This window comes from Lissotriton helveticus, chromosome 5_1 (genome assembly GCF_964261635.1).
Source record: "Lissotriton helveticus chromosome 5_1, aLisHel1.1, whole genome shotgun sequence".
In the NCBI taxonomy this organism is placed as follows: domain Eukaryota; kingdom Metazoa; phylum Chordata; class Amphibia; order Caudata; family Salamandridae; genus Lissotriton; species Lissotriton helveticus.
In genome coordinates this window covers 916,871,698-918,025,130 of record NC_136065.1, presented here as the reverse complement: position 1 = coordinate 918,025,130, position 1,153,433 = coordinate 916,871,698, and the positions used below count along the sequence as shown (strand labels likewise).

The 1,153,433-nt window shown below is 44.2% G+C and overlaps 1 protein-coding gene and 1 pseudogene across 1 annotated transcript; both read left to right on the top strand.

Moving 5' to 3' along the window:
* The first annotated feature begins 677,832 nt into the window (after nucleotides 1–677,832).
* LOC144752570 (SURP and G-patch domain-containing protein 2-like) lies at nucleotides 677,833–680,818 on the top strand (annotated as a pseudogene).
* A 351,822-nt stretch (nucleotides 680,819–1,032,640) lies between these two features.
* Nucleotides 1,032,641–1,035,819, top strand: FGFBP3 (fibroblast growth factor binding protein 3). Its single transcript, XM_078641130.1, has 2 exons — nucleotides 1,032,641–1,032,725; nucleotides 1,034,572–1,035,819. The coding sequence occupies exon 2, from the start codon at nucleotides 1,034,622–1,034,624 to the stop codon at nucleotides 1,035,405–1,035,407; it is 786 nt and encodes a 261-aa protein (XP_078497256.1). The 5' UTR covers nucleotides 1,032,641–1,032,725; nucleotides 1,034,572–1,034,621; the 3' UTR covers nucleotides 1,035,408–1,035,819.
* Nucleotides 1,035,820–1,153,433: the final 117,614 nt, after the last annotated feature.

Below are 1,153,433 nucleotides of genomic sequence, written 5' to 3'. Positions count from 1 at the left end.
ACTTCTTTTACAATTTCGCACGTGGCGTTGTAAGCCAGCTCTCCCCAAACTGAGGGTTGAGCATGACCGTCTGTATATATTACACAGGCGTACTGTCGTAAAGGCAGAATGTCGATTGGCAGAGGGTATTCTCTCTCATATTCTAGATATCTTAATTCTTTCATTTCCGGGTCAAAATAGTATTTTACTTTGTCTGTAGCAACAGAATTTACCCATTGTACCCATTCGGGATTTAGTGCAGTTGTCGGTAAATTACATGGTGTTGTTAATGCCTCAAAAGCTGATTCTGCTGTTCTGACTGTAACCTGTCTACCGTCTGCTTGGCATTTTTCCTTTGCTACAGCTGTTTGAACCGCATGAACAATGCTTTCCTTAATGCTGAACCTTTTTTCAGCTTCTGTGTACAAATGTGATTTGTATGCTATTGGTACCTTCTCTCCTTCATTAGAGGTCAGGTATGTGAATCCGCATCTTCCTGGGATGACTCGAATCACAAGGTTGCGTGTGTTGTCACGTGTTTGTAATTTTGTTTTAACTAACATATCTGTTTGTAAAGATCTCAAAATTTCTGTGTGTTTTTGAGTCCAATTGATTCTTTTAAAATCTGGTTTTATTAGATCATAGAGAGGTTTAATTCTCTCTGCATAATTTATAATGTAAGTTCTTCCGAAATTTAGGAAGCCTAGAATTGATTGTAAGTTTTTCAGTGTTCTAGGTGCTTGGATTACAGCACATTTCTCTAGGAAATTGTCAGCCAGGCTTTTGCCTTCACTTGATAGTTCATATCCTAAAAACAGGACTGTTAGATGGGCAATTCTTGACTTTTTAAAGTTGAATTTGTAACCCTCTGCTGCGAACCCAAGTATTATGGTGTTCACTCTCTTCAAGTGAGTATCCAAGTCATCATCTGTTAGATAGATGTCGTTGACATAAGATAATGCCTCGTCATCATATGTTTGTAGTAATTCAGTTACTCTCGCTGAGAATAATCCTGGGCTGTTCTTGAACCCCTGGGGCAAATGACAGAATTTTTTTTGCGTGCCATTTATTGAGAACGCCGTCAAATATCTGCTCTCTGGTGCTATATTTTGACAAAAGAATCCATTAGAAATGTCTAATGTGGTTTTGTATTTTTTGCGCACTATGTTATTCATTAGTGCAGCACTATGCGAGTTTTGTACCGCAAATGTTTTGCAACATGAGTTAAGGTGTCTGTAGTCCAAAACAAGACGATATGAATTGTCTGGCTTGGAGACAGGAAACAAAGGGTTGTTCATTTGTGAGGTGCAAGTTTCAATCACCACCTGGTATTCAAGTTGATCTAGGATCTCTTTTACCTGTTTTTTAGCTTCTTGCTTAATCGGGTACTGCCTCTGTACAGTAGGTTGTGATTTTAACTGGATTTTGTGAGGAGGAGAGTCCTCATCCCATCCCACATGATTTTTATATAAGGCAGGGGCTTGAGCTACTGCCCACTTTCTTGCAAGTGTATATTTTTTATGAATTGGAATATGGTTTGAGAAGGCAGGCATAATTATTTCTTCGCCATGTGGGCACTCCCTGACAAACTCTGGAGGCCAGTCTCGTTCAGCTAGAAGGATGTCATAGCCCTTGGAGAGATTATCCCAAAATAGACCCCTTATTTTTCTAGTCTTATCCCCCTCTATACGCAATGTTATTTCATATATTTTATGAGGTTTGCTAACTCTGGGATCTGCAGTTTCCACCTGAATGTATTCATTCGTGTCCACTGTCTCCAGATGATTCATAAGGACTTTGCGAGCTATGCTCACTTCTGCTGCGCTGTCTAGCATTGTCTGAGCCCATTCTCCGTTTTTCAGCTGTGTCCTCAGTATTCTCGGCATTGTTAATTACTTTAATACTGGCTACCTTCTTTTTTGGAAATTGTAATTTTTTATTCTGATGAGCAGGTTCTTTGTCTTTGGACTTGACGTGCTCTTCCCTGTGTTCTGATCGTCCTCTTCTTTCCGATTTCTGCGAGGAAGTCTGAAAAGATTGAGAGGGACGTGTATCAATATCTTGATATCTATCAGGTTTTTTTTATATCATCCCTATTTCTAAGGTTGTATTTTTTCACAGAGGGCTCCCTTTGGGGAGACTTGCATCCTTGATCAGGAGATCTTTCTCTCCGCCGAGGAGACCTTCCTCTGGACTGGAATCTTTTTTCTTTAGGATTGGATTGTTTATTTCCATCCCAGCTCTTTTTTTAAGTGTTTAAATTATTTTTTATAAATACCTTTTCAGGACTTTCAACTAGTTGAGGTTTCACTGGTATTCCACCCAAACTATCTCTTCCTAGTTCTTCATAGGATTTTTCTATGATTCTGGCAATTTCAGATGGTTGGTCTGCTATATTTGTCTCTTTTAACCTCTGGCGAATCGCCACATTTGCTGCTTCTCCCTTTATGTTGGCTAATAATATTGCCGAGACCTGCTTGAAATCTTTCAGTAGTTTCATACCGAGAGTTAAAGCGGGTTCTGGACCGTATTCATCTTGAATCTGTTTTAACACATCTGGTATTACTGACATGGATGGTACACCATGTGTTTTTGTGTAAATGGAAGCCAAGACTGTTCCCCAAGTGTCACAGTCCTCCACATGTGGTGCGATTCCCATTGGAAGACAGATAGTCAGAATCCTATGTTTCTCAACAGGGGTGGTATCTGGAAACACCTCCTCTATTTGAGTGATTTTTTGTGCTAGCCAGAAAGGAATTTGTTCCCGTTTTGCGGGTACTTTACCTAGACAGGACTGTATGTTTTGAGGTGTAATTTTATTTGTGTTCCCCTGATGAGTGGTCAGCTGTGGAATTTTAATTGCTGGTTGGATTGTTGAAGTCCGCATTACATATTGGACTAATTGTCTATGTATTTTTATTAATTGTTTTAGCTGTGCTAAAAGCTCTGGTGCAGGCATTTCTTCAATGTCTGGATGTGGTGTATATCCGGCTAGGACCGGCCACGTTGCTCCTGGTCTACCTAGTGGACCGAGCCTGGTGATGTGATTATTATGTTTTAGGGCGCCATGAAACAAGAGCAGGTGCTCTTGGAATTTGAGTGGTATTTCCACTTCCTCGAAAGGAGTGTACTCACTAGGAGGTTCCTCTATTTTGTAATAGTGGAAGTCCTTTGTTACAGCGTTTGCTGCTGGAAAGTTTATCCATGAATAGAATACCTCTGTCTGCCGATATTCATGTGCCTCAATTATGAATATGACTGTACCACCTCTTGGTGTCAGTCCATTTTTTATAAGTTTTAGGGTTATAGATTTCCTTATGTTGACCGGGATGAGTATTGCATCTGGGTCATTTTCCAGCAGAGTATTGTCTGCTACTAGGAGTTCAGCTGCTAGTCTAACTGTCTCCCTTTCTTCTTCACTTTCTGTCATTTTACTGACAGGAAGGTTATTCTGTTTGTTTGCAGATCAGGTTTCTATGGAAACAAAGATTAGATGCACAATATTTTGGAACAGTGTATCCTTCAACGTTGAATTAACCAAGAACCATACATAGGAGTCTCCTCCTGCGAGGTTTGGCGGATATGACCTTTCACCCACTCCAGACGTCTTTGGAGTATTATGGGAAAAAAGGGGTTCTGTGTGAAAAAGCACGACTGAGTTACTCTAATGTCTTGCGTTCGTTTTATCGCCTATCCAAACGTTGGGCGCCATGTAGTGTAGTTCCTATCATCCCAATAGGCTCTGCGCATTGGAATAATATCTTCAATAGTATAGACCTAGGGAAGAGGTTAACTAGGTCTTCTACCGACGATATTAGACTTAAAGTTTTGTGTTTGCCAGCTAGCTCAGAGTTCACTAGAACTTTCTCGAATAGGCAAGGAGGATTTTAACCTCCCTGGATAGACAAGAAGGGATTTAGTTTCTGACAACCATAGAACATGACAACTTTGCTCTCCCCTAATCAATTGTGTATCTCTAGAGTCGTGTGAAAACAAAAGACAACTTATTTTACTCAGTCAGTTCAGTGCATTCTTAGTTTCACCAGATTGTAGAGAAAAGGAAAAGACGGGCGTGTTCAATAAAAGATGTTATTTATTGATCAGTCTCCTTTCTCATACAAGAGAAATGAATCGCTATTATTGTAATACTTATAGTTAAGCAAAGTGCATACAGTAAAGACAGAATTATAAAATAATACTGTAAAAGCAATGATATGGTTTCTAAGCCATATGATACCTTAAAATGGATAAAATAGATACATACATATATACATTTGACTAATCATACTCAACTGGTGCTTCTAACCACGCCTACCCCAGTGTACCTGACCTAAGCCTAATACGTGGGCGGGAGTAGATAAGTAGCAGTTTAAGTTAAGTTTGTTTGCCAAGGGACTGATTCGAGAATTCTCTGCAAGGGGTTATTCAGTTCTGTACCTGAGATCTAGAATGATGGAGGGCTGGTATCTCTTATCCCAGGTCTTGATATTCCAGCTGCCTGCGAGGGCTGCTTGGACGCGCCGGAGCTGGATTTCTCAGCAGGAGAAAGGCAGCGTCTCGTTCTCAGCGCGTCAGGAAGGTGGGGCAGCGCCTGTGGGCTTCGCTCTCTGCTGGGCTCCTCGGCACGTCTCGCTGCTCCGATCTCGTCACCACCGCATGTGTTTGCTTAAGGCAATGTCGGTAATATTTATACCTGAAAGGTGCCGAGATTGACGTAAGGATGGACATATATACGTCAATAAGGATGTCATATGAACGGGCTCGTTCGCACATTCTTTTGCTGAAGTTCTCTGTGAAATCAAAACAATGGCTATGGGAATTTCCCAGGTCGCTGTAGGTTTGATTTGTTTTGAGAACTACGTATGCCTTATCAGGGGCTGGAGGAATATCGCTTGTCTAATTAGATGGCATGCGTTATGACCTAATCAGATAACGCGCTTCTGTGCCGTGGTGTGGCTTAATCAGATAACGTTTTCTGCACCGTTAGATGGCTGCTAGTTAATTATTAACCAGACCAGGGTCAGGAATAGGGGAATCGATACAGTACCTATAGGAATACATCACACAGCTATCCAACACTTTTTACACTCACTGGAGTGGAAATGGTAATTTTTACTTCTCTGCTATACAACACTTTCCCTATTGTTGTTCCGACTGGAGTGGGAATAGTAATTGTTATCCCTCCGCTATCCAATACTTTCCCTACTGTTGCACTCACTGGAGTGGGAATAGTAATTTTTACCCCTCTGCTATCCAACTCTTTCCCTATTGTTGCATTGATTAGAGTGGGAAATTTAAGTTAAAATATTTATAAATAGTTTAATGCTTTAATTAATAAAATAATATTTTTTAACATACATTTGATGTTAATGGTATGCAAATTACAAACACGAGCTAATGTGGAAGTACGTCAACCACCAGAAAGGTCCGATACTCCGAGACTGGTAGCAGGAGATTATGACCTATTATCAGATCTTCAATCAATGGTCAACTTAAGCTCACCATCCCAGATCTCCAACTCTCAAGAGGAATGGGGGAGCAATATGGAAGGATGTGCATGAGATGACAGCAATGGGCAACAGAAAACCAGAGACCCCATTCAAAAACAAATCGAAATTCACGCTGCTAACAGCCAAAGACTCAATAGATGTCTTCAATGAATTGGTAGTCGCACAAGTAAAGAAACTCAACATGACAACCAACACGACCAAAAGAAAATTAACAATCACGAAAGAAGGTACGGACAATTAATGGATAGATTGAAAAAGGAAAACAACATTGTGATTAGAAATTCCGATAAGGGGGGGAACATAGTACTTTGGCCTCTTTCAGACTATAGGGTAGAAGCATACAGCCAATTGAATGATAATGAATGCTACCATAAGTGTTCCCCAATCAAATACAAAACTATGCAGGACCAATTACACAATAAAGTGCTGGCTTGGAGGAGTTTGGGTCTCTTGAGTCTAGATGAATGTAATTTTTTTTAAAAGAACACCCTAAAACACCTGTCATATACTTTATACCAAAGATTCACAAAAACAAGGAAAGACCTCCTGGCAGGTCAATTATAGCAGCCTGCGGCGGCCTATTAGAAAATTTGTCTAAATATATAGACTTTTTCTTACAAGAGCATGTCCAAGGATTGGAATCTTTCATTAAAGACACAGGTGATTTCATATGTAAAATCGGTAAAGTAAAATGGCAGGAAGGTTATCAACTTATCACCCTAGATGTATCTTCACTGTACACCTGTATAAAGAATTGTGACGGTTTGTAAGCAGCTGAACATTTTTTTATCAAGAAGACCCATTGAATTTGCTCAGCACAATAGAATGCTAATGGATATATGTTGACTTTATGCTTGGAAAATAACGTTCTTTTTAACAAACAAATGTTCCGACAGGTTCAGGGTGTTGCGATGGGGGCCAGCTTCTCCCCCAGCTACGCTTGTATGTTTATGGGCTGATGGGAGGAGCTGGTCCTCAGGAAGCAATATCATGCGACACTTACAAAGAAAAGGTGGTGTCTTGGTTAAGAAATAAAGATGACCTGATTATTATCTGGAACGGGACAGTGAAGGAAGCTGAAGAGTTTATTGAATGTATTAATGTAAACGATGTGAATTTAAAATTTACGTCCTGTATAAGCAATTACAGTGTCCCCTTTTTAGACGTCAAGGTTACCATAAACAACAGTAACATTTTTACATCCCTGTTTTGTAAAGAACTGCTGGCAATACATTGCTTCATGCACCAAGCGCACACCCTCCACATTTAATTCACCCCATCCCCTATGGGGAGATGCTTAGATTGCGGAGGATATGTAGTAGCAATGAGGATTTAGAAAAACATCAGCAGGAAAGCAAAGTATGCTTCATTGAACAAGGATACAGTGCCAAAATCATAGATTTGGCTATCAGGAATTCCAGGATAATGGCAAGGGAGGATTTGTTGCAGGACAGGGATCTGTCGTGCAACATGCTAGAGAAAAACCTGCCCATTTCTGGAGATACTGCTAGACTAATTTTGACTTTTAGCAGACAGCAAAAGGAATTGCACCCGATTATTCAGTGCAATTGGCACATAGTCAAAGATGATCCTGTTATAGGCAGTTCGCTCCCAGAATTCCCTTTGATAACATTTAGGAAATCAATATCCATGGCCGATGTACTGGTCAAAAGTAGTCCAGAATACAAGGAAGAAGCCGGGTGGCTTACGGCCAGAAAGGGATTTTTCAAATGTTCGAGTTGTAAGGCCTGTAACAATGGGTGTAACAAAACTTCATTCCTGACAGCCTTTAGTGGAAAACCTCAAATGATCAAGTTCCACCTAACCTGTAGAAGTGAATTTGTAGTATACATGCTAGAATGTAGCTGCAACTTAATGTATATTGGTAGCACTATGTTGGCAGCACATAAAAGGGTGTTACAACACATTAGGACTATAACCAACAAACCCCCGAATTACCCTGTAGCACGGCACTTCAAGGTGGGAATTTAAAGGAATTGAAGTACTATGTTATTGACACTGTTCCTATCCAAAGAAGAGGAGGTGATAGGGAAGGGAAACGAAGACGTCTGGAGACCCACTACATATTGCAGTTCGACACAAAACAGCCGAATGGGCTGAATATGAGCGAGGACTTATATAAATACTTAGAGTAAAAAATACCTGTTCCCTATTCTGATATCAACTCCAAAATGTAATGCACTGAGAAGATTTTAATTGCTTACAAACAGGAAATTAGAAATAACAAAGTATTACAACCACTTTTGCACTCCGAATATCATGAAACACTGAATGAATCATTTTTAACAATTATTAATTATGAATACTTTTAATATTGTTGGTTTTTACGGGAATTTTTATGATGAATGAATTGTATTTATGTGATTTTTATTATTATATTTAATATATGTATTTAATTATTAAGTACCTATGTTGGATTTTACAAAGATCATATCTATAATTGTGGGAATCATTTATCAATACCAATTTCTATTTGAAACCTCCAATACAAGAAATCGATAGGTAATTATTATATGCTGTTTTTTTGCACATAAACCTTGCTGGAGTGGCAATATTTAGAGTCAAAGGCCACTACATTGCAGCAGGAGTGGAATAAGTTCAAGTACATTACCAATAGGCACAGTAGCACTTTTTTTTTTTAACTCTTTTTATTTTATAAAGAAAACAAACAATCAAGGCAAAAAGGACATTACAATACAGGCGCTATTTCGGAGCAGGAAGGAAAAGGCAATAGCATTACAATGCAAGGCAATGAACAAAGATCAAAGGGGGGCAGAATCGGGGACAGTAGCACTTTTAATTTTTATATCTGCACAGTAAGTAGTATAGCAGGGAATCTATACTTCAAACACATGCTGCATTTTAATATTTTTCCGATGGGGTATTATATAGGGTCCATATTATCACTTTCAATTGTTCACATCAGCATGGATAACAAAACAACTAAGGGGCATCAAAGAGTTATTATGCATTTGAGCTAGAAATTGTTCAAATTAATTGATACACATACAGTAGTTATATATATTGTGCGGAGATCAACAATGGCACGAAGTATAATTTTAGGATTTTTTCTTTTCTCCAAAAAATGTATTCATACATAATATTTGAACTTTGTGGTGTTGAAATGAAAGAAGAAAGCATTTAAGCCCTTACTACACTACTAGTATGTTTTCCATGTCTATGAATGAACTGTCACTTTAAAAATGGAGGTGGTACACATCAATGTTGTCATGTGATCAAGGCAGGGATCTGCCGAAATGCGTTGTGATGGCGGCTGGTGGTGTTTCCGAAATAAATTAAAATTAGCACCAAACCGGGGTCTACGCTCGTCCTTTCGTGGTTCAAGCAACTGTATATATATATATATATATATATATATATATATATATATATATATATATATATATATTCACTGAAAAAACCATAGGTTATAGACCATATATAGTTAGGAATTAGCATTTACAAAACCTTGAAAATTCACTGAAAAAACCATAGGTTATACACCATATATAGTTAGGAATTAGCATTTAAAAAACCTTATTTTACTCACACAAAACCATTGAAATTCCTTATATAGTTAGTTGCACTAACTATATATCGCGCACCCGCAATCCACTGCTGATCATGTCACATATTACATCATTCATGACATGGTCAGTGACATCACTGATGACATCACTGATGACATCTCAAATGACATCACTGATGAGATCACTGATGACATCATCCAGTGACTGTGTGTTTCTGTAAAGTTTAAATATGTTTTACATATTGAAGAATGAGTAGATGTATAAGTGTCTGGACGAAGGATTTAGTAGGTGCATGACTGAATGTATGAGTGAGTGATTAAATGTGTCTCACTGAGTGCATGGGTTAGTGACTAAACTGTCTTAATTTCTGCATCATTATGTCTGTTGTTCTGTAAACTGCTGCATGTGTTGATCAGTAGCTATATGATTAACTATATGGGTTATTGATTGATTGTCCAAGTATTTGTATAGGAGACTGAGTGTGTGTGTGGCTGGCTGGGAGGTGTGTGACTCTGTGCAGATCAATGTGTACTTGTATCAATGATTGTATAAGAAAGTAAGTATGTGTTAGTATATGTTTGAAAATGTAAGGTGCTCTATGTTTAACTGTATAGACAAGAAAATGGAAGTGTGATTGATTCTTTACAGGACTGACTAGGTGTGTGAGTAACTCCATGGATGAGTGGCAGAGTGTAAGTGTCTGTATAGGTGTATGAGTGCATATGATAGTGTTGTAAAGATGAGTGATTGTATGTATGAATGATTGTATGGGTGAATGAGTGAATGTGTGTGTAGACGTAGGAATCAGTGAGTACGTATGTAGTAACTAGTATTGGTGTGTCAATGGTTTCAAAAATTATACTCTGTATTTAACACTGGGTGAAACAGAGGTTATATTAAAACGTGAGGAGATGCATTGTATTGTCACATGAATGATATCATCAGTGATGTGGTCATTGATGTCAAATGAGATGTCATCAGTGATCTCATCAGTGATGTCATTTGAGATGTCATCAGTGATGTCATCAGTGATGTCACTGACCATGTCATGAATGATGTAATATGTGACATGATCAGCAGTGGATTGCGGGTGCGCGATATATAGTTAGTGCAACTAACTATATATGGAATTTCAATGGTTTTGTGTGAGTAAAATAAGGTTTTTTAAATGCTAATTCCTAACTATATATGGTGTATAACCTATGGTTTTTTCAGTGAATTTTCAAGGTTTTGTAAATGCTAATTCCTAACTATATATGGTCTATAACCTATGGTTTTTTCAGTGAATTTCAATGGTTTTTTAATAGCAAATATCATAAGCTGTCGAATGTCAAGTACGTGGTAAGTAAAAACATTTTCGTGTTTATGCACACTGATCTGCTTTGAATGCTGCCCCCCACCCCTCATTTCTATTAGGAGTACTCTCTCTTTGCAGATAGTGAAGGGTAGTTAACGCAGCCCTTTGCCCCCTTTGTAATCCGTCGTGCCTGCTTCTCTCTCCATTTGATTGATTGTTCTCTTTGGTTCATTCTCTATTTACAAACAAGCACGGAGTCGCAATACTCTGTTTAGTCTTTGCAGATAGCGAAAAATCGTGTAAAAAAACAAAAGGAATCGAGCAAAATCAGTAGGCCACTAATGGGATCTCTTTTTGACCTCGCTAAAATAGAAACATTAGGAACAACCTGTTGAAAATAGCAATGCGTATGTACATAAGCGGCGTTCATTTGTGTTCACAGTACCCCTTGTTGATTGTTTGAATCGAGCATTGAATTGTTCGAAGTTAATTCTCTTAAGGATCTTCTCTGCCTGCAAACGAGGAAGAATAGGAATATTCTCTCTCCCTTTGCAGATAGTGAAGGGTAGGTAACGCAAGCCTTTAACACGTCGTACCTATTTCATTCCTCATTGATTGATTGATTGTCCGAACATTGACTGTTTGGGAATTACCGCTATATGTATCAAGCTATTTAGCATTCGCAAAGGCCGAAATTCTGAGAATTTCGGCCTTTGCGAATGCTAAATAGACAAATGGAATGTATCAAACAAGTTTGATGAAAAATAAGGATTAGCAAAATTTGCTAATCCTTATTTTGCGATTGCACTTAAGGAATTGCAAATTTTGCGATTCCTTAAATGCAATGTATCAACCAAATATTATGGAAAAAATGCCATTAAGGATTGGCAAATTACCACCAACTTCTAGTTGGTGGTAATTTGCGAATTCTTATCAAAAAGCTTTTTTGAAAAAAACCAAAGGTGCCATATGACGCCCATACATGCCCTTAGGGCATGTATGTGCGCCATATGCCCCCAAATGTCTTTTTCAGGGGTGCAGCAGGGTGTTCTTGAGACACCCCTGCACCCTTGGAAAAATCCCTAATTTGCGATCAGCAAATTGCTAATTGCAAATTGCACTTTCATTCCTATGGGCCTCCTGGCCCATGGAAATGAAGGGGTAATTTGCGAATGACAATTTGCTAATCTCAAATTAGGAATGCTAAGGAATCGCTATTGGAAAGCGATTTTGTACATACATACCGTTTTGCATGTCCTAAATAGCGATTCCTTAAAATTCGCTATTTAGGAAATGCAAAATGGTTTGTTGATACATATAGCGGTTAGTTCTTTTTGGAGGTATTCCCTGTTTGCAAATAAACGTAGGAAAATCTTTGCAAGTAGTGAAAGGGTACGTAATGCGGACCTTTCTCCCCCGTTGTAATCTGTCATGCCTATCTACTCCCCACTGATTGATGCACCTGTTTCACCCGGACCATTTACTAGAGATACGTCATCTGGCCCGACCAGAGAGCACCCCTAGTGAAAAGGACATATGCAATAATAACGAAGTGATCACTGTATCCTGTTAACAGAAACTTTAGCATGAAACAACCTGGAAAGAAAAGAATAGGAAAACGAAAATCAGTAGGCCACTGATGAACATGAACTTTTATTAAACAACGAACAAAGAAACGATAACATAACGTAATGATAAAACCTATTAATGTCCTAGAAACAAGAAAACGTTAAAATATGCCAGTGGTGAGAGACCAGAAAAACAGTAAGAGAAACCAAATCACCCCTCGCTGTCCCACCGCCTGCCACGCCAAAAAAATCGATAGACTAGAGAAAATGCAAGTCAGTAGAACATCCGCCCCCACTCTGGAAACTTCCAAGGTGGGGCAGGGTTCCGGCTACGCCCAGCCGGGAGCAGCCCATATAAGGCAGGTCCTGCTGCCACGCCTCGGCCAGGAGATCCTAACGTAGGGTGTAGCCGGAGGAGAGGCCGAGGCCAGCGGGACCCGGCCAGGGGATTGCCTTTACAACGCTGAACAGTTGCAGGGGGGGGGAATGTCTCCTCGACCCTCCCCTCTCTCTCCCAGTCCGGCCACGGTGGCCCTTGAGAGTTGCAGGTAGTCCCGCTGATAGAGCGCGCGAGGCCACCCGACCAATAGTTTTCGCCGTTTCCGGCTTCAGGGCCCATATACTTTTCAAATCACCATATACATCGATCAGGTGACTTCACGAGCTCTACCAAGTTGGTGTGTGTGTGTTCCCTGCTACCAATTTCGGTGCACCCGACTTACCATCCACCGATGCGGGTGCCTAATGACCACAATGAATCAGGGAGCTAGCTGTAAAAGAAAAGGCAGCAAATACAAACCCAACCAATAACATTCAAGTACTGTTTAAATGACCACGGACAACTGGAAGTTTTTAAAATGTTTATCTAAAGTTCATTATTTTCTTGCATGAGGTACAATAAAACAAGGCAATCAATAACCAAGATAACGTAAATTATATATGCATAGAGAAATAATGACAGAGTAATCATCAAAGTACTAATAAAATGTAACGAGAAAAGATACTATGCAAGTCAGTATTATCTAAACAGGGATAGCCTAAGTGTGAGTGACTATAGGAGAGCTTATAATGAATAACACGCTTCACTTAAGGTGAAGGGGCCTTTGAACAATCTAGGCAACGAAGTTCTAGACCATATCAGGAAATGACACACTGCTATGCAAAATATAATTTCTAACAAATGAGAAGACATAGGAATAAACTTATGGAAAATATAAATGACTTTCAATAGTTGCAGAAAGGCATGGAAAATATCACATATGCAATGTTGAACTTTATTAAAGCAAAAGTTAGAAATTCAGAAGGTGCAAGAATTTCAAGAGGTTCAGAGCAATATTTACCTAGAAAGGTGTGGTAACCAAACCCTGGCCACGGGTCAGTTAAGGACAGGAAACCCTCAAGGAAGGATACCCCTCAAAGGACAGCAGGTGCAGAATGGACACCCAGGATAGGACAGGATACCCTCGGAATAGGAATCAGGACAGGACCCTCAGGACAGGACAGCAAACCCTCAGGACAGGACCCTCTTCAGGACAGGACCGGAACCCACAGTTCGGAAGCAACGCCTGCGCTCCACCCGTTCTGCAGCTATCGATCAAGACCCCGATTGGGTCAGCGAACTCCCAGCTAAGTGCTTTGCCAGCACTTTAAGGTTCAGTAGAACCTTAGCCTATGGTCAAATTCGGACAGAGTGCTCCGCAGCGCTCTGTATCTTCAGTCACCTATTGAGTGCGTTGGGTCAGTGACAGGTCAGCTAAACCAGACAAGTCGGACGGTTCACTAGGTGAACCCAGGGTAGATATACAGTTTGGGGACAGTGTACCACCCCCCAATGTTGCAAAGTGTCAGAATCCCTCAATTTCGATTGGTCCTAAGGTAGGATTTGGGTAACACACCAATCACAATACACGATTTGAAGCCTTCATTAACATATTTGGGTACCGCCTAGCAGGTTTGGGGTTCTCATGAGAACTGTGCAGGAAATTAACATTGTAACACATGAGGAGCAACATTCGCCGTTCTCGTAGCGCAGAGGTGGCTTTCCCAGGCGCATCTTGACTGTGGCTGCCAGCTGGCTGAGTTCCACTGTCCAAAGTGGCCACTTTTCAATGCTCCCTGGTCATGCGCAGAAGAGACCGTCAATATGGCTCCCAATCAGTTTGGACCCCCATTCCCCGCGGTACATGAAAAGTAAGCGAAAACAAATTAATACATAATAATGTCATTATGAAAACACATCACAGGGTTTGTACCTTTAACTCATCATCAAGAAATAAACTTATTGCATCTAAATGTTAGCTACATTGATACGGGCACAAGAGCAGTGGCACGAGCAGTACCACATGATAAGCACAGCTATGAATTACGCATGCGCATAACTTTCCCTCCACTTCTGCAGACGCGTCAGGACACGTGAGTGTGGCTGACGCATGCGCAGTAACTAAAATACAAGCGGCGGCCATATTAGAGGACACGGATTAAATTCATTAGAAATACACATAGGCAAGCTTCGGGAACTTTGCCTAAACAGAATAAATGTTAGTAAAACATACATTTTGTTACCTTATTACACATAAACGAGGTTCTTGACTTCGGCAAGCCGCAAAATATGCGAAGCTTTGCTTCATCAATCCCCTCTTTGATGATATTTACTATCATCACAAATTATAATGGAACCAGATGCCAACTTTCTTTCATACTTTATAAAGTTCTATTTCTTCCAGCAGCCGTTCTAACTTTTCTCTCTCAGTTTTAGCAGGGTGAGAAGTCTTCACCTTTTTGTATATCTGATCATTCACCTCCTCTAATTCAATCTCATCCACACTTCGTTTCACTCCTCTTGCATTTACCTCGTGCTTTTTGGTACGCTTGCGGTATTTACAGCATAAGAAAATGGAAAGTATAATAAGACCTATAATACCAATTGGCATCAGAATTTTGAATAATAAGCTTTTACCTATGCTAGCAAGCCAATGACCTACATTTGAGAGACCATCTACCAGTCTCTTCCAGGCACTATCAACCTCGAGTGGTTTGAGTTCCTTTGCCAAATTAGTAATGTTTTTCACATATCTTTTGATCTGTACACTTTTATCCGGAATATAAGTGCAACAATGTTGCGCCTTCAACATCCGGCAGACTCCGCCCTCTTTCGCTAATAAGGTGTCAAGAGCAAGTCGATTTTGTAAAACCATTGATCTGATCGCAACCATTTCGGTATTGACCAGCAGAAATCCATGAGCTGTTTCAGTAGACAGCACATCTACTATAGTAGACAATTTGCAAATTCTGTGAGTGTTCAGAACCACTCCCACTCCAGGTATCAGTGCACTGAAAATACTACCCATAATTTCACCTATACTTTCTCTTTTACTACGCACTAAGCCATTAGTATCTTCATTGCTTCCAGCTTTCCCATTCACATGGTATATTTTCGGGAAGACAATGCCAAAGTAGCAGCTTCCATACCAGTGATCCGGCAATTTGAAATAAGCCTTGTCCCCACAAATATAATAAATTCCAGGAAACACAGGCTCTGACCCATTTTTGAAACCCCAACCTCCAATTACCTTGTAATTATGTTCGCATTCACTGGAACCAATGAAAACATTATTATAATAGCTAGTCTTCTCGCGGTGAAGACATAGCTTGCCTTTCTTTTCAAAATCCAGCAACAGAGCAGGACCCGCTCCACCAGATGAGGTGCCTTCCATGTTCTCTGCCCACTTTGGCTTTTTCTGACTTTCGTCATTAGCCTTCTTTTGAATTTTAATTCTCCTTTTCTCTGCCATGTTCAGGAACATCTTTTCCTGCTCACGCAAAGAACAAGTCAAGTTATCTCTGTGTGCGTCTGCTATGTCAATGTTACCTATAGTCAGAAAGTAGTCTCCCATATATCTTATGGTGTCAGTTTTGGTATGTACAGGATTCAAGTTCCCACGTATAGGAAGTTCAGAAAAGATCACGTCATTGTTAGAATAATAATACTGTAACGGTCCCCTTTTGTAAAATAAACTGGCTAAAATGCTACAGGAGATTCCATATGTCAATGGCAGGTGATGGTATGTCACGCCTTCAGCCACAGAAGTAGGCAGCTTCATGCAGACATAGCAATCTTCAATTTCCATAGTCTCTACATAGTGTATTAATAAGTTTGCGAAAACATTTAAGTGTGTCTTGTTCTTAACTCCATGATAATGTAGTCCTCCCTCATCTGATGCTTCTAAGTTCTGCTTTGTTTGCCTCAAAGCTCTCTCATGTCGTGCTACACTCTGTGTTGTTAGCTCCTCATTATCGGTATTTACAACTTCAGTAGGGACAATGTTAGTATCTTTACTTACAGCAAAGGGAATGAAAATTGTTAATCCTATCCAGATAACTATCAGTACTACTACACTACATATACACACCTTGCAACACGTCTTAAAACGGCTGCAACTAGGTCTACCATTCACTGTTGAATCAGACATTTTGGCTCAGAAGGAGTCTCTCGAACCCCTCTTTTTGGCTTCACACAATTAGCTTACTTTGTGCAAATTCACGGTGGTTCGTCTTCCTCTTCAGCTGAGTACTCTGGGACGGGTTCTCCGTCGCTCACGTCAGTTATATCAAGATCTTCAAGTTCCTCCAAAACCAGTGTCCATTCAGGAGATTTGTACTTTTTGTTTTGTCTTTTTATTCGCTCACTCCTTCTTTTGGAAGAGTCTTCTTCTTGCTCTGCTATTCGAGCACTTCTTCTTGCTTCTGCACGTTTTTCTTCCACTGTCTTTATCCTTAGTCTCAATCTTTTTACAAACCTAGGCTCAAGGTTGTTTCTTTTCTTTAGTCTCTTAGTTGGTACTTGGACTTCACTTTCTTTTCTTATTCTCTTGTTCTCTTTATCTTGTGGTAATTCTTCTCCACTTTCTTCTCCTACTTCCCTTATCTGACTCGTTCCAGGGCTAGCATCAAATTCTTCTGCCTGGTTGCTAATCTGGCCTTGTTCAGGAATATTTTGTTTTTGGCTTTCGATTGTCTCTGTTTCTGTTTCTGTTTCCTGAACCCGTTCTTTTAACCCTCTCTGATCCTGTTCAAGCACTTCGATCTCTTGATTTTCTTCTGCTCGAACTATCACTCTATTTCTAGTCTCTCCCTTATCTGCATCAGGTGTTAGCGGTGGTGTATCGAACACCTGCTCTGTCCCTGTCTGACCTTCTCCTTCCTCAGTTTTGATGTGAATCTCAAGCGGCTGAGGTTCTTCGCCTGTGCCTTGCTTTTCCTGACTAGTCCACTCTCTACCTTCACTAAGTCGTTCTCTTGTTCTGATAGGATCTTCGGTCAGATCAATCATCGGTATCCATTCTTCTGGCCATATGCTTGGCAGCTCGTCTTCAGCTACTCCTGGCTCAGTTTCCTGGACCTCTTCAGCAGGCTGGATTCTTGGCAGTTCGTAGTCAACTACTCCTGGGCCAACGTCTGCTGTTCCTGCAACCTGACTGGTGCTGGGCTGCTCGTTGTCAGCTGCTTCTGGTCTGGCTCCTTCAGGGTCCTCTGCTGGTTGCCCTTCTTCTTCAAATCCTTTGTCTGGCAATACCTTCTGGGTGTGTCCAGCGTGGATCCACTGGGGAACACCTGCGACCTTCACTGCAGTGGTTGTTACCAGGATTACTTGGCGTTTCTTTCCCCACCTGGGTGCCAGACAGCTTGATCGAGTGTGCTTCTTTATTTTGACCCAGTCTCCTGGAACCAAGCTGTGGAGAGGAGTCGTTGGATTGAGGATGCCGTCGTCTCCAATCTGGCGAGAGATAGAACGCACTTGGTCACCCAATCTTCTGCAGTATTCAAGCACCAAATCATCAGTAATACTCAACAGTTTGCTTCCTGGCACCAATGCTTGCCTCATCACTCTTCCCATAATGATTTCATGGGGACTTAGGCCTGTCTTGCGGTCAGGAACACTTCTCAGTCCCATCAGGACCAGGGGCAGGGCCTTCACCCAGGTCATGCCAGTAGCATCTGTCAGCTTTGCTAGTCTGTTTTTGATAGTTCCATTTACTTGTTCCACTATTCCAGAAGCCTCTGGGTGGTATGCACAATGGAGTTTCTGCCTTATTCCAAAGGCCTTACAGAGTTCAGCCAGTATTTCATTCTGGAAATGTCCACCCTTATCTGATTCAATAATGTATGGTATTCCGAATCTAGGTATCAGTTCTTTTAGTAAACACTTCGCTACTGTCAGTGCGTCACTTTGAGGAGTAGGGTAAGCTTCTACCCATTTTGAAAATACGCAAACAATGACAAGGACATATCGTTTTCCTTCACAACGGGGCATGGTGATGAAATCAATCTGTATCCTTATAAAGGGACCCCCTGATCTCCCAATCCTGCTCAGTTCAACCATTGTCCTCTTGCCTGGGTTCATCTGTTGACATGACAGGCACCTCTGGCAGAGGGACTCTGCTACCTTCCTGAACTTTTTACTGTACCAAGTCTGTTGAAATACCAGAATCATGGCATCCCTACCAATGTGTGATCCTTCATGTATTAATCTTGCCATTGTGCCAAGCAAGTGTCGGGGTAACACAGGCATACCAGTTGGGCCCAAAATCACACCATCCACACGTCTCGGTCTACACCCATCCTCCTTCCATTTCTCTCTTTCTTGCCAAGGAGCCGATTCCTGCCACTCTCTCACTTCATCCCACGTAGGCACTTCTTCAAACACCTGAAGCTGGCAGCTGGTTCCTGGCCCCCCTCGTTTTGGATTTACAATATACCGATCTTTGGCACACCATTGGGCCACTCGATCAGCATAATCGTTTCCCAGTGATACTCTGTCCATGCTCCTTTGATGAGCAGCACATTTTACCACTGCCAGTTCTTTGGGCAACTGGATGGCCTCTAAAAGGTCATGAACAACCTTTGCATTCCGAATGGGAGTACCTGAGGAAGTCATGAATTCCCTTTGTAGCCATAATTGGCCAAAGTCATGCACAACTCCATAACAGTACTGACTGTCAGTATACACTGTTATGCGTAAGTCCTTCCCAATTTTGCAAGCCTTTATCATGGCTATCAATTCGGCTACTTGTGCAGACTTGATGTTATATAGGTAACCTGCTTCTTCAATTTTGGTGAAAGACACTACTGCATAAGCAGCACTCAAGCCTCCTAGTTCATGTCTTAGACAGGAACCATCCACAAATAGTTCTTTATCATGCTCAGGCAATGGTACTTCTTTTATGTCTGGGCGTGGCTTAGTACTGAACTCTGTCAGGTCAATACAATCATGTTCATCATCATCCCCACCTTCTATTTCCAAGGGGTCGGGGAGTAAGGTGGCAGGGTTCAGAATACCGCACCTAACAATGCTTACATTTGCTGCACCCACAAGAATCCTCTCGTATTTAGTCAGCCGACTAGGGGTGAGATACTGTGTTTTAGTTCTGGTCAATAGAATTACCACTCCATGTGAAACATACACGGTCACAGGATGTCCCATGACAATGGACTCACTCTGTTCCAAACTTGCACAGGTAGCAGCTACTGCTTTCAGACAGCCTGGTAACCCAGCAGCTACTGGGTCCAATGTGGCAGAGAAATAAGCCACAGGCCTTCTGGTCGTGCCATGTTCTTGAGTCAGGACTGACAATGCGCAATTATCGCGAGTGTCACAGAAAAGGGCAAACTCTTTGGAATAATCTGGCATTCCCAACGCAGGGGCTGTACACAGACAGTTTTTCAGTCTTGTGAAAGCCATTAGACTTTCATCGTCCCACTCTACAACATCTGGCATTCCTCTCGTGGTCATTTTTATCAAGGGCCTGGCTAAAGCTGCAAATCCCAGAATCCACTGTCTGCAGTACCCTAATACCCCCAGGAACATTCTGACATCTTTTTGAGTACGGGGCAACTGCATCTTTTGAATTATTCTCACTCTTTCTGATGTGACTTTTCTGACACCCTTTTCTATCTGGTGTCCTAGATATTTTACTGATTTCGCACAGAACTGTAGTTTGTCAGGGGCCACTTTATGCCCTTTCTCACACAGATGATTTAGGAGGGCAATGGTGTCAACTACACAGTCCCTGTGACTTTTAGACGCCAGTAGAAGGTCGTCTATGTACTGTACTAACACAGAGTTCCCAGGTAAGATCAAAGTCTCTAGACATTTTTTCAAGATCTGATTAAAGATAGAGGGGCTCTCTGTATACCCTTGAGGGACCCGGTTCCAACAATACACGTGACCCTCGAAGGCAAATGAGAAAAGAAATTTGCTGTCGGGGTGCAGGGGTATCGAAAAGAATGCATGACATAAATCAATCACAGTGAACCATTCAGCATCCCAAGGGATCTGGTACAATATCACTGCAGGGTTTGGGACAATAGGGCAGCAAGGAACTACAATTTTGTTAACCTTTCTCAGGTCCTGCACTACCCTATACTTGCCACTAGGCTTTTTGATGCCCATAATCGGTGAGTTGCATGGGCTGCTCATCACTTCCTGTATGATGTCTCCTTCTAATAATTTTTGTATTTCCAGAGTGACACCTGCTTTCACTTCAGCATTCATTCGGTAGGGCCTGGTGTTAGGATATACTGCATTGTCCTTGATGGCTATCTGTATGGGGTCCACATCTTTCATCAACCCCACATCCTTTCCAGTGAAATCCCACACCTCTGGCTTTACGGCTTCCTGTAGTTCTTGGGGCAAGTCCTGCAGGGTCAATCTTTTAATTTCTGAGTCAGGTCTAAGTAACAATAATTTATAAATGCCATCTTCATCTGGGGTCTGTATTTCCACACCTTTTGGTGTGCAAAAGATGGTACAGTTCATTTTGCACAGCAAATCACGACCCAGTAGATTCACTGGACTGGTGTCACAGATGACAAATCTATGCATCTGTTTAAAATTTCCAATTGAAATCTCCATTGGTTCGGTAACAGGAGTACTAATCAATTGATTAGATACACCCACTACTTGGATATTTTCTCCCGAGAGGGGTAGGTTTGGAACGTCCACTGTTCTTACAGTAGAACGGGTAGCGCCAGTGTCCAACAGAAAGGTGACATCATTTCCGTCAACCTTTCCTTCAATATATGGTCCAGACTGGTCTACCGGCAAGGAAGCGCCAAGTACGCACTCCTCGTCCTCCCCTCTCAGGCCCCGTCAGTCCTGATCATTACAAAGGAAGGTATCATTCAGCAGATACTGCGAAGTTGCTGTATTTCTGTTCTCCCCGCTTTCCCAAACCTCTATCTCTTCATCTTCTGCCTGTCTTCCCCTGTATACCTGCTTGGGTGCTCGAGGCACCTGAACTGTTTTTACCTGGGGTTGAGTCTTTCTTGGTCTTTCTTTCTGCGTCTGTGGAGTTAAATCAGGAGTTTTTTCATTAACATCGACTAATTGGGGACACTCGTTTCGCCAGTGTCCAATTTCGCCGCACTGATGGCAGGGAAATTTTTTCATAGCCTCTTCCCTGCTAAATTTGGGCCGGGGCTTTCCTCCACCCCCTCCCCCAGGACCTTTGTTCTCAGCATTTTTAACCATGTTACTCAATTGTTTTTCCTGCTGTTCTGCGAGCTTCACCTGAGCCCACATCACCTTTTCCTTGAGGGCCTTTTTCTTCTCTGCCATCTCGTCCTCGCAGTACTTAGCGTACCGCAGGACCTCATCCATTTTTTTTGTATGCCAACAGATTTTATTATCTTTTATCCACTGACAAATTTCAGGTCTTAAACCATTTACAAACCTGTAAATAAAGTGCGTCATATCCTTCAGGTCGATGTTATCAATACCACTGTATGTTTTAAATACCTGCAATAACCTCTCATAGAAGGAGTGCACTGTCTCGTCCCTTTCCTGTGTTGTTCTATCTATTTTTGTCCAATCAGTTTCCTTTGCGGGCACCTTTTCTTTCAAATGCTGAATTACCTGCTCATATTTTCGCATGACATCCTTTGATGGCTCTCCAGTTTCCTTGTTTCTGGGGTACTCCTCACTCGGCCAGTCTATGTTTATTTTACACTGGGTCCATAAATCTACTGGAACCACAATGTCGAAAAACCCATCCAGGTCTTTCCACAGACATTTCTGTACCTTCACGAACCTTTCCACCTGCCTGTACCAGTCAACTGGTTTCTCTCGTAATTTTGGAAAATCGTTCGTGAAGGACACAATATCCTGCCTAGACCAGGGGACATGCACATATTTCCCTCCTGGAACTTCGCGCATGGGGCATAACTGCTCAGGTTTTTCTACCTCTCTTAAAGCAAACTCGGGAGTCACTTGTCGGGAGCGAACCTCTTCTCTCTTTTTCGCCCACCTGCTTCTCCATCTTTCCACATCTCCCCATTTCTGCAGTACCCCCATTAATTCTTTAATCTGCAACTTCTTCCCTGCCACATTCAGGTGTTCTATATCCTTGTCTGAGAAGTCTGCTCTGTACGGTTTCTGTAAGGGCTTGGATTTTGAGATATCTACCCCCATACTAACTGCTGTTTCGGTCAGTTTTTCGTGGAGCACTCTGGTGTTCCTTGTAAAGCTTTTACATATGAACGACAATTCTTCTTCAGAGTAGGTATTCAATCGATCCAACCCCACATTTCCTGCCATTAATTCTTCTATTTCGACCCTCAGCTTGTAGAGGTCTAAAGGTTTTGTTTGCGGAGTCTGCTTCTCTAATTCACGACTCCAACTCTCAATTTCATCCGGAGTTACCAGAGAGACATTCCTAGTACCTGTTGCTGTCTCTAATTTAATTTCTTTTGTATTAAAAGGGTTATGCCTCTGCTGTATTCCCTTTCCAGTCTGTTTGTTTGGTAATTCCAAGAACGCAACTTCAGACTCGCACTCACTGGACTGATCATCTATGATGATCGGTTCCTGTCTCGGGGTTGCCATGACTGGGGTCATAACTGGAGTAATCGGATTTCCCTGACCATTTCCGTATAACGGGACCACCGGTCCAATAGTTACTGGAATAGTCAATGCCTCAGGACTGGTATTTAACTGGGAGATTTTCTGAATTATTTCTGTCCTTTGTCTAGCTAGAGCCTCTTGCTCCTTTTCCACTAATACCCTTCTTAAAGTTGTGTCATGTAATATCTGTGGGGTCAATGGAGGAGTAAAACTCGGGGCAGTAGGATGCGTTTCACTTGGTCCTCCCCCATAATTTGGTTTCGGGAATAAAGTTCCAGTATTAAAGGACCTGCGCTCTTCCCCATATGGAGGTTGAACAAAAGGCAGTCCTGAATTCGATGGTTTCTCTTCGCTTTCATACAAGGGTCTGGGAAAAAAGATTTTCGTACGTGAATATTTTTCTTCCTGGCTTGCGGGCACTTTGGGATATATATCCCTTGTTTCCGTCGGTTCGGGTTTTTCAGGATAGGGCAATACTTGACCACCCCCTCCCAGTCCCAGGGACCTGTCTTCTTCCTTTAGGAAGTGGCGTCGGGGAACATCTCCTACACTGGAAGGTCGGGTTCCCTCATTGTAAGGTGGCGGACTTCTGGTACAGATGTCATCTATTAGTTCATCATCTGAATCCCCCAGGGCCCCCCAATGCTTACATTTTTCAGTACTTTTCTCACCCGCTCCAATGTTATGACATGCCGGCATCATGGGAAACAGACCCTCAACAATCATGCTCTGCCTCCACTGTTTCATCCTTTTATCCCTGGATTCCTGTTTCTGCCTAGGGTACCACTTGGTCAAACCCTTGTCCATTCGGGGTCTTTCTCTTTCAAAAGCCTCAATCTCCCATTCCTCTAATGCCTCATACTGCGTTAGTCTCGGTCTGGGATGCAGTTCATTCATTCGGGTTCTTAAATTAAATAAGATCCTACCATTGAAAGTACCATCTAACGGAAAAGCCAATACTCCGTCATCTTTTGTGTACTTCACCCAATTCTCCAACCACACACAGGTATTGTACCCTCGGTCAAACATCATGAATGAGGCGGGAGTATTGGGTGCTGGGACAAGAACACCTTCCCTAGATTTAATCGGTTTGTCCGTTTTAAAATAATTTTTCACCTTACTTACAAGGGACATTTTTCTCTTGGTTCCGTACATAATATCGTATCTATTAGTTTTCCACTGATCCCTTTCAAACCCTAGGTGCCTTGGATCAGGTCGAGTTCCTGTAGTCTGCGAGTGCCACATACGACTTCTACGCTAAACTTTGTTTACAAACTACCTCCAATCAGAACGCGCTTCAGAAATTCGTGCAACCAATGGGTGCGCGACACTAAATAAGCTCCGCCAATGGGTGCGCGGCCCCTTCGTGAGACAGTTCCCACGCTCCGGCGCTCACCCCTCCTTTACAATTCCAGCTCCGCTACCCGCCCGCTGCTTCTACCAATCCCAGCGCGGCACAGAGTGACGTCAGAGGCGCTTCGCGACTGACTCCCTCCCTTCACAAGGTAACGGAAACTTTCTTTCTTTTAAAGTGCTCAGTGCTTGGTTATTTTACAACAAATACACATTCGCCACAGTGCTCAAGTGTCTAGACAGAGAAAGAATTGTTTTACTGCAAGTAAACTACTTCCATTTACTTTTCACTCGCTGCGGGCAGATCTCTTCCGCCTACCCTTCACTCTAGCATCGGTGAACCTGTTATTCCCCTAAACTCATCCACTTCTTTCCGGGATATATTCCGAGTTTAAGGTTTCTCAGCGGACCCCTCTGCTTTCACGCTAGCTCCGAGGAACCTGCTACTCTTCCGATGTGACCCTTACTAGGTTACGCCACTATGGGAATTTTGCCAATGAACCCCGTTACTGTCATTTATTCACACATGTATTCAGAAAACCCTAGTTAGTGCTTCCCGGTTATCCTAACCTGCACCTAACTTTCCTCGAACCTGTGACCTCAGGACAATGGATTCTATTCACCACTTGCCCTTTCAATTCCCCGGGGAGTTCGGACAACATACAACTAGACGATTGACAATTGCATGGATTAGTACATATAACAATATAAGAACAAGAATAATGGCAATACAGTAATTCATGAATTATTTTTACAAGATATTATTCGTGCGTATTCACAAGAGATTGATCAGGTCTCTTAGAACAGCCGCTCTTCTAGCAGCATCAATATAATAGCAGCTTCCGACTTAACTAGTCCAACTAATCCCTGCCTTACTCTCAACTAGTCCCTAACCATCCTCTAGCTACCAGAAAACTGATAGAGCGCGCGAGGCCACCCGACCAATAGTTTTCGCCGTTTCCGGCTTCAGGGCCCATATACTTTTCAAATCACCATATACATCGATCAGGTGACTTCACGAGCTCTACCAAGTTGGTGTGTGTGTGTTCCCTGCTACCAATTTCGGTGCACCCGACTTACCATCCACCGATGCGGGTGCCTAATGACCACAATGAATCAGGGAGCTAGCTGTAAAAGAAAAGGCAGCAAATACAAACCCAACCAATAACATTCAAGTACTGTTTAAATGACCACGGACAACTGGAAGTTTTTAAAATGTTTATCTAAAGTATATTATTTTCTTGCATGAGGTACAATAAAACAAGGCAATCAATAACCAAGATAACGTAAATTATATATGCATAGAGAAATAATGACAGAGTAATCATCAAAGTACTAATAAAATGTAACGAGAAAAGATACTATGCAAGTCAGTATTATCTAAACAGGGATAGCCTAAGTGTGAGTGACTATAGGAGAGCTTATAATGAATAACACGCTTCACTTAAGGTGAAGGGGCCTTTGAACAATCTAGGCAACGAAGTTCTAGACCATATCAGGAAATGACACACTGCTATGCAAAATATAATTTCTAACAAATGAGAAGACATAGGAATAAACTTATGGAAAATATAAATGACTTTCAATAGTTGCAGAAAGGCATGGAAAATATCACATATGCAATGTTGAACTTTATTAAAGCAAAAGTTAGAAATTCAGAAGGTGCAAGAATTTCAAGAGGTTCAGAGCAATATTTACCTAGAAAGGTGTGGTAACCAAACCCTGGCCACGGGTCAGTTAAGGACAGGAAACCCTCAAGGAAGGATACCCCTCAAAGGACAGCAGGTGCAGAATGGACACCCAGGATAGGACAGGATACCCTCGGAATAGGAATCAGGACAGGACCCTCAGGACAGGACAGCAAACCCTCAGGACAGGACCCTCTTCAGGACAGGACCGGAACCCACAGTTCGGAAGCAACGCCTGCGCTCCACCCGTTCTGCAGCTATCGATCAAGACCCCGATTGGGTCAGCGAACTCCCAGCTAAGTGCTTTGCCAGCACTTTAAGGTTCAGTAGAACCTTAGCCTATGGTCAAATTCGGACAGAGTGCTCCGCAGCGCTCTGTATCTTCAGTCACCTATTGAGTGCGTTGGGTCAGTGACAGGTCAGCTAAACCAGACAAGTCGGACGGTTCACTAGGTGAACCCAGGGTAGATATACAGTTTGGGGACAGTGTACCACCCCCCAATGTTGCAAAGTGTCAGAATCCCTCAATTTCGATTGGTCCTAAGGTAGGATTTGGGTAACACACCAATCACAATACACGATTTGAAGCCTTCATTAACATATTTGGGTACCGCCTAGCAGGTTTGGGGTTCTCATGAGAACTGTGCAGGAAATTAACATTGTAACACATGAGGAGCAACATTCGCCGTTCTCGTAGCGCAGAGGTGGCTTTCCCAGGCGCATCTTGACTGTGGCTGCCAGCTGGCTGAGTTCCACTGTCCAAAGTGGCCACTTTTCAATGCTCCCTGGTCATGCGCAGAAGAGACCGTCAATATGGCTCCCAATCAGTTTGGACCCCCATTCCCCGCGGTACATGAAAAGTAAGCGAAAACAAATTAATACATAATAATGTCATTATGAAAACACATCACAGGGTTTGTACCTTTAACTCATCATCAAGAAATAAACTTATTGCATCTAAATGTTAGCTACATTGATACGGGCACAAGAGCAGTGGCACGAGCAGTACCACATGATAAGCACAGCTATGAATTACGCATGCGCATAACTTTCCCTCACTTCTGCAGACGCGTCAGGACACGTGAGTGTGGCTGACGCATGCGCAGTAACTAAAATACAAGCGGCGGCCATATTAGAGGACACGGATTAAATTCATTAGAAATACACATAGGCAAGCTTCGGGAACTTTGCCTAAACAGAATAAATGTTAGTAAAACATACATTTTGTTACCTTATTACACATAAACGAGGTTCTTGACTTCGGCAAGCCGCAAAATATGCGAAGCTTTGCTTCATCACCGCCACATGCTCTTCCGGTCCGGCCACCAACGGTCGGGGGGCCGAGGCCGACGGGATCCGGCTGCAGCCGATAAACCAAGAAACCCGTTCATGGGGCCAGAGCCAGGGGCGTCCGGCCGACATCTACCGGAAGCCCGGCCCGAAGACGGACGGGACACTTCTTCTTTCTTGAATAATGGCTGCGACAACACTGGGGGGGGATGTCTTGCACATGCCTCCGACCCCCCCCCCCTCGTCCTCATCGCCTGGTCCGGCCATAACAAATCTCAAGCGAGACGCCGTGGGGTGCACTGGGAGGGAGAGACGGTGCGAACAGGCCTCTCCCGCCTCCCCAGGTGGAGGCTTCCCAGCTGCACCCTCAGCGCTCCAGGCGCCCGGAAAAGGGTTCTTCCACTGTGGCCATGCTGCAACGTCTCGCCCGGCAGGGTGGAGCCCGTCCGCTCATGTGACCCCGCGATCGCCGGTAGCTGCCGAACTCTCAAAATGGCGGTCGACCTGGCAAGAGCGGGCCCAGCATAAAGAAATGGCCCGGTCACTGGTTGACTCCACCACCGTAGTCCTCCACGACCTTGAAGATTCTAGAGGAGCCGCGGGAGTCTCCGACCCCCGATGGGGAATGACTGCCATGATCGCCCGTGGAGTGACGAAACTGTATCCGCGGGACGTCGGCGCTCCCATGCTGGTGCCAGCCTCACTTTGAATTACTAGAATCCTGCAGACCTCACTTCCGGTGAAAGCACAGTGTGACCCGGTAGGAAAAATTATTGCACCCCCTCCCCTTTTTGACTGATAGTTCAAACCACCGATCCTTTCCTTTGCCCTTTTAACGGAACTTTGGACTGCCTCCCCCTCTTTTACATTTTCTAGAGAAAACAAAACATTAACCACTACATTAGCATAGCAGTTGACACCAGAACTGTTTTCAAATTGAAAACCAACAACATCTTCAACAGAATCCTTTTTGTTTCTGCTGTGACCCTGCTACAGCACAGGCATTGTCCCCAGCAGTAATTCTGCAATGCCGGTAAGAATAGCTGTGGTGCCTACTGGACTCACTCACCCCCGCGGTGCCCCACGCCGTTATTTGCTGGGCGGCAACTTACTAGACATCACCTTCGTGCCATCTAGATTTCAGCGCGTTCTGCTGCCTTGGAACTATTCGCACAACAGACCGCTACTGACAAGAATATTTCAATATTGGTGCTGTCAATTTCAATAAATCTATTGGATAATTCAAAAGAAATTGCCACGGTCTCTTCGTTGTTTAAATGTTTTTACTGTTTTTGTTTTGTTGTATATATTTATATGTTATTAAAGTTTTATATTCCTACTACTTTGTTGGAGTGCTATATATTTTTAATGTGACACATAATTGTAAAAACTTTGATGTACAAAGAGTCATTCCTGGAATCTTCCGCTTCAGGCTCGGTCCCCTCCCCAATCACAATACAGGATGGTTTTCAGATAGTAGGAACACGTGTGGTGTGACGGATCTCATCGGGTGTGGGCCTTGATCTACTATAACTCCTTTGAAGAGGGGTGATTCTTTACAGCTGGGGCCATAAACTACATCTGCAGGGCTAGCTGATAGCCTGGACAATCGGACACAGAGGAAGAGGAGTGTCAGAGGGTGCGGTAGTGAATAGGGCGAAAGGGAGGTGTCGGGCGGGCACAGAGTGTGATTCTCAGGGAAGAGCAGCGCAGATGGGGGGAGGTTTATTGCCCATGCATAAGACAGAGAGCGGTGGTGACCAGTGCCTGGGGAAGATGCTTGCGTGGGTGAGGAGCCATGCTACGAATCGACAGCGTGCAGAGAGTGGGTCTGGTCAAGACATCTAAAATGGCTGCCGTGCACGACAAAAGTGTGGCATTTCAAAAAAGGCAAGATGGCGCAGACAATGTTTTTCAACACTTCCTCATTTCCTTCGAATCGAACGTTAACAGACGTTGGGGCATATTACCAAAGTTAAGCGATATTTATCGCTAACGATGCTTACCAACGAATTTTTTACCACTAAGCATCGTCAGAAATGATCGAAGATAAACCTTGCTATTATCAAGGTTTATCGCAAATGCGATAATAAACGGCCGCAATGCATGAATATCGCTAAAAACTCAGCGATATTCATGCATTACCGAGCTAATGCTCTTAGCCATGTTATCCACCTCCCATTGGATAACATGGCTAAGAACTGCTCAGGGCAGGTGTTACTTTTTGGAGATATTCGCGCTTAGCGCGAATATCTCCAAAAGTTGGTAATAGGAGATAGATATCTTGCATGTTGTAATGCAAGTTATTGTGGTATATGGAACTCATACCATAATCTCTCAGGAAAGCAGAAACTGATCCTTTTGGGACCGCCTAAAAAGGCCTAGGGGGTGAGGAGTACTCTACTTTGCCCCCTTTTCACGTTCCGAACTATTTTATTTTACTCTCTTCTGTAATTACACAAAATAGCAGCGATAAGATGCATCGGAGACACACAGTGAGAGAAAGGAGGCCGGAGATGAAGAAGAGATGTCAAATACACATTGGAGATAATATAGTGGCAGAAGGGAAGTAAATATGAGTAAACTTACCATGTAACATAAAAATGTTGCACTCTATACTATAAGTCTCATTTTATACTACAATCACTTCGCTACAACCTCATAAATTAAAAATAAAAATGAATAATGTCTCAAACAATTTTTGATTTCTAAATATAAATTTATTCTTCAGAATTTTCTAAATTTGAAAGAACTAGTAACATGTCCTCATCAGCAATGTCCTCATGAAAAGTCTCCAATGATGATTCTTGTAACTCTATGGTCTCCAAACACTCGATAAATTCGCCATCAAGAGATTGATCAAAAAAATCATTCAAGTCATCTCCTCCTTGTGACAATATTTCATTATTGGTGCTGTCCATTTCAATCAATCTAATGGAATCATACAAGCCATCTCCTCCTTGTGACAATATTTCATTATTGGTGCTCTCAATTTCAATCAATGTAGTGGAATCATTCAAGTCATCTCCTTGTGACAATATTTCATTCTTGGTGCTGTCCATTTCAATCAATCTAATGGAATCATACAAGTCATGTCCTCCTTGTGACAATATTTCATTATTGGTGCTCTCAATTTCAATCAATGTAGTGGACAATTCAAAAGAAATTGCCACGGTCTCTTCATTGTGAGCCATTTTATTTTGAAATTGCTTGCTGTAAATTGCAGAAAAAAATAATCACTTTCATTTATCGTTTTTAGTAATACATAATATAAAACTAACTTTATCAAGTATTTAGTATAACAGAAGGACTGCAAATAAATAACAGAAAACATTTTTCAAATTATCTTCAAGTGTACAACATAGTTCCCCTTACAAATTAACAACTCACCTTTTTAAAAGTAGGAGAAGTGTTAGTACTGTGTAAATCAAACACCAGAAATTCACCACCAAAAATTCCTCACAAATGTACCTCAGACAGTAGTATCACAAAATGGCTGTGGTTTCCTCTCATTTGAAATATATACATAACCAATTAACTTTCATCACACACAAATACAAAACCAAAGTAACATTTTAATTGGTTCTAAATTTCAACACTTTCAAATGTGTTTTCCCCATGCAATTTTCCATAGGACATTTACATACGTCTACAGCCTGAATGGCTGAACGGAATTACACCAAACTTGGCAAAATGGTACATCAAACCTAAGAGGTCAGGAAGGATCTACTATGCCCCCTTATGGTCATTTCCCCCTTCGCTTTGGCCTCCTCTTGTCTCTCAATCCTACCGAGAGACAAGATGGCGGCCGCTACGGACTGTTTGGAATGTTGACAGACGCCGGAGAACCAATCAGCTTCGCAAAGCTCTGTAACGCGAAAAGTACGCGAAGCGGAGCGCTGTTACAGATATATATCTTTTTTTGAACGTTAATTTCTCAAAATCCACTGGAGCACATATATTGAGACCTAGCAAAGGCACATCGGGCTACCAGTCCCTAATATTTTGCCAAGTTTCGTGCAAATCCATTCAGCCGTTCGATTATTATTATTTATTTATTTTTTGCCCCGCGGGGCCCTTTTAAAACCTCCACATCAAACGTAGGGGGTCAGCGAGGATCTACTATTCCCCCTTATGGTCATTTGCCCCTTCGCTTTGGCCTCCTCTTGTCTCTCGATCCTACCGAGAGACAAGATGGCGGCCGCTACGGACTGTTTGGAATGTTGACAGACGCCGGAGAACCAATCAGCTTCGCTTCACAAAGCTCCGTTGCGCGAAAAGTACGCGTCCTGGAGCGCTGCCCGGTCCGCTGTTACAGATATATATCTTTTTTTAAACGTTAATTTCTCAAAATCCACTGTAGCACATATATTGAGACCTACAAAAGGCACATCGGGCTACCAGTCCCTACAATTTTGCCAAGTTTCGTGCAAATCCATTCACCCGTTCGGGCTAAAAGTGAGGCCAACCGCCCTATGGAAAACTCAATGTTAAAAACACGTTTTGGGACCCCCCTTTTTTCTCAGCCCCCCCTTGACGAACCCCCCCCAAATTTTCAAGGGCTGCTCAGAAACAAAATGTGCCATTTTCCTGAAAATTTCAGCCAATTCCGTCCACAAACGCCAAAGTTATTAGACATAGAATTTTCAAAAAACCCATAGAGAAAAAATCCTAACTATATATACCTACTGGCGACCGCCAGTAGGTAATATATATATATATATATATATATACATATATATTTATTTATTTGTTACATTTTTATATATTTTTAAATTATAAAATAAATCTAAATTAATAGTTTATTCATTGTTTTACAGTAAACATGCATAATAAATATTATATAATTGTGTATGCATTTTTAGGTTAAGTTCATTTGTTATTTTTGTTAAAATGCTTATTAAAAGTTTCTTATTTAATATATTTAATATTTATTATTTTATTTTATATATATATAAAAATCCCAATATTTTTTACATCTATATTTATGTCATCGATATTTTTGTTTCAATATTTTTGTACTTACATTTATAAATATAGGATGTTAATATTTTTGACATCTATATATGACTCTATATTGTGGCATGGGGATGTTATGGGTGTCAATGTTTTGTCAGTGAACCCTTTACAACCACACTGGTAAAACTGATAAATTGCTCAAGAACAGATGGCAGGTTAGCATGTCCCCCATGCAAAACTGCCTTTAAAAGTCCTGTTGTTTTAGTGGTGGTAATAAATGGCATGGTTTAGAGCGCATGGATGTCTATGCATCCTAAAAAGGGAGTATGGGACATCCGCCAATTTTTAAAGGATGTCCTGCAACTGCCAAACTCTAAACTCAGTAGCGGCTCGTGGAGGGAGTGGTGCGAGGAAGTGGGGCGGGCGGGGAGGGGCAGGGTGGGCGGTAGTAAACTACGGCACATGGCAGCACGAAGATAAGTAACTAATTAAATAAATAAAAACAATTACATTGCAATGTAATTCGTTTTATTTATTTAATTAGTTACTTATCTTCGTGTTGCTGTATGCCGTAGTTTAGTTTCCCCCACCCTGCCATTCCCCCGCCCCGCAACACTCCCTCCACGAGCCGCTACTGTCTAAACTAGGCCCCACTCTTGTACTACTCCTGGGTTAATCCTAAATTCCAGGAGTAAGCTAGATATACCACAAAACCTTGGTGAAGTGGGCCCAATAGGTTGTATTTGCAATATTTCTTATTGTAGCAAGATGATTTGTCTAAAGTAAAGTTATACTATACGCCATCTAGAGTGATAATAATTTCTGTGGCTTGTGAACTCTTCTGTTACACCTTTTAATAACGGAAAAACGAATACAAACATGAACACGTGAAAGCTCTGTAAAGATAAGATTGTCATTCGTATTATGATTACATAGTTGCTCGAATAAAAAGGTGATGACAAGTCTGGTGGCATCACAGACACTGTGGACTGCCAGCCCTCTTTGATTTTTATAAACACTCATTAACCCTAAGAATCAGACTGCAGCAAGAGATATGTGCTTCAGCACTGATCAGGATACTGAGGGTGGGTTTTCAAAAGGACTCCTGGCCTCATGAAGCTCCTTTGTGTCACTACAATTAGCATAATGTTATGAAAAGATGAAGACGAGATGTGATTTGCATACCAGCCTAATATTTCCTCCTCGCCATACCTTCTTTTAGTCATTCTGTGCACTGTGTGTATAACAAGTTAATTTGCATTACTGCTTATGTTTGGATTGGTCTCATTGGGGTAGCGAGAGCAGAGGCAGAGGAACATGATTTGCATGTTGCAGGAGTCAAAACACTGAAGAACAGTATCGTCGCTGCCTGCTAAAGAACAGTGAGATGCGCAGCTCCACATAGAAGTAGGCACACAACTTTATTTGCTACATAAAGTAAAATATAAAGTAACAAAAAGTACAGCTCCGGTGCTTACTTTTTCGCAGTCACAGGCGAAATGACGATGCATTTGTATTCTCTGCCTTACTTTGCAACAAGTTCATGTGTGAGTTCGTTTGTTGAAATTTGACACCCTCTAGTGGCTTTTTGTGTTGCAATTGCAAGGTAGCTGCCTAGTGTGGCCATAAAGATTACATATTTTGAAAATAACTGTTATAGCGATCCTAGTAACAAGACAAAATGGGTGACTTTTTTGTTTTAAAAAAGGAGATGTAGTTTAGCTGTTCCCTTTTAAAAATGGGGGCTGGCTTGAACCCCTTTCTATTTCTCTGTGAGTGTTGGTGTTCTGTGCAAATCCCACATCTTCCCTCTAATTAAAAAGGTGGGGGTGGGGGGTACAGGAGCCTTAGAGGAGCAGCCCGGACCTCCGCCCGATCCGCCGCCGAATCGCCTACACTGTACTGTTGCTGTCTGCTGCTGTCTGCGAGGTGAGAGACCAGAGACAGGCGGCGAGCCTGGATCCATCAGCAGTGGCGGTTCCTCCATGGGGGCGTTTGGGCGCTGCCCCCCCTGCTTTTCGGCCATGCGAGAAGGCAGAAACAAATGGTAGTTAATTATTGCCGTAATAATATAACTACATTTGTTTCTGCCTTCTCGCACGGCAAGAAAGCAGAACTTCCTGGTTTTGGTTTACAGTGGGCGGTGTTACTCGAGGGCAGGGGGGAGTGGCTTGGGGGAGTGGCTTGCCCACTGTTGTTAATACTAACTGTTTGGGCAGCCTGAGGCCGCTCAAACAGACAGTATTAACAACAGTGGGAAAGCCACTCCCCCAAGCCACTCCCCCCTGCCCTTGAGTAACTCCACCCACTCACTCTCCCTGTTCTCTCTGTATGCTGCAGCAGCAGCATACAGAGAGAAAATGACGTAGCCTGGGGCAGCCGACCGCACCAAATAAAAACGCGGCGGTGGAGGGGAGGGAGGCTGCCTGCCGCGCCGCCTTCCTGATGACGTGCTGCAGGACTTCAAACCAGGACGGCGGGAGTCGGGACGGAGTCTCCGGACGGTAAGTTTATTTATGTTTTTTTAGGGGGGGGTATATTTGTAAGGAAGTTAACTGACGGGTATGGCACTTCCATTGTCTATGTATGTCCTTCAATAAGGCAAAGAGGAAGTCTTAAGACACTCCCGTTCCTCGTAAATGTGCGCGCTTCACAGCGAGGGTGCGCTTCCTGCTCTCACGTTTAGAGGCCGGGGGAGATTACAAGAGTGGGCTCCTGCCTTCTGCGCCTGTGAGTGAAGTATGAGGCGATATGTTGACGAATGTAGTAATCCTGCATACTTTGAAGATCTGTGCGTGCCAAAGATCAATTACGTTATTGACTCGGTACAGCTGCCGGTTACTGAGACCTCTTTAAAGGTCTCTTTCCAGGTACACAAGTTCACATAATCGCCCCTCCACTTTCAAATGTCACCAGCCGCGACTGGCCATAAGAATTGCTGAAACAATGTTGGAGAGAGGAGGAGCGGCACGTTGCAACAGCCAGCAGTATGGCAGGGACTGCCGGAGGACCCCCACCCTTCCGTTAACCAACATAACATTATTAAGAGGACGTGAGAGGGCTTTCTTTGGAAGGCGGGGTATCTTTCGACCCCCGGCCGTATTTATTAAAATATACAAAATAAATAAAAAATTGAAATAAACAATATTTACACAATTACGCAAAAAATGTTACAATTGATATATACAGGTATTCAGATGGCTAACCTTAACATATTTCTAGTACAAGGTATTTCCTATTCGAAACTAACATATCAATTCACATTATACAATAGTTAATTTTTTGCGTACCTATTTGGGCCTACGGCAAGGTCAATAACTGGTGTCAGATCCTTATCACTAAACCACGCCCTCCTGAAGGAGAGCGCGTGCGCAGGAGGGCCCGTTTACCGTGGGGGCACATCCCCTCCCCGGTTACCCCGTACGCCCTATTAAAGCACGCCCTTCTGTTGAAGTGCGCATGCGCAGAGGGCCCGCTTACCGTGAGGGTACTTTGGTCCCCCGGGTACCCCGTATGCTCCATTAACTCCATTAAAGGGGGGCCCTTGCATCTCTGCGCCGTTTACTGGTGTCATTGTGCGCGTGCGGGGTGGCCAAAGAACCTAGAGAAAGCGTGACTGTCTCCCCCGCACCCATGTACCCAACAGGCTGTACCTGCCCCTGGAGTTCTATGAGAGACCACTTGTCTCTCCCTTAGGGCGACCCCATTTGAGAATGGCACCGCCCCCCTAAGGACCTTAAATTAACTGCTCACCAATCATGACCAAGGCATAGTAATAAATACGATGATTGATGACCTGAAAACGGGAGAAAGTACTAAGGAACAGACACGTATTAATCAGACACTTTGTCATACATAAACACTTGTAACCAAATTATGAAAACCTTCATAACACACAATAACAATCATCTGCTTTAGGGGATGGTGGGTGGGCACAATAATTACAGCCTCCTAGAGGCTGGAAGGGGCAGGCCGTGGCACGCAGGAGTCAAAGAGGCCAACTCCCGCGCTGCACGGCCTTTTAACCCCTCGCAGGCCAGGCCGGATCTAGCCAGCCTGTCCTTTGTTCCCTTTGTGGCCCGGAAGTGACTCAATCACTTCCGGGTCACCAGGGAACGCGGGGCGAGTGGGGGCCGGTGCTCCCCACCATACGTGCGGCAGGGCCTATGTCGGCCCGCCTTTCCATTTGTCGCTCACTGCCCGTTCTCTGCCTGGCTTCAGTCCCCCATAGCTCCTAAACCACATTTGCCTGGCATTTGGAAGAGGGCTCTGGCCCCCACGCCCCCAGACCAGAAAACATCCTTGGGACCGTGAGCGCGGCCGCCGAGAACCATCAGCTGCAAAGAGAGGTCATTGGAGGCCCCCTCCCCGACTAGTTATTATTTTTTAGATCGCTAGTGTGGCCTCTCTGCTGCTGCTGACTGTCAGAAACCACACTCGCGATCTCAAAAATAATAACTAGTCGGGGAGGGGGCCTCCAATGGCTTCTCTTTGCAGCTGATGGTTCTCTGCGGCCGAGCTCATTGTCCCAAGGATGTTTTTTTGGTCTGGGGGCCAGAGACCAACGGAGGCGGGTGCGGCTTGTGGGCAACAAGGGGGGCCCACTTGCTAAACATGTCTACACAAACCAGTGCTGGTTGGGAGAATGTCTTTCTGTCATAGCTACAGATACTGGAGTTATCATTTGCTGCAGTTGCCTGCTACACCGACGGAGCTGGATTCCAAGGCAGGTGGAGGAGCTGGCAAATCAGACACCACGTCTGAGTGCACCGTTAACTGCGAAAGAGATGTAAGAGCTGCCAGGTGGTTAAAAGTGAGGTAGGGAGATGGACCAGCGAGTAGCAATAGTGAGGGGTGCCCTCTTTGTTCCTCAACCTTTCTGGACCTTCCTCCGCCACCGGGTCTAGAGTCTTACCACTCCCACTGCTCTACAATGGCATACAAGAAACTTAGGACCACAACTATCCACATGAAAAGATTGGGCACTGAACAGTCCTTAAGTAAGAATAAATGTAAAGCTCTTCATATTGGAGCCATCCCTTGAACTATTGGAATAACAACATTTCTCTCAAGCATACCAAAATCAAGCGGCTCAATGATAGGAGCCAACCATGGAAATATTCAGAGAGAACATACGTATCTGGAGAATGAATCTTTATCTCTCATAAATCATCTGGCTCCTGAACAAGAAAGGAACCCTCCTAAGATTATATAAAAGGAGAGCACCCTCAAGCCCCCCAGAAACCAAAAGTACAAAAGGCAGAGGAGATACCACCCTCAATATCAGAAAATGACTGTACCCTACCAGACATAAATCTTAATTCAACTCCTCCTTCAGTGCTCTTAAAACCAACAAAGGAGACTTTGCTAATACTCAACAGTACTCATAGCCCTACCTCTGACCAAATAGAAAACCTTTCTCAGTCACCAGATTTTCCGGTATTTAACTCATTGCACTTGCTTAATAGAAAAAATACAATATTCAGTGCACTTTTTACTCTCCAAGAAATTCTAGAATGTATATTGGCTTTAAAGGAAAGCTGGCCAAAATGTTAGCACTTGTACTTCTCCCGTTTTTCTAGTTGGAGGGCAGGGATTTCTTGAAGTTGTGAAGACCCTCTTCCCAAAATGGAAGGTTGCAACCTGGACTGCAGTTGATTTAAAGTGCTGCAATTGCTTGATAACGCAATGATTAAGAGTGCTGTTTAGTCCATCCACCTCACAATGGATTTGTGGATCAGTTGCCAAGCAACAGATTACGCGGGCATCAATGCACACTGAATCTCCTTCAAGGGAAAGAAGCAACTGCTAGCTGCTGGTCTCACCACTGATGATGCTTTTTGGGGCATTCAACCGCAAGCAACAGTATCACTGTTCGCCATAGAGAAATCGCATACTGCTGTCAACATCTTAGGCAAAATGAATCTGAAAATCTATGAATGGTTTCAGCATTGGATTTGTTGCTTTCAAAGCTATGGCTGACAGAGGATACATTAGAGTCCTGTATTTAGGGGCCCGCATAAACCTAATTGTACAGGACTTCCTCAAAAAAGAATAACTTAGTCAACAATACACTGGTCACCTTTCGAATCTACACTCATTTTATTCAGAGAAGTGAGCAAGACCAATTCATCCTTCTGCTAAACCTAAGACTTTAACATGAGCAACAGTATTCTCCATTTCATAAAAATACTAAGAATAGGTCCTCCATCTGTATCCTTTGTTTTATTTCCATGCTGGACGGCCAGTGAAATTTTAAAAGACTTTACTGTACTGTGTATCTCTTCCATGGGAAAGAAAGACATTAAGACATATAGATATATGGACACGACACTTGGAACTGAAAATTTACACCAATAAATACCAAATGATGATTCATGTGATGGCTAGGAGGGTCTTACAGGTAAACTAAACTTGATATGTAATGTTTGGGTGATCAATACATACCTTCCACCTATCACTTGAATAGCTACTTTACATGATTGCCATTTTTTTAACTTAAAGCTATCTTCTTTAGGGTCTTTTGAGACCTAGACTAAACTAATACTGAATTTCTTTTCATTTTCTTGTTCAATTTGAATATCTCTTTTTGATGAAATTTTAAAGTACCATTGACAACCGCCAGAAAAAAGGACCAATGTGAATCTAGTAATTTGGGTAATATGAGGATTAAAAGAGGACTACCCCTGTGGACTAGAGAGAGGTGCATTAATTTAGAAAGTGCAGACTACTGGCTCACGTGACAAACTTTAATTAAGTGGCTAGGGTTATACCACACGATGGGCACAACTAAATATTTTTTTTTAATGAGCTTGGTACATGCAGCTAATTTCCTGGTTGCCTTGGCTATGGGATAGGAATGAGATTGGCTTTTAGGTAACAGTACACCACTATGCCAGTTTATGCTATGCCCTCTGACAGTGGCCCCTCATGAACCATGCTTATCTTGACTCCAATATTGTCATTTTATTTTGAATTCCGCATGCCTTTCTTATGCAAGAAAGCTCCATCGCACTCCTCCTGCTTCCAAAACGGACAATGCCAGGAGAATGCTGATGCCCATATTCTTTTTCTCTTATAAATATTTTTTTAACTGTGCAGGTCCACCCTGTTTTGCATTTTTACAACCTAGGTAACAAATAGCTAACTTGGGAGGCTGTAGGCTGCTAAAGGGAAAGACTGAATTTGTACTTTGGAGCCTGCTGCTGCTTCCTACAGGACATACGTGGTGTCATTTGCTGCTCCTCAACTTGATGGATGTTTTGTTTTGTTTACCTCTCACCTTTCCGTAATGCCCCCTGCCTAGCCATTCAAAAAACGCCTAATGATCACCCCACAGGTTGTGCAATCTGTTGCGCCATTAGTTTCTACCATCAACAGATATCATACTTGGTGGAGAGGATGTGGTTAAAGCTACTTAAATTGTTACATAAAGGAGGTTACCAAACATGAAAATTTGCACACATCACCACTCTTATACATGCAAGAAAGGGACATCATAGCGCGGAGAATAAATTACAACAATGGTTGAATAAGGATAGGTAGTGTGCAATCAGTGTTTTACAATAGATTATGCCCCCTGCATTCTACCATTGTAACCTTCTCATGAGTCCTAAGACTTGAGAGCTTCATTATGCTTACTTTAGCACATTAACTTACCATATTTTGGTAGTTGTTTGTTTATCATGATGGCCTCTGTCTTGGATTTTCAACTTACTCTTAATTTTTGTTTTAGTCTAGTTGCGTGTGATGCAGAATGTGAATACTGTGGCTTTTTCACACACATAATTTAGAATAAGAATAACTACCTTTCTGTGACGCCTTTCCTGTGTTTGGGGGCCACCCACCACCAGCATTAAGAAGGCCCTTAGTAAGACCCTGCATAATGGGCTGAATGAGGGAAGTAGCAGGCACTGCCTTTTCTACTCTGGTAAGAAAATAAGTTCTAAGGAAGGGAAGGAGGGGTTGTTGTTTTGGCTCTGTGTTGGTAGACACCTTAGTGTTTGATATTTACAGATGGTAGCACAAGGGCAGTAAGTTTGCAATTATAACTGATTGGAGGATAAGTGCTGCTCAGTCTGATCAAGCCATTGAAGGGGGTTTGGTTATGGTCCCAATAGATATTGCAATAGGGTCGACTAGAGGCGATACAGAAACCAAGCTACCTAATGTCGCAAGAGAGCTCAGGTAGCAAGAGAATAAAGATGGGACAAAAAAGAGTGGGCACAATTGGACACCTGCTTTTTGAAAGAGGTCGTGCATGGCTCTGCCTTTGTCATCACTACATTGGTCAAGCTTCCTGTTTAATTAACGGTGATGATATACTAACCAGTAATGCCTAGTAGTAAAATATACCAAAGCAACACATATAAAAGAAGAAAAAAACACCACTTTATTAACAAATAATTTTAAAGTCTCACCTCACCTACCATAACAGGCCCAGCCCCTCTCTCTGATCCCAAAACAAACCTGTCCCAAACTGTCCTGCCCACCTTCACCTCTTACAACAGACCCACCCCTCACAAAATAATATCCCTTGAATAGCCTCCTCATAATCTACTGCTGGATGTTCTCCAGTATTCCAGGCCCTCCTTGACTTCATCCAGGTATTTGAGCAGTTACTGGAGGAGGGCATCCGCAGTCGGGGGAGTTTTGAAATCTCGGCTGCCTCTGGTGGCACAACTGAGTGGCTATCTCACACAGGGACCCAAGGGCATATCTTCCAGGAGGTGGATGATACAAGGATAGAAGAAAATAATGTGAATTGTAGTACTCAACTCAAACATTTGAAATGTAAACCACTGATATTTACGATTTATAGTTATCTCAAGTAATTATAACTTGTGCCCTAGCATAAATATAATTTGTGCCTCTGCCATGCACAGTGTTGTTATCAATGATATCATTTCTGATGCTGCAGTGATGCTATCAATTATGTCATAGAAGATGCCATTAGTAATATAATATGTGAGGGAATTAGCAGGGCATGGTGAGTTCATGAGTAATAGGTTTTTTACAGATTTTGGTGGTTTAAAACAGTATGTTTTAACTGACATTTTCACCTAAATATAACATTCCTATAACCTTTTTTTCAGTGAATTTCCTAGGTTTTTTTATTGTAAAGTAAGATATTATAATAATTTCTAACTATAGCATCACTTTAACCTTTGTTTTTTATAGTGAATGCCTATGTTTTTATATAAATTAAGATGTTCATCCGCATGCACATCTGTGGCCAGTATCTGCGCTTAACCCCTCATGGGTACCCTCGCCCCTGCCGTGCACACCATTTGGTTGTTCACAGTGAGGGCTAACCTGACCACCTGCAGGCGTACAAATCCACTACTGCATGCAACCAGGAGGTTGTGCATAGGGCCTGGCCTGTCGCCCCAGCTGACACTGTGCTGCAACAATATAAAGAGTGTAATTTTAAGTAAGGCAGATTTACTGCCTTTGTCAATGGGTTAAAATACAAAAATGTGATTGGCCTAACATGGCTCAAAGGTTCAGCACATCAACATTTATTAAGCAGTCCCTTTGGCTTTTTCAAGAAGTAACCATTAAGTATAATCAAATGTATATTTTACAAATTCACACATTCAATCTTTAAGAATGATTGTAAAAAAATATTTTCAATAAATTACATTAAAGTACTCTACAAAAAACATTAAATATGTCTGTGGGTCTTTTTTTAACATTTATTCAGGGCCCAAAGTACAACCATAGACCAAACCATAAGAGGTCACTGCATTCCAGCTGAAGAGCAAACAGTTCCGGTTCAGAGTTCTTTAAAAATATATAGTAAGCTCTCCTGGGGTCATGGATTCAATGATCCAGGAGAGTTACAGTTTTTTAATGTTGCTGGGGGGCTGCTGCACTCCCAGCAGCCCTCCACAACATGAAAACAAATGGTTGGTGGTGCACCTGTACCTATGTCTATATTTTTACCTGCCTCCAAAGGCGCTGAAAGAGAGAAACTTTTATGCTCCTACCCAGTGGGGGCTTTTGTGCTCCCACTGGATGGGAATACAGTGTCCCAGGAGATGGGGTCAAGGTAAACCAACCCTGGGGGATAGGGTCCCCAGGGTCAACCAAATAGGGAAGTGTTGCAAAGTCATCCTGTGCCCTGGGCACCCCCAACGTTTTGCTGAATGGTACTGGTGGTAACTGACTCTGACTGACCCTGAGCTTTGCCTAACCAGGCCAAAGGCCAGTGCTATGCTGAAAACACTTAGAATACAGTGAAAACACCTACATACACTAGGGTACGCTATGGGTGGGATTGGCATGACCTACCCTATAAGCCCCTAGTACATAATAGGGCAGGGGGATTGAAACTACCTATAAGTCCCTAGTATGTAGTAGAGCATGGCAGTTTAGAGGCCAGCAGCATTTTCTGCACTTGCATGTGTGCACTGCTTAAGCCTGAGGTCAGTTTCAAAGCAGCCCTGGGTTCCATGACTGCTTTTAAAAAGTAAATTGTGCCCAAACTCGACTTTGGTGTTTGGGGCACTTACAAATGGATAACCTACAATGTTGTGGCATATTAGGAACCCCCAGGGTCTCTCCTAGGTGTCCCAGAGGTGGGGGGTCAGGTATTTATAAGATGGACCCTTATAAAAAGGAATTTTATATGCCCTGGGTTAAGTGAAATTTCACATTTCACTCAACACATTGAGATAAAGTGCTGCCCAAATTCGACTTTGATGCTAGGAGCGCTGTGGAGGGAGGATCTGCAATATTTCTACAGATTCAGAACCCCTAAAGTCTCCCCTAGATGTCCCATGGGGTTAGGGCCCAGTAGATATAAGCGAAGTACTTATAACATATGTTTTTATAAATCCTGGTGCTGGAAGAATGGCCCAAGTCCTTTTCCCATTGCAAATCCCATGCCACATAGGTTAACATGGCAAGAAGTTATTAACTAATAACTCCTGACTGGAGAATGATAGAGCTTCCATTCAAGGACTTCCCAGAATGGTAGGGATGAATCCAACAATATCATATTGTTGAATTCCTCATAAAATAAACAGACTAGAAGTTATAAGACTTTCTTGTTTGTAGGTCCAGATTCAGCCTTCCAGTGGTCTGTCCTTATTGGTCAGAGTGAAGTGGATTAGACAGGCTGCTTTGAAGAGGTGATAAAGAGCCCTGGGGTTAACCAACTCTTCTGGGAGGGCAGTGTGCAGTTCCATGGGAATGCCAGGGTAGGGGGAGGAGTCGTAAACCATGGTCTTCAAAGAAGAGGGAAGAAACCAGTGTTATTTACAACTTTAAACTTTTAACTTTTCACCTCAGCCAGAGCTCGGCTTATGTAAGGAATGCACAGATGCAAGGTGGAGAGTCTATGGGGGAAAGTAGCCATCCTGGGGGTGTGTTTAGCCATCTCTTACCTCCCTCCTGGAAAATCAGCCATTATGAATTTGGAGGATTTGGTGTACTCTGGGACAAAATAATGCCACACTCTACAGGATGTGATCATAAACTTAGGGAGTTGCCCTGCTCCCATTGGTCAGCAGTGACCTCCTGCTTGGCCCAGAGAACTTGGAATAAGTATCTGAGAGGGGCAGAGTCTCTCAGATCTGCTGCTTGAAACTTAAGAAACCAAGACATTGCCATGCTGAGAAGTTGGGGTGCAACTTCTAAGGGCTGCCCTCTGAAGACTGCACCAGCTGAAACTACAGCCCTGTGGATTACCTTGCTGTAAAAGAACAAAAGAGTGGACTCCCTGCACGCTACAGGTTAACAGAGCTCACCTGGAACATCACCACCAAGTATCCTCAACCTGGAGAACTACTAGTGGATGTGTAAGGATTTTGTCCAAGTAGATTGTGGGAACTGAAGTCCTCAACTTTCAAGGACCATCTTGGAGCATCCAGACCCTTGGAGTGAGTTTGATACACTTTGGGACCCCTTGGAGAACTTTGGAGCAACTTTGGAGAAAAGCTCCATAGGGGGACCAACTCAACCTTGTCAGCCAAGCCACCTGCCTTCAACCGCGAGCCGGCCAAGCCTTCCAGGTTCGTCCTGCTGAAAGCTCCGTAGGTCCGACTTCCAGAGTTTGACTTGGAGTAGAAGAAATTCGAGGCCGGCAAACTCTCACCGAATCCAGCCTGGTGAAGAGCATTGAGGGACCTGGAGAGAAAAAGCTCCAGAAAACTTTCTAAGTCCGAAGGTACAAACTGTGACCAGGACCTACCGAGAGGGGTAGCTGCTCAGGGGTCCATCGTGGTTGGCCTGAAACTTTGACTTTGAGTGGGTCTATCGCAACCAGATATCCCAATATGGTGCTATATGTTTTTAAGTGCTATAAAGTGATAAATCTTTAAAAATTCATATCGCCGGTTCCCTACATTGGATTTTTGTCATTTTGGTGCCATTTTAAAGATACAAATATTTACTATTTTATTAAATTGATGTTGGATTTTTATTATGTGTTGTGTTTTAATTGTTTACTGAATTGGTGTTTTTAAATGCTTTACATACCTCTCTTTGAAGTTAAGCCTGCCTGCTCGCAGCCAAGCTACCAAGGGTTGTTTAGTGTAGTTCCTATCAGCCTGATTCATCAAGCCGAAATCGGCTCGCAAAGGGCCAGATTCTGAGAATCTGGCCCTTTGCGAGCGCTATTTTTGCATTTGGGATTCATCATCCCAAATGCAAAAATCGGTAATAGCGATTTCGCTATTTTGCGAGGAATTACATTTAAGGAATCTCTATTTGAGATTCCTTAAATGCAATTCATCATCCATTTAAAAATTGCGAATTCGCAATTTCGGCCCGCTATTTACCGCGAGGTCAAACCTCGTGGTAAATAGCGAAAACTTAGAAAAATGCTTTTAAAAGCATTTTTCTAAGTTGCATGTTGCACACACACATGTCCTTTGGACATGTGTGTGCGCAACACCTGTTTCAATTTGCATTTAAGGGGTGCTACAGGGTGTCCTTTGGACACCCCTGGCACCCTTTAAATCGCTATCTTATTTGCGATTAGCTAATTGCTAATCGCAAATAAGGAATACTCCCCATTCATTCCTATGGGCCTTTTGGCCCATAGGAATGAATGGGGATTTATTCCTTATTTGCGATTAGCAATTTGCTAATCGCAAATAAGGAATGTGTAGGAATCGCAATTCTTTTTGCGAATCCTACATGAATCCCGTTTTGCGAGTCTGTAATAGCGATTCCTTATGAATTTCTCGGCTGGAGAAAAGACAGCATCTCTCAGTGCGTCAGCTGGAGGGTCGGCTTCCTTCTGCACTTGCTGCTGGAGGGCGTCGGGCAAGTAGTAAGTCGATCTGCTCCAAACCGCCGTATGTTTGTCTGGGCAAATCTGGGCATATTTATACTATGAAGGTGCCGAGATTGACGTGTAATTGGACTTAATAACGTCATATAGGGACTCAACCCTAGAAAACTCCTTGATTTCCTGGATAAATTAGCATACAGGCAAGGGGAAGTCCCGAGCTGCTGAAGGCGGGTTTCTCTAAGAAATCGTTGTAGATTCTTGGAACTTTGGGGAAGTAGCCATGCCGTATTTGGGCTGCATAGGCTCAGACTAAATATGGAGATGATTTCTATGCCTATATAAGGATCGAATAAACTATACCTATATAAGGGCATGAATCAGGAAAATTACACTAGGATCCTAGATTGATTTGCAACAGTTGAGCATGGGTATAATTTTCTAAGACCTATTCTTAGCCCTATACTGTGTTAGTGGCCGTATTGCCAGTAGAAGACCTACATTTGCCCCTACCAATAATCCACTTTCCAACAGGAAGATACTGTTCCTGTCAGAAAAATAGAGGTTAAGAAAAGGTGGTGGACGAAATAAGGAGGGGGAATCCTAAGGATTCTTTCTTGGTGCCACCACACATCCCTAGGGATGTCATGCTTCGTGCTTCTCATAGGGCCGGTGCTGCAATGCCCTGGGGTTGCGTTGGTGGAGATCTTTTATTGTATTTGCCATATTATGGGGGTTGTAAGTATGAAGGCATCCTGAATGTGTGGGGTAGAGTGATTGTGCATTTTGGAGTCACCGAAAATAAGATAAAACTGTCTAGGAGATACCAGAAATCCTTTTAATATGATGGTTCATCTGGCAGGATTAAAAAACAAATCAAGAGATTGGGGCTACTGTAAGGGCATGATGTACCAGAGTAGCTTCAAATCTATAATCACGTTGATATCTTTTGCGCCCTACAGTCCACAAATGATCCACAGCACTTCTTGGCAGTTCGGGCTGGACTTTTCCCATGAGGCACAGGGTCAGACTGATTTGCATATAGCCATGTCTGAGCTGGGGTGGCAGAGTGGGCTAAAGAACGAGGGAAAGCATGGCTTGGCAGTTCGGGCTGGACTGTTCCCATGAGGCACAGGGTCAGACTGATTTGCATATAGCCATGTCTGAACTGGGGTGGCAGAGTGGGCTAAAGAACGGTGATGGATTAAACCCAGATCTTTTGACTGGGTGTGAGTGTTTGATTGATACAGATGCTCCGTCCATCACCACCCCCTTTTGTACCGCCACAGCACTTCTTCAGCACCTAAAAAAGGAAGGTTGTAATCCTACCCCACACCTATACCGTAATATGTACTGTAGGTATTCCTCTAAAAAATAAACTTATGAATGTATGGTTAGTGTTGCTATATCACAACCAGACCGAGCGCACAGCAAAACAATATTTCGACTACTGTTCTTGTTTTAGTGTTCAATTACTCCACCTCTAAAATATAGTTCAACATAAGACTCTTGTTTATTTGAGTATTCCTTTGGAATTATTTTCTTTCCTTTTTTTGGTTGTTGTGAATTTACACTTTAGATCATTACAATCAATCATTTCTACATATGTTTGCGATTAATCATACATTGTATTACAATTCATACATGTATCCTTTGAATTTTACGGCGATTGATGCAGTGGTTGGCCCGATGCATTTCGGGACCGTTGTCCCTTCTTCAGGGGCCTCTTGGAAAAAATGATGAAGAACGTTTTATTACACTACACGGCAATCTTATATTTGTACTTGTACAATTGTGTGTTTACACCTCTTCAAGGTTTTGAGTACACCACCTTGATTGCTTAGTGATCGAGTGCAGAATCAAATAAATTCAATGTTATCAATATTATCGACTGCATTCAATATTGTCAACATTATCAACATCATCATCAACGCTACAGATACTCAATTTTATGTTTTGATTTATGACATGCTGTATCGATTTACAATGAGCTTGTGCTCAATATGGAACCTCACCAATTTAAGCCAAACCGGGTTAATCGGAAAACTCAGGGGATGCGTCCTTACGCATGGTATTGCAGCGTGTAAAGGGGGAGTGTGTTGCGAGAACCTAACATATAACGTGATTGTTACTACAAAACGGTGTAAACACGATAAAGTGTTCAAAAACTCACTAGGTGTTCCTTGACAATTACACTCGTTTTTCGTAACGTCTAGGTAATTACCACTTTCGTATCTATAAAATGAAAGTTTAAAGGCTCTTTAAGAAACTGTCAGAAAGACGCCATAATACACTATGCAGTGCCGTACAAAATGCAGCTATAAATGCCAATTGAAATACCTTAAATGGAGGAGTTCGTTCGTGATCTGAAAACGAAATGGAATAAAAAAGAGAGTTACTCGGAAAGAAACCTAAAATGGACTGGGTCTCTTATCGCTGGTACTTTTAGATAAAAACGCTCACCTTTTGGCCGAGAAAATGAGCATTACATGCACCGCGTTTCACTGCTATTCAAATTCCGGGTTTCCGCTTGCGAAAAACCTGAGTCCTCGCGAATTTTTAAAGCTTAGAGTGAAGCGAAACGCCAAAGGGTGGTGACTGGAGATGACAAGAATAATCCGTCGGTCATTTTGGAATGTCTAGTTTACTTGTCTACATTAAGGGGTTATGAAGCTACATCCTGAGTTTATGACGTGTTCACAATGAAAAAGATTCGTGAAATAAGATAAACTGGAGAAACTAATAATAAACACCTTCATATTTAGAACACTCGCAAAAAAATCACATATGGAGAAGAACCGATATTATTGGACGGATGAATATGTGTGACTGGGTAAAGGTTAACCATAATTAAGACATACAATTAAGATGTGTCTATACCCAAGGAGGACCGCGATGAGTCACTTTGAAATGAAAATACAATAGGGAAATTCAAAGAGTGTTGCGTTCCAATGTTTCAACTTTCCTGCGATTCATGGTGCATGTGTAATATGCTGCTTTGATCATGCTTTATTAATGAGTACCAACATAAACATCACAATTATAGCTGAATTAAAATGTCATAGGTTAACATCTGGTGAAATTCATCCCCTCATTATTAAATATACAGAAAACAACCTAAATCTAGTTTGTCATTTAAACCTAAGGGTTCCATTGTTTGAAATTTTTTGATTGACATGACTTCCCTTTGGGATAAGAGCTTGCGACTGTCTGTCCCTTCTCTCGTTTCAACCTTTTCAATTGCAATGAACCGAACTTGGGATATGTTGTGTTTGTGCGTGATCCAATGGGCCGCCAGGTTGGATTCGATGTTTTGGTTACGAATCATGCTTTTATGTTCTCCTATTCTTACTTTTAGTTCTCTTTCTGTTTTCCCTATATCATTGAGTCCACATGGACATTTTATGCAATATATCACGAATCTTGAATTGCAATCAGCTGTGAATTTCAACGGAAATTTGTCTCCAGTTCTAGGGTGGGTCACAAAGTTCTGTTGCATTACATTGTTGGAGTGAATGCAGTTGTTGCTTTTCCTCATTCCTTTGTGTTGAGTGTTGTCACTCAGTGTCTTTTGTTTAAGTAGTTCTTGTAAATTTCGGCTCCGTGTATAGGCAAAAATGGGTTTGGTTTGAAAAATGTTATTAAAATCTTCATCATTTTGGAGTAGTTCCCATCTTTTTAAAATGATCTTCTTGATGCTGATGGCTTTAGTGGAAAACTTTGATACAAAAACGTTACGCGCTGTGGTAGTGGATTTAATTTTACTTCTCAGAAGTGTTTCACGATTGATGGTTTTAACTCGTGCTGCTGCTTTTTCAATGCATGTCGCTGGATAACCTCTGTCTTTGAATCTTTTCCTTAACCGACCTAGATCTTCCTCATGGGCCTCCGTGGTGGAGCAAATCCTTTTGCTTCTCAACATTTTGCGAAAACGGTAAGTTTTCTATTAATTGAGGTGAATGAAAACTTTGATATAGCAGCGTGTTGTTGCGATCCGTGGTTTTGACAAACGTTTGAGTTTGGATTTTGGTTTCCTTCTTTGTGATCTTCACGTCCAGAAATGATATTTAGTGAAAGGCAAACTAGCACACAGAATGCAGCAAGTAAAGAGACAGATGTGGTTCAGATACAGAGCCTGCATTACGAGGAGTAGTGCCCGATGATTAAGCATGACATCCTTACTACGTCCACTACCTTGTCTGTCTCTTTATCTTTCTGATAGGAATAGTACCTTCCATATTGGTTTGATTGTTGCCCTCAGAGCCTAGGTATCGTACCTTCATTTGCTCCTGGTCCCACCTCCCTTTTTTTCAGTCCACAAGGTAAAACCGTGGCACTGGGTGGGGGGACTACAGGCTCCCTCCACTTAATTCATATCTTCCGTGCCCATATTTTACTTAAGGTGCTGGAGCCTGAGCTATTTTTCCGAATTTTTTCACAGTTCCTCTGTGAATTGCTGTCAATTGTTTTTGCAAATCATTTTTTCCCCTAGTGAGTGTTCCTCTGGGACACATCCACCAAGCCAGGAGTGTAAGGTATCCTTACCCTGCCTCCTTGTATGTTTTTAGACTCATCTACAGGACGGGGAACTCAGTTTGTTGCATCATTATGTTGATGTGAAGTACTGGGGATGTTTCAGTTGTATTTATTAAAGTGCACAGTTAATTAAAACCATTGTACTGAGTGCATACATAAAACCATTCAAATAAAATGTTGTCAGGACTAAAGCATAACAGGTACCCGAGATATTAAAAAAAGCAATTTAAATGGATAAAATGTAAGGCAGTATGTCACAGAGATAAAGTGCTTTTTGTAATGCGTTGTCCGTAGGATAGAAAGTGCAGAAGTTGAGCTTAAGCTGCCAGTAAGTGTTAAAGTGGCAGTGCAACACAAGTATAAAAGCAAGATGTGTGCAAAGCTTGATTAGGGGGCTTGAGTAGTCATAGAGGTCATGGCTTTGGTTAGCTGGTTGATTTATTTTTTATCAATTCTGTTCAAATATTTTATGAGCCTGTAGCAGAGCTGGGAATCAGTTGAATTAAAGCAAGCTATAATGGCAGGCCTGCGGTGCTGTATGCCCCTCTTGATCCAAACTGGTCTTAAAATGGTTCTTCTGACCTTTATGTTTGCCTCACATATGGTGATTTGGTGAACCAGTCTCTAGAGCTTTTACGCAGAGTAGGCAAAGCTCTGTTGCACCAATTTGCTTCAATGGTGGCAAGTGCAGGAGGGATGGAAGGCAGCCCAGGCAGTATATTAGAAATTAGGTTTTAATCGGAGCCTTGATGCCGGTGCCCAATTTAGGTTAGGGATCTAGCTTCGTATATGGCACCATTATGAGCCAGGCGTGGTGCCTCAAAGCAAATGCATCTTTGTTTGACAGTAGCGAGTTTGTTTCGACTGTCTTATTTGCCAAGGCTTTGATTTGGGAAAAGGTGGTGGTTGTCTCCCATGGATCTGCCAGGCCAAGGGCTGCTAAAGAGCTGTTAAGATAGTCTCTAGCCGGAGAGAGGGCTCTGCTGGAGATTTCTGTCAAGAGATGATGATTTAGTGTCCCACTGTTAGCCTGTTTTATCTTGAAGCAGAGTTTGATGAGATCACCTTGCCTTGCTATTGACGCAGCTGGACTGGGACGAGTGTCCCGGCAGGGAGAATATTGACTTGAAGAGCTTGGTGATGGCATTATCCAAGTGAACTGGGTCTCAACTCTTCTGTTTAAAGGAGCCATGTCTATTGAGAAGCATGCTTGGTACTTGAACTCTCTTACCTCCTCTACACTGTCCGAGTCCAAGGGCTACTGATGAGGGCTATGCACCAAATTTCCCAGAGTCATTATTGGACTTCTATAGTTTAATTTCCATTGCGTTGGCTGTGCAATATAAGGCTGCGGTGCACAAAAGCCTTTTAAGTCCGATTCTTGTTCTGCTCAGTAGCACTAGATCAGAGTACATCAGGCATGGTAACATAGTCTTGCCCAGTTTTGGCGGGTGCAAGTTAACCTGAGCAAAGCCAATCAGTTAGATCTTTCTCGACAGGTGAGAGTCGTCACCTAGCTTGATTCTCACCCAGGAGAATAAGGGCTTCCAGCAATGGAATGGGTTTATTCCACTTGGCCAGTTTGTTCTATAGCTTTCCTCTGTCTACTCAGTCAAAAGCGGTATTGTAGTCCATAAAGGAGAGATACGGGGGCTGCTTAGTTGTCTTAAATTGGTCAAACAGCAAGGATATGACCAATAAGTTTGTTATGGTTCCTACTCCTTCAGCAAACCCTGTTTGATTGATCAGTATAAGGTGCTTCTCTGTGGCCCACGACACTGGCTCCTCAAAGTATTTAGATTCCACGTCCAGGAGTGCTATAAGACGATAGTTCACAGGGTCAGAATTGTTCCCCCTTTGTAGATTGGAGTAAGAGTGGAGCCTTTCCATGATGGTGAAATAGATTGTGAAAAGATTATACTCTTGTATACATACTTCAAGAGCGTTGACCAGAATGATTTATCACCTTTGGGAGGCCCGTCTGGCACGTCCTCTCTAGTTTGATCATGGGTCATGATCCTTGTAAAACTACAGAACTCGCACTAAAATAAAGCAAAGCAAGGCGCCTCACTGCATCTCGATCCAGCCACTGCAGTATGTTTTAAGCAGCACTGACCATCGTGATAAAATGACATCTCCAGTTGCAGCCGACAAAACAGGCGTGTGGGTTTGGGCGGGGAGGGGGGTAAGTGGGATGGATGGATAAAAATAAAATAATAAAAAACTTTACCATGAATCATATCGGGGGTCCCCGCTGGAGCCCGCCTGGTCACAGCTGCAGGTTCTTCAGCCGGTTCCCCCGTCACCCGTGGTAGCAGTGAACACGAGGTGTGTACTCTGTAATGTTCTAGTGGTTAGCCTCGAGGGGCAGAGCCACCGGAAGCACCCCCACACAATGTATCACTCTCTGGCCAGGTGTGGCCAGAGAGCTATAAATAAACGGGCCGGGGTCGCTCGTGGCTTCCGGTCCCATCTAGCATTCTGTGTGGACGTGTCTCTTATTACCATTATTGTAATGCTATTCATGTTGGCCCTGTCCAGTATTTGCACTGTCTGGTAGCTTCGGAGGATAATCGGCAGTCCCGCTCCCCAACCGCGACACTGGTGACGAGGATGGGATCTAATTAATGATCCTAAGAAGAGCCGACGATTCACATACCCGCGACCACCAAGTTGGCCAAAGAGCGTACCTGACTTTCGCTTGGCAGGGAAGCGGCGCTGGCCTGAAGAAGCGGAATACCGACGCCAGCGTTAAGTGCCGGTAAGCCGAAGGAAGCATCTCACGCCTCACCCGAAGCGCCCCAGGCCCAGGCAGACAAGTCCGCAATCTTATCTAATGGCACGCACATGCGCCGTGAAGAGAGAGAAGACCGCGACCACACCCAGAGCCACGCGTCCCGGTGCACAAACGACCGAGAGGCGCTGCAGGTCTAACAGGCTGCATAGAAGCACGCAGAGCATGCGGAATAGCTAGCAGTCCACCGACTAGACCACCCCACAGGAGAAAGTGGCCCACACGCACATAAACAAGCCCAACCCAAAGCAAGTGATCAGAGAAGGATTTCAACCACACAACTGAGCACACAGGGCTGAACAAGAGGGCCAAAGCATACCACGGGCAAAAGGGAACACCCCAACGTCAATGACAAAATACTCACCAAGCCAAATACAATAAACAAGCATTGGCGAACCCAAGGACCACATAGACGGTGCGTCGAGGGAGTAGAGGCCCAAAGAAACAAACCGAGCACGGACACCACGGGGCATAGATAAGGTTACTGAGGGAGGGCCATGTCAAATCCAGGAGGCGCAGCACAGCAGCCAGCCGCTAAACTAGCAGCAGCACACCCAGGGCACCCCCAGATCACAGCACTACCTCCATTTAGCGAACTTATCGACCCAGCAACAGCATCACCATGGTGGAAAGTATGGGTCAGCCGCCTGAACAACAACTTCATAGCCACCCGAGAGATGGATGAGGCAGTTAAAAGATCGCTACTATTACACTTTGCAGGTGTCGAAATTTACAAGCTGTTTCAACACCTCCCGAATACCGGTGTTGCCAACGACTATGACACCGCCGTCACCGCGCTCAACGCGCATTTCGATCCCCAGCTCAATCCACAATATGAACGGTTTAAGCTCCGGCAAGCAAGGTAACGCGAAGGAGAGTCAATGGACATATATCACGCACGCCTCAGGGAACTAGCCAGCACATGTACCGAGGACGACCAAGCCAAAGAGGTGACGGCGCAGCTAATACAGGGATGTCGCAACAAGATACTGCGGACGCTGATACTCCGCCAACCTCGGATTACCCTAGAAGAGATACTGATTCTCGCCAGATCACACGAGCTTTCAGATGCGAGATCGACGGCCATGGAAGCAGCGCTCACCTCCCACTCTGATCAAGCAGTCAGCGTCAAAACAGAGCGGGTCGATGCTCTTCGAACACCGACGCGAGGAGGCAGAGGAAGATGGCAGACGAGAACCGCTCGGCGAACCTCGTGCGGATGGTGTGGTCGAGAAGAACACCCCCCAGAAAGCTGCCCGGCCAGAGGAAAATCATGTTCAAAATGTGGAATCCCTAATCATTTTGCAAGTGTGTGCCGAGGAAGCGCAAGAGGAAGAGGCGCTACAGGAAGGCGGCCGCCGACAGGTGCAGTGAGAAACATGACGCTTGAGGAAACCACAACACCAAGGCCGCCAAGAGGATCAAGGCGGTGTCCTCAACGCCTGGATGACTCGTCCACCGAAGATGACGAGGAATGTTACTTCGTGTCATTCGCAAGTGACCTCAAGAAAAGGCGAAGACCGCAGCCAAAATGTAACATCGAGATTGACGGGTCCAAGGTAACGGGCCTAATAGACACCGGGGCGACCGTCAACGTCATGGGATCACAGCACTACAAGAAACTAAACCCAAGGCCAACACTCACACCGTCGAAAATCAAGATACTGACGTATGGCAGCAAAACGCCGCTCCCTCTCAAAGGGAAGATGACAGTTCAAGTGAAAACAGAAGACCATGAGGTGACAACAGTGTTCCACGTCATCGATCGGGAGGCAGATATACTAGTAGGGAGCCACACTGCGGAAGATTTAAGCCTGATTGCTTTTGCTAATGCAGTCAAACTGCTACAAGTTGACGACATCCTAGAAATGTTCCCTCAGCTGTTCAAAGGACTAGGGAAAATACGATGACCACCCGTGAAGCTACACATAGACAAAGCCATACAACCAGTGGCGTTGAGACACCGTCGGATCCCGTTTCATCTGAGGCCGCTGGTTGAGCGAGAACTTCAAGAACTGGAACGACAAGGGGTCATTGAAAAAGTGACAGGCCCCACCCCCTGGGTGTCACCCATGGTGATCGCGGAAAAACCGAAACAACCAAGCAAAATCAGAATCTGCATCGACATGGGGATGCCAAACCAAGGAATCAAACGGGAGAGACATCTAACCCCAACAGTGGATGACATCTTAGCCGACCGACCTTAATGGGCCTTAATGGTTTTCGAAACTAGATCTCAATGCCGGATACCACCAACTCACTCTGGCGGAAGAAAGCAGGTATATAACTACTTTCTCAACACACCTGGGACTCAGGCGATACAAAAGACTCAATTTCGGAATATGGTCTGTGGCAGAGATCTTTCAGAATACATTGCGAGACATTCTATCCGAACTGAGTGGGGTCCTTAATGTCAGTGACGACATACTAATACCCTCCAAGACCATTGAGGAACATCACAGACGACTAAGAGCCACTCTCCAGCGGCTAGTAGAGCACAGGGTGATGCTCCACAAGGACAAATGTCAATTCTTCAAAAAATCAATTGACTTCTTTAGATATGTGTTCAATGCCGACGGAGTACAAGTAGATCCCCGGAAGTCTCAGGCCATACACCTTGCCCCAGCACCAAAGAATGTATCTGAAGTGAGAAGCTTCTTGGGGATGGCGACGTACTGCGGTTGTTTTATTCCAAACTTAGCAACCATCGCAGAGCCACTGCACAACTTAACAAAAAAGGAGAACCCCTGTAAGTGGACTGCAACTGAAGAGAAAGCATTCAACCAGTTAAGACAGCTCTGCTGGACAGCACGAAAATGGCATACTTCGACACGGTTCGCCCCACGGAGTTGATCGTAGATGCCAGCCCAGTTGTGCTAGGGGCACTGCTGACCCAGGAGACGGAACCTGGAACGTGGGTCCCTTTAGCATTCGCAAGCAAATCCCTCACCACGACTAAAACCCGCTACTCCCAGATCGAGCGAGAGGCACTCGCAATTAAATGGGCCTGCAATCACTTCCACCTGTACGTGAGCGGAAACCCGTTTCGAGTGGTCATGGACCACCAACCACTCCTGCCAATTTTCAAAGGCATAGCACCACACCCTCCCCCAAGAATTGAGAGATGGGCGATCCAGCTGTAAAAGTATCAGATGAAGTTGGTTTACCGGCCCGGCGTCAAAAACCCAGCGGACTTCCTGTCTCGCCACCCAGCGGAAGAGCAGCCACCCAGTGAAGAACAAGAAGGGCTAACGGAGGATTTCGTTAACATGGTGTCACAGTGGTCATGCCCTCAGGCACTATCACTGGAGGAAGTGAAAGAACATCTCGGAAGAGACGTCTGCCTCCAGCGTGTATCAAGTGCACTAAACGGTGGATCTTGGACCCAGTTCCTCAGAGACCTCCAAGGATGGAGTGAGGCGGATCGCAGTCGTCTTGGAAAACTCTGGAAAGTAAGAAACTAGCTCAGCTCGACAGACGAAGGAACCATCCTAAGAGGCTCGCGCATCGTGATACCACTCAGTTTGCAACAACGAGCAACACTCCTAGCCCATGAAGGGCACCAAGGCGTCGGGCGGATGAAATCCCGAATGAGAGAGAAGGTATGGTTTCCGGACCTGGAGGACCACGTCGAATCCGTAGTACATAACTGCCAAGGGTGTCAACTGACCGGGAACTCAGAGGCTCCAGCACCTGTCATAACTGAAGAGCCGGCGCCATCACCATGGGCCTGGCTGAGTCTTGACTTTGGGAGCTTCCCAGATGGAAGCGTCACTGCCGTCATAGTGGACAGCTACACCAAGTACCCCCTGGTGGAAGTACTCCCATCCACGTCCTTCAACAACCTCCAACCAGTCCTAGAGAAGGCTTTCGCTCTATTCGGAATTCCCCAGGTTATCAGAACTGACAATGGGCCCCCATTCCAGGGCAGCGAGTTTCGAGAGTTTTTGACGCACCTTGGAATCAAGCACCATCGCAAAACACCCCAGTGGCCGCAAGCAAACGGCGAAGTAGAACGGTTCATGCGAACCATCAACAAAGTGCTGCGCATTGCGACAGCAGAAGGCAAGGAACCTGAGAGCACGCTGCAGCATTCCTAAGGGACTATCGCAGCACACCTCACTGCACGACACAAGTGTCCCCACGGTCACTCATGCTAGCTGGGCCACGAAGAGACATGCTTCCAATAACAGAGAACTGGACCCACCAGTCCTATGACTCGGCAAAGACACAGGCAAGGAGACATCGTACAAACAACAAAGCGAGCAGAAAGTGCAGGGCGAAAGTCCGGGTGTTGCACCCTGGGTGCTCGGTGTTGATCAGGAACCGTTGGAACCCCGGAAAGTTACGAACACCTTATGAGCCCGGTGTGTGGGTGGTAAAATCAGCGAGCGGGACAGCTGTTAAAGCAGAACCAAATGGTGTGCCCGTGACGAGAAATGTATCGTGGTTCAAACGAGTCCCGGACACGACCCGAGACCAGACCCCACCAGACTCGGCATAAGAATCGGAATCAACGCCAGATGATGCTGACCACGAAGTCGATGGCGAGGCGCCCTGCACTTCAGGAAGACCGCAAGTACCTGAAGCTCTCAGTCCGGACCAACGACGAGGAGACAGCATGCGGCCGAGTCCACATGTCCCGTGTGATATGCCCCGTCACACGTATGGTCTCCGACCTAACCCAAGGCCTAGCCGAAGAGTAGCGGACTTCATGTGCTAGATTATATTGACTTTGTTTTCTTTTAAAATCCAACCTGATAAGGGATGTAAGGTTCTAGTGGTTAGCTTTGAGGGGCAGAGCCACCGGAAGCACCCCCATACAATGTATCACTCTCTGGCCAGGCGTGGCCAGAGAGCTATAAATAAACGGGCCAGGGTCGCTCGTGGCTTCTGGTCCCATCGAGCAATCTGTGTGGATGTGTCCCTTATTACCATTTTCGTAATGCTAGTCATGTTGGCCCTGTCCAGTATTTGCACTGTCTGGTAGCTTCGGAGGTTAATCGGCAGACCCGCTCCCCAGCCGCGACATACTTGACGAGGAGGCTCTGAAGTCACGCTTGATCCTGGCTGGCAAGTACCGCCTACGTCACGGTCTCAGCCAATCCAGACGCTGCTCCAGCAGCAGCGCCAGGATTGGCTTCAACAGTAGTGCGCATGTTCTGTTTAGGGCTTAACAAATTTTGTGACCAGCCCAAACATGCTCAATAGGCTGCTCATTAGAAGAACATCCCTCGCTTTTCTAATGAGCAGCCTAGTGTGCGCATGTTCAGGGCTGGTCGCAAAATGTTTAAGCCCTAAACAGAAGATGCGCACTCTTGCTGTGCGTGCTCCCCCGACCACTGGCCTGATACATATTATCGATTTGTGGATGCAATTGCACTGAACTCCTGCAGTGCTGCCCCGCCCCCTTCTGAGCCGACTGCCTCCGGCGGCCTGGGAGTGATTGTAATTTGCAAAAATGTGAGTGAGAACTGTGAGACTGAGAGTAACAGCACGCACACGCTTGTTACTCAACTCGACTCATGCCTCAAATTAATTAGTGGGGCAACGCCCAAGCGCCCTAATGTACTCACCGCCCCTGTGGAAATTCTCCCAAGTAATGTAGGTTGTACTTGTAATATCCAAAAGGGCTGTTAGTGAGCTATTTGCGGCCTCTGAGAGGGTGAGGTTTGTCCTGGGTAACCATTTCAGTTTCTTATGGTTTATCGTGCAAGTGCTTGTTTGCATTGCATCATCTATTTTTTGACGGACAGTGCGAGACGTAGCTCTTGTTGTGAGTGATTACTTTCTCCCCTCTGCGTTATGGAGAACCTGGAAAGAAAGTGTGTAAGTGGAATAGAGAGCACTGTGAAGTCTATTAAGGAGCACATCCTGTGAATGTGGTAGGTAAAACTCTGTAGACACTTCTCATGGAAGCGGCCATTGGTTGTGTGTAGGTTCAAAATCTCGAGTTCTCGAATGAGCTTGCTGCCCTTTTTGTTATTCTTGAAGATGGGATTTTGGACTTCTGGGTCCTGCCAGAGAGCCCTGTGGGACAAAAGTAGGTCCTCATCTGGAGTTGAGCCCAGTAGATTCATGTTAATATCCCTGGAGATGATTATTTCGGGGGAATGTAGTGCATCTTGCAGGCCTGTCATTGCGCTTATCCGATGTCCTTTAGCTAGCTGTTTTAATGTTGTTGTTGGATGTATATAGATACACAATTGTTTGCAGGTCTCTCTACACTATCAAATTTGTGATTGCCTTTTAGAGCTGTTTTGATGAAGATTGAGAGACCTCCACATGGGCGCCCATATGTGGCTACTTTTGTGGCTGCTGCTGTATAGCTAAGATGTATTTTGTGTAATTCAGTGTCATTTTGTTTCATTTTACATAATTGCTTGGAAATTGTCCAGAATTATGTGAAAGAAAATTGTGTGAATTTCACATGCCCCTAGTTTTCTTATATAATTTCTCTGGCATTGGAGATGAGCTCATGAGATTGACCGTGTAGAAAATATTTGTGCTTTGCTTAAGGTGATTTGGGGCTGTCCTATGCGGGCAGTGTACTAAGTTTGCGTTTTAGGTGATTCTCTTGTAGAAGAATGTGGAAAATGCTTCCCTCCCACTTTCGAAGGACTCTGCAGCATTAGAAAGTGATTCAGTGAGAGTTTTGTGTGGCAGGATATTGCGGATTAATGCTAAAACAGATGGGCCCAATGTGGTCTGGATGGCCTCACTTTAGTGTGGAAGCTGACGACCGAATTGAAGCTTTTGTAATGGCACTACTGCCTACTAATATTGTTAATTTATTAGCGTGGTTATTTGCTTAATCGTCTTTGTTCCCAAACGTGAGAATATAGGTGTACACTGTACAGTGGTGATGTTTAGTGGGGTGGAGTCCTATTTTGAATAGCTGGCATTATTTGTGAAATGTTGGGAATTTTGCATTCCTTGAAATTTTGGAAATTACGTATTCATGGCACTTTGCATAATTAAGTGCAATGTGCGATAATTTTTTTTACCCTTGACCATGCAATATGTGATAACAAGTTGCCACAGACCCACAGCAACAACTGAATGCGAATGAGTGTTGGCAGCTTTTTCGTTTTTGGCACTTTTTTAGCGTGGAGTGCATTCTCACGCCGAAATTGATACAAAGGCACCCGATGACAGATTTTCATTTCCTATAGTCAAGCATAATTGTGCTGGAATTTCACGTAATTAGGCAAAATTAACCAGATCTACCTGCACCCCAGGTTCTCAGGAGGCAGATTAGGGGAAGCTGGGCAGGATGTTTGGTAATTCTAGGCTGTATGGTGTGGTGTGGTGTGGTGGGGTGGGGTGGGGTGTGGTATGGTATGGTAAGGTTTGCTGGAGGTATGCAGAGAGAGCTTAAATATGGTCTTCGATGTCAGAAGGGCTAAGGGATGCTCGTCCTGACTTAAGGAGGATTCAAGGAGTCTGAAAACAGAAGATTACATTCAATAAATCTTTTGAATTTTATTTTTTGTCTAGTAATGATGAACTGTAAACTACAGTTACCTCAAACGTATTGAATTTACAGATACATAGTGAAAGCACCTTCTAAGCGGAGGATAGTGGATTGCGTAAAGAAAAACACAGAAAGCTCTGAATGGCCTTATGTACCTACCCAGTACTTTGATGGACGCCACGATTGCATCAGTCCATTGCAGTCTGAGTTGTTATATGTGTACAGTGCCTGGTCTTTTTGAATAGGCCCATCATGTGGTCAACTGTGAGTGTGCAGGTCTCAGTCAAGTGCAGCCAATCATTATGTGTTAAAGAAAAGACAAACTGCAGACAAACAAAACTGCTGTGTTAAACTATGATTATAGATGATTCAAAAACTGAGAGAGCTCTCTCATGATATCCTGCACAAAGGTATATTGCCTCTCCAATGGCACTCAAGCCGATTAATGAACGGAGGGCAGATTGGTGTTCTGACCTCAACATGTTGACAATGGACCTGCTTGAATGTCCATTGACATATAAAGAGAAAAAAAGGAATGCTGAAGCAAAAAGTGTGATAACACAGACAAGAAAAAGCAGCAAATCGGAACTCGAGATTCTGAAGAGTGAGACGATCAAACCTTTGGGCAATAATTAAAGGACAGCAGCCAGCTGGCAGAATTAAAAGGCTGTGTAGAATCTGGAGCCTCGTCAGGCCCCCCCCAGGTTGCACAGTTGGAAAAAGTAAATTGACAGTCAACACATTTCAGATGAAGTCTTCCTTGTTTAATCTTGTTTAATCCATTTTATTTCATACATTGTTCATGCTTTACGCTTCGCAACAATAAGTTCAAAGATGCCGGTTTGACTTTACCTCAAAACACATGGAGATTCGCTGTTCTTCATAACTCAGAGTTTAAAATGTAAAACCCAATGCATTTCGGGAAAACGGCCCTTCCTCAGGGGTCACTGTGATACAAAAAAATCACATGAGGACCAACAACACCCAGCACAGTATCAAACATGCTACTAGTGTAAAGCATACAACTACAATTCTGTCATCTAACCTCCACCACGTGCATTCAGTGAATGAATGGCCACTAATCAAACACATGCGTGAATGGAAAATAAAATAAGAATAAAAATACACCTCCATAATTTGCACATCATCAACTACACGAACGTGAAACACATCATCATATTAAATGGCGTGCCTTCATATTTATACCAAAAACTAAGTAAACACGCTCTGTGCCAAAAACCTTCACCTAAGTTAGACGTGCAACATGCAATACAAAATATACCGCTGTTTCACTTCACAGTTCATAACATAGAACATTATACACTGCTAACTAATCAAACCCTAATTAAATTTACACAAACGATTTTAAACCCTATACTCCAATGTAAATGAAACATTAAATGGTGGAAATTGGCATATACCTAACCTGCAGTAGCAAGAAGCAAGGACGCCATTTGTAAGGCTAGGCTATTGTTCTGTCACTTAAATTGAACATAACAAGCACTGGCAAAATCAGCAGGTCTGGCTTCAATGTACCCACAAATGTAAGCATACACATTCCTAAATGCAGTTTGCATGCACTGTATAGAGAAATACCTCTCTCGGTGAAGCCAAGCCAAATACCATTCTATGCATATTTTGAAGAATTGCTAAAATATGTCATCTAGACAGCTGCGCTCTCAAGTCGGCTAAAACGGCAAGTTTGGCGTACCTGGATAGGCTATTATTATGAAAATTAGAGCAGCCAGGCACAAATATGTGCTGTATTTTGTCATTCACTGACATATGGGTTATTTATATTAGATTTATATTAAGAGAAAACGATGCATTCCATGCCTATTAGTATCAAAGCGCAAGCAAAAAAACTGATGCTGATTTTACACAAATACTGTGAGAGAAACAATGCTTGTACTTTTATCTCTACACTTTCAGTACGTTTTTGACAATTTATTGTGGCAACTATTTTGTAACAACATTTCTGATATCACCTGGTAATTCCTCCCCAAAGTTTCTGATACAAGCGGCATTGACAACTGCAGTGAGGGAGGTGGCTATAGAAATAACATGGATCATAAAAGGGACATTGCCTTATAAATGAGTGCGCCAGGAAGCCGTTTGGTCGCAGTGCGCTTTATCAAGAAACTTCTTCATTTCATTTCAAATGGTGAATTACTGGAGGCAGCAGTAACTTGATTACAATTCTTCCCAGCAGCCCCCTTCTTCCCTGTGTTCAGCAGGCAAAGTCACTGAGCGAGCTTTAAGGGGTAGTAAGGAGCTTTCAATGCTATCCATTAATGCTTAGTGATGGGAGCATTAATGGGTAGCAGGCGTTTTTAGGGTTCAGAGATGGGTACTGCTAAGAAGTAGTAATAGGTATTTAGAGTTCAGGGGTGGACAGCGTTTAGGTGCAGTAAAGGACTTTGAAAGTTCAGTGCATGGTAGTGCTAAGGGGTAGCAAGGAGATTGTAGGGTTCAGGCAAGGGTAGCTTTAAGGGGTAATAAGGGTCTTTTAGGATTTAGGGAAGGGTAACTGTTAGATTTGGGGGTCTCTTGTTGGCATAGGTAGGTACTTGTGACAAATAGGGACCCTCTCTAGTCAGGATAAGGGGATTAAACTCCTACAATAACCCCTGCTCACCCCCTGGGTAGCTTGGCACAAGCAGAAGGTCTTTACTTCAGAGGAGTTGTAAGTTAAGCAGTTGTGACCACATACAGTAACCTAGTGACAACACTACGAATGGACACCACACAGGTTTTATATAAAAAATAAGTAGACTTTATATAGAGTTACCACAAGACCATAAATGACAAAATACACACTATTATTACCTTAAGATGGTAGATTTAAGCTTAGCTCAGTTCAGGTCTTAGATGCGACACTCTGCGTCAATGTACCTTCGGTTGCGTTGCGCTTCCACGACAAGCAACGTCGCAGCGATGGAAAATGCAGCAAAGTTCAGGTGCAAAGAAATAAAGGCGTGAAGATCCTCCAGATGCGGCACGCTTCTCGGGGATGCGAGAAGTTCTCGGTTCGATGCGTGGACTACAGCGGTGACATTTACGATGCGACGGCAGCAGCTCCAACGGCGACGCAATTCTCCCACGATCCATGAAGCTTCCGCTCGATGCGACAAGTACAACGGCGACATCCAAGATGCGACGGCAGCAGCTCCGACGGCAGCGCGCTTCTCGTGGATGCGAGGTGCTCTTGGTCGATGCGGTGCAGTGTGACAGTTGCAGCGGCGACACCCTCCTTCAGAGTTGCGACGGCAGGCACAGTGACCGCGACACGCTGCGACCTCGTTGCGAGATTCTTCTCCTGATGCGGTGCAGTGCGACAACTACATCAGCGACACCCTCCTTCAGAGTTGCGACGGCAGCAGCAGCGATGGCGACACGCTTCCTCTCACTGCGGCACGCATCTCTTCATCTCTTCAATGCGGTGCAGTGCAACAGTTTCTGCGCCAACACCCTCCTTCGGAGTTGCAACGGCAGGCACAGTGACACGTTTCTTCTCATTGAGTCGCGCTTCCAGCTCCTTGCGACACGCAGTTCCTCAGAAGGCCCAAACCAGCAGCAGGCACTTCCAAAAGAACTCGGAGGAGCTGGGGGTTGAAGTCTGTTGTCCCTGAGACTTCAGCAGGAGGCAAGCTATTTTCCAAGCCCTTGGAGATCCTTCACAAGTTGAAAGCAAAGTACACACAGTTCCTTTCTCCTTCCTTTGGCAGTAAGGCAACCACTGCAGGCCAATCCCCCAAGCAGCACTTCAGCTTGGGAAGAGTCTCTCCTCAGTTTCTTCAGGTTCCTTTCCTCAGTAAAGGTTTCTTCTTGTAGTCCAAAAGTGATCTAATTTCATGGGATCAGGGTCCCAATATTTATACCCCAAAATCCTTTGTTCTCTGAGGGGAGAGGGGCCTTTGCCCAGTCCAAACCAGTTCTGAAGCACTCTGTTTACCAGACTTCTCCTTTCCTTTCACAGTGCAGGGCAGGCACATCAGAGGAGGTGGAGACAGCCTTGTGGAAGGCAAGTACAGTCCTGGAGTACTTTGTTTACAGGACTCCTTCTCTTCTTTCAGTGTGCAGGGCAGAGACATCAGCCGCTCCCCAGGCAGGCACAGCCCTATTCAAGGTTCAGGTGCAACTCCTCCCTCCCATCTATATGCAGATCTCTCTATTCACCACTGGGTGACTCAGCCTGTCTCTTGGAATTCCCCAGCCCTGTCACTCACAAAACCAAACAAAGGAATACACAACCTAGCAGAGGCAGGTTTGAATGGTTAGACAAGCAAATACCTACTTTCAAAAAGTGGTATTTGCAAACACAGAATATTAAAATAAACTTTACTAAAATATTTATTTTATCATTCTGAGTACAGGCATACTAAACTCGAGTTTCTACCATGTTCTCAGAGTCTGTTAGGATTATAAACATGTAACAATCTAACAGCCCATTCTGGCCTATGGAGAAAAGGTAGCCTTGCAATAGTGAAAAAACGAGAAATGGCTGTAATTCACTAATAGGACATGCCACACACACCGGGGCTTGTCCTACCTTGTTCTTACAATGCGACCTGCCCTTGGGCCTACCATAGGGGTGACTGATATGAAAAAAAGGGAAGGTTTAGGGACTGGGAAGTGGGTGCACTTGCCCAGTAAGCATAACAGTACCAGACTGCATGGAGGCTCTGCAATGGCAGACCTTTAGACACATATTACAAGGCTGCTTCTGTGGGTGGTACAACCAGTGCTGCAGTCCCACCAGCAGCATTTGGATTTAAAAGCCCTGGGCACACTCAGTGCACTAGACTAGGGTCTGACTAGTAAACAAATATCCAATCATGGAATCACTAATACATACATCAATTTACAATACGGAGCACTGCACTGTGGCATTGGATAGGAGTGGCACAGTGCCCAAAGCATCTAACACAAGCAAAAATACATGAGGCAACAGCAAAAATGGAAGGGAGGCCCACGCCAATGGTGCCAGGTCTAACATGTGTTCCCTCCAGCTGAAAAGGGGGGATAACTACCCTAACTCCTGGGAGTTCTCTTCACTAAGGCAGAAAAATCTGAACAGACCATCAGCGTTGGCATGTTCTGTACCAGGGTGGTGTTCCACCATAAAATCCATACCCTGTAGGGAAATGGGCCACCTCAACAACTTTGGATTCTCACCCCTCATCTGTATCAGCCATCTGAGGGGCCTGTGGTCTGTCTGAACCCGGAAGTGAGTCCCAAACAGGTATGGTCTCAGCTTCCTCAGTGCCCAGACCACAGCAAATGTTTCACACTCAATAGCACTCCACCTCTGTTCCTGTGGAAGTAACCTTCTACTGATAAAGGCTACAGGTTGATCTAGGCCCTCCTCATTCATCTGTGACAGAACATCCTCCACACCATGCTCTGAAGCGTCTGTCTGAACGATAAACTCTCTTGAGAAGTTGGGTGCCAGGATCACGGGTGCCGTGCACATAGCAGCTTTCAGGGCCTCAAAAGCTTTCTGACAGGTGTCAGGCCAGATCACCTTCTTGGGCTGCTTCCTGGAAGTCAGCTCCGTCAAGGGTGCAACAATGTTGCCATACCCCTTGACAAACCTCCTGGAATACCCAGTGAGACCTAAGAAGGCTCTCACCTCTGTCTGGATTTTGGGTGGCTCCCAAGCCAGGATGGTTTCAATCTTGGGTTGTAGGGGCACCACCTGGTCGCTCCCAACTTGGTGTCCCAAGTACACCACAGAACCCTGCCCGATCTGGCACTTACTCGCCTTGATCATGAGGCCTGCTTTCCGCAGCGCCATCAACACTTCGCAAAGGCGGAGCAGATGTTCCTCCCAACTGGCACTGAACACTGCAATGTCATCCAGGTAGGCGGCACTGAACTCATCCAGTCCAACCAACACCTGATTGACCAACCTCTGAAAGGTGGCAGGAGCATTCTTCATCCCAAAGGGCATAACACTGAACTGGAAATGCCCATCTGGTGTTGAGAATTCTGACCTCTCCTTTGCCCCATCAGTCAAGGCGATCTGCCAGTACCCAGACGTTAAGTCAAACGTGCTGAGGCAGCCCATAGCCGATCAATGAGCTCATCAGCTCTGGGGATGAGGTGCACGTCAGTCTTCGTGACTGAATTGAGCCCTCTGTAGTCCACACAGAACCGGAGTTCAGGTGTGGCACCCGGCGCTGCAGCCTTCGGGACCAAGACCACTGGGCTGGCCCAAGGACTGCTGGAGGACTCAATCACCCCTAGCGCAAGCATCTTTGAGACCTCCTCTTTGATGCAAGCCCTTACCCTGTCAGTTACCCTGTAAGACTTGTGCTTCACAGGTAAGCTGTCTCCTGAGTCCACATCATGGACGCACCAATCTGTGACACCAGGAACCAGGGAGAACAGATCAGAAAACTGTCCCAGCAACTGGCGGCAGTCAATCTGTTGCTCATGTGTCAGGGTGGAAGACAGGTTAACACCATCCTTTTGACTCATCTTGCTCTGAGGCTGACAGGAGGTCAGGAAGAGGCTCAGTCTCCTCCTCCATCCCAGCATCGGTTGCCAAGAGCATGCCCACTTCATACCTCTGTAAGTGGGGCTTAAGGCGGTTGACATGTAGGACCCTCAAGGGGTTCCTAGGAGACCGCAAGTCCACCAAATAGGTAACTGGACTCTTGCGCACCACAACCTCAAAAGGTCTGGTCCACTTATCTTGGAGCGCACAGGGCTCCCCTGGGGCCATGACCCACACCTTCTGTCCAGGTTGAAGCTCTACCAGAGTGGCATTCTGGTCATACCAGCGCTTCATCTCCTCCTGGCGGGCTTCTGGATTCGCCTCAGCGAGTTGCCTGAAACGCCTAGTCTGGTTCCTAAAGGCCAGCAAGTAGCTATATACATCCTGAGGAGGTTTCCTGGGAGATTGCTCCCAGCAGTCTTTAACCAAACTCAGAGGTCTTCTGACTGGGTATCCATAAAGAAGCTCAAAGGGACTGAACCCTAGAGATTTCTGTGGCACCTCCCGGTATGCAAACAGTAGGCACAGTAAGAGGACGTCCCACTTACGCCTCATGGGTTCCTCAAGACCCATTATCATGCCCTTCAGGGTCCGGTTGAACCTTTCAACCAACCCATTAACTTGGGGGTGGTAAGGAGTGGTGAATTTGTAAGTTACACCGCACTCCTGCCACAGGGACTTTATATACCTAGAAATGAAGTTCGTTCTCCGGTCAGACACCTACCTCGCGAGGGAATCCCACTCGGGAGAAGATTCCATCAGTGCTCGTCCCACCACGGGGGCCGTCACTGTCCTCAGAGGTATGGCTTCCGGGTACCGGGTGGCATGGTCCACCAAGACCAGGATGAACCTGTTGCCGATGGCTGTCTTGGGGACCAGTGGCCCCACAATGTCAATCCCCACCCGCTCAAAGGGGGCACTGACCACAGGGAATGGCTGGAGAGGAGCCTTGTTCTTCCTACCTCTTTTTCCACTTGCCTGGCAAGTCTGACAAGTTCTGCAATGAGTATCTGAACTCTTGCGCATTTGGGACCAATGAAAGTGGGTGAAAAGCCTTTCAAAGTTCTTGTCCTGCCCCAAATGTCTTGCTAATGGCACATCATGAGCCAGCCCCAATAGGAAGGCTCTGAACTTCTGGGGTACCAGCAGCACATGGGCTGACCCCGGTTCAGCAACCTTAGGCTCACTATACAGGAGACCATTCTCCCAGTAGATCAAGTGTGACCCTGACTGATCACCTGCTGCCTGGCTTGCAGCCTGCTGACGCAAACCCACAAGAGAAGGGCACTCTCTCTGTTCCTTGCAAAATTCTTCCCTGGAGGGGCCTCCTTCTTGCTGCCAATGGGTCAGCTCAGGCACGTCCCCCAGTTCAGCTACTTGCTCCCCGGTAGGCTCCAGGGTATCCCCCTCAGGGTCAACCTCCTCCTGGGCCGTGGGAACTTTGGGGCCGTTTTCCCGCGCCCCCGCCACTTCTCTCTTCGGCAGGTTCCTGGGTCTCCCTCTCAAGCTCCAGGTCCTCTTGAGAACCCCTACTGACTGACATTGACCGGGTGGTCATGCACGCCCAGTCAGGCAGTCCAACCATATTCAAGTGAGTTGTTTTCTCCACCTTTTCCCAAGGGGAGCTCTCCAAATCATTTCCTATCAAAGAGTCAACAGGCATGGCGGGCTTCACAGCTACTTGAAGTATACCAGACACCCCCCCACTGAAAGGGAACCTGAGCCATTGGACAATGACTCTCTGTATTGTCGGCGTTAACAACTCGGCAAAATGCATGAGGGACAATTTGCTCTTGAGACACCAGGTGACACCTGACGGCTGTCACACTGGCTCCTGTGTCTCTAAGAGCCTCTACCTTTTGGCCATTGGCGGTCAGTCACTGCCCATATTTCTTAGTGTTCCTGGGCAGCTGAGCTTCTGAGACCATCTCACTGTCTCTTAAAGAGACAAGGATCATCTGTGCGGGACCCCACCCACCTTGGACATCAATCTCCTCCCCCAAGGTTACACTAGCCATCTGCCGGGGCAGAGCACCAGTGGGTGCTTGTTTACCAAACAGGCAGCACCTGGTATCATTCGCCTTATGACCCAGGTCACCACACTTGTAACATTTCAGGGGCCCCTAGGGAACAGGACTACCTGTCGTGGCCCCTTGCTTTCTCTCAGTGGGAGGCTGGGAACCTATCATGGGGTTCCCTTGGGGACTACTTTGGGGCCCTTTGTGGAACTCCTCCTGTTTACCCTTGTCCCCACCACTCTTCTGCTGGGGACCCTGCCCACCTCTGGCTGAGTCTCCCATGTGACCCTTGTGGACCCTGGTACTGACCCAGCGGTCCACCTTCTCAGCAAGCTTCCTAGGGTTAGTCAGCTTGCTATCTATCAGATGCTGGTGCAGCTCTGGAAAACAATTATCAGACAAGTGCTCCCATGCAATCAAATCAAAGAGACCTTGAAAATCATTAACCTTGCTGCCCTTTACCCAACCATCCAATGCTCTGCAAAAGAAATTGACATATTCAACCCAAGTACTGTTTTCTAACTTTTTGCATTTCCTGAACCTCTGCCTATAGAGCTCAGGTGTCAAACCATATCTAGACATCAATGCATCTTTCATGTGGCTGTATGAATTGTGGACATCAGAAGGCAAGTCTAACAATGTATCCCGCCCCTCACTAAGGAACCTTCCCCACAACCCTGCTCCCCAATCGCTGTCAGCGACGCGTTGGGAAGACATGGCTACCTCATAGGCTCTGAACCACTGACCAATATCATCATTTTTGAAAAACTCTTTCACCACATCCTTGGGAATATACACTCTACTTTCTGAATGTACTGACGGTATGCTGCCACCAGAGGGAGTACTTCCCAAACTTTTAGCTTTTAAATCCAACTCCCTCAAAACCTTCTCATGGTCAAACTGCATTTTCTTCTCTTCCAGGACTAACCTCCTGGTTTGTAATTCAAATTCTAACTGCCCACTTAACTTCAGTTTTGTCAGCTCCATCTCATGCCTTCTATTTCTCTCTCTGTCCTCCAACGCCTCTGGAGACAGACCTTTGTTAGAAGCATTGCTACCTGCAGGGGAAGGTGGTCTCCTTCCTCCTAAGCACAATGGCCCTTCCTGTTGTACTTCTGCATTATCATCCTCCTCAATCTCAGGAGTTTTCCTTTCTTCTACCCAGGCCCTCAGCGCCTTGTAGAATACTTCTTTCTTGGTGCACCCAACAGTGGAAACCTTGAATTTCTTGCAAAAGTACTTCAGCTGCTTTACTGTGTAGCATTCCAGCCTCTCTTCTTCCCATTCACAATTAATAGAGGCTACAGATTCTGCTCTCTCTACTTCAACTGAATCAGGAATCTTTCAAAAATAGAAATAGAACCAAAAATGAATCTACCAAAAAGTATGTGGTATCGTTATGGTCTGCACTCACTAAGTAGTGTTCACCAGTCACTTTACATGAGTCACAAATGCAAATCCAGAATCCTCACCGCTGACTACCAATGTTAGATATGGTGGTCTCTAGTTGGTACAGGTAGGTACTTGTGACAAATAGGGACCCTCTCCTGTAGTCAGGATAAGGGGATTACACTCCTAAAATAACCCCTGCTCACCCCCTGGGTAGCTTGGCACGAGCAGAAGGGCTTTACTTCAGAGGCGTTGTAAGTTAAGCAGTTGTGACCACATACAGTAACCCAGTGACAACACTACAAATGGACACCACACAGGTTTTATATAAAAAATAAGTAGACTTTATATAGAGTTACCACAAAACCATAAACGACTAAAATACACACTATGTTTACTTTAAGATGGTACATTTAAGCTTAGTTCAGTTCAGTTCTTAGATGCGACACTCTGCGTTAATGAACCTTAGGTTGCGTTGTGCTTCCACGACAAGCAATGTTGCAATGATGGGAAATGTGTCAAAGTTCAGGTGCAAAGAAATAAAGACTTGAAGATCTTCCAGATGCAGCACGCTTCTAGGGGATGCGAGAAGTGCTCGGTTCGATGCGTGGACTACAGCGGCGACATCTACGATGCGACGACAGCAGCTCAAGCGGCGACGCTCTTCTCCCACGATGTGTGAAGCTTCCGCTTGATGCGACAACTACAGCCGTGACATCCAAGATACGACGGCAGCAGCTCCAACGACGGCACGCTTCTTGGGGATGCGAGGTGCTCTTGGTCGATCTGGTGCAGTGCGACAGTTCCAGCAGCAACACCCTTCTTTGGAGTTGCGACGCAGGCCCAGCGACGGCGACACGCTCCGACCTCGTTGCGAGATTCTTCTCCTGATGTGGTGCAGTGCGACAACTACAGCGGTGACACCCTCCTTCGGAGTTGAAACGGCAGCAGCAGCGATGGCGACACGCTTCCTCTTCGTTACGGCACCCTTCTCTCCTATGCGGTGCAGTGCGATAGTTCCAGCGGCGACACCCTCCTTCGGAGTTGCGACGGCAGGCACAGCGATGGCAACATGCTTCTTCTCGTTGAGTCGCGCTTCCAGCTCCTTGCGACACGCAGTTCTTCAGAAGGCCCAAAACAGCAGCAGGCACTTCCAAAAGAACTCTGGGGAGCTGGGGGTTGACGTCTGTTGTCCCTGAGACTTCAGCAGGAGGCAAGCTCTTTTCCAAGCCCTTGGAGATCCTTCACAAGTTGAAAGCAAAGTATACAACGATCCTTTCTCCTTCCTTTGGCAGTAAGGCAACCACTGCAGGCCAATCCCCCAAGCAGCACTTCAGCTTGGGAATAGTCTCTCCTCAGTTTCTTCAGGTTCCTCTCCTCAGTAAAGGTTTCTTCTTGTAGTCCAAAAGTGATCTAATTTCATGGGATCAGGGTCCTAAAATTTATACCCCAAAATCCTTTGTTCTCTGAGGGGAGAGGGGCCTTTGGCCAGTCCAAACCAGTTCTGAAGCACTCTGTTTACCAGACTTCTCCTTTCCTTTCACAGTGCAGGGCAGGCACATCAGACGCCCCACAGGAGTTGGAGCCAGCATTGTGGAAGGCAAGTACAGTCCTGGAGCACTTTGTTTTTCAGGACTCCTTCTCTTCTTTCAGTGTGCAGGGCAGAGACATCAGCCGCTCCCCAGGGGGTGGAGCCAGCATTGTGGAAGACAGGCACAGCCATATTCAAGGTTCAGGTGTAACGTCTCCCTCCCATCTAGATGCAGATCTCTCTATTAACCACTGGGTGACTCAGCCTGTGTCTTGTAATCCCCCAGCCCTGTCACTCACAAACCCAGACAGAGGAATATACAACCTAGCAGAGGCAGGTTTCAATGGTTAGACAAGCAAATACCTAATTTCTAAAAGTGGTATTTGCAAACACAGAATATTAAAATAAACTTTACTAAAATATGTATTTTGTCAGTCTGAGTCCAGGCATACTGAACTCGAATTTCTACCATATTCTCTGAGTCTGTTAGGATTATAAACATGTAACAATCTACAGCCCATTCTGGCCTATGGAGAACAGGTAGCCTGCAATAGTGAAAAACGAAAGTGGATGTAATGCACTATTAGGACATGCCACACACACCAGGGCTTGTCCTACCTTATACTTACAATGCACCCTGCCCTTGGGCCTACCATAGGGGTGACTGATATGAAGAAAAGGGAAGGTTTAGGGACTGGGAAGTGGGTGCACTTGCCCAGTCAGCATGATAGTACCAGACTGCACGCAGGCTCTGCAATGGCAGACCTTTAGACACATTTTACAAGGCTGCTTCTGTGGGTGGCACAACCAGTGCTGCAGGCCCACCAGCAGCATTTGAATTTACACGCCCTGGGCACACTCAGTGCACTAGGATAGGGTCTGACTAGTAAACAAATATCCAATCAGGGAATCACTAATCCATACATCAATTTACAATTGGAAGCACCTGCACCGTAGCACTGGATAGCAGTGGCACAGTGCCCAAAGCATCTAACACCAGCAAAAATACATGAGGCAACAGCACAAATGGAAGGGAGACCCACGCCAATGGTGCCAGGTCTAACAGTAACTTAAATTGACAGTATACTAAATATAAACTTATTTTTATAAAATTTTACATTTAAAGGAAATTAAATATAAAACTAGTAATGTAATGTAATTTTAATAACATAAATAAGGAATTAAAGATAACATTAGTTACCCTTTTGGGAGGCCAGGAGCCTAAAAACGTCTCTTCAGCCCATCAATCTAAAAAATTGGAGCTAGAACGAAAAACACTATTCTCTTAAGGGGCGTCATTTTAAAGTATCTCTACAGTTGACAATGGAAAGGGCGGGGAAAGGTGGCGGGGACTGCAATACAGCAACACATTCCATCTGTCCTGCAACCAGAGAAGAACAAACATAATAATGATCTATTTATATTGCAAACAGATAGCATTACAGTGATATGTATTTGACCTAAAGGTCAAGTTCTGTTGTAACACACTAGCTAAACTAAATAGAGAGGTCTGGCTCATGCACCTTGATACACAAATTATTATAGCCGTACGAGGGTAAGCATTTTTTCTGTGGAATTACACAGCTTCTGTCCAATCAAAACATATACTACAGTAAACCAACATGTGGATGGAGCCAAAGCCTCCCTCTGCAGTACCCATAAAAGCTCTTTTCAAGGCTGATCACATAAGGTCAGGCAACAAGCCAAACCTAAAAATGAGGTGTCAAAATAAATGTAAATTACTTTTCCAGCCAAGGTTTGGGGGAATTAGGACATAATGCCTTCTCATTTTATTTTTGGGCATTATGAAGCTTTTGAAGACAAACACACTTAAACCAATCTTGTTACAGAATAAACTGGAGCAGACATGAGGCTTCGATTTCTTCCGCAGAGGTTTATTTTGGGAGTCGTTAAAGAGAGAGGCGCAAAAATCGAGTTTCGTACTGATGCACATTTTATAAGTAGTAGCACATTTCCATCTAAAGTCTATATTCAACATATCACTGTTGACTATAAGGCTCAGTTAGAATTGGCAATAGAAGCCATAAAAAGCAGACAGAGGTGCGAATTACTGTGACACGCATTTTCTTCTAATTTGGACTTTTTGTGGTAGAGTCTTAGAGGGCTATTCAAAAAGGTAACCTTACATCTGTATAGATCTATACATGTAAGTTTCTTCTGACACTTTAGTAAATTTACTTTAGGCTATATACAAGTGTAAATTTACCACAAAGTGCAGATTTCATGTCTCCACACCACAGTTTAGGAGGTCTGAAAAAAACATAATTTTGGACCGTAAAGTTACTACTAGTAACTTTATGTTCTGCACGCTTTGTGGAATCACCAAACTTGAAGCAGAGACCTCCGCATACATTGTGGAACTTCCACAAACAGAACAAAAACCTCTGATTGCAAGGAAGTAGGAACATTATATATACCTGAAAACTATCCTAGACACCTTCCAACAGCATAAACACTGCACACCCAACAGATGATTTGCTACTTTATTTTTTGGCTTGCTGACAATTAGGCAGAAGAATAAAGATTGCACTGCTAGGGAGGTAAATAAATGTCACTAAGGAGGAGACAACGCTTGTAGTTAATCTTCTTGTAAAACACAACAAACAACTACATGGGCTGCCTCCATTTTCCCTTGGTGCAACGCAGAAGCCAGCCTTAAAGCAGGAGGTGACAGTCACAGAATCTGTCAATGCATTCAGAAAGGAGGCGTACACCATGGAGCTATTAAAAGCAAATGGCGAGATGAGTAGAGAGTGTTGAAGGAGAAGTTCTCTGGGATTCGGCTATCTGGTGTTCTCCCTGGAGGGCATCTCCATCTCACCTCCCTCAAGAAGACTATCCTCTCTACTATTTGCCCCAACTGCTGTGTGGACTGCCTCTTTCTGAGAACACTAATGTGGTATCAGGCATCAAGACTTTCCAGTCTTCACTCTCTCCAAGTGTCTCTCACTAAAAGCAAACCTACAATCACTCACCCATATCTATCCTTTACCCATAACTGCATTGTTTGGCATACACCACATTTGTACTACTCCAAAACACCTTCTTTTTTCAATTTATTTTTTATAATATTTTTATTGAACCAGACAACAAGCTTAAGATACAGGTGAATCCCAGTATAAATAGACAAGTTAATTTGAGTACACAGTCATCATCATGCATTGCAATATAGTGCGCTTGTACATGTAACACAGTTCTGGACACTGACCGCTTGTGTTTGTCACTCACACTTCAAAGGATAGCCCACTCGACGTCCCCACTGAACCCCATCAAAGGCCTCTATATATTTTCCAGAACCCCCATATTTTCTCCCATTTGCAAGGGCACCCACGACTTTGATAGACCATCTGCTCTGCATTATGACAGTCCATATCACACAGCCATGCTGCTACTGTCGGAGGCTCCACCTTCCCCATGCACGTGCAATATTTCTTTTTGCGACCCCCACAGCTAAAGCCAACCATAGCCGGGCCCACTGCTGCCAAGTGATCTATCCTGTCACCCAGAGAATATGCCACCTAGACTCCTTTGGGAACTGCTCGCCCACTACAGCCTCCATTATGCGAATTACACCCCTCCAATACTTCTGAATTCTGGGGCACGGCCATTGTATATGGAAGAATTACCCCTTCTCACCACAGCCCATGACACATAGCTCGGAACCACTCCCATTAATCCAGACCTGCACCATCCTCGAAGCATAAGACGTGTGGAGGACGTGGAGTTGTACAAGCGGAAAGCGCGCCCTAATAGCTATTTCTCTGGGGCTCTGGAGGGCTTCCGCCCAGTCATCATCCTCCAACAGTCCCACGTCTGACTCCCAAGCCTCCTGCAGGGAACCTAGACAGTCCGGAGAAATGCTTACCAGCTTTTTTGTATGTAAGTGATACCGCTTTCTCGATCATGGTGTATAAGAGGAGTCTATCTTCTAGCGGGGAGTATTCTGGAATCGTAGTCCCTTCTTTCAAGTGGCAATGTAATGCAGAGTGCAACTGTCGATATCTAAGGAATTCACCGGCCCCCATTTGAAAGCCCTCCCGTAGGGTCTCGAACGTCACCATTTTGCCGCCCTTTCAGACATCCCCATGCACTTCGATACCGATCAAACTCCATTTACGGAAACCCTGTAACGGCCGCACCTCTGTCAAAAAATCTCCCTCCCACAGTGGTGAATGTTCCGTGAGGGTCAGTTCCCAGCCCGTCAATTTAGTTGCTCTGTGCCAAATGTCAATAACCGTCCTTGTGTGTGATGGCAGATGTACAGAGCCTCTACCCCGTGGTACAGTTCACCCAGATGGCCATGGGTACCCAATGCCAGTCTGTCCACCCTGTATGCTGATTCCTCGAGTAGGGAAAAAACCCAACCATTAACATTTATGAGCTGAGCGGTACAGTAGTATTTTCGAATATCTGGGACTGCTAGCCCCCCTTCACACACCCCATTCTGTAGCTTCTGAAAAGCAATTCTGGGACTGCCCCTTGCCCCCCCCCCACCGAACAACTTGCGGAGCTCGGACTTGATTGCTTGAAAGAACATATCCTGGATGCAGTAGGAAGTGCTCTGGACAGCATAGAGCAGAAGCAGGAGGGCCATCATCTTAAAGAGGACAGCCCTACCCATAAGGGAGATTGGTAGCCCCTTCCAATGCTATGCGTCCTCTAGTTGCCCATGTAAATTCAGTTGCATGAACTTCTCCACGACTTGGTCGCCCAGATACACAGATACTTGAACTTATCCTGCAATACCATCTCCGAGCAAGCTGAGGTCAAAACGGGAGGGTCCACTGCTAGAGAAAATACCATGGACTTATTTATTTATAGAGTTTAATATAGCGCAAAAGTGACCCACGAGGGTATCAGAGTGCTTTACAGTAGAAGAATAACAATGGATGAAGTAGTCAACACAAACAGAATTGTCAATTTGTCATAATAGAAATATAAATGAAAAGTATATACATAGTAAAAGTAGAGGACCAGTAATAGAATCTGCAGAACATTGTGCATTAGACAGTTACTGAACGTTAGGACATTGTGCTATCAGACAAACATACTTATTCCTAGATCGATTAAAAGTAGATATATAAAAGTAAATATGATCAAATAGATCTACGTCCAGCGAAACATTAATCTGCAAACAATTGTAGAGCAACAAGGGTTGTGATGAAAAGTCTTACACTCAAATACAAACCATACTTAAACTTAGGACATGAATTTGTTCATTAGTAGACTTTTTACTTCCTTTTTGAATACAGTAAAGGAGGTGATTCCACGCACTAGTGGTGGTAGAGAGTTCCATATCTTTGGAGCAATCCCTGAGAAAGCTCTGCAGCCTGTCCTCTTCTTCCGGAAGGATTGTGGTTTCAGATGTAAAGTGCTTGCACTTCGTAGTTGTCTACAGCCTCCAGATTTTTCCAACTTTAGCGCCAAGTAAATGTGTGTGTTGTTGTGAATTGCTTTGCGCGTCATGCACACCACTTTAGGGTGTATTCTTGCGTCATAAGGCAACCAGTTTATGCGATACCCAGAGTAGGAACCAAAAGATCTTATAATATGAATGAGTCTATGAAATGTCTGATGGGCCTGTGTGCATAGAGGAGAATATCGTCCGCATACAAAGATATGCGCTCTCCTCCCCCTATATCGATGTCCCTACCACCGGGTCGTTCCTGATCCATGACGCTAAGTGTTCCAGCACCAGCGCCAATAACATAGGGGATAGCGGACACCCCTGCGGCGTTCCCCTGTGTAGCGCAAATGCCCTGGATAAGACCCGGTTGACCCTAACGCGCTCCATTGGAGCTGTGTATAACAACTGGATCCACTTTTGTAACTGCGGGCCCACAACCACCTTTTCAAGCATCGTAAAAAGGTAGGGCCATTCGATGCTGTTGAACGCCATTCTCACGTCGAGCAAAAGATGAGCGGCCGGGACGTCTGGCTGCATTTGAGTCATATGCATGACTCCATATAATCATCTCAGATTGAGCCTAGTGCTTCTATGTGGCATAAAACCAGATTGATCTGGGTGGATCAGGGACTGTATAACGGGGCCCAAGCGATTTGCGATAATCTTGGCCAGGACCTTGGCGTCAAAGTTCAGAAGGGAGATAGGTCTCTAGGAGCTGCAGAGGTCATGCGGTTTGCCCTTTTTAAGGAGTACGATTATAGTCGCCAACCTTGTGTCCTCAGGGAGACCACTCAAGTCCAGTGCCTCCCGAAACATGTCGAGCATGTAGTGGGCTAGCTTGGCAGCCACACATTTAAACAGTTCTGTGGGGAGCCCATTCGGGCCCGCCGCCTTCCCTGATTGCAAGTCTTGCATGGCATTTTCTACCTCCTCCACATGGAAGTCGATGTCCAGGGCAGTCCTGTCGTCCGACCCTAGGGACAGAAGAAAGATGTCAAGCAGGAAGGTGGCACAATCTGATTTCCCCCACATGGATTGGGACTGGTAAATCCGCTCATAGTATTTGGCAAAAATTTCCGTCAAGGCCGCTCCTGTTCCCCCTTGCGTCCCCTCTGTGGACCGAATCTCGGAAACCCAGTTGCGGCTCCTAACCCTCCTTTCTAGCCATGCAATCAGTTTGTTGGCTTTCTCACCCACATCGTTCATCGGTCTTTGAGTGGCAATCGCGTGAGCCCGAGCCATGTTTTTGGCAAATTCCCAAAGGGATTTTTCTTTTAGTTTAAGCGAGTGCTTAAGAACGCCAGCCTCCCCCGTGTCCACGCATAATGTATGCTCCAGCGCAAGTATCTCCTGCTCAAGTTCCTCGCATTTGGGCTAGTTTTTCTTTGCATTGCGCACCGCTTGCCGCCTGTACAAAGCCCCCAACAAAGAATACCTGCTGATCTCACAGAGCCAACATTCTCTGCAAAGTATTGTTCCGTGCGTTCCTCAAAGCATTCTCGAAAGTCCTGATCCCGAAACAAAAAAGGATTCAATCTCGGAGGCAGGGACCATTTGCGTTCTCGCCCTTGTAGCTGCACTGTAACCAGTGAGTTATCCGAAATCCCTCACTCCATGTGACGCCCTCCCTGAAAGAGCCCGCTGCAGTAGTGTGGGTGAAAATGTAGTCCAACCTTGCGCCACTGCCATGAAAGGCAGAGATATGAGTGTAGTGTCTAGACCTGGGGTTATTGGAGAGCCAGAGATCTACCAAACCCAACGCGCCCTCAAAAGTCTGCAGTGGCCAGGGCCCCTGTGCCCTGGGGGAAGAACTTCCCTATCCAGGTCCGGTGTCACAGTATCGTTTATGTCGCCCCCTAAAATCAAGATCCCCGGGGGAAATGCCAGTATGAGCTTACTGAGGTCCAGGAAGGTAATCTCCTGGAGTCTCTGGGGAATATAAACCGAGCGCACGTTAACCCCCTGACCGTCCCAAGTTCCCGTCAGGGGCACATAACGTCCCAGATGATCGCGCCATGTGCACTGTATTACCAAAGGCCTCGTCTTTTTGAGATGAATGGCCCTACCCCTAGAACCGGATGTAAAACCAGCATGCACCTGTAGTGTGTACCCATACCTGTTAAGGGCTAGGTAGTTGTTACCCCTGAGGTGCGTCTCTTGAAGCAAGACAATGTCTGGTGTGTGCCTATCCAAATATTGCAAAACCATGGTGCGCTTAATTTTGTCCCCTAAGCCATTCACATTCCAAGAGAGGATGGACAATGTTCTAACGGGTTGTGTGGCCATGTTGCTAGCCTATGCCCACCCCACCCTCCCACCAGCAAAATGTGACCCACCCTTTACGCGCAGCAGTATGAGACCCGTGTACAGAGACCTCCCACCGTACGCGCTGCAGGGCCTACCCCATAGGGAAATGTCATCAGGCACTGAAATTGCAGCATCGTATCCGAAGCAGAAAACAAAAGGAAACCATTAACAAAAAAGAAGAAACACCCCTAACATTATCCCCTCGCCCTGCCCAGTAGGTCTGAAACTAACCACATCCCGATAGCAGAGCACCTGTCACCCCAATAACCAGAAATTAAAATAGAGCTGTCTGGCACCGCCACCACACAATGCTCCCACCCGAGCCAGCCGCCCCTACACCCCAATACACCCGAACATAGATGGCAATATCCTATCCAGACATGTCCCAGTCCACTGCTCTCCCGGAGCATAGAGTCCAAAAACGGACATGGAGGACTAACGCCCAGAGTCATTAACAATGTACGTCGACCGTCAACAATGAATCCACACTCTTACTTCTCTGAAGTTCGATCATTGTTTGTAGGACTGCCAGACCGGGAGCTCCTGGATTGAGAAACAGACCTGTCTCTGACCCCGCGCTTGGGTGAGCATTCAAGAGCGCGGAAGCAACTCCCACGCCAGTCTTCTGCAGTACGACAAGTGGAGGGTCGATGAGACTCTCCATCCAGCCAATGTTGGACCTCCCCAGATGATGTGATAAACAGCGATTTGTCATTGTCAAGGATTTTCAACTTGGACGAAAAGAGCATCATGTACTGTATCTCTTTCTTTTGAAGGGCTCATTTCACCTCATCGAACATACGCCACTCCTGCCGCACTTTCAGTGTGAAGTTCGGGAAGAACCTCACAGTCGAGTTCTCGAAAGGTAGCTCTCCCCTTGCTCTGGGAGCCTGCAGAATGGCATCTCTGAAATTTAGGACACACACAGTAATAGTCAGAGGAGGAGCTCCAGGTTTTGGCTTCAAGATCAGGGCCCTGTGCGCCCTCTCCACAGTGAAGAAGGCAGATAGTCTCTTGGGCTTGAGGTGGTTCAATATCAGATCCTCAATAAAAATATCTATGGACGGGCCTTCCGCATCCTCCGGCACTCCTACCACCCTGAGGTTATTGCGTCGTGCCCTACCTTCTTGGTCATCCAGCCTCAATGCCATCAGCTTATGTTGATGCACCAGTTTCTGCACCCGTTCCTCCAGTGTGCGCATTGCCGATTGGAGCTCTCCCACATTTTCTTCAGTCGCCGTGACTCTCTCTGAGGTTTTACGCATGACCGCCCTCATTAAGTTCATTTTGATGGTGACTTTGTCTATTTTGGTCTCCAAGTTTGCACCCAAGGACTGAATTGCTGACATAATGGAGCTAAATGAGGGTTCCTCCCCGGTCATTGGGTCCCCTGGCATGCCTTCCTCATGCGCTAGCTGGCGGGGAACAACATACTTGTCCAGCTTGTTCAACTGTATAACAGCGGAGGACCCCTTCGGCTTGGTCATGGTCAACAACTCACTAGTGGGAAACCAGGACCCTGAGCATGAGTCACAGAAGGAACAGTCAGGTGGAGTCGCCGCCCTAAATGGCTGACAGAGCAACTCTCCTCCGACCCTTCCCATTCACAAACACTGTGGCCCAATAGCAGGTCCTACGGCCCCCAGGCGCTGGGCCTCCAGTGGTACCTGCGATGCACTGTGCTGGTCAGGACTATGAAATAAACAAAGGCAGTCCCTCCGTGTCTCCCCCAAGGTGGGCCCCCCTCCTTAATTTTTCGAGGAGCAGGTCTCTGGGCACTCAACAACAGTCCATAGCGGTATGACGTGGGGCCCCCAACACCGCCAATGTCTTCCCTGAGGTATTGCGGCCCAATCGTAGCGATCCTTAACTGTCCCAAATGTCTGGCCAACAGTTGGAAGGGTCAGGGCTGTGCCCACCATGTGCCGATCTCATCGTGCCGGTCTCAGCAGGGGATGCGACAGGGGGAGGAAAAAAGGAGGGGCCCCCGTAGACACTGCCGCCGATCCGGTGAATCACCCAGGGCGGCCCCCCTTGTCAGCCCCAATCTTCCCCTCTCAGCCGCGGGGGGCACAGCATGGTAGTGGAGACCCCAGCGGCTCACCCAGGCAGATGAAGAAACCCGGAGAGCTCAGTGCCAGCAGCCCCGGGCAGCATAGACGCCAGGATGATCAGCTGCGCCACACCGCTCGTTGCACCGTCCGGGCCGGACACACCTCAATTTCCGCAGAATTAGGTGCAGAATACAATGCCGCTCTTCTCTTCCGTCCAGCAGTCGGATCAAGGATGGATATTGCGAGTGGGCGAGGGCTGGGACAGAGCAGAGAGATTACGCTGCCATCTTGGCTGAAGCCAGACCACGCCCCCTGTCAAAACACCTTCTTACACTACTCCTATTAATTGTTTAATTTTTTTTTGATAATCCTTTCATTTTGGAACTCTTTCAAGTCCATTGTACCTTCAGATGGAACTGGTGTCATTACAACAACAGCAGGCCAACAAACAGGCCTTCTTTTGCAATGCCCCCAATTTATACACATGGGTATGTTTGCATGCCAGCAACCTCACTATCAAATTATAGCCTATTTCTATCACTTGTTTAGATAATCCTAACAATATATTTGTCATTGCTGTTTTACTGTCTAACAATTGTAATCTAATGTAACCTGGTCTTGAATACTCTTACCCTATAATGGCCCTGTGCTTTTGTTACATCCACCCACCGGCCAAAACTATGACTTCTGTTACTGAGAGTGCACAAACACCTAGCTTGGCACCACAGAGTATATGGATAGTTGAGATGGTAATTTTCTAGAAAGCTCTTTTGCATTTGGATAATTTTTTTAATGATTAACAGGGTCCCTGTGTGTCTTTTATTGTACATCCCTCTTGCCCCTAAGATCCGTATCTTATGATGTTGTGCTTAATATTACATATTGTCTTATCAAATGACACCTTGACTTACAAATGTAGTGGTAGGGCTTTAGAACACATTAGGCCTTATCTAAACTTGCAGGATAGGAATCATTGTGTCTCTCAAAAAACGTATTTATTCCCTTTATATAGTACCTTTTTGTATTGTTTTGGATGGTTTACTCCCCTATGTTCATCTCTCTCTCCTGTCAGCTTCTGTGATACAGTAGTCCCTGATGTCCACCTTAAGAGCATCCACACCAATGACATCAGGGGGTATCCTAGTTGCAACTATTTGACCCTCTCCCACCTGTCTTCTAGTTAAGTATGGGAACTTATGTTCTTTACCTTGGTATCTCTTTATTAGTACTTTCAATAAGTCACTTAAGACTATTTTGAAAGTATATCACATGCTCAAAGTATGCTGATGGCTGTTGTTTGTTTTCCATTCTTGTATGTATCCCTAATGTGTCAACTAACCTGTCTGCTCCTGGTTACATTTTACAGAGGGATAACATTTATTGTACACAATGTGTGGCTCCCTAGATGATTATTCTGGAGATACTTTAGCAATATCAACTACAAAGACACAGGTTTAGCAGCTGACCTGATGGGTGTCCCCAACACTCGAAGATCTGTGGCTAGAGCTGTTGAGTTCACATCGTTGAGATATAGTAATACCATCCCTTGATCATCCCATAATTTTATACACCTTTTGGCTCACAATAATAACTTAATTTTTCTATTTGCAAAGCAATGTTCATTAAAGTACTGTGTTGAAATGTAGGCATAAATGGATTTCATGTACTTCAAATGTTGAAATCTTATTCTTCCATGTATTGGGAACATTGCACCAGATGATGAGACAGAAACATCTGCAAGAAGAAAATGTCAGTCAGTTTCCGAAGAGAATTCAATCCTTCTCCAAGCAACAATGTCAGTGGCCAGCACTGATTGACAAGAAAAGGAGGAAAAGAAGCAAGAGCTAGTCGAGGTGGAGGAGCAGGACATAAAAGGGGTATATTGTTTCCCTAACACAGAACATCATTGATAGAAAGTGGATTATTATTTGGGCAATCACACACTTCAAGGAATAAAACGAACTTGTCAGGGTAAACCCTAAAAGTCCCTAAGTTAACTTGCTCTCACCTCCCTGGTAACTATGGCACAAAGCAACAGGCTTAACCTACAGCATGTGTAAAGTATTTATGCAGTACAAAAACAGTACTAAAGTCAAAATATTAAACAATATTAATCCCAAACCGAAATAGATAAATAGAGTAACCTTTAATGAAAAATGAATGAAACCAAATGACAAAAATAGGTAACAAGAGCTACAATTTTTTTAAAGATTTTAGTAAACATTGTACCAAATAGCACTAAATGCCAATGATAGTTTATAGAAACAGCAGACCAGGACCTAGGTGTGATTTCAGGCTTACTGCCATGGAGCGCTGATCAAATAACCAAAGCAGATTTATCGCAATCAAAGATTTCACCTTCTGATTTAGTCTTTTTTATGGAGCTTAAAATAATCCAGGTGGGGAAGCCTGAAGCTATAACCAAGGAAGTTTCATCGAAATTGGACAACACAAGGTCCCTCTGACACTCTGGAGGTCTTATAAGCCTAAAACTCTTCCATGTGCTAACTTTTCAGAGATTTTAGTAGACATCCTGCTGGAAACAGCCATGGGTCTCATACAGCACTGAGGAGTCAAGGCTCACTCTTAAAGCGACCACCAGCAAGGTTCAGTCATGGCCCAGTTGCATATGGTCAACTAGTCACTTCAGAGAAAGGGTCTCTTCCAGTTTGTTGAATCCCTGTTGCCACACAGGAGGTCTGCCAACTGACCCTTGGAGTCCACTTCTTTGTCCTTGGTATAAAAGGGAGCAGGTCTGGTCCTTCAAGGTTCCTCTCAGGTTATAGCAATTAGACTTCAGTGCACTTCTGATAGGCTGCAGGTCCAGTAAGTGTTCTGTGGAGGGTTCCTTGGGGTGCCATATTTATGATCTGCACTACCCAGTGAAAATTATAAATAGGGCTCTCGGTTTTATGGTATTTATTTTTTTCACATTTCGCTCTGTGCTTATCCCTATTTATTTTTCGATAATATTATCTGTATTTATCCACAGTTATTTTGGGGATTGTGAAAAACAAAGCTGAAACTTGAATATTTCCACATTTATTCAACCAATAGATATACACTCTTACTTGAATGCTTGACAAGATTCAATGATTGCACACCATGGTTGATAAATCAATACACTTATATGATAAGATACACAATTTAGTACCAACCTTGGGCTTATAGACTGTTGTTCAGACCTCATTACTAAAATGTCTTTCTGGTTTTTAAACTCTCTAACATGTCAATCCACACAGATATTGGCCTGGCAGTGATTGATAGCATTTAGAATCACTCTAAAAGTAACCAAATTTCAGTTGTTATCCACATAAAAAAAAAATGTTTTTCTGTTTGTATTTATCTGTATAAATCAGTAAAAATGGAAAAAAGGACCCGTAGTTATAATTATTCCCAGGGGTAACCCTACCCATGCTTTTAGCCCTTCCAATTTGTCCTAAGGCGTACAAGCACACAGTGCACTCTATTGCTAATTTCAAGATGGTGGAGCCCCTCTTTGATTTGCTGAGCCCTTGTGTCCACCCAAAGGGGTGGCTAGGAAAATGAGAAGTCCCCATCCCCAGTGTCCACTGGAAACTGTTTCTAGGGGTACCTTCCATCCCACTGGGTTCAGAGCCAGCCTGGCTAGCGGGGGCCTGGGGAACAAATGCGTTCCCATCCTCAGACGCCTGCTTACCCAAACTATGATTGAGAAGGCTTGACGTCTGTCACTTTCAAGTTAATAATTGCCAGGGCCCACCCCAACTGTCCTTCCTGAGCTGATAAGGATCATAAGATACACACCCAGCACATCCTGCCAGAGAGCCTAAGCCATTATCCAACTCTGGAAAAAGTTTTGACACCTCATTGGGGTCATGCACTGCCTGGCAGCTAGTTGTACTTCCTCCTCACTGGTGTTATAAAGTATTTATGCTGATCAGTGATCTTCATTCTTGTCTTGCGTCCTGCTGTTGTGAAGCTTGACCACTACTACAATAGGAGCTTCAGGGGGAATAACAGGACAACCAGACCCCCACTCAACATGTATCAAATCAATAGGTGGCTGTCAGTCAAATACTCTTTATTCGATTTATAAAATCATAAAAGACATAAAAACATTATATATACACATTTAAGATAAGTGGCTGTCCTTACTCGGACACACAAAGTACTCTTCAATTTATAATGTAAGGAGGGTAGATTTCTTTTTAAACCTTACCTACAAGTACTACCATTACTATATGGTTATTTCGCTAAAGTGTATCTCAATTCAACCTAAAAACTACCATCGACCATCCACCCAGAAACTGAAAAAGTGTGGAAAGGAAAAAAGGCACCTCACGGTAGCAACACCAAGGGGGGACAACTGACTGGTACTTGCCAGTGAACCCCACTTCTCATCATAGGTTACCTTTTTTCCAAAAAGAAAGGAAAAATGTGTGTGCAATATAAAGAAGACCTCAACCCAATGAAACAAAAAATGAAAGAGAACCAAGATGTGATTCTACTTTCTACAAATATGCCAAAATAGTGCCAATGTATCAGGACCCCGTGAGTATATAAAGAGATAATTCTCACCAATTAAAAATTGTTAAAGCTTACTTGCTTCTAATAACTTTTATTCCTTGCTGTAAGCTTTCCCACTTTGAAAATGGCTCATATGGAACCATAATAGTCGTTATTAACCAACATGTTTCAATGCTGTAGCAATTTTAAGCAACTTCTTCAGGGCTAGGGATCCAAAATGGGTTTTCATGGGAGGTTCACATCAAACCTGCGATGGTAGTAAGAAACAAACAAGAGAGACAGGAAGCACCACACGTAAATCACAATACATTTGAAAGTGCCGACATGTTCCACAAAGGTAATTGAAAGTTAAAAATAATTAAAACTTAACAATGCTCATACCTACAGGGTGCGTCAAGATTGCGTACCTGCAACCTTAACATGGGGGAACCGCGTCAGCTGATCGCGAACCCACAGGGTGACTGCCACCTGATCTTGTCACCTAAAGATTTTTTTTTAAAAAGGCCACACTGTGACTGACACGATAAGCCCAAATGACCCCCATGGGAGCCTAGTACTTGTTCACCCACATCATGCAAAAGTTTAAAATATGTACATCGTGGAGTCTATATTCAGGGTTCAAAATAACCTGAAATCTCGATGTAAGGCATGCAGTGGTACAAAAGCCTAATGCTGATTATACTCCGTTAGTGAATCGAGTCATGTGTCTGTTTTCAAAACAGCAAGATCCAAATACCGCCACGGCAAACGCAAAACAATAGTATCTAATCCCGGGTGGTCAACATGCCCGCTACATTATCAGAACGTAATCGACTCGCCCGGGGCTATCATTAGAAAATGCCCGTGATCACCTCTGCAGGCCACTCAGTCAATCATACACTTACCGCGGTCTGGAACCAGAAATTATTTCACTCGTCCTGCCATTGTGCCTGTGACGCCACCGTAATATAAAGAGCAGGCATGCCGGTGTTGGCGCCATTCACGTGACGCGACGCACAACGCGTCTGAAAACCAGCGCCATTTTGGTTTGGGGAGACTTGAGTGAATGCGGCAATGCTAACAGATAGTTCTTGTCAAATGGAACGCATTGCAGCGATTAAAACAAAATTCCACGTCAATCCTTGTTATTCAAGTGTTTATGAAATATTTTAAAAATATTTCGAGAATATATAAAAAATCATGCTCTGACCTTCATAGGTGTCTGCATAAATGCACATCACTCCACTTATTCCTTCATAAACTGGCAGATTGGAGGGGGCGTGGCTTGGACCCTGATCGGGATGGCGGCGTGAGCCTGTAGCTCCGTGCCCGATCCCATTAATTATCCTGGAAATCCCCGCATACACGCTGCTCACAGCGCCGGGGTGGCGGACGAGTGTCGTTACGGGCCAGCGGGAGGCCGAGTGAGGTGCTCCGACTCTATCTCGGATCTTGGAGGAGCTACGCCTTGAGGATAAGATGGCGGCAGCCCCGAACTGTGTAGGCTGAACCCGAGGCGTAATGCACCACAGCTGAGCACGGAAGTGACTGCCGCTTGGAGGAGTGGGCGGAACGAGGTCCCTGCCGCGTGTGGCTCGACGGCTGTGGCAGCGGCGTACAGCGGTCTCCGCCACATCAGAGACTTGAGATCGAGGCGCCCCTCTCCCATCACCTAACATGGCGGCCCTGCGATGAAGATCTCGCTCTCTGGATGCGGCCCCTGACGCCCGCTGCTGTTGAGTGCCTGGCTGCTGTTGAGTGCCTGGTGACGCTGAACAACGGAGACCCGGTGCAGACGTGCACACCGGGGACGGCGCAGGAAGGAAGGTTGGTGGACTCTGCGCCCGACCTCGGGACTGATTGCTTCCCCCGTGCAGGGGCTCCAGCGAGGCGTCGCTCTTGATACAGGGCGACCGCCTCTGGTATGGACCACTGGGCTGCTTGTGGAGTGGACCCGGACAAGCTCCGTGGATCGGCCGAGGCGCCGAGTGATCGACGACTGGCAGCGGCACACTGACGCCGCACGGTCATAGTGGGGACGGTTGGGCGGAGATCGGGTGCCACTGAAGATCGGCGGGCTGGATTGATACAGGATGGCGCCCCCGCACTGATCGCATATCTGGCTCCGCACGGCGATTGCCTGCTTGACCTGGTGCACGTTCTTGGCTTCTCCACCCTCCTGAATTGAATTCTCCTCGACCCTGTTGTGGGGACGCAGGGCACCCGCGCTGGGGGCAATTATAGACTGTGTGCAGCGGGGCCCCTGGACCGCGAGGTGGTTGCTGCAATGCTGTCGGGGGTGGACGCTGCCCACCCGGAGTGAGGTGTACTGGACAGTGGGTGGCCATTTTTGATCACGGGTGTGGGGCCCGAGAGCTGCGGACGAATTGACACTGGGAGGTGGCGATCACTGCTTGAGAGGGACACGGTGCTACTGTGCAGTTAGGGGGTTCGGGAGACCACTCCCACTTGGCAGATGGAAGTTGGGACCGGAACATCCCCCGGAGGCGAACTCGAGACAGCGCTCACGGCGCACAAGATGACCGCTAGTGGTAGTGATCTGAGGCTGCAACAGGGACAGGATCGGGCGAAAGTGCCGGACACAGATGATGGGACCCATATTGACCCGGAAAGCTCGGCGCAGGAACAGCGGTTGAATATTCGACTAGATGGTATACTGGAGGCGATAACCGCGACCAAGGAGTCCCTCCACCAAGATATAGCGCAGGTTGCCACGGGGCTGGGCCTCTTGAGGGCGGATCATGCCAAACTCACGGACAGGGTGAAAGAAAATGAACTGCTGCTTCAGGAGCTCAAGCCGGCGGTGGTGACGGCAGAACATAACCTATCTGATATCCTTAGTCGCTTGGCGACGCTTGAGAAGCGAGCAGAGGACTCCGAAAGCCGCAATAGGAGGAACAACATGAGGGTGGTGGGCCTGCCGGAAAAAGTGGAGGGGGACGACGCAGTAGCCTACATGGAGAACAGGTTTAAAACGGTCGTGGCCCCGGAGGGTCTCTCCCCTTTCTTCTCCCTGGAACGAGCGCACAGGATCCCGGCCCGCCCGCCCATGCAGGGCCGCCCACCCAGACCAATGGTGGTCAGACTATTGCACTTCAGGGACCGAGACCTATTGATACAAAGGGCACGCTCAGTGGGCCCCTTTCAGGTGGACAACAGCTCGGTCACGGTTTTCCCCGATTACACGCAGGAGGTCCAAAAGAGCAGAGCCTCTTATCTGGCTGTGAAAAAAGAACTGAGGGACGAGGGCATACAATATTCCTTGCTCTTTCCGGCAAAGCTGCGAGTGATCCTAGATGGAACAACCCATTTCTTTCAGACCCCTGATGAAGTGTGGTCATGGCTCGAGTTGTATCGTGCTGGTACGGACCGTAAGGGTAAAGGGGGAAAGGAGAGGCAAAAGCCGGTCAAGGTGCGAAAGTCACAGCGCATCTGCAAGAAGAACAAACTCAAGAGAGCGATGCAAGACGACCAGATGGCGGCGGACAGGAAAGGAGCGCTAGCCGCGACAGCGATCATTACGGGCTCACAACAGGAGAGAATATCGATAGACTCGGACTCTGGAGAGAACGACGGAAAGTCTAAAGGAGATATTTCGGACGCTGATAGCTCGGGGGGGCGGCGGTCACCCCACAGACGGCAGATGGACTATTTAACGAATTACACTAACAGTGGGGCCCGTACCCGCTACTCCTGTTGGAACAGATTGCCCTGGTGCTCTGCGGATTAGCAGGTACTGTGTTGAAACGCTGTATGGGGTCGTGGGCCCGGGGCGAGGGCCTTGCCTGCTCCGGGTCGGCTCTCAATCACCCTCTCGTTGCCCTTAAGGCCTTCTGTGGTGACGACTACAGAGTAGTAGAATGTGTGTTGTGTTACAGGTTTGGATGGGGGCTGATGTAGCATTATTAGGTCCTGTTCTGGGGAATGGGGTTGGGGAAGTTTTTTGGGGTGTTTTGTGTGGGGGGTTAAACTGCAACGATGTGGGAGGCCGATTGATACTGTTAAGATGGTTGGGAGAAGGCGGCAATGGGGACGTTACCTAATTTGAAATGCCTTACATGGAATGTCCGGGGACTTCGAACTATGTCTAGACGATACAAGGTGCACGCCCATCTGGTGAGGCGAGGCGTCCAGATTGCACTGCTGCAGGAGACTCACCTTACCCAGCAGGAATGCACTGCATTGCAGAAGAGGTGGCATGGCCAGGTGCTTGGTACCACGTATTCGGCGTTTGCCAGAGGGGTGCTGATATGGGTGAGGGCGGGGGTCCCATTCCAGGTCACGAACCAGCTGGTGGACCCTGAGGGTCGGTTTGTAGCGGTGGAGGGGAGGCTGTATGGCCGTGACGTGGTTTTGTGTAGTGTGTATGCCCCCAATACTGACCAGGCCCGTTTTTTTGATAGCCTAACAGGCTCGCTGGCGCACTTTCTGGCGGGCCCCATCATACTGGGAGGTGACTTCAATTCGATCACTGATGTTACACTAGATAGGTCGCATCCACCACTAGCTGACTCTCCAGTACGCAGGTTAGCCACGCACAGGAAAGACTGTCAGGAGAGGTGGGGCCTTATAGATGTGTGGAGGGAGCAACATCCTGATTTTAGGGACTATTCCTTCTTCTCCTCCACTTCCAAGTCCGTTCCCCTCACTCGCTGTAGTTCACTGGAACGCTAGTATTTTGGAGTGTTGAACGAACGCGTACACGGATGACATGTCTAGTTCCCATTTGAAAATGTGTTTTCTTTTTTCTCCATCTCTTCTCCTGTTTATTCTTGCAGGCTCGAAACAGCTCAGGCAATAGCAATCTTATTAGTCCTGAAGATGATCCCAATACACAATTGGAGCTAGGGATCGAAACGTTACGTCGACTGTAATAACAGAACTGCATGTCTCTAATCCGTATATTAAGTGCAGTCACTGTTTGTGCATGCTTATACAAGATTGCATTGTATTATAAGCTGCCTGTTGCTCCACCTTTTGCCTGTCAAAAACCTTCATTCTTTCTATTTTCCTCCTGACTCGGTACAGGCTTGTGCCCAGTCTTCTTGATTCATGTTTTACCACTCTATTTCTCAAAAAATGTTCGCAAATAAATCCCTGTCCGGCTGGACATGTGAAATTACGCCATAGTTCTTATTTAAGTCTATGTTTGACATTGTTTGAAAGTATTTGATAAGCCCAGGACCTTTGTTCTTGTTGAAATACGAATTACCCGAGGTCCTTGGCCATTAATGCGGGTCCCCTTGTTCAATATACTGCTATTCCTTCTTCTCAGCATTGCATGCACTACATGTTAGGATAGACTCCATCCTGTGTAGCAGCCCCTTGGCTACCATGATAGCCCACACGGAATACCTGACTAGGACCATTTCGGATCATAACCCTTTACTGATGACAGTGCAGTGGCAGCGAACGAGATCAGCGGTCCCATCATGGAGGCTACGGCCTGATACATTGGAGGACCCGGTGTTCAGTGATACGGTCCTCCAGGGTATTGAGCGCTACTTTGGTGAGAATGAAGGTTCCGCTGCCACGAGGTCGATCGAATGGGATGCAATGAAGGTGGTGGTGAGGGGCATATGTATGGGCAGGTTTCCGAGTGAAAGGGCGACGGTTTTGGCCGATCTGACGAAGGCGGAATGTGTGTTGAGGGATCTAGAGCAGCGTAGGCCGGAGCGACCGGATTTACAGGACCGACTGCTAGAGGCGAAAGAATTGGTTGCAACAGAAACAGAGCGACTGCGGTGTTATGACTACAAGCTGTACGCCACCAAGATACATGTGGAGGGGGATGAGGTGGGAACGGTACTTGCTAGACTTGCTACTCCGGAACCTAGAGGTTCCCCGGTCATGCACATTAAAACGGAGACGGGGAGGTAGTCTACTCGCAGACTGTGGTTTTGCTGCGCTTCCAGTCGTATTATACGAGTCTATATGAGAGTCGGCTGGAGGTGGATGCCTCTGCGATAGGGGACTACCTGGAGACTGTTCGCCTCCCGGTACTGAATGACGAGATCGCGAAGGAATTGGGTGGCCCCATAACGCTGTAGGAGGTCCAGGTGGCCATCAAGCAGATGGCTAGGAATAAGACGCCGGGGGTTGATGGCCTACCGATTGAATTTTATGCGAAATATATCGATGTCCTGGCGCCCAGGCTGTTAGCGGTGTACTCCGAAGCCATGACGCTTGGACGTCTGCCCCAATCGATGAGGGTAGCTCTAGTGGTGCCGATACTGAAACCTGGTAAGGAGGCCTCCGATGTGACGTCGTATAGACCCCTGTCTATGCTGACGGTGGATTATAAAATTCTGAGTTGTATTCTGGCCTCTAGGTTACTGCCGCCATGACCACGCTGATCCACAGGGACCAAGCCGGGTTTATTCCTACTAGAAACACCTCTATAAATATTCGCCGCCTGGTCCGCATACTGGACAGCGCCTCGGACTCGGATCAAACACCAGCAGTCTTATCGGTGGATATCGAAAAAGCTTTCGATAGCCTTGAATGGAGGTACCTCGATGGGGTGCTAGAGAAGTTCGGCCTAGGGGACGGCTTTGGGCGGTGGACGAGGGTTCTCTACTCGTCTGCTACTGCCAGGGTACGATTGGGGTCTGTCATATCCTCAGACTACCCGGTGAGAGGGGGACGAGGCAGGGTTGCTCGCTATCTCCCCTGCTGTTCGCTTTGGCAGTGGAACCGCTGGCAGCGCGGGCTAGGACAGGAAAATTATATAATGGGATTGACTGTGGAGTGGAGACTCATCATATATCACTGTACACAGATGATCTGCTGCTGTACCTGGAGGATACAGAAAGGGCTCTGGAGGGGGCTGTGGAGATGTTGTCGAGCTTTGGTAGGCAGTCGGGCCTCAGGGTCAACACACTGTGTTTTTCCGTTACGGGCGAACACGCCGTATCCCCCTCTAACAGTAGATGTGGTTTGGGAGGATACATGTTTCACTTATTTAGGTGTCCGCATCTACCACGAGGCTGCGAACTTGCTGGAAGGCAATATAGGGCGCTGCGTAAGGGCTCTGAGGGGGTGCATGGCCTTTTGGGCCTCCCTCCCATTGTCGGTGCAGGGCCGGGTGGCACTGTTGAAGATGGTGGCTCTGCCGCGGTTGCTCTATTACTTCCTTACCCTACCGGTATGGATCCCTCAGCGGATCTTCAAAGACTTGCGGACCATGATTATTGACTTCCTCTGGGGGCACGGAAGGCGTAGGGTGGCATTGAACACTCTGATGAGACCGAAACTTGAGGGAGGGTTAGCGGTTCCCGATTTTGAATTGTATTACCTGGCTGCTCAACTACAGGTATTAACGCAGAGCGTAGCTAAAGAATTTAGAGACCCGGAACAAGAGCGGGGGACCGGTATCCAGAGACACGTCTTGTCATACATAGTTAGGCAACAGAAATTAGAATTGAAAGGTTTGTCCATGGGAGAGAGAACTCTCCGGTTGTGCTGGCACAGGAGCTTGAAAAGGGCAAAAGCAGCTCGACCGTACCCGCCAGAGATCCCTCTAGGGATGCTGACGGCGCTGCCGCATGGGGGCGATTGGTCCCCGTTGCTGGAATGGGAAGAGCTGGGTTTGCAGATGGTGGGGGACTTATTTATTGACGGGATGCTGGTCCCCTTCAGGGTACTGCAAGACCAGTTTGGTTTCCCGGATGGGAGCTACCTCTTGCACGCAGCAGTGGTTGCGGCGATGCAAAAGCACTGGAGAGGGGGACTAGCGGAACCGGACACAACCATGGCCTGCCACTATGTAGTGATGGCGGCGGGAACGATCAAGGCGGTGACCTGCCTCCACTCTAGAATGCTACATGAGGGACTAGAGCCGCTAACTGCACTGAAGGAGAAATGGGAAGAAAGCATAGGCAAACCCATACCAGACACGGTCTGGAGCCATATTTTGGAAAGGACGTGGAAGGGTAGCAGAAGTGCCCGCTTCCAGCAGGTGCATTTCTTTGTCCTACACAGGGCCTATCTGACCCCGGGGAAGATTAGAAGATACTTTCGGGTACAGGATGCAGCGTGCCCGAGGTGCTTAGCGCCTGAGGTTGAGCTGGATCATTTACTATGGGACTGCCCGAAGTTAGGGACGTATTGGCCCGAGGTGGGAGAGCTTCTGAACACAGTTACTGACCGGGAGGTGGAGTTCGACATGGCGACATGCCTGCTGCTTTGGTTCCCTCACACCACAAGGACGAAAATTACGAGCAATTTATAAAAACACTTTTATTTAGGGAAGTTCTGGACTCACACTAATTTGTACACGGTACTGTTTCTTTGATCTTTTTAAGTGTTGTTTTGTTCTCTGGTCATGAGCGCCTTGAGACCTGCCGGTGAGTGGGCGCTATAGAAAACAAAATAACAATAACAACAATAACAATAGACCTGGGACTCATATTGGCCCAGAGAGAGATTACCTGGCACTGGAAGTCCAAGGAGGGCCCATCGGTTAGGAGGTGGATGAATGAGTTGCTGAAATGGTCCAGGTGTGAAAGTGTGGTTAGATTGCGACAAGCCACCAGGGCAGGCAACGATAAGAGCTTGGAGGCAGCGAGAGCTTGGGAGACGATAGTGCAGGCGTTGCGAGACTACCTGACAGAGAGTGAAGAGCAGGGACATTCGGAGAGTGGGGTTGTATGAGGCCTGGAAGAACAAATGCATTAACTCGATTGGTGGCGAGCTCTAGAGTCGGATTCCACGATTACAACCCACATCAACAGCAGTTGGGGGGAGGGGGGTAGAGGGTAGTTCGTAGGGTGCCGCCGTAGTGATAGGAGGGGTGCCTGCGGGGGTGAACCATGGCTGACACCAGACGGAAAGGGGCTCCCGGGCGGCATACTTTGGGTACACGTAGTGTGGCTACCGGTAGGCCTCAAAGACAGCCACCATTGGAGGGTACTAGCGTGGACCTGCTAAGGCGGGCACTGGTGACACTGACGCCACCCACACAGGGTGGCTGGCTATACTTAGCGGTGACCTGGGGGGGGAGTTTGGTGGTGTGTAAACGCAGATACTATATTATGTTGTTGACCAGGCATCTCTATGAGATGGTCACTGTGACATTTTGCTGGGACATACTGATACGCCGCCCAGCCTCCGGGATGTGGGCTGAATGGCTGTGTACAATTTTACTGATGTTGATGTGCGTTGAGATGTCATGGGTGTACTGGTTGACTTGTTTCAATGCTTTGTTTCTAACTCTGCAATAAAAACATATTTAAAAAAAAATAAACTGGCAGATTGGACAGCTACGAAGTAAAAAACAGTTAGAGGCTGTTCCATAGATTTATTGTTTCTCCGCCCTGCCTGATTCTATAAAAACCGGCCCATGTCCAATCACTTGCAGTGATAGCCTGGACAGACAGCAAGGGGGAAAAAAATGCCCAACCCACATCGCTAGGCACCCTCTCATAGATAGGAAGAATGGGTGCCCAACAGATAAAGCTAGGCACCCTCTTGTAGGTATTAACCTATAACTCGATAAGGCGTGCTACGTCATACTCAACACCAGTGAAGCTTGACCAGCCAAGTTAGTGGTAAAGGAAAGAGAAACAAGCATTGGTGTAGCCAATACATCTCGCATTTGGGGCCTTGAAGTATTTAGCCATGCAGCACATTATCCTGGGTACTGTAACATCTACTGTTAGTTTACAAGCCACTGGTGAACAGCCACACACACCTGAGGATGTGCTTCCGTGCAATCTACTGAAAATATGATAAAGCCTTTTCAAATTCAAAAAGGTGTATTTCTTTATCAAATAAGCTTATATATCTGAGTGAATAGATGCATGACGTAAGGTTGAAATGATAAATGGTTGAAAGGACACTGAAACAAACAAATGAAAAGTAGAGTCACATACGCACAGGCACGTACATACACACAGCAGCAAACGCAGACAATTGGCAAATCAGTTTTTTTAAATGCATGCCTTCTACTGTGTTTCAATTTCTGTGGTGGCTGCCACACAGCCCCTATCCAGCCTTGCATGACATGCTTTGCTCTGACACCTTCATCATCAGAATCCCCTGTGAAATGTTGCCCTACTTCAAGCACTCTCATTCCACTTGGAGAGTTTTCAGTATCAAAACGAGTTCCAGTAAGTTGCAGTCCATTTAAAGCACTATACTCATCTACTACCCTAATTCCCACAATCCTATTCACAACTAAAGAGTGAGTCAAAGGTGTACTAACCACGGACAACCAAATCCCATCACACATTTTTAACAATGGTTACTTCGGATGTATGGCGTTACGACTCATACTTTTACAACGCATACCTTTACAACACATTTTTTACAACGCAACATCCATTACAACGCATTCCATTTCAACGCATGTCATTACAACGAATTTTTTAAAACTACCTTTACAACGCATTCCATTACAACGCATACTACCTTTACAACGCATACCATTCCAACGCATAACATTACATTGGATGTATGGTAAGTACCTCTCTCCGCGCCAGGATACTTGTTAGTAACAAAGCGCGTTATAAAAGCTTTTATAACATTATAACATAGTGTAGGGGTAAAAATTACTATTCTAACTCCAGGGGGTGCAACAGTAGGGTAAGTGTTGGATAGTGTAAGGGTACTATTTGTTGTAATGTTATGCGTTGTAATGGTATGTGTTGTAATGACATGCATTGTAGTGGTATGCGTTGTAGTGTCATGCGTTGTAATGGTTGCGTTGTAATGGCATGCGATGTAATGGATGTTGCATTGTAAAAGTTTTGTTGTAATGGTAGTGTGTTGTAAAAGTTGCGTTGTAAAGGTTGTTTCCCGTTCCTTCAGTTCAACACAGAGGATGATAGTGCTTTGTAGTCACGATAATGAGGGTGACTGCAGAATGTATGGGTTAGACAGGTTTACATTTACCACTACAGGTTCCTTCTGCCAGTTTCTTCTTGGCCATGGTGCCAGCCCCAACCCCATGCCGGTGCATTTTCACTGCACTCGCATTCTGCAGCAACCCAAGCAGGAAGTAAACTGAAATGTAAACCAAGGTAAATGTAAGCAGACCGTGACAGGCACGGATTGTCAGGAGAGAGACACAGCCAATCAGAGAGAGCTGCTCCAGACTGTGCCATGAAACTAGAAAGAGGGCAAACTGTATGAATATTTTAGAAATATTAGACGCTCCCACGCAGCACTACAAGGAACCAGAGATCAGAATGATGGAACACCTGTTGCATTATATTGCCGATGTAGTTGGTACCTTGTGGAGAAGACACGTTTTTGTAATCATGCACTGTCGACCAGTTTACTAAAGTATTATTATCTATCGATTATTTTAGAGAGGAAGTGTGCATTTAATAGTCGCTAGTGATTTTGACACCTTACAGAATACACATGAGCCGTTCTTGCAGTAGTTTGCACACAGGGAAAATATTTGCCTCCTTGGATTCACGCCATGCGCTTTAAAATTGTCATTCCGTGCAGGTTTGTGGCAAAGGAGTGGAGACACTAGGCTTTTGGGAAGATCCCAGACAAAACTAAGGCAGCGAACTTGGATGGTCCTAAGAGCCAAAGCTGATTAAAAAAAAGAGGTGCGGCCTCCTGAAGCAGCCGCCATGATATGCAGACCTAAAGAAAGAGTGGTATATAAGGAAGGGGTCCCAGACAGAGAACTGATATTAACAATTTTAAACAATTATTTCCAAAAAAGACAGATAAATGAATGCAAAAAGATTTATTTCAAATTTGCATTGTAACCATTCATTGGTTGGATTTCATCAACATCACAATACAAAATTCTTATATATGTGCCCACATACACAACAGGGAGGGGGGTGAAGTGAGGGAAAGTGCCAAGGTTTAAGAAGGAATAGGGAAATGGTCAGATTCGTTCGTGTTACGTATTCATCAAAACTCAAAAAACAAATGTTCATGTGATTCCTTGATCCAAGGTCCACGATACTGTGCTCATATAGAGTCCACGATAAAATTGGTGTAGACCACCTAGCTCGCCTTCAGCTGCTTTAGTCTAGCTTGGGGGTAGGAGTTGGTGAAGATATTGGCGTCTACGTTTCGACCCACAAAACGCATAGGATGTTAGTCCTTACAACGGGGTCTTCTTCAGGACGGGATGGTTGTGGGTGGGCAACCTCCTAAAAAACAGTTGAAAGATCATTTAGTACACAGCTACCTTGTTAGTACATACAAGGCAGGTGGATATTTTAAAAAAGGGGGGGGGAAGGAGGGAAAAGGACATGTTGTCTTCTATCCACTTGACATATCGAGTGTAGAACACTGCGATTGGAGGAGACCTCCATAATCATTTAAAGTGTAGTGAGAACTCACCTAACATACACATGAAGATGAACCACAATAGATTCTTGATCCTGATGGTTCCAGAACTTAGGGTTGTATTCCTAAGTGGAGATCATAAAAGAAATCATGAACGTTAATGGGTCATGCACAAGCAGCCCAAGGCTATCGCAATCACCTCTCTGGGGTTGCTTAAACGTAAATGCTACCACTGTGGTTGTGCCAGATGGAATTGCCAACCTACCCAAAAGTAAACTGATGCCGGTGACAAGGGAAAACTCCTGCCAGGTGCGTATCTTAAAACGGAGTATAATTCAGCCGCAGGGGCTTCGGCGTGTAATTCAACAATCTATTGTGAGGTATGATTCAAAAAGATTTTAAACAAATCATACTATATCCAAATACACCGTGCATTCACCAATATGCCTGTATTACCCGAGAAAATCGTACCTCGAGTATCCAATTTAAATTGTAAGCTGACTTGGCTTTACTGGACAGGTGGACTATATTTCTCACGATGAGTGTAGGGTCGTAATAGGCGGCTCACTGAAGTGCCTGCTAGTCCAAAGAGAAAACCCACTAGCATTATTTTCTTAGTTAATTTAAATGAACATCTTATAAGCATATTGCTTCAAGGGCCAAAACAATGTGTATACCGCACCTTGAGTTCAAAAACTTGTGATGGTATTATATCTTCCTATATATTCTTATCAGAGCCCTGCTAAAAAACGAAGACATAGTCAAATACAGGCTACCTATACTTAATTACATTGGGATCATTAGTGAACCGGCGAAACCCAAAAGTCTCACCTGGAAAACACGTCAGAAAATAACTTGTCGTTTAGTGCATGGGCTGTATTATCAATGGATCCCCAAATGATATAAGTCTGAAAATTAAAGGGCTCGAGATACCAGAAAAAAGGTTAAACTATTGATGCAAAAACATAGTATGCTAGCCATAGCGTGTTAAATAGTGCATCAAGATTACCGCTCACCTTCAATCAATCCTCACCAGAAAGGAGGGTATCGGCGGTGACCATCTGTAAAAAAATCCAAATGAACCCCGTGTTATAATCGCGCCTCCTAATCCTCGCTATCCGAATCATTGGCACACTGTGTTGCCGCCTCTCACCTGACACCGCCGCCGTGGGGCTCTAATCGGTTCTACTCCCAAACGTAGCCGCGCTGTCACTAGCCTCCGCTCTGGTTAGAGTGAAACTTCCTGGTTGGAACGGGGTGGGCGGGGCCTTCTCCCGGGTATTTGAAGGAAATGGAAAAAAGATTGCTCTTGCATCACAGGGCAAATGAATAAGCACTGGCTTGGTATTGGAGCCCAAATACAAAGGCATTGTTCCATCGGGCAAGAATAATTGCGGGGACATTAAAAATGGGTTTATCGAAAGGTTGCCCAAATTGTCACGCGCGAAACTGCATTAACCTAGATTACTATAGAAATTTATAGATTTAGACAGTTGTAATCTTGGCAATGTATGCACTCAAAACTCGTTGGTTGCGCCATTGGTAGGTGAAAATCTCCGATGCAAATTATATGTTAGTTAGAATATTTAAACAACATCCACAAGCAATACAATGCATCATTTTACCAGCAGTAGATGCAATCGCATAGTACTCAAAATACAAGAACAGCATCCCAACGCAGTACAATGCAACATTTACACAGCAATTGATGCACAGGGTTAGCCATTGAGTATTTTTGTAATATTAATAGTGTCCATCGGGTATTTGTAAATATTCCTAAGGGCTGGGTTTTGGAATAAATAGCCCCAAGTGTTAAGAATTCACATACACAGAAACACCTGTATACATAATGTGGAGACATCACTGTTTCAGTGTCACAACAGTTTTGACAACGAGGCAACCATAGGGTAATGCGCACAATGCTCGCAGGTTAGTGAAAGGCACTACCCTACATGGTTGCGGAAAACCCATGTTTCAAACAGGAATCAAAAAAGAACTTTTCAATTCATAGGTTCGCCAACTGTGCGAAACTGCTTTCAGATTCATTTAGTCCCTCAGATACAGAATTAAAGATATGAATCCACTTCAGTTCTCTGACATTCAATAAAGTAGATATATCACCACCCCTGGGGCCTAATGTCACATGCTCAAGGACCGCCCATTTCAGACTTTCGGGGAGATGATTTTCTCTTTGACAGTGTTCAACTAATGGTGCTCCCTGTGTTTTGCATCTAATGCGGCTGCAATGTGTAAGAAATCTAACTTTCACCCGTTGTTGGGTTTGGCCAACGTATATTAAATTGCACGGGCAGATTATCCCATAAATAACATTAGTAGTGTTACAGTTAGTGTGGGTCTTGTAAGTGTGATGGTGGTTCTTGAATGTGAAGTCCTTTGATTGGATGGTTGAGGGACAAGCTTTACAGCTACCACATCTAAAGTGTCCGACTATAGGAGATTGTTTCCAACAGGAGGCCAGGGTAGGAGCTTGGGGACATTCCAAAAAAGATGAAACTACATAGTCCTTCAGGCATCTAGCTTTTTTAAAAGCATGCATGGGTACCTCGGGGATTTCCAACTCCTTGCTGACTATGCCCCAATGTTTGTTGATTGTTTTTTTTATTTCTTGACTTTTTGTAGAGAATGTGGTGACACATATCATGCGTTTGCTTTTTTGGTCCATGCGTGAAGAGGGTTCAAGAAGTATCTCACGATGGCTGAACCATGCCCTTTTCCGTGATCGTTTGATTAACCGCTTGGGATAGCCTCTTTCGATTAGGCGTGTCATCAATACATCTGATTGAGCCATGTAGTCTTCCTTCCTGCTACAATTCCTCCTGACCCGAAGGAACTGCCCATGTGGTAAATTGTCGCGTAAACTACGTGGATGGTGGCTTGAATACAGTAACAGCGAGTTGCGTTCAGCAGGCTTCCTATAAAGTGTGGTGTACAGTTTTCCCTCTTCCGCTATTATACTAATATCCAAAAAATCAATCTTGGTGTTGCTGGCATGCATTGTGAATTGGATATCCGGGGATTGCAGGTTGAGCCATGAGTGAAATCGGTTCAAATCTTCCTTGTTTCCGTTCCAAATGAACACAACGTCGTCAATATATCGCATCCACATGCGTATCTGCTGTTGAAAGGGATTGCTGACGTTCATGACAAAGATATTTTCATAGGACATGAACAGAATTGCCAGGTCCGGGGCAAAGGCTGCCCCCATTGCCACGCCCTTTGTCTGCAGGTAGAATACATTCTGAAAGGTGAAAAAATGTCTCATCATTGCTATTTTTAATAGAAGGATGATGAAGCTGGTTGGTACTTGTACAGGGGCCGACCGGCTGTCAAGGGCAGCAGTCGCCACAATCAGTGCCTCCTCTTGGGGAATGCTTGTATATAGCGACACAATGTCGCAAGTTACCAATAGTTCCTCTTCAGGGTTGAAAGATTTGGCATCTACCAAGTTGATGACATGTGTAGTGTCTCTCAGGTAAGTCGCAGTTCCTTCAGCTAGAGGTTTTAAGAAAAAGTCCACATACCGACAGAGTGGCTCCAGGATGGAACCACAACCGGAGACGATGGGCCGCCCTGGGGGATTCTGGATGTCTTTATGCACCTTGGGTAAGGTGTAGATGGTCGGAGTGCGTGGATGTTGCAGATTGAGATATTGATATTCCTGATCCGTAAGGAAACCTTGTTGCAGACCCTCTTGTGTTACCCGTAGGATTTCGGCCGCCAAATCCTTAGTGGGATCGGAGGTCAGCTTACGGTAACTGGTACCATCATTTAATTGGCGCCAAATTTCTTCTTTGTATTTGGTAGTGTCTTGGATGATGATGGCACCCCCCTTGTCCGCTGGCTTCACAACAATATTACAGTTGGATTTCAGAGTCTCTAGGGCTGCTCTTTCTGTCTTCCTTATGTTATATTTCACGTATGTCTTCTCACTCAAGATTCTCTTGACCTCATCAGTCACAATGTTCTCATAGGCCAATATTTGATGGCTCATTGTATTCGCCGGGGGTACAAAGGTAGACGGTAAACGAAGACCCGTTGCAGATTTCATCTGGAATGGTGGTCTGTTCTTAAAGAAAAAATGCAATCTTATTTTTCAAAAGAATTTTGATAGTTCCATCAGTGTATTGAAGCAGTTGGGTGGGGTCGTCGGAACGAATGACAGGCCTCGTCCTAGGACCCTCAGCTCTTCCTCCGTGAATTGTTGAGATGATATATTAATCACAGGTGTCTCGATGTTGTTTACCACCTGTAATTCTTGCGTCTGGTTGAGCGTTCGCCGTGTTCCTCCGGAGGGAAGCGAACTTGTTTCATCCCACGGCCTCTGGCGCTCTCGTTGTCCCATGTCTGTTGACCCTGCTGGCCTCGTCCAGAGCCGCGATTCCAGTTGTTGCCTCGGCCGCGAGGTGGTCTCCATGTACCTTGGTCTAAAAAATAATTCGGTTGATACTGCGGTTGGTAGTTCTCCTGGTACCCGTATGATCCACTGGTGCCTGCCTGATCTGAGTCCTCCCCAGAACTGTAGGATGAATCGGAGAAATTGGTGAAACGCCCTCTGTATCTGCCACCTCTGTAGCCACGGTTCATAAACTGACCCTGTTGGTCCTGTCGGTAATAGTCGTCAGATAGGTATGGATACGTTTTCTTTTTATCATAAAACTTCAAATCTTTTGCTAGTTTTTCAAGCTTTTTCTTGATGGTAGTGGTCTCAAAGTCCTGTAACGTAGCTACCAGCTTCGATAGGGCCTCTTTTGAATTAGTGAGAGTACTATCCCCCGCAATAGTAGCCTTCAATTCTGCAATCTGTTTGGTAAGGGACGTGACCTGTTCAGCAGCAGTTTCTATGCCGAGCACCATCCAATGTCGCGAACAATTGTTCGCGACAAAACTAAAACCCTCCCGAAACTTAGGGATGTCAACAAAGATGGCAGGCTCTACTCGTACTTGCAAACCTGCAGGGATGATATTGGATTGGAGGCACTGTGCAAGGAAGTGACCATGTAACTTAGTACGTATTAATTTCTTTTCTAACCTCTCAAGCTGGGAGATTTTGTCATTGAGGGTAATGTCAACAATGGGTGTGCTAGCTGACAGAAAATTATTGGCTGGATCATGAAGTAGTTGATCTATATATGCTTCCGTGTATGTGAGTATTTCCTTGTCTACCATAGTTGTGAATCATGGGAGGAAATTATAAAGGATTCGTTAAACTGATTGACAACAGACCAAATGGCCTCCAAGGGGAGGTGGGGTAACCTCACCGGCCAGCGCCGGTACAAACCGTGGTATACACAAAGGGTTAAACCCAGTAAAGTCAAGGGACCTGGGTGATTCAGTGGTATATAAGGAAGGGGTCCCAGACAGAGAACTGATATTAACAATTTTAAACAATTATTTCCAAAAAAGACAGATAAATGAATGCAAAAAGATTTATTTCAAATTTGCATTGTAACCATTCATTGGTTGGATTTCATCAACATCACAATACAAAATTCTTATATATGTGCCCACATACACAACAGGGAGGGGGTGAAGTGAGGGAAAGTGCCAAGGTTTAAGAAGGAATAGGGAAATGGTCAGATTCGTTCGTGTTACGTATTCATCAAAACTCAAAAAACAAATGTTCATGTGATTCCTTGATCCAAGGTCCACGATACTGTGCTCATATAGAGTCCACGATAAAATTGGTGTAGACCACCTAGCTCGCCTTCAGCTGCTTTAGTCTCGCTTGGGGGTAGGAGTTGATGAAGATATTGGCGTCTACGTTTCGACCCACAAAACGCGTAGGATGTTAGTCCTTACAACGGGGTCTTCTTCAGGACGGGATGGTTGTGGGTGGGCAACCTCCTAAAAAACAGTTGAAAGATCATTTAGTACACAGCTACCTTGTTAGTACATACAAGGCAGGTGGATATTTTAAAAAAGGGGGGGGGGGAGGAGGGAAAAGGACATGTTGTCTTCTATCCACTTGACATATCGAGTGTAGAACACTGCGATTGGAGGAGACCTCCATAATCATTTAAAGTGTAGTGAGAACTCACCTAACATACACATGAAGATGAACCACAATAGATTCTTGATCCTGATGGTTCTAGAACTTAGGGTTGTATTCCTAAGTGGAGATCATAAAAGAAATCATGAACGTTAATGGGTCATGCACAAGCAGCCCAAGGCTATCGCAATCACCTCTCTGGGGTTGCTTAAACGTAAATGCTACCACTGTGGTTGTGCCAGATGGAATTGCCAACCTACCCAAAAGTAAACTGATGCCGGTGACAAGGGAAAACTCCTGCCAGGTTCGTATCTTAAAACGGAGTATAATTCAGCCGCAGGGGCTTCGGCGTGTAATTCAACAACCTATTGTGAGGTATGATTCAAAAAGATTTTAAACAAATCATACTATATCCAAATACACCGTGCATTCACCAATATGCCTGTATTACCCGAGAAAATCGTACCTCGAGTATCCAATTTAAATTGTAAGCTGACTTGGCTTTACTGGACAGGTGGACTATATTTCTCACGATGAGTGTAGGGTCGTAATAGGCGGCTCACTGAAGTGCCTGCTAGTCCAAAGAGAAAACCCACTAGCATTATTTTCTTAGTTAATTTAAATGAACATCTTATAAGCATATTGCTTCAAGGGCCAAAACAATGTGTATACCGCACCTTGAGTTCAAAAACTTGTGATGGTATTATATCTTCCTATATATTCTTATCAGAGCCCTGCTAAAAAACGAAGACATAGTCAAATACAGGCTACCTATACTTAATTACATTGGGATCATTAGTGAACCGGCGAAACCAAAAAGTCTCACCTGGAAAACACGTCAGAAAATAACTTGTCGTTTAGTGCATGGGCTGTATTATCAATGGATCCCCAAATGATATAAGTCTGAAAATTAAAGGAAAGAGGCATAGCCTCCTGATGCAGCGCCATGCCTAAAAATTAAGCACGGTGGTTGAGTACAGGGCGACATGCTGTTCACCAGCAAAATGTAACATGCACACAGAAAATTAAAGTGAGGAACATAGAGGTACGATGCAGAACCAAATAATCTGGCAATATTGGAAACATGCCAATTAAAAGAAAGAGGCATGGCCTCCCAAAGCAGCCGCATGCTGAAAGATGAACACAGAAACACTTTGAAGAGTGACATGGGAGGACTTGGGAGGGACGAATGCTGCAATAAAATGCAAGCAACTATGGGCACCGAAGCTGAACACAGGCAAACAGTAACACAAGCAGGAAACATATATAAAAAATTGCCCCCAAAAGAACAGATAAACAACTAAATTGTAAAGATGCTGTACTTGGTCCCTGCCCCGTGGGAGGAAATGAATGACCAAAAGGAGGGACAAAGATGGAGGATTGACAACTAGCAAGCAAGGATATTTTAACACCTTGCCTGCGGCGCGAATTCTGCCACGGTGCTGAACATTCCAATCGCGGGCGTGGCTCGGACGACCCCCAGCTGTCATGCGCACACGCCCTCCGTGACTTATGACGGCCAGGGGCCGTCATGAGCATGGTAGGGGTAAAAGGACACCGAAACAAACACATTAAAAGCAGTGGGCTGCCTGTCTCTGGAGTGATAAGGGCTGGGGATGTGTATTCACTGTAGACAGCCACTGGGGGGGTTAAGGTGTGTCCTGCCTTTCCTGGGTGAGTCAGGGCTGGGCTGAATAGACCTGGGCTGCATTTAGAGTAGGGGAGGAGATTTCCTTGAACCTGAATGGACCTGGTCTGCCTTACACAATGCTGTCTCCACCTCCTACCAGGAAGCAAGACCAGGGAGGACAGAACTGGTTTTGGCTAAGCACAGAGCCTTTCTGCCACAAGAAAACACAGGGAAATGCAGTCGAAATATTGGGTACCAGACCCCAGTACTTTAGATTACTTCTGAACTCAAGAGGAACCTCTGCCAAGGAGAAGAGCTGGGAAAGTTGAAGGAGAAGTACTGCCCCTTTGCTGTGTGCTGTCTGGGATTGGCCGGCAGTGGCTGTTTCTGCCAAGGAGAGAACAAAGACTTTGCTGTGTGCTGTGTATTCTGCTTGAAGAGGATCTACAAGGGCTTGAAGAACAGCTTGCCTCCTGTTCGGAAGTCTCAGGGATACAAAGACTTCACCACCAGCTCCCCTGAACTTCCTTGCTGGGACTTCTGACCTGCCAAGAGGTGCTGGTTCCTCTGTTGGGACTCTGGAGGTTGTTCCTGCTGCTGCATGGAGCTGGGAAGTGAGAAGCAACGAAGGAAGCGGGATGCATCTGCACCCATTTCCGACGCAACACCGACATGCAGCTGAAGAAATCAATGCAGTGCCTGTGCCGGCTGGAAAAATCGATGCACACTGAGTCTCGTCTACCACTCTCCGACGTCCTAGATCACTGCACTGACACCGATGCAGGCCCTGCTGTGCGACTGCAAGAACCGACGCATTGTTGGATCATGGCTGGAGAGATCAACCAAGCACCATTGCCACCACATCGAGAACTGACGCATCCCCGAATCCCCACACATCGCACTGGGGGGCCAAGTCTACAGCAGTAGAAAACTGGTGCATCACCTCCCCGCACAGTAAGTAACCGACACATCACCTACTCTTCAGTAAGGAACCAACACATCACCTACCCTGGAGCAAGGAGCCGAAGCATCACCTGCCCTGTGCGTAAGGAACCAACGCATTATCTTACCTGCAGCTGTTTTTGTTTATGATTTTGATGCATCCAAGGTACTTTGTACTTCTATTCTATAGTTGATTATGAACAGAACTATTTTTACCTTTTAAAAGTCATATCTTGATAACTGTATGTTGGATATTTGTTGTTATGGTCTTGTTTGTTTAGATAACGATTGCTTATTTTTCTAAACTAGTGTGGTACCATTTGTAGTGCTTCATTCGTCCTCTGAGCCCCCGGATTCATGCCGGTTCCTTTGATCCCCAATCATCCGGTCTGAATCTTCGCCGGAGTATACGCTGCATAAGTCAAATCTGAGAGCGCTGCCCTGGTATCCCCACACCACTTCCATTGACGTGGACGTTAAGCCTTCAAATTGATCTTACTTAAGCCATTCAATGCTGCCTTCATCTAGTGAACGCTCCACTGCGGCTCCTAGACAAGTGGAATCCATCCCTTGGACTCTCGCCTTCACCCCCCCACCTCAGTGCCTCCAGAGCACACTTCTAATTGTGTAACCATCGTCCTGATGATGACCTCAAGTTAAAGAGGTCGAAACGCCATTCGCGGCAACCTAAGGGTCATTCGCAAATAATGAAATCATGTTTTAAGATTGTAATTACTTTCGTTTGAGCTACTGCTTTGTTTTCGCCGCCTCAACGTTGTTTTCCTAATCACTTGTGTCACTGCGCCGTTTATTCACTGTAACACTCCTAGTGCACATTTGGTTGTTATGGTTACTGCAATGTAGTTGTAATTTGTGCTTCTATATGCAAATAACAACCCTTCCACTCTTACCTGGTCTCCCTTGTGCCCTTTCTGTGCTAGGTGATTGATACACATCTTACACAGTCCACTTGTATGATATACCAGTTGAGACTTTGTCCTATTGTTATAACTTTCTATTAGTGGCATTTTCAAAATTGTAATTTGAAATCCGACTTTACCATAGAAAGGAATTTTCAGTCCAGTTCTAAAGACACCAAACATGAACTGGTTACCTATTTGCAGATTATTAAATGTAATAAAGTAACTTCAATGTTATCCTATGGGAGAGGTAGGCCTTGTAATAGTGAAAAATAAATGTAAGAGTTTTCACTACCAGGACATGTAAAGCTTAACATTTCATGACCAACTTTTTAAATACCTTGCACACTGCCATCTGGGTTGTTCAAGGCCTACCCAAGGGTTGACTTATAAAAGGAAGGTTTGGGTCTGCCAAAAGGCTTATTTGCCACATTGAAATGGCAGTTTAAAACAGCACACACAGACTGCAATGGTGAGCCTGAGACATGTTCAAAATGGCTACTTAAGTGAGTGGCACAATGAGTGCTGAAGGCCCATTAGTAGCATTTGATTTAAAAGCCCTAGGTACATGTAGTATCACTTAACTAGGGGCTTACAAGTAAATCAAATATGCCAAATGGGTATTAGCTAATTCAATGTCAATATATTTGGGGGAGAGAGCACAAGCACTTTAAGTCCTACGGCCAACAAAAACAAGAAAAGCAAAAAGTCTGGGAATGACCCTGCAGAAAGGGCCAAGTCCAACACGAGCATTGGCAAAGCCAAAAGCAGAGGGTGGCCATTTTCTTTTGTATGCTTCCAAGATGGCTGCCATGTTGCATCTAGCTGCAACACTGTGGCCATGCACACCCCATTAGTACTTCCAACTCTTAGGCTGCTCCTCCTAGACACTACCATGTTTTCTTATAGAAGTAGCTCATAGACAATGCTGGCTTTGGTGGAAGCTTTCTAATCTACTTCATTGTCCCATAAGGTCTGGTGCACACCAACAGAGAGAAGAGGAGTAGGAGTTTTTGCTCCAAGGTGCTGCATGGCTGAGCATGGGGAGGATTCACAAGGTGAAGTGCAGCAGGGCAACTGATTGCACACTTCACCTACACCCACCTCGGCTTTTGCACCACCCATCTGACAAACTCTGCTAAAACTTTGAAATCTTCCTCATGTTCAGGACCAACTCCATCACCCAAATGTACAGAAAGTCCTTCAACACCCCCGATTGAACCTTCAGAGAGATCCCACAAAGGGCTGAGTGAGAGTTCCTATAGGGAGACTAAAGATATGTCCGGGACCTGTGCACTAGAATTCCTGGCCCTGACAGTGAAAAGTGGTCTTACAGAAAAATATCAGAAACTGCTCAGCGCAGTTAATACATTTTCAACATGACCCATTTCAAAAGCTTGGTATTTGTAAAACTGCATGCACAGTCAAGTTATTTAAAAATCACAATTCTTTAACATCGATAATTCTGAACAGCGTGATCAAAGTAACATTTGCCAGGGACACCTCAGGCAACCATGTGCTTACACAAACTTGGTCTTTAAATCAAATTATCTTTGTAACTGCTATGCAGATTTTGATTAGGTTTGTGGAGAACTGTTCCTTTTAGCATCACCTAACCAACCACACTAAACCCTACCAGTTAGGAGAACAGTACTCACTCCAAATCCTGTTGGGGGCTACAAAAGCACACACTGGTGGTCACGGACAGCAACTCTCCAGGAGTATCCTGTCTGGCTGGTTCTCCACCTATTAGATGTAGTTTTTTGAGCCGCCTACCAAAAGGCAGTTTCACTGGCAGCTGGAAGACAAACACAACGTCCTCTGCTCTGAACCTCTTTGTCCAGGAACTGGAAGCTGCAACTCCCTTGACCAATCCTGGCGCTGCTTTCATGCAGCATGAAAGTAGTGGCCTGATTGGAGGGAGCGGTCTCATTCAGTGCTCAACCGCCCTCTGGATGCCTGCAGTTGCTTTAACCAAGCTGTCTTAAGACAGCTGAGTTAGAGATGTTAAAAGTGTGCATCTGTGGCCGGACATCTCAAGACAGCCAGCCAAAAAGTTATGCGCTCTTTAAACAGTGCACAGACAGCCCATCCTCCTCCCCGCTGATGTCCCATCCTGATGCTCTGTTCGGGATGGGGATGAAAAATAAAATGGTAATGAATTACCATTTTATTTTTCATCTCTGAGGCTTTGGGGGTAATTTAAGTGTGAGAACACTCCTCCGCTCCAACGGAGGAGCTGTCCCAGGGTAGTTTCTTCTTTGAGATGACAATCTCCTGCCAGGGTGTGCTTCTGGCACTCCTCTTCAGAGTGAGTTGGAATCTTTTCGAGAGAGGCAGTTCCTCTGACAAGTCTGCAACACGAACCCTAGCGCCAACCGTAAACATGATATAACACTTTCCTCTGCACCATCACTTACTGTAATCTAAACTGTAAAACTACCTAGCCCGTACCTCACCCAAGAATAATATTAAATAATGTAAACATTTAGGCTTAACTAAGGTGTAAACAATAATTGATAGGATGGAGAGAGTGGTGGGGAGAGTCGGGTAAGAGAAATATTGAACCGGTCAGTATATGTGTCTTCACTAACATGAGCTTAGTGCAGAGAGTAATTCATTGGCATTTTCCCTTCCGAAAGGGCGAGGAGCAAACTGTGATATGACGAAGGCTGTGCCTGTGAATTGACTGCCCAGATGGAAACCTTTGGCGTTTGCTGCCTGTTGCTGCCTTCAACAGACACTGTTTGTGGCCCCTGTACTTTATTCAACGACTTGCGGAACCCGCTTCGCGGGTCCCGCTGCGCCCCTGAGGACAAGGGAATCTTGTGAGTCATCTGCGTGGGAGGACCAGGGCTGCGAGCAGCGGGGCAGGACTTCCATTCCCAGAAGTCCCTGCGCACCGTGCCTCTGACCAGCTGGCCGCTCTCCCTGGCCATCACCGCGCCCCGCCTTTAATCCTTTAAAGGGCGGAATTAGACCTTTCGACGTGGGAAACCTTTGGCGTTTGCTGCCTGTTGCTGCCTTCAACAGACACTGTTTGTGGCCCCTGTACTTTATTCAACGACTTGCGGAACCCGCTTCGCGGGTCCCGCTGCGCCCCTGAGGACAAGGGAATCTTGTGAGTCATCTGCGTGGGAGGACCAGGGCTGCGAGCAGCGGGGCAGGACTTCCATTCCCAGAAGTCCCTGCGCACCGTGCCTCTGACCAGCTGGCCGCTCTCCCTGGCCATCACCGCGCCCCGCCTTTAATCCTTTAAAGGGCGGAATTAGACCTTTCGACGTGGGAAACCTTTGGCGTTTGCTGCCTGTTGCTGCCTTCAACAGACACTGTTTGTGGCCCCTGTACTTTATTCAATGACTTGCGGAACCCGCTTCGCGGGTCCCGCTGCGCCCCTGAGGACAAGGGAATCTTGTGAGTCATCTGCGTGGGAGGACCAGGGCTGCGAGCAGCGGGGCAGGACTTCCATTCCCAGAAGTCCCTGCGCACCGTGCCTCTGACCAGCTGGCCGCTCTCCCTGGCCATTACCGCGCCCCGCCTTTAATCTTATGGACCTCCTACTTAAGTGAAGGTAACTACCCGCTACGCGGGAGCGTGCGGGAGCGTCCCGGGAGAAGCCCGGGACAAGGGCGGGACCGTCTGTGGCCGTCCGTGGTCGGACAAGGTTGGGTTGGGCCAGAGATCCTGGCTTGTTACATATCCTGTATATATCCTCCCCACCCAGCCTTACCTAGAGGTCCTCTCCCTAGTAATAATTTCATCCCTACCTTTGAAATATGTCTTTAAGATCGGGGAAACAGCGCCTTGTGCACATTCAAACCTCTAAGGGTGTAGTTTCAGGTCCCCTAGATGCATTTATTTCTAGAGCGACGGGAATTTTAGAAAAGGAAATTGAACAGGCAGAACACAGACTGTCCCTGGACTTAGTTACAGGGAAACGCTCCTCTATAGGCGCCCTGGCCCATGTAAAAAGCCCCATAACGAATGCAGCTTTTAACTGTATTACAACTCTAGATACAGAAGCTATTGTGCATGCAGATGGGGATGGGGTCAGAACTCACACGGCTAATGTAACAGTGGACTCAACCTCTGATTCTATCCTATCTAGCCTTGAAGATGATAGTTATGACCCCGAGGAAGACGTGAGTAGCACGGGTGGTCCTGCCACACCCAAGGTCCCTATTTCGACCATTGCACCAGCCCCGCAAACAACCACTGTTATAAAGACCTCACGGAAAAGAAAACACGCCTCAAGCCCACAGAGCGTCAAGGAACAAAAACACCTTAAAATAGATCCTGCGAATAGCGTTAGTCACTTACCCTCACAGATCACCCCCGAACAACCTGTAACATACTGCCCCTCACTGGTTCACCCCGGGTCATCCAATACATGTCCTACTTGCCTTAGCAGTGACGAGGTCCTACTAGCTAAACTGGAAACTATGTTTCAATCTTTATTGCTTCCGGTCCTAGATTTAACAAAGATATTGTCCGCCAAAATTGATGTCCTGGAAGCGGCAGCTAATATTAATATGGACCTTCTGAATAAACTTACAACTTCGAGTGTTAGGATGGGGGGTCCCAATATCGGAGGGAGGGCAAACCATAAAGGTGGGACAGACACTATACCAACTGTAGGGTTACCAAACAATCAAATTAACAAGAAGCCAAACCCGGGGGCTAAGCTTGCAGCTCCGACATCGCTTGCTATAAGTAGAGCTAGCGGCCCAGCGATGTCAAAAGCCAACCCCCCTCTGGTACCCAACAACGCGCCGGCTAAACAACAAACCAATAACATCATAGTGCCATCCCCTTCATTAATAAATAAAAAGAAAACCCCCGACACCCATAGGTTCCATAGGCAAGTTAATAAGAAAATACCACACCCTCCGAGAGCTAATTTGCCCCCAGAAGCGGCCCAATACACCATCGTCCTAACTGGGGTAACACCGTTAAGAGAGGGCACAAAAGAGTCACATGAGGATCTACGGAACAAGGTCACCTTTTGGCTCAACAAACATCGCCCACTCCCACCATCCTCTCCTACCGAAATCCTCTACGTAAGGAGAGTTGATTGGGTAGGGAAGGGGGATAAAGATCTAGAAGGGGATTGTGTTCTGATCTCCTTTAGAGACCCATGGGTGGTGGAAAAAATCCAGAGGAAAGTTAGATTTGCCCGTGTAGGTGACATTCAGACCTTAAATTTAGATTATTTCTACCCTCAGTCACGTCATAACTATCCAATGGACCATAATCACTGGAACCTTCGTGGGGGGAGGCCACGAGAGTACTTAATTCCTCATCGCCAGTACTATCCCCCACTCTCTAACCATTTCGAGGTATTTTCAGACTTGGAATGGGTTGACTGACTACACACACTATTTTTGTCACCAACTGCAGCTAGAGGGAACGGGGAAGTAACGTCCATTACACCTAGCCCCACTCTGGATATCTTAAGAGAGGGGGAGTCCTTGCCTCATAATAGATTTAGATCACAGGGGGAACAACTGGGGGAGAAGACCTCCGCTCCTATTGTAGCAGAAACTAGGCTGGAAAGGGATATTCCAGCGAATCCTCCTCCCACTCCGACAGTTAGTGATGTCCCAGAGGTCAGGGACATGTTAACTTCTCGGATGGTGTCCTGGAATGTAGCTGGAGTCAAGTCACGTCTAGTATCTGAGGACTGGCTGGACTTCATAGACAACTATCAGGTCGTCCTCCTGCAAGAAACATGGGCTACCGCCCCGTTTTTTAGGGCTGGCTTCCTAAACTTCTTTAAGCCCGCCATCAAAGGTCCTAAAGGACGGGCGTCAGGGGGGTTATCAATATGGGTTAAACAGGCTTGGTCATATTCCGTCTCTGAAATTTCAGTGGACAACCCAGACATACTGGCCATACGGTTGAGTAAAGAAGGGGGGCAGGATATGCTGATCATCAATATATATTCTAGAGGTCTACCAGGTGGCCGTGGCCCCAAGCTGATAGGGGCTTTAGACACTTTGCTTTCGGGTTGGAACAAAGGGTCCTTTATAATGTTAGCAGGAGACATCAATTGTACCTTCGAGCCACTGTATCAGCCTGAGGATAATTGGGGGTCCGCAGAAGATGTGTCCTGGAATATTCCGGATCTCTCAAATAAAAATCTAGCAAAAGCAACGGAGGCCGCTCTAAATTGGTCCGCTTTTTGCCTCTCTTGGGGTTTAAGGGCGGTAAATGGTCGTACCAAATCAGACCAAGGAGCCAATTTTACCTTTGATAATGGCGTTAGAAAGAGTCGTATCGACTATATTTTCCTCAATTTGGAACATTGGTGTCTAATCCTTGACTTGGAGGTTGTCACGCGTCCTGAAAGTGACCACAACCCACTGTCGCTAACAATTAAAATGCAGGACTTTTCAAGCCCAGCGGAACCCGTTCCAAGGGGCCAGGGGGTCGTCACCATATCCAATGACCGGAGGAGACTGAAATGGACATCTATATCCAATGATGTATCATTACAGGCTAAATTAGAAAAGGTGGTGTTGATCGCACTTAATAACCTGAGGTCCCTAGATGGTGGTATGGGCAACACTCACTTAGATATGACTATGGACATACATGATAAATGCTTCGTAGAGCTCAATACTCTCCTCTCTAAACCCTGCAAGCCAAATGCTGTGATCCAACCTGCTGCTAGAGCCAAGTGGTATAATAGAGAGTGTAGAGAGGCCCATGGCCATTTAATCAAGTCAGTCAAATCCAGAGATATGAGTGCAGTAAAGGCGGCCAGGCTAAGGTACAAAAGAGTCCAATGGGAAGCGAAGAGAGGATGGGAGGATGATTTCTGGGCGGACCTCTTGGCCGCCAGTAAATCAAACAACCAGACTAAATTCTGGGACATCATTAGATGTGGAAAGGATGGTGACTTCCGTATACCATCTAATCATGTATCCCCTGAAGTTTGGATAAATCACTACTCCACCCAATTTTGTCAAGATGTGGCTGATCCAACGGATTCATTCAACCCGCAACAAACCATTCTCCCTAGCAATCTGACCATGACATTTTCTGAAAGGGAAACCGAGATTGCTTTAGGGTTAACGAAGCGGGGGAAGGCCCCAGGACTGGATGCAATTCCAGTAGATCTTTTTAAAGCAAACACAGGCCTCTGGGTACCTTACCTAACCCGCATTGCAAATGCTATAGCCAGAGGTGCACGCATTCCACAGACCTGGAAGGGGGCGGAGATTCTCCCAATACACAAAAAGGGTGATAAAGCTATCCCAGGGAACTACCGCCCGATCAGCTTAATTGACTGTTTCCAGAAGGTATTTGCTCGCATTCTTCTGGCAAGGGTACATGGATGGATGGAATCGGAGGGAATACTGTCTCCTCTTCAGGCGGGATTCAGATATGGCATAAGCACTATTGACCAGGTTTTACGGCTTTGCATGATTTTCTGGAAAGTCGTTTTACTTGGCGGGGGTACCATCTATGCCGCTTTCATAGATTTGAAATCGGCTTTTGACCTGGTGCCGAGGGGGAAACTCTGGCAGGTATTGAGGGACCTTGGTATGCCGGGGGACTTGGTCGAAATGATCATCAGATTACACCAAGACAATTTTGCGAGGGTGAGATGGGGGGCCAAGGGGCAAACCACAGACGCATTTCCGGTATCACGAGGAGTGCGCCAGGGGTGCGTTCTTGCCCCTACCCTCTTCCTACTCTATATAGACCAGGTTGTCAAATTTTTTAAATTGATCAATACCGATGCACCATCCCTGGCGGGAACGAAATTCCCAATGTTGATTTTCGCCGACGACACCCTCCTCTTGTCTAAGACCAGGGGAGGGTTACAGCAGGCTTTAAATCATTTTGAGGAATTTTGTAATAAAAACGGTCTCCAAATCAATGTGGGGAAAACCAAGTTCATGGTTTTTTCTAGGAAAAAACCCATACGTAGTAACGTTCAATTGAACGGGGTTAACCTGGAACAAGTCGACAAAATGACATACCTGGGGGTCACCTTGGATTCTCGCCTGTCTTGGGATCCACAAATAGAGACCCAACAACTGAAACTCGCCCAAATGACTGGCTGCCTTTTGCGTGAGCAAAAGAAAACTATCACAAAAAGGGTAGCCCCTGCCCTCCAAATTTATGATGTCAAAATCAACACAGCTACACTTTATGGGGCAGAGCTCTGGGGCCATAAGGACCTCACTAGACTATATAGAATTCAATGTAGGTTCCTACGTAATTTGGTGGGGTTGCCCCAATCATCCCCACTGATCCCACTCTGTCACGACATGGGCTGCCCTCCAATAACCGATACGGCCAGATTTAGAGTGGTGTCACTGTGGAGGCGAATATGGACATCTGAGGACTTGGAGCTCTTCGCAAAGGAGCTAGCCGAGGTTAAAGCTATGGGGGGCTCGGAACGCATCCCGTGGCTTCGCTCAGTGAAAACTAGCCTGTGTGAAATGGGGCTTAGTCATTTATGGGTTTCCCCGGGTATTAACAACTTTCCATCAAAAAAGGAATTTAAGTGTTTATTTTGGGCCTCTACCCGTATGTCCCTGGTCCAAGCCTCCAGTTTGGTGAACTTGACGGGTCGTTTTCTAAGCTTTAAACAGGACTCTGCACGTGAAACATACTGGGACCTAATCACCAGACCAATGGACAAAAAGCTTTACCATCAATTTCGGGTGGGGTCCCTACCCCTGAATTCCTTTACCACATCCTGGGATAAGTCATTCTCTAACATATGTATATTTTGTTCAGGATGCAGGGAAACTGAGGGTCATTTTTTGTTTGCTTGTCCCCAATATCGTGTACCCCGTTCAAAATGGTTAAAACCCATTTTTAAACTTTTGTCCTGCAGGAAAGCCTCGGAAGCTATATGGGCCCTAAAAACAAACACTTCTAACTTGATTGTGATATGTCTTGCCAAGTTTTTAGGGTGGGCTTGGGCAATAAGAGCTAGAAGGATGGCAACTGTCTCCCGTCTATAATGTATCACGTGCAAATTGTGTTTCCAATGCATGGGTTGTTTTTTATCTTGCTGATGAAATCTTTATAATGTCTGGTTTTTCGAAAACATAGTTTAATAATGTCTTAACTGAGGGATACTTCGCTATATCTTTTATACCCTATTTAATATATAGATACACTCCGTTCTTAATGATTTTGTAAAACTGTGGAGTTTTTTTATGAATTGTATTTGTCATGGTGTTTAATTTGTCTTTTATGATTTTATTATCGAAATAAAGACATTAAAATCTGAAAATCTGACTGCCCAGATGTTATTGCTATGACCTATCACCAGTTGTTGAAAGAGGAAAAGCAATAGGAACTGCCCCACTAATCTGAAAGTGGAGGCAATCACCACAGCTACAGCCATTGGCCCAAGCTCTCCATGTTGCTATTGCTCCAGATCATCCTCTGTTATTATGGGAGGATAGCATATGGTCTGATGACCATCGAGAATACAGTGAACAACACCGAAAAGTATTTTTTGGAACAGGCAAACTTGTTTCATTTTTCTTTTATTTTTATTATTGTTTTATTGTTAGGGAATATAGTGGGGTTGTTTTATGGGTCGTTTGGCATTTGGGTGGGGTATTTTCGATTTTTCAAGTAGGGAGTGGGTGCATTATTGTTAGGGGTGGGAAGGATGAATTAAGTATAGGAAATTGGTGTGTTCTTTCTGATTTTGATGCGGGTGCTTTTGAGTTTAGGGAGGCGTGTTGTGTGTGGGTTTTACTTTTGTTACAGAATTTATTTTAAATATATTTTAGTGTTCACAGTGTTCTCATCTTTTACAATATATATTGCAGTGATGCTTTGCTATACGTTACGATTAAGTAACAGCATGTTGAGTACACCAAGAAGGTCTGCCTATGAGTGACAGAGGCCAATCACAGATGTTTCATCCTCCAGTCAAACTCTCTGCTCCCATCCCATGACACCTGAGTGTACAATTGCAGGTAACCAGTCTGGGAGATCTGACCATGCCCATGTTTCATATTCTTAGCACCCTCCTACATTCCTGACAGCTGTGGTCTGATGCAACAATCAGTATAAGTGTTTTCATGGTTGCAACTGCTTTCCCTTCTGAAGTCCCCACTAAAGTCCCAATTGCGAGTAGCATGGTACTGGGATAAATCTATCGCATGTTGAATTTGCATGCAAATGTAGTGTTACGTGAGGTAAATCCAATGCAATTGGGAGGTACACCCCATGTAATGGCAAGTTGCACTGTGGAGCTGTGTTTTTTCTGGCTGTAAAACCATACGGAATTTTTCATTCCATGGTTTTTTTTGCATACATTTACCACCTGCTCTGAGTTTAGTGTAGTCCTGAAATAGTGTACGAGCATCAAGCACAATAGAATGCAGCATAAAACAAGGGCCAAGACTCATACGTTCCAGTTATCTATGGCTAGCCTAGGCACCTCAGTCAGCAACCTAATGAGATTTGCTACACTTAGGGCCTGATTCTGATGCGGTTAGGAAAGCATTACCACCTAGGCCCTGATTAGGATGCGGTTAGGAAGGCCTCCTAACAGCATTTGCTCCTTCCGAATCGGATCGGAAACGTGTCTTCCCGACCGAGGGTCCAATTACAATGAGGTTAGGAACATATGCTTCCATTGAAGTCAATGGGAGTCCAACCAAATCATATCTGGAAGCATCCGGATGCATCGTAATCGGTCAGTCGGACTCTCCCGATCCGAGTGGGTCAGAAACCATTTCCAAACTGATTTGGTCGGGAAGCTTTCCAAACTGCATCAGGATCTGGCCTTAAGAGTAGCAAAATTCTGTCCAAAAGCAATTGACAACCTACCGGAAGCACTGAGGAGACTTTCAAGCAGGAGTTGCAAGCAAGAAGACCTTCTCTTTTCTGACCATTCTATGCCATTATCAAACAGAAGCTGTTATGAAAATTTTGTAAGCTACTGCTATGCAGCATCTAGTTCTTCTGAGCCCATTGTGGAGTAGTGTGGCTCACTGGTTAGAGGCGGCAGGCCTGAGAGCAGAAGTCAGCCTGGGACCAGGGTTCAATTCCCGACACGGCAGGGTCGTGGACCTTGGTCAGCGGACTCGATAATTCTCGCTTCGGTGCTTACTCTAATCAGGGGTTCCACTCGGGAACTCTGGGCATTAGCTTGCCTAATCTCCACAACGGCCCCACCAATTCCGGGGATTCCTGGCTCCACCTTGGGGACTCCCAGCAAGGGACCATCCCACAGGAAAAGCCAGGACGGGTTCCCCAGAGTTATACAGCGCCGGGACGCCCCGTTGCTGGGGCAGCTGTGCGCTTTACAAGTATATTACATTTACATTTACATTCCTTGTCAGTTAGGGAACTATATTGAGAAACCTTGCTTCCAGGCCCTTCCACTATGGGAGAACTGTATAATTAATTCCGGAGTGGACAACAACAACAAAAAGGGCTTTACAGATCTCAAAGTTCCCATAAAAAAAAAGAAACATTAGGGCAGTATGCATGCTTATGTGTGGCAGTGGGAAATGGATCCCACTGCTGCGAGCCACAGTGGGGGCTGGTAGCCCCTTGCTGAAGTCCATGTGGAAAAGTAAATTTTGCCATGTTATATGTGCCTACGTGTTCCCCATGTTATGTCATATGTGCATGATCGATATGCATGTATCCCCTTCTGATCGATTAAAGACGCAATTACAGTTGTGTCCATCTCTAGTATGCCAGTTTCCAGTCTTCGTGAAAGCAACGAATATCAGGCCTATGTAAACCTACGTTGCCACATTTTACAGTGTGCACGTTAATTCATTGAATTGTCCCCGTTTCTAGGCCTAAAAAGGGCCCGGACTCAGATTCAGCTCCTGTCTCCTGAACCCTCTCCGAGGAGCGATACAGCCCCCACCTGTATCCCTGACCCTTAGCTTACTTCTTGCCACGCAGTGCCCGGCTAGGCCTGGCTCTGCCTCCCAGTCTGCCAAGAATATGTTATGTTTCTAGTTATCAGTCCAACCCTCCTTCTCTGCATTCCTAAGCTACTGAATCGCATCAATAGTTTCCGTCATAGTCTAGCCTTTATGTCTCCATGTAAGAGAAATACTGTATTAATATTCATAGAATATTCCTTGCACACGCACTACATATAGAATTATGCATGCACCAGTCTTAGAGTCTATTAGCCTTTGCCCTGATAACTTTTGGATTCTATCAACATGTACTCTAAACACCAGATACTAGATATGCCTGGGTACATGTCGCTCTGACACTCCAGACTTAAGTCTCCTCTTCTAGCACAGAAGTCATAGCCCCCAGTTCTCCCTGGTAACACGTCATTGCCAGTTTGCGCGCACCACTAGGTTAGAGGTCCCAGCTGCTCAGGTAGCCCCCTCCATGTTTCCGCCCCATTTATGACATATTCTGTTACGTTTACATCACATGTCTATGTATACGCCCTGTACACGCCTTCTTGTTACTTCATTTTGTCCTTATCTTTCGCGACTGCTACGAAACCACGCCTACTGCTATGCCTACTGTATTGAATGTCATGTATTTTGTTTAACTATAAATATTGTGCACTGTTATTAAAGTTTGCTAGCCAATTCCCAGATCCTGCCCCCGGCAGCTGCCAGGCCCTGCCATCCTATTCCCGTACAGGCTGTCCTGTTCCTGTCCTTTATGCTTGATTAAAGCCTGTCAACTCCAGCTACCTCGAATCTTGACTCTTATTTATTGAGCTACCTGTTTATTGATTATAGTCAAAAATAGATCCGGTAATTAATTATTTATTTACCACATAATGGCGCCCGATTAGGGACTTGCCCTTTCCCCACGCGCCGGAGAAGCCACGCAGGCCCCCTGATCCTCTGCAGCCGTGACGGAACCATACCGTGCACGTGCAGATATTTCTGCTTCAAGTATCCCTCAGGCCCACGGAGGAGACGGAGGTTGCGGTCCAGCGTCCAGACGAGGCGGTGGAGGAACGCGGCGAGTCCCGACCAGAGCCCAAGCCGAGAGTCCTAGGTCCGAGGTATCCGGAGGCCCACCTGTAACTGAAGTCCGAAGTTCGTCCGTCCGTCGTCGTAGCAGTCCAGTCCGAGGCCTTCCATTCTTGCTGCCCGGTGAGTACCGTTGCTGGGGTAGTATCTAGACAGGGTCAATTAATTTGTCTCTGGTCTGTGGGTTTGGGTACGCAAATCCAACACGAAGTGTTCACTTAGGTGGGCGCGGGTCCTGACGTGTCTCTTTATGGGACCGGTAAGTTTCGTACTGTTTTAGCAGTGCATCTAGTCATTCTAGTAAGTTTCTGTTCTAGTAAGTTCTGTTCTCGAGAAATTCATGTGTTCTGTTTTCAGTATTTCAGGTAGTATTCTGTCCGAACCGTTATTATAAATGTTATTTCATGTGTTTTCAATGTCGTGGTATGAGTGATTTGTTTTCAGTTATTATTGTGTTTATCGTGTATTGTATTGTGTCCAGATTCCAGTCTAAGTTATGCCTCTGTTCACGAAGTTACGTCAGTTAAAAACCAGAAAAGGTCTGCTCGAGGAAGCAGTTCCTGTCCCGCCGAGGGACAGTCCAGGTCATTTTATGTATCAAAAGCATGGCATAAGTGCCATATTATATCTAGACTTATGGGTGGAGTACACCAAAGAATTAGAAGAAAAGTATAGATGGCCCGTATCAGGTACGTGGGATGCCGAGTGCATCATGCGAGTAGAAGAAGCATTATGGAAAAGGAAAGCCAGACAGTCCCAGAAAGATTATTGGTATTTGGTTTTCTTTTCTTTTGACTTTTTTCACAGGGAAGACCAATCGCATCCACTGAGCAATTCTAGAAGATGCGGTAGGATGGTCGTGTTCGACCACTCTTAGTTCACCTATAATTTGGTTGTTTTGATTTAATTTCTTACTCTTTCATTCCTACACAGTTGGTAGTGTATCCTGCAGTAGCATTTTTGAAAGCTTGGCCCTGATGAATGCCAGTGAATTTACACAGTACGGCAGAAACATGTTGGCCTGAATATCTTTGTTTTCTACCAAGCAAACTGGACAGTGATTATTTTACACTGTCATTACACTATTTTTAATCTGACGTCCAGGCAAGCACTAATAAAGGTTTTCGTTTGCCTTGACAGCCATTTTAGCCACTGCACTATTTGTATATATTTTTTTGCACTGCACCTATCAGTACCACCTTGTATTAACATTTGCGGTATCCAGACCATGACTCAGTCATGCATTGCCAATATACACCTGGGCTTTTGCAGACGTACCATGGCCTGAGTGTCCTACATGATGAGGCTCCGCCATCTGGGTGGTCTGACAGGACTAAAACCAGCAATTGTTGATAATCAATGTGTTTGATCTATCTGGTTGTTGGGTGTTTGTGCTTATTCTAGCGAGCTTTCTGAGCACCTCGGCGTTATCCGACTGACAGGTAACTTTGTTTTTCAGGTTCACCTTCCAGTCCCAGAAAGATGCCATCGAGTTATGGCGCAAAGAATCTCATAAAAGAACCGAAAAAGAAATCAGAAAAACAGAATTAAGTAGAGAATCCTCAGAAAGAGCCCAAGAAAGGGAATTAATCGAAATAGGTGAACGAGTTAAAGCCGAACAGTCAGACAGACAGAGGAATGCCCTTATTAAGGGTATGTATCCTCTTCTTGCCGAGGGCTTGCCAAAAGCAACCCCGGAAGCACCGAGTAATTTTCCGCCGCCATTAGTTCCGATTAAGCTACGTCACAAACCGACCGCAGCTGATATTTTTCTCTCGTCCTATTTGGACGACACAGTCCCAGAATATGCGAATCCTGTTCCGCCTGCTCCGGTAAATAATGTAATTCCTGTTCCTCCAGCCACCGGGGCACCTGTTACAGCACCTGTTACGGTACCCCCGGTCCAGCCCGTAGTACAAGTACCCGTTACATCAGTCACTCTGCCAGCACGAAGAGTATCAGTCGACGATTCCAGTTTAGGGGCCGCGGGGGGAGGTCCTCCTGGTACCCCGCCGCCACACAAACGTGTAACGTTAGTCGAGTTACATGAACGTGCGTTACAGCGTAGGCCCAAATACCAGTCCGTTGCAGATATCAGACGAGCTCTTACCGAATGCCGTTATGATCCAGTCCCAGGCGATGATAATATGGTTATATATTCATTGCGTGTAAGGCGGGTGACCGAGTATTTGGACACCCTACCGAATATGAAAGAAGATCTAGACAGAATATATCGTTTCATCCGTACAGGAGAAGACCCAGAAAGTATTGGCGAAATCATGTCTCAAAGGAAAGCTGAGACTCAGCTCATGCTATTAAAGTTTCTAGTTAATTGTTTAATAAGGGAACAAGATTATCCAGATAAGGATCCGATCGAAATGAGAATTCTGACAAAGTGGAGTGATCATATAGCCGAGGGTAGACACAAGACACTCAGTAGTATAGAGAGTATGTACAAGAAAATTCGTAAGGAAATAATAAGGTTACACGAGAAACGCAAAGCAGCACAAGTAAGCGAGAAAGAAGACGACTCTCCTACCGAAGAGGTAGACGACGAGAATCCCACCAGAATAGCGTATGTAGGTAGAACTAGACTTCCCGACCGACCTTCACGCCTAGAACACAAGAAAGTTTTTCCTCCTCCAGTAACAGAACAAGGTTCTCTTGAACAAGTATTTCAAGCCACCGATCACATTCTGAAATCACGAATCGGTTATAGTGAACTTAGTACTATGCATGAACAAGAACTAGCCCGATCAGCAGTTCGATGGGCTACTGATTCTACCACTTTTCCAGACGAAATAGTGGCACAAATGTTTCTGAAACTGCCCCCAGCCGAGCAGCGACTGGTGGGTATGTATATGATCCAGCACCTCATTACACTGAATGAGGGTCAGCATTCTGATCCAGGTCCGTTACATGATGTTTTGAACGAGTTACTCCAGTATAGATGGAAAGGTTTAGGTACCGATTTAATTAGCGTCATTCTAGAACAGCGCCACAAATATAGAACGTTTCTGAATCCGCATTTTGTTCATGTCTCACCTCCAGAAAGTAAATCATTTTACATAGATAGACAGCATCCGTTACGAGAAGTACATCCAGTTAGGACAGCGGGTGGTGAAATGGAACGAGTATTTGTTTACACCCCTATTACAAAGATGGAACTCTTAGAGATGAAGAAATTAATTCCCTGTCACGACAAAGATCCGGCAGGGTTCCATCGAGAATTAAAAGACATGCTCCGTATGGGAGAATACACGTATCCAGATATAATTAAAATGTTAAAGGTCCTGTTGCCCGCAGGGGTATATGAAAAACTCAAGGAAAAAGAATGGGAGGTGGGAGAGAAAAAGATAGATTGGACAGCCCTAGAAGCTGAAGATAAAATACGAGTACCAGGTACCGGTCTTGGGGACAAATGTAAAGAATTGCCCGAGTTATTGATACAAGTTTTGCCAAGGTTACTAGCCACGAAAAAGGAAGATTGGGATGCAATCTCAGCATGTAAACAGAAACAGGATGAAGACACTAGTGATTTCTATTCTAGATTTGAAAAATGTTTTATTATTAACAGTGGTTTGAAGACAAGTAGCGAGTCGTACCCTCATCTTTTTGTTACTAAACTAGTCGAGAATTCAAGTCCACAAGTTAAAAATCGAGTATTGAAAGTCGAAAGTAGTTGGCAAGCTAATACTCCGTCACAAATGCTCCAGATGCTCCAGTATCACCAGAATAGAATCAGGGAAGAGCAAGAACACGAAAGGAGACGTATGAAAGACACGAAAATGAAAGTTTTAGTTGCACAATCTGTTCCACAAGACAGTCAGAAGAGGGGTCCGAATCAAGCCAGTCATTCTGCAGCTCCCGTTAAAGGGACTTGCAATTACTGTAAACAGCCAGGTCATTTTATAAACGAGTGTGCAGTTCTGAAACACAACATAGCAACTGGTAAGACTAAAGAAAGACCACGTCCGCCTAGGCAAGAACAAGTTTCACAGACTTCTCAGTCACCACAGAATGCACAACAGACAGTTCCAGCACCGCAGCCTATTGCTGCAACACAGCATGTTACACAGCAGATGTACCAGTATGCCCAGACAGAGTATCCAGAGTATCAACAGTATTCATGAAACAGCCTAGAGAGGGAGGTAGGCTTGCCTCTCATCGAGATACCTGTAGATCAAGAGGGTCCCTATGTACACAGTCAAGTATTAGGGAAAGACAGAAAGTTTCTGATTGATACAGGGGCAAGTAGGACTACTATCAGTCATGACGAGGTTCCAGGGGCTCCGCTCTCAGGCTCTAGAAATGTTTCCCTTGGATTTTCAGGAAAGCCTATTGTTAACGAGATTTCAAAACCAGTTTCCCTAGAAGTTGGTCCATTGTCCCGAACTACTGATTTGTTACTTACGAAATCATGTCCAGAAAATTTGTTAGCCATTAAAACACTGAAAGAATTAGGTGCAGTTATTTGCTGCTCCCCAGAAGGAATCCGATTGTTTTTAAGAGACTTCAAAGGTCACTATGTATTACGTGATTTTGATCCAAGACTACTGAATGTACCGCAGCATTTATGGGCGCAAGGTCCAACTGATGTAGGTTTTATGCAAATCACACCCCATCGTGTGACTCTCAAACAAGGTATAGTTTTGCCACGAATCAGACAGTACAGATTGCCACCTGAGGCTGTAGCAGCCTTATCCAAAATTATTGACGAGCTTATTGCTCAAGGAGTGGTTGTAGAAACTGACTCCAATGTATGTAATTCTCCTATCATTCCAGTCATGAAACGTACTGATCCAAATGCACCTCCAGTATATCGATTAGTGATTGACTTTCGAGAGCTTAATAAATGTATCATACCCCAGTATCCAGTAGTCCCAGATATTTCTTCCCTATTGACAGCCATTGATTCTGAAGCTACATTTCTTACTGTTATCGACCTCAAGAATGCATTTTTCAGTGTCCCGATTCATCCAGACAGCCAGTACCTTTTTGGTTTTTGTTTAAATGGAAGGAGCTATAAATTCACACGAGCTCCTCAAGGTTTCACAGAAAGTCCTAGTATTTACAGTCAAGCACTTAAAAGACAACTAGACAATATTCACATGCCCACTGACACTGCCCTGCTCCAGTATGTCGATGATCTACTGATCACAGCCCGTTCTGAACGTGACTGCGAGCGTGCGTCACTTACAGTTCTGTATTTCCTAGCCGAGATGGGGCACAAGGTGTCCCCTTCGAAGCTCCAGTTCTGTGTCCAGCAAGTGATCTACTTAGGCCACTTACTGTCCAAGTGGGGTAGGCAGTTGACACCAGACCGTATCCAGTTAATAGCGAGTCTTCCACAGCCCAAGACACAGAAGGAGGTACGTGCTTTTATTGGCCTCACTTCTTATTGCAGACAATGGATTCCTCAGTATGCATTTCTAGCCAAACCACTGATACAGTTAACGACACAGGAGGCAGCCGTATCGACTGTCCTCCCTTGGACCCAGGAACATACACTTGTTTTTAATGAATTAAAGAAAGCCTTATGTCAAGCACCTGTTCTAGCAACACCGAACTACAGTAAGCCTTTTACACTTTTTGTCACAGAACGTGATGGTACTGCATTATCTGTTCTCACACAAGATCAAGCAGGACAGTACAAGCCCTGTGCTTATTTTTCGAGCACATTAGATCCAGTAGCCCAGGCTCTGCCTGCGTGCCTCAAGTCAGTTGCAGCCACAGCTCTAGCAATCAGACAAAGTGATTCCATAGTATTAGGACACTCCCTGACAGTACAAGTTCCACATTCCGTGGAAGTTCTTTTAAACCGAACACAGACTCAGCACTTGACAATTGCACGTTTAACAGGTTATGAACTGACACTGTTCCAGCCACACATAGAAATCAGACGCTGCAACGTTCTAAATCCTGCTACACTGTTACCGTCAGTTACTTCAAATCCTGCCACACATGACTGTGTGGAAGTTGTTAACACTATGACTAAGCCAAGACAAGACCTGACAGACATTGCATTACCTAATCCCGACCTGACACTTTATGTGGACGGTTCATGTATGAGAATTAGTACAGGAGAACTAGTAGCCGCGTATGCAGTGACTACTGAAACTGAAGTTATTGAAACGCACCGTATTGACACCCTGTCTGCTCAAGCAGCAGAGCTAGTTGCTCTGACCCAAGCCTGCATACGTGCCAAGAACCTGAAAGTAAACATATATATATACAGATTCACGTTACGCATTCGGAGTTGTACAGGACTTCGGAGTACTCTGGCAGGAGAGAGGTTTCATGACTTCTCATGGAACCAAGATTCAGCATGGTCTCCTCATTCAAGCTCTGTTAGATGCAATACATTTACCGACAGCTATCGCTATCATGAAGTGCAAGGCACATACGAAAGTCACTGATATCATTTCCCAAGGTAACGATCTAGCAGATCGAACAGCCAAGCTTACAGCTCAGACACCAGACATTCCAGTTAACAAGACACAGACATCCACTCCAGAACAGACTACTTGTATGACAGTTAAGGACCCTACACAAGATGTCATAGACATACAGTTACATGCTACTCCCGAAGAAATCAAGAAATGGTCCGAACAAGGAGGGGTCCAGACAGATCAGGGATGGTTGACGAAGGGAAAAGCCACATGGTTTCTCCCCGACTCTATGGTTCAAGTCATTATTAATACCGCACATAGTCCAGCACATCTAGGAGAAAAAGCTATGTTAGACAGTATTCAGAACCTTTGGTTCAACAAGCATTTACGAGCTGCAGCCAAGCAGAAAGTCCGTACCTGTATGATATGTTGCCAGTTCAATCCAGGTAAAAGTGTCCCGGTGGAACAAGGTGGATTCCAACCTCCTGACCACCCTTTTGAAGTCCTCCAGATGGATTACATTCAGATGGAGCGATGTCGAGGTTTCAAGTATGTCCTTGTAGTTGTATGCGCTTTGTCCAGGTGGACAGAAGCATATCCAGTTCCAGATTATACAGCCGCGACCACTGCTAAGCAGTTGGTTCGTGAATTCTTTCCCCGCTATGGACTCCCTAGGGTCGTGTATTCTGATAACGGCCAGCCATTCTCATCCGAGTTAATGAAACATGTTTCCCTTCTGTTAGGATACCAGTGGAAGTTCCATTGTGTGCGCCATCCTGAAGCAGCCGGTCTCGTAGAGAGACATAATCAGACCCTGAAAATTCGCATTGCCAAGATATGCAAAGAGAAAGGTGTAGACTGGCTAGTTGCCCTGCCAGTAGCCCTATTTTATATGCGGATGGTTGCACATTCCAGATCAGGTCTGTCCCCTTACGAGGTCGTATTCGGCCGCCCCCCAAACATGTGGGGTACACCTAGACCCCGCAGTATTACAGATGTTTCCAGTAATATGTTGACAGATTACCTAGCTTCCTTGATGTCTGCCCTACACTCTTGTCGTTCACAGGTTGCCGCTACATTTCCAGACAATACCGAAGTGAAACCGCATGAGGTCATTCCAGGCGACCTTGTCCTTGTAAGGAACTTTGATCGTTCAAGTCCGCTGGAGCCTCGTTGGAAAGAGCCGCGACTTGTTCTCCTGACCACCCGCACGGCCGTGAAGTTGGAAGGCCGCAAGGGGTGGGTCCATCTGTCCCATGTGAAGAAGTTTCATGGAGTTCGAGAACAAACATTTTCTAAGGACTGTTCCATTTCTAAAGACTGCCTGAAACCAGACTTTGATCTGAATCCTGAACTGAAAGTTCCTCTGTTAGAGAAAACTCCGCAACAGGAGTATAAGTTAAAGCTCCGGTCTAGTAAAATAAGTCAGCCAGTTTAATTGTCTAAGTCCCTCTCGGGTGAAACGGTTAGACAGGTTTCTGACATGTATGAGATAGACCCCCATAGTGAGAGAGTTAGTCAAAACTCTATGAGATGTATCGTTTTTCTAAGTTTCTTATTGTTTCTAAGTCTTATGGTTACCTGCACAAGTTATGCATTACATTTATGTTTTCCAAGTTCACATGTAAATAGGTTTTCTAATGCTACAGTAGAGCACACATTTAGTGATCTGCCTCCTCACGAGCTATCCTATCGTCTTGCTATGCGAAACAACACATTTATAAGAATGTTACACTATTCACACCAGACCAGCAATGCCACTAATTGTTGGGTGTGTGGTCGACTCCCCCCTTTCCTGACACCGAAGGGAGTTCTGCCACTCTTTCCTTATCCGTTTTCACATAATGGTTCGTGTGGAGCATGGTCCACGTTAACGTCATCCTCCACTGATATGTCCCTTCTGAATAGGACATGTTTTCCAGACATGCAAGGTCTCTCCCATAGAACAGGGTTAGATCTAGAAAATGAAGTATATGATTTGGGTAATTATTCTTCGAATTTTATGGTCCTGAATGTTCAGTCTGATACTACTCCAGATTTACCTGCTATTTCAGTACTACCAGTCAAAGGCGAATTATGTGTCCGAAAGAATGGTTCCGCACATGTAGGACATAGTGATTGTACTACTATTGTCGAGTATAGTGACAGTGGGAAATCTATTTTCAAAGCCTCACGTCATTCTTATTTTGTTTGTGGTCAGACCGCATATGTTCGTCTGCCCCTCGATTGGGATGGAACATGTTACATTGCTTTCCTACTGCCACCAGTTTTTCTAGCCCCATTTGATTATCACAGAAATACACATCTAGTACACGTCAGACATAGAAGGGAGATCGAGTCCCCAATTGTCGATCAAACTGAAACTACTCTAGAACAATATCAAGACTTTAATAAAGGTTTCTTCTTCTTTATAGGACCTGTCCAGAATAGTAAGTTAATACGTAGGTTAACCAGAACCCTTGAAGCAGTAGTGAATGAGACTACTTCTGCTCTAGGTAACTTAACCAAAGAGCAATCTGCTATGAGATTTGTCGTGCTCCAAAATCGTCTCGTTCTTGACGTCATACTGGCCGATAGAGGAGGAGCATGTAGAGTCATCGGATCTAGTTGTTGCATTTTCATTCCTAATAACGCGCCGTCTGTTTATTCAGCTATAACCAGACTTCATAAAATTGCCCATCAGTTACACCAGAATCCAGGCACCTGGACATGGTCCGGTTGGCTCTGGAGTATTATATCTGCCTGGGGATGGAAAGTATTGTCATTCCTAGGTATTGCAGTAATGATCATATTCAGTTGCTGCCTCTGTATACAATGTGGCCCTGCGATTTGCGGCATGTGCGCTACCTCTTGTATTCCTAGTCCTAAGTCCCGTTCCAAGACAATTCGAGACGAGCAAATGATGCTATATGAAATGATAGATGGTATCATGAATATTGATGTTTCCTGATGGAAACGTAGGGCACAAGGAGGGAATGTGGAAAAGTAAATTTTGCCATGTTATATGTGCCTACGTGTTCCCCATGTTATGTCATATGTGCATGATCGATATGCATGTATCCCCTTCTGATCGATTAAAGACGCAATTACAGTTGTGTCCATCTCTAGTATGCCAGTTTCCAGTCTTCGTGAAAGCAACGAATATCAGGCCTATGTAAACCTACGTTGCCACATTTTACAGTGTGCACGTTAATTCATTGAATTGTCCCCGTTTCTAGGCCTAAAAAGGGCCCGGACTCAGATTCAGCTCGTGTCTCCTGAACCCTCTCCGAGGAGCGATACAGCCCCCACCTGTATCCCTGACCCTTAGCTTACTTCTTGCCACGCAGTGCCCGGCTCGGCCTGGCTCTGCCTCCCAGTCTGCCAAGAATATGTTATGTTTCTAGTTATCAGTCCAACCCTACTTCTCTGCATTCCTAAGCTACTGAATCGCATCAATAGTTTCCGTCATAGTCTAGCCTTTATGTCTCCATGTAAGAGAAATACTGTATTAATATTCATAGAATATTCCTCGCACACGCACTACATATAGAATTATGCATGCACCAGTCTTAGAGTCTATTAGCCTTTGCCCTGATAACTTTTGGATTCTATCAACATGTACTCTAAACACCAGATACTAGATATGCCTGGGTACATGTCGCTCTGACACTCCAGACTTTAGTCTCCTCTTCTAGCACAGAAGTCATAGCCCCCAGTTCTCCCTGGTAACACGTCATTGCCAGTTTGCGCGCACCACTAGGTTAGAGGTCCCAGCTGCTCAGGTAGCCCCCTCCATGTTTCCGCCCCATTTATGACATATTCTGTTACGTTTACATCACATGTCTATGTATACGCCCTGTACACGCCTTCTTGTTACTTCATTTTGTCCTTATCTTTCGCGACTGCTACGAAACCACGCCTACTGCTACGCCTACTGTATTGAATGTCATGTATTTTGTTTAACTATAAATATTGTGCACTGTTATTAAAGTTTGCTAGCCAATTCCCAGATCCTGCCCCCGGCAGCATCCGGGCCCTGCCATCCTATTCCCGTACAGGCTGTCCTGTTCCTGTCCTTTATGCTTGATTAAAGCCTGTCAACTCCAGCTACCTCGAATCTTGACTCTTATTTATTGAGCTACCTGTTTATTGATTATAGTCAAAAATAGATCCGGTAATTAATTATTTATTTACCACATAAACCTTACTCCAATCTCTCAATCCAACTCCCCAGAGGGTTTTTTCTTAGTCTAGCTAGCCCAGCCCTCCTGTAACCCAACAAATGCTCAAGTTTTCCCAAATGTTCAGGCTTTTCTGCACAGCTACTGGTACTTCTTTCCCCGCCAATCATGCTATAGCTCACATTGGCCGGCACCCTTTCACTACCATTTCTGCACCGCTTATGATGGGATGGAAGCTGTACTTGTTGAGTGCAGATTCCATCCCATATTTGCACATGCCTTATGGTATTTTGAGGTGGGCAATAACCTTGGAGGGGTTCTTCAAACAGTGTATGGCCTGGTCAGGGTATTTAGACAAAATATTGAGTTAGAAATGTCGACTTACACAAATATCGAGTTGTAAATATTGTGACAGAAATATTGATAGGAAGAATTTCATGGTCAAGAATATCGATTTTAAGGTAAGAAATATTGTTTTTAAAAATATAGAAGTCATTAATATCATTTGCAAAAATATAATTGTTTAAAATATCCATTTTTGTAATTAGTGTTATGAATTTTAGTATATATTTTAAATGTATGTGATGTATTTTTTTGTATAAGTATTGTTCATGTTTTTTAATACATGTGTTACATTGTTAGTAGTTATCAATTGTATGTAATTACATTTTGTGTTTTTTAGTTCTGCAGCGGGTTGTGGGTTTATAGGGGAGTAGGCTGGGAAGTAATTTATATAGAATAAATGAATGATTATGTTTTATGTATTAATATTTATTTAATTGTGATTTTATAGTGTTAATGGTGGGAAGTAAATTATTATTAATACATTATTAATTTGTTGTTAATTAATAGCAATTAATTAATTAGTAATTAATTATGGTAATTGTGTAATACTTTTTAGGTGTGGGTTGTGGGATTTATAGGGGTAAGTAATTTATGTTTAATTAATAATTAGTTGCTCATTAATATTAATTATTTATTTGATAATTAATTAGGGTAATTGTTTATTTTTTTGTGGGGGGTTTGGTTTTATAGCAGCAAAGGGTGGGAAGTAAATTAATTTTACTTACTTCATAATAAGTTGTTAAATAATATTCGTTTTTTTAATTGAAAATACATTTTAATTGAGTAATTAATTTCTTTACAGTTTAATTTTAGCTGTGGGTTGTGAGGATTATAGAGGTAAAGGGTAGTAAATTAATTAATTTGTATGTGTTTTAATTTGTTTTTTAATTAATAATATGTCTTTAATTGATACTTATGGGAGTACATTCTTTTACAATTTAAATGTGGGTTGTGAATTGTGTGGTGTTATAGGGTAGGAAATAAAAAACTACATTTATGTAATTAATGTTTTTGTTTCTAAATAATATCTAATTAAAAATATGTATTTGTTTGAAAATTATTTTTATTTTATATAATATAATATTTGTAGGTATTTATCATACCTATTTAACATTATAATATGTTTTTATTTTTTAATTCTTAATAGTAAATATATTTGTATTTTAACTTTTGAAATATTTTTATGTTTTAATTTATTTCGTTTTTTTAAAATATATTTGTTTTGTTGATGATAATTAGTTTGTTTTTAATTTTGAACTAACTGGAGTGGGAATACTAGTGTTTACCCATCTGTAATCCAACTCTTTCCCCACTGTTGCACTGACTAAAGTGGGAATAGTAATTTTTACCCCTCCGCTATCCAACACTTTCCCTACTGTTGCACCCAATGGGGTGGGTATTGTAATTTTTACCCCTCCGCTATCCAACACTTTCCCCATTGTTGCACTCACTGGAGTGGCAAAAGTAATTTTAAACCTCCGCTATCCAACACTTTCCCTACTGTTTCACTGAATGGAGTAGGAATAGAAAATGTTATCCCTCTGCTACCCAACCCTTTCCCTACTGTTGCACTCATTGGAGTGGAAATAGTAATTTTTACCCCGTTCCGAGCCGCAACCGGGAAAGCGAGTATGGTCAGCTTCCTGCCTGCCAGCTTTCCGGTTCACCACCTTCAGTGACATTCGGCTGCTTGGAGCCGCGGGAGCCTGTGTCGGTGGCGTGTTCACCTGTACATCGCTGCAACCGAAAAGCACCTAAGGTGCGCCCCCTGCCTGGCGTTGTTCAGGTTCACCACGTTCCTTCGCGCTCAGCTGCTGGGAGCCGTAGGCGGAGCGTGGAGCCTGCATCTGCGGTTGTCTTCCAAACTGGTGAAGTCTCCTTCTCCTGCAGTGAAACAGATGTTGGCGCCTGAGCAGAATCAGGAGTAGCAGTCCGTTTAGTCTACTGAGGGCCAGGAGCCTCTGCAGGTACGCTTAGTCTATTACTTGCAGTACTCTTCAATGGTGTTGAAATCCTGGGCTTTACTTTGCAAACACCTGACTCTGGATTGGAACTGAGCTTTCATTTAGACCTGGCGTGGTCTTTTCCTTTCTTTTGTACTTTTCCTTTATATAAGACTATCCTAGTGCTACTTCGAACTTCAATTGGCAGGGGATGTTTACAACGTATTCCCTGCTGGATATCCTTTCTCTTCCAGAGCACAGGAAGGGGAACGAGGTATGAAGGACAATTGTTTTCTGTCTGTTAGGTTCTTGGTATCAGAGGGGGTCCGATATTTAACTTTGTTCTGTCTTTCTTCGCTTGCAAGCGTCAGCTCCAGTTGTGAGTCTAGAAGCTGGGAGTACAGCTAGTCCTAGAGAAGACCAGAGCCATTGTGGTAGCAACAACTACCGTCTCCTTTATTATTTTATCCCTTTTCCTTTAGCTGCTTCCATGCAGAGCTGTGATTATACAAACTCGCTCTTCGGGTAGCATAAGGGGAACTGAGAAACCTAGCATCGCCCCCGCTGGATCTGGCTAACACGAGGTGGGTGATACCCTTTATACATTGTACCATCTGCGCATCGGACAGATTGTCAAGCCCAAGTGTGTTATACAGCCTGGGCAATGAATACCTCAGCGGTGCTATACACTCTTCTAGAGACCCTGTCTGGTATGCAGGGGGAGGTGGATGCCTTCCGTAGTGAAAACCAGGAATTAAGGCAGGAGATGGGATCCTTAAGACGAAGGGTAGCTAGCATTTCCAGACAATCCAAGACAGAGACAGGGGGGAGGAACTATATTAGGAACTAGACATTACCACCCCCTGCACAAGCACATACCCTGGTCATAACTATGGAACAACTTGTACTAGGCACATGTGTGGCAGGCTCATGGTTGTACACAGCCACACAAACAGCAACTGAAAAGACTGCTTTTCAGGTGATACAATCTCCCCAGATACCTATAGCTGCCCCTGAACGCTACTATGGGGACCCACAGAAGTTCGGGATCTTCCTGAGCCAGTGTCGGCTGCATTTTCTGTGTAAGCCTACAGTGTTTCGAGACGATCAAGCAAAGACAGATTTTGTCATGTCATACTTGGGGGGAAATGCGGCCAGCTGGTCTATCCCTTTAATCGAACGGGATGACCCACTATTATATAACTTTAGTGATTTCTCCATGGAGATGCACAAGCTGTTTGACAGAAAGACGCACCTTTTGACTTCAGATGGAGAATTGATCACATTGAAACAAGGGTCACAGGACCTCTTGTCTTATATCACGACGTTCAACTGTCTTGTGGAGGAAACCGAATGGTCCCAAGAAAAACAGACTTCTCTCTTCTACCAAGCCTGCGATGAGAAGTGAAGGACGTCGTGGCTTAAGTCATCCATTTACCACAGATGTGCGAAGAATTAATCAATATTACAGTTCAGTTGGATCACCGTATGCTAGAGCGAAAGAATGAAAAGACCCGTAGTGAACTGAAGTACTTTGTTGCTCGTGTGAAGTAGACAACTGGCGACGCCCCAAAACCTTGATGGTGTAAAGCCTATGCAGATTAATGGGATAAGAGGCCCCCTGACCACAGAGGAGGGAGAAAAAAGGTGCCAACAATGCCTCTGCATGTATTGCGGAAAAGGGGGACACTTTGTGAAAGACTGCAAAGCAGAAACCGGCAGACTCAATCCAAGGCACAAGCAGCGCTACGCAGACAGGGGCCAACTAACGGGGACACAGAAAACTAGAGAACCCGAGTCAGCATGAGATCCCTAACTTAGGGGAAAGTAATGACGTGGTCTCCTCATTGATAGCCAATACGCTGCAGCAGTCAGTTCCTCACCTAAACCTGCATGTGCCTATATGGATGGAGAACGGGGAGCAAAGACAAGCATCTGCTTTGTTAGATTCTGGGGCTACTCGTAACTTTATAGACAGGGCTTACGCCAGAGACATAGGGGTGCCCTGTCAGCGGAAACCCATACCCAAACCAGTCAAGACTGTGGACGGCACTTCCCTTACCTCAGGACCAGTTAGGTTTCATACTCTCCCACTACGGATACAATAGGGGAAGAACATTACAAAACTATCCAGTTTGATTTAATTGACGCACCACAATTCTGTTTAATACTGGGAATGCCTTGGTAAACGCTACATGATCCTACCATAGAATGGTCAAGCAGGTCAGTGACCATGGCTTCTACCTTCTGTTGTGAGCATTGCACCAAAAGCAACATGACCAGAAAAGATGGATCCGACTCCCCAGCCCGTCTTCTCTCCAAGGGGTGGGAGGAACAGTGTCTAAGTTGCACTTCATCTTTGCCTTCTGAGTATGACCGCTTTCGATCTGTCTTTAGCCAACAGAAAGCCCGACGCCTTCCACTCCACCGGGAATATGATTGCTGTATAGATCTTTAAGCGGGAGCCGCAATTCCTTGTAGTTGGATATACGCCCTTACGAACCTGAAAATCTACATCTGAGACAGTACCTGGATGAGAACCTTGCTACGGGGTTCATACGCCCTTCATCTTCCCCAGCCTCTTCCCCCCTCTTTTTCATACCCAAGAAGGAAGAGGGCTTGAGAACGTGCATTGACTACAGGGCGCTCAATCGTGTCACTATCGAACCGCTATCCACTACCCCCTATCCCGGTATTGTTGGAACAGATGAAAGGAGCTACCATCTTCACGAAATTGGACCTCCGTAGGGCTTATCATCTGGTAAGGGTGAAGAGAGGTGACGAATGGAAGACGGCCTTTCGGACAAAATTCGGGCTGTTTGAATATCGGGTAATGCCCTTTGGTCTGTGCAACGCCCGTGCAGCATTTCAGTTCTTCATGGACGAGGTTCTCCGGGGATCCCAGGATTTATTTTGTGTGGTCTACATAGACGACATCTTAATTTACTCCTCAGACTTTCACCAGCATGTGCAGCATGTTCAGGGCATATTGGAAAGACTACAGTCGTACGCCTTATATGCAAAGTTAGAGAAGTGCCTGTTTCACGCCTCAGAAGTGGAGTTTTTGGGCTATGCAATCAACGCTAAAGAAATAAAGATGAATAACCAGAAGGTGGCCGCTATCATCCAGTGGAAACCCCCTGCTACCGTTACAGCACTGCAGAGTTTTTCTTGGCTTTGAAAATTTCCATAGGCGTTTTATCAAGGGGTTCTCGAAAACCATACAACCCTTTACCCATCTGCTGAAAAAAGGAGTGTCTTTTGTTTGGACTAGAGAAACCAGACACACCTTCCAAACTCTCAAGTCATGTTTCACTCAAGCACCCGTACTGAGACACCCGGATGTACAACTTCCGTTTCGCTTATAACGGATGCCTCACATTATGCCTTAGGGGGTATATTGTCACAAAGACACCCTGACATCGGACAGCTGCATCCCGTCGCCTTCTTCTTAAAAAGCTCACACCTAGTGAAGTCAACTGCAGCATCACTGACAAAGAGCTGTTAGCCATAAAGAGAGCATGCGAAGAATGGAGGCATTACCTGTTAGGAGAAAAATCCACCATTGAGATTTTCACCGATCATAGGAATTTGTTGTCCTAAAAACTGCGAAGGCACTCACACCTCGCCAGTTGAGTTTGTTGTTATTTTTCTCAGACTACGACTTTGTTATTAAGTATTGCCCATGCCCCTAAAGCGGCAAGGCAAATGCTTTATCCCGTCCAGAAACCGAAGAACCTAAAAAAGAAGAACCAAGGCCTGAACCCCGTGTATACTGCATGAAGCTTTTTTTAGGGCAAAAGAAGCAGCTGTTGTCACCACTGACGACTTCTTGGAGGACCTTAGGGTGAGTCTGTCCACCTTCGATAAACCAGCATAGATAGACCACGATCCGAACACTAGAACGGAAAAAGAGGACCTGCTCTACCAACACGAGGTTCTGTACATACCAGACCAGGCCCTTCAGAAACGTGTCTTTACCTGGGCCCATGATACTACACTGGGAGGACACCCCGGTGTGTATAAAACCATCGCTATCATGGAAAGATGGTTTTTGTGGCCCGGCTTGCTTCCGGATGCGAAACAGAACATAAAAGGGCGTGCTGTCTGCACCCAAGGAAAACCAAGCCATTTTAAACCCGCTGGGTTGCTGATGCCTATACCTATCCCTCCGTATCCTTGGCACACTGTAGCCATTAATTTTATTATTTTCATTCAGGAGCATCGTGCGCATCTCTGTGCAGTTCTCTTAGACGCAAAGACACAACTGGCTTAAACACAAGAGTCATGTAAACGGTATGCAGACAAGAAGCGTACAGTCGAACCCCCGTATCAGGTGGGGGACAGGGTATGGTTAGCCACAAAACATCTGCACCTAAAAGGAGCTAATAAGTTGAGACCCAAGTACATAGGGCCTTACCCCATAGTGAAAATAGTAAACCCTGTGTATATGAAACTAGCGCTCCATTCTTCGTGGCGCATACATTCTGTCTTCCATGTGTCCTTCTCCTGCAGTGAAACGGATGTTGGTGCCTGAGCAGAATCAGGAGTAGCAGTCCTTCTAGTATACTGAGGGGCAGGAGCCTCTGCAGGTACACTTAGGGCCCGATGTAGGTAGCCAAATACCGGTCGGTAAATTCGTCCATTACCGACCGGTATCAGTGCAACGAGATGTATGTCACCAAAAACGTACCGAATCGGTAAATACCAGTCGGTAAAACACCGATTCGGTATTACACGAATCGGAATTTACCGAATACATAATCTCTGAATCGGTAAATAAGAAATGGTAAGTTACCGAATCGGTAAATACCGAATTCATATTTACCGAGTCGGTAAATAAGAAGTGGTAAAAAAGGCCATTTGAGATGTAGCAAAGTCAGGAAATACCGAATTTCGTGAAATTCGGTATTTTAAGAGTCGGTATTTAACATGGATTGGGAGCAGGTGGAAACCAGGAACAGGATATATAAGAAGCTCCCAAAATGCAACCGTACACCCACAATGGCGGCCTTCTACGTAATTGCACGGCGGCTACGGATACAGGCAGCAGGAGAGAGGGTCTGGCTAAGGGAGGAGCAGGTATATAGGCAGAGGATCACCCTCTTTCAACTCACTGAAGCTGAGATCCTGCAAAGGTACCGACTCCACCCCAGAACAATCCTGGACTTGATCAGGGACCTCCACCCATATCTGGAACACCCAACCCCAAGAGCACACGCCATCCCACCCCATGTGCAGGTGCTGTGCTGCCTACACCTTCTTGCCTCTGGGAGCTACCAGCATGTGATAGCCACTGTAGGTGGAGTGTCCCAGAGCTGCCTGTCACGCTTCTTCAGAAAATTCCTAAACGCCATGATGCAGAGGATGGAGCACTACATTGAGTTCCCTGAGACACCTGCAGAACTAGCAAGGACAAAAACCGAATTCTATCAACTTGCACAGTTCCCGCACATAATAGGCTGCATCGATGGTACGCACATCCCACTATGCCCACCTGCAGCAACTGAGCACATTTACAGAAACCGGAAGTCCACACATTCAATCAATGTGCAGGTGATCTGCAACGCTAGCAACATGATAACGGACATTGTAGCCAAATATCCTGGGAGTACCCACGACTCCTACATATTCACCAACAGTGGGATATACAGACGCCTTGTTGCTGGTGATTTTGGTGATGGATACCTGCTGGGTAAGTATGTGTGAGACACCCTGACAGTTCATGCAGAAGGAGCACTCCTGAGTATGTGAGTAATCGTATTATCCTTTCCCACCCAGGTGACAGTGCATATGCCCTGCGTTCATTTGTGCTCACCCCCCTACCTGAACCCATCCACCAGGAGTGAAAGGCGTTATAACCTGGCACCCAGAACAACACGTTGCGTGGTGGAACGTACATTTGGGCTGCTGAAAAGTAGATTTAGGTGCCTCCATAAGAGTGGAGGTGCACGGCAATACACGCCAATTATCTGTTGCAAGATTATTGCGACCTGCGCCATGCTGCACAATCTTGCCACCAAGGAGGGCACAGAGATAGAACTCACATATCATGAGGACATTGATGATGGGACAGTACAAGCAGATCACAATGCAGCAGGAGCAGCACCAGCAACAGATGGTCGACTGCGACGTGCTGAAATTACCAACAGATACTTCTAATTGAGCGATGACACACAGCCATGTCCAGTGATTGGAACACTCACTTTAATGTACACAACTGCACCTTCCAAAAAAACATTAATCAAATTAAATGCACCTTGCACAATGTTTTGCCAAAGTTTCCTCACTTTGACCTGTCCTGTGATCAATACGTCTTTCAATGCTTGCGCTTACGCATGCTGTTTTGCGAGGCACGGGCCTGGGGGTCTACATGTGAAGTGGTGCCGGTGTCTTCGGCATGGAGTCTGCTGCTCCTACGTATGTCCTGAACAGGCGTGCTGGACCCACTCCTGCTCGTTGTCTCCTCAGTGTCCCCAACAACCATGTTGCCACCTGTGGCTGTCAGCTGGGTCAGCATTGCCTCCATTGCTGAGGTCACCCTCCCCATCCCCCGGGACAAGTCACTGCAGCAGTGAACAATGTCAGTCTGCAGATTAACAGAGCGGCGACACTGCAGGGTGGTGGAAGTTGCCAAGCGGTTAATCGACTGATTGAGCAGTCTGACCTCGCGCCTATACCTGCGCCTCTCTTCTTGGTCACTTTGCAGCCTGTCACAGAGGGTGCCCATGCGTTCCTCCATGCCCCTCACCCCCTCTGCCATGGACTCCATCCCTTTGCCCATTGCCTCCATCCCTTTGCCCATGGCCTCCATTCCCCTTGCCATGGCACCTATCCCCGATCGATGTCCGACATCCTGGTATTCAGGATGCGCACCTGCCGGTGCACAGCCATGATGCCTCTGGCCTGCATACGCTGGACTTTCACCAATGTGGCTTCAAGCCTAGCGAAGACACCCTGCACATTCTGCCCCTCATCCTGCTCTCGTGCCCTACGGACACGGTCACCTGCATGGCCAGATCCCTGTGAGCCAAGTTGTCCAGCGTGGCCAGACATTGTTGGTGTAGTAGGTCTGGGAGCCACTACCACTTCCTCATCGGAGCTCTCCAGGATCCGTAAAGGTGGGACATCCTGCCTCCTTGGCCTCACGCGCACAGGGGACCCTGAGCTGGGTATTGTAGCTCCTGCTGGTGCTGGCTGAGTCTGTGTGTCGAACAGCAGGGGCGAGAGTGGCTGAGCAGTGGTGTCGTCCTCCATTGCTGTGGGTGCCTGGGGTGTGGATGTTTCCTCAGGGACAGTGCTAGGTCCAGCAGTGTCTTTTGCCTTCTCCCGCGCAGACGATGTTGTGGCACTACACTCCCCTCCCAGCGCTGCTCTGCGCGATGACTCTCCTGTGAACAGACATGGACAATGATCAGCTGCCTGTTTTCCCAACACAGATTCCTAAGACACATTTTCATTTGCCTAGACTGTTTGTGCATGGGGAGTGTGGCATGGCATGCAGGGTTCGGTGTTGGCAGCTTTGATGTATGTACCTATGACTACAACTACCATGATGCATTACTGGGGACTACAGTCATGTGTGCTGGATTGTGAGTGATTCACCCACATTGGGTAAGGGGCCTGGGTCCATGCATCTTACCTTTCTTACTTGCAGCTCTGGCTGAGCTATCAGCATCCCCGATCCCATGTATGCTTTCAGCCTCCATGGTTGATTCCACAAGCTGCTCCAGGTCGGTGAGGCTTGGGGCACGGCTCTTCCCCCCACCGGTTGCTGCTGATTCCTTCCTCTGGGTGGCTAGTTTTTTCTTGGTGGTGATCCTCAGATCATACCACCTCTTCTTCATGTCGTCAATTTCTCTGTGGGTCACTCCTAGAGCATTGACCTTGCTCTGTATTGCCAGCCAGGTGGTCCTCTTTACAGACTCTGCAACATGCAGAGACTGTTTCCCAAACAGCTGGCTGTAGTGCTGCACAACCTCCTCCACCAGCACCTGGAGCTCTGTGGGGCTGAATTTCATCTTTCTCTTCCTGTCCCCTCCATCCTTTGGTGCCTCGTGGGACTCCATGCTGTTTCTCTTGGTCTCACTGCTGCCTGCTCCTCTGTCTCCCTTCCAGCTCTCTCTGCAGTTCTGTTGCTCTGCACCTGCATGGGTGTTGCCACCTCCAGGTACTGGGGTGTGGTACTTGCACCTGATTGGCTGATCTCTCAGATGCTAGGTTGTGGGGTGTGGTGGGTGTCCCTGATTGGTGCACAGGCTCACATGTCATGTATTCGAAATTTCGAGATTTTACTGATTCGGTATTTACCGATTCGGTAAAATCCGATTCGGTGTCTCCCATTCATTCCTATGGGACTGGAAGGCCATAGGGTTGTATGGGTGTTACCGAGTCGGATTTTACCGAATCGGTAGATACCGATTCGGTATTTACCGACTTTGAATACCGATTGATACCGAATTGGTATTTTTTACCGGATTGTTACCTACATTTGGGTTTCCGGTTCATAAATACCGATTCGGTATGAGTCGGTATTTATGAACTGGTAAAAAATAATTACCTACATCGGGCCCCTAGTCTATTACTTGCAGTACTCTTCAATGGTGTTAAAATTCTGGGCTTCACTTTGCAAACAACTGACTCTGGATTGGAACTGAGCTTTCATTTAGACCCGGCGTGGTATTTTCCTTTCTTTTTTACTTTTCCTTTACATAAGACTATCCTAGTGCTTCTTCGAACTTCAATTGGCAGGGGATGTGTACAATGTATCCCCTACTGGATATCCTTTCTCTTCCAGAGCACAGGAAGGGGAACGAGGTATGAAGGACAATTGTTTTCTGTCTGTTTGGTTCTTGGTATCAGAGGGGGGTCCGATATTCAACTCTGTTCTGTTTTTTTTTCGATTGCAAGCGTCAGCTCCTGTTGTGAGTCTAGAAGTGTGCAGGTCAGGTAGTCATAGAGAAGACCAGAGCAATTGTGGTAGCGACGACTACCGTCTCCTTTATTATTTTATCCCTTTCCCTTTTCCCCTAGCTGCTTCCACTCAGAGCTGTGATTATACAAACTCGCTCTTCGGGTAGCATAAAGGGAACTGAAAAACCTAGCATCACCCCCGCTGGATCTGGTTTACACGAGGTGGGTGATACCTTTTATACATTGTACCTTCTGTGTGTCTGACACTGTTGCACTGACTGGAGTGGGGCATTTCGATTTAAAGATTTTTACATAGTTTAATGTTTTAATTTATAATATAATGTCTTTTAAATAGATAGATAGATAAATATATATAGGATATTTTTTACAACTATATTTGTGACATCAATATTTTTTTCCGATATTTTTGTACGTACCATTATAATTATATAGGTTTGGGATATTTTTGACATTGATATTTAAAACTAGATATTGTGGTATGGGGATATTTTAGGTGTCGATATTCTGTCAGTGAACCCTGGTCAGTTCTGGCAATGAGGCTGAATAGAAAGGATGGCGTGACTGGTTTTAATGAGAGATAGTTGTGAAAATACTATTTAAGCTTAAGAAGTCACAGGAAAGTATTTCCCACCTGCTGAGCACGGTATCTGGTTACCGCACAAGAACGTCAACCACAAGATAGAATTGGTGTGAAAAGTTTTTTGTCAAAGGAGATTTTTTTACCAGATATTGGTGAAAATGTAAGTTTCCTCTCTGTGCTATAGTTGGAGGGTAAATTAGATTTTAAACAAATGAGGCAATGGTCAGACTAAATAACAGAAAATAGAGAAAATTAGGTCGATTTATGTTGGTGCTGCTGAGAAGCGTTGGTCCAGATGGTTTCAATAAATGTAAAGCGTAGCATCTCTTACGCGAAGTGCCAGCAGTTTTCCATTAAAATTATCACATATTCTCTGTTGTGAATTGGCAGTAGATTCATTTAGAGGTACATCCCCCACAGGTTGTATGTTACTCCAATGAGGTCAGCCAACCTAAAAAAAATATTGCATCCACTACTTTACCTATAACTACTCTGCAGGGTCAGTATATATTTACTATTGTTCCCTCCACATATATTTATATAGACTTAGCATGCTATGTAATGGTCACAATAATGTAATAATTTAGATGTTTTTGTCATGCGATATATCGAACGCAATATAGCGGCTATGCCCTCAGTTAGATGATAGTACTAATATAAATAAAGCAATCCTGCTGAGAACTGTTAGTATCTTCTTTTTTTAAGTATTTCATACAGCTTAGAAATGACTGTAATTTCCTATGAAATATATAGCACCCTTGCAGATAAGGGTTACCTCGATCACACCACAGTACAACAGTCCTGTAAAAAAGAGCTGGTAGCGTCCCATTGAAAGTATAGAAGCTTTGCTGATAAATAAAGTGCTGTTTTATTAAAATGAGGGCAATGCCCGTGCCATCTCCTTACAAGTCTGGCGGGCTTGTTGGATGTGTCTGACTGTAGGGTTAGAAGTATACTTTTGAGACGTTTCGGTATCATCCATTCAGATTTTCTCTAGGCCCCCTATGCTCCCCCGTGAAAGTATAGGAGCCCTGCTGAGAGCTACATTTATATGTCTTCAGGCATATGTACCTTCCTGGGTAGCCTACAAACTACTTATAAACCTGTCCCACACATATAATATCGATGTTTACAGAATAGTAACAAAGCCAGTGCAATTTAAAAACAACAAATTGATCATCAACCTCTAACACTGGATCATTTAAAGTAGACCTAAGTGCAGAAATGATGTGAAATTCTAGAAAAATTATGTGAAATTACACCAAATGCCATCTGTGATTGTGTGCTATTTGTTTTAGCATAAAATGAGTCATGCAAGGATTTATTTCACATATTTCATATTAAAAAATAGAAGTACAATTGCATATGATGAGAACAACAGCCACTTCTGTTCTGTTTGTAGCTGTGCTCCCATGGTAGGATTTCTACCCAAACGCAATATAAATTACACAAAATGGTGTAATGTCTTTCATTTTGTGTAACAAGTATAAAGTGAAATGCCGGAAACTACGCACGATTATGCCGGCGCAATCAAAATTTTACCTGGTCCTAATTTCAATAGAGTAACAATTTTAGGCACAAATATGTAGGACTTCATTCTCACAGCTGAAGAAAAGTTTGCTGTCTTTGTCATCTATAGCCATAATCCAAGGTGTGTACAGCATCAACCAACTCTGTATTCTTTTGTTTTCCTGCTATGCACAACACAACGATAAAGTAGCTCTCAATAAGTTTAAGTTTGTAGATAAGCACTGCTTTTCACCCCTGAGGGTATCCAGGTGCTGTCCTTGGACACAAGGAGTTTAAAGGATTTGTCCAGAATCACAGGATGTTGCGCCAACGCAGAGACCCGGATCCCCAGCTTCTGAGTTGGAAGCTCTGGCCTCTGCGCAACATCCTCTCCCCTCAACACAAACAAGCATTGGCAATGCCAATAGGTCTAGCTTTAAAGAAATGTTGCATGATAATGGGAAGTATTACAAATAGCATGGGAATGGATATGTGTTTTGTGGAAACAAAGAACTGTAGTTTAGTATTGGTGTAGGTTAAAAGGTCAGGTGTCAAGCCAGACCTAAAAGTCCACATAGGTTAATGACTACCCATCTCCTACCTGTACTGCTGCAGGAGAAAAGCACCAAACATTCTCTAGTTATCTAAAACATTTTATTAGCTTTACAATGCCATGTGTGTCCCTGAAAGGTTAAGTTCAGGCAACTAGATAAATAAACAAAATGATAACAGTTGTGTGGAGGACAAGCACTTTTTTGGTGGAAGCACTCAACTTCTGCCCAATCAAAACAAGTACTCCTGGCTCTCAACATGTGGACGAAGCCAAAGCCCCTTTCCTGGTGGTTTTCACATCATTTTCTGGTGACAGCTGCGCTGTCAAACCAGACCATACAATTTGATTAGTGCCTGATTTACACTTTGATGCAGAGGGTACAGAGTACCTCATTTGGTCAGGCGGAACTTCAGTATGTAGACGGTGAAGACAACTCTATCTCTGCCACCTACATACACCACTGATGGCCCAACAAAGTAATTTTGGTGATGGAGAGACAATTTTGAATGTTTCACACGTGGGAGCACTGAAACAATTGTATGTATATTAGTGGATTAGATAGCAGGTTTACTATTACCCTTGTTTTTTATATATGGTGTTGATGTTGGTTGAATCATGGGTTTCCACACATGGTGTCTTTTTACTATTAACACATGAAATTTTGTAATGTAAGATGTTGCTATGCTGGAACAGACAATGCTAGCTTGTTTTATGAGGGAGTAATTACTTAAAATCAGCTGTGCTTTGTTTACTCTTAGCCCCGATGAAGTCGCAGGCAATACCTCAGTACGACAAAACATGTGCTGCCTAGAGGCTAGAAGTTTGAAGATTTAATTAATGGAGGAAAGATTGGAATCATCTCAGTGGCCTCTTAATTTTGTGTGCTCAAATGCATTGGTCAATAATAGAGCTTGTATGGTACTTAAAGGTTGTTTATTGGCAACATTTCCTTTTTTAGCTCTTTTGGAATAACATGGTTTTTAGATAAAAATAACCTTTTAATTGTTTGTGTGCGCTAACATTTAAACCCAGCCACCTTGAGACTTGTAACTAATAGCTGATGAAGGTTTGGCCATGTGCTTGTACCCTCTATTTAGAGTCGGCGAACACATGGCCAGTTTTCACTCTGTCAAGGAGCAGTTAAAACGCCACGGGATGAAATGATGTGGGTGGGGATGGGAGGGGGGCATTACTGTTTTTTTTTTTTTTTTTTTTTTTTTTTAAAGACCTTTATTGATAGAAAAAAGGCAAGTACAATGCAACAAAGAGCCCGAGGGCTCACACATACGATACATTGCAACATAGTGAAGGCACAGAGGATAAGGTACAGAAGGACCGAGGTCTAATTTTAAAGGTTTTCCTGTAGGAGAGACACAAGCAGGATATCGTAGCACAACAATTCGATACTGGAGTAGAACAAGCAGGATAAACAAACAAATAGCGGGTGAAAACACCAGAGTCGCTGCGCGGCACCCGGAAGAAGACGTCTAATCCCCAAGGAAGAAAAAGAGAAGAAAAAAGGGAAAAAGAAAAAGGAAAAAGGATAGAAGGCCCATAGAACCAAAAAGAAAAACAAAAAGAAAGCAGCCCCGCCCCCCATTTACCCCCCACCCTGCACCCCTGCAGCTGGCTACGGCCTGTCCCCCCCTAGCAGTGTGCCTGTCGCCCAATAAAAGGAGTCCCGAAATATAGAGAGGAAGAAAAAGATAAAAACCTAAAGCTCTTATAAAATAGAGAAATGCGGGGAGGAGCCCGCTATCCGTCTCCCGGCTCTGCTATCTCGTGGAAATAGTAGCAACACAAAGCCTGAAGCCCAATAGTAATAACATGCCCAATATGCAGAGGACACTGGGAGCACAGCAGCAGCGCACAGTGTAAACAAGGCAGCAACCTCCAACCAAGCCAACCAGGACAACCACAAGGAATCCCCAAATCATGAATAACAAACGGAGGCCCCCGTGACAGTCCTCTAGCACCATCAATACATGTCCCAGTCACTCAAAGAAAACCAACCCTCCAGCTGCCCCACCCGCAAGAGCGGCGCCAGAACAGGAGTCAGTAGTTTGAAGGCAAAAAACAGTTCCAAAGCACGGAATGGGGCACAATGATAACACCAGCAAAACAGAGTCACAGCAATGTTTCCCCCATCCGCCACAATCAGTAACAAGAAATCCGCCAGGTCGATAGGAGAAGTGTCTATCCTTGTCCCGTTTTCTCCTTACCACCACAGACCATCGCAGGCGATGTCGGTGCAGAAGACAGTCCAGGGACATATCCGCGGTGCGGATAACTCGATGTATCCGGAGCAGGTAAAACCAGGAGTCTCAAAAAAGGTACAGGGTATGCCGACTCAAACTCGTAGGGCACAGCCAGGACGGGGAGGGAGACACTTGCGTCCATCACCTCTCGGGGCAAATCTCGGGGATCCGTGAGCATGGCGAGGAGGGAAGGCGCATGCCGTAGCGGAAGCTCCAGAGGGGTATATGAATTCGGGAGCCGACCTCCCGCAGGCGATGGCAGTGGCTGTCTGAAGGTCACGAAGGCGCCATTGTCCCCAGTGGTCGCCATCTTATCACCGGCGAAGGTGGAACAAAGAGCGGTGCCGGAACCCCGTGAGTCGGCCATCTTAGGACGGGCCGATACACAAAGCAAGCCCTCCATCTTATCCAGCAGGGCGCAGCCAGAACGTAGAGCCGCAGCGCAAAAGGAAAGAACCGCTTCCAGGATATCACCATAGCCATGAGTGGTAGCACACTTTATGTCAGACATGTCTTCCCGCACAGTGTGTCCAGAGACACAAGTCACAGTCAAATATTCAGGATACAGCAAAATATGTCCACCATAGCGTCAGGCAAAGAAGCCCCGGATCGGAGCAGGCTGCGCACCATAGAATAAAACCAGGTCGTGCTGCGAGGGGCAGAGGATTTAGTCTGGGTGCGGACAAAGGCACAGTACGTTCAATATGTCGTCTCGCTTAGTTTCGGGTACCTGGCCAGGCCAGAAGCCCACCACCATTCGCGGGACGAGGTGCAGGCAAAAGACACACAAATAGCAGTACACTTGCCCGTAACGTCACAATTGCAGCCAGGTTCGCTTGTCTCAGCGCCAGCAATGCAGCGGGACGTAAGTGCCGGGTCCGCTGCCCTACGGTAACCACCGATCGAGACCTCACAGTCCCCAAGCCCGGGAACGCGTGTCCGACGGCCGGCCTCAACAGTCACGCGAGGCCCCGGTCTTCATGCCGATGCAGGCCGCCAACTGTGTCCGAGCGTTTCCTCCACTTGCAGGAGAGCAAATGCTCCAGGATTTCAAGGCGGGTCGCCGGTGCGCGTCTGCGTTCGAAATCAGCCACTTCAGGACAGGATATCTGGCAGGAGAGGCTCGACAGCGGAGACGATCCCCGGAGCCGAGGGACTACACGTCTGATCCGCGCGCCATCTTGGCTCCTCTGGCATTACTGTTTTTATTATCAAAAACAAAATCCTACTAAAAAAATTGGGAAAATTTGAGGTACGGTTCCATCATGGTGACGGAGCAGTCTGTCAAACTTTCCGTGCATTTACAGGAACCACTGTGACAGCAGTTCCTGTAAAGGCAAGAGATGTCCACTAGACCGGTGGACATATCTGAACTTGGTGGGCAGAGTACCCTTGTCCTGGCGGGAGTAACGTTCTCTGCAACTGGGGCAGAACTTAATACGTCTGCCATAGTCAAAATCAGGCACTAACATCCTTAAATAATGTCAAGACTTCAGATATGCAGTCACTAATTTTTTATTTAATGTTGTACACATTTATTGTAGTACTTTCAATAGCACTCACATGGTAGGTTTTTGATGAACATTATATCTAAAAATGCATTGAGTTGAAATCTTCAAGCTGAACCTCCAGGTACGCTTCAATATAGTCAGTAGCATAGGTAGCGCGTAGTGCGCCATGGGTCCTAGCACAAGAAAGGAACAAGCATTTGCAATGCAATAGGTCTCGCATTTACAAGAGTTAAGCTTTTGTCATTTACAATGGCAATAGCTCATACTGTTGTAAATGGAAGACATATTTCACTTCAAAGAAGCAGCCTCATTGTCCGGGGCTGCTTGAAAGTGAAAGCGCGCATGGCAAGGAAAGCATGTCCTGCCTGAAGTCGGAGAAACCCATTAAAGAAAGTAGTGCTTACAGAATAAATAAGACATACCTTGTCGCAACAGAAGTAACAGGGACAGTCGCCATGGGAGGTTACAAATGCTGACAAAGCAGTACTAAGGAGGGACTAACAAGCCTAATAACAACTCGCAAGCAAGCATTTACGAGGGACAATGACACAAGCCAATGACAAATATGGGTGGAGAGTGGGCGGGGCTTCATAGTCATACTCCACTGCATGCCTCGCAGCAGCGTATGTACTGCCCAGGCTCGACCTAAAAATTGACATACTCCCAGAATATTCCAGAAGAGCAGAAAAAAGGTACAAGAAAGTCAATGCAAACAGCAAACCCCAGTCCAGGGCAACGAAGGAAAGATCAGCACAGCAACGGCCGAAGGAAGAACAGGAAACAATCTTCAAAGAAGAAGGCAGGAACATCCACTCCGCACCGAAGGGGCGTTACTTGGGATCAGATCCTGAAAAGAGACACAAAGCCGTAATACACGTCCAGTACACACAGGAACATGTCAAAGAAGGGTGGGTAGAAAAAAGAAGTCAATGGTAACATTTGAACATGAAGCCATTCATGAACATGCATCAGTAAGAATAATGTACAAACAATGGGTGGGATAATCCTCGCCTCCTAGTCCTTAATAGAATTGATAATTCTTGTCACGAATGTTTGCAAATTTTTAATTCTATTTCAGGACAGGAGGCTCCGATTATGCTTGTTTAAAGCTGCTCCACCACAACAGAAGCAACATTAGCAATAAGTTTAAAATAAAAGGTTTTGAAAACAGAATCCGATGACCAGTCAGCAGCCTTCATAATGTCAAACAAGGTGACTCCTAAAGAGAAGGCCTTAGAAGCCATGGCCCCTCGTGCAGAATGAGCCCCAAACACAGACACATCAATGCCAGCTTCCGCCATAAGCCACCGTGCCCAACGAGCCAACGTAGCCGGGGTAACGGGGCGAAAGGGCTTCTGCAACGCAATCAATAATTGACCTTGCATATCAGAGCGAAGAAGAGAAGTACTCACCTCATAATCCTTAAGGCATTGGACCACACAAAGGTTAGGACGAGTAGGAAAAGACGGGTAAGAAATGACCTCAGTATTGGTTTTGGTGCGTCTGGAGAGACGAAATGTAACACCTTCTGGAGTGAAACTACGGCCAGCTAAATCTAAAGCTCGGACATCCGAGATCCGTTTGCAGGAAAGCAAACACAACAACATAGTCAGTTTGGCCGAAAGTTGTTTTCGAGACAACAAAGAATTGATCGGCCAGGCCTCCAAAAAACGTAAGACAACCGAGACGTCCCACAAAGAAACATATTTGGGACGTGGAGGAGTAGCCAGACGAATACCCTTGAGAACCGTGGCCACTAGGGGATGTTCACCGACGGGTTTCCCATCCACAGGAAGATGACCCGCAGAAATAGCGGAACGGAAGTTGTTTACCGTGCGGTACGCCAAACCAGAAGAGGACAGAGATGCCAAAAAATTGACCATCAAAGAGACATCAGCTGATGTTGGATCAACTTGCCGTTGAGCACACCAATCACTCCAACGTTTCCATGAACCTCTGTAACGTTTGTGAGTACCCGGGGCCCAGGCGTTGCTGAGTAATCTGGTAGCGTCCGCAGAAAGGCCTGGGACAGCCCAACGTTCCCCGAAATCCGCCACGCCAGAAGAAGGAGAGAGCCTGACTGCATCAGGGGATGCGGATTCTGAAGCGGATCTAACAGGAGATTCCACTTCTGAGGAAGAAGGAACGGCACTGCACAGGCCATTTCCAGGAGAACTGGGAACCACGGCTGAGCCCTCCACAGAGGAGCAATCAGAATCAACTCCGCCTGAAATCGTGTCGCATAAGCCAGAACCCTGGGGATCATCATGAATGGGGGAAACGCATAACACAGGGACTTCGGCCATGGTTGAAGGAAAGCGTCCGTGGCAAGAGCCTCCGGATCCGGCCTCCAACTGAAGAACTGGGGAAGTTGGGTGTTGAGACGGGACGCAAAGAGATCGATCAGACAAGGGCCCCAAGCCCGAATGAGCTGGCGGAACACACGAGGATGGAGTCTCCAGTCGCTGAAGTCCTTCAGATACCTGGAGTTCCAATCCGCCACAAGATTGCGACAACCCGGAAGGTACTCCGCAATAACTGTGATCTTGTGTTGAAGACAATAATGCCAAAACTCCTTGGCAATCTCCGCCAACAACCTCGACCGAGTCCCTCCCAGTTTGTTGATGTACCGCATTGCCGATACATTGTCCATCCGGAGAAGTATGCAGCAGTGGGACTGAAGAGGCGACAGGCACTTGATCCGAATGACCCCGCCAGCAACTCCAAACAGTTTATGTGGAGAGAAAGTTCCTGGGGAGACCATCGCCCCCCCGTCGAGATCGGACCGCATCGGGCCCCCCAGCCCCAACGACTGGCATCTGATTCGATCACAATCTCTGGAGAGGATCCGAAAAGAGCCCGGCCGTTCCAGGCCTCCATATGATCCAGCCACCATTGCATTTCCGACTTCGCTTCCTCCGAAAGAGGAATTTGATCTGAATATCGGAGGCCCCGTTGAAGATGCTGAATCTTCAGATGTTGCAACGCACGGTAGTGCAGCGGAGCTGGGAAGATCGCTTGCAGGGAAGACGCTAAGAGACCGACAACTCGTGCTAACGATCTCAATGACACAGTCTGACTCGAGATAACGGAAGTCAATTCCCGTTTGATGTAACGAATCTTCTGATGGGGCAAAAGAAGCTGACAAGTGAGGGAGTTGACCCTGAACCCCAAGAAATCTATCACCTGAGTAGGAAGGAGCACAGACTTGGGAGCATTCACCAGAAACCCGAGGGACTGAAGAAGGTCGACAGTCCAATCCAGATGGGACATCAGCTTGACAGGACAATGCGCCAGAAGGAGGATGTCGTCCAAATAAATGATCAAGCGAACCCCGTGACTGCGGAGTGACTCCACCACCGGACGTAACAGCGTCGTGAAGCACCAGGTTGCTGACGATAGGCCGAAGGGCAGAACCTGATACTGATACCAAGTCCCCAGCCACTGAAACTGCAGAAAGCGGCGATTGGGACGGAAGATCGGAACAGAGAGGTAAGCGTCCTTGAGGTCCAGACGAACCATCCAATCCCGTTCCCGCAGGAGATCCCGCAACAGATGGATGCCCTCCATCTTGAAGTGACGGTAAACCACTCCCGCATTGAATTCCTTCAGATTGAGAACTAGTCTCGATCCCCCTCCCTTCTTCTCCACCAGGAAGACTGAGCTGGCAAAACCCTGAGGGTGCCGCACGGTCGGCACAATAGCCCCCTTCAACACCAGCGACTTGAGTTCCTCTGTGATGAACTCTTGATTTTGAGCTGAGAAACGAAGGGGAAAAGGAGGATGGGACTGACGCAAGGGATGATAGAACTCGATTTTGTACCCCTGAACTGTCTCCAGCACCCAGGCATCGCTGGAGATTGAGCGCCAATTGTCTAGGAAAAAACGAATCCTGCCCCCCAGAACAACACTGCATGCAGGAAGAAGTCTCACCTGAAGTGGCGGAATCCTGATACCCGCCGGAAGCACCACCGGAACGTCCTTTCTTATATTGGCCACGTCCCTTTCTAGAAGGGTAGAAATTTGAACGTTGGGTGTCGCCCGAATCTTGCTGGCCTCCTCTATGGGACTGGTACCCTCTTTGGGAGGGCTGCTGTTGACCGCGGCCGGACGAATGTCCCCTATTTCGACCAGCCTTGGTGAAAACCGGACGAAAGGTCCGGCGAAGAGAGGCCTGGGCCTTATCCAAACCACTAAAGGTGTTGACAAAGTTGGTCAACTCCTTCAAAAAGGGCAGTCCAAAAAGCAAACCCTGAGCTGCAGGGCCTGACTCAGAAGTTGAAAGTTCTGCCAGCTTAGGGTCGAGCTTGAGAAGAATTGATCGACGCCTCTCGCTGGAGAGCCCGCAATTGGCATTGCCTAACTGACAAACGGCGCGCTGAGCCCATTCTATCAGTTCATCCGGATCAACCATCCTAGAAGTACTCTTGGCAAGGAAACCGAGATCCAAAATCTTGGTGAGGGGTCCTAGGAGATCCAGAACTTTGTCCTGGCACGAACGCCAGGACCTGTCGAGACCCTTTTTAGGATCCTTCGCAAACTTGCGCAAATATGTGATCATGGTGGGATCCACCTCTGGAGTGTCCGCCAGGTGATCCGCCAGATCGGGCCTTGGACATTCTGAGCGGAGACGGGCACGTACCTCTTTTTCAAAGGGTCGACGGATGTGCTGTTGCACGTATTCCGTCACCGCAGGGGATGGCAGCCATGCAGTGGAATGGGGATGGACAATGTCTGCAGGCTCAAATGTGAGAACCGGAGGATGAGATGATGCATCTACAAAATGTTCCTTACATTTTCTCTTCTTCGGCTGAGGAGGAGCGGGGTCAGAAGACGAAGAAGATTGTTGATCATCACTGTCGTCATCCTCAACAATAGTAGAAGGCTTTGCGGAAGACAGAGACTGCGCCAACTTTTTGAAATCAGAAGCATGGGGATTACGTGGAGAAGAAGAGGACTTTTTAGCCACAGGCATCCAACCCTGTTGTTGGGCATATTTGGTCAAATGATGCTTCAAGGGCGTAATTGCGCGGACTAGCGCCTTATTCATGGAGTGTTGCACTCCTCTGTCAAGAGCTTCCACCAAATCCTGTTCCAGGGATTCAGGAGCCTCCTCCTCCAACTCACCTTCCTCATCATAATAGTAATCACTCATAGTGCACGAAATTCGTGAAATATGCCCACAATAAGAGGAAGGATAATAACTGCCAAAAGCAAAATTCACAGGGGAGTGAAAAAACCCTTACAGCAAGCCAAAACAGTATAAATGTACTGACAAATTCAATAAAGAGTGGAGGGAGGGCTTGCTGCCACACAAAAAACGTCACTCTAGGCAGAGCCTATGCAGATTATTACAGCCGGGGACCTAGTCTGAGTCTCCGGCGTCAAAGGGGGTGATTCCCGAGGCTGTGGGCGTTTACGCCGCAAGGACGTCCTTCTGAAGAGCTCCCGTGACAGAAAAACACACGGAGCGCCGGAAATAAGCTATCGCGCATGCGCGAACACCGACTGCCTGCCAGGAAACCGGACAGCTCGCGCAATGCGCGCGAGGCCGCCAAAACCCCCAAACGTCCACTCCACAAGCTAGAAGGGCACTGGCACAAAGCGCCCGGCCCCCGGGAGGAGACACTCGCTCCCAACCGCGTCACGCCGCCAGAGGAAAAGCGGAACCGAGGAAAGGCAAACGCGGTGAAACGCAAGCAGAGCGTGCAATACAAATCAATAAACAATGCGCCAGCAAAGCAGACATCAAGCAATATCATAAACAATAGTAAGGTAAGAGAAGTAGCACTTAACTGGCTGCGGAGCAGCAAAGAAAGAGGAAGTGGGATTGTCTGCATGGCTATTTATAGTACAGACTCTATGGTTATGACCCAAGTGTTTCTGGGTAATGTGGTTTTTTACATGGCTGCTGGGCATTTCTAAATAAAGAAATGAGACTAGCATAATCGGAGCCTCCTGTCCTGAAATAGAAATATAACACATAACATATATTTGGGCTGTACCATGCACCTGCTGCATTAACGTAGATACAGCACTGAATGTACTTCTGTATTCAGCACAAGAGACATGCGGTGTCATCACTTGTCTTCTGTCTGTCTGACGCTCTGATAGAGAATAACACTTTCTTCATACGCCACGAGCCCCAGGGTGTTTTTTGCGCAGTTCTTTTCCTTTTGCCGTGAATTATGTCTGTGCTTCTTTACAGAAGAGCTGCAACCTACTCTCTCCATGATACATAACAGCTTTGTTCTTCATTACTAAACTTAAATAGACTGGAAAAAGCAAGTTTCTTCTGTGTTGCCCTTCCTACGTGTCAAAAATGCCCCAAAATGGAGTCGATCACCGAATTTATTCGACCGGCCTTGGTTTGCTAACGCGGGATTACTGGTTACTAGTTACCTTACCAAATCCCAAACTAAGTCGACTGAATCGTTGGTACCTGTCATTGAGTAAAAGGTAATCTAACAATAAGTCAATCAATTTAAGAACTTACACCACTCTAAATGACCACTGACCAAATTTAAGTTCCAAAGATTTAATATAAAGTCAAAGATAACTGAAGATACAAACTTCTCAAAATAAGATTCAGGAGATAAATTGGTATCACTATGAACATGAACTTTTTGAATAGTCTGAGTCTGAAAAACAGAATAATGAGTACAACTTCTAATAACATGAGCGTTGCCAAAATGGATACAAGTTGCAACCTCAAAGTCATTACAGAAAAGAAAATTAAGGTTAGTCTGTCCCTACACTATACTAAGTGACATCCCTACTTAACAAGATCTTTACCCCTCTAGGTGTCAGCCGTGGTGACTTCCTAAGAAGATCACGCACTTCCCTTTGTCTCTTCTCTGATAATGGGTCTCTCCTGATCAGCCTATCTGCCTACCCATCCGCTTCCTTAGGCTCCCAAAATCATCTGCTCTGCTCTCCTCCCGGGTCTCTTTCCCTAATACCAAATCACATTTCTGATAGGAACGCCCCTTGGGACGCCCCTCACGTGGTACATCTTTGCGCGGTAAACTCCATGATGGTACTCTTCAAGACCCTCGTTAAAGTTGACCTTGGTTCCCAGGCTTCTTCTCCAGTGCGCCGATACCCCCTGAAATTCCTGGAGACTCCTACAGGCCTGCGCCAAGCGCCACTGAACAAAGCCCCTTTCATTCGAGCTGATTAGGACCCTCGCACCTGCATATAGTCCGTCCTGCAGTGGGCCTCAAATTCCAGACTCCACCATATCTTTAGGTCGTAAAACACCCCCAAAGCTCTGTGCTGGACACCTCTCGACTTCTTCCCTAACGAGCACATGGCAGTTCAAACGATATGACATTATCAGTTCAGGCCTACTTGATTTACATGAAGCGGGTTCCTGCACTCTTAAAACATTAACTTGATTTAAACAGCAAACATTCTTAACTAGCATACGTTTCTAAAATAACACATCTATAAAGCATATATTTTAACCCTAAATTCAATAATACATTTGGAAGAACCACGTCAACCTCATCTCACATTATTTTAGCAGCACGTTTAGATTTGCTGTGAATTGCCCTGAGGCCTATACATTTAACTGGATTTCAGAGTTACCTTTAATTCTGACATGATTCTTTTAACATGAGAACGTGAGGTTTTCCTATTCCTTCCAACATTTCTACATTAATCTCACACAGTTATAATTATTGTTACACTGCTTAAACATTCGAAACATTTCACTACTGAATATAGAACACTCTGTATATTTCACTCCTAGATATAAAACACTCGTGTTCAGTGCATACATAAACTAACTACGTGCTTGTAAATATGGTGCACTTATACATTTTTTTCAAACCTGTGCTCTCTCAATCCCCCCTTTGATGACCTTCAGGGGTCATCACCATCAAGACACCATCACAAAATGTAGAACCCTTCAAAGTGAAGTCGTGGCAGTGCCACCTCTTTTCATTGTCTCTAATGCCTTTAGACTCCGGTATTGAGTGTCCTGCATCGCTGTCAATTTTTTCCTCCTGTTTCCTCATAGTTCTCTGTAACCTATTTGCTCTATACCACTGATACAAACGCACCAATCCCCACAAAGTGATTACGCAAATCACAATTATGATGATGGGTTTCAGTATGTACCAAACGATACCCTTCCCTAGGTTGACAAACCAACCTCCAACTTTACCCATTCCATGACCTACCTTTTCCCACACGTTTATCTTTGTCAGATCCTCAATTTCGTAGTGTATGGCAGTGATGTTTCGTATGTACTTCTCTAGAGGTTTTGAATTGTCTGGAATGTAAGTGCAGCACTCCTGGACCTTCAAAGCCTTACAGACTCCTCCCTCTTTAGCTAACAGAACGTCTAAAGCAAGTCGGTTCTGAAGAACCATTGCCCTAATCGATTGCATCTCACCTTCCACCAGCATCAATGATCTAGCAGTACTGGCAGATAGCCTATCTACGACTGTAGCTAACCTCCTGATCTTAATGTCATTCAATATTACTCCTAGGATAGGGAATGCAGCACCGAATACATCTCCAATTACTTCTGCTGCACCCAGCCCTCTCTTCCACCTAGTTGGTATCTCTTTCTTCGTCGTTTCTAAATTCTCAACATGATATATTTTAGGGAAGACAACAGCCAGATAGCATGATCCGTACCAATTATCTGGTAACTTCACATAGGCATTTCTTCCACATACAAAATATACATTTGGAATTGCTTGCATCCCTTTCAAAAAATCCTTAGAGTAATACTCCAGTTGAAAGGCATGTTCACAATTGACCTGACCTACATACAAATTCTCATAATAGGAGTAACTCCTGTGAATGCACAGTTTCCCCCGTTTCTCCTTATCTAAAGCAATTGGACCAAAACTACCCTTTCTTTGATGTAACCTTTCCTCCTTGGTCCAATCTGTTTCCCATTGTCCTGAGGCCTTCAGAATCTTCTGCCTCCTGTATCTAGTATCTACCTGTCCTATAAACTTTTTCTCAATTTCTGACACTTGACAAGTCAGATTGTTTCTTCGAGCATGTGAAGTATCTAACGTTTTCCATGGAATAAACCATTTGTGTAATCTGTCTTCGCTTTTGTAATAGTCCCACTTGTTCAAATGCTTGAAATTCGGGACCTCTGGCAATGTCGAGTCGAAATTCGAGAAATAATACTCAAATCCTTCTCGTCCATAAAATATGCTCAACAACAAACTGCACGTGATTCCATATGTCAATGGAAGATGATGGTATCTGATACCCTCCTCTACCGAGGCTGGTAATTGCATACAAACGTAGCAATTCTTCACTTCCATGACATCAATGTATTCATAAAGCAATTTAGCATAAGCATTTTACCTGAAATTTCCCTGTGACTCATCTGTGTGTAACCTTTTTATTTCTGCATCTAACAACGCTTTGTCTTTATCATTGATGTTTCCCTTATCATTTATAATGGTAGTTCTCGGTGTTGACACTCCCTTGGCCTCCTTTACTGCAGTTGCATCTCTCTCGTGTCCCACTATGTATGAGACAGTAACCACTAAAACTATCAAGGAAATCACTACTCCCAACAATGTGCCAACTATACATTTTGCCCTGCGGTTCGGGTTGCCAGCCTCCATGTTCTCAAACAGTGTGGTTCTGGACGCTCTTCCTGCATCAACTTCTTCCTCTTTTCGAACAAAGTCTTTCTCTCTTGCAATGTCTCTCTTTTGAACACTTGGAAGCTTGACAATCTATTTCCGCAAAACAGTTCAAAGTCCAGTAGAAAATAGACAACCCTAGCCCTTCTCCATCCGCTAAAAGGAAACCCCTACCATTTTCTTCTTCCACTCGGCGCTAGGTTATCTTGCAGCAATTTTACAATTTCTTTTCAAGAGTCTTATATCCGTCTGAAGTTATGTATGGCTCAAGGAGTGACACTACGTCTTCATAAATGTCCATCCGAAGAAACATTCCCTCAAGTTCTGGGCAGTTCGTACAACAACATGGAAAGTCAACTGTTTCTAGGATTATTCTCCTTATTTCGCTCTGAACAAGTGGACGGACGAAATTGAGAGTTAACGTTTTTTCAATTTCTCCTCCTGGTACTATCAGTTCTACATCCACAATTACAAAGGGGTCCGTTCTAATCAGGATCACTTTCTTCACCTTTCCAGTTCTGCGCCCCTTTGAAGACATTCGCAATATGGTATTAATCCACAACAATGAGCATTCCAAGAACTTCTACTACTCGCTCAAGCATTTCCAAACGAAGAAGAGTTCCCTCCAATATTGGATATCGTGAACAGCAAACTGGAAATTCAACTGTCTCTAAAATCAATTTTCTTATTCCGCTCAGGAGAGGAGGATGAACGATGTTGAGTGTCAGCAACCTTTCGGTCTCCGCTCCTGGCAGTAGAAACCTTATTTGCACTGTGATGATCGGGTTAGTTCTGACGAGGTCCACTTCCCTGATCCTCCCGGTTCTGTGCCCCCCCGACATCTGCAACGAGGTAGGTCCAATCAGGAGTAGAGTATCTTCTACTAGGCACTCGCACCCTCCTTGATCTTCTAAGGCCCTCCTCTCTTCCCTCCTGGGTATCTTCTTCCTGATCCGAGTCTTCAGATATAGGAGCAAGGGTTTCTTCCTGAGCCGACCTCAAACTTAGCCTCCTGTCTCTTCCCGGCCAAGTGGCAGCCTCACACCTTGTTCTCCGATATCTCGTCCTCACACTCGGTTCTTGATCACTCTGGTACTGATCCGTGTCTGTTTCGTATTCACTGCTGCTCTCTCCTTCAGTTGCGTCTTCAGTCTCACTGCCGTCCTGCCTTCGCTCTTCTTCTGAATCCGATGCGTTCCCAACTTCTTCCGACACCCCCTCAGCTGCCTCAATCCCTTCTTGCGACTCTTCTTCCACTTCCGGGCTTTCGTCTGGGATAGGAGCTGTTTCTTCTAGAGGTGCTGGAACTCTTCGAGTATGGGATGCATGGATCCAATTTGGCAGCCCCCCGCACTTCACCGCGGTGTTCGTTATCAGGATTACCTGAAAGGGCCCACGCCAGCGAACATCTAGGCAGTTCTTCCGGACGTGCTTTTTAACCAACACCCAGTCCCCTGGGTTCAGGTCATGACACAGGTTCCTCGATGCTGGAACTTCAACCGCATGCACCTGAAGGGACACAGAATGGATGGCGTCAGACAATCCTTTACAATAATCCAAGATCAGATCATCTGTAATATTCAATAGGGCAGCAGTTGGAACTGTGGGAAGTCTCATGGCCCTCCCCATTAGAATCTCGTGTGGAGAGAGACCTGTCCTCCTGTCAGGGGTGCTGCGCATGCTCATGAGCACTAAAGGAAGAGCATCTGGCCAACTCAAAGATGTGGATGCCACTACTTTAGCCAATCTATTCTTCAAAGTGCCGTTCACTTGTTCCACAATTCCTGAAGCTTCTGGTCGATAACTACAATGCAGCTTTTGATCGATATTCAGTGTGGAGCACAACATCTTCACTATTTCGCTGTTAAAATGTTTTCCTCTGTCCGATTCCAAAGAGGCAGGCACCCCGAAGCGCGGTATCAACTCCCTGAGCAACAATTTAGCCACTGTGAGTGTATCGCACCTACGTGTAGGGTACGCTTCAACCCATCTGGAAAATACGCATACAATCACCAACACATACCGAAGGCGATTAACTCTTGGCATTTCGATGAAATCTAGTTGCATTCTATTGAAAGGCCCCCCCGACCTCCCAATGTGACTCAGTGTGACTGGTGTTCGTTTGCCTACGTTCAGTTGTTGGCAGGTAACACATCGCTTACATACTGATTCTGCTGCTATTCTAAATTTAGGGCAATACCAAGTTTGCCTAAACACTCTCATCATAGCATCCCTACCTAGATGTACTGGACCATGTATTTCTCTCGCCATGGGATTTGCTAATTCTTCAGGTAACACAGCCCTCCCATCTGCTGAAACCCAAAAATCCATTTCACTTCGCACACAACCTGCTGTTTCCCATGCCTTTTTCTCGGTTTCTGGTGCATTCTCCTGCATTACCCTCAAATCTTCCCAGGTATCCACGGTCTCTAACATCATGCTTAATTCTGTCCTTTCTTCCGCACCTTCTATTTCCACCTTTGAGAAAGAATAATTTTGCTCCGCACAATAACGTGCGACTTCATCAGCGTATCTGTTGCCTTGTGACACAAAATCTGTATTCTTAGTATGAGCTACACATTTTACTATTGCGATGTCAACTGGACCTTGTAATGCTTCTAACAACAGCCGCACAAATTCTCCATTTCGAATGGGCGAACCAGAGGAGGTCATGTAACCTCTCTGAGACCACAACTGCCCGAAATCATGAACCACACCGAAACCATATTGGTTGTCCGTGTAGATGGTGACTCTCTTTCCGTTTCCTGCTATGCAGGCACGAGTTAGGGCAATAATTTCTGCTACCTGTGCGGAATGTACTCCTTCCAGGCTAGCGGCTTCCACAACTCCAGTAATGGTACAAACAGCATAAGCTGCTCTCAACCGACCAGTATCGTCTCTTAAACATGAGCCATCAACAAAATAAATCTCATCAGGGTCAGACAATGGCTCATCCACAATATCTGGTCTGGGTTTCGTGCATAGTTCAGTCACATCAAGGCAATCGTGGTCTTCACATCCTTCGCCTTCTATTACAGTAGGTAATGGCATCAAAGTAGCAGGATTCAAGACAGAGCATCTCCTGAGGGTCACGTTCTCCGCGGCAAGAATAACTTGCTCGTAGCGCGTGAGCCTACTATTGGTCAGATGCTGCGTCTTCGTCCTGGTCATTAACAATTCAACTGAATGCGGTACATACACCACCACTGGATGTCCCATCACAATACTCTCGCTCCTTTCAATGCTGACACCCGTTGCAGCAACGGATTTGAGACATCCGGGCAACGCTGCGGCTACTGGATCTAATGTAGCCGAAAAATATGCAACTGGTCTACGGGCATTTCCGTGGGTCTGTGCCAAGACTGACAAAGCACATCCCTCTCTTTCACAGCAATAGAGTGAAAATGATTTCTCGTAATCGGGCATTCCCAGAGCCGGAGCACGACACAAATCGTCTCTCAGCTGCAAGAACGCCACCAGGCATTCTTCATCCCATGGTACCGGATCACTCACCTCCTTGTGCGTCAGTTTCTGTAAGGGCTTTGCTTTCAGTGAAAAGTTAACTATCCACTGTCGGCAGTAACCCACCATTCCTAGGAACATTCTAACTTCTCTCTGTGTTGTAGGCGCATTCATCTTCATTATCGCCTCAATCCTCTCTGGGGACACCTTACGTTTCCCTTTTTCTAACCGGTGCCCTAAATACTGTACTTCTGTCAGACAATACTGCAACTTGCTCGGGGATACCTTATGTCCATTCTCAGCTAAATGGTTCAGTAAGGCAATTGAGTCTGCTTTACAGGCTTCCTCTGTCTCTGACGCAACAAGTAGGTCATCTATGTATTGGACCAGAACCGAGTTCTGGGGCAGTACTAGATTTTCGAGATTCTTTTTCAACAACTGATTGAAGATGGATGGGCTGTCTGTGAATCCTTGTGGGATTCGACACCATGTTAAAACGCGATCTTCCATTTTAAAAGCAAAAAGATACCTGCTCTCTTCATCCAATGGGATGGAAAAGAAAGCCTGGCAAAGATCTATCACTGTGAACCATTCTGCCTGACATGGTATTTGAAATAGTATTACTGAAGGATTCGGTACCACGGGACAACATGAAACGACTATGTGGTTAATTTTTCGTAAATCCTGCACTATCCTGAATTTCCCACTAGGTTTCTGCAAACCCATAATCGGGGAGTTACAAGGACTGCCCACGATTTCTTTCAGTATTCCCTGTTGAATCATTGACTCGCTCACAGGCTTTATTCCTGCAATCGTTTCCTGTGACAATTTGTATTGAGGCGTTCTTGGAAACTCAACATTTGGTTTTACCAATATTTTTACCGGTTCTACCCCTTTAATCAATCCTATTTCCTCTCCGGTGAAATCCCATACCTCTGACGCCACTGCATCTCGTAAGTCTTGGGGAAGATCTTCTACTGTCAGAGTAGGATATAGTTCTACACAGGATTTTGAATTGGCCACCTTAAAGGTAGCATCATCGTCGGTAGTCTGTACCTCTACTCCTTGCGGGGTGCAGTATATGGTGCAGTTCAATTTGCACAACAAATCCCTTCCTAACAGACATACCGGACTCGAGTCACAAACCACAAACTGATGTTCATGGTTTCCTATCTTCACAGACACTGGTTCTGTCAAGGGACTAGTCATTCTTTTATTTGCGACTCCTACCACCTGAATTGTTTCCCCTGACATCGGCAAGTCTGGAACCACCGCCGATCTCAGTGTTGATCGGGTAGCCCCAGTATCCACCAAGAACGTAGTGGGACACCCTGCCACTTCTGCCTCAACAAAGGGTCCTCTCTGATCCACTTCTAGGACTGCCCCGAGGGTACAGTCCTCTTCACTGCTCACACGTTGTCCTGTCAATGGATCAATGTAATAACACTTTTCTTCCTCGATAAACAGAGGCATTTGTTTAAACACCTTTCCCCCTGTCGCTATCTTCGGTGGCTGTGGGAACTGGGCCCGTGGAGCCGAAGTCCCCCCTTTGGCCACCTTGCTACCTGGAACTGTCACCTTTTGAGTTGGGACTTCTTGGACCTGCTCTTCTACTTCTAGCTCTCCTTTTTCAGGGTTAAAGGGACACTCGCGTCGCCAATGCCCCACCTGGTGACACTGATGGCACTTTGTCATTTTCTTTAAAGTGGCAAAGTCTATCCTAGGTCTCTGCCCTTCCTCATTGTCCTTATTCTGACCGTTTGGCTTTCGTCCCATCCCCTGCTTCTGCTGGCCACCCTTCCCGGCGGACTGCATTTGCACCACCATCAATTTCTCCTTTAGATTCTTGGCTTTAGAATCTATTTCATCACTACAGTATCTTGCATAACGTAGGATTTCATCGAGTGGTTTGTTTTGCCAACAAATTAAATGTTGCTGAATCATCAAGCAAATATCAGGTCTCAACCCCAAGACAAACTTTGACACAAATTGTCCTATATCTTTGGGATCCATTACATCGAGTCCACTGTATTGCTTGAATGTTTTCAACAACCTCTCATAAAACTCATGCACGGTCTCCTTCGGTTCTTGCCTCGTTCGATCTATCTTTACCCAATCTATATCTTGTGGTGGTATCTTCTCTTTCAACCAAGCTATTACCCTTTCATACTTTCGCATGACAATCTCGGATGGTCCATTAGTTCGAACATCCCTCACTGGTTCAGCATTTGGCCATTCAACACTAGTCTTACACGGGGTCCACAAATCAGATGGGACCACGATGTCAAACAACGTGTTCAAATCAATCCACAATACTTTCGAGATTTTGACAAACCTTTCTACCTGCTTATACCACTCTACTGGATTGTCCCTTAACTTCGGAAATGAGTTGGTAAATGCAGCTAAGTCTCCTCTACTCCAGGGCACATGTACATAATTTCCATTTGATATTTCTCGCAAAGGGAATGCCTCCATCTGCATTACCCTTCCCTCAGGGGTCATCACATTTGTACTTCGCCTAACTGTGCCCTTTTTCGACCACCTTTCTTCCCATTTGTCCAGTTCTCTCCACACTCTTATTCCAGATATCAACTCCCTTATGTGAGTTTTCAATCCGGTAGTCCTCTTCTCATCTAGGTCTTGGTCTGAGTATTGTAGTCTATGGTTACTCTGTAGTGCCCTTGTCCTAGATAAATCTACAGCATACCTGTCGGCCAAATTAGTCAGTTTCTCATGGAATGCTCTAGCTCTCCTAGTAGTATCCTTTGCTATGAACAACAACTCATCTTGTTCGTACAAATCGATCCTTTCTAAAGGCACCGTTCCTTCTATAATCTCGTCTAGATCGGAATTCAGACTGGAGACATCAAGTCTTTTAACCTTTATCGCGGCTTTCAGCACCTCTGGTCCAGATGTACCTTCCACATCCTTCCCGTCCCAGCTCCTAGCCCTGCGCCTAGGCACTGGTGAGTTAAAGGGAGTCCTCCCCTCTTCCCATCTCTCTAGGTCCCATGCCTTTCCATCCTCTCGGGGTGGATGATGAAATACTTCCTTGTTTCTCAATTTTCCGCCTTCCCCGATCTGCCTGTTTTCTCTGGGTGCATAGCAAGACATCCCATTGCTCCCCCTTTCCTCACTATTTCCCTGTGATTCTTGATTACTCGAAGCATGGCGGGACCTGTCACTGTTCTCCTTCCTCCAATGTTGAACGTCTTCCCCGAGTGTATGATGAAGGCACCTAAACCTATTCTGAAAAGCCCGTACCATTTCATCTCCCCCTTTCCCCCAGAGACGAGACATTTCCTCACACTCTACAATCCTAGTATTTTGTTCCGGCTGTTCTCCCTGATTTGTAGGACGTGCATCCCCTCTATTCTCTGGACTTTGGCTTTCCCGGCCCTGACTGCTTTCGCTGGCCCCACAATGAGATACAGTCCCATTGCCCCTGGTTTCCCATTCTGGTTCTGTTCTTGTCCTGTTACTCGGGGATACTGTGAACCCGTCCCATTCCCTCAAATCAGATCTTAATTCTGAATAGGGTCTTGGCCGCGGTCCCCTTAGATCCATTGGTCCTCTCGGACCTCCCTGTTCTGAATTGGGACCGACAGTTGTGTCTATTGGGGTATTCCACGTTACCGATCCTGGCAATTGTTTCCATGCATTTGTCACATTATTCCTTCTTTCTATCTCAATCCTTTCCCTATCCAATTGCCTCTGTTCCTCCTCTCTATCTCTTTCTGGGTTATAGATCGATACTATGGGTCCTATGGTAACAGGCACCTGAAGAGCATCTGGCAATCCAACAGACTCAACCCTTTCGGTGGTTGGCGTTTTCTGCACCACAAACCTTCCCACTACACTCTGTACAGTGTTGTTTTGAGGTATCTCTCCGCCTTTGATAGGTGTCCATTCCGATATAGGGAGTGGTGTATACCCCTCTATGGCATTCCCATCTTCCCTTGCGAGCCCTCTATCTTCTATCACCCCCACTCTCGGAGGTGGTCTATCCATTAACAATCTGTTTATCAGATTGTCCTCCGACTCGCTTTCCTCGTCTTCTTCCATGAGGTTTCCTCCTCCTCCTGCCACCTCCCTCATCGGATACATTTTTTCCACCTCAATAGCCTGCACCCTCCAACGCTTTGCCTCCTCATCCCATTTGGAATCTCGCACTGCTCTTACCGATCGCGTCAGCCTTTGTTGACGCCTGTTCAAATTCCTGTCGTGTGCAGCCCTAATCCATGCATTAAGGGCCTCAAACTGTGTTGGTCTGGGCGAGGGTTTCAATGAGGACATGGTTGCTTTTAGCCGATGTAACACCTCTAACTTAAACGTCCCGTACTTCGGGAACTGCATTTCCTCATTCCCTTCCGTAAGCTTATTCCAAGCCCCAATCCATAATATGGTATGCAGCCCAACATTCGTTGCCATATAATGAGCTGGCGTACCCTCCGGCGGAGCCTCTTCCCCATAATAATGTTCACTTCGTTTACGTTTAAAAATCCCTTTCAAACACTTAAAACACTTCATGATTTCGCTCTTTCTCCGCGTTTGTTTACTTCCTGATGATATTCCACCAATCTCAGCCCCGTTCTCACTAACTGGCCTATCCGTACGCGACTTTCCTCCGACGTCACTCTAACCGCCCAACCAGAGCGCGGCTCTAGCTAACGTCACACCAACCGCTCAATCACAGCGCGGCTCTAGCCGACGTCACCCGTCCCCCTTCGCAGCAGTTCCCCTCCTTTCTCAGCTCGTCTCCTCGGTCATGCACGCGTCCCATTCATACTCTGAAAAATGATTACTTCCGTCCAACCGATCACCTTCCTTGACTGTACGCCCACAGTCTTTCTGTAGTTGTCACCTTAACTTGACGAAATGTCTTTCCGTTTACTTCCAGACAATCGCCTTCTCCGATAGGTTACTCACACACACAGTAACTTTCGACCAGCGTCCGTTACTCATACACTCACTCTTACACTCCCCCTATCTTGGATCCACGGCGGTCAATGGTACCTCGTGACCTCCGTACTATGGTCGACAACTACCCTGGATGTTCGATACACCCAAAACCACTTAAGCTCTGGCCTGAACTTAAGATTTCACCAGTTCACCCGTTTTCCAGGTTACCAGTTTACCAGGTTGCGCGCGCTCACAACCTTCTCTCATTCACACTACAGGCATTCAACTCCGCAAGACATTACAATACAAATACAACACAAAACACCGCAATCTGTTCACGCATGACCCTTTTTATACTCACTCTCCTCCGATACTGCTGCTTTTCTCGCACCGTCTGCACCTTTCGGCACACGATTCTTCCGTTGCTCGTCTCTCGGCGTCTAGGGGCCTTGGGGTAAACTAACCTCTCTAGATTACCTTCCTCAAGAAGATAACCATCCTCACTCTGCTACCAACTGCTAACGCGGGATTACTGGTTACTAGTTACCTTACCAAATCCCAAACTAAGTCGACTGAATCGTTGGTACCTGTCATTGAGTAAAAGGTAATCTAACAATAAGTCAATCAATTTAAGAACTTACACCACTCTAAATGACCACTGACCAAATTTAAGTTCCAAAGATTTAATATAAAGTCAAAGATAACTGAAGATACAAACTTCTCAAAATAAGATTCAGGAGATAAATTGGTATCACTATGAACATGAACCTTTTGAATAGTCTGAGTCTGAAAAACAGAATAATGAGTACAACTTCTAATAACATGAGCGTTGCCAAAATGGATACAAGTTGCAACCTCAAAGTCATTACAGAAAAGAAAATTAAGGTTAGTCTGTCCCTACACTATACTAAGTGACATCCCTACTTAACAAGATCTTTACCCCTCTAGGTGTCAGCCGTGGTGACTTCCTAAGAAGATCACGCACTTCCCTTTGTCTCTTCTCTGATAATGGGTCTCTCCTGATCAGCCTATCTGCCTACCCATCCGCTTCCTTAGGCTCCCAAAATCATCTGCTCTGCTCTCCTCCCGGGTCTCTTTCCCTAATACCAAATCACATTTCTGATAGGAACGCCCCTTGGGACGCCCCTCACGTGGTACATCTTTGCGCGGTAAACTCCATGATGGTACTCTTCAAGACCCTCGTTAAAGTTGACCTTGGTTCCCAGGCTTCTTCTCCAGTGCGCCGATACCCCCTGAAATTCCTGGAGACTCCTACAGGCCTGCGCCAAGCGCCACTGAACAAAGCCCCTTTCATTCGAGCTGATTAGGACCCTCGCACCTGCATATAGTCCGTCCTGCAGTGGGCCTCAAATTCCAGACTCCACCATATCTTTAGGTCGTAAAACACCCCCAAAGCTCTGTGCTGGACACCTCTCGACTTCTTCCCTAACGAGCACATGGCAGTTCAAACGATATGACATTATCAGTTCAGGCCTACTTGATTTACATGAAGCGGGTCCCTGCACTCTTAAAACATTAACTTGATTTAAACAGCAAACATTCTTAACTAGCATACGTTTCTAAAATACCACATCTATAAAGCATATATTTTAACCCTAAATTCAATAATACATTTGGAAGAACCACGTCAACCTCATCTCACATTATTTTAGCAGCACGTTTAGATTTGCTGTGAATTGCCCTGAGGCCTACACATTTAACTGGATTTCAGAGTTACCTTTAATTCTGACATGATTCTTTTAACATGAGAACGTGAGGTTTTCCTATTCCTTCCAACATTTCTACATTAATCTCACACAGTTATAATTATTGTTACACTGCTTAAACATTCGAAACATTTCACTACTGAATATAGAACACTCTGTATATTTCACTCCTAGATATAAAACACTCGTGTTCAGTGCATACATAAACTAACTACGTGCTTGTAAATATGGTGCACTTATACATTTTTTTCAAACCTGTGCTCTCTCAGGTTCAGCACTAAATTTAAAACGACCCATTGCTAAAAAGGAATGGGTTAATTGTGTGGTTAATTATTCCCGCAAGCACGAGTGTGGCTGCAGAAACGCTGCCTGGTCCTTGCAGTTCGGTCCTGGCTTCTCTTACCAAGGCTGGGGCGTCGCTCTCAATGCTGCGGCAGGTTCGATTGCACCGGGGCCTAGAGGCTTTAGTTTAGAGGTTCACTGTACCTTGACTATTAAATAATCTAACTTCCCAAGCAGTGGTGAGGCGGGGCCATTGTCCTTACTCACACGATTGGCCCATGGCACCCTTGCTGCGCCAATGACTGAAAGCCTCTTGTGAGTCGTTACCGCTGTCGCCAAATTGTATTCAACAAGAGAAATGACAAAGAGTAACTCGCGTTTGTAACCTTTTACTGTATGCTGGATGTGAAAAAAAACTAGGTCAGGCGGACCCTGCTGTGCATGAAGCCTTTTCCTTGTCTTGTTCGGTTCATTAAGGGTTGATGTGTTGCAGGACAGCGCAGTGTCTCTGATGTACACAACTAATGTATTTTGGCACGTCACAGAACAACGAGGGCAGGGGGTATCGTTTCTCTCTGTGAAACTATCGCCGCTCTGGGCTTTGCAAGGGGTACATCTTGTACTGCACCAGTACAAATCAATTTTACCCTTCCTGTGTGACCCTCCTGTGCTCTACTTACTTCCTCCGAGGTGATTTAAAACAGCAAACCATCAGATAGGTTGTGTAGCAACACGTTGCTGATATAGGGAGTTTTTTTCTCCTTCAAGGCACGGAGATTTTCTTTAACTATCACTTCAAGAAAAAACATAAAATACATTTACAGTATCTACTTCTTGCTTTTCAAAACGTTTTGGGAGCTATTGTGGTTTAAGGGCTAAAATGATGAGGGAATATCAAGGTCACACAATATCATGACCAGAACATCGAGGACCGAAAGACGGAGAAGGTGCACAGAGGGAGGAACAGACTTACTAATCATAACTCCACATCTGCTTACCTTGGAGATCTGTATATATCTCCAAGGTATGTATATGTGAAGTTAGGTAGAGCAAACAGATACTGTTGCAATTGGGCTCCGCCTATTCAGTACGCCCATAATTTTTGCTTTTTGAATCACCTGTTTTTAAAGTTTTTTACGGGGGGTGAGTCTCAGGCCATATGTCTCACTCACGGTAATAACATGGCTAATGGAACATGCATGTTTATCACCTTCTGCCTTTAAGATAAGACTGCTGCAAATCAGCAAAGGAAAGGGGCACTTGGCTGGTTACACATGGACCCATGTACACACATGTGCGGGCTGTGCATGTGAGACTGAGGTTGTGCACAGCCCGGTAACGGCGCAGAGGTAGTCTGGTACGGAGGGGACTCTGGATTACTTATTATCTGGGCTATAATATTAGTGTACACTAATAGGGAAAGTCAGTGTAATGTACTGTTTCATCAGTAGTGACACTTTATTGTAAGCACAGGGGAAAAACTGACTTAGAGTACAGTTTCGCTTCACATATGGGTTATCCAGAATTGCCATATTCTCTGGCTCAGGATCAGAGCCCAGGCCTTTTGCCACTCTGCTGTGCCAAGTTAATTACATTTCTCACCAACAGCCGGAAAAATTCCATTCTCACACAAAGGGAGCAAATATCAGTGCTTCACTCAGCTCTTGAGGAGGAAAGGGCTGGTACTGAAGGATCTGCATCAATCAATCAACTGTCGCACTGTACCAGGGATGGGATAACCCAAGCCCACAGAACAAAGGAGGGAGCCCAGACCTCTGGAGCCAACACAGGAGGATGAAAACCTTTGAAGATTTGCTGAGAAAAGTACCTGTTAGTGATGTCAGTGAGGGCTGGAGTCGGGGCCCCAGAGGAGATGTGACTAGTGACTCTTGGATGGGACCATCTTGAACTGTCTCAGCATGCTGTGCAAGAGGCGATACACAAGGGTGGAGAGGTCTCCTGGCACCCTAGGATTGGCCAAGGGTGTCTGGGTTCCCGAACCTTCTGCTCCGCTTTAAAGGCTCTTTCACAAGGGGAGATGCTCTCTTGGTTGGTGTTTTTATGTGGTTTGCTGCTTGACCCTGGGGTTGCCATGGACAAATGGAAGGCAGTACCATCTAATGCCCAGGAAGGCCCAAGGACCCTGCCCATCTGACCGCAGGACCAGTGAGGCTCCCCAATTGCCAGGGAGGCTGGCCCCCTTTTACCCCTGAGGGTCAGTTGAGGGAATGCCGCTGCCCGCGTCCCCCACAGGGGAACATCAGCAGGGCAGCCCCCATTAGTCGTAGCACCCCCCCCTCCTCCAGTCCTCGGAGGGGGAGGCTCGGGCAGTTCACCGCCCCTCCTCTGGCCGGGTGCACCAGTGACGTGCATCCGGGGGAGGGCGCGTTGGGGGCGGGCTGGGTATTTAGGCCCCAGCTGCCAGTATGCGACCTCTTTGCTGGTCGTCCTGGCCCCCCGGCTGCTTCCTGTCCGGACGCTGTCTGGTCGTCCTGCGCCTGCCTCGCTGCAGCAGGGTTGCTCGGACGCGGTGAGTCCTACATCAAAGCCCCCCTCGTGCCCGCTCCCCCCTTCTGGGGGTTGCAGCTGGGCCGGGCGGCCCGCTTAGCTGCGGGCCGCTGAGGCTGGTGGCAGGCAGACCGGATGAGGTGCCGGATATCCCCCCTAGTGCCCGCTCCTCCCTTCCTGGGGGTCGCAGCTGGGCCGCTGAAGATGGGGATATGCAGGCTCGATGCGCCCGGAAGCCCCCAGCCAGATGGCCCTTGTCCCCCCCCGCTTCGTGGATGCATCATGGGCATGGCGGCCCGGCTAGGGCTACAGACCGCCGGGGGTTGGGGGAGAGCAGCACCTTCCGTGCGCGACCGGGCTCTTCCGAGCTGCCCCAGGTCCTGCACGCTAGTCTCCGATGGTGGCAGAAGGGACACGCAGCACGGGGTCTGTCCTCAGGGACCGTGTGCACTGGGCCAGGATATTTACAGCCATTATGTCTGGGCCTTTTGCGGGGGAGATAATTCTGCGGGTGCTGAGGCCTTCGTTCGCTGCTATCTCAGCGCCTTCGGTGCCCCGTTGGGGGTAACTACGTCTTTCGGGACGGTCGCTTTGTGCCCTGTGTAGCGAGGCAGTCGTTCACCAAGCTTGACGGCATGTGGGCCAGTAAATGAATTCCCGTGAAATAGAACGTCCTCCGCAACTTTGATGTGTAATCTTTCAGTTACCTGTTGCTGTTTTTGGCCGTAAAACATGTACTAACGAAGAGAAACATTTGACCAGCCAATGTGAAAATGTGTAAAAAGATAAAACTAAGGAAGTGATACTGCCACAAAGTGTGCCGCAATACGCCGCATAATTTGGCCAACCTTGCCACAGGTTTTGATCATTCTCTGTCGCATAATCCCCAGCTTTCCTGACTAGACTGTGGTTCGGCAGTCTCACCCCCACACGAAAGGTGACCTCTGTGGGCTCAGGGGACTCTGTCTGCCCCTTTCCTCCCCTCCTTGGCCCTGTCTAGAAGTATCTGTGGAAAAGCCACGATAGGGGCAGACGAGGCGAACAAACGGGTGTTTTTAAGATCTCCAACCGAGCCCGCTCCACCATTGGAGGGGTTTCGGCTGGGCGAACATGTGGTGGCTGTTGGGGAAGCGTTAACCACCCCGCACTCGTCGCTCCACTTGGGGCTGTGTGTCTGAGCCTCGGCACGAGTGTGCATCACGGGGCACCCCGAGCGCTCGGAGCGGCACTGGGGAGAAACATGGCATAATGGGTATGAGTACAGTTGCCCCCGTCCACATCCTGACCATGGTACGGTTCCTGCAGGGTTGGTTGCGGGGGCTGCTCGCAGATCGAGACGTACTCGGGCGAGTCTCCCACGCAGGAAGTCGCTGTGGTCCAGGAGCGAGCAGAAAGCTCGTGTGCCCGCTCTCCCACCTGTGGTGGTAGGGCTGGGACAGGGCGGCCCACGTGGCCGTACCGTAACCGTGCCGGCGTGATCACGGTAAGTGGTGGCTGGCACGGGTGAAGTACGTGAACGGGAAATGATTACCCGCAACGTTGTTCAAGGGCGGCGTGATTGCGAGACCATGAGGTAGTCGCCCCGTGCGTAGAATAGACTTTGCCGGTTCGTTTAAGTAGTGATTTCGACATGTGAAGTACGTCGCCGTAAGGTACGCTTAACAACAGCTGTTGAAAGAGGAGTTGGGCTAGCGGCTAGGGCGCTCGACCTCCGACCTGGAGGAACCGGGTTCGAGGCTTGGTAGGGCGCCAAACATCCTGAATTCTGGGCAAATCACTTCACCCCTAGTGCCTAATAAAAATGAAGGGGTGTCTGCAGGTAACGGTGATATTCAAAGCGCTATGATACTCGATTCGGTTTAGGTCTAGTTCGCGCCATATAAAACTCTGCAAAACAAACCCCATTAAAACAAACCCCTTTCAGCGCACACGGTTGAATTAGTCAAATGGTAGAGCGCTCGCTTAGCATGCGAGAGGTAGCGGGATCGATGCCCGCACTCTCCATTCCAAAGAATTTTCTCCCCGTGCCTAATAAAAATAAATGGGTGTCGGCATGTAACGTAACCGGTGATATTCAAAGCGCTATCATACTCGATTTGGTTTAGGTCTAGTTCGCGCCATATAAAACTGCAAAACAAACTTCTTTCAAAGCACAGGTTGAATTAGTCAAATGGTAGAGCGCTCGCTTAGCATGCGAGAGGTAGCGGGATCGATGCCCGCACTCTTCATTCTAAAGAATTTTCTCCCCGTGCCTAATAAAAATTAATGGGTGTCTGCATGTAACGTAACTGGTGATATTCAAAGCGCTATGAGACTCCATTGCAGCGCTGATTACTGCAGCGCCCTGATCCTTTACAAGCAGCGGCAACTGGGGAGTAAGAAGTTTAGGGCAACGTGTCTCCCCCCCGCCAAGTCTCGGAGCGGCTGTGGGGGGTGTGGTGTGTCGTGTGGTGTTCTGCAGGCCCCCGCATAGTTAGCGGGTACTAGCGGGGCATGTTGGGCGTTTAGTATCTCTGGCCCACCCTCCGCTCGGAGCCCTCGGGGACAGCGTGCAATCAGTTAGGCCATCTGTCAACCTGTTCACCACCGCATGCTCCTATGCGCTGGGCGCTCGCTGGAGGGTCAGGTCGTTCACAGCAACTGGAGGCCCGCTTTGTAGCGCTTGTCTTCTGCGGGGCAGAACGTGAAGTCTGCAGGCTTGGGGGGGTGTTGCGAGCCCATTAGTCGGTCTTACTGCGCATCTTTCCTTAAAGCTGTGTATCTCTCTTCTTCCTCTCCTCTTAACTCTCACTGTCTTCCAGCCTCATTGTCTGTCTATGATCAAGAGAGTTTATGTGACTACAGACACAGCAGGTCTCATTTTGTATCAGGCGTTCTCTGAGGGCACAGAAATAGAACCTTCCAGGGATCTCGATACGTCGGACAGTGGAATGTTAACAAAATCATACAGAGAATAGAGCGTCCCTTTGAAACTAGAGGGATCCCCTGTGCTTTCCTGGCCCATTCATCCCTTAGGGGCTACCCCAACAGAGAGATTGCCATTTTGTAGAAATTACATACAACAACAAAACAACAGCAGTGCTTTTGCATGTAAATCATACTGTCAGTTAATCAGGGTTGTTAGCATAGAGGATACAGTACAGGTTCTTCAGCACAACACTGAAAGCAGAATGTTATCTCTTATCTCGTTCCCAATACCAGTGTGTCCAGTGCGAGGGAAGTGCTGGGTCGCACATTTGCGTCAATGTTAGAAAAGTGTCCCCCGGAAATAGGTATTTTCCCAGTCGTAAGCCATGTGAGTGTGCTCTCTCCTGTGTCTTATTATCCCTGAGCGAGGGAATCTATGGGTCGTTAGCCAGCGGCATGGAAGGGGCGGATAGTACACCAGTGTTTGCGCGTTTGCTCAGTCTCCTTACGTATGGGCCGAGTCCACACTGCAGACTTGGGTGCTAGAACCAGGGTTCGAGCCTAAGGGTCGCGTTCAATCAGGTGATTCTGTACAAAACTCGTAGCTCGCACCTGCCGGAACATGCAAATGTATAAACTGCGCTCGAAAGTGCTTTTTTCTTTCGGGTTGAGTTAGGGCTGATGACTTTGGTGCATTATCAGGGTCACGCCATGGTCGCGTTCACTTCCAATGATTTTGGGCAAGTCACGCTCTCGTGCTCGAAAGCGTATAAAGTCAAGTAGAGGTAAAATACTGCCAACAGTGTGATACAAGAGAAAGGTGACGTGTGCATGTTGCAAAAGAGTACCAAACACAGGACAAAGGGTAATACAGTATTAAAGGGCAGACTCTCAACCCACAAGAAAACACTGGGAAGACACTTCCATGGACAAGGCTTCTAAAAAGGTCTTCCTTCAGATAATAGAGAGGGCATGTATTATAGTTAGAAGTGTCTTTATAGGAGGAGAACTTTACAAGAGTGCAAGCTACAAAAGAGTACACAGTACAAGTAGAGGTATAAGATAGCAATACAGGGCAGACAGTCATACACAAGAACAAACGTTACGAAGTAAGGGTGGCACCTGTGCAAGTAACAGAAGCAGACACGATGTAGGAGGTAGCAAACATTGCGTTTCAAGATGAAAGGGACATGTACAGGTTACAAAGGAGTACCAAAACAGTTAGAAGGATAATACTGCAGTAAATGGCGGACTCTAACCACAGGAACACTATGGGAAGACACTTCCATTGTCATGGAGAATAGAACTTGCTACAATAAAAAGGGTTTCTGCAGATTATGGAAAGGGTATTCATTCTAGTTAGAAGTGCCATTAAAGGAGGAGAACTTGGAGGTCAGTTTGGAGGCCTGGGATGAGAAAGGTTTCTGGGCAGAAGGGTAAGGGGTCAAGCTAAGATTTGATTCTAAATCACATACACCAAAGTGCAATGGTCATTATCAGGCTCACCATCCGAATAAATGACTTATTTTTAAGACACAACACCACACTACTACCTCGGTCAGTACACAAGCGAGTGTCACACCCAACTCCTCCGAGAATGCATTTGGGCAAGCTGGTTCTCTTAACTGACAAACAGGCTTGGCCTTAGTAACAGGGGGGGGCATTGAGGGCCCCTGCCTCATTGCAGAGAATATATAGTGGTATGTTAGGGGGGGTAGGGCTTCTAATAGATATTTTATGTCCCACATGCAGGAACCGCGCCGGAGAACCGCCCGACTCACATGGGGGGCCATCAGAAATAACAGGTATAAGGGTAATGCACACTGGGGGGGCAGTGGGCTAAGGTCTAGTGCACCCGGGTTCCCCCCAGGGTCACTACTGTCCCTGTTTGAGAGCGCGCAGGTTACGCCCCAGGTAAGTAAAACATTGGTAGTCGACTGGTGATTCTGAGCAGAGAAGGTAGTTCCCGTGCAATAATGGGTGTTTTCTCTCTTACAACAACTGATTAGTCTGGGCTATTTGTTGATTTACTAAGAAAGAAATTGGGAGGGTGGGGGGCAAATATTGCATCCCCTGTGACAGATAGTAATACGTTGTCTTTTAAACAAATGGTGTGTCTGGGCACATCATGCATCCTTGTGCAATATTGGAATGAGTCTTTTCTACATCAACTGGAGCGCAAGTAATGGGTCGGATCCTGGCGATCGAGTTAGCAATAGGCTTACCAGTCAGTGCTGGTTAGGGGATTTTTTCATGGTTGTGTTTTTTCTTTCAGAAACGCTTGGGTTTCACTTGATAATGGTCAAACCACGCCTTGGAACAGGACAATCAGAGGGGAGAGGAGTTGGCCTAATGGCTAGGGCGCTCGACCTTGGACCTGGGGATCTGGGTTCGAGTCTCGGTAACGACGCCAAAAACCTCCTGTGATTCTGGGCAAATCACTTAATCTCCCCGTGCCTAAAATGAATGCGTGTCCTCAGGTAACGTAACTGGTGCTATGTAAAGCGCTCTGATACCTGATTCAGTTCGGGTCTAGTTCACGCTATATAAAACTCTGCAAAAAAAAAAAAAAGTACACAGGCACCACTCTGACAAGGACAGGTGGGAACAGAAGCATGAATTGCCAGGGCGTGCTCTGGGCTAGGATGGCAAGCCTTAAGGGGGTGCCCACAGTCTTTTCGGACAGACTGTGGATATTTGTTATACCCTGCTCCCTCTGAGCTACGTCAGTCTCATACCTCACCAGGCAGTGTGTCTCCCAAGGTATCGTACATATGTCTGTCTCACACATGCACACTTCGAGAGCGGGTTATCTCACAAGGGCGGCCCAATCCATGGTCTTCTTAGGTTCTTGTGGGCAAATGTTAGTAATTACTGTAAGGGGTCTCCCGCATCCTCTTTGTTTTATTGCCAGCAATAAAGGTCATTCTGAGCCTTAAGGTCACTCATCATGCATCGAAGAGATGGAAATGTCACACAGGGCAATTGAGACCTGGGCGGACATGGATGGGGGCGGCTAGCTCTCAGCTGGCTAGGCAAGGAAGCTATTGACTCTTCGAGGGTAGCTTAACGGCTAGGGCGGCCGACTCTGAAGCTGGAGACCCAGGTTAAAGTCCGGCGTAAGGCTCAGAATTAAAAAATGTGCGCCTCTGTAATACGACTGGTGCAATTGTAAAGCACTCTGATCCCCGGGGGAGTTTGCGCTATTTGGTAGCTTATTTAAGTTAGGCAACTAAGAAGCATGCAGTAAGCAAACAGTTGGCCTGGTTGAAGATGTGTGCTCCATGTCTAGACGGGGGCAGGTAATAACAACAGTCTTAATGCGACTGCAGGGTTCACACGCAGTGGAGGGCCCTGGGCTAGGTGCACCAGTAAGCGTACGGCCTGAGTCTATTTAATAAGTGGTTATTCAGGTTAGGGTGGGGAGTTCTTAGGCGGTATTTACATGCCCGAAAGTGCATAGTAGAAAGTAACAGTGTTCCAAGTTGCCCAACTGGATTTACATCAGAACAGGGCGCGTGTCAAATGGCCGCCTGGGATCCAACGAATGCCCAATAGGGTGACTGGTCACGAGTCTGACGGGATAGTTACTCTGCATGGTACTGGAAGGGAGATTGTCTAAGTAGATCTCAACAGAGCCATCAATGCATGATGGGGACAATTAGTGACATGCCAAGAGAGGTAAGCCTTGTAGCTAGGGACAGGACGCCTAGGAGATAGCTTGGCCAGCGTGCACAGGCAGGTGATTTCAACAAGGGCCAACTAAGCTTGCTGCCAGGCAGGGGCTTACACAACTAAGGTAATTACATTAAGGTTGCAGGCATGCACCAAGAAATGGATGCTCAAGCCCACCGCCCATAAGTTAACCCAACTCAGATAATAACACCGGCGCTAGAGCCGGAAGGGCAGGATAGTCCCCAAGGTGGGAGATGTCCATTGTTGCGCCTCGCAGGTCAGGGACAGCCGCTCACACTAGCTGGAGCCTGCAAAGGGGATAAAGGATGCTGGGCCCAAAATCCCCATCACGAGGCAGTGGGGGAGAGCAGGCAGTGAGGTGTCTTTAAGGGATGGGCTTTAGGGCCGAAGTGGGTGAAACAGCTTCGGCAGGGACACTGATGGGTCCCCAGTGAATCCACCATGAAGGGGCTATAGCTAGACATGTGACCCACCATCTGGTAGTGCGACACCATTACTGGTATAAGTATCCAGGGTCACAGGTGGATAACAGAGTCCGGCCATCTGTAGGTTGGCACTTCACGAAAGGTGCAATGTCTTAGGAGGGACACCTTGCACTATTCCTTCAGACCTGTTGTGACTCCATAGTTAGGGGCGCCAGGGATAATTTGAACATAACCAGGAAGTTGTCCGGCCAATGTGGCAAAGTTGGGATGGGTATGATCCTCCTGGATGTGCAGGATGCCCGTGAAGCTGTGGGATGCAAGTAGGGAACACAGAGGTGGGGGGCTCTGTCATCGACGGTAGCCTCCTTCAGAGCTGTGGTGGAGTTACTGTAGTGTAGTTCCTATTATCCCAATAGGCTCTGCGCACTGGAATAATACCTCCAATAGTATAGACCTAGACCAGACGTTAACTAGGTCTTCTACTGTCGATATTAGACTTAAAGTTTTGGGTTTGCCAGCTAGCTCAGAGTTCACTAGAAACTTTCTCGAATAGGCAAGGAGGATTTTAACCTCCCTGGATAGACAAGAAGGGATTTAGTTTCTGACAACTATAGAACATGACAACTTTGCTCTCCCCTAATCAAGAGTGTATCTCTAGAGTCGTGTGAAAACAAAAGACAACTTATTTTACTCAGTCAGTACGTGCATTCTTAGTTTCACCAGATTGTAGAGAAAAGGAAGAGACGGGCGTGTTCAATAAAAGATGGTATTTATTGATCAGTCTCTTTTCTCGTACAAGAGAAATGAATCGATATTATTGCAATACTTATGGTTAAGTAAAGTGCATACAATAAAAGCAGAACTATGAAATAATACTGTAAAAACATTTATATGGTTTCTAAGCCATATGATGGTTTAAAATGGATAAAATATGTACATACACATATACATTCGACTAATCGTACTCAACTGGTGCTTCTAACCACGCCTACCCCGGTGTACCTGACCTAAACCTAATACGTGGGCTGGAGTAGAAAGTAGCAGTTTAAGTTAAGTTTGTTTTGCCAAGTGACTGACTCAAGAATTCTCTGCAGGGGGTTATTCAGTTCCGTACCTTGAATCTAGGATGATTGAGGGATGGTATCTCTCATCTCTGGTCTCGATATTCCAGGCTGCCTGCAAGGGCTGCTCGGAAGCGCCGGAGCTGGATTTCTCGGCAGGAGAAAGGCAGCGTCTCGTTCTCAGCGCGTCAGGAAGGCGGGGCAGCGTCAGTGGGCTTCGCTCTCTGCTGCGCTTCGGCAAGTCTCGCTGCTCCGATCTCGTCACCACCGCGTGTGTTTGCTTAAGGCAATATCGGTAATATTTATACCTGTAAGGTGCCGAGATTGACGTAAGGATGGACATAGATACGTCAATAAGGATGTCATACGAGCTGGTCGTTAGCACATTCTTTTACTGAAGTTCTCGGTGAAATCAAAACAATGGCCGCAGGGTTTTTCCCAGGTTGTCATAGGTTTGATTTGTTTTGAGAACTCCGTATGCCTTATCAGGGGCTGGAGGAATATTGCTTTGCCTAATTAGATGGCAAGCGTTATGACCTAATCAGATAACGCGCTCCTGTGCCGTGGTCTGGCGTAATCAGATAACGGTTTCTGCATCATGGGATGGCTGCTAGTTAACTTGTTAACCAGAATAGGGTCAGGAATAGGGGGATCGATACAGAACCTATAGGAATACATCACATTACAGGGCGATCTGGAGGCAGATGGGTACAGTAAGGGTACCTCTGCGGCAGACCGGTACAGTAAGGGTACCTCTGCCTGGCACAGTAAGGGTGCCTGAGCCAAAGACCTGGAGCCGCAGGGAGGTTCCAGGAAAACCGCGACGGCGCCCCGTTAGTCCTTCGGGTGGTTGGGGGGCCTGACCAACCGGGGTTGTGCCATACCACGCTCCGCCCTGAAAGGGGCAGGAGTATAAGACATGATCACGTGATCCGGAAGGGGATCAGCAAAGACTGCACTGTCCGGACGTCGACCCACCGTGTCGGCTGGCTCATAATGCGGGCGGGGCAGCGAGGGGCTGCCTGCCCTGGATCGCTCGTATGATAACCCGGTAAAACGTCATACTTTTGTTGTATGAAAATAAACCTGCAGCAGTTCTTACCCATAACAATGTGTCCTGTGTAGTCATTCTATGGGCAAGTGTATACAATGCAATGGGGAGCGGATGACGGTGTGGGCACTATGCCGCTGCCCGCGTCCCCCACAGGGGGACATCAGCAGAGCAGCCCCCTTAGTGCCCATTAGTCGTAGCACCCCCCCCTCCTCCAGTCCTCGGAAGGGCAGGCTCGGGCAGTTCACCGCCCCTCCTCTGGCCGGGTGCACCAGTGACGTGCATCTGGGGGAGGGCGCGTTGGGGGCGGGTTGGGTATTTAGGCCCCAGCCGCCAGTATGCGACCTCTTTGCTGGTCGTCCTGGCCCCCCAGCTGCTTCCTGTCCAGACGCTGTCCGGTCGTCCTGCGCCTGCCTTGCCCCGTTGCACCCTCCCTATCCTCGTACCCAGCAGCTGGGCAGGTGGCATGCTGTTTCGGACGTTCTAATGTTTTCTTTTGTGTTGCAGGCGGAGTTACAGGGCGATCTGGAGGCAGACGGGTACAGTAAGGGTACCTCTGCGGCAGACCGGTACAGTAAGGGTACCTCTGGCTGGCACAGTAAGGGTGCCTGAGCCAAAGACCTGGAGCCGCAGGGAGGTTCCGGGAAAACCGCAACGGCGCCCCGTTAGTCCTTCGGGCGGTTGGGGGGCCTGACCGACCGGGGGTGTGCCATACCATGCTCCGCCCTGAAAGGGACGGGAGTATAAGACATGATCACATGATCCGGAAGGGGATCAGCAAAGGCTGCACTGTCCGGGCGTCGACTCACCGTGCCGGCTGGCTCATAAGGCGGGCGGGGCAGCGAAGGGCTGCCTGCCCTGGATCGCCCGTAAGATAACCCACTAAAACGTCATACTTTTGTTGTATGAAAATAAACCTGCAGCAGTTCTTACCCATAACGATGTGTCCTGTGTAGTCATTATATGGGCAAGTGTATACAATGCAATGTGGAGCGGATGACGGTGTGGGCACTAAGCTCTGGACTTCTGCAACCCAGAGGCAAAGACCTGGAGGAAGTCTGGCGCAGGGAGCCAGAAGAACAAGATCCCAGTGGACTACACTGCTTTTATCTAATGAAACTGCCCCTGGTGGCTAGAGCTCGCCACCAGGAGTAAAATGAACCCAGGATCATCCAGATCTGCCCAAAGAGCCCAATTTATAGCATTCAGATGACTGTTGACCTTTGCATTTGTTCTGGAAGGGAGCAAGTGGGGCTCCGTAACTTTTCTGAAGTGTGGTAAATAAATAAATAATACCTCTATTTTTGAATGAATAAATGAATAACAGATAGCTCAATAAATAAGAGTCAAGATTCGAGGTAGTAGGAGTTTTGCAGGTTTAATACAGCATAAGGACAGGAACAGGACGACCTGCACGGGAACAGGATGGCAGCGCTGCCGGGGGCAGAATCGGGATCGGCGTAACATTAAATAACAAGACATGATCATATATACTAAAACAGTTGCATTACAATACATACGATAGGCGGAACAGTGGGTGTGGTCAATAGCAGTCGCGAAAGATAAGGGTGAAAGTAGGTGTAACAGAGGCGTATACATAGACATGTGATGCAAACGTAACAGAATATGTCATGAATGGGGCGGAAACATGGAGGGGGCTACCTAAGGAGCCGGGACCTCTGACCTAATGGTGCGCGCAAACTGACAATGACGTATTACTAGGAGAAGCTGGGGGCTACGAACTCTGTGCTAGGAGCAGAGACTGAAGTCTGGAGAGTCAGGGCGACATGTACCTAAGCAGTATCTAGTATCTGATGTTTAGAGAACATGTTGATATAATCCAAAAGTTATCGGGGTAAAGGCTAACAGACTCTAAGAATGGCGCATGCATTATTCTACATGTAGTGCGTGATGAAGAATATTAAATGACCGTTAAATGCAGTATTTCTCTTACATGGAGACGTAAAGGCTAGATAATGACGGAAACTATTGATGCGATTCAGTAGCTTTAGGAATGCAGAGAAGGAGGACTGAACTGATAACTGGAATCATAACATACTCTTGGCAGACTCAGAGGCAGAGCCAGGCTGAGCCGGGCACTGCGAGGCAGGAAGTAAGTGAAGGGTCAGGGATACAGGTGGGGGCTGTATCGCTCCTCAGCGAGGCTCAGAAGACAGGAGCTGAATCTGGTGTCCGGGCCCTTTTGAGGCCTAGAAACGGGGACTTTACAATGGAATAACGTGCGCACTGAGAAACGTGGCAACGTAACTTTACATAGGCCTGATATTCGTAGTATTCACGAGAACTGGAAACTGACATACTGGAGGTGGACACAACTGTAATTGCGTCTTTAATCGAACATAGGGAATACATATACATATTAATCATGCACAGATAACATATGATGGATGACTCGTAGGGACACAGAACATGGCAAAATTTACTTTTCCACATTCCCTCCTTGTCACTACGTTTCCATCAGGAAACATCAATATTCATGATACCATCTATCATTTCATACAGTATCATTTGCTCATCTCGAATTTTCTGGGAACGGGTTTTAGAACGGGACTTGGGACTAGGAATACAAGAGGTAGCACAAATGCCGCAAATCGCAGGGCCACATTGTATACAGAGGCAGCAGCTGAATATGATCGCTACTGCAATACCTAGAAAGGACAAGACTTTCCATCCCCAAGCGGAAATTATATTCCAGAACCAACCGGACCATGTCCAGGTGCCTGGATCTTGGTGTAACAGATGGGCAATTTTATGGAGTCTGGTTATAGCTGAATAAACAGACGGTGCGTTATTTGGAATGAAAATGCAGCAACTAGATCCGATGACTCTACAGGCCCCGCCCCTATCGGCCAGTATGACGTCAAGGACGAGACGATTCTGTAAAACGACAAATCTCATAGCAGATTGCTCTTCGGTTAAGTTACCTAGAGCAGAGGCAGTCTCATTGACTACTGCTTCAAGGGTTCTGGTTAATCTACGAATTAGCTTACTATTCTGGATAGGTCCTATAAAGAAGAAGAAACCTCTATTGAAATCTGTATACTGTTCTAGAGCAGTTTCAGTATAATCGACAATTGGGGACTCAATCTCCCTTCTATGTCTAAGGTGTACTAGATGTGTGTTTCTATGATAACAGATGGGGCTAGGAAAACAGGTGGCAGTAGGAAGGCAATGTAACAGGTTCCCTCCCAATCGAGGGGCAGACGAACATATGCGGTCTGACCACAAATAAAATAAGAATGACGTGAAGCTTTGAAAATAGATTTCCCACTGTCACTATATTTGACAATAGTAGTACAATCGCTATGTCCTACATGTACGGAACCATTATTTCTAACACATAATTCGCCTTTTACTGGTAGTACTGAAATAGCAGGTAAGTCTGGAGTGGAATCAGACTGAACATTCAGGACCATGAAATTCGAAGAATAATTACCTAAGTTGTAAACTTCGTTTTCTAGATCTAACCCTGTTCTGTGGGGAAGACCTTGCTTGTCTGGGAAACATGTACTGTTAAGAAAAGACATATCTGTTGAAGATGACGTTAACGTGGACCATGCTCCACACGAACCATTATGTGAAAATGGATAAGGAAAGAGTGGCAGAACTCCCTTCGGTGTCTGGAAAGGGGGGAGTCGACCACACACCCAACAATTAGTGGCATTGCTGGTCTGGTGTGAATAATGTAACATGCGGATAAAGGAATTGTTACGCATAGCGAGGCGGTAAGAGAGTTCATGAGGAGGCAGATCACTAAACGTGTGCTCTACTGTAATATTAGAGGACTTATTTACATGAGAAACTGGAAAATACAGATAAAACGCATAACTGGTGCAGGAAATCATAATACTGAGAAATAATATGAAACATAGAAAAACGATACATCGGATTGAGTTTTGACTAACTCTCTCACTATTGGGGTCTATTTTATACATGTCAGAAACCGGTCTAACCGTTTCACCTAGGGGAGGACTTAGACAATCAAACTGGCTGACTTATTTTACTAGACCTTAACTTAAGCTTATACTCCTGTTGCGGAGTTGTCTCTAACAGGGAGGGTGCAGTATCATTGTCTTTTGCGGGACAGTCCTTAAGAATAGTACTTTGGCAGTCCTTTGAATCCTGGGAAATGTTCTTTGAGACTGGCTTTAATCCATAAAATTTCTTGATGTGCGAAAGATGCACCCAGCCTTTGCGTCCCTCCAACTTCACGGCTGTACGGGTGGCCAGGAGGACCTGTCGGGGCTCCTTCCAGCGAGGCTCCAGCGGACTTGAGCGATCGAAAATTTCGCACTAGGACCATGGATCCGGGCACGATTTCATGCGGTGCCACCTCGGTATTGTCTGGAAATGCGGCGGCAACCTGTGAACGACAAGAGTTGAGGGCAGACATCAAGGAAGCTAGGTAATCTGTCAGCATATTACTTGAAACATCGGTAATACTTCGGGGTCTAGGAGTACCCCACATGTTAGGGGGGCGGCCGAAAACGACCTCATACGGGGACAGACCTGATCTGGAATGTGCGACCATGCGCATATAGAACAGGGCGACTGGCAGAGCTATGAGCCAGTCCACACCTTTCTCTTGACAAACTTTTGCAATTCGAATTTTCAGGGTCTGATTATGTCTCTCTACGAGACCGGCTGCTTCAGGATGGCGTACACAATGGAACTTCCACTGGTACCCTAACAAAAGGGACACATGCTTCATGAGTTCAGATGAGAATGGCTGGCCGTTGTCAGAATATACGACTCTAGGGAGTCCATAACGGGGGAAGAACTCACGAACCAACTGCTTGGCAGTGGTCGCGGCTGTGTAGTCTGGGACTGGATATGCCTCCGTCCACCTGGACAAAGCGCATACAACTACAAGGACATACTTGAAACCTCGACATCGCTCCATCTGAATGTAATCCATCTGGAGGACTTCAAAAGGGTGGTCAGGAGGTTGGAATCCCCCTTGTTCCACCGGGACACTTTTACCTGGATTAAACTGACAACATATCATACAGGTACGGACTTTCTGCTTGGCTGCAGCTCGTAAATGCTTGTTGAACCAAATATTCTGGATACTATCTAACATAGCTTTTTCTCCTAAATGTGCTGGACTATGTGCGGTATTGATAATGACTTGAACCATAGAGTCGGGGAGAAACCATGTGGCTTTACCCTTTGTTAACCATCCTTGATCTGTCTGGACCCCTCCTTGTTCGGACCATTTCTTGATTTCTTCAGGAGTAGCATGTAACTGGATATCTATGACATCTTGAGTAGGGTCTTTAACTGTCATACATGTAGTCGGATCTGGAGTGTGTGTGTGTGTCGGATTAACTGTAGTGTCTGGGGTCTGAGCTGTAAGCTTGGCTGTGCGATCTGCTAGATCATTACCTTGGGAAATAGTGTCAGTAACTTTCGTATGTGCTTTGCACTTCATGATAGCAATGGATGTCGGTAAATGTATTGCATCTAACAGAGCTTGAATAAGGAGACCATGCTGAATCTTGGTTCCATGAGAAGTCATGAAACCTCTCTCCTGCCAGAGCACTCCGAAGTCGTGTACAACTCCAAATGCGTAACGTGAATCCGTGTAAACATTAACTTTCAGGTTCTTGGCATGTATGCAGGCTTGAGTCAGAGCAACCAGCTCTGCTGCTTGAGCAGACAGGGTGTCAATGCGGTGTGTCTCTATAACTTCAGTGTCAGTAGTCACTGCATACGCGGCTACTAGTTCTCCTGTACTAGTTCTCATGCATGAACCATCCACATAAAGTGTCAGGTCGGGGTCTGGTAATGGAATATCTGTCAGATCTTGTCTTGGCTTGGTCATAATGTTAACTACTTCCACACAGTCGTGTGTGGCAGGATTTAAAGTAACTGATGGTAACAATGTAGCAGGATTTAAAACGTTGCAGCGTCTGATTTCTATGTGTGGCTGGAACAGTGTCAATTCATAACCTGTTAAACGTGCAATTGTCAAGTGCTGAGTCTGTGTTCGGTTTAAAAGAACTTCCACGGAGTGTGGAACTTGTACTGTCAGGGAGTGTCCTAATACTATGGAATCGCTTTGTCTGATAGCAAGTGCTGTGGCTGCAACTGACTTAAGGCACGCAGGCAGAGCCTGGGCTACAGGATCTAATGTGCTCGAAAAATAAGCACAGGGCTTGTATTGTCCTGCTTGATCTTGTGTGAGGACAGATAATGCTGTACCTTCGCGTTCTGTGACGAAAAGTGTAAAAGACTTACTGTAGTTCGGTGTTGCTAGAACTGGAGCTTGACATAGGGCTTTCTTTAACTCATTGAAACTAAGTGCATGTTCAGATGTCCAAGGGAGGACAGTCGATACGGCTGCCTCCTGTGTCGTTAACTGTATCAGTGGCTTGGCCAGAAATGCATACTGAGGAATCCATTGTCTGCAATACGAAGTAAGGCCAATAAAAGCACGTACCTCCTTCTGGGTCTTGGGCTGAGGAAGACTCGCTATTAACTGGATACGGTCTGGTGTCAACTGCCTACCCCTCTTGGACAGTAAGTGTCCTACGTAGACCACTTGCTGGACACAGAATTGAAGCTTCGAAGGGGACACCTTGTGTCCCATCTCTGCTAGGAAATACAAGACTGTAAGGGATGCTCGCTCGCAAGCACGTTCAGAACGGGCTGTGATCAGGAGATCATCGACATACTGGAGCAGGGCAGTGTCAGTTGGCATGTGAATGTTGTCTAGTTGTCTCTTGAGTGCTTGACTGTAAATACTAGGACTTTCTGTGAAACCTTGAGGAGCGCGTGTGAACATATAGCTCCTTCCATTTAAACAAAATCCGAAAAGAAACTGGCTGTCTGGATGAATGGGGACACTGAAAAACGCGTTCTTGAGGTCTATGACAGTGAAAAATGAAGCTTCGGAATCAATGACTGTCAATAGGGAAGAGATATCTGGGACAACTGGATACTGGGGAATAATACATTTATTAAGCTCTCGGAGATCAATCACTAATCGATATACTGGAGGTGCATTTGGATCAGTACGTTTCATAACAGGAATGATCGGAGAATTGCATACATTGGAGTCAGTTTCTACAACTACTCCTTGAGCCATGAGCTCGTCAATAATTTTGGATAAGGCTGCTACAGCCTCAGGTGGCAATCTGTACTGTCTGATTCGTGGTAACACTACACCTGGCTTGAGGGTCACACGATGGGGTGTGATTTGCATAAAGCCAACATCAGTTGGACCTTGCGCCCATAGATGCTGTGGAACATTAGACAATCTCGGATCAAAATCTCGTAATACATAGTGACCCTTGAAGTCACGTAGGAACAATCGTATTCCCTCTGGGTAACAGCATATAACTGCACCTAATTCTATCAGTGTTTTAATGCCTAATAGATTCTCTGGACATGACTTAGTAAGTAACAGATCAGTAGTGCGGGACAATGGACCTACTTCTAGAGTAACTGGCTTTGATATTTCATTTACAATAGGTTTTCCTGAAAATCCAAGGGAAACATTTCTAGAGCCTGAGAGCGGAGCCCCTGGAACTTCGGCGTGGCTGATGGTGGTCCTACTTGCCCCTGTATCAATCAGAAACTTCCTATCTTTCCCTAATACTTGACTATGAACATAGGGACCTTCTTGATCTACAGGTATCTCGATGAGAGGCAAGCCTACCTCCCTCTCTAGGCTATTTCATGAATATGGCTGATACTCTGGATACTCAGACTGTGCATACTGGTACATCTGCTGTGTAACATGCTGTGTTGCAGCGATAGGCTGCGGTGCTGTAACTGTCTGTGGTGCATTCTGTGACTGAGGAGTCTGTGTAACTTGTTCTTGTCTCGGCGGACGTGGTCTTTCTTTAGTCTTACCGGTAGCTATGTTGTGTTTCAGAACTGCACACTCGTTTATAAAATGACCTGGCTGTTTACAATAATTGCAGTTTCCTTTAACGGGAGCTGCAGGATGACTGGCTTGATTTGGACCCCTCTTCTGACTGTCTTGAGGAACAGATTGTGCAACTAGTACTTTCATTTTCGTGTCTTTCATACGTTTTCTCTCGTGATCTTGTTCTTCTCTGATTCTATTCTGGTGATATTGAAGCATCTGTAACATCTGGGACGGGGTATTAGCTTGCCAGGTACTTTCGACTTTCAAAACTCGGTTTTTAATTTGTGGACTTGAATTCTCGACTAATTTAGTAACAAAAAGATGAGGGTATGATTCGCTACTTGTCTTGAGGCCACTGTTTATGGTAAAACATTTCTCAAATCTGGAATAATAATCACTAATATCTTCATCTTGTTTCTGTTTACAGGCTGAGATTGCATCCCAGTCTTCCTTTTTAGTTGCTAATAGTCTGGGCAAAACTTGTATTAACAGTTCAGGTAATTCTTTACATTTATCTCCAAGACCGGTACCTGGTACTCGTGCCTTGTCTTCAGCTTCTAGAACTGCCCAATCGATCTTTTTCTCTCCCACCTCCCATTCTTTTCATTTGAGTTTCTCATATACCCCTGCGGGCAACAAGACTTTTAACATTTTAATGATATCTGGATACGTGTGTTCTCCCATACGGAGCATGTCTTTTAATTCTCGGTGGAACCCTGCTGGATCTTTATCATGACAGGGAATTAACTTTTTCATCTCTAGGAGTTCCATCTTTGTGATAGGGGTGTAAACAAACACTCGTTGCATTTCACCACCCTCTGTCTTAACTGGATGCACTTCTCGTAACGGATTCTGTCTGTCTATGTAAAAGGGTTTACTTTCTGGGGGTGAGACATGAACAAAATGTGGGTTCAGAAACGTTTGTATTTGTGGCGCTGTTCTAGAATGACACTAATTAAATCGGTACCTAAACCTTTCCATCTATACTGGAGTAACTCGTTCAGGACATCGTGTAACGGACCTGGATCAGAATGTTGACCCTCATACAATGTAATGAGGTGCTGGATCATATACATACCCGCCAGTCGTTGCTCGGCTGGGGGCAATTTCAGAAACATTTGTGCCACTATTTCGTCTGGAAAAGTGGTAGAATCAGTAATCCATTGGACTGCTGATCGGACTAGTTCTTGTTCATGCATAGTACTTAACTCGCTATAACCGATTCGTGATTTCAGAATGTGATCGGTAGCTTGAAATACTTGTTCCAGAGAACCTTGTTCTGGTGCTGGATGATGAAAAATTGACTTGTGTTCTAGGCGCAAATGGCGATCTGGAAATCTAGATTTTCCTACATACGCTATTCTGGCGGGATTCTCGTCCTCTACCTCTTCTGTAGAAGAGTCATTTTCTTTCTCGCTTACTTGTGCTTCTTTACGTTGTTCGTGTACCCTTATTATTTCTTTACGAATCTTCTTGTACATACTCTCTATACTACTGATGGTCTTATGCTTACCCTCGGCTATATTATCACTCCACCTTGTCAGGATTTTCATTTCGGCTCGATCTTTGGTCGGATAATCTTGTTCTCTTATTAGACAATTGATCAGAAACTTTAATATCATGAGCTGGACTTCAACTTTTCTTTGGCACATGACGTCACTAATACTTTCTGGATCATTCCCTGTACGGATGAAACGATATATTCTGTCTAGATCTTCTTTCATATCTGGTAGGGTGACTAGATACTCGGTCACCTTTCTCACGCGTAATGAATATAAAACCATACTATCCTCGCCTGGGACTGGATCATAGCCACATTCGGTAAGGGCTTTTCTTATTTCTGCAACAGACTGATATCTGGGCGTACGCTGTGACGCTTGTGCATGTAATTCGGCTAACGTTAAACGCTTGTGTGGTGGCGGGGTCTGAGGAGGACCTCCCCCTGCGGCCCCTAAACTAGAGTCGTCTACTGATGCTCTTCGTCCTGGCAGAGTGGGAAATGGAAATGCAGGCTGGACTTGTATGGCGGGCTGGACCGGGGGTACCGTAACAGGTACTCCGGTGTCAGGAGGAGGGCGAAGTGCCTGATTTACAGGGACTGGCGGAGCGGGATTTGCATATTCTGGGACTGTGTCGTCCAAATAGGACGAAATAAAAATATCAGCTGCGGTCGGTTTGTGACGTAGCTTGAGCGGAACTAATGGTGGCGGAAAATTACTGGATGCCTCCGGGGTCGCTTTTGGCAAGCCCTCGGCAAAAAGAGGATACATACCCTTAATAAGAGCATGCCTCTGTCTGTCTGACTGTTCGGTTTTGACTCGTTCACCAATCTCGATTAGTTCCCTTTCCTGGGCTCGTTCCAAGGATTCTCTACTTAATTCTGACTTTCTGATTTCTTTTTCAGTTCTTTTATGAGATTCTTTGCGCCATAACTCAATGGCATCTTTCTGTGACTGTCTGGCTTTCTTTTTCCATAATGCTTCTTCTACTCTCATGATGCACTCGGCATCCCACGTACCTGATACGGGCCATCTATACTTTTCTTCTAACTCCTTGGTATACTCTACCCATAAATCTAGATATAATATGGCGCTTATGCCATGCTTCTGATACATAAAATGACCTGGACTGTCCCTGGGCGGAACAGGAACTGCTGCTTCTAGCAGACCTTTTCTGGTTTTTAACTGACGCAGTTTTGAAAATAGCGGCATGACTGAACCATAATCTGGACACAACACAATACACAATAAACACGATAATTACTTCACACTCATACCACGACATTAAAATACATGAATAACATTCAGAATAACAGTTCGAACAGAATACTACCTGGAATACGGGAGACAGAATACATGAATTTTCTCGAGAACAGAACTGACTAGAACAGAAACTAGATGCACTGCTGAAACAGTACGAAACTTACCGGTCTCATACAGAGACACGTCAGGACCCGCATCCACCGAAGTGGACACTTCGTTTTGTGGGTCTGTGTACCACCAACCCACGGACCAGAGTCAATTAGATTGACCCTGTCTAGATACTACCCCAGCAACGGTACTCACCGGGCAGCAAGAACGGAAGGCCTCGGACTGGACTGGACTGCTTCGACGCCGGACGGACGAACTTCGGACTTCTGTTACGGGTGGGCCTCCGGATACCTCGGACCTTGGACTCTCGGCTTGGGCTCTGGTCGGGACTCGCCGCGTTCCTCCACCGCCTCGTCTGGATGCTGGACCGCCTCCTCCGTCTCCTCCGTGGGCCTGAGGGATACTTGAAGCAGAAATATCTGCACGTGCACGGTATGGTTCCGTCACGGCTGCAGAGGGTCAGGGGGCCAGCGTGGCTTCACCGGCGCGTGGGGAAAGGGCAAGTCCCTATTCGGGCGCCATTATGTGGTAAATAAATAAATAATACCTCTATTTTTGAATGAATAAATGAATAACAGATAGCTCAATAAATAAGAGTCAAGATTCGAGGTAGTAGGAGTTTTGCAGGTTTAATACAGCATAAGGACAGGAACAGGACGACCTGCACGGGAACAGGATGGCAGCGCTGCCGGGGGCAGAATCGGGATCGGCGTAACATTAAATAACAAGACATGATCATATATACTAAAACAGTTGCATTACAATACATACGATAGGCGGAACAGTGGGTGTGGTCAATAGCAGTCGCGAAAGATAAGGGTGAAAGTAGGTGTAACAGAGGCGTATACATAGACATGTGATGCAAATGTAACAGAATATGTCATGAATGGGGCGGAAACATGGAGGGGGCTACCTAAGGAGCCGGGACCTCTGACCTAATGGTGCGCGCAAACTGACAATGACGTATTACTAGGAGAAGCTGGGGGCTACGAACTCTGTGCTAGGAGCAGAGACTGAAGTCTGGAGAGTCAGGGCGACATGTACCTAAGCAGTATCTAGTATCTGATGTTTAGAGAACATGTTGATATAATCCAAAAGTTATCGGGGTAAAGGCTAACAGACTCTAAGAATGGCGCATGCATTATTCTACATGTAGTGCGTGATGAAGAATATTAAATGACCGTTAAATGCAGTATTTCTCTTACATGGAGACGTAAAGGCTAGATAATGACGGAAACTATTGATGCGATTCAGTAGCTTTAGGAATGCAGAGAAGGAGGACTGAACTGATAACTGGAATCATAACATACTCTTGGCAGACTCAGAGGCAGAGCCAGGCTGAGCCGGGCACTGCGAGGCAGGAAGTAAGTGAAGGGTCAGGGATACAGGTGGGGGCTGTATCGCTCCTCAGCGAGGCTCAGAAGACAGGAGCTGAATCTGGTGTCCGGGCCCTTTTGAGGCCTAGAAACGGGGACTTTACAATGGAATAACGTGCGCACTGAGAAACGTGGCAACGTAACTTTACATAGGCCTGATATTCGTAGTATTCACGAGAACTGGAAACTGACATACTGGAGGTGGACACAACTGTAATTGCGTCTTTAATCGAACATAGGGAATACATATGCATATTAATCATGCACAGATAACATATGATGGATGACTCGTAGGGACACAGAACATGGCAAAATTTACTTTTCCACAGAAGATTGGCTAGGGGTCAGTGCAAGATGCTTTATTTACATTTTTCCAGGGAGGGGGCATGCATAGGACCACCTCCCTAGACTCTTCCTTGGCTTGGGGATCCCATCTCCTGGGCCATATCCGCCAAGGCGGGGGCCGGGACCCCATCACCTGACCCCAATGAGCAGGAGGAAGGGTGAGCAACACTGCACCCTGAGTGCTTGTGGGTTTGGCCCAGTCCCGAGTCCATGTAAAGAGGGAGAAGTCAACCACCACGGTTACAGAGGTCCCTGCTCACAGGAGATGCAAGGAAGGAGAAGCTGTGGGTGACCGCAGCTGCACACGGAAGTGTAGGCCACACAGAAGCCAAAGGGGCAGCGAGAGGTGGGCTCCCTCAGCTGCCCCCAACAAATGGAGGAATAGGGGTGCCCAGGTAGGAACAGACACCCCAAATTAAAAAGATTAAAGGAGAAAAAGCTGCTCAGCGTAAGGCATGCGGCAATGAAAAAGCAACAGCTGCTCTCCCTAGTGCAGTGGGAGAGCCGTTCATCTAATATGCACTGCTCCAGGCTGGACTGCTCCATATTGACCTCTGGGGCTCTTGACTCCTTATACTTTTCTTCACTTGTTGTGACCCCGGGATGGGAGGAGCACCACCAACATTGGCACGAAAGCATATGGGGGGGCTACAGAAGTGCAGCAACTCCCTCTCAAAGAGTTTTGAAGGAATTAACTTATTTTTGCGGTGTGATAGAAACCAGGATCCTTATAGGACTTTCTACGGTTTTCAGAGCACTCCCAAGGCAGGAGCTTCTTCTTTATAGCTTGGATTGTTGTGCCCTCTAGGGGCTTGTCCTATGGTTGCATTTAATGTGGATTAAAGATTTTGAAGATGGTACATGTTTGAAAAGCCTCCAGAAGCTAAGTCTATGGATGCTTGCTATGTGATCAAAATGTGACGCCCTCTAGGATCCGTTTTTATGGTTGAATTTTCATGGTTGGAATGTATATAAAAAGCCCACTGACACATGCTTTGCTCACTTTAAAGTGCGTTAATTCTATAATTATGTTGACTGTGATTAGGATTGAATATCTTTATTCGGTAAAATTTGTTCACCATAAAAGAGTACATATACACAATAAAAATACAATTCCCCCGCTAAAAACAATAATAATATAACAGTATGATTAATATAGACCTAGGACAAGCATCCTCAACAGTCACTAGGTTAAGTAGAAGAACCATCAATTACATACAATCAATCAATTGGTAGCCTAGAATGCAGCTTCAGTAACCTTGAGCGCGTCAGTCATGCACTACTCAAAAATTTTGCCACCCCACATATCATGGCAGTGGATGTTGAGTCAGTAGAAAGTACACGTAAAGCCAAACTATGACACCTCAACCCCAACTCCCTGCATACGGGTTTCAGCCAGATCTTCCGAGCCACTTTGTAGGCGGGACAGGCAAAAAGTAGGTGGGCCACAGACTCCTTAGGTGCTGCGCAGCCAGGGCACGAACTCGAGGGGGCACCAGAGTTGGACCACCTCGCGGTAAATTCATGCACCGGGAGGGTCCCATACCTTAGTTTTAAATATAGCGCTCTGTCTAAGGGTTTGGTTATCAAATCAAAAAAGGGTTCCAGCTTTCTCACCCATTTGAATTCTAAAAACCGATCGGTGAGTGAACCCCCAACCGTACCGCGTAATGCCTCGCCCTGTACCCAGTCCCAGTATAGCTTCTTGATTACTGGTTTGGGCGGCGGCATTTGTGACTCCCATGCATCTCTCAGACCCAATTGGAAAACCAGGTCTCTCAGATTGTTCACCCATCCAATCTTATTGCCAGTGTCAAGCAATAGTAGATCATCCAACCCTTCAGCATATTTGACAAGCTCCTTAGTCCTTCTTAAGCGGACCCAGAAGAGCAATGGGCGCAGCCTCACTAGGTCCTTAAGGGCTCGTCTACCCAAGTCTAGTCGCAAGGGGATCAGCGGGGTAGAGGCGGGGAGAGCCACCACCTCCCTCAAAAACGTATTTTCCGCTAAGGAAAGTTCCGAAACATTCTCGAACCCCCAAAGCTCAGAGCCATATAATGCAGCCGGGAGTATCTGACCCTCATAAATGGCCATGGCCGGGGAGACAGGTTTGCTGGTTGACTCTCGAAACTCCCTCAGAATCACCCCAGATACTCTTTTGTGACCAAGTAACATTTTGGCCAGATGGTCCTTCCAGTTCATTCGACCATTTATCCGCACCCCTAAATAGTCAAATGAATCGACCATCTCCAGGGGGGCCCCATTGAGCGAAAAGTTATTTTTAAATCTTTTGGAGGGTGAGAAGGCCATCAACTTGGTTTTCGAGGTATTGATGGTTAAGCCTCTATTTATACAGAAGGAGCTGAATCGATTCAAGAGTTTTTGCAGACCCACAGGGGATTTGGAGATCAGTATAGTGTCATCGGCGAAGAGTAGGGTGGAGATTCTTTCCCCCGCCAGGGATGGGGCATCCGACTCATCCCCTCTCAGATGATCCACCACTCCATTCACAAACAAGGAGAAGAGAGTCGGAGCCATAACACAGCCCTGGCGTACTCCACTCCTCACAGGGACCCTATCAGTTAACTGTCCCTGGGTACCCCATCTGATCCTCGCGTAGTTCCCCTCGTGGAGCTTTACAATTAAACTCAAGAGTCTACCGGGGAAGCCCATCCCTCCTAGGATCTCCCACAATTTAGCCCGAGGGACCAGGTCAAAAGCTGTTTTAAGATCTATGAAGGCCATATATAAACTGCCCTTTTTGATGGTAACTGTTTTCCAATAGATAACAAAAAAGCGAAAGACCTGGTCCATCGTGCCTACCTTTCGGCGGAATCCAGCTTGGAAGTGGGAGAGGATGCTAGCCTCCTCCATCCAAACGCCAACCCTTGAGATAATAACCCTGCCAACCACTTTCTGAATTACATCTATCAAACTGATAGGTCTGTAATTGGCAGGGTCATCTCTTGCCCCCTTCTTAAACACTGTTACCACCTCAGCCCCCTTCCAGGAGTCAGGCACAGGGTGGCCCCTTGCAATCAGATTCATTATTGTTGCGATTAAGTTGGCCCAGGCCAAAGGTTCCGCAATCAAGAGGTCCCCAGGGATCCCGTCCTGACCGGCCGCCTTCTTGGGAGTTAAATGTCTAATAGCCACTGCTACTTCTGAGGTCGTAAATGGGAGCTCGTCCTCCCCTATGGGATCCACACCCCCACAGATGGCTACTACGAGGCTATTTGTGTCCTCATTTCCGCCATATAGAGCTGAAAAGTGATTAAACCATTGCTGGCTAGTTATATGAGCAGCTAGTGGTTGTGATCTTCCTTGCCTAGCTCCATTGATTAAGTCCCAAAAAAGATTCGGGTTCCTCCTGTAGTGTAGTTCCTATTATCCCAATAGGCTCTGCGCATTGGAATAATATCTTCAATAGTATAGACCTAGGGCAGAGGTTAACTAGGTCTTCTACCGACGATATTAGACTTAAAGTTTTGTGTTTGCCAGCTAGCTCAGAGTTCACTAGAAACTTTCTCGAATAGGCAAGGAGGATTTTAACCTCCCTGGATAGACAAGAAGGGATTTAGTTTCTGACAACCATAGAACATGACAACTTTGCTCTCCCCTAATCAAGAGTGTATCTCTAGAGTCGTGTGAAAACAATAGACAACTTATTTTACTCAGTCAGTACGTGCATTCTTAGTTTCACCAGTTTGTAGAGAAATAAGAGATGGGCGTGGTTCAATAAAAGATGTTATTTATTGATCAGTCTCTTTTCTCATACAAGAGAAATGAATCGCTATTATTGCAATACTTGCAGTTAAGTAAAGTGCATACAGTAGAGACAGAATTATAAAATAATACTGTAAAAACATTGATATGGTTTCTGAGCCATATGATACTTTAAAATGGATAAAATAGATACATACATATATACATTTGACTAATCATACTCAACTGGTGCTTCTAACCACGCCTACCCCAGTGTACCTGACCTAAGCCTAGTACGTGGGCGGGAGTAGATAAGTAGCAGTTTAAGTTAAGTTTGTTTTGCCAAGGGACTGATTCGAGAATTCTCTGCAAGGGGTTATTCAGCTCTGTACCTGAGATCTAGAATGATGGAGGGCTGGTATCTCTTATCCCAGGTCTTGATATTCCAGCTGCCTGCGAGGGCTGCTTGGAAGCGCCGGAGCTGGATTTCTCGGCAGGAGAAAGGCAGCGTCTCGTTCTCAGCGCGTCAGGAAGGCGGGGCAGCGTCTGTGGGTTTCGCTCTCTGCTGGGCTCCTCAGCACGTCTCGCTGCTCCGATCTCGTCACCACCGCATGTGTTTGCTTAAGGCAATGTCGGTAATATTTATACCTGAAAGGTGCCGAGATTGACGTAAGGATGGACATATATACGTCAATAAGGATGTCATATGAACGGGCTCGTTCGCACATTCTTTTGCTGAAGTTCTCGGTGAAATCAAAACAATGGCTATGGGAATTTCCCAGGTCGCTGTAGGTTTGATTTGTTTTGAGAACTCCGTATGCCTTATCAGGGGCTGGAGGAATATCGCTTGTCTAATTAGATGGCATGCGTTATGACCTAATCAGATAACGCGCTTCTGTGCCGTGTTGTGGCTTAATCAGATAACGGTTTTTGCACCGTTGGATGGCTGCTTGTTAATTATTAACTAAACCAGGGTCAGGAATAGGGGAATCGATACAGTACCTATAGGAATACATCACACCCACTCCACGTAGACTATGTCCATATTTACAAATCTAGGCATAGTGAATATCAGTAGCGTTTGTGTATACCGTACCACCCCAAAATAAATGTATATGCATTACGAAAATTGGATTATATAAAATATACGAAACACAATCACATGTACTGTCATGTATACTATATGCACAAGCAGTCTAATAATGCTACTCATATGTTAAAAATTCAGCATAATCTAAATGCGAAAACCACACATGAAATGGCTCTTAATACAGAAAAAAGGTGCGAGACCATTTCATTACAATCATAAATTTATGTATAACACTGCTAGCATAGCGAATGTCTTGTGACTACCTAAAAATAGAAATTTAGTTCTCTAAGAATAACGTCTACTTTAAGCAGAAGATAAGTGTCCCAAAAATCGTAAATATTGTGGAATTGGGGAAAAAGTTCTTGCAGTCTGAAAAAAAATTATGAGAACATTTTTTTTCATATCGCTTTTCTTCAAAAGTTGAAGGCCAAATTCAGCATGTAGGGAACTCCAAGTGCTAGTTTGCTCAAAGTTATTCCTGCTGCTCTGGTGAAAACATCATATTATTTAGACTGTTGAAAAAACTGTCAACAGCTTCTTGCGTAAGTTCCACTAATTCGGAAAAGGTTGTTACCATGCATTCATGAGCCTGAGCATGTTTGCCTCCATTGATGTTTGGATCAGCATAGCTGACTGAAGGTCGTACCTGATCGATGCTGCTTTCATCTTGTACTTCACTACCCCTCAATCGTAGTGGTGAAGACTCCACGAATGCCGTCATCAGGATTGGTAGCCGCTGGGGACAGCACAATGCATGAGCCGTTACCGGACCCAACAAGGTATCTGCGTCCATTGGCACATCCGATTGTAGTGCCAGACAGGTGTCCAACATGCATTCTTCGCCGCACAGCAAGCACCTTAATACAGGCATAACACAACTTTGCCACATTGGTCTAAATGAAAGAAACCAAGTCATGTTCAGGTCTCTGAGCCGGGATAGTCCAAGGATTTTAGTTACCCGGTCCCGGTAGCCAATGGCTAGGATCATTTCTTCCCTTGTCGCAGGTGTTTTGTCTGTGACATGGTTTGCCATAGCGAAATAACAGGATCAAAAATAGAATACCCGCTACTAGTCCCAAAAGGAGTGGAAGTCCGCCAAAAATGGAATGGACAAAGTCTGGAAAAATACCCAGGAGGGCTTTGAATGGAGTTAAAGCACTCAAAAACACTGCTTTAAATACACTGGAGATACCAGTGGTATCAGAAATATTTAAGATTTCGTTCAGTATTTCTGCGAAATGTATGGGGGAATTAGTTGATAATAATGAATGAATCTCTTCTGTTGTCCTTGCAACTTGGAGATCATACGTTTCTTTTGATGACGTGAGCCTTGTCGGCGTCTGTAGGAGCACAGTCTTCATTCTGCTTAAAGTATCTATTCGAATAGAAGCAATTTTCAAATCGGGCCATAACCTTGCCTCCCTGTCTGCAGAATCGCTGGGGAACAATACATGTTCACAGCACATGACCTTCCTAGTCACAGTTATGAGATAAGGTTTTCCGGGCAGCAAACTACAACATCTGCGATCTACTATTAGAATGTAACTCCCGTTCGAGAGTCTCCTAAAGAATGGTTCTATTCGTGTTGCAGGTGTGCCTAGCTGGTAACATGAAAGGTTATTTGAAGTCCCTTCACAGGCTCCGTGCAAACTAATACCCTGACACAGAAGTGTACCGCTCAGTGATCTTGCACAATTATCGCCACTGAGAAACACTTTCTGGCCTTTATTGCTGACACATTCGTGTGTATAGGGCAAGTTCCATATTGACTTAATGTATCCTTTACCCAACCTTTCATACTGGCCTGCCTTTATATATTTTTGGCAGAATTGAAACTGGAAAGTAGTTATCGGAATATTTATTATCCCATGTATTATCCATTCAAGGACAGGTCGTTCTGACATTGTCAATGGTAATCTCTCAAGTTTTTCAATGCTCAGAATTGTATAGTCAGCACCCTTCTGTGCCAAACTGATTTGTTTATCAGTGAGATTAAAGATATTAAATAATGACGTTGTGTTGATTAAACGCCAGGGCACATAGCCAGAACGCAAATTTTGTAACGTCCAGCCAAGCTGTACAATAGAACGCAATTGGGACTGACCGTGTTGTAACATCAGTCAGTCTTGCGATATTATATCGATTGCTGAAGACACAATGCTGTCCAGAGAATATATTCTGGAGGACAGAGTCATTAACCCATTGTCCACCACAGAAAGTGATTTTTCCAAATTAATACGGTCAATTTCCCGTATTTTTTCTGCTGTCTCAATTTGAGTTACTTTCCAGACTTCGTTATAAGCTGCATATATAGAGGCCGCTATGAAACGTTTTTGACGCTGTTTGCGTGGTCCCAATATGAAATCACGCAAGTCAGCACCTTCTGTAAGTAAAGTTAGGTGTTGCTTAATTTCAGCCAGTGTGGACGTTTGTAACCATTGAAGGCAGAGCTTGCCCACGCTGTAGGTTGTTACTATCCCTGGATGTTGTCTTTGGGAATATCTAGGGTCTGGCCTAGTCAATGTGAACCCCTGTTCTTTGTTAAGGAATCTGTCTTGACAGTTATTTGTATCTGTGGGCCAGATTAACCATTTTTTCCATTCAGGATGTGTTCTGTTTTGGTTTAATATATGGTTTACGTCTATCTCAACATCTATAGAGCTATTACTGTTCACTGTTGGCTTTGGAATAGACGGTTTGTTCAAATCTTTGATTTTGGCTAAGCCAAGACAGGTAGTTTGTTGAATAGTGTCGTTCAAAAATATAATTTGTTCTGGGATCATGCAGGCTCTAAACAATGATTCTATACCTTGTACTTGCCAATCTCTTGTACCCCAAACAATTTTTGTTTCAATATTATTGTTCCAGAAATCAAACCCAAATGTATTCATTTGTTCAAAAAATGAATCGGAATATATCAATTTTGTGTTTGTAAGCATGGTCTTCATACCTGTCTTATTTGACAATTTGAAATAAAATGTTTCTGCATTGCTGTGTTAAACCCTGAAAAGTATGAATATTTATCATAAAATGTTTTTGAGCTATCTTTTGGAGGAGTAGCACAATGTTCCCATTGGTTATAATTTAAAACATTTCTAGGTTGAGCAGATTTATGTAGATAATGGTTACCATAGTGGTTATAGCAGAACATCTGATCATAATTAGACGAACCCTGTAAATAATCATGTTCTGTGAATTTAGCAGACATCACAAGATCAGACATCATGTCATTAATACTTTCAAAGTCCCAATCATCCGCAAATGAGCTTGGTTTTACAAAGTCACTCAATGAGATCTTGAATTGGTGTGGATACTTCAGGATTTCAACCGGACCATATATTTCATAATCAGTTTTGTCCCATGCTACACCGCCTGGTATAGGATTGGCTGTGAAGTTTACTGAAGAAAGTTCTCTTTTCTCGATGTGTGAAGATGTGTGTGGTTTAAGGACCAAGTTGATTTTCTGGCTTGCTGTGTCCATTTTAGCATATTTCCCTTCAATGAAATGTCCCAAACATAGTACTAAGATGAGCCAAAGAATGAGGATAAATGCACCGAAGGCCACCCAAAATTCAATCCATGGAGAGATCAGATAGGTTTCTTTCAGCTGTTGAAAAAGTTCCTTAGCTTTGTCTTTAAAAGTTTTTGTTGATGGCTGTTTCTTTGCTTCACTCAGGTCTTCAGATGAATCATCGAAGTTGATGAAGTAGCCGGATGCTGTTCTGTCAATTGTTCCAATTGTTTTTGGATTTTGCTTTGTTTCATTAGCAGAGTCTGCAGTTACATCATCATAGGTTGTTGTTTCTTGATGAAAAGTTTTAATTTGGGTTTTAAGAGGTTCAAGTTCCATTGCTTTGTTGCATAGTCCTTGTTGATTCACTGTAGATTTCCCAAATGTGATCAGTCTTCCAGTTTGAGCCTCTGTATTCGTAGCAAACATTGGTGTTCTGCTACTTCTTGGGAGTCCACTTGGCCTACTGTTTGTTATCGGCCACATGATTGTGGTTTAACCAGGTCGATGGATACAACTCGGTTCTCCTTTTTATCAGCAAGGGGCGGTAGTACTACTGATCTTGTCCCGTTGACAGACAAGACAGGAACTGCTTTTCTGTAAGAAGGCCCAAATTCCTTCTTTACCGCGATCTTCTCTCTGACTAGATCCCCGACTTTTGGAATCCAGACAGGCCTTGCTGGGACAGGTGGTTTCTCTTCAGTCGTTGTTGGCTGTTGTTTCAACTTTATGTTGCTCAGGTCTTTTCTTGTTTCATTTAAATCCTGTAAAATAGCCAAACGATCTTTGATATCAAAGCTTTTGTCTTTAACCACTGAAGTCTGACTATCAAGATCTTGGATCATCATTCTAGTCCCGAACAGTAGTTCGTACGGACTGAACCCTTTCAGAGAATTCCTTGGCAGGTTATTTAGACTACGTTGGACACTTATTAGATGTTTGACCCACCCAGCTCCCGAACCTAATACCTTTGCTGTTATAGATTGCTTTATGTCACAGTTTTTTCTTTCTACGATTCCGTTTCCCTCGGGATGAAATGGACAAGAGTACCGCAATGCAATGCCCATGCTGGTCATGGCCTCCTTATAAGCCCGGGAGCTAAAAGCAGGACCCTGGTCAGAATGTAGCATGCCAATTGCGTATGTGCCGATAAAGACTCGCAAATCTTTTATAACAGTTCTGGCGTCAGCCGATCGCTGGGGCCACATCCATATGAATCTCGTGCATGAATCCACTGCGACCAAGATATATTTATAGTTACCATCCCTTTGTAAGGGACCACAGTGGTCCAGGTAAACACATGCTAATGGTTTATCTGAGATTAGAAGGGGCGTCTGTGCTGGTCGTTTCACTGTTGATACTTTCATTCGTTGACATGTTTCACATTCTAGAACATAGTTCCTTGTTTGTCTTCTCATTTGTGGCCACCAATATCTCTGTTTTAATAATGATACTGTGGCTGAAACGCCAGCATGTACAGAAGCGAGTCCTTCGTGTGCCGCTATAATGAGCCCTAACCTATGTTCCATGTTTGGAATTGCCCTATCCCCCACTCCAGGGATTCGAGCAAACGGAACATTATTTGCATCAGTTATGTATGAGTACTTTACTGGAAAGCCTTTCGGGAGTGTTTCTATCGCATCTTTTTCTGTAGCGCTGACAGCCTGTAATATTTCGCTGTCTATTTTTGTTTTTGACCGAGTGATAGCAGCTACGGAAGCCGTTTGCACTGCTGCCTTCGCTGCTTCGTCAGCCAATGAATTCCCTGCAACGTGAACGCCATCACGTTGATGACTCAGTGTATGTATCACGTGAGTCTTTTGTAGTTCTTTTTGAAAAAGAACTATTTGTTCCCAAAGCATTTTATGTTTGATTGTGCCACCTTTTGCATCTTTAAAACCATTCTGAACCCAGATCTGCAAGTATTCATTGTAAGATTGGACGCAGTAATACGAATCGCACACAATAAGTGTGGGGAATTCTCGATCGGTATTTTCAAGCGCCATCTTGAATGCCAGTAGTTCTGCTCTTTGAGCTGTACAGTCTCCTAGAGATTGCGTTTTAGTGACCACAGGTTCAAATTTTCCTTCGTGCCAGCGACCTTTAACAATCGCGCACGCAGCACTGTAGGCTTGCTTACCCCCCACTGCGGGTTGTGCTGATCCGTCTGTATATATTATACAGCCGTAGTCTTCTAGAGGCAGAATTTCGGTCGGCGGAGGACATTCGAATTCATATTGGAGAAATTCTTGTGTTTTTAAATTGGGATCAAATTCGTATACCACGTCTGTTGCAGCAAGAGAGTTAGTCCACTGTATCCATCTTGGATGGAGTGCTTTAGCATTCGGAATGCTTGCCTTGGTTACCGCCTCTAGAGCTGGTATCGGTGTCACGATGATTATTCGTTTACCCTGTGCTAGGGCCCGCTCCTTTGCTACAGCAGTCTGTACCGCGGTCAGAATTTTTTCCGTTGGGCTAAATTTCATTTCAGCTTTTGTGTACAAATGTGATTTGTATGCTATTTTTACCTTCTCTCCCTCATTAGAGGTTAGGTATGTGAATCCGCATCTTCCTGGGATGACTCGAATCACAAGGTTGCATGTGTTGTCACGTGTTTGTAATTTTGTTTTAATTAACATGTCTGCTTGTAAAGATCTCAAAATTTCTGTGTGTTTTTGAGTCCAATTGATTCTTTTAAAATCTGGTTTTATTAGATCATAAAGGGGTTTGACCCTTTCTGCATAATTTATAATATAAGTTCTTCCGAAATTCAGGAAGCCTAGAATTGATTGTAGGTTTTTTAGTGTTCTTGGTGCTTGGATTACAGCACATTTCTCTAGGAAATTGTCAGCCAGGCTTTTGCCTTCACTTGATAGTTCATATCCTAAAAACAGGACTGTTAGATGGGCAATTCTTGACTTTTTAAAGTTGAATTTGTAACCCTCTGCAGCGAACCCAAGTATTATGGTGTTCACTCTCTTCAAGTGAGTATCCAAGTCATCGTCTGTTAGATAGATGTCGGCGACATAAGATAATGCCTCGTCATCATAGGTTTGTAGTAACTTTGTTACCCTCGCTGAGAATAACCCTGGGCTGTTCTTGAACCCCTGGGGCAAACGACAGAAATTCTTTTGCGTGCCATTTATTGAGAACACCGTCAAATATCTGCTCTCTGGTGCTATATTTTGACAAAAGAATCCATTAGAAATGTCTAAGGTTGTTTTGTATTTTTTGCGCACTATGTTATTCATTAGTGCAGCACTATGCGAGTTTTGTACCGCAAATGTTTTGCAACATGAGTTAAGGTGTCTGTAGTCCAAAACAAGACGATATGAATTGTCTGGCTTGGAGACAGGAAACAAAGGGTTGTTCATTTGTGAGGTGCAAGTTTCAATCACCCCCTGGTAGTCAAGTTGATCTAGGATCTCTTTTACCTGTTTTTTAGCTTCTTGCTTAATCGGGTACTGTCTCTGTGCAGTAGGTTGTGATTTTAACTGGATTTTGTGAGGAGGAGAGTCCTCATCCCATCCCACATGATTTTTATATAAGGCAGGGGCTTGAGCTACTGCCCACTTTTTTGCAAGTATATATTTTTTATGAATTGGAATATGGGTTGAGAAGGCAGGCATAATTATTTCTTCGCCATGTGGGCACTCCCTGACAAACTCTGGAGGCCAGTCTTGTTCAGCTAGAAGGATGTCATAGCCCTTGGACAGATTATCCCAAAATAGTCCCCTTATTTTTCTAGTCTTATCCCCCTCTATACCCAATGTTATTTCATATATTTTATGAGGTTTGCTAACTCTGGTATCTGCAGTTTCCACCTGAATGTATTCATTCGTGTCCACTGTCTCCAGATGATTCATAAGGACTTTGCGAGCTATGCTCACTTCTGCTGCGCTGTCTAGCATTGTCTGAGCCCATTCTCCGTTTTTCAGCTGTGTCCTCAGTATTCTCGGCATTGTTGATTACTTTAATACTGGCTACCTTCTTTTTTGGAAATTGTAATTTTTTATTCAGATGAGCAGGTTCTTTGTCTTTGGACTTGACGTGCTCTTCCCTTTGTTCTGATCGTCCTCTTCTTTCCGATTTCTGCGAGGAAGTCTGAAAAGATTTAGAGGGACGTGTATCAATATCTTGATATCTATCAGGTTTCTTTATATTATCCCTATTTCTAAGGTTGTATTTTTTCACAGAGGGCTCCCGTTGGGGAGACTTGCGTCCTTGGTCGGGAGATCTTTCTCTCTGCCAAGGAGACCTTCCTCTGGACTGGAATCTTTTTTCTTTAGGATTGGATTGTTTATTTCCATCCCAGCTCTTTTTTTGATTGTTTAAATTATTTTTTATAAATACCTTTTCAGGACTTTCAACTAGTTGGGGTTTCACTGGTATTCCACCCAAACTATCTCTTCCTAGTTCTTCATAGGATTTTTCTATGATTCTGGCAATTTCAGATGGTTGGTCTGCTATATTTGTCTCTTTTAACCTCTGGCGAATCGCCACATTTGCTGCTTCTCCCTTTATGTTGGCTAATAATATTGCTGAGACCTGCTTGAAATCTTTCAGTAGTTTCATACCGAGAGTTAAAGCGGGTTCTGGACCGTATTCATCTTGAATCTGTTTTAGTACATCTGGTATTACTGACATGGATGGTACACCATGTGTTTTTGTGTAAATGGAAGCAAAGACTGTTCCCCAAGTGTCACAGTCCTCCACATGTGGTGCGATTCCCATTGGGAGACAGATAGTCAGAATCCTATGTTTCTCAACAGGGGTGTTATCTGGAAACACCGCCTCTATTTGAGTGATTTTTTGTGCTAGCCAGAAAGGAAGTTGTTCCCGTTTTGCGGGTACTTTACCTAGACAGGACTGTATGTTCTGAGGTGTAATTTTATTTGTGTTCCCCTGATGATTGGTCAGCTGTGGAATTTTAATTGCTGGTTGGATTGTTGAAGTCCGCATTACATATTGGACTAATTTTCTATGTATTTTTATTAATTGTTTTAGCTGTGTTAAAAGCTCTGGTGCAGGCATTTCTTCAATGTCTGGATGTGGTGTATATCCGGCTAGGACCGGCCACGTTGCTCCTGGTCTACCTAGTGGACCGAGCCTGGTGATGTGATTATTATGTTTTAGGGCGCCATGAAACAAGAGCAGGTGCTCTTGGAATTTGAGTGGTATTTCCACTTCCTCGAAAGGAGTGTACTCACTAGGAGGTTCCTCTATTTTGTAATAGTGGAAGTCCTTTGTTACAGCGTTTGCTGCTGGAAAGTTTATCCATGAATAGAATACCTCTGTCTGACGATATTCGTGTGCCTCAATTACGAATATGACTGTACCACCTCTTGGTGTCAGTCCATTTTCTATAAGTTTTAAGGTTATAGATTTCCTTATGTTGACCGGGATGAGTATTGCATTTGGGTCATTTTCCAGCAGAGTATTGTCTGCTTCTAGGAGTTCAGCTGCTAGTCTAGCTGCCTCCCTTTCTTCTTCAGTTTCTGACATACTATTGTCAAGAAGATTATTTTATTTATTTGCAGATCAGGTTTCTATGGAAACAAAGATTAGATGCACAATATTTTGGAACAGTGTATCCTTCAACGTTGAATAAACCAAGAACCATACATAGGATTCTCCTCCTGCGAGGTTTGGCGGATATGACCTTTCACCCACTCCAGACGTCTTTGGAGTATTATGGGAAAAAAGGGGTTCTGTGTGAAAAAGCACGACTGAGTTACTCTAATGTCTTGCGTTAGTTTTATCGCCTATCCAAACGTTTGGGCGCCATGTAGTGTAGTTCCTATTATCCCAATAGGCTCTGCGCATTTGAATAATATCTTCAATAGTATAGACCTAGGGCAGAGGTTAACTAGGTCTTCTACCGACGATATTAGACTTAAAGTTTTGTGTTTGCCAGCTAGCTCAGAGTTCACTAGAAACTTTCTCGAACAGGCAAGGAGGATTTTAACCTCCCTGGATAGACAAGGGATTTAGTTTCTGACAACCATAGAACATGACAACTTTGCTCTCCCCTAATCAAGAGTGTATCTCTAGAGTCGTGTGAAAACAATAGACAACTTATTTTACTCAGTCAGTACGTGCATTCTTAGTTTCACCAGTTTGTAGAGAAATAAGAGATGGGCGTGGTTCAATAAAAGATGTTATTTATTGATCAGTCTCTTTTCTCATACAAGAGAAATGAATCGCTATTATTGCAATACTTGCAGTTAAGTAAAGTGCATACAGTAGAGACAGAATTATAAAATAATACTGTAAAAACATTGATATGGTTTCTGAGCCATATGATACTTTAAAATGGATAAAATAGATACATACATATATACATTTGACTAATCATACTCAACTGGTGCTTCTAACCACGCCTACCCCAGTGTACCTGACCTAAGCCTAATACGTGGGCGGGAGTAGATAAGTAGCAGTTTAAGTTAAGTTTGTTTTGCCAAGGGATTGATTCGAGAATTCTCTGCAAGGGGTTATTCAGTTCTGTACCTGAGATCTAGAATGATGGAGGGCTGGTATCTCTTATCCCAGGTCTTGATATTCCAGCTGCCTGCGAGGGCTGCTTGGAAGCGCCGGAGCTGGATTTCTCGGCAGGAGAAAGGCAGCGTCTCGTTCTCAGCGCGTCAGGAAGGCGGGGCAGCGTCTGTGGGTTTCGCTCTCTGCTGGGCTCCTCAGCACGTCTCGCTGCTCCGATCTCGTCACCACCGCATGTGTTTGCTTAAGGCAATGTCGGTAATATTTATACCTGAAAGGTGCTGAGATTGATGTAAGGATGGACATATATACGTCAATAAGGATGTCATATGAACGGGCTCGTTCGCACATTCTTTTGCTGAAGTTCTCGGTGAAATCAAAACAATGGCTATGGGAATTTCCCACTTCGCTGTAGGTTTGATTTGTTTTGAGAACTCCGTATGCCTTATCAGGGGCTGGAGGAATATTGCTTGTCTAATTAGATGGCATGCGTTATGACCTAATCAGATAACACGCTTCTGTGCCGTGGTGTGGCTTAATCAGATAACGGTTTTTGCACCGTTGGATGGCTGCTAGTTAATTATTAACCAAACCAGGGTCAGGAATAGGGGAATCGATACAGTACCTATAGGAATACATCACACTCCTACTCACGGCATCTGTTAGGTCTTGCCAATGCTGTTCCTCCCATTCTCGTTTAGCCAGCGCTAATACTTTCAAATAATCCTTCCTAGCCGCTCTAACTAGTAAAGGATCCCTTGAAAGTAGGGCTTCTGTCAGGTTTTTCCTTTTGCCCTTGCACAGGTCCGAATACCAAGGGTTGCTTGAGATGGGGGTATGATGTTCTTCCTACGGCTTTTCCCTTTGGAAGTAAAAAAGTGACTTACTTGCTCAATTGTGGCTTTATAGCTGTATCAAGGGCAGTGGGAGGGTTCAGGCTACTCCCGTTTTCCCGATCCCAACCCTCCAGATCCAAGTACAGGCCCACCACAAGGGATTTAATGGTCCCTAGTTCGTCCTCCTTCAAGTTAGCCTTATCCCATTTCAGTCTGCGATTGTTGTTATATGGGATAATCTCTTTAGTTATCTTCGTGGGGGCACTCACCCTCCTATTTTTAAAGTTACCCCACTTAAACTTGCTACACAAGGGATTATGGTCGCTATCCTGGGTTGGTACCACCTCCATATCAATTAGGTCAGTCCACAAGCTAACATCCATTAGGATGTAATCAATTCTGGACGGTCCTATGAGCCTATTAAAAGTCAATGCACCTGCCTGGTCGGACGTAGTCCTACCGTTAAGAGCTCTTAGCTTGTGATCCCTGGTGAGTGCATTAATTTGAATTGCCCTAGCAGACCATTTTCTAATGGGGGGTAAAGGCAGAGTTGGGATGGACCATTTCGAGTCTTCTTCTTCAATACCTAGGGGATCATCTCCGAGGAGGGGTTCAAACGTACAATTTAAATCCCCCCCCACAATGATTTTAGCTGCAGGAGGACAGTTCGCTAAAGCTGAATCTAGATTTGATATAGTTGATGAGATGGTATCCCCTGGGGCCCCTCGGGCATACACATTGAATAGTTCAAGCCTACATCCCTCAGTGTGACCCCTAGAGGAGAGATGCAGTATATCCCTACACTCCGAGTCGTGGTGGATCACATCCCAGTCTAAATCGATTTTTATCCAGACCGTGAGGCCACCCGCCGGCCTGCCCTTCCCTCTGCTTACTGCTGGGGCAAAAAAGGTGGTATAACCCGGTTTGTTTATGGGTAGCAGGCTCCAGGTTTCCTGAAACATACAAACATCGAACTTCTCGATGAATGTATGCCATTCCGGTATATCCAACTTCCTTTTTAACCCCGCTACATTCCAAGATAACAGGTTTATTACCCGTCGACCCTTGGATACTTTGGTATGGACCCCCTTACTCCCCCCATCATTACCCACCTTGGTCGTGCAGCTACCCACTGCCCGGATCGGAGATTTGGGGTGTACAGTGCAGCCAACCGTACTAACCGTACTCGTGGCTACCAATGGAGCCCCAATGGTACTGATGGAAGCGGCATTTTGAACTACAAGGGATCCCTCCAGCCATGTACCTTTACGGCCACCTGACCGCGGAGCCTCCCCACCTGACTGACCACCTCTCTCCCCCTTAGACTGTGAACATCAATCGCAGTCTTCCAACCCGGAGAGCTGCGAACATCTATTACAAATGTCCAGAGGGGTAAAAGGTCTTAGATGTTCCATCCTAGTATCATGGTTCATTGTGTGTCTCTGGGGTACTGTAATCCAGGCAAAATGGTCAACCGCCTGGGCAGGGTACTGCCCATGCTGAGAATTAGTGTTACTATATGGTAAAGGGGGGATTGGTCTATAACGGTGGAACTTGTTTTGGTAATTGGGGGGAAAGGCCCCTGACCTAGGATAGAAATAAGTTAGTGCCCGAGGGATGATACGAGTGTCCCCACTTCCAGTGGGCCAGTTTAGAATGTAATCTACTGCCCGAGGGGCTCTGAAGTTGACCACCACTATATCCCCTTCAATATCTTTGCGTCTGCTACCCAGCCAATTGATCCGCCTGACATGCACTATATCCCCATCTATATTATGTGCTATGGGCCTATATGTCCTCAACCAGTGTATGATTTTATTTTTTAATTCAGCGTATCCCTCCTTCTTATTTCCTGCTAAGGGTGGAACCCCGGTCAAAACTACCACAAAGGGCACTGCTTCTGGGGGAATTTCCACTTGCGGCCCCTTGTTTACTAGGCCTCTAATATATCTACCTTCCCCGTGTTCATCCCGTTTGTTAGTTGTGGGGGCCTTCGACACTAACCTTATAGGGTCACCACCCGTTGCAGTTACTGGGGTATTTGTATGATTAGGAAGGGGTGGGTTTTGAGGGCCGGGCTCAGCCCTACCCTGGGGCTGTGACTTCTGTTTAGTCGGCTGGGGTGGGGCGATTGGGGTCTTAGCAACATTGTTAGTAGGTAACCTAACTGGAGGTATGGGATGCACCACCCCGCTCCCCTGGGCTTTGGTTAAAGTAACCATGCTGTTTATAGCAGTCTCCAGGATTGTCAATCTGATTTCAACTTTTTTTATGGTCTCATTAATAGGTAAGAGGAGAGATCTCAGTAAAAATTCCAAGTTCGCTATTAATGTAGGGGGAGATAGAGTATCTGATGCTACGACCCCAACATTACTATCAGAACCCACAACCTGAGTGACTATTTCAGGTGAGTTGGTTTTTGGCGGTGGTGCCTCAGCTGATGGAAAATCCGGCACCTCTAATAGTACACTCTCATTTGTAGTGAGAGTTTTTACCCCTTAAACCAAAGTCAGAATGCGGGATTTTAGCTTTACCTAGGGGCGCCCTTGATTTCCTCCTTTTTTTACTAGGTGGTGGGCGGTGAATCTGGGCAACAACTAGTTGCTTAGGTTGTGGTTTCCTCGGCTTCGCTGTAACAGTGGTACTGCCGGTACTTGGAGTGGGGGAAACAATTACAATGTGGTCTGAAGACAAGTAGGGTGTGGGGGTACAATCACGCAACAAAAGAGGGACACCTTCTTGGCTGGCATTTTCCCCACTAATATCGAGTAAACCTCCCTCCCGGGCCAAAGCTAGAGGAACAATGTCAGTAAGGGATCTATTTTTCAGACTCTCGACTGAACGTCGCCGTTCAGCTCTTCGCTCAGCCAAATTAGAGTCCTTGTCACCCTCACACAGAACCATAGGAAAGTAATTGTCCAGGGACCCATTGCGTAGTCTTCCTCTTTTCCCAGGGGTTCCCTCTTCAGACAGCATAGCCATTCACCTGCCTGTAGCACGGACAACTGAGCTACAGACGTAAATGGGTGGGCCCAGCCCAGTCTCCTCTGGCCTACGAGGGCCTCAGAAGGCCCGCCCTTTCCCCGGGCTTCGCCCCGAGCTCCGTCCCGCGCGCGTCCCGCTGCGCGAGACGGGTGGGCTGTTTATATCCTCCTAGCGGTGGGGGCGGTACCGCTGCGGGAAGAGGCTTCAGGTGTTGGGAGTGCCTCGCAGTCCCGCAGCGGTGTGGGCGGTAAGGGCGGGTCCTTGTGCAGACGGTGGCAGCTCGGTGTCCAGAGCCGCGTCCCAGAAGAAGGGAATCAGTGGCGCGCTGTGTCCTTTTCCCGCAACGGAGGCAGGAGAGATTGCACCCAACAGGTCAGCCCACGTTTCACTGAGTAGCACCCGCGCAGCGGGTGCTGCGAAAGTTTATGCAGGCACCGGGCGGGGGGCGGGGCCGCTGCGGGAAGAGGCTTCAGGTGTTGGGAGTGCCTCGCAGTCCCGCAGCGGTGTGGGAGGTAAGGGCGGGTCCTTGTGCAGACGGTGGCAGCTCGGTGTCCAGAGCCGCGTCCCAGAGGAAGGGAATCAGTGGCGCGCTGTGTCCTTTTCCCGCAACGGAGGCAGGAGAGATTGCACCCAACAGGTCAGCCCACGTTTCACTGAGTAAATATATATATACATATATCACTGCTTAACTCTCCTCCCTTCAAGACCTCCATCTGGAAGCAAATAGCACTCGCAGGGGCTGCTCACTGATGTTTATTCTCAGCAAACTTGCACAAACAAAAACATACGCGTTTCGGTAAAGACCTTTTTCTATCAATTATGGATGACAGTGAGTATGCTTATTAACAGTAATAAGTGCACTTATATTTGGTTATTATTATTGATGATTTATATACAAAATGGTGTCTTTAACGTGTAGTTTGCTGCTCCTGAACCTTTGACCAAGCCCGCAGACTTATCTTATATGTTTGTATGACACCTCAGGCTGTCAAAGGTGATCATGTAACGTCATATATGGTATTTTCCATCTGCCAATGTATATATTACTTCGTAGTGTTACGTAGAGTGTGTGTAATAAACCTACTTTTCCTTTTTCTAAAACAAAAAAAAAAAAGCACAGACTGGACAATCATTTTTTTGTGTTATTATTGTGGGCCAGAGAATTGTGATTACTAGACCACATCTCCTCAGCTCAGTAGGCATTGGACTGCTCTTCTTCACTAACCAGAGAGAGTCAAACCGTACATGGGGATGCATGGTTAAAAGTAAGGGGAAATTGTGGGTCTATTACTTGTGCAGGCCACACAACTAATCCCCCAATTTCCTTCAGATACAACTTACCTGTCGATATTGTGCTACTCTATATTCTGTCACAACATTGTGTGAGCTCAATATTCCCTCCTCAGTATTATGAAACCACACTTAAAATGCTGACTTTGGAATCTGTGGGCCTGGTTTCTAAGTCTGGGGTTGACACTTGAATGGAAGGCATCTAAGATTGGGCAAAACAGCAATCTTCTTGTGCCTAAAAAGTGTATGTATGTGAAATATAATTTTAAGTATGTGACATGCAATTGTGTAAATCTCAATACATTGGTGTGATAGTATATTATATACATCCCACCCCTTGTGTAAACCTCTATTTGATTGATGCAGTTGTATATCTTCACCCCAACCCTACCCCATTATCATACCGCTCTCTGTTGTTCCCTAGCTAAGTTGTCGCTATAAGGGTTATCCCTTGTGTTGCAGGTTTGCCTCTGTTGATAGTGCAAGAAGAAGATAACTTGGGTTCTCAGTCCAATCCTGACTCCCTGTGTACACCACTGCCAGCTAAGAAAACAAAGGGTACTAAAACAATTTTGTGGGATAGAGGGAAGACGACATTGAGTACGCAGCATTCTGAAGCTTTATGTAGTTGCAGTGGCGGCTCCTCCACTAAGGCGGAGGAGCGTCGCCCCACTGAACAAAAATAAAAATAAAATGATAATAAAATATCGTTATCATCATTTTAGTTTTCCAATTACAGTAAGTGGCGCTCGGGCGGAACAGGGATGGCCAGAGCAGGGAAAGGAGTGGTTTGCACTGCTTAAGTGCGCATGACTGCTTGGCCGGCGCTCTTGGGCCAGCCAAACAGTCATGGGCACTTTGCATCTTTCCCACCAGGCTTGCTTTGTTTAGCCTGGTGAGGAACATGCAAAGCCTCCCAGTCCCCGTCTGAGCGCCAAACCACAGCACTCAGAACAATCACAATGCTGTATTGCAGTGTTGGGATTGGCTCAGGGGAGCCTGGGAGCCCGAGTACTTCCTTCTGCTGGCCGGGACTGCAGGAAGATGACGAGGACAGAGGAGAGGTGGCTGCCGGGCATTAAAGGTAAGTGGGTTTTCTTTATTCGTCGGACCCCCCCGCCCGCTCCACCACCCAGGTATGGTAACAGCTGCAACTGAGTAATTGTCTGACCACTGCTGTATAAGGAATGACCAACAAGGCTTCATCCTTGGTCTGCTTCATGCTGGAGAAGCTGGAGAACAGGTTACAGACCTTTAGGAATATAGGGATATTGTGACAATAAGATTAGGGGTGATTGATGTTCTGATTAAGGGACAATGTTAAAGAGAAGTCTGTACGGCCAGTTCACTTTGCAAGGAAGCATCAACACCAACACAAGAGGATTGCTTGCCTCACAAGCCAAATTCTGTCATTGTGGCCCCTAAGGCTACTGATGCTTCTGTAATGTCCTTCCCCCTTTTTAATGTTTTTTTCACCCATATATCCTCTGCTCATGATGGAGTTGCTGAGGACCGTCCGCGCCCATCATGCACTGGAAATAATTTTGTGCTACAACTACCGCCTGAAGCTACCCCATCTACTATAGTTTTGAAGGGCATTCCACCACTAAGCGTTTTAGAGTGGATCAAGTGGACAGATGTGACAAACTAGTCAATAAGGTTACTTACAAGTTCAAGAAACAACTGAGGGACATTTCTACACTACAAAATGATATTAAAATGGTTTGCAGAGTAGCCTGGATAGGAAATAGACTTTGGCCAGATACTAACAATTGCATTGTGGTTAATTTTAGTAAAGAATCTTTCATAAGAAATATCTTCTGTGGTCAATTCTTTTACTCCTATGAAGAATGGCATGATTGAGGCCATCCTATTGGGTTGTTGGTATAGGCCCAGCGTTGGTCCTGTCCCACCCGTTCTGCCCAGGGCAATATGTCAAGATCACCCCTCTCTATCAGCTTACCTAATACCATCCGACAATAAATTTGCTGCTCTGGCTCAACTTCAAAATACAGATCAACAAATAACTCACCACTAACTAGGGAGGAAGTTGTTTATGCTCTGACAGTTGCAGAGGGCATATCTTGCCACCATAGTACCATTGACTCAAGAGATGCTATTACCATCATGGCCACTGACAATATTATTGATGACCCATCCTGCCTACAAGGCTTTATTGGACGAATACCTGACCCCAAAAGTGCTAACTTGGCTTGTGTGGCTAAGCATGATGTTACAATTCTGTCCCTATGCAAGTATTACTTTTCCATCTCATCCAACACAGGGGGAAATTGCTGGTTAGAACCTGCCAGGTTTGGGTGTCGAGATTAATAATTCACTGTGGTTGAAATGTATTGGTGGCTACAATATTGTAGCATGGCAAGAGACATGGCCCACAGCTCCCACTATGTTAAGGGTTTCATGACTTACTTCACATCTGCCATCCCCGCCTGCTCAGGAATACCAAAGGGTGGGATTACAATTCTAGTTTCTATTGCATTCCCACACAGAGGTTTCTGGTCAAAACTAGCCTCCCCCTCTCATTTTCAACTTCTGTGGCTAGAGTTAAAATCTAAGAAGCCGTTAACAATTAATTTTTATAATAATTGTTTCAACACCAATAACATCAGTATTGTTTGTGGTTTGAGTAGGAAAACTGAGGGGGCTATTTCAAAATCGTTCCCACTTCACTGCTGTGGATGGGTGATTTCAATACATGATACGGAGAGAGGGCAGGTGCCTTTGCTTGCAGTTTGACAGACCCGCAGGGAGAACCACTAACACATTTTACCCAGGACCCATATGGTGAAGTGCCTAATTTGCATATTGTCAAATGTGGGTTACAGCTTGCCTTTGATTCTTTTGCTAAATCTCCTATCTTAAAGCCAACTCTCACAGGTAGGGATCATTATTGTATCATAGACTTCATCCTTTTTGACAATTATCTTTTTATTTTTTGTGTGATTTCTCTGTATTAGACAATGTTTTGAGTGACCACAATTTACTATAAATTTCTTTGCCATTTTGCCAAACTTCTGACCGAAATACAAATTGACCCTGATCCCTTTATGCTGCAAAAAATCAGTGGTGGCACCTCCGCTAAGGTTGAGGAGGGTCACCCTACTGAACAAAAAGGAAAAATAAAATGATAATAACGTATTGTTTTATTTTTATTGTATCTTTCAAGTCACTTTCTATTTCTAGCTGCTGATTAAATGGCTTTCTCTCCTATCCCAAGTTTGTCCTGCCAGAGTGTATCTTTCCATTGCTGACATCAGCGACCTATTTTTCTTTTTGAAATTTTCTCTGGCTTTTCATCTTTAGTGCTCAATGTAATGCATGTCCTGCTCCTGCTCCTTTGTATCAACATCTCTCCTTCCATCACTTGTTCACTGACACAGAGCATTGCTGCCACTAAGTATCTCTCTCCTACCTTCTTCCGGACCTCACTCTTTCTCTGTTTCCAAAATCCAACATACACAGTTGAAAATATTACTTTAAAAAGGTTTCAAGAACTTGTACCACAGAAAACTATAGATGCATGTCTTTTCACCAAAGTACCTGTAGATGCGTCAAAGTTCCAAAGCCAAATAGCCGCAGTCGGAAAGCAAAGAGATGCAACACTCCTGAGACCATGGGGAGGCGATGCGACAGTTCGCAGAGGGCGAGTTGCGTTGAATGCGGTCTGTATGGGGAGTGATGCGTTGATTCTTCATGATGGTTCCGGGTAGCACGTGATGCATCTGGAAAACCTGTCGCACAGGTACGATGTGTGGAAATCCGGATGCATCTGCGATCGATGCGGCGGCATCGAGCGGTGCTGCGTGGGTCCTCTTCAGCCACGATCCCTCGATGTGTCGATCTTAGCAGTTCTTCATGTTTCTTCTTTCTTCTAGCTCCCAAACAGCAGCAACAACCTTCAGAGGCCCAAAACTGGCACAAGCACCTCTTGGCAGCCTAGAACTCACAGAAGCAGAGTTCAGGGAGCTGGTGTGAAGTCTTTGTGTCCCTGAGACTTCAGAACAGGAGGCCAGCTCACTTCAGGCCCTTGGACATTTCTTTCAAGCAGGGAACGCAGCACACAGCAAAGTCCTTCTCCTTTCCTTGGCGGAAACAGCAACTGCAGGCCAACCCAAGACACACAGCAAGGGCAGTACTTCTCCTCAGTTTCTCCAGCTCTTCTCCTTGGCAAAGGATCCTCTTGAATTCTAGGAATGATCCAAAATTCTCGGGTTTTAGGTCAAATACTCATACCCCAAAATGTCTTTGTTCTCTTTGTGCAAGGGGCTCTGAGCCCAGTTCGAACCAGTTCTGGGGGCACTCTGCCAGTGCACAACAACATCCTTTGTCAGTGTGAGCCTTGGTCCCAGACACACCACAGGGGGGTGGAGCCAGCATTGTGGAAGGCAGGCACAGCCCTATTCAGGTACAGGTGCTACTCCTCCCACCACTCTAAATGCAGATCAGGCCTATTCAACCTAGTGCTAACTCATCCAGACTCCTGGAGCTACTGCACCTCCCCAGCCCCTGTCACTCAAAAGTTAGACAGTCAATCCACAAACAGGCAGAGGCACACAGGAAGGTTGAACAAGAAAATAGCCACTTTCTAAAAGTGCTATTTTAAAACATATAATTTAAAAAACATCTTTACTAAAAGATGTGTTAATAAATTCTGAGTTCAGGGATACTAAACTTCATTTTTCTATCTTACCCTATGGGATGATATGCTTGTAAAATGTTACAAAATATTCCCATTCTGTCCTAGGGGCAAGATAGCCTTTTACTAGTGAAAAAAAATAAATCAACAGTATTTCACTATCAGGACATGTTACACACACCAGTACATGTCCTACCTTTCACATACACTGCACCCTGCTCAGGGGGGTACCTAGGGCCTGCCATAGGAGTGTAATATGTGTAAGAAAAGTGAAGGGTAAGGCCTGGCAAGTGGGTGCACTTGCCAAGTCAACATGGCAGTTAACAAACTGCGCACAGCCTCTTTTCAGGTCTACTCATGTGGATGGCACAATCAGTGCTGCAAGCCCACTAGTAGCATTTGATTTACCCGCCCTGGCTCACTAAGTGCACTTTACTAGGAGCCTACTGGTAAAAAAAATCAGGGAGAACCAATCACAATAACAATTTAAACAGGGAGCACTTGCACGTTTTGGCACTAATCAGCAGTGGCAAAGTGCCCAAAGCATCTAAGCCAGCAAAAACAAAATGAGGCACACCATCAAAAAACACAGGAGGTAGAGGAAAAAAGTCAGGAAAAACCATGCTAAGGATGCCAGGACTAACAGTTAAGGGCAAGACTATTTACACATTTAGAAATTACTAGAACACACAATAGAAAATATTCTCACATCAGACATTATTGAAAAAATAATAATACAAACATATCAATTTACGAACAACAAAAAGCTAACAAACACTGAATGAGAGAAACTAGGGGTTTGGAAGATAAATGATTAAATATCTTGTATATTTTAGTGCTGGACCAGCCGGTCCTAGCTTTAGTGCAACAGTAATACTTTATGTCTCCCAACCAATACTGCCGACGCGTTTCTAGACCAGACTGGAGTCACTGGTCTGTCATCATGGCTGTATGTATCTTGTATCTGTGGGATACAAAAGCAATGTTTTGCTTAATCTAGTGTGTGGGCTCCTTTTTATCATACAGTAGCTGTAATGTCGGTGTGCGCTACATACCAAGGCTGCTCAGTGTTGAATTTCAGATCGGGTCTTTTGGGGGTCCGTTTAAATGAAATAACGTGGCCAGGCAGAGAAGCCTAAAAGAATTTAAGGGATGTTTTTCATTTTTATCATTACGAGATTGGTACAATATATTCACTAGCTAAAACAAGTTGGGGAGTAGAAGCATACCTTTTACTTTCAGTAGTGCCGAGTGCTGGCAAGGTCCATTAAAAGCGGCGTGACCATCAGTTTGGGTTCTGAGATATGGGAAAGATTAATATTCAGACGCTTAGTGGTGTGCACATTATGTTAAACACTCGCTTGGAGAATTTGAGAAGGGATTGCCTACCTTGATTTAATCTCTCATTTGCGCATAAATGGAATTGTTGATTTCAGCATTCTACAAAGAAAAACAAAGTGCACCCTTAGTAGAATATTTTAACTGATTCAGCGCTCAGCAAGCGCGTATTAGTGCAAGTGGGACAAATACCTGTGGCTGGAGCTGCTGCTCTGTGCTGTGGGATTCGAATTTCTCTCAGTAAAGATGGCCGCCACTATTTCCTGTTTGTTATATGCAAAAGCTATACTGATGCATTATGGGGCATGTAGTCCCATGAGTCACATTTGCTTGAACATAAAGGCTAGAAGTGCTGTCTACAGCACCTTATCTTAGTCTAAAGGTAATGGGTACGTCCTTCCAATTGTTTATTGTATCATGTATTTTAAAATAAAAGATGAGTACGCTAGATTGTACTAGAATTTTGGGTGGCTTCTCTGGGTCAGTGACCTGTTCTCATGCAATAGAGGACCAAGACCAGCGGGCAAGCCAGGGATGTCTAACCGATGCAAATCAGGACCGATGTGGTCAAATATGCGCTATCTCAGACAGGTTATTTAAACCAGTCTGTGCACTATTGAATTTTAAAATTAGATACGCTTCTTTTTGTAACAGAACGCGTTCGACGTCATGGCATTTTGACCTGGAGTTTACAGTGTATAGGACAGACCATTTGAATTCTTGCTCATTGTGAGACTTCTCGCAGAAATGCCCATTGGAGCAGACATGACCTTTTTCTTAATCCTCGATCGGTGCTGACTTATTCTGTGGTTGACTTGCTGGCTGGTTTTTCCAATATAAATTAGTTGGCACGGACATAGAATCAAGTACACAACGTTCTTTGTTCTACAATTAGAAAATTCTTTGTGCTTCCACTTGGTCCCATGGTGTACAAACTCGTCGCCTTCTATTGTGCTAGAGCAGGCGATGCAGTTACCACACTTGTGGTGACCCTCGATAGGCTTGAGATTCCATTGCGCCAATAAGTCGCTTTTGGGCTTGGGAAGAACCACGTCATCTCGGATGAGTTCCTGGCCAATGCTGCGGTTTTTTCTGTATGCAAAAATTGGTTTGGGGAACGGGCAGCTCAGCCCCTCCAACAAATGCCAATTCTTTAATACAGCCTGTCTCAATTTGTGGGTGTCCGGACAGAAGGTAGTGACGCACACAAGTTTCTCTAGAGGTGCTCGCTGTTTGGTTTGCAGTAGACATTCTCTAGGCGTATATTTTGCACGCTTAAGAGAGTGTTTGGGGAGCTTACGTGGATAACCACGCTCTTGCATATCACAGCAAAATGCTTGGGCATGCAGCTCATAGTCTTGTATTTCTGAGCAATTCCGTCTTATTCTTAATAATTGCCCATAGGGTAAATTAGCTTTTAGACTGCGGGGATGTGCGCTTCTGTGGTGTTAAATCGTGTTTCTGTCAGTGGCCTTCCTGAACAAAGACGAAACCAACCTCCCGTCCACACACCTCATTTCAATATCCAAAAAAGTCATATGACTAGGGCTATTTTCTATCGAGAATTTTATATCTCTGTGCCTAGTATTGAGCCATCCATGAAAGGCCAATAACTCGGTCTGACTCCCCTGCCACAGGAGCCAGACGTCGTCTATGTACCTGTACCACTGTAGTATTTGATGTTTAAAAGGGTTCTTCATGTCCACGGACCTTTCCTCATACTGCGCCATGAAGAGCACCGCCATTTCTGGGGCATAAGGACATCCCATGGCGGTGCCCTTCACTTGCATGTAGAACTGGCCGTTGAAAGTGAAGTCATTTCTCTTCAGTGCTATTGCTGCCAATTCTAAAATGAAGGCAGTCGGAACTCGATGTGGTCTTTCTCTCATTTCCAGATATATCTGCATGACTTCTAAGGCTTCTTCCTGGGGGATTTGGGTATACAAGGACGTAGCGTCCATTGTAACCATGATTTGCGATTGCGGATCAAAGATGGTACCTTCGACTTTGTTAAAAAAATTGGTTGTATCGCGCAAATAAGATTTAACCTGGCACACAAATGGCTTTAAAAAGAAATCCAAGTATTGCGCTATTGGCTCTAAACAAGAGTCACAGCACGACACGATGGGATGTCCGGGGGGCTCTGTCAAGCTCTTGTGTATCTTTGGAAGAAGATAGAGGACAGGAGTCCTGGGGTACTTCTTTAGGAGGTAATCATACTCCTTATTACCCAGGAAACCACTTTCTTTGCCGGAGTCCAAGACTCTCGCAATTTGTCCCTGAATATCCTTTGTAGGGTCCTCTGTTAGTGCGCGATACCAGATGGTGTTGTTGACCTGCTTGCCACCCTCTGACAGGTACATCTGGCGGGGCCAGATGACTATCGCCCCACCCTTGTCCGCCGTTTTAATAACTATTGAAGGGTCATTTTTTAGCGAACCTATTATGTCTCTCTGTTTTTTACTCATATTTTGTTTGGTAGAGATCTTGGCTTTCTCCATCTTAGTGATGGAAGACAATAATGTCTGTTCGAAAGCTTGAACCTGTTTTGGGATGTTAGTGTAAGGAACAAAAGTAGATTTGTTCCTCAAACCGGTTGTTTCTACACTAGAAGTTAATGGAGCATTGGCGAAAAACGCCTTCAATCTGATTTTGCGGCAAAATTCTATTGCTTCCATTTTCAATTTAGTGAAGTCGGTGTTCCTACTAGGTACGAATTTTAGACCAAGATTGAATACTGTTTCCTCCTCCGTAGACAGAACTCTAGATGACAAATTAACTACAGTCGAGGAGTTACCTATGACTTGTAATTGCTGCTCCGGGTTCGCATTTCCCATGGTACCTTGTACCTGGGTTTTGTTTGTTTGCCTTTGTCTAAAAAAGACACTCCCGTCTTTTGATTGCTGTTGTTAGACCCCGATGAATCTGAGGAAGATGTGCTTGAGAAAGTACTAAATCGGTTTCTAGATCTGCCCTGATATGTTGATAAGGCCTGACGCGAATCTGATTGTGAATAGTAATCCTCGCGTAGAAATGGATACACTTGTTCTATTTTAAACGCCTTGACGTCGCGCTCGTATCTGTTGTTTTTGTCAATTATAGTGTTGTCCTTAAAGATTTGAATATCTTTGTCTATTTTGTCCAGAAGGGACTTTGCATCGGTGACCACCTGGCTGGTCTCAATGGACTTGGTCAATTCCTCTATTTCTTGTGCTTCCTTGTTGCATAAACGTTGTGCCGTTTCAATGGTATGGACCATAAGGTCCCGGCTGCATTTGGTATTAATGTAGCTAAAACCTTTTTTATATTCAGGGTCCTTTGTAAAGATGGCAGGCACGTTTTTCACCTGGAGGCCCCAAGGGATCGTTCCACCCTTGAGGTGCTTCAAGAGAAAGTAACCGTGTAGCTCTGTTCTTGCGTGTTTTTTGCGTAGTCGAATCAACTTGTCTGATTCGTTCTGCTCTTTTGCGCTAGTGCTCAAAGCTACTGAGGAAAAAGGAGATGAAGCTATCACATTTTGAATATGTGTCTCAGTGAAAGACAGAGTATCTTTTTCTGCCATATTGTGGAGAGACTGAAAGTCCCTCCAGTCAAATGACTGTATTTTAATCAAAGGACTATATTCAGTCCAAAGACCCTCGCGGGTATGCACCCGCTCTATCAATTGGGAACAAAAGGGGTTAGGTCCTTTATGTGGTGAGGGCTAGACCTAATAACATTAGTAAACAACACAAAATGCCCAAACCACGGTTACTCAATACAATTTTTTGAGATAGGGTAAGAAACACTTTATTATCGCTTCCCTGGACACCATTATTTTGTGTCAATCATTTTGTATTTTCTATCATTTGAAAAAATTGCTGACAGAAAAAAGACATTGATTGCAAATATTTACAAATATTTACAAGGCTGGACTAATGTTAGCAAACATTAAGGGCAAAGACTATTTACTAAGCATGGGCGGATTTTGCGGATTGGCAATCCGCGAACTTGCGTATTTACGGATTCGCAATCCGCGAAGATCCGCGAACTCTAGCGGATTTTTCCGTTTTTTGTGTTGGCGCGTGTTCGCGCCGATTTTGGGACAAGTTCGCAATTGCGAACTTACTTTTCGGCTTGCAACGGCCGCGACTATGTTGTTTCTACGTCTGGTTTATCATCACAGGTTCACAGCACCCTCTGTTTCACCACTGCCACCCTCTGGGACACCCATGCCACCCTCTAGTACATCCTCACAGGCACCTATTAGGTTTATTTATTACTGTAGATTATGGTGGTTGAAAAAAGCTAGCACACCTGCCCTTCTTCAACTGCCATCAATTAATTTGTGTTTCATTAATGTGTCAGTAATTTTGAAAGTTCCAGTCTGGCTGGCACCTGCTTCCTTCCTTATCTGTAATTTGCTTTTTGTTGCAGTGAAATTTTTTTTTTACAGGACCTTTATGGTGCTATTCTATGAGCCTGCTGTTTGGGTCATAGCAGGGTCATAGAATTGTTGCAAACTCTGGAGGGGCCCATCAGGAAGCACTACCTTGAATGTTACTAATGTTAAGTTTGAACTTTTGCACCTGCTCATTGCTTTCATTTTAGCTAAAATCGTTTTTTTTGCAATTTCGCGCGTTATTTGGGGCGCGAATCCGTGCGAGATCGATTTCGGAAGCCGCGAATACGTGCGAATACAAAATTGTTTTTGTTGTGACGTGTATGTTCGCGTGATCTTGCGCGTGTTCGCGAGGCGCTTCTAGCTATTCGTTTGCCAAGTTACCCTATCGGTCGTACACGGGCGCGGCCATCTTGTTGGCGTGACGTAATTCCGTTTCCGCCCGCTATGTGTAATCTCGCAAAGTGTGCTGCTCGCGAGTACAATTTCGCGCGTACTCGCAAGGAAAATCTCGCGCGAACTTACCCACGCGGTCGTGAACGGGCGCGGCCATCTTGTTTCTCATTCATTGCTATGGTTCTGGGCATGCTTTCTGTATCCTCTCTCAATCTCTGCCATCCTTTGCTTGTTTGAAGTTTTTTTGATCTAATTTTACTTATTATCTAACCCTCTATTTTTCTAGCTCTATATTTTTGTGTTTTCTGCAGCTTTTATTTACTTTTAAACTACTTTTTTAAACTCTTTTCTTTTCTTCTTCACTATTCTATTTCTTCTTTATCATTTAAGTTTATTTCTGCCCAGACCATGGTAAAGGGAGCCGGGAAGCACCCTGAGAAGGGGAAGGGTCCCGCACCCCGTGCCCGGCTCCCGTGCGGGCGTTTAAGGGGGGAGCAAGTGGTCCCGAGGGAGATCTTCAGCGCGGAGGAAGTGGCGGCACTGATCTTCCATGTCCAGCGCCGCCTCCCCAAGACGATCCTGGGAGGCGGCAAGATCGCGACCGGCTATGGCATCCGGGAGCGCCGCCAGCGGTGGGAGAAGGTGTGCCGGGCCATGTACAAGATCTCTGGGGTCCGGCGCACATATAACCAGGCCACCCACCGCTGGACCGATGTCATGGACCGGGAGCGGGACTTGCTGGACGCGCTCGGCGTAGAGGTCCCCGGGCTTGGTGAGTAGTAGTAGTAGTACATTTACTACTCTGTTTTATCCTGCTCTGTTATTTGCAAATCTTTGTTCTTTACCAAGAGCAATAATGCTGCCGATTACATTGAGGTAAATTATATTTCAAAATCTTCTATGCATTTCATTTTCAGGTGCACTGCTCTCCTTCTCAGTAGCCTTGCTTGCTACTATGCTTCTTTGTTTTGTATGTTGTGTTCAGAAGCATTTCATTGGCCTGAGAAATTATGTATGAGTGTACTGTAAAGAAAAGAACTGCGTAATGCTAGACAGTAAGGGTCATATTTTCAATTACCGGCGCATCCCTGCAAAGTAGCAGGGATGCGGCAGTAATTGTGTGCCATGCCACCACCACCCATTGGCCCAAAACGTCACAGAAGCCTTACGCATCTGTGCCGTAAAGGCAGCGCATTGCTGGAGTTGCGTGCCAACGATGGCGCAGCTCCAGCAATGCTCTGGGGTACCCTATCTCCCCAATGCTGCATCAAGCCGTACGTCGGCTTCAAGCGCGCAGGGTTTGAGTCATGCATCATTGTCCTAAAAATGACTGATTGACATCTTGTAGATTTCCCTCAGCCACTTTTAGGATTCGTTCCTGCGCAGGTACGCCCTCCCTTGCGCCGGAACGCCCCCTGATGGCGCAGGGCTTTACAACGTGATGCATCGCCCATATGCCCATATGTGTTTTTTTTTTTAATATATACGCCGCACCAACACCATGGCGAGTCTTTTGTTCTGCCGCTGCGTCAGAAAAGGCACGCAACAATGGAGGAAAATCAGCCGCAACTTCCGCAAGGGACTTATAAATCAGCCCCAACAGACTGAAGTCCAGTGTCCTTCCTTTAGACAGTCACATGGCTATCAGAAGAAATAGTGGCGGTGGTGGCGGGTGGATTGATAGTTTGAGTATTCACTGATCTGCAAGCAGGATGGACTTTGTCTGTCACGTGTTGCGCACTACTGCCTGCAGTGCCAGGCCTAGGCAAACCTCTTTAGTAGTCTGTTTATTGAGTTACATAGGAACTTTCTAAGTCAACGTTCCGCAAATCAGGCAATACGAATAACGTAGTATACCACATGAGATAGATCCCGTGGAATAGTTGTCTATCTATTTGCTATTTTTCCAAAATATGTTGTTATTGTTCTTTTGAAATGTTTGATTTGGTTGAAAAATCTCATCCATGTTTTATGGTTTTTCTTTCTTTCATGTTGTACATCAGCTCCCCCCAAGGGCAAGAGGACACAGGAGGAGGGTGCTGAGGATGCAGGCCAGGATCGGGCAGGCGAGGGCTCCTTTGCTGGCCCCAGTAAGTTTACATTTTACTAAACAGTACCTATTTTTTCCTAGCGTTCCTCATTCGATTTTTTCTAAATCGTCTTTGATCTTCTTGTAGACTGGATATAAATTCTTATCCTGCCTCGAATATGACTCCCTGTGGTATTACTAGACTATTCTTATTAGTCTGTCTGTGTAGCTAACTAAGATTGGACATTTGGCAATTCCATTGGACTCCCATTATATTCAGCAATACCTCTATGCACTGTCTCCTTACTGACTAGATAGTGTGGCAGAGTCATTCAGCTCCCGAAGTCACCGATTATAGATCCCCAATGATCTCTAGATTATCGTACGCAGGACAAGAGAGTAGTACGGAGTCACAGCACAGTCAAGAAGTGTCAGAGGCACTCATGCTTGCAAAAATTCCAAAACCTTTAGCTCATCCACTCTAGTCTAGAGGAACAAAAACCACAGAGTCTATTTAAGTGTAAAAGCTTTATTAAAAGTAAACACATTTATTAAAATCTACTTTGTCATAAAACTATTTAACTGTAAACGGAAAAGTGGTTAGTGCTGACGATTAATTGGACACATTTCTTGTGGTCGAGCCGAACTCTCACCTACTTTGAACTTGATCCTGGTCGTGTTCTTAGGACTCAGGAGTCAAGCTTCTGTCTGTTAGGAGAAAAAGTGGTGCGTGTTAAAAATCAAAAGCAAGCATTCATCAGTTGTGCATAAAAGTGCAGCAAGACAACAGCCTTCCCTGGAAAATGGGACATTTTTACTATGGAGTAGACAGTCACAAATTATTACATTGTATTCTGTTTTTTTAACATTTCTCCTAGACCAAATATTATATAGTAGTGAGTGGTGTATTCTAACTTTCTTAAATGTACTTTGTAGGTGTAACATCTGGTGACGGGGCCAGCGCGGAGGTGGCTGTGTTGGACTTGGACTCGGAGGCCTCTGGGGAGGATGCGGCGTTAGAAGAGCTGGTGGCCGTTCCTGTGGGGGATCAAACGGTAGTGGCGGAAACAGGTAAGCTATATATTCCTTACTTATTGAGATTGAAGACTGCATAGTGTGCTTTCTGCACGGGTGTATTACAATTACAAATCAACCAGGTAGTAGCCTCCTCGAAATGTACTTCGACTTAGCTGTGAAGTTTTTGGTGAGAAGAATCCCAATAAGTTCTTAGACGAACGTGATGGATGGGATGAACGAAAAGCGAAAGAAGGGTGTAAGTAAGTGGGACGCGAACTTGTATGATGGCTGGCAAAGAAGAACGATATGTGTTTGCTTGGACCCAGAGGTGGCTGGGAAGGAAAGAATATGGTATGGTGCATGGCTGGGTCAATGATGAAGCAAGGATGGGTGGAAGGACAGCAGCCTGGGTGGGTGAAACAGAAACTGTATGTGTGCGTATACTTTGAATGAATGGATGCCTGGAGCATGGTATTCTCTGACTCTTACATAGCAAATGTGTATCTAGAGAGAGTAGATGGTCGCCAGGTGAAGTAAGTGTTACCTTGAAGAGCATGTACCACCGCACCCGCACGTCCGTCCCAGTGCAGGGAAGGCAAGGAAAAGAAATTGTAAATGTGTCCAATACTACCATGAATAGTAGCAGTACTTTGTATTGCGTTTGCATTCACAGCATATATCTGGTTATTACGGTGGACACTCCGTACCTCTCTTAATAACTTTAGTTTACTTGTAGTACGTCATTCATGTGTGGGTGTATCACTGTGTTCACTCAATATTAAGCAAAGCACCTAAAGTCATCTCATCTGTCATTAAATACGTCCCATGTGAAGTGATAGATAATCAAATTAGTTAGCTTCTTCAGTTTCCTTTTCTAGTACTCATTTGCACTGTAGGGTGAAAGGTAAATTAATTAAGCAGTAGCCCTTGTAACAGAGTATTCTCAGTGCCACCCGTAATAGAAAAGTAATAGCTTCACCACCTGCATGTACTGGACCGGTACAGTAACGCAAGTCTGTCTCCATCATCATGGTGTGCAACTTTTTTTCTCGGGTGCAACTTCACTGTGCTGTGTCCATGTCATTCTGCCGGCTTGCATAAGATAACGTACCCATTTCCCTAAACAAGAGAGAAGAAGAAGAATAAGACTGGTGTACTGTCATAGTCGACTGTAATGGAAGTCCATAGTGGTCGTAGAATTAGTTCATTAAACTACCACTACTGTTAGAGCAAGGATGCAGAAGTGGGAGGTTACATAGATACTGTCCTCAATAGTTATGTACTGTGCTTTCAATTTGCTACTTGTACTCTGTGACCCAACTTTCGGCTCAATCACTTTGTGTTATTAATAAGGAGCATTGGTTACAGACTATGTCTTTCTTTCTTCATATAGTTGCTCCTTCCAAATCAACAACAAGGAGGGAGCAGGCTAGATTGGCCCGGCAACGGAGGCTGGAGGCCACAGTCGCCGAGTATCGGCGGCTGGTGGCCCTGGAGGAGGAGGAGGCCACGCAGTCGAGCGGGGCAACATCTTCGACTGTGACCACTGCATCCTCCTCCGTGACTAAACCAGCGGGACCGAGCCGGGCTAAGAAAGCCGACCGCCACCGCCAAGCACCCGAAATACCAGCTGCCCCCCACAGGAGCTGCAAGGAACGCCAACGCCGCCTACGAGTCCGCATGTCCAACCTGGAGCAGGAGGTCCTGAGGTATAAGACCTTGGTTAAGGGCCTCCGCTCCGAGCTTGCCACCCTCCGCAAGGAGTATGATGCCCATGCCGCATCATGCACCAGCACCAGCACCCTCCAGTAGTGGAGTGTCCCTTGCCCTTTTTTTATAGACTTTTGGGGGGTGGGATTTGGGAGTTGGGATCGTTTTGGGACGTTTCAGAGACAATCGTTGGGGTTAGGGTGGGTGAGGGAGATTATTTTGTTAGGGATAAATAAATATATTTTTCAACTTTATCTGACCATACCTGTTTTTTACTGCTTTTCAGTCTGGTGGGTGGGGGGCGGGGGTGTAACAGTAACTTTGTTTTCCTGAACAGTCGTAGGACTTTAGTAGTACAACCGTCAATCTCTTGTCTACTCCGAAATAATACTCCATTATACTACCTCCCACCAAACGCTTATCTTACCTGTAATTTGTGTTAGAAATTAGGGCTAGGCCCAGGGCTGGCTCCAGGTGAAATGGGGATTAACGTTGTCATTCCTGGGCGGGTGACATTTCCTCATTGCGGTGTTACTAGTGGTGTGACACAGTGGCAGTTGCATGCCTATGGAAAAAAAGAAAACGAAACCTTGTTTGTACTCCTTACTGTAGCATTACAACGGTTACGGTACGATCGAGAAAATCGCAGGTGACAGTACACTAGAACAGTGCCATAATGTAGCCTAACAAATGGTAAAGTATTGCAAGTATAACTAGTACTTGCGTTGAATTTATTTGACATTGGCTACTACTACTAGAAGATATAGTACTGAAGCTGAGTAAGTCTAGAAGATATCCTCGTATTCCTTCACCAGCCTGTTGCTGCTATCACCTTATCCTCCCCAGCAAGTGTGTGGAATTATTGATGTCATTTTAGTCAGACATCAAGCAAAACAACACAGCCCGGGGGAAGAGGGTTAGGGTTTGTAAAATGGATGGGAATGGGGGTTTCTTTTTGGGTAGGTTTTGTTGAGAGAAGAAAAAAAAAGCAGAGCATGGACAAACAATAATTGAAGATACAGAGTTTACAGACAATCTTTGGTTACAAACTAAAGGTAAGCACATGCAGTCACACTCATAGAATAAAAGACAACAATGGATACTGTATCTGTATTGCGTATGTTGTTGGAGTTGTCCTGTTGAAATTGGTAAGTAAGTTGCATGCAGCAAACAATTCCTCTTATTGGCGGCACTCCTCCATTCCAGCTGACGCTTCGTCCATCAATGTGGTGGTGACCACTGACAGAAGAGACACCCTGTCCACTGCCTGCCTGGCGGATGTTGACTGAAACCCGGCCTGTAATTATTGAACGGAAAACAGGAAGTGCTATTACAATACCACTGATAAATAAATAAAAGGTATGTACGCTGTGTGGTTCAAAAAGTGACACTTTGATTTCCCTAATAGACAGTACAATATTTTTGAAATTGCGTGCTCTGTCTGAGTCACCTTTTTAAGGATCAATAAGTATGGCCAAAATATTATAGCGGATCTTTCCCCTCAAGGTGGGTGTACTACTGTGTTTTAGAACAAAATTTGACCTTCCCAGCAATGCTCCCACCAAGACCCTTACTAAAGCCAGTCGCAAAAATGTAGAAGAACCCAATCATATCTCCAAAAACGATGCCTAGCAGAAAAATGGTTACAAAACGTACTTTGAAAGTAACAGTAGACCCAAATACAGACCGTGGATTGTATTCAAACCACTTGCCTGCAAGCAAAAGTATCCATAGCCAGCATCGCTCCAACAGTGCTCTACAACAACAGAACCGCGTTGCAATCGAACCCCTCTAAACACATGCAATCCTGCTGCTAGGGCTAACCCTAACGAACCCTAACTTACAAAAAGTGCCAAAACTGGTGTTTCCTTATGGATTTTGTCCAACTAACTTCTAGCCGGTATTAGACCTTCCCAGGAATGCCCCAGGCAAGACCCGCCAACCCACCCGCAAAAAAACACCCGACACAACACCACCAAACAGCGAAAAAGCTAAATCTCATACTTACAATGTCTCTCGGCCTTCGGTCCAAACGCGGCGCTGTGCAGCTAGGTCGTCATCATCATCAATCATCATAACTCCTGTTTTCCACCACGGATTTCCTGAAAAGCAAATGCAATCAAGATTAGACTGTCGCAGCAGTGCTTCGACAGAGACCCCGGCCGCAACCCACCCACGAACAGCAGGAAGCCCCCCAAAACGCTACATTGAGCAAGATGTCTGAAGAAATGGCAAAAAAAAGGCTGTTCCTTATGGATTTTGTCCAAAACACTTGTATCCGGTATTAGACCTTCCCAGGAATGCCCCAGGCAAGACCCGCCGGCGCCAACCCACCCGCAAAAAAACACCCGACACAACACCACCAAACAGCGAAAAAGCTAAATCTCATACTTACAATGTCTCTCGGCCTTCGGTCCAAACGCGGCGCTGTGCAGCTAGGTCGTCATCATCATCAATCATCATAACTCCTGTTTTCCACCACGGATTTCCTGAAAAGCAAATGCAATCAAGATTAGACTGTCGCAGCAGTGCTTCGACAGAGACCCCGGCCGCAACCCACCCACGAACAGCAGGAAGCCCCCCAAAACGCTACATTGAGCAAGATGTCTGAAGAAATGGCAAAAAAAAGGCTGTTCCTTATGGATTTTGTCCAAAACACTTGTATCCGGTATTAGACCTTCCCAGGAATGCCCCAGGCAAGACCCGCCGGCGCCAACCCACCCGCAAAAAAACACCCGACAACACCCCCAAACAGCGAAAAAGCTAAATCTCATACTTACAAGTTACAATATCTCTCGGCCTTCGTTCCAAATGCCGCGCTGTTCAGCTAGGTCATCATCATCAATCATCATAACTCCTGTTTTCCACCACAGATTTCCTGAAAAGCAAATGCAATCAAGATTAGACTGTCGCAGCAGTGCTTCGACAGACACCAAAAATTACACACAAACCCCCGGAACCCCGCCAAAGAGCACCTCAAAGGCAAGCAAGTCAGCAAAAACGGCAAGAAATTTCCACCTCATATTTGGTCCAAAACACTTTTGTCCATTATTAGAGCTTCACAGCAATGGGCCCAAAACCGTCAACTCACCCGCAAAGAAGTACAACACCCCCACAAGTGCTGAGTCTTTCTTCATTGTACGTAATCCAGCACTCTGCTTGGAGGTAAATCGCAGTCTGGAGGAGGAGGATAGAGGAGCATGTTCTTCAGAACTTGTGAACCTGAGGAATGTAGACTGCGGCACCTTCAAATCAATAAGCAAACAAGTGAAGACAGTTCTGATGATGGTCTTGTTTTTGGGATTAGGTGATTAAAGTTTGAATTAAATTAACTGTGCAAAACAAAGAAAGAGAGACACAAAGCACACAGGAATAAAAGTGAATAAGGACGAAAAAGAAAGTTCTTGATTGATTGTCTCATTTTCAGGGCTCGGTGTCAGGGAATAAGAACAAGATTTCGTCATCATACTCTGCGAATTCAGGCTGGATGAGGTCAGTGGCACCGAACAGAGAAAAAATCCCCTCATCTACGTTGCTGTCCTCCTCGTCTTCATGTGGCGTGCTTTCTCGCACTTTGTAATCTGGTGGTATGAGGTGCTGATTCATCTTGATCATTGTCAGCCGCTCCACATTTTTGGGCGATAGGCGGCTCCGTTTGGGAGTTACAATGCCACCAGCAGCACTGAAAACACGTTCAGAAGACACACTTGCGAGTGGGCAAGACAAATAGTTTATAGCCAGGTTGTAGAGCTGTGGCCACAATTGTTTTTTGCCATGCCAATACTGCAATGGCTCCTCATTAAGAAAGACCACTGTTGAGTCATTCAGATAGTCCTGCACCATCGACTCAAGGTCATCAACTGTTCCTCCACTTTGCTTACTTTTTGCTGTGCCTGTGACATTTTTTCGAGAACCATACCCCATCAAACTTAGCCAATCCTCCTCCCCAGCCACTGTTAGTGTTGTCATTGTGTGTGGTGCAGATGATCCAGTTGCCGGTGTCTTTAACGGCTGAGAGGTCACTTGTGCCCCAGCCACAGGTGCAGAAGTGGATTCTTGTGACTGTGGATGGCCTGCTGATGCTGATGTACTGGCTTCTCCTTCAATAACCTGCCGTTCTTTTTCAAACCTCTTGGCTGACCAGGCTAACCAATGTTTGTACTTTTGAACATCTGCATCAGCGAAAGGAAAGAATGCGTTGTCTGCCAGCGCCTTTTTGTAGCGTGGATCCAGAATAGTAGCACAAATGTAATGCTGATCTGAGTTGATGTTTTTAAGACGTTCATCACCACGTAGGCGATGTAATAATTTCTCAGACAAAATGAAATGGTTTTTTTTTTTTCATCTTTTTCAAACTCAGAAGAAACCGCCATCAGTTGGTGCTCCAGTATGCACAACAATGGGATAGCTTTTCCCAAATTACAGTCCTCCTGGCTGACTGCACGCGTGAAGAACTCAAAAGGACGAAGCATGTCTGTCAGGCTTTTAACTATGGCCCATTGCGCCTTACTCATCCGCAGGTCCTCCTTCTGAGATGTAGCCTCTGTCAAGAAATAGTGATCGAGTACCGTATACTGCTCATGCAGACGCTCAAGCATGTAGAAGGTTGAGTTCCAACGTGTTGCCACCTCCTGGATGAGTGCTTTCACTGGCATTCCACGTTGAAGTAGCAGTCTCCGCAGATGCTTCCGGGCCTTAAAAGAATGGCTGAAATGGTTGCACATTTTGCGGCAGGTGGCCATTACCTCGAACGCTGGACTCTCTTTATCACTCAAGAATTTTTGAACTACCAGGTTGATACAGTGCGCCAAACACGGCACTCTAACATAGCCACCCTCCGACATGGCCTTAACTACATTGGCGCCATTATCCGTGGAAACATAACCAATCTTGCGTTTTAGGGGGGATAGCATTGTCAAGACCTTTTTGTTAAACTCTTGCAAAAGGTTTTCTGCTGTGTGACTTTTCTCCAAGCCAAACATGGCTAGTGTTGCATGTTTCCGAGCAGCTTTGAAAACTTGGTCCGGGTCAACACCTGCGTTTAGCTTTGCTATAACACCTGAAAAAGAGACCCAGTGTGCAGTGATGCACATGTAATCATCGCCTGGGCCACTGGTCCACATGTCTGTTGTCAGATGTATTGTGTGAACAGCACTCTTCTGCAAAGCTGCCCCAATCGCCTGCAGCACATCTTCATGTAGTGCTGGAACCGCAACTCTGGCAAAATAGAACCGGCTCGGAACCTTCCATTTAGGGCAGAGCGTTGCAACTAATTCAAGAAAACCTACCGCTTCTACAAAAGAAAAAGGTAGAAGGTCCACAGCTAGCATTTTAGCCAGCTTAGTGTTATACAGACGCGTCAGTGGGTGGTTGCGTTCATATGGCACCTCTGAAGTAAGCATTGTTCTAATGTTGCCCTGGACCAAGCATTTACGGGCTGATAATGACTTCGTTGACCCAATTTTGCTCGCTGGTGAACTTTTGTGCGTTGGTGTCTCACTCGCTCCAACACTCTTAGTGTGCCTCACATTGGGTGTGCTGCTGAGAGGGGTACTGGGTGTAAGGGAAGTGTTTGACACGTCTTCTTCCTGCTCGTCAACATCAGATGAAACATCAACGTTTCCTTGATTTTGGCCTTTCTTGATCGCAGCTAGGTGCGCAAACCATTGGACAGCGTGCTTTCTCTCAAGATGACCACTCTGGCCGCCGGTACCATAGTTGCTACCTGGCTTACCACGACTAACTGCAAGCTTACAAAGGGTACAAATGGCAAACTTTGGATTTTTGGGACAAACAGTAAAGAAGTCCCAAACTGGGGACTTGAAGTGTCTGTGGGACCTGGAGGAGGCGGCGATACTGGTGGTGGTGGTCATGAAGCTAATGCCAGATGAAGTGGAGGATCTGGATTGGCCAACTTTTGTACGTTTTCCACTTTCACCGCCACTAATTAAGGTCGAGGTTGACGCAGGTCTCTTCTTGCCAGAAAGAAATATGGAAGCGGGACGAGTTGGTGTACTACTTAACTCCAATGATTGTGGTGTTTCCACTGCCTCCTCATCGACAACATCATCATCATCATCATCACGCGCAGCAGCTCTTCGGGCTAGGGTCAAAATGTCTGTTTGCTGCATGCCCGCTGGGGCTGCAGTGACCTTTATGATGACTGGGTCGTCGTTGGCAGAGTCTTCATCAGCAGCAGTATCCGCCACTTCTTGTTGAGCCTCATCACACTCCATAAGTCTGAGACTTTGGACGAGCTTCCTTTTACGCTTAAGTACCTTTGTTGGATCATGGTGTGCCTCACTCTCAGACGGCTGTGGTGCTGGTTCCCAAGTTTGATCCGTATCATCAGAAGGAGGTGTGCTTGAAGAAGATGTAGACACCACCCTTGATCTCTTCCTTGCTAGGGGTGTGGAAGACAATGAAGGATCATCAGGAGGAGTGGCTTCCTCAAATGATACCTCGCCTTGATTGTCGATTTCCTGATGTGCCCCTACTTCGGGAGGAACAACTATTGTGGGCACTTGTGACCCTCCATGCACCTCTGCTTGCGCATCTCCTTGCGCTGCCTCTCCTTCCACATGTACTTGGGCTTGTACTTGCACATGTGATTGTTGTTGCGGCTGTGGTTGTTCAACACTCGTCAGATGAGCTACAACAACCTGTGTTGATTGAGGGACATTGCTGCTGCTTTCTTGCGATGAGCCAACATCACTGGTCGATGGTGATTGAAGAACTATACTGGCTGCCTCTGCAGCACTCAAGGGCTTGGACTTAAGTTGGCGTGGTGGTGGTGGTGGCACTGAGCCCAATGGAGCGGGGGTGCTGCTGCCAGCTTGGTCCCCAGCAGATCCCGCTGCTGCTGCAGGCATACTTTTTTTTTTACTCCCAAAAAAAGGGGCGGGCGGCACACCAGTGTCCTTGGTAACTTGCTTCTTCTGCTCCTTACTGGCACCTTTCTTGCTAGAGGAGCTACGGGTTACTTTTTTTGGGGCCATCTTCTTCAGAGCAGGTCAGCGGGCAGCAGTTGCACGAGTTGCAGAGGGTTCTGTGTCCAGACGTGACGTCGCGTGACGTTATGCTGCACACACACACCGCTGCAGGACTTCTTCCTGGCACTGGTGGTTCTCTTGAGTCTTCTTGTGCACCTAAAAGCAATGGAAGACAGAGGAACATCAGTTCAGTTATACACCCCAAAAAATCGACAAAACACAGAAAAATGAGCACAATCCCATGCCATCCATGATGTTTACATTGAAGACACCCCACAGAAAGACTACGGACATGCAAGTATGCAACACTCACTACCCCTGGGCATAATGGATGAAAAGTAGGCAAAATAAGTGCAGGCACACTGCCTCTCCTCAAAATGGCCCCTTACACCCCAGGCACATGTTGCCTGTACCAGCCAGCACTCAAGATGGCCACCACCACCACCCACATGACCAGTCCACATCAACAGTACACCCCCAAAAAACAGAATAACAGCCAGAAATCACCACAATCCAACGCCATCCATGATGTTTACATTAAAGAGAGTGAGACCACACCACAGGCACACTCAGTCCATGCACCACCACCCCTGGGCAAAAGGCCACACCAGCAGCCCCCCAAAAACGACAAAAAACAATAAAATAAGCACAATCCCAGCCCATCCATGGCCTCTATTATGTTTAAATTCAAGAAGACACCCCACAGAAAGACTAGGCCCACGCAACACTCACCACCCCTGGGCAAAGGGCCCCACCAGCAGGCCCAAAAAAACGACAAAAAACAATAAAATCAGCACAATCCCAGCCCATCCATGGCCTCAATGGTGTTTAAATTCAAGAAGACACCCCTCAGAAACACTAGGCCCATGCAACACTCACTACCCCTGGGCATAATGGATGAAAAGTAGGCAAAATAAGTGCAGGCCTCAGACACTGCCTCTCCTCAAAATGGCCCCTTACACCGCAGGCACATGTTGCCTGTACCAGCCAGCACTCAAGATGGCCACCACCACCACCCACATGACCAGTCCACATCAACAGTACACCCCCAAAAAACAGAAAAACAGCCAGAAATCACCACAATCCAATGCCATCCATGATGTTTACATTAAAGAGAGTGAGACCACACCACAGGCACACTCAGTCCATGCACCACCCACCACCCCTGGGCAAAAGGCCACACCAGCAGCCCCCCAAAAACGACAAAAAACAATAAAATAAGCACAATCCCAGCCCATCCATGGCCTCTATTATGTTTAAATTCAAGAAGACACCCCACAGAAAGACTAGGCCCATGCAACACTCACCACCCCTGGGCAAAGGGCCCCACCAGCAGGCCCAAAAAAACGACAAAAAACAATAAAATCAGCACAATCCCAGCCCATCCATGCCTCAATGGTGTTTAAATTCAAGAAGACACCCCTCAGAAACACTAGGCCCATGCAACACTCACTACCCCTGGGCATAATGGATGAAAAGTAGGCAAAATAAGTGCAGGCCTCAGACACTGCCTCTCCTCAAAATGGCCCCTTACACCCCAGGCACATGTTGCCTGTACCAGCCAGCACTCAAGATGGCCACCACCACCACCCACATGACCAGTCCACATCAACAGTACACCCCCAAAAAACAGAAAAACAGCCAGAAATCACCACAATCCAATGCCATCCATGATGTTTACATTAAAGAGAGTGAGACCACACCACAGGCACACTCAGTCCATGCACCACCACCCCTGGGCAAAAGGCCACACCAGCAGCCCCCCAAAAACGACAAAAAACAATAAAATCAGCACAATCCCAGCCCATCCATGGCCTCAATGGTGTTTAAATTCAAGAAGACACCCCTCAGAAACACTAGGCCCATGCAACACTCACTACCCCTGGGCATAATGGATGAAAAGTAGGCAAAATAAGTGCAGGCCTCAGACACTGCCTCTCCTCAAAATGGCCCCTTACACCCCAAGCACATATTGCCTGTAGCAGCCAGCACTCAAGATGGCCACCACCACCACCCACATGACCAGTCCACATCAACAGTACACCCCCAAAAAACAGAAAAACAGCCAGAAATCACCACAATCCAACGCCATCCATGATGTTTACATTAAAGAGAGTGAGACCACACCACAGGCACACTCAGTCCATGCACCACCCACCACCCCTGGGCAAAAGGCCACACCACACCAGCAGCCCCCCAAAAACGACAAAAAACAATAAAATAAGCACAATCCCAGCCCATCCATGGCCTCTATTATGTTTAAATTCAAGAAGACACCCCACAGAAAGACTAGGCCCATGCAACACTCAGTCACCACCCCTGGGCAAAGGGCCCCACCAGCAGGCCCAAAAAAACGACAAAAAACAATAAAATCAGCACAATCCCAGCCCATCCATGGCCTCAATGGTGTTTAAATTCAAGAAGACACCCCTCAGAAACACTAGGCCCATGCAACACTCACTACCCCTGGGCATAATGGATGAAAAGTAGGCAAAATAAGTGCAGGCCTCAGACACTGCCTCTCCTCAAAATGGCCCCTTACACCCCAGGCACATGTTGCCTGTACCAGCCAGCACTCAAGATGGCCACCACCACCACCCACATGACCAGTCCACATCAACAGTACACCCCCAAAAAACAGAAAAACAGCCAGAAATCACCACAATCCAATGCCATCCATGATGTTTACATTAAAGAGAGTGAGACCACACCACAGGCACACTCAGTCCATGCACCACCCACCACCCCTGGGCAAAAGGCCACACCAGCAGCCCCCCAAAAACGACAAAAAACAATAAAATAAGCACAATCCCAGCCCATCCATGGCCTCAATTATGTTTAAATTTAAGAAGACACCCCACAGAAAGACTAGGCCCATGCAACACTCACCACCCCTGGGCAAAGGGCCCCACCAGCAGTCCCAAAAAAAAGACAAAAATCAGCACAATCCCAGCCCATCCATGGCCTCAATGGTGTTTAAATTCAACAAAACAGTTGTATCATGCACCCCTAACCAACCCTGGTCCTACTGGATGCTGTGGCTACCCACAATATAATTTATTTAATGTTCTGAAAAAGTTCCAAAATTTTACTTGCAGCAACTGTAATGCCCCAAACAAACTTACTTGTGAAAGTTGATTTCTAATCCAAAAGTGATCCAAAGACAGTCAAAAAGGCCTCAAATCCAAATATCCAGCAGCACCCACAAAAAGTAATCCTTCCAGCTCCAGATCCAAATGAAAGTGACCAGGAGATGGACAAAGCACTGGGAGGAGCCTGCTGGACAGGAACAGGAAGTTGGAGACTGTGGGGCACTTCCTTCCTCCCCCCCCCCCAAAATGGACTCCTTGCAACAAAAAAAAGCCATGCAAATGTCAACCTGAGGAGTGATTCTGATAAAAATCATAATTTTCAGAAGGTTTATCCTGTTTGCTGGTGAATTTCTTGTGCGAAATGGCAAAATCTCTATTTCGCAAGTGCGAGATTGTTCCTTTCCGCCGCAACTACGTGTTCGCAATTGCGAACTCTCGCGAGGTGTGCTGTGCAAGGTGGCAAGCCGCGAGTACGTATTCGCGGGCGACAAACTCCCGCGGGAACACGCAGCAAGATCTAAAATGGCGCGTCACTCGCAAAGAAAAACAACTCGGCAAACGCTAAAATGACGGAAAGTGAACGCCGTGCACCACGCCGCGCGCCGCAACCAAGCAAAAAATCCGCCGCGAGCGGATTCACGGATTTTCGACAAATTCGCGAGCGTTCGCGGATTGCGGATTTGCCGAAAATCCGAAAAATCCGCGAGCGGAGCGGATTTTACGCCCATGCTTACTATTTACACATTTAGAAATTATTAGAACACACAATAGAAAATATTCTCACATCAGACATTATTGAAAAAATAATAATACAAACATATCAATTTACGAACAACAAAAAGCTAACAAACACTGAATGAGAGAAACTAGGGGTTTGGAAGATAAATTATTAAATATCTTGTATATTTTAGTGCTGGACCAGCCGGTCCTAGCTTTAGTGCAACAGTAATACTTTATGTCTCCCAACCAATACTGCCGACGCGTTTCTAGACCAGACTGGAGTCACTGGTCTGTCATCAGGGCTGTATGTATCTTGTATCTGTGGGATACAAAAGCAATGTTTTGCTTAATCTAGTGTTTGGGCTCCTTTTTATCATACAGTAGCTGTAATGTCGGTGTGCGCTACATACCAAGGCTGCTCAGTGTTGAATTTCTGATCGAGTCTTTTGGGGGTCCGTTTAAATGAAATAACGTGGCCAGGCAGAGAAGCCTAAAAGAATTTAAGGGATGATTTTAATTTTTATCATTACGAGATTGGTACAATATATTCACTAGCTAAAACAAGTTGGGGAGTGGAAGCATACCTTTTACTTTCAGTAGTGCCGAGTGCTGGCAAGGTCCATTAAAAGCGGCAATCCCTTCTCAAATTCTCCAAGCGAGTGTTTAACATAATGTGCACACCGCTAAGCGTCTGAATATTAATCTTTCCCATATCTCAGAACCCAAACTGATGGTCATGCCGCTTTAAATAGAGGAACAATGTCACATGCCCTATCACTCCTTACTTCGAGAGGGCTCCCATCCAACCTGTAGAAAAGAGGGAAAGATCTTGCTTGCTCCTCGACTTCTTCTTCTTCCTTGTCCCAATTCCCTTTAATTCTCCCCTTGACTGTAAGAAAGAGAGTAGCGCCAGGTAAGTAACCATCTTGCTTGCTCCTCAGCTTTCCCCTAACATAGGGAGCTTTGCCCTGCTTATCAGACACACCCTTCTGTGACTTTTTTCTCTTTCCACTACTTCCATTATTATTAGCAATAGAAGCCCAAGTGACAGCCCTGTCTCCAGGGGCGGCTCCTCCACAATCGCAGAAGAGTGTTGCCTCACTGTCAGCAGATGATAAATAAAACGATAATAACACATTGTTATTATTGTGTTATTTATCTTTTTCTGGGCTGCTTACATAAGGGAGGAGTAGTGTGCACTTATAATTGTGCATGTCAGTTTGGCCAGGCTGTCTAAGGTGGGCCAATCAGACATGCACACTTATGTTTCTCCAACCCAGCTGTGTTCCACAGCCGGGTTGGAGAAACCCCACAGGCTACCCGGTACCATCTGGGCGGAAAACGAGGCTGCTCAGAACAATTCAGATGCTGCTCTCATGGTATGAGAGCAGCATCTGGATTGGGTGGAGAGCCTGCGCCTCCAGGCCCATTCGCTTCCGGAGGAGGAGCAGGAGCTGGAGCAACGAGGCAGCCTTCAGCGGGAGTGAGGCGGAGTGGCAGGTAAATGATTTTAATTATTTTTATTTCCCACCCCCTCCTCTTTGCCCCCCCCAGTGCCCTACTTATTTTGATTGGCGGCAACCTCCACTACCCGTCTCCCCTTTGATTTGCTTCTTTCCGCACAGTGGAGCTCGGAGCAGAGAAGCTCCACACCTCCTAGAGGAAATCACCCCACCCTTTTTCCTGCCAATGTGAAGCAATTACATGATGGCTGGATTGGAGTGTTGTGAGATATTGCACTGGGGTTCCAGTTTCCCATCCCTGGAAAGGTCCATTGGATTTAGTACAATGGTGCTAAATCGCAGGCTGGCTCCCAGATAGGCTACTAAATACTGTCAAACTGCCCATCAAGGGCAGATTTCAGTTCCCTAAACGCAGGTGGGGTCCCGATGATACCTTATTTGAAGACGTTTTGCAGAGAACCTTGGTTAGAAGAGCAGCACAGTTTGAAAAAAAGAGGGACGAAACCTCCTGTACAAGTATTTAAAGCCTAGGAAATGCCATACTTTCTTTGTAGTCCTGGGTCAAGAGGGGGGAAGTCAACAGACGACGGAATAGGTAAAAAAAAAAAAAAACTATTCTGCCGTCTGTCAACACCCCCGCCCCACCTCACCCTGCTCCATCGCCCCACCACGCTCCACCGCCCCACCCCGCTCCACCGCCCCCAAAGTGCTTACCTGCACCGGCCGCAACAGTGTAACATGTATATTTATGTTTTAAATGTCCTAACAGTGAAAAATTCCTAAAGGTTTTTTCACTGTTGTAAGGCCTATCTCCACCATTTACTAATGCTGAGATGCCTCATTAGATTTAATAACTGCTAACTCTTAGGTTTGGGAACACATAGAGATATGTGGTTTACAGTCAAGAGAATTGAAATGTAAAACTCTCTTTAATGGTGAAATCAGATTTTAAGTTGCAATTCTGAAAATGGCACTTTTACAAAACTGGCATGTTCTTGTCCCAACCATTTGTGCCCTCTGCCAGTGTCCTGGGTGACATGATTTTGACTGGTTCTGCTGTTAGAGTTTGTGTATTCCTTCCAGACAGTAACACAAAGGGAACTTATGTTTGGACAGGAGGGGCCATCCTGGCAGGATAACTGGGAGGGACTGTACCTAGCCTCACTTACACATCAAAGACCTTTGTCTCCTGCATACACAAAAAATCTGACACCAAGCTTGCCCCTTATTTATCACCCTAGACAGTTTGGAGCTGTGACACACGAAAGGGAAGAACTTTCCAGAACAAGATATGGCAGTAGGACGGAATCTCCTCACGCAAAGACTAGACCTCCAGAGCCACTCTTTAGAACACTCGTGGACCAGTGGAAGTTACAGAAGAAGGACTTCCCTGCTGCCAGAGGACTGCCCTGCTACTTGAAGGACTACCTTGCTCTCTGAGAAGGAAGACAAGACCTGCTTACATTCATCCCAGGTAACAAAAGTGACTCCAGGGTTCAATTGGCTAACCTCCTGTCTGAGCTACAGGGACACAACAAGCTTCAGAGGCCTCACTGCAACTGCCCAGCTGACCTGCTGCAGCTGGACTTGCCTCAACCTGCACTAAATATGCCTGAGCACTGTTGGCCTCATTGGAGTGCATCCTCTGTCCTCAAGAGATGCCTGTTGTATACACAAGAGGGGTGTAGAGTACACAAAATCAAAACCACGAGACAAATACAGAAAAATCCATAAATTGGAAAAAACTGCCCTCACTCACATACCAAAGTATGTGACATGCTTCATCATCGGGTCTGCTTACAATACGCCCTGGTGTAGCCACACTCAGGGCGGAGCATAAGGGAGGGGAAAAATAATAAATTCCACACAACGTTACAAGAAACCAACAGTCACATACAACACGTAACATATAATGTGATGAAACCAGTGCCAATCACCATGTAATTGAAATAAGTAGTGCGACAATAGTGCAGTAAATGGGAAATATTAAAACTGATTAGGGGTGCCAATTGAAAGAATTGCTTTATTAGACGTTGCTTGGTACCCTTACCAGGATTAAAAGAACAAAAATAGGATGGGAGATGTCTTGCTAGAGACTGAAAGATCCCTCAAGACTTCCCTCCAAACACTGCTGTGGTCAACATGTTTCGACCGATTTAGTCGTGCCAAAATTGGTCACCCCAGTCTTCGCCAGGACTGTCGCCTATTATTTCACTAGTAGCCCTACCGTAATCCGGTTTCGTGGGCCCCCCAGATATGAGCCGGTCAGTCTAGATCCATGCCCTTCTTGTTGCGTGTTAAGGCTTGTCCCAAAGTACGGGAACACATTTACTAAGGGAAAGGCTATGAACTCTTGACAGGCTTCAGACAGAGTGAACTCCCCCTGGATAAAAATGTGAAAATCTTGAAGTTTGGGCTCTTCGCAACTCTGCCACTTGCTATGGCTGCCAATGCGAAGCTACTGTGAGACTAGCCCTTCGTATCAACAGCGACTGCCAGCGAAAACCGGCAACAGAAGACCTGCACTTTGTGCTACAGCAAAGACAGCACATGGCCACCACAAAAACACAAAGCTACAGCAAAGAACAGCCGCAATGCTTGACTGGCTCTATGCTCCCCAACGACAACTGTTTGCGATCCTTTACCTGCTCGTCGCAATACAGCAAATGGAGCTCTTCACACCGGACTTTGGAAGGTAACTTTTCAGTGGGACTAGCCTGGTTCCTGTATCCGACCTATCCTCAGATGCGGCCAGTTTGAATGACCAGATGACCGCAGGTGGGCGTTGTGCTTTTAGCTGCTATTTTCACAGACAACAATAACATTTAATATCTCATATACGACTGATTGGATTTTTGTCGTTCTGGTATAAATTTATTTATTAAAATGTAGACTATTTTTCTTATTTGGTTTTGGATTTCTTTTGTGTTTTCACTTTATTACCGATTGTGTGCTGCATAAATACTTTACACATTGCCTCTAAGTTAAACCTGACTGTTTTTGTGCCAGGCTGCTAAATGTTTAAGGACAGATTTGTTTAGTGACTGTGGTGGTTCCACCTGATGAGGACTGGGATTGTTGCCTGAGTGGGGCTTCCACCCCCTCAGCCAGTAACCCGATTTCGTACAGTAAGCTGCTCTCACACTGAGAGGGTTCAATTTTTTTTGGGTCAGCATGGCATCTTTTTCTTTATCCACTGCCTGTCTTTTTTCTCCAGGGTTGTAATACAGATTAACCCACACAATAGTATCTAGTTTGCTCTCAATTCAGTTTTCTATTGGAGGAATTTTGCCTGGAAATGTGGAAAAGATTGCCCCTATATTTACTATTTGGAATCTCAGGTCATTTTTTTCCAGTTTGGCAGTTTTGTCTATTCTATAAGGTGCGGCCATGATCCATGACTAAAGACTGGATATGTTTTCATTGCTGTGACAAGGCTTAGTAATTATGCCATTTAGGCATTTTTGGTTGTTTTTCTCATTTCTTCAGGAGATTAACATTCTAGGTCTGAGACTTTGGTTTTTCTTCATGTTGTTCCATATGGTAGGTCACTGGTCACATATCTTCTAGGTCTTTATAGACAGTGACAGCTCGCACAGGTAACGCTGTGGATCGGTGAGGTGGGGCGGGGCTGGGTGGGGGTAGTGGAGTGGGACAGATGACAGGAAAGTTGAGAATGAAAAAAATAAAGAAATAAAAGCACTTACTTTGCTCTTGCAACATCGCCGACTCGGTGATGCTGTGAGCGCAAAGTAAGTGCTTTTATTTCTTTACTGTAAGCAGTAAGGTGAAACAAGTCAGGCTAGCAGGACTTGGGTTGAAAGGTACAGAGAGGGGTAAGAGCGTAAGACAGAGTCAGCTTCAGAATTTAAGTGGCGAGAAATATTAATTCATTATGGACAAAAATTACAGCCTACTGGAGAGCGACAGAAATGTTTAAAATTGGTGGCATCTGCAATACACACTAAAGGGACATTAAAACTCGAACCACTAGTACCAGAATGCAATTGAAAACTAACTCGCCTGTGAGGCCCACTTATGGGTAATAAATATGCAATTTAAAAGTCGGACTGGTGGTTCCTGGCAGTTGTAGATGTCACATGCAGAACTTGTGAGAGTCCATAATGAGTAAGGCAATAAAGGCATGGATTCCAAAAGAAAAGTTTTGTCTTTGCTGGATTTTATCCCTTACCAAGAGTGCAGCTTCATTCTGTGGACACATTTGGTAACTATATATATATCTATATCTCCACACAATTTCTCCCCAGCAGGAAAAAAGGTGAGCCGCACACGTGACTTGCTGTTTGCAGATTTTATTTCTTGATGTAACAGCATGTGGCATAATCCTAATGCATTTCGTTCTAACCTAGAACTTCTTCAGAGGTGAGCCTGCACCAAAACACGCCGCTTGCATCCACAGCTCGATGTCCTTAATTCATTATTTTTTTCTTTCCTCAGGTGGAATGTTTTTATACTTGCATTGTGGGGCTTGTGGTGCAAGTGGATATGTCTGCTTTCTTCCCTCCAGTGGGCGGTGCTAAAACCATGCTGCTACGAGTTTGATACTCCCGTTTGTTATTTCAACAATAATTAGCAAAAAGTCACCCCGTATGTAGCCCATTTTCAAGACTTTTTGCAAATTATTGTTGAAATAACAAACAGGAGTATCAAACTCATAGCAGCATGGTTTTAGCATTATTTATATATTCACTGAAAAAAACAAAGGTTACAGGGGCGTTATAATTAGGTTCAGATTTTACACACACCAAACCATAGAAATTCAGCAGTTATAGTTATCTCAAATGACTATAACTCGTGCCCTAAGGTAACTATAACTCACACCCCATACACAGTCTTCTCATCAATAATTTCTCTGCAAATGCTGCAGTGATATTATCAATGATGTCATAGAAGATGTAATATGTGTGGTAATTAGCAGGGCATGGCGAGGATGTGTGTTACAGTTGCCTTAGGACATGAGTTATAGTCACTTGAGATAACAATAACTGCTTAATGTCTATAGTTTTGTGTGTGTAAAATCTGACCTAACTATAACGTAACTTGTAGCCTTTGGCTTTTCAGTGAATTTCTAAGGTTTTTATGCTTTTGTTTCCTAACTATAAAGTCCATGTAACCTTTGTTTCTTTCAGTGAATTTCTATGATTTTTAATGCTATTTCCTAACTATAACATCCCTCTAACCTGTGTGTGTGAGGGAGTGTGTGAGTGGGTGTTTGCGTGGTTATGTTGGTGTGTGCATTGGTATGTGAGTGTGTGGTGGGTAAGTGAGTGTGTGTGTGAGACTGCTATGTGAGTCTATGAGTGGGTGTGGCTGTGTGAGTATATGGATTAGTGGCTGCGTGAATCACTGTATGGGTAAGGGAGTGGATGTTTGGGTATGTAAGTGGGTTTGTGAAAGCTTTGTGGGTCTGTGAGTGGTTGTGTGAATCCTTTTGAGGGTCGTGAGTGGGTGTGTGAGCAGATGTATGGCTGTGTGTGTGGCTGTGTGACTGGTTGTGTGGGTGTGAATGTAGGTGTGTGGAAGCTGTGTTGGTCTATGAGTGGGTGTGTGAGTAGTTTTGAGGGTCTGTTAGTGGGTGTGTGAGTGACTGTATGGGTGTGTGAGTGGTTGTGTGGGTGTGTAGGTGGGTATGTGTTTAGTTGGATGAAAGCTGTGTGGGTCTGTGAGTGGGTATGTTAGTAGTTTTGAGGGCCTTTGAGTGGGTGTTTGAGTGGCTGTATGGGTGTGTGAATAGGTGTGTGAATAGGTGTGTGGTCTGTGAGCGAGTGTTTTTTCATTTTAATTGGGGTCTGCATCTGCAGATCCAAACCCATCTGAATCTGAATCCGGGAGAATCAGCAGATACTCACATGGTAATAAAACATGTTTTTGGGACAATTTCTTGCCCTTGCCTTGAGGGTCCCTCATGAACCCCTCCATTAGCCCATGGAGTCAGAGTACCTCTACCCTAGCCCCTTCTATCATTTTTTAATTCCTGATTAACAAAATGCTGGCTGCAACTTTCCTCTCAGGTTGTGGTGAGCCAATCACAGCATTGCTGTTGGTGCGTGGTTTCACGAATCATCAGATGATCCGCGGAGGATCCGTGTCCCTAGATATACAAATTTCAATTTTGGTTACTATGCTTGCTCTTGCACTTGCTCATCCCCTTATGGACCAAGATTATCAATGCTTCACTATCGCAAGGCTCCTTATCAGACTGCCTAAAAATGGGACAAGTCATTCCAATCTTAAAAAACCTACAGAGAACCCCTCAGACCCTAAAAACGTTCAACCGGTAACAAACATTCCCATGCTAGCCAAAGTACTGGCAAAAAGGTGTTCAACAACAACTAAGCCAACGAATTTCAGAATTTAAACTTCTGAACGACTGCCAATCGGGGTTCAGACCAAATCACAGTACGGAAACAGCAATTCTTCACAAAGTCGATGATGCTCTACTTGCCCTAGACCGTAATAAAACTTGTCTCCTAGTACTGCTCGACCTCTCGTCCGCATTTGACACAGTAAACCATGTCAAAATTCTAGACCGGCTGGAAGAAAGGATGGGATTATCTGGCATAGTCCTATAGTGGTTTAGATCCTTTATAAAAGAACAGATCACAAAGATTCAAGGTGAACCAAATACTTTCAGCATCAACTCCTAATCTTAATGGCGTACCACAGGGATCAACATTATACCCACCTCTATTCAATCTTCATGTAGAACCACTAATAGAAATTTTACAGCAGGCAAACATCTTTCATTTGTACGCAGATGACACACAGCTATATATCTAAGATTACATCGTTGGAAGAGATCAACATTATAAACCTGGCATTGAAAAGGACCGTTCATTGGCTAACTAATAATCATCTCAAGCTTAACCCGCCTAAAACAGGATTCTTTCTGATTTCACAGCAGAAAAGCTCAGCGAGGATAATGGAACGGACCAAGTTGATCACTGCACTAAACTGTACCCCGAAGCTAGTGGACTCAACCAAGTCCCTTGGAATCACACTAGATAAGAACCTGAACATGTAAACCCACATTTGCACGATGACTAAAACTGCCCGCTTCCATCTGATATATCTTAGAAAACTGAAAACAGTCATATCTACATCCGATCTCAAAACGGCAGTCCAGGCTTTGGCCATCTCGAGGATTGAGTGTGGATGCACAACTTTATCAGGAATACCCAAGATTTCAACAGCTCCACTAAAAGCCTGTCTCAACATGGCCAAAAGACTCCAGAAACTCTCCAGAAAGTTTGACCACATCACCCCACACCTGAAAGCGCTTAACTGGTTACCTTATGAAGCAAGAATCCAACTAAAGATAGCATGTATCACACACAAAGCGATACACTACAAAATGCCTCTTTACCTAGCTCAGAAAATCACATTGTCAGGAGGCAGCAGATTCTCTTGGAGTAATGGAGACCTCTTACTGAAACCTGCCCTCCACTGTAAGAAGAGAACTTATGACAGAGCATTCTCCGGCGGTGCATCAAGAATCTGGAACTCACTCCCCGCGAGCATCAGAAAGATCTCGTCCCCGTCAGTCTTCAAAAAAGAAGCTAAGACTTTTCTTATGAGAAATTCCTCCCATAAATAATTAAAGAACAAACACTGTTATGATACTTTCTAATTCACTGACTATGTTAACACTGATGAATCTCTTGTAATCATTAAGACATGTATGTATTTTGTAATAAGCACAAACATCTTAATCTCCCAAACTGATTATTTACACTGGTTACTGTTGCTTAAAGGTGTGTGTCAAACCTTCCATCGAAAGTTCTAGGCTATGGAATTGTGAAGCACTCTGATACCCTAATTGGGTCATGCCTGCGCTATATAAAACGCAGAATAAAGAAATAAAAGAAATGGATTAACACCAAATCACAAAAAGACTTCTTTCTGGACCAAGAGCTAGCTTTCAGTCAAATTTGGTGTAATTCCATCCAGTGGTTTGGGCTGTGTTCGCTTTCAAAATCCCTTAGGGAATTAACATGGTGAAAACGTGTTTTGGGCCCCTGCCTTATTCTCAGTCCCTGATTGATGGATCACTCCGAAACTTTCCAGACAGCAGCTGAAGTGAGCATCACATTTTTTGGAGAAACTTTTGTGAAGATTCATCGAACCGGCACCAAAGATATAAGCAAGTCAAATAACACACACACACAAATATATATACATATATACATATACATACATATATATATATATATATGGCGGGGAGGCGGGCTTCACTGCATTATAAATACAAAATGAAATCATTGGGTCATTGCATGTGAACAAGGGCTTTGTAAGCCCGAAACGCGTCTTGCCCTCTTGCCTACACCTTTCCTGCAATAAAAGACCTGTGAATTTAGACTTGCGGTCCGTCTCCTGCTTGCCTCGCTGTTCCTGTTCCTGGGTTGTAGTGGCGTTCTCAGGAGTTTGCGCATATATATATATATATATATATATATATATATATATATATATATATATATATATATATATATAACTATTTACTGAAAAAAGACAGGGACGTTATAGTTGTCCCAGATTTCACTTGTACAAAACCATTGAAGTTAAGCAGTGATAGTTACCTGAGCTAATTATATTGTGTGACCCAGCAATGACATCACTGATGTCATTGCAAATGAAATCACTGATGGCACCATCTAGTGATTCTTAGTGTTTTCTAAACATTTATGTGTGTTAAAGCTATATATTAAGGTACCATACAAGTTAAATTGGTATAGTTTGTGAACTACTGAGTGGTTCCATTTTTAGACATAGATTATGTGAGTGTCTGTGTAACTATGTGTATCCATGTGTGAGTGTGTGTGCTTGTGTGTCTGGTTGTCTGGGTGAGTAAGTGGGCCTGTGGGAAGCTATTTAAGGGAGTGAGTGGGTGTGTCATTGGCTGTATGAGTAAGAGTGTGGCTGTAGGAGTGAGTGACTGCCTGTGTGAGTGACTGTGTGGGTGAGTGAGGGCTGCGTAAGTGCTTTATGGATGAGTAAATGGGAATGGGAGAGACTGCATAATTGAGTTAGTGTGATGATTGTGAGAGTCTTCATTGCTGAGTGAATGAGTATATGAGTGGTGGAAGGGTGAGTGAGTGGGTGTGTGAGCGGCTGTATGGATGAGTATGTGAGTGTTTAGGTGAGTGAGTAAATGTGTTAGTATCTGTTTGAGTAGGTGAGTGGGTGTGTGAGTGGCTGTATGGGGGTGTGAGTAGGTGTGTAAGTAGCTGCATGGGTGAGTGGATAGCTGTGTGGGTGGTTGTTTGGGTAAATGAGGGGGTGTGTGAGTGTCTGTATGGATGGTTTTGTGAGTGGCTGTTTTGGTGAGTGAGTGGGTGAGTGGGTGTATGAGTAGCTCTGTCAGTGGCTGTATAGGAGAATAAGTGAGGATATGAGTAGCTGTATGTGTGAGTGGCTCCATGGGTGTATAAGCGGGTGTGTAAGGAGTTGCATGTTTCAGTTATTTTTGTTTTTTTGTGAATTTCTAATGTTTTTCTTAAATTCTATTTCCTAACTATAACATCCCACAATTGACCTCTATTAACTCCTGCAAATCCATCCTGATTTTTATACCCAGGTATATAGCCTCCACAACTACCCGAGAATCTCCAGAACACACCTACCTTGTACACACAATCTGAGTTTTTGTGGGATTTAATTTATATCCTGACACCTCCCCAAATACTTGGGCAAGACTTTCTATCACTTGCCACATCAATATCATCTGCATAAGCTAAAACTCGAACTTGGTGTTGCCCACAGGTCATGGAGCTGATCCTGTTACTGTTGTCAAGCATAACCAAGAACGGATTAATATATAATGCAAATAACAACAGGAAGCAAGCGCAACCCTGCCTTGTACCCCTAGTTATAAACACTAGCTCCGATTCTTTACCCATTACACATATCCTGGCTTTGGGTGATGCGTACATAGTTTCAATAGCTCGGATATAGCCCGGACCAAAGCCCATCTTTGGAAAAACAGACCATAAGAAAGGCCAGGAAGCATGGTCAAATGCCTTCTCTGCGTCAAGGAATATCAATCCAAACCTAGCTTGATGTACATTAGCATAATCTATCACGGTAACTACTCTATTTATATGATTGACTGTGCTCATGCCAGGTATAAACCTATGCTGATGTATAGAATCCAAGGGCGTAATCACCGTCTCCAGCCTAGTTGCTAAGATTTTGGCATATATTTTACCATCTGCATTCAACAAAGAAATTGGCCTATAGGACCCTGGTAGATCTGATGGTTTATCTTTCTTTTTGAATACCACTATATTGGCATCATCCCATAATGGTGGTGAATTCCCAACCTGTGCCTCTTGCATGACAGCCAACGTCCTCCTTGAGCACCTGAAACAGCATTTGATATACCTCAAGTGGTAATTTATCTAGCCCTGCTGCTTTTCCTCGAGCCAGCAACCCCATTGCCTCCTCTAACTCTTCCATGGTTATCAAGTCATCGAGCACTTTCTGCTCCTCTTGTCCTAATTCTAATAAGTCTACTGTTTGCAGAAAAGCCATAATAGCTTGTTCACTCCCTTCATCCTGAGAATATAATTCTTTATAAAATGTGTGGATGACTCCCAATATACCCTCCATAGTTTCTACCATATTCCCAGCCAGATCCACCAATGCATTTATTTTTTGTAGAGATTGTTTAGCTCGCAACCGTTGTGCCACACAACGCTTTGTAGCTTCACCAAATTCATATCTTTCCTCTTTATATGTCTTATATTGACTAGCAATATCCTTACTCCAGACCCTATTGATTTTAGCTTTGCAACAGGCTTTCTTAGTTTGTATTACCTACACTTCCTTATTTCCCTCAATAAGTTCCTGTTCCACCCTTCTAAGATCATCCAAGAGTCCTCGCATCATATCCTGATACTGCTTCCTCATACCCCATCTATAGCCAATTGTCTCACCACGCAATCCAGCCTTCATGGCATCCCAGATCATAGCCTTAGAGGTGGATCCCCTGTTACCTTCTAAAAATTGTAGACTCCAAGCATTCATATGTTGTACAAAAAACCTAACCAATAAAAGCTTCCTATTGAACGTAAAGGCCCTACCCACCATCTTTTGAATAAACAAATTAACATCTAACAACAATGGGCCATAATCCACCTTGATATTAGGCCATACCTGCATTTTTGCTCCCACCATATATTGTCTTGATATAAAGACATAGTCAAGTCTTACTAATTTATGGTGTGGGTGTGAATAAAACGTAGATCCCGGATTTAAGGTTGACCACACATCTACCAATCCATGATTCAGGATTAGTTGCCGGTATGCTTTAAAAACCTTAGGTTTCAGACCTTCATACTTTTTATTATTAGGATCCCACTCCTGCCCTTCCACATGCATATTAAAATCTCCACATAAAATCAGCGGAGTGTCCCACATAGCTAACTCAACATTCAAACCTGCTAATATTTCTTCATCATAAAAATGTGAGCCATACACGGTGCATATGACCACCTTCATCCCATCTATTACACATTCTGCAATGGCCCACCTCCCAAAATTAGCTTCCATTGTCTTCCCAATCACACCTAATCCCTGTTGAACCATTATAGCCACACCTCTATTCATAATAGTTTGTTGAGATGCCACAACTAAGCTAAATCCAAGTTCTTTCAACACAATACGTCTGCCCCAGGGTATATGTGTTTCCTGTAAACATAAAATATCAGGTTCATTAACCGCAAATTAGCTGCAACCTGTTGTCTTTTTCTATTGTTATTCAAGCCACAAACATTAAATGAGCAAATACGTCGCCCACGATCCATCGATTTATCCACCATATCTTTGAAGATATCCTGCCAGCATATACATCATACTTTTGTTATAAATAATACTACTTGTGAAAGTTTTTTCTTGTTATGGATTGAATTTTTAACCCCGCGCGAACCCTCCCCCCTCTCCCCGTGCCCCATCTCACATCCCCCACTCGCTCCAACCCCGTGCCCCAGACTCCCCCCTCGCCCACCCTCTACCCTTTTCCCAATACACAGGCAATAGGGCCTATGGCCCTTGTGATGGGAAGTGACTTTGCGACCTGATGGTCCCCCACCCCTCCAACACATTCCTGGCTGAATTATAATCAAGGTCAAACATTTGCAACATCATAAGGAGACATGAAGTATACTACCTTAACTTTTGATACCACAACCTAATACATCTTCTTATGTCTCCCTGCGCCATTGACTCAAAGCCAAAATAAAGGCTTACTTACATAACAAACGGTCTGCTCAACTAGACATCAAATACTCCTTAGGTTGCACCTCTGAGATAAAAAAAACTGTTTGCCCCTCACAGATTACTTTAAGTGTGGCAGGGTTTAACAAAAAAGCCTGTGCCCCCTTTCCCTGAAGGTAGTGATTAATTGGCGCAGCTGCCACCTTTTCTAAACCTTATGATGGCAGAAATCGGGTATAACAAAAAATTTGCGTGCCCTTCCCCCCTCTTCCCATCTGGCCGTGCAAGATCCCAAACTGCCTGACGCGCCATAAAGTTATTCAGACAGATCAAAATCGCCCTTGGCCTTAATTCAGATTGCCCCATTTTCACAACCCATTGCTTGAATGAGAACCTGTGCGCCCTTTGCACTTCACTGGCCCAGGTCCACATCGTCAGTTCAGGAAAAGCCTCTATAAACAACTCCACCACGAACTTACGAACATCTTGGCCCTCCAACCCCTCGGGTATTCCTAGTATTCTGAGATTATTCCTCCAAAGCCTATTCTCTAAATCCACAAGTTTAAGTTGTGTATCGTCTTTGTGAGCACTTATAGCTTCTGTAGCCGCTTTCTGAGCCACCATTTCATCCTCCAATGTAGATATTCATGCCTCAGCTTCATTCATTCTCTCAATAATTTCATTGCACACTTTGGCAAAACTCCTCACTGTGTTCTGAAGTTTACGACAAGCAGTATGAGTTTTTAAGTTCTCTGTAAGTGTCTCCACTCTATGATCTAAAATACATTGGTAAATTGACTCCAGGGAGATCACTTCATCTGTTTTTTTACCAACCCACCGCGACCTGATCGGAGGATTTTATACCTTCCGGGATCAATTTGACTGAAGAGAAATAGTCCCACAGCAAACTCTCTGCTACTTCTGACTGCACCCCTTCTCCTTAATTGGGGCTTGCTTAGGCACAGTGGATACCTCAAAGTTTTCATCCTCCAGATTTGTACTATTCAGATCACAACGATGCTCAATATTTATCCCTCCGAAGAGCCCGATTTATGACCTAGATCACAATCATCATCCGATGTATATGAGGGGTTCTGAGAGGGAAAAAAACTTCTCCCCTGAATCACTCTCCCCGCGAACAGCATTGCCAGTTGCTCCAGGCTCAACTTCTACCATACCACTATCTCCAAACCTGTCCTCAGCAGGAGTATCCTGAGCGGTTTTTATTTTCATATCTCTCTCATGAAGCCTTATTGTCATCATATTTTGTTCAATCATTGCCCCTGACTCTCCCGGAGCAGCACCAGTACCCATAACACTCTATTTAGGCTCTGTTTGACTATGTGCAACCTCGTTTTCCAGCACAGATCTTACTATGGTCCTGTATTGCTAGCCCCGACGATATCCAAATTGCCGGTTACCCCATCTAACGTTTTCTTAGCAGCAGTCTTAGAACAATGCAGGGTTAAAAAAAATGTGTTCACTATCAAAAATAACTTGGGTACTTTTTTACTCTCCGCCCTTTGCTCACCTCCTTGCACCGGGTTGTCCATGAAACCTACAGCTCCCTCCAGCGCAGCCCTAACATTGCGCCTGCGACAGCCGCTCTGTTCCCTGCCACAACTTCAACAGTAGCTCTGGTTTTCCCGCTGCGGTCTGTCTTGGGAGGCATGTCAGCATTCACACCTGTGTCCAAAACTGATGAGGCAGACCTCCAACCACCAACTGCTTCACCACTACCACAGCATACCTCCCTTACAGCTCTACCGATGCCGTTAACGTTGCCTGCTCTTCCATCACAGGTATGCACGTCAAATAGGCTTCACTCAGCGTTCCTACTCAGTTGTTTTCACCATTTTCGCCGTGCTCACAGTTTCCCCGACACTTTGCTGCTACTTCATCATACCTGCCTTGCAGCTCTGCCCATGCCGTTACCATTGTCTGTTCTTCTACCACCACAGGTGTATGCAGCAGGTGAGCGTGCCTTGCCAAGAAAGCCATCACTCAGAGATCCTGCTAAGTTATTTTCGCTGTTTAAACCTGTTTTCCCTGCACTTTTAATTGAATTTAAATCCGTGACTTTTCCCTCCGCTGGTTCTCCGCAAGCCGTGCCATGCTTCTCGACCCTTTAACCGCAGCAAGAGAGGGAGGGGGAATACAGCAGGGAGCTACTCACGCACACATCCACCAGTGGAAGTCATCTTGCCTTCATCTTAAATTTTATTTCCTAACTGTTTTTTTTATTTTAAAGTTTTATTGACAACCAGAAAGGACATTAACATAACATTTGGGAGAAAAAAGACAAAAATTAATAAAAACTGCAAACTTACACCATAATCAATATACATTCTGATACAAGAGGACATGGGGGAGGGGGAAGGGGGAAGAGGGAGGGGGGAGTTCCACTGGTTTGACGCTTCCATTGGCCACCTTAAACATTTGCGGTAGGAAGGCATGTGTGTACGTTATCTGGGATAAGAAGTATGACATTAGATCTTACGGGGGTTGACTACAGTCGGCCATCATACAATGTGGTGTGGTAAGCATGGCTGACATATTTCCAGGCGGTACAAAAGGGGGTGGTGATGGACGGAGCATCTGAGCCAATCAAACACTCACACCCAGTCAAAAGATCTGGGTTTAATCCATCACCGTTCTTTAGCCCACTCTGCCACCCCAGTTCAGACATGGCCATATGCAAATCAGTCTGTCCCTGTGCGTCATGGGAACAGTCCAGCCCGAACTGCCAAGCCATGCCTTCCCTGGGCCGGAAACAAGCTTCCTAGGACCGGTTTCTGGCATTTCAGCCGTCTTCAGACAGGTTTGCTTGAATCCAGTGGCAAAGTGAGCAAGGGTCTCACGTCTGAGCATACCCTGCCAAGTATGGCGAACAAAGCGGTACAAAAGGGGGTGGTGATGAACCGAGCATCTGAACCAATCAAACATTCAAGCAAGCCTGGCTGAAGATGGCTGAAATGCCAGAAACCGGCCCTAGGAAAATATTTTTTTAATTTATATATATATTTTATATAGCAGGCAATGATATTCTATGGAAGGAAATTCAAGTTACTGTAACTACGATTAGACTTACTTTTCAGGATCAATAGTGGGCTGAAAGATGCAGCACTGAGGTCACTCCTGATAACAGGTGAGTAAATCGGAATTCGTAGTTCGGCTGATTTTAGAGGAATTTTTTAAAGTTCCAAAGCTCCACACTTTGAGAAATTTCCAAGTGAAACCAGTCAATGTTAGCCTATGGAAGGAAATTCAAGTGACTGTAAGTATGGTTAGAATTACTTTTCAGGATCAGTAGTGGGCTGAAAGATGCAGCACTGAGGTCTCTCCTGATAACAGGTGAGTAAATCGGAATCCGTAGTTCGGCTGATTTTAGAGGAATATTTTGCTCAATCGTGAAGGAAGGGGGAGGGGCCTGAGGTGATATGTGTGCAAACATGCCCTGTGGTGCGTTTTAGTTTGGGGAATTAATTCCTCTTCAATCTTGAGGTCCCCTGTGAGCCAACTAGCCCACCACGTACCTCCAGTATGCGCCAGGGACCTGTGTTGCAGAGAGCTGTTCAGAGGGCACGCCCCCTTTTTACAACACTCTGCAACGCAGCTCTGTGGCGTGTACTGGAGGTACCTGTTGGACTAGTTGGACCCTAGGGGACCTCTGGATTGAAGAGGAATTAATTCCCCAACTTAAAACGCGCCACAGGGCATGTTTGCACTCATATCACCTCAAGCCCCGCCCCCTACCTTCACCACTGTGCAAACGCGCCCGTAGCGTGTTCTAAGTTGGGGGATTAAGTCCCCTTGCCCACTGGGGGTCCCTGGGGGCCAACTAGCCCACCAGGAACCTCCAGTATGCGCCAGGGGGCTGCGTTGTACATAGGTGTAAAAAGGAGCGTGGCCTCATTACACCTCTTTGCAATGCAGTCCCCTGGCGCGTTTGCAGAGGGGGAACCAATTCCCCTTGTATACTGGGGGTCCCTGGGGGCCAACTAGCCCACCAGGAACCACCAATATGCACCAGGTGGCTGCTTTGAAGAGAGGTGTAATGAGGCCATGCCCCTTTTTACACCTCTCTGCAACGCAGCCCCCTGGCTCTTTAGCAGAGGAGGAACTAATTCCCCTTGCATACTGAGGGTCCCTGGGGGCCAACTAGCCCACCAGGAACCTCCAGTATGCGCCAGGGGGCTGCGTTGCAGAGAGGTGGCCCGAGGCCACGCCCCTTTTTACACCTCTCTGCAACGCAGCCCCCAGGCGCATTTGCAGAGGGGGATCTAATTCCCCTGGCATACTGGGGGGCCCTGGGGGGCAACTAGTCCACCAGGAACCTCAAGTATTGGCCAGGGGGCTGCGTTGCAGAGAGGTGTTCTTAGGCCACGCCCCTTTTTACACCTCTCTGCAACGCAACCCCCTGGCGCATACTGGAGGTCCCTGGTGGGCAAGTTGGCCCCCAGGGACCACCAGTATGCAAGGAGAATTAGTTTCCACTCTGCAAATGTGCCAGGGGGCACAATTGCAGAGAGGTGCAGGGAGGGGGCATGGCCTCCTCCAAATCCCATTTTTTACAATTTGCTTTTAAGAAGGGGGGCTGTGCAGCCCCCCTTATTTTCCTTTTTTTTTGGCCCTGGGACCCCATCCCCCAGGGCCTGCCCCAATTTTTAATTAAAAAAAAAATAGGGAAGGGGTCTGCGTGGCCCCCCTCCCAAAGGCATACTCTGCCCCAGGGACTCCATCCCCTGGGGCATGGGCCTTTTTAAAAACATTTTTAATTAGGATGGGGGCTGCTCTGCCCCCGTCCCCTCCTATGGCATTTAAAAAAAAAAATCTTTTTTTGGGGGAGGGGGCCGCGTGGCCCCCTTCCTGGACCAATTGTGTCCCCTGGGACCCCATCCTCCGGGGCCTGGCCCTCCTCGTTGGGGGCTGTGGGGGGGTCCCCAAGCCCCCCAAGATCCCTGCCGGCTCCCCGCATCCTGCTGGAGCCGGCATTGCTTTTCTGCATGGGGAGCAGCTAACAAGCTGCTCTCCTTGCAGAAAAGCAATCTGCTTTGATTTTTGAAAGAGAGAGCAGGTTTCCTGATCTCTCTTTCAAAAACCAAAGCAGTTTGCTATGGTAGGGCGGGAGCCGCGAGGCTCCCGCCCTACCATAGCAAACAGCAGTGTCCCAGGGGTGGGCTTCACCGGACACTACAGGAGCCGGCCCCTGGGGGGTGGCGGTCCCCAGGGCCATCGAGGGCTCTAGTCGGCCCCCCTCCCAACAATTGTAAAGCCCTGGGGGTGGTGGTCCCCGGGGCCTATTTTAAATATTAGTGCGCCGGGGAGGTGGTGGTCCCCGGGGCGTGTGGGGGGGCAGGGGCCGAGAACATTGGGGGGTCCCAAAACTTGTTTTCCCCGTGCAATTTTCCATTGGGACCTTTAGCCGCAGCTACAGCCCGAACTGCTGAACAGAATTACACCGAATTTGGCGAAGAGGTAGTCTTTGGTTCAGACTCGTGCCTTTTGCTTAAATGGTGTAAATCCGTTCAGTAGTTTTTTAGATATTAAAGGAAAATAATACATATATATCTGGGCGGATCCTAATGACACATCTCATCGTGAGATCTGATTGGCTGTCAGCACTTCATCCAAGAAGTGTTGGCAGCCATCTTGGGACCAATATATATGATAGCACCTCATTAAAAAGCATTGCTTTTAAAAGGAGGTTTTAACAGTTTAGTTACATTATACATCATTTGTTGATGGTACCATACTCATTTTAGGAATTGTGGTGTGTTCTAAGGTGATTTTACTATGTGAAAAAGCCTTCTCCTGGGATATCATGAATCATGTTTGAGAGAAAACTATTTTCTCATGCTTTTCCCACAGAGGCTTGGAAGGTGATCTATAAGCTAAACTGAGAGCATATTTTCTGTAAATTCACATTATCTTTCTCAGTCATGTGAGAATGAAGTCTCACATTCTCAGTAAAACATGTACATCCAACAAGGGCAGAGACTGTCAGTTGATTTCTTTGTGTTCTACTGCAGCTTCCCAGAGTGTTCTAAATAACAACTAGAGTGCTAACAGCCTTACTTAAGACAAAACTATGGCACACCTGAAGCCATTTTGATTGGAATAAACTGGTAACACTTGATGGAGCATATTTCATCTGCAGTCAGGCATTGTTTTATTTTTTGTGCTTCAGACATTCTGCATTTAAATTGCCACACACATTTTGGTGCAAGTTAAAAACATGGCACATGAAAAACATGAAAGTGAGGCCTATTCAGTCTGAAATGCTGTTGCTGAATTAACATGTGTTTGTTTGCAGTGTAGAGAAAAGTGGCCTTTTTAGCTTTGAAGATTAATAGAATGTGTTTCTCTCTTCCCAGCTCATCCCTTGCAATCTACATTCACTATTTCTGTCTTAAAAGACTTTGACTTGTTGCATATTTTGATAAACATTGTAAGTTAATAACACCTCTTTTTATAATGTGTGTGAATTAATAATGCATCAAACACTACACGTGGGGCTAAATGCTTTTTTGCATAAAAAGCTATCTAAAACACTAAAGTATGTTGCTGTGTGCGCTGTATTAACTGTGTAGCCTTTTAAAATTTACACTAAAGCATGAAAATGCTATGTTGCACATTGCACATTTATTTTGCATGTTGTCATAAATAATAAAAAAAGCTGCTTTACACTAATAGCTTGGCTAGGTAAACATTTATAAAGGGTATTAGTATGAGGGAGGGAAACATAATGGGCTGATTTACATGAAATTAATATTCTCTTTTGTGTTTGTTTTATTTTTGGGCCTACCATTAAATGGCTGCCTGTGAATCCAGCAAGGCTATGGCTTGCATTAAAAGAGAAGAGAGCATGCGCAGATACCAGCTTGACTCAAACTGCGGAAGACTTCAAGGCCTCCTTGTACTTTAAACATTCTTGTGATTGTGCCGCTCGAAGCTGCGTGACTGACTCTCGTGGAAGGACTCTGCTGTTTTGTGCCTGGTGTCCCTGGGAGCCCTACTGATTGGACTGGACGGCGAGGGAGTGTGGGACTGCGAGTCCCAGGAAGCCTGCGGCTCTGCCATCGGCCGCACCTGTGTTGACTCTTCCCCCCGACCCCACCTCCTCCCAGGAGCTTAAACTCATGCCTCGCGGCCCCCGCTTCGCGGGAGCCGCTCGAAGCTGCGTGACTGACTCTCGTGGAAGGACTCTGCTGTTTCGTGCCTGGTGTCCCTGGGAGCCCTACTGATTGGACTGGACGGCGAGGGAGTGTGGGACTGCGAGTCCCAGGAAGCCTGCGGCTCTGCCATCGGACGCACCTGTGTTGACTCTTCCCCCCCTTCGCGGGTGCCGCTCGAAGCTGCGTGACTGACTCTCGTGGAAGGACTCTGCTGTTTTGTGCCTGGTGTACCTGGGAGCCCTACTGATTGGACTGGACGGCGAGGGAGTGTGGGACTGCGAGTCCCAGGAAGCCTGCGGCTCTGCCATCGGCCTCACCTGTGTTGACTCTTCCCCCCGACCCCGCCTCCTCCCAGGAGCTTAAACTCACGCCTCGCGGCCCCCGCTTCGCGGGAGCCGCTCGAAGCTGCGTGACTGACTCTCGTGGAAGGACTCTGCTGTTTTGTGCCTCGTGTCCCTGGGAGCCCTACTGATTGGACTGGACGACGAGGGAGTGTGGAACTGCGAGTCCCAGGAAGCCTGCGGCTCTGCCATCGGCCACACCTGTGTTGACTCTTCCCCCCGACCCCGCCTCCTCCCAGGAACTTAAACTTAAACTCACACCTCGCGGCCCCCGCTTCGCGGGAGCCGCTCGAAGCTGCATGACTGACTCTCGTGGAAGGACTCTGCTGTTTTGTGCCTGGTGTCCCTGGGAGCCCTACTGATTGGACTGGACGGCGAGGGAGTGTGGGACTGCGAGTCCCAGGAAGCCTGCGGCTCTGCCATCGGCCGCACCTGTGTTGACTCTTCCCCCCGACCCCGCCTCCTCCCAGGAGCTTAAACTCACGCCTCGCGGCCCCCGCTTCGCGGATGCGGCTCGAAGCTGCGTGACTGACTCTCGTGGAAGGACTCTGCTGTTTTGTGCCTGGTGTCCCTGGGAGCCCTACTGATTGGACTGGACGGCGAGGGAGTGTGGGACTGCGAGTCCCAGGAAGCCTGCGGCTCTGCCATCGGCCGCACCTGTGTTGACTCTTCCCCCCGACCCCGCCTCCTACTCCCAGGAAACCAATAGAATCACTGGGAATAAAAACATAGAAGCTAACTCGTCACGCGGGACGCGCGCGGGCGGGCGCCGGGCCAAGCCCGGGCAAAGGGCGGGCCGTTTGAGGCTGTTAGAGGATGGAAGAGACCGGACCAGGCCACCCCCCTAACTACGATCCCCCTGTTCCCTTCGCGGACTATGGCCAGCAGGGAAACATGAAGCAAGGCTGTGACTATGGTTTTAGGTACTATGGACAAATTCCTTTCCAAAACCAATATGCTGGGCACCAATGGCCCCTTGCTTCCTGTAACATCTATAGAGGGCGGTGTAGAAAATAATGCTGTGTGCTCTTCTCCTACTCTAGTAGTAAACACTAGTACCCCAGTAATGCTTGATGTTACTCACCTGTCCTTATTGGACAGTATTGACCAAACCATTGAGTCCGTACTTCAACAGCTCAGGACTCCACTATCCACGCAGAGAGATAGGAACACATCTCGGGTTAACAGTGATGTGGAGCTCTCTCCTGCTGTGGAGTTGGAACAGTCCGGGGTACAGGGCGGGGATTTTAACCCTAATTCTTTGGTGCATGTGGGGTGTAAAATGGATTCGGTAGCGAAACTAAAAAGGAAAAGATTAAGAAAATCTAAAAATGTTAAAAGGGCTAAAACTGATTCTATACTGCCCGTGAGGGAAGAAAGTACAAGTACTTCTGTGTTACTAGCTTCTGGTAATGATGATGATCCGGAAGTTCTGGTAACATCTTCCATCCCCTCGGTACCCCTACCTCCTGAACCATTCATCTTTGGGGGAGTTCCCACTAACAACATAGATATTCTCATTACCTCGCTTACTAACATCTTTAAGGATCTCCTAAATCCTATCGCCCTTAAACTAGACTCAATTGAATCAAGACTTATAGCCCTTCAAAATCTAGGTATGGGTACTGAGGCTCAGACTGGGAGGGGAGATGGTACAATAGCATCACAGGGGCCTGTCGCTGGACCATCTCATTTTTTAACGACCTCATTGACCGCAGCCGAAACTACTGCGACAGTCATTCCTGGGGAAAATACTAACAATGGCCCTATACCGGAGCGCCAAATAGTACCCGTACCAACAGCTAGGATAGTGCCACCGATACCTGCTCCTAGGAGGTCGAAGCAACTAACTTCCGAAACTTTACCTAGACAGGAGAGACCCTCGAATGGGATGGATAATGGCTCTAAAAGACCAGACGGAATTAAATCCAGGCATAAGGCTGTTCATCTACCCCCAGAGGCGGTGGGTTACACTGTAATTCTGGTGGGGGCACCTGAATTGGCAAGTGGCGTAACGGAACCCTATGAATCCTTACGCAATAAAGTACTTAGTTGGCTAAACATTCATAGACCCCTACCACCGCACTTAAAGGGAGAGGTCCTTATGGTTAGAAGGGTCCCGTGGGTCGGGTATACCGCTAAAAAAAGAGCAGGGAACTGTATCATTGTTAGCTTTAGGAACCCCCAGGTAGTCACACATATCTGTCATTGGCTCGGTAACCAAGGTAATACTACTATTGAGCTGGTTCCCCTCTCCTATTTCTACCCTAATGTTCCAATCCATACCGCGAGGAGGGATGAAGGTTGGACACGGGTGGGCTTTGCTGTGGATGGGACAAAATACAGGCCGAGGCATAACATCTTCCCTGCCCATGTTAACTATGTACACCCAAACAGATATACCTGCCTTGACGAGGTAGATTGACTCTGCAGGGGTGTTCCCTCGCAATCCAATGGAAAAAGTGAGAATGAACCCTCGGGACAGGAGGAGGTAACAACTGTACGGGAGAGCCAAAATAATAGAGTCCTAGAACCCTTCCAAGGGAGTATTCCAAAGCCATTAACTGATGGAGGGGTCGTAGCCATTTTACCCCAGAGTCAACCCAATAGCTCGCCTACATCTCCAACCCCGTGTTTTCCTAACATCACTCCTATTTTGCAGCCCACTGTGGAAATCCCTGCTCATCGTCACGCATTTTGTTCAGCGGACAATGTAGCAGAAACTCCATTGGGACCATCCGGAGGACAGGAATCGAAAACTCATATTGAGGTTCTGAAGTTCTTGTCCTGGAATGTAGCGGGCATTGCAAATAAAATCCACACAGAGGATTGGGATCTCCTAGTGGAAGAGAGTGACATTTGTCTCTTTCAGGAGACTTGGGCAAGGGATTCCCTGAGTAGAACGGGCTATGCAGTCCTCGAAATCCCGGCCATTTGGAGTGGAAGGGGGAGGCCTTCGGGGGGTTTGGCGGTTTGGGTGGCTACGCATATTGGGTGTTCCATGGAGAGTATTCCCACGTCCTCCCGGGACATCCAGTGCGTGCTTCTTAGATGGCCTAATGCTGTAAATCTGGCAATTGTCAATGTATATTCCCGCCCTGTCAGTGTGGCCTCGGAATCACCTACCCTTGATGACCTTTCGTCCTTCCTGGGCCAACTTCCTAGTGATTATAAAATAGTAATGGGAGGTGATTTTAATTGTCATTTTGAACCTCTGGATGGTCTAAAAGATGGCGCTATCACTTCTGAAGATGACTATTGGGGTGTTTCACCTTGCCAATCCCCCATCCAAAGACCTGGTCCCCCCTTGCGGTACAAATCATGTCCCTCACACTGAACTGCGCGGTGAGGGCTTGCAACGGACGAACACCGTCCGACAGTCCCTCTCTGTGTACTTTTAATAGGAGGGACCATAAATCAAGATTGGATTATATTTTTGTCGATATTTCCTTATGGCCCAAGGTCCAAGACTTTAGGATAGTGCCTAGAACAGACAGTGACCACAACGCACTGTTACTAGTAATTAAACACCCCGCTCCCCCAGGCGAGCCACTTCTTTCCAACCAAGGTGGCGACCCTGGGAACTTGGTTCTTACCTCCAACAGACGTAGGGTTAAATGGGGGAATATAATTAGTGCAGAAGATAACATAAGAAGGATTTATGAAGTAGCTCTCCCCAAATTTGAAGAAATGGAGGATCTAATCAACTTGCCCAGGCAAGCGGATTTCAACGAGAAACTGGGCCAAATCCATGATAATTTGGTGGGAGCTCTAGGCGAGGTTTTCTATCCCGTGGCACCCTCGCGACGTAAAAAGACCAGAACTCCTACCTGGTATAATTCTTCATGCAAAAAGGCCAAAACAGAGCTCATTGCCTCAATAAAAGTAGGCAAAGACAGGGGTAGGGTAGCTGAACTTAGGCGGGAGTATAAGGCGGCCCTGGCACTAGCAAGGTCAGAGTGGGACTGGAACCACTGGCAGGAGCTTTCTCTAGCACTCGAATCCAGGGACATGAAAAAATTCTGGTCCTTGGTTAATTTTGGCGCAGGAGAGCCCAAAGTTGCAGTAGAGCCAAATATTGCATCTTCTGTGTGGGAAGAGCATTTCGGCAAACTTTACCAAGAGATTGAACAACCCACAATTGACGATATTGCCCCCGGAGATTTATCAACTTCTGTAACTGCTATGGAATTTACCCTAGGGGAGGTGGTGGGTGCAATGGAGAGATTGGCAAGGGGTAAGGCCCCTGGACAGGATAGATTGCCCGGCGATCTATTCAGATACCATTCGGAGATCTGGGGACCATATTTTACAATCCTTTTCAATGCCATCTTGGGAGGGATGAAGATCCCCTGTACTTGGCTGGGGGCGGAGATAGTGCCCATTTTTAAAAAGGGTTCCCCTCTGCTCCCAGCCAACTACAGGCCGATCAGTCTAATAGATGTCCCCCAAAAACTCTACTCCCGTCTTCTCCTGGATCATCTCATGGACTGGATGGAGGCTTATGAAATCTTAAGCCCACTGCAGGCTGGCATCAGGAAAAACACGTCCACCATGGACCAGATCTTCCGCCTCGTCCTCCTGTATTGGAAAACGCTGAGGATAGAGGGGGGAGACTGTACATGGTGTTCGTGGACCTGAGGTCAGCCTTTGATATGGTCCCACGCACAAAACTATGGGAGGTCTTGAAAAAGCTTGGTGTTCCCACACAAATATTATATGCCATAACTAGGCTCCATGATAATAACTACGCACAGGTTAGGTGTGGGCGGGATGGAGCGTTGTCCTCTAGGTTTCCTGTATGCAGAGGGGTGAGGCAGGGTTGCGTCCTGGCGCCAACCCTGTTCTGCCTCTTTGTCAACAATATCATATCCCACCTGGACAACGTTAAGGATAATGATGCCCCCTTTTTGGCAGGCAGGAGGATGCCAGCTGTTATGTTTGCTGACGACACCCTCCTGCTTTCCAAATCTCCGATGAGGATACAAAGGATCCTGGATGGATTTGGTCTTTTCTGTATACAGCATGGTCTAGAGATCAATACAGAGAAGACCAAGTTTATGATCTTCAACCCATCCCCAAGGAATAGACCAAATCCCACCCTGGGCGAAGCCAGTCTGGAAAGGGTTACAACTTTTCAATACCTGGGGGTCACATTGCAAGAGAATCTCTCTTGGGACCCCCAAATATTAAAATCCCGGTTGAAGTTGTCCCAACTCTCAGGTGCCATTTTAAAGGTTGTGAGCACCTCCACCTTTAAACCCATAAGCCCGGCATTAGAACTCTATTAAACTCAAGCCAAAGCAGCTGCATCTTATGGCAGCGAACTTTGGGGGTACAAAGCGGGGCGTGAACTGGCTAAGGTGGAAAATAATTTTTTAAGACGCCTTTTGGCACTTCCTCGTAGCACACCTTCAGTCCCCCTAAGATTAGATGTGGGATTACCTTCCATTGCCATAGAACTGGAGTCAAAGCCACTAAGATTCTGGCATAGGCTTTGGACCACTAGCGAGCTCGTTCACTACAGGCGTGATCTCACCCATGTAATGTGCTTGAACAAGCGCGATAGAATCCCATGGCTGGCCTTTGTCAAAAAGGAATTATATTGGTTGAAACTCAAGGAATTATGGGAGGACCCAGAGCAGGGGTGTCAATCCATTTCTCGCAAAAACCTGGTGCAAGTCCATAAGGAATCTAGTTTGGCTCTCCTTCTGTCGGCCACCACCAACGGCACCCTGACCGACCGATTTTTTGAATTCAAGAATTCCTATGATTTTATGGACATAATATCCCCCACCCTAGCAAGGAAATTGTTTATACAGTGGAGGTTAGGCACTCTGCCCTTAAAAACCTTCACCTGTAACTGGCTTAAGGGGGGGGGGGGATAAATGCTGTCCTGGATGTCAAATGTATGATGAGGAGGAAATTCATCTCTTTTTCTTCTGCCCTGCCTACAGCAGACCCAGAAAATACTGGCTGGTGCCTTTATGCAGGAATTTGGGATCTAGGTCTTACCTGTCTGTATATAGTATCCTAAAAACAAGCACCTTGCCCCATATTGTATTCGCTGTGGCTAAGTTTATTATGGCTTTGTGGCTGACAAGAAAAAAATTGCTACCCACCTAAATGTATAAAGGCTGATGTTTCTCCCACTCATTCATAACCAACCATTTTAATACTGAATTATTTTCTTTTTTTTAAAAATGTTATGCAACTGAGTTTCCAATGCCATTTTTATCTTTGGTATACTTTTAAAGCTCATTTATCATTGCATCTTAAATTGGAAAGTACCTTTTAAACGTGGTTGTATAAATGTATTTTGTGTGAATCTTTTATGGTCTTAACGACCGAAATAAAGAAATTTTGGATTGGATTGTGCCAATGTACAAGTTAGATAAAGTATCCTTCTAGACTGCGCTGTGGAAGGAAGGAAGAGAATTAGAATGAAACATGTTTCTTAGTTAATGTTGCAAAAACAATATAAATGTATTTACTCATGTATGCTTCTTTTGTTAAACCTGGTATAATCAGGATTTTAGAATGAGTCAGGGTAGTGAGAACTCTTGCCATCATGACTAACCAATCACGTACAAGTTTTTCTGAAGATGCAACATTTGTGTGTAGTTTGCCAAGAATTAGAGTATAAATAATGACCTCTATGGAGGCGTGGTTGGCTTATTTGCTCACTGGCTGGCTTTCAGCTCACTTCTGCTTTTTGCTTCATTCACATGGGTTAGGTACGAGATCGTCACGGGTGCAGCCTTGGGCGTCCGAGGAGAGTCAGGTGGGGGGTTCCCTTGTGATTTTTGTTTTCCAAAGTTCTTGCATGTCATATTTTGGCGCTGCAGGCCACATTCCTTTGAGGCCTGTAAAGGGCGGGCTGTCTCACTCCTTGTTTGCTTTTTAGACACAGAGATGCATAGAGCAGCAACAGATAGAAAGGCTTTTTAGATTTAGCTGCTAAACTTTAAGTTTATGCTTTGACTAATTAATTAGGTCTGAAAAGATTTATTTGACTTATGCATTTATTTCTCTTAATGGGAGATTTTTGCCAAGTATTTAATTCTTGATTAGCCTTGCAAGACTATTTTTCTTAGAAACTCTTTACGAATTTTGACTCATATTTTGCGCCACATTTTCTTTCCTACATGTAATGCTTATATGCAGACTGTAATGTGTTATGTATTAATGCTATTTTTCCTGTTTTCCAAATTCTGTAACCTGATTGATATTTTACTAATGAATAAAGTGTCAGAGAAAAACTTAACTTTTGAATAGAAAATAAAACCCTTTAAAATACTCAACAACTCTCTTTATTAGCTTGAATAATAATTGCATTTTTGACTGTTCATGATTATTTAAAATCTCCTGAAGGCATGGTGTGAAGGGCCCAACACCTTTTTCAGCGGTAAATTAGAGGTAGCATGAGGGTTTGCATTGAGAAATTACCAGAAGAAATAACAGCTCCATCAGTTTTTGGTAATCAGAGGATGGTCTTTATTGATTAGTTTGGTGATTAATGATTATTGATTTCACCATCAACTATTCAACTATTGGATCATTGACCTTAGAAGGGAAATAAAATAATTGCCCAAGTTAGATAAAATGTCCAAGTCCTGATTCCTGACTCCAATGCTCAGAACCTGAAGACTGGCAAAGCAGTACTGGAAGGTGATGCAAGAGGTGGTGTGAGTATAAATAGGGCTGTGAAATGTTGTTAATATGCTAGCATGTATTTTTGAAGTGTTGAAAATATTAAGTTTTTTTTTACTGCTGGTGAAATTTTGCTCATTTTGAATTGATGGTGTTATTGAGATTATATTGGTAATTTCATAGGACATATTTTTTTGGTTATTGATTACAGGTTTTAACTCTTCATGTTAAGTTAGTGTCTTGTTCTATGTTGTCTGGAAACACAGGTATGCACACCTGTGGGAGAATCCCGGGAAGGAATAGCGGGTGGTACATGGAAGCCACACTGCACGGAGGTTACTCGTCTGTTGGAATAACACTGAGAAGCTAGGTAGGGCTGGCAGTGTTAAATTAGAGACTATTTTCTGTGTGAGTGATTGATAGCAAAGTGTTCGCTGCTAGAATTTGGTGTGAAATCATCTAGAAAGGGTCACACTGAAGGCGTAGCAGGTTCTTCTGAGCTTGAGTGACAGCAAAGAGTTCGCTGGTGAAACTTTGGTCTCATATCAACTAGAAAGGGTCACACCGAAGGAGTAGCAGGTTCTTCTGAGCTTGATTGACAGCAAAAGGGTTTGCTGGTGAAAGTTTGGCCTAAGATATATCCTAAAGGATAAGTCCAAAGGAGTAGCAGGTTCTTCTGAGCTTGAGTGAAAGGTAAGCGGAAGGGATTTACCTGTAGTGTTTGAAGAGTAAACGGAAGGTCTTACTTTGTGAAGGGTAAGCGTAATGTATTACTCGCAGTGAATATAAATCTATCCTTTATTTAGTGGAACAGACAGAGGAGCGAATGTATTTATGTTGTTACTAACAGAGTTATTGATTAAGAGAAATATTGCAGTAAGATTTTGTGGAGGGTCAGTGGTAGGAGTAAAACTGACTGAAATTGAGACTGACAGCTTTGGAAAAAAGAAATTACATTGAACTTTTGCAAAAATGAAAATGTTTGAAGGTTTAAAGAAGCTGTTAGGAGGTAAAGTGAAAAATTTGTTTTTTATTGGTGATGCTCCTGGAGGAACACCTGTGCATTTTATGTCTACCAATTTGGGACAAAATACATGTGTGTGGGTTTACCAATGGTGCAAGATTACTGAACAAGAGGGTGCTTTGAGGTTTCCAAAAGATGGTACTTTTGAATTGCAAATCATTGACAAATTAAGGGAAGTCTTATGTGAAATAAAGACACCATCTAAAGCTGCACAATTTGAGGCCTTAAGCATGTGGGAAAAGACAGCAAGAGAGAAAGCAAGTGAGGATAAAAAGGCAAAGCACCAGATGCAGGAGAAGGGAATTAATGATGATAAAGAGCTTCAAATAAATAATAATTAAGGGGATTAAATAATGGATGAATTGTTAACTGAATGTCCACCACTTTATGTGGTTCCCATGAAAAATACTGAAAACAGTACACCAGTAAATACTACAGTGGCTAATGCTTCTGTTGAACAGAGAAAAACACAGATTGAGAAAACTGTGCAAACATTTTATATTGACCCATTACCTGTTGAATCAGCACTGACAGTGATACCCCCAGGAGTTACTGCTTCAAATATGCCTTATTCAGTTCAAGAATTGCTAACTGCAGATGCACAGATAATGCCTAGAAAAATTATGACTGTCCCAATTAATATGGTCCCTACTCAAAAGGTTCAAAGAGCTGCAGAAAGAGTGATTATGGCTGGGTTTATTTCAGAAACTCAGAATATACAGATTATTGAACATAAATTACCCCAAGCACTGAAAGGTGAGGGAAAAATGGTATTTACAACATCTGCAGCCCAGGATAAAATAAATATTTTTGAAAATGGGATTTTTCAAACCTGCTTAGAGGAAGCAGCAGTGATTAAAAATATAGAGAACATGGGAGAGCATATTAACCCAGACCATGAAAAAGCAGAGAAACAGCTTAGTGTTTTAAATGGAGTATTTGAACATGAAGACATTAACAATCCTTACTGTTTAAATAATGAAAATGTGAACCAGTGTCAGGTAAAATAATTAATTTCCCTGAGTAAGGAAACAGCTGCATGTGCATTAACTACACATAATGGACTGACAGATTTGGCTAAAAAATATGAAACTGTTGTTTCAGGAAGTTTTCCATTTCAGAAAAGTTTCAGGGTACACATGGATGATGAAACAAATTAGAACATGTGTTCTTCAGGAATGCATTTGCACATTGCAGAAATAAAATATATTTTCAAATGCAATGGGTTTGAGAAATTAGGATACGATTGGGCAACAAAACATGAGAAGAAAAAGAAACCACCAAACCTTGCAAGGAAACTGGATAAGGAAAAGAAGCCACCAGATCTAGTTGAGAAAAATAATAAGCAGAGTGCTGGAGAGGCTTTTGCTTACTCATTGAGAGAAAAGGTGGGAGAAATGTATGTGCATATGCCACAGAATAAAAGTGAACTTGCAGAATTTCTGAACACATTCCCACAATTGAGAGACACATTTATGCTGTGGTACCCACAAGTAGATGGATTTGATGAAATATTAAAAGAGTTGTGCATACATTTGGAAATGTTCTTTTACATTACCTTGCAAACTAAATTGTGGTTTGAATCTAATGTTGTTAAAAAGCCAGGTGAAGAGACAATAGAAAGGGTTTGCATGAATGCACCATCATTTTCTGTTGTTATGGAGAAAAACATAGCAGTGATTACTTCCCTGAAGGACAGAGTACCAGCAAAGGATGTTGATTGGGTACAGATTAAAAGAACACAGGATGGAAGTAAAGGTGTTTTGGTTTGTGCAAATTCAGGTATGGATGTTGGACTGCTGGAAGATGTGTCCTTTTGCCATCGTTATAACAAATTTGAGCATTGGAAGAAGAAATATGAATGTAAACATGATGCACAAAAACATGGAGAAATGCAGGTGCAAATTATGCCAGCTAAGCAAATGCAAATGTCAGTTCAGAAACAGGTACCATTGACAGGAATTGTTCAAGCACAGATGGTCCCACAAAATATGGAAAATGCTAAAATTAATTTAAATAGGTTGTCCAGAGCAAATGTGAATTATTTCAAGAGACACAATCAGAACCCAGTTCAACAGGTTGCTGTGTTTGAAAATGAGAGTTTTAACCCTCACAATTCTGAATTTACCAATTCCATTGTGAAGGCAGTGGAAAGTCCAGATTTAGTTGCAGGAGTTTTAAACAAAGAAATTACAAACCCAGTTTTAGAAGAATTTGCACCAAAATTAGGCCCATTTGAGGAAAATTGCAAAACTGTTGTCTATGACTTTGGCCTAGCAGAAAAGCAATTATTTTGCAAATTAAGCAGCACATATTACTGTACACCAGATAATGTTATTTTTCAGATTCCTGAAGAGGATGTACATTTTAAAATGGCCCAACAAGAGACAGCTGTAGCATTATTTTCAGAAAAGACAGTTGAAAAATTACCTTCTGCTTTTGAAAAAATAATAAACACAGAAATAGGAGAGTTCACAGAGAAGGATGCCAGGTTAATACAATGTGCAGAGCATGTCTTATTAAAATTAGAACCAAATGACATATATTCAGGAACACCATCAGTTGCAGGAATTTTACAAATAAAAGGATTTTTGATGAAATTGATTGGAAGTTTGTGTAACTTTCTGATGACAGGTTCACAGAAAACAAATGAAAAGAACAGAATAGTGCAGGAGATTAAAAGCATATTTTTTCCATGTTGTCCTGTGGTACCGAATCCAGACAATATATTTTTCACATTCCATGTGCTGAAGAATGGCTTACTTTTATTGATTTTTCCCAAGTTCATGTCACAGTGCCATTGCATGAGAATAGTCAGGAGTACTGTCAAAAAGAAGATGAATGTCTGGGACAAAAAATTGGAAAGGGAGATAGAAAGGTGTCACCAGAGAGGGTGGAAATGATTTCCAAGAAAAATCCACCTCATATTCAGAAAGAAGTCAGGACATTTATTTGGAATGGTTAGCTGCTGTAGAGAGTGGTTACTAAACCTTTCCCTAGTGGCTAAGCCTTTACTGAGGCTGACACACTGTGTGTCTGATCCGCTTCCATTGGACAACAATTGCACAAAAGCATTCCTAGAGTTGAAAGAGAAAAAATGTCGCGCCCCAGCACTAGGAATGAAAGTTTATTTGAAAGAAAATACACCAATGTGCAGTGAGAGGGAGGGCTGCGCTCTCTCATTGCCTATTGAAAAAGATGAATGTGTTCAAAGGTCTGTAATGTATTGCCCAATGACCTTTGACCCTAACTTCACAGAAATGTCAGCAAATGAATTGGTTTGTTATGAAACTGAATATGAGTGTCTAAATATCATGAAAATATGCATAAAGCCAAAATCAGACATTAAGGATGAACGTCTGAGTCAGCCCAACAATGTCCATTTTGTAGATGGCCCATGTTTGAAAGGTGACACATTAAAAGCAGCACATGCTGTGCTCCTTATACATTATGTTGTCAAAGCTTCATGGCTTTCAGTAGTTACCCCATCCCAAAATTCGAAATTGGTTGCCCTTACCATAACATGCAGTATATCTGCTCAATTGGGAGTCACTGTTGTCATGGGAGAGAGAAATGCTAATTTAATTGCACAAATTTGTGTTCTGTTAGCATATACATTCAATGGAATCTTCACAGCTGAATTAAAAGAGGCTCAAGAAAATGTTTCAGAAGCAGAACAACAAGGTTATATCAGAACTGTTTTTGAGAAAAATGACAACTGCAAAGTGGTAAATATGTTATTGCAAAAACTGATGCCCAGGTATAAATTGCCAGTTTCTCTGAAATCAGATCATAATGCGGTCTCAAAGATAATGAGTGCAGAACAACAGATTGGACAAGGAATGGATTGTAGCTATCTGCCTGAAGTGACACGCATAATAAAGTAACACAATGGCAGCACTGAGTTACCTTTTGCAAAAGACTGTTTTTCAGCATCACCAAAGTGGCTTGAAAACGCATATGCAAATACACTAGTGGAAAACACTGATGAGAACACTAGCCATTGGAGTGTAGGGCTGGTTGATGTACAGTGTGCAATTTCTCACCAGATTGCAGCTGCTACACAAGATCTGCATGATTGATGGTGCAACAGCTTTGATCTGAGAGATGCTGTGGTGAAACATCTGAATCTGATCAAAGTGAAAATAAGAGTGAAAGGCCTAGGTTGAAAAAGTGCAAAAGATTGATGGTGCTCTGTCAGAGTTTCTCAGCACCTAAGTAGTCCAATTTGCATGGAAAGTATGAGCCATACTGATGGCAAGCTGATGACAAAGAGCAAAGAAATGCTAAAACTGTCCTGCTGAATTTTCCTTTTTTATTATTTTAGTTACTTATTTTAAAGAAGACTAACAATTCCAAGAAGTTACTTACAGAACTCTGCACTAAAACATTTGAGCTTGGCTGTATATGATCTGATTACAGTCCAAACGTAGTTTTGCCTTAGAAATAGAAGTACATTTGTTATATGCTCAGCTTTTGCAATAAAAAAAAAGAAAAAAAAAAGTCACTTTTGAAAATAAATATGTGTGATGAATTATAAATCATTTGATTATGATTTGATATCATCAGAAGAGTGGATTGATGGAGCAGATTTAATCTGCAGTCAGGCATTGTTTTATTTTTTGTGCTTCAGACAGACTGCATTTAAATTACCACGCACATTTTGGTGCAAGTTAAAAACATGGCACATAAAAAACATGAAAGTGCGGCCTATTCAGTCTGAAATGCTTTTGCTGAATTAACATGTGTTTGTTTGCAGTGTAGAGAAAAGTGGCCTTTTTAGCTTTGAAGATTAATAGAATGTGTTTCTCTCTTCCCAGCTCATCCCTTGCAATCTAAATTCACTATTTCTGTCTTAAAAGACTTTGACTTGTTGCATACTTTGATAAACACTTTCAGTTAATAACACCTCTTTTTATAATGTGTGTGAATTAATAATGCATCAAACACTACACATGGGGCTAAATGCTTTTTTGCATAAAAAGCTATCTAAAACACTAAAGCATGTTGCTGTGTGCGCTGTATTAACTGTGTGTGCTTTTAAAATTTACACTAAAGCATGAAAATGCTATGTTGCACATTGCACATTTATTTTGCATGTTGTCATAAGTAATAAAAAAGCTGCTTTACACTAATAGCTTGGCTAGGTAAACATGTATAAGGGGTATTAGTATGAGGGAGGGAAACATAATGGGCTGATTTACATGAAATTAATATTCTCTTTTGTGTTTGTTTTATTTTTGGGCCTACCATTAATTGGCTGCCTGTGAATCCAGCATGGCTATGGCTTGCATTAAAAGAGAAGAGAGCATGCGCAGATACCAGCTTGACTCAAACCGCGGAAGACTTCAAGGCCTCCTTGTACTTTGAACATTCTTGTGATTGTGCCAATGTACAAGTTAGATAAAGTATCCTTCTAGACTGCGCTGTGGAAGGAAGGAAGAGAATTAGAATGAAACATTTTTCTTAGTTAATGTTGCAAAAACAATATAAATGTATTTACTCATGTATGCTTCTTTTGTTAAACCTGGTATAATCAGGATTTTAGAATGAGTCAGGGTAGTGAGAACTCTTGCCATCATGACTAACCAATCACGTACAAGTTTTTCTGAAGATGCAACATTTGTGTGTAGTTTGCCAAGAATTAGAGTATAAATAATGACCTCTATGGAGGCGTGGTTGGCTTTTTTGCTCACTGGCTGGCTTTCAGCTCACTTCTGCTTTTTGCTTCATTCACATGGGTTAGGTACGAGATCGTCACGGGTGTAGCCTTGGGCGTCCGAGGAGAGTCAGGTGGGGGGTTCCCTGGTGATTTTTTTTCCAAAGTCCTTGCATGTCATATTTTGCCACTGCAGGCCACATTCCTTTGAGGCCTGTAAAGGGCGGGCTGTCTCACTCCTTGTTTGCTTTTTAGACACAGAGATGCATAGAACAGCAACAGATAGAAAGGCTTTTTAGATTTAGATGCTAAACTTTAAGTTTATGCTTTGACTAATTAATTAGGTCTGAAAAGATTTATTTGACTTATGCATTTATTTCTCTTAATGGGAGATTTTTGCCAGGTATTTAATTATTGATAAGCCTTGCAAGACTATTTTTCTTAGAAACTCTTTAAGAATTTTTACTGATATTTTGCGCCACATTTTCTGTCCTACATGTAATGCTTATATGCAGACTGTAATGTGTTCTGTATTAATGCTATTTTTCCTGTTTTCCAAATTCTGTAACCTGATTGATATTTTACTAATGAATAAAGGGTCAGAGAAAAACTTAACTTTTTACTAGAAAATAAAACCCTTTAAAATACTCAACAACTCTCTTTATTGGCTTGAATAATAATTGCATTTTTGACTGTTCATGATTATTTAAAATCTCCTGAAGGTAATACATGGTGTGAAGGGCCCAACACCTTTTTCAGCGGTAAATTAGTGGTAGCATGAGGGTTTGCATTGAGAAATTACCTGAAGAAATGACCGCTCCATCACACTTAAAACATTTAATTTAAAAAGAAACAAAATAAGGGGGTTTATTTTGTCATAGAAATTATGGTTAGTGCTGTAGCAAGAAAAACTAGGACATGTTTTAAGTGAGATCTCAAATATCTTCCTGTTATATTTCAACGGGAGCAGCCTGGCAGTTGATTCCTTTGTGTTCTACTGCAGTTTCCCAGAGTGTTCTAAAGAACAACTAGAGCGCTAACAGTCTTACTAATGACAAAAGTATGGCACACCTGAAGCCATCTTGATTGGAATATATTGGTAACACTTAAAACATTTAATTTAAAAAGGAATAACATGAGGGGGTTCATTTTGTCCTAGAAATGATGGTTAGCGCTGTAGAAAGAAAAATTAGGACATGTTTTAAGTGAGATCTCAAATATCTTCCTGTTATATTTCAACAGGAGCAGCCTGGCAGTTGATTCCTTTGTGTTCTACTGCAGCTACCCAGAGTGTTCTAAAGAACAACTAGAGCGCTAACAGTCTTACTTATGACAATATTATGGCACACCGGCATCCATCTTGATTGGAATAAACTGGTTACACTTAAAACATTTAATTTAAAAAGGAACAAAATGAGGTGGTTCATTTTGTCAAAGAAATTATGGTTAGAGTTGTAGAAAGAAAAATTAACTGCTGATGACGTCACATATTACATCACTGATGATATGGTCAGTGACATCACTGATGACATCACTGATGACATCTCAAATGACATCACTGATGACATCACTGATTACATCATCCATGTGATAAATTGATGCATCTTCTCACACCCTAATATAACCTTTGATACACCCACTCTAAATTACAGCCTACCATTCTCAAAACCATAGACACTCCAAAAGCAATAACTACATACACACTCACTGATTCTTAGGTTTACACACACATCCACTCACCTGTACAGTCACTCGTACTTATGGTCACTCAGTACAGGTCTATCATATGCACACATACACCTATATAAACACTCACACACCACCCCTCATCCATAGAGGTACTCACACACCTAGTCAGTCATGCAAATAATTAATCACACTGCCATCTACTCACCTATACAGTTATACACACACCAGCTCAAATACTCATACAAATACTAGCACATTCTTACGCTCTTATACAATCACTGATACAAGCACACACCCATCCAAACAGCCACTCTCAGAATCACACACTCTCACATATAGCCATTTATATACTCCAACACACATATATACTGCCTTTCACATATGTAGTTACTCACACATGAACCACTGAGATATACATTCACTCACTAACACGGCCATACACACAGTCACCCACCCATACAGTCCATCACAGATGCACTCTTGAAACCATGCACCCAGTGAATCACCCACTCACACATCTATGCACAGAGTCACACAACCCCCACCAACATAAACACTCAGGCACCCATACAGATACTCAGACAACCAATCAATAACCCATATAGACACTCATGTAGCTAGTCACAAACCCATGTAGCCGGTTACATACCAACAGACAGACGGATACGGACATTCACACAGTTTAGTCACTAACCCATGCATTCAGTAAGATCAGTTTAATCACTCATTTATAGAGTCAGTCAGGCACCTACTAAATCATCCATTCAGATACTTATACACCCACTCATTATTCAATATGCCTTTCCCTATATATATTAAACATATTTAAACTTTACAGAAACACACAGTCACTGGATGATGTCATCAGTGATGTCATTTGAGATGTCATCAGTGATGTCATCAGTGATGTCACTGACCATGTCATGAGTGATGTAATATGTGACGTCATCAGCAGTGCATTGCAGGGGCGCGAGTTATAGTTAGCAGAACTAACTATAACGGAGGAATTTCTATGGTTTTGTAGGAGTGAAATGTCCAGCTAACTAAAACACCCCTGAAACCTATGCTTTTTTCAGTGAATTTCTAAAGTTTTTTTATTTGCTAATTTCAAACTGTAATATGTCTGAAACCTATGTTTTTTTCAGTGAATATATATATATATAGGAGATTCACAAGAAATCACTTCAAGGTTTATCATTGATACATGGACAAGCTGGGAATGTTAGGAAAGCAATTGGCAAATATTGGGATGTCCTTAAACTTGACAAAGATCTGATCAAGGGAATCAGTGAACATCCCCAAATTACATACCGCAGAGCCAAGTCCCTTAAGGATATGATATGCACCACAATGATCCTTGGCAACAGCAAGATGAATCCTATTAGAGGGTTTTTTGTATGCGGAAAATGCAAAGCTTGCAGATTTAGCAAAAACACAAAAGAAGTTAAACTGTCCAAAAATATCGAACCTTTCAAAATCCTTACCGATGTCTCATGTCTAACTGACCATGCAGTTTATGCACTCAAATGTCCGTGTCAACTGTACTACATTGGCAGTACCATGCCTCCTGCCAAAAAGAGAGTGCTCGAACACATGGGAGTGCTTACGAAAGGGGATAAACAATACCCTAACGCTAGACAATTTGCATTGCACCACAAAAGCAATGCCTGCCTACCGTCCTTTTGCGTTCTTGTTTCTGTGCCCACTAGAGAGAGGGGGGGAGACAGAATACAGGAACTATGAAGACTTGAATCTAGACTCATCATAAAGTACCACACCATGCAGCCGGAAGGCCATAATCTTGATGAGGAACTGTCCGTTCATCTTGGTTAAGAACAGTTAGATTATTAGAATTTTGCGCTTCAAACCTTAACTTTTAAATGGTATGTGAGATGTATGTTGTTTTTTAAGAGATACATTGAATCATTCACAGAGTCACAGTTTATTCTGTTTTATTTCACAGATCTTTGGGAAGCTGAATCAGGAAAATTCATTTTCTCATGGTTATGGCACGAGAACAAATGAAGCACGTATGGCAGTAGAGACTGTATGAACTTTCCCGTTTATTTTGGCTAGACGACCTTGGTATGATGCATATCAGAGAACCTAGGAATGACTGACATGCCTGTTTAATTTAGTTAAATTTATTCTAGGTTAATTTGCCCACTGGGGCTAGACTAAGTATACTCTGATAGTGGTATCAGTAATTAATTGAGAGCACTGGTGGAGCCCACTGGACCGGAGAGGCTCTGAGCTAGGTGTTTTGAATTTGGAATGCTTTATTGGCAGCAGCTTGTCTGCTTGACACGATGGAAAGGCATCATGAGTTTTCGTGGTTTGACACATGCCTGAAATGCTCACTGGGGCGAGATTCCTAATAGTTTATGACACAAACAAGCTGCTGGTTCCAAGCGTCAGCAATTCAGATATGTTACATTTTTGTTCTCTACAATGTCACAAAATGCGTGCACAACATGTATGCATATGTTATGCCTGTATCTTTTCGCATTATTTTTACAAATTTATTGTATGCCGTGAGCAGTTACAATGTAGCTCCGTTATTTCATGTCATTCAGCTCTGTGAGTCTGTTTTCTATTTTCTATATTTTTTGTAACACGTGACTTCTATATTATTGACACAAACACAAACACTCGCTCTCGTGAGAAAGAAGGATTGCCTTCGAAACGCGTCGAGTGGAGCTTCTGAAATAAAGCACACTTTTCTGCATTTTGTGGCCCGGACAATCCTTTTCTGACCTTTGAGGATACGTTTTGGAATCTTCTGAGACTCGCTATCCCGTCGGGGCCCGCCGCAGGCAGCAGCAGGGGTCTATAGCGAACAGCAGTTTTGGATATATATATATATATATATCCATCCACACACAAGTAGCCCCTGTAGGAGAGACCGCAGGTAGACAATTCTTCGGTAATTTATTGAAGAACAGCAGCATCCAAAGAAAAACAAAAAACTGCATCACATCATAATCTCATGCCAGACGTGTTTTGGGTTGTCCCTTTCTCAATGGCATTTGATAGCAGCAAACCAAGGATAGTCTTGCGCACCATTTTCAACTTTTCAGAACCGCCCCAGTGGGCGGTACCATCAGCATGGCCCTATGGTCTTTGTAGTGCTGCAATTAATATCTCTCCAGTGAGTCCGTCTTGGTAAGTGCAAAATTAGTTCAATAGTAAAAAAAAAACAGTGGGTTGATGCTAGGGTTCATTTTTAAAGGGAGCTTGAATCATGCCGCTCTTCCTGCAAACAATACCTCCCGTGAAAGCATGATGCCAACTGACGGCACACCGGGCCCGTACTCACGGTGGGTCTCTCCTGCGGCTGGGCTCCAGCCGCTTCTAATCCATCCAAACACAAGTAGCCCCTGTAGGAGAGACCGCAGGTAGACAATTCTTCGGTAATTTATTGAAGAACAGCAGCATCCAAATAAAAACAAACAAACAGCATCACAACATAATCTCATGCCAGACGCGTTTCGGGCTGTCCCTTTCTCAATGGCATTTGATAGCAGCAAACCAAGGACAGTCTTGCGCGCCATTTTCAACTTTTCAGAACCGCCCCAGTGGGCGGGACCATCAGCATGGCCCTATGGTCTTTGTAGTGCTGCAATTAGTATCTCTCCAGTGAGATATATATATATCGACTCCACGCTTCCCAAGTGCCTCGTTGCACAAAACAGGAACACGGACTCAAAATACGCCGGTCAGATTTTATTTATTTTATAATCTATTAATGGAACGGTGCATGCCTCAGACGCATTTTGGACACGGGGCTGTGTCCTTACTCACTCAACAAACGGGGAGGCTAAAACAGTGAGTTTAAACACCCATTTGGCGCCAACACAGGATAAGGTATAGATATAGAAAACAGATGTATCTTGTTAACTGTTTTGCGAGTGGAAACAGCCATCTTACAGAACATGCCATTCTCATTGTATAAATATAGCAAATATAACTACATGTAATACAGCACTAAACAAATATTGGTAAAAGTTCTATTATCGCCCCTATGGAAAATCAAACAGCATTATACACAATATATATTAAACAGTACTTGTTTTTTTTTTAAATAACCAAAGTGCAAAGTGCCTATGTAAAAAAACGATTCAATAAATTACAAAATGCAGTTTTAAAACCATGTATAAATATATAAATATATTTCATGTATATTACATAAATGATGTTAAAAGGCAACTGCTAACTGCTTGAAATGGGGTAATATTAAAAACCATTCAATAAAGACAATGGGCGAACCTAAGTTGATCCCAAGTTTGTAGTGCAAAATATTACAAGAATGTGTAAAAATAGCAAGAATGGACACGTGTACTAATGCAGCTATAACCGTACAAATACGAAAGTAAACCTCAATGATAAATATCCCCTGATATCTTAACATCAGAACAATTCTTATTTCCAGTGCAACAATAAATATGTGCAAATATACTAAGCTAAAAACTTTCTTCTGGGCAGACTCTTTGAGCTCACAGGGCCGGGCTGTGCTCTGCTCTTACCAACGTGCCGGGCATCGCTCCGCCTATCCTCTCGGCCGGGCTTGGCTCCGCCGAGCCCCCTCACCGGACTTTGTTTCCCAGCTGCCCCATCTGCGGCAAGGAAGCCGCCTCCATCTTTGCGTGGCGCCTGGAGGCGCTTAAAGGACTGACCGGGGCCGAGAACCCTTTGTAAAAACTTTCTTCTGGGCAGACTTTTTGAGCTCACAGGGCCGGGGTGTGCTCCGCTCTTACCAACGGGCCGGGCATCGCTCCGCCTATCCTCTCGGCCGGGCTTGGCTCCGCCGAGCCCCCTCACCGGACTTCGTTTCCCAGCTGCCCCATCTGCGGCAAGGACGCCGCCCCCATCTTTGCGTGGTGCCAGGAGGCGCTTAAAGGACTGACCGGAACCTCGTCCCGCGGGACGCGCGCGGGAGTGCGCCGGGAGAAGCCCGGGACAAGGGCGGGGCCGTCTGTGGCCGTCAGGGGCTGCAGGAGGCTGGGCTGGACCTACTCTCTAACGTTTTCCATTGGACTCTTCCTTCTAGCTGAAAGTACTTTGTAGTAAGCTGGGCCTTCGTGACCCTCTATTTATTGTATACACTATTCTTGCTGCCATTGTGTTTATCTCACTTCTGTATTGGTCTGTTATACATGAGATTACCCATTATACTGTCATCTTTTTGAGTAGTTAGGATGTCTACAGGTGTACAGAACTCCTTACCTTCCACTGTTGGGGTTTCAATACTTGGGCCCCTAGATAAATATTTTGCTAGGGCTACCAGAGAAATAGATAAAGAGATTTTGTTGGCGGAGAAACGTGCGGAGCGCCGTTTCTCTATAGATCTCCTTAACAATAAACCATTAATCTCCCCCCAGAAGGTAGTTCCCCCTACACAATTACATAGTAATAAGTCGGCAGAAGTGGATGCTGAGTTATTCAGCATTGATAACATCCCACTCATTTTTCAAGATCAGACCTCATCTCTACCTGCCATTGATATTACTAATGACCTCACTCCAAATGGGTCACATATTATCTCCAATTCTTTAATAGATTTAAATTCCCCTATTGTTTTAGACATTGTCTCTCACCAGAATATAAACGCTTCTTCACCATCTTTTATTCCACCAGTTGAGACTGTTGCTCCTATAGAGACATTACTGCTGATTGCAGTTAGTGTGATTGAAGATAAAACTAAGAAGACTTCGCGAGCACATCGTTCTCCAACAAAAAAAGAAGGAGAAAGGGAGGGGTTAAAAAAGGGGAAAAAATCTTAGGCACCCCCTCCCCTAATGGATATACTTAATAAACCCTCTGAACAATCGGAGAAAGGTGTATTAACGGGGCCCCCAATAACATCAACCCCAGGCGCAGAAGCTTTGTTGACCAAAGTGACAATGGAGACAATTGAAAGTCTTCTAAAATCTCTCTTACTCCCACTCATAGAGAGAGTCAAAAGGCTGGGGGAAAAAATAGACTGTATTTTGGCAGCTTCTAATCTCATTGAAAATCCCAATCCACCTAAACCTAAGGAAATTTGTCCAACAATTAAAGAGCAAACACGGAAACCAATGAGGATAGAGAAAGTAAACAATATACCTAAAAACATGCCCGTTCACACTAACTCAACCAAATTGATGGTTGTTCAAGACACACACACAAAAGAAGGTTAAATTAGGTCCCCAAAAACCTCCTTTCTCTATAAACGCCCCCCAATTAAGGCAACTATAACTAATAGAGTAAAATCAAACCTAAGTAACACCGTGGATTTACCCCCAGAGTCATCTAATTATGTTATTATTTTACCTGGAGTTCCAACTGTGCCAGCAGGAAATATTGAATATAATACAAGTCTCAAAAACAAGGTTATTTATTGGTTGCGAAATAATAGACCCCTTCCTCCACATCTAAACGGAGATATAATCTCCGTAAAACGGTGCAAGTGGGTAGGTCTTAGACCCAAAGACATTGAGGGGGATGTGGTGATAGTAAATTTTAGGGACCATAGAGTGGTTACGTATATTAGCGATTGGTTCCCAGGGAGAAGCGAGGGGGGTGTATCATCTCGCAACTTGAGCTATTTCTATCCTGAAGCTCTGTTGATGCCCCCCAAGCATCCTCAAATCGGTCGTAACGTTAATCGCCCACATTTTGACCATCTTATCCCACACTTTATTGCTCCAATACAATACATCAACAACTTCCCCCCCACTTTTCCACCTCAACGTTCCCATAGATATTTCTCTCCAGTTAATAATAATTACCAGCCCATAAATCCAAATCAGTATTGGAACATTTCGCTACACAACCTATTCGAACCCCTCTCAGGCCTAGACGCAAATGAATGACTTCATTTTCTAAATTTTGACGTTGGGATCACCTGTGATTGTATTAGTGACTTTCATATATCAGATGAATTTTTTTCTGTCACTCCTACATTGACGAGCAGATTCCCGGTGCCAGTTCATGACACAGGGGGGGGGGGAGTTTTGTGTAGCTAACACTGATTTGAATGTGACCGACAATGCTACTCTTTGTCCTTTGAAACCGCTAGATATGGTGTCTTCTTTACCCCCTATGGAGGCTAGAAATAGGAGTTCCGCGGGGGGGATATCGTCACAAAATAGTATGCTTGTTTTGTCCACTCCGATTACCTTAGGCATTGGAAATTCCGTAAGTTTGCCTATAAAACATCTGGAAATTAACCCGGGGGGAAATTTGGGGACCGATGATAGTGCTGACTCTGTATCTTTGCCTGTAACAAGTGACCTAAGCATCAGGGGGTAAAAGGGGTTATGCCCAATATTCTTATACCAACACCCGTTTACTCTCCAATTCCTTTACTTACCTGGAACGTAGCCGGTCTTGCATCAAAAATTGTTTTACAACCATGGCTGGAGATAGTGAACAGTTACTCTATCCTATGCTTCCAAGAAACCTGGGCATTAAGCCCAACACACCTATTAGGGTACCAGACTTTCCACGCTCCGGCCCTGGCGAGTAACCAGGGAAGAAATAAGGGTGGATTGGGCATATATATAGCATTTTGACAGCGGACTAACTGTGTTGACACATATACCTAAAGAATTCTATCAGATAGTGGTGATTGGGTGGGGAAGCTCCCTTAACCTTATCTTAGTAAATTTTTATAATAATCTAGCCCCAGAAGTTTTGAAACAAACTTTAAACGATTTAAGTCATACAATTGTTACAATAAAAGAGTCTACACCCAGGGAGTGTATGTTCGCCTGGCTGGGTGATTTTAATTGTAACATTTGCCAGTATGGACCAAAAGAAATATGTGGTTTAAATTTTTCCATGGATGATACTTTGAACCACTTTATCCATTCTAAAACAGGGGACATTTTAAATAGTTTTCTGTTTTATTTTAATTTGGATTATGTAAATGACTTGTGCTCACCGTCCGTGCCTTTCCACACAACCTTCCATGGTAGAGGTTCAAATACTGTGATTGATTTTACTTTGTTTTCCAAATCACATGCTCATTTTCTCTCATCATGGAGGACTTTGGATCATCTCTTTGGTGATCATTACGCCATTGTTTTTAATTTAAATAAGCGAATTGAGAGGCTACAAATCAGGGAAAATATTACTAGCTACCAACAAGCCATCTCCATAGGACGTACCAACGGTTATACCCTCAAATGGGATAAGATGGTCCCTGAAATATTTCTTGAAACCTTACTTTTCAAAAGAAAATTAGAAATTGACATCTGTCTGTCTCCATCAGAAGATCCTTTAAAAATCTTGGACTCCTTTACAAAAGTACAAGAGACATTAAAACTCTTACTGTCCCATCAATTCAAACCAGGACCCAAAAAAATCAGAGGCTGGTTTGATAAAAATTGCACCTCTGCATTAAAATCCTTAAAAAAGGCTTTACATGCTAACCCTAGATCTTTAGAGGCGATCAGACAGGCTAAACACCAATATCGTGGTGCAATTAAGAATAGGGAAAAAGCTCTGAAACAAGAGGCTTGGGAAGCTTTAATTTCCTCCTCAAAAAAGAAAGACGCGACTGCCTTTTGGAAGGCGGTAAATGCACCCTTTGTACGAGGAAAACAACCTGAGATGCTAGACATTGCTATAAATGGGGACACTTGGGTCGCCCACTTTCAAAACCTGCATGGTAGCTTAGATCCAGATTGTATTTCTTCTGAGGACTATATTACACCTTCTGACAATATCGGATCGTCCCTGAAAAACCTCCCGCTGGACATTGTTTTTTCTTGAGAGGAGGTGAGTATGGCCATTAGAGAAAGTCCGTCTGGTAAGGCACCGGGCCCGGATGCCATACCAATAGATGTTTTTAAAGCCAAAATAGACTTCTGGGCCCCCCTATTAACTTTAGTGATGAACAGTGCCAATACCCACGGATTAATACAAACATGTTCAGAAGCGATAGTGGTCCCCATTTTTAAAAAAAGGGGACAGGCACGATCCATCTTGCTACCGTCCAATTTCTCTTATTGACGCCTTAATGAAGGTAGCGGGTCGCATTATTTTAAAACGTGTTCAAAAATGGATCGAGAAAGCAGACATCCTTTCGATCTTTCAATATGGTTTCCGACAAGGCATGGGGACGGTTGAGCAGAGTCTAAATCTACATCTTTTAATTTCAAAATACATCGTAGCCAAAAAAGGGAACCTTTTTATCACTTTTATCGACTTGAGCTCAGCCTTCGATTGTGTTGAACACAACCAATTGTGGGCCACGTTAAAGAATCTTGGCCTGGATCCTTCAATCCTCAATTTTATTATGGAAATATATAGGGATGCTGGAGCGAGGGTGCGCTTTGGCCGAAGAGGAGAGTGCTCGCCAAGATTTTCTATTAAGAGGGGAGTCAGACAGGGGTGCATTTTGGCCCCCCTGCTCTTCTCCCTCTACATAGATGCGATTGGCGACCATCTCAATAGCTTTTGTTACGATTAACCTTTGGTCCAGGGCCGCCCAGTCCCCATCCTCTTATATGCGGACGATGCCGCGATTTTGTCCCAGACCAGTTTGGGCCTACAACGGGCTGTCTCTAAGTTTACGCTTTTTATGAGGGAAAAGGGACTTAAGGTTAACATCTCAAAAACTTTTTCTATGTCTTGCCGTCAGGGAGTAAAGAAAATTCCTTGTCCTATCTTTATAGAAGGGAGAAAGATAGAGACAATAGATCAATTCCCTTATCTTGGGATTTGTTTTCACTGGAAATGTGCCTGGAAAAATGCTATTATAGCCAGAAGATTAGCTTTTTCCAAAGCGATTGGAGCACTGCAGAATTTTGCAATTAAAATTGGGGGTAGACCCGTTAAGGAATTGATTGCCGTCTATAAGGCTAAATGTGTTACCACGGCCATTTATGGCTCTGGTGTATGGGGGACTGATTCTCCATTTTCTATACAGCAAACCGAGAACCGTTTCCTCCGGTACCTCCTAGGGGTCCCAAAATCAACTCCTAATTATTTTATACATATAGAACTTGGTCTCCCCTATATCTCCGATATCATAACGACTGAACCCATTCTGTTATGGCATAAGCTCTGGCTAACACCAGAAACAGCATTTAATCGCAACACCATATCTGACTGTTTACAACTTGATGGTGTAAAGCGAATTAAATGGCTATGTGTAGTGGAAAAAATGACGAATGAAATTGGTCACCCGGAGTTTTTTTAACCCCATCAAGCATGGAAATAATTTCAAGGAAAGGGCTACGTAAAATGGTTATGGACCATCTAAAGAATAAAGATGGAATACTGAAAAAACAAAAAAAAATCAGTCCTAGCCTACCAACAAATTACTACTGAACGTGGCCTGCCTGCCTTTGCCACCTCCTGCCTGCAGATTCCTTCGCTCGCTGCCCACTGCTCCTGGGAATTTCCCGCTGCTCCTGGGAATTTCACGCTGCCCGCTGCTTCTTGGAATTTCCCGCCGCTGCCTCCCTGCGGCCCCGCCCCCCTGTGATTCCATTCGCCGCCCCGCTCCCGCCACCCAGCTGCTCCTCCCTCCCGGCTCCTTACTTAAGGGGACCGTAGGGGACCACAGAGTGTGACCGCTCAGCCCTCCACAGGGCTTGGTCGCCCCACTCACTGCTGCCGCTCCTGCCTGCTTTTGCCGCCTCCTGCCTGCAGATTCCTTCGCTCGCTGCCCACTGCTCCTGGGAATTTCCCGCTGCTCCTGGGAATTTCCCGCTGCCCGCTGCTTCTTGGAATTTCCCGCCGCTGCCTCCCTGCGGCCCCGCCCCCCTGTGATTCCATTCGCCGCCCCGCTCCCGCCACCCAGCTGCTCCTCCCTCCAGGCTCCTTACTTAAGGGGACCGTAGGGGACCACAGAGTGTGACCGCTCAGCCCTCCACAGGGCTTGGTCGCCCACTCACTGCTGCCGCTCCTGCCTGCCTTTGCCGCCTCCTGCCTGCAGATTCCTTCGCTCGCTGCCCACTGCTCCTGGGAATTTCCCGCTGCTCCAGGGAATTTCCCGCTGCCCGCTGCTTCTTGGAATTTCCCGCCGCTGCCTCCCTGCGGCCCCGCCCCCCTGTGATTCCATTCGCCGCCCCGCTCCCGCCACCCAGCTGCTCCTCCCTCCCGGCTCCTTACTTATGACGCCCCCAGAGCGACCGCACAGCGGACGCGCGCAGCGGGAGCGCCGATTGAGCGCCAAAGGTAAGCCCGTCTGCGCCTGTCCGCGCCTGGCCGGCGCCCAGCACCAGGACCCCTGGCCCTCCCCGTGAGGAAAATGATATTTTGCCTGACCAAAAATGTCCACTACATATACCCTATGTTACATGTCATGTGCATGTCACCCATGCACTTCCTCGTAGTGGCCTGAATCACTAGGCCTCTGCATTCATGTCCTGCATTAGAAATGCCAGTCATCAAAGTCTCCCAAACGTTAAGGTAGCATAAGGCCCATGTATTTGCATTTCATGACTCCTGACACACTAAAAGCCGCAAGAAGCCCAGCAAGAGGCCTGCCAAGACAGTATTATGAATAACAGTTATCTGTTGCTTTACAGAATCACATTACAGTCTGGTGAAGAAGGTACACAGAACCCATCTGCATAGATAGGGCCCAGCCATTCTGTCTCTGTTTAAGTGGATTACAGTGCTTGCATCCATCGAAGAGCTCACAGCCCTCATGCAATGAACGAATAATCAGATAATACATCCCCTGACTCTAGATATCAGTTGTACTAGATGTGCTGGTCGCCTTGACACAAGAGATCTCTCTACTAGGTTGAAAGTCAGCTTCCTCCCAGTTACACGTCAATTGCACGTCATGCTCAAAGTTGCACAATTAGGGCATAGTTCCAGCTAGCTATCCAAACTCCTCCTCTAAGTACCCACCCACCTATGACACCTACCTATCACCTACCTATGACTCATCAAAGTACACACCCTCATGTACACCCACATGTTCTTATCTCATTTTCTTTCTTGCTCTGCTTAGCCTATGTACAAGAAATGTATATATACTATGTTCAGTAAATAATTGTTAGATGACCCTTCCTGAGCCTCTGTGGTGATGGAACTGATTCTCCCTTTGACTCGAGTTATTGGAATAAAGCCCATTTAACTTGGACACCACGGATCCTGTCTCTCATTTGATGCATGATACTTGGTAATGCCTAGAAATTCTGCCAGGGTAATATTTTATTTACCACATAATTTGGCGCCCTTACAGGGACATATCCCTTTCCCCACTCGCCGGAGTTGTCGGTCTAGTCTTTGCCCCCTTCTACAGCCGTGACGGACTTCAAAGCGCTTCAGCAGGACTTCCTGCCACTCCCTCAGGCCCACGGAGGAGACGGACTGTGACCAGGCATCCATGTGAGGCGGTGAGGAACGCGGATCGTCTCAACCAGAGCCCAGCCCGGGAGAGAGCAAGGTCCGAGGTCTCCAGAGGTCCACCTGTTCAAAGGCGCAAGCGTAGTCAAGTCAAGTTTCCGAGGCCTTCAAGTTTCAAGTTCTGCTTTCCCGGTGAGTACCACTATGGGGAATGCATCAAGTTTAAAGACGGGCCCACTGTAAAAGGTGGGAACGGTCAAGACGTGTCTCAATTTCTGGGACCGGTATGGTTGTACTGTATTTTCAGTGCACAAAACTGTTTTTCAAGTACATGTTTAACTCTCTGTAATGGTATCTGTTTTAGTGTTTCAATGTTATGATGTTCTAGTGTGAATGATTGTTACTTGTTTCAGTCTATTCTTGTGTATTGTGTTTTCATTTTATTGATTTCAAACATGCCACTGTTTTCAAAATTACGTCAGATAGGGATCAGGAAAGGTATACTAGAAGAGTCAGTTAACATCCCGCCAAGAGATACACCTGGTCATGATATGTATAAAAGAAGTCAAGACCCTCTCAGAAAGACGCTATTGAGTTTATGGTGCAAAGAGTCACATAGGAGAACAGAGAAAGAATTCAACAAAGTAGAGAGAAATAAACTAGCAGAGGAAAAAGCCAAAGAAAAAGAATAACGTCCTCTCAGAAGAACTAGCTAGAGTTAGAGTTAGAGCTATAAGTTTACTGTAGAGTTCCTTGTAAATAGCGCCTTGTAAATTTGCCTTGTGAATAGCGTGTCATTTTTGTGACATGTTGAGTTTCTTGTAAATATGGCTTGTGAATAGCGCCATGTGGTTATGTTTTGTGTAGAGCTTGTTATCATTACGTTAGTCAGGAGAGAGCTGGATCTCTTTCAAGTGCTTAGAGAAAATGTTTTGAAGATGTGCGTACGTGTTATGTGATAACGTGGAGAGATGAGTTCATGACTTTCCCATGTACTGCAGTCATTGGGGAATGATTGTGCTTCAGCTGCCAAAGAGTTGATATCTTGTACTGAGTAGGCAGTATTTGTTTTAACATGCTGTTTAACAAAATGTTGAGGGATTTTGGCGTTTTTTTGGTGTTTGCGGGGGGAGTGTATTTGAGCGGAAATTCGTACCCGTTCCAGTGGAGGGATTTGGTTGCTTTTTGGTGAGGATTTAGGGAATAGCTTGGACTACTGTGATGCCAAATTTGAAAAGGATCTGAGCTGTGGAAGTGGTGGAAAAAGCATGTTTTGTGCGGAGGTGCGATTTGCCATGTTATCCAATGGGCGTATTTCATTCTGGGTCTGCCTATGTGCTTTGTCAGCTTGCAGATTGAATGGTAAAAACTTGCATGGAGAGTAAAGAAGTGTATTTGTAAAGGGTTTGCCTTAGAACAATTGATTTAATGTGTTTGACTCAGAGGTCGGTAGTTGTAAATAAACCAGTCTTATTGAGATAAGGGTTTTTACACGGAGAGTGCTTTAATGTTTTCACGGATGAGAAGAAATTATAGAATAGACCCATTAGAGAATGTGCTTTTAATTAGTGTACTGCAACCGTGTGTTTTTTTTTTAAATAGGAATGTTTCTACAGAATATTTTTCCCAATGCAAGCTGCCCTTTAGAATAGCGTGTGACAGTTATCCCACTTACTTAGGAAAGTGGCTATTTGTAAATTAATGAACGTGGCCCTTTTTGATAGCTATAATACACCACCATCTTAATGCATTGCTATGTGTCCCCTACATTAGTTTAATTTGCATTCATTTAGTTTCAAGGCTCACCTATGTACTTTGACAGGCTGCTGATAGAAAGGTTATTTCTTGCACGGTAAAAGCAGTGTTCATTAAACAAGACTTGGAAAATAGGATTTATTATGTCTGATTCAGAGGTCAGTTAGGCTGCAATGCTTACACAGATGGTTACAGATAAACATTTAGTGGAGACACTTCAATTGATGTATGCAGAGTACAGTCCCAACCCAACAGTCCATGATAATTCGTTTTTTTCTCTCAACTGCAAAATGCATAGCCTTGTGTGCAGAAGCACATTGTCCCATATTTGTGTGTTAATTTGCCTGCTAAACAACTGCCCATGTTTCAAATGTCTTGCCTTCTAGCTGAATTAGTTAGACAAAAGTGTTTTTTTAGAAAGTGGGGCTTTTAAGTAGCAGTACATTGTAACAGAATTATTTTAAAATGCTAGCATGTCACTAAGTTACAGAAAAATACATGTCTTTATTAATTTACTTTTTAACATGTTTTAAATTTGCTTCAGTTAGTTAGAGAATAATGGTTCTGGCCTGGGAAGAGATATGTTATGACGTACAAGGAATGTGTTTTTCGACCTTAAGACAGTCCGTCCGAGACCGAGATGGCCTGGCTCCCAGTAAATGTTTATGTAAAGGGGGGGCTTTTCCCTCTTGGAGCGAGCAGTGCCTGTCTTGTTGGTATTGGCCATACTCCAATTCTTTCCGCGATCCCTTTGTTTATGTAAAGGGAGGGCCACTCCTCCGACTTACACTAGCTTCCTTCTAATGTGGAGGGAGGAGGCTTGCAGCTCACTCCTTACGAAACTTGGCAGACGCTTGGCTCTTTCAATGAGCTCAGCGTTGGCAGCGACCCAATTTTAGAGAAGCAGAGACGAGTGAGAGGCTTGTCTCCTCTTAGTGATGTTTGACACTGAGCCAGCTCCTGGCTCTGAGGGGAGGGGTAGGTGAGCAAGGAGTGAGTTCGTAGCGAAGTTACCTCCCCAGCCCCTCTGACTTGTGTACAGGAAAATTGTTCTTCCTTACAGTCAACACTAAAAGCTTCATTGACTTCAGATAAATTCACGCTTGCAAATGAATAAGTTTTTCCTTCAGTAGTGTAAACAGAATAATTGGCAGGAGTCTTGCTCTTGCAATGAGTTCAGCATTTGGCAGTCATCCAATTTTAGATCACAGTGTAGCCCGGCTTGGAGTTGATTCAAAACTCCGAGCGCGAACATAATTCTAGAGGGAGGGACTGTTTCTCACAGAGGTGAGGAGTGGCGCGGCTCTAGGCCTTCTGTCTATGACAAGAATAATTTGGATTTATTCAAATACATTTAGAGAACATATTGTAGGTAGTATGGTCATACTGTTCCCAAGATTTAGAGTAGGATTTTTTTATACTGCAGAGATTTTGGAAAGAGGTTTCCCCAAAATAAGAATTGTGCTTTTGAATTGAGAATTCATTTTTATTTATTTATTTATTTTTATATAAATCATTTTTGCTAGATTGTTGACAGTGAGCCCTAGCATCTACAGTCAGACACTAAAGGAAAGGCTAGACAGTATTCACATGCCTGCCAACACAGGACTGATACAGTACGTAGACGACATCCTGGTTACTGTGTAGTGTAGCTCCTATTTTCCCAATAGGCTCTGCGCATTGGAATAGTACCTACAGCAGTAAAGGCCTAGGCCAGACGTTAACTAGGTCTACTACTGTCGATACTAGACTTAATTTTTGGGTTTGCCAGCTAAGCTCAGAGTTCGCTAGAAACTTTCTCGAATGTTCAAGGAAGGATTAACTCCCCTGATTAGACAAGAAGGGATTTAGTTTCTGACAACCATAGAACATGACAACTTTGCTCTCCCCTAATCAAGAGTCAATCTCAAGAGTCGTGTGAGCACAAGGCAATTATTTTACTCAGTCAGTACGTGCATTCTTAGTCTCATCAGAATGTAGAGAAAAGGAAGAGACGGGCGTGTTCAATAAAAGATGTTATTTATTGATCAGTCTCTTTTCTCGTACAAGAGAAATGGATCGATATTATTGCGATACTTATAGTTAAGTAAAGTGCATACATTAGAAGCAATAGTATAAAATAATACTGTAAAAACATTGATATGGTTTCTGAGCCATACGATGTTTAAAATGATTAAAATATATTTACATACACATATACATTTGACTAAACGTACTCAACTGGTGTTTCTAAATACGCCTACCCCGTGTACCTGACCTAAGTCTAATGTGTGAGCGGGAATAGAAAGTTACAGTTTAAGTTAAGTTTGTTTTTGCCAAGTGAATAACTAAAGAATTCTCTGTGAGGGGTTATTCAGTTCTGTACCTGGAAGTTAGGATGAATGAGGAATGGTATCTCTTTCTCTGCTCTCGATATTCCAGGCTGCCTGCGAGGGCTGCCCAGAAGCGCCGGTGCTGGGTCTCTCGGCTTGAGATAGCAGCGCGTCTCTCAGCGCGTCAGGAAGGCGGGGCTGCTGCCTGCGGGGTCTGCTTCTGCTCTCGGCTTCGGCAAGTATGGCTGCTCCGTCTTGTCACCACGCGTGTGTTTGCATAGGGCAAGGTCGGCAATATTTATACCTTAAAGGTGCCGAGATTGACGTAAGGATGGACATAGGTACGTCAATAAAGATGTCATACGACTTGCTCGTTAGCACATTCTTTTGCAAAAGTTCTCTGTGAAATCAAAACAATGGCCGCACGGATTTTCCAGGTTGTCATAGGTTTGATTTGTTATGAGAACGTCGTATGCCTTATCAGGGGCTGGAGGAATGTCGCTTGTCTAATTAGATCTCAAGCGTTATGACCTAATCAGATAACACGTTCCTGTGCCGTAGTGTGACTGCGTCAGATAACGGTATCTGCATCATGGGGGATTTCTTGCCTCATGGGCTGACTGTTAGTTAACTTGATAGTTAGTTTAACCAGAATAGGGTCAGGAATAGGGGGATTGATTCAGGACCTATAGAAATACACGACACCCACTCCACGCTAACTATGGTCATATCTACTAATCTATGCATAGTATAACATAGTACAACATACTATAGAGTATAGTGTATACCTTACCACCCCAAAATACATAAATGCATTTCGAAATTTTCAAATATACTGAAAAATTGCAGTCATATATATTGTATGCACTTAAGCTATGAATTAAATGCAAAAGTAAACACGCATTGTAATGCATTATTGCTTTTTGGTATATGAGAAATACACATGAAATGGCTCTTAATATAGCTATACAGAAAGGAAGGTCGAGACCATTTCATCACATAATAAAATATTTGTGAACATACCAGCGGGCAGCTAAAGTCTATATAAAGTATCTAAAATAGAAATCTTAGTTCTCTAGGAATAGTTTCTTACTTTAAGCAGAAGATCAGTGTCCCGGGGAAAAAATATATAGAAAAATATTTTAAGGGCTTGCTGAAAAAAGTTGCTGTCCGTGAACTGGATTGTAATTGTTCATGTGACTTTATTTTTAAAGTTGAAGGCCGAATTCAGGGAACGCCGTGTGCGAGTTTACTCAAAAGTCTCTATTTCTGTTCCGGAGAGAACATCATATCATTCAGGCTTTCGAAAAAACTGTCAACAGCTTCATGGGAAAGTTCCACTAAGTCGGAAATAGGGGTAACCATGCATTCATGCGCATGATTGTCTCCATTGACATTCTGATTTGCATTGCTGACAGAAGGTCGTACCTGTTCGATGCTGCTTTCATCATGAACTTCACTACTCTTCAATCGTAGTGGTGAAGATTCCAGGAATGCCGTCATCAGAATTGGCAGCCTTTGAGGGCAGCACAGTGCGTGAACCTTGGTAGGAACCAACAGTGTATCTGCATCCACCGGCGCATCCGATTGTAGCGTCAGACAGGTGTCTAACACGCATTCTTCTCCGCATAGCAGACACCTTAGTACAGGTAAAACACACCTTTGCCACATTGGTCGAAATGATAGAAACCAAGTCATGTTTAGGTCTCTAAGCCGGGAGAGTCCCAGGATTTTTGATATCCGGTCCCGGTATCCAATGGCTAGGATCGTATCTTCCATTGTCGCGAGAGTTTGATCTGTGACATGGGTTGCCATAACGAAAAATAAGGACTAGGAATAGGATTCCTGCAATTAGTCCCAGGGTCAGGGGAAGTCCGCCAAAAATCGAATGGACGAAATCTGGAAAAATACCCAGTATGGCTTTGAATGGTGTTAATGCCATCGAAAATACTGTCTTAAATACCTTTGAGACCCCAGTGGTATCAGAAATATTTAAGATTTCGCTCAGGATTTCCGCGAAATGTACGGGGGAATTAGTTGATAATAATGTATGTATCTCTGCAGTCGTCCTTGCGACTTGTAGATCATACGTTTCTTTAGATGACGTGAGCCTTGTAGGCGTCTGAAGAAGCACTGTTTTCATTCTGCTTAAAGTGTCTATTCGAATAGAAGTAATTTTCAAACCGGGCCATGCCCTTGCCTCCCTGTCTGGTAAGGAGCTGGGGAACAAAGAACGTCCACAGCACTTGACCTTCGCCGTCGTGGTGACGAGATAAGGAGTCCCGGGCATAAGACTACAACATCTGCGGTCTACAATAAGAATGTAACTCCCATTATAGAGTCTTTGAAAGAATGGTTCTATTTCAGTTGCAGGTGCGCCTTGCTGGTGACATGAAAGGTTGTATGAATTCCCTTCACAGGCTCCGTGCAAACTAATACCGTTACATAGAAGCGTGCCGCTTAGTGACATAGCACAATTGTTGCCACTAAGAAACACTTTCTGTCCTTTGTTACTGACACATGCATGTGAATAGGGCAGGTTCCAAGTTGTTTTAAGGTACCCCTTTCCCAATTTCTCGTACATGCCAGCCTGTATATATTTTTGGCAGTATTGAAACCTGAAGGTTGAGATTGGAATATTTATGATTCCGTGGATTATCCATTCACTGACAGGTCGTTCTGACATTGTCATTGGTAATCTTTCTAGTTTTTCAATGCTCAAGATTGTATAATCAGCACCCTTCTGCGCCATACCGATTTGTCTATCAGTAAGGTTAAAGATTTGGAATAGTGACGTTGTGTTGATTAAACGCCAAGGCACATAGCCTGAACGCAGATTTTGTAACGTCCAGCCAAGCTGTACAATAGAGCGCAATTGTGACTGACCATGTTGTAATAACAGTAAGTCTTGCGATAATATATCGATTGCTGAAGACACAATGCTGTCCAATGAAAAAATTCTGGAGGACAGAGTCATTAACCCATTGTCCACTACAGAAAGTGATTTTTCCAAATTAATACGATCAATTTCACGTATTCTCTCTGCTGTTTCAATTTGAGTAACCTTCCAGGCCTCATTGTATGCTGCATATACAGAGGCTGCTATGAAACGCTTTTGACGCTGTTTGCGTGGTCCCAGTATGAAATCACGCAAGTCAGCACCATCAGTAAGTAAAGTTAGGTGTTGCTTAATTTCAGGCAGTGTGGAAGTTTGTAGCCATTGAAGGCATAATTTGCCCACACTGTAGGTTGTTATTATCCCTGGGTGATGTCTTTGGGGATATCTAGGGTCTGGCCTGGTCATTTTGAAACCCTGTGTTTTATTCAGGAATCTATCTTGACAGTTATTTGTATCTGTGGGCCAGATCAACCATTGTTTCCAATCAGGATGTGTTCTGTTTTGGTTAAGTATATGGTTTATGTCTATTTCTTCATCTGTATCAGAGTTATTGCTAAACATTGTTGGTTTTGGAATAGACAGGTTATTTAAATCTTTGATTTTGGCTAAGCCAAGACAGGTGGTTTGTTGAACAGTGTCATTTAAAAATATCATTTGTTCTGGGATCATGCAGGCTCTAAACAAAGCTTCTATACCCTGTACTTGCCATTCTTTTGTACCCCAAACACTTTTCAAATCAACATTTTTGTCCCAATAATCAAATCCAAATGTATTCATTTTTTCAAAGAATGAATCTGAATATATCAATTTTGTGTTGGTTATCATGGTTTTCATCCCTGTCTTGTTTGACAATTTGTAATAAAATGTTTCAGCATTAGTTATGTTAAAACCTGAAAAATATGAATATTTGTCATAAACGGTTCTAGAGCTCCCTTTTGGCGGTGTAGCACAATGTTCCCATTGATTATAATTTAAAACATTTCTAGGTTGTGCAGATTTATGCAAGAAATGGTTACCATAATGGTTATAGCAATACATACTATCATAATTTGTAGAACCTTGCAAATAATCATGTTTTGTAAATTTAGCAGACATTACTAAGTCAGACATCATATTGTTTATACTTTCAAAGTCCCAATCATCAGCAAATGAGTTTGGTTTTGCAAAGTCACTCAAGGAGATCTTGATTTGGTGTGGATATTTCAGGATCTCGACCGGACCATAAATTTCATAGTCAGTGTTGTCCCAGGCTACCCCACCAGGTATTGGAATTGCTGTGAAGTTGGCTGAAGAAAGTTCTGAAGAAAGTTCTCGTTTCTCGACGTGTGAAGATGTGTGTGGTTTGAGGACCAAGTTGATGTTCTGACTTGCTGTGTCCATTTTAGCATATTTTCCCTCAATGAAGCGTCCCAAGGTAAATACCATGATGAGCCAAAGTATGAGGATAAATGCACCAAAACCCACCCAAAATTCAATCCATGGAGTAACCAGATATGTTTCTTTCAGTTGTTTCAAAAGTTCCTTAGCTTTGTATTTAAAGGATTTTGATGATGGCTGTGTCTTTTGTTCGCTGAAACCTTCAGAGGAATCATCGAAGTTGATGAAGTAACCAGATGCAGTTCTGTCAATTGTTCCAATTGGTTCAGGATTTTTGTTTCTTGCATTTTCACTTGGAACTTCATTGTAGATTGGTGTTTCTCTGCTAAATGTCTTTATTTGGGTTTTCAGAGGTCTGAGTTCTATTGCATTGTTGCATAGTCCTTGTTGTTCTTCTTTAGGCGTTTCGAATGTGATGAGCCTCTTTGTTAGGACCTCTGTACTGGTAGCAAACCTTGGTGTTCTGCTACTTATTGGGAGTCCACTTGGCCTACTGTTTGTTATCGGCCACATGTTGTGGTTTTACCAGGTCGATGGATACAACTCGGTTCTCCTTTTTTCCAGCAAGTGGCGGTAGTACAACTGATCTTGTCCCGTTGACAGACAAGACAGGAACTGCTTTTCTGTAAGAAGGCCCAAATTCCTTCTTTACCGCGATCTTCTCCCTGACTAGATCCCCGACTTTTGGAATCCAGACAGGTCTTGCTGAGACAGGTGGTGATTCTTCAGTGGTTGTTGGCTGTTGTTTCAACTGTATGTTGCTCAGGTCTTTTCTTGTTTTGTTTAAGTCCTGCAAAATAGCCAAACGGTCTTTGACATCAAAGGTTTTTTCTATTACCACTGAAGTCTGACTATCAAGGTCAGAGATCAACATCCAAGTTCCGAATAATAATTCGTACGGACTGAATCCCTTCAGAGAATTTCTTGGCAAGTTATTTAGACTACGTTGGACACTTATTAGATGTTTGACCCACCCAGCTCCCGAACCTAATGTCCTTTCCATTATAGATTGCTTTCTGCCTTGGTTTTTTCTTTACACCATCCCATACCCTCAGGAAGGAAGTGAGAAGATTCCCGCTGGGCTGTGCTCATTTGGCCATTCTTTCCCCCCCCAGGCTGGATTGCCTGAGTGAAGAAAAAAAAAATGGTCGAACGTAGCATGCTCTTAGCGTATATGCCATTTAGACTCGCAAATCTTGTATAACAGTCCGGACGTCAGCCGAGTGCTGTGGATCTACATTATAAGTGGAACTAGCCTGTGTATGTTAATCGCAAGCCATTCTTTTTGTTGGTAATATTATCTGCCTTGATACGACGAGGTATTAAACTGCTTCTCTCCCCACTGCGATCTCTGTTGCAGTTTGGGCAGTTTTTTACAAACATGGTGTAGTGCAGGCTCATGCCTGGCCACCAGTACCGTGATTGTAATTCTTCCAGAGAATCTTTTAATTTAAGGTGTCTGAGACCCTCGCCCATGTGTACGTCTGCGATTAACAAGTGTCTCCTGTCCATGTTTGGAATCACTCTATCCCCCACTCCAGGGATTCGAGCAAAAGGGACGGAGTTTGCATCGATTATGTATGTATAATTGAGTGGATAGTTGATCGGTAACGCTGAGCAGTCGCCTTTTGATGACGTTTTCACCGCCAGCATTGTTTCACCGTCAATGTATTTTAATGTACGCTTTTTTCGATCTACGGGAGCCGATTTAGTGGCTGCCGCTGCGGCTGTTTCAGCCAATGAATTCCCTACAACGTGAACGCCATCACGTTGATGACTCAGTGAGTGAGTCACGTGAGTCTTTGGTAGTTCTTTTTTCAAAAGAGCTACTTGTTCCCAGAGAAGCCTCTGCTTTATTGGTGCATCTGTGTCATCTTTGTAACCGTTCTGAATCCATGTCTGCAAATCCTTGTTATATGCTTTGACGCAGAAATATGAATCTGACACTATAAGCGTCGGGAATTCGCGATCCGCATTATCTAGCGCCATTTTCAAAGCTATTATTTCAGTTTGTAGTTCTGAATTAGTTTCTACTGAGTGTGATTTTGTTAATAGAGGTTTTAATATACCTCCGCGCCACACTTCTTTTGTGATCTCACATGTGGGATTGTATGCATGTTCTCCCCAAACGGAGGGTTGAGCATGTCCGTCTGTATAGATTACACAGGCGTAATGTCGTAGAGGCAGAATGTCGATTGGCAGAGGATACGTCTTTTCATATTTTAGATTTTTTAATTCTTCTAGTTCTGGATCAAAGTAGTAGTATACTTTGTCCGTTGTAATTGAATTCACCCATTGTATCCATTCTGGATCCAATGTTGTTGATGGTAAATTACACGGTGTTGTTAATGCCTCAAAGGCTGATTCAGCTGTTCTGACTGTGATATGTCTACCGTCAGCTATGTCTTTTTCTCTAGCTATTGCGGTTTGAACTGCTTGAACAATTTTTCCTTTGTTGCTGAATCTCTGTTCAGCTTTTGTGTACAAATGTGATTTGAATGCAATTGGTACCTTTTCTCCCTCATTAGAGGTCAGGTATGTGAATCCGCATTTCCCTGGGATGACTCGGATCACAAGGTTGCGTGTATTATCACGGGTTTCTAATTTTGTCTTAATTAGCATGTCTGTTTGTAAGGATCTCAAAATTTCTGTGTGTGTTTGAGTCCAACTGGATCTTTTAAAGTCTGGTTTAATTAGATCATAAAGGGGCTTGACCCTTTCTGCGTAATTTGCAATGTATGTTCTTCCGAAATTTAGGAAGCCTAGAATTGACTGTAGGTTTTTTAGTGTTTTGGGAGCTTGGATTACGGCACATTTCTCTAGGAAATTGTCTGCCAGGCTTTTGCCTTCACTTGATAACTCATATCCTAAGAATAGGACTGTCAGATGGGCAATTCTGGACTTTTTGAAGTTGAATTTGTAACCCTCTGCAGCGAAACCAAGTATTATGGTGTTCACTCTTTTCAAGTGAGTCTCCAAGTCATCATCTGTTAAGTAAATGTCATCGACATAAGATAATGCTTCATCATCATATAGTTGTAGTAATTCTGTTACTCTCGCTGAGAATACCCCTGGGCTGTTCTTGTACCCCTGGGCTAACCGACAGAATTGTTTTTGAGTGCCATTTACTGAGAATGCAGTTAAATATCTGCTCTCTGGTGCTATGTTTTGACAAAAGAATCCATTGGAGATGTCCAAGGTTGTTTTGTATTTTTTGCGCACTATGTTATTCATTAGTGCAGCACTGTGTGAGTTTTGCACTGCAAAAGTTTTGCAACATGTGTTAAGGTGTCGGTAATCCAAAACTAGACGGTATGAATTGTCTGGTTTGGAGACCGGAAACAAAGGATTGTTCATTTGTGAGGTGCAAGTTTCAATCACCCCCTGGTATTCTAGCTGGTCTAGTATTTCATTTACTTGTTTTTTAGCTTCTTGCTTAATTGGGTACTGCCTTTGTGCAGTTGGTTGTGATTTTAGCTGGATTTTGTGAGGAGGAGAGTCCTCATCCCATCCTACATGATTTTTGTATAAAGCAGGTGCTAAGGCCACTGCCCACTTTCTAGCAAGTGTGTATTTTTTATGAATCGGTATTTGATTCGAGAAGGCAGGCATAATTACTTCTTCGCCATGAGGGCACTCCCTGACAAACTCTGGTGGCCAGTCTTTTTCAGCTAGAAGGATGTCATAGCCCTTGGATAGGTTATCCCAAAATAGTCCCCTTATTTTCCTAGTCTTATCTCCCTCTATACGTAATGTTATCTCGTATATTTTGTGGGGCTTGCTAACTCTGGTATCTGCAGTTTCCACTTGAAGGTATTCATTCGTGTCCACTGTCTCCAGATGATTCATAAGGACTTTGCGAGCTATGCTCACCTCTGCTGCGCTGTCTAGCATTGTCTGAGCCCACTCTCCGTTTTTCATTTGTGTCCTCAGTATTCTCGGCATTGTTAACTACCTTGATACTGGCTACCTTCTTTTTTGGAAATTGTGATTTCTTTTTCAGTTGAGCAGGTTCCTTGTCTTTGGACTTGGCGTGCTCTTCTGATCGTCCTCTTCTTTCCGATTTCTGCGAGGAATTCTGAAAAGATTGAGAGGGACGTGTATCAATGTCTTGATATCTATCAGGTTTTTTAATATTATCCCTATTTCTAAGGTTATATCTATTCCCAGAGGGTTCACTCTGGGGTGACCTTTGTCTCGGGTTTGGAGATTTCTCTCTTCGCCTAGGAGACCTTCCTCTGGACTGGAATTTCTTTTCTTTAGGATTGGATTGTTTGTTCCCATCCCAGTTCTTTTTTGGTGAATTATTATTATTATTAAAAAACATTTTTTCTGGACTTGTAGTCAGTTGCGGTTTTACTGGTATTCCACCTAGACTATCTCTGCCTAGTTCTTCATAGGATTTTTCTATGATTCTGGCAATTTCAGCTGGTTGGTCTGCTATATCTGTCTCTTTTAACCTCTGGCGGATCGCCACGTTTGCTGCTTCACCCTTTATGTTGGCGAGTAATATAGCCGAGACCTGCTTGAAGTCTTTCAGTAATTTCATACCAAGAGTTAAAGCAGGTTCTGGACCGTATTCATCTTGAATTTGTTTAAGCACATCTGGTATTACCGAAATGGATGGAACACCGTGCGTTTTTGTATAGATGGAAGCAAAGACTGTACCCCAAGTGTCACAGTCCTCAATGTGTGGTGCGATTCCCATTGGGAGACATATAGTCAGAATCCTGTGTTTTTCCAGCGGGGTGGTGTCGGGAAACACCGCCTCTATTTGGGTAATTTTCTGTGCCAACCAGAATGGTATCTGTTCCCGTTTAGCTGGAACTTTACCTAGGCAGGATTGGATGTTCTGTGGTGTAATTTTATTTGTGTTCCCCTGGTGAGGGGTCAGCTGTGGAAGTTTAATCGCTGGCTGAATTGTTGAAGTCCGCATTACATACTGAACTAATTGTCTATGAATTTTTAGTAGTTGTTTTAGCTGTATTAACAGCTCTGCTGCAGGCATTCTTTCGATGTCTGGATGTGGTGTGTATCCGGCTAAGACCGGCCACGTTGCTCCTGGTCTACCTAAAGGACCGAGCCTGGTAATGTGATTGTTATGTTTTAGGGCGCCATCAAATAAGAGCAAATGCTCTTGGAATTTGAGTGGTACTTCCACCTCCTCAAAAGGAGTGTACTCATTAGGAGGTTCCTCTATTTTGTAATAGTGGAAGTACTTTGTTACAGCATTAGCTGCTGGAAAATGTATCCATGAATAATATACCTCTGTCTGCCGATATTCGTGTGCCTCAATTACGAATATGACTGTGCCACCTCTAGGTGTCAGTCCATTTTCTATAAGTTTTAAGGTTATAGATCTCCTTTTAATGACCGGAATGAGTGTTATATTCGGGTCTGCTGCTTGCATGGTAGCATCAGCATCTGCGAGTTCAGTTGCTAATCTAACTGCCTCTCTTTCATCATCACTCTCTGCCATTTTACAGACAGGATGGTATTATGTTTGTTTGCAGATCAGGTTTCTTTATGGAACAAAGATTAGATGCACAATATTTTGGAACTGTTTATCCTTCAAAGTCGACTTGACCAAGAACCATACATAGGAGTTCCCTCCTGTGAGGTTATTGGAGGATATAACCTTTCACCCACTCCAGACGTCTTTGGAGTATTTGGGAAAAGGGGTCTGAGTGAGAAAGCACGACTGAGTTACTCTAAATGTCTTACGTTAGTTTTATCGCCCTTTCCAAACGCGTTGGGCGCCATGTAGTGTAGCTCCTATTTTCCCAATAGGCTCTGCGCATTGGAATAGTACCTACAGCAGTAAAGGCCTAGGCCAGACGTTAACTAGGTCTACTACTGTCGATACTAGACTTAATTTTTGGGTTTGCCAGCTAAGCTCAGAGTTCGCTAGAAACTTTCTCGAATGTTCAAGGAAGGATTAACTCCCCTGATTAGACAAGAAGGGATTTAGTTTCTGACAACCATAGAACATGACAACTTTGCTCTCCCCTAATCAAGAGTCAATCTCAAGAGTCGTGTGAGCACAAGGCAATTATTTTACTCAGTCAGTACGTGCATTCTTAGTCTCATCAGAATGTAGAGAAAAGGAAGAGACGGGCGTGTTCAATAAAAGATGTTATTTATTGATCAGTCTCTTTTCTCGTACAAGAGAAATGGATCGATATTATTGCGATACTTATAGTTAAGTAAAGTGCATACATTAGAAGCAATAGTATAAAATAATACTGTAAAAACATTGATATGGTTTCTGAGCCATACGATGTTTAAAATGATTAAAATATATTTACATACACATATACATTTGACTAAACGTACTCAACTGGTGTTTCTAAATACGCCTACCCCGTGTACCTGACCTAAGTCTAATGCATGGGCGGGAATAGAAAGTTACAGTTTAAGTTAAGTTTGTTTTTGCCAAGTGAATAACTAAAGAATTCTCTGTGAGGGGTTATTCAGTTCTGTACCTGGAAGTTAGGATGAATGAGGAATGGTATCTCTTTCTCTGCTCTCGATATTCCAGGCTGCCTGCGAGGGCTGCCCAGAAGCGCCGGTGCTGGGTCTCTCGGCTTGAGATAGCAGCGCGCCTCTCAGCGCGTCAGGAAGGCGGGGCTGCTGCCTGCGGGGTCTGCTTCTGCTCTCGGCTTCGGCAAGTATGGCTGCTCCGTCTTGTCACCACGCGTGTGTTTGCATAGGGCAAGGTCGGCAATATTTATACCTTAAAGGTGCCGAGATTGACGTAAGGATGGACATAGGTACGTCAATAAAGATGTCATACGACTTGCTCGTTAGCACATTCTTTTGCAAAAGTTCTCTGTGAAATCAAAACAATGGCCGCACGGATTTTCCAGGTTGTCATAGGTTTGATTTGTTATGAGAACGTCGTATGCCTTATCAGGGGCTGGAGGAATGTCGCTTGTCTAATTAGATCTCAAGCGTTATGACCTAATCAGATAACACGTTCCTGTGCCGTAGTGTGACTGCGTCAGATAACGGTATCTGCATCATGGGGGATTTCTTGCCTCATGGGCTGACTGTTAGTTAACTTGATAGTTAGTTTAACCAGAATAGGGTCAGGAATAGGGGGATCGATTCAGGACCTATAGAAATACACGACAACTGCACGATCAGACACAGAATGCGAGAATGCATCACTGACAGTTACAATTCTGTGAAAAGCAAGTGGTGTGCAAGGACACTTGCTTTCTAAGGAGGGTAGACAGCTAACACAAGATCACATACAGGTCATTACTAACCTTTCACAGCCCAAGACACAAAAGGAAGTACGTGCATTTATTGGCCTCACTTCTTACTGTAGGCAATGGATTCCCCAGTATGCATATCTAGCCAACCACTCATACAGTTAACTACACAGGAGGCAGCCACTCTGACTGTACTCCCTAGGACACAAGAACACACCTTGGCATTTGAGGAATTAAAAAGAGCATTAGATCACGCGCCATATTTTTATTTATTTTTACATTTGACTGTAGCGAGACTGACAGGATATGAACTGACATTATTTCAACCACACATAGAGATCAGATGTTGTAACATTCTGAATCCTGCAACACTTTTGTCCTCAAGTACAGTAAATACACCACCACATGACTGTGTGGAAGTTATGAATATAGTGACCAAGACAAGACCTGACAGATATTGTACTCCCAGACCCTGACCTGACGCTCTATGTAGATGGATCATGCATGAGAACGAGTGCAGGAGAGTTAGTAGCAGCGTATGCCGTGACCACAGAAGTCATAGAGACACAGAAAATAGACACACTGTCTATTTATACATTTATACTGACTCACAATACGCTTTTGGCGTTGTTTATGATTTTGGGGTCCTGTGGCAAGAGAGAGGTATTTTGACCTCCCATGGGACCATGATTCAGCACGGCCAACTTATTCAGGCCCTGTTAGAAGCCATACATTTACCTACAGCCATTTCTATCCTGAAGTGCAAAGCTCACACCAAAGTTACAGACACCATTTCCCAGAGTAATGACCTGGCAGACCGAACAGCTAAACTTACAGCACAGACACCAACAGACACGACAAGGACAGAGGTACCATTACTGACAACATGTATGACAGTCAGGGATCCCACTCAAGATGTACTCGACATACAGACACATGCCACTGCAGATGAGATAAAGAAATGGACTGAACAAGGAGGGGTCCAGACTGACCAAGGTTGGATGACTAAGGGAAAAAGCACATGGTTTCTTTCAGATTCTATGGTACAAGTAATCATCAACACAGCCCATAGTCCAGCACACTTAAGAGAAAAAGCAATGTTAGACAGCTTACAGAATATGCGAACATGTATGATCTGTTGTCAGTTCAATCCAGGTAAAGGCATTCCGGTGGATCAAGGCGGATTTCATCCTCCTGACCACCCTTTTGAGGTTCTCCAGATGGATTATATCCAAATGGACAGATGTAGAGGTTACAAATATGTCTTAGTAGTTATGTGTGCACTATCTAGATGGACAGAAGCATAACCAGTTCCAGATTATACTGCTGTGACAACAGCCAGACAATTAGTGCGCAGAACTTCCCCAGATATGAATAACCTCATGTCATCTATTCAGATAACAGTCAGCCATTCTCCTCTGAATTAATGAAACAAGTGTCACTTCTGTTAGGATATACTTGGATATTCCATTGTGTAAGACACCCAGAAGCAAAGGCCTTGTAGAAAGACATAATCAGACAATTAAGACAAAAGTTGCTGAGATCTGTACAGAAAAGGGCGTGGATTGGATGGTGGCCTTGCCGGTTGCCCTCTTTTACATGCGAATGGTAGCTCATTCCAGAACAGGCCTATCTCCTTCTGAAGTAGTTTTTGGTAGACCGCCAAATATGTGGGGTACGCCTATGCCAAAAGAAATTACTGATGTTGACAGTAACATGCTGACAGATTACCTGGCTTCCTTGATGTCTACACTACTCTCTTGTTGTTCACAGGTTGCTGCCGCCTTCCCTGACAACACCCAGGTCAAGGAACATGCCATAGCACCAGAAGATTCTATACTTGTGTCCGGAATCTTGACCGATCAAGCCCCCTTGAGTCACGTTGGAAGACGCCGAAACCACGAGGACCGAAGTTGGTGGAAGGATGTAAAGGCCGAACTCACCTTCATCACTACAAAAGATACTTTGGACTATTTGGAACTTTGGAACTTTTATAAAGAACACTGACCTTTGCTAGAAAAGACTCCACAGCAGGAGTATAGGTTTAAGTAGCGATCCAGTAAGTCAGACGTAGTTTAATTGTCTAAGTCCACTCGGTGGTGAATCGGTTAGGCTAGATTTCTGACATGTATAAGATCACATATGAGAATAGCAAGAAGAGAGATAAGAAGGAAAAATACTGCAAGAGTTTACGCAGTAGATGTATAGTTACCTTGATAATTTTTTTTATTCTGTGCATTGTTATAATTGGTATCAGTTTATTGCTACATGTTTTCTTTCCCATTTCCTCACATATACATTCTTCCAGTAACAGCCCTGCAGAGCACACATTCAGTGACCTGCCTCCTCATGAATTGTCATATTGACTTGCACTACGTAACAATACTTTTATTCGTATGTTACACCATTCTCACCAGACCAGCAATGCAACTGATTGCTGGGTATGTGGCCAAATGCCACCTTATCAAGAGACAAAGGGAGTCTTGCCCTTCTACCCTTTACCGTTCTCACACAATGGTTCATGTGGAGCATGGTTTGCTCTAATGACCTCAATAGATAGAAAGTACATAGCTTATCCAGGTGGCTGGATATATGGAAACCTGAATAAAGTAATGAATGAAGCATGCTTTCCAGACAAAGACGGATTCCCCCAAAGGAAGGGAACTGATTTAGAGAATGAAGAGTACGAACAGGGAAATGCATCCGTTAATTTTATAATGTTAAATGTTCAGCCCGAGCAAAATACAGGTCCACCGTTTATATCAGCCCTGCCAGCTAAAGGTGATTTATGTGTTAGTAAGAAAGGCTCAGTACTTATGGGACACAGCGAGTGTAACACTGTAGTGGAGTTTAACGATAAAGGACTTTCTTCTTTCAAAACATCACGCCATACCTATTTCATTTGTGGTCAGACAGCCTATGTACATCTGCCCTTAGACTGGGGTGGGACTTGTTATATAGCATTCCTATTGCCACCCGTTTTTCTAGCCCCATCCAATTATCACAGAGATTCACCACTAGAACATGTTAGACAAAGGAGAGAGACAGATTCCGCAGGGATCGATCAGACTGAAACAACTTGGGAGCAATATACAGATTTCAACAAAGGATTCTTTTTCTTCGTTGGCCCCGTCCAAAACAGTAAACTGATACGCAGGTTAACAAGGACTCTTGAAACAGTTGTAAATATAACTGCATCTGCCCTGGCGAACTTAACCCAGGAACAGTCTGCTATTAGACTTGTCGTTCTTCAAAACCGCCTCGTTCTAGACGTCATCTTGGCGGATAGGGGCGGAGCTTGTAGAGTCATCCGATCTAGTTGTTGCATTTTCATCCCAGATAGTGCACCATCTGTGTACGAAGCAATAACAAGGCTCCACAAGATTGCTCATGCCATACATCAAGATCCAGGCACATGGACTTGGTCCAGTTGGCTCTGGGGTATAATATCTGCTTGGGGATGGAAAGTGCTGACCTTCCTAGGAATGGCCCTACTTATGGTATTTGGTTGCTGTCTCTGTCTGCAGTGTGGCCCGGCCATTTGCGGCCTGTGTGCTACTGCCTGTATTCCACATCCACGTAAACAAAGGATAAAAGATGAACAAATGATTCTGTATGATGAACTATACGGTCTCATGAATATAGATGTATCCTAAAGGGTTACGTAGGGGACAAGGAGGGAATGAGGAAAATGATATTTTGCCTGACCAAAAATGTCCACTACATATACCCTATGTTACATGTCATGTGCATGTCACCCATGCACTTCCTCGTAGTGGCCTGAATCACTAGGCCTCTGCATTCATGTCCTGCATTAGAAATGCCAGTCATCAAAGTCTCCCAAACGTTAAGGTAGCATAAGGCCCATGTATTTGCATTTCATAACTCCTGACACACTAAAAGCCGCAAGAAGCCCAGCAAGAGGCCTGCCAAGACAGTATTATGAATAACAGTTATCTGTTGCTTTACAGAATCACATTACAGTCTGGTGAAGAAGGTACACAGAACCCATCTGCATAGATAGGGCCCAGCCATTCTGTCTCTGTTTAAGTGGATTACAGTGCTTGCATCCATAGAAGAGCTCACAGCCCTCATGCAATGAACGCATAATCAGATAATACATCCCCTGACTCTAGATATCAGTTGTACTAGATGTGCTGGTCGCCTTGACACAAGAGATCTCTCAACTAGGTTGAAAGTCAGCTTCCTCCCAGTTACACGTCAATTGCACGTCATGCTCAAAGTTGCACAATTAGGGCATAGTTCCAGCTAGCTATCCAAACTCCTCCTCTAAGTACCCACCCACCTATGACACCTACCTACCACCTACCTATGACTCATCAAAGTACACACCCTCATGTACACCCACATGTTCTTATCTCATTTTCTTTCTTGCTCTGCTTAGCCTATGTACAAGAAATGTATATATACTATGTTCAGTAAATAATTGTTAGATGACCCTTCCTGAGCCTCTGTGGTGATGGAACTGATTCTCCCTTTGACTCGAGTTATTGGAATAAAGCCCATTTAACTTGGACACCACGGATCCTGTCTCTCATTTGATGCATGATACTTTGTTAATGCCTAGAAATTCTGCCAGGGTAATATTTTATTTACCACACCCGCCGAGGCAAGACGACCTGACTGACCTACGACACCGCCACTCTCAACGCACTCAATGCTGGGCGGACCCACGCCTGCTGCCGAGCCACCCCGAGACGCACCCACGGACCCTTCACCTGCTGCACCTGCAAGTTCACCTGCCTCCGAACATGCCCCGCACCCGCCAAGACAAACACCAGCAGCAACCACCTCAAGTGCATCCTGATCAACACCCGCTCCGTCCACAGACACGCCGTGGAACTCTGGAACCTCCTCGACGCTACATCACCGGACGTCGCCTTCCTCATGGAAACCTGGATGAACGCCTCCTCTGCACCCGACATCGCCATCGCCATCCTGGACGGGTACAAGATCATCAGGAGGGACCGCATCAACCAGACCGGAGGTGGCAGCGCCATCGTCCACAGGAACACCATCCGCATCACGACTGACGCCAACGACTCCTTCGCCGCAGCCGAACATCTCCACTTCCAGATTCACACCGACCCTAAGACGACCCTCAGAGGCACCCTCGTCTCAGACCCCGGGACCACGCACACAATTCAGCGAAGACATCACAGACTTCATCAGCCCGCACGACCTCCCCTCCACTGACTACATCCTCCTCGGGGACCTCAACTTCCACCTGGAGAACAACAAGGACCGCAACACCACCGCCCTGCTGGAAAACCTCGCCAACCTCGGACTCAAGCAACTGGTCAACACCCCCACCCATTACGCCGGCCACATGCTTGATCCCGTCTTCTCTTCCAGCAAGTACATCACCTTCAGCCACGCCACCGGACTCCACTGGATCGACCACAGCTGCGTCCACTTCAGCTTCAAAAGATCCACGACCAACCACTACCCGCAACAGGTACCTCACAGGAATTGGAGCAAGATCACCGCAGACCAGCTCACCACCTCCCTCAGCCAGAGCCCACCCGCCAACACAACGGACCCCAACGAAGCAGCCCGCAACTTCACACAGTGGCTGACCGCCTGCGCCGACGACCTCGCGCCACTAAAGAACCCTCTCAGCAGACCCAGAAGCAAGAAGGCATCCTGGTTCACCGACGACCTCAAGGACTCCAAGAAGATCTGCCGCACCCTCGAGAAAGCCTGGCTCCTCGACCGGACCGCCGACAACATGGCCGCCCTCAAACACGCTACCCGCAAGCACCACCAGCTCATCCGCACCACCAAGAAGAAATCCCTGAAGGAACGACTGGACAACAACGCCCACGACAGCAAAGAGCTCTTCACTATCGTCAAGGAGTTCTCCAACCCCAGCACCGGCACCAATGACATCACTCCGTCACAAGACCTCTACGACTCCCTCGCCTCGTTCTTCCACCGCAAGATCGCTGACATCCACAACAGCTTCGGCGCCCCACCCACGCACCCAACCGTCGAACCAACGCCCCCCCACCGCCACCCTTCGCACCTGGACCACGGTGACCACCGAAGACACAGCCCGCACGATGAACACCATCCACTCCTAATCACCGACCGAACCCTGCCCACACCACGTCTACAACAAGGCCGACTCCACCATCGCACCCCAACTCCGGAACATCATCAACGCCTCCTTCAACACCGCCACCTTCCCGGAGAGCTGGAAGCACGCCGAGATCAGCGCCCTCCTGAAGAAACCTACAGCGGACCCCACCGATCTCAAAAACTTCCGCCCCATCTCGCTCCTCCCTTTTCCTGCTAAAGTCATCGAGAAGATCGTCAACAGACAGCTGACCGCCTTCCTCAAGACGAACGGATCCCTCGACCCCTCGCAGTCCGGCTTCAGAGCCAACCACAGCACCGAGACCGCCCTCATCGCAGCCACCGACGACATCCGGACCCTGCTCGACAAGGGGGAAACAGTGGCCCTCATCCTCCTGGACCTCTCCGCTGCGTTCGACACGGTCTGCCACTGCACCCTAGTCCAGCGCCTCAGCAACATCGGTATCCAAGAGAAGGCACTGGAGTGGATCATCTCGTTCCTCGACGGAAGAACACAAAGAGTCCGCCTCTCCCCGTTTCGCTCCGAGGCCACCGAAGTCATCTGCGGCGTCCCGCAAGGATCTTCACTCAGCCCCACCCTCTTCAACATCTACATGAAACCTCTCGCAGCCATCGCACGCCAGCACAACCTCAACATTATCTCTTACGCCGACGACACCCAGCTGATCCTCTCCCTCACCAGAGACCCCGACACCGCCAGAACCTGCCTACACGAAGGGATGAAAGACGTCCCCGAGTGGATGAAGGACAGCCGCCTGAAACTGAACTCGGACAAGACGGAAGTCCTCATCCTGCGATCTTCGCCCTCCGCCTGGGACAACTCCTGGTGGCCCCCAGCCCTGGGCACCGCACCCAAGCCAACCGACCACGCACGCAACCTGGGTTTCATCCTGGACCCCTCCCTCTCGATGACCAGACAAGTCAACGCCGTCTCCTCATCGTGATTCAACACCCTGCGTATGCTTCGCAAGATCTTCCGCTGGATCCCGACCGAGACCAGGAAGACTGTCACCCAGGCACTCGTCACCAGCCGGCTGGACTACGGAAACGCCCTCTACGCCGGAACCACAGCCAAGCTACAGAAAAGACTCCAGCGCATCCAGAACGCCTCCGCCCGACTCATCCTGGATGTCCCCCGACGCAGCCACATCTCCAGCCACCTGAGGAACCTGCACTGGCTCCCTGTCGACAAGAGGATCACGTTCCGGCTCCTCACCCACGCACACAAGTCTCTCCACGACCTGGGCCCCAAGTACCTCAACGACCGCCTGACCTTCTACACGCCCACCCGCCAGCTACGGTCCACCAGCCTCGCCCTCGCAGCCGTACCACGCATCCGAAGAGCCACCGCCGGAAAAAGATCCTTCTCTTAACTGGCTGCCAAGACTTGGAACTCCCTCCCCATCCACCTTCGGCTGACCCAGGACCATCTCGCCTTCAGGAAACAACTCAAGACCTGGCTGTTCGAGCAGTAGCATACCCCTCCCCCCAAGCGCCTTGAGACCCTCCCGGGTGAGTAGTGCGCTATACAAATGGCATGATTGATTGATTGATTGATTGCAATTGTACCTTAATAGTGACATTAATTGCTATGCTAGAATGCTTCTTTCAAGGCTCAGAATGGGTTCCTTTTTTCGTAAATCACATTCCCAACTTGCAACGATTGGTCAAGACAAATGTTGCCCTGTCCCTATGATGATGTTGCCCCTCAATCTAATTTGCATTGCATTTTATTTTGCAAATTCTATCTCGTTCCCAGAAAGATCCTTCTAAAACCAATTCTTAAAGAGTGGGGTCTCCGATCTTGTAGAGATGCGTTTTATCGACTACAAAGGATGGAAACCCCGGAAGTGATTCATACTTTAGCTAAATACCTGAAACTATTGGTCAAATTTAGGAACTCGATGTAACATATAAATTGATTGTAAATATTTTATAAATTTTTACACTGTATAGGGCACTGAAAGATAAATACGTTTTTAATTTTAATTGTATTTATATGTATAAATGAGTTCTATATTTCCCCTATCTTACTGAAACTGACATGATACTGGCTTGATTTGACTTATATCTGTGTTTGTGCTGTGTTTTGTATCTATCCTTTTTTAACATGTATGCTTTTATGATATCAAAGTTTATATCGAAATAAAGCTTATTTTGAATTTGAATTTGAATTTGAATTTAAATTTGCTAAGCTAGGTCATCTTATATACCCAACGATAGCTGTACCAATACACATAAAAAAAATAGGATAAGATGGATCTAAATTAAACACAGAGGTATGTATCATATAATGGTCAACTATTTTGTAGATGGCTGAATACATTGTCTCCTGTACTCAATGGTCCTATACCCCTATGGCGCCACTATGTGAATCAACTTATATTGTGTCCTATGTAGTGATGTGCATAACACTATCAAACTAGTATTAACACTAAAAGTAAAAAAAGGGGTGATTAAAATATGTTATTAAATACATAGTGTTGCATAGGAAGGAGACAGCGGAACCACTGGTTAGTAGAACTGTGTGTATGTGATTATTCTAATCACTAAGATTCAGTGGTCAAATCTATACGTATACATGTAAAAACCTATAACTGGGTTGCAACAAACAGCCTGAGACCACAGTAAAGGCCCCATTTACAAAAAATTGTAAAGATCTTCCCCTAAATTCAACCCTAGTGGGGCCTTACAGTCTAAATTGACTATAAATCTTGACTCTAGTTGCCGTAGGCATTTTTCCCTGTTGCCCCCTCTCTTTCTGGGTGCCATAGCATCGATAATGAAGTATTGTAAACAATTGAAATCATTTTCGTGGGTGGCCTTGAAATGCCGGGCAACTGGGTAGGCCGGGTCAGAGTTTACAATAGCTCTCAAGTGTTGCAATATCCGTGCATGAACTTGTAACTTAGTACTGCCTACGTAGTACATGTTGTAACTACATTTTAAAACGTACACAGCAAATTCACTACGGCAGGTGTAATGTGCTTTGAGAGCCACTGGGGTATTGGAAAAAGGGGTCAAATATGATGTTGTATTTATGCTGAATTTACAAGCTTGGCATGAGCTACATTTAAAAAAGCCCTTATAAATTCACCATGCACTCTCCTTGCAGGACTCTAATCATCCACTCAGTACCCATGTACTCATGCAACCACCCAGGCCCTAACTCATGGCAAACACAGAGGAGGTCATGCTAATCACAGGGGTACCCCAACACATAGTGTTCCCTAGTGTATGTAAGTTTTTTCACTGTATTCTAAGTGTCTTTTAGCATAGCACTGGCTCCAGTCCTGGTTAGTCAGCGTCTGTTACCACCAGTACCCGTCAGTAAAAAGTTGGGGGCACAGGAGGACTTTCTGCTCCTCTGTTGGTTCTTTCTGCACATCTCTTGCTTCTTCCTGCTCTTTTGTTCGTCTTTCTGGACTTCTTTTGACTCTTTCAGCATTTGTCTTGCTTCTTTCTGCGCTTTTCTTCCTCTTTCTTCACATGTCCTACCTTTGTAGGTATAGTTAGAAATTAGCATTTAAAAAACCATTGAAATTCACGGAAAAAAACCATAGGTTTCAGGTAGGTTATAGTTAGAAATTAACATTTAAAAAACCATTGAAATTCACTGAAAAAACTATAGGTTTCAGGCCCGTTATAGTTAGAAATTAGCATTTAAAAAACCTTAGGAATTCACTGAAAAAACCATAGGTTTCAGGGACGTTATAGTTAGTTGGACATTTCACTCGTACAAAACCATAGAAATTCCCCCGTTATAGTTAGTTTAGCTACCTATAACTCGCGCCCCCGCAATGCACTGCTGATGATGTCACATATTACATAATTCATGACATGGTCAGTGACATCACTGATGACATCACGGATGACATCTCAAATGACATCAATGATGACATCATCCACGTCAAAATCTGATGCACCTCCTCACACTCTAATATAACCTTTGATAGGCTCACTGTAAAATACATACTACCATTTTCGAAACCATCGACACACCAATACCAGTTACTACATATGCACTCACTGATTCCTAGGTCTACACACACATCCACTCATTCACCCATAAAATCACTCATACATACAATCACTCATCAATACAACACTATCATATGCACTCATACACCTATACAGACACTCACCGACCCCCACTCCACCATCGAGTTACTCACACACCTAGTCAGTCATGCAAAGAATCAATCACACTCCCATTTCCTTCTCTATATAATTATACACACACCACCTCACTTATTCAAACATATACTAACATACTTACTCTCTTATACAATTACTGATAGCAGCACACACTCATCCATACAGACACTGTCACAATCACTGACACTCATGTTTAGTCATTTAGATACTCCAAATCTCACATGCACTGCCTTTTACTTATGTAGTTACTTGGACATGTACCACTGAGACATTCAATCTCTCACCGACACACCCACACACACACTCACCCACCCATACAGCTGTTTTCACATGCACTCTTGAACCCATACACCCAGTGAATCAACCACTCACACATCTATGCACGGAGTCATACATCTCCCACCCACCCACAGACACACTCAGTCTCCCACACAAATACTCAGGCAACCAAACAAAAATCCATATAGACACTCATGTAGCTACTGACCAACACATGCAGCAGCTACACAACAACAGACATACTGATACACACATTCAGACAGTTTAGTCACTAACCCATGCATTCAGTAAGACACGCTTAATCGCTCACTTTTACAGTCAGTCACGCACCTACTAAATCCTTCATCCACACACTTATACACCCACTCATTCTTCAATACACCTTGGCATATATATAAAACATATTTAAACTTTACAGAAACACACAGTCACTGGATGATGTCATCAGTGATGTCATTTGAGATGTCATCAGTGATGTCACTGACCATGTCATGAATGATGTAATATGTGATGTCATCAGTAGTGCATTGCGGGGGCGCGAGTTATAGTTAGCTGAACTAACTATAACGGGGGAATTTCTATGGTTTTGTACGAGTGAAATGTCCAACTAACTATAACGTCCCTGAAACCTATGTTTTTTTCAGTGAATATATATATATATATATATATATATATATTCACTGAAAAAACCATAGGTTATAGACCATATATAGTTAGGAATTAGCATTTAGAAAACCTTATTTTACTCACACAAAACCATTGAAATTCCATATATAGTTAGTTGCACTAACTATATATCGCGCACCCGCAATCCACTGCTGATGATGTCACATATTACATCATTCATGACATGGTCAGTGACATCACTGATGACATCACTGATGACATCACTGATGACATCTCAAATGACATCACTGATGACAACATCCAGTGATTATGTGTTTCTGTAAAGTTTAAATATGTTTTACATATTGAAGAATGAGTGGATGTATAAGTGTCTGAATGAAGGTTTTAGTAGGTGCGTGATTGACTGTATGAGTGAGTGATTAAATGCGTCTTACTAAATGCACGGGTTAGTGACTAAACTGTCTGAAAGTGTGCATCAGCATGTCTGTTGTTGTGCAAGCTGCTGCATGTGTTGATCAGTAGCTATATAAGTAGCTATATGGGTTATTGATTGGTTGCACAAGTATTTGTATGGGAGACTGAGTGTGTGTATGGCTGGCTGGGAGGTGTGTGACTCTGTGCAGATCAATGTGTACTTGTATCAGTGATTCTATAAGAGAGTAAGTATGTGTTAGTATATGTTTGAAAATGTAAGGTACTCTATGTTTAACTGTGTAGATTAGAAAATGGAACTGTGATTGATTCTTTACAGGACTGACTAGGTGTGTGAGTAACTCCATGGATGAGTGGCAGAGTGTGAGTGTCTGTATAGGTGTATGAGTGCATATGATAGTGTTGTAAAGATGAGTGATTGTATGTATGAATGATTGTATGGGTGAATGAGTGAATGTGTGTGTAGACGTAGGAATCAGTGAGTGCGTATGTAGTAACTAGTATTGGTGTGTCAATGGTTTCAAAAATTATACTCTGTATTTAACACTGGGTGTAACAGAGGTTATATTAAAGTGTGAGGAGATGCATTGTATTGTCACATTAATGATATCATCATTGATGTGACCATTGATGTCAAATGAGATATCATCAGTGATGTCATTTGAGATGTCATCAGTGATGTCTTCAGTGATGTCACTGACCATGTCATGAATGATGTAATATGTGACATCATCAGCAGTGGATTGCGGGTGCGCGATATATAGTTAGTGCAACTAACTATATATGGAATTTCAATGGTTTTGTGTGAGTAAAATAAGGTTTTCTAAATGCTAATTCCTAACTATATATGGTCTATAACCTATGGTTTTTCAGTGAATTTTCAAGGTTTTGTAAATGCTAATTCCTAACTATATATGGTCTATAACCTATGGTTTTTTCTGTGAATTTCATTGGTTTTTTAACAGCTAATATCTGTAGCTGTAAAATGTATTCTTCTTTAAATCCAAAAATATATTTTATATGTTTATGAATAATTTTTTTTTTTAATATTTTTTTTTCTACGTTCCCGCTTCGCGAATCGGGAAGCTTCCCGTTAGCTGACATTGATGCCGCGAAATAGACCGCGAGCCGGTAAACGTTTCTTTACCGCAAGTGCCGCGTTAGAAAACAACATCGTGACGCCTCCCGTCCGCATGACGTTCCACGTTGTCGCGTGATACGTCATATGACGTGCTACGTTAGCGAACTGGTACGCGAAGCGAGTCGCAAAGCGCAGGTTTCTGGAAGCAAACCGTGAGGCCCTGCAAAGCGCTTAACGTAAACACAGCAAGTCATGTGACTTGGTAATAACACTTTTCATTGGTTAATTTCACTTTTGGTTTCCTAATGATGTAAGACTAGGTCATATAATCTAAAATGAACACTTTTGATTGGTTGAGAACTCTTGTTTTTCCCAAATGATGAAAATCCCTCCTTCTTTCCTCACTCTGACTTTCATCATTGTGAGAGAAAGACCCTTTGTGATCACTGAGCAATGGCTTCTTTAGTAGCTTCAGCTGGTGCTTCCCCACCACCTCCACCACATCCAAGGAAGAGTGGACCACCTGCTCAAGTTATAATTCAACAAGAAGAGGAAGAAGAGGAACAGGACGACGAGCACGAAGAGAGGCAGTTTTTGCCTGAGCAGCCCAAGACGTCTCACCGGAAAGAAAACTTCATTTGGCAATTTTTTTAAATTCCCAAAGGTCAGAAAAAAGTAAATGCAAGATACGTAACTTGCCTTATATGTCAAGATAGACTGTCCAGAGGAACCGAGAAAAAATACAGTTTCGGAAACTACACAATGCATCGCCATATGACTAGGTGGCATCCTAACAACTACAGTGCTGCACAGTTTCGGAACGACCTAGATAATCTCCCTATTATGGCCAGAAGATCTGTTGTACCGGAAGTAACGGGACCAGAGGGCAGGGAGATGGTGCCAAATATACAAATGAAATTTGGTGAAGTAAAACACATCTGCGTATTTTGCGATGGATTCATTTCCTACGGAGAAAGAAGCATCACTCTGATCAACAGAGCTATTGACTATCATATGCAAGTTTGTACGAAACGCCCAAAATAATAAATACTTCTTTTTTTGTTTTGTTGCTCCTGTTGAGCCCTTTACAATGAATCGTTTTCATTGCCCCCTCCAAGAAAACCCCAAAAAAATATAAAACTGTTCAGAAAAATTCAAAAAAAGTAAAAAAATGTTCCGAAAAATAATAAAAAAAATATAAAACAACAAAAACAATAAAAAAAAAAAGTTCTTTTCAGAACTACCTCCCCGTTATTAAAAAATTGGTACAATATTTGGAACTGTGCCAACCTCTATTTCTCTTAGTTCGCTTCCCAGTTCGCTCGCCAGTACGCGAACCGGAAGCGAACCAAAAACAGTAAGTATAAGGGAAGGAAACAGACACTTATGTTAAAAGAAAGACAGCTATAGGGGAGTAAACTAGAGATACTATTACCCGTAATCCACTGCTGATGATGTCACATATTACATCATTCATGACATGCTCAGTGACATCATCAGCAGAGGATTGCGGGTTTTTTGGCAACGTGCCTTATCCACGGTTTAATAACGCTGCCTTTTGCTTTATATAAGTTTTCAAATTGTATGAAATATATACCAATAGGTCGTTATGAACCTTTAGGTAGTGCTTTTCTTCATGAGGTCTGGTCGCTTCCATACACATACAGATGTTTCAAAGATGATCAAGAAGTTTATCTGAATGGAGAGGAATGCACTGAGACGCCAGATCATTCACTAATGTGTAGGCACATACAGTTACACGGTTCATGCAACAAACACCGACCAAATATGGCTTGCGTGTTGCAAGGCACGCCAGTTCCTGCTATCATCCCCACGTTCAAGTTGTTGGAAAATGGTAGTTATTTGATGCTCAATAATGAAGATTGTTCTGAGTTAATTAAAAGTATTCCTTTTATCGTAACAGTAAGTGAACGGGTTATTTGCTGCAGAAATGTTCTATTTCCTCCCACACATGAACATAGGGAGTTTTCAATCTGGCCACAAATACCAACCTTGGGACAGATTTCAACGGCATGGCAAGAATAAGAGCTCTTTTGTCTCAGAGAGAGGTGGCCTTGAGTTCGGCCCGTGAAACTTTCGTGCTTCACATAGCGAACACCCGTACAGAGGTGCAGACCCTTTTCAATTAAGATTTGCCTTTCAATTTCAGCAAGATGGTTCCGACTATCTTTAACGCATCCTCCACAAAGGCCCTGGCGCACTTTTTTAAAGTTGTTACCAGTGGTCTCGTGACTTCATTTGAGAAAATCTTTGGAGTCATCCCTGCTTCCTTTCATTATATTTTCTCCACTCTGCTTCGTGGATTGGCATTTTTACTTGCATTACCAGCGGACGCTCTTGTGCTTTTTTACATTTTTAAATATGGATGTCCCTCCTATGCAACCTCCCACCCTGCAGATGCTGACACTGTTCCGCAATCGCATGCTAGAATATTATGGCACAATGCCGTTGGCGATATTAAGCACGGCATATGGATTATCTTTTCGATTCTCCTACTTCACCTGTGTCCAACCTGTATTTCACTGCCTGACCTGTGATTTCGATTGGGCCATTGATTTGTGTCTCTGCGGACCGGTTTCTCCTGACGTCGACTTTAATCAGCTGATGACTCCTATCATTACTCACGAGTTGGTTTGTCCTGGCGAAAGGATTATGGCTGTGGCATTGATGCATGGACTACTTGGTCCCTGGAATTTACTGGCGGCAGCACAGTCTTTCTTGGAACAGAGCTTTCTTGAAAACCCACCGAGCTGTCCTCTGATGGTGATAGAGGATCCGGTGCTGGGAGAGCACGTATGTTCTTTTCCGCTTTTAAATTGGATGGCTGAACTGTTTTCGGATGAAGACGGTGACTTCCTATTGGAGGCTGTTGCAGCTTATTTTGCATACACAGTTAAGTCATAGACCTTTTTCATGTTTGATATGCTGAATACTAGCATTTCATTGACAATTCATTGACTTATTTGTCAAGTTTTTATTATTTACCTTGCCTATTGGCTTAAGACTCGATAAAGTACTTGGCTGTTTTATTTTTCTTTAGCATTAAATTTTCCTAGTTTTTAATGCTTTACCTTGCGGACCGTCCACATATAAACTTGCAATCTACTCTCATGAGATGGCACTTCTATTATCTTATTCAGTTCGTTTCCGGATCATGGGGAGGTGTCATCTAGGTCCTGGATATCTTTACACCGTGTTAAGTTAGCATGGGCTCATTACCGGTTTAAACGCCATTTTTCCTTTTTTGCAACTTCTGCACACGACACTTAGTTGTTGCTTTAGCTTTCCACCTAGTAGTTCATCGTGGTTTACATGAGAATAATATGTTATTGCTCTACTATCTGCTTTGCTTGTTAAACTATATCTGTACAGCGAGTGCTAAAGTTTCAAGAACAACACGATACAGAATTGTTATGAGGTCTGATCTCCACGACTTCATACTCATAACATAAGTGCAACTTCTGCCAATTCTGGGCATGAGGCGGGTTTTATATTGCTTTGCCGAACACACATACACAACAGTTGATGCGGTTCACATGAAGAGAGAGCTGGTGTATGCTGATGTGATTCCTTCAAATCTAAGACACTAAAGTATGGGCACGCCCTAAACCAACACAAAGAGACCTTCTTAGCAAATAATATAATATGTGTATTAGGGAGGGTGAGATATAAGCAGCCGCGGGCCGTGGAGGGAGTTACGGTGAGGCAGGGAGGCGGGGAGGGGGAGAAGCAGGGTGGAGCCCTCTCTACCTTGCCCCTCCCCCTCCCCGCCTCCCTGCCCCACCGTAACTCCCTCCACGGCCCGCGGCTGCTTATAAGTGTTGCTAACTCTTATTCATTTACAGCATGTTAACATACTGTCACCATTCGCTTTTTATGTACTAGTAACTATGCTGGTAATTTTGCTACTGATAATATGTGTACTTGTATTCTCCACCCTGCTTCTCCCCCTCCCCGCCTCCCTGCCTCACCGTAACTCCCTCCACGGCCCGCGGCTGCTTATAAGTGTTGCTAACTCTTATTGATTTACAGCATGTTAACATACTGTCACCATTCGCTTTTTATGTACTACTGACTATGCTGGTAATTTTGCTACTGATAATATGTGTACTTGTATAATCTAAGATACTACGCCTCAGAAGACGGCATTAGTAAATAAACATTTCAAATACACATGTGTTCTTCTTAACTCCTTGTTCTGGTTTCTAAGAAATATATAACGACCGACTGTTCATGAGTTCCACGTATCCTGAGGTACTATAAGTTCATATTCTGGATTGTCTAAACATTGAGAGTTTGTTATATCCAATGTGACACTGTACCTAGCTTGCTAAGGAGTTTTTGATTACTAACGTGAGTTTTGGGACACCCTAATTCGCCGAGGTTCCAATCGTCTGTCCACAGTTCTGTGTGAGAACAGAAACCCTGCGACAGGGGCACCCCCGACCCTTGCTGGAGCTTCATCACACTTGCGATACAACTCCAGCAATGCGCCACCTTTACGGCACAGATACATCACGCATCTGTGCTGTTTTTGCCCCATGATGCGCCGCATTGTAAATGCAGCACACCATAGGTGACGGAACAGCGGCACAGAATGACTAACACATCCCTGGTGATGCGCCAGTCATCATAAATGTATCCCTATGCTTCTTATCTTGTTAGAGATGAACCGCCATATGTATCATCAAAGTTTTTTGCATTTCCTAAATAGCGAACTTTAAGGAATAAATAGCGATTCTTTACCATTCCTAGTTTGCGATTAGCTATTTGCTAATTACAAATTACCCATTCATTTCCTTCATTTCCATAGGGCGGTTGGACTCACTTTTAGCTCGAACGGCTGAATGGATTTGCACGAAACTTGGCAAAATTGTAGGGACTGGTAGCCCGATGTGCCTTTGCTATGTCTCAAGATATATGCTCCAGTGGTTTTTACGAAAATTAACTTTGAAAAATATATATTGGGCTACATTGGCCTATATATATGTTGGAGCCCAAATGTAGCCCAATGTAGCCCAATGAAGCCCAATGTAGCCCAATGTAGCCCAAAGATGGCCGTCAGACACACAAAAAAACAAATGTAGCCCAAATATCAGCCAGATGTAGCCCAACTATAGCCCAGTGACAGAATGACCAATCCGCTTCGCAAACCTCCGTTACGCGAGGCGGAGCGCTGTTACAGATATATATCTTTTTTTGAACGTTAATTTCTCAAAATCCACTGGAGCACATATATTGAGACCTAGCAAAGGCACATCGGGCTACCAGTCCCTACAATTTTGCCAAGTTTCGTGCAAATCCATTCAGCCGTTCGATTATTATTATTATTTTTTTTTTTTGCCCCGCGGGGCCCTTTTAAAACCTCCACATCAAACCTAGGGGGTCAGCGAGGATCTACTATTCCCCCTTATGGTCATTTGCCCCTTCGCTTTGGCCTCCTCTTGTCTCTCGATCCTACCGAGAGACAAGATGGCGGCCGCTACGGACTGTTTGGAATGTTGACAGACGCCAGAGAACCAATCAGCTTCGCTTCACAAAGCTCCGTTGCGCGAAAAGTACGCGTCCTGGGCCGCTGCCCGGTCCGCTGTTACAGATATATATCTTTTTTTAAACGTTAATTTCTCAAAATCCACTGGAGCACATATATTGAGACCTACAAAAGGCACATCGGGCTACCAGTCCCTACAACTTTGCCAAGTTTCGTGCAAATCCATTCAGCCGTTCGGGCTAAAAGTGAGGCCAACCGCCCTATGGAAAACTCAATGTTAAAAACACGTTTTGGGACCCCCCTTTTTTCTCGGCCCCCACGAAAATTTCAGCCAATTCCGTCCACAAACGCCAAAGTTATTAGACATAGAATTTTCAAAAAACCCATAGAGAAAAAATCCTAACTATATATACCTACTGGCGACCGCCAGTAGGTAATATATATATATATATATATATATATATATATATATATATATATATATATATATTCACTGAAAAAACCATAGGTTTCAGGCCTTATATAGTTAGGAATTAGCATTTAAAAAAACCTTTGAAATTCACTGAAAAAACCATAGGTTTCAGGAGTTATATAGTTAGGAATTCGTTTTTAAAAAACCTTTGAAATTCACTCAAAAAACTATGAGTTTTAGAGGTGTTATAGTTAGCTGGACATTTTACTCATACAAAACCAATGAAATTGCTCCTATATAGTTAGTTGTACTAACTATATTTCACGCACCCGCAATCCACTGCTGATGATGTCACATATTAGATCATTCATGACATGGTCAGTGACATCACTGATGACATCTCAAATGACATCACTGATGACATCACTGATGACATCATCCAGTGAATGTGGTTTGCTTCGTTATTTAAATATGCATTATATATATGGCAATTTACATTGAAGAATGAGTGGATATATATAAATAAATATTTGGATGGAGGATTTAGTAGCAGTGTAATTGACTGTTTACTTGACCAATTTATAATGCCTCACTAAATATAGTGGATAGTGACTAAACTGTGTGAATATCTGTATCACTTTGTCAGTTGTTGTGTAAACTGATTCTACAGTTGGTTACTAGCTATGTGAAAGTCTATATTAGTTATTGATTAGTTAACTGAGTATTTGTATGGGAGTGTGAAAGTGTGTGTGGTTCGGTGGGGGGTGTGTGACTGTCCAAAGATGTGTGAATAGTTGATTCAGTAGATATATGAAGTTAAAACTACATGTTCTAACAGTTTGGGTGAGGGAATCTCTTTATGGGGGTGGTGATGAGCAAATATATTTCTCAAAGGTACAGGTCCAACAAACTAGAAAAATAAAAGGCAGTGTATATGTCAGTTGTTGTATATAAATAAGTATACATAAGACACAATGATTGTGTGAGTGACTGTATGGATAACTGTATACTTGTAATAATGATTTTATAATTCACTAAGTATAACTTACTATCTAAATGAATAGAAGAAGTGGTGTTTGTATAAGTGTTTTGCTAAGTAAATATGTAAGTATGATCCATTGTTTGCATAAGTGAGTAGGATGACTTCATATGTGAATAGGATGCGTGCTGTTGTTTAATGTCGATATAAGTATTTTTGATAGTGTTCTATTGTTCATTGACAGCATGTATGAGTGAATCCATAGGTAAGTGATTAGATGTGTGTATACATCTATGAATCACTGAGTGGATTTTTAGATACTTGTATTGCTGTGACAATGGATTTAAATATGATACTCTGTATTTTACAAACAGTGATGAAAAATTGTAATAGTGCATGAAAAGGTGTATGTGATTGTCACGTGGATGATGTCATCAGTGATGTCATTCGAGATGTCATCAGTGATGTCACTGACCATGTCATGAATGATCTAATATGTGACATCAGCAGCAGTGGATTGCGGGTGCGCGAAATATAGTTAGTACAACTAACCATATAGGAGCAATTTCATTGGTTTTGTATGAGTAAAATGTCCAGCTAACTATAACACCACTAAAACTTATAGTTTTTTGAGTGAATTTCAAAGGTTCTTTAAAAACGAATTCCTAACTATATAACTCCTGAAACCTATGGTTTTTTCAGTGAATTTCAAAAGTTTTTTTAAATGCTAATTCCTAACTATATAAGGCCTGAAACCTATGGATTTTTCAGTGAATTTCAAAGGTTTTTTAAATGCTGATTCCTAACTATATAAGGCCTGAAACCTATGGTTTTTTCAGTGAATTTCAAAGGTTTTTTAAATGCTAATTCCTAACTATATAAGGCCTGAAACCTATGGTTTTTTCAGTGAATTTCAAAGGTTTTTTAAATGCTAATTCCTAACTATATAAGGCCTGAAACCTATGTTTTTTTCAGAGTTTTAAAAAAAAAAATTGATTGGTTAACTGGCTTATTAAGTGTATCTTAGTGAATACATATATTAGCGAGTAATGTTTAAATATTTAAATATATGCATAAGTGATGTAATATGTGACGTCATCAGCAGTGCATTGAAGACGTGCAAGTTATAGTGAGTCCAACTAACTATAACGTGGGAATTTCAATGGTTTTATGCGAGTAAAATTTCCAGCTAACTATAACTGGTGTGAAACCTATGGTTTTTTCAGTGAATTTCAAAGGTTTTTTAAATGCTAATTCCTAACTATAACTAGTGTGTAACCTATGGTTTTTTCAGTGAATATATATATATATAAAATTTCTATGGCAAAATGAAACCCCTCATTTTGTTCCTTTTCAAATTAAATGTATGAAGTGTTATCACTTTATTCCAATCAAGATGACTTCAGGTGTGCCATACTTTTGTCATAAGTAAGACTGTTAGCGTTCTAGTTGTTCTTTAGAACACTCTGGGACATTCTGTCATTGGGCTATAGTTGGGCTACATCTAGCTGATATTTGGGCTACATTTGGGCTCTTTTGTCTCTGGTGGCCATCTTGGGAGACTGCATATCAGAATTTTTTTAATGAAATATAAGAGGAGTTGAGAAGTCACTCAAAATGTGCCCTAATTTTTCTTTCTTCAGCACTAATCATAATTTCTATGGCAAAATAAACCACCTCATTTTGTTCCTTTGCAAATTAAATGTTTTAAGTGTTAACACTTTATTCCAATCAAGATGACTTCAGGTGTGCCATACTTTTGTCATAAGTAAGACTGTTAGCGCTCTAGTTGTTCTTTAGAACACTCTGGGACATTCTGTCATTGGGCTATAGTTGGGCTACATCTGGCTGATATTTGGGCTACATTTGTTTTTTTTTGTCTCTGGTGGCCATCTTTGGGCTACATTGGGCTACATTGGGCTACATTTGGGCTCTAACATATATATAGCCCAATGTAGCCCAATATATATTTTTTCAAAGTTAATTTTCGTAAAAACCACTGGAGCACATATCTTAAGACATAGCAAAGGCACTTCGGGCTACCAGTCCCTACAATTTTGCCAAGTTTGGTGGAAAACCATTCAGCCGTTCGGGCTAAAAGTGAGTCCAACCGCCCTATGGAAATTAACATGGGGAAAACACGTTTTGGGACCCCCCTTTTATCTCGGCCCCCCCTTGACGAATCCCCCCAAACTTTCAGGGAAGGAGCGGAGCGCCGCGAGGCAAAGTTAAGGAAAATTTCAGGAAGATTCCTCAACCGGCGCCAAAGTTATTCCCAATAGAATGTTGCGATTTCCCTATGGAAAACAATCCTAACTATACTATATATACCTACTGGCTGTCGCCAGTAGGTAATATATATATATATATATATGTATATATATATATATATAAATATAAATATATATATATATATATATATATATATATATATATATATATATATATATATATATATATATATATATATATATATATATAAATAAAACCTACTGGCATATATATATATATGAAAAAACCCAAGAAATTGTCAATCAGTTTCAAGGAAAATCTTGCGATTCACAGTTAAATCCAAAAAAGATTTATTTGTGGCGACACATTTCACCCGAACTCATGCTTCATCATAGCCAAACCTTATTACAATGTGCCCCATAACCTTATAAAAGAAAACCAGGGATTGCTGTGTCATAGAAATAGAAGACGGAGATAACTAAAATAACAATACTTTCTGTCTCAGCAGGGTTTTGAAAAAACGATGCAGTAAATGAAAAGGTTTTCCAAAAATCTCCATACAAGTAACCTAATTTATTTCCAAATGAAAAATGACACATTTCATTTTCACACATATTAGGAACAAATAGGAAGGCATGAATTCAGCATATTATCAATGCAAAACAATCACATATAATTGCAAATATCTCACTATTGTTACTGGCAAGTTCCTTGGCCTGGCAAGTGCCCTAGTAATTAGAAAATTATTCAAGTAAAAAATAAATACATTGGATTATTATACTTGATGAAATCAGCACTGAATTCAGCATTTTACCTATGGTGAACGACAAAACAAGGAAAAGAAAACAAACATGATAAACATTGGCTTATCGTGATTATTGGCAAGTGCCCTGGTAGCCAATTAAGTAATAGATCTCATAGATGCAAAAATTGAGGTGATTTACTATGCTGGTCAGATAAGGTCAAAAGTGCAAAATACGTTTGCAACCTTATAGAGTATTCACACCTATCACAAGTTCCATGATGCAAGGTCTTATCTTTATCACACAAAAACAACAGAAAAAAATAATATCACTCTATCCCAGTGATAATCCAGTCCTGGTATAGGTGATGGCCGCATCCTCATGCAAACAAAGCCTGCTTTTTTTTATTTTTATTTTTTTATTATTAGCAACACAGGAAACAACAGTATACAAAATGAATCAAACAAAAAGAAGTGATCTAAACGTCTACAGGATTGACATTAGGTTGGCATTAGATCATTTGGCAAATTCTTATTGGATCCAGACAAAGTATATACACATATATCTTAACAAATATACAACAGAAGTCAGAAATGATCTAGATAATACATAGTTTTTCACCTAGAATATGAGAGATCCCCAAATCTTATCGAATTTAGCTAGAGACTTAGTACCCCTAAGCCTAGCCAGCGCCAATTCCATACTATGAATATCATTAAGAAGAGACCACCATTCCATTATGTGTGGAGGATTAGGGGTAATCCAGGCACAAGCAATTATAATTTTAGCGCAAGTTACCATAATAGTGAATAAGGGTTTTTGTGGGATATTCCTGACATTAGTATCTAACATAACTAACGCAGAATCTAAGGGAGATATACTCCCTAATTTCCGTGTCATTATGTTCTGGAGAGATGTCCAAAATTCTAGTAGTTTAGGGCAAGTATAAAATATGTGCACCAGATCTGCTGCAGCCAATGCGAACTTAGGGCATTTAGTTCGTTCACTGTATATACTATTCGAAGCCCATTTGGTTATTCTTTCTGGGGTATGGTAAAGCATACAGGTTATTTTAAATTGCAGCAGTCTTAAATTTGACGAAGAGACCAAGTTATTTATGTTACGTTAAGATAGACTAATTACAGCCGGAGTAATGTTGGTCCCTAACATCCTGCTCCACTTCTCTGATATTATACAGCAGTCCATGTTTCTATAGGTATTGAAAGATTTATAACAGCCACTAATTAGTGATTTAGTTTCCTGTGAATAGAGATTATCCCATATGTTAGAATCAGAGATATTCCTTAGTTTGATTTTTCGAGTAAAAAAATTAAATATCTGCATGTACTTAAACTTCATGGAGTCAGGAATATTATATAATATTTTAAGTGTTTCAAAACTCAGGAACCCTTGTGCTCCATACAAATCCCCTAGCCTTTTTATTCCATGCGCTCCCAATATGTTAGTTAATCCATAATTCCATTAAATTAGGATGAAAAAAATTCACGTTACAGAAGGCCTGGATATTACGCCAAATTTTGACTAAATCCCTAGCTATCTTAAAACGCACTCTTTTGTAGTAGTTGGGGTCATTAACTCTCCATAAAAACATTTTCGCATCTAGATCAAACATAAATGTAAGAAAATAAGGTCGTTTGTCTGTGCCTTCAGAGTTAATTAAATATCGTAAGCGTCGAACAAATGCTGCCCAAAAGTACAACTTAAAGTCCGGGAAATTCAGCCCTCCCATATCGAGAGCCCCTTTTAAAAGTGTCATTGATCTGCGGGCTTTACGGTATCCCCATATGAAACTACTGAACACCCCATCTAGTTTTTCAAAAAAAGAATTACATAATGCCAAAGGAATAGAGCGAAAAAAGTAAAAAAAATTAGGTAAGATTATCATACGGATCAAATTCATTCTACCAATAATATTTAAAGGAAGTTTATGCCATTTTTTTAACAGAATTATAGTATTTTTAACTAGGTCATCGTAATTTAATTTAATTAAATCCTTAATATTTGCAGATAGTATGACCCCTAAGTAAGTGGCCGCCGAGCACAGTCCAATAGTTAGTCCATCTGGCTATTAATTAGCGCTTATTTGGGTTTTATTTAAGTTTAATTTATAACCAGAGACGTCCCCAAATCTGTTGGCTTCTAATATGATGCCCTGCATCGCCTTTCCAATATCAGTTGAATATATGGCAACGTCATCAGCATAAGCTGTAAGCTTCAATGAATGAGGGTCAAACTTAAAAGGAATATTAAGTGATTGTACTCGTAGGGCATAAAGAAATGGCTCTACTGATAAGGCAAATAAAAGAGGTGATAGGGGACACCCCTGGCGGGTTCCCCGGGCGATAGTAAACGAAGCTGATGATAGACCAGCATAGCTAATTTTGGCCATGGGGTTGTCATATAATGACTGTATCCAATTAAAAAATGTACCCCTGAAACCAAGGCCAATCATAACTAGCCACAAGTAGTCCCAAACCACTCTGTCAAAAGCCTTTTCTGCATCAAGCATAATCATACCGAGTGGGGTGGATTCCTTTTCAGCTATATCAAAAGCTGTCACAGCCAAATTAATATGTGCGGTAGTGTCCCTGCCGATTACAAACCCATGCTGGTTTGGGCTTACTATTTTCGGTATTATGGGGGCGAGTCGAGTGGCTAACACTTTAGCAAATATTTTAGCATCCGCGTTAATTAGCGATATAGGGCGGTACGAACCGCACTCATCAGGTGATTTTCCCTTTTTTTTTTTTAAAAAACAGTTTTACCTTATTCCAAGATTTCGGGGCTTCCTTGTTTTCCCCAATATAATTAATAACTTGGGAGAGGAGAGGTATAAGTTCTTCAACGCACCCCTTATAAATTTCTAGTGGGATCGTATCTTCTCCAGATGCCTTTCCAGCTGATAAGGAAGAAATGGCCTTTCTGATTTCACATGAGCTAATGGGATTAGATAGTTGTTCCAGCTGAAGAGAGTCGGATTTCTCTAGAAAATCATCCAGATAATTCTGAATAGCCACCCCTGTCGGTTGATTTTCTGGAGTATATAGTTTTTATAAAATGCAGCAAATTTGGTTAGGTTGATCAATGATATTATTATTAGAGTCCTTAAAAAATTCTTAATCAAAGTATTAGCTCGTTCATCAGCTATTTTATAAGCTAATAACTTTCCGACTTTATCACCGCTCTCATACTGTGTCACTTGAAATTTATGTAATTTAATGCTGCTCTTATCCCAGAAAATAGTTTTTAGGGCAGACTTCAACCGTCCTAATTGTAATTCCAATTCGGTTATATTCGTGGCATGTCGGCGGAGAGCCTCCGCTAGTAACAATTCAGCGGAGAGTATGTCATTAATCAAAGCTCTGTCCTTTTTAAACCGCTCGGAGTTTTGATGAAAAAGAAATTGCTGGGTAAAGCCCCGAATACTCGCTTTGCAAGAGCCCCATACCATTAGACATGTCGTGGAGTTGAGATTAATCCTAATAAAGTCTACAATGTGCAGCTTGAGTTGTGAGATAAATAAGGTGTTAGTAAGTAGGTGCCTAGGAAATGAAAATATTCGAGGTGTTGTATAGCTCCTTTCCATATCAAAAGTAAATAATATAGGATTAGGATCTGAGTTGATTCTGGAGCAAAGTTCGATGGTACTAGTACTCATTACTCTATCTGATGCCCAAACCATGTCAATGCGTGAACAGAGCTTGTGAGGGGCGGAGTAATATGTATACCCAGGCGTAGTAGGGAAAGCATTTCGCCAGACATCTTTTATGTTATGAATGCTCCCTAACTCAAGGATAGCTGCTCGTGTTTTCCGCATTCGATGAGTTACATTGCCCCTCGTAGTATCAACCTTGTAGTCCATTATGCAGTTAAAATCACCCATGATAATTAATTCGCCTACCCACTGCAATAATTCCATATTCAGCTGATCAAAAATGTAAGCATCATCATCAAAGTTTGACCCATAAACTATACAAAAAACATATTTAATTTTTTCCACCATTAATTGAACTATAGCCCACCTCCCCTTTTTATCACAAACACTCTTCCCAACTTCTAGCTTAACACAATTGTCTTTCAAGATAGCAAACCCCCTTATAGATGCATTGAATGTCGAACAAGTTATCACCTCGAGCCCCAGATATCCCAGAATGTTCCTATCAGCATAAGCAACATGTGTCTCAGATAAAAAAAACAAATTGGGCTTATACAAAGCTATTTCTTCCCGAACCAAACGTCTTTTCCTTTTACTATTTAGGCCGGGAACGTTCCAGGCCAAGCATTTTATTCGGAGCATTTAGAAGAAAAAAGATTTTTTACGTATACTTTGCCAGTCCTAGCATTCCATAACATTTCTATGCTTAGTGCACAGCTCTTTAATTGCTCTAAAATTTCAGTTTCGTTTTCCTGTGTTGCTTTTTTTCCCCCATAACCCTCCTCCCCTCCACAAACCCCCCTCACCAACCCAACCCATCCCTTCCCTCCTGCCCCCTCCCTCCTCCAACGAGAGGGCACCCCCCCCAAATACAGCTTTCTGCCGCTGTAGTGGCAGCTACCCTCGAGTGGCAGCCGGTGGCTTCAACCCACTCCCTGCCCAACCGGAAAAAAAAAACCCACATGTTTTTACTTTCAAATAGTAGCTAACTTAGTTATGGAATGAGGCCAATACGTCCTCAGCTTCCCTAACATCTGTAAAAAAATACGTGTGCCCTCCCTTGAGTACTTTTAGCCTTGCCGGTTCCTGCAAATATGCTTGACCCCCTAGAGCCTTAAATGGATCAATTAATTTGCGTAGTTGCCATCGTCTGTCCATTGTAGCCTTACTAAGATCTGATTTAACGAAAAAGGAAATCTCGCCTACCGTTATTGGTAGGTTGGGTCTTGCTTTTAAGGATACAGCCTGCCTTAGCAGATAATTCCCAAAATGAATTAGAAATGGACGAGGGAATTAATTTTGTTTGTTTCTCTGGTTTATTGGTAGTCTATGGACTCTCTGTAGCTGACAATCCCAGTCCCAGAGATCTATAAAAGCTTGCTGGAATAGCCTTACCATAAATGCTCTCGGGCCCCCCCCCCCCCCTCGGCCCCCTCTGGGATACCAAAAAGCCTAAGATTAGACCGCCTTTGTCGGTTTTCAAGATCCTCAACTTTTAATTGTAATGCTAGCAATTTATCATCATGTTGGCTAACAGCCACACTCATTCCTGCTGCCCCTTCCTCTATCTTGACCACTCGTTGTTGTAAATCCCCAATTTCCTGCGACATCCCGCCCATCTTTTTGTCTATGTCCTGTAACGAATTCTGCAGTTTGGAATTGTCCTCTCTCAATTGTAAGAAGTGTTCTTGCGCCTCCTTCTTATTATCAGTTAAAGTCTGTAATATCGTATCAAATGGTGAAGTCATTTTTTCCATCCTATCTACCAATACTCTAGCAGTGCTGATATTGTCCGCTCCTTTGGATAGATCATCAGTTGACCGGGCAGGTGGAACCCGCGGCCCCATTGATTCCCCCGGACCAACAAAAGAGACACCATCATCGACTTCATCCAGCACCACCGAGACACTAGGGGATAGTTTCTTAACGGGTAAATCTTTCTGAGTACCATCATTTTCTTGCGTTTCTGGCACTTTCGGGGTATTAACCGATTGGTCTGATCCCACATGGTTTTGTAGTTCTATGGTGTTTATATCAAGTGCATCAGGAACATCAGGTACAGACACCTGGAGGATATCCTTACAGACAGAGCATCTTCTATAGGCATGACAGATGATTGGGTAATATCCTGTTCTGGCGAGCTTACACCAGAAAGCCGAAGCGTCATAGTCTTTACCAGGCCCTTGGCTTGCATCCACTTCCTGAGAGGGCTTTTCTCAGCAAGGTGTAATTTCTTTACTGCTGGCACTAAGGTTGGTGCAGATGTACTTAATAAGCCCAATACTTTCCCTTTTTTTTCATTTTCATTCTGTTCTTAGATTTCGATTTAGTCTTAGCCTTTTCTCTCTTGCCGGAAAAATGTTCAGCATTATCTGAGAGAGAGGCAGTTTCAATTTCGGTAATTTCCTCGTACTCTTCATTTGAGACTTCACCCTCTATTTCTCCAATTTCTACTACTTGTATGTTCTCCTTAGAGGGGTTAGTTCCATATATAACAGAGGATAAAGGGTCTGCGGAAATCTCTGAGGCAGGAAAGGGAGCTTCCGTTATACCGACAGAAAGAGTCTCAGAACCGTTGCTCCCTCCTCTCATTCTTTCCCTATCCCCATTTCCCGATGTAGCCGTCCCCGCCAGGACAATCAAGGATATATCTGCAGCCTCTTCCCCTTTATTAACATTGATATTGTTTATAGGGTACTAGTTAGTAAGGACTTCTCCTACTGCGTCAGTACGACCATCCGCAGGTCCGAGGACCGGTAGAACCAAAACGGGAGGTCGGAGTACTTTTTGGGTCAGTGTTGGTGGGACTGTTACATTGTTACCCCCTTCTGCTCCAGCCCCCGTTACAGAGGTAACAGAGGTAGTTTTAGCAGCTTTAGACATCGATGTTGCCGTATTAAACCTCGGTGTATTCAGTGTCTCTGCTGTCCCTGCTGTCCCCAGTGCCTCAGCTCCCTCCGTAGCATTAGTTTTGTTGGCTCTAGTTTCCCTACGATACACCTTAGGGGCCATTTTCGAGCACTTAATTGATGTTAATTCCGAGTTCATTTGGACGTTGTAAATATGGTCCTCCGTCCAGTGTCCCAAACCAGACCAAACAAGTGTAGATCCTCTAGCAAGCCGCGGTATGAGACGGCGTGTGAGGAGGAGATATGCTTGGAGCAGCCGCTGCATGTATTCAAAAGCAGCCGTCCTCCAACCGACCGAAAATCGCGGAGTGGAATCAGCTGTAAGCGTGGAGTGAAGCAACGCCATATCAGCATCCGCACCCGGCACACGCGTAAAGCTCTAGCTCCGGTGCGGATTTTCGTTACATAGCGAGTTCGCCGTTCTCCTCGTTGCTCTCCTCGGTTATTAAAGCCATATTGTACTTTTCGTATTTCATTTCTTTCTTGGACTCGTTTAGCGTTCACCGTAGCCTCCACAAGCATTCTGTGGTTCAATTAGCATCTTTGTTAGCCTCTTCCAAACAGTTTTCGTTAGTCAACACAAGTCGGTTGAGCATGGGGTCAGGAGCTCCTCACAGCTGCGTCCGCACAACGGCGTCCTCAGTCCGCCATCTTACGTACAAACAAAGCCTGCTAAAGGAAATAAAATTACCAATGCACAACGACGTACGATGACACAAAATTTACAGGCACAAATCCCTATATTTCTTTGTGAAAAACACCACGTGCACACATGTAGATTGGTCCAAGACTAATGGGATTTTACAGTTATCGATACGGAATGAATGAAATTCGCAGAGAAATTAGACTCCAAGTAGTCAAAGGTAGCTGTTAGAACCAGGGAGGTGACATGTCCGTATACATATCTATAAGATCAAAAAAGAGAGACAGCAGGGAACTAGACTCACATAACCAAAATAACTCATGGTGATTGCAGAGATGGACTATGCCTCTTTTATAAATATATATAAGAATACACAAATTGGGCTTATCCTATGCGACATCAGCTGATATGAACATGTAGCTCCTCGTCCTCATTGAAGCCTCCTGGGGGTTTACTCCCAAGCAGGATAGTGTATTCATATTCTAGTGGTCTAAGCTTCTTCTCCCTATTTTCACCATGGATGTTCAGCAGGATCCTGTCAATACAAAAATTGACAGCATTTTGGTTATGAACTCTTGCCCAGTGACTAGCCACCGGATAATACACATTCATATTTTTTATAGCTCGGTAATGTTCCAACACTCTCATTTTAACTGGACAGATAATGCTTCCCACATAGCATAAACCACACAGACAAGTCACAAAATCATTCCCACATGTGATAAACTTATAGATGCAATGTGTTTTTCCTGAGGGGAGTGTATACTCTTTTTTATTTGTGCTGCTTTTACAGGCATTGCATCTCCCACATCTCTAGAAACGCATTTGTTCTTTCAACCAACCTTGTTTCTCTGCAGGGGTTTTAGTATAACTATGAACTAGATAATCCCGTAGAGATTTGGACTTGTGGAATGTCACTTATGGGTATGGTGGTACAAAAGTTGGTGGTGATGGACAGAGCATCTGAACCAATCAAACACTCACACCCAGTCAACAGATGTGGGTTTAATCCATCACCGTTCTTTAGCCCACTCTGCCACCCCAGTTCAGACATGGCCATATGCAAATCAGTCTGACCCTGTGCCTCATGGGAACAGTCCAGCCCGAACTGCCAAGCCATACCTTCCCTGGACCGGAAACAAGCTTCCTAGGACCGGTTTCTGGCCTTTCAGCCGTCTTCAGCCCGGCTTGCTTGAATCCAGTGGCAAAGTGAGCAAGGACTCACGTCTGAGCATACCCTGCCAACTTATGGCGAACAAAGCGGTACAAAAGGGGGTGGTGATGGACGGAGCATCTGAACCAATCAAACACTAACACCCAGTCAACAGATGTGGGTTTAATCCATCGCCGTTCTTTAGCCCACTCTGCCACCCCAGTTCAGACATGGCCATATGCAAATCAGTCTGACCCTGTGCCTCATGGGAACAGTCCAGCCCGAACTGCCAAGCCATGCCTTCCCTGGACCGGAAACAAGTTTCCTAGGACCGGTTTCTGGCCTTTCAGCCGTCTTCAGCCAGGCTTGCTTGAATCCAGTGGCAAAGTGAGCAAGGGACTCACGTCTGAGCATACCCTGCCAACTTATGGCAAACAAAGCGGTACAAAAGGGGGTGGTGATGGACGGAGCATCTGAACCAATCAAACACTCACACCCAGTCAACAGATCTGGGTTTAATCCATCACCGTTCTTTAGCCCACTCTGCCACCCCAGGTCAGACATGGCCATATGCAAATCAGTCTGACCCTGTGCCTCATGGGAACAGTCCAGCCCGAACTGCCAAGCCATGCCTTCCCTGGACCGGAAACAAGCTTCCTACGACCGGTTTCTGGTATTTCAGCCGTCTTCAGCCAGGCTTGCTTGAATCCAGTGGCAAAGTAAGCAAGGGACTCATGTCTGAGCAAACCCTATCAAAACTTATGGGTATGGTGGCATAACCTTGCTGATCTATTTTGACCAGGTGCCACTGTTTATTGACAATTCTTCTTAATACTTTTTATGATACTATTATGCCAGGACAGCAATAAGAATAGGCATACTTATGCCCGAGTGCTTAGGTTATGCCAAGCAATACCTTAATTAAATCAGGGTGTTTCTTGGTCTGTTTATATTGAGGTCTTGCTACTGAATTTTCAATCCCTCTTGAGAAACAAGATATAATCTAGGATGTTGATTTTGTAGTTTGGGTTTAGCAACATGAGCAGCTGCCATGGAGTTTTGGGTTAATAATTACTGACCCCACTGATAGATCTGAAAAGGTTTGTATCAAAAACCCTGAAAATATTAAACAAAATTGAAAATATGGTTTCCTGGTTGCCCTAAGTCTAGGCAGACCCTCCCAGGGACTATTCTCCCTGGACTCAGGTTGATGGGGTTCTTGCCTGGCTCTGTGCGCAGTGCCACGGAACTGACTATGCTGTATCTATCCGCTCTAGGAAAGTGGCCATGTGGCCTCCAGCACACAGTGTTTACTAGGAGTCTCTCATTTTTGGAACCAAAGGCAGCATAGTGCCACTTCTCTCCTGTCTTCTTGTTCATGTGGCCGCTGCTATCTTTCCTGCACGTGCGGTGCAGACCAGGGCACATAGGTAGGTAGACTTGCAGCATTTACTAGTAAAAGAGATCATGATGCAGCAGGGTTGGGAATCTAGGATGGCAAACGTGCAGCACCTCCCTCTCCACGGAGCTGCTCATTGTAATTGCACTTCATTCATGTTAAACTGGGAAGTGCTGGTTGGGGTTAAATGGCGGTGCTCATTTTCTGTTTAAGTCATAGGGCAGGCTGAACATCACAAAGGGCTCTTGGATATTCACCCCCAGCTCTTTTGGGCCGGTCAGTTCCAAAGTAGTTTGCTAGATTCTCTGACTGCAAAGGCAGATTATGGTAAGTTAAAGGCAAACTTTTTAAAATGTACTACCCTCCAGCTGGACCCTTTGCTCCATAATCCATACTCCTATATTGCCCTGTGCACACGGCTATTCTCCAGTACACGCTACTCTTTCCGCTGTATCTACAGCACATACCTCCCCACAAGGCCTGTCCCTAATGCTGGGTGTACCAATACGTTGCACCTGCTATGCAAGCCTATCACACACAGCTGATGGGACTTGGGTTTGCTAGCCTTGGGCCAAGGCTAGCAAACACCTCCAATGCATTGACCTCCTCACACATGAACCTTGCACTGCTGTTGTGCTCAGCATATCCCACCTGATCCGCACATTGCGTCAGATCAGACACTTAAACTCTTCCCAGCATCTACAGCAGATCTAGATATTATCTATTCTAAGCTGAGGCTGTGTTGTCATAGCATTAAAAATGTGGCTGAAGGCTGTTGAAATTTGGCTGAAGGCTGTTGGAATGTGGCTGAAGGCTGCTGGAATGTGGCTGAAGGCTGTTGGAATGTGGCTGAAATCTGCTGGAATGTGCCTGAAAGCTATTGGAATGTGGCGGAAGACGGTTGGAATGTGGCTGAACTGGCTGCTGGAGTGTGCCTGAAGTCTATTGGAATGTGGCTGAAGGCTGTTGGAATGTGGCTGAAGGCTGTTGGAATGTGGCTGAACTGGCTGCTGGAATGTGGCTAAAGACTGTTGGAATGTGGCTGATGGCTGTTGGAATGTGGCTGAAGGTTGTTGGAATGTGGCTGAAGGCTGTTGGAATGTGGCTGAAGGTTGTTGGAATGTGGCTGAAGGCTGTTGGAATGTGGCTGAAGGCTGTTGGAATGTGGCTGAAGACTGTTGGAATGTGGCTGAAGGCTGTTGGAATGTGACTGAAGGCTGCTGGAATATGGTTGAAGGCTGTGGGAATGTGGCTGAAAGCTGTTGGAATGTGGCTGAAGGCTGTTGGAATGTGGCTGAAGTTTGTTGTTTGAAGTTTGTTGGAATGCGGCTGAAGGCTACTGGAATGTGGCTAAAGGCTGTCGGAATGTGGCTGAAGGCTGTTGGAATGTGGCAGACGTCACATTCCTATGAGCAAGACAAAGGTCCCGATTCACAAAGGTAAAGTTCGACTTTCGGTATTCACAAAGGGCTTTTACGGGTAGTAAATGCCCTTTGGGAATATCGAAAGTCGTACAGTTAGACTTTCTTCCAGCCACGGTCCATGCAGAAAACAGCGGTAGGGAAGGGTAAGGGGGGATATCGAGGGACAATGCAAAGGGAAAATTAAATAAATAATAAATTTTCCCTCTGCATCGTCCCTCGAAATTCCCTCTTACCTAGCCCAACTGCCCCACCACTGTTACCTGCACGGACCACTGCTGCTTTCTTCTCACTTTACCTTGGTGAATCAGGCCTGATATTTTCAATGGAAAGACATTACATTAGGACTGGGAGCCGCTGTGCAGCCCCTGGAGTGGTGATGTGTTGGGAAATACCTAATCCCAGAGATTGAAGCAACAACCTGCAAAAATTTAGGCAGAGCAAATTTGACTTGGTTCTGTTATTATATTACTGAGCTGCTTAGAGATGACACATTTTGAAGCTGGATAATTTGAGCAAGGTGCCCGCTGTAGTCCGATTCCTTTTACTGACAGAGGTCACAACTGTAGCTCTGTATTAGAACATTGGAATGAGGAGAACTCCATTGAATACAATGGAGTGCTCCTTGCTTCTACTGACCACTAAAGGCCCGCAGAGCAACATTCCAATGTTGCTTTTGTTCACAGCTATTGCTGTGAACAAAGGCCTCGCAGAGCTCGAGGGGATTTAAACCCCCTTAGGCTCTGAGATGCCTTTGTTTTATTTGTTAGAATATTCTGCCCTCTAGTGGCAGAATGTTCTAATAGCCTTATAGCCCTTCGTAGCTGGGCTATACCGGCTATTAAAGTCCTGCTCCCTTGTTAAAGGCCCTCACCAAACACTGGAGCGAGCATTTAATAGCCGGTATAGCCCGCTACAATGGGGGCCTTCGGCTCGGGCCTTTAACGCTGGAGTGAGACGTTAATAGCCATGTGTATGTGGAATACAGTGTGAAACGTTATATATCATTTGCTAATGCTTATGTTTTAAAATACTTTGATGTATGTATGCATTCTTTGCATTACATTACATTTACCAACATATGCAAAAAGCTGATCTTGAGGCGTGTTCTCCTGCTTTTCCACACAAATACTGTCCCCTTCCGGCCCGCACGCTTCCTCTTTCAGGATCTCACGTCACGTTATTTTACTTTTTTTTTTTTATTGCAAACAAGTCAGATTTAACAAAAATCTTTTCTTAGCTGTCCAGTACATATCTTTCCTTTATAAAACAGAGCATAGCATATTATACAGCATAAACACGATAAACCTGATCAGCAAAAAGAAAAGAGATCCAACAAAAGATATAAAGAATGGGACTTAACACCATAACATAGTATATACTAAACGCTCGTTTCCCCTTGAATCCAATGTTGAAGCGGCGCCCATATTTTCCTCCCCAGTTGTTTTTTTTAGATCCTTTTGTTGCATAAATAGCCAATTCCAGATTAAACATAGCTAATAGCCGAGCTCTCCACATAGAAAAGGAAGGCGGGTCAGGGCTAATCCATTCTTGGGTGATACATGCACGTAACACAGACATCATAATAAATATCAGAGACCGCAGTTCGTCTCTAAGAGAAGTGGGCGACAACCCTATTAACACCAACTCCGCAGTTAACGTTACTGTAATTCCTAATATAACAGAGAGAAAGTTCTGAATTTCAGAAAGTAATACAGTCAGCTTGAAACAACAAAAAAACATGTGTATTGCATCTGCTCCTATCAAAGTACATCTATTACAGCGTATACCTGCAGTTGCTCCCTATTTCATGACTTTAGCTGGTGTATAGTAAAGATCAAACAGAACCATGTAGTGCTGTGTGCGTGATCGCCCAGAAAATAAGATGGAATTAGCTAGCTCAATGGATTCTTCAATCAGAACATTATCCACCCCCAGTTTCTCAGAAAATTTTCTGTTGAGTCACAGATAGGTCATCTGGGAGCGTAGAAATTAATAAATTATAAAAGTAACCAATCTTTCTATTATAGTAAAGACTATCTATCAATAGAAGATTTTGAAGCCCCAATCGCTCATGAGACGATATTGAACCTAAGAAGCTATGTAGCTGAAGGTATTTAAAGTAGTCCCGCCTCGTGAGATTGAACTTAGATTGAAGTTCTGAAAATGTAATTATACAATTATCCTGCCATAAGTCACCGAGACAAGTAATGCCATTGTTATGCCATCTTTTCATAGTGTAGTCTCTGAATACAGGGGGAAAAAATATGGTGAAGTTAATGGGGTGTACCTCAACAGTTTTGGAATCCCAGCAAACCTCCTAATGATCTTCCATGTCCTATATGCTGCTGTTACAGTCTTAAATTTTGTTTTTTTGTAGTAACTTGGCTCTATAATTTTTAGCAAATAACCACGAACTTCAGTACCTAGAGCAAATTCATAAATAGATGGAGTATGTGCTGGAGATATTGGAGCTTTAGCGCCTATTATTAGGGGGGACATAAATTGTAGTATGGATGCCAAGTAGTAAAACAGAAAGTGTGGGATACCCCACCCTCCTCTAGACTTTGTTAGAATAATTTTTTTATAAGCTCTACGGTTGCCTCTGTAACTCCATAAAAATCTCCCTGCCATCTTCTCCATTTGTTTAAAAAAATCTAAGGGAAAATCAAGCGGCACTGTTCTAAATAAGTATAGAAATTTGGGCAAAATTAGCATTTTTAACACGTTGTTCCTCCCATATAAAGATAAATGTAAATGATCAATCCGTTCAAGAGTAGAATTCGCCTTCTTCAAAATTGGGATAAAATTAAGTTTAGGGATATTGGAGATTGGAGTCGTTAACTTGATTCCCAGATACGTTGCTTCGGAAACTATATTGAGTCGGGCGGGGGATTTTGGCCAACAAAAAGTGTTTGAGTTTTGGGTAAATTCAGTTTATATCCTGAGAAGGCCCCAAAGGTGTTTGCCAGCTCCTCGATCTTAGGGAGGGCTTTATCAATATCTGTCGTTACCACCACAACATCATCTGCATACGCCAGTGCTCTGTAGGTAACTCCCGCAACCTCTACTGGAGTTATACCTTCATCTTGATTTAATTTGTTGAGAAAAATATCTATATAGATAGCGAAGAGGAGTGGAGAGGACGGGCACCCTTGTCGGGTACCTCGTTGGATAGAAAACTGAGTTGATTTATTAACCCCCAGTTTGACACAAGATGTTGGATTTTGATAGAGGGCCTTCAAAGCTGTTATTATACCTGGGCCGAACCCCTTCAGATTAAGTAGATCCCAAAGATAGGACCAAGCCACCCTATCGAATGCCTTCTCGGCATCCAATAGGGTGACCCCAATAGGTGTCTTAGTGCCTTCCGCCCAAGCCATCAGAGCAATAACTCTCCGAATATGATCTGACGTATCCCTATTCGGAATAAATCCATGTTGCCATCAGGATACAATTGTAGATATAATCCGTGACAGTCGGGAGGCTAATATTTTTTAATATACCTTACTATCGGCATTAATTAATGAAATCGGCCTATATGATGCTGGATTTAAAAGGTTTTTGTCTTTCTTAAGGAATGCCATAATTATAGATTGACTCCAGGAGGATGGTGGTACCCCTCTCTGTGCTTCCAGCAAAGTATTCAGGATATCTTGTTTTAATACATTCCTAAACAACCTATAGAATTCCAGCGGAATACCGTCAGTTCCCATAGCTTTACCTGTGGCTAGTGACAGTTAAGCTGTCTCAATTTCCTCCCATGTAATATCTGCCTCCATGGCCTGCGCTTGAGCATTAGAAAGACGAGAAGAGTAGTTTATCGCCCCAAAGTTCAAAAAGAGGTCTGAGAAGTAAGGTATAGTATCGTGCTGATAAAGTTTGAGATAAAATTGCCGGAAAACTTCTAAGATTAACTCGGGTTTGTTATGTATCTGACCGGCTTCGTCCTGTAATGAATCTATAGTGTTAAAAACCTCTTTCTGTCTGATTTTTTGGGCCAATATCCTTCGAGAGTTGTCACCCATTTCATATATCTGTGATCGGAAAGTTGCCAACTGTTCCGCTAATTTAGATGCAAATATTTCATAAAGCCGTGCTTTATAAATAGCTAGGTTAGTTTCAATGTACCCTGTCTCCTGTGAGAGGGCAATCGCTGTTGCTAACTTCTTCTCCCAATCCAATACCTTCCTATAATTTGCATCCATTTTCTGCCGGATAATTTTTTGTTTCTTAATGACGTAAGTTAACGACTCCCCACGTATCCCGGCTTTAAAAGCATCCCACACATTCTGAATAGACTCCGTTCCCCTATTAATCTCAAAGCAGGAAAGAGAGAAGCAGGGCAAGATGGCGGACGCAGCAGCGTCCGAGTGAGCAGCATTGAGAACGGGGCTCTCGTTTGGCTCACTTCTTCTATGTGAACGGCGCTTTATCTGAAACGCGTTATTTATTGAATATAAGGTGCGGAGAAACTCTTTCTTTACTCACTGGAATGAGGCTTGATCTGTGGTGGAGCTATCGTGGGACGCTTCGGCTGGTGTGGCGGTGTTCGCACTCACCTTCGGCTCACACACCTGGTGCGATTCAACAGGCTTGGTGGGCGGATCGGCGGGATCGACGAGAGCAGTGTGAGCAGTGTGTAGTGACACCGGGACCCGATTCTATGACTCTGGATCGGACGATTTCAGACACGCGGCTTTTTTCTCGACTACGCCGGAGGAGACGAAGGGGAAATTGCGGCGCAGCGATGGCTCCAAAAAACCCGACTTCTGGAGTGGTTTCTAAACCGCAGAAGCCGAAGACGAGAGCAGCTACTGCGGCGGCACAAGATTCAGGTCAGATTAGGAGTGGTGCACTTAATGTTTTGAACTCTCATAATACCGATGTGGAGATCACCCCTTCAGAAGCCCCTCTAGTCTCTGTACCTGCTAGCTCTTCATCCTCTGAACAGGCAGAACTGATGGAATCTGGGACATGTAGGCTTGGTGCTATTCCCAAGATTCCTGGGATGTTTACCAAAAAGACTCCTGTTCCCAACAAAGCACTGTTAACAGCCTCTAAGAATTCGAATAAGGAGGGGGACCTGCAGGCCAAACACTCACAAACAGCTACTCAGCCTTCTCTCCTTCATTATCCAATGCAAGCTGCCGCCCCTGTAACTATTAGTAATACTAATAGCGGATTAACCACCATTTCAGTAAAAGCCACCACAGAGCCATCTGTAGGGATACCTCCGGGAATACAGGCCTCAATAATGCAAACTAACTCAGATCCTGCTGCTAATAATTTGCATGCGGCGCTACAATCAGCTGAGTCACAGATTCCTGTGGAGGATGTGGATTCAATTGATTCTGCCAGCAACTTTTATTCAATGACAGATCTATCTCAAGCCTTAGACTCAGATAGTATAGATGGAGAGAGGGACCTGAGCGATACTGTAAAAGACCCCATCCGGTTCTGCGCAAGATTTAAGGAGCTCAGCTGCTGATGAGGAGAATGAGGAGTCTGGGGTCGGAGACTCACCAAGCAGATCAGAATGGGGGGGTGAGGAGAACTCAGTGCTCACTACGCAAGGTGGTAATGACCGTCCTTCTTCATCTAAATTTGTATTGCCTGGAGTATCTGAACCCATCTTAGAGGGACCTGAAACACCTGAAATCACATTAGATGTTTTATATCAGGTTATGCTCCATCACAGAGAAGAAACAAGAGCGGAGAATCTTCGCACACAGGGGGCGGTGCGTAAGCTACAGAATAATTTAAGGAGAGTGGCTAAGGCATCTAGTGAAACCACTGCTAGAGTAACAGAGACAGAAAGCAGGATCTCGGTAATTGAAGATTCTATGGCTCAACAAAAGACTCAAATACTGGCCATGGACGGATTAAAAGAAGAAATCAATTGGAAGCTCGTGGACTTGGAGAATAGGTCGCGCCGGAACAACCTGAGAATTTTAGGCATTCCAGAGGGAATGGAGGGGGGAAATGTTCGGCAATTTGTGATTGAGTTATTTTCAGACGCTTTTCCTGAATTAATTCAGTGGAGATGGGAAATTGAACTTCAGAGGGCCCATAGATTTCCTTTTCAAAAAAACTCTCGACAAGGCTCAAATTCTAAACCGCGTGTGATCTTGATTTCCCTAAATAATTTCTTGGCTAGTGAAGCCCTCTATGATTTAGCTAGGCCTGACAGGAAGCGTAAGGGGAAAGGCGTGGACTTCTTTGTGCGTCTTGATTATTGCCATGCAACTGTTCAACAGCGCTGGCAGTTCCGTCAGCTTATATCTCCATTCCAAGCCAAGGACGCTCAAGCCTTTCTCCTTAATCCCACTAAACTCTAAATAATCTATAAAGCGCGCTCCTATTTTCTAACTTCTGAAGGGGCAGCAAAGGAGTTACTAGCTTCTTTTGTTTACTGATTACTTATTACTTGATTACTGCAGCGGTTTAAAGAGTGATAATATTATATTCTTTGCTCTTTTTCTGGGGGTGGGTAACAGGATATTGGCGCCACTATATTACTAATGCTTGACTTCTCTATCACTAGCTTTGTTTTCTTGTTATTAGATTAACCAGTGCTTCTATTTGGTTTCTTTTACTATTTGTTTTCTCTTACTATTGTTCTGGTTGTATATATATGGATACTAGCTGAAGAAGTGAGCTGCGAGTCGCGCTTCACTCAACGCTTCTCATGTCATCAATACTAGGGACTAGAAAGTCCCTTTGTCCCGTTTGGGTTGGGGAAAAGGGAGGGGTGGGACGGCTCTGTTAGAGGTGTTTCCATCGCAACTGGTCTCCCAACGTAGTCCTGTGGTACATTGGCTTTGTTTAGGATTCCAGTAGGTCTCTAAGATCAATTAATTGTTTATTTGCTGAATCTAAATCGTTACTGGAATGAATGTTAAACAAAAGCCAATTTAATTTGCAGTAATTCTTATTTGCTTTTGTCAATGCTTGTTGGATAAATTGCCTGAAGGCAATCTGGTAACAGCGATCTTGTTTCAGCGCGTGAGCATGCAATGAGTGTTTCACGCGCAGCTTCACGTGAGGGGAATCTATTTAAGGAACCTTCGCCAACGGTCTTGCGCTTCGTCTCTAGTAGAGGTCATGACGAGCGCTTCAGTCTTTCAGTGCCGATCGAGTTAAATTCCGTTATTTGAAATTCCTCCCTTCCCGCGTAAAGAGCGAGACTTTGACCCTTTTAGTCTCTCACCTTGTCCCAGTCATTTGGTCTGTCAAAACTTCCTAGCGGTTGACGATCCGTCTCTCGTTCGCCGGAAGAAGACTCGAGGACATCTCTTCGGAGCTACGAGAGAGGACAACATCATTTTCTCTTCAGTGAAAGTCAGTTCGAGTCCCGTCTCCTCCGTGGAACTTAAACTGAAATGCGAAAAGGACAGTAAGACTCTTAAAATACGAGAACTGGTGAACTTTTGTAAATAGTTAACAAATGAGCTTGTACTGTTAATTAGATCGAGTAAATCAACTCGCAGAGTCTTTTCAGAAGTCAGTTGGCTCAAGATAGCCTAGAACTAAGAAACAAGTCTTGGTAAAGACAACTGAATAACTCTTGTTAAATTCAGTGTAATTAATTAGAAGAGTTAAATTGACACAAAAGTCAAATGTTAGGATCAAATGTGATTTAACTCAGAAATTAAGCTTGATGTTCTTAAGCTAGTAACCTAAGGAGTAGGTAGTTGTTGTTTTTCTCTTTTCTGTTCTAAATTACAGACCCTCCTTAGAACTGAGGAATAACTGGGATGTTTCAGGTGTGAGCATGTGCATGAAATCTCAAGTTAAATTAATCTAATCTAATTAACATACTAATTCTCAAGTTTATTTTAAGAGTGAATTGAATAACCAAACTTTATTTTTAAGGTGCCAAATTAGTAAATGGCAGCGCTAGACTCCAGTCCCAGAAAGGTGTGAACAAAGGCTGTTAACTCTAATGGTCAGTTATATTGAAATGTTTAAAGTTATTCAGGAAGCTAAAATGTTTTAAGAAGCTGAGTAATTGTTTGAATACTCTGTACAACAGGATTACGTGAGTCCAGAGTTGTGCAATTGGAAAACTAAGGCCTGGAACACTTCTCAGAAAGACAACAACTGGAACTTGTGTTTGTTTTGATGTTGTTAGTTTCTCTATCCACTTCCCCTTTCCCTTAGGGAGAAGTTGACATAGTCAGAGTTTCTATCCTGATTGTGTTGGTTGATCCTTGAGGGAGTTGGGAGTTTGCGGCTTCAAAGGGAAACGTCTGAAGTGACTCTCGTGACTACTCAACAGGCTCGGGTCGAGCCTGGGGTGGTTTGGGGGTGGGAGTGGGGGTGCAAACATAGTCAGAGAAAGCAATATTTTGCTTAACCTTTTTTCTAGAGTTATCATTAAACAGAGTATTTTGATGCATAGTAACCAGCTGTCTAAATTTAGATATTTCTATTTCTTTTGCAAAATGGGTGTTTGTATTAAGATAAATGGATTGGGGGGGGGGGGGCATCGATCATGGAGAATAATTGATTAAGATGGGAAAATTAGGAATTTGTTCTTGGAATATTTGCGGACTAAATATTAAGAAAAAAAGGGGGATTTCTGCGCAAATTATACAGACCATGAATATTGATATCCTTTGCCTTCAAGAATCACATATAACGTGGAATGATAGACATGTGTATAAGGATCTGGGGATGGATCTATTGGCATGTACACGGCAAGGGACAACCACAAAAGCGGTGGCAATTCCAATGAGGAGAGGGCTAGGATGTCCTAAGCGCAGTAAGGCGGATCAATATGGTAGATGGGTAATTACTGAGATTGGAATCAACAACAAATTATGGACAATATGTTCATTATATGCTCCGAACTCGGATGACCCGGGCATCCTTAACTTCTTAAAAATGACTAATTCAAAACAATGATTTTAAGGATGCAAAATCAACATTCATAGGGAGTTTTTCTATGCACATTGGTAGGCTTTTTCTGCAAATTAATTTTATTGGGTTTTCATCGGCTGACAATACTATTTTTTTTTAACATATATAGCAGTGCTACAGCTTAGTATCTCTCCCTAAAACTAAACTAAAAATATAAATAAAATACCAATTAAGCACAACAAACCCCCCTCCCTCCTCCCTGTACTCAACATCACCGTAGACCGCATCGACTCCACTACATTTGTACTAGAAAGCACATTTCAGAGCAAGCCATCAGACGCAGATATCTTCCCTGTTCTTTACAGGTATGATAACAACAATAAAGTTTAATCAAACAGACGTACTGCTTGTAGTTTATGACAACATGTCAACTCTCTCCGCATTCCTTCCGTGTTAGGTAATACTGGTTGCCAAGTTAGTAGAAAATGACCCTTGTCCTTGGTAACACCTGTCTGTCGCCATTGTTTCCCATGTATGCCAGTACACATATTAACAGTTAAGCTAGGCATTTGTTCCAGTGCCTATCAAGTGTAATTCGGGCAATCAGTAAAAGTTGATATGATAACTTCCAGTTTCCCCAGCAGAGCCCCCTCCCTACCCGGAGGTCGCATACCCAGAATTGTGATGTCTGGAGTAGCAGGTATTGGGACACCTAAAGTTTCCCTAATGAGCGCTAGAACCTCATTTCAAAACAAGCCTATTGTAGTATAATCCCACCAAATGTGTAAGACCGTTGCCTCTTCGCCACAGTCTCTCCAGAATGTATTTGTGATGTGGAGGAACATCTTGTGGAGCTTCTCAGGTGTTAGGTAGCAACCAGTGATCACTGTGAGGGATGACTCTATGTGGCGAGCCAAGAGATTGTGTTTATATTTGCCCCTCCAGAAACCTGCCATCTCTTTTGGATATGTCTTTATGTAGTGCCATGGACCATCTTTTCATATCAGCCCATATAAGCCTGTCTAAGGTGTGGTTAAACATTTGTGTAGGGCTGAGACCCCTTAGTTCCCTGATATATAGTCAAGAGTTTTTTGCTTTTTGTAAGTGGGCGCATTGCCGTTTCTTTAATTGTGGATTGAAGTATTCAATGGCATACCTTTTGGTACCTGAAGCCATTCTGTTCTGGGAGACTGTGTTTTCTGTGTCTAAAATATATCTAAAATCACTCTGCAATCTCCTGTTGTCCAGTGAGAGTGTGACATCGGACCCAGTGACCTCCGGAATATCAGATACTGACTACAACGGTGAGAGGAAAGGGGTAATTTTGTACTACAAAGCTAAGGCATTTTAGATGTCAATCAATGTACTTGTAATGCAATTATAGTATATGTTTCATAATCTGTAGTCTGAACAGCAACCATATTTCTCCCCATTGGAATTGGCCAACTTCTGCTCTGTCCATGTGAGTCCTGTGTTTGTCATATTTAGTTTTTAACCAATCCCCTACAATGCGTGTGAGGAAAGTGGTTTATTATATTGCGTGGTTGTGAGACCTCACCATGTAATGAACTCACTACCTGTACTGGGCCCGTATTTGTTTGAAAAACCTTAAACACAAGCTCCACCCTGGACAACTGCAGCTCTGAGCAGTCAGGTTTCATCAAAGGAAAAAGTGTACAACATTAAGAATTACCAAAACAATTGTTTAAGAAAGAAACAAGACTCAATAAAAACCAACATCAGTTTATAAAAATAGGTTGTATTTTTTCCTAAATAGACACCCCAAGGACAAAATTCCACTATAGGGTTGTGATTTTTAAAAAGGACTAATAAATCATGTTTTTTTCACTAAGCGCACTAAATTATTGTGATGGACCATGTTCGCAGTCAACTTTGCAAACTTTGGAAAACTTTTATAAAATTATGAACTAAAAACTCCAATCTGCTTTAGGAGACCAACTCCACAGGGGTCAAAAAAGGCTTAGTTGAACCATTATTTCGGAGTTAAAGCAGCCCCCCATCCAGTCCCAAGCTCCATGGGTGAACCGCCATAGACATTAATGCAGCTGTCCTGATGCAAGGAATTTAGCATGCTGAAAATTTTAAAGGATGCTGAGGATGCTGATCTGCTGACAGGTTCTTCCTGGGTCTACTACTTGGTCCACAAACATGGTGATGCGACTTTGGCTACAGGGGTCGATGTTCCTGGACGTTTGGTTGAAGTCCAGTCAAACACCAGTTTCCACTGGTCTCTGGTTACCGCCAAATCAGCAGTTTTATTTAACTAGCAATAACTTTATTGTTTGGTGACCAAACTGCACTGTGACTACTGTTCCATGTTCAGCAGATTTGGGAGCCGTTTTTTAGGGGCAGAACTCGGCTTCCTCGGCAACATGTTGTAGGTCAGCAGCAGTCAGTCATTCTTGCCTACCGACTCACCAAAGCAGCTTTTTCAACTTTTGTATCCCTGTAGCTGTAACAGGAGTCATTTCTTTTGTCTCATGCACAGGCATGACTTTTCCCTGAGCAGGGCACCAGAGGCACAGTCCTCTCAGCAAGGCCAAAGAGCAGCAGGCGGAGTCAATTCTTCGAGCTGTCTCTATTTACTGGGTCTAGCAACAGCAGGGAAGTCCTTCTTCGGTCCACTCTTAAGAACACATGTGATCTGAGGTTTGTGTACCGGGGATACCACTTTTATGCCCAGTTTGTACCCTCAAGGGAGGTGTCAACAACTAACCAATGGGCTACCAGGTTCCCTCCCACTAGTTCTTGTTGAGTGTGGCATCTAGCTAGCCCAGAATGCACAACTGTGCTCACTCCCAACAGAACCCTTTTCTTGGCATGTGGAGCTCCCTAGCCCATTCTGAGGTGTTGCTAGCTAGGAGCTACACAACCACGGAAAAAACATTTTGCCAATGACTTCCCCCTCTCTGTCCTTGGCAGCAGCTTGTTTCCATGAACAAAAAAGCAGCCCCTCTCGTGTGTGTCCACCATTTGCCCTTCAAAGGCTGCTTCTGCTTTAAAGTTTGCCTTTTGGGCTCACACTCTGTTTGGCCTTCTTGCCAGGGAGAGGCCACATCTCTTCCAACTGCAGGTCCTTTGTGTATCTTCCTGAGAGTCATTCACACATCCCCCTCGCCCCCCCACACACCTCCCCAGGAGGGCAGAATGCTGTCTTGTGGCCAGCAACCATAAACTGTCACTGGAAAACTTTGGGCAACAAAGTGGCTAGTTACTGAGGTTGCCACTTGTGCAAAAGTTACATTAAATTCAACTTGAACATAAATCAAGGTTTAAATCCAATGATTCTTCTGATACTTTTAAGTATCATATTTCATAGTTTATTCAGAAGATGACACTGCTGAGTTGTCAGCATGTCACTCTATAATCGCCAATGGGACAACTAGCCTTTGTGCAATAAAAACTACAGTTTAGGTTGTTTTACTGTCAGGACATGTAAAAACACATTCCCTACTTGTCAATATACAACACACTACCGTAGGGTTCTTTAGGCCTGCCTTAGTAGTGACATATATATGTTAAAAATGAATATTTGAACTTTGCCATTACCTTAAATGACAAATTTGAATTAGCAGTTTAAAACTGCTCTGCCAGTCAGCACTGGTGGCTGGGAGTCACACTTTGTTTTGTCACATTCATTGTGGCACAATAAGTGCTAGAGTCCATGAGAAGCACTTTAACTTGCAGGCCCTAGGTAGCCTTGGTACGATATACAAGGGACTTATAAGTAAGTTAACCCATGCCACCTGTGGACGAGCTAATCATACATACCTTTTAAGGGACAGAGCAATGACTGAGGTCTTTTTTAGCAGGCCTCAGTGCACCATCAGAGTTAAAAAACCAGCAACATTGGTCCAAAAACTTAATGGTGATCAAAAAGAGCTATTTGCTTACATGGCACAATTGTGCTTCTCTGTAATAATTACCAATATGGGGAAACCTGAGGTCTCCTTTCTCAGTTGGCGCTAACAAGATTTCCTGAGAATCTACATGCCCTGTTCCACCACAGAAATCTGTATAAGGCGGTTTCCAGATCAACTAGTGTAGATTCGTAAAACTGAATTGTCATCGCTTGAAAGATATAAAGCAGCCTGAGGACTAGGGGATTTTCATGATTGCAATACAATGCCACCCAACAAGGATATGTACAACTTTCCCCATTTGTGTAGGTCATATTTGATCTCTCCCCACAAGGGTAGTATATTGGATTGGTATAAGTCAAATTTACTCCCAAATATCATATCTCCCATGTTTTTTTAAAGGGGAATTTGTCCCCAAGTGATTTGATGCCTGTCACAGGCAAACCCAAGGGCAAAAGTTCAGATTTGGATCTGTTAATTTTATATCCAGACGCTTTGGAGCGGTTGTATTGGTTTCTTTCTCTGGTCCTAGAACTGTGAGGAGTGCATTATCGGCAAACAGCAATATGCTGTAAATCACACCCCAAAGAGAATGCCTTTAATATCATTTGAGAGATTAGCATGGCTAGGTGTTCTATCATCAAAACATAGTTTGTTTGTAAGTTGAATACTTGAGAGTATGCCCCGATTCATCACAATGGGTTTGGGGTCTTGGTATCCCACCATTATTATGTTTATAAATGCACTCCCTAGTCCAAAGTGGCTCAAAACCGCAATCATAAAGCCACAGTCAACCTTGTAAAAGGCCTTTTTAATGTCAAGTGCTACAACAGCCAACTTCAATTTTTTATGAATGAATGAACATATTTCTAAAGTGAACTGCTAATACTATGTGAGTGTCCCAGCACTAAGGTACAGGGCCAAAAGATAAAATCATCTACCCTACAATTTGAACAGATGAGTTTTTAGTTGCTCCGGAAAATGGATTTATCTGGAATACATCTGATTTGGAGGGGAAGCTTCTTCCAATGCTTAGCTGCCAAAACAGAGCAGGCCAAACCATCCAACGTCTTACGATTAGTGTGTGCAATATTTAGCAGCCGGGCAGACTGTGAGTGTAAAGTTCTTCTTGGGAGGGGTTGGACTTGGCCCTTTTTGCAGGGTCATCCTTGAACTTTTTGCCTTCCTCCTGTATTTTTTCTGACCTGTTGTTGGCCGTTTTATGATTATGGGCACTTTACCACTGCTGATCAGTGCTAAAGTGCATATGCTTTCTATGTTAAATTGATGTCCTGAATTAGTGACTCCATGATTGGCTTATTTGATTTACTTGTCAGACCCTAGTACAATGCACCATGTGTGCCCAGGGCCAGTAAATCAAATACTGCTGTTGGGTTTGCAGCACTGGTTGTGCCACCCACAGAAGAAAGCAGCCTGTAAAGTGTGTCTCAGGCCTGACATTGCAGAGCCTGTGTGCAGTCTAGTATTGCCATGTTGACTTGACAAGTGCACACACTTACCAGTACCTAAACCTTTCCTTTTCTACATGTTAGTCACCCCTAAGGTAGGCCCAAGGTACCCCCATGGGCAGGGTGCATTGTATGTAAAAGGTAGGACATGCCCTGATGTGTGTGGTATGTCCTGATATTGAATTACAGCCAACTTTGTTTTTCACTATTGCAAGGCTACCTGTCCCCATAGGCCAGAATTGGCAGGTTGATTATAACTAGGGCTCCCGGTTTTATGGTATTTATTTCTTTGCCATTTCAGTCTGTATTTATCCATATTTATTTATTGGGCATTTTTTCTGTATTTATCTGCATTTATTTTTGCCACAAGCAAAAGATGAAGCTACAGCTAGTATTTTCCACATTTATTTCAGTCCCCAAAAACACGGACACAAGAACCGAGGGAACAAAAAACTAAATGGCAATAAACTCAACACACAACGATCACAATGCAAAAGGGACACCACAAGCCACCAGGCTGCAGACAGACATGGGGTTAAGTGTGCGTCCAGCTACAAGAGTTGGATCTAGAACTAGTCGTTGCAGACCCGGAACATGAGATAACATAGGCTAATGTTTTCCCAACATCCTGGGCCTGACTACATTATTTCGGACAGCCCTCAGCACATACCATCATCACTCACCATTGACCACTGTACAGGCACATGCAGCAGAGGAAGGGTCTATTGAGAAACTGCTGAACTCCAGGTATTTGGAATAGAAGGTGTTCTCGGGGTAATGAGAGATAAAGCTTTATGCTGGGGAATGTTGTCATCAAATATAGGAGTGGAAACAGTGACTGCGGCAATTCAAAACCTCACACCTCTCACAGGCTGCACCTGTCTACTTAACTATCGAGTACCCTCAATTTGAGAATTTCTGTTTTCCTCTGTGTAACTGCGTTTGCGCACTAACGTTTATTAATTTCTTTTTAAACAAAATGTGTATATGTAGAATACCAGCCTTTAAGGTAAAACAAATCCTGCGTGGCCAAAAACTATTCATCCTGCAGTGTATTATTGGCATTATAAAAACACAGTGTGTTCAGTGTCATCACAACATGGTTGCCGAATTGAAAGTGTGGATACAGAATGTGTAACAGATCCTGACATGAAATGACTGATGCCATTTCAGTTGAGTAAACTGTTAAGATTTCTGGCCTGCTTCCACAACAAATACAGACCTAGTCCGAACCGCAACAATGAGGTAAAACAGGCTTCTATGTCGGTGTTAGTGTTTGATTTTCGAGTGGCCTATTCCCCTTTTAATGGAGATTGATGACACAGGTTGCCTTCCTTTGGCGCTGCATGTAACACCTCTTTGATTGCTCTCTAACGTGCCCTGCCAAGAATCCTTTGTTTTGCTAATGCCCTGCTCCCTTCTACCTGGGCTGGGATGTAGAGCCAAATTTCGGGGTGTGTGCTACGAAGAATTTTGGGGGGGGGGGGCTGATTCTCCCAGCAATATGCAGAGCGGAGATGCAGTGACGCTATGAAGGGGTGAGAAAACATAACAAAGCCTCGTAACTAAATAAATGGTCTTTTAAAGACCTCTGAAGTACTTGTGCGGCTGTGTGTGATCCCGGGAAGCCAGGCTGACACACACGGGGGGTCGGGGGTCACAGGTCTGAAGCTCTTTGAGCCCCATGGCGCTGCGCGCCATTAATCTGTTCCCTGAGGCTCAGAAAGAGACTTGTCGAACAGATGCGGAGTTCAAAAGAAGGGTTGGTGCAGCAACAAAAGGAACAGGGCCATGGCAACTCTGGGCTGAAGCACGGCAATTTACTAGTATTTTGCCGTTTTTACATATAAATACAGACAAAGGAAAAAAAAATTCCGTCTGTATTTATATGTAAAAATCCGTTTAAACGGAAAACCAGGAGCGCTAGTTTTAACATCTTATAATCCTAACTAGTACAGGGAACATGGTAGAAAAACGAATTTAGTATGCCTGAACTCAGAATGATAAAATACATCTTTTAGTGAAGTTGGTTTTAACATTCTGTGTTTGAAAATACCACTTTTAGAAAGTGGGCATTTACTTACCTAACCATCCAGCCTGCCTCTGCTAGCTTGTGTATTGCATGTCTGGTTTGTGAGAGACAGGGGCTGGGGAGGCTCCAGGAGTCAGTGTGAGTCAGCACACGGCTGAATAAACCTATCTGCAAGTAGAGTGGTGGGAGGAGTAGCGCCTTGGCCTGAATAGGCATGTATAATATAAGTAAAACAGGGAGTGACCCCACTGAACAAGAGACAGGGTACCACTGGTAAATGTAAAATACAAAATTATCTTGGACATATGCACCTATGCCTGCCTTCCACAATGCTGGCTCCACCTCCTGTGGTGTGTCTGAGGACCCTGACCCTGGCCCACCCTGACAAAGGAAGAAGGTGTTCACTGGCAGAACTAGGTACAGGACCCTCTGCCCTCAGAGGAAAAAAGGATTTACTAGTCTAAATATTGGGGACCAGACCCTAGGACTTTAGATCACTTCTGGGAAAACAATACAAACCTTTGCCAAGGAGAAGAACCAAAGAAGCTGCAGGAGTTTGTGCTGACCCCCTGCCAGTTTGCTGTTTGCTGGGTTGGCCAGCAGTGGTTTCTTCATTGCCAAGGAAAGAAGAAGGAACTTTTAAGGAACTTTCATCATCTTGCAGAATATTCTCCATGGGCTTGAACTTGTGCTTGCCTCCTGCTGAAGTCTCGGGGCTTCAAGACTTCACCACCAGCTCCCCCTGAATTTCCTTGCTGGGAATTCTGTCTGCAGAAGCCTGCGTGCCGCTGGGAGCACGACTCAATGAGAAGAAGCGTGTTGCGGTCGCAGCTGTCGCCGTCGCATCACCGGAGAAGCGTGTCACCGCCGCAGAGGCCACCGCTGCATCAACAGAGAAGCATGTCTTCGTCACAGCTGTTTGCCGTTGCATCACCGGAGAAGCGTGTCCCCGCCACAAGGATCGCAGTTGCATCACCAGAGAAGCGTGTTGCAGGGCTTGTCGCGGCTTCAAAGTTACAGAGTTCGCCGCACGGCCGTAGGGCGTGCACGCATCGTCTTCACGTCATTGCATCCCATCAAGGTGATGTATGTCATTACCACGCATGCTTTTACAACGCATGCCTTTACCACGCAACTTTCACAACGCAAGTCGGTACAACGACTTGCGTTGGGGGGTGCTGGATAGTGAACAGTTTAATTTACTATTCCAATTCCAGTCCCCGTGGATAGTAGGGAAGGTTTTGGATAGTAAATTAACTATTCCCTTTCCTAGTGCGCCCCCCAGCGCAAGTCGTTGTAACGACTTGCGTTGTAAAAGTTGCGTGGTAAAGGTACTGCGTTGTAAAAGTTGCGGTGTAAACGCTGTTCCCCCATCAAAGTCGCTGTCTTATCATATCGCACCGGATTGTGGAATTGCATCGAGGCACCATCTTGCCCCATCGAAACCTGAACGCAGTATGAGAATCAACGCATCACCTCCTCTCCGGTAAGGAACCGACGCATCACCCTCCCTGCGGACCTTTTGTTTGTTTTGCGTTACGCATCCAAGGTACTTTTGAGAGAATTGTGTCGCATTTATCATCAACTTGAACAAAGATACTTCTACCACCTTTAAGTCTATTTTGAGTACAGTATTGTGGATTCTTGTCGTTTGTGGTCTTGTGTTAAGTCTATATAAAAAATACTTATTTTTATAAAACCTATGTGGTGACCATCTGTAGTGTTTTCACTGTATAACTGTATGTGTTCACAAATGCTTAACACACTGCCTCTGAGATAAGCCTGCTCGTGCCACGCTACCAAGGGGGTGAGCAGGGGTTATCCAGGAGTGTAATCCCCTTTCCCTGACTAGCAGCAAGGGTCCCTATTTGGTCAAAAGTACCTACCTCTGCCAATTAGAGACCCCCAGTTCTAATAGGTGGTATTCATCTAGCCTGTTGGTATTAGGTACAAGCCTTATAAAAAGCTTGGTGTGTGAAAGTCAAGGATTTTAAAATGAGCCTTGTCCTCAATGGTAGCCAAATGCAGTTGGTTACGGTAGAGTGATCCTGAGGCACTTTTGGGGAGTTTAAACAAAAGGTGAATTTCCATATTCTGCAGTTTGCAGTCACTGTATTAGGTAGTCAAGGATCCCCAGATAGAGAACATTGGTGTAATCCAATATGGAGAGGGTCAAAGACTGGACTCCTGTTTTCCGGGCGTCCCATGGCAAAAAACTGAGAAATTTCCTTATCATCCTATTTAATATGTTTTGCCATTTCAACAAGGTGGGATATACGGTGGAAGTTATCAAAGGTTTGCCTATCAATCACAAAGCTGGACTGATTTTCATGGATCAGTAACAAGAGAATAGTGATCAGTCTCATTGGCAATATTTTCATGTATATCTTCACGTCCAAATTCAATAGCCTAACAGATCTATGGGCATAGAAGTCAGAGTGGTCTTTCCCTGTTTTTGGAATTACCACTATTGGGGACAACCGGGTCCCAAGACGGACTGAAATGTTTCTTTGAGCATCAGCACAAGTGTTGTCTCATACAGTTTGTAAAATTCCCTACTAAAGCCATCCCAACCTGGGGCCTTCTTTGATATGATGTGGGTTCTGATTTTGCCTTATTCCATGGGTGCCTCTAGCTCTTGGCATTGCTCTGGCGAGATAGTTAGTGTCTTATATGTCTACTGCAAGGGAGGAGATTTGATAAAACAAATGCAAATACCGATTATGGCATGTTAGCCATATATTGCCCTTCAATAGTGAGATACCACACTACACTGATCTTGGAGAGTTGCGTTTGAAAGATGCTTAGTTCCTCTTGTCTTCTCCTCATAGCTGATATACCACATATCTTCATTGCAGGGAGGCGACTTCCCTTTAGCACTCTATTCTCAGTATTGGTTTCTAGACAACTGTGGGTTTTCATAGTCTTGAGTTTTGGACCAAAGATTTTAGGCCCTTCCTCTGCTGTAAGTGCATGGTGTGACTTCCCATCTGCTAAAGAGACTATTCCCCACAAAAATGTCCACCAGAATCTGATCCTTTCCTTGCTCAGTGCATCAATGAGAGATTTCAATGTTTGTCACTTCTCAAGGATTATCTGCGGAAGGTCCTGCAGGAGTATGAGTATCTCTTCCATAATGAAGTGGAATGGGTTTGCATGCTTCCCTGAGAAAAGTCTCATTTTGCTGGAACAAGGAGAAATTCACTGCTATGTCCCTAGGTCTAATGCTGGTAGAAAGAGGCTTAGTGCCTACTCTGTGTGCTCTTTCAATTCCTTCATTTGCAGGATTTAGGCAAACAGGGAATGAATATAGGCAATGACATACGTACCTTTTGTTTTTTTAGTTATATTCCAGATTTAGAAATGTTTTCTACGTGCTCTATTTTCCAAATGCTCACATTTCAAGTGTAGGATGTCCACCGGTGTCTCTACAGACTCCACTGTGTTCTGTTCTCCTTTGCAATAGATCCTGCAGATAATTCTCTATTTCTCCAGTTATACTGGCTAGATGCTCAATATCTTCACTGATGTAAGAAATGCATCTGTGGAGACTTATGGTTAAGTTTTGTAGTTCATATTTGTGTTACATTGGATTTTTACTGCATTCAGATTAGAGGGTGTCACTCCGATATTGTGTGTTTCAACGGAGGGCCTAATTGCTGTGTGTCACAAGTTACTATTGTCATTGACCTGCTCCTCGTATAGTCATGAAAGGGTCATTTGAAGGGCTCCCCGTAGAGGCCTTGTGCTTAAAGTCAATTTGACATAGCTTGTTTGTTTCTCTGTAAATTATTTGTATTTGTAGGCCCTATGACAGGTACCCACTGACCTATGAAATGCCCCCCTTTCATATGTCCAGTGGAGACCACAATGGAGATCCCAGTCATAGCTTCCCTTCTCTATTAGAACACTGGAATGTTGGGAGCTCCATTGAAAATAATGGAGTGCTCAGGGCTTCTAATGCACATTAGAAGCTTGGAGCTCCAACATTTCAATGTTTTCGTTCACAGCTGTTGCTGTGAACAAAAGCCTCACGGATATCAATCCCCTCGGACTCCCCGATGCCTTAGTTTTATCTGTTACAACATTGTGTCCTCTAGTGGTGGAACGTTCTATAGCTTTATAGCCCGCTTTGGCATTTGGCTTGGGCCTTTAACACCAGAGCAGGCCTTTAATGGCTGGTATAGCCCACTATGGCGAGCTATAAAGCTAAATTGACATTTACCACCTGCTTCCAGGATGAGGAGCATTTTAGGAGTTATTTCGGTGGTTTTACATTAACAGATTTTATTCAGAGCAATATTTATCACATGCGGTCCTGTTCACGTATGGTTATTTTCGTTTGAGAAAAATCTCTCCTGCGATTTTGAGGTCTTATTCGGACGAACTGGGTGGAAAATGTGTTTTTAAAGAGACATGCAGTATTGGAGATACTGCATGACATGTAATTGGAGTCACTGTGTCCAAATCAAGAAAAGCACAATACGTGTTTTGTTTGAAATGTCAGCAGATGCTTTCTGAAAATGAGTCTTTACAGACGATTTGATTATAGTCTGAGCTGTCCCTGCAGTGTTAGAGTGATTTTTTTAAAACTTATGAATGCCTTCACTGTGGCTGAAATGTTGTTCTCAGTTGTATGTCTTTATCCATGTGGCTCGATGAAGAAATCACGAATCCCTTTTATTTTTATAATTGCACTATTACAACAATTTAAAAACAACAAAAAAGAATTAAAATAATCTATGGGAGGTGCTGGTGCACGTCGTCTCAAAGAGAATCTAAAAAAAGCTGAAATGAGGGAAACATACATTTGGAAACCTCTGATCGCTTTGTCCATGTAAAGTCAAAAATCTTTCTCAAAAGTTTCATGTGGAACACTGTTCAAATGTTAGGTGTACTAATGAGATTCAATATACATGCACATTGCATACAAAGCCTTTTTTTAAACAGCAAATTAAGCAGATAAAGTAGAATCTAAGGATTTTAGGCTAGGTATATTATGAAGAGGTCGTAAAAAGAAGTCGCAAATTGACTACCAACTTGTTGCAGGTAATATTTATTTTAAAATGAAACCTATGTACTAAAAAGTAATTTGACAAAGCACGGAATGTTGGGTGGGGTTCACAGAACAATCTGCCTAATTAATATTCTTTAGGCGGTTTACAATTCCCAACCCGGTATGATTGGCTAGCGAGGGACATTAAACCACATCCCAGTTGATTGCACGTCAAAAATAGAAAAAAAATATTATTTTCCAAAGTAGCTCATGTTCCGTAAAGAAATTGGGGCTGCTTTTAAAAATAAATAAAAAAGCTTTGGAAACTTCAGTGAGAGTAGGCAGTAGTTCCCTCGACTGCTGCCTGGTCCCCCTGAAGCTCCTACTCCGATTTTCAAAAGGGGAATGGTTTAAAGGGAACTCTGCCCTTTTGTGATTGAGTTTCCACCCCAACTTGGGAGTCAATAACTGATCAATGGTTTTGCGACCAGAATGATGGTCCCAAATCCTTAGCCTGATTCATCATTCTCCCGTTTTGCGAGCCCCTAATAGCGATTCATAAGGAATCGCTATTAAGGACTTGCAAAACGGGATTCATGTAGGAATTGCAATAAATATTGCGATTCCTACATGTTCCTTATTTGCGATTAGCTAATTGCTAATCGCTAATAAGGAATAACTTCCCATGCATTCCTATGGGCCTACAGGCCCATAGGAATGAATGGGGAGTTATTCCTTATTTGCGATTAGCAATTTGCTAATCGCAAATAAGGATGCGATTTCAAGGGTGCAGGGGTGTCCAAAGGACACCCTGTAGCACCCCTGAAATGTAATCTACATTGGTGTTGCGCACACACATGTCCAAAGGACATGTGTGTGTGTAACATGCAACTTAGAAAAATGCATTTAAATGCATTTTTCTACGTTTTTGCTATTTACCGAGAGTTCTGACCTCTCGGTAAATAGCGGCCCAAAATTTCAATTTCGCAATTTTAAAATGCTTCATGAATTGCATTTAAGGAATCTCAAATAGAGATTCCTTAAATTCAATTCTTCGCAAATGTGCGAATTCTTAAATAGCGAATTTTGCATTTGGGATGATCAATCCCAAATGCAAAAATTGCACTCGCAAAAGGCAAGATTCTGAGAATCTTGCCCTTTGCGAGTGCAATTTAGCTTGATGAATCAGGCAGATAATCCATAGCTCATCGAATCAGAATTTGAAAGGAACGTCTCTAACACGAATTAGGATTCTGTAAGTATTTCTAAACTCATTTTATAAATTCGTAAATCTCTTCTGAATCGCATATATGAAATGGTTATTGAGGTCACAAACCATGTATTTTACTGAATCAGAGGGTTTGTGGTTGCAAAAGCCATTTGTACACCTGGCCCTTACAGATTGGTTACTGATAAACTAAATAATATTAACTTTAGCTTTTTTATATAATGCTTCATACCAAACATTTTGCAGTATTAGTGCTGCAAGACGTGTGTTACTATAATTTAATTTAATGGTACTCAATTTCCTAACATCAGAATAATGAAAGACTGGGTTGACTGTCCGTGGATTCATACTCACATTGTTTAGGTTGTAGCAGATGTTAGGGGCAAGCATTTAACGTACTACTGGCTATACCCATCTGTTAGAGTGGGCTTCTTTTGGCGTGGTCTCCCTTGACCTTTTTGGATACTGACCTCTTGTTTGGACCTTGTTTTGCTGGCGTATGACTTTGAGTACGTTTTTTCCCTGCCATTCAGTGCCAAAGCGATGTGTTTGTCATCTGCATACTGATGATTGGTGTATACATGAATGGTTGATTTGAGTCAGCTCAGTCGCGTAGCTAGGGGGGTGCGGGGGGCGGTCCGCCCCAGGAGGCACCATTTTTTAGGCCGCCGCGGCGGCCTTTATAATTTATTTGGAATTCGAACACAGTGTGTCCCAAATAAATTATTAAGGCGGCCGCGGCCGCTGCCCAGACAGTAAAAGTGTGCAATGCTCCAGCCTGCACTCCTTATGACGTGACCTGCTTCGGTGGGTAACTGCAGACTGCATGCACAGTGCACACAAACGCGGCACTTACTTTTGGCAATTTAATTGAAAGTCCTGCGTTTGCACTGTGCCTGCCTGCTGCAGTTAACACTTAAAAGCAGGTCAGGAGTGTGTGCAGGCTGCAGCGCGGCCTCAGTGGTCCCGCCGCCGCGTTAGTGACATCCTCGCCGTCCGGGAAGTGAGGTCGGAGATTATTCCGGAAGCGGGGACTGGAGGATTGCCGGGGTGCACAGGAGCCTGCCTAAAGCTGTGCCACGTTCTGCAGTGCTCATCTCGCTGTATGCATTATGATTTTCACTGAAGGAGACAGAATACTACATTAAGTAGTGGATGTCAGTCTGGTGCAGAGGGGGACGTCACTAACTCACATCGGGCGGCCGGAAAGCTTAGCTTGAAGTTTTGAGGAAGGACCCGGCGCGGCTCCGCGCTCACTTGTAGTCTTCTGCGTCATATAATAAAAAAAACTGTTTGCAAGAGTTTCCCTCGGCTCGGCTCACATGGAGGGAAACGCCATAACTCTTCTAACTCAAAGGGTTGATAACTGGTAAGAGAGCACTTATGGAGGTGGAGTCCTGACAGCGTGGGCGGGAAGATGTACTCGTCAGCAGGAAGAGAGGCTCCGCTGAAGGGTGAACTGGCAAAGCTACATATATACAGTAAGTGTATGTTTTTAAAAGTGCATATATGGTTTCCGTTTGCTACAGAGTATTTGCTGTTCTTTTAGTTTATTAACTGTCTGCAAGTAATTGTTAACTGAACTCGCAGTAGCAGGCGGCGCTCCGGACACCGGGTTGCTCACTTAATTATACTGGTGTGACATTTATGAAAACATTTGTGACCGTCACTCGAGTCAGACCACTTTTGCACTTAGCTGGATGTGTCTGGATCTGAAGGGGGAGGTGGGGTGACATCATTTTTAACAAACTAGGGCGACATATGAAAATGGACAAACACAAAACAGATGAAATACTAACATCTAGACTGGTCCTAGATTGAACTCGGGATGATTACGTCCATAAAAAAATGCATTAGGCTCATGCTCAATTGCATTGGCGTATATATACATATTAGACGTACTCATCATTTCCTTTTCAAGCAAGGGTTCTGTTTTTAAATGTTTGAATTTGCTCACGTCCCAGACCTCGTTCTCACTGAACAGAGGCCCCCAATTTGATAAAAGTTCCCATTCGCTTTTCCAGGGTGGTTAAATAATTAGCAGCCTGATGGCATTTATTATATTAAAACATATTCCAACCTTTAAGATAATCGTTTTTGTGACTCAGGAAACGTTTAAAACGTATAGGAAAACATACATTACATCGACAGATCAGCAGCCGGCAATCTGCAAAGTTTGGGAACATCAACATCAAAGATACCTGGTAGTAAGACGACAGACTCATTACCCCAAGAATTTTACCCACACAGCAAAGGGCTATGGGATTCCAGGCGTCCGTGTTTTTTTTTTTATTGAAACACTGCTGTGAAGTATCATGTATATTTGGTTACTCTCATCTGCGACCGCGGCCCGCAGGGTCCCCCACTCTCCTCTTCCTTAGAACTGGCCGGGCCCCGGAGCAGCGCCCAGCTGCCTTCCCATTGGTCGCCTCTGATGTGCCTGCCTGGTGCTGTCGAGGCGCTGCTGGCGTGGGGGGGTCGGGGCCCTGCCACTGAACCCCACACACACGGAAGGACTTACCCAGTCTCATTCTCCTCTATGTGTGGCCTCTTATGTTCCCTTCTCTGCAGTCCCTCACTCCTGTCTTTACACCGAGTGCAGAACTGATGTCTCCTCTCTCTTCTGTTTTGGCACCTTTGGCTTTACTGCTGTCGTCGCTGTCTTTGCACCCTGGTGTAACTGAGCTGTACCCCTTTTCTCTGCAGGGACACCCCTCTCTTCCTCACCCTGCTCTCCAAGCCTCCTTGTTCTCTGATGTTTCAGTTCTCCGCTCCTACTTTGAAATTTGTTTATGCCCAGGCCCATGTGATGGAGAGTTCATCCGTGTTTCCTCTGCACCTTGATATGACAGATCTCCCTCCACTCCTTTCTTGGCACCTGTCCCTGCTCTGCACCTTGATATTGCAATCTCCCTCCACTCCTTTCTTGGCACCTGTCCCTGCTCTGCACCCTGATATCACAGCACAGCTCCTCTCTTGCCTTACGTATGTCACCCCTTTAAATACCATTCTGCTTCTCTGACACCCACAGACGTGTGAAGAAAGAGTTCATAGAATTTCATAACAAAGAAAATCTCTGCTCCTGCACCTGCCACAAGGAACTAACCACCCAGGCACTGCCCCTGGGGTGCATTCTATCAGTGCCGGTAACACCAAGAAATACACATAGACTTATAGCTCTCTGATGGATGTCACGTGGTTTTTCTGAGTCCCCAGATAGATCATGCAGTCTGTGTGCTCTCTTTTGTACAGCCAGTCACCGGTGTAATCAACTGTGTAGCCTTTGACCGTGTCATGTATGTGCATGTAACTTGCATGATCAAGGTAACTATTAGCAGCAATACTACGTGTCTCTCGGACATCTTTCAAGTGCTCATCCCCCTCCCCAAGGGGTGGCAATCTGAGGGATAGCCCCGGGCGCCACAAGCTCTAGCTACGCCCCTGAGTCAGCTGTAAGTCCCTTGTCTTGGGGTAAGACATTACCTAGGGCATATAACTTGAATGCTCCTCCCTGGGCCTGCAGCACTGGTTGTGCCATCCACAGAGGTAGCTCATCGATCGTGCAACAGATTTGCCTTGGTGGTTCCTGTGTGTAAAGGTTACAGTTACTCTGCTTGGCATTAAAAAAACTACATGCCAAGATTCTGCATGTGTCTTGTTATGTCAGAGATCTTCCTGGTGATAAGGTGCAGTGTCGGGAAGAGGTAGAGCATGATTGCTTTACATGCAAGGGTCGTGAATAGCCCGGGGTGAGCTGTTCAGTACAATGGGGGCTGCTTCTTGCATTGGATTAGCATGGGTGGATGTAGGGAAAGGCTATTGAGCAGTATTTCCTATGTGCGGAATAGTGGCAGTATAGTGTTTGATATCAATGAGTTTGTAATGGCGAATCCTCTCCTGAAGTGCTAGTGTATTTGACATCATGTATGTGGATATATCACTTTGGGAAAGTGGGCATTTCGATACTCGTGGCTTTGTGTGCTTGTCGGCCTGTCCCCAATTCGCATCAGGGTGATGGGGACACCTACATCTGTGCACTCCTGATAGAAGGCCATAAACTAAGGGTTCAAGGTAAACTGCAGACCACTTACTCTGAGGGGCCTTCCTGAGCCAGTTACACAAGGGTAGAATTAGCACCTGCATTCCAAGAGGACAGGGTCTTGGCCCAATTAAAGACAGTGATCGAACCTTCCAGGGTAGGATGGCAGACAAGACAACATTTAGTGAGGGCCTGTGCATTTCAAAGGTTACATTTTAAGTTGATTGTATCTTCAAAGGCCATTGTGGGTATAACTACTGGAGCTCTGGCCTCAGGAGTTAGAGATACTTTTGGATTTGGAACCATACTACACTGGTTCAACGCTGGAACATTGACAAGAGGATCCATTAGGGCAGGAGGGACTGCAACTGGATTACCTGCAGACTTGTAGTGGCCTGGGGCTTGTAGTGCTCCAGGAAGGGGACTATCACTTTGTGGATTTTGCCTGGATGTTGACGGCCTGGAGCTAGTGTCAAATATCTTGGCCTGAGTGCCTAAGTACTCTCCAAGGGCTGGTTGGCTGGCCTCCTGTCTACGAGATCCCTGAGACACAAAGGATCTCCCCATTTCCACGAGATAGTAAGGACCATGCAAGGTGTGGCAGAAACTGGTGGAAGTGATCATCAGTTGGGTCAAGGACTGTCCTGAGGTCCACCATCATCACACTGTGCAGAGGAGTGTTCTCATAAAGATCAGCAGCCCACCTAAGGTGCCAGGATGTGAGGAGTTCAAAGAGTGTGGGGGAAGCTTGCAGAGTCCAAGGGACCCGTGTTTACAACCAGAATTCTGAGCTAGCTTGCACTACGGAGCGTGTGGTGTCTGAGAGGTGTTGGCGACCTGAACTCAGAGCTGAGACTGTCCTCGGCATCCAGTTCGGGAGGACAATAGTACCTGACATTGCAGCCTCTGTCCTAGGTCACTGCCCCTCCCTCCCAGGACCCACGCCACAAAGTACTATGTTGTGGAGAACATTGTGACAGGTAACAAGATTTTCATTGTGCCTTGTAGGCACCTACAACTCGCTGCCGGGAGGTACAGCAGCTCACACCTCCGTTTGAGGGCAAAGATTTCTCCAGACTAGGAAGTGTGAAAGCTTCCTGGGTCTCTCCCTTTTGTCTATTTAGGGGGATAGCGATCCCGTACTCGTGCACGAGCCACTGGGTGCCTGGAGGTCTAATCCGGATGGATGAAACTAAGTAACTGTTTCTCTCCGCTCTAGGAAATTACGACAATCTATTCAAGGGCAACATGCATCACTGGCTGGTGTAGTTGAATGTCTGAGAGTCTGGGTTATGAGGAATACTCAAAGACTTGTGATTTCTTGATCACTGCAACTGTTGGGGTATGCGAAATTGGGGCATGTCGTGGTTGATGAATACTTCTGAATAGGGCATACATGTTTATGCCATTCTGCTGCTAATTGGAAAGTCTGACAAGTGCGTATAACTGTAAAGTACATATTACACATAGATAGCATTTTGCTTTCAATGTGTATATCGTTTTGATTTCAATGTGTGTGTGTGTAATACAAAGACCAGTGTTTTATACATATGGTGTGGAGTCTTTTTTTGTAGCATGTGTTGCAAGGGTGGTGTTGTGCCAACACTTTACACTTGGGTATTGAGGATAAGCCTGAATGCTCTGTGCCAAGCTACCCGAGGGTGAGCACAGGTTATTGGCCACGTGTATCGTACTCATCCTATCTAGGATGGTGGATACTGAGTGGCTTCGATGCATTCCAGCTCGCCGGAAACAGCTGGGTCTGACACCAACCTACCAGTGAACTGAGCATAATCGCAAACACAGGTAAAGTGAACTTCCACTAGCAAGTTTACATTTTAATTGTGAAAGAAGTGATATGGGTTGCAAGACTCAGCCTAACATAATTCCCACCAACTCGAGAGATAAATAATGTTATATATTCATAATGAAAATTATGCAGCTAATATTTCATTACAAGTCACTATTGATGATATCCTTATATCTTATAATGTAACCGTACAGTAGATTACAAAAATATTTTAAGTCACTGAGAATTCTGTGCCAAACAAAGGCATCAGTAAATAGATATTTTGAACTTGGGAGAGTGTTTCAGTATTTATTTATGGTGTGCAAATTTTGGGAACTTCATAACTTTTTTTAAACTTCAACAACTTTGCCATCTTCACGAAGGTGGCAAATAAAAAAAAAAGCAGATAAAAGAATACAAAAACTTTACTGGGTGGGAATTATCCTTTCCAAAATTTTGTGTGGCAACTGTTCCACAAAAGCTTTTGTTGTGGGACATTTCAGCCACTGGCCTACGTCTGTAAAGGTGACCATACTTCTAACTTCATGAAGTTATGAAGTTTGAAATTTGTTATACTCAAAAAACTTCACTGGTGAAATCATAATTCAGAGTTGCACCCATAGCCCCATATCCACTCCAAATCTCGAATTTACCTCATAATAAGTTTGCCCTTGCACCATCCACAAATGTTAAAAAAGGGGCATCATTATTCCCCTTTTAAAAGCTTTGTCTAGATGCAGCCAGACTTTCTATCAGCTGACCTCCCTACTCACCTTATCAACTCAACTGGTGGAAAAAGCCATCAACTGACTACTTTCTGTGTATTCAGAAAACAGTGCACTCCTTCTTCTCTCTCAATGAAATCCGCATTTGGAAAGAACGAACTACTCACCCTTACAGGTCTCGAAGCACTGGGGGCCATTGTGGAAATTAAGTGAGCTATTGCCCAGAGTCATGTAGTGCTGAGTTGAGCTACTGCCGGAGCCGGGGATCAAACCGTGAACACTGTGCTCCAAAGTCAGCTGCCCTGGCCGCTGCACCACACCTCTCCACTCAATCTGAATTCCACCTGGATACTGTACAGAATCCACATTGTTAACAGTAGTGGACAATGTAAGACAGATCCTGGACCAAGGCAGTTCAGCCACCCAGGTCCTCTTAGACTTAGACTTATTATCTGTGGCATTCAATACTGTGTCCTGCAAAGAGCTCCTATACAAATCGACTGAGTTTGGTATCTGTGGATTAGTACTTAACTGGTAGAAATTCTTCTTCTACATTAGGCTGCAAATTGTTTCTCTTAATCCATACCATTTCCTTCCCTTGTCACTCATCACTCAATTGCGGGTTCCCACAGGGATCATCCCTCAGTTCTATTATATTGGAGAGCAATATTTTACCCATAGCAACTCTGGTACAAGCATCTGAACTTGTAATATTATAATACAGTACGTGCACAAATACCCTCTCTTTATTTTGGTGACAGGTAGCTGGCCTTAGAACGACTATTCTGTGTTTGAGAGAACAGAGGATGAGTGAGGCACTGCATGTGCTAACAAACTGGCATTTCATACTCCTCGTGACAATTCTAGTAACTCTGGGTGGACCTTTTGTGACAAGAGAGGCGTTTCTGGTAGCTCCTTGACATTCAGGTGCCATTGTTGACTATAAAGTTATTTTTCATATTTCTTAATTTTATTAATGTAATTGTTATTAGGTGACGCCAGACTTCTAATCCAGATATTCACTGTTATTCTGTTGCTACAGTGAAAACCAATGGTTGTGCTTCCCTTTGGGAAGAACATGTTTACTGAGACTTCCTCTACCCCTTCAATGTCTCTGAAGAACTGAATTAAGAGCTGGCATGTCTGAAGGTAATACAACGAACGTCTTGTGCACACATTCTATCAAATACATTTTGGTAATCACCAATTAAACAAAACAAAGTGCAATGAAATAAGGTAGACCCATATGTAAGGTTTCTTTTCAAAAAGCAGTGTATTGACGTGTTTCGTTAAGCGGGCACTTGGCCCGTGACTCTTCAGGGCTGAGTAATTCCAATGATATGAGGGGTACCATGTCAGATAATCCTGGCACACGGTGAGGAACGGTGGGTACGACCGTTTCCACAGCGATCTGTGTGGGCGCCTATTAACGAGACGAGTGGTGTCTCCGGAATGTGTCAGCCCTGAAGAGTCACGGGCCAAGTGCCCACTTGACGAAACACGTGTCGGCTGGCTGTTTGTTTTTTGTTGAAGTCACTCTTCCAGAAAGGAGGAGTCAATACACTGCTTTTTGAAAAGAAACCATACATATGGGTCTACCTTGTTTCATTTCATTTCACTTTGTTTTGTTTAATTGGTGGCTACCAAAACGTATTTGATAGAACGTGTGCACAAGACTTTCGTTGCATTGCATTTACGGAGTGGGCCCTGGCTACTCTCTGCAGAGGTTTCTTGGGGTCTCCTCTGACTTGTAGCACAGTCCAACAACTCTTTTCTACAATTTACACTAACCGCTACCAGCACAGGCGCCAATCTTCCTGTACACTCAGAAACCCCACACAGAATGTCTGAAGGTAGTTCAGCTCTCGGACCTCCACTACTCTCCGCAGGCTGGAGTGAGACGATATTAGAAAGGTGGCTCTCTTGTGCCATCCACGCCATTTCTTCTGTCAGACGCAGAGTATGAGCAGATGAAAGACTGGGAGGAGAGCATCAGTCAATGCAGATGCATCGCACTAATAAAAATACATTCAGCAGTAGTGGGTATTTGCCACCGCCTCGTAGCGGTGTGCAAAGCAGATGGGTGGAGAGTGAAGGAATGGGCTCGAAAGTGGTGAGGAAGTGTGCCTTGTCATGCCAGGTATTGCGATGAAAAAAACATTTATAAGGTGGAAGAGGTGGTTATTAATGGTAGCAGTATTCCAGGCTTCCTTGTTTCAGCACATGGGGGTTGGGTGACACTGACAGAGACAGTGTGTGGCAGCAGTATCCAAGGTATTCTTTTATTTGATATTTTATTATGTTTTGATGGGAAATGGTTGATAGTGGTAGCATAAGAGTGATCTGTAAGGAGGTGTCTGAGGTTGGTAGGTGGTCAGGCCACTAGTTAGCCTGTTATGGCTTGCCCATGACCCTCTACCAGGGCACATATGCTACATTTCTTGACTGTAGCTTTGCTGATAACTCTATTATGACAGTGAAAATGTATGAAGGTGGGGGACAAGGAATAATATTTGTAAGGCAAGTGTAAGAAATTGGGTTATTGGCTGGGGGTGGGGTACAAGCCACACTCAGGGTACAACCACAATCCTTGTCAAAGTGAACCACTAAAGTCACAAAATTAACCTGTACTTAACCCTCTGGCAACTTGCTACAAATCAGTCAGTCTCAATTTATAGGCAGCACACAACCAGTAACAAAGTGAAAACAACAGAAGAAAAATCCCAAACCAATTTAGAAGACTAGAGTGTATTTTAATACATAAAATTGTACCAGAATGAAAAAAATTCAATAAGTAGTACCGGAGATATTAAGTTTGAAATTTTGCATTGAAAATAGCGCCTAAGAGCACAAAGCGCCACTCATGATCATCTGGTTGTGCTAGACTGGGAGAAAGTCACAAGCTCATGCCGACAATGATGGAGTGTGGGTCGAATACAGATACCGGGTTAGTCCTGCTGCAGTTACCTATAAAGTGCGGTAGGAAGAGTTTCATTTGCGATGGAGGAGACCATGAGGAGGAGACTGAGCCTTGTAGATGGTTGTCGCTACAGCGCAAACAGCAGGTCAGATGTCACGGTCATCATTGTAGCGCGAAGAGCTGGTCCAGCGTCACAGATACCTGTTGCTGTCATTTTGTACCAGAGGTGGTAGAAGGCTGTTGTTGCTATAGCGCATGGGTACTCACAAACTTTCTCTCGGTGGCCAAATTTACAGTGTGGTTTGTGGCCGAGTGCGGCACCGGTGGGGGCGGGGTCAGAGGGGGAGAAGGCAAGGCTAAAGAAAAAAAAATTGTGACAATGAGGTTGAACCCAGGTCCCTGCATCAGGCACGTTCGTCCATTGAGCCACCAGACCCGGCATACACTAATCTCTCTCTCTCTCTCTCTCTCTCTCTCTCTCTCTATCTCTCTCTCTCTTTCTCTCTCCCTCTCTCTCCCCCTCTCTCTCCCTCCCTCTCTCTGTCTCCCTCCGTCTGTCTCCCTCTGTCTGTCTCCCTCTGTCTGTCTCCCTCTGTTTGTTTTCCTCTGTCTGTCTTCCTCTGTCTGTCTCTCTCTGTCTGTCTCCCTCTGTCTGTCTCCCTCTGTCTGTCTCCTTCTGTCTATCTCTCTCTGTCTGTCTCCCTCCGTCGCCCTCCCTCTGTCGCCCTCCCTGTCACCCTCCTCCCTCTGTCTCCCTCTCACTCTCTGTCTCCCTCTCTGTCTCTCTGTCTCTCTCTCTGTCTCCCTCTCTCTGTTTCCGTACCTCTGTCTCCGTACCTCTGTCTCCGTCCCTCTGTCTCCGTCCCTCTGTCTCCGTCCCTCTGTCTCCCTCCCTCCTCTGCTGCCCTGTTCCCTCTGTCTGTCCCCCAAGTGATCCAGACTATGTCCCCTCTGCTTTCAGGTTCTTCAGATCTCTGATCCATCCTTGGATCCATCCTGACACTCTTCAACTGGATGCCTGCAGCACTTCTTTGTAGCTCTCCATTGGAATCGACGACGAAACCCAACACAAAAAGACACCTAGGCACCCAGTTTCCCTGGGTGAGTTAACACGAGTACTTCGGTGCTCCCGTGGGTCTTGACTCTCAAAGTGTCCAGTACTAAAAGGGTTTTACCGTAGTCCACTCCTAAGTGTCCTTAAACTTTAAAACTGTAACTCTAACTTTCTCCATAGAAGTCAATGGTGATTCCCGACTGTGTTTAGACACTGCACGCGTCCCCCGTGGGTCTCCTGCATCCCTACCTTGGGTGGTTCCCTGTTGCCCCAGCGGTTCTACAGGCTCTAGGCCTGTTCTCTGTGTTGAGAGCGGTACTTATACCACTTTCTTAGTATATGGTTTGTGAGGCCCCTAGGGCAAAACGCATACTGTGCTAATTTACTGTGTGCTATTTAAGTTCTTTTATTGTACTTTTGCCTCTAGCCTCATAAAGAGACTAGTGGGGTTGTGTTTGAAATAAATGCATATATTTTACATATATACCAGGTGTGAAGCTCTTTCATTTAATCATTCAAGAGATTATAGACTGATAAAACAAGCGGGTTTACATTCCTTCAAGACTTAGCCTGAAGACTGCTCTCCACAGCTACCACTAGGATAGCTTTCTATAAAGGTTGTCTAAACCTACCATCAAAAGGGTCATTTGGACTGGTGCAAGGTGCCCACTAGAATAGTGGACATCATATGCCAGGCCAACTTCTCACAGTTAGCACTTCGATGGGAAACGGCCTTCAATAGACACGCTGCCTGTAAAGCAGTGGACATCAAGGAGCAGAGGCCGGCGGGTTGTTAGATGAGCGTAGGGCAAGAGGGTTTGCGGGCGCCTAACCCCCTGCCCGGTCCCCTCGATGCCCACATCGAATTAAATTAAAAATGTTACCCATGTGGGAGGCCTCGCGTGGGATGCGCACTGGGTGGGTCGCTCAGGACTGGAGGATTTGTGCTGCAGTATTTGAGGTAGTTAATTCCCACCCCCGAGTGTCGCTTCCCTGCAAGGGGGGCACTTAAGCACTTCATATTCTGGTCCTGGGACGCGCGTTTATGGGGCAAGCTGGGGGCACATTTTATCATTGGCCCCATGGCGGTAGACACTCGGGGCGCGGAGTATGTGGAGAGTGGGCATTTAGAATGGCCGGGTCATGTCACGCTGTCTTTTGGTGGGTGCTATGTGCCTCGCAGTGGGGGCGGAGTGTGTCATCCCTGTGTGCACTCCGGTGGTACTGTGGCCATGCTGGCTGGTGTGGGGTACCACCCCCCTTGCTTGCCATCTGGGTCATGGGTTGGAGCCCAGTGGGGCCACTCATGCTGCAATTCAAAATTCCACACTTGAGCACACCGTTCGGTGCACACTGGCGTCGGGATCATGCCTTTATGCGTGGGCTCAAATCATGCTTGCACATATTGAAGGTTGACTTGCCTGCCTAGGGTATGGTGGATAAGACCGTGCGGAGGCGGCATGCCGGGCGTGTGTCGCGGCTGGCCTGCTGCTGTCACCAGCCACGCCGCGCTCGTTTCGGATCCCGCTGTGGGCATTCACAGGCACACCTGCGCGGGCCCGATGGGTCATGTCACAAGGGGCTCCACCGCCGAGTGTTGAATCCATCAATGGGAGTGGGATCACAGGGAGCTGGGTTGTGGGCGCATCATTGCTGGGTTGGCAGTACCTTGGGAGGGGTTTCTTGTGCACGATCTTCCCTGAGGCCGCGCGTGCATGTTGAGGGGGTTTCGACTTGTACCCCAGGTGTATCCTGCAGCAAGCTTTACCTTGCACCTCCGGCTGGCCCAATATATAGCAACGCAGGGCGTCCATGAAAGAGTTACATCCTCACCAAGCAGAACACATCACTATGCAGCACTAAATAATATCTGCCACTTCACTCCATAAGTTTAATGCCCAGCAGGAAATTACCATGTTAGAGAGGTTGCCTGAAGCTGACCTCGGGCTTAGGGCAAAGGGCACAGTCGGGCTGGGCCCCCTTGGTCGAGGCAATCTTTTCACAAGGGGGTGAATATTGCCGACTTGTAACCAAATTTGTATTGCGGTGGTACCAAAGGGTCTTGGTGCAACTTGGTGGCACTGTTGTTTACGTGACTGAACATTGATTGGGGCTGTTTTGTTCACTTTATCGATCAAGTGGGTTGCTGTCCCATCCTTTGAAGCAACTAGGGCTGGGATGACTAGTCTGCCACATAACTATTCACTGGTTGCGGAGTGGTTGTTGGAGATCAATGCGCAAGCATGGGCAGTGACCTGTATGGCCTGGCCACCATGGGGGCACAGGACTTGAGTAGGGGGACCGGCATATGGCATTGAGCAGATTTGTCCCCATCTCTCACCTTTCATCAGTGTTCCCATGGACCTGGGAGGCTTCAGTTTGCATCTGAGTGGTGCTTTTGTGGAACGTAGGTGCCTTGGGAAATATTTGATGGATTCATTCATGACCCTCATTCATGACCCTTACGTAGGTACCGCATTCACTGTGAACTGTTGGTCATTTTGCCCTGCTGCACAGGCATATCCAGACACCTCCGCACTAAACAAAGCAGTGGGCAGGAGGATTGAGAAGTAGCTACTTGGCTTCCTGGTTGTACTGCATTCAGACGTTAGTGTGTACTAGCAGGAGGAACATGGGAATGGTGTGTGTTAACCATTCTTTTGTCTATGCTGTCTCAGTGAAGCGGGGACGATGGCTAATAGTTGATACACTTTGCGTGAGTCTCTTGGCTTTAGTGTTTGTTAATGACTCATCTTTCAGATGGAAGGGATGAGTTGCCTAATAGCTGATATGCCCCTCGTAGTACACTTTGAGTGTTATATTCGGTCATGCCCAGCTTGTGGCAGTTAAGCTGGACGAGTTTCTGTATTCCTGGCAAGTGAGTTGGGATCGTCAATGCTTTTCTTTCAAAGAACTATTTTCGCCAAAGTATCCCAAAGTATCATTTGTATGTTAATGTCACACACATGCACACATGCCCACCCCTAGCTTGGAAATGTCTCACAAAAGCAGCCTTAAACCTTGAACTTCTTAGTGTTCCTCGATGGTCAAAGGGGTGAAATTACTGATATCGGTATGTCTCCCTCATCTTCATTGATGTTGCTCTTCCGAGGTATTATATGCCTCCTGTTTGGGATTAGGAGACAGATTGCAATAACAAGCCAGAGGCGGTCTCTATTAGAGTAGAAGGATGTCTTTTGAGTGTATTCAAGGCACTCTGTGAGAGTCCAGGCTGCTGGTAGAGAGTCAGTGGCTGTCTTAGCAAGTCACAAGGCAAGTGGGTATAATTAAATCCGGCCTGGCTGGACTGTAAACAAGCATGGGTGGGCCATGAATATGAGTGGGACTGGCAAAATGAACAAAGTATTTGATGGGGCTGATATTTTAGATATTGGCATCTGTCTGCGTTTGACAAAATACTCAAAGAATTACATACTTCCCTTTCATTGAAGGGCTTCTGGCTTTGGAAAAGGGGAGGGACGCTGCTATTAAAATAGGGTAAGATGCTGAACTTTAACGCGGAAGCATGCTCCTGGGCATGGGCACCAGAGGAACTGTGCCTGCTGCCATAAAACAGCCACTGACCAGCGTGCTGCTTGCGTGTTCGAGGGTGCCTGGCTCAAATAGGTTCCGTTTTCCTTTTCCCTACAGCCTGACAAGGTCAAGGGCCCTGCCTTGCTGTAAGGGCAAGGTTATGTGTTGATCATATAAGGACGCAGAAAGAGAGGATGCTTAACTATGGGCATGCTATGCTGAGCTAAATTTCAGCCTACATGTTTCAATCCAATGACAAACACAGAGCAAGTGTTTGGGTCAGAAGCAGTTGTGCATTATCGACCGTGAAGCCCAGTATACATCGCAGGGCTCTGCTCAAACTAAAGTGAGACAAGATTGCACAAAGCATAGGTTGAGAGTGCAGGGCCAGTCATATATGGCAATTTAAGAGAATATGCCAGAGGTAGCGAATATGACATCACAGACTTGATCAGTGAGGATATCATGGTTCATCTTTTGTCCCCATATAGGCAATAGTTACGGACAGGCTTTACCATTAAGGGCACATTACTACTAAAAGTGCCCCAAAGGTTTGGGGTCAAACTGGGTGGGAGCAGTGAGTCAAAGAAAGCACAAATAGGCTACAATGTTTTAAAGACCATTTGCCATTCCCAGCATTCAAGAAAGGGCAGGCATTAACACATATTGTTCCCTTCTTGCTCCCACTGTCATGTCTGCTCCCGGGTATAATGGAAGAAGTTTGTGAGGGCCAGATTTCACCTAGGGCGGACTTTCTCAATTCGATGGACAAATCCTGACTTAAGTTTGAGGGACAAGTACTATGTGTCACATTTACTAAACGTCCAAAAATGTTCGAGTATCTCGCAAGCTGTGGTGCCGCGAGTTGGGGCAGGTTAGCATCCCCATCTTGCATACTGCACTCCAACAGCCCAACAGTTGGTAGAACATGGGATACGCCTGCCCAAATACGGCACCAGAACACAAGGTTAGTCAGGGCCATCTTGTCTGTTGGGCGACTCATGCAGGTGAAGGCTCACTACACTTCTTGCACAATTACACCAGTTCGGAATTGAAGCATTGCCTTAGGTATCCCTGGGCATATAGGAAGGCCAGACAAGCAGCCTGGGGGTTACGGAGCACGTGCACTCTGCTCTTAGTATAGTAGGTCAGTCGGCATCCCACCTAGGAAGCGAGCACTTCTTTGAGTGATGGGTGGACCAAGACAGGACAGCAAGTAATAATTGAGCTATGTTAACTGCCGGTGAAGATCATTTCATTGGGGAGCAATTAAGCGCTGCAGGTGGCCATTCCTTGCTTGAGATAGATGATAGCTTAGGTCCCCGATAGTACTCACATACTGGTCCAGTGGCTACCAGGCCATCGCATCCCAGTTTGGGGGTTAACCCTTTTAAATCCTAGGGTGGACTAAGGGGGTACGGGACTGGTGCTTAGGAAACCATGACGTAGCAGCGGAGATGCTGGCTGTAGGCCCAGCACTTCCCCTGTTCCCTCCAACCAGTGATATTAAAAGTATCCCCAATTTTCACCATGTGACCTACATATAAGAAGGCTTGGGATACATTTTCACTGGTCCGCTGAGCACAGCGGGTCATTCCGTTTAAGGGAAAACTACAGCAGAGACTGGTGGGGAAGGTCCCCCAACCCATCCTGGCCATCCACTTTGCTGTGCGCAACAACTGCGCATATGGGAGTCCAATTACCTGTGCATAGTTCATTCAGACACGCAGTATCATTTCAATTATACAATCGCTGTAGTTACAAGTTGCAAGCGTGAGATTCCCCCAAGGTCAACTGGTCACATTATCAGCAATAAAGGTGCCTGTGGAGTCTGGGTGCAGCCACCACAGATCAAACTGAACAGGTCATAGTCCAACAGGAAAGGAAGAATGTTGAATTGATTGCCCACTTAGAATTAGTACTATTGCACAGGGGGATGGAGGGTGATTCCAGGAACACTGGTGTGTGGCGTCAATGCTAGATGGTCAGCTTATGTTGGGTAGGAGGTTCCGCATCACCAACCGGAAGGGTGACAAGTGAAAAAATCCAGTATATAGGTTTAATATATTTGTGTCTCTGGCCTTACAGCTGTGTGGAGCGTGTCTCATTTCAGGTACGCCCAGGTGAAAATTGTGTACCTAAGGTTCGCATGACGGATGTGGTTTGTCGCATCTCCTAGCGGATCCACTGAAGGTGTATTGCAGCTAAACAGGGAACTGGGAATCTTGGTTTACGACACTTTGGCAGGTTTAAAGCACCCAGGGTCGGAGATGGACAGTAGGTACTGGGCATCGGTGATCCAATGGCAGTTAAGCAAGTCGGGTGCGCTGTGTAAGTTGTAATTGCAGGAAAGGGTGAGGTGTCTCTAATAGTGGGCACAAGTCATATATTGTTTCAAACCAGATTTGACACCATTAAGGTGTTCACCAGGGTTTAGCAAACAAAGGGGTTTGTGCATCCGTCTGGTCAAAGAGGCGAAATAGGTGCACCCTAGAACCAAGGGTAGGTGACAAGATCTTGCAGTTAGGCGCAAATGCCCGCCCGGTTAGTAAAAGTTGCCTCGCTGGGTGGTGACGATGTCAGCCAACATAGTGTGCTGCCGTCCTAAGAAATGGGGAAACAAGGTGTTAAGCACAAAAAGCTACTATGTAAAAGAACATTTAGCATGTCCAGTGATCAACAAAAAGTAAAATGTAATGGAGCAGGTAATTTTCTACTGCTGGGGTTGCCCAGGGGTGGGCAATGTGATCACCCCTGCCCCCCATTCGGCAAAATTCGAGGATGAGGGTAAAGTAGGACTTAGTCAATCCTTTAATGTTGGACACCATATCGCAAACAGTAGGCACTGTATTAAATCTGACATATTCTCTTAGCTGGTATGCCTTGGGGGTTTCACCAGAGGGTGTTGGGCCGGCGAAATTCCCATAAGGAATAAGGGATACATGGCAAGGGCAAGTGGGCACCCTTGCTCATTGGCACATACTTCTAGTTATGAACATTCCTGTGCGTCATGATTTAGAAAGCAAAGGGACTGTACAAATGTTAAGCATAAATCTCCTCACCCAATTAGCCAAAGTGGGCGGGGTTGGAAGCGGTTACCTAACGAGGGGGCTGCTGTCCCATGGATGGGGACAGAGGTGTTCAGCACACACGGTGCTAGAAGGACGGCAACTAGGTGAGATCAGCAAATAAATGGGATAACGAGAGCCTTGGTGTCTGAAATCGTCCCGCCCAGAGTTGGCACGGGCTAGGTCATGTGAGGCAGTGGAACTTTCACGCAGGAGGGTGAATAGTTCTTGGCACAGGTTCACAGGCCAGAAGGGTCTTTGGTTCCACCAGACACTAGCTGATCCAGGGTAACGTCAAGGGCTATTGTGATATAGATGGGGTTCATCCATCACCAGTAGGGAGGGATTCCTTCCCTTACATTTGCAGGAGGCCTAGAAATGAGCAGTTACAGGTGAGAAATCCGCTGTTTTGGTTAAATCATCAACTACATGGTCAATGTGAACTCTGGTGGTCTGAAATGATCCTCCGCAGAGGTCGGAGCTAAAGCAGAGGAGGCCGTTAAACATCCTTGTAAGAAGGAAATGCTCTTGGCCAAAGTTTCGCAGGCCAGATGGGACTGAGTTTTCATCAGACACGAGCTGATTCAGGCTAATGTTAAAGAATACTTTGCTAAAGATGGGTTCCATTGTCAACATTGCCATACAGGCGTACGCCTAGGTCAGGTTGACACACATGAGGTGCATTTGTCACAGGTTGACATGGATACTTTCCACGGCACATGCACAAGGCCCTAGAAAGCAGGTTACAGGTCAGAAATGAGCTGTGGCGGAGGTACAGGGCGATCTGGAAGCCGACGGGTACAGTAAGGGTACCTTTGCGGCAGACGAGTACAGTAAGAGTACCTCTGCGCGGCACAGTAGGGGTGCCAGCGCCAAAGACCAGGAGCCTCAGGGCAGGTTCCTGGAAAACTGTGACGGCGCCCCGTTAGTCCTTCGGGCGGTTGGGGGCCTGACCAACCGGGGGTTTGCCCTGCTACGCTCCGCCCTGAAAAGGGCGTGAGTAATAAGACACCAACATGTCACGTGATCCGGAGGAGGATCACAAAATGGTGTAGCACTGATTGGGTGTCCCACAGTGCTGGCTCATCAGGTGGGCGGGGCAGCATAGGTTGATACAGATGCCTGCCCTTGGATTGCCCGTAAGATATCCCACCATATTGAATACTTTGGTATGGAATAAACCTGCAGCAGTATTTCCCATAACAAAATTGGTCTTGTGTATTTATTTATTCATGAATGCTCAGACTGTGGGTGGGGGAAGTCGCCAATAATGGCACTATATGGAACCATGCTGTGCCTTTTAACATATTTAGTTACGATTAGCAGGTGCATAACACAGGCCTCTGCAACCCCTGTGGTGCTGGGGACCCCAACCCCTCAGGGCCCCCTAACCGTTCACAGTGGCTGCATTCCGTCCACGGCCAATATTCATCTGTGATATATATGGGAGGGTCCCCCATCACATTCTGCACGAGACCCCGCCATTTTATGCTACGTCACTGGCCATTAGGCTTGTATTTGGCCTTCCAGAGGCAGCCCGGTTGCTTTAGTTTACTGTATGTAATGAATATGTCTAGAGATATACATAGAACCTTCGAGCAAGCTAATCAATGTTATCGATTCTTTTAGTCCCAATTAAAAGTGTTGCTCCAGGCGAGATCGTGGGTTCTCGTGGGTTAACGATCAATGTCTTGCAAGGAGAGTCTTTACGTATATAAAAAATTCTGGACACCCAGGTCTTAGTTACCTTAAGGCTCCACAAGTCAGTGAATCGATCATCTAAACAGGAAAGTTGTTCTCAGAAAGTCATGATCTGCACATATTTGAATTTAGCAATCGATGAAAAGAACAGACCCGACATCATTTCTGTTAACCCAAAGCCCTACTTCCTCTTACCAGTCCTTACAACGAGATGCTTCCAACTCGAATCAGAAAACGTTCAGTTACAGAAACTAAGCTATCAATGAATAAAGGAATGAATGAAGCAATCCATTTTTAGAAGTAAGCTAAAAAAACATGCAATACGAGCCTTTTAAAAGAAGATAATCATCACCGTCATTTAAAATGTCACTGCTCTTTTCCAGCTCGTCATCTCCTTTCATCGGTAGCCAACCTTGTGATTCAGTCGAAATTCCTCTTTGCTTGGGCTGGCGGCGGAGCCTTCTGTGTACAGGCTGCTCGTCGCATCCTTGGTCTTTCCTTATGTTCCAATTCAGAAAATCTAGCTGTACAGCCTCTAATTCACCCACTTCAGGAATATCTCCACCGTCTCTTTCTGGCAGTGCCGTATGACTAAATAGGCTAAGTAGCACTGGCCTACGGGGCCCACTTCTTTTATGGGCCCCGCAACAAAGGATCAAAATGCAACTTGAAGTACATAAACCAGAGAAATCAGATTCACAGAGCAGTTTGTCTCTTAAAATCTCATATTGTGACAGCTGTTAGTTTGTAAAAAAAAAAAAGAACACTGCATAGGATTTTAGGAGTTAATTTGCGAGGGGGCCCCGAAATTTCGACTGCCTAGGGGCCCCCAAAAGGTTTAATCCGGATGCGCCAGGTGTCATCGCTCTGGGCGCTAAGGTCGAGGGGGAGCCATTTGAATGACAGGCTGAGGAGAGATAAGAACAGCCTGCAAATCTGTTTTTATTCACTTCGTTTTTCAGGGGATAATAACAGCAGGCGTACTCTGGTGATTGATGCCCTTTGATGGAGAGAGCTGTGATCAGTCTGACTGGCGTCAAAGTGCTGCATATAAATAAACTGAAAGGCATTGTTTCAGAACATCTTTGTTTTTTTTTCTCAATCTTTAGTTATTCTAAGTTTGCTACAAATGATTCCTTTGGGTTGTAATACATTTTTATTTAAATAGGAAATCCCAAAAACTCTGTATTGTTTCATATCTTGAGTTTGTGGATAAGATTTACTAACTCTTTGCACCAAATTTGCATCACAAAAGGGACACAAGCCTGACTCAAAATGTTGCTTGGGGATTTACTTTCAGAGCAATTCCTGTATTGTGTCCGAATGTAGTCCTCAAGTAATGTGAAGTAGAAATATGCTGTACTTTGTGTCAAGTGGATATACCATGAGTAGTACATGGACATTCCCATGTAACCACCCTTGGACTTGGATCCTATGCCTATGTACTGTCATTGGTAGAAAAGGATTTACAAAAAATACACCTCTTCGAAGCAGGTGTGACTGCTCAGCACATATACAAATTGGTAAAGAGCTGATAGGCCTCCCCCCCCCCCCCCCGTGCTAAGACTTTTTTGGCTATTTGGGGGAGTTTGTGCTTAGGCCCCTGTAACTTTTTGACCACATAAGGTATCCATGCCAAAATTGCATCCTTTTTTTCCAACATCATGGGGATTCTAAAGGTACCCAGGTTTTGTGGATTCCCCTGGAGGGGACCCAGAAATTAGCCAAAATACAGCAACATTTTGGTTGTTTTGGGAAAAATGCGAAAGAAGGGCTACAGATGAAAGCATCTGGTTTATTCCCTGCATATGGTATCAAAAAAGGGGTTGTGGTTTGGCATTTTTCAGGGACATTGCCTATTTTTTCGATTTGTTGTGCTTTCAAACTCCTTCCAGTAAATGGTAGAAATGGGTATGAAAACAATAATGGATCCAAGACAGCTATATATTTTGGAAAAGTAGACAGAATTCTGAATTCAGCAAGGGGTCAATTTTGTAGATCCTTCAAGGTTTCTTGATAGAAACTAAACCGTTAAATATAGGAAAAAATTAAAAAAACAGCCTTTTGTGTCAACATTTTCACATGTAACTTCTTCTAATTATGACAACTCTTTGACAGCAATATACGGTTACATCCGCTGGACCATCCAGGTTGTGGGGATATATAGGACTTGTAGGTTCACCGAGAACCCGACGAACCCAGAGCCAAAAACTGAGCAGCAACTTGCAATGGTTTTTTATTATGTACCAGGTACATAGCAATTATTCTGGGAAAATGTATAAATGGAAAAATCGGTATGAAAGACACTTATGTATTTCTGAAATGGGAATAAGATATAGAGTTTAGAAACAGTAGATATTTGCACATTTCCGAAATTGGGAATACTCATACTAGCCTGAGAATTATCGATCATTTTTCAAAGTTACTTCTTTTTTAAACATTGTCTATCATTTGGAAGGCAGAAATGCATCAAAAGTCAATAGGTAATAACAGTTGCTTTACAAATCTGAATTACCCTAAATCTCCCGATAAAAATGGTACCTCACTTGTAAGGGTAGGCTTAGTGCCCACGACAGGAAACGTTTCAACGCAACGTGAACACACCACATTTTCACAATGAAAAATTACCCTTTTATTGCAAAGTGCCTAGCTGTAGTTTTTGAACCCTAGGTCTGCAAGCACCTTGGGAAACCTAGCAAACCAATACATCTTTGGAAACTAGGCTCCCAGGGGAATCCAGGATGGGGTGACATGACTGCCTCTCACCAGGTTCTGTTACCCAGAATCCCTTGCAAACCTAAACAATTGTAAAAAAAAAACACATGTCCTCACATTTCTGAGGTGGAAAGTTCTGGAATCTGTGTGGATCCTCAGATACCCACCCACCGCATTCCTCAAAGTCTTCAGAGAAAACTGGTACCTCACTTGTGAGGGTAGGCCTAGTGCCCGCAACAGAAAACGGCGCAAAACGCAATGTGGACAAAGCACAATTTCACAGCAAAAAATTTTTTTTTTTTTTTTGCAAAGTACCTAGCTGTGGTGTTTTTTAACCCTAGCTCTTCCGGCACCTAGGGAAACCTAGCAAACCTATACATCCTTGAAAACAACCAGGGGAATCCAGGATGGGTTGACTTGACTGCCTCTCACTAGGTTCTGTTACCCAGAATCCCTTGCAAACCTACAAAATTGTAAAAAAATAAAAACACATTTTACTCACATTTCTGTGGTGGAAAGTGTTGGAATATGCATGGATCCACAAATTTCGACCCAACCCACATTGCCCAAAGTCTTCCAAGAAAAATGGTAACTCACCTGTGTGGGTAGGCCCAGTTCCCTGTGACAGGAAATGGCACAAAAAGCAGCGTGGACACACCGCAATTTCACAGCGAAAAATTACCCTTTCTTGGTAAAGTACCTAGCTGTAGTTTTTGAACCCTAGCTCTGCCGGCACCTAAGGAAACATAGAAAACCTATACATTTTTGAAAATTAGACACCCAGGGGAATCCAATATGGGGTGACTTGACTGGCTCACACCAGGTTCTGTTACTTCATCACCTGTTATACCATTCACTAGGATGACAAGAAAAACATGGCTTCAGGCCTAAATGTGTAACTTGACTCCTGCAGGGAGACCTAACAAAATAAAACTTTTTAACAGGCGGGAAACCTTGCTTTTAAATATTAAGTAAGTTGCCCCGAAGCAGGCCTTGCAGCCCACAAGGTAGGATGTCTGATATGTAAAAGTGGAACTTGGAAGAGTTTAATATTTTCATCTCCCTACAGTGGTAAGCCGTCAAAAATTATTTTTGCTGTAGGTGGTTCTGTGAAGAAACATCAAAGAACAGTTAATATGTTAATTCTATATAATTGGTTTAAAATAAGTTACAGAGACAGTTTAACCATTGTTTTTTAATATTTTACATAGCCTTATAGCCTGCCGTATCGGGCTATACGGCTATTAAACGCCCACTCCAGCGTTAAAGGCCCGAGCCGAAGGAGATGGACTTTAAGAAGGGAGCAGGACTTTAATAGCCGGTATAGCCCAGCTACGAAGGGCTATAAGGCTATTAGAACATTCTGCCACTATAGGGCAAAATGTTCTAACAAATAAAACAAAGGCCATTCAGAGTTTGAGGGGTTTAAATTCCCTCGGGCTCCAAGAGGACTTTGATAACAACTTTGGAATGTTGCTTTGCTGCCCTTTACCGGCCCATAAAAGAATGGAGCATTCCATTGTCTTAAATGGAGCTCCCAACATTCCAATGTTCTAATAAAAGTTATACTTTCTCTGCCCAAAGCCCCCGCTGGCTACAGCTGCTGCACTGAGTAAGAGTAAGAGTAACTTTATTGTACAGTTAATTAAAACTCACAATTTTTTTTAAAATACACAGCTTAAAAGAAGGTATATATCAAAGATAAAAGTAATTATCAAAGATTAAAATTCCCAATCGCCATGTTTTGCGATGGTATACAAGTTCATGTTTCTAATTTACTTTTTAATGTAATTGTATGAGTTGCAGTCCCAGAATTAACTCTGGTGCTCTGTCTGCCTATTGGTCTGCTTCCTCATTCTGCTTTTTCTTGAGTCTTTCCGTCGCTGCATCAAAGAATTTTGAGCGACGGCAGCTGCTGCACTGCTACTTCGATGTAGTGTGAAATACTGCTGAGAGCACAGACAATGGCTTCTGCTTCCTTGGATGGCTCAGGAGGGGAATGTGACTCAGCTTAGCCCAAGCAGAGAAGTATCGGAGTGTCAAGGAAACAAGGGGAGACCTGTACTTTCATAGGTTTGGGATATTGGAATCCTGGAGAAGAGGACTCTTTTGATCCCAAAACACAATTTAGCCTCCTGGCTTTAGTATCAGTGGTAGTGGGAGCTGCCTCCAGAACCAGTTGTGAGTAGTTGAGTTGGGTTGGGGCTGCTCATGACCCTAAATGTACTCCTAGGTGTGATACAAGCTCCACACAGGGGCAGCAAGAGTGTCAGCTTTGCTTTAGTGAGAAAGGCTTCAGCTTGACCTTGTCTTACTGCTATCCAGATTCAAAGTGACTTAATTGAATACAGCCTTGCCTTACTTTTTCTGCTTGCTTTTTGCCTTAAAACGTTCGAAGATGCATCTCTTCATTCCCCTTTATTTGATATTAGAAATTTTGGTGTGGTTTTTGGTTGGTTGTGCAATTTTTCATGTGTTGTTTAGGTGGTGCTAAATACCTAACACATTTTCCTGACCTAAGTCTTCTACTATGTGCTGAGCCCAGGTTTAAATTATGAAATCTGTTTGATTGACCCAACAAAAATGTTCAACTATATGAAACTGGGTTATTGTTTGAGTGGGATGAACGCTCCACTCAGGCAACAAACAAGCCTTGTCAGGGTAAACCCCAAAGTCACTAAATTAACCTGTGCTTAATCCTCTGGCATCTTGGCAGAAAGATGTCAGGCTTTACTTGGGGGCAATGTGTAGAGTATCTATGCAGCGTACAAACAGTAATAAGGTCAAAACACAACACAAGAAAAATCCCTAACCAATTTTGAAAAATAAAGTACATTTGTATAAATGAAATGAAACCAGGCCAACAGAAATCCAATCAGGAGAACAGGAGAAATTACATTTTAGAGTTTTCAGTGATGATAGTGGCTAAAAGCAAAAAATGCCACTCGCAGTCATCTGGTCATGTTAGACTGGGGAAAAGTCACAAGGTCAGGCCAAGATGGAGTGCGGGTCGGATACAGTGACCAGGTTAATCCTGCTAAAAAGTTATCTTCAAAGTCTGGCGTGAAGAATTCCATTTGCAATGGAGGGGGCTGCGAGTAGGAGACTGAGCGCCACGACCGGTCGTCGCTGTAGTACATAGAGGCGGTCAAGGTTCACAGATGGTTAATTATGTAGCTTTGCATAGGCAGTCATCACAGGCTGTTGTTGCTGGTTGCCATGAACATAAGAGTCTTGGTGTGAACAGGCATGTTCACTGCCATAACAATCCCAAACTTACTAAATATAATAATGTAACCCAATGTTTGTCAATGGGAGAGACCAGCCTTACAGCAGTGAAAACGACAATAAGTGCACCATCCTGCAAAGTCTGTAGGGTGTCATCCACCCCATTATTGAAGAGTGAAGTCAAGAATGGAACCCATACCCACCCCTGTCTGATACACCTCTTGATCTCAAAAAGAGAACATTCCCTATTGGGGCCATACCACACCATAGACAGTAGGTTTTCATAGAAACTATTTTAATACTATTTAAAATGTAATCATAATTATTTGAAATGTTATTAATTTTGTTAAGTTCTTTAATTATATTTGTTAATAATTTTGACTGTGTGCTTACATTATGTGGTATACTGAATCTGACCTCTCCAATGAATGCTCCTTCCACAATGTTTGTGATATTAGAGTTAGAATTTTAAATCGGACCTACATGGTCTCCCCAAGCATGCACATTCCACAATGTTTGCTAGACAGGATTTGGAATAACAAATCTAACTCTCCCTGTATGCACTTTCCCCAATGTTAGTTAGTAATCTGATACCCAATATATGCAATTTCCACAATGTTTGTTAGCCTGAATTTAGAAGTGTAACTCTGCCCTCCTCCACACGCAATCCCAATGTTGAAACCCCAAACCTATGCTTCTTATGACAATGTATCTCCGGCCAGTAGCTTCTGCCTCAAGCAGATGTGATGATCTAGGCAAGTACAAAAAGTACAGTGGATGGGGAGGTGCGCAGGGATAAAAACAGTGGTTGCAGGAATGTTATGTTATGGTTCCTGCTTTTCAGTTGTATCAGGCAATCCCCGTCTCCCCCCAAAAAGGTTCAAGAAGCAGGAAATTCTGAGACACACACCACCCCTGCCACTATGTCTCTCGTCATAAGTGCCTGCCTTCAAAACTGCCCCAGTATATTAGTCAACCGTTCAAGCTAGGTTGTGGGAAGGGAGAAATGAAGGAGACACCTTAAATATTAGGATGTTTGGGGCTTTATGAAGTCAGAGATTGTGTGTCCACCTCAAGTTTTTCTGCTCTTGTTCCTGCTTGAAACTGTGCCTTTACCAATATCTTTACTCACTCATTACAGCATATATATGTCATTTAAGATACAGATGTATGTTTTCAGTAGACTTACCATGAACATACCATAGATAAATTATGAAGAAAACGTCTGCCATACCCAGTTCTAATATGAGTACACTGGTGAATTTTGTCAAATATGGAAATTGACAGAAGACCTGATAAAATAGCTCACTTATAGGGCTAATGTGAAGAAAGCACTTCCAAAGTTTATTTTTAACCAGTGCAACTTGACTAAGCATGTTATTGAGTACCTCACAATTTGAAATAATGATAAATAATAATATTAGTAGGACTTTTTACTATGTAACAACAAAAGAGTACCAGAGGGTCTTAAAAAGAAGAAAGTGGGTTAGCAGTGTGTGCAGCCATTCAACAGAATCCTTTCACCTGACCTATAGGGGATGGTAATCAATGACACCCTGGTAGATGATCAGAGATACCCATCAGTCACCACTCGGAACCGCCCTTCGTCATTTGGGATTCCTCCAAAACCATCTACTCAGATGTGTTGTTTTCAGAAAGACGGAGACCAGAATATTACTAGATCCCCTCGACTGAAACAACAGGTAGTATGGCGTACCACTTCTCTATACTAATGAGTGGTGAAGTGTAAGATGACTGATGGACTTTTTACTATGCCATCGAACAGTGCTTTATGAATGACAGCCTGCAAAAAGTGAGTATGATGATTCCTACTGGACAAAATGTTTGTAGACACCTTTCGTACATGAACACCCCATTCTTATTGGTTATGTAACCAAATACAGAGACCCTATTCATATTCAGCAAACTCCAGTTTTGTGCTGTATAGACACCAACTACATGTATTTTGCTTACATGTTTTGTAGAACACCATTGTTGTTTTTTGTTTATCTTCATACGATCCTTATTAGGCTCATCAATAAATATCAACCCACATGGCTGTGGGTCTGAGATATCAATTAAATCTGCACAATAATGTGATTGAATTGAATATCCACCTAATCTTGATGAAAATAAACAATTTCATTTTCGGGCCCAAGGCAAGTCACCCATACGACCTAGATTGGAGCTCTGTTTAGCTTATTGTGACTTCTAAGTGCAGTCACCAGTTTCCTCTTCTCCTCTATAATCACCTTTATGCAGGTCTCTGTGTGATTGTTTCCACAATGTGAGATGATCTGGCAAGGGAAAGACCATTCGTATGTTAATTTGCACTTCAAATAGAAACTTAATACTCAACCGCACATTCTTCTCTACTTTTTTAAAATCACTCAGTTGTCCAGAGTAGATTGGTTAGAAATCAATCCAATTTTCTCCAGTGGAATAAAAAATATAGCTTCATTGTAGTCCTGTATTGATTCAAATATATAACTTAAAAACACTTTTCCAGGCGATTGTATAATAGCTCCAAGTGACTGTGCTCAGACTATTTTGATAAATATGTTTGCTAATACTGCCCCATTCAGGAATTAGGGCCCGATTTAGATCTTGGCAGACGGGTAACCCCATCACAATGGGGAGAGATATCCTGTCTGCTGAAATATAAATCCTAAAGGATATAATAGGATTTATATTTTTGCAGAAGAGATATCCTTCACCGTTGTAACGGAGTAACTCGTCCGCTGAGATCTAACTCAGGCCCTTCATGTTAGTCTTGCCTAGTATCCATGCTGCACAGTAGTACCCTGTCCTTGACATATCGTGGGTATTCTTGACAATTTTCTTTCTGTCCCTTGCACAACATTAATACTCAAACAATGATTGCTTCCTGGCATACTGTGGAGACCCTCTCCTATTGGAGAAGATCCTTGACATATGGGGGACATACGGGACATTAAAATGGGTGTTCCTGGCATATTGGCATCCATGACCAAAGAGTGCTCCCAATGACATATTAGCAACAAACAACACATGTGTGTCTGTCTCTTTCTTTTCAGTAGCACATAATATTTTTTATTGAAATATAAATTATAGCTTGCATACGCTGACACAGTAAATCTTGCGCCTGCTTTGGCATTCAGAATAGGTGTTATACCATTATCCACTGACAGCCCTGGCCCTTGTTTGTTCATTTTTTCCCCAGTATATATTATTGGCATTTTCAACCGTAAACATAGCACAGTCTGAACAATATGTATATTGCATGTTACAAGGCACAGTTTCGGAGTCAGCATTATATAAAAAAGCGTGTGCTGGACCATAAGTATCAGTCCTCTAGCATCCCATATCAACGAGTATACCCAGCAGTTGTGTCTGTAACAATATATAACGGCTAATAAGACTGTAGCAGAAATTAAACAGTAACTAATAACCTCCCCCCTCCCTTCCTTTCCTTCAGAGCAATACCAATCCATTCTTTTTTGTGACTACCACTGTTCCACCATGAGATATTCTTTATTCGGGTGTGTCTGTCCGGGTTTCCACCGGAATTATCCCTTTGGGTGCCAGCCCTGTCCTGAGTATGCTGTGTAGGGCTTCTTGGATTATCCTGCAAATCTGATATCATGGACACCCAGGCTAATCTATCGTCCTCTGCTTTTTTGTCTGTCCTTACGAATCGCATCCGGACACACTCGGCCGTCGCACACTCATTTATATCTCGTAGCCAGTCTGAATGTTTTGGGGGCCTCGGGTGCATCCAGGCAATTACTATTCATCTTTTGGCCAGCACCAGCCTCAGACTTACAAAGCGCCTGCTCAATTTTTTTTATTTTTAAGAGTTGGCAGGACGCCCAGGACCCAGTAGCACCGCCCTAATATCCCGTGGAATAGTCCAGATCGTGGCCCTCCCCAGCCTTCTTTGGACTCCCTTCCAGTAAAACTGCAGTGTGGGGCAAGTCCAAATCATATGCATGAATTCCACCCCTTGTGTGCGACATCTAGGGAAGCAGTCCTCCCGAGTGGGGTATATTACATGTAACGAATGTGGGGTTAAATATACCTGATGTATGACATTTTAATGGAGTAAGTTAAAGCGAACATTTGTGCTAACTTTACGTACCCCCTATGTATATTCCGCCGCACTGCCTTCGTTAGGGGTTCTTCCAGGGCATCGTCCCATTTCTGCTGAAGACGCAGTGGCTCTCTCGGGAGATCATCTCTTATGGCTCTATATAAGTGAGAAACCAATCGCCCCCACGTACCATTTCTAGCATAGTTTTGAGAATACTAGTAACAGGTGGCTCATCCGGAAAAGTCTGCCATAGCTCTTGTGCAATCTTCGATATTTTGGCATATTGTAAAAATTGGCCCAGACCTAGGTCAAATTCAATTTGTGCCTCTTCACGGGTCAGGAAGCGGCCATTATTATACAGGGCCCCCATCAGGAGACAGGCCCCCTCCCTCCAGTGACTAACCGACATAAAGTCCGCTATCGCTGCAAATGGACAGATCACCCATAAAGGCATGTCTGGTGCATAAGGGTATGTCGGACTATCCTACGTAATGCCTGCTCCCCTACAGTTGCCACACAACATATTATATAGGAGTAACTATCAGGGATCGAAGATCCCATCATTAATAATGCGGTCAGCGACGCTCTTCCATACGTTCCGGCCAAACGATTTTTCTCCCAGTTATTTTAGTCGTCCAACTAGTGAAATGTATATTTTAATTGAGACTCCATATAGTACATGTCCAACCGCGGGACTTCTAAACCACCTCCCTCCCATGTCCTTTTTAGTGTTGCTAGTCGTACTCTTCTTCTTTTTTTCCCCCACAGAAGAGTGCCAATTAGGGTTTCCAGTGTAATAAAATACGATCTCGGTATCTCATAAAAAGAGTGTTGTAAGATATATAGACACTGTGGGAGAACAATCATGTTAACAATGACAATACGTCCCATAAGCGATAGTGGCAGGTCATACCAAAGGGCCCCTACAGGACATGCCCCATTTTGGCTGCATAAAAGGTGTCGGCGGAGTAAGCCAGGCGTATTCCCAGATATCTTTCCCTTTCCGCGGCCCAAGGGAGGTCTATATTTGGTCGTAATTCCGGTTTGCATGCGGCCGTCCTACCCATTGGTATCAGCCTTGACTTGCCAGGATTAATACGCATCCCTGTGATGTCCCCAAATTGCCTCAGTTCATGTAAAAGTACCGCGATGGATGTTCCTGGTTGTCACAGATATATCAGCGTATCGTTTGCATATAGCGAAATCACATGGTTTGCGTTAACTAGTTGTATCCCCCAATTGTCCATGACCATTCGTATGCAAACTGCCAATGGTTCCAGGGTGATCACAAAAAATAGGGGTGATAATGAGCATCCCTGCCTTGTCCCCCTGCATAGATCTATCTGCCTCGACACGGTCCTACCCATCTGCACTCTAGCCGTTGGGGCTGCATAAAGCAGTTGTGCCCATTTAAGGTACCGCCCTCCAATCCCCATGCCCCTCAGGACCAGCCACATGTAAGTCAAAAGCCTGCTCAATATCAAGGGATACTACCACACTATGGGAGTCCGCTAGGCAGGGAGCATGCCAGTCATGTGCCAGTCGTTGTAAATTCTATGTAGTATTCCGTCCATGGATAAACCCCGCCTGGTCTGTGTGAATGAGCTGTCTCATATAAGGGAGGAGGGGGTTAGCCATTATGCCACTCAATATCTTGGCATCTATATTCAACAAAGATATAGGTCTTTAAGAGCTCGGCAAGTCAGGATCTTTATCCTTTTTGGGGATCATAGCTACTAGTGCTTCGCTCATAGTGGGCGGGCAAAAGCCTGTCTGCAACGCCTCATTGTAAATTGCGAGCAGTCTATCCACTAAGAGCGGCGCAAAACTTTTATAAAACTCTGCGGGGAGTCTGTCCAATCCCGACTCTTCGCCGGCTTGAGGCGCCCGATGGCCCCAAGAATTTCTTCCTTACTGATTGGAGAGCCCAGCGCCTCCTGCTTGTTAACAGAAGGCAATTGCACCGCATCTAAAAGTTTTGTCAAGTGGCACAGCCCCAGATCTACACGTTTAGTGTATATGTTTTCTATATGCACTGCTAGGGTGTCTGCTATGATCATCTGAGTGTAGTGTAGTGTTCCGTCTGCAGTGCGTATCTGCAGTATAGGAGTGTTCGGGGTCTCCTGTCTTACGAGGCGTTCTAACAAAGCCCCAGTTTTATCCCCCTCCCTGTAGATTTGCTGTCTATATGTTGTGTAGACATATTTCTCCAGTTTGCGGAGGTCCGCATGAGTGCTTCCTTAACATCAGTCCACTCTTTCAGTTTCTGGGGGTCTACTCTTAATTCCGTCAGTGAAGTCTTTGTCTAATTGGATCCACACTCCATAGGTGGTTTTTATACAAACGCCCCTGAAAACATCCTTTATAGCTTCCCATTCAGTAGCTCAGCTGGAGGCTGTCTCTCAGTTTTCTTAGAAATAATTATTCAATTCTGCTGATACGGTGGTCAAAAAGAGGGATCAGTTAACACCTCACTTTTCAATCGCCACAGTGGTATATGAGATCTGACCCTGTTAGATCCCATCTCCAGCAAGACCGGGTAATGGTCTGACAAATATCTTGTTTGGTATGTTATACCCCCAACCAAGTCACTCAGATCAGAGGATAAGAACCAGTAGTCTAGTCTGCTGGAAGTGCCCATAGCTGGAGTATAGCAGGATAACTGTCTGGTGAGGGGGAAGTGCTCTTGCCATACATTCCGAAGTTGTAATCCCTGCAATATTCGTTGGAGCGCCAGTTTCACCTTTGGTTTTATGTACATTTTAGGGGCCTCCTTATCCACTGCACCATCCAGCACACAGTTAAAGCCTCCAGTCAACAGTATTGGAGCCCCAAGATATGGAGAGGCCGCCTCTTAAGAGATCGCAAGAAAAGGAAGAGCAGTCATCGTTCGCGGCATACATATTTATTATACAAATTTCGGAGCCATCAAGCCTCCCATGCAGCATAACATACCGGCCATCCATATCAATCACATGACGTAAGTGTCGGAACAGGACTCCCGGTGCTACCCGTATGAGGGCACCCCTTGCAAACCCGGAATAGGGTTGGTATAAAGCTGCCCTCTCTATCTTTTCTTCAGACATTTTATGGAATCACCCCAAATATGGGTTTCTTGAAGACATGCCAACGACACCTTGTATCTCTTCAGGTAAGCAAATATTTGTCTACGTTTATCAAATGTAGTGATACCGTGTACATTCCAGGTAAGTAATTTAGTCATGGTGGATGCCAGAGATTCCCCCCTTCAACACTCCTCCCAGAAGAATCCCGCCCATCTCTCAAGACAATAAGCGGTGTCCCCTGGTCATGCAACATCTGGCAGTCCACACATAGTACCACATGAAGGAAGGCCCAATCCTAACAAAGAACTACCCCAACAACCCCCCTCCCCCTGGGCACTATCACATTTCCCTACCGGCAAACCTGTAATGACCTACTTCTCTGTATGTTTTGGTGCTTCTGTCAGTCACCACGTCATTACTTACCACATCCTTTCTCAGGTTCCAGAAAGACACCACATTTCACAATACTTACCCAAGAAAGGAATAAACACTGACAACATATAAGACCATTGCCGAGGAGCCCGCAAATAACAACAAGTCACAACACCTCACCATCCTAGAGGGTACGCAGCGCATGTTCCTCCTAGCAATGTAATTTACACATCCCTGATGGGAGGCACTTTCCCTTCCGTAGCAACAATTACCCATTAGAGGGGAATCGCCCATCCCTCTGTAAGTACTTGGTAAAAAAGGGTCCCAACCTTCCCTCACAAGGAATACAAACAAATGATATGCTCTAGGGTTTCTTTATTACATGATAATAGGATGACAAAAGAAAGAAAGAACTAAATATCACAGTGAACATTTATAGCAATCACCAGCACATACATATACATAGAGCCTGAAAATAAAAGCATAGTTAGATAAAGTTAGATATACATGGAACACCTCACCATAATCTTAGGCGTCTTGTCATCTGAAGAAGAAGGGTCTGTCTCTCTTTCCCTCTCTCTGGTTGGGTCAGGACTCTCTGTTGCACAAACACGTCTGCACGTCTGCACCGTGATGTATCATCAGACCGCCAAAACACCAGACCAGCATCTCAGCATCTCACCATCTCAACCTCTCAGAATCTCTCTGCCTCTCATGGACCCCCTTTCTCTAATATAGAATGCAGCTCTCCATCGAAGTTTCTAGCTAACTCCGCCCACAGTTCTCACTGGATTCCTGTACCACCTCGTACCAAGAGCACAACAAGCAGCTGGCCAAGCGTTTTGCTCTGACTCGGCACGAAGAGAGCACATTCCACCCGATAAGAACCGGTCCTGTCTGGTTCACTACTGGTGGACAACACATGTAATCTAAAATATAACCTCTCACCTACAGAGGCTCGGAAGACGGCTTCAGTTTAGAATATGGAGTTGCTCAAGCCCAGGCCTCTACTACTTGGAAAGCAGAATGATATTAGACCACGTCAAAGCCAATAGGTTAAAGTCATAATTCACCTAACTCAAATAACACTATGCACTTAATCCCTCAGTATCCACTATGGAGCACATGTGTGCACCATCACCAACAACACTGCACCTCGACATCCCATACCTTCTATTCTTTGGCAAGATTATTCTAATGCAAGACCATCCTACATTAAGGCTAAAGTAACATAGCACACTAAACTCAGTACACAATGGTGGTGATCAAGGGTCATCACAGACCATCAGACCACTAAAGTGGCTCATTCACTACAAACCCAGGCTCAGTGACGGAACGAGACACGGCCCTATTGCCCTATAGAATATCACTACAAATTCAAACTAAGACAACTGTAATTAACAGCAACAAATTCATTCGTAATCCCGCCCACCTCAACCCATTCCACAGAAGTGAGTAGCCAGCTGCCGAGGTGTGAGGTCAAACCTCCAACTCCATCGGCAGGTACCATTCACCAGGGGGGCATGCCCCTGTCATAGAAAGCAGCGCGTATGGAAAGAAAAGTTCATGCAGCAATGAATATCCCCGTCAGTACATCCTGACCCCCCACATTAGGACAATCTTACCGATCAGTAGTGTCCATTTACAAACCGTAGCAATTGTCCCAATTACTAAACTGTTTCAGGCATCAGTGTCCTCGCTTGCCTCATTGTTCATGAGGCATCCTGGCAATGAAGCCCTCGAGTCCAGAACAACCTCCAAAGCCTGCAGTGTGCCGTCTGGGCAGACCCTCATCCCGCTAGGACTGCGAAGTCTGGCGGCCTCCTAAGAGTGTTTCTGCAATTGTCAGCTCCTAGACCGACACGTGTGCCGGGCTTGCTAGGCGTGATCGTGGAGGGAACCAAACATGGACCCAGAGAAGTGCTTGCATTCGGCCAGTCGGTCACTTCTCCTGCTGTAAAGAAAAACAGTTTATTTCCGTTGTGCTCCACTCTTAGTTTGGCTGGATAGAAAAGGCTATATTTCAGGTTTAAGTCACATAAGTGTCGCTTCACAGCCAAAAAAGAGTGATGTTGTAATTGTACCCATTGTGTGTAGTCAGGGTATATCGCAATTTTATGTCAATCAAAATGAAGCTTTCGCTTCGTACGAGCTAGTTGCAGTAGGAGATTCCGGTCCCGGAAATTAAGAAAATGGGCTATGATGGCTCTGGGAGGTGCTACTGGCTGTGGAGGAGGCACAAGTGCCCGATGTACTCCTTCTATTGTAGAGAACTTTGAAAGCCCCCGGGGGGCTGGGATCTCCATCAGCCATTCCTCGAGAAACAGTTCCGCCGACGGTCCCCCCCGCCTTTTCTGGGAATCCATTGAAACGAAGATTGTTTCTCCAGGACCGTCCTTCTGCGTCTTCGGCCCGGTCATTCAGGTGTACTCGTTTTTTCTGGAGGGTAATCACGGTGTCCCGAAGACTGTGTAGCTCCATCTGCATTGTGTCTACTGTTCGCTCTGTGGTTGTAACCCTTTCCGAAATTTTTTGCAAGTCACAGCGGAGAAAATTTAAGTTGATGGCGACCGCTTCAATTTTGTTTTTCAATTCACCGCTTGTAGCGTGGATATCTGTGAATAATTCCGCAATATATTGAGGTCTATCTGCAGTCTAGGTTGCCCGTTTCCATTGGCTGCGGCATTGCCGAGGCTCTCTGTTCCATATTAAGTGAGCGTAGTTTGATATTTTGTTTCCTTTATCCTTTGCCATCATATGAGAGGGTGTACAGGTCGGGGAGACAGAGATTACAGTTTTAGTGCCCTCTTCCGTGTCGTGGCTTGGCGGTACACTGCAGGGCCACAATCACCACCAGTTGGATGCCCTCGTTCCTCAGACCCCCCCCCAGGTGCTACACCATACCCTGTTGTGCAGCCCAACCGGTACAGATCAGTTGTAGTAGTACCCCTGGTACAGTTGGAAGAGCAGCAGCCAGGGTTCCAATATTATTTTGTATCCTCTGTGTTAAGCTCAGTCCCGGACACTTCCAGCCCTCGGTATTAGACAGTAGAATTATATTATACTCCGAGCATCTCACCCATTTGGGGTGAATTCTCATGTATGTCGATCAGGCCCCTAAACTTAAGTTGTCAGCCTTAAGCTTCATGGGCAGCACACACCAACCTGGAGAAGCGGCCCGGGCCTGGCTCGTGAAAAAGACATCTCTTGTGCAGTGCAGGGATCAAGTTGCCAGGTCGCAGACACCCAGCGGCAGTGCAGGCCCAATCTGCGTAGCTCCACTACACGCCTCGTCGTAACGCCATGCGCACCAAGAACTTCACCCCTTTAAAGTGGCAGGCACCGCCTGGGTGCCCGACGCAGATCCAGCCTCAGAGGGTGCCAACTGCAACGAGCTGAATCCACCCCCACACTCCGGACGTCAGATCCAGTCAGCACAGGCCCCGCAAGCGCTCAATGCCCTGGGTTCTGCATCCACATACCGGCTCTGCAACTGCTTCTCTCGAGCGGCCGGACGATCTGCACTGGAAGGCAGCAGTACTACTCTGGCCCTCCAGAGCAGCAGCCTCAGCTAGATGTCCAGCCCCACAGTGTCCAGATGCCGGAACCCCACCGCACACGCTGTTCCTAGAAGGCTGGGAAAATGTCCGGCAGCTCCAGAAGTCAACTGAAATAGCGTGTAGTTCACCATCACCCGGGGTCCTTGGGTATAAAGACAGGTAGTATCCCTTATGCAGAGAGGGGGGGGTCTCATAATCTGGCCGCGCTCAAATAAGTAAAGTTCCAACGCCAGGATGCTGATCGGATATACGAACGACTGGAGCTCTTCTCAGGCACATCTACTCCGCCTTCTTACTTAGCCATGCCCCCTTGTGGCTGTCTCTTATATATAAGTAGCCATGGTCCAATGGTGACACATTGCAGCATTCTGGACTTAATTCTAGATATCTATGGATTATAGTGGTGGAAGTTCCTGCCACATGATGGGCATCTGTGCTATTTGATGATAAATGGACATGAAAATCAGAATCGGTGCAGGTGTAGAAGTAGTATATAAGAGAACATGATTAAAATAACCAACTGATGTTTTGGATTTCGAAACATTGATTTATTAAAAAATAAAACCTCATATTTTGAGAGAAGAAATTGGTTTGGCTGATGAAAATTGTAAGTATTTATTTCTGGAAATACCCATGTTTATCCAAAATGAAGCCATGTATTTGAGAGTAAAATGTGTACTTTTACGGAAACTTGCAAGCTGCTGTTTAGGTCAAATTGGTTGGTAGTAGTTTTGATATTATTTAAAATTGATATTTGAGTAATAATTCATGCCGAATCCAGAAAATGTATTGCAGTTCTCATTTCCTTGGTATCAAGGAGCTCTTAATGCGACAGCTGGTATTTTTTGATTTTGGAATGGGATTTCATCATCGATATTGATTAAGTTATTTGTATATTATGATGCCTACTGCAGTTTGAAGCTCGTGCATGGATGACTTATGAAGTGTGCCTGCTTCCTGATTCTGTATGATCCCTGTAAAATGATTGTTAACACTCCTGTATGAGCTTCTAAGGTTTGTCTAGCTCTGTTGTCTGTGGTGGATAAAGCTTTTATTTTATGAGGTCTACTTCAGTTTGTAGCCTGTTCGTGGATGATGTATGCAGTGTGCCTGCTTCCTGATCATGTATGGGCTTGGAATATTTGACCTGCTCTGTTGTCTATAGTTGTGCAGTTTGTATTACTTTTGATTCTCCACAATGCACCCAAATTCTTAGATTAAAACTTTTAAATTGATTATTGATTTTGTGCACATCACTGAAGAAGATCCAGTTACTCTCGAGGTTTTAATCTCTTCCAAAAATTGAAATTGAAACAATTGATCTGGTTTGCTCTGTGTTCCCAATTTGGCAAAATAGACTTCAGATACAGTCGAGATATCAGCTTTGTTCACCTACCCCAGTGGATGACGCCCTGATCTTCTTTTTAGGCTTATGGGTCTCTATAATTTCCTGACAAGAGGCTCACCAAGTACAAATGTCTGTGAACACTGTGGGTACTTGTTACTTGCCTGGTGCACTGCTTTCATAATTGTAAGGGACAAAGTCAAGCAGCACTTTTAATTGTGGCAAATCATATGCAAATTTGTCATCATATTCAAGTAAAGACTGCTTCTCACATGGGAAGAGGAGTAGACCTACACTTATGGTATACAGCAGTGGTTCCCAACCTGTGGTCCAGGGGTCTGGGTCAGGGGGTCCGCAACTACTTCGAAAAGTAAATATTATTAACAGGTTAATAACGTATATATAAATCAAGAAGCTAAATGTAAATTGAAATTTTAAAAACGTACTGTAAACGTGAATGACATTGCAATTGGAGTCTAACAATTTAATTTGTATCCACAGATTGATTTGTGTGGGAGTGGTGCAGGTGCTTCAAACAGAATATCGTAAAGACGATGAGTGGCCTCGACTAAATTTCGAAAAGCTCCAACCTTTGTATTATGTATTAATTTTTTATTTATTTATTTATATGTGTTTGAGAATTAAATACAATGTGCCATCATTTGTATATCTGTTTGATTCATGCTTTTGTAAATTGTGTATTTTGTTTGCCGTCCAAATCATCGATAATGCATAGGCTGGGGTCCGGTAATGATTCAGTGGGCTGTCCCTGGATTCCAATAATGATTCAGGGCCAGATGTAGGTAATCCCAGATTACCAATTCTTAAATACTGAATCATACTGATTCGGTATTTAAGAACTGGCAATCGGGATGTTGGTATTTTTACCGAGTCAATTACCGAATCGGTAAGATTCTGTAATTACCAAATCGGTATTTACCAATTCGGTAATTGCCATTGATTCCTATGGGCCTTGAGGCCCATAGGAATCAATGTCAATTACCGAATCTGTAAATACCGATTCGGTAAAATTACCGAATTTACAAGGGGGACATGGTGTCACTTTGATACCCTGTTGCACCCCTGATTCTGGCTTGTGTGCAATGTGACACACATACATGCCCTTAGGGCATGTATGTGTGCCACATGGCACCGGTGTACATGCACAGATGTGCATTTACACAGAAATTCATCATTTACCACCAAGTATTATTTGGTGGTAAATAACGAATTCCTAAGGGCCTGTGGCACTGTTTTCAGTGTCACCTACATCTGGATTTACAGAATCGGTAAATTTACCGATTCGGTATTTTACCAAATCGGTAAATATACCGAATCTGTAACTTTACCGATTCAGTAAATTTAGGCCCCCTACATCTCAAACTCCAAATACCGGTCGGTAACGGCCGAAATCGGCCGTTACCGACCGGTATTTGGCGACCTACATCTGGCCCTCAGTGAGGTCCCCGGTTTCCAGTAATGATTAAGTGATGGTCCCCAGAAGTTAAAAGGTTAAGAACCACGGGTGTACAATGCCTTGTAAGCAGAACGTGTTCCCCTTAAACACAATTGAAAGCCTGAGGCATGAACAAATCTTTCTGAACTGATTTTTTACATCCGCAATTTTCACCTTTCCGTATTATGCTCGGTAATATGAGTGGAACAATGAGGGTGAAACTATTTTAACCGGTCTGCAGGTTTCAAAGAATGTGAAGAGTAATAGCAGCGATATAAAAATCTCCTAATTAGAGGCTAGCTTTCAGCCCTATAATTTCGAGGCACTAGTACATTTTGATTGCAAGTATGCTGAAGTGAGAGACGCGGCGCTGCCTCAGCTGCAATCTGTGTTACTTTCTTGCTAAAATCCCTTCTAATTACAATAACTATCCTTTTCCAATAGTATGTCTGACTCTGCACCTAAACTGAGGAAATATGGATCATAACAGAGAAAAGAGAGAGCTGAAATAAGTTTCGATCTTAGTTACAGGTTTAGTGTATGTTCATAAACTAAATATTTTGACTTTTAAGAGCTGTGTTAAGCAGCAAAGGAAGAATTAGGAATCATCTGTAAAAAAACTCTCTGTTTACCAGGCACTGTGATAAATGATATGTGTAGAGCCGATTGATAAGCATGGGATTGAAGCAAATAGCTTTTATTTATAAACCATGTACGCTTTACAAAGGCAGACTAAAATGTATAAGAACTGAATTATTTTATTAATCGTTATTAATGTAGTTTGCATCCTGATTTACGACTATATTAGGGTGATTGTGAGAATAGAGGAAAGCACTGCATTCGGAGGACAATATCCGGAGTCCAAGATTGGGTATTAGGTTAATTGGGAGAGGAAGATACTCCTATGGTTGGAATAAACTCTGCTTACATTGGTCAGGACAGAGTGAGGTGGGCAGAGAGGAAGGCCAGGCAGCACCATCTGGTGAACATCAGCAGCTGCATCCAATGATTCAGGTTTACACTCAATGTCATTCTTGAATGTTTTGTTTGGGAAGACTCTTCTGAAAGGGTGTTTACCTTGGACACGTTAGCCCAATGAACCGAAAAATGGTGGTATAAATACTAAGCAGCCCCAGAAATCCCTGCCCCACACAAGATACTGAAATAGAAGCTAAGACCTAATGATCATACCCTAAAGGGAAGATCCTTCCTCCTGACATTGACAACAGAAGAACAAATGGAAACACAGCACTGGAGAAAATGAAGAAACATCAACAGTGGTATAACAGCAAGGATGGTCCTTGCAAGGCTCTACCAAGGAAGAAGTAAGCTAGATCAAGAGGTGTGTAACAACCCTCAGGGGGCTTTTCCAACAGAAAGAAAAGTGGAAAGGTTTCACTGTATCCAACAAGAGCAGAGAGGCCACCCGAGGGACAAAAGGGGATGGCAACAAGGAGGTGTGAAACCCAGAACTATTGAAAGGCCACGGAAGAGGACGTTAGAAAATATATGACTGGGGGGCGTGGCTTAGCGCCCGACGAGGATGGCGGCACCGGCTTAGGGTCTCCATTCCGCCGAAGGGAAACAAGCGGTTCGTGATCTTCTTCGAACCAGCTGATGGAAGATTTTGGCGTCGGAAGTCTTTGGGCATGATGTGAACCCCTTTCGAGGCTTCTTGCAGTTGTTTTTTGCCACTTATTTGTCACGGGATCTCCCGATTGCGGCTCCATGACGGCCGCGGCCGCCATCTTGTGCTCTGGTGCCGTTTTTTTTTTTTTACCGCGCAGCATGTGTTGTTGACCTCCTGTGATGCCTGCAGCTACTCTCCTCACAAATGGTGGGCCATGTTTTGCTCTTTAACGATTCTCAATGCCTGCTGACTTTCTTTCTTTTCTCTCAAGAATGTTAATTCTACCCTTCTCAGCTTTTTAGCATTGGCGGCCATTTTGTGACTCTCAGTGTCTCTCCTCCAGAATTATCAATGTGACTGCTGCTTTCACTAACTTCCATTATACAAGGGGCTTCCTTGATATTTTTTCGACCCCTTACTGTTGCTTAGTTACTTTGGAGTCTGTGGAGGTCCGTGTGACTTGTTTTGGTGTTCTCCCTCATGGCGGTTGAAAGTCCATGGGCAAGCTCACGCCGGACCGCGTCACTAAAGCTTCAAAACACGTCTTTATCAAAAACTCCAAGGTTTTTTCGGCATTGGCTCGGCTAGAAGCTTCTCAATCCTCTTCTACCCATACAGCTCAGCCCGCAATGGACCATCCTGCGCATTCCTCGGGGAAAGTCACTAATAAAAGGTTGAAGAAGGACCCCCCTCACCATCTAACTCTGCCCCGACTATATCCATGGCGTGTTGCTAGAAGAAATAAGGGCACTTCGCCCCTTCATGGAGGAAACCAATGCCAAACTACAGATTTTAACTGATAATTGGTCCCAAATGGAGGCGAGAGTCACATCAGTGGAGAGTAGCGTTTCCGCCCTCTAAAAAAAAAAGAAAAAAAAAAAAGGAGTCGTCTACCAAGGTCTCCCATATGCACTCACAGATCTCATCTCTTCAAAAGCAGGTCGAGGACCTTGAAAATCGGAATAGACGCAACAATTTACGTATTTACGGCCTGGTGGAGGGTTGTGAGGGGAATGACCCCATTGCTTTTTTCAAGTCCCTCTTACCTAAACTCTTGCGCATGCCGGAAGGCACTGCACTCAATATTCAGCGGGCCCACAGACTCGGCCGAGCTCCTTCTCCCACCTCAACTTCTTCGAAGCCGAGAGGAGTCATCATGTATTTTCTAGAATACACTGACAGTCTAAAAGTTCTCTCAGCTGCCAGAACCTCTCATCGCCCGACTTGGTCGGGCTCCTCCCTGTTTTTTGCGCAAGACTATGCTAGAACTTCGGCTGCTCGACGAAAGGCTTTCCTGGATATGAGACCTGATCTCCGCTCCATTGGTGCCAGATACGGACTTTTCCACCCATGTCTCTTCAGGGTTACCTACAATAATAAGACGACAACCTACGAGGATCCTGTTCGACTTCGGAGCTTCCTGAATTCGTGCCAAGCTGCTGATATGGACCTTTCCGGTCCTTCCTCCTCTTTTTCTCCATGACTTTTCTAAAGTTGCTGATATTTCCCATTGTTTTGCTTCTTATTATTTGTTCTTTAAGTTTCAAGATCATTTTTGTAATTGTTTTTCTTCCTTTTAGATCGTACATTATGTTCCGTGTTGTCCCTCCGGTTGGGCGGTTCGCTGACCCTGGACGCCCTGCCTCCTCCAGTTGGCTCTAACCTTCCCCTCCCTCACGTTTGATCCTCTTCCTGGTTGTGCTCCCTTCCTCTCCTTCCTCGTAAGTATTTTTCCCCTTTTGCATAACATGTGTGCTCTCCTTCCTGTTTTCTCTTCCCTAACATCCTCTCCATTTCCCCCTGTTTGAAAGTGTTGTTTCCTCTTTCGTGGTTCCTCCTTCTACACTTCTCCTGCTCTTGTGTTTTGCCATTCAGTCTTGAGGATTATTTACCTCGTTCTCTTGTTCTTGCTTATATCTTTTTCACGCTTTTGATCTCATTTGCCTATCCTTTTGCTTGCTTCCCTTTTTCTTACTTTTCTTGTCTTTTCCCACTCTTCCCTTCCACTGCTCTCAATTCTTTCTCTCTTTTCCTACTTTTCTTCGCTTGTTTTTTCTCATGGGCTCTTTCTTTGAATTTGCTTTCTCCATTTTTCTCCTTAAGTTTTTTATATTATGTCATTGAAAATAGTTACCTGGAATGTAAAGGGTATTAATTCCCCGTCAAACGACAAAGAATCCTAACCCGTTTAGCTAAATTGAATGTTGATGTTACATTTTTGCAAGAAACTCACCTATCTGATGTAGAATCCGCAAAACTTAAGAGGGATTGGGTGGGTGAAGTTTACTATTCCCAAGGTGATGGTCGACGTAATGGAGTGGCCATTTTGTGTCGTAAATCCTTGTCTCACTCTTTGATCACTCAAGAATCGGATGCTGAGGGTCGATGGATACATGTTGCAATATCTCTTAAAGGTGTTCCACTTTCTATGCTCAACGTTTATGCTCCCACTGGCGGTGACCCTTCATTTTGGCATGTGTTCTCACAACACATCACCCGATTTGTTGATGACAACTTCATTGTGGCAGGGGACTGCAATTTACCTCTTGATCCCTTCCTTGACAGGAACTCTAGCGTTCCTTTTGTACCAAACAAAACTCATAAACTTTTTGTTCAGGCCCTCTCTCAACACAAACTCACTGACGCCTGGCGTCTTTGCAACCCTACGACAAGAGAATTTACTTTTTATTCTCCCTGTCATCACTCCCAGTCACGGATTGATTATGTTTTTGTTACCCACAATATCACTCACACCCTCACTAATGCCAAAATTGGTCCCATTTTACTCTCCGATCATGCCCCTGTCTTAGTTAATCTTGCTATCTTGCCTAAGCCTGCTGGACCCAAGAGGTGGCGCTTTAACAATACCCTTTTGCTAGACCCCAAATTCACTGCCTCTTTCACTGATTTTTTTGATGAATTTTTTGTGTTTAATGATATCCCCTCCATCCCTAAGCACACCATTTGGGATACTTTCAAAGCTGCAGCAAGAGATTTTATAATTGGCTACGTGGCAAAAAAACGAACAATTGCCCGCAAACAGACTGGAGCATGCATACTTTACTTCACACTCCAAAGACAGCTTAACAGCCCTTGTCAATGCCAAAATGAAGTTCAACAAACAATCTACTGAGGATGCTTCCTTGTATCTCTTAAAATCCAGTGCTAAGTTCTATGGAGGAAGGAACAAAGCAGGGAAAATCCTCGCCAACTACTTGAAAGTCAAACACAATAAATTGAATATTGAATCTATTTTTGATACCCATTCCGTCCTTAAACACAAAGATGATGACATTCTCACCGAGTTCTCCCTTTTTTAAGAAACCCTTTATTCTTCTGAAACCCAACCCTCCCCACAATCTTTAGAACATTTCTTTTCCACCATACGCAAGCCTGATCACTTCCCCCTCAATCTCACTCACTTAGAACTGCCCATTACCCAACCAGAATTACTTACTGCACTCCGACACCTCAAAAAAGATAAAGCTCCACGACCTGATGGTTTCACTGTTGAATTTTTCCTTCATTTCTCAAAACTTCTTATCCCAAAGCTACATTCTCTCATGGACACATTTGTTGCCTTAGGTGCCTCTTCAGGTTCTTTCTCTGATGCCCACATCTGCCTTATACCCAAGGAAGGTAAAGACGCTCAGTATTGTAAAAATTATAGACCCATTTCTTTGGTCAACATCGACTATAAAATATTCGCTAAGTCACTTGCAGCACGTCTAGACCTTTTACTGCCTGAACTTTTAGGTGAGGAACAGTCTGGCTTCGTCAAGGGTCAATTTATCACTGACAACACTAGACTTCTGTTCAATATCCTTTCGAAATCCTCTAGCCTTCCTCATTCCCTCACAGCGATCACCTTAGACGCTGAGAAGGCGTTTGACAGGGTTGAATGACCCTAACTTTTCCACACCCTCAAGTGGTTCGGTTTTGGCCCTAAATTCATCACTCTGGTTTCCTTATTGTATTCTAACCCACGCGCGGCAGTCTGCGCTAACGGCCTGATCTCCCCTTTTTTTAACCTAGGTAGAGGTGTCCGTCAGGTATGCCCCTTATCTCCCTTTCTTTTCAACCTGGCTCTGGAGCCTTTTCTATCCAAGCTCCGCCAAAACCCTCACATTCATGGATCCAAACCCTACATTCCCAAGTTAAGCTTGCTGCATATGCAGACGACATTTTACTTTTTATATCTACAGGGGTGTGGAAATTTTCAAATAATCTACTTGTCCATGGGACAAAATGCTAAATAAATCTACATGTCCTTTAAGACAGTCCACTTGTCCCACCTATTCACAAATCAATATTGTGGGATGACAAAGCCATTGATGACATTTTTTAAAATAAAACTGAACAGTGAAAACTTGACTTTATTGCTGAGAAAAGTGAAATTCTCCTTAAGTACTGAAACACGACAATAATTTATCTTCAATAAATCAATCAAATGACACTTTTTAAAGCGCACAGCTGCTTCGAAGGTAGCGTCCCATCACTCTAGCAGACAGTAAAGGCAGGCCAAATTAACAAGAAACTAAACTGAGTCAAATAGCCAAGTTTTAAGTTGTCTTATGAAGGCTGACAGTGTGAATTAACCGTAACAGAAAAGGAAGACTGTCCATAATTTTGCAGAGTGCACAGTAAAGGGGTTGCCGCCACGACGTGACTTCAGAAATGTTGGAATCCGTAAAAGATGATTATTGTTGGATCTAAGTGCCCTCTTTGGATTATACCGAGACAGTCTATTCAGCAGATAACATGGGGCCTCACCATGATAAGCTCTGAAAGACCACATTAGAGATTTGAAGTTGATATGCTATTCTATAGGAAGCAAGTGCCGATGTCTCAAATGTGAAGGGATATGATGGCGCCTCGGAACGCTCCTGATTAGTTGTGCCACTGCATTTTGAATTAGCTAAAGTCTGTATCATATATGCAGGAAGACCAAGGTAGAGACTGTTAAAGTAGTCCAGATGGGACATAATTAAAGAATGAGCTGTTTTCCTAGTCTCTTCAGGAACCAGATCAAGAAATTTCTTTATCATTTTCATCTTCAAAAGACAGACAGACGAAATCTGTTTAATTTGCGATGTAAAAGAGAGGGTAGAGTAAAAGATAATGCACACATTTCTAGCATCCCTGGTATGATTAGGATAGGCTCAGCATGGCACCACATAGACGGTGGTGGGGGCCGATTTGGTAAAAACCAAAATTCTGTTTTGTCAGAATTTAGTTCTAATCAATTTTTACCCATCCAAGTTGTGACTGCTCTAAAACATTCTTTAAAATTGTGAAAAGCTGCACGGACTTAAGGTATGGCAGTTTGGATATATTGGTGCAAAACGCAAGCTGAACCATATTTGCACATCCATCCATGTTGGTTGTATGTGGAAATATCTACTGCAGAAACATCATGCTGCCAAAATATTGGGGACCAAAATCTAGTGTCTGGAGTTAAGAATAGTAAATCTTTACTTACCAATTATCTTCTCAAAATTTTGACCCTCAATATTTGGTATATAATAATCTGGTAGCACGATATTCTGAAGTCAAAATTAAGGTGGAATACCTCAGTGTTGCAGTAAAAAAGAAATTGATGAGAAATTCTGTGCAGTTGGGGAGGTGTTGTTGTCTGTCACGAGACGTCTGGCCTGTTTCCAGTCTGATTGGTTAGTCCTCTTTCATCTTGCCTCACTGATATTCTCACTGCACATACACACAACCCAACTGCTGGGACACACACTTCTGGACAGACAAACACACCCACTGCACAGAAACATAGCTACACTACAGATGCATAGGCTCATACGTCATTTAAAGTATAGACTTACAATCCCATGCAGGACCACACCCGAAGACCTACCCCTGCGAAGACAAAGACACCCACTATAGAAAGACCCAAGCACTTCCTATTGACAAGCAGTTCCCAACATGAAAGGTTTGCATAACAAGCGTCTAACTTGATCCTGACTGTAGCAGAGATACTACCTGCAAAGATATCCACGAATTTCCAAAAAGGTTGGAAGAAGCCACTCCTTTTCGATTCTAAGGAACGACATTCTACAAATGTACATGAAATACAAATGTATGTTCCAGAAGGAGAAGGATTCTAAGGAAGTTTTGGATTAGGGGGCAATGATGTCCAGCATAGGTCAGTGAGGGGAGGCCAGAATCCATGGCCAGACTTTCAACATTTCCACTAACTATTCAAATTAGTTCACAGGAAATTAAATTAATATTTGTTTATTATATGATAATTCTGAAAATCTAGCATGGGTTTGGCCCTCCTTGGTACACGGTGGACACCCCTAGTCTCTGGCTGTTTAGGGTCTCTAGTTTGCCAATGCTTATTTCAACTTCGGTTCACAAATAGCACAGCTTTTCAGTTTGTTAGGCTCAAAGTGTAGATGTGCACTTGTAAAAAGATTCACTTACACCTACCTTTTCTTGTGAATGAATATTTTCTGAGAAGTGGGCGTTTCAGGGTCGGGATGCCCTAGGAAGTTTGTGGATACCCACAAAATAATTCATTTAAGAGTTCTCACAAATTTTTCCAGAGCCCATTCTCATCATGGACATAGCCAAAATTTTGCTCATATCAAAGATCGGACAAAAACTGTGTCCAGGGTGAAAGTGGGAAGAAAACACCACCTAATTTTAGGTGGGATTGTAGGAAAAGGTCTTACTGCTTCCTTTGTAGCTCATTTCCCAGAGAGCATGGAAAAAAATAGAGACCGTATTACTGTTGGGCAAACTACATGTGTTGACTCGGAAGTATTTTAATTTTACTCTAATGCGTAATGTATCGTTAAATGATACAGTCTGGAGCAATGATTCTCCTGTAGAAAGCAGCTATGTGTTTTGTCAGTGCTTAGAAAAGTGCGAGATGAAGCACTATATGAAACATTGTTGCTTCTTTTTTTGGGGAAAAAAGTATTCTTTCACACCTTTGAAGAATTATACTAATCCGATCTAAAAAGAATATCCTGCCCTGACCCATATCATGGCAAAGTACTATTTTTGAGAATTTAATTGAATATATTCATACATTGATTATGGTAGATTATATACAATTCTAATATTCTGCATTGGTTTCTCAGTCAGACAGCCTCACTTTCTTTACTTGTTTTCTTTTCAACACATGCCCAGTAGGCTAGACTGTCAACTTCAGTGTTTTGAAGCAGTAAATTGCTCCAAAAGGGGTAATTTCGGATATGCATTTCATTACTTGGTCTTCGTTATTCGCTTTACTCACAATAAAATGTCACTCGAGGTGTCCAACATTTGTCAGTAGACTGTCATCGGCAGCTATGAGCACCACATCACGCAAAAGGCCTTCAAAATGCTGGGCGCTTAAAGAGCCAAAAGAATAACTCTTAAATTTGACAAACAAACGAAGACACTGTCAAATAGAAATACCCTGAAAATATGAAACCGTAATACCTAAGCACACTGAAAACGTGGCAGCGCCTCTCACAAACACAAGCTCACCTTTCAGCAACTGAATTAGGTCTATGCCCTCCTGGCAGCAAATCTGGGTATCTTGGAACATGGAGCCACTTTCTAACTCCACTGCCCCCTTAAGCACAGCCACAGGAGTCTGCTTCAACCCTGGCAGGGCCCCTATGGCCGGAAAAGGAGAGAATCTGAGCCAAATGGAACCCCGCACGCCAGATGAGACAGCCCTCTCCAGTGCCACCGGCGCCGGACTGCTTTCAGGCACAATAGTAGATAAGGCTTGTAAATACCTACTTACTATCCTGCATGAGCAATCTTCACCAAACTTTCTATTTCTTTAGACAGCAGCACCACAGGAGAAAGAGAAAATGAACAACAAAATGGAAAGAGGAAATGAGTTACCGTGCCTCAGCCCCCTATTTTATATTGCCTCTTGTATTATTGTGGCGATTAGTACAGAGGCACAACTAAAGCTATATTTCTAGGGGGGGAGGGGGGGGCAGGCCCGGACTGGCCATTGCGGGCAGGGGATCATTCTTCCAGCAATAGGCAGGTGCACATGAAGGGGTGAAAAAACAACAAAGCCTCGTTAACGCGTAAATGGTCTTTTTAAAGACCTGTGAAGTACTCGGGTGCGGCGGAGATTAGCTCAAAGACTGTGTGCCCGGGAAGCTGTCTCAGCCCGGGCTGACACACACGACGGGGTAGGGGAGGGGGCGATTTGTGCCTGAATTAGTTAAAAAAAAAATACATACATACTGGCAGATAGTAGATGGCTCCTTGATCATTCCGGTTTCGTTCTCTTTCTACCGCCTCTTTCCTCTACTTCATAAACTTGCAGAGCAAAAGGGCACTAGCTACACAGACATTAGCTGCTAGGAGAACACAAAAGCGTGTTTTTAAAATACTTGCCCAGAAGGAAAATAAATTGGGCATTTTGTATTCGGCATCCCATGCTATCACACATATTAACAATGGCATTAGTAAATCAAGTGAAAGACTTGTGAGCAGTCATAGGCAAACCGTTGCTCTTGTGTGCACTCGTAATATGCAAAAGCTATGCCTGCGTGCAGAAGCTAAAAAAGCAATTACAGAAAGAGGTTGCATCTGATGGAACACTACCGGCCACACACCAAGCAGATAGCTGAGGGGCGGGACCGAGTATGGGGCCATCCCGGTTTACTTTGATTTAATGTCTAGTTGTCCGTGGGACAAAATAGACATTAAATCTTCTTGCCCCTGACAGAAATCAACATGTCTCGGGCGTCGGGCGATATGAATTCCCCACCCCTGAGATTATCTAATCCCGTTGACTCAATTCCCGCTTTCCTTGCTGAGGTGAAAGATTATTCCTTGATATCTGGCTACAAGTTAAATACCGATAAGTGTGAGATTCTACCCTTGACAAAGTACACTTTCAAACCTGATTTCAGTGCTTCTAACTTCACATGGAGCTCCACGCACATTAAATACCTAGGCTTACATGTTACTCCCTCCATAACAGACACAGTTTCTCTTTGTTTAAACAAATGTATCCAGAAAATATCGGACTTAACATCTAGGTGGTAACCCCTTTACTTGTCTTGGTGGGGCCGCCATGACACCATCAAAATGATGCTGTCCCCTATAGTTCTTTATACCATTTCTAACATCCCAGTTTCCATCCCCTCCAAGCTTTTCAAGAAGATCAACTCAGTTCTGATATCTTTTCTCTGGAGCAACAAAAAGCCTAGGATGTCCCTCGCTAGACTCATACGACCCAAATCAGAAGGTGGAGTCAATTTCCCGGATTTTCCAGTCTATCACAAGGCGTTTATGCTACGGCAGGCTTCCTTCTGGCTCCAAGACCCGGTCTCTCCTTGTCCTCTATGGGCTACAGTTGAAGGCCTTTTTCTCTACGCTTTTTCTTTTGCTGAGTACATTTCCTTTTCACGCAAACCCTCTTTTATTCTCACTCCCATTCATAAATTCACGGTTAAACTACTTTTGTCATCTTCGCCCACCCCCCCTACGACTGTAGGTGACTTTCTTACTTCCACTATTTGGCACAATACATCCCTTCTAATTCGCAATAAACCCTTTTACTGGAAATCCTGGAGACAAAAGGGATTACTTTGGGTTTCCCAGCTATTCTCCCATTCTGACTTCCTACCCTTCACAGCTCTTTGCTCCACTTATGACCTGCCTCCCTCTTTTGCCCACAAATATCTCCTACTCAAAGAGGCATTGATGTCGACATATGCCCGATTTTCACGACTTCATATTTCTCCCGTGCCCTCTACTCCCACCTCGCAACTTCACTCTTTTTTAATTACCACTCCAAAAGCCTCTTCTATTTACAAGCATCTTCACACTATAACTTCCATCAGACCCAGATCTAAAGTCGAGGAACAATGGGAACTTGACCTTGATACATCTTGGTCGATTCCTCTCTGGGACAAAATATGGACTAAAATCCGTAAATCCTCCAGAGCGGCGACTTTGACACAATCCTTGTTCTTCATTTACAATAGACTCCTTCTTACACCTTTTGACCTTAACAAAAGCTTTCCAGATACCCCAAACGTATGTTGGTCTTGTTCCTCTCCACAAGCAACTTTATTTCACATGTTGTTCCTTTGTAAATCCGTACATGCTTTTTGGTTACAGGTTTGGGCTCAAATCAATGTTGTTTTTCACACTCGCATTCCTTTCTCCCACACTAACATTTTTTTAGGAAGTCTCTCTCCTTGTTGGGATAATGTTGACCTCAATGTTACGATCATCGACTTACTATTAGCCGCTGCATTTCAACAGATTACAATCAATTGGAAGGATGTTTCTAACATCTCATTTAAAGCATGGTGGTACAATGTTTGTCACAATCATAGGTTAGATACTGCTTTTGTTTTTCCTGCTCATATGGTGGCAAAACGCATGGACTTATGGCTACCTGTTACGCTTTATCTTGATGCATGTGCTCACCGTTCATTTCATTTGCTACCTGCCCAACAAGAGGTTTCCAAACCCCCTTGATTACCCTTTGCATTTATTCTCTTTTTCATTTATCATTTTTGTGCACTTACTTATTGCATTGTTGTATTTCCACATTTAATGTTTATTTAGATCTGTTACCCATGATTACCCTTTATTAATGCTGCTATTTTATTGCTTTTATTGATTACTACTGTTCTTATCCTTCAGGCTAATCCCACACTCTGTATTGACACCCTATTTTACTGAATAAACTTGGTTTTTTTAAACTAAAAAATATATGACTGAGGCACTACTGGCAATTGCATTGACCAGCAGGAGGTCTCCTGCCTGCATCCAATGGCGGCTTGTCTGTAAGGCCGTGTAGCGTCTTTGAGCGCTGGAAAAAGGGGGAAAAAAAGGAAAAATGAAATGATAATAACACTACATTATTATATTTTGATTTTTCCATACTCAGGCGGTTTTACAGAGTTGGGCTGGACGGTCATCGAAGACAGCAGGGGGAGGAGTGGTTGGGCACTTAAGTGCACATGATGGTTTGGCCGGCCGTCTTTGGCCAGCCAAATAGTAATGCACACTTAGCATGCTCTCTACCTGGCTGTATTGCACAGCCTGGTAGGAGCACATGCACAGACTACCATTTCCTACCGAACCAGGGTGCCCAGACCAATCATGACACTGCTGTCATGCTGGTGACAGCACTGTCATGATTGGCTTAGGGGAGCCTATGTGCTTCCTGCTTCCTGGAGGAACAGAAGAGGATGGAGGAGAGGCGGTAGCCGGGAGTCAGGCAAGTGACATTTTATTTATTTTCTACCTCCCTGCCCCACCCATACTATTCCATGTCAGCAGCCACTGCTGAATTCTTCTAAGATCATACACATGCTTTAAAGAAGGGGACACCATCCGAGAGGCAGGAATATGACTCATTACATCGCGTAGCAATACCACACATGCCATTACAACAATGGTCTTACTATGCGATGTCCTACAATGACTACCTTTACAACGCAAAAGTTTACCACGACAATGCCTTTACCACGCATGCCATTTCAACGCTAATTGCAAAAAACAACGCTAAGGCATGCATGGTAAAGGTATACTCATGGTAAACATTTGCAAGGTAAGTGACTCCACCCTACCCTACCATGAACCCTAATGTAGAACCACTGCACGACCCTCCCCGACCCCCAGTCCTCTCCCTAAAATAACACTACACTACCCTAAATTCTAAACCACTACCCTACACTACACAAAGACCACAACACTACCTTAAACCCTAAAACACTACCCCCAGCACGACCCTCCCCTACCCCCAGTCCGGTCTCTACACTCAAACACTACTCTGCACGACCCCCCAACACTACCCTAAAACCTAAAACACTACCCCACACTACACAAACATCACAACTCTAGCCAAAACCTAAAGCACTACCCCCAGCACGACCTCCCCTACCCCCAGTCTGGTCCCTACACTTAAATACTACCCTGCACAACCACCCAACACTACCCTAAATCCTAAAACACAATTCTACACTACACAAACATTACAACACTACTTCAGCACTACTCTAAACCCTAAAAAAGTAACCCCCTCCCCAAGCACAATCCCCCATACCTCTCTCTCCTCGTGGTTCCTCTCTCCTGGTTCCAGCGTCATCTAAGGGGCGGTGCACGCCATTGTGAGGAAACGTAACAGCCTCAGTTTCCTCACAATGATGTGGATAGCCGTTACATCGCATGCGTTGTAAAAGCGCATGCGATGTAATGGTATGAGTAGTTATGGCTAGGTGTTGTTACATCGCATGTGTTGTAAAGCACGCGATGTAATGACTTGCAGGGTAACAGCCTCGTTGTAATGGCTGTTTACCGAGAGGCAGGTATCCCAGTGCTGCTACAGAGGAAAGAGGTAAAGCCCAGAAAAGAGTCAAGGGCAACCAAGCATTTCACAATGCAAAATTTGGAATGCAATAAAAATCCTGAGGGAGCATGTTGATGAAAATACAGCTATAAGATGTCTGTTCAATAAACAGTGTGTTTACAATACAATGTAATGCAAATGAGAATAGCACTAAGAATAAGTGCCAGCAAAGCCAATTGGTCTGACCGTGCCAATGCGCAATGTTTTTCATTTAGTTTCGTTTGTAAACGTAGGCAGTATGTGTTAGAAAATGGGTTACTTGCTGGGGAGGATGAGAGTCCAAACCAAATAATTAATCCATATTGAACCTGGCTTTTTTAGCAGGGATATCCCCAGTTTTGGCATTAGGACTCTGTGCACTTTTTCCCAGCTATCCACTGATAAAGTGACTGTGCTCTTGCTAAAATATGGTATAATTGGTATGTACCTGATTGATACATTTAATTTACATATATGTCCCTAGTAAATTTGACTACAAATACCCAGAGCACATAAATTAAATGCTAATAGTGGGCAGCAGCACTCATGGTGCCACCCACTAAAGTAGCCTTTCAGAAAATTGTCTCAGCTTGCCACTGCTGCCTGTGGTGCACTTGTAAAATGTCATTCCGACCTAGCAAAATAAATCTTTTGCCAGGTGTAAACCTTCCTTTCTAATACTTATGTGTCAGCCCTAAGATATGCCCTGAAGACTCATAGGACAGGGTGCATTGTATTTGTAGGGTAAGACATGTGTACCTATGTTTCACATGTCCTGGTAGCGAAAAACTCCTGAAGTCGTTTTGCAGGCCAACCGGCATCCTGGATAACAGGACGGCATTATTGGCATACAATAATATTGGCACAGAATGGCCATCGACAATAAACTTGCAAGGAAGCTAATAGTATTCCTCGAGGCACCCATGGAAATCTGGGTGGACCAGAGTATTGAGTGGTCCATCAGATCAAAGGTGCTGCTTAGGTCGGCAAAGCATAAACAGAAGACTCAGTTTTAGCTTTAGTGTACTTTCCTATAAGTAATTCAAGTTTAACACATTGCTCTACAGTCCCCGCCCTCTCCTACACCCGTATTGTATTTCAGATATGATGAATGTTAAATATATAATAAAAAGTTGAAAGTTACTAAATGTAACTTTAAACTTGTACATTCAGTTGTAGGACTCTTCATCCCCTTATTCGAGAGGGTGGAGACTTTTAGGTCTATACCCAAGTGTTAAATCTCCACTTGGAAATAGTGAAAAGCAAAGAAGTGGGAAGTTACACCCTGGTGCAGGAACAGATCGACACATCAATATATCTCTTTGCACAAGCGTGACCAGCACACACAGTTTTTCTTCCATGCACTTGTAGTATACAACTTTTTACGACATGGATTGCACAAAATTGATCCACAAATTCCTTGTTTAGTTAAAAAACTTCTCTATTCAAATCTTCATAGAATTAAAATTATTTTCAGTAGCCAGCGCATTTCGTCACTTCACAAGAGACTTCTTCAGGGCTTGATTAGTTGTTCAATCATCTAAGTCTGGCCAAGTAGATACATTCTAACTGCTCCCACTAGACACACAAACCTGTTAAAATTCAATTTTCTTATCCATATGTTAGTGTTTCTCCTATTATGGCAGATTTGGGTTTCACGCAGTACATATCTCAGGCCTATGTTGACATCCTAATCTTACTCACAGTGAACAGCGACTTATGTGTGCTACCAATACTGGATACTGAGACATGGTTTACATACACTGTTATAAAAAATAAAAAATCTGCCACTTGGATCTTTGACTTATCATTTAAAAGGTAAAAAAATAAAAACAAATTTTTGTTTAATAAAAAATGTAGGGGCCCCTTAAGATGGCGGGCGGATTGCCCCCGCCGGGCCAGCGGTAGCCATCGCCTGCCCGGCGGAGGTGATCCGTCCACCATCCTGCCATGAATGACCACCCCCCAACACCTTAGGATGGCTGGGGGGTCTACGGCGGAGGGAAAGACTGTCTGCTGCTTTTCCGCCGATCGACTCGTCGATAGAGGGGGTGGCAAATTTCGTTCCGCTCGCAGAACGCAAAAATTTCAAAACTTCCGCAATCCGCAGCAGAACGGAAGCATCTTCGTTCATATTTGGCAAGGCAGGATTCTTTCTGGCACAGTGCTCCTGTCACACAAATTAAAGCTCAACAGGAAGCACTTACAGATATAAATAAGCAGGTGCCTAAGTTTAAGCTCAAATTCAGTACCTCATTAATCAGCCCAAAAAAATCGTGAGCTTTGTCGAGGCTGGGCAGGTGTGCTTTCTCCCCATATCTAACCTCGAAAATTAGCTGTGATGCTTAATGGAGGCATTTTCATCCTTGACTTTCATGAGCACAATCCCCGTGCAGTTTCTGTGACCAGGAGCTTCTTTCTCCTCATCTGATGCTCTGATCGGTCTCTGACCTTTATAAACACAAGAGAGACCGTTGTGGTCCCCCAGTGTGTTCGGGGGTACCCCCCTGCATTTGCATGCACAAGGTGGTAGGCACCGCGCGGTGCCTGTCACGTTGTGCATGAAAATGCACAACATGCATTTCTAACATTGCAGCAGGTGCTGCTTACAGCACCGCCCGCCACAATGTTAAAATTGCAGTATGCGCCCGCCAGTGTGGCAGGCTCATCCTAATGTGTATGGTGGGACAGCCGCAACATGGGTAGTCGGTCCCGTGACCCGATGCGGTGGCGGGCAGACAAAGTCCGACTGCCATTGTAATAGGCCCCAAAATACTTACAAACTAACAACAACCAACTAAAAAAAAAAATTTTTTTTCTTCAAACAGGTACCTAATCAAAATTGTACTTTTCAATTGCTACATAAAATAAAAACCTTTCAAAGAACCAATGTACAAAATAAAATGTTTTCTTTTAACAGAATTAGAAAACTATACTCCAACAGTAAACACTTTAAACCAATTGAAGATATCTGAAAGACAACTAGCAAGGTAAGAAGTACATCAAAGCTCAGTAACAGTCTACATACAAAATAATAAATAACATTGAAAGTATTTTATTACTAATACATATTTTTGATATTTTTCAGAATAAAATGGAGAACATGCCAGAGGAAACTATTGTCTTATCTAAAAGGAGATCCAATTATTCAAACATGAATTATAACTTTGCTGTAAAGACACGCATATTGAATCCAGAGCTCATTGGAGGTGCACAAACTATGGTTCTGCTCTTTGAATGAGGCAGAGCTGTCACTCTGGAGCTATATATACTGTAATAATATCAGGGCATAAACACTCTGTCTCTGCAACTGAGATGGAGGTTAAACAAAATGTACAGTAGATACATCTCAAGCTACCACATCCAATGTGCCCTGTGGTTCAGTACCAAGGAAGTTGTCACAAAACATCCCTATTCACGTTGCCAGAGATATGCCTAACATACCAAATGTAAAAGATTAATAAATAGAAAAAAACCTGGCTAGTTAAGCACATGCTCCCCAATCTAAACAAATATTGTCATTGCATCCCTCTACCACTAACTTAAACATATAACCATGAACTCATCCTTAAGGATGATAATTACAACCAACTTAAAATATTTGTAAACTTTTTGGTATTCTCCCTTAGTTTATTACTCACAAGAATAGTGTAATTTGGATTATGGATGGAACTTTTAAATAAACCCACATCCTTTCACCTAAATGTAAACTATCACTGTAAAATAAACAATAACAGCATGGCACAATCGTATGCTTTACTACAGATGAACAGCCTGTAACCTATATTATTTTAGCAATTGTTAAAGAAAAAATGCAAAATAAAAGTTCTGAAAAAATAATAATTGATTTTCAAATGGCAGTGGTAACTGTTATTAGAAAAATATACCCAGAAAAATATATACAATGATGTTTTTCTACTTTTCTCAGGAAATTTGGAAACAAATACAAAATAATCCTTAGCAGCCGACTACATGTTTGATAGTAAATTACAGTTTGTAATACAAAGAACTAACGGCCTGATTATGACTTTGAAGCAGTGCTCCAGCTCTCCGCCGACACAGCTGCGCCAAAGCCACACAAGGACCAACCGCCATATTGCGAGTTGAACTAGTGTACGACGGCTGGTCCTTTTCCTTTCCCATGGCAGTGCCTGGAAAACAGGCAATGCAATGGGAACGGCAAAAAAGTTCCTGCACAGAATGGACAGTTTATTTAATATTTATTTATTAATTTTGGTGTTTTATAGAGCGCGAACTTGACCCGTTAGGGTATCAGAGCGCTTTACATAGTCAAAGAGTCATCAAAGAGTCTTACAATAGACATGATATTACAAGAATATACTGTACATTAGGGAGGGGGGTACTGCATACAAAGCGATGAGAGCATACACGCATAGTCAATTTTACAGTCTCTGAGGACCCCCCGGTGTCTTGATAGGGCGAGGTCGAAGGAGGAAGGCAATAGTCTCTGAGGTGGTTGAGGGACGGGGCTTAGCTAAGGAATTTACCCATGAGGAAGGATGTAGCCTCCTTTTTGAAGCGTGCCAGAGAGGGGATTCTTCTAATGGCGAGTGGGAAGGAGTTCTATATTCTTGGTGCAGCCCCAATGAACGCCCAATTATTGTTTTTTTGTTTCCGAAAGCATGTAGGCTGGAGTAGAAGGGCACTGGCCGATCGTGAGTTTCTGCTTCCTCCGGATATCACCAGTTTCTGTGCAAGATACGCAGGGGAGTTTGAGTGTAGGGCCTTGTGCGTGATGCATGCCAGCTTGAGGTGAATTCTGGCCTCGAGAGTAAGCCAGTTCAACGCTTTCCGATGAGGAGTGATGTGATCAAATTTTCTTGTGCCAGTAAGTAGTCTGGCTGCTGCACTGAGGCAGGATTTAAGGTTGCTAAGGAGATCTTGGGTAAACCGGAGAGGGTGAAACAGCCATATTCCAGCCTAGAAATAACTAGTGCTTGGACTGCCAGTTTTAGGTCGGGTGACTCAAGAAAGGGTTTCAGTTTCCATAGGTAGCTCAGGTGGAATCTGGCAGATTTAGCCATTGAGTTGATGTGATCTCGCATGTTAAGGTTGTAATCAAGGTAATTCTCAGAGATTTGGCCGAGTCCACAATGGTCGGGGGACAGTTTAAGGCTGTGATGGCTTTAATCCATGACTGGATCTCCGAGTTGCTTTTAGGCGGGGAAATTAGGAGGAACTCAGTTTTCTTTGCATTGAGTTTGAGTTGGTTGGAGGAGAGCCATTGGATGGTCAGCTTCAGGGCCTCATTCAGGGAGAGAATCTCCTCGAGAGATGAGATGTTTATGTAAATCTGAGTGTCGTCGGCGTACATATGGTAGGAGATATTTGCGATGCGAAGGACTTCGGCAAGGGGTTCTAGATAGAGGTTGAAAAGGGTGGGAGACAATGTTGATCCTTGAGGGACTCCCACCGTGACCAAGGAGGGAACAGACAGGTTACCGTTGATTAGGAATCTCTGAGATCGGTTTTGGAGGAAGAAACAAAACCAGTCAAGGACAGGGCCATCTACTCCCATCCTAAATTTGAGGTGTTAAAGTAGCATCCCGTGGTTGACTGTGTCGAAGGCCGAGGGTAGATCTAGGAGGATTAGGAGACAGGTTTTGTCCTGGTCAAGGACTGGAAGGGCATCATCGACAATGTGAAGCATGGTGGTTTCAGTGCTGTGTCCAGGTCGGAAACCAGATTGGCAGTTATCGAGTAGGTGGAAGTTGTTGATGTGGTAACTTAGCTGCAGTTGCACACACTTCTCCAGCACTTTAGCCAAGAGAGGAATGTTGGAAATCGGTCTGAAATTATGTGGGGAGGCTGGATCCAGCGACGGCTTTTTCAGAATGGGAAGGACTTGGCCCGCTTTCAGGGAGTCAGGGATTGATACCTGCCGGAGGGAGGCGTTGATTATCGCAGTCCAGCTAGAATAATGGATTGGGCGGCGGTCGCAAGACAGTTTGAGGGGAGCGGGTTGTTAAAATGGTTGTTATTGTTTAAGGTTGAAAGGATTTTGGCGACAGAGTCTTAGTCGTAGAATGAGAAAAAGTTCCAGTGTGCTTGATTCTTAGGTGAGGACTGGAAAAGGCAGGGGCGGAGGAGGTGGAAAGTCAGGGGATAGTAGAGAGAGTGAGGCAGAGCTAAGTTCGTTACCTAAGGTTTTGGTTTTGTTTGCAAAAAAAGAGGAAAATTCCTCGGTTGAGATGAGGGACTTGGGGTTTTCTTTAGATGTTTTGGCCAATTTGTTCGATTGGTATTTGACCAGCTCAAAGAGTTTGCATGGTCTGTTCTGGGCATTTCCTAGTTCCGCTCTGAAGAACTCTTTTTTTGAATTGAAGATATTCTTGTTGTATATATTTCTGGCATGGCAGAGAAGTTTTAGGTGAGTGGCCGAGGGGTGCTGTCTCCAGATTCTTTCAGTTTGTCGGAGGGATCTCCTCTCATTGTTGAGGGAACCAGTGAACCATGGGTTTCTATCTTTGACTTGAGTTCTTTTTAGTTTAAGGGGGGCTAGGTCATCCAGAATGTTCGACATAGTTGCAGAGTAGTGATCATTGAGGTCACTGACCGATGTGATATGTGGGGGGGGGGGGCAGATTTGCAGTGGACCTCAAGTTCCTTGCGGTCCAGGTTCTTGGTGTCTCTGACCCAGCGTTTAGGAAGCACCGGTTGTGGTGTCCTTATCTTGTGGGTGCCAGGTAGAAGGAAGGCGATGGCGTGGTGGTCAGACCAGTCACAGGGGTCTACAGAGATAAGCTGGACGGTTGCCTCCTTAGAGATGATCCAGTCAAGTGTGCCCCCTTTTGAATGAGTTGGGAGTGAACAAGCTTGGGTCAGGGCTTGGTCGGTCAGGAGGTCTTTAATGGCGTTGACATGAGCATCTTTGAGATCGTTCCAGTGCAGGTTGAAATCTTCGAGGAAAATGTCTTTGGTGTCGGAGGAACTCTTTGCTGTGAGAATTTCCATGAGGTGGTCAGTGAAGGGGTCGTTCATGCCTGGGGGGTGTTAAAAGATGTGCAGGTTGCACAGTTGGTTGGTTTTACAGCAGATTGAGAGGGCTAGATATTCGCAGGAATCAGTAGTATCCGCCAGAATCTCTGAGACAAGGAGGTTAGAGCGATAGATGCAGGCGATGCCGCCACCTTTCTTGTTATGTTGTCTGTCTAGCCTAGCAATGTTGTAGTTGGAGGGGACTAACATGTCAAGGCATGGGGATGAGGAATCATTAAGCCATGATTCTGTTAGAATAGCTAAGTCAGAGTTATTGTTCAGAATGAGAGCAGCGACATCGGCGGCATGGTTTACTGCTGATCGGCAGTTAATTAAGAGACCAGTCAGGGAGGGGAGGGAGGTGGTGTCGGGAGTCGGGGCAAACAGGTGTAGAGGCGCTAGATTGCCTCTGATCACCCTTCTGTTACGGAGGGGAGCTGATCTGTCAGGGTTGATATCGACCGTGTGGATGGGATGTTCAGCACTCACGTCTGATAGACAGAGAGTGATTGGGGCTGCTTTATGGTCATGGAGAATGTCAAGGATTTCCTTATCAGTGAGGTCTAGTGGATTTGTTATGATGGGGGAAGGGTTGTAGGAGAGGGTGAGGGCAAGGGTTTCCTCCTCTGATAGGTAGCTAAGGTGCTTACTAGGGTGCAAACGCCTCAAGGATATCGGTAGTGGGTGTTTGGGGCACTCTGGGATAGGAGGGGAAGTGGATTTCAGCTGAGGCTTGAGGATAACGAAGGAGAGTTTGGGGAGGTGAAGGAGGTTCGTTAGATCCAGGATGGAGAAGTGGATGCTCTGAATTATTTTGGTGGCACTGGAGTGTAGAGTATCGATATCTGTGTAAGGGAGGGGTGCGGTAGAGGTGCTGGGATTGACTGTGTTAGGGGTCATAGAGGGGGTGGATTGAGTGTTAGCGGGGCTAGTTTGATCCGCATCAACAAAAGCCGTAGGAGGCGTACTGTTCTTAGGGTCTGAGTGGGGAGCATGAAGGGAGGAGACCAAGGGCCTCGGGTCGATTGCGTTGGGGGGGCTGGTAGGAGGGCTGAGGGGGTTAGGCTGTGCTGTGTTGAAAACCGTGGAGTCCGAATGGGGAGTATGAAGGGAGGAGATCAAGGGTCTCTGGTCAATTGCATTGAGGAGGCTGGTAGGAGGACTGAGGGGATTAGGGTGTGTTGTGTTGGAAACCGTGGAGACCGTGTGGGAAGATAGAGGGGAGGAGACCCGAGGTCTAGTGTAAGCAAGGCCGGTAGATGGTCTGGGGGGGTTAGGAGGAACTGTGTTGGGGGCTCTTAGCGAAGTGGGTTGTGGGCAGTTAGTCATGATGGGCAGGAGGGTCAGAGGATCGTCAGGGCGGGTGTTGGAGACCTTCCCCTTGTCAAGGCCGGTAGATGAGCTGTGGGAGTTAGGAGGAACTGTGTTGGAGCCTCTTAGTTCCATCAATATTGTGCTGGAACTTTGGGGGAATACAGACAGGCGGGCACCTGTCATCCCCCCCCCCCCCCAGAATGTGACCCCATGGCTTATGGGCCTTTGTTCCTGAAACACCAGCCTTTTCATGGTGGGGCTCCCGCCATAAATTGGCTGGCGGTAGCAGATGTTACATTGATTTCAACAAGCACAATACCTCTGACACCATAAATCACAATAGATTTTCTGGCACAGATGTCCCTTTTATTGACTCTGTGATTGCATACTAATTGCTTCTTTTTTCATCAAAAGCTTTTTAACATTTAGGTATCCCTTCACCTGGTACATAAAAATCTCTTCAATATTTCAAAATAAACATCACATTTATACAAGACACATATATATAACACATAACTTTACTGAACAACAAAAATCATTGTTTGAGCATCAATACACATACTTTTTTTTCCCATACATCATGTGGTATTTAATTTACTACAGACATTGCTGTGCATTGCTGCACTCGTGTCAGAGGAAATACCAATACTATATGTTTTACCAAATCACTTAGTGTCCTACTTTTTGTCTAAGGTGCCGGAACTAAGTCCCACTTTGTTCTCAGCACTCTCTATTGCTAAGGTCTTATTAGGGGTCAGAGACTACTTGACAGCTTATCAGTGTGAGTCAGAACATTCCGACTCTACTGGCTGAATAAAACAGCGTCCCTTGATGTCTTCATTAGCTCTGAGTCACTCAATGATGCTGACGCGTTTCGACCTTATGGATAAGGGACCGTCACTTTATTTGTACAAAGGTCTTCATCAGGGCTGGATAGAATTAGGGTAGGACATCTTTGAATCTGTGTGGGATAATATTATAGCTATTTTTAGTGTGTATTCATTCATGGTTGAAATTATGTGTAACCAAATATTTAAACACCTTACGTACAAGCTTCTGTTGCTGAGTGCGATTGCTGTAGATTTTCTACCTGTTTTAATGGAATTAAAAAGACAATTAATTTGTCTGGCTACTAACTGTCTTAGGTCCGAACTTTAACGATTCTCATTCTCAATCACCTACCGGTGCTGCTTATGAGTATAATGACAGGTCGTCTTTGTGTATCTTCAATACAATGCCTTAGCTTGTTGGGCACTCTAGGGGCTGGTGAAAAGAAATATGGCACTGTGTTATCCTTTTTTCTGAGTGGAAGTAATCGAGTCTAAAAGGTTATCCGGTACATGCGAAGAAGCAATGTGTGTTCTCGTACTCTGCGGAAAACACATGCAATTTTCACCATACTTTTAACGTCATCTGAAAAAGTATAGAGTGGAGCCTTGTACTCTTTGGTTTTTGTTCTACCACCAGACACGAGCTTATGTGCACAGGTCTCAAATGCAGGATAGAGCATGCAAGCGTTCAAAAGTGCAGTGCCCATCTGTCTACTGTACTTACTGTAACGTAATCTGTGCCGGGTCCCCACATTTCCACGTGCTGCCAGGCAAGTGGAATAAAAAATAAAGTGTGGCTAGTTGCTGCAAAAAATATCCACGGCATACAAATGCTGAATACCTTTTTAGTCAGCCGTGTTCTGCTGATCGAGGTAACGTTCTCGTTCCCAGTTCTTACAGCCGTCCGTCAGTTTCTCGATGCTGTGGCCGATGTGGCGATCGAGGGAGTTAATGTCTACCTGGCGTGTGACATCATTTCGGGGCGCAGCATCTCCAGGCCAACACTTCCTGTTTATCTTACGTGGTTCTTCTTCTCGCGCATGCGTGTAGCGCTTTGGTTCGCTGTAGTTCATGCTTGTCATTGCCAGTTCACGATGGTATTGTCTGGCTATTATCATTAACTTAATACAGTATTCTGCGTTTCCTACTGTAGCGCTAAATGCACATCGTTCTTGTTCCCTCACGCTGCATTTTTTCTTGTCTCACTCGAAGTCCCAGGTGGTTTAAGTGGATTGTGTATGTGTGCCTCTTAGAGTCTATAGGGTTCCTGTTGTAGTTTATTAATGCTTGTCAATGTGAGAGAATGAAAGTAAATGTCGCTTTCCTGGATCAGTTGTCATACCGAAGATAGGAGCTGCTATTCATCCGACTATTCTGGTGTTCAATTCAATGTTCTGCATGCTTATAGCATACGGAGCTTGGGGTAAAGGGGGGATGAGGCAGTTATCCACAGTTTGTGAGTTCCGACATTTAATTCAGGCCGTTTTCAGTAGTGCCCAAAAACAAAATTGTTTTGGCTTCTATTTTGGATAAAAGGCTCTCGATGTTACTGCCTGTTATGCGTCTCAGTACTGTCCATTTCATTTCATTCAGGCCATGACCCTTTTCAATGCAGTAGGAGACCATGGGAGCATTTGGCGTCTTGCATTTAATTTGTGACCGGTGTTGTGCGATCCGTTTTCTTATTCGTTGACTGGTTTTCCCAATGTACGCTTTGGCTAAGGGGCATATAACACAATAGATCACATTATGGGTATTGCAGTTTGTGAATTCATCATGTTTTAAAAACTTATTTCCTTCTATTGTACTGGTGCAGCCGGTGGTCTTCCGCCACAATGACTTTTGAAGTAGTAATGCGACGGAGGGACCACCAGCATCGCGAGTCTGACGGTCTTACTACCGCCAGACTCGTAATCAGGCTCTAAGTGTTTAGCTTTTGTCCCTCCTGCATGCACAGATGGTTTATACACAGCTGTGAAGCAATAAGACTATTTCTTACAAAATGAATAACAAGTGGCACCATTGCTGAATTACAAGAAAGATGGATTGCCCTTTTAAACAGGTCAGGTCACAGTTGTATTGCAAAATTCCAAATTAAATAGCGGAACTGTTACCTGACATGCTTAGAGGGAGGTACAACATTTAATAATGCTGTAGATGTTTGGCATAACTCATTTTCAAGGTCAATTGTCAAATCACACTTGAATTTTTAAATTTTTCTGGAAATGTTAAAGAAGGACCAAAGTATCTAAGAAATGAGAGAGGGACAACAATCTCTAGCAAGCAGTTTACAACCAAACATAAGTGAGAAACATAAAATAAATGAATTAACGCCTCCCTTCAACGTTTCAGCAATTTGGTATGCTTGGTAGTATAGACTACTTGGGAAATATTTCTTACCTTTTACACTACTAACAGTGCTAACATGCAATTATCAGTAAATAAAAAACTCAATAATACAACTCTACTTTCCTGTTCTAAAAATCATAATATTAGAATTGGACACTTTAAAATATTTTTTATGTTTTTCCAACCTGTAATAGCTTTTTTTCTGAAGAAACAGTAGTATTTTAACATCCCACTATTGTCACTCTACAGTAATATATATACATATACAATCTATATGAGAATCCATAAAAAAATGAGAATCCATAAAAAAAACAAAAGTAAAAGAAACTATTAAAATACTCCTAGATAAAAGCAATCCACAATCAAATAGCATAAGTTTCAAAATCGCAAAAAGTTCAATAATTCAAAACACCACAAAACCTCGTACACTAAAAAAAAATTGACAGTGCCCAGAAAAAAAATTAATTGAAGAAACATTAAAATAAAAATACAAGAGTGTAGTAGGCTAATACTAAAAGCACAATGTGCTATATTTTAAGATAAAACAAAAAATAAGAATATGTCAAGCAACCTGAACAAAGGAAGGTACAACATAGCCCAAAGCAGGAGGTTTACATTGCCTACATTTAACAGACTATTATACTGCATTGTGGGACCTGCAGTCTTTAAGGGATAACAAGCATGTGCCCGTATTTACTTTGAGGCAGCATTTCTTTAATGATGTAAAGATGTTATCTCATGCGTGAAGAATGTTTACCGGTCCCGGGGCTCCACACAGCAGCAACTGCTGATATTGATGTGGCAGAGATTAAGCGTGTGCCCGAATTAACTTTGAGGCGACATATCATTAACGATGCAAAAAGGTTACCTCATGCGCGAAGAATGTTTATCGATCCCGGGGCTCCACGCAGCAGTAGCTGCTGACAAAGATAAGGCAGAGATTACTTCTCCAGATGTTGTGTTGTAGCGGGATAGATAAGAGCTCAAATGAGCTATCGGGACAATGGACAGTCATTAAGGACGTCTACGAGTATGTGCGACAGCAGTTTTAAAACTATTTTGTGATCATTTTTTAGAATATACAGGCAACACTGGATGTGAGTTTGGCTGAACTGTTAAAGTGCCCGTATGCATCCCACTGAGCAGTGTTTTAAGTGTTATACATGCTTCATCATATATTTTGTCTGCTTTACTGGTAACATTGCAACTTTCGTTATTGCACTGTGCACTATATATTAGTATGTTGCGTCTTACCTGCATTTATGTTTATGAAGAGCTTTAGGCAGCGCGAGCATGTTGTCTTTAAGCTGCAATGGGAATACACACGCTATAGTATGTCTTCTATGTCTACCAATTGGGTTAGTGGATGGGCTATTTAACTTATGAGCTATGCATTGCCAAACTAGATTTACAAAGGCCTCCTGAAGGCTGAAACGCGTCTCTGCTTGTGCTCGTGATTGAGGGCGTCCTGCACTCATAAAAAATGCTGAATCCAATGCCACTTCCTGTCCGTGCCTGCTTTCCATGGATTCTCTGTGGGAGTTGGGTGTTTTGGTTCATATAAATATATATATGTATATATATATGCACACACATATATATACACACACACACACACACTACTCTCATCATAGACAATACAGCTACCACCATACATACAAACAACATCATATGAAAGTACCTGCACCATTATATATACCGCAACCCTCTTCATTTGCAAACTCATCCACCATCATACCCCAAGACATCCACTGTCATATTTCAACAAACCTGATAGCATACATTAACTCAACTACCATACTACGGCAACACATCCACCATCATATGTCCACATACCCAACATCATACATCCATTGACCCACCTCATATATCCATATAACTACCATTGTATGCAATACAATCACTGCTATACATCCAGCCAACCAACATCATATGTCAAAACACTAGCCAAACTACATTTACAGAGCCCAAATGTTATGCACACACCAACATACTCCACACAACCACTGTAATGCACCAACAAAACACATTGACATATATATCAATAAAGTCATACATCCACAATCACATGCCCACAGAACCAACATCATACATGATTATCAGATGTCAACACTTGCAAAAGTATAGGTCTGCACAATATCATCATAGGTCTACAGAACCACCATCATATGCCAACATAAGCACCACAATGTATTCCCACAACTAAAATCATACCACAAAACACCCATCATTACGGCCTTTGCAAAAGTTCACCATGCCCATTGTTTAATTAGTAACATATTTATGAAAGCTGAATCCCAACCAACGTATTCAAATCAGGGCCAATTTTTTGTAAATTTTTCATTAAGCTCCAGAGAAATGTGAACTGTTGCTCATTGTTTATTCAACAGCCTATTTGTGAAAGTCAAGCAAAACCTGAACTCTTTAATTGACTTTAGGGCCAACTGTAAACTTTTTCTCGGCTGCAGTTACTTCAACAATCTCTGATTTCTATTGCCAGTATGTCTTCTTTATTTGAAACACAGTATTTTTAACAGACAAATTAAATATGTTTTCCTGTTTTTAGTACAAACACACGGTATACAGTAGCAATGAATGTACAGTTTTCAATAAACCTTTCATGGTCTGGAAAAGCAATATATTGATTTGAGCCCAAATAAACATGTAATAACATATATTTTGTGTAATGTGATCCTACATTGGCTTCTCATTGTTCTGGTGACAATTATAAATATGATGTCACCAGAACAGCCTTTACTGTCTGTGTGTTAAAAGGATATTGTAAGTCACCATAAGATTATAATGGAACTCAATCTTCGGTCTCATACCAATATGTTGTCACAGGATTCTTCGGTGTCTTGCATTATCCTTATAATCCTTATACATATATATGGAGATGTGCAGAGCATAATATGCTATTTATCACTATTGTTAGGTGTTGTGAGTGTATGAGCCATGATGTCCCTTTGCTTATACGAAGCACTTACTGTATAAATGCATTACCCATGGTGTTTTTTTTATGTGTACTTGTTCTAGCAAAATGAATTTAACCAAACCAGGATGTAAAGGGATGAATTTGTGCAGTTGGTAAAATCACATTGAAAAGACCTTGTGTCTATTACAAGAGGTTTTCCCTGTGTAAAGTATTTGTTACATGCGCTCTGTAAGGATATATATATATATTCACTGAAAAAACCATAGGTTTCAGCCACGTTATAGTTAGGAATTAGCATTTAAAAAACCTTAGAAATTCACTGAAAAAAACATAGGTTTCACACATGTTATAGTTAGCTGGACATTTCACTCATACAAAACCATTGAAATTCCCCCGTTATAGTTAGTTCAGCTAACTATAACTCGCGCGCCCGCAATGCACTGCTGATGACGTCACATATTACATCACTCATGACATGGTCAGTGACATCACTGATGACATCTCAAATGACATCACTGATGACATCATCCAGTGAATGTGTATCTGTCTGAAAAATAAATATTTTTTATATATGTATATCTAAAGGTCGATGGAAGAATAAATGGATGAATAAGTATCTAAATGGATGGGTTTTTAAAAACAAATTGATTGTATAACTGACTTATTAGGTGTATCTTAGTGAATACATGTATTAGCGAGTAATGTTTAAATATTTAAATATCTGTATCAGTGTCTCACTTTGTGTATAAGTGGCTGCATGGGTTGGTGAGTAGCTACATGAGTGTGTATATGGGTTATTAATTGATTTTTGAGTATCAGTATGAGTGTCTGTATGGTTCGGTGGGGAGTATTACTTAGCGCATAGATGCATGAATGAGTAACTCACTGTTTGCATGTGTTTTGAAGACAGCATGTGTGCAGGACCGTATGGGTGGATGAGTGTGTGTATGGGTGTGTTAGTGAGTGAATGACTGTCTCAATAGTATCTTTATGAGTAACTACATATGTTTTAATCTACTATATGTGAGTATTGTTGTATATAAGTGATTATATGTGAGAGTGTGAGAGATTGGAAGAGTTTGTGTATAAATAAGTATGTGTTTCTATAAGTGATTGTTTAAGAGAGTAAGTATGTGTACGTTTCTGTAAAAGTAAGTGTAGTGGTGGGTGTATAGCTGTATATGCAAGTAAATGGATGTTTGATAGTTTATTTGCATGTGTGAGTATGTGTGTGAGTAAGTACATATGATGAGTGAGTACATGTATGAGTGACTATATAGAACTGTTGGTGAATGAGTGGATGTGTATGTAGATTTTGGAATTACTGAATAGGTTGTTCTAAATGGAATTGGTATCTCCATTTTTTTGTAAATTTTAGTTTCTATTTTTGAAGGTGTGTATCAAAGGTTATATTACGCTGAGAGGAGGCCTGCCACTCTTTCACAAGGATGATGTCATCAGTGATGTCATCAGTGATGTCATTTGAGATGTCATGAGTGATGTCATGAGAGATGTCACTGACCATGTCATGAGTGATGTAATATGTGACGTCATCAGCAGTGCATTGCAGGCGCGCAATTTATAGTTAGCTGAAATAACTATAACGGGGGAAATTCAAATGTTTTGTATGAGTGAAATGTCCAGCTAACTATAACATGTGTGAAACTTATGGTTTTTTCAGTGAATTTCTAAAGTTTTTTAAATGCTAATTCCTAAATATAACGTGGCTGAAACCTACGGTTTTTTCAGTGAATTTCAAAGTTTTTTTAAATGCTAATTCCTAACTTTAACGTGGCTGAAACCTATGGTTTTTTCAGTGAATTTCAAAGATTTTGTACATGATAATTTTTAAATGTATTAATTGTTATTTTTTTATACTAATTTACTACATTGTTTTAAAGTATTTATATTTAGATATTTTATTTTTTAAATTACATTACATATTTTTAATATACATTGAAAATAAAATGTTTTAAAAAATATTGAAATTGTAAGATATATATATTTTTTAATTTATATATATTTTATATAGCAGGCAATGATATCCTATGGAAGGAAATTCAAGTTACTGTAAGTATGGTTACAATTACTTTTCAGGATCAGTAGTGGGATGAAAGATGCAGCACTGAGGTCTCTCCTGATAACAGGTGAGTAAATCGGAATTCGTAGTTCAGCTGATTTTAGAGGAATTTTTTAAAGTTCCAAAACTCCACACTTAGAAAAATTTTGAAAGCTGTCAATGTTAGCCTATGGAAGGAAATTCAAGTTACTGTAAGTATGCTTACAATTACTTTTCTATTTTACAAAACAAGGGAAACCCAGAAGGTATGCCATAGGGACCTTGGGCAGTAATGTATTTTAAAGAACAATGGTCCCTATTTTGGTAGGAAAAATAGAGAAACACAATAATCATACGCTTAAATGTATCGTATGTCTTTTGTCCAGTCGGACAAGAATTTATTTTCATATAGGTTCAATTAATTGTGATTCAAAACATTAAATACCAAGTGGGCACAGCCGTGACCCACAGAACACAAGACAAACCAACGAAAAACATAATGGCCAAAGGCAGGGTATAAAATGTGTCTGTATGTTTGTAATCACTTATGACAGACTTAGATAACCAATTACACACCATTGATCATTACAATATTATAAAATCATATTGCATATGGTGTTTTAGTGTCGACGACGTTTCGATGCTATTCACAACAGTATAAAGCATCATCTTCAGGACAAAAGATAAATCATTGTTTTCTTAAACTTAATCACATGTATAGCCTATATCGCATTAGTTTGAAGGAGCAGGTAGATGTACCAGTAATGGAACGCACATTAGGATCCATAAATAGCGACGGCAGTCATTAGATCTGAGGTGACAGAAGGTAATTATTAGGCCGTCGGCCTTCCTCGAAAAGTTTAATTTCTGATATCGATATGAGTAAGTGCCGGATCGCACTGGGGGCTTTTGGTTAAATGAATATGTCCACTGGGTGCCAAGTTGCACCTCTTGAATAACAGAGGATGGTCAGGGCCTGGAAGCTCCTGCTCGCGCTGAATAGCTATCATATCGATAATAGAAATTAAACTTTTCGAGGAAGGCCGACGGCCTAATAATGACCTTCTGTCACCACAGATCTAATGACTGCCGTCGCTATTTATGGATCCTAATGTGCGTTCCATTACCGGTACATCTACCTGCTCCTTCAAACTAATGCGAAATAGGCTATACATGTGATTAAGTTTAAGACAACAATGATTTATCTTTTGTCCTGAAGATGATGCTTTATACTGTTGTGAATAGCATCGAAACGTCGTCGACACTAAAAACACCATACGCAATATGATTTTATAATATTGTAATGATCAATGGTGTGTAATTGGTTATCTAAGTCTGTCATAAGTGATTACAAACATACAGACACATTTTATACCCTGCCTTTGGCCATTCTGTTTTTCGTTGGTTTGTCTTGTGTTCTGTGGGTCACGGCTGTGCCCACTTGGTATTTAATGTTTTGAATCACAATTAATTGAACCTATATGAAAATAAATTCTTGTCCGGCTGGACAAAAGACATACGATACATTTAAGCGTATGATTATTGTGTTTCTCTATTTTTCCTTCCAAAATAGGGACCATTGTTCTTTAAAATACAATTACTTTTCAGCATCAGTAGTGGGCTGAAAGATGCAGCACTGAGGTCTCTCCTGATAACAGGTGAGTAAATCGGAATTGGTAGTTCGGCTGATTTTAGAGGAATTTTTTTAAGTTTCAAAACTCCACACTTAAAAAAATTTCCAAGTGAAACCAGTCAATGTTAGCCTATGGAAGGAAATTCAACTTACTGTAAGTATGGTTAGAATTACTTTTCAGGATCAGTAGTGCGCTCAAAGATGCAGCACTGACGTCTCTTGTGATAACAGGTGAGTAAATCGGAATTCGTAGTTCGGCTGATTTTACAGGAATATTTTGCACAATCGTGAAGGAAGGAGGCGGGGCCTGAGGTAACATGTGTGCAAACACGCCCTGTGGCGCGTTTTAGGATGGGGAATTAATTCCCCAACTTAAAACGCGCCACAGGGCATGTTTGCACTCACATCACCTCAAACCCCGCCCCCTACCTTCACCACTGTGCAAACGCGCCCTGTAGTGTGTTCTAAGTTGGGCGATTAAGTCCCCTTGCATACTTGGGGTCCCTGGGGGCCAACTACCCCACCAGGAACCTCCAGTATGCGCCAGGGGGCTGCGTTGCAGAGAGGTGTAAAAAGGGGCATGGCCTAAATACACCTCTCTGCAACGCAGCCCACTGGCGCGTTTGCAGAGGGGGAACTAATACCCCTTGCATACTGGGGTCCCTGGGGGCCAACTAGCCCACCAGGAACCTCCAGTATGCGCCGGGGGGCTGCGTTGCAGAGGTGTAATGAGGCCACGCCCCTTTTTTACACCACTCTGCAACGCAGCCCCCTGGCGCGTTTACAGAGGGGGAACTAATTCCCCTTGCATACTGGGGTTCCCTAGGGGCCAACTAGCCCACCAAGAACCTCCAGTATGCGCCAGGGGGCTGCGTTGCAGAGAGGTGTAATGAGGCCACGCCCCTTTTTACACCTCTCTGCAACACAGCCCCCTGGTGCTTTTTCAGAGGGGGAACTAATTCCCCTTGCATACTGGGGGTACCTGGGGGCCAACTAGCCCACCAGGAACCTCCAGTATGTGCCAGGGGGCTGCGTTGCAGAGAGGTGTAATGAGGCCACGCCCCTTTTTACACCTCTCTGCAACGCCGCCCCCTGGTGCTTTTTCAGAGGGGGAACTAATTCCCCTTGCATACTGGGGGTCCCTGGGGGCCAACTAGCCCACCAGCAACCTCCAGAATGTGCCAGGGGGCTGTGTTGCAGAGAGGTGTAAAAAGGGGCGTGACCTCATTACACCTCTCTGCAAGGAAGCCCCCTGGCCCATACTGGAGGCTCCTGGTGGGCTAGTTGGCCCCCAGGGACCCCCAGTATGCAAGTGGAAGTAGTTCCACCTCTGCAAACGCGCCAGGGGGCGCATTTGCAGAGAGGTGCAGGGAGGGGGCGTGGCCTCCTCCCGATCCTGTGTGAAAAAAAAAATGCTTTCAAGAAGGGGAGCTGTGTAGCCCCCCTTATTTTTCCTTTTTTGGCCCTGGGGACCCCATCCCCCAGGACCTGCCCTCAATTTTTATTTAAAAAATAATAATCGGGAAGGGGGCCGCGTGGCCCCCCTCCCAGGGCCATACTCCGCCCGGGGTCCCCATCCCCCGAGGAATGGGCCTTTTTTATTTTATTTTTTTAAATTAGGAGGGGGGCTGCTTTGCCCCCTCCTGTGGCCACCTTTGGCGCCGGGGACCCCATCCCCCGGGGCCTGCCTTTTTTAAAATGTATTTATTTATTTATTTGGGAGGGGGGCCACGTGGCCCCCCTCCCGGGCCACTTCTGGCCCCGGGGACCCCATCCCCCGGGGCCTAGCCTTCCTCGTTGGGGGCCGTGGGGGGGTCCCCAAAACCCCCACGGTCCCTGCCGGCTCCCCACATCCTGCGGGAGCCGGCATTGCTTTTCTGCATGGGGAGCAGCTAACATGCTGCTCCCCATGCAGAAAAGCAATAGTCTTTGGTTTTTGGAAGAGGAGGGCGGGAGCTGCGAGGCTCCCGCCCTACCATAGCAAACAGCAGTGTCCCGGGGGTGGGCACCCCGGGACACTGCAGGAGCCGGCCCTGGAGGGTGGCGGTCCCCAGGGCCATCAAGGGCTCCAGGAGGGGGGCCGCGCGGCCCCCTCCCAACAATTGTAAAGCCCCGGGGGGTGGGGGTCCCCGGGAATGGGGGGTCCATCACGGACCCCCTATTTTAAATATTAGTGCCCTGGGGAGGTGGTGGTCCCCGGGGCGTGTGGGGGGGGCTTGAGCCCCCCCACACAGGTTTTTTTATTTTTAATTTTATGCAAAGCCCTGGGGGTGGCGGTCCCCGGGGCGCCTTAGAGCCACCCCATCATTAATATCAAAGCCCCGGGGTTGGCGGTCCCCGGGGCTGCAGGGGGCTGTATGCCCCCCCTGCTATTACAATTACTTTACCCCGGGGGTGGCGGTCCCCAGGGGCTAATTTTCAAAAAAGCAGACCGGTTTTTTTTCCAAGGGGTACGCGTACCTACGCGTATCCCGCGATTTAAAAACAAAATTAAAATGTTTTTTTTGGCCTTGGGGGTCCTTGTGGGACCCCCTGAGCAGGCCTAGGGGGTCAGGGTGTGTCTACCCTGCCTTCTTTGCGTGATTTGCGCGTTTGTGTTCTGCTTTCTTGTGCCTCGGTTCTACCGAGGCACAAGATGGCTGCGAACACTTCCTGGTTTGGAGTGTTGACAGACAGTTGACATCCAATCAGCATGCAGCTCGTGCTCTGGAAGGTACGTGTACTGTACAGAGTACAGTACAGAGTACGGTACTTCACATATAGATATACTTATGATTTTACTTTTGAATTTCTCAGGAACTACTGAACCGATTTACACCATTCAACAAAAAGCATGATCTACGAACAAATTTGGTGTAATTCCGTTCAGCCGTTCGGGCTGTAGCCCTGGCTACAGGTCCTATGGAAAATTGCATGGGGAAAACACGTTTTGGGACCCCCCTTTTTTCTCGCCCCCCACTTGACAAATCACCCCCAAACTTTCAGGGAAGGAGCGGAGCGGAGCAGGCCATTTGTGAAGATTCGTCCACCGGCGCCAAAGTTATTCCAAATAGAATGTTGCGGATTTCCTATGGAAACTAGGTCCTAACTATAACTACCTACTGGCAACCGCCAGTAGGTAATATATATATATATATATATATATATATATATATATATATATATATATATATATATATATATATATATATATATATTACCTACTGGCGGTCGCCAGTAGGTATATATAGTTAGGATTTTTTCTCTATGGGATTTTTGAAAATTCTATGTCTAATAACTTTGGCGTTTGTGGACGGAATTGGCTGAAATTTTCAGGAAAATGGCACATTTTGTTTCTGAGCAGCCCTTGAAATTTTGGGGGGGTTCGTCAAGGGGGGGCCGAGAAAAAAGGGGGGTCCCAAAACGTGTTTTTAACATTGAGTTTTCCATAGGGCGGTTGGCCTCACTTTTAGCCCGAACGGCTGAATGGATTTGCACGAAACTTGGCAAAATTGTAGGGACTGGTAGCCCGATGTGCCTTTGCTAGGTCTCAATATATGTGCTCCAGTGGATTTTGAGAAATTAACGTTCAAAAAAAGATATATATCTGTAACAGCGGACCGGGCAGCGCTCCGGTTCGCGGACTTTTCGCGGTACGGAGCTTTGTGAAGCGAAGCTGATTGGTTCTCCGGCGTCTGTGAACATTCCAAACAGTCCGTAGCGGCCGCCATCTTGTCTCTCGGTAGGATCGAGAGACAAGAGGAGGCCAAAGCGAAGGGGCAAATGACCATAAGGGGGCATAGTAGATCCTCGCTGACCCCCTAGGTTTGATGTGGAGGTTTTAAAAGGGCCCCGCGGGGCAAAAAAAAAAAAATATTAATAATAATCGGACGGCTGAATGGATTTGCACGAAACTTGGTAAAATATTAGGGACTGGTAGCCCGATGTGCCTTTGCTAGGTCTCAATATATGTGCTCCAGTGGATTTTGAGAAATTAACGTTCAAAAAAAGATATATATCTGTAACAGCGCTCCGCTTCGCGTAACGGAGGTTTGCGAAGCTGATTGGTTCTCCGGCGTCTGTAAACATTGCAAACAGTCCGTAGCGGCCGCCATCTTGTCTCTCGGTAGGATCGAGAGACAAGAGGAGGCCAAAGCGAAGGGGCAAATGACCATAAGGGGGCATAGTAGATCCTCCTTGACCTCTTAGGTTTGATGTGGAGGTTTTAAAAGGGCCCCGCGGGGCAAAAAAAAAAATAATAATAATAATCGAACGGCTGAATGGATTTGCACGAAACTAGGCAAAATTGTAGGGACTGGTAGCTCGATGTGCCTTTGCTAGGTCTCAATATATGTGCTTCAGTGGATTTTGAGAAATTAACGTTCAAAAACAAGATATATATCTGTAACAGCGCTCCGCTTCGCGGAGATAAAATTATATCTGTATTACCTAGCTGTTGCTAACACCAGTTAGCGACGGCTAGTAGGAGATAGCGACCATCTTGGGCCCCACTTTGCATGTGAGTGATATTTATCACTAATGACATGCAAAGTGGGCATGCCAAGATGTTAGCGACTGGAAACAGTCGCTAACATCGCTATCTCCTATTATCAACTTTTGGAAATATTCGCGATAAGCGCGAATATCTCCAAAAGCTAGCACCTGCCCTGAGCAGTTCTTAGCCATGTTATCCAATGGGAGGTGGATAACATGGCTAAGAGCATTAGCTCGGTAATGCATGAATATCGCTGAGTTTTCAGCGATATTCATGCATTGCGGTCGTTTTTTATCGTATTTGCGATAAACCTTGATAATAGCAAGGTTTATCTGCGATAATTTCTGACGATGCTTAGCGGTAAAAAAATCGTTGCTAAGCATCGTTAGGGATAAATATCGCTTAACTTGGTAATATGCCCCAACGTCTGTTAACGTTCGATTCGAAGGAAATCAGGAAGTGTTGAAAAACATTGTCTGCGCCATCTTGCCTTTTTTCAAATGCCACACTTTTGTCGTGCACAGCAGTCATTTTAGATGCCTTGACCAGACCCACTCTGTGCACGCTGTCGATCCTTAGCATGGCTCCCCACCCTCGCAAGCATCTCCCCCAGGCAGTGGTCACCCCCGCTCTCTGTCTTATGCATGGGTAATAAACCACCCCCCATCTGGGCTGCTCTTCCCTGAGAATCACACCCTGTGCCCGCCCGACACCTCCTTTTCGCCCTATTCACTACCGCACCCTCTGACACTCCTTTTCCTCTGTGTCCGATTGTCCAGGCCGGTCCCAGGGTATCAGCTAGCCCTGCAGATGTAGTTTATGGCCCCAGCTGTAAAGAATCACCCCTCTTCAAAGGAGTTATAGTAGATCAAGGCCCACACTCGATGAGATCCGTCACAGCAGACGCGTTCCTATTATCTGACAACCATCCTGTATTGTGATTGGGGAGGGGACCGAGCCTGAAGCGGAAGATTCCAGGGATGACTCTTTGTACATCAAAGTTTTTACAATTATGTGTCACATTAAAAATATATAGCACTCCAACAAAGTAGTAAGATTATAAAACTTTAATAACTTATAAATATATACAAGAAAACAAAAACAGTAATAACATATAAACATTTTTAGGGAAAAACAACGAAGTAGCGGTCGGCTGTGCGAATAGTCCCAACGCAGCACAACGTCCAGATTTCTGGCGTGGGGCGTCGCGGGGGGTGGGTCATCAGTAGCAAACTGTTGTGCGAATAGTTCCAAGGCAGCAGAACGATGGCACCAAGGTGATGTCCAGTAAGTTGCCGCACTGGTTTTGGTATCCTACAATGCTGCTCCGAATAACGGCGTGGGGCGCCCCGGGGGAGGCGGCGTGAACGGGCCTCTCCAGGTGGAGTCTTGTCTGTTGTAGTGGGGCGCCCCTTTACCGTTTCAGTTGCCATTCCGTCCGCTTTTGGTCCACTGTGTCAAAAGCCGCAATTCAGCTGAGTTGCGCCCACTCTTGCGATGCAGCGATAGGCGGCTGTCACAGGACTCTCAAAATGGCGGCAGGCTGTTTCCTTTTTGGGCCTGGTCCACTGAAATGGCCCTGGGACACCTTGGAAATCGGACGCTTGTCTGCTAGGTCTTGGACCCCATTCTCGAAAGCGTCCCCTCCGCCTTGAGGATTCATCAAAAGTTTTGGGGGCCCCGACTCCTGTAGGCTTCTGGTGGGGAGCGGCTGCCATGATTGCTCGCGGAATGACCACGACGGAGCTACGAGATGGTGGTGCTCTCATGCTGACGCCAGCTTCAGTCTGAAACATCCAGAAACAAGGTGGGGCTTTCATCGTTTGGGAAAAAAAAACATTTTCATCCAATGAAAAGTGTTGTTTTTAGGTCATATGATCAAGCCTTCCATCATTAGGAAACCAAAAGTAAAATGAACCAATGAAAAGTTTTATAAACAAGTCACATGACCTGTTATGCGGCATAGGGTATAAAATGCGGAGAAAATACGTTGGCACGTGAGGCGGCGTCAGTAGCGGACCGATGTGCGAATAGGCGAAGGCAACACAACGCGCCAAGATCCGGATGGCACCGAGGTGGTGTCCAGCAAGTTGCAGCACTGGTGTGGCCATCCTACAATGCTGAAAGTCGGCGTGGGGCGCCCCGTTGGCCTGTGAGTTTGCGTCAGTAGCGGACCGATGTGCGAATAGGCCGAAGGCAGCACAACGCGCCAAGATCCGGATGGCACCGAGGTGGTGTCTAGTAAGTTGCCGCACTGGTGTGGCCATCCTACAATGTTGAAAGTCGGCGTGGGGCGCCCCGTTGGCCTGTGAGATGGCGTCAGTAGCGGACCGATGTGTGAATAGGCCGGAACCAGCACAAGGCGCCAAGATCCGGATGTCACCGTGGTGGTTTCATAGTTGAGAGGCACTTCATCTGCAGTGGGGCGCCGAGATCCGGATGGCACCGAGGTGATGTCTAGCAAGTTGCTGTACTGGTGTGGTCATCCTACAATGCTGAAACTCGGCGTGGGGCGCCCCATTAGCCTGTGAGATGGCGTCAGTAGCGGACCGATGTGTGAATGGGGCAAAGGTAGCGCAAGAATATTTTCTGAATAGAAGACACCACAAGGCGCTGAGATGCCAAGATCCGGATGGCACCGAGGTGGTGTCTAGCAAGTTGTGGCACTGGTGTGGCCATCCTACAATGGTAAAAGTCGGCGTGGGGCGCCCTGTTGGCCTGTGAGATGGTGTCAGTAGCGGACCGATGTGCGAATGGGGCCAAAGGCAGCGCAACAATATTTTCTGACTAGAAGACACCACAAGGCGCTGAGATGCCAAGATCCGGATGGCACCGAGGTGATGTCTAGCAAGTTGCTGTACTGGTGTGGCCATCCTACAATGCTGAAACTCGGCGTGGGGCGCTCCATTAGCCTGTGAGATGGCGTCAGTAGCGGACCGATGTGCGAATGGGGCCAAAGGCAGCGCAACAATATTTTCTGAATAGAAGACACCACAAGGCGCTGAGATTCCAAGATCCGGATGGCACCGAGGTGGTGTCTAGTAAGGTGCACTGGTGTGGCCATCCTACAATGCTGAAAGTCGGCGTGGGGCGCCCCGTTGGCCTGTGAGATGGCGGCAGTAGCGGACCGATGTGCGAATGGGGCCAAAGGCAGCGCAACAATATTTTTGGAATAGAAGAGACCACAAGGCGCTGAGATTCGGTTAGCACCGAGGTGGTGTCTAGCAAGCTATGCAGCTGAGTTGCGTGCGCACTTGCGGCGAATAGATCGAAGGCAGTATAACAATGTTTTCTGAATAGAAGACACCACAAGGCGCTGAGATTCGGTTACCACCGAGGTGATGTCTAGCAAGTTGCCGCACTGGTGTGGCCATCCTACAATACTGCTCCGAATAACGGCGTGGGGTGCCCGAAGGGGGGGGGAGGCGGCGTGAACGGGCCTTCCTAGGTGGAGGCTCGTCTGCTGTAGTGGGGCGCCCCTTTACCGTTTCAGTTGCCATTCAGCTGAGTTTCGGCTGCTCTTGATGCTACAGCGACAGGCGGCTGCAACAGGACTCTCAAAATGGCAGCCTGTTCTTTGGATTTGGGCCTGGTCCACTAAAATGGCCCTGGGACACCTTAGAACTCGGACGCTCGATTTTTTTTTCCTTTCCTGTACATGCAAAAAAAGGTGAATGCCCGGTACGTTACACGCTTCATCTGCCACGATGAACTCTCCAGAGGAACCGAAAAAAAATATAGTTATGGTAACTATACCATGCATCGTCATATGGAGAGGTGGCACCAATTAATTATAGTGCTGCATAAAAGAGAGATTTGGAGGAGAACCCCTGACCTGCTAGTACATTCATCAAAGAAGTGGCACTGACAGCATCAGAGGCAAGGGAAACGGTCCCAAATATTTAGAAGAACTTTGGAAAGATTAAAATGACATGTTTAGATTGTGGCAAATTAATTTCATGTGGACAGATGAGTGTTACTCTAATAAATACAGCATATGAACATCATCATAGTCGATGGTTGGTAGAGACATTTTGACTATATCCTGGACCTGCCCGTCCTCGCCCAAAATGGCGCCGGAATAAATGGGACTCGTAACTCCTTGTTGTGTACTGGTTGCAGAACCTTGAAATCACGAGATACGTATGCAGTTTTGAAGCACATGGCGGGCGGGGACGAGAATTGATTGAATATTTCGACATCCCTATTGATATTAAGTTCTGATGTGTTATTGATTACTGTACTATTGAAAGTTCGAATTAACGTCACCCATGGTACTTGCCCGCAAATGTATATCTAGATAATTTTATTGTAACTGGCCCTGTCGTATTTTAATTATAAAATGTACGTCCACCGATTCCGTAACTGTTAGACACCTTAGTTCTTGCAACCCAATGGCCCGCCCGTTACGTTCCTCTACAGTGTAAATGTCTACTCATCATATACGATTACAGTTTGCTCCGTGGCCGGCCCACGTGGTTATAGGCTCGTATTTGTATAATGAAATTTTCACAATAAAGGTTTTTAAAAGAAAACATGGTAGTAGTATATACATTGGTAAAGTTTTTAATAATAGTCACTGTTTTAGAATCATTAAAAGGCAAGTGAAATAAAGCAGACCAATTACATGAAGGGTAAAAGGTATAATACGAAGGAACGCAGTAAAGATAAATGGTCAAGGGCTGTTGTGTTTTCTACTCCTGCAACATAAAGTGATCGATAAGAATCTCATATTCAGGCGTATCGGCGACTAAGACAGCAGGTCGACCCTCTTTTGCTCAACGGCTCCGTCATGGGACGAAGAAACGCTCTTTTTCTCGAAAAAAGAATATATTTTACTTGCAGGACAGTTGTAAATTTTCCGGGAAAGTACGTTAGCCTGGAACATTATAACATATATTTAAGAAAAAATAATGTTCGGAAGTAATAAAAAGCGTAATTTTTAGGTCATATGACCAAGCCTTTCATCATTAGAATAAGAAAAGTAAAATGAACCAATGAAAAGTTTTATTAACAAGTCACATGACTTGTTATGCTTACGTTACGCGCTGCGCGCCCCGGATGACTTCCGGATGCGCTAACGCGGCGCGTCATATGACGCATTACGCGACAACGCAGGTCCAGAATATAGTCAAAATGTCTCCACCAACCAGCGGTCGGAACACAACCCCTTTCAGCAGGCTAAATAGTTCTGTTAAATGACAACAGAAGGGACAGGCAACAAGAACCATCAGTCAAAGAGGGGAGGGCTAGTTCTTCTCTACCGGGTTACATTGGGGCGCTACCGGAACTGATCGAATTGGTAGTCTACAGTGTTTCTGGATGTTTCAGACTGAAGCTGGGGTTAGCATGAGAGCAGCACCATTTCGTAGCTCCGTCGTGGCCATTCCGCAACCAATCATGGCAGCCGCTCTTTATCGTTATTTTGGGCGGGGTGGGTGGCGGAGCCGAGCTGTTTTGCAGCCATCATTGTGTGGAGTTCAGTTCATCTCACTAGTTTTGTATTTGTCATGAGGGGTTGTTCCTAATGTTTCTATTTTAGCGAGGTCAAAAAGAGATCCCATTAGTGGCCTACTGATTTTGCTCGATTCCTTTTCTTTTTTTTTTACACAATTTTTCGTTATCTGCAAAGACTAAACAGAGTATTGCGACTCTGTGTTTGTTTGTAAATAGAGAATGAACCAAAGAGAACCAATTCTAAAACAGTAAATACTTGGATAACAATCAATCAAATGGAGAGAGAAGCAGGCACGACGTATTACAACGGGGGCAAAAGCCTGCGTTAACTACCCTTCACTATGTGCAAAGAGAGAGTACTCCTAATAGAAATGAGGGGGGGGGGGAGCACCATTCAAAGCAGATCAGTGTGCATAAACACGAAAATGTTTTCACTTACCACGTACTTGACATTCGACAGCTTATGATATTTGCTATTAAAAAACCATTGAAATTCACTGAAAAAACCATAGGTTATAGACCATATATAGTTAGGAATTAGCATTTACAAAACCTTGAAAATTCACTGAAAAAACCATAGGTTATAGACCATATATAGTTAGGAATTAGCATTTAAAAAACCTTATTTTACTCACACAAAACCATTGAAATTCCATATATAGTTAGTTGCACTAACTATATATCGCGCACCCGCAATCCACTGCTGATGATGTCACATATTACATCATTCATGACATGGTCAGTGACATCACTGATGACATCACTGATGACATCTCAAATGACATCACTGATGACATCACTGATGACATCTCAAATGACATCACTGATAACATCTCAAATGACATCACTGATGACATCTCAAATGACATCACTGATGACATCACTGATGACATCTTATTTGACATCAATGACCACATCACTGATGATATCATTCATGTGACAATACAATGCATCTCCTCACACTTTAATATAACCTCTGTTACACCCAGTGTTAAATACAGAGTATAATTTTTGAAACCATTGACACACCAATACTAGTTACTACATACGCACTCAGTGATTCCTATGTTTACACACACATTCACTCATTTACTCACACTCTGTCACTCATCCATGGAGTTACTCACACACCTAGTCAGTCCTGTAAATAATCAATCACACTTCCATTTTCTAATCTATACAGTTAAACATAGAGCACCTTACATTTTGAAACATATACTAACACATACTTACTCTCTTATACAATCATTGATACAAGTACACATTGATTTGCACAGAGTCACACACCTCCCAGCCAGCCACACACACACTCAGTCTCCCATACAAATACTTGGGCAATCAATCAATAACCCATATAGTTACTCATATAGCTACTGATCAACACATGCAGCAGTTTACAGAACAACAGACATAATGATGCACAAATTAAGACAGTTTAGTCACTAACCCATGCACTCAGTGAGACACATTTAATCACTCACTCATACAGTCAGTCACGCACCTACTAAATCCTTCATCCAGACACTTCTACATCTACTCATTCTTCAATATGTAAAACATATTTAAACTTTTCAGAAACACACAGTCACTGGATGATGTCATCAGTGATGTCATTTTAGATGTCATCAGTGATGTCATCAGTGATGTCACTGACCATGTCATGAATGATGTAATATGTGACATCATCAGCAGTGGATTGCGGGTGCGCGATATATAGTTAGTGCAACTAACTATATATGGAATTTCAATGGTTTTGTGTGAGTAAAATAAGGTTTTTTAAATGCTAATTCCTAACTATATATGATCTATAACCTATGGTTTTTTCAGTGATATATATATATATATATATGTATATATATATATATATATATATATATATATATATATATATATATATAAAATTTATTAATTTATTTAAAAAATGATAATGAGTGTGTAACATGGTCCTAAATTGCATCTAAAGCTTTTGGTCACATCGTTACCCATGAGGCCAAAGCTTGAGTGCTTTGTAAATTTCATAAGAGCAACCATCTTGCAAAGTAGGACAATATTACTCATTTGCTGAATTTTATATTACCTCTTTTTACATCTTGAAACAAAAACTCTACAAAGTGCAGCTAACAATGGCCGCTAACTGGAATTGGAATGTTTAGGTTGTGTTTACGTTTCATGAATAAATTGTTGATAAAACAATAGCAATGATGAGGGCCAGTGACTTTATGCAATTCTGTAGCGCACCCTGGCCCACTCAGGGTGTGGGCAATTTAATCTGAGGTGGCACAGTGGGCACAAAAAGATGCATTTGTATGCTACCTCAAGTGATTGCCAATGTTAGAGTTTTTGCAAGCATTCCTCCCATCATCTTTTGTTTGTTTGCCTTAATTTAACGCCAGCACTGTATTTAATTAGACTAGATAGATTAACACATACCACAATGACCTTGTAGCAACTGCAGAGATACTGTCAAGAACAAATGTTAATCATGAAGCACAGTATAATAAAATATACAGAAACCAAGGGACTTAAAAGGTCAGAGTGCAAATAATAATAATGAGCTGAACGTAAGCAGACTGATTAGCCTCCCTAACTAACCTCCCCTCGCAATCAACGTGTGTATGAAGGATGAGATGCTTTATCCACTTTTCTGATTGATATAAAAACTAATCAATGCAAATTAGCTCTGAAAGTAAGGGCATTGATACAAGGTGGCTTTACTGTTGGATGTGTAGAGACATGTATTTTCTTTACACATATCATTTTTCTAGAGGTTTACACAATGGTGATATTCATGTTGTTGACTGGGAAATGTTAATGCATAATCTAACTGCCCCTTACCAATTTACAATTGGCCACTCTCCAGAATACCGCTCTATCTGTATCGTTTGTTTATTTTAGTCTTTGAACATTGCTTTGTGATTTAGTTCTGGTAATTATGTCAGATCCTATTAAATTGTCCAAACAATGACAGCATTGGCACAAACCACTTACAATGATAACGATGTAAATATTACAGCTTTGATCTGATTTGAAAATTGTTATTCTAATCAAATGTCTTACCTTTTAGATGACCACTTTGAAAAACCATCTATCAGTTTTTCAAAGTTAAGGCTGTGCTATCGAACTAGGCCAGATAGGTGAGGGCTCATTCTGTGCAGGCACAATATCTTATTTTTGTCAAGCCAACCGGTAAGAGGTTGGGCCTTATTTAGAGTTTGGCGGATGGTATACTCTGTCACAAATGTGGCCAATTCCCGCCTGTCGATTACAAGTGCATTATAGACTAAGGCAGTTGTTGTAATATCCATCATGTTTGTGATGGATTATTTCATTCTCCAAACTCTAAATAAGTCCCTTACATTTCATATTTTATATTAAAATGAAAGGTTGTTAGGAGTGGGGACATCAAACAAAAAGATTGCCCTTGGTTGTCAAAAAGCTGCTCAGGAAGATAAAATTAGCCTTTAAGAACCCATGAGCGAACCCGTTTTTGACATGGTTTCATGATGTCACCAGAATAGTCTGAAAATGTAAAGCAATATTTTATTTCCTTTGAAATTGTTAGGAAATGATCCAGAAGCAGGAAGTATATTTAGCTATTCACAATTATTTACACATTGACATTTATGTTTCATTTATATTTCAAATCCTTAATTGTCATAGCCAGACACTTGGCCTAAGTATGAAGCCCTTTTGTGGTTGCGTATCCTGTGAAATTAAATCACAGATATTGCCACCACAAAAAAACAAGTAAAAAGGTTCCAAATATACCTTTCTTTCTGACTTGCAATGTGCACTTTGTGATTCACACTTCGGAAGGGTGTTGTGTTTTGAAGGAGCCATCTCCCTCGTTTTTCCAAATCACAATTCCATGTATGAGTGGAGTCATAATCTGTTGATTTGATACAAACATTAGAAAAGAGGTGGGTTCCATCTGCAAAGTGAAAGCTGTATCTGAGGGACTGTTTCTACTCTGTAAATGTTTGTGAGTGTTGTGGGGAGGAGGTATATGAGTACAACACGCTCATAAAAATAAAAACATTGTGAATGTGCCTAGTGTTTTTTTTAATTCAGTAAAATATTTAAAATTATTTTGCTTTTAAATACTGGCTGAAGAGTATGTTAAATCTTTAGCTATTGTAGCTCTCATGTAGTCCTAAGACTGAATGCCAAATTACGAGTACAGTGGTCCTGTTGATGGCAGTCTGACCGCTGCCATTGTGTCAGGCCTCTCGCCCAATTACGATGGTGGCGGATGGACCATCACAAGACCACTGCCTCTGCCGGGATCCAGGATCCCGTGGCAGTGGTATCTATCCTGCCCCCAACATGACTGAGGGACTTGGCGACAAGGCATCCCCCTTCAGTGAGTCTGAATTGAATGTACTAACTGTTTGATAAGTACCCTCAGTTTTATGGGGTCCCAGATAGCCAGGTGAGCAATTCAGTGCATGCAAAAACCTGGTGTGATATTGCTGCATACTTCTGTGAAGTGGGTGTGTGCCAGCGGTGGGGTAAGATGTGTTGCAAGCGCTGGGAGGACCGGCAATGCTGGGCTCGCATCAAGGCCTAGGACATCATGGGCGTGTCCTCCCAGTCTCATTCACAACAGCCCCACATGAGCCCACTGTACAGGAGGGTCCTGAAGACAGCCTGGAAAACTCTCAATTCCCAGCTGGAGCAGTTTGAGCAGCAGAGAACTAGTAAGCACACAAACTGCATTATGTGTCTTGAAGTATGATGTGAGTGGTAGGAGAAATCTACCATCATGTCACCTTTCACTTTATCTGAGTAATGGCTGCAAAATATATAAGGTCCATGCATCAGTGGAACTATTGGAGTACTGTTTTCTGAAGGTATTCTGCGACTTGTAGTTTTTAGAGCAAACGCAAGGAGATGATGGACAAAACGCTGAAGCTTTTCAGACACTCACCCCAATCACAGATCGGGGTTGAATCCATCATCATCATTCTTTAGCTCGCTTTACCACCCTAGTTCACACCCAGCTGTATGCAAATCAGTCATGACCCTCTGCCTCATGGGAACAGTCCAGCCGGAACTGCCAAGCCAGGTCCAAGGACCGGTTTCAGGGTAACAGCCTACATCAGCCAGGATAGCTTGCATCCAGTAGCAAAGTGAGCAAGGTACCCACTTCTGGACATACTCTGCCAACTTAGGGAAAACAAAGCATACACAAGGAGATGATGGACAGAGCGACAAAACTTTTCACACACTCACCCCCAGTCACAGATCTGGGTTGAATCCATCATCATTACTTAGCTCACTCCGGTCCCAGAATGCTTGTTTCCGGTCCAGGAAAGACCTGGTTTAGCAGGTCGGGCTGGACTATTCCCATGGGAAATAGGGTCAAGACTGATTTGCATATGGCTGGGTCTGAACTCGGGTGCGAAGTGAGCTAAAAAACGATGATAGATTCAACCCAGATCTGTGACTAGGGGTGAGTGTCTGAAAAGTTTCAGCTTCCATCCATCATCTCCTTGTGTTTGCTTTGCTTGCTCTAAGTTGGCAGGGTATGCCCAGACGTGGGTCCTTGTTCACTTTGCCACTGGGTTCAAGCTAGCCTGGCTGATGACAGGTGTTACCCTGAAATCGGTCCCAGGATGAATATTTCTGGTCCAGGGAAGACCTGGCTTGGCAGGTCGGGCTAGACTATTCCCATGAGAAACAGGGTCAAGACTGATTTGCATATGACTGGGTCTGAACTGGAGTGCAAAGTGAGCTAAAGAACGATGATGGATTCAACCCAGATCTGTGACTAGGGGTGAGTGTCTGAAAAGTGTCAGCACTCCGTCCATCATCTCCTTGTGTTAGCTTTGCTTTCTCTAAGTTAGCAGGATATGCCCAGACTTGGGTACCTTGCTCACTTTGCCACTGGATTCAAGCTAGCCTGACTGATGAGGGGTGTTAACTCGGAACCTGTCCCAGGATGCTTGTTTCCAGTCCAGGGAAGACATGGCTTGGCAGTTAGGGCTGGACTATTCCCATACGAATAGGGTAAAGACTGAATTGCATATGGCTGGGTCTGAACTGGGATGGCGAAAAACGATGATGGAGTCAACACAGATTTGTGACTGGAGGTGAGTGTCTGAAAACTTTCAGTGCTTCATCAATTATCTCCTTATATATGCTTGGTTCGCCGTCAGCTGGCAGGGTATGCCCGGACATGGGTCAGTTGCACACTTTACCACTGGATTACAGCTAGCCTGGCTGATGAGGGGTGTTACCCCGAAACCGGTTCTAGGATACTTCTTTAAGATCCAAGGAAGACCTGGCTTGGCAGTTCAGGCCAGACTATTCCCATGAGGAATAGGGTCAAGACTGATTTGCATATTTCTGAATCTGAACTGGGGTGGCGAAGTGAGATAAAGAATGATGATGGATTCAACCCAGATGTGTGACTGGGAGTGAGTTACTGAAAAGTTTCATCGCTCCATCCATCATCTCCTTGTGGTTGCTTTGTTCGACCTAAGTTGCCAGGGTATGCCTATACGTGGGTCCTTTGCTCACTTTGCCACCAAATTCAAGCTATCTTGGCTGATGAGGGGTCTTACCCCAAAACTGGTCCCAGGATGCTTGCTTCTTTCCAGAGAAGACCTGGCTCAGCAGGTTGGGCTGGACTATTCCCATGAGAAATACGGTCAATACAGATTTGCATATGGCTGGGTCTGAAATGGGGTGGCGAAGTAAATGAAAAAACTATGATGGATTCACCCCAGATCTGTGACTAGGGGTGACTCTCTTAAACGTTTCAATGCTCCGTCCATGATCTCCTTGTGTTTGCTTTACTTGCTTTAAGTTGGGCAGGTATGCCCAGACGTGAGTGACTTTCTCACTTTGCCACTGGATTCAAGCTAACCTGGCTGATATGGGGTGTTATCCAGGAACATGTACCAGGATGCTTGTTTCCGGTCTAGCGAAGACCTGGATTGGCATTTAGGGCTGGACTAATCCTATGAGGAATAGGGTCAAGACTGATTTGCATATGCCTGGGTCTGAACTGGGTGGCGAAGTCAGCGAAAGAACCAAGATGGATTCAACCCAGATCTGTGAACTGGAGTTGAGAGTCCGAAAAGTTTCAGTGCTCCGTCCATCATCTCCTTGTGTATGCTTTGTTCGCCGTAAGTTGGCAGGGTGTGCCCAGACGTGGGTCTCTTGCTCACTTTGACACTGGATTCAAGCTAGACTGGCTGGTGATTGGTGATACCCCGAAACCGGAATCAGGATGCTTTTTTCCAGTCCAGGGAGATCCTGGCTTGACAGTACAGGCTGGACTATTCCCATGAGGAATAGGGTAAAGACTGATTTGCATATGGCTGGGTCTGAACTGGGGTGCCGAAGTGAGCTAAAGAAAGATCATGGATTCAACCCAGATTTGTGACTAGGTGTATGTGACTGAAAAGTTTCAGCGCTCCATCCATCATGTCCTTGTGTTAGCTTAGTTCACCCTAAGTTGGCAGGGTATGCCCATACGTGGGTCCTTTGCTCACTTTGCCACTGAATTCAGGCTAGCCTGACCGATGAGGGGTGTTACCTCGAAACCGGCCCAGGATGCTTGTTTCCGGTCTAGAGAAGACCTGCTTGGCAGGTCTGGCTGGACTATTCGATGAGAAATAGGGTCAATACTGATATGCATTTGGCTGGGTTTGAAATGGGGTGGCGAAGTAAGCGAAAGAACGATGTTGGATTCACCCCAGATCTGTGACTAGGGTTGAATGTCTGAAAAGTGTTAGGGCTCCGTCTATCATCTCCTTGTGTATGCTTTGTTCACCGTAATTTTGCAGGGTATGCCCTGGCTGTTGAGGGGTGTTACCCCGAATCCGGTCCCATGATGTTTGTTACTGGTTCAGGGAAGAGCTGGCTTGGCAGGTCAGGTTGGACTTTTGCCATGAGTGATTGGGCCAAGACTGAATTGCATATGGCGAGGTCGGAACTGGGGTTGTGAAGTGAGCAAAAGAATGATGATGGATTCAACCCAGATCTGTGACTGAGGTTGAGTTTCTGAAAAGTTTCAGCGTTCCATCCATCATCTATTTGTGTTTGCTTTGTTCACCCTAAGTTGGCAGGGAATGCCCAGACATGTGTTCCTTGCTCACTTTGCCACTGGATTCAAGCTAGACTGGCTGATGATGGGTGGTACGCCGAAACCGGGCCCAGGATGCTTGTTTCCATTCCAGGGAGGCCCTGGCTTGATAGTACAGGCTGGACTATTCCTATGAGGAATAGGGTAAATACTGAGTTGCATATGGCTGGGTCTGAACTGAGATGGCGAAGTGAGCTAAAGAAAGATGGTGGATTCAACCCAGATCTGTGACTGGGGATGAGTGTCTGAAAAGTTTCAGAGCTCCATCCATCATCTCCTTGTGTTTGCTTTGTTTGCCCTAAGTTGGCAGAGTATGCCTAGATGTTTGTCCCTTGCTCATTTTCCACTGGATTCAAGCTATTCTGGCTGATGAGGGGTGTTACCCCAAAACCGGTCCCAGGATGCCTGTTTCCTGTCCAGAGACAACCTGGCTTGGCAGGTTGGGCTGTAGTATTCCCATGAGAAATAGGGTCAATATTGATTTGCACATGGTTGGATTTGAAATGGGGTGGCGAAGTAAGCGAAAGAACAATGATGGATTCAACCCACATCTTCAACTAGGGGTGAGTGTCAAAAAAGGTTCAGAGCTCGTTCATTATTTCCTTGTGTTTGCTTTGTTAGCCCTAAATTGGCAAATCATGTCCAGGCGATGGTCCCTTCCTCACTTTGCCACTGGATTCAAGATAGCCTGCCTAATGAGGGGTATTACCCCAAAACCGGCACCAGGATGCTTGTATCAGGTCCAGGGAAGACCTGGCTTGGCAGGTCAGGCTGGACTATTCACATGTGAAATAGTGTCAAGACTGATTTGCATGTGGCTGGGTCTGAACTGGGGTGGAGAAGTGAGCTAAAGAACGTTGATGGATTTAACCCAGATCTGTGACTAGGGGTGAGTGTCTGAAAAGTTTCCAAGCTCCGTCCATCATCTCCTTGTGTTTGCTTTGCTTGCTCTGAGTTGGCAGGGTATGACCAGATGTGAGTGCCTTGCTAATTTTGCCACTCGATTCAAGCTAGCCTGGCTGATGAGGGGTGTCAACCCAGAACCTGTCCCAGGATGCTTGTTTCCGGTCCAGAGAAGACCTGGCTTGGCAGTTAGAGCTGAACTAATCCCATGAGGAATAGGGTCAAGACTGATTTGCATATGGCTTGGTTTAAACTGGGGTGGCGAAGTGAGCGGAAGAATGATGATGGATTCAACCCAGATTTGTGACTGGAGGTGAGTGTGTGAAAAGTTTCAGTGCTCCGTTCATCATCTCCTTGGGTATGCTTTGTTCACCGTAAGTTGGCAGGGTATGCCCAGACGTGGGTCTCTTGCTCAGTTTGCCATTCAAGCTAGAAGGGCTGATGAGGGGTGTTACCCCAACATGGATCCAGGAAGCTTGTTTCCAGTCCAGGGAGGTCCTGGCTTGGCTTTACAGGCTGGACGATTCCCATGAGGAATAAGGTAAAGACTGATTTGCACATGTCTTGGTCTGAACTGGGGTGGTGAAGTGAGCTAAAGAAAGATCATGGATTCAACCCAGATCTGTGACTAGGTGTGTGAGACTGAAAAGTTTCAGCGCTCCATCCATCATCTCTGTGTGTTTGCTTTTTACACCCTAAGTTGGCAAGGTATGCACATACATGGGTCCTTTGCTCACTTTGCCACTGAATTCAAGCTAGTCTGGCTGATGAGGGGTGTTACCCCAAAACCGGTCCCAGGATGCTTGTTTCCGGTCCAGAGAAGACCTGCTTGGCAGGTCTGGCTGGAATATTCCCATGAGAAATAGGGGCAATACTGATTTCCATATGGCTTGGCCTGAACTGGGGTGGGAAGTGAGCTAAAGAACGATGATGGATTCACCCCAGATCTGTGACTAACCATGAGTGTCTGAAAAGTGTTAGTCCTCCGTCCATTGTCTCCTTGTGTATGATTTGTTCACTGTAAGTTGGCAGGGTATGCCCAGATGTGGGTCCCTTGCTCACTTTGCCACTGCATTCAAGCTACCCTGGCTGATGAGGGGTGTTACCCTGAAACCGGTCCCATGATGCTTGTTAAAGGTTCAGGGAAGAGCTTGCTTGGCAGGTCGGGCTGGAATATTCTTATGAGTTAAAGGGTCAAGACTGAATTGCATATGGCTAGGTCTGAACTGGGGGTGTGCAGTGAGCAAAAGAATGATGATGGATTCAACCCAGATCTGTGACTGAGGGTGAGTGTCTGAAAAGTTTGAGCGCTCAATCCATCATATTCGTGTCTTTGCTTTGTTTATCCTAAGTTGGCATGGTATGCCCAGACGTGTGTTCCTTGCTTACTTTGCCACTGGATTCAAGCTAAACTGGCTGATGACGGGTGTTACCCGGAAACTGCTCCCAGGATGCTTTTTCCAGTGCTGGGAAGACCAAGACCTGGCTTGGCAGTTCTGCCTGGACTAGTCCCATGAGGAATAGGATCAAGACAGGTTTGCATATGGCTGGGTCTGAACTGAGGTGGCGAAGTGAGCGAAAGAACGATGATGGATTCAACCTAGGTCTGTGACTGGAGCTGGGTGTCTGAAAAGTTTCAGTGCTCCATACATCATCTCCTTGGGTATGCTTTGTTAACCATAATTTGGCAGGGTATGCCCAGCCACGGGTCCCTTGCTCACTTTGCAACTGGATTCAAGCCAGACTGGCTGATATGGGGTGTTACCCGAAAATGGTCCCAGTATGCTTGTTTCCAGTCCAGGGAGGTCCTGGCTTGGCAGTACAGGCTTGACTATTCCCATGAGGAATAGGGTCAAGACCAATTTGCATATGGCTGTATCTGAACTGCGGTGGTGTAGTGAGCAAAAGAAGGAAGATGGATTCAACCCAGATCTATGACTGGAGTTAAGTGTCTGAAGAGTTTCAGCGCTCCATCCATCATCTACTTGTGTTTGCTTTGTTCGCCCTAACTTGGCAGGGTATGGTCAAAAGTGGGTCCCTTGCTCACTTTCCCATTGGATTCAAGCTAGTCTGGCTGATGACGGGTGTTATCCCAAACCAGTCCCAGGGTGCTTGTTTCTGGACCACGGAAGACCAAGACCTGGCTTGGCAGTTCGGGCTGGACTATTCCCATGAGGAATGGTGTCAAGACTGATTTGCATATGGCTAGGTCTGAACTGGGGTGACGAAGTGAGCTAAAGAATGAGGATGGATTCAACCCAGATCTGTGACTTGGAGTGAGTGTCTTATTAGTTTCAGCGCTCCATCCATCTTCTCCTTGTGTATGCTTTTTTCACTGTAAGTTGGCAAGGTATGCCCAGAGGTGTGTCCCTTGCTCACTTTGCCCCTGGATTTAAGCTAGACTGGATGATGAGGGTGTTACCCCAAAACCGGTCCCTGGATGCTTGTTTCCAGTACAGGGAAGACTAGGCTTGTCAGTTCTGCCTGGACTATTCCCATGAGGAATAGGGTCAAGACTGATTTGAATATGGCTGGGTCTGAACTGGGAGGGCGAAGTGAACCAAAGAAAGATGGTGGATTCAACCCAGATATGTGACTAGGGGTGAGTGTCTAAAATGTTTCAGTGTTCCATCCATCATCTCCTTGTGTTTGCTTTGTTTGCCCTAAGTTGGCTGAGTATGCCCAGATATGGGTCCCTTGCTCACTTTGCCACTGGATTCAGGCAATCCTGGCTGATGAGGGGTGTTACCACGAAACCGATTCCAGGATGCATGTTTACGGTCCAGAGAAAACCTGGCTTGGCCGGTCGGGCTGGACTATTCTCATGAGAAATAGGGTCAATACGGATTTGCACATGCCTGTATTTGAAATGGTGAGGCAAAGTAAGCGAAAGAACAATGATGGATTCACCCCAGATCTGTGATTAGGATTGAGTGTCTGAAAAGTTTCACCACCCCATTCATCATCTCCTTGTGTTTGCTTTGTTCGCTCTAAGTTGGCAGGGTATGCCCAAACATGGGTCCCTTGCTCACTTTGCCACTGGATTCAAGCTAGTCTTGCTGATTGGGTATGTTACCCCGAAACTGGTCCCAGAATGATTTTTTCTGGTCCAGGGAAGACCTAGCTTGGCAGATTGGAATGGACTATTCCTATGATGTATTGGGTCAAGACTGATTTGCATATGGCTGGGTCTGAACTGGGGTGGCAAAGTGAGCAGAAGAATGATGATGGATTCAACCCAGCTCTGTGACTAGGGGTGAGGGTCTGAAATGTTTCAGCACTCCGTCCATTATTTCCTTGTGTTTTCTTTGTTCGCCCTAAGTTGGCAGGTTATGTCCAGACATGGGACCCTTGCTCACTTTGCAACTGGATTCAAGCTAGCCTGGCTGAAGAGGTGTGTTACCACAAAACCGTCCCAGGATGCTTGTTTCTGGTCCTGGCTTGGCTGTTTGGGATGGACTATTCAGACTGATTTGCATAGGCCTGGGTCTGAACTGGTGTGGTGAAGTGAGCAAAAGAACGACAATGGATTCAATCCAGATCTGTAACTAGGGGTGAGTGTCTGAAAAGTTTCAGAGCTTGGTCCATCATCTCATTTTGTTTGCCCTAAGTTGGCAGGTCATGTCCAGGCGTAGGTCCCTTGCTCACGTTGCCACTTGAATCAACCTAGCCTGGCTGATGAGGGGTGATACCCTGAAACCGGTTCCTGGATGCTTGTTTCCCATCCAGCGAAGACCTGGCTTGGCAGTTCTGGCTGGACTATTCCCATGAGGAATAGGGTCAAGACTGATTTGCATATGCCTGGGTCTGAACTGGAAGGGCAAAGTGAGCTAAAGAAAGATGATGGATTGAACACAGATCTGTGACTGTGGGTGAGTGTCTGAAAAGTTTCAGCACTCAGTCCATCATCTCCGTGTGTATGCTTTGTTCGCTGTAAGTTGGCAGGGTATGCCCAGACGTGGTTCTCTTGCTCACTTTGCGAATGGATTCAAGCTAGACTGGCTGATGAGGGGTGTTACCCTGAAACCGGTCCCAGGATGCATGTTTCTAGTCCAGGGAATTCCTGACTTGGCAGTTCAAGCTGGACTATTCCCATGAGGAATAGGGTCAAGACTGATTTGCATATGGCTGGGTCTAAACTGGGTGGTGAAGTGAGATAAAGAAAGTGTGTGTGACTGAAAAGTTTCAGCGCTCCATCCATCATCTCCTTTTGTTTGCTTTGTTTGCCTTAAGTTGGCAGGGTGTGCCTGTACGTGGGCCCTTGCTCACTTTGCCACTGTATTAAAGCTAGCCTGGCTGATGAGGGGTGTTACCACGAAAACGGTCCCAGAATGCTTGTTTACAGTCCAGAGAAGACCTGGCTTGGCAGGTTGCGATGGACTATGTGTAGGAAAGTGGGTTTCTGTTGCACTAACCCCCCCCCCCACTTTTTGCCAGACTTCTGATGCATTTTTACTTGATGTGCCCTGGGTGCACTATACCAGTGGTGAGGGTACAGGTCCATGAGCCCTGTACTCCTACAGTGTCAAAGTCTATTCTTAGACACTGTAAGTGCAGTGCTGCCATTAAGAGTATATTGTGCTGGGAGTTTGTCATTACGAACTCCACAGCACCATAATGGCTACACTGCAAACTGAGAAGTTTGGTATCAAACTTCTCAGCACATTAAACCCACACTGATGTCAGTTTGGAATTTAATGAACAATGCACACAGAGGGCATCTTAGAGATGCCCCCTGAAAACTAACCTACCACTAGTGTCCAGGCTGAGTGTCTGGTATCAGCTGCCACCACAAGACAGGTTTCTGGACCCCTGGGTCGAGAGCCTGCTGCTCTCTGGGGCCTGAAACAATGCACATCCTGGGACGACGTGCCAATCCTCCTCCCCCAGGATGGCAGGATTCACAAAGGGGAAGCTTCAAAGGCTTGCTGCCTTTGTGAGCTTCCCCAAGCCACTTGCTGCTCTCAGCAACTGTTCCCCAGGTTCTGACCCCCACTTTGGGTGGGAGAACCGGTGGAAAAAACAAGTGAGGAAGAGAGGTGGGCCCAACTCTGCCAACTCCACCCCTCAGGTGGGGGAGGCGAGGTGAAGCACAACTCTCAGTCCATGCCATCTTGAAGATGGTGGGACTCAGTTAACCAGGGACAGGCTCATGCCCTCTCCCACTGGAGGGTGGCATAATAGGAGGTATACATACCCCAGGGAAGAGACCCATTGGTCCCTGCCTTTTACCTAAGCGATACAAAAGGGGATGTCTGAAATGGGGTGGCTGAGTGGGCTAAAGAATGGTGATGGATTAAACCCAGATCAGTTGACTGGGGGTGAGTGTTTGATTTGCTAAAACGCTCCGTCCATCATCCCCTTTTGTATCGCTTTGTTCGCCCTAAGTGTGGCAGGGTATGCTCAGACGTGAGTCCCTTGCTCACTTGGCCATTGGATTCAAGACAGCCTGGCTGATGAGGATTATGAATCCGAAACCGGTCCCAGGATGCTTGTTTCCGGTCCATGGAAGACATGGCTTGGCAGTTCGGGCTGGACTGTTCCCATGAGGCACAGGGTCAGACTGATTTGCATATAGCCATGTCTGAAATGGGGTGGCTGAGTGGGCTAAAGAATGGTGATGGATTAAACCCAGATCAGTTGACTGGGGGTGAGTGTTTGATTTGCTAAAACGCTCCGTCCATCATCCCCTTTTGTATCGCTTTGTTCGCCCTAAGTGTGGCAGGGTATGCTCAGACGTGAGTCCCTTGCTCACTTGGCCATTGGATTCAAGACAGCCTGGCTGATGAGGATTATGAATCCGAAACCGGTCCCAGGATGCTTGTTTCCGGTCCATGGAAGACATGGCTTGGCAGTTCGAGCTGGACTGTTCCCATGAGGCACAGGGTCAGACTGATTTGCATATAGCCATGTCTGAAATGGGGTGGCTGAGTGGGCTAAAGAATGGTGATGGATTAAACCCAGATCAGTTGACTGGGGGTGAGTGTTTGATTTGCTAAAACGCTCCGTCCATCATCCCCTTTTGTATCGCTTTGTTCGCCCTAAGTGTGGCAGGGTATGCTCAGACGTGAGTCTCTTGCTCACTTGGCCATTGGATTCAAGACAGCCTGGCTGATGAGGATTATGAATCCGAAACCGGTCCCAGGATGCTTGTTTCCGGTCCATGGAAGACATGGCTTGGCAGTTCGGGCTGGACTGTTCCCATGAGGCACAGGGTCAGACTGATTTGCATATAGCCATGTCTGAAATGGGGTGGCTGAGTGGGCTAAAGAATGGTGATGGATTAAACCCAGATCAGTTGACTGGGGGTGAGTGTTTGATTTGCTAAAACGCTCCGTCCATCATCCCCTTTTGTATCGCTTTGTTCGCCCTGAATGTGGCAGGGTATGCTCAGACGTGAGTCCCTTGCTCACTTGGCCATTGGATTCAAGACAGCCTGGCTGATGAGGATTATGAATCCGAAACCGGTCCCAGGATGCTTGTTTCCGGTCCATGGAAGACATGGCTTGGCAGTTCGGGCTGGACTGTTCCCATGAGGCACAGGGTCAGACTGATTTGCATATAGCCATGTCTGAAATGGGGTGGCTGAGTGGGCTAAAGAATGGTGATGGATTAAACCCAGATCAGTTGACTGGGGGTGAGTGTTTGATTTGCTAAAACGCTCCGTCCATCATCCCCTTTTGTATCGCCCTGCCTTTTACCTACCTGTAACGTCCCTAAATCTAGTATTTAGGGGCACCCCTTAACCTTGCTTCCTCAGACAAGAAGAAATTACAAGAAGAAGAAGGGCCCAACAGCCGTGCAGCAGCTAACAAGAGGAAGTCACCCACTGACTTGGCCCCAGCCCTACCTACCTGTCTCCCATTCAAAGCTGCTCCTGTGAAATCCTGATGTGTCCTGCAGCCAGCAACCTTGAAAACACTGGAGGACCTGCCTGCCTTCATCCACAAAGACTTTGTCTTCCGTGAACACCGAATTTGTTTATCTGCAACCTATGGCCTCGGCCGGAACCCGTGAATCCGAACCACTCTGCAGCTGCCGTCCAAGGCCTGAGCTCATGTGGCCAAACACCATGAGGAGGTCACCCCAGCGATCCTGACCTGAGATTCTGCGACCCCTGACCTGCCTCAAGCCTCCATCTGATGCCTGCTGTCTAAATCCAGAATGCCCCCCCTAACCGCTACCAGGAGCTGGTAAGAAGATCCGACCCCAAAAGACACCCCTGCACCCGACGCCCCACGGCCTTGTGTGCCCAAACCAATGGTGCCTAACCAACCCCTAACTTCCCAACTTACCTCTCGAAGAGGTGGTCGCACCCAGAAGACCTTCGTCCCCCAGCCTGCAGTGCTCTGGCAAACCGGAGGTTCTCCATTGAATACAACGGGGTGCCCTATGTCGATACAGCAACCTGCACCTGGCCGCCCTAGTGCCCCTGGGTTTGCACCTTCAGTGCTAATTTGTTTCCCCATTTGCCCTGAGCTAAAGTCCAGGAGCTTTGCTCCCACCACCCAGTGGCTTGCTTGCCAACAGCCACCAACCGGAGGCACCCTATCCCCTATTGGATAACACTGGGCCTCAGCACTCTGCACCCGGCTGCCCTAGTGCCACTGAGGGTGTAAAAAGAGTGCATCCTTGACCCTGGGAGACCCCTGAGTCTACCCCCGGAACCTCAACTCCCACTACCAAATACTTACTTCAAAACGGATAACACTATTTTCCTCCATAGGATAACATTGACTGTTTTTCTATGAAAAGTTCCTAAGTGTGGAGTTTGAGAAACTAAAGAAATTCTTTAAAATTGCATCATCTAACAAAAACGATTTTTGCCACAAGGTGCATGCTTACTTGGTGCGGAGGAGGGTACATATAGCTTTCTGCAGGAAACACATATTGATCGAGCGGCGAGCAGCGCATTACAGCAAAGATGGCGGGGCAGGTCTATTGTACAACGTACTCAGCTTTTGCCAGGGCAACACTAATATGGGTTCGAGTGGGGGTGCCCTTTCAGATGACTTGCCAGTTTGCTGACCTAGGAGGGAGGTTCGTAGTGGTGGGGGGGGGGGGTGACTGAATGGTTTAGATGTAACGTTATGTAGCATATACGCCCCTAATGTTGACCAGATGGCCTTTTTTAATAACCTGTCAGGGAAACTGGCACCTTACTTGACTGGCCCTGTGATATTAGGAGGAGATTTTTACCCCATAACTGATGTTGTTATGGATAGGTCGCACCCGCCATTGCCGCAGTCCCCTGTACATAGACTATCTAAGGCCAGAAGAGACTGGCAGGACAGATGGGGGCTGGTGGATACATGGCGAATGCAGCATCTCCAAGATCGTGACTACTCTTTCTTTTCTGCTTTGCACGACCTGAATGTGCGCTTGGATGCCATGTTGTGTACACCTGACATACATGCAAAAGTACTCAACAGTGAGTATTTGGCTAGAACGATATTGGATCACAACCCTCTAATACTAAAATTTAGGTGGGCGCAGGAGAGACCTGCAATACCGATGTGGAGCTTAAGACCAGAGATGCAGGAGGACACTGTTTTCCATTGGAACATAGAAACGGGCATTAAGCAATATTTTGCTGAGAACTAAGGGACGGCATCAGAAATAGCGATAGAGTGGGACGCTTTAAAGGTGGTGGTGAGGGGAATGTGTATTGCCAAACAGGCGGGTGTAAGGAAGACATTGCTGCGGGAAGTGGAAGCAACCGAAAATCGGCTGCGAGGCGCAGAGAGAGAGGCGACCTGGGCGCCCGGAAGTGCAGGATGAACTATTGGGGGCAAGGGAGGAAGTGGTGTGTCAGATAGAGAGGTTGCACTGTTATGATCACAGAGCTTACCTAGCACAGGCGCATGCGGAATGGGACAAGGCGAGTAAGCTGCTGGCTTGGCTTGCTAACCCAGCACCCTGAGGCACGCCTATCCTGGGGCTGAACTCTTCACTCTACACCCAGAGAGGGATTAACGACCTGTTCCTAGAATATTATGGCGGGTTATATAGGTGTCGCTTGAGGGGCTCTGATGACGCACTGGAGGAATTTTTGGCGGGTATAACATTGCCCCGGCTGGAGGAGGAACAAGTGGAGCTACCAGGGCAGGACATCACGCTGGCGGAAATATGAGGTGCCATTAACACCTTAGGAGCTAGTAAACAAACCTCCCCAGTGCTGCGCTGTCCATTATCCAGTGCTGAACTGGACGTCCAGCGGTCGCACGCAGCACTGGGGAGGTAGTGCCCGTGACGACCGTTGGCCGACGGCAGCACCTAAAGGGTTAAGCATATGATGCATAACAAGACTTCGGGCTCGGATGGCCTACCTATTGAGTTTTACTTAACTTATATTTACATACTTGCTTTAAAATTGTTGATGGTTTATAAAGAGGCGCGGGCAGTGGGGAGGCTTCCAATTTCTATGAGGAAGGCTATTGTTGTCCCACTTCCGAAGCCGGAAGGGACACATTAGACAGATCGGCATACCGCCCGTTATTTATGCTGACATCTGACTATAAGATATTAAGCAGAATTTTGGTGACTCGGCTCCTACCTCACATTGTACAATTGGTCCACCGTGACCAAGCGGGTTTTATTCCGACCCGGAACACGGCCGTTAATGTACGGCGCCTCCTCCGTATATTGGATGCAGATCACGGGGAAACTCCTAGTGCTGCGGTGCTCTCAGTGGACATAGAGAAGGCATTTGACAGCCTGGAGTGGCCGTATTTATACCACGCTATGCGCACATTTGGCCTTGGGGAGGGTTCTGTGGGCTGGATGGGATTATTTTATAGAGACGCGACAGCCAGGGTGCGGACGGGGATGACGATATCCTCTTCCTGCTCAGTAGGTCAAGGAACGTGACAAGGATGCCCGCTGTCACCACTGTTATTTCATTGGCCATTGAGCCACTGGCTGTACAGGCTAGACTGGGGTGTCATTACCATGGACTGGCCCTGCGGGGTGCTGAACAATATATATCCCTATATGCAGATGATCTACTCATTTTCCTGGCCAATACAGGAGTGGTGCTGGAAGGAGCGACAAACCTGCTGCGGGTGTTCGGAGAGATTTCGGGGCTGGGGGCTAATTTGGGGAAGGCCTGTCTCTTCCCGGTGATTCCAGTAGCGGCAGGCCCTCATCAGGGAGTGGGAACCGTCGTGTTTGCCCTATCTTGGGACTACTATATATATCATTCCCCTGCGGATCTGCTGAAAGGGAATGTTGGAAGGGCCTTGCGTGGGCTATGAGGGAACCTGACTTTTTGGAGTGCTTTGCCACTCTCGGTTGCCGGGAGGGTGGCGCTCCTGAAGATGGTGGCGCTCCCCCGCCTGCTATATCATTTTAGGACATTGCCGATTTGGATACTGGGGGCAATCTTCAGGCCGATCAGATCCATGGTTAGTGGCTTCTTATGGGGAAATGGCAGAAGGCGGGTGGCCTTGCATACCATGATGAGACCCAGAGCGGATGGGGGTCTAGTGGTACCAGACTTCGAACTTTATTACTTGGCAGCTCAGCTGCAGTGGCTCCCACAGGCAGTGGCTCGAGAATTTCGGGGCCCAGAGGGTCAAGAGGGTCAGTGGATCCTGTGTCATGTACTCTCATTTACCATATTGCAACAACCCTTGCATCTTTGATCGCTCACTGCCGAGGAGCGGACATTGAGACAGTGTTGGAACCGGAGCCAACGCAGAGCCAACAATCGCCCCATATGCACCGGAGATCCCCCTAGGCATGTGCACTGCACTCCCACACAGGGAGTGGACTGGTCGGTCTTAGCAGACTGAGAGATGATGGGAGTTCAGGTCATGGGGGATTTGTACGAAGATGGGGTGCTACTGCCTTTTCAAACATTGCAGGAAAGGTACGACCTTCAGCGAGGGGATTATTTGCTGCATGCAGCCCTGGTTACACCCTGATCAGCCAGGCTAGCTTGAATCCAATGGCAAAGTGAGCAAGGAACCCACGTATGGGTATACTCTGCCAATTTATGGTGAACAAAGCAAGCACAAGGAGATGATTTATGGAGAGCTGAAACTTTTCAGACACTCAACCTCAGTCACAGATCCGGGTTGAATCCATCATCATTCTTTTGGGGTAACACCACTGGCTGATGAGTGGTGTTACCCCAAAACCGTTCCAGAATGCTTGTTTTCACACAACATGGGTTGTTGTATCGAAAAGGGATAGTATAACAGTTCAAGCAGTTGCTCATGCCTACTCCTTTGAAAGATAAGGTTTTGTTTTAAGCACATAGCCATCTGTTTGGCTTTCACTTTGTTTTGTAAAAAACAGCAAAAACAATATTAGAAAGATTCTATTGTCCCGGTATTTATATCCCTATAAAACAACATTGTAAGGAATGCTCAGTTTGTCTATTACATAATTGTTCCCTACACCAAAGAGCTCTATTATTTCCTCTGCCTATAATTGAAGAACCGTGTTTCAGGGTTGGGGTGGACATTATCAGCCGTTAGTATCTTTAAGGAGTGGGTATTAACATGTTCTTGTTATAGTAGATTACAACACACATTAACTGGAAGTCTTCCTCCTCAGAAACCGAAAGACCACCTGCATCACTAAAGCAATGATTGGGCTCTTTTCCCAAGTAGGATTTCCCGAGAGATAATCATGGATCAAGGAATCCAATTTACCTCAAAATTAATTAAGCAGATTTGTGTACTGCGTTGAGTATCTCGTCGGGATGTTTATTTTCCACGCTCGCGATCGGCAACTTGATGTTGCTGATCGCGAACGAGTAAAAAGTCTTGCCAGGATGTCATTTTGCTTGCTCGCGATCACCAACTTTACGTTGAGGACCGCGAGCAAGCAAAAAATTACTGCTGCACTACGCTAGACTACGCAACACGTGTTCGCACTGTGCTACGTGCAGTTGCGAAGTGCAAAGTTGCGCAAACTGCGCAAACTACGCGAGCCTAGCGTAGTGCTTTGCCCAGGGTTAGTGAATGGCTCATAATAAAGGTAGAAACCATTGCATATTAAAATGGTTCCTGACCCTTCAGCCTTTTCATTCAAAACTCAACACTGTAAAGGGAAAGAAAAGGGCAATGCTGATTTTGTTGTCTCGGTACTCCGTGGACATATTTCTTCAAGGTAGAAAGTGGGGGAGGAGATATGTGACAGAATCCCCACCCAACCCATTTCCTTTCCTGCTTCAGGGTAGCAACGTTCATTCTCTCACAAAGGTAGGTGGAGAAGGCAGCAACACCTAGAAAGAAAAGAAGGACCATTACAAAAAGGGAAGGTAGAATCCACTAATACACCAAAAAGACCAGCAGATTGGACTGGAGAGGGTAGAGAAAGTAAGACAGAGCAGAAAGAAGGAGGAGGAAAAAGCGCTGACAGCGCGGAGAAGGAGACAGAGGAAAAGAGAAACATCAGCACGTCCAATACAGAGGACGAGGTGGAGAAAGTTACAGGGACGCTGGCAAAGAGGAGAAACCGGCAGAGGAGTGGTTGGACGCCGCCTGGGCATACCTCCATAGACCCTGCAGCAGTCTGCCACAGCTCAGAAGAGCTGTGGCTAGTGCAGTGAGTGTGAGGAGCTAGGTGGGGAAACCAAATGCCTTAAGCAAAAAGGGGGGAAAGCATATAAAAAGACAAGATATAGGGGAAAAAACAAGCATTTGCAATGCAATTGGTCTCGCCTTTAGGACCTTATAAGTGTTTAGCCATGCAACATATTATCCTGGGTCATGTGCCGCTAATGATTGGATAGCTATAAAATTACTGCACGCTGGGTCATAAAGTGTGAGTCGGGAATACATGCTTGCCTCTGCTGTGCGCAGGGGTGGCAAATAATGAACGTAACTGAAAGTTGTAAGGGGTCTAGGTGGGCCAAAGGCATGTGTTAGAATCAAAGTCTGTGGTTAAGTATGGTAATTGAGGCCCGCAGATAGATTCACTAGAAGCTGTGGCTGTAAGGGATCATGGTCACAGCTGCAAATGGAGACATGAATGTAGGCCAAAGAAGTGGCTTACCAGCTACTGAAGGTGATGCCGCACCTCCAATCTGCCAGGATCAGAGATAAAAAAAAAGACATGGAATATTATATTACCTCACCTCACAACAGAGGAGCATAAAATGAAACATAGGATTTCCCCACACAACATAAAAGCAGATCCTGCATAGATGGTGAGTACGGTGCTATATCAGCTGGTCATAAGCCATGGCAGGTAAATAATTGGGGAGAGGTTGTGGCATTATGGCCAGAGCTGCCGGCTTTGGAGCTGGGAAACCAGATTCGAGACTCATCGTCGGCTCATCTTCCTGTGATTCTGGGTAAATCACTTAATCTCTCAGTGCCTACCAAAAATGAATGCGTGCTTGTGTAATGTAACTGGTGCTCATGTAAAGAGCTCTAATACCTTCGGGTTGAGTTTGCGCTATATAAATCTGCAACAACAAAAAAAGTATTCTTTAACTTCTTACATGCAGGAGCAACTGAACGACACTCCGTTAGACATGAGTGATAGATAATAGCTCCAGACGTCAGCCATGTATGAGCAGGCTTGTCTTCTATACATCGTACATAGGCTCCTGCATTCGCCGATCCCTCTAGATTCAGTATAGGTAGCCGGACTGCCAAGCGGAACTCAAACCACTGGTATATTCAATAACAGAGAATGCCATACATTACCATCATGGATAAGCCTGGCGTGACATGCCATGACTTAGCATGCAATAACATAAAATAACACTCTCATGGACGCACAGGAACTTAATGCAAATCTGAACACTTCACTACCTAGCTAGATGTATGAAGCGCTACATAAATAATACAAATAGACTTCCCAAGAAGGCACTTTCAGCCTCAAAAGGGGTAAAAATAGCAATACAGTAAAAAACTAAAATATACAGTAACATCCAAGAGAGTGATGTGACTTCACATTACAGATTGTCACTAAGGAGAATTAACCATTTTCGCTATGAACACTGCTAAGAAATTAACAACTTCATTTAGTACCAGAGACCCCTGTTTCATTCATGCATGCCCCGCCTGCCACCTTTTTACAGTTTACCGGTAAAATACAACACATTCCAGGGTCGCACTCTAGGCCGCAGCAACGCAGCAAATTACACACAAGACGTTAAATTAGTTCTCGTGACTGGAAGACCCCGAGCAGTTACCGGCCCTTTATTTATACCCTCGGGATGCATGCTATGTGGCAACAATGTATAAGAGTTAAAGGGCCCTGATGGCTCTCTACATCGGGCAATGCTCCGGTCACTCACTGTGCTTCTGCTCCGCTGAGGTGTTCACATGCCCGCACCATACGCAGCTATCAAATATAAGCACGTGCATGGAGCAGCTGTTTCCTTTGTGGTCAGGCTGTGCCCCTCAGCTGGTCACATGCCACTCCTCTGACAGAACCTGCAGCCACGCGAAGGGGGGCTGGGATCCAAAAATCATTACTGTGTTCCTTCTCTTAACTACAGCAAATAACTAAAACCCAGCTGGCACAGACAGCGTTTCTCTCTTTGCACCCAGTAGCCACTAACGAGAAAGCAAGTCACAAGCTGGCAGCTCACTGGGCAGGAATGCCAGGAAGCTTGCAGTGTGTTGTGCAAGTGATCGCACAGCTATAGTTGTGTGTATTCGTATCTCGAAATCCAGCGCCCGAATACGATTTTCATGTTTCATGTTCAGTATATTTATATAAAGCTTTCAATGCCCCTTGCAAACCCTCCTGTACAGTTAACCGAGTCTGCAACTGTTCTTTGCCACAGGTCAATACTGCTGATGTGCCCCACTGTGCGCATGCATATTAGCACGCCACTTCCTTACAGTCTCTACGGGTGCGGGCACCATTAATGTCCAATATTAAAGTGAAAGAGCAAGCACGGAATGGTTGCGCTTTTAAGAACAAATATGTAATGCAAATACGGTAAGCCGCTATTAATATTTGTGTGCGGCTGGCATTAAAGGAAAAGCGTGGCAAGGATGCGTTTTAAACACGCACTGCATTGCAATAGGACTATGCGAGACCTATTGCATTGCAAATGGTAGTGGGGGCAGGTGAGAAGACGCAGACTGAGGGAGGGGGAGGCACGGGAAGAAAATAGTGCTCACAGTATAAATAAAATATACTGTGCAACACTCAAAGTAAAGGGACCAGTAGCCATGGAAGGATACAAATGACGACATGCCCATCATAAGGAGGGACTAACAAGCCTAAAACCAATTGGAAGGGAGGATTTAGGAACTAAGCCAATGAAAAAGGTGGGCGGAGAGTGGGCGAGCTTCCAATGAGCTTCCACTCCATACTGAATACTGCTTGCTTCGCAGAGCGAGCAGCGCATGCCCGCTGCCGCTATAGGCTCGACCTAACTATCCAACAAATGGGAGAATCCTAAAAAAGCCCCATTTTCACCTCAGAAACACAGCTGAGAGAAGAAGAGTTACATAAATTTTCCCTTTTTCCTTTTATATATGCACACTAATTGTTCTCCTTTATTTATTCATTTGTTTTAATTTACTGACCTGAACACTAAAAGTATGAGCTGAACACCTCCTAATCTTGATGTTCCTATAAGAAAAGAGAAACATAGAGAAGGTATGACTCACATGGGCTGTGACTGCCGGCCACCCCCCGCCTTAACACGCAGACTACAGTTAAACATTTAACTGACCAACAACAGAATTCTTTGGAAGGCAGGGGGTCTCGAGCCCGAGACCCCCCGGCCGTATTTATTAAAATATGAAACAAAATTAAAAATGTAATAAGATAACAATATTTACATAATTATTAAATGCAAAATTCAGACATTAGATTTACATCCAGTTTAGACAGGTATGGTGGGCTAACCTTAACAAATGTCTAATACAGCGTGGTTCCTAACCGAATCTAACATCCTGATATCAATTTGCATTTTAATAATTTCTGGTCCTACGGCAAGGTTGCTAACCGGTGTCAGATCCTTTTACCCAGCTACGCTCTCACGTCCGAGATGCGCATGCGCGACGAGGGCCCGTTTACCCTCGTGTGCTCCGTGAACTCCATTTAACCATTACAGGAGGGCCCTTACACTCGCGCCTTAGCGTCATAGTGTATGTGTGGGGTGGCTACCAGCCTGAGGAAGGTGTTGACTCCCCTTCCCCGCACCCAAGCAAGCGGATATTCTGCCCCTGAAGTTCTGGGAGAGACCAGTGGCCCCTCCCCCTGGGCGACCCCTTTCGTGAATGGGGCCGCCCCCACCTAAGGACCTTAAATTGCTGCTCACCGATTATGACCTTACCACCAGACCCACATAATAAATACGACATTACTAACTAAGAGGGAAAAAGGCCTAAGGAAAAAGAGTTAATGCAGCCGCAATACAAAATCAGAAAACATACACATATTAACCTTGCCTGTAAACGTGGAAAAAAGGCCTAAGGAGGAAAAACATTATTCCTACGATATTGCATAGCATCACACCGTATACCTAACAGTGTCCTTACCAGGATTCTGCTACGAGGGGATGGAGGGTGGGGAAAATAAAACGGCCCCACGGCGGGGGCGAGGAGCGAGCCTGGGAAGCACGGGCACAAAGAGGCCGCTTCCCGCGCTCCCCAGGCTCTTAACCCCTCCTATGCCGCGGTCCCGCCCCTTGACCTGGATGCGCAAAACTGCTTCCGGGGCAAGGGCAGGACGCGCGAACCAATCAGGATCGGCCGATGGGAGGGGGCCGGGCCCAGCCATGTGTGCGTGGGGGCCGATTGGCCCCCCCTTTTCTCACACACCTTAGGTGATCTGGTGATGGATAAATATTCAGTACGAAAGGACATTGCTATTCTCACTGTACTCTTCATATTTTGTTTTTAGGGCTCTGGTGGTGATCCCACACCTTAGAAGGCTGTGAAAGAGAAACAGACAAAAATAAGTTAATCCTATGCCTGACAAGACAGGAAATAACATCATCCTAGCTCCACCTGGAATTGGATCATTTTGTTAAAGTTTTGACTGCCTTGCATTTCATTATCATATAAATACTCAATAACAAAGTTGCAATTCATCCTACTGCCAAGCCTCTGAAGCTATATTTCTTCCCTTCCCTCTCACACAGTTCAGTTGATTTGATGTGTCAGGACGTACATTATCACAACCCAACTCCCCCAGGACAGCAACAGGTGTCAACTCCAAATTCGAAAGCCCAGCACCTCTGGAGTGAATGGCTAGTGTGCAGCATCTCAACGTTCAGTAAGAGTAAAAGTGATAGAATCGCACCATTTACCCTGTAGCGGTGAAGAGTGTGAACCCTCCCTCACATCCAGAAACCAGGCAGCATTGGTAACTCTGGGCCACCCTTCCTCTAGTGGGTGAAGGGGTAGCAGTGAGCACCTCAGACAAACATAAACATTAAGGAGTCACAGTATCAGGATCAATGTCACTTCATTGGGAAGGAATATCAAAGGCCCCTCAATTTTGGGGATTTCCAGTTAACAGTGTCTTAGGCACTAGTGAAGTTTCAGTGTCAGCAGAATGTATGGTGCCATTGTCTCTGACCACAATGCGTATGATACTGTGCCTCTAGACCAGGGGTCTTCAAACTGTGGGGCGCGACCCCCCAGGGGGGCCATGAAGCGATGCAAAGGGGGTCGCGCCTTCCCAGTCAAACTTCTGCCCAGGCCCAAGGGCTTCAGCCCTCCCTCTTCCTCCGTCCTGTGTCTCAGCCCGACTGCTGCACCGCTTGCAACTCAAGCTGCTGGGGCCTCAGCTGGGTGGTGTCTGGAGTGTTATCTCCAGCACACCCGAGTTTTTCACAGGTCTTTAAAGGCTATTTGCATATTTACATGCCTTTGTAAACTGGTTACAGAGGCTTATTTTTTTTCCTGGTTCCAGTACCCCCTGGGTCCCCACTCTGCCTATTCCTTACAGTTGTATTTTACATTTACTGCTGTAGTGTGAGAATGCATTTCATGAAAAGAAATATAAAGTAGGGTTGCCAAAAGAAAAATGCCTGCCGTGTTTTGTTTAAAGAGCCTGCAAGACCTCCTCTTGACACTAAATAGACTTATAAATAAAAAAGTATGTATGCATTCGTTATGTGACTTTTCTATCTTTGTTCTCTTTAATTATCAGTCATGGATCACTGAGGCAGCCCTAGAACACAATTAAAAGTGCTTTCTATTTATATTTGCTGTTCGAAGTACACACAGATAGGTGCTGAAAATATGGCTATGGGTGACTGTTTGCTTTTGTACCATCTGGGCCATCAAAATAATGAGCTGGCAACCCTATCCATAGGACTGGAAGTTTGTTGCAGGATCAGCATATTATTTATTTCCTCCACCCTCAATCCCCGATTGATGCCATAATAGCAATAGTTTAACTTAGATCTTAAACCCTATGCCACCATCCATAACATGCTGAGTTACTTCAAGTGTCTGGGAATGCATTCAGACAACCCACTTCTCATTCTCGCCCTTCACTTTCAAGCTCACCCAGCACTCACAGTGATCTAATGCACTCAAACTGACCACCATGTACTCACCGTTCACCCACTCACCCTGCACTCACAGTGATCACTCTGCACTCACAATGCACTTGCGCTGTTCATCCTATACCTCACCCTATAGTCACACGAGTACACTACTCATCCTGCACTCATGTGACACTTCACTCACCTGTCCCCCTCACTGCTCAATATGCAACTCACTCAAACAAGCCCATCAGTAATCATACATTCATTCGTCCCATTCTGAACTTGCATCCGCACCCAAATTCATACGCCACCTCAATCACCCAGCAGTCACTCCTCTTACCCTACTCTCACACTGTTGCATCGCTCACGTGCACTCTTGTCCCCCACACATTGCAGAGGGTTAATGTGCCTGCTACAAAGAATATGTACCATGCAGATCACAGAAATTAGTGTGAGTAAACTATGAGTAGCGCTGTAAAAAATGAAGGGCCAGATGTAGGTCGGCAAATACCGGTCGGTAACGGCCGATTTCGGCCGTTACCGCCCGGTATTTGCCAATGGAGATGTGGGGGCCTCAAAACATACAGAATCGGTATATTTACAGATTTGGTAAATTTACAGATTCTGTAAAATACCGAATCGGTAAATTTACCGAATCGGTAAATACAGATGTATGTGGCACTGAAAACAGTGCCACAGTCCATTACCGATTCGTTATTTACCATTTAATACTATTGCATGGTAAATAACGAATTCTAGTGTACATGCACATCTGTGCATGTACACCTGTGCCATGTGGCACACATACATGCCCTAAGGGCATGAATGTGTGTCACATGGCACACAAGTCAGAAACAGGGGTGCAACAGGGTGTCAAAGTAACACCCTGTCCCCCTTGTCAAATCTGTAATTTTACCGATTTGGTAATTACCGAATCGGTATTTGCCATTGATTCCTATGGCCTTCAAGGCCCATAGGAATCAATGACAAATACCGATTCTGTAATTACAGAATCTGTAAATACCGAATCCTACCGATTCGGTATTTGATACAGAATAATTACCTACATTAGATTTACCGATTCATGAATACCGAATCGGTAAAATTCGGTATTTATGAATCGGTAAATCTAATTTACCTACATCGGGCCCGAAATGTTTGTCAGAAAGGTGCTATAGAGAGATGAGGTGCATTGGTGGGGAATGGCAGTGAAGGAATTCATGGAGAAGGAGGAAACGGGGTGGGGCACCAAAAAAGACTGTTGTACATGTGTGACCAGTGTTAGGACCAGCCCTGGCTGGGATTGTTAGCCCTCCCCCTCCGAAGTTCTGGTCTAGTGACTCCCCTGCTTCTGCCTATTATTATTTACATTTGTAGTGTGCTACTGTTACCAAAAGATGCCATGGGGCTAATAACCATCTGCTGCCTGAAGGCAAATGAGAAACACACAGAAGGAGAAGGAGAACCAGCCAAATGGGGTAACCTACAGAGCATAGAGAAAGAATTTTATATCTTCTGAAAGGATAATAGATTCTTGGTGGAGCGAAGCAAAGGAGGGTGCAAGTTCCATAACTGCACAGCCTGCACCAAAACAGTGTAACAGACAACTCATGCCTTCTTGAATTAGGGAACAATAGGCAAAGTGGCACAGGCTGAGAGGAGCTGCTTGGTGAGGAGAGATGAGAGAGGACAGCAAGGGAGTGAGAGAATTTGATTGAAGAGGTCAGGGATGAGGAGAAATGTGAACTGCCAAAGAGAAGTGTGGACACGCAAAAAGTGAGTGTGAGCCAAAGATGAGGGTTTCAGTTAGAACAAAGGGGAGATGTGAAAGATGAATGGGGGGACTGGAGAGGTGTAAGATACAAATAGACAAAAATTTGAATGGGGGGACTGGGTGAATGAGAAGGTGATTAAAGGTGAAGTGAGAGGTTGAATGGGGAGAGTTCAGAAGTTGGAAAAAGGGTGAAAGAAAATGGCCTGCCAAGTGAGAGAGGGATCCGAGGTTAGGAGAGGAGAGAGGGATGGAAGGGAGGGGGTGAGAGGAAAGCTGCATGGGTAAACTGCTTAACTCTGCACAAAACCGCCTGGGTTTTTTTTTTGTTTAAAAGTTTTTATTGAAAGTTCATATTGCATTACAACCATTATTCTGGCAAGTGTATACAGTTTTCAAGGTATGATAAAGAACAGAGAAAAATACAGTAATTCATGGCTAGTGGCTATACATTGGACAGTGGTAACATATCAAATCGATCGTTAATGTTAACAACCCAGACATAGTCCCTGTGCGTATCTGTAACTATCACTTAGGGGGGAAAGAACCCGCCTGGGTTTTAAGGGACCCCTACTTCTCCCGGCCAGGGCCAGGTGAGCTTCAAATGTGGCAGCACGTATTCCTGCGGAATGGAATGTCCTTCAAAAAGGTTAACTAGAAATCTTTTTTATGTTAATTGCTGTATTTTGGTTATAAACTGGTTCTGATAGGGTGAAATCTTTCCTCAGTGTTACTGTGTACAAAATGTCAAAATAATGAAGCAATGCTATCCTAAAAATACACGGCATCACATAACATCATTTACCTTTTCTTTCCACGCAATTTAGTCAAGCCTGTCACGTAATTTGGTCCTCACTTGCCTCATAATTCCAGAAGCCCTGCCTACAGGTTTAGAAATTTTTGTCAGGAGGGGGTCCTTACACCTCAAAATGTCGACAGGGGGGTCTCGGCATCCAAAAGTTTGAAGACCTCTACTCTAGAGGGCCTCTACCCCCAAATCTGGCGTGTCTACCCACACACTGCCCAGTGTGGGTGTGGAAGGGGCTGTATCACTCAAGGTGTGCTCAGGGATCCTGTCAGACCAGTCCTGCTCTGGCACTCAATGAAATGTGATTTCTTTGCCGCAATGACACAGAGCTTTCCAGGATAGAGGAGCATATACCTAATGTCCTTTCTAATAGCCCCTTCTTCACCTCCTGGAAGGTTTTACGCCTGCCCTTTACTTTTTGGGTGTAGTCATGAAAGTTTGCAATATTTTGATTTTCAAAATGCAGAATGGACGTTTCTCTGGCAGCTCTCAGAATCACGTCTCTATCCCTGTAATTCAGAATTTTAGCAATGAGGGATCTTGGCGGAGAACCTGCCGGAGGTGCAAAAGCCAGCGCCCTGTGCGCCCTTTGAATGACAAAGAAATCAGACAAGTCTTCAGGGCACAGAGTGTGCCTTACCCAGGGTTCCAAGAATCTCTCTGCTGACAGGCCCTCTACCATCTCCGGGAAGCAAGCAGGCTCTTGTTATTCCACTGTGATCGTCGCTCAGCATCCTCCACCCTTTTTTTTTTTTTAAACTTTATTCGGTTTTCATTTGCAGAAGAAACCATAAAAGTCAGACAAATACATGCTTAAAAAGAGACATTTAGATATTGACATAGAAAAGAAATAAAGGGACTTGCACCATGTCTGCAGGGTGGTATACACCCGTTACGACGCAACTTTTACTCCGCACTACCATTACAACGCGGGCATTACAACGCATGACATTACAACGCATTGCGCTGGGGGGCGCTCTAGGATAAGAGGTAAGTTTAATTTACTATCCAACACCTTCCCTAGGGTCCACGGGGACTGGAGTTAGAATAGTAAATTATACTTACCACTATCCAGCACCCCAAAGCGCTATGCGTTGTAACGGTATTCGTTGTAAATACCGCGTTGTAATGGTATGCGGAGTAAAAGTATGCGTTGTAACGTCATACATCCCTGCAGGGTATATCGATCAAAAACGGGTATGATTGAATATGCTAAATGTCCTTAAAGTGCCTAGATCTCACTGTTGCTTTTAAAAATCCTACAATAAAAAAAAAAGATTCAATCATCCTTCAACATTTGTAAAAACATAAGCGCTGGTCTGATTTGATTAAACTTCATTTTCTTTAAAATAGGAACTAATTAATAATTTCTGGGGGCTGCATACAGATTACATAAAAACATGAAGTGCAGAAAATCCTGTGGAGACTTTCCGTTGCAGCCACAGGGAGCTAGCACTTGAACTCTTGAGGACTCCTTGGGTCTAGCCAGTAATAAGTGAAAAAGATTCATGCGGAAGCTTGATAAAAACAATTTCTCGTGTGACGACAGGGAACCCATGAGATATGGTTCAGCCAGAGGCGTTGTGATTAAGGGGATATATGCCCGGACACTCGGTTTCTGTTCCCAAGCCAGCTCATGCTGAATGGGAAGACGAGAGACAGCTTCATAACCCTTTAACATCGGAGTTGTAAAATAGATTTGCAGTTCTATCTGGGTTGGAAAATTGCAATTGACTGCGGGCTCCTGTAGCTTAGTCAAATTTTCACAGCCTCAAATGGAACCAGCCTTGGCGTACACTGACGTGAGGCCCAACAATTTCTTATCCTGGAACATTGCTGGTTTGGCATGAATCTTTTTCACTTATTACTAGCTAGACCCAAGGAGTCCTCAAGAGGTCAAGTGCTAGCTCCCTGTGGCTATGCTTTTTTAACCATCCTCCTAGTTGACGTTCCCTGTAGCCCTGCTCTGGCATCTCCCTGCAGTGGGCTGGGTTATAAAAGTAACCAAGTTGGAGAGCCTTTATAACAGTGTCAGTTGGTGTGTAAAGCTATAGTCCCTGGATAAAATACGCCCAGCCAGGTAAGGGTTGTCAAAATTTACAATAACACAGTCCCCACTGTCCGTTTTATGTGAGTTCCCTATTCAATTGACCCTACATGCCATTAAGATATTTTTTGATACATGGTGGCCCAAAGTGGTATTATATGAGAACCAGTGAGTGAGTTTGTTGTTTAGTTGTACAAAATCTCCATTAACCCCAGTTGTAAGCGGGGGTACATTCCCCAGTACCACTACATATGGGGTGGATTTAGGTGGGAGATTTATGGTTGGGAGGTTCAGGCTATGATTATCCCGTATCTCTGGCCCCTTTTCCCTTTTGGGCCTAAATGGTCCTTCTCTGCTACAGGGCTGACAAGAACTAGCCCCCATGTCAGGGCCACTGTGCCCGTAAGTGTTACACCTAGTCTTTTTTTGTGCCTTACTGTTGTCTATGGTTTTTGTAGTGGCCCCACCCTCTGCCCCTTCCCTGGTATCTCCTTTTCTGATCCTTGCTGAATCAGCAATGTTAATAGGTGGACTCGCTGCCAGGGTAGGCTACAGGGTTACAGCTGGTAATTCCCTCTAGTTGGGCTAGCCTCCCTTCTATTGCACTAATTTTTTTAAACATAGGAACTAGTAGCGTGGATAGCATAGTTTCTAACCTTATCCAGAAGTTCCCTTCCTCGGTGGCCACGGATGATTTTCCTGCCGTGGTCTGGTTCACGAAATGTAAAATACCCTCACTGTCAGCACTTGGGGATGGGGCAGATGAAGAAGGCCTGCCATGAGTTCCCTGAGCCGGTTTTGAATTAGCACACCCACGACCCCTTTTTTTTGGATAATGGGGGAATCATTACTGCTGGCTGATTTAAGCTGGGCCAACTTCCCTCTGGTAAGTTCCCTCTGGTCCCTTAGGATTCCCGGGAGTGGGTTTGTGCTCTATTGAGGGACATGAAACCGAATCTATCGTAATAGCTGGAGGTTCTAATAAGGATGGACGTAAGCTATCTGTGGACACAACCTAGCTATTTAACAAAGGAGGGCCGGGAAGTACTGGAGTTAGGGAGAGTCTGCACATCAGGGATTGTGGATCTAAAGATAGCCTTCGTTCCGTCAAATGTATTTTGTGCATAAGGGCAGATTCCGCCCTTAGAATGAAGACGTCTAGCGTACTGACCACACTCTTCCGCGTGGTCGCTTTCCACTTGCTCATGGCTGTTGTACAATAAACGCCTAGTGAAAAATACAGCAAACCAACAAGAGTAATAGCCCTCTAAGTTATTAGCCAATTACTTGATATAGTGTACACTAGAAAAAGTAGAACATGCAGTGTGCAAGAACACGGGTCAGGGCGGCGGCGCACAATACTAAAATAACAGTAACTCGGCACAACCGTAGTTACAATCCTCTTACAAAATAGAATAAAAAATAATCAGCAGCATGTGATAAAAACAACAAGTGAGAGGGATGACGCTAAAGTTCAGGTGCGATACAAAGTCTGGACACACAGGACAGAGTCTGTAAACCAGTAAGAGTTGCGGTAGTGAGTAGGAAGTAAAAAATCAGCTCGCAACTCATTCAATGCCACACAGAGTGTTCCACCTTAGCAGGCACCACTCGGGATCTCTACTACCCAGTGAAGAAACTTTTTAATATCACATAGCAGTACCTGGTAGTGGGTCCAAGATGGTAGATGAAAGGGGAGTGGCCCTGCTCTGCCTCTTCCTGGCGATGACGGGCTAGGACGGGCCCGCCCTTGGCCCGGGCTTTGCCCGCGCGCATCCCGCGCTGCAGGGTCAGCTTCTGGGTTATGTTTCACCTCCAGGCGCAAACTGGCGCGTCAGGAGTGCGCCGCCAGTCTCAAGGGGCTGCTGGAAGTCATGGTCTTTGTCCCGCGATGGCCGTTCACCTCACGGTGTCTCGGAGTGAACCCAGCCGTTACCCTCACGGCGCTGCACCAGAAAGCAAGCCGTTCCCCTCAAGGCAACTGGGAAACACCGAGAAATGCAGGTGTTGCGCTGTGTCGTGTGTCGTTCGAGTGTCTTCTTATTCAAAAGCGAAAAAGCCCTGCGCCGGTCCCTCGAGTACGAGCATCCTCCACTCAATTTCCCAAGGTGTTAGAGACAGCTGGCAATTGGGAGACATGTTGGTAGAGCTGACACTCCTCTGCTTGCAGTGATGTTAATTTGGTTTCCACATTCTCCACTTTGTCTGCCACTTTATGGAGATCAGCACGCAGCAATTTCACATCAGTGGAGACTCCCACTATTTGTCCCCAAGTGCTGCTCTAGAGCCCTGTATAGCCTCCAAAAGGACTGCATGGGAAGGTTCTCAACTAGTGTCCCGCCAAATTAGTCTATAAGTAGGCTGATATGAGGTAGTATACTGTGCGATGGTACAACACTGTTGGTGCCTCTGAGGTCTATCTTCCCCATGTTGTGTCTGAGGAAGAGCAAACTACACCATGGAGCCCCCTCAATACATGTATGTAGCCAAGAATCGACCTGGTAGGCCTCTAGCAGGAAGGTGCCACAAAGACGAAGCACCGAATTAGGGTGGGCAGGATTACCAGAAAGGGTTACTGCAACCAAGGGGTCAGCTCCGAGATAAGCAGGGGTACAGGGACCAACCATGAGCTGAGTTGGACGATGGCATGGCAATCATCAAGGTGAGTAACTGTAGATAAGAGGTGGGAGACCAGAGGTGGTATTTTGACAGTGAAAGTGCCAGCCCAGGCCGCAGATCCAGGATAGCGGCCAACCCTCTTCTCCACAGGAAAGGATCAGGTTTGCAGGAGAGGCGAGCGTGTGCACTGTTTTACCCCCTCCTCCTCCATCAGTCACCAGCAGATAATCGGGCCTCCCTCAACGTCCAGAGGGAGTCCCAGACCGGGTCCAAGGTCTAAACACCCCCAGAGCACCCCCGCTACTGTCCCCCGAAGGAAGACCTATGGGCATGTGAACCCTAATAGTCCTGCTCCTTCAAGAGGTGTCACCACACCTGTCCAGGCGATCCGCCCATAGGGATACGATTAGTGCCCCTCTGCTGTCAGAAGAGCAATCTGGTGTTGCCAGGGCCCGCACTTCAAACTGCATCGGGTGGGTCCCAATATGCTCCTCCCACCAATGAGCTTGTCCCAACATGCCAAAGCTGAGCTGTGATTCCAGGGTCAGCCTTCTATGTCTCCCCCGCAGCACTCTCATTAGTGCACAGGGCTAAGCAGGGCCCACGCATATAGCGGCCCCAACAAGGCACTAGGAGGCCAGGCAAAGAGTTCAGGAGCCAGCCGGGTGAGTCCCCAATCCGAGCCTTGAGTTTCCACTTCTACGCTCACCTCAACTCCTGTCGCCACGTTGGGGGAGTCCTAGGTGGCTGGTGCGTAGCTCGTGAGGGAGAGCTGCCGCCAGGAACACTGCCTGGGCCTATACCAGGACCCACGCCCGGACACCACGTCCCCCAATAGTGGTCAGGACGACAGCTGCAGAGCCATCCTGCATGCACGGGGGCTCATGTCTGGTTCCCCGGAGGACCACAACCGGCAGCACCAGCATTTGCTGCCTGCATCCCCCGCCCCTCCCCCCTGACAGGCCGCTGCAGTACAGAGTACCGGAGCACCACCAGGCCGAGGCTGAGTCACCCAGCAGGCCCCCAGGCACACTACATTCTGGTCCAACAGGACCGTCCGTGAGGCAGCAAAAAAACCCTTAACAGCAATCACATGGCAAATAGAGGTAATGCCATTAGTGGACACCACCAGTAGCAGCTATTAGAAGCAGGATTCTTCATGATTTTTCAGCAGGGAGACGAAGCTCTCTAAGGCAAGTCCTGTCAGCCAGCTTTCCTGTTCACGCCCCAGGACTGACGTTTTTGAGTTCATAGAAATCAGGACCTGTTTTTTCAGTTTAGGTTTTCCAATCCATTATGTGCATTTCTTTGGAACTAGACCTAATTTAAATATGGTGTTGGTTGCCATTAAATGATGGTTTTCAACCTCATAATTTGTGCTGCACTTATAGTGCAAATGTGCTGTAGAGGGTGAGAACTGAGGTGTATTTGCACAGATTTAAAGCTGTTTTTTCCTAATCCTCCACCGACGCATTGTTTGATCCTATTATGACCCTATGTTGTCCAAGCAGCTGAGGTGTGTGGTGCGGGTAGATGAGACTACCACTCCCTTTAGTAAACACAAATATAGATCACCTCTTAACCGACAGTCTGTTTACAAAGACCTGACATAGGGTCAGAATAGGGTCGAAGAACGAGCCCTGGAAAGGGTCCTCGATTTTGTACACTTGATCTCAATTAAGGGAGGTCAGAAGAGTACACATTTACATAATGTAGTTCATTGTATACATATATATATCACAAGTGATCTGGCATCCAAGATATGCATTCCAAGGGAGTTGCTAGGAGACTCCAGTCTTGAAGTAGTGCAGCAGATCTTATTAGGACATTAGAGGCACGAAGCATGTCAATAAATTAGACAAATAGGATCTAACTCACCCTTTTGATTTTTTTAGAAGTTTTTTTTTAGATGGAATGTTTTTATTGAGATTTTGTATTACATTACATCAAGTATCCTGGTGAGCGCATATATTTTTTTTAAAGATAACATAAAGGTTCAGTAATCCATGACAAGTGGCTATACATCGAACATTGGTAGGATATCAATTTGACAGTTGGAATTATCCTCCTACACTTAGTCCCCTTGCACATCTGTAACGATTACCCGTTGTGGACAGATCCCAAGCCCACCCTCCAATGCAGCGCTATGGAGGGTACGGGTCATTTGGTCGATGTTGTCTGGGGTCTCCAGGGACTCTGTGTGCTACCTCCAAATATCACTGTAATGTCCCTCACCAGGCCTTTGGTGCATGTATTCCCAGAAACTGTGCTTCGGAATCGGAACTTCCGATATTGAGAAGAACTATTAACTTAAGGGGGAATGAACTGGGAGATAGTGCTGCGGATATACTATTGTGGGAAGAAAAGGAAAACATTTTAATCTGGGTAAATGGCGTGGACTTTGGTTGGTGCGTTATGGGCGGTAGTTACAGAAGGTGGCAGCTGTGTATCTCGTGAGGAAGGTGGGGCTGGCGTCAAGCTGTCTGATGTCCTAGGGGACCAGTACTTACTCGTGAGACGTCTCCTATCTGACTCTGTGGGGAGCCCAATATGGACTGTGCCTGAGAGGTGGGTGGGGAGGGTGGCTGTGTTGTTACGTGGATAAATAGGTGCATCAGTTGCGGCCATTCAAGGGAGATTGGGTGTTTTTGTATGCCTTTCACCTCCTCATCCCGCAACGCCTCCTCTTCTGCCGCCCACATTTCTTCATTGCTCCTGTCCATGCTGCTTCTGGGGGTCCATCCGGGTGTCGCCAGTGCATGGCTATCCCCCGCTTGGCTAGGAAAATGGCCAATGAGGCGAATCGGCATGTTACTTTCTCGGTTTTCTTGTTGCGGAACAACCCTAGGGCACTAGCTTCCCATGAGGACAGGGTCGAGTTACTAGTTACTTCCTGAAGTGTATGGTGTACCTGGTTCCAATATTGTTTAATGATCGGGCAATCCCAAAACACGTGTTTGAAGTCAGCTTCGGGGGCCTGGTATTGGGGGCAGGCGAAATGTGTGTCAGGATAGAACCGGTGGAGTTGCTGCGGGGTGAGGTATGCTCAATGGAGTATATTGAATTGAATGTTTCGAAAGCGGGCGTTCCTAGAGACTTTTTTGGGATACTCCAGGGCTTTTTCCCACTCCTTGTCGTTAAATACCCGACCGACTTCGTCCTCCCATGTCTGTCGCAATGTGTCCAGGGGACGGAGAAGAAGCTCTCGGATTGCCTTGTATAACCATGTGACCAGATGTCTACCCACTCCCATATGTATGATGGTGTGTATTACCGGGTGTGTTGGGGGTTCACCCTCCTGTGCGTTCCAGAACGGGCGGACCTGTCTATGAGCTGTCGGTGTAGTAAGAATTGCCCTGGAGGAAGGTCGTAGAGATCGGTCAATTGGGCGTACGCCATTAACTGTCCGTCCTCAAAAAGGGACGCCATGTCTGCGATAGAGTGGTCCGTCCAAACCTGAAGAGCACGAGTGGTATAATAGATATCATTACGGGGGAAGCCTACCAATGGAAGTAGTGATGAATACGGGGGTTTCCCTCCGGACAGTCGGTGAATTCTTAGCATACATGCGCGCGCCATTGTTACCTGCAAGGGGTATGTGCGTAGGGGCTTTGTGCCCGGTAGTAATAGCCTGCGTATAGCCGGAAGGGGGATCCGCCGGTGTTCTGTAAGTGTTTCCCCGATATGGCGCTCCGCTGTCCGGTACGACAACCACTGGAGTTGCGCCACCAAAAAATATGATTCAAAGGACGGGGCACCGAGTCCTCCCTGGGTAGTAGGTAGGTAAAGCGTGGTCAGGGCTACTCTGTGTCTCCTTCCCTCCCCAGATCAGGGTTGTGAGGAGTGTGTTTAGTTCTTTAAAAAAGGAACGTGGTGGTATCACCGGGAGGTTGGCGAAATGGTACAGGAGCCGTGGGACCATTATCATCTTTGCAAGTGCGATGCGGCCTATGGGGGACAGGAGTAGCGTTTTCTAGAATTGTACTGATGTTCTCAGTCCCGCTAAGACCTTACGGTGATTCCCATCGTATACATCTGTGAGGGTGTGAAACAATTGTACCCCTAGGTATCTAGGCGCTGCTGTATTCCACGTGAGCGTGTGGGTGACTACCTGTAGGTCGTGTGGAGCTAGATGTGGACTCAAAGGGAATATTGTGGACTTGGTCCAGTTGACTCTAAGACCTGAGGCCCCCGCGAAGTTCTGTAGCGTCAACCAGACCGTCGAGAGATCACTCATGATGTCTCTGACATACATCAAGAGATCGTCTGCTATTGGTATTCCCCATGCCTGTCCCTCCAGACGTAGTTTAATTGCAAGTGGTTCAACTGCTAGAGCGAACAGGAGGGGGGACAGGGGACACCCTTGTCTTGGTCCTCTCTCTATCTGAAATGGGGCTGGTATATATTTGCCTATCCGCACACGAGATGTGAGGCCCTTGTAGAGTAGTTTGGTGTATTTCAACAGAACAGGTCCGATCCTGGCTCTGCGCAGAAACGCAAATAAATATGGCCAGAGTAAAGTATCGAACGCCTTTTCAAGATCTAGGAGCAAGCAGGCTGCATTGGGGAAGCGTGCTCTCACACTATCTTGGATATGGAATAGCCTACGTATGTTCTGTGAGGTGTTTCGCCCTGGACAAAACCGTTTTGGTCCGGGTGTACCAAGGGCACCAGGATTTGGGTGTATCTGTTTGCTAGGATCTACCCTAATAGTTTACAGTCTGTATTTAGAAGTGTTATCGGTCTATATGAGGCAGGGAGGATGGGGTCTCTATGTGGTTTGAGAAAAGTTACAATAATGGATTCTCGGAGTGATCCCGGGAGTTCTCCCCGGACCAGTGCCTCGTCAAGTACGGTCACTACCTTGGGAACAAGATGCATCGAGAATGTGCTGTAGTATTCGAGTGGGAAGCCGTCCATCCCTGGGGCTTTATGTCGTGCTAGTTGTCTTGTGATGTATTCCTATAGGTTCTGAATCGATCCCCCTATTCCTGACCCTATTCTGGTTAGCAAACTAACAAGTTAACTAAGTAATCAGCCCATGAGGCAGAAAACCCCCATGATGCAGATACCGTTATCTGACGCAGTCACACTACGGCACAGGAACGTGTTATCTGATTAGGTCATAACGCTTGCGATCTAATTAGACAAGCGATATTCCTCCAGCCCCTGATAAGGCATACGGAGTTCTCATAACAAATCAAACCTATGACAACCTGGGCAAAACCCTGCGGCCATTGTTTTGATTTCACCGAGAACTTCAGTAAAAGAATGTGCTAACGAGCAAGTCGTATGACATCCTTATTGACGTATCTATGTCCATCCTTACGTCAATCTCGGCACCTTAAAGGTATAAATATTACCGATATTGCCCTATGCAAACACACGCGTGGTGACGAGACGGAGCAGCCATACTTGCCGAAGCGAAGAGCAGAGCAGACCCCGCTGGCGCAGCCCCGCCTTTCTGACGCGCTGAGAGAAGCTGCTTTCTCCTGCCGAGAAATCCAGCACCGGCGTTTCTGGGTAGCCCTCGCAGGCAGCCTGGAATATCGAGACCAGAGACGAGAGATACCATCCCTCATTCAACCTAGATTCCAGGTACAGAACTGAATAACCCCTCACAGAGAATTCTTTAGTTATTCACTTGGCAAAAACAAACTTAACTTAAACTGTAACTATCTATTCCCGCCCACGCATTAGACTTAGGTCAGGTACACGGGGTAGGCGTATCTAGAAACACCAGTTGAGTACGTTTAGTCAAATGTATATGTGTATGTAATATATTTTATTCATTTTAAACATCTTATGGCTTAGAAACCATATCAATGTTTTTACAGTATTATTTTATACTATTGCTTTTAATGTATGCACTTTACTTAACTATAAGTATTGCAATAATATCGATCCATTTCTCTTGTATGAGAAAAGAGACTGATCAATAAATAACACCTTTTTATTGAACACGCCCGTCTCTTCCTTTTCTCTACAATCTGATGAGACTAAGAATGCACGCACTGACTGAGTAAAATAAATTGCCTTTTGTTCACACGACTCTCGAGATATACTCTTGATTAGGGGAGAGCAAAGTTGTCATGTTCTATGGTTGTCAGAAACTAAATCCCTTCTTGTCTAATCAGGGAAGTTAAGTCCTCCTTGAACATTCGAGAAAGTTTCTAGTGAACTCTGAGCTAAGCTGGCAAACCCAAAACTTTAAGTCTAGTATCGACAGTAGTAGACCTAGTTAACGTCTGGTCTAGGCCTTTACTGCTGTAGGTATTATTCCAATGCGCAGAGCCTATTGGGATGATAGGAACTACACTACATGGTGCCCAACGCGTTTGGAAAGGGCGATAAAACTAACGTAAGACATTTAGAGTAACTCAGTCGTGCTTTCTCATTCAGACCCCTTTCCCCAAATACTCCAAAGACGTCTGGAGTGGGTGAAAGGTTATATCCGCCAGACCTCGCAGGAGGGAACTCCTATGTATGGTTCTTGGTACAAGTCAACGTTGAAGGATACACTGTTCCAAAATATTGTGCATCTAATCTTTCGTTTCCATAAGAAACCTGATCTGCAAACAAAAGAAATAACCATCCTGTCGGTAAAATGGACAGTGATGAAGAAAGAGAGGCAGTTAGATTAGCAACTGAACTCGCAGCAGCTGATGCTACCATGCAAGATGCAGACCCGGAGATAATACTCATCCCGGTCATCAAAAGGAAATCTATAACTTTAAAACTTATAGAAAATGGACTGACACCTAGGGGTGGTACAGTCATATTCGTAATTGAGGCACACGAATATCGGCAGACAGAGGTATACTATTCATGGATACATTTTCCGGCAGCAAATGCTGTAACAAAGTACTTCCACTATTACAAAATAGAGGAACCTCCTGAAACGTACACTCCTTTCGAGGAGGTGGAAGTACCACTCAAATTTCAAGAGCATTTGCTCTTATTTGATGGCGCCCTAAAACATAATAATCACATCACCAGGCTCGGTCCTTTAGGTAGACCAGGAGCAACGTGGCCGGTCCTAGCCGGATACACACCACATCCAGACATCGATGGGATGTCTGCACCAAACCTTTTAACACAGCTAAAACAACTAATAAAAATACACAGACAATTAGTCCAATATGTGATGCGGACTTCAACAATTCAGCCAGCGATTAAACTCCCACAGCTGACCCCTCACCAGGGGAACACAAATAAAATTACACCACAGAACATCCAGTGCTGCCTAGGTAAAGTACCGGCTAAACGGGAACAAATACCATTTTGGCTAGCGCAGAAAATCACCCAAATAGAGGCGGTGTTTCCAGACACCACCCCGCTAGAAAAGCACAGGATTCTGACTATCTGTCTTCCAATGGGAATCGCACCACACATTGAGGACTGTGACACTTGGGGTACAGTCTTTGCTTCCATCTACACAAAAACGCACGGTGTTCCATCCATTTCGGTAATACCAGATGTGCTAAAACAAATTCAAGATGAATATGGTCCTGAACCCGCTTTAACTCTTGGTATGAAATTACTAAAAGACTTCAAGCAGGTCTCGGCTATATTATTAGCCAACATAAAGGGAGAAGCAGCAAATGTGGCGATCCGCCAGAGGTTAAAGGAGACAGATATAGCAGACCAACCAGCTGAAATTGCCAGAATCATAGAAAAATCCTATGAGGAACTGGGTAGAGATAGTTTAGGTGGAATACCAGTAAAACCGCAACTGATTGAAAGTCCTGAAAAAATATTTTTTAATAATAATTCTACATCACCAAAAAAGAACTGGGATGGAAACAAACAATCCAATCCTAAAGAAAAGAAATTCCAGTCCCGAGGAAGGTCTCCTAGGCGAAGAGAAAAATCTCCGAACCAAAGACACAGGTCACCTCAGAGTGACCCCTCTGGGAAAAGATATAACCTTAGAAATAGGGATAATATTAAAAAGCCTGATAGATATCAAGACATTGATACACGTCCCTCTCAATCTTTTCAGACTTCCTCGCAGAAATCGGAAAGAAGAGGACGATCAGAACAAAGAGAAGAGCACACCAAGTCCAAAGACAAGGAACCTGCTCAGCTAAAAAAGAAATTACAATTTCCAAAAAAGAAGGTAGCCAGTATCAAGGTAGTTAACAATGCCGAGAATACTGAGGACACAACTGAAAAACGGAGAATGGGCTCAGACAATGCTAGACAGCGCAGCAGAAGTGAGCATAGCTCGCAAAGTCCTTATGAATCATCTGGAGACAGTGGACACGAATGAATATCTTCAAGTGGAAACTGCGGACACCAGAGTTAGCAAACCTCACAAAATATACAAAATAACATTGCGTATAGAGGGAGATAAGACTAGGAAAATAAGGGGACTATTTTGGGATAATCTCTCCAAGGGCTATGATATCCTTCTAGCTGAAAAAGACTGGCCACCAGAGTTTGTCAGGGAGTGCCCTCATGGCGAAGAAGTAATTATGCCTGCCTTCTCAAATCATATCCCAATTCATAAAAAATACACACTTGCCAGAAAGTGGGCAGTAGCTCTAGCTCCTGCTTTATATAAAAATCACGTGGGATGGGATGAGGACTCTCCTCCTCACAAAATCCAGTTAAAATCACAACCTACTGCACAAAGGCAGTACCCAATTAAGCAAGAAGCTAAAAAACAGGTAAATGAAATACTAGATCAGCTAGAATACCAGGGGGTGATTGAAACTTGCACCTCACAAATGAACAACCCTTTGTTTCCGGTCTCCAAACCAGACAATTCATATCGTCTAGTTTTGGATTACCGACACCTTAACACATGTTGCAAGACCTTTGCAGTGCAAAACTCACATAGTGCTGCACTAATGAATAACATAGTGTGCAAAAAATACAAAACAACATTGGACATCTCTAATGGATTCTTTTGTCAAAACATAGCACCAGAGAGCAGATATTTAACTGCATTCTCAATAAATGGCACTCAAAAACAATTCTGTCGGTTAGCCCAGGGGTACAAGAACAGCCCGGGAGTATTCTCAGCGAGAGTAACAGAATTACTACAACTATATGACGATGAAGCATTATCTTATGTCGATGACATTTATTTAACAGATGATGACTTGGAGACTCACTTGAAAAGAGTGAACACCATAATACTTGGGTTCGCTGCAGAGGGTTACAAATTCAACTTTAAAAAATCCAGAATTGCCCATCTGACAGTCCTGTTCTTAGGATATGAATTATCAAGTGAAGGTAAAAGCCTGGCTGACAATTTCCTAGAGAAATGTGCCGTAATCCAAGCACCTAGAACACTAAAAAACCTACAGTCGATTCTAGGCTTCCTAAACTTCGGAAGAACATACATAGCAAATTACGCAGAAAGGGTCAAACCCCTTTATGATCTGATAAAACCAGATTTTAAAAGATCTAATTGGACTCAAATACACACAGAAATTTTGAGATCTCTACAAACAGACATGCTAATTAAAACAAAATTAGAAACACGTGATAACACACGCAATCTTGTGATTCGAGTCATCCCAGGGAGATGCGGATTCACATACCTGACCTCTAATGAGGGAGAAAAGGTACCAATTGCATTCAAATCACACTTGTACACAGAAGCTGAACAGAAATTCAGCAACAAAGAAAAAATTGTTCATGCAGTTCAAACCGCAATAGCTAGAGAAAAAGATCAAGCTGACGGTAGACATATCACAGTCAGAACAGCAGAATCAGCCTTTGAGGCACTAACAACACCGTGTAATTTACCAACAAAAACATTGAATCCAGAATGGATACAATGGGTGAATTCAATCACAACGGACAAAGTGTACTACTACTTTGATCCAGAACTAGAAGAATTAAAAAATCTAGATTATGAAAAGACATATTCTCTGCCAATCGATATTCTGCCTTTACGACATTACGCCTGTGTAATTTATACAGACGGATATGCTCAACCCCCCGTTTGGGGCGAACAGGCATACAACCCCACATGTGGGATTACAAAAGAAGTGTGGCGCGGAGGTAAACTAAAACCTCTATTAACAAAAACACACTCAGTAGAAACTAATTCAGAACAACAAACTGAAATATTAGCTTTGAAAATGGCGCTAGATAATGCGGATCGCGAATTCCCGACACTTATAGTGTCAGATTCATATTACTGCGTCAAATCATATAACAAGGATTTGCAGACATGGATTCGAAACGGTTACAAAGATGACACAGATGCACCAATAAAGCAGAAACTGCTCTGGGAACAAATAGCTCTTTTACAAAAAGAACTACCAAAGACTCACGTGATACATACGCTGAGTCATCAACGTGATGGCGTTCACGTTGCAGGGAATTCATTGGCTGATGAGGCCGCGAAGGCAGCTGTGCAAACGGCTTCCGTAGCTGCCATCACCCGGTCAAAAACAAAAATAGACAGCGAAATATTACAAGCTGTCAGCGCTTCAGAAAAGGATCCGATAGAAACACTCCCGAAAGGCTTTCCAGTAAAATACTCATACATAACTGATGCAAACAATGTTCCTTTTGCTCGAATCCCTGGAGTGGGGGATAGGGCAATTCCAAACATGGAACATAGGTTAGGACTAATAATAGCGGCACATGAAGGGCTTGCTTCTATTCATGCTGGCGTCTCAGCCACAGTATCTTTATTAAAACAGAGATACTGGTGGCCACAAATGAGAAGACAAACAAGGAACTATGTTCTAGAATGTGAAATATGTCAAAAAATGAAAGTATCAACGGTGAGACGTCCAGCGCAGACGCCCCTTCTAATCTCGGATAAACCATTAGCCTGTGTTTATCTAGATCACTGCGGTCACTTACAAAGGGACGGTAACTATAAATATATCTTGGTCGCAGTGGATTCATGCACGAGATTCATATGGATGTGGCCCCAGCGAACGGCTGACGCCAGAACTGTTATAAAAGATTTGCGAGTCTTTATCGGCACATACGCAATTGGCATGCTACATTCGGACCATGGTCCTGCTTTTAGCTCTAGAGCTTATAAGGAGGCCATGGTCAGCATGGGCGTGGCATTGCGGTACTCTTGTCCATTTCACCCTGAGGGGAACGGAATTGTTGAAAGAAAAAACCGTGACATAAAGCAATCTATAACGGCAAAGGTATTAGGTTCGGGAGCTGGGTGGGTCAAACATCTAATAAGTGTCCAACGTAGTCTAAATAACTTGCCAAGAAATTCTCTGAAGGGATTCAGTGCGTACGAATTATTATTTGGAACTAGGATGTTGATCTCTGACATTGATAGTCAGACTTCAGTGGTAGAAGAAAAAAGCTTTGATATCAAAGAGCGTTTGGCTATTTTGCAGGACTTAAACAAAACAAGAAAAGACCTGAGCAACATAAAGTTGAAACAACAGCCAACAACCACTGAAGAACCACCACCTGTCCCAGCAAGACCTGTCTGGATTCCAAAAGTCGGGGATCTAGTCAGGGAGAAGATCGCGGTAAAGAAGGAATTTGGGCCTTCTTACAGAAAAGCAGTTCCTGTCTTGTCTGTCAACGGGACAAGATCAGTTGTGCTACCGCCACTTGCTGGAAAAAAGGAGAACCGAGTTGTATCCATCGACCTGGTAAAACCACAACATGTGGCCGATAACAAACAGTAGGCCAAGTGGACTCCCAATAAGTAGCAGAACACCAAGGTTTGCTACCAGTACAGAGGTCCTAACGAAGAGGCTCATCACATTCGAAACGCCTACAGAAGAACAACAAGGACTATGCAGCAATGCAATAGAACTCAGACCTCTGAAAACCCAAATAAAAACATTTAGCAGAGACACACCAATCTATAATGAAGTACCAAGTGAAAATGCAAGAAACAGAAATCCTGAACCAATTGGAACAATTGACAGAACTGCATCCGGCTACTTCATAAACTTCGATCATTCCTCTGAAGGCTTCAGTGAATCAAAGACACAGCCATCATCAAAAACCTTTAAAGATAAAGCTAAAGAACTTTTGAAACAACTGAAAGAAACATATCTGATTTCCCCATGGATTGAATTTTGGGTGGGTTTTGGTGCATTTATCCTCATACTTTGGCTCATCATGATACTAACTTTGGGCAGCTTCATTGAGGGAAAATATGCTAAAATGGACACAGCAAGTCAGAAAATCAACTTGATCCTCAAACCACACACATCTTCACACGTCGAGAAAAGAGAACTTTCTTCAGCCAACTTCACAGCCAATCCTATACCGGGTGGGGTAGCATGGGACAACACTGACTATGAAATTTATGGTCCGGTCGAAATCCTGAAATATCCACACCAAATTAAGATCTCCTTGAGTGACTTTGCAAAACCAAGTTCATTTGCTGATGATTGGGACTTCGAAAGCATTAATAATATGATGTCTGACTTAGTAATGTCTTCTAAATTTACCAAACATGATTATTTGCAGGGTTCTACAAATTATGATAGTATGTACTGTTATAACCACTATGGTAACCATTTTTTACATAGGTCTGCACAACCTAGAAATGTTTTAAATTATAATCAATGGGAACATTGTGCAACACCTCCAAAAGGAAGCTCAAGGACCTTCTATGACAAATATTCATACTTTTCAGGTTTTAACACAAGTAATGCTGAAGCATTCTGTTTTAAATTGTCAAACAAGACAGGGACAAAAACAATGATAACCAACACAAAATTGATATATTCAGACTCATTCTTTGAACAAATGAATACCTTTGGTTTCAATTATTGGGACAAAAATGTTGAATTGAAAAGTGTTTGGGGTACAAAAGATTGGCAAGTGCAGGGCATAAAATCTTTGTTTAGAGCCTGCATGATCCCAGAACAAATGATATTTTTAAATGACACTGTTCAACAAACTACCTGTCTTGGCCTAGCCAAAATCAAAGATTTAAATAAACCGTCTATTCCAAAGCCAACAATGTTTAGCAACACTTCTACAGATGAAGAAACAGACGTAAACAATATATTAAACCAAAACAGAACACATCCTGATTGGAAACAGTGGTTGATCTGGCCCACAGATACTAATAACTGTCAAGACAGATTCCTGAACAAAACACAGGGGTTCAAAATGACCAGGCCAGACCCTAGATATCCCCAAAGACATCACCCAGGGATAATAACCACCTACAGTGTGGGCAAATTATGCCTCCAATGGCTACAAACTTCCACACTGGCAGAAATTAAGCAACACCTAACTTTACTTACTGATGGTGCTGACTTGCGTGATTTCATAATGGGACCACGCAAACAGCGTCAAAAACGTTTCATAGCAGCCTCTGTATATGCAGCACACAATGAGGCCTGGAAGGTTACTCAAATTGAAACAGCAGAGAGAATACGGGAAATTGACCGTATTAATTTGGAAAAATCACTTTCTGTAGTGGACAATGGGTTAATGACTCTGTCCTCCAGAATTTTCTCTTTGGACAGCATTGTGTCTTCAGCAATCGACATATTGTCGCAAGACTTACTGTTATTACAACACGGTCAGTCACAATTGCGCTCTATTGTACAGCTTGGCTGGACGTTACAAAACCTGCGTTCAGGCTATGTGCCTTGGCGTTTAATCAACACAACGTCACTATTCCAAATCTTTAACCTTACTGATAGACAAATCAGTATGGCACAAAAGGGTGCTGATTACACAATCTTGAGCATTGAAAAACTAGAAAGATTACCAGTGACAATGTCAGAACGACCTGTCAGTGAATGGATAATACATGGGATAATAAATATTCCAATCTCAACCTTCAGGTTTCAATACTGCCAAAAATATATACAGGCTGGCATGTACGAGAAATTGGGAAAGGGGTACCTTAAAACAACATGGAACCTGCCCTATTCACATGCATGTGTCAGTAATAAAGGACAGAAAGTGTTTCTTAGTGGCAACAATTGTGCGATGTCACTAAGTGGCACACTTCTGTGTAACGGTATTAGTTTGCATGGAGCCTGTGAAGGGAATTCATACAACCTTTCATGTCACCAGCAAGGCGCACCTGCAACAGAAATAGAACCATTCTTTCAAAGACTCTATAATGGGAGTTACATTCTAATTGTAGACCGCAGATGTTGTAGTCTTATGCCCGGGACTCCTTATCTAGTAACTACGACTGCGAAGGTCAAGTGCTGTGGACGCTCGTTGTTCCCCAGCTCCTTTCCAGACAGGGAGGCAAGGGCATGGCCCAATTTGAAAATTACTTCTATTCAAATAGATACTTTAAGCAGAATGAAAACAGTGCTTCTTCAGACGCCTACAAGGCTCACGTCATCAAAAGAAACGTATGATCTACAAGTCGCAAGGACGACTGCAGAGATACATTCATTGTTATCAACTAATTCCCCCATACATTTCGCGGAAATTCTAAACGAAATCTTAAATATTTCTGATACCAATGGGGTCTCAAAGGTATTTAAGACAGTATTTTCGATGGCATTAACACCATTCAAAGCCATACTGGGTATTTTTCCAGATTTCGTCCATTCGATTTTTGGCGGACTTCCACTGATCTTGGGACTAATTGCAGGAATCCTATTCTTGGTCCTTATTTTTCGGTATGGCAACCCATGTCACAGACAAAACTCTTGCGACAAGGGAAGAAACAATCCTAGCCATTGGATACCGGGACCGGATATCAAAAATCCTGGGACTCTCCCGGCTTAGAGACCTGAACATGACTTGGTTTCTATCATTTCGACCAATGTGGCAAAGATGTGTTTTACCTGTATTAAGGTGTCTGCTATGCGGAGAAGAATGCGTGTTAGACACCTGTCTGACGCTACAATCGGATGCGCCAATGGATGCAGAAACATTGTTGAGCCCGATCAAGGTTCACGCTTTGTGCTGCCCTCAAAGGCTACCAATCCTGATGACGGCATTCGTGGAAGCTTCACCACTACGATTGATGGGTAGTGAAGTTCAAGATGAAAGCAGCATCGATCAGGTACGACCTTCTGTCAGCAATGCAAATCAGAATGTCAATGGAGAAAATCATGCGCACGAATGCATGGTTACACCTATTTTCCGAGTTAGTGGAACTTTCCCAGGAAGCTGTTGACAGCTTTTTCGAAAGCCTAAATGATATGATGTTCTCACCAGAGCAGAAATAGAGACTTTTGAGCAAGCTCGCACACGGCGTTCCCTGAATTCGGCCTTCAACTTTAAAAATAAAGTCACATGAACAATTTTCCCTCCAGTTCACGGACAGCAAGTTTTTCAGCAGCCCCAAAATATTTTTGCATATTTTCCGGGACACTATCTTCTGCTTAAAGTAAGAACTATTCTTAGAGAACTAAGGTTTCTAAATTTTAGATAGTTTATAGACATTAGCTGCCCGCTGGTATGTTCACATATATATATTTTATTCTGTGATGGAATGGTCTCGAACTTTTTTTCTGTATTAAGAGCAATTTCATGTGTAAATTCTCATATACCGAATAGCAATAATGTATACAAATGCGATTACTTTGGCATTATTCTACAGCTTGAGTGCATACAATACATATGACTGCAATATTTTTCCGTATATTTGAAAATTTCCAAATACGTTTATGTATTTTGGGGTGGTAAGGTATACACTATACTCTATAGTATGTTGTACTATGTTATACTATGCATAGATTAGTAAATATGACCATAGTTAGCGTGGAGTGGGTGTGATGTATTCCTATAGGTTCTGAATCGATCCCCCTATTCCTGACCCTATTCTGGTTAGCAAACTAACAAGTTAACTAAGTAATCAGCCCATGAGGCAGAAAACCCCCATGATGCAGATACCGTTATCTGACGCAGTCACACTACGGCACAGGAACGTGTTATCTGATTAGGTCATAACGCTTGCGATCTAATTAGACAAGCGATATTCCTCCAGCCCCTGATAAGGCATACGGAGTTCTCATAACAAATCAAACCTATGACAACCTGGGCAAAACCCTGCGGCCATTGTTTTGATTTCACCGAGAACTTCAGTAAAAGAATGTGCTAACGAGCAAGTCGTATGACATCCTTATTGACGTATCTATGTCCATCCTTACGTCAATCTCGGCACCTTAAAGGTATAAATATTACCGATATTGCCCTATGCAAACACACGCGTGGTGACGAGACGGAGCAGCCATACTTGCCGAAGCGAAGAGCAGAGCAGACCCCGCTGGCGCAGCCCCGCCTTTCTGACGCGCTGAGAGAAGCTGCTTTCTCCTGCCGAGAAATCCAGCACCGGCGTTTCTGGGTAGCCCTCGCAGGCAGCCTGGAATATCGAGACCAGAGACGAGAGATACCATCCCTCATTCAACCTAGATTCCAGGTACAGAACTGAATAACCCCTCACAGAGAATTCTTTAGTTATTCACTTGGCAAAAACAAACTTAACTTAAACTGTAACTATCTATTCCCGCCCACGCATTAGACTTAGGTCAGGTACACGGGGTAGGCGTATCTAGAAACACCAGTTGAGTACGTTTAGTCAAATGTATATGTGTATGTAATATATTTTATTCATTTTAAACATCTTATGGCTTAGAAACCATATCAATGTTTTTACAGTATTATTTTATACTATTGCTTTTAATGTATGCACTTTACTTAACTATAAGTATTGCAATAATATCGATCCATTTCTCTTGTATGAGAAAAGAGACTGATCAATAAATAACACCTTTTTATTGAACACGCCCGTCTCTTCCTTTTCTCTACAATCTGATGAGACTAAGAATGCACGTACTGACTGAGTAAAATAAATTGCCTTTTGTTCACACGACTCTCGAGATATACTCTTGATTAGGGGGGAGCAAAGTTGTCATGTTCTATGGTTGTCAGAAACTAAATCCCTTCTTGTCTAATCAGGGAAGTTAAGTCCTCCTTGAACATTCGAGAAAGTTTCTAGTGAACTCTGAGCTAAGCTGGCAAACCCAAAACTTTAAGTCTAGTATCGACAGTAGTAGACCTAGTTAACGTCTGGTCTAGGCCTTTACTGCTGTAGGTATTATTCCAATGCGCAGAGCCTATTGGGATGATAGGAACTACACTACAGTCTAATGGCGTGAGTGACCTCCGGGGCTTTGATCTTGGAATCCAGGTCTTTCCTGGCGGCTCTGGGGATGTGGGGGATGTGTAGGGGGCAGAGGAATTGCGCTGTTTCTCTTTGATTCGTTTGCGTTGGGGCTTGGTAGATTTCTGAGCAGTAATCTCGGAAGATGTGCAAAATATCGATTTGTGAGTGTCTGGGGATACCTGTGTGGTCTAGTAGTTCCGTGATCGGGTTCGTATTCACGTCCTGTCTGGCTGGCCATGCCAATATTGCCCCTGCACTGTTGCCCTCCCTGTGTGTCCTGGCGGCATAGGCTCTAAAGTTATATTTACGCGGGTCTCGTAGTGCCTCTGCATAGGTGGTTTTAGCCTCCGCTATTTGCTTGGTAGTAGCGTCAGTGGTGTCTGTTTGTTTCGTGAGTGTCACCAGCGTCAGCTCCGCTGCTTGTAGAGTTCTGTCGAGCGTTTTCCGAACCCCTAGTATTTGTTGTATGCAGTGACCTCTGGCTGCTACTTTAAATGCATCCCATTCTATGAGGCTAGACCCTGCTGTGCCAACGTTGAGCGCGACATGTTCACGGGTATAAGAGCCATGTGTCTGTCTGAATACCTGATCGGAAAGACAATCACCAGGCAGTTTCCAGGTGGGCACAGGGTGTGCTAGGACATGTGCATTGTGATCTGAGAGGACTCTACCGAGGTAGTCAGGGTGTTGTACATGTGGGAACACCGTCGCGGAATAAAGGAATCTATTGAGACGGCCGCTCAGGTTGTGTGGTATGGAGTGAAAGAAGTATAGTTTTCTGTCTGGGTTGTGCTCCTGCCACGGGTCTATCAGGTTCCAGTGTTGTACCCATGTTTGATATTGGGTAGTCTGTTTATGTGCTGGGGACTGTAGTGGTGGGGGGTGGGACCTATCAAGCCGGAGGTTCAGAACACAATTATAATCCCCACCCAATAGCCATTGGACTGAGGTGTATTGGGTAAGTACTCCCGTGAGGCGTGTCCAGTAGTGGTCTTGGTCCACGTTAGGGGCGTATACACTTCCCAGCAGGAGAGCATGGCCTTCTAGCAAGCCCTCTAAGAGGGCGTATCGGCCTTCTTTATTTGTGACTCATGTGTTCTCTTTAAACCGGACTGCTGGCCTGATCCAGATGAGGGCGCCCCTGGCATATGCCGAGTAGGTAGTGGCACACACTATACCCCGCCATTTCCTATGTAGCTGGGCCACTTCGAGTGCTGACAAGTGAGTCTCTTGTAAAAGCGCTATCTGCGCCTGTTGTCGTTTGATGTATGCGTAGACAGCATAACGTTTGCTAGCCGTAGGCATACCTCTGACATTTATAGTAATGATCTTTAGATCCGTGTTAGGGACTCTATGTGTCATGGTATGTCTAGAGCTCGGGCCCACCATTGTGTCATCCCTGCACTTTCCTTCTGTACCCCACTCCTTCTTTCACCCACAGTCCATTGGTTACATATTGTCCCACTAGATTGACCCGCAGGGGGTATAGGGTGAGCCTGCAAAATGGGGAAACAAAACTTGGATGTCCGGGAAACTTCCCAACTAGAGGGACATAGCTTCGGAAATGGGATGTCAAACTGTACTTCATGTACTGTCTTTAAATCGTTCTGCGAAAGGGGTGGTTGCTCGGTTGCGGGTGTCTCCAGCTGTCCGGCCGCCCGCTGCATAATGACTAGTTCATGTTGCTGGGGAAACAGTCTCTCTTGGCGTAGCGCATGCTTCAGTTCCTGCTGTAACAAGCCCAGGTGGGTCACTCTTGGGGTTGTCTAGCCGTGCCAATTATATTTGCTGTGTGTACACTGGCAGTCTAGGGGACAGACATCGGCCAAGGTGCTGCAGTTTAGCATGACCTGTCCTTCTCGTTGTTGTCTATATCAATGTGTTTGCCGTTTGCGGGGTGACTAGTGGTGGTGTGCCAGATCCGTCGCGAGATGTGTGTGTATCGCTGGCTTCGTCGTCCGACGTGAAGATGTGTGGAACTTCTTCCATATCAGAGTTGTTCTCAACTACCCTTCTCGCCGCTGCTGCTTGCAGGGCCTTCCGGCGCTCTGCTATAATTTGTTCTAGATTGGGGGAGCAATGCGTGAGTGACCCCGAGTGGGAGTTGAGCTGTGTGAGGGTAATCTTTTTCTGTTGCCGTCTGGGCGGTTCGATTGCCGGTGGCGTTGCGAGTCCTCATTGGCGTCTGACCTGGGTAGCTGCTGGTCTATCCAGTTACTTGCCTCCTCTGGGTCGATGAAAAAATGTGTAGAGCCTTTATGAATAATTTTTAAACGGGCTGGAAAGAGGAGAGCGTATTGCACCTGTTTCTGTTGTAGGGTTTGCTTGACCACCAGGAAGGTGTCTCTCTGTTGCTGGATGGCTCGTGAATAGTCCGGGAACAGCATGACACACTCATCTTCTACGCGCAGCGCACCCTTCTCCCGGGCCGCCCTAAGAATAGTGTCTCTGTCCTGGAAGTGGAGTAGCTTCAGGAGAAACGGTCGAGGTGGTGAGCCTGGTATTGGCTTACGAGCCGGCACTCGGTGCACCCTTTCTATGGAGAAGAACGGAGTCAGGTCTTCTGGTCGGGTAAATGACTTTATCCAGGCTTCCATATGTTTGACTGGGTGAGACCCTTCTGAGCCTTCCGGCAGGTTCAAAATGCGGATATTACTCCTCCGAGAGCGTCCTTCCAAATCGTCTGTTTATTTTCACGGAGTTGTATTCTGTGCTGCATGTCTTTCAGCGCATCCTGGTGTGCTCGTACCTGTGTTTCTATTACTTGAAGCGTCGTTTCGGTATGTTTAACTTTGTCCGCCAATTTCCGGTGGTCATCTCGTAGGATATTGATGTCCGCTGCCAATTCTCCAAACTTAGTCTTCATCGTCACCCGGGAGTGTTCAATGTCGGCGAGTACTCTATCCAGCTTGTCTGATGTGGATGTATCGTGAGAGGGCCCCTCGCCCGCAGATGAATTTTGTGAGTTTCGGGAAATCCTGCCTGCGATTCCGCGCCTGTGTGGTCTCCGTGATGCGTTGGCGTCCCATGATGTCGTAGGTAATAATCCCGATCTGGGTCCCCGACTCGCGCCTCGAGTCCCAGCGCCGGGAACAGGGGAGGCACCGGGCTCGCCGTCCGATTATAGCCCGCAAGGTGTGATAAGTTGTGGGTGGTTGTCGAGGCACTGTAGCTGCGGCGCCAGGGCGCTGCAATGGTCCAGAATCCGTCCTCTTTAGCGCCTAATGCTGCATGTCGGGCCAAGCACGTGTCAGCCTCGTCTGTGTCGCCCCCGCTGCTGAAGGTCGTTGTGGCTGCCTTGGTTATGTGGGGCACTCTTCCGTGCCGGTCGGTACCATGTGGCGTCCGTGGCCCACATCGGGGGCCCCCTCCGCACACCCTGAATCCCAGTGTCGGACGGGAGGGGAGGACCAGGGGCACTGTCCAGAGCCCGCACAGTGTTGAGGCGGTGTGTAGGGCGTGCAAGGGCCATGGGCTGTGTGGTTGCCGTGCACTGTAGCCCTCATCGCGTGCACCCCGGCCTGGGCGTTTTGGTGTGGCCCTGGTGAGATTGGGTACTCCACCCTCGGGACCTAGCTGCTTCCTGGTATGCTTTTGATTGCGGGGTCCCTGAGTACTGAGTTGTAGCCTGCACAGGGGGTTCGCCTATCCCTGCGCGATGGCATTGTGTGATGGGCCCTCCGTACTGTCTCCCTGCCAGTGCTTGCACAGTTAGGTCCTGTTGCCCCCCCTCGCGCTCCGAATCCTAGCGCCGATTGTGGGGGAGGGGGGAGTTTTGTAGTGCCGCCGGAGCTGCACTGGCCTAGTGCGGCCTGCGCCTGTGGGTGATGGTGTGCTGTGCGCTGGATTGGCGGGCTCCAACGGGGGTAGCGGTGGGGGACTCTGGCGCCAATGCACCACAGGGGGCGCCAGGCGGAGCAAGGTCCCTGCACCACAGCCACCGATCTATCGCCTGGAATCCGGCCCGTAACTGGATCCCCCCGACGATCCCGGCACCGCGGCGCAGATGTCGGGTCTCCTGCTGGAGTCGCTCACTGCCAGCAGGGCCCGGAGCGTCACCGAAGCATCCGCTCTCACCTGCTGTTCGGGGACATCGGGGGCTCCGATCAAGCCGCCGCTTCCTCTGCTCGGGACACACCGGTAGTTGGGAGCTACTCCCGTTCACTTGTGGGGAGGCCTGGATCCGCCGCCATTAGGCTCTGCCACTCGTCTTTTTCAAGAGCGCCACCATTTTTATTTTCCCTCGCAGATCGGCCGTCTCTCTCCTGTGGAAACCCCACGCTACATCGCAGTGCAGTGGTGCTGGGGGGTTTCCTTAGCTCAGCGGCATTAAGTCCGGAAGGTCAGGAGAGGATCCCCACTGCATTTGGCGTGTTTTTCGCGGGCAACCAGGACGGAGTTTTAGAGAAGCACATCCGCCATCTTAGGCAGCCAGCCCACGCCCCCCTATTTTTTTTTAGATGTTGACGAAAAGAAACATCACATATAGTCAATCTTAGGTAATTTTAATTTTTAGTGCTTTTCCAGTGCCACTTGTGCTTTGCTGCACTCACTAGTTTGTGGGTGGGGTAGGTGTTCAATCAGACACGCTTCCCCAAACTAAGAAGTCAACACATCAAGAGAAACCAGGGTGGGAAAGCCTGTCACCTTCTGTGGGTGAAGGCCCAGAGTCCTATATATGAAAGTGTCCCAGTAAAAGAGATTAGGTGTGAGAAGTTGTTCAAGGTAGACTTACACAGACTCTAATTAGCTTCAACACCTTGTTTATCCGGTCTGTTTTTCCTTGATTTATTGATGGCAGCATATAGTATAATCATGGGCATTGGAAATATGCAACAAAGGAGGAGATCTTTTGTGGCAAGGATGTTTAAATGATGCTGCTAGAAAATACAAAGGGGCCCACGGGGTTTACAAGTAACAGTAAACGGGACCGACCACCAGAGGTACGGCGTTCCGCTGTGCCTATTAAGGATGCGAATGCCACCCTGGTGGTCGCATCCCGCATATTTAACATTGTGGCAGGCGGTGCTGTAAGCAGCACCCGCCACAATGTCAAAAAGGTATGTTGTGCATTGGCATGCACAACGGGACAGGCACTGCGCGGTGCCTGCCACCTTGTGCATGCCAATGAAAGGGGTACCTTGGGATACCCCCCCATGTGCACCCCCTACCCCCCTACCCCCCAACACCCGGGGGACCACAACCGGCCCCCCAAGCCAAAGACCGCATGCCTTTCCATGGAGGAGTCTCCGCCATGGAAAGGTATTCTACCGCACCCTTCATGATATGGAGGCACAGCCACCATATTATGGGCCTTTTACACCCAGCAGGCAATCGTGACAATTGCCTGCGGGCGGAAAAACAACAGACGGACTTTTCGTCTGCAATGGTACCCCCCGCCTTGCTAATGTGGCGGGGGATAAATGGCCATCCGGCTGTGAGTTTTGGCGGGCGGATCGGCACTGCCGTTCGGGCAGTGGCGATCCACTCGCCATGTTAATAGACCCCCACGTATGAGACATTATGCGGGGCATAGTGAGGCAGAATTATTTCTCTTTTTTCATTTTAACCCTCATTAATGCTTTCTGGCAAATATATCACCTCATTAATACCGGTGAAACACTTGAATACAGCAATAAATAATCGAAAAATGACCGATTCATCTTTGCAAAGGGTCTGCATTGTTTTTTGCCATGTGTGACACTTTTGTCTTGTAACTTTCAATTTGTTTGAGCTAGAAACATTTTTCAGGGTTGAGCACTGCAAATTATGAAGCCGATGGTGGCTAATGTGAGGAGTGCAGTAAATTCATAATTGTTCAGAAATTGCACCAGAGTCAGTAAATACTGAGGTCCAGAGTATAATTCATATCAGTCAACTCATTGGTACTGTGAGTCAGGCTGCTGATTTTCTTACCTGTTTCCCTGTATGTTTCCCCATTAACTATAACTAACAAACATACCATTGTGGCAGAAATCTTTCGTTTCTTAACAAAGACAAACACATACCTCCTTTCTCCAAGCTCATATCTCTAGTGTAGTGTGCAACTTCCATAAAAATGCTAAAAGATGCATCTCTCACAGTTTCCATTTATCTCTCTCACAGAAAGCATTTTCAATTCAGTTGGTTCAATGTCATAAACCAATTTGCAGCTCTTCCATTCGGTCTTTCTTCTGCTCATTGGTTATTCAGCAAGTTACAGGAACTGCTTCTGTCTTCATTCCCAAGGAATCTATACTCCATACCCTAGTTGATGATGACTCAAGACAGTTTTATTCTCCTCTCACAACTCCAAATGACAATCTCTCTTCTGGAGGGATTGGGTTTTGTACAACAACAGACACAATCATTTTAAACAGTCCACCCAATAGAAATTCTGGGATTCTTAGTGAATTTGTCATCCTGCACTCTTCAGCGTTTATAATCCAAAATAGCTAATATCAAGAAGGAATTGTCACATTTCTGGACATTGACTCACTTATCTCCCTGTCCCTTAGCAAGTACTGTAGTACTAGCCTTGTTCATTCAAGACGTGTTTCCCAGACAACTTCATTATCAAGGCCTTCAGAGATTAAAAAGAGGGCATCTTGGAAGAGGCCTCAACTATTCTATTCGCATGCCACGATATTCAAAAGCAGAACAAGAAGAACTTAGGTGATTGCTACACCACCAGGGTGGTAACGGGAGAGCACTGTACATTCTGCACCAGACCTGTAACATATTCTGACACCAGGATCTCAGAATGGGGGGCTTACTATGGCCTGTTCTCAATAGACGGTGTATGGTCTCTGAAGAAGTCCTCTTTGCACATCAGTTGTTTAGAGCTTCTTGATGACTTCTTTCCAATCAAGATGTTTACAAAGAGCTATGCTCATTGTGCTGTTCTTCTTCACAGGAACACCTTCACATATCAACAATATATCAGTCATTTAGGAGCCATTCACTCAAGCGTTCTGGCAAAAACAGCCAAACAATTTACAGAGTTCTGTCCCCTTCTGTGCTTATCCATGACAACTGAGTATCTTCCTAGTTACTTCAACACCACCGAGGATTAGAAATCGCTTCATTTAATGGATTACATTGATTCAATGAGTTATCCTCCTGTCTTCGAACAAATTCTGAATCTTTAGGGTCTGTTTTCAATCAGTTTTTTGCCTCCAGGCTAAACAATCGACTATCTCTTTTTACAGCTGGAAACCAGATCCATTAACTCTAGCAAGGGACACTTTTGTCCAGCTCTGCTCAACTGGTCTCCCCTGTGCACTTCCTTATTTCTGGTGATTTCTGATTGCTTTGCCAATGTGAGAAATGAATTGACACCTTTGGCTATCATAACACTGTTTTGACTATCTCAAATGTTGTAACTGAGCTGTTGAAAATGTCAGTTGAAATTCCAATCCTCCTTCCTAATGTCAATGATCTCCTCCAAAATCCATCGGCTCTCTTTAATGTATTGATTCATTCTGAACATCACCAACTGATGGCTTGGAACGTACTGTGGCAAGTTGGTCTGCCCGAGGCCTTTTGAGTACATCTATCAGGCTCATCAGAAACTCATGGGCTCTAGGAACAACCAGGGTTTATAACTCAGCATGATATTTCTAGTCTCATTGGTGTATGGAATGAAACACTGATCCCTTTTCAGCTGAGATATCCACAGTAGCTAACTTTTTAAGCCATCTAGGCCTAGATGTAGGTAAATGTGAATTACTGATTCATAAATACCGAATTTTACCGATTCGGTATTCATGAATCGGTAATTCAAATGTAGGTAGAAATTCGGTAACAAATACCGAATCGGTATGATTCGGTATTTACCGATTCTGTAATTACAGAATCGGTATCTGCCATTGGTTCCTATGGGCCTTGAAGCCCATAGGATTCAATGGCAGTTACCGATTCGGTAATTACCGAATCGGTAAAAATACCGAATTTACAAGGGGGACAGGGTGTCACTTTGACACCCTGTTGCACCCCTGTAACTGGCTTGTGCGCCATGTGGCACACATACATGGCCTTAGGAATCGCATGTGCATGTACACAAGAATTCGTTATTTACCATGCAATTGTATTACATGGTAAATAACGAATTCTAAAGGCCCTGTAGCACTGTTAGAAGTGCTACCTACGTAGGAAAATACAGATTCGGTAATTTTACAGATCGGTAATTTTACCGATTTGGTAAAATTACCGATTTGGTAAATGTACCGAATCTGTATGTTTTCAGTGCCCCTACATACCAATGTCAAAATACCGGTCGGAAATGGCCGAAAATCGGTATTTTCAGCCGATTCCGACCGGTATTTTGACACCTACATCTGGCCCCTGGTATCTTTAGGTAACTAATTCAGAACTATTAATACTCATAGATCTGCAATATCCTTAAACCACAATCATTTTGATAGGAAACATGTTCGCGAAACTACATTTATCTGTAGACTTTTTCATGGAATAAGGATGAATGCGCCTCCTGTTGCTGAACTTTTTCTATTTGGGATGTAAGTATGGACTGAACCTGTTTGATGTTGGTCAGATATTCTTTTGCTTTATTTGAAATCATTCTCAGCCAACCTCACTGTATTATTGGGTCTGTTTTATTTCAAAAGAGTTTCTGGTGTCATGGGTCTGGATTTAACTGTTAGACAGTTTATTTCTTATGGTGCCTTGTATTTCTATTATTCAGAGAACATAGGGGCATATTACCAACGATGAGCGGTATTTATCGCTAACGATGCTTAGCAACGAATTTTTGAATGCTAAGCATCGCCGGAAATTATCGCAGAGATAACTTGCTATTAGCAAGGTTTATCTCAGAAGTGATAAAAATCCTCGCGCTAACAGCCAAATGAGAGATTATTGCTTCAAAACCAACGATAATCTCTCGAAGTTTGGCGTTAGCTTAATGATAGGGGCTCACAAACTTAGACATGATATCCACCTTCCATAGGATATCATGGCTAAGTCAGAAAAATGCGTAATCAAGAGAGAGAGGGAGGACCAGATAGCTAGTCCTTGTCCCCGGGGTTATATATGATTTAATCAAAAAGAGACTAGCTCATTATTTATAGTAATTACAATACTTAAAAAGACTCAAGTATGTTTCGTCATGGGGTGGGAACACCTGGTGGGTGTGTTCATAAAGCCCTCACCCACCAACCTAATGGTGGCATGCTTCATCATCGGGCCCACCCAGTAACACCTAGCGTGTCCCGGGTGTGCTTCGACGCCTGACTACAGCGGAGCAGGTATATTGCTGAGTGTGCAGTGAAGATTGTTATGAAAGTGATGTTAAAACGGCTTGGCGGGGGTCCCAGTACCCGAGGGTAAATTAGACTTTAATACCTGGGCCTCCGTCAGCGGTTAAAAATAAGGCTGTTGGATGTTAGAGGCGAGTTACGACCTCCCACATCCGATGGGTCAACATGTTTCAGCCAGTGCCTTATGTCTATTATGGCTTTCTTCAGGACCTAGATTAAAAGTGAGTGTGATTAGACTAGTGGGTGTGTGATTCAGACTATGTGTCTACACGCCCTAAAGTGTTTATCTATGTGTGAGATGGGGGATTCCCTTCTCAGAAACACCTGTACATGTAACATATATGGACAAAGACAAAACATACAGGGAAAAAGAGAGTCACTCGGATGTATTATAATAAAAACATCTGATTGCCGTCACTAAAGCGGTTGGGGTGTAGGCTATAGGCGGCTTAGGTGTAATGGTATTGGTGGTACCATTAGGGGAGAATCGCACATATAGTTCGGGAGTGGAGTGGCTAAAACACGAATATCACATACACTGTGCATATGTGTAGTGCGGCGCAAGAACACATTCTTACGCTAGTTTTAGCAGGTTCTGGCCTCAAGGTTGAGAGGTGGCAGGGGGTTGACCCTAAGGAAAATAAAAGGTTGGACCACACCGATTAAGGAGACCTGTAGGGAAGAAAGATAGCGCTTACCAGTGGTAGTGGTGGTTGTTTCTCATACTCACAGCTTTTCTGGGCAGAGCCTGCTCTGGACCTGTAGTGCCTCCTTCGCATACCGGTAAGGAATGGCCATTTTCGCTAGGTCTTAAATACTGTGGTTAATTGGATAACCATGTGCACCTGCAGGTTGAGGGTAAGAGTAGAAAGACTTGGATAGCCGAGTCATAGTGCCGGAGGGAGCCCTGGCGTGATGCGTGCGCATGCGCAGTGCCCGTCGGCTTGAATGCGCATGCGCGGGTAGTGTTTCAGCCGCGCAAGCGCATTAGGGTGTGTCTATTGGGCTCAGTGGTCTATGCGCGAGGGAATAGTGTTCCGATCGCGCACACGTATCATTGGTTTACATGGACAAAGATGAGGCATTGATAAAATTATAAGCATGCGCTATAGGGGGACCAAGGAGAGTGCAACTCTAGTGCATTGCATGGAAAACACTCGAGTTAAAAGGGACAATAATCTTCAAAGTGCTCAGAACTTGAGGGCTCTACCTCAAGGGAGGTGTGTTACCGGGGGACAGATGACAGGTTCAGTAGGGTATTACACACCGAGATGGGTCATTGATATGTCAAGGAGTTCCAGGGGATGGCATCGTTGAGGCCCTGGGTCGCTGTTGAAAGGCGATATATCCATCGCTGTTCTTTGTTCAGTAGTTTCTTATCATTATCCATTGTGCTTTCTGGGACCTGTTCAATGACCGTCCAGATTAGGTCGTTGGGTGTATGACAGTGAGTTATGAAGTGGTTGGTCAGTCTGCTGATGTTTTTCTTGCATCTGATAGTGCTTCGATGTTCTGTTATTCTGGTCTTGATTTTCCGTGTCGTCATTCTGACATAGCGGAGACCGCATGTGCCTGTGAGTAGGTATATCAAGTTACGAGAGTTACAATTGGTGTGGCTGCGTTGAGTCCAGACCTTGTTCGGCTCCAGATCTAGGGTTTTGGTGTGCTTTGTGAGGTGGCATACGCTGCAGTCGTTGCAGGGAAAATGTCCAGTGACCTTGGGGAGGCCCCATGCGTTCAGAATAGTATTGGTGGGTTGTTTCGGTGGTGGTCTGGGGCGGGTGCTGACCAGGCGATCTTTCAGGTTGATTATTTTCCAGTGTTTTCTGATAATTTGGGTTCAAGACAACCAACCTGTGTCACCACCTATAACACGGCGTCCAATGAAGTGACAAAAATTATCAGAAAACACTGGAAAATAATCAACTCCGGACAGAGGCAATGGGATACCTCAAGATTTGCATACAAACGATGCAACAATCTGAATTCTCGAGGTCATCACCTGAACGCGAAACACGTGTCCAGGGAAGGCAAGCACACCAGTGAACACCCTCAAGACTCAACACTCGGGTAGAAGCGCATCCGATGATACCGACTACATCGACCATCATTCTCCGGGGTCACATGCTGATTGGACGAGCAGTGTGCGACCTCATTCGGACATACTATTTATACAGGCTCCCTTGAGCCGGTGGAGGTGACGACCTCGAGACAACGCACCTGCGCGCCTTAAGAGGTATCTGTACCTATGAATATTTTTGGCAGCCCACGCAGCAACCCCGTGCACATGCCTAATCCCTGCTGATGAGCGTTAATGAACGCGAAACACGTGTCCAGGGATGGCAAGCACACCAGTGAACACCCTCAAGACTCAACACCCGGGGAGAAGCGCACCTGCTGATACCGACTACATCGACCATCATGCTCCGGGGTCACACGCTGATGGGACGAGCAGTGTGCGACCTCATTCGGACATACTATTTATACAGGCTCCCTTGAGCCGGTGGAGGTGACAACCTCGAGACAACACACCTGCGCGCCTTAAGAGGTATCTGGACCTATGAATATTTTCAGCAGCCCACGCAGCAACCCCGTGCACACGCCTAATCCCTGCTGATGAGCATTAATGAACGCCAAACACGTATCCAGGGATGGCAAGCACACCAGTGAACACCCTCAAGACTCAAGACTCGGGTAGAAGCGCACCCGCTGATACCGACTACATCGACCATCATGCTCTGGGGTCACACGATGATGGGACGAGCAGTGTGCAACCTCATTGGGACATACTATTTATACAGGCTCCCTTGAGCCGGTGGAGGTGACAACCTCGAGACAACGCACCTGCGCGCCTTAAGAGGTATCTGGACCTATGAATATTTTCGGCAGCCCACGAAGCAACCCCGTGCACACGCCTAATCCCTGCTGATGAGCGTTAATGAACGTGAAACACGTGTCCAGGGATGGGTAGCACACCAGTGAACACCCTCAAGACTCAACACTCGGGTAGAAGCGCACCTGCTGATACCCACTACATCCACCATCATGCTCCGGGGTCACACGCTGATCGGACGAGCAGTGTGCGACCTCATTCGGACATACTATTTATACAGGCTCCCTTGAGCCGGTGGAGGTGACGACCTCGAGACAAGGCACCTGCGCGCCTTAAGAGGTATCTTGACCTATGAATATTTTCGGCAGCCCACGCAGCAACCCCGTGCACACGCCTAATCCCTGCTGATGAGCGTTAATGAACGCGAAACACGTGTCCAGGGATGGCAAGCACACCAGTGAACACCCTCAAGACTCAACACTCGGGTAGAAGCGCACCTGCTGATACCGACTACATCGACCATCATGCTCCGGGGTCACACGCTGATGGGACGAGCAGTGTGCGACCTCATTGGGACATACTATTTATACAGGCTCCCTTGAGCCGGTGGAGGTGACGACCTCGAGACAACGCACTGCGCGCCTTAAGAGGTATCTGGATCTATGAATATTTTCGGCAGCCCATGCAGCAACCCCGTGCACACGCCTAATCCCTGCTGATGAGCGTTAATGAACGCGAAACACGTGTCCAGGGATGGCAAGCACACCAGTGAACACCCTCAAGACTCAACACTCGGGTAGAAGCGCACCCGCTGATACCGACTACATCGACCATCATGCTCCGGGGTCACACGCTGATGGGACGAGCAGTGTGCGACCTCATTCGGACATACTATTTATACAGGCTCCCTTGAGCCGGTGGAGGTGACGACCTCGAGACAACGCACCTGCGCGTCTTAAGAGGTATCTGGCCCAATGAATATTTTCGGCAGCCCACGCAGCAACCCCGTGCACACGCCTAATCCCTGCTGATGAGCGTTAATGAACGCGAAACACGTGTCCAGGGATGGCAAGCACACCATTGAACACCCTCAAGACTCAACACTCGGGTAGAAGCGCACCCGCTGATACCGACTACATCGACCATCATGCTCCGGGGTCACACTCTGATGGGACGAGCAGTGTGCGACCTCATTCTGACATACTATTTATACAGGCTCCCTTGAGCCGGTGGAGGTGACGACCTCGAGACAACGCATCTGCGCGCCTTAAGAGGTATCTGGACCTATGAATATTTTCGGCAGCCCACGCAGCAACCCCGTGCACATGCCTAATCCCTGCTGATGAGCATTAATGAACGCGAAACATGCGTCCAGGGATGGCAAGCACACCAGTGAACACCCTCAAGACTCGAAACTCGGGTAGAAGCGCACCCGCTGAATCCGACTACATCGACCATCATGCTCCGGGGTCACACGCTGATGGGACGAGCAGTGTGCAACCTCATTCGGACATACTATTTATACAGGCTCCCTTGAGCCGGTGGAGGTGACGACCTCGAGACAACGCACCTGCGCACCTTAAGAGGTATCTGGACCTATGAATATTTTCGGCAGCCCACGCAGCAACCCTGTGCACACGCCTAATCCCTGCTGATGAGCGTTAATGAACGTGAAACACGTCTCCAGGGATGGCAAGCACACCAGTGAACACCCTCAAGACTCAACACTCGGGTAGAAGCGCACCCGCTGATACCGACTACATCGACCATCATGCTCCGGGGTCACACGCTGATGGGACGAGCAGTGTGCGACCTCATTCGGACATACTATTTATACAGGCTCCCTTGAGCCGGTGGAGGTGACGAACTCGAGACAACGCACCTACGCGCCATAAGAGGTATCTGGACCTATGAATATTTATGGCAGCCCACGAAGCAACCCCGTGCACATGCCTAATCCCTGCTGATGAGCGTTAATGAACGCGAAACACGTGTCCAGGGATGGCAAGCACACCACTGAACACCCTCAAGACTCAACACTCGGGTAGAAGCGCACCCGCTGATACCGACTACATCGACCATCATGCTCCGGGGTCACACGCTGATGGGACGAGTAGTGTGCGTCCTCATTCGGACATACTATTTATACAGGCTGCCTTGAGCCGGTGGAGGTGACGACCTCAGCTGCGCGCCTTAAGAGGTATCTGGACCTATGAATATTTTCGGCAGCCCACGCAGCAACCCCGTGCATACGCCTAATCCATGCTGATGAGCGTTAATGAACGCGAAACACGTGTCCAGGGATGGCAAGCACATCAGTGAACACCCTCAAGACTCAACACTCGGGTAGAAGCGCACCCGCTGATACCGACTACATCGACCATCATGCTCCGGGGTCACACGCTGATGGGACGAGCAGTGTGCGACCTCATTCGGACATACTATTTATACAGGCTCCCTTGAGCCGGTGGAGGTGACGACCTCGAGACAACGCACCTGCGCGCCTTAAGAGGTATCTGGACCTATGAATATTTTCGGCAGCCCACGCAGCAACCCCGTGCACACGCCTAATCCCTGCTGATGAGCGTTAATGGACGCGAAACACGTGTCCAGGGATGGCAAGCCCACCAGTGAACACCCTCAAGACTCAACACTCGGGTAGAAGCGCACCCGCTGATACCGACTACATCGACCATCATGCTCCGGGGTCACACGCTGATGGGACGAGCAGTGTGCGACCTCATTCGGACATATTGTTTTGCATTCTGTCCATCTATTGTTCTTTTTGCACAAAATAGGGGCAGTGGAGACGCCATTATGCTTGAGAGGATGTACGTTGGAGGGCTCCTTCTTCCATATCCTCTGGGATTGTCATAAGATTCAATGTTATATGCAGGAAGTGACAACTGTGATGTCTTAGGGCCCTATCTGTAAGAGTGCCAATGGATGTTAAAGGGTTGCTCTTGATGATACAGGGTGAGGAGAACTGGCCCAGCTATACCAGGCCTTGGTTTGGTTTGTGCTGGTGCCGAGTGTGGCGAATTGCAACATTGCAAGGCGGTGGGGGGCCCTCATCCCCTGTCAGTATCATAGTGGGAATCTGGTTCAGAGGGTGAGGGAAGTAGTTTATCAGAGCACATGATACTCCAAGAAGTGGGCGAAGGTGTGGGGGCCCTGGTGGGAATACTGTGACGTGACTCTGGGGACATAATTCACCCGCACTCTGGGTGCTGGTGATTTATGTCTTGGTGATGGGGGAAGGTGGTATTCATACCCGATCCCAAGGTACGTGCTATTGTGTTGTGACTCATATACTTAAAGAAAGTGTTTAGGCCACTCAATGATATGCCACTTACACCATATTGTGTCCGTGTACTCGCAATGCGCTTTCAGACTACGTACTCATGATGAGCATGTTTAATGAAAAGATTTATATTTTTTAACTGCCACTTTTAGAAAGGGAATTGAAAAGAGGGCATTTCCTTGTTTAACCATCATGTGTGCCTCTTCCTGTTTGTGCATTAACCGTCTGGTTTTGTAGTGACAGTAGCTGGGAAAGTGCATTCACTCTAGACAGTCACAATGGGGGGTCAAGGTGTGTCCTGTCTTACCTGGGTGACTCATAGCCATGCTGAATAGACTGTTCTGCATTGAGAGTTGTGGGAGGAGGTTTCACTAGCTCCCGAATAGGCTGTGTTATCTCTGCACATTGCTGTCTCCACCTCCTGCAGTGAAGCTAGACCAGGGAGGACATAACTGGTTTTACTGAGCAAGATAGACTTTCTAAACAAAGACTTCAAATGGAAAAATGGGTATAAGTGGTACACTTAAAACCCCAGAACGTAAGTTTACTTCTAGCTTAAGAGGACCCTCTGTAAATGAGAAGGACTGAAGAGCTGTGAGGAGAAGTACTGCCCCTTTGCTGTGTGTTGCTTTGCTGGGTTGGCCTACAACTGCCTGCTTCTACCTGAAAGAGGATAAAGACTGAACTTTGCTGTGAATCCTGCGTCAGAAGATCTCCCAGGACTTGAAGTAGAGCTTGCCTCATATTCTTAAATCTCAGGGACACAAAGACTTCACTTGCATCATCCCTTAACTCCACTGCTGGGAGTTCTGACCTGACTAGTGGTGCCACTCCTAGTTCTGGACTACGGGAGTTGTTAGCTGGGCTGCAAACCCCAAGAAGAAGATTTACAATGCTGTCTCTAATGCCCCTGCCTGCACCGACGCCGTGGTCACCTCACGCTGGGAGACGACCCTGCAGCCCCGACGCCTGCCAATGCCTTCCCTGCATGGACACCATCATCAAGGCTGCTGCCTGCACCTGGGCCAAGGGCACCATTCTTGGAGCGCACAAACCTACGGCCGACGACAACCAATGTCAGCGTCTCCTCCACACCATAGCGGAGTCGATAACTGATGTGGGTGACTGTCCGATGCTGCATCGTCGTAAAAAACAGACACATCGCCTCCAACACTACATCACTTCCCTGTACAGTAAGGAACCGACACCTCACCTCTCTACAGCAGTAAGAAACCGACGCCTCACCTCCCCTGCCTAGCACTAAGGAACAGACGCCTCACCTCCACTGTGGCAGTAAGGAACTGACATCTAACCTCCTGTGTGGAAGTTAGGAATCAACACAGGCTCCGCATCACCTCCTTGACGCTGTGCAATGCATTTGTTTGGATCATCACTAAAGGCACAGTTTCTCTGGGGGCCATGTGACTCCATGGCCGGCCTGCGCTGCCCGTTGGTTGGCACCGTACTTTTAATTTATACCTGTCACAATGACAAGATAGCCCCAGTATTTGCTACTGTCTACTGAGAGCTATATTTTTGCAAGAAACATTTTAAAAGTGATATTTTGAGTTGTCTATGTTGGATTTTTGTTGTTTTGGTCTTCTTTGGTTTACTTTGTTTTTCTAAACTGGCGTGGTGCCCATTTGTAGTGTTTTCACTGTGTTACTGTGGGTTACATGCAAATGCTTTACACATGCCTCTGTAGTTTAGCTTGCCTGCTCTGTGCTAAGCTACCAGAGGGTGAGCACAGGCACACTTAGGTGTGCACTTTACTCATCCTGTCTAGAAGGAAGCGTCCCTACTTGGACAGGTGTATACCACTGACAACTAGAGACTCCCATTTCTAACATGGAGCCACAAGAATTAGTCTCTCCTGGGTGGCATCTAGAAAATAATCCAAATTGTGATTAGGGCTCACGGTGTTATGGTATTTATTTTTTTGCCATTTCCATCTGTATTTTTTCCTAGTTTTTTTTGTGCTAATTTTATTTGCATTTATCCATATTTATTTTGGGGTTTGTGGAAAAATTAAGCTGTAATTAGTATGAATGAATAAATGAAAAATGTATTGTTCAGTTACTAAAAACTTACAATTAAAAAAACATTATACATTTCTTCTTACATTTCGTACATTATTAAGACCACATAATTAAAAGAAACTTTTCATCAATGTATAAAACCAAATATAAATAAAACCATCCTCATTGTCCACAGTTAAGCAATTTCTTCTCCACTATTTCTATAAACTTCAAAAGTCTACCCGTGAATTGCAAGCTTTCTCCTTGTAAACTGGCTATGACTGCTTGTCGGCATGTTCGTATAATTTGACTATTAAAGTCCGACCTTAACAGCCTCCTACGTTCCTCTATTAGTGCAGGGCAGCTACAGATGATATCACAAATGTCTTCCCTCTTGTAATAACCGAGGCGACACACCCTCTCCCTACTCATCAATTTCCATGTAGGGGCGTCTCCAAGAAATTGGCTATTTCCAAATTGGAGATTCATCAGCTTCAGCTTTTCCCTTTGGCTTTTTGAGTCTCCTAAATATCTTTGGAGTTTTAGCATACCGTACGAAGCAATAACTGTCCATGCATGGGATCTCTTTGCCAGTACTGCTTTATCCCATAAAGTTGACAATTTTTTGCTGCACCCATTTATAACTTTATTAAAAGCCACCTGTGAAAGAGATAAGGCCAATAGTTGTTCCGCATTCAACTTATCTATCGCCAGTTTGAAATATTCATGGGCATGCTTGTGTTTATTATCGCATATTGCCTCCCAAACCACTGTCATAAGCGAGGAATTATTATCCCTTCTAATTTTGTGGCAGAGTTCTAAATAAGCTCCTAAGCTATTTAGGTTCTGTCGTTTAAGTCCGCACTCAAGTCGGATTTGTGCCGGTGAAGAATGTTGTGGAAGATTAAACAGGCGTCGGTATGCCCCTGTCACTAGCTTATCTATGGTGTTGTCAGCACAACCTCTTAAGGTCTCTACTCCATATGCAAGAGTTGGCACATGTTCAACTGACATAATTTGTAATAGTTGGTTAAGGGGAAGCCCTTTTAAGTTATTCTAAAGTTTGGAAAATGCAGCAATTAATGAGTTGTTTCTTCTCTGTTGTGCAGCACACTGGTTTTTACCCATGCCCCTAGCATCTATTATACACCCAGATATCTATATTCAGTGACCGATTCTAATACAGTCCCCTCCATTCTCAATGTTGGTCTTACAGCCAACCCTCTAGTCACCAGCATTGTTTTTGTCTTTTTTAAGTTAATCTTTAGGCCAGGAGTGGAGGCGTACTGTGCACTTTCATTAATTAATCTCTGCAGACCCACCTTGGTATAGCTTATTAAAACAATATCATCTGCATAAAGTAAATGTGGAACATTAAAACCTGCAACAGTCGGAGAGTGAGAATTAATTTCACTAAGCCTTGATGAAATCCCAGCTAAATACAAGTTAAATAATTAGTATATTTCGACATTTATTTAACCAATAAATATGCACTCATACTTGAATGTCTGCCAGGTTTCAGTGCTGTGAAAACCTGCAGAAGATAAATCAGTGCACTTATATGAAAATATGCACATTTTAGTATCAACCTTGTGCATATCTACTGCTGTTAAAGTGTCTTTACTAAAATTCCTTTCTTTTTTAACACCCTTATCTATCAATCCACATATCTATTGGCCTGGCAGTCATGGCAGACAGTATTTAGAATTACTCAAAAAGCAATCCAATTTCTGTTTGTATCCATATTTAAAAATAAATACAGACAAGAAAATTAATGTTTTCTATCTGTATCTGTAAAAATCACTAAACACGGAAAGCATAGAGCCTTAATTATGATCAATGTTTGAAGCTGGATAGCTGACGATAATCACTGCACAAAAAGAGGAATTACCAATTGTTTAAGATTTTTCAAAAAAGTGCATTTATGTTTGTTTATTTACATGTACACCGCATAAGTATGTTCATGTCTAGACTGTTCTGCCATACCTTTCTAAATACATGATTGACCTGAGATACAATGTATGCATGTTATAACGGATGGTCGATTAACTTCAGAGCTCTGCTTCAATAGTGGACCCAAAAAAATAATCGACAATGAAAAGACGTGCAGGGAAGTTACCTGGAAAACGAGAGCTCTACTTAGTGGAACAAAGCATTTTGCAATAAAGTACACTGCTAATGAGCTTGCTGATAGGAAAATTATTCTTGTGGTCATTTTGGGATTTCAAAATGATTTTGGCATTTGCTTTCCACACGAAACAAACTGGTTATGGCACACATTCATACTGTTTGAATGCACAAATAATTGCAAATACCTTTTGTCATAGACTGGCTAATAAATAGCAGCATAACATTATTTTTAGAACATAATTGCTAGTTTTAAAAGTCACCAAGGATGCCTTTGTATGGTTGGCAAGTGTGAATCTATCCTTTCTCACCTAATAACAAACGTGACATAAAATGCCAGTTTAGCAACAAAGCTGCAAAATACATAAATAGCATGCAATTTGTGTAGTTAATATTGCTTTATTAATGGCCCCAGGTGCAACGTCTGAAAAGAAATCAAGCCCTCGCTAGGTAGCTGGCTTTGTTCTACTCCACCTGCTTTACCCGAGCTCTGACGAAGACAAGTATCAGAGATTGTCAAAAGGTTTTGAGTACCTTTCAGGGGACTGAAACAGCTCAGCGACATGGAGAAAAGTAAATTCTAAGGCCCTCACAATGACGTGGTATTAATACCATATATGGGGGGAGATTTACATAAAAATCACAAAGCGCAACCCCTCGCGAAGCTGCACTGCATTGCGCGACAGGGAGGGAGCAGAAGAGTGCCGCATTGTCAAAGATATGGCTGTCTCCTCCCCTTTCCCTTGCGCCGGCGCTGATTACAGCTGCCGTGCACCACCCACACATCTTAGCGCCATAGCTCTAGGAGGTGTGTGTGTGTGGGACCAGCATATGTTTTGTACAGGAAGGGCACCCTTCCTGTGCAAAATTCTATGACTAGATACGAGGGAAAACGTTTCCAACTTTGCATGTGTGCTGTACAGTGCAGCACGCATGCAAAGTCGGAAAATGGCACAGTTTCTCACGCTAAACCCAATCTACTGTGTTTAGTGAATTGGGCTTAGTGTGAGAATCCTTGGGTGGTTGCATGGGAACTCCCATGCACCACCCTTGGCACGCCCCCATTGCGCAAAGTAATGCAAAGCAGCTCTATGCCCTGTGTTGCATTACTTGTACGTTATTTCCAGCGCTAAACAACTTTAGCGCTGGAAAGTAAATTAGAAAGAAGAGATTTTGTGCCGTTTTGCATCACTTTTGTGATGCAAACACGGCGAAAAAGCTTAGTAAATCCCCCCATGGTATTCCCGATAACAGCTGCTAATTCCGAAATGTGACCTGAAGTTATGAGTTTTTACTGGTATCGTTATTACTGTCTAGTGATACTGGGTGTGGTGTTACCGGCTAGTTTAACGGTGTGCATCACTCATGTATGAAGATGGTGATGCCAGGAAATTACAAGTAGAGATTGCAGAGTTGCAATATGTTAGCTCCTTAAACACCACAGATAGTCCAGCTGTCACCACTGCCAGTGCTGTGAGCACCAAAAATGCTACCACTTTCTCGGCTGATGCCGCTGCTGTGTTGTTACATCTGATGATGGTGGCACTTTAGAGGTAGCTGCTGCACGACCTACAGAAAACAGCACAGGAGCAACCATTTGACAGTCTTTGGTGCAGCCATTGCTGACATGGGGCATTTCAGGCCAACCTGAATTGGACCTTGTTAGACCTGGAACCAATACTGTTGTGCTCACCCACCTCAAATGGTCCGGTCCACTTATCCAGGAGCACTCCAGGCTCCACGGGGGCCATGACCTACACTTTCTGAGCAGGCTGAAACTCGATAAGAGTTGCATTCTGATCATACCACCATTTCATCTCTTCTTGGCTGGCTTCGAGATTCGCCTGAGCGAGTTGTCTGAAACGCCGAGTTTGGTAAAAGAAGGCTGGGGAGAAAGCTCCCAGTAAACCTCCCCAGAATGTATATAGCTACATGCTGGCCTTCAGAAACCAAACCCGGCGTTTCAGACAACTCGATCAGGCAAATCTGGAAGCCAGCAAGGAAGAGATGATCAGAATGCCACTCTGATCGAATTTCAGCCTGGTCAGAAAGTGTAGGTCATGGCCCCAGTGGAGCCTTGTGCGCTCCAGGATAAGTGGACCGGACCATTTGAGGTGGTGGAGCGCAAGAGTAATGTCACCTTCTTGGTGGACATGCGGTCTCCTTTGTGGGTCCTGCACGTAAACCGCCTGAAGCCCCACTTGGAGAGGTCCGAAGTGGGCATGCTCCTAGCACAGCTGTTTTGGAATGCTACCGAGCTGGGGGCTGATTCCACTGTGGTGGGGGCTGATTTTGTTGATGGAGACCTGTATGTGCTTTGAAATAAACAAAGCAAAACGAATTTCGTTCAGCACAAGCAGGTCCCCATCAACAAAATCAGCCCCCAGCTCAGCAGCATTCCAAAACACCCGGTAGCCAGTCTGGCCTTGGCTCCTAGCAACAGATGATGGAATGGAGGAGGAGACTGATCCTCTTCCTGACCTCCTGTCTGCAGAAGAGTAAGATGGGTCAGTGGATGGTGTAAACCTCTCTTCCGCCCTGACCCCTGAGCAGCAGGATGACTGTAGCCAACTGTTGAGAGAGTTTCCTGATCTGTTCTCCCTGACTCCTAGTGTCACTGATTGGTGCGTCCATGATGTGGACACTGGGGACAGTCCTCCTGTAAAGCACAAAAACTTACAGAGTGACTGACAGGGTCAGAGCTTGCATCAAGGAGGAGGTCTCCAAGATGTTTGCTTTAGGGGTGATTGAGTCCTCTAACAGCCCTTGGGCCAGCCCAGTGGTCTTGGTCCCAAAGGCTGCCGCGCCTGGTGCCACGCCAGAACTCCGGTTCTGTGTGGACTACCGAGTACTCAATTCAGTGACCAGGACTGACGCGCACCCCATCCCCAGAGATGATGAGCATATTGATGGGTTAGGGGCTGCCCTGTACTTCAGCACGTTGGATTTAACTTCTGGGTACTGGCAGATCACCTTAACTGATGGGGCAATGGAGAGGTCAGCATTCTCCACACCAGATGGGCACTACCAATTTCGGGTTACGCCCTTTGGGATGAAGAATGCCCCTGCCACCTTTTAGAGGTTGGTCAACCAGGTGTTGACTGGACTGTACGATTTCAGTGACGCCTACCTGGACAACATCGCAGTGTTCAGCGACAGTTGGGAAGAACATCTGCGCCACCTCTGGGAAGTGTTGATGGTGCTGCGGAGAGCAGGCCTCACGATTAAGGTGAGTAAGTGCCAGATCGGGCAGGGTTCCGTGGTGTACTTGGGACACCTGGTTGGGAGCAGCCAGGTGGTGCTCCTACAGCCCAAGATTGATACCATCCTGGCTTGGGAGCCACCCAAGAGCCAGACAGAGGTGAGAGCCTTTTCCATGACCCACAGGGTACTACAGGAGGTTTGTCAAGGGGTATGGCAGCATTGTTGCACCCTTGACAGAGCTGACTTCCAGAAAGCAGCCCAAGAAAGTGAACTGGACTGACACCTGTCAGAAGGCTTTTGATGCCCTGAAGATTGCCATGTGCACAGCGCCCTTGCTTCAGGAACCCAACTTCTCTAAAGAATTCATTGTGCAGACAGATGCTTCAGAGAATGTTGTAGGGGCTATTCTTTCACAGATAAATGAGGAAGGCCTAGACCAACCTGCAGCCTTTATCAGTAGGAGGTTACTTCCATGGGAACAGAGGTGGGGTTCAATTAAACGTGAGGCATTTGCTGTGGTCTGGGCACTGAAGAAGTTGAGACCATACTTGTTTGAGACTCACTTCTGGGTTCAGACCACAGGCCCCTCAGATGGTTGATGCAGATGAGGGCTGAGAATCCAAAGATGTTGAGGTGGTCCATTTCCCTACAGGGGATGGACTTCATGGTGGAAAACCACCCTGGTACAGAACACGTCAATGCTGATGGTCTGTCCAGATTTTTCTGCCTTAGTGAAGAGAACTCCCAAGGGGTGGGTAGTTCTCCACACGTTTCAGCTGGAGGGGACACGTGTTGGACCTGGCACCATTGGTTTGGGTCTCCCTTCCATCTTTTTGCTGTAGCCTCCTGTGTTTTTGCTATGTTTTTGCTGCTCTAGATGCTTTAGGCACTTTGCCACTACTATACAGTGCCAAAGTGCAAGAGCTCCCTATTTTAAATTGTTGTAATGGATTAGTGACTTCATGATTTTCTATTGTAAATATATGTCAGACCCTAGTACAGTGCACCATGTGTGCCCAGGGCCTGTAAATCAAAAGCTGCTGGTCGGCTTGCAGCACTGGTTGTGCCACCCACAGAAGCAGCTTGTAAAATATGGCTCAGGCCTGCCATTGCAGAGCCTGTGTGCAGTCTAGGACTGCCATGTCGACTTGGCCGAGTGCACACACTTGCCAGTTCCTAAACCTTCCCTTTTCTACATGTTAGTCACCCCTAAGGTAGGCCCAAGGTACCCCCATGAGCAGGGTGCATTGTATGTAAAAGGTAGACATGCCCTGATGTGTGTGGCAGGTCCTGATAGTGAATTACAGCAAATTTCGTTTTTCACTATTGCAAGGCTACCTGTTCCCATAGGCCAGAATGGGCAGTTTGATTATAACATCTTATAATCCTAACTGACCCATGGAACAAGGTAGAAATTCGAGTTTAGGATGCCTGAACTCAGAATGTAAAAATACATCTTTTAGGAAGGTGATGATTTTTACATTCTGTGTTTGAAAATAACATTTTTAGAAAGTAGGTATTTTCTTACCTAGCCATCCAGTATGTCTCTGCTGGGTTTGTGTATAGAATGCCTGGTTTGTGAGTGACAGGGGGCTGGAGAGGGCCTTGGCTCCGGCAGTCTGATGGGCCAGGGCTGGGCTGAATAGGACCTCCATTGAATAGAGAGTAGGGGGAGGAGATGATCTTTTATTACCCTGAGCCCTCATAGAATAGAGAGTAGGGGGCGGACATTTCCTTTCACTGAACTGAGCCCTCATAGAATGGAGAGTAGGGGGAGGAGATTTCCTTTCAGCTACCTGGGCCAGGTCTGCTCTCAAATAATCATGTTTCCACCTTCTGCCAGGAAGCTGCACCCAGGAGGACAAAACTGTTTTTGACTAGGTACAGACACTCTGCCTTAAGAGAACAAAGGATTTTGCAGTGTAAATATTGGGGCCCAGAACTTTAGATCACTTCTGAGAATCAAGACAAACCTTTTCTGAGGAAAGAAACCAAGGAAGCTGAAGGAGGAGACTGCCCCTGCGCTGGTGACTGCTTGGTGTTGGCCTTCAGTGGTTACTTATTGCCAAATAAAGGAGAAAAGGAACTTCGAGTGTACTTTAATCATCTTGAGGAAGATCTCCAAGGGCTTGAAGCTGAGCTTGCCTCCTGTTCTGAAGTCTCAGGAACACAAACACTTCACCACCAGCTCCCCTGAATTCCCTTGCTGGGGACTCCTCCTGCAGTTAGGTGCCTACTGTTGTTTTGGGCGCTCTGGAGACTGCGTGTCGCTGGGAGCTGGAGGTGCGAAGCAACGAGGAGAAGCGTGTCGCCACCGCAGTAGTTGCTGTCGCATTGCCGAAGAAGCGTGTCACCGCTGTTCGATGTCGCATTGCAGATGAAGCGTGTCGCATGACCGGAGAAGCGTGTCGCAGGGCCTGTTGCGTCTCCAAAGTTCATCGATTTCGCTGCACGGCTAATGGGCATGCACGCATCGCATCCACATTGTCGCGTTGCATACAAGACGCCATTTTGTTGCATCGCACTGGATCGTCGCAGTGCATCGAGGCGCCATCTTGTCGCATCGTAACCGGAACGCAGTAAGAAACCGACGCATCACCTCCTCTTCGGTAAGAAACTGATGCATCACCTCCCTTGCAGTAAGGAACCAACGCATCACCTCCCCCGATGCAAGGAACCGACACATCACCTTCCCTGTGACCCTTTTGTTTGTTTTGCGTGACGCATCCAAGGTAGTTTGAGAAGTAAAGTGTTGCATTTACCATCTACATTGAACTAAGCTATTTCTACCATTTTAAAGTCTTATTTTGGATTACTGTATTGTGGATTTTTGTCGTTTGGTCTTGTGTTAAGTCTAGATAAAGATTACTTATTGCTCTAAACTGGTGTGGTGTACATTTGTAGTGTTTTCACTGTATTACTGTATGTGTTCACAAATGATGTACACACTGCCTCCGAGATAAACCTGTCTGCTCATGCCAAGCTACCAAGGGGGTGAGCAGGCGTTATTCAGGAGTGTATTCCCCTTTTCCTTACTAGAAGCAAGGGTCCCTATTTGGACAAAGGTGTATACCTTTGCCAACTAGAGACCCCCATTTCTAACAGACCTCATGCACTTTAGTGTAAGTGTGATAGTGTGTGACTGTCTAGATACCATTTTACATAACTTCAGTGAGCTGGTCCACATAAGCGACTGGAGCCTCAGTCTGTTGTTCGCCACAAAATCCAGCAGAGAGCTGGCCATCGCCATTGTGTCTTGGTGTTAGCAGAAGAGCGGGCGAACTGGAAGGCCAATTGACGCGTGAGCAATGCCATCACACAGTTCACCAGGCAGGAAGCAGAACCTTGCCGCCATGTATACCATGACAGAGACACAAATCTGTGCTCTCCAACAATTTAGTGATAGAACAATGGCCTTTTATCATTAGATGTGTGGTGCATGGCCTATTTAATGTGTAGTCATTTGCTCTGTGCTCAAATTCATGGCTGATGACGTAGGTTTGCATGAAAAAGAGAATTGACATCCAGGAAGGATGACCAAGTCTTATGTATTGCCACTGTTGTGACGTGTGCCATTCATCCCGGTAGAAATTGTAAGTTTAACAGTTTGAATGTACCATGTTCTTTGATGTAGGGGACATGCATGGAATAACTGTAAGGAAACACAAGTGCACCAGTGTTGTTCAGTTGCACTTAGGGAATGGCAGCCCAAATGTCATTATCTAGCATAGGAGTGGGGGTTAAAGGTTGCTCTCATGGCTGTTGTGCGTTTGATCAGGGCTACATCATCACTGCCGCAGATACAGGTCGTGCCCTCCCTCCATTTGGACTGCTCCATACCAGAGTAACTCTGCATATGTGAGGTTCGATGAGGCTCGTCAGTTGCAATTAACCTGTTGAATCATGTAACTGGTCCCACTGGAAAGACAACAGCATTTGTAGTCGTGTTCATACTGTAATCCTATGGATTGAAGTTGGGCTTTGTAGCCTGATTTTTTTTTCTTGTTTATTTTTTTCGAAATTACCTAATATGATTGTGTTGTTGTAAAAATGACTTTGTATGATACATTTATTTCATTTTGTTGCTTGTGGCAATACAATCACATGCAGTACAAGTTCTAATCCGGAGAAGCAGAATTGCTTCTGCTGGTGTTGTGGACCTAAATTGCAGAAACTGATCCAATTGCAGATAATGGATCCTATTGCATCCGTTGACATCTTTTCATTGAAAATGGCTTGAGGCCAATAATTTAGAAGCCTTTATGCTGTTTCATAAACATGTTTGTTTTGAATCTCCCATAGGCCAACTTAGGGCTATGAGGAATTGTTCATTGGATTTTTCTGCACAAAAATGAGTATTTCCTTAAGCAGAAACCGAATGCGGGCAGTGCTTGATAGGTTTATTTGCAGAGTGGCAGCTTTTAAATGACAGTTTATTCAGAGACTCTCATTGTGTAAGGGTTGGTTGTCCAGGAGAAGGTTGACCTTGGTGCTTTTATATGGAGTAGATGGTTTGTGTTTGTGTATTAAGATGTTTTAAGGACCCTACTGGTTGTGATACTACAGGTGTTTGTGTTTGTGTGGTACAAGTTCCAACTGCACTATTGCCCTTCTGATCATGCTTCCGTGTGGTGTCCGAAGCTATGCAAAAAAGCTTACACCTACTGCAGATAGCAGCTACTTCTGCTTCTCAATGCGATGAAATAGGGCCATATAAAGTGTTTGGCAGATGGGATATTCCTTCACAAATGTAGCGATGTCCATCTCACTGTATTACAAATACATTATTGCCTATGGCACTTCTAATGTGTTGGACAGGATATCTGAGTTGCCTGTCTGCCAAACTCTAAATAAAGCCCACAGTGTGTCTTGTCTCATACTGTGAATTGTTGAATGCCAGATGTAAGGCTTGAGCAAATTGTTGTGGGCTTGAGCTTTCCTAACGCTAACAATGGAGGGGGGAAGGTGCAATCGCTTATGGCTTAATTTCAAAGAGTGTGATAAAGAGAAATGTGCCCAAAAAATTCCAGCTTCTCCTCCTGAACCTCCACCATACTTACCACCCTATTTGGAGTTCCCCATATTGTGAACCTCTTGCCAGCAGAGACTGTTTGGTCACAGAGGCAGTGCTTATTCTGAGCTGGTGTTTTCCAATGCTGAGCACGTATTTATCGACACCGGTGCTTTTCATGAGCACCAATTAAGGACACATTAATTTGCGGGGGATTAAGTGATCTGTTCAGAATGATAGGATGTTAAGCCAACACCAAGACTCAAACCTGATCCCCCAGCTCTCAAGTCAGCAGCTCTTTCCATTACACCACATCCTCTCCCCACTTTCATGGTTAGTAGATGGTTCAGTTCTGGCGACTCTAATAGCAGAAATGGACTGGTGCAAGCTGCCTCCTGATGAGAGCCACTTATGTTTATTACAAATTAACCACTGCTCAGAGGTAAAACCATCATTGATCTGCCACTCTAAATGCTGGCAGGTCAAGCACCCAATCAGAGAACCAACCCACCACCATTTATAGTGGTTATACTTCCCTTAAATATCTTAATGGAAAGAGGTTGACGATCAGCAGATGGTAAAGATAGTGTCCCTAATATGGTGGAAATGCTGTCACAGCATGTTGCGAAAGGCAGATATGTTGGCACCAACACTGTACCCGACTTTAAGAGGATATTTCCAATTGTTACATGTAATGCAAAAGTCCAAAATTTGATCATGGCACTGGTGGATTTTTCAACATGAGCTTCCCTCCAAAATGGATCTTCCCGGGGCTGACTCACCACCTTGGTAATTAAATCACATTTGCTGGAAATACTGCTAAATATGTAACAATAGCTGACAGAATTTCTGCCACTAGAACTTTCAGTCAAGCTTTTGTCACGGAATATCTGTCTACTCAACAGAAGAGTTTACAATGGCACATTAAATTCAGCAAGATAGCTCAGTGAGTAAAATGCTTGCTGCTGACATCTGTTGTGATTTGGAAGTCCAAGGTTTCAATGCTGACAAGGCCAATTTAGCCATCTCTCTTTAGAAGATTGGTTGGTAAATTGAGAGCTATGAAAGTGGGTAATAGTAATACCTCATGTTTACTGAGCTCCGTAATAACAGGGGTGATAGAGCGCTCAACGCTCTTAAATTTGTAAGGGGTGCATTATATTTATGAACAAACTGCACTGGTATATATTCAATGTTTGGTTAAACTTCTTGCATATTAAAATGAAGGTTATATATCATTGTATGAAAATCTATGGAGTGAAATCCTGACGTGATTTACAGAACTGATAATATTTCATATGAATCTAGAGAAATCATGTAATTGTGGACGTATATGTTGATCAATAAGTAACCAGATGTATTTACTGTTATAAGATTCGTATAAAGGCCTGTGTAACAAGTGCTTTAAGTTAGCCAGAATTGTAGGCCTGACTTTCGTTCCTTCAAGGTTTCATATCTCCTTGTTTTCTCTTAAGGTCAGGAGCTAATTAAAATGTATGTGTATAGAAAGATTTCTTTTCACCCCTACTGCAGGTGCAGGAATTTGACCTCGTTATTTTAGATTTAAGAAGATACACGGGAGGAAAGGAATATCTTTGAGGCGCTCGGACAGAGAAAAGGGAGGACACCTTCCGTGCCTGTTGAAACTAGGGAACCAAGGTCAGAGGACAGAGCTGTGAAATTAATTAGACTTTATGGAAAGTTACTTAAAAGAAGGTATTCATGGAACAATGTACCATGTGACCAGTTAGGGGTGTAACTTTGCCTTTTTCTATTAGGTACAGGAAAAGATCTGTAGGACTTCTGCTTTAGACTGAGAAAGAAGAGCATCTTAGAATGAGCTCTGTAGCTTTGTGCTTTTTAACCCATTTAATGTGAGTGTACTTCTTTGGAAGTCAAGGCGTGCTGACACCTTTTGGGGAACCTGTTGAAAGGACAGGAAGGGATGCCATTTTAGATGCAGAGTAGGGACAGATTATTCTAATTTCAGAAATACAAATGAAAAGAGATTTGGACGCAGCATCTATACTCTGCTGTGTTCTTACTTTGGAATTCATCATTTTATTCTTAGTTTGTCTTATGAACTATATTCGTAGATTGGGCTCTGTATTCGTTTTCATGTATCTTTATACTCTGATTTTGAGGTGTGTCTATATTTAGTTGTTCCTGGCTTTGTAATGAATCTACAAATGTTAAATTCGGAGTTCGTGGTTATTGGATACGGATGGGAGGGACATTGCATAATTGGTAAAATGTATTCTTCCCTCCACACTTTTAGCAGGCAAAAAAGACCATCGGTCAGAGATTCTCAAGTAAAATTTGGGTGCAGAATTCGGTCTTATCAGGGGTATGATATGAAATGTTTTTAGAAATAAGAAAATATTTAAAGTGCATCAGTCCTGCAGCGTACTTCAGTATGAGTTCTTTTGAAAAAGGTGCAGACCAGCAGAGACATTATAGTACTGACTGCTTCGCTCAAAGAAGAACTGCTGCTGTTCTATTTACAAAATGGAAGTTCTTCAGACAAGTGCCGTCACTACTCATTTGAAATATGTCAGTCTTGCGGAAAAATGTTCATGCTTTTCTATTCCTGCACAGAAGCAATGGCAAAGCGAATGAATGGCAGTTTTGCATGAAAACAGTACTTTTTAAGTATAGTGTACTAGAGTGTATTGCTGTAGCTGAAAATATGGCAGCCCAGAGTGTAGTGTGGCAATTTGCAACTAATCTATGCACTAATAGTTCACAAATAACTGACTCCGAGTGGATCACAATTCAACCTCTTTCGTGAATATTATTGAGGTAGTGTTAGAAGGTGGTTCTGACACTATGTTCCATCCGTATTTTTACCTTTTTGAGATGCAAATAGTTGAGCTTTTACTGTGGGGGAGTCTCAAAAGTTGGGACTCACCCACAGTGAACTCAGGAAGAAAGAAACTGCATGGGGATTTTACTGGTGTCCCCCTGGCTAGACCAGGCCACTGTGCAGCAGCTGGAGAAAGGTACACCAGGCTGGTTACATGCAGACACAGGTGTACATGCGTGTGCACACGTATAGGGGCTGCGCAGGGGAGATTGCTAGCGTGTGCAGTCCAGGAGCAGCTACAGAGTGAATGGTGTGGCAGGACTTATGCAGACTTGGGTGGTGACATGGAATAGGCTTTATACACTGGGAAGGAACATGCCAGGGAAAGTCAGTCTGTTTTACTGTTTTTCACTTCATTATTCCCCTATGGGGATGTGGAGCCCATGGGTTAGATTAACTTCCATAAGGCCTACAGATTCCAGACACGCACTAAAGTCCACTGTAGCGGATGTGAAAAGAAGTGTTCTGCAGAGTCCAAAGTCATATTTGCACTGCTTTTGGGTCATCCAGAAATGTCACATTTCTCTGAGTCAGTCATAATCAGACCCTGGCCGAGGGCTGACCTCAGCAGGAGGGATTGATAACCTTTCTTCCACAAGCTAAGGCCTCCTCTCCACGAAGAGAAGATGGGTGGGGCTACAGGCTCAACCATCAGCAGCTATCACTGGGTGTCAGGCACCAGGCTGCACCAAGGAGGGAAGGCAGCGACGGTGGAAGGGGCTTTTTCATAGACCATGTGGCCTGAGACCCTGAACGACGCCATTTTGAACAAACCCAGAGGCTGAACAAGAAGGAGGGAGCAGGGGCAGGGAAGTGTTCTGTCGCTGTTTGATAGGACAAACAGAGACATCCTGCCAGCCCCCTACTCAACTTTTAAAAAGTGCTTGAACAGGAATAGAAGCTCTCTCTGGGATGTGGTCTGAGAAGGCAGAAGGTGCTGGAGCCTGGTCATGGGCAGTTGGAAGGAGGAACCCCCTGACTGCCCCCCAGGGCCCTGAACCACGCCAGGTGAAGAGTCCAGGACCAGTGCACAGAAGCAGGGGCCTCTGCGCAAGCAGAATGGAGGCACAGGGGTAGAACAAAGCGATACAAAAGGGGGCGATGGACGGAGCGTTTGAACAAATCAAACACTCACCCCCAGTCAACTGATCTGGGTTTAATCCATCACAATTCTTTAGTTCACTCAGCCACCCCAGTTCAGACATGGCTATATGCAAATCAGTCTGACCCTGTGCCTCATGGGAACAGTCCAGCCCGAACTGTCAAGCCATGTCTTCCCTGGACCGGAAACAAGCATCCTGGGACCGGTTTCGGATTCATAATCCTCATCAGCCAGGCTATCTTGAATCCAGTGTCCAAGTGAACAAGGGACTCACGTCTGAGCATACCCTGCCAAACTTAGGGCGAACAAAGCAATACAAAAGGGGATGATGGACGGAGCGTTTGATCAAATCAAACACTCACCCCCAGTCAACTGATCTGGGTTTAATCCATCACCATTCTTTAGTTCACTCAGCTACCCCAGTTCAGACATGGCTATATGCAAATCAGTCTGACCCTGTGCCTCATGGGAAAAGTCCAGCCCGCACTGCCAAGCCATGTCTTCCCTGGACCGGAAACAAGCATCCTGGGACCGGTTTCGGATTCATAATCCTCATCAGCCAGGCTATCTTGAATCCAGTGGCCAAGTGAACAAGGGACTCACGTCTGAGCATACCCTGCCACACTTAGGGCGAACAAAGCGATACAAAAGGGGATGATGGACGGAGCGTTTGAACAAATCAAATACTCACCCCCAGTCAACTGATCTGGGTTTAATCCATCACCATTCTTTAGTTCACTCAGCCACCCCAGTTTAAACATGGCTATATGCAAATCAGTCTGACCCTGTGCCTCATGGGAACAGTCCAGCCCGAACTGCCAAGCCATGTTTTCCCTGGACCGGAAACAAGCATCCTGGGACCGGTTTCGGATTCATAATCCTCATCAGCCAGGCTATCTTGAATCCAGTGGCCAAGTGAACAAGGGACTCACGTCTGAGCATACCCTGCCACACTTAGGGCGAACAAAGAGATACAAAAGGGGATGATGGACGGAGCATTTGAACAAATCAAACACTCACCCCCAGTCAACTGATTTGGGTTTAATCCATCACCATTCTTTAGTTCACTCAGCCACCCCAGTTCAGACATGGCTATATGCAAATCAGTCTGACCCTGTGCCTCATGGGAACTGCCCAGCCCAAACTGCCAAGCCATGTCTTCCCTGGACCGGAAACAAGCATCCTGGGACCGGTTTCGGATTCATAATCCTCATCAGCCAGGCTATCTTGAATCCAGTGGCCAAGTGAACAAGGGACTCACGTCTGAGCATACCCTGCCACACTTAGGGCGAACAAAGCGATACAAAAAGGGATGATGAATGGAGAGTTTGAACAAATCAAACACTCACCCCCAGTCAACTGATCTGGGTTTAATCCATCACCATTCTTTAGTTCACTCAGCCACCCCAGTTCAGACATGGCTATATGGAAATCAGCTCTGATCCTGTGCCTCATGGGAACAGTCCAGCCCGAACTGCCAAGCCATGTCTTCCCTGGACCGGAAACAAGCATCCTGGGACCGGTTTCGGATTTATAATCCTCATCAGCCAGGCTATCTTGAATCCAGTGGCCAGGTGAACAAGGGACTCACGTCTGAGCATACCCTGCCACACTTAGGGCGAACAAAGCGATACAAAAGGGGATGATGGACGGAGCGTTTGAACAAATCAAACACTCACCCCCAGTCAACTGATCTGGGTTTAATCCATCACCATTCTTTAGTTCACTCAGCCACCCCAGTTCAGACATGGCTATATGCAAATCAGTCTGACCCTGTGCCTCATGGGAACAGTCCAGCCCGAACTGCTAAGCCATGTCTTCCCTGGACCGGAAACAAGCATCCTGGGACCGGTTTCGGATTCATAATCCTCATCAGCCAGGCTATCTTCAATCCAGTGGCCAAGTGAACAAGGGACTCACGTCTGAGCATACCCTGCCACACTTAGGGCGAACAAAGCGATACAAAAAGGGATGATGAATGGATCGTTTGAACAAATCAAACACTCACCCCCAGTCAACTGATCTGGGTTTAATCCATCACCATTCTTTAGTTCACTCAGCCACCCTAGTTCAGAAATGGCTATATGCAAATCAGCTCTGATCCTGTGCCTCATGGGAACAGTCCAGCCCGAACTGCCAAGCCATGTCTTCCCTGGACCGGAAACAAGCATCCTGGGACCGGTTTCGGATTCATAATCCTCATCAGCCAGGCTATCTTGAATCCAGTGGCCAGGTGAACAAGGGACTCACGTCTGAGCATACTCTGCCACACTTAGGGCGAACAAAGCGATACAAAAGGGGATGATGGACGGAGCGTTTGAACAAATCAAACACTCACCCCCAGTCAACTGATCTGGGTTTAATCCATCACCATTCTTTAGTTCACTCAGCCACCCCAGTTCAGACATGGCTATATGCAAATCAGTCTGACCCTGTGCCTCATGGGAACAGTCCAGCCCGAACTGCCAAGCCATGTCTTCCCTGGACCGGAAACAAGCATCCTGGGACCGGTTTCTGATTCATAATCCTCATCAGCCAGGCTATCTTGAATCCAGTGGCCAAGTGAACAAGGGACTCACGTCTGAGCATACCCTGCCACACTTAGGGCGAACAAAGCGATACAAAAGGGGATGATGGACGGAGCATTTGAACAAATCAAACACTCACCCCCAGTCAACTGATCTGGGTTTAATCCATCACCATTCTTTAGTTCACTCAGCCACCCCAGTTCAGACATGGCTATATGCAAATCAGTCTGACCCTGTGCCTCATGGGAACAGTCCAGCCCGAACTGCCAAGCCATGTCTTCCCTGGACCGGAAACAAGCATCCTGGGACCGGTTTCTGATTCATAATCCTCATCAGCCAGGCTATCTTGAATCCAGTGGCCAAGTGAACAAGGGACTCACGTCTGAGCATACCCTGCCACACTTAGGGCGAACAAAGCGATACAAAAGGGGATGATGGACGGAGCGTTTGAACAAATCAAATACTCACCCCCAGTCAACTGATCTGGGTTTAATCCATCACCATTCTTTAGTTCACTCAGCCACCCCAGTTTAAACATGGCTATATGCAAATCAGTCTGACCCTGTGCCTCATGGGAACAGTCCAGCCCGAACTGCCAAGCCATGTTTTCCCTGGACCGGAAACAAGCATCCTGGGACCGGTTTCGGATTCATAATCCTCATCAGCCAGGCTATCTTGAATCCAGTGGCCAAGTGAACAAGGGACTCACGTCTGAGCATACCCTGCCACACTTAGGGCGAACAAAGAGATACAAAAGGGGATGATGGACGGAGCATTTGAACAAATCAAACACTCACCCCCAGTCAACTGATTTGGGTTTAATCCATCACCATTCTTTAGTTTACTCAGCCACCCCAGTTCAGACATGGCTATATGCAAATCAGTCTGACCCTGTGCCTCATGGGAACAGTCCAGCCCGAACTGCCAAGCCATGTCTTCCCTGGACCGGAAACAAGCATCCTGGGACCGGTTTCGGATTCATAATCCTCATCAGCCAGGCTATCTTGAATCCAGTGGCCAAGTGAACAAGGGACTCACGTCTGAGCATACCCTGCCACACTTAGGGCGAACAAAGCGATACAAAAAGGGATAATGAATGGAGCGTTTGAACAAATCAAACACTCACCCCCAGTCAACTGATCTGGGTTTAATCCATCACCATTCTTTAGTTCACTCAGCCACCCCAGTTCAGACATGGCTATATGGAAATCAGCTCTGATCCTGTGCCTCATGGGAACAGTCCAGCCCGAACTGCCAAGCCATGTCTTCCCTGGACCGGAAACAAGCATCCTGGGACCGGTTTCGGATTTATAATCCTCATCAGCCAGGCTATCTTGAATCCAGTGGCCAGGTGAACAAGGGACTCACGTCTGAGCATACCCTGCCACACTTAGGGCGAACAAAGCGATACAAAAGGGGATGATGGACGGAGCGTTTGAACAAATCAAACACTCACCCCCAGTCAACTGATCTGGGTTTAATCCATCACCATTCTTTAGTTCACTCAGCCACCCCAGTTCAGACATGGCTATATGCAAATCAGTCTGACCCTGTGCCTCATGGGAACAGTCCAGCCCGAACTGCTAAGCCATGTCTTCCCTGGACCGGAAACAAGCATCCTGGGACCGGTTTCGGATTCATAATCCTCATCAGCCAGGCTATCTTCAATCCAGTGGCCAAGTGAACAAGGGACTCACGTCTGAGCATACCCTGCCACACTTAGGGCGAACAAAGCGATACAAAAAGGGATGATGAATGGATCGTTTGAACAAATCAAACACTCACCCCCAGTCAACTGATCTGGGTTTAATCCATCACCATTCTTTAGTTCACTCAGCCACCCTAGTTCAGACATGGCTATATGCAAATCAGCTCTGATCCTGTGCCTCATGGGAACAGTCCAGCCCGAACTGCCAAGCCATGTCTTCCCTGGACCGGAAACAAGCATCCTGGGACCGGTTTCGGATTCATAATCCTCATCAGCCAGGCTATCTTGAATCCAGTGGCCAGGTGAACAAGGGACTCACGTCTGAGCATACCCTGCCACACTTAGGGCGAACAAAGCGATACAAAAGGGGATGATGGACGGAGCGTTTGAACAAATCAAACACTCACCCCCAGTCAACTGATCTGGGTTTAATCCATCACCATTCTTTAGTTCACTCAGCCACCCCAGTTCAGACATGGCTATATGCAAATCAGTCTGACCCTGTGCCTCATGGGAACAGTCCAGCCCGAACTGCCAAGCCATGTCTTCCCTGGACCGGAAACAAGCATCCTGGGACCGGTTTCTGATTCATAATCCTCATCAGCCAGGCTATCTTGAATCCAGTGGCCAAGTGAACAAGGGACTCACGTCTGAGCATACCCTGCCACACTTAGGGCGAACAAAGCGATACAAAAGGGGATGATGGACGGAGCATTTGAACAAATCAAACACTCACCCCCAGTCAACTGATCTGGGTTTAATCCATCACCATTCTTTAGTTCACTCAGCCACCCCAGTTCAGACATGGCTATATGCAAATCAGTCTGACCCTGTGCCTCATGGGAACAGTCCAGCCCGAACTGCCAAGCCATGTCTTCCCTGGACCGGAAACAAGCATCCTGGGACCGGTTTCCGATTCATAATCCTCATCAGCCAGGCTATCTTGAATCCAGTGGCCAAGTGAACAAGGGACTCACGTCTGAGCATACCCTGCCACACTTAGGGCGAACAAAGCGATACAAAAGGGGATGATGGACGGAGCATTTGAACAAATCAAACACTCACCCCCAGTCAACTGATCTGGGTTTAATCCATCACCATTCTTTAGTTCACTCAGCCACCCCAGTTCAGACATGGCTATATGCAAATCAGTCTGACCCTGTGCCTCATGGGAACAGTCCAGCCCGAACTGCCAAGCCATGTCTTCCCTGGACCGGAAACAAGCATCCTGGGACCGGTTTCTGATTCATAATCCTCATCAGCCAGGCTATCTTGAATCCAGTGGCCAAGTGAACAAGGGACTCACGTCTGAGCATACCCTGCCACACTTAGGGCGAACAAAGCGGCACAGGGGTAGAGACAGGCGAAAGGCTGGCGCAGAGAGCCAGTGAAGACAGCTACCTGCTGAATACCCCCTCTAAGAGGCCCAGAGGAGAGTGCTCTCAGTGGCTGGGGGGTGCCACCAGGACCAAGAAGACGTGAAAATGGAGCCGATCGGACCCCCAAGGGCTGAGATATGGCCCCCGGAATGTAGACAACTTTGACCCCTAAGAAGACCAACGACGAAGCATGTGGGGCTCCGCCACTTGTCTCAGAGATGCCCCCTGGGTGAGTTTGGTCCCGGGGGCTGCCCCCAGGAGAAGTAAAGTCGGTGTGCACCGTCGCGCACCCCGTGAAGGTTCCCTCGCAGGGTGCCAGGAGCCCACCTTGGCCCCCTCCGAACAAGAGGTCAGGGGGAGCCCCCCCTATGAAAATGTGCCCGAGGGGCCTGGGATCCCATCCCTGGGCCCGAAGAAGGAGAGGAGCCGGGGTGGGGAGTGCCATTGTGCCCCCCCTCGAAGAGGTCTCGAGGGGCCCAGGATCCCATCCCGGGCCCTGAAGCAAAGTCAAAGAGTACTGTTGTGGTCCCTGTGAAAATGCCCCTAAGTGGGGCACCAAAGCCCACCCTGGCCCCCGCTGAAATAGCAAAAGACGGGGAGCGCCGGCGCACTCCCTTCGAGGAGGAGGAGGGGGTCCGGGACCCCATTCCCGGGCCCCAAAGAATGGGAGGAGGCTGGGGTAGTGCCACCGCACTCCCCCACTGAAGCGGGCAGACCAGAAGTGCCCAGCCGGATCCCGTGGCAGCACATGATTGTGCTGGCCACGTGGGGGAGCCGGTGGGGGCAGCCGGGGGTGGGCTCCCCAACAAGGCCTGATGATACGCCGAAGCCGCTAGCAGCTCACCGCAGCTCTCCCCAGCACAGCGGGAGAGCCGCTCATCAAATATGCATAAAGAGGAGCACAAAGCACCCCACAATGCCTTGCCAGGCAAATGGAAATTGATTGTTTTTTGTGCTTGGTGGCCCCCAGAGGAGGAGGCCCCTCTCATATGTGTGCCAAGGTGCTGGGGGAGCTGCTGGAGAAGTGCAGTCTCCCCCCCAGCATGAAGCGAAGTCCCTCCCTAAGTCACATGGGGACTTGAAAAGAATAACCCCTCAAGGGCTCAGTCTGCACGTATCACCTTCTGGGCTGGAACCTTTGTTCTACAGCTGAGGGTGTATTGAGGAGTGCACCCAGGAGTGAAGGGCTGAGTTGGGGATGTCTGTAGAAGGGCATCTCCTGGAGGTGAAGAGGTGTAGTAGAAGCATTTCTGATGCAGAGGGACTGAAGGTCACATGTGTAGGATGATGTCATAAGCAAAGTGGGGTTATGTTGTTAGACATTCCTGCTAGGGTGTCTGGCTGTGTATGCGTAATCCTGTGATTTCATCTGTGATGCCTTTAGGGGCTGTAATTGCAATGCATTCTAATGATACACAAATGTGATGAGTACTGCCATTCTAAAGATATGCTTAAACATGTATTCTTGCTGCTGTTGTTAGGTGAGGAACAACCCGGGCTGTTAGCCCCGAAGAGTTAGAGGTGCATACTTTATGGTCAGTAGGAGATGCTCAGTCAGGGTTAAGTGTCACCAAGGCAGGTGTACCCATTTTTAATGCTTGTTGATGTAATGGGGTGGGTCGCCACTAGAATGGTGCCAGTGCGCAGGGCCCACGCCCCAGGTTATGTTCGACTAATTGCATTGGGGCAAGATGATGTGCATACATGGGAGTGGTGGTACTAGACCCCACCCCCTCTGTGGGGTTGGGGGGGGGGTGGAGATGTTATGCAATGTCACAAAGTAATTCCAACGGCTTATGTATATTTGTAAATTGGTGCATAGTATTGAGTAGTGTGTGTGTTTAATAAATGTACTCTTACTTTTATAAAGCATAGCACAGACTGGACAATCAATTATTGAGTGTTATGTGTGCGCACCTGCAAATGGCGATTACTAGCCCACACCACCTCCCTTGAGTAAGCCTCAGACTGCTCTGCAACGATTCCCTCTGAGAGTCAGGCGCCACAATTGGATGTTTGGTTCCCAGTGAAGGACAAATGTAGTCTTGTTATTTGTGCAGGCCTCACAGATGTTGCCTCGTTTTCCAACAGGTAGGTTGCAAATTGTGACCCACTATGAATCTCAGCCATCACAGGGATGGTGGCCTGCTGAGGTCAGCTGAACACCATGTCTATGATTGCTTTTGAATAAAGCATTATTAGGTTTTGCTTACACATTGATTGTGCAGTGCTTGTGAAATCTCTTGTATTAAAAAAGAAATCTTAAAAGGGACTTGGAATCCTCCCATTACTTAACTTTACTTACCATTGGCTGACTCCCATATCATTCTCATGTTCTAGCTCGCTATTGGTCAGCGCTTTCTCCTGGCCCTTGTCTGACTCCTGGGTTTAGAGTCTTCATTCCTCCACCAAGTGGAGCTCGGACCAAGTGCTGCTTCCGGTGGCCAGTGTTCCTCCACTGCATACTCCTTTTTAAAAAAAGTTTTCAGGCCCTCTCCTTCACCCCGTCCCTCATCCACTCACTTTAGTTTTTTTTAAAACCCACCCCATCCCACTCTCAGTTACTTTTAACCCAACCCCGCCCTTCCCTCATCTCTGTTATTTTGAAATCCTCCTGCTCTCTGTTGTTCTTTAAAAACCCACCCCATTCTCCTCCCACTTTTTGTAGTTTTTTAAAAACTTACTGCCGCCTTCCGTTATTTTTAATCCGGCCCCAGCCGAGATTGTTGCTCAAACGCAACCCAAATTAAATTATACATATCGCTCTATTGTGTAACAGTGTGTGGTTTAGCGAATACAATGCACATGAGTTACTCTGCACAGAAGCCAATCGGAACAATTCAGCAACCGGCTCTAAGGCAATGGGTAACATTATAAAACCACCCCAACCTCTCCTGACTACATTCTCAGGACACAAAAAACTGACAGAGAGCTGGATGAGACATCTGGGATATCTTGAGTGGCCCAGCATGGATCCTGACTCACTTAGTAACAACAGACCCCGGGACTCCTTATGCTAAACAACAAAAGATGAATTGAGACTGAGATGAGTGCACTGAACTACGTATCCCAGAAACATCCTAATTTAATCAGTATACCATTCATGTCACTCTACAAAGATTCGGTTTGTCAATGTTTTTAAGACATGTTGCACAAAGGCACTAGAGACAGCTTAATTTTCTTTCAGAATGGCGTTTGGAGGAACTTGAAGTATGCCTTTGAGGAGGAATTTTGTCCTCTTGCCGAGTTTCTTTTTTTTTTTAATATATGTGCTGTCGTACATGAGTCATGTGGCTAGACAATACCGTTCTTATGGTTACATCTTTGGTTGATAGCAATACATTCAAATACGTCTATGAATAACACTCCACCACAGTGTTTACATTATCCTGAGTTTGCGAGCTAAGGAATTGGCGCAGAGGCTCCCATATGTCTTTCGGTTTGGAAGAGGTAGGAAGTTCCTCCGCATATAACTTCAGGTTCTCTTTACAGTACACCAAATCTTTAATTAAGTGTTCTACACGTGGTGCCAGTGTGCTCTCCCAGGATAGTGCCACTCGCCGCTTTGCCATCAGCAGTGCTATGCGGACAAATCTTCCACTAACCCCCTTTAACTGTGGTACGTAGCTCAATAGGCCAATTTGCGGCAGGCATTGAAGTTGCACCCCAGTCATGATATTGATGTGTTGAACCACCGAAGACCAGTATTTGTAGACAAAAGCACAATCCCACACTAAGTGCCAGAAATCAGCCTACCTCTGCCCACATCGCTTACATGGACTTGTGTCACGTAAGCCCAATCTGTGTAATTTCAGAGGAGTGTGGTAGATTTGATGAATGTATTTGAAGTGAATAATTCTTAAATTGCCGTTGGGAGAGAGTGAGCCAGTGAGTTTGCATATGTGTTCCAATGTGGCAGTGTAAGCTGGGGGAGAAGTCTATCCTTCCATCGGGCTAGGCTTTTGTCACCTGCGTACGTCTTCTCCTCCCGCACAGTTTTATACAATTTCCTTACTAGTTTACGACATGAGGGTGCCACTAATAGCAGTTGCAGAGCTTGGGAGACAGGAGGTTCAGCAGGGAACATAGGATAATGTGCTTTCACGGCTATCTTTAACCTATAAAGCGCAAATCTAAAAAGCATGGTGGGATTCGTTATGTATTGTAGCTCTTCTGACGTAATAAACACTCCTTCTGGGTAGATGTCACACATTACTTCAATGCCCACCTCCCTCAGAGATCTCATAGGACCCTCTTCTTGCTTTACCGAGAGCGCCGCATGGTGAGCCAGCGGTAGTGCGGGTGCATATAGTGGATGCTTGGCCGTAAATTTCCCAATTGCCTGCCACACAGGGACGGTAGTGTCAATTGAGTTAATTTCTTGTCGTGGTGTGCCCCTTTTCGAGTGTGTGATAATACAAGCAAGTGGAACAGGATTCACATCTCCATCCTCCACGCCATGTGTGGAGTAAAAGCGTGTGGCCTAAACCAATAGTACGCATTGTGCCTGGGCGCAGAGGTAATAAATATAAAAATCTGGCGCGCTAAACCCTCCCTTGGCATAGTCTAGGGTCAAGGTAGTTCAGCTAATTCTTGCTTGTGTACCACCCCAGATTAGTTTTAATAACGGCGAACGAATGGTGACAAAAAACTGCGTGTTAAGTTTTATTGGGATATTACTAAAAAGATATAAAGAACGAGGCAGGTTTATCATTTTGATAAGGGCAATACGGTTTGTGAGCGATAGAGACAGTGTCACCCATCTCTCAACCTTCTGCCTTAAAGAGGTGCAGGCCTTTCCGTAATTATCTTTTATAACTATCTCTGGGTCACAATGTACCCACACCCTCAGATAGTTAACCAGATCAGTAGACCATAACAAAGGGAACACCATTTCTGGAGGTGTGGTCACCTCTATTAGCGGAATTATCACTGATTGCCTCCAGTTAATAGACAGCACTGAGAAAAGACCAAACCAAATGTATTCCTGGAGGAGTTGAGCTAAATATTGCAGAGGCTCCCGTACGAACAACACCATGTCATCGGCATACTGCGATATACCAACAGGGCGATGTAGAAAGTTTAGAGCCGTTTCTCTATGACGTTGTCGGATTATACAAGTTGGGGCTCCAGTATCAGAGCAAACAGCAGCGGCGATAGTGGGCAGCCTTACCGCATGCCTCGCTCTATATTAAACGGTTCAGAAGGATGGCCAACTATGCGCGCTCTCGCCGATGGATCAGTGTAAAGGAGTCTTATCCAGTTCACAAAAACCACAGGAAACCCCATAATCTGCAGTATTTTAAACATATAACCCCACTCAATTGAATTGAATGCTTTCGCGTCATCCAATAGAACCACTGCTGCATACAATGTGGGAGGATCTAGCCCGTGAAACATAGAGAATATGGTGCGCAAATTATGAGAGGTAGAGCGCTCCGGAATTAAGCCAGATTGATCTTGTAACACCAGACTTGTCATCAAGGGCTGAAGCCGTGTGGCAAGTATTTTGGCTAGTAATTTCATATCTAAATTTATTAAGGAAAGGGGGAGATAGGAATTGCACTCAGTAGGCGATTTACCCTTTTTAAGAAGAGCGATGAGCATCGCCTGACGAAGCGATGGGGCAGACTTCCAGACTCGTGTGCTTCGCCATATACTTCTAAGAGGTAGGGAGTCAGCAGATCCGCATATTCCTTACAAAATTTGGCTCTGAGGCCATCTGGGCCTCAGATGCTTCCATCGGCTGGCTGAGATATTCGCAGTGACCATCTGATTGCCAGGCACAGGCTATGTCCAATAGATATTCTTCTAATTCCGCTGCCCCTCTGGTGCCCCTTGAAGTGTACATATCCGCATAACATATCCGGAATTGTTCAGCAATAACCTGTGGCGTGTAGTGTTCCTCTCCATGTGCATCTACTAATTTTCAATGTGTTGATGTTCTGTACAGAATCTAAGCTTTTCGGCAAGGTTATGTCCTGGCCTCCCCCCTCACCGTAAACTCGTGCATAGTGTCGCCTAGCGGTATATCTCGTTTCTGTCTCGGTTGATGCATTATACTGCAGTATGAGTTCATGGATTTGTGCAGAAGTGGTATTATTGGGAGTCGCTGCATATTCCCGCTCTAGGCGTGATAATCCCTGCTCGGTCTTTGCAAGCTGTCCCCTAAGGTCTTTTAATATGCCCGCTGTAGTACCTATACACATACCCTTGACAGTAACTTTAAAGGCTTCCCACAGACTGGCAGCGCTGTCCCCTGTGCCCACATTTGTGTTGAAGTACTGCACGATTTCGTTCCTGATAGTGTCTGCATATACAGGATCCAGCAGTGCCTCTTATCTAAATTCCCATGTAAACGGGCGGTGAGTGTTAGTGGGGATGTATAGAACAAGTCGGACTGGGTTGTGATCTGATAGGGTGCCGGGTAGGAAGTCTATCTTTGTGACCCAGGCATTTGCCCCTTCTCTCAGCAGCCAGTAATCTAATCTGGACCAACTGCCATACGCTGGTGTAACATGCGTACCCTCCCGTGCCTCGTGGTGTCGCAGTCGCCATGCATCGACCAACCCAAACTCAAACATCGCATCTTTTATACTTTTTGCCACTTGGGGGGTACGCCCTCCCTGCTGCCCTGATTTGTCTTTTTCTGGGTCTAAGTGCGTATTGAGATCCCCACCCCACAACACCTCTGTTTCTGGCCATCCTCGCAGTACATTAAACATTTTTGTGAAGCAGTCAATATCATCTGCAATGGGACCATACATATTCACAATAGTCAACAGTGTTAAACCCCCATGTGCCATGTACCATGGTACAGCGTCCCTCATCATCTGCATAGGTGTTAATCGGAGTAAACTGCAACCCACGCCTAACTAAAATGAGCACCCCCTCGCATAGGATCTTAACATCCGATTGCATCGTGAGATGCGATTCCTGCAAATGCACTATTTGAATGTTATGCCTGTCTAGACAGGTGAAGACCTGTCAGATTTTCTGAGGAGAGTTGAGTCCCCTTACATTCCAAGTTAAGCAGGCAAGTTTGTCATTTGCCATCGCCATTTTGAGTGAAGGCAATCATGGATTTCCACTCTCCAGCCATCGAGATGCATGTCATAGCCTAACCATCTGCTGATGTGAACAAGCACATGAAATTTAAAAAAAACATTTGCTTAACTGGCTGTCACCCCACCCCCACCCACTTCAGCGAACTGTTACGAAACATATTTCCCAGTTAAAGAAAACATAACTCCAGAACAGTGCGGGGTATACCCAAGGGGGAAACGCAGTGGTGCTACTCACTCCCTGGGTGATAAGGGAGGTGATCAACCACCTCTTCAATTTATCCCACTACACCACCATTGATTTGTAGCATTGAGGAGGCAAGGCGGTAATGTGTGACAGATCATATAAGCAAGAGGTGTTTCTCTGTTATAACAAACATAAAAAATGCAATCCAACACATGATGGACCCAATAGTCCTGGTTGGGCGGGATAGCACCACAATGATTCTGTCATCTACCCGCAACCAGCATCCCAGCTCCCCTGGCTAGGATGGCCCACAGGCAATAACACACAATGTTTATAACAGAAAATCTTAGCTGTCTTTGTCTGTGTCACCTCGGACTGGCGCCTCTGGCGTCTAAGTGATTTTGCAAAGTCCCTGGCTTTTTTTGGGCTGGTGAATATCTTGGCCTTGTCATCTGTCCCAATACGAAGACGCGTGGGATACAACATTGCATATAACATTTTCTCTGCAATCAGTATCTTTTTTAACATTTGATACTCTTTTCTAGCAGCTTGGACAGTTGCTGTGAAATCGGGGAAAAAGGCCAGAGTGTTGCCCTGATTGGTGACAAAGCCCTTCTGCTGGGTGACGCGAAGGACAGAGTCACAGTCTCTAAAATTAAGTAGTCTTGCAATAATCGGTCGGGGGAGCCCCAGGCGGTGGGCCTCTTCCACAATTAAGAGTTGCGATAGGTTCTCAGCACCACAAATGTCTCGGAGCATATTCTCTACATATGTCTTCAGGTGACCCACATTGTTTGATTCAGGCAGGCTCGTGATGCGTAGATTGTTGCGCCTCGAGCAGGCTTCAAGGTCCTCGTTCTTGGCCTGAATCACTGCTAGAACCTTGTCCATGTTCGATACCTTAGATGACATCTGCTGTACATTGTCCTCCGTGATTGATATGCGTTGCTCCGCTTCGCCGATTCTGATAGCTTGATTATCCAATTTGGTGGCCATGTGCTCCATGCGAGTATTGAGGGCTTCAATTTTCCCATCAATGGATTGAAGACTATTTTGTATGTCTAACAATGTCTTTTCCATGGTGGACGCAGGCTCTGTAGGCACCTCTAATTCAGCGTCAGATGTGGTTCCCCAGCCTGACATGCCAGGCTTTTTCTTTTCGAATGTGAGTCGGGATTTTGATTTATCCGATTTCTCCATGGTTTATATGATGAAATTAATGCCTGCCTTCAGTGCAACGCACTACGAGTGAGTCCTGCTTTGACCAGCCCGACACCAGAGTGCTTTGTACAGCCCCTCTCTTCGCTGATCTTGTGGCAATGCCCGGACCAAGAACAAGGGGGCCAGCTCCAGTGCCCGCAAATGGATTTTCCCAGTTGGTGAGCTGCAGCCGGATGGGAACCAGGCTGGGGAACAGGCGATAGCCTCACCGCATAAATGGCGTTTCCAGACTCCTGGTGGGTCATTTATTCCTCACGTGCCAAACTGGCGGTAAGTCCAGCACCCCCGGGGCCCGCAGTCCGCTCAACTAGCTCTCCCACATCAGGAGCCAATCCAGAGTATAATGCTCCCCAGTCCCATCTCATAGACATGGCAGGGCCACCTAGCAAACCGTAGGGAAGGAGGGTGATATTGCGCTTGCTTGTTTGTGTGGGGTGTCTCAGGATGGCCCCAGGCAGCATGGGGCAGTCAGCGGGCCGTATGTCTGTTGTTTATGTAAGCATCCAGAGGAGGGGGGAGCCCGCAACAGTCCCCAGCGGGTCCCACTATGGAGTAAGCTGTTAAGGGCACCAGCGTCGCTCACTCCGGTAGGCCAGCACATCCCCTCCGAGGTGCGCCCCAGCTCCTCTGGACGCTTGCTCACATCGCTGCAGTGCAGCAGAGTCCCGGCCTCACCCGCAGCTGTTCCCGCATCGCTCCGGAACCGGGTGGCCCCGCAGTGTCACTCACTGCGCCGCTGAAGGCAAATCACTGCATTAGTCGTCCTCCCTCCATCCGAAAGGACCGCCGCCACCAGCGGTCTCGATGTTGCGATGTTGCATGCCTGCAGAGGCAGGTACCTTCTCTCTTGTGTTTTGTCGCTCTAGCCGCTGCAATTATTCCACAAGGCATACCTCCACAAGGCTCTCAGACCTACTGACGAGAGTTCTCCTTGTTCGCCGCCATTTTGCACTGTCGCTGGTCGTCAGACTTTCCGCGCGGTGCCGGCAAACACCTCATAAACGTGCCTCCACGAGCTCACTACCCGCTCCCCTCGACTCTGGGGGGAAGCTCTGTCACAGTATGTGGTTCGATGGCGACGTGGGAGTCTATATGTTGTAGGATGTTTGGCAGCAGCCATCTTGCCGCGCGCCAAGCCACAACCCCCTGGCCTCTTGATGAGTTCAAGGAATAAGGAACAAAAGGGGAAAGATAATTAAGGAGACAAAAGCACTTGGTTTAACAGAAAGGGAAACATGACAGAATTCAGGAGGAAGGTGATACCGCACCACAAAAACAAAAGTGCTGTCCTAAATGGCACTAAGGAGATACAGCTAATACCTGATGGGTAGGATGAAATGGCACATTGCTGTGGAGGAGGGTCAAATGATCAGGATTTAGGCATGTATATTGGATATTTCATAGGGTGATGAGTTGGACAATGAGTATATAAAGGGCTAAAACCCATATGGTGTTCTCAAAGATCTTTTAGACAAGGGTATGTTTGGCCAATGTGATTCAGCATTATAGGAGTGCTTATTGGTATCAAACATCAAACATGCGTGAGTACAAAAAGTACTGGATCTCAAAACCTTTAGAGAAGGCGACAAATAATCTGATAAGAACAGAGGAGCATATTACCAAGCAATAGCGATAATTATCGCTATTGCTTGGTTAGAGACAAAATTTTACCGCTAAGCTGCGGCGATTTTTATCGCAGATAAACCTTGGTATTACCAAGGTTTATCGCAAATGCGATAAAAATCGGCCGCAATGCATGAATATCACTGAAAAGTCAGCGATATTCATGCATTACCGAGCTAATGCTCTTAGCCATGTTATCCACCTCCCATTGGATAACATGGCTAAGAACTGCTCAGGGCAGGTGTTAGCTTTTGGAGATATTTGCGCTTAGCGCGAATATCTCCAAAAGTTGGTAATAGGAGATAGCGATGTTAGCGACTGTTTCCAGTCGCTAACATCTTGGCACGCCCACTTTGCATATCATTAGTGATAAATATCACTGACATGCAAAGTGGGGCCCAAGATGGTCACTATCTCCTACTAGCTGTCGCTAACTGGTGTTAGCGACAGCTAGGTAATAGGGAGATAATTTTATCTCCGCTTTCTTGGCTTTTAAAGCCAAAAAAGCGGAGATAAACCCCCTTGATAATATGCCCCAGAATGCTCTCTATCAGTTATCGCTGGCAAATTGTTTGTAAAACCGTGTTTGAACCAAGAGTTTTTTGTTTGGGTTAGCACACACACCCTCAGTTTTGGAAAGGACTCTAAAGCAATACAAAGACAAATTATTAGGTAGAATTAAACCTTTGACACTTATTATAGACAAGGCAGAGAAAGATCATTGTAATAGTACCCTCGTTTGTGCAGGGATGAACAAAAAGCAGTTTGCTTTTTGTGGAATCAAAACATGCCCCTTGACTGATGAGATGAAAGGCAAAATGTTTGTGTATCAACCCAAAGTTACTAGACTTGGTAAAGTAGAAGACACACCATGATGTGTAAAACCGTCTGTTTCAAGATTGTTTAGTTAATGGAATTCGAAAGTATGTATTTTACAGCCTTGAATAATGTGCAAAATTTGCTGCAAAGAATATTTGAAGGCATTGGTGTTTTTGGAAGGCCTCGGAGAAGAGGATGTTTTCCTGGCCACGGCTTTATAAATTTTCAGTATCACCACAAGGAAGAGGAGCCTTCAGTGGATTCCAGACTGCAATAGGGTTTTGTGAGGAAATGGGGTGTATTAAAATGGGAGATTGTGCGACTTCTCTGTGCAATACACTTACACGCCAGTAAGTTTCATTTGTCAAACCTTCTAGCCCAACCTTGAGTGGCTGTGGTTCTGAGCAGCAAGGCTTACCCAAAGGAAAACATGTAGAGTATTTAAAAAGCACCAAACCAATTGAAGAAAAAAATGCATGAGACACTCAAGAAATCTGACACCAATTTATAAAAGTAGACTGTATTTTTAGACACCACTACGAAAGAGATCTGGAGACTTCCGTATATATAAGTTTTACAAGGTACAGTAAAATTCACTTTTTACTCCACCGTAAACACACATTGGCAAATTCTATGAATTTGACACTTAGCAACTTTTGGAGCAAAAGCCTTTGCCTAGTTTTATTTCAGTCAGTTAGAGTTACTTTGTGTGGCCAACTCCAACAGAGAGCCAGTCGAGAGGAGCAACACGGCCATCAGAAATAGTTACTTTGACAGGGAAAGCTGTCTTCAGTAAATTACAGGCACATTTATCCCTTTGATGTAAGTCCCTATGATAGTGGTCCTTATGTAAAGGATACTGGATGCTGAAGATGCTTACAGATGCTGTGAATGTGATGCAGTGTTCTTGTGGCTACTCCTTAGTGCACAGAGGAGGGCAACGCCATGCTGGTCATGGGGTTCACGTCCTTCAACGTCTTCTCAGTTCAGTGGCAGCTCCTTCTCTGGAGTGTTTGAGCATTGCCGTCCCAGTGGAGGCGACACTGGCATGCTTAAAAAATGTACTCCTATCCAAGGACTATGTTTTGCCCATTGCTGCTCTGTGTAGGGTTGGGTGGTTGAAGTGGTGCAGTAGACGTGAGGAGTCTAGATCGCATGTCAGGTTGGACAGGTCTTTGGCTATGGCCAACCAGACATGGGCTCTTCATGCTCCTTGAGCTAGCACAGTGAAAAGAAAACAAGGTGGCTGACCAAGGTCCTGCACCTCAGCTTCTTAAGTAAACAAATCAAATATATTGTCCGACCAATCTCATTTGGAGTATGCCGCACATACACTCCACTGGAGACCAGATAAGAGATTCAAGAACGGAAGGATGGTGCACCAGAATGAAGTCCGAAATTTTCAGATGTATTCAGCTTAACTTTTTTTGGACAACAGCCAAAGCATTTCATTCCGGGAGGAACTTCGTCAGGGCTGAAATAATATACAAATAAAACCACACTGAATACAAGAAACAACACGTGGACAAATATATACAATATACATACAAAGATACCCACATGTACAACATATACATGTACAACATATAAAATAATGACATTAGGAGAACGGCTAACTATACTAACAAACAGGTTTATGACACAACAAGGGGACATTCAAATAATCTTTATGTGATCTTTATACATTTTCATTTGAGAAAATGCTAAAAGAGAAGGGGAAGCCAAGTAAGAGTAAAGAGTAAAGAGAAAAAAGATCAATCCATCATCCAAGTAAAGGTAGACAAAAGCAGAGAGGGCCACAGTAAGAGGCGTTATAAAAACACCTCTAATGATACACCAAGTGTAAATACAAAGTATAGAAACCATAATATGGGGGGTGGCATCCACGCCGAAGGAGCATGGCGGTTCCAGCGTGAGCTCCGCAATGAAGCGGGACTCTGCTGAAGTGTTCGTGCCTCATATGCCGGTGGATCGGTGAAATGGCTCCGTGAGCCTTATGGCCGAATTTGACGATCCTGACATCAGTTTTGTATCCCATTTGCCGCGGCGGTGAGTTTCACTTCACAAAATCACGGGCGTTCGCCATTTTGTTTTTTGGGCGTCATCGCTCGCATTTTCTCTAAGCGGCCCCCTCCTCCTCATGGAATACCTCACATTATCTCATTTATGGACCGTTCCTGCTATATAAATGTCAGCTACAAGTTCAATGAGCATTTTAATGCCCAGCCTAATCAATTGAATTCTCTTCAATGTGCCACACTCAGCATATTGCCAGAATATACTTCCTTGCACAATATGTTATATTATAATGACTGTTTCTGGCAACATTATGGTTGCACCATTATCAACCTGGGATTGCTGCACCCTTTAACAAACGGAGCTTGACTATAAAGTCACTATCACTTCAGGGAGACTAACAACATCCAACGCTCACGCTTTTTTGTATTGAGCCACTCCTATTTTTTTTTTTTATGCCTATTTCCAAGTGTATATGTGCTCTTATTCTTCATTTATCTGAAACAATAATTGGGCATTGACTGTTTGAATTCTAAAAGTGCTCCCATTACCAATATCTCAATATCTCCTGTGGCAGAGAGACAAGTTTACATCTCTAAATGGGGTCCTAAATTTGATATACCTTTCCTCAGGTTCTCCTGTTATTACTGCTCAATTGTCTCATTATAAAGTGTGGCACATGTTGGGATCTTTGATATTATAACTTCCTCATCGTCACAAGATCTCTTCCTTTTCTAATATATTTTTTCTGAGGCGTACCCATCCAGCGATGTGCCTTAGAACTTGCTCTTTTCAGTGTTCCACAATGGCTAGCGATTTTCATACTGTCAGATCTTCTTCATCTGGTACTAAACCGAAAAGATATAAAAAATGATCCACCTTCTCCTATTCTCTCGTCACAAAATCCAGTTCTGAACTCTATATTAGACGAAGTAAGTGGCCTTCAACCCTTCATGTCCACTACCAATGAAAAGCTAAAACAGATTGAAGAGAGATGGATTGTCATGGAGGGTAAGGTTTTGGAACTAGAACAGCGACTAAGCGACTAACAAGATGTTTCCTCAAGGATTCCAACATTAGAACAGGAAATTCACAAGTTAAAACGGCACACAGAGGATCTTGCAAATCGTAATTGAAGGAATAATCAATGCATTTACGGTCTTCCGGAAAATATTGAAGGCTCTGAGATGGTTTCCTTCCTACAGAAATTCTTGCCTGAACTTTTGGATCTCCAGCCATCTGCAACTCCCCTCAACATACAGAGAGCACATTGTCTTGGTTGTCTCCATCCTTCTTCAAATAAACCTTGTGGATTCATAATGCTTTCCCTGGAATTTACCGAGCTCATGCATGTCCTGAAGGCAATAAGACTTAAACGACGGCTCATCTGGTCAGTTCATAATATTTTTATATCCCAAGATGTATCCAACGCAACAAATGTCCGTCGTAAAGAATTTCTTGCTTTACGTCCTCAAATGAGACAGCTTAATATTCATTATGGAATACTGCATCCATGCTTTTGCAAAATCACACATGAAGGACGGCCCCATTCATTTGATGATCCTGACAAACTTAAACTTTTTCTGCATGATGTCTCTTCTGGTGGAATGGATACCAACATCTGACTGTTCTTACACTTCCATGATTGTTAATAAGATGCTATCTGTTATGCTTTGTTAAAATGTTCTGACTAGTCAGTGCTGTTTTCTTATTTACGAGGCTCTCATTTCATCTGTTTTATTATTATCGCTGTGCATGTACTTCGACATTACCATGCTCCTCCAGCTTTGGTTATTTCTTGCTTTACAGATCAGGATTCTACTCCTTGATCTGTTTACTTCTTTCTTGATCTGTCTTCCTCTTTTTTCTTCTTTCTGTCTTTTCCTTATTTTCCTTCTCTCTTATTGTATGTTCATCTTGTTTATGGTACATATTTTGTCTTGTCGTTTACTTTTACTGCTATGTCTTTCCTCTTTCATATTGAACAATGTCTTCTCATTTTCTCTCATGTTTATTTTACAGTTTCATGTCCCAATCTCCTCATGTACCCCTCAATCCATTGTCGTGGTTAATGTGGTCTCGTGGAATGTTTGTGGTCTTGGTCATCCTGTCGAGAGTCAAAAGGTATTGTCTCATTTAGCTAAACTTAATGCCCAGGTTGTTTTTTTACAGGAAATCCATTGTAACGACAAAGAATCTCTTAAACGGAAGCATCATTGGGTCAATCAAATTGTTTTTTCTCCTGCTATTGATCATCATGGTAGTGTTGCTATATTATTTCACAATGTTTGTTATATACAAGGGGACCCCATACAGTAGAACCTGGGGTAGAATGATAATTTTATAAAACAATGGTTCGGAGTAGGCCTTATGTGGTCCTTGAAGGAGAACAAAGGGTATTAGCGAGTATTTAATAAGTCGCTAGGGAGCATTGGTAGTAGGAAAAATGGAATTTTTTATTTTTACTCTTTTCTCATAGCAAGACACAAAATTATATATATATATATACACAGTATTTCAGGTGCTCAGGTGAATAGTACGGTGCAGGACGTGACATAGGTGATCAAAGTGAACGAACTGTCACACACAACAAGGATAAACACACACAACAATTATATACAATGGTACAAGTGAAATTCCTTGGGTAGGTCGACGGCGTTTCGATCTATATTATTTTAGATCTTCATCAGGACAGTTGAGCCTCCTGAAACTACAGAAAATTCAATTATACTCTCATTCTTGTATGTACTTAACTGGTGTTCCTACATGTTTAGATCTGACATTGTTATGGTGCTCCCGGATAAAAATAAAAATTTAAAAAGCATGCACATGTTCAAATTACTATGCATGCATTTTTGGTGAGATGTAATAGTTAGGGGGCAGATGATCTAATCTCACCCAGGTGCGCTGCGTGTTTTTAGGCTTAGGTAATGCGCGCATGCATCTAGGGGGATTGACTGTTACAATTAAAAAATCATTATATACCTTGCCAGTGGGGGGGGCAAGGATGGTCATTCGCGTAATACTATCGGGCGGATGCCGCAGCTTTTCACGGAATCTGTGGGTAATTTAATAAGCATGAGTTGGCTCAATAGCTGTAACCATTTAATAGATATTAGCGAAGGCTAAGGAATAGCCATAAGTTGCTTACTTAACCAGAGACTCACACAAGATTGGTTAGAATCCAGGCATTAAATGGGGATTCAGGTAGTGGCTGTTTACTTCAATGTGGGGAAAATACTTGAGCTTGTAAAAGAAGGAGAAATAGAGATTATTATTAGATTATTAGGGCTCTATGGGTATTAATAGTCAAACTCCAATTGAAAAAGAGGGGGGGGTGTTATTTACTTACAGAAAATTAAGGTTAAAACATGATCAGTATCACTGCCAAGGCGCAGTCGTCGCTATGGTAGGGAAGGTTTGTTCTCCTTCAAGGACCACATAAGGCCTACTCCGAACCATTGTTTTATAAAATTATATTATTTCACAAGTCTACTAATGCACAGATTTTTTCATGAGACTGTGATACCTCAGGTCATTGGGTAATGGTTGACGTTATAATTGACAAAAAACAAATCACCTTTTTTAATATTTATGGCCCAGTAAACCAGATCCAGAATTTTGGCACTATATAAAATTGAAACTGTTATCAATTTCTAATTCACACATTGTAGTTGGTGGTGATTTTAATAACTGGTATGACCCATTCTCTGATAGATACTCTAACTGTAAATTTAAACCAGATAAATCCCACAAATCATTTCAATTGACCATTGCCTCTCGTCCTCTATTTGATACATGGAAAAGTTGTAATCCAGATATCACAGAATTTACTTTCTATTCTCCTGTACATGTCATGTCATGTCATGTCATGTCATGTCAAAGGTTCTTATATAGCGCCTTATCACCGCAAGGTCTCAAGGCGCTTGCTTTGGGAACCCATCCTGGCTTTTTCCCTGTGAGATAACCCGTACTGGGCATCCCTAAGGTAAAAGCCAGGCATCCCGCCGCGGGGGGGCCGTAGTGGAGATTAAGCAAGCTATTGCCCAGAGTTGCAGACTGTGAACCCGCGATTCAAGTAGGCACCGAAGCGAGAATTATCGAGTCCGTGGACATTTTGGGCTCAAGACCCTGCCGCGTCGGGAATTGAACCCTGGTCCCGGGTCTGACCTCTGCTTCAGGGTCTGCCTCCTCTAACCATTGTTTACAACAAGGGGTGGTGATGGACAGAGTCTCTGAATTAAGCAGAGTACTCTCACCCAGTCAAGAGATCAGGGCTAGATCCAACACCGTTTTTTAGCTCATTGCACCATCCCAGTTTCAGAACCTGGCTGTATGCAAATTAGTCTGTCCCTGGCCCAGTGCATCATGGGAACAGGGCAGACCAGACTACAAAAGCCAATTCTTACACTGGGAAGGAAACAAGCTTCCGGGGACCGGTTTCTGGCATTACAGCCGTCTTCGGCCCGGCTTGCTTGAATCCTGATGGTGCAATGAGCAAGGGACTCACATCTGAGTATACCCTTCCACGCTTAGGGTGGACAAAATTATTTACAACAAGGGGTGGTGATGGACAGAGTCTCTGAATTAAGCAGAGTACTCTCACCCAGTCAAGAGATCAGGGCTAGATCCAACACCGTTTTTTAGCTCATTGCACCATCCCAGTTTCAGAACCTGGCTGTATGCAAATTAGTCTGTCCCTGGCCCAGTGCATCATGGGAACAGGGCAGACCAGACTACAAAAGCCAATTCTTACACTGGGAAGGAAACAAGCTTCCGGGGACCGGTTTCTGGCATTACAGCCGTCTTCGGCCCGGCTTGCTTGAATCCTGATGGTGCAATGAGCAAGGGACTCACATCTGAGTATACCCTTCCACGCTTAGGGTGGACAAAATTATTTACAACAAGACTCTGTCCCTCACCACCCCTTGTTGTAAATCCTCTAACCATTGAGCCACACTTCTCCACTCATAAATCATACTAGATCTCGTAATGATTACTTTTTAATATCCAAATCACTGTTACCTTGCCTTCAAAAATCTGAAATTGTTTCTATTTTTATTTCTGTCCATGCTCCTGTTTTAACCACTATTGATTTATCCATCACCACATGTAAACAGGGTCGATGGCGCTTCAATAATTCTCTCGTAACTGATCGTACGTTTCTGTCAGAAGCCACAGCCTTTATTAAGGAATTTTTTGTCCTTAATAAATCAATAGATACATCAGTACACAATAATTGGGATGCTTTTAAAGCCTCCTTTAGAGCTTTTACTATTGCTTACTCTGCAAAGAAAAAAAAACTATTGAATGATAAATATAAAGAAACATTAACCCATCTCAAAACATTAGAACATAATTATTACTCTTCCAAGTCCCCATCATCTCCGCAAGAACTGATTAAAGCTAAATCCACCCTAAACAAAATTGTCACGCCAGACGCTTGTAACATCCTTCTCAAGATTAAATTGAAATATCATGGAGGCCAAAACAAGGCAGGGAAGATGTTAGCAAATTATTTAAAAATCAAATCAGAACGTAAAGTTATCGGCCCTATTCACTCAGAATCAACCAATGCACTCCTCTCAACGGATTCTGAGATTATTAACACATTCCAATCATATTACAATCTTTTATGTACAGAAACTACTAACCCATTTGAGGAAGAGTTTACCTCTTTTTTTCCGAGATATTCCCAAACCTAAAACTTCTCCAGATCTTTTTAGTCAGCTTGAAGAGGATATTTCTCTTCAAGAACTGTCTAATGCCCTTAAATCCTTAAGAAAAGCGAAGGCTCCTGGCCCTGATGGATTTTCAGTTGAATTATTTCTAGCTTTTTCCTCCTTTTTTGTCCCTAAATTAGTAAAACTTTTTATTTCTTTCATATCCAATTCTAAGGCTTGTGGATCTTTTTTGGAAGCCCTCATTACTGTAATCTAAAAACCAGACAAAGATCCCACCTTTTGCAAAACTGGTCATCCTTTATCACTAATTAATTATAACTGTAACATTTTTGCAAAAATCTTAGCATCTCGTCTGGAGAAAATTATTCCCATAATTATTAATCCAGATCAAGCTGGTTTTGTTAAAGGACGTCTAGCTTCTGATAATGCTAGAATGTTTTCCAATATTCTGGCTTTTAGTAAAAAATATCCCTCTCCACTAGCTGCATTATCTTTAGACGCAGAGAAAGCGTTGATCGCGTTAACAGGGATTTCATGATTCACACATTAATTTGGTTTGGTTTTGGCCCAAAATGTATTTCATAAATTAAATTGTTATATGCAAATACAAAAGCTTGCGTTTTTGTTAATGGTCTTTTTTCCCTATATTTTAACCTTCAAAGAGGTACTCGTCAGGGTTGTACTTTTTCCCCTTTACTTTTTTTGTTATGCTTCGAACCCTTTCTGGAGCTTATTAGAAGTAATCCTCTCATAACTGCTTTCAAAATAAAATCCCCTCAAATTAAATTATCTGCCTACGCTGATGATGTTCTTATTTATATGTCTAATCCTGAGTCTTCCTTGCCCCCCTTTCTACAAGAGATTTCTGCTTTCTCTAATGTTTCAGGCTATAAATTAAATTACTCTAAGACAGAGATTCTTCCCTTAAACCCTTCATGCTACAAACATATGTTTGACTCGACCAACTTTGCTTGGTGTCCTCAGAAAATGAAATATCTAGGTACTTGGTTCTCCTCTAACATACGTGATACATTACTCCATAATTTCACTGCCTTAAAACTTAAAATTACAAGTTTATTAACTTTTTGGTCTCCTTTATTTTTATCATAGTGGGCAGACTTGATACAATTAAAATGATGAATGTTCCTCTTATATTGTTTTTACTAAGGATGTTGCCAATTAAAATTCCTAAATATTACTTTACTCAGATTACTTTGTTATGTACATTTCTTTGGAATAATAAACATGCACGTATTGCTATATCCAAACTAATTCGTTCCAAATGCGAAGGGGGTGTAAGTTTTCCTGATTTCCAATTATATCATACTGCTTTTCAACTTCATCAGTCTTATGCTTTATCTAAAGATTATCAAGATTTACCTAAACCTTCATGGATTAAAGTTGAATGTTCATTACTAAATGATTTTTCTGCACAAGATATTGCATACATGACTAACTGTACTTTTATTTCTAAATATCCAATTCTGAAACATCCTCAATATCTGTTACATAATCTTTTCTTTAAAACATTTGACAAGTATCAATCCTTTTTAGCCTCCTCAATATGGTTTAATAAATATATCAAATTTCTACACAAATATTTCTACTACAATCAATGAAAAGAAAAGGGTATTTTTTTTGTACATCAAATGATTGTTAATAATATGGTCCTAACCTTCAATCAACTACAAGAGTCCTTTCACCTATCTGATTCCTGTATCCAACAATATAACACTTTAGCTCCCATATTACAAGAATGTGTACAGAGTTTTATTACTCACCCAATTCCTACTTCCTTCATACCGCATACCCCCTTAAAGCAAATTCCTTCTGATACTATATCTAGGGCCAGATGTAGGTCGCCAATTAACAGTCGGTAATGGCCGATTTCGGCCGTTACCGACCGGTAATTGGTTTTCGAGATGTAGGTGCCAATATTTTACAGATTCAGTAAATTTACCGAAATGGTAAATTTACCGAATCTGTAAAATACCGAATCGGTAATTTTACCGATTCGGTACAACCCAGATGTAGGTAGCACTGTTTCCAGTGCTACAGGCCTTCAGAAATCGGTATTTTACCACCCAATCCTAGTCCAATAGGAAGGAAAGAAAGAAAGTAGGAAGGCAGACTCTGTTGGAATTTTGCCCTTTCTGTAGGGAAACCCCAGATTTTTTGCCGAACCCTATTTTTTCTGGCTATAGATCTCTGTGCAGTTTAACCCTGCTATTCAGTAGTAAAGTGTTTGTGCCCCTCCTTTCAATATGGTAAAATTGGAATACACCTGATTGGTTTATTGAATTTTCTTGTAAGCCCCTAGTATATCGTACCAAGCATACCCCGGGCCTGTACCCTACATACTACCAATGGACTGCAGCACTCACTGTGCCATCCACTGCAGTCATAGAGTAAACAGGTCTCCGGGCCTATTGTTGTAATGTAGCTTTGCAATTTTAAACTGCAAATTCGACTTCTCAAAATAACCCCTCCAGGAATGCTAAAACCTTGCTTTTACATACTAATATATCATCCCTAAGTAGGCCATAATGCCCATACAGCATGGTGCATGGTATTTAAAAGTAGGACATCAAAAAGTTTAAATGTAAATTTTTTGGTTATAGTGAAAAGGACCTAGAAGCTATAGTCAGTGCCGTGACCATTAACTATCATTGGCACTTTGTGCTTCATGGAGCTGTTCCTAATTAAAAAAAATATTTTTTTATTTCTGTCATTTTGTTTATTAAATGTTACTAAATTGTTCTCATTAGTTTTGGGAATTTTAATAGTTTGCATTTTGACTTGGTAACTCTTTTAGTACTGCATAGTTACTGCACACCTTGCCCTATGCTAAGCCTGTCTGCTCTGTGCCATACCTACCAGGGAGTCCAGGTCAGGATAAATTTGTGACTTTGAGGGTTCATCCTGACAAGGACAGATTATTACTTGCGGTGTGTACTTACGCCCCTTAACAAATAAACCAATTTCTTACAGTCATGTAACAACGCTAAACAAGTAAAGACTTGTAGGCTTAGGTCCCACCCACAGGTGTAAAACATTTAGAGAAGAGTGAATGTGGCCACACACTCATGAAAAGGGTGTGGTCAACATCCTATGTTTGGGTGATACAATGAAATGCAGTAGTGAAAAATCTCCTTCAACTTTCTCTTTTACTTTACTATTTTCGGAAAGAGTTAACAGTGGTGTATTCTGAAATTTAGTCAGATCAACGTCCACTTTTATTTGCACTTTGCTGGATACTATCTAGCAATACCAAGTAGGGTGCAGGTTGCAGCCTGGAAACATGAACCAGCAAGCAGTAGGTAAAGAATAGGATTGCACATAACTTTTAAGGTGAACCGAAAACTAGATGTGTGTCAATGCCACAATCACTGCACGAGCAACGTTGAACGTTTGACTAGAAAATGCATTGACAATAAAGTGAGATGGTATCTTGCAAGCTGTTTGTACACGAGGACATGCTCCACATACAATTTTCATGCAGACACTTGCATGATATTACGAGTAAAATCCTTATTTATCACAATAATGACAATTGTGGGGACAACACTGCACAATTACGCCTGTCCCTAGTTAAGATGTAAGAAATGCAAATTTACTGAAGCAAAACTATTCCTGAAAACATGGGGTATTTCAGAGAAACCTACTTCAGAACAATTGCTTTTCCTCGCCTACTTGTGTGATTACTCCCCCAAAAAAACAAGCTTTTGCAATGCAATAGTACTCGCATTAGTTACATTTTGAGGTATTGGTGTTGCAAATAGCAATATTTCTATATGTATGAGTTGAGGTTCTGCTTCAAGCTAAGTATCCTTATAGTAGTATGATTGATGACTGCATGTATGTAATTTCATTGAATTAGAGGTTCACTCCCTAGTAAGGTAGGAACATATCAAGATTGGACAGTTGGTACAACCAAGGGAATAATCTGTTTGTCATTTGTTCTTTAACCCTGTTCCCTTGTGGTTGTGTAAGGGTTACTCTCTCTCTCTTTTTACTGAGTTCACAATTAACCATTGGAGGGGCCCCGAGAAAAATTAAGCAAAGCAAATACATGCCCGACAAAGTAAACTGTTGCATTTTATGGGTTCTTGAAAGGGAAGCGGGAGGGAGGAGAGAGCAGAAGGGAAACAGAGGAAGAGTGAAAGAGCGGGTGGGGAGACAGTGAAGGGGCAGATAGACGTGAAAGAGAGACAACAAAGATTGCTAAAAACTGTGGAGAGGCATATTAAAGTTAAGTATGCTACAGCGTTTTTTAAATCAGCATGGGTGCCGCGCAACCCGTGAGCTTTAAGATGCAGACAGATGGGACGATGATGCAGTCCTATGATGTTGAAAAGCACACCGACAACATATGGTTGCAGATGGGGCCAGCCGCGGCCGGTAGTGGGAGTACCTGCCGGGCGGTGATGTGGGGAGGGAGAGGGGCAGGGTGGGGGTAGTAATGTATGGATTATGGAGCTTTACAGGTAAGTACACATATAAATAAATAAAACACATTTTGTTGCGTGCACTGCATCACCAAATGCGATGCAGTGTGTGCCACGAAATTCATTTACTTACCTGTAAAGCTCCATAATCCATACAGTACAACCCCCCACCCTGCCCCTCTCCCTCCCCACGCCACCGCCCGGCAGGTCACTCCCACTACCGGCCGCGGCTGGATGGGACCCTGGTATAGTGGGGTAGTTGGGGGAAGATGGATCTTTAGCTACAATAGGTGGTAGAGCATGGGGCGCAAGAGACTTAGACCAGGAATGACCTGGCTGACTGAGCAGCAGCACTCACTGAGAAAAGCATTAGCCCTTGTGAATACTTAAATGCCGTGTTTCTTTAGTCACAAGCTGGAAGTATTTACAAGTAAATGCCTGCCACTTAATTGATACACCTGCCAAGGAAATGGTCCTAAGTGAACACAGTGTTTACTATGTTAGAAAAGAGAAGTGGCTAAAGGAGGGTTAAAAGCACACACAAGTTTGGCAGCTGGGGAGGGGAAGAGGGCCGCATTTTGGCAACTTTGGCCAAGGTACTTCGAAGAGTGGAATTACAGCTGTAAGGGGGGATGGGGCTGTCGAAAAGGCTTTGAGATAAGGAGGATGCCTAGGCAATAAAAAGCAAACTCTGCAGGCACATGCACTGCCTAAAAGCACTTAATTATTGATTACCACTTGGCAAGCGCATGCGCTGGCTATGCACACTTAATAACTGATTACCACTCTGCAAGTGCATGTGCTGCCTAGGTGCACTTTATCACATGGTTTCCCCAGTAGCGGCCAGCATGGCTCGCGGGTGCGGTGGCGAGGTAGTCACGCAGTAAGGAGGGTCATAATTAAAAAAATATATATATTAAAACCTATCTTTCCACCGGGTCCCGCTCTATTGCCTCCAACAGGAACAGGAAGCAGGCAGCAAGGCTCCCTCCCCTAACCCACTCACAAAACTGCATGCAATGTTGTGATTGGTCTGGAGCTCAGTGACACAGCTCTCCACCCGGGGCTAGAGGGGTGTCCCATCGTCCCATCACTGAGCTGACCATGTGATACAACCTCAACTGTGACAAAACGTCACACATCAATAAGACAACCTAAACAGCGACTACAAAATTTGAAATGAATGTGGAGTAATGAGGCTACTGCCTCGGTATCCAAAAACTCACCACTGTCAGAAAGAATCTGACAGACGAAAACAAGACAGACAGGCTAGAGGGGTGTGCATGTTCTCCATGCAGGCTGTGGGCACAGTGCGCATGACTGATTTGGGCGGCCCAAGAGGGCCAACCACACAGTCTGTGCATGCTCAGGAGTGGGCAAACTACTCCTCCCCTGCCCTACTTGGAGAGCAGAGCAGCCCCGCCCATCTGACTGCCCACAAAGCAAACATAAAATGCTAATAACTAAAAGTTATTACCATTTTATGTTTTGGCTTCTCACACTGCGAGAAAGCAGTGGAGCGACGCTCCTCCGCCATAGTGGAGGAGCAGCTCCTGGGCCAGTCCCAGCTATTATTTACATGGGGAGACGCGAAAAGTGCATACATTATAATTTGTGTGGTACACGGTGTGCTCCTTTGCATGCCTTTGTGTCACCTTTATCTGAAAATGTGTAAGGCGAAACGCTGCCAGTAATTAGTTCGGAGGGAGGAGACGCGTGTGCGACAGAGAGGGCCAAGCTTGCTGAAGACTTTTCGAGTTTTCTGAAAAGAACAGCGCGCCGAGATCGGCCAGAGTGCGCTGGCAAAGCAATAACAACTGAGCAGGACATGAGCAGGGGGGGGCTACATGTCAGCGACGTAAAACGTTAAACTGTGTCCACAAAGTAACAACTTGACAAGCACTTAAGCAATTAAAAATGGTAGGGTTGTTTAAAATATACCCGAATCAGGGAACTGAATGCTCAGTCATAAACAGCGTGCTGCCTCGTTTAAAAGTAATAACAGATTTGCTGGCAGCAGAGTGACAGCCAAGAGCCTGCACAGCTGCTATAAAATGGGAAACCGAGACTGAAAATATTCAACAGAACAAAATACTCACAGATATGGTAACAAGCAATGTGCAACAGCGTAGGGGTTATTTATGACATATCTGTAGAGAATGGCAAGTAATAGTGTTTTATTCACTATTAGCATAATGAAAAAATGAAGCAGCAGGGGCTGGAATGGGATCGTCTGAGGCAGCTGGTAAGGAAAATAAAATGCTTTTAAATGCATTTTGTGTGCATGTAGGTGAGAGAGAGTGTGTGTATTGGGAGCATGTGTTTCGTGTGGGCATGAGAGTGAGTAACAGGTAGTGAGAATCAGTTAGAATGAGTGAGAACGTTTAGGATTTGGGGGCAATGTATCCAGCCTTTATGACAGTATTAAGTCACAGAGAGTGATGCAAACTGGTGCAAAGGCTTGATAAAATATTTAGTTTGCAGTGCAAAACTTTTTTTATACTGGAAAGTAGCCTTAAAGTAGCACAAATAACGCGTTGTGCTGCATCATGTGGTATGCCATGGGTGTTATATGGCAAAACCAAAGGTGGTGATGGACGGAGCGTTGACTATACAAGCACTCACCCCCAGTCAACTGATCTGGGTTTAATCCATCACCGTTCTGTAGCCCATTCTGCCACTCCAGTTCAGACATGGCCAAATGCAAATCAGTCTGACCCTGTGCCTCAAGGGAACAGTCCAGCCCGAACTGCCAAGCCATGCCTTCCCTGGACCGGAAACAAACTTCCGAGGACCGGTTTCTGGCATTACAGCCGTCTTCAGCCCGGCTTGCTTGAATCCAGTGGCAAAGTGAGCAAGGGACTCACGTCTGAGCATACCCTGCCAACTTATGGTGAACAAAGCAAAACCAAAGGTGGTGATGGACGGAGCGTTGACAAAACAAGCACTCACCCAGAGTCAACTGATCTGGGTTTAATCCATTACCGTTCTTTAGCCCACTCTGGCACCCCAGTTCAGACATGGCCATATGCAAATCAGTCTGACCCTGTGCCTCAAGGGAACAGTCCAGCCCGAACTGCCAAGCCATGCCTTCCCTGGACCAGAAACAAGCTTCCGAGGACCAGTTTCTGGCATTACAGCCGTCTTCAGCCCGGCTTGCTTGAATCCAGTGGCAAAGTGAGCAAGGGACTCACGTCTGAGCATACCCTGCCAACTTATGGCGAACAAAGCAAAACCAAAGGTGGTGATGGACGGAGCGTTGACAATACAAGCACTCACCCCCAGTCAACTGATCTGGGTTTAATCCATCACCGTTCTTTAGCCCTCTCTGCCACCCCAGTTCAGACATGGCCATATGCAAATCAGTCTGACCCTGTGCCTCAAGGGAACAGTCCAGCCCGAACTGCCAAGCCATGCCTTCCCTGGACCGGAAACAAGCTTCCAAGGACCGGTTTCTGGCATTATAGCCGTCCTCAGCCCGTCCTGCTTGAATCTAGTGGCAAAGTGAGCAAGGGACTCACGTCTGAGCATACCCTGCCAACTTATGGCGAACAAAGCAAAACCAAAGGTGGTGATGGACGGAGCTTTGACAATACAAGCACTCACCCCCAGTCTGATCTGGGTTTAATCCATCACCGTTCTTTAGCCCACTCTGCCACCCCAGTTCAGACATGGCCATATGCAAATCACCACTTTGTACCACTTTGTACCACATGGGTGTTATATGGGCGTTCCTACGCTACAACCCAGAGTTTTGATGCAAAGCCCTATCTACTAAAAAAGTTAGACAGGGCTTTGCACCAAGATATAACACCTTCTTGAGGTAGGCATTACATTCAAGAAATGTTTTAATGTCTTCTAAACTTTCACACAATGCTTATGTGCTGTACTATACAACATGCATCAAATGTGTGAAAACATTTAAAGTTGTTCTAGGCACGGTGTTTCGTATTGGAAGGTTACCTGTCAAGTACAATATTTATGCTAGACATCATGCGCATACCCTTGCACCGTGGTGCAAAAGAATGTGTGCATGGTGGTAATAAGTGTGTTTGTGCACCAACTCTGGGGAAGACAGCAGCAGTTTCACATGTTAGTAGACATGGCTCTGCAACGCTCTCTCCCCCTAGTGCAGTGTAGCAACTTTGGCTGCTGCTCTGCAGAGTGCTACTTTTTTTTGTAAATGTGCCCCAACTCTCAGTGAATATGAGTGAGTCAATAAGTTAGTAAAAGAAAGAGTGACTGCAAAAAAGTGAGAGTGAATGAATGAATATGAGTGTGAAGGAGTGTAATGGAGTGTAAGCAAGAATGTGTGAGAGTGAGTGCCAGTGAGTCAGTGAACAATCCTAACTGTAAGTGAGAAGTGAGTGAGAATGAATACATGAGAATGTGAGTGTGAATGAGCGAATATATGTGAGCATGGGTGAGAACGTGGTGTTAGGCTTGTGAGTGTTCCCTTAACCCTGGCATACTGAGGAAATTATTGCCTTAAAGAGGCACCCATGGCAAAATGATAGCACCGACATACTGGAGCCTTTTAGCATGACGGCATCTGTGACAAAATGCTAGCAAACAAGGGCATTATAGAGATTATAATTGGCATATGGGGATACCCATGACAAAATGCTGGCACTGTTATACTGTATGTAATTCGTTGCATAAGGGCACCTGTGGGAAACCTCTGGTGCTCGCACACTGGAGGAAATTCTTTGCATAGTGGTATCCATGGCAAAATGCTGGTGCTGGCACATTTTAGGTAATTTTTGGCATAAGGGAGGACAATTGTGGTATATGTGATGGGGCAATCATGACAAAAGGCCGGCCCTGATATACTGGAGATTATTTTTGACATAAGCATCACCCATGGTTAATGGACAGCACTAATGGCAAAAGTCTGGCAGTGGCATATTGTATGTATTTTTTGGACTAAAGCGGCACGTGTGGCATTTGGCGAGCACACATGACAATATGCCAGACCTGGCACTATGGAAGTATTTCTTGACATATGGGGGCAGCCCTAGCACATTGTGGAAAAAAGTGTAATCAACTCATGGAGAGTTTCAGGTTAAATTGGTCTGGCACACCATGAAATACTTGAATATTTAATGAGTGCTTTTTCAGAGGCTGTGAACTTTTAGCAAATATAACATACACTGTCTTGCCTCATTTTTTAAAAGTTTTCTTGGGGTAGATCCCTTTAACCCCCTCTAGAAGATACCTTCCCTAGAAGATGGCAGACTCACCCGCAACAACTCACGGCAAAGCACTACACGTTAGGTTTTGTAAACTTAATAAATTCAGTTGTGCAATATGCGCACTTATGATTAAATAAAAAATGAAGTAAAACCAGACATTTTTAAATAAGTTGTTGCCATGTTTCTTTATTGTGAATACATGCAAAATGAAATGTCTGAATAAAACCTTCACCTCTGTGCTTCACACGAGTAATATGGCCTTGTACATGATCTTAAATCAAAATGTATTAACGGAAAGGAATACTTTGGACCACTAATATAGGTTATATTAAATATATGGTCTACATCGAGTAATACAAGTAATACAATACAACTAATATTATTTTATTTAAAGCTCTTTTTCCTCTCCCTGTGATTTATCAACACATTCCTCACTGCGGTATACAATAGGGAAACTATTAAATCATTGCATTTTATTGTATATAAATGTAGGTTTCCAGTGCTTTTGTATGTTTTGTGGCACACGATCCTCTTCAGATGAACAAACAAGTGTTCATGTATTGCTAAGAGAAATGAGTAATGATCTCCTTGCATATCATAGTAACAACTGAATACGAGTGGTATCTAAAATAGACATTTGTGTATGTTGTGTTAGTAAATTAAACATGCTTTTATTGTGGAACTTTAGTGATGTCAATTATTGTGATCTCATCAGAGTTAAGGTCATGTGACATCATTCTCTAGGAGGATTAAGGGTCGAAGGTCATGTGATGCCCCTTTCTGTGAGTCATTGAGGTCAAGAGTATGTGATGCCACTTTTGCTACCCCTGGCATTTTGGTAAATATGCTCAGTGACCATACTAAAGGTGTTTGGGAATATGAGACTTCAAACAAAAACTAAAAAGCAAATGGATGGAGCAGAGAACCTCAATGCTGCTCTAAAAAGTGAACTATATGCAACCATTAGACCACAATCCATGGTAAAATGCTAAGGATGTTTGGGCTAACAATGACATCAATAACCATAAAGTCAATACAAAAATATGAAACAAGTTGGACCAGAAGGAGACTAGACCGCAGCAACATTCCTATTTGTGGGTGGCAAGAAAAAACATTCTGTGCACACATTCAAACTGATGCTCACGGTGTTAGTCCTCCAGACCCATCTATCCTCATGCAATTTGAACAGGTGGGCAACATTTTCTTTTCTGACAGTTATTTTAATCTCTTTGATCGCAAGCATTTTATTTAAAATGGAGATTGAACACAACATCTAATTCAAATTGATGCTGTAATACTCTTGGAATTAATTAATCCAGTTATGAAATGCATTGAGTTCTATGTGTCTACCTCTCCAGATCATAAATACTAGGGGCCGATTCACAAAGGTAAAGTTAGACCAAGTCAAAGTTTACAACTTTCAGTATTCAGAAAGGGCATTTACTACTCGTGCCCAAAAGTTGAACTTTAGGACTTTCAGTATTCACAACGGGCATTTTGGAGTTGTAAAGGTCCTTTATGAATACCTAAATTCGAACTTTATGACTTTCAGTATTCACAACGGGCATTTTGGAGTTGTAAAGGTCCTTTATGAATACCTAAATTCGAACTTTATGACTTTCAGTATTCACAACGGGCATTTTCGAGTAGTAAAGGTCCCTTATGAATGCCTAAATTCGAACTTTTCGACTTTCAGTATTCACAAAGGGCTTTTACGAGTAGCAAATGCCCTTTGTGAATACCAAAAATCGTAAAGTTTGACTTTCGTCTAACTTTACCTTTGTGAGTCAGGCCCATTGTCTTTGTATCTTATCACTTTTAAGGATGATGGCTTACACGAGAGATGCATTTGTCTTCAAAATCTACAACATACAGGTTTGCTATATTATGAGCTAAAATGTTTCTAATGGCTACACCTTTTGTTTTGGCAAAGAAAAGACCATTGAATATAACGCAATGTGGCACTTTCTGTAATAAACGAGGCAAGTACTCTATGAGAATGAGTTCTCCCTTCAAGGGCAGTTTCCAGGATTGTCAAGGCTTCTGATTGTGACAAGTTTGTGTAAAGACTCTTCATATCCATGGTGGCCAAAAAATCTATTTTCCCATCAAAAAGACGGTCTTCCACGTTGTTAAGAACTAACGTACTGTTACAAAAAATGATTTACTGTGTGACACAAAGGATTTGCTAAAAAATGAACATATCTCTGCCTGAGGTTGTAGAATAGATTTTCAGTCGGATGCGATTGTATGTATGTATCTGCGATAGAATAATCGGATTTATTCAAATTAATTTTCACTAACAAAGTTTTCATCAATGCTAATTTTGGTAGTATTTACAGCCATCATCATTAAATGAATATAATATATAGATGATTTAATTAGCATCTGGAGAGATAGTGGCATAGAACTCAATCCATTCCATGACTGGGTTAATTCCACACATACTTATTTATCATTTCCTCTGGAGTATGATTACAACAATAAAAACGTTTTTTTTTTTACATTTGTCCATTAAGGAAGAGGTCTGCACGGTATACACTTCATTGTACACAAAACCTACATCTCCAGTCGATCCCAGCCCCTTGGCTAGCTCTGTGCCTAACACACAATTGTGCTCCCGCAGGCAGTTGGCAGCCTGCTGTTCTTTTGATGAGCACAGAAAGCAGCAAGCTACAAGAGGAAAATGAAAGCGCACCACAAGATAGTTTCATAAAATACGATAAAAGGAAGTGGCCCGACAAAAATGTATTGCTTTTTGTTTTATACCTCCGGGTAAAATAGACTTTCTTTTCAAATGTGTCCAAGTGGTTTTGCAAAATGTTTGGCAATAATTGGGAGCAGGATCTCGTGTGAAACACTTGAAAATACCTCACATCCGTGCTGTGCAGCAGAGTAACCATGTTGAGGCTTCAAGGTAAATATCACGGGTTCGATTAAGTTAGCTGTATGATAAACAATTCTTAGATTGGCCTTATTTATGAATTTCCAGGAGCACAACATGCCTTCTCATGGAAAAAAAAAAACTGGAAACAAAAGTAACCATGTTGTTGTCCTGGGATTTCAGGAGTCAGTCATATAAAATTCTCGAGTAAGGCACTACTACTTACAGGGAAAGCTTTGTGAATCGGGCCTTAAGTCAGCCGCTGCGTTTGCAAGATTAGTTAGTTCTGCCTCCCTTTTAACTTCATAGTAAAGAATTTGCACATGGATATCATGGGTCATTCTCAGAGCAATGGGGCATTGTATTGAGCACGCAAGGTTTCAAAGCTGCAAACAAGAGAATGTTTCAAACCACTGTTGTTAACACAGGTTTATCATTCGTGCAACAGGTTCAATGGCACTGGGACCCAAGGATGTGGGATGACTACTGTAGCCCATATGTGGTGGCTCTGTTTTACTACCTAACATAGGTACAATGAGTCCATTCTCCTTGTTTGCTTTGGGCCGTTTCTACACCATGGATTCAAGCAAGCCGGGCTGAAGACGGCTGTAATGCCAGAAACCGGTCCTCAGAAGCTTGTTTCCGGTCCAGGGAAGGCATGGCTTGGCAGTTCGGGCTGGACTGTTCCCATGAGGCACAGGGTCAGACTGATTTGCATATAGCCATGTCTGAACTGGGGTGGCAGAGTGGGCTAAAGAACGGTGATGGGTCAAACCCAGATCTTTTGACTGGGTGTGAGTGTTTGATTGGTTCAGATGTTCCGTCCATCACCACCCCCTTTTGTACCGTTTCTACACCATTGGCTGCGAAAAGCTAGGTGAGGTTAATAGAGCCGGCATGCCTTAATCTTCAATGTTACGGCATTACAGAATAAAGTTCTAACTTCATATATTTCTATAGAGGCCTCTTTGGAACAGAGGAGCCTCACAAAAAGTGTGCTGACCCAAATGACTTGTATTGTGTGGGCCCATGATCTTAAGGTGTTGATATCTACAACGTGCAAATAGTGTTGTCGACTTACCATGCAAAAAGTGCTGTGAAACAAAATGGCTCCATAATGGGGTTGTGAAAAAGTAGATTATTAGTTGAGATGGATGATAGTCCACCACAAGAAATATTTTCACTATTCTTGTTAAGTCTAGTCATGGTTTCAGTAATTTAAACCTGAACTCAACCCATGGTAGCTATGGCACAGAGCCGACAGTCTTAACTTAAGAAAATGTGTAAAGTGTTTAGAAGTACCAAAAAGTCAAAAACGCAACACAATAAAAATCCCACTCCAACTTGTAAAAATAAAGAAGGATTTAGTGAACAAAATGACACCAAAACTACAAAAATCTAATAAGGCTAACTAGAGATACAAACTTTTAAACTTTTAAATGAAACTAGAGCCAAAAAGAATTAAATGCCAACCGCGGTCATCTGGTTGCACTTAACTGGGCTTGATTTCAGGCCTAACAGGATGGAGCATGGGTCGAACACAGAAACCAGGTTTGGCCAGGCAGCAGACTATGGCCGAGAAGGACTCTACAAGGCCAGATAGCAAGCATAGAGGTCCCAGTGAAGCTGTTGACTTTTGGTGGGAAAGGTCAGAGCAGGAGAAATTAAAAATTTGTTCTCTAGGGAGGTCTTTTGCCAGCCAGATACTTTTGGTGCCTACGCCTGGTGAAGGTTCTATGTTCAGCTTTAGTCATCTTTTTAGAGCTTTGATTCCTCCTGTGGGGCAAAGCTGCAAGCTGTAGCAGGACAGGGTCCCATGAGGCCAGATGCACTCTTTGCAATGTCCAACTGAAACTGATTTGCTGCTGCTGAAAAGCTCCTAGCAGGAACAACCTGATTCAACAGCCCAGTGGCAATGCATCCTCGTAGGATTGACTTAGTAAGTTTGTCACAGCCCTCTTGAGGTATTTAGAGCCCAAAAGTTTCTCATTCCAAGGTTTTCCAGGGTGTTAGGAGGGCTATCCTTTGAAACAGCCAAGGGTCTCAGGACCTCCGGAATAGCACTTGAGGAACATGACTCACTCCAGCAGAAGTCACCAGTAGGGTCCAGGTCAGGTCCAATCAAAACTGGTCAGCAGGGCTCTTCTGGAAAAGGGCTTCTTGAAGCTTGTTTTGTCCATGTAGCTGAACAAGAAGTCAGACAACTGGCCCTGCTATTTCACTTCTTTGTCCTGGGCACAAGTTGGAGAAGGTCCAGCCTTTTGCGTCTACTCACAAGTCTCAACAGCAGGGGCAGCCTTTCTTTTGTTTTCCACAGGTCCAATAGTGTTCTGAAGAGGGTGCCGGGGGTGCCACATTTATGTCTGGCCCTATCCTGTGGGTGACAGTGACTCCTGGTCCCTCCTTTACCAGAGAGTATTCCTGGCCACTTTTGCAGCAGTTTCTATGTGCCCTAATGTAAACAATCCCACAATACCCTTTTCTGCCCCCATCCAAGACGGTGAATCCCTTCTTACCTTGTACAAAGCCTGTATTCACACCCCAGAGATGTGGCCAGTGAAATGAGCAACCCCTCCTCTGGGGTCACTTATAGCCAGTTCTGGGGCAGTTCCTCTCCCACTGGGATTGGTGCCTGCTTGACAGGGGAATGATGAAGGGCCCTGCCCAGGTTCCATCTAATATTTGCTTATGACAGGCTAGGCTTCTTTGAAGTTAATCAATTCCTGAGCGTAGCCCAGAAGGTCATCCTGCCAGAAGATCAGAAACACCTCCCCATACCCAAACCTTTGTTTTGTTCTGGGAGTAGTTTTCACACAACATCAAAGGGTCTATTTAGCAGCCATGTGACAGTTGGAGCTCATGCAAATGGGCCTCCAGGGACTTTAGGCGGGAAAAGATGAGTTTCTAAAAGTATCTTTTCTAAAATGCTTATTACTAATCTAACACCATTGAATCGGGCATGTAATAAATATTTCAAAAAGTCCAAGAAAGACATTTGTAGGTTTTTGCTAGCCAGGGATAACATTATTAAGGGCCTGATTTAGATCTTGGTGGTCTTACTGCCGCCAGACACAGCAGCGGTCCTAAATACTCTGCCAAGTCAATGGTTCTTTGTCTGCTGTATTTAGATGCATGCTGCCAACTCACCGTCCGTGTTGACCGAGTGTTTCCTAGTGTGGTTGCAGAACACCACTACCGACTTTGCGAACTCCACTGCCAGTGAATAGCACTCTCTCACCATCAGGATGGAGGGTTTCTGCCAAGCAGATTTAGATTTCACAGCTGTAATGGCGGTCTCCTAGCGGTGGTTCCCTTACGGAGGGAGTCGATCACAGTACGTGCTCAACAATGCACTATTACTGTGGCCATTGGATGGTTGCTTGCAGAACACACCTGATGTCCAAATACCAAATGGAAACACCAATGTACTCAAAGAATCCCCTGGCAGCTACACAGCATTAGCAAAAACTCACAATACACATATAAGGCCCACGCAGACATGAATGTATAAGAAAAATGGAAACACCTGCATACCACACTATAAAACACACCCCATTTCAGACCATGATCTTTTGCCATTCCACTGCACCATGACATTTTCTACCATACTCTTTGTCAGTGAAGTGAGGGTTTTTTGTTCCTTTTGTAGGTCTTGGACTAGGCAGCGCATGCGCTACCTCGTCAAGAGATGCTGTATACAGTATTGTGGGGGAAGCTCTGCCCACTTTCCAATCTATGTTTTCATTGGCTTTAATTGTAAATGCTGCATTTTCATTAGTCTTTAGGTTGTTAGTCCCTCCTTCTGACAGTCATGTTGTCACGTATATTCTTCCCCGGCTATTGGCCCCTTTACTTCAAAACTATTTTTGCCCTGTATTCCCCCCACCCTCTCCCACAGTCTGTGACTTTTTGGCCCCCCTCTCGCATCCCCCCACTCCCGTTTGTGCCTTTCTGTACCTCCATCCTCCTGTTTCCAATGCACTAGGACTCTCTTAAATACGAGTCCTATTGCATTAGGAAATGCTTGTTTGTTGTGGGATTGGCTGGTTGCTTGCACTCCTTTTCCATGTCACGCTGCTGACGGCTTTTTTTGCCTGACTCTATAACACATGCGCAATACTCACTCCCGCCTCTAGTCTCTCACCGCTTCCTCCCTTTGGTAGCCTGCCCTGCCCTCCTTCTCCCCCTCCCTCTCCCCGTGCTTGTGCGAGTGCTGGGCTCGGTATCCCAGGCTGCTGCCTATCGTCCACGCCCAGCCTCCCTCCCATGAAAGATCTGCTTCACAGGCCTATGTGTGGGAGGGAGACAGCCGCGCTCGGAGCAGACGATCCCAATGTGAGCGGCAGAGGGAGGAGGTAGGACGAGAATCTGCTGTCCTCGTGCAGCATTACCACACTCCCACCCACGGCTGCTCCGCTCCAGCACAGGCGGGCCCTGGGCAGAAAGGTGACAGGAGAGCCCCTGGCCGCTAACAAATGGGTAGAGTGCCAGCCCTGCTGTCGGGGGTGCTGTTGGCACTGAGTGAACGAACAAGGCAGCCACCGCCGCTTGGAGGAAGTTGCACTCACTGAGTGCTTGTTTTAAAATGCTGTTGCTTCCTAAAAACACTGCCGTAAGCCCTAGCGCTGCTAGACCAGAGTTCAGCAATACTTTGGCACCTCTAATTGTTTACCTACATTGGATCTGAATGGGTCAAACATTAGGAGAATACTCTCTTTTTCTTGGGGGGTTATCAAGTTTTGGATGGTCCAGGCCCTGGATGCTGTATTCAGTCTAGTAATAAACATTTAAGGTGGCCTGTATGATCCAAAGCTGCCCTCAAAACCCTTTACCCTTCACTCGGAGAGCACAAAAATGGTCCTCAGCTCTTGATCAGGGATCTTTGTGCAGTGTCGACTCTCCGTTGAACGGTTTGACTTGCCGGGTAACGCGAGGAAAATTAGGTGCATCCCATTAGGAATATGGTACACTTCGGACTGATAGTGAGTTTAAGATTCTTTGTTCCATTTAACCTGCCATTTAGGGGTCAGTATAGCTTACTAGAGTAAGCTGACACTGAACTGGATAGTACATACACTGAGCCATCAGGAACACAACACAGGGCCCTTAATATGTAAAAACAGTCACAGCATGGGGCATGGGGCGTGTCAGCCTCAATAGCAAATCGGAGGTGAAGAATGCCACGCCACCTTCTCCTTTAGTTGATGTTTGCGTGTTCTTCCAAATGCGCCATTTTTTGTGAAATGACGCTCAACATTCTACTTAACAGCATACCTGGTTTTTAACTTGTTTAATAAAACATACTACTCTATTTAATTTAGTTGTAGAAGCATGCTACTGTATTTTTTTTGTTTCTTAAAAAGTGCAGTATGCCAATCTCCGGATGAACAGCTGGATACCAATATTTTTGACAAGATACATTAAACTGTACTAATTTTTTCGTTTCTGAGCACCGTTTATTATGTCCGGTCTTAGCAGAGTGGACGGGACAGAAAGCTCACTACTTCTGCTGGTAGATCGGAAGGTTTAAGGGTTAGAGGTTGTGATGTAGTCACTAGCAGGGTCATAGTTGGAGTGACAACACAGGCCATAGGTTCCTATGAGTGGGGTCCCAAAGTGAGCGGACAGTCAAGTCTGAGCATCATGTCTGGATAATGTGCCGAATGTAGGGAGGCCTCCATCAGTTTGCGATCGAAGGCTCTGATTGGATTTTTATTTATTTATTTATTTATTTGAATTTGTAATGCGCAACAGCTACCCACAGTGGGTTTCCCGGCGCAAGGGTGAGACTGAAGAAGAAAAAGGACATGCAGCAGTACCATAGGACAATAGCAGCAACTCATATATTTATTGGAAAAGCATAGTTTTCAGTTTTTTCCGGAAACTAAAAAGGTTGGTTTCAGATTTCAGGGCAATTGGAAGCGCGTTCCAATATTTGGGACCAAGATGGTAAAAGGCTCTACCCCCATCCTAGCAAGTTTAAATCTTGGGACAACAAAGTCGCAATTTGCGGATGATCTTAATGTGCGACTAGGCTTGTAAGGTTGAACAAGACTCTGCAAGTATTTTGGAGCCGTGCCCTGTTTGATTTTAAAAAGATAACACGGGGCTTTAAATTTTATACGGCTAGAGACCCTAAGCCAGTGTAAATCTCGGAGAGCCTGAGAGGCCGATGATTTCCTCGGGATGTTAAGAAGAAGTCGGGCTGACGAGTTTTGTACAACCTGAAGCTTATTGATGGTTGCTACGTCTGCACCGAGATAGAGGACATTTCCGTAGTCCAGGCGAGAGGTTACTAACGCCTGGACTACGGTTCTCCTGGTGGCATATGGCAGCATCCATAGAATTTTCTGGAGCCAACGCAGGGTGGCAAAGCAGATGGCGGCCACTTTAGTGGATGAGGGAGTAAAGGCTGCGAGAGTCTTACACTGGGGAAGGTAGGGAGGGGCAGGCTATTCTTCTTTTCCGCGGAGGAGACCTGCATCTCCCAGAATCTGACGAGTGCAACACCCTTGCCTTTCCGGTATGAGGGTGACCAATCACAAGGAGGTTAGTAGAGACTTGATTAGAGGCTAAAGATTGCAGGGTAGAAATGCGTGTGTTTAGTGTTTCAGAGTTATCCAGGGAGCCCTCTTTCCATCACATTTTTATGTTTTGCTGTTTTATAACACGGGAACTCGACCTGGAGGGATTAGAGCGCTTTACACGAGCACCAGTTAGTTACATTACAGAAGAACACATTCTTTTTTTTCTAGGCATGGGGTGACTAAGCAATTTACCCAGAATCACAGAGTGTTGAGCCTACCGGAGACTCGAACCTAATTCCCCAGATCCAAAGTTGGCAGCTCTGGCCATAACGCCACATCCTCCATAAGTAATAGCCTAAGCTTCGTGACAATGCCTCCTTCAGCGATGCTGTGTTCTCCACGTTTTCGTTCCTTTGCGAATTATAATAACTTTATGTGTACACCGTAGCTTTCATCCCCGGTCATTAAATCCTCCGGAGACTGCTTAGGTCACTGCCATCTAAATATTTAAGCTTTGCCCGATAATGAGCGGAGCACGATGTTTGTAAGCTCAGAAACACAGATCTGGACTACAGAGCTAAGGCATGCATGCTCTCAGTGAGGCTTTTAATATTTATTTTTAAGTATCTTGTTTCAGTTAAGCAACACTTGACAGTGTAGCTGTGAGGCTAATAGGGGCGTTCAGTTTCAAAGCTGTGTGTGGATTTCCCAATGTAATTGTCTTTACCTTTTTGGAGATTGGTTGCCTAGTCACACCACAAAGTTTATTGCATTCATTAGAGATGATGAATGTGTCACTAGTTTCACTATCCAGTTATTTTTGCCCCTTACATCCAAAACGAAACATAGACAGCAATTCCTGCTGTAGTTAGCTCTAGATGACTGTGTTTCAGTTTGTGAGCCTTTATTAGCTGACCCATGTCAGAAATAAAAATTAACGGCATGAAATAAATACCATTAACAATAACACACCCTCCAAGTTTTTGGGAGTGGGTCAGTGTTCCATTACAGTATCATAGACAGACAGTAAGATAAAGGCGTGGAGAGTTCACTGAAGGCTGCAGTACAAAAGCAGAAGAGATTAAATGGATTCGATATTACTTTACGACATTTCAGTAGCATGCTATCCGAAATTGCAAAAAAAAAAAAAAGATTTTACATTGAATTGTTTTAAAATCATGACCACTTTTATCTGGCTGGATAAGCCACGGCGGATGGTAGCAAGTTTCCTCCCTGCACCCGTTCTTTTCCTTTGCATTCAGGGGTAGTAAGTCCTTAATGCTGTTTGCACTTAACTGTTAAGTGATTGTCATCCAGAGTTAGCTCAGTAAAAACCAGTTATCTTTCCACTCATCTTTCATGCGGTTCGTTGGTCATTGGCAAGGAGCAATCCTGTCTTTTGGAAGTGCTTGGCAAACCACTATAATTTTTTCAAACTGTTTACCAATCCAAGCACCTGAATGCATCCTCAGGGCTGTGTGCGCATGCGTTTTATGAATTATACCCACTCTCCTTCCTTTCTTCTAAAATGAATGGTTTTATTCTTACACCTTACAGCCCGTAACCCTTTATGTGTTCAGTAATTATAATGCATGCACTGATGAACTGGCAATTTAATTTGACTTCGCAAGGATAAAAGACCAAGTTAGCCCTATTTGTCTTCCCTAACCTCAATATTAGGAATATATGATATTACCACGATTACAAGTTCCACGCATGGCATTACCACGCGAATTTTAGTTCGCAAGTGGCTTTACCACGCTGGAATTTGCAACAAAGGATTATACCACGCATTTTAACGTCCTTTAATCACAAACGATAAAGATTAATTTCTTACCTGACACCTTCCTGTCTTTCACCAGCAGCCCGTACTTCAATTCACCATCGAAACAAGCGTCAAAACACGTCTACCAAAACTAAAAAAGGACTGCTATTTTCACGTACACGGCACGTCTTTGGGGGAGGCACTTTCCTTTTTCTTCGGTGGTACTGAAGTTCGTTTTTTTAATTTAAGTAATCCGCTCCTTTGTTTGTTTTTTGGGGGGGAGACCCCCCCAGCGCCCCTCCGAGCCCCCCCCCTGCCCCCCAAGCCCACGCCCCCCCTGCCCCCCCAAGCCCACGCAGAACGACTTGAAGGAATACCACGTCTCCCCCCCAGCCCGTGGTAAAGACGTCGTGGAAGGCACCCTCGTTGTAAAGACGTTTGCGTGGTAAGTGTCACGTGGTAAACGTTATTAGTGGTAATGCCTTCGTGGTAAATGATGTTTCCCCAATATTAGTAGATTAGTCTTGTGGAGCTGGTGATGCGTTGGTGACCAATCTTGGAAGGATAAACGACAGAGTCAGTCCTGTCTGTCATCTTTTTCTCCCTCACAGGTTGTCGTTGCTCCCTCCTCACTCTGCTTAATTTGAGCCGCTGGGTGCAGCACCCAGGATAATGTGCTAGATGGATAAATACATTGCATAGCAGATTGCTTTCCTGATACTGTGTTTTTTCTCGCCCCAATGCTGTTACTACTATTCTGCTAATTCTGCTGTTAGCGTGTCCTGCTAATTTCATTGCCACTGCTATCCTGCTAACACTGATGTTCTGCTCTCACATTTCTCCTACTGTCACCAATGCTGTCCTCTTCCTACTGCAGTCAGTATTTTAATAATACTGCTCACACTATTGTCCCACTGCCACTGCTGTAGTTACACTCCTATTATTGTTTTCCTGCTGCTGTTTGTTTTCCCCACACCGCTATTACTACTAATCTGCTAATTTTGCTGTTAGTGTGTCCTGCTAATTTAATTGTCACTAAAGTCCTGCTCTCACTGCTCACATTACTCTCATGATAAATCTGTTGTCACTGCTGTACTGCTCACTCTGTTATCCTACTAACTCTAATGTTGCAGTTATCCTGTATATATTGTTATTACTGCTGTCCTGGTAACTATGCTGTAACTGGCACACCACTAAACTCATTAATATGTCGAGACCAATTGGCATTGACATTGCTTGTTCCTGTTTCTTGTCTCTTTATCTTCTTTCATTTAATACCCTGCGCTTATTCATTTTGTTAATTCTTATATATTCCTTTGCACAATGCCAGGCCACAAAAATCACTGTTTTACTGAGAGCAAATTGTCAGTCATGGTGGATAAAATCCTAAGAGTAGAGCCACAATTATTTGGAGCCCAAGTTCAATATACACCCCTGTCACAGAAAAGTCAAATGTGGAACAGAATAGTCAACAGAGTGACTGCTATAGTAAACACCCTGAACACACAGGAGGAAATTAGGAACAGGTGGAATGACCTGCAGAGCAGGGCGCGTTCCCTAGCCTCTAAGCATTAACCCGGAGGCCAACAAGACTGGTGGTGGTTCTCCCAGGCCCCCAATACAACTCATGCCCTGGGAGGAAAAGGCCTTGCAGATCTTACATACTGAAGTTGTGACAGGATTACCTGGTGGATCTCCTCTGGTAAGTTACACTTTACAAAGTCTCACTAAACCTCAATATCCTGTTTGTTCCCAACTCAGCTGTTGAGAATGTGTTCTGTACATATTTTCACAGAGATCCTTCAAACTATCAGTATCAGATAATTTGGATTGTTTGTGTGAATGTATTGTGTTGCATTTAAGATTACAGGTGTCAATCTCCATTACATGTCACATGGTGGTATGGAGCCTGTAGGAAAGTGCCTCCTCTTTTAACATGGTTGGCCCCACTTTTTGCCTGATGTCTGATATAATTTTAAACTGTAAGTGCCTTGGGTCTCTGCTAACTAGGTTCCCAGTGCCAGATCTTGTTCCCTAAAACTGCACCATGATTGGCACAACTTTGGTTGCCCCTGTAAGTCCCTAATAAATGGTATAAACAAAAAAGGGGTACGCTGTTCCCCAAGGTGAGGGTAAGCACAATGGGTGAACCAAGCAATGGGTGAAGGCCCATACAATGGATGAAAGGGAGGGGAATCCTCCCTTTTGGAACTAAAACCCTCACACACCCAGCAAGCTAGGTGTCATGCTTCATCATCTGGGTTTGCTCCTCGTCAGACTGGCGGTGCAATGCCCGACGGGCACCCACAAAGGGGCTCTTTACCGGAGATATTTTGTTCCTGCCGTTGGTGCTGTGGGTGTGAGGGCCCTAGGGTGTGTGTAGATGGAGGGGTATCTAATAAATGGTACCCATGGTACCTAGGGCATGGGTATTGAAGAGGGTCCCCAGGTGCTGCAATACTGATTGTGGCACCCCAGGGCCCCCTTACCAAGGCTATGTACTCTGCCATTGCAGGCTACGTGTCTTGGAGCAGAGAAATTCCAAGAGTCAACATGGCACACAACCTGGGTGCCATGTCTCCCGTGCACTGCATGAGGTTTCGGTAAGTCACTCCTATTGCAGGCCTTGTGTCCTAAGGCAGGGTGCACTATATCATATGTGTGGGCATATCAGCATGAGCAGATATGATCCTACAATGTCCAGTCTATTCTGTGATGGTGAAAGCGAACAGGGAAGCCATAAGGAGTACATAAGTTTCCTAGCTTCATGTTGACATCACTGATTTCTAATGTGTTTGGTACTAAACATCTTGTCTTAATAAATCCTTATTGTTGCCAGTGATGGATTTATTAATAATTTCACACCGGAGACCCTTTTAGAGGGTCCCCTGAAAGCCTAACAAGCACTGATGTCATTCCTGACCTGTTTTTACCAGCCTGCCACTACCAGACATATTTTTGACCTCATGGGGAGAGAGCCAGTGCTTGCAGAGGACAGAGATAAAGCCTTCTCTAGGCAGAGGTACTTCATACCTACTCCATGACAGGATGGGCTTCAAAGGCAATGCCAAATTTGAAATCCAACCCAGAAACCTCCAGATAGTGGCGGAGCCAAGCCCTCTTTCCTGCTCCACTTTTGGCTGGAGGAAAGGCAGGAAAATTAGTAAGATTAGGAGGAGGGTCCCCACTTAGCCTTCATTACCTTTACGATGGGAAGGTTATTTGAACCCCTCTCTTGAAATTACACCATCTTGAAATGGTGGTAAAACCTCCTATAAGGGCTATGGTAAGCCTCTTCCCACAGGAAGTGGTCTCTAGAGGGTGTAGACCCCTAAAGGTAAGAAGCCTATTGGCTTCCACCTGTCTCCCCTTGTAACACCCCTAAATTCTGTATTTAGGTGGCACTCCGAGACATGAACATCAGATTTGATAGACAAGAGAAGACTAGGACAAAGAAAGTCCACTGCACGAGAACTAAAGCCCTGCTGCAGAAGGAAAAAGCGCCAAATCCTGCCAACTACTCCAGGGACTCAGTTTTCTCTGCTGCTCTGTCAACCGGAACCCTGAGAGACCCCAAGAACCCTGAAGCACCTCCCGACTTTGAGAATGTGCCATGAAACTCCCTTGAAGTGAAAGTACCACTTCCCCGCACACTGCAGGCTCTAATCCCGTGAAGTCAAGTTTGTGGCTGCTCCTCGACAACCTCAACGCAGCACAGAGACAACAAAAGGTGCAACAACACTGAAGGGTCATATCTGCCTCTCCACCATGTTTGGGGACACCAGGACATACCAGAGCTGCAGTGTACCAATACCAGGGGTCCGGACCCCTAATGGCAAACACTGAGAAGAAGAGTCCCTTCCAGACTCCCGAAGTACCAGAAGAAGTATCCATCAAGGGATGTTGAGACACCCAAGACCCACTTTCTCAGTGTCCCAGCGGTCCCAAAACCGCCTTTCCAAGTTGCCTGCTCCTGACCGCGAGGACCTTATGATGCCTAGCTTACCTGATATTTCTGCACCTGGCCCCATCATCCCCAGCTCCGACCAATCAGCCCTGCCCCCATGGTCCCCAGTCCCTTGCAACATGCTCCCTCTAAGGAGACCCACAGGAGTTCCCTATAGGTCCCTCTGTGCAGTGCTTTTTCAATTGGCCCACCTTCTTCTTTGCAACTCAGCTTCCAACACCTCAGCACTCTACCTCCAGCTGATCCGGGATGCTCCGAACCTCTCCTGTTGGAACTTTGGACCTGGTCCCAACATCAATCTAAATGAGAAGGTGAACTTAGTGAAAGCATTGCCTGAACTAGACATGTTTCTTCTTTTTCCCTATTCTTTCCAATGGTGCGTAATTGCGCATAGAATTGATATATTTATCAAATTTTGAAAATTCATAACTTCAAGATTATTTATCATTGAACTGGGTTCATGATCTTAAAAATTATATAAAAATGTATGTTATTTTTGCCAATTGGTCTCTGATTTATTCTTGAGTGTCTGATTTATTCTTGAGTGTGTGTCTCATGTATTGCCTCTGTGAGTACATCAAATGCTTAACACTACCCTCTGTTAAGCCTAACTGCTCACCCACACTACCACAAAAAGAGAGTTAGTATTATCTACTTTAACCTCTGCCTGCCCTTTGGGGATTTCTAGCACTCTCTACACAGTATGCCTCATTGTAGTATGATGTACAGAGAGGGAGTTTTCTACAGTGCCTGTAAGACCAAATAACCCTTTACCCATATGTGTCTCATATTGCAAGTGTCTGTCCCATTCCAACTGCATACTACAGCTAACATGATGCCCTGCTTTTGTTTTGGCAAAAGAGTATTGCTATGTCATATTGATCTTTCTCTTTTGTCTATTTTCACATATGGTAAAGTGTCATGTAGTGATCAATGCTGTCTTCTGGAAATGTTTTGTGTTTTTTCCTGAATGTTGTTTTGTTCTTCTCAACCAATTAAATTGATGTCATATGTTTCACAAATAAAACAGTGTTGACTCAAAAATTGTAAGGTAAGAAATTTACTATGCTGCACACAAGTGGGATTTGTTCAAATTTACTTTCCACAGTTCACATGATGAGTAATGCCAAACATCCATCCAAGTTGTGCAAAGTCTGTTTTGAAGTCAGCTAGGCCATGGAATTGTCAATTGCACATTTCACCTCTCCACTGTATGGTGTTGAATGGTTGGAGGATGTTTGGTATACTTCATTATGACTTCATAAATATTTAACTACATTTTATAACCTGCTTATTTGGAGTTGTACTGTGTACAATGGCAAAATGTCAGGGTAATATGTTCAATACTACTGAAAGCTATAACCATGAAAAGTTCTACCCTTTTTCTTCTAGGTATCCACATTGTCTCATAATATTTGGATGTATAATACACACTTTTACTAATAAACATGTTATCAATTTCTCAATAGGTCCAACTGCCAGACCATGTGACCAGGTATCTGCCACTCAAGAGACCTCCACTCCAACCCAGGATCAAACATTCATTTATGACAACACTTCTGATAATTTGGATGCTGAGGAGGATCCTGGACCATCTGCTCAGCCTAGGCAGACGGCTCCAGTGAGTTTCACTAGACCCACACCGACACCTCCTGCCCCAGCTGTAAAATCTCTGCTAACCGAAGCCTCTACGTCCTGTGTTCCTACCACTGTAACTCTGATCGTGTGCTCCCCAGTTCTGCGTAATGTTGAGACCACAGCGCTACAAGGTCCAGCTCACCCAGGAACCAGTTGGATGGGGCACACTGGACTAAGGCCACAGGGTAGGGGAGTTAAGGGTCTGGGAGGAATCCTGTGGGCCAGCATAGTGAGGACACTGGGGTTACTCTCACAAAGGCTGCCATCGACCAAGTCTTGGGAGCCTATCATTAGTCCCAAGACATGACGGGACAGGTACTCACGAGCTCTGGGAGATGAAGCAGTTGCAGAGTGAGCTCAGTTCTGAGATAGCTGCTCACACCTTCAAAATGGGCTCCCGGTTTGGGGTACTGCAGAACATTTACACCCAAATGTGTAGTTCTTTCCCAGCACCAGCTACCCCTTCCTGTGCTCCTACAATATCTGTCCCATCCACATCTGCCATAGGAAGGGAGGCTGTTCCACTGCAACAACTATCTGCAGCCTCTCCAGGCCCTGCAACTGTGGATCCCCCCAAAAACGCAGAATAAGACGTCCACACATATAACCAAGAGGTGAGGATAGGAAAACCTCAGCTACCACCAAGAAACACTAAGCCTACTTTCCCCCAGTGTGTGGCTGCCATTCAATCTGTGGGCTATTTTTGGACACATTTACCTTTCTAATGCCGGTAGTATTTTGGACATGGGACTTCAAACAATGTTGGCTCTTCCTACTATGGTTTCATTCACCTTGACAGACTTCTGTACTTTTTGGTTTGCTTTATCATTTTCACCTTGTTTAATTTGTTCATATTTAGTTCAATAAATTCACCATTTAAAAACTCATAGACTGGTGTTGTATATCTCAATTCTATCAATGCATTTGTTTACTTCCATCATAACCCTACAATGATGAGAAGGAAAGTATTGTGTAAAAGTAGATAATTTGCAAATAGGTAATGTTATTTTAAAGTTCCACAAAAAATATACCATTCAATCATCTACTACTAAGTTTATTCCATCTGACCAATACTTGTCTGTTAACAATTTCTCTATCATAACAATCCATACATGACACTAATACACATTTCCAGTTTTTTACATTTCCAATTCCAAACCTTGACAACATGGAAGAAGGTGATATATCCAAAAAATAAGATTGAATAGGCAAAATATCATTGACTCATGCCATCAGCTGTAGCCAGATCTACTAGCTCACATGAGGAATCCCACATCGATAATACCAATAACAAAAAACATGGAAGTACAACATTTTGTTGACACAGGATCATTCAAATCCACTGTCCCATTATCTGGTGGAATGTCACATCCAAGTCTCAGTGGTGTGCCACAAGACGTATGTCATACAATGATGAGGCACATCAACTGATACACACACTTTACACAAAATGAGAATTTTGCCAATGTAAAGGGAGATTAGTATGATTTGGCTCCACTACCACATGTGGTTTGAGCCAATTATGGCATACATATTGCCAACCTGCCAACACACGACAGAGAACAAGTCCAATGGATTCTTCACATTTACCATTCAATCACAGTGCAAGTTGCCTTGTTACAAGATTTGTACACTCAAAGTCTGTGTCTGTCTTTCCCAGGATCAGTCCAGGTTCCCTTTGTACTTAAAAACAGCACCATATACCTGCAAATGTCACAACTCTGAACTGTCCAAATTAAGATGACGTTGTGAAGGAACCTAAAACAGATCAAAACAAAAAGATTACCAAGGAAACATAACATAATAGACACATCACAAGGAGGACACAGTTTCACTAAACAATCAGCGATAAACAATGTAACTGAACACAGTAGTCAATGTGTCAAAACTTTCTCGACAATCACCTTCGACATGATTTTTCCTGACTGGCTCTTCCTGACAATTTACCACTACAAACTTCTCTCATCATCACATCGATAGCTGGTGTAACAGTGAAAGTGATAACATATACAGGTATACATACACTCATGAGAAGAAGTTGTCAATGACATCTTCACATAAATCAACTTCTTCCACTATCATCATCATTTGGCATTTCAAGATCCTCACCCAGCGACTCTTCATGGTCTCCATCCGCTGCGATGTAAGGGATGCCCTTATCGGGTGAGTAGAGGGAGGCTTCTTCAATTTTGTCCAGACAATGAAATATGGCATTCAGGAACCGAAAGCCCGCTTGGCTGGCCGCCGTGTTTTTCCATGGGCCTCACTAAAGTGGACGTCCCCTGATGTTGTTTGATTCCTCAGTGGTGCCAACAACCATGGTCAGTTGGGATAAGCTGAGTCTCCTAGATGGAAGACAAAAAAAGTGCCCAAAAGTGTAACACGTTTTCAGATTATTTAACAAGAAATTCCCCTAACAATATTAGGAACGGTTGTACTGACCAACAAGACGGACCCTCTCAATGTCCAAGTAGAGACATTTGCAGAGGTATGGAGCTGTTCTGTACTATGAAGGAATCAGGGCAGAGCGGGGGAAACGTGCACAGATGCTTGTGATGTACAATTCCCATAATGAGACAACTTGCACGATGATTGAATGGAAGTGTTTCAGATTCCAGTACACCTGCTCTCTTGTGTGTTGTGCCACTAGGGGCAGCTTCTCCGCTATGGCGGGGGAGCCTCATTCCCCCTGCCAGCACCCTCCAAAACATGAAAAATAAAACGATAATAAAAACAGATTAAAAATAATTTTATTATTGTTTTATCTTCCTTGTGCTGAGTCTAGGGGGCGGGCCACAGTGATGACAGACACTTAGGGGAGTAGTATGGGTACTGCCTTCACTGCACATTCGGACATGGCCCACCGTCTCAGACTGGCCAAACCCCCATGCGAAGTGAAGCTCTCTCTAACCCCCACTGCGTTGCTGGGATGAAAGAGCAGGCACAGGCTCCCAGTCTTTACTAGAGTGCAAATTGTTGGCGCTCAGGTCAATCCTGAAGTTGGTCTCTTATATGAAAGCAGACTGAGCAGCTTCAGGGTTGGCTGCAGGGCAGGCTAGGAGCCTTTGCCTTCTCTGCAGTGATGAGGAAAGGAGAAGAAGAGTGCGACATGATGGTGGAGGGCAGCAGGTACGTTATTTTTTATATTTTACATGTGTCTCCCTCATCCCCCTTTCCACCCCCAAGCCCCCACCCAACTCTTTTCCCCCACAAGAGCCGCTCCCTGGTGCCGCTAAAGCAATATGTGTGCCATCAATTGCTCCAACCACATGTGGTAGGTTACCCACCCCCTAAAAGTCCCTATGCACATGGACTAAATTCTGCTGCTGTGAAAAATGATGAAGCTGTTGATGTGCCTCATCATTGAAGAAATAACTTCTTGTAGCACACCACTGAAAGTTGGTTGTGACATTCCACTAGATACTGCCACAGTGTATTGGAACGATCCTGTGGCCACATAATGAAGTACTGCCATGAGTTTGATAATTGGTGTAGTAGATGTGGGATTTCTGTTGTGAGGCAGAAGATAGGGCTCCAGCTGATGACATAAATCAAGTATAGTTTGCCTATTCAATCTGAACTTCTTGATTATATCCCTTTCTTCCATGGTGGCAAGGCTTGTAAATGGGTAGTACACCCCAGGCTGTCGTCTCCTCACTCTCACAGGGATCATATGTCTGCATTGGAAACATATTTGAACCTTTTTCACATTTTCCACAGCAACAAATTTGATAATCAACACGAAAGTCAATCAGTTCTACGAAATATATGTGGTTTTACTGCATCTTTTACTGAAACATTTGCTTGTTGGCCCTTATTCTTCATAAATGACATTTATAGCCACCAATATGTAAACAAAAATGTGTAAATAATACAATTCAAATGTATTATTTACAAATTCTGTTTTTAAATGTTATTCCTTCAAAAATATCGTCAGCTGAGGTATAAACAACACGTCTCAAATATCTAATTCCAGAAAAGTAATACACTACATATATATGTTTATTTTGAAAAAATGAGTATCCATCAAAGTTTGAGGTTCTCTCCCAGTATGGACAACTCTATGGCTCTCAAGAGGAACAGGTACATACCTGAAATGTATATGGGAATCTGTCTAACATTTTCTTTCCATTAACACAGGCTGCAATGTCCTTTTGAGTTCCTGAGCGAAATGTAGTTAGTGATGTGAACTGTCATATATTTTGCTCCTTACAGAGGACAATGATGTTGGGGATTTCTAAGCACTTTACAATGTTAAAACAACAACATTAGTATGCGTTGTGTGTTTCAAGCCCTATATCATTAGGGGCAGGTGTAACAAACAGGCCAATAGTGTTTATTGTGTCAGGTGTGATGCTCCATCACTATCGTGGATGATGTAACGGTAGCCCTATTACATGTGACATAGCATACTAGGCACTTAGGATACAATGGATTTACCAAATGTCACATTGTTAGGTTGGGATTCTACACAAACAAGACTGAGCATGTGATCCAAAATGACTAGTGACATCAGTATTACTATCTACATTTTGGAATCAAAACATCAAATTGTGTTTAGTGCCAGAAATACCATTTCATACATGTTAAGAGTGACATATTAGCATGATTTCTCACTCCTTCACAAAGATGTGTGTGTAAGCCAGTCTCCTCTTTTTGGACAAATAATAGAGATAGGCATACAATTGTTGTTGAATTACAGACAGGAATGTGTACACATTGGTGACAGAGTGACACATACCCTAAATTATTTCTCATTGTCCTTTGTCATGTCCAGATGATAAATCTATGATGGAGATTGTTAGATTTGGGGGTCTCTAGTTAGCACAGGTAGGTACTTGTGACAAATAGGGACCCTTGTCTCTAGTCAGGCTAAGAGGGTACACTCCTAAAATAACCCCTGCCCACCCCCTTGGTAGCTTGGCACGAGCAGACAGGCTTATCTCAGAGGCAGTGTGTAAAGCAGTTGTGACCACATATAGTAACCCAGTGACAACACTACAGATAGACACCACACAAGGTTTTATACCAAAAATAAATATACTTTATATAGATTTACCACAAGACCATAAACGGCATGAATACACAATACTGTTACTTTAAGATGGTAGTTTTAGCTTAGTTCAGTTCTTAAGATGCAACACTTTGCGTCAATGTACCTAACGATGTGTTGCGCTTCCACGACAAGCAATGTCGCAGTGATGGAAATACAGCAAAGTTCCGGTGCAAAGAAATAAAGACGTGAAAATCTTCCAGATGCGGCACGCTTCTCCAATGATGCGAGACGTCTCGATTCGATGCTGCAGCGGCGACACCCTTGTTCCGCAATGGGACTGCAACAGCTTCAGCTGCTACACTCTTCTCTGACGTTTGCGAGAAGCTTCCGCACGGTGCGACAACTACAGCGCCGACATTCAAGACGCGATGGCAGCAGCTCCAAAGGCGGCGCGCTTCTCCGGGGATGAGAGGTGCTTTTCTCGGCACGGTGCAATACGTCAGCTACAGCGCCGACATCTACGATGCGACGGCAGCAACAGCGACAGCGACACGCTTCTCCCTCGTTGCGAGACTCTTCTCCTGATGCGGTGCAATACCACAGCTACAGCGGCGACACCCTCCCTTGGAGTTGCGACGGCAGCAGCAGCGACAAGCTTCCTTTTCGTTGCAAGACGCTTCTCTCGATGCAATACGACAGCTACAGAGCCGACATTCAAGATGCGAGGGCAGCAACAGGGACAAGGTTCTTCCTCGTTGAGTCGTGCTTCCAGCTCCTTGCGACACGCAGTCCCTCAGAAGGGCCAAAACAGCAGCAGGCACTTCCAAAGAACTCTGGGGAGCTGGGGGTTGAAGTCTGTTGTCCCTGAGACTTCAGCAGGAGGCAAGCTCTATTCCAAGCCCTTGGAGATCCTTCACAGGTTGAAAGTAAAGCACACAAAGTTCTTTCTCCTCTCTTTGGCAGTCAGGCAACCACTGCAGGCCAATCCCCTAAGCAGCACTTCAGCTTAGGAATAGCCTTTCCTCAGTTTCTTCAGGTTCCTCTCCTCAGCAGAGGTTTCTTCTTGTAGTCCAAACGTGATCTAATTTCTTGGGATCAGGGTCCCAATATTTATACCCCAAAATCCTTTGTTTTCTGAGGGGAGAGGGGCCTTTGCCCAGTCCAAACCAGTTCCTGAGCACTCTGTTTACCAGACTTCTCCTTTCCTTTCACAGTGCAGGGCAGAAACATTAGACGCCCCACAGGAGGTGGAGCCAGCATTGTGGAAGGCAAGTACAGCCCTGGAGCACTCTGTTGACATCATTCCTTCCCTTCTTTCAGTGTGCAGGGAAAAGACATCAGCCGCACCCCAGGAAGTGGAGCCAGCATTGTGGAAGGCAGGCACAGCCCTATTCAAGGTTCAGGTGCACCTCCTCCCTCCAATCTAGATGCAGATCTCTCTATTCACCACGGGGCTGACTCATCCTGTCACTCACAAACTCCAGACAAAGGAATACACAACCTAGCAGAGGCAGGCTTGAAAAGTTTAGGCAAGAAAAGACCTAGTTTCTAAAAGTGGTATTTTCAAACACAGAATATTAAAACCAACTTCACTAAAAGATGCATTTTATCATTCTGAGTCCAGGCATACTAAACTCAAATTTTTACCATGTTCTCTGAGTCAGTTAGGATTATAAAATGTAATAAGTCTAACAGCCCATTCTGGCCTATGGCAAACAGGTAGCCTCGCAATAGTGAAAAACAAAAATGGCTGTAATTCACTATTAGGACATGCAACACACACCAGGGCATGTCCTACCTTATACTTACAATGCACTCTGCCCTGGGGCCTGCAATAGGGGTGACTAATATGAAGAAAAGGGAAGGTTTAGGGACTGGCAAGTGGGTGCTTTAGCCCAGTCAGCATGACAGTACCAGACTGCACGCAGGCTCAGCAATGGCAGACCTTAGACACATTTTAAAGGGCTTCTTCTGTGGGTGGCACAATCAGTGCTGCAAGCCCACGAGCAGCATTTGGATTTACCCGCCCTGTGCACACTCAGTGCACTGTACTAGGGTCTGACAAGTAAACCAAATAGCCAAACATGGACCCACTGATTCATACATCAATTTACAACAGGGAGCACTCACACTGCGGCCCTGGACAGCAGTGGCACAGTGCCCAAAGCCTCTAACACCAGCAAAAATGCATGTGGCAACAGCAAAAAAATAGAAGGGAGACCCACGCCGATGGTGCTAGGTCTAACAGAGATAAATGGCAATATTAGAGGGATTTTGCAAGATGGACTATTCCATCACTATTATGTAGGAGTATCCCATCAGGAAAGCTCAAAATCAGGCCTAACTTATGACTCATCATCATCATTCTCATTAACTTTATTCGGTCATTAGACCATAAAAGCACAGAAAATTTCATTAGGGGAATATCACAATAAAATCATACGGCAATCTTATTGCGATTCCTGTGCCACTCTTTGGCATAATACAATGATCAAATATTAAACAATCAGAAGGGAATATCCACAGCCTGTGTTGGGACTAGGCTGCTTTTTGTGCACCAGCGCAGGATTGAGTACAGGAATGCGCCGCATTGATTTAAGTACAGCACATTCCTGTACTTAAAAGTAACGCAGCTCGGTGCAGCCAAATTGACTGTAGCTCCGCGCAGCGCAATTTTCTTGTAAATATGCCCCATTGTTCTATAAATTACAATCAGTTTTGATATGTAAATGTTCCTGAACATTCAATAATTGATTGAAACAATGTATGCATAAAAAATATGTAATTGACTATAAGCATATCAAATTCTTGTATCCTTACTATGTTTTTTTATATTCAAAGATTGAATGTTGTTGATTTGATGTTTAATATGTAGAATTTTTACTGGTGTCATTATATTGAATATATTTTTCTCGCAATTAGTGCATGTTTCTCGTGCCCTACTGCTTCCGAGCAATATCCCAACCGTATAAAAATATTTAACAAATATTTACAACTATTCAATCATTTGAATTTAAAACTCTGAATTTATTGTACATCAACAACAGTGAAAATATGTTTACTTCTGAGCAACCTTTACACTGCTAAAGGTTTTTCATTTTCAAATTTCTTTGGAATACTGAGAGCTGGTTAGGAACTTTGTTGTGGGCTTGTGTTGAGCTCGGGACATTGTGTTGTTACTACTTGTCTTGTATTCTGATTCTAGGGTTGCTATGTCAGGATGTTTAGGGCAGTTAGACGTAGTGCAGGCTGCTGAGAAGATCAGGTTGAATATGCTCTTTACCTAGGCAATAAATAAGCCTAACTACTTACCTGTGTTAAGTTTTTATCACAATTTGGCGAAGATCGCTAAGGTACAGTGCCACGGTAAGGTACAGCCACAAATTGTAGGTGCATTACACTTATAAAGCTGCACCCTTCATGTTTGTAAGGGGGATGTGTGTGGTGAAACGCAATAGTCAATACATTGTTGTGATTATAATATAGCTGGTATGTTATATAGGGCCAGATGTATTAAGCTTTTTCCCATTTGCAAACAGGACGATTTATCATCTCAAAAGGCATTGGCAAAATTTTGAGATTACCCATTTTGCGAATGCATTTAAGGAATCTCAATTTGCGATTCCTTCAATGCAATGCAGGAAGCAAAAAGAAATTGCGTCCTGGCTTTACCACCAACTTCAACTTCAAGTGAATCCGTAGGAATCGCAATTTTATTTGCGAAACCTACATAAATTGCATTTTGCGAGTCTATAATAGCAAATCAGTAAAATTCGCTATTATAGACTCTCAAAATGTAATCTTGATACATCTGGCCCATAGTTATTTATTTTATTTTTTTTCAATTCAAAGAAGGGAGAATTTTTTTTCTGCTCGTGTTGAGCTGAGGCATTGGGTTGTTATTGCTTGTCTTGCATTTTTATTCTAGGGTTGCTATGTGAGGATGTTGAGGGCCAGTTAGATGTTGTGCAGGCTTCTGACAGGATCGCATTGAAAGTGCTCTCTATGTTGGCACTAAAGAAGCTTAAATACTTACCTGCGTTATGTATTCTCTACAAATTTGATGCAGGACGTGTCTAAAAGAAGCCCACACCCATGGCAGAGAGAGATGTCATAGTATCAACTGGTGACCTTCCACTGAGGCTGTATACATGTAATGATGGTATGCAGTAGTCTGTCTCAGAGTAGCACTGGGTTATCACACCCTATTCAAAATTGGCTTTACCCTACAAGGTTCTGTCGATTGAAGAGACTTTTGGCTACATGACCCCTTCAGTTATCGGTCTGTTAAGGCTTTATTGGTAGCACTGACCCTTTATTAGGAGGTACACTAATTGCATCCCAGGCCTTTTAATTGTAAGAGGATCGAAACGGTATACACCCGTTACGACGCAACTTTTACTCCGCACTACCATTACAACGCGGGCATTACAACGCATGACATTACAACGCATTGCGCTGGGGGGCGCTCTAGGATAAGAGGTAAGTTTAATTTACTATCCAACACCTTCCCTAGGGTCCACGGGGACTGGAGTTAGAATAGTAAATTATACTTACCACTATCCAGCACCCCAAAGCGCTATGCGTTGTAACGGTATTCGTTGTAAATACCGCGTTGTAATGGTATGCGGAGTAAAAGTATGCGTTGTAACGTCATACATCCGATCGAAACGTCGTCAACAGCACATACTGACCCTTGACAGTTTATATAATGTGATAGGGTTGGTTTGTGATTTTGCGTACTGTGATACATATGAAGGTTTACTTATTAGTGTCACTTGAAAACAATTCGCTGAGTAATAAATAAGTTAAAATATTTCCTGTGGCACTACCAAATATTTGATGATTGTTTACAATCAAATATTTTCCATGAAAAAGAAACTGAGATTTTGAACATTTGTGACAGCAGTAAGTCCATTGATTTAATTTTAGATTATTCTTGGCTTTTGAATGGACTTTTGTTCCTTTAAAATAGCATACACCCATGGTACATATGTACTCTTGGGTTCCCTTATTTGCATAAAAGTAAAGAAAGAGTAGCATAATCTGAGCCTCAGGTCTTGAAATAGAAACGCATTGTCCCTCTGGGTGTAACGTAGTTTTCAGTGGTTTACATTTAGCTTGTATCGAATCTTGTGATGCTTTTTTAATTTCAAAGTATTTTATTGGTTTTCAAGTAGAATAATACTGTACCAGAGTTAACATAAAATACATGTGCGGTAAACATATCACATATAATAGTGTACGGTGAGGATATTACGCTTATAAGAGTATCAAGGGCCTAACCCTAATGAATAATAATCGAGGAAGAGCGACAGGCAGAAAGAATAGAAAAGAGGAAAGAAGAAAGAGAACAATGTTGCTAGTATAAGTAATCTCCTGTTTCTTGTCTCTTCCTGAGACCTGTTTGGGTTAGAGGGGATAGGGTGGTTAAAAAAAGCCTTTTTGTCTGTATCATAAAGCACTCAAATTGAAAGTACTATTTAACTGTATTTAATGCCAGGTAGTAGCTAGGATAATTTAGGTTATGCATATGTTAACACCAGAGACCCTTTACTTTTAAAATATTATAACGGTTTCATTTTTTCCAATTTAAAAAGTAAAGGAAAGTTTGCAGAACTTACAGGGTTACAACGTGTAAGGAATTCCAATTGAATTGATTTATTTTCCTTTCTTTTTACATGTTTCAATTAACTTTTATAAATAAACCTTGACTTGATATGTGGGAGTAAATCGCATCACTCCCACCCTGCAGGGCGGGAGTAGTCTGGAGGTTTGTGAGCACCCACAAACTTGCATATCTGTGATATTCACGAACCATTTCTGAGTCTTTCCTACCATTGAATAGGTTTGGAACTTCCCCCGCTTCTGGCCCCGTATATCATAGCCCACTACACGGGTCATTTGTTGCCTTGTCCGGACCTCGTTGTGTCTGTGGGTTTTTGGTTCTCATTGAGTGCTCTGGGCACAGACTTACCTTCACCACGGTGGGGGTCGGGTGTGTTGCCCGGAGCTCTGAACTGGTTCCCCACACGTCGCATAGATCGCTGGACAGGTTTCACGATTGCTGTGTCCTACATTGGAACACAAGCATAGCTGCTGAGAGACGCACTCAGGGCATCCCTGCTGGGTGCCGTACCCACTTTATAACTTGCCATGTCTCGAGGCTATTGCACCTGGGACTTGTTGTATTTTACCTTGTTAACAGTGTGTTTATGTCTCTTCCCACTTAGCAGGACACTACACATTAGTGTCTACAGGAGCCGGTACTGATGCCGTGCAACTTTGGCCCTAATGGGGTGAGTTTATTGTGATGAATGCTCTCCTTTACTGCCTTGTTTTTAATATGTCGTACCATCTTAAGTGACACGGTGTGCTCACATTACGCATGTCATCAGTCACTTGCATTTTAGCATGATTAAGCTGCATCCTGAACACTGTGTGATGCACTTACATCCAGCTCTATTCAAAACACTGTGAGATGTAACTTTAATATTGTTATTTTGGTTTTTATTGCAGGTTATGTTTTTATGATCTACAAGGTACCACTTTTTAGGGCTCGGCTGAACGCGCGGGGAAGCGCGTCTCCGCCGAGAACTTATTGTGGCCGTGTCTCCTTTCCAGGAGACATTCCTGGCCGCGCGCATCGCCTTGGAGGCGATTCGAAACGAGCACGCGCACGCGAACGCGCTCGCTGCATTCACTGTAAACTCCTCAGCCCCGTACGCCGTTTTCAGGCTTCCTGTGTGTGATAAACAAGCGCCAGCTTTGTTTTCCCTCCCAGCTCGCTCGGTCCTCCTAAATATGACTCAGTGCAAGGCTGGGTCTTTTAGGCAGGGTGCGTGTAGCTGCTGAAGGAAGTGGGCGGTTTGTTTTGCAGCTAGTGCTGGATGCCCTGACGCTGGGAAGGCAGCTGACGCCTTTCAATGGGAGAAGAGGTATTTCGAATCCTTTTATTTTGTTTTACAACTTTTTGTCGCCAGTATCGGTTTACGTCGACTTTCTGCTGATTTTCGCATGACGGAAACCAGAGATTCATCCTGATAGCAGTGTGTTTTACTCTAGGGCTCTTTGAAACAACAGGGTACAGTGAAGACAGGGTGTGATTCCAGCCGGCACCCGGCACAGAGAACTGTAGTTAATGGAAGTGATTCATTTGGAGAGGCAGTCGCGCGCTGCCCTGGAACACTTTGAAACCTTGTATAATTTTATATTATTCCTTACAATTCAGCCATTAACTTTTGCAGATGTTTTCGACCGTTTTTTTTCCCCGAACTGGGGACTGAAATGTGTAGGGGAGAGAGATGTCTTTTCTGCGCACTTTTGATTAGTGGGCACCTACGTGTACATTGAGCCTCTCTCCCCTTATACCATAGGTTACTTATCAACCGTTGTGCCTACCAAGCATTTCCAGCCACGAGACGCACTATGCTTCAAAGTTTCCTAGTAGGTTTGTCCCATCAAATGACCATGCCATTTATTTATGATTTAAAGAAATGTAATGAGCAATGCCAATAACTCTACATTTAATGATGCCGAGACCATTGCATTGTAAATGCTTGTTAGGTTACTGTAATGGTGGTCATGTATACACTTTATCCCTTTGTTGACCACTACCAAAAAGTGTAGGTAGATCCGATCTGGTCCTGCTGAAATGCCATCTCATAAGTTAATGGGCAAGAAACATGTTGACCTTTTTTCGCAAGCGCATAAACTTCACATCCTTAGAGTGAAGATACGCGCCTTGTTTTACTTTTAATTAGGGCAGGGGCCACGTTCATTAAAAATTGTCTTGAGTGGGCAACCTCTCCTATTTTAATCCACTTCCCTACACACCACTTTCACCTACACTGGTCTAGGGCCTTCCCACGCACCTCACCCACCGGCATAAGGAAAAAAAAAGATCTCTGCAAAGAAGGCCCCATCACGGGTGCTGATCGGGTATTGCAGCACCGACCCGATAAGGAGCAGACCCGATGATGAAGCAAGACACCTTGCTGGCTGGGTGTGTGAGGGTCTTTTCCCAAAAGGAGAGGTTTCTTCTACCCACTTCTGTGACGCCATACCAGATATGGAGCCCGTGCATAAAACACACTAAACCCTGCCTTAAATGTTAGGCACTGCATACCAGCTTTGTATAGTTAGAGTCACAGACATGTATGCTGGGCCTGGATAAATAACAGTCTGTTTCTCCCTCTCCTTGTCTGAACTGAACTCCTGCCAGAAGCAGGAGTTAATGCCTTTCTTGGAAGAGAAGGGAAAAGAACACTTCCAAAAATTGATAGGGTGGTAATGGAACAGTTTTCTTTACTGAGAAAAATATTTTACAAGTTAAGAAATAATTTGCATTTACCCTATTTCCTCTGCAAAAATATTCAAAATGTATGTACCTGAGAAAATCGAATTCACAAATCTTTTCCTGCATTGTGACTGGTGAAGGTTTGTAGAGTGGTCCGGGGAGGCAAGAGCCAGACCAGTTAGGGAGCACGGGGAACCCCTCCTGGCGGAGGAAATGAGCACTAAGGTCGTGAGGCGGAAAGCCCGTGAAAATACAGGCAGCAATTGGGCATGGCATTCAAAATGTGTGAGCGACCCAACAGGAGAGGGGGGACAAACATCTGACCTTGCCGGAGAAAAACACCAAGAATATGGCAGTTGCAGATGTGAAGGCAGTACCTGCAGAAGGGGCCACCCTGCAGGATTAGTGTGGCATCCAGGAATGGAAACAAACCAAGAGGGGACAATGTTACCGAGAGATGTGAAGTATGACAAGAAAACATGGGTCTTTGAATGACCAACTAATATGGTGTGAAATGTATGATCCATGATATGTTTTGAAATAATAAACTGCGGTCTTTTATACACCATAAACCAGTGTCCTCCGAATGATGTGAAGGGAAAAGGGGTGTCATGTTTGGGGCCATGAAGAAGAAAAGGTGAGAGAACATGCAGGCCTGGGAGGGGTTCCAGTCTGAGTCGTGTCCTGGAAGTGTTTTGTAAATTCGAAAAGGTTTAAATCCAGGTGCAGATTTTTAAGAATAAAGCCCGTCGTCTAGGATGAAGCATAAGACACTCCCTCTTCTGTCAACCCTCCGACAGTATTGGCTCCATATAGCTACCTCTTGAGGAAAAAAAGTCTTCAATAGACAGAACTCAGAATGGCACGACTGAGGAAAAGGCTCACTGTTGGACATTGCAAAACTATGCATTCCCACATGGCATGACGAACGGTAAGCAGCGCTTAACTTCAATAAAAAATAAATGCCAAAAGCCTTTGTTAGGAGACCACTGCAGCTTGCACCACACATTGCCCCTGCCAGTGCTGCCAATAACAGTACCAACACAACTACTAGCCATCACACCCTACAAGTGTTACAATACTCACTATCCCAAGCCCCCAAAGTTATGAGAACTGTTTGGGCGGCAAGTGTGAATCATTTTTTTATGAACATTGATTTAATAAATGAATGCTGCTGGGCTCATCTCTAAATTAAACAAACAGCGCCATCATGTTTCAGACTGTCATAAGTGCCGGTGTTCAGAATTAAGTGCCGGTACCGAGCACCGAAACCACCGGCTAAAATTAAGGCGAGTTAACAGCATAAAGGACATTCAGAATGAAACACGGTCTACTCTAAATAATCAAATATAAATTACTCGACACAGTGGGATCTTTAAATTGTGTAGTTGTCGACCCCAAATAAATGATGGCAACCACACACAGAGATAATTCACAAAGAGGCCATCTGAAGCTCCGCCCATGAATTAAAAAAGATCCTCTCCACGCTGAGCAATGTTCCTGCTGGGAGGCAGCGAATACACAAGTATGCCCCGTTCTCTTGAATGGACGGGCAACTATGTAGAATTATTTTTGCTAAAAGAGAACATATTTTGTGGAGCATTAAACGTGCATTCCACGATCCTTAAAACATATTGATTCCCTAGTTAACTCTATTAACTTCAAGCAAAAAAACCGTGGTAATGATGAAGGCAGATGGAACAAGCCCCTGTCGGTAAACCCCGAGCTCCGTCGAGGTGGAAAGACGAAGACAGATCTCTGGCTGGATGCCGGAAACTGAATTTCTTGGTGATTAGGCGACAGGTGTGAGTCAGCGGCACAGCTGGTGCGCGTTCATTTCTAAACCAGCAGTAGTAGCAAGCAGCCTCACATGCAAGCTAAAATAATGTTAATAGACTGGTTTGTTTCTGCTTTTCTTCTTGCAGGTGTATTTGTACTGCGCAAGAATGATGTGTTTTTTTTTGCGCGAGTAATCATTGTGAGGCAGCTAATTAATGTTTTCAAGATGAAACTGGACTCTGAATCTGCTTACCTGCCGGGACCCAGAACCACCGTCCCTTGTTGCTGCTTGTGTGCTCTCCTCCAGCGCTGCACCTCGCGGAACCCGCTTCGCTGTGTGCGCTACCCGTGGACTTTGTGCCAGAGGAAGGGTTTGGACTTTGGAGACTGTTGTGGGGTGCGTAGTTTAGCAGCAGGGCTGCGAGCGGTGGGACCGGGGACTCCATCTCCCAGGAGTCCTTGTGAGCCTAACCCGAGACACCTGGGTCGCTCTCCCTGCTTGCCCCGCCCCCACCAACCAACTCCCCTATATTACTAGTCCATCCGCCCGCTGCGCGGGAGCGTCCAGGGAGAAGCCCGGGACAAGGGCGGGCCCTCGTTGGCACTCCGAGGCCTGTAGGGACTGGACTGGGCCAGGTCCTTTGACTCACCTTCCTTCCAAAGACTTCTGTATAGCAAGTATACTTCTATTTGCCGTGCCCTATTATTGATTCTTTTACTGGTACCTCTTCTTTTTTGTGTTAGTTCATGCTAATTGTTAGCTTTTGAGGGTCCCAGTAACGTTGAGTACCCTGTTTATCTGCATTTTATTTTGTTAGTATTTTTGATTTTGTATTTTATTGTTAGCCTGTTATTCTCTGTCGAAAGCTATGTCTACCCGTGAGACCCGAAGCAAGGCTGCGGCGGGTGCTCTAAAATTGACAGGCACACTAGACAATTTCATCATCCGTACCAATTCCCTAATCGATCAGGGTATAGTACTGATAGAAAGAATGGTATCTCGGGACCTCGCGCAAGCTAAAAGGTCGTCATTAGGTAATATAGCCTCTGCGCATACCCCTGTTAAAGCTTTAAGCATCTCTGAATCCTACCCTATGCAGGTCGATGCTGTGATGCACTATTACCAATATCAATTCAGTTCTTTTGGACCCACCTCCCTTGACCTCTTTAATATCGACTGCCTCGGATAATAATTTAGTATCCCTACCAGCTGTTGCTCACCATGAGAATACCTATACCCAAAGGAGTATATTGGAAGGAGCAATTCCCAAAACCAAACGAATTACCACCAAGGCTAATGGTGATAACACAGCCAAACAAGACACGGTAGGATGCTCTAGTGATGTGCCCAGCGCTAGTGGTAGCACTGAGGAGGGGAGGGACAACCTGGGTTACAACACAGTGAGAGATGAGGCACACCGTGTGTCCCACCCTTTACCAATAGGTATTCCAGATGACACAGCCTCGAACAGTAGTTTGGTTAGTATTCTTGATAATAGTAGCCTTGATGAAACTTCAGAGGATCTAGGGGATAAGAATGGCCCACTTATAAGTACTCTATCTGACCTCATCGAGTCTCTACTTTTGCCCTTAGAGATTAGACTCCAGGGCATAGAACACCAGCTCCAGGCTCTTCATCAGGATTTAAAATTCCGAAACAGTAACCACCCCCAAAGGGCAACTATTGTATCGGCTCCCTCACGTAGTCTTCCACCCATGATTAAGAATCAATCTGTAGGGAAAAAACCAACCCCCAAGATCTGCCCCCCTAAAATTCCAACACCTAAGGGTAATAAAGTTTGCGCTAATCAGCCAGCCACTAGCGCGCACATTCGCACCCAGAATGTAGCTGGCCCTATTACTTCAGTCCCCAAACCCTCTTCATCCCAACTTCAGAGGATCTAGGGGATAAGAATGGCCCACTTATAAGTACTCTATCTGACCTCATCGAGTCTCTACTTTTGCCCTTAGAGATTAGACTCCAGGGCATAGAACACCAGCTCCAGGCTCTTCATCAGGATTTAAAATTCCGAAACAGTAACCACCCCCAAAGGGCAACTATTGTATCGGCTCCCTCACGTAGTCTTCCACCCATGATTAAGAATCAATCTGTAGGGAAAAAACCAACCCCCAAGATCTGCCCCCCTAAAATTCCAACACCTAAGGGTAATAAAGTTTGCGCTAATCAGCCAGCCACTAGCGCGCACATTCGCACCCAGAATGTAGCTGGCCCTATTACTTCAGTCCCCAAACCCTCTTCATCCCAACCCGAGAAAACTAAGATGCGTCAGAACATTAGTTTACCACCTGACGCCTGCCCTTATGTGATAGTCTTAACAGGTGTCCTTGAGCTTGCCCCGGCAACACTTGAATCCTTTTGGGCACTCAAAAATAAAGTATGTCATTGGTTAGACAGGAATATTCCTCCTCCTCCCAATATCAACAGCAAAATCCTTATGGTGGAGAGAGCACCGTGGGTGGGTGAGAATAAGAAAAGTTTACAGGGGGATTGCGTTGTTGTTACATTCGAGGACCCGCGATTGATGGAGCATATTTGCTCTGGGCCCCCATGTAGCAACAACTCCACGATTATGGTCAAACCCGTGTCATATTTCTACATGCCTACGGAACATCATGACAATAGGTGGAGCTGGTAGAGGGCTTCCAATCATGTGAGGAGGGGGATGAGGGGTGAGTTTCTGACGGATCAGAACACAATCAACTGGGGAGGGGGCGATGATGGAGGTTGGAACATAGTAGGTAGAAGAGCAGGGAGGTCTACTCCAGGTGGTAACCAGTTCAATGGGGAATGGCAGGGTCCACAGCTCAATTATCCCCTATTCCCCTGTTACAATCGTTACAGTGGATTGGAAGCAGTCGACTGACTTCCAATCCAGTCTCCTAGACAAATCAGAAAGAGGGAGGTGGTAGTTGCCCCACGGGACGGAACCAAAATCGGCAGGGATGGCATAGATAGCTTGGGAATTATTAGTCCTAGTTTAGGAGAAAAGGAACTTAGTATTCCAGTTACTATCAAGGACTTATCTGTAGCTCCTATCTCCATTAATATTCTGTCCTGGAATATAGCAGGGCTAAAAAAAAATCTTGCTAACCCTGAGTGGAACGATTTTAATAACACATTTTATATATGTATGTTCCAAGAAACCTGGTGCCTGACCCCGCAATATAAAAATGGGTACTCTACTTACTTTACCCCAGCAGTCACGGTGGGGAAAGGTCGCCCTTCAGGTGGCCTTCACATTTGGGTCAAGGTGAATCTAAATTGTGTTGTTGCCATCCATAAAGTCCCTTCTAACGACATTTTGCACATCTCCTTAAGAAGCCCATCTGGGGGCATCACCTACGAACTCTTTTGTGTCTATGCAGGAGGCTTACAGGGAGGTTTAATCTCGCCCACAATAGAGCTGTTAGATGTGAGGTTATCAGATCTTCCTACTAGGTCTAAAATACTAGTGGGGGGGGGACTTTAATTGCACATTTGAACCCCTGGATGACGAAGAGGTACTAGGTTTTAGTTCAGAGGACTGGAGGCAGACTATACCTCCTCTAGTCCTTGCTCCCATTAAGAAATGGACAGCCAGAGCTATCCAGCTGAATGCTCTGGCTCTAGAACATAATCTACGGGCTCTTAATGGGCGGACTGCTTCAGATCGCGATGGGGCAATGACTTACAACAGGATAGGTTGCCCTTCTCGAATTGATTATATCTTCTTGGACATCCAATCCTGGGCAAGTCTAGTCGATATGGAGGTTAGGCAATCTTCAGACAGTGATCACAACCCATTATGCATGGAAATCCACTGGGTAAATGGGATCGGCAAGAGTGGAGGCTCCGAGATGATTACCAAAGAGGTTTTTCCCTCCAGTTGTAATCAGAAGTTAAAATGGAACGTGGTTAGGTGCGAAGAGGGGAAACTTAACAGCATCAAAGAGTCAGTTTTAGCTGAAACTTGTAGCCTTACAGCCGTTGCCTTAGCAGCGCCTTATCCTCCCGGATCAAACTTGCTAGTCTTGTATAAGAACCTAACAGATAAAATATGAGAGTTCTTCCTCAAGAAGCCACAAGGGAAATCTACATTAAATCAAAAACCCCTTAGGGGTAACCCCTGGTACACGGCAAACTGTAGAGGAAAGAGGAAGGCCATTACGCTAGCCATAAAAAGCAAGGATCCCATAGCAGTGAGATTAGCCAGAAAGGAGTATCACAGAAGCATAACCTCAGCCAAGAAGGATTGGGAGGAGGAGCACTGGCAGCAGCTTAAAGCTGCAGCCTGTGGGGAAAATTCCATTGAGTTTTGGAAATTGATCAATGCTCTTGACAGAAGGGGGGCAGAGCCGATTTTAAATCATATAAATGAACACCAATGGTATTCCCATTTTTTAAAATTGTACTGTGAGGATAGTGCTCAGGGCCAATCAACATCTCCAGCTATGGGAATTCAGAGCGAACCTAGTATGGAGATAGGATGCGAGGAAGATTCATTCTCCCCCCAGGAAGTTCAAGATGCTATTTCCAAAATATTACCTGGGAAGGCGGCCGACCCATATGGCCTGCCGGGGGATTTACTACCGCATGACCCCAAAATATGGACAGACCTTATAGCCTGTCTGATGAACTTAATCCAGCACGGCCACCCTGTCCCTGAATCCTGGAAGGGCGCGGAGGTTATCACTATATACAAGAAAGGTGATAGAGAGGACCCTGCCAACTACAGACCGATAAGTTTAATCGATACCATTAAAAAGGTAGTTGGCAGGGTCATCATAAACCGAATAGAGATGTGGCTAATAGATGATAGCATTTTGACCCACCGTCAGGCGGGGTTTAGGCGTAACGTTGGTGCGATGGAGCAGGTATTCCGGTTTTGTGCTGGTTATTGGAAGTCAGTGTCCGTCTCCAAGGGTAGCTTGTACCTGGCTTTCATTGACTTGAAAACAGCATTCAATGTCATTCCACGTGCCAAACTCGGGGGGGGTCTTATTGGACATGGGTTTCCCCAGTTATTTGTTGCAATTTATCATCAAGCTCCACGAAGATAACTATGCAAGGATTCGGTGGGGGAGTCAGGGCCAATTGACAGGGAGGGTACCAGTCAATAGAGGGGTGCGGCAGGGATGTGTGATGGCTCCGACTCTGTTCTCCCTTTTTATGAATGGGGTGGTGGACCATTTGCGGAAGGACCCTGCGGATGCCCCTGTCCTTGCCGGAGAGAAAACCCCCACACTCCTCTTTGCGGATGTTACCCTCCTGATGTCCAAGACCCCAAAGGGTCTCCAGAAATTGCTTGACCACTTCAGCGTTTTTCGTAAAGATCGTGTGTTAACGGTTAACACCTCGAAAACGAAGTTGATGGTATTATCTGCCAAAAGAAATTTAAGGAAAGTTTATCTTTGCTTGAATGGGATGCCGCTAGAGGTGGTGGATGAATTTGACTATCTTGGGGTCAGGCTTTGTAATAACATGAGATGGGACTCCCATATAACAAAAATGGTCCTAAATCTTAAAAGGGTCTCTGGAGCCATATTAAAGAACCAGCACCTCTCTATCAGTAGACCAGTAGCCCCTGCCCTGGCAGTTTATGAGGGGAAAGCTTTAGCCTCGGCAGTTTATGGCTCTGAACTCTGGGGTGCCGAGAATAGTAAGGCGTTGGTAACTGCAGAAAATAAGTTCATGAGAGACATAGTTTCCCTTCCTCCCTCGACCCCCTTGAAACCATTATTCCATGATATTGGTAAAAGATCAATCTCAGAAATAGTTCAACTCCGCCCTTTGCTATTCTGGGTGCGCCTTAGAAGGACCCCATAACTAGCAAAATATGCCTTAGTGCTGGACGAGCTAATTATTTTGAATACATCTAGCAAAATAAAGTGGCTTAACAATCTAAAGAAACTGGTGGAGTCTATAGGTCTGGCTGAGTCTTGGGCCTCACAGTCCCCTCCCCTAAAACAAATTATAAAAAAAATTATACTGGGATTGGGTAGAGGCCAAGGACCTCAACAATACAAACTGGGGACCTTTGACGAATAACTTCCTTGAACATAAACCTTCCAGAAAGTTAGAACCATTCCTGGACTTTATCCAGACTCCACGAGATAGAACTCTGTTTCTGAAACTAAGATACGGTACCCTCCCCCTCAAAAAATTTATGGAAGGGTGGAAGGTCAGGAGAGTAAATGATTTAAATTGCCCAGGTTGCCCATGCCTGGGAGAATCCCTTGGCCACTTTTTGTTTGCATGTAATGCCTATAAGCAGGTCAGAGCAAAATAGTTGAAACCAGTGTGTAGGGAGTTGGGAGTTAGGGATTATAGATCAGATCTGCGTATTATTTTAACCAATACTACCTCTATGTACATTGTTTGTGGGGTCGCTAAGTATGTGGCGATACAAAAGGGGATGATGGACGGAGCGTTTGAGCAAATCAAACACTCACCCCCAGTCAACTGATCTGGGTTTAATCCACCACCATTCTTTAGCCCACTCAGCCACCCCATTTCAGACATGGCTATATGCAAATCAGTCTGACCCTGTGCCTCATGGGAACAGTATAGCCCGAACTGCCAAGCCATGTCTTCCATGGACCGGAAACAAACATCCTGGGACCGGTTTCGGATTCATAATCCTCATCAGCCAGGCTATCCTGAATCCAGTGGCCAAGTGAGCAAGGGACTCACGTCTGAGCATACCCTGCCACACTTAGGGCGAACAAAGCGATACAAAAGGGGATGATAGACGGAGCGTTTGAGCAAATCAAACACTCACCCCCAGTCAACTGATCTGGGTTTAATCCACCACCATTCTTTAGCCCACTCAGCCACCCCATTTCAGACATGGCTACATGCAAATCAGTCTGACCCTGTGCCTCATGGGAACAGTACAGCCCGAACTGCCAAGCCATGTCTTCCATGGACCGGAAACAAGCATCCTGGGACCGGTTTTGGATTCATAATCCTCATCAGCCAGGCTATCCTGAATCCAGTGGCCAAGTGAGCAAGGGACTCACGTCTGAGCATACCCTGCCACACTTAGGGCGAACAAAGCGATACAAAAGGGGATGATGGACGGAGCGTTTGAGCAAATCAAACACTCACCCCCAGTCAACTGATCTGGGTTTAATCCACCACCATTCTTTAGCCCACTCAGCCACCCCATTTCCGTCCATCATCCCCTTTTGTATCGCTTTGTTCGCCCTAAGTGTGGCAGGGTATGCTCAGACGTGAGTCCCTTGTTCACTTGGCCACTGGATTCAAGATAGCCTGGCTGATGAGGATTATGAATCCGAAACCGGTCCCAGGATGCTTGTTTCCGGTCCAGGGAAGACATGGCTTGGCAGTTCGGGCTGGACTGTTCCCACGAGGCACAGGGTCAGACTGATTTGCATATAGCCATGTCTGAACTGGGGTGGCTGAGTGAACTAAAGAATGGTGATGGATTAAACCCAGATCAGTTGACTGGGGGTGAGTGTTTGATTTATTCAAACGCTCCGGTCATCATCCCCTTTTGTAACGCTTTGTTCGCCCTAAGTGTGGCAGGGTATGCTCAGACGTGAGTCCCTTGTTCACTTGGCCACTGGATTCAAGATAGCGTGGCTGATGAGGATTATGAATCCGAAACCGGTCCCAGTGTGCTTGTTTCCGGTCCAGGGAAGACATGGCTTGGCAGTTCGGGCTGGACTGTTCCCACGAGGCACAGGGTCAGACTGATTTGCATATAGCCATATCTGAACTGGGGTGGCTGAGTGAACTAAAGAATGGTGATGGATTAAACCCAGATCAGTTGACTGGGGGTGAGTGTTTGATTTGTTCAAACGCTCCGTCCATCATCCCCTTTTGTATCGCTTTGTTCGCCCTAAGTGTGGCAGGGTATGCTCAGACGTGAGTCCCTTGTTCACTTGGCCACTGGATTCAAGATAGCATGGCTGATGAGGATTATGAATCCGAAACCGGTCCCAGTGTGCTTGTTTCCGGTCCAGGGAAGACATGGCTTGGCAGTTCGGGCTGGACTGTTCCCACGAGGCACAGGGTCAGACTGATTTGCATATAGCCATGTCTGAACTGGGGTGGCTGAGTGAACTAAAGAATGGTGATGGATTAAACCCAGATCAGTTGACTGGGGGTGAGTGTTTGATTTGTTCAAACGCTCCGTCCATCATCCCCTTTTGTATCGCTTTGTTCGCCCTAAGTGTGGCAGGGTATGCTCAGACGTGAGTCCCTTGTTCACTTGGCCACTGGATTCAAGATAGCCTGGCTGATGAGGATTATGAATCCGAAACCGGTCCCAGGATGCTTGTTTCCGGTCCAGGGAAGACATGGCTTGGCAGTTCGGGCTGGACTGTTCCCACGAGGCACAGGGTCAGACTGATTTGCATATAGCCATGTCTGAACTGGGGTGGCTGAGTGAACTAAAGAATGGTGATGGACTAAACCCAGATCAGGTGACTGGGGGTGAGTGTTTGATTTGTTCAAACGCTCCGTCCATCATCCCCTTTTGTATCGCTTTGTTCGCCCTAAGTGTGGCAGGGTATGCTCAGACGTGAGTCCCTTGTTCACTTGGCCACTGGATTCAAGATAGCCTGGCTGATGAGGATTATGAATCCGAAACCGGTCCCAGGATGCTTGTTTCCGGTCCAGGGAAGACATGGCTTGGCAGTTCGGGCTGGACTGTTCCCACGAGGCACAGGGTCAGACTGATTTGCATATAGCCATGTCTGAACTGGGGTGGCTGAGTGAACTAAAGAATGGTGATGGATTAAACCCAGATCAGTTGACTGGGCGTGAGGGTTTGATTTGTTCAAACGCTCCGTCCATCATCCCCTTTTGTATCGCTTTGTTCGCCCTAAGTGTGGCAGGGTATGCTCAGACGTGAGTCCCTTGTTCACTTGGCCACTGGATTCAAGATAGCCTGGCTGATGAGGATTATGAATCCGAAACCGGTCCCAGGATGCTTGTTTCCAGTCCAGGGAAGACATGGCTTGGCAGTTCGGGCTGGACTGTTCCCACGAGGCACAGGGTCAGACTGATTTGCATATAGCCATGTCTGAACTGGGGTGGCTGAGTGAACTAAAGAATGGTGATGGATTAAACCCAGATCAGTTGACTGGGGGTGAGTGTTTGATTTGTTCAAACGCTCCGCCCATCATCCCCTTTTGTATCGCTTTGTTCGCCCTAAGTGTGGCAGGGTATACTCAGACGTGAGTCCCTTGTTCACTTGGCCACTGGATTCAAGATAGCCTGGCTGATGAGGATTATGAATCCGAAACCGGTCCCAGGATGCTTGTTTCCGGTCCAGGGAAGACATGGCTTGGCAGTTCGGGCTGGACTGTTCCCACGAGGTACAGGGTCAGACTGATTTGCATATAGCCATGTCTGAACTGGGGTGGCTGAGTGAACTAAAGAATGGTGATGGATTAAACCCAGATCAGTTGACTGGGGGTGAGTGTTTGATTTGTTCAAACGCTCCGTCCATCATCCCCTTTTGTGTCGCTAAGTATGTGGCCAGTGCATGGTTTATTCGATCAAGGCTGCTATCTAATGTTTGATCAGATCCACATCAAGAATGTATGTATTTTTAACTCTGTGTAGACCCCTCTCTACTTCTTAAACTGTTTGTAGTGACAATTTTTAATGATATTGTAGTAATACTTGGTAAATTGTTTTATGTATTTTTTCGTCTGTACTTTTATGATATATTTTTATCGAATAAAGTATTACAACAACGAAACTCAACTTTTGGAATGTGTGAGTTTTTCAGGGGCAGAAATTTCGACAGTATTATGTTGCTGCTGCACCACACTTTCATTGAGGGACGTAACGAAGCCCGAAATATTTTATCTCTGGTTGAAATAGGCTGTCATTCTGGACTATCTGGAAGTTATTGGGGTCTCCATCTGGGCCAGGCGCTACTTCCGGTGCTCCTCTGGATGCCAGCTTTCCATGATCCAGCTGTACAATCTGTTAAGAGAACAGAAGGTCGTAGAGTAGAGTACTCATTTTCCCCTACTTAATGGCCAAGCAGTACCCACTATTGAAGGGGATGGTAAATCTTCTGCTGCCTCTGCGCCTTGAGCCTATCATTGCCATATTTTAACCACATCGCTGCGGCGGCTATTCCGCCGCAGCGCTAAGGCGGCCGCATGCTGGTGACGGAACTGCTCCATCATCAGCGGTTGGGCTGTGCTCATGACGGAGCGGTTCCGTCATAGCCCCGCCCGCTCAATAGAACGTGCCACACAGGCGCGAAATCAGCGCCGCGCAGGCGCGGCGGCCGGGCCATGACTGAACCGCTCCGTCATCAGCACAGCGCCACCGCAGCTGATGACGGAGCGGTACCGTCATCAGCATCGAACCGGTTAAGGACATTCTGTGTTGATGGCATATGATGTGTCAGTGACCGCCTGGACCTTCATCCAGATCGGTTGCTCCCCCACGCTCCTGCTGAACTGCAGCTGCCTCGCTCTGTCTCCTGGCGGTATCGTTATTTCCTTAAGCATTTTCAGCTGTGTTTGACTGACCCTCGCAGCCTAGTAGCGCTTTGCTCGCGCAGCGCCGCACTATTTCATTTAATTAATTAATTATTAGCGCGACCTTGCTGAGGCTGGCTGAATTAATATTACTACACTGAGGCTGGTGTGTTTACTTACAATTAGCCTGCACACTCAGCGCTGTTGTGAATTTGCTGCCCCTGTCTCCATTAGCCTTTGACCCTCCATTTTGTAGTTTGTTTCCCCTGGTCCGCCCCTCCTCCCGCCACCGCCTCCCAGCTGATGCCCCTCCCACCCACGATCTCTATCCTTCCTCTCCCCCGAGCAGATTGTGATCGCCTGGACCTTCATCCAGATCGGTTGCTCCCCCACGCTCCTGCTGAACTGCAGCTGCCTCGCTCTGTCTCCTGGCGGTATCGTTATTTCCTTAAGCATTTTCAGCTGTGTTTGACTGACCCTCGCAGCCTAGTAGCGCTTTGCTCGCGCAGCGCCGCACTATTTCATTTAATTAATTAATTACTAGCGCGACCTTGCTGAGGCTGGCTGAATTAATATTACTACACTGAGGCTGGTGTGTTTACTTACAATTAGCCTGCACACTCAGCGCTGTTGTGAATTTGCTGCCCCTGTCTCCATTAGCCTTTGACCCTCCATTTTGTTGTTTGTTTACCCTGGTCCGCCCCTCCTCCCGCCACCGCCTCCCAGCTGCTGCCCCTCCCACCCACGATCTCTATCCTTCCTCTCCCCCGAGCAGATTGTGACCGCCTGGACCTTCATCCAGATCGGTTGCTCCCCCACGCTCCTGCTGAACTGCAGCTGCCTCGCTCTGTCTCCTGGCGGTATCGTTATCTCCTTAAGCATTTTCAGATGTGTTTGACTGACCCTCGCAGCCTAGTAGCGATTTGCTCGCGCAGCGCCGCACTATTTCATTTAATTAATTAATTATTAGCGCGACCTTGCTGAGGCTGGCTGAATTAATATTACTACACTGAGGCTGGTGAGTTTACTTACAATTAGCCTGCACACTCAGCGCTGTTGTGAATTTGCTGCCCCTGTCTCCATTAGCCTTTGACCCTCCATTTTGTTGTTTGTTTCCCCTGGTCCGCCCCTCCTCCCGCCACCGCCTCCCAGCTGCTGCCCCTCCCACCCACGATCTCTATCCTTCCTCTCCCCCGAGCAGATTGTGACCGCCTGGACCTTCATCCAGATCGGTTGCTCCCCCACGCTCCTGCTGAACTGCAGCTGCCTCGCTCTGTCTCCTGGCGGTATCGTTATTTCCTTAAGCATTTTCAGCTGTGTTTGACTGACCCTCGCAGCCTAGTAGCGCTTTGCTCGCGCAGCGCCGCACTATTTCATTTAATTAATTAATTATTAGCGCGACCTTGCTGAGGCTGGCTGAATTAATATTACTACACTGAGGCTGGTGTGTTTACTTACAATTAGCCTGCACACTCAGCGCTGTTGTGAATTTGCCTCCCCTTTCTCCATTAGCCTTTGACCCTCCATTTTGTTGTTTGTTTCCCCTGGTCCGCCCCTCCTCCCGCCACCGCCTCCCAGCTGATGCCCCTCCCACGCTCCGCCCCCTCCACTATCCATTTATGACCAATGTTCCAACGCGCAGCGTCCACGCGCAGCGGTCGCGCCCCAGTTGCGCCCAAGGTGCGCCAAAGGTAAGCCCGTCTACGCCCGTCTGCGCCAAGACCGCGCTCAGCGCCAGACGCCCTGGTTCCCGTAATGCCCAGCCCACTCGCTTCACCTACGATGCCACCACCCTCCTAGCCCTTAACCCCGGACGATCCCCCAACTGCGCCCAAGCCGCTCCTGGACACACCCATGGACCCTTCTCTTGCAACTCCTGCAAGTTCGACAGCACCAAAACCAACTCCTCATCCGCCAACACCATACAGAGACCTGACACCAACCACCCTAAATGCATCCTGCTCAACACCCGCTCAGTCCACAGACACGCCATCGACCTCTGGAATCTACTAGACACCATCTCACCAGACGTCGCCTTCCTAACAGAAACTTGGATGAATGCCTCTTCAGCCCCAGACATCACCATTGCCATCCCGGAAGGATACAAGATCATCCGCAAGGACCGCATCAAGCAAACAGGAGGAGGCATCGCGATCGTCCATAAGAATTCCATCTGCATCTCAACCAGCTCTGACGCCAACCTTGCCAGCGCCGAACACCTCCACTTCCAGATCCACACCGACCCCAAGACCACTCTCAGAGGTACCCTCCTCTACCGGCCTCCAGGACCCCGTGCACAATTCAGGGACGACATCACTGACTTTATCACCCCACACGCCCTCCCCTCCGAGGACTACATTCTATTGGGAGACTTCAATTTTCACCTGGAAAAGAGCAATGACAGCAGCACCACCACCCTTCTGGACAATCTCGCCAACCTCGGACTCAAACAACTTGTCACTACCCCCACCCACAATGCAGGTCACACACTCGACCCTATCTTCACCTCCAGCAAACATGTCTCCTTCCGTCACACCACAGCTCTCTATTGGACGGACCACAGCTGCGTTCACTTTATCTACAAGAAGACCACAACCCACAACCATCCTCAACCTACTACGCGAAGAAACTGGAACAAAATCACCATCGATCAGATCTCTTCATCACTTCTTCAAAACCCCCCTGCCCACTCCTCAAACCCCGACCAAGCAGCAATTAACCTCTCCCAATGGCTATCCAACAGCGCCGACATCCTAGCACCGTTGAAAAAACGTCAAATCAAACTAGGCAGCAAAAACGCCTCCTGGTTCAACGATGATCTTAAGAAATCGAAGAAACTCTGTCGCTCCCTTGAGAAGGCCTGGAAAAAAGACCCAAACACCAGCACCAGGGACGCCTTCAAAAACGCCACCCGCATAAACCACCAACTCATCCGGTCTGCCAAGAAAGCCGCATTCAAAGACCGACTAGATAACAACGCCCACAACAGCAAGGAATTATTCAACATCGTCAAAGAATTTACCAACCCATCAGCCAACTCCAACGACATCACCCCCTCCCAAGCCCTCTGCGACTCCCTAGCTTCCTTCTTCCACAACAAAATCGCAGACATCCATAACAGCTTCGACAACCGACCCGGAGACCAACCCACCCAACCTTCTGCAGGACCTTCACCCCCCTTGAACATCCTTAACGACTGGAACCCAATCTCTACCGAGGACACCATCCGACTGATGAACTCCATCCACTCCGGATCCCCCACAGACCCTTGCCCTCACCACATCTTCAACAAAGCAGACTCCATCATAGCACCACACCTCCGAGATGTCATCAACTGCTCCCTCAACTCCGCCACCTTCCCGGAAAGCTGGAAACACGCAGAACTTAGCGCCCTTCTGAAAAAACCCACAGCTGACCCCACCGAACTCAAAAACTACCGCCCCATCTCGCTTCTTCCATTCCCGGCCAAAGTCATCGAGAAAGCTGTCAACAACCAGCTCGCCACCTTCCTCGAAGCCAACAAATCCCTCGACTCCTCACAGTCTGGCTTCCGAGCCAAACACAGCACCGAGACCGCACTTATCGCAGCAACAGACGACATTCGAACTCTACTGGACAATGGAGACACAGTCGCCCTCATCCTCCTCGACCTCTCCGCTGCCTTCGACACAGTCTGTCATAGCACCCTCCTGCAATGCCTCAGAAACGTCGGAATCCAAGGAAAAGCACTGGAATGGATCACCTCGTTCCTTACCGGAAGAACCCAGAGAGTCCGCCTCCCACCATTCAAATCAGTGGCCTCTGAAGTCATCTGCGGCGTGCCACAAGGATCGTCACTCAGCCCCACCCTCTTCAACGTATACATGAGTCCCCTCGCGACCATCGCACGCCAACACAACCTCAATATCATCTCCTACGCTGACGACACTCAACTGATCCTTTCACTCACCAAAGACCCTAACACCGCCAAAACCAATTTACACGAAGGAATGAAAGAAGTAGCCGAGTGGATGAAACACAGCCGTCTGAAACTGAACTCAGACAAAACAGAAGTCCTCATCTTAGGCACCTCCCCCTCCGCCTGGGATGACTCTTGGTGGCCAGAGGCCCTTGGAAAAGCACCCATCCCGACGGATCACGCACGGAACCTGGGCGTCATCCTGGACTCCTCACTCTCGATGACCAGACAAGTCAACGCCGTTTCATCATCTTGCTTCAACATCCTTCGCATGCTCAAAAAAACATTTCGCTGGATCCCCACCGAAACTAGAAAAACGGTCACCCACGCACTGGTCACAAGCCGCCTGGACTACGGAAACACCCTATACGCCGGTACCACCGCAAAACTCCAGAAAAAACTCCAACGCATCCAGAACGCATCAGCCACACTCATACTAGACATCCCGCGTAAAGAACACATCTCTGGTCACCTGAAAAACCTCCACTGGCTTCCCGTAAATAAGAGGATTACCTTCCGCCTCCTAACCCACGCACACAAAGCACTTTACGAACTTGGACCCGAATGCCTCAACACACGACTGTCCTTCTACACTCCCTCCCGTCAGCTACGATCCTCCAACCAAGCCCTCGCCATTGTACCTCGCGTCAACAAAACTACAATGGGTGGTAGATCCTTCTCCTACCTGGCAGCTAAAACCTGGAACTCACTTCCCACTCACCTTCGCCTTACTCAGAACCACCTAGCATTCAGAAAGCAACTCAAAACTTGGATATTCGATGAGTAATTCCCCACCCTTTCTCAAGCGCCTTGAAACCCTATGGGTATGTAGCGCGCTATATAAATCTTGACTTGACTTGATTTGACTCAGTCTCATGCCTATTGGATCTCTGGGTGGAGGGTTCCTTAAAGGGTGATTACTCCTGCCCAACCATATTGAAGAGAGCAGTGTTGTGTAGGGTTTAGGACTCTCAGAGATTGGTTATAGTTTTCTTGAGACCCTCACGGGTGAGTAGTGCGCTTTATAAACCCCTGATTGATTGATTGATTTCTTTCTCTCTCCTCTAATAGCCATATGAGGGGTACATGTGAAGGCCTGTTGGTGGATATAGAAACCCAAGTCAAAATCCCTTTGCATATCACCTTTGATAATCTGGAGGCTTCTACTTTTTCTACTTGGAATATAGTAGGAGCCCATTGACATTGAAATGTAAATACTTTACAGAAAACAGAGTTATTGAGAATTCCATTTCAGGGGCGAACGCTTTCTGGAGTTGAGGTGGCAAGCAATCTATATAAAACTTTGAAATGACAGAAAAAATCTCATTCTATCAACTCCAAGGAAACATCTTCTATACATATTACATGTCAGAATAGACTGGTCTTTCCAACCATTAGGCAGATTATCGACCTGAGTATATTCAACAAGTTTATGTGCACTTGGCACTTCATTATAGAGACCCCTCAGCGGATCCTACTTTTACGTCCCAGAGGAGAATTCATGCCATCATTGAGCCTTCAGGATGCATACACCCAGCCGCCGTCGGTAGTGGGAGTAGCTGCCGGGGGGTGACGTGGGGAGGGGGTAGTAAACTATGGATTACGGAGGTTTACAGGTAAGTAAACATATAAATAAATAAAACAAATTTCGTTGCGTGCACTGCATCGCATATGGGGATACAGTGTGCGTAACAAAATTAGTTTTATTTATTTATATGTTTACTTACCTGTAAACCTCCGTTATCCATAGTTTACTACCCCCCACCCTCCCCCTCCCCCTCCCCCTCCCCCTCCCCACCTCACCTCCCGGCAGCTACTCCCACTACTGACCGCAGCTGCATACACCCATATCCTAATGCCTTCACTTCATCAGAGATTCATTTGCTGCTGTGCCTGTAGGTCCTCTAGTGAATTTTTAGTACTGCACTTTGACCTAAATCCTTTGTCCTGGGGGTTGCCTCCCCCTGTCAGGGAGGTCCATCAAAGAGACACGACTGTCCATCTGTGCACGGACTACTATATATCTCATGCCCATATTGGGAATGGGTTTGTAGGGACATGGTGACTCTAGTAAATGCTGAGGACCAAGGGTTCCTCTTGCATATTGACATGATGCATCTTGTACTAACTCTGTACCTGAAATACATTGGGGTCCACTTCAAGACTCGCCTGTGGGCAGCATTTTTTGAACAGCTGAGAGAAACCATGTTACAAGATTGTCTCAAACATCCGGTTGCAAGATTTGATCTCACCAGGCAGTGATTTAAAATGCAAGGACACAGTGTGAAAGTAACACACTTCCCTGGGTTTTTGGGTGTGTCAATTTCTCTCCTAATAGTGGTTCTTTTTTACGTTTCCTGGCTGCTGGTGATTACTTTTGAGTCGAAATTGAGAAAGAAATCTTCTTTTGTTCCTGTCTTAACACCTGATGACATAATGGATGCTTTTTTGAGGCTGTGTTGAAAGATATTAATAATGCAATGCTATGTAATCAGTGGGAACATTTAATAAACTTGTGATGAAATCTTTATGTGACTAGAAGGCTGATACTAATTGTAGTGACTAGTGAATTAGCAAAGGCAAAACCCTTTTAGTACCTGATGAACTACGTAGAGCTGTGACATAATGAATGGAGGACATTGCAGTGAAGTCTGCTTTAGAATGTCGAGGTGGCAATGACATGCAGACGAATAAGGATGTGTACTACTAAGCTCCATTGTCTAGTGAAGGTAATGGCGGGTACCCGGGCTGGAAAGACGCTACAAATGGCAATGAGATAGGGCATAGGTCTTCAAACTGTGGGGCGCGCCCCCCTTGGGGGGCGCAGCATCCCCTCAGGGGGGGCGGGCACTCCACACCACCACTTCATCGTCCACTGTTGCCTTCAGGCGCCAGTTGTGTGTCTCAGCCTGGCCATAGTCAGAGTGGAGATGCAGGGGCGCTAAGAGGTGAAAAAATAACAAAGCCTCGTTAACACGTGAAAGGCCTTTTAAAGACCTCTGAAGTACTCGGCGGTCGGCAGCTCAGAAACTGTCTGTGTGTGCCATCGGCGAGGCGAAGCAGGTAAGAATCTTATGCTGATCATAGCTTGCCAGCCATTATTGCCTGCATGTTGTATCTGAGATCAATCCACAAATGCCTGCATAGAAAACAAAATACAGTGTGTGAAACTGCCCTTCACCCTCTTGTCCCGCACACCCAGGGCAGAATGTGCATTTGAAGGGAGTGTTTTTAGCTTGGAAGTGCATGTTAAGTAGCATGTGCATTGTATGTATGCCTAGTGACAGATAGCATTGGGAATTCTGCATTATTCTCAATTCTGCAGCTGCCAGCGAACGCTCTCGTGTAATGCCACATCATTATTTTAAGATTGAGTGTGTTTCAGGCACTCCCAATTTGTTGTCTATGTGTGTAAACCTCTCTCGCTCACCCAGGTGCAGTATTCAGAGGGATGGCAGTATAAAAGATGTGTGGTTGGCGAGGGGAGATGCATGAACCGCCATCAAACCAAGCTATAAGTGTTATCTCTGTCGCACTGCTTCTGGTATCCTCATTGTGTTGTAAACTTCACTAAAGCGTATGTCACACGTCAGTGGGGTACATAAGAGGCGAGCAGTCCCCTATGTCGCATGTTGCTGCTTCCGACTTTCCAACCTTTGCTAGAGTGAGGTTTGTTGAGGCATTGCTGAGTTCATGTACAGTTTTTCATGTTTTTTCATTTTTCTGTCTTCCAAATTTCAATTATTCATTCATAATTCCACTTGCCGGTTTGCATTTTATTTTCCGACTCTGAAAAAGAGCCCTTTGATTCTTCTCCCCTCTTCCAAATTTGCAGTACTGTTGGTTAGGCAGGTGGGCAGTTGCTATGTAGTCCAGGCACCGCAAGCTGTCCAACCTATCGCAGTGGTCATCCCCAATTGTGCAGCGTGCGATATCCTACCAAAGGTTGTCAAATGCTCATCGAGGCACTACGTTGCTGCAAATTGTTTAGCCAGTTCGGTGGCAGGGTTTGTATTTTGAGTGGGATGAGATGGAGGGAGGTCTGGCACCTGTGCGATGAGACAGTCCTAGGTTGGCCTCCCCGCTCCAGGCATTTTGGTAGCGATGTTCCCTCAGCTTCATTTGGCAGAGGGTGGTGTGTCGCTGGTTTGATGTGGAGTGTGTGTTGATCACAGATCTGTTCTGCCACTTGTGAACCCTGAGTATCGGGCAGCCAGGCTATTGTGTCCTGATCCCTGGTCACGCCGAGTGGGAGTTTACTGACCAGGTGTTGCTAAAGTAGGAGGAAACCATGAAAGCGTAGTTGTGTTAGAAAAAAGGGAATTTCTTCCTGCCTAATGGCTTTACACCCATCATGTGTCAGATAGTAATCTGAAAGTATTGCAGTGCATTTGGCTCTCAAACGGTGGTTGTTTGTGTACTGTCAACTAGACTCTGTAACTCTGTTATGGGAGCTCTACTTGCACTGCATCCATCACCCTCTATTAATATGCACTCATTTGCAGTGCAGGCCACAGTGTCTTGAAAGCATTGCACGCCACGGTGTCTTGAAAGAGCCTCAGCATTATAGGACACTATTGGAAGCAGACACAATGAATTTTATGGTCAGTGTTGATACCTTTACTCTTGTACACTCTATAGAGCGGGGTGGGGTGGGTCTCTGGCCGTCACGCAGAACGACCCCTCCCTTCAAAGGGCCGACGGCTGCAAGTGAACTAGCCCCCGGAGCGGCCGGTGGGTTGGGGGGAAGGCAGCATCTATTTGGAAGTGCTAATGGATTCAAGTGTTAAAATGGCCGACCACTAAACTGCTGAAATACGCCGCAGTAAAACCCATAGGCAGTGTTTAAGTAAACTCGATGCTCGGGGAGGTTGCAGCGCAGCTTTAAGGCGTACACAATGAATTTTATGGTCAGTGTTGATACCTTTACTCTTGTACACTCTAGTTCTACCTTTAATAAAAATACTCCGAAGTCGCAGGGGAAAGGCCCCCGTTCTTCAGTGCCGAAATTTGGGGCCTCCACTATCCAGCTGAGGTGGACCCACTTTGATGTGAACTTATTAATCCAGCACTGTTTTCACAGCTGGTCTGGCTTGGCTTCACCATGCAGAAGGACTCGTGACTTCTTCGCTAATCCATATCAACGGTCCCTCTGGTGTGATCCAATAGTTATTCTGTTAGCCAACGTTGGACAGACAAGGGGTTGCATTGAATAAACGTGGCTCAGCAGTTCAACTGGGCAAGGGAGGGTCTCTATTTAAAATGTACCAAAATACAGATATAACCCCAAGGTGTGGGTGGCTCTGTATGTGTGTGTGGGTGGCTTTGTGTGTGTGGCTCTGTGTGTGGGTGCAAATGCAATAGGTCTCGCATTTGTGAGAGATTAAGCTATTGGCAGTGTAAATGACAATGCCCTTTATTTATATGTTTTAAAAACGAAGACATAAATAAAAATAATGTCATGAGCAATGTCAATAGCTCTAACTTTAACAATGCCGAGACCATTGCATTGTAAATGCTTGTTCTGATATATTGTTTAGGGGTAAGGATGTGGCGCAACAGCCAGTGCGGATTACTGTAGAGCTGGGGAACCAGGTTCAATTCTTGGTGTCTGCTCAAAATCCTGTGATTCTGGGCAAATCACTTAATCTCCCTGTGATTACAAAAATGAATGTGTGCTTGTGTAATGTAAAAGATGCTCCTGTAAGCACTCTAATACCTTTGGGTCATGTTCGCACTATATAAAACGTAGAAAAATATATTACAGCATTTTGTGATCACTCTAATTTCCAGATACTGCTCAAGACTGGAAGTGGAGCACAACCAAAGGATGGCAGAAGCAAGATTCCATCCACACATTGACTGTCTCGGTGGAGAAAAACAGCCACACCCCACACCTGTGTTTTGGGAGTGTTTTTGCTAATCTATCCTAAATTTTGTGTTTTATGTGAAAAATAAAGCACCAATGTAAATTTTTGTGCAAATTTTTTCTTGGAGACTTTTCATTTGAACTTTAGAATAAGTACAAGCACTAAAAAAACTTCAGTTTACTAAACACTCTTAATTTATTTAATATTATTTTCCCTATACGACCTGGGCTCTGCAGGAGGGAAGGGCCCTCAATGATGCAGAGTACCAGCTTTCAGAACTTTTTTGGGGGGGCTCGACGTGTAAAAAGTTTTAGATGGGGGGCTCAGCCGACAAAAGTTTGAAGACCTCTGAGATAGGGATAGGTAACCTGAAGATTGACAGTTCTCTCTTACAGAATTTGCCTTGATCCAAGCAAACTGCTTGTGCATACCATGTGTCCAGTCATGGAAGTTAGGAATCAAGGCTGGATGCATGTGGTGTCAAAGCGCAGTTCCAGCTGCTGTCCAGCAGTTGAAAATGAAAGCATTTACAGAGAATCTACACATCGTTGGTGAAGAACCCGTTAGTCAGGCCATACATAAAGGAACCGCGGTTCTATGCAACGTAGAGCTATACATAGTACAGATTGATAATGCTGCGATTACAAGTGCTGCCAAGCAGAGATCAACCTGTGTCAAAAAGTACAAAGCAACCAGCAAGTGCAGGATAACGCTGTTATTATAAGAGCTTTAAGGCAGAGATCAACCAGGTGTAAGCAAGTACATAGAGATGTCAGAAGCAAAGCAAACTAGATGCAAAAAACAGTTGACTGCATACCAGAAATTATTAAAGAGAGTCTACATACCGCTGCACTGGGAACAGAAGCCCAAAGAGAAGTGCCCTGGGTTGTGCTTTTGGAGCCATCCGTACCTGAAGAGGTGATCCACCAAAGCCACTGAGTGGGACTCAGAACAACTGTACAGGTCTTTGACGAGTGAAAGTGAGTAAGGAGTCTGGAATGGAAGCAGTTTGTTGTTCCGATGGAGACCAAGAAATAAATCACATTTCCAGTTACTGTCAAGGATGATCCAGAGGCCAGTATGTCACATGGTCCCAGAAAGAATGAGCTAGAAGCAGTGGCCGAAAGGCTGTCATGCTCCGCCTCAGTAAGTTCCATACTGGTCTACAAGGCTGTCACTTTCTTGAAACCACCATCATCTTTCAATACCACAAAAAAGCTAAATATTGGTTATTTAAGGACTACGTGAATAGAGACACTTGAAGATTTCATTGATGCACATGAATAGACCGATAACCAAAACATTATTAATTACCTCAAAAATCAGATAAAGCAAACCTTGAATTTCATGTTCAATCCAATGCCGAATGTTGGCAATTAAAGATATATTTTCTGTCAAAAACAACTGAAAGTTTGCGAAACCATAGATGAATTTGTATAGAGACTTGACACACTCATCAAACACTGTAAATTCAATGAATGTAATGAGGAAGAGGCCAACCGTCTCAAGGTCATTGATGGATGCTTGTCTGATTCATTGAGACGCTGAATGCTGAGAGTAACATTTGAGTCTGGAACGAGTGTTGATGGCTGCTAAAGTTGAAGAGGGTGCCAATCAACAAGCTGCTGACATGGAGGCCAGAGGTGTTCAGAATGATTCAACCATGAGTGTGAAAAGAATATAGCATGTTACATCGCATGCTATTACATTGCGTTTCTTTACAACGCTGTCATTAAAATGACTGCATTGTTAGAACTCGAAACCTTTACAACCAAGTCATTAGATCGACTTGCTGTAGGGGGTGCGCTGGAAGTAGGAATAGTATAACTTACTATTCCAACTTCAGCCTGCGCAAAAGTAGGAAAGGTGTTGGAATAGTAAATTATACCATTCCTTAGGCTAGAACGCCCCCTACAGCAAGTCGATCTAATGACTTGCGTTGTAAAGGCATCGCGTTCTAACAACGCGGTCGTTGTAACGACCGCATTGTAAAGGAACTGCAATGTAATGACTGTATTGTAAACGCTGTCTCCCTTGTGAAAAGTAAGGCAAAGCAACAGACTGAAGGACTCAATGTGATGTCTAAACGTACAAAGAAGTTATGTTTTAGATGTGGATTTTCATTTCCACAGGAAGATAAATGTCCCACCATTGGACAGACTTTGGACAGACATGGGAAGGAGAACCATTTTGTGATTGCTTCCTAAGCAAAGGGAGAAGCAAGTGGTCATAGCATGAAGACAAAATGGCCGCTGAAATGTTCTAGAAGCAATGTTCAACACGCACCCACACGGCCCAGCAGAGATGTCAGTTACGACAAATCGACAAGGAACAAAGTTGATTGTCATCTAAATCATCGTTAAACAGTTCATACGTATCAGTATCAAGAGAAAGTGAAGATAGTTGTTGAAGGAAGTGGCCCTTTTAGGGTCACCCTGGGTCACTAACGACCACCTCTCAGACTTCCATTCAAAATGAACACTCGGTCACACAGTAGAGAATACAAACCAATAACTGCTTATTCATATACAGTCAGAGCGGAGCCCAGTCTGCCCAGTTGCTGGGCGTGCTGTAGAGGGACTGAAATCGACAACCAAAAAGATACATTATGTACATTTCGCAACTGGGCTAAAACACGGCCTAAACTGGAATTTTTCAAGCAGGTGCAGCTAAGCAGTGGAATACAGAAAAAAACAGTTTCAGAGCTCATATCTTCCACAAAGTTACAAAGTACAAGGTTGTTCCAGTCGGGCCCCTCACCGGAGAAGTGGGAGAAGGCCTCCTTCTAGTGAGAAAGGTATGCACTAATATGAACATTCTATTCATTAGTGAAGCAAAACCTGACAGAGGTTTTTTTCTCAGAAACAGCAAAGGATTAGTTTTGATCGTGATTCAAAATCACGCCTGAATAGAAAACGGTGCAGCGAATGGTAAGTTACAAAAGGGCAATGGGCAAACATGAACATTTCTATTCTAACAGACCCTCATTTTAGCATGAGCTAAAACATTTTCTAACAGCAACAAGGAAAATATAAAATCAAGAAAACAGGAAACAATAAATAATAATAACAATAAATCCTCATGAGCATTCCATGTTCTCAATATCAGGAAAGGAGACTGTAAAGAGAGAGGAAGTCTCAAAAATGCCCTCATCTATGTTCATAGGGTCCTCTATGTATTTCTGTCACATAATTGCAGCATTGGAATCATAAATAGATATTTTCCATTTAGGGGTGAGAATGGTGGTGCAATAGGAGAAACAGAAGGGGGTGCACTGAATAGGGGCACAGCAAAGCACCAATATCACAATCATGTAAATCACCTTTTCAAGAATACAGCCCTAACTACCGAAAAGAGACCAACTCCAATTTCCACTTTCCATTCCCTTGACATTCTCGAGGATATCGAGAATATGCTTGGTAATATTCTTTTCCCTTTTCTTTATCCCAAACACACACTGGTCTCCAACTACAGCGCATGCACCACCACTCTTAGCTAAGATCAAATCAACCGCGTATCTAGTCTGTTCAGAATACATTCGCATACTTTCCAACTGAGTGGTGTTGTCGCGTAGAGCTGCCACAGTAGTATTGGATAAAATTTGCAACTTGCACCCAAATATTCTCCAGCTTTCTCACTGAGCCATAGAGGTACCACCCAAAGTGAAAATGGAAGAAAGGATGTATCCAAAAGTGATCCCATTACTATAAATATTGACTCTATATCGGTGACTCCCTCACAGAATTCTTTGGTCAAAGTCTTTCTAACCCAACGAACATTAGGCTTAGCATATTTACAGGGCACACCTAAGGGCAACACCATCCCAAGAGCTACATTGTCTGTACTATTATGAATGTTAGAATAGGTACAGTTAGACAAAAAGTAAAACCCCGGGTATGCATAAATTGGCTCTTCATAATCTACTGCAGTGTATCTGGTGTTCATTCCAAAAGTTCTTTGTCATTCACTAAGGGGAAGGTATTTTTGTACAATGCTATCGCAGAACAATTGATATACAAAGAAGTGTCTGTACTATTTACGATAGGGCAACAAGCAGGATAATAACCAGCCTCCCTGGTGACTATCAATTCCTTGTAATGCCAACCCACCAGTTTGACATTCTGTTCTTCCATATAGAAGTTGTAGCAATATGTCTTGTTATCACAACCGGGAAAACCCATCCCTAGTGGCTTTCTATAATATAAACAAGGACCTGGATAGCCAAAACCAAAAAGTTCCTTCCTTCTGTAAATTGTGGGGGACGAGTATAAGTATAAATTACAAGTGACAATGGGTATGCAGTCATAAACTAGTGACAGATTCAGTGGGGTAACAAGCAGTCCCTTCTCCAAAGACTCTCTTGTGTGTGTGTATAGAAACACATTACTCGGGGCTGTCCTTTTCTTTCTTGTTGGAGGAATAACCTTACCCGTATTACGTAAAGGTACATCCTGATCATTTTCCAAAACCCATGACACCCCACACAATATTATTAGCAAAAACCCACAAGAGCAACACATGTTATTTTCTGCTTGCGAATCCACACCATATTATGACGGGCAACAAGAATTACTGGCTGCTCTTTCTCAGCAATCGGTCTACCAAAAGGATGCATAACAAATGATAAAAAGGGGGCAAAATGCAAAGGAAATATACAAGTTCCCAGTGTCCGTCCGAGCCTCACTGGTACAGGCTCCTATTGTCCATCAATAAGTTGATGCTTTTGAGCACCAGCAGTGGAGCTTGCTCTGTCCTAAGCTCTTTAATGGATCCCACGTCATTCAAGATGGTATACCTGTTTGGTATACTTTGGTCTTCCCTAACTAACTGTTTGAACAACTAGAATAAAGTAACCAAAAGTCCTTCACTAAGTACAGCTAATTCTGTTGGTACTAGACTTCAGTACAACCTATCTTATGCAGTCCATCCCTAATCTCTTTTCTCATTGCACTCAATTTCCCTCAGCCAAGGGCGCAAATTGTACCTGGTAGCCCCAGGCACTGTGTGATCAGTGAACTTGTATAGCTTGTATTTCGGGAGGAACAGCCTAGTTCAACACATTCTCATTTTCTTTATCCGTCTGCGTCCATATTAGCTGGGCATCACTAAAAGGGACAAACCTGGGCACCTGCTCGCACTCCGAGTCCCCAATGCCGTCTTTGACCCGCTGGTTGTAGGGCAGAGGCAAGAGAATCCTCCTACAGTGGGTCGCGTGAACCCAGTTCTTACGGCCAGCAACCTTCACAGCAGAACGTGTCACCAAAAGAACCTGCTCAGGGCCGTTCCAGCGTGGCTCCAAACTTTTCTTCCTCTGGAGATTGCACAACAGGACAAATTCACAAGCCTGGATATTGTGAGCGGGTCCCTCTGGTGTAGAAGGTAGGGACTCTCGCACCTGTTGGTGAATAGAACACAAATGTTCTATCAACTGACCAAGGTAATCAAGCAACACAGGGTACTCAGTATCAGAGACTTTATGGGGACGCGGGATGCCCCAGATGTTTGCCAGGCGCCCAAACACGACCTCGTAAGGAGACAACCCGGTTCTAGAATGTGCTGTCATTCTTATCAACAAAAGTGCTAACGGTAAAGCATCTGGCCACTTTAACCCTGTGGTCTCCTGAATTTTTGCCAATTTCAGTTTGAGAGTACCATTGTACTTCTCAACCAAACCCGTTGACTGTGGATGATTGGCAGCATGGAATCTTTGTTTGACATAGAGACCCTCACAAATTAATTGAATCACTTTCGCATTAAAATGACTTCCGTTGTCACTCCAGATAACTTGGGGCAAGCCAAAACGAGGAAAGAACTCCTTCAGGAGTACCCTTACAGTCGTAATGACTGTATTATCTTCAGTGGTTTAAGCCTCAACCCATTTACTGAATGCACATACAACCACCAAAACATACTTAAGGTTATTGCATCCCTCTAATTCAATATAGTCCATTTGAAGGACTTCAAAGGGGAAAGTGGGTGGTGCAAAATTACCGGGTAGTGTAGGAAAACACTTCCCTAAATTATGCATCATGCAAATCATGCAATACTTTACCAAATGTGCGGCTGTCTTAGAGATATTGTCATCCTGCCATACAGGGTCTAACAGCTTACAAATGCCTTTTGCACTAATATGAGTTGGACCATGTGCAAAAGTAACCACAGGAAGAACATATGCATCCAGCAACCTCCATCTCTGCTTCCCTGATTTATCGATCCAACATCCTTCCTCATTTAACTGTGCTGTACTTTCCTGCCTTTCTGCTTTTTTTTCCATTGTGGCTTCACTTTGTATCTCTTTTACACTTCTTCTACCCACATCATCAGTAACCTCCCTGTGGGAACTACATTTAATTATGGCCAATTTCCTGGGAGCATTAAAGTGGACAAAAGCCTCAACATGAGGTGCCCATGCGGAATCTTGGTGCCATGAGAAGTAAGGAACCCTCTCTCTGACCAAAGTTCCCCCAAAAGTATGCGCTACCCCGAAGGCATACTGGCTGTCAGTATAGATGTTGACAACTAGTCCCACGCTTAATTCGCAAGCTCAAATAATAGCGGCGAGCTCAGCAGCTTCAGACGACTGATAAGGGACCCGAGACGTCTCTACCACCGTGCGCAATTTAGTGACAGCATAAGCTGCCGTCGTGGTGCCATCTGGTAATTTAAAATGAGCGATCGACATATAGTTCTATTTGGGGGTCAGATAAGGAAACATCAGCCAGGTCTGTCCGCCCCTTCGTCTCTTCTTCCGTCCAGTAAATACAATCATGCTTATCTTCTCCATCATTCTCAGAAGGGAGGGTAGTGACGTGGCTGGATTCAGAGTAGCACGTCTTTTAATTGTAATATGCTTAGCAAAGAGGGTCAATTCATAGTTGGTAACATGTGCACTGGTGTCTTTGTCTTATTCAAAAGTGTATCCACAGCATGGGATACCATAACTGTGAGGTCAGTTTCAAGCACAAGTCCAGCCGATTGTCTGATTGAAGTGGCCACAGCCGCAACCGCTCTCAAACAGCTCGGGAGAACCCTTGCGATGGGATCAAGCACAGCCAAGAAATAAGCTCACAGGTGTTGCTTATCCCCAAATGTTTGTGTTAGGATAGAGAGTGCGCAGCCAGCCATCTCACTGTAGTTAGGTGTACCAAGCACTAGAGCCGAACAAAGCGCAGTTTTCAATTGCTCAAAAGACTGCTGGCATTCGGGTGTCCAAGGCAAAGGCCCATGCACTTCTTTCGTTGTTAATGCAAGCAAAGGTTTAATTGGCAGGGAATAGTTAGGTGTCCATTTACGGCAGTAGGAGGTGATATGAAAGCGAGCAGATCTTTCTGAGTTTGTGGAATCAGCATTTTACTAATGGTACTAAAGCGCTCAGGGGTCAACCTTTTACCCTCCTTCCACATTAAATGACCTGAATAGGTGACCTCCTGTCGACCATACTGAAATTTAGAAATAAAAACCTTATGTCCATGATGGGCCCAATTCAACGACAATTTGACTGTACTATCTCTGCAACCCTGTTCCATATCAGAAGCTATGAGTAGATCATCAACATACTGCACCAATACATTATCTGAGGGAAGCGATAAGGAATCCAACTGACCTTTTAATGCTTGACTATAAATACTAGGACTCTCCGTATAGCCCTGAGGAGCATGATAGAATCTAAAACTTCTACCAGTCAGTGTGAAGCCAAACAAATATGTACTGTCTGGATGGATAGGAATGCTAAAGAAAGCATTTTTCAAATCAATAACAGAGAAAAATTTAGCGGTAGATGAAATCATCATCAAAAGTGCAGTAATATCAAGAACCACAGGGAACTGTGGAACCACTATTTTGTTAACCTCGTGCAGATCAACCACAAAAGAATAAACATCATCAGCGACCTCAGAGGAGCCCGAGGGTGCACTTTTAAAAATCGGAAAAATAGGACTATTACAAATATTGCTAGACGTTTCCTCAACTACTCCCTTTTGTATCAAATCCTGAATAATCTGAAGAAGAGCCGTTCTCTTGCCTGTAGTATCTTATACTGAGGAATATAAGGCAAAACAACATTCTCTTTAACTTGTATAGAAACTGGAGTTATAAGCAACAGTCCTACATCCGTGTCACCTGTAGCCCATAGAGTGGGCGGGACATCAGCAAATTCAGATGGAAGGGGTGTATCCTGAGACAAAGTTTAGTACTCACATCCATACCCATAGTGATATGTGGACACCCACAGGAGAGCAATAGATTGTAGCATACAACTTCTTCAAAACATTCAAACCCATCAGATTCTCACCACAGTTGAATATAAAAAAAACATGGAGATTCCACAGTAAAAGGACCAACAGTCAATGCAAGGGGGCGTGAAATGGGGCTTACAACCAGTGCACCTGAAAACCTACTGAAACATTATTGTGGCAAGACAGGACTGCCCCAGGGACCATATGTTGAGAACCAGAACTCTTTGTTGCACCTGTGTTCACCAGAAATTCCTTAGTCGAGCCTCGCAAATCCGCTGTGACATAAGGACCACGCTAATCTACAGGTATCTGAACTCGTCCCTCTACCTGGGTGTCCGAACAATAGGACCTACCTGTCATCTCATCCATATCATAAACATTGTGATAATACTTGCCATGACGAGGGTCATCAAAGTAATTATTATCAGAACAACCCTGTGAAACCATAGCATTCTGAGCTCTCTCTGTCCCACAACCTCTCCCACAAGAACCTCGACCTTTAGGAGCTGCAACTTTCTGTAAAAGCACAGGGCACTGGCTACGCCAATGACCCTCCTCTTTACAATACACACACTGATTTGGCCCTAAAGGTGTCATTGAAGGTTGTCTACTGGTATGTGGAAGCTGTCTAGAAGGACCATCTTGTCCCCTACTATTTCCCATAAACGCTTAAACGAGTCGTAATTTCAGGAAAAAGATTAGAAACAAATTTGTCAAGGAACAATCAAACTCCTCCCACAATAGACATATCCTGCCCACTATAGTCCAAAAATGTACCCTCAAACCGGGTAAAGAAATCAGACACACTCTCATACTTCTTCTGTCGACAAGTGGTCAATTTGTCCCAGCTTACCTTCTTAGGCGGAGTGAGGAAATTAAGGAAATGCATATGTGTAATATTGTGACCTGGCAAAGCAAGTACCTCGGCTCAGGATTTATCACCTGGCTTCCTTTCCTAATCCCATTCCTTAATCACATCCCATATACCACCCAACTCCGCGACATGGTCTTGAGTATGAACCTGAGTTTGAACCTGTCTCCAAACATCAACCGGAACGAGGAGATCAAAAAACACTCCAATATCAGCAAGAGTCATTGCAGTAGAAGAGGCAGCCTCTGTTAATTCGTTATGATAAGCTGTAGGATTCATCCTAGGATCAGGCAAATGAGTTTTAAGGGCTAGAACCTCACTCATTTTCCATGGAGTATAAACCCATTGTTCCTGAAAACGGACAGCTACAGCCGGTATAGTGACATTACCATGCTGATCCGTTATCTCAGGTATTTCTGGGTGATATATGAGATGGACCTCCCGCAATGGAAACGGAATTATCTGAGTAGGGCTCCACTCATGTAATCTACCCCCTGCAGGCAACTAGAGTTGTAACATTCCCAAATACTGGGCCTGGCTCCAAGTTAGTGGCATACACACGATCTCTAATATCAAATCAAATTTGAGGCGCTTCTGTCCCAATGTGTGTTTGCCAAAGACTAATCAATGTAGCAGACATATGCTTGAGGGCATGTTGCTGTATAAAGGGTTCAAAATCTCGCATGACTTCCCAAACATCCTCCACACTATAGATCGCATTACGAGCCTACTGTGCAGCCTCGTCAGCTATTACTTGTTTCTCTTCATCCCCCACCCCAGATCGCACTAATGGGCCTATTCACTCCATGAATTTCGCCCAGTTTCTATCCTTGAATCCACGTACTGGCGTCTCAACATTCAAAGGTATCAGAGGATGAAAAATCATGGAAGGAGAGACAGCAGAAGTGACAGGTTCAATCATTGCTGGCGCTTGCACCGGAGGAGAAGGAACGGAGGATACAGGCGTCAAAACAGTAGGGGCCATATCTATGAACAGATTTTCCCATAGACACAAAATGGGTAAAATCCTTTGATACATCTGGCCCTTAATGTGCTAAGGGGCACAGTTGCCAAAGACGGTGAGGACAAGGAAGGAGCCATAGATACGGGAACAGCTGAAGCAGAGGTAACAGGCTGCTGTGACTGTAAGGAAACAGGAAGTATATCCTCTGCAGTGCATAATGAGGTGAGGGTCGAGTATCTAGCAACTCCTCTACAAAAGTATTGTCTTCTTCTTTGGTCAAATAAGACTTAACAGCCTTGAAGCAATAATATGTGTAACTGTTTACCTGAACGATTAACTGTATGCGCTCGTAATCCAATGTATATGATCTCCTGAGCTTGCTTAATAAAAAGATTTATGAAACAAAATGACTTATCAATATGCAACTGAAATCCCCTATCTTCACATTCAATTCCAGGCTCTTGTTTTTCTCTATCATATGCCATAGCTTTCTGTGTCAATGTTTGTATTTTCCCTTTCCGTGCATCCCTCTCCATCTTTAACCGTCTCTATCTAGCTTCCTTCTGCCAAGTTCTGAGGGAGTCAAACATTGACTGTCATCTTCTTTTCTTAAATAATTGCTCCTGTAAAAACCCAATTTTTTGTTCATCAAAAAAGTGCCCGTCAACGGCCACTGCAACTCAGCATTCTCCCTCATATATTTGTGCCATAATGTACTAAACATAATAGGGCCAAGACAGAGGCGGCTCGCAGAGGTAACGCTGTGGGGCAGTGAAACGGGGTGGGGGGGTAGTATGATGGCAGATATTTATTTATTTATTTACTTTCACCTTTGCCGTCATATGTAATTGCCACTAACCCCACCCAGCCCCGCCCCGCCCCGCTATAAGTGTTATCTCTGTCGCACTGCTTCTGGTATCCTCATTGTGTTGTAAACTTCACTAAAGCGTATGTCACACGTCAGTGGGGTACATAAGAGGCGAGCAGTCCCCTATGTCGCATGTTGCTGCTTCCGACTTTCCAACCTTTGCTAGAGTGAGGTTTGTTGAGGCATTGCTGAGTTCATGTACAGTTTTTCATGTTTTTTCATTTTTCTGTCTTCCAAATTTCAATTATTCATTCATAATTCCACTTGCCGGTTTGCATTTTATTTTCCGACTCTGAAAAAGAGCCCTTTGATTCTTCTCCCCTCTTCCAAATTTGCAGTACTGTTGGTTAGGCAGGTGGGCAGTTGCTATGTAGTCCAGGCACCGCAAGCTGTCCAACCTATCGCAGTGGTCATCCCCAATTGTGCAGCGTGCAATATCCTACCAAAGGTTGTCAAATGCTCATCGAGGCACTACGTTGCTGCAAATTGTTTAGCCAGTTCGGTGGCAGGGTTTGTATTTTGAGTGGGATGAGATGGAGGGAGGTCTGGCACCTGTGCGATGAGACAGTCCTAGGTTGGCCTCCCCGCTCCAGGCATTTTGGTAGCGATGTTCCCTCAGCTTCATTTGGCAGAGGGTGGTGTGTCGCTGGTTTGATGTGGAGTGTGTGTTGATCACAGATCTGTTCTGCCACTTGTGAACCCTGAGTATCGGGCAGCCAGGCTATTGTGTCCTGATCCCTGGTCACGCCGAGTGGGAGTTTACTGACCAGGTGTTGCTAAAGTAGGAGGAAACCATGAAAGCGTAGTTGTGTTAGAAAAAAGGGAATTTCTTCCTGCCTAATGGCTTTACACCCATCATGTGTCAGATAGTAATCTGAAAGTATTGCAGTGCATTTGGCTCTCAAACGGTGGTTGTTTGTGTACTGTCAACTAGACTCTGTAACTCTGTTATGGGAGCTCTACTTGCACTGCATCCATCACCCTCTATTAATATGCACTCATTCGCAGTGCAGGCCACAGTGTCTTGAAAGCATTGCACGCCACGGTGTCTTGAAAGAGCCTCAGCATTATAGGACACTATTGGAAGCAGACACAATGAATTTTATGGTCAGTGTTGATACCTTTACTCTTGTACACTCTATAGAGCGGGGTGGGGTGGGTCTCTGGCCGTCACGCAGAACGACCCCTCCCTTCAAAGGGCCGACGGCTGCAAGTGAACTAGCCCCCGGAGCGGCCGGTGGGTTGGGGGGAAGGCAGCATCTATTTGGAAGTGCTAATGGATTCAAGTGTTAAAATGGCCGACCACTAAACTGCTGAAATACGCCACAGTAAAACCCATAGGCAGTGTTTAAGTAAACTCGATGCTCGGGGAGGTTGCAGCGCAGCTTTAAGGCGTACACAATGAATTTTATGGTCAGTGTTGATACCTTTACTCTTGTACACTCTAGTTCTACCTTTAATAAAAATACTCCGAAGTCGCAGGGGAAAGGCCCCCGTTCTTCAGTGCCGAAATTTGGGGCCTCCACTATCCAGCTGAGGTGGACCCACTTTGATGTGAACTTATTAACCCAGCACTGTTTTCACAGCTGGTCTGGCTTGGCTTCACCATGCAGAAGGACTCGTGACTTCTTCGCTAATCCATATCAACGGTCCCTCTGGTGTGATCCAATAGTGATTCTGTTAGCCAACGTTGGACAGACAAGGGGTTGCATTGAATAAACGTGGCTCAGCAGTTCAACTGGGCAAGGGAGGGTCTCTATTTAAAATGTACCAAAATACAGATATAACCCCAAGGTGTGGGTGGCTCTGTATGTGTGTGTGGGTGGCTTTGTGTGTGTGGCTCTGTGTGTGGGTGCAAATGCAATAGGTCTCGCATTTGTGAGAGATTAAGCTATTGGCAGTGTAAATGACAATGCCCTTTATTTATATGTTTTAAAAACGAAGACATAAATAAAAATAATGTCATGAGCAATGTCAATAGCTCTAACTTTAACAATGCCGAGACCATTGCATTGTAAATGCTTGTTCTGATATATTGTTTAGGGGTAAGGATGTGGCGCAACAGCCAGTGCGGATTACTGTAGAGCTGGGGAACCAGGTTCAATTCTTGGTGTCTGCTCAAAATCCTGTGATTCTGGGCAAATTACTTAATCTCCCTGTGCTTACAAAAATGAATGTGTGCTTGTGTAATGTAAAAGATGCTCCTGTAAGCACTCTAATACCTTTGGGTCATGTTCGCACTATATAAAACGTAGAAAAATATATTACAGCATTTTGTGATCACTCTAATTTCCAGATACTGCTCAAGACTGGAAGTGGAGCACAACCAAAGGATGGCAGAAGCAAGATTCCATCCACACATTGACTGTCTCGGTGGAGAAAAACAGCCACACCCCACACCTGTGTTTTGGGAGTGTTTTTGCTAATCTATCCTAAATTTTGTGTTTTATGTGAAAAATAAAGCACCAATGTAAATTTTTGTGCAAATTTTTTCTTGGAGACTTTTCATTTGAACTTTAGAATAAGTACAAGCACTAAAAAAACTTCAGTTTACTAAACACTCTTAATTTATTTAATATTATTTTCCCTATACGACCTGGGCTCTGCAGGAGGGAAGGGCCCTCAATGATGCAGAGTACCAGCTTTCAGAACTTTTTTGGGGGGGCTCGACGTGTAAAAAGTTTTAGATGGGGGGCTCAGCCGACAAAAGTTTGAAGACCTCTGAGATAGGGATAGGTAACCTGAAGATTGACAGTTCTCTCTTACAGAATTTGCCTTGATCCAAGCAAACTGCTTGTGCATACCATGTGTCCAGTCATGGAAGTTAGGAATCAAGGCTGGATGCATGTGGTGTCAAAGCGCAGTTCCAGCGGCTGTCCAGCAGTTGAAAATGAAAGCATTTACAGAGAATCTACACATCGTTGGTGAAGAACCCGTTAGTCAGGCCATACATAAAGGAACCGCGGTTCTATGCAACGTAGAGCTATACATAGTACAGATTGATAATGCTGCGATTACAAGTGCTGCCAAGCAGAGATCAACCTGTGTCAAAAAGTACAAAGCAACCAGCAAGTGCAGGATAACGCTGTTATTATAAGAGCTTTAAGGCAGAGATCAGCCAGGTGTAAGCAAGTACATAGAGATGTCAGAAGCAAAGCAAACTAGATGCAAAAAACAGTTGACTGCATACCAGAAATTATTAAAGAGAGTCTACATACCGCTGCACTGGGAACAGAAGCCCAAAGAGAAGTGCCCTGGGTTGTGCTTTTGGAGCCATCCGTACCTGAAGAGGTGATCCACCAAAGCCACTGAGTGGGACTCAGAACAACTGTACAGGTCTTTGACGAGTGAAAGTGAGTAAGGAGTCTGGAATGGAAGCAGTTTGTTGTTCCGATGGAGACCAAGAAATAAATCACATTTCCAGTTACTGTCAAGGATGATCCAGAGGCCAGTATGTCACATGGTCCCAGAAAGAATGAGCTAGAAGCAGTGGCCGAAAGGCTGTCATGCTCCGCCTCAGTAAGTTCCATACTGGTCTACAAGGCTGTCACTTTCTTGAAACCACCATCATCTTTCAATACCACAAAAAAGTTAAATATTGGTTATTTAAGGACTACGTGAATAGAGACACTTGAAGATTTCATTGATGCACATGAAGAGACCGATAACCAAAACATTATTAATTACCTCAAAAATCAGATAAAGCAAACCTTGAATTTCATGTTCAATCCAATGCCGAATGTTGGCAATTAAAGATATATTTTCTGTCAAAAACAACTGAAAGTTTGCGAAACCATAGATGAATTTGTATAGAGACTTGACACACTCATCAAACACTGTAAATTCAATGAATGTAATGAGGAAGAGGCCAACCGTCTCAAGGTCATTGATGGATGCTTGTCTGATTCATTGAGACGCTGAATGCTGAGAGTAACATTTGAGTCTGGAACGAGTGTTGATGGCTGCTAAAGTTGAAGAGGGTGCCAATCAACAAGCTGCTGACATGGAGGCCAGAGGTGTTCAGAATGATTCAACCATGAGTGTGAAAAGAATATAGCATGTTACATCGCAAGCTATTACATTGCGTTTCTTTACAACGCTGTCATTAAAATGACTGCATTGTTAGAACTCGAAACCTTTACAACCAAGTCATTAGATCGACTTGCTGTAGGGGGTGCGCTGGAAGTAGGAATAGTATAACTTACTATTCCAACTTCAGCCTGCGCAAAAGTAGGAAAAGTGTTGGAATAGTAAATTATACCATTCCTTAGGCTAGAACGCCCCCTACAGCAAGTCGATCTAATGACTTGCGTTGTAAAGGCATCGCGTTCTAACAACGCGGTCGTTGTAACGACCGCATTGTAAAGGAACTGCAATGTAATGACTGTATTGTAAACGCTGTCTCCCTTGTGAAAAGTAAGTCAAAGCAACAGACTGAAGGACTCAATGTGATGTCTAAACGTACAAAGAAGTTATGTTTTAGATGTGGATTTTCATTTCCACAGGAAGATAAATGTCCCACCATTGGACAGACTTTGGACAGACATGGGAAGGAGAACCATTTTGTGATTGCTTCCTAAGCAAAGGGAGAAGCAAGTGGTCATAGCATGAAGACAAAATGGCCGCTGAAATGTTCTAGAAGCAATGTTCAACACGCACCCACACGGCCCAGCAGAGATGTCAGTTACGACAAATCGACAAGGAACAAAGTTGATTGTCATCTAAATCATCGTTAAACAGTTCATACGTATCAGTATCAAGAGAAAGTGAAGATAGTTGTTGAAGGAAGTGGCCCTTTTAGGGTCACCCTGGGTCACTAACGACCACCTCTCAGCCTTCCATTCAAAATGAACACTCGGTCACACAGTAGAGAATAGAAACCAATAACTGCTTATTCATATACAGTCAGAGCGGAGCCCAGTCTGCCCAGTTGCTGGGCGTGCTGTAGAGGGACTGAAATCGACAACCAAAAAGATACATTATGTACATTTCGCAACTGGGCTAAAACACGGCCTAAACTGGAATTTTTCAAGCAGGTGCAGCTAAGCAGTGGAATACAGAAAAAAACAGTTTCAGAGCTCATATCTTCCACAAAGTTACAAAGTACAAGGTTGTTCCAGTCGGGCCCCTCACCGGAGAAGTGGGAGAAGGCCTCCTTCTAGTGAGAAAGGTATGCACTAATATGAACATTCTATTCATTAGTGAAGCAAAACCTGACAGAGGTTTTTTCTCAGAAACAGCAAAGGATTAGTTTTGATCGTGATTCAAAATCACGCCTGAATAGAAAACGGTGCAGCGAATGGTAAGTTACAAAAGGGCAATGGGCAAACATGAACATTTCTATTCTAACAGACCCTCATTTTAGCATGAGCTAAAACATTTTCTAACAGCAACAAGGAAAATATAAAATCAAGAAAACAGGAAACAATAAATAATAATAACAATAAATCCTCATGAGCATTCCATGTTCTCAATATCAGGAAAGGAGACTGTAAAGAGGGAGGAAGTCTAAAAAATGCCCTCATCTATGTTCATAGGGTCCTCTATGTATTTCTGTCACATAATTGCAGCATTGGAATCATAAATAGATATTTTCCATTTAGGGGTGAGAATGGTGGTGCAATAGGAGAAACAGAAGGGGGTGCACTGAATAGGGGCACAGCAAAGCACCAATATCACAATCATGTAAATCACCTTTTCAAGAATACAGCCCTAACTACCGAAAAGAGACCAACTCCAATTTCCACTTTCCATTCCCTTGACATTCTCGAGGATATCGAGAATATGCTTGGTAATATTCTTTTCCCTTTTCTTTATCCCAAACACACACTGGTCTCCAACTACAGCGCATGCACCACCACTCTTAGCTAAGATCAAATCAACCGCGTATCTAGTCTGTTCAGAATACATTCGCATACTTTCCAACTGAGTGGTGTTGTCGCGTAGAGCTGCCACAGTAGTATTGGATAAAATTTGCAACTTGCACCCAAATATTCTCCAGCTTTCTCACTGAGCCATAGAGGTACCACCCAAAGTGAAAATGGAAGAAAGGATGTATCCAAAAGTGATCCCATTACTATAAATATTGACTCTATATCGGTGACTCCCTCACAGAATTCTTTGGTCAAAGTCTTTCTAACCCAACGAACATTAGGCTTAGCATATTTACAGGGCACACCTAAGGGCAACACCATCCCAAGAGCTACATTGTCTGTACTATTATGAATGTTAGAATAGGTACAGTTAGACAAAAAGTAAAACCCCGGGTATGCATAAATTGGCTCTTCATAATCTACTGCAGTGTATCTGGTGTTCATTCCAAAAGTTCTTTGTCATTCACTAAGGGGAAGGTATTTTTGTACAATGCTATCGCAGAACAATTGATATACAAAGAAGTGTCTGTACTATTTACGATAGGGCAACAAGCAGGATAATAACCAGCCTCCCTGGTGACTATCAATTCCTTGTAATGCCAACCCACCAGTTTGACATTCTGTTCTTCCATATAGAAATTGTAGCAATATGTCTTGTTATCACAACCGGGAAAACCCATCCCTAGTGGCTTTCTATAATATAAACAAGGACCTGGATAGCCAAAACCAAAAAGTTCCTTCCTTCTGTAAATTGTGGGGGACGAGTATAAGTATAAATTACAAGTGACAATGGGTATGCAGTCATAAACTAGTGACAGATTCAGTGGGGTAACAAGCAGTCCCTTCTCCAAAGACTCTCTTGTGTGTGTGTATAGAAACACATTACTCGGGGCTGTCCTTTTCTTTCTTGTTGGAGGAATAACCTTACCCGTATTACGTAAAGGTACATCCTGATCATTTTCCAAAACCCATGACACCCCACACAATATTATTAGCAAAAACCCACAAGAGCAACACATGTTATTTTCTGCTTGCGAGTCCACACCATATTATGACGGGCAACAAGAATTACTGGCTGCTCTTTCTCAGCAATCGGTCTACCAAAAGGATGCATAACAAATGATAAAAAGGGGGCAAAATGCAAAGGAAATATACAAGTTCCCAGTGTCCGTCCGAGCCTCACTGGTACAGGCTCCTATTGTCCATCAATAAGTTGATGCTTTTGAGCACCAGCAGTGGAGCTTGCTCTGTCCTAAGCTCTTTAATGGATCCCACGTCATTCAAGATGGTATACCTGTTTGGTATACTTTGGTCTTCCCTAACTAACTGTTTGAACAACTAGAATAAAGTAACCAAAAGTCCTTCACTAAGTACAGCTAATTCTGTTGGTACTAGACTTCAGTACAACCTATCTTAAGCAGTCCATCCCTAATCTCTTTTCTCATTGCACTCAATTTCCCTCAGCCAAGGGCGCAAATTGTACCTGGTAGCCCCAGGCACTGTGTGATCAGTGAACTTGTATAGCTTGTATTTCGGGAGGAACAGCCTAGTTCAACACATTCTCATTTTCTTTATCCGTCTGCGTCCATATTAGCTGGGCATCACTAAAAGGGACAAACCTGGGCACCTGCTCGCACTCCGAGTCCCCAATGCCGTCTTTGACCCGCTGGTTGTAGGGCAGAGGCAAGAGAATCCTCCTACAGTGGGTCGCGTGAACCCAGTTCTTACGGCCAGCAACCTTCACAGCAGAACGTGTCACCAAAAGAACCTGCTCAGGGCCGTTCCAGCGTGGCTCCAAACTTTTCTTCCTCTGGAGATTGCACAACAGGACAAATTCACAAGCCTGGATATTGTGAGCGGGTCCCTCTGGTGTAGAAGGTAGGGACTCTCGCACCTGTTGGTGAATAGAACACAAATGTTCTATCAACTGACCAAGGTAATCAAGCAACACAGGGTACTCAGTATCAGAGACTTTATGGGGACGCGGGATGCCCCAGATGTTTGCCAGGCGCCCAAACACGACCTCGTAAGGAGACAACCCGGTTCTAGAATGTGCTGTCATTCTTATCAACAAAAGTGCTAACGGTAAAGCATCTGGCCACTTTAACCCTGTGGTCTCCTGAATTTTTGCCAATTTCAGTTTGAGAGTACCATTGTACTTCTCAACCAAACCCGTTGACTGTGGATGATTGGCAGCATGGAATCTTTGTTTGACATAGAGACCCTCACAAATTAATTGAATCACTTTCGCATTAAAATGACTTCCGTTGTCACTCCAGATAACTTGGGGCAAGCCAAAACGAGGAAAGAACTCCTTCAGGAGTACCCTTACAGTCGTAATGACTGTATTATCTTCAGTGGTTTAAGCCTCAACCCATTTACTGAATGCACATACAACCACCAAAACATACTTAAGGTTATTGCATCCCTCTAATTCAATATAGTCCATTTGAAGGACTTCAAAGGGGAAAGTGGGTGGTGCAAAATTACCGGGTAGTGTAGGAATACACTTCCCTAAATTATGCATCATGCAAATCATGCAATACTTTACCAAATGTGCGGCTGTCTTAGAGATATTGTCATCCTGCCATACAGGGTCTAACAGCTTACAAATGCCTTTTGCACTAATATGAGTTGGACCATGTGCAAAAGTAACCACAGGAAGAACATATGCATCCAGCAACCTCCATCTCTGCTTCCCTGATTTATCGATCCAACATCCTTCCTCATTTAACTGTGCTGTACTTTCCTGCCTTTCTGCTTTTTTTTCCATTGTGGCTTCACTTTGTATCTCTTTTACACTTCTTCTACCCACATCATCAGTAACCTCCCTGTGGGAACTACATTTAATTATGGCCAATTTCCTGGGAGCATTAAAGTGGACAAAAGCCTCAACATGAGGTGCCCATGCGGAATCTTGGTGCCATGAGAAGTAAGGAACCCTCTCTCTGACCAAAGTTCCCCCAAAAGTATGCGCTACCCCGAAGGCATACTGGCTGTCAGTATAGATGTTGACAACTAGTCCCACGCTTAATTCGCAAGCTCAAATAATAGCGGCGAGCTCAGCAGCTTCAGACGACTGATAAGGGACCCGAGACGTCTCTACCACCGTGCGCAATTTAGTGACAGCATAAGCTGCCGTCGTGGTGCCATCTGGTAATTTAAAATGAGCGATCGACATATAGTTCTATTTGGGGGTCAGATAAGGAAACATCAGCCAGGTCTGTCCGTCCCTTCGTCTCTTCTTCCGTCCAGTAAATACAATCATGCTTATCTTCTCCATCATTCTCAGAAGGGAGGGTAGTGACGTGGCTGGATTCAGAGTAGCACGTCTTTTAATTGTAATATGCTTAGCAAAGAGGGTCAATTCATAGTTGGTAACATGTGCACTGGTGTCTTTGTCTTATTCAAAAGTGTATCCACAGCATGGGATACCATAACTGTGAGGTCAGTTTCAAGCACAAGTCCAGCCGATTGTCTGATTGAAGTGGCCACAGCCGCAACCGCTCTCAAACAGCTCGGGAGAACCCTTGCGATGGGATCAAGCACAGCCAAGAAATAAGCTCACAGGTGTTGCTTATCCCCAAATGTTTGTGTTAGGATAGAGAGTGCGCAGCCAGCCATCTCACTGTAGTTAGGTGTACCAAGCACTAGAGCCGAACAAAGCGCAGTTTTCAATTGCTCAAAAGACTGCTGGCATTCGGGTGTCCAAGGCAAAGGCCCATGCACTTCTTTCGTTGTTAATGCAAGCAAAGGTTTAATTGGCAGGGAATAGTTAGGTGTCCATTTACGGCAGTAGGAGGTGATACCTATAAAAGCGAGCAGATCTTTCTGAGTTTGTGGAATCAGCATTTTACTAATGGTACTAAAGCGCTCAGGGGTCAACCTTTTACCCTCCTTCCACATTAAATGACCTGAATAGGTGACCTCCTGTCGACCATACTGAAATTTAGAAATAAAAACCTTATGTCCATGATGGGCCCAATTCAACGACAATTTGACTGTACTATCTCTGCAACCCTGTTCCATATCAGAAGCTATGAGTAGATCATCAACATACTGCACCAATACATTATCTGAGGGAAGCGATAAGGAATCCAACTGACCTTTTAATGCTTGACTATAAATACTAGGACTCTCCGTATAGCCCTGAGGAGCATGATAGAATCTAAAACTTCTACCAGTCAGTGTGAAGCCAAACAAATATGTACTGTCTGGATGGATAGGAATGCTAAAGAAAGCATTTTTCAAATCAATAACAGAGAAAAATTTAGCGGTAGATGAAATCATCATCAAAAGTGCAGTAATATCAAGAACCACAGGGAACTGTGGAACCACTATTTTGTTAACCTCGTGCAGATCAACCACAAAAGAATAAACATCATCAGCGACCTCAGAGGAGCCCGAGGGTGCACTTTTAAAAATCGGAAAAATAGGACTATTACAAATATTGCCAGACGTTTCCTCAACTACTCCCTTTTGTATCAAATCCTGAATAATCTGAAGAAGAGCCGTTCTCTTGCCTGTAGTATCTTATACTGAGGAATATAAGGCAAAACAACATTCTCTTTAACTTGTATAGAAACTGGAGTTATAAGCAACAGTCCTACATCCGTGTCACCTGTAGCCCATAGAGTGGGCGGGACATCAGCAAATTCAGATGGAAGGGGTGTATCCTGAGACAAAGTTTAGTACTCACATCCATACCCATAGTGATATGTGGACACCCACAGGAGAGCAATAGATTGTAGCATACAACTTCTTCAAAACATTCAAACCCATCAGATTCTCACCACAGTTGAATATAAAAAAAAATGGAGATTCCACAGTAAAAGGACCAACAGTCAATGCAAGGGGGCGTGAAATGGGGCTTACAACCAGTGCACCTGAAAACCTACTGAAACATTATTGTGGCAAGACAGGACTGCCCCAGGGACCATATGTTGAGAACCAGAACTCTTTGTTGCACCTGTGTTCACCAGAAATTCCTTAGTCGAGCCTCGCAAATCCGCTGTGACATAAGGACCACGCTAATCTACAGGTATCTGAACTCGTCCCTCTACCTGGGTGTCCGAACAATAGGACCTACCTGTCATCTCATCCATATCATAAACATTGTGATAATACTTGCCATGACGAGGGTCATCAAAGTAATTATTATCAGAACAACCCTGTGAAACCATAGCATTCTGAGCTCTCTCTGTCCCACAACCTCTCCCACAAGAACCTCGACCTTTAGGAGCTGCAACTTTCTGTAAAAGCACAGGGCACTGGCTACGCCAATGACCCTCCTCTTTACAATACACACACTGATTTGGCCCTAAAGGTGTCATTGAAGGTTGTCTACTGGTATGTGGAAGCTGTCTAGAAGGACCATCTTGTCCCCTACTATTTCCCATAAACGCTTGCTGCGGGAAGAGGTAGACCAAGCACTATCAGACACCTGTAAACGAGTCGTAATTTCAGGAAAAAGATTAGAAACAAATTTGTCAAGGAACAATCAAACTCCTCCCACAATAGACATATCCTGCCCACTATAGTCCAAAAATGTACCCTCAAACCGGGTAAAGAAATCAGACACACTCTCATACTTCTTCTGTCGACAAGTGGTCAATTTGTCCCAGCTTACCTTCTTAGGCGGAGTGAGGAAATTAAGGAAATGCATATGTGTAATATTGTGACCTGGCAAAGCAAGTACCTCGGCTCAGGATTTATCACCTGGCTTCCTTTCCTAATCCCATTCCTTAATCACATCCCATATACCACCCAACTCCGCGACATGGTCTTGAGTATGAACCTGAGTTTGAACCTGTCTCCAAACATCAACCGGAACGAGGAGATCAAAAAACACTCCAATATCAGCAAGAGTCATTGCAGTAGAAGAGGCAGCCTCTGTTAATTCGTTATGATAAGCTGTAGGATTCATCCTAGGATCAGGCAAATGAGTTTTAAGGGCTAGAACCTCACTCATTTTCCATGGAGTATAAACCCATTGTTCCTGAAAACGGACAGCTACAGCCGGTATAGTGACATTACCATGCTGATCCGTTATCTCAGGTATTTCTGGGTGATATATGAGATGGACCTCCCGCAATGGAAACTGAATTATCTGAGTAGGGCTCCACTCATGTAATCTACCCCCTGCAGGCAACTAGAGTTGTAACATTCCCAAATACTGGGCCTGGCTCCAAGTTAGTGGCATACACACGATCTCTAATATCAAATCAAATTTGAGGCGCTTCTGTCCCAATGTGTGTTTGCCAAAGACTAATCAATGTAGCAGACATATGCTTGAGGGCATGTTGCTGTATAAAGGGTTCAAAATCTCGCATGACTTCCCAAACATCCTCCACACTATAGATCGCATTACGAGCCTACTGTGCAGCCTCGTCAGCTATTACTTGTTTCTCTTCATCCCCCACCCCAGATCGCACTAATGGGCCTATTCACTCCATGAATTTCGCCCAGTTTCTATCCTTGAATCCACGTACTGGCGTCTCAACATTCAAAGGTATCAGAGGATGAAAAATCATGGAAGGAGAGACAGCAGAAGTGACAGGTTCAATCATTGCTGGCGCTTGCACCGGAGGAGAAGGAACGGAGGATACAGGCGTCAAAACAGTAGGGGCCATATCTATGAACAGATTTTCCCATAGACACAAAATGGGTAAAATCCTTTGATACATCTGGCCCTTAATGTGCTAAGGGGCACAGTTGCCAAAGACGGTGAGGACAAGGAAGGAGCCATAGATACGGGAACAGCTGAAGCAGAGGTAACAGGCTGCTGTGACTGTAAGGAAACAGGAAGTATATCCTCTGCAGTGCATAATGAGGTGAGGGTCGAGTATCTAGCAACTCCTCTACAAAAGTATTGTCTTCTTCTTTGGTCAAATAAGACTTAACAGCCTTGAAGCAATAATATGTGTAACTGTTTACCTGAACGATTAACTGTATGCGCTCGTAATCCAATGTATATGATCTCCTGAGCTTGCTTAATAAAAAGATTTATGAAACAAAATGACTTATCAATATGCAACTGAAATCCCCTATCTTCACATTCAATTCCAGACTCTTGTTTTTCTCTATCATATGCCATAGCTTTCTGTGTCAATGTTTGTATTTTCCCTTTCCGTGCATCCCTCTCCATCTTTAACCGTCTCTATCTAGCTTCCTTCTGCCAAGTTCTGAGGGAGTCAAACATTGACTGTCATCTTCTTTTCTTAAATAATTGCTCCTGTAAAAACCCAATTTTTTGTTCATCAAAAAAGTGCCCGTCAACGGCCACTGCAACTCAGCATTCTCCCTCATATATTTGTGCCATAATGTACTAAACATAATAGGGCCAAGACAGAGGCGGCTCGCAGAGGTAACGCTGTGGGGCAGTGAAACGGGGTGGGGGGGTAGTATGATGGCAGATATTTATTTATTTATTTACTTTCACCTTTGCCGTCATATGTAATTGCCACTAACCCCACCCAGCCCCGCCCCGCCCCGCTTCACCGCTCCACAGCGTAACCTCTGCGAGCCGCCACAGGTCTAAGACCATGCTTCACATACATATCAAAATAAGGGCTGCCTTCAAAAGGCGCCGGCTGAGCTTCTTCCAATCGTGCATATGCAGAACAACAATGACATCAAGAATACAAGATTTTACTGAGACTAGACATTTTAAAAGGAAACCAAGTTTGTTGTTTTTACCTAGCAAAGTAATTGCAAGTACTTTTATCAAAAACTGTCTCAGACCGTATCAAACTCAAACCACAATGGTACCATATGCACAAAAAGTCAAAATAAAGTCACCTGATATCAGTAGCACAAACAGACCAGTTCCCCACTGCCGACTCTTCACACAAAATGGTCATATCCAAGGGTTTTGCTGTTCAGGATTCCAGTCGGGATGACCACTGTGTGAGGCACCGTCTGGCGGGACAGGAGGGGCAGGTGCAAGTAACAGAAACTCTTAGTGCAGGGATCCCTGAACCGTCAGTCTGACCCGACGATGTCCTCGGCCTCCCCCTCAGTCTGCAGAAAGGGGATGGATCAATCACGCAAAGTAGTCCCTGTTTGGGTGCCAACTGAAGGAAGTGGCCAATTTAAGGTCACCCGGGTCACTAATGACCACCTCTCAGCCTTCCATACCAAATGAAGAGTCGGTCAGACAGTAGAGAATACAAACCAGTAACTGTTTATTCATATACACTTAGAGCGGAGCCCAGTCTGCCCAGTCGCTAGGAGTGCTGCAGAGAGACTGAAATCGATAAGGTAAAAGATACGTTATATACATTTCACAACTGGGCTAAAACACGCCCATAGTGGAATTTTCTAAGCAGGTGCAGCTAAGCAGTGGAATACAGAAAAAAAAAGTTTCAGCACTCATATCTTACACAAAGTTACAAAGTACAAGGTTGTTCCAGTTGGGCCTGTCAACAGACAAGTGGAAGAGGGCCTCTATCTAGTGAGAAATGTATGCACTAATATGAACAGTCTATTCATTAGTGAAGCAAAACCTAACATTGCAGAAACAAAATGTAACAGAGGCTTTTTCTCATAAACAGCAAAGGATTAGTTTCGATCAGGATTAAAAATGGCACCTGAATAGAAAATGGTGCAGCAAATGCTTACTTACATAGGGCAATACGCAAACATAACATTTCTATTCTAACATTGTGCCATTCCGATGTTTACTTCTGAAAAGCGTATACCTGTCGGGCTGACCTCATGTGAAGAAAAATGTCACTCAAAGAACAGTTGCCATGCCAAAGTATGAAAGTCATTCAAACATTGTTCTGAAAACTACACTGAAAGTGAATGGTTGTTAGATACCTTCCATCATCAATAGTGGTGTATCAATAAACATTATGCCTGAGGAGAAATATAATGTATTACATCCCTAACCACAACTTATGCCATCAAAAACCAACGCGTATACATAGTCTGCAGCGACACCCTTAAAAAAGATAGGTTCATTGGTAGCGACGATGAAACACAAGAAATGTGCAATAAAGAGACAGTGTCAACTGCCTGTCTACTCAGCTTCAGCACAGCTAATGATATGGGACTGATTTCCGCGAACTACAACATGAATGCTCACTATGAAATAGTAAGGCAGTTCCCTTCGTTGATTCATGGTTTGGGAAAGCGTAAGACTATGAAAGTAAAGTTGCATATTAATGAGGATGACTGTCCTGTTGCTCAGAGACATAAGTAAATTCCTCTTCATTTAGAAGATGCTGTTAAAAAAAACTTGAGTTGTTACTTAAGCATGATATTATTGAGGGTTCTACTGGTCCAACTCCATGGGTTTCTCCCATTGTGGTTGTGCCCAAAAAAGGACAGCGAAGGAGTGGTACTCATATGCATTGATATGTGTCAGGCAAACAAGGCCATCAAACGAGAATTACATCCAGGTCCACACATTGCTGACATGATAACGCAAATAAATGGTGCAAAGGTCTTTTGCCTTGATTAAAATAAAGGTTATCCTCAGTTGGAACTCGAAGAAGATTGCAGGCACATTACTACCTTTTCTACACATGTTGGTCTGTTTCGATACAAAAGACTAATTTTTAATGTGCATCCACTGCTGAACAATTTCAAGACATCATTCGATGTATCATACAGCTTGCCATGAATACATTCTATTATATTGATGACATCTTGTTTATCGGACTACACAAAAATAACATGATAAAACCCTTACACAAGTATGCTGTTTACTTGCCGAAGCATGTTTGACTTTGAATTCAGAAAAATGGGAATTCCATAAGACAAAGCTAAAATTATTTGGCCATATCTTTTCTGATGGTGGTATGGAACCAGAACCGGCAGAAGTACAAGGGCTATCAAATGCTGTTCACTCCCAAAAGATGTCTCCATGATGCATTCATTCTTGGCATGGCCAGCTACTGTTCTAGATATATACAAGACTTTGCCACTGTAAGTGCTATATTGAGAGAGTTGCCGAAAAACAATGCTTTATTTCAGTGGTCACATGAATGTCAGAACAGGTTTAAGAAAGCCAGACAAACCATTGAGAATGCTACTGAAATGGCTTATTTCACTCCTAAACTTCATACGGAGGTTGTAGTTGACGTTAGCCCAGTTGGGTTAGGTGCCGTCTTGCGCAGCCCTGTGGATACCCGATTGCTTGAAGGCATATTGTGGCATATGCAAGTAGGAGTTTGTCCCAACCAGAACGTTCTTGCTCACAACCTGGGAAAGAAAATTTAGCTGTGGTGTGGGTGTGTGAACATTTCAATGTATTCCTGTACAGAAAGCCTTTTACCCTGGTGACAGATTATAGCATCGCCCAGGATAAGATCAGAACCCTACTTTTCCAGAGTGCCTATTCATGATCATGGCAGTCACTCCAAGTAAGCTGAAGCTTATATCAACTTCATCATAAAATCAAACACATCAGCTGCAATAAGGCTGGGTGACAGTAAACATTGCTCAGCCCACGGACCTCTCAGAGTTTTGCCAACTCCGTGCTCCGGCAAAGTGCGGAGTTTAGCAAAAAAACTCAGCTGGCCACGGAGTGGGTGGAGTTTATTTATCAACCTATCTCAACGCTGGTGGCTTTACTGTTTATGGCCTAGCTGCCGCAACCTAGTACTAACAAAACTACCATTACATCCTTCCAATTCCTGACATGGAAATTTTCCAGGTAGGCGAGCTGCCTGATCCTATAATGGTGGACTGAAGTTCACGTCCATGGGAGCTGCAGGCTGGGAGTCTCATCTGCAATCTGTGCACTGCAGAGAGGGCATGCGAATGAAGAAGACAGCCTCAGAGGTGAGGGGCTCATGGAGTAGAACAATGTGGGTGTATGGCTGGTTGTGTGAGGTGGGGGAAGCTGACTAGATAGATAATCTATCGGAGTTCTGAGAGAAATACATGCTATTTCAGCTGTACAACTCGTGCCTTGAACACGCCTCTTCCCTCTGCAGACTTCATTTGATGTTGTTTGGCAAGCCCAACCATCTTTCAGATTCGGGTGAGCAGAGCAGAATTCAGTGGAATTTCACAGAGGTTTTTTTTAACTGCGCGGGATTCCGTGGAATATAACTCCATGAACTCCGTCCACCCCTACATTTAGTTAGCCTAGATTATCACTGCCTCGATAATGACATGCTCAAGTTGAAAGATGCAATTACACGTCAGTTGTGGAACCAGCACACTTGACCTCTAACCAGCGAGGGTGAACATAAAAAGTATAGAAATGTCAAAGATGAACTGTCCAAAACTCAAGAGGGAGTTATATTGCAAGGGATGAGAATCTTGATTCCAGAGAGTTTACGGCAGAAAATAAGTGGTCCACGAAGGACATAGGGGAATTGTTGCCACAAAACAAGCTCTCTAAGACTGAGTTGGGTTTCCATATCTCAACAAACAAGTTGAGAAGGAATTATGGACCTGTAATCTATGCAACTGCCTATCTACAAAAGTTACTTAACACACCCTAAACATGTCAGAACTCCCAAAGCATGCCTGTGAGAGAATAGCCATTGATATTTTCAGTCCACCTGACAATGGACATCACCTAATGGTGATTGTGGGCAAATACTTACCGTTTCCAATATTGGCGGATCACTCAACCACCACTTAAGTACGAGTCAGAGACTGAATGGTATCTTTGTGACATGGGGTGTTCCAGCCATATTAAAATCTGACAATGGTCCACCTTTAAGAGTCAGGAATTCAAAGATTTCTAAGAGCATCTGTGTATAAAACATCAAAAGAGCACTTCTCTGTTGCCACAGGCCAACAAACTGGTTGAGAGATTTATGAGTGCGCTAAAAAGATCAGTGACTGTGCTACACATAAAAAGCTCAATTACAAACTGTGATAAACTCTACATTGCAAGCTTACTATTCAACACCTCACCTGTGGGAGGGTTGACATGCTGGGTAAGACAAGCCGAGGGGATAACCGTGGATGAGGTCTATCTAGATAGCCCAGACATTCTTGTCATAAGAGTTAGATCTACAACAGGTCTTGACCTATTTTTGCTCAATATCTATGCCAGGGGCCAACCGGGTGGTAGGAGCTCACAGGTCATTTCAGCTCTCAAGACCTTTCTGTGTGAGGGCACTCTTAATGCAAATTCGATTATCGCAGGAGATTTTAACACCTGCTTCGAGCCTTTGGACACTGAAGATGGTAGGCTCAGTGACGAGGTGGATGCCATATATTGGGTGTGCCACAGTTGGACCTTAAGCCCATAAAAAAATGGACCGAGGCAGCTTCAGGTTAAAGGGTTGGACTTGGAATGGGGTCTTAGGGCAGTAAATGGAAGGACTAAGTCCGATGCCATGGGAGCGGTGACTTTTGATAATGGGCGCTCCAAAAGCCGCATAGACTACATTTTAGTGAATGTGGGAATATTGCCCCTAGTACTTGATATGGAAGTTCATACTCGCCCCGAGAGTGACCACAATCCCCTGGCCCTCACGCTGAATGATAGGCGTTTTTGGGGCATAGACACTACGGTGGTTGACACCAGGCCCAACCAAGTCATTCTGGCAAACGACTTGCGAAGGGTACGATGGACCAAGGTGGCTCTGGACGAAAGGAAGGTGCTATAAATCAGGGAACTAGTATCAGGGTCATTAAGGAAACTTAATGAATGCGGCTCACAAAAGGTTCCTAATGTCGAACTACCTGGGATCCATAACGTACTCTTTAGTGGGCTGAAAAGGTTCATCATTAACATCAAGCCAGCAAGGAAGAACTTAAAGCTTAAACCCAATTCATGGTACAATGACTCATGTAGGCTGGCACATAAAGCCCTTGTGGTATCCATCAAATCAAGGATTCACCCCAATATTCAACAGGGCAGAGCATCCTACAAGTCTACCCTAAGGAAAGCAAAGAGAGACTGGGATCAGGAGCGATGGCAGGACCTGCTATTAGCATGTAAAGGCAGGAATATGACTCAGTTTTGGGACCTAATAAAATGGGGGAATGGGCAGAGGTCGATCGTTCCAAATAACAATGTGGACCCACAGCACTGGGTCGCATTTTTTGAAGCCCAATTTCAGCAGGGCACGGAAAGTGAAGCCCCTGCCCTGCACATTAGTATAGATACCCCCTTATTATTTAGTACCAAAGAGGTCGAGGCAGTCCTAAAGTTCATCCCATGTGGTAAGGCACCCGGGCCTGACTGTATTCCAGGTGACTTATTTAAGCAGGACTTTGACCTTTGGATCCCATACATTACGAATCTAATTAACTCAATAGCGGGGGGAGCCCCTATCCCTACATCTTGGTCCGGAGCAGAAATTATCCCAATTTATAAGAAGGGGGATCGTTCCGCTCCGGCCAACTATAGACCCATTAGCCTCATTGACGCGCTACAAAAAATCATAGCACGAGTGCTACTGGGTAGGATCCAGAACTGGATGGTTGAAGAGAACATCTTATCCCCACTACAGGCAGGGTTTCGGGCTCACATGGGGACCCTTGATCAAGTCTTCAGATTCATCCTGCTGTACTGGAAGGAGGTCCTCTTGGGTGGGGGAATGATCTTCGCTGCTTTCGTGGATTTAAATCCGCGTTTGACCTCGTCCAGAGATAGAAATTGTGGGATGTCCTCCTAGGACTAGGGATGCCCAAGAAACTATTGGCCTTTGTGGTTAGACTTCATAATTCCAACTATGCCCAGGTCCGATGGGGGAAACCGGGTGAGGTCACCGAGAAATTTAAAGTTGGGAAGGGCGTTCGCCAAGGGTGGGTGCTGCCCCCCACCCTATTTTCACTATTCATAAATGGGGTGGTGCGGTACTTTGATAATTATTCTACGGACGCGCCCATGCTAGCCGGTCAAAGGGTGCCATTGCTCATGTTCGCAGATGACACCTTGCTTTTATCTAAAACGAGACAGGGGCTCCAGTTGGCACTGTCCCACTTTGAGGAGTTCTGCTGCGACCATGATCTAGTGGTCAACATGGAGAAGACTACATTTATGGTTCTCCACGGGGCCAGGTCTGTTACTTCAAGAGTTTTCATGAGCGGGAAGCTCTTGGAGCAGACCAATGTCTTTACTTTTCTAGGTGTCACCTTTGGCGAAAAATTGCGCTGGACTCCACAGGTGAAGTTACTGCCGTTGAAACACTCACAGCTTGCGGGAGCACTGACAAAGGGACATAGGCTGTCACAAACTAAGCCTATAGTCCCTGCAGTCAAAATATATACCCCGAAAATTATTCCCGCAATTTTATACGGCGCTGAGATTTGGGGATCTAGTAACTTAACCCACCTAGCACTAGCCCAGAATACATTTCTAAGATCAATTGTGGGCCTTCCCAAATCAACCCCCGCATCCCCCTACTTTTAGATCTTGGATGCCATGCAATTGAGGACATTGCACGGTATAGGATGCTGGTTTACTGGAGAAGGCTTTGGACAACCCAATAATTACACTTATTTGCAAGGTGATTGACTGACGTAAGGGGACTGGTCTGTTCGAATAAGATTCCATGGCTATCCAGCATCAAAGCTATGCTCATTAATATGGGATGAGGGACCTGTGGGACAGTCCAGCGTCTGCCGAATTCCCACCAAAAGCAATCTACAGAGCAGCTTACTGGAATCATATTAAAACCAGGAGATTCTCCTCTTTGACTAGCCCATCCCTTACTAGTGTTTTCTGGGAATTTAAGGATGAACCATGTCTGGAAGGTTATTGGGATCTAATAGCAAAACCTAGAGATCGCAAGCCTTACCAGCAGTTCCGAGTTGAGACACTTCCGCTTAGGAAGTTAACATGTAAATGGAACCGTGATACTGGTGATAAATGCTTTTTCTGCCCGGATTGCATAGAAGACATTGACCACCTATTATATGTTTGCCCTGCCTACCAACAACAGCGGAGCACGTGGCTCAAACCCCTATGCAGATCCCTCGGAACTAGTTCTGCGTTGATTGCTAAAAGGCTACTGAAAATTAGCTACAATGACACTGCGGTTATAGGGGTAGCTCTGTTTCTGAGCTGGTCTTGGGCCATTCGGGTAAAAAATGGAGTCCCTAATAGCTAGCCACGACACTCCTAGGCTTGGCATGCTACCAATTGGATTTTTAAGTATTTTCATACCACTGTTTTGTAGATTTTTGTAAAGTCTTATGCGTACGATAAATTTTATTCTGTTTTAATGAATTTTATCTTAATACAGATATATATATTTTAACTGCAATTTGCAATGACAATTTTAAGGTGTATTTATGACTGCCCATAGCTATATTTTATTAATTTTCTGTCCTTTTATGATGAATAATCGCAATAAAGACTTTTTTGAATTGAATTGATCAGTGACTGTGCTACACTTAAAAAGCTCAATTACAAACTCACTCAACCACTGGTAAAAGTCCCGCAACACTGATATTCGGGAGAGCAATGACAACCAAGAGACTCCAGTGAACCAATCAGAGATAAAGAGATGAGAATGGCATTCATACGAGGGACTTGGGTCAAAAACAAAAGGTGAAAACATATTCTGACCAAAGACAACATGTGAAAAACACCGTCTTCCAGAGAAGAAACAGAGTGCTAGCTCGTCAGATGTGGAAATGAAAATCTGAATCTCCTTTTGATGCAGAGCCTTTCAAAGTAGCGTCAACCAATGGATACATGGAGACTTCCCAGTGCGCTGGGAAGTCTATCCAGACACTCTTCTCACTTTCGGCGTTTAATGTATAGTTCACCAGATCTCCAAGGTAAAGGAGAGACTGATATTGAAATACCATTGACTGCTGCTGCCTTTTCACCATCCCAGCAGATATTGGATTATGATGGAGGCTGGTCTCAACTTCACATGGCACGGTCAGGTCGAACCATTACAGTACCAAAGAGATTAATTGAAGTGATATAAATGTATATATATATGTGTGTATCTTTTCCTTATCCCAGTCGGGTCATGTAGAGACCGAGCCCTTCGCCAGTTGGTGCATGGCGCCGGTTATGCCAGAGAACCGGCAAATTTTATGAGTCCAAAATTCCTTACAATGATGCACACTCGGAGTCACAGGTATGCCCAGTAGCCGTATTTAATATTGCTCGTTATGCGTTTCGTCCGTAGACTTGTTCACACGAACAGCACAAACATTCACATGAAAATAAATAAAGTTCATTGAAATTCATGGAAATTGATGAAGGACTACATTCTGAGTAATACAGCAGGCATTTTGTAATGTGCAATCTGAAGCATATACTTCATTGGCAATGTGTTATGCATATAACCATGTTATCACTTGTTTCAAATTGTAAACCTCTCATATTCGGTATTTATAATTATTTTAGATCATATTTCAACATCAGTGGAGCAAAGTAATATGAGTATTGTTTTCGTCATCCATTCTTTACATGGTGCCTGTTACCGCATTTTGACCACAATTTAGCATTAAACATCGTCCTTCGTTATTGGTAACACATCAATTAATACATTGATATGACTTTCTGTTAAAAAGTAAACCAGACAAGGGCTGAGTCAACTTCTTCTTTATTCACAGCCTACACAGTGCCTGTGATTGACCTTTCTACAGGAACATTATTGGCACATGCTAACTGGATGTTCTCTTTAATCATTCTATTCACTCTCTCGATCGTGCCATTTGCCCGCGGGCAGTACAGTGCTGTTTTGAGATGAGTAATCTTGAGCTTCTCCAAGAATTCTGACATTGCTGATGACGTGAGCTGTACTCCATTATCAGTGACCAATTCGGAGGGAATACCTTCATTGGAGAACGTCTCGCTCAAGAATTCTATTAAGAATTCGGCAGTGATATCATTAACGATTTTAGTCGCCACCCAGTGTGAATGGGAGTCAGTGAAAGTGAAAATAAACCATTTATTCATTCCTGATCTGTTGATCGGGCCTATGATATCTAGCGCCAGTTTGTCCCATGGCTTACTAGGGATAGACACAGGTGATAATGAGACTTTCTGAATATGTTTGGACTTGTCACTGTTTGCGCAGGCGCAGCAGTTCTTCACCTTGCTCTCCACCCATGAATCCATGCCAGGAAACCAGTAATGCTCCCTGAGTCTGTTCTTTGTTAGGCTTCTCCCTAAATGTCCTTCATGGACTAGATCGATGAGTTTGTCTACCAAGATCTTTGGGGGTATTATTTTGTCCTTTCTCCAGAGTAATTCTTCATTGAGGCTAATTTCATTTTTCACCTCCCAGAGTTTGCTCAATTCGTCATCGACTTCTTTGCGACTCTCAGGCCACCCGTTTACAGTCAGATCCTTCAATTTGCACATAGTGGGGTCATTGTTCATACTTTCCGCCCATTCCTCTTTGCTTATGGTACTTGAATGTACTTGCAAAATGGGGAATTCTTAAACCTCAAACTGCTCCACCTTGTCCAAAGGTGCTCTTGATAAAAAGTCTGCTGCCTTGTTATGGTCTCCTGCAACAAACTCCACTTTGAAATTAAAACGTTCTAGACCTAATACCCATTTGGCAATCCTGGGTGTGCAGCTGGTAGCCCCCTTAGAACTAAAGATGTACATCAAGGGTTTATGATCTGTTCGGATGGTGAATCTAATGCCCCATAGGTAAAACTTAAAGTGTCTGATGGCCCAGAAACAGGCTAGTGCCTCCTAGATTGTGAAGGAGGACATGTTGCCTTCTAAAAGCACTGGTGGTGTATTATTTCTTATGAGAGTGAATTTCTATAGTCAAGTATTAGATTTCCTGAAGTATTTTGTGTTATACCTTGTGCAACATTTTAACACCATAATGGCTGCATCTAATATGTCACAACCCACACCATTTTTAAATGAGTGTGGGGAACCCAACATGCCGTGGAAATAATGGGTGAGAGTGTTTGAGTCATATTTAATTGCGATAGGGGGGAGAAATTCAGTGCTTTTAGAAGGCAACATGTCCTCCTCCACAATCTAGGCAACCGGGGAAGGAAGATATTCGACACATTACCTGAACCAGAATTGGAGGAGGTATCTAATGTGTACGAAGTATCGTTAATTAAGTTGGGTATCCATTTTGGGTACAAGATAAACATTGTACTTGAACGCCACAAATTGTTTTGTAGAGTCCAGGGAAAAGATGAGAGTATTGCTAGTGTTGGCAGTGTGGAGGGGTCTAAGTACTCATTGCCAATTTGGGGAAGTTAATGATTCCCTCATAAGAGACCAGATAGTAAGATGCACTAGCAATAGCAGAATCCAAGAGAAACTACTCCAAAAACAACCTGACCTCGATGAAGCTGTTGAAATAGCTAAATCCATCGAACATACAGCTAAATGCATAAAAGAAATAAGACCCACATCTAATCAAGGGGAACACACCAATGCTGAAAGTAATTTGGTATCTGAAATAGAGGAAGCCTCAGAGGAGGGAGAAGTATTAAAGATCAAAGAGGAAAAACACTACCAAGCTGAGAAATCCAAACCCGCTGCTACTAACAAACTCAAGTGCTTCCGTTGTGGCAGCAATAATCATCTGGCCAATAACCCTACATGTCCAGCTAGTTCAGCTATGTGCAAGAAATGTAATAAAAAAGGCCATTTATCTAGGCTTTGCCATAGTCCTAGTCCCAAGTATTTTTCCCCTTCTGGTCCTCAAGAGAAAAAAGTACAGTCCATTAACAAGATTGTATTCCAAATAAAAGAGTCGGAAGAGGTCAATCACGTAGAGTATCCCCAATGTGAGGTCAGTATTGAAGGAAAGTTGATTAAAATGTACGCAGATTCGTGTTCCCCATTCACATTGATGAATGTATCAGACTTTAAAAATATTAACATATGTGATGAAAAAGATTTGATGGGAGCGGATATCAAGAAACGTAGCTACACTAAAGGACTTATTCCTGTCAAGGGTATGTTGAACTCCCACATCACCTTTAAAGACCGTTCCATCCTAGGGAAGGTTTACATTGTAGAGGAAGGTTCCAACCTACTGGGGTGGCAACACCAAAAAGAGGTGGGCATAATACTTAATCCTAACGGCCATGAGCAGGTTCTTTCCATGAACTCGCCTAGTTCCAGTGACAAGTAGGTTAAGGATTTCCCGGAAGTATTTTCATCAGGATTGGGGCTCCTTAAAAACTTCCAACACAGGATTAAACTAAAGCCCAATGCTAAACCCATCACCCATAAAACTAGGTCCATACTGCACTTAATGGGCGAACCTTTAAGGGAGGAGCTAGACAGACTGCAAAAACTGGGAGTTATCATGCCTGTAGATTGCAGTGCATGGGTTTCTCCGGTAGTTATTGCTAAGAAGGCCGATAATAATGGAATAAGATTATGCATAGACCTCAGAGATCTCAATGACAGCATTATAGAGGAAAGAATCCCACTTCCCCGCATTCACGAAGCATTGAGCACCATGGGGGAGGCAAGTTGCTTTAGTGTTCTAGACTTATCAAGCGCTTACCACCAGGTGGAGCTTCACCCTGAGTCAAGAGAACTTACTACTTTCACCACTCCTTTAGGTTCCTTCATGTTCCTCCGTATGCCGTTGGGGTTGGCTTCCGCGGCTGCGGTATTTCAAAAGATCATGAAGCACATCTTGGAAGGAATCCCATCCGCGTCGCCAGTGTTAAAAAGTAAACCAGACAAGGGCTGAGTCAACTTCTTCTTTATTCACGGCCTCCACAGTGCCACCAGGATAACAGGACACTTCAGTAGAAAAGAAACGAAGGGGTCAAACAGAGCACAATCCTAACAGACATATGTACATTAACAGACTAATGGGTCTCCTAGGTATTTCACAATATATGAAGATTGTCCAATAGTGTCAACATTTGGACACAACAAACAGGCAAAAAAGTTCAAATTATCATATTCTTTATTAGGAAATCCATGGGAGTAGACTTGACAAGAAACAGCCGACACGTGTTTCGTCAGTACTGTGAGTCAGTACTAAGACTTTTTCAAGGCTGTGAGATAAGACCAAGAATAATATATAATGTATGTCTAACAATAATATCCATATTAACATATAACAAAACAGACAACAAAATTATAAGCCTAAAACAGAACACAAGAAATATCAATAAAAAAGATACATTTAAAAAGTAAACGACAAATGGGAAAATAAGATAAAAAATAATAAGAAGTAAAAATTGAGATCAGAAAATATAGAAAAGTACCAACACCAATGAAATAGTGGACAAGCAAAACCACAAGTGAAACAGATAGTCAGCAATAGTGGTAACGTTAACCTTCACCAAATAGCCAGACAATTAGTAGAATGTACAGATGATGGCTAACCTAAGCGAAGCGAAACAGTCACGTCGTATCTCAGATAGGAGTTTGTCGAAGTGGAAAAAGTTAAAAGTCAGGGGCCTAGTAGAAAAGAAATAAATAAATAAGAAACCATGTCAAAGCTATAGCAGAAAGGACTGCGTAGCAGATCCAGGCACAATGTCTTGTGTGACAGAAATAAATAAACCGTAAGCCTGGTAATACGTGCTGTCAAAAAGTAGACTTAAACAAAGTGCTCCTCACAAGCAACAAGGTGAAAATGGCAAGAATTACCCCAGACGCACACACTCCGCTCACCATAGCCAAAAGGATTCGAAGTGATCATGTATCATCAAGAAGCAAAAGTCCAGAACTTCGAGGTCAGATCGTTCCAGGTAGTAACTTTCTGGTCAATGCACCCAAGGCATTCTGAATAAATAAAAATAAAAAAATAAAAAATTGTCACGATGTGCATGACCCATAAAGCGAAACCTATGGCCACAGCAATTAGATGCTACAATCCAATCTATAAGAGTAGTGGTTTGTACTGGCCAATAACAGTACAGTAAAATTGAATTAAGGAGCAAGACTTATAAGTTTGGTGAACACAAACAGGTATACAAAAGTCGCATGAGACTAGACCCATAATGTAATAACAGTGTAAGTACATGATATGACATAGGGGAAAATGGGAGACTCTAAGTTAAAATGCAAAGAAAGAGGACAAAGCACAGTATATATTTAACCGAGCCCATGCTTGTATCATAGAGTGAAAAACAACAAGTAATTGGATGTATAGTATGAATTTATCAGCATGTTTTTTATTCTGTTTTTATTAACTTTATGCGTATCAATATCAAGCTTCTGACTCGTATATATATTCGGTTTTTCCCAAATTGTAGGGATTTCTCATCAGACATTGTTTACGACTCACAACATATATATTGAGCTCATGTTGCCATGAGACTCGAGTGGATGAGTCCTTTGGTTGGTGTAGAAAGGTGCTTCCATCCAATTACTTGTTGTTTTTCACTCAATGATACAAGCATGGGCTCGGTTAGCAGTCCTTTCTGCTATAGCTTTTACATGGTTTCCTATTTATTTATTTCTTTTCTACTAGGCCCCTGACTTTTAACTTTTTCCACTTGGACAAACTCCTATCTGAGATACAACGTGACTGTTTCGCTTCGCTTAGGTTAGCCATCATCTGTACATTCTACTAATTGTCTGGCTATTTGGTGAAGGTTAACGTTACCACTATTGCTGACTATCTGTTTCACTTGTGGTTTTGCTTATCCACTATTTCATTGGTGTTGGTACTTTTCTATATTTTCTGATCTCAATTCTTACTTCTTATTATTTTTTATCTTATTTTCCCATTTGTCGTTTACTTTTTAAATTTATCTCGTTTATTGATATTTCTTGTGTTTTGTTGTCTGTTTTGTTATATGTTAATATGGATATTATTGTTAGACATACATTATATATTATTCTTTGTCTTATCTCACAGCCTTGAAAAAGTCTTAGTACTGACTCACAGTACTGACGAAACACGTGTCGGCTGTTTCTTGTCAAGTCTACTCCCATGGATTTCCTAATAAAGAATATGATAATTTGAACTTTTTTGCCTGTTTGTTGTGTCCAAATGTTGACACTATTGGACAATCTTCATATATTGTGAAATAACTAGGAGACCCATTAGTCTGTTAATGTACATATGTCTGTTAGGATTGTGCTCTGTTTGACCCCTTCGTTTCAGTTGGATTTAGCCAATCTTGGATTGTCATTAGTCTCTCTTGGTAGTGGGGGACAGTGGTCTATGTAGCACTCCGTATTCTAAACTGAAGATCTATCATTATTCCAGTACTGGTTACAGCTTGACTATAAATAGTGTATGTGCGGTCCTTATCCTTTGGATACACCACTACCGATCTTCTTTTGTAGGACACTTCAGTACATCGCTGTCCTCAAGATCAGTCTACTCCCTGTCAACATTCTAAAGCAGCCTCCAGGGGTAAGGAACGTTCCAGCGGGGAATGAGAGGGAGGGGTGGAGGAAGATAGCATTTAATTAATAACATCATGTATAAAATACATACCTTAACCTGTGTAGGGCTAGTGCATAGCCCAACCATAACCCCTTCAGTGCTAATGACAAGGGTAACTCGTCATGGAGTTTCCATTGGTTTCAATGGAAATTGCATTGAAGCTAAGAAATGACCTTAGCATCCAAGTGGTTAATAAAAGCATTATTAGCAACCTATAATATGTATATAAATACATTGTGGATTGTAGCAACGTGTGATATGTACATAAAAACGTATGGATTATAACACTTTCATACTGCCTATTCAAATAATTACCAAGCAGTTCACTAATACCACCTTAGTGAAAGGGCGCTAGTGGCTAAAGAAAGTCTTTTGTTGCTCGCTATTCAGGTTTTGGGTCTAGTGCCCGTTGTTAGACTTACACTTTGCCCATATTTGACCATTGCTCCATGTATTAATATATATACGGTCTAGTGCCCATATCATTATTCGCTCTTTCTTGATATATTATTATCTAATTACACAGTGTAGTTACTCTTTTGTATACAGTTCTACCATAATTCCAGAATACATATTCAGTGACAATTCTTGTTACGTGAAAAAAGAGAAAAAGAAAGAAAAGAAAATAGATAACACAAATTTATCTGTCATTCGTATTATGCCTATCATAAGAAAACATATAAAAATCTCTTATCTGCATCCAGTGATGACCTGTGCCGGGGGAAGAAAAGGGTAGGCGACCCGTGAAGTGACCATACACAAGGTGGGCCCCTTCCTTTCCTCCTGTGAAAATAGGAAAACACAGAAAGAGATAGATTTAAAACACCCATTTCCGATACACTAAAGCTATATCAATAACATCAATTCTTTACTGTTCTACAGATGTGTCTGTAAAGGAAACTGTTACTCTGTATGGAGATGTGTCGCTAGCTCCTCATCAAGATTGTGCCCCCCAGGGAGCCTCGTCTCCAATTCAAGTATCAATTTAGGGGTCGATTCCGATTCGGGAAAAAAACGTCCGTACGATTTGTATCCGGAGCCCTCTCCGTACGAATCATACCCATCCGTCCGAGTCGCGAAGTACGATCCGTATTCCGTGAATCCGTCCGAATCTTCGCGATCCGTACGTATTGCAAGGATGAAACCGTGAACCGTATGACTCGTACACATACCGTACGACTCGTACACATGCCGTACGACCCGACGAGTACGATCCGGACCGGGGTATGAGGACGCGATTCGTACGGTCCACGTCAGGTAAGGGCGAGTCTTACGGAAAAGCACACAAACACATACACACGTACGGTCCGTACACCCCATGATAGCAGAGGTACGCACCGTACCCCTGCGATCATGGGGTGTACGAGCCGTATCCCCATTGTACGATCGGTGTACGAGCCATACCCCCATTGTACGATCGGTGTACGAGCCGTACCTCCATCGTACATGGGGTACGGCTCGTACACCGATCGTACAATGGGGGTACGGCTCGTACACCGATCGTACAATGGGGTACGGCTCATACACCGATCGTACAATGGGGGTACGGCTCGTACAGCGAACGTACAATGGGGGTACGGCTCGTACACCGATCGTACAATAGGGGTACGGCTCATACACTGATCGTACAATGGGGGTACGGCTCGTACACCATTTTACGATCGGTGAACGGTGCGTCCCCTGCGACGCACCGTACTGGGGGGCCGTTCTGTACCTGTTTCAGCGCGAACTCTGCTTTTACGGCTGTTTTCAGCTCCCGTCGAAAAAGGGTCGTATGGTGCGTACCCGACCCGTATCGTACTTGCTGGGTCGTAAAAACCAGCTGCGAACCGTACAGATGTCGCGTACAGCGGGTTCCGAGGGAAATAGTACGGAGATTAGAGTCGTACGGTGTCTTGTACGACTCGTATGGAGTACGGCTCCTGGTACGAATCGTACTTCATCGTACGTACCGGGGACGTTGCAGGTTACGATTCGGACGGGAAAAACGCTCCGAACGGCTATTCGGAGCGTTTTTTCCCGAATCGGAATCGACCCCCTAGACTCCTTTTGTCTAAGAGACATCTCTTGATTCCCACCTCTTAAGCCTAAGGCTATGTGTTCAATGGCAAAGAATCGAAGCAAGAAATTCTTGGATTGGTGGAATTCAAGAAAGTGTCTGGCAATATGGTACTGTATATTAACATTTGTTATGGCTCTAGGGTGCTCCATAACCCTTTTCTTCACCATGCACATTGTACTTCCCACATACCTGAGATGCCAGGGACACTCAAGTACATAAATAGCAAAATTACTGCTGCATGTCAAAAATTGATTGATTCTCCATTTCTTTGATCTTCCCGGTATGTTGAATTCCTTTACTGAATGACTGAATTTACAAGCCCTACAGTGCCCACAGGGAAAGAAACCTTTTAATTCATGAAAGCTGTTACTCTTCTTTTTAGTGATATTCCCTTTCACCAATATGTCCCGGAGGCTCCTGCCTTTCCTATAGGTGAAAAGAGGCCTTTCTCCTATTTTTTTCCCCTATAGTGGCATCAGTCTGAAGGATCTTCCAGTTATCAGACAGAAGCTTACGCACTTTGTGTGATCTATTGTTATATGTGGTTATTAGTCTGATACCACTATCAAGATCCTCACCCTCTTCTTAGTTTTGTTCCAAAGATTTGGCTCTACTTACATTCTTAACTTTTTCAACTGCCTTTTTAAGAACCCATTCGGGGTATCCCCTCTGACAGAACCTGTAGAGCATAATTTCTTGTTCTTCTAGGAATTTCTCTTCCGTGCTACAGTTTCTTCTTGCCCTCAGCAGCTCCTCGTATTACGGAATACTCCACTTAAGGGGTTCTGGGTGACCGCTGAGGGCATGAAGCAAACTGTTGCCTGCTGTCTCCTTTCTGTAAAGGCTAGTGACAATTATTTTGTCCAGAACTTTGATGCAAATATCTAGGAACTCTACTCTATTTTTACTGATAGTATGTGTGAGTTCTATATTGTATGGATTGATGTTAAGTTTCTCAATGAAGGTCGTGGCTTCTTCTACAGTCCCTGTCCGTACAATAAATAAATCGTCAATATACCTGAGCCACAATGCCATTGACTTAAAGTATTTGACCAATGCTGCATCTGTTCAGATCTCCTCCTCCCATCTGCCCAGGAAGAGATTCTCAAAGCCAGGTGTGAAACACGTTCCCATTGCCGTGCCTTGCACCTGTCTGTACAGAATCCCATCAAACATGGACGCGTTGTTCTTTAAACACAACAGCATCATGTCAGCCAGCATGCGTGTATGTTCCAGATACATAATGTCTCTGGTTCCCAAGTAGTGGATGCATGCTTCCACCCACTGGACGTGATCTATTATGGTGTATAACGAATTCATGTCCAGGGTGATGAGGTAATATTCCTCGTGCCAGATGAGATCTTCAATCTTTTTGAGAAAATCCTTAGTATCCCTAACATAGGACGGTAGTTCCATTACGTGTCCCTTTAAAAAAATATCCACATATTTAGATATATTGTCGTTCACATTGCCCAATGAGGACACAATGGGTCTCCCTGGTGGAATAGTGAGGTGTTTGTGGAGCTTCGGAAGTAGATATAAGATAGGTAATTTGAGAAAATCTTGTTTTAGAAAGCAATATTCTTGCCATGAAATAATGCCTAACTCTTGCCATTTTGTCAGTTTTCTCCAGATACTAGTTATACTGGCATTAAATGGTGCTGTATCACATACACAGTAAAATCCCTCATTGTTTAACTGTTTCATGGCCTCAGTAGTATACAATTGTTTACACCATAAAGCCACGTTACCACCTTTATCAGATGGACGTATTACCACACTGCTATCTTTAGACAATGACATGATGAAATTACATTGTTTTCTTGATAGATTCTTAGTTTCCTTAAAATATACATTATCATGTTTTTGTTTTATAAGTTCATACTGCCTATTCAAATAATTACCAAGCAGTTCACCAATACCTCCTTAGTGAAAGCACGCCAGTGGCTAAAGAAAGTCTTTTGTTGCTCGCTATTCAGGTTTTGGGTCTAGTGCCCATTGTTAGACATACACTTTGCCCATATTTGACCATTGCTCCATGTATTAATATATAAGTGGCACATTTTCATTTAAGAAAGGGGATGATGCAGTGTCTTGCAAATTAACAATGGCTGAACCCTTTTGGCTCATGATGAACTCTGTAGAACTGTGTCATAGTGAATGGAGTGCATTGCAGTGAAGGCTGCTTCAGAATGTTGAGTTTGCAGTTACACACAGACGAATAAAGACGTGTATTACTAAGCTCTGTGTGTGGAGTAGTTATTGACGGGAACCCTCAAAGGGAAGACGCTACAGCAATGTCATTATTGGGAAAGCGGACAAAGAGGGCAATACTGTCCGTATGAGTTTGTTTATTATTAGAAGGAAGCCCTTAAACAGTTATGTGCTAATGCTGACTATGAAAGGCATACAAGCAGAGAAGTTTCAAATGTAATAATATTCATATTTGCAAATTGAAGGAGTGCAATGAGAGGTGCACTGTTTGCACCATGTAATGTGCCAGCCACGAGCTATTTGGTTTTTACTGCAAACCCTTGTATTACGGAGACAGAAGCTAAGGCTTCAGGCCAAACACGAGGAGTGATGGAACATGTTCCCCTGCTCTGCCCTCTACAGTTATCTGCCCAAGGGAACAAGAGTGTGTGCCAGAAAAGTATGGTGGGAATGGTGGTTCACCATGGGAAAGGGGTGGGGCATGCCTTGTAATATTCTGTGGGTGTACACTCCAGAATTTCACCTCCTATTTTTAGGAAACAACTACAACGCGGCCGTTTCCACGAATGCACTAACCACGCATGCTTTACAACGCATGCATGGTTACCACTATAACCTTTACCACACATTCCTTTACTACGAAATACGTAGTAAAGGAATGTGAGTTAAAGGCCCAATAAAAAAAGGGGGTTTGGGGGGTCTGGGGGGTCTCCCCCCCAAACAAAAACAAAAAAAACGAGCGGTTTAAAAAAAAAAAGGAAACTTACATAAAAAACTTTCTTCAGTGCCTCTGTTGTTCAAGGAAAGAGCCTCCCCAACGATGTAGCGTGTACGTCATTATAGAAGTCCTTTTTTAATTTTGCTAGACGTGTTTTGACGCTTGTTTCCGTGGTTTGTGGAAGTAAGGGTGCTGGTGAAAGGCGTGCAGGTGTCAGGTAAGAAAACTAATCTTTAACCTTAAAAATTACCCTGACTTAAAAGTATGAAGTGTTTCTCTCCTTTCCTTCTGTAGACTGACCCTCTCCTTGCCAGCCTCTCGATGCCTCATTTCCCAGGATACAGCCTACTCTGTCAGTGAAAGTGACAAAAGACAAACGCTAATAATAATCTACACATATTTTTTTTTAGCCTATCACTATCATTATGTACATTTCAATGACATATGTGCGTTGTATAATCCTGCGTTCTAAAATGCTGCGTGGTAAAGCCACTTGCCAAGTAAAATTCACGTGGTAATGCCATGCGTGGTAGCGTTCTATATTCATATTACCCTTATTTTCTGGCAGAGTGAATAATCTCCTGCTTTTAACAGCCATTTGCACCGCACTTATGCTGTTTCTAAGCGCTGTAAAATCATTGTCACTGATATGGGTTGTCCAATTCGAGAAACGTATTCCTCACATGAGGGTCTTGAAATATATAGAAAAGCAGCCGCGGCTGCTAGGGTTTAATGTATTTACAGTCACCCTGTTCTATGAGCGCTCCTCAAACATAGCTGGCAAGCTTCGCCGTCTGTCTCCAATCCCTGGAATTGTGTGTTTTTGTGAGCATGAAAGATAAGGTGAAACCCCCCTCCCCCACCCCCCACTCCCCTCCCACTCGAGGTGTTGCTGATGTGAGAATGTGAACAGTCTAGTTGTTGGGATGGGAGGAGTTATGGGGTTGGAGGAAGAGGAGGGGCCAGCGCAGGAAAGGGTTAGTTAGAGTAGGGACAGGGAGCAGTAAGGAGCACCTTAATAAAGCTCTTGATAAAAGAAGTTAGTGTCTGTCATCATTTGACCCAGGACACTACAGCTGGCGACGAGGGTGGGATGGTGCAGTCTGCCACCCACAGAAAGCGACAAAGAAGCATCCCTGTCCCTAACAGCGTGAAAGAAGAAAACGCTGTTGAGACATGTGTGTCTGAAGTAAGTCCGACGCCCAGATCAAGAGGCCAGCGGTAGCTACCCCTGCTCCGCGACATGCTAGTCCCGTAGAGCCCAGAGGAAGAAGACGCCATCGAACGCCGGGGTGTTTTGAAGCCGGGCGCCGGTTCGCGCCAAATCGCGGCTCACCCCCGATGCGTGCAAATCGGCACGCGCTGAATGAGAAGAAGTCGGGTGCTCACCCCGATCCTGCCCACTGCTCCGGTGCCCAAGGAGCGTCTGTAGTGCTGCCCAGGACGAGTGAAACTGTCCTGACAAGGAGAGCCTATGCGCGCGAAAATACCCAGCTCACCCCCGATGCATGAGGAATGGCGTGCTAATGACGAGCTGCAGCGAGGAGTTTCCCTGAACGTACCTGGATGCTCTTGAAGTTCCAGAAGCGTCGAGGTATCAAAGAAACGAAACTGCATGCTGAAAGTAACTGCCGGTGAGTCCTGGAGAACAAGTATGCCTCGAAAGAATGACTGAGAATGAAGTCTCGTGTGGGCTGAGAGTTCAAGAACGGCAGCCATCTTAAAGTCAGGCAACCTTCGGGACAACCTCCATGTGCAAACTACTGGCGGCCATTTTGAAGTCAGGCAGCGCAAGGCCTAAGCAAATAAGCATTGATAATTGCAAAACAAGCATTGGACATTGCAAAAACAAGCATTGATAATTGCAAAACAAGCATTGGCAGTTGCAAAAACAAGCATTGGACATTGCAAAAACAAGCATTGATGATTGCAAAACAGGCATTGAGAACCGCAAAACAAGCCTTGACAGTTGTAAAAACAAGCAGTGATAAGTGCAACAACAAGCATTAGAAATTCCAAAGACAAGTGTTGGTACTCGAGCGCTCGCAAGTGAAAGGTGACTCGTGCACGCCAGTCCAGGTATGTCAAACTCACCGAGCAGAAATGGTGGAGGTGCCGCGACGGCAGGTACGGCGGCAGCGGCAGTGGTCCCAGCTGAAACTGGAGTATCACACCTGCGCCCACCGGAATCACTGACCCTGGTGGCGGGCGGAAGCTGGGCCCCAGATGGCAAGAGTGGCTCGAGGATTACGAGGACTACATTGAAGGTTCGAAAGTCACGGGGGATAGAGACAAATTAATTGCATTGCGCAATCTGGTAGGCAAAGAGATCTGCAAATTGATCAAGGAACTACCGACCGATGAGAAAGGAACCTACCACAAAGTGCAAGATGCGTTGAACAGAAAGTTTGTGCATAAAAGGAATGTGGATTACGAGAGATATGTATTTCATCAAGCTCGTCAAGACAAGGAAGAAATTATGAGCACATTCATATCCAGACTGCGCCGGTTGTCTCAGTACTGCAATTTTGACACCTTCTCGACAGAGGATGCCATCCGACTGAGAGTCATTGAGGGCTGTCATTCAGAAACGCTCCGGAGGCGACTACTAAGAGAAAGCCATGACCTCGACAAAATAGAGGAAATGACCAGAGTGTATGACCAAGCGGAGGAGCATGCCAAGAGCATGGAAACCGGGCGTAGTGAGAGAAGAGAGCAAGCATACTGGATGCAAACAAATAGCACTTGCAGAAAATCAAGTGAGCGACAGAGAAGGTCCAGACCAGCGTCCCGTCAGCAACATAAAGGTCGCCGACGCTATGACTCGAGGAGAAAGGACAAGAAGCCAGAATATGTAAGAAAGACAGAGCGTTCACGGAAATGCTATCGATGCGGATATGATTTTCCCTATACGGACGTGGGCCCAGCAATGGGGCGGCAATGCCGGAAATGTGGACGGAAGAATCATTTTGAGGCAATGTGCGGAGTGTACAGCAAAGAAAGAAGGAGTGAAACAACAAAGTCGTTTTGCCCAGATGCCAAGCGACATCATGCCAAGGCTGTACAGGACAGAGCAATATCCTCTTCTGGTTCGTCGCATTCCAGCAGGGAGACATGCAAATCCCAGTGGATAAGAAGGTCCTCGAGACTCTCATCGTCCAGGAAATCGAGATCGACATCTCAGGAGTCAGTCTATACAGATGAATATATCTGCATGGTAGCAGACCCGGACCAGCTGAAGAAATATCCGCCGTTGGATATCAAAGTGGGAGCGCATGCAACCAAATTTGTGTTAGATAGTGGGGCATCATTGAACTACATGCCCATGACCGAATAAAACAAGATGAAGTCACCACCCCCCTTGAGTCCAGCACACGTCAGGGTTTTCACCTGGATGGCGAGAAAGCCTTTGCCATGCCTGGGCAAATTCGCAACAACTCTGAAACATGAAAATAATTCTGTGTCAGCATTTATTCACGTCATTGAGGGTCCAGAGGCTGATTGTCTCCTTAGTCTGCCTACAGAGGAGCGCCTCCGACTAGTTGAGATTCTGTACCGGGTCAGTGACAATCCAGACATTGTTCGTAAGTTTCCCAAATTGTTCACTGGGCTAGGAAAGATGAACAAATGTTTGATTCGTCTGCACATCAACGATCAAGTGCGCCCTGTAGCTCAACACCCCAGGTGAGTGCCTTTTCATCTTCAACAGGCAGTAGAGGATGAAATCCAGGAACTGTTACAGGCTGACATTATCGAAAAAACGGATGGTCCCACACCATGGGTGTCACCAGTTGTCATCGTTCCAAAGAAGGGCACCCCTGAAAAGGTACGTTTATGTGTGGACATGCGGCTTCCCAAAACAGCCATAGAAAGAGAGCGGCACCCAGGACCGCACCTGAGCGATATGATATCAGCATTGAATGGAGCCAGGGTATTTTCCAAACTTGATCTAAACAAGGGATACCATCAGCTGGAATTACACGAAAAATCAAGATACATAACGACATTTGCCACTTATTTGGGTTTGTTTCGATACAAACGGCTGAGTTTCGGTATCTCCTCTGCGGCGGAAATATTTCAGGAGGTTATACGTCAGACCATCAGGCACATACCAAACTCACTAAACTATAGTGATGACATTCTAGTGTACGGAGCGAACACACAGGAACATGACAAAGCCTTGGATCGAGTGTGCCATGCTCTCCTTGAAGCTAACCTAACTCTAAATAAGGACAAGTGTGAGTTTCATCAATCCACTCTCAAGTTCTTCGGACATGTGTTCTCAGGGGCAGGGATGAAGCCTGATCCTGAGAAAAGTGACAGCGCTCAATACCACCAAGAGCCCTCAAGATGTGGGCGACATGCGATCGTTCCTGGGCATGGCGAGCTATTGCGCCAGGTATATAAAAGACTATGGCCTAGATGTATCAAGCCTTTTGCGATTCGTTAAGGCCGAAATTCGCAGAATTTCGGCCTTTACGAATCGTAAACGGACATTTTGCATCTTTTGGGATGTATGAGAAATTAGCAAAATAAGGAATCGCAAAAATTTGCGATTCCTTATTTTGCTATAGCATTTAAGGAATCGCTATTTTTGCGATTCCTTAAATGCAATGTATGTAGCATTTTTACATTGCGAATTATGTTTAAGAATTCGCAAATTAACACCAAATTGTAGTTGATGTTAATTTACGAATTCATTTAAAAATGCAATAATTGACATTTTTTAGGGTGGCATGTGACGCACACACATGCACTTAGGGCATGTATGTGCACCATATGCACACACATGTACATTTCAGGGGTGCAGCAGGGTGTCTTTGAGACACCCCTGCACCCTTGAAATAATTCTCAAATTGCGATTAGCAAATTGCGAATTCGCAATTTGAGAATTCCTAAACAATCATTCCTATGGGCCTCCTGGCCCATAGGAATGCATTGGAACTTATTCCTTAATTGCGAATTCGCAAAATGCGAATTCGCAAATAAGGAATAAAAAGGAATCGCTAAAAAAAAGCGATTTTTTACATACATTCCATTTTGCGAATTCTAAATAGCGATTCGCTAAAAATCGCTATTTAAGATTCGCAAAATGGAATCTTGATACATCTAGGCCTATGCCACCATAAGCCACCCCCTCTGTGTCCTCACCAAACAAGGACAACCCTTTGTGTGGATCCCTCAGTGTGAGAGAGCATTCCAAGAAATCAAACAGGCGGTAGAGTCAGCGGACAATTTGGCTTACTTTAACCCCAAGAGGAAGACCGAGATAACGGTAGATGCCAGTCCGGTGGGGTTGGGTGCCATCCTAGCTCAGTATGATAATGACACTGATCGACGGCACATTGTGGCTTATGCCAGTCGCAGCCTATCAGATACCGAGAAGGCGTACTCCCAGCCTGAGAAGGAGAGTCTCGCAGTTGTATGGGCGTGCGAACACTTTCATGTATTCATTTATGGCAAACACTTCACCATGATTACGGACCACCAAGCGCTTTTCACCATCTTTGGCAACCCCAAGGCCAAGATGCCACCTCGCATTGAAAGGTGGGGTTTACGCTTACAAGAATACACGTACACAATCATACATAAACCTGGAAAGGCGGAGAACCCGGCGGACTACATGTCCTGACACCCTCAAGCGTCTCAAGTCTCACCTCCTTGAATAGCCAAAGAGTACATACACTTTGTGGTAAGCTTGGCCCGTCCACCGGCAGTCCCCTTGGAAGCGATACAGGAAGCCACGGCGCAAGACAACCTTCTTCAGAAAGTAGTGCGTCGACTGCGCACACACCGCTGGAGGCACGACAGTGAGGAGGAAGGGAGTGATCCTCAAATACGTCAAGAAATGCAAGCCTTCCGACATGTCAGTGATGAGTTGTCGGCCACATCAGAGGGGCTCCTGCTGAGAGACCATCGGATCGTCATCCCGTTGCAACTACATCAAGGTGTGATTAACCTTGCCCATGAGGGTCATCGGGGAGTTGTCGCAACAAAGAGAGCTCTTCGGGTGCGATTATGGTTCCCGCTACTTGACCAAATGGTGGAACTCACCCTAAAGGACTGCCCCCAGTGTCAACTGGTGAAGCCGGGCGATCCCCCAGCCCCCCTTCAAATGACCAAACTACCCAGTGGAGTATGGCAAGAACTGGCCATGGACTTTTATGGACCACTGCAGTCAGGCAAATACGTCTTGGCTATTATGGATGAATATTCGAGATTCCCAATCGCACAGTTCGTGTCCTCAACCAATGCCTCCAGCACGATCGCCATACTTGACGAAGTGTTTGCTGCCTGGGGTGTCCCCAAAGAACTTAAAACAGATAATGGTCCCCTCTTCAACGGCCATGAGTTCAGTGACATCGCAAAACATCTCTATTTTCGACATCGTAAGGTCACGCCTTTGTGGCCCCAAGCGAATGGCACCATTGAAAGATTTATGGCCACCTTGAAGAAGACATTTCAACAAGCCACTTTGGAGAAACGAGATCTGCAGGTAGCTCTCAATGAGGTCCTAAGAGCCTATAGAACAACCCCACATGCCACGACCGGAAAGTGCCCTGCTACCCTTATGTTAGGGAGACCCATCAGAACACGCATTCCGACATGGGAAGGTGCTCCACGACCGGTATCTCCGATTCATGTCCATCGAGAGCTGGCTGTGGCTGATCAAGCTGGCAAGAGCAGAATGAAATCGTATGCGGACACTCGCCGGAGAGCCAAATCTCCATCCCTTCATACCGGAGACTGTGTGGTGGTCAAACAAGAACAGTCAAAGAAGACAGACTGTAGATTCAAGGATGAACCTTTGACCATCACTCAACAGAAGGGTACCATGATTACCACAGAGTCTGAGAACAGGCGGATCACCCGAAATGTGTCTCATTTCCAAAAATGTACACCAGCCATGAAAGAGGCTCTTGACAGAGACAAGGACCAACCAGACACAGACAGATTTAGCCAACCGAGCACACCACAGAGACATGATCATCGGACAGTTGCTGCAACCACAGACACTGGAATGAGTTTACGACCTCGAAGAGACATACACAAGCCCAAAAGACTGATTGAGGAGTTTTAATCAAGTCAGTCGTTTATTTTGTTGACAAAGGGGGAGATGTAAGAATGTGAACAGTCTATTGTTGGGATGGGAGGCGTTATGGGGTTGGAGGAAGAGGAGGGGCCAGCGCAGGAAAGGGTTAGTTAGAGTAGGGACAGGGAGCAGTAAGGAGCACCTTAATAAAGCTCTTGATAAAAGAAGTTAGTGTCTGTCATCATTTGATCCAGGACACTACAACTGAGAGCAGGGCCTTGGGGCTGGTGTGCACCCCCTGAACCCACTGGTCTCGTGAGATGAACGGGTCCTCAACCGCCTGTCAGTTAATGCCATATATATTTATTATGGGAAACGTGCCTGATTTGCTCCGTTTAAAATTGTGTTTTGCCCGCTGGAGCATTCTTTCAAACATTTCCAGCTCTCTCTTCAAAGAAGGAATCAGTGTAATGCTGTCCTGCCTCGTGTTTCTCGAGCTCCCCTTTCTCCAATGTGGAAATCAGCGTGTACACTTCGCACCGGGGACCTGCAAACTGGTGTGGAAATCAGGAAATGTTATTTAATTTCTTTATTGAGAAAACATTTTTTATGGTTCGTTTTTTTTTTGCAGATTTATATAGTGCTGCAAACTCGCTTTACATAAGCACCAGTTACGTTAAGCAGGGACACATTTGTTCCCCTTGGAGAAAGCATCCCCCGGGCCCCTACATGTTTGGTGGCAACCGTTTCTTTTTCCCGTGCTTTTCCTCATTAACACTTGTCATAGTCTATATGCTGCAGTATTTTATTTGTGTATTCATTTGTAACATGTACCCTAGCAGCCCCACTCAATCCTTTGCATGTGAGTTGCATGTAGTGTCACAGGTTAGATGAAGGGGCTAAACTGAACTTACTGGCTGAGACAAGGCGTAATTTTTCTATTGCTTCATTAATGAAATGTACTGCATGCAGGTGCGGCCCGTGCCATTAAAACAAAGAAAAATACATTAGATTGACCATGACTGCCAGATGAGTGTAAAACATATCTATGTGTTTTAGGGGACATGCTGCTCTCCTGGGGAGGGGGGCAGTGGGTGGGATGGGATCCCAGCATTCATGGCATGTTCAGAACTGCCACACATGCCATTTAACGCTATCTGGATGGTTGTTCATTTTTCCTGTCGTTGCTGGGAACATAAGCAGCAATTGCTCTATTGCCAATATCTTTTTCGCTCGAAGTTTGCATAGAACCAGGATGCTGAACCGTAACCAGTTAAGCAATGAAAGGTTAACAACTTTGATGGTCACAAAATGTAAATAGGAAGGCAAAACATTACTATTAGATGACCCGAGACACAATGCGTTTCTAATATGTTTTATGACCCTGCAGGACACGCTAGCCGTTCTCCCCAGGTGGCTGTCAGTAAGTTCAAAGCGCAGATATCAGCGAGGAGAGTGCAAGGCGATATGCTCTACACTCTCAGATGAAGCTCTTAAACTGACAGAGCACGGGTTGTCTGAGGACTTATGAGGCAAACTCATATAGATTCAACACAAGGCTGATATAAATGCAATGAATTAAGGCCTTTGTGCACATAGGGAACTGACCCTTTATAAATATCAGAATCTGTGCCTCTTTACATATCAGGCAGGGGTGTAATGCAGGCACCTGCAAATGGACTGTGCAGCTTGAATTGCTGCTAACAGTGATAGAAGACAATGTCTGTATAACTTGTAAGTTATACAGGTACGGTAATATATAAGATGTTGAACAGTTTTATTTCAGAAAGATGTGGAGCATTTTTATGTGTTTCAGTATTTCAAGTCTACCCTTTCACAATTGCCTTATAAAACGTCTTGCTTTCTCAAATTTTCTTAAAAATGCCCCATTTGCCCACTTCTTTTTCAAAATTTTCCCCAGAGGGAGAACCCCTCTCATGACTTTTAGGCTCACTCTCTGCGCTGACTCGCCGCAGGGCAGTCATCCTGAATTTTTACGCCACACCACTTTCAAATGTCAGCAGCCGCCGCTGGTTGGACCTTATCAAAAATGATCTGTTTGGCCTGGTTTTTAAGATGGTCTTTGTATATATGATGTTTTTAATTGCATACGTATAGATTGTAAATTCTATACATATTTTGTAGCTCTGAAAAAGTCCCTAGAGGGACGAAACGCGTTGGCTGTTGCTACAATAAAAAAATGTGTTAAAAGAAGATTTAAAGATTCACAATTGATGAACGGAATGCAGAACAAATCAAAACATTCACCCCAGTCAAGAGATCTGGGTTAAATCATTCATTCTTTTGCCCACCATGCCACCCCAGTTTAGACCTGGCCATATGCAAATCAGTCTTGACCCTGTGCCTCATGGGAACAGTCCAGCCCGAACTGCCAAGCCAGGTCCTCCCTGGACCAGAAACAAGCATCCTAGGACCGGTTTCGGGGTTTCACCCCTCTTCAGCCAGGATAGCTTGATTCCAGTGACACAGTGAGCCCAGGACACACGTCTGGGCATACCTGGCGCACTTAGGGCGAGAAAGCAAAAGACACACAATTGATAGACGGAATGCAGAACAAATCAAAACATTCACCCCAGTCAAGAGATCTGGGTTAAATCATTCATTCTTTTGCTCACCATGCCACCCCAGTTTAGACCGGGCCATATGCAAATCAGTCTTCACCCTGTGCCTCATGGGAACAGTCCAGCCCGAACTTCCAAGCCAGGTTCTCCCTGGACCGGAAACAAGCATCCTAGGACCAGTTTCGGGGGTTTCACCCCTCCTTAGCCAGGATAGCTTGATTCCAGTCCAAGAAGATTGTCAATAAAGAAGTGAACAATAATGTGATTGGCATATTGCATTACATGAAAGCATGCATGTTTGACCTGTATTTATGATATACTTTGTAAGAAATTGAGGTTCCTGGTTGGCAGAGTATGCAACTGTAGGAGGAGCCACAATCCTAGTCAAGGAAAGTCAGCTACTCAACTTAAATTACCTATGCTCACCCTCTCGTAGCTTGGCACAGAGAGGTCAGACTTAAATTAAGAGGCAATGGGTAAAGTATTTGTGCAACACTTTAATTACAGTAACACAATGAAACCACCACAAAGAGACTTCACACCAGTTTAGAAACATACAGAATATTTATATGAGTAAACCAAGACCAAAACTATAAAATTCCAACCAATAGAAGTCAAGATATGAATTTTTAAATATTAACTTAAAAAACAATGCTTAAATGTTCCTTGAGGACAAGCTAGACCAGAGTAAATCTAAAGTTCAGGCCTACCACGATGGAGGACCGGCCGGCTACAGGACCCACACAGGTCCTGCTAAAAAAGTACCTTTTTATGGAGCCAGCATAAACGTCGGAGACCGCATGAATCAGTTCTGATTCACGCCATCAGGTCGATGAGTCATAGCCGAGCATCGCACTGGTGTCTTTAGGTCGGCGCTGCTTTGTCATCGAACTTCATAGTCAGGGCAATGTGTCGTCGTTGAGCCTCGCAGGGATGTCCTCGGATGGGCACTGTGTTGACATCAGAGGGCACTGCGTTGGATCAGATTGGCACAGTGATGATGATACATAGATTTTTGCAGAACCAGCTGCAGAACCCACTTCTCAGGCCCAGAACTGGAGCGGGCACCACAGGCAAGGGTATGACTCACAGATGGCAGAGTCCAGCAGCACCAGCAGATTTGTAAGAAGTCTTTTGTGACCCTGAGACTTCAGAAAAACAGGAGGCAAGCCAAAAAGCCCTTTGAAAACCTTGTTTCAAAGGATGCAGAGATCAAATCCATTCCCTCTCACTCCCAGGCAAGAAGGAAGAAGCAGGCAGTAGGACAACACAGCAGAGCAAGAAGCAAAGTGGCAGCTCCTCTTACAACACAGCAATCAGCCGGCAGCGGGTCAATACAGCAATGGAGGTAGCATGTAGTAGTCCCTCCTACAGCACAGCTGCTCTTCTTCCAAGCAGAATGTCATTGGTTCCAGCAAAGATCTAAGTTGGTGGTGTCAGAAGTCCAGTATATATACCCAAATCTGCCTTAGAAGAGGGGGACATTTCAAAGAGGTTTTTCAAAAGGATAAGGTCCCTACCTTTCCTTCACTAGCTCTAGACTCACGACAGGGGGGTATGCAGCTCTTTGTGGGGAATAGGGACAGCCCTATTCAGGTGCAATTGTCAGCTCCTCCCTCTCAATGTACCCCAGGAAGGTCCATAAGCCTGGTGATGGGCCATCAGTATGCAAGTGTCACACTCCAGCTCCCTTTGTGTGACAGTCTAGAGGGAATGCACTAAGCCAAACTGTGACCCAACCCAGACATTTATTCAGAGACAGGCAGAGGCACAGAATGGTTAAAGCAAGAAAATAGAAACTTTCTAAAAATGCCTACTAATACAAAGAATAAAGGCAAAGTCAGACAAATTGGTTTGCGTATCCACCTATGGTCCGCACTCAAGCAGATTTAGCCACGTTATGTTGAAGAAATGGCATTTAATGCGGCACTTGGAACACCCACTACAACCACCGATATTTGCAATGAAGAAGAACAACAGTGTTGGTCAACAAATAGTAAGGGCAGAGACTGCCTCCACCACAAAAAAAGCAGGATTTGAGAGCACAATGGAATTTGAAATCAAAAGTAGCCCATCATAAGTGCAGAAATTGTTCTGTGTGCGGCACAACAATAGAAGGAACAGAGTGTATGCACAACAACCTTTTTTTTTTTAATTATTTTATTTTTTTTATTTATTTATTTATTTATTTATTTATTTTTTGTCCTCATCTCACCTTAGATCTTCGCAGATTTAACAAGCCGTCTATGTTCAAACTGGGTGCCCTTCGACTCACTGCATAGATCTGAGCCCCCCGGGCAACCTCTTGTGGCTGAGGTCAGGTGTAATCATTGGACCGGGAAGCCGCCACCTTTATTCTAAAAGTTTATCAGATGTAACTGTCAACCCCAGTCCAGAAGGGGGGACCATATGTTGGGCTGACTCTCTGACAGGTCCCCCTGACCCCTATGGGCGATGTTTAATACAGCTTTAACCCAGCTTTCTCTATTGGGGGGTCGGGTCTTTCCACCTTAGACATATTTCCCTCCTGGCCATAATTATCAGGTAAAGTAATAGGCCTTTTTCCGACTGGGAGAGCATCTCAGCTGTGGAATCGTTTTTACCAAAAATGATCAAGTTAATGTCCAGTTCCAACTCTATACTGAAACTTGCAGTCAATATTTCCTTTACCTTCTCCCAAAATACAGTTAGCTCTAGGCAATTAAAAAACATATGAAGATCGTCGGCCTTTTCGGTGTTACATCTGGGGCATTTGGGCGTCGGACTTGGAGCGAACTTTGCAATCTTAGCAGGAGTAAAATAAAGCCTATTCAACACAAAAAAATGATTCCTTTTTAATCTGGCTGGCTTGATATATTTGTATAAGATTTTAAAAGAGGATTCAAATCTTTCTTCTGCCGGACAGGCCTGGGGGAGGGAATTCCACACAGCGGATTGAAGGGGGATCTCTCTGTCTTCCGCTTCGAGCAGCTTTGCATACCAATAAGCAATTTCTTTTTTTCTTGGATGCGGATCTAAAAAAAGCTGTTCCAGATCCCAGTTCCCTTTAATCTCACCCTCTTCTGCTTCATACCATGATCTTAATTGGATATATTTAAATCTTGAAAATGTAGGTCCAATCTTGGCTGATAAGTATTCCCAGGGGAGTAATCCATCCGAATCTACCAGATCCGACCATATCTGTAGCCCTGCCCCCTTTAGTGGAACCGCTAAGCTGTCTTTCAAGCACTCTGGAGTCCCCGGAGAGTCCCATATCGGGGCTAGATTAGAGAAATACCCTAGACCCCAGATACGCCTCAATTTATACCATGTTGACAAGGCGGTTATCAAAACCTTCCGGCGTACTTGTTTTTACAAAATCTGGGTGCCCCAAATTTAAACAAAAATCGGCCTTGCCCAGTGTCTCCCTCTGCCGAGGCCATTTCCCTCAAAAGACAACCCCACTTAGATTCAGCCGGTGTTGTGAGGAGCATCCTAATGCCTTTAAACTGAAATGCCAATAAATACCAATTAATATCTGGTAAAGCCAAGCCGCCTTTTAAAAGCTTCCTTCTAAGTTTTTTCCATGACATTCTAGCACTTTTGTGTCCCCATATAAAGCTTCCAATCTTGCCCTGGATTTTATTGATAGTTTTCTATGGGAAAGTAAGGGGAATAGTATTAAACAAATAGGTTAGTTTAGGGAGGACTGTCATCTTTACTAAATTCACCCTGCCATAAATAGACAGCGGGAGATTTTTCCACCTTGCAAAGGGATGCTCTATGTCTTTTTCAACCTTAGCCAGATTTATCATGGGGATTTTCTTTATATCTTTCACAATTTTAATCCCCAGATACCTAAACTCCCCACTTTCTAGGCCACCCCTATAGACCGTATTCCAGCACATGATGCACAACAACCTTAAGTAGACACAGAAATAATTAGCTAATTGCAAAACTAAAAATGTGGTATAAGTGCGAAAAAAAATATATCTGCAAGTAAATTCGAGAAATCAAACAACGGATTGTGCAACCTTTTTCTAGAATCAAAACTAACGTAATGACTGCCCGAGAGTCACTTTATTGAAAATATCATGGTGAAAAAGATCTTCAGTGGACTGTCCTATGTGTAATAAAACCGAGTCCCAGAGGAGGCATTTATACGAAAAGAAACTTACTTCATTTCAAGATTCAATAGCACTGTTAATGGCTTCATTGAGATGTCAGAAATAGGCAAAATGTAGTGTCTGCCATTGACAAGAACAGACCTGAAAGGTGGCTCTATACGTCATGGACTCTATTTCCCAGAATGGTACATTTGTAACATTGAGTACAAAATGACTCGGGACCCGGAAGTCATCGTATCAACCATTAGAAGTAAAGGCAAGAAGCAAGTCAGAGCAAGCGCTCGTAGAAGTAAGTGTATAAGCGAAAATGTTAACGCTTTTGGGAATTGCTCAATAATTCGACCTCACTTAGACCGTTCATCTCATTGTTCCTAGAACGATGCTTGAAAGGAGATACGCCCTGTGTGGAAGGGAAGCAATAAACCACCGAAACTGTTTGCCACAATGTTCCATCATAATCAGTCTGTTGATCGAAGCACCACTATGTAAGTTGTTCGATTTAGTAGTACATTGGGGGCTCTACATTACACACAGATTGTGGCGTACAAGTAAAAACTGCATGTCTCTCATATTTGCAGCCGGAGAGACCCGAAACGTTTTTGATCAAAAAACGTTAAAAAAAGGAAAAATAGGTATTAGAAGTACGACTATTTGTAAATATTTACATCAAACTGAGGAGAGGCTAGAAATTAATTATTGAATGTCTCTTGACCTTCTTTTTAGATTGTATCCAGTCCAAACCCTGAAGAGAACCCCAACAAATGTATTGGGTCTCATAACGTGTCGGCACCATCCACCACTAAGGAGACTTACTTAATTGATTTTGTCCAGTTGTAGGGAATAGTATAACATTGCTATCATCTACCAGGTCCAATAATATTGCTCCCTGTGGTTAGCAACTTTGTTATCACAATTAAGAGAATTGTGGTAAAAGATAAAAATTAGGCTATTGGTTGCTGCTTGTTTAAAAATGAAGACTGGTTCAATAATGTATGTAATTTATGTTGTTTAAATGTTTTGTGTTTAATTGATCTTTCTTTGTTTTGTAACAATTTAATTTCAATGTATGCTTAATGATGGGAAGTATGAGGTATTTCCCTTGTTCTGACTCTAAAATAAATTGAGTTATATCCTTTAAAAAGTTGAAATTAATAGTTAATAAATACTAGTACAGACCATAGAATTAATTGGATGATATGAGTCTGTTTAAGTGGAAAACAGCAAGTCAAATTATGGTTAGTTAAATATTGTTGTTGTAATATTGTTAGTCCCTTTGCTAGCCATCACCTTTATGGCCAAACCCCTTGATTACTTTAACTTTCTAAAAGTGGCATTTTCAGACTCTCAGTTGAAAATCCGACTTTACCATAAGTTGTGATTTTAAATTGTAAGTCCAGAGACTCCAAACTCCAAATCTCTGTATTTTCCCAATTGGAAATTACAATTAAAAGATGTTTAAGAAAATCCCAATGTTAACCTATGGGAGAGATAGGTCTTGCAGTATTGAAAAATGAATGTAGCAGTTTTTCAGTACCAGGACATGTAAAACTCAAAATTACATGGCCTACCTTTTAAATACACTGAATTCTGCCACTAGGGCTACCTAGGGCCTACCTTAGGGGTGACCTATGTGTAAGAAAAGGGAAGGTTTGGGCCTGGCATGTAGGTTAACTTGCCAGGTCGAAATGGCAGTTTACAACTGCACACACAGGCTCTGCAGTGGTAGGCCTGAGCCCCATTCAAAGGGCTGATGAGTGGGTGGCACAATCTGTCCCTCAGGCCCACTAGTAGCATTTAAGTTACATGCCCTGGGCATGTATGGTCAATGATACTAGGGACTTATAAGTAAAATAAATATGCCAATTGTGGATAAGCCAATGTTACCATGTTTTGAGTACAGAGCACAAGTACTTTAGCTCTGGTTAGCACTGGTTAAGTGCCCAGAGCCCTAGAGTCAACAAAAACGAGGTCAGCAAAAAGGGGAGGAGAAAGCAAAACAGTTTGGGGGTGACCCTGCAGAAATTGTTATTTCCAACATAAGTTATACTATTTCAAAACACTGTTTTAGAGTGCTGAGTTACTATATTGTATCCCCTTCAAAGTGCTGACTATGGGCTCAATATTGATAGGGAGCTGCATACATTTCCGTTACACTTGTCAATGCAATTTTCTCTTTTTTGCTTGATGTTTTCTTTACACTTTGTTAGGAATAACTTTTGGTTAATCATATGGCGGTTAGTCAATAATTTTGATCATTAGAGTCTGATATCTGATTCTTGTCAAAGCCCAGCCATTGGAAACCTGCTGTCTCGTTAAATGTCTGCCAGGCTTTGGCTCCTGAAATGCCCCTGCTGTAGGTCATGCATCTCATTGTGTTCAGGACCTTGAACAATTCTGCATGTTGTTTTTCTTTAAAACTGATGCTTACCTGACTTGTGAAAGGAGGTAAGTACAAACTGTGATCTTTGTGTTGTGGCTGAATAAAACAGCAGTGCTTCTGAAAGACTTGTGATGGATTCAATTAGCAGCTCAGCACATCCAACATTGTACGATGAACCACATCTGAATGGTAATCCTGCTGTCTATGTCCTTGAAAAGCACTGTGTGCTTCAGAATAAAGACACATCACCAAAAATATAATGGCAGTAGATTTTGTTTTCAACAGTGTTTTGTTTTTTATTTCACTGAGTTTCCCTTCAAAAGTGTTCCCTATTCAAGCTTTATACAAATATCAAATAAACCACATGGGGGGAAAGTATGTCACATGATGAAAATAAAATCTCTTCAGGAGATGAAGCACATCAGTTCAAGAACTTTATAGCTGAAAGAGACAAACTTTAGTATGGTAACAGGGCTACAAAAGAATATGTTGAGGCACTGTAAATGGCCACTCGAAGGTGCTTATTGACATTGGTCAGTTATTCAATTTTACCCAAAAGCATTCAACTGTTAGAATTGGCCTAGACCAAACACCGCACATGAGAGCAACTTGTTTTCTTATTTACCGGGTAATAAAAGCGAAGTTCCTATTGACAATTATTTTGCACTGGACTTGAAATGCTTGGCTTTGCCTAGCAATGGCCTTGGACAGGGACCCCATGATCAGGGAGCCCCATTTAGCCTAAAGCCTCTAAATATTTGTGATTTACAAAGTCTCAGGGGCCCCTCACCAATGTTTACGTGTGTAGGACGCCACTGAGTGGTAAAAGGTATTGCCCCATAAATATGCTGCTAGAGATCATCCACAAGTGATGACAATCCACCAATAGCAGTGGGCATGTGTTTGTTACATCACGTAAAAATGGTCATGGCATTTGGACCCTCACATAAAAATGAAAACTTCAACTTGCCTGTTAAAATTAAGCCTGGGTGGAATTCATGGAATTCCATGAGCAGCGGAGTGGGTTACCTTGCGCCATTCGCACTGATTTTTAGTGCCAGGTGTTTGTTCCAGACTGTAAAATCAGCAAGGACGGTATTTCGCACAGTGCAAGAGGGTGCTGCTTCTTTCTGCTGCTCGAGTAGAAGTTCTACTCGAGCGGCAGCTTCCTAAACACGAACTGAAGATTTCATCCGTGACTGCCCGCATTGAGAAATCTCATAGGGAAGTAGTCTAGCAATGGATTGTCTGTGCTCGCGCTTGCCAACTTACCGTTGGCAAGCGCGAGTGAGGAAAAAACTCAGCTACGTGGAGCTGGGTTTTTTGGAACTTCTGGAGCGCTGCGCAGCACGGAAAACTCTATAAACTCTGGGGATGGAGTGGAGTTCACCGCCCAGTCTTAGTTAAAATGTAAACCCCAAAGGGTTTTTCTTAGTTCTAAACCTACATGCCCACTGGCAAAGAATGAAATTTAGAACAACAGAAAACCTTTACTACTATATTCAATCAAATAGATTTCAACTAGAAAAAGCAGAGAATGTGGAAAAAAACATACGATACAAATAGACACAACAAGGACGTCAAATAAGCTTTTACAATATAAAATTAAACATTGGGAGAGGCTCATGAAACAAACAATGGCATGGACAGGATAACAAAAAACAATACATTAAAGGTCCCCTTGGTAACCAATCGATTTTTATACAGCAAAACGATATAGGCCATGTGGAACAAAATACTTGTATTTTTAATTTCTTATTGTTTATATTAGTAGATAAATCAGGTAACTTTTTTTGATCCCATATAGGGTATACATCTTACAAATCTAAAACACAAGAGAAGGTAGAGACTTGTAGGACAGCATTTACCATATTAGTCAGGGAACTTTCGGAAAGGCAGAAATAACTCAATCCTAAACAACTTGATTCCATATTTGGGCAATATATAAGAAGTGCCTGCCATCCTTGGCTGAGTTGAGCTGTGCCAGCTACAACCAAGGGCTGGATAGCCAGTTAGGTAAGTTGCATCCTTAGCATAACAAGGCACAAACACTCTCCAAGCCAGTGAAGCTGTTCACCTGTTAAAGCATGGCGTGTCTCTCATAGTGTAACAATCTTTTCCCCTATCTTGACTCTTTTCATTATACAATGATGCAGAGGGCAACCGACCACGGCATTGGTTCTCTGCTTCTCCCGTTGTAGGTGAATCTGGACCTCTGTGATCATTAAAGCTTTGCAAACACTAGAATATCACAAATATTATATGAACTGTGTGGCCGGAGGCCTGCTTTCATTGTAACGGATTACTGGTTTCAATATGAGATTACCGGTTTCCATATGACATTACCCATCTCATTGTGAAAATGCTGATTTCATTTTGATACTTGTAAATAACAAGGACCCCCTGCGAATGGATCAGAAATCCTGGGTCAGGGAACAACAATTTATGTAAATTAACATACCCAGGCAAAACTGGAGAAAGGCAATGAGTGCAAATGAAACAATCTAGGCACTTGAAATTATAAATATATTAAATTTAATATATTGATAAAAAGTTGATAAAGTGCGGATATAGTACATATTTATAGCAAGTACTTAGAATTAAAACAATTTCAAATGTTCATAAATATGAATAAAACAACAGTGTAATTGGTGAGCCAATAAATGTGGGAAAACCAGACGATTTCTTCTCTCTACGCGTTTCGACACGAACGTGTCTTCATCAGGACAAAAATCATCTTTAAATGATAATCTAAAAATAAACAAACAGACTTTAAAACAATATTTTGACATAATCAAGTGCATACGTGACTGTTTCAATAGAATACAGTATTGCTTACAACATTGCTTTTAAACATGATAGGAATACATGATAAACCGCTCTTGATTTCTTGGGACACATATCCACTCTCTAGTGGACTGAACCTATTTGGTATGGGGACTGTACATATTTTACATAATCCTACATAAGTATTTTATTAAAACATGAAATATGTACAACATGCTGTGTTAAAGCAAGTGATATCAGAACGACAGAGGAGAAAAAAGGATTAAAGATAAGCATGTAGATAGAAAAAGATTAAGTGGGTTTCGGGGGTGGCTCAACAACCAAAGGATTCTAATAAAGTCTTAGTATACGTATACTGAAAATGAAAACGTAGACTGTTACCTGTTGGAACTGAATAGTTTTAGTTGATTTAAGGTTACCGGTTTTTTTTTTTGTAACTAGAGACTACAGTTACTTATCTATTTGTGTGGTGATGCAGGGGGTACTGTTTACCTTATGATTCTTGTATGGCAATAAACGTTGCACGATGGCCGTAGGTAGCTGCAGAGAAACGCTATTCTTATGGTTCCAGCAAAGCAGGCTCTGTGGTGCAGGAAAAATGTTTAAATGCCAGAGCTTGGGTAATTATTTATGGGTGATGGCATGAAAAAATAAATACCAAACGTGCATTTTCATGTGTGTTGTCTTTATTTTGTAAAAATGCATAGCAGAGCTTTCCTAAACAACACAGTAAACTAAAATAAAACGAAAGAAACGAACGAAGGCTAGGAATAAAGTTACCTTTCTGTGAATAATCCTTAATGAAAATGGTGGCTGGCTTGTGGTATTTAGTCCAACAGGTTACTCATTTTCAGTAGGTATTTAAAATCTGAAATATGAGAACCAATAAAGTAGTCGGTGAAGGTGATCTATTGTAATATATTGGGTTACGTTAAGCATTCGTTTTTTAACAAGGACAGAGTCTCTAGAATATTAGACATCGTAAAAATAAAGCTTTTCTACCTGCTTTAGTAATTGTGCGTGACGGACGGCCTGAATTGCTTGAATTACAACTATTAACTGGATACACGTGGGTTGAGATGCGTTTTTTCTAAGTTTTATATATTATATTATATATATATATATTATAAAATAAAATATTCTAAGTTCTATAGTGTTGTTGCTGTTGTGTTTGGGCAGGAATAAAAGGGATATGCATAATGTTGGCCTCCGGGCCTTTGACATAAAATCTGCACCACGGACAGATATCGGATCTGTAAAGCCTGTGGCTATGGCAGGAAATGAAAGAAATACCGCGATGGAGAAAATACCTTAGAATGCTTGAGCCAAGTTCTCCTGAATGTTTCCTTCCTTCTACAGACCGGCAGCGAAAAGTGTAAAGCGGCTGCTGGTTGGTTTATATATAGGCTGTGTTAATTGGGCCTTGGCGCGAGTCCTGTCTAGATTTAAAGCGCCAGATACCTGTTGGGACCGTCCTTCATAGTAATGTGAAAAAATAAATAAAAGCACACAGATTACTACTGAGATAGATAACATTGGTGAGTAAAAAATATATTCTGTATTTACTAGAGGCTTTTATTTGGAGCTAAATTTATGGGATTAAAGATCAGATTAAGGGCGTGAAGAGGGAACTGCAGCTATATTATAGCGTTCTCCCACGGCAATTCATTATTAAGACCATGATGAAAAGTGCCAAGGGAACAGATCCAGAAAACCTCCCTTTTCTTTCGAATTTTGTCTCCTCCATTATTATCAGGTATATGGATCTTTTCCAGAATTCGCCATTTAATGTCCGTGGGTTTATGTCTGAACTGTGAAAAATGGCTCACTAGAGGTGCTGTCAATTTGCCTGTCTTGATGGCTGACCTATGTTCATTGAGGCTGGTCTTAATAGCTCTTGATGTGTCTCCAACATAACCTAGGTTACAAAGACATGTGATAAGGTAGATGACATTACGCGTATCACATGTCCATAGTTCCTGAGCACAGATTTTGAAGTTGTTGAATGTGAGGGTTTCGCCAGTAAGGATGTTGTTACAGGATAGGCAGGATGCACAACGAGTGGTACCTCTAACTGGGTTTATGCCATCTATTGATTTTTGGATAAATGGAGGATTAGTGTGGTTGCCTGTATATCTGGATCTTACTATGATGTCTTTTAGATTTTTGTTACGGCGGTGGGCGAAAAGGGGTTTTGGTATTTTTTGTTGGTTATGATTCACGTTCAGGAGGTGCCAATTAGAGTTTATAACTTGTTTGACAGTGGAGTCTAGTGTGGAGTGTTTGGTTATACACACTAGTTGGGGGTCTTGTTTAGGTTTGATAGTATTCAAAAGCGAATCCCTGTCAAAAAAGCGAGCCCGCTTGTACGCTTCTCTTATTAGACGGTGTGGATAGCCCCGATCTGAATTTTTTTTCTTCATGGCTACTGCTTGGGTGTCATAGTCTTTTAAGTTGGTGCAGTTGCGCCTGACTCGAAGAAATTGGGAGAACGGAATGCCATTCTTTTGATTTCTTGGATGGTAGCTATGGAAGTGGAGGAGAGTGTTCCTTGCTGTAGGTTTGGTATACAAATCAACCTCCAGACGTCCACATCTGTGTCTAATCATTATGCCAAGGAACTCTACTTGTTGGTGGTCAATGTGGGCTGTAAACCGAAGGTTGATATTGGTAGAGTTCAGCCAGATTAGAAATTCCTGTAGAGTCTGTTCCCCATCGGTTCATTTTGATACTACATTCTTGCAATTGTGTATTGCATACATTTTCCTTCAACTGGGCCACTTGTATCAAAAATCCATTTTGCATTCCCTAAATAGAGCTTTTTAGGTAATCGCTATTTAAGGAATGCAAAATGGTATGTATGAATATAGGGCGATATGTATCAAGAAAGTATTTTGCATTTCCTAAATAGCGATTTTTAAGGAATCGCTATTTAGGAAATGCAAAATGGTATGTATGAAAAAAATCGCTATTTTTTAGTGATTCCTTAGTCTTCCTTATTTGCGAATTCGCAATTAAGGAATATTTTCCAATGCATTCCTATGGGCCAGGAGGCCCATAGGAATGATTGCACAATAATTCCCAAATTGCGATTTCGCAATTTGCTAATCGCAATTTGAGAATTATTTCAAGGGTGCAGGGGTGTCTCAAAGACACCCTGCTGCACCCCTGAAATCTACATGTGTGTGCATATGGCGCACATACATGCCCTATGGGCATGTGTGTGCATCACTTGCCACCTTTAAAAATGCCAAATTGTGCATTTTTGGAAGAATTTGCAAGTTACCATCAACTACAAGTTGGTGGTAATTTGCGAATTCTTAACCTAAATTCGCTAGCCAAAAATGCTACATACATAGCATTTAAGGAATCGCATAATTGCGATTCCCTAAATGCTATGGCAAAATAAGGAATCACACAAGTTTGCAATTCCTTATTTTGGGAATGTTTCATACATCCCAAAACATGCAAAAAGGCCGTTTGCGATTCGCAAAGGCCGAAATTCTGCGAATTTCGGCATTTGCGAATCACAAAAGGCTTGATACATATCGCCCATAGTGATTACAAAATAGCGATTCCTAGAGAGTCACAATCGCAATTAGGTAATCACTATTAGGTAATACTACTCCATTTGTTCCTATGGACTTAAAGGTCCATGGCTGTGAATGGTTTTGCATTACCTAATTTGCGATTACTTAATTGCCTAAGGCCCCCTGAAGCACCCCCAAATAAATGGGCACATGTAAAGCACACACATGCCCTAGGGGCATGTGTGCACTACATGACACTTTGAAAAAGGCATTTTTGGTGCATTTTCAAAATTTGCACATGCTAACCATCGACTTGGAATCGGTGGTATTAGCATCATCCAAATGCACAGTTTGCATTTATAAGATGCTTGGTACATGTGCTTAGGAAATCGCAAATTGCGATTCCCTATTTTTAGTCGAAATTATAAGTATTCTTTTCTCAACCGATTGGTTGAGAGGAGGCTGTTGGTGCAGGGGGAGAGGTGGCAAAAGGAAGGGCAGTGCGCAGCGTTAAACCGTGACGCCTTGCGCGTGCGCCTACGTCGTGAAGGGATTCCATCAAGCAGCCGCGCGGAGAAGGTGGGACAGTTGAGGCACTGTTAAACGGTCCAGAAATGGCAGCTAAACGAATGACAAGGGAGATATTTGATGCCGTCGTGCAGGAAAAAGCCCGTAAATATCGGCTCACCAGAGATGAAGCCATTGAAGAAACACTGCATGAGTTGAAATTACAAGCTGGTGTCACTAGACCGAGCTCTAGGACGGAGAGGTATGATGATTACCTGGAAGCTGAAAGATATGGCCGTGACGGACCAGGACGCATCGGGCATGAAGATCCAATTCGTGGTGATCCTATGCGCAGTCCACTTGATGCTCCCCTACGAAGTCCTCGTGATAATGGGAGCTGGAGAGAAGATTCTAGAAGGGACCCATTCACCAGTCCTCCAGTGCGAGAATATGAAAGCAGCCCATTTGATCCTTTCACTGTACGCAGGAGATCTAGAAGCCCTCCACCAATAGCTAAGGATTACTTAACAGAACGTGCAGTTCTTTCTAAGTTTGACAGAGATGACCTTCCCAGATCTCGAGATGCATCCTATTCTCGTGAACCGGAGTTTCGCGAACCTCATGCCCCCCCTCCACGTCGTGAGTATAGCCCGCGAAGGTCACCTCCGCCTGATTTTGTGCCACCTCCAGTGTTTGATGAATTTCGCCCCCGGGGTCCCAGAGAAGATTTTGTTAATAGAGGACCTGAGCAGTTTGATCACCCAGGGCCTATAGCTCACGAATTCAAATCTCCAAGAGATGAGGTACCAATGCGGGGACGTGGGGTATCGCGGGGTAGAGGTCCTCTACGTGGAGAGGGAATAACCCCACGTGGGCGGGGGTCCAAGATTGGACCACCGGGTCGAGGGGGAACCGTGGGATTCACAAGAGGCAGGGGAGCAGCTGGTGCAGCTAGTGCTAAAAGACCCCTTCTAAAAGACCCTATAATCGATTTCAATGACAACCACAACATTTTTCACAGGCTTGGTAATCAGTTGATACGATGGGCTGGGTTTGACTCTATTCGAATGAGCCTTCATTACACAGATGAACAGGAACTTATGTTTCAACATGAGACAGAAGCATGTTCAAAAGCAGTTACAGCTTTCAAACTCTTTCTCACACAAACGTACAGAGAATACTGCTTCTTCTTGGCAAAGGATTTGAAACACCCAGCGCTAAAAAGTCCTAGAATAGACAACGAACTGCTGAACATGCTGATAGACAAAAATGCTGTGAAAACAAAGAACTGCTTTTTCGAAATAATAAAGCCCTATGATGCAGGAATGAGTAAGATGCAAACTGGGATTCTGAAGAGCATTATACCTCTGCTAATGGCTTGCAACAACTATGAGCTGAGACAAAAAGTGGGCTATGCTGGACCAGGAGATATGTCAGATGCCTTTGAGAAGAATGTTTCTTTATGCCGCCAGTCCCTTGTCCTCCTTGGGCAAACATTTGCTCTAGCAACATCAATCCGGCAGGAAAATTTTTTGGAATCAATGGGTCTCCAGGGCGTGGCACCAAATCCCAGCGATCACCCAAACCTCAAGGACTCGTTCCTGTTTGGGAAGGAGTATATGTCCCATTTGAAAGGTTGGCTATCAAAGAGTAGTTATCCAATCAGCATGGCCCCTTTACCTGTGAAAGAACTGAAAGCCCCAGAAGTTAAGTCTAAATAGGAAAACCAAGCTAAAAGACCTGCAGATCCCAAAATTGTTGAGACCATTGACAAGCTTGCGGAACACTGTATAAATCTATTTAAAGGGAAAAAGACTGAAAAGCAACCGGAGTTATGGTTCTTTTTCGATGAGAAGAGCCCAGAGTACCAGTATTATCGTACAAAATTGGTAGAGACCCAGAAGGTGCGCCAAATTGTAAAGGATGGAAGACAACAGACCGCCAAACCAACCGCAGAAGAAGCTGCTGCAGAGTCTGTGAAACGTATAGAGTTTTCACGGAGAGTAAGAGAATTCAAGACCAAGCTATTCAAGAATGTAGCACTTGCGAAGCGCCGGAGGCTGAGGGCAGCTTCTGAGCCGCTGCAAGCACCCAAAGTCTCAGAGCGTGCTGCACCTCAGGAAACAAGTCGTCCGAGCACAGAAGTTGATGCAAAAACGAAGGATACAGCTGAGAAACTCGCCAAATTTGTTGTTCAGATGGGACCTGAAGTTGAGCAGTTCAGCAAGGAGAACAGTGAGAGCAATCCAGAGTTTTGGTTCTTAAAAGAAAAAGACAGCGCTGCTTACAAATATTATCAGGGAAAGGTAGCTGAATTGCGGAAAACTGAAACAAAAGAAAAAGCAAGTGACTCCAAGAAGGACCAACAACCTGTAGTGGAAGCTGGCGACAGTGCTGAGGCTGTAATGGAATGTGAAATTTTACCCGAGGCAGCAAGCCAAGATGAGGTCGCAAAGAAAGCTCCTGTCCGTACACTCCCTCGTAAAAGAGTCACTGCTCTTAAAGTAGGAATGCTTCCCGCCAAGAGAGTATGCCATGTAGAAGACCCTAAAGTTCATGATCCTGTTAGGATTGCCTATGAAAGGCCAAAAGGAAGGCCAGTACAAAAGAAGAAACCAGAAAAAAGGGACTTGGAGTACGCCAACAAGAAACTAACAGACAAGAATGTGGGCTTCCAGATGCTGAGTAAAATGGGCTGGAAAGAGGGCGAAGAATCTGAATCTGAAGGCGCTGGGATCAAAGATCCGGTCAAAGTGGGAACAACTTCAAGAGGGGAGGGCTTGGGTGAAGCGCGTGTAAAGAAGGAAGATACGTTTGATTCTTTCCGTCAAAGAATGATGCAGATGTACAAGCAGAAACAAACTAATTAGTTTGCAGGTTTCCTGACTTGAGGACTTCAAGCATCCGTGTTGTATTAAGTCTGTTTTTAAAGTCTGTTTCCAGGTCAAGTTTTATACATTTTGGTTGCTCAACGTTTAGTGTTAGCCGTGGACGGATTCTACATGTTTTCCATTCATCTACTACAAGAAATAGTTTGTGCAAAGTTGTATTTGTAATCATTCTATATGATTTTAATAAAATGTTATTGGACACAGGTTCAGTTGTCTGTCTGTAGTTTAAACTTTGGGCACCAAGTTGTGCTGAAGATTAAAGGACTTTGGACAGTTTACATGTTACCTGGAAAAAGTGAGTCAACGCTATTTTGTTTGGCTCTCAAATAAGCACAGATTATACCCGAGCTTTTCCAACAACAGAGTGAAAACACAGATTTTCTGTGTAGAAACGTGGCTGCATAACTGGGCCGTAAAGCCATTTTGTCCAGTTTGTACTTGGACTTTACGAAATGTTTGGCTAGACTTGTGCACAAAATGACTTATATCAAACTCAAATAGTGCACTGGTGAAAAAATTCTTCTTTTCAACCCATCAGTACCTGAGTTTGTGGAACCATAAACGGGGCCTCTTAATATACATGGTTTGTGTTTTATTACACCATAAAACCATAATGCACTCTTACTTGAAACTGCTGCAGTTTGTAGTAATTGCTTGTCTTCGAGTGGAAATAATCTCGTGGACCCCACGCTGGTTTTAGTATGCACTCTAGGCAATTCCCCCCCCCCTTTGTGTAAGTATTCTAAAAAAATTGTGTTTACCAAAAATGCACTGCCAAAGCCTTTCATACTTCTTAAAAGGCTATTTTGCATTCGCACACCGTCAAATTTAGTTATTCGCACCGTTTGCTAATGCAAAATAGGTTGATACATGTGGCCGTTAGAGAGTACATACTCACTTCTGGATTCAGACATCAAATGGAAAAACATCAGGATGGATGAAAGTGTAACACTCTATCATTGTTTCAGTGGGTAGTGCCGACATTTTCCTGAAAAAAGTCTAGCAGGTTTATGTAAGGATGATCTATTGTACTTCGAATAAGAGAACAGAAAGGATTAGGAATTACATTTAAGATTGCTCGGGGGTTGGATGTAGTTCAGCTGTGAGAGGCCCAATGCTCCGAATATCACAGTGGGTGCCTTTAAAGCGATTTCTAAGGACACATTATGTCCCTAAAAAGTGTCATTTTGAAAGTGGCCCATATTATTAACACGTTTTTTGCTCTTGTTTGAAAGAGAAGTATGTCGTGGTTTTTTATTCAGTTGCTGTATACAGTAAGTCTTATGTCGAGAAAAGGAAGTGCACAATTAAGGTTTAGTGGGAAGGCTTCAAATATTAGTCTGCAGTGTTTTGCAGTTACCATTATACTGAGCCTGGGAACACTGCATAGATTGGTTCAAATGAAGCTGATGAACCCATGGAGCACATGAGTACTTTCTATATATTTATTTGAATGTTTTATAAGGGGCTGACTTATGACAGGAAGACATTTCTCAGCACTGAAGGTCTGTATACATTAATTTTTAGGATCAAAAACAACCAAAAATAAAGGGGGTCAGGATCATAAAGTAAAGCATCTCAGATCGATCTTTGACAGGTTGTGAATATGCATGTTAAGTAGCTTGTCTCTTCCTCATGGAAAACTTCATTTAAAAGTTTTTTTAGTTTTTTTAACAGAGCTGGGATTCCAGAATGCAAATTGACTCCCAGCATTGGGGTTTTATATTGAATTCAGCCTGAATGAGCAGATGTATACTACTGGACCACCAGGAATTGCGTTGGTTTGTAGTTGTGGAGATCTGAGGTGATATCTTAGACTGAAGAACAGCGGCGGCTCCTCTGCTATGGCGGAGGAGCGTCACCTCACTACTTTGGGCAGTGTTAAGGAAAGAAAATATAAAATGATAATAACTTTTAGTTATTATCATTTTATGTTTCCTTCCTTTGCGGGCGGCTGGGTGGAGCTGCTCTGTTCACGCAGGGAATTAGAGGAGTGTTTTGCCTACTCCGAAGTGCACAATGACTGTTTGGTCAGCCCTCTCGGGCCTCCCAAACCAGTCATGTGCACTTTCCCCATTCTCTCTGCAGGTTGCATTACAGCCTGCATGGAGAACAAGCCCAGGCTCTGATTCCCTGGTTGAGCGTCCCACCAGGACGCTTAAAGCCAATCACAGCGCTGCATTGCAAAATTATGATGGGTCAGGAGAGCCTGGCTTCCTGTCCCACGATGAGAGCGGGAGCAAGGAGCAGGGACGTGGCGGCGGAACCGGCAACAAAATAAGTGTTGTTATTTTAAAAAAAAAAACATTTTTGTTTTTCAGTGCGCTGCCTCGCGCCCGCCCCCCAGCACCTCACACCCGCAGAACATGCTGGCCACCACTGCTGAAGAAGAGTCTGTATTCTGGGTTTTGCAGATTGTGCAGTTTCATATATTCTTTCTTTGAAGATGTAGCATAAACTGCTATATAGTACATCATTATAGCAGCTCAGGTTAAAACATCAATACTCTGGCAAATTCAATTTAATTTTGGACCTCAATCAGCACGTAGGATCCTTCTTAGCAGCATAAAGTGGAAAATGGAAGGAACATTTTTAACTCCATGGTGTGATTAAAGAAAAGTCAAATCTCAGTTGAACCAAATTCTGAAATGTTTTTACTGTTCAGGTGGGAACCAATATGGTTCCTAGTCACCAATAAAGCCAAAAAGATGGCAGACGATGCTGGAAATGGAAAAATGTACACCTGAAACTGACAAATTGAGAGGCATATTTATGAGAAAATGTTGGCGCACGGAGCTGTGCCAAATTTGGCAGCTCAGTGCTCTGACATTTCCAAAGCGCAGGAATGCGCCGTATTCACAACAATACGATGCACCCCTGTGTTTTCCCTATTGCTGGTGCTAAATTTATTAGCCTAGTATGAACGCAGGCACCCTTGCACCATAGTGCAAGGGTGCCTGCCTTGCAGGGAATGAATGTTCATGGGCAGGAAGGTGTCCTTTTCTGCACATAAACTATCACTAATGGCTACTTGTTACTTCCATGAGTAGCACATCATCATTATTTAATGATTGATCATGTGCAGGAAGGGACACCTTACCTCACATAAACAATCTTAATGGCATTTTACTCTTCCTATGTGTGCCGCAGAATGCAGCACATATAGAAATAGCAAAAACGAGGATAAAATAAAAGTATTCCTCCCTGTTTCGCCATTCTGTCGCCTTCTCTTGCATGGCATGGGTTTTTGGCGCTGCCTCAGATTTACACCTCCTTGTAAGTCTGGGGAAGCATCAAAAGCAATGGGTATTGTGGTGGAATGCCCACAGCAACAACCAATGCAAGCCTCTTTCACGCTAAGTGATGCGTGCAATGGGGCCGTATTTACAAGGCGGCATTAAGACACAAAAAGGGGCTAAATGCCGCATTGTAACTATGGAGAAGGGCATGTCCCCACCAGAATGTATCTAAAAGTGACGTTCTGGTGACGCTATCCCCTTGTTAATATGCCCCTGAGGGTCAAGGTGTAGCAGCGGAAGTGAGCGGAGTCACAAGAGGCAGAGTCCTGAAAAGCGAAGTCTGACAGTCAACGTATATATTTAAATTTTTAAAACTCTGAAGCCAACAATTTGACAACAAGGAAATTGTGTCAGTAAATCTGTTCCGGTTAATTTAATTGATCACGAAGTGTTTGCATTTCTAAATATGTGAGTAGTTAAGGCACATGCTCTGGAGATTTTTTGTGCACAACAATTTTCAAAGGGTAATAATAGAGAGCTAATTGGAGAGAGGAGTTGAATGACGGCTAGGGCTGTCAACCTCAAATCTAGGGAATCGCGTTCGAGTCTCAGGAAAGGACGCGCAACATCCTGTCATTCTGGGCAAATCACTTAATCTCCAGATGCCTAACAAAAATGAATGTGTCCTTGTGTAACGCAACTGTTGCTCGTGTAAAACGCTCTGATACCTGATCTCCGATACCTTCGGGTCAAGTTTGCGCTATATAAAATTCTGTTAAAAAATATACATCTTTAGTGTGTTTTGTCTAGTCAGAGTTTTGACACAAAAAGTAGCATAAAGGGTTATTATGGGTTGTTCTGCCTGCTCCAAGGCACACTGTGTCACATGTAGATGACAGATTTTCATTTTATATATAGAAAACTCAGTTGTTACTCCTGTTGTCATATAGATCATTTTGCTACTTGCAGTTTGTGAGTTGCAGTTCTAATATAGCACAGTGTTAGAAATGAGAATCTCTAGTTGGTAGAGGTAGGTACCTTTGCCCAAATATGGGCCATTGCTTCTAGTCAGGGGAAGGGGATACACACTTTAGATAAGCCCTGCTCACCCCCTGGGTAGCTTGGCACAAGGAGATTGGCTTATCCAAAAGGCAATGAGTAAAGTATTTGTTCTCAAAACACACAGTAATACAGAGATAAGGCCACAAATGAACACCACACCAGTTTAGAAAAAATTAAGTTTTTTTTTCTAAACTTAACAAGAGCAAAACGACCACAATCGAACATACATGTAATAAGAATATGACTTTTTCAAAGGTTTCAGGTAACTGGGTTCATAGAAAACTATGGATTCATTATTCTACACAAAGTACCTGTAGATGCGTCAAAATTCCTGATCAGTTCCTGAGTCCTTCGGGAGGCGATGCACCAGTTCTTTTATTTGTCCTCATATCACAGGAGCGTCAGCAAATCTCCAACCACTCTATCTGTGAGCCTCGCGGTCTGCTGCATTCGCTCTTGGCCGATCCACTCTGACCTGGCCAAGCGGGACCTTCACCTAGGGCGGTGCCTAGGTGTAATCATAGGAGCTGATACTTCTATCTAGACATATTCCCAAAATCCTACTCCATCTAGAGAAGTCAGCCCATATCTCAGATGTACTTCCTGTTTTACATCCCAAGTCTGAGCGCCAGACCCAGGTGGCCGCCTTGTTCCATTCTGCAACCTTCGGGGGTGATGAATCAGTCTACCGCTTACACATTTCCCTCTGTGAACTGAGTGTCAGATAAAACAAAAGACTGCTCTGCTTCCATCACAGGAGAGTGCGCAATACCATGTCCACTCCCATCAGAACTAACTATAAATTCTTGGCTATCTTTGCCCCAAATATATCCTTTAAAATAGACTCTATACCTCTCCAGAATGTTTTCATCCTAGGGCACAAAAAGAAAATGTGATCATCGTTGGCTTTTATAAAACCGCACCTTCTGCACCTAGGGGTGGGTGATGGGGCGAATTTAGTTATTTTCAATGGCATCCAATACAATCTATTAATAGTAAAGGAATGGTTTTGCTTTAAATGTGTCGACTTGACAACTGAATATAATAGTTTAGGGAGTCACACCAAACTGATTGGAAGTCCACCCCTTGAAAGGAATCTCCCCACACCATATGTGCTGATTTTACGTTCTTTTCATCTGCTTCTAAGAATGTCCAATACCATACTGCGGCCTCCTTTCTTTTAGGTCTTATGTCCTGGAGGGAGAACTCAAATTCCCAGCCCCCCCATCTCTCGTTTCGAGGCAGTAAATCAGGAAGACAGTTACACATATTTGAACCTGGATCGGCTATCCCCAACTTTCACTCTGAGGAGTTCCTAGGGCAGCATCCCTTGCATTGTCATCAAGTCTACCCAGGTGGCAATCCCAGCCTGTCTTAGTAGAAGACTCAGCCCATCCTTCATACATTCTGACATACCTGCAGAGTCCCATATTGGCGTAAAGTCAGAATAGTACCCTATAAAAGCATTTTTCTCACTCTACACCAGAGACTGAGTGTGGTCCTTAAAACCTTCAATCGCACCCTTTAAAAATATTTAGGAGCACCGGACTTATACAAAAACCCATCAGCACTCCCCTCCCTAATCATTTCTCCTAATAGCATTCCCCAAGTAGAATTATCGAGTTTTCCCATTAACATCCAAATATTCTTAAACTGGAACACTACACAATACATACTAAGGCCAGGAAGAGGCAGACCGCCCTTATAGAGCGTACACCTCAGCTTTTTTCATGCCAATCTAGTCCCCCTAGAGGCCCAAATAAAGCTCGCAATTTTCCCCTGGATTTTGTCAATACTTGATACTGGGAATGTAAGAGGGATACAATTAAAAAGGTATGTAAATTTAGGGAGGATCAACATCTTTAAAGTTTGTGCGCCATAGATTGATAAGGGCAGGTTCTTCAACCTAGAAAGAAATGCATCTACCTCCCTGGAAACTCTTTTTAAATTACATAGGGGGATTTCATCCACCATATTAAGAATCGTTATCACTAAATACTTTATCACTGACCTAACCCTCTCACTTCACCCTTCTACATTGCATCACGTTATTTCCATTACGGAGTTATTAACTGAGTACCCCATGAAGACCCCGAATTCTGCAACCAGCTGCTCCACTCTCGGCACAGTTATTATGGGTTCTGACATGTAGATTAACAAATAATCAGGGTACAGCGCAATACTATACGTTGATGAGTAGAAAGGGGCAACTTGTCTGTCTGTCTTTAGCTGTTGTGCCATGGGTTCAATATAGATATCAAACAACAAAGGTGACAGGGGACAGCCCTGCTGTGTACCCCTTAGTATGCTAAAACTCCTTGTTATAGAACCTTTGAAGACAAGCTTTGATGACTGAGATTTGTTATCAGCGTCCTCACACTGCTATGTGTTTATGTTGTAGTAACTTGCCTGTTATAGGCTGGACAGGTTTCATCGAGTAAATATAATGTATATTTGGCACATTACCTTTCCCTCTTTTTCAACCCTCACAAACGCACATTTATCTTGAGCATTTTATTTTCTTTCCCCAACCTGATCACCATATTTTTATCTTTTCAAATGCATAGACAATTGTGATGTCTTTAACAATCCATTCATGTTTTGAGAATAAACTGCATCTATAACAGACTTGTGAATGTGATCCTGTGAATGCTTTCATCTTTTGACTTTGAAATTGTCGCACTTTTCTACTGTACTGCAGTTTTTACCCGGGTCTGGTAGCATCCCGAGTTAGCCCATTGATATTTAACACTTGTTAAGACAGGAGGATTATACCAGAAGTATTTTTTACTATATCCTGCCTCATACAGGCCACCTCTTCATCCAATACTCCGGTCCAAGAGGCCACCTCCTTGAGTGTTTGTGCAAAGGCTGCACAAGAGGCCTGGATATCAGCTTGATTATTATGGGAAATCTTAAGTCTGTTCTTCATCTCCTCTTTTAAGCCTAAGAGGATGGAGGCCAAAGATTCCTCTGGCAGCGCCCTGGGAGCAATCTCCGTGTCCAACTCCTGCAGGAGGCTCCCCTCAACAGGACTGAGCTTGTCTACAAATGTGCGCGCATAAACCTATTGGAGGTAGGAACCTGGGCTATATTACTGACGTCCTCTGATGATTCTTTATTTACCTCGGGGGACAATCCACTCTGTAATGTTTTAGCTACCGCTACTTTGATGGTAACACTATCTATGCTGAAACACGGCCAGCCTATGTCAACACCTACCCCTCTTCCTTCACTTTGAGATCCTGGAGATGAGATGCACGGACTCTGTAATAGGATTTAAGGGAAGGGGTAACCTTTACCTTAGAAGGAGGTACTCACCCCTGTGGGCTCTTCCCCGACAACCTAACAGTTTTCCCTGCTTTCTCAACCCTTGCACTGGAGGCCTCTTCCTCTGTAGTCCTCCTAGATAGAGTGCTTTGCCCCTTAGGAGAGATCCGTATACTGGAATCCACCACCACAGGAGGATCTCCGCGACTGGACCCACCCCAGATATTACTGTGATGCCTCTAGTGTGCAAGGTATATCTAGAAATGTTGCCTGTTGGCTTGCTGGACACTTTTTCCAGAAGTTGACTGCCCTTCTCCATGGGCATGGAACACTGTGGCCACCGGGCCTCTTGCCCTACCTCACAGGAAGAGTGCATCTTGTTTGAAAAAGGTCTACCCTCCAACCTCCAGGGGGGAATCCCTTCTCAGCTCTTGCTGGTACCTGTAGGAAGAGCCACTGCAGACTGCTCACATATTTTTCTAAGCGCCTTCCAGCTTGCGCAGCTCCCTCGCTGCGCTCTTCCATTGTGGGTCCCACAGCAGAGCCTCAGGCCCGACTCCAACCGGTACACAGACAAAATATCGATTTTTAAATATCGATATGCAAAAATATCGAAGTTTAAATATCGATATACAAAAATATCGAAGGTAAGTAATATCGACAGTCTAAATATCGATATTGGCATGATATCAGTAATATCGAAGTTGTAAATATCGATGTTAATAATATCGAAATTAATAACTTTGATGTTACTAATATCAATTTTTAAATAAATTTAGTGTATATTATATTGTATTTATTATGTTTTATTATTTATTTTTAATGTTATTTTATTAAATATTGTCTTTTACTACTGTAGCGGGTTGTGGGTTTATAGGGGAATAGGGTGGGAAGTAATTTAATTATGTTAAATTAATTATTAATTAGTAGGAATTATTAATTAATTAATTGAGAATTAATTTTTAATTATTTTTAATTAATTTATTAATAGATAAATATGTTCTGTAGCGGGTTATGGGTTTATAGGGGAATAGGGTGGGAAGTAATTTAATAATAATTAATTAATTGATATATGTTTGTACATATTTTAATTAATAATTAATTGGTAATTAAATAATATTAATTAATTTTGGGTACAGGGGTATTTTTAGGGTTCAGGGTCAGTTTTCAGTTCATGGGTACAGGGGTATTTTTAGGGTTCAGGGTCAGTTTTCAGTTCATGGGTAAAGGGGTATTTTTAGGGTTCAGGGTCAGTTTTCAGTTTTTGGGTAAAGGGGTATTTTTAGGGTTCAGGGTCAGTTTTCAGTTTTTGGGTAAAGGGGTATTTTTAGGGTTCTGGGTCAGTTTTCAGTTCATGGGTAAAGGGGTATTTTTAGGGTTCAGGGTCAGTTTTCAGTTTTTGGGTAAAGGTGTATTTTTAGGGTTTAGGGTCAGTTTTCAGTTTTTGGGTAAAGGGGTATTTTTAGGGTTCAGGGTCAGTTTTCAGTTCATGGGTACAGGGGTATTTTTAGGGTTCAGGGTCAGTTTTCAGTTCATGGGTAAAGGGGTATTTTTAGGGTTCAGGGTCAGTTTTCAGTTTTTGGGTAAAGGGGTATTTTTAGGGTTCAGGGTCAGTTTTCAGTTTTTGGGTAAAGGGGTATTTTTAGGGTTCTGGGTCAGTTTTCAGTTCATGGGTAAAGGGGTATTTTTAGGGTTCAGGGTCAGTTTTCAGTTTTTGGGTAAAGGTGTATTTTTAGGGTTTAGGGTCAGTTTTCAGTTTTTGGGTAAAGGGGTATTTTTAGGGTTCAGGGTCAGTTTTCAGTTCATGGGTACAGGGGTATTTTTAGGGTTCAGGGTCAGTTTTCAGTTCATGGGTAAAGGGGTATTTTTAGGGTTCAGGGTCAGTTTTCAGTTTTTGGGTAAAGGGGTATTTTTAGGGTTCAGGGTCAGTTTTCAGTTTTTGGGTAAAGGGGTATTTTTAGGGTTCTGGGTCAGTTTTCAGTTCATGGGTAAAGGGGTATTTTTAGGGTTCAGGGTCAGTTTTCAGTTTTTGGGTAAAGGTGTATTTTTAGGGTTTAGGGTCAGTTTTCAGTTTTTGGGTAAAGGGGTATTTTTAGGGTTCAGGGTCAGTTTTCAGTTTTTGGGTAAAGGGGTATTTTTAGGGTTATGGGTCAGTTTTCAGTTCATGGGTAAAGGGGTATTTTTAGGGTTCAGGGTCAGTTTTCAGTTCATGGGTGAAGGGGTATTTTTAGGGTTCAGGGTCAGTTTTGGGATTTTGGGTAAAGGGGTATTTTTAGGGTTCAGGGTCAGTTTTGGGGTTTTGGGGTACAGTCGTACAGGGTAAAAATAAAATAAATTTAAATTAAATCAATTAAATGAAATTAAAAAATATAAAATTACATTAAATTATTAAGTTTTTAATTTATTTTAAATGTATATGTATTAGTTTTAATTTTTTAATTATGTTTTAATATTTTTATTTAATATTTGTAACATTATATGTATTTTATAATTATTTTTACATTATTATTAATACATTTAAAAAAACGATATTTTTAATATCGATATTTTTGTACTACGATATTATTTTTTCGATATTTTTGTACTTACCTTGTTAGGGATAGGATTCCTATATTTTTGACTTCGATATTTTTGTTCCGATATTTTTGTATTTCGATATTTTTGATTTCGATATTTTGTCAGACATTCCTCCAACCACAAATGCTGCAGGCACGAATGTCTGACAAAATATCGAAATCAAAAATATCGAAATACAAAAATATCGGAACAAAAATATCGAAGTCAAAAATATAGGAATCCTATCCCTAACAAGGTAAGTACAAAAATATCGAAAAAATAATATCGTAGTACAAAAATATCGATATTAAAAATATCGTTTTTTTAAATGTATTAATAATAATGTAAAAATAAGTATAAAATACATATAATGTTACAAATATTAAATAAAAATATTAAAACATAATTAAAAAATTAAAACTAATACATATACATTTAAAATAAATTAAAAACTTAATAATTTAATGTAATTTTATATTTTTTAATTTCATTTAATTGATTTAATTTAAATTTATTTTATTTTTACCCTGTACGACTGTACCCCAAAACCCCAAAACTGACCCTGAACCCTAAAAATACCCCTTTACCCAAAAACCCAAAACTGACCCTGAACCCTAAAAATACCCCTTCACCCATGAACTGAAAACTGACCCTGAACCCTAAAAATACCCCTTTACCCAAAAACTGAAAACTGACCCTGAACCCTAAAAATACCCCTTTACCCATGAACTGAAAACTGACCCATAACCCTAAAAATACCCCTTTACCCAAAAACTGAAAACTGACCCTGAACCCTAAAAATACCCCTTTACCCAAAAACTGAAAACTGACCCTAAACCCTAAAAATACACCTTTACCCAAAAACTGAAAACTGACCCTGAACCCTAAAAATACCCCTTTACCCATGAACTGAAAACTGACCCAGAACCCTAAAAAAAACCCTTTACCCAAAAACTGAAAACTGACCCTGAACCCTAAAAATACCCCTTTACCCAAAAACTGAAAACTGACCCTGAACCCTAAAAATACCCCTTTACCCATGAACTGAAAACTGACCCTGAACCCTAAAAATACCCCTGTACCCATGAACTGAAAACTGACCCTGAACCCTAAAAATACCCCTTTACCCAAAAACTGAAAACTGACCCTAAACCCTAAAAATACACCTTTACCCAAAAACTGAAAACTGACCCTGAACCCTAAAAATACCCCTTTACCCATGAACTGAAAACTGACCCAGAACCCTAAAAATACCCCTTTACCCAAAAACTGAAAACTGACCCTGAACCCTAAAAATACCCCTTTACCCAAAAACTGAAAACTGACCCTGAACCCTAAAAATACCCCTTTACCCATGAACTGAAAACTGACCCTGAACCCTAAAAATACCCCTGTACCCATGAACTGAAAACTGACCCTGAACCCTAAAAATACCCCTTTACCCAAAAACTGAAAACTGACCCTAAACCCTAAAAATACACCTTTACCCAAAAACTGAAAACTGACCCAGAACCCTAAAAATACCCCTTTACCCATGAACTGAAAACTGACCCTGAACCCTAAAAATACCCCTTTACCCAAAAACTGAAAACTGACCCTGAACCCTAAAAATACCCCTTTACCCATGAACTGAAAACTGACCCTGAACCCTAAAAATACCCCTGTACCCATGAACTGAAAACTGACCCTGAACCCTAAAAATACCCCTGTACCCAAAATTAATTAATATTATTTAATTACCAATTAATTATTAATTAAAATATGTACAAACATATATCAATTAATTAATTATTATTAAATTACTTCCCACCCTATTCCCCTATAAACCCATAACCCGCTACAGAACATATTTATCTATTAATAAATTAATTAAAAATAATTAAAAATTAATTCTCAATTAATTAATTAATAATTCCTACTAATTAATAATTAATTTAACATAATTAAATTACTTCCCACCCTATTCCCCTATAAACCCACAACCCGCTACAGTAGTAAAAGACAATATTTAATAAAATAACATTAAAAATAAATAATAAAACATAATAAATACAATATAATATACACTAAATTTATTTAAAAATTGATATTAGTAACATCAAAGTTATTAATTTCGATATTATTAACATCGATATTTACAACTTCGATATTACTGATATCATGCCAATATCGATATTTAGACTGTCGATATTACTTACCTTCGATATTTTTGTATATCGATATTTAAACTTCGATATTTTTGCATATCGATATTTAAAAATCGATATTTTGTCTGTGTACCGCAGGCACCGATTCCCTTTTTGGCAGCGCCATCTGGTGGATCAAAGACTGCTCCAGGTAAGGATCATAAAAGGATTGTGGAAGGAAGGTGGGGGGAGGCAGACGGGGGGTCCGCTAACACAAGAGGAATAGGAATGTTCCTCGCGCTGACCCCACAGCCGGTTAGCTGGCGGCCGCCATTTTCCCTGCCTGGACAGCTATCCCTGATGCAACAGTTCTGCTGCACGCAGGAGAAGTGATGCGTCAAAACTGGACTTTAGGGGGAAGTGATGCATCGACTCCAAGACGTTTCTGGTCGGGTGATGTGTCGGGAGAACTTGCTGCACAGGTGCAATGTGTGGAAATCCAGGATGCGGTGGCAATCGGTGCAGCGGCAGCAGGCGTCGGTGCACTGGTTTCTTCAGCTGTGATCCATGATACGTCGGTTTTTCAAGCTGCAACAGACACTGCGTCAACTCGGTAGCGGTGCAGCGATGCATGAATTTTCTTAACGCGCGGCGGTGCTGCATCGGGGAAAACAGCTGCAAGAAGAGCGATGCGTCAATTACTTCAGTTCTTCAGGGTTCTTCCAGTTCCAACAGCAGGAACAACCTCCAGAGCCCCAGAATGGGAACAGGCACCTCCTGGCAGGTCAGAACTATCAGCAGAAGAGTTCAGGGGAGCTGGGGTGAAGTATTTGTGTCCCTGATACTTCAGAACAGAGGGCCAGCACACACAGGTCCTTAGAGATCTTTTTCAAGCAGGTTCACAGCAAAGTTCCAGTCTTTGTCCTTTACTTGGTAGAAACAGCAACTGCAGGCCAACCCCACACAACACATAGCAAAGGGATAGGGGATAGTACTCCTCCTCACAGCTCTTCAGCTCTTCTCCTTGGCAAAGGTTCCTCTTGAGTCCAGAAGTGATCTAAAGTTCTGGGGTTTAAGGTCCATTACATATACCCCATTTTGTCTTTGGACTTCTTTGTGCAAGGGTCTCTGAGCCCAGTACAAACCAGTTCTGTCTTCACTGGTGCAGTATGGCCACAGGTGGTGGAGACAGCATTGTGCAAGGGAGACAGGCTCTATTCAGGTGCAAGTAAATCTCCTCCCCTACTCTAAATGCAGCCCAGCCCAATTCAGCTCAGCTCTGAGTCATCCAGGATGGGTCGGGCATACCTCAACCCACCTGGTGGCTGGCCACAGTGAATACACATCCCCAACTCCTGTCACTCCAAAACCAGACAGTCAATACACAAACAGGCAGAGACACACAGAACAATTAAACAAGAAAATACCTGCTTTCTAAAAGTGTCATTTTGAAACACACAATTTAAAAACCATCTGTACTAAAAGATGTGGTTTTAAATTCTGATTTCAGAGAGCCTAAACTTTATTTCTCTATCTTGTTCCAATAATAAGTTATACTGTAAGATGTTTCAAAGTAGCTCCCGTTCTATCCTATGTGGCAGATAGCCTTTCAATAGTGAAAAACGTAAGTGCAGTATTTCACTATCAGGGCATGTCACACACACCAGTACATGTCCTACCGTTCACATACACTGCACCCTGCCCATGGGGGTACCTTGGGCCTACAATAGGGTTGTCCTAAATGTAAGAAAAAGGAAGGTTAGGGACTGGCAAGTGGGTGCACTTGCCAGGTCGACATTGCAGTTTAGAACTGCGCGCAAACATTGCAGTGGCAGGACTGACATACCTTTTCGGGACTACTCATGTAGATGGCACAATCAGTGCTGCAGGCCCACTAGTAGCATTTGATTTACAGGCCCTGGTATACTCAATGCACTTTACTAGGGACATACCGGTAAATGAAATATGCCAATCAGGGAGAACTAATTGTGATAATAATTTAGACAGGGCGCGCTTGTACTTTGAGACTGATCAGCTGTGGCAAAGTGCCCAAACCATCTAAGCCAGAAAAAACAAAATCCAGCACAAGATGGCGGATCAAACAGGAGCACTCTCTGTGAGCTCGTGAGGGCTGGGATCACTATTGGTGTATACCCCATGCATGCATTTCGCCATCCTCCCTCCAATAACTCTGAAACTGAACACAGATAGAATTGCTCTTCTAGGCCTGCCTTTTGGCTGTCTTGACTACCGCTGCCGTGCTGCCTGGACTGTGCTGACCGGAGTCCGCTGCAGGGTTGCCATTCTGCACCCCGTACCATTTGGACTAAATAGTGATGACTGCTATTTAGCCTTTTCAGCTAAATTGCAGACACTGAGGAGTGAACAGGCCTTGATGATCGATCCCACTTGCAAGCTCTGGATCCCTTTGGGTGCCAGCTGCCTTGGGATAACTGACTTACAGAGGTTGTGACTTCCTGCATCGGAACTGCGGATCCCTCTAAGTTGAATGGGGTGGGTGAGTAGAGACTTATGGTCCTTCTGCACTGTGGGCTATCTGGATACCTTGGGTCACGGCCTACCACAAGACCCTCTAGCACTTACCTTGCGTCAGATGCGTGGGGCTCCCTGCTTCCTGACACCAACAATGTCCCATGGAGCGTGTTTCGTGGCCCGAGTTGCAGGCTCATGCATAAGGTGATTTCTCAGCAAACCGGCTCTGCTTTCTCCCGCTGCGAGCATTGCGGTGGGCGGTAGCCAGAAGGACCAGAGTGCTGCTCCGGAACACACCCTGTCTACTGAGGTACTCATCAGATTTCATTTGCATGGCCCTTATCTCAAATCTGCACCCATTTCATGATTCCCAGCATCCGGCACCCATTTTGCACTTCCACTACAAGCAACTAATAGTAATAGTAGCAGTACGCGCTCTTCGCCCTGAACCTCACACTGATTGCCATGGAAATAGAAAGAGGAATGGTCTACACTCCATGAGTGGTGACAGTCTTGGATAGGACAGTTTCCTCAATCCTATATACTAGAATCCAATGTTCTCCCTTTAATGACTATTAAATCTACTGGGTAGTTAAATAATATGGCATGCTTGCTATGATTATTGGAAACGCCAAATGTCTGAAGATTTTGCTCATCCTCCCATCCTAATGGCCCAATATTGATGGTCTTATATTTGGTTAGTTAGCAAAATGAAAGTGAATGTTTAGAGGGGGACACTTGGGTCCAGTTGGCTGCTTGCCTTGCCATCCTTTCTTCTCTTTCCTGAGACACCCCCTCACATCCCACTCAGAACCATCTGGGTTGCATCCCTTTTCCTCCACTATTCCTCATTTCCACCTCCTTCTTCTAGTATTTGACCTCTAATATATAATTAAATCATTGATCACTGACTTAATATTACAGCTCTCACAATGCCCTACCAACTTTTCCCCTCATTGACCAGAATGTAGCCTGCTCCCCTGAACCCTTGCTTGGCCACCACGGCCACACCCCTCAGAGGCCCTCCTCTAGCTGATATATGGAATATACAGGACACTACACCTATTACCATCTGGATCCATAACCCTAGCTATTTACACTGCCTGTTTGTTTGGTCAGTAGTTGTGATTAGCTTTGATATGGATCCAAAACCCTTAAGCTCTATTTCTACTAATTTGGAGCCGTCCGGCCAGAAGGCTTTTATACTCAAATATCCCCCTAATCTATTAAAAAATGCATCAAAAAGCTTTAAACATAGATGCCTAAAATCCCACCCAGAATCCCTTATCTCAGATCCCTACTTCTGCCTAAAAAAGGTGCCACAATAAGTTATCTCATATTTTTTATGAAAAGACATGCTCAATGGAGGAAGGCCCTCTGCTCACTGCTCCCGATCACCACTTCCAGGAAGACTCCTCATAGATCTCATAGACTTACAGTTGCCCCCTCACTGGTATACAGATCAGAAGCTACCATTTCCCTTTGCAACAATAGGAATATCCTTATCCAATCTTCAGACCGCAACCTAGGCATGTTTGAAAATATTTTTCCCATCATCAAGAACACAGTTACTAGCATTAAATTCCCTCCTCTCAAGGATGCACCAGTTTCTCAGGTTACCTCTAAAATCCTCAAAGTGTATCATCTCACATCCTAGACTCCTCATTTGACCCTACTCCTCCCCTCCTTGCTCCAACCTATTGACCACCATACATAATAGCAACTCTCCTTCTACTCCAGGTGGGAGTTAGTCCCTTTCTTTCATCCACCAAACTAGTATGCATGTTCACCACTCCTCTAGAGCAGCTGGCTCAAACTTGTTAAGCTCCATAAGTCACACCATCACCCTGGTGGTTAATGTGACCTCCAAGCCTATTACTGTGGATATTGTGAGTATACCCAGGACTCTCCCTACATCCAAATGGCACCCTGAAATCTGAACGTCCAAACTGGGCTAACAACATGACTCCTACAATCCCAGTATTGCCTCTTAGCAAGGGGCTGCACCTCTCATCCTCTAGCTTACTCCACAATCCCACCTTGCTTTTGCAGGTTCTTCCGAGCCAATATCCTTCTAACACTTCATCCCCAATCTCACCCTACCTCCTAGACCCTGGCCCCAAGTCCCTGAAACCCACCCCATCTTGCTTCTGCTGGCTCTTCAAGGCCAGTTTCCTTCTATCCCTTCATCCTCTAGTTCATCCATCCACGGGGCCAACTGCTCCAAGTCTCGGAAACCCACCACCACACCTCATTGGAAGCCAGACCGGATGAGAACACACTTTTCCTCCAACAACTCAAGGCAGATGTTCAAAACCTATTTCACATCACCTCTGAGTTGTCCGTTAATCAGAGATTAAGCTGGTCCTCAAAGACTAACTGCCATAACCACGCACATCCCTCTAACTCCGGCACAAGGCTTCCAGCATGTCCCCCATCATCTAGGACCTCACCAAACATGTTTTTTTTGCTCCAAAGATGGAAAACCGCACCCCATCCTAATGACCCATCTCGGCCCTCTAGATTAAAAGATCCACTGTCTGGCAAGGATATTCATTCCCTTCTACTCTTATATGATCCAACACACTCTGCTAACACAGTTAACAATTGCCAAAAAGAGGCAATCCCCGCAGATCCCTTCAGAGAACCTAGGGTAAACCCCAGAGCCTTAAATAAGAACAACTTTATTAAAGTCACCACCACATTTTCTACCACAGTGGACACCAATCCAAAACTTAAAATGCATGCTTCTCAACTGCAGATCAGCAGTAAGACATGCTGCAGACATTGCTGCCCTTATCCTTGCACATGGTCCTGGCCTCATACTGCTGACTGAAACCTGGTTAAATGACTCATTTGCACCTATCCTTGACATACTAGTGCCTCCTAACTACGACATCATTAGGTTAGATAGATTTAGTGGACAAAGTAGAGACATCACTTGTATACATTGTAACAATCTATCAGTCACACAATCTCAATCTGCTGTCTTGTTGTCATGCGAATACCTGTGCATCGGGGTTGCTTGTAGCAACAGGCATTAATGCAAATTCCACATACTCTACCACACTCCATGAGACAACCTTCCCTTCTTAAAATAAATCATGGAAATCATCTCATCTAACGCTGTAACTTCAAACCACCACTGGAATGACATGAATGACTCCGCAGTCAATATCCTTAAATCCTTCTTGGTAGTCCTGAACCTAATCCAAATATGCACGAGCCCTACTCACATCAAAGGAGCTACCTTATATGTTGTCATCGGAAAGGTCAACTCCATTCTTCTTGAATCTATTGTCCCATGTGACCATTGCATCACCTTCCTCATCCCAGATTATGTGAGAGTTAATAAAGTCCAGCCTAAGAAACCCAGACACTGGAAAAGAAGCCTGTGAAACATCAACTTGTGTGATCTGACTGCCCTTAGTGATAACATCCGTCCCCCTCCTGTGGACATGTCGAATGTCCATGACCTTACAGACCATTGTAACCTCTCTACAGCTAAAAGATTGCTCTCCAAAGTCTAGAAACCTTGGTACTATGGTAGTCTAAATACAGAAGGACAAAATCTGAGACTAGGTCAACTCCATTCATCTTGAATCTATCACCGTGTGACCATTGCATCACCTTCCTCATCTCAGATTCTGTGAGAGTAAATAAAGTCCAGCCTAAGAAACCCAGACACTGGAAAAGAAGTCTGCAATACACCAACTTGTGTGATCTGACTGCCCTTAGCGATAACTTCCTTCCCCCTCCTGTGGACATGTCGGATGTCCATAACTTTACAGACCATTACAACCGCTCCATGACAAGTGTTCTAGACTCAATGGCACCTCCTCATCTAAAAAGATTGTCCTCCAAAGTCTCCAAACCTTGGTTCAATTGAAGTCTAAATACAGAAAGACGAAAAATGAGACTAGCGTTAAGATTGTTGAAGTCATCTCCCTCCCTTGAACATATCAACCAGCTAAGATCATTAAGAAATATCTACAAAAAATGCATTAGATGCTCTAAAGCTAGCTATTTCAGATACCACAAAACACACCCCAAAACATTTTTGAGCTCATCAAGCTTCAATGAAACAGACAACCTAACCTTTCCTCAGTGGGTCTCGGTCCGCAGCTTATACGAAGAATTCTCTGACTTCTTCTTTGAAAAGACAACTAAGATCGAATCTGAACTATGGTCAGCTTTGGAGCACCTATCGATCAAACCTCCTAATAACGTCTTTCCTCCTTTGTCTGATGTGACCCCAGCTGTTCGGGTTTTCCCCCCCAAAAACAATGCTTCTTGGAGCATATTCAAAACTTTGGATGTAAGCATTATACGTAAAACTCTTGCTACTCTGAAACCATCTAACTACTTTAACGACCCCTTGCCATCAAACTTGTTCTCTGAGATCGGAACCTCCATAATCCCACTTTGGACTAAGATAGTCAATGCCTCACTACTGCAAGGTGCTATTCCGGATTGCCTAAAGTCTGGGAAGCTCACCCCTATTCTATAAAAAACATCCACAGATCACTCTGACCTACACAATTTCTGTCCAATTTCCAACATTCCCACGCTGGCAAAGCTCCTCGAGAAATGTGCCCAAAGTCCAGCTTTGTAACCACATTGATCAATTCTGACTTCTAGACCAATTCCCATCAGGCTTCCATCAGGGTCATAGCACGGAATTCGCTCTCACTCACATTGTAGATGATGCTCTAAGAATGCTTGATCAGAATTAATCCTGCCTTTTGATCCTCCTAGACCTATCATCAGCTTTTGATACTGTTAAGCATGAGAACCTAGTCAACCTATTTGAGCACAGGATGGGGCTTTATGGGCCTGTACTAAACTGGTTCTCCTCATTTCTCCACAATAGAACCCAAAGATTCAAGCTGAACCAGTCATTCTCTCATCTCTCACCGGTCATTTTGGGGGTACCACAAGGGTCTTCTTTCTCACCCTCTCTCTTCAACTTGTTCATGGAGCCTTAAATAGAAATGTTTTAATTATCCAGCATTCACTATCACATGTCTGTCGACGACTCTCAACTGTACTTGAAGGTCTCCTCCCCTGAAGACATCAGTTCTCTCAACTCATTGTTACAGAAAACACGAAGTTGCTGATACTTAACCACCTGAAATTAAACGCTCTTAAAACTGAATTCCTCTTAATCGTCCCACCCAAACAGTCACCAGTCATCGAAGAATGGATGAATCAACGAACAGCTCTTAATTGTAGGCCTAACATCATTGATTCCACAAACTCTTTGGGAATAATGCTAGATAAGAGTCTGAACATGCAGATGCACATTAGTGCACTCACCAAAGGAGCGAACTTCCAACTCAGCATCTTAAGGAAAAAAAACTTTCCTCCCACCTAATTACTTAAAGGTTGCAGCATAAGCCCTAGTGGTCTCTGAGCTGGCTTATGGAAGCGCAACCCTCTGTGGCCTTCCTAGATTGAAGACGGCGCCACTTAGGGCCGCTTTCAACTCTGCTGCAAGGCTCATAACAGTTTCTAAAAGTTAAAGCGATATTGATGAAGAAACTTCTACCTTAGCACTCTAGCTTCCAAGGCTCTCGAGGACACGCTAGTTTCTATGAGTCTGTGAAGATGGTATGTCGATCTGTTGGTTTTCTGTTACTTCCTCTTATACCTTTTGCGATTGCTAAATTGTAAAGCGCTCTGATACCCACTGTAGTCATGTTTGATCTATATAAAACCTTTTTAACTAAATAAAAATAAAGCATAAAAAATACAGGAGGTAGAGGCAAAAAGTCAGGGGAAAGCATGCCAAAGATGCCAAGTCTAACACACAGTGAACTATTAAGTAACATCAAGAAGCTACAAGGAGTGGGGGCGTTACTACACAAGATGGCAGAGCAGACATGCTAGAGGGGAGCTCTGTCTCACAACACTGTTATCCTGCGCAATCCTGGTGTTATATGCTGCTTTAGATTATCCCTGACCTCGTGATTTGGGCGTGGCAGGAGAGGTGCACCCTGAGGAACCCCTTGGGTGCTGTGGTGTTCATTGGGACCGCACCTGCTGATATGGGGCCTGGTGGTTGGAGCAGTGCTGTTAATGGTGCTGGGGCCTACTTTTTCGTCCTTCCTCAATCTCTGTAATCCATGTCTTCTAAAACTTAATTTCACATCCTGTTGTAATTATTATCTTACACTTTGTCTTTCTGAGTGTGTATTTTTCTACTTTTTGTGTGTGTTTTGTGAGTTTTGTATTTTATTTTTGCGCTTTACTTCCTTCTATTTGTTTTTTTAACTTCCTTCCTTCTTATTTCTGTTTCTACATTTTCTCTTACCCCCCCACCCCGGGCCATGGCAGATAAGGGTGCCCTAAATAGTCCTGCGACAAAGAGCTGCCTTCCTTGCAGAAGGCGGTACCAGGAAGAGGTGCAGCCCCGTGCCTTGTTTTCCGAGGCGGAGGTGGTAGCGCTCGTTTTTTACACCCAGCGCCACCCTGGCAACATGCGGCAGGCCCGGTCTGAGTATGGACTGCAGAACTGCCAGAAGCGGTAGGCAAGGGTGCGCCGGACATGGTATCGCTGCTATGGGCTCTGCCTCACGCAAAATCAGCTGACGCACCAGTGGTCCAACATCCTAGACCAAGAGCAGGACCTGCTGGACCTGCGAGGGGTTGAGGTTGCGGGGCATGGTGAGTAGCTAAATAATATTAATATTATTATTACTTGTATGTTCTATGCTATTGCTAATATTTTCTTCCGAAATAGCAAGCATGCTGTTCACACACAGGTAAGTTAAGTTTACAGATATTATATTATGTGATGGTTGTTCTAGACAGGTGCTCAGGGCTACCTCATCATACTTGTTGGTGTTCGCTTGGGCTGATATGTAAGAAGTAATGCAGAGACTCCTTTGTCCTGTCACTAAAATAGAGGTAGTTAGTATTAGTAATTTAATGGCGCACGTCTGCTCACTTCAGTTCTTAGAGCCTTTTTTGAAACTCGTCCAGTGACAAGCAACCAATTTGGTGTATACATGCATCCATCTATACATTTAAAGAAAAAATGCGGACTTAGTGACTTCCGCCCGTCAAAGGGGTTTGCGGTTGCGAATGAGATGAGAAGAAGCAAGCATCATTTGTTGCAATTTATTAGTAATTCCAAAATCTAGTTTACTAAATTTTGACTAGGTCGAGGTAGGTTTAGGAAATTTGGAATAGGATAGGCCGGTCCGCAGAACTAATCTACCACTAGTTGATCTGATTTAGAAGCGTTTAATGTGACTGCGATTGCCTTTTCCTGTCAAAAAATATTTTTGGAGTGAATATTTATTTACCACCAATTTTTTTTTGCCTTTATGTTTTACATCAGCATCCAGGGGCAAGAAGAGGTCTGAGGCGGGTGATGGCGCTGGAGGTGCCTCCCAGTCCCAAAGTTCTCTTCGGCTGATGACTCTGCTGGCAGCAGTAAGTCCTCTTGTTGTTAAGATTAATATTTATTTCCGTAACTTTTCCTGCTCCTTATTTTGAATTATTTCTACCCAATTCCTAATTTGTTCCCAAATCCTCTTCGATCTATCCATTTCTAAATTCTTGTTATCCCTGCATTATCCTATTTATTTATTTTCTGTATTCCTAGTGTTTTTACTTTACTTCTAACTGTCTCCGTACTAGTCTTTCTGTAGCTTCCTAACTTCTGCTTTGCTAGTCAGATTTTCCTCTCCCTTTATATTATATTTTGTGGACTGCCTAGTGGTGGGAGTGTAAGACTCAGAGAACCTATTGGTCAGGTACTACTACTACTACTACTACTACTACTACTACTCTGCAGTGCAGATTGCATGCCCAAGTAAGGTAAGCATGTTTGTTGAGTTGAGAAGTATTTCTTTAACTTTTTCATACTAAATCAGTAAAACGAGAGAGTGGCCATGGTCAAATTGGCGCCCCAAAGTTCTGTCTGCTTAGCTAGGCCTAGTATTATTATCAGTAGTTGGTGAAATGATGATCGTGCACCATGACTGGAAGGAAGTATGAGGACCGCCCCATTGCATGTGCCAAGCAAGACCATATGTCCAGTAGTTCACTCTTTTATTTATTTTTCAAAACTCAGATTCATCAATAGTTCTAGCCACTCCTTTACAGTTAGTCTGGAGGCTTTTAAAAAATTGCCACCAATAAAATACCCAACTGGATATTTTTGTTAGAATATACTGTCTGTATCTGAATTGTGGTGATGTGCGTGGTGTATTTTGCCATACAAAAAATGAATAGGGGGAGGCATATCTGGCATCTAAAAAATGTGTAATGTTTTAGCCTCACCGACCACCAGTGCCGAGGGCAGCAATGTCGGTGCCAGGAACTCAGCAGATGTGATAGGGGGTGAGCCAGCAGCAGTGGCAGGCAGTGTTAAGTCATATTGTTTGCTTATTGACAATTCATTATATACTACTGCAAGGGTGTACTGTTGACTTGCCAACAGTTGAACACACCCCCTCTTTACTTAGCATATGCAGCAGGAATTGAGTTGAGTAACTAATGGCCTCTTCTATCTTCAACTCAGCAGAGAAAGGTTCATGAAGACCTTTAACTATGATTGGCTGATGGAAAAGGGAAAGAATGATGGAAACAGAAAGGACAGGTTAAACGTAATATGACTGGAAGAGAAGGATGCATGGGTGAAAGGATGCATATACTATAGGTGGCTGATAGGATGCATGGGTGGGTGAAGGATGGATGGATGAAAGGGAATACAGGTGAAAGCATGCCTGCCTGGGTAGGGGAAAGTGTATGTGTGAAAAGATGCCTTCCTGGGTGGGTGAAATATTTCCTCCAGTGGGTTTGATGGATGAAAGGAGGCATTGGTGGGAAAATGACAAATGTATGTTGGTGAAAGGTTTGTTGAGACTGAAAGCCATGTTTGGATGGATGGATGTAGCTAAGCCAAGTACGAAGAATAAAAATTACCAGGAGAACAATACAATGGTGAATGGAAAAATCATTGGGAAGAAGACTAAACAAGGGACTATGGTGCTCCACTGTAGTGGTGTTCTTCTCACCTATACTTGATTGGAATGGTTTTTATCAAGGGGTTTGATTCAAAGGGTTGAGGTGGTATTTCAGACTACTCCCTTGACTCACAGTAGTTTTCAAGTAAAACATATATTATGTCTCCTTCCCACCCACCCATCATCAATCGCCTCCCTTCCTCCTTACCCCTGGCATTTCGCCTATAACAACTATGGGTGACCTGTCAGCTGCATAGTTACATCAGAGGCATTGCATTGTTGGCTGTTCAACATGCCTCTGCCTCAGTCAATGTGTAGACCCATTTACAAATGTCATGGCAATGCTATAAATAGTTGTGTTTCCCTTCACTCCCGGTCCACACTGAGTCCTAGTATATAACTCCTTTCCTACGTTCCTTCTGTCCCAGCCTTCAGTAAAATTTGAAAAAAAACATTGTTTGCATGTACCACTTTCCTCTGGCCAAGTGATATATTTTATTATTTCTTCCATAACATATTATGGCAGTTCAAATATTTCCCTTTCAACAATTGCCAAACAAAGTGACTCACTAGTAGCAAAAGCTTAGGCACTTGATGATGATGTTCAGTGAAACGTCTTCCTATCTGGCCTAATCCCTCTAACTTACCTGCAGAAGATTAAGTTAATAATTATTTTCCTTACTGCCAAGCAAATCTATTTTATTGTAAAAAAGTAATGTCAAATGTGGTGACGGAGGGTGAGGCCAGGAAGTAAAGTGGGACTCAGAGTAAGTGCCTTTTCATTTTGCGGATGTGATAGTCTGTAATGAATGTGCAAATACAATATCCTGTTCCTTAATCCTTTCCCTGTACTGTAGTGCATTGTTATTCCCAAGGGCAAAAAGGAGGATGTCTGTCTCCATAATTGTTTTTATATAGTACCTCACGTGACGTGTATCATTCATAGTAACTATTCATCTGCCTTGTAGTCAGGGTGAAATGGAGGCATGTAAAAGAGCACAGCCATGACAGGAATAAGACAATTGTCTAGTACACCTGCAGACAATAGCTAAGTAAAGCGACGCTAGTTTGTCTAGGATGCCAGCTGAGCTAGCATTTCTACATTAATATAGCTCAACTAGAGAGAGAAGAATACTTGTATACTCCATAGTGCACAGTGCCTGCAACTCTAATCACATCAAAATTGAATGGCCCGAGGATACCAGCAAATGTACTGCTTCTGGCCACTATATAATTTTATATGTTTTGCTAGGAGCATTATTTACAATTTGTATTTTTTCTTTCTTGATATAGCTACTCCTGTTGATCCGACACCTAACAGGCAAGGGATAGCAGCCTGGACACAGCAAAGTAAACTGGAGGCCATAAGGGCCGAGTACCAGCAGCTGTTGGCCTTGGAGGAGGAGGTGGCGGCAGCAGCAGCTGCCCTAGGCCCCAGCCTGGCACCAGTGCCTCTATGACACCGTCGCTGCGGTCCGATGGCAGCCAATCGCCGCCATTTCACCACTGCTGCTCCCCCCTATTTCTGTACATTTCAGCACTGCCTATGCTGAGGCTGGCGAGCCTGGAAGCCAGGCAGGAGTAACGGATGGAGACAATGGAGAGGCACATTAAGAAGCTCCTAGCCCGCCGTTAGTGCCCTGTTCTGCCCCTTTTTTATAATCCTTTTTTGGTGGTTGTGACTTGTTGTGGGGAGAGGGTGGGAATTTGGGAGTTGTGGCATTTTGGGGGTTTTCTATATGGACAATCTAGTTTTTGGACTTGGACTCTGCTTGGGGCATTGTTTGGGTATAGGGAGAGGGATGGGCCAGTAGTGGGTTTACTAGTTTATATTTGTTAGAGGGATAACGTTTTTATAGTTCTATATTATGATTTAAATCTTTTTGGGGGGTACTGTTTTACTTTGTACTGCTGCCTTTGCCGCAGTCAGTTTTTAAAATCTGCTAATAGTGTAACAAAAAAATATGCGGCACCCTCTCCTGTCCTACTACTCTCTCATCATAGTCTCTGCTGGGAGTGGGTGTGTGAATTTCCATTGTGTATAGAATGATTGCAGGTCAAAAATGAATCAACCGCAGTTCTCTTACCTGATTAGATGAAGCGAGGGCTGCATGGTTTCCCAAGGTGCCATGGTGGTGGTAGTAGTAGTAGCAGCATACTAGCGCACTAACACTGAAGGCATCAGAAGTGAGGTCCCACTCCCTCCTAGGCAAACTCTAACTGTAGGATAAGGACTATTCATTGCAGGGCACTAAACAAATTGAAATAAAAACTGAGTTAATGCCGTTATTATGTGCATGCTTTAAAAGAAATAAGACAGTCACCAGAGACTAGACTCCTAGTACACAAAAAGAGAGACAATAGACAAAATATGATAAGAAATATTAAATTGAATAATCAGAACAATGGTGAACTAGTAAAAGTTACAAAATTAAGTTGACTCGAGGTACGAAGTGGAAAATCTTAACATTTGATGCAATACAGTGCCTGAATGATGATGCTGGCAATGATGGTTCTCTCAAAAAAATATCGAACACTGTCCTTGGGTGGCTAATATAATATTACCACTATGGGCTATACTTAGACCCATTTCTCCTCGCCCTGCACTCCGCTCCATCAAGTGTGTGATCCATTAATGATATAAATTATTAAGTCACACCTCAATAAAATGCACAGCCTGGGGGAAGAGGATTCGGAGTTTGATGAATGGATGGGAAGTGGGATTTCAGGAAAGGTTTGACAAAGACAAACACTGCACTGGGACATCACTCATCCTGGCAATGAGCAGCTGACCAACCTGAATCGGTTAAGGGAGGAAAAGGAAACAAAGGAATGATGAGTACAGGTAAGCCAAACCAAATTGGCCGTCTGCCCCTGGAGAAACCCAAGTTGCATTACATATCTATGTTCTGTGATACAGAGCTTTGAAAGGTACCAAATATATTACAAATTAAGTTATCTGTAGGAGTCAAGTAAACAACACACACAGTTCTAATGATTACTATTTTTTTTAAAACAAAGCCACATGTATTAGACATGTGTGCTGCAGTAAGATGTGTCTCTTTTGTCAGGGACGTCTTTGTTCATCCTGACACAAATAAAGGTACCGCCATATTAGAATATGCGTTACGATATACATGACATGGGTAAATTAGTCATTGTCCCCTTTTCCTTTGAATTTATTAAAACTTTCCTATTACTCAGAATTTCATAATTCAGAAAATGCTTTATTCAATTTTAGATACTTGATAACATCATAAAAGCAGAAAATACAAAAAACAATTCAATTAAAATATACATTAAAAAGTACATTACATAGACAGCTAGCCCAACAATACATAATTTTGCAGTTTAAAAGCTAACAAGTTATGCTTTCTCCTTTTCCTCAGTATACTTTTTTAAAGTCCAGTCATGATTCCAATACAGTACACATTATCCAATAATTGTAAAAATAGGAAAGCCGGAAGACATTGCCGCCATGCTCCTTGCTTTTAAAAAGGCATAATCCATCTGGCACGTTCCTTAGCATAAAATTTACAAAAAAGGATCACTTGCATTGTTGTTTGGGGTGCTAGATTATCGCACGAGCAGTGGCAAAGATTCCTGGACCAGTCATTTATAGCTGGAAATGAAACCAGGCAGTGAAAACAATCAAACCTAAACCTAGTTAGTATTTATCTATCGTATCCCTGTATACACCCCACTAGGGGGGTCATTAGGATGACGGGTGGACTTTGTCCGCCCGTCATCCTAGCGGGGATTGGGACCGCCCGCCATAAGGGTGGGGGTCCCATGGGGGGCATTAGGATGTGCCCACCACAGTGGCAGGCACATCCTGCATTTCTAGCATTGTGGCGGGCGGTGCTCTCAGCACCGCCCGCCACAATGCTAGAAATGCATTTCAGCATTTGCATAAACAAAGCGGCAGGCACTGCGCGGTGCCTGCCGCTTTGTTTATGCAAATGTGGGGGGGTACCACAGGTACCCCCCGTTTGCAGCCCCCACCCCTCCTTCACTCTGAGGGCCCGCAGGGGGCCCCCAGAGTGAAGACCGCATGCCTTTCCGTGGTGGCATTGCCGCCACGGAAAGGCAAGACTGACAGCCCATACTAATATGGCTGGCGGTGTCTATGAGACACCGCCACCATATTAAACATTCTCCGCCCGGACCGCAAGGCGACCGGGGCGGAAAAGCGGCAGACGGTCTTTCTCTCCGCCGCGGTCCACCCGCCATACTAATATGGCGGGGGGAATTCGGGAATGGATGTCGGGCGGATTGTCTTCGCCAGGCCGGAGGCAATCCGCCCGACATCGTATGGGCGCCTAAGTAGGGTTGAATGGAGTTGCTGGCCAGGGTCAATTGATGCTTGATCACAGAGTTTTTATTTAATTCCACTGCTATTCTGCGAGTCTCAAAATGATTAAAACATAAGGCTGCAGGCTCTTTTCTAGATATTGTGCACATGGAATCTGGCTTATCATAAAAATCTGGTCTACTCAAGTTGTTTGACAATTTTCTTACATAATTCAACCAGGGGATTTTTTTAACCTGATCCAATCCCATTGAATCCTTAATAATCTCACGGTTCGACCCTAGACTGGGAGAAGTCTAGAGTCTGTGCCCGAGTAAAATTGGTTGCATTTTGATCACATCAGAGATTTGGGGAATCCCCAATTCACTGTGGCAATTAAAAACAGGTGAACTCCGAGGAACAGCTAATATAAACCTTAAAAAAGCATTTTCTACCACCTGTATTGGGGAGACATCATAAAATCCCCAGACCCCTGCCCCATATGTAGCAATACTTATGAAGTTAGCTTGATACATTTTAAGTAGGATCCCCAGGGGCCTTCTGCCCATTTTGTTTTGAAAAAAATCATCACTGCTGCGGTTGACCTCTTAAACAAAAGGGTCCTGCTCTTGACAGCTGGTCCCCAGGAACCAGTATCCTCCTGCAAAATACCAAGATAAGAGAACGTTTTGGTAGGTTCAATTTTACCGCTTCCAGCTGCTAGACTTCTACATTTATTCTTCCCCTTCCCACATGACATCACAATTGTTTTCTTTACATTGAGTTTCAGTCCCCTATTGTTCATAAAATCAATGTGAGTGGTAAGGGCCCTCTGTAGACAAAGCTGGGTTCTAGCCATTAACACTGCGTCGTCCGCATAAAGAAGGGAGACAATCTGCTTGTTATTGATTTTCGGGGAATCTTTCGCACTGGCCACCAGTTCCTCTTCCAGAACGTTGGTATATAATGAGAAAAGGAACGGGGCCAGTATGCAGCCTTGCCTAACGCCCCTCTCCACGCGGAAAGACTTTGTGCACTCGCCTTTAATCCATACCTCACCTTAGCTGAGGCCCCCTGCATACAATTGCCTAAAAAATTGCACCAGTGAGGGCTCAACCTTTAGGTCCTCTAAAATGTTCCATGACCTACTATGGTCAACGCAACCGAAAGCGGTGGTAAGATCTACGAATAGCACAAATAGTTTCCCTGCCTTTGCTTGGGTATACTTCCCCTGTAAAATGGAAAAATGTAAAACCTGCTGGATTGTACCCATCCCCTCCCTAAAGCCGTACTGGACCGGGCTCAAAAATATTATTGTCTTCGGCCCACAGTTGAAGTTTATTCAAAATGACCCTTACTGCAATTTTCATAAACAAGTCTAAAAGGGATGTAGGTCGATAGCAAGCAGGATTTTCCCGGTCCCCTTTTTTAAAAATGGGTATTATTACGGACTCTGACCAGGATTTAATAAAACCCTTAGCGCAACATGCTTCTAGGACTCTAGGTTAGCAAGGGGAACCAAAGCTCTGTAGTGCATCTGTACAAATCTATCGGAATCCCGTCGGGGCCTGGGGCCTTACCTCCTTTGCTCTCATTTATAGCCGCCAGCACTTCACCATATGTAAAATGAAAATCAATCGGTGAAAAAACAGTATGGTCGCCAGATGAATATAGTTCCTGGGCTATAGTGATGTCCTCATTACCCTTGTTTCCATAGACCGTGGAAAAGAAGTCGACCCATGATTTCTCATCAATCGCTACCTCAACCCTTTATCCCTCATTGTTGGAGGAAAAACGGTGCCTTTACTGCCTGCCAAAAATGAGAGCAATCCCTGCGCAGAGATGCCTCTTAAAGGCTATTCCAAGCTTGATCTTTAATTTCTTTCTTGCGTTTATTCCTGGCAAGATTGTACGCCTTCCTACACCCTCTAATTTCCTCATAATCCCTCTCTGTTCTGTGGAGTGCAGCCTTTAAACGAAGAATAGGTCTTGGTGCACATAGTATCGAACAATCCATTTTTCTTATTGGATGGCACCTTACGGGGACGGCTCAGCGAATTTTGTATCGCTAACGTAATTAGGGAAAACGCATTCAATATGTTCCTATGAGAGGTCTCTTCTTGCAGGCACTCTGTAATAGGGACTATAGCCTTGGAGATAATCTTTGTATTCAGTACCTCAGGATCTTTCTTACCCCAGCACAGGGAATAACCATTTTCACGGGCCAGCACAATATCTTGGGTCCAAGCCAAGCTTTCAACAATAGAGGGTATACTCTTGATGGGAAGCACAATATTAATACTTAACGGAAGATGGTCACTCAGACCATTAGGATGGATAATAAATTGGTCGAACCAGTTTGCGTAACGATTTGGGATAATAATAAAATCTATCAAAGAGGTAAGACTAAGCATGGGCTGAAAATTCGTTCCGCTCGCGGAATTTGCGGATTTTCCACGATTTCGCGATCCGCGAATCTTGCAAAATCGCGGTAAAATCCGCGAATCAGCGGGGGCGAATTTTCAGCCAAGCACTTACAGGGTTACAGCAGCAGATGCAAAAGTTGAAGCTAATTTTTTGTAACCTTTTTCAAAAGGCTTACAAAGAAATTAACTTCAACTTGGGCACCTGCTGCTGTAAGCCTGTAAGTGCTTCCTGGCGCCTCGTTGCCTACTTGCAACTATTCTCTAACCCTGCTCTGACCCTTGAAGCAGGGCCAGAGAATAGTTACAAGTAGGCAATGAGGCGCCTGTCACGAAAATTAAACCTCAACAGGAAGCACTGACAGATATAAAAACAAGCATTTGCAATGCAATAGGTCTCGCATTAGGAAAGTTTGAGCTATTGGTCTTGTAAATGACAATTTTTTTTATTTATGTGTTGGTTTTGGAAATAGCTAAATTAATAGCTTTGTCATTAACAATGCCAATAGTTATAACTTTCGCAAATGTGGCACCTATAGCATTTGTAATGCAACATGTTTTGTATTTACGTGACTTAGCTGTATTGATATTACAAATTACAATGGCTTTTAATTTTTTTAAATAATTAATACTTAAATAAAAGTGATTTTAATTTATAATGGCAATAGCTTAAACTTTTGTAAATAACTTTTGTGAAGATTATGTTCAGTGTATTTTATTGTGACGAAATCCAAGAACAGAAGTGAAATATTAACATCTTTTTGTGACATTTGTAATAAAGTTTGAAACATTGAGAGAATATATTTGAACCAGTTGTTGAATGGTTGCGCAGATTGATGCTGGGTTGGCGCTGAGTGGTGCTGTGGTGGTGCTGAGTGGTGCTGTGGTGATGCTGAGTGGTGCTGTGGTGGTGCTGAGTAACACTGGGATGGTGCTGAGTGATGCTGGGGTGGTGCTGTGGTGGTGCTGAGTGATGCTGTGGTGGTGCTGAGTGAAGCTGTGGTGGTGCTGAGTGGTGCTGTGGTGGTGCTGAGTGATAATGTGGTGGTGCTGAGTCATGCTGTGGTGGTGCTGAGTGACGATGTGGTGGCGCTGAGTGGTGCTGTGGTGGTGCTGATTGGTGCTGTGGTGGTGCTGAGTGACGCTGTGGTGGTGCTGAGTGATGCTGTGGTGGTGCTGAATGGTGCTGTGGTGGTGCTGAGTGATAATGTGGTAGCGCTGAGTAATGCTGTGGTGGCGCTGAGTGATGCTGTGGTGACGCTGATTGGTGCTGTGGTGGATACTGAGTGGTGCTGAGTGATGCTGTGGTGGTGCTGAGTGGTGCAGTGGTAGTGCTGAGTGATGATGTGGTGGTGCTGAGTGGTGCTGTGGTGGTGCTGAGTGGTGCTGTGGTGGTGCTGAGTGATGCTGTGGTGGTGCTGAGTGATGCTGTGGTGGCGCTGAGTGGTGCTGTGGTGGTGCTGAGTGATGCTGTGGTGGTGCTGAGTGATGCTGTGGTAGTGCTGAGTGATGCTGAGTGGTGCTGAGTGATGCTGTGGTGGTGCTGAGTGGTGCAGTGATGGTGCTGAGTGATGCTGTGGTGGTGCTGAGTGATGCTGTGGTGGTGCTGAGTGGTGCTGTGGTGGTGCTGAGTGATAATGTGGTGGTGCTGAGTGATGCTGTGGTGGTGCTGAGTGATTCTGAGGTGGTGCTGAGTGGTGCTGTGGTGGTGCTGAGTGATGCTGTGGTGGTGCTGAGTGATGGTGTGGTAGTGCTGAGTGATGCTGTGGTGGTGCTGAGTGGTGCTGTGGTGGTGCTGAGTGATAATGTGGTGGTGCTGAGTGATAATGTGGTGGTGCTGAGTGATGCTGGGGTAGCGCTGAGTGATGATGTGGTGATGCAGAGGGCAGAAAGGCACAAAAAGCAGTCTAACAAAGTGCAGAAGGGCAGAAAAACAAGGGAAAAATGAGTCTAACAGAGGGCAGAAGGGCACAAAAAACCAGTCTAACAGAGGACAGAAGGGCAGAAAAACAAGGGAAAAACGAGTCTAACAGAGGGCAGAAGGGCACAAAAAACGAGTCTAACGGGGCAGAAAGGCACAAAAATGAGTCTAACAGAGGGCAGAAGGGCACAAAAAACGAGTCTAACAGAGGGCAGAAGGGCACAAAAACAAGGGAATAACAGAGGGCAGAAGGGCACAAAAAACGAGTCTAATAGAGGGCAGAAGGGCAGAAAAACAAGGGAAAAATGAGTCTAACAGAGGGCACAAGGGCACAAAAAACGAGTCTAAGAGGGGGCAGAATGAATCCCACCCTGCGTGTTTGTCCACGAAGATGCCACCTTTTTGTGCAATACCTCTACTCAACTGGAGTAGCTTCTACTGTCTAATCAGTAGGTGCTCCCTCGTTGGCTAAATGTATAGGGGCAGATTTACAATAACTGGCGCATCCCCAGGGATGCGCCAGTTGTTTTGCGCCGCAGCTCCGCCACCCATGGTGCGCCGCATTTACAATGCGGCGCACCATGTGGCAAAAACGGCACAGATGCGTCACGCATCTGTGCCGTAAAAGCAGCGCATTGCTGGAGCTGTTTCGCTCTTTCGATGCAGCTCCAGCAATGCTCTGGAGGGGCCTTATCTCCCCAATGCTGCATCAAGCCTTGCGCCTGCTTCAAGAAGGCGCAGGGTTTTGACGCAGCATTGGCCTAAAAGTGACTGAGTGAAATCTTGTAGATTTCACTCAGCCACATTTAGGAGGCGTTCCTGCGCAGGAACGCCCTCCCCTGTGCCAGAACGCCTCCTGATGGCGCAGGGCTTTACAACGTGGCGCATCTCTCAGATGCGTCACGTTGTTAATACCTAGCACCATGGCGCATCTTTTCTGCTGCCGCTGCGTCACAAACGGTCTTGGTAGAGGGTGGCAGTGGTGAACCAGAGGGTGGCAGTGATGAACCAGAGGGTGACAGTGATGAACCAGAGGGTGGCAGGGGTGAACCAGAGGGTGACAGTGCTGAACCAGAGGGTGGCAGTGCTGAACCAGAGGGTGGCAGGGGTGAACCAGAGGGTGGCAGGGGTGAACCAGAGGGTGGCAGTGATGAACCAGATGGTGGCAGGGGTGAACCAGAGGGTGGCAGTGGTGAACCAGAGGGTGGCATGGGTGAACCAGAGGGTGGCTGTGGTGAACCAGAGTGTGGCAGTGCTGAACCAGAGGATGGCAGTCGTGAACCAGAGGGTGGCAGGGGTGAACCAGAGGGTGGCAGGGGTCTACTAGAGGATGGCAGTGGTGAACCAGAGGGTGGCAGTGATGAACCAGAGGGTGGCAGTGGTGAACCAGAGGGTGCTGTGCCCATACACGACCGCATGGGTAACTTCGCCATGCAAGCAGCCCGCGAACACGCAAAAAGCCCCGTGAACACGCAAAAAACCCCACAAACACGCAAAAAACCAAAAATCCGCAAATTCGCACGATTGCGAATTCGATTTTGCGCGAATTCGCGGAAGGCGAATTCGCAAATTTCGCCCATACTTAGGTAAGACCCCCGACCAATGAACGTGGGACCAAACTCTACTAGTGAGGAACACAGCATATTGGCAAAACCAAGGTCAAAGGTTGCCATGACTTCATTATATCTTTCGCCCTTATCTGAATGAACGAAGTGGACCACATGGCCAATGTCTTCTGTTTCAATGTCCCCAAGCCCACAATCAATCTGAGAACAAATGCTGGTGTTTAAGTCCCCGCCCCAGATCGTGATCACGTCCATCCCTTTAGATACAACCAAATTGCTTAGGTCATCATTAAGGCTTTTTAATACATCGGAAAATTTGCCCTTGTCTATGTTATTGTAAATATTAATAACCACGACCTCAACTTGCAAAGGTAAATAAATACTAACAATTTGATAATAGGAGGTGGACTTGGTCATTTTGATCTTCTGAACCTTCATCATATTTGAGATATAAACACAAAACCCCCCCTTAGTGTCTCCCATGTGCTGACTGCAATGCTGGTGTGTGGAATGTCTTAAAACCATCAATATGTAGTTTATTCAACCACCACGTCTCCTGGAGATAAATGATATCAAAGTTGTAGACAAAATCTATCCATACAGGATTGTTTACCTTGGACTGGAGGCCAGAAATGTTCCAAAAGGCTACTCTAACAGTCCCTTGGGCAGAATTTAACGCCTGGTCACTCTCACCCTGTCTTTGACTTCTCCCCATCTGTATTTCCGCGACCAAGCTGCTATCAACGACTACAGTGGATGTTACATCATTAGGTTCTCCACCACTTAGTGAATCATTCAAAACGGATTTTAGAGTTCCTGCTGAGGGTAAATCACCCATGCTTTGGAAACCCATAAAAACATTATGAATAAAGTGATTGTGAATTATGGGGGTGAATCAGCTACTGTAACACCTCCACACATGACGTCGTTCTCATCTACAAGCCATTCCACAGAGGATGCCAAGGCACATACCCTCAATAAAGCTTTGGGGGCCCAGCCAGCTACAGGATAGTGATGGGCATTTGTGGCCAAAAGTCAGTCCCCCTCCTCCAAAGGATGTAGGGGCCCATACCTATTTGTTACCTCTAGATTGTAACTCGGGTTACTATTAGGTTGAGTGCTTGTATGAAAAGCATTGTGTTTGTCAAAAATTCTGGGTTGATAAAAATAACCCAAGGGAAGAACGTTAATACCCTCTACCATGGAATTATTTGCACCAGTTTGGGTTAGAATTTCATGTACTAGGGCAGGGGAACCCAAGGATAGGACAACACAATCCCCTTTAAAGGTTTTTCTGCTAGTACCTACCCACGGGACACGTCTCACCATTTTAAGTGAGGTAAACATCTCCTGTGTCAATCCTGTTTTAACACTAAGGCAATGTATAGCGTTGTTTCTCAGGGTGACCCAAGATTCTTTATCGCCCTCAGAGGGTGGAGGAACATTTGCCAGGACCAGGGTGTAAGGGACCGCAGCAGGTGGAAGATTTAGACTAGTGTGGTTTGGTAGGAGCTCTTGATTATATGCCAACTGAGTACCTTGACTAGGGTGTGTGTCAAGTTGAAATGAGTCGTCCGTCTTTCATCATTGAAGGCACTCACACCCCTACTCACCTTAGCAGCCTTATACAATAAACCACTAGAGATGGACATCTTCGTAGTCATGGAACCCGTGGCTCTACTAGTTCTCTCCCTCTCACTGCTCTGTTTACTGCGTCCAGGAGTACTAACTGCTGATGTCCGGCTACTGTCTTTGCCTGATCCTTCACCCCCATCGATCTCTGACTGTATAGTTGTCACTTCCTTTATGCACCCTGTAAAAGATACCAGGCCTGTCTCTATTTTATCTAGTCTCCTCACCAGGATGCCAATGGATTCTTTAATAAATATAGTAGACATAATATTGGTGGTTTGACCTTTACTTTTACTTTTATTTTTGGAGCAAGTTACACGTTCTTTGACTTTAGTAATGGTTGAAGTGTCCTTTCCCTGATGTAACTTGGGATTGGGTTTTAAAATATTTGGGGTAGTGGGAGCCTTGTGTATCAATGGCGATAAAATTATGGGGGCATCTTTTTTCTTGGAAATACACACTCTTTTTGGCGGAGGCAATGATGCAGCGTCAGGGTCATTTAGGGAGATCTCATCACTCCCAGTCTGAACACAACTGTTTTGGTATTTCGCAGTTGTCACATGAGAGTTTGTCTCCCCCTCGTGCAATCTATGGGTGGGGGATAAGACTCTACTGTTTTTGGACAAGCTAAGTGACTCTTTGTTCAGAGCCTCTACATCGACATTAGAAATTTGTTTTTCGAGAGCACCCACGGCCCCGTCAAATATTTCATTAATGACATATTAGAATCTTTAGCCTTATTTGTTTTTTGGCCGGGGATTGAGTTATGCAGTTTTCTTTTTCCCATATCGTGGGCCACAAGACAACTCCAACACAGTAATAGAGAGCGGGCCTCAGAACACAATAATTCACATAAAGTACAACTCTTCAATTCAGTTAGAGCCCCGTTTAAATAGGAGAGCAGTAAAAACAGTCATAAATCAATGAATGAATGAATTTACCACAGTTTTGAACACTGATGTATTAGTCCAAGGAGCCAAGAGCCCTGGCCCAGCCCAGCCTCTTCCGGCCAATGACGGGCAAGGACGGGCCCGCCCTTGGCCCAGGCTTCGCCCGGGCACGTCCCGCACCATGGGAGGCCTGTCGGTGTTTTAAACGCCAGCTGGAGCGAGGATGATTCGCAGCTCCTGCCGCCAGAGCTATGCCCCCTGGGAAAGGTAGTTTCAGTGGCAGTCAGCTGTGGCAGGTTGCTCAGAGTTGGAGTAGATGCGATTGCAGTGTGACCAGGGTGGCGGAAAATGGCCTGTAGCCGGGCTTCCTCGCCGCGGGAGGCCTGTCAGTATTTTAAGCGCTGCCTGGCGTGAGGATAATGCGCGGCACCTGCCGCGAGAGCTATGCCCCCTGGGAAAGGTAGTTTCAGTGGCAGTCAGCTGTGGCAGGTTCCCCTGAGTTGGAGTAGCCGCGATTGCAGCGTGACCAGGGTGGCGGCAAATGGCCTGTAGCCAGGCGTCCCCCACTCAAATAACATGATGGGACCACAGAATATATTGTGTTGCATTAGGTGCACACTAGAGCAACTAGACTATAGCATATGATAGAATCCTTTTTGAATATGGCTATTTGCTCATAATAGACTCACCTGGGAGAAAGTGGTCAAGGCGACAATCAGTCCTCCTCCGTCTGGTCTCTGAAAGTAATATCAAACAGAGACCACTCCATTCTCTTGCTTTTAAACTTCACAGCGTCCCTCGCGCATGCACCATCTAGAGAAGTAAACCACTTGTGTGGCGGCCATATTTAGCTGATGTTTTCATGATAAAATCATGCCTTATAGGTTTACGTTAGTGAAACCAATGTATTTGCCCAGTAGATATTAACCAAAGTCAACATTCTCGGATTATAACTTACCTAAGCTACATCGTATTTAGCTATATTCAATTCTATAACATGCTTAATAGTGCTTTTTTTATAAATTGAACTAACATTGAAACGGAAAGCACTTGCCTAGCGGCCATCTTAGAACAGTATTTCTACATAACTGTCACAATATGCAAGCTTACGTTATTCTTCTAGCAATGTAACCAAGGACACTTACGTGGCAGCAATATTTAAACAGGTTTTGGCACAAGTTATGGCACGAATATTTTTGCTCGAGTAACTTAGATTGTGAACCAAAATAAAAACCATAAAATGTATTGCAAAATATTTCTCTGGATGTATGCTAAGTTAGTAAATGTCTATATATGACAACCTTCAAATGTGGTAATCACTGTACCATTCTGACTCAATGCAATTTCAGACAGATGGCACCATCAATGCACATATTCATATAGTATGGTACCGCCATAATGAAGTTCACGTAATTACTTAGCTGTAATTGTTACAGTACTCTCAGTAATTATACTGTCACATATGCTGATGAAATATTATAGATCCGACTTAAGAACTTCATCATATAAACAATGACCACTGACCAACATATAGGCATATACACAATGGTGATATCAACATGATTTCAAAATGGACCATTCAGAGAAATTGTGAACACAACATAAGTGGCTATGTAGTATCAGAGAATGGCCCAGCTGCTGTGAAGTCAGGCGTGTGTACCGTAGTGATACCCACATTATCTCAATGACAAGGGATATCAAAACAACCTTGATTTACAAAAAGTAATGGAATTCCAAATTACTGTTTAAACCCTGATGGACTGATCTTAAATGACATATCCATTTTGCCTGTGCCTGGTGTAAAAACAGTGCTCTAGTTCCACCTCTTTCATTTCTGACAATATGCTCAATTGCATGGAACCAGATGTCACTCTTTTCTGGATGTTCCTGTTTGATGTGCATTACAATGGGATATCTTTCATCACAGTTTTTTATAGCCCATACATGTTCTTGTATTCTTGTTTTCAGGCATTATATACTGATTCCTATATATACCTTATTGCATTCACAACCAACCACATATATCATATGCGTTGTATTGCAGTTAATAAATTACATAATGTGGTACATTTTGTCTGTGTTATACTTGAACTCAGTAACCTTATTTCTGCCAAAACAGCAGATGGAGCAATTAGCACAGACATAAAAACCATTAGATTTAGTGGGCAGCCATGTTGTCACTTGGTGCTCTGAGACCTCTTTTTTCATGTAGCTTGGGCATAGTTTCTGTTTGATGGTATTGCCCCTACGATATATAACCTTTTTTGTTTCTTAAGGATTATTTTGGATGAAGCAGTATCTGAACTTCAGATGGATCCATTTTTTCACAGTATATTAAAAATATGACTGCTACATAAATTGTATTGAGTGATGAATGATACATCTTCATTCATTTTGATCTTACAATTCCTTTTTTTAGTTTGTCCTTGGTTACCAGTTAAGGTCGATTTTCTATTCAATCTCTTCACCCTTGCCTCAGATTTTTCAAGACACTGGCTATAATACCCACATTCTTTAAAGTTACTTTTGATGTCATTTAAGTTGCAAATGCATTGCTTGTCTTCCGTACAATTTTATTGTGCCCTTACCATCTCACCAAATGGAATGGCATTGATGGTCAATTGAGGATGGGCACTTGACACGTGCAAAAAACACTGTTGCACGACATTGTTTTTTTAAATGTCACTGTGAATGCTTCCTTGTTTCACATACATCCTGAGGTCAAGGAACTCAATTTCCCTCCTGTTGTATTTCATTGCTAGTTTTACATTATATCTGTTATTGTTTAAATAAGCATGGTAGGCCTCAAGATCCTCCACATTCCCATTCCAAACCATGAGGATGTCGTCAATAAAGTGACCGTAGAAGATAATCTTATTAATCCAGTTTTGGGACCCCCTACCACAGGCATGCTCCACCTCATAAAAACCATAAAAGGTTTGCATAAGATGGAGCAAACCTCAAGCCCTTTGCTGTTCCTTGTCTCTGGAGAGACCATGTGCTGTTATGTAGGAAGACATTATTTGTCAAGACTATCCCTGCCATCTTAATCTACATTAAGTTGTGTTCTAGATGACTAGCACTTTGTCTATATAGAAAGAATCTTAGGGCCCCTAGTCCAAATTTCATCTGTATACATGTATACAGGCTTTCAACATCCATAGTAACAAAGAGAAGATCCTCGCTATCCCAGCAAAAGTCCTCCAATTTGTCTAGAACATCGCTACTATCTTTTAGATAGGAGGGTAAATTGATTACATGTGGCTGTAAAAAGCCATCTTTGTATTCAACCTGATGCTCCGTAGGTCCTCGATTTCCAGAGATTATCTCCCCCCCAGGTGGCTTTTGTAATGTTTTGTGAATCTTTGGGAGGGCATAGATGCACGGATATCTAGAGTCTTGAGCCATCAAATAGTTATACTATTTATCTGATATTAGGCAGGTGTCATGCCATTCTCTCAGGTGGACAATGATGTTTCTTCAATCTCAGGAATAGGATTTCCCCTGAGCTTTTCATAGCATGCTTTATTGTCTAGTTGTCTATTTATTTCCTCTAAATAGTCTTGTATGTCCAATAAGACAACATTGCCGCCTTTGTCAACTTCACATATTACTATATTTGCGTCTGATTTAAGATTTAAAATGTTTTCTCTATCCTCCCTTGAGAGATTTTGCTGATGATTACAGAATTTAGTTCTTGTATGCTCATTCTCCACTTGATAAAGATCTAACATTACTTTCTTGTAGAATTTATCAATTGCTGAATCATTCTGCATGGGAGGAATAAATGGGGAGGATGATTTAAGGCCACTATCAAGTGTTAGGTCTTCTTCAATATTTAATTAATTCGCTAACTACCTTATATCCCCACACACTTCCTCCTCATCAAGGGCTGTGTGAGGGTATGTATCACATCTACATCCATTATCCAAAGAGTAGATTTTAATATTGTATAATATTTTATAATCAATATGGTGCCGCTCGTGCCAGGAGTTGGTTTCTTGCCGCTTTTCATCGCCTCAGGACTGGTTTGGGCGCAGTGACTACGTTGGGGGATTGCTCTACCTTGGACGGCCGCAGTGGAGGTGAGAGGCGGAGGCGAGCGGGACTGCGAGGTCCAGCAGTCCATCTGGTAGCGCCAGCTGGTTCCTCTTCCCGCCGCGCCTCGCGCCCCCTCCCAGTGCCACGCCCCCCTCTTCAGCTGTGTACATTTACTCCTCGCGGCCCCCGCTCCGCGGGTGCCGCTCGTGCCAGGAGTTGGTTTCTTGCCGCTTTTCATCGCCTCAGGACTGGTTTGGGCGCAGTGACTACGTTGGGGGATTGCTCTACCTTGGACGGCCGCAGTGGGGGTGAGAGGCGGAGGCGAGCGGGACTGCGAGGTCCAGCAGTCCATCTGGTAGCGCCAGCTGGTTCCTCTTCCCGCCGCGCCTCGCGCCCCCTCCCAGTGCCACGCCCCCCTCTTCAGCTGTGTACATTTACTCCTCGCGGCCCCCGCTCCGCGGGTGCCGCTCGTGCCAGGAGTTGGTTTCTTGCCGCTTTTCATCGCCTCAGGACTGGTTTGGGCGCAGTGACTACGTTGGGGGATTGCTCTACCTTGGACGGCCGCAGTGGAGGTGAGAGGCGGAGGCGAGCGGGACTGCGAGGTCCAGCAGTCCATCTGGTAGCGCCAGCTGGTTCCTCTTCCCGCCGCGCCTCGCGCCCCCTCCCAGTGCCACGCCCCCCTCTTCAGCTGTGTACATTTACTCCTCGCGGCCCCCGCTCCGCGGGTGCCGCTCGTGCCAGGAGTTGGTTTCTTGCCGCTTTTCATCGCCTCAGGACTGGTTTGGGCGCAGTGACTACGTTGGGGGATTGCTCTACCTTGGACGGCCGCAGTGGAGGTGAGAGGCGGAGGCGAGCGGGACTGCGAGGTCCAGCAGTCCATCTGGTAGCGCCAGCTGGTTCCTCTTCCCGCCGCGCCTCGCGCCCCCTCCCAGTGCCACGCCCCCCTCTTCAGCTGTGTACATTTACTCCTCGCGGCCCCCGCTCCGCGGGAGCCGCTCGTGCCAGGAGTTGGTTTCTTGCCGCTTTTCATCGCCTCAGGACTGGTTTGGGCGCAGTGACTACGTTGGGGGATTGCTCTACCTTGGACGGCCGCAGTGGAGGTGAGAGGCGGAGGCGAGCGGGACTGCGAGGTCCAGCAGTCCATCTGGTAGCGCCAGCTGGTTCCTCTTCCCGCCGCGCCTCGCGCCCCCTCCCAGTGCCACGCCCCCCTCTTCAGCTGTGTACATTTACTCCTCGCGGCCCCCGCTCCGCGGGTGCCGCTCGTGCCAGGAGTTGGTTTCTTGCCGCTTTTCATCGCCTCAGGACTGGTTTGGGCGCAGTGACTACGTTGGGGGATTGCTCTACCTTGGACGGCCGCAGTGGAGGTGAGAGGCGGAGGCGAGCGGGACTGCGAGGTCCAGCAGTCCATCTGGTAGCGCCAGCTGGTTCCTCTTCCCGCCGCGCCTCGCGCCCCCTCCCAGTGCCACGCCTCCCTTGTTTCATCAAAGAGAACCTCCCCTCACGCGCAGCGGGACGCGCGCGGGGCGGTCACCGGGGCGAAGACCGGGCAAAGAGCGGGCCGTTTTAGGCCGTTAGAGGCCGGGAGAGACCGGACCGGGCCATCCCTCTAACGACCCCGCTAATTTGTACCCCATTTACTTCATTACTTCATTATGGCATCCAGAGCTCTAAGGAGTAAGTCGGTACAACATGGCACAAGCACTTTGGAAAAAATTTTCCCCAAGGCGACCTCCCAAATCAGCAAGTGTCACCTATCTACGGACTCGCACCTTGAGACGGGTCCCGAAAGTGTGTTCTTGGACCTTGAGGAATCTGCCTCAAATGATGCTAGCACACCCATTACTACGGATGTTACCCATATGTCTCTGCTGGACAGTATCGACCAGACTATTGAGTCGGTACTCCGGCAGCTAAGAACTCCGGTTACGCAGAGGGATCGGGATTCCCCACGGCCAGCAGGGACTTCCGACCACTCTGTTGTCCTGGATAGTATGGGTTTAACCACGCTGGAGGCGGGTCAAGTGGCTTTGACAACAGTCCCTGTTGACAGTGGGGTGACCCAGCCCTTAAAAAGGAAAAGGCCAGTCGATTTAAAGAGGGCAAAAAGGGCAAAATTTGTTGCATCTGAATCAACACTCGAAGATAGTACAGACATTTCGGCCTCCCCTGAGCTTATTTCACCTGGTTCTGGGTCGGATCTTGGGGCCTCGCCAGCTCCCGTGTCATCACCAGTGGTGGCGGGCCCATTTATCTTTGGTGGGCTATCATCTAATAGTTCAGATGCAGTAATAAATTCCCTCACAGCCACTATCAAGAACCTGCTAACCCCTATTTTAGCTAGACTAGAGGCTATAGAGAACTTACTCCAGTCCCGGGGAAACATTCCTATTGGGAGTAGTCCTGACGTAGCTTCAAATGTCCCTGTAGTCACCGGGAAACCATCTGGGGACAGTCTACCTCCCTCTACATCACTACAGGCTTCAGGCAGGGCATTGCCTAGAGCAAATGGTGTGTCTACTTCCCAGACGCGCACTTTGCTACCTTCAGTGCCTGGGCCCCCTGTTCCGGCACCCAGGAGATCTAAGCCACCCCCTGTGCCGCAGACAAGGGCGACAGTGGGTCCTACAAACGCCCGAAGTGATGGTTGTCTCCCTCCTCTAGATAGACGCAGGGAGGTCAATCTGCCCCCAGAGGCTGTCCCATACACGGCAATCATGGTGGGAGTTCCCGAGCTAGCTGGCGGTGCTAGGGAGTCTCATGACTCCCTACGTAATAAGGTCATAAGCTGGCTCAGCATCAATAGGCCGTTGCCCCCAAATTTGAAGGGTGAGGTTCTGATGGTAAGGAGGATCCCGTGGATTGGCCCTACCAAAAAGAACAGGTCAGGGGACTGTATCGTTTTAAGTTTTAGGAGCCCGCATGTTGCTAATTACATCTGCAACTGGCTTGTAAGGCCAGATAAGTCCACAATAGATCTTGTACCCCTTTCTTACTTCTATCCTAGTGGTAGCAATACGGTGGGAGGGAGTGAGAAGGGATGGACCAGGGTGGGCTTTGCCGTAGATGGTTCCAGTTACAGACCAAGGCCCTCCTTGCCAACTGCTCAGGCAAACTTCGCCCATCACAACAGGTTTTCCTGTCTGGACCAGGTTGATTGACCACAAACTAGGCCAATCTTGTCTGGACATGAAAATGGGGTGGATGAGGCGCTAAGCCATGTGGGTTTGGGTGTGATCCCCATGTCGGAACTAACCCGGCCTCAGGATGCTAATGAGCGAGGGGCTGATATGATCGATAATTTGTGCCAACTGAGTCCCCCACCTAACACTGGGCTAGGCCACATTCATCAAGCAGGGGCAGCAGAGCTGGATGGCCGCGCCGTCACTATTGCCGGCGGAACCGGCGCCTCTGACGTCGGTTCACTTAAGGCTATCCTGCAACCTCATGCTGGAGCTAAGGGCAGCCTGCCACTTGACCCAGGATTGAGAATCCTCTCCTGGAACGTGGCAGGAATAGCGAACAAGGAGGGCTCTCCTGAATGGGACTCCCTGGTGGGTGGATGTGACATTGTTCTCCTTCAGGAGACCTGGGCGAGGGTCGCTCAGAGCAGGAGAGGGTTTGAGGTATTTGAAATCCCTGCCACATGGGCTGGGAGGGGGAGGCCATCTGGTGGTTTGGCAATCTGGATTGCGAGTCACACTGGGTGTCAGGCGGAGCGGGTACATACCTGTTCGCAGGACATCCAGTGTGTGCGGCTCACTTGGCCTGGTAAAACTCCGTGGGTCATTGTCAATGTCTACTCGCGCCCGGTTGCCTCGTCAAGTGAATCACCTACTTTAAATGATCTAGCTTCCTTCCTGGGTCAACTTCCGGGTGAATACAAGGTGGTACTTGGAGGGGACTTCAATTGCCACTTTGAACCCCTGGAAGGTTTACTCGATGGTGCCCTTACGGCCGAGGACGACCATTGGGGGGTTCCACCCTCTTCTTCCCCTCACCCTAAAGCCTGGTCCCCTCTAGCCTTACAGCTCATGTCCCTTACTTTGAATGGCGCGCTGAGGGCGTGTAACGGTCGTACTCCTTCCGACACCCCCTCGATGTGTACATTCAATAGGAGGGGCCACGAGTCGAGGCTAGATTACATTATGGTGGATATTTCACTCTGGCCCAAAGTGCGGGACTTTGGGGTTATCAAGAGGACAGACAGCGACCACAACGCTCTCTGTTTAAATATTCTGTGCCCTTCGCCCTTGACGGACTCATCCCCAGCTGGCCAAGGGGCTGATACGGGGGATTTGCTCCTGACTACAAATAGGCGCCGAGTTAAGTGGGGGAAGCTTGTAAACTCGGAGGACTCAATTAAGAAACTATACGAGCTGGCGCTCCCTAGCCTCATGGAGGTTGAGACCCTCCTGAATGAACCAAGAACCGCTGAGTATCCTGAGAAACTAGGAAACATTCACCAGGCTTTAGTGAGGGATTTGGCCGAGGTATTTTATCCGGAGGTCCCAATTCGAAAGAAAAGGACTCCTGTTCCCACTTGGTATACCCCAGACTGCAGGTCAGCAAAATCTGACCTTATTGCAGCCATAAAAGAGGGGTCAGATAAGGCCAAAGTGCGTGACCTGAGGAACCTCCATAAATCAGTGCTGGTGGCTGCAAGGACCGAGTGGGATTGGAAGCACTGGCAGGACCTCTACGATGCCCTCAAATCCAGGGATCCTCGGCAGTTTTGGGCACTTGTAAATAATGGGTCAGGGAATCTTAGTAAAGCGATTGAGCCTAACATAGCCCCTGCGGTATGGGAGTCCCATTTTGGGGCTCTCTACCTAGATACCAGTTCCTGCCCGGCCGTGGAGATGCAACTGGGTACTGAGGAGTCCGGAATGGAATTATCCCTGGGGGAAGTGGAGCTTGCCATAGAACGTCTAGCAGTGGGGAAGGCGCCAGGCCTGGACAGGCTACCCGGGGATCTATTTAGGCAGCACCCGGATATCTGGGGTCCATACCTTCTTGTTCTATTTAATGCCATTCTTGGAGGTATGGCGATCCCTGGGTCGTGGTTGGGGGCAGAGATTGTGCCCATCCACAAGAAGGGCTCTACTCTGCTCCCTTCCAACTACAGGCCTATAAGCCTCATAGATGTGCCCCAAAAGATCTTTGCGCGCCTCATTTTGGACCATCTCCTAGACTGGGTCGAGGCCAATGACATCTTGAGCCCTTTACAGGCTGGCTTCAGAAAGAACACGTCGACCATGGATCAAATCTTCCGCCTCCTTCTTCTGTACTGGAAGACGGTTACGTTAGAGGGAGGCCGACTGTACATGGTCTTCGTGGATCTGAGGTCAGCCTTTGACCTCGTCCCGAGGGGGAAGTTATGGGAGGTTCTGCAGAAGCTAGGAGTCCCCCCCCACCTTCTTAGAATCATCATTAGACTGCACGAGAACAACTTTGCGGTAGTAAGGTGTGGGAGGGATGGCAAGCCCTCGGGCAAATTCCCGGTCCGCCGAGGTGTCAGACAGGGCTGTGTTTTGGCTCCGACACTGTTCTGTCTGTACATCAACAGCGTCATTCAGCACCTTGACGCTGTCGGGGACAATGATGCCCCGGTTTTGGCAGGAAGGAGGGTCCCGGCAATTATGTTTGCCGATGATACCCTCCTTCTTTCCAAATCCCCCATGGGGATTCAGAGGATCGTGGATGGTTTTGGTCACTTCTGTAGACAACACGGGTTGGAGGTGAACACGGAAAAAACTAAGTTCATGATCTTCAACCCCCCGACCAAGACCAGACCCAACCCAAAACTCGAGGGAACTAGTCTGGAAAGGGTTTCTACCTTTACATACCTGGGGGTCTCACTGCAAGAAAATCTGACTTGGGATTCCCAGGTGGCGAGATCTAGGCTGAAACTCTCCCAGCTTTCGGGCGCACTCCTGAGGGTATCCAATAAGTCCACCTTCAAGCCTGTCAGCCCGGCCTTAGAAATGTACAGGACTCAGGCGAAGGCGGCTGCCTTGTATGGCAGTGAGCTGTGGGGCCATAAAGCTGGGAAGGTCATGGCAGGGGTGGAAAATTGCTTCCTTAGACGTCTTCTTGCTCTACCGCAGGGTACACCACTCCTCCCCCTAAGACTTGACCTGGGTCTCCCGTCAATCGCAGAGGACTTGCGGTCGAAACCGGTGAAGTACTGGCATCGGCTATGGTCCACTGAGGAGTTGCACCACTATAGGCAGGACCTCATACATGTCTTGAGGCTGGATGTAAATGGTAAGATCCCTTGGCTGGCACTTATCAAATCGGAATGTTCCGGCTTGAACTTGCCAGACCTATGGGATGACCCAGCTCAGGGATGTAGAAGGATTCCGCGTAAAACCCTGGCACAGCTTTACAAGAACAAAACCCTTGCTGATATGGACAGTGCATATGATAGTGGCACCCTGACAGGATGTTTTATTGTTTCCAAAAATTCTTATGTTTTTGAACCTTTTATGGATTTTATCTACCCTCTTTTGGCGAGGAAACTGTTCCTGCAATGGAGGTTTGGTACGCTCCCTACTAAAGTTTTTATCCATAAGTGGTCGCTAGGGGGCGACAAGCTCTGCCCATGCTGTAAAGTTAAGGAAGAAGATGACTTGCACATAATGTTTTGTTGCCATGCTTACGGGAGTCCGAGGAGGCGCTGGTTAGCCCCTCTTTGCCGGAATCTGGGCTTCAGTAACTACTTACAAGCCTACAGGGTGCTGAAAACTAATACCCTGGGCCACATTGTGTTTGCGGTTTCCAAATTCCTAATGGCAGCATGGATAATAAGAAAGAAAATGTCTGTTTAATCTATTTTACCACGCTTCTCTAAACACTGCAGGTCCAGTTGGTTTTTATTGTATATATTGTCTTTTATCTGTATGTATTTTTTATTGCTTCTTTTATGGCCCATGAGGCCGAAATAAAGAATTTTTGGATTGGAATATTGTATTTGAGATATTACCATGAGTAGACAGATGTTCAATAAAGAATTGTTTCAACTTTAATTGGTGAATGAATTTAAATAAATCCACATGTATATCAGTAAAGTTACAGTTCTCTGAAGGACAATAATTTTGACCTTTGCTTAATACATTGATTTCATTGGCTGACAAAGTCCGTTTGGATAAGTTCACAATCTTCAGACCTTTAGTACCCATATTGCTTGCTGTATCAGGAATATCTGCATCTATGGCCCAATCTACTTCTTGTCCTGATTGGTATCGGCTTGTTGTCTGGTTTGCACACCTGTTCTTATGTTTCCATCCATCCGATCAGTTTTATTTTAATGTTGTGGGTAATGCCATATGCATTTTAATATGGCGATGCTTTCCAAAACAAAACTGGCAGCATTTATGTTGGAAGTGTTTGGATTATGCATATGTAAGAAATGCATGCTTTGAGTAAATATTTGGAATGGCTATATATCATTTCTATTAATAACTAAATGATGAATCATAATTCATAAACTCGAACAATAACTATTCAATGCTACGGATTATGACAATATACTGTAAGATGGCGGCATTTTTCTAAACTAACTGGATGCAATTATGCTGAAGGTGTCTCCTTCATGCATATGTAGTGAATGATTTATTATCCAGCAACATATTAGAATTGCCATAGAAGCTTACTGTTGAAGTACTTAATGCTACAAAGTTACAGGTGGGAGCTGTAAACATTTTCTACATAATCACAATAAAAGCGGGTTTTGTCCAATTATAACGAAAGCAATGGGAACTATGCTACACTGATTTCATAAGGATATTACTGCATGAATATGAAAAAATAATAACAAATGTGGATTTTGATTATTGTTGATCATTATTGATCTATGTGGACCCGCTGATGGAACAGCTCGGTGTCTGCACAATAGATTGAAATGTGGTTTTTACTTTGAATTTATATACTTTATTTTGAGGTATAAAAAATCCTCCTTTTGAGTGTCAAATTTCAAATGAGATTTTTATAAATCATGATTATTTGACAGTGAATGCTTCCACTCTTTGCATTTGCTAGTTGTAATAACAGGGCAAATGTATTCTATTTTGAGTGCACAATGAGTAGTTTGATATGTGAGCTCTAGCACATACGTAGTTTGCTCTGATCATAAAATATGTTATCTTAGATGCGGTGGTCAACATTGGCCTGAATCACCAGAATAAGAATATAGCTTGCTTTGGAAGGACTGGGTTCATTAAATCATCTCACATTTTAAGCAGGTATGCCACCTAGCAATTGAGCCTAGTAGTATATGTAGTGCAAGGAGCATTTATTCAAATTGAAAAGATATACTCATATCAGGTTACTCTACATTTTTCAGAACAAGACTCTTTTACTTTTAAATTTTGGAGGCCAAACGCCAGTATAAAAGAATAATACTTGCTTGAGGTAATTATTGTTTAAGTTTTTATAAATAGGAATCTAAATTGTAAATTTCGAATTGTACTCTCCCCTTGTTTTGTTTTCTCTTCCACTTTTTACTCTCCTTCTTTCATTTGTAATTGGACATACAGGTTGTTATTTGTCATCTGCCTATTTGAATTGACATGCTTGCCATTACTTTGGCTGTGCAATATTTGCTCAATAGGGAATTTCTCCCGGATTTGCACATGTATAATTAGTGTGTACTGTTTTCCCTGAATATGAGGAAAATGTATGCATCCAAAAGCTTATTACTTCGCTAACAATCTTTCATGTGGAAATATGTGGTGATTGTATATCATGATTTGTAAATATGTAAAATTGTACAAAATCACTAGCAGTGATGTAATGTTTTTATGAAAGTTGTATATTATATTGTGATTTTAAATGTATATATGTTATCTATGTTTTGTAGCTCTGAAGAAGTCTGAAGAAGTCCTATGAAGGGACGAAATGCGTTGGCTACAGTGTGAAGATTAAAAGAATAAAGGATTAAAAATGTCCTCCACATATGTCCAAGAACATCATTTCTTGTATTTTCCTGACTTCAAGAAAAATAATTATTTCAGTAAATTGACCTATGCTTGGAGACAAGTGTGTTCTGATCATTTGTGGCAATTGTTTATGTGAATGTATTCACTATTGAGAAGTTAGGAGGTCTTTTTCTCATGATCTTTGCACCACATAAAAAAGGCCCCCACTGGCATAACAGGTGCGGTATTGTGTCTAAGGCCTCCTTGTAAATTGTTTACCATAGCAATAATATGTAGCCTAACTGCATGTGCAAAATGTGATTATCATTCTTGACTAAATGTCGGTCTCCAGTTACCTTCAGCAACAGGTCCCCCTCCCAACCATCATTTAGCTTTAAATTTGAGCCAGCCAACACTCAGCACACACACACCCCCAACCACATTGCATTTTCCTAATCAAGTAAAATCAATGCACCGCTGTCACCAATCACCACCACTACACAGAGTTGTGTAGGTCTATTGTGTAACTTTATGCCACTTCAAAGTCATCACCAAATCGGTTGGTTGAAAACGTCCTTATTCTGGTGGCAATTCTCAAAGTAGTCACGCCCACGCCCTGAGTCGCTCCATCATCTCTGATTCTCCTGACTGCGAGTAAGGTATCCAACTCCGTACCAACTGTGTCCTGACTCAAATGCAATAGATCGACCAGTAATACAGTTTTGTTGTTGCGCAAGAAGATAAGCATTGAGTCATTTTTTGTGTAGACTAGATTTGTGTTTGTGTTATCTATTCTAAAGGGACTGGTCGGGTCTGATTCCTTGAGAAGTATAAAACAGAAAACAATTAAACAAAGCAGAGTGTAATGGACCCGGTGAGGAAATCTTGCTATCTCTCTAAGGGGATGGAAAAATAAATCACCATCAGAGAAAAATGATCAGCCGTCAATAGGCCACCAACATTGTAAATCATCACAAACACATTTAAGTGTAATAGTTACATATAAACAAACATCCAGTGTCACATTGCCTGCCACCACATGAATCATCTCAACACACATCCCAAGTTCACAACAAACAACAATCACTCAGCATGCAATGCATGCCATTTACGTGGTCGTCAGGCATGGTCACCAAGATCGTGGTACATTGCTGAATGCAGATCCATTGTTCACGAAGCAGACATTGGCCAGGATAAATCAAATAATGTAGGGCAGTCCGGCTAGGGTAATAAACTAGGAAAGAATAGATGGTCAGGCCCCAGAGTTGGAGGCAGGCACACATTTGTTTGTATTCTCTCCATCCAATGCCCTCAACGGAAATGGGTGTGGGAGGATGACTTCATTACAAACTGTTGCAACTCCAATCTGGCAATTAAATGTGTCTAAGAGTAAGATAGTGGAAATTAACTAATCAACCAGAAACAAGCAAATCAAATTAAAAAATATTCCCCTAGCTATCTTTTATTGTTGTTGGAGTCAATAAAAGAAGGCAGATCAGCGATAGAGACTGTGAGAGAAAGTTCAATGGTCATTGGCCCAGGCCTGGTAGTCAGGGAAGTACAGCTCGTCCTCAAACTCTGATGGTTTGGCCAGTAGTAAGTACTCTAATACACTACTTCAATGAACTGAGTTTCCCTCATCTTTTTCCTGTCGTACTTCAGGTATGGAGTAATCTGGTGGTATAAAGTGCTGATTCATTTTGATCATGGTTAATCTCTCTATGTTTTAGGGTGAGAGACTGGTCCTTCTCAATGTGGTAACGGCACCAGCAGCATTGAAAACATGCTCAGCAGAGACACTGACTACCAAGCAAGCCAGATAGTTTGTTGCCACTGGCCATTGGTGCCTCTTCCCATACCAATAGACCAATGTGTTTTGATCAAGGTAGACCTCTGTTGGGCCATCAGGATAGGACTGGACTATCTGCTCAATGGTCGTTGGCTGCACTGGACCTAAGCCCTGCCAGTAGAAACCACACAGTTGCAGATTCTGGGGCTGATGCTCCTCTTCTTGTTGTTGATGGTGTTCTTATTGTTGGTTTTGGCTGCTGTGAGACAACAGCACTGCCTTCAGGTTCTGAACTTGAGGTCTGCCCTGCAGGACTTGTACCCTGGAAGAGTGGGCCTCTAATTCTCTGCTGTTCTTTTCCTAGCTCACTGGCCTGCTCAACTATCCATGTTCTGCATTTTTTAACATCCCCATCTGAAAAAGGAATGAAAGTGGACAGTAATGGTTTGTTTCATGGATCAAGAATTGTCACACAGATGTAGTGTTTGGATGACACAATGTCTCTTTGCACCCTTGTATTAACAGATAAGCGAAGTATTAAGCTCTCCAACAAGTTATACACATCTTTTTTCTCCACCCCTTTGTACATTTCAGACACCCCTTTTATCTGTTCCTGTATCATGTGCAACATAGCAATAGCTTGGCCCATGGTACTGTCCTCCTTGCTGACTTCCTGTGTGACCACCTCAAAAGGAATCAGCATCTCTGTCAGGCATTTGACTAAGCCTCATTGGTCACTCTCAATGATCATGCCTTTCGCTGTTGCATCCCCTCTTTCCGTGACATATTCAGTGATCGATCTGTACTGTTCAAACAGGCGTTCAAGCATGTAATAAGTCGAGTTCCAACGTGTTGGTACCTCTTGTATGAGTGTTTTAACTTGCATTCAATTATCACCCTGAATGACCCACAGTTGTTTCTGGGATTTAAATGAATGGCTGAAATGAGTGCAGATTCTTCTGCAGGTGGACAGTAAGTTGCTTACTTGGTCTTCTTTTTGGAGAAAGTCCTGTACAATGATGTTGATGCAGTGCACCAAACACAGGACCCTAAAATAGCCACCATCAGCCAGGGCCTTAAATATATTACTGCCATTGTCTGTGGCAACAAGTTCAATGTTAAGCCCTCTTGGTCGCAGCCATTCACGACCTTGTTAAAGTCTTCCAAAATGTTTGCAGCTATGTGGGAATTCCACATGGCAAACTTGGCTACTGTTGCATGCTTCGAGCAGCATTAAAAAAAATCTCAGCAGCGTCAACCCCTGCAGATATCTTTTCCCTAGCCCCCAAAAAAGAGATCCAGTGTGCAGTGATGCACATGGAATCAGTCGCTTGGCAACTAGTCCACATGTCTGTAGTCAGATGGCTACTGTAAACAGCACTCTGCTGCAAAGCTTGTCCACGCAATTCCAGCACATCGTGATGTAGCGCTGGAACAACAACTCTGTCGAAATAGGACCAGCAGGGGACCTTCTATATCGGGCAGTTGGCTGCCACAAGTTCAAGAAAACCCACCTCTTCCACAAAAGAAAAAGGGAGGAGAATTAGCGTTTACATTTTAGCCAGCTTCGCGTTGTAGTAACGTGCCGTTGGGTGGTTGGTTCATACTTGCTCTCCAATCAAAACATGCCAGGAATAGTAGCCGGGATTTTTTTATTTTTTGGTGCCATTGATGCCGGTGACTTCTTGAGAGCAGGTGTTGGTAGGGCCAATGTGGGCTTCAGTTGAGCAGTCACTGTCCTCTCTTGGCTTGGTGTCTCAACCTGGGTTTTGTACCATTGTGATGTTGCTGATGTGGGGATAATACTGCGCTGCTCTGAAGAGGGTTGCTTTGGGTACCAAAAATATCTTCCTCTTCCTAACCTTCCATCATAATCGGATTGGATTCCTTGCTCAGCCAGCTTTCACACCCTTCACCAACTACTGCTAAGGTGCGCCTCCCAACGGATCACATGGTGCTTTCTCTAAAGGGTTGTTTGGCCCCCACAGTACCATAGTTTGTTCTACGCTTGCCCCGACTAACACTTGCTCTACAAAAGGAGTGTATTGTAATGTTCACCTCCTTCTTGCTAACCGAAAGGAAGTCTCAAACTGGAGAGCTCAACTTTCTGAGGCTGGTGCCACTTCCAATGTCAGATGAACTGGCAGTAGGTGGGTGTTCTGACGTTTGACTCACTGCAGTACCTACTTCTACTGAGGTGGTCGTGGATGCCGGTCACTGCTGGAACTTTGTAAATTTGGCAGCTGGTGGTGGTAGTGGTTGTATCTGTGGTGCCACTGCCACATTCCTCCCAGTAAGTTGGGACGGTGTAATATTGGTCTCCACTGGGGCTTGGCTAACATTCATGACTGGCTTATCTTCATCCTCCTTGTCTACATCTGCCTCACTAACTCTAAGGCTTTCTGGAACCTTCCTTTTCTTACGCCTTGTCTTGTGGCGTATCTCACACTCATACTGAGGCGGGATCCAAGTGGTGTCTAGCTCATCAGAAGGGGGCTTAAAGAAGAAGATAATGCACCACTAACCCTCCTTTTTGTAGCCGGCAATGTGGAAGACAATGAAAATTCTGAAAGAGCAGCTTCCTCTACTTCCTGAGCATAAAGCTCAATCTATTGAACTGCTCCTACTTCGGAAGGAACTACTATTGGTGGTTACGGCTGTTGTTTTTGTCCACTTCTCTGAGTTTCTTGCAATGATTAGGTAATACTTTGCAATAGAGATGTCAATGTCAACATCACTACTCAGCGGCGTTGCCATGATCAGACTGGCTGCCTCTGTGATAGACATGAGCTTGGATCTAGATTGGGGTGGGTCCACTGATGCGGGGTGATGCTCCCAGCTTGCTCCTCAAAGGCCGGTGTGGCAGACACAGTTTTGTTTCCCCAAAAAAGATCTGGGTCGACATACTAGTGGTGGTAAGCTCCTTCTTCTTCTCACTGGCCACTTTCTTGGTAGCACCTTTCTTTGGTGCCATCTTGTAGCTGTCAGTTAGCAGTGGCACTTAGCTTCACTCAAGTTGATGGGATGTCTGTGTGAAGTGTGGGTCACATATCACGTTGTGTACAGGACTTTTGTCTGGCAGTACTGTGGGTGATGTCTCTTGTGCACTTAAAAGAAAAGAAGCAAGAAAAACATCAGTGAAATGTGGCATTGTAGCTGTTCAATCATCAGTACAAACAAACACAATATAATTTAGTGTGGTCACTGGTGACTCTTATTATAAATAATTAACAATACAGTGTATCCTTTTGGAAAACAGAAAACCATACCAAAATAAACTTTTCATAGTGACTGACTGTACACTCAGTAAGGGTAAAAAGAGCAACAACAACAACAACATCCAGATGTAACTGTTTGCTTTATGTGCGTAACAGCACATGGGTTGTGGCACCCAGGGAGGTGCAGCTGACAATTGACAATGGAATAATCCTTAGTCAATGAATGTTGTTGTGCCTCTATAGCAGACACAGGGTTGATTTACTGATGCCAGATGTAGTGAAAATGGTTTGGAAAAAAACGTTAAAAAAACACATTGTTTTTGATTAAAAAAATACCACTTAATTTAAAAAAATGAACATTATTAAACTGCTATCTCATTGCTCAAGTGTCCATGCAAGCCTAAGGCAAAGGGCCACACTGGCTGGACACACAAAGTGGCTGCCAGCCAGTGCCACATGGTCATCAACAACAACAACACTGGGCAGGAAGGCACTGGGAACATAGAGAAGACATGCAGACCTATGGGGAAAGCACACTGGCTGCCTACACAAAATGGCCAGCAACCACATGATCACAACAACAACAACTAGCAAGATGGCATGGCCTCAACAAAGAAGACATGCAGGCATATGGCATGAGCACAATGGCTGGCTACACTAAATTGCCGCCAGCCACATTGTCATAACAAGAGGCAGGGGAGCGAGGCCTGGATAACAAAGAACACATGCAGGTCAATGGACACTGACTATACAAAATGGCCCCTGTTCCCATGGCATGTGGAACAAAGGCAAATGGTAGCCTATGGCAAACACACACACTGGCCAGACAAAGGAGGCATGGTAAAACAGAGAACACTGCATTAATTCAGCAATGCCAAAAACAAAAATGAATAGTGCTAAAAATGTTTACCACACACATCTTCGAAAGGCCTTACCCCTCCTATACACTGTTTGCAGGAAATAAAAAAAACTTTGCTATACCCTAAAATAACACATTTTGTATTTTAATCCAATACCATCCATGCCCTGAAAGCTGTTTTAATCCAACAGACAACACAGAAACAGTTGTATTATGCACCCATGACTAGTACAGGGTCTACTGGCTGGAAGGACCATTGGCAGACTAGGCCACATAGCAAATTAAAAGAATATTGCAGATATATTTAAAAAAATGGAGAAAATGTACTAAACTGTGCAACATGTTTGCTGTACAAAAGAAGAAAAATTACATGCAAAACAACAACAACCAGCAGGAAGACAAGGCCACGAACATAGAACAAATGCAATGCAATGGCAGAAGCACACTGACTGCCTACACAAAATGGCCGCCCACCACTTGGTCACAACAAGAAGCAGGGGGCCTGGAAAACAAATAACATAAACAGGCCCATGGAGAAAGTAAACTGGCTGTCTACACAAAATGGCCACCAGCCACGTGGTAATAACAACAAGCATGATGCCATGGGGAACAAACTAAGAAGAACACATGCAGGCCTATGGGGAAAACAAACAGGCTGGCTACACAGAATGGCTTCCAGTCACATGGTCACAACAACAACAACAACCAGCAAGAAGGCATGGTGACAACAAAGAAGTTTTGCCGGTCTATTGCAAAAGCACACTGGCTGGCTACAAAAAATGACCTCAAGTCACATGGTCATAGCAAGAGGCAGGAGGCCTACAAAACATAGAACACCTGCAGGCCTATGGACACTGACTATATAAAATGGACCCTGGCCGCATGGCATGTGGAACAAAGGTACATGGTAGCCTATGGCATACACATGCACAGGCCACACAAAGGAGGCATGGTAAAAAAGAGAACATAACATTGACTCAGCAATGCCAAAACAAACATTAACAGGGCTAAAAATGTTTGCAACAACACACATCCTCCAAAGGCCTTACCCCCACCTGTACATTGTTTTCAGGGGGAAAAAGCGTGAAATACCAGGAAAAAAAACATTTTGTACTTCAATCCAAATCCATCCGTGGCCTAAACAATGTTTCAAATTCAACAGACACTAGAGAAACAGTTGTTTCATGCACCTGTGACTAGCAATGGGCCTACTGGCTGGAAGGCCAATTGGCAGACTAGGCCACATAGTGAATTTAATCAATATTGCTAATGTATTAAAAAACATGGAGGAAATGTAGTGAACTGTGCAACATTTTTCCTTTATAGAAAAAGAAACATTACTTACAAAGAAATAGCTAGGCCCCTGCTGGAACTACAGGCCACCCATCACAATAAATGTAAAAAAAATGATTATAAGTACAAATAAATCCAGGTGCATGGCCCCAATCAAACAAGCAACACCAGTTTTCCAACTTACTTGTGAAATCCCAAATAAAAAGTCCTTAAATCCAATGGTATATGCAGCAGGCACACAGAGTGATCCTTCAAATCCAAAAATAACATGACCAGGAGATGGACAAAGCACTGGGAGGAACATGCTGAACAGGAACAGGAAGTTGAAGACTCTGAGGCACTTTCTTCCAGTTTGAAAAAAACTAAAAAAATAATGAAATACTTCTCGCACAAAGAAAACCAACTGCAAATTTCCATTTGAGAAGGTTTTTGACTCCAAATCGTCATGTCAGGAAAATGTTAATGGCTGTTGCATGTTAAGATTTCAGCACTCCATCTCACTACTGGCCCAAGTTACCATCAACATATTGACACAGTTGCAATTGCTCCCTGTGCACCATTAGCCCACCAAGAGGCAAGAGTGAGGAAATTAAAGAGGAAGTCGCTTCACCTTCCATTGCAACAGCTCATGTTGTGAGCAGCAACATCTCTAAATTGCACCATTATTCACCACATTTAGCAGTTACCTTATGTCAACAACATTTGTTAGATTTAAGTTAGGTTCTATAGATTGCAAGGACAATACACCTTTTTTTCAATTCAATTTATCCATCCACTGAGCTACCTTAGGCATTGGCCTTGGATGTCAGAATGCTCAAATATTGTGAACAGCCCTAAATCCTACAATAGACATTACATCAGTTGAATAAGAAGCCCCACTCATTGACATTACTGTCATCAAAAGATGTAGTCATCCTTTTACAATAGTAACTGAGAGGAATGGAGAGTCTAGCTGCCTGTTTACCCACTAGTCATCTTATTTATGCCTGAAACAAGTTCTTGTTCCGCCATCTGTATACCACTAGACACCCTTACATCATCATACTAGAAAAGAGTTCCAGCATATATCAGGATAGCATAGAGACATATCTTAGACTCTGATATTTTACACGTGTTGTGGTCATGTCCCTCACTGCATCTTTACTGGTGCGAGGTTACACACCATTTGTTCACATATACTGGCAGGTAACCTACATGCACATGGGAGGTATACCTGTTGGCACACAGCCACCCAAGTTTTCTAGATCTAGGCTTAATGGTGGCAAAGCACCTAATCACAAGGCGTTGGAAATCCCTCAAGCCACCATCGGTGGAAGCTTGGTCATGCTCTGTCATCATTTGGGCCAGGGCAGAGGGGATCTCCCTCCAAAGTGAAGATAACCCAGGCCTCTGCAAATACCCCTTCACCTCTAACTGGAGTGCCATCCTGCCTGACCTCCTGGCTTCCTTGCGAGCTGACCCAGGGACATGTGAACCAGCTGACCCACTGCTTACATCTGAATAGGTGCTCCCACATAACACATAAAGCTGCGACCCACACTGTAATTCTATATATATATTGCAGTACGTATTCTGAGTTGTTTGCCACTTTTTGTAACAATGGAAGAAAATCAGGGGCAAACTGAGACTTTTTGGAGCTGCAGCACATCCCTTTTTTCTTTTTCCTCTTCCTTTTTCCTCCTTTTTTTTATTATCTAGAGGTTGATGGTTACTAAAGGTTGACAAGTTATGAATAAGTTTGATGCCGTCACCATACAGTGCCGTGGCTAGGATCATCATGTACCAAGGAGGCACATTGGATGTTTAGTTGCAATTCAAATGCAGAACCACTGTTTGAAAGACATATCCAGATCTCTCTGAGATGTGTACTCATAATTGTCACATTGAATTACAACATTGTCCAATTTCATTCCCTAAATGGATTGGTATTATTCTGTGATTTATTGCGTCCTACAACAGTAATGTTAGTGCATAAATTCTCCATAAACAGATAAAACAAAAAAATCATATATACATTCCTAAGTGTGGATAAAGCCACTTATCCAGCATCCTGGAGATCTTCCTTCTCTGGTGTGCAGAAGTTATTCACTCCACTCCAGTGGATGCTAAATTGACTGGTTGAATGTTTATTAGTCCTTTTATAACTATACTGCATTAGGTGTGCTATGTGTCATAGACTACACTATCTCTTTACTAAAATCCGAAAGTAAAATATATGCAAGAGTCCAGTTTGCAAGGTTATATATGAAGTACCATTAACCCGAACAAGTCAGATTTTACTTTTTTCTTTTTTTATTGAGCAGAATCTGAGAGGATATGAACATATGCATAAGAAGGCCATATTCAATATAATAGCAGTTTAATTCCTCGGCTGATACATTTTCATAAAGTGCCACAGTGTCATGCCATAAACAATTGTACAAGTTCACAAAATTCAACTGTTGTCATTTTAAACCTTGGCTGTTTATTTGGCTCAAATATGTTTTTAAATCCATACCCTAAAAAGTGCTGCTTTCCTTTAAAGGGTGCTACCACCATCTTTACCTTTAAAGTGAACAGAATAAAGTGCTGTAGTGCTGTAGCATGAAACACATTCCCCTAAATTAACTGCTCCACATTTAAAATGCATAAAACGCAATTACAAACATTTATTAAAAAACACCAATGAAGGATAAAGTGCAACACCAAGATTCAGCAGCATAATAATGTGCTATAGTGATGGTGACCAAGATGGCCGACTGCTAGGGATCCCCCCGACTAGGGATCAACATAGAGAGTGGTCCCCATGAGTGCCCCCCCTTCGAGCCTCCATCCTTTAGGATCTGAGAGAAGCCATCCTGAGATCATGCAGGTCTGAAACGAGCATGGTGGGATTCACAGCGAGGACCGTGCTTCACCCATAAGAAGGGAAGGAACCTGGGCCGCTTGGTGCCTCCAGATGACCGCCATTGCTGCCTTCCAGTTCCACTCTGCTGGCTCCCAGGGGGACAGGAATCTGGGCATGCTCTAGCTGCGGGGCCCCCTGCCACGACCATTCTCCTGCGCCCCTGCCTCCAGACGGAGTGGGAGAGCCTACTGACGTCCTCCTATGCTGCCTGCTGACGGCCACCAGCACTGTTTCCCCTGCTTTCCCCATTTCCCCCGGGGGAGAGGCAAATCCCCATCCTACAGGAAGAGGATAAACTTGAGCTGCAGACATGCCAACCCTCCCGATTCAGGCGTGAGACTACCGATTTGAAGGCTAGTCTCCCGCCTCCCGATTCCTACAAGCAAAAACCCGATTCCTCGGGGGTTTCAGCTGACAGGGCTTGGTATTGTGTAAAGTGCTAATTCTTACAGCAAAGAGTGGCGATGCAGGGGCTCTCGAAGGGGTGAAAAACCAACAAAGCGTCATTAACAAGGGAATCGTCTTTTAAAGACCTGCGAAGTACTGAGGGAGGTCTGTTTCAGCCCGGGCTGCCACAGGGGGGGTGGGGGGTGCATGCACTGCCAACAACCTGCCAGGCCAGTGCCCAACACTTGCATCACCCCCTCTGCCTGACATTATGCTCCATGCTTCTGAAAGGTAAGAAAACAAAAAACGTGCATTTACGTTTCAAATGTCCGATCCTACAGCAGTACACTTCCAAATCCCATACTTGCCAGAAACCCGATTCAAGGCCCCATTCTCCAGATTTTTTTTTTTAATCTCTCACTTTGCTCTCCTGAAATGTTGGCATGTATGGAGCTGTGACCAACTGCGGGGGCAGGCTGCTGATGACTCTCCAATCTCCGGGAGGCAGGGAGCTGCTGATGTGGGGAATGGTGAGATTATGGCAGCCATATTGGAGGTGAGGAGACCATTGTTGCGCACCTCTGCAGTTCAGTCTTCCCCAACCTATGGCGCTCAACCGACCCTCAGTGAAGTGGTAGGACTGATGCACCTCCCTGATGGCTGGTGCAGTGCAGGGGGGCAACTGGGAAGGTTTTCCAGCCTGGGGCACATTGACTAAAACCTGGCATTCTACGCACTATGTAGCGCAACCGTGGGGACAGGACTAGCGGCTGGGGCCCTAGGATGTCGTTTGGACTTATCTTAGAACTAACCAACCAACCAAGACCATTGCTATATAATATAATTATGTTATGTCTATATCTTTGCGCTCCCTTCCTGCCAATACTGGCAGATTACATCTACACACTCAGTTGAAATTGCACATCTTTCGTAAACACCATTGTTACGTTTTCCTTTTGTGTTTAGACTCATGTATCTGTTTTGTATCTTGTATGTAATCCAAGTCTTTATGTGATGTAACTGGCTCGGTTGAAAAGCGCTCTGACACCTTCGGGTAAAGTATGTGCCATATAAAAATGCATAACTAAATAATATGAGAAACAATTCCATAAATTTAACAGCTTCACATCCAGAGTGCATTAATGACGGATAACGCAATTTGTTGCATGAAGCAACTATAAATAATAAAGTGCAGTAGTATTACTAGACAAGAGATCAAAATCAGCAGCAAGATTACATGTTTAGTGCGATCACATAAGAAATTTCCTTTAAATTTAAGAGCTCACATTTAAGTGTTTTGGAGGCAGATTGCGAGGTTTGTTAAACAAAACAATGCAGTAATATTACTACACAAAAAATCGACAACACATTATTGAAATACATGAATATCTACTTTGAGTTATACTTAAAAGATTCAAATGGGTTCCAAATGGCTAGAAACGTAGTAATATTCTCAACTTGTCGTGTAAATGCCTCCTCAAAGGCTTTAGTCCTAATCATTGTATTATACCAAATTGGAATAGTTTGAATATTAGACGTCCTCCAGTATCAAGGAGCGAGCCACTATTAAGACAATAGAAATAAAATATTGCACATACTTATTTGCCTTTCGGCTAACATAGGATGTGCCAAATGACACTAAAGTAGCTTCAGACATAATTGTCAATTGCAAACATTTACTAAGGATTTTCAGTACAATACATAAGCAGGCGTTGAAGTTTAGTCTGACTACAATAGTTTCTTGGGACAGTGAGACAGTGAGAAGGCATTTGACATAGTGGAATGGAGGTACTTTTGCAGGAATTAAAATGAGTTTGGGTCATATTTTATTAATGTGTTAGTGTACTATATTTGTATTCTATGGCATTTGACGTGGTTAATAACATAAAGATAAAACTTAACCAAATGTGTTCACTCAATAGAATACAATTAGAGGGGTAATAAGCTGTCTCTTTTTGCCCTTGCTTAAAATGCCTGTTTAGAGCAACAAGTGGAACGATTGGAAGGCCCCTCTGCTCAATTCCAGGACCAACTACATGCACGCCTAAAATGTGAAGACTTAGATAGCCGCTCTAGACTGGATAATATTCATGTACAGAGCGTAGAGGAAGAAGTAGTGGGCCCAGATTTGGAAGCATTAGCGGCGGACATTTTCTCCGAGATCCTAGGCAATAAACACGCCAAAGTCAAGCTGAAAGGCATATACCGGGTATTCCCACCTATAGCTGGTAAAGGTAAATGACTCCCAGATGTTCTCGCCAAGTTGCATTCTTTCAAAGTGAAAGATGAGATCTTACAAGCTGCAAGGAAAAAAGACTAGATCTCCTTTCAGGGGCGACAGATAAACTGTGCCTCTGTCAAATATTGGTGAACTTACCCCTTTGACCTCGCATTCGACTACCAACATAAATCCTATCACTTTATGGAAGTGGCAGAGGAGGCATCTCTATTGGGTATAATGCCCCCAGACAGCAGAGATACTGAGAAACCCTGAGAGAGACCCACCACAAGTTCCATTTCAGGGGCTGAGAAAGTACAATGACTTTCACAAAGGTGATAGGAATGACAAGGGAAATACTGGATCAGGTCCGATTCAGGCCCTCCGCTCTAACCATCGAAGTTACTCCACTAGGAGACTCACATTGTGATATCCTTTGCTGTGTTTGGTATTCTTTATGGCTCACCAATTCTTTAAATCCTTTTTCTGAAACTGTACTTCTTTATTTACTCATAATTTCTAACTGCTCCATTTGAAAACAATTGTTCATTCACTGTGAAAAGGGTACCTTGTCTTTAAGAATGCAATATCTAATACTGCCATTATGCCTTGTAATAATATGTACATTATTGGAATTCCAAAGAGGTATGTGACCTCTATCCCCATACTGATGCAAGTTAAGATTTCTACCATAGTTCGGGAACTAGGGGGCATATTATCAACACAGGCGATAAAATTATCGCTGCTTTTATCGGCAGAAAACTGCCGCTAAAGCCGCTTTTGCGGCAGAAAACTGCCGCTAAAGCCGCTTTTGCGGCAGATTTCTGCCGATAAAAGCAGCGATAATTTCATCGCCTGTGTTGATAATATGCCCCTAGGTTCCTAAATAATCTTGTTTGTTTTTTCTGTTTGCTATCCATGAGTGGGGTTCTTTTAATTTGTGATGGGGGTGGGAACTCAGGGACAAACGCCCTTCTATTGGCAGACCAGTGGGACTGATAAGGCGGTGGGGAGCGAAGACTCACATCTGAGTCCCCTACTTGAATACTCCAGGTACACAATGGAATGGTGTTAACAACATTAACTTGGGACATAAAGGATCTTAACTCCAAGGCTAAGTGTCATAAATTGTGGAAATATATCCTAGACTAGAGGCATGATAAAATAACTTTGTAAAAGACCCATTTTAGAAGAAGTGAAGATCACAGACTATGTAATAAAGCATACTCCAATATACAAATCTTCAGTCCTCACCAAACACAATGGGATAGCCCTCCTCTTTCACTCATTTCTTAAATTCCAACCTACCAGCTGTAAATCTGACAAAGAGGGAAAAATATTAATGGTGAAGGGGAATATTGCAGGTCAAATGATCACAATGGATACTGTCTATGCCCCTAATACAGTCCAGACTGCTTTTTTACAATCATGCCTCATCCTTCTCAGGGACTTTGCTGAGAGGAGATAATCTTAATCGGAGACTTCAACCTTATATGGCACCCAGATTTGGACAGTACCTATCCACACCCCACCTTCACTGGGAGCTTTCCCAAAGCCCTGAAACAAACATTCCACTCCACAGCCCTTATATATTCCTGTAGAATCACCCATCCAGAGATTTGAGACTACACTTTCTTTTCTTATTCACACTGCAAATATTCACATATTGACTTTGTAAGCCAATCCTTTGAACACTCTATATTGCATTCAGGCATTCTGCCTATAGCTCCAGTGGCTTTGACATTGAAGTGGGCTCCTCCGACACCCAAATACCGCAGGTGGTTCTTCCCCAATACACTTCGACAAGATCATCTCTTCCAAGACAAACTGCTCAAGACTATCATAGACTTCTTCAGTGTGAATCACCCCAGGTATATTGACTAATCCAATAATTGTCTGCCTTTAAAACTGTTGTTATGGGGACATTTATTTCACTCCTGGCTACTTTAACCATGCAAAAAACCCATTATAGGTTAGAACTAGAGGAAGAACTACAACAAGCAGAAAGCTCACAAAGAAAACCCCTCCCTACCTCTGCAACAGAAAGTTACCGCATTGAGGGGAAAGTTGAACACAATATACGCAAATACTCAAATTCTCAAATTCGGGACCTATGACCAGGGAAATAGGGTGGGAGCCCACCTCGCTAACCAATTGTAAGTTAAACAGTAAAAGGAATACACTAGTCACTTCAATCTAGAGGGAGGGAGAGTAGTAACGATGGCAGCTGACAAAGCTGCAGCCTTCAGAGATTTCTATAAACAATTGTACACAACTGAGCTATTTGTTTCAACTGACCAACTAAATTATCTTAATGATATAACTCTCCCCCAGGTGATCGAGGACCAAAATGAGACTCTGGGAAGTCCAATCAGGGAGGTCCAAACCACCGTTTCCGCCCTTAAACTCCATAAATCACCAGGGCCTGAAGGCTTCACGGTCCAATTTTACAAGACCTTCTGTTCTGAGTTGATACCCCAATTGGCTATACTGTTCACCCATATAGCCACCTCTCGTGGGGTTACACACTCGATGAGTGAAGCTCTAGTCTCTGTCTTGCCAACGTCAGAGAAAGACCTGTGTTATTGTGCTTCCTACAGGCCCCTTGCTTTAATAAACTTTGGCGCTACATTATACACTAAAGTGTTAGCATCAAAACATGATGATTTTATGCGGGATATGATTAATCCTAATCAGTCTGGATTCATCAAGGAGAGACAAATGCATGATAATTTGAGAAGGGTGATCCACTAGGTCAAAAATGCAACCATAATCAAATTCCGGAAATTTTACTGGCACTAGATGCTTAAAAAGCTTTCGACTGGGTGGACTGGCCCTTCCCTTTTCACACCCTCTGCAAGTTTGGCATGTGGAACAAGTTATCCATATGGTCCAGGCTAATCATGCACATCCACTTATGGGGGACTTGGGATCCATCGACTATAAAATGTCACTATTTGCAGACGATGTGCTGCTCTCCCTGACTTAGCCAGCGACCTCCGTGGTGGCCTTACAACCAGAATTAACACTTTTTGATAATTCTTTCCTTTTGAACTTGACTCTCCCTCCATCTGAGATGGAGACGCTAGCGAACAATGCCCCCTTCTACTGGGTCAAAAAAAGAACTTACGTGCTTGGGAATTATAATCAGAGCCAACTACCCTTCACTTCTCCAGCAATTTAAAACAGAGCTCAAACAGTGCTCCCATTTACCTATCATGGCTTGGTCACATCCAAGCGATCAAAAGGACTGCATTACCACGGTTTCGATATCTTTTTCAGGGCCTTCCAATAGAGCGAGGATCCTTCAAAAACCTTTGCTCTCTGGTGATTAATTTTATCTGGATAGGTAGTAGAGCTTGACTCCTGCATAAATTGTTGCGCTCACCTAAGAAGAAGGGTGGAGTTACCCTACTGGACTTCTACTCTTATTATAAGGCAGCGCAACTGAGAGTGATCTCGAAATGGTCTCTCAGGTAATCAGATAAATACTGGCTCCCTGTACCTTCTGGTCTGAAATCTTAGCACAAATTAAAGACATACTGAGATTTCCGATCCACTCCAGGCTGGGATTTGCCTTATTGGGACTTCGAGACGACACCAAACTGCAGGTGACTACTCAATCATATGGTTTTGTCTTGGGGCAGCCAACACAGCACCGGCAGCCTCATGAATACAAAAAAAATACATCCCTCGATTACACAGTGGCATGCTTGAATATGGCAGGTCTTGACAACAAAACAAATGGCTGATATACTCCTGGACAACTTTTACATTTTGAATATATCTGGGATCCTTTATATTCCTTCTCGTCCACTCGCGTCCCACTAACGGCTTGCCTCACTCAAATATGGTCACTTCTCTTTGTCAACTCTTGCATCTTAAATGGATAGATGGAGAGCCTGAGATTAACTGGAACCCTGGGTAGGGTCCCCTACACCTGGCTCATCTACATCTACTTCACAAGCTATGACTTCGATGATCTCACTCAGGGTTTTATAGTTTACAATGGGTTTGTTGGGGGGAGCGAAGAACATTGTTGGGCAATAATTCAGTTTTTCTGGAACAGACCAATCACTGATACTATTATTGTTGAAGTTCTTGATTACTATAGTGTGCTGTGAGTGGGGGACTGCCTGCCTCAATAGCGTACTATTGTATATTACTGATGATTCTGATGTTGATTGCTGACACTGTCCACTGATGAGCCCCATTAAAACTCGAAAATGGAAATTTGACTAAAAGTAGGACATGCAGGTTTATGTTTTCCATGTCCTGGCATTGAAACAATTGTTTTTTGACTACTGTAAGGCTTATCTAAACCTCTGACTAACATGAGGCTGACTTATTACATTTAATAAGTGATAAAGTTTGATTGGAAGCAGCTAGACATTTGCTGTTTACCATCAAATGAATTGTGATTTAAATCCTATTTAATGGTAAAGTCGGATTTTAAGCCACAATTCCGAAAATGCTACTTTTAGAAAGTTAGCATTTTCTTCTCCTATTTTGTGCCGTTTGCCAGTATCCCAGGGCATATGGCTGTGAATGGCCCTACTGTTGGGATTTGTGTAATCACGTCAGACAGTGAGACAAAGGGGACTGGGTGTTTTCAGAATGGTCCATCCTGCCAGGGTGGCTGGGGCAGAACTGTTCCGTGCCCCACCTACACTTCAAAGGACTTGCCTCCAGCACACAGGAAGGAACTAGTCAGGGAAGGGAAGGAATAAATAAAAAAGGGTTTTATGTGCCGTTTTCCTACATGATGGCACCTTACATGCTAAGTTAATTCACTGCTTGCTTGATATCTTTGTGTTGTGTCATTGAATTTGGAGGATAAAGCATGTAGCATAACTTTCCTCTCATTCCACTAACATTGTTGATTATAACCTGAAGTAACCATTCTAGAAACTGTATTGTACTTCCATAATAATAATAATAATAATAATGACATTTGTAGAATGCAACAGCTACCTCAAACAGAGGTGTCCCAGCGAATAACCGTATATGCAGCTGAGATCAGCCCCACGGCGGAGTTAGCCTTGGCTAAAGAGCCAAGTTTTCAAGGTTTTCCTGAACTCACGTTCTGACTCAATCAAACACATATGGGAGGGCAGAGCGTTCCATAGCCTGGCCATCCTAACAGTGAAGGACTTGCCTCCCATACAGGACTTAGCATATCATGGGGTGTTTGGACAAGCATGGGGTGTTTGGACAAAATATTGAGAATAAAATATTGCCTCAAAAATATCGAGGACCAAAATAATGTGATGGGAAGCTTCAATGTGTAAGTAACATTTTATTATACTTAACTCCACAGATATGTACCTTGAGGAAATATATTACCTACTGGGGGTCGCCAGTAGATTGTTATAGTTAGTGCCAAAGTTTCCATAGGAAAAGTTTTTTTTTTTGCCAATAACTTTGGTGCCGATTGACGAATCTTCACGGAATGTTAAAAAAACTTCCCTTTTTGATGTGATCCATCCAGCAGGGGCTGAGAAAAATGGGGGGTCCCAAAATGCGTTATGTCTATAGGGGTTTTTCATTTTTTTGAACACAACTACAGCCCAAACTGCTGAACGTAATGACACTAAATTTGGCAGAAAGCTAGCTCCTGGCCCAAAATGTGTGCTTTTTGTTATTTGGTGTACCAAATGTGTATATCCAGGGACGCGGATCCACCCACGGTGAATCTGCAGATCCATGCACCTAAGCAGGGTTCTGATTGGGGGGCCGAACCTTCACAGAAAAGTGGAGGCTGCCATTTTATATCTTCTAAAGCGGTCTCCGGGGCTAAAAAGTTGCTTGAATACAAATTGAAGGGGTCGGGTGAGAAAGCGTGTTTTTTGTGATTTGGTGTAAATCCATTCAGTAGTTTCAGAGAGATTAAAGTTTTTTTCAAAAAGATATCCGGGGACTTGCAGTGGACTTGTGGATCCTACTAAAATTTGATTGACTGCCAACATTTCAACCAGGAAGTGTTGGCTTCCATCTTGGGACTCAGCTTGAAGCCATTCCCCCCCAAAAAGTAAAGCATTATGGAAAAGGGGAAGGGTAGGAGTACCCTGACCCCCCCCAGATATATTATGGGGGGTCCCACAGGCACCCTGCTGGGGCTAAAAAACAAAATTTCACTTGTTTTGCCGTAAATTTGCAGGTGGACCCATGGGGCCCCCCTCCTCAGCTAGTCCTAAGCTCCAGGGACCACCACCTCCCGGGGCAGTAATCGATAGAAATACACCCCTGCAGCTCCGCAGACAACCACCTCCCCTGGGCAATGAAAACTAGAAATTCAGGGGCCTGCTCAGCCCCCCACTGCAATGGGGACCTGCACCTCCCTGGGGCACACAGATTTCTTTTAAAGAAATGTGGGGGAGGCCCTTTGACTTCCAGCTGCCCGGGGACCACCACCTCCCCGGGGCTCATACATTAGATACAGAAAGTGCGGGTAGGTCTTATGGCTTTCCCCACAGCCCTAGGGACCGCCACCTCCCCGGGGCTTCATGAAAGAAAAGAGGGGGTCATGCAGCCCTCCTTGTGAAGCCATAAATGGCCCTGGGGATCACCACCCCCAAGGCCGGCTCCAGAAATGTCCCGGGGTGCCCATCCCCAGAATATTGCAGTTTGCTATGGCTTAGTGGGAGCACCGTTCCGAAAAAAACAATAGCAAACTCTGCTCTCTCCTGCTTATAGAGGCAAAGAAGATTTGGTTCAACACACGGGGAACTGCATAGTAGCAGCGTCCTGTGTGTAAAAGCAAAGCCGGTTCCCGCATCAGACAGCGAGCTGGCAGAGGCCACGGGGGTCTTGTGACTTCCCAAGGTTCCCAACTTTTACACAGTGGGTGGGGCCAGGGCACCCACACTGCAGGCCAGGCCCTGGCGGATGAGGTCTTCGGGGCCAAAATTGGCCCAGGAGGAGAGCCGCGTGACCCCCCTCCTTTTTAAAAAAACAAATATGAAAAAGGAAGGGGCCAGCTCCGAGGGATGGGGTACCGGGGCCACAAATGGCCCAGGAGAGAGGCAGCTCAGCCCCCTTCTTATAAATTATATTAAAAAAAGAGAAGGTTGGGCCCCGAGGATGGGGTCCAACTATCCCTCTTGTTATCTCCAGTAAGTCCCACACTGTGGAATTGCTAAGAGGTCTTTGGATGCTTACCCCCTTTCTCCACCACTCTGAGATCATGCCTCCTGGAGCACTGCTGATGGGGGGGATGAAGTCCACTTTACTCCTGTGAGACCTTGAGGTCCAAGAAGCCTACCTACTACCTCCTAAAAGTCCTACACAGCGGGATCCTTGAGAGGTGGTCGGACGCCCTGCCCCCTTTCTCCACCACTTTACTAGAGCGACTGCTACCATGTAAATTCACTGAAAAAAATAAAGGTTACAGGGATCTTATATAGTTAGTAATAGCATTTAAAAAACCTTAGAAATTCATTATATATATTTTGAAGGTACATAGCTGTGGAGTCAAGAATAGTAAATCTATACTTACCTATTTACTCATACCATCTCTATATTTTGATCCTCTACATGTTGGACACAATATTATGTCTGCATGATATTTTTGACATTGATATTCTGTCAGTGAGCCACACACACATCTCCTCACAAACATTCCACCACTTCAAACTTCTCGTCTCAGCTAAGACTTCAAATCTCCGTTTGAGTGTGTACCGGAATTTCCAATTGTGGCTGCAGCTCTCAATGCTCGTCCAGTTAAAAACAACTCATGGCAAAATGCTCTTCTCATGGAGAGCTGTGGAAATGTGTTGACATGTTTTTTCTTTGTTGGGGATAAGTTAAAATTAGTGACGTAGCTTTTCATCTGGAGTTTTCGGTACTTATCGAGTGTGATACTAACCTCCCAAAATATAGGCTCTCCATAACCGACCATACTCTAGGTTGTCATCATTTATAAGAAGCAACTTCTCATACCACTATGATCATTCAGTTACATCTGCAGGAACTACCAGAAATGAATAGCTTTTTTTCAGCCAATAAATGCAAGACACATTATGATACATTAGTCTTGTTTTATAGGAAAAAAACAATGGCAAGTAATGGATATAATGAATGATTTGGGAATGTGTTGACTTCTCTGACAAAATGATGGAAAGTCATTATTTTAAAAGCCAGTATTGTGCTATACACGAAACACGCGTACTACTTCAAAGTCTATCCAATTTTATTTAAAAATAGGTGAATGAATGTCATCAGAAGCGACTGGAACATTTGGGGCCCGATTCACAGAACTAACTTAAGACAAAATCTTAAACTTACTACCATTTTGGTATTCACAGAAGGCACTTACTCATTTTGGCATTCACAGAAGGCACTTACTCATTTCGGTATTCACAGAAGTTAGGAATCCTAACTTTAGGACTCCTAAATGACTTCTGTGAATACCAAAAGTCTTAAAGTTAGGATTTTTCTCAGTTTAGGAGTAATAAAGTTAGGACTCCTAACATTAGGACTCCTAAATGCCTTCTGTGAATACCGAAAGTCTTAAAGTAAGGATTTTTGTCAGTTTAGGAGTAGTAAAGTTAGGACTCCTAACTTTAGGACTCCTAAATGCCTTCTGTGAATACCGAAAGTCTTAAAGTTAGGATTCTTGCTAAGGAATGACTCTCCATATAACATGTACCACGATGTAAAAACACTGTGGTGCGGCATGCGAAATAAAACCTGCAAATTAAAGGTAACATACTGTTCGAACTAGTTGCAAGAAGCGTGGTTAAGTGTGTACAGCTTGGCACTTTCTGGGTCCTGTCTAGTAAGATAAAAGCTTTTGCTAAGCCTACAAATTCCACATAGACATGTCCTCTCTTAGCTTGGTGTTTGTTAGTTAGCACTTCAGCATCATGCAGTGGTCTATTGTGCAATAGAACTGCCTCATATGTCAGTATCCGCATTGATCTGCTTACAATTTTGACCAAGTCCAGCTTCTTCATCAGGATCCATTTTAAATGCATTAACATTTAACAAGCATTTAAAAAAGATTAAAATCATCTTTATTAAACGTATATAGTTGAGCAGTAAATATGAACTAAAACTATTTTTGCTGTCTCAGTTTTAAGCAGAATTTGAAAGACACATATATTTATTGTAAATAGTCTTAGCAGAAGGAGCAGGGTAACAAAGAAGTGGGTTCTAAAAATTCTTCAGAATTTCTTTTTTTGTGGACGGTGCTATTGATTGGAAAGATAATTATAATGAGACTCTAGAAGAGTAGCATGACTCCCATTATTGACTATTAGATTTTTGAAATGTGCTCACAAATATCCTTAGAAAAACATTTTTACAAAATAGGGGTACCAAATAGGTATGTGATGGCATTTGAGAAGCCTTCTTAAAGTTATGTTTGAAGTGATACGTGTTATGCATTCTTCAACATCCCCCTTCCTATATTTTTACGTCACCTCCTTCCTAGTGATGTCCCTAGTCTGTACCTTCTTTTCTATGACACTTGGGCCTCAATAAAAATATTGAGGCGTGATATCTCTGCCTTATCACAAAAGGTCCAGTCTTACCAGACCAGAAATTACCCGGTGTTGTTTGGTCTGGTTTTACCGGTTAGATCCCACACATTGTTAAAATGCAAGACCTTCGTGGGGGGGGCACAGCACGGCTCCTCCCCGTACCCAGAGCACAGGGGTTGCAAGCAATGACCCTACCTGCAACACCCCAGGAGTCAAGCCAGGCCACCTGTACCCTCCTGCCACTCTCAGTAGTTCTTTGTCTACGTGGTTATTCCCCATTCTAAGGGTTTAACTCGTAATTTCATATCCTGAAGTCACTGTATCTATCAAAGTAATACATTACATAACTCGTTTCCGCAGTTAATTTATAAAGAAAATAAGAAATATTCAAGTATGTACTGACTACAATTGTGTTCAGATATTCATTCCTAATTAAAGCTACAAACATCTCAATCTACACCATGAGACAAATGGTGTAAGGCAGCGTTTCCCAAACTGTGGTCCGCGGACCCCCAGGGGTCCGTGAGACATTCACAGGGGTTCCGCAGGACTCGAGTGCCTGTCGTAGTGAAAAATAAAACGCCCATGCATCCTCGCAGCACACAAGAGCTGTGAATGTTGGTGCAGGGGTGGCGAGACCACAACAATACAATTGGAAGGCGGGGGCAGCGAATGGGCAGTGGGCAGTCAGGGGTGCGGTGCCGCAGGGGGCACAGCCGCTGGGGAAACGAGTGGCACAGAAGGCAGATGGGCACAAAAAAACAAGTGGAACAGAGGGCAGAAGGGCACAAAAAACGAGGGGAAAACGAAGTGCAACAGAGGGCAGAAAGGCACAAACAAACGAGTGGAACAGAGGGCAGAAGGGCACAAAAAACTAGTGGAACAGAGGGCAGAAGGGCACAAAAAACGAGTGGAACAGAGGGCAGAAGGGCACAAACAATGAGGAAAAAACGAGTGGAACAGAGGGCAGAAAGGCACAAAAAACGAGTGGAACGGAAGGCAAAAGGGGCACAAAAACGAGGGAAAAACGAGTGGCACAGAGGGCAGACGGCACAAAAAAAAAATGGCAAAGAGGCAAAATACAGAAAACAGAAATATAGGGGCAGCTAAGAACAAAAAGGCAGAACGGGCAGAGAGGCACGGGGGCAGCGAGGGGAACTGAAGGGAAAACCGGGCAGAGACACGAGGCAGCGAGGGGTACAAAAGGAAACACCGGGCAGAGAGAGGAACAGAGGGAAGAAAAAGGGGCACGTACCACGTACAGGCAGCGGGGGAAGACAGACAACAGCAGTCACAGACACAACAATGAAAATACAGGTAATACAATAAAAGCAATACAACGTTGAAAGGCACATGTGTATAGTTTACCATTACTTGGCAGGCAGGTAAAAATAGATGCAGTCAGGATCAGCAGTAGGATTTTCGTGCTGCTGTCTGATTGCTCACTTTCCACAAGCCCTTGGGTACCACTAAATAATACATTGCTGTATGCATACATGTCCATGCCAATAGACCCAATTCAGGCTGTCTCTCTCTTGAAATTGCCTCTGCTTCAAAAGGCGTTTTTAAAAAGAAATTTAAATTGTACAAATTGCTTGGGGGTCCCCGGCTTCCAGTAGTGATTCAGTGGGGGTCCTCAGGAGTCAAAAGTTTGGGAACCACTGATGTAAGGGACTTCATTGACATTCAGCTATGTTCCATAGTTCTCACAAAACCATCCCAAAATATCTAATTTGCAATGCATGGCTTTGGTACAGACGTTTTGTCAGTATATTCATGAATATTTTTTCTTGCAGTCCAGCGTCATTGTACATTCTGCTTTGTGGAAATGATATCCGTTGTTGTATAAGTGAGATAACTCAAAAGTAAAGCACTTGAACATGTCAGCGCTTTCACAAAAAGCAAACACGCGAACGCGAAGTTTAATGACTTCAACCTTTTTCCATGAAATGGCTTTTTTGATGATTCAAAATTGCAATGTCATATCCTCAAAGCCCACGCTGATAAATTAAAACGTCAGAAAGAAAATTAATCCTGACCGCGGTCAACAACAGTATGTCAGAGATTTGACGTGCAACTTTGCACAATGGCGCATGCAAATAAATGTGTGTGTAAGTGTCAGAACAGACTTCCGTTTCGTTTTCACCCCCTGTCCATTTCTCTCTTTCCAGCAAGAAGCAATTACTGCAAGTGACAGTCACGTCGGAGTTACAACAAGCTTTGGCAACGACAACAGGCTTGTGTTTCCTATAGAGTAACAGAGACTGAAAACACTGCAGGAGATATGCGTGCACTGAAAGCATACACACAGCCAACACGTAGAGTCACAACATACACACACACACAACATAAACTGGCCTTAAACAAAGAAAGTTATTTTTAAAAAGCACTGGAGTCATTTTTGATGCTACTTCTAATTCGAGTATATCAGAAATACACCAACTCTATCTAGCACAACTGCAGGTATTTGTTGGACAGATCAGGTAGGGCCGCCACTCACAAAAACATTTTAAAGGCATGCACAAAACCGTAGGCCTAAGACATCGACACACACACACACACAAGCAGCAATTATATTTTATCACAGTGATTAGGGGCCAAGTGGACCTGCCATTGAGCAGTCTACATTACCTGCTCCACTTATGCACACAGAAAGCAGGCAGTGCCAAACACTTTTCATTTCCATTGGCGTGTTCCTATTTTGTATTTGAACTGAAGTGTTTACTGGCGAATTCAGAGAAGAAGCAAGGTTGTCAGCCTTATCGAATACATTTGTTTTGCTTTATGCAATGAATTCAGAATGAGGAGGTTTAGAATTAATCCTTATCCAAGGAAATAAACAAGCAAAAGGAAAAGGGGCAAAGACAATTTTTTTTATCTAGCCATATTTCCTTTACCGTACACTGCTCCTAGCTTTAAAGGGAGATATTTTGGGACTGTGGGGCATATTATCAAGGACCGGTGTTAAAATTATTGCTGTTTTATCGGCAGGAAACTGACGATAAAACGTCGATAATGGGCTTGATAATAAGCCCTTGTTAATTCCCATAGAAGCCCATGTTCTTGTTACAACCTGGGCTTCTATGGGAATTAACAAGGGCGTATTATCAAGCCCATTATCGCCGTTTTATCGGCATTTTCCTGCCGATAAAACGGCGATAATGTTAACACCGGTCCTTGATAATATGCCCCTGTGTTCTACTGTAGTACCGCTGTACACGGCTAATGCAATAAACCGGACCATTAAATCTGCCAGCAACATATCCCAGTGGTCCAATGCCTTTGAAGCAGAAATCTAGGTGTAATCTGAATCACATGTTTGAATCTCATTGGGCTGACTGAGTATCTCAGTTGTTGCAAAACAAGTCCATACAATCAACAAATATTTTAATATGTTATCATATAGCTCTCTGGAGCGCCAATGATATCATAAAGTGCACTGTGAAGTGATCACCTTTTTGCTCAGGGTAGAAAAACACATATACATAAGGCAGATATCCTTCCTGTACAGGTTTGAGCAAACCAGTCGATTAGTAAAAGAATGATTATCAGTCAGAGCGGTGTATGAGGGTGAATCAGTCGCATCCCGAATTGGAAGCTGTTATTGTGCAGGATGCGAGGCCTGGGCAGGCCTCAGTGAAATATGCTGAATCTGCTCTGGTGTAATTTTCTGATATTGGAACACATTCAGCAGTGCCTACACGTTGACTGCTTTCTGTTTGAAGCAGCGATCTGCAGGTGGTGATGGGCTTTCAATTTAATCTTGGCTCAAAACAAAAGCCTAATTTAAAGGGACACCAGGACTCCTTTCGTTTGAGTATCATCCAGGATGGAAACATTTGGAACCCAACACCTAGATTTCAATGTAATGGAGGCACTCAGCGTGTTATCACTGCACAAGCGCTTAAGAGAGACTGATATGGAGGCATGTTTTGTTTCAATTTGTTCAACCCCTGTATGTAAGAGATATGCATGCACTGTATGAATGCCAGCTCTATCTGTTTGTATGTCTGTCTAATAAGTATTTAAAAATCACTATCTAGTTTTTTAAATTTAATTTCTTTTATACCGTTACTGTGCGAAGAGTGGATTATTAGTTGAAGTGAATTGGTACTTCTATTCAAGTAATAATGATACTGTGCCTGGCTAGGTCCAGTTAGGTCTCACTAATTTAATCCTAAACTCAACTCCTATGAGCTGTAGTGCATAGCACGCTGGCTTAACATGGTAAAATTGTGTGATGCATTTATCAGTACCAAAACTGTTAAAAGGTAGAAAACATATGATAAAAATCCCACTCTCATTTATAAACCCAGAGAAAACTTTAACTCCAAAACGACAAAATCTGATGTAGGGTACCGGAGCTATGTTTTTTCAAAGTTTTAGATGTATTTACATCTGAAAAGCAAAAATCACAAAGCACCAACCACAGGTATATGGTCACACTAGACTGAGTCAAAGTCAAAATTTAAGGCTCACTTAAATGGAGCACAGTTGGATATAGGGACCAGATTCATCCCGGTGGAAAGTTTACCATCTGACTGAGTCATTTTTCTGTAGAAAAGTTCTTGTCAGGGAGGTTGTCAGAGGGAGGAGGTTCCAGTTTGATTTGAAGACCTCAGTGGGAGCCTCGGCTCCAGTGAGAAGTTTGAGACGCCCAACATTGAATTCAGGAAAACTCCAAGCAGGTGAAGTCCGAAGTCGTTGCGGAGGAGGTGTCGTCAGGGTGCTGCTCAGCATTAATTTTGGTGAAGTCCTGTATGTTCGGACGTAGAAACTTTTTCAGAAGTCAGGATCCTTTCAGCAGGGCAAACCAGTAAGTTGAATCCGGCCGTCAGTTCGACATCGGCAGCTGCAGGTTGGCGGCAATCCAATGGAGGCCTCTGCTTCTTTTTGCGAAGGGTTTGGAGAACGTGTCCTGGCTTTTGATTTTGGAGTGGGAAAGAGTACACTTTACACCAGCCAAAGATACAAGACATTTTGAGCACCACTTGGGGGTTAGGACTAAATCTACCAGAATCCACCAGCAGGGTCTATGACAAATTGAGTTGGAACTGGTCAGCTGGGCTCAGCAGAGATGTGGGCCTCTTGCGGCTTTCATGTCCCTAGTGTTAAACAGGAAGCTGCCCAACTAGCCCTTGGCATCTACTCTTCTGTTCTGGGTACAAGTCGGGAGCAGGTCCAGTTCTTGGTGTCCCGTTCTTGGTGTTTCTCTCCACAGGTTCAACAGCGGGTGCAGTCCTTCTTTTTTCTTCCACAGGTCCAAGGGTGCTCTGAAGAGAGTACTTTTATGCCCAGTGCCAGCCTCTGCATGGTGGAAACTCCTGACCACTCCTTAACCTATGGGGTATTTTTTCCAGTGGTGTCCCTATCCACCTTTAAAGCACTTCCGGCATATTTTACTGTAAACTATTATGCAGTACCCATTTATAACTAAAACTAATATGGCAGAACATTTCTTCCCTCGTACAGAACTTTGGTCATGACCCTGATGCTTTTTTAGGGATAGAAGCAAACTCCCCCTGCAAACCAATTCTGAAACAGGTTTTCCCTCCACTGGGATTGGTGTCACTGGCTACTTGGACAATGGCAAGGGTCGGCCTAGGTGTGTGTTATATCTGCCTAGGATATGGGATGCCCCTTTGAAGCTTGTGCAGTTGGTGGGCACATACCCCCAAGACGTTTGAACACATGGGCAGAGGGGGTAATTGCCCAGGGCGCCCACCTTCCAAAGGACCCCATGAGAGAACTTTCCATTCATCTAGCAAAGCTCTGTCTATTTCAATATCTCAGCCTCTCTGCTCTCTGTCTACTTCTACCTCTGACTCTCTTTCAATTTGCTCAGTGGCATCTTAAGGATATTTGGGGTCCCTGGAAAGACATATTTCTACTGCTTTTGTGTGACCCTGTTTCTGAAAGTTGTTTGGTATCATGAAGGCCTCAATTGTCAAAATATGGGCATCAAAATTACGAACAGAGGCCCCTAAATATGTCTTGCCCAGGGTACCGAAAATCCTTAAAACAACACTGTCCAGGCCATCCTGTCAGGAGTAGTCACACATCCTTTATCCTCCAAAGCCCTTTTAATCATTTACCTGGGAGCCAAGTACACCTCCTTGTAGGTGGGCAACTGGCTGCCAGGTGATAGTTGGGGAGTAACTCCAAAAGACTACTAGAGTATTTAAGCAAGAAAATGCAGACTTTCTAAAAGTGACATTTCCCAAATAGTAATTTAAAATCTGACTTTACCATTAGATTGGATTTTTAATTACTTTTAATTTGAGCCCTTGAATCTTGTTGTTAGCTATTCCCAATAGATATTTTCTCAGTAAGAATGAAGGTGTCGAATGGGCAGAACATGTTCTGTCAATGTCTCTTGATGTCTGCTCTCTCTACAGAAGTATTGACCATGAAATGGAGTTTGAGGCTTGTATTCATTTTCTTAGAGTCAGACCACTGTACCTCCTCTCCCGTACTAACATTCTGGTGTACATGATTTGACTTTACCTTACTAATAACATCTATATGTTTTAACAGTACCCTCTATAGACTACTTAAAGGTACCTCTTTCACCCTCAGCTTTGCAGATGTTCTCCTGGGCTGGTGGGAGGAACAGGTGTCCATGGTAAATGAAACGACCAATGATATGCCACTACGTTGATAACCTGCTCAAAATATCAACATGCACTGAAGAATCAGCAATTAATTTTGTCCCACAAAAGTAAAGAAAATACTAAGAATTTGGATTTTACTTATGCCATCAGAAGGAACAAAATGGCATTCCCCAATGTCTTGTTTGAGGGTGGGATAATAGACTTCAAACTAGTCTGTATAGAAAACTTACCTCTACCAACAGCATTCTTCATGGACTCAGTGACCACACAGATACTCTCAAATAGAATATTCCTTTCGGTGAGCTACTGCAAGCTAAAAGAAATTGCAATAAAGCGACAGCTTACAAAAATGAAGAAACTAGTATGATACAAAGGTTTAAAGAAAAGGCTTATCCAGATTGGGTCCTGGAGAAAGCTTTGACTCATGTAAGGGACATTCCTAGAGAATCCACTCTTTTTCAAAATACTTCTTAAACACCTGTAGAACATGATGGCACCACTCGATTGATAACAACTTTCAACAGTAGGTCAAAGGAAATAACTAAAGTTCTTTAAAAAAAAGTTGGAAGATTTTATTGAGCAACCGGGTCTTGGGTAGCCTCATAGAAAATAAACCTAAGATAACGTACAGGAGGGTGTCCTCCCTCAAAGATATACTACTGCACAGCAATATTACTGTCAAAAATACTAACTTCACGTATTCTTCCTATGCAGTGAGTGCAAAGCTTCCAAGTTTAGTAAACATAGAAAAGAATACACAGCCCGTTGGTAAAGGCAATAAAATCATCACTTAGTTTCGCACTTGAAGTAGACAATATGTAGTTTACATTCTGGAATGCCTCTGTGAGACACGTTATGTTAGCAGCACTATACATGCTGTCAAGAGGAAAGTATTCTAACACATGCATGCCATTGATTATGGTGATCCGCATTACCCCAAGACGTGACATTTCCAACATGCAAACTTTAGTGATACCTACAAAATTTCAGACTTTGCCATAGAACATATCACATGCAACATTCAAGGGGGTAACAGAACATTTCAGCTAGGAAAAAGAGACTCTGAGTCCATTATCAATTTGGAAACTAAAATACCAGATGAGTGGAACACGGAGGAGGTACTCAAAGAACATCTGGGAGATAATAGATAACTTTTTGCTTTTTTCTCTGCTGTGGTCAATTATAGTTATTATAATGCATCGGTTTTAACCCTTTAGATGTATCAATTATTTTTTCTGTTCTGCTTTGGTTTAGGTGGAAAGGAAGGGAATATCTTGTGACATGTGGTGTCACTCTGCCGGGCGGGAGCCCCCTATCCTTTTCTTCTTCTTTGTACTGTGACTTTTGACATACGGAGGTAGATAAGATTGTTTCCTCATGTATATTCTTGACCGCTGCCTCTATAATCACCTACTTAGGCTTTATCTTAGTTATTACTTCGGCCATCTATAAGTCTGATACTATATTGATTTTTTTATGAGGACATTATTCTATTAATAGGTGGTTTATGGATGTTCTATCACTAAGAATCTGCATTTTACGTTAATGTATGTTTTATATGCACATGGGATCCCATTGTGTTAGGCTTCTCATAGGTATTTCTTATAATTTGCATACATATGAAGCCAACTGAAGTAGTTCTGCTCATGTGTTTTTTTTAATCAATTTCCTGTGTGGATGCGTGGCACACAACCAGAGTATGTCTGCACTTCACCTGCTAGTTCTCTGTCCACTAGAGCTTTATTGACTTATTTGCATTTCTATGTTATCCTCTATTTCGGTGACTGTTACCTGTTACTTTTTACATTCCTTGATGCTGAATGTATTTGTGAGGCACTTATATACTGTTGAATATACGTTGTTCTATAAAATAACACCCATTACGTCTTCAGTCTGTTCTGCATGTTTATCACCGAACTTATCACTACTATTATCTTGCTTTGCGCTTGTATGTATGTTTTTCCTATACATGTCATCCACTTGGGATAGGCCTTGTTCTGGCATTATTTATAATTATTACTTTGTTTATATAAGAAGCAATTTTTCTTCTTCTGTGATTTAGAAAATTATTTTCTGCGCGTATGTTTGAATGACAACTGTGGGATTTTAAGACTTAGTTTATATTTTACATGCCAGTCCAATGCCCACTCGGGCTTAATCTATTTATTTATTTTTCATTTAACATTTATCTTGCTGGGTGTTTTCTTCTGTTATCTGATACCATTTATATTTGCAAGGCATTTACTGATTGCTGAATATATGTTGCTTCAAGATGGTGCCTTTTACAACAATTACAGTGAAGAAATTAGAAAACATTTGGTGTCCCTGATATAGGAGACATGTGACAAAATCTCAGAAATAGAAGTCGTCATATCTGGAAGTGTTTTCTAAGGCCCTGCCATTAAGCATGGGCGTAAAATCCGTTCCGCTCGCGGATTTTGCGGATTTTCGGCAAATTCGCAATCCGCGAACTCTAGCGAACTTGCTGAAAATTTGTAAAATCCGTGCGAAGCGGATTTTTTGCTTGGTCGCACTTGCCAACTAGAATACTATACAATTTCGCGGGAGTAAACACTTGCGAACACGTAGATGCGGCGGGCAGCGACAATCTCGCAATTGCGAGATTGCAAAATTTGCAATTTCGCACAAGAAATCCACCAGCAGGCAGCATAAACCTTGAAAATTATGATTTTTATCAGAATAACTCCTCAGGTTGACATTTGCCTGCACTTTTTTTTTGCAAGGAGTCCATTTTGGGGGGGGGGGTGGGAGGAAGGAAGTGCCCCACAGTCGCCAACTTCCTGTTCCTGTCCAGCAGGCTCCTCCCAGTGCTTTCTTTATGTGCTGGTCACTTTGATTTGGATCTTGACCTGGAAGGGTTACTTTTTGTGGATGCTGCTGGATATTTGGATTTTTGCAAAACTGAAAGCACTCAGCAGGTGCAAAAGTTCAATCTTATCATTAGTAACCTTTCCCTGTAGTGCTTCCTGAGGGGCCCCTTCAGAGTTCATTTGCCTACTTGCAACTATTCTATGACCCTGCTCTGACCCTCACAGCAGGCTCAGAGAATAGCTACAAGTATACAACAAAGGTCCTGTTACAAAAATTACACTGCAACAGAAAGCAATTACAGACAAAACTGAAAGCACTCAGCAGGTGCAAAAGTTCAATCTTATCATTAGTAACCATTCCCTGTAGTGCTTCCTGAGGGGCCCCTTCAGAGTTCAGTTGCCTACTTGCAACTATTCTATGACCCTGCTCTGACCCTCACAGCAGGCTCAGAGAATAGCTACAAGTAGGCCACAAAGGTCCTGTGAAAAAAAATTGCACTGCAACAGAAAGCAAATTACAGATAAGGAAGCAGGTGCCAGCCAGACTGGAAGTTTAAATGCAGTGACACATTAATCAACCCCAAATTAATTCATGTCAGTTGAAGCAGGGCAGGTGTGCTTGCTTTTTTTCACCCCCATAATCTACAGTGACAAACCAACCAGAGGGTGGCAGTGATGTACCAGAGGGTGGCATGGGTGTACCAGAGGGTGGCAGTGGTGAAACAGAGGGTGCTGTGAACCTGTGATGATGAACCAGAAGTAGAAACAACATAGTCGCGGCCGTTGCGAGCCGACAAGTAAGTTCGCAATTGCGAACTGGTACACAACCCTCGCGAACTGGCAGAAACCCTTGCGAACACAAAAAAAAAATCCGCAAATTCGCGAGAGTTCGCGGATTTTGCGGATTGCGAATCCGTAAATATGCAAGTTCGCGGATTGCCAATTCGCAAAATCCGCCCATGCTTACCTGCCATCTGGTCTACTTATGAATCTTGGGTGTGAGATAGAATACAGACATATGTGTGTATTCTGTTCTCAACTATTGGTACACCTCCAGTTCTAGGCGTCCCAGATCTCTCCATCCTTCTAACTGTTCCCAGTAGGTGACTACGATATCAGTGTATCTTTCCATGAACCACTTTGTAGCATAGCACAAAGATGACAGTTATTCTTTGATATACACGCCTCTAGACAAAATCACCCCCCTTATCAGCAGGGCGGATTGCACTAGTTTCATCTTTAGCAAAGTCATTTACAGCCCTCATTTGTGTTATAGTTAAGTTGAATTTGTTGCACTTTTTGCTACAACACAGTCTTTTGAGATCACAAACAGTGGTGTCATGGAAAGTATCCAGGGCATTGTATGGCATTTGGGGCATCAGTGTGGATTTCATTGTAAAATTACTGGGATGCCGCACAGTCATCTGGTATCCACAGTTTATCTAAAAAGTATTTTCTCACTGGTGCTGAAAATACCACAATATAAATCTGTGAAATTGCACGTAAAGCTGCTGCAAGTTACGCAAGACATTTGTGGCATGTGCTTTAACTCACTGAGGGACATATTTACAAGCCCATATTGCCACAGGAATGTCACTTTTAGTGTCGTTCGTGTAGTGATATATGCTTTGCCTTATTCACAAGGCAGCGTTAAGCCACTTAATGTGGCTTAACACTGGCTTGTAAATAAGGAACCCTTCTGCGCTGTACTTAGTGTGAAAGGGGAGGGCAATGGGTTTTGTGGTGGGCGTTCCACCGCAACACCCATTGATTTTGACACTGCCTCCTATTTACAAGGGCAGCGTAATTAGGAGCCAGCACCAACATTAGGATCAGGGAATCCTGTTCTTAAACTAGCGAAACAAGGAGCATTGCTTTATTTCTCCTCATTTTTACTGTTTCCATGTGTGCTGCATTGTGCACCACACATAGAAACAGCAAAAGGCCATTGATTGTTTATGTGCAGGAAGGTGTCCCTTCCTGCCCATAAATAATCTTTAAAAAAAATGACATTTTGTAACTTCTATGTGTGTTGCATTAAGAAGCTCACATAGAAGTAACAAAATGGCATTTAAAGACTGTTTATGTGCAGGAAGGGACACCTTCCTGCATATAAATAATCTTCCCCTCAATGCAGATAACTTTACATTATGGTGCAAGGGAAGTGTTAAGCCAGGAAGGCTAACGCCGGACTCCGTCACTTCTTAGTAAATGTGCTCCTGAGTATTCATAGAGGGACTGGACACTGGGGCTTATGTTTGCACATGCATCCTTTTGGCAGGCACATAAACCTGTTGAGCTATTTGAACTGGCATCACGTGTTTTCTTTGGATGACACTCTAACCTGGACAGCCATGCTTATTTGTAAAAGAATGAGTGCTAGTGCCCGAACCTCTGCTCACTTGCTCCCGGCCTGGGCTATTACATGTCAGCATACCAAATACTACAGCTGCTGTAGTTTGGATTCCAGCTGTTGCCTCTTTAATCTAACTCCAGACACTCCCTGCCTCTTTATCTCACTCTTGCAGGTCCTTGCTTTCTCCTTTTGTGACGACTTTTCTGTCTTTCTCTCTCTCCTTCTCCCCCTTTTGTATGTTTTTCACTCTCTTGATCTCTGGAAATGTCAAATGAAGTCAAATAAGTGCCAGTCCCCAAAAATGATTGGCGTAAGACCCCACTGGCAACCACCCGCTCAAATTTAGCATTGCTCGACAGTGAGAGTTTAATCTGTTGATCAGTCCTATTCAGTTTAAATCTGTGATCATCAATATCTGCATTAGGTAAATTCACTGTCAGAGCTCTCTCACAGTGCATTGCATGTGTGGCCTCAAGGCTACGTACACACATGTCTGCAGTAAGTACATTAAGCCACTGAGCAACCATCCCAGTCATTTCAGGAGGATGGCCATGGTAACTGCAGGTTATAGACAAAGTTCTCTTCAATGGGTCTACTAATGATATATTGGAACTTGTGAATTTTAGACAGTGCTGAAATGGAAAGAGGAGATTACTGAGCAGTGATTTTAAATTCCATATGTAGGTCTCGATGTATATATACATTGGCAGAGGAAGGCATATGTCTCACTCTGCCAAGGTACCACTACCAACCACCTGGCCACCTATGACAAGAAGGTGATGCAGTGGGGTAGAACCAAATGTGGTGTCATCACCTCCACCACAGTCAACAGCCTACTACACCCAGGCATTCAAGGATAGTGTGGCGGTAGTTTTTCCTTTGCCAATCAGGGTGGAACGGTGGCACTCAGAGATGGCAGTAGATGCCCTCCTCTCTCTGTCCTGGACCGAAGCAATCCCTGGAGATTCCCTGACCAGTGGAGAGAGGGAGATGCCTCCTATCACCTCCCACAGCCAGAACCACCCAGGTAAACCCTTGGATTACATTCCTTGAGAGTGTGTAAGTGCTCTACAACAAAATATGACTCGCAGGCAGCCGCGGCCCGTGCAGGTAAGATCGGTGGGGCCCGGTGAGGAGGGATTGCGAGTATGAGGGAAAATTAATTATTTATTTGATGTTCCCTAGTCATCGTCTGTCAAAATCTCCCCCACTGGGTCCCACCACTCTAATCTGCATGGGCCGCAGCTGCTCGCAGGGATCCCTTAATGACCCAGCACAATTACAATGCCTGGGGCTGCCCCTTTGTAGGGAATGCATGCTCACAGTACAATATCTTTTCACAATAAAATATTCACGCCTATTTGTTTAACATTTCTTCTTCTTTTGTTCCCAGAACCAATCCCTGTTCCATCTACAAGGGGCAAGGGACAGTAGGCTAACACTGCCTATCTTACCCATAATTCAGTTTGGGAGGCATAGATGTCATTTAGAGGTTGGAATAGTGACCATTGGCCTGCCCCTGGTGAGTCTTGGCACTGTCTTTCTGACCCCTGGCCTCTATGGTGCCAAAGGCAATGCCAAGAACAGAAGGTAAACTGCACTGATGAGCAAAGTTTACTTACTGCAGCTCCCATTGCGACTTAGGTCATTACACTTTTAATTCAGTTAAACAAATAAATTCAGCAGAACAAGGCGCATTATTGTGACAAATTAAGAAATTAAATATAATGTTAACAACGTTTCCCATTTTCATTATTGTAAAAGCATGTAAAATGATTTGTTTGAATAGAAACGACACCTCTGTGATTTGCATAGTTGGATAATGTCTTACAAGTGAGCGTAATGAAAATGTATTAACAAAGATGATGAATAAGTTAGGAGCATAGTTCACTTTCAAAATATGGTCTCCATTAACTTAATAAAGGTGGATAAACCACTATCGTTTTTTCTGTGCCTTCCTTACAGTTACCAGTATGTTTTATTGTTGGGTACACCCTAGAGGAGCCACTAAATCATGACTGTTTGTGTGTGGGAGTGCAGGGCAGATATACAGACGTGCAGGCTGGATATATTGTCTAACAGGTGATACTTTATTGTCAGTAGCCACAGTTTTTAATTTGGTAACAGGGTTGTAAGTCTCTTCCTCTGGGTTGTTTTTTTCTCTCTCAGGGTGGGTGGGTATCGAAGCCTGTTCCGGTCCTCCTTCTTCGGGTTGAAGGGAGATGGATTGTGGTTCTGGCTAGTCTGTTGTGCTAGCTTCACCCGGAGGCTCGCCAAGAGGAAAGAAAGGGAGACTGTTGGTTTACTGTGGCACAGGTTTTAACCCATCACCTACACCCGGTAGTGCCTAGGGAGGAAATGGGCTGTGACAGGGAAAAAGGAACCCAAAGAATAGGGTTGTTTTAACAACTAGGAAGTGGCTGGATTGTCAGGGCTTAGCGTGAGAACTGAGGTGTCAGGGTCACGATAGAGTGGACTAGACTGGTAAGTGCTTTACAGTCCCAATGCTTTTGTGCTCCCCTTGTTCCAATTATCCCGGGTTCCCCTCTCCACCCTCCTCCCGCAGTAGTACCAACCCACTTTCCCCAGAACCACCGTCACTCACCAGCTCCGCCGCAACTTTCCTGAGTTGCGGCCGCTCATTAGCTTCCTCGGGTGGACGCCACCACTCTTCCGTCCAGTGGTCGTCAGTCTCCACCTCTTCGTCGCTTTGGTCGGCGTCCTCACTACCGGTGTTCTTCTCCACACCTCGGTCCTTGCTCTCGGTGTCCTGCTCCGGGTATCGGTTCTCACTCTCGGCATCCTGCTCCAGGTTTCTCTCTTCTTCCGCGTTCGACTCCTCCTCCGGTTTCCTCCTTCTACAGGTCAAAGACGCCTACTTCTGCGGTTGCCCCGCTTTTACAGGTCCAGCCACAGTGTTTCCGGGGTCGACTCCTCCTACCTCTGCCTCTGGACCTCGCTGTGGGGAGATAGGAAAGGTGGGTGTGTATTTTCTTCCTTTCAGGTGTTGCCTGTCTCTGCCCTCATAGTTCCGTCTTTTACACGCAGGGGATTCCGGTTGTGGTAGTCCCGAGTTTTTCAGTCCCCTAAAGGTCACCCTCTCACATCCCCTTCCCCTTGCTGTCTTACTATTAGGGGCTTTCCCTTGGGGATATCTTGATAAGAAGTCCACATTCCCTCGGTCTGCTCCCTTTCGATGTTGTGTTCTGAATCTGTAGGGCTGTAGAGCCAAAAACCACCTCAATACTCTGTCGTTGTTCCCTTTATTGCGTGCCAACCATTCTAAAGGTGTGTGATCAGTATAGAGTGTAAATTCTCTTACTTCCAGGTAGTATCTTAGGATTTCTATAGCCCATTTGATGGCCAAAGCTTCTTTCTCTATGAGAGCGTAGTTCTGCTCCCTCTGGAATAGCTTCCGACTGATATACAAGATAGGTCTCTCTTCACCCTGTCTTGTTATTTGGGATAATACTGCTCCTATTCCTTGATCGGACGCGTCTGTCTGTAGGACCAATGGGAGTGTATAATCAGGACTGGCTAATACTGTGTCCAATGTGAGGGATTTCTTAAGGGATTCAAAGGCCCGTAAGATCTCTTGGGTGGGATGTTCTAACTGTACCTCTGTATTCATGTGTTTCTGCAATAGGTTCGTTAGAGGCTGTTTGGGAAAAGTTAGGAATAAATCTTCGGTAATAACAGAGTAATCCTAAGAAGGCTCAGAGATCTTTCTTGGATTTTGGCAATGGGATTTGGGAGATGGTCAATAATTTGGAATCTTTTGGTCGTATTACTCTTTCTCCTAATAAATAGCCCAAATATTTGACAGTTTGAGCTGCCAGATGACTTTTGGCCGGGTTGATCTTAAGACCATGCTGTCCTAATTCCTTGATTACTTGAGACAGATGGTACATATTTTGGTCCCAGTCATCGCTATAGATGACTATGTCATCTATGTATGCACCAGCATGCTTCTCTTGAGGTCTTAAATTAAAATTCATGGCCCTTTGGAAAGTAGCCGGGCCCCATGCAACCCAAAGGGCAACACCTTGAATTGGTACAACCCCTCTGGTGTGAAGAAGGTCGTTTTTTCCTTATCTTATGGACGTAAAGGTATTTGCCAATACCCTTTACAAAGGTCCAGGGTACTAATGTATTTGGATCTCCCTATTTTTTCCACCTTTTCGTCCACTCTTGGGAGAGGATATGTGTCAAACTCTGAGATTTTATTTACTTCTCGAAAGTAAATGCAAAAACGCACTGAGCCATCTGGCTTCAGTACAAGGACTATAGGCGAATTCCACTCGCTGATGGATGGCTCTATGATATCCATCTGTAACATCTTCGGCACCTCCTCACGTATAGTAAGGCAGCGTGCCTCCGGTATTCGATAAGGTCGAAGGCACACCCGTTTACCGGGTGGGTTTTTGATGGCATGTTCTACTAGGGATGTTCTACCTGGGGTCAAGGAAAAAACGTCCCTAAGGGGTAGAAGGATGTCGGTCAGCATGTTTTTATGAGCGGGAGAGAGAGCCGAGTCCATGCACTGCTCAAACAAAGGAACCTCTGTCTCTGTAGTTGCCACAAGGGTCGCTACGGGCCTCTCCAATTTTTTCAACAAATTAATGTGATAAATTTGTGAGGTGCCTCGAACCGGATCCAGTTCGATGCGATACGTGACTGGCATCACCTTTTCTGTTACCTTGTATTGACCCTGCCACTGTCCCAGTAGTGTATGGTCAGACGAGGCCATCATAAGTAAGACAGGATCTCCTACATCAAAGTTCCTCTCTTTGGCTTTTTTATCATATTGAGCTTTTTGGGCAGTTTGGGCTTCCTCTAGGTTAGTACGGACAATGGTTCTGCTCTGACTCAAAGGTTAGACACATAGTCTACTAATGGTCTGGTGTTGTCTGGTTTGGTTTCCCATTTTTCTTGAGTCATATCCAGTAATGTCCTAGGCTGATGGACATACAACAACTCAAAGGGCGAGTACCCTGTACTTTTCTGTACCTTGCATCGCATGGCGAACAATGCCAGGGGTAGCATATCCTCCCATTTCCTAGTTTCTAGGTCTAGAAGTTTTTTTAGTGTGGTCCTAAGGGTAGCGTTATATCTTTCAACTAGCCCATCTGTTTGCGGGTGATAAGCTGCTGTTCTTATCTGTTGTATCCCCAATTGAGCGCATACTTGCCTCATGACTTTAGATATGAACGGAGGTCCTTGGTCGGTTAAAATTTCCTTCGGGAAACCTACTCTTAAAAACACGGTTACCATAGCCTTCGCAATATTAGTGGTGTCTGGTCGGCGCAAGGCTATTACTTCGGGGAAATCGGGTGGCATAGTCAACAATGACCAATACATATCGACACCCGCTTCTAGAAGGCAACAAGGGACCTATGATGTCCATCCCTACTCTACGGAAGGGTTTTTCTATGATTGGGAGGGGATGTAGGGGGGCGCGCGGTGGTTTATACCGACTGTGTCGTTGGCATATGGGGCATTCCTGCCATATATTTGTACCTGTTGAAAAATGCCAGGCCAATAAAATCGCTCAGTGATCTGCTTCTCAGTTTTGTCAGCCCCAAAGTGTCCTCCCAATAAATGGCTATGGGCCAGGAACAACACTTTCTCCCTAAAGGGTTAGGGATTCAACAATTGGGGTGTTTGGGTGGGACTTCCTTTCCTATATAACAACCCGCTCTAGGACCTACATGAAGGGGGTCTTCTTGGTCTAAGGCGTTCTTCCAGGCTTCTTGTAGTACCTGGTCTTCCCGTTGGGCAGCACAAAAATTTCTGTTGGTTTCCCAGGGATTTTCTTCCGGTAAGTCCATTAAGACCGGTAATACAACAGGGGTTTTTCCTTTCTCTGCCCTTCTCTGTCTTCGGCTCTTTCGCGGTTTGGAAATCGGCCATTCTGGTTTTTCTTCCCCTGAGAAGGGGGCTACAGCTCACCAATCTTCTTCTTTGCTCGAGCGGTGCTCGATCATCTTGGGGTGGTGTGGATAGTCATTCCCAAGAATGACTTGCTCAGGTAAGTTCGTAATGAGTCCCACCTTCAAGGATGTACCAGGATCATTCTGGTGTTGAATTTGGACTCGGTAGTCGGATATTGTTTGGTAACCCCGTGTACGCAATATATTGCAACAGTTCCGGGTCCTATCCAGGGCTCCAGATCCTGAGGCCTGACAACACTTTGACAACACCCTGTGTCAGCTAGGGCTAGGGATTGTTGCCCATTCACCTTCACCGTACAGTGATAAGGAGTTAATGGCTTCTCGGATGATGAACAATAATAATTTCGGGCCAAGCCAATTTCCATTGGCTCTTCTTTTTGTGGGCAGAATCGTGCAATATGACCCATTCCGCCACAATGAAAGCATTGTGGGCCTGGATTTGGTGGCCTGAATACAGGGGTTGGGGTAACTACTCCAGGGATAAGGGTTTCTGGTTCAGGTTTCTTGGGAAGTGAGGGTCGGGGTGGTCTATGTGCTCCTGAACCGCTGGTCTTCCATGAAAGATCGTCTTTTCCCTTTTGAATTTCCTGGGCGCGGCTATATGCGCTGGCTATTTCCACAGCGGTCTCAAGGGGGAGATGGGCCTGTTGTCTGACCCATCTCTGTATAGGAGGGTGGAGGGAGGTCAAGTACTGTTCCAAGTAGATTTTTGAAATGATGCCATCTTTATCGGTGGTGGCTGGCTTCAACCATCGGTCCATCATGTCTTTCACCCGGAAGTACAGAGCACGAGGAGTTTCTTGGGGTCCTTCTTTGATCTGCCGCAATTTTATCCGGTAGGATTCATCATCCACTCCCACCCTCTCCATGATACACCGCTTGATATCAGCATAGGGGACTGATCCTTGTACCGTTGCTGCTTGGTAGGCTGCTTGTAGATCGCCCGACTGGAGAGGTTCCAAATATTGTCCCTATTTATCTGAAGGCCAGGCCACCGCCCTGGCTATTCGTTCAAAATTGTTAAAGAAGAAATACGGATCTTCCACGCTAATGTCTTTCTGTAACACCATAGAAGGAAGGGAGGTGGGTCCCCTCTGGTGTCCCATGGCCTCAGTGATCTTGTCCATGGCCGCTCCATGTGCCTGGCTTTGTCCGGTTAGCGTCTTCTGCATCTTGTCTCGGTCTTCTTCCACCACAAGTAGGAATCTCTCCATCACCTTACCTAGATGTTCCTGGTTCTCCGCCATTTTTGTTATAGCAGCCTCCATGTCTCCGTGTGATCCCACTTCTGACACCACTTGTGGGAGTGCAGGGTGGGTATACAGACGTGGAGGCTGAATATATTGTCTAACAGGTGATACTTTCTTGTCAGTAGCCACAGTTTTTAATTTGGTAACAGGGTTGTAAGTCTCTTCCTCTGGGTTGGTTTTTTCTCTCTCAGGGTGGGTGGGTATCGAAGCCTGTTCCGGTCTTCCTTCTTTGGGTTGAAGGGAGATGGTTTGTGGTTCTGGCTCGTCCGTTGTGCTAGCTTCACCCGGAGGCTCGCCAAGAGGAAAGAAAGGGAGCCTGTCAGTTTACTGTGGCACAGGTTTTAACCCGTCACCTACACCCGGTAGTGCCTAAAGAGGAAATGGGCTGTGACAGGGAAAAAGGTAGCCCAAAGAATAGGGTTGTTTTAACAACTAGGAAGTGGTTGGATTAACAGGGCTTAGTGTGAGAACTGAGGGGGCAGGGTCATGATAGAGTGGACTAGACTGGTTAGTGCTTTACAGTTGCAATGCCTTTGTGCTCCCCTTGTTCTAATTACCCGGGGTTCCCCTCTCCACCCTCCTCCCGCAGTAGTACCAACCCACTTTCCCCAGAACCAGCATCACTCACCGGCTCCGCCGCAACTCTCCTGAGTTGCGGCCACTCATCAGCTTCCTCCGGTGGACGCCACCACTTTTACGTCCAGTGGTCATCGGTCTCCGGCTCTTCGCCACTTTGGTCGGCGTCCTCACTCCCGGTGTTCTGCTCCGCACCTCGGTCCTTGCTCTCGGTGTCCTGCTTCGGGTATCGGTTTTCGCTCTCAACGTCCTGCTCCACGCTTCCCTCTTCCGCGTTCGACTCCTCCTCCGGTTTCCTCCTTCTGCAGGTCACAGACGCCTCCTTCTGCGGTTGCCCCACTTTTACAGGTCCAGCCACAGCGTTTCCAGGGTCGACGCCTTCTACCTCCGCCCCTGGACCTCGCTGTGGGAGATAGGAAAGGTGGGTGTGTCTTTTCTTCCTTTCAGGTATTGCCTGTCTCTGCCCTCATAGTTCCGTCTTTTACAAGCAGGGGATTCCGGTTGCGGTAGTCCCGAGTGTTTCAGTCCCCTAAAGGTCACCCTCTCACATCGTGATTTAAACCATTTGGGTTACCAGTGTTTCATCTTTGAATAAACCCATATTTTCATCGAGTAAAAAAAGAGAAATGTCTAATCTCTCTAACATGTCAACACCCGATTTAAAGTACAGTTGGAGTGCAAAATAGGCATTGAGCTGTGTTAATAGCTGTTATGTTAGTGTATAATTGTGTGCATTTGGGGCTCTTAACTTAAACAGTGTCAATTATTGTGATATCATTAGGGTCATGTGACATCACCGGTAGAATTCAATGTAAAAATGCATATGATGTCACTTTCTATGATGGCATTGGGGCAAAGGGTGGGTATGTAATGTCACTTCCGCAACCCCTGGCGTTTTGGTGAATCAGTGCCCATGCAAGGGTGTATAACTAGGGAACCTTTACTTGCAGCCACACCTGGATGCTGTCAGATCAAATACCTAAATTAATGTATTGTTTTTAAGTTTGAACTCAATGAAATTGGATGACTAGTGTTGGAATTTAGTTTCACTTATCTCTGGAACACATCCTTACTCTCTCCCACACCACCAGCATTCAGCTAAGGCCTTGAGTATAACTACCTCGGAACCAGGGATATATTTACCGCACATGGTAAATATCTAGGCCTGGGTGTGAAATTCTGCTCTGCTTGCGGAGTTTGAGGAGTCTTTCCCACTCCGCACAGTGCACAGTTTTTTCCTCGCTCGTGCACTCCAACGTTTAGTTAGCGAGCGAGGAAAATCTTTCTCCAGACGAGATTTCTCAACACAGGCAGTAGCAGATGGCCGCAACCGCTCGTGTTGAGAAACCTTCCGTTCGTGTTGAGGAAGCTGCTGTTCGAGTACAAAATGTACTCGAGCAGCAGAAAGAAGCAGTGCACTCTTGCGCAGTGCATGGTGCCGTTCGCACTGATTTTCCAGTGCGGGACAATAACCCAGCTCTAAAATTCAGCAAGAACGGTGCGACCGAATGCACTCCGCTGCTGCGGTACTCCCGCAGCTGATTTTTTGGGTCACTACTCATAGTGGAACTCTGCGAACTCTGCCTTGGCCTATAAATATCTATACCCCGGATTGTAGTATTTACCAGGTATGGTAAATAACTCTAATATGAGTTTCCTACTGGGAAGAGAGACATAGCATCAATAATTTGTATATGGTGCATCTATCTGAACATATTGGTCCCTTTTACCCACATGTTGCCACAATACACTCAGCTTGGTTGAGCTGCTGAGCAATCTGCCGGGGAAAAGCTCTGTGGTACAGTTTTGAATATGTGACGTTACAAGGCGATCAAAATGATTGTGGAACGTTACATTCGCAGTTTTTACAACACAAGTCATTACAACGACATGCGTTGGAGGGCGCTGGACTTAGGAATAGTATGATTTACTATTCCAACACCAGTCTACGTACAGTAGGGAAGGTGTTGGAATAGTAAATCATACTATTCCTTAGGTTATAGGGCTATCCAGCGCAAGTCATTGTAACGACTTGCGTTGTAATATGCGTGATGTAAAGGCATTGCGATGCAATGCCCGTGTGGTACTGGATGTTTCCCGCAGTTTTTACTGCAGACTACAGAATTCCGGACCCTAACTAACTTCTATTTTCACAGGGAGTGAAATTTGTGTTTACCTGCAACGAATTTTGCTTGTTGTGTCTTTTTTCCACACATTTTCCTTCAATTAATTTTGCCTTTGTGGACCTGCCAAAACATTTAAGGGGAAAATTGCTGATTTCAGCAGTGCACTTTTGCAGTAATGATTATAGAAATGTGACATTCGTACGAGTGAAATGGCACTCTTTTCTGCTTTAATAATGAAAGATTAGGGCAACCAAATGCAGTATTCAAATTTAAATATAAATTAATTGGAATTGAAACAAAGTCCTTTAAATAAATATAACAAAAACATCGAGTTTAAGGCCTAGATGTATCAAGCATTTTGCGATTCGTTAAGGCCGTAATTCTCAGAATTTCGGCCTTAACGAATCGCAAATGTACATTTTGCATTTTTCGGGATGTATGAGATTTTTCGCATCGCAAATTTAGAAATCGCACCTTTTGCGTTTCCTTATTTGCGATTTTTGTTTTTCTGCGATTTTTTTTTGCGATTCTCTATTTTGCATTCTTCGGAATTTGCGATTATCGCAAAAAAGGTTTCGCAAGTTAAGAAATCGCAGTAAGATGTATTATGGAATCGAGGGTTTGCGAAAAATGCAAAATCGCAAATTAAGAATTCGCAAATAACACTAACTCCCATCAGGTGTTAAAGTTGTTGAAAGTATAAATGAAAGCCCCAACTGATTTTTGAAACAGAACAATGGCTGCACTTTACCTGATAGCTAGAAGACTGCGCATTCAAGCTCTTGCACAGAGGAGACAGAGGCAGGAAAGGATTTTCAGACTGAGGATTACCTTATTTCAACAGACAGAAAAAGACATTTTTGAGAAATATAGACTGCATCCACATACCATTTTGGACCTCATTATGGAATTAAAGCCTTTTTTAGAGCATGAGACACACAGAACACATTCAATACCTACTCATGTGCAGGTTCTGTGTTCCCTGCATCTTCTTGCTTCTGGATCTTTTCAAAGGGTGATAGCAGAGGTAGGAGGAGTATCTCAGTGTGCTTTTTCTCGTTTTTTTTAGAGTATTTTTGGATGCAATGATGAGCAGGTTGCACCATAATATTTACCACTCCAGTACACCACAAGATATTCAAATATCTAAATTTGATTTTTACCAAATTGCACATTTTCCTCATGTAATTGGATGTATAGATGGGACACATATTGCCATTACTCCTCCTGCTGCAACTGAATATGTTTATAGAAATAGGAAAAGTTACCATTCTTTAAACATTCAAATGGTGTGTAATGCTAAGTATGTCATTACTGACATTGTTGCAAAGTTCCCAGGAAGCACTCATGACTCATACATGTTTAGACACAGTGGATTACATGGACGTTTGAGTGCTGGTGAATTTGGAGATGGATTTCTGCTTGGTAAGTGCATTTTCAGAAGACATATTCCATATTCTAATTTCAAATCTCTTCTACTTCTGAAACTAAACTACTTTTCAAATTACCATGTAGGAGACAGCGCATACGCTGTTCGTGACTTCATTTTGACCCCATACCTAAATCCAACAAATGTTCATGAAAGGAGATACAATAAGGCACACCGCTCTACATGTGGAGTTATTGAAAGAACTTTTGGAATTTTTAAAAGCAGATTCAGAAGAATCCATAAAAGTGGAGGATCTTTGCAATATAAACCATCCTTGTGTTGCAAAATAATCACAAGTTGTGCTATGTTACATAACATGGCCATGAGAAAAGGAACTGAATGTGAAGTTAGTGACCCTGAATCTTCAGACAATGATGATGTACCTCCCCCAAGAAGATGTGCTACAGGGTTAGGAGCTGTGGCTGGTCGTCAAAGGCGTGCAGAAATTACAAACAATTATTGCTAGGTAGGAATAAAAAGCATGACAACTGTTTTTTTATTTCTTACATTTTACTTCTAGTAAATCACAAATGCAAAAGAAATCTGAAACCTGTTACTCCACAGGACATACATCAATGACTGTTTGGTCACAGTTACTTGCATGCTACTTCACTGTTAGTTATTTGAAAAAGTTTCTATTTTTTGCCCTGTCTACTGCTTCTGCGTTGCCCTGGCCCACTTCTCCTTACAGATGTATGTTGTGTCACATGGCTCCCACTCCTGTGGTCATTGGTGTCCAATGTTGGCGTAGGGTTACTGCTACTCCTACTTCCCGTGTCCTCAGTCTCAATGGGCTCAAAAAATGCACTTGCACCTTTGTTACAAGTCTTCAATAATTCAAAAGAATTGGAAACTTTGTCAAGCCCTTTGGCAACATTTCTGGAACATTCACTGACCATGCGTTGCATTGCAATACTGCGCCTATTGCTCTGTGCTGTCACAGTGCACAGTCTGTTGATTGCAGAGTAGTATTTCTGTAATCTTATGTCATGTCTGCGTGAATATCTCACTCTATTAGACTCAGAATTTTCAAAAGCAACACAGAGTCTGTCCAAAGAGTCAGCCATGCGCCTCATGCCATCACCCATGTTGCTATTGCTCTTATTTAATTTACTTAGTTGTGCCTTAATGGACCTCAATGCTTTGTGCTGCTTCTCTTGGACTTTAAGCATGTTCTGCTCCAATCCTGCAAAAAACATTTGAGGTGTCTGTAAATTCGCCCCTGTTCTGTCTGGTAGGATTTACAGAGTATGATCTTTTCCTAGCAGAATCATTAACATTTTCAAAATGAGCCACTTCATGTTCTGACACATGTGCACTATGTCATGATCCATCAGGTTCATCATCTGTGTCTTGGAAAGCTTGCAGTTGAGCAACTGCTCTTCTTTTACATCTCACAAAAGAAAAGGATTCTTCATCATCATTTGAAATAATTTCTTCTGGGCCTGTAATATGTTCTTGAGAAGATTGCCCTTCAACAACATGATGTGAATGTTCAACATGATCTGGGAATAAAGAAAGAGGCACATGAGATGGTTGCCTGTCTGTCTGTCTGTTTTGTTACCATTAAAAACTGCATACAACCGATGCAACTGTGTCTATTTAGTGTCAGTTCTTTCATTAATTAATGTAGAAGTGACATAAAGTCAATTGGTTTTTTAAACTTACAAAATTAAGGGGGATTAATTCTGACATTACAGCAATCAACATCCTCAAAGTAATTACCCTCATTCACAGTTCATGTTCAGACAAACTCACACAAACATGACACATATAAATTAAAACAATCTTGCATCCTTCTTACCTTCTTCTGCAATTCTGTGCTCAGGACTATCAATTGCTGAGACTCCACTGACACTTTCATGCTGTATTGTTGATTCAACAAGCTCCTCCTCCAGTTTTATTAGCTTCCTTCAGTCTCTCTGCAAGTTTCTCCTTTGCACTCAGCCGCATCTCGTACCAACGCTTTTTTATCTCCTCAATAGATCTTGGGATGACACCCACCGCATTCACCTTCTCTTGAATTTCAAGCCATATCTTCCTTTTCCTCACTTCAGGTGCATGTTTGGCTTGTTTTCCAAATAAAAGTTCGTGATTACAGGCCATTTCTTCCACCAGTGTCTCCACCTCCCTCTCAGAAAACTTCTGCTTTCTCTTCCTTTTCTCAGCTGAGGCACCTCCTTCTGAAATTTCAGCCTCCATACTGAAGTCAAACAGGTCTTCTCTCCAGCCAAACAGGTTTCCAACTGCCACTGGTTGTGGCTCAGGCATGCAGGTGATACTAATCAAGAGCACTTCCTGAGTATGACTCAGCAATTTTTGGGTTAGCAGCAGCAGATTCACGCTTTTTTGCGATTCCTTAATTTGCGAAATTTGCAAAAATAGGAATTGCAAAAAAATCGCCAAAAATTCTGCGACATTTAAGGAATTGCAGAAAAATCGCAGAAAAGTACATACATCGCATTTTGCGATTTCTTAATAGCGATTCGCAATGATTCGCTATTAAGAAATCGCAAACGCAAATCTTGATACATCTACCCCTATAGTTCTAACTAAATTAAATACACATCAAACAGACATCTTCATTGATGAAAAGAATTCTCAACCTTAACACATTCTTATCATTATTTTTAAAATGAGACACACGACAATGGCTAAGAAGGCTTTCCTGCTAAAGTGGACTCACACCCTGGCTATTCATTTATGTGTTTTTTTTATAGAAAACTAATTACCATTTAAAACTAGTAGATATTGTCTAAGGTAAATTATGTTACAAAAGAAGGTTGGCTTCCCCTTTAAACGGACAGAAATACCAGATTCGTAGCAAGGTAGAGCTGCTCTATTTTGTTTTTTATAAAGTACGGGCCTCATTAATGGAAAGTGTTACATCGCTGTGTGGAAACAACAATGCAACACTTTTCAGTGTGCCCTCCCTGCAACACCATGGATGCACCATATTTACTGTACAGCGCTCCATGTCGCAAGGATTCACAGATACGTCAGTATTTGTGACATATCTGTAGGCCCAGTCATGGTGCATTGCTGGGGTGCGTCTGAAAACATATGCAACTGCAACAATGTGTCCTTTCACATGGGGCAAGCCCCCTGTGAAAGGGCCTGCACCACTCCTTACGCCTGCTGTGAAGCAGGTGTAATGATCTGACACAGTGGCGTCAGTGGAAGCTACTCCGCGCATCGCCCCACTGCTATTTCCGCAGTGCAAAAAATAAAAATAACAGGACATTATTATCATTTTATTTTTCTATGCGGACTCGGAGCCAGGTCGGGGTTTTCCACTGTCAGAGCAGACTGAGGAGTGTTTTGCACTCCTCTAAGTGCGCAAGACAGTTTGGCCGTCCCTCTTGGGCCGGCAAAACTGTCATGCGCACTTAGCATGTTCTCCACTGGGCTGTGTTGCACAGCCCAATGGAGAATATGCCCAGGCTCCCAGGCACTGCCTGAGTGGCCAAACAGGCCGCTCAGACCAATCACGAGGCTGCTCATGCAGCATCGTGATTGGCTGGGAGAATCCGGGAGATGGCAAATGTGAGAAGTTGGCCTGGTATATGATGTTCACTATTCTAGTGAGCACCTTGCACCAGTCCAAACAACCCTTATGGTGATGGTTGTAAAGTCAACCTTATAGACCAGCTATCCTAGTGGTAGCATGGACAAAAACAGCCTTAGGCTAAACTCAAGAGGGCATGTGAAGCCAGCTGTTTTACCATATGCAAACGTTTTAATACCAAATGAAAGGACACCACACAGGTTATATATTCAAAATATATATGTATTTATTTCTAAACAACCCCCTGTACTCTTTATGAGCGCAGAAGCACAAGCGTATAACAAGGAACTTAATATAACATACAATAAGTTGCACAATATGGATAGGCCCTGGTGGCCCGTTAAACCATATACTAAAATAGTGGTATAAGTACCACGTCACGAACAATAGTAAGGCCTAGGGCCTTGGGAATCGCTGGAGCTACACTGGACTAACAGTAGTTAGGGAGCAGGAGGCCCACAGGATGCGGGTGCAGAGTCTGATTGCACACGCATGCACCTATAGAAGTCAATGGGTGCGTAAAATTAGAAAGTTAAAGAGTTAGGAGTCTTCCGACTGGACTAGAACTAAACCACTTAAAACTAGGACACTAGGAGTGTAAATCTCTACAGGAGCACCGCAGTACTCACGTTACCTCACCCATAGGAAGCGGGTGCATAGGTGTCAAAGTGTGTCAGGTTTCGTCGTGGAGTTCTATGGAGCCTTGGAGAAAAGATGCTGCAGGCGACCGGAGAGAAGAGTCCGGTTGGATCCAAGGGTGGATCAAGGATGAAGAGTACCTGAAAGCAGAGGGGACAGAATCTGGGTCACTAGCCAGTGACCAGGAAGGAACCAGGGAGGAACCAGGCGATGTCAGGAAGCAATCAGGTGATGTCGTGAAGCTTGTCTCTGCAGCCACGTGGACCAGTAGGTGTCGACGATAACCAGGAGCTGGATACAGACTGTCCCATAAAGTTTGTCGCTGACGGCGGTGTCGGATCTTGATTCAGAGTCAACAGGCCTTGGCAAATGCAACCCACGCAGGAATCAAAGATGGCTTCTTACTCAGGCCAGCAAGGACTGAGAGGCTTCTCCTTCACAGGGCAGCAAGGGCCAGTCTAGAGCAACCAGACCAGCAGTGTAGATTGTAGATTTTGTTGTCACAGAGGCCACTAGCCAATGGGCAAGTGACCGGACAGATGTGTCGTGCAGGAAAATGCAATAGGGCCCCACGCAGCACTCGGTGAGTGTGGAGAGGTGATCTTTGGTGCAGTTGGTGCTCGGGGCTGGGACTTCTCAATCCCCAATGCACAACTTCGAGGGTGCCTTAGAAGTTGCACCGAAAGCAATTCGCTGGCTTTCTAAGATGGCCAGTCCCACGTCTCGCGACGCCTCCACGGGTCTCAGCTTTGCTGTGGCTGTGGATCGGGTCGAAGGGAGTCTGGAAGTTTGGGTCTTGTCAGCCTCTGTGTTCAAGCTCCGGCAGGAGCAATGACAAAGCAAACTGTTGAGCGCTTGATGGTGCCTGCATGCACAGGGCGGTCACTCCTTGATCACAAGGGAGATTCTTCAGTCTTCTAGGTCGAGTAGGATGTCGAAGGGTCCAGAGTTTCATATCAAAGTTTCAGTCAGGATGATCTAAAGTCTAAGAACACAGCTCCTCCCTTTATTCCAAATCAAGGGGCTGGATTACCTGCTAGGTCCCTCCTATGGGTGGGACCCAGGAAGGGGATGGTTACACCCCTTTCCCTTTGTTCAGTTTCACGCCAGAGCTGGGGCTGGAGTGCCCCAGCACCGGTTTGAACTGGACTATGCATGGGACACCTTGTGTGCCCCAGACAGTGTCTCATTTCAATCAGCCCTCCCTGCCCCAATCCACTATCTCCTGTCTGGGGTGGTGCTAGCACCTCCCTGTGACAGGAAACCTATTGTCCAAGCCTCCCTCGCTGGATGGACTCCCAGCAGCAGGAGGTAAGACTTGTGTCTGTTGCAGCAGCATCCATTTTCTGATGCTGAGGCTCTGGTTAACTTTAACGGGGATTAATGGAAGTAACATGTCTTCTCCTTCTAGAAGGGTGGAATGCTACCCCCGTCGCCAGAACTGGCGAGGGGGTAGTATTCCAAAGTGTATGACACCTTACACAACATGTTTTGATAAAGCCAAACCAAAGTTAGCAATAACCGCGAGGATTATAATGCACTTAAGAGTATATGGTATGGCAATATCCTGGAACAGCTTTAAGGACATGGTTCCAAAAGCTGCAGACAGGCTCAGCTCATGCTAGAGCACCATCTCACATAAAACCAAGCACTCTGCCTTCAGGATTGTTAAGGCCTGCCTTAGGAGTGACTTATAGGTGCATATGTGTCCAGATTTAAGTCTAGACATAGGAATACTATATCTAAGCAAGGGGTGATTACACGACCTTGCCCCAGCTGAGTGATCAGCCAGTTGTGTCAGTTTGGATGGCCAGCCAGGGGTGGCAAAAGATATGCTGCAGCCCCTGGTAGGCCTTGGATGCACCTATGCCCTGGGTACCTATAGTACACTATACAGGGGCTCATAAGGTGACCCAATATCCAATTAGTTATGTACCTAAGGTACATGGAGTCCATTTTATAGAGAGAGTAGATAGCCTGGGGCCCTGATTAGCAGGATCCCAGGCCAAATAAGACAAAAACCAGCTAAACACAAGGCAAAAAATCTGGGGTAACCATTGTCAGGTATCCACCTTCCTACAGCAAAGGTAAGTTTATAATTTTTTTATCCATTCACACCCCCCGCCCCATCACCCCCAGTGCCGAGGCAGCCACCTCTGAGTTACATTCTAGAAACGTTGCATAGTGAAATCTCATAGATTTATCTGCGCCACTACTACGAGCCTTTTTTGCGGGGGAATGCCCAAACGCCCACCCTGTATACATTACACCTGATGCAGGTATAATGTAGCACAAGGATCTGCCAAGATGCATCACTTTGTGAATATGGAGCAGTGTGGCGCATATTTTACGATTCCGCAGCGTCACATAAAGTGACTCAACGGCAACGTAAAGGGCTCATAAATACGGCCCTACATCTTTGTACTGCATTGGAGTGATTTGCAGAATTCTATCTGTGAGTAAGAATGAATTGCTTTCAACCTAGGCTTAGTGTTCATTCAAGAGGGGTAAGTTACATTAACTTTTGCTATATTTCAACAAAATGTATCTAACAGTTTCCTATAGACAGTACCATTAATCCTACTGGATTGACGCTTGGTTTGGTCTGAAACACTAAAGTGTGCACAATATTCAATAAATCCTGTTTCAGAATCCATATGAAGTGTGTGAGTCTTTTGGAAGAGTTGAAGTTTGAAGGTAAGAGTAGCACTGTAGGGATGATGGAATATACATAGATTTGCACGCTGTCACGAGAGTACTTTCATCGACTAATATTGTCACTGCAAACAAACTATGAGTGTGCAAAAGTATGTATTTTTGTGAGATTTCATGAAAACTCAATGAAATTATTCTTTTAAAGCAAAGAGCATTGTGCCAGTATCTCTCATGACTTTGGTCACCTAAGGACATGCCTGACATAAATAAGCATTGGTAATGCATTGGTTTCACCTATGTAGTGAAGAAAGAGCTGTTTTCATCAATCATCGTCCGGTAGAAGGAAAGAGCATCCTGACAAATAACAGAGGAGTGGAGAGGATGTGACACAATGGCCAGAGCTGCTGACTCAGGAGCTGGGAATCCCTGTTCGTGTCTTGGCGGTGCCATGGAACATCCTGTGATTCTACGCAAATCTCTTAATCTCTCTGGGGGATAAATTGTTAAATATACTGCAAGAGCAAAAGGCAAAACCTTATGAAAATATAGTTCCACAAAGTGGATGTTAACAGTATTTCGGAAGTGGGAAACTGAAAAGAGAAGCAGATAAGGAACAAGCATTGGTAAATGCAGAAAAATATGCTACAGCCAATAGAAATGGAGAAAAGGTAAGTGGCACGCACAGGAACCAGTGAGAAGCCAGGAATGAGAGGAGGCAGGATATATTTCTCTTTTAAGTTTACATTAAAAATAATAGATTTCTTAAGCAAAGCGCAAGGCAAAACCAAAAAAGTAAAGGTATCAGCAGAAATATTGTTGAACCATAAAATTACTCTCACAAAGACACTGAGGGCTATTCACAAAAGTAACCTACATTTGTGAACAAATTTACATGAGTAACTTTATTACTTTTGGCTAAGTACAAATCAGAGTGTAAAGTTATTGAAAGTGCAGACGTACATGTCTCCACAATCTCAGTTTAGGGAGTGGAGTCGGAACAATTTTACTTTACGACTGTTTAGATACTACCTGTAACTTGCAACCATATTTTATTCTTGCGGAATCTCGGTGTGGTGATGACTGCACAGGAAAGAAAAGATAGAAGCGCCAGAGGCACAAACGTTTGCAAAAAAAATTCTAGTATGTTTTGTAGCATTACAAAACATACTGCAAAGTGGAGTTTGGGCATAGACTCTAAATCTGGATCAACCACTTTCCCATGTGGGAACACTGCAAAAGTTTGTAATGTAAAATGTTAAGAAATTGAATTTGGGGAACTTCTGCATCTTAATTAAATTTTTGTCCATCTTAGTAAAATGTGCTTTGCTATTAGTTAACATTGTGCGGCGGAGGCTTTTCTAAAGAAGTCCCATCCTATCTGGCTGTGACTCTACTCCAGTGTTTCAGTTGCGGATCGTGCCTTCTGGCTGTTTCCCCGAGCACTTTTGTGTTGTGGAGAGCCAATCTCTGAGCACTGGCCTATGCCAAGCTCAGGAGTAATATCCCATGCCTGGATCTGTGCCTTCACAGCTGGCTTGGACAAGAAACTGCAGAATCAGGGGAGCAGTGAACGGAGAGCAAGATAAATAATTAATGATGTATTAGTGCTGATTGCCTTGAAATTAATGTTTATTTCTGAGAGAGACTGCCTTGAAATAACTAACCAAACTGCTGATGCTTATCCGCTGTGTGCTATATGGCAGATTACAGATTAAGGTATTGAGTTATTAAATGCTGGCTAATACAGCTCAGCTGAGTTTAATTGTACAATAAATCAGTCTCTTCTTCCCATCACCATGAAACTTAATGGCACCTTCGGAACATGGGAGAATATATTAAATAACTTTCTTCCCAAATCTCTGGAAGCAGTGAGAGCAAGTGTATATATTATTTTAAATCGAATACAAAAATACACACCTTTCAGCATGTTGTGAACAATTTTAAGGTGGATATTAATTCCCACCAGTATTTGCTACAAAATGTGGGCATTGCTTAGAAAATTTGCATTGCCCATGCCAATCGGTCGGGCATTTGTGGAGTGAACAGGTTTTCTTAAGCTTCAGTAGAACGCAGAGAACAGGTGCCGCATGGATGAAAGCAGTGCTAGCTCTCTTCACTGGCACAGCGAAGGAAGGAAACATATGTGCCGGAGCTCTCATCAGGAGGCAGCTTGCACCAGCCCCTTTCTCCTGTTGGCACAGCCTAAAACTGAACCAACTATTAACCATGAAAGTGGGGAGAGGATGTGGCGTAACGGCGAGAGCTGCCGACTTCAGCGCTGGGAAAACAGGTTTGAGTTTCGGCGTCAGCTCAACATCCTGTGATACTGGCAAAATCATGTAATCTCCCCGTGCCTACCATAAATGAATGTGTCCTTCACTGGTGCTCATAAAAAACGTCAGTGTTGATGATTAAGTGCAGGTGCTCCGCACCGGAAACCACCGGATCAAATTAAGCACTATGAGTAACAGCTGTGCAAGCTTCCTTCACACACTGAGAACAGGTACAACATCAGTGCACATCTCCCACTGCCAGATAGGATAAGGACAGCAGACAGACCACCTCAACCACAGCCATGCCCTCCTCACATTGCATCCACCTAACAGTTCGCTGAGTGACAGCAATGTTAACACCTACCCTGTTCCTGGCTGTTGGCTTATAGTGTGTTTTAGTGGAGAACTGTCTGTTAAGTTTAAAAATCACCACATCCAGGAAGATAACTTCTGTCTACCAATTGTGTGAATAAACTTTAGATTCAGGTCAAGAGTGTTGATCCAGAGGAGAAATGCCTCTAGTGACTCTTCTGATCCTTGCCAAATCATCAACACATCGTCTATATATCTCTTCCATAGGCCTATGGAAGAGATTAAAAGGACTACTGGCAACCTGGATGTACTTATGTTCAAAATCATAAACATACAAGCCTGCCACACTTGGGGCAAAAGTTCTGCCCAGCGAAGTTCTTCTTGAGGGCCAGGGTAGCACATTTCAGGGTAAACTCCTTTGGTGTGTTATACTCCCAGGTGATGGCATCCAGAGCTTCACCCAGGACTCTGATGGTATCGTCCTGGGGAATACTCGTATAGAGGCTCTCGATGTCCAGAGTCACCAGTATCGTTGCATCCGTGTCTCATTGTAGATTGTGTAGAAGGTTCAGCAGACATTTTGTGTCCCTCAAATAAGTTGGAGTTTGTTGGACTAGAGATTTTAGGACATGGTCACAGAAGCGTGACAAAGGTTCAAGGAGAGAGCCGATGCCTGAGACGATAGGGCGACCCGGCGGGGGTGCCTTGCCTTTATGTATTTTTGGCAGCGTGTAGAAATACGGTACAATGCGTCACCCTCCGTCAGAAAATCTGCCTCATGCTTCGAAATATGGCCATTCTCCGCCGCTTCCTGGACCAGATCTCGGATGTATCACTTTAATTCTGCTGATGGATCAGCAGTCAGTAGTTGATAATTTTTGTATCACCCAGCAGTCGTAGACATTCTTGCTCATAGTCAGTGGTATTTAGAATTACCACTGCCCCGCCTTTATCTGCGGGTTGGATGGTAATAGCGGTGTTGCTTTTTTTTTTTTGACCATTTTTTACACTAGTAACCCCAGGTTATGGTGGGCCTTAGCGCGCCCATACTGCCGGGGCCTCCATTACACTACACTGGTCCTGACGAAAGCCTGACGAATTGTTCATTTAAAGGCAGAAACATGTTGACCAACACCTCGGAAAAGTATGCTACAAGGCCTGTTTCTAAGTGTCCCATTATATACCCTATCCGCCTCCATTTGGGCCAGGCCAACCATTGCCGAAATGCGAGACCCTTCCATCTTTTCTCTTATGTCCTTCTCTTTCACCGTCTATATTTAAATATAGACACATGTGGAACATGATGGGCAGCCATCATACAGTTGTTCCCAAAAAATATTATCCTGTGGTTTTTGCACAAACAGACACAGTGAAATGGTTGTCCCAAGATTTTTTTTTCTCTCTCTCCAACACTAACTAGAAAGGGGAAGATGACGAAACAAACGTGAGTTAATAAGCACCGTATTTTCAGAGGACATTCAGTTCTCTATGTGCCCACATGATGAAACACGGACCGCACAATGCCTCATTTGTTTCACTTCCCGATACCAGCAAACCTCGTATCTCGCCACACAATGCCTCATTTGTATTCACTTGCCGATACCAGCAAACCTCGTATCTCGCCACACAATGCCTCACACGTTACCTCTCTAGACATCCTGGCATTCATCTGTTTTCTCCCCTAACTAACAAACAAGCCTTGGGTTAATTTCTAACAGCCAAACTCACTATGATGCATGCATGATTGTTTTACCAAAGAATTGTAATATATTCAGGGCGAACTCCTCCTTTTGCCTTTTACTCTGAATTGTCATGAAGTGTATAAAAATGTCGTACTTGTGAAATAAAGACAGATCACTCCTGAACCCGCTTGGTTAAGGAGCTCTTCCTTAACTCGAGTTATGGAATAAAGCCCTTTGACTCGAACACCACGGACTCTGCTCCTCATTTATGCGTTACCCTTTGGTATCTATAGAAATTCCGATAGTGTAAATAATTTATTTACCACATTAATTGGCGCCCGAACAGGCCCGCTCCCTCTTCCCCACGCGCCGGTGATGTAGGTCCGGTCCCTGTCCCTTCCATACTCTCGACGGACTTCAAGTGCACAACAGCGGGGTGTTCCCGCTAACTCCCTCGGGCCGAGGAAGAGACGGACTGCGACTGATCATCCACACGAGGCGGTGAGGACAGCGGAGTGTCCCGACCCAGAGCCCGACCAGTGAGAGCGCCGAGTCCGAGGTCTTCAGAGCCCCGATATTCCTGCGCAAGCGTCAAGAGTCCGACGACCAGGTCTTCAAGTTTTGCTTCTCGGTGAGTACAACTGAGAATGTATAAAGACGGCTTCCGTTTGGGAGCACGGTAGAGACGAGTCTCATTCATGGGACCGGTATGGTTGCACTGTATTCCAGTGTATAAAGATATTTTGTGTATGTTTCACATCTAAAAATAATTGATCGAGTTTAAAACATGCCTCTGTTTTCAAAATTATGTAAGATAAGCACCAGAAAGAGAATATTAGAGGAACCGGTTAAAGTCCCGCCTAGAGACACGTCCGGACATTTCATGTATAACAAGCATGGACTGGGGGCCATATTGTATTTAGACCTCTGGGTAGACTATACAAAGAATTTAGAAACAATGTATAGGTGGCCTGCCACAGGTACATGGGACATGGAATGTATCATGAGAGTGGAGGAAGAATTATGGAAAAGAAAGGTGAGGCCCTCACAGACAGAAGCCATTGAATTATGGAGAAAGGAGGCACATAGGAGGGCTCAAAAGGAACTTGGGAAAGTTGAGAAAAGTAGGAGAATGTCGGAACAGGCCAAAGAAAAGAAACTGCGGGAGGAAGGCGAGAAAGTCGTAGCTGAACAGGCAGACAGAGAGAGAAGTGCCCTTGTTACTGGCATTTATCCCGTTCTTTCAGAAGAAATTATAGAAAGTTTTCCTAAAGCCACAGTGAAAATAGCTCCCACCGTCCCTGACGACTTTCTCCCCGTCTATCTGTCAGAACCACCCCCCGCTTATGTTAACTCGCCTAAGACACGTCCGCCTACACATGCGCCTGAGCTAGTGGCCAGTGGTCCCACCACCGACTCGGGAGTGCCCAGGAACAGAACAGAGGATAAGGATGATGTCCCGCCTCTCGAGTGCCCTTATGACCCCGAGCCTGGTACTGGCCCAATGGCCACGGTATCGGAGAGATTAAGACAAGCCCTTGGTCAACTCCAAACGGTCCCTGATATAACAAAAGATTTGGATGGAATTTATGAATTCATACGGACGGGGGAAGGTCCGGATACTCTGGCCCAGGTCATGAAGAACAGAAAAGTTACTATCAGGTGACTACTCTTACAGTTTGTCATAAATTGCTTGATCCGGGAACTAGACCCCGGTAATGGGAACGTAGACTCCGAATTAATAGACCTTAGTGACCAAATACACAGGGGGGCATATGATCTGGGCCATCAGATCGGCAAGGTGACTAAACAATTGGCTAAGAAAATTGTCGCTATTCGCTCTGAGAAAGTTACTCAGGAAGAAAACTCAGAAGAAGATGAGGGTCCGACGCTAGATAGGATGAATTTTCTGGGTGCGGCGCTGTCATGGCTCCAAGTGCCGACACTCGCGACTGTCACGAAAGATTAAAAGACTGCATCCTTCCCCCGAGTATCTCTTCCAGTCCACGGAGGGAGCCCTTGATGAATGGATCGATGACAAGCCCCCTCTTACCCAACAGGAAAAAGAATTGACCTGGTCTGCCACCCATTGGGTGTCGCAGTACCAAGTATATGGTCCAGATATAGTAGCACAAATGTTTCTGGCTCTTCCCCCAACAGAACAGCGTCTAGCAGGTATTTATATGGTCCAGCATTTGGCTACTTTATATGAGAGTCACTCCCATCAACCTAAGAAGTTATACAAATTGTTACAAGAATTAGTGGCAGATAGATGGGTGTCCCGGGGACCGGAACTGATCAACATCATTCTGGATCTGGGCCTCCGTTATCAACAATTTGTCTCAAACACAACAGGCCATGAAACTTATGGGGGAGGTCAGTACCCCTTATGAGAAGTCCACCCAATAATGGAACAAGATGGCACTTTGCGACAAGTGCATGTATATACCCCCCTCACCAAGTTAGAAATATTGGAAATGAAAAAATTGGTGCCCTCACACGAAAAAGATCCTGGAGGATTCCATAGAGAATTGAAAGACATCCTCCAAATGGGTAGTTTCACGTATTCAGATATCGACATACTCCTTAAAGTAATTTTACCTACAGGTATATTCGACAAACTGAAGGAAAAGGACTGGGAGGTGGGTGGTAAAAAGATTACGTGGACTGCTCTAGAAAAAGAAGAGGCCAACAGAAAGCCAGGTGAAGGCCTGGGTGAACGTGTAAAGGAATTGCCTAGTCTCCTCATACAGGTCTTGCCCCTATTGTTAACAACGAAAAAGGAAGATTGGGATGCTATTTCTGCCTGTAAATAGAAGCCAGATGAGGATACGGGTGATTATTACACCAGGTCGGAGAAATGTTTCGCTATCAACAGTGGTCTCGCACCTGGTAGCGAGGCATAGCCCCACCTTTTTGTGTCTAAATTGGTAGACAACGCCCTATCCCAGATCAGAAATAGGGTATTGAAAATTGAGAGCACCTGGCAAGCAAATAGTCCTTCACAAATGTTCCAAATGTTACAGTATCACCACAACAGAATAAGAGAGGAACAGGAACAAGAGAAGAGACGAGTAAAGGATACAAAAATGAAAGTATTGGTTGCGCAGACTGCACCAGTAAACACGGGCCCCAAAGGTAATGTGGCAGCCGATAGAGGTACTTGCAATTACTGTAAGCAACAGGGCCATTTCGTGAGGGAATGTCCAGTCCTGAAACACAACATAGCGACAGGAAAAACGAAAGCACGCCCTTACACCCCCAGACCAGGTAACACTCAGCAGCCTCAGACTACTGCGCCCCCACTGGTTCAGGAGCCTGCCGCCACTGCCTCACAGATGTACCAGTACGCACAGTCAGATTACCCTGAGTATGCACCATATTCATGAAATAGCCTTGAGAGAGAAGGTAACTTGCCCCTCATCCCAGTTCCAGTGGACCAAAGCGGCCCCTATGTACAAGTCCACTTACTAGGACAAGACAGAAAATTTCTCATAGACACGGGGGCAAGTAGGACTACCATAAGTCATAAGGAAGTCCCAGAGGTTCCTCTCTCTGGCTCACATAGTATATCTCTGGGTTTTTCAGGCAAACCAATAATAAACAAAGTATCTGAACAAGTCTCTTTAGGAGTTGGTCCACTGACACGTACTACTGACCTAGTTCTTACAGAGACGTGTCCAGAGAATCTACTAGGAATTAAGACACTTAAAGAACTGGGAGCAGTAATATGCTGCTCACCGGAGGGAGTAAGACTGTTTCTACGAGATTGCAAGGGACATTTCGCCGTCAAAGAATTCGATTCCAGACTTAATGACATCCCACAACATCTGTGGGCAAAAAGCTCGACTGACGTATGATACATGGACATTACACCACACCAGGTCACACTCAAGGAAGGAGTAGTCCTACCCCGTATACGACAGTATAGGATTCCACCCGAGGCTGAGCAAGCCTTACTAAACATTATTCAAGAACTCATGGAACATGGGGTGGTGGTGGAGACGGATTCCAACGTTTGCAATTCTCCAGTCCTTCCGGTCCTTAAACGCACTGATCCTCAGACACCCCCGGTCTACAGACTGGTGGTTGACCTTCGAGAACTAAACAAATGTGTGGTCCCACAATATCCAGTGGTCCCAGATATTTCCTCGCTATTGACCGCCATCGACCCCGAAGCTGCATTTTTCACAGTCATAGACTTGAAAAATGCATTCTTCAGCATTCCTATACATCCCGACAGTCAATATCTTTTCGGATTCAGTTTAAAAGGACGAAGTTTCCGGTTCACTAGAGCTCCTCAAGGCTATACAGAAAGCCCAAGCATTTACAGCCAAGCACTAAAGAGACAACTTGACAGTATTAGTATGCCTACCATCACGGCATTAATACAGTATGTAGATGGCATTCTCATCACAGCAAGGACAGAACAAGATTGTGAAAAGGCATCCCTCACAGTTCTACATTTTCTGACAGACAAAAGACACAAGGTGTCCCCATCAAAATTACAGTTCTGTGCACAGCAAGTGGCTTACTTAGGGTACTTGCTGTCCAAGGAGGGTAGACAACTGACACAAGAACTAATCCAATTGATTAAAAAAATTTCTCAACCAAAAACACAAAAAGAAGTGCGTGCATTCATTGGTCTCACCTCATATTGTAGACAATGGATCCCTCAGTATGTCCACATAGTCAAGCCACTCATACAGTTGACTACATTGGAGGCAGCCACTCCTACTGCTCTCCCTTGGACGTCAGAACACTCCCAAGCATTTGAAGCCCTAAAACTAGCTCTATGTCAAGCACCAGTTTTAGCCACTCCTAATTACAGCAAGCATTTCACCCTGTTCGTGACAGAACGTGACGGAACAGCACTATCCGTCCTCACACAAGACCAAGCAGGAAGAAACAGGCCCTGTGCTTATTTTTCCAGTACATTAGACCCCGTAGCACAAGCTTTGCCTGCATGCCTGAAATCTGTTGCGCCTACAGCCTTGGCCATAAGACAAAGCGATTCAATAGTGTTAGGACATCCCTTGATAGTACAAGTGCCACATGCCGTGGAAGTCCTTCTGAACAGAACACAGACACAACACCTGACTATAGCAAGACTGACAGGATACGAACTAACGCTATTTCAGCCGCACATAGAGACAAGGCGATGCAACATATTGAATCCTGCTACTCTTTTGCCCTCAAGCTCTAATGACACAACACAACATGACTGTGTGGAGATGATCGACGTAGTAACAAAGCCAAGACAAGATCTGACAGATGTTGCACTCCCAGATCCTGATGTAACACTTTATGTAGATGGATCATGCATGAGGACAAACACTGGAGAATTAGTGGCAGCATATGCAGTAACTATGGACTGTAAGATTATAGAGACACGAAGAATAGACACCCTGTCAGCCCAAGCAGCAGTGCTCATCGCTCTGACGCAAGCCTGCAAATGGGCAAAACAGCTGAAGGTTAACATTCACACAGATTCCCAGTATGCTTTTGGCGTAGTTCACACTTTTGGGGTGCTATGGAGGGAAAGAGGCTTCCTTACCTCACATGGGGCCAAGATACAACATGGCCCCCTGATTCAGGCTCTACTAGATGCCATACATCTACCTACAGCCATAGCTATCCTGAAGTGTAAAGCACACACCAAAGCTACAGACACCATATCCAAAGGAAATGACTTAGCAGACCGGACTGCCAAACAGACAGCTCAGGCTCCAGTTAACACGACAGATTCTCAGGTACCATCACAGACTGCCACTATGGTAGTAAGGGATCCCTCGAAAGATGTACAAGACATACAGACACATGATACCGCAGACGAAATAAAGAAATGGACTGAACAAGGAGGGATCCAAACTGACCAGGGTTGGATGACCAAAGACCAAACAGTATGGTTCCTCCCTGACTCAATGGTACAAGTAATAATTGACACGGTCCATAGCCCCGCCCACCTGGGCGAAAAAGGTATGCTAGACAGCCTACGGAACATATGGTTTAACAAGCATCTAAGGGTTGTAGCCAAACAAAAGGTAAAAACTTGCATGATATGTTGCCAATTCAATCCCGGTAAAGGAATACCAGTAGAACGAGGTGGGTTCCAGCCTCCTGACCACCCTTTCGAAGTTCTCCAAATGGATTATATCCAAATGGACAGATGTAGAGGATACAAGTATGTACTAGTAATAGTGTGTACCCTGACACGATGGACTGAAGCATACCCCGTCCCGGACTATGGTGCCCAGACAACAGCTAAACAATTAGTGAGAGAATTTTTTCCCCGTTATGGGCTACGAAGGGTCATCTATTCAGACAATGGGCAGCCTTTCTCTTCTAAACTAATGGAGACTGTTTCTCTTCTACTGGGATATTCCTGGAGATTCCACTGTGTCCGACACCCACAAGCAGCTGGCCTAATAGAGAGACATAACCAAACACTGAAAACAAAGCTGGCCAAAATATGTGCAGACAAAGGGATAGACTGGATCACAGCTCTCCCAGTCGCTCTCTTTTACATGCGGATGGTAGCACATTCTCGGACGGGACTGTCCCCCTTCGAAGTAACCTTTGGTAGGCCTCCCAACATTTGGGGTGTCCCTTCTCCTAGGAAACTAACTGATATTGATTCTAACATGTTGACAGATTACTTGGCCTCCTTGATGTCTGCACTCCACTCTTTTCGTTCACAGGTTGCGGCAGCTTTTCCAGATCACACCACACCTGAAGAACATACCATCAGGCCTGGTGATTGGATCCTCGTACGGAACTTCGATCGTACCAGCCCCCTGGAGAAAAGGTGGACGTCTCCTAAACTGGTTCTTTTGACAACAAGGACGGCGGTCAAAGTGGAAGGAAGAAAAGGGTGGCTCCACGCCAGCCACTGCAAGAAGTTTTTTGGACCTATACCAACTGACAATGTGCCCTGTCCAACGGCTATAAACACCACAATAATAGATAACATTTCACCACTTCCTGAACTCACTCCTTACCAGGAATACAGATCGCGGCTGCAATCCCACCAAAAGTAAGCCAAAAAGACATTACACCTGATCCTTACCTACCAGTAGCTAATTAAATCCAAGAACAAGCTCTTGGTGAAGCGGCTGCTGACAAACGTTTGGTTTCGTGTACAGATACCTTGGACACTGACTATAGACAATATGAAGGATAACGGTACAAAAAAATGGAAACAGACTAATTATGCGAAAATACTGCACAACAGGCTCTCGATTTTTTTATTAATAATGTTTTTTATTTGCTGTTTTTCGGCTTGTCTGGGTTCGGTCTTACATACAATTTTCCCCCCACCCTCTTCCACACTTGTAGGTTACATAACCATGCATTCCCACATTGACCTTCCCCCACACCTTGCGGACAGAAGAAAAGAATTTGAGAATAATACGTTCATTTCCACTCGCCATCAACATCAACGAATAGTCAGCAAGACAAATTGTTGGGTTTGTGGCTTATGCCACATTCCATACATAGAGGAATGACCTTTTTTCCTCTCCCGTTCGGTTATTCAGGATCTGCTTACGCATTCTCCATGATATTTTCTGCCTCCGTTAGGAACATTTCCCAAACCAAATTGAAGAATGAGAGTAACTGGAACGAAGTAAAAACAAGAATAGCTAAAGCCGTTTCTAAAATGGTGGATCTTACCATGACCTGGGAACAGGCTGATGATAACGAAAACAACAGTTACTCTCCGTTCCATGACATCACCTCCTTTAGAAAAACGTTCTCTGTCGAATTAAGACAAGCAGACCAGGGAGGTTGGGCAATACCCCAGCAGGGTTTGTTTTGTATCCAAGGAAAAGGGAAGGGACAGATCATGGGGAACAGCGAGTGTAACAGAACATATACAATGCCTGGTCCTGATTTCCCGACAATAGTAACAGCTCCGAATACATACTTTATCTGTGGTCCCCAGGCGCACTAAGTAACATCACAGCTGAAGTAGCCTCCGACAGACTCATGACCCTCCAGCACCGCATGGTCTTGGACATCCTGTTAGCCGACCGTGGGGGTGTATGCAAGATAATTGGATCCAGCTGCTGTGTATACATCCCAGATAACACACCATCAGTTTTCTCCGCTATTTCCCGTCTCCATGTACTTTCCAATAACTTGAATCTGGACAAAGGCACATGGTCCCTGACTGGCTGGTTGTGGGGCCTCCTGTCCACATGGGGGTGGAAGATACTAACAGCCCTAGGCCTCATTCTTGTTTTTTTCCTCACTTGCTGCCTCTGTGTCCAGTGTGGCCCTGCCCTTTGCGGACTATGTGCCACTGGATGTGTTCCTCGACTGCGAAACAAAAGAAAAGAAAAGGAAACGATCATGTTACAAGAGCAAATATATAAGTTAATGAGCATAGAAGTTGATTAAAAGGAAAATGTTTTCCTTTAATAGGGTTTATTATGGGACAAGGAGGGAATGTGGAAAAGTATGCTACAAGGCCTGTTTCTAAGTGTCCCATTATGCGCCCTATCCGCCTCCATTTGGGCCAGGCCAACCACTGCCGAAATGCGAGACCCCCTCCATCTTTTCTCTTATGTCCTTCTCTTTCTCCGTTTATATTTAAATATAGACACATGTGGAACATGATGGGCAGCCATCATACAGCTGTTCCCAAAAAATATTATCCTGTCGTTTTTGCACAAACAGACACAGTGAAATGGTTGTCCCAAGATTTTTTTTTTCTCTCTCTCCAACACTAACTAGAAAGGGGAAGATGACGAAACAAACGTGAGTTAATAAGCACCGTATTTTCAGAGGACATTCAGTTCTCTATGTGCCCACATGATGAAACATGGACCGCACAATGCCTCATTTGTTTCACTTCCCGATACCAGCAAACCCCGTATCTCGCCACACAATGCCTCATTTGTATTCACTTCCCGATACCAGCAAACCTCGCATCTCGCCACACAATGCCTCACACGTTACCTCTCTAGACATCCTGGCATTCATCTGTTTTCTCCCCTAACTAACAAACAAGCCTTGGGTTAATTTCTAACAGCCGAACTTACTATGACGCTTGCATGATTGTTTTACCAAAGAATTGTAATATATTCAGGGCGAACTCCTCCTTTTGCCTTTTACTCTGAATTGTCATGAAGTGTATAAAAATGTCGTACTTGTGAAATAAAGACAGATCACTCCTGAACCCGCTTGGTTAAGGAGCTCTCCCTTAACTCGAGTTATGGAATAAAGCCCTTTGACTCGAACACCACGGACTCTGCTCCTCATTTATGCGTTACCCTTTGGTATCTATAGAAATTCCGATAGTGTAAATAATTTATTTACCACAATAAATCCCACACTCTTGTTTTTATTCATGTCTAATTGGCAAAACTAATACATTATTTTTTTTGACACAATTGGACCTTTTTAAATTCACTTATCTCACTCTTCAGCAATCACTGAACCAGCTCCGCAGTAAAGTAGCGTCGCAGCACACTAGGGTGGCATTTGGCCACTCCTGGTGGGGCCCGATGATGAAGCATGCCACCAAAGAGGTTGGTGAGTGAAGGCCTTCTGAAGAACCAAAAGCAGTTTCATTCACGTGTTAATGTTACAGTGAATGTGGATACATGCTTGCTCTTCTCGTATTATTGATACACTCCCTTGTTGTTTTCCTGACTTTGCTTGAGGGGAGTAGGAGTGCCTTATCTGTTCCTTTCTTCTCCTGTTGTTATATACCTATAGAGTCTCTCCAGCATCCAGTGCCATTGGTGTAGCACCTTAAAGTAGCTAAATGTCAGCATGGATTCCCACAGTAGCTTATCATGGTCCTCTATGCCATTCCAGTCTTCCTCAGATAGTGAAAGGTCCAGTTTACATTCCTACCAACAGCATAGATTGTGTGCCGTAGGGCGTGAGAAAAGCACGTCCGTTAGGGTGGCATACAATCCGGCCATTATCCCTTTGCAGTCTTTCCAGGTCGGAACATTTTGTAATAGAGAATCATGCTCTAGTTTGTAAGGAGTTATCCCTAGTTCATGACACTGGTGAGTTGACGGTATCTCCAGTGCTGCGAGGGTCGGAGTTTGAACCTATGCATGATTAAGTCCAAAAAAATAATATCAAGTTTGTGGAGCAAGGAATAGGACATGTTACAACGCAAACTTTTACAACGCATGCCTTTACAATGCGTTTTTTACATCGCAAAATCCATTACAACGCATGATTTTACAACGCATGCCATCACAACACATTTTCAAAACTACTCTTACAAAGCATTCCATTACAACACATAACATTACAACGCATACCATTACAACACATAATACTTTTAGGGCAACAGTAGTGTAAGTGTTGGATAGTGTAGGGGTAAAAAGTACTATTCCCACTCCAGTGAGTGCAACAGTAGGGTAAGTGTTGGATAGTGTAGGGGTAAAAAATACTAATCCCACTCCAGTGAGTGCAACTGTAGGGTAAGTGTTGGATAGTGTAGGGGTAAAAATTACTATTCCCACCCCATTGAATGCACCTGTAGGGTAAGTGTTGGATAGTGTTGGGGTAAAAATTACTATTCCCACTCCAGTGAGTGCAACAGTAGGGTAAGTGTTGGATAGTGTAGGGGTAAAAATTACTATTTTCCATTACTTACCTTATAATGCGTTGTAATGGCATGCATTGTAGTGGCATGCGTTGTAATGGCATGCGATGTAAAGGATGTTGCTTGTAATGACTGCATTGTAAAGGTGGTGCGTTGTAATGACTGCGTTGTATTGGTTGTTCCCTGGATCAAGTCATCAATGTATTTAATTCTCTTTTCCCGCCACTTGGACCATTCAATTTCCTCACCCTCTTATCGAAATACTCCATTTTCCCCACATTGGCGCTCGGAGGTGCACCACGTCCAGGGCTCAGAGCATGTTTGCGCATGACTACAGGGTGTAGCATGGCATGGACGATCGGGTTTCGGTGGGGGCCATCATGCGTGTGTCGCATGTAGAGAGATGCGAGTGGGTCTTTCTACTGGGTGACACAGTAGAAAGACCAACATGGGCATTACATTCTGGGGTTTCAGCATTTGCATGGTATGTGCCAGTTGGGAGGCCAACCAGAGGAGCACTCCACCCCCATGGTGTTTTGGCGTGCAACTTCATGGTTTTGAGGTGGAGTCTGCAGCCCCCCATAAAAAGCTTCGAGTAAGACAATCAATCTCTTGCATAAGCCCTGAGTTGTTTTCAAAGGGAGCATGCCAAAGATGTAGTACAATAATAGCATCAGGCTCATTTTATCAATCTGCTCTCTAACCCAGAGGAATAAATGAAGTTTCGACCATGTCACAAACTCCATTTTCATCTTATCGATGGTTGGGTTAATGTTATCCAGTATTACCTTGGCTAGGCCGCTGTTTAAAAACATGCCCAGGGATTGTAGAAGAGAAGAGCGTCAGCATAATGGGGCAACCCCTAGGGATGCTGCCATGGTAGTCAGTGTCATCGGCAGAGCTTCACATTTCGACCAATTTATTCAATATCCTGAAAAAATAGAAAATGTCTCAATCACTTTCATCAATGCTGGTAACGATTCCGAGGTGTTAGAGAGGACTACCAGAATGTCGTCTGCATAGTAAAACACCTTCCGTTCCCTTGCAATCTTTGGGATTCCATAAATATGCAGCGAGTTGTGGATGGCAGCTGCTAGCAGTTCGAGCACCACCCGGAATTGTAAAGGGGAAAGTGGGCATCCCTGCCGTGTTTCTCGCCTGCCAGCAAAGAAACTTGGGGAAAAGCTTCTGCAGGACACAGAATCAGTTCTTTAAATGGAAAAATAGAAGTGCAGGTACTCTGTAGCAGAGTACCTGCTTGTTTCTGAGAAATGCCAGTACTCTCCAATTAAAAGCATAGCATTTCTCTTTAGAAGTGCTGGTACTCTCCCTCTCGAAATAAAAAAGTACCGGTACTCTGTATCGGACACTACCGGCCCATTTAAAGCACTGCACAGAATCCGTGGTGAAATTTTAGAGCCAGCGGACCTTGACTATAAATTCTTTCCCCAGCTCCATCACCTCCATCACTTTGAACAGAAATGTTTATTCCACATGGTCAAATGCCTTTTCAGTATCTAGCGAAACAACGAGTTTATCATCCTCATTGTGACGCTTGCCAGGAGGTGAGATAGTATCAGTAGGTGGTTCACCGAGAGCGGCCTGGCACATATCCAACTTGAGAAGGTTGGATTTGAATTGGGATGTCAGCCTAGTAGACTGTATATATGCTAGTATCTTCAAATGTCTGCATTTTCTTAGAGAAATAGGATGATAACTGGAACATTGAAGAAGATCCATGCCTGGCTTGGACATCAGCAAGCAGGATACCCAGCAGATGTATCTGAGATCAACCCCAGGGAAAAGGAAGAACAGGATCATAGTGTTAGCTGCAGAATCCCACTTCTATGAGCCAGGTCCTTCAACGGGTACTTTGTCGGATACGGGGCACTCCACGATGGTGGGAACACAAACAGGCTGCTGGAAAAGGCAAAGGGTCAAGAGCTGCATTGCCTGTTAAATAGGCACCTACATCAGAAATAATGGATAGGGCCAGGTGCCCTCACCCAAGATGGCCGCCGTGGCCTCCTGTAATATAATGTAATGTGATGTAATGTGTATACTTGTAAAGCGCACTGTTGCCAGTCGGCGTCCTGGCGCTGTATACCGCTGGGGAACCCGTCCTGGCTTTCCCTTTGGGATGGTCCCTGCTGGGAATCCCGAAGGTGGAGCCGGGCATCCCCGGTATTGATGGGGCCGTTGTGGAGATTAGGCAAGCTAATGCCCAGAGTTGCCGAGTGGGACCCCTGGTTAGAGTAGGCACCGAGGCAAGAATTATCGAGTCCGCTGACCCTTGTCCACGACCCTGTCGTGTCGGGAATCGAACCCTGGTCCCGGGCCGACTTCTGCTTCCGGGTCTGCCACCTCTAACCAGTGAGCCACACCACTCCACTATAGACCCTTAACCACACCAAAGGGATGGTGTCTCCATCCCATCTCTGTTAAATTTGAATTTGGGGATCAACACTGCCCAGGTAAATAATTCAGACTCTGACTGAACAGTAGCATAAAAGTCTCTGGCCTCTATGCATAGAGTGTCATTAGAAAGCAGGGATGCACGGGATGCAGGGAAAGTGAGTCTGGCTTGTTGCTTCAAGTAAATGAAGAGACAGTTTTAGAGGCCCACGCAAGGGAGGGGTCTAGGCACTTGTCTAGGTCCCTTGAATGGGGACAACACTGACGTGGCAAATGAGAGCAGTAACACCTGGAGCGGTGGACCCCCTGGATGATGTAACCATCAAAGGCAAGACAAACATTAACACCTGAGATCAAGCTATGTCCCTGATGTGGCTAAGAAATTCTATTCCCTGACAGATGACGCAGACATTTCTGAGGCCAGCATATCAGTTTATAGCGTAAAAGGGGGAGCCAATTGGAACAGCAGATCCAGGCAAGAAGATTCAGTGTGTCCCCTGCAGCAAAGAGTCTCTCGAAAAAAGGGAAGAAAAAGAAAGAGAAGAGTCCAAGGGAATTGTTAGAAATAGGCAGCATGGAGATTTTGAGGTGAAACTACTCTGCCATACAACTTGGTGTGCAGTCATAATATCGAGTTGTTTTTTTCGACTGGACAGAATATCGAGTAAAAAATATAGAATGGACATAATATCGACTAGACATAATATAGACAACAAAAATATCGACTAAAATGGACATAATATCGAATCAAAAATATAGAATGGACATAATATCGACTAGACATAATATAGACAACAAAAATATCGAATTTAAGGTAAGTTAATAATATTTTAAATTTTTTGTGTAATATTATTCTGTAGCGGGTTGTGGGTTTATAGGGGAATAGGGTGGGAAGTAATTTAAATATAATTAATTAAATCTGTAATATAATAGTAATTGTTAATTAATTATTAATTGTTAATTAATTAAAATATAATTGGTAATTAATAATAATTGATTAATTGATCAATAATTATATTTTAGTAAAATATTTTCGGTAGTGGGTTGTGGGTTTATAGGGGAATAGGGTGGGAAGTAATTTAAATATAATTAATTAAATCTGTAATATAATAGTAATTGTTAATTAATTATTCATTGTTAATTAATTAAAATATAATTGGTAATTAATAATAATTGATTAATTGATCAATAATTATATTTTCGTAAAATATTTTCTGTAGCGGGTTGTGGGTTTATAGGGGAATAGGGTGGGAAGTAATTTAAATTTAATTAATTAAATATGTAAATTAATAATAATTGTTAATTAATTATTATTTTGTAAATAATTAAAATATAATTGGTAATTATAAATATTTAAAGAAATAAATAAATAATAGTTAGTTAATTAATTTCTGTAGTGGGTTGTGAGTTTATAGGGGGATAGGGTGGGGAGTAATTTAATAATAACTAATTAAATATGTAAATTAATTACATGTGTTAATTAATTAATAATTGACCATTAAATAAAATTAACTTCGTAAATAACAGTAATTGGTTTTGGAAATTAAATTTAAGTTTTGGGTTTTTGGGTTGAGGGGTATTTTTAGGGTTCAGGGTCAGTTTTGGGTTTTTGGGTAAAGGGGTATTTTTAGGGTTCAGCGTCAGTTTTTAGTTTTTGGGTAAAGGGGTATTTTTATGTTCAGGGTCAGTTTTTAGTTTTTGGGTAAAGGGGTATTTTTAGGGTTCAGGGTCAGTTTTAGTTTTTGGGTAAAGGGGTATTTTTAGGGTTCATGGTCAGTTTTTAGTTTTTGGGTAAAGGGGTATTTTTAGGGTTCAGGGTCAGTTTTCAGTTTTTTGGTAAAGGGTTATTTTTAGGGTTCAGGGTCAGTTTTTAGTTTTTGGGTAAAGGGGTATTTTTAGGGTTCAGGGTCAGTTTTCAGTTTTTTGGTAAAGGGGTATTTTTAGGGTTCAGGGTCAGTTTTTAGTTTTTTGGTAAAGGGGTATTTTTTATGTTCAGAGTCAGTTTTCAGTTTTTGGGTAAAGGGGTATTTTTAGGGTTCAGGGTCAGTTTTTAGTTTTTGGGTAAAGGGGTATTTTTAGGGTTCAGGGTCAGTTTTTAGTTTTTGGGTAAAGGGGTATTTTTAGGGTTCAGGGTCAGTTTTGGGTTTTTGGGGTACAGGGGTACAGTGTAAAAATAAAGTAAAATTAAATTTAAATAAAATTAATTTAATGAAATGAAATTAAAATAAATTATATTATATTAATATGTTTATTTAATAATATGTTTATATATATATATATATATATATATATATGTATTATTTTTGGTGATATAATTTTTTAATTTATATTAATTATTTATTAATATTACATTTATTTAATAATTATTTCTAAGTTTATATTAAATATATTTATATATATTATTTTTAACTTAATTTTAAGACATTTAAAAAAATCGATATTTTGACAGTCTATATTTTTGTAAGTCGATATTTTGGAGTCGATATTTTAGTACTTACCTGTTTGAAGATAGGCAGTCGATATTTTGTCCCTCGATATTTTATCCTCGATATTTTGGTATCTCGATATTTTTGACATCGATATTATGTCAGTGATCCATACAACTTACTGCCCTGGAGGACGGAGGGGGGAAAATGGAAGAGAACTGGCTGGATCCGTCACAGTGGGTGCTTGCACTACATCAGAAGCTGGAAATTTGAGGGATCCCTCTCTCGCAATTATTTTTCAATCTATAAAACACTTCAAAGGGGAAGTCAAGGTTGATAATCATAGAGTTCGACTTACTAGTAGAACACTGCAGGGTCCAGTTAGGAAAATTGGCAAATCCTGTACAGACACTGCAGAGAGAATAGCCATGGTGGAAAACTGGACGGAAATCCTCAAAACTGAAGTAGTGGCCCTTAAGTCTCAGGATGTAACACAGGAAGGGATTGTAAAGGATATGATGTGAAAAATTGAAGAGCAAAAGAACCAGCAACGCCATAATAACTTACGATTCTTGGGGGTACCAGAAGGAGTGGAGGGAATTGATGCTAGAAAATATATGGTCTCTTTATTAGGTAGTGCCATCCCTGAGTTGACCTCATGGGATTGGGATAAGGAAATCCAGCGGGCCCGCAGGTTTCATATTCTATGTAGTCCAAACACACACCTAAAGATCCAGAATGCCTACGGGCAATCCTGGTGTACTTCGGCAACTTTTTTCTATGACAAGCGGTGTATGATCTGGCCCGTCTTACTGCATAAAGAGAACATGAGGGAGTGACCTTTTTCATCAAACCGGACTTCGCTCATGACACTGTTGAACGAAGGTGGTGTTTAAGACAGCCCTTTGCACTGTTTCAAAAATTGGGAACTAAAGTCTGTCTTCAGAATCCGTTACACAAAAGGGGGGTTTTACCCATGCAGTCGCGGGGACCTGGGCGCTATATGGTATGTGTAAAGAGGGGGTCCCCGCAAGGGAAACGTGTTATGTACAACACACACAACCAACCGTAGTTGGTAACACTTTTCTCAAATTCATGAAAATCAGTAGAAACAATAGAGGTTAGTATTGTCATTTATTTTACAATACCAATGTATCATTCTATCAACAATATTTTTGAAAAGCCCCAGAAGGGAGAAGGGAACGGGGGAAGTGCAGGAGGGGGGTGTGCTCAAAGCTGTGTACAGTCAAAGGAAAATAGACATAGTCAAAAAAAAGGAAAACAATCATACACAATATTAGCATATGACTCAGGCCAAATCTAACACAAAGAAGCCTATATGTTCAAGGCGTCCATTGCAATAATTATACAATAAAACCCTTCAACGGTCACATAACAAACATTCGAATTGGTTAGAGGGCATGTGCCGGAGGTTTACAACAAAGGAAAAAGAGCCGTCGACGTTTCGACCCCTTGGCGTAGGCTAAATTAGGTCCTTTTACGGGGTCTTCATCAGGACAAGTGCAGTGGGAGGTGGGGGCAAGGTAGGGGGGGGCGAAGATATCTGTGAAGTTAAAAACAATGGGTAAAATCACTATTTATTGATTTTAAGAGCGTCATTAGATTGACATAATTCAATTACATTAGCAGAATCAATAGCCATGGGCTTAGGGCCGACTGGGCCTCCAAGCGTAGGAAATGGAGTAAGACCAACCAAAAATCTCGGTCAAACTCTGCGGTATAAATTCGCATCTACACAGAGGAAAAATGTTATTGGACAAGTTGCCCCTCAAACGACTAAATTTGTAAAGAGGCTCCACTCACATGCAATATCAACCAATAGGCTGATCGATGAAGCTTTCCTGGAGTACTTGTCAACCCACACGGGAAAGAGAAGGTGCAGGAGAGAATGTATCAACTGCAAATAAACCATTTAGAAAGAGAGTTAGGTCATGCACTGCTTGTAATGGTGACCTTAGTCCGTGTCGGTCGAGCCTTACAATTACTTACATTGAAAAATGAAGTCACAGGCCACCACGGGTTTTATTAATCAGAGCTCTTTTCTTCATCCGACTTCCAAAATGAAAGATCGCTGAAGATGAAAAAAGGGGTCAGATTGCTAAAAGCTGTATCCGTTGTCGGGTTAAACTAATGAAAAATACGGGGCATTGTAACCACGTACATACCTCCGTTAGGGATCAGTCTGGGAGCCGACCTTCCTAAGCTTCAATGTCTGTCTCTCTCATCCATTTGCAGCACTCGTTCAAACAAACGTTGGAAACCTTGTTAAGAAAATTAAACTCCGATATAAAAATTATCCATTTCAGAGTTTGGCAGAGAGGCTTGTTTAACTAGGGAAAGTGGGGGATATATATAAAACACTGACTTACACGTAATGTGGAGGAGGACTTTTGATCACCGCCGACTCCGCATAATTGCTTCACGGGTTGCAGGCGGGAAACGTGATAGAAAGCTTCGTGGATGATTTTGCTAAGGATATGAAAGAAACTGACCAATAATACACCCGTCCTAATGTGGCAGAGTATAATCACTCGTGAGAATGAGGATGCATGGTACTTACAAGCGCTTCGGGACACCACAGCAATCAATGCTTGTCCACGGTAACTTCGCTAAGCCGCTAAGCGGAGTTGGGGGCGGAGTCTGCCTTTGAGTGACATATCAGAAATGGAAGAGTTACTTAGAACTCGCGTTTTCCGAAGTATCTCATTCCTTAGCAGATGTTAAGCATTAACAATATTTACAATATTTAGGGCTCAACTGCAGACGCACGTACACTACTTAACCATAAAGGTATGAGCGAGTTTATCATAAACAGAGACTAAATCTGCAGCTAAATGTTCACACTTAATACCGACTCAAGCACTTCCCGAGCATGGGAGTGTAGGTGAGTTTCACGAGGGAAAACAGTCAACATTTTGATGAATACATATCATGTTCCTTAGCAATTGTTATGCATTAACAATATTCAGGAGTTACAGTTTGTGAGATACTTATTTATTGTAATGTGGACTAGGTGCCCTCATGATACTCACCTACACTCTCATGCTCGAGAAGTGCTTGAGTTGGTGTGGGGTTCTTTTCCAACAAGTCCTTTTCAACAGTTTTTTTCAACAGGTTGTCTGATGTTGCTCGTCTACACCCTCATGTTTGAGAGGTGCACGAGCTCTTGTAATTCAAAATAGTGTTAATGCGCATACGTAAGGTTTATGTAGTTAAATGCTCTCTTATCAAATAATATCCCTTCGGAAAACGCGAGTTCTAAGTAACTCTTTTGAGGCAGAGAGCCGTCCAATTTACTGCTGCCTCAGTAGCAGTTACTGGTTTACAGGGCAACAGTTCAGGAATACCCCATACTGCATCCTCCGCGTAGCCCCAACTGTCCCCTGAGTCATGCAATGGCTCGAAGGTGCAGTTTAGGTCTCCAGCTAGGAGGGTTACAAGATCGCTATCAAGATCGTCTAGAATGGGATCCAATGTTTCCAACAGGAGAGGGGAGCGGCCTCCTGGCAAGCCTCGGGCATATACATTAATCAAGATCATATCCCGACAACCAGTCTTACTCAACTTAATGATAAGAAGGTCAGGGTTGTGTACTGTTATTTCTGTGGAGTGAAATCCCAGGGATTGTTTCACCCAGATCAGTAAACCCCCAGAAGCTCTCCCTTTCGGACCTCTAATTGCAGGTTTAAAAAAGTTAATATATCCCTGCCTAAATGTTGGTTCAGTTGCCCAGGTTTCCTGGAGTAGGATAAAATCATATCCATCTATAAACTCCAGCCAGTCATCTGAATCAATACGACTTTTAACCCCCGCAACATTCCAGGAGACAATGGTGAGTGGTTCTGGGGCGTGGGCCGGATTTTCCCTGTCTTCCGGGAGACTTCTACATCCCTTAAAGGTAATATGGTAGCACTTGCTGTTATTGGGGCCCCCATTCGCTCTTCCTCTACGATTACAAACTGCGAAGGCTTGTTACACGGCCTAGCTGGCAAAGACCCAGGATTTACTATGTGGTCAATTATGCAAGACCGAGAGTAGAGTCAATCATTGGCCTCAAGATCAGATAATGGGCCAAATTGATTGAAAAGAAATGGGAAGAGCGTGGGCTGGGGAGTCCTCATGATGGGGTAACTCCTGATGTTGGGTTGGCCATGTCTGAAACCCGTCAGGGTACTACTCTGCCTATGTGGGTAAAAATATGATAGGCTCAGCGTTTGAACATCCCCCTGTCTGGCAAACCTCGCTTTTCTACTAATCATTTCCACCACCCAAGGATCCTTAAACGAAATCAAAATACAATCACCCTCCAGATCTTTTGTGCCATGGCCTACCCAGTCCACCCTTCTCACAAACAAGATTTCAGTAGGCAGAGAGGGGGGTAACGGTCGGTTTTTATTTAACCAAAAGGTCACCTTATTGCGTAGATCATCATAAGTCTCCCTCTTACCGGGTGGAAGTGGGGCTACACCAGTCAAAACTATTGTGTATAGTGCAGCCTCGGTAGGGAGATCGGCCCGTGGCTTGGTGTGTCTACGATGTTTTTCAACCAGGGGTTTTATCGTGTTACGTTTTTGATTGGCTAAAGGCCCTTGGAAGAGAGGCCGAGGAGTATTCAAACTGGGTTGAGCCACGGAAGGTGGTCTAATTGAGTGAGGTCTAGCGGGGTTTATGCTATCAGGTTTGGCCACAGGCTGCTTCTTGTGCATAGGTTGGGATGGGGCCACTGATGTATTGTTAGGTGCAACCTTAAGATCTCCTCCCCTCATTGGTCTATTAGTTACTACCCCAAGGGGTTTATTATTAAAAGATGAGGGAGTGTTTGTTTGAGCATTGTTTGCTAGAAGTATTGGGTTAGCCCCCCCTTGGCTCAAGCCGGTTAGGGATGCTAGTAGAGCTGAGTTAGTATTTACTACTGCCTCCAGGGATTCGATTTTTTGGGTCATTAACCTGGTCCGCTCTAGAACAGGCAATAAGAGGTTTTTCATCAAGGCCTCAATTTTTACCAACAGTGATTCATCGCTATTTTGACAGGTAGGGCAAGGGTCAGAGGATCCAAGCGAGGTAAGGGAAGGGCAAGGAATATTGGGAAAAGTACTAGGACATTTTTTTTTATCGCCAGGATTACCCATAGCTAGTGATGTAGAATTGCCATGGGAATTATCGGCGGTTTCTTTTACTTTTAATTTGGGCATTTTGCGTTCTCTCCCCCCTAGATAACTCATGTCGTGCTTCCTCTTCCTTGTTACCGTATCATCGCCAACTGAGTTCATTTGTATCACCCTTTTGAAAACTGTTTTAGAAGACTCAGGAGATAAATATGGCGTATCTGAGGTGTAATCTGATTCAAAGCTAACTTGAGATGCGGTTTCTCTACTTGCCTCAAGATCATCTAAGTTATGTTCAATATGGGCTGGTGTATGTGCAAGCGAATCAACCCCTTCACTATCTATATGTACTAGAGCCTCAGTAGTTGCTGAATGAATACAGTTAAAAGCTGCATGGGGTTGTGTCACAGGGCTAGGGATCGTAGCCAGCCTACCCAATGAAGAACGTTTTCCACTAAGTAGGTCAAGTGAAAGACGTTTTTCTACCATAGTAATTTCTTTTTCAAGTATACCTGTGGCACGAGAAATAAACGCATCCAATGGGCCCGAGACCACGCCTTTAGGAGTCTGAACTTGGACAATGCGTGATTTGCCAGAACGTAAAGACATATTTTCTAGGTGGAACAGATATGGGAGGTGGCAACTTAACACGCTATTTGCACAGATAAGCTATGCTAATAAACTAGCAGCCGCAAGGCGGTGGGCAACCATAAAATATAAATAATTAAGATAACATACAATATTAAAATACAAATGACAATACTGTGGCCCAGCCCGGCCTCCTGCGGCCCCGGACGGCCACAGACGGTCCCGCCCTTGTCCCGGGCTTCTCCCGGCGCCCTCCCGCGCAGCGGGGCTCGATAGACTGTTATGATGTGGTGTAGGTGTGCCAAGAGAAAGCAGGCGGGGAGAGCGGGCCAGGTGTTGGTGATCAGGCCGTGCGGGCGCTCCTGGGAACAGTAGTTCCTGCGCTCGCACACGCTCGCAGCCCCACCTGCAAAGGCACACCCCCTCCTGCGGATTACAGGGCAAATTGATCTTCGTTGCAGAGGAGCCACCCACGAAGCGGGACCCGCGGAGCGGGTTCCGCGAGAGGTAGGGGTTAAAACAACAGCAGCTCAGTCCCGGTTAAACAGCAGCTCAGTCCCGGTCACGGCAAAAGACAAACAGGCGCTCCACCGGCCATCCAAGCACAAGTGCCTTTTAAGACACAAGGGTGAGAGAGAGCAGGCGGGGAGAGCGGGCCAGGTGTTGGTGATCAGGCCGTGCGGGCGCTCCTGGGAACAGTAGTTCCTGCGCTCGCACACGCTCGCAGCCCCACCTGCAAAGGCACACCCCCTCCTGTGGATTACAGGGCAAATTGATCTTCGTTGCAGAGGAGCCACCCACGAAGCGGGACCCGCGGAGCGGGTTCCGCGAGAGGTAGGGGTTAAAACAACAGCAGCTCAGTCCCGGTTAAACAGCAGCTCAGTCCCGGTCACGGCAAAAGACAAACAGGCGCTCCACCGGCCATCCAAGCACAAGTGCCTTTTAAGACACAAGGGTGAGAGAGAGCAGGCGGGGAGAGCGGGCCAGGTGTTGGTGATCAGGCCGTGCGGGCGCTCCTGGGAACAGTAGTTCCTGCGCTCGCACACGCTCGCAGCCCCACCTGCAAAGGCACACTCCCTCCTGTGGATTACAGGGCAAATTGATCTTCGTTGCAGAGGAGCCACCCACGAAGCGGGACCCGCAGAGCGGGTTCCGCGAGAGGTAGGGGTTAAAACAACAGCAGCTCAGTCCCGGTTAAACAGCAGCTCAGTCCCGGTCACGGCAAAAGACAAACAGGCGCTCCACCGGCCATCCAAGCACAAGTGCCTTTTAAGACACAAGGGTGAGAGAGAGCAGGCGGGGAGAGCAGGCCAGGTGTTGGTGATCAGGCCGTGCGGGCGCTCCTGGGAACAGTAGTTCCTGCGCTCGCACACGCTCGCAGCCCCACCTGCAAAGGCACACCCCCTCCTGTGGATTACAGGGCAAATTGATCTTCGTTGCAGAGGAGCCACCCACGAAGCGGGACCCGCGGAGCGGGTTCTGCGAGAGGTAGGGGTTAAAACAACAGCAGCTCAGTCCCGGTTAAACAGCAGCTCAGTCCCGGTCACGGCAAAAGACAAACAGGCGCTCCACCGGCCATCCAAGCACAAGTGCCTTTTAAGACACAAGGGTGAGAGAGAGCAGGCGGGGAGAGCGGGCCAGGTGTTGGTGATCAGGCCGTGCGGGCGCTCCTGGGAACAGTAGTTCCTGCGCTCGCACACGCTCGCAGCCCCACCTGCAAAGGCACACCCCCTCCTGTGGATTACAGGGCAAATTGATCTTCGTTGCAGAGGAGCCACCCACGAAGCGGGACCCGCGGAGCGGGTTCCGCGAGAGGTAGGGGTTAAAACAACAGCAGCTCAGTCCCGGTTAAACAGCAGCTCAGTCCCGGTCACGGCAAAAGACAAACAGGCGCTCCACCGGCCATCCAAGCACAAGTGCCTTTTAAGACACAAGGGTGAGAGAGAGCAGGCGGGGAGAGCGGGCCAGGTGTTGGTGATCAGGCCGTGCGGGCGCTCCTGGGAACAGTAGTTCCTGCGCTCGCACACGCTCGCAGCCCCACCTGCAAAGGCACACCCCCTCCTGTGGATTACAGGGCAAATTGATCTTCGTTGCAGAGGAGCCACCCACGAAGCGGGACGCGCGGAGCGGGTTCCGCGAGAGGTAGGGGTTAAAACAACAGCAGCTCAGTCCCGGTTAAACAGCAGCTCAGTCCCGGTCACGGCAAAAGACAAACAGGCGCTCCACCGGCCATCCAAGCACAAGTGCCTTTTAAGACACAAGGGTGAGAGAGAGCAGGCGGGGAGAGCGGGCCAGGTGTTGGTGATCAGGCCGTGCGGGCGCTCCTGGGAACAGTAGTTCCTGCGCTCGCACACGCTCGCAGCCCCACCTGCAAAGGCACACCCCCTCCTGTGGATTACAGGGCAAATTGATCTTCGTTGCAGAGGAGCCACCCACGAAGCGGGACCCGCGGAGCGGGTTCCGCGAGAGGTAGGGGTTAAAACAACAGCAGCTCAGTCCCGGTTAAACAGCAGCTCAGTCCCGGTCACGGCAAAAGACAAACAGGCGCTCCACCGGCCATCCAAGCACAAGTGCCTTTTAAGACACAAGGGTGAGAGAGAGCAGGCGGGGAGAGCGGGCCAGGTGTTGGTGATCAGGCCGTGCAGCAGCAGTTATAAGATTCCCTACAGTGGATAGAGATCCTTTTAGGGATGAACAGCCTTCCAAGTGGTAAAGCCACTGACACGGACAGAATACCCATTGAATTCTACAGGATATTTGTCCAACAAATCAAGGAGTGCATAACTAAATTGTTTGACCACGTGTTTAAGGGAGGTAGGCCTCCAAGTTCCTGGTCCTCTACAAAACTTGTGGTGTTCCCCCCAAGAAAAAAAACAATTTTGGAACTTAGCTCCTACCACCCGATCACCTTGATAAATAGCGACTATTAAATATATTCTAAGATCCTGGCCTCTCGTATAGCGCCAATTATACATAAGGTGGTATCAGCTCGTCAACATGGAGTTATTCCAGGAAGGGGACAACAGACCTTGTACGGAGGGTGAACTCGCGTTTTGATGCCACCTGTATAATAGGGGATCCAGTAACATTAATCCTGCTGGATGCAGAAAAAGCCTCTGACAGGGTATCCTCTGTGGGTGGCCCTGTTGAGGGCGGGTGGCTTCATCTAAGCAATTACAATGCTGTATCACCACCCGGTGGCCAGGGTGTGTGAGAATGGGGCACTGTCAGATCCATTTTCAATAACACAGGGGCCGAGACAAGGCTGTCCGTGTTCCCTGCTGCTGTTTACCATTTACATTGACCCCCTGATACGCAAATAATGGTGCAATCTTACTGATTCAGACACAAGGGTGGGAAACAAAGGCATTAGCTTATGCTGACCACTGATCCCTTAAATCCACTTAAGGAAGTAGAAGAGGAAGCTGAGAAGTTTGGGAAACTCGCGGGCTATGCTCTTAACCGAAACAAAACACAGGTTGTTAATGAGAAAATTAGTAATACAGGATGAAAGAGTTGTCGAGAAAGCAGTATGTCTGGGAGTGAGAATCTCAGCAGAAATAGACAACATAGGTTTTTTTGGGTTTTTTATGTTGACTACGTTGTGCTTTATTTATTTATTTATTTATTTTTATGCAAGGAACAGAAGTGATACAGAAATAATAAACACCCAGCATCAGAAAAACAGTTTAAACAACAAAGACAAAAAAAGGAATTTACACAATACAAAGCTTAATAATAAAGGGATAACAATATAAAGGAATACAATTAGAGTTTAGCAGGATCAACAGCAAAATAAATCTGGGACAAGAGAGCAGAAAAAGAAGAGAAAAAAAATCTGCAATCCATTAAATCCATTCTGTTATAGGGGACCATATTTTTAACCCTCTTGTCCTCTTTCGGATATTCTTAGTTTTGAAGATTGCCGCCTCAATGTTCTACATAGATAAAAGCTGAGCCCTCCATGAGGAAAATAACGGAGGATCTAGGGAGATCCAATTCTTAGTGATACAGGCACGCAAGACAGCCATACAAATAAAGAGAAAGGCAACAGCTGCTGCAGGTCTGGTTTGCACATTAGATTCAATTCCTAATAATACCAACTCCCCTGAAATACATATTGGTAAACCCAGTAATTCTACCAAAAACTGTTGAATAGACATTAAAAGAACTGTCAGCTTGGGACAGTAGAAGAACATATGCTGCGCATCAGCAGCGTAACAGCCACATCTACTACAGCTGGCTCCAGCTCCTGTAATCCATTTAGAAATTTTCCGAGGAGAGTAATATAAATCTTACAAGACCATATAGTATTGTGCCCGCATCCTGCCTGAAATCAAAACTTCATTTGCCAGAATGATAGAGGGATTAAGGTCAATTGTCTCTACATTTAAATGTATGTTCCATTTATCTTGGCACTGCTCTAAATCATCTGGCAATATCTGTATTAGATTTGAATTTAAAAAAACTATCGACATTCCTTTTCCAATCCCCTCAATTAGTGGATTGGGGGGATATAGGCCAATTTCATTAAATCAATGCTGATAGTAAAGTCTATTCTAAAATCTTAGCTACTCGACTCTCTTCGATGATTTCCACTCTGGTATCACGCTTACAACACGGATTTATACCTGGCCGTGATACGACTGACCATGTGCGGTGAGTTATTGCCCTGATGGATTGGGCCGAGGCCACAAAAACTCCTATAGCTTTTACCCTGTTGGATGCCGAGAAGGCATTCGACAGGGTGGCCTGGCCCTATTTATGGGAGGTGTTACGTCTGAAGGGGTACGGGCCTGGAATTCTCCAGGTAACCAGAACGGTATATCAATCTCCCATGGCATCAATACGTTTAGCAAGAAGAGAGTCTGAATCTTTTCCGATTTTACATGGAACAAGACAAGGCTGTCCTACTTCACCTTTACTATTTGCGTTATATATTGACTTTTTTTTGGCCAAATTAAATGAATCCACATATATTAAACCAGTAAACATATGCAATGTTGAATATAGAGCTCTTGCCTATGCAGCCGATATCGTCGTCATAACCACTGACCTACCGTTGGCCCTCTCAACAATTGAAGATCTGGCTGTACAGTTCGGTCTATTCTCTGGGTACAAGCTAAATATAAATAAGACACAGATTCTTTACGTTGGGGTGATCCCCCGATGTATATCACAGTTGTATCAGAGGCAACTTACCTCGGGATTAAAATCACCTCACCAGTTAACAAGATTCCTGAAATTAACATCAATCCAGTCCTAGATAAAGTCAACTCTAACTTAGAGCGTCTTAATCATCTCCACTTATCAATATATGGAAGAGCAAATGTATTAAAAATGTTGGTGCTCCCTAAATTTCTTTATTTATTTAGAACCGTCCCATTAGAATTTCCAATAATTTGCTTCAAAAGGCTGGAAAATATTACCTCTAGATTTTTATGGAGGTATAAACGACATATGAGGGCCTATAAAAGAATGGTACTCCCTAGAGCCAGTGGGGGTTGGGGTGTACCGTATTTTTTATTCTACTATTGGGTGGCGGTGTGGCAATTTATTTCCCCCCTAGTGGTCGGCGATAAAGCAAGATCATTGCCATGCCATAACCTCTCTATATAATAATTCGGGATTGGTGAAGAAGTCAATAGCTGTTTTCTGAAAGTTGTAGAACCAAGCTATTATAAAAAAAACAAGTTTAAAATTTTGATAGCAGCTTATTCAATTTGGAGGCGGATTAAGCGGCATCTACGGTTACCTCATATAAATGGATATACTCCTTTCGAAGCTGCCGGTATTCTTCTACCTATCATTTTTCGGGATTCAACAACTAGGAAGTGGCGCCAGAAAGGTATTAGCTGTTTAGGGGATTTGTTTCAAGATTTACAATTTATGTCCTTCACAGAGATACAACTCAAACATGGTTTACCAAAGCAGGATTTTTTTAAATACTTTCAAATCCGCAGCTGCTATGGCACGATAGGGCAAAATATTTCTCGGTTCAGGAAAGTTCCAATAGACAACATAGTTAGGGATAATATAGAACCGATATTAATTCAAACTAAACAGGATCTGTTAAGACTTAATAGTCTCCATGTATCCATAGTCGGTGGATGCAATATTGTTAAAATGCTTTTTTTCCCCCCCGATTCTCAATTTTTTTATTTCAATTCCGCTGGAGTTTTCTGCCCAGTGGTTAAAGAGAATGGAAGATTTTTCTTACGATTTGTCCTAGCCTATACCAGACCTAGAAGAGCCTTTAAGTTTCTTTCGCTATCACTGGAGACAGGGAGTTGGGCTCTGCTCAATGTGAGACTATTTACTGGGCTACATCTTTGTTGCATAGTGTAATACTGCTACAAGAAGAGTCTAGGGAAGGGGGTTTACATGAGGTTCCATCATCTTATAAACTTGTGATGGGGAAAGATGTGTGGGGGTGTCTATGGCAACAATTAAATGACAAATATTACAAGAAAATACACTTTAAAGCTAAGCATGGTGTTTTTAAATTATGGAGCTCAGTCTGAAGCTTATTGGGTATTGGCAGCTTAATTTCTACATGCCGCTGGTATATTACTCAAATTTACCTTGGAACTTTGGGACTGGTTAGGATGGGGGAAGTTCTCCCACGGGTATAACCTCTTTAGATGGCCTTAACAGTAAGTTTGGTATTGACTGGAAGGATTTCTTTAACTATCTGCAGGGATTTCCTGTCGAAAAAAGGGGGTGGGTCAATTGAATTTGTTAAAAATGTTGTAGTAGACAGCTTGGTAGATACTAGGGATACTTAAATTCGGGTTATTTATAATCTTCTTAACTCAGTGATATGAGACGACTTAGAGAAATGCTCTCAGAAGTGGAAATAGATGGTCGTGATATCCGACAGATTGTTCCTCCAGTCTTCCAAAATATTTTAATACCTGTTCGACTGCAAGCATAGTACTATAGGACCTGTTTTTCCCTCTATTATATAAGTCTGGGCGGTGAACTCCACTCTGCTCGAGGAGTTTGCAGAGATTTCCAAACTCCATGTTACGCAGAGCTCGCGGAGTTCCAAAAAACTCTGCTGAGTGGAGCAGAGTTTTTTTCCTTGCTCACATTTGTCAATGTTAGGTTGGCAAGCGAGGAAAATCCACTTCCTGGCGAGATTTTTCCTCATTCGCGATCGTCAACACCAAGTTGGTGAGCGTGGAAAATCAACCTCCCGGCGAGATTTCTCAAAGTGGGCGGTCAGATATCTCATTGCGAGTGGTCACATATGCTTGTGAGCGCCCGCGTTGATAAACAGTCCATTCACATTGAAAAAGTTGCCGCTGGGGTAAAAATTTACTCGAGCGGCAGAAAGGAAGCAGCGCCTGCTTGCGCTGTGCATGGTGCCGTTCGCGATGATTGCACAGTGCAGACAAGCACCCGGCAAAACACACCGAAAAGCATTTATCCAACATACTCCACCGCTTGCAGAGCTGCGCGAAGCGCCGCAGAGTCTTTTTTGCACTTCGTGGAGTTCCGTGTAGCAGCACTCTGCGAACTCCGCCAAGGCTTACTATTATAGCCCATACAAGATCCTTAAATGGGGGCAGGATAAAGGAACATGCTGTCACCGATGTGTATTGCACCAAGCAGATATTGTCCATGTTTTTGTGAAAAATCTTGGATGGGATAATTTGTCAATATCTTTCCGCTCCTTCTGTACAATGTCCTTTAAAACATCATGGAAAGGCAAATTACCCACCTTGGGAGCACTTTATTGAGTAAAAATGTACTTCTTCATTTTGAGGTTATTTTAATAACCCCGGACTTCACTTATGTGTTTTAAAGTTAAATGTTCTTGCAGCTGTTGATCTTCAATGTTCTTTCCATTTGAACCCTCCCGATCTTCATCTATGTCATGCTGCAAAGACTTGTTTTTTTGTAGAAGGCTTTCTTTTTAAGCATCGGTAACAGATTTTTTTTATTGTTGTTTCCATATTTTTTCTTGAAATTGTCACAATCTCTTCTGGTTCTGGACTTTGATTGGCATCCTCCAGATGGTGGTGGTTAGGTCTAGCAAAAAAAAACTAATCTTGTGAGAAGTTGCAGGCTAAGAGTTAGTGAAGACTATGGGGTCAATTAGGATGGCGGACGGAAAAAGTCCGTCCGCCATCCTGTCTGAGGACGGGACCGTCCGCCACAGGGGCGGAGGTCCCGTCTGTGGAATTAGGATGCACGCGCCACAGTGGCGGGTGCATCCCGCATTTTTAACATTGTGGCGGTCGGTGCTGAAAGCACCGCCCGCCGCAGTGTTAAAAATGCATGATGTGCGTTTCAAAGCACAACATGACAGGCACCGCGCGGTGCCTGCCATGTTGTATTTTGAAACGCGTAGGGGGTACCATAGGTACCCCCCATGTGCACCCCCCACCCCTCCTTCACCCTAGGGGCCCGCAACGGGCCCCTAAAGCAAGGACCGTATGCCTTTTTGTGGCGGCATTGCCACCACAGAAAGGCATAGCCCCCAGCACATCCTAATATGGCTGCCGGTGTCTGATAGACACCGCCACCATATTAGAGCTTTTCCGCCGCGGTCGCAAGGCAACCGCAGCGGAAAAGCAGCGGACGGTCTTCCCGTCCGCCACGGTCCGCCTCACCATTGTAATTTGGCGGGAGGGAAAGAGGTGGCAGACGGGCAAGGATGGCGGATGGATCGCCACCCCCTACATGGCGGTGGTGATCCTTCCGCCATCCTAATTGACCCCTTAGTTAGGTTACACACATGTGTGCCCACACACTGCCTAACCTGGGAATACTGACTGTTGTGGAGCGTCACGTGGAGAGTCTCCAGTAAAGCTCCTCACCCAGCCCAGCACATGAGCGGGGAGCTGAATCATCCGGGCCTCACAGAAAATCTATCCTCTACAATGAGACAATATAAGTAAATATCAAATATACAGGTAAAAGAAATGTTACATCATTAAATGTTTTGCATACATAAACAACATTAACATGTAACATGCAAATGTATTTACTGTGCACTTTTCATGTTTTACTGTACTCAACATGGGCTGCATATTGGAGGGGCCAAAGTTAGTCTTCCATGTTTTTCTTGTCGTTTTATCTTTTTTTTCATTTTAGGAGAAAAACTGTACCAGCAACTTCGAATGATGTATCATTTGTTGTTATTTTTCTCATGTGAATGTTTAACTTTACGCAATCCTTGGAGTATCCACTAATGACCACCTGGGAGAGAACATCTTGGAATGAGTTATCTTCTCATGTTGCGGATCCTGAACCTGAAAATCACTTAGAAGAGATTTAATTGTGCTTTAGCTTGGGAAAATAATGAACTTCCCTTATCAACATGTTCTTTCACCTGATTGACCCCCTTCATGGGAACTGTGTGTAGGTGTAGTGGAATAGAAAAAGAATGCTTTTGTCTAATTCAAGGAAGAATTAGAGCTCAAAAGTTGTTTCCCCAATTGCTAGATGAAACTTTACTTGATTCCTACATGCATGCTGCCTTTCAGAGGCTTATCAATGCTAATAACTTCTTCCTGATTTCTCCTCAACTTTCCTGACATTTCCCTAGCATAGCTGAGCAGGGTTTTCTTTTCATGAGTAATTGAGGGCCTGATTTATTTTCTAGTTGATCCCCTGTCCTCCAACAGGACGACAGAGTAAATTACTCCATTGCCCTGATGGAGGCGCACGCTCGCCAAATATTTAAATGTCTGCTTGCCCAACTGAAATTTCAAGCATTGACAGGAACCGCTGTGAAGGTGGTTCCTGCCAATGCTTTGTAACTCAATCATGAAAGAGCCGTTCGTCAAAGTTAAAAAATATATATTTTCAAAAAGAAAAACCCACAGTGAGATTTTCTTTATCAAAATAAAAAAACAGACCCCTTACCCCACCCCCTCGCCATAGGAGTTTCCCCCCATGGCAAGGGGGGCACTGAGCACTTTTTAATGCCCCTTTCCTCCAGGTTTTTCCTGGCCGTGAGTGGCATTGAAAAACTGTTATATGTCCGCCCATCTAAATTTAGTGGGTGGACATATTGGCAAACCTATGACGATACTTACTTCGCCAGGCCATCAGAGAAGTTTGAGAATGGTGGAGAAGGAGTAGTCTCTGCTGTCATCAAACTATGGTTCGCTGGCATTTAAATCGGGTGGGCGGACCATGGTCTTGGCAGGGAGGGAACTTCATCACCATTGCGATGAAGTTCCCTCTCCGCCAAGATATAAATCTGACCCTCAGTCTGCTTTCTTTTATTTGAGACAATTTGATAACAGTTTGTCTTTGCATTTGTGATCTTAAATTCCTTTGAAATATATTAACTGATGCATTTGTGTATGAGCTATGATTTACAACTAATTTGATGATTTGAATCTGTAAATGCTAACATTTTAATGAACCTTCATGGTTGGCACATCTGATATTCTCTATCGTCTTTGTGGTGCTAAATGAGCTTCAGGTTATCGAAATGCATTGGCTGCTCTGTCAGTCTCAATCAGAACCAAAGATCCATCCACTTGAGGGCAGCCTGTGCTTGAGTTTACAGCAAGAATTGATAAGTGCAAAATACTGCATCACAGGTGCTAACGCGGGATTTCTGGTCTATTGTTATAGATCTAGATCCCAACTCAGGTCGACTAAACCGTTGGTACCTGTCATAGAGTAAAAGGCAATCCACTACTAGGTCAAACAGTTAAGGACTTACACCACTCTAAAGAACCACCTACTACGAATAAGTTTTAAAAGTTTATTATAAAGCCAAAGCTAACTGGAGATACAAACATCTCAAAATAAGGTTTAAAAGATATACGGGTATCAATACAAACATGAATTTTCTAAATGCTCTTAGTCGGCAGAAGAATATCACCAAAACCAATTCAAGAATCATCAGAGTTGCAAGAATAGACACAAGTTGCAACTTGTGAGTCATTTACAGAAAGGAAAAATTCAGGTTAGACTGTCCCTACACTAGACTAAGTGACATCCCTACTTAGCAAAATCTTAACCTAAAAAGGTGTCAGCCGTGGTGACTTCCAAAGAAGATCACACACTTCCCTTAGTCTTCGTTGTGAATCGATGTCTCGCAGTTAACCTATCTGCCTACCCATCCGCTCTCTTAGGGGCCTCAGATCATCTGCTCTAACTCCACCCAGGGGTGCTGTCCCTAATACAAAAATCACATTTACAATAGAGACGCCCCTTAGAGACGCCCCTCACGTGGTGTTGGTTTGGCATTTTCCATGCTGATACTCCTCTGGGTCCATCGTTAGCGTGGTGACCTTGCTTCTCAGACTCTTCTCCGGCAGGACGGTACCCCCCAGGAAATTCCCGAAGCCTCCTCCAGGCCTGTGCCTGGCTCCCTGAACAAAAGTCTATTCATCACTCTCTTGATTGGAACCTCCTCGCACCTGCAAACAGACACTTGTACAGTGGGCCCCAAATTCCGGCCTCCACCGTATCTTCTAAGTCGTAAACCCTTTGAGCAGGCTCCGCAATTTATGCTTAACATGACCTTCCTTTAACTAGCACATGCAGATCTAAAGAAATGACTTTATCTATTCAGGCCTATTAGAATTACATGAAACGGGCCTGTGCACTCTGTAAACCTTTAATTTCTTAGTCTAAACAGTATTCTAACTTATTACACACAATGGTTATATGAAACACTTCTATAAAACATATATTTCAGTTCTATGAACAATAATACTTTGAATTACAACAACATTAAAATCCACATCGTATGAGAGTGTAACAGCACCTTTCATTTCTCTGTGAACTGCCATGTGGCCTACACATTTCTACGTTTAGCAGAATTACATTCTCCTCTACAACAGCCACATAACATGGGATTTCAACATCATTTTAACATTTCTACACTCTTCTACATTAGCTTTTCACACTGATATATGCATTCTATTTTGATTAAACACTCTTATGTATTTTCACTCTATAAATTCGACACTCTTATGTAATCTTTACTAAACTGATACAACGTGCTTGTAAATATGGTGCACATCTATATTTTTTCCCAATTTGCGCTCTCTCAGTCCCCCCTTTGATGACTTTTAGTAGTCATCACCATCACAACACCATCCCTGAGGTATGAACTGAGTCAAACTGAACTCGTTGCAGTATTCCCTCGTTTCATCATCTCTAGAGCCCTCAGACTCCTGTACTGGTTATCCTGCATCGCAGCTAATCTCCTCTCCTGCTCTCTCATGGATCTCTGCAACCTATTTGATCTATACCATTGGTACAGCCGCACCAATCCCCACAAGGTGATTACACAAATCACTATTATGATAATAGGTTTCAGTATGTACCAAATGAAACTCTTTCCTAGGTTGGCAAACCAACCTCCAACTTTACCCATTCCATGACCTACTTTTTCCCACACAGTTACCTGTGTCAAATCCTCAATCTCATGATGAATTTCAGTGATGTTCCGTATGTACTTTTCTAGAGGTTTTGAATTGTCTGGAATGTAAGTACAACATTCCTGAACCTTCAAAGCCTTACAGACTCCTCCCTCTTTGGCTAACAGAACGTCTAGAGCAAGTCGGTTCTGAAGAACCATTGCCCTTATCGATTGCATCTCTCCCTCCACCAGCATTAATGATCTAGCAGTACTAGCGGACAACCTATCTACAACTGTTGCCAATCTCCTAATCTTGACATCATTCAGTGCTATCCCTAAAAGAGGAAACATAGCACCAAATACGTCTCCAACTACCTCCTCATAGTGTACATCCCTTCTTCCTCTAGCTTGAGTTCCTCTCTCTATAATTTCCAAATCCTCAGCATGGTATATTTTGGGGAAGACAGTTGCCAAATAACATGATCCATACCAATTATCCGGTAGTTTCACATATGCATTTCTTCCACAAACAAAATATACATTTGGGATCACCTGCATTTCCTTCAAGAAGTCCTTGTTATAATATTCTAATTGAAAAGCATGTTCACAATTTACTTCTCCCACAAACACATTCTCATAATAGGTTTTACCCCTATATATACACAGTTTCCCCTTTTTCTCTCGATCTAATGCTATTGGACCATTACTACCCTTTCTTTGGTGTGACCTTTCTTCCTCGGTCCAATCTGTTTTCCATTGGCCTGAAGCCTTTAAAATCTTCTGTCTCCTGTATCGATCATCCACCTGTCCTATAAACCTTTTCTCAATTTCTGACACTTTACAAGTCAAAATATTTCTTCGGGCATGTGAAGTATCCAACGTTTTCCAAGGAATGAAAAATTTCTGTAATCTATCTTCACTCTTATAATAATCCCACTTGTTCAAGTGCTTGTAGTTTGGCACTTCTGGTAAAACAGCATCAAAATTTGAAAAATAATACTCAAACCCATCACGTTCATAAAATATGCTCAGCAACAAACTACATGTGATTCCATAAGTCAATGGAAGATGATGATATCTAATACCTTCGTCTACAGAGGCTGGCAATTGCATGCAAACATAACAATTTTTCGCCTCCATAGCATCAATATATTCATAAAGCAATTTAGCATATGCATTTGATTTGAAATTTCCCTGTGATTCATCCACATGCAACCTACGAGTCTCTGCTGCTAGTAAAGCTTTATCTTTCTCTGTATTGTCCCCGCTTTTACCAGCAGTAGTAGGTTTCTGTGTCGATACAATTTTTGTTTCCCTTGTTGCTTCTCTTCATTTTCATGTCCCACTACATATGATATAGTAACTACTAAAACTATAAGAGAAATTACTCCCACTAAAAGTGTGCCTACTATGCATTTTGTCCTGCGGTTTGAGTTGCCAGCCTCCATGATCTCAAGACAGTGTAGTTCTGGTTTTCTTTTACAACACAAAATCTCTTTTCTTTGCTTCTTCAGCCTTTCTGAACCACACCTGGAAACTGATAATCCCTTCTGCAAGATCAGTCTTTGAGTTCTATAGCAACAGACAACCCTAGCCCTTCTCCGTCCACTAAATGGAAGTCCCTAAATTTCTTCTTCTTCCACTTGGCGCTAGGTTATCTCTCAATCTGTTTATTTACAAAGTCTTTAGCAATCTGGAATTATATGTGTTCCGGCAGCTCTGATCACGTATTCCAATATTTCCAAACGAAGAATGATCTCATCAGGTGTTGGCCCCATTGAACAAGAAGTCGGAAATTCTAGTCTGTTTAAAACCATGTCTCTTATCCTGCTCAGTAGGGGAGGATTGGGGATAGTGAATGTCAGCAACCCTTCAACCTCCACTCCTGGTATCAACAACACTATTTCCAATGTTATGATTGGGTCAGTACTGATCAGTAGCACTTCCCTCACCCTCCCGGATCTTCGTGCACAGGACATCTGCAGCTAGGTAGGTCCACTCAGGAGTAGCGTATCTTCTGCAGGGCACTCGCACTCTCCTCGATCTTCTCGGACCTTCCTGTTCCAGTCTTTGTGCACCTTCGTCTAGATCCGAGCCTTCAGATATAGGAGCAAGAGTTCTCTCTGGAGTTGACTTTAAGCTCGGCCTCTGCTTTCTTTCAGGCCAACTTGCTTCTCCACGCCTTGTTCTCCTATTTCTTGTCCTCACACTCGGTTCTTGATCACTCTGGTACTGATCTGTGTCTGAGCCGTATTCACAGCAACTTTCTCCTTCAGTGGCAACTTCAGTTTCACTGCCGTCCTGTCTTTCTTCTTCTTCTGGATCTGTAGCGCTCCCAACTTCTTCCGACATCCCCACAGCTTGACTGATCCCCTCTAGTGGTTCGTCGTCCACAGCTGGATTTTCGTCTGTGAGAGGAGCTGTTTCTTCTAGGGGTGCTGGAACTCTTCGAGTATGGGAGGCATGTATCCAGTTTGGCAGCCCTCCACACTTTACAGCAGTATTCGTTGTCAGGATTATTTGGTAGGGCCCCTTCCAACGCACATCTAGGCAGTTCTTCCGGACGTGCTTCTTCACCAGAATCCAATCACCAGGGCACAAATCGTGACATAGGTCTCTGGAAGATGGAACTTCAGCAGCCTGCACCTGAAGAGACACAGAATGAATGGCGTCAGACAGTCCCTTGCAGTAATCCAGGATCAGGTCATCTGTAATATTCAACAACGCTGTAGTTGGAACAGACGGAAGTCTCATTGCCCTCCCCATTAACACCTCATGTGGAGAGAGACCTGTCCTCCTGTCTGGTGTACTACGCATACTCATGAGCACCAAAGGCAGAGCATCAGGCCAGCTTAAGGACGTCGATGAACATACTTTGGCAATTCTGGACTTCAGAGTCCCATTTATCTGCTCCACGATACCTGAAGCTTCTGGTCGATAGCTACAGTGCAACTTCTGATCAATGTTCAATGCAGAGCAAAGCATCTTCACAACTTCACTGTTGAAATGAGTTCCTCTATCTGATTCCAGGGAGGTCGGCACCCCGAAGCGCGGGATCAACTCTCTAAGCAACAACTTTGCTACTGTGAGTGTATCGCACCTGCGTGTAGGGTATGCTTCGACCCATCTGGAAAATATGCATACAACCACCAGAACATACCTGAGGCGGTTGACTTTTGGCATCTCAATAAAATCTAATTGCATTCGGTTGAAAGGCCCCCCAGACCTCCCAATGTGACTCATTGTAACTGGTGTTCTTTTCCCTACATTCAATTGCTGACATGTGACACATCGTTTACACACTGCTTCTGCTGCAATCCTAAACTTGGGGCAATACCAAGTCTGTCTAAATAACCTCAGCATGGCATCTCTTCCCAAGTGAACTGGACCATGTATCTGTCGTGCCATTGGACTCACTAATTCCTCAGGTAATACTGCCCTTCCATCTGCTAAAACCCACAAATCCATTTCACCTTTCACACAACCTGCTGTTTCCCATGCCTTTTTCTCAGAATCAGGTGCGTTTTCTTGCATGTATTTTAAATCTTCCCAAGTATCTACTGTTTCCAGCACCATGTTTAACTCTGTCTTTTCCTGAGTCCCACCTACTTCCACCTCCGTGAAAGAATATCCTTGCTCCGCGCAATATCGCGCGACTTCGTCTGCATATCGATTTCCTTGCGACACAAAATCTGTATTTTTGGTGTGGGCTACACATTTAACAATCGCAATCACTGCTGGTCCTTGTAATGCTTCTAACAACAGTCGCACAAATTCCCCATTCCGAATAGGCGAACCAGAGGAGGTCATGTAACCTCTCTGAGACCACAATTGCCCAAAATCATGAACTACACCGAAACCATATTGGCTATCGGTATAAATGGTGACTCTAATTTTTCTACCTGCTATACAGGCACGTGTCAATGCAATGATTTCGGCTACCTGAGCGGAGTGTACTCCTTCCAGGCAAGCGGCTTCCACAACTCCAGTAATGGTGCAAACAGCATAAGCTGCTCTCAACCGACCAGTATCGTCTTTTAAACATGAGCCATCAACAAAGAAAATTTCATCAGGGTCAGTCAACGGCTCATCCACAATATCTGGTCTTGGCTTGGTGCATAGTTCAGTCACATCAAGGCAATCGTGATCTTCACATTCTTCGCCTTCTATATCATTAGGAAGTGGCATCAATGTAGCAGGATTCAAAACAGAGCACCTCTTAAGGGTCACGTTCTCCGCAGCAAGAATAACTTGCTCGTAGCGCGTGAGCCTATTACTGGTTAAGTGCTGTGTCTTGGTCCTGGTCATTAACAGTTCTACAGAATGCGGTACATACACCACTAATTGGTGTCCCATGACAATGTTTTCACACTTTTCAATGCTGACACCTGTTGCAGCAACGGATTTGAGACATCCGGGCAACGCTGCGGCTACCGGATCTAAAGTAGCCGAAAAGTATGCAACTGGTCTACGGGCATTTCCATGAGTTTGTACTAAAACTGGCAAAGCACAGCCCTCTCTTTCGCAGCAGTAAAGTGAAAATGGTTTTTCGTAATCAGGCATCCCCAAAGCTGGAGCACGGCACAAGTCCTCTCTCAGCTGTAGGAACGACATCAAACAATCCTTGTCCCATGGTACCGGATCACTCACCTCCTTGTGCGTCAGTTTTTGTAAGGGTTTTGCTTTCAGTGAAAAGTTAGCTATCCACTGTCGGCAATAACCAACCATTCCTAGGAACATCCTGACTTCTCTCTGTGTCGTAGGCGTGTTCATCTTCATTATCGCCTCTATCCTATCTGGTGACACCTTGCGCTTCCCTTTTTCTATCCGGTGACCCAAGTACTGTACTTCTGTCAGACAGTACTGCAATTTGCTCGGAGATACCTTGTGCCCATTTTCAGCTAAATGGTTCAGCAAGGCGATGGTATCTATCTTACAAGCTTCTTCTGTTCCTGACGCAACAAGTAGGTCGTCTATGTACTGGACCAGAACCGAGTTCTGTGGCAGTACTAGATTTTCAAGATTTTTCTTCAATAGCTGGTTGAAAATTGATGGGCTTTCTGTATACCCTTGTGGGATACGACACCATGTTAAAACACAATTTTCCAGCTTGAAAGCGAAAAGATACTGGCTCTCCTCATCTAATGGAATTGAAAAGAAAGCCTGAAAAAGATCTATCACTGTGAACCACTCAGCTTGGAATGGTATCTGAAACAATATCACTGATGGATTCGGTACCACTGGACAACATGAAACAACTATGTTATTAATCTTTCGAAGATCTTGTACTATTCTAAACTTCCCACTAGGTTTCTGCAAACCCATAATCGGGGAGTTGCATGGACTACCCACGATTTCCTTCAGTATTCCCTGTTGAATCATAGAGTCGATCACGGGTTTTATTCCTGCAATCGTCTCCGGGGTCAATTTGTATTGAGGCGTTCTTGGATACTCAACATTTGGTTTTACCATGATTTTCACTGGTTCTACTCCTTTGATCAATCCTATCTCTTCTCCAGTAAAATCCCATACCTCTGATGACACTGTATCTCGTAAGTCCCAAGGAAGGTCCTCCACAGTCAGGGTAGGATACAGTTCTACGCATACTCTCGAATTTGCAACTTTAAAAGTAGCATCATCGTCTGTAGTCTGTACCTCCACTCCCTGAGGTGTGCAGTATATTGTGCAATTCAGTTTGCACAATAAGTCCCTTCCTAACAGACACACAGGACTTGAATCACACACTACAAACTGGTGTTCATTGGTGTAGTTTCCTATTTTCACTGACACTGGTTCCGTCAAAGGGCTAGTCATTCTCCTATTTGCGACTCCTACCACCTGAATAGTTTCCCCCGACATTGGTAGATCTGGAAGCACTGCCGTTCTCAAAGTTGATCGAGTAGCTCCGGTATCCACTAAGAATGTTGTAGGACACCCTGCCACTTCAGCCTCAACAAACGGTCCTCTTTGATCCACCTCTAGAACTGCCCCGAGGGTACAGTCCTCTTCTCTACTTACACATCGTCCCGTCAATGGATCGACGTAGTAACACTCTTCTTCGTCTACAAAAAGAGGCATTTGTCTATGGATCTTTCCCCCTGTCGTAATCTTTGGTGGCTGCGGGAACTGAGCTCGTGGAGCCGAATTCCCCCCTTTGGCCACCTTACTCCTTGACACTGTCACCCCTTGAGCTGGAACTTCTTGAACTTCCTCCTCTACTTCTAGTTCTCCGTTTTCAGGGTTATAGGGACACTCGCGTTTCCAATGTCCCACCTGGTGACACTGGTGACACTTTGTCGTTTTTTTCAATGTAGCAAAGTCTATTCTAGGTCTCAGGTTTTCCTCGTTGTTCTTATTCTGACTATTTGATTTCCGCCCCATTGTCCCTGTTCCCTGTTGCTGCTGCCTGCCCTTTCCAGCTGACTGCATCTGCACCATCATCAGTTTCTCCTTCAATTTCTTTGCCTTGGAATCTATTTCATCACTGCAATACCTTGCGTATCTCAAAATGTCATCCAAAGGTTTGTTTTGCCAACAAATTAAATGTTGCTGAATCATCAAACAAATATCAGGTCTTAACCCCAAAACAAACTTCGATACAAACTGTCCTATATCCTTGGGATCCATTACATCTAATCCACTGTATTGTCTGAACGTTTTCAACAATCGCTCATAATACTCATGAACTGTCTCCTTGGGTTCCTGTCTTGTTCGGTCTATTTTTACCCAATCTATATCTTGTGGTGGCACCTTCTCTTTCAGCCAAGTCATCACCCTTTCATATTTTAACATTACACTTTCTGACGGTCCATTAGTAAGATCATTCCTTTCTGGTTCAGCAGTTAGCCATTCGACACTAACCTTGCATGCTATCCACAAGTCTCCTGGGACCACAATGTCGAATAAGGTGTTCAAATCAATCCACAATACTTTTGAAATCTTGACAAACCTCTCTACCTGCTTGTACCACTCTACGGGATTTTCCCTTAACTTCGGAAATGAGTTGGTAAATGCAGCTAAATCTCCCCTTCTCCAGGGCACGTGTACATAACTCCCATTCGCTATTTCTCGCAAAGGGAATGCCTCCATCTGCATTAGCCTTCCCTCCGGAGACATCGCATTCACGCTCCGCCTAACAGTTCCCTTTTCGGACCACCTCTCTTCCCATTTGTCCAGATCTCTCCATGCCCTTATTCCTGTGATCAGTTCCCTTATGTGTGTTTTTAATCCAGTAGTCCTCCTCTCATCTAAGTCCTGATCTGAATAATGTAACCTATGGTTACCCTGCAATGCCTTGGTTCTGGACAAATCTACCATATATTTGTCTGCCAGTTCAGACAGTTTCTCATGAGTTGCTCTTGCCTTTCGAGTGATATCCTTTGCTATAAACAGCAGCTCATCTTGTTTGTACAAGTCAATCCTTTCCAAAGGCAAACCACCATCTATTATCTCGTCCAAGTCAGATTTTAAGCTGGTCACATCGAGTCTTTTGGCTTTTATCACAGCTTTCAGTATGCTATCTCTAGAGAGTCCATTTACATCTCTCCCATCACAGCTCTGAGTCCTACGTCTGGGCTCCGGCGTGTTATGGGGAGTCCTCCCATGCTCCCATCTCTCCAGGTCCCATGCAGTTCCATCCTCTCTGGGTGTATAGTGAAACACTTTTCTATTTCCCATAGTCCCACATTTCTCATTCTGCCTGGTTTCTCTAGGTGCATGGTAAGACATTCCGTTATTCCCCATGCCTTCGCATTTTGCCTGTGATCTCTGATCAGTCGACACATGGGAAGATCCTTCGCGGTTCCCCATGTTCCCACGATTCCAGTGCTGTACGTTATCATCAGGTGTGTGGTGAGTGCACTTAAACCTATCCCTGTACTCTTGTGCCCTTTGGTCTCCCTCACTTTGAATGAGACGAGACATCCCTCCACACTCCGTACTCCTGCCTTTTTGCTCCTGCCCATTTCCACCGTCAATATGACGTGTAACTCCTCTACTCTCCTGACTTTTACCGTCCCACTCCTGACTGCTTTCGCTAGCCCCGCAGTGAGATAATGTCCCTTTGCCTCGACTTCCCCATTCAGGTTCTGCTCTCGACCTGTTGCTTGGTGCTTCTGTGGACCTATCCCATTCCCTCAAGTCAGCCCTCAGTTCTTTATAGGATTTCGGCCGTGGTCCCCTCAGGTCCATCGGTCCTCTCTGACCCCCCTGCTCTGTTACGGGATCCACTGCTGAATCCAATGGGGTGCTCCACGCTATCGGTCCTGGCAATTGCCTCCAGGCATGTGCCTCAATCACTCTGGTTTTAATTGAAGATATTGACTGACAAGTCTTGAAGAAAAATCGTAGTCAGACATATTGGCTGAAAGTATAACTGTCCTGAGGAAGACACCACGACGTGTCGAAACGCGTTGACTCAAACCTAACAGCCACAGTAACTGTAGAAAGGACTTGTATCACTGTCTTTCTAACATGTTTTAAATTTATGTTTTCTTTAATTAGGAAATTTATCATTTTTTTATCAACAATTCATTATAACTGTATATTTACATTGTATAGATTTATCTTTGTTTTTATTAAAAAATACTATTTTTGATATCATCATGTTTGTCTGTGTTATGGTTTAAGTTTCTAACTTTGGGAATTATGCAGTTGAGTACATAGCTGGTTTTTGTTCAACAGATAGCCTGGGTGTTTACCTTCATACTTTATAGGATTTCGGCCGTGGTCCCCTCAGGTCCATCGGTCCTCTCTGACCCCCCTGCTCTGTTACGGGATCCACTGCTGAATCCAATGGGGTGCTCCACGCTATCGGTCCTGGCAATTGCCTCCAGGCATTTGTCGTGTTATTCCTTCCTTCCATCTCAACTCTTTCTCTTTCTAGCTGTACCTGTTCTTCCTCTCTCCCTTTCTCTGGATGATAAACCGACACTATAGGACCTATGGTAATGGTTACTTGAAGAGCATCTGGCAATCCATAAGGCTCAGCCCTCTCTGTTGCTGGCATCTTCTGCACCACAACCCTTCCGACTACACTCTGTACTGGACTATGTTGAGGTGTCCCCTCACCTTTGGTAGGTATCCAATCCGTTATAGGGAGTGGCCTATTCCCTTCTCTGCCCTCCGATTCCTGCCGTTACAAGCCGCCCGCTGATTGGACCATCCCCAGAGGGAGAAAGAGCGCGAGTAAGGTACTCTAATTGTTAATAAAATAGAGCTCGTCTACAAGTGAACGCGCATTACCATTACCTATTGGTCCACACAGTGAAGAGGGAAGAAGGGAGGAGTCCCGCTTTTCAGACAGCGCTGTCTTTAGACAAGCGGGAACCCCTAACGGTCCGTTTGTTGGAAACAAGAATCTTTTAAGTTGCCGCTCTACGCAGGGAGCTTGAACTTTTTAAAAGGCACTACGGATTTGGGCTGAAAATTATCAAGTTACCGCCCGATGGGTTTTTAATCTACAAATTCGAAGTTTCCATTTCTCTAATAAGCCTAGAAGAAACTCGTTTTATTGAAGGAAACCACAGTATAGTGGAAATACAGCCTGATTGAGATGGGAGCAGTGAACCCTTAAGATTAAGGTCTCACATGCCGATTTTTAGGGAATGAAAATAACGGTGCCTCAATCACTCTGGTTTTAATTGAAGATATTGACTGACAAGTCTTGAAGAAAAATCGTAGTCAGACATATTGGCTGAAAGTATAACTGTCCTGAGGAAGACACCACGACGTGTCGAAACGCGTTGACTCAAACCTAACAGCCACAGTAACTGTAGAAAGGACTTGTATCACTGTCTTTCTAACATGTTTTAAATTTATGTTTTCTTTAATTAGGAAATTTATCATTTTTTTATCAACAATTCATTATAACTGTATATTTACATTGTATAGATTTATCTTTGTTTTTATTAAAAAATACTATTTTTGATATCATCATGTTTGTCTGTGTTATGGTTTAAGTTTCTAACTTTGGGAATTATGCAGTTGAGTACATAGCTGGTTTTTGTTCAACAGATAGCCTGGGTGTTTACCTTCATACTTTATAGGATTTCGGCCGTGGTCCCCTCAGGTCCATCGGTCCTCTCTGACCCCCCTGCTCTGTTACGGGATCCACTGCTGAATCCAATGGGGTGCTCCACGCTATCGGTCCTGGCAATTGCCTCCAGGCATTTGTCGTGTTATTCCTTCCTTCCATCTCAACTCTTTCTCTTTCTAGCTGTACCTGTTCTTCCTCTCTCCCTTTCTCTGGATGATAAACCGACACTATAGGACCTATGGTAATGGTTACTTGAAGAGCATCTGGCAATCCATAAGGCTCAGCCCTCTCTGTTGCTGGCATCTTCTGCACCACAACCCTTCCGACTACACTCTGTACTGGACTATGTTGAGGTGTCCCCTCACCTTTGGTAGGTATCCAATCCGTTATAGGGAGTGGCCTATTCCCTTCTCTGTCAACCCTATCTTCCCTTGGGAGCTCAGTACTTTCCATCTCCCTATTGTCCGGAGGCGGTCTATCTATCAACAACCTGTTTATTAAGCCATCCTCTGACTCGCTCTCGTCATCCTCTTCTAAGGGTCTCTTTTCTCCTGTAACCTCTCTCATTGGGTACAACTTATCCACTTCAATCGTCTGTACCCTCCATTTCTTGGCTTCCTCATCCCATTTGGCATCTTGCACTGCCCTTACTGATCGCCGTACCCTTTCTTGGCGTCTGTTCTGATTCCTGTCGTGCGCCGCCCTAATCCACGCATTAAGAGCCTCAAACTGTGTTGGTCTAGGCAAAGGTCTCAATGAGGACATAACTGCTTTCAGCTGATGTAACACTTCTAGTCTAAACGTTCCGTATTTTGGAAAAGTCAATTCCTCATTCCCTTCTGTAATCTTACTCCAAGTACCAAGCCATAGTATAGTATGCAACCCAACATTTGTTGCCATATAGTGAGCTGGTGTACCCTCTGGCGGTGCCTCTTCCCCGTAATAAGATTCTCTTCTTTTTCTCTTAAAGATCGCTCTCAAACATTTAAAATACCTCATGTTCAAAACCTACAAAATTTCTATTTTCTCCGCGTTCGTTTACTTCCTGATGACAATCCACCAATCTCAGCGCGGTTCTCGCTAACTGGCCTATCACAGCGCGGCTTCTCGCTGACGTCACACCAACCGGCCTATCACAGCGCGGCTTCTCACCAACCGGCCTATCACAGCGTGGCTCTCGCTGACGTCACACCAACCGGCCTATCACAGCGCGGCTTCTCACCAACCGGCCTATCACAGCGCGGCTCTCGCTGACGTCACTCGTCTCCCCTTCGCAGCAGTTCCCCTCCTTTCTCCGCTCGTCTCCCGGTCATGCATGCGTCCCATTCATACTCTGAAAAATGATTACTTCCGACCAAGCGATCACTTTCCTTGACTGTACGCCCACAGTCTAACTGTAATTGTCACCTTAACTGACGAAATGTCTTTCCGTGTATGTCCAGACAATCGCCTTAACTGATAGATTACTTGCACACGGTAACTTTCGACCTGCGTCCGTTACCCACACACTCACTCTTGCATTCCCCCTATCTCGGTCCTGCGGGCGATCAATGGTACCTCATGACCCCCTTTACACTGGTCGACAACTACTCTGGATGTTCGATACACCCGAACCACTTAAGCTCTTCCCCGAACTTAAGATTTCCCAGTTTACCAGGTTGCGCGCGCTCACAACCCTCTCTCAATCACACAACAGGCATTAAACTCCGCATGACATTACAATACAGATACAACACAAAGCACCGCAATCTGTCAACGCATGACCCTTGTTATACTCACTCTCGTCCGACCCTGCTGCTTTTCTCTCGCACCGTCAGCACCTTCTTCGGCAGGCGATTCTTCCGCTGCTCATCTCTCGATCTCTAGGGACCTTGGGGTAATCTAACCTAGTCTAGATCACCTTCCTCAAGAAGGTAACCATCCTCACTCTGCTACCAACTGCTAACGCGGGATTTCTGGTCTATTGTTATAGATCTAGATCCCAACTCAGGTCGACTAAACCGTTGGTACCTGTCATAGAGTAAAAGGCAATCCACTACTAGGTCAAACAGTTAAGGACTTACACCACTCTAAAGAACCACCTACTACGAATAAGTTTTAAAAGTTTATTATAAAGCCAAAGCTAACTGGAGATACAAACATCTCAAAATAGGGTTTAAAAGATATACGGGTATCAATACAAACATGAATTTTCTAAATGCTCTTAGTCGGCAGAAGAATATCACCAAAACCAATTCCAGAATCATCAGAGTTGCAAGAATAGACACAAGTTGTAACTTGTGAGTCATTTACAGAAAGGAAAAATTCAGGTTAGACTGTCCCTACACTAGACTAAGTGACATCCCTACTTAGCAAAATCTTAACCTAAAAAGGTGTCAGCCGTGGTGACTTCCAAAGAAGATCACACACTTCCCTTAGTCTTCGTTGTGAATCGATGTCTCGCAGTTAACCTATCTGCCTACCCATCCGCTCTCTTAGGTTCCTCAGATCATCTGCTCTAACTCCACCCAGGGGTGCTGTCCCTAATACAAAAATCACATTTACAATAGAGACGCCCCTTAGAGACGCCCCTCACGTGGTGTTGGTTTGGCATTTTCCATGCTGATACTCCTCTGGGTCCATCGTTAGCGTGGTGACCTTGCTTCTCAGACTCTTCTCCGGCAGGACGGTACCCCCCAGGAAATTCCTGAAGCCTCCTCCAGGCCTGTGCCTGGCTCCCTGAACAAAAGTCTATTCATCACTCTCTTGATTGGAACCTCCTCGCACCTGCAAACAGACACTTGTACAGTGGGCCCCAAATTCCGGCCTCCACCGTATCTTCTAAGTCGTAAACCCTTCGAGCAGGCTCCGCAATTTATGCTTAACATGACCTTCCTTTAACTAGCACATGCAGATCTAAAGAAATGACTTTATCTATTCAGGCCTATTAGAATTACATGAAACGGGCCTGTGCACTCTGTAAACCTTTAATTTCTTAGTCTAAACAGTATTCTAACTTATTACACACAATGGTTATATGAAACACTTCTATAAAACATATATTTCAGTTCTATGAACAATAATACTTTGAATTACAACAACATTAAAATCCACATCGTATGAGAGTGTAACAGCACCTTTCATTTCTCTGTGAACTGCCATGTGGCCTACACATTTCTACGTTTAGCAGAATTACATTCTCCTCTACAACAGCCACATAACATGGGATTTCAACATCATTCTAACATTTCTACACTCTTCTACATTAGCTTTTCACACTGATATATGCATTCTATTTTGATTAAACACTCTTATGTATTTTCACTCTATAAATTCGACACTCTTATGTAATCTTTACTAAACTGATACAACGTGCTTGTAAATATGGTGCACATCTATATTTTTTCCCAATTTGCGCTCTCTCACAGGTTTACTTAATCCATGCCGTCACAGAGACAGAACCAAACAAGACTGGGAAGGGAGGGGGAGTTTAAACTGTTGCACATAGCAATAGTAGAACTAGTAACAGGAAATGTCCAACTTTGTACAGTCTTCTAAAATGTCTGTCACATGAGGGTGGGCCTTCCACACACTGCCAGGACTGGGATGAAGAGGGTGGATAAAGGGATCAATGTTGACTTTTGAGGGATATAATAAAATCCCTGGGAATGGCAATGTAGTCAATTCTTTGCATTACGCTGACTTTACCATTCCTCAGCGGGAGCAACTAGAAGTGCAAAATGTACTTTCACAAATCCAAAGAATATGTGCAGTTACAGAGTCGGTCTTGAACAGCATAGCACCCTGGGAGGAAATGAATTTGTCACTCTTCTGCAGCTGGTGGGTTCAATGAAGGAGCATGCGGCACTTTTGTTTTCACAGTTCAATCCTTAGCTGAGTATGTCAATAGCAATGACTGGCCTCTGAACGCAAAACACCTCCACCAGCTCACCTGAATATCTGCTTTGCTCAGTCAAGCTCGCTGGTGTTCGGTTACTTGTTGGGGGGGGGGAGGGTGGGAGTTGTTTTTGTGGGGAAGCAGGAGGTGAGAAGGGAATGGGAAGACAAGTAAGGGGACTGATGAGGTGTTAAAAAGAATATCTGGCATATTAGTAGTTGAAACCCTTTAAACAGAATCTCTACAGCCAGGTAAGAGGAACACTGCTTTTGCATTACCTTTTCAGACAGTTTCCTGCACCGCCCTAAAGACTGGCGCCCTGGGCCTGGGCCCAGTTCACCCATGTCAGAAGTCGGCTCTGTGTGCAAATGTTAACAGTAAAAACAGCTAAGGTCTTACAGACAGGCTCAGGTGGTGCGGCCCTCTCCTTTTATGGCTTCCTAGTATAGCTTAAGTTCATAAACACAATAAATAAAAAACGAAGGGATTTCTGCAATATCGTCACCTCTGTGCAGATGCGTCTGGTTCAGCACTAGGAGGCCTCACCCATGCACAGGCCTTGTCTTGCCTCACAGTGTGACATCACTCTCATTTCTCCACCTTCATCCAGAACACTGATTTAAAACAGGCCGGGGTGTTTTGCTTTCAAGCCCGGGCTGTACACGTCTGCATGCCCCTCAGCAGCAGATACCGCAGCCTTCAGCATCTCACCACAGTTTGAGGTGAGGCCCGCAACCTTACCCACGCACCACCCTGCGACGAGATGGGAAAGAGTGGGCTCAGGAAGCATGCAAGAGATGCGACAGACAAACCTATTTCATTAGTCTGTGGTGTCAGGTGGTCATGTTTTATTTAGTGCATTCACCACCAGGGAGAGTCCTTTCATACACAGCACAGCATGTGTGAGAAGCCTGGATCCGACCCTGCTCTCGGGGTCCAGAACACGACTGTCACACAAACAACGTAGGAAATGAAATGAACGTGCTTGTTTCACATAACATACTGAAAGCACAGACAGAAAGAACAAGTATCGCAGCATGTCAAGGAAAGTTTCACTTGTGAAGCAGGAAAGGGTCTGGAACATTTGCCATAAAGTATAAATATGACTGAGGGGGGACAGACTACAAACATGTAAGACTTGCATTTTGGAGGTGTTGGTTTAGTGAAGACTAGACAAGCTTGAAATAGGATATATTCATCTCCGTGTCACGCCACACCAAAAACTGTAAAGCTTGTACACATAAATAAAAATGTGGCGCAACGGCTAGAGCTATAGATTTTGAACGTGATTTGACTCTCACCGTCCACTCAACGTCCTGTGATTCTGAGGATTTCACTTAAACTATATGAGCCTAAAAGGACATAATATGCCCTTCTCTGATGTTATCTGGTGTTCATGTAAAGTGCTCCAATGTCTCTGACCCAAGTTAGTGCTATATAAAACTTCATGTATGTGAGGAAATGTACACTATTTTTTTTAATTTTTCCATTTGCACATTAGCATCATTCTCTTTGTACGAAACGGGCAAGCGATGCTAGCAGCAAAGAAAAAAAGCAGTTGCACCTTTCACCAGTATGAGCAATGAGGGCCTCGTTTGAGTACTGTAAAAACATGAAAATCTAAAAAGCCCAGAGTGAGTGTAAAAGGCAGTAAAGGTCTAAGCCATGCCCTTTTTTTCGGGGAAAATTCATTAAAAAAAATCCACAGCAAATGTATGAATAAAAAAGCAATTAAAAGTGAGTTCCTCATATTTTTTGTATAATTCTGTGTATCCAATGTATATTTTTTTCCATTGGAATGTTAATTTCCTATTTCGATACTGGCCCAATAAGCTTTAAAATATGTCTATTACCACAGGTATTTGCCACCAGATAGCTCCATGATCCTAACCAAGGAGTGTATTGCGAAAGGTTGCGATCTGCGAATGTGGGCCGGCTGATTTTTGGCTGCCCTGGCCTAATTGTGGCCCCAATCCAAAGCTGTTGGCATGTGTGCATGGTGGGCTGAAGTAACGTCTGCCCTTACTCTCAGGCCTGTTTGAATACCCGAGTCTGTGTTTGGCTCTCCATAACTTTGCCAAAGTGCGTATGTGTGTCTGAGATTGAATATTTTCTGCAGGTATTAAATGATAAACAATTCAGCTGTACTATGGACACTCGGGGGCCACTTTGCCCCATGCAGGCTTCCATTGCCAGCACTTTCTACTCTGCTTTAGAGGCAATCTAATGCACTGCTTGCCCACGGTTCTGTATATGTCAGCCAAGACCACCCACCAATAACACTAGGGTGCTAGGTTTAGAGTTGTCAACAGCAGATCTGTACCATTAGCTAAAACTCTACCTCCAGGTCTCTGAGTCACCTGGAAGTGGAAAGTCGTCTGGAAGTAGAAAACAAATGTGATTTTTTTTTAGAAAAAGAGCTGCCATATAAAATATGATTGTTTTATCTATTACGATTAGAGAAGCCACTTTGAAAATAGCCCTGTGGCTGAAATGTTCTCCGAGAAGGTTAGATGCTTGAAATAAATTGTCTTGGCTTGCAGGTCCTTCAGTTTCTCAAAATAGCCTCATTGGCCGAACGGAAAGTATTTTCTAATAACTGGGCTGGAGATTGCTGCTATCTGCCGCATGTAAGGTAGGTTGCACTTATCATCATTAGCGGTGATTGCTTCACTCTGAAGGACTAAGATAATGGAAGCGGGGTACCACCCTTTGCTGTGATTGCAATTGAAGCTTTCATGAGATGAGAATATTTCTCCCCTGGGCCTCGTGCGATCAGCATTTTTTTGATAAGTCTCCTGTAGTTTTGTTGTCAAAGTCACAAAGCCAATTTAAGTCTCAGTAACAGCTATGAGATTTGTATAGTCCCCCTGAAATTGTTTTTGAATATCTTTGCTTGCGCTGCCACTTCTATGAACTGTCACTGGTAATGGGTTCATCAAGAAACAAATGCATCACAGATTGGCTGGTTTGCAGCCTCATAACCACCGAGGGAATGGAGAAGTTTGGGCCATTATCTCTGGTAATAAAGCTTTGCATGGAGTGTGTCGAAAGTGCCGACCAATCCAACATAAGGTAATGATTAACAAATTCAGTCACATCTGTGTCATCACTTCTACTGCAAGATAAGCCATTTTGGCAGACATTTGTTATGGATACAGTTCATTTTTGGGGGCAAATTCACTACTTTGGTTTAGAAACATAGAAATATATATGTACTTATATATTTTTAAAATTTTCTTTCTAAGACATTTAATTCCCTCAAGATGAGCAGGATTCTTGAAGAAAATTGGCGAGCCACTATTTTTTAAGGGTGTCATATTCAAGACAATAAAAATTGCTTTTGTGTTTGTCGAGATGCATATGATACAGACCTGTAGGAATAATCTCTTATATTTATGCAACGATCAGATATTACTGCCCATTTTTCTTAATGATTCTAAAAGTATAAAGTACTGTGCAATAATGTAATCTGCCCTTTGTGGAATTCGGATGAGAATTTCAGGTTTTACACCCAGCTTTTTAAAACATTTACAGATTAGGGATTGTCTTCTATGCAGCCTACCCCCAGGGGTTGATTGGAGTGCTTAATCTATGTTAAAATCCCTGAGTTATAGAGGTATCGTTCCATTGTATACAATGCTCTATCAGACAGTACAATTATTCTTGGATGGTTTTGCTTTCATAGTGTCATATCGGCAAAAGCAGTTAGTGGAGTTTGTCAGGTGAGTGTAAAAACCTCAGGGATGAAGATCCACCCGAAGGTTGTTCTATTTACAAATGAGCTCCAACTCTTCAGGTATTTACTAAAGTTAAATAATAAAATTGGCAACACTCCATACCTTGAGTTTGTGTACTAGCCTTCTATGCCCCATGATATTGCGGAGGAGCAGACACAATCCATAAATTGGCATCATATTCCACCATACAGGGATATTGGAATGAGATCATTAAACATTTTAATTTGATCATCCATAGAAGGGTGGAACTGTGTCCAATAAGAATGTTAGGCATGTTTAATTCTGCTAGGTCGTTTTAAAAATATCTTTTTATTGTTTTGTTGACAGTGTCTTCAGACAATCAGTTCATAGCACGACAGCGTAATTAACATAATATGTCAGAGTATAAGGATGTTACAACCCACATAAACTTGCGTCTTTTCTACAACATAACCTCAAACTACTCTCTACTCTCACCCTTCCCAACCTCACATCTTAAACTGCCAAGGTCTACCTGCACCCGTCTGTTCATTCTCCCAGCCATCAACGCAGATAGACCAAGCATATCGATACATCAGACACATAAGGCCTGATTATGTGTCTAGCGGTCCATGGACCGCCACAGTCATGGTGGCGCGGCATTGGCAGCCCAGCCTCTGAATTGCAATTTGGGCAGTCAGACCGCCATAGCACGGCCACAACCTCCAGGGATCAGAGATCCCTGACCATGGCGCAGCAGTCTGAGGGTCGCAATATGCTTGGTGGTACCTTGCGGCACTGCCAAGCATATTACGACTTTCCTCACCACCAGCGGTCTCATGGAGGTTCTTACTCCATGAAACTGCTGGTGGTGAGGAAAGAAAGTGGGCCCTACCTGGCTCCCTGTGCCCCTGTACATTGCGGTGCCTGTAAGGCGGCACATGATGTGCCCCCCTGTGTGCATTCACCCCATTCCTGCATGACATGGACTGTAGAGTCCATGTAATGCAGGAACGTGCATTGGCGGGCCCTGCGGCATTGCAGTTTAAGGCTCACATATGAACCTTTAAACATCACAAAAGTCAAAATATATAATTCCCTTTGGGCGAATTATCACAAGCAGGCAAATTATTGCCAGTATGCATACATTTCACAATAGGCAACATAAACTTTAAACTTTTAGCATGGAAGCAATGTACAAAATATTATAAAAGAAGCACAATAAAAAGTAGATCTGCACAGTTTATTACCATACAATATACTTAGTTAAAAAATGGGAAACATACACAGAACAGACATTACATACAAAATAAATCAAACATTTCAATAAAAAAGGAGGTACAGGCTAAGGATTAAATTCCGACAGATACAGAATTTTCCCAAATTCGTTTTCCTAGTATTACTCCTTGAGCATCGACGCGTTTCGGTGGTATAGTTAATGTTTAACCACCTTCATCAGGCACAGAGATTTATGTTTCCCAATGTTTCTAAAATTTAAACAAACCAAATCTTAGTACTGTTTAGTGATATATTCACACTCTTATACACACATAAAAGACCCTATGACAGTTTTTTAAAAAAACATAATGTATGCAAATTTCTACATCCATCAATCATTGCTTCCATGTTAAATGAACAGACAAAATACATAGTACATATACATCATAGCAATAGTTGCAATTATAAAGATATCTCAAAACAATCTCTAAAGATCTCTCCAAATATGAGATTCTATGCTAAATGCCATACATAGTGAACATCCTTAAACTTCACAAAACCCGGGGCGCTACCCTTCAGATTTTATCATTAGACAAGAGAGGTGGCCATGTTGGAGAGAGCGTGATACACCACCTACCTCTAGAGCTATGTATCGCACAGTATCGGTCAGGGGTACTCTGCCTCCTTCCCAGTATCCCAGGGTGTTCGTCCAGCGAACTATCCCTTCCAAGTTAAAATGATAATCTTCTCTACATATAAGAAATGGATAAACAAAAGCGTTTTAGTGTCAGCACCCACCATATTTTTTAAGGGTTGGTGTTTACTGTCGCACTCTTAGACAAGATAGTCCACATCTCTTAGGGTATTTCAATCATCGTTATTGACTGCAAGGGAGCTCACCTCCAAATATGTTTAGATGATCCTTAATGGTCAATCACATTAATATTCTATTCAGTTATTCAGCTGCTTAGTACTCCACATATGCCACTTCTCAGTGCGTATATCTATGTGGGTAATCAACAAAAAAAGTCATTATAGGCTCTACCTACTAAACACACAACCGCATATTGTAAGCACTCTTCCTCAATATACTTACATAACAGTGCAGTGAAAGTGCCTCACACACGGTACAGGTATGGTCATTCGGACTCATACAATTGAGGTATGGATATTCCCTAAACAGTGGAAGGAGAGTCCACACATCAGTTTTACACCCTATTGACTGTCACTTCGATACAAGAAAACAGTGCCAGAGCCAAACTTTTAGCAGCGTAGAGAAAAACGGCTTACTTGTTAAAAGGCTTTCACCGAATGCATTAATCATTCGTTGCGCTGGAAATCTTGCAGTTTGTGATCCCTGTTAAATACAGCCGGATAACACAAGTTATGGTCTTTTAATACATTACGTAGGATTCACATTTAAACGCTGCGCACTGGTGAGTAGCGCTGAAAAACTTTACAGCGTACAGTCCCTGTTAATGCCATAGACATTACGTAGGATTCACATTTAAACGCTGCGCACTGGTGAGTAGCGCTGAAAAACTTAACAGCGTACAGTCCCTGTTAATGCCATAGACAATAGGGGCTTGATAGTAATTCAGTCGCTCGCTAAAGACAGGCATAATGCTCAGTAATTCTGCAAGGTTTACAGCGTATATCTCCTGTTAGATATATCGGCGGATAACGAAAGGCAGAGGAGTTACGTTCTACCTATACCGCTCGCTTTCAGACTAGCACACCCTATCTCTTACCTATAGCGTCTGAAGCAGAGGCATCCCGCGTGTGGACAAATTGGCTGGAGTCGGCAAACAATCCCCTGTTCCGGTCACCGATTTAAATACATGATACATGCAGGAAGTACCAAAGATCTTCCTGTCACGTGGCCACCACTGTTATCAAAATAAACAACGGGCTCTCTCATGCAAGCTGAGACAGGAGATACTCACTTCCACCCGACTGTCAACACCGCCCACAGCGAGAGCAGTGCCTATTGTAAACACGCGTACTGATTTGTCAAATACATCCATCATGCCAAATGTACGTTCTCCACTCAAATAGGAAGGAGAACGATATTTCTATAGAAAATCAAAATTGTTTTTATTGTTTTATCTAGCAGGAGTCTTTAGTATTATATTATTAGAGACTTTTAGAGTAATAAGGTTTTGTTACAAAATTCTTCAGTTTATATATGTTTAGTGAATAATTACTATGGATTGCAGCTATAGTGTTTAATCCTATGATTCTACGTATATTCTCCCTGTATAATTATATTATTCTGTGAATAACCAATCACTATGATACCCAGCATATCAACCCAGATCCTTACTATCAAAAATAGCAAGATAATGCAGGTCTTATATTTTCTAAACATTGACATCGAAGGGGAACAATTACACAGCCCCAATAATGCGATCCCACTCCTCTCTCGAATTCAGACCTCTTCTTACCGTATCGAGATATGAAATGTACCACTGCTCTCTCTCCTTTCTTCTAGAGACAATATTGCCACCTCTCTTGCCGATTTTAATTTTCTCCAAAATGAACCAGTTAAACTCTGATTCACCATGTCCTTTCTCTAGGAAATGGGCAACAATGGGGGCAGTAATCTTTTTTGTTTTTATGGCCGATCTATGTTCCTGTAGCCTTGTGCGTGCCTCCCTCCCTGTCTCTCCAACATAACTGAGGCCGCATGGGCACTTTATGAGATAAATAACGTTTTTGCTTATGGGTCTTACATTTGACTGTCTTGGCATTACACACAATTTCTGATCCTACCATACACTGATCACAAATGTTGCACATCCCACATTTAGTTGTTCCAATTACCCTTGTGCCATCTAGTGTTCTTTGGTTATCAACCAGCTCATCTCTGTATGTATGTACCAGTAGATCTCGTAAGTTTTTGTTCTTTTTAAAAGCAAAAAGAGGTTTCTCTAAGGCCAGTTCTTCTTCATGATTTAAGATATGCCAGTGCTTATTTACTACATTTTTAATTTGGTTGCTCATATTGGAAAATTTGCTGACAAACACAACTTTATTTAGGGGATCTTTCTCTTTTTTCACATTCTGAACCAGTGCATCACGGTCATAAAATCTCGCTCTCTTCATTGAGTGTGACAAAAAGAGAAAGATCCCCTAAATAAAGTTGTGTTTGTAAGCAAATTTTCCAATATGAGCAACCATGCGGCCTCAGTTATGTTGGAGAGACAGGGAGGGAGGCACGCACAAGGCTACAGGAACATAGATCGGCCATAAAAACAAAAAAGATTACTGCCCCCATTGTTGCCCATTTCCTAGAGAAAGGACATGGTGAATCAGAGTTTAACTGGTTCATTTTGGAGAAAATTAAAATCGGCAAGAGAGGTGGCAATATTGTCTCTAGAAGAAAGGAGAGAGAGCAGTGGTACATTTCATATCTCGATACGGTAAGAAGAGGTCTGAATTCGAGAGAGGAGTGGGATCGCATTATTGGGGCTGTGTAATTGTTCCCCTTCGATGTCAATGTTTAGAAAATATAAGACCTGCATTATCTTGCTATTTTTGATAGTAAGGATCTGGGTTGATATGCTGGGTATCATAGTGATTGGTTATTCACAGAATAATATAATTATACAGGGAGAATATACGTAGAATCATAGGATTAAACACTATAGCTGCAATCCATAGTAATTATTCACTAAACATATATAAACTGAAGAATTTTGTAACAAAACCTTATTACTCTAAAAGTCTCTAATAATATAATACTAAAGACTCCTGCTAGATAAAACAATAAAAACAATTTTGATTTTCTATAGAAATATCGTTCTCCTTCCTATTTGAGTGGAGAACGTACATTTGGCATGATGGATGTATTTGACAAATCAGTACGCGTGTTTACAATAGGCACTGCTCTCGCTGTGGGCGGTGTTGACAGTCGGGTGGAAGTGAGTATCTCCTGTCTCAGCTTGCATGAGAGAGCCCGTTGTTTATTTTGATAACAGTGGTGGCCACGTGACAGGAAGATCTTTGGTACTTCCTGCATGTATCATGTATTTAAATCGGTGACCGGAACAGGGGATTGTTTGCCGACTCCAGCCAATTTGTCCACACGCGGGATGCCTCTGCTTCAGACGCTATAGGTAAGAGATAGGGTGTGCTAGTCTGAAAGCGAGCGGTATAGGTAGAACGTAACTCCTCTGCCTTTCGTTATCCGCCGATATATCTAACAGGAGATATACGCTGTAAACCTTGCAGAATTACTGAGCATTATGCCTGTCTTTAGCGAGCGACTGAATTACTATCAAGCCCCTATTGTCTATGGCATTAACAGGGACTGTACGCTGTTAAGTTTTTCAGCGCTACTCACCAGTGCGCAGCGTTTAAATGTGAATCCTACGTAATGTCTATGGCATTAACAGGGACTGTACGCTGTAAAGTTTTTCAGCGCTACTCACCAGTGCGCAGCGTTTAAATGTGAATCCTACGTAATGTATTAAAAGACCATAACTTGTGTTATCCGGCTGTATTTAACAGGGATCACAAACTGCAAGATTTCCAGCGCAACGAATGATTAATGCATTCGGTGAAAGCCTTTTAACAAGTAAGCCGTTTTTCTCTACGCTGCTAAAAGTTTGGCTCTGGCACTGTTTTCTTGTATCGAAGTGACAGTCAATAGGGTGTAAAACTGATGTGTGGACTCTCCTTCCACTGTTTAGGGAATATCCATACCTCAATTGTATGAGTCCGAATGACCATACCTGTACCGTGTGTGAGGCACTTTCACTGCACTGTTATGTAAGTATATTGAGGAAGAGTGCTTACAATATGCGGTTGTGTGTTTAGTAGGTAGAGCCTATAATGACTTTTTTTGTTGATTACCCACATAGATATACGCACTGAGAAGTGGCATATGTGGAGTACTAAGCAGCTGAATAACTGAATAGAATATTAATGTGATTGACCATTAAGGATCATCTAAACATATTTGGAGGTGAGCTCCCTTGCAGTCAATAACGATGATTGAAATACCCTAAGAGATGTGGACTATCTTGTCTAAGAGTGCGACAGTAAACACCAACCCTTAAAAAATATGGTGGGTGCTGACACTAAAACGCTTTTGTTTATCCATTTCTTATATGTAGAGAAGATTATCATTTTAACTTGGAAGGGATAGTTCGCTGGACGAACACCCTGGAATACTGGGAAGGAGGCAGAGTACCCCTGACCGATACTGTGCGATACATAGCTCTAGAGGTAGGTGGTGTATCACGCTCTCTCCAACATGGCCACCTCTCTTGTCTAATGATAAAATCTGAAGGGTAGCGCCCCGGGTTTTGTGAAGTTTAAGGATGTTCACTATGTATGGCATTTAGCATAGAATCTCATATTTGGAGAGATCTTTAGAGATTGTTTTGAGATATCTTTATAATTGCAACTATTGCTATGATGTATATGTACTATGTATTTTGTCTGTTCATTTAACATGGAAGCAATGATTGATGGATGTAGAAATTTGCATACATTATGTTTTTAAAAAAAACTGTCATAGGGTCTTTTATGTGTGTATAAGAGTGTGAATATATCACTAAACAGTACTAAGATTTGGTTTGTTTAAATTTCAGAAACATTGGGAAACATAAATCTCTGTGCCTGATGAAGGTGGTTAAACATTAACTATACCACCGAAACGCGTCGATGCTCAAGGAGTAATACTAGGAAAACGAATTTGGGAAAATTCTGTATCTGTCGGAATTTAATCCTTAGCCTGTACCTCCTTTTTTATTGAAATGTTTGATTTATTTTGTATGTAATGTCTGTTCTGTGTATGTTTTCCATTTTTTAACTAAGTATATTGTATGGTAATAAACTGTGCAGATCTACTTTTTATTGTGCTTCTTTCATAATATTTTGTACATTGCTTCCATGCTAAAAGTTTAAAGTTTATGTTGCCTATTGTGAAATGTATGCATACTGGCAATAATTTGCCTGCTTGTGATAATTCGCCCAAAGGGAATTATATATTTTGACTTTTGTCTATTGTGGAACCCTATCCCTTTGGTCCTGGGGTCCCTCTCTCTTTTATTAGAGAGCCTTTAAACATCACGCCTGCGGGACCGCCATGCACCCGCCCACCAGACTACTATTTTGCTAGTTTTCTGGCTGGTGGACGACAGTGAGGTTTGGTGGTGCAAGAGGGGTGCAGTGGCATGACTCCTGCTCCTGCACGCCAAAACTCGTAATTGGTCCCATAATCTTTCCTTAAAATATCTGATCTAAATTATATAAGCGAGTTATGCAATGAATAGAGGTGTTCTAAATTGGAAAAACAGTGTAGAATCATTGGTACCAGAGCTAGTGTGAAATTTCACAGGGGGAGTCTATGGTGGACGTGCATCGTCTTTAACAAGATGTGTTATAAACCTCTACTAGAGAGCCCCAGTCTTAAGCAAAAGGGCGTTTCCTCCAACCAGCCCACTCCTCATGTGTAAGTGAGCTCTTTCAGAAGACATTCAAGGAAGTGCTACCCTAACTATTCTCCTAGGTTGTTACCAAATAATGTATTGTATTTGCTTTCATTATTAGCGATATTGATGTTGCTTGTAAGTGGATGGATCCAGATTTATCTTGTTTGATGGAGGGCAAGAATGGACAACCAAGTATATTAGTAAGTGAAGATACTTCAGTTTCTTTTTCCTCTTTGATGGCTTGATGAAAAGAGTTTGTAAGGATTTCGATGTGCTCTTTTTTGTTATCCCCGCTTATGAACATGAGTGCATTTTGTTTCTTTCATAATTCAATGTTGAGAAATGCACTCATTATCTTGCGAAATGTTCCACTCAGTTAGTATATTGCTCAAGTACAGCATCTCTGCTATTTCAGTAAAATCCATATTTGTAGCATGACAGTATTATTCACTGCAGGGACTGTAATCATAAACCCTGATCTCTTGTGACCAGTTAGCCCATCTCTACGTTGCTTTTATTGGCAGTGTTTGGCCATGAAATTGGAACAAGCATTTGCAAAGCAAATAGGTCAGCCTTGCATTCTGAGCCTGCGTAAAACTATCAAAAAAAGCCTTCTGCATGAACAATAAACAAAACAACAGTTGCTTTTTGTGTACACCGTGTCCATGGGCTACAGAATGTAATGTATGGTGACTGAGTGCACTTTTTAGATGTAAAATAGTCCCTCAAACATTGTGATTTAAGCACACCAGTAGAGTGAGCTGAAAGGGAAATACTACTCTGGGCAGAACCAAATCCCCCTGCATGTGTATTTTAAAGAAATGGTACCAATATGCAGTGTCGTAGGTAGGGGAGGAGCGTGGCAGTGTTTTTGTGGGCGGCGGGAGTTGTGTCTGTCGACTGCCACAGCACCCCTGGCCCTAGAAGAAGTCATTCGTAGGCCGCCACCTCTCCCCCAGGAACAAGTCATCCATCGGTTGCCCCCCACGCTCTTACCTGCACCCGGTGGCAAAATTAGGGGCAGCCCCGGGTGACTCTATGTCTAGCTACGCCACTGCCAATAGGACTTGCAGGCAATTGTGCTATCAATTCAGATCTACAAAGGGTCAGTTTTCTCAGGCTCGCATGAGTTAAGACTCAGTCTGTATCAGACAGAAATGACTGAGGGCGGGCTCACCTCTGCACATTTTATGTTGCTTAGATTTGCCTTGTATAGGCAAAGGTCCAAAAGGAACTGTGCAACTGTTCCATTCGTTACAAAAGGGGGTGGTGCCATGTTTTAGTTGGTATTGGAGATACTCCTGTATTTTTAGGTCAGGCTTGACATGCACCCAGTTTCTGCATGACCTATTGTTACCAGGTCCTACAAATATATATAGTGAGCTTTGGTTCCACCCAGAAGAGTATGACTCTCTCGCCTAATGCTATTGGCTTTGTGGTGTATCATTCTGATACACCACATAGCCATTTTCCTTTTTTTTTTTATTTTACAAAGAAACCAATTTTTTTACTATGTTTTCCTAGGTTTGATTATTCTAATAGTGTAGGCTTTAATATGAAAACATTTCTGCATGCACCAATGCAGACAGTATTTGTGATTGCCTGTGTTTACATGCCATGGCACAATAAATCCAGACCTCTTGGCTTTGCCAATTCCTGTTTCCATTTGGTACGGTGATTGCATGAGATGCCCAGCCTCAAGGTGTTGATCAGGTGCTCCTTTTGGACCCCATGGTGTGCCCTTACATTGAGAAGACCTGCATTTGACCTTCTATCCTGTAGTCTCATTGGAGTAGCCTCCGGCTGGAAGCGGCAGATTATAATGTTTTGGGTGCAGAAGCTGATCTCAAGGGAGATGTTTCTAGTCTCTCCATCAAAATTAAGACTAGTAATTCCAGGAAGCCCCTTTGTGGTTTTTAATGAGCGAGGATGTTTGGGAACATGTTGTACTTTGGTTTATAACAATCACCATGAGCATCAGAAACAGTGTGAATGGAAGATGGATCCCGATTACCTTTGGTCCACTTGACACTAGAGTTACACTTAGATGATCACAAACATCTGTTTAACAGGAAACACCGAGTGCAAAACGGAGAATGCCTGCTTCCCATAGAGTTGCAAGAACAAGCCTGTCTCCCATTTCTTATGTCTCTCCCCCTCCCATGAACTCCAGGATTTGTCTTAGGGTATTCTTAAGGTTCCCTCCATAGTAGATCACTGGAGATTGTACCTGTATGGACTCATGTAGACATAAAGTCGTGATAGTACATTTTGGGAGGAAGGAAGACCCTCCATCCCAGAAGGTCTTTTAAGGAATAAGAACTTGCCCCAACCTTCTGAGATACGTTGACACCAATTGGCAGGGAATGCCGCCAGTTACAAAGGACTTAACATATAAGATGAGCCTTCATTCCAGCACAGGGTCGAGCTATATTGACTCAGGACATCGGAAACCCTGTTGTTGTGCTTCCTGGATGTGGAGCTACAAGCTGCACATTACCTGAAGGCTAGAACTGAGCCTGATGCCAGATTCAACTTTGCTGGCCTGCTTTGCTGCTGCTCCAACCTGTGTGAAAGCCTCCAGAAGTCTCAGGGAGCCCAAAGACACAGAGCACCAAGAAATTCCACATCCCCTTAATCTGAGACTGAGAAAAGATGCACAAGAAAGTAACATCTACAAGTCAAGTACAGGTATGCTGAGTGTTCACCCCGCCTGGTGGGTACGCTCTCTCCAGTACCAACCTTCCTTTTTTGTTACCCACCGCCACTGTCCTGTTATGCAGAGATCCAGCACCTGGTTGCCTTTGGCATCTGGTTGGCCTTGACACTAGCCAGATAAAGAACCTTGAAGAGACCCTCAGTGGTCCCAGCGTGTCCTCTTGGACCTCTGGGCTCACAAAATGACTGCACCTGTGGATCAGACAGCCATCTGCCACCTCGAATACCATGGCCTGTTCCCAACTGAGTCAATTTGGATAGTCCCCACCCTGGTCACAATCCTGTTATGGTTGTCCCGGCTGTACAGTGTATTTTCATATTTGATTTTTGTGGTTAGAAACAGATATAAGATAGCTGTCAGAACTTGGTGGAAAATGTTAGTATCTTCTGTGTTCTCTTTATTTATGAGTAGTTCATCAGTTGTGATCAGTGAATATAACTTAGTGACTGACCCGCAACTATGCTTTCACTTTGTTACTGTGTTTCCTTGGATCTTTAAAGAATGTCCCATCCGCGTAAGGTAAAATCATGGGACCCCCAGCAGAATGTCAAGAGGGGCCTCTGAATCTCCCACATCGCACAAATATTATTGGCCCGGGCATAATGGGGACCATCTGAAAGGTTTGGGGTCCCCTTGAAGGTTTGGTGGCCCCCCTGTGCCTACATGTGGCGTGGCCCCATGCAAAAGAGGGAATCACTTTGCCTCTGTGCTCATGCTATATTATGAATGCATATAGCCAGGTTCTGAACTGGGATGGTGCAGTGAGCTAAAAAACGGTGATGTATCAAGCCCTGATCTGTTGACTGGGTAGGAGTGTTCTGATTAACTCAGATACTCTGTCCATCACCACCCCCTTTTTGAATCATATTATGAATGCTGGCGCCAAAGCAAAAATGCCCTCAGGGGACAGCCTCCAGGAAGGAAGAAAGGGGTCCCATGGACTTCCCCAGACATCCCAGGCAGTCACTTACTGCACCTGCCTGCAACATGATCTCTCTTCCCTCTTTAAAGTGCAGGTGGCATGCCACCTGCACTGTAAAACACAGAGTGGCTTTGAAGCCGTCAACCGTAGATTCACTTGAATGCGATACCCCAAGGGTAGCATGAGTTCGCAGCTGCCTTGAGGGCAGTGCATTCTTTGTAATATGGCACACTGTCCCTGTATGCACCCGGCGCATATTTTTGAAGGTGCACTGTGGTGCAAACAGGGAAAGTACACCGTGTACATAATAGAACCTCTGGTGTCCTGTTTTGGAGTCTTATTAATTTATTATCAATAATGTGTTTTAATTGACTTTTTCATTTATTTAATCATGTTTTTTTATTTATACTATGCACATTCACGGGGGGCATCTTGTTGAAAGGAGTACTAAGAGCAGATGCTAAGAGGGGACTAACAGAGAAGATACATTTTCAAGTTACAGGGGCGTTGCATTGAAGAGCAGTGCGCCCATAATGATAAGGCACATGCCACCCCGCTGGGCCCGGTTACACGCTGAGAACCTAAGGACTAGTCTTTGATCCCATAGATCTTCCCAGGATAAAGGATACCATCAAACTGCCCAGCACAATTAGATGCAGCTCTGTAACAAGCACAGAGTAACATATATAACATCCTAAACTGGACAGTGCTTCACCTGGAGCCAGTGTAGAGAACATAATGCTGTGGAGACATTCTCTTGGCAGTGAAGACCGCAAACTAGCCTAATAGCTATATTTTGTAGTCTTTGAAGGTTGTTATCCATGAATAGGGGATCCTGTAATTAAATGTTGTCCCTGTAGTCTAAAGACAGGAGAACACAGCCTCTTACCGCCGAACACAAAGGGAACAAAAACGCAGGCAACTCCTTTAAGAACAACTTGAATTACAAGAAGGTAGCAGCCCAGATCTACAACAGCATGCCCACATTTTTCACTAAAGGCAAATGTCATGGTAAGAATGATCTGAACCCTACCACACTGTCAGCACGCCCTTTATGACTATACCAAATGCACTGTCAGATCAAGCGCAAGTAGCCCTGCTTCTCCTCTCTCGTCCCTGATGGGCCAAAGCTCATCAAGAGTACCTGAACCACATACATGGTTCTTTGCTTGGTATGAAAGCCTTTCTGAACCCAAACTTGGAGCCTCTAAGCATTAAGATGCCTAGTGAAGCATTTTGATGTTGTTTTTTCATCGCCTTTGAAGGAGCCAGGAGGGTGATGATGAGATGATAGTTTTACGATACAGCAGGATCATCCAATCCAGGCATCTTGGTCAACAGAGTGACAATGCCCACTTTACTGGGGAAAACAACAGTTCCAGGTGCAAAAGAAGAGTTCAAGTGGATAGATAGGTACACTATTACCTTGAGATTAAGTGTGCAATATTGCCAGCGGACACAGGATATTCTGAGCGACTGACTTACGCCCTTATCTACTAATATCAAGGTTAAGGTAGATATTTCCACCAAAGTCCTCTTTACCAAAGCAGGTCAGTTGGCACTCAGGCTCTGTCATGCTGACAGATGGATCCAATAATAGATTTCTGTTAGGAAAAAAGAAGCTACATTGTTACGGGTGCTGTGTAAGATGGTGAGGGGAAAGGCCCACAATGGAGAAGAGATCCTGCGAGATATTGGGACAGCAGCAATAATGGGTTGCAGTAAAAGACACCTTGGCCTCATGAAGTAGCACTTTTCATGAGTGAGGTGGCATTTGTAAAGGCCATGTCTACCATCACTTGTTGTTTTTTGCAATTGCCGCCCTAAGTGCGCTGGGGATGCCCAGACGTGGGTCCCAGGCACTCTACACCACTTGGAGTCAAGCTAGCCGGGCTGAAGAGAGGTGTTACCTCGAAACCGGTCCGGTCCTCGGATGCTTGATTCCGGTCTGGGAAAGATATGGCTGTTGTAGTTCGGACTGGACTGTTCCCATGAGGCAACAGGGTCAGAGCTGATTTGCATAAAGCCATTATCTGACCCAGGGTGGTGTGGAGTGCAAAAAAACGATGGATTTGGGCCCAGATCTTTTGACTGGGGGAGTGTGTGACATTGATCCACATTCAGTCCATCACTTGTTGTTTTTTGCATGTCTACCATCACAGCAGTCACTCATACCCAATCTCAACAAATCTCAGCAGTAAAACACTTGTTTAAAAGATGATGAAAGTTTAGCTGTCAGAGTGGAGCAATTCACCCTACCCAGAAGGCCTTCAAACCCATGAAACAAAAACATTAGCTACAATCCTTTACCTGATCGACCCAAAGGAAAACCAGATCTCTGGACCTCCATGATAGCTTGCATTATATCAAATTATCACCACATCCTAAAGAGAACATTGACACAGTCAAGAGCCACAGAAATGGGCTAAGACCATGATCAGACTTGGGAACTGTTTGGATATTAACCTGTCCAACATGAATAGATGTTTGAAAAAAGGGTTGAGCCTGTGTCCGCCTGAATGAGTAGGCTTCCAAGTCTTTTGAGGGAGCCCATAGCTTCAGCATCTCCACTAGACAGAAGGTGTTGGAGGTCATCAGCTCGATAGTTGAAGTGGCCCAAATACTATTTGATTTCTTGATTGTGGAGCAGTCACATTGCAGAGATCCAACAGTTTTTCAAAATACGCTGCACCAGGGTCTTGCAGATAGTAATTTTTTTTTTTTTGTAACTTGTTTTTATTGTTGCATTAGCCAGCATAAGGTTGGAGGAATCATTTGCCGGCGCGGCGTCAACATTCAGCCGCGGTCAGCCAATCACGCAACTTTTCTGCATGTAAAACTAGGCAATGTGGCATTTCTTCCATTGAATAACACAGGCTTCTCAAACTGGTAAGTGAGCGGGGATGCAGGCGGGGAACCCCACCTGGGGGGACAAAGAGGAACAGTAGTCGTAGAAGTCCCTGCTGTGGGGGTCGTTGGAATAGGGCCCGTGCAGGTCGTATAGTGGTAGTGTCGTGCAACTGGGGGGACAAAACTGTAGGGGGGAGCATGATGGCACTAGCAGGAGCGTCGCTAGAAGGGACGGGAGTCGGGCGATGGGCTACGAGAGGGATTCACAATATCCATGCACGTTGTAGCTGTGTAGTCAGTAGGCGAGGTCGTCCCATGCGTGGGGCAGCCGGGCAGTCGGCGTGGGGGGGGGGATACAAATTCCCTAATAGGGCGCGCGGCGTCAGGACCTGGCACAGGCAGTACGGGAATCAGCTAGGAGTCGTGGGTGCGCTCGGGGGGGGAGAATGGGGGGTAGGTGTGGGTGGGGCACTAGCACGCAGGGATTGCCGGAAGCCGTGGAGGAGCATGGCCCAGTCCATCGAAATGGGATGCTTACGTGCGCCCTTAGTTTCTTCCTCTCGGAGGGCATCCTCCTCGGCTGCCGCCCACTTACAAACCGCCCCCGACCAAGCCGCTATAGGGGGGCCCTCCGGGGATCGCCAATGCATAGCTATGCAGCGGTTCGCCAGTAGTAGTGCTAGGGACACAAAGCGCCTGTGTGCTGGGGCCCGTTTGGTAATGTGAAAGATGCCTAGCGCACTGGCCTCCCATGAGGTCAGGGTCGTGAGGCCTGTGAGTTCCGTCAGTGTGTCATGTACCGTCCGCCACAGAGAGTGGAGGGTGGGGCAGCTCCAGAACATGTGCCGGAAGTCCGCAGCGGAAGAATTACATCTAGGGCATAGGAACGTCGTCGTGGGGTAGAACCGTTGCAGTCGCGCTGGTGTAAGGTATGCCCTGTGTAGTATGAAATATTAAATGTTTTTGAAGCGGGCGTTCCTGGAGACTCGTTTTGGGGCCTCGAGAGCCTTGGTCCACTCCGAGTCATGTAAAGCACGCCCGAGATCTTCCTCCCACTTGGCCCGTAGAGTCGTCAGCGAGGCTTGCGAGAGTTCACGAACCGATTTATAGAGCCAAGTGACTAAGTGGCGCCCCACACCCATGAGTAGGGTAGTGTGTATGACTGGATGCGTGTATGGTTCGCCGGACTGGAGATTGTGGTAGGGACGAAAACCCTCAAGCAACTGTCGGTGTTTGAGGAATTGACCTGGGGGGAGTGCGTACTCGGCGGACAGCCGATCAAACGACTTCAGCTGGCCGTCTTCAAAAAGCGACTCCATGTCCGTGATGCCGCAGCGAGTCCACTCGGCCAACATGGGAGCTGAGAAATAGAGTTCCCGTCTGGGGCAGCCAACCAGGGGCAGCGACGGGGAGTACGGAACTCTCCTGGGGGAGATCCGATGGACCCGCATCATGCATTGACGCGCTATCGCAACCTGGAGGGGATACGTACGCCGTGGTTTGGTGCCCGGAAGGGAAGACGGAGAAGCTCCGGGTTTGTAATTCTACCAGTCAGGGTACTGGTTTCCTGGGTGTACCGGTCCGCAGTCCAATATGATAACCATTGGAGCTGCGCCGCCAAGAAATATGATTCGAAGGAGGGAGCTCCCAGCCCCCCTTGTGTCGTGGGGAGTTGGATGGTTTTCAGGGCCACTCAGTGCCGGCCCGAGCCCCAGACCAGGCTGCTTAGGAGAGAGTTAAGGTCTCGGAAGAAGGACTTCGGCGGTATCACCGGTAGGTTGGTGAAATGGTAGAGGAGCCGGGGAAGCATCACCATTTTGGCTAGTGCTATCCGTCCTATCGGGGCGAGTGGGAGCTTGGACCAGAAGGTGACCGCCTGGCGGAGGCTAGCCAGCATCCTGCGGTGATTCCCATCAAAGATGTCGGCCGGGGAGTGGTACAGGCGGACGCCGAGGTATCGGGGGGCCTCAGCGGACCATGCGAACTCGTGAGTCCCTAGTTGAACGTCTCGGGGCGGCAACTCGGGGTGAAAGGGGTAGATCGTGGATTTGTCCCAATTCACTCGAAGTCCCGAGGCATCTGCAAATTCGGCAAGCGCCACTGCTATGGGAGCCAGATCTATCTCAATGTCTCGGACGTAGATGAGAAGGTCATCCGCGTACATCGAAACGCAGTGCGTGATGTCCGCAAGTGGAATGCCCCAGAGTGCTCCCTCCTGTCGCAACCTGATCGCCAGCGGCTCGACGGCCAAGGCAAAGAGAAGAGGCGACAGGGGGCACCCCTGTCTAGTGCCCCGACGGACCTCGAATGCGGGTGAAATGTATTTCCCAATTTTTACACGCGATGTCAAATCAGTGTACAGGAGGCGTGTATATGCTGTAAGTCTAGGGCCTATGTTGAGTCGGTGTAGGACCGAGAAAAGGTATGGCCAGGTGAGGGTGTCGAACGCCTTCTCTAGATCTAATATGAGGCAGGTGGCGCGAGGGAACCTGTCTCGCACCTGGTCCTGGATATGAAAGACCCGGCGGATGTTCTGTGAGGTATTTCTCCCCGGAACGAAGCCACATTGGTCAGGATGGACCAGTGGGCATATGATCTGGGCGTACCTATCAGCTAGGATCTTCCCCAGGATCTTACAATCCGCAGATAGAAGCGTGATGGTGCGATATGAGCCCATGAGGTGCGGGCCTCTGTGGGGCTTAGGAAAGGTGACAATCACCGACTCGCGCAATGAACGGGGGAGCACTCCTGCATCGAGTTCCGCTGTAAACACCTGGGCCAGGCGAGGGACCACCAGAGGGGAAAACGTCTGGTAGTATTCTAGTGGGAAGCCGTCCAAGCCCGGCGCCTTGTTACGAGACAAGGCTCGTAGCGCCTGTGCGATATCTGAGGATGCTATTTTGGCGTCGAGCGTGCGCTTGTCGGCATCCGAGATCGTGGGTAGTGATAGCGGGTCAAGGAAATGGTCCACAAACGACAGTGAGGAGTGTGTCGGGGCTCCGTACACCCGTGCATAATAGCAGTGGAACGCCAAGAGGATATCAGCTTGAGACTGGACCAATGTCCCTTCCAGGTTGAGAATGTCTGTGATTGGTTTGTTCTCGGTGTCCTGCCTCGCCATCCAGGCCAGTAACGCACCCGTTTTGTCTCTGTCCTTGTGGACTCTGGCGGCATAGGCTCTAAAATTGTATTTCCTAAGGTCGACACAGGCCTCCTGGTAGGTGGACTTTGCCTCAGCTATGTGTGCGGCAGGTGCTACCGAATCATCAGTTTGTTTAGTGAGTGCAGCTAAGCGTTGTTCCGTGGTTGTGAGTGTCTGTTCCAACGTGCGACGGACCCCTGCGATCTGTTTGATGCATTCTCCCTGCGCCACCACCTTGAAAGCATCCCACTCCACTAGTGCCGACGTCGCCGTGTTTGCATTGTGCGAAAAATATTCTCGTATACTGCGCTGGTGTGAGTCTCTGAACACCTGATCCGTCAGGCAGTCCTTAGGAAGCCGCCAAGAGGGAACGGGTGGGTGTGGGGGACGCCAGGACAGGCGCAGTATATGGGCGTCATGGTCTGAGACAACTCGGCCCAGGTAGTCCGAGAAGACCAGTGTAGGGAGGATCGGTGCAGAGCACAAGAATCTGTCCAGCCGGACTCGGAGGTTGTGGGGTATGGAGTGGAAGGAATATATGCGTGCCTGGGGGTATAGGTGTCACCAAGCATCGGTGAGTGCCCAGTGTGCCGTCCAAGCTCTAAAGAGTTCCGCCTCCCGGGGGATTGGAGAACGCGCAGGGGGGGGTGTGAGCGGTCTAGTAAAGGGTCCAACGTGCAGTCGTTGTCCCCCCCTACGACCCAGGGGACGTCGGTGAACTGGGCTAACACTCCCGTGAGGTGATCCCAAAACTTATCTTGCTCTGTATTGGGGGCGTAAATGCTTCCTATAAGGATCCCCTGACCGTCTAGTAGACCCTCCAGTAGCGCATATCTGCCGTCTTTGTCCACCACCCGTCTAAGTTCTCGGAAAGGGGTCCCTGGTCGAACCCAGATCAGGGCGCCGCGCGCAAATGCTGAATATGTCGTGGCGCAGAGGGTCCCCCGCCATTTGGACTGCAACAGACGTAATTCAGTAGTGTTAATGTGCGTCTCTTGTAAGAGCGCTATATTAGACGACATGCGCTTTATGTAGGAGTAGACAGAATATCGTTTGCTGGGCGTGTGAGGGCCTCGTACATTGAGCGTGAGGATGCTAACATCCGGTCGTGGGGTCGTCATGACTATGGAGTCGTGTGTGTGAATCTAGCCCCCTTGTAATCCCCGAGGGAGTGTGGATGTGAGTCTCGTCTAAGCTCCTGCGTGCCATGCTTCCATAGGTACGATGGGGGGACTGTCGGGAATAAACAGGGAAAAACCAAAGGTGGGAAACAGTCCCAATACAAGGGATATAACACCGAGGGTGGCATATCCAAACCAAGATTCCCACTAGGGAAGAAATTAAGCAAAATTCAGCGGGGGCGACGGCATGTGTTGTCGCTGGGCTGTGCGCCGATCGGGCTTCTGTAGGAGAAGTATCGATCGCACGTGTGCACACAGATTCAATCCATCATGTAACCATTGGCTCACAAACAACTCAAAGAGCAAACATTATAAGAGGATACAGCAGTGCGTATGTCTCTGCTCAGGAAGTGGTTCCAGGCTGTTCAATCAGGATAGCGTCCATCTCGTGCGTAACAAGAAGTGGGGAAGAGATCGGGCCAAACCCCGACATAGTTCCGTCGCTGTCTCGGTCTTTCTCAGGGGTGAATAGGTGCGGTTGGCGTTCAAGGTCAGGAGCCAGGGGGGAGAGGTGCAGATCCGTTACCGCCTTTAGTGCGTCTCGTCGCTCCTTCATGATCTGCGTGAGGTCGGGTGAGCCCGATGGGGAGGAGGCTTGACTTTTGGACGAGCCCGTTTGGGTGCGCTTCGTACCCCGTTTCCTGGGTCGACGTTGATCATCAGTTTGTCCTCTTGGGGGCCTGGCTTTGGGGATCAGCGGGCAGTGGAATTCAGCCCAGTCCTGTGCCTCATCCGCCTTGGTGAAGAAAAGGGCCTTTCCTTTGTGTAGCACCTTGAGGCGAGCCGGAAATAGCAGCGAGTATTGCACATCGTTCGCATGGAGGAGCCTTTTAACGTCCAGAAAGGTGGATCTCTGTTGTTGGATCTCTCGGGCATAGTCCGGAAACACCATGACTCGCTGGTCCTCCACCTGCAAGGGGCCCGCTGCCCGGGCCGCTCGGAGCACCGCATCTCGGTCTCGGAAGTGTAGGAACTTGGCTAGCATGGGGCGCGGTGGGAGGCCCGGTTTAGGCGCCCGGGCGGGGACCCTATGTGCCCTTTCGATGGAGAAGAACGCCAACCGCTCCGATTCTGGGGTGAAAGATCTTGTCCAAGACTCCATATAAGTCAGAGGATCCGAGTTCTCGATTCCCTCCGGCAGCCCCAGGACGCGAATGTTGCATCTCCTCGAGCGCCCCTCCAAATCCACTGTACGTTCCTCGAGGGTCGCCACCCGGCGTAGGATGTCCTGTATGTCCGTCGCTTGGGTCTTCACCTTGGGGAGTAACTCGGCGGCAGCCCGCTCACCCTCCTTCACTCTGTCCGCCAATTTACGGTGATCATCGCGGATCAGGCTGATGTCGGTCGTCAGGACTCCCAATCGTTCTTCATTCGAAAGTCTGGATAGTTCAATGGCTGCCAACACCTGATCCAGCTTCGCCGACAGCGTGGGGTCGGTGGGTGGGGTATTGCTCTGTGTCCAGGCCCTTGTTTGTGGCATGTTCTCGGGGGCCGTTTCCGGGACGGCGGCCGTCTGCTGGCCTCTCTGTTTCCCCATGGGATCGATGGGATGGGCCTTGTACCGCCACACAGTGGAAGGGGGGAGCAGGGGTCAGAGAACAGGTGACCTGGGTGATAGTTGGCCTGTATGGGCCAGGTATACGGCCTACGCTGGTGCGGGGGTGAAGCAGAGACTCCTTTAGTGCTGAGTTCACGGTTCTGCGGCGTGGCAGGCAGCAGAAGAGTCCGTTAGTAGCGGGAGCCGCTCGGTGCGGCCCAGCGAGTGCCCAAGCACAATAGATGGTGTCCGGGGGATGAAGACCAGGAGGGTCCGGAGCGGGTCGGCGGCCTGTGGAGACCGATGGCTCCGGTGTAGGGGTTCTCCCTGTGTTGCAAAGTCCCGTCCCCTCCGCAGGGTGAGCGGTGAGGTAATGGCAGCCTAGGGGATCGGGGGGTCTCCGGTATGTTGAAGGGCCTCCAGATGTACCCAGGTGCTGCCCGGCTCGTCGCGGGGTCCCCGGGGGCCCCGGGGGTTGCGGTAGTGATGAGGTGTTGAGGGGGTCCCGCCACCGCCGGTATCATGAGGAGGCTCGCGCCGGGCCTGGCGACCGCGCCCCACCGGGCGCCATCTTAGGGTCAGGCAGTCCGCGTCAGGAGTGCTCAGGCCTCTCCGCTCCCACGGTCAGGGGGGGAGGGTGTTGGGCTATCCTCGGGGGGCCCTCAGGGGAGGCCTGGGGCTGTTGGGGCGGTGGTATCGGGGATCCCCGGGGGGGGCCGGACGAAAGCAGACACTCACCGCCGCGAGGAGCTCCACAGGTGCTGGGAGGTCCGGTCGCCGCGCCGGCGGTGTGGTTGCAAATGTCCCTCAGTCCACAGTAGCTCGGCAGGTACCCGGCCGGGTAGGAGCGCAGGTGGGGTGAGGCTACGGGTCGGTGGCCGCCATCTTTTGCAGCGAGCCGCGCTCGCAGGGGTGAGCCCAACGGACAGTAGATCCCCGGGTGTGAGCCTTGTCACCCGGACAGGTGCGCCGTCACCCCAGGCTTGGTGGATGGTCTGCGGGAGTCCGATCCCGATGTGAGGATGTAGCTGTGCCGGGATCAGGGGACTGGAGACGCGGCCGCCATCTTGCGGGTCAGTCCGTCGCTCCGGCAGACTCAGCGCCCCTCTTCGGCGCCACGCTGTAGCGGCTGTCGCTGGGTCCGGGAAAGATGCCCCGATGTGTCTGCAGCCGCCGGTGAGTTTCTGTGTTGGCTGAGGCTCCCGGCGATTCCCAGGAACGGGCAGGATGCAAGCCCGATCGCGGAGCCTCAGCGACACACAGCCGCCATCGTGGCTTGCTTAGCCACGCCCCGTCTTGCAGATAGTAATGATAACCAGAAGGGGGTGTGTGTGACATCAGCCACTCTCAGAAACTGAAGGATGGATCCAGGTCAGTGTCAACAGTGAAGGATCCCATAAAAATCCATACTCATACTGATTAGGTAAAAGTTGAGTTCCGATTTAAATACAATACGATTTCTGGGTACGACCATTCTGCTGGAGGCGATAGCCCATTCGAATGTCAGGTTGCAAATCCGGCCTGGAAATTACCCCAAAGTATGACTTGGTCAGAAAGAAAAAATGAAAATCTCTTTCTTATTGGGGGCAAAGGTCTGCTACACATGTTTTGAGAAAGATTGAACATTTAGTCATCCAAATATAAGACTCACAAGATTGGACCTGCTCACACACCAATCTCAAGGACAGTCATCTCATTCACATAGTATTAAAATGCCTAAGGACGCCAACTAAGCCGCCACCAGAGAAGAAGGGGTTACAGAAAGGTCTTTCAGCGGACACAGATCCATGTTCAAATAGTACCTTGAAGCACCATTCTGACTTGTGCAGTGAGGAAGGCCCATGCAAGGACTGGGCTTGCCATAGGCATGGGTTTGGTGCAATGCATACTATGCACTCTTCCCTGCACATATGCACAGTGATTGCACTTAGATATTGATCTGCCAGTTGGTACATCTCACCAGTAGGCTAGAATATGACCACTTAAGATAGGAGCAGGAGATGGTCATCAGAATCCTTTTGCAAGATTTTCATCAATCTCTGGTGAAACAACCTTGCCTATGGGCTCCAAAGAGTAAGCCATAGCCAGAGGTTCCAAGAGTTGTGAATGTATATTTGAAGGAGTTCTCTCTCAAACTAATTGTATATTGAGAAGGGAAGCTCCAATGCATGAGGTTGATTTGATGTTAGGCCTATCAACAAGCTTATGTCCAATTTCAGTTTAATGGATTCACCCCTTCAACTTATCCAAATCAGAAATGTACTCAATGTCTGTCTGACTTCTACAACATGATATTCAGCTTCTTTAGAAAATAATCTGAAGTCTAGAAAACTTGAAATGCAAATTTTAGTGGGAAAGACGCTTTTCGTACATATGTGGTAAATAAATAATTACCCTGGCAGAATTTCTAGGCATTAACAAAGTATCATGCATCAAGTGAGAGGCAGAGTCCGTGGTATCTGAGTTAAAATGGGCTTTATTCCAATAACTCGAGTCAAAGGAAGAATATGTTCCATCACCTCTGAGGTTCAGGAAGAGTCTTCTAACATTTAATAACAAAACATTATATTATATACTTTTTACTCCTTGTACATAGGAGCAGGCGCAAGACAGAAAATGAGATAAGAACATGTGGGTGTACATGAGGGTGTGTACTTTGATGAGTCATAGCGAGGTGATAGGTAGGTGTCATAGGTGGGTGGGTACTTAGAGGAGGAGTTGGCATGACCAGCTCGAACTGTGCCCTAATTGTGCAACTTTGAGCATGACGTGCAATTGACGTGTAACTGGGAGGAGGCTGACTTTCAACCTAGCAGAGAGATCTTTTATGTCAAGGCGACCAGCACATCTAGTACAACTGATATCTAGAGTCAGCAAGCAAAAGAAGCAAAGGTTGTTCGTCACTAAAAGACAGAGAGGGCATATTTATTCGTTGCATGAGCTTTCTATGGGTGCAAGCACTGTGATTTACTTAAATGGAGACAGAATGGCTAGGCCTATCTCCCTCGGACGGGTTCTGTGTACTTTTCCTCAGATAACTGTTATTCATAATACTGTCTTGGCAGACTTCTTGCTGACGTGACTGCAGCTCAGTATGCCAAGAGTCATGTAAACATAAATTCAGAAAGTGGTTTCAGGCTCAACCAGTACGATATTTATTTAAAAGAGCACAATGCAAAATGCAAATACATGGGCCTTCATTTTAGCTTAACGTTTGGGAGACTTGATGACTTGACTTGCAGGACATGTTTGCAGAGGCCTAGTGATTCAGGCCACTACGGGAAATATGCATGGGTGACATGCACATGACATGTAACATAGGGTATATGTAGTGGACATATTTGGTCAGGCAAAATATCATTTTCCTCATTCCCTCCTTGTTCCCTACATAACCCTTTAGGATACATGTATATTCATGAGACCGTATAGTTCATCATACAGAATCATTTGTTCATCTTTAACTCTTTGTTTACGTGGATGGGGAATACAGGCAGTGGCACACAGGCCGCAAATCGCCGGACCGCACTGCAGACAGAGACAGCAACCAAATACCATAAGTAGGGCCATTCCTAGGAAGGACATAACTTTCCATCCCCATGCAGATATTACACCCCAGAACCAACTGGACCAAGTCCATGTGCCTGGATCTTGATGTATGGCATTAGCAATCTTGTGGAGTCTTGTTATTGCTTCGTACACAGATGGTGCATTATCTGGGATGAAAACGCAACAACTAGATCGGATGACTCTACAGGCTCCGCCCCTATCCGCCAAGATGACGTCTAGAACGAGGCGGTTTTGAAGAACGACAAGTCTAATAGCAGACTGTTCCTGGGTCAAGTTCGCCAGGGCAGATGCAGTTACATTTACAACTGTTTCAAGAGTCCTTGTTAACCTGCGTATCAGTTTACTGTTTTGGACGGGACCTATGAAGAAAAAGAATCCTCTGTTGAAATCTGTATATTGCTCCCAAGCTGTTTCAGTCTGATCGTTCCCTGCAGAATCTGTCTCTCTCTTTTGTCTAACATGTTCTAGTCGTGAATCTCTATGATAATTTGATGGGGCTAGAAAAACGGGTGGCAATAAGAATGCTATATAACAAGTCCCACCCCAGTCTAAGGGCAGATGTACGTAGGCTGTCTGACCGCAAATGAAATAGGTATGGCGTGATGTTTTGAAAGAAGAAAGTCCGTTATCATCAAACTCTACTACAGTGTTACACTTGCTGTGTCCCATATGTACTGAGCCTTTCTTACTAACACATAAATCACCTTTTGCTGGCAGGACTGAAATAAACGGTGGACCTGTGTTTTGCTTGGGTTGAACGTTTAACATTATAAAATTAACAGATGCATTTCCCTGTTCGTACTCTTCATTCTCTAAATCTGTTCCTTTTCTTTGGGGGAATCCGTCTTTGTCTGGAAAGCATGCTTCATTCATTACTTTATTCAGGTTTCCGTATATCCAGCCACCTGGATAAGCTATGTACCTTCTATCTATTGAGGTCATTAGAGCAAACCATGCTCCACACGAACCATTGTGTGAGAACGGTAAAGGGTAGAATGGCAGAACTCCCTTCGTTTCTTGATAAGGAGGCAGTTGGCCACATACCCAGCAATCGGTCGCATTGCTGGTCTGATGAGAATGGTGTAACATTCGAATAAATGTATTGTTACGTAGTGCAAGTCGATATGACAGTTCATGGGGAGGCAGGTCACTAAATGTATGCTCTATGGTACTGTTACTGGAAGAGTGTATATGTGAGGAAATGGGAAAGAAAACATGTAGCAATAAACTGACACCAATTATAACAATGCACAGAATAAAAAGGATGATCAAAGTAACTATACATCTACTGCGTAATACCTTGCAGTACTTTTCCTTCTTATCTCTCTTCTTGCTATTCTCATATGTGATCTTATGCATGTCAGAATCGAGTCTAACCGATTCACCACCGGGTGGGCTTAAACAATTAAACTGCGTCTGACTTGCTATCTTGCTAATCTAGACCTATACTCTTGCTGAGGGGTATTTTCTAGCAAAGGTCTTCTTTATTAAAAGTTTCAAAGTTCCAAAGTTCCAAATAGTGATGAAGGTGAGTTCGGCCTTTACGTCCTTCCACCAACTTCGGCGTCTTCCAACGTGGCTCAAGGGGACTTGAACGATCAAAGATCCTGAGGAGTCCAAATTCTCCTGGTGCTATGGCATGTTCCTTGACCTGGGTGTTTGTCAGGGAAGGCGGCAGCAACCTGTGAATGAAAAGAGAGTAGTGCAGAAATCAAGGAAGCCAGGTAATCTGTCAGCATATTACTGTCAACATCAGTTATTTTCTTTGGCATAGGCGTACCCCACATATATACTCCATAAGGAGATAGGCCTGTTCTGGAATGAGCTACCATACGCATGTAAAAGAGGGCGACCGGCAAGGCCACCATCCAATCCACGCCTTTCCTTTTTCTGTACAGATCTCAGCAACTTTTGTCATAATTGTCTGGTTTGTCTTTCTACAAGGCCTGCGGCTTCTGGGTGTCTGACACAATGGAATTTTCATGTATAACCTGACAGAAGGGACACTTGTTTCATTAATTCAGAGGAGAATGGCTGATCGTTATCTGAATAGATCACATGAGGTGATTCATATCTGGGGAAATACTGCGCACTAATTGTCTGGCTGTTGTAACAGCAGTATAATCTGGAACTGGATATGCTTCTGTCCATCTAGACAGTGCACACACAACTACTAGGACATACTTGTAACCTCTAAATCTGTCCATTTGGATATAATCCGTCTGGAGAACCTCAAAAGGGTGGTCAGGAGGATGAAATCCGCCTAGTTCCACCGGAATGCCTTTACCTGGATTGAACTGACAACAGATCATACATGTTCGCACTTTCTGTTGCACATAGGTGCTTGTTAAACCAAATATACTGTAAGCTGTCTATCATCATCTATCATCTTCTCTCCTACGTGTGTTGGACTATGTGCTGAGAAGAAAACAATGTACTTTTTCCCTTAGTCATCTAACCTTGGTTAATCTGGACCCCTCCTTGTAAAGTCCATTTCATTATCTCATCTGCAGTGGCATGTGTCTGTATGTCAAGTACATCTTGAGTGGGATCCCTGACTGTCATGCTTTATGTCAGTAATGGTACCTCTGTCCTTGTCGTGTCTGGTGGTGTCTGTGCTGTCTGAGCCATTACCCTGGGTAATGGTGTCTGTAACTTTGGTATGAGCGTTATATTTCAGGATAGAAATGGCTGTAGGTAAATGTATGGCCTCTAACAGGGCCTGAATAAGCTGGCTGTGCTGAATCATGGTCCCATGGGAGGTCAAGACTACGCCAAAGGCATATTGTGAATCCGTATAAATGTTTACTTTCAAGTGCTTTGCTCTTATGCAGGCTTGTGTCAGAGCAGTGAGCTCTGCTGCTTGTGCTGACAGGGTGTCTATATTCTGTGTCTCTATGACTTCTGTGGTCACGGCATACGCTGCTACTAATTCTCCTGTACTTGTTCTCATGCATGATCCATCTACATAGAGTGTCAGGTCTGGGTTTAGAAGTGCAATATCTGTCAGGTCTTGTCTTGGTTTATTCATTACTTCCACACAGTCATGTGGTGATGCATTTACTGTACTTGAGGGCAAAAGCGTTGCAGGATTCAGAATGTTACAACGTCTGATCTCTATGTGTGGTTGAAATAATGTCAGTTCATATCCTGTCAGACTCGCTACAGTCAAATGTAAAAATAAATAAAAATAAAAAAGCATAAAATGTTTACTGTGACATGGAGTCGCTTAAAACTGGCGCTTGACATAATGCTCTTTTTAATTCCTCAAATGCCAAGGTGTGTTCTTGTGTCCTAGGGAGAACAGTCAAAAATGGCTGCCTCCTGTGTAGTTAACTGTATGAGTGGTATGGCTAGATATGCATACTGGGGAATCCATCGCCTACAGTAAGAAGTGAGGCCAATAAAGGCACGTACTTCCTTTTGTGTCCTGGGCTGTGAAAGGTTAGTAATGAGCTGTATGGTTCTTGTGTTAGCTGTCTACCTGGTGTACCCTCCTTGGAAAGCAAGTGTTGTACACCACTTGCTTTACACAGAAAGTGCAAGACTGTCAGAGATGCAATGTCACAGTCTGGTTCTGATCTTGCTGTAATTAGAATGTCGTTTGTGTTGGTAGGCATGTAAACACTGTCTAGCTGTCTTTAGTGTCTGACTGTAAATGCTAGGGCACACTGTCATCAATCTAGCAAAAATGATTATATAAAAATAAATAAATAAATAAAAATGAATTCTCAATTCAAAAGCACTATTTTATATTGGGGAACCTCTATCCAAAACCTCTGCAATTTTACAATAAATCCTACTCTAAATCCTGGTAATAGTATGACCATACTACCTACAATATGTTCTCTAAATGTATCTGAATAAAATCCACATCATTCTTGTCATAAACAGAAGGCCTAGAAGCCTCGATACTCCTTTGAGAAACAGCCCCTCCCTCTAGAATTATGTTCGCGCTCGGAGCTTTGAATCAATTCCAAGCCGGGCTACACTGTGATCTAAAATTGAATGACTGCCAGATGCTGAACTCATTGCAAGAGCAAGACTCCTGCCAATTATTCTGTTTACACTACTGGGGGAATAACTATCCATTTGCAAGCGTGACTTTATCTGAAGTCAATGAAGCTTATAGTGTTGACTGTAATGAAGAACACTTTTTCTGTACACAAGTCAGAGGGGCTGGGGAGGTAACTTCGCTACGAACTCACTCCTTGCTCACCTACCCCTCCCCTCAGAGCCAGGAGCTGGCTCAGTGTCAAACATCACTAAGAGGAGACAAGCCTCTCACTCGTCTCTGCTTCTCTAAAATTGGGTCGCTGCCAACGCTGAGCTCATTGAAAGAGTCAAGCGTCTGCCAAGTTTCTTAAAGAGTGGGCTTGGTTGGAATGCAAGCTTCCACCCTCTACAGGCGAAGGAAGCTAGTGTAAGTCTGAGCAGTAGCCCTCCCTTCACATAAACATTTTCTCCGTGGCTCGTCAAGTATTTTTATTCTGCTTGCGAAGGAAGCCTGACTTAGCTGGAGAACAGCCAATAATCGTCCGCGGAAAGGAATTGGAGGATGGCCAATATCAACAGACAGGCACTCCAAGAGAGAAAAAGCCCTCCCTTTACATAAACATTTACTGGGAGCCAGGCCATCTCGGTCTCGGACTGTGTCTCAAGGTCAAAAACACATTCCTTGTACTTCAAAACATATCTGTTCCCAGGCCAGAGCTTTTCTAACTTTAACTGAAGCAAAATTTAAAACGTGGTAAAAAGTAAATTAATAAAGACATATATTTTTTTTGTAACTAAGTGACATGCTAGCATTTTAAAATAATTATGTACTGCTACTAGCTGCAAGGGAAAAAATAAACAGAACAAAACAATCATGGCATGGAAACACACCATATTTTACTTTTTTTGAAAATAACATGTCGAACTCCTTAATTCTGCATTGCATAACCAATATTTTCATAAGTAAGTGTGCAACCTTTTCTATTCTACCTATTAAAAGGGCCAGACTCATACTTTTTCAAAAGGCCATGTTTTCTAATTTTAGTGGGGACTGTTCTCTGCACATATTAATTGAAGCAGCCTGTCAAAGTACATAGGTGACCCTTGAAACTAAATGAATGCAAATCAAACTAATGTAGGGGACTCTTAGCAATGCACTAAGATGGTAGTGTATTGTAGCTATCAAAAAGGGCCACGTTCATTAATTTACAAAGAGCCACTTTCCTTAGTGAGTGTGCTAACATTCACACGCTATTCTAAAGGGCAGCTTGCATTGGGAAAAATATTCTGTAGAAACATTCCTATTTAAACAAAAAAACACTGTTGCATTACACTAATTAAAGCACATTCTCTAATGGTTCTGTTTCATATTTTCTTTCCAACTGTGAAAACATTGAAGCACTCTTTGTGCAAACCCTTATCTCAATTCGACTGGTCTATTTACAACTATACCGACCTCTGAGCCAAACACATTAAGTCAAGTGTTCCAAAGCAAAACCCTTACAAATACACTTCTTTACTCTCCATGAACATTTTACCATTCAATCTGCAAACTGAATACGCCCATTGGATAACATGGCAAATCGCACCTCCACACAAAACATGCTTTTTCCACCACTTCCACAGCTCAGATCCCTTTCAAACTTGGCATCACAGTAGTCCAAGCGATTTCCTAAATCGTCACCAAAAAGCAACCAAATCCGTCCACTGGAACGGGTACGAATTTCCGCTCAAAAACACGCCCCCCCCGCAAACACCAAAAAGAAACGCCAAAATTCCTCAACACCTTGTTAAAACAAATACTGCCTTCTCAATAAAAGATATTAACTCTTTGGCAGCCGAAGCACAATCATTCCCCAATGACTGCAGTACATGGGAAAGTCATGAACTCATCTCTCCACGTTATTACATAACACATACGCACATCTTCAAAACATTTTCTCTAAGCACTTGAAAGAGATCCAGCTCTCTCCTGCCTAACGTAATGGCTAGGGACCAGATGATAACATGCTCTGCACAAGCCATAACTACATGGCGCTATTTACAAGTCATATTTACAAGAAACTCAACAAGTCACAAAAATGACACGCTATTCACAAGGCATATTTACAAGGAGCTATACTTAAGAAAATTCAACAAACTACTCACAAGTCTTAATCTCAAGTCGCTATTCACAAGCAACTACAAGCCATTCACAAGGCGTTACACACATGGATGTAACAAACTATTCACAAGTCTTAAGCACAAAGCGCAATTCACAAATAAACCAACTAGTTACTCACAAGGCACTTTCGCAGTCCAGAAGGGACTTGTCTAGATACAAGGAAATGAACTCTTCAGATGTTGTTGGCTTTAATTCTACATACTCTAAAGGGTACAGGTGGTGGCGTTCTCTACCTACTGGGTCTTTCTGAGGTGGTCACTTTAGCTAGTTTTTCTGACAGGACGTGATTCTTTTTCTTTGGCTTTTTTCCTCTGCTAGTTTATTTCTCTCTACTTTGTTGAATTCTTTCTCTGCTCACCTATGTGACTCTTTGCGCCATAACTCAATGGCATCTTTCTGAGAGGGTCTTGACTTCTTTTTCCAAATGGCGTTTAGCCCATGCTTATTATACATAACATGACCAGGTGTGTCTCTAGGCCGGATTTTAACTGTCTATTCTAGTAAACCTCTTCTGGTCCCTATCTGACGTAACTTTGAAAACAGAAACCAATACAATAGAAACACAATACACAAAAATAGACTGTAACAATCAACAATCATTCACACTAAACAATTTAAACACTGAAACAGATACAGATACAACCTAAACTTATACAGAGAGTTAAACATGTACTTGAAAAACAGTTTGTGCACTGAAAATACAGTACAACCATACCGGTCCCAAAAAATTGAGACACGTCTCTACCGGGCCCACGTTTAACTTAACCGTGGACACGTCTTGACCGTTCTCATCTATAATGAGCCCGTCTTGAAACTTGATACATTTCCCATAGTGGTACTCACCGGGAAAGCAGAACTTGAAACTTGAAGGCCTCGGAAACTTGACTTGACTACGCTTGCGCCTTGGAACAGGTGGACCTCTGGAGACCTCGGACCTTGCTCTCTCACGGGCTGGGCCTCTGGTTGAGACGATCCGCATTCCTCACCACCTCACATGGATGCCTGGTCGCAGTCCGTCCTCCTCCGTGGGCCTGAGGGAGTGGCAGGAAGACCTGCTGGTGCGCTTTGAAGTCCGTCACGGCTGTAGAAGGGGGCAAAGACTAGACCCACAACTCCGGCGAGTGGGGAAAGGGATATGTACCTATTCGGGCGCCAAATTATGTGGTAAATAAATAATTACCCTGGCAGAATTTCTAGGCATTAACAAAGTATCATGCATCAAGTGAGAGGCAGAGTCCGTGGTATCTGAGTTAAAATGGGCTTTATTCCAATAACTCGAGTCAAAGGGAGAATATGTTCCATCACCTCTGAGGTTCAGGAAGAGTCTTCTAACATTTAATAACAAAACATTATATTATATACTTTTTACTCCTTGTACATAGGAGCAGGCGCAAGACAGAAAATGAGATAAGAACATGTGGGTGTACATGAGGGTGTGTACTTTGATGAGTCATAGCAAGGTGATAGGTAGGTGTCATAGGTGGGTGGGTACTTAGAGGAGGAGTTGGCATGACCAGCTCGAACTGTGCCCTAATTGTGCAACTTTGAGCATGACGTGCAATTGACGTGTAACTGGGAGGAGGCTGACTTTCAACCTAGCAGAGAGATCTTTTATGTCAAGGCGACCAGCACATCTAGTACAACTGATATCTAGAGTCAGCAAGCAAAAGAAGCAAAGGTTGTTCGTCACTAAAAGACAGAGAGGGCATATTTATTCGTTGCATGAGCTTTCTATGGGTGCAAGCACTGTGATTTACTTAAATGGAGACAGAATGGCTAGGCCTATCTCCCTCGGACGGGTTCTGTGTACTTTTCCTCAGATAACTGTTATTCATAATACTGTCTTGGCAGACTTCTTGCTGACGTGACTGCAGCTCAGTATGCCAAGAGTCATGTAAACATTAATTCAGAAAGTGGTTTCAGGCTCAACCAGTACGATATTTATTTAAAAGAGCACAATGCAAAATGCAAATACATGGGCCTTCATTTTAGCTTAACGTTTGGGAGAATTGATGACTTGACTTGCAGGACATGTTTGCAGAGGCCTAGTGATTCAGGCCACTACGGGAAATATGCATGGGTGACATGCACATGACATGTAACATAGGGTATATGTAGTGGACATATTTGGTCAGGCAAAATATCATTTTCCTCACATACATCAAATAAAGAAAGAGACCCCTGCACTTGATTAGTGCTTATAGTTCAGTTTTTTAACATGCAAACTATTTTTGACTTGCACCTTCCAGTAGAATAATACCTATATTTAATATTGCATGGGCATTAGTCCTCACACTTATACGGAAGTTGTGAACCTGCCTTTTTCTGTTCTGTTCAATATTACTCCTGAAAAACTGAACATAGGCAAGCACACAGACGGTGACACGCGGCTCTTCTGGACAAGGGCTGCACTCGACGGGTACATCCAATCACAGTCAAAGGTGTCTATTGCCCCTTACCATACTGTGAAGCATCAGCCGTGGTGGAACTTGAGTGTGTAATACAGTGTCACAGTCATTGTATATCCCTGGAAAAGAGTCTACACAATCTCTTTTGGAAAATGAGTTTATTAGCAATAGCCAGGCTTCTTCATTACCCCCTGAATGGTACATTGTCTTTCAGTGGGGTGCAAATTAATTGCATTTATGATCCAAATAACAAACAAAAAATGAAAAGATGCTGCTGTACTCACTTTCCTATGTTTAGACGAAATTTATGACTTTTGTGAACTCTGAGTACTTCAGGAAAAATTCCACAGGATGGGGTTTTGAGGAGTACTCAAATGTATAGAATTTTCTCATGGGGGTTTCAACTAGGTAAGGTTTCTGAATATGAATATCTGAGAAGAATATTGTTTCCCTGGTAAAACTCAATTCTCATCCCATTCACTCCATTAAAAACAGGGTTCCTCCCACCCACCACCATACTAGAAACAATGATATGCCTTTCCTTCAAAGGAGTACATTTTTAAACTTTTCCAGAGTGGAAACCTCATTAAATATGCATCTGAATACCCACAATAGAGTTTGCTTACATTTGCTCATGTTTGCCGGTAGAACCTCTCATGAATGCCAAGAAACTCACTTATGAGAATCTGCCCTGTTACCTAATGTCCCACATCCCAGACCACCAATGGAAATAGTCAGTCAGTCAGTCAATCAACTTTATTCGGATACAATCGTAACCATAAAAGCACATGATATAGAACATTACAATGATTAAAAAGATAAAATTCCATATACATATATTCTAAATAGCTAGAAAAAGGTAATATTTGAGCAATAAAATACCAATATACATATATCAAAAGTGACTGGTGCATGGGCAGTCAACATATCAGTAAATACAATTAATAAAATAAAACAATTGTCAGAAAGCATGGGGCTCAAAGACCCGACATTGACCTACGTGCCCTTATAGCAGTTTTGAAAAAAGTACCTGTGCGAAAAATCAAGTCGGCGTTGTCTAAATCTAACATGTGGTGATATGCGGACTCTAGGCTAATTGGTCTTTGCCTATTGAAATATGGAGAAAGCAGCTGTTTGGAGTAAATACAGTAATATTTACAGAGAAATATAAAGTGCATGGTGGTTTGCTTGCTCCTCTCATCACACAGGCACAAAATTTGATTAGCAGTTTTGTTGTGACCCAAAGGGAAACAAAGTGCAAATCGAATTGTGACTGCTCTGAATCGTAACAGGATACTCCTTTCCCAGCGGCTCATTGGGAGGGTCAAATACAGATGGAGCGGGTGACTATACTGTTCCATGGTCAGGTAGTTACGCACAAAGGTTTTCTTGGACTCTAACACTAGCCGCTCGTTGTTATATAGTTGGTAGAGGGCGTCCCTAAATTCCTTTTTTGGAACTGATACAACTAGCGTGGGATCCAGGAAAAGACTTTCTCTGTTTATGTTGCGCAGACTAGAAGTGACACCACTTAGCCATGGAATTTCGAGGCCTTTATCGCACTGAAGACAATCCTTTATGATCTGTTGTGCCAGAAGTGCTGCCTCGTTCTTCCACACAGATACCCACATAAGTGCTGGTCGTGCTTGAATAAAATTAGTTATGAACTTAATATTGAGCTCCTTGTGGCATATATATTGGGGAGTAGAGATTGGAGTGCACAGTAATTTCCTGCAGAACCTATTCTCTTCTAGCTGGATTGCTGAGCAGTTGACAGTTCCCCATATCTCTGTGCTGTATGTTGCCACCGGGCCACATTGTAATTTATATATTTTCTGCACTGCTGCAAGGGCACCCCTGGTCTTGGGGCGAGGTAAACTTAAAATTGAGTTGGTGGCCTTTGAGAACTTGCTCCTGGCGTGAGCTAAATGCTCACTCCAGGAGCCGTTCGAGGCAAAGGCAAACCCTAGGTAGACAAAAGATTTTACTGAGGTCAGTTTTTGACCATCAATTGTTATCGCTCCCATATTACGCTTCCCTGGCCCACTACTCATAAGAAAAGATTTTTTTAAATTTACCCGGAGGTCTAATTCTTTCATATAATTGTTGAAAATTTGGACAAGAAGACGCAGGGAGTTAGGGGTACGGCCTATCAAAACCGCGTCATCCGCGTAAAGAAGTACCGGGATGAGCTCTTTGTCAACATATGGGACGTTCTTGGTAGCCATTTTCAGGGAGGTATTAAGCCCATTTATGTATATGATAAAAAGCAAGGGTGCCAACACGCACCCTTGTCTGACACCCCTGCCGATATCAATGGTACCTGAGACCTCACCACCCATCCCTATCCTTACTTGAGCCTGAAGGTCTCTATGCAGGTAGGCTAGAAAATGTACCAATGTTTCATCCAGCCCACCTGCAGAGAGGATGGCCCACAGCTTTGACCTATTAACTAGGTCAAATGCTGTGGACAGATCCCTAAAGGCCATATAGATGGGGGCCCTCCTTGCAATGGTATATTTTCCCAGAATTAAATTTAAATTGATGCATTGTTCGACTGTTCCTACCTTACACCTAAACCCCAACTGGCATGGGTCCAGAATAGCATTTTCCTCTGTCCATCCCAGGATTTTGTTATATAAACTCTTCCTAAAATTTTAAGGGTGTCATCTATGAGGGAGATAGGCCTATACATGGAAGCGACCTATCTCCCTACTTAAAAATCAGGACTATAATGCTTCTTGCCCAGGTTGCGGGGATATTAGTCAAGGTTAAATTGTTAAAAACATTCAGGAGTAGAGGGGCCCAAAATTCCGGTTTCCACTTGATCAAATCAATTGGGAGCATGTCTGAGCCGGGGCCTTATTGCCTAAGCTCTGACTGATAGCTTCTGTTACTTCTAAAATACTTATATCTATGGGGACTGGGCTACCTGGTTTAAGAATTGCGGCACATGGGGGCGGGGGGTGTAGATACCCGAAAAGTGTTCCACCCATGCCTCACTGCCTATATTACAACTGATAGGTGATAAGGATTGGTCGATGGAACGGACCTCCCGGACTGCTGCCCAAAAGATATTTCCCTTATTCTGGGCAGCTGCCTCAGATAATGTATCCCATTGGTCGATCAGGAGCTCCATCTTCCTATCATTGATCACCTTCGTATAGTTTTTCCTGGCCAGTTTGACTTCTATTGAACACCTCGGGGTGGCTAAGAGGGCACTACGGAGCTTCCTGTTAGCTAATGAACAGTCCTTGTTGAACCATCTAGGGTTGGGTGCTGCTTCGGGACGGGGTTTGTAGAGGAGAGTTTGAGTCATCTGACAAATCTTCCCAGAGTCCCGGACTATCTATCCCGGTGATTGGTCAAGTGAAAGACACGACTCAATAAGTGACATGTTATCCCCTGCCAATTTCCAAAAAATTTCAGAGTTATCAACCCCCGCCAACATGGTCTTAAGTTGTCGGTTGACACTGTTAAGTTTGAGGCTCCACATTCAATCTGAAAAGAAGGCCTTTGGGAAGTATATATCACTATCGTGATGGGGTTATGATCTCCGAAATCCGAAGGTACCACCTCAGCGGATGCCAGTTGTTTTTCTATCAGGGGGCATACAAAGATAAAATCAATGGTGGTACTACAGCCCCTTCCCCTGTAGGTCAAACAGTTGTTCGTGGTTGGCCCCCTAACCAGGTCCAGAACAGTAGACAGAATATGTGATCTTGTGAACCTGGACAGTTCTCTGCCTCTGCATAACGATTGTCTATGATAGGCTGATTCGTTTTCAGAGTGTGTGTCCGATAATTTGGCATTAAAATCCCCCTCCCCACTATAATGCCCAATACATTCCCTTTATTAGAATGGTTATCCAGTTCCGATATAAAATCAAAGAGCTTTATAAAGCTCTTATTTGGGACCGACTGAAACTCTTTGTTGGTAATCTAAACTATTGGATGGGATTACCTTAACTCTTCCACAAGCAGCCACATTAATTCCCAAGAAAAGACCTCCAGAGGGTCTCCCCATCCTAGGTACTTGGGATAGTACACTGAAACAATGGAAGCCCTCAATGAATAGTTCCTCTGTGGCCCACGTTTCTTGGAACATGACAATGTCATAGGACCTAATCATTTTTACCCAATCTACGTTGTCAAGTTTTGAGCGTAGACCTGCCACGTTCCAGCTTGAAACACTCAGGCTAATATCTTTGACATTTGTTAGAGGGTATGGCCTCTTTTCGAAGTAATTGGCTCTGGTTGGGATATTTGTGGGTGGCCTGACATTTGCATCTGCATTGGGGACCGTATCTTATAGTCAATCTTGTGTATCTAGAGTGGACAGAGCGTAGTATCCATTAGATCGGGGCATGACTGTTTCAATACTTCTGTTAGGAATTAAAGGTGGCTTATAAAAGTAGCCCAGAGGAAATGAGCTTAAATGATTCATCTGTGATGGACAGAAGGCGACGGACCATCTGAGGTCTTCTGAAATTTAAGACGATACAGTCGCCTTCTATAGATTTGTTTGAAGGTCCAACCCAGCCTACTGGCCTAACCATAATTATGTCATCCATCCTATGCGGGTCAAACTTTTTATGTTTGTGAAGCCAGTTAGCCAACTTATTTAACAAATCGCGCCAAGACTCTGTCTGTCCCTCCCTAAGCGCAGGGACGCCTGTTAGGACGAGCACATATGGGGCAGATGCTGGTGGGAGATGTAGGACGTCTTGGTTAAGATTGGTGTTTGAGATGGAGTGGGAGCCAGTCTTTTTAATATCTCTGTTCCCAGGACTAGTGACATTGGCTGGCCTTAGACCCTGCTTCGACTGCCTACCCTGGCTGGTGACCCCCTTGAGAGTGCCCGTCCCAATCCTTTCTTGTCATTGGCCTGGTACTTCCATCTAAGTGACCATCGTTTATTACCGGGGCGGCTCCCTCTGTCCCACATCGCTGACAAATGGTGGCTTTGGTTGGTACTATAGGGACTGGTAGGTTTTGGAAATGGAAATAGTGTTCCCTATGGCTCCATTGACTAACTTTTGATAGCAAGACCAGAACTGCACAGCAATCACAGGGAAATGTGGGAGATGCTATATGCAACAGCAACAGCTTAAAAACAAAACCATTGTGAAAGAGTTATAAAATAAAGAACTTACAGGGTGAGAATAAGTGTAGTTTGAAAGACTAACGTTATTTAGAGATCCATAGTTAAAGCCAAAACGTATTTCATGAAAAATGGGATAATAGGCAGAAATGAAATGGATAAAAGAAATAATACACATGCAATGTACCCAAAGTGTTCACTGGGGGGCAGCTGTGAAATGATATTGTTCCACTTGGGGGGAATGCAGCCACCTACTGAAATTATTACACACACCAGAATAGTTGGGGCACAGTCAGGTGTTTGCTATGATTCATGGAGCTTCTTTGATGGAAATTTGTAGAAAAGGTCCCAACACTATTTACAATTGTAGTAATCATCAGACTCTTCAGATACTTCAAGATGAGCTCCACATAGTTCAGCCATCTCGTCAAAATGGGTGGATGCACCTCACAAACACAGGCATGCACCATTCTTCCCAGAACCTCGCTGGTCAGCGTGGGACTCACACAGGGCAGACGGGTGCTCTTTAGCTTCACAAGACCCTGCACATACAAGCTCAGATGGGGGCGGGCTTCTTGCATGGTTTCCCAAGCTATTTTTGAGCTTCCAGCAAGACAAAAACGGGTTTTTAAAATGAGAGATAGCATACCATTGGTGGGTTTCCTTAACCAATCATTAGAAAGTTCCCACAATCCTTTACTTGCACTGTCAGTGCAGGTCAATAAACTCCTAGGGCCTCATTTATGAGGCTGTGCGTCACTTTTACGCCGCCGGTGCGTCACTTTTTGTGACGCACCAGTGGCGTAAAAAATGCGCCTTGTTGCGCCATATTTACAAAGTGACGCATCTAGGTAGATGCATCACTTTGTAAACCCCTGCACCACATTATACCTGCGCCAGGTATAATGTATGCAAGGGGGGCGTATTGACGCAAGGAAGGGTCGTAAAAGTGACGCAGTGAAATCTATGAGATTTCACAGCGTCACTTTTAGGACACCGTTGCGTCAAAATCTTGCGCCTGCCTCACAGCAGGCGTAAGACTGACGCAGGCCCTTCAAGCCCCATGTGAAAGGACGCATTGCTGGAGTTGCGTCACTTTTGCGCTTACAGATACGTCATAAATACTGATGTATCTGTAACTCCTTGCGACATGATGCGTCATAAATTAAATATGACGCATCAGGAATGTCGCAAGGAGTGTGCACTGAGAAGTGACGCATCACTGCTTTCACGCAGCGATGCGTCATTTCTCATAAATGAGGCCCCTAGGACTAATGACCGAAAATTCTCCCAGAGTGCTCTAAAACACAAGAATGTTCACATGGCGCTACTGCTAGCAGCTCTCCTTCTCCAAGACCCACCTACTACCAATCAGATCAGCATAGTCTATCCTTCCCCTTTCCTTGTATTAAAAGAGTACCCTTTGAAGTAAATATGCCCCTCTCACCCCCCAGAAGGTTCTCCACAGTGTGCAGGCTTCAATTAAAGCCTCTCTGCGGCAGATATTCAAATTATGTTTGAAGAAATAATAGCAGCCAAAACGTGCATCTCATTATGCTACTGCAGTCGGTTTGAACACCCAATATCCCATGTCTCAAAAGTCACAAAATAAAAGGAGAAGCTCAAATCCTTCTCAGGAGATTATAATAAGTATATGCTTATGTTAATGACTTTTTCCAGGAATGAGTCTCAAATTATTAGTGAAGTTACCTTTCATTTTATAGAGGCATGAAAGTGCAGCAAGCAGCTATTACAACAAGCATTTGCAATGCAATAGATCTCGCATTTATGCGAGTTTAAGCTATTGACATTGTAAATGACAGAGCCCCAGATGCATCAAGCTAAAAACCGCTCGCAGAGGGGCAGATTCTCAGAATCTGCCCCTTTGTGACCGGTATTTTTTGCATTTGGGATGCATCATGCCACATGCAAAAATCGTAATTTAAGAAATCGCAAAATTGCGATTACTTAAATTGCTATTGCATTTAAGCAATCTCAAATTGAGATTCCTTAAATGCAATGCATTAACTGCTTCAGCGCTACCGCGTTTACCTGCTGTGCGCTGAAAAAGTAGTAAATGGCTTGTTTGTGACAAAGCCAGCTCGTCATGAGCGCAGGACAGGTAACGCCCATGACGAGCTGGCTTTGTCATTAGCGTCGAAGTGGTTAAAGTTCAAAAATTAGCGATTTCGCTAATAGGGGGCGCAAATTACCATGAAGTTGAACTACATGCTAATTTGCAAAAACTTTGAAAAATGCACTAAGTGCATTTTTCAAAGTTCCATTTCACACACATACATGCCCTTAGGGCATGTGTGTGTGCAAGATGTACCCACATGCAGATTTCAGGGGTGCAACAGGGTGTCCTTTTGACACCCTGGCACCCTTGAAATTGCAATCTCAATTTGCGATTCTCTAATTGAGAATCGCAAATTGAGATTGTCTTCCCATTCATTCCTATGGGCCTCTAGGCCCATAGGAATGAATGGAGAGGTACTCCTTAATTGCGACTCGCAATTTGCGAATCGCAATTAAGGAATTTTAATAAATCGCTATTTTTTAAGCGAGTTCTTCATTCATGACATTTTGCTATTCCTTATTAGCGAATCCTTATTTTTCGCTAATAAGGAATCGCAAAATGGATGCTTGATGCATCTGGGGGAATGCCTTTTATTTGTGTTTTAAAAACCAAAACATGAATAAAAGGCATTGTCATTTACAATGCCAATAGCTCAAACTTGCGTAAATGCGAGACCTATTGCTTTGCAAATGCTCGTGTTTGTGAAGGCAGGGGTACACAATCGGCAACTTCACTGGACCAGGAGCACAAACAAATTGCGAACATTGTGGTTTGAGTTTGATGATGGTCGCAGGGTTTTATACACGTCTAGAAGAAAAGGTTTTCTGTTTTTATTCCAGAATTATTGTTCACGCACCCTAACAGATCGGAGGGGGTGCAACAAGAAACTAGAGAACAATCTAGACGACCTCATGGTTGTACACTGTTACGCAATGTACAGTTATGGATCAGTCCATATGAAAAGTCATAACTTGGAGCAATTCAGTCCAATCTCGCACACAAACTTTGTTTTTGTTTTTTTATTTATTTATTTGTAAGAAAGCCTCTTGTGTACCCTAGTTTAAGGATATTAATTCCGCAAAGATTTGGAATAAGTTATAGGGCCTTTTCCAAAACGTTTCATATTCAACCTGCACTGCAGATGTTGTGAGTAGAAATGCCATAACACTCATTGAAGAAATCAAACAAATATCAGAGTACCGGGAGAAAAAAAAGTATTTTGTGTCAAAATTTGAACATGGGGTCTGTAGACTCACTCCCATGTTTACCACCTGTCTTGGGCTAGACTTGATTTAAAAAAAAACTATATCAAAGTTTACACGGAAATTACAACACGTGGTGCTCTTTCCTAGCTCCATTCTTTCCCCATGCCAATGTACACACAATTGTGCAGGATCTAACGTTAGTTGCCTGCAGCCAGTGCAGACCAGTGTGAGCTTCAGATCCTACAAGTCATGGGTCCACATTACTTAGCTTTACATTCTGATAGCAAACAAAGAACTCCAAACGACTGGTAGACTCCTCACACCTGCCACTTCAGATCATCTTCAGATAAAACGAAGAAGCAATTTAGAAAAGGCATAAGTCTGAGCAGAATATTATACCCGCTGACAAAGTGAAGCTCATAGTAACACAAAAAATAAACATTATGAGCTTCGAAAACCTGGAGCTGGGTAGCAAGACTGCAGCTTTCACATACTTAAGTGTTCTGTAAGGTCAGGTTGCAAACTTATGAGGAAAAGACCTGACTTGCATAATGCGCTGACCAAATCTGCAAAATATAGATTAAACAACAGTTGTGCTGTCCTTTCAATTAAGGCACATAAACAAAGCACCCTTCAAGGTAATGTTGCCTACAAGAAACCTAACGTTTTCATTTTTCCACCCAAAATTGAATACATCCTCTTATAATAAAACATTTAGAAAATGTATAAATAGGCATAGAGCAGGGGGCTGTATTGTTGAAATCCATCAAACCCGAATGCTTACCCAAAATAAATAGTGAAAAAAACACAAATTGACTGCATACTTCTTTTCTTATGTTTACTCCTACTGATAAATCTGTAACAGCAGTGCCCTTGATTGTCTGATTTTTAGGGCAATGTAAAGACGCTCTACCCATCGTGGTTGCATATTTCACAGCCATCGAGGTCGACATTATGATAGCAACACATTCCATTTACCCACATCGTGCTTATTGTTGTGAGATGGATGGGTCTCTCAAGAGACCTTCATTTAGACTTTTTGATCCTAATATGCTTAGTTATTACTAATAAAGTAAATGTCGATAAATCATTATGGCTAATGCAATCAATGGACAGTAGTCGTGATACTGTAAAACAAACTTAAAAGTAATACTGTAGGCCAGCCTTAATGTGGAGAGCTCATTTCTCTCTTTCTCTCTATCTGTTAACCCCACAGCCTTGGACGAACTGCTGAAAGTTGAGTCACATTGAGCGAAGTAGCACAGCCTTTAAAGACAATGTGAACTACCCCAGCTTCCAAACGCTCTCCCAATTCCCAACACCCATGTGATACAAAATATCCACTCTGTGCCTCGGAGTGCGCCATTAGCTTACCATAAGGTTCGGCAACATCTTAGCTCAGACTTGGCTGGACTTCAATGAAGGAAAACCTACTCACACAGTCCTAGCAAGGGCACCTACGGAAAGGAAGCGGAAGTAGACAAGATACTAAGGGGGTCATTAGGATGGCGGATTTCCCGCATACTCCGGGCCGGCGGAAGCCACCGCCGGCCCGGAGTATGCGGGAAATCCGCCGAGGAGGGCTGAAAGACCCACCGCCAAATCAGGATGGCTGGTGGGTCTCACAATCCGTCCGCCGTTTTTCCGCCGCGGTCGGAAGGCGACCACGGCGGAAAAGTACTAACATGGCTGGCGGTGTCTATCAGACACCGCCAGCCATATTAGGATGCAGGGAATGTAATGCTTTTCCGCGCCAGCTTTTCCGCCGTGGAAAAGCATACGGACAATCACTTTGGGGGCCCGTTGCGGGCCCCCTGGGTGAAGGTTGCATGGGGGGTGCACATGGGGGGTACCTATGGTACCCCCCTGCATTTGCGTGCACAAAGCGGCAGGCACCGCGCGGTGCCTGCCGCTTTGTGCATGCAAATGCACACCTTTCGTTTTTTGCATTGCGGCGGGTGCTGCTTCAAGCAGCATCCGCCGCAATGTAAAACATACAGGATGTGACCGCCAGGGTGGCGGTCACATCCTAATTGCTATGGAGGGACCGCCGCTGCCCATGCGGACGGTCCCTCCAACTCAGGGGTGGCGGACGGACGCAAGTCCGTCCGCCATCCTAATCGGCCCCTGAATCCGCTCCTGCGCTACTACAGCAGTCACGCACTATTTACTATATTCAGCAGTCGCGTCCCGAAAAGCAGCCTTCTTAAGATCATGCAACTTTGTATTTGTTTCTCTTGCTATACTTGACATTACCTGATGGTTAAATTACGTACTTTGTGCCTGACTAAACAAGCATTTATTTATTTATTTATTTAAAGGCTTGTATAGCGCTGGACTTCGACTCCCGAAGGAGTATCTCCGCACTTGGTTCACCTCCGGCTACAGGACAATGCTCTAAAGATACTACAGAGGTTTAAGATGTCTGGAAGAGGAATGTCTTCAATAACTTTCTAAAATTTAGGAAGTTGTTACATTGTCTCAAATTGATGGGTAGTTTATTCCACAGACTAGGACCCAGGAATGATAGTGCTCGACCTCCCATTCGTACCTTTTTGATTAGTGGAATCTGCAGCAGGAACTGGTTACTGGAACGAAGAGTACGACCTGGTTTATACGGAAGAAACTTTTCAGCTAAATACAGAGGACCTGAACCATGGATGCTTTTATAGATGGTACAGCAGGTTTTAAATTTAATCTGTTGTCGGATGGGGAGCCAGTGGAGATTCTCTGAAAGAGGGCGGGATGGGGTTCTTGGCGGAGCCTTAAGGACCGCCTAGCCGCGGTGTTTTGGGCCACTTGCAGCCTACTGAGCACGTTGTCATTCACTGATAGAAGTAGACCATTGCAGTAGTCCAAGCGGCTAACTACAAGGGCTTGGACAAGGGTCTTTCTGAAGATGTCAGGAAGAAAAAGGAACATGCGTCTCAGGAGTCCAATTACCCAAAAACAGGATCCAGTCGTCTGCTTCACATGCTTCTTTAAAGAGAGACCCTGATCCAGGCGTACGCCGAGATTTTTCACTGTCTGTTTGGGACTGGGGACAGGCCCTAAGTCCAAAGGCCACCAATCAGGTGCCCACAGGAGTGGGGCCTCTCCAAACAGCATGGCCTCGGTTTTCCCCACATTGCATTGTAGGAAATTGGAGGCCATCCAGCGAGATACTGCTATCATCCCCTCCGCAAAAGAATGTTTAATTGCGGGAGCAAGAATCTGAAATGGGAATAAAAGCTGGGTATCATCGGCGTACGACACCGGAATAAATCCATATGCTCTCAACAGATCAGCCAGGGGGGCTACATACACGTTAAAAAGTGTGGGGCTCAAACACAAGCCTTGTGGAACCCCCTTAGTAAGATCCACCGGCGAGGAGCGAAAGGAGCCCAAGTTGACACTTTGTGAGCGACCTTATAGAAAGCTCTCGAACCATTGCAGGGCCAAACCTCCTACCCCAACCTCCTGCAGACGACTGAGCAGTATTTCATGTGATATGGTGTCGAAGGCTGCGGATAGATCCAACAGCACTAGAATCATGGAGCCCCCCTTATCTTGCGACATTCTGATGGAATCTGTCACAGAGAGGAACGCCGATTCAGTGCTGTAGTTGGGTCTAAATCCTGATTGAGAGTGGTCCAGCCCTCCCAACACCTCGATGGAATTTGACAGGTAGGTGTTAACATGCTTCTCAGTCATCTTGCTGAAATAAGGCAGAAGGGAAATGGGGCGGAGATTGGGTAAATCTGACCATGGGAGAGCAGCATTCTTGCGAATGGGATTTACAATGGCCCTCTTCCATTCTGAAGGTACCCGGCCCTCCTTAAGGGAGAGATTAATTAATGTCTGGATCATGGGGCATAGTAGGTGGCTCAGGGAGATAGCTGAGTTGGCGGGAAAGAGATCTAATGGAGATCCCGTTTTGATTTTGCCCATCAAGGAAAGAACCTCACTCTGACTAACTATGGGGAAAGCAGTGAGTGTGCCCGTACCAGAGGTGATGGAATGCGAGGGGAGGGTAAGAGGGCTACTCTCAAGGTTAGAAGCCTTAACAATTTTATCATAAATCTGCTCTATTTTGTTTTTAAAAAAGGAGGAGATGTCGTCGCACAATGATTGCGAGAAGGCGTCAGAGCTTTCACACGCCGGGGGTTTAATAAAATCCTGTAAAATCCGGAAGAGAACCTTGGTGGAATTCCCGGCTACGGCCAGTTGAGAAGTGAGATGGTTCTTCCTAGCTAGCCTGATGTTTTTATAGTATAGGGCCAAGGCATCAGAATGTTTTTTTTTGCTTTCTTTGGAGCGTTTTTTCCTCCAGAGTTTTTCTAGTCTCCTACAGCCTTGTTTTTCTAATCTGAGTTGCTCAGTGTACCATGTCTCTTGACAAGAGGCAGGGCGCTGCTTATACAGCTTCAGGGGGGCGAGTGCATCAATCGCTGTTAGGAAAGCCTTATTAAACTTGGCCAAGGCTGACTCAACATTGTCCAAAGTAGTGAAAGAGGGTTCCACTAATACCTTCTGGAGATCATCCAGTGTCGCTTTGTGCTATTGTCTGCGCCAAAATGAAGGGAAGGGGGGGGGGGCGCTTATTAGGTTTACCCATACCTAGCAAGGAGAATTCAATAATATAGTGGTCTGTCCAGTTTACTTGGACAGGGAGTTGACAGACTATCTTCGAACAGTTAGTAAAAATCATGTCTAGGGTGTGGCCAGCCAGATGGGTAGGGCCATTATTTTGTTTAGCAAGCCCTAACATAGAGAGGTCTGAGAAGAGAGATGAAGCCTCGGGAAGGGTAGGCAAGTCGCCATGTATGTTGAAGTCTCCTAGGAGAAGAAAATCTTCCTCGGCTTTAAGATGGGGAACCAGAAATTCTATGAGAGACAGCGTGAAGCCAACACTAGGGCCTGGAGGGCAACAAACCAGAGCCCCCTTCCAGTGGGCCTTGGATGAGGAACTGATTCTGAAGACCATGATTTCCATCAGGGGACTGCTCTTTTGTTCTAAGATAGAGACATTCAGCCCCTCTCTATGAACAATAGCAATACCCCCTCCGGTTTTACCCAGACGATCAAGCCTTAATATTTTAAACCCTACCGGAATGCCTACGGTAATTGCAGGGGCAGTATGAGGTTTTAACCATGTTTCGGTCAGGAAGCAGATCTCGGGCTGTGTCGTAGAGATTAAAGATCCCAAATTTCGGTGTGATGTTTGGGTAAGGAGCGTGTGTTACATAAAAAGCTCTTCCACCTACTGAGCGGGGGCATTTCCCCCTTAAAACATCCAGTGACAGTAGTAAAATTAGTTATATGGGAAGCCTGGAACCGGCAATGAATACAAGAGAAAGAGCCTTCCACACATGGCCAGGAGTCCCGGGCACAGTTCACTCGGGGCACTGAGCGAAGGTTTAATAGAACATGGGCTGAGTAGCTTATGCGCTGTGTTGTGATGGTATTTGTACCAACCTGGGCAGAATCCATAGCCCCTAGCCCCGTCCTGTCGCGGAAGGGCGCAGACGGGCTACTCTTTGGCTACTCTTCGGCGTGTCTTCGGCTCTCCCTGCGCGCGACCGCTGCGCGCTAGAGAGCAGGTGAGGGCTAAATAGTCGAGGAGAAGCTACGACTCGAGTGCTAACCGCTCCAGAGGTAGTGCGGAAGTGCCTGGCTCTCCCTGACCCGCCCTCCGCGCAACGGTACTAGCTACCACGTCGGACCGGGCGGGCAGGAGTGGTGATCGAGCCCAGGCTTCCAAATTCAGCAGTAAGTGTCAGCCCCCCTTGTGATTGCCCAAGTAAGTGGCACAGGAAGCGTGTTCACTTTCCACCCAGCATGAGTGATTTGTAGTTTTCAGATTTAAAATGATCAAGCGCTTTTAAACATCAATAAAACATTCAGAGCATTAAAAATTGACCTGAGGCGAGTATGCGGGTCGGGGAAGACTCTTCCACCGTCTATCCCTACCGCAGCTCGCGCTCGATCAGACTCCGCCTAAAGAGTCGAGGGGAAGCTACAACTAGAGTGCTAACCGCTCCAGAGGTAGGGCGGAAGTGCCTGGCTCTCCCTGACCCGCCCTCCGCGCAATGGTACTAGCTACCGCGTCGGACCGGGGCGGGCAGAAGTGGTGATCGAGCCCAGGCTTCCAAATTCAGCAGTAAGTGTCAGCTCCCCTTGTGATTCCCCAGGTAAGTGGCACAGGAAGCGTGTTCACTTTCCACCCAGCACGAGTGATTTGCAGTTTTCAGATTTAAAATGATAAAGCGCTTTTAAACATCAATAAAACATTCAGAGCATTAAAAATTGACCTGAGGCGAGCAAGCGGGTCGGGGAAGACTCTGCCACCGTCTATCCCTACAGCAGCTCGCGCTCGATCAGACTCCGCCTAAATAGTCGAGGGGAAGCTACAACTAGAGCGCTAACTGCTCCAGAGGTAGGGCGGAAGAGCCTGGCTCTCCCTGACCCGCCCTCCGCGCAATGGTACTAGCTACCGCGTCGGACCGGGGCGGGCAGAAGTGGTGATCGAGCCCAGGCTTCCAATAGGGCTCGCCTTTACGCAAGACCTATTGCATTTGAAATGGGAGTGCGAGTGAGCGAGAAGGCACGAACGGGAGTGGGGAGATGAAGGGGGGGGCCAAGAAGTCACAGACTGTGGGAGGGGGTGGGGTTAAGACAGGGAAGAAAATAGTGTTCAGAGTAAAGGGGCCAGTAGCATGGAAGGATACAAATGACGACATGGCCGTCATGAGGAGGAACTAACAAGCTTAAAATCAATCGGAAGGCAGCATTTAGGACCTAAGCCAATGAAAAAGATGGGCGGAAAGTGGAAAGAGCTTCCACAAAGCTTCCACGCTATACTGAATACCTCATGCCTCGCAAAGAGAGCAGCGCATGCGTTGCAACGCTAGGCTCGACCTAATAAAAACCAGTGTTGGGCTGCGCTTTGTGTTTTAAAACATGGATGCTAGGGTAACCTACAGGTCAGAGTTCATAAACTGTCCGAAGCTCAAGGCAGGCCACCCAGCATAAATACTGATCGGTTACAAGGAGTCAGTTAATAATAATTTGCATATTTTAATTGCAACACATGCAGATGGGGGCCACTGTAGTGGGTGCTGCACTGGGAGGGGGGGCAAAAGATACTTGAGAGAGCACATTGGCCTAAAGGCGCAACAGAGGTCAAACGTGGAGTGTTCCAAAATGAAAAAATAAGGGAAAACATGCAATCCAAACCAAATCACCCATAAATTGGTGTAGTGTAACGTTCACAATACTGGTGTAATTTTCATAGTTTTAAATCTCATTTGTGAGTATTGTTGTAATGGTAAATTAATCAACACAACACTAATGAGGCTGTCACTCCTAAAACTATTGAACATGTTATGCCAGCTCAGAAAAAGTAGCTAAAAGAGAAGGGATTTTACAATAAAACATGTCATTTTCATAAGCACACTCAGATAAAGTACATTATAAAGAGGGCAAGTTATGTACGTTAGATTATGTAGTGTCAAAGGGGAGCCCAAATCTGATATTACAACCCCTTTACTGTTGAATCTATGTCTTGCAGCTACCCCAGTGAACCTCCTGAGTCCTGAACCAACTCAAAGTGTATAATTCAAAACAAGCAAGCCACACAAAATGTATGCATAAATCAAATGCTTTTCATAATGGGATTAATTTTGCAACTCAGACACAAAATCATTACAGTTGTTTTTTAATATCAAACTAGGAAACGTGCGCGTTTCTGCATGACTAAAGTGGTGGACTAATTTACTGGATTCTCAATTTATCTTCAAACACACGGTGCACCTCGGTGCATTTTGATTGGAACTCAAGATAATTCTTTCATAGGCTTCCAAGGTATCCATCTTAAGTTTCAATTGTTGGCATACATAAAGGGTTGGCACATAGTTCTCAGTGCTCTGTGCACTGCAGACGCATCTGCCGTGGGCATCGAGAGTCTTTATGAAGTTGAGAGACATTTATACATGGCTGAGTTTTAATTTACAGTGCTGCCTCAGAACTTGGCGCCTGTTGTCCAGGAGTCATGCGTGTGTTCCAGATTTTCGTGGAACAGCTGAGGTGCAGTCATCAGAGAGAGCAACCCAATATTCATTAGTTAACTTGTGGGTGCATTCTTTTCATGCAGTTTAGAAATGGAAAGCAAGCAAATTATTTTAAATCAAAATCAATTTTTTTACTGAGATGAAAAAAAAAAGTCGATCGCCTAGTTTATGCACTGGTACATATAATAACCCACTCCAAACGTGCAAGAATGCCTGAATGGCTGCAGCTACCATTTTGATCGATTTCTTCCATTAATGAAGTCATCATTAACAGGCTTTCTATGGAGGAGTTCCAAGCTGAAAATAAATAAAAATGTTGATAGGAAGTTGTGTTAAGGGTAACTTTTTTTTATTATTACCAATTCATATGGTATCTAGATGCACTCGATATTTTCAGCACAAACAGAAAATGGGTCACCGTAAATTGAAAAGAAACGTTTTCAATGTCTTTCTTAAAGTCAGCAAAATACACTAAACCCCGCTGCTGTGTCTGGAGGAGTTCCCCACGGTATGCAAATAGTGTTACTGACGTGTAATACGAGCTGTGAGTATCCAGAAATCTTATATCCGCCTTTTAATTCCGAGCAGGGGTGCCGCCGAAGAGTAACGGTATATTTGGTCAATTAGCTTACCTCATTTATTGAGTCATTTTATAGCGCCCACTCACCAAAGCCTCAAGGAGCCGCACCGCCAAAACATCCAAAGGGATACAAACAGCGAGAGATAACAAATTACTAAAAACAGAATATTTCTTATTGTCATTTTAGAACACAGCTTTGATACACCTCATTATACTAGGTCCCGCATTATGATATCCATGCACACATTGGGCCTAATCAGAAACTGCATTTTGTAGTATTTTTAGCAGTACTGCAATAGTACAATTCATGTACTACAAAATGCTGTTCACAACCCTATATGTGGAGGTCTCTGGCTCAGCCTCTCCTATGCTAAATTCCCAATTTTGTGGCAAAAATAAAAAAAATAAAACACAAGCTTGGGCTCCTGCGCTTGTTTTTAATTATGCCTCAGGAGGGCCAGGACCCTGGGGCATGCCTCCTTTAGTAAATTAAAGGGGGGAGCGCATGTGGCCCCCTCCTCCATGGACATATATATGCCCCGGGGACCACCACCTCCCCGGGGCTACAAATAAAATGAATGGGTGGGCTGGGTGGACACCCCGAGCCCCGGGCACCACCATCTCTCCGGGGCTTTCTGTAAATTAAATGCAGGGTTCATGGACCCACCCGGGCCCCAGGGACCATCACCTCCCCATGGCTTTAAACAAAATGAATAGAGAGAGCCTTACGGACCCCCACACCAGCCCCTGGGACCACCACCTCCACGGGGCTTACAGAATAATAGTGCGGGCTGCACAGACCCCCATACTCAAGGGACATCCATCTACTCAGTGCAAAAAACATTAAATAACATAGGGAGGACTACCATATCCCCGGGACAAACACAGATTTTGAAGTGGGAGGAGAGCCAGGTGGCTCCCCTCCCGAACCATATATTGCCCGAGGACCATCAACTCCAGGGGCCGGCCTATGAACAACAAGGGAGGGGGCTGCGTAGTCCCCCTCCTAGAGCCATATATAACCCTGGGGACTGACATTCCCCCAGGACATAGATGTTTGCTTTTGATTGGCGGGAGCTGACAGCTCCTGCCAAGCAAACACTTTGGTTCCAGCGGTAGGAAGCTGCCAAAGTGCCCCAGCCTGCTGGGACCAGAGGTTTCATCTCTTTCCCTGTCCGCTTTTCAAACACATGGATAGTAAGGCTGGCCCCTGGAAGATGGGGTCCCCGAATCCGAAATCGGCCAGGGAGAGGGGGTGTGTGGCCCTCCTCCTCTATACAATCAAGGTTGGGTCCTGGGGGGTCCCCGGGCCGAAATCGACCCAGGGAGGGGGGCACCCAGACCTGTTCCCACAAAGAAAACAAGACATATATATATATATATATATATATATATATATATATATATATATATATACTGTTCGTTCCATTAAAGATGCTTCCATGATTCCCTGCTGTGGCCTCTGCTCCTTTTACTGGGGGAGTGTTTTGGTATATGATTCGCGTCTGCCAGAGACGCGATACAGAGGCCCCCGATCCACAGGACGGCCCGGGCATCACTGGCTTCAGCTCCGGCTGACTTCTTCTTTTCCTCCCAGGTATTGGAATGGCCTCGGCCCGCCTCTGAGTCCAGGAGAGAAACGGGTTATTGTATTGAGGTTTTACTTCAAGCCGAGCGGGATGCACTGTCACTCCTGCCCCCGCCCTAATGTTATCCTGGACCTGGGGGCTGGAACGGTTGGGGACCCGAGGAAGCGTTGGGATTTCAACATCAAGCAGGAATTTGGATTTTTATGAACCGCAAACTGCCCTGCACCCCGCTATTCCACCGGGCAACACACCAAGAAATCCCCACTCAGCACCTACCTGGCAAAGTATTCTGGGACTTGCAGTTCTCCTGAACCGCGTGAACTGTGAAGGGTGAGCGGACATTTGATTGGGGCGGGGCGGGTTTCCACCAATGGATAAGTGGCAGGACATATATCATGTGGGTGTTTCAAATCCTCCTGAATACTATGGCGTCCAAAGAAGGTCGGTCAGGCCGAAATGCATTTCGCTGTTCGTTCCATTAAAGATGCTTCCACGATTCCCCGCTGTGGCCTCTGCTCCTTTGAGGGGAGGAGTGTTTTGGTATATATATATATATATATATATATATATATATATATATATATATATATATATATATATATATATATTCACTGAAAAAACCATAGGTTATAGACCATATATAGTTAGGAATTAGCATTTACGAAACCTTATTTTACTCACACAAAACCATTGAAATTCCATATATAGTTAGTTGCACTAACTATATATCGCGCACCCGCAATCCACTGCTGATGATGTCACATATTACATCATTCATGACATGGTCAGTGACATCACTGATGACATCACTGATGACATCTCAAATGACATCACTGATGACATCACTGATGACATCATCCAGTGACTGTGTGTTTCTGTAAAGTTTAAATATGTTTTACATATTGAAGAATGAGTAGATGTATAAGTGTCTGGACGAAGGATTTAGTAGGTGCATGACTGAATGTATGAGTGAGTGATTAAATGTGTCTCACTGAGTGCATGGGTTAGTGACTAAACTGTCTTAATTTGTGCATCATTATGTCTGTTGTTCTGTAAACTGCTGCATGTGTTGATCAGTAGCTATATGAGTAACTATATGGGTTATTGATTGATTGCCCAAGTATTTGCATGGGAGACTGAGTGTGTGTGTGGCTGGCTGGGAGGTGTGTGACTCTGTGCAGATCAATGTGTACTTGTATCAATGATTGTATAAGAGAGTAAGTATGTGTTAGTATATGTTTGAAAACGTAAGGTGCTCTATGTTTAACTGTATAGATTAGAAAATGGAAGTGTGATTGATTCTTTACAGGACTGACTAGGTGTGTGAGTAACTCCATGGATGAGTGGCAGAGTGTGAGTGTCTGTATAGGTGTATGAGTGCATATGATAGTGTTGTAAAGATGAGTGATTGTATGTATGAATGATTATATGGGTGAATGAGTGAATGTGTGTGTAGACGTAGGAATCAGTGAGTGCGTATGTAGTAACTAGTATTGGTGTGTCAATGGTTTCAAAAATTATACTCTGTATTTAACACTGGGTGTAACAGAGGTTATATTAAAATGTGAGGAGATGCATTGTATTGTCACATGAATGATATCATCAGTGATGTGGTCATTGATGTCAAATGAGATGTCATCAGTGATGCCATCAGTGATGTCATTTGAGATGTCATCAGTGATGTCATCAGTGATGTCACTGACCATGTCAAGAATGATGTAATATGTGACATCATCAGCAGTGGATTGCGGGTGCGCGATATATAGTTAGTGCAACTAACTATATATGGAATTTCAATGGTTTTGTGTGAGTAAAATACGTTTTTTTAAATGCTAATTCCTAACTATATATGGTCTATAACCTATGGTTTTTTCAGTGAATTTTCAAGGTTTTGTAAATGCTAATTCCTAACTATATATGGTCTATAACCTATGGTTTTTTCAGTGAATTTCATTGGTTTTTTAAAATCTAATATCTGTAGCTGTAAAATGTATTCTTCTTTAAATCGAAAAATATATTTTATATGTTTATTAATAAAAAAATTTTAAATATTTTTTTTTGTTCGCTCCCGGTTCGCGAACCGGGAAGCTTCCCGTTAGCTCAATTTGATGCCGCGACCCAGTCCGCGAACCGGTAAACGTTCCGTTTGCGCAACTGCCGCGGTAGAAATCAACATCGTGACACGTCGCGGAAGCGCGACGTATCACGTTGTCGCGTAATGCGTCTCATGACGCGCCGCGTTAGCGCACCCGGAAGTGCTCCGGTATGCGAACTGAGACGCGAAGCGCAGCTCCCCGGAAGCGATCCGGGGCGCGTCGCGAAAGCGCGACGTATCGCGTTGCCGCGTAATGCGTCTTATGACGCGCCGCGTTAGCGCACCCGGAAGTGCTCCAGGGCGCGAACCGAGGCGCGAAGCGCAGCGACCCGGAAGCGATCCGGGGCGCGTTCCGCAGCGCGTAACATAAGCGTAACAGGTCATGTGACTTGTTAATAAAACTTTTCATTGGTTCATTTCACTTTTGGTTTCCTAATGATGTAAGGCTAGGTCAGGTGACCTAAAAATAACACTTTTCATTGGTTTAGAACTATTGTTTTTCCCAAATGATGAAAACCCCTCCTTCTTTCCTCACTCTGACTTTCATCTTTGTGAGAGGAAGACCTTTTTTGATATTTGAGCAATGGCTTCATTGGTAGCTTCAGCTGGTGGACCCCCACCACCACCACCACCTCCTCATGGGAAGAGAGGACCACCTCCACAGTTCATCAGCAACACAGAGGAGGAAGAGGATGAACAAGAGGAAGAGGAGACAGAAGGACCACAGTTTTTACAAGAGGAGCCCCGGGTTTCTCATCATAAAACCAGTTTTATTTGGCAGTTTTTTTCAATCCCTGAAGGGCAGAAGAAAGTTAATGCTAGATATGTGACGTGCCTCATATGTAAAGAGGAGTTATCTAGAGGCACCTTAAAAAAGTATAGCTTCGGCAACTACACCATGCATCGTCACATGAGCAGGTGGCATCCATTAAACTACAGCCGGGCAGAGATCCGTGACCTGCAGGACAATCCTCCAACTCCTGTGGCCAGGTCATCAACACAGGTATCTTTGTCAGGGCCAGAGGCACGGGAAACCGTGCCAAACATTCAGGACAACTTTGTCCATATGAAGATTACCTGTTTGTATTGCGGTGCATTACTGTCATGTGTTAATTGAAAGCACAGGTGCACCATAGAATAAACAGGTTTATCAATAAGAATTTTACAAATATGAATGTCCAGAAAGTCCGTTTTGTTTAGATGATTTATTTTTCAATAAAGTGAGAATAGGACAGCCGACGCGTTTCGTCCCTGCCGGGACTTCTTCAGGGCAAGAAATAAGTCAATGTCCAGGATAAAGTATGGAAACCAGTTGGGTTGCCGACAGCTCTGTCAATCTCTATTTTCAATAACAATGGTGATTATCCACGTGAGTATTCATGAAGCAAATCAGTCACTAAAACTCATGTGTACGTGGAGTCTTGGCAAAGATGCTATAGATACGCTATCAACGTTATTCAGAGGGAATGGTTATATATCCAATTGTCTCTTCAGAATGAATGTATGGTGCACCAACAATACGATGTGCACTGAATCTATGGGTGGCTACAAATCCCTTACAGCCGATATTCTGACATCAAAAGCAAATATTCGTGATTCTTCCTCCTTGGTTCTAAGAGAGCACTATCGGCGTTTATCAGAGGGATGATTAGGCATCCAAATATCTCATCGGATAAATGTATAGTGCACCAACAAAGCGTTGTGCTTAAAATCTAAAAAATGGCCAAGAGCCCCTTACAATGGATGTTCTGACTTCAAGCGAAAATATTCATGATTCTTCCTCATTAATTCTTGAAACAAATGAGAAAAAGCGGAAGATAACCGCCCACACGAACCGTCCCCTCAGTATGGATAACGCCTGATGGTCATCAGACCATCAGGCGTTATCCATACTGAGGGGACGGTTCGTGTGGGCGGTTATCTTCCGCTTTTTCTCATTTGTTTCAAGAATTAATGAGGAAGAATCATGAATATTTTCGCTTGAAGTCAGAACATCCATTGTAAGGGGCTCTTGGCCATTTTTTAGATTTTAAGCACAACGCTTTGTTGGTGCACTATACATTTATCCGATGAGATATTTGGATGCCTAATCATCCCTCTGATAAACGCCGATAGTGCTCTCTTAGAACCAAGGAGGAAGAATCACGAATATTTGCTTTTGATGTCAGAATATCGGCTGTAAGGGATTTGTAGCCACCCATAGATTCAGTGCACATCGTATTGTTGGTGCACCATACATTCATTCTGAAGAGACAATTGGATATATAACCATTCCCTCTGAATAACGTTGATAGCGTATCTATAGCATCTTTGCCAAGACTCCACGTACACATGAGTTTTAGTGACTGATTTGCTTCATGAATACTCACGTGGATAATCACCATTGTTATTGAAAATAGAGATTGACAGAGCTGTCGGCAACCCAACTGGTTTCCATACTTTATCCTGGACATTGACTTATTTCTTGCCCTGAAGAAGTCCCGGCAGGGACGAAACGCGTCGGCTGTCCTATTCTCACTTTATTGAAAAATAAATCATCTAAACAAAACGGACTTTCTGGACATTCATATTTGTAAAATTCTTATTGATAAACCTGTTTATTCTATGGTGCACCTGTGCTTTCAATTAACTCATGTTGTAGTTCTCTTTTGAACTGACATTGTGTTGGCGGGTGTCGTATCGGTGTGCACATGATCCCCACCCAAGGGTTGAGATAAGGGGAATTTTTTCACATAAGTGGCAAAAAAATATTTTGTATCAGGTGCATTTGTGTCAAGGTTCCGCCAGCTATCATGCTATAGAAGCATTACTGTCATGTGCCAATATGAGCATTAACCTAATCAACAGAGCATTTCAAAACCACAATTGCCCTAAACGCCCCAGACAGTAAATTTTTTTTTTGCTCCTGTTGAGCCCTTTCCAATGCCTGTTTTTTGTTGTTTCCCCTCCAAAAAACCAAAAAAAACATAAAACTGTTCAAAAAATACAAAAAAAACAAAAAATGTTCAGAAAAATAGAAAAATATATAAAACAACAAAAACATTAAAAAAAAGTTCTTTTCAGAACTACCTCCCCTTTCAAAAAAAATTGCTAGAATGTTTAGCACTCTGGCAAGCTGTATTTCTTTTGGTTCGCTTCCTGGTTCGCTCACCGGTACGCGAACCGGGAGCGAACCAAAAAAAAAAAAAAAAAAAGAAGAAGAGTAAGTATAAGGGAAGTAAACAGAGAGTAATGTTAAAAGAAAGACAGCTATAGGGAGTAAACCAGAGATACTGTTTAATAGATTTATTTACCGAAGAAAAGATGGAAGAGGGTATAATTGTGAAAAACAAAATAGATAAGGAAGTGAAAGAAAAAAAGGACAGTAGAAGAATAACAAAGAAGAGTTTCTTAGAGAATATGAGTGAATGTTCAAAATAAGATTAAAACATGTGGAATAACAGAGAGAAAAAACAGAAAGCAGAAAAGAAGAAGTAACAGAAAAAGAATAATTGAAACAGCAAAGAAATGTAAATAACATAGGGCCATATTATCAACATAGGCAATAAAAGTTTTGCAGCTTTTATCGGCAGAAATGTGTCGCGTAAGCCGCTTTTGCGGCAGAAAACTGCCGCTAAAACCACTTTTGCAGCAGTTTTCTGCCGATAAAAACAGCAATAATTTTATTGGCTGTGTTCATAATATGCCCCTTAGTGTGCTTCAACTACACAGAAAAAGCATAATGAACAAGCAGTGAAAGAGTGATCAGTCAAAGACACTAAGAGTAATAGAGACGGAGTGAGTGAACAAGAGTGAGGAACTATGAGAAGAGAGGGACTGAGAAAAGGAGTGGAAGGAGTAGAGTAAGTAGGTAATAGAGAAAGGAATGAGGGAAGTAGCAAAGGCAGGAAACTGAGGGTTAAAGAAATGAAGCTGTGGAACTAATAGTAGGTGAATGTGATAGAAATGTAACGAAAAGACTACAAAACATTTACCTTATAATTGTCGTTAAATTACTCACTTTTTATTTTTATACTTTCAATCTGTGAAAGAGAGAACAAACATTTTAAAAATATTAAAACATGTATTTAAAAATTAGAAAAGACAAGGGAAAAGATTGAAGGAGAAACAGTTTTTCAACAACTTTGACACTTACAGAAGCTTCTGCTTCTCCAGGCCCCCTACACAGTCCTAAAGATATACATTTTAAACTAACAGTATCTTGATGCAGATGAAGTGAGGCCTATCTTAGAACATGGTGCATTTTTTGCACTGCTGTTGTCTCACAAAAGTGTCGCAAGACACTAACATTTTAAATGATTGTTTCAAGATGCCAATAAGATGTGTCCTATCCAGAGGTTTGTTTGAGGTGAGGCCTACTCAGGGTTCCAAATGAAATTTCGAGTTGTTGAAGAGAACAGAGGACATAATACATGTGAAGGTCTACCAATGAAGTAAATCATGTCCACTTCACTCTTGAACAAACGCCAGACCTCTTCTGTGTCCGTGGACAGACCTAAAGTTCATCTGCACAATGTCATTCGTAAACTTAGGAAACACAGGTGATGTAATTGAAAAATGTGGAGTTTCTTTTCCTCATTTCCCAATCACATCACCTGTGTTTCCTTTGCTTAGGTATCTCATAGTGCAGATGGAGTCTAGCATATCAAAGAGTACACAAAAGTTGAGCAGTGTATACAACAATTTTGACATTTACAGAAGACTCAGCTTCTTATCTTGTTGGAGATGAAGTGAGGCCTGTCTTGCAACATGCTGCATCTTTTGCATCACTGCTGCATCGGTTTCATGTGGCACAGGTTTTTTACAGCATGACACATCTGCCTAGATGCATCAATTTGTAATTTTGTCGCCTCATAGCAAATCTTTTCCACCGCCAATGCGTCACAAAAGTGACGCACAGTGGCGCAAAAGAGGCATACACCTATCATAAATCTGTCCCTAACATTTTAAATGATTAATTCAGGATGACGATAAGGTGTGGCCTCTCCAGAGGTTTGTTTAAGGTGAGGCCTACTCAGGGTTGCAGATCAAATTTACGCTTGTTGAAGAATACAAAGGAGATAATACATGTGAAAGCCTACCAATGAAGTAAGTCATGTCCACTTCACTCTTGAACAAAGGCCAGACCTCTTCTGTGTCCGTGGACAGACCTAAACTTCATCTGCACAATGTCATTCGTAAACTTAGGAAACACAGGTGATGTAATTGAAAAACGTGCAATTTCTTTTGCTCATTTCACAATCACATCACTTGTGTTTCCTTTGCTTAGGTATCTCATTGTGCAGATGTAGTCCAGCATATGAAACAGTACCCAGAAGTGCAGCACTGCATGCAACAACTTTGACACTTACAAAAGCTTCAGCTTCTGCATGCCCCCTACACAGTGCTAATTATATACATTTTAAACTGATGGTATCTTGCTGGAGATGAACTGAAACCTATCTTGCAACATGGTGCATCTTTTACACAAAAGTGACCCACAGCGGCGCAAAAGAGGCGCACAGCCATCATAAATCTGACCCTAACATTTTAAATGATTGTTTCAAGATGCCGATAAGGTGTAACCTATCCACAGATTTGTTTCAGGTAAGTCCTACTCAGGGTTGCAGATGAAATTTAGGTTTGTTGAAGAATACAGAGGAGATAATACATGTGCAGGCCTACCAACGAAGTGAGTCATGCCCACTGCACTCTTGAACAAATGTCAGACCTCTTCTGTCTCCTGGAACAGGCCTAAACCTCATCTACACAATGTGATGTGTAATGTTAGGAAACACAGGTAATATAATAGGAAAACGTGCAATTTCTTTTGCTCATTCCACAATCATATCACCTGTGTTTCCTTTACTTAGGTATCTCATTGTGGAAATGTAGTCTATCATATGAAAGACTACGTAGAATGTGAGCACTGTATGCAACAACTTTGACACTTACAGAAGCCTCTCCTTCTCCATGCCTCCTACACAGTTCTAAATGTACATCATAAATGCAAACAGTACAGAATTAATTATACATGTTAAATGGTTTATTTTTGCTGTTCTCAGAATGTATCAAATTTCACTAAAAACAGTGACTTGAAGGTATTCATCATATAACAGCGGGGGAAAAAAACACAATCAAAATGATTGTGTTTAAAAAACCCATACAACATAACAAATCAGAATTCAGAACTCCTTAAAATTAACTTACTTTCCATGACGTCGAAGGATGTCCTATGAACAGCTTACCCTCTGTTGTGCTATTATTACTTTCAGCCCGCCAATTTCTGAAAGAAAACCTCCATCGTTTTGAAAAATATGTTACATACAATAAATGACTTCTCGCTCTCTACCACACGTTTCCACAAGGCCAAATCATGTAAGAGCCATTTATAACTCTTGGAATTCTTGTAAGCCAATCCCGTCATTTTGTATTTCCGCAACTTTCAGAATTAAAATGTTGAAGATCATTTTCACAATCCTGGACTAGTAATATCTTACCCTTCTTGCTCACTCATGTTCTACATTTCCTATGACACTGATACTGCTTACTATGAAGCAGACTTACACTACCTCTATGACTACTACAATTATTTAATTCTCTACATCACTTTTAATCACAAAGCAATATCAAACAGTAGACAGCATTGCAGACTTACATTCCCTCTACTCAATGTTTTGATTGGCTGCTTCAATTAGCTTATAAAAAGAAACAGTTTTTCTGAACTCATTCAAAGTGCAGTTATTTTTCCATGACGTCAAGTGTTATGGTAAGAAGTTATGTCTCTGTACTACACTTATCCTCATGGCCAAATCGTGTAGGAGCCATTAGAACCTCTTGAAATTCCTCAGAGCACATCCCGAGGTTCTCTCCCTAAAATTTTGGTTTTAAAAACACCAGGTAAGAATTTTTAAGGTCATACAGCAATTTTTTTTTGAAAATTAAAACAGAATCGTTGCAGAATGACCAGCCATTTCTAGACTTTAAATAAGCTGTGTAATGTCCTGATGTTATTGAAGGACCGTCATGATATATAATTGCTGCAGTTACAAAAGTCCTTCCTGATATTGACAACTGTGAAGCCACAAAATTTTTAATTAAAGTTGTCAATTTTGTTCCATCAGGCCTACATCGTTGGAACATTAAAATGACATACTGGCCATATGTTCGTATAAACAATGTTGACATCATTTCAGATTTACATTGGCTACACTCCATGTTGTGATCAGCTGCTTTTACTAGCTTATTAAAAGAGACTGATTTACTGTCTGGCAAAGTTAAATATATAAATCTTTCTGAGTCTACACTAGTAGTACTTGATACCCTACAGTTCTCGCAGTCATGCTGCCATTGATAAGAAAGCCCAAACAGGTGATCTACATCTACACCTTCAGCATGCAATACATCAAGCATATACATTAAAAACTCCTGACAATCTTGCTGAATATTTTGAGAGAATTGTGTTTGACCTGAACATCTGTCTAACAGATTTCGAATTTCAGACACACTTTCTATTTTTGTTCTATTAGTGCTACATTTCTCTAACACAGAATTTAACAAACTGCAAAATCTTTGATCAGAATTGACCACAATCTCTTCTTTTACATTTTCTAGAGAAAACAAAACATTAACCACTACATTAGCATAGCAGTTGACACCAGAACTGTTTTCAAATTGAAAACCAACAATATCTTCAACAGAATCCTTTTCGTTTCTGCTTATAATTTCAGGTTCATCGACTTTTCGTCTTTTTGCTACAACCTCCCTAGTATTGGTCACATTTCTTCGTTTCCGGCCTACCACACGTTTCTCAAACAAAGGATATTGAGGCAAATGTGGCGCATACTCTCTTCTTAACCTATTGTATTCCTTAACACAATCTAGATCCGCACAAATGTTTGTGACATCACACTCAATCAAGTACAATCCCGATAAAGTTCTAACTCGTGACAATGCCACATATGCCATACCCTCCTTGAACACAGAACTGCCAATATTCACCAATGCACTGTCTACACTTAAACCTTGCGATTTATGGATTGTCACCGCATATGCCAAGCAAACAGGAAACTGCTTACGGCGACATATAAGTCTTTTACAAGCAAAAATCTAGCAGAACAACGACCAATTAGCTGTACTTCCTCAATGCCATCAAATTTAATTTTTAAAAATTCAATTCCATCTCTATTTCTGTATTTCACAAAATCAACAACATTACCCATTGATCCATTTACCAGACCTCTTTCAACATGTAAATTTCTTCTTAAAATTATACGGCAGTTTAAGCACACAGTCTTTTCAAAACCTGCAGTTTTAGATATAGTCTTCTCTAATGAATCCAATTTTGTTTTCAAATTCTCAGACAAAATAATTGTTGATCCCATATGCTCTACTCTGTCAATAGCTTCCAGTTTCACAATCTCTTGGTTTTCTAAATGCAACATTTTGTTGTTGAAGATGGCACATTCTGCAAGAGTTGGCATCAAACATATTCCAGATTTCTTCTCAGTAATTTTCTGAAAAATATTCTCAGGCACAACATCTTGTTCTGGATATAAATTTGACAGTAATCGTGCTTGTAAAGCTTCTTTCCCATGCTCGGTCACTTTTCCAATTCTAACATCTTGTAGAATATTCTTGTAAACTTCATCCTTCGCCTGACGCATATTTTCATGCAGTTCAGCATAATTGAAGTTTAACCATATATTGACGTTGCCAATGCTCCCTAGGCACTTCCTGGTATCTTCATGCGTGAGCATTTTGAACACAGGTTGTCCTTTCACTGGTGTCAGCTGCAGAAGATCTCCGAAAACAATGATGTGTTTGCCACCAAATAACACATCATACTCTGTTTTGAGAACTTCTTGCATTCTCAAATGCACAAAGGCAAGCATGACATTGGAAACCATGCTTACTTCGTCAATGATAAGAAGTTTCATTTTCCTCAAGATTCTTGAAACTTCACAACAAGCATCTCCAGATAGCTTGTGATATTGTAATTTGTTGTCATGCTCCACTGGCAGCATCAGTAAACGATGTAAAGTAATCCCTTTAATGTTATGTGCTGCCAGTCCAGTTGGAGCGGTGACAACACAAGACAGCGATGACTCAGTCCTTTCCTGCAGATAACATGAAATTGCTTTAATGAGGAAACTTTTTCCAGTTCCCGCTTCTCCACTCACGTACAGTCGGACAGGCTTCAACGACGTACATGAGCACTCTTTCTTCTCATGACTTAATCCATGATCAATTTGCTTGGTAACTTCGTCATATATTTTCCTCTGCTCAACGTTGAGTTGTCTTTCCAAGTCTTCTAAGTTAACTGCATCCTCCTGAGCATGTGCCATGGCTCTTTCCACTTCATTCATGGCAGTGGCAGCTTCATTTTCGATAACAGGTCCTCCTAGTGGATCCTGACTCAATGAAGCAGAACTCTGACTGTCCTGAGAACTGTCTCTGGCAATCTCGGCTGCAATCGTTGCTTCCTGCTCGATTTCCGTATTCAACATTTCTACATATTTAGGAAAAGCAGGACATTCTATGGTCTCCTTGGCGACAGTGAAAGAGTCTTCGTAACAGAGGAAATCTCCAAGCAGTTCCTCTTCTGCACGCCAAGGCTTGAAAAGTTGCAAAAGTGCTAAATAGAAAAACTCCTTTTTTTCAGGAGATTCGCCACTCAATTTTCGATGGTTTACCAAGTGGCATTTTCTTTGCTTGACCAGACATCCCTCACTTCCAATTACAGCATACACTCCTTTCTCAGTATCTTCTTTAATGTTCCTCTTGAATATGTAATTTTGTAGAACCTCATACAGACAAACATTCTCGAGGTGACTGCTTCGATTTGGATAATATGTATCCAACATGTTGGTCTTCAAAATGTCGGTACTGTTTGGCTCCTTTTCCGCCAAATACTCAATTTCCCGCACAGGTTTCAGAACTCGATTACGCGTTGCAGCAAGACCAAGACTCGCCCAAACGATACTCCTAGATTTGGCATAGAGACTTGCTGAAGACAACCGGTCAGAACATTCGTAAGCTCCGATTTCTCGATGCGACAACATCTTCAGACTGAAACTGTACAACTTCTTACTGAGGCTCTTTTCATGGGAAATGTCCTCCCACATATCCTTCAATTCTGTCTTTTCTTTTTTGGTGATGTAAGATGTCACATACCGAGCCACAGCCATACAGTTATCAGCCACAAACTGTATATCCATGTTAGCATTCCACATGGACAAAATCACTGGGTTGTAGTCGTTGATGTACTTGGACTCTTCGTTCCTCTTCAAATTGTATGTGTTTTTCGGTGATTTCTTCATCACATTATGTCGCAGCGAAGACATCAAACTGTTTACTCTTCCTTTAGAAATCACCGGTCGTGGAAAGCCGAAACGACATTTGGTGTAGAACTTGTCCTTGTTTCGGAATTTACGACGACAGTACTTTCCACAACGATGGCTTTGGAAACGTAGAACTTTTTCTCTTAGGCTTTTCTTCTCCTTTGCGTTTGGAACAGCACACGTAGAATACTGTTGTATGAAACTCATCACTGAGTCTTCTGGATCCGTTCCAAATTTAGGTGCATCCTTGATCCACAGCAGCATATGTATATGAGGGGTACCTCTTGCTTGGTACTCCTTTCTCCAGAAGAAATCCAACACCTCTCCAAGAGGTGGATTCTTCTTATTCATGATGAAAGACATCATAGCTTCAAATCTATGATTGAAGTACCTGCATACATTGACTGGATCCAAAGAGCACAGTTCTCCGGGTGTCTTGAATTCGATGTTTTCAATGTTTCCATTTGCCTCTCGTAGAAATTCAAGTAAGTCTTCCCAGCCATACTCGGCACAGCTCAGAGTGAGGAACCATGTGGGAGTTCCTAAGTTCCTCAGCATACATTTTAAATCACCATGACGACGGTACCAGTACTCATTAGTACCACGCTGACACGCCATGAGATTAATAAGGTGACAATCCAAAATACTGTCTTGGACATTGACTTTATCCATAAAGTCACTTGCCGAGATGTTTTGCATGTGTATACCACTTTTCAAGATGTGGTTCACTGCATATGACAGTCCAGACAGATCGCTTTCAAACAGGAGATGAAACAAATAGGGAATACATTGTCGAAACCTAGCATCTCCTGCATACAATCGCAAAGTCCGGTATTCAGAAGCAGGAATTTGATGAGGTCGCTCATCATATCTTCCTCCCTGACCTGTTGGAAAAAGCTGTGGGAAACACCGAGCTTCCAAACTTTCCTCCCAAACACTAATGGGACTCCCTTTGGCTTGTTTCATTTGAAACAACTCAATAGCATTCCCCATGACTTCCTTGGAATGCAAAGGATGAACACTATAATGTTCATATATTTCTTTACTAGTAGAGGGTTCTACTTTCTCAATTTGACCAGCACACAAATCGCTATCCTCTTCCTCACTTACTTCCTCTTCTGCAACATATACATTCTTATAGTACTTATTATTTTTTTTCAAATACAATGTTGCCTTTTTGACTTTCCTAACATCCACTAAATCTTGCCATATTTTCTTATTCTTTGTCGGAACCCCATTAACTAAGATAACCAGAGGTTCCTCTTCCACTTTCTCTACTCCAATTGTGTTAATGTTTTTCTTCAAATCTAGAGGCAAATAAACAACTCTTCCCTTTAATCCTCTCTGTAAATCTGATGGAGGCAATTTCCCTGTCTTTGGCTCCATTCTTACAATAGCCTGAAAGGGATGGATACTTTGAATCAAAATAGATTCATAAGTATTTAAATCCTTCAATTCAGAAGGAATCTCAACCAATTCCAGATTATTATGAACTGCTCTAGCAGGCATCTGGTTTTGATTTAATTTGGTACAACAATAAGTACACACACGTTGATCCGATCCCAAATCAAAACAATTTTCTACCATCAAGTATGTTGTGAAATCCTTCCATTCACTATTATTTTCCCTTTCACTTTTTGCATATAAATCCACTAACTTAGTCTGATTCTTATAATAAGTGCGTCGACAACACACACAAGTGAAATTAGGCCTCTCACTTGATTTCACCTGAAACGTCGCAATTTCCCTCTGAAAATTATCTGTACTGGAAACCTGTACACTATCTTCCACATTACCCTCTTCTTCTTGGTCAATTTCAACATTCTCCTCTTTACTTCCAAAGTAACAATACTCAATTTCTTCACAAATATTCTTCACATCTATTTCAGAACCATGCAAAAGAGCAGTGCATAATTGTTTAAGCATAATTGCTGGACTCTTAGCATAATACAACATTCTAACTAATTTCCTCACTTTATTATGATGCACTGCTAGCATCCTGAAATGATGAAAAACACTCTGGCATACTCTCCTGGAAAGACAAGCCAGTGAATGTCCATGCAAACCTGTCACTTCTCTCACTCTGCAAGGATCTAATTCTTGCAACAACTTCATTTTCTGCTTCAAACTTTTCTTATTAAATGTCCGTACAAAATCACAAACCAAATTGATGGAATCCTGTCGCACACTGCAAATACTACTACACTTCCAGGTGTACACAGGACCCTTAGGACGTCTTCCTAAAACCTCATTACCTAACACCTCTTCTGTGTCTGTTGTCACAAGTTTTTCTTTTTCAACTGGACAACCATCTTTCACTTCATAAGCTCGACCACTGGTGTCAACTGCATGCACCAAATCATTATCCTGGAAATAACTCTCCTCATTAAAAAATGCCTCACAACTTGAACTATGCATCCATTCTCCGGAAAAAACTTCACAAAAATTACTACGATTAACTATTCTCTTCCATCTACTATTTCTTTTGAAATCATAAATTGCCTTGTTTAGCTTCCTAATTCTAATGATTATCAAAATAAATAACTTACGTTTAATTTCAAATGCCTGATCAATAACTTTCTCAACTTTTTTTTTTCTCTTATAAAAAACCACTTTCTGTTGACCTTTCTTAATATTTTTTAACAAATTGCCAATTATCCTGTTGCGGAACATTCGTTTACGAATGTCCCTAAACTGTTGTTTCCTTCTACTATCATGCACAGAGTTATCTCTTGCTCTAGCAGTAACATTTTTGATTGGCCTTTCCTTTCCGTTTAAATTGCTTCTCTTTTTCTGGACTGAAACATTTTCTGTAGTAATACTTTTTTTACTACAAATATTTCTTATGAATGTTTTCGTGGTCTTACCCGGTGCTTTCTTGGTGACTTGACAAGTTTTTTTGGTAGAGGACTGCTGCATTATTTCATGGACCTGCTGTCTTTGACGTTTTGCAGCCTTTCTAAGTCTATCCTTGCTTGGCATGCTGAAATCTTGAAATGATCTGCAGTTGAATCTGTGGTAAAATATAATAAAAAATGTTATTAACCACTATTACCAAACAGTAAATCAATAACAGTCATCAAAAACTTAACACACTACTTGACATTTTTAGATAGAATATTTTTTAGTGCTTGGCAAATTTAGAATACAGAAATAGCAGAAAATAAATGGAATTCATATTCACTTTACCTGTGCTGTTTTATATGTGAATCTGATCTAATTTTATGAGCATATTTTAATATTTTATTGAAGACACTACACATAACCTGTTTTTGAAGGTGTCTTTATTTTTAAATGAAACGGTTTACATTTTTACTTTTCATTTATTATAAATTTTTAAAATAAATGTTTATAGTTCCATAGGCTCAAGCACGTCAGCTTCCCACCCTATGTCATACAATTCTGACAAATCGGCATCCTCATCATGTTCTTCTTCATCCTCAGGATTTAAATCATCCAAGGGATCTACTTCCACTGATGTTTCAAATACGAGTTCAATGATGAGGTCGAAATCAACTGATTGCTGATTGTCGCTCATGTTGATGTTGTCGTTATCCTTAAAGAAAGATAACAACAATGAGATGTTGCACAGTAAGAGACAAATCTCAGAGATTATAATAGTAAAATTGTTTAACAAGAGTAACATTTTGCAGCTATTATTTAGCCATGTCCAGCGATGCTGAGGAGGTGAAGCCTATGTCCAAGTTTTCAGTGAACAGGACTCATCTCTTCTTAACCTTGGATAAGCCTCACCGACTCTGTGTCCCCTGCTCATACTTAAATGTACAGGGGCAGATTTATGCTAAATGGCGCATCCCCACGGATGCACCAGTTAATGTGCACCGCTGCTCTGCCAGCCATAGTGTGCCGAATTTACAATGTGGAGCACCATTGAGCAAAAACAGCACAGATGCGTCACACATCTGTGCCACAAAAGCAGCACATTGCAGCAATCACGTCATAAGCGCGACATGTCTACTGCAATGCACAGGAGGAACCCTCACATTGCATGGTGCATCACTTCTTATGCCTGTTTCAAACAGGCATAAGGATTTGATTCAGCAATGCTATAAAGCTGACTCAGTGAAATCTTCTAAATTTCACTGTGTTAGTTTTACAGGGCTTTCTTGCAAATTAATGCATACCTTGCAACAAAACACCTATATGAAAACTGACACAGGTTTCATGTGGCACAGGACTTTACAGCATGACACATCTGCCTAGATGCATCAATTTTTAAATATGTCGCCACATAGCAAATCTTTTGCACCACCGCTGCGTCACAAAAGTGACGCACAGCAGCGCAAAAGAGGCACACGGCTATCATAAATCTGTCCCTAACATGTTAAATGATTGATTCAGGATGACGATAAGGTGTGGCCTATCCAGAGGTTTGTTTAAGGTGAGGCCTACTCAGGGTTGCAGATCAAATTTACGCTTGTTGAAGAATACAGAGGAGATAATACATGTGAAGGCCTACTAATGAAGTAAGTCATGTGCACTTCACTCTTGAACAAAGGCCAGACCTCTTTTGTGTCCGTGGACAGACCTTAACTTCATCTGCACAATGTCATTCGTAAACTTAAAAAACACAGGTGATGTAATTGAAAAATGTGGAGTTTCTTTTCCTCATTTTACAATTACATCACCTGTGTTTCCTTTGCTTAGGTACCTCATAGTGCAGATGGAGTCTAGCATATCAAAGAGTACACAGAAGTTGAGCAGTGTATACAACAATTTTCACATTTACAGAAGACTCAGCTTCTTATCTTGTTGGAGATGAAGTGAGGCCTGTCTTGCAACATGGTGCATCTTTTGCATCACTGCTGCATCGGTTTCATGTGGCACAGGTTTTTTACAGCATGACACATCTGCCTAGATGCATCAATTTGTAATTTTGTCGCCACATAGCAAATCTTTTGCACCGCCACTGCGTCACAAAAGTGACGCACAGTGGCGCAAAAGAGGCATACACCTATCATAAATCTGTCCCTAGCATTTTAAATGATTAATTCAGGATGACGATAAGGTGTAGCCTATCCAGAGGTTTGTTTAAGGTGCATGAAGCTCTAGCAGTACATATCCAGAAATGTAATTGATTTCAAAAAACGTTTTTAAACACAACATATAAATCAATTGTATACCTACATTCATTGGGAAATGACTTAAAATGAAATTAAAATCGTTTGTGAGGAAAAGGAATGCTTTTAAAATGTATGACAAGGAAATAATGGTGTCTGCTTCTTCATTTCATTTCTCTTCAGCATTTTTGGGTCACTTTTAACATGGCTATGTAACTCAAAGAATCAAAATCTAAATTTGCTAAGCACAGGTGCGAGCATATTTACAAGGAATTTGCACCACGGGGAAAGGTCTTAAATTAAAATGGGAAAAATAACATCAGAGACACTCAAATGCCTTATAAAAAAGCAGACACCATTATTTCCTTGTCATAAATTTTAAAAGCATTCCTTTTCCTCAAAAACGATTTTCAAGTCATAATTTGAAAACACTGAACATGGGGAAATGACTGAAAATGTCCTTAAGACACATGAAAGCGTTTTTTGATTGCCTTTGCAGCATTTTTGGGTCACTTTTAACATGGCTATGTAACTCAAAGACTCAAAATCTAAATTTGCCAAGCACAGGTGGGAGCATATTTCCAAGGAATTTGCCCCACGGAGAAAGGTCTTAAATTAAAATGGGAAAAATAACATCAGAGACACTCAAATGCCTTATAAAGAAGCAGACACCATTATTTCCTTTTAAAAGCATTCCTTTTCCTCAAAAACGATTTTCAAGTCATAATTTGAAAACACTGCACATGGGGAAATGACTTAAAATGTCCTTAAGACACATGAAAGCGTTTTTTGATTGCCTTTGCAGCATTTTTGGGTCACTTTTAACATGGCTATGTAACTCAAAGACTCAAAATCTAAATTTGCCAAGCACAGGTGCGAGCATATTTACAAGGAATTTGCACCACGGGGAAAGGTCTTAAATTAAAATGGGAAAAATAACATCAGAGACACTCAAATGCCTTATAAAGAAGCAGACACCATTATTTCCTTGTCATAAATTTTAAAAGCATTCCTTTTCCTCAAAAACGATTTTCAAGTCATAATTTGAAAACACTGCACATGGGGAAATGACTTAAAATGTCCTTAAGACACATGAAAGCGTTTTTTGATTGCCTTTGCAGCATTTTTTGGTCACTTTTAACATGGCTATGTAACTCAAAGACTCAAAATCTAAATTTGCCAAGCACAGGTGCGAGCATATTTACAAGGAATTTGCACCACAGGGAAAGGTCTTAAATTAAAATGGGAAAAATAACATCAGAGACACTCAAATGCCTTATAAAGAAGCAGACACCATTATTTCCTTGTCATAAATTTTAAAAGCATTCCTTTTCCTCAAAAACGATTTTCAAGTCATAATTTGAAAACACTGCACATGGGGAAATGACTTAAAATGTCCTTAAGACACATGAAAGCGTTTTTTGATTGCCTTTGCAGCATTTTTGGGTCACTTTTAACATGGCTATGTAACTCAAAGACTCAAAATCTAAATTTGCCAAGCACAGGTGCGAGCATATTTACAAGGAATTTGCACCACGGGGAAAGGTCTTAAATTAAAATGGGCAAAATAACATCAGAGACACTCAAATGCCTTATAAAGAAGCAGACACCATTATTTCCTTGTCATAAATTTTAAAAGCATTCCTTTTCCTCAAAAACGATTTTCAAGTCATAATTTGAAAACACTGCACATGGGGAAATGACTTAAAATGTCCTTAAGACACATGAAAGCGTTTTTTGATTGCCTTTGCAGCATTTTTGGGTTACTTTTAACATGGCTATGTAACTCAAAGACTCAAAATCTAAATTTGCCAAGCACAGGTGGGAGCATATTTCCAAGGAACTTGCCCAACGGAGAAAGGTCTTAAATTAAAATGGGAAAAATAACATCAGAGACACTCAAATGCCTTATAAAGAAGCAGACACCATTATTTCCTTGTCATAAATTTTAAAAGCATTCCTTTTCCTCAAAAACGATTTTCAAGTCATAATTTGAAAACACTGCACATGGGGAAATGACTGAAAATGTCCTTAAGACACATGAAAGCGTTTTTTGATTGCCTTTGCAGCATTTTTGGGTCACGTTTAACATGGCTATGTAACTCAAAGACTCAAAATCTAAATTTGCCAAGCACAGGTGCGAGCATATTTACAAGGAATTTGCACCACAGGGAAAGGTCTTAAATTAAAATGGGAAAAATAACATCAGAGACACTCAAATGCCTTATAAAGAAGCAGACACCATTATTTCCTTGTCATAAATTTTAAAAGCATTCCTTTTCCTCAAAAACGATTTTCAAGTCATAATTTGAAAACACTGCACATGGGGAAATGACTTAAAATGTCCTTAAGACACATGAAAGCGTTTTTTGATTGCCTTTGCAGCATTTTTGGGTCACTTTTAACATGGCTATGTAACTCAAAGACTCAAAATCTAAATTTGCCAAGCACAGGTGGGAGCATATTTCCAAGGAACTTGCCCCACGGAGAAAGGTCTTAAATTAAAATGGGAAAAATAACATCAGAGACACTCAAATGCCTTATAAAGAAGCAGACACCATTATTTCCTTGTCATAAATTTTAAAAGCATTCCTTTTCCTCAAAAACGATTTTCAAGTCATAATTTGAAAACACTGCACATGGGGAAATGACTTAAAATGTCCTTAAGACACATGAAAGCGTTTTTTGATTGCCTTTGCAGCATTTTTGGGTCACTTTTAACATGGCTATGTAACTCAAAGACTCAAAATCTAAATTTGCCAAGCACAGGTGGGAGCATATTTCCAAGGAACTTGCCCCACGGAGAAAGGTCTTAAATTAAAATGGGAAAAATAACATCAGAGACACTCAAATGCCTTATAAAGAAGCAGACACCATTATTTCCTTGTCATAAATTTTAAAAGCATTCCTTTTCCTCAAAAACGATTTTCAAGTCATAATTTGAAAACACTGCACATGGGGAAATGACTTAAAATGTCCTTAAGACACATGAAAGCGTTTTTTGATTGCCTTTGCAGCATTTTTTGGTCACTTTTAACATGGCTATGTAACTCAAAGACTCAAAATCTAAATTTGCCAAGCACAGGTGCGAGCATATTTACAAGGAATTTGCACCACAGGGAAAGGTCTTAAATTAAAATGGGAAAAATAACATCAGAGACACTCAAATGCCTTATAAAGAAGCAGACACCATTATTTCCTTGTCATAAATTTTAAAAGCATTCCTTTTCCTCAAAAACGATTTTCAAGTCATAATTTGAAAACACTGCACATGGGGAAATGACTTAAAATGTCCTTAAGACACATGAAAGCGTTTTTTGATTGCCTTTGCAGCATTTTTGGGTCACTTTTAACATGGCTATGTAACTCAAAGACTCAAAATCTAAATTTGCCAAGCACAGGTGCGAGCATATTTACAAGGAATTTGCACCACGGGGAAAGGTCTTAAATTAAAATGGGCAAAATAACATCAGAGACACTCAAATGCCTTATAAAGAAGCAGACACCATTATTTCCTTGTCATAAATTTTAAAAGCATTCCTTTTCCTCAAAAACGATTTTCAAGTCATAATTTGAAAACACTGCACATGGGGAAATGACTTAAAATGTCCTTAAGACACATGAAAGCGTTTTTTGATTGCCTTTGCAGCATTTTTGGGTTACTTTTAACATGGCTATGTAACTCAAAGACTCAAAATCTAAATTTGCCAAGCACAGGTGGGAGCATATTTCCAAGGAACTTGCCCCACGGAGAAAGGTCTTAAATTAAAATGGGAAAAATAACATCAGAGACACTCAAATGCCTTATAAAGAAGCAGACACCATTATTTCCTTGTCATAAATTTTAAAAGCATTCCTTTTCCTCAAAAACGATTTTCAAGTCATAATTTGAAAACACTGCACATGGGGAAATGACTGAAAATGTCCTTAAGACACATGAAAGCGTTTTTTGATTGCCTTTGCAGCATTTTTGGGTCACGTTTAACATGGCTATGTAACTCAAAGACTCAAAATCTAAATTTGCCAAGCACAGGTGCGAGCATATTTACAAGGAATTTGCACCACAGGGAAAGGTCTTAAATTAAAATGGGAAAAATAACATCAGAGACACTCAAATGCCTTATAAAGAAGCAGACACCATTATTTCCTTGTCATAAATTTTAAAAGCATTCCTTTTCCTCAAAAACGATTTTCAAGTCATAATTTGAAAACACTGCACATGGGGAAATGACTTAAAATGTCCTTAAGACACATGAAAGCGTTTTTTGATTGCCTTTGCAGCATTTTTGGGTCACTTTTAACATGGCTATGTAACTCAAAGACTCAAAATCTAAATTTGCCAAGCACAGGTGGGAGCATATTTCCAAGGAACTTGCCCCACGGAGAAAGGTCTTAAATTAAAATGGGAAAAATAACATCAGAGACACTCAAATGCCTTATAAAGAAGCAGACACCATTATTTCCTTGTCATAAATTTTAAAAGCATTCCTTTTCCTCAAAAACGATTTTCAAGTCATAATTTGAAAACACTGCACATGGGGAAATGACTGAAAATGTCCTTAAGACACATGAAAGCGTTTTTTGATTGCCTTTGCAGCATTTTTGGGTCACGTTTAACATGGCTATGTAACTCAAAGACTCAAAATCTAAATTTGCCAAGCACAGGTGCGAGCATATTTACAAGGAATTTGTACCACGGGGAAAGGTCTTAAATTAAAATGGGAAAAATAACATCAGAGACACTCAAATGCCTTATAAAGAAGCAGACACCATTATTTCCTTGTCATAAATTTTAAAAGCATTCCTTTTCCTCAAAAACGATTTTCAAGTCATAATTTGAAAACACTGCACATGGGGAAATGACTTAAAATGTCCTTAAGACACATGAAAGCGTTTTTTGATTGCCTTTGCAGCATTTTTGGGTCACTTTTAACATGGCTATGTAACTCAAAGACTCAAAATCTAAATTTGCCAAGCACAGGTGCGAGCATATTTACAAGGAATTTGCACCACGGGGAAAGGTCTTAAATTAAAATGGGCAAAATAACATCAGAGACACTCAATTGCCTTATAAAGAAGCAGACACCATTATTTCCTTGTCATAAATTTTAAAAGCATTCCTTTTCCTCAAAAACAATTTTCAAGTCATAATTTGAAAACACTGCACATGGGGAAATGACTTAAAATGTCCTTAAGACACATGAAAGCGTTTTTTGATTGCCTTTGTAGCATTTTTGGGTCACTTTTAACATGGCTATGTAACTCAAAGACTCAAAATCTAAATTTGCCAAGCACAGGTGGGAGCATATTTCCAAGGAACTTGCCCCACGGAGAAAGGTCTTAAATTAAAATGGGAAAAATAACATCAGAGACACTCAAATGCCTTATAAAGAAGCAGACACCATTATTTCCTTGTCATAAATTTTAAAAGCATTCCTTTTCCTCAAAAACGATTTTCAAGTCATAATTTGAAAACACTGCACATGGGGAAATGACTGAAAATGTCCTTAAGACACATGAAAGCGTTTTTTGATTGCCTTTGCAGCATTTTTGGGTCACGTTTAACATGGCTATGTAACTCAAAGACTCAAAATCTAAATTTGCCAAGCACAGGTGCGAGCATATTTACAAGGAATTTGCACCACGGGGAAAGGTCTTAAATTAAAATGGGAAAAATAACATCAGAGACACTCAAATGCCTTATAAAGAAGCAGACACCATTATTTCCTTGTCATAAATTTTAAAAGCATTCCTTTTCCTCAAAAACGATTTTCAAGTCATAATTTGAAAACACTGCACATGGGGAAATGACTTAAAATGTCCTTAAGACACATGAAAGCGTTTTTTGATTGCCTTTGCAGCATTTTTGGGTCACTTTTAACATGGCTATGTAACTCAAAGACTCAAAATCTAAATTTGCCAAGCACAGGTGCGAGCATATTTACAAGGAATTTGCACCACGGGGAAAGGTCTTAAATTAAAATGGGCAAAATAACATCAGAGACACTCAAATGCCTTATAAAGAAGCAGACACCATTATTTCCTTGTCATAAATTTTAAAAGCATTCCTTTTCCTCAAAAACGATTTTCAAGTCATAATTTGAAAACACTGCACATGGGGAAATGACTTAAAATGTCCTTAAGACACATGAAAGCGTTTTTTGATTGCCTTTGCAGCATTTTTGGGTCACTTTTAACATGGCTATGTAACTCAAAGACTCAAAATCTAAATTTGCCAAGCACAGGTGGGAGCATATTTCCAAGGAACTTGCCCCACGGAGAAAGGTCTTAAATTAAAATGGGAAAAATAACATCAGAGACACTCAAATGCCTTATAAAGAAGCAGACACCATTATTTCCTTGTCATAAATTTTAAAAGCATTCCTTTTCCTCAAAAACGATTTTCAAGTCATAATTTGAAAACACTGCACATGGGGAAATGACTTAAAATGTCCTTAAGACACATGAAAGCGTTTTTTGATTGCCTTTGCAGCATTTTTGGGTCACTTTTAACATGGCTATGTAACTCAAAGACTCAAAATCTAAATTTGCCAAGCACAGGTGGGAGCATATTTCCAAGGAACTTGCCCCACGGAGAAAGGTCTTAAATTAAAATGGGAAAAATAACATCAGAGACACTCAAATGCCTTATAAAGAAGCAGACACCATTATTTCCTTGTCATAAATTTTAAAAGCATTCCTTTTCCTCAAAAACGATTTTCAAGTCATAATTTGAAAACACTGCACATGGGGAAATGACTGAAAATGTCCTTAAGACACATGAAAGCGTTTTTTGATTGCCTTTGCAGCATTTTTGGGTCACGTTTAACATGGCTATGTAACTCAAAGGCTCAAAATCTAAATTTGCCAAGCACAGGTGCGAGCATATTTACAAGGAATTTGCACCACGGGGAAAGGTCTTAAATTAAAATGGGCAAAATAACATCAGAGACACTCAAATGCCTTATAAAGAAGCAGACACCATTATTTCCTTGTCATAAATTTTAAAAGCATTCCTTTTCCTCAAAAACGATTTTCAAGTCATAATTTGAAAACACTGCACATGGGGAAATGACTTAAAATGTCCTTAAGACACATGAAAGCGTTTTTTGATTGCCTTTGCAGCATTTTTGGGTCACTTTTAACATGGCTATGTAACTCAAAGACTCAAAATCTAAATTTGCCAAGCACAGGTGGGAGCATATTTCCAAGGAACTTGCCCCACGGAGAAAGGTCTTCAATTAAAATGGGAAAAATAACATCAGAGACACTCAAATGCCTTATAAAGAAGCAGACACCATTATTTCCTTGTCATAAATTTTAAAAGCATTCCTTTTCCTCAAAAACGATTTTCAAGTCATAATTTGAAAACACTGCACATGGGGAAATGACTGAAAATGTCCTTAAGACACATGAAAGCGTTTTTTGATTGCCTTTGCAGCATTTTTGGGTCACGTTTAACATGGCTATGTAACTCAAAGGCTCAAAATCTAAATTTGCCAAGCACAGGTGCGAGCATATTTACAAGGAATTTGCACCACGGGGAAAGGTCTTAAATTAAAATGGGAAAAATAACATCAGAGACACTCAAATGCCTTATAAAGAAGCAGACACCATTATTTCCTTGTCATAAATTTTAAAAGCATTCCTTTTCCTCAAAAACGATTTTCAAGTCATAATTTGAAAACACTGCACATGGGGAAATGACTTAAAATGTCCTTAAGACACATGAAAGCGTTTTTTGATTGCCTTTGCAGCATTTTTGGGTCACTTTTAACATGGCTATGTAACTCAAAGACTCAAAATCTAAATTTGCCAAGCACAGGTGCGAGCATATTTACAAGGAATTTGTACCACGGGGAAAGGTCTTAAATTAAAATGGGCAAAATAACATCAGAGACACTCAAATGCCTTATAAAGAAGCAGACACCATTATTTCCTTGTCATAAATTTTAAAAGCATTCCTTTTCCTCAAAAACGATTTTCAAGTCATAATTTGAAAACACTGCACATGGGGAAATGACTTAAAATGTCCTTAAGACACATGAAAGCGTTTTTTGATTGCCTTTGCAGCATTTTTGGGTCACTTTTAACATGGCTATGTAACTCAAAGACTCAAAATCTAAATTTGCCAAGCACAGGTGGGAGCATATTTCCAAGGAACTTGCCCCACGGAGAAAGGTCTTAAATTAAAATGGGAAAAATAACATCAGAGACACTCAAATGCCTTATAAAGAAGCAGACACCATTATTTCCTTGTCATAAATTTTAAAAGCATTCCTTTTCCTCAAAAACGATTTTCAAGTCATAATTTGAAAACACTGCACATGGGGAAATGACTGAAAATGTCCTTAAGACACATGAAAGCGTTTTTTGATTGCCTTTGCAGCATTTTTGGGTCACGTTTAACATGGCTATGTAACTCAAAGGCTCAAAATCTAAATTTGCCAAGCACAGGTGCGAGCATATTTACAAGGAATTTGCACCACGGGGAAAGGTCTTAAATTAAAATGGGCAAAATAACATCAGAGACACTCAAATGCCTTATAAAGAAGCAGACACCATTATTTCCTTGTCATAAATTTTAAAAGCATTCCTTTTCCTCAAAAACGATTTTCAAGTCATAATTTGAAAACACTGCACATGGGGAAATGACTTAAAATGTCCTTAAGACACATGAAAGCGTTTTTTGATTGCCTTTGCAGCATTTTTGGGTCACTTTTAACATGGCTATGTAACTCAAAGACTCAAAATCTAAATTTGCCAAGCACAGGTGGGAGCATATTTCCAAGGAACTTGCCCCACGGAGAAAGGTCTTAAATTAAAATGGGAAAAATAACATCAGAGACACTCAAATGCCTTATAAAGAAGCAGACACCATTATTTCCTTGTCATAAATTTTAAAAGCATTCCTTTTCCTCAAAATCGATTTTCAAGTCATAATTTGAAAACACTGCACATGGGGAAATGACTGAAAATGTCCTTAAGACACATGAAAGCGTTTTTTGATTGCCTTTGCAGCATTTTTGGGTCACGTTTAACATGGCTATGTAACTCAAAGGCTCAAAATCTAAATTTGCCAAGCACAGGTGCGAGCATATTTACAAGGAATTTGCACCACGGGGAAAGGTCTTAAATTAAAATGGGAAAAATAACATCAGAGACACTCAAATGCCTTATAAAGAAGCAGACACCATTATTTCCTTGTCATAAATTTTAAAAGCATTCCTTTTCCTCAAAAACGATTTTCAAGTCATAATTTGAAAACACTGCACATGGGGAAATGACTTAAAATGTCCTTAAGACACATGAAAGCGTTTTTTGATTGCCTTTGCAGCATTTTTGGGTCACTTTTAACATGGCTATGTAACTCAAAGACTCAAAATCTAAATTTGCCAAGCACAGGTGCGAGCATATTTACAAGGAATTTGCACCACGGGGAAAGGTCTTAAATTAAAATGGGCAAAATAACATCAGAGACACTCAAATGCCTTATAAAGAAGCAGACACAATAATTTCCTTGTCATAAATTTTAAAAGCATTCCTTTTCCTCAAAAACGATTTTCAAGTCATAATTTGAAAACACTGCACATGGGGAAATGACTGAAAATGTCCTTAAGACACATGAAAGCGTTTTTTGATTGCCTTTGCAGCATTTTTGGGTCACGTTTAACATGGCTATGTAACTCAAAGGCTCAAAATCTAAATTTGCCAAGCACAGGTGCGAGCATATTTACAAGGAATTTGCACCACGGGGAAAGGTCTTAAATTAAAATGGGCAAAATAACATCAGAGACACTCAAATGCCTTATAAAGAAGCAGACACCATTATTTCCTTGTCATAAATTTTAAAAGCATTCCTTTTCCTCAAAAACGATTTTCAAGTCATAATTTGAAAACACTGCACATGGGGAAATGACTTAAAATGTCCTTAAGACACATGAAAGCGTTTTTTGATTGCCTTTGCAGCATTTTTGGGTCACTTTTAACATGGCTATGTAACTCAAAGACTCAAAATCTAAATTTGCCAAGCACAGGTGGGAGCATATTTCCAAGGAACTTGCCCCACGGAGAAAGGTCTTCAATTAAAATGGGAAAAATAACATCAGAGACACTCAAATGCCTTATAAAGAAGCAGACACCATTATTTCCTTGTCATAAATTTTAAAAGCATTCCTTTTCCTCAAAAACGATTTTCAAGTCATAATTTGAAAACACTGCACATGGGGAAATGACTGAAAATGTCCTTAAGACACATGAAAGCGTTTTTTGATTGCCTTTGCAGCATTTTTGGGTCACGTTTAACATGGCTATGTAACTCAAAGACTCAAAATCTAAATTTGCCAAGCACAGGTGGGAGCATATTTCCAAGGAACTTGCCCCACGGAGAAAGGTCTTAAATTAAAATGGGAAAAATAACATCAGAGACACTCAAATGCCTGATAAAGAAGCAGACACCATTATTTCCTTGTCATAAATTTTAAAAGCATTCCTTTTCCTCAAAAACGATTTTCAAGTCATAATTTGAAAACACTGCACATGGGGAAATGACTTAAAATGTCCTTAAGACACATGAAAGCGTTTTTTGATTGCCTTTGCAGCATTTTTGGGTCACTTTTAACATGGCTATGTAACTCAAAGACTCAAAATCTAAATTTGCCAAGCACAGGTGCGAGCATATTTACAAGGAATTTGTACCACGGGGAAAGGTCTTAAATTAAAATGGGCAAAATAACATCAGAGACACTCAAATGCCTTATAAAGAAGCAGACACCATTATTTCCTTGTCATAAATTTTAAAAGCATTCCTTTTCCTCAAAAACGATTTTCAAGTCATAATTTGAAAACACTGCACATGGGGAAATGACTTAAAATGTCCTTAAGACACATGAAAGCGTTTTTTGATTGCCTTTGCAGCATTTTTGGGTCACTTTTAACATGGCTATGTAACTCAAAGACTCAAAATCTAAATTTGCCAAGCACAGGTGGGAGCATATTTCCAAGGAACTTGCCCCACGGAGAAAGGTCTTAAATTAAAATGGGAAAAATAACATCAGAGACACTCAAATGCCTTATAAAGAAGCAGACACCATTATTTCCTTGTCATAAATTTTAAAAGCATTCCTTTTCCTCAAAAACGATTTTCAAGTCATAATTTGAAAACACTGCACATGGGGAAATGACTGAAAATGTCCTTAAGACACATGAAAGCGTTTTTTGATTGCCTTTGCAGCATTTTTGGGTCACGTTTAACATGGCTATGTAACTCAAAGGCTCAAAATCTAAATTTGCCAAGCACAGGTGCGAGCATATTTACAAGGAATTTGCACCACGGGGAAAGGTCTTAAATTAAAATGGGCAAAATAACATCAGAGACACTCAAATGCCTTATAAAGAAGCAGACACCATTATTTCCTTGTCATAAATTTTAAAAGCATTCCTTTTCCTCAAAAACGATTTTCAAGTCATAATTTGAAAACACTGCACATGGGGAAATGACTTAAAATGTCCTTAAGACACATGAAAGCGTTTTTTGATTGCCTTTGCAGCATTTTTGGGTCACTTTTAACATGGCTATGTAACTCAAAGACTCAAAATCTAAATTTGCCAAGCACAGGTGGGAGCATATTTCCAAGGAACTTGCCCCACGGAGAAAGGTCTTAAATTAAAATGGGAAAAATAACATCAGAGACACTCAAATGCCTTATAAAGAAGCAGACACCATTATTTCCTTGTCATAAATTTTAAAAGCATTCCTTTTCCTCAAAATCGATTTTCAAGTCATAATTTGAAAACACTGCACATGGGGAAATGACTGAAAATGTCCTTAAGACACATGAAAGCGTTTTTTGATTGCCTTTGCAGCATTTTTGGGTCACGTTTAACATGGCTATGTAACTCAAAGGCTCAAAATCTAAATTTGCCAAGCACAGGTGCGAGCATATTTACAAGGAATTTGCACCACGGGGAAAGGTCTTAAATTAAAATGGGAAAAATAACATCAGAGACACTCAAATGCCTTATAAAGAAGCAGACACCATTATTTCCTTGTCATAAATTTTAAAAGCATTCCTTTTCCTCAAAAACGATTTTCAAGTCATAATTTGAAAACACTGCACATGGGGAAATGACTTAAAATGTCCTTAAGACACATGAAAGCGTTTTTTGATTGCCTTTGCAGCATTTTTGGGTCACTTTTAACATGGCTATGTAACTCAAAGACTCAAAATCTAAATTTGCCAAGCACAGGTGCGAGCATATTTACAAGGAATTTGCACCACGGGGAAAGGTCTTAAATTAAAATGGGCAAAATAACATCAGAGACACTCAAATGCCTTATAAAGAAGCAGACACAATAATTTCCTTGTCATAAATTTTAAAAGCATTCCTTTTCCTCAAAAACGATTTTCAAGTCATAATTTGAAAACACTGCACATGGGGAAATGACTTAAAATGTCCTTAAGACACATGAAAGCGTTTTTTGATTGCCTTTGCAGCATTTTTGGGTCACTTTTAACATGGCTATGTAACTCAAAGACTCAAAATCTAAATTTGCCAAGCACAGGTGGGAGCATATTTCCAAGGAACTTGCCCCACGGAGAAAGGTCTTAAATTAAAATGGGAAAAATAACATCAGAGACACTCAAATGCCTGATAAAGAAGCAGACACCATTATTTCCTTGTCATAAATTTTAAAAGCATTCCTTTTCCTCAAAAACGATTTTCAAGTCATAATTTGAAAACACTGCACATGGGGAAATGACTGAAAATGTCCTTAAGACACATGAAAGCGTTTTTTGATTGCCTTTGCAGCATTTTTGGGTCACGTTTAACATGGCTATGTAACTCAAAGACTCAAAATCTAAATTTGCCAAGCACAGGTGCGAGCATATTTACAAGGAATTTGCACCACAGGGAAAGGTCTTAAATTAAAATGGGAAAAATAACATCAGAGACACTCAAATGCCTTATAAAGAAGCAGACACCATTATTTCCTTGTCATAAATTTTAAAAGCATTCCTTTTCCTCAAAAACGATTTTCAAGTCATAATTTGAAAACACTGCACATGGGGAAATGACTTAAAATGTCCTTAAGACACATGAAAGCGTTTTTTGATTGCCTTTGCAGCATTTTTGGGTCACTTTTAACATGGCTATGTAACTCAAAGACTCAAAATCTAAATTTGCCAAGCACAGGTGGGAGCATATTTCCAAGGAACTTGCCCCACGGAGAAAGGTCTTAAATTAAAATGGGAAAAATAACATCAGAGACACTCAAATGCCTTATAAAGAAGCAGACACCATTATTTCCTTGTCATAAATTTTAAAAGCATTCCTTTTCCTCAAAAACGATTTTCAAGTCATAATTTGAAAACACTGCACATGGGGAAATGACTGAAAATGTCCTTAAGACACATGAAAGCGTTTTTTGATTGCCTTTGCAGCATTTTTGGGTCACGTTTAACATGGCTATGTAACTCAAAGGCTCAAAATCTAAATTTGCCAAGCACAGGTGCGAGCATATTTACAAGGAATTTGCACCACGGGGAAAGGTCTTAAATTAAAATGGGAAAAATAACATCAGAGACACTCAAATGCCTTATAAAGAAGCAGACACCATTATTTCCTTGTCATAAATTTTAAAAGCATTCCTTTTCCTCAAAAACGATTTTCAAGTCATAATTTGAAAACACTGCACATGGGGAAATGACTTAAAATGTCCTTAAGACACATGAAAGCGTTTTTTGATTGCCTTTGCAGCATTTTTGGGTCACTTTTAACATGGCTATGTAACTCAAAGACTCAAAATCTAAATTTGCCAAGCACAGGTGCGAGCATATTTACAAGGAATTTGCACCACGGGGAAAGGTCTTAAATTAAAATGGGCAAAATAACATCAGAGACACTCAAATGCCTTATAAAGAAGCAGACACCATTATTTCCTTGTCATAAATTTTAAAAGCATTCCTTTTCCTCAAAAACGATTTTCAAGTCATAATTTGAAAACACTGCACATGGGGAAATGACTTAAAATGTCCTTAAGACACATGAAAGCGTTTTTTGATTGCCTTTGCAGCATTTTTGGGTCACTTTTAACATGGCTATGTAACTCAAAGACTCTAAATCTAAATTTGCCAAGCACAGGTGGGAGCATATTTCCAAGGAACTTGCCCCACGGAGAAAGGTCTTAAATTAAAATGGGAAAAATAACATCAGAGACACTCAAATGCCTTATAAAGAAGCAGACACCATTATTTCCTTGTCATAAATTTTAAAAGCATTCCTTTTCCTCAAAAACGATTTTCAAGTCATAATTTGAAAACACTGCACATGGGGAAATGACTTAAAATGTCCTTAAGACACATGAAAGCGTTTTTTGATTGCCTTTGCAGCATTTTTGGGTCACTTTTAACATGGCTATGTAACTCAAAGACTCAAAATCTAAATTTGCCAAGCACAGGTGGGAGCATATTTCCAAGGAACTTGCCCCACGGAGAAAGGTCTTAAATTAAAATGGGAAAAATACCATCAGAGACACTCAAATGCCTTATAAAGAAGCAGACACCATTATTTCCTTGTCATAAATTTTAAAAGCATTCCTTTTCCTCAAAAACGATTTTCAAGTCATAATTTGAAAACACTGCACATGGGGAAATGACTGAAAATGTCCTTAAGACACATGAAAGCGTTTTTTGATTGCCTTTGCAGCATTTTTGGGTCACGTTTAACATGGCTATGTAACTCAAAGACTCAAAATCTAAATTTGCCAAGCACAGGTGCAAGCATATTTACAAGGAATTTGCACCACGGGGAAAGGTCTTAAATTAAAATGGGAAAAATAACATCAGAGACACTCAAATGCCTTATAAAGAAGCAGACACCATTATTTCCTTGTCATAAATTTTAAAAGCATTCCTTTTCCTCAAAAACGATTTTCAAGTCATAATTTGAAAACACTGCACAGCTCCTATGCACAAAAACACCCTGTCAGTACTAATACTTCACATTTTCTCCAATTACAATTTCTCAAAGAAACATAATCTATTTGTAAAACACTTGAGACAAAGCAACATTTTAAAAACACAACTTTCTTCATAATTTTCTCCTTAAAACACACTATTCTCTATCTAAATTAAATAAATCTTTTCTCACCTTAGCAAATACTTTATGAGTTTCAAAACAGTCTCAGAAATACACCAATTTGTCTTCAGCAGAACAAAGGGTATGCACTCCAGAGGCTGCAGCTATAGAAAGCACAGAAATGCTGTAATTCATCACACATATCTCTCATGTCACCCAATCAAAACTCTTCCCTCACTTTTTTCAAATCAAAACCCTTCCCCCCTCTGCCCTCTCTGCCTTTTTTGCATCGCAACCACCTCCTGGAAGACCTCTGGTGTTTGCAAGTTCACACAACAATGTTTCAATTGAACTCTGAACTCTCAGTGCACCTGCATATCCAGTGCAATCTTTCATTTCATGATTTTTTATTGACCATTCAAAATACATCTTTCAAAGAACTCATCCATGCACCCTAACTTTCTGTTTTCAGCAATCAAAATCCACCAATCACTGTTACTGCTTCATTAACACAGAAACTCCACAGTTTTTTCATTTTAAACTCTTATTTTTTCAACTGCCATTTCATTGCCACACTTCATCTGACTGCAGCAGAACCTTCTCTCACCATGTTTTCTGTCTGGATTGTTGGACATGTTATGTTATGTTATGTTAGGGCTATTTGTATTGCGCACGGCTGCTCCAGCGAAGGAGCGTCCCGGCGCACCGACAAGGTGGCGAACACAACACAACAGAAAACAGAAAATATTATTTAAAAATGGGGGTATGAATTTTAACATAACTCAGAGAACAGAAGGGTTTTAGCGGCCTTGCGGAAGGAAAGCAAGTCGCCAAGGGTCCGGAGTTTCAAGGGGAGAGCGTTCCAGAGCGCGGCTGCCCGCACCCTAAAAGAGCGACCCCCCGCCCGACTGAGTTTGAACCGAGGGGCTGCCGCTAGTTCTTGGTCCAACGAACGCAAAGTGCGGCCCGGGATGTAAGAGCACAAAAGTTGGCACAGTAAGGGAGGCGGTAGGCCCTTCAGAATCTTGAAAGATATGCACAGTACTTTAAAATGGATCCGCTGCCTAACGGGTAACCAATGCAAGGCTCGCAAGGTTGGACCGGCCGAGCAAAACCTAGGAAGACCTACGATTGCTCTGGCCGCTGCGTTCTGCACTCTTTGAAGTCGGGTTAGCTCGGCCTGGTTTAACCCTATGAAAAGGGAGCTGGCATAGTCCAGCCGAGCCAAAACCGTTGCTTGTACCACAAGTTGACGGGTTGCGGCATCAAAATATTTAAGGGCAGGTCGCAGATTGCGCAAGATGCCAAAGCAGCACGCCGCCGTCCTTTTAGTGTGACCAACAAAGTTGAGGGAAGGGTCCAGCCAGACACCAAGATTTTTGATCTCCGCAACCGGAGTGGGGGTGGGACCCAACTCAGGGGGCCACCAGGTATCTCCCCAAAGGTCCGTCCGCTTCCCAAAGACCATCACCTCCGTTTTTTTGGCGTTAAGTTGGAGACAGTTGGACGTCATCCAACCAGCCACCGCCCTAAGTCCTTCTCTGAATCTTGGGGCATCCACCCCAGAGTCCCCGCTGATCGTGACCGCTAGCTGGGTATCATCTGCGTATGACACCATGGTCATACCACAGAGCTTCACCACCTCAGCCAGCGGCCTCACGTAGATGTTAAACAACGTGGGACTCAGCGAGGAACCCTGCGGAACCCCAAGAGACAGAGGATGACATTTGGACTGATAGGGCGGGGACGCCACACAGAAGGAACGATCCCTGAGAAACGAACGAAACCACTGGTGTGCAGTGCCAGTCACCCCTATCTCCTCCAGCCGCTGCAGGAGAATTTCATGGGAGACCGTGTCAAAGGCGGCGCTTAGGTCTAACAAAACAAGCGCCGCCGTTTGACCTGCATCCAGAACTGCCCGCAGGTGCTCGACCATAAATAACAATGCTGTCTCCGTACTGTGGCCGGCCCGAAAACCATTCTGGGTGTCGTCCAGAATGTTGGCACGTGACAGATGATCAGTGAGGGCGGTGTTAACATGCACCTCCGCGAGTTTGGCTGGCCACGGGAGAAGCGAAATCGGGCGGTAGTTCTCCGATTTTAAGGGGTCGAGAGATGGTTTTTTCAAAATGGGCATAACTACCGCATGCTTCCATTTCAAAGGCACCTGGCCAGATGATAGCGACATGTTGATTAAGTCGCAGACCGGGCGAGCAAAAGTCTGGTCTCTGAACATTGGTGGCTTGAGCGGGTCAACCGGCGACCCAGACTTGACTCGAAGGGCCAATGCCGTGTAAGACTCCAAAGAGAGACAGGGGAGAGAATCTAGCACCACCTGATCCTGCTGGATGGGTGGCCCCGTACTGGTTTGTGCAGTGGTGGGGAAGGCCCTATAGATGGTCTGGACCTTCTCCAGGAAGAAAGCCGCCAGCGCTTCACAATGGGTATTGGAGCTGATGGAATTGCCGGCAGGCTTCCTAGCCACAAGGTCTTTAAGGGCCTTAAAGATGGTTTTAACAGGATTCCCACTGCTGCGAAACTCCAGAGCGTAATATGCCGCCCGGGTTCTACAGACCGCGCGGTGATAGGACTTAACCGCAGCCATATACAGGTTTTTTTTGCTGCTGTCATACCTCTTCCTCCAGTCTCTCTCTGCACGTCTACAGACACTTTTTAGAGCCCTCAGATTGCCATCATACCAGGGGCTGGGGGCTCGGAGGCCACACTTACTGGAAACCATTGGGATAAGGGAGTCGAGGGCTCTGGTTACCCATCCGCAGAAATGGTCATAACCAGATTCCACGTTCTCCACTGCACCCAGAGGATCATCAGTGAGAAGGCGATGGAGATCTTCCGCCTTAAGTTTGCTCCAGCGCCGTCTGGGCATAGCTCGCAGTGGCGCCTTAAGTGGGGCTTCTATAAGAGGACAGTAGATAGTCACGAGCGAGTGGTCTGACCAGGTCAGGGGGAGAGGGGGGGCCACTGTAGCCCCCTCTAAGTTGGAGAAAAAGGGGTCCAGAATGTGGCCACCCTTATGAGTGGGGTCCGAGACCAGCTGGAACAGTTGAAGGGCCTCGAGATCCGCCACCATCCCTCCCACTGAAGAAAGACACAGAGTGTCAAAATGGAGATTCAAGTCTCCAATGATAGAAAAATTGGCAGACCCTACTGCTAGTGAACTAACTGCCTCGGGAAGAGCCTCCCTAAATGCCACGGAACTACCAGGTGGGCGATAAATAAGCAATCCTGACATGGTAAAATGCGATGTAACTGCAACCTTGAACAGGGCGCTCTCGCATCCCGTGATGTTCTGCACTCTCCAGGCGCAAGGATAACAAGATTTAACTGCAAGAGCGACTCCACCCCCTCTCGAAGAGCGGTTGAGCGTGTAGATGGAATACTCCGCGGGGAGCGCCAAATTCAATACAGTAGAATCGGTATCCTGCAGCCATGTCTCTGTCAGACAGAAGATGTCAGGGGGGTCATTGTCCATAAGATCAGCAATATCCTGATAATGCTTGACCGCCGATCTTACGTTCAAATTCCAGATGGTGAGATGTCGCGAAGAGACGTTGCTGCTTATGGCAGGCTGCACTATACTGGACCCCAAGCAAGATGGTGCTTCGAGTAGCCAACCACCACAAGCACAATGGTGGGGGCCACACAAAGGGTCAACACGGGCTCCAGCGCAAGGAGGCAGGCAATTGTTAATCGCCAGGAGAGTTTCCCTGGTGTACGTAAGCATAATTAATGATGTACCTGATGTTAAGGCCACCGCGAAACCAGCGCAACCGAGCGCGGACGGGCGCAGACGGGCAGGACTCTGGCACGACTCCGGCCACGCGAGGACACGCCCGCTGCGCGATCCCGCTGCGCTAGGGGAGGAGCATTAAGTAGGTGTTCCCAGGCGTCACATGCGCAAACAAGCGCTAGCAGATGGAAATGCCTCACTCCACTCACCCCACTCCAAGATGGCCACCAAAAACGAGCAGGGCACCCACCCCAGGACCAGACCCGCCCAAACGGCGGTGAGGGGCACAAAATTATGGTGCAGGTAAGGGGGGATTTAAAAAAGGGTCAAAATGACCAAAGCCAGCAGAAATTATAAATAAGCGTTTTTAAAACAGCAGTTTTACTGCAAAAACGCGCGAAGCGCTCTCGCAGCAGCAGCTACCTTGTCAGGGGCTGAGAACAGGAGGGACTCGCCTTAAGTAGGTGTTCCCAGGCGTCACATGCGCAAACAAGCGCTAGCAGATGGAAATGCCTCACTCCACTCACCCCACTCCAAGATGGCCACCAAAAACGAGCAGGGCACCCACCCCAGGACCAGACCCGCCCAAACGGCGGTGAGGGGCACAAAATTATGGTGCAGGTAAGGGGGGATTTAAAAAAGGGTCAAAATGACCAAAGCCAGCAGAAATTATAAATAAGCGTTTTTAAAACAGCAGTTTTACTGCAAAAACGCGCGAAGCGCTCTCGCAGCAGCAGCTACCTTGTCAGGGGTAACATAGTTACATCTATTGGGCTCAGAGGTATGCTGAGAACAGAAATGTACCTAACCTCAATTTACAAGATGTGGAAATTAAGTGGTTTGGCCACAGAGGATTAAAATGTCACCAATTGATACCATTGGTGAAAACCTTTATGCATTTGCCAAAACCTGACCTGTTAATTGTGCAGTTAATTGTGCACTGTGGAGGTAATGATTTGGGCACTTTGACTGGGGTAGGTCTGGAAATGCTTTTAAAGGACACCTTTGAACAATTAATGGCACTTTTTCCTCAAACTGCCTTGGTATATTCAAATATATGCCAAAGACAGAAATGGAGGTGGTCGAACCAATTTTGTCCACAAATTGAGAAGTCGAGGAAGCATGTAAACAAATCTGTTTCAGCTTACATGAAAGACCATGGAATGGGCTCCGTGTACAACAATAACTTGCGTTACTACATGCAAGATATCTACAGAGGAGATGGAGTTCACTTCTCAGATGAGGGCAACAGAATTTTCATTTTGAATTTAAGACTGTGCATTGGTACATACTTATAAGTACCTAAATGTACCATAAACCCAAAAGCTCTTCTCAGAGCTACCCTACATCTGATCACTCACAATTATTTTTTTACTCTAACTTTTTTCACTAATTTTCAACAAAGTACGCTCCCTGGAGCGCTACCCGGTACGCGAACCGGAAGCTAACCGCATGAAATGTTTTAAAAAAAAATTTTTTTCCCGCACATATGGGCCTCCTCAGCCACCCTCAGAAAACCTAGGGGGTCAAGTTACGTCTACCGTACCCCCTTCTACCCATTCTGAACATTATTTGCCCTCCATCTTGTATCTTAATTCGACCGAAACACAAAATGGTGGACTCCCGTAACGCTTCAGGTTCGCGTACCGGGGCGCTCGCCAGTTCGCGTACTGGGGCGCTCCCCGGGAAGCGCTCCATCAAAAAAGGTGGGAAAGTAATTTACAGAAAAACGACTGGAGACACTTTCACCAAATATAGATTAGCTCATACTACATACCAATCCCTACCATTTTCACAAATTTGATTGAAATTCCATTTAGCCATTTAGCCTGTAGACCTTTCTAAATACCGTGAGGTAAATTACTTCACAGAACACATCTGAAGTGTTGGAATTGACAACCAATGAAAATGTTACTTTCATTTTCTACTTTTTTTACCTGACATTTGATTCGTTATATACCTGAATATATTTAAAGGAAGAGAAGGGAACACAGCCATTTTGACTACTACTTCCTGGTGTACATTTCAATTGGATTTTCACTAATCACTTCAACTTCTTTGTAAAGGTAAGTTGTTATTTTAAAAACTGAAGTATATTGTGCACTATAAGTTAATATGGTAAACTTTTTCTGATAGTTATATACTATCCCTCTGTAGTAGTTATAGATTTAGATAGACTTCTCTGTTATAGTTATGGATGGAGTTAGGTTTCTCTTGTATAATTATGAATTTACTTACGTTAAATCACATACACTTTTTTATATTCCTACTTCCACTCTGATACTATACACTGCCCAAAGATAAATTCACTGATAAAAACTGCCTATCTAAAATTAATCCCAACAGTGCCCTATCTGTACTAATATATTTTTTTTTATCCAAATTTCAGGCAAAATGGAAGGCGAACAGAAAGTTACATTTCAAATTGTCCTGCAAGAGAGCAACCAAGAAATAATTGATCCAAATTATATAGAATTTATGGATGAAACTTGGGACCAAGAACTACTGCAATGTGTGCAAGCAGTAGATGTCCTCCTTGAAAATGAGGACATTTTACACACTCAAACATTACAAGCTATGTTCAATGAAAATAACGACATTTCAGACAGTGAAATGTTAGATATTTTATTAAATTTTGAAACACAATCACAATAATAAATAATTGCTTAAAAAATAAAGAAATTAAAAAATAATCAACAAAACAAACAATCAATTAACATACAATATTAGAAAAGTCTATCATTCTTTTTTCCTTTTAGTACACTTCCCAGAACGCTTCCCGGTTCGCGGACCGGGCGCTCCCCACGCAAAAAAACAAAAAATGTATTTTTATTTTTTTTTAAAGCCTCTACATCAAACCTAGGGGGTCAGGGAGGATCTACTATGCCCCCTTATGGTCATTTGCCCCTTCGCTTTGGCCTCCTCTTGTCTCTCGATCCTACCGAGAGACAAGATGGCGGCCGCTCCGGACTGTTTAGAATGTTGACAGACACCGGAGAGCCAATCAGCTTCGCTACGCAAAGTTCCGTTACGCGTCAGGTACGCGAACCGGAGCGCTGCCCAGAGCGCGCTTACAGATATATATCTTTTTTTGAACGTTAATTTCTCAAAATCCACTGGATCACATATATTGAGACCTAGCAAAGGCACATCGGGCTACCAGTCCCTACAATTTTGCCAAGTTTCGTGCAAATCCATTCAGCCGTTCGGGCTAAAAGTGAGGCCAACCGCCCTATGGAAATTAACATGGGAAAAACACGTTTTGGGACCCCCCTTTTTTCTCAGCCCCCCCTTGACAAACCCCCCCCAAATTTTCAGTATCTGCTCAGAAACAAAATGTTCAATTTTCCTGAAATTTCAGCCAATTCCGTCCACAAACGCCAAAGTTATTAGACATAGAATTTTCAAAAATCCCATAGAGAAAAAATCCTAACTATATATACCTACTGGCGACCACCAGTAGGTAATATATATATATATATATATATATATATATATGTATATATATATATATATATATATATATATATATATATATATATATATATATATATATATATATATATATATATATATATATATCAAAAGAAGACCTGTCCGCTGTGACTGCGGATTTAGAAAGGTGCCGACCTCTCTCCCCCACAACGAATCTTGTTTTCAGTAAAACGCCATCACAACGTTGAAATGTGTAGCAGTGGAAAGATTTATTGTGCAAATCATTTGTTGTCCGGGAGCAATCATGGCTCAGGGCCCCCGCCCGCCCTGACGTTGTGCAGTATTATGCCTCTATGTTTACTTTGCACGCTTTTGTAACCTGCCCACGTCACTGCCCACGTCACTTTTTCCTCCTGTAATGCCCCGTTTGGTACCTTCTCCCGATTGTCATTTTAGCTTTAAGCTGACTGCTCCACTTTGTACGCTTTTGTAACCTGCACACGTTTCTTTTTCCTCCTGTAATGCCCCATTTGGTACCTGCCCATGTTACTGCCCACGTCACTTTTTCCTCCTGTAATGCCCCGTTTGCTACCTTCTCCCGATTGTCATTTTAGCTTTCAGCTGACCGCTCCACTTTGTACGCTTTTGTAACCTGCACACGTTTCTTTTTCCTTTTGGTACCTGTGGCTCGCTCACCGCTCCTCTCCGCCGCCGCTCCTCCCTCACGTTTGCTTTGCTCACTGCTTACTTGACGCCCTACCTCATCCGCCGCTCACCGCTCCTCCCCGCCGCCGCTCCTCACTGCCTGCCTGCCGATCCTCACCGCCTGTCCCCCCTCATGTCCGCTGCTCCTCCGCTCGTCACTGCTCCTCCCCGCACTGATCTCCGCCGCTCCTCGTCACTGCTCCTCCCCACGCTGATCTCCGCCGCCCCTCCCCGCGCTGATCTCCGCCGCTCCTCGCGCTCGTGTACGCCGCACCTGATGTAAGCACGCACGTCGCGGCCGGCGCTACTTTGAAGGGACTACTTTTTTTTTAACTTATATTTTTTAAATAACGTATTTATTTTTAATTTATATCGCCTATGTCCATCTGCACACCCTGAGGATTACAACGATGTATCGGGTGTGTAGATTGGCGCTGTGGTTCCCGAGGTTACCCGCCTCAAAGTTCTTCCTTTATAATAGTAGTATAGATATATATTTAACCTACTGGCGGTTGCCAGTAGGTAGTTATAGTTAGGACCTATTTTCCATGGGAAATCTGCAGCATTCTATTTGAAATAACTTTGGCGCTGGTTCACGAATCTTCGCGAAATTTTCAAAACTGGTGGGGCGCTCCGGTCCGCTCCTATCCTAAAAGTCTTAGGGTGATTCGTGAAGCGGGGGCTGAGAAAAAAAGGGGGTCCCAAAAAGTGTTTTCCCCATGCAATTTTCATTAGGAACCGTTCATCGTGGCTACAGCCCGAACTGCTGAACGGAATTCAACCAAATTTGCAAAAGGGTGGTCCTGGGTTCAGACTCGTGCCTTTTGCTTAAATGGTGTAAATCTGCTCAGTAGTTCCTGAGAAAATCACAATTAAAAGTACATATATATCTATGGCCGCGGTGGATCCGCGCATCCTGAGCGCACCCTAAGCGCGCCGTCCCGATCACGCACTGAATGCTAATTGGCTGTCAAGTGGTTGTCAACATTCAAAACCAGCAAGTGTTGGCAGCCATTTTGTGCCTCGGTAGAAGCGAGGGTCAAGAAATGAGTGGAATAAGTGTTCAAAATGTATAAAGGGGGCAGGTTAGAAATATGTTGACCCTCTAGACTTGCCTAGGGGGTCCCACAATGACCCCCAGGGCAAAAAAAACACAAACTTTTTTGGAGGGAAGAAAACAGAAATGTGCACTGGGTGCATGGATCCGCCGTAAAAAAAAAATGAAGCGCAGGCTTTAATAATTAGCTCTCGGGGGTGCCACATCCCGGGGGCAAAAGTTAAAAATGTTATGGGGTCCCTGAGGGGCTCCCTAGCTCCAGGGATCGTCATCCCCTGGGGCTACAACATCAATGGGTGGGGGGGGTCAACTGTCACCCCTCCAGCAAAATATATGGGTGGGGGGGCTTAAAGGCCCGGTACCCCCTGGGGCTTTTTCAAAAATGGTTGATGTGGACTCAAACGCGCCTCCAGCCCTGGGGACTGCCACTGCTGTTTGCTATGGCAGGGTGGGAGCCAAGGGTCTCCCCTGTCATAGCAAACTTGGTTTGGATTTTGAAAGAGAGAGCAGGGAAACCTGTTCTCTATTTCAAAATGCAAACCATATTGCTTTCTCACATGGGGAGCTGCATGTTGGCAGCTCCCCGTGTAGAAAAGCAATGCTGGCTCCCGAAGGACGCGGGGAGCCAGCTGGGACCGTGGGGGCATACATTTGGATTTGCGCACTAAGCGCGGCACTCAGCGCAGCCCCAGGTGTGCACACGTTGGATGCACGACTCTAGCGCGTCTACTGCAAAACTCAAAGCAAAAAAAATAGTAATATTTTTCAGATATACATAAAGCTTATGTGTTTAGATCTTAGGTGGCTCTAAAAGGAGCCCTTGTGTTTATTGAGCCATTGTGTTACCTATAAGTAAGTACCTATGCAGAGTCTAAAGTTGATGAGGAAGACTCTGTTACCCTCATCTGTAAAATGTACACCATCTCTCCTATAGATGCCATCCGTATTGAAACACAGATTGTTGTGGTAAATGGACCCCATCTTATAATCTCGGAGAAAAGCAGAAACAGATTTATTGACATGTTTCCTAGCTTTTTCAATCTGTGGACAAAATTTATTGGACCAGTTCCATTTTTGCCTTTGGCATATGTTAGAATAGACAAAGGCAGTTTGGGGGAAAAGTGACATAAATTCTCCAAAGGTGTCCTTCATAAGCATTTCCAGTCCTACCCCAGTCAAAGTGCCTAGGTCATTGCCACCACAGTGCACAATTATGAGGTCAGGGTGTTGGAGATGTAAAAAGGATTTAACCAATGGCATCAATTGGTGCCACTTTAACCCTCTCTGTCCAATCCATTTAATGTATACATTTGGCAAATCTAGGTCTTTGTCAGTGGCTCTATTTTCTGCGTACCTTTGGCTCCAGAAAATATAGCTGTGTCCCACAATCCACACTGTAAGCATCTTGAAAAGAGGTCTGTATGCACTCAGATGGTCTATGTAAATGAAATGGCAGTTTGAAAAGTAAGATTTTTCTAAAATGGTGGATAAGATGCAGTTTTGAAAAAAGAAAAGAAATGATTGGCTGTTTGAGAACATTCTAGTCTAAAAACTAGGGTGCATGTTTCTGTTTTTTAAAAGCATGTTTCTTATTGGTTAATAAAAACTGTTTGAATGGAACATTACATTAGATAAGGTGGAACATTTTGAAAAGTCAAGCACACTTGCTGTTTGGATTAGCAACATTGTGTGTTGAACTTGTGACCTGTGTGCTTAGTTCAGTGTTCCATGTGCTGTTACCATGGTGACAGGCAGTACGCAAATTGGGGGTAGGGTTCAAACTCATGTCTATTGGAAATGGTTGAAATGTGTAACCAATAAAAATGTGTGTTAGCTTTTGAATTAATGTGGGAAGCAATGTGATTTGATATTTACATGTGTATGTGTGCAGAATGGGAGGGAAACTTTGCCATTTTTTGGTTTTGCTGAGCAGTGCAGTACAGTCATTGTATATAAGAAAATCTGGTGTGTTACTGACATACTTCTTAATCTACAAATCAATTTGAAAGTTAAGTTATTAATTTGTGAGGAGTTGTATGTGGTGTTTTTGTTTTAATACGATAAATGTGTTTCTCCTGGTAAAGTCCAGGGAGTAGTGTTGCTTGTCTAGAATCACACTGTATGATTTACAAGCCCCTTGCGCCACCAGTGCATCATGTTACGTGATGCATCGGTGGCGCAGCCTGCTAAGGGATATTTACAAGCACAGGTAAAGTCACCCTGCGTGACTTAACCTGTGCTTGTAAATATCACCCCTGTTCACACTACATTTTTCGTGTTAGGGGCGGGATATTGGTGTTGCTGTGGGTGTTCCTACGCAACACCCATGTCTACTGATGCATTTCCAGATTTACGAGAAATCGTAAACCTGTGAATGCGTCAGTTTGCTGCGCCAATATAGGGGTGGCGTAGGCAAGCAAAACAAGGAGAAATGTTTTCATTTGTCCTCATTATTCCTCTTTCAATGTGTGCTGCATTCTATCGCACGCATTGAAAGAGGAAAATGCCTGCAGTGATTGCTTTTGTGCAGGAAGGGGCCCCTTCCTTCACAAAAGGAATCTCCCCATGGTGCAGGCATCCTTTCACCATGGTGCTAGGGTGCCTGCTCCAGCGCATGGCAGCTGTTTCTGTGCTAGGGCAGGGAGAGCACAGGAATGCGAAATATCATTGTAGATATGTTGCATTCCTGTGCTTTGAAAGTGCTTCAGTCTGGTGCAGGTAAAGGGTTTGCAGTGCTGCGCTGCGGCACTTTCTTGTAGATCTGCCCCGTGGAATGTGTGCAGTCATCTCACTTGTTCCAGAATAGTAAATGTTTTTTGGTAAAGTGAAAGGATACTGTTATTTGTCTAGAATCACACTGTGAGTCAGTGTGTATTTGGGAAAATTGTGAGAGAAGCATTTGAGTGCTTTATGTGTTTGCAGGCATATAAGTGCTCAAAAACCTTTATTGTTGTTAAGTTTTCAAGTATCAATCCACCACCCATATTAAACATGCTTAAGTCTACTTCAGAGCACATGTTAGGATCCTGCATAAACCGCAATTAGCGAGAGTTTTGCAATCGCTCCTCAAGTGCAGAGTTACCTTGAAAATACAACGCTATTGTCGTACTCCCCTCTTTCATGTTCTGTTGTAATAGGAAAACGTACCTTGCCTCTGGGAACGCCTATATTGCAACTCATTGGAGATACGAGGCGAGACGTTTACCAAACCGGCTGCTCTGTCAGTATCTATATAGAATGTGTTTGCATAGTAATAGAAAAGTATCATTTATAAAGTTATTAATATACATTTATTTATGTTTATTTTTTACAGATATTGTTTATCATCGTTAAAATAAAGTTATCATGTCTGAAAAATCAAGAAAGAGAAAAAGAGAGCTAAAGGACAGTTACTTGAAGAAAACTCAACAACAAGTATTGGAGGAGCAACATAAAGTGGCCAAAAAGACAAAATCTTCCGGTAAGACTACTAAGAAATTTATTAAAAATCTTTCTAGGCCCAAAAAGAATGTTCAGAATGTTGAAACCAGTGACAACGCTTCAACCACAAAAAATAATAAAAATAATAGGAAAGGAAAAAAAGCAAATGTACAATCAAAAAAATTGACATACAGTAAAAGAAGACAAAATCAGTATAAAGAGATACGGAAAAAAATATTTTATAAAAGAATAGTACATAATTTGCTGAAAGATAGGAAGAAATATAAAAAGAGATCACTATTTTATAAAAAAGAAGAAGCATATTGAATATAATGTTGAAAAGGCTTTTGAAGTAAAAAGGAAACTATTTATTTCAGTTTTAAACAGAATTTGATCACTAGATAAACCAATCCATTTAATGAAGGCCAAAAGTAAGAGGAAAAACGTAACTTGTGCTATGTAAAGCGCTCTGATACCTGATTCGGTTCGGGTCTAGTTCGCGCTATATAAAACTCTACCAAAAAAAAACTATTTTTTGTGAATTTTTGGGGGGAATGGAAACACAGTTCAAGTTCAGAGCCTTTCTTTGATGAAGAGAGTTATTTTCAGACCAATGGTTTGTTGCATGCAGTTGACACCAGTGGTCGAGCTTATGAGGTTAGAAATGGTTGTCCAATTGACAAAGAAAAAATGGTTCCCAGAAATGCAGAAGAAGTGAAAGCTTATGAAGTTCGAGGCAGACGTGCTAAAGCCCCAGTGTACACTTGAGATTGTAGTAGTATTTGTAGTGTACGACAAGAATCTATTGATCTTTTACGTAATTTCTTACGAGAATATAGCAAAAAAAAGTGTTAATCAAAAGATTAAGATGTTGGAAGGACTAGACCCTTGCAGAGTTAGAAAAAATACTGGTTTGCAAGGTCATTCTCTGGCTTGTCTTTCTAGAAAAGTATGTCAAAGTGTTTTTCACCATGTCAGGATTTTGGCAGTACATCATATTCAAATGCGGAAGTTAGTCAGAAGATTGTATTATGCAAAAAGTCCAGCACTAAATTTAAATGAGTTGAACAGTGCTCTTTTGCGTGGGTCAGTTTCGAATGTAAAGAAGATTTGTGATGACATTGAGTTTTGTTACTTTGGTCCTGAACAAGAGAGTGCAGAAACTGATACATTTATAGAAAAAAATGTTGAAGAGAATGTTGAACATAGAAGTATAAAACATTTTGAAGGTGAAATTATGGTGATTTCAGGTGAAAGGTCAAATTATTCTTGTATTTGTTGTCGGCGAACTCACTATAAAAATCAGACTATGAGTGTTGATTTGTATTTAAAAAGTGAAAGAGAAAATAATGATATGTGGAAGGAATTTGCAACTTATTTGTTGGTAGAGAATTGATTTGATTTGGGTTCTGATCAGTGTATTTGTAAATATTGTTATAACAAATTAGATGAGAATAAAATGCCCGCTAGAGCTGCTCATAATAATCTAGAGTTGGTTGCTATTCCTCCAGAACTGATACATTTAAATAGCTATGAGTCTATTCTCATTCAATGTGTGCACCCGTTTCAGGCTATAGTTCGTATGGAGCCTAAAACAGGTAAATTGCCTACTACAGATTTACAGAGAGGATTAAAAGAAAAAGTTGTACATTTACCATTAGATTTAAAGAAAAATATTGAAACTATTGGTGTAGAGAGTGTAGAAAATGAACCAATAGCTATCCTAGTTAATGGCAATCCTACTAAGAAGAAGATAATCTGTAGGAGTTAGTGGATGTTAGGAAAGTGCAGAAGGCAACTTTGTATTTAATAAAAAACGAGTACTATAAAATTGTTTATATGAGAGAAGAAGAAATACTTTTAGCAGAAGATTCTGAAACGTCGTGTGAACAAATGGAAAAAGCGGATATGTCAAGAAGTGAAGAAATCTATAAACATTACAGTGCACATCCACTTCATTCTAAAGAAGTGATGGGGAATACTATTGAGTTATTCCAAATGAAAAAAGCAAAGGGAAGTCCCATGAGTGTATGGGAAGAGAACTTTGGAAGCTCGTTGTTTTCTGTAGTTGTTTCCAACAGGAAAAGGAGGACAATATGAGGAACGAACTGTGCAAATTCCTGCATCTGACTCTCAGACAACAAGATTATATGCAGAAGATCCAAGATTTCGACAATGTATCCCTTATATATTTCATCTTTTGTTTGAAAGTTTCTTGTCTGGACTTTCTTATGCAGTCAATCACATATTGAACACAGGAGTACATCTGCAAAATGTTTCTGCAAAGGATTTTATGGATAAAGTGCACCAGAGGGATGATCACTTCGAATCTCAGCTGATTAATCTGATGGCATATCAGCGTGGCACTAACGAATATTGGTACCGTCGTCATGGAGAACTGAAATGTATGCTACGGAACTTAGGAAGTCCTACATGGTTCCTTACTCTAAGTTGTGCTGAATACGCTTCGGATGATTTACTTGAATTTCTTCGAAAGGCGCATTCAAATATGAAAAATATTGAATACAAGACACCTGGAGAATTGTGCTCTTTGGATCCTGTTAATGTATGCAGGTATTTTAATCATAGATTTGAAGCTATGATGTCTTTTATCTGCAATAAAAAATCCTCCTCTTGGAGAAGTTGTGGATTTCTTTTGAAGAAAGGAGTATCAAGCAAGAGGTGCTCCTCATATACATATGCTATTATGGATCAATGATGCCCCAAAATTCGGAACAGATTCAGATGATACTGTTTTGTCTTTTCTTGAAGAATATGCCACATGTGCTGTACCCAAAAGCACAGAAGAAAAAAACTTAAGACAACAAGTCTTACGATTCCAAAGCCATCGATGTGGAAAATACTGTCGACGAAAGTACAAGTCTAAGTTCTTTACGAAATGTCAGTTTGCATTTCCACGTCCTGTAATATCCAGAGGAAGCGTGAACAGTTTTATGTCAGCTATGCGATATACCATCACAAGAAAGTCTCCCAAAAAACTTTACAATTTAAGAAGAAGCGAAGAGTAAAAATACATAAATGACTACAATCTGGTTATTCTGTCCATGTGGAATGTTAACATGGATATTCAGTACGTTGCGGACAATTACATTGCCGTTGCTCGATATGTAACGTCCTACATTACAAAATCAGAAAAGACGGAATTGAAACAAATGTGGGAAGAGATTTCTCACAAGAAGACTCTAAGTAAGAAATTATACAGTTTCAGTTTAAAGATGTTATCCCATCGAGAAATTGGAGCATATGAATGCTCAGATCGGTTATCATCTGCAAGTCTATACTCCAAATCTAGAAGAATAATTTGGGTGAGTCTAGATCTTGCTGCAATGTGAAATCGGGTACTGAAATCTGTTCAAGAAATTGAATATTTAGCAGAAAAAGATCCAGAAAGTACAGATATTTTGAAAACGAATATGTTGGATACATATTACCAAAATGGAAGTCATCATCTTGAGAACATGTGTCTCTATGAAGTGCTACAAAACTACACTTTTTAACCGAATACTACAGAGAACATCAATGATGGAAAATATGGAGTGATTGGTTCCGAAGGATGTTTGGTGAAACAAACAAAAGGAAATTTGATTAATCACGGTAAGCTGAGTTGCGACACTGCTGACAAAAGGGAATTTTACTATTTAGCTCTTTTGCAATTATTCAAACCATGGTGTTCAGAATTGGAATTACTTTGAGAATTTCAGAGCTATGAAGATTCCTTCAATGCTTGTAAAGAATAAGATACCATACATTGCACTGTTTTTGCAAGTTATGTGAAAATGTTGAACAATGAAATTGATCAAGAAGCTACTATTGCAGCTGAAATTGCTAGAGACAGTTCTCAAGACAGTCAAAGTTCTGCTGCGCACAGTCAAGATCCACTAGGACAACCAATTGTTGAAAATGAAGCAGCAATCGCCATGAATGAGGTGGCAACAGCAATGCATCAAGCTCAAGAAGATGTAACAGACTTAGCAAACTTTGAAGAACAACTAAATGTTGAACAGAAAGAAATACATCAGCAAGTGAGACAACAGATTGATCATGGATTTCTCCATGAAAAGAAAGAATGTACATGCACATCTTTTCAACCTATCCGAATGTATGTAAGTGGACAAGCTGGAATAGGAAAAAGTTTCTTAATTAAAGTAATCACCAGTTATCTACAGAAAACAACTGAGTCACATTTGTCTTGTGTTGTAACTCCTCCAACTGGGTTGGCAGCACGCAACATTAAAGGAATTACATTACATTATTTACTTATGCTACCTGTGGAGCATGTAAACAAATTGGAATATCACAAGCTACATGGAGAAGCTTGTTGTGAAGTTTCAAGAGTGCTAAAGAAAATGAAATGTCTGATTATTGATGAGGTAAGCATGGTCTCAAACTTAATGCTTGCTTTTGTGCATTTAAGAATGCAGCAAATTCTTAAAACAGAGTACGACGTGTTATTTGGAGGAAAACATGTCATAGTTTTTGGAGATCTACTGCAACTTACTCCCGTAAAAGGACAACCAGTATTTAAAACACTTGCGCTTGAAGACACCAGAAAGTCTCTGGGTAGTGTTGGAAATGTTAACATTTGGTTGTATTTTAAATACAAGGAACTCATTATAAATATGCGACAGGCAAATGATGTTGATTATGGAATTATTCTTCAAGATATAAGAATTGGCGTACTGACAGAACATGGCAGACAAGCTTTGCAGAGTGGATTACTTTCCAATTTGTTTTCAAATGAAAATGTAGTTCTTGAGAAAATATATATGAAAATTGCAGAAAATCTGTAATCTGCTTAATGCCAACACTGCATGAGTGTTCTATATTCAACGAACAACTTTTGAAGCTGGAAAATGAAGAAATAATAAAAATGGAAGCCATTGATAAAATAGAGCATGAAGGAATCACTATTATTTTGACAGAAAAATTGAAAACAAAATTGGATTCTTTAGAAAAATCGATATCTAAAACTGCTGGTTTAGAAAAGAATCTATATGCATGTAGAAACTGTCGGGTAAGTTTAAGGCGTAATTTGGATGTAGAAAAAGGTTTAGTTAATGAAGCAATGGGAAAAGTTGTGGATTTTTTTAATTATCCGAATAAAGATGGTATTGATATTTTAAAAATTAAATGTTATCAGATTGAAGAATTGAAACAAATTGGTTGTTGTTCAATTCGTTTTTTGATTGGTAAAGATTTATATGTCCGTAGAAAACAGTTTCCAGTTTCTCTGGCATATGTAGTGACTATTCATAAATCTCAAGGTTTAAGTCTAGACAGTGCTTTGGTGAACATTGGAAATACTGTGTTTAAAGAGGGTATGGCATGTGTGGCTTTGTCACGAGTCAAAACATTACCTGGTTTGTATTTGATTGATTTTGATGACACAAAGGCAACTGCAGGTGCAAACTGTGTACAAGAGTATAATAGGTTAAGAAGAGTGTATGCTCCCAATTTAGGTCAATATCCTGTATTTGAAAAGCGTGTAGTAGGACGAAAAAGAAGGTATGAGAACATCTGTAGTGAAGGTATAGAGAAGGGAAAAAAACAAGATTATGTTGTGTTTGCTAGCAAAAAGAACAAGCATTGGAAATGCAATAGGTCTCGCATTAGGAAAGTTTGAGCGATTGGTATTGTAAATGACACTTTTTTTATTTATGTGTTGGTTTTGAAAATAGCAAAATTAATAGCTTTGTCAGTTACAATGTCAATAGTTTTAACTTTCGCAAATGTGACACCTATAACATTTGTAATGCAATGTGTGTTGTATTTACGTGACTTAGATGTATTGATATTACAAATAACAATGGCTTTTAATTTTGTAAATAATTAATACTAAATAAAAGTTATTGTAATTTATAATGGCAATAGCTTAAACGTTTGTAAATAACTTTTGTGAAGATTATGTTCAGTGTATTTTATTGTGACGAAAATCCAAGAACATTGCATTTGCACCTACACACACATATGTGTTGTAGCACTGAGTGGTGTGAGGGTGAGCGGTGTGAGGGTGAGGGGTGTGAGGGTGAGGGGGTGTGAGGGTGAGTGAGTGTGTGAGGGTGAGTGAGGGTGAGAGGCTGAGTGAGGGTGAGAGGGTTGTGAGGGGGGTGAGGGTGTGAGGGTGAGGGGGTGAGGATGAGTGAGGGTGTGAGGGTGTGAGGGTGGGTGAGGGTAAGGGTGTGTGAGGGTGAGTGGGTGTGTGAGGGGGTGTGAAGGTATGTGAGGGTAGGTGAGGGGTGTGAGGGTGAGTGAGGGTGAGTGAGGGGTGTGAGGGTGAGTGGGTGAGGGTGGTGAGGGTGAGGGGGTGAGGGTGAGGGTGTGAGGGTGACAGGGTGTGTCAGGGTGAGGGGGTGAGGGGGTGAGGGTAAGGGTGTGTGAGGGTGAGGGTGAGGGGGTGAGGGTGAGGGGGTGTGAGGGTGAGTGAGGGTGAGAGGGTTGTGATGGGGGTTGAAGGTGTGAGGGTGAGTGAGGGTGTGTGAGGATGAGTGGGTGAGGGGGTGAAATGGCCTTGGTACTGTGTGAAGCAACATCTAGGTCCCTTTTATGTAAAATTCTATACTTTAACAACAAACATTTATGGTTTGAAATCATCACTCCGTCGTTTTAGAAGAACCAAATGGCTTTCGCAATACCTTTAAGGATCGGATATGATCCCCCCCTCCTCCCCCCTCCGCTGAAAACCAACAGTACATTCGGCAACTGAGATTGAGTAATGTACACGAGACTCGTTAGGAGCAGAAAAGTGCGCTCTATCACTACTTAAAAATGGGTTCATATTGAACTGAAGAGGGTGAATATCTGCGATCAAATTTGGACACACAATGACTTTTTACACGTGTATGAATTCTTCAATTCATATTTTTTTAAGCAATAATTTATGTATCATGATGTACGTACTGTTATGCTTTTGTATTTTTCGATTCAAGAATCTTATTTGAAATCTTTGCTATGTTGTACGGGCTGCACCAACTTCCTTTAAAGAAAATTAAAAGAATTTGAAAAAATACACGATTTAAAAGCCGTTTCTATAATATTCCGATTAAAAATAAAAGGCTTTAAAGGGCTCGGCAGGGCTGAAATGTGTGACCTTCGGGTTACGGACAGACAGGTTGCTGGTGTAGAAATAACACGTTGAACCCATATCACGGAGTACGGGGTGTATGGAAAGACACTGCATTAAACAGATGGAATTCTGTGAAATCTCACATCGGTAAACAGTTCTACTTTTACCCAATAGATGGCCCCCTTGACTTCTTCAGGAAACCAGTGCTGGGAAAGCACATTTAGCTGTGAATATAACGAGAGCACAAGAAAATAAATAAATGGTTTACTTTTCGGATTTATTAGAGTGTGGTTATACTATACGGTGCACCGTACCAGCACGTGCTCAGCAAATGCCTCAGGGGCCTCACAAATTCTAGCGCTATTAAAAGCAGAGAAAGTTTAACAGACTTTTGGATGGTGTCCATGCCTTTGTTTCGTTTACGTCTGCAGGCCTGTGTGTGGAAAAGCAGCTTTTTATTCAAGATTCAAAGTCGACGATTTACCAATGATGTAACTGGATGAGTTTAAGAAGAACACGTTACAAACGTGATTGCCGTGACGATGCTACTGAAAAGAACCAGAAACGTTCTGCATTTAAATCCATGGATTATAAACTATTGCTTGTTATTATTTGTTAAGCGTTAGTTGTCCACTGTCACTCTTCGTCCTCCATTAGCAATGTGCTAGCAATACAAAAGAGTTTTAAATTATTCAGATAAAACAGTTTTTTTGGTTGATGTCCATGCCTTTGTTTCGTTTACGTCTGCAGGCCTGTGTGTGGAAAAGCAGATTTTTATTCGGGATTCAAAGTCGACGATTTACCAATGATGTAACTGGATGAGTTTAAGAAGAACACGTTACAAACGTGATTGCCGTGACGATGCTACTGAAAAGAAGCAGAAACGTTCTGCATTTAAATCCATGGATTATAAATTATTGCTTGTTATTATTTGTTAAGCATTAGTTGAAGTAAGAGGGATAGGGAGAGACAAAAGGAAGACAGACTGCAACAAACAAGACGGAGGGAAGAGATGGCGAGGCAGAGGGAGGGGGGAGGAGAAACACGAGAGACGGCCTGCGGCCGTCAAAGTGAAAGTACGAGGAGAAATGCGACACGGCGGGCAGGGGAGGGGGCGGAGCGGGGAGAGCGGCATGAGGGTGTGAAGCAGCAGGGGCCTGAGACGCGGCCGCCTTTGATGTGGTAATGCAAGGCAGGCAGGCAGGCGACTGGTGGCATTGTGCACGCGCTTTCACATGCACTGCAACAAATCGCCAGTGGAATCGCCAGTTAGGTAAACTCTCGATAAGCCCCTATATATCGAGCTCCCGCTCAATGCGCATGCGCATTGAGATAGGTCGCTCGACCTAAAAATGACACAGTTGAAGAGACTGCTGGTTATCAGTTTGAAAATAGTTCAGGTGTCAACTGCTATGATGTTGTTTTTTTTCTTGAAGGTTTGCAACAGCAAATTATAGAGAAATTGTTGCATTGCATTTATGAAAAATTGAGAACTGATAAAAGTAAAATGCAAAGTGTTCGTGATATTCGTAATCTTTTGGATGTATGTTCTGGGTCTACACAATTTATGCAGAATATCCAACAAGATGCTCAGGAATTTCTAATGTATATGCTTACCATATTAGAAAATGAAGACATTTTGTAGCAAGTCAACTATCAATATCAGGAAGAACTTTTGTAGCAGTAGCAATAATTTTCCATGATGCTCCTTCCACAACATCTGGATATTACACTGCCTATCTAAAATGTGAAAAAGGCTGTATACTTTGTAATGATGCTCAGTTGGTTTTTAAACAACGTTTGCCTAGCGAATTACCAAATTCCTACCTAATATTTTTAAAGCCAAAGTTTTAGGAACATAATACGGCCTCTGAAGAATTTATTAATATGTAATAATATGACTACTAGTGCTAAATTTTAACGAAAAGGATTTGAATAATACCATTTGGCCTTGAGGAAAGGTGTTTATTAAAATCATGGACTTTTTCTTGCACATTGTCTCGGCGTATCGTTTTAAGCAACATTTACAGTGTTTATAAATTAAAGTTATAAAATGTTCTTACCAGTAAGCATTTTATATATGTGTGATTTATATTGTAAGGTTATTTTATTGAGGATTGATTCTTGTTTTTTTTAAACAATCTTATTTATTGTTTTTTTTTGCCTGCTGTTATGTGATGAGTACGATTGAAATCACTGTTTCTACTCACTGTTTCTACTCCATGCAACTTGTACTTATATTTTGAATACTTTAGCATTGCTTAGGCTACAATTTATGGCACTGTTTTTGTGTACTGTTCTATGTAATATCGTACTGTTCTAATGCTCCTCAGGCAACTCAATGTTTCATTTTCTTTTTTTTCATATGCTGCTACTGCCAGTGTGTACCACTACTACTACCACCACAACGATGACATTTCATTGGTCCAGGATTCCATAGCCAACCTTAAACGCCATTTGCCTTTCAGCCAGCCCTGTGCCTAGCCCTATTCTCAAACACGAATCACAGGTAAGATAAGCATTTTGGGGGAGGAAGAATAATGGAGTAGGAGGAGAGGAGAGACTGGTGGTAGTACTAGTAAAGTAGTAGGGCAATTGAATTCACTTAGGGCCAGATGTAGGAGGCCATTTACCGACCGGTAATGGCCGATTTCGGCCGTTACCGACCGGTAAATGGGTATTTGGGATGTAGGGGCATCATTTTACAGATTCGGTAAATTTACCGAATCGGTAAATTTACTGATTCTGTAAAATACCGAATCTGTATTTTTACTGATTCGGTAACGGCCAGATGTAGGTGGGACTCTTCAGAGTCCCTAAAGCCTTACAGATTTGGTATTTTACCACCCAATCCAATTGGGTGGTAAAATACCGAATCCAGGTGTGCATGCACATGTGTGCATGCACACCTAGCCATGTGACAGACAGACATGCCCTTAGGGCATGTCTGTGTGCCACATGGCACACATGCCCGTCTTTGGGGTGCTAGAGGGTGTCAAAGTGACACCCCCTGCACCCTTGCTGAAATCGGTATTTACCAAATCGGTAAATACCGATTCGGTATTGCCCATTGATTCCTATGGGCTTCAAGGCCCATAGGAATCAATGGGCATTACCGAATTGGTATTTACAGAATCGGTAAATACCGATTCTTAACAATTCGGTATTTACCGATTCTGAAACACCTACATACCCCCCCTCTATTTTACCACTTCTTAAATACCGAATCGGTAAAATTCGGTATTTAAGAAGTGGTAAAATAGGATTACCTGCATCTGGCCCTAAGTCTGTCAGTGGCACTTTTGTACAAATTTGGGCGATTAGACAATTTGAATCAACCAGCCAGTTAAGTTTCAGGAAAACAAACATACAGTTAACCCCCCATGCCTCCCCCACAAAACAGTAAAAAAAATGTGGATGCTATGTTTAAGTTGAAATAAATAATTATTTGAGCCCTAACAAAAATAAACTATCCCACAAGAAAACCCGACCCACCCCCTCCCTAACCCCAACCAATGTCCATGGAATCAATGCCCCAGTCCAAAACCCCAACGCCCAATTCCCACCCCCCCAAAAGTCTTTAAAAAAGGGGCAAGGGACAGTCTCTCTACTTCCGCCGGCAGTGTCCTTTGGCCAGGTGGTCACGCTGCTCCCTCCGGAGGTCCTTGAGCAGGGCTTTCATCCTCGCCACCTCCTGCTCAAGGTTGGACACTCGCAGGGTCAATCGGTGCACACTAGCCTTGCACTTGCAGGTACTGTGGGGGCAGCTGTTGTTTTTGCTGCTCGGCGGCGATGGTGGCTGCCGGACCACGGCTCCGTACCGCTGGAGGTTTGCGCTGATTGTATGACCCAGGGGCAGCGGAAGAGGATGCAGCTGTCGTGGATGTTGTTGACTGCGAGTCATCCTCCTCCTCCTAGGCCACCAGCCGCCTATATTCGGCGACAATTGCCTCCAGCTTCCCTTGCCGGGCCGTCAAGCCAACTCCTTCCTTGTCAGTTTAGAAGGAGTATCTATGTGAAGAAAGAAAAACCTACTGTAACCAAAGCTCTTTAAGATTAAAATAAAATAATTCAGCAGAAAGTTGTGTCACAGTAGCACTAGCAACTTGCAAGCACAGTACATAACATTTGTGGCATGTATCTATCTAACCTCCCACTTCGTCTGCCTCTGCTCTAACATTAGCGGGAGTTTCAGGAATTCTACTAGCACTATATGGACTCACTACATTAGACTCAGACAGTACACCAGTCTTCTTCTTCTATCTTGTTTAGCGAAATTGGTACGTAAACTTGTGGAAGCCCACATAATGCCAGCGCAGACAACTTGCACCCGAGAGAAACAGACTCACTGTTTATACATTTACAGTGTTATAAACACTGTAAATGTATAAACATTTACAGTGTTTATAAATGTAAGTTATAAAAAAATTCTTACCAGTAAGCATTTTATATATGTGTGATTTATATTATAAGGTTATTTTATTGAGGATGGATTCTTGTTTTTTTTAAACAATCTTATTGATTGCTTTTTTTTGCCCGCTATTATGTGATGAGTACGATTGAAATCACTGTTTCTAGTGAAATTCAATATATTCTGAGAACAGCAAAAAAGGCAAAGAAAAGAATTTGTAAAATGTAAAAATTACTCTGCATTGTAAAAAATATAGTATTATGTATTATAACTGTATTTTTTCTTCTCTTTTACAGCTTCTAATTCTAAAATATCAAATTTTCACAAATTTATTTTATAAAAAACAACTCAAAAAATGTCTAGCATTGTTTATTTCTATAACTGTGAAGGTAAGTTTAACTAAGTATTAAAAATCACAATAACCTGTGTTTGCACACAGGTGAAGAAAGTGGAGATGGACGGAGTAGATATGTATGGAAAGATGCTTTGTGGGTGTTTTAAGTTACAGGATAAAGTTAACATGAATACTGAGTGTCACTGGGGGCCAACTAATTCAGCAGATATGTGTAGAAAGCATCCTGGGACAACAATATGTCACTTTTGTAACATAGTGATAGCGCAAAAAAATCTTTCATATTTACAAGGAGAGGAGAAGGCAGTCTGTGTACCTTTTCTTTTCTGTGTAAATACGACTTCATCATACACACCACTTTACGTTCAAAGGGTGTTCTATAGGTGTTGCTGTGCGTATTTGCACAGAACACTCACAGAATAAGACACATCACCAGATTTATCAGAAATGATAAAACTGGACATGTGTGTGAATAATGCACCATCCTCCAATTGATGTAGCAAGGCACAACAAGGAGAATTCTTTTTATTTCTCCTCATTTTTTCTCTTTCAATATATGTACAATGCACAGCATACATTGAAAGAGAAAAATGTGTTCACTGATTGTTTTTGTGCAGAAAGGTGTGCCTTTTTGTACAAAAATAAACTCCACATGACACAGATATTCTAGCACCATGGTGCAAGGGTGCCTATGTCACCACATGGCTGTAGTTTAAGCAGCTGTGCAGAGGGAAGCACAGACTTGCAACATATTTATGTACATATGTTACATCCCTGTGCTTTGGAAGTACTTCAGCACACTGTAGCTAAAGAACTTACAGTGTCATGCTGCAGCACTTCCTTATAGTTCTGCAGTTATACATTCACCATACACCACAAATGCATTCTTTCAGTCAATTATGCAGTACGTATACATTCATCTAAACTTTCACACACTAGCATACAAATGTAGCTCTTTCTTTAACCAGAGTAGTTAGTTCTAAAAATAACTTTTTTTTGTTGTAGTTTTATCGATTTTGGGGATTTTTTCTTTTTTTGTTTTTTTGAAAAAGAAAAGTAAAGTCAACAGGACGAGCATAACCATGAACTTTGAGGGATAAAAACAAACTAGCATCGATGGTTATCAATTGCTCTGCAAACTAGGTCTACTGATTGCTCCCCATAACAAATTAAACGATTGCACTTCACGCTGTGCATTCTGACTTTCCCAAATTGGGGACGTATTTCTGATGGCGATGTTGAAGGTGATGCCCCACAGGTACTTGGTATTGTTGGTGGTACATTTAATATTACGTGATGTGCGTGATTAGTATGCGACCAGTCCGCGACTCCTGCTCCTGCGCATTCGCGACACCTGCGCATTACAGTACATGATGCTTGCACAGTGGCGGGTCCAGCATGACATCATATGTGTGCTGGGGCATGCTGGGTGCGCAACTCCCACAAAAAATGTTTAGGTTCTAAAATGATATGTATGTGTCTTTAATATACATATTAGGGCAAGAGATTATCTAAGATATTCATAAAAATAATATATTTGTATTGATAATAAACGTATATTATTCTTAAACATATTTTCGCGAAGTCGCATCAGGTGAATGCTTCGTGAGCGCAGAGTGCGCGGATCCCATGTGACCTAAAAAAAAGATTAATTGGTTCTTAACATTTCCCACTGTAACTATTGAAGGACCCCACCCTTTTTAATCATTCTTGTGGGGGAATCTTTAGAGAGTCATCTCTCTTCCTACAAGAACCCTTTTTGCTTGTTTTATTTGGTGTTTTAAAAAAAAATATCAAACAAAATGGCATCTGGACAGCTGCAGCAGCAGGAGAAAGTATCTTCTGAAGACAAATTCTTGCAGGAGGCACCACGTCCACAGAGGCCGGAATCTATTGTGTGGAAATTCTCCACTTTTCCACCTGTAGAGAAGAAAGTAAAGGCGAGAAAGGTGACGTGAAAAATGTGTGATGGAGTCCTATGAAGAGGCAGTGAAAAAGAATACTCTTGTGGCACTGCTTCTATGTACAAGCATCTCCGGACCACACATCCTCTCAATCATCCTCGGGAGGAAATGAGTTGAGTTGCTTTGAACCCCTCACCTGCTGGGGCAAGTACTTCTGGAGCATCCTCAGGAACACCTGCAATGGACATTAGGCCAGAATTCCCCTTTCTCGAGCAACACTGCGTGAAGTGTATGAAACTTATATGCTTCGGTGAGCAGTCGGTGGATGCAGTTTGTGCTGCGCAACGCAACCATCATTGTTAATTATTTTTTGGGGGAATGATAAGTAATTCCAAAAGTTTTCTGTTTTATTCGTTCTTGTTTTTGTTAATTTTTTGAAAAAACACTAACAAAAATACAAAATTGTTGGAAAAAAAAATACAGAAGAAAAAAAAAGTTCTTATCAGAACTACCATATCTGGTTAAAGAAAAAACTATAATTGCAAGGTAATGTGTGAAAGTTTGGTTGAATATATGAATACAGCATGATTGACTGAAAGAATGCATTAGTAGTGTATGGTGAATTTATAGGTGAAGATTTATGAAGAAGTATTGCAGCGTGACACTGCAAGCTCTTTAGCTGTCCTGCACTATGCACTTCAGAAGCACAGCGATGAGACATATGTACATGAATACTCTGCGCTTCCCTCTGCACTGCTGCACAAACTGCAGCCATGCAGTGACACAGGCACCCTTGCACCATGGTGCAAGGATGTCTGTGTCATGCTGAGATTGTTTATGTGCAGGAAGGGACACTTCCCTGCACAAAAACAATCAGTAAAGTAATTTTCCTCTTTCAATGTATGCTGTGGAATGCAGCATGCATTGAAAGAGGAAAAAATGAGTAGAAATGAAAACAATTCTCTTGTTGCGCCTTGCTACACCAACTGTAGGAGGGCGCAGCATTCACACACATCTCCAGATTTACGATTTATCATAAATCTGGAGATGTGTCTTGTTCTATGGGTGTTGCGTGGGAACACCCACAGCAACACCTATGGAATGCCCCTTCAACGCAAAGTTCTGTGTATGAAGGGGTAGTATTTACAAGGAGAGGAAAAACCATGCAGGGTGGCTTTTCCTCTCCTTGTAAATATGAAGGGCCTTGCACCATCACTACGTTACAAAAAGTGACGTACTGGTGGCACAGGGTGCTTTTAAATCTTCCCCATAAGTGCTTAGGTATTGGCAGACTGATACAATAAGAACATAGTGCTGGATGGGTGATTGAAGAATTGCATGAGACTGACAGGAGGTATCATAGCTGCATGGGTACTACTTCACTATGTAATGGGGTGGACCAATAGTATGTATCTGCTTAGAAATTTGTAGGGATTATGCACAGAATATTTTATGTGTACTTGTGTTGGTGCCTAGGTTATTTTATAAGAATACCACTAGTAACTGGAATGATGACAGTGCTGCAAACAGAGTGAACATTTAATTTATAAGTGCTTACGTATTGGTGGAGTGATAGGATGAGTAGATAGTGGTTGATAAGTGATTAAAGAAGTGCAAGGGACAGACTGGACGATTCCTACTCTGCATGAGTACTAACTGGGTATTTAGAAGAGTGTATCAAAAGTATGTAGCTAGTTAGAGGTCTGCTTGGATAGTGCACAAAATATGGCTGTACTTGTGTTAGTAGCTAGTCTATTCCATAAGATCATGACTAGTAACTAGAATAATTACAGTATTACAAACAGAGTGTATAGTGAATTTATAAGTGCTTAGGTCTTGGTGGAGTAATAGGATGAGTAGATAGTGCTGGATGGGTGATTGGAGAAATGCATGGGACAGACAGGAGGATTCCTACACTGCATAGGTACTAAATGGATATTTACAAGAGTGTATCAATAGTATGTAGCTGGTTAAAGGTCTGCATGCATAGTGTACAAAATAATGTACCTGCACTTGTATTAGTGGCTGGGCCATTCTTTAAGTATATGACTAATAACTGGAGTAATGTCAGGCTGCAAAGAGAGTGCATGCTCAATTTATAAGTGCCTAGGTATTGGTGAAGTGATAGGATACGTAGATAGTGCTGGATGGCTGATTGGAGAAATACATGGCACAGACAGAAAGATTCCAACACTGCATAGGTATTAACTGGGTATTTAGAAGAGCGTATTAATAGTATGTAGTAACTTGAGTAATTTCAGTGCTGCAAAGAGAGTGCATGCTAAATTTATAAGTGCTTAGGTATTGGCAGAGTGATAGGATATGTACCTAGTGCTGGATGGATGAATGGTGGACAAGTGCATGGGACAGACAGAAGGATTCCTAGACTGCATAGGTACTAACTGAGTATTTAAAAGACTGTATCAATGCTATATAGCTGATTAGAGGTCTGCATGCATAGTGCACAGAATATTGTAGCTGTACTAGTATTGGTGTGTCTATGGTTCCGAGAATGGTAGTCTGTATTTTAGGGTGTGAGGAGGTGCATCAGATGATCACGTGGATGATATCATCAGTGATGTCATGAGTGAGGTAATATGTGACGTCATTAGCACAACTAACTATAACAGCTGAATTTCTCTTGTTTTGTAAAAGTGAAATGTCCAACTAACTATGACGTCCATGAAACCTGTGTTTTTTTCAGTGAATTTCTGAGGTTTTTTAAATGCTAATGTCTAACTATAATGTCCCTGAAACTTGTGTTTTTTCAGTGAATTTTATATATATGTTTTTAACCTCCTCTCACTCTTACAAGGAAGGAATCAGCACTCAGGTTGTAGTTTGGAAGTATTTAATCTGCAAAGGACGTGATCCACGCGTTTTGGCTCGTCCGTACCTTGATAACGATACAAGACGTCATTGTAGCATCCTTATTTAAATGTACAAATGCCTCCTATTGCCAACATTAAGAAAGGACTACATATTACTTTAATCCAAAAAGCTGGCGGCCATATTGGCTTGGTCATGATGTGAAAATGCAGGAATTGATACAATAAAGAATAGAAAACAAGTGTTAATATGCACATCATGTAATTTCAGCATATCTTGCCCCGTGACGCCATACCTGTATGTTCCTCAACGTGACTTATTAATAATACACATTCTTAGGATTGCAAACATCAACATAAACAATGGACTGCACATTACTTTAAAGTGAAAGGCTATCGGCCATATTAATCTGGGCATGTTGCGTATTCTAATGGTTCTTACACTAAAGAAAAGAAAAAAAAGGGGTGTTAATATACACACACTATCCCTAAATAAAGTTCTAGCGATTATAGTTCCATTCCATTCACAGCTCATTTGAAATGTCATGAGTGATGTAACTGACCATGTCATGAATGATGTAATGTCTGAGGTCATTTGCAGTACATTGTGGGGGCGTAAGTTATAGTTAGCTCAGGTAACTATAACTGCTGAATTTCACTGGTTGTGTATGAGTGAAATCTGAGTCTAACTATACCATCCCAGTAATCTTTGTTTTTTTCAGCAAATTTCTAGTTTTTTTTTAACGTTAAGTAAGATGCATATCACAATGTATGGTGGGGGTTGGAAGCAGGGCCTGGCATTGTGCTGCCCCCACTCAAACTTGCTGCTCCTGCCTCCCCTCCTCCTATCCATCCATTGTCCAAGTCCATGTCCCTGCTCCCTTATTACAGCCATGTGTGGCCGTTGTTCTGCCACTGACCTTCCCGCCTTCTCTGAACAGTTAGCTTGCTGCCACATCCACCTCCTCCATATCCTCTGTTGTCTGAATCAATGGACTAGCTTCCTCCCTCCTGCCATACATGGTCTGGTGTGCTGCCACAGCCATTAATTTAGCATGATGTACCAGTCCACTCCTTCCCTCCATTGCCCAATTCTATGCCCCATCATTGACCTCCTGCTTAGCCTCTGTGCTTAGCTTGCTGCCCCTATTCTCCTTCCCCTGCCCTCCGATGTCTGTGTGCATGTCCCTGCTCCATCCTTTTTGCCCACCATTTTCCATGGACCTGCCACTCCAAATCTACTCTGAGTGTTCTGTTGAGCTGCCAACCCCCTCCCACCTGCCTAGCATTGTCAGATGACTGTAACCTGTCCCTGCCACCTCCACCCAGTCTGTCCACATTCCATGCCCCTATCCCCTTCTTCCTGTCCTCCATGGTCCATTTTACTGCCACACCCTTCTTCCCTCCCTGGTCTGTTGTGCTGCCACTACTCCTCCTGCCTGCCCTGTGTGGTCTGTTGTGAGGCCCTTTCCCCTGAACTCTCTTGTCTCTGCCCAGGTCCTGACCGTCCCTTCTATCCTCCATGGTCCTTTGTGAATTCCCCTGCACCCTCCGTCTTGCCCATCATTGCCATTGTGCCGCCACTAACCCTCTTGCTTGACATGCATGGTCTTCTGTGCTGCTACGGCCCCTCCCACCTTCCCTGTGTGGTCAGCTAGCTGCCCCTGACCCCCGCCCACCTTTCCTCCATGGTCTGTATGTTTGCCATTATAGTCTCACTGTTGCTCTCCATGTTGTGTCTTGCTTCTAGTGCCCATCCTGCCTGACCTCTATGGTCATCTTGCTGCTCCTGCCCTGCCCCTTGCCCCCAGTCCTCTGTTTCCATGTGCAGACCCCTATCCCCTCCCTCCTGGATTGTCTCATCCATTGTAATGCCCCTGATCCGTCCCTCCTGCCCTTTATGGTCCATTTAACTGCAGCTTTCTCTCCTGTCTGTCCATTATTGACAGCTTGCAACCATTGCCTCTTTCCCCTCTGTTCTCTGTTGTCCATGTGCATGGTCCTGTAACCTCCCTATTGCTTTCTATGGAGTGTTGTGGTGCACCCTCGTCCCGCATACCGTGTGTGGTTTATTGTGCTGCTGCAAACCCTGATGCCTGCCCTGTAGGGTCAGTTTGGTGCACCTCTCCATGTCTCCCTGTCCTCTGTTATCCGAGTCCATGTCCCTACCCCAATTCCTCCTGTCTTCCATGATCCAATGTACCATACTTGCTAACGTTTTTAACTTGGTAAGAGGGAGATTTTGAAAAAAACTGGGGTATTGATCTTCCCCTTGACTTACATTGAAAAGAGGAGATTGTAGACAGGAGACAGATCAAATAAAGCCATTTGGGTTTAAAAACATTGGACGTTTCCTGGCTGAATCGAGTCTGTTGGCATGTATCGTTGTACTACCACTGCCTCTTCCTTCTGCCCACAATGGTCTATTATATTGCCACAACCTCTCTTGCCAGTCCTGTATTGTTGATTTGTTGCCCCTGTCCCCCTTTCCACTGCCCTCTATAGTCTGTTGTGCTGCCACTGCCCTTCCTGCCTGCCCAGTGTGGTCAAATTGTTGCCTCTGCACCCTCCTACCTGCCTTCAATTTTCAGAGTCCGTGCCCCTGGCCTCTACCTTTCAACAGTATCCTAATGAACAACTAGATTGCTAACATTCTACATTTATTACAAATCTGTGAAACAACTGACATCATCTTGATGTAATCAAAACCATAATACCTAAAGCATTTCCTTTAGAAATTACATATATGAGAGGGTCTTATTTGCATCAAAATTATGGTTAGTGCTCTAAAAATCTAAAATGAAGACATATTTTCTGAGTTTTCAAATAGTGACAAAGCACTTTTAAATCATGTGTTATCTTCATGTTTTTTCCTCCAGTTGACCACTTGATTAAATGTTGCACTTAGGGGAGCGGATGTGGTGATACTTCCAGAGCTGCAGACTTTGCAACTGGGGAACCAGGTTGGAGTTTCTGCTCCAGCTCGACATTCTGTGATCTGGTCAAATCACGTAATCTACCCATGTCTACAACCAAAATGAATGTGTTCTTGTGTGATGTAACCAATGCTCATGTAAAGCACTCCAATACCTGACAAGCCTGCACTATATAAAACTACAAAAACACAAAAAATAAAAAGTGTTTTGCATACTTCTGTCATTGGGCTACATGTGGGCTACATCTGGGTGATATTTGTGCTACTTTTGGGCTATTTTGTCTCTGGTGGCCATCTTGGGATATTTATTTGTTATGAAGTTTCCTAATTTCCTCATTCACTGCCGTCTCCTCAGTAGGAAATGCTTTCAGTTTTTTACTTTGATTCCATCAAGAAGGTATTCGGATATGTCACACATTTGCCACAAAGTCTGAATGTTAGCACTCTAGTTGCTATTTAGATCACTGTAGTAAAGCTACTGCTCACCACGGAAGTCTGCTGCTGATATTAAAGGTGCATGCTTCAGTCTGCATGTCAGAATTTTTTATAATGAAATAGAAGAGGATTTGAGAAGTCACTCAAAATGTGCCCTAATTTTTCTTTCTTCAGCACTAATCATAATTTCGATGGCGAAATGAACCCCTTCATTGTGTTCCTGTTTAAATTAAATGTTTTAAGTGTTACCAGTTTATTCCAATCAAGATGGGTTCAGGTGTGCCATACTTTTGACATAAGTAAGACAGTAAGTACACTAGTTGTTATTAAGAACACTCTGGGACATTCTGTCATTGAGCTATACGTGGGCTACATCTGGATGATATTTGTGCTACATTTGGGCTCTTTTGTCTCTGGTGGCCATCTTGGGAGACTTATTTGTTATGAAGTTTCCTAATTTCCTCATTTACTGCAGTCTCCTCAGTAGGAAATACTTTCAGTTTTTTACTTTGGTTCCATCAAGAAGGCATTCAGATATGTCACACATTTGCCATAAATTCTGAATGTTAGCACTCTAGTTGCTCATTAGGTCACTGTAGTAAAGCTACTGCTCACCAGGGAAGTCTGCTGCTGGTATTCAAAGTGCATGTTTCAGGCTGCATGTCAGAATTTTTTAATGAAATAGAAGAGGATTTGAGAGTCAAAATGTGCCCTAATCTTTCTTTCTGCAGCACTAATCATAATTTCTATTGCAAAATGAACCCCTCATTTTGTTCCTTTGCAAATTAAATGTTTTAAGTGTTACCACTTTATTCCAATCAAGATGGCTTCAGGTGTGCCATACTTTTGTCATAAGTAAGACTGTTAATGCTCTAGTTGTTCTTTAGAACACTCTAGGACATTCTGTCATTGGGCTATACTTGGGCTACATCTGGGTGATAGTTGTGCTACTTTTGGGCTCTTTTGTCTCTGGTGACCATCTTGGGAAACTTATTTGTTATGAAGTTTCCTAATTTTCTGATATACTACAGTCTCCTCAGTAGGAAATACATTCAGGTTTTTACTTTGATTCCCCCAAGAAGTCATTCAGATGTGTCACACATTTGCCATAAATTCAGAATGTTAGCACTCTAGTTGCCTATTAGATCACTGTAGTAAAGCTACTGCTCACCGGGGAAGTCTGTTGCTGGTATTGAAAGTGCATGTTTCAGTCTGCATGTCAGAATGTTTTAATGAAATAGAAGAGGATTTGAGAAGTCACTCAAAATGTGCCCTAATTTTTCTTTCTGCAGCACTAATCAAACTTTCTATGGCAAAATGAACCCCCTCATGTTGTTCCTTTTTAAATTTAATGTTTTAAGAGTTACCACTTTATTCCAATCAAGATGGCTTCAGGTGTGCAACACAATTGTCATAAGTAGGACTGTTAGCGCTCTAATTGTTCTTTAGAACACTCTGGGAAGCTGCAGTAGAACACAAAGGAATCAACTGATAGTCTCTGCCCTTGTTGGATGTACATGTTTTACTGAGAATGTCAGACTTCATTCTCACATGACTGAGAAAGATAATGTGAATTTACAGAAAATATGCTCTCAGTTTAGCTTATAGATCACCTTCCAAACCTATGTGGGAAAAGCATGAGAAAATAGTTTTCTCTCAAACATGATTCATGATATCCCAGCAGAAGGCTTTTTCACATGGTACAATCACCTTAGAACACACTACAATTCCTAAAATAAGTATGGTACCATCAACAAATGATTTATAATGTAACTAAAGTCTTAAAACTTTCTATTAACTGCAATGCTTTTTAATGAGGTGCTGTCATGTATATTGGTCCCAAGATGGCTGCCAACACTTCGTGGATGAAGTGCTGACAGCCAATCAGATCTCACAATGAGATGTGTTGTTAGGCTCCGCCCAGATATATATCTTTCTTTTTCCATTAATATTTTTAAAACTACTGAACGGATTTACACCATTTAAGAAAAAGGTCGCTATCTCAACCAAGCTCTATCTTTTTGCTAAAATTGGTGTCATTCCGTTCAGCAGTCCGGGCTGTAGCCGTGTCTAAAGTTTCAGATTGGAAATAACATGGAGAAAACACGTTTTGAGACCCCCTTTTTTTCTCAGCCCCTGCTTGCCGAATCACCCCTAAACTTTCAGGATAGGAGCGGACTGGAGCGCCCCACAAGTTTTGAAAATTTTGCGAAGATTGGTCATCCGACACCAAAGTTATTGGGACTAGAATGTTGCGATTTTCTTATGGAAACTAGGTCCTAACTATAACTACCTAACTATAACTACCTACTGGCGACCGCCATATATATATATATATATATAGTAGTCACAATCCTGAGAACGATCCTTCCCTGATCCAAAACAGGTACGGAGCACAGCGTGGAGATCAATATCCTTTTATGTGCAGATTCAAACTTGTAAGTGCATAGTGGTTACAAGCAAGTGCCCAGCCGGACGTGTTTTGATGGCCCAACGGCAGTCTTGATCACATGACATGCTGGACCTATCAGTACAAAAGGGGGTGGTGATGTACGGAGAATCTGAACCAATCAAACACTCACACCCAGTCAAAAGATCTGGGTTTAATCCATCACCGTTACTTAGCCCACTCTGCCACCCCAGTTCATACATGGCCATATGCAAATCAGTCTGACCCTGTGCCTCATGGGAACAGTCCAGCCCGAACTGCCAAGCCATGGCTTCCCTGGACCGGAAACAAGCTTCCGAGGACCGGTTTCTGGCATTGCAGCCGTCTTCAGCCCGGCTTGCTTGAATCCAGTGGCAAAGTGAGCAAGGGACTCACGTCTGAGCATACCCTGCTTGTTTCCGGTCCAGGGAAGGCATGGCTTGGCAGTTCGGGCTGGACTGTTCCCATGAGGCACAGGATCAGACTGATTTACATATAGTCATGTCTGAACTGGGGTGGCACAGTGGGCTAAAGACCGGTGATGGATTCAACCCAGATCTTTTGACTGGGTGTGAGTGTTTGATTGGTTGGGATGCTCCGTCCATCACCACCCCCTTTTGTACCGCTTTTGGCCGCCATAAGTGTGGCAGGGTATACTCATACGTGAGTCCCTTGCTCACTTGGCCACTGGATTCAAGCAAGCCGGGCTGAAGACGGCTGTAATGCCAGAAACCGGTCCTCGGAAGCTTGTTTCCAGTCCAGGGAAGGCATGGCTTGGCAGTTCGGGCTGGACTGTTCCCGTGAGGCACAGGGTCAGACTGATTTGCATATAGCCATGTCTGAACTGGGGTGGCAGAGTGGGCTAAAGAACGGTGATGGATTCAACCCAGATCTTTTGACTGGGTGTGAGTGTTTGATTGGTTCGGATGCTCCGTCCATCACCACCCCCTTTTGTACCGCTTTTGGCCACCATAAGTGTGGCAGGGTATGCTCAGACGTGAGTCCCTTGCTCACTTTGCCACTGGATTCAAGCAAGCCGGGCTGAAGACGGTTGTAATGCCAGAAACCGGTCCTCGGAAGCTTGTTTCCGGTCCAGGGAAGGCATGGCTTGGCCGTTCGGGCTGGACTGTTCCCATGAGGCACAGGGTCAGACTGATTTGCATATAGCCATGTCTGAACTGGGGTGGCAGTGTGGGCTAAAGAACGGTGATGGATTCAACCCAGATATTTTGACTGGGTGTGAGTGTTTGATTGGTTCAAATGCTCCGTCCATCATCACCCCCTTTTGTACCGCTGCTGGACCTATCAGTACATATATATAGTGACAAAGTTGAGCACATGACACAAATATTTAAATTAGTTCAGACCGGAGTACGGACATAGAAACAGGCCTGTTTTTTTGGAGTAAAAACCTAACCGATCAAGTTACATACATTCTTTGTAATTTGCGTTTTCTTATTTGTGCAAATAAGTACATGTTGAAAGCTTAGTGCTTCTAGGCTCATAACACTGAGCAAGAAAACAATCAAATCATTCTTATTGTAAAATTTGAATTAATATAACTCGAAATAAAATTATAGCATAGTGCTAATTTTCGAGCTATTCTGACCAGTATATATAGGAATAAGGCCTTTCACATATTTCATTTTTGTACTCCTTAGATTATCTGTTAATTCACTAATTGATATATGAAAACTTGCAAAATGTGCAAAAAAAGTGCTAGCGTGAAAGTGCTTAGTTTCCAAATAAATATATACATATAAATACATAGCAGCTCGTAGCAGATGTCCTTTCGTATCTTCTCATATTTTGGTTACTTGAAACAATTGGCAGTTGTATAAAGAGGTCCTACTTATCAAACTATACTGTTCATATCATCTATTGAAGAAAATAAGTATTTAAACATCGGCAACCCATTGAGTTCTAGTTAGCAGCAAACAATTATTCAAGATTCCATATGTTATCAATTTGAATTTTACTTTTTACATTGTGGACCAGTGTCCCAAATTATTATATAAAGCTGGTATTACAATGCTAAAAACTGGCAAGACCCCCATAAAACCCAGTAAAACTGAGGAAAACCTTAGATGAAAACCAAGTAAAACCGAAAAACCACCAGGTAAAAACATCACAACACTAGCTCATATCATTTGTTAACCACAATAAAAACCATAAATATAGCAGCCATCAAATTAAAGTGCATTCAATATGATACAATTATGATGTCTATATGTAACAAATAAAATCCGGTAATATCCCTCTCTAAAACCAGATAAAACCTAGGAACCTTAGGAAAACCCAGACTAAAACCCGGCTGAAGCAATAATAAAAAAAACTATTTAAAAGCATTCCTGAAAGTCATCATCACATCCACTGTTACTGGCCTCAACAATTCATAAAAAATTATGCAAATCATCACTATTATTGAGGCCATTCAGCATTTACGTGTCAAATAACATGATGAATTCTGATTCTAATTGCCTCAATCTTTTTTCTCTATTACCCCCTCTGATGTTCTTGGGTACTGAACTAATAACATAATATCTGAGGTCATTAAGATTGTTATTATGTACTAATTTTAGGTGCCTGCGCCACTGGATAATTTGGATCTGAATTAACCACCGCTCTAAGATGTTGCATTATCCTGTTATAAACTTGCAGTTTAGTGCTACCCACATACAATAAATGGCAGGTGCACTCTAAAATGTATACTGCATGATCCGTTCTGCAAGTATAATGTCCTTGTATTTTGACAAGTTCAGGGCTAAAAGCAGTGATGTATTCCGAAACATTTTTTCCAAATTTGCAAGCGCGACATGAGCTGCACTTGAAGAAACCTGATCTAGCTGACAGCCAGGTATTAGATGCAATAACCTCAGGACTATTTTTTACAAGGGCCTTCCTTTATCGAGGGCGCTCTTCTAAATGTTAGTGTGGAAAGCTCAGGCAAGATTTGTGACATTGTTATATCTGATCGAATTATCGGCCAATTTGTATATAGAGTCTTGCAAACTTGTCTCTCCTGCCTACAGAAATTAGTTATCAATCTGATGTTATCAACTGATTCAACATTAATGGCACCATTTATCTGGCTAGATAATGTATGGATCTTAGGTATTGCAGGTGGATAGATATCACTGATAAAACTGTTTGCCTTATCACAAGCTAATTTTAAATCATTGGCCTTGTATCCTCTATTTGAAAATCTTTCATAAGCTTCAGCCTGGCAATTCTTAAGATCATCATCATGACTACAGATACGTTTAATTCTTAAAAATTCTGCATAGGGAATACTTCGAATGAGGTGTTGAGGAAGTGAACTATTCGCATGGAGCACAACATTTCCAGCCATTACCTTTCTGTGCAACCTTGTTTGAATCATATTTTCCCTTATATAGATTTCAACATCCAAGAATTGTACCTTGACATTGCTAATGTCAGATGTGAACTTGAGATTCAGTGTGTTGACATTGAGTACATCCACAAAATTATTAGCTGCCTCAACAGAACCCTTCCAAATCAGACAAACGTTGTCAATAAATCTCCACCAATGGAGAACATGCTGGTCAAAAATATCTTTGTGAGTGGCCCTCAGGACATGCTCCTCCCACCAGCCCACGTGTAAACATGCGTAGCTAGGGGAGAAGCATGCCCCCAGTGCCACTCCACGCAGCTGTTGGAAAACTTCCTTGTTGAACAAGAAATAATTATGGGTCAAACAAATATCAATAATTTTTACAAGCATTTTGTTATGCTCGTGCATATGAATACTCCTTTTAGCCAGAAAATAGCAAACTGCATTTATACCATCACTATGGTGGATTCTGGTATATAATGAACTAATGTCCATATATATATAAATTGGCCCGAGGAGGGAGGTCACTCAGCCCACTCCCCCATTCTGCTAAGTCTAGGCCCCATGGGTTTGGGTCCCCAGGGGCGAAATTGGACCAGGGAGGGGGCTGCAAGGCCCCCCTCTCTCCTGGTCAAATGTAGCCTGGCTATTCACGCACCCCCTCACATACCCATGCAGACACTCACACACCCACTCACATACCTACTCTGACACTCACATACCCTCTCACAGACCCACTCACACATTCACTCACAGACCCATTCAGAGACTAATACACCCACTCACAGACCCACTCAGACTCATGCACTCACTCACAAACCCATTCATAGACTCAGGCACTCACCCACAGACCTGCTGAAAAGCTCATGCACTTACTCACACACCCACTGAAAAACTCATGCACTCACTCACATTACCAGAGACTTATGTACCCTCTCGCAGACTGACTTGCCCACTCATGGAGGCACTAGCAAATCTACTCGGACACTCTCACACCTACTCAAAGATCTACTGAGACCCTCACTTAGACACTCATGTACCTACTCAGAGACCTAAGAACCCCCTCACAGCCCCACTCACTCGCAGATTGACTCACACACACATGGAGGCACTCGCAAACCTAATCAGAAACTCTCATACCCACTCACAGACCCACTCAGACACTCACACCCCCACTAACAGACCCACTCGCACACTCACACACTGTCCTGTGTCATGAATATCCTCAGGGTCGGACCAATGCTCACAGGGGTTCACCTCTTGACAGCCCCAAGTCTGGAATGTATTTATACACAGACTTTAGGATGGTCAAGTGGGGTAAGGAAAGGATATGGACTGCAGGGAGCGAGACCTGTGAAAATAGTAAGAAAATATAATAATAATACTCTTTCATGAACAAAAACCAACTATACTGAAAAGATATAGACATAAATAGAATAGTCATATAAATACCTGTAAAGAAAAAAAAGATGCAATCTCATAACAGGGGAGGCAGACAGGTGATCTCAAATCTTCAACTTCATTACTGTGAAGGGGTACAACGAAGGACTGTAAATAATGATTTATTTAAAAACGCTCACTCCCTTCCCTAACAAGGAATAAAAGTATCTATACACACCTACGCTCTGTATCAAGTTGAGAAGACCAAACATGAGAGTAGAAGTCTCAGGCCAATATCACCTACTACTGACCACCCCCTGTTGAATGAAACAAAAAGATTTGCCAAAAGTTGAATATAAAGGTGATGAGGTAGAGGTATGCAATATTCGATCAAACACCAATGAGTAAAGAATGTAATTGCAAAAGAAAACTTGTTCTCAAAATTGTTATTCCAAACCATATGAACCAAAGTACTGATGCAGTTCCTTTTCCCAGATGGAACCGCACAAAACAATGTATCGTAGTTCGTCACACATATGAATGAGCAAGGCTAATCAGAGAATTGCCATCACTCTCCGTAACACCTTTATTGTGGTGCTAATTATTGCCATTAAAAATTCCTCCCTGCATGAGCCACTGAAATATGACTCGCCAACAGGGAAGATCTCGAAAGAATGAAATAGCCCCAACCAGATATGAACATAGCATGAGGGAAGAACACGCTATCCTGTAATCTCAATCGCACTCATTAACTCCCTCGCGTGAGCCCCTATGAAGTACCACTCGCCAACGAAGGGAGAGAGAAGTGATATCCACAATAGAAATGCCCCAAAGTGACTTGAATCCAAGGTAGTCAAAAGTATATACAATGAAACTGAAACGGTGCTCAGAGCACCATGACCGGACCAGAATAGACATCAAACGTCCTGACATCGCATAATTAGCAGCTCCGTCTGCCGAGTCTCTGGCTATATCTGGGTTTCCTGACGTTGCACACCGTGGTGCGTCTGACAACAGAAGTCCCGATCCTGCTGGGAAATGGAGATCCCTCAATGTCTGTGCCGGCTTCTTATGCTGAGGCTGTCAGTGTACTAATATGGGGTGTTTTGACACACACCCACTCACACATCCAGTGAGCCACTTATGCAGCCACTGCCAGGCCAACTCAGACACTCACACACCCACACACATATGCATTGAGACACTCAGGCACTCACTCACACACTCACTCTCAAAGGTTACAAGTTACAGTTAAGAATTACAATTTAAAAAACCTTAGAAATTCATTGCAAAAAACACAGGTTGCATGGTTGTTATAGTTAGGAAATAGAATGTAAAAAACCATAGAAATTCACTAAAAAAACAAAGCTTACAGACGTTATAGTTATGCTCAGATTTCACTCTGACAAAACTAGTGAAATTCAGCAGATATAGTTACCTGAGCTAACTATAAGTTATGCATCTGCAATGCACTGCTTATGACACCACATCTTACATCACTCGTGACATGTTCAGTGACATCACTGATGACATCTCAAATGACATCGCTGATATCATCCACAGAACCACTCCCACACCCACTCATATACCCATAGGATCTCTCATACACCCATTCCCACTCTCACACAACCCCTCACATACACATTCATAGACCCATACAGTACTCACTCAACCAATCAATCAGCCATAGAGCCACTCACACAGCCACTCATGTATACTGCCACTCAGACACCCACTAACTCACCCATATAGCCACTAATGGACCCACTCACTCACCAATAAAGCCACTCACAGATCCAGTCATACAGACATACAGACACTTTCATTCCCACTTGTATACCCTTACAGTCACTCATACACCAACTCAATCACCCATATAGAATCTCACACAGCCATTCAGTCACCCATACAGGCACCCACAGACCCACACACTCACCCATACAGCCATTCACACACCCACTTAATTTCCAAAATAACCACTCACTCACCTATACAGCTACTCATTTACCCACCAACACATCCATACAACCACTCACACACCCATATAGTCACTCAGATATTTACTCGCACACTGATGCAGACAGACAGACAGCCACTCAGATGAGAGATGTTAGGAATAGTATGACTAATTACTATTACGGAAAGAATAGTAATTTAACTGATGCTGTAGCTCAGTATATGTCTTTGTCTCAGAAATGATTATGAAACACTTAGTCACAAGTCGATGTCATCAGTGATGTAATTTGAGATGTCATCAGTGATGTCACTGATAATGTCATACATGATGTAATAGGTGAAGTCATAAGCAGTGCGTTGTGGGGGTGTAGGTTATAGTTAGCTTGGGTAACTATAACTGCTGAATTTCACTAGTTTTGTTCGAATATAACTATAACGTCCCTGTACACTTTGTTTTTGCAGGGGATTAGATAGATAGATAGATAGATGGATAGATGGATAGATAGATAGATAGATAGATAGATAGATAGATAGATAGATAGATAGATAGATAGATAGATAGATAGATAGATAGATAGATAGATAGATAGATAGATAGATAGATAGATAGATAGATAGATAGATAGATAGATAGATAGATAGATAGATAGATAGATAGATAGATAGATAGATAGATAGATAGATAGATAGATAGATATGTCAAAAATAAGCAAAGAACTCTGGGTAGTTCCAAAGGTTAAGTGGAGTGCAGCTCCTTTATAGAGCACCCTACAACACTAGCGACACTCTGAATCTGCTCACCTCAAGTGTCAGTTTTTACTAGCAAAGTATTTCAGCATAGGATTAGTACAGTGCCATCCACGCTGAGCTAGAAAGGGACAATGTCTTTTGTCATTTCCACAGCAAAGTCATCAAGTATAGGATTAGTACAGTGCCCTTTACCCCAACCATCTACCAGTGTGTCAGGATGACTAATCAGCAGCTACATGCTCAGCATAAGGCTTGTTTGAATTTCAAAAGTAGCACTGTCACCTTCTTTCTCACTTCAGTGCTGAGGTCTTCTAACTCCAGCTACAGGAATGTTGCAATGCAATTCCACTGTTGGGAAAACAACCTCACTCACATATTGGGCAAAGGACATGCCAGGGGCATCCAACTGGGATCCCATTCATTACTCTGACTCACTAGCACGCCATGCTTATACCAAGCCAACTACACACAGAGACACGAAACCTACACTTGTGATGTTCGTTTGAGGTTCCGGTTAATTGCATAGAAGCACAACATTGTACAAGTGGCCTGTAGACCTCCACTCCAGTGACATAGATTGGAGGGAAGGCCACCACTATGGATTCCTACACTGGCTCCAGACATCTGTCTCAGAACCCATGGCAGGAACAGTAGTCCACCGTCTGTTCAATGAGGGTACACTTGCTGCACCCCTCCAAATCACTGTACAAGTCCAAGGCTTCACTTGTGTGAAGGAACAGGCATCAGCCTTTGCACACATGCTAGATTAGCATAAGGCAGGGCCAAATAAAAAAATAAAAACAGGGGGACCAGATACTGGCAGAAGGTGCTCTTAGGGCAGGGGATCACAACTGTGCACCATGCAGGGGACATTTTCACCTCAACAGCCACTCACGGAAAGCCTAGAGCCTTCCTCACAGATCTTTATTTAAAGCCATACATTAATTTTATGCTATTTAAAAATATGTGAAACGTGCAAAATGTTACTGTGATTTCACATTGTATTTTTGAGGCACGTTGAAAACCCTACACCCTACTGAACAAACTTCACTGCACGATTTATTTAAACTTAAAACAAATTCGCCAAATACATTATTCTGGCCTATTTTGTACAGCCAGTGGTCCCAAGTGTTCCTATTTACTAAAGATTTTTCATTGTAGGGGAACATATCACATTAACATTCAAGGCCTAGCTGCAATAAAATGATAACGATATGACTCCTGTTCCGTTTGCCGCAGTATTATTCCAAATTAATGCAACGGCAGCAATTTTTTCACATTTATTTTGTGACATGCCATTTCTAGCACTGAGCTAAGATCTGAATCTGTCCCTGCTTATTTACTGTAGGGCAGGAATTGCAAAATGCAGGTAAATATATTCCAGAAACCTGACTGCTGAGGTTTTAAATGAAATAACAATATTTCAACTGCTTTTAATGCAAGCACCTCCCGCTACAATAGTAAATGTAATGTAGCACACTTTATGTTTTCCGACATATGGGAAATGAGGTCACCAGCAGAATAAGTAACTTTCCATTGCTTTTCCGTTTTATAAAATCACAGGCATTCAAATTCAACAGTCTCTGATTTGATAGTGTTTTTGCATACTAGGACATCATGTTCTTGTGTCACAGATTCGTCACTAATTTGGGAGGCAAATGTCGCTGCCACATTAGAGAGGATCTGTAAAAAAAATCAGAAAACCCGAGCTGCAGATGAATACATTTTTAAGTTTGTGGACCCGCTGCAGTACAAAAATAAAAGTCTTGCCGCCGTGCACAATTTCATCAAAGATTTTTCACCTTCATTGTCGAAGTCAATCATTTGCTTTTTTGTTTCTTCCAGCAGACCCTCGGAGTAATACCATGATCTAAAAGCAATGTCTTAATAGACGTGACTTTTTTAGTCAAAGGCGGCATTTCTCAAAGCGTTCCAACACAACCCTACAAAATAAGAAGCCAAAATAACAAGAAAACATGGCTAGAAACGTGAATGACCCGAAGAATAAGTTACATTTCCCTCAGTGGGCAAGTGCAACATAAAAGGTTCTTTGAGATTCTCTTGATCTGATTACTTGAGACGTATGTGTGGTTTCAGGCAAAAATGCTACAATCTCCAGTTGAAAACATTAAACCCTTTTTTACCTACTTCAAAAGGCATATCTCACACAAAAAGTACAGGGGAGGAAATAAAGAACTCGTTACACTTTTGCTAGTATGCTTGCTACGCACAATAGTAAAGCAAGTCTATAACAATGCACACTCCCTATGTTTTTAGCCTTAAATAGTGAGCATGCAAGGTATGCTCCATAGTCACTCCCGAGTTTCAGCTACTGCCCTATTGATAGCAGATAAAACGAGGTGGAGATCCTTACAAGTTGGCTGTGAGGTAGGTGTGGCCGTCCCCAAACATATGCAGGTTTGATCATTAAAGCCCTGATTACGAGTATAGGTGGTATTTATTACACATGACAAATAATGATACCATGGGGTATGTTATTTATCGAGTGCGATAAATACCACCTTTTACGAGCTGTTGGGAAATAACATGCACTGATAAATTTCAGTAGGGTTGACTTGCCAAAATTTAACAAAGGTAGAGTTATTTAATGCATTCAAAAAGTATGGATGTGTTAAAAAAAACGAACAATTCGTAATACAGAACCATGTGTAAACAGAGTTTTACACACGAGTAGAACATAACGACAACCTCGTAATCAGAGACTTTGTCATAGTCAGTCTTGTGCTGCCAATGTGTGCCCTAGAGCAGTGTTTTCCAAACTCTGCGCTGATATTTGGTGGGTCGTGAAAGTCCATGATAAATAGAAATGTATTTAAATTCTGTATTTATAGTGTCACATTTAAAGTGCTTGAAAGATAGAGGGCAAAGGTCAGGCTAAGTCTTATGAGAAATTGCTGGTTTAATATTTTTTTTAATGGGGATTTACCTTTACTAAGGGCCTTATTATGAGTTTGGCGGTCCAGTGGCCTACTGTCCGGCGGTCTGAAAGTCCGACGGTGGTGAGCTGCCAGCCGTGTTACGAGTTGAGTAGATTGGCTTTGCGCAGTCCACAGATGTACCGCTGGCACTGGCAGCACACCGCCACCCACGGGGAAAGCAACCTCCATTGGGCGGTACAGAAGTGCAACACCACCCTCCGTATTAAGAACTGACTTCCCCGATGAGCCGACCGCAGTGGTCGGACCGTCGCCTAAAGGACGGCAGAAACAAAAGATTTGGGGTGAATACTCACCCCTTTCCAGTTCATACCCGCAGATTTCAAAGAGAATCCCTATCTCCAGGTTCCCCTACATAGGAGCATCTTTACCTCGAGGAATACGACCCCATCTTCAGCGAAATATAGGTAAATGCTTTGGTACCATGAACCCATTACCAAGACTGCCAACATTTGAGTCGGACTCCAGCAATGGGTAGGTGGCATTTTCCCACCTGCATCATTATATATATGCATTCAACGCATATGCAGTCGGAATGTACACACAGGCATCGATATATAGGGTGTTAGAACTGGGGGTCTCTAGTTGGCAGAGGTAGGTACCACTGTCCAAATAGGGACCCTTGCTTCTAGTAAGGGTAAGGAGGATACACTCTTTAGATAACCCCTGCACACCCCCTTGGTAGCTTGGCACGAGCAGTCAGGCTTATCAAAGGCAATGTGTAAAGTATTTGTAGCAACACTCACAGTAACACAGTGAAAACACCACAAACTGACTCCACAACAGTTTAGAAAAATAAGGGTATTTAACCTAAATTACACAAGACCAAAACAACAAAAATCCAACATACACAGTTCAAGAATATGGTTTCAAAAGAGTTCTTAAGGTTGCCTTAAAAGAATCCACAGTTGCATCATGGTTTTAGCTTACAGTACCTTTAGATGCAACAAAAGTTCCAAGTGAAAGCTGCAGCGTACAAAAGCAACCGATGCGTCACTCCGGAGACCCTGGAGAGGAGATGCAACAACCCTGCTGGACGCAGCGGGCGTGTTGCGATGAATCCGGTCTGCATGGGGAGGGAGGCGATACCTTGTGTGGATTCCGGTGCACAGGTTTCGGTGGAAGTGGCTCGCAAAAGGTACGGTGCGACGATGTTCGGGACAGCCACGATCTCAGGTGTGGCGGCGATGCGCGGCGCAGCGGCGATCTTCTCCTCTCGCGGCCCCTGATGCAATGGCTCTGCGCCGAGTCCCGCAGCGACGTGATGCGGTTCGCAAGCAAGCGGTCCGACGATCTCACCCAGCGACGAAAGGCTCTGCGACAATACTCGCAGCGATGGTAATCTTCCCGCACCGGACTGGTGCGTTCTGCAAACGAAGGATGCGATGACTCTGGCAGCGGCAATAGGCGCTGCAACGATCTCGACCTTCGGGGCGGCAGGAATTTCCTGACACTGTCAGGGATGCGCTCCGCAAGCGAGCGATGCGTGAAACTTTGCAGAAAGTCTTTAGAATCTTGATTTCCAGCTTTCCAACAACAGGTGCAACTTTCAGAGGCACCACAACTGGCCCAGGCACTCTAGGAAGGACATAAATCTATAAGTAGAGTTCAGGGAAGCTGGGGGTGAAGTCCATTCGTTCCTGGGACTTCTTAACAGGGAGCCGGCTCTCCTCAGGCCCTTGGAGATTCCTTCATGCAAGGGGATACAGCACAAAGCAAAGTCCTTCCCCTCTCCTTGGCAGCAAAGCAACTGCAGGTCAGTCCACAAGCACACAGCAGGACAGTCTTCCTTCTTCAGTCTTCCAGCTTTCTCCTTGGCAGAGGTTCACTCTTGATTCCAGGATGATCTAATTTTCTGTAGTCTGGGGTCCTGTACTTATACACCTAAAAGGCGTTGTTCCCTTTGTGCAGGAGGGCTCTGAGCCCTGCCTGAACCAGTTCTGCGTGTTCCTTGAGCACTTTGTTTTCCTGGCCTCTCCTTTCCTTTCAGAGAGAAGGACAGGGTCGTCAGCCGCCCAGCAGGAGGTGTGACCAGCATTGTGGAAGGCAGGCACAGCCCTATTCAGGCCCAGGTGCTACCCTCTCCCACCACTCTAGATGCAGAAGGAGCTATTCAGCCCAGGGATGGCCCACTCAACCTCTGGGAGCCACCCAGCCCCTGCCACTCACAAACCAGACAGTCAATTCACAAACAGGCCAAGGCAAACAGAAAGGTCGGACAAGAGAACAGCTACTTTCTTAAAGTGCTGTTCTCAAGCACAGGATTTAAAAACCACCTTTCCTAAAAGATGTGTTTATAAATTCTGAGTTCAGGGATACCAGACTTTTATGTCCTATCTTGCTCCTATGGGAAGATATGCTGGTAGCCGCTGTAGCCAGCATTCCCCATGATAGCCTATGGGCAAGATAGCCTTACAATAGTGAAAAACGAAAATGGCTGTAATTCACTACCAGTGCATGTCACCTGCACTAGTACATGCTCTACTTTTCACATACACTGCACCCTGCCTAAAGGGGTACCTTTGGCCTCCCATAGGGGTGACCAATGTGTACAGAAAGGGAAGGGTTAGGCCTGGTCAGTGGGGACACTGGCCAGGTGGACATGGCGGTACAAAGACTGCACACAGGCACTGCGGTGGCAGGCCTGAGACACCATTTTATGGCTACTCATGTGGGTGGCAAATTCAGTGCTGCAGGCCCACTAGTAGCATTTGGGATCACCAGCCCTGGCACACTCAGTGCACTTTACTAGGGACTTCTGGGTGATACAAATATGCCAATCGTGGATAACCAATTACAATAACAATTTAAACAGGGAGCACTTGCACTTTGACACTGATCAGCAGTGGCAAAGTGTCCAAAGCATCTAAACCAGCAAAAAAAAAATCCAGCACAGCGTCTAAAAAGCAGGAGGTAGAGGCAAAAAGACAGGGAAAACCACGCCAAAGATGCCAGGTCTAACACAGGGAAATACATTGCCCACTGCTGCAAGACCACTGTAGCCACACAACCAGACCCTCTGGAAACTTGTGACATGGTGGTGGGAAGTCCACAAGTGCAGCGGTCACGGACATGATCCGTCAGAGGTCGGACAGCCTAACTTGTAATAAGGCCCCTAACACTTCTCACTTTGCTGTCAGAGAAAATAACTTAAATTGAATTATGTAACCATCTTGCTAAGTACACTGGTGTGAAAGGAAAAGCTGTAGGATATCACATTTTGTAACACACAACAAAATGTAAATGAACTGTACAAATTCAGCAGTTAGGAAAGCAAAAAAAAATATAGAAGATACTTTATTATGTGATTCACAAATGATAAATATTCATTGAAACATGATTTCTACACATTATCATTTGTATACATTATTGTTTCATTAGTAAAACTGTATTGGGCATATGCATCAAAATTCGGTATTCCATGTCGTTAATAGCGAAAAATAAGGAATCGCTATTAAGGACATGTAAACCGCGATGCATCAATGAATCCGGTATTAATTACCGAATCAGTAAAAATCGGTATTAAATAGCGAATCTACGTTAGCGAGACTAGCAAATACCGAATTAGCAAATACCGATTCGATATTAGTGAATCCGGTATTGGCGAAATCGGTAATAGCGAAAACTGTAAAAATACGCGACGCATCGGAAGCAGTTCGATGACATCACAACCAGGAAGTAGGACAGCCCATGCTCCATTCAGTGCCCGAGGAGCCCAGTGGAGGAGGCAGAGCACAGGAGCTGAGGAGCCAGACTGAACCAGCAGCAACCAGGACTAGGCAAGCAGGTCAAGATGGAGAAGGAGGCCCCCCAGCAGGGAAAGGACACACACAGAAAGAGAAAGCTCAAGTTCTCAGATAAGGAACTCGAAATCCTGATTGAGTGTGTGACCAGCAACAATGACAAACTTTTTGGGAAGTTGTCACTGAAGGTGCCTGAGGCTGAAAAAAGAAAGATGTGGCTGCGCATCAAGGACAAGGTCAATGCCTGGGGAGTCACCCACCGCAGCATCAACGATTTAAAAAAACGCTGATATGACCTGCGTAAAAGGGCCAAGGAGAGGATTGCGCAGAGGGTCAAGGATGCTGCAGGCACAGGTGGGGGCACATCCAATGTGACACCTAACACAGCCCTGGAGGACCTAGTGGAGTCTACCATAGAACCGGAAGCTGTTGTGGGGGTCACACATCTGGACACCTCTGGTACTGCGGAAGGAGGACAAGGTAAGATGCATGGCAGCGTAGCAATGCAGCGTGTAGTCAATCCCTGCCCACTCCCCCATGCCAGACCCAGTGCACATGTAGCCGTGCCTTAAACACATACCCTCACCACAGTGTTGCACCATGGGAGTTGTAGTCAATACATGAATGAGTGCATGTCTGATCCCAGAGGTGAATGAAATGAATACAGCAGCAAAGGGCCAAATGTCTGTCCACAAAAGAGCTTTATTTAGAGACAACAATGCTATATCCACATACAATACATATATATTAACTATGCACTGTTTCACACACAGATGCATCCCCCATGGATTCTGACGACAGTGGCCACCTCGTCATCTCTGAGACACCAGTGTTGATCGATGCGGAGTGCTCACAGGGACATGAAGCCATGTCCTCCCCTTCACCACCACCGCGGACAACACCTCCACCATCCATGCGGACGAAGACACCACCACCACCTCCACCATCCACGCGGACAAAGACACCACCACCACCACCACCACCACGAGTGCGGACAAAGACACCAGCACTACCACCACCACCAGTGCGGACAAAGACACCACCACCACCAGTGCGGACAACTCCGCAGAGCCGCAGGGCGATGTTCCCTCCCTGGTCGAGATGGAGTCGGAGCAGAGTTCAGCACCCCAAAATGTCCCACGCCAGGCTGTCGTCACTCCAACCACCCAAACAGCAGCACGTCAGCGTGTCAGACAGAGGGCTGTGCCCCTGGGTAGGGCAGCAGCAAGACCAGTGGATCCGTCCGAAGGGTAAGGAGTTGTTGAGACCCGGATGCTGCATGTCCAGCGCCTGCAGGGGAGACACATGGGTGATATAAAACTCTCCATGACAAAACTGTGCAACAAATTAGGCAACATGACTGACGCTGTGCGTGAGCACACCACTGCCGTAGCTGCGGGCAACAATGAGATCAAGCTTTGCCTGCAGGAACTGACACGTGCCGTAGTCACAGGCCAACAAAGTGAGCGCCGGCGTCACAAACAGATCATGCTCGCTGTGAATTCCACCAACAAGGCCATCAATAAGCTGTGCAACAGCACAGCTGTGCTGTCCCGCAGGTCTGTGTCCCTGCAAGTGGACCTAGGGCATTATTGTGGGGATGTGGCAAGGGTCCTTGAGAGGGTGACCACTGCAGTGGAGCAACTGCAGCCTGGGTCAGCCAGTGTCAGCAGTGTGGGAGTGGATGAGGGGAGTGAGGCAGCCTCCAGTGTGAGCAGCTTCTCCCTGCCGGAGACCAGCGGGAGGAGGAGCAGTGTGCGCAGCGCAACAGCCACTAACACCCATCATGGAGAAGCGGAGGAGTCACAGGACAAGAGACTGGGGGTAAGTGGCAAACGCAAGTAGACATGTGGCAAAGTCACACTATCCATGGTGACGTAACCATGGGCCAACTATAGTGCCACAAGCATCACCCTTGTTGAGAAGGGACAGTTTAAGTTTAATTCTACTGCAGCTGCATCATGTTTGAGTTACATATTTCTGCACCAGTCAAGTGTTCATGTCCATTAAACCCTTCCAAATCAAATCCTGTTGTCAAGGCACTCTCTTACCTGTCTCAGAAATGATGCCGTGTGATGTATGTCCGCCTCCGTTGCCCTTCTGCTGTGTTGGGCACATGCACCTGTTGGTGTTGGGGGGGGGGTTGCTGTGCACGTAGTTCATCCTTTCCGTCCACCTCTATGGGTATCCCCCTGCGGGTGGCGAAGTTGTGCAGGATGGCACAGTCAGCTATGATCTGGCAGCAGGTCACTGGGTCGTACTGCAAGGCACCTCCAGTCTTGTGCAGTATTCGGAAGCGACTCTTGAGGATGCCGAATGTACGCTCAACCACATTCCTAGTGCTGATGTGTGCTCTGTTGTAGCGCTGCTTTTGCGGTGTAGCTGGGTTGCGGTAGGAAGTGAGTAGGTATTCACGCAATGCGTAAGCGCTGTCACCTGCAGGATGGGGAGAGAAAGGTCATCAGCATGAATGCAATGATACATGTGGGGATGGAGTGAATGATGATGCATCAATATGTACCTAGTAGGTGTCCCTCTCCAAACTCACCGTTGATCAGGCGCCTGTGGAGGCCACAGTGACAGAATATGTAAGCGTCATGTGTGCTCCCAGGGAATTGGGCTACAAGGTCCGTAATGATGTACTTAGCATTGCACACAACCTGCACATTAATAGAATGATATGACTTCCGTTTGCGGTATATGTATTCGGTGGCTGATGGAGGACAGATGGGGACATGCGTGCAGTCAACACACCCTATCACATGGGGGAATTGTGCCACCTGGTAGAATTCCCGTTTGGTGCGGGTCAGCTGCTGGGGGGTTGTGGGGAAGGTGATGTGGCGATTCATGAATGTCAGCATGGCCTCTAGGAACCGGTGGAAGAAGCGTGATAATGCGCTTTGCGACACGCCTCCAGTCTCAGCTATTACCCCCTGGATGCTTCCAGACGCCAGCAGGTGCAGGCAGCATAGGGCCTGGACATGGGCTAGTAGTGCGTTGGTCCTACGGGTCTCGTGCTGCAGTAATGGTTCCAGATCTGCTATTGGGCGCATGATCATGGCACGGTTGAGTCTGTACTTATCGTACACCTGTTCCTCGGTCTGCCACAGCAAAGTGATGCGCACCCTAAAGACCCTGTCCTGGATCATCCTCCTGCGCTGAGCCTGGGCGTTGATCCTCCTCCTCCTAGCAAGCACGTAGAGGGCAGCCATTTTGGATGACTTGTGGGGTTTCCCAGGGCATTTGTGAAGGGTTACTGATTGTCAGCACCTCCTGAGAAGTTTTTTTTTTTCCTATCCTTCAAATAACTTTACCTCCTGATTAAGATTCCCCTTATTTTGCTCATGCTAAATAGCGATTTTTGCGTTTTTCGGTATTAGCGATTATTCATGCATTCCATTGCGATTCTTTAATAGCGATTCGGTATTTCCGAGGTCAGCTTTGGTGATCGTTATTTCCGATTGTCTGATTTGCGATTCGGTAATTTGCCGAGGGGATATTGTTAGCGATTCTTTATTTTTTACCGATTTTGGGTTGATGCATAGCATTTTCAGGTTTAGCATTCAGTAACGGCCTGTTTTACCGATTCGGTATTTTAACGGGAGGTAATTTTTCTTGATGCATCTGTTGAACTTTAGTGCCCATTTCAATGGAAAATGTGCTGCCTGTAAATGAAAGTGCTCTGGCCACACAATTACTTAGTTACAATAAATATTTGCCTGCCTCATGTCCATTAAATCTAGGTGGGTCGTGAAAGTTTGTTGTTCTAAATAGTGGGTTATGGTTCTAAAGGCATGTGACACCAGAGAAACCCCTTCCTCTGCTGTGACATAAAGTATTCATAAGCTTGCTACACTTGCTATGTTCATCGTGGAAAAGATACACACAGCTGTCAAAGCTCTGGTGGAATTCAATGCAATGTTTTAGAATGGCTCGGACCAAAACCTCTGCCTGTTTGATTGTTGCATATAAAAATTGTGGTTACAATATATGTGTGTTGATAGTGTAAAAGTTTTAGCATGCCCTGTTTTGCACGTTGCCTTGCTCTGGGTCACAGTGAATTCATAAAACATGTGAACACTTTGGCCATTCTTTTAATGCACAGATGTTGGTACCAAGCTGCGGCTAGCTGTTAAGTTTCTGACTATTTCCTTATCAAGGCAGTTGCAACCCAATAAAAGTCAGACCTTTACATTTTTTGGTCAGAGCCGTAGCAACAGTGTGATGAATCCCATAGCAGTCATAGAATTTGCCCCCATGCACGAGTATGGTGGTGAAAAAATAGCTATTAATTTAAGTGAAGTGCACCCCTTGGCACCACTGCACCTTATTCACTATTGCTAGCTACACTTTTGACGAGTTTTGATATGTGAACAGCATTTAGCCATCAACAACTTTACCATGCTGAACTTGGGTGAGTCAAGGTAAGTCATGTATTTCAGTACTCGATAATCCAGTTATGAGGTCTGATGAATCACTCATCCAGATTATCACACCATTATAATATGTTATATAGAATCCAGGGGTGACAATCCCACTAAAAGCCATGCCATTTCCCTCGTTCATGTGCTAAAGTAAGTATCAAATACTGAGGATAAAGGAATTTATGGACATTGGCGCTTAACAGGTTTAAGAAGAGTTAGCATTTACCAAAAACTATGCAAATCAATTATAAGGATCAACAATATGTAAATAGCCGCCTGAGAGGATCCCTCTGCAGTATTCTGGATCTAGTCTGCAGATGTGCACTTTTTTGCACTTTTCTGAGGTTGATATTGGAAGATAAAAGATAGATTTGCTGCACGTGAGAATGAGAAGGCTACCCTGATGCCAAGCAGGAAATTGGACAAGTACTGTATTCTTCCCCATTAAAGAGTTCCTCCAATAGCACCGCCACTGCCACGCGTACAATTTTAAAGTCTTCTCATCCACTGTCATAGGGTGCCGCAAATAATCAAGCTGATGCTAGCTGATGGAGAGAGCAGAGGTTCCTCCTAGTTCCATATCTCATAAAAAGAACTGGGTCCTATTTGACCATGCTCTTAAACATTCCAACTCTTGGTACCTGTGCTTCAGAATTATCCAAAGACATGAAGTAGGTGACCTTGGTTCCCACGGAAACAAGAGCAGAAAGTTTCCTCACTGTAGACACTGATAAAGGATTTGAATTCATAGGTGTATCTGTGAAACAAATTTATCAGATTCTGTTGGAAAAATATGTTTCTCAAAATATTTCAGAGTTTGCAGTTTTCCGTGTTCGTTTTTCTTTACAAAATACTTCCAGAAATAAAAAATGTTATTGTGAAAGAACCTGCAACTGACAGAAGAAGGAAGCTAGAATAACATGTAGACTATCGGATTGTCAGACTTGCATGTTAAAGCTGTTTTTAGCTACCTTCTGTCACTGGAATTTCCTGCCACTGTCAGGGATGCGCTCCGCAAGCGAGCGATGCGTGAAACTTTGCAGAAAGTCTTTAGAATCTTGATTTCCAGCTTTCCAACAACAGGTGCAACTTCCAGAGGCACCACAACTGGCCCAGGCACTCTAGGAAGGACAGAACTCTATAAGTAGAGTTCAGGGAAGACGGGGGTGAAATCCATTCGTTCCTGGGACTTCTTAACAGGGAGCCAGCTCTCCTCAGGCCCTTGGAGATTCCTTCATGCAAGGGGATACAGCACAAAGCAAAGTCCTTCCCCTCTCCTTGGCAGCAAAACAACTGCAGGTCAGTCCACAAGCACACAGCAGACAGTCTTCCTTCTTCAGTCTTCCAGCTTTCTCCTTGGCAGAGGTTCACTCTTGATTCCAGGATGATCTAATTTTCTGTAGTCTGGGGTCCTGTACTTATACACCTAAAAGGCGTTGTTCCCTTTGTGCAGGAGGGCTCTGAGCCCTGCCTGAACCAGTTCTGCGTGTTCCTTGAGCACTTTGTTTTCCTGGCCTCTCCTTTCCTTTCAGAGAGAAGGACAGGGTCGTCAGCCGCCCAGCAGGAGGTGTGACCAGCATTGTGGAAGGCAGGCACAGCCCTATTCAGGCCCAGGTGCTACCCTCTCCCACCACTCTAGATGCAGCAGGAGCTATTCAGCCCAGGGATGGCCCACTCAACCTCTGGGAGCCACCCAGCCCCTGCCACTCACAAACCAGACAGTCAATTCACAAACAGGCCAAGGCAAACAGAAAGGTCGGACAAGAGAACAGCTACTTTCTTAAAGTGCTGTTCTCAAGCACAGGATTTAAAAACCACCTTTCCTAAAAGATGTGTTAATAAATTCTGAGTTCAGGGATACCAGACTTTTATGTCCTATCTTGCTCCTATGGGAAGATATGCTGGTAGCCGCTGTAGCCAGCATTCCCCATGATAGCCTATGGGCAAGATAGCCTTACAATAGTGAAAAACGAAAATGGCTGTAATTCACTACCAGTGCATGTCACCTGCACTAGTACATGCTCTACTTTTCACATACACTGCACCCTGCCTCAAGGGGTACCTTTGGCCTCCCATAGGGGTCACCAATGTGTACAGAAAGGGAAGGGTTAGGCCTGGTCAGTGGGGACACTGGCCAGGTGGACATGGCGGTTCAAAGACTGCACACAGGCACTGCGGTGGCAGCCCTGAGACACCATTTTATGGCTACTCATGTGGGTGGCAAATTCAGTGCTGCAGGCCCACTAGTAGCATGTGGGATCACCAGCCCTGGCACACTCAGTGCACTTTACTAGGGACTTCTGGGTGATACAAATATGCCAATCGTGGATAACCAATTACAATAACAATTTACACAGGGAGCACTTGCACTTTGACACTGATCAGCAGTGGCAAAGTGTCCAAAGCATCTAAACCAGCAAAAAATAAATCCAGCACAGCGTCTAAAAAGCAGGAGGTAGAGGCAAAAAGACAGGGAAAACCACGCCAAAGATGCCAGGTCTAACACAGGGAAATACATTGCCCACTGCTGCAAGACCACTGTAGCCACACAACCAGACCCTCTGGAAACTTGTGACATGGCGGTGGGAAGTCCACAAGTGCAGCGGTCACGGACATGATCCGTCAGAGGTCGGACAGCCTAACTTGTAATAAAGCCCCTAACACTTCTCACTTTGCTGTCAGAGAAAATAACTTAAATTGAATTATGTGACCATCTTGCTAAGTACACTGGTGTGAAAGGAAAAGCTGTAGGATATCACATTTTGTAACACACAACAAAATGTAAATGAACTGTACAAATTCAGCAGTTAGGAAAGCAAAAAAAATATAGAAGATACTTTATTATGTGATTCACAAATGATAAATATTCATTGAAACATGATTTCTACACATTATCATTTGTATACATTATTGTTTCATTAGTAAAACTGTATGGGGCATATGCATCAAAATTCGGTATTCCATGTCGTTAATAGCGAAAAATAAGGAATCGCTATTAAGGACATGTAAACCGCGATGCATCAATGAATCCGGTATTAATTACCGAATCAGTAAAAATCAGTATTAAATAGCGAATCTACGTTAGCGAGACTAGCAAATACCGAATTAGCAAATACCGATTCGATATTAGTGAATCCGGTATTGGCGAAATCGGTAATAGCGAAAACTGTAAAAATACGCGACGCATCGGAAGCAGTTCGATGACATCACAACCAGGAAGTAGGACAGCCCATGCTCCATTCAGTGCCCGAGGAGCCCAGTGGAGGAGGCAGAGCACAGGAGCTGAGGAGCCAGACTGAACCAGCAGCAACCAGGACTAGGCAAGCAGGTCAAGATGGAGAAGGAGGCCCCCCAGCAGGGAAAGGACACACACAGAAAGAGAAAGCTCAAGTTCTCAGATAAGGAACTCGAAATCCTGATTGAGTGTGTGACCAGCAACAATGACAAACTTTTTGGGAAGTTGTCACTGAAGGTGCCTGAGGCTGAAAAAAGAAAGATGTGGCTGCGCATCAAGGACAAGGTCAATGCCTGCGGAGTCACCCACCGCAGCATCAACGATTTAAAAAAACGCTGATATGACCTGCGTAAAAGGGCCAAGGAGAGGATTGCGCAGAGGGTCAAGGATGCTGCAGGCACAGGTGGGGGCACATCCAATGTGACACCTAACACAGCCCTGGAGGACCTAGTGGAGTCTACCATAGAACCGGAAGCTGTTGTGGGGGTCACACATCTGGACACCTCTGGTACTGCGGAAGGAGGACAAGGTAAGATGCATGGCAGCGTAGCAATGCAGCGTGTAGTCAATCCCTGCCCACTCCCCCATGCCAGACCCAGTGCACATGTAGCCGTGCCTTAAACACATACCCTCACCACAGTGTTGCACCATGGGAGTTGTAGTCAATACATGAATGAGTGCATGTCTGATCCCAGAGGTGAATGAAATGAATACAGCAGCAAAGGGCCAAATGTCTGTCCACAAAAGAGCTTTATTTAGAGACAACAATGCTATATCCACATACAATACATATATATTAACTATGCACTGTTTCACACACAGATGCATCCCCCATGGATTCTGACGACAGTGGCCACCTCGTCATCTCTGAGACACCAGTGTTGATCGATGCGGAGTGCTCACAGGGACATGAAGCCATGTCCTCCCCTTCACCACCACCGCGGACAACACCTCCACCATCCATGCGGACAAAGACACCACCACCACCACCACGAGTGTGGACAAAGACACCAGCACCACCACCACCACCAGTGCGGACAAAGACACCACCACCACCAGTGTGGACAACTCCGCAGAGCCGCAGGGCAGATGTTCCCTCCCTGGTCGAGATGGAGTCGGAGCAGAGTTCAGCACCCCAAAATGTCCCACGCCAGGCTGTCGTTACTCCAATCACCCAAACAGCAGCACGTCAGCGTGTCAGACAGAGGGCTGTGCCCCTGGGTAGGGCAGCAGCAAGACCAGTGGATCCGTCCGAAGGGTAAGGAGTTGTTGAGACCCGGATGCTGCATGTCCAGCGCCTGCAGGGGAGACACATGGGTGATATAAAACTCTCCATGACAAAACTCTGCAACAAATTAGGCAACATGACTGACGCTGTGCGTGAGCACACCACTGCCGTAGCTGCGGGCAACAATGAGATCAAGCTTTGCCTGCAGGAACTGACACGTGCCGTAGTCACAGGCCAACAAAGTGAGCGCCGGCGTCACAAGCAGATCATACTCGCTGTGAATTCCACCAACAAGGCCATCAATAAGCTGTGCAACAGCACAGCTGTGCTGTCCCGCAGGTCCGTGTCCCTGCAAGTGGACCTAGGGCATTATTGTGGGGATGTGGCAAGGGTCCTTGAGTGGGTGACCACTGCAGTGGAGCAACTGCAGCCTGGGTCAGCCAGTGTCAGCAGTGTGGGAGTGGATGAGGGGAGTGAGGCAGCCTCCAGTGTGAGCAGCGTCTCCCTGCCGGAGACCAGCGGGAGGAGGAGCAGTGTGCGCAGCGCAACAGCCACTAACACCCATCATGGAGAAGCGGAGGAGTCACAGGACAAGAGCCTGGGGGTACGCGGCAAACGCAAGTAGACATGTGGCAAAGTCACACTATCCATGGTGACGTAACCATGGGCCAACTATAGTGCCACAAGCATCACCCGTGTTGAGAAGGGACAATTTAAGTTTAATTCTACTGCAGCTGCATCATGTTTGAGTTACATATTTCTGCACCAGTCAGGTGTTCATGTCCATTAAACCCTTCCAAATCAAATCCTGTTGTCAAGGCACTCTCTTACCTGTCTCAGAAATGATGCTGTGTGATGTATGTCCGCCTCCGTTGCCCTTCTGCTGTGTTGGGCACATGCACCTGTTGGTGTTGGGGGGGGGGGGGTTGCTGTGCACGTAGTTCATCCTTTCCGTCCACCTCTATGGGTATCCCCCTGCGGGTGGCGATGTTGTGCAGGATGGCACAGTCAGCTATGATCTGGCAGCAGGTCACTGGGTCGTACTGCAAGGCACCTCCAGTCTTGTGCAGTATTCGGAAGCGACTCTTGAGGATGCCGAATGTACGCTCAACCACATTCCTAGTGCTGATGTGTGCTCTGTTGTAGCGCTGCTTCTGCGGTGTAGCTGGGTTGAGGTAGGAAGTGAGTAGGTATTCACGCAATTCGTAAGCGCTGTCACCTGCAGGATGGGGAGAGAAAGGTCATCAGCATGAATGCAATGATACATGTGGGGATGGAGTGAATGATGATGCATCAATATGTACCTAGTAGGTGTCCCTCTCCAAACTCACCATTGATCAGGCGCCTGTGGAGGCCACAGTGACAGAATATGTAAGTGTCATGTGTGCTCCCAGGGAATTGGGCTACAAGGTCCGTAATGATGTACTTAGCATTGCACACAACCTGCACATTAATAGAATGATATGACTTCCGTTTGCGGTATATGTATTCGGTGGCTGATGGAGGACAGATGGGGACATGCGTGCAGTCAACACACCCTATCACATGAGGGAATTGTGCCACCTGGTAGAATTCCCGTTTGGTGCGGGTCAGCTGCTGGGGGGTTATGGGGAAGGTGATGTGGCGATTCATAAATGTCAGCATGGCCTCTAGGAACCGGTGGAAGAAGCGTGATAATGCGCTTTGCGACACGCCTCCAGTCTCAGCTATTACCCCCTGGATGCTTCCAGACGCCAGCAGGTGCAGGCAGCATAGGACCTGGACATGGGCTAGAATGGCGTTGGTCCAACGGGTCTCGTGCTGCAGTAATGGTTCCAGATCTGCTATTAGGCGCATGATCATGGCACGGTTGAGTCTGTACTTATCGTACACCTGTTCCTCGGTCTGCCACAGCAAAGTGATGCGCACCCTGAAGACCCTGTCCTGGATCATCCTCCTGCGCTGAGCCTGGGCGTTGATCCTCCTCCTCCTAGCAAGCACGTAGAGGGCAGTCATTTTGGATGACTTGTGGGGTTTCTCAGGGCATTTGTGAAGGGTTACTGATTGTCAGCACCTCCTGAGAAGTTTTTTTTTTTCCTATCCTTCAAATAACTTTACCTCCTGATTAAGATTCCCCTTATTTTGCTCATGCTAAATAGCGATTTTTGCGTTTTTCGGTATTAGCGATTATTCATGCATTCCATTGCGATTCTTTAATAGCGATTCGGTATTTCCGAGGTCAGCTTTGGTGATCGTTATTTCCGATTGTCTGATTTGCGATTCGATAATTTGCCGAGGGGATATTGTTAGCGATTCTTTATTTTTTACCGATTTTGGGTTGATGCATAGCATTTTTAGGTTTAGCATTCAGTAACGGCCTGTTTTACCGATTCGGTATTTTAACGGGAGGTATTTTGCTTGATGCATCTGCCAGTATGTCTGTTGAACTTTAGTGCCCATTTCAATGGAAAATGTGCTGCCTGTAAATGAAAGTGCACTGACCACACAATTACTTAGTTACAATAAATATTTGCCTGCCTCATGTCCATTAAATCTAGGTGGGTCGTGAAAGTTTGTTGTTCTAAATAGTGGGTTATGGTTCTAAAGGCATGTGACACCAGAGAAACCCCTTCCTCTGCTGTGACATAAAGTATTCACAAGCTTGCTACACTTGCTATGTTCATCGTTGAAAAGATACACACAGCTGTCAAAGCTCTGGTGGAATTCAATGCAATGTTTTAGAATGGCTCGGACCAAAACCTCTGCCTGTTTGATTGTTGCATATAAAAATTGTGGTTACCATATATGTGTGTTGATAGTGTAAAAGTTTTAGCATGCCCTGTTTTGCACGTTGCCTTGCTCTGGGTCACAGTGAATTCATAAAACATGTGAACACTTTGGCCATTCTTTTAATGCACAGATGTTGGTACCAAGCTGCGGCTAGCTGTTAAGTTTCTGACTATTTCCTTATCAAGGCAGTTGCAACCCAATAAAAGTCAGACCTTTACGTTTTTTGGTCAGAGCCGTAGCAACAGTGTGATGAATCCCATAGCAGTCATAGAATTTGCCCCCATGCACGAGTATGGTGGTGAAAAAATAGCTATTAATTTAAGTGAAGTGCACCCCTTGGCACCACTGCACCTTATTCACTATTGCTAGCTACACCTTTGACGAGTTTTGATATGTGAACAGCATTTAGCCATCAACAACTTTACCATGCTGAACTTGGGTGAGTCAAGATAAGTCATGTATTTCAGTACTCGATAATCCAGTTATGAGGTCTGATGAATCACTCATCCAGATTATCACACCATTATAATATGTTATATAGAATCCAGGGGTGACAATCCCACTAAAAGCCATGCCATTTCCCTCGTTCATGTGCTAAAGTAAGTATCAAATACTGAGGATAAAGGAATTTATGGACATTGGCGCTTAACAGGTTTAAGAAGAGTTAGCATTTACCAAAAACTATCCAAATCAATTATAAGGATCAACAATAAGTAAATAGCCGCCTGAGAGGATCCCTCTGCAGTATTCTGGATCTAGTCTGCAGATGTGCACTTTTTTGCACTTTTCTGAGGTTGATATTGGAAGATAAAAGATAGATTTGCTGCACGTGAGAATGAGAAGGCTACCCTGATGCCAAGCAGGAAATTGGACAAGTACTGTATTCTTCCCCATTAAAGAGTTCCTCCAATAGCACCGCCACTGCCACGCGTACAATTTTAAAGTCTTCTCATCCACTGTCATAGGGTGCAGCAAATAATCAAGCTGATGCTAGCTGATGGAGAGAGCAGAGGTTCCTCCTAGTTCCATATCTCATAAAAAGAACTGGGTCCTATTTGACCATGCTCTTAAACATTCCAACTCTTGGTACCTGTGCTTCAGAATTATCCAAAGACATGAAGTAGGTGACCTTGGTTCCCACGGAAACAAGAGCATAAAGTTTCCTCACTGTAGACACTGATAAAGGATTTGAATTCATAGGTGTATCTGTGAATTAAATTTATCAGATTCTGTTGGAAAAATATGTTTCTCAAAATATTTCAGAGTTTGCAGTTTTCCGTGTTCGTTTTTCTTTACAAAATACTTCCAGAAATAAAAAATGTTATTGTGAAAGAACCTGCAACTGACAGAAGAAGGAAGCTAGAATAACATGTAGACTATCGGATTGTCAGACTTGCATGTTAAAGCTGTTTTTAGCTACCTTTTGTCACTGGAATTTCCTGACACTGTCAGGGATGCGCTCCGCAAGCAAGCGATGCGTGAAACTTTGCAGAAAGTCTTTAGAATCTTGATTTCCAGCTTTCCAACAACAGGTGCAACTTCCAGAGGCACCACAACTGGCCCAGGCACTCTAGGAAGGACAGAACTCTATAAGTAGAGTTCAGGGAAGATGGGGGTGAAGTCCATTCGTTCCTGGGACTTCTTAACAGGGAGCCAGCTCTCCTCAGGCCCTTGGAGATTCCTTCATGCAAGGGGATACAGCACAAAGCAAAGTCCTTCCCCTCTCCTTGGCAGCAAAGCAACTGCAGGTCAGTCCACAAGCACACAGCAGGACAGTCTTCCTTCTTCAGTCTTCCAGCTTTCTCCTTGGCAGAGGTTCACTCTTGATTCCAGGATGATCTAATTTTCTGTAGTCTGGGGTCCTGTACTTATACACCTAAAAGGCGTTGTTCCCTTTGTGCAGGAGGGCTCTGAGCCCTGCCTGAACCAGTTCTGCGTGTTCCTTGAGCACTTTGTTTTCCTGGCCTCTCCTTTCCTTTCAGAGAGAAGGACAGGGTCGTCAGCCGCCCAGCAGGAGGTGTGACCAGCATTGTGGAAGGCAGGCACAGCCCTATTCAGGCCCAGGTGCTACCCTCTCCCACCACTCTAGATGCAGAAGGAGCTATTCAGCCCAGGGATGGCCCACTCAACCTCTGGGAGCCACCCAGCCCCTGCCACTCACAAACCAGACAGTCAGTTCACAAACAGGCCAAGGCAAACAGAAAGGTCGGACAAGAGAACAGCTACTTTCTTAAAGTGCTGTTCTCAAGCACAGGATTTAAAAAACCACCTTTCCTAAAAGATGTGTTAATAAATTCTGAGTTCAGGGATACCAGACTTTTATGTCCTATCTTGCTCCTATGGGAAGATATGCTGGTAGCCGCTGTAACCAGCATTCCCCATGATAGCCTATGGGCAAGATAGCCTTACAATAGTTAAAAACGAAAATGGCTGTAATTCACTACCAGTGCATGTCACCTGCACTAGTACATGCTCTACTTTTCACATACACTGCACCCTGCCTAAAGGGGTACCTTTGGCCTCCCATAGGGGTGACCAATGTGTACAGAAAGGGAAGGGTTAGGCCTGGTCAGTGGGGACACTGGCCAGGTGGACATGGCGGTTCAAAGACTGCACACAGGCACTGCGGTGGCAGGCCTGAGACACCAATTTATGGCTACTCATGTGGGTGGCAAATTCAGTGCTGCAGGCCCACTAGTAGCATTTGGGATCACCAGCCCTGGCACACTCAGTGCACTTTACTAGGGACTTCTGGGTGATACAAATATGCCAATCGTGGATAACCAATTACAATAACAATTTACACAGGGAGCACTTGCACTTTGACACTGATCAGCAGTGGCAAAGTGTCCAAAGCATCTAAACCAGCAAAAAAAAAATCCAGCACAGCGTCTAAAAAGCAGGAGGTAGAGGCAAAAAGACAGGGAAAACCACGCCAAAGATGCCAGGTCTAACACAGGGAAATACATTGCCCACTGCTGCAAGACCACTGTAGCCACACAACCAGACCCTCTGGAAACTTGTGACATGGCGGTGGGAAGTCCACAAGTGCAACGGTCACGGACATGATCCATCAGAGGTCGGACAGCCTAACTTGTAATAAGGCCCCTAACACTTCTCACTTTGCTGTCAGAGAAAATAACTTAAATTGAATTATGTGACCATCTTGCTAAGTACACTGGTGTGAAAGGAAAACCTGTAGGATATCACATTTTGTAACACACAACAAAATGTAAATGAACTGTACAAATTCAGCAGTTAGTAAAGCAAAAAAGAAATATAGAAGATACTTTATTATGTGATGCACAAATGATAAATATTCATTGAAACATGATTTCTACACATTATCATTTGTATACATTATTGTTTCATTAGTAAAACTGTATGGGGCATATGCATCAAAATTCGGTATTCCATGTCGTAATAGCGAAAAATAAGGAATCGCTATTAAGGACATGTAAACCGCGATGCATCAATGAATCCGGTATTAATTACCGAATCAGTAAAAATCGGTATTAAATAGCGAATCTACGTTAGCGAGACTAGCAAATACCGAATTAGCAAATACCGATTCGATATTAGTGAATCCGGTATTGGCGAAATCGGTAATAGCGAAAACTGTAAAAATACGCGACGCATCGGAAGCAGTTCGATGACATCACAACCAGGAAGTAGGACAGCCCATGCTCCATTCAGTGCCCGAGGAGCCCAGTGGAGGAGGCAGAGCACAGGAGCTGAGGAGCCAGACTGAACCAGCAGCAACCAGGACTAGGCAAGCAGGTCAAGATGGAGAAGGAGGCCCCCCAGCAGGGAAAGTGTGGTAAATAAATAAATAATACCCTATTTTTGAATGCTTGAATGAATAACAGATAGCTCAATAAATAAGAGTCAAGATTCGAGGTAGTAGGAGTTGTTGCAGGTTTATTACAGCATAAGGACAGGATCAGGACAACCTGCATAGGGTGTCCCAGCAGCTGCTGGGGCTAGGTCTGGGATGAGTCTGGAATGAGCTTGGAATGAGCTTGGAATGAGCGCGCCAACATTTAATAACATAACATCGATATATATACATAGCGCAAACACATAGCATTACATTGCAGTAGGCGTAACAGTGGGTGGAGTAGAAGACATGACGCGTAGCAGTCGCGAAAGATAAGGGTGAAAGTAGGTGTAACTGGGAGTTTACTTAGACATGTGATGCAAACGTAACAGAACATGTCATGAATGGGCGGACACATAGGAGGGGGGCTACCTAAGGAGCCGGGACCTCTAACCTAATGGTGCGCGAAAACTAGCAATGACGTGTTACTAGGAGAAGCTGGGGGCTGCGAACTCTGTGCTAGGAGCAGAGACTAGAGTCTGGAGGGTCGGAGCGACATGTACCTAAACCCTATCTGGTATCTAATGTTTAGGGAACATGTTGATATGAACTAGAAGTCATGAGGGGAAAAGCTAACTTGATTCTAAGACTGGACCATGCATTATTCTACATGTAGTGCGTGAAGAATATTAAATGACCATTAAATACAGTATTTCTCTAACGTGGAGACGAGAAGGCTAGACAATGACGGAAACTATTGATGCAGTTCAGTAGCTTAGGAATGCAGAAGAGGAGGACTGAACTGATAGCAGGAACTATAACATACTTTTGGCAGACTCAGAGGCAGAGCCGGGGTGCACCGGGCACTGCGAGGCAGGGAGTAAGTGAAAGGTCGAGGATACAGGTGGGGGCTGTATCGCTCCTCAGCGAGGCTTTCAGGAGACAGGAGCTGAATCTGTGGTCCGGGCCCTTTTGAGGCCTAGAAACGAGGACTTTATAATGGAATAACGTGCACACTGAGAAACGTGGCAACAGTACTTACATAGGCCTGATATTCGTAGTATTCACGAGGACTGGAAAATAGCATACCAGAGGTGGACACAACTGTAATTGCGTCTTTAATCAGAAATGGGGAATAACATATGCATATTGATCATGCATACATAACATATGATGGATGGGGCGTAGGGACACAGAACATGGCAAAATTTACTTTTCCACATTCCCTCCTTGTCACTACGTTCACATCAGGAAACATCAATATTCATGATACCGTCTATCATTTCATACAGTACCATTTGCTCGTCTCGAATTGTCTTGGAACGGGATTTAGAACGAGGCTTGGGACTAGGAATACAAGAGGTAGCACACATGCTGCAAATCGCAGGGCCACATTGTATACAGAGGCAGCAGCTAAATATGATCGCTACTGCAATACCTAGGAAGGACAGGACTTTCCATCCCCATGCGGAAATTACATTCCAGAACCAACTGGACCATGTCCAGGTGCCTGGATCTTGGTGTAACAGATGGGCAATTTTATGGAGTCTGGTTATAGCTGAATAAACAGACGGCGCGTTATTTGGAATGAAAATGCAACAACTAGATCCGAGAATTCTACAGGCCCCGCCCCTATCGGCCAGTATGACGTCAAGGACGAGACGATTCTGCAAAACGACAAATCTCATAGCAGATTGTTCTTCGGTTAGGTTACCTAGAGCAGAGGCAGTCTCATTTACTACAGCTTCAAGGGTTCTTGTTAGCCTACGGATCAGTTTACTATTCTGGACAGGTCCTATGAAAAAGAAGAAACCTTTATTGAAATCTGTATACTGTTCTAGAGTAGTTTCAGTTTGATCGACAATTGGGGACTCTCTTCGATGTCTAGTGTGTACTAAGAAAGAATTCCTATGATAATCAGGTGGGGCTAGAAAAACAGGTGGCAGTAGGAAGGCAATGTAACAGGTTCCCTCCCAATCGAGGGGCAGACGGACATATGCAGTTTGACCACAAACAAAATAAGAATGACGTGAAGCTTTAAAAATAGATTTCCTACTGTCACTATACTGGATAACAGTAGTACATTCACTATGACCTATATGTATAGAACCATAACTACGGACACATAATTCGCCTTTAACTGGTAGTACTGAAATAGCAGGTGAGTCTGGAGTAGTATCAGACTGAACATTCAGGACCATGAAATTCGACGAATAATTTCCTAAATTATATACCTCATTTTCTAAATCTAAACCTGTTCTGTGGGGGAAACCTTGCTTATCTGGAAAACATGTACTGTTAAGAAAAGATATATCCGTTGAGGATGACGTTAACGTGGACCATGCTCCACACGAACCATTGTGTGAGAATGGATAAGGAAAGAGTGGCAGAACTCCCTTCGATGTCTGGAAAGGGGGGAGTCGACCACACACCCAACAATTAGTGGCATTGCTGGTCTGGTGTGAATAATGTAACATACGGATGAATGTGTTATTACGCATGGCAAGGCGGTATGCATATTCGTGAGGAGGCAGATCACTAAACGTGTGTTCTACTGTAGCATTAGTAGACATATTTACATGAGGAACTGGTAAATACAGGAAAAATGCGTAGCTGGTGCAGGAAATCATTAGGCTGAGAAATAATATGAAACTCAGAAAAACGATGCAATGAAGTGAACTGCGACTGACTCTCTCACTATGGGGGTCTATTTTATACATGTCAGAAACAGTCTAACCGTTTCACCTAGGGGAGGACTTATACAATCAAACTGGCTGACTTATTAGACCTGAGCTTTAGCTTATACTCCTGTTGCGGAGTTTTCTCTAACAAGGGAGGGGTTGTAACAAAGTCTGGTGCGGGACAGTCCTTTAAAACAATGTTCTGGCAATCCTTCGAGTCCGGGGAAATGTTCTTGGCAATGTCTTTAAAGTCTGTTCTCGGTCCTTTGAAAAGTTTTACATGAGAGAGGTGCACCCACCCCTTCCTGCCTTCTAACTTGACGGCAGTTCGGGTGGTCAGGAGGACTTGACGTGGTTCCTTCCAACGTGGTTCCAGCGGACTTGTTCTGTCAAAGTTGCGGACGAGAACCATTGATCCTGGAACGATCTCGTGCGGTGTCACCTCGGTATTGTCTGGAAATGCGGCGGCAACCTGTGAACGACATGAGTTGAGGGCAGACATCAAGGAAGCTAGGTAATCTGTCAGCATATTACATGAAACATCGGTAATACTTCGGGGTCTAGGAGTACCCCACATGTTAGGGGGGCGGCCGAATACGACCTCATACGGGGACAGACCTGATCTGGAATGTGCGACCATTCGCATGTAGAACAGAGCGACTGGCAAAGCTACTAACCAGTCTACACCTTTGTCTTTACAGACTTTTGCTATACGGATTTTCAGAGTCTGATTATGTCTCTCGACTAGTCCAGCTGCTTCTGGATGGCGTACACAATGAAACTTCCACTGGTACCCTAACAACAGGGAAACGTGCTTCATTAATTCGGATGAGAATGGCTGACCGTTATCAGAATATACGACTCTAGGGAGTCCATATCTAGGGAAAAATTCACGAACCAACTGCTTGGCAGTGGTCGCGGCTGTGTAATCTGGGACTGGATATGCTTCTGTCCATCTGGACAAAGCGCATACTACTACAAGGACATACTTGAAACCTCGACATCGCTCCATTTGAATATAATCCATCTGGAGGACCTCAAAAGGGTGGTCAGGGGGCTGAAAACCACCTTGTTCCACCGGGATACTTTTACCTGGATTAAACTGACAACATATCATACAGGTACGGACTTTCTGCTTGGCTGCAGCTCGTAAATGCTTGTTGAACCAAATGTTCTGAATACTGTCTAACATAGCTTTTTCTCCTAAATGTGCTGGACTATGTGCGGTATTGATAATGACTTGAACCATAGAATCGGGGAGAAACCATGTGGCTCTACCCTTTGTTAACCATCCTTGATCTGTCTGGACCCCTCCTTGTACAGACCATTTCTTGATTTCATCGGGAGTAGCATGTAACTGGATATCTATGACATCTTGTGTAGGGTCCTTAACTGTCATGCATGTAATCAGATCTGGAGTATGTGTCTGATTAACTGGAATGTCTGGAGTCTGTGCTGTAAGCTTGGCTGTGCGGTCTGCTAAATCATTACCTTGGGAAATAATGTCTGTGACTTTCGTATGGGCTTTGCACTTCATGATAGCAATAGATGTCGGTAAATGTATGGCATCTAACAGGGCTTGAATAAGGAGACCATGCTGAATCTTGGTTCCATGAGAAGTCATAAAACCTCTTTCTTGCCAGAGTACTCCGAAGTCGTGTACAACTCCGAATGCGTAACGTGAATCTGTGTAAACATTAACCTTCAGGTTCTTGGCGTGTATACAGGCTTGTGTCAGAGCAACTAGCTCTGCTGCTTGAGCGGACAGAGTGTCAATACGGTGTGTTTCAATAACTTCAGTGTCAGTAGTCACTGCATACGCGGCGACTAGTTCTCCTGTACTAGTTCTCATACATGAACCATCCACATAAAGTGTCAGGTCAGGATCTGGTAACGGAATGTCTGTCAGGTCTTGTCTTGGCTTTGTCGTAATGTTAACTACTTCCACACAATCATGTGGGTCTGGATTTGAATTGACTGATGGTAACAGTGTGGCAGGATTCAGGACGTTGCAGCGTCTAATTTCTATGTGTGGCTGGAACAGTGTCAATTCATAACCTGTTAAACGTGCAATTGTCAAGTGCTGAGTTTGTGTTCGGTTTAAAAGAACTTCTACTGAATGTGGTACTTGTACTGTCAGGAAATGTCCTAAAACTATGGAATCACTTTGTCTGATAGCTAGTGCTGTGGCTGCAACTGACTTCAGGCACGCAGGTAACGCCTGGGCGACTGGATCTAATGTGCTCGAAAAATAAGCACAGGGCTTGTATTGACCTGCTTGATCTTGTGTGAGAACAGATAATGCTGTACCTTCGCGTTCTGTAACGAAAAGTGTGAAAGGCTTACTGTAGTTCGGTGTAGCTAGAACTGGAGCTTGACATAGGGCTTTCTTTAACTCGTTGAAACTAAGTGTATGTTCAGATGTCCAAGGGAGGACAGTCGATACGGCTGCTTCCTGTGTCGTTAACTGTATCAGTGGCTTGGCTAGGAATGCATACTGGGGAATCCATTGTCTACAATAAGAAGTAAGGCCGATAAAAGCACGTACCTCCTTCTGGGTTCTGGGTTGGGGAAGACTCGCTATTAACTGGATACGGTCGGGTGTCAACTGCCTACCCCTCTTGGACAGCAAGTGTCCTAAGTATACCACTTGCTGGACACAGAATTGAAGCTTCGAAGGTGACACCTTGTGCCCCATCTCGGCTAGAAAATACAGAACTGTAAGGGATGCTCGCTCGCAAGCACGTTCAGAACGGGCTGTGATCAGTAGATCATCGACATACTGGAGCAGGGCAGTGTCAGTTGGCATGTGAATGTTGTCTAGTTGTCTCTTAAGTGCTTGACTGTAAATACTAGGGCTTTCTGTGAAACCTTGAGGAGCGCGTGTAAACATATAGCTCCTTCCATTTAAACAAAATCCGAAAAGAAACTGGCTGTCTGGATGAATTGGAACACTAAAAAATGCATTCTTGAGGTCAATAACAGTGAAAAACATGGCTTCGGAATCAATGGCAGTTAACAGAGAAGAAATGTCTGGAACAACTGGGTACTGAGGAATTATACATTTATTAAGCTCTCGTAAATCAATCACTAATCGATATACCGGGGGTGCATTCGGATCAGTACGTTTCATAACAGGAATGATCGGGGAATTGCATACATTGGAGTCAGTTTCTACAACTACTCCTTGAACCATGAGTTCGTCTATAATTTTGGATAAGGCTGCTACAGCCTCAGGTGGCAATCTGTACTGCCTGATTCGTGGTAACACTACACCTGGTTTGAGAGTCACACGATAGGGTGTGATTTGCATGTAACCTACATCAGTTGGACCTTGCGCCCATAAATGCTGCGGAACATTGGACAATCTTGAATCAAAATCTCGTAATACATAGTGACCTTTAAAGTCACGTAGGAACAGACGTATTCCCTCTGGGGAACAACAAATAATTGCACCTAATTCTTTCAATGTCTTAATACCTAACAGATTTTCTGGACATGACTTAGTAAGTAACAGATCAGTAGTACGGGACAATGGACCTACTTCTAGAGTAACTGGCTGAGATATTTCATTAACTATGGGTTTTCCTGAAAATCCAAGGGAAACGTTTCTTGAGCCTGAGAGCGGAGCCCCTGGAACTTCGGCATGACTAATTGTGGTCCTACTTGCCCCTGTATCGATCAGAAATTTTCTGTCTTTCCCTAATACTTGGCTATGAACATAGGGACCTTCTTGGTCTACAGGTATCTCGATGAGAGGCAAGCCTACCTCCCTCTCTAGGCTGTTTCATGAATATGACTGGTACTCTGGATACTCGGACTGTGCATACTGGTACATCTGCGATGTAACGTGCTGTGTTGCGGCAATAGGCTGTGGTACTGTAACTGTCTGTTGTGCATTCTGTGACTGAGGAATCTGTGAAACTTGTTCTTGTCTCGGCGGACGTGGTCTTTCTTTAGTCTTACCAGTAGCTATATTATGCTTCAGAACTGCACACTCATTTATAAAATGACCTGGCTGTTTACAATAATTGCAGTTCCCTTTAACGGGAGCCGCAGGATGACTGGCTTGAATCGGACCCCTCTTCTGACTGTCTTGAGGAATAGATTGTGCAACTAGCACTTTCATTTTTGTGTCTTTCATACGTTTTCTTTCGTGTTCTTGCTCTTCTCTGATTCTATTCTGGTGATACTGGAGCATCTGGAGCATCTGGGACGGACTATTTGCTTGCCAGGTGCTTTCTACTTTCAAAACTCGATTTTTAATCTGTGGACTTGAATTCTCGACTAATTTAGTAACGAAAAGATGAGGGTATGACTCACTACTTGTCTTGAGACCACTATTAATACTAAAACATTTCTCGAATCTAGAATAAAAGTCACTAATATCCTCTTCTTGTTTCTGTTTACAGGCTGAGATTGCATCCCAGTCTTCTTTCCTAGTTGTCAATAATCTGGGTAAAACTTGAATCAATAATTCTGGTAATTCTTTACATTTATCTCCAAGACCGGTACCTGGTACTCGTGCCTTGTCTTCAGCTTCTAGAGCTGTCCAATCGATCTTTTTCTCTCCCACCTCCCATTCTTTTTCCTTTAACTTTTCATACACCCCTGCGGGCAACAGGACCTTTAACATTTTAATGATATCTGGGTAGGTGTATTCTCCCATACGGAGCATGTCTTTTAATTCTCTATGGAACCCTGCTGGATCTTTGTCATGACAGGGAATTAATTTCTTCATCTCGAGGAGTTCCATCTTTGATATCGGAGTGTATACGAACACTCGTTGCATGTCGCCACCCGCCCCTTGGACTGGGTGGACTTCTCGTAACGGATTCTGTCTGTCTATATAGAATGGTTTACTTTCTGGGGGTGAGACATGAACAAAATGCGGGTTCAGGAACGTTCTATACTTGTGACGCTGTTCTAGAATGACACTAATTAAATCGGTACCTAGACCTCTCCATCTGTACTGGAGTAACTCGTTCAGAATATCGTGTAACGGGCCTGGATCAGAATGTTGACCCTCATACAGGGTAATGAGGTGCTGGATCATATACATACCCACCAGTCGTTGCTCGGCTGGGGGCAGTTTCAGAAACATTTGTGCCACTATTTCGTCTGGAAAAGTGGTAGAATCAGTAATCCATCGGACTGCTGATCGGGCTAGTTCTTGTTCGTGCATAGTACTTAGTTCGCTATAACCGACTCGTGATTTCAGAATATGATCGGTAGCTTGAAATACTTGTTCTAGAGAAGCGCGTTCTCGTTCTGGATGATGAAAAATAGACTTAGGTTCTAGACGTAAATGGCGATCTGGAAATCTGGATTTTCCTACATACGCTATTCTGACGGGAGTCTCGTCTTCCTCTTCAGGATCAGAGGCACTTTCTTTCTCGCTTACTTGTGCTGCTTTACGCTGTTCGTGTAACTTTATTATTTCTTTACGAATTTTCTTGTACATACTTTCCATGGCGCTAATTGTCTTGTGCTTACCCTCGGCTATATTATCACTCCACCTTGTCAGGGTTCTCATTTCGGCGGGATCTTTAGTCGAGTAATCTTGTTCTCTTATTAGACAATTGATCAGGAACTTTAATATCATGAGCTGAATCTCGGCTTTTCTTTGAGACATAATCTCGCTAATACTTTCTGGATCATCCCCTGTACGGATGAAACGATATATTCTGTCTAGGTCTTCTTTCATATTCGGCAAGGTGACTAGATACTCGGTCACCCTTCTTACACGTAAGGAATATAAAACCATAGTATTTTCGCCTGGAACTGGATCATAAACACATTCGTTAAGGGCTTGCCTGATTTCTGCGACAGACTTATTACTCTTGGGAGTACGCTGTGATGCTTGAGCATGTAATTCAAGTGCTGATAAACGCTTGTGTGGCGGCGGGGTTTGAGGAGGACCTCCTCCTGCGGCCCCTAAACTAGAATCGTCAACTGACATTCTTCGTGCTTGCAGGGTCGGTAATTGTAACGTGGGCTGAACTTGTATGGCGGGCTGACCCGGGGGTACCGTAACAGGTACTCCGGTGCCTGGAAGAGCGGGAAGTGCCTGATTTACAGGGACTGGTGGAGCGCGAACTGGATTTACATATTCTGGAACTGTGTCGTCCAAATAGGACGAAATAAAAATATCAGCTGCGGTCGGTTTGTGACGTAGCTTGGTCGGAACTAATGGTGGTGGCAAATTACTGGATGCCTCTGGGGTCGCTTTTGGCAAACCCTTGGCAAGGAGAGGATACATACCCTTAATAAGGGCATGCCTCTGTCTGTCTGACTGTTCGGTCTTAACTTGTTCACCTATCTCGATTAATTCTCTTTCTTGGGCTCGTTCTTGGGATTCTCTACTTAACTCTGACTTTCTGACTTCCTTTTCCGTTCTTCTATGCGCTTCCTTACGCCATAACTCGATGGCATCTTTCTGTGACTGTCTGGCTTTCTTTTTCCATAATGCTTCTTCTACTCGCATGATACATTCGGCATCCCATGTACCCGATACGGGCCATCTATACTTTTCTTCTAACTGTTTGGTATACTCTACCCATAAATCTAGATACAAGATGGCGCTTATGCCATGTTTCTGATACATAAAGTGACCTGGACTGTCCCTAGGCGGAACAGGAACTGCTGCTTCCAGCAGACCCTTTCTAGTTTTTAACTGACGTAACTTTGAAAAGAGCGGCATTCTAAACTTGAATCGGAACACAATACAATACACGAAAAACAATAACAATTGGGAAAACAATTCAGGCATACCACGACATTGAAAATACATTGAACAACATTATAAATAACAGTTCGAACAGAATACTACCTGAAAAATACTGAAAACAGAAACAGAACAGAATTCTCGAGAACGGAACAGACTAGAGTTACTGGATGCACTGCTGTAACAGTACGGAACATACCGGTCCCATAAAGGAACACATCAAGACCCGTATCCACCTAGGTGAACACTTCGTTTGTGGGCTTGGGTACCACCAACCCACGGACCAGAGTCAATTTAGACTGACCCTGTCGAGACACTACCCCAGCAATGGTACTCACCGGGCAGCACGGAACGGAAGGCCTCGGACGGGACTGGACTACGACGACGAACTTCGGACTTCGGACTTCAGTTACGGGTGGACCTCCGGATACCTCGGACCTTGGACTCTCGGCTTGGGCTCTGGTCGGGACTCGCCGCGTTCCTCCACCGTCTCGTTCGGATGCTGGACCGCCTCCTCCGTCTCCTCCGTGGGCCTGAGGGATACTTGGAGCAGAAATATCTGCCGGGTGCACGGTATGGTTCCGTCACGACTGCAGAGGGTCAGGGGGTCGGCGTGGCTTCACCGACGCGTGGGGAAAGGGCAAGTCCCTGTTCGGGCGCCATTATGTGGTAAATAAATAAATAATACCCTATTTTTGAATGCTTGAATGAATAACAGATAGCTCAATAAATAAGAGTCAAGATTCGAGGTAGTAGGAGTTGTTGCAGGTTTATTACAGCATAAGGACAGGATCAGGACAACCTGCATAGGGTGTCCCAGCAGCTGCTGGGGCTAGGTCTGGGATGAGTCTGGAATGAGCTTGGAATGAGCTTGGAATGAGCGCGCCAACATTTAATAACATAACATCGATATATATACATAGCGCAAACACATAGCATTACATTGCAGTAGGCGTAACAGTGGGTGGAGTAGAAGACATGACGCGTAGCAGTCGCGAAAGATAAGGGTGAAAGTAGGTGTAACTGGGAGTTTACTTAGACATGTGATGCAAACGTAACAGAACATGTCATGAATGGGCGGACACATAGGAGGGGGGCTACCTAAGGAGCCGGGACCTCTAACCTAATGGTGCGCGAAAACTAGCAATGACGTGTTACTAGGAGAAGCTGGGGGCTGCGAACTCTGTGCTAGGAGCAGAGACTAGAGTCTGGAGGGTCGGAGCGACATGTACCTAAACCCTATCTGGTATCTAATGTTTAGGGAACATGTTGATATGAACTAGAAGTCATGAGGGGAAAAGCTAACTTGATTCTAAGACTGGACCATGCATTATTCTACATGTAGTGCGTGAAGAATATTAAATGACCATTAAATACAGTATTTCTCTAACGTGGAGACGAGAAGGCTAGACAATGACGGAAACTATTGATGCAGTTCAGTAGCTTAGGAATGCAGAAGAGGAGGACTGAACTGATAGCAGGAACTATAACATACTTTTGGCAGACTCAGAGGCAGAGCCGGGGTGCACCGGGCACTGCGAGGCAGGGAGTAAGTGAAAGGTCGAGGATACAGGTGGGGGCTGTATCGCTCCTCAGCGAGGCTTTCAGGAGACAGGAGCTGAATCTGTGGTCCGGGCCCTTTTGAGGCCTAGAAACGAGGACTTTATAATGGAATAACGTGCACACTGAGAAACGTGGCAACAGTACTTACATAGGCCTGATATTCGTAGTATTCACGAGGACTGGAAAATAGCATACCAGAGGTGGACACAACTGTAATTGCGTCTTTAATCAGAAATGGGGAATAACATATGCATATTGATCATGCATACATAACATATGATGGATGGGGCGTAGGGACACAGAACATGGCAAAATTTACTTTTCCACAAAAGGACACACACAGAAAGAGAAAGCGCAAGTTCTCAGATAAGGAACTCGAAATCCTGATTGAGTGTGTGACCAGCAACAATGACAAACTTTTTGGGAAGTTGTCACTGAAGGTGCCTGAGGCTGAAAAAAGAAAGATGTGGCTGCGCATCAAGGACAAGGTCAATGCCTGCGGAGTCACCCACCGCAGCATCAACGATTTAAAAAAACGCTGATATGACCTGCGTAAAAGGGCCAAGGAGAGGATTGCGCAGAGGGTCAAGGATGCCACAGGCACAGGTGGGGGCACATCCAATGTGACACCTAACACAGCCCTGGAGGACCTAGTGGGGTCACACATCTGGACACCTCTGGTACTGCGGAAGGAGGACAAGGTAAGATGCATGGCAGCATAGCAATGCAGCGTGTAGTCAATCCCTGCCCACTCCCCCATGCCAGACCCAGTGCACATGTAGCCGTGCCTTAAACACAAACCCTCACCACAGTGTTGCACCATGGGAGTTGTAGTCAATACATGAAGGAGTGCATGTCTGATCCCAGAGGTGAATGAAATGAATACAGCAGCAAACGGCCAAATGTCTGTCCACAAAAGAGCTTTATTTAGAGACAACAATGCTATATCCACATACAATACATATAAATTAACTATGCACTGTTTCACACACAGATGCATCCCCCATGGATTCTGACGACAGTGGCCACCTCGTCATCTCTGAGACACCAGTGTTGATCGATGCGGAGTGCTCACAGGGACATGAAGCCATGTCCTCCCCTTCACCACCACCGCGGACAACACCTCCACCATCCATGCGGACAAAGACACCACCACCAACTCCACCATCCACGCGGACAAAGACACCACCACCACCACCACGAGTGAGGACAAAGACACCAGCACCACCACCAGCACCACCACCACCACCAGTGCGGACAAAGACACCACCACCACCAGTGCGGACAACTCCGCAGAGACGCAGGGCAGATGTTCCCTCCCTGGTCGAGATGGAGTCGGAGCAGAGTTCAGCACCCCAAAATGTCCCACGCCAGGCTGTCGTCACTCCAACCACCCAAACAGCAGCACGTCAGCGTGTCAGACAGAGGGCTGTGCCCCTGGGTAGGGCATCAGCAAGACCAGTGGATCCGTCCGAAGGGTAAGGAGTTGTTGAGACCCGGATGCTGCATGTCCAGCACCTGCAGGGGAGACACATGGGTGATATAAAACTCTCCATGACAAAACTGTGCAACAAATTAGGCAACATGACTGATGCTGTGCGTGAGCACACCAGTGCCGTAGCTGCGGGCAACAATGAGATCAAGCTTTGCCTGCAGGAACTGACACGTGCCGTAGTCACAGGCCAACAAAGTGAGCGCCGGCTTCACAAGCAGATCATGCTCGCTGTGAATTCCACCAACAAGGCCATCAATAAACTGTGCAACAGCACAGCTGTGCTGTCCCGCAGGTCCGTGTCCCTGCAAGTGGACCTAGGGCATTATTGTGGGGATGTGGCAAGGGTCCTTGAGAGGGTGACCACTGCAGTGGAGCGACTGCAGCCTGGGTCAGCCAGTGTCAGCAGTGTGGGAGTGGATGAGGGGAGTGAGGCAGCCTCCAGTGTGAGCAGCGTCTCCCTGCCGGAGACCAGCGGGAGGAGGAGCAGTGTGCGCAGCGCAACAGCCACTAACACCCATCATGGAGAAGCGGAGGAGTCACAGGACAAGAGACTGGGGGTACGCGGCAAACGCAAGTAGACATGTGGCAAAGTCACACTATCCATGGTGACGTAACCATGGGCCAACTATAGTGCCACAAGCATCACCCGTGTTGAGAAGGGACAATTTAAGTTTAATTCTACTGCAGCTGCATCATGTTTGAGTTACATATTTCTGCACCAGTCAGGTGTTCATGTCCATTAAACCCTTCCAAATCAAATCCTGTTGTCAAGGCACTCTCTTACCTGTCTCAGAAATGATGCCATGTGATGTATGTCCACCTCCGTTGCCCTTCTGCTGTGTTGGGCACATGCACCTGTTGGTGTTGGGGGGGGTTGCTGTGCACGTAGTTCATCCTTTCCGTCCACCTCTATGGGTATCCCCCTGCGGGTGGCGATGTTGTGCAGGATGGCACAGTCAGCTATGATCTGGCAGCAGGTCACTGGGTCGTACTGCAAGGCACCTCCAGTCTTGTGCAGTATTCGGAAGCGACTCTTGAGGATGCCGAATGTACGCTCAACCACATTCCTAGTGCTGATGTGTGCTCTGTTGTAGCGCTGCTTTTGCGGTGTAGCTGGGTTGAGGTAGGAAGTGAGTAGGTATTCACGCAATGCGTAAGCGCTGTCACCTGCAGGATGGGGAGAGAAAGGTCATCAGCATGAATGCAATGATACATGTGGGGATGGAGTGAATGATGATGCATCAATATGTACCTAGTAGGTGTCCCTCTCCAAACTCACCGTTGATCAGGCGCCTGTGGAGGCCACAGTGACGGAATATGTAAGCGTCATGTGTGCTCCCAGGGAATTGGGCTACAAGGTCCGTAATGATGTACTTAGCATTGCACACAACCTGCACATTAATAGAATGATATGACTTCCGTTTGCGGTATATGTATTCGGTGGCTGATGGAGGACAGATGGGGACATGCGTGCAGTCAACACACCCTATCACATGGGGGAATTGTGCCACCTGGTAGAATTCCCGTTTGGTGCGGGTCAGCTGCTGGGGGGTTGTGGGGAAGGTGATGTGGCGATTCATGAATGTCAGCATGGCCTCTAGGAACCGGTGGAAGAAGCGTGATAATGTGCATTGCGACACGCCTCCAGTCTCAGCTATTACCCCCTGGAAGCTTCCAGACGCCAGCAGGTGCAGGCAGCATAGGACCTGGACATGGGCTAGTATGGCGTTGGTCCTACGGGTCTCGTGCTGCAGTAATGGTTCCAGATCTGCTATTAGGCGCATGATCATGGCATGGTTGAGTCTGTACTTATCGTACACCTGTTCCTCGGTCTGCCACAGCAAAGTGATGCGCACCCTGAAGACCCTGTCCTGGATCATCCTCCTGCGCTGAGCCTGGGCGTTGATCCTCCTCCTCCTAGCAAGCACGTAGAGGGCAGCCATTTTGGATGACTTGTGAGGTTTCCCAGGGCATTTGTGAAGGGTTACTGATTGTCAGCACCTCCTGAGAAGTTTTTTTTTTTCCTATCCTTCAAATAACTTTACCTCCTGATTAAGATTCCCCTTATTTTGCTCATGCTAAATAGCGATTTTTGCGTTTTTCGGTATTAGCGATTATTCATGCATTCCATTGCGATTCTTTAACAGCGATTCGGTATTTCCGAGGTCAGCTTTGGTGATCGTTATTTCCGATTGTCTGATTTGCGATTCGGTAATTTGCCGAGGGGATATTGTTAGCGATTTTTATTTTTTACCGATTTTGGGTTGATGCATAGCATTTTCAGGTTTGGCATTCAGTAACGGCCTGTTTTACCGATTCGGTATTTTAACGGGAGGTATCTGCCAGTATGTCTGTTGAACTTTAGTGCCCATTTCAATGGAAAATGTGCTGCCTGTAAATGAAAGTGCTCTGACCACACAATTATTTAGTTACAAAAAATATTTGCCTGCCTCATGTCCATTAAATCTAGGTGGGTCGTGAAAGTTTGTTGTTCTAAATAGTGGGTTATGGTTCTAAAGGCATGTGACACCAGAGAAACCCCTTCCTCTGCTGTGACATAAAGTATTCACAAGCTTGCTACACTTGCTATGTTCATCGTGGAAAAGATACACACAGCTGGCAAAGCTCTGGTGGAATTCAATGCAATGTTTTAGAATGGCTCGGACCAAAACCTCTGCCTGTTTGATTGTTGCATATAAAAATTGTGGTTACAATATATGTGTGTTGATAGTGTAAAAGTTTTAGCATGCCCTGTTTTGCACGTTGCCTTGCTCTGGGTCACAGTGAATTCATAAAACATGTGAACACTTTGGCCATTCTTTTAATGCACAGATGTTGGTACCAAGCTGCGGCTAGCTGTTAAGTTTCTGACTATTTCCTTATCAAGGCAGTTGCAACCCAATAAAAGTCAGACCTTTACGTTTTTTGGTCAGAGACGTAGCAACAGTGTGATGAATCCCATAGCAGTCATAGAATTTGCCCCCATGCACGAGTATGGTGGTGAAAAAATAGCTATTAATTTAAGTGAAGTGCACCCCTTGGCACCACTGCACCTTATGCACTATTGCTAGCTACACCTTTGACGAGTTTTGATATGTGAACAGCATTTAGCCATCAACGACTTTACCATGCTGAACTTGGGTGAGTCAAGATAAGTCATGTATTTCAGTACTCGATAATTCAGTTATGAGGTCTGATGAATCACTCATCCAGATTATCACACCATTATAATATGTTATATAGAATCCAGGGGTGACAATCCCACTAAAAGCCATGCCATTTCCCTCGTTCATGTGCTAAAGTAAGTATCAAATACTGAGGATAAAGGAATTTATGGACATTGGCGCTTAACAGGTTTAAGAAGAGTTAGCATTTACCAAAAACTATCCAAATCAATTATAAGGATCAACAATAAGTAAATAGCCGCCTGAGAGGATCCCTCTGCAGTATTCTGGATCTAGTCTGCAGATGTGCACTTTTTTGCACTTTTCTGAGGTTGATATTGGAAGATAAAAGATAGATTTGCTGCACGTGAGAATGAGAAGGCTACCCTGATGCCAAGCAGGAAATTGGACAAGTACTGTATTCTTCCCCATTAAAGAGTACCTCCAATAGCACCGCCACTGCCACGCGTACAATTTTAAAGTCTTCTCATCCACTGTCATAGGGTGCAGCAAATAATCAAGCTGATGCTAGCTGATGGAGAGAGCAGAGGTTCCTCCTAGTTCCATATCTCATAAAAAGAACTGGGTCCTATTTGACCATGCTCTTAAACATTCCAACTCTTGGTACCTGTGCTTCAGAATTATCCAAAGACATGAAGTAGGTGACCTTGGTTCCCAGGAAACAAGAGCAGAAAGTTTCCTCACTGTAGACACTGATAAAGGATTTGAATTCATAGGTGTATCTGTGAAACAAATTTATCAGATTCTGTTGGAAAAATCTGTTTCTCAAAATATTTCAGAGTTTGCAGTTTTCCGTGTTCGTTTTTCTTTACAAAATACTTCCAGAAATAAAAAATGTTATTGTGAAAGAACCTGCAACTGACAGAAGAAGGAAGCTAGAATAACATGTAGACTATCGGATTGTCAGACTTGCATGTTAAAGCTGTTTTTAGCTACCTTCTGTCACTGGAAAAACACACAAGGTCAACTTCACTATTTTATCAGCATATTGCAGCAGCCAAAGGTGCTGCGTTGTGCTGCATTGCATGAAAGGGAGTGAGCAGGATAGAGCTATATTTACAAAGGTATGGCACCGCTGCTCTCTTCCCAATAACTTACACATTTTCTGCCCTGCGCCAAGCACTCACCTTTGCGTCAGAGTGCAAAGGTGTCTGCGTGAGTTTGGCATATGTTTTGTACTGGAAGGTTACCTTCCAGGGCAAAATACTGTGCTTAGACTTACTTTTAAACTTTTCCCAATTTGTATGTGTGCTGTGTACAGTACATTCAGGGCTACTGGATTTATATGGCGGGAAGAACCAAATTATGCGGCAGGGTTGACTAAATTATGCATCATGAAAAACCAAGTTATGCTGCTTAATGAGGCCCATTTTGTAATAGTATTACCACATTTGTTTGTCATTTTTACATATGGTAACACCATCTGTTCAAAGGTTTCACCTCATTAGGATCAGTCTGATACCCAAATACGCCAATAAGCAACAGAAATATGACTAGTCAACCTTTGCAAAGGGCCTCCCACTGCTCAGCAACACGGGTTACCACACCTTTTTATTAACTTTTGATCCATTTTAGTTAGAAACAATTTTCTGTTAAACTCTTCATATTAAGTAGCAGATGATGGATTATGAGGCAAATGAAGTAAATCGATAATTATGTGGAAAATGCAGCTGCCGCAAAATGACATAACTCCAGTGGGCCTGAGTACAACAGACATACAAAGTTAAAAAAGCTTGGAGAAAAGAAAACTTTTCTCCTACTTTGTGCCAGCCTCAAGGAGGCAAACGTGTGTGGGGCAAAGCCCTGTCTACAAATGTTAGTAGGTAGTGCTTTGCATCAAACTCCATTGGTGGTTACGCAGGAATGCAATGTATCACAATTGTGACGATCCTTTGATGCAAAGTAATGCAAGGCAATGCAAAGTGCTACTTTTTGTTACTTTTGGCAACTTTTGAGGGAAAAAAAAGTTATGCACAGGAAAGTAAATAACAAATCAACACTTTGCACTGGTGTGCCTCAGTCTTCCTGACATTGCAACAATATAGTGTTTTGATAAATTTGGCTCATAGTCTCTTGCTAATTTTTCTGTAGTCGAAATGTATAAGTCAATTTGAGCAGCTGCCCCTTTGTCTGCCTTAGGCGTCAACAAATATAGAGCAGAGCAAAAAGGAATTGCCAGACAGAACCAAACCTGCATTATGTAGCTCTTGGCCCACTCCTATTTTGGCAGCTGCAGTTTCTGTGGGTGGGCGAAAGGGCTCCGCCCATGCAATTAAATGTGTTATGGATGGTAATTTCAAAAAGCAATTACCATCCTATTTAAATTCTGTTAAAAAGCGTCTCCTGCCTTGGCCTGCCTAGTCCGTTCTCCAAATCAGACGCCAGGCAGTTTTAATTAGACACATGTGCTAGTGACATGTGCCAGTTGACATCAGGGAAAGTTAAGCAGTACGGGCTGACAAGCTGCCAGTCCGATTCTGCAATAATTGATGTCCTCTAGAACCGCCTTAGAATGATGCTTAAAAGTGTCACATTCTCAGAAGCCTTGGGCGTGTACAGTATCAGGCCCAGAGGCTCAACTAGAGTCAAATTTCGGGGGGGGGGGGGGGGGGGGGGCTAAGAAAATACTTAGGAAATCGGCAGAGTCGAGCTGCAGGGGCTCTTAGAAGGGGTGAAGCAACAACAAAGCCCCATTAACATGCACAAGGTCTTTTAAAGACCTGTGAAGTGCTCAGGTGCGGCTGTGAGCGGGCCCGGGAAGTGTCTCATCCCGGGTTGCCACACACGACAGGGGGGGGCTGAAGCCCTTTTAGGCCAATGGGTGTTGCGCGCCTGATCAAGCCTGTACTTCCGAGGGCCGCTTGCCTAACATCAGCTCTGACCCAGTGTGACGACTTGAAAAGGGAGGGGTTGCAGCATTAGCAAAATGGCCTGTCATGGGCTCTAAACAGTTACACTGCGCATGCTTCTGTGGCTCGTGTATTCTGTTTAGCGCATTCCAGCACCAGTGGAGAGGTGATTTTAAGAGCTGCAGCTGGGCGCCGCGGAAAGCGCTATGGACTGTTCTACTGCGGCACCGGACAACATGACTACTGGGGTGAGTGCTCTTATCTCTCCTTGACTGTCGGGTTCCCACTCCTTTAACCCCTTTCTCTCTTCCTTCTTCCTTTCCCCAACTGTCCTTGGCCTGTTGCTCTCATTTTCCAGCTACTTCCTCTCCTCACCAGGTAGCAGCAGCGGGGACGGTTAATTCCAATAGTTTCATTAATTCAGATGAAGTGTCATTCAGTGTGTCTCCTGTGCTGTGAAACCGAAGCCGGACAGACAGCTAAACAAGCCTTCCTGACGGTGCCTGCTGGCCTGAATGAAATATAAACATGCACAACGAGTTAATCTGCAAATGTAAAGGGTAACATCTACAAATGCACAGAATTATTTCAGCCTCTAGCCCTGAAATGCAGAGGCAAAGCAAGTGTACTGTGAGCCCTAATGCATGCAGGTAAAATGGGCCCCGCTCCTCGGCTGGATGGTAAATACAAGCGTAATTGGATTGCAGAAGGCCACTCATACACTAATGGCCCCCGGTACCACTGCAGCTACTGCAATATGGATAGTTGGGCCCCTATTAAATTGGGAGGGGTGATGGTGGAGTATAATGTTCGTTTTGTCTGTGTGCTTGTCTGATATTGTTAGGTATGATGGTTCATAAAGCGTGGGTGGAACATAGAATGTGGTTGAAAGGTGATTTGTTCTGCACATCATTACCAGTGACCTTGTTTCTTTTGCTTCTTGTTGAATTTGTATATTATTATCAGGTTGTTCAACTACTTAACTCCCGGTGGATCATGTATCGATTGTTGAAATATACAGCTCATGTATGACATTCTATTTGTCTGACTATTAGATGCAAGAATGGGTTTTTTAAATGTATATGCCCTATAAATAACTAACCAGAAAATATATTTTTGATAAAAGAAAAAAGATTTATAATAAAAATAATACTTTTTCATAAGTTTTGATTGATGATTTGTCTTTCTTTAGTGCTAACGCATAGATTGTTTTATGTATCCATGCACTGAACCCGGTGCTCTTGTTCGTTTTTCTAAACTAGTTATTCCCTGCTAGGGTTTATCCTATATTGCAGGGGCCCCGTAGTTTTTGTCAAAGTGAATGTGTGATGGGCAACATAAAGAGAGATAGGACGGTGGGTTAGGTGGTTGATGGTGTCCTCTATGAAAGTCTTGTGTGCTGCTCTTGTTGTGGTGTACTTTTTATATTCAATAAGTACTCATGAGCAAGTCTACCTTGCCCTCCATCACCCCAAGCTCACATCACAATGTGTCCCCTCGGTGGGAATTAAAAAGGCAGAGATTCTAAGGTGCACTCCAGGGTGTGCGGAGAAGAGCTCAAGAAAAAAATGATTTCACTCATTCCCCGGAACACCGAAGGGCAGAACCCTTACCAAATTCCCTTTGTAGTAAGGTGGTCTACAAGTAAAGAAGAAACCAGGCACATAGCTTAAAAATATGTTTTTCAGCCAGGGTTAATCACAGTGAGAATAGGTGAGTTTTTAATTGCTTTCTGAAACTTAATGAGAAAAAAAGAAAATGGAAGTGTGTTCCAGGCCCTAGCAGGTGTGAAAGTTAAAAGGGCATTCTTCTAATCCGAGACAACGCGGGTGGGGCCAGAGGAGATTGGCTCTGGTGACTGAAGATAACCTGAGGGTATTTGGTGTTTAAAGAGTTGATTGATATAGCTGGGTTCTCAGGCCATCCTGGCCTGATGACAGAATGATAGTGCGGTCCACCATTTCATTGAACAGCACACCCTGTCCATTGCCATTACAGTTACGTTTATCCAAGCAACCAAAGGAGGCTGGAATTCAATTAAGAATATTTAGGTCCTAGAGTTATGTGTTTTTCTGCAAACAGGTTCACACCTTTTTCAGACACACCTATAAAATAATTACTTTTTTATGCTCTGAGAGGTTATCTTTAGATCATAATAACATGAATTATAGCATCCGGTCTATTTCTGCTATACCTTGGAACAGTTAGGACAATGGGCATGTGTGAGCAATCCAAAAAAGTGACCATATCAATAGTAATTAAGCAGGGGTGCCGAGGACAAGTATTGTTCACCTCAATGCACAGGTCAACTCTGTGGAGGTCAGTATTAGGGCCCACCTCTTGTGAAATTGTGAAGGCGATCCCCACCTTCTCTAAGGACAACAGAGCCCTCAATGACCGCACCTGACAGAGAGACACTCGCCTATTGGTGGGTGTAGAAGGGGGCTGAGAGCTTCATGTCTGACACACAGCTCATCCTCCACATCCTAATTTCCCTGCCCTCCCTAGTGCAATAGAGGCCGGTGGACACAAGTCCTTTCCCCACAACATAGCCGTCCTTCATGAGCACACGTTCACTGCTGAACCGTGTCTTAGAGCTGATCAGTTTTTTTGTTCCCCAAACCAACCATGTAATTATATCGACCTCAGAGGATAAGAGGCTGAGTAGGTCCATCATCATTCTAACTTATGAAGACATGGCTATACACAAGCTCCTGCTGTGCTGCATTAATCCACAAGCCATCACTAGCATACCCGAAAACTGCCAATGGAAAAAGCCAGTTCCCCGGCTAGAATTTAAAGACAGGAGGCCCTTATATATTTACAATCATTAACCACTATATTTGATGGCAAGCGCCAAGCTTTGATATCGTTGGCTTTGTAAGCAGTAGGTCAAACCATGCGTGTGGCAGGGTCCAGAGTGTGCGCGTTATTCTACACAATTTACTACATTATGGGGGACTCGCAAGCCGGACAAAAAAACACCTCAACACTAACACACATGAGCACAGCTATGAAGTACTCAAAACCGGCAAATATTGAGCCTCTGGAGCACCTGCACATACCACCTTTTTCCAGCTCGATTTACCCGGTGCTAGCTCCTTACATTTAAAGTTAAAGTGGCCCAGTTCATAAATAAAGAACACAGCTTAAACTCATGAACAATTAACAACAGATGCTTCGGAAGTGGCATGCAGGAGGTCTTGGGGGAAGGCAAGGGATGGTTTAGGGAACTGGGTGTGGAGGCAGCGCCCTGCACCCACGATTGGAGAGGAGACAACACAAAGAAAAAGTAGTACACAAATAGAAAACATATGGGCACTAGTGAAAGGATCCCAGTAGCAAGGACAATCGCCAGGTCAGTAACAAAACGCAAGGCGGCACAAGTGAACACTGTTCACCAATAAAAGCAATAGACTTTGTAAAGGCAGACCAAGCATCCTATCAAAAAGCAGGGGCGAGTTCAAACTCTACCGATGGATTACAGCAAGTCTCGCAGAGCAGCGCATGCGCACTGACTCTTCATTCGACCTAAAAATGAAAGTGTCGTCTGTAACGCAACTGGTGCTCATGTAAAGCGTTCTGATACCTTCGGGTCAAGTTTGTGCTATATAAAACTCCCCCCCCCCCAAAAAAAGGGAGCCTGTACTAGTTTTAATTGCTCGGACGTTTGTGATAGCAAAAATTAAGGGCCAGATGTAGGTAGGCAAATACCGGTCGGTAACGACCGAAATTCGGTAAAATACAGATTCGGTAATTTTACAGATTCGGTAATTTTACAGATTCGGTAAAATTACCGATTCTGTAAAATTACCGAAACTGTATTATGAGATGTAGGAAGCACTGTAATCAGTGCTACAGGGCTTTAAGAATTCGTTATTTACCACCAACTAGAAGTTGGTGGTAAATAATGAAAAGCCTTGAAAAAGCATTTTTTTCTCCTTTTCAAATGCTGCCATGTTGCAGACATACATGCCCTTAGGGCATGTATGTCTGCAACACGTGCACCCATACAGAGAAGTGTGGCTCACTGGTTAGAGGAGGCAGACCTGGAAGCAGAGGTCAGCCCGGGACCAGGGTTCAATTCCCGGCTCGGCGGGGTCTTGAGTCCTAAAATGTCCATGGACTCGACAATTCTCGCTCCGGTGCCTACTCGATTCATGGGTTCACACTCTGCGACTCTGGGCAATAGCTTGCTTAATCTCCACAACGGCCCCTCGCGGTGGGATGCCTGGCTTTCACCTTGCGGATACCCTGCCGGGGTTATCTCACAGGGGAATACCAGGACGGGTTCCCTAAGCAAGCGCTTAGAAACCGCTTGGTGATTTGCGCTATATAAATTCCTGTACATTTACATTTACACGATTGAGGGGTGCAACAGGGTGTCAAAGTGACACCCTGCCACCCTTCAATGTTTCCCCCAATTACTGAATCGGTATTTACCGATTTGGTAATTGACATTCATTCCTATGGGCCTCCAGGCCCATAGGATTGAATGGCAATTACCAAATCGGTAAATACCGATTCGGTAATTACCGAATCTTAACGATTCGGTAATTTAAAAAGAGAAATTACCTACATCCCATTTACCTACTCTTAAATACCGAATCGGTATGATTCGGTATTTAAGAGTAGGTAAATCGAGATTACCTACATCTGGCCCCTATTCTTTTTGAGGAGCGGTAGTGTACAGAGTTAACACCTGAGCTGTGACGTGAGTACATTTAATTGTAATTGTATTTGCATAGTGCTTACCTACCCTAGATGAGGTGTTGAAGGGATAGTTATGTAAAAAAAAAAAAAAATTACATACAGTCTCTGTATTATTAACATATACATATTGGAAGCACCATTTTAACTTCAAACCTTTTGCGCATTTTGCAATAATCTATCTTATACTGTGTGCAATGCAAGTATAAATAGTGACTTACATATTCAGAGTGCTGTCTGTCTCGGGCTGTGACCGCGTAGCACTAAAAATACACAAGTCACAATTCTTCATTGCACCAACTAAGATTTAATACTGTGGCTCTCGGCTTACACACAGACCTCTGCATTGTACTAATTAATAGACTTTCACAATGTACTAAAGTGCATGTGCAACAGAGTATCAACTTTTAAACTTATTTTTCATTAAAAGTGCATGTTATTTTATATGTAGCTACCTGATGGTGACAGTTACAGAATATTTTGGTTTATTTAGCCACACCTTTTGTGCAACTGATATTCTGAACTCACATATTCAAAAGTGTTTTCATATGTGATAATGAAGAAAATATAGTTTTGCTGAAATAAAATATTTGCCTAAGATCACTCAATTTAAGTTGGGTTGCCGTTATTTATCAATATTTTCTGGTTTCACTTTGTACAAATCAGTCACTAAATGAGTATTGATTTGTCTTTCATTTTGGTAAGGTTTTGTTTTTAAACTCTTTGTGTTGTTTTTATATAGCGTAAACTCGACCCGAAGTAGTTTTGCGCTTTCAAGAGCACCAGTTAAATTACAGAAGGTCACATTCATTTTATAGGCACATGTGAGATTAAGGGCCTGATTGCGATGACGGTGGGACAACCACAGACAGCCTGTGATGGCCGTTCCACCGCCATCGTAATACAGATTATTGGTGGTTGGAGAGACCAACAACCATGGATCCGACGGAGAGATTAACAGTGGCGGTGCATGCCAGGCACCAACGTAGGGATTACAATGTCCCTTCCGCGGGCCGTTTCATGGCAGTTTACCTGCTATGATAATTCTGGCAGAAAGGGACACTGGGGCCCGTAGCAGGACTCCCTTCCTCCCTGGCCCTCCAGCATGGACCCTGGGGGCAGGTGTCCCCCCGCATATCCCTGTACCGCATGGTGCCTGCCACATAGTGCAAGGATATGCACCGGGTGCATATTTTGTACAAGGGCATGTGCTGCAACCCACAGCACCCACCACAAAACAAAATATGCACTTTGCAACAGCCTTGAAGGCGGTCACATCGTGATTCAGGGTGTGGGACCATGACTGCTTGTCGGGCGATCCTGTTTCCCAACAGGATGGCGGTCAGACGTACGTCCGACCGGCATTACAGGATGTTCATGCTGAGAATTAAACCTGGTTCTCCAGTTCCTAAATAGGCAGCTCTGGCTGTAACAACGCGTCCTGAGTATAGGGAGGGTGGCAGACTGAAGCCAGTATACTGACTCTGGGCATGATTCACAAAGGGTATCGCACTCATGGTAGAGGTCCCACAATCCTGGGGGAGTCTCCGCACTCGGGCGGAATCTCTGCAATGAGAATTTTAATTGCGGAGATTTTGTCCCATGTGCGGAGACTCCCCCACGACTACAGAGCCTCCACCATGAGTGCAAAGACCCTTTATGAATCAGGTCCTCTATTTTAAGCCCAGTTATCACAGAAATATTGCTGAAAATTGCACAAAAATACACAGATTTACAAAACCTTTCTCGAGGAGAACTACCCGAATACTCCACCCATAAATATTGGCCTCACTTGTGCTATAATTCATTGACTGGTTTTATGCCCCCCACCACTTTCAAATTCCACCAGCCTCCACCGTATTTTGGCATGGCCTCTGCCCTATTTTTCCTCCAAGGCTCTTGATGCTTTCCTTGCTTGATCTGTAAAATGCTCTTCCAAACTTACTCCTGTTGACTGTCTGGATCAGTCCCCTTCCAAGCTCCTGCCTGCACACTGTCGGTCTTGATGATATGTATGTATCACCAAGGTACGTATATTTGGAGTTAAGTATGGAGAATCTATTCAAACTGGTTATGAGATTTGACCCGTGGGTATTCCCACTCCACTTCCAATCTCCTGCCTGCACTCTTTCTGTCTTGATGATATGTATATATCACTAAGGTATGTATATATGGAGTTAGGTATGGAGACTCTATTCAAACTGGTTATGAGATTTGACCCGTGAGTATTCCCACTCCACACCCAAATGAGGACATGCAAGTCAGATCAAAAAGTAATTATAGCACTCTGGCCTACCGGACAGATATGTCAGCCTGATAGTGAAGTTGATTTATCATGCCTCTTACTGTCTTACACCTGGAGCTCAGCTACATGGAACCCAGCAAGAAATACATCCTTATCAGCACCATTTTAATAACAAAATGTCTGAGCCCCCAAATGAATGAACACAAACAGCCCCACTGTACTCAATTCACCATGCCCATCACTCCGAGGAGAACTGACAATAGTACCAGTTCTCTGCTGCTTTTAACAACATTTGCTGTATAGAATATGAGATATGGACCAGTGACATTTAAGGATTGAGGACAGCCTTGAACATGCTGCAATTATCTATGTAAAGTGCCACAGTCCTACAGAGCAAAATAGTCTGCTGAGGCTAAGCATGAAGCCACAGTGGTGAGCGGAGCCTGTGTGGCTCAATCGAAGAATGCTCCTGCGGATTGAATACCTACAATTAGCAGTTATCCTTGCACACTGCCACTGTAGAGCTCAAAATACCGCAAGTAGCTTCATGGATTTGAGAAATCCATGCAATGATGAGGATATGAAGAGCAGCTTCCCCGTTGGAAGGGTTCCTCTAAAGATATGTCACTGCTCATCCTCTTCTGCTTCCACTCTCACCTGTCTTCTGTGCTGCACTGCATATGTCATGTAGATACTCTTTCACACCCTGTTATCCTCTATTTCCATCACCTCAAGTACTCACATGACTGCACCCTTTTCAGTGCCTGCAAATACTTTGTCAACTTCCACACTGATCGCACAGAGAGGGGAGCAGCTGCGGGGTGGGGAGGGAGCGGAAGCCATGGGGTGGAATGGATTCAGCATGTGTAGGAGTACATGCTCTAAGCAGTGGCGGGTAATGGAGAGCAGAACCAAAGTGGTGTGGCTTCCTCCCAAAATATGTTACCACTCCACCTCTCCCTGCTCACCTCTGTGTTCTGAAAAAATATTGTGGAAAGAATATTGTGAGACTCAGTATGAAATATTGTGATGTCAAAAGTATTGCGGGTCAGAATTTGTAGGTAAGATTATATATATATATATTTGAAATATTATGTATTATTATTGGTAAAAATATTATTGTCAGCTATATTATTGAAATTTTTACATTTTTCTAAGTGTTTATTTGTATTTTTGCACTGATATATTGTATTTAATATTATACTAATTGCATTTATATTTTCTATAATCATTTTATATGCTGTGTCTTGAGTTTATTAGGGAACAAGGTGGGGATACATTAGAATTTTCATTTTATAAGTTTACTATGTTTAAAATTGTTGTGTTAATATTTTCATGTTTTATGAAATTCAATCTTAATACGTTCTTATTTTTATTCGTAAAAATAACATATTTATATGTGAAGATTTTGGAAGATAAATTTCATTTAAATAGTGTTACATATTTATAATTTGTATTAAGAATGTTTTTCTGTATATAATTTGCTAAACTTGTTTTTGTTATTAAGATTTCTTTTTTTATGGGGCGTGGCTTGCGCGCCGCTTCAGCATGGCGGATTGCGCTTGAGCTCCGAGGCGAGTTCTCCCGTCGGGCTGATTTCTCCGTTACCCGACTGCCCCTGTGAGCGGAACAAGCAGCCTTCAGCAGCGGAATATGAAGGGAACTGCTTTATGAGGTTTTCCTGCTGTTTTGGTCACCGGCTGCATGATTTATGCCTGATGCTCGTTTTCCTCACGGACGGCCGCCATTTCCTGCTCCTGACGCAGTTGGCATTTTCTCCTCAGGAATGCCGTTTTCGATACAATGTTTCAGGTCGTGGTGGCTGTCCAGGATGTTTCTTCGATAATGCCTGCACTTGGTAACATTTTTTCCTCTTTTCTGCTTTTTTCTTGCTGCTTGGCTGGTAATTAAGTTGCCCACGCGATATTTTCTCTCAGTGCAGTTATCTAATTCAGGTGTGGATCTTTTTCCTGCGAACTCCGTGCTGTGCCTTCCTGCATTACTTGTAGGTATATCACTTATTAGTTACCTGCCTGCCCTGCATATAAGCCCGCCGCTACTATCTTATAAGCGCTCAGTGAGCTCAGTGTGCTATATCTCTTATTTTGGGCTAAAGTCTGCGCAGTTTTGCTCTTCTCTTTCCTTCAAGTGGTTATATATTTTTTCTTCGTGGTTACTCCTTCATGGCTACAAGTATGGGTCGCTCCACGAGTAATAAAGACTCTAAAGATGTTGGCACGTCACTGAAAAGACTTAAGTCGGTGTCTCCTACGCCTGAGTCTGCTCAGTCAGACACTACCTCCACGCTGGACACCATTTTAACGCGCCTTAATGAGGTGCATGATATTGCGCAGTCAACAAAAACTAATACAGATTTGCTGCAAGTGGAGGTGTCTGCTATCAGGAATGATTTTAAAGCCCTCTCTCTTCGTGTATCTGCTACGGAATCACGAATCAGTTCTGCAGAGGATGGTATGCAGAAACACTCCAGATCCATCAACCACATGGAGCGCTCAATGGCGGCATTGCGAAGAGATCTCACTGCGCAGGAAGACCGCAACCGTCGATCTAACCTACGCATTTTTGGCCTGCCGGAAGATTCTGAGAAATCATCTTCATCTATGATAGAGTTTTTGTCCCATTGGATTCCAGACACCTTACAAATCTCATTCCTCAGAGAGTTTGAGATAGAAAGAGCACATCGTGTTCCAACGTTTCGGTCTAAATCGGCAACCCAGCCAAGAGCAGTTATTTTTAAGCCATTGCGACATCAGCATACTGAACAGATTCTCTCTCATATGCGCAAAGCTAAACAAGTCATCTGGGATGGTCATCGGATCTCAATCTCTCAGGACTTTGCCAGAGATACGGTCATAAGGAGAAAGGGCTTCCTTAATCTTCGGACACGTCTTTCTGAAATGGACATTCCCTTTTCGTTTTCTGGTCCATCGAAGTTCCGCATTACTTATAAAGGACGTTCTAGAATTTTCGATGAACCGGCCGATTTATCTACATTTCTGGACAACCAATTGGAGATAGAGATGGAGATTCAGAAAGCGACTTCGCAGTCTTCTGGTGCCTCGGGCACTTGAATTATTTTCTTCTTTCCTCTGGATGTATTCTATTGCATGCCTGGATTTCTCTTCTCTCATGTTGAGCTTATACATCGCTCTTGACCTCCAAGGTTGTTTGATGGACTTTTTCTGTTCTTCTGGTGTTCACACTGCTTCCTGTTCTTTCCTTTCTTTCCAGAGTCATACTCTTTAGCTTGTATTCTGCTTTTTTTTTTGTTCTTACTTTCTGTCAGTGTTTATTTCAAGTCGTTTTTATCTTTTCTAGACGCTTATCTCTTACTAGTTACCTTATTTTCTCTCATTTCTGTCTTTTTTCTGTCTTTCTCTTTTCTATCTATTTTACTATCTTTCTTCCTTTCTTTCTTACATAGTTATATGTTCCGGTTTTTTCTATTTCAACTATATCTTAGTACTATATACAGTTATAATTTGTTCATTAACCATATTTTTATTTTTAGGTTATGCATTTTGTTCGCCAGGTATTCATCTACTGTTCATGAGTTACCTCAGGCTTTTGTTTTTCTAATCAGTTTCTCTGATAGTATTAATTATTTTTGCTATATCTCCTGACATTAGACTAATAACTAAATGTCATTATACATTCTGCTTAGGTACATTATGCCTATTCATGTTATCATTATATGTCGGGGCTAACTTCCAAGGTTATTTGATCGACTTTTCCTGCTCTTCTGGACCCTTACTGTTTTCTGTTCTCTCCTTTTTTCCGAAGTCATGTTCTTTGGCTTGTATTCTGCTCTTCTTGCTCTTACTTTATGTCACTCTTTATTTCAAGTCACTTTTCTCTTTTCTCGACGCTTATCTCTTACTAGTTACCTTATTCTTTCTCATATTTTGTCCTTTTCAATCTTTTTCTTCTCTATCCATTTTACTGTCTTTCCTCCTTTATTTCCTACATATTTGTATGTTCCGGCTTTTTCTACTTTCACTATATAGTGTTATTATATACAAGTATAGTTTGTTCATTAACTATGTCTTTATTTTTAGGATGTGCATATTGATCGTCAAGCATTCATCTATTGTTCATGAGTTGCCTCTGGCTTTTGGTTTTCTAATCAGTTTCTCTGATAGTATTAATTATTATTACTATGTTTCTGTTATTAGACTGTTGACTGAATGTGTTTATACAATTTTCTTAGTTACATTATGCCTATTCACATGTTTATGCAGCTTTGCATTGCTAATTTTGTCTTTTACCAATTCCTATTTTACTGCTATCAGCTTGTTATATTTTGGGGCTATTGTGCTCAATTGCTTTTCCTCCTAGTACGGGACCCGTACTCGCCTTTTCCACGTTCTCCCTAGTATGATGTTGGTCTTTTTTAGGCCTTCCCTCCTGCTTCCCCTCTCCCTCCTTTCTTTTCTCTTTTCTTCTCTTCTTTCTTCCTCTTTCTCTTGGATTCCCCACATGGATTCTTCCTCCGTGTTTCCTAGGAGTGAAGATTTGTTCTGTGTTTGTGTGAGGTTGCTTCTTTGTTTGTCATCCATGTCGTCTTTTCTGTCTTATTCTGTATTTCTATGCCGGGTTTAAATGTCTTATCCCTTAATGTTAAGGGTTTGAATCATCCGGTGAAGAGGTCGAAAGTCTTAGATTATTGTAAACCTCTGTCTTCTGACCTGGTTCTTTTTCAAGAGACTAAGGTCACTAACAGAGAGGCGTTGTTTTTGAAGAAGGAATGGGTTTCGGATGTTTGCTGTTCTGATGCCTCTGGTAAACGAAATGGGGTCATTACATTAGTTTCAAAAAATTCTGGTTTATCTATACTTTCTTCTGATCATGACTCTCAGGGTCGCTGGCTGTTATCTAAGTTGTCGGATGGTCAACATGAATTGTTTGTGATGAATATCTATGCTCCTAACGTTAATGATCCGGCCTTTTGGAAATCGGTTACCAAAAAATTAAATGACACCCCGCACTCTGGCAATCTTATTGTCGGCGGAGATTTTAATTTACCAATGGACCCTCTTTTAGACAGGAACTCTGCTTTTCAGTTTCGTCCTCCTAAATCTCACAAACAAATGCTTAATATGTGTTCCTTTACTCATCTTCAAGATTTATGGCGACTCCACAACCCTACTGCTAGTGATTTTTCTTTCTTCTCTTCGCCTCATTCTTCCTTCTCTCGTATTGACTATCTCCTGGTTCATTCTTCGCTTGTTTCATCTTCCTCTTCTCCGCTTATACATCCTATTTTGATTTCCGATCACGCGGCGGTCACCTTCACATTGTCCTCCTTTGCCCCTAAATTGCGCGGTCGTTCATGGAGATTGAATACCGAAATTTTGCATGATGCTTCTCAGGTTGATGAATTTTCTAAAGCTATAGATATTTTTTTTCATGAAAATGAAGGCTCAGTCTCTTCCCCAGTCGTTCTATGGGACTCCTTTAAATGCACTTTCCGTGGTCAAGTGATTAAGTGTATGTCCAAACGGAATTCTGATATTAAAAAGGAGCTTACAGATTTATCATCTCAGATTAAAACTCTGGAAGCCACCTTTAGACAATCTAAAGATTCATCTTGTTTACAACTAATAAAACAACTAAAATACAAATATAATACCATTGTTACTAAAAGAGCTCATATTGGAGTATCTGCCTAACCTGCCGTGAGGGGAACGGCCAACTCGATTTCTAAACTTACCCCTGCACAGCTCCAGAACCGCGCCGTGAGGGAAACGGCCAGCGCTCACACCGCCATCCACCCGGTGCAGCAGCAGCTGGGGAACGTCATCACCCAGCTGCCCCGGGGGTGGACGCGGCGGGCGTGACGTCGGACACGCGCCAGGAGGCGCTTCATTAGCAGGGAACGCCTCTCGCACCCGCGAGTCGCGCGCGGGAGGGCGCCGGGAGAAGCCCGGGACAAGGGCGGGACAGTCTTAGACAGTCCTAGACTGGCCGGGACTGGTCTGGGCTACCTCCCTTACGGCTGTTCTCAAGTAAGGAATAATTATTTTTCTTTCTAACATTCCGGTTACCTGTAAAGTGGAGATACATACCACCTCTGGGTTTTACAAATACAGTAACTTCTCCTGCTGCCTAAAGAGACTCTAGCTTCTGCCTATTACTCTGTTTGGTTGCTTCTGTGACTATAATTGCCCTAACATCACTGTGAAGTAGGGGTTAACGTGTATTACCTACTCCTGTCGGAAGAAACCAATCTCGTGACCCTTTATGTCAAAAAACATGTCTAAAAAACAGCCTCCACCGAATACTAAGACAATAGACAACTATATGGTCCAAGTAGTAAGCAAAATTAATGATAAAAGAAGACAGTCACTGGGCCTAAGCCAGTGTCCGGATCTACATCCTCTAAGCCCGACTCAATGCACCAACCAGTCAAACTCCATAGCTCCAGATGTCTCTAATGACCTGATAGATCTTATGGCCCATTCTAATCCAAATATGGATGAACAGAATATCGTTATACTAGATAGTGAAGTGAATCTAGTAACTCCAGATCTAGAAGCATTTTCAGATCCTGAAAACGTAACCGTGAATCACAAATCTGATGATCCTTCATCTCCTGAACAGGAAACTCGACCTCCGAGAAGACACAGAAGAGTTCAGGAGAAACGATCGGGTTTACGATCGGGAAATAGGAGGAAAAAAGCATCACCCATAGGGAGAAACAAGGCAAAACTCATTGAAGTAGTAGAAAATATTATTCCTGAAAAAAGCGATCACGACAATAGCTACAATGAGGATGACCTGTTGCAGAAAATAGCAGACATCATCGATTCGAAAATTAAAACCATCATCAAGCCGCTAGTAGCCAAGATTGACAAGCCAAATGCTGAACTAAAAAGAATAGGTGCCCTTCAGACAAAGGCTGTAGATGGGGTTGATAATTTATCTACTTTGGTGTCACAAATGGGAAAGCCAGCAGAGATTAAGGAGACGAGTACTTTAGAGAAAGAGACTGACCCATCACTCCCGGAATGCCCAGCTCAAGAAGGGTCAAATCTCACCAACCAGACCATGTCAAAAGATAGTGTACCACTGACAATAAATATCCCGACAGTAGCGCGTCAGGATCTAGATCCCCTTCAATTCATCGAAGAAGCATCGCCAGTGGTATTGGTGTTGGCCAATGTGCCCCCGCCAACGGACACTCAATCGGAAACACCAGCATCTCTGTCTAGTAAGGCACTGCACTGGCTAACAACTAACATGCATATGGGACCAGGAGGCAAACATCAGCTTGCATGCGAAATTAAGTCAGTGAAAAGGGTGGCTTGGATTGGGAATCGTCCCAAAAGGTTTAGAGGAGATTGTGTTATTGTGACTTTTTACCACGCAGCTGTTTTACCCAATGTCTTAAATCATATCTTTCCGCCACAAAGAAGAGCCGGGTCTATTGTTCCCCTTACCTTAATATTCTTTTATGGGGAGCAACAGAATGTAACATTTCCAAAAACTCCTGGCCCGATGTGGGAAATTGTGAGAAATAATAGAGGCCCAAGGGTCCCTTCTAACGATTGGGGCATGGTCCTAGGAAATAGATATGAAGCTCTATCAGGTCTAGATGCTTGTGACTGACTGGGTAGAAGTAATTTTCACATTGATTTTTCTATTCCTAATTGAGAGTGTTCAGGGGGGGAAGCGGAAGCTCAGATCAATTCTGTAATAACTGATCTTTTGACAAATGTAACCAGAACACAGAGTGTTTTAGATGATATATGTAATGATCATCACCTTACTGGATGCTCTGATTACACCGTGGGAAGTGATCTAAATGTTAATTTATCCCCAAAATTAGTTGTAAATACGGACAATGCAGGTGTACACAATCTCACCCAAGAACAAAGGGCTATATTAACAGCTAATATCGAATCCACCAACGACAAGGCCTTTGCCCAATATATCCTAACATCCTGGAACATTGCAGGTTTGCGAAGTAAGATAGCTTCGCAGGCCTGGCAAACTTTCCTGGATTCAAAGGATGTAATCCTTCTCCAGGAAACTTGGCAATTAGATCCAGATCCTGTCGAAGGATATCTACATTTTTATGTCCCGGCTACACCAAGTCAAAGGGGAAGACCTAAAGGTGGTCTAGTGACATGGGTAAAGCAAAGTAGTGATTATTCAGTCGTTCAATTAGTTATTAATAGCCCTGATATATTGTTGGTCAAGTTACAGCGATCATTCTGCCAGGACCTTTATATATTTAATATTTACTCAAGTGGTATGCCAGGTGGTAAACCCACGGAGGCGGTTGAGTTGTTAGATTCTCTTTTAAAACAGTATTGCTTAAACGCAAATGCTATTGTTGGAGGTGATTTTAATTGTTGTTTTGAACCCCTAGACACCCATGATGTAGATCTCATGATAGAAGAGGACTACATCTGGGATATCCCTCAGCTTTCCTTACCACCAATTAAAAAATGGTCAGAGGCTGCACTGCAGTTAAAAGTTCTGTGTGTCGAGTCTGGGCTGCGGGCCACCAATGGAAGAGTGGTTTCTGACAAACAGGGCGCCACCACTTTTTCCAATGGAAATTCACAAAGTCGTATTGACAACATTTTAATTAACAAAGAGAATTGGTCCAGTGTTGTTGATATGTGGATAGAGCCTAGAGTGGAAAGTGACCATGATCCATTAATTCTGACATTTAAATTGTTTGGAGTACTGGATAAAGACGTTTCGATGGAAAATGTTCAAATTAAACTCTCAAATGACAATAGACGCATCAGATGGTCAACTTGTGCAGCCAATGAGGAAAGCATACTTGCTATGAGGGATTTAACAACTCAGGCTATCAAAGAAGTAAAGAGTATAACCTCTATGGATACTCAGATATTTGAAGTTAGCAGGATCCATGATGACTTTTTTAATAGTTTAAAAAAATGTTTTGTTAAAACAGTGACTAAAAAGCAACGTAGGCCAGTAAGAAAGGAAGACCAGTGGTACGATAAATCCTGCAGGGGGGCATATAAGGCATTGTCTGATGCTGTGAAGACAAAAGATATAAATAAAACAAGGGCTGCACGTGTTGCGTATAAAAAGGTCCAAACAAGTGCAAAAAGGGACTGGGAGGAAGGCTATTGGAGGGATCTCCTCAAAGCAAGTGAGGAAAGATCTATGACACCCTTTTGGAACATTGTAAAATGGGGAAGGGGGCTATAAGAGGAGAACCCATGAACCATGTTTCACCAGAAGCTTGGGTAACTTATTATGCGACTCAGTTCGCTGCTGAGGTCATAGATGGAGAGGAGTGTGTGGCCCCAGTAGATATCCTGGGGAGCCACCTAATTTTCAGTAAAACCGATGTTCTAAAAACTTTAAATGATATACCTAAAGCCAGAGCACCGGGCCTAGACTCTGTTCCAGCAGACCTTTTTATGCATGATAAAGAATTATGGGCCACGTACATTCACTTGTTAGTAAATGCCATCGCAAAGGGCTCGCCTATTCCCGAGACCTGGAAGGGAGCCGAGATTATCCCCATCTATAAAAAGGGGGCATGCTCGGATCCAGGCAATTATAGGCCTATTAGCCTGATCGCATGCATTCAGAAAGTTCTGGCAAGACTCTTACTTCAGCGAATCCATGAGTGGATAGATGACCAGGACATTTTGTCTCCCCTGCAGGCAGGCTTTCGTAGCCATACAAGTACCATAGATCAAGTGTTTAGATTTGTCTTAATCTACTGGCGTGTAGTTATACTTGGGGGGGGGATGCTCTTTGCTGCCTTTGTCGATTTAAAATCGGCTTTTGACCTCGTCCCCCGCCACAAGCTGTGGAATACCCTCCGAAACCAGGGCATCCCTAATGAAATTCTGTCCTTATTAATGAGAATGCACGAAAATAACTTTGCACAAGTGCGATGGAATCAACAGGGCAGCGTCACTGATAAATTCCCTATTGAGAAGGGAGTACGCCAAGGATGCGTGCTCGCTCCAACGCTTTTCTCGCTATATATCAACAGGGTGATCAGATACTTTGAACATCAACCAACAGATGCCCCAAAATTGGCAGGCAGACTGATCCCCCTGTTGATGTTTGCGGATGATACCCTGCTGATATCCAAGACCCAACAGGGACTTCAGAGGGCAATTGGAGTTTTCGAATTATTTTGTGCAGAGCAGGGTCTTGTAATTAATACAAGTAAAACAAAATGTATGGTTCTGCATAAACGACGACACATTAGAGGGAAGGTTATTATGGATGGGGTCCAGCTTGAACAGACCCAGGTTTTCAAGTATCTTGGAATTAACTTGTCCCATAATTTAGATTGGAAACAGCACACTAATGAGTTGGTAACAAGACATGCCCAACTAACAGGAGCCCTTACTAAGGAACTTTTTGCATCTCAGACTAAACCTATCCGACCAGTTTTGAAAATCTATAATGCTAAGGTAGGAGCGTCAGTTCTTTATGGAGCTGAACTCTGGGGGCCAAGTAATCTTGCGAAGTTGACTGTAGCACAGAATAGATTTCTTCGCAATATTACTGGGCTACCAATGTCATCACCTCTGATACCTTTAAAATATGATCTGGGATTCCATAGCTTTGAGGATATGGCCAGATATAGATCTGTAGCCTACTGGAGAAGGCTCTGGGTAACCCCAGAGCTATCTCAGTATGCCCAAGGCTTTTCAGAGATTCGAACCCTGGATAAAGGTTGTAAAATAGTCTGGTTGAGAGATGTAAGAAGTATTTATAGGGCGATGGGATTATCCCATCTGTGGGACGATCCTGTTGGTAATGCATTTCCACCAAAAAAGGCACTTCGTGATTTATACTGGAGCATGATTGAGACAAAGTGTTTTAGAAACCGTATTGATCGATCTTTTACAAGCGATTTTCTAGAACTTAAGCATGCACCTGCCCTAGAACCTTACTGGGACTGGATTACTGTGCCAGGGGACAGGAAAAGGTACCATCAATTGAGGGTGGGGACTTTACCTTTAAATGCCCTAACGGAGAAATGGAAAAAGAGCCAAACCTCAAGGTGCCCGTTCTGTTCTGATCAAAATGAAAATATTGGTCATGTGTTGTTTGCTTGTCCCGAATATAGAGTCCCCAGACGGTCATGGCTAAAACCGATCTGTGCCCAGTTAGGCTTAAAAACTGCAATTGAGTCTCTTAGGGTCTTAAGAACCAATACATCACAGCCTGTAGTTATAGCTATGTCAAAATTTTTGCACTGGATATGGATTATCCGGTCACGGAAAATGAGTCTGGAGTAATTATGGGAAAGTTATCACTTGCTGCTATTTAAAACTACACATTATACTAATAAGTGATCAACTATGTACAATGCATTAGTTACTGTTAATTTGCACTTTGGTACTGATGAATCTGTTTTTATACCTGCTTTTATAAATGTCTTTTTAAAATAGGTCTAACTTATGATTCTGTAAAAATGTAAATAGGATGAGATAGTGTGTTATTTATTCTACCTTGTATATCTATATATATTCTTATTTTTTTTTTGTATGATGAAGTAACTCATTGTGGATCCTGTTTTGTTGTGGGATAGTGGGCGGGGTATCAAAAACAACTACTTTTTTTAATTGTAAAATGTCTTTTATGATTGAAAAATATCGAATAAAGACTATTTTGAATTTGAATTTGAGTACAAGCACAAAAATCCAAGAAGTTGTTGTTAAAAAATCGTGCTGGGAAGATTTTGGCTGCTACCTTAAAATTTCAGGATTTCTCTTTTAAGTCCTCGCAAATCTCTTCTATTACTGACCACACAGGTTCTAAAAAAATTCAAATAGGGGAAATACTGGAAGTTTTTCGGGACTACTATAATAAACTGTACACTCCTTCTAATGTTTCCTCTTTTGACCGTTGTCAGGCTTTTTTAACTTCGGTTCCGATTCAGTCGGTCTCTGATGATGATCGTACTTTTCTAAATAAGCCTATTTCCCCCGAAGAAATTATTTCGGCAATTAAAGCTACTCGTTCTGGCAAGGCTCCAGGCCCTGATGGGTATCCAATTTTATTTTATAAAACTTTTCTACCTACGCTTGTTCCCAAATTACAATCTCTCTTTGACTCTTTTGTTAAGGATGGATCTGTTTCTGGTACGGCTGCTGAAGCTACTATAGTAGTGATCCCGAAAGAAGGGAAAGATCATTCAGATCCCAAAAACGTCCGTCCTATTTCTCTCCTTAACATGGAAGCTAAGATTTTTGCTAAAATTCTGGCCAAAAGATTGGAATCCTTTATCCCTCATCTTGTTCATCCTTCTCAAACTGGTTTTGTGAAAGGCCGTCTTGAGCGTGACAATATACGCACTTTTTGTCATGTTCTCGGTGCTGCCAAAATATCTCAATTCCCTGCCGCGGCCTTGGCCCTTGATGCGGAAAAGGCCTTCGACAAGGTCTCTTGGCCATTTCTTCGTGCTGTTTTGTGCGCGCACAATCTTGGCGACTCTTTCATTAATATGACAATGTCTTTATATTCCCAACCTAAAGCTAACATTAGAGTTAATGGTGCTACGTCGTCGTTTTTTAATCTTCGTCAGGGCACTAGACAGGGGTGTCCTTTATCCCCACTTTTATTCTTATTATCTATTGACCCTCTTCTTCGACTGATTGAGCTACACCCTGCTATTAAAGGTTTTTGTTTCGGGCCTCACTGTATTAAAACTGCTGCATACGCAGATGATGTTCTCATTTTTTCGGACGATATTGCTCTGGCAATCCCTGCTATTTCAAGTACCATTTCCCTCTTTTCATCGGTTTCAGGGTATACCCTAAATAAAGATAAGACGGAAATGTTCCCTCTGAATGCCTATTGTTTCCCCTCTCATATCGGCTCAGCGGGCTTTAAGTGGCAGTCTACACACCTGAAATACTTAGGGATTTATTTCTGTTCTACTCTCTATGCTAGAACTGCCTATAATGTATCCCAGACCCTCCTTAAAGTCCGTCGTCTTTTGGATACATGGTCTCCGAAGCATATTTCATGGTGGGGTCGCCTCCAGACTCTCAAAATGATGATTACACCGATTATTAATTTTGTTTCATCCATGCTTCCGATTAAATTATCAGATTCCTTCTTTCGCGAAATCGATGGTCTGACTTCTAAATTTCTGTGGAACGACAAACGTGCTAGACTTGCATACAATTTTTTGCGTCGTCCTTGTGATATGGGAGGTTTCAATTTTCCTGATTGGGAAAAATACCAAACTGCCTTTCTGGCCTCTCAAGGTGCCTTATGGTTTTCTCCTCCATCTCTTCATGTTCCCTCTTGGTTGCTCATAGAACAAGAGTTGGCATCCCCTTTGCCTACTGCTTCTTTTTGCACGACATCTAGTTTACATATCCTGTTTTCTCGTTCTATCATTATTGATACATTTGCTGCGGTCAGGAAGGTAGACAAGAAGGTGGCAATCCCTTTACACAAAACTAGGTGGTCATCTATCTGGCGGAATTCCAAAATTAAACTCAACATTACTCCCAACCTTATGTCCTACTGGGTAGGTAAAGGGATCTCTCTTGTTAAACATCTCTATGATGCTTCTGATCAACCATTACCTTTTTCCACCTTGGCTCAGAAGCATTCTTTAACAAATCTTGATTTTTATACTTTTCTAAAAATTAAAGTGGCCCTGGCTAAAGTCCGTCTTCATCCTACCTCTTCGATCATCTCACTTTTTCATATTTGGATCAAATCTGGGCACGTCGCTTCCAAAATGTATACATTTTTGTCATCTGCTTCTCTACCCGCACAGACGGTTGCTCAGCAAAAATGGTTACACCACTTTGATCCTGCTATTACAGATCATATTTCCTCGGAGACTTGGCAATTAATTGGTAAACTCTCTCTTCGTAATAAAATTGCACCATCTTTAATGCAATCTAAGTTTTTCTCTATCAATCTCCTCCATTGGACGCCTGTGCGTCTTCACTCGCTAAATCTTAAAGATGACAACCTATGCTGGAGTTGTGGTTTATTGCCAGGCGATTTTCACCATATGTTTTTTGGTTGCTCTTTGCTTCAGCCTTTTTGGGACCTCATCCATAAACATCTCTCTCTTATTTTTGGTATTGAGTTCCAACTTTCTTTCCCTTTAATTTTATTGGGTCCTTTGGCTGCCCCTACTCCTCTCCCATTGGATCCACTGGAATTACAGCTATTAGATCTTCTCCTCTCTATTGCGGTGAAAATCATTCTTATGGAATGGAAATCTTTTTCTTTGGTTTCCTATCATACATGGTGGGCCTGGGTTTCCTTTTTACGCAGTGCTCATACGTCGGTTGATCAAGCTCACCTTTCTCCATCTATTTCTAGTGGGGTTTGGAAAGCTTTGGATGATTATATGGAGTTGTCCTCAAAAGGGTTGGTTCCTCAGTTTCCTTTTGATATGTCTGTCTAAGTGTTGTCTTATAATTTTCTGGGCTGGTTGGTCCTGTGGGAATCCTTCCTCTTTTTCTTCTTCTTTCTCTTCTCTTTCCTGTCCTCTACTCCCTTTCCTCCTTCTATTGCTCTCTCTCTTCTTTCCTCTCTTCTTTTATTCTATTTCCTCCCCTGTCCCCATCTCCATATTTGATAGTGATACGTTTGCTTAGTACCCGGCCGGCAGCTTTTCCCTAATTGAATGTTATACTTTATGCCTGGCTACTTTTAATTTCATATCCATTTACTCTGATTATTTCTCACGATTAGCCCCTGATTGTACAGCTCTCTTGCATTGATGTATCACTTGAATTGTATTCTGATCCTTCTACTTTATATCACTTCTTTATCAATAAAATTTTCTTGAATAAAAAAAAAAAAGATTTCTTTTTTATTATTTTTAAATTCAATTTATTGCATTCATTTTGTTTTTACTTAAAAAAAGGCCTTTTTGTAATTTGTGTATTTTTTCCCATTCAAAGTTAAAAATGTATGTAAGTTATGTTTACAATTGTATATATTGATAATATTTATATTCATTTATTTTAAAGCATGTTTTCTTTTAAATCTATTACCTTTATCTAGTTTAAAGTTTTACTAAATATTTTAAAAGGATGTTTTAAGTTACCTAAAGAAAAAATATTGAAATTTAAAGCAGCACTCCAGCAATGTTTGGCAAAAGATAAAGTAACCTTACATCAACTACAACAGACATTGGGCCAGTTGAACTTTGCACTAAGGGTAATACCTATGGCACAACCATTCTCCCGTTCCATCTCACAGGCCATGACAGACCTGCAGGAGAAACACAATCACACAAGACTGTCCTCTAAGGTTCGCCAGGACATGCGGATTTGGATCGCATTTTGGGAGGGTTTCAACAGCAGGGTAGTGTGGCCTGATCCCCCCACTACTTCTGCTTAGTTAGCTTTATGGACTGACGCTGTGGGCAGTGTGGGATTTGGTGCCATACTCGAGAATTAATTGGTGGCTCAGCACTGGACGCCTTGGTAGAGTGAGAGTGGTTCGACAGCCAATATAGGTTTCCTGGATCTCTTTCCCATCTGGGTTGCACTGACTGTTTGGCCTCATTATTTGTCTAACCAATCTGTGATTTTCTGGTCAGACAACATGACAGTGGTAGAATGCATCAATCAACAGGCTGCCCGGTGTACAATGATCCTCCGCCTGTTGAAAGAGATAGTGTTGTTGTGTATGAAGCTGAACATACAGTTTAAGGCTAAACATGTCCCGGGGGTGCTAAATAATGCAGCTGACGCACGCTCTCGCTTCAAGATGCAGGTATTCAGGGAACACCTACCATCTGCAGAGGTGACGCCAACACACTTTCCTGAAGAACTCTGGCAGATTGGTGCCCCCAGCTACAGAACCTCGTGGCAGCTAGCCTAGCGCCCAGGACCAGGAAGGCTTACGAAGGGGCGTTTTGGTCTTACAGCACTTTTTTGGGGCAAGATTGGGCAGATAGCTGGCATAAGTCAGGCACATTCTTCCAGTCTTTAGACACTTTGAATAAAGAAGGGCGTTCTGCTGCTACAGCCAAGCGGCATGTGGCAGCAGTTTCTTTCTTTATCCAGATCAGGGACACCAGGGACCCCACAAATAGTTTCATTGTGAGGAAGGCTCTAAAGGGGTGGCAGCGCCTCCAGGGGGGCCCCTCAGACACAGGACAACCGATCGGTTTAGAGCAGCTGGCATCACTGTTAACTGCCCTGGGTGGCATTTGAAGTTCAACAGGAGAGGCATTACTGTTTAGAGCTGCCTTTGCACTAGCTTTCTATGGGGCATTTAGGGTGGGGGAACTGGTGGCACGCAACAAACAGGATGTGCTAGGTGGGCTCCAGTTGGAGCATCAAGGATACAGGGCGACACACTGCTAATAACCATTAGAAAATCTAAAAATGATCAAGAAGCCCGTGGTGAAGGGTTGATACTTCATCAGGCGCAAGACAACCCATGCTGCCCAGTGATGCACCTAGAAGCCTCCCTCTGACAAAAGAATAGTGCAGTGGGGGGACACTATGAATGCATGCTGACGGTACCCCGCTTAACAGGTTCCAATTTAAAAGGGTATTGGCCATGGCGATTGACAGGACTGGTTTGGATCCAAAAGACTTTGGGACACATTCTTTCCAAATAGGGGCTGCCACAGAAGCAACAGCTAGAGGGTTGCACAGCAACAGTGTGAAAAGAATTAGAAGATGGTCTTCTAATTGTTACAAGCGCTGTGTGTGGCTGCACATGTTGTGAAGGTGGCAAGACAATTGTAGACTGAAGCCTATCCTGTTTGTTTGCTTATATTTCAGTTTCTCAAACCTGTCACGCAGGGGGGAAACTGCCGTCAGCGCATCACCAGCAAAATTCTTCGCAACGGCAGCTATATCCACAGGACAAGGGAGCACATGTTGTATTGGTCATTGGTCATTCTTATGTACGGCGTATGAAATCTGTTTTTCTTTTTTTTTTTTTTTGCAGAGTTTTATATAGCGCGAACTAGACCCGAACCGAATCATGTATCAGAGCGCTTTACATATTTTCCAGTCACGTTACATGAGGACACTCTTTCATTTTAGGCACGGGGAGATTAAGTGATTTGCCCAGAACCACAGGAGGTTTTGACGTCGTTACCGAGATTCGAACCCAGATCCCCAGGTCTGAGGTCGAGCGCCCTAGCCGTTAGGCCAACTCCTCTCTTTCTTGCAGGTAATCACAGACAGAGAGCTGAGCAGGATGGTTTCAAGGTTTCTTTCCATGGTAAAGGGGGTCTCTGCCTCAGTCAGTTTAGGGGTTTTGTTACATATCTGTTGAATAGACACAGTCCGCCACCCACAATAGTTATCTTGCATTTGGGCGAGAACAATCTTGTAAATCTGGGAAGTAGGGTCTTGGTGGAGGATATAATCTCTGAAGTAGGCAGTTAGCTAAGGCATGTCAGGGCTGCACCATAGCTTGGTCCCAGATGATACCCCAATTAAAATGGAGGGAGGGAGATTCTGTGAAAGCGTTGAATCACTCGGTAAAGAGGATCAACAATAAAAAAGAAAAATTGTTCAGGTTCCCTCAGTTGCAAAACATAGCGCATGGGTGTGTCAGGGGGGAAGTGTGCTTCTTAAAAGGCGGGGTCCATCTGACTAGATTAGGTAATGAAATCCTATTGGAAAATATAATGGCTTGGCTAGGGAGTGTCAGGGCTGGGCATGACCTTTCAGTGTAAGAGGATAGGGGGGCCAGATAGTTGTGGAACTTCGCTTGCCTGTGGCGGTAAGGTCATGATTGGTGAGCAGTCAATTTAAAGTCCTTAGGGGGCAGCGTCATTCTTGAATGGGGTCGCCCAGGGGGAGGGACAAGTGGTCTCTCCTAGAACTCCAGGGGCGGTACATCTGGTTGGCTGGATGGGTGCGGGGAGGGGGGAGTCATGCTTTCTTTAGGCTGGTTTGCCACCCCGCATGGGCACAATGACATCACTAAACGGCGCAGAGTGCAAGGGCCCCCCTTTTTAAGGGAGTTCATGGAGCGTACGGGGGTAATCGGGGGGGGAAGTACCCTCTCGGTAAACGGGCCCTCTGCGCAGGCGCACTCCTACGGGAGGGCGTGGCTAATTGATAAGGATCTGACACCAGTTAGCGACCTTGCCGTAGGCCCAAATAGGATACGCAGAAAAGTCAATGTATGATTATGATTCAGATATTAGACTCGGATAGGAAATACTTTCTATTAGAAGTATGTTAAGGTTAGCCATCTGATATCTGTACATATGAATTGTAATCAAATCTCAAGTACGTTTTCTGTGTAAAAATGTGTAAATATTGTTTATTTCCATTTTTATTTGATTTTATGTTTTAATAAATACGGCCGGGGGGGTTGTACGACCCCCGCCTCCAAAGAAATCATCTCTCATGTCCATTTTTAATAAATATTGGTTAAACACAAGGCGGGGACGGGGATGTTCGGTAGTCCCTAGCCATAGAGAAAGGCGGGGCCGTCATCGGCCCCATAGCGGTTATGGCGGGGCACCAGCCCCCCCTCCCCCTCGCCTGCTATCCATGGTGAGGCGCGCCTCGCCGCGTAATCATGATGCGGTGGGTGCGCCTCATCATTGATGGGCCCAAGGGGCTCCCAAGTGACCCGGAAGCGATTGGATCGCTTCCGGGTCAAGGGGGAGCAGGGGTCAGGCAGGTTAGAACCGGCCTGGCCAAACATGGGGTTTAAAAGACCAGGGAGCGCGGGAGGCGTTCTCTTGTTCCCGCGCTCCCAAGCCTGCCCTACCCAGCCTTCTACGAGGCTGTAATCTTTTTCCCCACCCATCATCCCCTAAAAGCAGATATTGGGTATTGTATTATAAGGTTGTTTATATTGTTTTTTCCCAATGTGACAGGTGTGCCATACGATTGTTTTTGTTCCTTAGAACTTTTTCCCGTTTGTAGGTCATCAATCGTCGTATTTATTGCTATTCCTTAGTCAGGCGGTAAGGTCATGATTGGTGAGCAGTCAATTTAAGGACCTTAGGGGGCGGCGCCATTCTTGAATGGGGTCGCCCAGGCGGAGGGAGAAGTGGTCTGTCCTAGAACTCCAGGGGGGGTACATCCGGTTTTCTGGATGGGTGCGGGGGAGGGGGGAGTCACGCTTTCTTTAGGCTGGTTGGCCACCCCGCATGGGCACAATGACGTCACTAAACTGCGCAGAGTGCAAGGGTCCCCCTTTTTAATGGAGTTCATGGAGCATACGGGGGTAACCGGGGGGGAAGTACCCTCTCTGTAAATGGGCCCTCTGCGCATGCGCACTCCTATGGGAGGGCGTGGCTAATTGATAAGGATAAGCGCCTCTTCAAAAAACTGACCCTGTATTAACTCTGCCGCTCACAATGAATGTAAACGACACCAAATTGGGGTTTGAACACACTTACGTAATGTTGCAGTTTCAGCATTAATCATTACAAATGTGCCTTTGGATTCAGTGCCGAAATCAACAACCCTCTGAGGCCACAGCTATCTTCATTAGGCTTGGGTGATGCCGTTGAAATCCCCATGCTGACAGTATCTTCGCTGGCACTCTGTGAAGTGACGGCAGCACCTCGCCTGCGGGCGCGTGCACACGTCCACTGGCCTTTCCAGGCCCGACTGGGCCGAAATCATAAGTATTAGGAAATGGCTTTAAAGATTACGGGGCATATTATCAAGCCCGCGATAAAAGCGTTAGCGACTTTTTAAAGTTGCTAACGCATTTTTTTTATTATCTCACTATTCTCAATACGTCTCTAACCGGAGTTAGAGACGTATTCTTGACTTCATCTATCGCCCTCGCGCTGGGGGCGATAGATAACGCTAATGGGATGCAGGGTGGGCGTTCCCACGTCCAACCACATGTAGAATGTGGTTGGAGGTGGTAACACTCTATTATCAAGGCAGGCGTTGGGAGGAGAAGACCTGCGATAAACTTGTTTATCGCAGGTCTCCCAACGCCTGCTTTGATCAGGTGTTAGGCATTGTTAACATGGGGGTGAGGATCATAAAGCTGAATCCACCCCCCCATATTATCAAGGCACACATTAGCGCGTGACAACAACGCTTGTTTTCACATGCTAATGTTCCCTATTGCCGACTATCGCCGGATTTAATATCGCCTACGTGTTGCGCATTGATAATAACGCGCTATCACGGCAATAAAATTCGGCGATAGGGGAAATGTGCGATGTGCGTTTTTTAACGCACATCTTGATAATATGCCCCTACGTCTCCCTCCACACAGTACCCTTCCTTAAAGCCCCTCGTCTGGCCACTCCCAACTTTTGTTATTCTCAGTACAGAATCAGTACTGCTGAAAGGAGGGCATTTTAAGGGTACTACTCCTCATGAATTCAGACACTGGCACCATTCTAGCTGCTTTAAGTCAGTACTTGACTGACTAGTCTTTAAGTTATACTTATTACAGGTCAAAACCATTTTGGTTCACTCTACACCCAAGATTCACATTTTAACAATTTCTGGGACAAAACGTAGCTCAGGGATTTTGCTCTACAACTGCAAACAATGCATTGCTCGAATATAGTTATTGCAAGATACAGAAAAAAGCGTATTCTAATGCACTCCAAACTGGTAAACAAGTAATATCTGGTAGATAGACTTACAGAAAAACAAGGGATGTATTGTAAGGGGTGTGGGGTATGATAAAAGGTGCAGTGGCACAAGCTCCGAAGCCTTTCCAATATGGATGTATCTGACTGGCATAGTGGCAAATGCAGCCTCAGGGAGCTTAGAAAAACATCTATAAATCTGAAATGTTATTGTACTGAATAACAAATTCATCTGCCAAAGACATACATTCATACGGGTGGAGGACTGTTGCGGGTCTTAACTAATTTATTTACGAAAACATTTGCAGACGAGTACTTATCTAAACTTGGACTAAATGCAATGTTTGCTAGTTTGCATTTGCAATTTTATTAGGTTTGACCTCATACTGCTTTGATCGGTATCTGTCATGGCTCATAGCTGTAATACACCTGCACAATAGAAAGCAGTTGCTATAAAATTGGGACATTCCTTTTTGCTTCATGTTTGATTGTGTTTGGGATCCTGGCTTTTGACTAAGACATAATCGTGCACAAAAATTAATAGTTGAATATCAAATCAGGAGTTTTTTCACTTTTCCCAATGCCATTTCACAAATACAACACAACCATGCCTCCATTAATTTCCACGTTGCACACTGTGCCATTGAACTCAAGCAGTACCTCACCGAGGAGGGCCCAAGAATAGTTTCGAGTGGATGAGATTAATTCAAGATTTTCAGTCATCGTGTTTTTTTTGTTGTTTTTTTTTTAATCAGCGGATAGTCTGATAAACACAACGCTATTATTTTCTGTAACTAGTAGGACAGCTTTTGTTAAATGTTGTCAGCCTGCATTACACAGTAAGTACGCTAGGTGGTAGCAAAAGCAATAAACGGGGAACCGCAGTTCACAGATCATTTGACATGTTTTCAAATAAATGCAAATCACATACATGTTTTGGACAAAAAGTTCCGTATTCAGAGAAAATACATCATCCAAGTACTGACCGCATTTATTGTTCAATAAAACGTGTTTCATCTTGAGAAGCAGGCAACTTCAGGCGAAGCTCACGTGAAACAAAAACATCCACTATGTTTCTGGGAAAAATCTGCTAAAGCAACTTGGTACCTTGAATAATGCATTCCCTGAGGAAAAGCATGATTCGATCGCTAGCTAACTATTCTTGAGGCACACACAGCGATGCACACCTAGACGAAGTGCATGGCAAATATGCCATCGCATGCTGTTCAGATTTGTATGCGGAAAATGTGAAATGTATAAAAGCCTATTGTTGATCATGAATATGTATGTCTCTACATAATTATGCAAGTTCTGTCCCATTATGCAGCCAGGTTGTTTTCCAGGCCGGGGTTACATTTGCATAAAGACGCCCTGGGCGGGGCCTCTCGTGGGGGGGCGGTTCCTCCCCATCAGTGGTACATGCTTTCTTGTTGTGCCTTTCTTTTGAAAGAGCCCGCGCGCAGTGGCTCGCGGTTCACTTTCCCGGGACACTCGAAAGCGACGCTCGCGCACGGTAAGACACGCTACTGAGTTTGAAGCCAGCTTCCAATGGCGCGTGTCTCGCGCTGGGGTCGGGTGTGACGCGGGGCGCGCGCAGGTGCTTTGGGAACCGCTTTGAGGAACTGTAATAAAACATTTATTCCGCAGCTAAAGGTAGAAAGGGCAACTTAGACTGCAGGAAACGTGCTCCACAGCACCCAGGTTGGATAATAGAATAAAGCCAGATTAGGGGTGCAGCGGGACCCTCGCACTCCTGTGCCCCGGCCCAGCTGCACAATTCAGGCCCCTGTGTCAAACACGATAGTTTGTTTGCATCCACGTTTTAATGCATTCAGTTGCAGCAAGTGAGTTTTATAAACGTGACCATCCTCAAAGGGGTTGGGAGGAGTAAACTTGCAATGCGCGTGCCTTTTGTTTTCACCCAATAGAGGCCTTTTTGCAGTGATGGGCATTAAGCGAGACGGTGAGATCTGTACGCTTTTCTAATAAATGTATGCATGCAAAGACTGGGGACGCTTTCTACTATACAAAATGTGATGGATAAGGATGTGCGTCTAAGTAAACACGTGTGTGTATGTAAACATACATGTGCACTGTTTGAATTTTTCTGGTGTTTGACACCTAAGATTCTTTCTTACTGAGCGTAAACTTTTTCGGCAGCCTAAAAATAGTACATTATGAGGCATATTTAAATATATCACTATTGTGAAACAGGTGTTTTCTTTCAAAACAAACTACGAGTTCGATCGAATTTGCGAGTGTGCTTTTTTTCAAATATATACATTGTAAAATTCTGCTTCTACTACATTTCATGTGATTATGTACAGCACAGAAAAGGTTAGGGGGCAGAATTACAAGGCCCTTGCGCCACTGTTGAGTTTTTTTAACAAGGGAAAAGTGACGCAAAAGTTGCGCAAAGGGCTTGTAAATCTGCCCCCAGATGTTTTAGATTCAAAAGCTTGTAGCCATCTTACTTCTTTTCCGATACACTCTCTCGTGTGCAGAAGGAAATTCTCACCTGTTTTCATATTTGTATATTTGTTGAATAGCGCGTTGAAGTGCTAAGTAGAATTCACAAGTGCACGTGCCGTGTACTTCTAATGTACTGGCTGCACAGCGGCCCAGCCCTCTGCCTTCTCGCCGCTATTGCTGTTATCACAAGTGAACGATATGGTGTTGAGTCACGTGTGCATGGATCCTAAGAAGCGCCCAGATGGCTTGGTGGGTTTTAGCGCTACATGAATATCTTTGAGGACGATGATGAGTGTATTGTGCATAGTTCTGCACATTACTAACGAAGGGCACAGAAGTGTGCTGCTCATGTCGCAAGAGAACGCACGCATGTGTGTGTGTGTGTGGAAGGCCATTGGCTGTGGTGTGCGTGTCCGTCGCTCGCGCCTCTGTGCGAGATTTCTGCAGAAATGGAAGGCGGACAAGTGCTGAGGTACATCTCACGCCTACACCACAGAAGCACGACATTTTACTTTGGTGGCCTTAAATTTTAATGCGTATTAAAAGTGTTCCCCAAATAGTACTGGTATGGATGTCTGTGTGGGTGCGCGTGTGTGTGTGTTTGTGGGTGTGTGCGCGAGTTTCTAGGCATGTGCATGTGCACTGAGCGTGCATATTCGCCCATGCACATATTCATTCAGATTGCTCATTAGTAAATAGTGCACCTCCTCAGTCAGGGGAGTGTCATCAAATGTGTTTATATTCGCTTTTGATTATATATGTATCTTTGCTTCACTGTAGTGTATACCTGTGTTTCCTCAAGTTGATCTAAACAGCATTATGTACAGATATGCAAAAGTGCAACCAATGAACACATCAGTTTTTTACACACTTTGTTTTCGTTGTAGGTTTGTTGGCCTGCGAAGAGCCCTCCCTCCTACTCTTGCACAGACCCTTCATGCTCGGATGCACTTGGATTTACATAACTACCCCCCAGAAGGGATCTAAAGCGATGAGGCGTTCCCACATCCTGCCACTCATTCTCCTGCTCGGCTGCCTGAGCACTCTTCAGAGAGTAGCCGCCAAAAATGAGAAACAGGCCAGCAAGAAAGGCGGAAGTCCGTCATTTGCAAGATCGGGCCAGTTTTCCACAAAGGACAACCACGCATGCGCCTGGAAAATCATTGGCGACGAGTCTGTCAGCTTTGTTGTGACCTGCACCCAACAGCAGAACCAGAGCTATGAGTGCGCCTATGAGGGGGAGCCCCAGCGGTGCCCTGCCTACAGCACCAAGGCTAAGCAGTACTGGAAGCATATCCTGGGCAAGATGAGGAAAACTAAGAGTGCCTGTGAGGACAAAACTCTCAAGTCCCGAATTTGCAAAAAAGGGGCGGCCACTGATTCCCAGTTGAAACTGGTGCAACAGAGTCCAAGTGCAGTCGAAGGAGGTAAGGCCAAAGGCAAAGGTCGCAGAGGGGAGTTGGAGATGGCTCAGGAGCCAGGCCCAAGGGCCTTCTCGGCCAATCTGGACCCTGCTCCAGAAAAGAAGGGCAAGGCGGGAAAGCAGAAGGCCGCTGTGAAGTCTGATGGGAGTTCAGCAATGCCCGCTCCATTGCCCACTGATGTCACGCAGGCTACCCCCAAAGATGAGATAGTTGAGTTAAACGAAGATCTGGCGCAAGAGTACTGTGCGGAGAATTTGCACTCGCTTTGTTCCTTCTTCGTCAACTTTTGGAATGGCTAAACATCACTGCCTGTGCACAACTGGTATCATTAGAGTAATGTACATTCCAGGCAACTCACCTAACCCAAAAATATCTAACCTAGGGCTGCTTTGGAAATCCCTTGAACTGGTATATCTGGTGAAATTCTAATATGACTGACAAAGACTTCCATCATTGAACATGCCTTTGAATAATGCTTACAATTTTAGGTAGAATGGGCCTACAAGCATGATGGCCACAAATTGTTTTATTTCTAATCGCTCTTATTGAGCGATGAAGTGAAACTCCATGGGGAGGTTTTTCACTGTAGTATCGTTTTGTACTTTAACAAGAATGTTTCTTGCATGAGCAGTATTTAATTTTCTAACATTGAACTTGTGATGTTTGCCCTCTGCTGCCATATGTAACAATAAAGACTGCTTTTTAAGTATCTATCTGTTTTTTTAACATTCCTTTTGCAGCTGACTTTCACAACAAATAAAAGAGGTCATTTTTTTTGGGGGGTGGAGGGCGCGACGTGCGGTGAGTATGGTCACAATAAATTAGATTGGACATCCCTTATAATGAATGGTCTAGCTTACAGACTGCTGTCTCAACATCTATATGTTTTTCAAAACATCCATTAAAGATTGCATAAATATACACATACATAAACAGGTTATCGGTCAGCCGTTGTCACCCATTGGTCTGTTCAAGATGCTTCACACTTTACCCCCCCCCCCCCTCCCACCACTGCAAACAGTACGAGGCAATGGGTGAGTCCTCTTCAACCACTGACTCTTTTCATGATGAGTGATGATCTGTTTTTATTTCGTATTTTTAGTAGTTATTTTTGTGATGAATCGTTTTTGACTTATTATCAGTACGTTGTTGTTTTGAAAACATTCGACTGTCACCTTTAGACAGCAGCATTTTTACTTTCCATTACTTTTAAACTTTTAATGACTATTTCACAAGCTTGCAAAAACAAATGATAAAGACATTGCAGGCTTGCAAGCACCAGATCCATTGGGGTTGCCAATAATTGTTAGGTTTGGCTTGGTGGATAATGCTTAAGGCATTCATGTTCCAAATCATTTTGGGGACATACGAAAGGGACAACTTGTGTTGCAACTGGAATTGCTTGCTTTGTTGGCTTTGTGATTGGTTGAGCTACTGTTCATTTTCCGCATGTGATAATATCTGTTGCAAATCTGTTAAACATGATGTTTTCAAAGGGACATCTCAGAAAAAATATAGCCTCACAGAAATAATTAGCTCCAGGTTGTGCATTGTCTAAGCACCCTCTTTCTTTTGCACATTCCAGTGTAATTATGTATTTCATGGCAGCTTCCAGCCTGCATTGATCTGTGAACACTATCTTTGAAAATGGTTCAGATTAGCAGGGTCAATGGAAATAAGTACAATTTATTCGATTGCGCACTTTAAAGGGGCAACCAAAGACTAGTTAAACTGCCAACATCATAAAGAGAAAGCATGACTAAGGGGTGGCGGAAGGAGTCACACACCTCATGGGGCCTCTCACGACCATAGTGTGCTCTCATGCTTTAAAGTGAGTTCCACATGACGGCACATGTACCCCTGTATGTTGTTTGTCTACATGGGAGCCTGTACAAACACCTGGTATAAATATTGCACATTCCCAGAAACTGCTTCCAGACCTCTAAATAAATCTTTATTAAATCATTAGAAAGAAGGTTATTTGCCTCCAAAAATGCCGAGGGTGAACTGCTTCTCTGGTCCAGATATGTTTTTTTGTGTGCACTCTTTAGTCCTGCGTATATAATGCGCGCCCTTATTGGCCCATGTTGCCTCGTGTCAAGTATGGTTGTCAGTGTCTCAGCACTGACGCATGTATGTTTTTTTTTGCTCTTTAGGCATATGCAGCTTTATGTCTGTAGGGCTATGTGAAAATGTCGGCTGGGCTGTGTGCACGTATGCCGACTGCATATGAGCCAACATGCTGTGTACCTCTCTGGGCATGCACTACACAGAAGCCAGGCCTACGGGCTTTGTCACAAATACCTGTAAACGTCTGAAAATAATAGAGTCACCTTAGTTTCAGGTGCGTTCTCCATCTGAAGGTCCTCTTAAATATGAAATGAGGTAATCGATGATGCTGAAATCAAAAGATTCCGCCACATGCCACCGCCCCAGATCCTTCCAAACAGTGAGATGCTTCTGGCCACATAGTTATGCAGTCCAGTGTGGACACAAGCACCCCGCAATCCTGGTGGGGACGTTTATTGTAGTGAATGCACGCTTTATCGGATGCTGAGCCCCTGTAGAACAATGACCCCAAATGTGAAGCGTGTCAGAGGGCTACGAGCCAAAGCTCATCTGTGGGCAGTGTTTAATTTGAGCAGGTGGTTTCCAGTGCTCGGCACCGGCACTTAATTGTCAGCACCAGTACCTATGACAGTTTGTCACATGGTGGTGCTTTTTTTTTAATTCGGAGATGGGCACACAACTGTTGTTTATGAATTCAATATACATTAAGAACGAGTAATACCTGGTGCCAAAGTCATTCTTGTAACTTTGGGGTCCTAGAATTGTCACACTTGTAGGAGTGTGGTTTATTAGTTATGCTTTTACTGTAATTGACAGCGGCAATGGGCAGTGCAAGTTGAAGTGGCTTGCTGACTAGAGCCCCGGCACTTAATAAAAAAAAAAAATTAAGCACTGCCAGTGTGGGATACCACAGCACTCACAGTTGGAGTGAAGTTTGGCGGTTTAAGAGGAAAACGTGCCTTCCGCCACCACATAGAGCTACCCCTGCCGTGGGCTACCCCAGACCCCTGTTGAAATCCCCAAATGGCTTCGGGGAGTTTAAAGTGGTTATGTGCGGGGCGTCATCACATATATCGCATATACTATTCATGTTCAAGGGTAAGAAATTAATTGGTGCCCGATCACAAACCGCTCTAAATTCCTGTAGAACTAGGTGCACACCTATACTGAATTTGTCATCCAATCGCTGGCCCTGACCAGAGCCCAGGTGTAAGTTTTGGAAAATGGCAACTCTGGCAGATTTCATTAGTATGTGTAGGAACCCCTTTCCAAACACCTGCATTAACCACAGGCGGCATCCAAGGTTCATACCATGGAAACATGGTTACTTCTGTTTTTTTAAAGTGATTTACCTCTGTTTTTCGAAGTGGAGTATACATGTAAAATCTTTGTAAAATCCTAAAAAGTACCAACTTTGTGGATGTTTTGAGCACTTTCCGTAACTAATATCGACACAAATTCAGAGTATCCAGGGATCGTGGCAGCTACCACTTCTTTTCAGGTAGATGCCCCTGAAATTCCCTATACTAACCCTGGCTCGCAGGAATTTTGAAATCAACTACAGGGACAGGAGGTAAACACAGATCTAAAAGTCCTGTTTCCTTTCTCTGTTTACCCCTTCTTGCCCTTCTCCTGGGCCCTAAGGAGCCCATAGAAGGCTGCTGTGGGTTTTCCAGTCGGACAAGAGTTGAGGCATGTGATGTGATCAGCAAGTACATGTGAAGTCACCTCTGTTGTACTCGATATTGAGACACCAGATCTGGATCGTAGCTGGTGCTGCAAGGAGGGGACTGACCCTTAAACCAGACCGCAGCATGGATCAACTAGTTACATCATAGACAATTGTCCTTTGATTCTATTCATCCTCAGATCTTCCCACCCAAGCAAAAAAAATACTCTGGTGTGGATAGCATAATACTCAATGAAACACTGGACCTCTAAATAATTTTGAAATGCAATGTCTTATTCACATATTTATGATACAGTAAATGATACAATCTAGTGCAGGTGGTACAAGGTGCAGAAAGTGCTTGATACGCGATAAATCTTTACGAATTTACATATGCAGAACCATCTCGGTGTGTCATGATATTGTACATCGCACTTATATAAAGTCCACTATTGGAGTCATAATTTGACACAAATACCCAAGTGGCAACCCAGAGAGTGTGGCGAAGTTTCGGCCATGGATGGCATTTTGGATGTCGCTTAGGGGTCACCAGGGGTCTCAGCTGCGGCTCAAAAACACAGGAGAGTCACACTTATTTAGAAAAAAGGGACAGGGTAGTATAAACTCCAACACAAAACGGATTCCCTTTTTCCTCCTAATTTATATGTATATCTGTATGTATATATTTACTAAGATTGCACCTTGCTATCCGTGGCACTGCTTTTGCGACCCCTGGCATCAGAAGTGGCAACATCAGTGCCCGGAACACAGGGGCAGCTCTTCCTAATGGGCGCTGGTTGGAGCTCCCCATGCCTGGTTTCTGTCAATGTTTTTATCAAACAAATAGTGAATAATATTATTTACTATTAGCGTAATAAAATTTGGAGTGCATTAGCTGAAATATGACCCTGTCTGGAAGCTAAGGTAAGTAAAGTGTGGTAAAGTTAAGTGTATGTTAAGTGTATGTTGTTTGCATGCTTGCGGGTGAGAGTGTGTAAATGTTAGTATGTGTAAGTGTGTGAGTCAAAGTAAAGGTCAAATGGGTGCGTTGTCACTTCCGCTCCCACTGGCATTTTAGTGAACTGACATCCATGGTTTCGACTCTAAAGGAATGAAGCAGCGGGTCACTTCAGGACAACACCATCCATCTAGTTCTAGTCCCCTCAAACATGGCCTGCACTAAGCCTGTATGCGCGCACAAGCCTCCTGGCGCTGTGGGCGCACAGGAGATGCTTTGGACCAGCCGTGGCTCTTGCAGGTAAGTGCGATGGGGCCGGGTTGGGAAGGGGGGGGGGGGATTCGACTGCTGACAATGAGGGAAATTGAAATAAATAATTAATTCCCCCTCGTCGTCGTCTGTAGACATCCCCCACTGCTCTTACCTGCATGGGCCGCGGTTGCATTGGACACGCAGAGGTAGCGAGAATGGGACAGTCACAGCCCTACATCTGCACTGCCTGGGTTTCAGGGCCCCGTATTTTGGTGCTGTCCTTTTAACCCCTGCAGTGCAGCACTGGATTGAAAGCAACATTGGGAATAATAGGCCTTGCACCTATTTTCAAGTCACTGTGTGTTTCATCCCTCTCTCCTCCTTCCTAGAAAGGGCGAGTTGTGGCATCCTTATTATTAATGTATTGATGTGTACAGTACAATTGATCTTGCAAGGTCTGGCCCAGAGACAGCTTTAGCTGTCTTTACAGTGTCAGTTTTAGCAAAAAATCAAAACTACAGATGCATACATCTAGGGGCTAGTTCTCTTCACCTGTAGGTCACTGTTAGCGTCTGACCACTACAGCATCCTACTGCCATATGGGGATATGGTTAAGTCCACTTGATCCATTGGCTGCCTTCTACTCTGTGATAGTTTCTGCCTCATTGTAAGAGCGGTACAAAAGAGGGTGGTGAAAGACGGAGCATCTGAACCAATCAAACACTCACACCCAGTCAACAGATCTGGGTTTAATCCATCACCGTTCTTTGGCCCACTCTGCCACCCCAGTTCAGACATGGCCATATGCAAATCAGTCTGACCCTGTGCCTCATGGGACCAGTCCAGCCCGAACTGCCAAGCCATGCCTTCCCTGGACCGGAAACAGAGTACAGCTGCCTGGAAGGAGCGGATTCCTGTTCCAGGACGGATGTACATTGGCTGCAGGGCCACACCATTATTTTTTTTATATTTTTTCATATTTTTTCTTCCATATTGCATATGTTTGCAAAAAGTAAATACATTACAAATTTGCAAGCCTGTTGGATTTAACAATCCTTGTTTTAATTGCAACTGCCAATGTGCCTGTAAGAGAAAAAAACAAGCTAATATTTTTAATAGAGAAGAGTGCATTGAAACAGGTCCTACCGCTTAAATTATGAAGGACCCTTGCTTATTCCGAAGTCTGGCGCTGATTTGTGTGGCACAGTTTGTGTGCAATAGGTAACTGTACTGTCGGACTGTGACACTCCGGTTGCCAGGCCTCGTTGCCAAGACAAAGGTCAACGCGGCGCTACACGAGAATTATAGCACAGGCACAGCTTGTGCTTAATTGCTGACAAAAATACTGTTGGACGGTTAATAAAACGCTTCGCATCACATTCAATCAAGACCTACGCACACCAAAGTGTACCAGTGAGTGTCCTAATTTGTGTTTTTTGCCCCAGTTCTGGCTCCAGGCGCAGAGCATCCTGCGAATGAACGCTGAGGTCGTTCGTTCACACTGTCGGAGTGCTTGAGAAAAGAGTTATTTTGGTTCTCTGATTTAATTTACATTTTTGAACCATAATTCAGTGGCAGCTGGTATTTGAAGACAGGGGAGGAGAGGGGGGTGGGAGGGGCGGGAGAATGAACTGTAAAACATTTAAATACATACTTACCTGTCTGCTGCCCCCGTCGCCACCGCCTCCTCTCGGTCCTCTTCCTCACTTCCAGGGCAGGAAGCAAGATGCACCGACTCCCAGCCTCCCGATAGCCAATCACAATACTGTAATACAGCGTTGTGATTGGTCGGAGCACCATGGATCAGCCGAAGATTGGGAGGCTGGGCATGTTCTCCATGAAGGGAGTACATGGAAAGTGCACTATAGGGAGTGCAACCTACTCCTCCCCTCCCTCACGCTCTGTGAGAAGAGCAGCCCGCCCACAAAAGTGCCGCAGCCAGAAAAAAATAAATGTAAAAAAAAAAAAAAAAAATATTTTTCCTTTAGTGACACTGCTTAAAGCAGTGGGACGACGCTCCTCCACCTTAACAGAGGAGCCGCCACTGCCATATTTGTATTTTCTAATGCACTGACTTCCATCTCTTGAGTTTCACAGTCTTCATTATGTTCTATGCCTGAAACAAAAGTTTTTTTAGGTTTCAGAGAAGCGCCATGCGCTCTGCCAACAGTGGACGCAAAGAGTGTTTGGGTAACAATAGTATGGTGGTGCAACTGGGTGAGTGGAAAAAACCTTTCTAACCACTCTGAAGTATGTCAGCGAACCACTGAACCACCAGCAAATATAAACAGGAATACTCTATGCACACAAATCAAAATCTCATACAGTAGTGTCTATATAGACACACAAAGTTAAATGACAAAGCAAACAGAAATAAACAGAAATCTGTGCGGTATCACTACAGTTCAGTTCTTTAATTTTTTCCTTCAAAACCAGCTGACACGTGTTTCATCGCTTTGAAAATATGTTTCCGCGAATCCTCAGGGCTGAATAAAAGGCTGTGTGAAAGGGATGAGGTCGCTCCGCCGGTGATAGTTCCGACCCGGCAGGGCCCGTGACCTATTATGTCACTCCAAAGTATTAGGAGCTGTAAAAAACAAAAAAAGGGGATTATTGATGAGTTCCCCAGAATATGGATCGTCAATTTGAGACACCGTTATATCAAGGAATCCTTGCGCGGTAAAATCTCAGTTGCGTGGTGTGCGCCCCAGGCGTGGTTGTAGGGGCTGTGAGCCCGGGAGCCAAAGACTCCGTAATCCCTCTGGAGCAGGTGATTCCTTTGAAGGTTTGCATTTCGTTTGTAGCGGAAAGAAGGGCCGACCAGTCTTCTCCCGGGTCGCCGTGTTCCAAGATGCACCGACTCCCAGCTTCCCGATAGGCAATCACAATACTGTAATGCAGCGTTGTGATTGGTCTGAGCACCATGGATCAGCCGAAGATTGAGAGGCTGGGCATGTTCTCCATGAAGGGAGAACATGGAAAGTGCACTTTAGGGAGTGCAACCTACTCCTCCCCTCCCTCACGCTCTGTGAGAAGAGCAGCCCGCCCACAAAAGTGCCGCAGCCAGAAAAAATGAAATGATAATAACTTAGAGTTATTATCATTTTATTTTTCCTTTAGTGACACTGCTTAAAGCAGTGGGGTGATGCTCCTCCACCTTAACAGAGGAGCCGCCACTGCCATATTGGTATTTTCTAATGCACTGACTTCCATCTCTTGAGTTTCTCAGTGTTCAATATATTCTAGTTTCTGTGTGCACTTCTCACTCATCTAATCCATGCAACTCCTTGAATTCTTTCTCTCTGATTGTCACGCATTCACTTCCGGGTTAAGAATAGCGCAGGTGTGTCGTTAGCATGTGAAACAATTACTCAGCTTTGGTAACAGCAGATTTGTTTCGACCAGATGTTAAGTACCAAGTACTTTTGTGCCCCTGGGCTAGAGAGGACATGCAAAAACAAGGGTGCTGTCTGCAAATTAGCTGAGTGTGTGTGATAAAATGGCAGTGGAAGTCCAGAGGCATTGACAGGGGCGGACTGGCCCTACAGGGCATCAGGCGTTTCCCCTGGAGGCTGGAACGGTGAAGGCGGGTTCTGTTACAGAGGACCAGTTTTGCAGGGATGCTGCAAGATCAGTCCCCAGTGACATAAGCAGCAAGCAAGCATTTCCAGCCTCCGGGGCCAAGCAGTGCTTCTCCAGGGGCTGGCCTGAGTCAATTGCCAGGGCTACTTGGTGTTCCCAGTCCGGCCCGCGTATTGACTCAACTACAGAAATATGATATTTACAGTCAGCCTCAATGCCCAGAATTGCTTATGGGCAAAAGCAATAGCAAAATATTTATACCCGAAGGTAGCTAAAGCAAAGGTGAGAGTAAATGGACTGATCACTTTACAATATAGGGAAGACCCTAATGGCAAAAGTAAAACCTCATAAAGCAAACCTATTTGATGTGCTGCCCACGAAAACACATTAAGAGGCAATGGAAAATAGTGCTACACGGGAAGTGTTTGAAGGACTCTATTTCAGGCAGGCCCTGGATCGGTGAAACCTTTTAATACTTGGGGTCCCAAAAGGACTGCACCAGAAAACATCCTTTAGCCCCTCATGCCCCCTTGTCCTCCCTCCTGATTTACCAATGAGGTGGGCTTCATAACCCCGTGAGTGGAACTGGTCCCCATTACAGGTTTTTAGGGAATAACAGGTGGGAATCTCTATTCCTGCACCAGTTCTTGCATGTTTTACCCAGTCTTGAACCCAGATACTTCACATTCTTTCAGGAAGAAAAACATAATCCCTGTGCTGTTCCCACAGGACTGTAATCCTGATGGGGCCTTTAACTTGACTTCCTGGTCCCACGAGGAATAAAAAGCTAATGCGTAGTAAGGATCTTGTTGCCATAAGATTGGAATTAGATCTCAGTTGAAAAATACGCAGCGGACGGAAAGATCGTCCGCCGGTTTTCTGCCCGGTCGACATGTCGACTGGGCGGAAAAGGGTTCTATATGGTGGCGATGTCTGAAAGACACTGCCAGCCATATTACCATGTGGGTTTACAGATGCCTTTCAGTGGCGGCATTGCCGCCACAGAAAGGCATGCAGAGTCTGCTTGGGTGGCCCGTTGCGGGCCCCCAGGGACTCCGGGCGGGTGCACATGGGGGGTACCTATGGTACCCCCCTGCAGTTCCATGCACAACATGGCAGGCACCGCGCTGTGCGGATAGGTCTTATCTTAGGCTCAACCTCGCAGAGTTAAAAAGAATAATCTATTCCTGTAATAATATGCGGGCAACTGGCCCAAATGGCATCCCTGTGGCCATAATAAAGTTGAATCCAGATAATTGCAGGTTCATCTTAACCCCTAGGTTTAACATGATCATACTCTCGCTGTGATAGTACCCTCATGGAAAGGGTCGATACTTCAAACATTCTATAAGAGAGGGCCAACGATTCCCCCAGTCATTACCACCTTATAAACCTCAGGATGCAGATGGAGAATTATTTGCAAAGCACCTGCTATCCCATCTGCAAGTGTGGGCAGAACGATCAAATGAATTATACTTCCACCAGACAGGGTTTTGGCCCAAATGTAATACAACTGGACACCAGTGTGGCCTTATCATTGATGGGACGAAAAGACTGTGCACATAAAAACAATTGTATGTATGCTTCATTGATTTCTTCACAGCCTTTGATAAGGTGGATCGAAATAGGATTTGGGGGAAGTTGTGTAAGTAGGATATCCCTCCTGGCCTCTTAGACCTGCATAGTAACACCTGGGTGAGAGTTAAGCTGTCTGATGGCAATTGTTTATCTCCAAAAATGTCCACTCACAATGGACTGAAGCAAGGATGTATTCTGGCCCTACTTCTGTTTAGTTTATATACATATCTGACATTGTGGTACATTCCTTGGTTGATGCCCCAAAACCGAAAACTGGCGGGAACGAAAAGTTCTTTTTTAGCATATGCATATGACTAAGTTATCTTGTCAACCACCCAGTGAGGCCTACAAAAACAATTGAGCAGAAAGCAATCTTTTAATATAGTAAACAATCTCTGCATTAATTTCAGTAAAACCAAGGTAAGGTCCTTTGTATGGTGGAGCTCCAATTGTATTTGGACAGTAGGTAATACTAAGTAAGAACAGGTTCCAGATTATACGTACCTGGGAGTTACGATTGACAAAAACTTAAAATGGAAAAGCCATGTTGAGATGTTAAGAAGTAGAATTTTAGGTGTAACTGGGACAATAAAAACGTTCTCAGTGGTGCATGGGATAGGAAATCGATCCACCTTTAAACATTTTAGAAGACCAGGATTATCCTTGTTCTTTTATATAGGTCCTTAGTTTGGAGTTGTTAAAATAATTCAAGAATTGGACACAATTCTTTTGAATTCCATCGGAAGACTCTCTAACTTAAGGCAGTCAACATTACAGTGCCACTTACGTTTAGAATTTGGTCTTACGTCTTTGGTGGCCAAGGCCGTTATCAATACAATTAATTATTTCTTAGATTGCAAGTCTGCAGCAATCGACACTTTAAAAGTAATTATTAATAACGCCATGGCGACTAATATGCACGAGGCACTGTTGTCTGAAGGTTGAATCATTAGGCAGCTGTCTACATATAATCTCACTGCATTGGGGGGGTCTTAATACACATTCCCAGATTAGCTTGAAAGGCAGAAATAAAAAAAAGAATTAAATATGGAGTCTGCAGCAAGACACAAGTTCACTAAGTATTCTATAGAAACCTATACCTTTTAAGATAATGTTATATCGATTATAATATGCGAGCCAGGTAGAAGAATGTTTATATGCACTTTAGGTTTCTTTGGGCCATATGTATCAAGCTAATTAGCATTCGCAAAGGGCGAAATTCTGTGAATTTCGGCCTTTGCGAATGCTAATTTGACAAATGATATGTATCAAACATGTTTGATGCAAAATAAGGAATTTCAAAATTTGCTATTCCTTATTTTGCGATTGCACTTAAGGAATCACACATTTTGTGATTCCTTAAATGCAATGTATCAAACAAAAAATATCCAAAAAATGCCATTAAGGATTCGCAAATTACTACCAACTTCTAGTTGGTGGTAAGTTGCGAATTCTTTACAAAAAGCATTTTTCCAAAAAACCAAAGGTGCCATATGACCCCCATACATGCCCTTAGGACATGTATGTGCGCCATATGCCCCCAAATGTCTTTCTCAGGGGTGCAGCAGGGTGTTCTTGAGACACCCCTGCACCCTTGAAAAAATTCCTAATTTGCGATTAGCAAATTGCTAATCGCAAATTGCCCCTTCATTCCTATGGGCCTCCTGGCCCATAGAAATGAATGGGTAATTTGCGATTAGCAATTTGCTAATCGCAAATTAGGAATGGGAAGGAATCGCTATTGAATAGCGATTTTGTACATACATACCGTTTTGCGAATTCCAAATAGCGATTCCTTAAAATTCGCTATTTGGAATTCGCAAAACGGAAGTATGATACATATGGCCCCATATCTTCCTTTTAAGGATTTTAATGGCTCTTGGACTTCAAAGGGTCAAACTTAAAGTACGTGCAGTATGTGTAAAATGGCCTATGAGTCCATTGAACAAGTTATAGGTTTGTGTCCATTTTTCTTAGAGGCTCAGAAAAAATCCTTCAAACCCATTTTTAAGGCTGAAGGCATCATAACTATTTCAGAGGCATTAGTATTCTGTTTTAAAGGCAATACACAAAAATTGGTGGCACATATGGTAACATGCAAAGCCAGGATCTCAACTTGTGGGGAAAAAATTCTCAGATTGCGTATACTGGCAGGGATTAATGCAGTACTTTTAACCTTTGTATTTGTTTTAACGTAATCATGATCAATTAACTTTTAGTATATGTTGATGTTATCTGTGTTAAATATTGTATACAGTTTTTAGCGAAACTTAAACAAACAATTTAAAAATAATTCATTCATTCATTCATACAAGGTCATGGCTTAAGTCAGTGCCTCACAACAAAACTAAACTTTTCTGTACATGTAGAACAGACTGAGCATCCCCGATGGTTCTTATTCCTTTTCTGAATTCTCTATTGTAGATACAGCACAAACCTTTTTATTCAGTGAGGAAAAAACAAATTGGTTTTTCACAAAGGGGCACTTGCCTTCAAGAAATCCTTTTCATTGCTAATGCATGGAGGAGATTCATGTGCGAAGATTCACACAGCTCTGCACACAATGTTCAGTTCTTCTTCTTGAATGTATGGATCAATGTAGGTACCCTAGTTTTTCTCTTTCAAGAGAACTGGCAGCTGTCTTTGCACACCAGCTCCTGGATGATCCATCTCTGATCAAAGGGCACAGAGGCCCTTTCTAGTTAATATTTATTTATTTGGGAATTTTGTTCAGTTATTTTAGACAGATGAACAAGAAGACAAACATACATCGACTAGTGAGGAGAAAGGGGACATTTGAGTCCGATCTCATGAAGTAGGAAGTTATGGGGCATATGTACGTTGTGGTGGCGATAGGGGCTGTGCCTTATGTACAAGGCAGCGTTAAGCCACTTAACGTGGCTTAGCGCTGACTTGTACATAAGGCACCCTTTTACGCTATGATTAGAGTGAAAGGGGCAAGCAGTGGGTGTTGTGGTAGCGTTCCACCACAACACCCATTGTATTTGACAATGGTGGCGTACATAGGAGGCAGCACCAAAATGAAGACAAGGAAAACCCTGGTCTAAGGTTGGCGAAACGAGGAGAAATGCATTATTTCTCCTTGTTTTTGCTTTTTCCATGTGTACTGCCTTGTGCAGCACACATGGGAAAAAGCAAAATGCCATGGTTTATTTATGTACAGGAAGGTGTCCCTTCCTGTACATAAACAAACCTTTTAAATTAATGCCATTTTGTCACTTTCATGTGTGCTGCAGGACCCAACACACATGAAAGTGACAGAACTACATTTTAGGAGTGTTTATGTGCAGGAAGGGACACCTTCCTACACATAAACAATCCTCCCCTGCACACAGACACCCTTGCACTCTGGTGCAAGGATGCCTGCGTTAGCGCTAAGTTTGTTAAACTTAGAGCCATCACAGGGGGAAACGCAAGGCTGCACCACATTCTAGTAAATATGGTGCAACCCTGCGTTTCCGAAGTGGCGGAGCGTGTTGTAAAGCCAAGGAGGCTAACAACAGGCTCCGCCACTTCCTTGTATATATCCCCAATGTGTGCAGGGCCGGACTGGGAACCAAAACCGGCCCCAGAAAAGTGCTAGGTCGGCCCCCCTGGGGGAGGTTGGGGGTGCCACCAAGCTCTTTGCCGGGGCCAGTTTTCGGCCGATTTTGTTACTGGGCCGATTTTGCAGCTATACTGCAAAAACAGCACTGTAACAAAACCGGCCCCCAGGGGCCCAAAACCGACCCCCAACCTTGCGGCACACCGGGGGATTGCCCGGTGCCCGCAACGGTCAGTCCGGGCCTGAATGTGTGACATTTGGCAGTCAAGACCCCTCTTGTGGGTTAAACTCATTGAAAAGCAGGTCTATAAAGCATGGCTTTGGGACATTTACTGAGCAACTCATGTTTAGCTCTGGGCGGAATTTCAATTACACCGGAGTATTGGAGTAATTTTGGTAATTCACATTACACTTTGACCCTGAATTACTAATAATCACGTGATCCCTCCTCGTGTTATTAAGAGTAATTAGTGGGAAAAATCCTAACCGAAGAGCAATTTAGCGAGTGCGAGTGGCTGATCGTGCTCACTATTTGTGTTCTGTGGCATTTAGCACTGTTTCTTAGCGCAAAATGGTTCCTCATGTATATTTTGGATGCCAGGGTGCATTTTGCACTAAGAAAATAGTGCTAAATGTTGGTAGTAAGATGAGAGGAAATTGTACCGCAAAAGGACATTTAGCGAGTACGAGCTGTCTCTCTCGCTTGCTTTTTGTGTTCTGTTGCATTTCACACATTTTCTTAGTTCAAATGCATCCTCGTGTCTGAATTGTTGCACTAAGAAATAGCGTTAAATGCAGAATTACTCTTCTAATTGAAACATAATTTTGCTGAGTTTTTAGGTAATTCCACGTGATTACACTACACTGAATTACATGAGTTACGTCCACCCCTACTCATGATTGAATTCAGTTTTCAAGGTAGGGTTTAAGGCATTTCAAACATTGGGGTTATTGTATTATCATGTATTTCATCCCACTCAAAGCTCATTGACTAATCAAATTTGCAGAAGCTGAGCAAAGGTTTCTATTTTGGGCACAGAGTGGTGCTAGTTTTTCCAGGTATTGCGGTCTAAGTATCTGAAGGCCTTAAGCTTGCAGGGAGGCCTTTCAACTTGATACTTTCATACGCTGGAAGCCAGTGGAGAGCAGTGGTGTAAGGTACCGTGAGGGTGCCCCTCTGCAAAGTACATGGAGAAGGCCCCCTCACTCAAGCGCACCACCTACACATTTGCTGAGGGGATCCTCTGGAGCTCGATGCCTCCCCGCACTGTGGGGGCTTATGTTATGCCACTCAGGGGCGGCTCTAGGCTCATGGTGGCCCTGGGCAGGAAGTGTAGGTAGGTGGCCCCCAGAGGAACAGGTAGGGGGCCCCTGGAGGAACTCAGGCGCGGAGGCCAGTGAAGAGGGGGGGTCAGGGTGTTTGGAAGTGGAGCAGAGCCGGAGGCCGCCAAATCCCTGCCAGGGGCCGCCACGCAAATATGTATCCATCCTCAGGGGATTATTATATTAAGGATATATATTGGTGTGGTGGCCCCTGGGGTTGGTGGCCTTGTGCAGGTGCACAGCCTGCACATGCCTAAGGTCGCCCCTGCGCCACTGGTGCAGAGCACCCAGGTCAGGTGTGCTATGGATGCATGGGCTCGCAGAACTTGAAGCATAACCTGGTGACCTCGTTTAGCATCCTGTATTATCTGGACAAGTCCTGCTCCCAGGCGCCACCTGTAGGGAAGTGCACCTAAGAGCAGAGCCCAGGCAAGGAGGGCTGTCTGAGCAAAAAGCTTGGGTCTCTGCTCCAGTCCGCTCGCAGCAGCAAACAGACAATGCCCATATAATATATATAACTAGGCCGGCCGTTGAACTTGCGATTTTATTTTCAGTGGTAGGGAAGTGCTTTTTGTGGCAGTAGGCCAGGTTTCATGTGTATGAATTTGCAGGTGCAATCCACATCACTTATCAATTCTTTATAAAAGATTAATAACAGCAGTATATAGGGCTCTGTGCTGGAAGAGCAGCAGGGATTGTAGGACAGCAGGCCTAGAATAGTAGGGTGTAGATTCATGTACATGTAGAGCATGGGATGCTGCAGTCAGAGATTATGGGGCCTTTGTGAGTTATAGATTCATAGTGCTAAAAAGGGGGCACTTGGAGGGGATTGAAGTGCACTGGCAGAGCAGTATATGGGGTACTATGTACTGTAAATCTATGGATATTTTGTAGGTTATTGTTGATCTGCATTGGCCGCGCTGTGAATAATGTCGGAGTAAGAATAGCAGCTGGTTCCACAAGTCAGGACTGACTTGCATTTTTATAGCTCTGAGTGGGTTCCAGAACATGCAGAAACACAAATTTGACTTTGGAAAATAAAAAGCACAAATAGCGTAGTCAATTTTTAACGAGTAGATCCATAAATAATGATGGATCCACTATGTCAGAAAATTGACTGTTTAAGCTATTTGTGCTTATGGGATAATATATGTGGGAACCGCATTTAGCTTTAATCAGGTTGGTACACAGTTTAAATATTGATTCCTAATTGTCGACCTACACAAATATCGTGTTGGAAATATCGAAGGTACAGCATTTCGATGTCAAGACTATCCTTGGACAGAATATCGACCCTTAGGTCAGTAATATCGAATTTATTTATATCGATGTAAGTAATATCGAAGTTAGTAATATCAATAGCATATATATCGATGTAACTAATTTCGATGTTACTAATACCGATATTTGTATTATTTTTATGTATTTAATTATGTATGTGTAATATGTTTTTGTTAAGTATTTTTTTTAATTATATGTGTATTATTTTTATATATTAATAATGTTATTTTTAAGTAAATTTAATGTTTTAGTACCGGAGCGGGTTGTGGGTATATAGGGGAATAGGGTGGGAAGTAATTTAAATATACTTAATTATTTAATAAATTTTAGGAATTATAAATTAATTTAAATTAATTTTTGTTTTTATTTCTGTAGCGGGTTGTGGGTTTATAGGGGAATTGGGTGGGAAGTAATTTAATTGTAATTAATTAATAATTTATAAATGGATAATTATTTTATTTATAATTAGTTATTAATTGGCAATTAATTATGTAAATTGATAATTTATTTTTTTAATTGGTAATTAATGTTATTTAATTTTTTTAATGGGTAATTCATGTTTGTAATTGGGAAATAATGTTTGTAATTGGTAATTAATGATTTAATTGGTAAATCATTTTGTTAATTGTCAATTAATATTTTTAATTGGTAATTATTTCTTATTATTTGGAAAATAATTGTAATTAATTGGTAATCAATGTTTTATAAAAAGTATTATTTGGTATAAAAAATAATTTTATTGTTTAATCATTTTTAATTGTGAATTAATTTTAAATAATATGTTTTTGTAATGAAAAATATTTTAATGTTTAATATTTATTATTTGAAGAGTAATATTTATTAATTAATATTTATTGGTTTTGTTGTTAATTTATTGTTAATTAATTATTCAAATGTAATTGCTTTTAATAATTATTAATTGTTTGTAAATGATGTAGATTTATTTTAAAATGTAATTATACATTTTTTTAAATATAAAAAGTATTTATAAGTATGTTATATTTAAATTCCACGCAATCCAACACTTTCCCTACTGTTGCACCCTCTGGAGTTGGAATAGTAATTTTTACCCCTATGCTATCCAACGCTTTCTCTACTCTTGAACCCTTTGGAGTTGGAATAGTAATTTTTACCCCTACACTAATCAACGCTTTCCCTACTGTTGCACCCTCTGGAGTTGGAATAGTAATTTTTACCCCTACGCTATCCAACGCTTTCCCTACTGTTGCACCCTCTGGAGTGGGAATAGTAATTGTTACCCCTACGCTATCCAACGTTTTCCCTACTGTTTCACTCTCTGGAGTTGGAATAGTAATTTTTACCCTTACGCTATCCAACGCTTTCCCTTCTGTTGCACTCTCTGGAGTGGGAATAGTAATTTTTACCCCTACGCTATCCAACGCTTTCCCTACTGTTGCACTCTCTGGAGTGGAAATAGTAATTTTTACCCCTACGCTATCCAACGCTTTCCCTACTGTTGCACTCTCTGGAGTGGGAATAGTAATTTTTACCACTACGACATCCAACGTTATCCCTACTGTTTCACTCTCTGGAGTGGGAATAGTAATTTTTAGCCTTACACTATTTAACGCTTTCCTTACTGTTTAATTTTCTGGAGTGGGAATAGTAATTTTACTTTCTACGCTATCTAATGTTTTCATTACTGTAGTTGTTTTTTGGACTTTAAATAGTAGTTTTATTTATTTATGTATTTAATATTTTTTGTATTATTTTAGATACCGTTGTATTTAATTAAGTTTAAAAATATTGAAAGTACCTTCTGTACTTTGGCTATTTGTGCTACAGGGCTGATGGTGATGGTAAGGGCCGTGGTGGGAGGTTTCTTTTGTAAGGAGTAAGTTAGTGATCCTCTCCTGGAATATTAATGGCTTGCAAACCAGTCCTAGAAAGAACAAGATAACACGCAGATTATAGTACTCCAGGAGACCCCTCTTGCGGAATCTGAGATGCTCTCTGTTGTCAAAAGGAACAGGTGGATTGACCTATGTATTACTACATCACAGTCTGTACACATTAGAGGTGTGGCATTAATTTGTAAAAAATCTATAAAGGCGAGACTAGTCTCTAAGTTGGTTGATCCTGGGGGTAGGTGGGCAATTGCATCTGTGATAATAGCAGGGGCCCCAATCACTATAATAGGATACTATGGTCCAAACCAGGACTACCCGTCAGTTTTGAAAATCCTTTTTTCCCACTTGCTTTCATTTCCTGAGCCGGTTATCTTGACAGGAGACTTTAATATAGCCTTGGATCCACTTCTCAACAAGTCCCCTTCCAATAGATCTACGACCTTATCTGAAACTAGGTCCTTTTTGCTTGACAACATGAAACAGCTAGGGTATGTGGATATTTGGAGACCAAAATCCGGGCAACAGAGAGGTGTCTCATTTCGTAATCACCGATATCATCATCAGTCAAGACTTGATTATATTCTGATTAGCCAAAACCTAGTTAATTTAGTGCAAACTGTTTCCCACCTTCCGTTTCACTTATCAGACCATGCGGCCATACATCTAGAACTGGAAGGGTTCCCTAAGAGCCCGCCGAGAAATTGGTCATTTGATCGATCACTGCTTTCTTCACTAGACGTTATTAATGTTTTTAATGTGAAGGCTCAGCATTTCATGGATAGTAATATTGGGACAGCTTCCCCAGGTTGTGTATGGGACTCATTTAAGGACTTCTTAAGGGGCCTTATAAGAAATAAGGCTACATATAAGAGAAAGATCTATAGGGAAGCTGTGGCTTCCTTGGAATCTGAGATGGCCAGAATGCAAGCAGAAATAGCCTCGCACCCGGATGTTCCTCCTACCAAGTTACAGGAGTGGCAAAACAAGTTGGTTACTCTAAAAGGTGAATTGGGCTCAGTCTTGAATGCCCGGGTTCTCGAGAGGTGGGAAGCGAGTAAACTAGCCCCTTTTGAATATGGTGAGGGGGCTGGGAAGTTGTTAGCCTGGAAGGCAAAGACTGACCAGGTTAGAAATAATATTGATTCAATTATTTCTGGTAGTGTAACACACTTCGCCGATGAGGATATTAGAGGAGCCTTTCGGGAATTTTTTAGTGAAATATATCGTGAGGATAAAAGTATCGAGGTCAAGCAGGTCGAAGATTGGTTGATGGGAGTCTCCCTTCCTGCGTTGTCATTAGAACAGCGTGTTACTCTGGAACAAACTATCACGCAGGAAGAAGTTAGACTGGCGATTTCGAGCAGTACAAAGGGAAGGGCAACTGGCCCAGATGGCTTGCCATCCGAAATTTATAAGGTCTTGAACTTAACAATTCTCCCTTTTCTTACCCAGCTGTTTAATCAGATTCTTCAAGAGGGTATGCCCCCTTCGATTTCTTGGAACAGTGCATCTATAACCTTAATACTGAAACCAGGAAAAGCGGCAGCCTGTTGTGGGTCTTACAGACCAATTTCCATCTTAAACTCTGACTACAAGATCTTTGCAACAGTTTTGGCAAACAGGTTGGGGGCTGTAGCTACAAGTATCTTGCACTCAGACCAGAAGGGTTTTGTAAGGGGCCGCCAGCTGTATGAGCTGACTTACGACCTTATAGGTGCCATCGATATGGCATCTGCGGAGTCACTCCCCTTGGCCGTTCTCACATTAGACGACACCAAGGCCTTCGATAGGGTTAACTGGATATACCTATCGGAGGTCTTGGGGAAATTTAACATTGGGGAAAAATTTCGGCGAACTGTGAGGCTTTTGTACCAGAATCCATCTGCCTCCTTGCTCTTAAACGGGGAATTGTCAAAGCCATTTAAGATCACACGTGGTACATGCCAGGGCTGCCCTCTCTCCCCCCCTTGTATTCGACCTCTACATCGAGCATTTTGCTCAACGGTTGCGGGATGATTGCAACATCAAGCCCTTTGCTTATGAGGGGTGGGAGAAGAAGGTAGCCCTGTACGCGGACGATGTCCTCGTCTTCTCCTCTGAACTCCACTCGGCTTTCCCAGCAGTGATTGCTCTGGCCCATGATTTTGGCAAAGTGTCCGGCTATGAAATGAATGCCACTAAGACGGATATTATGGTCTGGAATGACCCTGAGCCGGTGGTAGGGGCTCAGTTGAGTTCCACTCTACGTTTCCTAGGCCTTAATATTTATAAGGACATAAATAAAATGGTACCATCAAATTTCTCGAATGTTGCCAAAGAGTGTCATAGACTGATGCGATCTTGGTCTTCGCTTCCCCTATCTCTTTTGGGTAGAGCAAACCTAATTAAAATGTCCATACTCCCAAAAATTTATTTTTTGTTTAATACAATCCCCCTCTTTTTTGAGCCCTCCCTGTTAGCCAAACTTCAGAGTGATATAAGTTCTTTCATCTGGAACAACCACACCCCTAGAATAGCCTGGAAAAAACGTAGGCGCCGCAGAGAAAAGGGGGGTTTGGCGGCTCCTGATTTACAGCTATATGCATGGGTCTTTCAATTCTCCCATGCAAGGATGCTGCTAAAAACGCCCACAATCTCTGGATGTGGATATATGTTTGCAGCACTACTTAGAGGGGAAGGGGTAGCCGAGCAGGGGTTTCTGTTTAAATTTAGTGACCACAAATTAAAAAAAAAAGTGAAACTGAAGGTGCTGCGAGATATAGCTAAAACTTGGGTGAAACTTAGGTGCTCTATAAAAGTTGACTATTTCACAAGTAGGTCACCACTGTGGAATTCACCTGGGACCCCGGGTTGGCTCCTCGATAGCCTTGCAATACCACTGAGGGAGGCAGGTATGGAGGTTTGGGGGGATTGATTTTTGGAAGGCGGCCTACTTCCGTGGGAGGCTTTACTATCCAAAATAGGGACGGGTCTCTCTAGGTTTAAATACCTGCAAATATCAAGTTGGGCACACTCACAGATCTCTGCTAAGGGTAGATTCCCGATTGGGGGTGACAGTAACGTAGTGTCCCTCTTACTGGATAAACCACCAACCAGAAAGGAGGTTTCACTTTGGTATAACCTACTATTGGAAGAGGTCGAGGGTGAGTTTCAACTCCCAGAGTTGTTGTGGGCTTCAGCTATTAGTAACCACAACGTGGAGAATTTGTGGTTTGAGTCTTTTAAGATCTTGTGGGACATTGTGAAACCTTCCTGGTTGCGCAGGAATCGCCTTTTTACATTACATAGGGCGTACTACTCGCCACAGAAACTTTCAAAATTCTCAAATAACTCATTAGTGGCATGCCCTAAATGTGGGTTGGTTGCTGCTTCAGACCAGCACATGTTTTTAGAGTGCCCCCGGCTGCTGCCATTTTGGAATGCGGTATGTTTAGCACTTACGACTGCTTTGGGCTCTGAAGTCTCGATTAGTTCCGCTCTTGTAATATTTGGAGTTGCACCAGAGTTTCGGGGTTGGGCTATGAATCTACTCTTTTATGGTATCTTGCTAGCGAAAAGAGAAATTTGTAGAAAATGGAAAGATCAGTTACCTCCCACCTTGCTCGACTGGCATACCTCAGTGCTGCAAACTTCCCAAATGGATTAAACAAGATCAGGAAATCCGGATAAGAGAAACTTTTGGTTTTTGTTGAACTGGCTATAATTGTTATACTCGATGGTGGGTTTTTATTTTTTGTTTTTTTTCCCCCATGGTCCAATGATTAGGCTGCTTGGTAACCTTCAGGTTTGGTATACCCAATAGGGCGATATTGGCATCAATGATGGGTATTTGACTGCAGCAAACTACCCCTTTGGCTGTCCTAGTGTGGTGCTTTTGGAGTATGGAGACTGTACTGAGGGGTGATACATATTGTATCGGTTAGTGCCCCTACCAGTTTATCTCTGACAATATGTCCCTCTTCATGCACTGTTACACGGTCACCAAGGGCGAAAATGAGGACAAAAAAAATAAAAAAAATATTGTAAGTATATTTAATTTTTTTAATTTAGTAAATATATTTGTTTATTTTTATTTATGTTATTATTGTATGTGTGTAGATATTTTTGTAATTGATAGTATACTTTAATAATTTATAAGTAATTAAAATAATTATTAAAATGTATTATTAGGTGAGTATATATTATATGTTATGTTTATTTTTAATTAAAGTTATATTATTCAATATGTATTATTTATTAATTTTAAACATTATTAAATATGTTTAAATATGTTTCTTTTATTGTTAAGTATTATTTACTTAATTTTACTTTTTTTATCAGAAAAACAAACGATATTTTAAATTACGATATTTTTAACATCGATATTTTGGTTTCGATATTTTTGTTCTTACCATGTTGTAGATATACTTGCCTTCGATATTCCAGCGTCGATGTTCTGTAGGTCGATATTATGTCAGTCGATATTCTGTCATAGATTCAATCAGGTTATTAATAAAAGAGATTTTAACTACAAACTTTATTATAGAGTACTTGTGTTATCAATCAATCGCACCAGACAATCTTTCATATTTTACTCTGTGTAGATCTCGGTTTCTCTATAAATCCTAGTCCTTTTAGTCAGATAAATAACTCATCTTACTCTTCTTGGCTTTGCAGCAGGAGAAATGACTACATTTAGTTGTTTAAGAAGTATAAAACAAGGGTGTGCTGCAGGTCAGAAATAAGACCCACAAGCAGAGCGGTGTGTACACATTGCTGGATAAGCAGCGTTCGGCACATCAATACTGAGGTGCTTTGGTAGAGCTGTGTGTACGTGATGTGTTGCCAAAGTTCAGTGGTGCTGACGCAAGAGAAAGATTGAGGTGGCTTTTAGAAATTGGGGGAATACAAGGATTTGTATGGTTAGGGGGGATGTAGAGTCAGACTGAGACTGGGGCTGTAGAGTTGTACTGAGGCCTAGTACTGGTAAGCCAGGATTAGGGTTCCCGTACTTTGAAAGAGCTATATGTAGGTCCCCGATGGGAGTTTTACAGCGTTTTCTGGTAGATTTTCCATGCTTTCTAATAAGAACATCAATTCAAGGATTTTCATCAATTACACATTTTTACACTGAAAGGTGAATGAACTACAGTGTCTTAGTTATGGCACAGTTTAGTCTCATGCCTGTACAAGTAAACACTAGTTGGCTATTTCAAGTAATGATCAATGGAAGGCACATACAACCATCCTGAGGTGTTGAATGAAATATTCAAACGAGATGACTCTAGAGTTATCACAATAACTACTCCAGGATGGCCTTGTGAAAACTTCAGTGGAAAACATTTGATGATCATTTACGATGACAAGGTGAGCCTGTGATGATTTCAGGATGGGGCTGTATTGCTCCAGGAAATCCCATGATATTTGCATGAGTCTGTATTATTCCAAGATGGGGCTGTATTATTTTAGAATGGGCTAGCAATGATTTTAGGCTGGAACCACAATATTTCAGTGTGATCACAGAATAACTTATCATAGGGCGGTATTGCTCCATGATTATCCCTTGGTGATTTCAGTCTGGTTATGCATTACTCCAGGATAATTTCCGAATTGGAATGTCCTTGAGGAGTAATGCTCAAGCTTCTTTGATAAAATCTAGAAACTAATAAATCCCCCTTTTTTAAAGTTTTGCTGTGGAGCAGCTAAGAACTACAGCAAAAAATAAACAACTGCTTTGTAGATGGGATAGAAAAAAGTATGGGTTCCTTGTCAGAAAATAGAAAACCCACTTGCAAAACAATAAGGGTAAACCCATGCTGCCTATTGTAGTTGAAAATGGATTCCAAGTATCCAATAAGAAAGCTCTAACCACAGGGACCTCAGGAAGGGGTCATGTTACTCCATGATGATTTTGCTATTACTGTTTTTTCAATATTTCTTCTATCACCACTTTGCCATTACAATTTAATAGTACTGATCTGTTATGCTAATACACAGATCAGAGAACCACCCACCTGGCAGTGCCATTACTTCACTTGTTTTAATCCTGTCTCCCCTCTTCCTCCATTTTGATCTCTGGCACTCCAGTGGAGTAGTGAAGTTGACAGCAGAAGTAAATGAGTGACTATAAGTGTAGGCCTCAGCATAATCACTGGAGGACTGGTGTTCAGAGAGTTACTGTGCACAAATGAAATTGTGAAAGAGGATTACCATCATTAGTTGTGGTGACATGTGTGTAAGTGAACCTCTAATTGGTCTTGTGAGGAGCCACATAAGGTCCTGCAGCTGTGAGTGGAGAAGTGTGGCTCAGTGGTTAGAGGCGGCAGACCCGGAAGCTGAGATCAGCCGTGGACCAGGGTTCGATTCCCCGCCTCGGCGGGTCTCGGGCTCAAAAATTCCACGGACTCGACAATTCTCGCTCCGGTGCCTACTCGACTCACGGGGTCACACTCTGCGACTCTGGGCAATAGCTTGCTTAATCTCCACTACGGCCCCTCGCGGCAGGATGCCTGGCTTTCACCTTGTGAATACCCTGCCGGGTATCTCTCACAGGGGAATACCAGGACGGGTTCCCTAAGCAAGCGCCTTGAGACCCCTGGGTGAAATGTGCGCTATATAAATCGAAATACATTTACATACATTTACATGAGGTAGAAATGCGGCCTGGGCTCTCAGTAGCCCTTTAAATAAATGTGCCAAACGTTGGAGCCATCTGGCTCTGAAACTAAATGTACCCAAGCACTGGGGAAAGGCCACGGGCCACTCTGGGGCTCTTAAAACAAAGAGGTCACCCGTTGGAGCCACACTGGGCTCTTAGAAAGAACATGGCCCCCAAGTCCTCCTTGGGACTTGATAAACAATGTGCCCCCAAGATTGGAGATACCGGGGGTCCTAAAACAAATGCCACCCACGTTGGAGCCACTCGGGCTCGGTGACTAAATATTGCCCCCACAGGTTGGAGCTGACTGGCGCTCCAGAACGGGACCGGCCCACTGGTGGAGCCACTCGTGGCTCACGAAGCAAAGGTGCCTCCTGTTGGAGCGGCCCGCTGAAAAGACGGGGCCGCTCAACACACGGCAGGACACTGTGCCTCTCTCAGGCACTACGAACATGCCTGGAGCTCCCCCCAGCCCGTTCACACTCACCGGGCTGTTCTCTGGCGTCGGTGCCGTCTCCTCTCTGTGGCGGTGCGGCGGGGGCTGCAGGCGGGGTTGGGAGAGCCCTCAGGACTCCGTTGGGGCTCTCCTGTCTGCAGAGTCCCCGCTGGCCACCCAGCCGTTCTCCAGCCGTGGCGGTCCATCTTCACCCGGGCCCCCTTCTGGGACCCGAGGCTTCTCGGTGGAGCCTGCGAGGCTCCTGGAGACTCCTCTGCATGGGGCAGCACTGGCGGGGCTTCCCTCTCCTCACGGGAGCCCCGCACTGAGTGCTCCTCACCGGTGGGTGGGACTTCCTTTCCTGGCACCGCCCCTGGCCCAGGCAAGGCTTGCCTGACTTCCGGTGGGCCGCGGCGGTGATCTTTGGGCGAGACACGGGGTAGGCACCCGTTTTCTACTCGCAGTCCCTGGCGGGGTGGGCACCCACCGGGGGTTTAAATATCTCGGCAAAGTCACTGGCGGGGTGGGCACCCGCTAGGGATATCATAATTGGCAAATATGCGGGGTGGGCACCCGCGCCGAAATCGGCAATTATGCGGCTGGCAATGTGGGGTGGGCACCCGTGCCGCTAACAAACACAATCACGGGGGAAACTCCACGCCGGGGGTTCCCTTGTGCAGACAATCACAGCTCGGTGCTGCAGCCCACAAGTACGTCGCTCCTCAGAACAACTAAAGCGCCTTCTTCAGCACTTAAAAATAAAGCGCTCACAGGATGAAAAATAAAGCGCTCCCAGGCGCTACAGTCCCAAAGTCGAGGGAAAGTCTCTTAGCAGGCAGGGGGGAAAAGGCTGGGTCCAGGGGCCAGCTCACAGGGCCCTCCAGCAGGGAGGCAGTCCCCAGTGGTGGTACCTACTGGAGCCCAGCAGCAGCAGCAGGCCCCCCTCAAGATAGGATCAGTGAGAACATTTTACCTGGGGTCACAGCCCCTTTTTATACACCAATTCCTTTGTCTCAAAAGTCAGGGTTAAAGGAAAACCGGATGCAACTGGTTTTGGAGCACTTTGTTGTGCTCAGCCCCTCTCCCTATTCACAGGGCAGGCTAGGGACATCAGACGCAACACAGGGGGCGGAGCCAGCATTGTGGAGGGAAGGCACAGCCCTATTCAGGTCCCAGGTGCAGCTCCTCCCTGCCATCAGCATGCAGATCTCCCCATTCACAACCGGGCGGCAGACCCATCCTGACTCCTGGAGCCAGGCACACCAGCCAGCTCCAGCCAATCACAAGCCAGTCAGTCAATTCACATTCACTGCACAGACATGCCAACTTCTAAAAGTGGCACTTTCACACTAGACACTCTTCTCACATCAGGAACTACCATGGACACTCATCTACCCCATGCATTCTTATGGGAGGGCAGGCCAATCTCACCACACGCACTCAGATTGCGCACGCACTTTACACTGGGACACAGTGGTAAAGTGCGCAGAAGCCAAAAACAACTAACACCAGGTCACATTTAAAAGCAAAAAGTTTAGGGGTGAAGCTGCCAAAAGGGCCAAGTCCAACAGAGCCTACTTGTGATATGGGTGGCTGTGTTCAAATAGGTGGTGTAGGCCATTGAGTGGTATGATCAAGTGAATGGTAACAGTGAGCAGTGTTGTGTGTATATACATGCTGAGGTGTACACGGGTGAATTATAGCTCTTTCACTAATAGTGACTTAGGGATTATGTAAGTGGGTGAAGTAAGTGCTGTTGGATTGCGCAAAAGTGTGTGGCTCACTCTTGTGGTGAAAAGGTGGTATTGATTAAATGTTCTTGAGGGGTGTGATAGCCTTGAAAGTGAAAGATTCATATTAGCGCTAATGGGTGTCAAGTAGTTCAGTGGTATAATAAGTGGCCTTCTGTACGTGTAGGTGGCTGTGTTACAGAAAGAAGGAATGCTTTGTGAGGCTGAGGATGAGTAGTTTTGTAGCTGTATGCTGGTCACCTCACTCCATGTTATCTCAGGCACCTTTGCCAGTCCTAGTCTTTTACCCTACAATCCATTGCTAGCAGGAGTATTGCATGGAACAATACTAAGTCTGCAACACCCAAAAAGCATCAGGTTGTCATATGAACACGCCATACTGAAAACAGCATCTTGATCTGGGATGACGTGGAATAAGGGGGGGGCACCCTATGTGAGATACCTATGCAAGTGGAGTATTAAGTGGCTGTAGGTGAACAGGGGTATTGAATAAAGATGTAGGTGTGTAATAAGGGATTAGTTGTGTTGCAGACCCTGTTTGAGGGACCACAGGGCAGACCATGGTAGTTGACAGGGCAGACCATGGTAGTTGAGTTTGCATCAGGTGCCCTGGAGTCCGTCCTACTAAGGCTATTCAAACGATTCTTTAGATTCATGGTTCCGCTGCAGCTATGTCTGGTTTTTGATGCTCCTCTGTCGCGCCCATCTTGTACAATGAGAAGGCTAAAAGCCATTCCTGTGCGCACAGGGGAAAAGAGGAATTCGGGAAGACACACATCAATGCATAGTACCTCTCTTGGACAAGGTATGGATTTTCTCAGGTATTGAAGTCCTGGGGAGAATAAACAACAATTTACTATATAGTCTTCTGAACTTAATTATATATCACATGTCTAAATAATGTATATTATATACCTTTTAGAGCTCTGTAACATTATACAGATATGCATGCTTCTGAATATAAATGGTTTGCCTTCTACACATAATATGAGAAAAAATTCTGAAGTCTAACTAGAACGTGGTATGATCAAATAGTCATGCAGAACTTAATCCCCCCATTACCTTAAGTAACAATGAATGCAGTTTATAACACGTTCAGAAAACCACATCAAGTATGTGATTCTAAGTGTTTAGAAGAATTGGAAGATTATCCCTAAACAGACAAAAGAATAACTTTAGTTCAATGGAATCCGTCAAGAACTAATAACATATTTGAAAAAATGTCCAAGTTTATACAAGCACACATGGTGGCACTACAACAACAAGAAATTCTGCTTTATTCCAGAGAAGATTGTAGTGCACTTTAGTCTTCAAACTGAGTGAGACGTGAGCAGACAAAAATTATCATTTGGAAGCAAGTTTCCCAAAGTAAGGGCCTTGATATACGAAAGTTCAATGATGGCAGCCAAATTCTAGTTCATGTTTGTTCTCTTTTGGAATATGACACTCACTATGTGGGTGCCATCTTGGTGTGGGAAAGATGCATCAAACATTTATCATTTCATCTTCCATCTGAGAAGTATAGAACGTTTGTTAAACTCTGCATCTGGTATTAATTACACAAAATCAATGTTCAAAATATAAATGTTCTGATTGACTAAATGTAAGAAACCATACATGTGCCTTATGCATATGTCCATCTACTTTGATTAGCCACTGTGACACTGTGAAAAAACCTCTCCTACTCTGACCTCACGTAATGAATACAATGTTAATGTTCCTGACAACCCTCAAATCCTCCAAATCCTCTAACAGAATGTTCAAACTTCAGGTGATATACCCTCACCTCTGGGAGACTGGCTGTCATGCCGATTCCAGCCCTAGTCCTACAGCAAACCTTAGAGAACTCTGCAGAGCACTTTCTTCCTTTGTCATGAAGAACTTATAAAAAGGGGGATGTTTGGATCCCACTTTGAGAGCCTTTCTCAAGACACATGATGTGGATCCACAGACTAAGATTTCTAAACCAGCTTGGTTGGTTCACGTTCCAATGTTATTCTCAGGCTGCTTTCCAGGCACAAACTTTCTGCAAAGTAACAGTTTTCATAGCAGGTTGCAATAGGTTTGGCTACAAGCAGGAGTATTCAAATCCGGGGCACAATGGCGCTGTGGAATGGCTAGCTACTTTGCCGCCCGAGGCGGTCCCTGCCATGGCCGCACGCGATGGCCGCAAGGAAGAGTGTGGAGGGTGTGCTGGCAATTCCTGTGTTTGCCGTCCTGTGGCAAATGCATGTAAGAGCGGGGGTAGGGGGAAGGCTGCCGCCCCAAACCTTGTGCCACCCAGTGCAGATCGGCCCCCCACCCCTCCCCTTGCTCCACCACTACAATGAAGTAAGAGCTTTCTGCACCTGGCTGTGATCTGCCTTACTGAAGAAGCTGTCAGAGACAGACAAAATGGAAGGCTCTGCCTAGAAACTTCCTGACCTTGAACGACAGCAACTTAAGTTCCAATCCTCATCCCTACATCACCTGAAATGACATAATGATCAGTCTTTGCTAACAAGGCCCTCATGGAATTCCTAAAGGGAGCCAACTCTCCAACCTCCTCAATTCCCTATCTGGATCTCCACCCGCGAGCCACAGGAATTCACTTCTGCTGTCTGGGGAACCCAACCTTACCCGCTATCTTGTGGACTACTAACTCTGGGGAATGCAAATGGACACCCAAACATACACACACACACTTGGCATACACATGAAATGTTAACATGTTCTAGGTTTCGCATTACAGCAGAACCTGACACGAGAGGGGTCAGTAGAACTCTGCTCTCACTGACAAAGAGGTCAGACAACATATTAGCATAACATGGTACCACTCTATGTGATGCACCCAGGGCATGGAAACTAATCCACTATCTACTATGAAGGCAATCTTGATGCACCCCTCTACTTAACACGACAGGTCCTGGACATTGCATTGTCAAGACAGGCCTAATTCTGCCTGCACACACTAGGTTATCGTGTTACTATAGCCAAATGAGAGAGTCTGGTTGAGCAGAGAGTTGGTGACAGGTGTAACTGACGTGCAAAAGATACAGGAAGCAGGCAGTAAGACAGCCAGGGAGATAGATGGGCAATTAAGAGGATGGCGAAGTTAATGTGAATGGACAATAGATATTTCTGAGTAGTCAAGTTTGGTTGAAGTTGTAGAGTGACAGGTGTAAGATCAAGATGTCACAGATCACTGGTGCAGGATTACCAGATGAATGTCACAGTAACACCTCTCTTCCAGTCATAGGCTTCATTCAACAATCTATACATTTGTATAATCCTAGTTTGATTTAAGTGAACAAGTTGTGCCAACAGACCTGAAATCCATGCAGCAAAACCATCGCCTGCACAAGTGGGTCCCCAAAAAGGTTAAAAGTGCTTTGCTGTACAACGTTGCATAAATGAATAGCTGCACAAAGGAATACAATTAATCAAGTTGTGCTTGCCTTAGCTGTTGCATACAAAAATGTGCTTGTGGTTTGATTAAAGTTAGTTTATCGTACTGCAAATTTGATCAACTGCTATTTTCACAATATTCAAAATATCCAGACCAGCAGAATGACGTTATATTTAATACGCATTAAATTTATTACAATCAAACCCTGTTCTATGCTTGCTTGTTTTAGCAGAAGCACTGCAGCTCCAACATGAAGGTACCCGTTAAATTAAAACACCATCAAAGCGAAAATAGAAAAAAATTCTAACGTTGAATAAAACTCTGTGGGTCACAATGCTATGGCAAAAATGTTTTCACTCTAGGATTCTGCCAATCTATTATCAACGAAGCAAGTGAAAGAAAATACACTGTGCATTGCAGTAGCGGGCGGCAGTAGGTGTTTCTGTAGGGCGGTGACGTGGGCAGGGGGAGGGGCAGGGTGGGGGGTAGTAATGTATGGATTACGGAGCAGTAGCGGTCGGCAGTAGGAGTTACTGGAGGGCGGTGACGTGGGCACGGGGAGGGGCAGGGTGGGGGGTAGTAATGTATGGATTACGGAGTTTTACAGGTAAGTAAACATTGAAATAAATCAAACGAATTTCGTTGCGCGCACTGCATCACATTTGGTGATGCAGTGCGCGCAACAACATTTGTTTTATTTATTTAAATGTTTACTAACCTGTAAAACTCTGTAATCCATACATTACTACCCCCCACCCTGCCCACGTCACCGCCCTACAGAAACACCTACTGCCGCCCGCTACTAGTGCATTGGTCGACTACTGATACAGTGCATTCTGTGGAAACGGATGTTTCATCGCTGGATGGCGACTGCTAGAAATTTCAACTATGTATAAGCAGTTTAGACAATGGGCCCACAGGAAGGCCAGGAGCCCACAGCCAGGTGCCACGCTAACTCCCAGGAATACCTCTATAACCAACCTATTTAAATGTTAGATACTACTTGTCCTGCTTCCCGACCCCCTATAGATTTGCCTCTCATCCTACAGCTTTTCATGAGATCGGCACAGTCCTTGATAATGTATGCCCATGCATAGTGTAAATATAAAAACAAGGACTAGTGAAACCCAACCATAGGGACTACTTGAGACCAGCTACCATCCTAGCAGCCAATCAGCGGCTATCTGATTGTGTCCAGCCAGGGTGGAGGTGACCTCTGTCACTCCCTTCTCCTCAGCCTGTGACCTAGTGAGAGAGACAGCACATCTGGCTACTGGCACTCTGGAGGAACCCAGACTCTACTTTGTAGGGGAGCTTCTTGTCCGGTAACTCAAAGAAGCATGTGGAAATGACCATTTATAAAGGCAACGACCGTATATGCCTGAAGGCTATGGCTCAAGGTATAATTCTCATGGGCAGACAAGGCCCACGCAAGTATCACTTACTCTGACCGATGTTAATGCCATGACACAGGTGATGTCATCTAGCCACGTGTTTCCCTGCAGCTTGCAAGGCCCTCTAACCCGCCTCTCCCCAGTCACACATTTCTGTTCTCTATGTCGTTCAATGCTGCAGTGTAAGACTCCTGTTCTTTCGAACTGTGGCTTCAAATTTGTATTGAAATGTGATGCACGCGGGAAACATTCGGAATAGACACACAGCGAGAAACTGGACCCTTTGCTATATGTAGGTGGCAGGCCCTCCAGTAGGGGTCATGATGACCTCACGGATTATATATGCCATTCTGTGACATATCTCTTTTATCCCCCTGTCATCCACCACCTCTCGTTTCCCACTGCCCTCTACCACCCCTTCCAGCAGCAATTACAGCTCACCGCAGCGTTTATTCTGCCCAATTCCGACCTCTCACTTCTCTCCTATTTCAGTCTACCCCGCTTCGTTTCCGACCTCGATTCCCTTCTGTGGTAGTACGATCCCAGTGTCACCATGCTCTGCTCCCATCTTGGCACTAAACACCTGCCCTTCACTCATTTCTTATGCCAACTGTTGATCCCCCTTCCTATTATCCCTCCCCTGTGTCTCCCCGCATCAGCCTCTTCCGGTTGCCCAGGCCCTCCTCTCAACCACCATCAATCATGCACCCCATGTCCTTTCATGCCACCTTTACACGGCTCCTCTCATTATTGGTCGCACCCTCATCTGGGACATGTCCCTTGTGGCCTCCTGGTGCCCCTCGCCCCTCTGTCATCCATTGGCCTCCACTCACCCTTTGCCTTTAGGTCCTTCCTCCTCCTGCTCCCTGCTCTCACCCCTGGCCCGTCCCCCTGCAGACCCCTGTGCTTATGCGATTAATTCACAGTCTTCCCCTATCTTAAGATAATATTCTCCTATAAAGTCACCCCGATGCCATCCCCTCCCTCCCTCATCGATAATTCACTTCTGCTGTCACCCGTCCCAGCTACATAGTGCCCCCCCCCCCCCTCCGGTCATCTACACTGTGTAATCCACCCCCTGTCCATTCCCTCAGTCAAGCTGCTGTTACTTGTCCATGTCACACCCTGACACCGGTTCCCCCGTCCTATACCCTCCATTGTACCAATATTTCCAAGTCGGGAAGAGACATTTGAGGAAGCCACAGGAGAGACACCGAACACTCGCGAATGATGCTAGGAGAAGCGGATGCTGTATATTATAAATGTGAAGTACCAGTGCACTGGGTGGGAGAGGAAATATCCCTACAACTACTGTGGTGTGACCTTTTTATTTTCTGTGTAAGCTACATGCAGGGCTCATATTGAACCTGGCAGTCCTCATCTCCAAGAGCCGGCTGGGAACATATTTTCTGGGCTTCCAATTTTCCATTGTTGCTGTGACAGGCAAGTGACCGGCATGTAAGGGAGAATGATCTTTACTGTGACTGAAAGTTTATCATGCATATCAATGATGAAAAATGTCATTAAGCAGTAGGTAAATTAAGTGATCATAACCTCAACCTTCACCATGAGGACTCTTCGCCAGAGTGCTTTACACACTGGTTCCCCTCAGGGCACAGGAACAATTCCCATTGCCCTCAGTTGTCTCGATTATGCCAGCGGATTATGACTTAAGGAATTTGCCTTCCTACCCTGCAGACTCTGCAGCTATGAGCCCATCCAGAAAGTGGCCTCTTGGCCACTTCTACTACTCGATGTTAGTGATCGGATTACCGGCACACTTCAAGGTCTTCAATGGCTCCCAGTTAGTGAGTGCATCTCCTGCAGGTCATTCAGTGTAATCCGGAGACACATCCATCCCACTGGACCTATCTTGCCCCAACACAAACTTAGCAGTTTCCATCCAAGAAGACTCTCAGATTGAGACTGGTCCCAGCTATGACCATCCCCGGGTTCAGAAAGACTCGCGTTCGTGGGATCTCCATTATCAGACAGAAAGGCAAGCTGTGGATCTCCCTCCTTGCAAAACGAAAGATCCTTTACAACTGCCTGGAATTCTTATCAGCAGTAAAGAACCGGTCTTTCCCAAGCATGTGACCTGCCACCCAGCCAGGTCTCCCATTTCTATAACCTGAACCCCATTGATCCAACCATGGCGACCGAGGCATATTAGTGCGGCGCAGCGCCATCGGTCTTATACCCTTCTGAATCACTGCCATGCATAGTGCTGCATCAAGTCTGCAGTGACACAAATGGAGCACCCTTCATGCACGACACCGGTGAACAACCTTTACAACGCAACTTTTACCACGCAGTGCCTTTACGACGCAACTTTTACAACGCAAACCATTACAACGCATTGCGCTGGGGGGCGCTCTAGGATGGGGAATAGGTTTAATGTACTATCCAACACCTTCCCTACTATCCACGGGGACTGGAGTTGGAATAGTAAATTAAACAATTCACTATCCAGCGCCCAAAAGCACTATGCGTTGTAAAGGCATGCGTTGTAAAAACCGCGTTGTAAAGGCATGCGATGTAAAAGCATGCGTTGTAATGTCATACATCCCACTACCCTACTGACAGGCCCTTTCAATATTCGGTCCCTATTTCTGCATTCCTTTTCCCTTTTGATCAGGGTTCTCCAAAGTCGGTCCTGGATGACCGGATCCATGCCAGATTTTTAAGATAACTAAATTAATCTAAATGTGGATATGCTAAAAATCTGGCAAGGATCCGGTCATCCAGGACCGACTTTGGAGAACCCCGCTATAGATCTTAAATGGAAAGACGAATTTGCTGAGGGCTTCCTTCATAAGCCATGCTAGTTTATTCAAAGACATTTCCAGTCGATCAAGTGGAAGGTGGATTTAAAATCTATGATTTTCGCATAAACAGTATATATTTGTAATTAAACATGTAGTTGATATTGAGCGGATAATACACCGTGCAAACACTGGAAAATCATATCTACAGCTACATTCAATCAGCAACAGAATAGTTTGTTCTGAAAACAGGCGCCCCCTCCATCTGTCGGGCAGGGTCACAGACGAGTTTATCTGTGGGACCGGATCTGCTTGGCCTCGCTTGTGCCACATTGTTTATACGAAGGTTCAAATGTATACATCTATTGCGGTTGTGGCCTGGAGACTTCACCATTCACAATCTAATTTCTTTGTTGGACTAAGCAACAGTACCGGCTTGAAGACAAATATGAAGTAACTCTTGTAAATGTTCTCCACAGTAAAATTGTCGATTTTACTTGCAAAATGTTCAGTTTTGAAAGTTTGTTATTTGATGTTGCTTTAAACAATGTCATCACTGAAAAGACTATCTCCTAAGTTTCCTAGTGATAGCCTGTAACACAGGAGGCTGCTACAAAGGCGGAAGATGAGCAATCGTTCGGCTCTCACAGTTAAATTCTGTTCACAAAGAACACTGGCCGCGGTCCAAGCTCAAAGAATGGGAACAACGCTCTGTGTGGGAAATGGATGCTAAGTATCTGAAACAGCTCTTTTGTTTATCTGCCAAGGTTAAACGCTGTGAAGCAGAGACACGAAGACACAGTCAAATACTCAAACATTTGGAAATGTAATAAAGAATTGTTAGAAGGGAAAGCATTGAAAAAAACCTGAGCTCACCTTTTCCGAAGCATTTTCTTGTGAAAACATAGAAAAATCTTCCAGAATGAGGAGGGTGGAAGTCTCTGAAAATTCAGGTGCGTTAACAGGATTCAGTAGTACATACATGTACCTGTGCAGAGTTAATCAGCATTCAATAGTACATACATGTACCTGTGCAGAGTTAATCAGCATTCAATAGTACATACATGTACCTGTGCAGAGTTAATCAGCATTCAATAGTACATACATGTACCTGTGCAGAGTTAATCGGCATTCAATAGTACATACATGTACCTGTGCAGAGTTAATCAGCATTCAATAGTACATACATGTACCTGTGCAGAGTTAATCAGGATTCAGTAGTACATACATGTACCTGTGCAGAGTTAATCAGCATTCAATAGTACATACATGTACCTGTGCAGAGTTAATCGGCATTCAATAGTACATACATGTACCTGTGCAGAGTTAATCAGCATTCAATAGTACATACATGTACCTGTGCAGAGTTAATCGGCATTCAATAGTACATACATGTACCTGTGCAGAGTTAATCAGCATTCAATAGTACATACATGTACCTGTGCAGAGTTAATCAGGATTCAGTAGTACATACACGTACCTGTGCAGAGTTAATCAGCATTCAATAGTACATACATGTACCTGTGCAGAGTTAATCAGCATTCAATAGTACATACATGTACCTGTGCAGAGTTAATCGGCATTCAATAGTACATACATGTACCTGTGCAGAGTTAATCAGCATTCAATAGTACATACATGTACCTGTGCAGAGTTAATCAGGATTCAGTAGTACATACATGTACCTGTGCAGAGTTAATCAGGATTCAGTAGTACATACATGTACCTGTCCAGAGTTAATCAGGATTCAGTTCTACATACATGTACCTGTGCAGAGTTAATCAGGATTCAGAAGTACATACATGTACCTGTGCAGAGTTAATCAGGATTCAGTAGTACATACATGTACCTGTGCAGAGTTAATCAGGATTCAGTTCTACATACATGTACCTGTGCAGAGTTAATCAGGTTTCAGAAGTACATACATGTACCTGTGCATAGTTAATCAGGATTCAGTAGTACATACATGTACCTGTGCAGAGTTAATCAGGATTCAGAAGTACATACATGTACCTGTGCAGAGTTAATCAGGATTCAGAAGTACATACATGTACGTGTGCAGAGTTAATCAGGTTTCAGAAGTACATACATGTACCTGTGCATAGTTAATCAGGATTCAGTAGTACATACACGTACCTGTGCAGAGTTAATCAGGATTCAGTAGTACATACATGTACCTGTGCAGAGTTAATCAGGATTCAGTAGTACATACATGTACCTGTGCAGAGTTAATCAGGTTTCAGTAGTACATACACGTACCTGTGCAGAGTTAATCAGGATTCAGAAGTACATATATGTACCTGTGCATAGTAATCAGGATTCAGTAGTACATACACGTACCTGTGCAGAGTTAATCAGGATTCAGAAGTACATACATGTACCTGTGCAGAGTTAATCAGGATTCAGAAGTACATACACGTACCTGTGCAGAGTTAATCAGGATTCAGAAGTACATACATGTACCTGTGCATAGTTAATCAGGATTCAGTAGTACATACACGTACCTGTGCAGAGTTAATCAGGATTCAGTAGTACATACATGTACCTGTGCAGAGTTAATCAGGATTCAGTAGTACATACATGTACCTGTGCAGAGTTAATCAGGTTTCAGTAGTACATACACGTACCTGTGCGGAGTTAATCAGGATTCAGAAGTACATACACGTACCTGTGCAGAGTTAATCAGGATTCAGTAGTGCATACATGTACCTGTGCATAGTTAATCAGGATTCAGTAGTGCATACACGTACCTGTGCAGAGTTAATCAGGATTCAGTAGTGCATACATGTACCTTTGCAGAGTTAATCAGGATTCAGTAGTGCATACATGCACCTGTGCAGAGTTAATCAGGATTCAGAAGTACATACATGTACCTGTGCATAGTTAATCAGGATTCAGTAGTACATACACGTACCTGTGCAGAGTTAATCAGGATTCAGTAGTACATACATGTACCTGTGCAGAGTTAATCAGGATTCAGTAGTACATACATGTACCTGTGCAGAGTTAATCAGGATTCAGTACTACATACATGTACCTTTGCAGATTTCATCAATCACATTAGGCTGTGTGGGTATGTGTTTAGGAAACAACTACATTATTCGTATTTCACACTGTGTTTTTTTTTTTAAATAATTTGTATATCTCTGTAATCACTGGCCAAATAAACGATAGATTGGTATTTTCCTCCCTCTGAAGATCAGTTAAGTTCTTTGTGGGGCTGGGGGGACCACTGTTACCCAGGGCACCACGGACATTTTGCTGGACAGTGGATTGCAGACTACAGTCATATCTGCAAACATCAAACACTGGCACATGGAGCAAACAGGCAAGGGTGCAAGACACTGCCTGACACTGAGTGTCCCCATATTACTCTGAGATAGAGAAGCAAGGCTGCAATATAACTGGCTACTACCAGATGACACCACAGTTTTTTTTAAAATAGATAGATAGGCAAGCCTGAAAAACCACCGAACATAGCCTGATGTCATCCCAAAGGTTGAGTATGCACCAGGACTCGTAGTGTGGAACTAGGTACAAAGCAGTGGAGGACGGTGCAAAGCCCGCAGTTGAGTCCAGAGGAATGGGATCAGAGATTGGACACAGCCAGAACTACGGGCATTACCAGCTTAGGTGCCCTACAGGGAAAGGAGCAAATGTGGGTGAGGTTTCGCTGGAAAGGGAGGGTCTTCAGTTCTTTCTAGAAGAACATGTTTGTGGGATCTTGCTGTATGGGAAGGAAGTTCTAGCTCATACGAGAATAGCTAGAGAAAGCATGATGGCTTGTCTTCTTTCTGCAGTTTTTGCCTCAAGTATTATGATGCTGTTTCTGTAAGTGTAAGCCCACTAGAAACCCTGGCTTTTCTTGCAAGATACTGTTGCGTGTTCAATTCTGAAAACTAAAACCGTTCAAGCAATAGTTTTGGTCTTTCAAGAACTTCCCCAGTCACTCATTCCTTCCGGCAGCAGGACATTGATCAGCGTGTAGTGTAATGTGTGCTCAGAGTGTTTCTTGTGTTTTGTAGTGGATGGAATCTGGAAAAGGTTGTGCAAGCTGTAATAACCTGGGTGTCTAGGGTGATCATTGAGTGTGCATGATCATTGGGTGGTATGGATGGTGTGCGTAGGAGGGATACATCAAATGATTGATGTTAGATTTGGGGGTCTCTAGTTGGCACAGGTAGGTACTTGTGACAAATAGGGACCCTTGCCTCTAGTCAGGGTAAGGGGGTGCACTCCATATATAAACCCTGCTCACCCCTTGGTAGCTTGGCACGAGCAGACAGGCTTATCTCAGAGGCAGTGTGTAAAGCATTTGTGACCACATACAGTAATCAAGTGACAACACTACAGATGGACACCACACAGGTTTCATATCAAAAATAAGTATTCTTTATATAGACTTATCACAAGACCATAAACAACAAAAATCAACAATACTGTACTTAAAATGGTAGGTTTAGCTTAGTTCTCTTTATTTCTTAAAATGCAACACTTTGAGTCAATGTACCATACGATGCGTTACGCTTCCACAACAAAAGTGTTGCAGCAATGGAAATGCGGCAAAGTTCCGGTGCAAAGAAATAAAGACGCGAAGTTCCTCCAGATGCGGCACGCTTCTTCGATGATGCGAGAAGTCTCGACTCGATGCGTCAGCTGCAGCGGCGACACCCTTGTTCCGCGATGCAAAGACAACAGCTTTGGCGGCGACACTCTCCTCCGATGTTGCAAGACGGTTCCGCGCAATGCAACAACTGCAGCGGCGGCACCCCTGTTCCGTGATGCGCGACAGCAGCTCCGACGGCAGCACGCTTCACCGTAAATTCGAGGCGCTTCTCTTGATGAGGTGCAATACGACAGCTACAGCTGCGACATCCACAATGCGACGGCACAAGCAGCGACGGCGACATGCTTCCTCTCCGTTGCGAGACACTTCTCTCGATGCGGTGCAATACGACAGCTACAGCGGCGACATCCAAGATGCGACGGCGGATGCAGCGACAGCGACACGCTTCTTCCTCTTGAGTCACGCTTCCAGCTCCTTGAGAAACGCAGTCCGTCAGAAGGCCCCAAAACAGCAGCAGGCACTTCCCAAGGAACTCTGAGGAGCTGGGGGTTGGAGTCTGTTGTCCCTGAGACTTCAGCAGGAGGCAAGCTCTTTTCTCAAGCCCTTGGAGATCCTTACAAGTTGATGAAAGTACACAAAGTGCCTTTCTCCTCTCTTTGGCAGTCAACCAACCACTGCAGGCGAATCCCCCAAGCAGCACTTCAGCTTAGGGATAGTCTCTCCTCAGTTTCTTCAGGTTCCTCTCCTCAGCAAAGGTTTCTTCTTGATTGTCCAAACGTGATCTAATTTCTTGGAATCACGGTCCCAATATTTATACCCTAAAATCCTTTGTCCTCTGAGGGCAGCGGGGCCTTTGCCCAGCCCAAACCAGTTCTGTTGCACTCTGTTGACATGACTCCTTCTTTCCTTTCACAGTGCAGGGCAGAAACCTCAGACGCCCCACAGGAGGTGAAGACAGCATTGTGGAGGGAAAGCACAGCCCTGGAGAACTTTGTTGACAAGATTCCTTCTCTTCTTTCACAGTGCAGGGTAGAGACATCAGCCGCACCCCAGGAAGTGGAGCCAGCATTGTGGAGGGAAGGCACAGCACTATTCAGGTCCCAGGTGCAACTCCTCCCTCCCATCTAGATGCAGATCTCTCTATTCACCACTGGGCTGACTCACCCTGTCTCCTGGAATCCCTCAGCCCCTGTCACTCAAACTCAAGACAAGGAATGCACAACCTAGCAAAGACAGGCTTGGATAGTTAGGAAAGAAAATACCTACTTTCTTAAAGTGGTATTTTCAAACATAGAATGTTAAAACCTACTTCACTAAATGATGTATTTTATCATTCTAAGTTCAGGCATTCTAAACTCGAATTTCTACCAAGTTCCCTGAGTCAGTTAGGATTATAAGACGTAATAATCTAACTGTCCATTCTGGCCTATCGAGAACAGGTAGCCTTGCAATAGTGAAAAACGAAAATGGGTGTAATTCACTATTAGGACATGCCACACACACCAGGGCATGTCCTACCGTATACTTACAATGCACCCTGCCCTTGGGCCTACCAAAGGGGTGTCTGACATGAAGAAAGAGAAGGTTTAGGGACTGGCAAGTGGGTGCACTTGCCCAGTCAATATGGCAGTACCAGACTGCACACAGGCTCTGCAATGGCAGACCTGAGACACACTTGTACAGGCTACTTCTGTGGGTGGCACAACCAGTGCTGCAAGCCCACCAGCAGCATTTGGTTTACAAGCCCTGGGCACATGCAGTGCACTGTACTAGGGTCTGACAGTAAATCAAATAGGTCAATCATGGAGTCACTAATCCATACATTAATTTACAATAGGGAGGGCATATGCACGTTAGCACTGATCAGCAGTGGTAAAGTGCCCAGAGTCATAAAACCAACAAAAACAGGTCAGACAAAATACAGGAGGAAGGCAAAAAGTTCAGGGATGACCCTGCAAAAAGGGTCAAGTCCAACAATTGTGAGTAAGCTGAGAGGTGGGGCACATTTCAAGCAGAGTACAGGCGCATATTACCAGGCACCAAAAATCCTAAATAGGACATGCCCTTACCAGGCTGCTCTGGTCCTTGGCTACTGTTAGCTTCTCTTAGTTGACGACACCTGAGTGACACCACCTTTGGGGCAACCCTAAAGCAGGCGTTCTTGGACTTCCTGTTACTTCCTGGTTGTTTACTTCTAGTAAGAGACAATGGAGGCATGCATTTGAGCCAGATCTCAGCAAACTAGTAGGTAACATTCCACAGAGTTACATTCAAGGAGTCTAGGCAAAAGTCTCACCCAATCTGGTCCGTTCCACTACCATTCTACTTTGTGTGTCGCATAACCTCTGTATCATTTGGGACCTTTTATACAATCAACTATATGTACCATTTGTATAACGGTGTAGTGCTACTCAATTGAGGGCTTTCTCTCCTAATCTTCCCACTACGTTCTCAATCATATTCTCTGCTGCCTTCTTTTTATGGTAAAATAATTTCAAAAGGGGGTGGTGATGGACAGAGTATCTGAGTTAATCAGAACACTCCTACCCAGTCAAAAGATCAGGGCTTGATCCATCACCGTTTTTTAGCTCACTGCACCATCCCAGTTCAGAACCTGGCTATAGGCAAATTAGTCTGTCCCTGGCCCAGTGCATCATGGGAACAGGGCAGACCAAACTACCAAGCCAATTCTTCACTGGAAAGGAAACAAGCTTCCGGGGACCGGTTTTTGGCATTACAGCCGTCTTCGGCCCGGCTTGCTTGAATCCTGATGGTGCAGTGAGCAAGGGACTCATGTCTGAGCATACCCTTCCACACTCATGGTGGCCCAAAAAAATTCAAAAGGGGGTGGTGATGGACAGAGTATCTGAGTTAATCAGAACACTCCTACCCAGTCAAAAGATCAGGGCTTGATCCATCACCGTTTTTTAGCTCACTGCACCATCCCAGTTGAGAACCTGGCTATATGCAAATTAGTCTGTCCCTGGCCCAGTGCATCATGGGAACAGGGCAGACCAAACTACCAAGCCAATTCTTCACTGGAAAGGAAACAAGCTTCCGGGGACCGGTTTCTGGCATTACAGCCGTCTTCGGCCCGGCTTGCTTGAATCCTGATGGTGCAGTGAGCAAGGGACTCATGTCTGAGCATACCCTTCCACACTCATGGTGGCCAAAATAATTTCAAAAGGGGGTGGTGATGGACAGAGTATCTGAGTTAATCAGAACACTCCTACCCAGTCAAAAGATCAGGGCTTTATCCATCACCGTTTTTTAGCTCACTGCACCATCCCAGTTCAGAACCTGGCTATATGCAAATTAGTCTGTCCCTGGCCCAGTGCATCATGGGAACAGGGCAGACCAAACTACCAAGCCAATTCTTCACTGGAAAGGAAACAAGCTTCCGGGGACCGGTTTCTGGCATTACAGCCGTCTTCGGCCCGGCTTGCTTGAATCCTGATGGTGCAGTGAGCAAGGGACTCATGTCTGAGCATACCCTTCCACACTCATGGTGGCCAAAATAATTTCAAAAGGGGGTGGTGATGGACAGAGTATCTGAGTTAATCAGAACACTCCTACCTAGTCAAAAGATCAAGGCTTGATCCATCACCGTTTTTTAGCTCACTGCACCATCCCAGTTCAGAACCTGGCTATAGGCAAATTAGTCTGTCCCTGGCCCAGTGCATCATGGGAACAGGGCAGACCAAACTACCAAGCCAATTCTTCACTGGAAAGGAAACAAGCTTCCGGGGACCGGTTTCTGGCATTACAGCCGTCTTCGGCCCGGCTTGCTTGAATCCTGATGGTGCAGTGAGCAAGGGACTCATGTCTGAGCATACCCTTCCACACTCATGGTGGCCAAAATAATTTCAAAAGGGGGTGGTGATGGACAGAGTATCTGAGTTAATCAGAACACTCCTACCCTGTCAAAAGATCAGGGCTTGATCCATCACCGTTTTTTAGCTCACTGCACCATCCCAGTTCAGAACCTGGCTATATGCAAATTAGTCTGTCCCTGGCCCAGTGCATCATGGGAACAGGGCAGACCAAACTACCAAGCCAATTCTTCACTGGAAAGGAAACAAGCTTCCGGGGACCGGTTTCTGGCATTACAGCCGTCTTCGGCCCGGCTTGCTTGAATCCTGATGGTGCTGTGAGCAAGGGACTCATGTCTGAGCATACCCTTCCCCACGGTGTTGGATCTAGCCCTGATCTCTTGACTGGGTGAGAGTATTCTGCTTAATTCAGAAACTCTGTCCATCACCACCCCTTGTTGTTAAATTCTTTTTATGCTAGCTTTGGCTTTTTTAGCTGATCACTGTATGAATATTGTATCATTTTTATTCACCTGGACATTTATCTTTGTTTGTGATGCTGTAGTCTGGGTCTTTGCATCGTTCCTTTCCATAGAACATAGAGTGTAAGTGGAATCCCATTGGACTGTTCTGGAAACTGTCATCCTAAATTGTATTAGTTGGGTTACTCTCTGTTTTCTCTGCATGTGTAATGTTCCTCAGTTCTGTCCCCACTAGGATTAAGGAGCCTGCTGTTTGTAAATGATTGAACAGTGAAATGAAGACTTCACTTAATCATGTAGCTAACATTCCGTGTTAATTTTCTCCCATTTAAAAGCATTCAGAAACATCAATTTATTCACAGCTCCAAGATCGAGTTCAACTCTGTGACCCAGCCTGCATCAAAAATCTGACTGAACACCGCTCATTATCAGGCCCTGCTATCTGCGGCTTGATGATAATAATGTAAAATGAACACAGCCTTCCCTTAACTTTAAAAGCAAACCATGACCATGTGCATATTTAAAAAATGACTCAAGGTTGTGAACTACTCTGAAGGTGTCTTGGAGTTACCGGTTGGTAAATACTCTACATGTTGGAGACACCTGAACAAGGCTGAGTGAATTGTGGGATAATACAAATAGCAAAAATTACTTTTGTTTGGTATGCAAAAATAAATATATAAATATGTTAATTTATACAGAAGATGTAAGGCACCTTATAAATTAACATAATGTTAATTTAGTAGATTTCAAATGAACTTATCAAATATACATATATACACATAGTTCAAAAGGGGGTGGTGATGGACAGAGTATCTGAGTTAATCAGAACACTCCTACCCAGTCAAAAGATCAGGGCTTGATCCATCACCGTTTTTTAGCTCACTGCACCATCCCAGTTGAGAACCTGGCTATATGCAAATTAGTCTGTCCCTGGCCCAGTGCATCATGGGAACAGGGCAGACCAAACTACCAAGCCAATTCTTCACTGGAAAGGAAACAAGCTTCCGGGGACCGGTTTCTGGCATTACAGCCGTCTTCGGCCCGGCTTGCTTGAATCCTGATGGTGCAGTGAGCAAGGGACTCATGTCTGAGCATACCCTTCCACACTCATGGTGGCCAAAATAATTTCAAAAGGGGGTGGTGATGGACAGAGTATCTGAGTTAATCAGAACACTCCTACCCAGTCAAAAGATCAGGGCTTTATCCATCACCGTTTTTTAGCTCACTGCACCATCCCAGTTCAGAACCTGGCTATATGCAAATTAGTCTGTCCCTGGCCCAGTGCATCATGGGAACAGGGCAGACCAAACTACCAAGCCAATTCTTCACTGGAAAGGAAACAAGCTTCCGGGGACCGGTTTCTGGCATTACAGCAGTCTTCGGCCCGGCTTGCTTGAATCCTGATGGTGCAGTGAGCAAGGGACTCATGTCTGAGCATACCCTTCCACGCTCATGGTGGCCAAAATAATTTCAAAAGGGGGTGGTGATGGACAGAGTATCTGAGTTAATCAGAACACTCCTACCTAGTCAAAAGATCAGGGCTTGATCCATCACCGTTTTTTAGCTCACTGCACCATCCCAGTTCAGAACCTGGCTATAGGCAAATTAGTCTGTCCCTGGCCCAGTGCATCATGGGAACAGGGCAGACCAAACTACCAAGCCAATTCTTCACTGGAAAGGAAACAAGCTTCCGGGGACCGGTTTCTGGCATTACAGCCGTCTTCGGCCCAGCTTGCTTGAATCCTGATGGTGCAGTGAGCAAGGGACTCATGTCTGAGCATACCCTTCCACACTCATGGTGGCCAAAATAATTTCAAAAGGGGGTGGTGATGGACAGAGTATCTGAGTTAATCAGAACACTCCTACCCTGTCAAAAGATCAGGGCTTGATCCATCACCGTTTTTTAGCTCACTGCACCATCCCAGTTCAGAACCTGGCTATATGCAAATTAGTCTGTCCCTGGCCCAGTGCATCATGGGAACAGGGCAGACCAAACTACCAAGCCAATTCTTCACTGGAAAGGAAACAAGCTTCCGGGGACCGGTTTCTGGCATTACAGCCGTCTTCGGCCCGGCTTGCTTGAATCCTGATGGTGCTGTGAGCAAGGGACTCATGTCTGAGCATCCCCTTCCCCACGGTGTTGGATCTAGCCCTGATCTCTTGACTGGGTGAGAGTATTCTGCTTAATTCAGAAACTCTGTCCATCACCACCCCTTGTTGTTAAATTCTTTTTATGCTAGCTTTGGCTTTTTTAGCTGATCACTGTATGAATATTGTATCATTTTTATTCACCTGGACATTTATCTTTGTTTGTGATGCTGTAGTCTGGGTCTTTGCATCGTTCCTTTCCATAGAACATAGAGTGTAAGTGGAATCCCATTGGACTGTTCTGGAAACTGTCATCCTAAATTGTATTAGTTGGGTTACTCTCTGTTTTCTCTGCATGTGTAATGTTTCTCAGTTCTGTCCCCACTAGGATTAAGGAGCCTGCTGTTTGTAAATGATTGAACAGTGAAATGAAGACTTCACTTAATCATGTAGCTAACATTCCGTGTTAATTTTCTCCCATTTAAAAGCATTCAGAAACATCAATTTATTCACAGCTCCAAGATCGAGTTCAACTCTGTGACCCAGCCTGCATCAAAAATCTGACTGAACACCGCTCATTATCAGGCCCTGCTATCTGCGGCTTGATGATAATAATGTAAAATGAACACAGCCTTCCCTTAACTTTAAAAGCAAACCATGACCATGTGCATATTTAAAAAATGACTCAAGGCTGTGAACTACTCTGAAGGTGTCTTGGAGTTACCGGTTGGTAAATACTCTACATGTTGGAGACACCTGAACAAGGCTGAGTGAATTGTGGGATAATACAAATAGCAAAAATTACTTTTGTTTGGTATGCAAAAATAAATATATAAATATGTTAATTTATACAGAAGATGTAAGGCACCTTATAAATTAACATAATGTTAATTTAGTAGATTTCAAATGAACTTATCAAATATACATATATACACATAGAATAATACACCAAAGAAAATATAGTGTTAAACACACAATACATACTAATGTTGTTGTGTTATCTAAATGAAATGTGTTTAAAATTACACACCATCATTCTTCTATGTAATCTAAAAAGAATAGAAAGTTCACTTCAGGGGACGTGGCTTCGGCGCCGACTGGGATGGCCGCCTAGGGATTCCGCTCTCCGCGCCGGGATTGTTACGGAGTCTGCTGTGACCTTTCCCTGCCGCACTTACTCTTCGCAAATGGCCGCATTGCGTTTCCGAAGATGCAGAGACCCTGGTGAGGCGTTTTTTACTTTCAAGCGTGTAGAACTTCATCTTCTTCTTGCGTCTACGCTCGTCTCCTCACTGCACCCGTCATTTTAGGTGAGCGCCCATCGAAGTCTCTTCAGCGTTCTGTTCCCCAGCGCCTCGCCGCAAATGCCCCATTCAATCAGGCTTATGCGGTCCTTCTACTGCTCTCACCAGTGGACTTTGCTGCAGCCTCCTCTCCAAATAATTAGTGTTTTCTGTTCACTCATGTTTCTCTGAAGGTCATCTCTTTCATTATGGATTCTGCTTTTTCGACCCAATTTGGTGGCTGTACACTTCAAGAGACCTAATTGTTTTCCAATCAACATTACCATGTGTTTCTGAATAATTGCATCTCTTTTCATGTTCTCTACCTAATTTACCTTTTGAGAGGCTGCCTACGCTTCACGACGTCTGCCATTTTGGGAGAGTGCTTGAATAACAATTGGTTCTCTCACACCAATATTGAACAGCCTCATGTTCCCAACAATGTTTGCAGCTTCTCCTCATTAGCCTGCTCACTTCAGTATTCACACTGCCTTTACCAAGTGCTCTTATGACTTTTGTTCTGTCTCGCCTACTACATGATCTCCTTAGCATGCCACTGTGGTAATTGGATGTGCTTGTGTCTCATTTAATTCGCTCTCCTTCGCAGGGTCTCTCCATTTATCAGTCTGAACACAAGTTTTGTTTTTGTCAAACGGTTATCGAAGTTCTGACTTTCTACCAAGTGACCAACATTTAAGCTCTCACTTCTCTGTTGTTTTTATGGAGAGTCTTTTCTCTTTTTTTAATTACTGCTTTATTTACTCTGCCATCAGGAGTATATCTGTATACCACTCTTTTTTACATTGTGTGTCAGCCATTTATGGGAAAATTGCGCAAGCCTAAGTTTGTTTTTTTGCCATCAAATAACACAGCCTTGCTATCTTCCTCAGCTCCTACCTTACCTAGTCTGACTCCTTCTCCAACTACGGATCAAATGGCTGGTGTATCTGCTCACCGCACTTCGACCGCGCAGCCTGCGCCAACCAAATCCTCTTCTCCCATTTCCTCAACTAAACATTTAGAACATGACCCTCCTTCTCCTGACAAACCTCCATCTACCATCTCTATGGAGCTGCTGCTAGAAGAAATACGTGCTTTGAGACGGGTTGTGGAGGAGAAAAATAGCAGAATGCAATTTCTTGTGGAGAAATGGTCTACCTTAGACAACAGAATGTCTTCCTTGGAGCAACAATCCTCAGAAATACAGGTTAATTCCCAGCGGATATCATCTTTGGAGGAAACGGCCTCACTCTCCAGCAACACACTGAAGACTTGGAAAACAGAAATAGGAGGAATAACCTACGTATTTATGGCCTGCCAGAAACTTTGGAAGGTGATGACCCTGTGTTGTTCTTTTCTTCTTTCCTTCCTAAACTTTTGGAAATGCCTTCCACTACTTCTCTTAGCATTCAAAGAGCACATCGACTAGGTCCCACACTTTCATCTTCAACTACTCCATCTAAGCCTGGAGGTGTCATTATACTCTTTCTGAAATTCACTGACCTCCTTTTGGATCTGTCTGCAGCAAGAGCTAAATGTCAGGTTTTGTGGCTGGGTCAGAGGGTATTTCTGTCTCAAGATGTCTCTAATACTACGGCAGCCAGAAGAAAAGAGTTCTTGAATCTTCACGCTCCTCTACGATCTCTTGGTGCCAGATATGGTTTATTCCATCCATGTATTTTTAAGGTCACCTACCAAAAAAAAACATGGACCTTTCAAGATCCAGCGGAACTCAAGAACTTTCTCCTTATCCACAACTCTAATGGCATGGACACTTCTAATTCTTCTAATGGTTGATTGTTTAATTCCTCTTTTTCCCTTACAGGTTTTTTAAGGATATTTTGCATTCTATTTTCTCTATCAGTTACACAAAGGTTATTTTTTACTGTTCTATATGGATTGTTTGTAATATTCCTGTTCTATTTTTGGTCACTCCCTCGGTAGCTGTTTGTCTAAATTCGTTAATATGTTTCCCGGGTTTACCATGTTTCTTGTTTATGTTGTTTAGTCATCTTTTTTATTTTATTTTTTTTCTCCTGCTTTTATTCTGATATTAACCATTTTTCTTGCTTTTTCTTCTAGATCTCTCATTGTTCCCCTCATTTCAAGCTGTATGATCTTCCTTCTTTTGTCGCTTATTCGTCCTGATGCGGCTTGGTGTCCCAGTTCGGTTGGTTCGTCCTGTTCTGCGTCGTCTCCATTGTCCCATTAATCTTCTTTTTCTTCCCTTCAGGTATTGTATTTTCAGTCGTCCTTTTGGGTATGTACTGTCTCCTCTTTTATGTCTTTTTTCTTCATCTTTCCCTTTTATGTTTCTTCCTCCCTTTCCTTTTTTTCCTTGGCTTCTTTTTCCTGACTCTATCTAATTTGCATACTTCTCCGCCTTATTTACATTTATGTTATCCTCTCTTATGTTTCTTCTTTGTGTCAGCCCATTCCCTCTTTATCTTTGATTAACTACTATTCTACATCTCTATATTGACCTTTTACTTTTGCTCTTTATTGACAAAGTATTCCTAGTTGTGTATATGTCTTATCACTTTTTAATGCTTCCACACTCCGAGTTATCTCCTGGAATGTGAAGGGTTTTATTAATCCCATTAAAAGACAGAGAATCCTTTCCCACCTTGCTTCGTATAACCCTGATACAGTTTTTGTGGCCCATAGAATAGTGCGGACATTTCCCTCGGGAAACACTACTATCCTCTTTTCTCTGTACAAGTTACGAAGTGAGTCCTGCACTTCTATTTCTTCTGTACAAGTGCTCTGGTTTGTATTACTCTCCAGAAGATATATAAGGTTCTTTTGTAACCAGTTCATTGCCCTTTCGAAGCCTATTATGGCTAATTTTTCTGATGACAGGGATAAGCTTTTCAATGATATCTTTACAGATAAAGGGATCCAGTCTAAATCCACCAAACCTTCAGAGACCAAACCAGTTGGTCTTAAACAGCTTTTTGTTAGATTGGAAAGACTGCGCAAAGCGGAACTTTACCGTTGGTGGGATTTGACCACCCTAAAAAAGTATCTAGAATTGAAACAAATCCCGAGAGGACTACGTGTCATAATATTTCCGACCTTCGAAGATCTTGATCCCGATTTACTTAATGAATGGGAACAATTAATATCCGGTTCCTCATTCGGGATGATAGACATTCTCATTCGCCATGCTGAGCGAAAAAGAGCCAAACTACTGACTGAAATTGAGTCAATAGAGGAGGAAATCAAGTTACTAAATCTGCCTGAGATCTCAGATAAAAACTATAAAATCTTAAAGGATGTACTTACTGGACATCAAAATTACATCAGAGATAAGAAAATTAGGAAGCTCAAAAGGGACAAAAACGATTACCGAAATGGAAGAATTTTCACATTTGCCAAAAAATTCGATGAAGTTAAGCCCAGAGCAGGTATAGCTACTCTTCTAAATAAGAACTCAGACACGGCTGCATCAGCCAGTGATTCTGATGTATCAAGCTGTGCTAGTGGTATCAGCGAAGTGAATCCTCACTGACTGCCTTGTCCTCAGATAATACTGGCACTGGTTCTGCTTTTTTGCTAGAACTGGAAAGATTCCGCAAGGGAACGAAAACAGCATACAACCGGCAGAATACAGGGGGAAAAGGACAAGGAGGGGTGGGAGAAAAAACAGGAACAGACGAAAGCAAGAGAGTAACGAGATCAGCATCCCGTGTACAGAAGAATTAGACTCCGTACAAAATAATGTAAATGTTGAGAAAGATCAGAATGTGAATTGTATATCTAACACCGATGATGTTGGTATCATTAATTTGTCTTCAGATATACTTAACAATGCTGAAGTATCTTTATTGAAAAAAGGACTTGGTTTTTGTCCATTGATTAAACCTGATTTTGTTTCCCTACATGTTGACCTGTTTAGGTTTACACGTAAACTCAAATAAAATTTTTTTTTTGAAACTAACAAAAAGCTGTCTATTGTACCTATATATACTGTTCCCAAGAGTGGTCATTCCATTGCTGATTTACAAACTGTACATACACTCATGGGACTGGATGATAGTATAGAAAATCCACCAGGTATGGAAGATTTGATGGAAGAGTTGGGTATTGAGAGCAATTTACTAACAACTAGTGGCCTTAAAAACAAATCCACCTTTGTCCCCCAACTCCCTCATGATAATCTTATTGACTGTTTTTTCAAAGCGGTAACAGAAGATCTTTATAAAATGGAAGACAAATTCAAATGGACTAACATTGCCAAATATGATAACTTGAGTGCCTCTGAAAGATCCGCCCTTAAAGAAATATCCAACAAGAACGGTATAGTTTTGAAAGAAGCTGACAAAGGGGGGAACATTGTTGTACTTGATAAGATTGATTATCTGGAAGAAATTGATAGACTCTTAAGGGATACCAACTCTTACACGAAAATTGACCACAACCCTACTCAACAAGTTAACACATGCTTGGACAGAATCTTAAGATACTGGCACAGTGTTGGTGTCATTTCTGATCAGGAACTCAAGTACCTGTTTAATCCTAATCCAATGGCTGCCTACATATACATACTGCCCAAGGTTCACAAAAGCCTCACCATGCCTCCTGGAAGGCCTATTATTTCTGGCATCGGCAGTCCAACCGAACACATCTCAGAATACATAGATGTTATTCTACAACCTATTGTGCGTAATCTTCCCTCTTTTATAGAGGACACCAAAGACTTATTGAACAAATTGGAGAATCTAACATGGGTAGATGATGTTTTATTAGTGACCCTGGATGTTTGTGCTTTATATACAAGCATTCCAGTAAACAAGGGGATGGAAGCTCTAACTTTCTATCTATCGAAAAGAGATGCCACCTTATATCAGCACACCCAAATGATACTGGAATTGACCCATTTTGCACTGACCAATAACTTCTTTGTGCATAATGATATATGGTATCAACAACACTCGGGTGTAGCAATGGGGGCGAAATTTTCGCCCTCATTTGCTAACATCTACATGGGATTCTTTGAAGAGTTCCATATTTGGAAACACGGCCCCACAGAACTATCCAACCGCATCATAATGTGGTGTCGGTTTATAGACGATGTCTTTTTAATATGGGCTGGGGATGAAGCATCTCTCAATGAGTTTATGACATATATCAACTCGAACACATATAACCTCAGCTTCACCTCCAACTATAGTAGTACTAATGTTGATTTCCTGGATGCCACACTATATGTGGGCAATGAAAAATTAGAAAGTAAACTATACAGGAAAACGACTGCATGCAACTCAATTTTGCATGCCAGTAGTGCCCATCCCGTCTCCCAAATTACAGCAATTCCGTTTGGTGAAATGACCAGAATACGCCGCAATTGCAGTGTTGACAGTGAATTCCAAAATGAAATATCCACTCTTAAAGATCGCTTTCTTGCAAGAGGATATAAAAAGCCCATACTAGAGAAAGCACATAATCGAATAAATAAGACATCAAGATCAGAAACTCTCAAACGCAAGAATAAACGTCCATCTGACAAGGTAGACAAAGTTACTTTCATTACCCAATATAATGCATGCAGCAATCAAATATTCAAGACTCTCAATAAACATTGGAAGATCCTCAATTTGGATCCAGACCTCAGGACACACTTGACCATCAAACCTAAAATCACCTATAAAAGAGGCAAAAGTCTGAGGAATCTCATAAGTCCCTCTATTGTAAGCGCTATTACTCCCCCTAATTCCACCAATATATGGATGCCCGTTAAACCCAAGGGATTTTTTAAATGCACCCAATGTTGCATTTGTCAATTCGCTGATGACAAAAAGAAAAAATTCCAATATAACACAAAGCAAACATATCAAATTAATCAATTCATCAATTGCAATACTAAGTTTACTGTTTATTGCATTGTTTGTCACTGCGGAGAGATCTATGTGGGGAGTTCAATTCGTCCTCTCAAAGAGAGAATTCAAGAACATATACGCGCCATTCGGAACAACAACACTAGCTATCCCCTAGCAGTCCACTATAATACAGCACATATAGGATCAGAAATAATTGCTGTCAAATTCCATGGGATTGATGTAGCCAGGGCCAATCCCAGAGGAGGGGATAGAGTCAATAACCTTAGAAGGTTAGAATCGCAATGGCTAATCAAATTGAGGGCAGTAGATAAGGGATTAAATGTAGACCGAGAACTGCATGTATTTCTTAAAGAATGATAAGGTGCCAATGTATACATCTGCATTATATCATTGTAAGATACTATTGTAACCTGTCTTAATGTTCTAGTGACAGTTTGTCACAATGATTAGTTGTCTTTGATGAAATATTTGAGAACCATATATGCACCCCGGCCGGGGTACATAGAGTTAATACTTATTGACACATTTGTGCTTGGACATTTTCATGCTGTTTCCTGCTCTAATACCATCTGTACCTTCTTCATCTATAAATCGCTTTTCTTTTTTTACTGAGAATACAGTCTCACAATCCCCCTCGATGGGTTAACATAGGTAAAATAGGTCAATAACTCAGACCTCTTCGCGTGTACTTATATTGTTTCACGCGTTGCACTGCATATTTACTGCCTGCTATGCTAATATGCATTTGTCTTTCACATCTCAAAATGGCCCCTTCTTTCGTCGCGGTTACTGTGGGTTCCCGTTTTCGAGTCCTTCCTCTATGCTTACCATCTATCAATTGAACTTCCGCGTTGCACTTTATGTGGTGCACCTGTTTGGTGCACGCTGTATATATAATGGTCCCCGTTCAGAAGCTTGGCTCCTTCAGACGGACCGTTACACTGGGTTACGAGCACCCCTTTGGCTCAAGTAAGTACAGATACAATATAGCTTGGCTATGTATACTTATGGGAGGTTCTTTACTCTCGTTGTCTATTTCCTTAACCATACGCGGTTTTCTTGCCCTTTGGTTTTTTAGAGTACAACTTACCATGGTTGTCTAAAAGTTTGTATGCAAACCTCGCCTATCCTTTGCGCTCCCCACAACGCGCTGCACTTCAAGGATTCACTTCACGTCCCCCTTGATATAAAAAATTCTTTAACATGTGAGTATGCACATATAATTGTCCGTTTATTCATTTCTGCCTTCTGATTGTGACACTGCCGCTATGTATGTTTTCACCAGTGCCTTCACCCCGCGCCTTCCATCAACGTGTTGTAACTGTCTGGACCTGTCCTATATTTCCTGTGACATGTCCGCTTAGATTGAAAATATGTAGACATAATGGACAGTTTAAGGATTTATCCATCATCCCTGTGTCATGCTGGTTTACATTGTGATCGTTTAAATATGAGCATTTGTCAATACTAGTCAGTCTCCTGCGTGTAATGCTTTCACCATGGATAGCGCACTTAGATTCCATTAGCGGTGCAGAAAGGTCTACGCCTACTGTTTTTTGCACTAAAATAACCTTGCCCTGTTTTTTGCATAATCTTGCATTACGTGCCATACATGACACTAGCAGCCCTCTAATGCATGGTCTAGCACTTATTGTTCGTTTTCTAGATCTGATATATCTTTATACGCCCCAGTGTTCTTCTACACCACTAGGGCTTGTGCTGCTTTTCCTATTAGGTTTATGTTGTTGTATATATAGATTTTTGTTTCTTTAAATTATGCATTATGTACATGCCGAATTTGCGACGATGGTTTTTTCTTCTTTTTTTCTTTCATCCAGAAGTGGGGTTATTTTGGCCACCTTGCCAGTTATCTTCATACGGTGCTATCCTCTATCTTGCTTATTTCATTACCAGCTGTAGACAAATCTTGCATCTACACCGCTCCACTTACCACGGTGAGATCTCTGATAATATTGCTACCTTGGTGTTTAGCTCACATGACAGGCAGCTCCACAATACTCTTGTTATGTAATGGTTGAAGATATTCTTCTGTGTTGTAGGCCATAACTGTTCTTAGCTCATATTTGTACAGCTCTCTTTTGTTCTAAATCTTTTAGATTGTTTCAACCTTGAAGGCACGGTCCTTGCATATGATGTCTATATTTCTGACCTCTCATAATGCCCCTACATTTAGCTAATATATTTTTGGTGCTAATTGCCAATGTCTAATATTCTTACCTCCAGGTGATTCATCCTTGAATCTATAGCAGTGCACCCCGCAACGTCCATCTCTGAATCCACAAGCTCCACACATAATATATGGTAGGGGCTTGTTTTCTTTCACTCTTCTCCCATTTTTGACTCCAAGCTGACTGATTTCTTAAAATTTGGTTTTTTTTAACCTTTTCTAATGCCTTTTATTCCGGTTTCCACCTAGCACATATACCTTGCTTAGTAGGTCATTATGTGCTTTATTATTGGTCAAATTTCTGTCATACATATGTGGTCCGTTTATGAGTTATGTCCTTGGTGATTTGTTGTAATTCGTATATACATGTATAATGTTTTAAATGTTTTTTATATTTGTGTCATCGTAACATTGTTCATGTTTTTAGTAAACATTGTGTTCATGTTTTTATATGTAAGTCATCTAAATGTTTGTATTTAATACTTCCAGCCTTGATAAAGTCTCAGTAAGAGACGAAACACGTGTTGGCGAACAATATGCTGGATTAATCTTTATGCAACTCTGAATAAAGAAAATTTGAAGAACACAGACTTGGACTTCTAATTATATTGGCTTGATAGCTGTTGATCCCATTCTACATAGGAAAGAGATTGTTTTCCCAAAATTGCAATCGAATGTGCTTGTTTCAACACTTCTGTGTACAAAAACTTGAGTGGTGAGGGCTGTACATTAAAGCTCTGATGAACTATAACAAACTTGGAGTGCTGTAATCAGAATCTCTTTATATATATAACCCTGATACAGTTTTTCTACAGGAAACTCATCTAACAGAATCTGATCACTTACATTAAAAAGAAGCTAGGTGGGTACGGTTTTATTCTCCCTGTCTACAAATAAAAAGAATGGTGTTGTCATCTTGTGTCACAAAAAGCTGAAATGTAAAATTGTATCACAGGAAAATGACATAGACGGTAGATGGGTTTTAGCAAAGCTATGAATTAACTCTGTCCCTCTCACTGTTTTTAATGTGTATGGCCCTACACAACCGGATGGTACTTTTTGACCTTTGATTACAGAAAAGTGTATACAATTTCGGGATGATTACTTCATTCTAGGTGGTGATTGCAACCAAATTATTGATCCTTTTCTAGATCGCAAATCTATAGTCTACTTTATTCCTCATAAGTCACATAAGCAATTTCTTGATAGCATTTCTCAGTCAAACCTCATAAACTCCTGGAGGCTCTCTCACCCTGACACTCTTGATTACTCTTTCTTTTCCTCCTCATGCTTCTCTTTCCCACTTAGACTACATCTTTCTCTCTCAATCTTTATGTGAAAACCTACTGTCCTCTTCTATCGAGCCCATTGTCATTTCTGATCATGCTCCGGTTATCACAGATCTTGATCTACTCCCTCCTCATCTGAAATCGTCTTGCTGGTGTTTCATTAATTCCTTACTTAATGGCCCCCTTTTTTCTTCTTCCTTCCTCTCTTTTACTAAGGAATTCTTTCAACTCAATTCAGTCCCTTCTACATCTCCACACATCATATGGGATTCATTTAAAGCCACTGCTAGGAGATTTATCTTAGACTTTGTCTCTAAAAAGAAGTGTTTCCTTCAAAAAAGGAAATCTATCCTAGCTCATATAAAACATTTAGAACATTTTTTCTACACCTCTTCATAATCCTCCATTTCCCCTGAACTGATTCGAGCTAAGATTGAATTCAACAAATCTACCACTGATAATGCTTCATCAATACTCCTTCGCAGTACAGCTCGCTATTACGGGGGCCGCAATAAAGCAGGTAAGTTATTAGCAAACTATCTCAAATCCCGTAAAGAACGTACTCTTATTGACTCTATTTGCTCCACTGATAACTCCCTTCTTTATAAGGATCAGGAAATTCTTGACGAGTTTAAGCTGTTCTATCAAAACCTTTATACGCCAGAATCTCCCCCTTCCTCATCTCTTATTCAGACTTATCTAGATAAGCTTCCCTCTCCCTCTAACTCGCATCTTAATTTCCTTGATCTTGAAAAAGACCTTTCGCTTAAATAACTTTCTTCTGCTTTATCCACTCTTACTAAAGGGAAATCACCTGGCCCTGATGGTTTCTCTGTTGAGCTCTACCTACATTTCTCTGATTTGCTGCTCCCCGAACTATTAACACTCTTTAACTCGTTTTTATCCAACAGAAAACAGAAGGTACTTTTCAGGAAGCCACTATTTGCCTTATCCCCAAAGACGCTTGTGATCCTCAATATTGTAAAAACTATCGGCCAATATCCCTTGTTAATGTTGAATACAAACTTTTCGCAAAGTTGCTTGCGTTGCGTTTAGATCCCCACATGCCCCATCTTATTGGTAAAGAACAATGTGACTTTGTTAAGGGTAGGCTAACGTACGACAATTCTCGTCTCTTTCTTAATGTATTGAATAAATCCTCCTCGCTTTCCTCTTCTTTGGTTGCTATTTCAGTTGATGCAGAGAAAGCTTTTTATTAGAGTGGATTGGTCCTTTTTGTTTGATTCATTACACTGGCATGGTTTTGGTACCAAATGTATATCACTTGTCTCGTTACTTTATTCTGCCCCCAATGCATCTGTCTTAGTTAATGGTCGCATTTCTTCCTATTTTCCTCTTCGGCGTGGTGTTCGCTAAGGTTGTCCTTTATCCCTTTTCTTTTCGTTTGAGCTCTTGAACTGTTTTTAACTTCTATCAGTAATAATGACTCCATTTCTGGATTTTCTTACGGCACCCATCAGCTTAAACTCTCTGCATATGCAGATGATATTATTTTATTTATTTCCTCTCCTGAAACTTCTATTCCCCCTTTAACGTCTGAATTCAAATCCTTTTCAACAGTCTCTGGTTATAACATTAACTCTGATAAGACTGAAATCCTCCCTCTTACAAAATGTTGTCTTCCTCATTCTTTCTCTGCTACTGGCTTTGCGTGGAATACTAAAAAAATGAAATACTTAGGCATTTGGTTTTCAAACTCTACCACTTCTTCCATCAAATTAAATATATATGCTGTCCTATCTCGCATTGAGAAATTAACTAATTCTTGGAATCCTCTTTTTCTTTCCTGGTGGGGTTGTTTGGATTCAATTAAAATGATGATCGCCCCAATTTTAATTTATATCCTCTCCATCCTTCCTGTTCATATTCCTGCTCTTTATTTTAAACGCATTGATTCACTCCTTTCTACTTTTCTTTGGAAGGGTCAAAAATCCAGAATAGCTCTATCTTCTCTCCGCAAATCTAGAGCTAATGGGGGTGTTATTTTCCTAACTTTCGTCTTTATCATAAATCTTTCTCTCTTCGCCAAGCCTCTAAATGGCTCATGACGGATTCTTCTGTCTTTACTCCTCTATGGCTCCTTATCGAGCAAACCTTATTACTTCCCCACTCTTTTGATGAATTCATCTGTTTTTCTGCCAAAACTTCTCTAACCTCCCTCCCTTTGTTTAAACACACTTGCTCCTTATTGAAACCTCTGGTGTCTCCTGTTGTTAACTTCCATGAATCTTTCTTACAATCCCCTCCTTGGCATAATTCAATTATCCTTTTCAACAACAGACCCATCTTTTTGAAACCCTGGAAGTTAAAGGGTATTATATGGGTCAATCAACTCTTTGATGGCCTTTCTCCTTTCTCCTTTCCCCACTTCCAAGCCTTATTCCATTGTCCTCGCTCTTTTCTTTGCCAGTTTACTATCCTCATGGCAATCGTAACTGACATTTACTACTCTCTCCCTGTCTCCCCTGCAGCTGATTCCCTGAATTCTCTTCTGCCCATACTCAATACTTTTCCTAAAGCCTCCCTTATATAGTAATTCTTCTCAGCTCCAGACCCTAGCCGTAATAAAACAAAAGTAGAACTCGCTTAGGAATCAGATCTAGGATGCGACTGGCCCATGGCCCTTTGGGACAAGCTATGGATTAGATCCTTAAAAATTTCCCGTTCGGCCTCCCTTACTCAATCTATGTTCTTTCTTTATTACAGACTGTATCTTTCCACTGTTTCTCTGGCTCGTTTCTCTTCTTCTACTAATTCTAATTGCTGGACTTTTGGTTCCTCCAGTGCGGATCTCCTCCATCTTCTTTTCCTCTGTCCTTCAGTTTCTGGCTTTTGGGAGAAAGTCTGGTCATACATCTCTTGTATTCTAACACTTTCCTCTTCCTACTCTATCCCGCTACTCTTTGCTGGCAGTCTTTTTGATTTAATCGATCTTCCCCCGCATACTCATGGTCTTTTTGACCTCTTGCTTGCTCTTGGTTTTCAACACATCTCCTTTAATTGGAAGAAACTTACGAAATTATCCATACAACATTGGTGGAACACTCTTTGTCAATTTCACAGATTGGATATAGCCTTTGCTTCCACTTCTACACCACATTCTAACAGAGATTTGTTTTGGTTGCCTCTCACCTCCTACTTAGATCGAAGTGTACTGAAGAAAATCTCCCACTCAACTTCTGAGAATTTCAAACCGCCAGGCTTTTTATCTCTAATGTTTCTATTTTTTTATTTTATTCTTTTATTTTGTCAATGTAACATGGATCTCCTTAACTAATAATATTGGCTTATATATCATATGTATTTTGTATGCATTTCTTTGCCTAATCCTTTATACCTCTTTAACATGAGATGAATATCATGTCCCTTCCCCTCCCTTTCCCTCTTCTTTTCCCCTCCTTTTATCTCTCCCTCCCTTCTAGGTAAAATCTCAAAAATGCTTTTATTGTTCTTGTACTCATATCAGCCTACTTATTTGCTTTACTTATACCTTTTCTCTGTGTATTGCTGGTATGTTTATATCCTGTTGCATATTAATAAAGCTTTTTAAACATAAAAAAAGGGAGTTCACTTCAATCACGACACTTCACCCAGGAACTGAAAGGGACATACTAGTGTGTGTTGTAAAAAAAAATAAGTTAGTCAGAATAACATTTTTTTTTAAACAGATACCTGTTCCTCTAATGAGCCATAGAGCTGGCTGTACAGGCACAGGACCTCCCTAGTCAGCTATTTCAGGTCCTTCGGCAAGAAGGTTGGTCCCCTGTCATCTACTCTTCCTAGTATTGAGGCTCCCAGAGGTCAGAAACAGCAACAAAAGTTGACGAAGTGTTGTTGGCTGCAGTGTTAGGAGACAACTGATCTTTTTTTGCAACGGCGCCTACATGTGCACGGCGTACTTGATCATCAATGGCTACAGACACATCTATTGGCTGTCATACATTGCTTTCACACATGTTAGCCCATTGCAGGGTCCGTCGTGGGGTTTTACACCCACTAGACTGTCAACTTCCGTTATGGTCATATAATTCAAAATGTCCTGATAGCGGGATCAGGCGTTTGCCATTTTAGATGTAGAAATAGTGTGCTTGTCAATGTTAAGTGCGTCACCACCACTCAAAATGGATGGTTAGTTTATTTACTCATACCCATACAAAATACTGAAGTTGCTCATTAAAAAAAAAAACACTGTATAATGGAGTGCGTTACTGTGCTTAGCCACATGGCTGCTAGAGCTATTCCCCTGCTGTGCTGGACAGCAACCAAAACGGGTGTGGTCATGACGAGCTCAGCTCGTCATGAGCACCTGAGAGGTGTATGCTGAGCTCGTCATGAGCACCGAAGGGGTTAAATGTCATGGTTGTGCAGTTTTGTTTATACTTCTGTCGTCGGTAGGTGTTTATGGAAAAAATAGGAAAAAGATTGTAAATAATACATTTATAATGTGTTATTTACACAATAAAAAATATATTTATTACACATGTAATAAATGTAATTTCTGTTCTGTATAATTATAAACATGCATTTATTTAGTACACTAGATGAAATGTGTGTTTAAAATAATTTTTTTTTAAATGCAGACATTTGAACTCAGGGAGAGTGAGGAGATGACAGCCTCAAGTGTTCAGAACTTTTCCAGATGTTGGACATGGAAGAATGGGTTATTATTTAAAGCTTCCTAATGAATAGGCAAACAATACTTGATTTATGTCATCGAATGGAGCCAGTTCCTCTGCCTCACAATAGCAATCCCACAGCAATAATACCAATAGTTACACCCATGGCAGTACTACCTTTGTGTCCACAGGATCATTCCAATACACTGTGGCAGTATCTGGTGGAATGTCACAACCACCTTTCAGTGGTGTGCTACAAGAAGTTCTTTCTTCAATGGTGAGGCAAATCAACAGCTTCATTCAGTTTCCACAAAACAGGGTTTTTGCCAATGTTAAGGGAGACCTTTTGGATTTGGGTCGCCTACCACATGTAGTTGGAGCAATTGATTGCAAACATATTGTCTTAGTGCTACCACAACCCAGGGAAAAAGTCTACAGCAATAAAAAAACTACCATTCAATCAATGTGCAATTTGTCTGCTTACCAGATTTGTAAATCACAAGCATAAGTGAGTGTTTTCCAGGACCAACCCATGATTCCTTTGTACTAAGGAACAGCTGTATACCCTTGCAAATGTCACAACTTGGACCTGACTTGCAGGTTAGTACAAACTGTCAATATATCGTTTGCCTAATCTCAAGTTGCATGATCTAAAATACTGTTAAATGTTTTAAGCTAATTGTATTTTTGTTCATATACAAGACTCAGATTAACCTAACTGTCCATGGTTGTTATCACCGCTGAGGCATCCAACAACGCCAGTAGGAAGTCTGCTTCAATGAGGCCCACGGAAGAACATGGAGGCCAGTGGAGCAGGATTTGGGCTCTTGAAAGGCCAGATATCGATGACTGGATATGACTGGTGGATCCCTCCTCTACTCACTCGATATTGTGTGCCAAATCACTATGGTCTGCTGCATGTTGCACAACATAGCCCTGCAAAGGAACATCCCATACATCGTAGAGGATGGAGAGCATGAAGAGCCAGCAGGTGAGGATGTTGAAATGCCAAATGAAGATGCTAGTGGTGTAGAGGAAGGAATTGACTTACCTCAAGATGTAATTGACAACTTCTTTACATGATTGGGAGTCTATATTGACAGTTTTTGAAAATAAATGTTAAACCAACTTCTAATCTACTGAGAATGACAGTCTGTGCTGGACATTTTTTAGAAAGGGCATGTTAAGGAAAATCCTGGGTAAAGATGTTTGTTAATAAAGATTTTGACACATTGACTACTGTGTTCATTTTCATTCTTTATCTTTGATTGCTCTTAGAAAATGTATCTGCAAAAAGATTAATTTGTTATGTGCAAATTTTGTCTTTTGTTTTTATTCACCACGTCATCTTTAGTTGGACATTCCAAGGTTGTGACATTTGCGGTTCTATGCTGCTGTTGCAAATTACAGAGGGGACATGGGTTGATTCTGTGAAAGAGACACACACACTTTGGATGTACACTTCTGGTAAAAAGACAACTTGCACAGTGATTGAATGGACGTTTTTAAGATTGCATTGGACTTGTTTTCTGTTGAGTGTTGCCACCAAGGCAATGTGTGCTGCTTAAATTGCTCTAGTCACGTGTTGTAGGCCACCCAAAGCATACAAATCTCCCTTCACATAGGAAAAATCCACATTTTGTGTTGACTGTATGTAGCTGTTAATGTGTGTCATCATTGAAGCAAGAACTTCTTATAGCACATCATTTAAGGTTGGTTGTGGCATTCCATCCGATACTGTAACAGTATATTGGAATGATTCTGTGGTCACAAAAGTGAGTAATGCCATTATTTTCTCAAATTATGTTATTGATGTGGGTTTCTGATAGTGAGATTAAATATCAGGCTCTAATTGATGATATACATCAATCAGACAAAAAGGTAGTAGTGTTCCCTAACAGGGAAAAAACGCACATCAAAAAAGAACAAGTATATTGCACACACAATTAATGGCCTGATAAATAAACAGTTGCTGTATGTACAGCGGGGTGTTTAGCAAGCTAAAGGCACTCACTACCCAGATAGTAACAAGTTGAAAAATCAACCTGCCATTACAAATACCAAAAAAATAAGCTAATACAGCATACCCAAAATCAATAAATAATAGGTCCTAGACATAACACAATATTGTGGACCAATATTACTCTAAATTTGAAAAACAATCCTACTAGTCTTGTAGTGACATAAAGTAATCCAGAGTTCCACAGGACAAGATGATCAGGTCACGAAGTTCAGTATAAAACGTTCTTTTTATTATTTTTCAAAGTCATAAAAAATTTAAAAGAACAACCAACACTCACTCGCTCTAGGAGGATCTCCACGGGCTCCCCATTTCCTTACCCCAGTGTGGCGTTTACATTAAGAGGATATTACACGCATTGAGGAGTCTTTTATAGTACAACTTTTTCAACGGATTTGATGAGTAAAATTATCACTGGTGACCATTGCACTATACGTGTCTATTCTTTGTTCAAGCATTGCATACCATCATTATGGACTCTATGACTTTGGTGCTGGGATTTAAGCTAATTATTTTGAACTGAGCGGATGTATGCACCATCAGCAGGCATGTATATGGGCATGTTATCATGCACTGTACCTTTGTGGTTTTCATTTTTTTCTTACTTTTCTTGATCTACTCTGCCTGGATATGGACAGGTTTGTGTAGTCGACCATATTACATATTTTTGTTTTGGATATATTTTTTGAAAACAGGTTTCGGACTAGGACAGCCATAGACTGCGTCTCTAAGATTGGATCATATGGTCAGCTTACCACATTTATCCTTCAGTGGTGGTGAGTGTTCTATTCACCTACATACATGTTGTCTGGGTTTAGATATGATCCCCTTGGTCTTTCGTCTATACATCCATGATCCTCTTTTTATCTATTGCAAGTGGGTATTTGCGATTGTTCTGTCAGATGTGGCCCTATATTTGAGCGTATTAGTTTTTTGTGTTCTGATTATCATATCTGGCTCATGACTATTTCCTACTTATGGTCTAGGGACCCCTTGGATTACCAAGCCGTCATTACGTATCAATATTTGTGGGAAGGGACAACTACAATAGTCCTTTTCCTTTTTCAGCCTTGAAATTATTGAATATTTTTTCTTTATGTTTCTTCTAATCAGATTGCCATGATACCTGGTTTATTATGCCGTGGAGAGTTTTAACTAACAGTCACCAACCGTTTTTCACTCTTGTTTTGATTCTGGAACTACCAAAGAATCAACTTATAGGTGGGTGTGTCTGCAAACGTAGATCTTCTAGGTGGCTTTGGATTGGTACAGTTCTATTCTTCATCTGCACATTTGTTTCGAGATGGTACTTGTTTTTGGTGTATTGACCCTTCTGGTCTATTCACATCTATGCATGGTCTAGTGGGTCTTCTTTAATATCTTTAATATGTTTATTTGTTATATTTCTAAAATGTTGTTCTTTCTTATCTATTGGGATTCAGTTTATGGGATCTGATAACTGACCCCTTGTCTCTCCTCTTTGCTTTTTGCTCTGTATATTGCTCTTTTCCAACCTATAATTGTTTAGGTAATTTTCTCTTAGAACATGGATCTGTGCTTGAGCACTTTTTCTGGTGATCTTTATCAGCTGTGAGATCTCTGACTTTTATCTTTTTAGAATAATTCAAATTTATTTATTTGATTTAGTTTTCTACTGAGAACAACAAATAAGATGATTAAAAACGATAAGATTACATTTATTGTTATAAGAATTTTGAACGTTCATCCTAATACAATTTTATAAAAAAATTAAAAAAATTAATCAGATTATAACATACAAATTGGGAGGTGACTTAAGAAGAGAAATTAAACTCTGTACACTTAAAGAATTGCACTTTGTTTGAATTGGTTTTAAAAACCGCTTTCTAGCAACAACTGCTGTGGAATTAGGGCAGACAAACAGAATGTGCATCAGGTCTTGAAATTCTCCTTTACAGTGGTCACATAAACTATTGGCATGATTGTTATTTGTCCATTTACAAGTAAGAGATTTGAAAGGGAGAATCCCAAACCGAAGTAAAATCATGAATCGCCGGGCACCATGTCTTAAAGTAAAAGTGAGATATTGTTGCCTTTGTTTAAATCCAATTGACTCAGCATATACCTTATAACATTGCAGTTCTGTTCAGTGCTGGAAGTCAAATTCGTAGCTTATCCTTGGAGTCAAATGTTTTAGAAAGAGTTTCAAATGTGCTGGGGTCCAGGATTTCAGCAGATCAACTGTACATTTTGACAACTTCAGTGCAAACGCTAAGTTTCGATAAAAAACATATTTTGAGGATCCTGGTCAAAGGTTTCTGATCTTAATAGAAATCTTAGAGTACCTTGTTCAGCGTGTAAGATGTTATACGCCCATCGAATAATGCTCAGGATTCCTCTGGCATATGTAATAGTTAGAGAAAACTCGAGGCGCAGGGCTTGCACGGGTACAGCTTGAGGCACTTTGGTTAATTTCCGAAGAATCTGGCTTTCTTTGAGTTGTATTGGTTGCCATTGACTTATAGGAATGTGCTCAAGAGCGTATGAAAGAACAGGTGGACATGTAAAAGGCATGAAAACTGCCTGTGCCCGGTTGAGGAATATAATCGTTGAAGCGCCCCGGCATGAACGTCAGCTTTGTGGGCCAAGTGCTGCAGATGAGAATAATTTTGTAGAGTTTGAGAAAAAAAACGCCCTAAATAGGTGTATTCCTTCACTATTTCCAGCGCTTGTCCTCCTATAATTTACATATCTTTGTCTTCCTCGAAAAGGAACTATTTTTGTTTTTGTTATATTAGGGACAAAAAAATGTTTTTCTGTATATAACGTAAGTGCATGCAGGTTCCTTTGGAGGCCAAACGGAGTAAGATCAAGGATAATCGCGTCATCTGCATACATCAAGGTGTAAATTTTATGTAATTATATTTTCGGAGGAAAATTAATTACCTGCACAAAACAGTCTGGGAGACCACTAAGATAAGGGGAAAATAATAGAGGAGCTAAAAGGCACCCTTGCCTTAAGCCATTCGATGTTTTAATTGGGGGTGTGAGGCCCTTCTCTTTCCCCAATAACACTTGACACCAAGTTTCGGAGTGGAGTGACACAATTATATGTAACAGGTTGTCAGGGATTCCCAGTTATTTTAACTTGCACCAGATTGTTGGTCTGTCCACCCTGTCAAATGCTGTTGAAAAATCAACAAAGATAGAGTAGACGAACTGTGATTTCGAAACCCCATATTTATCAATTATTGTTTGTAACATTGCTATATTATCGATTTCTGAATGTTTTTTGCAGAACCCAGCTTGGTTTAATGGGATTGATCCAGTTGAAAAGGCCCACTCTTTAAGATGGTCCAAAACACTGGCTGCGAAGATTTTTCTTGTCGCTTCAAGCAGGGCGATCTGTTGGTAGTTGCCAGGGGACAGTCGAGAGCCCTTCTTATGAGATTGGGATATTTATACTTCCTTTCCAAGATTTGGGAATTTCTCCAGTAGCGAAACAGTGGGAAAAGAGGGGGGCTAAAAACAGGCTCCACTCCTTTGGATTCTTTTGGAGCACCTTTATTGGAATCTGATCAGGGCCCATTGCTTTTTAGAATATATTACATATGTATTTGTCAACAAGAGACATTGTTTCTCTACATGGAATGTATTGACTGTTTGTATATTTTATGTTCACAGCCTTGAGAAAGTCTGAGTACTGATCTAGTACAGACGAAACACGTGTTGGCTGTTCTTTACATTTGGATATGAGTTTGCAAAACAATAAAAAGAACGTTTTATACTGAAGCTTCGTGACCTGTTCATCTTGTCCTGTGGAACTCTGGATTAATTTATGTCACTACAAGACCATAGAGATTGTTTTTCGAATTTGGAGTAATATTGGTCCACAATATTGTGTTATGTCTAGGACTATTATATATTGATTTTGGGTGTGCTGTATTAGCTTATTCTTTTGGTATACATCAATCAGAGTTTGCCTATTTGATCTTATTTTTCGATTATCTGTTTTCTTCCATAGTGTCAAGGTCTGGAACTGTAAAATAATAGCTGGCATGTATATTTGGGCTTATACATATGTTATAATGTATTGGTAAATAATTGTGAAACATTTCTTTATTCCAATTAAATCACATCTTAGTTGTTGAATTGTGGCTGTTGTCATATTTTATAAACTTTTTAAGGAAGTGAAAACAATGACCTATATGAAATGTATTCATGAATAAAAAATCATTTTTAATGTTTACTTTACATAATGTATGATGGAAGTAAAAAAATAGTTAACAAATTGAGAAAAAAAATACAACGCCAGTCTTTGACTTTGTTATTCTGGATTGTATTCTATAAAACCAAATGAAGTCAAAAAGAATGAAAAGTTCGATCACAGTGAATTAAACTATTGTTGAAAAGCCAGAATTGTTTGAAGGCCAATGTCCAAAATATATCTGGCATCAGAAAGGTAAATGTTCCCAGAATATAGTCCACAGAGTGAATGGTAGTCACATTCTGGAGGAAGTTAGGTTATGCGTCTCTTGCTGGTGGTGATGGAGGTCTTTCCATCCTCTCTTGCTGGTCTGGATAAAAGTGTACACCTGCGGGGGCCTGGTGGACCCACAGTTGCAGGGACTGAGGTGGGTGCAGGTGTTTCCTCTTGTGGCAGGGGCTTCCTTTCTGTAGCTGATGTAGATGTTGTTGGGGCAGCTGTAGTAGGATCACAGAAAGGCGAATATGTTGCTGGAAAAGGCCTGCACATATGCGTGAAAATGTCATGCACCACCCCAATTAGGGAGCCCAAATTGGAGTTCATATTCTCCATGTGTACATTGGGCTCCCTTTGTAACTGCTTCATTTCCCGGAGCTCTGTCAGGAACTGGGCCATCAATCCTTGACACTGATGGAGGGATCCCAAGGCTTGGTTGATGGTGGCCTGGGTGACAGTGCACTCACTAGCCTCATTTTGCTGGCCCACAGAGTCCCTCCCACCCACAACCCCTACCCCACTCCTCTGTACCTTTGCCACAATGTGCCCCATCCCACTGGTTCCTGCCTCAACTGGAGGTAATGGTGGTGGTGTATCAACAGGAGTCAGGACTTGGGCACAAGACTGGGGTGATGTTGGTTTGGACCATGAAGTGGAGGAATCCATAGTCTGAGGTGTGCTAACAGCTGGGGTGGGAGGTGTATGTGTGGGCCGAGTGAAACTCACTGGAGCTGTCTGTCCAGGCATACCAGATGGACAAAGCCTCTCCTCGTCAACCAGACTTCCAGGAGTGTAGTCCTCACCGAAGACTTGATCCTAGTGTGGAGTGATGGTATTCTCAGTGGTAGATTGTTGTCCACATACTCTAGCTGTTGGACCTATTATAATTAAATACAAATGTTTATAGTCTGGACAAAATATTTAGAAGCTATAATATGAGGCAACCTAAAATTAAAAAGCTGAAGATGATGATAATTGTACCTTTCAGGGGTATGATAATAGGTTACGCAAACAGTTTAAATGACACACAAAACTACTTCAAAACAGCAGATTAAAAGATGTCCTGAAATGCAAAAATAGGATTTGAAAGTATACATAAAATATACCAAACATTTCACACAACACAGTAGAGCGGCAAAATGTGACATACACAGACTCAAGGCCTAGCAGCTAATATTCTGACATTTACACAGCTTTGAAGTATATATAGCATTAGTCATCCTATGAACATTGCAGAGTACATTTGCACTGAAATGACCACTTATATTCAACATACCAAATTACATATATAAAAAATTTTAGTACATAAACTTTGATTTATGAAACAGATAACATCAATTTTATCAAATATCAGGGATAGGAAAACATGCCAAATTCAGCCAAAAACATTTCAAAACATATCATGAAATAGAGATTGATGACTCTTTGACTTATATGAAAATGTGTTAGGAAAGAGGGTATGAGCCACGTAACCTTTTCAATATTATTTTGGAGGGAAAAAAAACAAGGCATCTTGGTAGTCATTTCAATTAAACATTAACAACATTTACAAATGTGTAAGTTAAGCATACCTAGTGAAATTTTGCTGTAAAATAACACATGTTACAAAGCAAAGGGTTATACCCACAAAGTCACTGGGACCTGGGTGGAAGTGTAGTACAGGGAAGAGGGGTCCCAGAACGTAGAAACACAAAGAATTTATATAGATAATAAATTTGACATTAATGCAAAAATAGTGACAGCATTGTTATTTAATCATAATGTGTAGCCACATAATACCACAAATTAATGCAAGCGAAATTCAGTGCAATAAGTGCCCCAAAGGAGATGAGGTGGGAGGGGAAGTGGTGATGGGAAAAGTGTGGGGTATTTAGGGTAGTGACATAGCAATGGTCAAGGAGACCTTAATGAACATTTAGGTTAATCTGATTTATAGACAACAAAAAATGAATTCACAAGCAAATCATATACATCATGCTTCCAGTGTAATATCAATCAATGATATATGTGGAGGGAAGCTGATCTATGGACTGTGAGAGGTCTGTCGATGTTTCGACCCACGGAAAACACAGGCAATCGTAAGTGCCTTGCTGGGGGGTCTTCATCAGGACGGGGGTGGGGCAGTTTACCATGAGGTGGTTTGCACTGGTGTCATGGTAAGTATTAAATCAGTCGAGGAAGGAACATCGCAATTGTAGCGTGAAGCTATCGCTTAAGTGAACATCAAATTATACATGGTGGTGCTTCCGCAGTGCGGTCGTATGGGATGCAAATTATCACAGTAGTTCGTAATTTGGTATTGTAACGAGGAGGAATCCCGCCGGAGAACCGATCGGGAAACTGTCGGGTAGAATCAATCCACAGCGCGATCGGGAATGACGGTAAAATAACACAGACATTTACAATGTAAAAACACATATGGTATTTGGTGTAAAAAACACTTACAAGCAACATTACATCTTTTGAAATATTATGGAGATTTAAACCTGTAATCTTATTAATACTTTCAAACAAAGATCACAAAAGAATTGATCAAAATAAATCTGTTTACATGTTTCAAAAAGGTGCAAAACACATTAGAAACAGCTAACTGAAAATCAAAAACCAAATTTATGTTTAGTGACATATTCAAAGTGTAACTTGCCAGTCTCCACTCCACCAGGGTTTCCAGTCAAGCCTTCAGGATGAAGGCACTGCGAGACAGTCTCCTCCCAGGGAAAAAGTTGCAAAGGGGGCTGGGAGAACTACCGCCAGTCCTCTGTGCCTCCAGGTGACGCTTGGAGCCACGTAGCGTATGTTACCCCAGGTCGTTTGTTGAAATGTAAACATGTGCATTCATTTTGCTATTGTATTGCTCTAGGTAAGTTAGCATTCACTGCACCATCTTGTATTCAGACGCAATTTTGAGCTATGATCGAAGCTAACTTCTGTCTCACACTGTCTGCCTTAGCAGAAAGTAGATGCAATATTTTTTTGTATTTCTCTAAGGTTGAGTTTGGCTGTACTCATGAATAGACTGTTTTTGCCATCACATACCTTTCTTACTAGATAGGCCAAGATAGGCCTGCTCCCACCCTTAGAGCAGTACGTTTACAGAAAATGGTCAGAGTAGTGAGTTAATATTCCAAACATCCATTGTGTAGTATGCAACAACATATCACCAGTATCAATGTTGAATTTGGTATCATTTATTTAATTATTTAACACATCATATTCAAATGCAACTATAATCAAAGCATTTAAAGCGATCATGGTGCTCTAAGGCGTGAGAGAAGATCGAATGGAAATAGGGAAGGTACGTGTGGTTGGGTAGCTGAAGGACAGGGTAAAGGTGTCTGTGACAAGGAAAACAATACACAATAAGTTCGAATAGACCTTTACAGTCTATGAAGTTCAAAGCGTTCCTATATACATTGCTCAAGGGTACACATTAGGTGAGTGCATTATCATCCCTGAGTATGAAAGTTTAGTAAAGACAGTCGACGTTTCGACCCCTGGTAGAGATGAGGGTTATTCGTTGCCTCTAAATGGGGTCTTCATCAGGACAGGTGAGCACTTGAAAAAGGATGGACTGGGTACGTTTGCATCCTGGGACCTCGGTCCAGTCGAAGAGGCATAAGACGCCAGACCTTTGATCTGACTCATTAGCACCAGCACCGGGAGAGACCTTCCCCATGCTGCCTTAATACGATTTATTTTACGTTCGGAGCTTTGTGTGAGCACCTTGATCGCTTTAAATGCTTTGATTATAATTGCATTTGAATATGATGTGTTAAATAATTAAATAATTGATACCAAATACAACATTGATAATGGTTATATGTTGTTGCATACTACACAATGGATGTTTGGAATATTAACTCACTACTCTGACCATATTCTGTAAACGTACCGCATTTTTGACCCAGGTCAGGTAGTTTTCACTCGGGTCCTTCCCTGTAAAAACCTACCACTCACCCTTAGAGCGGCAGGTACGGGCAGAGTAACCTTCACGCTGAGATAGCATGTACCCGGTCCTGGGATTGAAACTCATCCTTGTGTGTCTTTTTTGTTCAACAGCAACCAACTGGAAAATTTCAGTCTGGGCGTGTCTTCAGTGATTCTGAAAATGTACATTATACGTTAGCCAGTTGGTAGAAGTCAGTCCCTCTGCAGCAATCTAAAGAGGCTGGTCAGACTAGACTCTGCTCGAGTGTACTTCTAATCAATACCTTGGTTTGTATTGTCTACTGTCTGACCAACTCTTCATTTGTAAGGAAGGCTGAGAGGTGGTCGTGAGTGACCAGGGTGGCCCCAATCGGATCACTTCCTTCACGTTCCACCTTTTCTGAATTTCCTCCTGTGTGTGCAGGTTGCTTGCTACATCATTCACTCTGCCAAATATTCTGGCCCACATTTGCCTTTTTTTAAAATATGGTTGTATTTTGTTCTTGTACTCCAAACAATTGTGGCTCTGCTGTAATAATTGCATTGTTAGAAGCTGGCCTGGTATATGATGTCCACTAATGTAAGTGGGCACCTTGCACCAGTCCAGACAAACCTTATGGTGCTTTATGAGGTCTTAGACAACTTTAGAAAGCTCTCTAAATGTATCTGTGGAGAGCCGCCTTTAGGCTTAGTCCAGAAGGAGTGTAAACCAGCTTGTTTTACCAGAATGCAATCTTGTAGTATAAATTAAGTGAAGAACCACACCAAGTATGTATAAAATATGTATTTATTATATAATGCTCTCTAGTACGTAAACACTATGCACACAATACTTTTGCAAAGAAACACAGTAAATAACACGAAATACCCAGTGGACCCCAGGGGGGACCAAGCCATATACTAAGAAAGTTGTATAAGATCCATGACTCGGATCAAGACAGGGTCGAGAGGACGTAGAAGTGCTGGGACCCTAAGGAACCACCCAAAGTGAGTAGATAGGGACCCCACGGAAAGCGTGTCCAGTGTGGAAACCGCGTGCTCCGTACAACTCAAATCACGTTTGGATTTTTAAAGATTAAGGACCCTTCCCGGTGGACCCTGAAGAAACTCTGTGGAAGACAGAAGGTTGGGGAGGAACCCCACCCGTGGATACCCTAGTACCCACGTTACCTACACCAGGGTAGCCGGGTGCATATGTGTGAAGTAGTGTTGGAAACGGGGCGTGGCCTAGCCGGCGACCAAGATGGCCGCCTGGCTTTGAAGCTCCGACGGGCTCACCAGCTTCCTGACGTATTCCTCCTACACTAGCCCTTCTGATGTTGCAAGAAACAAAGCACTGCTATACGGAATATCACCGGACCCATCGGGTCGAAAAACGGAATCCCGAGCTGCCCCTTAACCGAATTTACAGCGACATTAGGCGCCCGCTGGTGGGACCTCCCGAAAAGCGAGCTGTGCCACTGCTGCGCTGGTGGACCAGCGCGGGCGGAGACTCTGCGGACCTGGGTGAGTGGGCGTCTGTCAGACTAGCACACTAGAATTCCATCGAAGCCGATGATTGCTCCCAATGCCCCACCACCACAGAAGCCGCCAGAAATATGAATCTTGGCAACTGCTGAAGCGGCAGGGAAAGGGGAAGTGGACAGAGAGAGAGAGACGGCCAGGTAGAGAATATGCTTCTCTGGTCTTCTATCTTCGCTGGTGTAGTACAACTGCACCTGTAGAAAGACAACACTTAACACCTGCACTCTAAATAAGACTTACTAGCTATACCCAATGAGAACTGGTGTTACCTGCAAAGCCTGGCTTGTAGCTTCTCTCTCATGTAGTCTAGACTGACTTCTCTACACAATTTTGTGTGATATTCTGCGTCTGTAAATACACATGAGGGTTATCTAAATGAGCTGTACTACAACGCCACCTAACCCCAGCCCAGAAACCTTGACTTACCAATTAGGTCTAGACTATTGCAGTAAATAGGGGTCCGGTAGAATGCTTCTTCTACTACTGAAAATGTTCAACTGAAAATACTGTTGCTGCGGTCACAAAATGATAACACACCAGATAGCTAAGATGCATGAAAATGTCTTTGAAAATAATCTTCTGAATAAAGCTTACAAATGAACAATGTCTTATTACCGGCTGGTGAAGCTCTGAACTAAACACCAACTAGACGGTAAACTCACGGTTTCCCAAATTGCTTCTTGACTCAAGGAAACTCGTTCGCCGCTTGTCAGTTCTTGCTCCCTCGTTGCGCATGCGATAATTCTCTGTAGATAGGTAACTTGACTCCGTACGATAATGTTCCACCCTGCTCTGAATTCAAATTGCTCCAAACAGGAACCGCAGACTTCAATAACGCACGCTCCGGGTGCGTATTTCAGTTGAAGTGCGCAGTTCCTAATTGCTCCTCAGTTCTTAAGCGGATCGGCAGTCGCGCGACCACTACCGCTAGACTGCGACTTTTGAATAGCGTGTTCCGGACATTTGGCGGCCATGCTGGTGGTGATCACCAGTGACCGCAGACACTGCCTAAACATGAATTTGGACACTATAAACCCTTTCTTCCAGCGTGGCAACACTCTTACCCCTCTAGCTCTTGGGCACTTAACCTGTGCCTTACCCTTTAACCATATTGCTGCAATGAGGTTCCTGACAGTACCTCCCTCCAAAGGGGGCCCTCCCAATTTTGGTTTATTAGGGTAAGTTGTATGAAAAAGTCTCACTAATCTTGGAGCATGTACATTAATTGAGGGTTCCCAAGACCTTTCTTCTGGGCCGAAACCCTTCCATTCCACCAAATAATACAGCTTTTTCCTAGAAATCTTGGAGTCTAAGATTCTGCTGACCTCAAATTCCTCCTCAGACTCTATTCTAATTGACGCTGGTTTTCCTTTATACCGGACATGAGGTGGATTTCTTTTAAGCAAGGAAATGTGAAAAGCTGGATAAATTTTTAAGCTATTCGGAAGTTGTAGTTTCACTGCCACTGGATTTATTATCTTTTGTACCTTAAACGGCCCGATAAACCTTGGCTGAAACTTTCGATTACCTTTCAGCTTTAAATGCTTGGTGGATAACCAAACCTGATCTCCAACTGCAAACTTCCCACCCACACGTCTCTTTTTATCTGCCTGCTGCTTATATGATAACTTTGCCTTGGTAAGGTTCGCTTGAGCTTGCTGGTAAGACCTTTTAATACCTGCTATCCACTCTACCACTCTGGGGCTCTCCTCAGTCAGTTTCCCTAACATTAAAGTTGGGTGCCTACCATAATTCAAATAGAATGGAGTGAACCCAGTGGATGCGTGTATGGCATTGTTGTATGCGAACTCAGCCGGCCACAACAGGTCAGACCAATTCCCTTCCTGCTCCATCAAATACAATCTTAGGTATTGTTCTAACTCCTGATTAACACGTTCAGTCTGCCCATCAGTCTCTGGATGGAAACTGGTGGGGAGACGAACGTCCACACCCAAACTTTGCATATAGTTTTTCCAGAATTTGGACACAAACTGAGCTCCTCTATCCGAAACTATGATTTGTGGAATGCCGTGAACCCGAACCACGTGCTGATTAAATAACCTCACCAACTGGGGAGCAGTGGGAATTCTTTCCAAGGGAACGAAATGACTCATCTTGTAGAATGTGTCCACCAATACCAGAATGGCTGTGTACCCTTGACTGCTTGGCAAATCAACTATCAGATCTAATGATACTGTGTGCCAGGGACCTGGGGCATTAGGAAGTGGTTGTAATAATCCCTGTGGGGACTGTCTGGTTGGTTTACTTTTTATGCATAATTCACAGGTTGCGACATACTGCCCCACATGAGCTGCCATGCCAGGCCACCAAAAATATCTTCGTATCAACTGTAAGGTCTTCTTAGTTCCTTTGTGACCCGCCATCGGATCATCATGACAGCCTTCCAAAGCCTTTTTTTGCAGCTCACTGGTGGGTAAATACAAAGCATCATCGTAATACGGCAGTGAATTCTTAATGGATTTTCTCTCATCCTCCTCAGCCCATTTTTCGAGATCCTGAAGAGAACATTGCTGCCGAATTTCCTTAGTGAAATCTTCCGAATGGATTATTCCTACAATTTTCTCCAACGGAATAATTGGTTCTTCCACTGGAATTCTCTTGTCACCTGAACAATTCATTCGTGACAAAGCGTCTGCTTTCCCATTCTTCACACCAGGTTTGTAGGTGATAACAAAATCGAATTCTGAGAAACACAAGGACCACCTTAATTGACGTGGAGTAAGGGTTTTGGCGGACTTCAAAAATTGTAGGTTCCGATGGTCAGTATACACTGTCACCTTGTGCTTAGCCCCCAGTAAATAGTGACGCCAATCCTGAAAAGCCTCCTTAACCGCCAACAGCTCCTTATCCGCAATAGGGTAATTAAACTCTGTCTCTGATAACTTTCTGGAGCGAAAAGCCACTGGGTGGAGTTGTCCAGTCAGTTTATTTCTTTGTGACAGAATTCCACCAGTGGAGAAATCGGAAGCATCTGTTTCCACAAAAAACTCCTCCTCAGGATTTGGATGCATCAAAATTGGCGCTGAAACAAACGCCCTCTTCAGAAACTGAAAAGCTTCCTCCGCTTCGTGGACCAAATGAACGTCTACCCTTTTTTTAAAAGTTGCGTGATAGGCTGGACCTTGGCCGAGAAATCTGGAATAAATCTCCTGTAGAAATTGGCAAAGCCAAGAAAACTCTGGATGTCCTTTACATTTCTGGGTGACAACCAATCCTGAATTGCCTGCACTTTAGATGGATCCACAGCCACCCCCTCAGCCGACAGAATAAACCCCAAAAATTCCACTTGGTTCACATGAAAAGAACATTTCTCCAACTTGACGTACAGGTGATTCTCTAACAGCTTCTGCAAGATAGCTCTCACTTGTGAAATGTGATTCTCAATGCAATCTGAAAAGATCAATATGTCATCAATATAGACAACTGCCACACGGTCCAAAAATTCCCTTAATACGTCATTCACAAAGTGTTGAAAAGCTGCTGGAGCATTGCTCAACCCAAAAGGCATCACCTGGTATTCATAGAGGCCATACTTGGTGCGAAACGCCGTTTTCCACTCTTCACCCTCTGCAACTCTCACCAAATGATAGGCACCGCGAAGGTCCAGCTTTGTATAAACCTTCGCACCCTTCACTTGATCCAACATCTGAGAGATGAGAGGGAGAGGATAGCGATTTTTTATGGTCACAAGGTTCAATGCTCTGTAGTCAATACAGGGGCGCAAGGTGCCGTCCTTCTTAGGCCGGAAAAACAGTGGCGAGGAGACTGGTGATTGCGATGGACGTATGAATCCAATTTTGAGATAATCCTTCAAATATTTTTTTAAGAACTGATTTTCCGCCTCGGTGAGTGCATAAATACGGCTACACGGCAGCTTGGCACCGGGTTCTAATTCAATCCTACAATCATACTCCCAGTGGGGCGGAAGTTTCTCGGCATTACCCTTATCAAAAACACTAGCCAAGTCCTGATACTCTGCCGGAATTTCTTTTGTTTCCAAAACACACACTTGGCGTGTAAGTTGGGCCAGTTCCCGAGCTGGTGAGCTTACCATTTTTTGTGGACAGGTCGTATAACAGTTCCGACGACAATGTTCTGAGGTCATCTCCACAGATCTGCTTGCCCAATCAATTTTTGGGTTGTGCTCAGTAAGCCACGGCAATCCCAATATTAATTGAAATTGCGGTGCATCAATTAAATTAAAGCGCAGGAATTCATGACGACCCTGAAGTCCCACCAACTCCAAGGTTTCCGTTTATTCAGTAATAAGTCCGGACGTGAGGTTGGTGCCGTCCACAGCCTTCACTACCTCACTATGTGTTTTCTTTAATGCATGTATGCCCATTTCCTTTGCATAAGACAGATCGCAAAAATTTCCGGTAGCTCCAGAGTCAATCATTACAGATACATCTTTCACCTCTCTGGTTCCGAATCTCATGACAAATGATACCGTTAAATGTGGCGCTGCCAATTGAAGAGTGTTTATTAACTGTTGCATTTCAGGAGCCGGTTTCCCTTGATTTCCCACCAGAGCAGCTCCCTCTACTGGTGGGATTTGGCTTTTAAACCCACACTGATTTTGGGTTTCTTGAGGCAGTCTTTCACAAAATGTCCTGATACACCACAATAAAGGCACAAATTATTGGCGCGTCTTTTTTCTTTTTCCTCCTTGGACAGAGGTCCTCTAATCGAGCCAATCTGCATTGGTTCTTCCCCGACGCCATTTTCTTTTTGTGTGACTTCAGATCTGGCTCGATCCAGCCGTGGAAAGTAAGGCCGAAACTCTTTCTTCTTCTCGGACTTCCTTTCACACAATCCATGTTCTAGCTGCAAGACCAGATCAATAAGCTCCGAGATCTCCTGTGGCCGTTTTGGAATCTGCGCCAGAGCGTCTTTTAGTTCATCTTTTAATCCTCGGTAAAAAATTGCGGAACGTTTACTCTCAGGCCACTCTGTCTCCACAATTAATTTGTTAAATTGAGCAATATATGCTATCAATTCCCGATTTCCTTGTTTTAGATCCAAGAGTTCATTATCTGTAGCTTGTTCTGCCGTTCTCCTATCAAAAATACGTAAAAATTCCTTCTTAAACACATCAAAATTGTACAAGGCTGGATCGTCTCTGGAAATCAGCGGCATAGACCAAGCAGCGGCATCACCGCTCATGTAAGACAGCATGAACGCAACCTTAACCCTGTCATCCTTGGACACTACAGGTCTGCACAGAAAATGCAGTGAACACTGGGTCATAAATATCTGTGCTTTGTGTGGGTCCCCCCCAAACCTTTCAGGATTAGCCAATGGAACAACTGGCGCCACAGAGTGAATCACCTGCGTCGCCGCCTCTGAAGCAGAACCCCGACTGACTCCCGAAGAACCTCCCGCCAGAAGCTCCTCCATCTTAGTTTTAATTATATGATTCTCTTGTTGGGACCTTTTTATTTCTTCCCTCAGTGCCCTATTATCCTCTGCGGATTTGGTTAACTGACTTTGCAATCCGTCCAAAATTCCCGCCAGAGTCTTAAGGTCTAACCCCTCTGCCATCGTGGCTCAGACGGAAACAGCGGCACTTCAATCTGTCAGACTAGCACACTAGAATTCCATCGAAGCCGACGATTGCTCCCAATGCCCCACCACCACAGAAGCCGCCAGAAATATGAATCTTGGCAACTGCTGAAGCGGCAGGGAACGGGGAAGTGGACAGAGAGAGAGAGACGGCCAGGTAGAGAATACGCTTCTCTGGTCTTCTATCTTCGCTGGTGTAGTACAACTGCACCTGTAGAAAGACAACACTTAACACCTGCACTCTAAATAAGACTTAATAGCTATACCCAATGAGAACTGGTGTTACCTGCAAAGCCTGGCTTGTAGCTTCTCTCTCATGTAGTCTAGACTGACTTCTCTACACAATTTTGTGTGATATTATGCGTCTGTAAATACACATGAGGGTTATCTAAATGAGCTGTACTACAACGCCACCTAACCCCAGCCCAGAAACCTTGACTTACCAATTAGGTCTAGACTATTGCAGTAAATAGGGGTTCGGTAGAATGCTTCTTCTACTACTGAAAATGTTCAACTGAAAATACTGTTGCTGCGGTCACAAAATGATAACACACCAGATAGCTAAGATGCATGAAAATGTCTTTGAAAATAATCTTCTGAATAAAGCTTACAAATGAACAATGTCTTATTACCGGCTGGTGAAGCTCTGAACTAAACACCAACTAGACGGTAAACTCACGGTTTCCCAAATTGCTTCTTGACTCAAGGAAACTCGTTCGCCGCTTGTCAGTTCTTGCTCCCTCGTTGCGCATGCGATAATTCTCTGTAGATAGGTAACTTGACTCCGTACGATAATGTTCCACCCTGCTCTGAATTCAAATTGCTCCAAACAGGAACCGCAGACTTCAATAACGCACGCTCCGGGTGCGTATTTCAGTTGAAGAGCGCAGTTCCTAATTGCTCCTCAGTTCTTAAGCGGATCGGCAGTCGCGCGACCACTACCGCTAGACTGCGACTTTTGAATAGCGTGTTCCGGACATTTGGCGGCCATGCTGGTCGTGATCACCAGTGACCGCAGACACTGCCTAAACATGAATTTGAACACTATAAACCCTTTCTTCCAGCGTGGCAACACTCTTACCCCTCTAGCTCTTGGGCGCTTAACCTGTGCCTTACCCTTTAACCATATTGCTGCAATGAGGTTCCTGACAGCCTCGGCCCGGGGCGGTGGCTGGCGGGCGCTGGTGGCAGGACTAACTTATATCTCCCCCCCACTCTCAGCGGTGCATGTCCCACGGCCTCATTGCCTCGGCTGACTCGCACCCCCTTTTGATGCAGGTTGGAGGCGGGGATAGGGCCCGTCCTCCGGCTCCCTTTATGCCTAAACGGGATGAGCTGTGGCACTCGGTGGGGGGAGATCACATGTAACGTGCCCACCACCAGCTCTATCTGGCGTCCAGGCGCGAGGTGGCAGCACTTGCTGGGACTGCTTCACCACTCCTTGGCAGGACGGCAGCCTACTCCTTCACTCGGCGGCTCTGGCGGAGGGCGTAGATCGTAGCGGAGGCCTACACTTTGGAAGACACCTGGCCTGCTATCTGCCTGTCCCCTGGGGTGTGCTTTAGCTCTGCTTCATCTATTGACCGCCTTGCTGTGGAAGCCTCCTCTTTGGCCAAAGCGGACACTATAGTTGTGTTGGGGCGCTCACTTCGTGGCGCTGAGGCCCTGTCTGCGGGCGTGGTATGCCCCTGCATGCTGAGTCCGCATTTATATTTTGCTGCTGCGGTTCACCTGCCCTGGCTGCCCTGCGCTGGCCTGGCTGAATCCCATTACCTTGGCTCTGGGCTCTGCACTTTCCTCCCTCATAAAACAGCTACTGCTCCTTCTCCAATCCACCTTGGGGCACAACCTCTCACTTTCTGGTCCCACAATCTGGCTCAGCTCCCTGTGCTGCGGAGTGCGGGCGAGGGATCTCATATGCCGATCGGGTGGCTCTTTCTGTGGGATTCCTTTTCCTGTTCCATCCTGTTACCTGCCCTGCTCCCTAACGGCATGGGACATAAGGAATCCAAACAAAGAATGCTCCCCTTTGAAAAAATTGTCGATGAAGCTCCGCCTCACAGCTCAAGCATGGTGGACAACACGCAAAATGCAGATCACGCTGATGGGCCGCTCTTCTCCAGGAAATGAAGGCTGGCTTCAAAGCACTGGATAGCCGATTAGATTTGCTTGATCAAAACATCGCTAGCCTTGGGTCCAAGATACAGGTTCACAACAGGAGGTTGATGTAGCTGAGGCCCGCATCTCTGACATTGAGGATGAAACAGCCCTATCTGTTAAGATACTGGAACGAGAAGAACACATCCTCAAGGAAGTGGCAATAAAAAATGAGGACCTCGAAGCGCGCAGCCGGCACAACAACATACATATCCTTGTTGTTCCGGAGACCACCTCCACCGGTAGCATGGACCTGTTTGTTTAGACTTTGTTAACGGATTTGTTCGGCAAATAATCATTCACCCCTGGCTTTGTGATAGAAAGAGCACACAGATCATTGGGACCCGGCCCTATCCTTGCCTCCCCCCCCAAGGCTCATCGTTGCACGCCTCATGAACTTCCAAGACCGAGATTCTGCTTTGAGACTTGCTAGGGAGCATGGGGACATTGTCTGGTAGGGTTCCAAATTATCATTTTACCCAATATAGTTATTAGGCATGCATACACCAAGCGGTTTCATGGCGCTGTGAGCAGAGAGGAGGCGCCATCGACGGGACAGTTGGCTTACTCATATGCCTGAGAAAATAGCCAAGTCTTGAGCTGTTTCCTGAACTGTGCATAGAGAGTCATAGACCTCAGTTTAGCAGGGAGCGAGTTCCAGAAATGTGGAGCCAGAACCGCAAATTGAGGCCCCCGTGCTTTTACGTTTGAATGAGAGAGTGGTTAGCAAGTTCAGGTTGGAAGACCGTAATTCCGGAGAAGGGATATAATGGTGGATACTTGAGGAGATGAAAGCAGGGCATAAGCTTCAAAGATGGCACATCCCAGTTTAAAAAAGCACAGCGTTTAGCCACCGGAAACCAGTGTAGACTCTTCATCAAAGGTCTAACATGGTTGTGACTGGGTTGGCGATATATTAGCCTAGCCGCTTGATTTTTCACCGGCTGCAAATTATGTAATTGATATGCTGGGATACCCACATATAATGAGTTGGCATAATCAATGCGGGAGATTACCAAGGCAAGGATAGCCAGGGTCAAGACCTCAGTGGTCAAGAATCTACTGATCTTCCGGATTCTACACAGATGTAAAAAGCAAGCAGAGACCACTGAACCAATCTGGGCTTTCATGGACAGATCATTGCTGATCACAATCTCCAAGCTCTTAATAGAGCTGGCTAGGCTTGGGGAGCTACCCAGCAGCAGTGGCCAAAAATTATGAATCCATGGATTAGCAGTTCCTCCTGTTAAACTCAACTCGGTTTTATCAGGGTTCAGTTTCAGTTGGATGTCATTCATCCATTCACTGATGAAGCACATTGTGGACTGGAAATTGGACACTGAGGATGTTGAGGAATTGATATCAAACACCAAATGAAGGTCGTCAGCGTAGTTAAAAGTTTCAACCATTTGTTTGCGCAGAGACCAAACTAAAGGTAATAAGTATAGGTTAAAAAGAAGGGGTGAGAGGGAAGAACCCTGTGGAACCCCGCAGGTCAATTTCAGTTTTTTGCTGGAGAAATTGACAAGGCGAACTGCTTGTAATCGATTGATAAGAAAAGAAGAAATCCACGCCAAACCCTGGATCGCGGCATTACTGACACGGTCCATCAGGAGACCATGATCGACCGTGTCAAAAGCAGCTGACAGATCCAGGAGTACCAGAGCTTGGGTGAGACTCTTCTTCTTGTTGCAGGTTCTTGTTTGAGGAAGCAAGGTTCAGGGCCGCTCCTAAATACTAGATTTAGGGGTGTTACAGGTAGGTAAAAGGCAGGGACCAATGGGTCCCTTCCCTGGGGAAGGTACACCCCACATTATACCACCCTCTAGTGGGGGAGGCATGAGCCTGTCCCTGGTTGGCTGAGTCCCCCCTTCTTCAAGATGGCGGGGACTGAGAGGTGTGCTTCACCCTGTCTCCCCCACCTGAGGGGTGGAGTTGGCAGAGGTGGGTACACGTCTCACCCTCACTTGTTTTTCCCCACCAGTTCTCCCGCCCAAAGTGGGGGTCAGAACCAGTGGGGACCAGTTGCTGAGAGCAGCAAGTGGCCTGGGGAAGTTCACAAAGGCGGCAAGCCTTTGAAACTTCCCCTTTGTGAACCATGCCCATCCTGGGGGAGGAGGCTTGGCACCTCGTCCCAGGATGTGCATTGTTTCAGGCCTCAGAGAGCAGCAGGCTCTCCACCCAGGGGTCCAGAAACATGTTTGGTGGTGACAGCTGACAGCAGCCACCCAGCCTGGATGCTAGTGGTAGGTTAGTTTTCAGGGGGCATCTCTAAGATGCCCTCTGTGTGCATTTTTCATTAAATCCCACACTGTTATCAGTGCGGGTTTAATGTGCTGAGAAGTTTGATACCAAACTATTCACTTTTCAGTGTAGCCATTATGGTGCTGTGGTGTTTGTAATGACAAACTCCCAGCACTATATACTCTTAATGGCAGCACTGCACTTACCAACTCTAAGAATTGACTTGGACACTGTAGGGGTACAGGGCTCATGCACCTGTTCCCTCACCACTGGTATAGTGCACCCAGCTAGAGGGGTGACTGATCTATGGCAGGGCAGTGGGTTGTGGGCATGGCACAGAGGGATGTGTGCCATGTCGACTCTTCACTTTGCTCTGCACCAAGACACGCAGCCTGCAAAGGCAGTGTGTGAGTGTCAGGGTACAGGATCTCCAAGGGCGGCACAATAAGTGCTGCAGCCCTTAGAGGCCTTCTCTGGTCACAGTGCCCTGGATACCTGTGGTACCATTTGCCAGGGGCTAACCTGTGGCCAGAGATGCCATTTGGATTTTAGACTTCAATGCAGTTTTAGGGAAAGAACATAGGCCCTGGGTACCTGATTAGCAAGAGCCAAGGGCACACTCAGTCAAAGCGGATGTATGACGTTACAACGCATACTTTTACTCCGCATACCATTACAACGCGGTATTTACAACGAATACCGTTACAACGCATAGCGCTTTGGGGTGCTGGATAGTGGTAAGTATAATTTACTATTCTAACTCCAGTCCCCGTGGACCCTAGGGAAGGTGTTGGATAGTAAATTAAACTTACCTCTTATCCTAGAGCGCCCCCCAGCGCAATGCGTTGTAATGTCATGCGTTGTAATGCCCGCGTTGTAATGGTAGTGCGGAGTAAAAGTTGCGTCGTAACGGGTGTATACCAGTCAAAGCACATCAGCAATTCAGCAAAAAGTGGTGGCAACCATACAGAAAGATGCCACTTTCTCACAGTGCATCCACACTACCATAATGTATACACCACCACCCCTATCCCCCTGCACATTTGAACCCAAACATTACACATAAGAAAATGAAATACAAGATACTCTAAACATTGAATACCTTAAGGATGAGGATGTAGTTAGAACCTAACCACATTCTACATGCCACCTCGAAAGACTAGTTCTGGTAATTGATCAAAAGCATCTTCACAAGGCTGTGAGTCACTTGATCAACTTTTTGGTGGGGTTTACCCACTTAATTTGCTAAGTTATTTGTCACATTTCCCTCTGCCCTATGCACTTTATTTTTGAGACTCACCCCAAGTGCTATAGCTTTCAAGACCCCACTTCCGATCATCCATTTCTTTTCATGGAGACAACCTGCTGATCAGCAGCAGCCGGTAATGTGCAGCAGGGTGACACCACCACGCGCACACTCTCTTTTACACGCAATACTCACACCCAGCATATGCACAGGCACATGCCGATTCACAGCATGCATGCACGCACAAACACACAAACATTCATACATTCACACACACATTCACACAACATTAAAAAACCAGTTACCTCGCTGCAGCAGAGATCTTGGGTGGCAGAAGGGAAGCCTCTGTCATTTCCTGGAGGAAGGAAAATCCTGTTGTCTCCTCTCATTGAGTGACCTTGTCAAAAGTCAGCCAGTGAGAGGAGGACATTCCTTACCTCAACACAGAGTGGGATGGGGTTCAGTGAGAGTTGCTAACACCACTGCCCTCTGTGATGAGCATTGCTGTTGGGCACTTGGCCCTGGACACTTGACCCTGGACATTTCACGTCTTAAAACTGAAGGACTGAGGTGTGTGTCTATCAGTGACGCTCCCTCTCATCATGAAGGTGAAGCTCACAGAAGGCTTTTCTGGGATGAGGAGGACACGCCTACTGGGCTGTGAAATCTTCAGCCCTGCTTCGGCTCAGACAGCCAGGTGCCTGTGCATTTAGCACATGTGCAGCACCTGGCTGCCTGACCCGACCATAAAGTGTGTCCGTCAGGATGTCCTTTGCTCAGCCTGACTAACACGCTTCCTGCTCAGAAAAAGGTGGCGGACAGGGCCCTTCAGCCCTTAACGTTGGGTATGGTTGCTGCTCATCTCTGCCTCTTTATGCTGTTGGGCGGTGAAAGGACAGTGTGTCCATCTCATCAATAATGGTGTGTGAAGAATCGCTTACTCAGAAGGTTATCAGCACATCAAGTGTGTAAATGTGTTAGTTATATGCAGCACCGTTGGTACACTATGTTAAAAAAATATATTTATATTGAAGGTTCAGGCTTAATATAATTTTCTTTGTATTCCTAATCAGTTCCCTAATTTTGTGGTATTGCTGATGGCTGCTAAAAATTTTAAATGTATGCTTGATTACTTTAAAACAATATATATATATTTACCCCTCTTCCAATTTTGAGGCAAGCGAGCCACTGAAAACTCTAGCTAGGGTCCAGCCTGAAGCCTGGCTCTGGCGCAGCTCGAGGTCCTGTTGGAACCTTGAGCCCATAATGAGCCGAGCTTTCATTTGACTTTTGCTTGCCACCCTCGCTCTACCCAGTATGTGGCCTTTTGCTCAAAGGGGCCGATTTTAGAACTCGGAACCCTGGTTCGAGTCTCGGCATCGGCTCACCATTTTGTGAATCTGGGCAAATCACTTAATCTCCCAATGCCTATAAAAAATAGATATGACCTTGTGTGGTGTAGCTGGTGCTCATGTGAAGCACTTCAATATCTTCAGGTTGAGTTTGCACTATGTAAAAACTGCAAAAAATGCCCGAGGTAAACACAAAGCATTAACATCAAATGGAGAGACAGATACCCATTTAGTGGCTGATTTATATGAAGTGAAACTAGAAAACCTAGATAAATTGCAGTTCTCTGATTAAATTGTGTGATCTTGAGCAAATATTCTATTTTACCCAAACTCCTTTTTCTTCATAATCCCGTATGAAAGCACTTTCATGCATGAGTACAGAATACCAGATGTACAAAAACCTATTGTGTTTGATTTAGTAGACTATAATATTGCTCTACAATAAACAGGGCCACATACTGGGTTCCCATAACAACTGTCTTGCTCTTTGGTTCAGTAACTACTTCTCAATGCAATGCTATAATCCGATATTAATGCCACAGCTTCCATGTCAAAGGAATGCACTTTTTTGAATTTTAAAGAGAGTTTATCATATTTCACATGATGTTTGCTGCATGATTTACATAGCAAACATTCTTAGGACTTGGTTCATACATGGGGGCTCGTAGCCAAGCCAGACCCAAGGCTCTACTCTCTCTCTGTTAATTTGCTGGCTCGCACAACTCCATTCGAATTAAATAATTCCATTGCTGTGCTCTTTTGTTACACTGCTGCCACCATGTATGCTGTAAGAAGGAAACTGTGCTCTTAACTTTGCCTCTGGTTTATTGTTGAAAAATGTTGTTCCAGTTTACATTTCTCCTTTTCATGTCAAAATGTACCAAACTGGCATTTGAGGTACTATCACTGCATACAACTTATACAAGCATTCGCAAAGCCAATAGGTTTTGGCAATCTGAGAGCTATTGGCGTTGTCAATGTTTTAGCCATGCTGAACAGCAGCACAGCTGGTGTTCAGCATGGCTGGAAGCCATATAAAAATGCTAAGCATTTGGTGACCACTTCACTTTTTTCCCTGAAGTAAGTCATGTGCACGCATGATCACAACACATCTCTTTGAGACAGCGCATGTACTGTTTGGCCGAGACCTAATAAAATAAATTACATTAACCCTTTTTAGGTCTCGTCTGCGTGGGCTGCGCACATGCGCAGTCTCACTGGCGAGATTTTATGTTTTGGATGAGCTATCAGTTACGGGCTTCAAGCCCCGCCCCTCTTTCCCAGTGGCCGGTGTCACCGTTTATGCTAAACTGTGGCCAGCCATTGGGAAAGAGCATTCTGTGACGTAGACTTTTCTCTTTCACAGACGGCCCACTTGGACAGGCTCGCCTGATTTACGTTTGTTGTAAAAGCTTTCTTATCTTCATGGGGCCATGTGTTTCAAACACATGGCCCCATAAAGAGAAAAATCGAGGCTTGTCGTACTCTCTTTCCTTCCCCTAATCTCTTCCAAACCGCTTTCTCCTCCCCTGTCCTCATTTCAAGCTCCCCTGCTCGCTGCTCCTCCTCCTCTCCCTCTTTCCCCTCCCCTGTTCCATGTCTTCCTTTCCTTCCTCGCTCCTGTTACCTCGCCCACCGCGCGTAATGATTTCTTTGCTTTCAAGCACTGGTAGTTTATCGTTTTCATTACAAACGCCATTTTAAATGCGGTAGAACACTTGTCAGAATGCAATGATACAAACACGTCTACATGGGACAACATGATCGCTTGCGATCTCCTGTCCACACAAACACATGTTCACACTTTGAGATAAATGTCAACTGTGTTTACATTTCCACAACTTCCCCTAATCTCCTCCAAACCGCTTTCTCCTCCCATGTCCTCGTTTCAAGCTCCCCTGCTCGCTGCTCCTCCTCCTCTCCCTCGGTTCCCCTCCTCTTTTCCCCCTCTTCCTTTCCTTCCTCGCCCCTGATACCTCGCCCACCAAGCTCGCTCTCCTCCCCTCTCCCCTGGCTCCATGATTCCCCTCGTATCCGTCCTCTCCTCCCTATATGTCTCTTCCCTCCTCTACAATTACCAGAATGCAAAGTAATAACTGGAACTGGATTAGCTCGCTCATAGAATCAATGGTCTGAGAGTTCTGTCAGTGGGTGTAATATGGGAATCATTTTTTGGGGGGCAGTTTTATGTAGCGCAAACGCGACCCGAAGGGGTCGGGTGCTTTACATGAGCACGAGTTGCATTACAGGACGTCCATTCCTTTTAGGCACAGGAAGATCAAGTAATTTTCCCAAAATTACAGGATGCTTGAGCCTCTGGCTGCACTCGAACCTGGTTACCCAATGCTAAAGTGTGCCGCTCTAGCAGTTAAGTCACATACGCTCCTTCACATTCTAGATTAATCTTGACTTGAAGGTCATGTATGTTCTCAAATGTAGTTTTCCGCCCAGCTGAGCGATTACTGAGACCTTTCCCAGGTCATGTCTCGAGTGCAGTGTCCTATGTGGTTGTATTGTTTTCTTTGCTTGTAGGCACTGATAGTTTATCGTTTGTCATTACAAACGCGTTTTAAATGCGGTATAACACATGCCAGAATGCAATGATACAAACACGTCTACATAGGACAACATGATCGCTTGCAATCTACTCTCCACACAAACACATGTTCACACTTTGAGATAAATGTCAATTGTGTTTACATTCCCACAAATAGCATGTGGTTTCTGGTTTGACTTACCTACACAACAGGCATAGATTTTGCACGTCGCCTATTTCCCAAGTGAGAAATGCTCAACATGGCTGCCACCCCTGTCTCAACATGGCTGCCACCTGAGGTCTGACACTAGAAAGGTGGAGTACCACTCATCCTCCTGGGCTTGTCCATATGCACACATATCTGCTATTGGCCAGTTTCCAGTATTGGCCCCATCTTCCGAGGCAGCAGGGCTTGTGATGAACAGGACAAAGGTCAAGATGGCTGCCTCATGGAATTCACGTGCCCGCTCCTGGAGCTGAGGTTCCTCCAGTGTACCACACGGCTATTTCCACATTTTGGTAATGCATTTGATATGAACATATGCCCCATTAGTCCTAGATAACCTCAAGGAGACACACAACAGGACAAACTTAGATATACACAAATTATCACTTTCAACACAGAGACGTTTCAAAGCATGTGAAAAGTGGGCTCTGGCACAGGGCTCCAGCCTTTCAGGGGTACCTGATAAGGCTAACTGTGCAGCAGGGAGTCTTGCCATAATGAACTTTAATAATCCTTAAACAGATTGTTTTAAATGCCGTTTTAACTTCATTTGTTTTTAATGTGGGTGAGGTGTGAGAGTCTATTACAGACATTTTGTAGAGAAATGTTGTGTTTCATACAACATCCATAAAAAAGTTTATTTTATATCAAAACAGGACCTGACATATAAGAAATGGGAGAGTGTTACAGAGATTATTTGCGGTAATATTAGTGAGCTGCTGTTTTACAATATTGAAAACAGACACCACTCTCCCTGAATATTAGATGTTAACAGATTTAGGATTTGGACCGGTGTGCCTGTGCACTGTCAGTGACCTGGCCAAAGAGTGCATTAGAGCTGAAATTGGATCATAAATTCAAAGCTGTTCCGAACAGGGGCCCCCAAAATACGTTTAGGCAGGGTCCCAAAAATCCATAATATGTCCCTGCTTCGACAGATTAATACACTGCAAAATTATAGGCATGAATAACCTCTCTTATCATGTTACACCAAACACAGTTAAAGAGGCATACTTAACCATTCTCGATTTTGGAAAAGGGGGTGGTGATGGACAGAGTTTCTGAATGATGCAGAATACTCTTACCAGGTCAAGAGATCATGGTTTTAATCCATCACCTGTTTTTTAGCTCACTGCACCATCCCAGCTCAGAACCTGGCTATATGCAAATTAGTCTGTTCCTGTCCCAGTGCATGATGGGAACAGGGCAAACCAAACTACCAAGCCAATTCTTATACTGGGAAGGAAACAAGCTTCCGGGGACCGGTTTCTGGCATCACAGCCTTCGTCGGCCCGGCTTGCTTGAATCCTGATGGTGCAATGAGCAAGGGACTCACGTCTGAGTATACCCTCCCACACATAGTGTGGATAAAATCGATTTTGGAAAAGGGGGTGGTGATGGACAGAGTTTCTGAATGATGCAGAATACTCTTACCAAGTCAAGAGATCATGGTTTTAATCCATCACCTGTTTTTTAGCTCACTGCACCATCCCAGCTCAGAACCTGGCTATATGCAAATTAGTCTGTTCCTGTCCCAGTGCATGATGGGAACAGGGCAAACCAAACTACCAAGCCAATTCTTATACTGGGAAGGAAACAAGCTTCCGGGGACCGGTTTCTGGCATCACAGCCTTCGTCGGCCCGGCTTGCTTGAATCCTGATGGTGCAATGAGCAAGGGACTCACGTCTGAGTATACCCTCCCACACATAGTGTGGATAAAATCTTAAACTTAACCATTCTCAACAGGGTAACTTTAATAATTAACCTTAAAAAGACACAAGGACCCTCAGCCAACATGGCAGACTTAACACACATGAATTGAATATTCATTCTCAGCCAGGTACAGACATTAAGGGTCACACTCAGAACAGTGACATTGAGCACCACAAGCAACATGGTGATCGTAAAGACCAATGAAGAGGCCACTCAACATGGCCATTTTAAGCAGTCATGAAGAACCACATTCATCAAGGGGACCTTTAAGAAACTTGAACAATCCCCCTCCGCATCATAACCATGTGGACCAGCGATACTCAAAGTACGGCGCTGGGCCTGCGTGCAGCAAACCTGAACTTTATGTGCGGCCTCTGGGTCAATAGCAGCGCAGGGCTGCCATATACTGGACACAGCACTAACATTAAAAACATGTTAAATACATGTGCATACATTTATTTGAATGTTAATTGCAGTTAATGAGAGGAAGTGACTAGGTTGTCATGTGCTGCTTAACTTTAAGAATGCCATTTATCAAGATGTTGTGCAGCAGTCTCTTCAAAAGTGTATTTCATTAAAATGCATGACCGTTTCACCTTAGTAAATCAGATTATATCAGTGTATTGAGAAGTACTGATAGTTTTCAACATGAATTTAGAAACATTCACCCCTTGCCCCCCCCAATACTGGCTACAATAATAATAATATACTAAAAGTCAAGTCAAGTGTTAGGTTGCTAGTATACCTGTACAACATTATAGTTCAATCAAACACAGGAGAAGGTTTTGTACAGTGCACATCCTAAAATCATGTATTTTGAGGTCACCTACATATGATAATGAAGGAATAGGAGGGTAAATAAATTAAACCAATTGCGAAGGATCACACAATTTGGTAAAGTGGGGACACTGGGATTGGACCCAGGTTTTCTGGCTCCACATTGGGCAATTCAGCTCGGCCAATGCTGTACATGTCTCTTCCTCTACACCCACCTTAACCACCCCCGAACTACCCCCTACTGGCTTCATTGTGACCCTAGGTCACACCACTGACCAAAACTTTTGGACCCTGGGAAAATGTTTAGGAGTACTCACGATATAGACCAACACCATCCATACTCAACATGACATCGACCCTATATAGTCATTGAGAAGTCATGGAGAAGCCAACTGCACTTGGAACATTCTGAGTTGAAGCCCGCACCACAGCAACTCTAAACAGTCATATACTTCATTGATAGCCTTTGATAAACAAAGATAGAAGCTCCAATACAGTGACTGCATGAAGCTGTGGAAAGCGGCGATAAGTGATTTCTTCTCATGGTAGGTCCCCAGCGCCTTCCTCGTTTTAACTTCTGCCTTTCTCGGTTCTTACTACTGACTTGTTGCTATAAACCCTACGGCACCCAGGCAATGGTCCTTTCTTGCCTTGACTGTAGCCTATGACCATTCTCCATCCATTATCCCACCTCTTCTGCCTCCATTGGTTTTTCTGGCCCGACCCCTGCCATTCTGAAGAGGTCAAATGGCCCACTCTAATAGCACAATGAAGGATTCCTTCCTCTGCGTTTTCATTGGCCGGTCTACAGGAGTGACTGGGCCGCCTCTACTTGCAGCCCCCTGAGCCGCTCTTGCATCCACGCTGCGTTGCATGCATGCATCTTTTGCAACACAGACCCAGCCCCCTCCTCACCACTTGCTCCCACCTAAAACTCCCTCCGCCGCGCTCTCACTGTGGACAGTGCTAACTAATGAGCTTATCTGTCTTTTTCTTCCTAGACTAGCCATTAATGTTTTAATTTCATTATAGGAAATCGAAAATATAATTTCCATGGTGATCCAGTTCTTTTCCCTGGAGCCCTGGTATAATTGGGGTCCAGGCTGGAAGGGAGGCTGAGAGCCCAGCACATTCTTTCAAGTTACCCCAGCAAAAAATACACACAGCATTCCCAAAAGGGCACCACTGCTGGAATCATGCGGGGAGGGAAGACCAAAAACTAACACCGGCTAAAGTACGCTGCAGGGAAAGGCAAATTACGCTGCATAATATGGCACAGTCTGAGGCATTCTTTTTTCATTTTAAGACATTAATAACATCTTAACACTTGAATACAGAAACCATTAACTGAAAGGTGGCCAACTGACCTTTGCAGAGGATGAAGGGGTCTAGCGCTGAGCATATCTGCATGCGGCCCTACAAATGTAGTAGTCAGTTATCTGTTTGAGCCACAAACCATTTTCTAAAACATTTTTAAACATTAAAATGCAATAGGTCTCGCCTTTCATTATGTTAAAGCCATTATGCTTTGCTATAAAATACCATTAGCAAAGCAAGTGGCTTTAACTTAACCAAAGGCGAGACCTATTGCATTTTCAGTGCTTGTTTTATTTACCTAGAAGGATCTGTAAATACAAAACAAGTAATGAAATAAAATGAAATGAAATAAGATTTATAAACGCGCTACTAAGCCCGAAGGCATCAAGGCGCCTAACCAAAAGAAATCATAAAAGGCCAGTCCAGAGCTAAGGGGAAGGCTTTGACAAATAGCCACGTCTTAAGGGCCTTCCTAAAAACTTGCTTTGAAGGTGAGGATTTGATTTCAGCCGGCAGAATATTCCACAGCTTTGGAGCTAAACTCGAAAAGGCTCTGCCACCCCACTTGGCTCTACGCACTCGTGGGACTGATAATGAGGATTTATTAGCAGAACGCAGAGTTCTGGAAGGGGTATAAGGAACCAACAGGTCCCCTAAGCCTCCAGATCTGTTTGTCGCCAAAGCCCCATAGATCAAGCACAGGGACTTGAAGGAGATCCTGGCCTCAATCGGAAGCCAGTGCAGTGTCTTTCTTGCAGCAGAGGCTGAAGCCCGTTTAGGAAGATCCAATACAAACTTGGCAGCAGCGTTCTGCACCATTTGGAGTCGCATTAACAGACCCTTGTTTATGCCTAAATATAAGGCATTGCAAGAATCAAGTCTTGAGCCAATTAATGCTATTACCGTTTGCTTTCTAGCTTGTGGTGACAGGTAATGTTTAATCTTCCGCAGGATGTTTATTATACCCCAACATGTGGAGATAGTCCTGTTGACTTGCTGACCCATCCCCAGGGTAGGGTCAATCATGACTCCTAAGTTCCTGGCCAGGGCAGTGGGAGTCGGACACACGCCCAGGGATGTAGGCCACCATTCCGCCAACCAAATATCCTCCTTTCCTACGAACACCAGAATTTCAGTCTTCTCGCCATTGAGCTTCAATGAATTGCAAATCATCCATCGAGCAACTGCCTCCATACAGTGTCTAAAATTGGAGGCAGCAGAGATGACAGGTTGGGCGAGAGACATCAATATCTGTGTGTCGTCGGCATAGGAGATTACCTCCATCCCATATGATCTAATAAGCCTGGCAAGTGGGGTCACATAGATGTTAAAAAGGGTCGGACTTAATGCCGACCCCTGGGGGACCCCACACTGCACAGGAAGGGATGGACATAGGAACTCCCCCAGCTTAACTCTCTGTTCCCTCTGGCCCAGGAAAGAGGCCAGCAAACTGAGTGCGGGCCCCTCAACCCCTATCTTCCTCAATCGAGATATTAACACCGAGGGAGACAGAGTGTCAAACGCAGCTGTAAGATCTAGCAGGATAAGGAGGGTAGTCTGGCCCTTATCAACTCTGGTGCGGATGTTGTCAAGCACAATAGTAAGGGCCGACTCCGTGCTATGCCCTCTCCGAAATCCATGCTGCGAATGATCTAATAGGCCAGAGGTTTCAAGAAAGGCTGCAAGATGCTGGTTCAGATGAGTTTCCAGCATCTTTGCAGAGGCTGGGAGTAGCGAAATGGGGCGAATGTTTTTGAAAACCCCCGGGTCTAATGAGGGCTTTTTTAGCAGTGGCTTGACCACCGCTCTTTTCCATTGTAGGGGGAAAATCCCATCCCTCATTGCCCTGTTCATGATCTCTAATAGCGGAGGTAAAAGAGTCTCCTTGCATTGTTTAAGGAGATCCAAGGGGCAGGGGTCTAAGGGAGACCCAGACCTCGTCTTCATCAGGAGGACTTCAAGTTCCTGGAGGGAAAGGGGTGGAAAGATAGACAGACACCCTGAGGACATCTCCTGGGATGATATTAGCGATGGTATCAGAAGACACGGAGAGGTGGATAGTGACGACCTCTGTAGCTCTAACGCTGAATAACTGTCCACAATTTTAGATTGAAAAAACTGTGCAACATCATTACAGAGCTGCTGTGAGCTAACAACGGGATCTGGCACCTTCAATGATGTAAGCGTGTCTACGATCTTGAACAACTCTTTCGGCGAAGAGAGTGAGGTGGTGAAAGTCGTAAAGTACTCCTGCTTAATCCTTATCACCTCCGCTTTATAATTCCTCAGGAGAACCTTATGAGTATCCCTATCACGTAAATCCCAGCTAGTCCTCCAGAGGCGTTCCTGTCTCCGTACTCCCTGCCTAAGAAGTCTCAATGGTTCCGAGAACCATGGTGCCGATGGACTTTTCCTAGCGGAGTAACGCAAAGAGGCTGCTGCAAGATCATCAATAGCTGTTTTGATGGCACTGTCCCACCTCAGTACTGCCGAACCTACATCCTCCTCTGGGAGGATCGCCAAACTAGCCAATCTGGGGGCAAGCGCGTCATTAGTTATACTTTTGATGTTACGACTCCATTCCATTTTGCTTGGCTCATTCCCCTTACTATTAACCGAGGTAACCATTAATTCTAGAGGGACAGCATAGTGGTCCGACCAAGAGAGAGGGATGGGAGTCTCAATGGACAACCGGGTATCGCTCGAGAAGACCCCATCCAACGTATGGCCCGCCATGTGAGTGGGCCCCTTGACTAGCTGTTGCATCCCGCAGCCAGAGAAAATATCCAATAGGGAAAGGGTTTCATTCGATTCCATATTTTCCAAATGGAAATTCAAGTCCCCTAGAACAGTAAGGTGTTCACTGCCAAAATATGGTTCTAGAATGTTGAGCATATGATGGCCAAACTCTGCTCTGAACCCCGGAGGTCTATAGATGAGGAAGCCCGTAAACGGAACTACATATGATCCGTTGATCGAGAACTGAAGGGCCTGAAAAACGTCTTGAGGTTCTGATAGTGGGGTAATATGGCAGGAAAAACAGTCTCTATAGAGAATACCCAGCCCCCCCCCTATACGGCCCACTCTATCCTCCCTCACCAACGTGTAGCCTTCAGGAACCGCCTCCACCAGATCAGGGCCCGAGGAGTCCTTGGCCCAGGTTTCTGTAATAAAGACCCAAGAGGGTTTTCTGGCCAGAACAAAGTCCTTGAATGCGAGATTATTCTTAATCAATGACCTCGCATTTACAAGAAACCCCTTATCGCTCCTCAGGCAGCTACCCACTTTCGCGCTCGGACCTGCCAAAGTGGCGTCCGAAGACGGAGCAGGCACCCCGGGGGAAGTCCGAAAGCAACGACAGCCGGGGAAAGTCTGGAGCATCTCCGGGGCGTTCCTATGATGGCATGGTAGCTTAGAAGGCCTAAGAGAGATCAAGTCCTGCCAGGAGTACCTAATTCCTGTGTACTCACCTTCGGTATGCCCTATCACCCAGCCATCCAGCCCGTCCTTAGCGCGGACGGGCGCAGACTGGCGCAGACGGGCTGGACTCTGGCGTGACTCCGGCGTTACTGCGGCACACACGCTGCGCGCCATCATATTGGGCCTATATAGGGCTCTAGCCAGTCAGCCTGACTGCTAGAGCGCTCCCTGTAATGGCGTCCTATGAGCGTCCCCTACCTACCCCCAAGATGGCGCCGATTTTCACAGAAAGCGCGAAGCGCGCTAAGAAGGACCGGCTGAAGCCGCGGTGAAGGGCACTATTATGGTGCAAGTAAGTGAAACAACAATTTAAAACCAGGGGAAATGAATCAAATAATTTAAAATAAAATACAAAAACGGGATATTTTAAAATGTTACACAACGCCTAGATGCCAAAGCGCAGCGCGCAGCAAAGGAAAGCCTTAACAGTATCACTAAAGAGTGGGGGAGCACCACAAAGGTTGTGGGTGGGGGAACATCTTAAAGGTTGCGGGTGGGGGAACATCACAAAGGATGTGGGTGGGGTAAGCATCATCAAGAGAGTGGCTCAGGGAAACATCATGGAAGGTGTGTAAGGTAGGAAGAAACCCAAAAGGTGCAGGAGGTGGGAAGCAACACAGAGAGCAGGGGATGGCAGCAATACAGAAGGGGTCTGGGAGAAAAAAAACAGGTGAAAGGCAGCAAAGTAGAGCAGGCTGGGGAGAAGAAAGAAAACAGGTGATAAAAGCAATGTGGGTGGAAAAGCACATGAGGGCAAGTGCAAAATGGAATTGTTGGGGAGAACCACACAGGAGACAAATAGCCACACAGAGTGTGGGGGAAGTACATGGAGGGAGACAGTTGGGATGCACTTGCACTCCCATCTAGCGCTTAACCCAAAAGAAAAAAGTAGGGCAGAAAAAGCAAGCAGTAGAAGGAAACATGTAACGCCACCATGTTCCAGGGAAGGGACAAACAAAAGCCGAGGAAGGAAAGCCCACACCAGCTTATGAATAAAAAGCAAGTAACTGATAGTGACAGTAAAGCAATAACTGCTAAGCAATAGGTGGCCTTCAAGCCCACTCTAAGCTGACATTGTTCTGTTTGCCAACAGACCACTTTTGTGCTATCTAGTAGGCAACACGTAAAATAGAAGCCCTGTATACTGAAAAGAGCCATTTATTTTAGGACACCTGAGAGCTAGGCAGATGTGCTCTCTAATGCGTAGCTTGTAAACTTCACTCTCAGCAGTTCTTGCTTTGAATCCTATATTTTTCACGTGAGTGAACGGTGTTATCCCGCACAGATGATGAAATACGCCTGTACTATGATTGCCCAAACTAGCAAAAACCTTGCAGTGACTCTGCTGACAGTGTGTTCTACACCACAAAGTGGTTCCAGCAATTCTGGTACCTGGCTCACGCGCTTGCGCTGTGTTTAGCAGGCCATGCCATCTAGAGTAAACTAAACATAAAGAAATGTTAAGAATTAGGTCAGAGTAGGAATATTATCTTAGCAATTATTAACGTATTTACTCATTCATTTGTAACCTATTTTTTTAAGTATTTCGTCTTCAGTCACCCCGCTTGCTCTCCCACTTAAATGTGTTCAATATCACGCTGCTGTATACTTCCGCTTTATTTGTATTCTCAGGTGCAGGGCAAAGAGACACCAGCATATCTCACTCATCTGAAGAAAAATGAATACTTGTAATAGAATGCTTCTTTACTACAGATCCGTGATGTTGTGGAGTATGTGGACCCCTTTATGGCAAAATGCGCTATGACACGTACATCCATTTTTGGGCTAAATTATGGCTCTTTTTTTAAGTTTCCAAAGGTCATGTGTGTGCTTCATGCATGCTTTATTTATTTATTTATTTATGTATTTATGTATTTTATTTTTATTTATTTAATTGATGAGTTTTATATAGTGCAAACCTGACCCCAAGGCATCAGGGCGCTTCACAATATTTGCATAGCAGTAATTATTGTGGTTTACAAATTTAAGCAGACTTAGAGGCAAAAATGGCAGTACGTGAGCAAAATATATGAAGGAATTAGTATCAGGAGCTGGTACATTTTGAGGTAGAAACAGAATATAGATCTAAGTATTGTTTTAACAGAGCATAGTAGCAGAACATATTGGGAAAGGCATAAAGACATACTGGCAGTAAGTAAGTAAAATATATGAAGGCATCAGGATTAGTAGCTGAAACATTTTTGAAGTAGAAACATCATGTATATAAATATTGTTTTAGCAGCACATAGTTACATTTGCACAGGGTTACGTGAGGAATAAGTAAACGTTCATAGAGATAAATATTTAACGGTGGACTGCGGCATGCAATCAAGTGGATACGCAAGATGGCTCGCGGGTACCTAAGGATGGGCCTCTTGGCAGAAAGGGGGTGCATAAGAGTTTTCCCCGAGATATTGGTGTTGAGGCTTAATCTTGAATTGGTGGGTGGCAGCGTGGGCCAACTTTAGGAGGCTAGGTTTAAATATTTGTTGAGAAGAAGGAGTTTTAGTTTTACCTTGAAGTGGGGGAATGATGGATTGCCGCATAGGTCTTAAGGTAGTGCGTTGCAGATTCTGGGGGCATTTCAGGAGAAGGAGCAAGCTCAGTATTTCTCTTTCTTGAATTTTGGCAATATCAGGAGAAGGCTATTTGAGCTGTGTTGCGGTGTCTTTTGACCGGCTTTTGATATTTTGTTTGAGAGGTAGATTGGTTTATCCATGTGTAGAGCCTTGAGAGTTATGCAAGCAGTTTTGAAAATAGCTCCTGCCTTTATTGGAAGCCAGTTGAGCTGTTTGCGAGTGGGGGTGATGTAGTCATGACGGATGTATGACATTACAACGCATGCTTTTACATCGCATGCCTTTACAGCGTGGTTTTTACAACGCATGCCTTTACAACGCATAGTACTTTGGGGCGCTGGATAGTGAATTGTTTAATTTACTATTCCAACTCCAGTCCCCGTGGATAGTAGGGAAGGTGTTGGATAGTACATTAAACCTATTCCCTATCCTAGAGCGCCCCCCAGCGCAATGCGTTGTAATGGTTTGCGTTGTAAAAGTTGCGTCGTAAAGGCACTGCGTGGTAAAAGTTGCGTTGTAAAGGATGTTCCCCAGTCATGACGCCTTTCTCCCGATAGAAGCCTGGCCACTGCATGGGGTGTTGCTCTCAGAGGGGCTAGGTGTGCTTTTGGGACGCCCGTAAACGTAGCCTTGCGATAGTCCAGCTTGGGGAGGACACGGGCTTGCGCCACAGTCCTTTGTCATCACTGGGTATGAAGGGTTTGACTTTTGTTTAGGTGTTTCAGTGAGTAGAGTGCACTTTTTGCAGAAGCGTTAATATGCTCCTTCATGGTTAGGTAACTGTTGAGTTTGATTCATAGTCAGAGATGGACATATTGCAGTTTAGTGTAGTGATGCTTATGAGTCAGTTAGCTATGGGAAAGGATTTTTCTTAGGGTAGGATTAGGGTGAGTTCTGTTTTACGGGGGTTGAGTTTGAGGTGGATTCTGGTCAGCCAAGACTGAACTGTGTGTAGGGAAGAAAGAGGTCTTCAACCTTTTTGATGCCACTTGTAAAAAAAATAGTGAGAAATGCACTGCAGAACATTGGGAAACCTCTATTAGTTAATGCACTGCTGAGGTCTGTATGTAACCACAGAATTAAATTTGGTTGGTGCAGTGGAGAATAATGACTTGTGTATTTTTAGTGCTATGAGGTCACAGCCTTTGACAGAAAACACTGTGAATGCACAAGTGATTAATTTATAACTGGACTACACACAAGATAGACTGCTGCAAACTGTGCAAATAGTTTTAGGATAAAAGGGAGCTTTCAAAATTCTAGATTTTATTAATACCAGACCATAAGTAATGCAATCTTTTTTTTTTGCATAACTGTCCCTTCAGCTAAGGGCTGTGTAAATGCAATTCTGATTAAAAGCATGCACTTCACAGCCCAGTTGTCAACTCTTTCTATTACCACTTAAAAACAAAACAAATCTTTGACATCACAATGCTTGGAGTGATTAGAGCAATTAAAGCCAGAACCACTCCCAAGCAACCTTTACATTTTCAGATTAACTTGCACATTTGCATTACATTCAGGCAAGCAGGCATCCTGGCACAAAGGATTGTTTTACCTGTCACCCCAACCTTTTCCTTTCACAGCACAAGAAGCTCAATTAGCTTTGGCTGAAACATTGAAGTGTCCTGGATGGTTGTCTTTTTCAGTTTTACTTGTTTTAGATTCCAGACGAAAGTGAGGCCTGGAATTGCGTGACCCCCTTCCCAGGACTACACCCCCCCCCCCTCCAGGGGTCGCGCCCTACAGATTGAAGACCTTTGGTGTAGGGTAACATTTAGGTGCTGGATGTCACTGACTGACGAGATTTTCAAGTAGAGTTTGGTGTCATCCACAAAGAGGTGATAGGCAATTCTAGCTTGCTTAAGGATCACTGCTAGAGGTTCCATATAGAGGTTGAATAGTGCAGAAGACAGGGTTGACACTTGCGGTACACCTATTGAGAGTGGCAATCGTTTGACATTTCATTGATAAATTTGATTAGCCGTGTGCACTTTCTTGAGAAAAAGGCGAACCACTGGAGAACAGATCCTTTGATACCTACTCTCTTCGAGAGGGTGTTTAGGAGGATGTCGTGGTTGACATTGTTGAAGGCGGCTGATAGGTCCAGGACTAGGAGGCATTCCTGTCCTTTGTCCAGAGCCCTATAAAGATCATCTAAGATGTTCAGTATGGCAGTTTCTGTACTGCAGCCTTTCCTGAAACCTGACTGAACGGTGTCATGTAAGTTGTATTTTTCAATCTGGGTGTTGAATTGAGTGAGCACACACATTTTTCGATGGTTTTGGTGAGAAGTGGGTGGTTATTTATGGTCTGTAGGTATTAAGACAAATCCAGGGGGAACTCTTTTTACAAGATCCACCAAGTCGCACAGCCATTCACTCGGTATGAATCAAATGAATTAAATTCAACCATATTCATCTTCTTTTTAACCATTTTTTAACTGTTTAGTTCTTCCTCCTTTTTAAACTGTAACTTCAATTCGTTTTATCCATACATTTTCTATGAGACTAGTCAAAAAGACATCGGGGCACAGGTAGATTCCGCATATCATGATGTTTAATTTAAAAAAAGGTCCCAATGCATTTCGGGATAAAACAATCCCTTCGTCACGGGCATCATATCATGCGTGCATATTTCATAGCGAATCACATTAAATTCCGTGGAGGAGCTTTTTTTTAGCGTGCCCGAAATGCATTGGGACCTTTTTTAAATTAAACATCATGATATGCGGAATCTACCTGTGCCCCGATGTCTTTTTGACTAGTCTCATAGACGAATTGAAGTTACAGTTTAAAAAGGAGGAAGAACTAAACAGTTAAAAAATGGTTAAAAAGAAGATGAATATGGTTGAATTTAATTCATTTGATTCATACCGAGTGAATGGCTGTGCGACTTGGTGGATCTTGTAAAAAGAGTTCCCCCTGGATTTGTTTTGACTGCAGCGTTAGAGGCGAAGCGCAAAACAAGTGTGCACGCTAGCAAAGTGGAATCGTTTAAACAAGGACAAATAATGGAGAAAAAAGGTGTGCATCTCACCACCATGTACTTCTGTAGGTATTAAGGTCATTCAGGTTCGGCGTCCGGTTTTTTGATGAGGGGGGTTACTTGGCCGAGTTTGAGGGAGGCCGGCATGGAGCCGCTTGAAAGGGAGGAATTAATGATTTTGGTCCATAAGGGAGTGTTGCAAGGATTTCTGCTCATACACAGAACTGTGCACAGAGACCTAAGACATTACTGAATTGTGGTGTTCCAGAAACTCACCTCAGTACCTAGAAACCCCAACCAGCTATCAATCAGTGTCACATTAGCTATTCGCCCTATAGCAAAGTGACCAATGATTAGACAACCTAGAACTTAGGACCATCTCAAGAATGGTGGGAAGTGAGAACACTCTTTTGTTATACTCTCATACCAGTCCACAACAGGAGTAAAAAGGAGACACAGTAAGGTTAAATTATTTGATTCTAATGACGTGATCTCATGCGCAGTATTTTAGTCAACATAAGCAGACGTATGATTAAAAATAATATGGTCCGCATCATTACAACTCCATAAAATACAAAAGGAGGAATCATATTACAATGATAGTGCAAGCAGGTGATACAGCGCCTAGTTTAAACACCCTCCCTATAGAGGAACTATACATTATAAGCTATAGAAGGTCTCTTGAACTTGTTTTGGGGGACCCCATTACCTTTCCGCTTAGTAAGTGTAAATTACATCTGGATCGGCAAGTCTCTCTGCATTCCTGGAATCTTCCAAGTGTGTGAAAGTATGGCAAGTGTGCTATGATAAAGGCGCCAGAAACTTGCTTGGCTTGCTGCTGCCAAAATATTGTGTCTAGAATGTGTTACATGGACATGCCGATAAACAGGTTCACATGTTATGATAACCTTGATGGCTCAGCACTCACTTTGCAGACTAGGGGCACGATGTATGTCTAGAGATGTCGAAAAACCTTTTCTCATGTGTAGACCTTCGTGAAAGTTAACTTGCAAAAACAGTTAAGCAGGGTTGTGTGCAAAAAGCAAAAAAGCAGCAAAAGGTAAAATGGCGTTTAAACTTCTAATAAGCCATGCTAACATACCATGCACACAAAAAAGAGGCCCTAAACCATACTACACCCTCCCTTGTTCGGGGAACGCACAATAACTGGGGCAAGCTTCATAGAACGCAGAGTTCGAATTAGACAGAACCATGTTCAGGAAATTTGCCAAACTTGAGAATTGGGAGCAGAAATCCGAATTAAAATAACCAAGTCGGTGAAACCAATCACGGGCGGCCATGGTGTGAAAGAAGACCTCAAACATTAAAAAATTAAGGCATTAAAAAGAAAAAATATTCACAAGTTCAGTACGTGTTTATGAAGCTGAAAAAAAATCTGTACTTCAATCCAACAGCGTATAAGCACCATACGTTGCAACTGCCTCCAATAGGCAGTCGTTGTTCTCATTCATGAACATTTCAGTCATCCAATTAAGTAAAGGGAAAGAACATACATGTTCCTCGATTGCCGGAGCCTCTAGTACTATCAGAGGACTACTCGGGCTTACTTCACGATAACTGCGGCCGCAGTCCAAATGTTCCAATTACCTAGAACCCCATGAGCCGCTGCGCAGACCATTATCCCGGCACTAGAACAATCCAGTTCATGAGCAACTAAGGGACTCATTCATAGATTAAAATCCAGTTCGGAGACACTGTGTTGCAGAGACACAAATCCAGGGCCCATTCAAATCCACAATCCAGGCAATGGAAAATAGGCTGCACGCACGTGAAGAATGAAAACCGTAAAGATAAACTATACGCCACACTCGAGTCACCAGAGGCAGCGAACCATAGTATTCCAGCATCCGGTTACGAAGGAGGAGCAGCCGGGACAGATTGTCGTGGGGCACAGACTGTGCATCCATTCTGTAACAGACAAATTAACAGCAGTATGCCTGTGCCTAAAGCTAGGAGCAAAGGGAAACTGCCAAAGACACTCGAAAAAAGCGAATGAAAAAATGCAGGGATCACACCGAATATAGTTTGAAATGAGGTCTCAAGGCTAGAACATACTACTTTAAAAAAATGTGCCAGGCCAGTGGTCAACAAGGCATTTAAGATTGTATGAATCAAAGCACCGAAATGCAGGGGCAGGTCTGTGTTTAACAAGGCATTTACCTCAGTACGAGTATTTGCAATGTGAAGGACAAATGTCTCACGTGCAGATGTAAGGGGGACTTCCTTCTGGGACAAAAGAGCTTTTATTAGACTCATCTTGTTGAACTCTGCTTTCAAGGTCGGAATAGAGGGCCAGATGGAAACATCGAGACTGCCATGCGGAGGAGGGAACAGCACATTCTTGCAGCAAATTACACGCTGGGAAACCATAACAATATAAGGAATTCCAGCATGCATCCCACAACACTTTAATAATAAATACCTGCCGTTTGCAAGCAATGTGAATGTCGGTGTAATGGCCGGGACTGGAGTACCTTTCAGAACACAGACTAAGTTCGGTGCAAGCACATTACAAGAACCGTGCAATTGAAGATTTCAGCATGTTAATGAATGATCTGGTGTCGTGGTGCAATCTTCGCCATTTAAATAAACTTATTTTCCATCCCTCAAACACCTATATGTGAACGGGAGATTCCAGACCTCATGAAGATGAGTTCCACCCAGGAGCTCAAACCTGCCTATCGCATAGTGTTTCATGCAGGACTCAAATTTGTAAAGGGGAAAAGGTAGAGTTATCAACCCATGGATGAGCCAAACTGCCGAATTGGACTCCGTTACTGAAAAGGGCAAAGGTTCTAACTTTTCAATATGCAACAGTGAAAACGTGGCATCCTTCATTGACATAAATTGCTGTTTAAGAGTCAAATTGAAAGGCAGAAATAATTAACTCATGTTCATGTAATACCATGGAACTCGACCATTTTTCAAAGTTTGTAGGGTCCATGCAAACTGCATAAAAGAACGTAATTGATTTTGCCTATGATACAGTACGGCAACTTCTTCCTGTACAATATCAACCACAGATGACACAATATTATCCAGAGAGTAAATTCGGGAAGAAAGTGTGTAAGGCTATTATCCACAAAGGCAAGCACTTTTTCTAAATTGGCCTGATCAATAGCTCTAAGCCTAGAAGCAGCTTCAATTTCTGACACTTTCCAAACCTCATTATAAGCCGCATATATCCATCTTCTCGATCTGCCTGCTGCAGGATCTTTAACCCGTTGACCGCGGCTGGAATTCCGCCGCGGTGCGGATGATTTATGACTGGGCATGGTCAAGGCGGCCCCCGGCCATCCTCCGCACACGCCCACCCTGATGTCAGACGTCCGGGGGCTGTCCGACGCACGGAAAGGGTTAACAAAATCATTTAAATCGACAGTGTCAGTGAGCTTGGATAAATGAAGCTTAATAGACGCTAAGGATGAATGTCTGAGCCAACTTTGGCATAATTTGCCTACAGAATAGGTGGTGACCGAATGTTGAGTCTGAAAACAGGGATCAACTCTAACCTCTGTATAGCCAGGGTTCAGACCCAGAAAACGGTGCTGGCAGGAATCCGCACTTTTTTGCCATAGCAACCAGCCTTCGGGATTAATGCTGGAAACAATAAAAGAGGAATTTCTTAACAGGGCCTGTAAGTCACTGAGAGAAGTACTGGTATATTTATTCCAATGTGGAAACTCACCCAAATCAGGAAATGAAGGAGCATTTAATTTTTTAGAAGTTGCCAATCCAAAGCAAGGGGTTTGTGAAATAGTGTCATTCAGAAACAACATATGGTTTGGGATGAGACATGCACGATGCAAAGCCTCAGTGCCTTGCACTTGCCAACTTTTAGAACCCGAAACAGATTTAAGACCAATAGTATCTTTCCACAGATCATAGCCCCCAACAGCCAACTGGTCAATAAAGGACTTTGAATACAGTCATTTAGTGTGGTAAGTCTAATCTTGGAAGAGGACTTCTCAGTCAACCTAAAATAAAATGCATTAGGGTTTGATTGATCTAAATCAATAAAATATGAAAACTTTTTAAAAAAATGTTTTCGAGCTGCCTTCCATTGGTGCGGGACAGTGCTCCCACTGTGTGTAGTTAACCACATTTCTAAATGAATTTGTCTTATGCAGAAAGTGATTGCCAAAATGCTGGTAACAGTAAAAATCACCATAATTTGCACATTCCAAATATAAATCTTCAGCATCGAAAGCAGCATAATATTTCAAATCAGAAAACAAAGCTTCTACAGCTTTAACGTCCCAATCATCAGAGCGAATATTTTGTTTAACCACATCCCCCATAGAAACACGGAGTACATTGGAAACATTAATAACCTCTGTGGGACCATGAATCTGGAACTTTACAGCAACCCATACAATACCATCTAAAACAGGGCAAGCAGTTATATTCACAAATGTCTGGTCCCACTTCATGATGTGCGAAGAGGAGTGGGGAGCCAAAGTTCCATCAATCATTCTAATTGAAGTTCTTTCTTGAACGTAGTGTTCATTGATAAAACTGAAAAAATACACAACAAATCCTATGGAAATGAATAAAAAAAATTGCAATCAGCACCAGCCAAATGTAAGTCCAAGGAGGAATCAAAAAATGTTTTTTAAACCAGGTAGCAAAAATCGAAACTTTTGAAGAGGACTTAGATGTGGAAGAGCCAGTGTCAAATGAAAAACGGGATTGATTAGCCACGCAGGTGTCCAAATCAGGCATAGACAAGTCAGTGGTGTAAGTATATTGACTGACTGACTGACTGACTGAAATATTTATAAAGCGCTCGAATGCCGCGGCGTCTTGGCGCTATAGTGACAGAGAGAGCGGTGAGAGCAGGTTTTAATGCAGAGAGAAAAGCCAAGTTTTCAATGCCTTTCTAAAGCATATTTTAGATTTTTGTGAGCGCAGTGCAGGGGGCAGAGAATTCCATAGTCTGGAAGCTTGGTACGAAAAGGATTTGCCGCCCCATCGCGCTCTTCTTATTCTTGGCTGACATATTAAATCATGATTGGCTGATCTCAAGGTACGCGATGGCACATATCGAGAGAGGAGTTTGGTAAAGTCGTCTGGTCCCCTACCATACAAGGACTTGTGGACCAGACAAAGGGCCTTAAACTGTATGCTGCACCTAATTGGGAGCCAATGAAGTTCCTGGATGACTTTGGACGTTGGGTGACGATAGAGTAGATTCAGCAGAACCCTGGCTGCGGCATTTTGAATCGCCTGCAGTTTGTTCAGCGGTTTTCTCCTGTGCCCAAGTAGAGTGAGTTGCAATAATCCACTCGGGACATTACCAGGGCACCCATCACAGTTTTTTTTAACGTTGGCGGGATGTATGGTAGAACTTTTCTAAGAACCTTGATGGTATAGAAGCAGGTGGAAGTTACCTGGTTAATTTGCGCCTTACAGGAGAGATCTTTATCCACCAGGAAGCCAAGATTCCTAACCTTGTCTGCAGGACTGGGACAGGAGCCCGCCTCAGGAGGCCACCAGAGGTCGCTCCAGACGGACGGTTTCTGGCCGAACTCAATTATCTCGGTCTTAACCGTATTTAGTTTTAGAAAATTACAGCTCTTCCAATTTTTTACACCGAGAAGGCATTTCTTAAAACGCTCTGCTGTGGCTTCGATAGACTGGGATACTGACACTACAATTTGAGTGTCGTCGGCGTACGACACTAATTGTAGGCCGTGAGATTGAATTAGGGCAGCTAAAGGAGTGACATATAGGTTAAACAAAGTGGGCGATAGCGCCGAGCCCTGAGGGACCCCACCTGGGAGGGAGAATTCGTTGGATTGAAAACCTTCCCAGTGCACTTGTTGAATTCGGGAGTCCAAAAAAGATGTTAAAAGGGTTAGAGCGGTACCGGCAAAGCCTAGGGTTCTTAATCTGTTTAACAAGACCGAATGGTTCACGGTGTCGAACGCCGCTGTAAGATCTAATAAAATCAGGGCCGTTCTACCACCCTCGTCTATTGTCCTTCGTATGTTTTCAGTTGCTATGATCAAGGCAGACTCTGTTGAGTGGGAGGGACGAAATCCATGTTGTGAGGGGTTTAAGAGCTTATTATGGTCAACATACCTCATCATTTCTTGGTTTATGGCTTTCTCCAGAATCTTGGCTGGTAGGGGCAGGCAGGATATTGGCTGGTAGTGCTTAAGTTCAGTAGGATCCAACGTGTCCTTCTTAAGGATGGGCCGAATGCAAGCTTTCTTCCAGCTACAGGGGAAATCACCTGAGATGATAATGTTGTTTAACAGGGGAGTCAGGACAGCTGCCACCGTCTGTGGAATCATGTGCAGTACACGCAGCGGGCAGGGATCTAACGGGGACCCTGACTTCATCTGTGTGATTAGATCCATCACCTGCGTCTCCTCTAATAGAGGGAAACAGGAGTAGCTGGAACCAGTCAGGGTGGAAGTCTCATTATTTTCAATAAGTGAGTCTAGTGCAGAAGAGCTAAGAACATCGTAAACTGCCTGAACCTTCTGTTGAAAGAAGGTAGCAATATTTGTCACAAAGTTCTGGTCGGGACTAAAGACAGTATCACGGGGGCTCTTTGTCAAATGAGTGACGGTTTTAAATAGTTCTCTGGCAGTGTTGGAAGCTGCTTGAATTTTATTTGTAAAGTAGGCTAATTTAGCCTGAACTATTGCTGTCTTATATTCATGCAGGGCTTTGGTGTATTCTAATTTGTTTTGAGAACTGTAATCTGAACGCCACAACCGTTCAAGTCGTGGGCATTTCAGTTTTATAAGTTTCACCTCTGCGGAATACCACTGCGCAGTCGCAGACCGCCTTCTAGGTTTTTTTATTTCTACTGGAGCCAGCTGATCAACTGCCTGACTAATCCAGTTTTGGAATGTAATCGCTCCCTTGTCAGTGTTACCAGGCTCGAAAGCAGGGGGATCCTTAGCAAGTAAGTCGGCCCAGAGGGTAGGTTCGAGTTTTTTCCAAGGGCGTGTTTTTTCAGGAAGTGTAAGGCCTCTTCGATGATTTGGTAGGTTATTTAAAAGCAGGTTAAAAAAGATAGCACTATGATCAGACCAAGGAACTGCTTGAGTCGAGATAGCTTTAATATGACCATTATTTGTAAAAATGCCATCAAGGGTATGTCCTGCAGAGTGAGTGGGATTTGAGATTAATTGATTCATGCCAAAACTAAGAAAATTATCAATTAAAGTAGTCGAATCAGAGTTATTATTTGCTTCTAAATGAAAGTTAAAATCACACAAGATGGTGTAGGTGGTAAAGTCAGACGTAGATTCTAGATAAGTGTGTAATGCTCTAATAAACGGCGCTCTCAGACCGGGGGGGGCGATACACAAGCATGCCCGCAAGTATCAGGCGGTTATTGTCTTTAATTTTAAAGCTCATGGCTTCCGCTTCTAGACCCTATTGGGGTAGTGAGAATACTTTGAAGTGGGATTTATAAATAATCCCAATTCCACCACCCACTGCTCCTAGTCTATTTACAAATTCTACATAGTATACTTCGGGAACTGCGTCATTCCAGTCCGGTCCTGAGGCATCCGATGCCCATGTTTCTGTTAGAAACATTAGGTCAACAGCATGGTCTGTAATCAAAGCTGCAATTTCATGTTTATGTTTAACCATGGATCTAGTGTTCAACAAAATACACTTTAAAAATCTTTTCCCACTCGCCGGGCGACCTGACCCACACTTATGGTTATTATTGGCCCACAGATGAGTATTAACAGTAGGGCACTTACTCGTGGCTAGGAGCGAGTTACCCAGTTTATGGGATTGGAAGGGAGGATTAATAAGTGTCTGCATGCCACAGGAGGCGCAGCTAAAGGTAGAGGAGAGATCTACTGGATTTGCTCTTTGCAAAGGTTTACAGGGGTATTGGTTCAACCCTAGCAACTGCGCTCTTGAGTACTGTATTTTTTTAAAAAGGCCATAGTTTCCGGCGCTAGGCGCGGGTCTCGCGCGGACGGGTGCAGACGGGCTTGCCTTTGGCGTGCCTTCGGCGCGCCGTTGGCGCGCCCGCTGCGCCCGTCTGCTGCGCTTCCTGTGAGGGGGGGCCATTTTAAAGTTGTGGGTGCGGGAGGGGCAGAGCACTAGACCCCTCGCACAATTCACCCCCAAGATGGCGGGCGCCAAAAACGAGTCACACCTAAGCATGAGCGCAAAATCCGTTACGCTGGCGGATTTTGCGAATTTTCGGTAAATTTGCGATCTGCGAACTCCCGCGAATTTACCGCGAATTCGCAAATCCGCGAGCGGCGGATTCCGAGGGCAAAAGTTCAAGCCTTGCTGGCCTGTTGTAACTATTTTACGATGGCGCTGACAAGCTGCCAGCGCCATCCTAAAATAGTTACTAAATTAGCTTCAACAGAAAGCACTAATAGATAAAATAAAGCAGGTGCTCGTGCATCTGCTTCATTTTATCCATTCGAGCTTCCTGTTGAAGCTAATTTAGTAACTAGTTTAGGATGGCGCTGGCAGCTTGCCGGCGCCATCGTAAAATAGTAACAACAGGCCAGGCAGGTGTGCCTTCTTCCCAAATATACCATCGGAAATCAGCTGTGATGCTGGACAGAGGCCTTTGCATCCTTGACTTTCACGAGCGCAATCCTCGTGCTGTTCCTGTGGCCAGGAGCTTCTGTATCTTCATCTGCTGCTCTGATCGGTCTCTGACCTTTAATACACACAAGAGGCATGTGCACTCGCATGGAAGCCCCGTCTGTTTGGCCCCGCCCACACACTCGCGGTGGGCACCGTCTTCCCGCCATTTACCCACTATGATAGCTCACTCTAGGGACCCCTGCGCCCTTCAGCGCGATTGCATAGTAACACACACCTGGTCGCTGTAGACAACTCTCTGGCACTTTAGGCAGCTGTAGTGTAGTAAAAGCACTATACATTTACCCAACGAGGTATGGCACAAAACGGTGGCGTCTTCTTGAATAAATATGAAGGGCAGGGTTCATTCTGGCACGATGGTCCTGGCACAAAAATTAAACCTCAACCGGAAGCACTTACAGATATCAATTAAGCATGTGCCCTAGTTGAAGCTTAAATTCAGTGACTCATTCATCGGCCCAAAAAACCATCGTGAGCATTGTCAAGGCTGGGCAGATGTGCCTTCTTCCCAAATATACCATCGAAAATCAGCTGTGATGCTGGACAGAGGCCTTTGCATCCAATGACTTTCACGAGCGCAATCCTCGTGCTGTTCCTGTAGCCAGGAGCTTCTGTATCTTCATCTGCTGCTCTGATCGGTCTCTGACCTTTAATGCACACAAGAGGCATGTGCACTCGCATGGAAGCCCCGTCCGTTTGGCCCCGCCCACACACTCGCGGTGGGCACCGTCTTCCCGCCATTTACCCACTATGATAGCTCACTCTAGGGACCCCTGCGCCCTTCGGCGCGATTGCATAGTAACACACACCTGGTCGCTGTAGACAACTCTCTGGCACTTTAGGCAGCTGTAGTGTAGTAAAAGCACTATACATTTACCCAACGAGGTATGGCACAAAACGGTGGCGTCTTCTTGAATAAATATGAAGGGCAGGGTTCATTCTGGCACGATGGTCCTGGCACAAAAATTAAACCTCAACCGGAAGCACTTACAGATATCAATTAAGCATGTGCCCTAGTTGAAGCTTAAATTCAGTGACTCATTCATCGGCCCAAAAAACAATCGTGAGCGTTGTCAAGGCTGGGCAGATGTGCCTTCTTCCCAAATATACCATCGAAAATCAGCTGTGATGCTGGACAGAGGCCTTTGCATCCAATGACTTTCACGAGCGCAATCCTCGTGCTGTTCCTGTGGCCAGGAGCTTCTGTATCTTCATCTGCTGCTCTGATCGTTCTCTGACCTTTAATACACACAAGAGGCATGTGCACTCGCATGGAAGCCCCGCCCCAAATCCGCGGATACGCAAATCCGCAAAATCCGCGGATTTTGCGGATCCACGATCCGTGAATACGCAAATCCGCGAATCGTGGATCCGCAAAATCCACCCATGCTTAGTCACACCCCCGGCAGCGTCTACTCGGCTGCAATGGGGCTAAGAGGCAGAAGCAGGTAAGCCCTAAGGGCCAGAATGTGGCTGAATGTTTCCTAGTAATCACAGGATAAAAAACACACTTCTGTGCAAAAACGAAATTATAATGCAGTGAGCTTTAAAATACGGGGAAATTTGCTATCACAACAAAACCAGTCCCGGCTTTCTGCCTCAGGACAATCAACACGCACGCTCTTAGTCAGCAGTGCGGGTGGAAATGAGGGTTTTTATAGTTGTGGGTGCGGGAGGGGCCGAGCACTAGACAGCGTATTAAGAGGATCACCAGCAGGTAGATTCAAAAAAGGATTCGTAAGTGGACACATTTCAACAACAACATCAGGCCTGATGGCAGGATCTGGGTATGCTCAGACGTGAGTCCCAGGCTCTCCACACCACTGGAGTCAAGCTATCCAGGCTGAATGAAGGCTGATAGCCAGAAACCGGTCCTTGGATGCTTGATTCCGGTCTGGGAAAGACATGGCTTGGTAGTTCGGACTGGACTGTTCCCATGAGGCACAGGGTCAGAGCTGATTTGCATATAGCCAGTGTCTAACCCAGGGTGGTGTGGAGTGCAAAAAAACGATGGATTTAGGCCCAGATCCTTGTACTGGGGTGAATGTATGACATTGTTCTACATTCTGTCCATCAACTGTGTTTTTTGCAATTTTCACCCCGAGTGGGCTGGGTATGCTCAGACGTGAGTCCCAGGTTCTCCACACCACTGGAGTCAAGCTATCCAGGCTGGATGAAGGCTGATAGCCAGAACCCGGTCCTTGGATGCTTGATTCCGGTCTGGGAAAGACATGGCTTGGTAGTTCGGACTGGACTGTTCCCATGGGGCAACAGGGTCAGAGCTGATTTGCATATAGCCAGTGTCTAACCCAGGGTGGTGTGGAGTGCAAAAAAACGATGGATTTAGGCCCAAATCCTTGTACTGGGGTGAATGTATGACATTGTTCTACATTCTGTCGATCAACTGTGTTTTTTGCAATTTTCACCCCGAGTGGGCTGGGTACTGGGGTGAATGGTATGACATTGTTCTACATTCTGTCCATCAACTGTGTCTTTTGCAATTTTCACCCCGAGTGGGCTGGGTATGCTCAGACATGAGTCCCAGGCTCTCCACACCACTGGAGTCAAGCTATCCAGGCTGAATGAAGGCTGATAGCCAGAAACCGGTCCTTGGATGCTTGATTCCGGTCTGGGAAAGACATGGCTTGGTAGTTCGGACAGGACTGTTCCCATGAGGCACAGGGTCAGAGCTGATTTGCATATAGCCAGTGTCTAACCCAGGGTGGTGTGGAGTGCAAAAAAACGATGGATTTAGTCCCAGATCCTTGTACTGGGGTGAATGTATGACATTGTTCTACATTCTGTCCATCAACTGTGTTTTTTGCAAGGATCTGGGGCCAAAACAGAGAATATAGAGGATCGGCCACCCTGTGTGGTTTGACATTGTCAATGGAAATGTACCTGTTCCCCTTTCACCCAGGAAGAGGAGGTAAAATGACTGTTCTTGTACCCTGCATACCAAGCACGGCAACTGGAGCTCGATAGGAAGGACCAAATTCTTTCTTGTTGTCGATCTTCTCTCGGACCAGTTCTCCAACTTGGGGTAGCCAGCCGACTACCGAAATCTGTAATGCAGCTTCAGACGTGATGGGCAAGTGTTCCTTTGCAAGACTGTCTCTGGTCTTTTGTAGGTTCTGCAAAACATTAGAATATTCATCTACATCAAAGGATGCGGCTCCCGCCGCCATGTCTGGACCATCAAGGTCCGGAACAAACATCTTGATGCCACAGAGCTTTTCGTATGGGGTCCGCCCACCCAGAGACCTTCTAGGGAGATTATTTAGTGCACGTTGAACGCTATTGCGATGGGTTAGCCAGTTTCTTCCAGCACCTAAAACTTTCGCTGTCAAGGATTGCTTTAAGTCACGGTTCATCCGCTCCACAACACTATTACCCTCAGGCCGGTATGGAGACGAAAATTTGACCTGGACCCCCAATGAAGCCATGGCATCCTTGTACGCCTTAGAGATGAACGCTGGACCCTGGTCCCAATGGAAAGTACCACAAGCAAAAATTCCCACAAAGACACGCAAATCCCTTACGACAGTTCTAGAATCAGCGCTCCTTTGAGGCCACACCCAGAAAAAGCGCATGCAAGAGTCAACTACTACTAAGATGTACTTATACGCAGTATCAGAGAAGAAAGGACCGCAGTGATCTAAATAAACACACGCAAGTGGGTTATTAGATATGTACAACTGTGTTTGGGACGGGCGTGCAGCAGAGGAAGGTTTAATTTGCTGACAAATGCCACATTGAAGGACAAAATCATGTGTCTGTTTGTACAAACCCCGCCACCAATATCGTTGCTGGTGAAGAGATACAGTAGCTGACACACTGGCATGCGCCAAAGCCATCCCGGAGTGGGCTGCTGTAATCAAAGTCTGTCTGCGCTCCGCGGTGGGAATTAACCTGTCACCAACGTCGTTAATTCTCACATAAGGACCTTTATCAGGACTTAAATGATAGGAGTATTTAGAAGGGAAACCCCTAGGGTAGTTACCTCCCTTCTCAGTTGCGGCAATAGCTGCCAAGATGTCATAATCAATCTTACTTTTTGAACGTGTAACCGCTGCCACGGCAAATGTTGCAACTGCTGTCTTCGCAGCCTCATCCGCGAGACAGTTGCCAACAGTGTGAACCCCAACACGCTGATGACCCAAAATATGAATTACAAAAAACAAGTGGGAGTCGTCCTTTGAGCTCAGCCACTCGAACCCAGATCATTTTATGTTTTATTGTGTGACCCTTGGATTCACAATAATCATTTTGAGTCCAAAAGGGCAGATTGTCATTGTATGACTGAACACAGTAGTAAGAGTCACTCACAATAAGAGTAGTCACACTGAGATCGGCGTACTCCAACGCAAGCATCAGAGGACGAAGTTCTGCCAACTGGGCGGTACAGTCCCCTAACGTCTGTGTATGCACGACATCGGACTTGAATTCACCATCCACCATTGTACCAACCACAATTGCGCAGGCCAAAGAATACTCGTGTTTTGAACCCGTAGCTGCTTGCGCACAACCATCAGTGTAAATGATACAGCGGAAATCCTCAAGTGGGCTCATAGTCAGTGGATCAGGATGAACAAATTCATACTGCAAGTACTCTTGAGTCTGCAGTGAGGAATCAAAAATAAACGTGACATCCGGGGATGTGAAGGACGTAGCCCACTGTATCCACCAAGGGTGCAAAGCTTTCGAATTCAGTACACTGGCTTTCGTCACTGCCTCCGAGGCAGGATACGGAGTAACAACCAAAATGCGTTTTCCCTGCGACAATGCACGTTCCTTAAGAATCGTCATTTGCACTGCTGTGCAACTTTTTCCACAGTGGAAAAACGCAACTCAGCCGAAGTGTACAAGTGTGACTTGTAAGCTATAGGGACTGTGTTACACTCATTAAAAGTGAGGTACGTGAAACCCATCGCCCCAGGCACGATTCTTATCACCAGGTTGGTGTGGTTATCACTAGTCAACAAGAAGGTCAGCCTGCAAAGACTGCAAGATGGCTGAATGTTCTGGCAGCCAGCACGATTTGGAAAAAGTAGGTTGTATCAACGCATAAAGCGGCTTGATACGCTGGGCATATGCCGGAATGTATGTGCGACCGAAATTCAAAAAGCCCAGTAAAGATTGTAGCTTTTCCAGTGTAGTGATAGCTCATAAAAGTGCGCATTTCTTCAAGAAGTGAGGATCTAAACCTCAACGTTCATTGTTAAGCTTGTGGCCCAGGAACAACACTGTGTACTCAGCAATGTGCGATTTCGCAAAGTTAAATTTATAGCCTATGTCCGCAAAACGGCAAATTATGCGGTCAACATGGCACAGATGCGGCGATAACTTGTCGTCAGTGAGATAAATGCCATCCACATACGAACATGTATCTGCGTCGAGCCTCTCCAGGAGAGAGACAATGCGGGCGGCAAACACGCCTGGACTATTGTTGTAGCCCATAGCCAAACGAATGAATTGGCGCTTTTTGCCACCACTTGAAAAAGCCGTCCATTGTCTACTAAAAGGGGACAGATTGTGGGCAAAAAAAACTTTGGATATGTCAAGTGTGGCTTTGAACCGTTTACGCATGAGAGTATCCACAAGCGCAGAACTGTGAGTATTCTGCACCGCGCACGTAAAACAATGAGAGTTTAAGTGGCAGTAATCCAATACCAAATGGTACAAGCCATCTGGCTTGATCACAGTAAAAAGTGGGTGATTCATCGGAGATACAGATGTTTCAATTACACTTTGATATTCCAATTGTTCAAGTGGCTCCGCAATGGAGGCTTTAGCTTCACGTCGCATGGGGTATTGGGGTTGAGGCTGTGACATCGACCGCCAGGGAATCTCATGTCGAGGGGAAAATTTGTCCCATCCACAGTGAGTACGGTACAATGCCGTCACAAGCGCCTTAGCCCAATCTTCTGCAAATTGCAAAGCCTGCTCCTTCGGCACTGTGTGCGTGAAAGCGGGGAGGATTACCTCCTCCCCCTGCGGAGCAGCTAAGACAAAGGGTGGGGTCCAGTCAACCTCCGCCAGCAAAATATCATAGGTAGTTGTTAGATTTTCCCAAAAAAAACCTTTTATGGTAAGTTCTAAGTCACCTTCAATTACTAGAACAATTTCATAAAGCCTGTCAGGGGGAGCCACTCTAGTGTCAGCTGTCTCAACTACAACAAAGGAGTCAGTCGGCGTCACCTTCAGTAGTGGATGCAGCGCCTCTCCAACGATGGTAATCTCCACCGCACTGCCCAGTAGCGTCAGCGCCCGTGTCAGATTCCGAAGCTGCGTTCTCACTATCTGTGGCATATCTCGCTGTTACTGCAGCAACTTTCTTCTTCTGAAACTGGGGCCTTGGTCGCGGTGTCTCGTCCTGCTTGCCTTTTCCGTCAGCCTTACGAGGCTGCTCATGGCTCTGTTGGGCACCTTGATCTCTGCCGCCGCCTCCTCCACCAGTGGTTGTTACCGATGTTTCCTGCAAAGAGCGAGGAGAACGTTGTTCAGGAACCTGAAATCTATCAGGTGACTTAATAGTACTGCGGTCGCGCAACTCATAGGTACGCTCAACAGGGGCAGGTGTAGGTGAAGCGGGACGGGACCCCTGTTTCTGCTGCTTACCCTGTTTTTTATTCTTACTCCAATTTTGTTTCTGAACTTTTGGGCGATCATCTTTATCAGATAACGCTTGTTGAGTTTGCTGTTGTTTTTCTTTCTTAGCGAAAGGCTTAACACCCAAACTAATACGGCCAACGGTCTCATAAGCCTCCCTAATAATTTACGGTCTCTGACGGGGTTTGTCTGCATCGGGGACATCGCCCAAAGCATAGAGACAGGGAAACTTACCGCATCCCCCTTAACATTAACAACGACGAGATCGCGTACCATGTCAAACGCTCCCACGAGCCGCATTCCCAACTCCACAGCCGCCTCTGGTCCGTGCTCATCCTGAACACGCTTGATCACAGAGGGCAGGGCAGTCATTGACGGGGTGCCAAAGCATCTAGTATAGACTGCCGCAAAAATCACACCCCAAATTGTCCGTTCATTTACGTCTGGCACTAAGTCTTTCTACAAACTAACTGTGAGGATCCCGTGTTTCTCCACAGGACTAGTATTCGGGACTACTGCTTCCAGTTGGTTGAATTTCTCGGCAAGCCAAAAAGGCATCTCCTCTTTATCCTGGGGAAGCTTGCCCATGACCGCATTAACCATGATGGGACTAAGCTTTAGCCCGCCACCGCCAACTGGATGCACCGCACCACCCGGCGCCCCACCCGGGAGGTTGCGGGTAATGTAATGAACCAGACCCCTAATAACTGCTGCTGCAGAGGCATACAGGGGTCTCAGTTGTATAGCTGATAGCTGCCCCGCCTGAGGATGTGGGGTGTAAGCAGCTAAAACAGGCCAAGTAGCGCCTGGAATCGACAACATCCCTTGTCTGACCACTGTAAGAACGTTAGGGAGGGCGCCATTAAACTAAACGGCATGCTGCCAAGCAGAAATCTGAATTTCCACTGTTCGATATGGAGTGTATGCAGCAGGAGCATTAGCAGGGGTGTAAGTGTGAAAAACACCAGTATTAGCATCCACCGTGGGAACGTAACCCATGAGTCAGCTGATACAACAAAAACCACTACCTGTCCCTCTAAAGAAACGAGGTATTCCTGCAAATGATTCCGCACAGCCACACAACTGTGTGCTGGGATATCAACCGCAGCCATATCGAAACAGTAATAGAGAAGTACAATGCAATAGAATAAGGCACAACTGGGTAGTAATTCAAACAGAAAACTGTTTTAAATTATCAAGCTTGACGAAACCTATGTAACTATAGGTAGGTTTTATCTGTCACTATTGTCAACCGGAAACAATAGTCAGGGGGTCCTAGACTTATATAAGCACTACTCAAGTGTCTCACAATAAGACCACACTCGTTGGCGGCGCCATGTTTCAAGGATTTCTGCTCATACACAGAACTGTGCACAGAGACCTAGGACATTAGTGAATTCTGGTGTACCAGAAACTCACCTCATTACCTAGAAACCCCAACCAGCTAGCAATCAGTGTCACATTAGCTCTTCTTACTATAGCAAAGTAACCAATGATTAGACAACCTCGAACATGCGACTTAGGACCATCTCAGGAATGGTGGGAAGTGAGAAGACTCTATTGTTATACTCTCATACCAGTCCACAACAGGAGTAAAAAGGAGACACAGTAAGGTTAAAATATTTATTTTAACAACGTGATCTCATGCACAGTATTTTAGTCAACATAGGCAGACATATGATTAAAAATAATATGGTCAGCAGAGGATCGAGAAGTGACAAGGAGGCTCCAGTGGGGATTCTGCAGTGCAGCAGAGGGTCGTGGAACTAACCCTAACGGCGCAGCGGGACTGCGAGTCCCAGGTACCTCAGCGGCTGCTGAGACGCCGCACCTGAGACTCTTCCCGGCTGGCCGCGCCTCTCCCCGCCCTTGAAAACCGCGCCTCGCGGCCCCCGCTCCGCGGGAGCCGCTCGAAGGCACAGTGACAGCAGAGGATCGAGAAGTGACAAGGAGGCTCCAGTGGGGATTCTGCAGTGCAGCAGAGGGTCGTGAAACTAACCCTAACGGCGCAGCGGGACTGCGAGTCCCAGGTACCTCAGCGGCTGCTGAGACGCCGCACCTGAGACTCTTCCCGGCTGGCCGCGCCTCTCCCCGCCCTTGAAAACCGCGCCTCGCGGCCCCCGCTCCGCGGGAGCCGCTCGAAGGCACAGTGACAGCAGAGGATCGAGAAGTGACAAGGAGGCTCCAGTGGGGATTCTGCAGTGCAGCAGAGGGTCGTGGAACTAACCC

Coding starts and splice junctions, on each gene's coding strand:
- FGFBP3 (XM_078641130.1), top strand. CDS start 1,034,622: ATGCTCGGATGCACTTGGATTTACATAACTACCCCCCAGAAGGGATCT.